This window comes from Microcaecilia unicolor, chromosome 14 (assembly GCF_901765095.1).
Source record: "Microcaecilia unicolor chromosome 14, aMicUni1.1, whole genome shotgun sequence".
Classification (NCBI taxonomy): Eukaryota; Metazoa; Chordata; class Amphibia; order Gymnophiona; family Siphonopidae; genus Microcaecilia; species Microcaecilia unicolor.
This window is the reverse complement of record NC_044044.1, coordinates 29366257-30519689: the sequence shown is the minus strand read 5'-3', so window position 1 is coordinate 30519689 and position 1153433 is coordinate 29366257. Positions and strand designations below refer to the sequence as shown.

Genomic DNA, 1153433 nt, shown 5'->3' with positions numbered 1-1153433 from the left:
TAAGTGGACATTTATGCGTCATGTAGGCATGGCTAGCGTAATCACGACTAAATGTTGCAGCTGCACACCCGTGACCTGCTCGTGCCTCTCCCCCTGTACATGCCCCCTTTGCCATTGCACGCATAACGGCAAATAGTGCTACTCAAAAGAGGGTATGGCCCTGGGAGGGGCTTGAGTGGGTCAGGGGTGTTCACTATAGATGCGAGCAGTTATTACACAATACCGGGGACCTGTGCTTAACTTGCGTGCCATGGTTTACACTGGGCTTCACTTGGTATAAATCCTTGCAGCCAAACTTTGGCGTGGAAATCGGGTCTAAGCGCTATTCTATTCAATCCGTTCATTCCTAAATACTCCATTATCCTGCCTGTAACAACCTCAAATATAAATCCACCTACGCTTCCTCCTTTTCCTTTATCAGCACCCAACTATGGAATGCATTGCCAAAAGCAGTCAAAACCACTCAAAACCATCTCAACTTTAGGAAATTACTCAAGACCAGCCTATTCCGGAAGGCCTACCCTCAGGAACCAACATAAAACATAAAACCTAAAATCCTTGAAAACAGCATATAAATGGATCATTTTGCACTATCTTACCTTTACCCTTTTCCCTTTATACCTTGTTCTTTCTATCCTCTCTGATTACCACAATCTATTGTATTTGTATAACTGCTGGACTGGCAATAGCCTTTTCGGTTTATTGTAAGCCACATTGAGTCTGCAAACATGTGGGAAAATGTGGGGTATAAATGTGATAAATAAATACTTCTGCTAATCTTTTCTAGAGCGCTACTAGACATATGCAGCGCTGTACACATTATATACACATTATGTACTGCGCAACTCGCAGCACCGTTTATAGAATAGCGCTATGTGTAGATTTTTTTCGATGCTGTTTTTTCAGCACCATTTACTGAATCTAGTCCCAAAGGGCCACATTTAGGTTTGTGCATTTCAGGGGCTTAGCCAGACTTCGGCGGAAGGGGGGTCCAGACCCCGAGGTGAGAGGGCACATTTTAGCCCCCCCCCCCCCCGGCGCTGCCAACTTTGCCCCCCCCTGCCGACAACCCTCTCGACCCCCCCTCCCGCCGCCAACCTGCCATCGCCTGCCTTTGCTGGCGGGAGGGACCCCAACCCCCGCTAGCCGAGGTCCTCTTCTTCCCGCAGAAGGCTTCCTTCTGTTTCAGGACTTGCTATTGACATTGCGTAAATGATGACGGCAGATAAAGACCTGTACGGTCCATCCAGTCTGCCCAACAAGATACACTGATTCCTAAGTGACCAGTACACTGTGCAGACCAACTGTGTACGAGGCTAATGCCCTACGCGAACTTTAACCTTACCAAGTTTTGATAATTAAACTCAACAACCATAAGACATAAGAATAGCTATACTAGGTCAGACCAATGGTCCATCTAGCTCAGTATCTTGTTTCCAGCAGTGGCCAATCCAGGTCACAAGTACCGAGCAGAAATCCAGTTAGTAGCACCATTCCATGCTACCAATCCTGGGGCGAGCAGTGGCTTCTCCCATGTCCATCTCAATGACAGACTATGGGACTTTTTCCTCCACCTTTTTTAAACCCAGATACGCTAACTGCTGTTACCACATCCTCTGGCAGCGAGTTCCAGAGCTTAACTATTCTTTGAATGAAAAAAAATATTTCCTGTTAATTGTTTTAAAATTATTTCCATGCAATTTCATGGAGTGTCCCCTGGTCTTTGTACTTTTTGAAAGACTGAAAAATCAGTTCACTTCTACCCATTCTACACCAGTCAGGATTTTATAGACCTCAATCATATACCCCCCCCCCCCCTCAGCCGTCTCTTTTCCAAGCTGAGGAGCCCTAACCTCTTTAGCCTTTCCTCATATGAGAGGAGTTCCATTCCCCTCTATCATTTTGGTCACTCTTTGAACCTTTTCTAATTCCGCTATATCGTTTAACTCCAGCCCTCCCTCAACAATCCTGTAAATGTTGCTTTGAATGCATGTATCTGCTCCCCTCCCTGCAGGTAAAAAGAAAGTGCCGATGGTTATTACAAATTAGTGAGGCTGTCAGGATCTATTGTTTTGCTTTGATTGCTGATGCCGCCCTCGGCGACCACCTAGTCTTGCCTACTGTTTCAGCCAGCCCTGATCATATTCCTGGATGCCTGTGATATCATCTATGAACCTTGCTATTATGGCTTTGTAAGGAGCCAGCCGGGGCAATAAATGTGGAAAAGAGGGTGGGGATGGGGGAAGCGGAGTGATACAGGGATTGCTGAGGGAAGGAATAGGCAGGAGAGGAAAAGTGGGGGTAATAACCAGAGAGACAGGAACTACTGAAGGGAGAGGGAAAGAGGGGCAGAAAGGGAAAATCAGGGGCAATAACCAGAGAGACATGGGCTGCTGCTGGGAGAGAGGAAGGAGAGGAAAAGCAGGAGCAATAAACCCACAGAGGACTTAAAAGCCTAGTTAATTTGTCCCTGGTAAGTGCACTTTAGTGAATCTAGAGAAGGAAAAGAGAAAAGTGTCAGCCAAGTTTAGGGAGCTGAGAAATCTTCCATAGGATGCCTCTGAGAAAAGGGACAGACAGCACAGACTGAGGCACCAACATTTTGAAAAGATTGGGGGGACTGGCAATCACAACACAAATGATCCCTCCCTGGGCAGAATATTGCTCAGTACCTGGTGACAGACACTGACAGAACCTGCTCCTACGGACAGAGTCACTGTGGTCTTTCTCATTTTAGAGTATGTACATTTTTCTCTTCTTGAATTTATAAGCACTTTCGCAACAGAAACTAGAAAGGTCGGCTCAGTATGAGAGAGAGAGAGAGAGAGATGAAGACCCCTGTCCTCTCTGTGATGGCACAACCACTTACCCTTGCATAAACTCTCCCTCTCTGGCTGGCTGGCTGTCCGTCTTCAGGGGTCAACTGCCCTCCTGGCCCCCCTCTGAAAGTGCCATGGGATCCTGGTTTTGAGAGACCCACCTGGGGGAGGGGGCTCCTGGCTGTCACAAGTGCACTAGCTCACTCCCTCTGAGGACAGAGGCTTGGCACTACAGGCCCTTAAATAGATGACACTAGGTATCACGTGTTTGTCAGTGCTCAGTGCCCCAGGGCAAGGAGGGGAGGGGTGAAGAGAGGGCTGATAGAGCAGTGAATGATTAAACCTGCACACAGAGGCAGTGAATGATTAAACCTGGAGTCACAGTCACTTCAGCCCAGCACTGTCCAGGTCCCTCCTCTTACTCACTGTATAGAAGCCTGTCCCCATCCCCCCCCCCCCCCCCCCCCACTTCATACACAGATCTAAACCTAAAGTTGTATTCTGCCTGGCTTTCTATCCAGATTCACATCCAGGACATTATAATTTCTACAAGTGTTGGCAAAGTAATATGAGAAGCAATAAAAGAGGGCAATTATAAAATAAAGAAGTGCGGCCATCTCTGGGAAAAGGTGACTAAAGTCTCGAGAAGCAAAAAAATAAATGAGGTTTTAAAGATTTCTGTCGGAGTAAACAATTTGTAACACAACAGCCCAACCCCATTCTTTTATGTGGAAAAATAAAAAAAGTTACAGACATTCAAACAGACTCTTAAGGACCCACGACGTGAACAATTGGCCATACTTAACATTTTGGATCTGAGACTTTAGTCACAAATAGCAAACTCAGGAGCTTGATACTCAGAACCTAACACTGGCATTTAGAGCTGATTAGCGCAGGACTAGCGCCAGCTTTCATCTGCGCAGAATGATCAGTGGGCTTCAGGCCAGCAAAATCCAGGGGATCTGAACCCAAGTTAGAAGCAGAAATGCATTTCCTCCTGTACTGTGCAAATCCCAAGAGGCCAAGCAATGCCCAGACCACACCCCCTCGCCATATGCACATAGTAACATAGTAGATGACGGCAGAGAAAGACCTGTACAGTCCACCCAGTCTGCCCAACAAGATAAACTCATATGTGCTACTTTATGTGTATACCTGACCTTGATTTGTATCTGCCATTTTCAGGGCACAGACCTTAGAAGTCTGCCCAGCACTAGCCCCGCCTCCCACCGTCGGCTCTGCCACCCAATCTCCGCTAAGCTTCTGAGGATCCATTCCTTCTGAACAGGATTCCTTTATGTTTATCCCACATGCATTTTTAAATTCCATTTTTTGAGTTTTATATTTTGACTTATATATCCCTGGCTTTTTAAAATCAGGATTTCTAGATGTGCATGCAGTACAAATATTTACATGCCAGTCTATAGACATCTAAAATTCAAATAGCGCTTCTTAAACAAGCACCATGTCTTTACAGCCAGCTGTATCCTTTATAGGAATTTCTTGTCTCTCACATTTCTCACTCCGACAACTCACCCAACCCAATTCCTGCTCAATGTGTGAACATCTTACTCTATTACAGAAAACTAATTGCAAGAGTCTTTACTTAAAGGCTAACTGCTCTCCTGAACCCTGTTGGGGAGGGACAGAAATACAGGGCTAGATTCAATAAAAGGCACTCAAAGGTAGGTGTCGTGGTCCTTGCTAAGCTAGTATTCTGTAGAGGACGCTTTGCACATGGCGTCTTTTATGGGATGCTGGCTTAGCGCACTTTTCAACATCTAACTTTGGGCACAAGCGTTTATGCCTGCCAAAGGTTGGCGCCCAACTGATGTCAGATGTACAAATGCAAGTATTGCATAAAATGACGTCTAATTTTTGGGAACACCCTGACCTACCCATGCCCCTCCCAGCTATGAAATTTAGGCACGCATGTTACAGGACATAGGGCAGATCCAACATTAACTCCTGATTACGGCCAATTAAATGCTTGTAACTCCAATAATTGATTGTTTGCACCTCATTGACTACAAAGAAACCGGGAGACAGTGTATAAGAGCCAGTTCCTCTCTTCCCTTCCTTCATGGTGGGACCCCACACGCACATCACACGTGAGGCAGTGTGTTTGCAAACTTCTCACAGACTCCTCAGCTCCTCCCGGTTTCTAAAGACAAAGGGCCACAATTACGGAGCTTCTCCATCACCTCCTGAACAAAAAGTCACCCTTGCATGTGACATATTACAGGAGGATGCCGTCCACATCATTAAGCATTTGCTATGACTTGAAGCAGCAGTAGGTAGCAGTCAATGATGCCAGATATGGACCTGTATGGTCCATCTAGTCTACTCAATAACTTGGGTAGGGTTGTACCTGCCTCTCTGTGTAGGCTACACCCCTCTATGCCCTTAAGTGTGAAATCCATTTCAGGTTTTGCTTCAATTCCTTCCTTTTTCTCCATAGGGATCCTCTATATTGATCCCACATATTTTTTAATTCCATCACTGGTTCTGTCCCAACCAACTCCTTTAGGAGGGTAATCTAGGCATCAACCACCCTCTCCATTAAAAAAAATTTAAAAAACTATTTTCTGTGTTGGCATTACTGCACCAGCAGCTACTTGCATGGCTTTGTGAAAGGGATGGTTTTTTTTTTTTAAATTTATTTATTTATTTGTTGCATTTGTATCCCACATTTTCCCACCTATTTGTAGGCTCAATGTGGCTTACATAGTACAGTAGTGGCAGTCGCCAATACTGGCATGAACAAATACAAAGTAAGGTTAAGACAGAATAATGTTCAGGATTGATAGACACATTGGGTTCATAAGGGGAAGAGTAGGTTATGTCCAGTACGAGCATTTATATTGTTGTGATGCGGGGTTAAGGCATTTAGGTTGGGTCGTTTGAGTATGCCTTTTTGAACAGATTAGTCTTTAGGAGTTTCTGGAAGATTAGGTGGTTGTATGTTGTTTTCACGACGGTCGGTAGTGCGTTCCATAGTTGTGTGCATATATAAGAGAAGCTGGATGCATAGGTTGTTTTGTATCTGAGTCCTTTGCAGCTTGAGTGGTGGAGATGTAGGTATGTTCCTGTTGATTTTGTTGTGTTTCTGGTTGGTAGGTCTATAAGGTCTGTCATGTATCCTGGGGCAGATTTTGAATGCAATACATTCTTTGATTGGGAACATTTTTATTTGCTGAATGCTTTTACAGATAATTTGTTGGCTATGCTTTGTTTACTGTTTTAAAACTATTACGTATGTGAACCTGGATATGTTTTGTTTGTTTAATGTTTATTGTGTGGAGGAGTAGCCTAGTGGTTAGAGCACCAGTCTTGACATCCAGAGGTGGCCCCTTCCAATCCCACTGCTGCGCCTTGTGATTTTGGGCAAGTCACTTAACCCTCCATTGCCTCAGGTACAAACTTAGATTGTGAACCCTCCTGGGACAGAGAAATATCCAGTGCACCTGAATGTAACTCACCTTGAGCTACTACTGAAAAAGGTGTGAGCAAAATCCAAATAAATAAAATAATCTATTATGTATATAAACTTGCACTCCATCTGAAATAGAGTGGATAATACATTTTTAAAATAAATAAATAAACTAATTGCAAGCCAGCATTGGAGTCACAGATCATGGAGAAGCCACACTGCAAATAATATCTCCATGACTGCTTCATTTGGGTGTTAGTTGGTTAATTAATTTATTAACTGCCTTTATGAAGAGATTCACCCAAGGCAGTGAACAGCAGGTACAGTTTAACTTAAAACAATTTTGTTAACAACATAACAATAATAAAAATAACCAAATAAAAACATAAATACAATAAATGAGTTAAACTTGAAAACAGGAAATTGAAACCTAATGATAGGACTACCATGAATCTGTATCAAAAATATACACATTTAATAGCGCTGAATTTTTTTGTTGACTACATGTAACTAGATTTAGTCTTCTACCCTGAAAAAAAAAAAACAACAACCCAAAACAACCCTGATGCCCTAAGTCACCCACTGCTAAAGTTTAATATTCCATATTACCTGAATTTCCAATACTGGAAGCAATGTCAGATCCACCCACTGCACTTGATTTCATGAACTGACGTCAAAGAACCAAGTTTTTATCACGGGTTCTCAATAAAGTATAAAGCAGAGGGCCCACAATGAAGGTGAAAGACCATCCTAAGCCCTTTCATCGTTTATTAAGTTGATTCGCCAAAATAAAATATCTCCAGTGAGAGATTTGCATCTTCATCCAAAAGGAATATTTGAAGATGTGTAAGCTACACATCCTAGCAAAATGCACACAGGCAGAAGGTGAAACTGAACACACCATGAAGAAATGTAGCACCTCAAAGTTTTCATGTGGAGCATCACCGAAAGCTGAACTACACTTTGGAAAGTCACTGCAGCACGAGGTCAAGGCATCATCATGGGCAGTTCCAAGAACAAATAAGCTTTTCATTGTTTTCAACGTCTTCTCCAAGGCCTGGTCAGGATGACCTCTGCAAACTCAACCACACAGTTTTTGTTACGCTGACAATTCAAAATGCATAAAATTCAAGACATCATACCAGATGTTCATGCGCAAAGGAATTAAGACATTCAACACAAAAATCTTACTACACAGCCAGTCCACCATTTTGTCCCTTTGTCAAATTGCCTGAGTGTGGGAGGAACAGTTTGTGTGTGTGTAAATCTTACATTGCCACTTGTCCATACGGTATCTGTTCACCGGTTAATTCTCTCAGTAGCTAAGGTGGATTGGATTTAGGAATGGAATTTTCTGCCTAGAAACATTTGTGGGCTGGTGTGCATTTTGAGCTGAGGACACTGTACCTGGCCTCTGTGCTGTCGTTATGAATGTTCCTCTTTAATCCCCTGACGGAGTGCATTAGTAACGCTGGCTGGAGGTCCTGTGTGCTGGGATCTCCCTGCTTTGAGGGTCTGAAGAGGGCCTTTTAACTGGAGAAAGGAGTGTTAGAGGTGCAAAGTGCTTGAAGAGATTAAGGCAAATACCACATTTGACAAAATATGGAGATAAATATTACGTGGGGTGGGAGATTCATGTGTATAATGTTTCCCTCAGCCCATCTCCCTGTGGAAGAAAGGGAGGGTGATAGTGGTGATTCCTGAGACTGGAGGATATATCCAACACTGGAAAAAGTGGGAGGAGGAGAGTAGCAAGGGCTAAAGTTCTGCCCCCATGAAGGACAAGAGGGGCTGTAGGTGAGCAGGGAGGTGTCCCAGAATGCACCTTTTTATGGGGGACTCTAACCCCATCAATGATTATGTGCTTCAGCTGAAATGCATCTGAAATACTGCATGGTGACCTCACACTATAGCCATGCTCTGGTGGATGGTCTTCTGGGCACCACCACCACCTCCTCCCCCTCCCCCCCCCCCCATCCTAGCACGCCCAGCATGCCAGTGGGAAACACATCTATAGGTCACGCATCTGTCAGACTCGGTGCTACAGGGGAAGGGAATGGGACGATACACTGCACAATGGAGGGCTAAGTGACTAGTCAGAAACAGTGAGAATTGAACCCAGTTCCCCAGGATCAAAGTCCACTGCACTAACCAGTAGGCTACTCCTCCAGTCCAGGTGGTGTTATTATTAATGGAGAATTAATCCTTGACGTGCCTCACACCCCTCAACATCCCTGAATGACCCAGATCCTTTTCATAATCCCGTCGTGGTGATCTGCCTCCCCCCCCCCCCCCCCCCCCCCCCCCATTCATTGCCTACTGTAACAGCTGCAGTGGGGACTGTATGGTATAACCTCACATTCATTCATCTACACACTGGGCTTTTGTCTTCTTCCTTTCCATTTCTATCAAGATATATTTCGTGATTCTTGGGAAAATAAGGTTTATTTCATTTGCTATATTGCTTAGCTTAATTACATAAGATCACAGCAGTTTACAATATAAAAAAAAAAAAAAAAACAACAAAGAAAAGAAACACATTAAGAACAGGATAGAACCACACGCACTGCAAAAAGATACAAAATTTTCAACTATCAAGACAGACTCCCATCTAATCACTCCCTAATCACCCTAATTCTATATATCAGTAATCCCTTATCTTAAAGTCACCTTCTTCAAGCAGTTCTCTTCAGCTGTCCGTGCTGTATTCACTTGATGTGTATTAGTATGACACCTGCATCAGCTACCTGTGCTTTATCTGGAGGGGGGGGGGGGGGGGATAGAGGTGGAAATCTGATGAGAATAAGAATTATTTAAATTTTTAAGATTGGGAAGAGGGGCTTCAATGATTTGGGTTTGCGTTGTAGTCAATAGAAGGCCTTTTTAGTTCCTATCCTTCTGTGCTGTTGTCACACTGGTGTTTTTCTTGCCCTCCTCACCCTCCACCTTGAAGTCTGCTCTTTCCTCCTGGCACTCTCTCTCTCTCTCTCCCTTATCTTGGCCTGCTCTTGTTTTCCTCCTTCAGAAGTTGAACTTCAGCCTTTTCCTGGCAGAGAGCAAAGATCCCCCTGGAGAAAAAAATGCCAGGGTGTTCTCAGAAACTAAGAGACACCAAGAGACAGGGAAAGACCGACCAGTTAGGTCCCTCTCTCTCTCTTTATTGGTCCACTTTAGGATTTACAAATTAGGCAGAAAAAGGGCTCAGGCTGAGAAGGACATCTGCCCATTAAAGAATCTGCCCTGAGTCCATTAGCACTAAAGGCTCTGCATTTGTAAAGGTTTTCTGTGGAAATGTTTTTCTAATCCTGGGCCAAAAGATATCTCCAAACTATGGAAAACAATGAAAGGAGAGCTTTGGTGGCATTTGTGCCTGATCCTTAAAAAATTAGCAAAACAACACACACACACACATAAAACAGAGCTTCCAAGTTACCATTCTTCCCGAGGGAAATATTGTGCAACCTGGTACAGTCAATGGGTACTAAGCCACGCAGACTATTGTAACAGAATCTATGCGGGATGCAAAGAACAAATCGCAAAGAAACTTCAAACCGCCCAAAACACAGCAGCATGGCTTATATATGGAAAAACATGTTTTGACAGCGCCAAACCACTCCGAGAAAAACTGCACTGGCTTCCAATTAAGGAACGTATCGCATTCAAAATCTGCACGACAGTTCACAAAATCATCTATGGCGAGGCACCGGGATACATGACAGACCTCATCGACCTACCACTCGGAAACACCATAAAATCAGCACGATCATACCTAAACCTCCACTACCCAAGCAGCAAAAGGACTCAAATACAAATCCACCTATGCATCCAGCTTTTCCTACCTGAGCGCACAATTGTGGAACGCACTACCAAAAGCAGTAAAAACCACACTCGACCACATGAATTTCCAGAAAGTACTAAAAACAGAACTGGTCAGAACAGCATACTCCACCGACCCAACATAAAAAACCTGGACATTTGCAACACAACGTAACCAAAGATCGTAATGGCCATATCCTAACTCTTCCTTTCCCTTACTAAGTTCTCCCCAATTGTCTTTTACTATACATGTATCTCACTCTACCATAATATCACCTTGATATTACTCGCAACTTGGATTTGTTCACACTGGAATTGGTTAACGCCGATTACAGTACTATGCAGGAGCATAGCCAGACTTTGCCAGGAGGGGGGTCCAGAGCCCAAGGTGAGGGGGCACACTTTAGCCTGTTCCCCCCGCCGCCGCCACCACCACCAACAACAACTTTGACCCCCCCTGCCGATGACCCTCTCGACCCCCCTCCTGCTGCCAACCCTCCCCCGCCGTCACCTACCTTTGCTGGCGGGGGACCCCAACCCCCGCCAGCCGAGGTCCTCTTCTTCCGGTGCGGCTTTGTTCTGTTTCTGTCAGTCTGACGTCCTGCAGGACGAAGCCTTGTGCTGGAAGAAGAGGACCTCGGCTGGCGGGAGTTGGGGTCCCCTGCCAGCAAAGGTAGCCGACGGCGGCGGCGGCAGGGGAGTTGGCGGCGGGAGGGGGGGTCGAGAAGGTCGTCGGCAGGGGGGGTACAGGGCCAAATCTACGGGGCCCAGGCCCCCGTGGCCCCACGTAGCTATGCCACTGGTACTATGTAAGCCACATTGAGCCTGCAAAGAGGTGGGAAAATGTGGGATACAAATGCAACAAATAATCCTATATAATAATTCTCACCTGGCTCAGTCTGTGGGAGGGAAACACAACACTGAAGCACTAGGCTGGCTGCCAGCAACACTCACTGTGCACCACTCACTGTCACTCAGGACCCGCCCCCCAGCCACGCCCCTTCCGGACATAATTCGCAACCCCCACGTTCTAAATGAAGCCTCAAAAGCCCCTCAAAACCGGAACTGTGAGGCGCCAGAGATATCCGGTTTGCCCATGCCTCGAAAACGGAAGCCAGAACTCTGAAGCGCCGTATGCCCCGCCCTTGCGACACAACATCATGACGAGGGCGGACCACACTGCAGCACGCCATCTGCACATTGCTGGAAAGTAAACAAACGCGATCGGACCTCGCAGGTACCTCGAGGGGGGTCAGGGGACACGGGTCGCGAGGCTACAAACACTACCTACCCGTGCCTGCAGGGTGCTTCGGGGACAGCTGCATCGCTCCACATGCCTCCACAGCCTACAAACCCCATCTCCCCCTGTCCCAAAACCTTGCTAGCGCCCGTTTCATCTCTCCCAGAAATGGGCCTTACTAGTAATAATAATAATACCCTATTCTAGGAGGGAGATTGCAGGACCTACCTCCGAATTCAAAGGCTAGAATCAGACACTACAAATACTATACTGCTTTGGGATGTAAGTTCAAAACCAGGGCTAGCCAAAGAGTCTCCCTCTTGGAGCTGGGTAACTTGGCAGCTCTGATTAATGTAAAATCTCTGTATTAAAAGGAAGCAGCAGGGCTACATGGATCTCCTCTTCCACCTTGTGGGCAACTATGGGTATTACACATAATGGGCCTGATTACGACTGGCTTGCCTTGCCTCAGTCCTATGTGTGCATGCACAGCAGACAGACCCACACACACAGGGCTAACTCCCCTCCCACATGCATGCCCCCCCCCCCCTCTCTCTCTCTCTATGGAAATATTTCTTCCTTATCCTTCTACTTTAGCCCAGATGGGTTTATGTCACCCTGCTAGCAATGGAGACAGGATTGTAATTTTTATGATATACTTAACCAACATCAAAAGTAGGATATCAAAGGAAAGATAGTTTCTTTCAGCTATGAGGAAAACTGATTTGTGCAGGAAGACTAGTATACTTTTCCTCTTGTTAATAAGGGAGAGTCAGCTGCCATATTATCCTTCTGTGCCTTTCACCCAGCCAATCTCAATCTATTTGTTAAGTTCACGAGGCCCTGTGATTCATTTAATGAAGGTGCAGACTTCCTTTGGTTCAGAGAGAACCGATCCCCAGAAAATATTTGTAAGGTAGCCACTTTATTCTCCTTATCATCCTTTGCTAAGCACCACAGATTACAGGTGCAGGCTAGGGAGGAGGCTGCCATCAGGGCAGTTATTATTTATGTTTGATGTTCTGTTAATATCAGTTTTGGAGACATGTCTTCAGGTTAGGTTCTGCAAACAAAAGCTTTACAGCGTACCAGTGACGCACCTTTGGGGGAGGGGGCTCCGCAATTTGGATTTACCTCCCCAATGTCTGCTGAGTTGGCTAGCAGGTGTCCCCAAGCCCCACCAGCAGAAGCTGTGACAATGTTCACTGCCATGCTGCTGACCCTGCTTCCCCCTCCCTAGTGCACGTGCTCAATTTCACTAAAACCACGAATGCGCGCCAGGGCAGGAAAGCAGCGCACTGAATATCTCTAGAGGAAGGCTTTAGGTGGGACTGGGAGATCCCCACTGGCCCAGGGATGTGGGGTTGTTGCGAAGGGGGGGGGAGGACAATGGCGGGGAAGCATTTTAAAAGAAGGGTGGCATTTTAATAGAAAAAAAGGTGCTACCAGTCTGCATGGGTTCCAATCTTCCCCCCTCCCCAATTTTAAAAAGAAAAATTTCCCACTGCTGTGAAGTAGCTCTTCTGCCATGACCAGCTTCCACCAGACTTAAAAATATTACCTTTTGTACACCTCCTCCCTCCCAGCACCTGACTTAAAAAAAAAACAAACAAACTCGGGGGCCTATCCTTTCCCCCACCACAACCTACCCAACTCTTGACTGAAAAAAAACATACTCCCTGGTGTCTATCGACACCTACCCACCCCTTTCAGAAGCTCACTGGACCTTCCCCCCATGACCTGAAGAGGCAGTAGTCATACCTACTTGCTCTTCCTGCTCCTGTACTATCATCTGCAAAATGATATCACCCGGTCCTGCACAGTGCATTCTAGGCTGTACCAGGCAGGGCCAGTTGAACATTTAAGGGAATATTTCCCTTATGTGGATGTACTGCACCGGAGGCCAGAGCGAGTGAGTATCACTCTTGCCTTTTCAGGTATTGGGATCAGGTGGCCCAGTAAAGACATTAAAAAAAAAATTGGGAGATGGACCAGTTATGTCTGTTTTAATCATTCTCCAAATAAATCCCCAACCCCTTGTTTGTCCTGTCTGTCTTGAACAGATTGCAAGCTCTATTGAGCCGAGACTATCTCAAAAGTGTTTTATGTACAGCCCTGCGTACATCAAGTAGCAACAGTGGTGTAGCAGAGGGGGGCTGCCACCCGGGGCGGGGCCGTTCGCTGTTGCACCCCACCTGGGTGCAGCACGATGACACCCCCTCCCCCCCCCCCCACGACCAGCTCCCGCACCCTACCTTTAAAAAGAATATCGGGAGGCGCAGCACCTCACGCCTGACCGTAAAAGAAATGTGGACCGTCAGGGGGTGTTGATTCGCCGAGGGGGGGGGGGGAGCTGGCAGGGAGCACCCCCCCCCCCGAGCTGACACCCGGGGCGGACGCCCCTCCCTTGCTACACCACTGAGTAGCAATATATAAATAAGTGGTTAATATTTTTAGGGAGGGAGCTAGGCCTGGCGGAAGGGGTACACAAGTCATTTCTGTTTGTTTTAATCATTGCCACAATAAATCCCTAATCCCCTTGTTTGTCCTGAATAGATTGTAAGCTCTGTTGACCAGACTGTCTTCAAAAGCTTTTTATGTACAGCAAACATCAAGTAGAGATACAGAAATAAGTTGTAATTTTTTTTTAGGGAGCTGGAGCTGTCAGGAAGATACCACAAAAGTATTTATTTTACATTTCTGTGAAAAAGAGGAGAGAGATGGGGTGGATGCAAACCAAAGAGGCCCTAGGCCAGCCTCGCACCTGGCAGTAGGGTTCTGAATTGGAGCTCCTTTCTGTAAGTACAGTCAAAGCAGTTTACATATAGTATGTTTACAGGTACTTTTCTGTCGCAATCTAAGGTTAGTTGTAGACATCAACTCACAGACTTGCAGAACGAGGTAGCTGAGCAGCTCTTTAGAATGTACGTTAATATGCAGAAATATATATATATATATATATAATATAATATGGCATGAGAGGCTGTAAGAGTCAAGGGCTCTCGTTTGGAGGGGGGGGGGGGGAGGAGACATGATAGAGGTATATAAAATAATGAGTGGAGTGGAACAGGTGGATGTGAAGCGTCTGCTCACGCTTTCCAAAAATACTAGGACTAGGGGGCATGCGATGAAACTACAATGTAGTAAATTTAAAACAAATAGGAGAAATGTTTTCTTCACCCAACGCATAATTAAACTCTGGAATTCATTGCAGGAGAATGTAGTGAAGGCGGTTAGCTTGGCAGAGTTTAAAAAGGGGTTGGACGGTTTCCTAAATGGACTTGGGAAAAATCCACAATTTCAGGAATAACTTGTATAAAATGTTTGTTCATTTGGGTAGCTTGCCAGGTGCCCTTGACCTGGATTGGCCACTGTCAGGGACAGGATGCTGGGCTCGATGGACCTTTGGTCTTTTCTCAGTATGGCATTACTTATGTACTTATAGTTATAACATGGTGCAGGGCATGCATAGCTACACTGAACCTTGGTTCTTCGTTGTCGGTTTATGGGATCATTTTGGGAATAAGGTTTCATAATAAAATGAGAGGGAGGGTCGGGCGAAACTGTTCAAAAATAATTGATGATGTAACCATTATCTTGTTCGCACTCGGATGGTTCTGTTAGCAATGTTTTTTGTATACTGAACGTGGCGATTGTTCATTTTGCTGAATCATCAATAAAAATCGTTGAAAAATAAAACACTAAGGGCCCTGTTTACTAAGCATCATTGTAGCCGTGTTAACATTTTAAACATGTGTTAACTATGTATGTGCCTACGATATGCCTATAGCATGCGTGCTAAGTGTAGGAGCGCTAAAAACACTAACGCACCTTAGTAAACAGGGCCCTAAGAGGGGCAAAATTTTATGTTTCTTTCTGACCCAGTTCAGCTCAATAAATGAGTAGGGGAGTTTAAATTAATCCACGGGACATTTTCGCTTCACAGAAAATGATGCTAAACAGTGCCAGCTTTCTAAAAAAAAAATAAAAAAATAAGCACATGGAGTAGCCTAGTGATTAGGGTGGTGGACTCTGGTCCTGAGGAACTGAGTTCGACTCCCACTTCAGGCACAGGCAGCTCCTTGTGACTCTGGGCAAGTCACTTAACCCTCCATTGCCCCATGTAAGCCGCATTGAGCCTGCCATGAGTGGGAAAGCTCGGGGTACAAATGTAACAAAAATAAAATAGATACTATTGGAGATTCTACATGGAATGTTGCTACTATTGGAGATTCTACGTGGAATGTTGCTACTATTGGAGATTCTATATGGAATGTTGCTAGTGGAATAGCAACATTCCATGTAGAATCTCAAATAGTAGCAACAGTGGAGGAGTGACCTAGTGGTTAGGGTGGTGGACTTTGGTCCTGGGGAACTGAGTTCGATTCCCACTTCAGGCACAGGCAGCTCCTTGTGACTCTGGGCAAGTCACTTAACCCTCCAGTGCCCCATGTAAGCCGCATTGAGCCTGCCATGAGTGGGAAAGCGCAGGGTACAAATGTAACAAAAATAAAATAGATACTATTGGAGATTCTACGTGGAATGTTGCTATTCCACTAGCAACATTCCATGTAGAAGGCTGCGCAGGCTTCTGTTTCTGTGAGTCTGACGTCCTGCACGTATGTGCAGGACGTCAGACTCACAGAAGCAGAAGCCTGCGCGGCCACATTGGTGATGTGCAAGGGCCGACTTCTAGTGGAATAGCAACATTCCATGTAGAATCTCAAATAGTAGCAACAGTGGAGGAGTGGCCTAGTGGTTAGGATGGTGGACTTTGGTCCTGGGGAACTGAGGAACTGAGTTGGATTCCCACTTCAGGCACAGGCAGCTCCTTGTGACTCTGGGCAAGTCACTTAACCCTCCATTGCCCCACGTAAGCCGCATTGAGCCTGCCATGAGTGGGAAAGCGCAGGGTACAAATGTAACAAAAATAAAAAAATGACCCAGGCACACAAAACCACCACAGCAATGATGAAATAGTTTTAATTACCTTTTCATTCCTTTATTATGGAACAAACTTCCTACATCATCTTTGTTGTCCATTTTAAAGCAGAGAAACCTGAGAACTCTGCACTGCCAGTCACTGGAGGATCACGAGTTCTGTCACTGCCCAGTGAAGGAAAAGACCCAATTTATTAAGCAGAGTTGATGACATGATGCTCCTTTATCCATCCCAGTTTGTATTATAATAGACTAGAGTTCATGGGGACATTTGTCTCTAAGAAACTTTGGCCTTACCCCAGCTCTGTAATTCCAGCATGAGAAGCTCAGCCCTAGTGGGCTGGCAGGAGCTCACAAGATTTCCCAAGGGGAAGGTGACGGTTTACGTCCTTCCCGTTTCTTTAAATGGAAAGGGCAACAGCCTAGCCTGGTTCACGAGTTAGCAGTTTTCTGGATATGAGGGGGTGTTGTGTTCCAACACGAACAGGGGGGTGCTGGTTGAAAAGGCCGGCCTTCATGCCTGTTCTGCGAGGTCAAGATTCTCAAGGCGAGCGAGGAGCTCTCCCCACGGCTTGCATCCTGCAGGCTGGACGGTGAGGCATTTACAGGCCGATAGTGTACGAGCGGCCAGTGGGGTTGTGGATAGCAGAGCACACAGGAGAAGTGACTGCCCACTCGTACCACACTTTTTTCCCATTGTTGCATCGCCAGAAGCGCACACAGACTGTATCGTGTTCTCTCAGCATGATCGGTTGCTATAAAGAGAAACAGAGAGAGAAGGTAGGTACTGAACATATTTATTTGGATTTTGCTCACACCTTTTTCAGTAGTAGCTCAAGGTGAGTTACATTCAGGTACACTGGATATTTCTCTGTCCCAGGGGGGCTCACAATCTAAGTTTGTAACTGAGGCAATGGAGGGTTAAGTGACTTGCCCAAGGTCACAGGGAGCAGTGGTGGAATTTGAACTGGCCACCTCTGGATTGAAAGAACGGTGCTCTAACTACTAGGCCACTCCTCCACTCCACCATGTTAAAGGCATGGATAAAGCCAACATGGATTTAGCCAAGCAAAATCTTGCCTCACCGATCTGCTATATTTCTTTGAAGGACTAAATAAACAAGTGAACAAAAGGTAAGAACATGAGCTGGTTGATACTGTGTAATTGGATTTTCAGAAAGCATTGAAATACTCCAAGTCATGGGATAGAGGCAGTGTCCTTCAGTGGATTAAAAACTGGTTAGAAGATGAACAGTAGGGCTGAATGGTCAATATTCTGACTGGAGAAGGGTAAATAGTGAGGTTCCCCAGGGGTCTGTACAAGAATTATTGCTTTTAACATATTTATAAACTAGTAAAAGAGGCCCGTTTCCAACAGAAAGGAAACGGGCGCTGGCAAGGTTCCCGCCCCCCCTCCCTCCTCCGAGTTCCATGCCCCCCTACCTGCCTCCTCCCTCACTCTCCTCCGAGTTCCAGGAAACAGGAAATGAGGGCGGGACCAGAGGCACGGCTGAAACAGAAGCCAAAGCGAAGGCAGTGTGAAGCGCCATGCCCTGCCTGTTCGACTTCACTATTTCCAGCGGACCAGGAGGTAATCTTGTGAGCTCCTGCCAGCCCACTAGGGCTGAGCTTCTCATGCTGGAATTACAGAGCTGGGGTAAGGCCAAAGTTTCTTAGAGACAAATGTCCCCATGAACTCTAGTCTATTATAATAAAGAACAGCCAGCACTTATGAAGCGGAGGGGCAGCCGTACACGTCCTGCTTGCACTCGGAGGCCACAGAGAGGGAGGGAGGGAGGGAGGCTCGGGCCGGTGGAACTCGGAGGAGAGGGCATGGAACTCAGACGGGAGTGGAAGGAGGTAGGGAGGCATGGAACTCGGACGCGAGTGGAAGGAGGGAGGGAGGTAGGGGGTCATTGAACTCGGAGGGGCGATTCTGTACTCACCTCCGGTTGCTGGTGCTGGGTTCCCTTCCCTCAAACTTCCCATTGATCCGTCCTGTGATGTCATCCCCAGGGCGAACCAATGGGAACTGTGTTACGAACCCAGGCATCCAGACGGAGGTGCAAATTATTATATAGGATGATCTGGAAATGGGCATAATGAGTGAGGTGATTACATTTGTCAATGACACAAAGTTGTTCAATCACAAGAAGATTGTGAAAAACCGCAAGAGAACCTTATGAGACTGGGCTTCCAAATGGCAGATGACATTTACTGTGAGCAAGTGCAAAGTGATGCATGTATGGAACAGGAACACAAACTATAGCTAAGTGACTGCCCAGGAAAAGGATTTAGGCATTGTTGATGATATGTTGAAACCCTCTGCTCGGTGTGTAGTGGTGGCACTTCGCAGTTTTGGTCAGTGCACCTCAAAAATGATACAGCAGAATAAGAAAAGGTACAGAGAAGGACGATGGGGATAGGATGACTTCCCTATAAGGAAAGGATAAAAAGGTTAGGGCTTTTCAGCTTAGAGAAGAGATAACCGAGGGGGGAGATATGATAGAGATCTATAGAAGTACAGAGTGAACAAGTAGACGTGACTTGCTTGTTTATTCTTTCCGAAAATAAAATTAAATCGGAGAGAGTATTTCTTCGCTAAATGTGTAATTAAGCTCTGGAATTCATTGCCAGAGAATGTGATAAAAGCAGTTAGCTAAGCAGGGTTTCTGCCAGGTACTTGGGAACAGGATGCTGGGCTTGATGGACCTTCAGTCTGTCCAAGTATGGCAACACTTATGTACTTGGGATTCTGAATGGAATCTTGATACTGTTTGGGGTTCTACATGGAAAGTTGCTAAACTTTGGAATTCTGTATGGAATCTTGTTATTCTTTAGAATTCTAGAATCTTGCTACTCTTTGGGGTTCTACATGGAATCTTGCTACTCTTTGGGGTTCTGCATGGAATGTTGCTGCTCTTTGGGGTTCTACATGGAATGTTGCTGCTCTTTCGGGTTCTACATGGAATGCTGCTGCTCTTTGGGGTTCTGCCAGGTACTTGTGACCTAGATTGGCAACTGTTTGAAACACAATACTGGGCTAGCTGGACCTTTGGTCTGATCCAGTATGGCAACACTTAACATTATTAACCATGCTAATTCTGAAGTATTATTACTGCAGAAGAAAGCAGGCAGGAAGATTATATTTACCTTAAGGGGAAAGAGGATGGGAAACCACGAGAACATACCCGCGGAATGAGTTTCTGGACGGATACCTGGAGGAACAGAGAAATGGCACAGTTAAGTGTGGGTGGGAATAGACTCTGGGGATTTCCCTATACCTGGGTGGGGTGTCACTTACTGAGGGTAATGTCCTTGTACAGCACAGTCTCAAAGTAACCAGCGAAGCCATGCAGAACAGTATTCAGCCCCACCGTGTACTCCAAAGACTTGTAACGATTATTGTCAATGACTGCATCTGTGCAAGGAAAAAGCAAGACTATATAAACCAGAGAAACAGAGCATTAGGAGAGCAAACACGATCCAGAGAGATTTAACTGCTGTACATTAACATCTGACCATTACATAATGCGCTTATTCCTTTTATGATCAGTGACGATACACGCTACCTTGTGTTCTGTGTGTGCTATGTACTTCCAGTGGTGTCTCCAATCTATGATGCATGAACAGTGGGTGCTTGTTTCTGGGAAGAGGTTGCATCTTACCTCTGCTGGGGTGGCTGAAAATGAAGCAGGGCAGGGGGTCAGCCAGCTGGTGGAAGTTGTGCAGCCTCACCACGTAGGGCATCTCAAACTGTGCCTGTGGGGTGAGAGTGAAGCCCTGTCTCCAGCCATTTTTATACAAACACCAGGGACGAGGAAGAGGGCTCAGACCCAAGGCACCTCTCCTCTCCCACCCCGCCCGTAATATCAAAAGCCCTTCTCACCTCAGGATCTCGGTCCTTCTCACGGCACGCCCGCACCTCATTGTAGAGCTTGGAGGAGGAGATGGGGGCTAAGAATGACGTGTACTCACAGGGGATACTGACACCGTCCTCTATAAAAGGAGATGAGCCGATTACTGGTGACTTCCTTGCTCCACCCTGCATTGGCCCCACCGACCTCAGACAAGAGGAAATACACTGGCATATACAGATACCCCTCCTCACCTTTTAGGAAGTGCTGCGCCCCCTCCAGGCACTCCGGAGACAGCTCATTGTCACCGAAAGACCCCAGCAGCTCACTCACAATGATGTCAGCCTTCTCTGGAGCCACCCACTCCCGCATGTCTGAGGAGACTACAGTCACCTGACTCCCCCACTCTTCGTATCTCCAGTTCTCCAGCCTGAGGGCATGAGAGGAGGGACATGCTAATGACACGGAGGAAGGAACATGGAATAAGAGGGGAGGGTATGCTGGTGACAAGAGGAGGAGGATTACTCACGTGACTACAGCATTGGGATTTTTCTCCACAGCGTAAATTTTGATCTTGCGCTCAGCCTGCTTGGCAGCTCGGAGTGAAGCATTGACTAAGGGACCACGGCCTGCCCCCAGTACCATGAGAATCCTAGAGACAGAGAGAGAGAGCGCAAATATGGATTATTCCGAGACTCCTCTTGGCTGTTCTGAGAATGTTCTCTAAAGTTGCTTCCATAAGCGAAGCCTCAACAAAGCAGATTCTGCCTTGTTCCTACTACATTTGGGCTGCTGAATGGGGAGAATGAGGGTGGCACAAGCTTCTCCTTTCACTCCACTACGCCTCGAGCTATTGGTGAGTGAGGGAGTTTTCATACAACCTACACGAACGCTCCGTTCACTCAATGACAAAAGACTAGTGATCCCTCCACCCTCAAGGGCTAGATGGGAGACTACCTCAGTTTTTTTTCCTTTTTATCCCCCACAATGTGGAACTCCCTTCCAAAATTCAATCAGGGAAGAAGAACCATACACTTATTTCTGTATCTCTCTAAAAACGTGTTTTTTTTAAACTGCTTTTGAAATATGATCTCTTTTGTTGATAAAGAAAACCACATAGGGTCCATCAAACCTAGCATCATGTCGCCGACAGCGGCCAATCCAGGCTTCAAGAACCCGGCAACCCCCCCCCCACCCCCCCCCCAAAAAAAAACTTAATTCTTAATAATGTTCAATTAACTTTTCCCTCAGGAATCTGTCCAAACCCCCTTTAAATTCTGTAAGGCCAGCTGCTGTCACTACATTTTCCGGCAACGAGTTCCAGAGTCTTAACTACACGCTGAGTAAAGAAAAACTTTCTCCTATTTGTTTTAAATCTACCATATTCTAGCTTCATCTTGTGTCCCCTGGTTTTGTTGTTGTTTAAATTATATACTTTGTTATTGTATATTTTTAGATGTGTAATGCAATAAGTGACGGTATAGTAAACAAATGAACGATAAACCTTGCAAGTTCTTCTGCACCGGCATAGCTAAGAATGGATACCACTCCTGCCCCCACAAGGGAGAAAAAGTAATAGCATGGGTTGAGTGACTCACTGTACATTTGTGTCCTTCTCCTCCTCTGGGACACGATCAAGGAGACACTTATACACTGCCTATCAGGGAAACAAAAAAGACAGAGAACATGAGAGATTGAAGGGAGAGAGAGTGCACACAAGTTTGAATCGTCAGGAGTGAAAGCAATCCAGGCTTAGAGACACCCCCTGTGGCTCACCTGCTGATATTGAGAATACTTCACCGGATCTTTCTCAAACACTTCATACGTCTGTGACTCCAAGTTATCCATCAGCGGCTGGAGGGCAAAGGGAAAAAGTGAGAGAGGCGTACACACAGAGCGATACAGTGAGACAGAACACTCTGAATGATCAGAAACAAAACACATGGGAGGAAATGTGGGAGAAGTTGAAGTGTCATAACCTCACATCAGACAAGCTGAGTACATTCTCATTAGATGTACATCCGAGTATCAGGGAGTCTGACCTGAAGGGGAGACTGTAAATAATCTTCATAGCCCCTGGCAAACAATTCGTAGGCATTGGGAGGCGGCCGGTTCTGGCTCAGGTATTGCAAGTACTGCAGGTAGCAACAGAAGTCTTTGTCCGAATGGCGGTTCACCCCAGCAATGACAAACTGCACATCCAGCTGTTAAACAAAAACACAGACAGCATTAGAACACAGCCTGAGCTTCTGCCAATGCTACTCTGCAGGATCAAACCAAGAATCAAAGCGAAGGCCAAGTTTACCTTCAGTAGTCGAAAAATGAGGCGCTGGTGGAGTTTGGACAGGACTGGGAAACCTTTCTTGTTGGTCAGGAAAATACTGGTAGGCACCACAGCAGCTTTGATTGGCTCCCCCAGCCAGCGATCGATAACTGCATCTGAAGGTAGGTCAGCACCAACCTCAATCGCTGCAGAGAGAGAGAAAAAGCGATGAAAAACAATGGGCCAGGGCCTTCTTCATTGGGAGTCCAGCAAAAATTGAGATTCCTCACAGTACTGCTTTATTTCCCCCCCCCACCACCACCACCACACACACCCTTCCCTACCCCTGCAGGCTTACCGAGTGCAACCCTCTTATTGTAATCACAGAGTGTACGAAAGTTATGCCACCTGCAGAGAAAAGGAAGCAATCAAATGAAGCAGGACATACTGCCTTCCGCCATTCCCAAAGGAAAATGACTTTCCACCTACAGACTTACCACATCCATGTACGTTCCTCCTCCTTCTCACCATGGGTCAGGGCCTCATTCTCGATGATGTCATCACGCATGTCATCAGCAGCTATGAGTGGCACACGCATCCAGAACTGTGAATAAATACAGGCAATTATATTTTAAAATCTAACATGCTTCAATCCAAATTCCTCCTACTCAAAGGGAGATCTATACTCCAGCACCTCCCTTCAATCCTACAGTATCCCCTGGTATTCCAGTACTGCCCCCCCTGCCCCCACACGACACAGTGTTTCGGCCAAATGGCCTGCCTCAGGAGTCTTTCGATGGAATTTCTCCAATGTAAGTATCTTAAAGGAAAAAACCGTAAAGCAGAGGTCTTGAAAAAGACCGTACGGTCACATTCAGAATCATAAATCTCCTCTGGTTGCATGAATGTTTCATTTGTTGCATTGGTTCACGTGACCACAGCAGATTTTTGATGTTGAATGTGATCGTAAGGTGTTTTTCAAGACCTCTACTTTACGGTGGATTTTTTCTAGCAGCAATGTATGGGCAATGAGTTGGTAGGATGAGAGAGCTCCTGCCGTGAAAAGTATTGCTTGAGTTCAGAGAACATACCGTGCTGGAATGGTGTCCCACGTAAATGTGGTTAATGAGAATTCGAGCTAGGTTTGTGTTGTCTTCCTGACTGAGAGGAATCAGAAAGGCTGGAAGTCCCAGATAGGCTGAAAAGTTCAGCTCCTGCAGCAGAGCCTGGAAGGCAAAGAGGAAAGAGAGCTAAGTTAGGTCAGCCAAAACAAGAAAGAGTCACTGAAGCAAAAGACCTCAACAACTTTTAATCTCTCCCTTCCTACGGCCTCAAGCCACAGCACGACACTCACTGCTTCTGAGTTTCGACGGATCTCCTCCACATGGGAATCGGGCTGGATCCACTGGGATAGTTTCCCCACAATTAATGCATTCCAGTCTGCAAAACAGACAGAACATCTCATGTAGCATCTCTCTCTGAAACTGGGAGTAGGTACAGCTCCACCTCCTGCATCACTTATTCTTACCTCTCCCTGATAACAACAGGTCGGACCTGGTCTGGGCGCCTGGCCGTGACTTTGCTGGCTCCTTGTTAAACTCCCGCTTGAATCGAGGGTGGAATATAGGCATACAAAGAAAGTCAAACCTGAGAAAACACAGAAGACATTCCATTTGACGTGGGTGTTCACCCAGTTCATTGTACATACCTGAAGACCCAGCTTCTAATCTCACTCTGCCACCAACTAACCCTAATAATCTGAGCGGATCGCAAAGTGGACCACTACCATCAAATCACTGTGGCACTGTCAAATCCACTTTCCAATATTCCCTCATTTACCATGACCTCACTGCAAGGCTTAGAGAGCTCAAGTTCCCAATCCCATTACCATAGGAGCCGGCTCTGTGGGTGCTTGAGCACCCCCAATATTGAGAAAGTTCCATGCATATGTCCAGAGAGGGGTTATTTCCACTGGGCTTAGCACCCCCAATAATTTTGAAAAGTTGGCTCCCAATCCTATTGCCACCATCAATTCACTGTAAATAATTAAGATCCAATTCCTTGTAAATAAATGCCCCCCCCCCCCCCCCAAAGCGATTAGATGATGTGCTCTCATGTAAAATGATGCCCATGCCGACTTAACTGGAAGTAGCCTAAAAGGAAATCCAACAATGACGATTTTATGACGCTAAAGTGACGTCACACTGATTTAGATAGAGCCCGCTGGACTGGTCCGTGGACCACGTGATACCGGCACGCGCCGGTCTCTCTAGGTCCCTGCAAGAGTCCAAGGGAACAGCCGGCTCGAACGTTCTCTGTCTGGCTCGCTCACCCTTGCTTGGTCACTGCCGCCAAAGTGTCCCCCACCTCCGGGACACAGCTCAGGTCCCGGCCGCTCGATACTCGACCGGAGCTACAGTGCACCGCCGCCGCCGCCATCATTCCCGGCCGAGGACCACCCGGGCTTCCAGCGCTCAGCCAATCAGAGAGCCGCACCGCCCTCTGCGCCATGGCAACGTCTCGCCAATCCCCGTGCGTGCGCCTCTTTTCCTGACCATCAACCTCTGCCGTACTCCAGCCCCGCAGCCAATCGCAGCGCTAGGGTGGTGACCTGGTCGGTTTCCTCCCCGCCGCCTTCTGTTAGCCAATGAAAGCATAGATAACCACTCCTATCTTCGAAACAGCGACGTTATAGGCCAAGAAGCTGCCTGACTGTTTTATAGGGACTGCTGAGAAACAACTGAACAGACAAAGGGCCAGTGGCGCAATGGATAACGCGTCTGACTACGGATCAGAAGATTCTAGGTTCGACTCCTGGCTGGCTCGATGGCTTGAATTTTTTTTTCCTTTAAAATTATTTTTGTATTCTGCAGAGCTGTTCAGCCAGTGTTTTGTGTTGCCTGCATGGAATGCAGCGGGAATCTGTATGACATATTTATAAATGATCTGGAAATCAGAACAACATGCCAGACTGCTCCTTGAGTGGCATTCAATTCTGGTCACCATATCTCAAAAAAAGATATTGCGGAATTAGAAATGATGAAGGGGTAGATCTCCTCTCATATGAGGAAAGGCTAAAGAGATTAGGGCTTTCTTGGAAAAGAGACAAATGAGGTGGGATATGATTCCGCGATTGAGGTACAAAGACCAGGGGACACAAGATGAAGTTACATGGAAACACTTTTAAAACAAATAGGAGGAAATTTCTTGTCCCCAGAGATTTCACAATCTAATTTTGTACTTGAGGCAACTCCTCCACTCTTGAGTTGTGTGTGTATCTGTTGTACACCCTTCATGGGTGCCTAACTTTCCTAGGGTACAACTAAAAAGGGGGTGTGGCTAGGGTTACCATATGTCCGGATTTACCAGGACATGTCCTCTTTTTGAGGGCACGTCCGGGCAACCGGGCAGGTTTTGCCAATCTGCCCGTTTGTCCGGATTTCTGGACAAACGGCCAGGCTGGTGGGCGGACCCGCCAGCCTGCCCGTTTCTCCAGAAATCCGGACAAATGGGCAGATTGCTAGCCTCCCCTCCCCTTACTTACTAGTGCCCTGGTGGTCTACTGACCTCTTCCACCTTCGAGGCAGAAAAGAGCCCCCTCTTTCCTGCCCGGAGCGCTGCCCTGCATGCATCCTTCCTGTTGGTGATCCTCGGCGCCGATTCAAAATGGCCGCCGAGAGTTGAAGTGACCTTGCGAGACTTCAACTCTCGGCGGCCATTTTGAATTGGTGCCGAGATCACCAACAGGAAGGATGCATGCAGGGCAGTGCTCCGGGCAGGAAAGAGGGGGCTCTTTCCTGCCCCGAAGAGGTCACTAGACCATCAGGGCAGTAGTAAGGTGACGGGGAGGGAGGGGAAAATTTGACAGGGGGCGCAGCAAGGGTGTGAAATGGGGCGGAGTGTGAAAAGGGGCAGGGTGTGTGGTGGGGGCAGGGTATGTGTCCTCCTTTTGGGGGGATAAAATATGGTAACCCTAGGTGTGACCATGGAAGGGGTATGGGTGGGTCAAGGGGTCTTACCCGACTTTAGGGGCCATGTTATATAATTATGGGATTTCCACCAGGTTGGAGCAGATGTAAGTTCTCATGTTCAAAGTTGAGTGAGGATCTGCTCACCAACCTTTATAGAAGTGACGCTTAGCAGAGATCTTAATGGGGCCTAACTTTGGGTGCCATTCACTGAATACGGCCCTTAATGTACTGCTTAAAGGAATATTTTAAACTGCATCATGATTTGTAGATGGGCAGGCCAACTATCATATTTTAAATACTAATTCAGCAAAAAAAAAAAAACAACACCAAATGAATGTCTTCATCTGTTCCACGACTTTATTTCAGCAATAGGTAGCTTAGCCAAGCCACCAAGAACTTGCTATTTTCCTTATAGCTATGCCAGTTTTCAGATGTTTGAAACATTTGCCCAAAACCCTAATTAACAAATGCAAAGAGCCTCACCTGACCCAAGACAATTGTACAAAGAATTACACATTATTTTCTAGGCTATTTCTTTGCCCGTGGGCCCAACATCAGTTTAATACGCAAACTCCTTGTTCTGATGCCAGTCACTGTTTCTGTGTGTTCCTCTGACACACTTCCAAAATGTTCCTGCAACAGGGACTCCATAACAGCAACTCCTCTGACTGAATCTGGTACAAAAACTTCAGCACGCCACTTCCTCTTCAGAAAACCCTGCTGTTGTACATTTTCTCTCAAAGTAGGGTGTCCGAGGCTCCAATTTAGCAGAGAGGGGTAGTGATTAAATAAGAGTCCTCAAGCTCTTGGTCAGAAGGAAGACTTGCCCAATTCTTTCAGGGCCCACTTGTTGTACTGAAGCTCCTGCTTCAAACGGGTGTACTCTTTCACCAGCTCCTCGAACTCTGGCCCGAGGATCTCGTAAGTGTTCAGGATCTGCCGACAGCTCTGCACATCTTGCTCCAGTACCTGGATGTCTCGCTGCAGGTCATCCCTGTGAGATCAAAGATGTCAAAGACGGTACATCAGACAGAAAGAGAGCATGCCAGACACAGAAAAAGAAAACCAGAAATAGTGATGAAAAGAAAAACATCAATAGAAGGTGAGCAACAGAAGCACAGGTGCAGTAAATTTCAGGAAGGAAGGCCATGCACAACATGCCTGGACTGATTTCTATTGGCGGCAGGAACCCAAGAAAAGCAGAGGAAGCCAGACCTCTTTGTCTATCTGTATTAGTGCTAATTCATAGCTGGCTTTTTGTTAATACTGCCCTAATGCGGGATTTCTTTCTTAAATGCAAATGAGCACATCTGTATGCAAGGTATGGTAATGAGCTCACTGGCATTCCAAAACCCACATTTACATTCTTGATGGGTGAACGTTAACTATAGCTCAAGAGTAGCTAAATTTTCCTTGGTTGAACATGGACATATTCATACAGGCGGAGCTCCATTTTACACAGAACACAGAGCTGAGACCACCAGGTTGGGACGTGCTCAGTTCTGATGGTATTTTAAAGGACCCCGCGGGAAATGCGCATGTCTGTGCCAGCACAAAAATGAATGCCATAGATCGGGCAGCTTCCATATGGAGGTATCGACACACATGAAGTCAGGATTGTACGACTTCCACGTGCACCTGTTCCAGGTCAAAACCTACATGTGGAAGTGCTGCAATTTTAATGTGGTTTTGTTTCCGAGAAGGACATAAAACTACACGTTGATTAAACCCGAAATTAAACCATGTTAACCCCATTTGCAGAATCTGGGTTTGGAACAGTAGGTAATTCAAATCCAAATGATGTTTTATAAGTACATAAGTACATAAGTAGTGCCATACTGGGAAAGACCAAAGGTCCATCTAGCCCAGCATCCTGTCACCGACAGTGGCCAATCCAGGTCAAGGGCACCTGGCACGCTCCCCAAACGTAAAAACATTCCAGACAAGTTATACCTAAAAATGCGGAATTTTTCCAAGTCCATTTAATAGCGGTCTATGGACTTGTCCTTTAGGAATCTATCTAACCCCTTTTTAAACTCCGTCAAGCTAACCGCCCGTACCACGTTCTCCGGCAACGAATTCCAGAGTCTAATTACACGTTGGGTGAAGAAAAATTTTCGTTTTAAATTTACCACACTGTAGCTTCAACTCGATTTTATGTTCCAAGAATGTTTTATTCTCTTTACTACTAAAGCTCCACTGTTTGGTGTTTTCTGTAGTCAGACTTTTTAAACATGACCAGCAGAAAAACGTTATGATTACAACATAGAGAAGAGACATCGGTGGGTATAAAAGGCTTATCCTGAATTTACTGCCCCATCACCATCTCTGGGATGGGACTTTTCTTCACTAAACACTGTCTTTTTCACACTCCCACAGATTACCATTCACAAGAAGGTGGTAGGACTCCTTGGGTATCTTTCTACCTAACCCAACTTTATAACTGTAACAGTTCTCACCTGATCATACCATGAACCTCCACCTTCTCACTGGTGTATGTGTCGGTGAGGACCTGCAGCTCTTCCATCCTAAAATGGGGAAAAATAACACAGAAAGATGGAAAATGAAGAGATGAACTCCTTTTAAAAATCAACTGTCTTGTAGGAACAGAGAAAGACGTCTTCCCCTGCCTTGCTGCTCCTGACCCAGCACTGCCCTCATACCTAGCCTTCAGGAAGAGTGCAGTGCATTTAGTTTCCAGGTACTGAGCACTGCTCCTGTCTGTCTCCGATTGAGACTGCAGCCGGAATTGCACTGCAAGGGTCCGCAGGAGATCGAGACAGCGCAGGAGGACCTGAAAAACAGACAAACAGAGCAAGCAAAAATGACTTAAAGCACAGGAAGAGCTGAGAGACAAAGAACGTAGGAATGATAGCACAGTGAGTTCTGATAGAACCGACAGTGCAGCAGATCCGAGATATAGGTTTTTGCACACCTCAGGGCCTTTACTACGGGTCCTATGTAAAGAGGGGGAGGGGGCCCTGTGCCCTATAAGTACCTGTGGATATGTGCTCCTCTGCTTCTCCAGAAGTCCCATCATCTCTGTATGCTTTTCTTTCTCACTGCATAGCCGTCGCTTCTCATCCTCCAGTGTTGCTGCCAGCCGTGAGGCCTTGGCCGCCTTCAGTACCTCGCTGTCGCCATCTGCAGTGAGAAAGGGGTGTTACAAAGGTGGCGGAGAGCCGCATGAGCTGTATTTCACCGGGTTTGCCAGCCTCATAACTCACTGGCCTCAGGCTGGTGGAAGCAGAGGAGAGAGAAACACTTGCGTTTCAGCCGCTCTTCAATCTCTCGGTGCAGGCGGTCCCTCATCTGCAGTAAATCCTGTACAACGGAGAGAGATGGGGAGCTGGAGAAAATTTTATGATTTTTAACTTTTTCTGGAGCTGCTGCTTTCCTTGAAACATAAAAGAGGGCCATAAAGGCACCTTAGATGTGCCATGGCTCTGCCTCACCCTCCTCCCTGGGTACCTGCTTTCCAGGCAAGTATCCCTTCAGATCCTGCGTCTTCAGTCCCAGCAGTGGGGGTCGGTCCTCGCCTGTGACGGGACCAGTGGGATCCAGCATCCGAGAACACTCTGACACCAGCGAACACTGCTCTAGTGACTCATAGAACTAGCCAAGAGAGAGAAAACCACACACACAGAGGCGGTACAGTAAGGGAAGCTTCAGAGCAAAGAATGACTCTTTTAACAGGTAAATACCCCCATCCCAATCTGGACAAACTCTTCATAGTCACCAAACCAGAAGAAATAATAAGACTCCTGTTTAATAGCAGCTTTTGCTAAGAGCTAACTGGCCTGATTTTGTGAACGAACTATGGGACCAGATTCCGGATCAATTTCTGAGTATTGGTGTGAACACCTGAACAACGTAGCAGGTGAAACACTTTTACAAATATATTAGACATCTACCAAACAGCTTGATGTGAATTACAAAAGAAGATAATAGCCATTTCTAGGAATCACCAGAAACACACTTTAAAATCAGTAACAGAAAGTAAAATTTTCAACATTTTACAGACGGACTTATAAATCTACAGGCAGTAAATTCCACTGTACAGCTGCCTGATATGCAAAGGAGTTTTCCAAAATGTTTTCTTTAACCGTTTAGTTTTTACATCACGAAAATGCAACTTCAGTTGATTTTTTGACCTGGCAGATCTTAAGTAATTTGGAATTATAAACTTAATACACAAAACACTAATTAATACATATATAAGGGTTTTTATAACACTATTCAAGGTGTTAAGCGTAGTGACAATGTGGTGTATACTTTTACATGACCCACACGTAGGTGTGATCTGGGGCAGAGTCTGGGCACAGTGTAGGTGGAATTGTGATTTACACACTTGTTCCCAAATGAGTCGCACAGAAAAGCTTGGTATAAAATGATTTTAAACTTTGAGGAGCTGCTTTTCCTCCTCATTCTCCAGGCATTACTTTTTGGTCCTCAGAGGTGAGTCCAGGCTCTCGCAGCTTGACCCGGTACTCCAGTAACATCTCATGGATGAGGCGATCTACAACCTCTGACCTTAGCCAGGCCTTTTTCTGCAGTCTCAGCTTCTCCTCTGCCTGAGATGGGAAGGACAAACAAAGCGGGTGAAAGACAACAATGGCTGCATCTTCACATTTGGCACCCCACCGTCTCAACCCTCCCCCTTCCATGACAGGGCCCGATCACCTCATCCAGCTCTTTCCTCAGCGAGACACTCAGCCCACTCTCATCCATATGCTGGGAGACCTCAAGAAGTAGTTTGGTGAATTGAGGATTTTGGGATAGGTCCTCCTCTGTCACCTGGCAAGGGGGCAGCCGGCTGCATACTGCAAGGAAGAAGAAAAGACAAAACCTCTACTGTTATAAGCCACCACACATGGAATGTTTCATGCTGAATTTATGTTTTTAATTTGTAGAAGTCTTTTTATTAGAAGCTCAAGTCAACATTACAAAGAAAAGGAAATATACATCAAACATAAGAAGCAAAATATACACTATGTAAAACAAATCACTTCTCAAACATAGAGACCCAAACAGGAACCTCTAATTTTTAGAGATATATATAAACCCTCACTTGTTCCTCAACCCCCCCCCCCCACTCCCTCTCTCTCCTCCACCATACTATGCAATAAAACAAATGAGAAATGAATGTCCACAAATTTTATGAGCAATGAGTAAGAAGGGGTTCCCACATGTTTAGCCAGGGTCTTGTTACGTTATACATTGATCTTTTGCACATCAGCTATAAACCACACTTTTATAATCCATTTATAGGCAGGTAGAACAGTCTCTGATTTCCAGGCAGTAGCCAGAGTGAGACGTGCTGCATTAAGACAACACTGGATAAGACCTGTCTATACACTATTCCTAGAGGCAAATAGGAAATCCTTTGCATAAACCTTGCCATACCTTGAAGGAGGGTGTCTGAGTACTCAGAAGAAGCGGACACCAGCGACGTCCCTGCCATCTAGCTTCCAGCTACACAAATGGGAATTCAAGTGAACAAAACAATTCTTTAATAAAACTACCTTAGAACTGATTTTTTTCTTCCTTCAAGTTTTACTTATTTCATGCAAATTTGTGACCAGGAAACAAGTCCTTCTCTTGGGAAATCCACTTGCACACATCACACATATATGAAACACAAATACCTCAACTCATAGTCCAGGTTACCAAAATGATCTAAAGTGGATTATAAAACAATTCTCTAGAATCAAAAGAACAAACACACAGAAATCTCTTAAATAATGTCTTCGCTTTGTAGTCTGCTAAAATACATTTCTGACCGTATAAGATAAACATGCAGTCCATCTGTATGAACACCATACAAACATATAGATAGATACAGAACACCCGCCTTTAATATAATTTGCTTCCTCTGCTTTGAAATCTTCCCCAAGCTTAGGTGTGTCCACTGGCTGGCTAACAGAATCAAGCAGTAAGCACGAAAATTTTCACTAGACTGAGGAGCAGATGCAAAAAGGCAGGTGGTAGAGCAGTGCACAGATGTGTGTGTGGCATCTACCGTGAATGTATTTTATTTTTATTTGTTGCATTTGTATCCCACATTTTCCCACCTATTTGCAGGCTCAATGTGGCTTACATAATACCGTAGAGGCGTTCGCCATCTCCAGCAGAGAAAACATGTACAAAGAGTTATGCAATGTCTGTTTCAGGCTTTGTTTTTGTTGTGTTGCAGGGTTTAGGCATCTAAGTTGGGTCGACGGGGTATGCCTTTTTTGAACAGGTGAGGTTTTAGTGATTTCCAGAAATGTAGGTGGCTGTACGTCGCTTTCACGGCTTTTGGTAGTGCGTTCCACAGTTGTGTGCTGATGTAGGAGAAGCTGGATGCATATGTTAATTTGTACTTGGGTCCTTTGCAGCTTGGGTAGTGGAGGTTAAGGTATGTTCGTGCTGATCTGATTGTGTTTCTTGTTGGTAGGTCAATGAGGTCTGTCATGTAGCCTGGGGCTTCACTGTAGATGATTGTATGGACCATGGTGCAGATTTTGAAAGCAATACGTTCTTTGATTGGTAGCCAGTGCAGTTTTTCTCGGAGGGGTTTGGTGCTTTCGAATCGCGTTTTCCCATATATTAGCCGAGCTACTGTGTTTTGGGTGGTTTGAAGTTTCTTTATGAGTTGTTCTTTGCATCCTGCATAAAGTCCATTGCAATAGTCTACATGGCTTAGTACCACTGTTTGTATCAAATTGCGGAATGCAGTATTACATTCACAGTAGATACACGCAGGTTTAATAGTACGCGTGGCCTTCGTGTGCATGTGCAAACAAAACTGAAAGTGCAAGCAGCAGAATCAGCGTCTGTTTTCTGCCTATGAGTCTCATTTAGACGCTGATATGTGCTTCCATTTTTGGTTTTGTTCAGACATGTTATCCCCCTCCTTCTGCCTTTGAAACTTGCAGGCGCTTTTGTCTGGTTGCCAAAGATGACCAAACTGGCAGTTAAATCTCAAAAACTGTTAACTCTTCTACTCTGCCCTAGACTGGGCAAAACATTTCTCCTGTTACAAGCCACTGTGGTCCCTTTCTGCACTGCATAGAACATTTTGAATGTGCTCATCACCATACATTTTAATGGAGGGTTCAGACGTGTCTTCTGCAGAAGTTCGATAGCAAAACAGAAGAACAAATCCTTGCAAACCAACACAGCGAGGGGCCCCGCATCTCTGGCACGTCTGTCCTCCTGTCTTGTGCATCCACATTTCAGTAAGAAAGCATCAGACTGTGGCAGTGATTTTCATATTCTGTCAGTTGCCGAGCCCAGAGCCTTCCTCCCTGCTGTATCCCGTCCCCTTTTGATGTCACTTCCAAGGTTCTGCAAGGGCGGGATGCAGCAGTCAGGAGGATCTGGGCTCGGCAGCTGATGGAATGTGAAAATTGTTACCGCTATCTACTGAAACATGGTGGATGCATATCTACTACTACTACTACTTATCATTTCTAAAGCGCTACTAGACGTACGCAGCGCTGTACACTTGAACATGATTTGTCCTTATATCAAGGTGTGGGGTGAGGTGGGGGTTCTGTGAGTTCTAAACCTCCTTTTAAATTGATAAATTATGGTTTATGGTGGTGGATGCGGGTGGGAGGGGGGGGGGGGGTCAGTAACGGTACTGTCACCCTTCTCCTCCGTCGCTAACTCCAGATTCCGTTCCTTTTATCTCGCCGCACCTTATGCCTGGAATGGGCTTCCTGAGCCATTACATCTAGCTCCACCCCTGGCTGCCTTCAAATCCGGGCTAAAGGCCTACCTGTTTGATGCTGCTTTTGATTCCTAACTTGTCACCTGCTCGTAACCTTTATCTTGTCTTCCTCTCTTCAATAGTCCCTTTTCCCTGTGTGTCCTTCTGTCTGTCCTGATTTAGATTGTAAGCTCTTTCGAGCAGGGACTGTCTTTTCTTCTTGTTCAATTGTGAAGCGCTATAGAAATGATTTGGGGCATAGGCCTGTGTTTCTGCATCAGGAGTCCAATGCCACTGGAGTTTTAGTGGCGTTGATCGTGTCCTGGCCCAGGTTCAGAATTAGGCGCCCAGTGATCTGCGCATAAACCTTGCTAAGCTGGCCCTTGCTTTCTGCATTGGCCCCAAACAAGGCAGGCACGCGCCGAGCTGTAGCAAAACCCTCTTGCCACGCATGCGCAGAGTCCCCTCCTCCGCGCTCCCCTCTGTCTCCCCGGCTCTTTCTTCCCCCATCCTACCTTCAAATCCGTGTGCACAGTTTTCCTACACCAGCGCCCCGCCCTCTCTCCAGTCCCAGTAACAGGAAGTTACGTCAGAGAAGGGGTGTTGATGAAGACGTCAGAGAGGGGCGGGATGAAGAGACGCGTGTGGTGGGCGGCCGCTGACACAACGTTTGAAGGTAGGCGGAGGCGGGAATTTGTTTGGAGAGTGTGGAGTGAGCAGCAGCTGCAGCTGTCGTGTGTTATTGGGTTTTGTCCGGGGGAATGGGGTGGGGGCCTTAGCTAATGCCCCCTCCCTCACAGGACTAGGGAAGTCCCGTTCTATTTGCCATAGGCCTTTGCGCGTGCGGCGGGGGCGGGCAGCACGAGCCTGCCAAGCCGCACGAGAGACTCGCGTTTAGGCGCGCATTGGTGGACTTGCACGCGCACTGTGCGCACCTTCCCGCGCTTGCTGCTTAGAATGTGTAGATGCGACACCTTTATTTCACTGTTCTTGCGAGTTGGAGGAGAAAACAAAAATCCTTTTTTTTTAACCACTTTGAATATTACCTGGTTGAGGTGCAAAGAGACAGTCCCTGCTCAGAAGAGCTTACCATCTAAATAATACAGACAGACAAGACAGTTACGGGTGAGGGAAGTAATGGGAGCTGAAAAGGTGGGTTTATTGGAATAACTTAATACATGCCGCTGCTGCTATTATTATTATTCCAGAATATGTGCAAAATAACTCCAATGTAGCTTGTGGCTTTAAACATTGTGTCCCCCATCTCTTGCTTTATGTAAACCACAGTGAGCCATGCATGTGAGCGATTTGCGGTTTATAAATACCAAGTGAAATGCAATTAGCCAGATCAGAAGATATCGCCTTCGAAAACTAATCAAAAATGAATTATTAGTTCAATAGAGGGGAAAAAACCCCAGAGAAAATAAGGCAGATAAAGACCATATGGGTCTGGCTGCTCTTCCATGTCACTACTCTCCCTGTCACTCCCTTAGAAATCCTATGTACGTGTCCCAAACTATCATCATATTTTATCTTCTATGTTTTGTTTTTCTTACCTAATTTCCTAGAGCATTTTCTATGTGTGAGATGTATTCTGCATGTGGAAATAGCTTTTTATAACTTGGCACATGCATAAATGATCATCGAAATTGGGTGTGCCGATATGGAATCGTAAGACAATATCTTAAATAGAACGTACCTCCACTGAATGAAGTTATCGCATAAGATATAAGGTTTTTGGCCAGTGATGAACAGAGGATCTGTTTGATGTATTTCAACTAAGAGCTCTGTAAGGCTTTTTTTCCTTAAAAAAGAATATACAGCGATTGTATTGTTGGATATGTGCTTTATTATTATTTTTTTCATTCAGTGGAGGTACGTTCTAGTTAAGGTAGTAACACATTGCATGTACATGTGTATTTGTAAGAGGTCTGCCTGAGGTTTGCATTTGGGTAGAGCTGTTATATACCCGAGTATTTATTTTATAAAATAGGTATGTGCTTGTATTAACTGCAAATACCTATTTCATAAAATAAATACTCATAGTTGCACTTTCCTTGAATTAGGTGTAACTTTGTATGAGAGTAACTGTGCACTGTTGTAGGGGCCTCTTGGATAAAGGCAGTTAAACGTATAACTTGTTCTTATATATGTGTCTGTGGCCTTTTGGCCTACTTGTGGAACTAGGTTAAGGCTTTTTGTACTGTCTATCGTGCCGTGTTTTCAGTGGCATGGCAGGGGTTTGTATGTATTGGTAATTCTCCCTTTGCTCTGTCCGCTTTTGCTTCACTTTGCCAGCCTGGAGTATTCACCTGTCATGTGTTAATGGAGTTTCTGCTTCTCCCTGTCCCTCTTTTTCTTTTTTTTGTTAAGCCTGGTTTCTGTGCGATCTTTACTCATTTATTATTGTTATGTAGTACAGCACCCTGAAGGCCTGCGTCCTGGGCAGTATATCAAGGATCTAAGAAACTTTAAAATTACTTCCCATACGTATTAATTTGGCAACCCGTTTTAGGCCGATAAAGGTATCTGAATATGTAAAGAATGTCCCTCCCTTCTTGATGAGAGAGGCATTCTTAACTGGACTGCAGGGTTGCCAAATAAAAAAAAAATTTCCCACACAAAACAGCCCAAAACCCGCCCAAAAACCGCACACACCCCACCCCCGCCGTCATCAACCCCGCCCCTTCCATCATCACCCCCGCCCCTGCCGTCATTGCCCCGCCCAATATGTCGGCAAGCCCCGCCTCTGTCGCCATTAGCCCCACCCCCCGCTGGCCGAAAAAACGCCCCAAAACCCGCACAAAAAAACCAAAACGAGCCCAAAAAAACTGCAACCCGCCGCGGGCAAAAGTTTCCCGCGGCAGGTTGCGGAAAACCGCCCAATTGGGCGGGAAACCTGCCCATCTGGCAACCGTGCTGGACTGGATCAATGTGTCCTCCTTTCCCTGGAGCCATATGGTAACCTTAGTGATGTGCCAGGTGTCCATGTGGATGGGCTGTAGGGCTTTTGCTCCTGGGGGTTTGAGCTGAGTACTGGGTCTTCTGTCTCTCATGTCAGCCCATATGCTGTAGGTTTCTGGATTAGCCGGCGAGGGTTCCTGCAGGGCCTCGGCCATTGTGGGAATGGGGTTCATCAGGTTGGTTGCATTGGTGATAATAATCCAGAGGTGTCTGTGACTCTGTAATTGAGCAGGGAATGCAGCCTCTTGAGGTGCAGCTCAGTAAATTTCCCTTCGGGATGCCTTCTTTTTGAGGAAGACTTTGTAAAGTATGTGGGCATAGTGATGATCAGCAGCTGCCAGAGGACTGGCTGAAGGCATTGGCTGGTCCTGAGCCTGGCAAGTTATGGCTTCGAGATTGGGAAAATTTCATCAGCGCAGGATGTTTTGCTGCGGCTCCTCTGCCCTCATGGGTGTTAAAGCACAGTTCTTTTCTAGCTGCCCCAGGGGGTGTTTCCAGAAAGCTGGGCCCCTCCCAGCCCACCACTCTCCCTCTAAGAACCCATCCTGCATCTCTAGGTGTGGTGTCAGAAGGTTGTTCTATACCTTGTCGCCCCTTGTCAACCGTTTCACCCTGTAGCAAAAAAAAAAGTTGGTTTTGGACCTGAACTCCTTGTAGTGCTGTCTACTGTTTGTTGATTTGGGGAGTTTCCATTGCTGCAGAGCAGATGTAGCCCCCTGTGCACTATGCAGGAGATAAGGCATCCTTCTTTAGCTGTTCTCAGCATAATAAAACTTTTACTAATCATAAACATTGCAGTGTGGCCACATGGTGAGGGGGTGCCTGCTCCTGCCACAGTACTTCTGCATCCAACATTGCCACGCAATTGACATAAACCGCTTTGCTACCTTGTTACCTGAACCTGCCCCTAATATTCAGTGCCATTTCACACCGTGGTTACAGTAGGATCAGATTTCCAAAGCTTTGGGTTTTTTTTTCTTTACAAATGCTTGTTCTATCCTATGAAATACAGTTCATCAAAGTCCAGAATGGAGGCCACCCCTGGATTTCTAATAACCCTATCCTGATGTATTACGGGCTCTGCAGCACTGATTTCAAAGGGTAGAATCAGGGACTACAAATTAGAGATGAGCACAGGGGTGGAGACCATGGGAATTCGTGGTGTTGGGTGACAAAAAAGCCGTTAATACCGCGGGGAAGGGAGGGGATGGATGAAAAGTAGGTGAGGATGGGGACCAGATTATGTCCCCAGTGAACACCTCGACTTTGTGGGTTTGACTTTACTTGACACAAACGCTAGTAAAGTGTTTCTATGGCTGAAAAACACAAAGATGCATTCAGTTCAACCGTAATAGGTATTGACTTCCATTTTGTAAGAGTACATATTCCCAATCTGTTTCGTATACAGCAGTGGTCCTCAACTCGGGCCACTCCCAGCCAGTCAGATTTACAGGACATTCAGAATATGCATGGAATAAATTTGCATGCACTGCCTCCTTGGTATGCAAATCTCTCTCGTGCATATTCATTGTGGAGATCCTGAAAACCCGGATTAGCTGGGTGTGTCCCAAGGACTTGGTTGAGAGCCCCTGATGTAGCCATAGGTGCAGGGCGCAACTTGGTGCACCCCAGAATGAACTCTCGTCACCCCCTCCCCTCCCAGAAAATAAATTGGAAATCCATCAGTCTGCTGCTAACTCCAACAACAGTTTAATAATTAAAGCAACAAATTACAACAACAACAAAAAAAAATAATTAAAAATAGGTTTCAACATTTAAAAACTCTGCACTAGTAGAAAGGAAAACCCCTTTGGGGACTGATTGAAATCTGCCTCTTGAGTGTGCTTCATGCAGACAGGTCGTTTCCAGGGTCATCAGAAAATGCAAATGAACCCGGCCATTGGACTACAGAGAGAGAAGATGGCGGTAGTCCTGGCTATTCAGTGTGAAGACTGCATGGTGGGGGCTGGGATGGCGAGTGTCACTATCTGGGCTACCCACAATGAATATTCATCCGGTTTATTTGCATACAGTTTTTGTTTTTTTTTTTACATTGAACTGGGTTCATCTGTTAGCCTAAAAACCCAGACTTGTTTGGGGCTGAAGTTGTGGAAAACAGGAGGATGGGGTCTTTAAGGACCAGATTTGAAAGCTTTAAGTATAAGACAGTGTTTTCCAACTTTTTACATTGTGTTACACATGAACTTAAAGGCACCTCCCCCCCCCCCTCCATTTTGATAATAATAAAAATAAATCATATACAAATGCAGGTTAAAGTATGTGCTGATAGCTCTTCGAGTTTGTGTAACTCAGGATTTACTGGCGGGGGGGGGGGGGGGGTTGCTGGCCCCTAAGAAACTGCTGCTCAAGGTGACAGCCTACTCTTGCCCAATGGTTGCACTGGCTCTGACCATTGCAGAACAGGCAGTGTGGACATGCAGAGGACTCGTAGCCAAAGGTTGTGCTTTCCAACCTTTTCAAGCCCAAGACACATCTACGTTAACAAAAGTATCGTGTGATAACTAGCAGGTAGTGTGAACAAGGACAAGACACAGATGGCTAAAGGCTTGAGAGTAAGAGACTGGAAAGAATCAAAATGGGAGGTCGGTGAAATGAATTTCTGTGCGAAATGTGTGTGCTGCACCTAAAAGGGCTGGCTATCTGTGTCCTGCATGTTGCCCATTCATTTTCATACTCTGGAACTGATGCTGTAATTAGGAGCAGATACACGTGGTGGGAAAATGTGGGATACAAATGCTACAAATAAATAAATTTTCAAAGCACATGGACTTACAAAGTTACATAGTAATCTATGGAACTTTATAAGTCTAAGTGCTTTGAAAAGGAGCCCCATAGTAACCTCTGGAACTTCGTAATTCTGTGTGCTTTGAAAACTAGCCTCTACGTGTACTGTCGGATTTAAGAGCCGTTACCGGAAGGTGCCGAGAGCCTGGCCTAGGTTGCTTCTTTGGGCCTGAACATCAGGCACTGCTGACTCTTCTGTGACTCACCTGAGCATGTCAGAAGGCTCACTGGTTGGGAAACACTGGCCTAAGGAATGCACATTGGAGGAAACCAAGAGATGTGCAACACCTGCATTGTCCAGAAGTGATCCTGGAATTTTAAAATAGTCTTGGAGCTTTCAGATGTGAGCAGCAGGCCAGATATAGGCCCCTGCTCAGGCACTGTGTTGTCCACTTATGCATTGAAAGGAAGGGTAAGATTTAAGAAAAAAGACAAATTGGTCCTTGGCAAATATAACCCTGCGATTTGCTCAGTGTCCATGAGGTGGAGCATTTGTTCCATAGACGTTGGTCCATCCTAGCAGACAGCAAACCAGGAACCAGCTGAACCTTTAACCATAGTTATTTCACTGAATCCATCTCCTTCATGGAAACAGTGTCACACAGTGATAAAGACACAGTAGCTCTTACTTATAACTTAAAGCGGACTTGGATGAGGCTTGTCGCTGAATGTGGCAGGAGTAGCACAGGAGGTGTCCGTCCAAAGGGAAGCAACAGAAACCCTCCTTATCACTGAGCTGCAGGCCACAATCCTGAGGGGAAGAGAGAGGAGTATCAGAGGGCTGATCCTGTTCATAGGCAATACACCTCTTCGCTCATTGTACCATCTTTAATATGCACTAGGTATGGCCTGGGGTATGCACAGAGCAGGGGTTCTCAACCCAGTCCTCGGGATACACCCAGTCAGACGGGTTTTCAGGATATCCGCAATGAATATGCATGACATAGATTTACATACCAAGGAGGAAGAGATTGAAGATTTGGGTTTAAAAAAGGTTTGGACAAATTCTGGAGGAAAAGTCTTTAGTCTGCTATTGAGACAGACATGGAAGCAACTGCTTGCCCTGGGATTTGTAGTAAGGAGTGTTGCCATGATTTGGGTTTCTGCCAGGTACTTGTGACCTGGCTTGGCCACAGTTTGGAAAACAGGATACTGGGCTAAATGGACCATTGGTCTGACCCAGTATGGCTACTCTTATGTTCTTATCTCAAGCATATTGTGGATATCCTGAAAACCCGCATGGCTGGTTGAGTCCTGAGAACTGGGTTCAGAACCACTGGCACAGAGAATATACACCAAGGGGTTCTCGAGACACACCCAGCCATGCGGGTTTTCAGGATATCCATCCTAAAAACCTGACTAACTGGATGTGTCCTGAGGACTGGGTTAAGAACCTCAGGTGTAGAAAGAATGGGTGGGGGGAGGTAAATCTTAGGTTCCTGCCTCCCCACTGTGGTTAATCAACTGACTGAGACTATACATACACAAGGTCTGTTCCCTTCGCATCCTTCAAATGTGCAGTAAACAGTGCAGAAGGGATAACTATAGAGTTTATCATCACTTGTATGGGTTTGGTAGGAAGAAATTGCATGATTCAGAGTTACACTTCCTAGAATCCTTTGCTGCTACTGGGAAACTACTTCTGCAATTTAATATGGACAGACTACAGCTCCCAGCATCCACTGGCAGGGTTACCAGTTCCCAGCTTGTTCATAGTCGACTACTAAAAAGCTATATAAGCAGCAGGTCAGAACTAAGGCATGTTTAACACTGGCTTTTCCCCAGTAAGGATCGCTGTGGGAATAGATGAGGCCCCCGAGTGCCACTCACCTCACAGTGATAACACTCAAAGTGGTATTCGTTGTCCATGGATATCACCCGCACAATATTCTCCGAGCCCTGCCACAAAGAGCGAGAGTTAAACAGCCATGTGTTGCCTGATAGTACAACCTCCTAGATCCTAGGCTTGCTGCCACCGAGAAGAACCATCTCCAATACTTCAGCATCCCGGCTACCTCGCTCACTGCCCCCCGATCTGAGTCCTCTCCTAGTACTAGAGCATCCTGGATGCCACCAGAACTGGCTCTAGGAGGATACAGGACCTGGGTCAAACCATCCTGTGCGGGGCCTTCTCGTCACTTCATCATGCTGGCCGCTGTCTGTGGTTTGAATTACCCAGATCCGGTGGATCCTGCAAGTGGTTCAAACCACAAGACGGAGCAGTGTGCAGGTTAGAGGGAGAACTGCTGGCTGTGTTGTCGAAGCATGGTGACCAAGGGACTCACCCCAGTGCGCCATTGCTAGATAAGCTCTGGGTTCCACAGTCATTCCCTGCAAGCTGAGTACTCTAAAGCACAAGGATTTTGTAGCCTTGCTGTATGAGCTGTGACCTGAACTCACCTCTGAGGGCAGAATAGGTTGTCCACATGCAGTGCACTTTGGACCAAAAATTCTGGAAAAGGAAAGAAAAGCATTTAGGAGACTGGTGAGGATAATGCAAAGAAAGGGGTGTAGCAGCAAGGCGAGTCCCCTGGGGTACGAGGGTGCCCTTACTTGTGGTAATCCGTGACACAGTAGACCTGGTGCGTAAAATCCACTGTGAATGGGATCCCGTCCAGGCTCTTGTTACACACCACGCAGCGAAAACAGCCTGGGTGATACATCTTCCCTAGAGCTTGAAGAATCTGTGAAAAGAAAGAGCACAGGGTACAGAAGAGTTCACGCCTCACTCTCTCGTGACTGAGACCGGCACACATAGGGGTTGATGCTCAAAGATTTGCGGTAGAGTGACACCAGTGCAGAAAATTTGCCATAGCATGCTCAAAGTAATTTGCTGTTAACTTTTCTGTCGGTACCTGAGCAGCAACCACCCCAACCCAACCCCCTTACAACAAAAATAAATGCCCTGGTGGTCCAGTGCCCACCCCAACTAGGTCAGGCCATGCTTACCTCCCCCCCCCCCCAGTCACTTGGCCTGGTGGTCTACTGGAAATCTGCCCATCCCCAGACCTCCGTACCTTGTAAGAAGCAGGAGCAATGCCCACTCACTACTGTTTCTCCAGGCACCATTTTCAAAATGGTGGCACCACACCCCATGTGGTGCATCCTGCTTCCTAGAAGGTCTGGGGCTCTTGGGGGAGGGAGGGCTTCCACTAGACCAGTGTTTCCTAAGTCAGTCCTGGAGTACCCCCTTCCCAGTCAGGTTTTCAGGATATCCACAATGAATATGCATGATTCTGATTTGCATACACTGCTTCCATTGTATGCAGATATCTTTCATGCATATTCATTGTGGATATCCTGAAAACCTGACTGACTTGGGAAACACTACACTAGACCACCAGGCCAAATGACTTGGGGGCTGGGCCTGGTCCACACGGGTATTGTTTGACTAGAGGGTGGGGGCCACTGGAACTTCCGGGCATATATTTTTTCTTAATATTGGGGAAGGGGGCAATAAACCGCTAGAGTATTTTGGAGGGGGGGGGGAGCTGGTGCAGCAGAGTGGTCAGGTTGGAAGAGAGAAGGGGTGTCGCTAAACACCACCTCTCAACCAACCCTTCTAACACTGCCCTGGACCTGGCAGAAAATTTCTCGCACTAAATGCACTTAAACTTTTTTTTTTTTTTTTACATGGCTGTGGGGTGTATAATAACCACATTAGCATGCATATAAATACATTTTAATTCAGTCTGCGCTAATGATTTCAACACCTGCGCTGAAACCATTAGAGCATTCGGCACATAATAACTTGCACACAAACCCAGTGCTATAACCCCCTTTTAGCGCTGGCGTTTTGAGCATCGGCCCAATACACCTTGAAACCCTCTCAGAGACCCCACAGCTCTTCCAGTGCACCTCGCTCCTGCCCCACAACACCTCTGTCGTTTGAGTCTTGAAACTCATCTCACACAAAGGCGTAAATTCGCCTAAAGTTACTCGCCGAACACTTGTCAGTCCACAATTACACATCTAACTTTTAAGTGCGAGCACTGACGCTACCTGCATGAATTCTGTAACCTGTGTGCAAGTACTGAGCACTCCCTAACCCTAGGCCTCTGCCGTTGCGCACTATGGATTTTGTACAAAGAATATGATTAAGGTCAGTTGCGTATAACTGCTGATTGGTGCCAGTTATTGGGGGAAAGAGTTCTGTCAATGCACCTCATTCCTGACTTGCAGTATTTCCTGCTGTTCCAGTACTGAGACCTCACTGGTAACTCTCAGTGCACCTCACTCATAAGTACACAAGTATTGCCACACTGGAACAGACCAAAGGTCCATGAAGCCCAGCATCCGGTTTTCAACAGTGGCCAATCCACTGGCGAGATCCCGAAAAAGTTCAATACATTTTATGCTGCTTATCCCAGAAGTAGTAGTGGATTTTCCCCAAGTCAATTTAATAATGGTCTATGGACTTTTCCTTTAGGAAGCCGTCCAGACCTTTTTTAAACCCTGCTAAGCACCTTCACCACATTCTCCTACTCTGCAGCACTTGTGTCCCCCCCCCCCCCCCCAAAATCGCTATTTCCATACTGAGAGACCCATACACAGCTTTGCCAGTTTCCCTCACTCTTGCTGTGGAACTTCCGGTGCTGTTTCAGTTCGAAGACCCCACACACAGTTCTGTTGATACACTCCTGCAATGCTCTCTCCTTTTAGCCCTGCACTAATTAAACAGACAGTGGTGTTTGCACAGTTGCTGCTACCTTTTCTAGGATCAGGTGACCGCATACACAGCATTTTTCTGCTGCTTCTTGGAACCCCGAAAACTGTGAATTGAGGGGGGGGGGGGTGGGAAGAGAAGAAAACAAGAACAGTTATGAGCCTTTGGAGAACAGTGACCCAAGCTGCAGAAGGAGATGGATCAGGACAGAGCTTTGATGAATGCTCACCATGTAATCTTCCTGGCAGTACACTGATCCGTTCACATTGTAGAATGCCTTGCCACGCAAAGTCCGTCCTGAGAGAAAGAATCACAGATTGAGTCAGCAACACTAGCCTGGGCCACAGAAAACCAGCAAGGTGAGAGCCAGTGGATCCTCTCAGCTTTACGAGAGGCTTCAGATGCAAGCATCTGGGCCTCCTCAGGAACCTGACAATGCTTCAGGGAGCCCGAAGCACCAGTTATACTCAAGTGCGGTAACAATTCTAAAAGAGGAGAGTCAGGGACATCCAAAGAACACAGGGTTTGCTAGATCTAGGAAAGGCTTGTTCATTGGGTGGAGCAGGAGTTTCACCCCATGCTTGGAACAAACTCCCTGAGCCCATACGCCAGGCCCCCTCCCTACCCATCTACAAATCATTGCTCAAAGCCCACCTCTTCAATGTCACTTTCGGCACCTAATCACAACACCTCTACTCAGGAAATCTAGACTACCCCAACTTGACATTTCGTCCTGTAGATTGTAAGCTCTTCTGAGCAGGGACCGTCCTTAGTTATTAATTTGTACAGCGCTGCGTAACCCTAGTAGCGCTCTAGAAATGTTAAGTAGAAGTTCAGAATCCCAGTTCTTTCACTCTTTGTGCCACCCTGGGGAAGGCCTTTTATTTCTCTCTCTCTCTGAGTCTGGGCACTATTACCGGCCGCCTCCGTCTGTGTGGATCTTTGGAGGAGTTACTTTGTGTTCTTGTGCCTCGGGCCCTGGGTCTGTCACTGATGCTCTGTGTGTGACTCTGAAGGAGTCGCTTTATTTATTTAAAATTTTCTAGTCTGCATCAGCTACAATTCTGAGCAGATAAAATACAATCATAATTTTAAACATAAACCACAAATACAAAACAAACTCTTATTAAAACTGAACAAACACTTCATTTCTCCATACCATAGCTTGAATCCCTGGCTCTTAACACCTGATTCTGCATATGAACCTAGGGGAGTCACTTTATCTCCCTGTGCTTGAGTTCTGATTCCCAGCTCTGTCACTGACTCAGGGTGGGGGGGGGGGGGGGTAATTTTATCTGTCTGTGCCTGAGATCTGATCCCCATCTCTGTCACTGATGCTCATAAGAGCCAACTTTTCAAAATTATTGGGAGTGCTAAACCCAATGAAAATAATCCCTCCACGGACACATACAAGGAACTTTCTTAATATTGGGGGTGCTCAAGCACCCACAGAGTCGGCTCCAATGCTGATGCTCCATGTGTGACTCTGAGGGAGTCAGTTCATTCTTCCCCATTCCCTAGCTCTAATCCCGACTCTGATTCTGCATATGAACCTAGGGGAGTCACTTTACTACTACTATTTAGCATTTCTATAGCGCTACAAAGCGTACGTAGCGCTGCACAAACATAGAAGAAAGACAGTCCCTGCTCAAAGAGCTTACAATCTAATAGACAAAAATAAAGCAAGCAAATCAATGTGTGAAGGAAAGAGGAGGGTAGGTGGGGCAAGTGGTTACAAGTCAAAAGCAATGTTAAAGAGGTGGGTTTTCTGTCTAGATTTAAAGGTGGCCAAGGATGGGGCAAGACGTAGGGGCTCAGGAAGTTTATTCCAGGCGTAGGGTGCAGCGAGACAGAAGGCGCGAAGTCTGGAGTTGGTAGTAGTGGAGAAGGGAACAGATAAGAAGGATTTATCCATGGAACGGAGTGCACGGGAAGGGGTGTAGGGGAGGACGAGTGTGGGGAGCAGCAGAGTGAGTACATTTATAGGTTAGTAGAAGAAGTTTGAACAGGATGTGAAAACGGATAGGGAGCCAGTGAAGCGACTTGAGGCGAGGGGTAGTATGAGTAAAGCGACCCTGGCGGAAGACGAGACGGGCAGCAGAGTTTTGAACCGACTGGAGAGGGGAGAGGTGACTAAGTGGGAGGCCAGCAAGAAGCAGATTGCAGTAGTCTAAAGGAGAGGTGACAAGGGTATGGATGAGGGTTTTGGTAGAGTGCTCGGAAAGAAAGGGGCGGATCTCCCTGTGCTTGAGTTCTAATTCCCAGCTCTGTCACTGACTGGGGGGGGGGGGTCATTTTATCTCCCTGTGCTTGGGTTCCAATCCCCTGACCTGAGGTGGGTGATAATCTTTTTTTTTTTTTTCTCTGAAATCTGGTACCAAAAACTGGAAGTGACACTTTGCTCTAGAGGGGTGGTGGAATACCTTTTTAAAGTGCTTTGGGATTCAGGATTCCATAAAAGATGCTTTATAGATCCAGATTTTACATCTTGTAATTAAGCCTAGGAGGAAAGTGAACAGGAGGCAGAGAGCGGCACTGAAAGGGAATTCTCAGCATTCTTGGCCTCTGATGTCAGGAGCCCAGCTCCTTGAGGCAGCCTCCTCTCTGCAGTCAGAAGGAGAGACTGAAATAAAGCTCCTCTCCCTCCCCTTTCACATTCCTGCCTTTCAGAAGTACCCCTAGCAACTTACCAACTGCCTGAGCTTTAGAGCTGCACCTGGAAGCTCCAGACTGCCAACAAGAGACTGAGAGAAATGCACTAGCAGTTTCCAGGCTTCGCATTTTACACTGATCAAAACGCACACGTGCACACTGATCCACACACAGCAGCAATGCACACTTCCTACACACACACACACACACACATACTGACCCACACAGAACAGGGACAGTGGCATTGCACACTTCCTATATAATACACACATACACACACACTGCCCCAACACAGAACAGGTCTTGCATGTGTAGCAGCAGTGAGGGCTTTACATACACACACACACACATCCAGCTGTGCTCACCAGGGTAACTCACCACAGGAGCAGCAGACGAAGCATTGAGTATGGAAGATGCTGTCCAGAGCTCTGCAGGCATTGCTCTGGCCGTAAATTCCTTTGTTGCACTTCATACAAGTCCCTGTCAGAGAAAAAAGAAAAATATTCAGTTATTGATAGGCTTCAGCACATTGGATTCTGTAGCGCTCCTAGGTTCTAATCCTGGTTCTGTCACCAGCTCTGTTTGACTCCCATACTTCAGTCCTAATCCCCACCCTATCAGTGAGACTCTCTGTATGACCTTCAGGGAGGCACTCCATGTGCCTCAGTTCTAATCCCTGGTTCTGTGAGTGACCCTGGGAGAGTTACTTTTTTCCCCATCCTTCTAATTCCCAGCTCCAGTGATTGGGGGGGGGGGGGAGTTGGCAGAGAAGGAGGGGGCCCAATTATAGCTGCTCCCATATTATTCCTGTACTCTGAAGGTCCTTTCCAACAGTTTACATGGGAGTTGTGCTAATACCCAGCACTGTTACTGACTTTCTGTGTGACCCTGGGGGAGTCCCTTTAACTCCCTGTGCCTCAGTTTCAGGGGAGTAGGCAGACCTGCCATTTTGAGTGGGCCCAAAGTTAACCTGGGTGGGCCCTTCCCACCCCTGTACGTACATACAATATAGTGTTTTTTTTAATGACCCAATATCTGCCCGTTTCTCTCTCAACCCCCTCCCCTGGTCCTACCTCAGAGCTGTTGCCTGTCACAAATCCTGTAGGCAACCTGCGCTGGCCCTGCAGGCTTCTCTCTACTACATTCCCGCCAAAGAAACAAGAAGTGACATCACTGAGGGCAGGACATGTTAGAGAGTATCCTGCAGGGTCGGCGCAGGATGCCTATAGGAATTGCCGCTGGCAGTAGCTCTGAGGTAGACTGGGAGGGGGGATTCCACAGAGACGGGCAGATGCCAGGCTACGAGTGCAGAAGAGGGAGAGAGAGAAGTGAGGCACCGCCACTGAAAAGTTTTGAGGGCCTCATGGGCTGCTGACTGGGTGGGCCTGTGCCCACCCAGGCCCACCCTTAGCTACGCCACTGCTCAGTTTTAATCCCTAGCTCTGTCATTGACTGACCCTGGGGGAGTCACCTTATCTCCTTGTACCTCAGTTCTATTCTAATCCCTGACTCTGTGTGTGATCCTGTGCTTTAGTTGTGATCTCAGAGCGTCTTCATGTGCATTTTGGGGGGTATCACTTTATCTTCCTTTTTCGCACGTTACAGAGACATGGGATCTATGGATGGAGTTTGTAGTAAGTGTGTGTCTGGGCTTAATTAATAGTGACAGCTACCTTGCAAAAAGCACCTACCTCCTCTTGCGGCGGCTAAACAAGCTTAAACCTGCCACGATCGGCACAACAGCGGTTCCTACAGTTTACATGTGAAGAAAGCATAATGGTGGTTGAATGTTGTCTGGGGGGGAGGAGTTGTAAAAAAAAAATGGAGGCGGAGTGCTGGGATTGGGGAAAGTTGTAGTAAATGATGGAGGAGAAATAGGGAATGACCAGGGCCAGCGCATCCTATCTGAACTTTCAGGACCTTACCAACGTTCCCTCTAAAATCTAGTGTGTGCAGGAGTCCCATTACCCGCGTCCTTACCATTAGGGATGGCACAGCCATCTCGTGGTTTAAGTCATGCAGGGCAGGCAGATCCCTTGGGAGTCCCGCAGAAGCTGCTGTTAGATTGCTGTACCTTCTCCAACATGGGTGGCAGATTCCCACACACCTTAGAGCAGGGGTGAGCAACCACGGTCCTCGAGGGCCACATTCCAGTTGGCTTTTCAAGATTTCCACAATGAATATACATGAGATTGATTTGAATGTACTGTTTTCCATTGCATGAAAATTGATCTTATGAATATTAATTGTGTAAATCTTTGGCTGGGTGTGGACCTCAAGGAGTTTGGTTGCTCACCTGTGCCTTTTAGGGAACATTGGACTCCCCGCCACCCCCTCCAAGATTTGGATAATTTAAACTTGACGATCATGATTACCCCAATCCCCCCTCCTAAAAAGATCCCGTAAACAGGCATACTTGAACATCATAACGAGGGCAATTTCCAAAATGTAATTATCTTCGGAAATGGGATATTTGAAAATTGTCCACCCTCTCTTTAGGTAACAGTATGTGCTGATGGTCTTTGAGTTTGCAGGGGGTGCTCCTTGCTGCCCTCCCAAGAAGCTGCTTCTCTTGGTGACCACCTAGTCTGCTCAGTGCTTAAGCCAGCCCTGTGGCTCACAGATCCACATGGTTGAGAGGAAGGCTGACTGATGTGGGGGAGCAAAAGAGGATGGAGGAGGAGTAGAGGCCTGGAGTCTGGATCTTGGAGGAATGTTCAGGCCCTTCCCTTCCGGTGCAGCACCTCAGGTAAGACAGGAGCCTACTTGCTGCTCCTCTCTCATCCATCACATTCCCTGAATTCCTGTGGTAGGGAGGTGTGAGGCGCGCATTCCACAGGGCATGTGTGAGCAGGACCAGAAGCATCTGGGGGAAGAGGGGAGGACACCTGGCTAAGAGAGAGGTTGCAGCAAGAAAGGGGCTGTCTGGCAGTACTCCCTCAACATTATCTACAGTTCCCTCCCCAGCCACACCACCATCCAGGTCCTCAGTGCATGCAAACTCCTAGGGATAAACTTCCAGCTCAAGAAAAGTGGAATACAGTGGAAATCTGAGCTAAAGTTACCAACCAGGTTTGCATACTCACCAAAATAATCCTCTCTGTTTTCGAGCTCCTGTCCCCTGGCCTGGGGTATCTTGGGCACTGGAGTAACCCACTTGTCCCATCCGGGCTTCTCTTCCTCAGCTGCACCCAGTCCCAGCTTTGAATCCTCTTTGAAACCCGCCCCAACAGAGCCTTGTGGCTCTGGGCCTCTGGGGGCCAGCTCCGCATAGCCTGTGACGGAGTGGCGGACAGGCAGGTGGGCCGGGATGCTGCTGAGCGCTGGTGGGTAGGAGTGACGGTTGTCCTGTTGCCAAAGGAGGTTCAGGGACTCCTGCAGTTCTGGGACAGGGCTGGCATGTCGCTGGTCATAGCCAAGGCTAATGCCACTGGTGCGATTGCTGTACCCGGATTCCAGAGCCAGGCTGGTGGACGAGCGCTTACTGCTGTTGCTGGCTGTGCTGGCAAAACTGGAGCGCGCGCTCACAGCCCCGATGGGTTGCCGCGCCAGCAGGTTTACACGGAGCCCCAGCTCACCACCCAAATCGCCAGCGCTGTAGCGTTGCGAAGCCCGTGGCCGCTCCTCCCAGTCCCCAGAACTGTACTGGTGCAAGTCCAGGGAGAGCCGATGACTCCCCTCCTTGATACCCACTGCTGCTTCCTGGGAATCAGAATCCCTGAGCCTCACACGTCGTTCCACCACTCCTGCTGCCATGGAGCCTGGCCCGGGGGTGCTTATCTGCCGGCGGGATCGGCGTAGGAACTTGTCTTTAAATGGACCATTGCCGGTGTCCACCGGCTCTGCTGTTGATTCACTCTTCTTCTTGCTGGATTTGGTGCTGCCGGAGTCGGACAGTTTCAGTTTTTCCAGTATCTTGCTAACTCCCTCCCCGAGGCGATCCATCTCGTGCCCAAGAGAAGTCAGGTGCACACTCACTAGTGATTCAGTGAGAAAATGAAAAAAAAATAAGCCCTGTAAAAGTAAGAAGATACCCTGTGCCCATCCACAGCTGTCTCAGCTTTGCCAGTGTGACTGCGCTCCCTCACCGCACTGCCAGCCTAGTATTCGGAGTGATTGTGTTCATCTGTTGCTCTCCAAAATAACTGTACTTTTCCTAGAGCAATCTCAGCACTACTGTGCCATCAAAGTGTCCCAAACAGCTGCTGTCCCAGAGTGGTATCACCTGGTTGCTCTCTGTGTTATCTCCAAAAAAAATCTTGCACTGTCTGCTCTTTCAGTATGGCATCACCTGCAGCCTTGCTGTTCTAGTCTGCTTTTATCTCCAGTGACTGCAACTCTTTTGTGGCTTCTTTCTTTCTCTGCTCACAGAAAGTAAAGTTCTCCACAATTTTCCATGTCCTGGGCCCCACATCTAGCCTTGGCAGGGGCCGGGAAGAATCTGAGATCCTTTTTAAAGTCTTTGCTAGCACAGAGCTTGCATATGCTTATCCCTGCCAGGCAGGGTCTGAGCCCAGTCTGGACTCCAGCTGCAGAAGACAAGGAGGAGGAGACAAAAAGTTAATGCATTTTCTTCTGGTTTTTTTTTTTTTTTTTGCCTCTGCTTGCTAGGGCTGGATCTTTCATCCTCATCCCCGCCTCCCTCAAGTGGGATATCCTGAGTTCTCCTGTCTGTACAGGGCTGGGGGGGGGGGGGGGACTTTTGGGTCCCAATCCAGCCCTTCTTCTGTGGCAAGGTTTGGGATGGGGGTGGGAGTGCTGGAGGCAGGGATGATTTGGGAAGAGGGAAGCACAGGGAAACCTTGGTTTAGAGTTGGAATGTGGTGGAGGGGGTGGGGGGAGGTGCTGGGACTGGAACTCCATGTTAAACACTGAAGGACTTTGTTCCCTAGCTGGAGGGAGGGGAGGGAGAGATGTAGGGGAGGGAGGGAGAGAAAGAAAGATGCACACACAAAGGAGGGATAAAAGGAAAGACACAGAAACACTCATTTGATCAACCTAACCAAAAAGCAGAGCACAACCTTGATCAGGGCCTGGAAACCTGTTTTCACTGGACGCTCTACCAGCAGTGCCTGCAATGGGGTAAAAGAAGGCTTCGTGAAATACTGCATCTGGAGGACAACTCCTCTGCACCTTGCCCCCCTCCCTCACCAGTGATATAATTCAGCCAGCATTATTTACTTGCTAGCAACAATGGAGGTATGGGTGCTGGCCATTGCCAGCTCCTGCCTTAGATTGTGGAAAGCTTGGCCTGACACCAAGGGACAAGTGTACAAAGTATTTTTTCCAGAGACACGGCATAGGAAATCCCTTTAATACATCTACTTTAAATGCTTCTGAGAGCTTTATGTAGGCATTTTCCAGACACTATAAGAAAAAAAAAAAGAATTCTAAGGCAGATATCTACAGAAAAGACATTCTTGATTAGTTTCTGAATTCCAATACAACTATTATTAAAATAATTGGATAACATCTTGTGACCCATCTCAAAAGAGACACGGAGAAAGGCAGCAAAAATGGTAAAGGAGATGGAACAGATTAGGGTTCGTCAGCTTGGAGAGGTGACTGAATAGAGGTTTATAAAATCATGAGAGGGGTGGACTTTATAAGACCACCTAATGGATTTATCGCCATACAAAATATGAGTGGTGATAGGAAATCTCTCTGCAATATTCCTCACTGGATTTTCAGATGGAATAAAGTTTACCAAATTTTCATAGCGAACTTGATGTCTTTAATCAATCCAAATTTAATTTTGTACAACTCAAGGTAATTTTATTTATCTAAGAATGTGGGATGCTGTCAAAAGATTAACAAGATTTCAGCCTGTTTTAGAATTAGCCGCGATGGCCCTCTTCTGCATCAACTGATCTTTAACTCCATATGCTCCCCTTGTATTGCTCTTATGCTACGTCTGTCCTAGTGTCACCTATTGCAGTGAACAATTTGTGAACTGTGAGTAGACAAGTGATTGGATGATAATTTTGAGGAGCATTATTCAGGTCTCCTTTCGGGTGCGAGGACTTGCACCAACTGAAACCTAGTGTAAATCCTGTCACAACCCCCAAATTCTATAACACTACGCATAATTCTTTGGATCACTACTACTACTACTACTTGACATTTCTAAAGCGCTACTAGGGTTACGCAGCGCTGTACAATTTAACATAGAAGGACAGTCCCTGCCCAAAGGAGCTTACAATCTAAAGGGTCACCCCTGCGCTACCCATAGCCATGTCCCCCTTTGGGGTGCATGCAAGAGGATTTAGGCATGGATCTTTATAGAATCGTGTTCAGCCAGATCCGTGCTCAAATCTAACTTAGAGACATTTGCGTGCAGATCTCAGGATCGTGCGCAATTTATAATATCCGGGGGATAATGCATACAATAATCACAAATTGCATGTCTATGTAAAAATAAACTCGTATAGGGGTCCTTTTACTAAGGTGTGCTAAATGCAGTGGCGTACCAAGGTGGGGGCGGTCCGCCCTGGGTGCACGCCACTGGGGGGGTGCCGCGCGCCTGTTGGCAGAGTCCACTCGTTCCCTCCCTGCTGCTCCCTCTGCGCGGAACAGGTTACTTCCTGTTCCGGGGCAGAGGGAGCATCAGGGAACGAGCGGACTCGGAGCCGACAGGTGCGCGGCACCCCCCCCCCTCCCCAGCAAGTAAAAATGCACCCGGGGGGGGGTGTAATTTTGCCGAGGAGGGGGCGCATCGGTGATCCGCCCCGGGTGTCAGCCAGCCTAGAAATGCCACTGGCTAAATGATAAGATGCCCATAGGAATATAAAGAGCATCTTATCATTTTGCACACCTTAGTAATAGGACCCCATAATGCACTATCCTATATAATAAAAGGCACCTCCAACATTCTGAAGCTGACTGCATGGCTGAGGCATTGCTCTCTGTATCCATCTCCTGAATTGACATCACGTACTTCCGGGTTCGTCACAAGCAGAAGTGACCAACCACACGAGGTTTCTCGGCTTCAGAATGTTGGAGGTGCATTCTATTAAATAGGATTGGTCAGTTCCTTGAAGCACAGCCAGAGCTCAGCGTCCTGCACAGTAACGCTCAGACACCATAGAGAGAGGGGGGGGCCTGACACCAGAGAGAGGGAGGGAGGGGGGGCCTGACACCAGAGAGAGGGAGGGAGGGGGGGCCTGACACCAGAGAGAGGGGGGGGAGGTATCTCTGTCTCACACACACACTCTCTCTCACACACACTATCTCACAGTCAATGTCTTTCTCACTCTCACACACTGTCTCTCACACACTATTTCTCACACTGTATCACATTCACTTTCTATGTGTCACACAGTCACTCACACACTCTCTTGGTCTCATACACTCAGTCTCACAGAGAGTCTGTGTCTCACACACTCTCTCTCGCACACACTGTATCTGTGTGAAACACACTCTCTCTCTCTCACACTGTGTCTCACAAATGCACTTGCACACTCTCTCTTTCTCACACACACACACTCTGTCTCTCTCATAGACACACTCGCACCCAGACTCACTGTCTCTCTCTCACACACACACACATACTCGCACATTCACTCTCTCTCGCACACACACAGTCACTCGCACATACACACTCCGAGGAAAACCTTGCTAGTGCCCGTTTCATTTGTGTCAGAAATGGGCCTTTTTTTACTAGTACCAGTATAAAGCATGCTAATTGCAAAAATTAATGCATTTGTTTTAAGGGCTTTTCATATTAGATTTTTGCAGGACTTATTAGTGCATGAAACCTGCAAAGAAATGGCCTTAAAAACAAACGCACTAGTTGTGGAATTAGTGCGTCTTAGTAAAAATACACTAGTATAGTGTACCCACACATAGTGCACCCAGGGGGTTGTCACGGTCATATAGCATGTGTGTTTTATGCATAAAAATATGGTACAAGCTGATGTTTCTTTGAAATGTCTGGCCGTCCGTACTTACTGCTTTGCTTCGACTGCGGCTGCTGTTTTTCACTGCACCAAAGCAGTCACCCTAGGCAGTTACCTAGTTTACCCAGTGACTGAGCCATTCCTGGACTAAAATGATAAAATGGGATGGAAGGGTTTCCTTATGAAGAAAGGCTAAATATCCTGGCCAGTTAAATTGGCTGTTTAAAGTTAACCACTTATTTTCCACTGACACTTAACTGATTAGTTAGTGCTGAACTGAAAACCAACTATTTTTTTTTTGGGGGGGGGGGTGTTCCGTGGGACAGAGTCAGCACTTGGCCAGCCTTGTAAAAGAGGTGATGTGGAGGGGAGTGAGACTTAGGCCTGCAGGGAAAAGAAGGACACTGAGTCCCCAGTTGTAGAGAGGAGGCTTTGGGTCACTCTTAGCTAGGTGACATACCCTCCCAGATGCATTCTGGGATCTGTAGTGCCAGTTAGAAGCTGGAGTAGGACTCCCTTTTCCTCTCTCTCTCCCCATCCTTCTCACTTCCTTGCATTACTGCTCAATCTCTTTTCTGGGAAGGTTAATCCAGAGGTGCTTTTTACCTTGTAGCACTCGTGGACTTGTAGGTCTTATTTCCCTTAGCAAAACAGAAAACTGTAAGTTCATGAATGCCATGGAACAAAACCAGGAGTGCATCAGTCTTGCCTGAAAAAAGCATCCCCACTCCACCTCCCTTCCCAGACCTGCTTTCTCTCTCTCTCTCTCTACCTTCATGCTCCTCCTCATCGTCTATAAAATAACAAGTTATGTAAGCTGAGAAAAGTGTGGCCAGAGGGCTAGAGCTGTGCAAGCAGCAGCAGCAGGCACACACGCCAAGACATGAAAGGGAAGCTGGGAAGGGCTGAGCCAGGCTGAACACACTCAGACACCTCCCAGGCACTCTCCTGCATTCTCCTCTCTCACCTTTATACCTCCACTCTGGCCTTTGGTCCTATCCTTTCTTCCTCACTGATCTCCTGCTTAATTTCCCGTCTCTTCTCTAGTTCTTCACTCCCCTCTCTTCCCTGCTCCTCTGCTCTCCATCTTCCCACATGTCCTGGTTTCTCCCACACCCCTTCCTTTGTTTCCTCATTCCCCTCTCTTCCCTGGTTCCTTCTTCTCCGTCCTCTCACATGTCCTCCTTCACATTCTTTCTGTCCTGGTCTCTACTCCCCCCCCCCCCCTTCCTTCTTTTTTCTTTGTCCCTCACTCACTTCTCTCTTTTAGTCCCCCTCATTCCTCGTCTCCTCTCACACACCTTTGTCCTTCTTTTCCACCCTCTCTCTTTCTCTCATTGCCTCTTGCATCCTCTTTTTGCTGTGCTGTGCTCTTTTATGACCTCTGTTGGCCACAGCTAAAATATTCCTATCCAGACGTGAGAAGCAGGCAAAACTCCTACAGCCTGTTTTGTGCACATTCCAACATGCTTCATTTCTGAGATATTCTGCCTTTTTTTTTTTTTTTTTTTTGCTTTGCTGTGCCTGTTTTTGTCTTGTGCCCAGTTCATGCCTCAGGCAAAACCTGCGCCATTTGAGATGCACCGCAGCACAAGCCCGATCGTCTGCCTCAACGCCCATGTTCCTAAGACGCGTGGCCAGAAATCTCCCCTCTCCCTCCCCTGCCGCTCCCCAGTCATAATCCCACAGCAACCAAAGAGAACACAGAATAAAAACAAGGCAGACTTCTCATTTTTTTAAAGATAATTTCCAATTGTAAAATGAAAACCTATCAAACAAAAGCAGGCTGCAGTTGAAGAAATGGAGGGAGGGGGGAACCGGGACAGTACCATCCAGAAGGGGACTAAGGTCAGCGTTCCCAGCACGCCACATCATCTGGAACGGGGAAAGAAGATTTATCTGTCCGTCTTGTCTGTTAGATCTGATAGATGGGCGGTGATACCAGACCTTGAAGATGCTTGCTTTTCCTTAGTAAAGATTTAAACTATGCACAAGGTGTCACATGGGCTTCTTGCTCTGGTATAGAGGGGATGGTGTCCATCTTATTTATATCCCAGAGGTATCATAGGAAAAATCTGGAAGGATACTATGGAAAACACATCCCACCTTTCCCCAGAGTGCTCACTTCATTCTAGCTGGGGTAACCCAGAACTTGATCCAAAAATCCCTCATACACTCAGGGCCCCGCAGATTTCAGAACACAAATAGAGGTTGAGGTAACCCAGTTCTGTCCTGCCACGTACATGCAATAATTTGTTGCATCGGCTTTACTCATCCTTCTCCACTTTGACTTCAATGAAGGAGTTCATGTCCGGGCAAAAGGCTTTAAGTCCATGGGTGTAACGAGGGTCTTGTTCCACTGATCTTTCTTCATCCTCCTCGTCCTCTTCCTCCTCCTCCTCCTCCTCCTGGAAGTTGGGGTTATAGACATGGAGAGGCAAGAGCTGGGCCTCGGCAGAGGGCAGGCGCTCAGAGGGAGGCCCGTAGACCCGGTTGGCCTTGGTGCCATGCTTGGAGTTGGCATCAATGTGGTAGCATAGCTCAGTCAGCTCACGAGAGCGGAAGCGTGGTGGCCGTGCCACCCACACCCCAGGCTCATTCAGGCTGTCCTCTTCATCTGACATCAGCTCCTCCGTCACATCTTTCCACAGGCGCTGCTGTTCTGGCGGGAAATGGTGGATGACTGAGGAACGGTTGGCAAAGAGCTAGGAGACACAATTGGTAACACATCATCAACCGTTCATTCATTTTAGTATTTATATACCTCTTAGACATGAGCAGTTTACAGTTTCATTTTACAGGTACTGGGTCTGTCCCTTGTGGGCTCAGAAACACAAAACATGCACAGCCTCACCCACGCACATGCACAGCCTCACCCGTAACCTCCAGCATTCTTCTGCCCCTCACCCTGTATCTGCGGCTTCGGAGTTTCTTCTCCTCTTTTTCCTTCAGGCTCTTGAAGGGGTTCATGGAGTTGCGATACTCTCGCCTTTTTGTGAGGAAATAGGCCACACAAGCACCTGTGACGGGATCAGGAAGGGAAGCAGATTAGAGACAGTTTATGAACGCTTGGGTTAGTTTGTTTCTTTGTGTAAGTGCAAGCATGTTTATTTCTGAATGCATATATGACTTTGTATTGTATATCTGTGTATGTATCTTGTTGCGTGTCTGTATGTTTCTGTTCTACATGAGCTATGTAAAAGTCTTTACACGTTTTTCACGACCTAATATCTACAAAATACAATTCAAACTACATTAAGCAGAAGTTTGTGTCATCTACACAATATACTCTACACTTTTCATGGCATAACGTCACATCATGAGAGAACAATTATAAACTTGAAGACTGCAGTCTACAAATGATCCCCAGACAACCTGAAAAGAGTTTGAGCTGTTCTGCCGAGTAGAATGGACAAAAACTGAACAATGCCGCTGTGCAAAGCTGGTAGACGCTTGCCTAAATATGACTGTCTTTGCTGTAAAAGGGGCTTCACCAGGTACTGAGACAAAGGGGTGCGAAGACTTATGCAATCAAGACCTAGTTGCTGTTTTATTATTTCTGTAATTGTTTTTGCACTGGAAGTGTAGAGTAGGTTGTGTAAATCACTGGATCAAAGTCCTACTTGAATGCATGTATTTTTTAGACAGCAGAGTTTGCAAAATGTATGAGGGTGTGAAGACTTTTATATAAGTTGCTATGTATAATTGATGGTTCATCCCAAAATCTGGTCATAAATCAAGAGTTTTCTCAAGTCTTGGTACAGACTTCACGCAGTAGAAGAAGATGAAGAAACCTGCACAGTGTATTCCTGCCCTTGGACAGGTGTGTGTGCAGATGGGGGATGGCAGGGAGGGTAGTGGGGGGGGGGGGGGGGCAGCGAAAAGGTAGGACTGTAAGTAGGGTCATCCCCTCCTTCGCACCTTTCAGCTCTTTGTCTGTGTAGTGGTGGATGCTGGACACCAGTTCCTGCTTCAGTTTCTCCACCAGAAACTTCACCACTGAGATATTCCAGGAAGACTTGATACTGGGGGGGGGAAAAAGAGAGAGAGAAAGAGAGAGATTAAAAGTGTAGAACACAAACGGGACAGACACAGAATGCAGAGCAGAGAAGGTGAGACAGTGTAGAGGAGAGATGCAAAAAGAGACATATAAATAAGGCAGAGGAGAGGGGAGAGAGACGCACATAATTTAGGGCAGAACGAATGAGATATAGAGAACAGGAGAAGGAAGAGAGCTGCATTGCACAGTAGAGACAGGGGCAGATGCATAAAGAGACTAGAGGCCGACTGAATTTCAGTTTTAGTTACGGTGCCGAAACTACCCCCCTCCCTATTTTCTGACCGTATATTTTTGGTGGAAGCCGGAAATTTGTGCTGTCCTGTTTGTCTGCCTCCTTCTTCCCCTCCAACCAGGAATTGCTTCTTTCCCCAGTCTACCTGTAAGTGCCCCACTTGGAGAAAAGTCACAGCGAAGGGGATGAGATAGATAATGTCGAATAACTTCTACTGGACTCAAAAAAAGTTCACAGCAAAAGTTTTATTAATAAAATCTGGACTCGACACGAGTCGTGTTTCGGCCGCTCAGGCCTGCTTCAGGAGTCCCTGTGGATAGTTTGCAAAGATCTTCTGAACGAATGCAGCTAGAGTACTGGAGCGAGCTGTGATAAAGGAAAATTCTTGATTCAAGGGTTCACTGTCGCAATGCAACATGTAACGTCTCAAAGACATCTTCTGGTAGTCCAGGGATGTAATCAGGGCAAGGGTGATGATCCCCAGTTGCTCCTGCTTATGATGGCTGTGCTCTCAAAATGGCTGACCTCTAGTAGCAATCTCGCAAAACTGATGCAAGAGGTCATGGCAGCCATTTTGAGAGTAGAAGTGACATAGGAAGGAGCAGCTGACGATCACTCCTACCCTGCATATACCACTAAACCACCAGGGATTGTAAGGTAATCTTGGGGTGGGGGGGGGGGGGGCTACTTTGCATTGTGTGTGTGTGTAATTCAATTGCAAGTAATGCAGTTATGATCTTGCATAGTAGTTTATATGGTAAATAGATTATTCCAAATAAATGCTTTTGATACAGATGTTTAACAGGAATTGAAGTCTGTAAATTTGAGATAAGTTCCTTAATAATTAACCTCTCTGTGGAGATATGACATCAGCTGTCACTCCAAACATGTGGCAAAGCTAGCCACTGTAAAAGCACTATGGCTTTCAGTTTCAGTTTTCATTAGCTGAGCTCCATGTGTGAAGAGGCTATTTTGATTGGAGGTAAAATATGGTCTTATAATAATTAAATTATTATATATATATTCTGGCTTGGATACTATTTGGGTGATTCAAAAGAATTTCCAGGCTCTGTTGGAGATGCAGCATCACAAAATATCACATATCCAAACAAGGTACCCTCTAACCATGTATTTAAATTTTTTTGTGTGGACCATCCGAGAGTGGGTGAATTTCCAGATTGCGTTTTGCCTCACATTCGATGGAAGTTCACCCATTTTCTGATGATCCCAAAAAAAGTTTTAAAATATATGGTTAGAGGGTACCTTGTTTGGATGTGAGATTTGTTTTCAAGCAGAAGTACTGTTCAGTTTATATAGTGTTAGTAGAATGATATTACAATGAAATGCAGCTTATATATTAGAAAATAATTTGAGAAATGTATTGCCGTTCGATTGTAATTCTTCAGAGTATATAGTCCTTGCGTTCAGTAACATCAATGTGCTTTTTTTATTCTGGATTGTGCATCAGGCTGGTATACTGTCCTCAGTGTAGACCGGTGTCTGGGACTCCCTTACCCTAATTTAGTACGGATCTGTATCATGTTTGTCCTTCAATCAGTTTCATAACTAAATACGAAACAGAAAACATCTCAGTGCTACTTTCTGTTGTTATTTGTGCACATTTTGGGTAAGCATAAAAAGCTGGTAATCATGATATTTGGGGTATTTTTTTTACACGTTCTCACAAATTTCCTGTCTCGGAGGATGTTTAACTACATTGACTTGGGAAGCTAAACATGTACGTCCTTGTTAAAATGGCTTTCCCAGTTGTCAGCTTGTGCTTGCAGTTCCTGTGATTGGAGGGTAATAATCTCCTGTGGATTTAACAGAGGGCTGCTGATTGCAAGCTCTGACAATCCCCGTAAGGCCTCCTTGGTTCACATTTCACACAACCAATCTTTTAGTTTCCAGTGTCGGTTTTGGCTTTGGCCAAAACCAATCAATACGTTTTGGCTGTAGTTTCAGTTTTGGCCGAGAGTGTTTAGACAGTGTTGGTAGCAGTTTCGGTTTCAGCCGAAACTGGGAAAAAAGCAGTTTGGTCGGCCTCTAAAAGACAGAGGATATAATGAAGAAAGAATATGAGTTTGCCCTCAGTGACACAAGTTTGGTGAGTCTCAGCCTGAGTTCCCGGGGTAAAATGGTTTCAGGATGGTATCATGGTTGAATAGGTATGCAGAAAAGGTTCTCTACCTCTCCGAACCATTAAAACGTTTGCTGTTGGAGATATGGTTGTGCACACTGTGTACCAATTTCTGGGGAGAGAGAGAGAGAGATAGGTTAGAAGGAAGAAAGCAAGCAGTCGCTCATCAGGTACAAATTACACTCAATTCTGGCACTCCAAGCCATCATAACACATCTTCCTGTGGATCAGCAGAGCCTGGATCTGAGAGGACAAGAGTCTGGGAGGTAGTGGGGAAGGTCCACCCAGTAATGTACCTTTTACTGTACCCCAATCTGTAAAGAAACATAAACTTAACAATAAACTCCAGGGTCAGGCTGAGTCAGGCCTCACTCTGACCAAACTGCATTGATTAGAGACACCGCGTATCTAATCCATTACAGCTTCCAAGATTTTCTTAGTTCCTTAGGAAGTGCAATATCAGATGATGCTTGTGTTTGTTTGTTTTTTAAATTCTATATTTTTGATTAATGATATTCTGATTATTGCTATCTTGTTTATTATACATGTGTTTTTCTATAATGGCTATTGATGTGCATTTGTATTGTATATTTTCTATTTATATTTTGGGCCTTTTGGCCGGGGGGGGGGGGGGGTGCAATTTATAAATATGAACAAAGAGTGACACCGTCTGCATGTTCCTACCCTAGCTGAGATAATTGTTAATCACCTCTCTGACTTCATGTGCAACTTTCTTTAAATTAGTCCCCTTATTTCTAACTCCTCTTACTCTCTCTTACATATTTATATGTTTCATCTTTACTTATACCCTAAGCTGTCTATTAAAATGTTTTATTACATGTTGTGTTCCGTTACCGTTTTCCCGCGGGAGGTGGTGGAGAGGAAAACGGTAACGGAATTCAAACATGCGTGGGATAAACATAAAGGAATCCTGCTCAGAAGGAGGGGATCCCCAGAAGCTTAGCCGGTGGTGGGAGGCAGGGCTGGTGGTTGGGAGGCGGGGATAGTGCTGGGCAGACTTATATGGTCTGTGCCAGAGCTGGTGGTTGGGAGGCGGGGCTGGTGGTTGGGAGGCGGGGATAGTGCTGGGCAGACTTATATGGTCTGTGCCAGAGCTGGTGGTTGGGAGGCGGGGCTGGTGGTTGGGAGGCAGGGATAGTGCTGGGCAGACTTATACGGTCTGTGCCAGAGCTGGTGGTGGGAGGTGGGGCTGGTGGTTGGGAGGCAGAGATAGTGCTGGGCAGACTTGTACGGTCTGTGCCAGAGCCGGTGGTGGGAGGCGGGGCTAGTGGTTGGGAGGCGGGGATAGTGCTGGGCAGACTTGTACGGTCTGTGCCAGAGCCGGTGGTGGGAGGCGGGGCTAGTGGTTGGGAGGCGGGGATAGTGCTGGGCAGACTTGTACGGTCTGTGCCAGAGCCGGTGGTGGGAGGCGGGGCTAGTGGTTGGGAGGCGGGGATAGTGCTGGGCAGACTTATACTGTCTGTGCCCTGAAAAAGACAGGTACAAATCAAGGTAAGGTATACACAAAAAAATGTCACATGTGAGTTATCTTGTTGGGCAGACTAGATGGACCGTACAGGTCTTTCTCTGCCGTCATCTACTATGTTACTATGTGTTAACATTGTAAGTAGTATACTATGTCATACTTTGTATTGTTATTTGAATATTTTTGCTGCTGTAATTGTCTATTGCTCATGTTGGACTTATTCTTTCTGTACACTGCCTTGAGTGAATCGCTTCAAAAAAGACGATAAATAAATCCTAATAAATAAATAAATTGCAAGCCCATAGATACAAATGGGGGGCTATAACAGGACTATATTTCCCTGCATGGCACTGACAGAATGAAGAGTATGAGCCCTGTAGATGCAATGCGGCTAAACTTGAACCTTGTGCAACTATGGTTCCAACCCAGCTCTGAAGTCTCTTCTTTCTGCTCCTGTCCCCCTCCTTTGATCTTTCCTTCAGAGAAACCAGCATCTGCCACCCCTGAACAATACTGGTAGATGCTGGGGAAGAGACATGAGAGAGCACTCACAGATAACACCAGGTCTCTTTTCCTGCGGGAGTTTTTCTGCCCACTGCCCCTGGCCTTGCAAGAAGAGCCAGTGTAGAGGAGTAGGGGAGGTGGCAGAGGCTGTGGTGGCGGTGGAGAGGAGGAAGACCGACGGTCACTGCAGCTGGCTGATGCTTCCCCCCCACTGTCAATGACCATGGCGCCAGGACTCAGGGATTCCTCCCGCTGCAACTGCTGCTTCACTCCCGAAAGGAGTCCACTTTCCACACCACAGCTGTCCAGTGTGGCCCTGTGGATGGCAAGAGGCGCAGATGCAGAATGCTGTTTGGCAAAAGCTGGGACAAGCAGGCGTTGAAGGGATCCATCAGAGGTGATGTATTCGTCTGTAACCTGCAATTAGACCAGAAGAAACCTCGTATTAATTCTGCATGCAAGTGTTGCTCGTTAGAGGCAAAGTCCTGTGGAGAACTTGGGATTTTGGGGCTTCTGTACAGGGGAGAGAAAGGCACAGAGAGGAGGAGACTGAAAGGTAAGAGGGGGGAAAGAGAGAGAGATGCAAAGTCACCCAATGAAAGAAGGAAAAAACTGAGCAACAATTCAGAATCCATCATTTTCTCTTGGTGTCTCTCTCCCCCTCTGTCACCTGGTCCCATCACACTATTATCTCTGAAATGTTCAATCAAAGTTCTTGGTCAAATGTGACCAGAATTTGTTCCCTGTGCTCCTTTTCTGGATTTCCAGTCTTTACATACCTTATTTCTAGCTCTTGTAATGTCAAAAATGGATTATTGCAACTCCTTTTATCAGCCGAGAAGACTGCAACCTATACGAAATACATCTATTAAAGGGCTCTTCGATAAGTGAAAATTTGATCGTGTTACACCCCTTCTCCAGAATGAGCATTGGCTCCTGGTAGCTTTTTGTATTCCTTTTCAAAAAAATTGCAATTATTACTCGTTATGCATTTTATTCAGGTGTCTCTCTCTTTTTTTTTTTCTAATGCTCATGATCTACACTCCCCAGCTAAGGTATTAGGTTCATCTCGACCACATATATTACCTATTCTTTCACATTACAAAACATTGTTAGATCGGGGGTGGGCAACCTGCGGCCCCCGTGAGACCATGGGAAGGAAAATGGCCCACACAAACACCATTAACCAGAGTTTTGTTGCCAGTGGAACCATCGACGGATACAACAACAGCACAAGACTTGTTTGACAACATCAGCAACTGTTTGGAAAGACAGAGGTATGCGGCAACAGAGCATTCTGGTAATAATTTGTGTTCATTCAGTCATCACGTTGAGTTTTGTTGGCAGTGAATTATACGGCAAATTTGTTAATTTTCTGTGTTCGGCCATCTAGGGACAGTACTACTACTACTTAGCATTTCTATAGCGCTGCCAGGGTTACGCAGTGCTGTACAAGTTTAAACATGGGGAAGGACAGTCCCTGCTCAAGAGAGCTTACAATCTAAAGGTAACAAGCTATGTAGTCAGTGTAGGTATCATGAATGAGGAAGGTGGTTAGGCGCCAAAAGCAAGGGAGAAGAGATGGGCTTTGAGTAAGGACTTGAAAATGGGCAGGGAGGGCGCATGGCGTATGGGCTCGGGAAGTCTGTTCCAGGCATAAGGTGATGCGAGGCAGAAGGGGCGGAGTCTCGAGTTAGCGGTGGTGGAGAAGGGTACAGATAGTAGTGATTTGTCCTGAGAGCGGAGGTTACGGGTGGGAACATACGGGGAGAGGAGGGTAGAGAGGTAATGGGGGGCTGCAGATTGAGTGCATTTGAAGGTCATTAGGAGAAGCTTGCACTGAATACGGTAGCGAATCGGGAGCCAGTGAAGCGACTTGAGGAGAGGGGTGATATGAGAGTATCGGTTCACACGGTAGATAAGACGTGCAGCGGAATTTTGGACAGATTGAAGGGGGGATAGGTGGCTAAGCGGGAGACCAGCAAGGAGAAGGTTGCAATAGTCAAGACGAGAGGTAACGAGTGAGTGGACGAGGGTTCGGGTGGTCTGTTCAGAGAGGAATGGGCGGATTTTGCTAATATTATAGAGGAAGAAGCGACAGGTCTTAGCTGTCTGCTGGATATGGGCAGAGAAGGAGAGGGAGGAGTAAAAAATGACTCCGAGATTGCGGGCTGAAGAGACAGGGAAGATGAGGGCGTTGTCAACAGAGACAGAAAGTGGGGGAAGAGGAGAAGAGGGTTTGGGTGGAAAGACAAGGAGCTCAGTCTTTGCCATGTTCAGTTTCAGATGCCGGTTGGACATTCATGCAGCCCTCTGTGTATAAAGGTTGCAAACGTATTTATCTGGTTTTGCTGTGGTTGCCCCAGAGCCAGATTTAGACTTGGTGAGCCCTAAACTATATAAAGCTTGGAGGCCCCTTGTTAAAAAAGTTACACCAGAGGATCTCACAAAGGTGTGAATCAAAACAGAACCTTGGGTCACCACTAATTTGTGCTTAAAATATTAAATTTCATTTAAAGCCATTTTAAAACTACACATAAAAATTTGCTACACAAGATTTTATGAGCTACAGTACACATAAAAAGTCACATAAAATTCTAAAAGCCAAAAAAAAAAATTCTGAAATGTTGTGAGGCCCTAAGCTGTAGCTTGTTTAGCTTATGCCTAAATCTGGCACTGGGTTGCCCCTACCCTGTGGGATCATTTACCCCTCTCTCTTATTGCCGTATCTCAAAAAAGATATAGTGGAATTAGAAAAGGTTGAAAGAAGAGTGACCAAAATGATAAAGGGGATGGAACTCCTCCCATATGAAGAAAGGCTAAAGAGGTTAGGGCTCTTCAGGTTAGAAAAGAGAAGGATGAGGGGGGATATGATTGAGTTCTACAAAATCCTGAGTGGTGTAGAATGTGTAGAAGTGAATAGATTTTTTTACTTGTTCCAAAAGTGCAAAGACTAGGGGATACTTGAGGAAGTTACATGGAAATACTTTTAAAACAAATAGGAGGAAATATTTTTTCACTTAAAGAACAGTTAAGCTCTGGAACTCTTTGCCGGAGGATGTGGTAACAGCGGTTAGCATATCTGGGTTTAAAAAGGGTTTGGATAAGTTTCTGGAGGAAAAGTATATAGTTGGTTATTGAGACAGACATGGGGAAGTCACTGCTTGCCCTAGGATTGTTAGTATGAAATGTTGTCACTATCGACCTGGAGTGGCCACTGTTGAAAGCAGGATACTGGGCTAGATGGACCATTGGTCTGACCCAATATGGCTAGTCTTCTGTTCTCCTGGGAGCTGACATCAAATGCTTACAGCCATCTAATTGGTCATAGTTGCAGCATCTGAAAGGCAAATACCTCCTAATTCTAGAACGTTGTCAGTCCAGATTTGCAGCTAGCACACAAGTTTGCACGCACAAGTTATTGAATAAGGTCAGTTGTGCGCATAACTTGATTTAATTGGTGAGCTACATTTGGCCTTAATTGGCATCCATTAGCAGTTACCCGTATAACTGCCCTTAGTCAGTATTCTCTAAGGTGCGTGCTCAAATTCCAGAGCGTGCAACTTCAATTCTACATCAGCACTAACTTTAGGCAGCCTTTTGAGAATTACCCCCATCCCATGGATTCTATCTATGGTGCACAGGTTTGGGCATGCTTCCGAGATGCATGCACAACCTAATGGGCGATCAAGCTGTTAACTATCAATTATTGGATGCTAACAATCAACTATTGGCATTAATTAGCATCAGTTAGGATATGCGCATGCATCTGGCTGTGCGCTATTCTATAAATCCCACAGTACGAAGCCCAAAAGGCAGTGTGGCCATGGAAGGGGCATGCATGGGTCACGGGCATTCCAAAACGTTGTGCACAGTGTTATAGAATATTGTTTGACAGACAGACAAAGGGAGCAGATGGAGACACTTTTATAGCCTTTATATATGTTGTCAGACCCTTGATGCAGGCTATCTTTCTGCCGAAACGACAACCAAAGAAGAACAGAAGTCCTCCGCACGAATAAAACCAGATGAGCAAACACAGCGGGGATGACACGAAAGATGATGCAGAATAAAAAAAGCGTCCAGTGGACTAAAAAGTTCACATCAGATGCTTTATTCAAAGTAAAATGGACACAAATCGTGTTTCGGCCGCAAAGGCCTGCCTCAGGAGTCCCTGTAAAACGTAGTCATAAGGCTACACAGCGTACTATGAATAACAACAACGAAGGTCCTGGTTAAAGTATATGATACGCGGGAGCACTGTCAAACAGAGTTGCGGCTAATTAGCAGCAACATGTGTCGAGTCCATTTTACTTTGAATAAAGCATCTGATGTGAACTTTTTAGTCCATTGGATGCTTTTTTTTTATTCTGCATCATCCTTCATGTCACCTCCACTGTGTTTGCTTATCTGTCTGCCGAAACACAGCCGTGTCGGGTCATCCGCATTTTACTGTGTCTGCTGGTAGGAATACAGACTGCTGGTTCCATAAGTGTCTCCATCTCCTCACTTTGTCTGATTGTATTGAATATTGTTTCCCCCCCCCCCCCCCCCCCCCCAACTTGGGTGCCAGGATTTACACCAAGTATCAACAGGCGTAAGTCTGGTGCCCAGAGTTGACATGAAGTCACATTCTATAATGGACATGCACCCATATCTATTTTTGAGAAAAGATATCGTGATAAAGTCACCTCCAGGATAGTTGGGTTAAGGCAGCTTCAGTCTGAACTACAAGTCCCAGAAGGCATTGCAGGCAAGGAGCCAGGGGGTGAGATGGAAAACCCGGACTGGACTCCTAGCTGCAAGAAGGGAGGACATGGGTGTAAACTAACAGGAGGTGTAGATTGGCTGCCACTAGGGGGAAAGAGAGCTAGGAAACCCTGTGTGCAGGAGCTCCTCATTAGGCTCATGCTCAACTCAGCTGGTATGAGTGTGTGGAGAATGATTGGTTGTGAAGGCAGAAGCCAGGGATTGATTAGGCAGGTGGGAAGGAGTCTCAGGAGTTCAGTTCAGGGAGAGCAGCAAGGAAGGGATTCTGAGAAGTATTTGCAGGTAAGAAGAAGTCCCTAAAGTATTGACCTTACTAGTGAAGTTGTTGCAGGGGGAATCCCTTGGGTGTGAGAAGTCCCTAAAATATGGCGTTCATTATGAGGGTGAAGAGAGTAGAAGTATAACTGCTGCTTTGTGATTGAACTATGATGATGAATTGAATGGACTGCTGCTGTTGGAACTGTGTACAAAACCTGCATGGAATAAAGTCCTTGAGTTTGAAGTTACTGGTGGATATCTGTTCCTTCATTGTACCAGGAGCCTGTGGTTAGAGGAGATTGTTCTATCCCTGGCTGCACCAGAGAGGCGCCTGGTTACAATATATAGATATATACAGGGTTCAAGAATAATGGCAGCTCGCTAGGTGCAGCCTAACCTCGCTAGGAACTCTTTCTGTTGGATACGCCAGATGTGGTGGTACAGATGTGGCTGCTGCAGCTGCTGCCGCCGATGCTGCACCCAGCTGTCGCAGTTCCTCGATCACAACCTGCACGCTGCCAAGTCCCTCGGGCTCCTCCTCTACTGCCTTGCACACCTCCGATGCCAGCTTCACCTGCCCTGCCGGTACAGTATTCTCTGCTGGAACGGGCTGCGGAGGCAGCACAGCTGCAACCTCTGCGTCATTGCCGTGGCACTTCCGTTTCCTCAGCTCGCTCATATCATCCTGCAGCCGTGTCAGGAGCTCACAGTTAGATCTGGCCACCCCCAGCGCAGCCTCGGCAACGCTGACTGCCTTCTCCACTCGCTGGTAGATGAGGTGCAGCAACTGCTCTGAGTTCTGGACTGCCAGACCCTGCCCAGACACAGTGATGGGGGTAGGGATTGCTGGGCCCGTGCCCAAGCCACCTGAAGATGTTTCATTACTCTCGCTCTTGCAGGTGCACCCACAGCATTTGGTTTCACTGCTCCCATTGGGTGGTGAGAACAGAATTGTGGCACTAAAGGACATGATGCCACACGCTCAACAAAGTCAAAATACTGCGTTTGGTATACCGATTTTTAATTGTTGTTTTCTAAAGGGTCAACTTGGCATCAATACAGAGTTGGATGGTAATATGCCACAGTTGAGTGCAAAGTCCTCATGGCAAGCCCTATTGAGTAATTATTGCCCCAGATTTGATACATTGGCTTTTTTTGCCCTTAGTAACTTTGCTCTGGTCATTGTCCTTCTGTATTCCAACATCTTGGAGGCGCAGAACTAAAAAATCTTTCTGTGAAGATGGGCTATTAATGCATTGGAGAGGTCATTCTCTGTGTGCCACCAGTCACTGTGGCATTCATTATTAGCCAACAGTAATAAATATTTGCTTTGGAGGAGGATGGTTACAGTGGACAACCAATTAATGTTGTATTTGCTGGTTTTCTTCTATGTTGAAAGGCATGATGAAGTGATTTGTACTTGAGGTTTCTTTGTTCATCTTTCTCTCTGTAAATATGTGTCCACGAAGCTTAGGTTAAGGAAAACAAGTATACCACTTAAGAATTATTATTATTATTATTATTTTGGAATTTAAACTCTGTTCTTATTTAAATCATGTTAGGGGAGCAGCCATGTTTGGAGGAGTGTCAGAAATTGCATCACAGCTAACAGCGTGGGTGCCACACTGCCACTTTTGAGTCAGCCCTTGCGTTTCCGCACAGATGAGCCCAAAAGGGTGTGGTACAGTCCACTACTTCCTTGTCAACATGGCTACTCCTTGGCAGCACCTGAAATTGTATAGTATTGCTGAGAATGTCAGAATTAACGTCTGAATTTAACAAGGTGCTTGGCATGAGCTTTTCTGATACAATTCAAAAATCTTTGAAACTGTGTATAATTCCTCCCATGCAGTTTTCTCCCTCGTTCAAGTCCTTGATTGGACTTTCTGTATCTGAGTAGTCTGGGGCCACTGCAATTCACAACCTCTTCTAGGGAGGAATCATGAACATTTTCAAAGCCCTTGATAAGAGGGTTTCAGTGAAAGGCCTGGTACCACGGCTCCCAGATCAGGTGGAAAAAAAATCCCTGGGTAGTTGCAAATGAAGGCCCATGACGCCAGGGATACTATTACTGGTTCTGAATGAGCTGGGTTGAAAACTTAGTAAGGGGGAATGACTGGGACAAAATACCAAGGAACCGCAAACTATCCTTAAAACTGAATTTTATCAAGCAGGGAAAGCATGCAGATCCTGGTTCATGGAATTCTTTCCAACCCCTTTGGTTCCCTGTGTAGGTGTTGGTAGACCCTCTGAGGTGTGCAGGAGTCAAGTTGCCCACTCTTCCTAGCATCAGGGTGGGGTAACAATATTGCAGTTTCCATTTCATAGGGCAAGCAAGTCCCTGAGACATCTGTAGAACCTGCTTCCCCTGTTTGTACAGGCACAGTTTGGGTTGGGCATGGGGAGGCAATGCCCCCCCCCCACCCCCAAATGATGTAGCTGCAAATGCTTTGGTGCAAATCCCCCCCCCCCCCCCCACTGCCCCAGATAAGCAGGCAAACTACACCTGTATGATTGAAACTGTGATATTGCTGTACCACCCCTAACGGAAGAGACACAAGGGTGGACTTCACACCTAAGAGAGAACATTGGAATTTTCAGCTCCTATGTATTTCCTTACACCATTCCTCTGGACTAGAATGAAAATTTTAAGTTACTGAGCCATTAGATGTCACTGTCGGTCGGTTCTGTAAGTGCTGCAGTTTCCTTTCACATTATTACAAAGCGTTGAGACATTTTCTGACGGATGTTTTCTCTGCAGCAACTCTTCCAGTGAGGACTATGATTATCTTTCCCCCACTTCTCCCCCTATATTTGGACTCCTTCTGTTCAGTTTTCAAACCCCTACCCACTGCCTCAGGTACATAGTGAGGTGACCCTTCTACTAAAATCAGTTAAGTTTTGGGTTTAATGTGCTATAATGCATCCGATCATTCCCACTATTTTTTTATGCACTAACATTCAGATTAACACGCAGTTCCTGGTTAATGCAGAAGCACTTACACCCTCATGATCAAAAGCCCCGCGCTGTTCCAAACAGCGCTCTAAAAATAGCGCTGGAACAGCGCGGGGCTTTACCGCACTGATGATCAGAGATAATGCATGCATATTTAAGCAGCGCAATTATCTCTGATCATGGGGTAGAAGTGCGGGCGAATTGTGCTGAGCATGCGCTCAGCACAATCCTCCCGCACTTGTTTGACAGGTCGGGGCTGTCAAAAGCCCAAACCTGTCAAACCCTCATGATCAACAGGGCTGGAGGTCCATGGGACCACCATGCCCTGTCTACCCCTGCCCCGAGCAACGGGGGGCTGGAGGTCCGATCCCACCCCCCCCACCCCCAAGTTCAGGGAGGCCTGGAGAGATCCGGTGGATCTCCAGCCCCCCCAAACCCCCAGAAAATGTCAAGTGGGACTAGATTCTATATATCACACCTAAAAAAAAAAATCGATGCTGAAACACAATATGCCTAGGCGTATTCTGTAAAGTACACCTAAATGTGGGCGTATATTATAGAATAAATCTAAATTTCCACGCGAGTTATAGAATACACTGAGCACTCGTCCGCGTGACTAAACGCATCAACTCTGCAACACAACATAACCTTAGATCGTATTGGACATTATATATTCCTTATTATCATTGACCCTTATCGTACCTTATACTCTAACCTTACCTGACCCCTATTTCAATCTATATTTGTTTACCCTACTGGACTTGGCGTTCGCCTTTACGGTTTTTTTGTAAGCCACATTGAGCCTGCTAATGGGTGTGAAAATGTGGGATACAAATGTTACAAATAAATAAACAAATAAATACACTTAGTCGGAGGCAGTTACACCAAGTAAAACTTGGTATTAGAGTTTCCCATCTGTGCAAACAGGTTGTTGGGCCCATTATAACACTTTGGGCTCCTTTTAGAAAGCCGCGGTATCGATTACCGCAGGTTGGGCTCCTTTTAGAAAGCAGCGGTATCGATTACCGCATGCTGAATGCGACGAAGCCCACAAGAATTAAATAGGCTTTGTCGCATTCGCCCTTTATCTGCAAACAAAGTAAACCAAAATAGAATGTAAACTAATAGAAATTGGAAAGGGCCATGGAAGGAGTTCACTTAAATGAGGAGTCAAAATGTTTAAAAAATGTAGCAGAAGTGCTTTTCAGCCTTTACGTAGACAAGTTTTTTATTTTATTTATTGATTACATTTGTATCCCACATTTTCCCACCTATTTGCGGGCTCAGTGTGGCTTACAATACATTATGAATTATGGAAAAACAGTTTGTTACATTGCGATTATGGGTTACATTGTGAAGAGTTATGGAAGATAAAGTTAAGTCAATCATCTTTGGGGCGTAGAAACTATGGGATGTGACATAGGGGGAATGATAGGGTGATCGAATAATAGCAAGAGAGCGTTAGGGTATTGCAATTTTATCTGTGGGTAGATTTTTGAGTGGGAGAGAATATGGGGAAAGAGAGTTTAGAAGAGAATGGCTTGATACATGCCACCTTAAATTTATAAGCCAAATAATCAGAAAAGCTGAATTTGGTATTAAATGGACTTGGAAAAATTCCGCATTTTTAGGTATAACTTGTCTGGAATGTTTTTACGTTTGGGGAGCGTGCCAGGTGCCCTTGACCTGGATTGGCCACTGTCGGTGACAGGATGCTGGGCTAGATGGACCTTTGGTCTTTCCCAGTATGGCACTACTTATGTACTTATGTACTTATGCTTTTACCCTTCACTGTCAATTAAAATGTTCTATTACGTATTGTGTTGACATTGTAAATAGTAACTATGCCATACTTTGTATTGTTATTTGAATATTTTTACTGCTGTAATTGCCTATTGCTCGTGTTTGATTTATTCTTCCTGTACACTGCCTTAAGTGAATTCCTTCAAAAAGGCGGTAAATAAATCCTAATAAATAAATTTTCTGTAGTAAACTAGAAATCCAAGAATGTTTATACTAGAATGTTTTTTTATTGTATTTTTGCTGTCTAAATTTAATACTTTCCTTTCTTTTCTAGGGTACCCTGAAGAATGCTGCAAGTGATGGACGAGGGACAGATACTCTTGGAATCTTATATATATAAAAAAAAAGTCACGTTAGCTGGATGAGTGGAGTCCCTTGGGAGGTATGGGCCGTCAAGCTCAATGTGGTGGACTTGATCAACAGAGAAAGAGCAGCAGATATGCCAAGAAAAGGTGGGGGAGAAAGATGGTAAAAAGATCAGCATTGTGGAAGTGATGAACAGGTATGACTTTATCACACAGACGCTAACGTAGTCAGAGGTGGACAATGTTTTTTTGTTTTTTTTTTAATTTAATTTTATATTTATGCAATTTATAAGTATTAAAATATAAACCTGTACAGAAAAATGTTACAGATACAAACTGTGGGAGGGAGCCGGGAGGGGAGGATGCGCACGAAAATAACGCCAATCACGGGGTAAGAAGGGGAGAGCAGCTCTGGAAGTAGGCAGGACCTGGGGAACATGCCAGGTAGTTCAAACAAATTGCAGGTAAGTAACTGCGCTTTACTTGTTGACAAGTATCCCTCGGTCTTTATACCTCTGAACTGTGGTGAATTATAAGAAATTTGAGCTCTAGGACTTTCTGTACTACATCCTTTGCACACCCACTTTCCAGAGCAGAATTACTGTTTCACAAACCCTCTTCATTTCAATTGCTTCCCCAACTACAAAGCCCTAAACGTGAAAAGCATCTGTTCCAGAACCATCGGCTTTTAGTATAGTTTGAGACGCAATTCTCAGACCTTTCCCCTAGTATCTCTGAAAGCTCTCTCGCATTATAAGCTGGAGGAAGATGGCAGCTGTGTTTCACAGGTTTACTTCTGCCATAGACAACTTGGCTGTGCTACCTTCAGATCTGAAAATGGGGCCAGTGCCTGGCTTTGGCATAGTTAGATCTGTCTTTGGAACTCCTGTCCACTAGGGCCATTTGGGTCTGGGTGTGTTATAGATCCAGGAAGGGTGGAAGACTGCTCAGTCTACTAGACATTCAGCTTTTTTCTATGTAGCTCCTGCTCTCTGGAACTGCCTTCCAAAAATTATCAGATTAGAAGAGTCGTATGTTAAATTTCGTAAACTTCTAAAAACATACCCAGTGGCGTAGCTACAGGTGGGCCAGGGCCCACCCACTTTGGACTCAGGCCCACCCAAAATTGTGACACTCTTGCTATGGCTGGTGGGTATTCCCAAACCTTGCCAGCTGAAGATTTTCTGTCCTTGGGCAGCCAGCGCTCTTCCAAATGTAAGCCAGCAGCACTTGCCTTGAGCTGACGCTAAGACCGGCCCTTCTGCACATGCTCAGTTTTCATACATGCAAAAGCACTGAACATGCATGGCCTGCCTGCAGCAGCATCAGTTTGAGGCAAGTGCTGGCTTCTCGAGTAGTAATAGGAAATCTTCAGCTGGCAGAGTTTAGGGATCCCACCAGCTCAAGTATTTAATATTTGGGGTTTGTGGGCAGGGAGGGGTGGAGAGAAGAGCAAACTGGAGGGGTACCTGGGGGGGGGGGGGGGAGGATTTCATGCCCACTCACCTTGGGCTCAGGCCCACCCAAAATTGGCTATCTGGCTATGCCCCTGAACATACCTATTCCGAAATACGTTTGAAAGTAATCTGGGGTGAAAAAAGGGAAACAGGGGCAGAATGTATATGCAGAAAAAAACATATGTTTGTTTATATAAATCTGTTATGAATGGATTGTTTTATTGTTGTTTTTTATTCTCAGAATGGATGCTTTTGGTTTGCCGTGCTTTCCTATCAAAGAAATGGAGTTCCTGTAGGTTATTTTAAAAATTTTGTGTATTTTTAAAGAATGTAAACCGTTCTGGTTTGTGTATACAATTAAGTAACTGTATAGAAAATAAGTAAACGATAAACGATACTCTGGTGCTGAGGACATATCTTAAGAGTAGATACTCCTCCAGCACAACTCACTGCAAGAAAACAAGTAGACAAATGAGGACCATTACAACTGACTGCTTCTAGTGTAGTTCATCCATAAAGTAATTTATACATAGGATGATGAACTGTCCTTGCTTAAAAGAAGAAATCCACTGCTTATACAGAGACACCAAGGGTGGTTCATTCCAAAGAATGAAATTCACCAGGGTAACGAGTGAGACGAGGTTTTCTAGCAATGTAGCTAGGAGTATAAATGTGGAAAAACCTTTGCACCACTCGAAAACTTCAATCTCACTCACTGTGGTGGTAAATCTTACTCTGGACGGGCCACCCTTGGCATCTCTGCACTTGTCCATAGTTTAAATTTCATCTGCCCCAGTCTGCAGTTTGTCAGTCCATGTTTTAACCATTTTGAATAACTGTGTGTCATCTGCACATTTAATTCACTAGTTGCATCCTTTCCTGATTCCTAATACATCAAAAACAGCCACATAACCAAACACTTTTAATTTTATGAAAAGTGCTGAATACTTCGGCTGCTAATCTCGCACCTAGCACCAAAGCATGTACAGAGCGAGGCACTGAATGCGCGCACCACAGTTCTAAGGCATGTGTCCCACGTGACACATTCGTGCACGCGAAGTAGACAAAGAAGGGAAATAAAAAGCTTTCATGGGTTCGGCCAGGCAGCCGTGTACAAAGCGCATGCGGCTTATGGCCCTTCAGATCCACCCCCATGCCCGACTTCTTCTCCTGACTGCATGCTAGAGCAAAGCTAAAACTGGAGAGCGGCTGTGATTGGTGGAAGCAGCTGTTGCTCAGGCAAAGTCTGAGCTTGAGAGGAAGAGAAGGGGCGGAGCACACATCCCCTAAGAGAAGGGGGACTGTGACTGTCGTTTAACAGAGGCTGTTTTCATAGCCCGGCGGCCATCTTGGATGGTGTATTCTTAAACTGAGAGCTGTAGTGAGGCTGGGCTAATGTAGCAGAGCACATGGAGACTAACTTTTCGTGATGGGAGGCAAATCATTTTTTGCTTATTTCACAAATAGTCACTAATTCCCCTTCAAAAAGTCCACAGTGCTACCTTTTTATGTTTTATAATTAAATTTTTTTAAAAATGGGGAAGAAGGGATCTAAATGTGTGTTCCCCTTAAGCGTACTTTACTCTTTAAAGCGGTCTAGTTTAGTGCTGTGGGATGGAGGCGTACTTCTGGTTTCTATGCCAAAAGTGAAGTACATGAGCGTTTTCCTTTCTGAAACCTGTATGATTTTCAAAGCACAACAGAAGGCTTAAGACATCTTCTCTGCACCCTTTCCTCTTCCCAAATGTCTTTGGGCCAATTTAAGTTGGAGCTGGGATCTAGGCTGTAGTGCTCTGAGCCTTCATTTGCAACTTCTAGGAGAATCCTCCCCCCCCCCCCCCCGATTTGATATCATCCATAGGAGCCAGCTCTGTGGGTGCAAGATTGAACAAGCTTCTTGACTGTGTCGGGACAGATAATGTCTATTGGGTTCAGCAGCCTCTCAACCTACTTAAGACAAGACACCACAATGACAATTCTCCACTAGGGGCTCAGCACCAGGACTCTTTCTAAAAATCTGCAGTCAAATATTTGTATTTCTGCTAACCTGCAGGCCACGTGTGGACATGCATCAGACCTGAGAAAGGACTTGTTTTGATCTCTTGAGGCAAGCACCAATGGAGAGAGTTGTGAACATGAAGTCAGAGTCTGGGGTTCCTAACTCTCTCCAGGGTTCTTAAGCCCCCCCCCCCAAAAAAAAAAAAAAAAGTTGCCACTTTTCCTGTATGCAGGTCACATCTCTGTCAAAGACTTAACGGAATTGCACCCTAAGCAAAATTACAGTTTCCCTACAGTTTTAATAACTGTAGTGTGACCTTTGGGGAATGAGTAACGTCTGCAAATTCCGTTGACTATTGAGGAAAGCACCGAGTGGGCTGCAGATCAGCTGACTTTTCCAGTTTACATTTAAATTGGTGCCCAAAATGGAAACGTGGCCGTTCTCTCTCCAGTGGCAAAGGGCATCCAGCCCCCACCCAGCAAGAAGTCCTTCCTTACAGGATGAAGTGGTAACGTCTTCACTCATATGGGAAACTATCACAGATAGATATAAAACCTACAAGTTAAAGTAAATCCTACTTACCCCCTCTGCGCCTGACAGGATCTCAACATGATGTCCACAAGCACATGGCACAAAACAGACACAGAACAGCAAGAGAAGTCACAGACCTCACAGTTAACGAATTTCCCAGGCTGGAACATAAGCTTCCACCAATGCCATGTTTTTGTACACCTGCTTAGGCACTGATTGAAGAATTCGGGTGTTAGGGTGGGGCTATATAATTTAAAAAATACAGTGCCAGTAAAAATAAATTAAAAACTAGCAAGAAGTAACTTGCAATGTGTATTCGTGCACTTGCATCTATCCACCCTATTGCAGTCGTACATGGCCCTCTCCATGCCCAGGCGGGAAGCCCCCCTGATATAAATGTCGAGGTTGAAAACTAGTGGCATTACATTAACTAGGCTCCTCCTAGGATAGGTAAGGCCTCTTATCCTAAGGGTGCTCTGTATTTGTCTCCCCGGTTTGCAGGCTCTTTCTTTCAACTTCAGGGCCACAAAGTGGCTTCCATCATCCGCAGAAAGCGTGAAGTCTCTCTTAAAAGGATAAGAGGGCCCTGTTAACATGCAAGCGGCCACTTAGACAGGGCCTGTTGACCTGGGAAAAGAGAGCCACCCTTTACAATTTTCCTTGGTTCTGGACTCCTGTCCCGCATCTGGAAGTCCCAGGGTCACTCTTGGAACTGCCAGGCATACCCTTTTATTACCCTCACTGTTTGCCCCGCCCTTTCTCATCTTCCTCTCTCCCTAATCTTATTAATTATATATAAACTTTTGTTTTTTTCCAAAGGGGGAATAAATAAAAAGAAAATAATTAAAAAAAAAAGAATCAAAGTGGAAAAGAAAAGTAGTCAGATGAGAAAACAAGGCCTAGAAGACAAGCTATCCCTGGAAAAAAAAAGCCCGGAAAGGATACGACAAGGACGTATTCTCTTTGTATTCTTGTGTGTTCTCTGTGTGTGTGCAGGGCTGGGTGCACTCAGGGAAGGGGGGAGCCCCGCCTTCTCTCGCTGCTGATTGGACGCAGGAGAGCAGCCAGGGCTCAGGCGGCCGGGCACAGTGCTGAGTGGGGATCCCAGCCGAGGGGGGCCTTTAGGGGATGGAGAGGGAAACTGTTTAGCTTTTTATTTCTTGTGGCTTTGCTCCCTATGGTCTGGAACGGCAATGGAAAACACACACACACAAGCAGTGGGATCTCGGTCCTGTCCTGCAGCACTGTCTGCCAGGCCAAACCTGACGCAGAGGGTTTGGGAGTAGGAGATGCTGTGAAAGGAGTATACTGACTGACAAAAGCCATTTGTGGTGGGTCCCACAGTTGGCAGCTCTAGGGCAAGAGTCTGATACTACAGTGCATTACTGCACTTTACCTTTTTCAATGTACTTACACAGCTGCATATCAGAGTGTCTGTACTGGAATAACAGTGTGCGCAAGGCAGGACAAGATGCAGTTGCACTGACAGAGCTGGATGCAAGGCGGTGTCTCAGTGCTGGACTAGTGGGAATACATGGTGTGTGTTATTTCCTTTACTGCTGCCTCCAGCAGCGTGTGTAATAAAACATGCTGTATGAATGAAGATAGATGAGACTGCAGGGAAGCGATCATTCATCCTTTATTCTTCCCTTGAAGGGCTGCGGATTTCGCTCCTTTCATTTTCTTTAGCTTCTGCCTCTGATGATATACCAAGCGGGAGCTGCTGGAGTGTGTCTGCTATACAATGCATGTAGCTTGAGTGGCTTGTATTGCAGCTGCGTAGTGGATCGAGTGCTGCATGTGTGCATAGCACAGGTATGCAACTATATTTTCCTAGCTGGACCGCCCTGCCTGAACGCTGCCTTCCTCACGGTGTCTGACAGTTCAATAGTTTTTGTTAACTTGTAGGTGGCATATAAACATGGAAATAAATATTGCATGCTGTTTTGCCAGCTTCCACAACATATACACTTGCAGCTGCTGGAAAAAGGATTACAAATGGTGTTTATGTTAGGGGAGAAAAACAGTGCCAACACATTTGCTTTTCAAATGCACAACATGTGGTTTTGCCTCTGAGCTGCAAGTAGCAGTCAGTAATTTCCTTCTGAAGCTTCCCAACAAAGTACACCCCTCCCCCTGGTCCCTAAAAGTGTATTTAAAGTGTGTTCTGTATAAATTGTGGGCGTGAGATTGTGCACACAGCCATCAGCTTCTTGAAAACTGTCCGTGCTGTAGGAGGTTGAAAATGGACACTGACCCTCTTAAGTTAAGCGCCTAACTTTAGGCACTCAGAGGTTAGACGCCCAAATGGGGGTAAACTAACTGCTACAAGAGGCAGGGGAGGGACGTGAGGCTTGGTGCAGGCGGCCGGTTCTGGGAGGCGCCAGCAGCCAAAAAGAAGAGCGAGAACAGCTTCCCCTGCTAGCCTGAAAGTGCTTTGGACTGTGGGTTGCAGTTGTACTCCGGGTCACGGAGCAGTCCCAAAGCTGGAGGGAGCAGGGAAAGAAAGCTGGCGGGCAGCAGGGCAACCTGTGGCACTCACCAGTGCTGTGGGGAAAGCAGGAGGCAGGCTGGCAGGGACAGCCGTAGCACCGGTGTTGCGGGTGGGCTGGCAGCTGTGCATGTACGAACAGTGTGTGTGCACAGGAGGAAGCCAATAGGGAAGAAGAGTAGGTGAGAGCCCCCAAATTGGTGCAAACATAATACCAATCACTAGGTAGAGGGGGACGAGCAGCCTTGGAAGTGGGCAGGTCCTGGGGAACATGCTGGGCAGTTCAAACAAGCCTGGGCAGTGAGAGGGCTACAGGCAAGCCCCGGGGAGAACCCTGACAATGAGTGTCTGTACCCAAGAGTTTGACTGTGAGTGCCCGCTCTGAAAAGAGAGCACATCTGTGTCCAACCCTTTGCCCTGAAGAAGGGAGAGACCAACCAAGAGTGCCTGTCCTGAAGAGAGAGAACCTGTCTTAAAAGGAGACCCAGACGTAGCACCTGTACATAGTGTGTAGGGGGGATAGACAGAGATTTTCTTGCTTATCTTTTATTTAAATCTAGTTAGCTATACATGGCTTTCTCCGCCAAAAGACACTAAGAGTGGAGTGCACCCACCAGAGGAAGGAGCTAGGGTTTTTTCCTTTTTTTTAGTTTGTGGAGTTAGTGTAGTAGGTTCCTTCACCAAAGAGCTGACCACATTTGAGAAGAGATGAGACAGAGACCAACCACAAAAGGTACCCAAATACTTGTACACTGTGTGTACACAGACTGAATAACAATAATAAAGCACCTCATTAGCACTGAAGTATAAGTTTGAGCTGTATTGTAGAAGTAGAGTTTAATTAAGAGTAATAGTATGTGAACATTTACTTTTGACTGTGAACACTGAGATTTGTTATTGTGATATCCTTGAACCTATTCAAGCATAAATATCTGTGAATACTAGCTGGAATTTTAACATCTACTATCTTGTTAGGACACATGTGTTACATGCTTGTTTTTTAAATTTATCTAACTTAACCTCTTGGTTGAATGGTGTTTATTTGGGGAACCCGTTTGGACCGTGACAGTTCTGTAAGTTTACAGTATTTTGATATATGTCATCATTTGCTTGTTTTTTTTAAATTTCTGATCTGAAGAAGGCGGTTTTGAGGCATATTTTCAAAGCACTTAGCCTTCCAAAGTTCCATAGGTTTCTATGGAACTTTGGAAGGCTAAGTGCTTTGAAAATATGCCTCATTGTCTTCGAAAGCTAATCAAAAAAATGTATCATTTTATGTTCCTTTCTTTTCTTTGTTTTGTTATATTTCTATTTATCACTTCTATAAACATGAACTTTTCAAAAAAGAGTCAATGAGGATGTCTGTGAATAATATCCCCCAAATTCTCGAAAGTAGCGCACCTAAGTGCTGTAGCATTTAACTGCAAAGGGGGCGTTCACCTAGGTGGGGCACAAACTTAGGTGCCAAATTTATAGGATACTAATATTTACCTTCCTTTTACATGGTGGAAGAATCAGCGCTTAAATGTTGGCACCTAAATGCCAACTTAGGCTCTATTCTGTAAGAGAATCTGGGTGCCCAGATGCCGTACAGAATACATCTTAGTGCATAGATTTCGGGCCCCTAATATCGAACCCCCTTTACCTCCCTACTACTAATCATTTCTATAGCGCTACTAGATGTACGCAGCGCTGTACACATTATATGCAGGTACTTTCTCTGTCCCTAGGGGGCTCACAATCTTAAGTTTTTGTACCTGGGGCAATGATGGGTTAAGTGACTTGCCTGGGGTCGCAAGGAGCTGCAGTAGGAATAGAACCCAGGTCTGATTACATTCTTTCTCTTTAAAAAACCAGAAGTTATTTAACAATACATATACTTAAATCTCTAATTCAAATCCCACTGATTAAAGTAATCCCAGTTTTCACAGGCTTCACTCCTTTTAAAGTAATAATTGAGGAAATATTTCTGAGGAAAACTTTAGGAGTCATACCCGGAATTCTGGGAAAAACAATAATCGCGATATTAATCATCTATAATAATATTCAGATGTATTATTTCTAACTAATATTGGACAATAAGTATGTTTTCAATGAAATGATTTGACTATACACCGTATTGGCCTTGAAGAAGCCAACCAGATGATCAATGTGGAATAATGAATTAGACGAGTAATATCTGGGGATAATCAGGTTAATACTACTTTTTTTTTTTTCAGTTTACTGTTTAATTGATCTCCTTGTCTTGTTTCACTCTCCCTATTTAGTGGTCTAAAGAAGAGAATAGAATTACCTGACTGAAATAATTCCTATATATTACTTTCTCTGTATTCCCGGCAAGTTGTTTTATCACTTGTAAAAAATTTAAATGGTTATAAAAAAAAAAAGAAAAAGAACCCAGGTCACCAAGATCACAGCCCGCTGCATTAACCATTAGGCCACTCCTGCACGCTCCCTGTGCCTGGGTTCTAATCCCAAGCTCTGTCACTGACTCTGTATGTATTCCTGGGGAACAAAAAACAACAAGGCAAGTGTCCTCTCCATTTCTTGGATGCTCTGTATCCCCCTCCTTGTCTTTCCATCTCCACAAGAGTTTGTGTGAAGAGCCACCTTCCACGGCGTTGGTCTGTGGAGCTGCGCAGCGGACATGGACATTCAAATATGCAAAGTGCATGACTTCTGAGTTCATTCAAGCTGCGTCCCAAAGCTGAGATTGCAGTGAAGGAGAAAGAGGAGGGAAGGCACTGTGTTATTAGAGCCTTCTAAGAGTTTGGGATTGTGGGGAAAATACTTCCCATCCCCCAGGCCAGAAATCCCTGTTTTAGAAAGCAGGCAGGGAAGACTTGTCTTCTCCTTTCCTTAGGGGAGATGCAAGGTGAGAGAGAGAGCAGGGCTGGCCCAACCATTAACAAGTCTAAGTGGTTGACTAGGGCAACAGCTTCTTAGGGGCAGCAAGGAGAAGCTGCATTCAAAGCAAAAGGTAGATCCAGAGGGATAGGCTCAACACATCCTTTAACCTGTACTTCTATAGGAAATGTGTGAGCTGATCATGATTGTTGAGTTTAATTATCAAAATTAACTACAATACGTCACCACATCCTCCCTTATTTTGACTGTCTTTCCATATCTGCTTGATTAGATCGTCTTGTTAGCCTTGATATCTTTGTAACACCAATTGTATCTTTTGTACCCTGAAATGGTGATGCCATAACAGGTCTTTGTAAGCCACATTGAGCCTGCAAATAGGTGGGAAAATGTGGGATACAAGTGCAATAAATAAATAATCTTAGGAGACTTCAGGCTAGGGGTATGAAAGTTAATTGGGGAGGGGGGCAGCAGCTCTGAGGCAGAGCAAAGCAGGAGAGAGAAGTTTTATAGAGAGTACTGGTGAGAGAGATGGATGATGGGGCTTCAGTGGTGAGAGACTGATTAAAAGAAAGGGAGAGATACACAGACCGAGAAAGTGTACCAGAGACACAAGAGAGAGTCCTGTGGAGGTCTAGAGAGAAACAGAGATGGGTGAGGTTACAGAGTGCCACTGATCCATTGCCAGTTGTTTTTTCTTTTTTCTCTATGTATTATAGTGGCTGAGTAGCGTCTGAGCTGTCAGATGCAACCATCCACATCATCCTAGATGCCTTCAGTTTAGCATCAATCTTGCTAGGCTGTGGAGATATGGGGGGGGGGGGGGAGTGTGAGGTAGAGGTGGGGAGAGTCCTGATATAAACCCTTCTGCTTCCCTGTGGTGTCACTCCTTTTCCTGTGGCAAGTTGGAAAGGACCCGGTTGCAGACAGCTATGGCCCTGGAGCAGGTTTGCGGTTCTGACTTTGCACTGAGGAAGCATTATATGGAACCTCTGTCTCTGGGTTCTTACAACACAGGGGCAGTACCACCTGGCCAGGATCCAGAGACCTTCATGATCCGGTTATGCCGTGGCGAAGGCAGTAGGGTTGCCCTGGAACTAGCACATGGCACCACCACCCTGGCTTTCAAGTTCCAGGGTGGTATAATCGCAGCAGCAGACACCCGTTCCTCCAGTGGTTCATACATCTCCAGCCCTGACTCGCAGAAGGTCATCCCTATCCACAGCCACCTGCTGGGCACCACCTCTGGCACAGCTGCAGACTGCGCTACCTGGGAGCGCCTGCTGGCACGGGACTTCCGACTTTACCAGCTGCGCCATGGTCTTAAATTGAGCGTAGCAGGGGCTGCCAAACTCCTGTCAAGTGCACTGTACTGCTACAAAGGTCTGGGGCTGTGTGTGGCCACTCTTCTCTGTGGCTGGGACCACACTGGCCCTGCCCTCTTCTATGTGTACAGCGATGGAACACGACTGCCTGGGGATACCTTCTCAGTGGGCTCAGGATCACCATATGCCTACAGCGTGCTGGACGAGAGCTATCGATATGACATGAGCACAACAGAGGCTTATGCGTTGGCGTGCCGTGCCGTCTGCCATGCTACTCACCGCGATGCCTACTCCGGAGGCCATGTAGACCTCTTCCATGTGCAGGAGAGCGGCTGGAAGCTAGTGTCACGGAAGGACGTCTTTCCATTTTATTATGGTCTCCAGTCAAGGCAGAAGAATGTGGAGGAGGGTGAGGAAGAAGCCGGCACCCATTGAGAGCCAGTGCTTACTTCAGTGCTTACTGCAAATTCTCCCAGACCAGAAGTTTGGCCCCTGCTGTCCTTTTATCCTGTCTAGAAATGTTGTCTTCCGTAGCAGTTGCTCTCCCATGACTCTGGGCTGCTCCACTCCACTCCACACACAGCCTATGGCTGGAATTTTTGAAGTACTTCTTGAGATCCTGTATATTCAGGACACTATCACCAGTCCTCTATTATGTGTTCTACAGAGACTTGTGTATAGGACACATGATAAGAATGGAGAACCCTAAAACTGTGACTGGAGTTTCAAGAACAGCAGGACAGTGGGGTGGGGGTGGGGGTCGGAGGGTGGTTATTGCGTTTCTAGTTCTGGTGGCTGGAACTAGGGAGGTTATGAACAAACCTGTATACTAAGGCTAAAACTCTGGCTCCCTTCACTGTCTCCGATATTGTTATTTTCTGGATGTTTAGTTGGAGAATAGAGGAGGGGGGGCATGTTTTGCTTTCTTTCTTTCTTTAGACTCGTATGAGTATGTGACTGTATATATAAATTGATATTTCCTAAGACAACTTGAAATACATTTTGTTGTGCAGAAATTTATCAGGAGCTGATGGCGGTTGTCCCTTTGCTATCTCTCTCTGTCTTTTTCCATTAATGTTCAGAGAAAAACTTAAGGGAAAGTGTCTGTTACCAGAGATGCAGTCACGGGTAAAGTAAGCTTATCAGAGAAGAGCTGCCTGTCAACTCTATTCTCTTCTTATACGACTCCAGAACAGAGAGGTTCCAGTCTGTAAGAGGTGCTACTACACTGAAATTCATTCCATTCCCTCCCCCTGCCCACCACCACCAATGCTCCTCCATTACCTCCTAAAGCTCCCTCTCTCCCACCACAGTTGGTGTGCCCCATGTACTGTGAGTACTCCTCCTCCATCTTCTACAGCTATCCTCCACCTCTAGCCAGTGCTTCTTCATCGCTCCCTACATCTCTCCCCCTCCTCCATCATTGCCTACAACTCTCTCACCTTCAAAGATGGCTGTCTTCTACTATTGCCTACAGCTTCCCACCCTCTTAGCCAGTTCTTCTCATCCATTCCCTACAGCTCTCACACAGCTACCACTCACTACAGCCTCCTCTTACAGCCAGCAGTCCCCCACCATTCCTTTCAGCCCTGCCACAGCCAGCCAGCCTCCCCCACCATTCCTTTCAGCCCTGCCACAGCCAGCCAGCCTCCCCCACCATTCCCTACAGCTTCCCTCCTACAACTAATGCACCTAAAACCTGAGGACACCTGGAGTGGAGGGTCATCTGAGCTGAAGTGTGACACTTCACTCTAGATGACCCAAGACCCTGGTAGTATAGTTAACCTCACCTTCCCTCCCCTAGACTTAACCCTTGACCCCAGCACACAAAAATAAATCCATGATAGTCTAGTGAATAACTGGATGTGCATAGTTACTATGTAACTTGCATGTGTAAGGGGCCCAAGGAGGACCCAGAGCCATGGTCTGTCTGTCTCCTGCTCCTTTGAGTCGGGACCCAGATGATTGCTTTAACGCGATAACCCGGGTCCCAGCACGCAGGAGCAGACGCAGGAAGGTAAGGGGGCAGGGGGTGGCGACTGCCTGAGTGGGGGGGCAGTGGTGGCCTGAGTGGGGGAACGGGGTTGCGACTGCAGCGGCCCTGTCCCAGATCACCGAATTGCCTGTTCGGGGCTAACTGCTAATTTTTAGTGGCACGTAATAACTGGTTAGCGCCAAACTGAAAACTGTCTATTTTGGGGGTGTTCTGGCTGCAGAGTCAGCACTTGGCACTTTATCCAACCAGGTTAACCGCATAAATAGAAGTCAGCGTTACAAACCCGACCCAGCGTTGAATTTCCAGGTTTAACACCAGTGACGCTGACTGAATATTGGGCCCCGTATAGAATATTGTAAGGCGCGAGCCGTGCTGACTTACTACAGCCGTAGACACTGGCCTAAATGTAGTCGTGCTGGTGCCGACCTATGGCAGTATTCTGTAATGGAATCTTGGCGCTGAGATGCAAGTATAGAATTGGCGCTCAACGCATTGCATCAAGGCACCTACCTTGAGGCAGCCAGTTGCAGAATTGCCTCCTAAGGGGGGGAAGGGAAATGGGACTTGCCTTTCTGTGGTTTTTTCCAACTACATTCAAAGCAGTTTACATAGTATATACAGGTATTTATTTGTACCTGGGGCAATGGAGGGTAAAGTGACTTGCCCAGAGTCACAAGGAGCTGCAGTGGGAATTGAACTCAGTTCCCCAGGATCAAAGTCCGCTGCACTAACCACTAGGCTACTCCTCCACTCCTAATGCATGTGCGCTAATGCGCACAATTATCATTCTAGAATACTAGCGTAAGTTTGCATTTACAGACTTAACTGTAAGTGCAACCACTTATGCCATGTAAATGCTGGCGCCCAAATGCTATGTGTGTTTACTGCCAGTATTCTGTAACTGTAGCGCATAAGTGCCTCGCCCACACCCCTAACAGTTACGTGCGTAAATGCAAGTAGCCGATTATTGGTATTTAGCGCCAAATAGTGCTTAAGTTACGCTCCTAACTGGTGCTATTCTAGAACCTGCACACGCAAATTTGCACGCTAAGCGCAAAAACGTGCCTGTAAAGTTATATAGAACGAGGAGGTAAGTGTCGGCGCACGGCTCTAACGCAAGCTTAGCGCATGGGCCCCTGAGATTGTGAACCTTCAGGGGACGGGGAAATACATTTGGGTACAATAGGTAACTGGCCATGAGCTCAATCCAAATCCTGTCCTCAGACAAAGCAAAACAATGGATCCTCACAGTCGCTTTAACTGAAAGAACTGTCAGCGTGTAGGGAGGGGGGATCATGATCATGACTGTTACGCTTAAATATAAAAATATTGGGAGGGTAGGGGAGTTCTAGGGGTCTGAAACTTTAATTTTTTTTGGGGGGGGGGGCAGGTACAAGGTTCAGGTTTCTCCTGGGGTGCCTGATACCCTTGCACCAGCGCTGAACGTGCCCCCTCCGTTCCCCTGTTGTTAATATCGCTGCACTGGGCAGGATGTCTTCACACTGCCTGGGGACTCGCTGCTTTATAAAGCCCTTCCATTCATATATCTCCCCGTTGCCTTGGGATGCAACTGTTAATAAAGGGATAATGAATGTATCTGGAAAGGGGAGATAACCCTGACTGAAAGGACAGACAGACAACAGCGTGGATATAAAAAGCAATATGGAATGAGAGCGACCGAGAGCCCTGCGCCATGGGACTTGGAAGTGACGGGATTTCAGAATAGAATGTGCTTCTTTTCTTGCCCTTCATTTAAACAACTTCTTTCTCCTTTCCCTTCTCCTTACATGTCTCTCTCTGTCTCTCCCCCACCCCCTTTCCTGGTGCTCAGGATGACAGGGACTCTTATCTTTGCTTAAGAAGTGATCTGTATTCACAGCAGCTGTGGCATCAGCATTTCTTGTCTCCCATCCTCCTCACCACTGGTATGTCCCTGAGGCCTGAGAATCTCAGGGGGAGGGGGCAGGGGGGGTGTAAATCTCTCAGCTTCAGGCTCCTGTACCCCCTAATCTGAGCAGGGTTATCTCTCTCATAGAGCCACATGTTGGGGGTCATGGGAGTATTACTTAGTCCATCTGGCTTGGAGTTCTTTCTGAATTATGTGTGTGGAGGGGGGAAGAGAGAGGGGGTCCTACCCTTCTGTCTAGTCCTTCTGCAATGTTGCTTATGAAGAAATTCAATAGACATGACCCAAGGACCCACTCCCTGTGGGATTTCATAGTCACACACCTCTTTTCACTGGAGCCCCTCAGCAGTACCTCCCTAGCCATGCTATTGAATCAGTGACAAACTCATGCAGTTTAGATACTGTGCGGTACAGAAGCCAATGGCCTTGCTGAAGACAGGATTAGCCAGTCGCCTAGGGTAGCATGCTTGTGGGGGGCACCAAGGAGCAGCTGCAGTCATCCAAATCAGCAGATCCTACAAGAAACAGCATGATGTACCAGCACAGAGGGAGGGTGGGCAGTTTACCCCCCATAATTCTGGAAGGGGTGGTGTTGGGTAGTCATGATTTTTGGAGGGAGGCTTAAGTGCTAATTAGGGGGGGCCGGGACAGAAGGTCAAAGATTTGTCTAGGGCACCTAATACCCTCCCACAGCCCTGCTGAAACCTCCTTCAGCACTGTCCTTGTCCCTGTCCCTATTCCTATCCCTTTCCTATTCCTGTCCTCTCCCTCTCCCCACCCCTGCCCCTATTATCTCTATCCCTGACCCTCTCTATCCCTGTCCCTTCCGCCTCAGAACATTTTATTCTTAGTCCCTGTGATGACAAATCGGCACTTGCAAAGCTGTTTGGCTTAAACTGCAGGGAGAAACCGTTCTCCATAGCAGGGGGAAGAAAATGAAGATGTAGTAAAGCTAGGGTGACAGCTAGTCCTGGATTTTAAATCTGCTTTATTACAATAAACATTGTTGAGCTGTCTTGTACTACCTAGAGGTTGCAAGATATCATCCAGCTGTTTTCTTGACTCCTCCTCTCTTTCAGTCTTATTCACAGGTCTCCTTTCTATTAGTGCCCCAGTCTGTTTCAGTTCTTATTTATGCACATACTTGCAGAATAAATGCTGTGCACTTTTTATGTTATGGGTACACCCCTCCCCCTGCGTGTTCTTAAATCTTTGCATTTGCAAGTCCCACTTGTCATTGTCTGTGTTGTATTTGGGCTTTGCCTTTCAGTTGACACTTACATGGCACCAGCTGCCTATACTGTATTCATGCCTTACATATATACCTGGGATGCCTAAATAGGGCTGTAATAAAGGTCTGCTCTTCAGCTATCCATGCTGTATTCATTCTTTACAAATGTCAGAGTAATATCTCTATGGGGCTCTGATAAAGGTCCCCTCTTCAGCTGTCCATGCTGTATTTGTGATATGCTGTATCAGTGCTGAGGTTTGGGGAAAGACAGAGATCGACCGTGAGAGAGAGAGTTACAGGGGAGATCAGACAAATCTAAGTCTAGAGGAAGAGGGAGAGGGAGAGATTGAGCTTAGCAAGAGAGAGAAACAATATAAAATGAATTAGCATTGGGGGAGGGAGAGCTGCAGAAGATTGCCAGAGAGGTGCTCTCTGTGCATCCCCTCCCTCTCTTCCCCTCTTATCTCAGCACACACCCGTCTCCTCTGCCTTTCCAGCTATACCCCTGAGTGATGGCCCTGCTGTCTTCTCTGCGCCAGCCAATCAGAGACCTGGCGGCCTCATTACAGAGATAAGCATCACCTGTGCTCACAGTGCTGAGAGGACCCCAGGGAGAGCTTGCCTTTCTGTCTCTCTCTCTCTGCCTCTTCTTCTCCATATGTCTCTTTCTCTGCTTCCCTCCTCCTCTCGCCTATTTCTCCTTCTTTTCCATCCCTCGCTCTCCCTCTCACCTCTATCTGTTCATGAGGCCATGAGGAGGATGTGCAAGAAAGTCAACCAGCTTAGCTGCCAAGCCAGTTGGGGGGGAGGAAGTGGTACACACCGCACTTTTGATTTGATCGGTAATAGGAGGGAACTGGGAAACATCAAAAGGAACCCATGTTCAGGGGCTGTTTAGTCCTGTGAGGGCCCTGGGGACACTTGTCCATTTCATTAGCATCAGACTAAAGCCAGAAGGGAGCCCTGATCCCTAGACCTGAGCACTTCAGTGTGTCGCAATTATTTGGTGAGTGAGGCGGGCTTCCTTTCCATGAACACTCAAGATATGGGAAAATGTACCCGGACTTTCTTCTCACCTTCCTTAGGGAAATGGGACTTGATATACCGTCTTTCTGAGGTTTTGGCAGCTACATTCAAAGTGGTTTACATATATTCAGGTACTTGTTTTGTACCCGGGGCAATGGAGGGTTAAGTGACTTGTCCAGAGTCACAAGGAGGTGCAGTGGGAATTGAACTCAGTTCCCCAGGATCAAGGTCCACTGCACTAACCACTAGGCTACTCCTCCACTATTAGGGTTGATATTCAAAGGGATTTAACCGGGCAGGAGAGGCTCCTGACCAGTTAAATCGCCTACGTGGGGTATCCGCTGATCTGGCGATTTTGTGGGCGGTCCAGGACCAATATTCAGCACTTTAACCATTTACGTGAACTGGACAAATCAGACCACAGAAAACTCAGTCCTATCTTTGTCCGGTTTCACGGACATGGCACAGCATTGAGCATCCGGGCATAACACTGGCAACAGCCAAAAGAATGCTGACCGCCACCAGCTGAATACTTGATCCCATCAATTGTTCTTTTGTCCTTGATGTCAGTAACTTTCTCCTACTCCTTTTGGGTTTCTAGCCCAATCGGAACCGGTCTCTGCTAGTGGCTGTGGCACCGCAGTTCTTAGTAAGGTCACTCCAGAACCAGGTTATACTAGTAGGTTGTCTGTCCGGTAATGACAGTCATCCCCATCCAAGCGCAGAAGCCAGATTCAGGAAACAAACCCAAATTTTTTGTATAGCAGTCTACAACACTGCAGCAGGGCCATAGGCCACCCACCAATATAGGAAGGGAGCAAAGCAGAAGAACATAGGGATACTGAATTTGGGCTGAAGGGATGGGCACCAGGATATGGAGCCTGTCGCCTGTCAGTGGAGGGCTCAGAGGACAGGCAAAAGGATACAGAGCCTGGCACCTCTAGGACTGTAGGGCTCAGGGGATGGACAAAAAGATATGTATCCTGCCATCGAAGTCCAAAAACTGCTCTGAGATTGAGTCAGTCTGGCTTGTTGGATTTTCTGGGTTCTCAGGCAGCACTTTAAAAAATTCAAATTTAAGGACATTTGCTCTTATGCAACAGCAATTTAATGGGAGGTGTTTTATTCCTTGGTGCCCAATAATAAACTAAAAGAGCAGAGCTAAATAGTGTACAGTATGAGAAAGGATAGAGGAGGAAAAAAAGAAGGAAACGGGGCGGGGCGGGGGGGGGTGTGAGGTGTGAGAGACACTAATTCAAATCAGTCCCATTCTTCAAGCCCCCCCCCCCCCCCCCACCACAATCTTTTGTACAGAAATCCAGTCTAGGATGACTAAAAAGAATGTCGTGCAACATTACCTCAGGTGAGCAGTCCTAGACGAATTTGAGGGTGATGCTTAGCCTGCATTTTTACCTAGAAGGCAAAGATTAACAGCACACTCCAGCAGGCCCCCCAAGCACCCCCTGCAGCTACGCCTCCTTCCTTCACTCCCTGCATGGTCCGGCATCTTTCCCCCCCACTCCCAGCCCTGCCTGCTTGCTCTCTCTTTGACCTGTCCAGAAGTCTTCTGTGCTGCATCACCAGTGGCAGCCTTGCTCACTGACTGCACTGGCATGCACCAGGCCTTTCCCCTTTGATGTAGGAAGGGCGTGATGGGTCAGAGGCGAAAGGCCCGGTGCATGCTGCAGCACCGAAGACTTCTAGACAGGTCAGAGAGAGCAAGCGGGCAGGGCCGGGAGTGCGGGGAAAGACGCTAGACTGTGCGGGGAGAGAGGGAAGGAAGGAAGGAGGGAGGCGTAGCTACGGTGGGGGTGGGGGGCTGGCAGAATTGAGAGCAAGTGGGCAGGGGCGAGAGGGGAGGTTAAGATGATGGACCGTCCGTCCGGGAGGGCGGAAGAAAAAGGGAGTCCAGATTCTTGGGTGGTCAGCATGCAGATAGAAAGGGTCCAGACTGTCAGATGGTCAGGATTTCTGGCATCCAGATTTCCAGACTTTATACTGTATTAATCATAAACCATACATACATTTGTTCATGTTATTTATTTTTCTTAGAAAATAAAATATTTCTCAATAATAAATTATATCATGAGCCCCCCCCCCCCTTAGTCTTGTTCAGAAGGGTATGTTAAGGTTCTCCCAAATGGTGAATTCAGGCTGCTCCAGGAAAGTAGATCCTTAAAGTGACCTGTCTTTCATTGATAAAGTTCACTTTGTGAAGAGTGAGCTTATCTAGAAACGTTTTCAGGACCACTGCTTCCACCCAGATTAGTTCACCAGTCAGCATTGGTCTACATATTTGGGTCCTGCAGTGTAAAAACAGATGACAAAGCTGGGGCTGTGGCCAGCTTCTTCCAGAACTCTGCACAGCTTCTGTTAACTCCAGCCACCCTTCCAGCTGATGTCAGCGCAGGAAATCACCAGAGCTTTAGATTTTCCATGTGCAGTATCTGGGTGCCTAAGAAACAGATGGCATCTCCCATCACGTGGATTAGTCCAAGCAGGAGCCAGACGGGCATTACCCAGATTGCATTTACAGTGTGGAGCTGTGGGCATTGCAGTGAAACTGGAGCAAATGCCCTCAGCTTTTACCAGAAGTCTGAACATATTCCTAAAACCTCTTTAATGCAGCAGAAATATGCAGTTTAAAGTCCTTTGACTATTTTGAGGACAGTTGCAAATAAGGGAACTTCTCCTTTTTTTTTTTTATTGAGAGATTTCTTAGTTGATATAAGAGTTCATAAAGTTTTAGGGAAACAGCTCCTGCTTCCCTGAGCTTCTCTCACCATTATGAATGTAGCTAAAAACCTGGGGACTGCTCATCTGATCTTCATTAAGAGCCCCACACAGGCACTGCTACACAAAGCATGAGTACAGCACAGCTAAAGAAGGGGTCCTCATCCGAGCTCCATGCAGGAGTCACAGTGATCACATAAAGCAGGAATACAGCACGAACAGCTGAAGCACAGATCTTTCATGGAAACTCATGCGGGTGTCACGCCGATACAGCAAAGGCAGCAGAGGAGATCTTCATTAGAGTCCCAAGTAAGCATCACACTGATACACATAAAGCATGAATACAGCACAGACAGCTGAAGAGTGGAGCTTCATCAAAGCCCATAGGCTTCACACTGATACACATAAAGCATGAATACAGCACGGACAGCTGAAGAGTGGCTCTTCATCAGAACCCCATGCAGACATCACACTGATACACATAAAATGCAAAGACAGCTGAAAGTGAAATTCAGGAGAAAGAGATCTGTAAAAATCAGGGTGCATGCACACCTTTTATTCCCTGATTGTTTGAAAATATCCTAAATCTGAGAGAAGGACAGAGCCATGAAAAGGTCTGGCCAGGACTCCAGCTTTGATAGTGCTTTGTCTTTGCCTCGGCGATGGGAGTGAGTGATCCTTTCTAGTTCTCAGAAGGTAGTCAGCTCAGTGGGTGGAAGGGCCCTGCTCCCTCCCCTTCCTCCTGGTGTCCAAAACTATGGTACAGCTATCCGGTCTCTGGCTGGGTGATTGGAGGCAAAACAATGAAGTGTTGAGATGGTTTCCCATGCGTGTATTATTACCTGGGAGCAGAGAGACAGAATTATATAAAAGAGGTGGAGGAGTTTATCCTCCCATAGAGAACTCCACCCAACAAACTCACACATCCTTCACGTATAATGGGACTCAACCCACCCCTGAGAGTCCTCCTTCACAAACAGGGACCCAACCAGTGGTGTGCTGGAGCAGGCTCCCACAGGCTCGCAAGAGCCGGTTGTTAAGTTTTTAAGAATTTTGGGAGCCGGTTGTTAAAGTAGGGCCCTCCATGGCTACTTTAACAACTGGCTCCCAAAATGTGGGCTTGGGCCCCCTGCTGAATTCTCTTTTACTTTGCTGGTGGGGATACTGAGCCCTGCCAGCCAAGTAAATAGACTGCTGCTGCTCCCAGCTCCTTGTTTCCAGCTCTGAGCAGCAGGCTGGGACTTCTCCAGCATGTGTTAGAAGTTTCAGCATGCTGCTCAGAGCAAGACATTGGGAGTGGTGGCAGTCCATTTATTGGTTGCCAGCAAAGGTATGCCTAGCGTGCCCGCACAAAGGGAAGGAGGAGAGAGAGGCAAGTGTTGCTCCCCCCCCCCCCCCCCCCACCCGGCCACCCCTGGCCCTTCCAACTGCAGAGCTGGCTACATCCGGAGAAAGAGCCGGTTGTTAAAAATTTACCAGCACACCCCTGGACCCAACGCTACTCAAGATACACAGATTTCCAACAAGGGGATCCAATTCTACTCTAGACACACACACTTATGCACACACACAGCACACCCATCCCTGAAGATGCAGTGACCATCTCTGGACATTTCCTATTACCTTTTCTCTTGTTTGGTGTAGTTGCTATAGCGTTTCTCTTTTGCATCATATGGGGAGGAGATGGCAGCACTGATTCTTCATGAATAAATAAAAGAGACATACGCCCCCACTGCACCCAAATCAAAACAAACGCAAGACCAAATCCCCCCAAAATAGCCATGAAATTCCTGCTGGTCTATGATGTTAAGAGCGGGCCCTTCCGTGAGTGGTGAAAGTCTTCCATTTCACGCCAGTACATTTTGTGCACATTACAGGTATTTGTAGAGTTTCCTTCTTCTCATTGGTAGTGAAGAAGCCCTATAACGGGGGCTCATTACCCCCATACATATCAGCCAGGGTTCGGAAGCGTGGTCCCCATCCCTTCAAATACTCGTAGCTACCAGCATCTGATTCGCCAGCACTGGAATCTAAGGAGCTAAGGGAGCCCACCGATGACCCCTGACCTTCGTAGCCATAGATCTGGATGGAGTCGTAGGGTGGTACAGTCGGGTCCTCATCCACCTCACTCAGTCGCAGAGCCAGGAACTGCTCTACGTTCAAGGCACTGGCGCCAGCAGTGGAGAATGAGGTAGTCATCTTTTGCCGCCTTGAGGCTAATGTCTTACGTTTTGGAAGCACATCCCGGCGAGTGGCGAGGAAGAAGCCCCCTGCCATTCCGTGTCCCGTGGCGGTAGCAGAAGCATTGGGGTTCTGGAGTGCAGCAATGTCAAAGGCCTCTGTGTCTTCCTCACCTCCACCTTCATCATCATAGGTAATGATGTTCTCTCGCACGTCTTCTTCCTCGTAGATGATCAAGGACTCTTTCTTTTGCTTACGCAGAGCCACGAAGAGGACCACAATAGCTGAGGTCAGAGATAGGAGAGATCAGAGACAGAGTATTCATTATGAAGGACAATTCAATAGTCAATGGGTTTATTACAAGAGAGAGAGAAAGAGTCCTAGGAGATAAAGGAGACAGGCTAGTAGGGTCCCCAAGGTACAGAAAGAGGAGACACGATGGACAATGCCAAAAATACTAGGACTAGGGGGTATACGATTAAGCTACAAAGTAGTAAATTTAATACAAATTGGAGAAACATTTTCTTCACTCAATATGTAATTAAACTCTGGAATTCATTGCCAGAGAATATGGTAAAAGCGGTTAGCTTAGTGGAGTTTAAAAAAGGTCTGGACGGCTTCCTAAAGGAAAAGTCCATAGACCATTATTAAATTGACTTGGGGAAAATCCACTGCTTATTTCTGGGATAACAAATCAAAACAAAAGTAGAGCTGCAATACAGAGAAATGACTGCTGCTGTAGGCAACTGTCGGTGCGGGAGTAAGCCCATCTCTGGACAGCCTTTAGTCGTTCGATTCATGAGAGGTTTGCTTTTGTCAAAGCCCCCTGTCAAGCCTCCTGCAGTGTCATGGGATCTCAACGTCGTCCTCACCCAGCTGATGAAACCTCCTTTTGAGCCACTGAATTCCTGCCATCTGAAGTACTTGACCTGGAAGGTCATTTTTTTGGTGGCAGTTACTTCAGCTCGTAGAGTCAGTGAGCTTCACGCCTTGGTAGCTCATGCTCCTTATACAAAATTCCATCATAACAGAGTAGTCCTCCGCACTCACCCTAAGTTCCTGCCAAAGTGGTGTCGGAGTTCCACCTTAACCAGTCAATTGTCCTGCCAACATTTTTCCCCGTCCTCATACCCGTCCTGCTGAACGTCAGGTGCACACATTGGACTGCAAAAGAGCATTGGCCTTCTACCTGGAGCGGACACAGCCCCACAGACAGTCCGCCCAATTGTTTATTTCTTTCAACCCCAATAGGAAGGGGGTCGCTGTCGGGAAACGCACCATCTCCAATTGGCTAGCAGATTGCATTTCCTTCACTTACGCCCAGGCTGGGCTGACTCTTGAGGGTCATGTCACAGCTCATAGTGTTAGAGCCATATGGCAGCGTCAGTGGCCCACTTGAAGTCAGCCACTATTGAAGAGATTTGCAAGGCTGCGATGTGGTCATCAGTCCACACATTCACATCACATTACTGCCTCCAGCAGGATACCCGACGCAACAGTCGTTTTGGGCAGTCGGTGCTGCAGAATCTGTTCGGGGTTTGAATCCAACTTCATCCTCCTGGGCCCGGTTTTATTCTGTTCAGGCTGCACTCCCAGTTAGTAGTTGTTCGTAGGTCAATTTTTTTTATGTCCTCGCCGTTGTGAGACCCATTTGACCCTGTTTGTTGTTTTGAGTGAATCTGGGAGCTAGGGATACCCCAGTCATGAGAACAAGCAGCCTGCTTGTCCTCGGAGAAAGCGAATGATACATACCTGTAGCAGATGTTCTCCGAGGACAGCAGGCTGATTGTTCTCACCATCCCTCCCTCCTCCCCTTTGGAGTTGTCTTTCTTATTCCTTTGCTTGTCATTTAACTGAGTGGGAGCGGTCGCACATGGGCGGGAAGACGGCCGCGCATGCGCGGTGGGCGTGCCCCGCGTGCGGGACCTCCCGCGAGACTTTTCTTCCGGTTGGAGGGGGCTGCCGTGGACGTCTACCCAGTCGTGAGAACAATCAGCCTGCTGTCCTCGGAGAACACCTGCTACAGGTATGTATCATTCGCTATATCAGTGGCTGTGCTTTACTTACCTGTGTAGGTCGGCGTGCCTCCGTGTTGCCGACCTACATAGATAAGTAAAGCGCAGCCACTGATATAAATAAGATTTGCTTTCTTTAGTAGGCACCAGATTGATAAGCATTAGAAAGGTGGGGGAAGGAGAGTCGATGATTAAGAACATATACAGCGTTTAGATTCACCGGAAGTTGAAGTATGATCAGCTGTTTAAGATATATGAGACTCCTCCTGTAGAAAGAAAGAAAAAAGAGATTTCTCCCGCACCGACAGTTGCCTAGAGCAGCAGTCATTTCTCTGTATTGCAGCTCTACTTTTGTTTTGATTTGTTATCACAGATATTAATAGCAGAGACTAGCTGTTTGTTTTTGACAGTATTTCTGGGATAAGCAGCATAAAATGTATTGAACTTTTTTGGGATCTTGCCAGATATTTGTGACCTGGATTGGCCACTGTTGGAAACAGGATGCTGGGCTTGATGGACCTTTGGTGTGGCAATACTTATGTACTTATGCCAGGAGAGAAAAGAGACATGCTAGTGAGTCACCGGATAAAGGATACATGCTAATCACAGGGAAGGAGAGGAGGCATGCTGGTTAGTCATTGCATATTTGCTGCTCATTCCTTCTCTTCATACTCTCTCTCTTCCTTCTTTTTACTTTATTTATTTATTTATTTATTGCATTTGTATCCCACATTTTCCCACCTATTTGCAGGTTCAATGTGGCTTACATTATTCCGTAATGGCGATCGCCATTTCCGGAATGAGAAATACAAAGACGTATTGCATTAAAGTTCGTAAGTGACAGAGTAGATTAAGCAGTCAAGTGTAGAGAATTCATATTTGGAATGAGAAATAGGATGGTATTGCGTTAAAGTTCATTAGTGACAAAGTAACTGAAGCAGTCAGTTATAGAGAGTTCGGCTTTGTCCTGTTCTGGTATAAGTTTCATTGTCTGTTTTGTCTTCTTAATTCTCCTGCCCAAGCTTCTCTTACTTTTGACTTTTATTAGGAAACCAGTATGACTATCAGTATTTTCTCTTAATTTTTGATCACAATTCCTCAGTAAAACGAAAGCTGGATCTCTGGCTATCATGGTCAGGATTGGGGTTGGAAATTGAGTCACTGGCAGTGGTGGGATTGGTGACTGGGTCTCAGGGTCTTATGGTTAAAGTGGTGGCAGAGGTGAGATTGGTGACTGGATCTTTGGATTTTACGGTGAGTGGGTGGTAGCAGAACTGGAATTGGAAACTGGGTGCTGGGATTTTCAGTGAGCTGATCCTGGTGATGTTTGGTCCTCAAAGTCTCTGGCTTTCACACCTCCCTGCTCTCATCTACTGGGCTACTTTGCGGGGAGAAGAAGAAGAGGAAGGACTTACCTAGGAGGGTGATAATGCAGGTAAGGATAGCCACGAGGGCTCCCGTGCTGAGGCCTGCTGGGGAGAAGTACGCCTCCATGTTGCAGGACTGAATCGTGCCATCCATCCTGCAGTGGCATACGCTGACTGTCAAGGTATTAGTGCTGCTGAGAGGGGGCTGTCCACTGTCTGTAACCTCAATGGGCACAAGGTACATATCCCTTTTACCTTGGGCAAAGCGGTTCTGTAGTAACAGGATGCTGGCACTGCCGTCTGCAAAGAAAAGAGGGACAGGCATGAACAGGGAGCGAACAGAGACTGAGAAAATGCGAGGAGGGCATGAGTGAGGAAAAAAACAGACTAAGGAGACTCTGTAAGAGTGTGAGAAAAGTGTTGAGGGAAAAACAGAAAGATGAAGAAGAGGGGGGTATGTGTGAGCAGGAGTGGAAACAAGGATAGGACTGAGAGCTACTGACAGAGGTTCTGAAGCAGGGAGACAGATAGAGGAAGACAGGAAAACAAAGTGAGGTTAGAAAGGAAAAGTGTCAAAACAAGGAGGTAAAATGAAAAGCAATAGAGAAAGTAAGAGTGTGACAAGAACAATGAGATTTTGCAACAGAAGGATAGAAAGAGCCAGTGAGGAACAAAGGAACAGTGAAAGAGCCTGGGAGGAAATGTGTGAGGATGATGATGACGGAAAACATCAGCTTACAAGAGACAGAAAGCTTGGAGGGGAACACTACACATGCTCTAAGTGTTTGGACAAAAAAACCCTCTGAGATATTGGAGAGCGTTTTCCATCTAACGGGAGCTGTCGGATGACATCGCCTATACATGTAGCTGATGCATCCTACTTATCCTAGGAGAAGCATGTGGATGTGGATACACAGGAAGTTTTGGAGAGAGTGGATGAGGATGAAGACATACAGAGAGAATGAACATTAAAAGGACAGCATGAGTTTAGCAAGACATCATGAGCATGAGAGGGCTTGTATGAAGATGGTGAGACAGAGAAAGGGCAAGGTTGGAAATGAGTGCATGGTCCTGAAGAGAGAGAAAGAGAGAGAGAGAGCATAGGAAGGATGGGGGGAAACTGCATGAGAATAGAAAGAAAGAGAACTTGAGATGGAGTAGTTGAAAATGAGAGAGAGAGAGAGAAAACTTGGTCAAGACAGTATGGGAATGGCAATGATAGAGGGCTTGGGAGGGAGTCTGTGAGGATAGTGAGAGAAAGAGAGAGTAAGGGAAAGCGTTCATGAGAATGGTGAGACAGAATGAGCATGCCTGGGAAGGACTGTATGAAGATGTTGAGAGAGAATATGGGAGGGGCTTTGTGAGGATGATGTTTGGCAATAAGACAGATTGAAAGCTTGTGAAGGAATACACTGATGATGGCAGTTGGTGAGTCATTGGTGAGAGTGATAGAATATCCATGCTCACTGTTTCCCCAGGTGTTGGTGTCTACCTTTGTTGTCTCTGATTGTGAAGTTCCGATCAGTTGTAAGGCCGGGAGGGGCTCGAAACAAAAAACGGCTACCGTTGGTGTGGTCATCATGGTCCACAGCTCGAACTGTTTGAATTAACTGTAGAGAAATAAGCTGTCATCAAAACAATGGAGATCTGTAGGTGCCGGCATGAAGTACAGCTGAAAAGCTGTAGAGTAGAATGGAGAGAATTGTGTGAAAGGTGTATAGTGGTGAGGCTAAGTGCAAGGACAAATTAAAGCTGGAATGATAGCTTTATTGGAAGTATGTCTAATTGTGAGACTGAATGGTTGGATTGAGAGGTGGTGAGTGTAAGACGGACATGTGGATGGAGAAGTGTGTCAGGGCTAATGTTCTCTCTAGGGTGTGTGGGAATCTGTCATTCATGTTCCTGTGACTGGGGTGGTGCTTCAGTATCAGAGTTTCAATCGTGAGGGGCACGATTGAAACTCCAAGAAGGCCTGCCTGCCCTTTGCAGTTGAAACTGGGTTATTGCTGCACCACCCCTGATGGTAGGAATACGGATGATGAATTACCATGCAGTGTAGAAAGAACATAAAGAAATGTAGAGTGATGAGACTAGATGGGTGGAAAAAGAGGTGGCGTGGTGAGACAAGATAGAAGACATTCCAAACAGGATCGGTGGATGGGAGAGGGGTAGAGACTGAATGAGAAGATGGGGATGGGTGTAGAGTGGTGGGTAGACAGAAGGGTACAGAATGATGAAACTTGATAGGAGGATGAAGAAGTGTGGAATGGGATCACTGAATGGGTGGATGAGGGAGGTGAGGTGTAGAGTGACGAGACTGGATGAGTAGATGGGAAGGTGTAGAGTGGTGGGTGGATAGAAGGGTACAGAGTGGTGAAATTCAAAATGAGGATGAAGAAGTGTAGAATCCGAATGGATGGTCGTACAGGTGTAAAAAGGAATGCTGAATAAGAGGATGGGGAGGTATAGGGTAGTGAGGGTGGCAGGAAAAATGTAGAGTGCAGAAATTGGATGGAAGGAGTAGGCTTATCGGGCTTGATGAAGACACGTACCTGGGTGAGACTGGGTGGGCGGACAGGGAGATGTAGAGCACTGAGACTGCGTGAATGGCAAAACACGGCTTTTCTACATGTTGATATCGTTTCCAGTTCACTAGAGGTTTAGTAGCATCTGTGAAAATTCCTTTGCTCTAATGATTCATGCTAACCAGCAGGTGACAGCATTCTGCAGTCACCAGTTATGGGAAATAGTGGTGTGGTTTCGGTATGGGACTAACTTAATCCATTTTATGACTATTTTTCAAAGGCCAGAATCTGGTAAGCTACGTTTCTATAAAACCCCAGTATTTGGGGTGTGTCATCTGTGAATGTCTTTCTGGGAAGTGGTTAACTGCAGCGGGCCGATGCTCAAAATGTAGCACCGACACTAGAGGCAATTAACGCCGGCATTAGTGAGAATGCTGAGAGGGCTCTAGCACAGGAGACAATGTACGCGCCAAAGATTACCGTAAATAGCATGCAAATGAAGTCAAACGGAAGTTAATGAGGTCGTTTCCTAATCCCTCCTAACGCTCGGAGAACAGCACACAAAACAAAGCCGCCCTTATCGCTGAAAACCTAATGCCAGCTCGGAGCAGGTGCTGGGGTGTTTGAAGAGAGGATTTCCCACAATTTTTTCTTTAAAAGCTGCCGGTTTTTATTTATTGAATTTATTTTATTATAACATTGTATCTAACCAACAAGGTTCTATTCACCCAATGGCATACTTATAATATTGTACCAATCTCTCTCCCACTGATGATGTAAAACGCAGTGAACCCTAAACAGGGGGATATTAGCGGTATATGAGACTTGCATTGAATTGAATTAAAAGCTACCGATTTTTATTTAATTTGAAAGCAGAAGGAAGCCCTGGAAGCCTCTAAGCGCTGGTAGAGACGAATGTATGCGAGTCGGGGCAAACTCGAAAGTGAAAGCACACATCGGTGCCTGTTTTCTGTGCTTAAATATAAGCTTTTCAGTTGAAAAAAAAAATTGAAAGCTTATATTTAAAGGTGCAGAATGGTGCCGATATCTGCTTTGCTTCTGGCTTTGCCTGGCACGTGCATACAAGGTATGTGCTTATCACAGAACTCTTGTGCACTGCACCAGGCATGTTCCTCCCCCTTGCTTTCAGTCAAACAGCGCTCATATCAATTGCATCATTTTACAATTGAGCATGGGGGAGCTATTTTTCTGCGCTGCTCCCACGGCATTGATTGGGCACTCTTTCAGATAGTGCCAAGTCCTGAGCATTGGCCCACAGGTTTACAGGGTTGCGGGGTCTCCAGAAATCATCTGGAAGTAACTTATGGGCAAACAACTTTCCCAGAGGTAAATAGGAGCCCAGTTGGTGGTGTGAGATAACCAAAACAACAGCATGTGTCCAGATGTAGGAGAGGCCTGTTAAGCACTTCTTGGAATAATTGACCCCTGGGTGGTTTTATATGACACTGGTGTTTATGGGATAAGAATAGCTGTTAACACAGATGAGGGATAAGAGATTGCAAGAAGGGAGGAATGTTGGAAATAGGGCAAGAGAATTGTAGAACTTCCTCCTTCCCACCCGCCTCAGGTCACCTGTCCAGGCTGCGCATTATCACACACAAAGGCATCGTAGACCTCTGCAAACTGAGGGGCGTTATCATTGATATCCAGCGTCCGGATTGCCACCAGCACACGTGAGGCCTGGGAGGGGCTGTCTGAAACAACAAGCAAATATGCAACCACAAAGACACAAACATGGAATCACACGTGTACATATGGCCATGGGACCCACACACAAGATCAGACGCAAATGCAACTTCTAGGACAGAAACTTGAGGTCACATGCAAGCTCAACCATAGAAGCATAAAGTTGGGATCAGATGCAGACATATAACCGACTGGGTACAGATGTGTAACTGCACAGCTACAAACACGGGGTCGCAAGCAAAGACACACACATACACAGACTGGAAATGATCATATTTAATCATGCGGACATGAACCTGGGATAGACACATCCCTCATGAACACCTCTAACTGTGCAGATACAAACCCATAGCAACACATGTCTACAGGGTACCAACAAAGGAACACATGCAGCTTTAAGTGTGTGAGTATGAACACGTGGCCACAGGTACCTAGGAACAGACAGAAAATGAGGAAATGAGGTAATGTGCAGGCATGATCGTGCCCAAACACGCAGCTGTATAAACACGTGTGTTCACACACATACACATCATGAAAGGAACGAGGTGCTATTATGCTTTGCATTAAATCGGACAGATGCTCTGCCCAGTGAAGGGGATCTTGGTAAATAAATACTGGTCACAAATGCAAGATGACCTGCTTCATCATTCTCCAGAACTGAAGAAAAGGGCCTTCAGTCAAAGCTGCAATTTCAAATAATCTTATCACTGAAAAGTCTTATGCACCGACCCTTGAATTCACAGCTGAGGAGCTTCTTGTCTTTTGCTCTCAGCTTTCCAGCCGGCTGCAGGCTTGCAGGTCCCGTTGTCTGCATTCCCTCGTCATAAAAGACTGTACGCCAAGTGCGTCAGTGAGGAGGCATATGTCATTGACCATGTTTTGGAACTTGAGATGGTCCATCCCTTTTTTTATTTAATTTTCAATAAAATGGCTTTTGTTTTAAACTTTGGCATACATGTAGACAGCCTTGTGATCACATGGAAGCATATACACCACATAGATCCAACCATAACCACATATGAGTGCATTAACCAAACATCCATAAACACATGGACATACAATCACTTGCATGCTTCGAACCAGGCAGAGCGATGTGTGATCACACCCTGATATATAATCACATAGGCATGAATAGCAAAGTGTGATTGTGTTAGCACAAATCTGATCACAAACGTATAACCGCATGGACACACACGATGTGGAACCGGGCTCTGCATTCGCATCATTTCTGGGGTGAATAACCGGAGGGTGTATTACAGTGTAAACGTGCTATCATGATATGTCAATGTAATACATGTCCAAATAAATGTCCCAAGTCCAGATCTGTTGAAAATTCAAAATGCAACATTTTGTGACAGCTTTCTTTGAAGCCTCCTCAGATGGCGATTCTGTTTGTGCTACTCTTTAGTGTCAATCAGTGTTTCGGCTGAGAGACCGCATTAGGGGTACTTTCCAATGTTCACTCAATCCTGGTCAATGATCGGAACATTCTAGTGTCAAATGTTCTTGAAGTATCAATTAAAGCTCCCCCCCTCCTAAAATCTATGTGATCCTAGTGGGAAATATCTTTGTAGGGTAAAAAATAGGCTCCTGTAATTGATTACCATGTGGCAGGGCTGGGTTTTGGGGGGGGGGGGGGGAAAGAGGGAGCACTCCATAAACTCCAGTACCACATGGGGTATCCTGTGCTAAACTGTGTGATGTGATTAAGACAGAGGTTCAGGAAACCTGGCACTGTGTGGGACCCACCCCTCATTTCTGCCCTTGGTCTGGATGTGTCCAACACCAGTCCTGCCACATGGATCCAATGCAAACCCCTAATCATTCCAATTTGCACCTGTGATCCTTCATAAGCATGCAGGTAGATGGCAGAAATGGGGACATGCACAGACACGCAGACCCTGCCCTGACATGGATACATAGACATTGGCACATTCATGAACCCAGCTGAAATCAGAAAACTGTACCAAAACATATTAACATTTATGCTGCTGGCTCTTCACCCCTCCTCCTCCTTTCTGCTGCTTAGCACAGCTGCTTGGCAAAGACTTCCTTCCCAAGAGCACAGAGGTGCTGATAAATCTCTCTCCTCTCCCTGCAGGGAACCCCCTTCCCTCCTGCTGACAGTCAGAGACCCCTGAGTGGGAGCCTTCTGCACTCTGTTCTGCTCCTGCTTGATTTATTCTCTGCTAACAGCTCCTGCTAAGAATCAAAGCCACTTTAGAAAGAATGCTGAGTCTCCTTATTTCAGCTTTACTGCTGCTCCACGGGGACCCGTAAACATCGGTGAGCAGAGCAGGGTAAATACAGGGAAAAAGGATGATGCCCCCTTCCCACTGCCTCCTCCTGAATCCTACTGGGAAGCTAGGGAAAAGTTTCTATTCTCTGCGCACTCATCTCCCACTGTGCTACGCAGCAAGCTGGTGAGAGTGCCTCCTGCTGGTACCAGAGAGATGTTTCTCCATTTCTAAAATTCTATCATCTTACCAAGTTCGGTAGCCACAACCGTGAGGTTGTGCCAGAGAACAGTCTCACGATCCAGGACCATGGCTGTAGAGATGGTGCCATCCAGGGCATTGATGGAGAAATACCTCTCAGGGTCTGTGTGCTGGTCGATAGAATACCTGCACAGCAAGATTGAGAGATCTAATGTAATATTGTTCGGTGCCCTCTTAATGTGCTTGTCCTATTAATCATGACTGGTAAACTTCTGACAGAATGGGAATAGGGAACCATGTAGATACCTCTGCTGTCAGTGTCGGGCAAGTCATTGCATTCCAAAAGAGCCTTCAGGCAACATATGGTGTATGGGACCTGCCAGCGAGTCATACTTAGGGATCCTTCAGTCTCAGGTTTTAATCTCTATTTCCTGGGAATTTATCAGTGGGAAAACTGACTCATCATTTTCAACATTATTCCATTGCTGTTTAGGTAACAGGGCTGCACAACTTTCCAAATGAATGGATGAGGGAACGTTTGAGTGGAGTCTTCTCCTAGTACCATCTCTCTCTCTCTCTCCAGCATTTCCTTGTCTTTCCTTCCTCTCTTGTCCTTTCTCCCCAGCACCTTTCTCTTTCTTTCCTCTCCCCTAGCTCTTCCCATTACTCAGTATCTAGGGAATAAGTGGCTTGTAAGCTGCTCACAGCCTGAACTATTCCCAAATATTCAATGCCAAGGCATGCATGGCTCCCGGCACTGAATATTCGGGAAGGTACGCCGACCTGGAAGTTAACAGGGTACCGGCTGATATTCAGACCAGTGGCCAGTTAACTCAGCACATTAGTCCATAAAATCATTCACGGAGATGCGCCAACCTACGTGCTAGACCTTGTTGACTTACCACCCAGGAATGCTAACCGGTCAGCCGCACATTCCTTAACTTACACTTCCCAAGCTGTAAAAAACTGAAATACAAACTAACACATGCATCCAGCTTTTCATACATGGGCACACGGATGTGGAATACACTACCACGTAATTTAAAAACAGTCCACGAACTAACTGACTTTCGTAAATCTCTGAAAACCTATCTCTTCAACAAGGCATACCACAACGTCCAATAACTGTAACCACGACACCTTACCACTCGACCTCCATCTCGATTGACTTCTTTTTATGCCTGTATGATTAACTTTATCATGTTAACCCATTCTCTATGCAACAACAATTGTAACTTCCACTCTGGAATGGCCAATGCCATAACGGAGCATTGTAAGCCACATTGAGCCTGCAAATAGCTGGGAAAATGTGGGATACAAATGCAACAAATAGATAAAGTTAGACAGCCTTTTTGCACTTACTTAACCGGTTAGTGGACTGAATATCGCCGCTAACTGGATCGAATGGCCGGTTAGCACTACCCAGTGCTGAATATGGGCAGCCAGCCGGCTCAGTGGGGTTTAAACCCCTTTAACCCCCTTCCCTCTCCCCAGCCTCTTCTTCTTCCCACCTTTCAGCAGGACCCTGTTCCCTGCGTCTCTCTCCTCAGCAGAAGTTTTAGTCTTGCTGCACAGCACTAAGTGCACCGCATTCTGGTCTCCTGCTGTTTTGTAGCATGTATGGCCTGGACCCAGTTCTTGTGCCTGCCCCACTTTTGGTCTCCTGGGGGTGGGGGCAGAAAAACTGTAAAGCATCCCTGGGCCTGAAACTATGTTTTTAAAATTAGATCAAAATGAGTTTGATGCAATTTTCACTTTTGTAAAAACCCTGGAATCTATTGGTGAAATTGTACATATTTAAGTATCATTATTGAGCAAAGCAGGGGTTCTCAGCCCGGTTCTTGAGACACACCCAGCCAGTCAAGTTTTCTGGATAGCCACAATGACTATGCGTGAGACAGATTTGCATGCAGAGCCTTCATCTTATGCAGGTCTGTCTGCCTGGGTGTTTTCCCCGAGGACTGGGTTGAGGAACCCCTGGTTTAAACTGACAGTGAAGGACCCTGGGCACACTGCAGAGAGCTATGGTTCCATCAGATCCCTACTGCACATTAAAACTCTGCTAGTCGGTATTACATTCGGGGGGGGGGGGGGGGGGGTCAGTAGCACTTCTCAGGGGATATATGCTGGAAGTGGATGCCATGACTTACCTGATGATGCTGCTTTGCGAGTCCAGGTCTGTTGCAGTGACCCTCCCCACCAGTGCTCCCATCTCCCCGTTCTCGTATACAGACAGCAGATAACTGGGCTGAGAGAAGAGCGGGGGCTCGTCGGCATCTTCCACCATCACCCGGACTGTCGTCACGTCCTTGAAGGGCCCCTTCCGGATGTACTGCGGGTCGATAACAGTGTTGGTGGCTTCCACCCGAAAACTGTATGATTTGCGGGATTCAAAATCAAGAGGCTGGAGAGAAGGAGCGAAAAAAAGACCAAGGGGGGGGGGGGGGGGCAGTAAGGAGAAAAATCTGACTGAAAACAGAATATAAAATTGCAAAATCCTAAAGAAATTTGTTCTGGAATATATTTTTTCTTAGAACAAATGAAGTACACATTCAAAACAAAGAGAGAAATATTTTAAGTCACATTTTTCCTTAGGCATGAATGAAGTTTTTCCAACAGAAAATGAGGAAAAGGCAGTGTAAAAAAAAAAAAAAACGTGAGTTTTTGGTGGGGAGAGCTGTAGGGAATGGTGGGAGAGTACTGTCTGGGAGGGGAGTGTAGGGAATGGTGGGAGAGCACTGTCTGGGAGGGGAGTGTAGGGAATTGTGGGGGAGCAGTAGTGAATGGTGGGGGAGCGCTGGCTGTGGAGGGAGCTTTATGGATTGGTGGGGGAGTGCTAGCTGTGGGGGGAGCTATAGGAAATGTTGGGGGCAGCTGTAGGGAATGGCAGGGGAGCACTGGGTAGAGGGAGCTGTAGGAACGGTGGAGCACTGGCTGTGGGGGTGCTTTAGGGACTGTTGGGGGAGCGTTAGCTGGGAGGAGCTGTATGGAATGGTGGGGGAAGCTGTAGGAATAGTTGGGGGAGCGCTGGCTGTGGGAGGAGCCTAGGGAATAGTTTGGGAGTGCTGGCTATGGGGGGATCTGGAGGAAGTAGTGGGGGAGTGCTGGCTGTGAGGGGAGCTGTAAGGAATAATAGGGGAGTGGCTACAGCGGGAGGGCTGAAGGGAATGATGGATGAGTTTTGGCTGTAGGAGGCACTATAGGGAATGGTGGGGGAGTGCTTGCTGTTGGGGAGCTGTAGTAAAAGGTGGGGGGGTGTGCTGACTATGGGGGAGCTATAGGAAATAGTGGAAGAATGCTGGCTGGAGGTGGAGTTTTATAGGGAATGGTAGGGGAGCACTGGCTGTGGGGGGAGCTTTATGCATTGGTGGGGGGGAGTGCTGGCTGATGGGGGAGCTGTAGGCAATTATGGGAGAGTGCCGGGTGTGGGGGGTGCTGTGGGGAATGGTGGGGGAGGAGGTATTGTATTGTGGACAATAACCTTCTGTGGATTGATGTTTTTCTGTTTCAGTAGATGGTCTGTTCTCTCTATTTTTCTGAGTTAAAACAAATTGCAGTTTGCAATATTGTGACTTCTGGCAGTGGAGTTATACCTGTCCTCTGGCGTTTCCGCTTTGGCGGGCATGCCACCGTGCCCACCACCAGAGGCTGATGGATGGCACTGACTGGTGTGCTGCGACAGGCCACGCACAGGCTGATGGATGCAGGGTGCAAGAGGAAATAACAAGGGACAAGCAACGCAATTAGAGGCTGCCAGTAAATCACAAGGAAAGCTGGGAGTTGAGGAGGGAGAATGTGAAAGGAAGGCAGCAGGTTTGTGAATGAAGATGTGAGAGAGATTCACAATTACATATGCACACACAGGAAGCAAACCTTTCTCTTCACTGACACTGTGTGTGACCCTGAGGGAGTCTTTTTTTTAATCTCCCTGTGCCTCAGTTCTAATCCCCATCTCTGTCACTGACTCTGTGTGTCTGACCCTGGGGGAACAACTTTATTTTCCTATGTGCCAGAGGCAGATTGTCTCAAACAAATCTGATTGATTTCATCAATTGGGTGACCAGAGATTCAGACTGAGAGGATGCGCTGAACGTACTCTGCTTGGATTTCAGGAAAGCATTTGATAACTGTTCTTCAGAGGAGGCTCAGGGATAAACTCAGCAGCCTGGGGAAACCCCAAGGTGGTGAACTGGATTAAAACCTGTCTGATTGACAGAGTAGTAGTAAATGAAATTCACTCAGGAGAGAGAAAGGTGACTCGTGGAATAACTCAGTGATCAGTCCTGGGGCTGATTTCTTTTCAATATCCTTGTGAATGATATTGCCAATAGGGCTGGTAAGAAAGGTATGCTTTTTTTGCAAATGACCCAAAGATCTGCCACAGAATGAACGGTGCTCAAGGAAGCAGATAAAGTGAGAAGTGATTTACAGAAAATGGGAGACTAATGTTTGGCAGTTAAGCTTTAATGTGAGAAAGTGCAGAGCAATGTTTTTAGGGGTGCAGAAAATCAAGGGGATTCTTTTGTGACAGGAGGGGAGAGACGCTGGGGGCTGGGGTGATAATATCTGATGAGTCTGGCTGAAGCCATGTGGAGATTGAGTTCTTTTGCTTAAAAGGCTCTCCATTTGCACTTAATGTGAGTGAGTCATTTTCTCAGCATTCCCTGAAGAAAAGAGAGAAAAATTTATAAATCTCAGCATTTAGACTCAAAAGAAATCCGGCTGACGTTATTTTTTTCAAGTGTGGAATTATCTGCAGAGGATGTCATACCTTGGGAAGAACAACTGTCTCCAAAACAAGGAAAGAGTTATCGCTTGTCTTGGAGATTTGAAACTTTAACTGGAGGCTCTATAAAAAAGGAATCACGTGAAACACTTTGAGCATGCATGTTATAACTGATCCTATAAAGCAGGTGCTGACATTTACATGTCAGTTATGCATTGCCTGCAGCCTGCTCCAGAGCTTTCCCTCTGGTCTGTCCTGCCCCTTCTGATGCAACTTCCTGTTTCTGTAGGGGCCGATGGGAGGGAAGGGAGAGAGAATGATAAGGGTCCTGAGGGTACAGGGGAGGAAGGGAGTGATGCTGGACAATGGCAAGGATGGAGGAAAGGGAGAGATTAGACCTGGGGGCAGAAGAAAAGGGAGATATTGGTCCTTTGATCATGCAGTTAATCACAATTAGAAATTTTAATTGAAAATGCATCCTTATTCAGAATACTAACATTTTATTTATTAATTAGGATTTATTTACCGCCTTTTTGAAAGAATTCACTCAAGGCAGTGTACAGTAAGAATAAATCAAACATAAGCAATAGATAATTCAATTACAGCAGTAAAAATATTCAAATAATACAAAGCATGGCATAGTATACTACTTACATGTCAACACAATACGTAATAGAACATTTTAATAGACGGGGTAGGGTATAAGCAAGGATGGAACATATAGATAGGTAATAGAGTAAAAGGAGTTAGAAAGAAAGGTGAGTAATTTAAAGAAAGGTGCACATGAGGTTAGAGAGATGGTTAACATATAGATAGGTAAGAGAGTAAGAGGAGTTACTGTTGTTTATTTATTGTTAGAAAATAAGGTGACTAATTTAATTGCGCGAATGTGCACCCATGAGTGTACATGCTGGATTTGTGCCTGTCGGGCCAATTCTATAAAGTGGAGTACCAATACTATAGCGGCATCTTGACACCAAGACTCCTATAATGCATATGACGGCATTGGCGCACCCAGTGTAATGCACTCTTTTATGCCACTGGCAGGTGTAAGCTGGCATGCCGAAGTGCGCAAGGCAATACGTGTAATTTATAATATTCTATAAACCATGTGCGTGACTGGATACAGAGAAAAATGTAGGCAGATGAAGACCATATGGCCTATCCAGCCTGCCCATCCATGCCATCTATTCTCCTTATCACTCCCTTAGAGAGTAGTCTCAAACTCTCTTAAATTCAGATTCTGTTTTTGTCTCCACCACTTCCACTGGGAGGCCTTTCCACAAATTCACTACCCTTTCCATGAAGACGTATTCCCTCAGGTTACTTCTGAGTCTATTCCCTTTCACCTTCAACCTATGCCCCTCATTCCAGAGCTTCCTTTCAATTGAAAGAGACTCTCCTCCTGTGCATTTATGCTGTGTAGGTATTTAAATGTGTCTATCATATCTCCCCTCTCCTGCCCCAAATAATACATATTGAGATCTTTAAGTCTGTCCCCATACGCTTTATGATGAAGACCACTGACCAGTGGTGTACCTACCTTAGTTGCCACCTGGGATGGAGCACCTTGATCCTCTGTGCAAGGGGGTAAACGGAGCAGGCGTGTGGCTGTTGGCTCTGCTGGTCCCCTTGCCTGGAACAGGAAGTTGACATCAGAAGGGGCAGGGGACCGGCAGAGCAGACAGCCACATGCCTGTACCGTGTACCTCCTTGTGGCCTGCTGCCAAGGTGGACTGCCCCCACTACCCTGCCCTTGGTATACTAGAGCCACTGACCATTTTAGTAGCTGCCCTCTGGACTGATTCCGTCCTGTTTATATCTTTTTGAAGGGCATCTCCAGAATTGAACACAATATTCTAAATGAGGTCTCACCAGAGTCTTACACAGGGGTATCATCACGTTCTTTTTCCTACTGGCATTTCCTCTCCCTATACATCCTTCTAGCTTTCACTATTGCCTTTTCTACCTGTTTGGCCACCTTAAGATTATCAGATACGATCACCACCAAGTCATACACAAAAGGTCTTCACCCCCTACACTATACCGTTCCCTTGGGTTCTTGCAGCCCAAATGCATGATCCTGCATTGTTTAGCATTAAATCTAAGTTGCCAAATTACAAACCATTCCTCTAGCTTCGCTAATCCTTCCTCGTGTTATCCACACCATCAGGGGTGTCTACTCTATTGCAGATTTGGTATTATCCGCAAAGAGGCAAATCTTACCAGACTCTTTCCCGAGGGTACACATGTGCAGTGGTTCATAAGTCTATGTGCTTTGAAAATCAGCATCTAAGTGTATCAAAGGCGGCACTTAGGTCTAAATATTTCCAACAGTCATCACAATATCCAACAAAACAGTTTCTGTACTATGGAACTTCCTAAAACCATACTGAAACTCAGAAAGAACCCCTTGTTTCTCAACAATATCAAGCAGTTGTGTTAAAACCACTTTTTCTAAAACTTTAGATAAAAATGGCAAATTGGACGGCAGCCTAAAATTACTCGACAGACCTGCGTCTAATGAAGGTTTCTTTAATATTAGTCAAACTACTGCACTCTTCCAGGCCTTAGGTACAATTCTCAATCTCAAAGGCACAACAGACTTAAGCGTTACATCTTTCACATCCAGTAGTAAAGTTGAAGTTCATGGATCAAAAATTGAAGCTGAAGGACGCTATTAATTTTCCTAGGTCATCCAATGAAATAGCCGAAATGGACCTAAAGTATTACATTTAGGCCTCTTCTGAACACAAGAATCAGACTGATTGTGCACTAAACCCCCAATGTTGTAGGTTGAGCCTCTAAAACCAAGGTAGAGTGAATTTTATCAATCTTCTTATGGAAAAAAAATCTGACAAAATTTTACAATTCAGCTGAGTAGACAAATATTGTTCAGTACCTTGAAAGGCAGTAAACAAATTCTTGGTCAAGGCAAAGATATTCCTGGATCTATTAGGAGTTTTCAACAACGGCTGAGAAAAATAGACTCTTTCTATCTCATGAATAACAGATTTATACTCGTCTGACAGTCTTTTCCAAACACATCTGTCATCAGTAGTTCGCATTCAGCACCAAGTCCTCTCAGCCTTTCTCACCCTTCTTTTTAAGATTCTAAGTTGATCATTAAAACAGGGAGAGGAAAACTTATGGGAATTCGATTTAACTGTCTTAGTGGAGGCCGGTCGTTCATACAGTTGATGAACATCTGAATTCCAAGACTCAACAATTTCATCAAATGAACAATCGGCCAAATTCAAATCCTCTTGTAGCTGAGAGACACCATGGGCAAAAACCTTGTGATCTACTGAATCAGGATTCAACACTTTCTTAACAAGAGATTTGGTCTATGTTACTATGGTCTGCACATTAGTAAATTCATTCCCAATCAAAAGTGATCAGGTAGTGGTCAGACCAAGACATTGGTAAACCAACACAATATGAAGATTAGGTTTATTTAACAATCCATCTGAAATAAACATTATAAGACATACAAGAGAAAGGAAAATGACAGAGCACAAGGACAGTGATTGGAGTATAGAAAAGAAAGGAAGAAGTTTGCAGGCAGCAGAGAAGAATGAAGGCACAGGGGCAGGGAACAGGGTGGAGGATAGTCCTGTTTCCCCAGGACTAGAAACAGTTTTTCCTGCTCATTCTTTTGTGGGAAGTCTTTGATTTTCTCTCTCTCTCTCCCTCTCTCTCTCTCTCTCTCTCTCTGCATCTCTTCTCTCTTTGCATTTTGCACAGTACAGGAGGAAATGCATTTCTGCTTCTAACCTGGGTTCAGGATCCCACAGATTTTACTGTTCTAGCTGCTGTTTCTCCTCTTTTCCTGGGGTTAGACACAGTTTTCCCCGCTCATTCTTTTGTGGGAAGTCTTTGATTTTTCTGTCCCTAATCCTTAGGAAATGTGCATCAGTTCTGTCTTTGGACTTTGCACAGTACAGGAGGAAATGCATTTCTGCTTCTGTTTCTCTGGTGTTGACACTGCATGCAGATTTTGTCTGCATGGTTCCAGTGGTCCTTTATCCTGTATTTTGTGAAGTTCTGTCTATGTTCTGTGTACGACCGAGGTGAGGGATTCTGCTAATGGGTAGTTTCTCTGTAGTCTTGTTCTGGGTTTTATTTTTTGTTTTTGCAGTTAAGGGTGTAGTATTTGTGGGGCAGCCTTTATCTGGAGGGCTGTTTCTGTATGAGTCCTGATGTGTAAGTGCTGTCATGGTATGGCAGGTTTGCTCATTTTTTGTAAGGCTTTGTGTTGTAAGCTGCATTGAGCCTACCATGAGTGGGAAAGCGCGGGGTACAAAAGTAACAAAAATAAATCTCACATGTCCATCAGTGAAGGGAGTCTCTCTCTCTCTCTCTCTCTCTCTCTCTCTCTCTCTCTCTCTCTCTCTCTTCCCCCCACCCAATGCTGTATTTACCTTCCTGACGGTCAGGATTCCATCCTGGCCCTGGGAGTCTGTGCTGATGCTGAAGGCCTCTGCCCCTTCCACATCCAGAATGCTGTATGATATTAGCGCATTCTCTCCAATGTCCGGGTCATGGGCCCTCAGTCGTCCAACCAAAGAACCAGGCTCTGAAGTTTCCAGCACCGAAAACTGATACAAATCTTTATGGGTGGGAGGGAGAGAGAAGGGGAAACCAATGAGTACAGGACCATAGAGACAACAAAACAGCTCCAAGTTTTCTTGGTAAAAATGTACTGTTTGGAGGGAGCCATCTGCCTAATTCATGCATCCATCCTAGTATTTTCTTGATCATTCATCCTGTTACTCAGTGCTTTCCTCCATCTGTGTCCCCTAACCCATTCCTCACTTATTCTTGGCTCCCTCTTCATCTGTTTTAAGACTTGTCCTTTCCTCTCTGGGCTGGGGATGGAGGATCTGTGAGCTCCCTCCCCTGCTGTGGCTGTTATAAGAGCAGCAGGTGTGTGGGAAGCTTGGAGCCTTTCAGGAGCTGTGAGCTCCCTCCCTGGTTGTGGCTGCTGTGATGGGAGCAGCAGGTGTGGGGGTAGCTTCGGTCCCTACAGGAGCTGCGGCTCTTTTATTCTGCTTTGCTGTGATGAAGGAGCTGAGCCCTGTGATGTACAACAGCTGGGAAGCACAGCTGGATGGCATTCATTAATATTTATTGAGATCGTTTGCTTCCCACAAAACTTCACCTTTCAGTGTCTCACCTGCCTGTAATACTCGCCATGCTTTAGGGCAGTCACGAAAAGTACTTTGTGATTTTTTTTTTTTCATATCCCTGTCCTTTTCCTGTCTCTGGATCTCTTACCCCTGCAGACTCCACCTCTCACTTGTCCCCTTCTCAAATATGAAAATCTCCCATGGCTGGGATGAGAAAAAAAAGAGAGATTTGAGGGATTAGATGCCTGTGGTAACTGGCAGCATGAGAGGCTGGCCCGAACAAGTTGAGCTGCGTTAAAAAATTAAATCACTACTTCTCCCTCCGTCCCCCAAGCGCCCATCACTTCAAACTCATTACCAACATTTTCATTTATTTAAAAGGCATTAATGTTGTTTTCTTGTGTAAGTAGAGTTCTGTGAAAGAGGAATGAGGATGGGAAAAGAGAGAAGGAGAAATACAGACAGAAAAAGAGATAAAGATGAGAACAGGGAAAGACAAAAGAGGCTGTGATCCAGAGAAGGAGAGAGGGAGACAGAAGCAGCCCTTGAGGAAAGCAGCTCAGTGAAATCTGGAATGAGATCAAACCTTCAGATCTGACAGAAGATCTAAAACAACCACACCTACAAGAAATTAACCTGCTAGAAAATGCAGTGAAAGATTACTTTAAGAATACAGGAAATCGAAGAAATGTATATACCCTATTCGTGGACATAACGGTCAAGGCGGTGTACAGATACATTATTTTTTTTCCCAATTTATTTATATTTATTGAATAAAGGCATAACATACAAATGTTGCTGCAACCATACAACAAAAATATTTCCAACAACAAATTGCAATAACTTCTCTTAAGCTTTAACCCCAAGTATTTCCCCCCCCCCCCCCCCCAGGTAATGGGCAAGCTAGGATTAGGCTGCGCTGACCACTCAATATATGGGTCCCAAACATGATGGTATTTAATCAAACGACCTTGTCGCATCGCAGTGAGTTTAGACATCAACTGAATATAGTCCAATTTCCTTAGGACTATATTTAAAACACAACTTAAAACAGCATTAGGTTATAGCTTCTCCCTAGGAAACAATTTAAAAATGTAAAAGTTTCTTAAACCCACATTCTTCAAGTCCTCTTGACAATTTGTTCCACTTCTGTACCATGAAAAGGTTTGTTTCTTAAATGCAGCAGCTACATGTCCCGGAAGTATAAGCAAAACAACCATTTAGTCTTATTCTGCTCTCTGCTCATTTTTCTATGACCTGATCAGAGGGACTAATTTGTAAACAGGGGACTATCACTAACCTAAATATTTAGGGACATCTGTGTCAACAGTAAGGTTAACAAACCCTGAACAAATGAATAGTAAAAGTCCTAATGAACAGCTGTACAGAAATCGGAACCCGTGACCATAATTTTATTTTAGAGACACTGATTATCAAAGATATTTGTGGGTTTTTATTGCCTTTGCACGAGATTTTGATTCTATCTGTCACCTTGTCTCAAGTTTAAACTGCTGTAAATTAGAATTGGGGGGGGGGGGAATCTATGATTTAGTTAAAACCATGTGTTCATCCATGAGCTGTAATGTGAAGATAACCAACAGGCAGAGTTTCAGACTGGAGAGTGAGAGAGGAACATAGCCTGATACCCCTATACCCTCCCCCCCCCCCCCCCTTTCATTTCTACACCAGTGATCATCCTATACTACCAGAGAGATCTCATTTTCTGGGGCTTAAACTGAGTGATTCAGAGATCAAACGTGTTGTACGCAGATGATATCCTTGCTGTATCCCTTATCCTAAAAAGTCTGCAAGAAAACCTGCCTGCAAGAGGCCTATGATGAATCCTGGGGCCTTACAATTAAACTTGGAAAAGAAAATGAAGGAAAAAAAAAGTCTTGGCCACTTAAACACCCCAGTAAAACCAAAATTCTAATTATTTGATTACATCATTCAATCAGAGTTCTAATATGGGAGTTTGGTCTGGGATAAATCATTAATCTGTAACAGTACAGAAAGGAGGAGAAGAACCCTGATAGAAACCCTCCATGTGTACAGAAACTCTTCCAACCGCAGTGGCAGAACAGAATTTGGATGTTTCTCCTTGAAACTCATTCTACAAAAATAGAACGTTTATATTCTGTTGTCACTTTAGTAATACCAGCACAAAGTCTTTCCAATATCCAATACTAAACTTTGCAAAAAGCACACTCAGCACCTATGTAGCAAATCTGCCATACCATAACAGCACTAACAGCTAATTCAAAACACGGCAGCTCGACTGATCTTTAGGCTCAGTAATTTTACAAGTATATCTTCTTATATTGTTTAGTTCCACTGGCTTCCAGTAAGTAAGCATATTTTGCTTAAAGCGGCTTCTTTCTGTCTTTTTTTATTTTATATTTATTGAAAGTTTAACATATATCCAGGCAATAAACACTTGTACAGCAAATTGATATAAAAGAATTGAAACATAGAGCGATCTATCAAAACCTGATAAATAAACTCAAAGAAAATCACTCAAGTCCACCATAAAGGGGATCCAAGACTTAAAAGAGAAGAGAAAAGAAATAAAGAAACAAATCAGGAAAATGCACACGCAAGGTGCTTGGGCACAGCACTACTCAAATGAGGAGCTCCATCAATCTCTAAACACTCGTTTAGTTGCCAAAAAAAAAGCTGAAAGATGTGTTGTATCAAAGAAAACATCTTTAGTAGATTTATATCTAATGATGCATTTACAAGGATATCTTAAGAAGAAGGAACCTCCAATCTGAAGAAACCTGGTTTCAATAACAAAAACTGCTTACGCCGATGTTGGGTATCTTGATACATCTGGAAATATTTGAATCTTGAAACCCATAAAAGAGTTTTCTCTATTTTTAAAGTACATTCTCAGCAACCATTATTTATCAGGTGAAAGTGCCACAGAGGCCACCAAAGTTGCCGCTGTACTAGCGATCTCTGAATCTGAAGTTTCTAATTTTCCAAACCTTCACATTTATTCCTCAAGTTTGATAAGTCCTTCATCATGGAACTTTGTAAATTTTGAACAGCAAATAACTCCTTACTAATTTGTTCTTTTCAAGAAGACAACACCTTCACTCTGCTTCAGTTTTCAGAGTTCTGACTTCTACCTGAGACAGTTTCTGTGTCAAAACATGCATCTGTGGAAACAAGGTCTTACCCAAGTCGGAAATCAAAAGCCACAGGGATTCAAGGGTTACCTCAGCAGCTTCTTCTGTGAAAACTCGGGAATAGGCACCACTGACACAATTTGAGGAGTAGCTCCTTCCAGTATCTCTTTGGCAACACCTTGGTCCTCCAAGATAGAACTCGCCACAGTACCACTGTCCCGCGGGCAACCATCCACAATGCCTCCCACAGTGTCCAATAGTTGTACTTGAGCCTCGCTCGATTAGGCGCCCAGCACACTCCTTGGTAGAGACATTGCCGACTCCAGAAGAGGAAAACTGGTTCCTCGCAGTTATGAGGGAGGGCCCTTTGGTCGGGACTTAACAATGGCTCCAGCCCAAGAGACACCGCCAAATCCTCTTTCATGGTCGGCGTCTCAAGAGGGCTATCTCCCAAACTCCCTGCCTGCCCAGCACTTCTCAGAAGATAATCCAATGGACCAACAACAGGGAGTTCAAGCTGCTGGGAGGCTCGAGTGGCACCTTTTCCCCTTCGTTTAGGCATAAAGCAAAACTAACAGTGGAGCTTTGAGAAGCTAGCAGCACCTCAGTTACGTGCGGCCATCTTGGATCAGCCTAAAGCAGCTTGTTTCTTGCATCAAATTCCACATGGCTCAGCATCTGAGCCATACCACTTCTTGTCTTTTTTCTGGTAGGCAGATTTTCCTCTCGACTGCGTGATAAGCTCATTCTCCATCCACCATCTATTAGAAATATACATTTCCATAGAGTGGCTAAGATTATATTTTCGGCATTTGGTGCTTCAGTTTGGAATTCTTTTCCTTTTCTTATCTGGACGGAAAATAACTACTTATTTTGCAAAAAGATTAAAACTTTTCTATTTGATAAGTAATATTTATATTAGTTTTCCTTTTTGTTGCTTTCTTAATGTTGACATTCTTTATTTTTTTGCATAGTACACCCAGTCAGCTAACCAGGAGTGCACAAACTCGCCCCCTCCTGACACAGACATATGGAACACTTTTAACCCAATAACAGAGGAGAGCCTTGACAAAATCCTAAGAGACCTTTGACCAGCTATCTGCTCCCTCAACCTCTACCCATCAAAAATAGTGCAGCAGGCAAGTTTGGGTTTCATAGGAGGCACCGCAAAATCATGAACTCTTCTCTTTCTAATGGGCAACTACCAACAGCATTAAAAAGAGCAGTGGTACTCCCTCTTTGCTAAAGAAAAACAACCTTGGCCAGGGCAAACTTGAAAGTTAGCGGCCAGTATCCAGCATCTCATTTCTAGGAAAACTTATAGAAAAAAAACAGTCTGTGTTCAACTCAGTGGTTGGCTAGAAGAGAAAATCTGGCTAGATCCATGTCAGTCTGGATTCAGACCTAGTTATGGAACAGAAACAGTCCTTGTATCCCTACTAGATGATCTTCACAGAAACCGATACAGGGGATTTGCCTCGGTGTTAGTACTGCTTGATTTCTCAGCAGCTTTTGATACTGTGGATCATGATATCATGCTAGCACGACTGGCAGAAACAGGTATCAATGGAACAGTACTTGCTTAGTTCAGTCCTATCTATCAGACAGGCAACAGTCCATCATGTTTGGCAGCACCTCATCGCCACCATGGGCACTGACCTCTGGGGGTACCACAAGGATCAATACTGTCACTTATTCTGTTCAGTATCTACCTTAAGCCACTAGCTGAGCTGATTCGGTCAGTGGACACTCAGTTCTACATCTATGCGGATGATGTGCAGCTACTCATACTCATTGAATCTGACTTACCTACAGCCCTGAATAAACTGATTACCTGTCTAACATCAATTCAAGAATGGCTAAACACAATAAACTTTGCCTGAACCCAAATAAAATTGAGCTTCTCTGGGTCCCTAACACAAGTGGACACATACCTGACATCAAACTCTTTTTTTTGGTGAAGTACGAACTCCCCCTCAAATCACAAGTCAGGAACCTTGGAGTACAGTGAAATTCAACACTCTGATTCTCCAAGCCCAAGCAACCTTCAAGAGCTGCTTCTACTATTTACGACAGCTACGCTGCTTGTCTCCTTACATTGAGAAGGCAAATCTTATCCCAGTTAATGCATGCCATGATAATATCATGACTGGATTACTTTAACACACTGTACACTGGTCTGACTACAAAGGGTCTTCACAAGCTCCAATTGACTCAGAATGCTGCAGCAAGACTCATAGAAGGTTGCAAGCGACATGATCACATCACACCATCTTTGCAAAAACGTCACTGGCTACCAGTCCAACACACAGCTAAATTTAAAACTCTATGTCTGATCTTCAAGGCCCTTAAAGGAAAAGGTCCTGAGTACAAGGCCCTCTACACACCTCCAAGGACACTGTCCACTAAGGTCCTCCCAAGGAGTATGCCTAACCATACCCTCTCCAAAAGGCATTACACGATGTGATATCTGCAAGCAAGCCTTCTCCGGAGTAGCCTCCACACTCTGGAATGCACTGCCTGAAAGGCTCCGCTTAACACAAAACTATCTCCACTTCAGGAAGCAGGTGAAAGGTTGGTTCTTCAACCAGGCCTTTAATGGAAGAAGTAACTAACCTGTTAGTCTCACTCACACACACAAGGAGTGACATGGGCTGCACATACTGCAGTGGGACATGTTTATCCAACTTCTACCCTAGCTGAGATAATATTTAACCATCTCTCTGACCTCATGTGCAACGTTTTAAAAATTAGTCCCCTTATTTTCTAACTCCTCTTACTCTCTTCCTTATCGATATGTTCCATCTTTGCTTATACCCTACACTGTCTATTAAAATGTTTTATTATGTATTTTGTTGACATTGTAAGTAGTATACTATGCCATACTTTGTATTGTTCTCGGAATAATTTTACTGCGGTTATTGTCAATTGCTTATGTTTGATTTATTCTTACTGTACATCATCTTGAGTGAATTCCTTCAAAAAGGTGGTAAATAAATCCTAATAAATATATAAATAAAATAAACATTGAGTATTTTAATAATGTATTTTGTTGTATTCTTGTATTTTATTTTGTATAATGTTTATTTATTTGTACACTGCATGGAACTCATTATGGGGAACTAGCAGTTAACAAGCATCATATTGATACTGATATTAATATTGAGTGGAGCGGAGGAGTGGCCTAGTGGTTAGGGTGGTGGACTTTGGTCCTGGGGAACTGAGGAACTGAGTTCGATTCCTGGCACAGGCAGCTCCTTGTGACTCTGGGCAAGTCACTTAACCCTCCATTGCCTGCCACATTGAGTCTGCCATGAGTGGGAAAGTGCGGGGTACAAATGTAACAAAAATAAAAAAAATCCTACCTCCCTCCCTGGGAGAGATGGTAGATGGTATGGATGGGCACACTGGATAGGCCATATGGTCTTTATCTGCCTTCATGTTTCTGGGTTACCTAGGAAAAAATATTACACTAAAGCCTTGAACACCAGTACGCCTCCTACTGGAAAACAAGTAGAAGAAAACAAGTCGAACTGCCTACAGATCTCTCCAGAAAAACTATACAAAACAGAATCCTAACACAGATAGTTCCCTCACTAAATATAGGATAAGGGACCATAAATTAGAAATAGAATCGTGCAGACAAAACCTGAACTGGAAACCCCCAAGAGGCAAGAGACTGCATTCAGTATGAAACTGGAGAAATAGAAAGAAAAATGTGTTTTCTCCTGTAGTGTGCAAAATCCAGAGAGAGAAGAGGCACATTTCTCAAAGAGCAAAGAGAGAAAATCAAAGACTTCCCACAAAAGAATGAGCAGGAAAACCTGTGTCTAGTCCTGGGGAAAGAGAAGAAATAGCAGTTGGATCAGCAAAATCTGTGAGTTCCTGAATCCAGGTTAGAAGCAGAAATGCATTTCCTCCTCTACTGTGCAAAATCCAAAGACAGAAGAGCTGTGCATTTCCAAAGGGCATAGAGAGAAAATCAAAGACTTTAATAACAGAGAATGAGCAGGAAAAACTGTCTAATCCTGGAGAAAGAGGAGAAACAGCAGTTGGAGTAGTAAAATCTTCTGGATCCTGCCACTGGGCCAGATATAATACATGAGCAGAGGGAAATGGACAGCGGAAAACCTGGGAATTGTCTCTGGTATCTCTTTTCTATGTGTCTGAGCTGGACGTTTCCTCCTATTCCTATGGGCGTCAAGCTCAGTTAAATAGGATCTGGTGCTATAAGCCTTAATTAGTAGCAATCTGGGGGTTTCCTCCCTTTTATATCCCCCCTCAACTTCCATTTTAAACCAGCAATTGCAGTGAGAATCCTCAGTATGTGCGTGTGTGTGTGTGTGTGTGTGGGGGGGGGGGGGGGGGGTAGCACAGCTCCTTCCTGAACCCTGAAAACAAGTCTGTGAACACTACCTCCACCTTGGCTGACCTGGGGAGTGGAAGACATGAGCTAGGAGGAATCAACTCGTATAAACTTCACAAAATATCCTTGCACTTTCCTGATGTTACTGGATAATTATTTAACGGAGGAAAAAAAGCCTCATATTCTAAGAGAACACTCCGTCATTGGTAAACCAATATTAGGGAGGTCTCCTAAATCATCATGGGCAAAAACCTCCTTATTTTAATATTGTGTGTGAAAATATGGCTACTGCTCAAAATATTTTACACATAAAGCCGTCTAAATATTGAATCGACGGATCGAGCACTTATCTTTTTAAATCAACAGTCTGTTAGACACCCTCCACGGCCCGACTTCGTCCCAAGTTTCGAATCCTTCATCAGGGTCCGTGGTGTCAGACTTTCAAATTAGGGTGCTCCGTAAGCCTCTTCACTCCTACCACTCCTTCACTCCTAGGAGGAATCAAGTCAGGACTGCCGCCTCTGTCCTTTGCATTTCTTTCCTTTCTATCACTTCATACATTAGTTGGGTAACACATTTGCAAGCTGTCAGGCCTAGAAAGTTCCCAAATCTGAGACTGAGATAGGTAAAAAGGTTACACTTACTCTGGGGGAACTTTGGCGGATTGTCGTTGACATCACTGAGGGTTACAGTCACTGTGGTGGTCCCGGAGAGACCCCCCATATGGCCTCCCATGTCCTTTGCCTGAATGACCACCAGGTACTCATCCTGTGTTTCCCGGTCCATGTTTGGAATGGCTGTGCGGATTACACCTGGGAGAAGAAAATAATTATTGATGGGTATTGCTTTTTTTTTTTCTTTTATGTGCTTTATTTTTATGCATGTTTTATTACAATTCACTTAGATTTTGTAGATGATATGAACTATTAATATGTTAAACAAATAAATAACCACAAAGGTACTAAGTAATAACCAAGATACAGTATATGACTTGACTTTGTCTTCCCATAACTCCTCATAATGTAACCCATAATCGTACTGTAACACATTGTATTTCCATCATTCACAATGTATTGTAAGCCACACTGAGCCCGCAAATAGGTGGGAAAATGTGGGATACAAATGCAATAAAATAAATAAATAAATAGAAGAAGAGACAGATATAACAAGAGAGGGGCAGTGGTAGACTAAAGGGCTTTGGAGCTGCTCCCCAGTATCTCTCCACACTCGTCCATCCCTACACCCCTTCCCGTGCACTCCGCTCCATGGATAAATCCTTCTTATCTGTTCCCTTCTCCACTACTGCCAACTCCAGACTTCGCGCCTTCTGTCTCGCTGCACCCTACGCCTGGAATAAACTTCCTGAGCCCCTACATCTTGCCCCATCCTTGGCCACCTTTAAATCTAGACTGAAAACCCACCTCTTTAACATTGCTTTTGACTCGTAACCACTTGTAACCACTTGCCTCCACCTACCCTCCTCTCTTCCTTCCCGTTCACATTAATTGATTTGATTTGCTTACTTTATTTATTTTTTGTCTATTAGATTGTAAGCTCTTTGAGCAGGGACTGTCTTTCTTCTATGTTTGTGCAGCGCTGCGTACGCCTTGTAGCGCTATAGAAATGCTAAATAGTAGTAGTAGTAGTAAGAGAGTCATTTGGAGCTCCCAAGAGGTTTAAGGTTGATTAATTTGGGAAGTATAACATTCGTTACAAAATTTTTGAGCTCCCTAAGTTCTGGAGTCTTTGGTGGTCACCCAGTTTGCCCCTTACAAGGATGCCATTGCTGGGGAAAGGAAGTGGTGACAGGGGTGTACTGGGGCAATCATCAAACAGCAAAGACCCCTATTAAAAGCCCTCTATCTAGCCTTCTGCCTTCACAAGTGAGAGAGGGACAGGGCTTACCTGTCTGCGCATCCACGGAAAAGAAGGGTTGCCCCTCCAGCACTGTGTAGACAAGCCGTGCGCTGTTCCCGTAGGTGGGATCATCAGCATCCTGTGCAGTCACCTGCACAACAGAAGTACCTACAGCACCGGAAAGAAAGAGATGGGCAGTGCGGGGTTTTTTTCTAGCAAAAAGGTTGCCAAATGTTAGGCTACTCTTCAGGGGTGGGGTGATCACTGAAGGACTCATCTTACAATAGCCAGGCCCCCTGCAACCAGTCAGAGAATCTATGGTAAGGCAGAATTGGTGTGTAGAGTCTGAGCTCTTTCATTAAAACTTGGGGACCATGGGTCAATTTTAGCAGACAATGGAAAAGGTGCCGGTACTCAGTACCCCCTCAAAAAAGCCCTGGAAATGGGAGCACATGGCAGCTACATACAGTTCAGCTGTCCTGTAGAGAGGAAAGCATACACACTTTAGGTGTACTGTAGAGAGAGAGAGAGGATGAAAGAAGTACACAGCTTTAGAGTACTACAGAGAGAGAAAGACGTAAAGAGAAAGGAGAGAGGTGAACTGCAGAATAAAAAAAAGGGATAAAGGAGACAGAAGTTTCACACAGCCTCAGTATATTGCAGAGAGAGAGAGAACAAGTTACACATAGCAGCATATTGCTGAGAGAGAAGAGAGAGGCAGGAAAGTATAGTTTCATTGTCAGAGAGAAAGAGGAAAATAAAAGATATTGTCTGTGATATGGATATTATTCCAGGGGATTACCTTTATTGCTTTAAAAGTACATAAGAAAAATCCACCTCAAATCATATCCCTAAAATGTATTTATTGTTGATGGTGGTGGATGAGGTACAAGACAGGTATTGGCATTCTTAATATGATGTCCCAGCAAATTGTGGACATGCAAAACATTATCTTTACCATAGACACCATCATAAAACAACTGCCATCTCCATCATAAATTCATCTGCATTCCCTCAACTGCACTTCCACTGTCTTCATTATAGAAACTCCATCATTAACCTGCTGTCTCCATCGCTGGATCTTCACCGCAGAATTACACTCCACTACGGAATAACTTCCGTTTCTGTCTTAGGACTTGTACCGTCTCCACCATATGATGTTTACCGTCTCTGTATGTTTATTCAAGTCTTGATCTATTGTTATTACTGAATCACAGGTTAAAACCCTTTAGTGTCCAATGTTCCCGTAATAAGCCATATGGGAACAGATTGATGGGAACATTGGACACTAAAGGGTTAAAGCGGTTTACAACTCTAACAAATGCAATCTCAATAAAATGAAAGGAGCACCATAAGGATAGGAAAGAAATCACTCATACAAGCAATAGATACAAACAGCCACACCTACTATACACCACCTGTCGCTGTGCACAGGACCGAATCACCTGGGGTAGCTTCCTGAGGTAACACCCCGAACGCTAGCCCAAAAAAAAACTAAGATTTAAGCTGGGACTTAAATTTTGGAAATGACAGAGAAAATATTTCTTCACTCAATGTGTAATTAAGCTCTGGAATTCATTGCCAGAGAATGTGGCAGTTAGCTTAGCAGGGTTTAAAATAGGTTTGGATAATTTCCTAAAAGAAAAGTCCATAAGCCATTATTAAGATGGACTTGGGAAAATCCATTGCTTATTTCTGGGATAAGCAGCATAAAATGCAATGTACTGGGATCTTGCCAGGTACTTGTAACCTGAATTGGCCACAGTTGGAAACAGGATACTGGGCTTGATGGACTTTCGGTCTGTCCCAGTATGGCAACACTTATGTTCTTATGTATTTATAGTGGCTCCATCGCTGAATCTCCACCACAGAAACATATCTTTCTTTACAGTCCTCACTACAGTGGAGTGGAGGAGTAGCCTAGTGGTTAGTGCAGTGGACTTTGATCCTAGGGAACTGGGTTCAATTCCCACTGCAGCTCCTTGTGACTCTGGGCAAGTCACTTAACCCTCCATTACCCCTGGTACAAAATAAGTACCTGTATATAATATGTAAACCACTTTGAATATAGTTGGAAAAACTACAGATAGGCAGCATATTAAGTCCCATTTCTTTTCCCATACTATACAACTTCTGTTTTAGGACCTTTATCATCTCTATCATAAAATCTTTACCATCTCTATAGTGGCTCCATCATAGTCCATCCACCACCTTCATCACTGAATCTCCAACCACAAAACCACCTCTCTTTTTTCAGTCTTCACTACTGTACAACATCAGGACTTCTACCATCTCTATCGTAAAATCATAGCCATGGATCCGTCTCCATAGTTGCAGCCATAAAATTAAGCCTCATCTTCATCATAGGTCCTCTATCTTCTCTATTATAGATTCTCCACCATAGAATCGCCTACATCTCTACTAGACCTTCCTACACAGTCTCCAACATAAACCATCTCCATTAGGCTCTTCTCGTTCCCACCCACAACAGATAAGACATTCACATTTCCCAACCATTCATGGTGCTGCTGGAGGTAAGAACAGTGGAGGAGTGGCCTAGTGGTTAGGGTGGCGGACTTTGGTCCTGGGGAACTGAGTTCAATTCCCACTTCAGGCACAGGCAGCTCCTTGTGACTCTGGGCAAGTCACTTAACCCTCCATTGCCCCATGTAAGCCGCATTGAGCCTGCCATGAGTGGGAAAGCGCGGGGTACAAATGTAACAAAAATAAAATAAATAAAAAATACAGTCCTTTATATGCCTTTGCACCATTGTGATACAGGTCACTGATGCCAATGTTTATTTATTACATTTGTATCCCACATTTTCCCGCATAGCAGTAGGCTCAATGTGGCTTACAGGTTCCGAAGAGGAGAGTACCAACTCCGGGAAAATATACAGAGTGGAAAATAGAATAACAGTAGGTGCAAGGAAGCTGATAAGGTTCCGGAAAAGAGAATACAACTCTGGGACGAATATATAGTAGCATATAGAAAGAATTAATCCCAATGAGGCTGATAAGTCTCCAGGGATGGGACTACAGCTTCTAGTGGGCAATACAGAGTAGGATAAGGGTAGAAGTACACTTAATTATAACTGGAGTGGTAAAATTCGTACAGTTTGAAGTAATAGGATTATGTGGCAGGGGTATTGTTCAAAAGCAGATCGTGCATCCACAGAATGAAAGGGCATTTGTTTTGTATCTAAGAATGCCTGTTGGTACCCTGCACTTATTCCAGCTGCTCGGGCTTTTGTCAGTGGAATATTATAGGGAAGCAGGAGCTAGATAGAGGAACAAAATATCTGTATTTCCTTTTCAGGGGCCCAAGAGCTCCATTACAGTTCAGAATGGATGGCAATCTACTGATTGAAGCCTTAGATTCAAACATGTTGCCCAGACAGAAGCAAACAGGGTTAGGCAAGGTTAGTGCCATTTGGTTTGTGTGGGGCAGCCTGCAGTGTGATGCACTTTTTAAAACTCTCCTATTGTGCACTAAAATCACAATACGTGGTATTCTTGTGGTCCTACTGCAATTGTTAAAATAGTGTGACTGCAGTATAATAGCAGTGCTGGTGCAATGCTATCTCAGTGCAGCTGAAACATATGAATTAGCAATGGCTAACCAGCACACCTAGAGTTAGCACTGGACTATGACTTCCAGTGTGTAGCACACAATCCTGTTTCCTCTCTGTTCACTACAAAGGCATACAGAAGCACATTTTCAGCAGCATTCAGATTCATATCTAACAGTTAGATGAGACTCTGCAAATGGAATATGGGATGATATTTCCAAGTGGAGTTAGATGTCTAAAATCCCAGATTAGACACTTAGCTTGAACACTGAGTCAGATGCTTACATTTTATGGGATTATGCCCTTAATGTGTCATGAATTTAGATGGCTGACTTATCACGGCTAATCTGAATGTATTCCTGTACAAGACCATACATAGAAACAATGTTTTTTTGATGGATGGAGAATTGTCAGGGCAATGAGAAATTGCAATTATGAGGTACAGGAGTTGACAGGATGTGCGTTTGGTAGATCCCATGGGTGAAATATAGGGAGGCGGTAGGAGTGTGTGATGAAGAGATACAGGAAAGTGCAGGGTGAATATGCGATGGATGATGAGGGCCAACGTGTGATTGTAAGCAGAAGCTCTCACCAACATGGGACATCTCGGGCACTGTGGCATAGTACGGCCCTTGCAGAAACACTGGTGGGTTGTCGTTGATGTCCTGCACCTTAATGATGAACTCTGAGGGGGGCTCCAGGGGACGGTTAGACTGGCGGTCCACAGCCTGGGCCAAGAGAGTGTACTGGGCCTTCTCCTCACGGTCCAGCGTCTTGGTCACATGGATGTTGCCTGTCTTCTCATCGATGACAAACACAGTACCCGCTCCCTCACCTGTCAGCAGGTATCGGGCCCGCCCCTCACCATGATCTGCATCGGTATGCAGCTGGCAACCAGAAAAACAAAGGGAGAGAAAAGAGAGAGAGGGTGAGATGAGGATTAGGGTTTCTATGACAATAGAGATGGAGGATTGGGGGAATAGTCTAGTGGTTAGAGCACTGGCTTTGACATCCAAGGGTGCCCATTTCAAATCCCACTGTTGCTCCTTGTGATTTTGGGCAAGTCATTTAACAAAATTTAGATTGTGAACCTTCAACGGACAGGGAAATACCTCACCTTGAGCTACTACTGAAAAAGGTGTGAGCAAAATCTAAAATCCAAATAAATAGAGATGGAGCAGAATAACTCTCTTGGTCATGGTCAAGACCAACTCTGCATAGAAACAGTCTAAGAAGGATTATGAAAATGGTGCAGAATTTGCAGCAAAAGCCCTGTGAAATGAGATTTAAGGACCTAACTATGTGTACCTCAGAGGACAGGGGTTGGATGGGATTTTACAGAGACATGCAAAAACCTCAAAAGATATAAAGGCATTTTCCAGTGGGAAAAGGTTCTAGAACGAGCGGCCATGATACAAGTCTCAAAGGGTAGACGACGGTGACATACAAGGAAATATCACTTTCCAGAAAGGGTTATAGATACGCAGAACAGCCTTCCAAGGAAAGCGGGAGAGGCCAGCAAAGTAGCTTTAAGAAAGCCTGGGCTAAGCACAGAGGATTGTTAGGTGGAGGATCTGAGGGCTAATGCCTGAGATTGAGTGAGCTGTACAGTACTGTGTCTACAATAGACATACTAGATGGATGTGGTGACCCTTATCTATCATCATCTTCTATGTGTAGAAGAGGGAAGCTATTTTGGATTTAGTTCATGCCTTTTTCAGAAGTGGCTGAAGGAGAGTTACATTTAGGGTACAGTAGGTATTTCCTTGTCTCTGGAGGGCTTACAATCTAAGTTTGTACCTGAGGTAATGAAGAGTGAAGTGATTTGAACCTTGGCTTCCCTGGTTCTCAACCCACTTCTTTAGCCATTAGGCTACTCCTGGCTGCAGAACCCCACTAGGCCCTATAAATGGAACGTTTCATACTTTGGTCAGTCTATTACCAAGGCCATGTTCTGTAGACTCCCAGTTCCCTTGGCCCCTTGCATAGAGATGGATGTGATGCATGAGACCACATGGCTAATCCATCAATGTTGGGCAATAAATTGGTAATCCCTTACCCTGCCAATGAGAACAGGTTCTGGTCCAGCATATTCCTCGATGACAAAAAATTGATTCCAGACCCAGCTCCTCCGTGATCTCAGCAGGGACCGTGGCTTGACATCTAGCATGGGGTCAGTGGTGGAAAGCCCCTTCCTGTTCTCTGGTGCAATCTCTCCCTTAGGCGGTGGGCCTTGGCAGCATCCACAGAGCCAAGCAAGGAAGAGGAGGAGGCAGCGATGGGGTTTCATGAGAACGCTCCTCTATCTTTAAGTTGTCTCTCTTTCTTTCTCTGTCCCGTGCACACTTAGTTGTCCTCCAAGGGGCTGCTGGTCTTTCTCAGGCTGCTACCAGAGGCTGTGAAAAGCTTGGCTCTGTCTGTGGCACTGTCCATGTGGGTTGGCACAAGTTAGGGACAGGCGGTGGTCTCCAGAACGTGTGTGTGTGGAAAGAGTTTATCTCATAGACTGGACCTTAGCAATCGCATCCTTCTGCAGGGAGAGAGCGGAAATGAGAGGGAGACAGGGTGAGGAACACATGAAAGAGACTCATAGATCTCGGTCTGGTTCTCTTTTTATGCTGTCTCATATTTTCTGTTTCTGCTCTTTCACTTTCTGTCTTTCCCTATCTCTTTTCCTCTCATTTTCCTTGTGTGTCTTTTCCACCCTCACTCCTGGCTTTTGCTGTCCCTCTCTCCTTTTCTTACCTTGCTCTGTCTTTTCTCATTCCTTCCATGTTTCTTTTCTGGTCCTTCCCTGCTTCTATTATAACCTCTTATTCTACTCCAGGCTGCCCCCCCCTCCATCTGTCCTCTATCCTCATTCCCCCCTCTACATGCCTGCTCTCTCCATTCCCCCCACCCACAGCCATGGGTTGTCTAATTCTCATGCAGGTCATGTACTCACTCCCCCTGCGTGGCAGCCCCCACCCCTGCTATAAATCACCTGTCACAGAGCAAAGGAGAAAGAGGGACAGAGAGAAAAACCGCAGGCAGTGGAGAGATTAAGGGGGTGCCTTCTCCTCTCCCACCCTCCTCTGTCATCCTGTGGGGTGGATTATTACCCTGGGGCTGGGAAACTGTAGGAGCATCCTGTGGATGTGAACAGTGCGGGTTGACAGAACCAGAGATTTGGGGACTTTCAGGGGCAGATGGCAGACTCTTCTGACTGCTTACACTGGGAAGGGGGTTTCTGAGGTTTCTGTGGCTGTTTTTCCTGCAATCATTACCCAGCAAGAAGAGAAACTGCAGGACAGACAGGCACCTAACCTCCTCTGCATTTCTCTCGCCTCCTCCTTTATCCTTCTTCTTCCCTCCCTCCCTCCCTCTTTCTATATGTCTGTCTGACTCCACTGTCTCTCTCTCCCCCTCTCCATCTTTCGTTCTGTCTTTCTCCCTGATCTCCCTCTATCTTTTTTTCCTCCGCACATTGAGTTTTTATTGAATTTTATGTCATGGCAATAATATTATACCTCGTATCAAACAGGGATAGTACCAAACAGTGTATTTTTTTTACTTAAAATGCAGTGTGGAAATCTGTCTCAGTGCCTCTGTTCCTCTGTCTCTCTGGGAAAGAAAACGAGCCGCCTTCCTATGAAATGTCACTCATTTATAGGAATAATTCTGCTCTTTCCTCCCATCCCTCCTTTCTCTATAATACTGTCCAAAAACCTCCAAACCCCTTCCCCCCTCCCACCCCTCTTTTGCAGCACACCTTCAAAGCTGCTTCTCTTGTCTGCAGTGTCTGCTGCACTGAATGGGAACGTTCTTTAATAAAGAAAGAAAGATGTTGTTATATTATGGGTAATCGATGGCAGTACGATCCCAGGCTGACTTCTGTGGTCCTTGGGGGGCCATTTATGCCATCCTCAAGTTTCATCATTTCCTTTTCACTCTCTCTCTCTCTCTCTCTTTATCAGCTTCATAATGTAAAAACTGGGCTTTGCTTTAAGTTGTGATCAACGGTCTTTCTGCTTGCTGTCTGACCTTAGCTCTACCCTCCTTCAGAGCAGTGACCAGTCTTCTGGTATCTAACCTCGGCCTAACCTTTCTCAGAGCAGTGACCAGTGACCTTCTGGTATCTTGCCTTGGCCTCCCTCAGAACAGTAACTGGTGTCATCCTGGTATCCAACCTTGACCCTGGCCTCCCTCAGAGCACAGACCAGTGTAATTCTAGTGTCTAACCTCATCCTTGGCCTCCCTCAGTGCAGTGACCAGTGTCTTTTTGGTATCTAATCTTGGCCTTGGTCTCTCTCAGTGCAGTGACCAGTGTCCTTCTGGTATCTAACCTCAGCCCTGGCCTCTCTCAGAGCAGTGACCAGTGTCCTTCTGGAATCTAACCTCTAGCTAATCTCCCTCAGTGCAGTGACCAGTGTCCTTCTGGTATCTAATCTCAGCCCCGGCCTCTCTCAGAGCAGTGACCAGTGTCCTTCTGGTATCTTGCCTTGGCCTCCCTCAGAACAGTAACCGGTGTCATCCTGGTATCCAACCTTGACCCTGGCCTCCCTCAGAGCACGGACCAGTGTAATTCTGATATCTAACCTCATCCTTGGCCTCCCTCAGTGCAGTGACCAGTGTCCTTTTGGTATCTAATCTTGGCCTTGGTCTCTCTCAGTGCAGTGACCAGTGTCCTTCTGGTATCTAACCTCGGCCTAACCTTTCTCAGAGCAGTGACCAGTGACCTTCTGGTATCTTGCCTTGGCCTCCCTCAGAACAGTAACTGGTGTCATCCTGGTATCCAACCTTGACCCTGGCCTCCCTCAGAGCACAGACCAGTGTAATTCTAGTGTCTAACCTCATCCTTGGCCTCCCTCAGTGCAGTGACCAGTGTCTTTTTGGTATCTAATCTTGGCCTTGGTCTCTCTCAGTGCAGTGACCAGTGTCCTTCTGGTATCTAACCTCAGCCCTGGCCTCTCTCAGAGCAGTGACCAGTGTCCTTCTGGAATCTAACCTCTAGCTAATCTCCCTCAGTGCAGTGACCAGTGTCCTTCTGGTATCTAATCTCAGCCCCGGCCTCTCTCAGAGCAGTGACCAGTGTCCTTCTGGTATCTTGCCTTGGCCTCCCTCAGAACAGTAACCGGTGTCATCCTGGTATCCAACCTTGACCCTGGCCTCCCTCAGAGCACGGACCAGTGTAATTCTGATATCTAACCTCATCCTTGGCCTCCCTCAGTGCAGTGACCAGTGTCCTTTTGGTATCTAATCTTGGCCTTGGTCTCTCTCAGTGCAGTGACCAGTGTCCTTCTGGTATCTAACCTCAGCCCTGACCTTCCTCAGAGCAGTGGGTAATATCCCTCTTGTAGTTTGCCGTTTTCTGCCTTTCCCAGTTTTATTAAATAGCTTTAAGTAACTAGATTGGTTAATTCTTTGCTCCTCTGAGATATTTACAAAGTGGTTTCTGAGACCAAAGGGGAGTTCGCTCTCTCCCACTTTCCCAGAATTGAAGTCCCAGTGCCCCTGTGTTGCCTAAGATTAGAGATTTGGACACATACTGTAAGCAGAGACACTGAAAGTAAGACGTTGTCTTGTGACTGAGAGACTGTATGGGCCTCAATTTCTCAGTGATTGATTTCAGAATTCAATACCATTTAGCGCTCAGCTACCTAATAATCAGCCAAAAGGGATGGCATCTCTGTGGCGCATCTCAGAGGGAAGAAATCCCTGTCTGACAAAGACTCGGATATCTGTGCCCTCCCCTGCTCAGTACCCTACCTTACCCCTGGAACATGAAAGTGCTACAAAAGGCGCTCCTCTCTATTCCCTAACAATCCCTCCTCAACAGACAGAACTCCCCACCACCCTAGGAATAGAATGGGGTGCTGTAGGGCAGGAATGAGGTGCACTGACAGAGCTGCCTTGGAGGTCTCATTACATGGATAGTAGGAGGTGCTGTAGGGCAGGAGTGAGGTGCATTGGTAGAGCTGTTTTGAGGGATCTCACTTTTGGTGAAATAGCAAAAGGTACACAGGGGACCTTTCACTTATTAAGTTTATAACATTTATATTCTGCTATTTGTTATGCTTTTGAGTGGGTAGCAAAGAGAGTCTCTGTTTCTCCCTTACCTACATCAGGAATGGACATGTCTGTCCAGCACCAACTGTGGAGGCACCATCACCAGGCTGGGGAAGGCACTTCCAGCATAGGGGGAGGGCTGAGAGTGAAAATAATTTAATACGAATACAGAGATAGGATCCCTTCTGCGCCCTGTGTGAAGCCTGCATCTTTTCAAGAGACCCGTTCTATAAGACTGCAGCTCCCTCCCTTTCTCCAGTTTTTCAGTTTCTTATGAACAAAAGCATTAAACAGATGGGGGAGAGGAAAGAAAGAGAGGGCAAGAAAGCTGTGAGCTCTTGCAGGAGAGAAGGAAATACAGAGATGGGAGAAGTGAGGGGAGAAACAGAGAAAGGGAAGAAGAAGTGAGGGATGGAGGAGAGTGTGAGACAAGAAGCAGGAGTGAGTGATGCAGGGCACACTAAAATTGTGAAGATTCTCTCCCTCTCTGGGTTCAGTTCCCACTGCAGTTCCTTGTGACCTTGGACAAGTCACTTAACCCTCCATTGCCCCAGGTACAAAAACTTAGATTTTGAACCCTCTAGGGACAGAGAAAGTACCTGCATATAATGTGTGCAGCGCTATAGAAATGAGTAGTAGTAAGAAGGAGAGAGGGGGAAGAGTGAGAGATGGGGAGGATGAGTGAGGGATGCAGAGATGGGGACAGACAGCAGGAAAGAGTGAGTGATGGAGAGAGGGTAAGAGATGAGAAGGGGGGAGTGAGAGATGCAGAGAGGGAAGGAAGAAGGAGAGAGACAGGCAAGAAGGAAGAGGAGAGATGAGAGGGTAAGAGAAAAGAAAGTAGTGAGAGGTAGGGATGCAGAGAGGGAGAGAAAAACAGGAGGAGATGGGGTGAGGGTAAGACAGGGAGAGATGGAGGAGTGAGGGATGCAAAGTGGGAGGGAGGGAGAGAGAGAGAGAGGAAAGAGTAAAGAATGAAGAGGGGTAGAAAGACAGGAAAGATGAACAATGGGGGAGGGAAGAGCGAGGAATGTGGACAGGGAGAGAGAGAACCCTGCATATTGGTACACATGCATATACATGTACAGATAGATGCATGCACACACTTACACATGGAAATACACAAGCACATGTCTACAGGAGTTCACTTTCAGTGACACACAGTAAGCCCTAAAATGAGTAGAGCACATCCAATCTTGATTACTGCCCAAAAACACCCCCGATTATTGGATGCATAGAGGCTTAACATGTTTATTTGAAAATTCCTTAGACACCTGGAGCTTTGAAATTCAGCCCTGGAATACAGAGCTACACAGAGATAGTGTGGCACTTCCTAGCATGAAAAGAGATGCTGGGAGAGGTTAATAAGCTCCTCTGGGGAAGACTCCGCCTTACCTCAGCCAGTGGCATCAAAGGCTTAGTCAAAAGCCTGGTGTTTGAAGCAAAATACTGCAGAAACCCAGGGAAAGTATTGCATCCCGTCTCCTTCTTAACTCTCAGCATTCAGGCCCATTCCTGCTTTACTGTGTCAGATTCTCCTCTTTTGATGTCTTTTTTTCATTCTTCCCTCTTGCTCACACTAAGTCATTCCATGAGCACTGCTTTACTGATTGCACCCAACCAGCCTGTGGGCACATCAAAGAATTTGCACCAAATTATCCCCTGGTCACTGACTGATCTCACCATATTCTTCCATATTCTACTAAATACCAAAACGTCATACGGACACTACTCCACCTTTTGCACCAAACTATCTCACTATCATTGCTCCTCCCATTACACTAAATCATTCCACAATCACTGTACCTAACCATCCCATGGTCACTATTCTGCCTATTGCACCAAATGATAACACAGTCAGTTTACCAAACCAGCCTAGACTTGCTGATCCACCCACTGCACCAAATCATTGCACAGTCACTGAAACAAACCATTTCACCATCTCTGCTCCATCCATTGCACCAAATCATTCTACCGTCACTGTATCAAACCACCATACAGTCACCGATCCACCCACTGCACCAGATCATTCTACCGTCACTGTATCAAACCATCCTGCAGTTACCAATCCACCTACTGCACCAAATCATTCTACCGTCACTGTATCAAACCACCATACAGTCACCGATCCACCCACTGCACCAAATCATTCCACCGTCACTCTATCAAACCATCCTACAGTCACCGATCAACCCACTGCACCAGATCATTCTACCATCACTGTATCAAACCATCCTACAGTCAACGATCCACCTACTGCACCAAATCATTCTACCGTCACTGTATCAAACCACCATACAGTCACCGATCCACCCACTGCACCAAATCATTCTACCATCACTGTATCAAACCATCCTGCAGTTACCAATCCACCCACTGCACCAAAGTCTTTCATCCGTTACTGTATCAAACCACCCTACAGCCACCAATCCACCCACTGCACCAAATCATTCTACTGTCACTGTAGGAAACCACCATACAATCACCGATCCACCCACTGCACCAAATCATTCTACCGTCACTGTATCAAATCACCATACAATCACCGATCCACCCACTGCACCAAATCATTCTACCGTCACTGTATCAAACCATCCTGCAGTCACCAATCCACCCACTGCACCAAATCATTCTACCGTCACTGTATCAAACCATCCTGTAGTTACCGATCCACCCACTGCACCAAATCATTCTACCGTCAGTGTATCAAACCATCCTGCAGTCACCAATCCACCCACTGCACCAAATCATTCTACCGTCACTGTATCAAACCATCCTGCAGTTACCGATCCACCCACTGCACCAAATCATTCTACCATCACTGTATCAAACCATCCTACAGTCAACGATCCACCTACTGCACCAAATCATTCTACCGTCACTATCAAACCATCCTACAGTCAACGATCCACCTACTGCACCAAATCATTCTACCATCACTGTATCAAACCATCCTACAGTCAACGATCCACCTACTGCACCAAATCATTCTACCGTCACTGTATCAAACCATCCTACAGTCACTGATCCACCTACTGCACCAAATCATTCTACCATCACTGTATCAAATCATTCTACTGTCACTGTATCAAACCATCCTGCAGTTACCGATCCACCCACTGCACCAAATCATTCTACCGTCACTGTATCAAACCACCATACAATCACCGATCCACCCACTGCACCAAATCATTCTACCGTCACTGTATCAAACCATCTTACAGTCAACGATCCACCCACTGCACCAAATCATTCTACCGTCACTATCAAACCATCCTACAGTCACTGATCCACCTACTGCACCAAATCATTCTATCGTCACTCTATCAAATCATTCTACCGTCACTGTATCAAACCACCATACAGTCACCGATCCACCCACTGCACCAAATCATTCTACCGTCACTCTATCAAACCATCCTTCAGTCACCGATCCACCTACTGCACCAAATCATTCTACCATCACTGTATCAAATCATTCTACCGTCACTGTATCAAACCATCCTGCAGTTACCGATCCACCCACTGCACCAAATCATTCTACCGTCACTGTATCAAACCATCCTACAGCCAACGATCCACCCACTGCACTAAATCATTCTACCGTCACTGTATCAAACCACCATACAATCACCGATCGACCCACTGCACCAAATCATTCTACCGTCACTGTATCAAACTATCTTACAGTCAACGATCCACCCACTGCACCAAATCATTCTACCGTCACTATCAAACCATCCTACAGTCACTGATCCACCTACTGCACCAAATCATTCTACCGTCACTCTATCAAATCATTCTACCGTCACTGTATCAAACCATCCTACAGTCAACGATCCACCTACTGCACCAAATCATTCTACCGTCACTATCAAACCATCCTACAGTCACTGATCCACCTACTGCACCAAATCATTCTACCGTCACTCTATCAAATCATTCTACCGTCACTGTATCAAACCACCATACAGTCACCGATCCACCCACTGCACCAAATCATTCTACCGTCACTCTATCAAACCACTCTACAGTCACCGATCCTCCCACTGCACCAAATCATTCTACCGTTACTATATCAAACCATCCTACAGTCACTGAGCCACCCACTGCACCAAAATCATTCTACCGTCACTCTATCAAACCATCATAAGTCATTACTCTACCCATTGCAGCACATTTTGCCATCACCACTGCTTCCCATTACACTGAATCATCGCAGACATTGTATCAAACCATTCCATTGCTCTTCTCACTTTCCTGGGGTCAGTGCCCCACACAAACTATGCCCCGTTACCTCACTCACAGTGCTCCAGACCAGCTGTCATAACAAGAGAAAAAGGATATTAATTTCTACTTTTCTTTTTTCCTAATGGTGATGATTTCAGTGCTACATGGTTTCCTTTGGCTCTCTTCCAGTTGCTGAGCTGAACAGAAAGTCAGAAGAGGAGGGCAATTGAATGTGGCAAATTCATTTGGTTGATGGGCCAGGGTGAAAACTTCTGTCTTTGGGATCAGGCAGATTCTAATTTTAGGGCAAGGATTCCACAAGGAAGGAGCCGAAAAAGAAAAGAACATTTATGAGCCCAAATACATTCTGACTGACATTCAGCTGGTGATGGTCAGTGTTTTTTAAAAGTTTACTGTCCCTGAGTGAATTAGCCACCAGTATTCAGTGTCGGGCCATGTCAGGACACCGGCACTGAATATTGAGGTCTAAATGTGTGGGAACAGGCTGCCAGAGCTTATGCGGGCCCAGCCGAATATCGGGCCGGCACCCACATAACTTTTTTAAACAAATTTGAGCCCCCTCCCACTGCCACAACGAAGTCCTCTTCTTCTCTCCCCTAGCCTGTGGCCAGAAAGCCCGGAACAACTCCTCGCTTCCGACCCCCTGGCCATTCAGGCAAGCTCCCTGGCCCTTCGTACTTGTAGTACCACAAGGAGCCATTTTGCCAGGCAGCTGCTAGGGGCAGGAGTAAGGGGCCTGCGCTTCTGCCCCCAATGGCCCCCACTGGACCACCAGGGATAGAGGTAGGCCCAAGGAGGGCCTACCTGGATGGCTGGGAGGTTGAGGGTGGGGGAGTCAGTCTGGGGGGGGGGAGGGGGGCTGCTTTTTGGCCATGGGCTGGGGAGGGAAGGAGGTGGGCGGGTTGAAGAGAGATTTTGGACAATGAGAAAGTGAGACTGTTCCCAAATGAACGGGATTGCAAAAGCGCTTAACCTCTGAAGAAGCCCTGTTGCTGGAAGTGAAACGGAAGCTCCGTTGGGTGTTACGTGCCGTTTAAAAGAACTAAAGAGTTAATTTTTGTTTCATTGTCCCCTCCATTTGGATTTTACATTGTGGTGAATCTTCACAATGAATAGTTCACTTATATTAGTGTCTTGATGAATGCAAACTTTGCAACATGTTGAAAATGGTTTGACCTTCATTGTGGTAAACTGAAAAATTGAAGTATGCTACCAGTAAGGTCTCTGAAGTGTTTTTTTCTCCTATTTATAAAGTTATTATTTGAAATGAGTGCTATTTTATGGAAGACCTGTTCATTGTGAGTTATCTGCTTTAAGTTTTCATGAATGGTATCATTTTTTTGGTTTGTTGAAGTGACTGCTGTTGATACCTATATTGGGTCTGCGTCTTTGGTTGTGGTATTCAGTGGCACTGCTTGCTTTGGTGCCACTAAATATCGGGGGATTTAAGTGCTCCTTCCCACTTAAAACGCATTGAATATTGGGGGGACTTTTTCTTACCCAAAGTCAGAGTGGTTTGAAGATCTGGAGGTGTCCTGACATACTTGAGTGTGAGTTGCAGGAAACCTCGAGGTAATGCCAGTAGAAGTTGTGGTAAGGTGGTGGCCTAATTCTTACAGAGCAGTTACTATATTTGAATGCCATTGTTTTATTGTGATGTTTGTGTTGTGGCTTGATGTATCTTTTTTTGATTGTGATTTCAAGTTGAATTTTTTTCTGAATTTGCTGTTTGCTGCTTGATTAGGCAAGGCCAGGAAAGTGATATATTTTATTTATTTATTTGTCTCATTTGTATCCCACATTTTCCCACCTATTTGCAGGCTCAATGTGGCTTACATAATACCGTAAAGGCATTCGCCTAGTCTGGTAGAAAACAAATACAAGGTGATAAAAGTCGATTATAGATACATGTGTTTCAGGTACAATGGGGATAGAGGAGAGCAAGGTTAAATAGTGTCCATTAAAGTTTACATGTGAAATTTCACCCAGAGAGAGAGAGCGCGAGCAGATTCTCCAGAGTATCCTTGACAGTTTTTAAAACGTAGAATTTCCCTTTGAAAGATAGGTATGAGGTCAGACCTTGCACATAGGCAAGGGCATTTGAAAATCACCCCGTTTACATTGTGGCTCCAAATTGAACTGGTATTTTTGTCACCTTGTGTTTAAACTGTCTGTATTTGTAGATGATTCATATAAAGAATTTCTGTGTAAATTTCTGCCTCTGCACTTTATTTGGGGTAAATCATTTTATCTTTGGTTTATGGTATATAAACGCTTCCCACCTCTAAGTTAACGTGTCCTTGGCTTTCTTAACAAGAAATTAATATGTGGCTAAATCTAAATTGTACTGCTGTTAAATTGTGGGTGTCAGAGCATGCTACAAGAACTGACAGTGGGATTTGGTCTGCTTCAATTCTGTTTGATCTGCTCAGCAGGGAATGAAAAGGACCCAGCAAGTACCTTGTTTGGGCTGTGATCCAGGAACAAGGTAGTGTGATTGTCCCCTGTGGAAGCTACTCAAAGCGAGACTCAAATGTTGGATTGGTTTTGGGTAGCTTGTAGAGAAAAGAGAAGTTCAAACCACTCAATGGATTTTCCTCTGGGTGTAGAAGGGATAGAATTTTGTCGAGACTGTAGTGGTTCCCCGTGTTTTAATAGTTAAATTATATTTATCTTTCTGCTGAAGTGCTATCTGGTAGGTTTCCCTCTTTGGGGATGATACCAAAGTCTGCAATGAGGTAGACACCCATGATGATGTGGATAACATGAGGAAGGACCTAGAGAAGTTTGAAGAATGGCCAGAATTTGGTAGCTAAGATTTAATGCTAAAAAATGCAAAGTCATGCACTTGGGCTGCAAAAAAATCTGAGGAAACGGTACAGTTTAGGGGGTGAAGAACATTTGTGCATGAAAGAGGAGCAAGACTTGGGTGTGATGATCTTAAGGCGGACAAACAGGTAGAAAGGTGACGGCGAAAGCTAGAAGGTCTCCACCACCGCCAACTCCAGGCTCCGCCCTTTCTGCCTCGCCTCACCCTATGCGTGGAATAAACTTCCTGAGCCCTTACGCCAAGCCCCCTCCCTGCTCATCTTCAAATCCTTGCTCAAAGCCCACCTCTTCAATGTCACCTTCGGCACCTAACCTTTATACCTCTATTCAGGAAATCTAGACTGCCCAATTTGACTGCCCCTATTTGACTGACTGTACATTTGTCCTTTAGATTATAAGCTCCTCGAGCAGGGACTGTCCTTCTATGTTAAACTGTACAGCGCTGCGTAACCCTAGTAGCGCTTTAGAAATGTTAAGTAGTAGGGAGAGGAATGGCCAGTAGGAAAAAGGAGGTAATAATGCCCTTGTGTAAGATTCTGGTGAGACCTCATTTAGAATATTGTGTACAGTTCTGGAGACCGTACCTTAAAAAAAGGTATAAACAGGATGGTCCAGAGGGTGGCTACTAAAATGGTCAGTGGTCTTTGTCATAAAGCGTATGGAGAGTTGATGGCATGGATGGGCAGACTGAATAGGCCATATGGTCTTTATCTCCCTTCATGTTTCTATGCTTTGTGTATTCTGCCTTGTACTTTATGTGAAAAGACAGGTTATAAATTAAATTAAATCCCATTTTTACTGCTCCACTGATTGTACCGATCCATTCTACAGTCACTACTCTATTCTCTGTACCAAACTGTCTCACAGTCACTGCTTCACCAAATCAGTGGAAACATCTGTTTGAGTACCGAAGGGATCCACAGAGCAAAAAGGGTAAGAACACTGTTTTGGGATTAATTTCTTCATTGCTGCATGAAGACACTTTGCTTTCAAGATGCCTCCACGTTGTTCCCATGGAGGGATGCGTTCATGCTGGAATGTTATCTAGTTCTCTGGGGCAGGGAGGGGAGAAACGGCCACAGATTACAGTGGCAGTAAGGGTAAGGGTCATGCATTCGATAGGCTGCCTTTCTATGTTACATACAGGTACTTTCTCTGTCCCTAGTGGGCTCACAATCTGTCTCTTTCCCCCTGAAGCAATGGAGGGTTAAGTGACTTGCCTAGAGTCACAAAGAACCACAGTGGGAATCAAACCCAACTCCCTAGGTTCTCAGTCCACTGCAATAACCCTTAGGCTATTCCTCCATTCCGCATATACAGCTTCTTTGTATGTTACAAACTCCAGTCTCCATTCTGCCTGTATCTTAAGCTGCATTTGAAATGCAAGGTACAACCAACTTCAGAATTCAATAATGTACAGCGTTATCATATCTCTACGACAGCTGAATCTGCAATGAAGAATACTCCACTGGTTGTACCAAATCATCCCCCAGTCATTGCTCACTGATTGCACCAAATCGTGTCATGCATCATCCTCTGTACCAAACTGTTTCATGGCCACTGCTCCACCCTTTCTACCAAACCAACCCACAGTCACTGCTCCACTGATTGTAATAATACAGTTTTATGAACTTTTATTACCTCTCTGCGTCTGTCTTTCTTGCGGCAGAATATTATCTACATCAGAAGCAAGGAATGGACTTCTCTGCTAGGAGTCAGGACTCATCTCTGTTTAAGATGCCTAATCTGCTAAACCTTACTCTTATGCCCATTTCCCCTCCCCTAGAGAAAATTCCAGAGTGAGGGCATCTCTCCATGGAGTAATGCAGAGATTAAACCAAAAGGAAAGGAGGGAGGGTCAATCACTGGCTCATACATTGCTAGGGTCCTCCATCTACTTTTCTGCTCTGTGGGTGCCTAGGGTACCCAAACAAATGTTTCCAGTGAATACAAAATCTCCCCACAAACATGTAGACACTTTTACATATTCATGTGAATAGACCCTAGCTAACAGTGTCATATACACAGCACGCTTGTGAATGGAGCACGGGAGCCGTTGTGAAGAAACACGCTAGCAGTGTCGCATATACAGGCAGCAAGCTTGTGAATGGAGCACGGGAGCCGTTGTGAAGAAACATGCTAGCAGTGTCGCATATACACACAGCATGCTTGTGAACGACGCACAGGAGCTGTTGTGAAGAAATACTCTAGCAGTGTCGCATATACACGCAGCACGCTTGTGAATGGAGCACAGGAGCCGTTGTGAAGAGATTTTGCTACCAGTGTCACATATACACACAGCATGCTTGTGAATGGAGCACGGGAGCTGTTGTGAAGAAACACGCTAGCAGTGTTGCATATACACATAGCACGCTTGTGAATGGAGCACAGGAACCGTTGTGAAGAGATTTGCTACCAGTGTCACATATTCACACAGCATGCTTGTGAACGGAACACAGGAGCTGTTGTGAAGAAACACACTAGCAGTGTCGCATATACACGCAGCACGCTTGTGAATGGAGCACAGGAGCCGTTGTGAACAGATTTTGCTACCAGTGTCACATATACACACAGCATGCTTTTGAATGGAGCACGGGAGCCGTTGTGAAGAAACATGCTAGCAGTATCGCATATACACGCAGCACACTTGTAAATGGAGTACAGGAGCTGTTGTGAAGAAACACACTAGCAGTGTCGCATATACACATAGCACGCTTGTGAATGGAGCACAGGAGCCGTTGTGAAGAAACACGGTAGCAGTATCGCATATACACGCAGCACGCTTGTGAATAGAGCACGGGAGCCGTTGTGATGAAACACGCTAGCAGTGTCGCATATACATGCAGCACGCTTGTAAATGGAGCACAGGAGCTGTTGTGATGAGATTTGCCACCAGTGTCACATATACATGCAGCATGCTTGTGAATGGAGCACGGGAGTCGTTGTGAAGACACACGCTAGCAGTGTCGCATATACATGCAGCATGCTTGTAAGTGGAGCACAGGAGCTGTTGTGAAGAGATTTGCTACCAGTGTCGCATATACATGCAGCACGCTTGTAAATGGAGCACAGGAGCCGTTGTGAAGAGATTTGCTACCAGTGTCACATATTCACGCAGCACACTTGTAAATGGAGTACAGGAGCTGTTGTGAAGAAACACACTAGCAGTGTCGCATATACACATAGCACGCTTGTGAATGGAGCACAGGAGCTGTTGTGAAGAAACACGGTAGCAGTGTCGCATATACACGCAGCACGCTTGTGAATAGAGCACGGGAGCCGTTGTGATGAAACACGCTAGCAGTGTCGCATATACATGCAGCACGCTTGTGAATGGAGCACAGGAGCTGTTGTGATGAGATTTGCCACCAGTGTCACATATACATGCAGCATGCTTGTGAACGAAGCATGGGAGTCTTTGTGAAGAAACACGCTAGCAGTGTCACATATACATCCAGGCACACTTGTGAATGGAGCACGGGAGCCTTTATGAAGAGAGACACTAGCAGTGTCACAAATACACGTAGGAACACTTGTGAATGGAGCACGGGAGCCGTTGTGAAGAAATGTGCTACCAGTGTCACATATACACATAGACGCTTGTGAATGGAGCACGGGAGCCGTTGTGAAGAAATGTGCTACCAGTGTCACATATACACATAGACGCTTGTGAATGGAGCACGGGAGCTGTTGTGAAGAGATGCGCTACCAGTGTCATAAGCACTCAGTACTCACACACACAACTACACAGTCACAGATACATAGAGGCATGTAGTAATGTATCTGCAGGTGTTTGCATGGAATGCCTTTAATCTGTTGTACATGGTTATTCAGATGTGTGTGCATGTTCCGACCGTCTGCATAAGTTCTATACACCAAAGGGCAACATGTGTGCCTTTTCACTTATTCACACGTGCATGCTCTTACAGCAACAAGTACAGGACATGCATGTACTAGCAGAACTATGTCTACATGTGCAGGGAAGGACAGGCATATCACACATTGGCTTTAGACACAGATGATCATACAGGCATGTAGAAATCCTTATTTGCAGACTGACTCCTGGACTACTTAGAACCATCTCAACGTTCATCTCTGTGTTGCGAACTTCACCTATGGTATCCAGCTGTACACTTTACTGCTCTCTGAGATCACCTGATATCTGCCATGCTGTGAGATCCCCTCTGTCCATCATTTGCCAGCACCCCAAATGTCCACCCCATCAGAACAACCCCCCCCCCAAGTCCATCATTTTCCAGCACACCAAATGTCCATCCCATCATTCCCCAGCATCCCAAATATCCATCCCACCTGAACAACCCGTGTCCATCACTCCCCAGAACCCCAAAAGTTCATCCCACCTTAATAGCCCCCCCCCCGTACATCTCTCCCCAGCCCCACCAAATGTCCATCCCACCTGAACTATCTCTCTGTCCATCTCTCCCCAGGCCTCCAAATGTCCATCTCACCTGAACTATCCCTCTGTCCATCTCTCCCCAGGCCTCCAAATGTCCATCCAACCTGAACAACCCCCCCCCCCCCGTTCATCTCTCCCCAGCACTCCAAATGTTCATCCCATCTGAACAATCTGTGTCCATCATTCCCCAGCAGCCAAAAAGTCTATCCTACCTGAACAATCCCCGTGTCCATCTTTCCTTAGAACCCCAATAGTCCATCTCTCCCCAGCACCTCAAATGTCCATTCCATCTGAACAACTCCTGTGTTCATCACTGCCCAACACATCATCACCACTGTTGATCATGCCCCCTCCATACACAACACTCATCCCTTCCTGACACCCCTAAAGGTACTGCAACGCTCTTTCTATCCATTTCTCTTACATACCCCCAGCATTCAGCCCACACTGTCATCACTTACATCCCCTCCATTCATGGCTTGTGCTCACACCGTAATACCTATCCCACCAAAACATCCTCTCCGTCATCCCATCCAAAAACCCCTCAGTAACCACCATAGCCATCTCTCCCATGGGTTCATCCCAACCCACCTGTCATTCCCTGACATCCCACTAACATCCTCAATGTCCATCACCCAGCACCACCCTCCACCCCCACATCTATCACTCCTTGACATCCCCTGTGTGCAGGCAGTGAGTGTGGGTGGGTGGGTGGGGTGATGAGTTACAGAAGGAAGGTTGTCCTTACCTGAAAGTGTTCATCTCTCTTGCTGCAGAAAGCCACAGACACAAGCAGGGGACAAACTGAGGATTCTCCAGCAAAGGAGACGGCGAAACTAGGAAGCCGGTCTTATCTCACACGCACATCCACACTGTCTCTCAGGAGAAGAGGAATAATGAGACCCCTGTTCACACACAAACCTTTCTTCTCCCCTTTCCCCTCAACACGACCACTAACCACTATGAACTAGAGAGAAGCAGGGGTAGAGAAGAACCCTAGACAGAAAGACAGCGAGAGAGGAGCAGAGTCAGACAGACAGTGCAGCAGACAGAGAGAGCAGCAGATAGTAGGGAACAAGACAGAGACAGAAAGAGAAGCAGGCAGTGTAGAGAAAAGAGTTCAGGTTTCAGCCTTAGCTCACCTGTCTTTCCCTCTCACCCTTATCTCTCAGAAAGGATGGAGAGGGGGTCTCTGTGAAGCCCCTGCCAGTCGGTGCTTTAGCTCAAATGAGAGTGGTGAATGAGCCCTTCTGGAGTCTCCTCTCTGCACAGTTGCCTTTACTGCCGTTGTGTGACAGCTTTTCACAAGCCGCAGGATGTGTTTCCATCAATAAATGGAGATAGAGTGATATTTCTCAGGAGAGGGAGAGAGAGATACCGAGAAGGGGGGAGGGAGAAAGAGAGGGGGGAAAGTGTATAAGAGGACTGTGGGAGAGAAAGATAGAGAAGTACTGAGGAGATGGTTTTCTCCCCTTCTGTGTTTTCTGTCTCTCTCCGCCGCCGCCTCGGTCCAGGCCTCCTGTCTCCTCCACATCTCACATAAAAAAAAAAAATTAGACCCCCATATGATATGTAAGAATGGTGCTGTATCTGTTGGGATACAGTTTGTGTGAAAGGTGCAATGTTGTTTAAAGTACCAGGTCAAAGTACTTAAGTAAAAGTAAAAATAAGTGTATATTTTAATACTTAAGTAAAAGTTCAGTGAAAAACACATTAAAAAAATATACTTAAGTGAAAGTAAACAACTTATTGCCTAATATAATTCTTTTTGAGTAAAAAGTAAAAGTACCACAACTACAATGAATGCAACTATTGTTAAAGTTTTTATCCCAACAATTTTATTGTAATACAATTCGATCCACTTTGCTTTTAGCAAAACTAGGTCCCTGTTTACTAAGCCGTGCTATAGGCGCGCTAGCGTTTTAGTGCACGCTAGAGACGCCCATAGGAATCTGTGGGTGTCTCTAGTGTTTAGCACGAGCTAAAAGCTCTAGCGCAACTTAGTAAACAGGGCCCATAGATTTTTGGAAAATGACCGTCACTCAAGTGAGTGTGTTTGTGAGTCATTAATCCAGCACAGCTAAAAAGGCTCAACAACTATACTAGTAGAAAATGGATTGTTCAGTCTGATAAAAAAGTTCCTTCAAACCAGACCACATTGCAATATTACTGATGTCTTCTGACTGAGTCTGCAGGTTATGATCAAGGGAATCTCGGAAACACTTGACTTCTGTATAGCAAAAAATACTTTATCATCATTATCATCTGCATTAGAAGCAGTGCTGTATAACTCATCTCATCGCTTGCATCTTTATCTTCATTATCATCATCGTGCTGTCCAATTACTAAGGAGGCTTTCAGAAAGTTGGAATCATTGTCTGTTGTCATTCTAAAAAAATTTTTGTCTGATGACAAACTCTGAATATCTTTGAGAACTGATACAAGAACATCAAATATGTGGGAACCCTTCAGTCTTAAGGCTTCCTCTCTAATGACTCTTTCAATCAAATGGACAAAGTGGCCTAGTGGTTAGGGTGGTGGACTTTGGTCCTGAGGAACTGAGTTCGATTCCCACTTCAGGCACAGGCAGCTCCTTGTGACTCTGGGCAAGTCACTTAACCCTCCATTGCCCCATGTAAGCCGCATTGAGCCTGCCATGAGTGGGAAAGCGCGGGGTACAAATGTAACAAAAAAAAAAGTCACCCCAATGTAATAGTTTCTATGGGATGACCAGCAGTCTGTTGTGATATAGACATATGTCTTATTCACCAAGAATTGTTACCAGCTTCAGCTTCATCTCCGCTTTAAAGTGATCCAACTGATCACTGTTCTGTTTGGCTGGAGACTAGTAACGAGGTCAACAACCACAGGCAACTCCACTGTTCTCATAGGCTATAATCACTGAACAGCAACATTTATGATGAGATGATCCATGGTTTATGTGACCAGGTTTGCAATAGTAAAATCCTGTTCCCAATTTTGCTATTTCATTTGGTTTACTGAAGAATCATCATTATCATTTCGCTTCTACTTTTTACTGCAAGCATCCAATGTAACTGAGTAAAAGTAGTAAAAATTGGTGAAATTATTACTTTGGTAAAAGTAACAAATGTTATCCTGTACTTCTTTACAAGTAAAATAACAAAACTTTTACTTAAGTACAGTAACTACATTTACTTAGTTACTGTACAACACTGGAAAGATGTTATGCGTCTGTACCTATAAAGCGCTTTAGAACACAATTTGTGTAGAAGGTACTGCGTGTGTCTGTGTAAATTAATTGGGTTACAGTTTTTGTGAAAAGTACTATCGGGGTAAGTCTATAAAGGGGCTTATTTTTAGGCCAGAGAGAGAGAGGCCTATCCCTATCCCCTCCACCTATTATGTCCAGCATCACTCCTCTGTGTTGCTTTGCCCCCCCCCCCCCCCCCCCCCCCCCCCACAAGTCCAGCATCTCCCTTCTGTGTTCCTATTCTCCCTGAAATCTAGCATTTTCCCTCCCACCTTCTGATTCAATTTCCTGTTTCGCTAAACAGCAGAGAGAAAGTCCTGGAGCAAGCCTCTGAGGATCATTGTCGGCTTAACTGGCCTGGCTCCATAAGGTAGAGCTACTGAGGGAGGGAGGAAGGCAGGTAAGGAGATGCCAGACCAGGAACGGTAACTGCAAATGTTGTTTGTTTTTTTTAACCACGGGAGCAAAGCTTCTTACTACTCCCGCGGGGCAGCAAAACATTTTGCTTCCGCATCCACAGTAGACGACCATATTTTTTCTTTTACAGTGGTTTACCGCAGCTCCCTGTCCCTCCGCATATATACAAATATTAGGATATAGACATATACCTCCCCCCCCCCCCCCCCCCCCCCGAAATACAAGGACATATCACACAATCATAAGGCTTTCAAATATATACCTAAACTGTAGCACATGCAGTGTCTTGCTCTGCTCTTGTCCTACCTCAGTATTTCAGCTAGTCAGCTTGTGATTGTCTAAGCATGTCACGTTTCACACAGTCTCTCTAGTCCCAGGCTGTCTCCTTCTATCCCTTCTCCACCTACAGCACCTCATTCACTGGGATGGCCATTTCCCAATTCCTGCCTTGTTTCAGAATTTTCCCTTTCCTCTTTAATGAATCAATTGATTCAAGGTCTTGGGCAGTGATGAGAGTTGACTGGTTCTCAGCCTAGGGTTATTCAGCGCTACTGGTTCATTGAGTTTCAGCTGGTTTCATTCAGAATGAGATGCAATGGAAGGCAACTTTCTCTAGCTGCTCTCTCTGACCTCATGTCCCATCCACATAGGGCATCTTGCGTGTTTCAGAGAAATCAACTGTAATTTACCTTCCTTCTCCTGAGACTAGTGCTTCCCCCCACTGCAGAGCTACGGGGCCACATTTCTCCAGGGGGAATTCTGTGCAAAAAAATTTGAAACTTTTGCAAGTCTGTAGACTTTATTTGCAATTTTCTTGTGCAGAATTCTTCTAAGAGCTGCCATCTCCCTATAGGCATCAAATACCCCACTCCATCTCCACAGCCATTTCCCATGCACCTTCCTACAGACCTCCACCCCATTCCCATGATACACACATACACCTCAACCACCTTTTCCAGCTCCCCAACTCACTCCATCCATATTTATTCCAGCCCTCCTCCCTGCAAACACCAGCCACATTTTTTCCCAACCTCCCTCCCCATGCTCCAGGCTTCTCATTCACTGCATCCATTTTTTTCCAGCCCCCCCCCCCCCCTCACATGCCTCATCCAACCTTTTTTAGAGCCCCCCCCTGGCTTCAGCACAACAGGAGGAGCTGTCCAGCAGCAGTGTGCTGCTTCCTGTCCCTCTGCAGTCCCAGCCTGACCATTCCTTTGAGCCACATGGGCCTTCCTACAGCCAAGCAGCAGGAACCGCTGGGGTCCAAGGCAGCAGAAGAGCAGGAAACAAATCAATGTGCTACTGGGAAGCTGCTCCTGATGCTCTGCTGAAGCCAGTGAGTGTGCATGGTGGGAGGGAGGCAGCTGGAGGTCAGGAATTCTGAGCAAATTCTGCATTGTGCAGCATTCCTCCAGGTCTATGACCCTGTCCCTTGGGAGGAGGTGGTCAGATCTGTGCAGCACCCTGTCTTATATGGGACCTGCTCTGTGTGTGCTAATACTTGTGAGATAGTACTTGCATTGTGCCCTCTTCACACCCTACACCCCTGGCCAGAGGGACACTGTACAGGGTCAAGCCTTGCTGAGGGCCCACCAGCTGCCATGGGCTGCAGAAGAGACTGCAAAATCTTAGGGACAGATATCCAGGGAAAAGATCATGTCACTTCTGCCGTACAGTTTGTCTCCACAACCTATCACGTTTTATTGGGTGCAGAATTAATATGGAAATGGCAATTTTGGGACCAAGAAGTTGGTGTTGAACACACTAATTCCTATAAGCTGCCCATCTACCCCAAGTGGAAGAAATCTCAACTGAGCGGATGATATTGGAAGAACACACCAGCCCCTCCCACTTACTGTAACATGATGGGGGTCACAAGCAGCCGACCCTCACGGTCTAGAAACAAGTAAAAGAAAAACTGTATTCCAACTACTAAGATAAAGCAAAGTTGCTTACCAGTAACAGGGGTTCTCTGTAGAGAGCAGGAAAATGCAGCCACAGTCAATCTAGCGTGTTACAGAGAACACAAGTGTACTAATGCTTACACTGCACTCTCCTGCTAACATCCATGTAATACTTCTCCAGCCTGAATCTCTGAGTAACAGCACCTGTTCTGTGCCAACAGCAGTACTGCATTCTCCTTATCAGACTTGTACGCTCTATGTATCATTCACTGATTTGAAAACGTTTGATTAGCTTTCGAAGGCAATGTCGCCACCTTTAGATCAGAAGCGTGCAAATAATCGCCGATCTTTAGAAGGTATTGCCTATGAAAGCTAAATTAGTCCAGTAAAAAAGGTATTATTTTATTTATTGCATTTGTATCCCACCTCTTTGCAGGCTCAATGTGGCTTACAATTCGTCGTGGATACTGGAAATAGAAAAGAATATACATTTGGTTTATGGAGGGTTTGGGGTACATGGTGGTATTACAGCAAAAGACGTTATAAGACATTCCTATCAATATTAAAGATTGTGTAGTTACACGTGTTGATCTTTGTGATATATCTTTTCGAAGAGATACGTTTTCAGTAGTTTACGGAAATTGGCCAGTTCCTGGACCGTTTTCAGGTTGCGTGGTAGTGCGTTCCATAGTTGCGTGCCCATATAGGAAAAGGTAGACGCATGCAACAATTTGTATTTCAGACCTTTACAATTGGGAGGATGAAGATTGAGGAATGTACGAGAAGATTTTATTGCGTTCCTGGGTGGTAGTTCTATTAGGTCTGACATGTAGGCTGGAGCGTCTCCATGGATGATCTTGTGGACTAGGGTACAAAGTTTGAACGTGATGCGTTCTTTAAGTGGGAGCCAGTGTAGTTTTTCTCATAGGGGTGCCGCGCATTCATATTTTGATTTGCCGAATATTAATCTGGCTGCTGTGTTCTGGGCTGTCTGGAGTTTTTTTAAGTATTAAAAGGTATTACCTTAAAAAGTGGACTAACACGCCTATTGCACTACTTTGCTCAAAATGTTACATTGTAATCCAAACAGGACATTAATTTGTTTTAAATAAACTTTGTATGACACTACAAGTCATGCAGCAAACTGAGAGACACAAGTACAACTGGAGCAGGAACGGTCTAGTCAAAAGAAATGCAGTAATGCCTGTACTAAGGGTTTCTGTGTAATATTTATACAAATGAGAGGTTAGTGAAAATAAGATATCTTTTTATCAGACCAACTTAATACATGTTTTGACTAGCTTTTTGGAGCTTTAGGTCAGACAAGAAGCCCTTTCACAGGGTAGGACTGAGGCTCTGGTAAAGGCTTTTGTAGCTGATTATTGTAGTACAAGCCTGCCCCCTGCTGGCTGCAGTAGGATATATATGGGGAATTAGCACGTGCTGGATGTGCAGATGCAGAGTATCGGCAAAATTTGCCCTTTCCTTTCTGAACACGCTATCGGAACCCTCATCCACACTCTCATCACCTCTCTCTTAGATTACTGCAACTTGCTTCTCACAGGACTTCCACTCAGCCACCTCTCTCCTCTTCAAAATTCTGCTGCACGACTAATATTTCGCCAAAGTCGTTATGCCCATATCAGCCCTCTCCTGAAGTCACTTCACTGGCTCCCTCTCCGTATAAAATTCAAGCTCCTCTTATTGACCTATAAGTGCATTCACTCTGCAGCCCCTCACTACCTCTCCACCTTCATCTCTCCCTACACTCCTTCCCAGGAACGCCGTTCACTAGGCAAATCTCTCCTAATTGTACCCTTCTCCTCCATCGCTAACTCCAGACTCCGTTCCTTTTGTCTTGCCGTACCTTATGCCTGGAATGGGCTTCCTGAGCCATTACATCTAGCTCCACCCCTGGCTGCCTTCAAATCCGGGCTAAAGGCCTACCTCGTAACGTTTATCTTGTCTTCCTCTCTTCAATAGTCCCTTTCCCTATGTGTCCTATCTGTCTGTCCTGATTTAGATTGTAAGCTCTTTTGAGCAGGGACTGTCTTTTCTTCATGTTCAATTGTAAAGCGCTGCGTACGACAGGTAGCGCTATAGAAATGATTTACAGTAGTAGTAGTTCTCTCTTGCTTATGGGCAGTAGGGTTGGAGTCGTGTGCAGCAGCTAACCATATTTAGGAAGCAAAACTTAAAATGGCCCCAGCTCTGAATTCCATATGCAGTTTCACAGTAGACTTAGAACAGGTACAGAAATGAGAATAATCCTTGCAACAACCCAGGACACACCCAGCCAGTCAGGTTTTCAGGATACCTGTAATAAATATGCAGGAGATAAATTTGCATGCACATTCATTGTGGGTATCCTGAAAACCTGACTGGCTGGGTGTGTCCCAAGGGTTGGAAGAAGCAACATGCAACAACTTCCCAAACCTGATCCTTGAGGCACCCCAGCCTGTCAGGTTTTCAGGATATCCACAATCAATATTCATGAGCGAGAGATTTACATGCACTGCCTCCATTGCCACTGTGGAGATCCTGAAAACCCAACTGGTTGGGGTATCTCCAGGACCAGGTTTGGGAACCACTGTTCTAGAAGAGAGACTCAGATAACTAGGACTCCAGTTTGGACAGGGAGACAGTCGAGAGCCAAAAATAGCAGTATACTGGCAATGCAGCAGTGTCACCGCTCCTGATCCAGCACTTCCTTCCTCTGTGCTGCTGAACTTCAGCACCACTGCTTTTGACTCCTAACCACTACTCACTTGCCCTGTCCTTTTATCCTCACCTCTTTATTCCTTTACCCTTATTTGTTCTGTCTGTTTACCTGTCTTATCTAGATTGTAAGCTCTTTGAGTAGGGACTGTCTTTTTGTGTATGGTGTACAGCGCTGCGTATGCCGTGTAGCACTATAAAAATGATAAATAGTAGTAGATTCTATGGTGCCTGCATATAGCTAGTAAATGTACCCTCACGGGCATAAGCGGCAGTTAAACAACTAAGCATTAGTCTGTAAGGTTACGCAGTAAAGAGCAAAGTGTTTATATGGGCAGTGGCGCCAAGACTTGCTCTTGTAATGGCATGGGTTGGGTTACTCTAGTAGCCTACTGCAGAAAAGGGGTCCTCAGATGCTGTTCTAGAAGGTGCATTAGGGCACCCACTTGTAGAATTACAGCCCCTGTGACGAGCTTTACTAGGCGACACAAACAAATGAGTGACTAGGAGAGCCCAGTACTGTGACTTTTCACGAGGAACTCAATTTTGCCTCTAAGTATGCAGACCCTTCTGAAAGAAGAGCATTGCTATCACAGGCATCGAAGGCAGGGGTTCTCAGTGCAGTCCTCAGGACACAATGAGCCAGTCAGGTTTTCATGATGGCCCCAGTGTCTCATGACTGGCTAGGTGTGTCCCAAGGATGGGGTCGAGTACCTTTGATTCCAAAAACCTGTCCTGGGATCACATGCCAGCAGGTCATGTTTTCAGGATCCACAATAAATGCCCAGTGTACCTGATTGTAACTCACCTTGAGCTACTACTGAAAAGGTGTGAGCAAAATCCAAATAAATAAATGATCTCGCTTAGCTGGGAGGCCCAGAAACCTCATGGGTCCTTCAAGCGTAAGGCTCGCTTCTTGAAAATTTGGACCCTCTATTTAGTGTTTGCCACAGAAGGGTTGAAGCCCAATTCGGAACATTTTGTGAATGTTTACTCCTAGACTTGATGGTGGGTCTGTAGCTGCTGTACAACTTGGATTCTGTGGTTATTTTTCATCTTGTGCTGGATTTTTTTTTTTTGGGGGGGGGGGGGGGGTTCTAAGACTCCAGGCTGTTTAGACAGTGATTGCCCTTGTCTGTATTCTAAAAGGGGGGGGGGGGGGGGGGGGTTAGGGATATGAGATTCGGGAATTTTGTATTTATGTTTGGGATTGATGCTACACTGTATTGTTTCTCTTCTGCGGGACAAAGTGATAGCCAGGAATTGCCCCCCCCCCCAGGCAGATGGATATACAGTGACTGGTGGGGGAGCAAGAGAAGGGCGATATGATCCTCTCTCCTTCCCACTCTCCTACTGGCTCACTCACAACAAACAGCAGCAGAAACTACGCAACTAAAACTAATTCTGAAGTTTATTTTCTCTCCATAGACCACGGCATCTTAAAAAAAAAAATAATAAAAAATAAAATAAAAAGATAATATAGTGAGAGGAAGGGAAACCGGTTCTATCATTCCCCTCCTGTGCTGCTTTCATTTCCCAGGGCCCATCTCACAGACAGTCCCAAGTTCTTCAGGAAGCAGAGTGCAAGGGAGGGGGGCCGTCCATTTCTGTGCCTCCCTCCTGCTAACCGACAGTCTTGACCAGTACAGTGTTCATGGAAACTGTGGCCTCTTACCAGGGCAAGATTTGGAAAAGCCCTCCTGCCTCATCGCCGGCCCCCCCGATCCCGTACTGGTGTGCTGCGGCTCAGGCTCCGACTGTGGTGCTTGGTGTCCCGGCGCTCCCGTTCCCGGCCCCGCTCTCTGCTCTGCTCCCGCCTTTTCTCCCGGTCCCTGGTACGCTCCCGCTCTGCTTCTTTCTCCCGCTCCTTGGCTCGCCCCTTGCGCTCTTCGTCCTGGTCCTGCTGCTCCTTGTGTCGCTTCTCCCGCTCCTTGGCACGCTCTGCTCGCTCAGCTACTTTCCTGGCACTCTGCAAGGATGAGGAAGATGGTAGGGGGAAGAACAGAGCATAAGAGAGAGAGGGTTAAAACGGACAACATAATTTAATGTCTCTAAGCCTGAGTTCTGATAAATTCTAGCTTCTACTAGTCAACAGCACCATAAGCCTTAATTCAATACTATAGGGGGAGGTGGGAGAAGAAGGGCAATGCAGAAGAAGATGTGATTCCAGAATCTGGTCCTGGAGGCACTGCAGTCAGGTTTTCAGGATATCCACAATGAAGATACATGAGAGAGATTTGCATGCATCTCTCTCATGGATCTTCATTGTGGATATCCTGAAAACCTGACAGGCTGGGGTGCCTCCAGGACCAGGTTTGGGAATCACTGCCCTAGTTGAAAATCCACCTCTTCTTCCATCATGCCAAAGTCCTTAGCCTTCTGTAAGTTTGCTTAACATCTTGGGGTGAGCTGTTCCTCTACCAAATACGTAGCTTGAGGGGCAGAAGCCTGGTCCGAGTGCAATATACCCATTTTGCCCTGTGATAAGATCTGTTGAGCCTCCATTCAGATACCAGCTTCATAGTGCTCACGCCACACTTCCTCTCACCTGTTCATCGGTCAGTGGAAGCCAGTATATACATGGGGCAGCCTTGGTCTTGCAGAAGAGGTCATCCAGGAGCTTAGCTGGAGGTTCCTCCTGGACCTTCTCTGTGGAGGGGGGAAGAGATGCAAGTTCAGTGTCTGGCTATTATTTAGAGAGAAGCAGCAGCCTGTGACAGAGAAGGGCTTTTCCTTACCTCTCTTTTCACTCTTTTTTTCACTTTTCTTGTCCTTGGACTTAGCACGCTCTTTCCTGCGCCGGTCCCGTGACCGGGAGCGTGACCTTCCGCTTTCCCGGATCTTGTCACGGTCCCACTCCCGCTCGGCACGGGTCCGCTCTCGCCGCTCCATTTCCCTTTCCCTCTCAGCCCACTGTTCCCGCACTGTCCTCTCCTGTTCCCGGTGCTCAGCTCGCAATGAAGGGCCGTGAGGGTGTGGGTGAGGAGCATGTGGCCCGTGCAGACGTGGAAGCTCCTCTGCCTTCAGCTCTGGTGGCCGATTCACCAGCAGACCACGGTGGAAATCCAGCTGAAGCAAAGAATAATTCATTAAAGGGGTACTCAAGCCCACAGTCCCCTACACTGCCATCATCCACCCTCAACCCCACCGATTCTGAAGACTAATGCCCTCTCCTACGAGGGACAGCTACCCACACCCCCTCGGCAGTACCCAACACACAATATCATGCTCGGTAACTCTAATGGCTGTCGAAGAACTGACAGTTTTCTACTCCACATGGGTGCAGCCCCCATCAGCAAAGTTCCTCATGCTTTTATACCTCATCTTGCTCTGCAAAGTCAGCGGAAAGGAACTTAGGATTGGACTGGGGCCACTTGACTCCATGGAGAGCATTGCGGGTTGTGAGGGCTTCTTCCACAGTGGAATACTGCACAGGGAAAGAAATCACACAAACAGGATATGAGGGCATTCCTAGAACCAACAGAAAAAAAACTCTTTCCTGAAATTTCAAGAAACTCCGCACAGCAGGCTCTGATCTATGACAGACCCTCCTCCTGTTCATTACACACCGGCCACTTTCCCTTCTTACCGTGGCATAGCAATGGGATTTGATTTTATCAATCCAAAAGTTTTCCTCAACTAGCGTCCCTGTACGGCACAGGAGTTCCTTCAGCTGGCCCAGAGTAAAAGGTCGTACCTGAAGGAGAGAAGAGATGAGAACAAGGTTCGGTATCTCAATCATGAAAACCTCCTCTCTATTCTAGAAACGCCAGCATGTATCTGCCCGGTTGGGGATCACTCAGGCAGCCTCCCCACATACACTCACCAGGTTACAAACGTGAACAATTTTGGTAACTTTGCCTCGAGGTGGCGACGGAGCCTGCGTGGTACGCACGGGATCATCTATTGTGATGGATACTCCTGTCTTCTGCCGGCTGATGGACCTGCGGAGCAGCGTGTCACTCAGCATCACTGAGAAAAAGAGAAAAACAAAACAGAGAATCAAGGAATGTGTGAAGAGGGAATGGATACACTGAATAAAGACTGGAGGCAGACAGGAACCTTTCTTCACTTCTGGTTCCACAGGGGGAGGGGGCTCCAGCTTTACAGACACTTCCGGAGCCTGTGGTGCTGGTGCAGGGGTTGGGGCTGGGGCTGGTGTTGGGGCTGGCATCGGTTCTTCTTCAGGTTCCTTCTCTTCCTCCTCCCCCTGCCCATTTTCCTGAGCTTCTGCTGGGACAATCTAGGAAGGACATGCAGAGGAAAATGTGAAATAGTGTAAAGAGACTTGCTTGTTATTCAGCTCTCAGGGGGCACTCAAGAAACTCATTGGGGGGGGGGGGGGGGGGGGGGGGTAGACCTGCAATCCACAACATGCACTCCCAGGGAAACCCAAGCAGTACAGAGGATACCAGCTTAGCCAAAACAATCTGAAGACCGTGGATTTTTTTTCCCCTTTTCTAACGCAAAACAATGGAACCTCTGACAGCACACCCAAAGACCTTGTCCATCTACAAAAATCACCAGGGGACCTAACTGGACCTCCCCAGACCACAACTGGGCTGCACATGTACTTGCCATATGCTGAGAGAAATATTGGCTAGTTCAGGGTTGCATGGGTGGGCAACAACGGTCCAAGGGCCATAACCCAGTTGGATTTTCAGATTTCTACAATGAATATGCACGAGATCTATTTACACACAATGGAAGCAGTACATGTAAAGCAATCTCATGCACATTTACTGTGGAATTCTTCTCTGATCTTCGACGACTGGGTTGTGGCCCTTGAGGTCCGTGGTTGCCCACCTCTGCCTGATAAGCTTTAGTGTTTCTCAGTTTCCATTTGCGGTAGGACAGCACAACCCACTCAACTCAACTGGTTTGAAAGGATGAGGAGGAATGTGAAATACTGTAAAAACATCACCTACCAGCATTCAATCTTATGAGGAGATGCTCACACTGTCTCACTCCTACTCCGGACCTGCTTCATCATCTCTCAACCTCCTGTGAGTATTACAGATCCCACCTCCTCTCCCCCCTTCCATATAGCACAGCCGTCACACCCGCCCCGTCCCAGATGTATACAGAGGTTCAACCCTTGGCCCTGTACAAGCCCCTCGCCTCTTTCCGACCTGGGTGACTGTTCGGCATATCTTCAGCCCCTTGTCAGGGGGGCTCTCCCCCCCATTTCTCTCACTCTCGTCCTCAGACATGTGAACTTCATCAGCGTGCAGATCCACCACCGCCTCCCCTGTCAGAGGTTTGATGTCAGGAATTAGACTCTGCATAAAGAAGAGGAGGAAGCTGTAGTCTATAAACAGACTATGAAATGCAGTAAATATTTTCTCAATGCACATTAAAAGTGCAATGCTGAACTTCCATTACGTAGCTTCCCATTATTCCACAACCTGTGGGCTAATTGAGTCCATAAACTAGCAGATAGAAAACTGAGCTGAGACATCTTGGCATCCAGTCCAGCTCAACAGTATTTTCTATCTCCAGCAGGTGGATAGACACTTTTCAGCCTTTGGTTCCGAGTGCTTTGCTCCTGGTCCTGCTGGTCAACTGGTTGGTGCCCTGCAAATTTACTTCTTCCCTCCCTTCACCGTTCCCTTGTTTCTTGTGGAACTCTCTTTTTCCAGCAAAACAACCTTAAAAAAGAAGGAAAGAGGTTTACTGGAAAAAATGGGACAGAGTAACAGTCCTGCTTCTGTCTCATCTGGGGTAAGACTTGTGGAGACTGTGAGCTTTTTTTTTTTTTTTTTGGGGGGGGGGGAACGGACAGACTATCAAGCAGTGGTAAGTCTGACTGAAGTTTCACTCAGAACCACTTGGAGGGCTGCAAGTTCTACTTGGTGCAGGGGAGGGATCCTGACTCACTGCTTAGGATATGTTGTGCTGTGGTGATAGTCGAGATAAACGGCAACTCCCGCAGAGGCGGTTAAAGCAGTCTTCCAGCTGTGGGACCCACCGCCTGGGTCAGGGCATTGCAGTGCATGCAAGCCAGGAATTCTGCGGGACTCTGAGTAAACAGTCGGCAGCAGCACATCTTTGGATATGGTGCAGCATCTAAATATGGTGAAGTCTTCATGCTCTCCAGCAGGGTTGGTGCACAGTTTGATGCATGAGAGCATGGACCAGGGTGCCATTTTATAACGCCAGCTGGCAGTGAGGAACAGCCTCCGTCTGGTCACGCATGGACCACAACCACCATTTTACAATCTCAGGGCCTGAGAGCGCATTCAGCTGCATCGGGGCAGTCGGAGTTGCTGCAAGGTGCTTCAGTTTCTCACTGCTGCCCTTCCTGCTCCTAAGATCTTGTTTAGACGCAAGGAAAGCACAGATGAGGCTCTATGCTTCTCTTGCCTTATCTGATGTGGCATTGGTCTATTCAGAGAAGCCATCGTTAAAGGAACTGTTAGAGAAGGGACAGCTCTCCTGAGAAGGGGGATGACCCAAAACGTACTGAGGTTGTTTCATAAAGAGGAGCTCAGTACTCTTATTTCTGAGGCTCTGGTGGTGCTTTCCTTTGAGGAGCCTTCTGCTCGAGGGCTTAGAGGTCCTTCTAAGGCAGTGGTTCCCAAACCTGGTCTTGGAGGTACCCCAGCCATGCAGGTTTTCAGCATATCCACAATGAATATTCATGAGAGATATACTTCCACTGCATATACATCTCTCTCATGAATATGCATTGCAGATATCCTGAAAACCTGGTTGACTGGGGGCTTCCAGGAGCAGGTTTGGAACCACCATTCTAAGGCCTTCCAGATACATTCAGGACCTGATTACAGCAGAATGGGTCTCACTGAACACGGGACAGAGTTGGAAGAGCCACTGCTCACCTCTACCTCGGGCTGAACAAGCACAAGGCAGATACTCTGTCTACTTCATTGTCCCAAGGAAGGAAGGAACCTTTCATCTGGTCTTAGATCTTAAAGGTCTAAACTACTGCCTCTGAGTGTCCTGCTTTCACATGGAAACGCTAAGAGTGGTCATATCCTTGGTTCAAACAGGAGAATTTCTCACTGCCCTCGATCTCAAGGAGGCATACTTGAATGTACCCATATGGTCCCTGCATAAGAGGTTTCTATGTTTTGCAATGCTGAGCCATCACTTTGCCCTTGTCTCAACCATTGCACCAAGAACATTTACCAAGGTTTTGGTGGTGTGGTAGTGGCCTTCCTTCGACATCAGGGAATCAGAGTTCACCTGTATCTTGACAACTGGCTCTTTTGCGCATTGTCCTAGTCAGACAGCGTGGCGGCGAAAGACAGTTGTCAGTGTTCTGCAGTTGTTGGGTTGGGTGATCAATTTAGAGAAGAGCAAACTCCACTGCAGACACTGGAGTACCTGGGTGTTCTAGTCAACACAGCAAAGACGAGGATCTCTTTCACGAAATGCAGGAGGTCAAAGCTGGTTCAACAGATTCATTTTCTCCTCAGTCAAGGCAGGCCCAATGTCAGACTACATCCAGGTTCTAGAGTCAAATGACATATGCAGCCTTTACAAGAGTCTCCAGTGTCACAGAAGTACAACTTTCACCTTCCTTGGACACTGATTGCCAGCCAGAAGGGGGGTATGCATTGGCGGTTGCCACCCAGGAATTCAAGTGGAGCTTCTTTTCTGATAATACAATGGGAAGTGGCAACAATGGATGCCAGCAAGTTGGGTTGGGAAGCTCATTACAAGTTCCATGTGGCACATGGATGGAACAGAAGTCTTGCTGGTTGATAAATCGCTTGGAGCTCAGGGTAGTGCAGAATGCTTTGCATGACTTCACTCCCTTTCTGGTGGGGGCCCTGGTCCAAGTTTTCTCCGAAAATGCAACGGCAGTGGCTTATATCAACAAGCAAGGTTGGACCTCCAGTTGTCCAATGGTGGTGGAGGCGGCCTCCCTCATGAGTTGGCCACAAAAATCATCTTAGTGCGAAGTAATGGGTCAAATGATGATTGTCACTTTGCATGGTACTTCGTAAATCTCTCTAGTTCTCTACAAATTGTCCAGTGATGAGAGGTCCACACATTTCCTTGCCCGGTTAATGTTAGGTTAGCAAGTTAAGGTTTTTGTATTTATGCCAAATATTATCCTTATTGCTTGTCTACATAAATATCGAGGAACTGGACTAGATGCCAAGAGAGATGTGTCAGCTCAGTTTTCAGTTCTCTCTCTCTACCTGCTGATGGACACAACTATCCCACAGGTTCTGGAATAGTGGGCAAGACTAATGGAAGATTCTGATAAGACCTTTACTAATCAATTTTAAAAGTAGGTGTAGATTACATGAATGTGAAGCCAACCTTAACCACTGTTTTGTGGCATTTTAAGGCGAAGGACCCCTGCTCATTAAAACCAGAGCTTGTTAAATGCCTACAAACGTCTATTAAAATACCCTTTTCTTCCTATTTTTTCTCCAACTTCAGGAAAAAGGGTTCGTTGTATAATTTTTCTTGATACTTAATGTTTTTCCTTTTGTATTTACTTGTCACTGTTGGAGCCCTTTATTTATGGAAGGAAAATCTGGGAATGTGCTGCCAATCATGTCACACCTACCTTCAGTGACTCCGTGGTGATGCTGATGGATGGTTTCTTCTGTGTGGTGGCTGTGCTAGCTCCCCAGCGCCGCTTACGGGTGGGGTGCCCCGTTTCACTGTCACTATTGCCTGCCATGCAGGTGCTTAGCTGGTTGGTCCCTTTGTTGGCAGCTGTACATAGAAATTCAGTAGCCAGTTACAGAGGAATGATGCGATACAGCCCATACCCTATCAATATTCCCTGGTGTATGTCTTTCCAGCCTTTAGGCACAGTGAGATCCTGGTACCAGGATTTACACTCCCAGCCCCCAAAAGAGAGGCTGCACTGATTTGCTTACGGTTATTTAAAAGGTTACTTACAAACCACAGAGATCTTCCTTTTGAATGCCTTCGGTGTGGTGCTCTGTAAGAGGAGAAAGGGGAAAGACAGACAGCCCACAGAGCGGGCACAAGGTCAGCTACTGTAATACACCTGCTGTCATCAAGACACAGGAAGAGAAAACAGACTTCAAAACAAGAGAGCCAGGAAACCTAAATATGTTGCTGTGCATTTAGAAAGGATTCATTTAAAAATAAGGGCTCATTTTTCTGGATGCTAAGCCCTCTGCTCTAGACTGGGAGAAACACCAGTAATTTATCGGTCGGATTGGCACTCCAGCGTTAAAGGTTCATGCCACACTGCAGTCATTGTATGCTAGCCGCTGTCCAAAAGTGGAATACATGTGAAGAAAAAAACAGTGCAGACATTTTCAAAGAAACAAGGTGGGCATTTAAGCAGATTGAGACATCCAAACACAGATGTCCAGATTTGGAGGTCTGCTCTTTTAATTAAGGTTTGACATTCAAATCTGCAACACTATTGTTCCGGGGAACTGAGTGTCTTGATCTAATATTTGGATGAAACTTCTCCATGGCGCAATGTGCGACATCATCCTGATAGCAATGTTCTCAGATAGTTTAGGAAAGCTTTGTAAAGCTCACCTGGGCACATGTGAGTGTTCCCACGCTGAGTTCTGTCCCCCCCTCCTCCTCTTTCCTCAGTTTGGCTGAACTACTCCAATGCAGCGCTCTCTCCCATTCCTCCCCTTCTGGGCTACTTACCCCCCGAAACCACTAATATCAAGACGGCAGAAGTATAAGGGGGCTAACTTCTCATTTCAACTCACTATGGTGAACAACGCAACCCTATCAGGGCCTCCCCTCCTGTGGGTTCCTCTCTGACCGCTCCCCTTCCAACAAGCATGGACCTAGCACTCACGGAGTGAGGTACCTGGACGCGTCCTCCCCACGTGCTGGTAGACCAGGTGCTAACACCCACCTGCTGTTGGCGCACTGTGGAAAACAAATGGCCCAGGCCAACACAGCTGTACCTTGACAGCTCACTCTACCAGCCCATCAGCCAAGACAGGTACAGCTGACACTGCAGCCCAGCCATGTCACAAGCACACTATCACTTGCCCCGTCTCCTCAGACCTCCAGAGTGAGTCATTCTGGGGTTGACTGCAGGGCATCCAAAACTGCTAAGCTGGATAGCTGGCTTAGGCAAAGCTCAGCAACTTTCGCTCTTAAAGAGGCAGTATCCTGACAGTGACCCCCCCCCGCCCCCCCAAAAAAAAAACCTGCAAAAAGACTGGCCACATCAGATACCACTGTTACATCAGACACCATGTCTCCAGCCAGAGCACAAAAACAACCTATAACTGCAGCTGTGGCCATGTTGACCTGGGCTGCTTGTTTTTTTCCAATGCATACCAGGAGCCAATGTGGCGTTAGTGCTTGGTCTACTAGTGTGTGGGTCCACTGCGAGGAGATTTGATAACAGGAGACACCATGAATCTACCTAGCCCATTATATGGGTTTATCAAGACAGCGGCAGCTGCACTGGGGAGAATTAAAACCTCCTTGGGTGGAGACTGGCTTCAGCCTTGTGATATCATACTGTCTCCTGTTATCAAACATCCTTGGTGAACTGGGAGGAAAAAGGTTATAGAAGACCCTGCAGGTACCTGGGCAGGCCCCAGTGGGGTTGTGATGTTAGTCATGAGATGAGGAGTTGGCCCTCTTTTGAGGCTATTTATGGATTTTTCTTCACATTTTTGGAATAGCTCAGGAGGAGGAGTGAGAGAAACTGGCGACTGTTACACCAGTTAAGCTACACTGAGGAGAAGTAGTGGGGTGGAACTCAGTGCGAGAACACCTGTACATGCTCAGGTGAGCTCTACAAAGCTTGCCTGAAGTCATCAGTGCATTCCCCTGTCTACAGAAAAAGTCTGTTACAGGTAAGCCGATTGACAATTTGCCTGTACTGTGCATGTGGAGGGGGTGCCTCAGTACTGTAACAGCAGAAGGTGCTGCAGGGCAGGAGTGAGGTGTAATTGTCCTGTGTCTGTATTTTTAGATTGTAAGCTCTATCGAGCAGGGACTGTCTCTCTGTGTCAGGTGTTCAGCGCTGCGTGCGTCTGGTAGCGCTATACAAATAGTAATAATAATAATAATACTTTAGCTGCACGAAAGTTCTGCTTAAAAGCCCAACTTTACCTTTGCAAAAGGTGAATCTAAAAACTGTCTGCACTGAGGTGGGCATTACATCTAATTAATGGTCATAAAGCGACATGGATTGGGCACTGTCTGCACCAAGGCAGGTGCTACACCCAGCTAACGGTTGTAAAGTAACAGGTGAGCATCATCTCCATTTAACGCTTTCCCCATCAGCAGCTCTGCAAAGAGTCAACTTAGTCCTCTAACCGGACAATTTCTATAACCACGTTTGAGCCAACACAACGTTATCAAGCGACAGGACATATGGAGCACTGCAGAAAAGCCCTGGTCTACTGGCTGCAGCAACGTGTGCGCATATGAGGGGATTTCTGGGGCAGATCTCAGTCCCACCGCTGAAGTGGTGCATGTATGTGAGGTCTGTGGGGTGCACGGGGTACATATGGAAGGGGGACAGGGTGCAAGCGCAGGGTTAGGAGGGGAGAAGGTGAAGGATGGTAGATGAAAATGGGTGTTTAGAGGCAGTAGGGGATATGTGTGCAGGTTTGCATGGGGGGGTAAGAGTGCATCTGAGTGAGGCAGGGCTGGGTAAGGCTGTGGCTATGTGCACATCGCTGAGTGACAGGTGAAGGAATGGGGTATCATCTACTTCTAGGCACAAAGAGTAAAATGACCAAAAAAAAAAAAAAAAAAAAGCAAATCAAAGAAAGAAAAGAAAGAGCAAGAATGACAAAGGTTCCGGATACCCTCTGACACCGGCTCTTCCTCTCGCCCAATCGCACCTCAGTGTGTGCTGTATCTAGCCAACAGCTGGTCCAATCAGAGACAGCCCTCACTGCTAGGTGGGCTTGTGTGGTGGGGTTTGGTTGGGTTGGGTGGCATATTTGGTGTTTATTGGCACTCAGTGCAGTCCTTGGCAAGCCTGGGATCTGGCTGGGTGGTGTAGGATGTTTGACGCTGGTGCCAGCAGCAGGCAGGGCAAGAGAGGCATCTGTTCCTCAGCTGCCCAAATGTCCAAGAGCTCACACAGTCCATGGCCAGCCAGACTTTCAGCTGGGTGGTACGGTAAGCCCGGTGTTTAGCTGCGGACAAATGCAGTTCATTGGGAGAGAGAAGAGAAACAGTGCCAGCCTTTGTGGATTTCAGCTTATAGAGGACCAGGTAGCAACTGTTGCAATCATTACAGTCCTTAGAGGTGAAAGATGACAGAAATGAGCAAAGGTTTAGGTAAGTCCATGGTGAACCTGGGGTTTGCCTGCAGAGGAAGTGCATTTGCCCAGGTCAACCTGTGCTAAGGTACTGGAGGAGGGAGGAGCATTTGGCCATCAGCTGGGAAGCAAAACAGTTCTTGACCATCCTTAGGAGTCTTTGCTGATGACTGGACTTACTGCAGAGGGGGTCAGTTCCACAGATCCCCCCCTCTCTCCCAGGTACAAAACTGTGTGATCACTGAAGACATTGCAATCTATGCACCAGCTGCTTCAAGGCCTTACTCAATGTAGTTTCCTCCCGTCCATCATCCTGATTTCCCACAGTACTCTTCACTGCCATCAAGTGACAAGCTGCTCCTTTCTCTAAAGCTTGAGTTCACACTCCCTCTGCCCCTCAAGATACCAAGATGAGACAGTCTTGGTTCCGGGGATGGGATATGTTTTGACCCTTCACTTCTTTCTGTCCATTCTCTTTCCACCCTGAAGCTCCTCTGGAAGAAGCTGAGATTTCAGGAGCCAAGCTGTCGATAATCTGAGAAGAGTGCTGGCAGAAAACATCTCCACATTTCTGACCAGTCTCCTCTGGATGGGTGGCAGCAGAAGCAGCAGGGCCCTCAGCGTAAGGCAGAGTACAGAACTCAGGGAACTGGAGCCATTAGTCCTTAGATCTCTGCTGGAAATTTCAGATCTTTCAATAACAGCATATACTATTTATCCTCTCGAGAACAGAGAATTCAAAGTTCTTGTATCCTCTCTATGGAGGATCTAGACATGGTGACCCCACTTTGTCTCTGGAGAATCAAGCATGCTGGGTCTCTTTCAGTCTGTCACCAAGTCCTTTTTTTTTTTTTTTTCAGGTTTAAGCTTCTCATGTTGGTCATGCGATTGCACTGGTAGCTGTGGTGTGCAGAGGGGTGCCTAGTCTTTGCAGGTTCTGGCACCCCCCCTTGCCTCTCGCTCGCATCTTTTTCTTTCCACATTGAGCAGATAATGGTGGTTGCCATGCCCACCCTTGGGCCTGCGTAGTAAAACTCGGCTCTGATTGGGCAGCCCTGGGTCACGGTAGTAGGATGTCCATCAGGGATTGGAGCATGATGGTGCCTTTGGGGCATGTTTACAGGTGTCTAACATGGGAGGAATAGCACACACAAATTGCAGCTTGTGGAAAAAGGGGAATATGGGAGTGGGAAGAAGCACCTTATCATACTGTGATACCCCCACATCGTTACAGCCATCTGCTTTACATTGATGGAAACATGGATGTAATCAAACACTCCCACCCTACCCCTTGGATCATGCCTGCGTGCTTCTGTCTGTGACTCTCAGCCCAGATCACTTCCCCTCATTTAAAGTAAAGTGATCAGAGATCAATTCAGGAGCATTTTACCCCTCAGTCTTCTCCTACAGCAATGCACTGTACGCACAGTGCATTGAGTCACCAATGAAGGGTGCAGGCCTGTCCTGGGAGTCACAGAGGACACACCTTGAAAATGAGGCTCTTCAGTAGGAAAACAGCTAAAACCACATACTTCTGAAGTATGGCAGGGATGAACTTGCACATCCCCAAGCCCCATTCTAAATCTATTATATACCTAACTCCCAGGCTACATCAGGGATCTTTTGCTGGCCCGCTCAGTGTGTGGCTAGTGCAGCAGAAGGCAGCATAGCACTTCCCAGTGTTTGCAGAAAGAGGCCAAGATGAGTGCCACATTCTCCCACAAGAGGGAGGCACCTGCATCATTTAGGTGTCGAGAGGGGTGAGGTGATAAAGGGATGCTTCCCTAAGGCCATATGTTAATCCCTCTAAAGCTGAAAAATACTTAATATTTCAATGAAAGTAGAAGGGAACTATTTTTTTAAAAAAAAACTTCTGCAGCAGCATTGGGCCATCTCAATTAATTTGATTATAGGCAAAAAGCTCCTTGCTCTATGCCAACAGGTGACATTCCCAATACGATCTGGAATGGCCCAAACTGCTTCAAATATTATTGATGAACTCAGTATAAAACTAGGATCTCAGTGTAGCGTCCCCCATGACCTATCTGCCTTGCTTCATAATCTGGCAGAAATTTTAGGTTTGTGCATGTGATGAACAGAGGAATTCCTGCTTGGCTCTGTGCCACTGTCTCAGAGATGAGGGCCTGGCGTTCCAAGACTCATCAAAGTTAGAGGCAAAGGGGAAGGTTTTGGGGGCAATTTTCAACCTCCAGCTGAGCTGTCTGCATTCTGTCTAGAGCAAGGGTTCTCAAACCTATCCTCAAGTTTTCAGAATACCCACTATGAATCTGCAGACAACGGAGGTAGCGCATGTAAATCTATGTCATGCATATTCATTGTGGGCATCCTGAAAACCTGAAAGACTACTGGGTGACAAATTCCTGCTCTAGAGCCAGCAAAGTCTCCCTGATAGATCTGGCTTCCCCAAGCACATTACCTCCACTATCCTATGATTGATGGTAAACTCTGCCCCATCCTTGGCATATCTGGTCCTTCAAAATTTCATTCTGTCACCAAACTACTCCTAGTTATCTAGCATAAGTGATGTAACATGTTTCCTCCATCCCCACTGCCTTTGGATGAATGGTGTTAATTCACAGTTTCCATCTCCAGCAGACTGTCTTCTATTACAGCACTCCCTGTTTCTAATATAACTTGCCTCCCTCCCTCAGGTGCTCAGAATTAAGTGGGAAGGGGGGATCACCATACCTCCAATTCGGAAATGGAATAAAAGCGCTGGTATAAAAAGTTTTAAGGGAAGCGCGTTATCACCTTACCTCTTTCTTCTCATCCTCCTCCGATGGAAGGGCGGCCTCGGTTCTCTCCTCATTGGGTTCAGAGGCTGCAGTATCTTGCAACTCGATCTCGGGGGCTCCTTCCGTTTCTGGCTTGCTTTCCTCTGCGTCCATAGCCACTTCTTCCTCTACGCTGCTAAGACAAGGGGGAAGCAAAAGTAAAGGTTAGAAATGTACATGATGGGGGGTTGATACACTGCACGCAGGTTTGCATATTAAATACAGGTAGTAATTTGTGACCAAAGAGCTGTAGTGGGAACTGAACTCAGGTGCCCTTGTTGTAAGCATAAAGCAGCTACTCCAGCTGATGCATTGTGGGAGGGAGGCAATTGCAGGCTCCTCTGCTTGACCTGCTCCCTGCCCTTTTAGGCTCTGCCTAGGGATCAGGGTGTTTCTACGTCACGTTTATCTCAGCACTGCCCAAGGGAGCCATCGAGGCTCTTAATCAGGGAAGGCAGCGGCCTAGGTGACCCGGCCCCATTTACACAACCAGACTCTTCCTACGCCGGGGGAGGGATCGAGAGGGGGGGGTCCTTCCTCTCCCCCCCCCCCCCCCCCAAGAATAGCATCCGGATTCAGAACCTCTGAATGGGCGAGTCACTCCCGCCACAGACAAAAGGAGGCGGGCAGAGGCCGTTCTCACCAGTCCTTGTTCTCCGCTTCCGAAATCATTTCCATTAGGCCCGGGGGGGGGAGGGGAAGAAGGGCGAGGGGACAGGCCGGAGCCCGGGCCTCGCCTCCTTCTCTCGCTCTCTCTCACTGACACCCGCCGCGGCCGCTGCTACTGAACAAGCCTGGGCCGCAGACATGCAGGGCGGCCATCTTGGAACTTACCCGGCAGCCTCCGCGACGGCAAGGGGAGGAGGAGGAGGGGGACTGCGGAGGACAGGGAGCGCGCCGCCCACACGCACGCGCCGCACAGAAATTTCCAGAGCAGGGCCGCGCGCGGCACGCAGCTGCCATGGCAACAACAACAAGCGAACTACGAATCCCTGCAGGTACCGGGGTGGGGGGAGGACTGGCAACAAAGCCAGGACTGGATCATGCACTGGATCCGCATTTGATTTCCCAAGACTACATCAGTGCTCTCCTGCGAGCGCCACACACACACATTATACAGCCAAGATAGGCCACCCAGCTTGCAGTAAAAGATGCTCAGCATTTTCGTTGTGCTGCTAAAATTTCAAATAAAGCCCAAACACTTAAACACTTTTTGTTTGTTTGTTAACAGGGGACAGAATGGGATGCAACTGCAAGGACTACACAGGTATGTGCTACTGAGTGCAAATGCTGTTCTGCAATACCACATTTTACCATTAAACCAAACCTTGATTCCTGCTGCATTGCTGGATCTCCATCTCTCCAGGGGATGCCTACGCTCCTTTTCCCCCCTCTGCTAGCTCTTGCTCCCTTTATCCTGCTTTCCTACCTTCTTTCTCGGACTCAGGGGCCCATGCAGAAAGCTACCGTGAGCCTACATGCATGTTACTGTCACACAATGCAAAAAGGGAGTTCACTTGAGCTGTACACATGGCTGCACACTGCATTAAAATGAATGGAAATTAGGCTATAAAGTATTCCTCCACCATGCACAGAAGAAAACAGTGGCTTTTAACACACATAGGTTTAAGAGGATTTAGTGCAAGGTTTTTTTTTTTTCCTCTCTTTAGTGACCAGAACAAAAATGAAAAGTGCCAGCACACACCTGCATCTGTTGTTCTACTAGCAAGTTCTGTGTGTTTGAATCATACACATCAAGTGGTTTTAATTTTGCCCAAAGCTCTACTGGATGGCTTTCTGCACAACCCCTCAGTAAAAATCATAGCTCCTTTTTTTTCTCTCGCTTGGCAACAGCTCTCATTTGATTCTGGGTCTTTTCCTCTCTCTGCTGTGCCTCTCCCTCTGATCCTCTCCCCTATGGGTTTCTGGCTGTTCTCCTCCCTCAATAGTTGGCTATTCTCTGTTGTGGGTGTCTGTCCCATTAGTGGGAAGCTTCATTCACAGTATCTGTTGTGTGGCTGTTTTTCAGTGATAAACTTTGAAAATGCCATTTGCCATAGTTTATTTTCCAACCAAGACTCGCAATTTGAACCTGCAAATTTCTTGTTGCATACAATGGATTATGTGAGTTCATAGAGAAAGCTCTCTACTTCATACTAGAGAATGACACAAGGACAAAGTTTGTCCCTATCCCTGCTCTGTGGGTTCTGTCTCCATCCTCACAAGTTCGAGCTCCCTGTCTCTGTCCCCGTCCCTGCAGGTTCTATTCCCGTGGGCTCTGTCCACAGAAGCCTTGAACCATTATATTTAAATCTTATTAAAGTGTAAAAATGAACAGTATGCTGTGCAACTACTGTTTATAGATCACAAATAGAAAACAATAATAATAAAACAAGCAACTTGTCCTCTTAGAAGCTGTGCTGGTAGCAGACGTACAGGATCCCCCGTGAAAATTTTGTTGTGGCCAACATGTTTGCTTATTTTTCCAAAAGATCAAAATATCGTCATCTGTATCACTCAATAACAGTCCAGTTCATTAACAGACTTCAAAGTAGAAAATGACACGGGGACAAAGTCTGTGCCCGTCCCTACGGTTACCGTGGGTCCCTGTTCCCATGTCATTCTCTACATCATAGAAGTTGCTTTCATCATGTCACTTATTTGTCTTCAATGTCAGTTTCACTGGTTCCTCCTCTCTGCTGTGGGTTTCTCAGCAGTGGATCTGTCTCCCTCGGTAGTGGGTTTCACGCTTTCTTTTGTCTCACTGAAGGGTTTGCAACCATCTCACTGACACTTGAACTCCATGTCCCACCCAGTTCCAAAGTTTTTACAGATTTATCATGAATAATGATATCTGTGTCTCCTTTCTAAAATTAAGATTGATGCGTACACTTAAAAAATGTTTATGCTTGGGGAACTTTTGGATGGTCGTATAACCTTTGACATTATCTTATATTGCTTATTGTAACATAAACTACTTTGGCCTTCCTAACACTTTACTTCAACCTTTGCAAATATTGCAAAATACAGCTGCCTGTGAAGTTTTTGTTCAAACAAGGTTATCAATAGAAATCAAACAAAATAAAACATGGAAAAGAAAACAAGATGATACCTTTTTTATTGGACATAACCTTAATACATTTCTTGATTAGCTTTCGAAGGTTGCCCTTCGTCAGATCGGAAATAAGCAAATGTGCTAGCTGACAGTGTATATAAGTGAAAACATTCAAGCATTACTATGACAGTCTGACAGGGTGGGAGGATGGGGGTGGGTCGGAGGTATGCATGGGGACATCAAAGCATATCATTGATATTCTAACAGGATGGGTGTGGATAGGTGAGGGGTGGGGTGATCAACAGAGACATACAGCTTTATGGTTTATAATGGGTTAGGAACCCCAGGTCCTTGTTAAGTCCTTTCTGTTGGGTGTTAAAATATTCAATCATTCAATCCTGAAAGGTAACTTTAAAACCATACAAGAACGTAAGACCTTTGAAGTCAGAATGATTGAATATTTTAACACCCAACAGAAAGGACTTAACAAGGATCTGGGGTTCCTAGCCCATTATAAACCATAAAGCTGTATGTCTCTGTTGATCACCCCACCCCTCACCTATCCACACCCATCCTGTTAGAATATCAATGATATGCTTTGATGTCCCCATGCATACCTCCGACCCACCCCCATCCTCCCACCCTGTCAGACTGTCATAGTAATGCTTGAATGTTTTCACATATACACTGTCAGCTAGCACATTTGCTTATTTCCGATCTGACGAAGGGCAACCTTCGAAAGCTAATCAAGAAATGTATTAAGTTATGTCCAATAAAAAAGGTATCATCTTATTTTCTTTTCCATGTTTTATTTTGTTTGATTTCTGTTGATAACCTTAAGAGTGGACTAACACGGCTACCACACTCCTCTACTTGTTCAAACAAGAAAATTCCCAGAAACAATAAAATCTACTTAAGTGTCCTCAAATATGAGGAACCAGAGGAATTGATCATGCAACAGATCCCACCTATAGCACAAATATGAACGTTTTTAAAGACAGAATGGCATGTATCATAACTCAGAACCAATACTGCTCATAAAGCACGTCAAATCTTCATCGGTTCTTCTTTCTTAAACATTACTGAGTTTTGAACAAATTCAATTGCACTTAACTTAAATGGAAGCAACGTTCACAAATTAAGGACTTCTTTTACAAAGCTGTGCTAGCGATTCCTGCTCAGCAAATGACAGGAAGCCCATTCATTTCTTATGGCCTTCCTCTCATTTGCCATGTGGGAATTGCTTGCGCAGCTTTGTAAAAGAACTCCTAAATGTCTTTGTATAATTTGTAAATTGCTTCTTGGGGTAAGTTGTTACAAGCCGATAACCAAAACGAACGATAAAACCTTCCTTCGGTAAATATTGCACGTAAGGCCATTACACAAACCCATGCCCTGTCTACTGCAAATGTTTTATTAAGGAATATACTTAGAAAAAGCTATTTTACATTTTCAAACAAAGCTTAAGACATTTATTTCAAGCTGTGTTTGTATAATTCAGTGATCCTAACTTGTTAGGTTTATTGTACAATGTTTTTGTTTTATTGTCATGTATTTTTCTTTCATATAATTTTATATATATTATTGTGCTATCAACCTAGTAATCTTATGCTAGGTGGAATATCTGTTTCAAATTAAACACCAGAGATATGCTTATAGCTTCAAAGTTGGAAATCTAAACCTGCATTTTTTAACCATACCTCAAGTCTCTCACACACCGTACTAGAATGTCAGTGTGCTTGGCAAAGGTATTATTTGAGCCCAGTGCAGTGTGATAATGTAGTATCAGCCTTTAGATAAATGATTATGGTCTGCGGTGTATGGATTGGGAATTGTATTGGTTTTATAGATTTTATGATAATTCGGATGGACAACCCTTTCAGTTTTCCCAGAGTAGGCATGTCACAAACCTAATTAATTAATAAATGATTCGTTACTTTGTCAGTCAGGCCTAAAAAAAAAGACTAGATGGTTAACCTCTCTTCCTTCCCCATCACTCCAGTGAAAATAAATGTTTCCTTTCTAATCAGCTTAAGTCTCTTGATTCAGGCCTCTTCCCTAGACTCTGGCCATATTATCGTGCTCAAGGGTCTGTTCTCCTGCTGAAAGTTCTCCAATTAAAACTGACAGTCTGTCTTACCAAAAGGTTTCATGATTTCATCACTCTGATTTAAAGAATCTAGTCTTCTTGATTTCCTTTTTCTCTTTAGAGAAACCTTGTTTTGTTTTGAAAAGGCTCCATAGGGTTGATGTCTATATTACAGTATTACCTATCCAAATGAGAGAGCTATTAACTGTAACATCACACAATAACTTAATTTACAAAATGCAGCACTATATGAAAATTTAAATAGAACTCATCCAATTTTGGTCTAAAACTATCATATGAGGAAAGGCTAAATTGGCTAGGGCTCTTCAGCTTGGAGAAAAGATAGCTGAGGGGAAATATGATATAGGTTTATAAAATAATGAGTGGTAGGTGTAAATCACTTGTTTACTCTTTCCAAACATACTAGGACTAGGGGGAACGCAATGAAACTACAAAATAGTAAATTTTAAACGAATCGGAGAAAATCTTTCTTCACTCAACATGTAATTAAACTCTGGAATTCGCTGCCAGAGAATAGTTAGCTTAGCAGGGTTTAAAAATGGTTTGGATGGATGGCTTCCTAAAGGAAAAGTCCATAGTCCATTATTAAAATGGACTCGGGGAAAATCCACTGCTTATTTCTAGGATAAGCAGCATAAAATGTATTGTACTCTTCCGGGATCTTGCCAGGTACTTGTGACCTGGATTGGCTAATGTTGGAAACATGATGCTGGGCTTGATGGACCTTCAGTCTGTCCCAGTATGACAATACTACTTAAGTATATTTTTGTTCATGACCTCAAAGTAAATCATCACCCACCTACTAACTGTATGAAACTCAAGAAAGTGACAACAAAACCATATATCCTTTAGGAGAGATTTTGTATGTGATCTAGACTCAGATATATTCTAAAGGGTGGCTCTATTGTATCACTATACGCTAAATCAGTTTGGTTCAAACATCTCAGAAACCTTGTCAACAATGACATCCAGGTAAATGACAATGTTTGCTTTTATATCGCATCCCTTATTGCTTGACTTGTGTATATGACCTACAAGGGTATTCAATACTTGTATCAATATTCTGCTGTACTGTACATTTCTTTGCTATGTTTCTAGTACTAATGAAACCTGTTTCAGAACATCAGACCTGACTGTGATACTAGAGGCCTACAGTTGCCTACTGATGGCAGATAACCATCTGGCTCATCTTGTCTGCCAGGCAGTCTCTGTCCACACCACTCTGGCTAAATATATAACCCAGCTGTCAGCCATACAAGCTTTTGGGGGGAATTCATCAAGCAGTGTTATGAGAATTTGCACATGCTAAAAGCCCATAGATATAGAATGGGCTTTTAACGTGTGCTAATTCCTTTAACGCATGTTAAGGCCATAATGCTGCTTGATGAATTCCCCCCTTACTGCCTGCAGGAGTTCACACTTTATCCAAGCTAGTTAGGATGCTTTCCTTTCCTCTTCGGTTCATCCCCCCCAGTATCTGGTACCTGACTTCTCACTCAGGCTCCTATGTGTGCTATCAGTCACATACATACTTTCAATCTGTCCAAATTATTTGTATATTATAATTCTCTTCTTTGAGCCGTTTCTGTAATGTAAATAGTCCAAACCTGAACAACGTTTCAGCACACATAATGTTTTTCTATTTCGAAAATGAGCCCCATAGTAACCTATGGAACTTTGTAAGTCTATGTGCTTTAAAAATGAGCCTCAGTGTCTTGCAAGTGTCTTCACACATTTTTCAACATTCTATTGTCTAAAAAAATACATTTCAGAAAGCACTATTTTACTGATCTACACAGCACTTTCTACCTGAAAGAACAATTATAGAAGTATTCAAAAAGTAATTAAGAATAAAACAAAAAGTCTTGTTTGCATAAGTCTTCATAACCTTTGACTTAATACTTGGTTGAAGCCACTATTGCAGCAATACCAGCCATGAGTCTTTTGGGATAAGTGTCTACCAGATTTGCACGGTGGCATGCTGAACATTCCTTGTAGAATAACTCTAGCTCTGTCAGGTTGGCTGGGAATTGTCAGTGGACAGCAGTCCTCCATTTGACTGGATTCAGGTTTGGACTTTCTTCTTGGCGAGTCATTCCATTCTTGCTTTTGCTTTGTGCTTAGGATCGTTGTCATGCTGAAAGGCGAATCTTCTGACCAGACCCAGATAGATGGCAGACTGGAATAGGTTGTTTTCCAAGACCCTGTTATATCTGCATCATTCATCTTTTCCTTGATCTTCACAAGGCCCCTGTCCCTTCGGCTGCAAAGCATCCACTGCCAGACTTGACTGTATAGGGATGGCGATGTGCTGCTATTTGTTTTAAGCACACATAACGCTAAGCATTGAGATCAAAAAGTTCCACTTTGGTCTCATAAGACCAAAACTTCTCCTGCATACATGTTCCCTAAGTGGTTTTCTGAAAATGCTGTACAGGCTATCGTATGGAGTTTCTTCATCAGTAGGTTCCTTCTTGCTAGCCTCCCATATAGACGAAACAGTCACAAAAAGGGTGACAAAAGATAGGACAGCAGATGATGTCCGAACACCTTTATTAAGCATCCAGGACTCAACACGAATCGTGTTTCAGCCTGCGAGGGCCTTCTTCAGGAGTCTATAAACATATATATACAGGGTAAGAATATAAAATTCAAATAAAATAATATTTAAAATGCCCTTTCTTTTGTCACCCTTGTGACTGTTTCGTCTGTGTGCCTACAAGGGGTACTGTTCTTCTGTTTCCCTGCTGCCATAATTGTGAAATAATCGTGAAATTAACAGTCAACACTTTCCCCCGTTTCAGCTAGCTTTAGAGGAGGCTCTGTAATTGTTTTAAAGTAAGCTTTGACTTTGTTCAGAAGAGGCGTAGCCTATTGGTTAGAGCTGTGGGCTTGACATCCAGGGTTGCCTAGTTCAAATCCCACTGCTGCTCCCTCTGATCTTGGGCACAAAAGTGAATCCCCCCAGGGACAGGGAAATCCCTAGTGTACCTGAACGTAACTCGCCTTGAGCTACTACTGAAAAAGGTGTGGGCAAAATCCCCCCAGATAAATAAATATCCTTAATTCACACCTACTGACTTTAGAAGGGCAGCCTTAATGGTGCCAAACTCTTTCCACTTTACAATGATGGACTTAACAGTGCCACATACAGACATTTTCTTTTAGCCTTTCCTCAGTCTCCACCTTTGAATAACTTTATGCCGGAGACCTTTCGGCAGCTGTGTGTCCGGTATGTTTAGATCTTTGCTTCAAATTCATTTCATACAAAAGAAAAGTGGAACTGCTTACCTGTAACTGGGGTTTTTCCATAGACAGCTGTGAAATGCAGCCACACTTCATAATGATGTCACCAACAGAGCGATTGTGCCAGATCGCTTTCACATCTCAGAAAAGTAGTTCCTGGGCTACCTCCAGATCAGTCTATGTTCTAGCTAGCTAATGTCATCATTATTGGAAAATAGAGAAACATTCTTGCTGAAACTGGATCTACAAATGGCACAAGGCACTTCTTTAATCGTTAACGCCTTTGTTTACAAAGGCGCGCTATAGGCAAGTTTTTAATGCATGTTAAACGCTAATGCTCCTACAGGAATGTATTGGCGCGTTAGCGTTTAACGCACCTTAACTTTATAGGTGTGTTAAAAACACTAACACGCCTTAGTAAACATACCCCTAAATCCTCATTATATTCTGCTTCTCTTTTTTTTTTTGAGGGGGAGGGTAAGTGTGGCTGCATTCCCCTGCTGTCTACAGATAACCACTGTTACAGGTAAGCAACTCTGCTTTCTCCGCAGACAAGCAGGGGGATGCGAACACAGAGCTGAGGGTTTGCTCCTTCTGGTCACTTCAGTTGGTGGCTGGAGAATGAGATGGGTGGCAGTAAGCTGTTCCATGGTAAGTGGTCAAAGAGATTGCAAAATAGTGGTAGGGTTCAATTTTTACATTGTGGGTCGGGATCCTGCAGGCATGCCATGCCCAGAGATTGCAAAAGATCTCTATGAACCATCCCACGGAACCAAGGTGTTGACTATGGCCCCAGGTCTGATCTCACTTGATATTGTTCCCTCTGGGTTGCAGCTTACAATAAGAAAAATAAATGCAAGGACTATTATTGTATAATTGTTTTTTTCATACTGTAAAATTCAGATTATGTTGTATAGATCAGTTCAACTTCTAATTTAATGCATTTTGAATTAGGTTTCTTAGCAGAATATCAAAAAGCTGCATGGGTGTGAAGTCATTTGCAAGACATTGTATATATGGCAGTACTTGAAGTGGGTTTAGGAGCAGAATGGAGGACATGAGGGGAACAAGTATACTGGTCTGGCCTAGAAACCAAGTGAGGAAGCCAACTGAGCAGACTCAACGGGCCAACTGGTCTCTATCTGTAATCATGAGAATGGGGGATGATTTGTGTTCTGTGGTCAGCAGGAAAGTGAGCACAGATAACAAAGAAAGGCACGTCTTAAGTTCAAGAACATTCTCAAACATAACCTTAAAATTTGCAAGATAGACTTCGACAACTGGGAACAACATAGCTTTGGACAAGGTCAGATGGAGCAGGCACTGGCCACTTGGCTGTCAAAATCTTGAAAACCAAGCGAACAAGTAAGTATGCAGCAGAAGGAAATGCAGGAGAGAAGAAAGGCCAACTCTGCACCCCAATTTTATCATTCTTGGTCTCATTTGGGAGCCAAAGATTAGTCTTATATTACCTTGAAGGAAACATAAATAAACGTAGTAAAACAAAAAAAAAAAACTGCCATAAATCCATACACCGTTATCATCAGGAGACTCGTGTTACTAGATGAAAAATTAGATTGCCTCTACAAAGGATGCCTGTGTATAGACATCCCCCCCCCCACCCCCTTCTAATGCCAATCACATGGCCTCAGCAGGTACAGTGTTGATGAACATTGTTGTTAAGCCAGCCCAAGTGTGGATCTCAAGAGAATTCCAGCTCCCTGATTACCACTCTGAGCGAGAAGTCCAGGTTCCAGCCACACCATCCAGATACTACCATCTCCCTGACTGGACAACATGGAGCATACATCAAGCAAAGTGTGTCAGAATGACTATCCCTGGGTTCTTAGAACATCTAACGGGAATTACAGAGGACGGTTTTAATATTGTGTAAATAACCACCACAGCATAGGAGGCTGAAATTTTTAAAACAAAATACGTAATCCTGGAAAGTAAAGTTGCCTACCTGTAACAGGTGTTTTTCAAGAACAGTAGGATAACAATTCTTACATATGGGTAATGTCATCATATGGCAATCAAATATGAAGTACTTTTCTTGAAGTGTTTTAAGCGCTCAAACTGGGTATTACTGGGATGTCCCTTGTCATCGTTGGTACTTGAGGCCCCCTGTGTCCTATGTACTAGCATTGGTAGGTGACCCATCTCTTAGGCATACCTGGACCTGCTTTAATCTGCTATACCTCCACAACATCCATCCCAGGTATGAAACTGTTTTCTTTCAGGACAAGTTTGCAATAGTCCACATTTAAGAGAATCTCAAGCTATGGGTTGCTCCCCAACATAAATGGAGAAAGCATAATTTCAACTGGCAAACAACATCCAGCCAATATTCAAACTGAGTTAACTCGCTTGTATGCAGCTAATCGGTCATTTTCAGCAATAGTGGCTTTGAAAATGACTGGTTAGCGCTAAAGTGGAAGCTGGCTACGTCGGGGGCATTCAGGGGTGGAGTCCAGTTAGCTCCCCATATTAAGAGCTAACCGCTCATGTTTAGCTGTCTTATCTTTATGTGCTAACCAATGGCCATTAAGTCTGATTATTAACCGGGCATGCACTAGCCAGCTTTTAATGAAAAGAAAATTCAATGCCGAAGCCCACACAGGACTCGGCACTGAAGTTCTAGTTTTAGCGATGGCGATGGACAAAAATCGTCCGCCGCTGGCTGAATATCGGCCAGCATATATTTTGTTGAGAGAAAACCAATATGTGTGTTCACTATATTTTTGGAAACTAACCCAAAATAAAAACAACTCCATGGAGTTAGTTTCTACCCCTCAAAGGTACCCTGGAAGATTGACTGCACAAGCCTTTTGTGTCGGAATCAGTGACCATACAATAATGGGGTATAAGCGTGTGGACTAAACTCTACTGCAGCTCAGCAGATTTCTTACACTAATCTTAGAAAGGCCACAAATGCTGCCACGACTCCAACATTATCAGTTTTGACATGCCCGAGCCTGTTCTAAATAAAACGCTGAGGTTCTTTTGCAATTCAAGTTGTGCAAGGCTTGTTCACTTCTATGGACATGTGGCCTGGGAAAAAAAAAAAACATAGGAAGAACAATCGACTGCTTAACATGGAAATCCAACATCACTTGGGATAGGAATTTAGAACGTACACAGAACCACGCTGGAATGATGGAATTTAGTAAAAGGTGAATAAGTTGGGAGGGCCTGAAGCGCAATGACTTTGGCTGAAATGACCATCATCAAATATATGAATTTCCAGGCCAGGTGTTTCAGCGATAGACTGAAAAGAGCTTCAATGAATTATGTCAAAACCACACAAGGATCCCATGACGGAGGAAGGTTTGTTGAATTTTACAATAAAGGGTGTGTAGAGATGGCTGTACCTTTTATATGATGGTGATAAATGCTGGCTGCATGGATTTGAACCCCAATGAATTTGTCTGAGGATATTCAAGAAGATTTTGAGTGAGATCAGAGAAAGGATCTAGGTCCTTTCCCTCAAACTAAATGGCAAACGTTCTCCATCTGAAAGCATAGATCTTCAGGCAGAAACCCTTTTAGAAGCCAGAGGCATTGAAGACACTTGTTCAAATAATCCAAGGGACGGATTATTTCCCTCACCAGGCTGTGAGAGCTAGGGATTGGATGCTGGAATTAAGTAATGTTCCCTGTTTATATGCTATGAAAATTGGTTTCTTGGAAGCTAGGAGGATCACAGGTCTTCAGTCCCTTCTAGGTGTTAGTAATGTTGTTTTCAGAATCAGGAATTGGATGATACACATATCCAAGACCCTTTTCCCAAACTAGGGAAAAAAACATCTGTCCTCTGATCCCCTTCCAGAACAGAAGCTGGGAATCTTCCCGCTCAAGAGAGGATGCAAACAGATCTATCGTGGGTATATACCATTTGTGAAATATCTTTGTCTAGGGACCATCTGTAAGGTGACCTGATCTCTGATGGAGCAGTATAGCAAATATGGCTAATAAAAATAAACAATCCCATCCCCGTCGATGTAGACTCCCCCAACCCTTGCTGGAAGAGTTCGTGGTTAGGATAATTTGATGAGGATTTTGGAAGGGGACATTCTCGGCTGCACCCTGGTCCACAAAATCGTCTAGACTTGCCTATCAGGAACGCAAAAAGATCATCATGTACATTCCTTAATCTCCACTATCCTAATTGTAAAGGGCTAAAATATAAATCCACATACGTGACCAGTTTCTCATACATCTGTACGCAGTTATGGAATGCACTACCGAAGGCCATGAAAACAATGCAAGACCCAACCATCTTCCGAAGACTACTGAAAACAGACCTTTTCAAGAAAGCATACCATAAATATCCATCTTTAAAACACTAAATAATAATATTATACACGATCTATACAAAAACGAACTCCTATCACATGACTGATTATCCTCCTTGCTATGAATAATCAAGCAATACCACTTTAAACCTTACACCGAATAAGGTCTCTCTATAGTCAACGACCTAATGTAGGTTACAATCCAATTTATTACTCAAGATCCTTCATGCTATACAATAAGATATTCTTCTTTACCATGTATGTATACACATGGTATATATACACCATGATCTGTTCGATATATGGTATGTACCATGTATGCTACAATGTATGTTTACATCTTAACGCAAGACCAGCTGTAATTCTGTTACCCGGAAATGGCAACCACCATTACGGCAACTGTAAGCCACATTGAGCCTGCAAGTTGGTGGGAAAATGTGGGATACAAATGCTACAAATAAATAAAAATATTCGAATGTAGATTAATGGAAGTCTTACGCTAGTTGTTACTTGGATTCCCCAGGTTTTGGGTAAAGAAGGTTGTCCTGTCCTCTTTTTTTAGATTTTTGAGTGCTGGGTACTTGTTTGCTGTTATATTTGAAATGCTTGGGAGGTGGGAGAGGAAGAGATTTTTCTTCTGATCATATTTCTGTGATCTCATCTGTACCTTGAAAACATAGAATTAGTACATAAGTATTGCCATACTGGTAAAGACCAAAGGTCCATCGAGCCCAGCATCCTGTTTCCAACAGTGGCCAATCCTACTATTTAGCATTTCTATAGCGCTACAAGGCGTATGTGCCCAACACAATCTTTAGTTTGTGGAAACATAGACAGCAAGCAGTGCTATTGCTTGTTGCGGGGACGTCTCATCCAGTCACAAAGGCAATTATAATCACGTGAGTGATAAGCCTGCAGCTGTGACAATTTTGTAATCATAGACAGCCCCCTTCCTCCTAAAGTGCAACAAACTAACACTCAAAAATATATGTTAAATTAGTGCTCTATAAATCATAAATAACTATGTTAAGTCTCTTTTTGTCATTTTTCATATTCCACTTCTATTGCACAATGTCTTAACTGTAACACACTTGCTTAAACTTTTGCCAGTAACAGAAAACAATGAAGCTGCCACAAACTTCACAGTGTCAGGCACAGTTCATGCTATATTGTGCCGTGTAACAAACTGTTGTGGCTTGCTAAATCACTTCTTTCAATAGAGTCTTTCTCTGTGATTCATCCCAGGATAAGCAGCATAAAACGTATTGTATTGTTTTGGGATCTTGCCAGGTACTTGTGACCTGGATTGGCCACTGTTGGAAACAGGACACTGGGCTTGATGGACCTTTGGTCTGTCCCAGTATGGAATACTTATGTGCTTGGGATTCTGAATGGTATCTTGCTGCTCTTTGGGTTTCTACATGGAATGTTGCTACACTTTGAAATTCTGCATGGAATCTTGTTATTCTTTAGAATTCTAGATTCTTGCTGCTCTTTGGGTTTCTACATGGAATGTTGCTACACTTTGAAATTCTGCATGGAATCTTGTTATTCTTTAGAATTCTAGAATCTTCTTACTCTTTGAAGTTCTACATGGAATGTTGCTACACTTTGAAATTCTGCATGGAATCTTGTTATTCTTTAGAATTCTAGAATCTTCTTACTCTTTGAAGTTCTACATGGAATGTTGCTACACTTTGAAATTCTGCATGGAATCTTGTTATTCTTTAGAATTCTAGAATCTTCTTACTCTTTGAAGTTCTACATGAAATGTTCCTACACTTTGAAATTCTGCATGGAATCTTGTTATTCTTTAGAAATCTAGATTCTTGCTACTCTTTGGGTTTCTACATGGAATGTTGCTACACTTTGAAATTCTGCATGGAATCTTGTTATTCTTTAGAATTCTAGAATCTTCTTACTCTTTGAAGTTCTACATGAAATGTTCCTACACTTTGAAATTCTGCATGGAATCTTATTCTTTAGAAATCTAGATTCTTGCTACTCTTTGGGTTTCTACATGGAATGTTGCTACACTTTGAAATTCTGCATGGAATCTTGTTATTCTTTAGAATTCTAGAATCTTGCTACTCCTTGAGGTTCTACATGGAATGTTGCTACGCTTTGAAATTCTGCATGGAATCTTGTTATTCTTTAGAATTCTAGAATCTTGCTACTCTTTGGGTTTCTATATGGAATGTTGCTACACTTTGAAATTCTGCATGGAATCTTGTTATTCTTTAGAATTCTAGATTCTTGCTACTCTTTGGGTTTCTACATGGAATGTTGCTACACTTTGAAATTCTGCATGGAATCTTGTTATTCTTTAGAATTCTAGAATCTTGCTACTCCTTGAGGTTCTACATGGAATGTTGCTACACTTTGAAATTCTGCATGGAATCTTGTTATTCTTTAGAATTCTAGAATCTTGCTACTCCTTGAGGTTCTACATGGAATGTTGCTACGCTTTGAAATTCTGCATGGAATCTTGTTATTCTTTAGAATTCTAGAATCTTGCTACTCTTTGGGTTTCTATATGGAATGTTGCTACACTTTGAAATTCTGCATGGAATCTTGTTATTCTTTAGAATTCTAGATTCTTGCTACTCTTTGGGTTTCTACATGGAATGTTGCTACACTTTGAAATTCTGCATGGAATCTTGTTATTCTTTAGAATTCTAGAATCTTGCTACTCCTTGAGGTTCTACATGGAATGTTGCTACGCTTTGAAATTCTGCATGGAATCTTGTTATTCTTTAGAATTCTAGAATCTTGCTACTCTTTGGGTTTCTACATGGAATGTTGCTACACTTTGAAATTCTGCATGGAATCTTGTTCTTTAGAATTCTAGAATCTTGCTACGCTTTGGGGTTCTGCATAGAATGTTGCTGCTCTTTGGGTTTCTGCCAGGTATTTGTGACCTGAATTGGCCACTGTTGGAAACAGGACACTGGGCTTGACGGACCTTTGGTCTGTCCCAGTATGGCAACACTTATGTACTTTTGCCCAAAGTTAGGCACAAGGGGGGATTTTATATATAGCACCTAAAAAATCCGCAAGGTAAACATTTCCGCCTAGGTGTATTCTATGCTTAGATTTATGTGCGGTATATAGAATACGCTTAGCCGGACCTCACTGTGACTAAAGCTACATGCAGCCATTTACAGTAACAAAAACTTGGCGTAAATCCCTGCGATTAGATTTACGCTCACCGGGTCATATTCTACAACAATGCGCATAAATGTTGGAATGCCCAAGAACCGCCCCATTTCCCTGCCTATAACCACTCCCCTGTTTGCCTGCGCACCTTAAATTTAGGCGCACTGCGTTACAGAATACACTTAGGGATTTGTGCGCGTAAATTCTAAATAATGGCAATTAGTGCTTATTATTGCTTGTTAAGTGCTGTTAACAACACTGATTAGCTTGTTAAGCCAACTAAGTTACGCATGTTGTTACAGAATCCGCCTGGATTTCTGCACGGAAAACTAGTCACGCTATATAGAATCCGGAGGGAAATGTGTAAAGGCCATTCTGAGCAGAGCTCCCATTACAGAATACTAATTTAGCAAGCATCATTTTCGTACTGCGGGCGCCATTTATATCCCTTAACATCTGGCAGATTTAGGAAAGGTCCATACCCAAACTTTTCTACCTGTTCTAAGTCTGTACTTTAATGCCAGATCAGTTTGTAATAACACTATTTTGTTTAGAGGTTTGATAGCTGATTCCCAAGTTGGATTTGCTTTTATTGTTGAAACCTGGTCCCCTGCTCTTGATAGTCCTTTGCTGCTTTGTTCCTCCGATCACAGTAGTTCATAAAGATTTTTGTTCCTTTTAAGATGATAAGTTCTTTGATGCTGCTCTCGTTAATGGCTTGTCAACTCCAGGGAGCTTTCTGTAGCAGGATCAGATGGGATAATTCTACAATACGGCCTCCAGATAATTGGACTATGATTCAAGCCAAATTATATGATTTTATTGCTCAGTGTGCTGTTTTATTTACTCATGTGATTATTCTAGGCAAGTTAAACCTTCATTTAGAAGATCAGTCAGAGTTAATGCTTATGCAATAATGTAAAAACCTACTCATGACACAAGTATTCTATGGATTTGTAGTTTTCTCTTCCAAGTTAATTGATTTCAAATTAATCTCTGGCCCTGTCACTGGTCTAAAGACATTTTCTCCTGGAATTTTTTTTTTTACAACTTTCAGGGATTAATTGTTGATTGCCCAATGAGAGTCACGAGGTAGAGGTAAGACTGATGTAAAAAGATTTTAGAATCAGGTTAGCCCTTCTCTGAACATGACTGAATCTGAACTGGATCCTCTTTTAATTTGACCAATCGGCATCAATCATTTTCAGAAACCCTAGATTCACTTGATCAGTTTGTTCCCCTTGGTACTCAGTCACTGCAGAAACAAAAAAGGTCTTGTCATTGGTTAGAATGCGCTTGGAAGAGAACAGGGGATCCTTGGACTAAGCTTATCTGGAAACAGTACAAATAGAGTCCAAGAAAACATATTTTTCAAGCTTAATAGGCCTAGATAAGCTTGGCCAGAAAATCCTTTTGAGACTGGGGCCTGTTTACTGAGCCGCACTAGAGGCTCGCTAGCGTTTTAGCGTGTGCTAACCACGCCCACATTATTCCTATGGGAAACTTTGTCCCCGTGTCATTCTCTATTCCATAGTTCTTCCTGGGCAGCCAAAAGCCGAGTTCAGGGCCCCTGATGCTGTTTTTCACCCGGTGGCTCCATCTGGCCACAACATATTACTCCATTGCCTCAAGATACTTTTCTTTCAACTGATCGTGGCAAGGTGATTGTAAAATTCCTCCAACCTCCCGGACAGTCAGAATGATCTTTTCTCCTACCCCTCAGACCACACAGCTGGTTTTCAGCCAGAAGAAGAGGTAAAAAGGTATTTCGTTCCATGGAAGGAGCTCGTGAAGGGCAGCCTATCACTGGGCAGAGGGTGGGGGGGGGGGGGGGGTTGAAGTGTTCGGGCCAGGCATGGGAGGGGAGGGACAGAGCAGTGGAGTTATACTAGGGAAGGGGAGGAAACGATGGGGCAGGACTTGGATTATTGGTTGGAGGTTACAACTGGGTGTTGCCTTTTTATCTGTCATTTTTTGAGGGACTATTCCTCTGGTTTATATTAACAACAAACAAACAAAATAACACCCCCCAAAAAAGAGTCTAATTTTTAGACATGCAGCTCCATGTGGGAGAGGATTACACAGTTCATTTACTGCCCCGGTGCAAGGGTACTTACCCATCTCTCCCAGGAATGGCATTCAGTTGTGTCTCAAGACGTTTCTTCACAAGGTGAAGATATAATGGTTATCATCTACATTGACTACTATTTTTAAAAATTAATTATACACATATTCCCCCCCCCCCCCCCCCCCCACAAGTATTCCCTGTTTGTAAACAAAATTCTGTCCTCTCTGGCGCTTATGAATAATTTTTCCAGAACTCTTCCCACCCCACTGTTCCCAAATAATATCCTGGAATCCCCTCAGCCCCAGTGCCCTTCAGTATTTCAGAATTCTACCCACCCAGCACCTCTGCACATTATTTTGAAATCCTCTCCTTCCCACTGCTCCTGAGAATATTCCAGAATCCTTTCCTCCCCGTCACTCTGGGACAATATGTTAGAACCTTCACCTCCCCAGTTCTCCTGGACAATACTTGATAACTTTACCTCCCCCCCCCCCCCCCCCCCCCACTGCTCCTGATACTATGCCAAGACCCTTTTCTCCTTAAATCTATCTCATGCATAATTATTGTTGGGTATCCTGCAAACCCGACTGGCTAGGTGTGTCCCAAGTACTGGGTTGAGAACCCCTGGTATAGGATAATGATAATAATAGTAATACCCTTCCTTCCCCAGCACTCCCAGACTGTTCCAGAAATATCTCAACCCTGCCCTCCTCGATAGCCTTTCAGAACCCTTCCCCAGCACAGCACAATAATCTAAAACCCTCTGCACCCAAAAATTCAAAACGGTAGTCCAGAATTTCCCCCATTCCCACTGAGGTCAGATATTATTTTAGACACCTCTTCTCAGTGCTCCTGGACCCTGTCTCCTCTGGCACTCCTGGACTATTCCAGAATCCTCTTTTCCCTTGCTCTTCCAGTGCAATATTTCAGAACCCTCTGCACTCCAGTCCAGGGCCTTTCCAACTCCAGCACTCCTGGTAAATATTCCAGACCCTGTTTCCGTTTTACCACCTAGCAATCCCAGAACCCTTTTGCAGTACTCCCAGATGCCTAAGGAGAAATTAGATCTCACCTGCTAATTTTCTCTCTTTTAGTCCCTCCAGACCAGTGCAGACATATGGGTATACACAAACCTGCCAGCAGATGGAGACTGAGAGCTACTGACTTTAGTCTTAAGCCAAGTATCCTGTGCAGCCTACATCAGCCAGTATTTCCTTTATAGAGCAGGATGACCAAACCATTTTTCTGAACAAACCTGAAACCCTCTTTCCTAACTAGGGAACAGCACAGCAACAGGCAATGATTTGTAGGTTATTAATTTACAGCTTGCTGTGGACTTCAGAACACTGAGACAAAGATATTCAACTCTACCCTCTGCTCCTGAGCATGACACTGAATCCCTGTGTCAACAACACTTAAACTGAGCAGGTTCTGGAGTGAGTGGTCTAGAGGGGAGAATATTAGCAGATAAAATCTAATTTCTTCTTCCTCAGTGCCCCTCCAGACCAGTCCAGATATGTGGGAAGTACCAACACATTCTTCAAAGGTGGGACATAAGACAAACCAGCGGTTAACATACTCGCCCCAAGCACCACATCTTAATGAGCTTGTGTATCCAACCAATAGCACTTCATGAAGGCCTGCAATGAAGCCCAAATGGCTGTTCTACATTTCAGCCATAGGGGGCAGACTGCCCCCTAGTGGAATGTGCCTTCAACACTGCAGGCATGTCCCATCTTTTAAGAACATACACCAGTGCAATGGCCTCCTTAATCCACCATCATCTATGAAGCCGCTTCTCCATTCCTATGCTTCTCCCCAAACAGCATAAACAAGCGGTCCAACCAAAGAAAGCCTTCTGTCCTCTTGAGATAACCGCTCTCCTCACATCAAACCAATACAACCGCATTGCTTCCTCATCCCTGTTGTCACCCAACACCAGAAATAAGATGCTCTGATTGACGTAGAACTAGGACACCACCTTCGGAAGAATTGAGGGAACGGGGTACTATTTGCTCCTTTAAGATCACTTGGAAAGGTTCTCAGTAAGAGAGAGATGGTAATTCCGAGATCCTCTGAGCCAAACAATTGGCCACTAGAAACACAAAAAGCCAATTCCATTCCCCTGATATCATTTCTCTAATGGCTCTGTGCAAGGGGAAGGCCTTCAAGGACTTCCAAATGCATTCCAACGGGGGATTGCCATTCGATCAACCTCAGCAGGATACTTCTCTGAGATCTTCAGTACTGACATGACCTTAGAATTCAATGCTGACAACTCATCTCTGTGAAAAATTCTCACTGCTGACAAGTCTTCTCCCGAGGGTACCTCTTTCTTCTTCCAGAACCTCTCTCCATGGTCCTCAGGGAGACCTGAGTTTGTCTCCAATGGGTCCACTGCTCCCGCCTCCGCCCCAGACACCTGCCCCGGACCATCCGTGAATAAAAATGTTGATAAAGGTGAGCCGGTTGACGTAGTGTATCTAGATTTTCAAAAAGCTATTGAGAAAGTACCTCATGAAAGACTCTTGAGAAAATTAAGGAGTCAGGGAATAGGAGGCAATGTTCTTCTGTGGATTACTATTGGACAAAGGGAGAGTTAAGTGGCCGTTTTTGTCAGTGGAGAAGGGTGAATAAGTGGAGTGCCGCGGGGATCTGCTCTGGGACCGGTGCTATTTAACATATTTATAAATGATTTGGAAATCAGAATGACGAGCGAGGTGATTAAATTTGCAGATGACACAAAACTATTCAAAGTTGTCAAAACACATGCAGATTGTGAAAAATATTTTGACACCCACCAGACAGGAAACAAAGATCTGGGTTTTCTAGCCCATTATAAACCATAAAATTGTACTGCTTTGTCACCCTCCTATCTCTATGCATATCTCCCTGTCCCTCATCCACCCGATTCTTCCTGTCTCTCACCTATCCACCCCCAGATTGTCACTGAAATGCTTTGATGTTTCACTTATATATACTGTCATCTACCAACATTTGCTTATTTTCGATCTGACGAAGAATGGCAACCATAGACGGTCGGTAGCCCAACTGTTTGGGGAGTCTAAAGGGGGCGGAGCTTACCTCCATACGTTCCGTGGCAGCGACGTCAATGAAGGAAAAGACTACAGGCTCGCCGCCAGCTTCTCCCTTCTCTCTGCACACAGTGTCCCGCTCGCGCGGAAACCGGAAATGCATCACCGCAGAAGGCGGGACACTGTGTGCAGAGAGAAGGGAGAAGCTGGCGACGAGCCTGTAGTCTTTTTCTTCATTGACGTCGCTGCCACGGAAATAAAAGATCAAAATGCGCGGGGCGGGAGGGTGGGCTACATCACAAGTGGAAGTCCACGATTGGGCTGGGGAGGCTTAGCCTCCCCAAGCCTCTTTTACGGGTCGCCTATGAGGGCAACCTTCGAAAGCTAATCAAGAAATGTATTAAGTTATGTCCAATAAAAAAGGTATCATCTTATTTTCTTTTCCACGTTTTATATTATTGATTACCTGAAAAACTGCAGAAAGACCTTAGGAAATTGGAAGACTGGGCATCCAAATGGGAGATGAAATTTAATGTAGACAAATGCAAGGCGATGCACATTGGGAAGAATAATCTGAATCATAGTTATCTGATGATAGGGTTCACTTTAGGAGTCAGAACTCAAGAAAGAGACCTAGGTGTCATTGTAGACAATACGCTGAAATCTTCTGCTCTGTGCAGCAGTGGCCAAAAAAGCAAACAGGATGCTAGGAATTATTAGGAGTGGGATGCAAAATAAGACCAAAAATATTATAATGCCTCTGTATCGCTCCGTGGTGAAATTAGAAAAGGTTCTAAGAAGAGCAACCAAAATGATAGAGGAGATGGAACTGCTCTTATATTAGGAAAAGCTAAAGATGTTAGGGCTCTTCAGCTTTGAAAAGAGGCGGCTGGGGGAGGGGGTATGATTGAGGTCTACAAAATCTTGAATGGTGTAAAGTGGGTGGAGTTGAATCAATTTTTCACTCATTTAAAAAGTACAAAGACCAGGGGACACTCAATGAAACTACATGGACATTCTTTTAAAACAAATACAAGGAAATATTCTTTTCACTCAAAGAAACGTTAAGCTCTGGAACTTGTTGCCAGAGGATGTGGTAACGGTGGTTAGCAAATCTGGGTTTAAAAAAAAAGGTTTGGACAAGTTCCTGGAGGAAAAATCAATAGTCTGCTATTGAGATGGACATGGGGGAAGCCACTGCTTGCCCTGGTACTGGTAGCATGGAATGGTGCTACTAATTAGGGTTCTGCCAGATACTTGTGACCTGGATTGGCCACTGCTGGAAGCAAGACACTGGGCTAGATGGACCATTGGTCTGACCCAGTATGGCTATTCTTCTGTTACGTTCAGGCCCCCCTAACTAGGCCTACCCAACTTGTCTAGACTGCACGTGATGGCACTTCTACCATCTATTGGAGACTGAGAAATACTGGTGTTTGTGTGCTACACAGGATGCTTACAGGCTCGAGCTTGAAGCCAGTGGTTCTGCTGGTAGGAGAGTATATACCCGGGGTTCTGTACTACCTAGAACCCTGTTTTCCCAGTCTATGTTGCAGAAGCCTTTCCTGATCCATACTTCAGAACTACATTCTACAACTGTCTTCCTCAATATTACTGCCCTCTTTTTTTTTTTTCCAGAATATTCTTCTGTACAGTCTGGAATCTTCTTGCCACCCCAACAACTGTAACCTTTATCCTCTCTCAGTTCTTCTGGTTTTATTCTAGAACTCTTTACCTTCTGTGCTCAGTAGCGTTTTCCCAAGAACCTGATCACCCGATAAGAGTCCTCAGCCTTTAAATTATAGAACCCTGTTCTCTGCCACTGCCTGACTTAATCCTAGAACTTCATGTCATAGCTTTTCTGATCAGCTGAGTCTAGTTCAGTGGCTCCCAAACCTGGTCCTGGAAGCACCCCAGCCAGTCACAATGAATATTCATGAGAGAGATTTGCATGCACTGCCTCCACTGCATGCAAATCTCTCTCATGAATATTCATTTGTGGATATCCTGAAAACCTGACTGGCTGGGGTGCCTCCAGGACCAGGTTTGGGAACCACTGTCATGCCTTTCTGGTCACTTACATGTTGTCCTGTTCCCCGCTAGCGGTGTGCTTTGCTTTTGACTGTAGCTGTTCATCACTTGCTTTCTGATCACTTACACATTATCTCTGCTTTTTCTCGGCTCAGGCCCATGCGCTTTCTGGACCACGGGGACTGTGGCGTCTCCAGCACTGCCACTAGCCTGGGGCACCACCGCCTCCTGTTCAGAGTCCAGGTGCAATACATCTGTCTCCTGCTAGGAAAAGAGAAAGCACAAGGAGGAGTTATTTCGGATAGTTGCTTCACCTACAGCAGAGAAGAGCTGCTTGTGGGACAGAACCATAAGCTAAATATTAAAAATCTATGCTGAAGGTATCCAGTGCTCTGAAAAATGACCCCATTATGCCCCACATCCCCTAGAAGCTCCCCCTTAACTTCCTCACGTTCATTTTGCCCTAGAAGCTCCTCCATTGCTATCTCAAGCTCTTTCAGAACCTCCTTCAGCATGCTCTGATATTCATCTTCTCTCAGAAGCGCCTTCATTTTTTCGTGTGCTACTGGGCAAAAACCATTTGTCCTATACTCAATTTAGTGTGCGTATTCCAAATCTGAAGTCAGAATTGTTGTAACATGTCAGGAAATTTTGTTATGCATAAGTTTGCCCAAATGAATTAAGCACTTGGAAAGCATTGAATAATTTTTTACAGAACGAGTTTTACTCCAACAATTACCTGATCTACATCAAAGTTTTTGTAGTAAACAGTATATGAAAATGTAATGGAATAACAAAATGTACTAAGTGCTACCAGGGTCACGCAGCGCTGTACAATTTTAACAAGGAAGGACAGTCCCTGCTCAAAGGAGCTTACAATCTAAAGGACAAGCATGCAGTCAATCAATTGGGGCAGTCTAGGTTTCCTGAATAGAGGCAACTGGTTATGTGCCGAAAGCTACAGTGAAGAGGTGGGCTTTGAGTAAGGATTTGAAGATGGGTAGTGAGGGGGCTTGGCGTATGGGCTCGGGAAGTTTCAAAAAAGTTTAAAAAGCAAGGCCCAGTACTGTTAAAAGTGCTTCAGGCATCTACTTTTGCGTTTGTGACCGGTCATATTTTCCCATTGCAAAAACCAGCAGTAGTCCCCCATCATGTTGGGATTCCAGCGGCCTTGATATCTGTTCTCCATTGTAGAAATGTCTTTATGGAACCTCTCTCCATGTTCGTCACTTACGTGTCCCAAATTGGGTGGGAAAAAGTCAAGATGGGAATGTAATAAAAATGCATTTTCAATGACATTCGGCAGCCAAGTTGTTCATATGCTTTAAGCATGTTGTCTACTAGTTCAGCATAGTTTTCAGCTCGTCTGTTCCCAAGGAAGTTCTGCACTACTAGCACAAATGCATCCCAAGCATTAATATTATAAGTGAATAGGCTTTGCATGTATAACTTAAAATCTAGACGTGTCAGGCAAATTCGGAGTTCATATTTGGAATCGGCGGGTTCAATTTAGTATAAATCACGTTTTTCTCTCAGTAGCATTGTTGCGTTGTACCATGCTGCCCTTCTCTCTACAGCTCCCCCATTTTGGCCTCATGCACCCTATCTTTACCTCAGGCCGTGTCCCTCAGAACCTCCCCCCCCCCCCCCCCCCCACTCACAGAATATCATCTCGACTATTTCAAAGAAGCTTCAACATCTTTGCTAGGTATTATCTGAGCTGAGGAGGGAACATTGTGTCTGTTAGTGCTTGTAAATACTTCATATGGTACCTGCTCTGGTGGTCTCTGTGAAGATTCTTGCTGGTAATCTTGCTGCTGGTTTAGTAACTCTGCTGCAGCCATGTTCTGCTCAGGCCCCACATTCCAGCGATTTCGACGCAGACGAGGGGGCTTCTGAGGAGGCGAGCCTCCAGGAGTACCCTCAACAGCTGCAGGAGAGTGCTCGTGGACTGTGGTGGACACAGTGTTTCTGCAAGGCTGAGGGCTGTGGGACTGAAAGTGAGATCAAGGGAGGGAGCTTCAGGTCATCACAGTGGATGCTTTTCTCTGCTTTCACTTAATGCTTAAGCCTTTCCCTGCTCATTGCATCTATTCTATTGCTACAGCAGGAAGAGCCATGCTTGAACAGACCATGAATGCTGAAAAGCAGATGCTAGGTTGTGGGCTCAGCCCTTTACCTTTAACCAAAGTTCTTCTAATACTTTAAGCTAACTTTCTTTGGCATAAGAAGCATGTTGTTCTAAAAATGTCCTGCCGTTGAAGTGACTATGCAGCTGTTAAAACAAGGGTGAGCACAGAGAACAGCTGGTCTGTGTCCAGGGTGGAGGTGAGCAAAGATTTGTCAGAAGTAGGAGGAAGACCAGAAGGTGGGACTGTGGAAGGGAGGTGAGGAGGGATAAATATTGGGGAAAATGGTGGAGCTGTGTGAGATGAAAGGAAATGAATCTGTGGAAAAAAAAAACAGATGAGAGGGAGGAGACCTAACAGGAGAGAGATGGAACTCTGCGGGATAGAAGACTGCAGGGATCTGGGCGAGGAACTGTGTGGAAGGAACGTGAGGTCAATACCTTTTTGCTGCTGTTGGAAGATGATCGGGATCTTGAACGTGACCTCGATGAAGAGCGGGACCTCCTACGTGTTCTGGGGCTGGAGGATGATGTGGATCTTGAGCGGGACCGGGATGCTGAATCAGAGTCCGATCTAGACCGGGAGCGGGACTCCATCCTGGAACTGGAACGAGACCTGCAACTAGAGCGGGAAGAAGCTGAGGAACGTGATGAAGAGGAGGAAGTCCTTCGCTGGCGTGGGGAAGAAGGGGAACGAGAGGCTATTCTTTGCCTCTGTCCTTGAAAAGGCATCTGGGCTGGGTTCTCTGTGTTCCTATCTTGTCCACATTCATTGCTATGAAGTTCTAGTACTTGCACGGTTCCAGCCTGGAGCTGGCTCACCTCAGAGACTCCTGGAAGCCCTGCTGAATGCAGGTCTTCCATTCTGCTCTGATCATTTGACAGATTACAATTATCTGCCACTGCAGAGCTCAGAGGTTCTAGTCTCAGTGTCTCTGACTCTGGTTCTTGTATTAGAGGGCTTGAGGATCCTCTTTCCTGTATCTCAGATTGCAAATCTTCCACTGCAGAGCCTGATTCTGGATCTTGGACTGCAGGTCTTGGAGATTCCAGTTTTTGTGGCTCAGACTCTACTGGATCTTGTATTGCAGGATTTTGATTCTGTTTTTCAGATTCTGAATCTTCAACTGGAGGGTCAGGAGATTCCTCTCTCTGTCTCTCAAGCTCTGGACCTTTTTCTGCAGGAACTGGGGACTCCTGTATCGTAGTTTCAGACTCTACCACTGTAGGAACTAGGGACTCCTGTCTTGGTCTTTCAAACTCTACCACTGTAGGAACAGGGGACTCCCGTCTCGGAATTTCAGTCTCTACCACTGTAGGAACAGGAGACTCCCGTCTCAGATTTTCAGTCTCTACCACTGTAGGAACAGGAGACTCCCGTCTCGGAGTTTCAGTCTCTACCACTGTAGGAACTAGGGACTCCTGTCTTGGTCTTTCAAACTCTACCACTGTAGGAACCGGAGTCTCCTGTCTCGGAGTTTCATACTGTACCACTGTAGGAACAGGGGACTCTCGTCTCGGAGTTTCAGTCTCTACCACTGTAGGAACAGGAGACTCCCGTCTCGGATTTTCAGTCTCTACCACTGTAGGAACAGGAGAGTCCCGTCTCGGAGTTTCAGTCTCTACCACTGGAGGAACAGGAGACTCCCGTCTCGGAGTTTCAGTCTCTACCACTGGAGGAACAGGAGACTCCTGTCTCGGAGTTTCAGTCTCTACCACTGTAGGAACCGGGGACTCCTGTCTCAGAGTTTCAGAATCTACTACTGCAGGAACTGGGGACTCTGATCTTGGTGCTTCAGATTCTGTCACTCCAGAGCCTGAGGATTCCTGTCTCAGTATTTCAGACTCTGTCACTACAGGGCCCAGAGATTCCTGCTTTTGTCTCTTGGACCCTGAATCCTGCACTTCAGGGTCTGATGATTCTTCTTGTCTTTCAGACTGTGGATCTTGCCCTGCAGAGCCTGGAGATTCCTGTTTCTCCATCTCATGAACCAAAGTGCCCAGAGATTCCATATCATGCCTATTAGACTTTAGATTTTGACCTGTAGGGTCCAGTGATTCATCTCTGTTCGTGTCAGACGCTGGTTCTTTCTTTGTAGGGACAGAGGATTCCTGTCTCTGTTTCTTGTGCTGTGGCTCTTGCTCTCCAGGGCCCAATAACCGAGTTCGTCCCTGCACCTTGCAGTTAGGAGAGAGGGTTCTCTTGATTGTCTCAGTGACTTCACAGACAGAGGCAGGTTTGTACATCTGGGCTGGTGATGGAGGCTTCCTCCCTGCCTTAGCTGATACAGGATAAGCCACTACAGGAGCCCAGTGGCCTGTTTTTTCCAGTATGTGAAAATATGAACCCTGTAAGGGAGGCAGTTCTGCTTTCTCTTTCATAGACGATGATTTGCCTCTTGGAGGTGTCTTTTCCTTGGTGCTTTCAAACGAGGGAGCACATTGATCCCGCAATGCTTCCTTAGTCATTAAAGCGGGCACTCTCTCCTCAGAATCCTCCCCTTCCAGCAGCTTGGGAGGTGATGGAGACCTGCCAGCCACTAGCGGGGATGGATGAGATTCAGTCACTGGCCTTTTCTTCCGCACATCCTTAGGCTTCTTCACCACTGCTGGAGCCCTGACAGTTTTCCACTCTTCATCCTCCTCCTCCTCCTCCTCCTCTTCCTCCTTTTCTTCTGCTAGCTTGACATCCCACTTCAGTTTAGCTCTCCGTGGTCTGAGAGGTGGCTCTCGCTCATCCTCAGTTAAGGCCTTCTTTGCTGTAGCCTAGAAAAATACAAGTAGGAGAATTATAACAGTGCATGAGATCTTCAGACAGTTCTATGCATAAGGACGTAAGAACAGCCATGCTGGGAATGGTCCATCTAGCCCAGTATCCTGCTTCCAACAGTGGCCAATCCAGGTCACAGGTACCTGACAGAATTCCAAGATTCCATGCTGTTAATCCCACGGATAAGTAGTGGCTTTCCTCATGTCTATCTTAATAGCAGATTATGGACTTTTCCTCCAGGAACTTGTCCAAACATTTTTTACAAACCAGGTATGCTAACTGCTGTTACCACATCCTCTGGCAATGAGTTTCAGAACTTAACTATTCGTTTAGTGAAAAAATATTTTCTCCTATTTGTTTTAAAAGTATTTCCATTTAACTTCATTGAGAGTCCCCTGGTCTGTACTTTTTGAAAAAGTAAAAAAAAATCGATTCACTTCTTCTAGTTCTATACCACTTAGGATTTTGTAGACCTCAATCACAGTTTATTTATTTGTTACATTTGTACCCCGCGCTTTCCCACTCATGGCAGGCTCAATGTGGCTCATCCATCTCTTTTCCAAGCTGAAGAGCCCTAACCTCTTTAGCCTTTCCTCATACGGGAGGAGTCCCAGCCCCTTTATTATTTCGGTCGCTCTTCTTTGAACCTTTTCTAATTCTGCTATATCTTTATTGAGATACAGCTTGCTCATATATGCTAATACAGTTAACAATATTCAAGCAATTTAGACAGATAAAAAAAGGTTTTATGTGTATTAAGTGGCTGCTCAAATTTGGTATCCCTCAGTGAAAACATGACGGCAGATAAAGGCCAAATGGCCCATCCAGTCTGCCCATCCTCTGTAACTCCTAACTCTTCCTTTTCCTAAGTGATCCCACATGTTTATCTCATGCCTTTTTAAAAAGACAGAGAAAAAGCAAAACACAAAGGGAAAGTAGGGAGGGAGCAAAGAGAGACAGCCAGAAAAGATCCAGATAGCTTCAGACTGGGAAAGAAACCATTTTAGGCACATTTCACTAGTGCGAGGTGCCTGTGGCCGAACGTAGCACACGGATTTGGCTGGAATATGACATAAGTATGTAAGTACAGAAGTATTGCCACACTGGGACAGACCAAAGGTCCATCAAGCCCAGCATCCTGTTTGCAACAGTGGCCAATGCAGGTCACAAATACCCAGCAAGATCCCCAAAAAGTTCAATATATTTTATGCTGCTTATCCCATGGTACACGTGCACTACACGCTGTCACAGATTTCGACGGTCTAAAATTACAACTGTCTGACAGTTTTTTCAGGGTGCTGAACTGGATGTGTCTAAATAGCTGCAGAAATACAAGGAATCAAACTGGTTGGCCCTTCACCTATCTCATGCTCCTGGCGCCCCCAGACATCTGCTCCCATCCTGTCAGCCTGAGAAGAGAAAATGATGGTCAGAATTGCCCTTGCATTCCCCAGTGCCCTATCCTTCCTGGAGGGTTTCTACTGCTGCCAATAAGCAGGGGCGTAGCCAGACCTAGACTTTTTTTTAGGGGGGGGGGGGGGCTGAGTCATTAAAACCAAGCATGCGCGCGAGAGAGGGGGAAGCAGGGCAGACAGTGCGAAAGCTTCTGCTGGCGAGACTTGCGGACCCCCGCCAGCCAAACCAGCAGACTTTGGGGGCCCGAACCCAAATTGGGCCATCCCTCCACTGGTACAGAGAGGTAAGCTACAGCCATTTTTTCCCCTACATTTATGTCACCTTTTCAGAAGGGACCAATCCCAAGAATTAGCCCACCAGGTTCTAGGCAGAAATTGGTGTCTTAGTTCTGAGCAGGCATTTGTCCTTTCCTTGAAAGTGAAGTGAATAAAAGCGTAACCAGCAACTGTATGGTTGATTCATTCATTCAGTCCCTCTTCAGTGATCCCTTCTTTTGTCGATGAAGCATATGAATTAATAAGAAGTGGTAGTAAATAAGCCCCCCCCCCCCCATTTACAAGCAGCAATATAAACAGGGCTTTGGAGGAGGTACCTTCTGCTGGGCTGAGTTCAGGGGCCTCCAGGATAGGCTGTGAAGTAGGGGGGGGAGGGAGGGTGAAGGGGATTTCTCTGGATCAGGTATGATGGGAGAGAGGTGGCAGAGTGTATTGTGCCAACCGTTTAAAAGGAGGGTAGAGCTGGGCAGCTGGTGGAGCTTATCCCGTCAGTCACCAAAGAAGAGATGGGAGTGTGGCACCTAGTGGAGCCCATCCTACATTCTTGCTAGCTTTTGAAACGCAAGGGTTTAGTTGGCTCTGCAAATATTTTCAGAGTTTTTGTGGTCTGGCACCAATTACCTGATGCATCCCAACATTAGAACAGAAATCTGGCCACACGTTGTAAAAGTAAGAATATGAAACTAAGCCATGCTGAGTCAGATCAAGGACCATCAACCCAGCAACCTTCTTTTGTCTCGGGGTTAGAGGTCATCTTGTTTCTAAGGAAAAATACTGGTACAGCTACAGACCTGGGACTCACCTGCCAGACCCTTGGGGGCTGGTGCTCTTGCTTTCGAGGCGACTCATCCTCAGAATCTTCCTTCTCCGATGAGGCAGCATGCACGTTCTCTGAGGCAATGAGATGGAAAGGCAGGTTAACTATTGCCAAACATCTCTGGACTATGCAATGTTAATTATTTCCCAGAGATTTCAACCAGCAGAAGAATCTCAACCAATTGGACCATTAACTTACCAGAGTAAAAAAGCAGAAAAGAAAGCTAACAGTATGCTTGGGGATTTAAGAGGTATCACCAGCAAAATACAGGAGGTACCATTAGAAGTGAGACCCCCACCTTAAACACTGCATTCAGTTCTGAAGGCCATTTCCACATTAAGGACATTGGGAAGGTGGAAGCAGTTCAGAAGATTACCAAACAGCACGGACAGGCTTCAGGAAAGACAGGAATGTAGGGATATGACATTCAAATGTCTAATAGGAAGGAGGCACTTTCCATAAAATGACAAATTGTTTTTCTCTGTTTGTATCTCTCTTTTGGTCTTTTATTTTTGTTTTCATGCTTTCTTGCTCTTTTTTGTCTAATTTGAGGGAAGGGGTCTGATTTTTTTTTTGTCTGTCCCCCTTCAGCTCAGAACAATTTTTAGGTGCCTGGGAATTTTCCAGTCCTAGGGGTAAAGGACAATTGGAAAAATTGTGGGAGCAGGAGAAACAGTGGAGTTGGACTGCAATGGAAACTGCCTTGAGCTACTACTGGAAAAGGCATGAGCGGTCCTGTATACTCTTTCACCTGGAACAGAGGGCCACAAAGAGACTATAATAAAGTAACACAGAGCAATGGCACATCTACATCAAGCTCTCAAGAAGACAAGGCAAGGTCAACCAACAAGCAACAGCACTGTGGCTTTAAGGGCATTCTTAGATATCGTAGGAGAAGGTGCAAGTTTCTAGGTATGGGCTAGACTATCCAGAAAGGAGGAAAAGATTGATCATCTGATGGTGATTCAGCTTGTTTAGCGCCTCTAGGAGATATTTTTAGCACAGTGAGTGGCACGGTAAGAAAATGGGAGAGTGATGAAGTTGCTTTTGCTTCACTGTTCTAGCTATCAGGCAGACTTGAGGGAGTCCAGGGGTTGTTATCTGATAACGTCTCCACCAACACAAGAATCTAGACCACAAAGAGAAGAAATCTACATCAACATGTCTCCAGACTACGTAGAGAAAGATGTAGACTTGCCACAATGGTCTACTGAGCCTAGCATCCTACCTCTGAGAGTGGCCGGTCTGCATTACTTGGAAGTCTTTTATTTATTTTCCTATATACTGCCTGCCAGCCTGAAAGCTATCGAAGCAGGTGTACATCCAGGTACAGAAGGCTTTTTTCTTTTGCTGGAGGGCTCACAATTTGAGGTTTGTACCAGGGGCAATGGAGGAGGGTTAAGTGATTTGCCCAAACTCATAAGGATTTGAATCGCAGCTCTAACCGTTAGCCCTCTCCTTTATTCCAATCTAAGATCCTATCAGATACCAAATAAGAAAGCTCATGCCATGTGGCTCTCTTCCAGAAGTGGCGACATCTATGGCTTTCTGGTGAATGGACCTGCCCTCCAGAAACAGAGTCAAACCTTTCCTAAACTCGGCTAAATTACTAGCCTTGACTGCATTCTCTGGCAGCAAATTCCAGTTTAATTATGTGTTAACTCAAAATTATTCTTTCGAGTAGCTGTTTTAAATCTCCTACCTGAAGACTGTGTGGAGTGTTCCCTAGACCTACTACTATTGAAAAGAGAGACAGTAAATAAGCCGTGTTCCCTATCAATTTGTCTCACACCAGCAGGACAGTCACGGAGGGGTTCTGCTGCAGTAACTCCTGGGACTGTCTGTACTCTCACTGCCCCCCCCCCCCCCCCCCCCCCCCCCCCCAGCAAGGGCAGGACAGCCCCTGTCCCCTACCTCCATTTATTCAGTTTGGTAAGTTATCTTTCAATCTAAAAATACCTACAATAGATTATAGGTAAGAAATAAATGTAATACATGAGTGAATATTAGCGTGGATGATGCAGGCCAAAAGAGCAGCCCACCTTCTGTCTCTGCTGCCTCTCTGGCCTCCCTCTCTAGTCGCTGACGCAGCAGTTCCTGCTGCTTTTCCAGGTATTGCTTGATGAAGCTGTTTTGACTCATCTCCTCGCCAATCTGTAGAAAAGGAAGAAAAGACAACATGACGATGAGGCCAACATCACCAAGCTTCACCCATAACGCCCCCTGAGAAGGCACAAGGGTCATAGATGATTGCTATTCCATCTAATTGGACTGGGGATAGAAAAGCACATCACAGGACAAGAGTGGAAAGGTTCAGGACAGCTGTTGATAAAACCAAGACACAAAATAGAGTAGCTTGGAAGAGATAAGGCAGAGCCTGGAGCAGAAAACCAGAAATACGTCCCAACAGCAAGCTTGCCCTTATAAGAATCAGATCACAGGGTAGATTCCAAGCCCACCCGCTCTCTCAGAGGATCAAAGCCTCAGGTTCCATGCCCGCCCTCTCTACAGGGGGATCAGATCCTTGGGTTCCATGCCCACACCCCCTCTGGGAGGATCACGTTCTAGGGTTCCACATTCCTTTTCCAGGAGATTCAGATTCTTGGATTGTACATCCATACTCCTTCCCTGGGATGCTAAGTTCCACACCCACCCCCTCCCTGGGAGGATTAGATCCTTAAGATTGCATCCCGTCAGTACCTGAAAATGCTATAGCATCTTCTTCCGTCTTGCTCGCCTTTTTCACATTATCCCCTGCACTATTCTCTGTGCTAGCTCCCTGTTAAATATCAGACAGTTTTCAAACCAAATGTTATTAGCAAACATTGCATTCATGCTTCTACCCCTGTTTCTCTCTCCTCCTCACTCTCACGTTTCTGCTTGTTTTCAAGCTTTTTCCATTCTTGCACTTTCTTGCCTGTCATCCCAAAGGCTTCCGCCCTGATGTTATTCAGGTGGAAATCAGTTATTTTCGCTGGCACTGGCAAGCAAATAAATACACTGACCACATGCCCAGTTGTATTCTACCTGTGAGAGTCACATTCTGATCCTTAATGGTTCCTATGAAGTTCAGGCTGTTCTAATTCCCTGCTCCACCCCTTTCACTATATCATTAGACTGGGTAGCCCAGCCCTTGTGTCCTAGTGAACAGGATGTGCTTCCTGGCACAGCATCAAGAGAATAAAGAAGTGATTTTAAACAAAAGTGAGAGCAGCCTGGTTGTGCAAAAGACTGGAGTAGCGGACACAGAGAACAGATGGGAGTAGAGGTCGCATTTTCTTACCCTGAAGGAGTAGCACAGGGCAGGGTAAAGCTGCTCCCCCCCCCACTTCAAAGCTGCAGATGATCTAGGAGATGACTCTTCCACTTTCTTACCTGGGAGTTGGGCTGCAACCCAGAGTGAGGCGTTGAATGCTTCTGCAAATTCTCCAGCATCAGGGCCTGAAATAAGAATTGTCCAAGATAAGAGCATTCCAATAACGTAGTAGTATATTTGGGGTCAAGAAAGGACGCAGACCTAGCAGTGGCGTTCTCAGAAATGCACTGGAATGCCAAGGAGAACTGCTATCGCTGAAGGGCAGGGAGGAAAGGTGTCGTGCCACAAATGCCTAGCAGTAGGTCAGGTCTCCCCATCGCACAAAGACACCTGGCAGGATCTTCATCCTCTCAACACTCACACATGCTTGGAAGTCACCTTATCCTCCATCACACGTAGCACAAACGTCAAAGATGACCATGTGCTTCTGTCACACAAAGCAGATGTCAAGTAGTGGCAATTTATCACATCGTACAACTATCGGGTAGTAATCATATCTGTGTCAAACACTCCAGATTACCAATTTTGACCATTAAGGCAATGATCATGGGCCTCTATCATAAGCCACCCAAAAATGGGGGATAGAACCTTTAATCATATACGTTGGTGAAACAATTCTTGAATGTACCCATCGCATGTAGTACATGGCCAATGCCAACCATCTACGTCCATCGCATTCCACAAGCACTCAACAATGAAATTATATCCCGTCACAGAGCACAAATGCCTTCGGTGACTGTACGCTTGCATCACATGCCAAAAATGCCTGATGCTGACCAGAAGAAGAGAAGCCTAGTGGTTGGAGCAAAGCCAGGTTCAAATGATGCTGCTGCTCCTTGTGATCTTGCACAAGTCATTTAGCCTTCCAGGTGCAAACTTAGATTGTAAGCCCTGAGGACACGAAAATTATCTTCTGTACCTGAGTGTAACTCACCATAAGCTACTTGTGAGAAGGCATGAGCGAAATCCAAATAAATTAATTTAAAAAATATATCTCATCACATACGACAGATCTCTACCTCCGCGATATAGGGATTGAAGGGACACCACTTGCGTGGTTCATATTGTTTCTAACTGATCCTTCATTTTCGGTTCACACCTCTACATCTCCTAATGTTTCTCTACACTGTGGAGATCCACAAGGCTCTATTTTGTCCCTTAGCTATGCTGTTGTAGGATTTTAACCTTCATGTTTACATTTATGCTGATGATATTCTTATTATATTCCCCACATCAAGATTAGCCCCTAGATTTAACTCCATTGCAATCAGCAATTTTTTTCAGTTCTCGAATGGCTTTCCTTACACAAGCTTGTTCTTAATCCTGCAAAAAAACTAATACTTGCTGGATTTCTGGGGCCCATTCTACACCTTCTACAGTTCCTGTTCTATTTGGTCTTCCAGTTCTGGCTGTTGACTCTTAAGTATATCTTGTGTTATCATAGACATTAGTCTTCCTTTTAATAAGCAGATTTCACATGTCACCAAGACAGGATTTTTTTGGTTACGTCTTCTTAGTTCTACTTTTCTTCGAATTCTGATTCTTGCATAGGTCATATCATGGCTAGACTATTGCAATACAATCTATAATGGCTTTCCACAGTTCCAAATACGTCGATTACAGACTTTGCACAACACTGCTGCTAGATTGCTCTGCAAAATAAAGAAATTTGCCTTCAGCCTTTGACCTCCAATGTCATTATTGTATTTTAAAACCCTTTTGAAAACCCACTTGTTCCACTTAGCTTTCAATGACCCTTCGTGTTGAGCGATTTTGCTGTTGTTTCCTTGAAACTGTGTAAGTGCAGCTTGTTTATAAACAAAGTGGTAAATATTATATTGTTTTCTACAATGTGACTGAAATTCTTGATGAGTGTGCCTTTCCTGTCATAAAATAGACTTCTTTTCTTTGCTGTTTTAAAAATATATTTTTTTAATATTGTCACTGGAAACCGCTTTGACCTTCTTAGGAAAGGCGGTATATGAAGTACCAATTAAACATTAAAAAATATTACCAGTTACCTATACGCTCCTGTCACATATCAAAAATACTGTATAGTGATACGACCCCACATACCTCCACAGATCCTCTCTGGTGAGCATATGCCCCCACTGCAGGTCACAAGTGTTTGATTGCATACTTCCATCACATACTAATGAACTCTTCTGGTGACCATGTACCTCTATCATAAACACAGACATTCAATGTGCCTCTGTCACACACTACAACCACTGATGAACGTATGTCCATCATACGACATAGATTCCACTGCCTGCAGCATGTGATGGGGGAATATGGTCTGTGCAGAAATCCACCCACTAACTCTACATAAGCAGCATTTGCGCAGTAAGGTTCTAGAATACTAGCATTAATGCATGTGAATGTTAACTGCTAGGTGCATGCTCAGCAGTGTTCTATAATATAAACGCACAACCTGCTTATTTTCGAACAAGAAGGCCAGCCATCTTCCGACACAAATCGGGAGATGGCCGGCCATCTCCTAAACCCGGCCAAATCGGTATAATCGAAAGCCGATTTTGGCCGGCTTCAACTGCTTTCCGTCGCAGAGCCGGTGAAAGTTCAAGGGGGCATGTCGGCAGTGTACCGAAGGCAGGACGGGGGCGTGGTTAAGAGATGGCCGGCTTCGGCCAATAATGGAAAAAAGAAAGCCGGCCCTGACGAGCATTTGGCTGACTTTACTTAGCCCCTTTTTGTTCATGACCAAGCCTCAAAAAGGTGCCCCAACTGACCAGATGACCACCGGAGGGAATGGGGGATGACTTCCCCTTACTCCCCCAGTGGTCACCAACCCCCCTCCCACCCAAAAAAAAAAATTAAAAAACATTTTTTTTGCCAGCCTCAAATGTCATAATCCAGCTCCAACACAGCAGTATGCAAGTCCCTGGAGCAGTTTTTAGTGGGTGCAGTACAGTACACTTCAGGCAGGCGGACCCAGGCCCCCCCCCCCCCCCCAACTGTTACACTTGTGGTGGTAAATGGGAGCCCTCCAAACTCCCCCCAAAACCCACATGTAGGTGCCCCCCTTCATCCCTAAGGGCTACGGTAGTGGTGTACAGTTGTGGGCAGTGGGGTTTTTTTTTTTTTTGGGGGGGGGGGTTGGAGGGCTCAGCACACAAGGTAAGGGAGCTATGCACCTGGGAGCAATTTGTGAAGTCCACTGCAGTGCCCCCTAGGGTGCCCGGTTGGTGTCCTGGCATGTGAGGGGGACAAATGCTGGCTTCTCCCATGACCAAGTGCCTTGGATTTGGCCGGGTTTGAGATGGCCGCCATGAGTTTCCATTATCGGGGAAAACCAATGGCGGCCATCTCTAACGCCGGCGATCTCCAAGGCCGGCCCTGACGTATTATCGAAACGAAAGATGGCCAGCCATCTTTTTCGATAATACGGTTGGAGACGCCACTTTATGGGGCCGTCCCCGGAGATGGCCAGCCCCGTTCGATTATGGCCCTCCAAGTCACACAGCAGGTGAATGCAAGGGGGCGTGAACAGGGGAAATGTATGGATGCAGCAGGAGAAGCCAAACATATATACACATAGGGACAGATTCTATATATGGTGCCTAAAAACATCATTGCACAAATCAGTGCTGACTAAGCGTATTCTATAAATGGCACCTAGATTTACGCAAGGTATATAGAATACGCTTAGTTGATATCTCAGCGCCTAAAACTACGCGCATTCATTTACATTAACAAAAATGCGGCATAAATTCCAGTACGTAGATTTAGGCGCAGAGAGCCATATTCTATAAATACGTGCGTAAATTTCAGAGCACCCATAAAAATGCCCATTTCCCCACCCCCGTTTTGCCTGCGCTTGTTAGAAGTTCGGCGCACATTGTTACAGAATACGCTTAGCAAAAAGTGCACATTTCTAATTAGTGCCAACTAGTGCTCATTATTGCTTAAGTGCTGTTATCAGCGCTCGTTAGCATTGTTATAGAATCCGCTTGGATTTTGGCGCGGATCTCTAGGCGTGCTATATAGAATCTGGTGGATTGCGCTAGACATGCCCATTTGCTCCTGCTATTTTGACATGGCGAAACTGGGCGTATCAAAATGTTACAGTGTAAACGACGACTTACACTAGTATTCTATAATGGAATTTGGGTGTCCAGATTCCGTTATAGAATTCACACTCATCCTGCTGCGTTTTGGCACACTTTATAGTGGACCACCTAGAGATTACATGCATAGCCACACGCCTGATCACCCAGTTGTAACCATGACCCTATCACATGTGACCATGTGCCTCTACTACAGTTACTACAAAATACATGCACACCACATGTAAACAAAACCTCCCTGTACTGTTAATAACTACAAACTGTTATCAGAGAAACCAACATTTCAAAATAATTGGGTGGGGCGGGGAGGAAGAGGATGCTTATGTCTATGGCAGTTAGCCCTCTCTGGACCCAGTGAAGGAGTCTGTGCAATAGCTCAAGCACCCCCTACACCCAGAAAGCAGGAACAGAGATGATTGTTATCAAGTCCCAAGGAGCCTCGATATAGAATCTCTGAGTCACTATCATTTATTTATTGTATTTATTAAAATTATCTATACCATCAATCAATAAGTTCTATACAGTGCATAATACACATAGTACAGTTATACAAACATCACAAAATACAACAAAGAAAACCAAAACTAGCTCTATCATCATAATTACTAAATCCACGTTAGAACTGCGTCATAGTTTCCTATTAAACACTGTCTGCCTCTTGAAAAAAAACATCCTAAGCTTTTTTCATAAAAACATGTTCACATCCATGTCAGCTCTTATATCAGAGGTAATGCATGCCATAATTCCAGCAAGACTTTAGGCTGCGAACGAAATCCTGTAACCAACTGGCGGCGGGGGGTGCATTAAAGGAAAACATGACACCAAAGCTTTAAACACTGAAAACAGGAGCCAAATTGTAATTCATACAATCACTGGCAGACAATGGAATAGAATTCTGCGATATGATCCCACCTGGAGGGGGGGGGGGGGGGTCTTGGCTATCAATCTAGCTGCTGAATTTTAGACAAGATGCAAACCCACAAATATGTTACAATAGTCAGCTGACGATAAAACCATGTGATGAACACCTCTGCAGAAGTCACCTGCCCAAATCAACAACTATAGTCACTTTAGAATTTGTAATTTTTAAAAAGTTGGCTTTAGTCTTAAAAGTGAACCTGATAAAACAAAGCTATGCCCAAATAGTGAATTTCCAACGCAATCGTAAGTGTTCCCAAACTGTCATTTCCTCATGAATTGCTAAGATGTCACCCTAGTTAATACTATAACATGTAGGCCCCTTTTACAAAGGCCGGCTCGTGTTTTTAGCACAAAATAAGCATCTGCTAAATGCTAGAGACACCCATATATTCCTATGGGCATCTCTAGGGTTTATCACTTCCCGCTGAGCATTTTCCAGAAAATATCTTGATTGCCAAAAATTGTATCACTAGAATCTGGGAAGTACGCATGATGTCATCAGCACACATAGGGAAGGTAAAAGTGCCTGGCACTGGATTTGGAGAACAAATGTCATTTGCTACAGCTGTCCAAGTCCCCGCCCCCTAACCCAACATCAACCTTAGAGCTCCGCCCCTCCTGCGCACATGCGCAAACAGAACTGCGCGGCGCTTCCGCTAGCTTTCATTTTACGGGCAAGGACCCAAGCACCGGCAGCACGCATGCGCAGAGCTGGGAGGGGCGGGGGGAAGAGAGAAGATAAGAGTAAGCATGAGCAACGCTAATAAAAACCACCAGCGGACAACGGTAGACCGGGAAGAGCTATCGCTGCCGGCAGGTAGGTTCGAAGCCAGAGGTTCGCGAGGAATTAAGCGGGGAAAGCCGAAAACATGTACGCAGGCGCACTTCGTCCGGGCGCGCGCGCTCTCTCCCCCCCTCCCCTCACACCTGCAGCCCCAAAGAGAACGTTGCGGAGACGGAGGGGGCGCGCGCGCGCTGGGAGCAGAGGGCACGCGCGGGCGCCGCAGCTCAGCTGTTATGTTGGAAAAGGCAGAGAGGCAGCCGCGCGCGCGCCGCTCACCCCTTTCAGGCGCTTGACGAGCGCGCTCTTCTGACCGCTCTTGGCCAGTCCGCGCTCCTCCAGCGCGGCCTTCAGGTCGGTGACGCGCAGCGACTGCAACGGCCGACCGTCCAGGGTTACATCTTCCAGCTCCGCCATCTTTACTGCCTCTTTCCCCCCACCCCTCCCTCCCCCACCCCTCGGCTGCCGCTGTTTCCGGGAGTGCCGCCTCGACCTCCAGCGCCGCCGCCGCTGCGGCTGCGTCACGCCTGACCCCCCCTCCTGGTTGATGTCAGCCTCGTCTCCTTCCGCCTCTACGTGACGTTGGCTTCGGCTGCTTCCGCCTTCTCGGCTCCTTCTCCGGCCCCCCGGTGACGTCACACAGGCTCGTCTGGGCGAACGTTCCGTTCTGAGCGTCTAGTCTCGTTTGCGGGCTATGCAGCATCGTAAATATGCGTGCAAAAACCGATCCACGCCTGTCACTATTGCAGTAGGAGGACTCTGGCCACCTTTAGTCCTATTGGGCTTGGCCTGGGTTAAGCGTGCTAGCTGTGTTCAGAATTTCAAGACGGACTAGCTTTTTAAAGAGGACATTCCTTCTTTTCAGTTTTTTTCAGATATGTCCTCTATGTTTTTTAGGAAAATAACCCGGTTTTTTTTCTTTTATGTACCTATGACCAAAACACTTACTGTTAATATGGAGACTTACACAACCCATATGAGAGAAATGATTTCTGGCCTATTAGTCAGTCCGGACTCTGCATTGCTCATCGCTTCTGTTTCCCAAGTGATTGAATCTGTCAAAGGAATCTTGTTTGTGCAGCACAACTTTAAGCATATGTAATACAAAGACTTTCACCAGAAGACAGTCAAAATTGTTGACAGATCTGCTGTGCTAATATGTACACTTGGGCTCAAACTTAGTCAAACTCAAACTGGAAATTTTTTGAAAAGTAGATCGTCTACACTTAGCCAGTTGGGGGGTTTTGGGAATGAAATGCGGGATATCCTGAAAACCTTGATTGGTTGGGTGTGCCCCTGAGGACTGGGTTGAAAACCTCTGGTGGGGTGTTCATTAACTAAAATCCATTTATATATTTTGCTATGATTAAATATTTCTTTAGCAAAGGTAACTTTTTTTTTTTTAATATTGTTTACATCTCTGTAAATATGGTAACCCTATGACTAGTACTCATCCAGTTTTACCCCCATTGTATGCAGGAACTTGTAGTCTTGCTTATGGATAGCAGTTTGGGACTCTGCAGTGAGGCCCGGGCTTGGTGTGACCACCCTGTATGGCCCAGTGCTTGCAGTGGATTGCTGCAAGTTTTCCCACCATAGGGGGTAAAGTAAGAATAGGATCAACTTGTCCTGAAACTAGTTATGACTACATACAATCAATCGGGGTTGGAGCCAGGATTTGAGGTGCCCCTTGAAAATTAGAATTGGCCCCCTTGTCCGCCAGGGCTGCAGCTGCCACTCTGCCTTCAATGCCGATTGGTACAGGGAAGAACTTTGATGCACGTCTCCCAGTGTTGTGAGATTTGCACTGGAATTCTTTTTGCACGGCAGACACCTGAGCAGGACAAAAGTGGTATTTGTAGCTTGTTTTGGTCCCCTCTGCTGTGCTTATGTTGCACTGGGCCCTGTAGAGAATTGAAGGCTCCGAGGACAGCTAAGGCCAATCGGACCTGTTTCTTGCAGTAACACAGCTATTAAGGGACAATGAAAGGCTTGATTCATTAAGGTTTTTAATCTTTCTTCCACACCGCCAAGGGTCCAGAATGTGGAAAGGGAGGGAACCTTGGCCTTGTGTTAACCTGAACCACCTTCTTTTTCTGTCAGGCCTGATTTGGTGGTGCTTTGGACCTGGGGTGACAACCTTGACTGTTAAATCTTAGGGGGAGGGGGGGGGTCAATATTCAAAGCGCTTTAACTGGCCAAAAACCGGCTCCTGGCCGGTTAAATCACCTATTTGGGGCTAGCTGCTAATTTTCAGTAACTGGTTAGTGCTAAACTGAAAATTGGCTATTTTGGGGACGTTCTTGTGTGTGGTGGGGATGGAGTCAGGTCGGCACTTGTTAAGTGCAATATTTAGCACTTAGCTGGCTAGGTGAATCGCATAAAAGTCGGTCCTATCTTTATGGTAACCCATAGCCGGCTAAGTGCTAAATATTGCCCTTAACCAGCTTTTTGTTAGCTGACTCCGGAAATTCAGTGCTGCGTCCTGGCAACGAATTTCTGAGCTTAACGCTGGCGGTGGTCGGCAAACACTGGTTGTTGCCAGCTGAATATTGGGACATAGGAGTTTAAAAGCAGGCTGCAGTCTTCTGTAATTCTGTAAGGCTTTGACAGCAGCTTATGCTCACAGCATAAAGTCAGTAAGTCTCAGATATAGTAAGGAGACTTATTTTTACTCTATTTCATGAAAGCTCTTTGAGGGCAAGGTGGCATTTTGTTTAGGGTATTAGTGGAGGTATGCTCGCTGTTAAGCGAAGTTAGGAAAGGGACTGGATGACACTACCTCTCTCCTCTTCAACCTGTTAAAATTCTGTTGCATGACTAATATTCCGCCAGTGTCATTATGCTCATATTAGCCCTCTCCTCAAGTCACTTCATTGGCTTCCTATCCGTTTCCGCTTACAGTTCAAACTCCTCTTATTGACCTATAAGTGCATTCACTCTGCAGCTCCTCAGTACCTCTCCACTCTCATCTCTCCCTACATTCCATCCCGGGAACTCCGTTCACTAGATAAATCTCTTATCTGCACCCTTCTCCTCCACTGCTAACTCCAGACTCCATTCCTTTTATCTTGCTGCACCATATGCCTGGAATAGACTTCCTGAGCCTGTATGTCAAGCTCCATCTCTTGCCGTCTTCAAATCTAAGCTAAAAGCCCACCTTTTTGATGCTGCTTTTAACTCCTAACCCTTATTCACTTGTTCAGAACCCTTATTTTATCATCCTCACTTTAATATTCCCTTATCTCTTGTTTGTCCTGTTTGTCCTAATTAGATTGTAAGCTCTGTCGAGCAGGGACTGTCTCTTCATGTTCAGGTGTACAGCGCTGCGTACGTCTAGTAGCCCTATAGAAATGATAAGTAGTAGTAGTACCTGACTTGTTGATTTTTTTTTTTATCACGCAGCATGTCGCTACTGCCAAATTCTGGTATCACCCCACATTCATACATCACTGGGCAGGAGATGAAATGTGTCCTACACTGGTTCACGGGCTGGACAGCTTCTCAGCGGGAGCGTTTCTTGCAGGACCTGGTATGCAAAACGGTGCCTGGGAAAGTGTGTTCCTTGGAGTTGGGACTGGAGCATTTGGTCATGGCAGATCGCCCTCCTAGCATCTTTGAGTGTCAGCTGCGTCTCTGGGACCAGTGGTTCCAGAGCTGGGCTGAAGATGAACGCAACATGTTTCTTCATAAGCTGGAGGAGGCCGACCCCAGCTTTGTGGCCAGGTTCTATCAAGAGGTAGCTGGCACTGCTGGTAAGGCATGAACCAGTGTCCGGTGGCTGCAGATTGCCACGAAGGTTGTTCTCTGCAGGAAGAGTCTTTACAGCGTATTTGCCTTCCTAATGAGTAAGGCGGAGAAGTGAGTTTTGAAGGGAGATGGAGATTGGATTAACCCACAAGGGCTGACTCAAGATATCAAAGGAGAAAGGTGAAGAGGCTGACCAAAACCAGGATCTTGGAGAAAAAGTTTAATGAAACAGACTGTGCCTAAAGGATTCAAATTATGTCACACATGACCAGCTACATTGCTGTCTTTTTTTTTTTTCCCTCTTGTTAAAAGGTTTTCTGTTCCTATGCTACCTTATCTATTTAATGTGGTGTTGTTTCGGGCTGGTTGACTGCCAGACAGTGGGGCCAGGAGGAAGGTAGACTGAAGAGTGAATAGATGCAAACTGAATTAAGAAAGGCTGGCCCTGTCGGAGGAAAAACTGAAAAAAAAAATGTCCAAACATATTGTACACTTTACTTGTATGTTTATATAAAAAAAAATTGAAAAATAAAGAACTTTTTTTTTTTTGAGGTAGTGGCTGCAGCCTTTCCCTTCTTTGCCCCCCCCTTTCATGGATATTGCTGTTCATATGTCTTAACCCTTGTGGATCTTATTGTTTCTGTCCAACTGCTTGGTGTACTTATCACAGTGGGATCCTAGAAGCATCTCCTACTCTCTGGCCTGCAGCTTTGTGGTGGTGATACACAAAGGCCCCTACAGCAGTCGAGACCAGGAGGAGAATGGAGGTGACGGCGCACAGCAGCACAGTAACAAGGTGTCTTTCTGGAGAGGTTGGATCTGGGTCTTCCACAAACCTGCAGCGAAGGATACATAGGACTTTATAATTACCTTGTTTTTCTCTCAACAGCTTTCACATTTCAGCCCTTGATATTTTGGCGTTTTCAAGGTAGCAGAAGAGCAAGACTAGCACCTGGAAGAAATAACTAGCAAAAATAAGTGATTTCTTCTTATAGCATATGAGTGAGACCTCACTTGAAATACTGTTTGGCTCTGGAGGCCATACCTTTGAAAGAATTTAGACAGGAAGGATACCAAAAAGGGTAATTTCCATTTCGTAGTTTCCTGACTATTCCAGAACCTGTGGGGTAGTTGTAGCCATCAACCAGCAGGTAGAGATAGAGAACTGAAAACTGAGCTGGGGCATATTCTTGGCATCCAGTCCCACTCCAACAGGTGGGTGGACACGGTTTTCAGCATTTGGTTCTCAGTGCTTTGCTCCTGGTCCAGTTGGTCAGCTGGTCCCCAGTTGAGCTTTGTTAGGTGGCTTGAATCTGCAGAGTCATATCTGGAGGTCTTCAGATCCTCTCTCTGATGCCCTGCAAATTTACTTCTTCCCTCGCTTTACCTCTTCCCTGTTTCCTGTGGAGCTCTCCTTTCCCAGCACAACAACCTTAGAGTAGGAAAGAGGTTTACTGGAGAGCAGGGGACAGAGTCCTGATTCTCTCATTTGTGTTAAGACTTGTGGAGACCGTGAGCTTGGAGGAGGGGTGGGGGGGGATGGGGAGGGGAAGAGCAGCTGGCAGTGTTGCAAGTTCTATTTGGTGCAGGGGAGGAATCCCGATAGAGGATGCAGTGGTGGTGGTTGCCTAGGAATTTGACTGTTGGAGAGCTGTTTCTGATAACACAATGGGATGTGGTGACAACGGACGCGAGCAAGTGGGGTCGGGGAGCGCATTACAAGTCTCCCCCCCCCCCCCCCCCTCTTAGGGAGTTAAGATCTACTACCAGCAAAGACAAAGAGCAAACAGGAGACCTCAGACTTACAGGGATGAAATCATTTTACCAAACTCTCTCACAAGATGAGGCAGTCCCGGGAGCCAAGGTTGCTTACCTAGTGCCTACTGGGGTGTAGCTCTTATCTCTGTAGACCCAGGGCTTATGAAAGGTTTGGTCCAGTTTGTGGCGAAGCATACCAGCCTGGCGTTCAGGACACTCCTCTGATACCCATAGCTCCACCGTGAACAGGAGCGACGGTGTTAATGTCGGTTGTTGAAAGTGACATCTGTAATAAGAGAGACTGAAATAGGTACAGAGCCCTTTTCTATTCCCATCATGTATTTCGTACCTTACCCCCTCTGTTCCGTCTCTCTTGTACCTGGGGATGGCAGAAGAATTTGCCAAGGCTTCAGTCAGTCCTGTGGTTATCTGCAGCCAATGCGTCCTGTCAAAAGGCGGTCCCTGGAAATGTATCTGAAAGATGAAGACCTTCTGCCCTGACATACCATCCTTGATCGCAGAACCAGGATTGTCTTCTAAGACGCTTTCTCCTAGCCCAGATGTCCCTCTGTCTTGGAAATCGTGACAGAGCCCTCGATTTGGACAGGAGAGTAGACCCTGGTATCCAGGTACCTACAAGTGGCAAGGAGTTGGGAGGAGTCACCTCACTCGGAGCCATAAGCTCTGCTGCCTCACCCCTTTCTCCTCAAAGGCACATACCTGAATGGATCCTCCCGCAGGACAGTCTAACCAGGCTGATCCCTCCACTTGCACCTGATAGGTATTTTCGGCTGTACAGCGGTGGCGGTAGCAGCGACCTGTCACTGTCACAGCTGAGGCATTCTGAAATCGGAGTAGAGAAGTGAGGTGAGGGTACCTCCCCTCCCCCCCAATGTCTCTTTAGGTATTGGGGCACTTACCTCCTGGATGAGGGTAGAAAAGAAGCAACGACTGCTTTTGTGATAAATCTCTCCATACCCATGCTCTGCATTTACAGCATTCTCTGCTTTCCAGCACTCACTCTGCAGGAGGGAGAGTGAAAGGTGAGATTCTGCCAGTTTTCTCCACCTCCTTTATTACAGCTGTCCCATCACATACTGCTTTTCAGTCTCTGTGACTGCCTCCTATTTTTCCTTACAACCCTTCCTCTCTCTGCCGGAAGTGTCCCGATACAGGCGTTGCTAGGGGCCTGCTAGTGGGGCATGGTGGTGAGAGTTTTTTTTTTTCTGGTGCCATTAACTAGGGGGTGCTGCGGTGATGATGTGTCTCCCCCCCCCCCCCATTGCTGGATTTTGTGACAGAGCCGGTACTGTGAAAAAGTTCGCTCCTGGCAGGTCCTGAGGCATTCTCCTGTTTCTAACAGCCCTCCCTGCTTTCTTACCCCAACTGTGAGTGGTTTGTACATCCTGCATCCGTCCAGGAAGTCATCAGAGGAGCACATCCCTTTATCCAGGTGCAGGTAATGGCAGCCAGAGCCACTGCAGCAAAGATAAAGAGCAGAATTATTCCATGAGAGAAGATGCAGGAAATATTAATGCCACGGTTAACTTGGGAAGTGCTGTACTTAAAAGTCCTGGGAGATGCAGCCTCAAATTGAACTATGGAAGCAAATTTAGTAGCGTAGGACATTGAGCTCTGAACGGACAAATGGAACTCTCTTGGGCTTGGAAAAATAATTTTTAATGAGAAAGTGTAAAGCTGTGGAGGTAATGTCCAAAAATCCATCAGATATTAATTAGAAGGACAAAGAACTGTAGTGGAGGAGTGGCCTAGTGGTTAGAGCACTGGTCTTGCAATCCAGAGGTGGCCGGTTCAAATCCCACTGCTGCTCCTTGTGATCTTGGGCAAGTCACTTAACCCTTCACTGCCTCAGGTACAAACTTAGATTGTGAGCCCTCCTGGGACAGAGAAATATCCAGTCTACTTGAATGTAACTCACCTTGAGCTACTACTGAAAAAGGTTGTGAGTAAAATCCAAATAATAGCATCAAACAGATGGAGGAAGAAGAATCTTAGATGTTCAAGTTTAGATTTTAAGCCACCCGGATAGCAGGTCTAGGCAGGATAGTAATCTGAACTAAAGTACAAGTGGAAGATGGCAAGACCAACCGGTGGGGCAGAGTGGAGGGCTGTACAGGAGGTGTCCGCTTGTGCATCAGAAAAAAAGCAGCTCTAGCATACTGGAAAAAAAGTCTAAAGCATCTTTGAATAGGAAAGTGTTAAATTTATCTAAGATACAAAAGTCCTGCAAAAAAGGATTAGGCAAGGGCTACCCCATGGTCTGGGAATTGTTACTCTACATTACTTCAGCATATGCAGAATTTCCTTCAATCACCACCTGCATGGTGACTCTTGCCTGCCCCACCAGGCCCCCGGTCCTTTGCAGTAGCTCAGTAACCACAAAGTGCTTTACATTATGAGTTCTTTCCACCCTTCACAGTGTGGGTGGGAATAGTCAGCAGTGCCCAGCCCATAAGTCTCTTGAACCAGGAGAAAAAGATAGTAGGGAAGCAGAAGATTCCCCGTGCCGTGCAAAGAGTGAGAATTTAGAGAAATGCAGGGAGGAGGTTTTGTACCCCAAAATTTCTCCAAACATTCATGAGAGCACTAGCAAACTCTATGCAATACATAGGATTTATTTCTGGGGGAAAGAGCTGAGGTCTGGGTCAGGGCCACACTGGTGGCATTCATCCACACCTATGACTCCATTCCCTTGCTGTCCACGGAGAACCACCATTACAGGTAAGCAATTCTGCTTTGCCAGTGGAATGTTTCTTTTAGAGCTATGTCCCACCCCTGAAAACTCACTTGCCAGTGCAGAAAAAACCAGAGGTGCTGTTCTTGCAGGTTGTGGTCAGTCCAAAAGTGTGCCCTTCTCCTGAGGGGGGGGGGGGGGGGGGGGGGGGGGAAGAAAGCACACTGTAAGAAGAGCTGCTGCTAATGCTTGAGACATACCTTCCTCTCCTCTCTCCCCCCCCCTCCCTCACACACACTCACCTTGGCCCCATACCAGTCTCTTTCCTGTACTGGTGTTCACCTGGTACCAGCCCATGTCTGCAAAGGCTGCCAGTGTGATGTCATCTAGCTGTGTGAGATGTACCGGGCCAAGGGTTGCCAGCATGAGGGAGCCCTGAAGTACTCTTGCTTCCCAGTGTGAAGAGGGCAAGCCAGGGGCTACTGCGTCCTGTGAGGAAAATAGGTATGCTTGATGACGATCGGCATACATTCTGCTTGATATGCAATCCACTCGCCTTCCCTTGCCCCATTTCATACCCAAGCCCAAAATGAAACAAAGCCACTCATTCACTTTCTCTCAGATGACTTCCAAGCGTCGTCATGCAGAGATGGGGGTCCTCTCACCTTGTTCTCCAGTGGGGCCCCCAGCCCTCGCTCTTGAGCCCCCAGGTGTTCTCCCATCTTCTGGATGATTGTTGACGTGAAGATTCTGACTTGGCCCATCTCATCTGTGTTGGTGATTCTTGCCCTTGAAGAGCAGTTCACCCCAACTGCAGTTTACAGTGAACAGAGAGCAAAGGGAAGATTAATACAAATATAAACTAGGAGAGTCACATAAGGAAGCCGGAGTTACAAAATTAAGTCAATTATCCATTCTATAAAAACATGAAGGGCTTGGTTATTCAAAAGGGTTTAACTGGACAATATGCAGTGGCATTTAAGTGACTACAGAATGACATGGGGACAAAATTTGTTCCTACGCTGTCCCTGCAGGCTCTGTCTTCATCTACAGAAGCCTCAAACACTTGTGATTTTATATTTAAACTAGTAAAAAAGGGCCGTTTCTGGAGCAAATAAAACGGGCGCTAGCCAGGTTTTCCTCCTTACCCCTTCGTCGTCGTGAACCCACTGACACCATTGCTACGCACCTTCATCACCTTCGTTCTGACGCCATTGCTCCGCCCTCGATGTGTGACGCCATTGCTCCGCCCTCGACATCACGTTTGATGCGAGGGCGGGGCCCAGAGACTTGGTGATTTCGGTGGCTTCACCACCACGAACCCTTCATGAAGGAAGTGACGTCAGTGGCTTCAGAACGTTGAGGGTGAGTTTTATTATATAGATCTTGTTATTAAAGTTTGAAAGGTACAATATTCTGTGCAACTGTTGTTTATAAATCACCAATAGACAACAATGCTAACAAAGAACAACTATAATAACCCCACCACCACCTTCTAACCCTTCCAACCCCAACAATAGCTGACTTCTACTACCCCAAAGAATCCTAATCCACCCTGTTAGAATGTCCAGGGGTACAAAATACAACCCGCTCTGTATGCCCTAGCATGGGAGAAATCTGCCCTACGACGCACTGTTATGATTTTTTTATCTGTGGATGAATAATAAGTAAGTCATCAACAACTTCAGGATTTCAGTCTTAACTCCTATCTTGCACTAGAAAATGTCTTCTCACAAGATGTGATGGTAGCAGGAATGCACAGGATTGCCCGTGCAAAGTTTGCCAGTTGTGGCCTGCACTTTTGCTTGTTTCCCCCCCCCCCCCCCCCAAAAAAAAAAAATTCAAAACAATGTCTGCATCACTCAAACATAAATAATTGTCCAGTTCATTAACAGGCTTCAACGTAGAGAATGACACAGGAACAAAATTTGTCCCCAACCCTGTGGTCTCCGTCCCCATATCATTCTGTACCTGTGACCGCCCAAGCACCCTCTAATTAGTGCTGGGTTTGTCTGGGGGGGGGGGGGGGGCTGGGCTCAAGCAGAGCTGGAACTTATCTGGTTTAATGGTGATGTCCAGTCTGTTAACCAACTAAGTGGATGAAATTTCTTTAGCTCCTAAGCTAATCACACACCGGTTGGAATGTACAGTTGGCTTCCGGGTGATCGCAGGTACCCTGAAATTCAGTGCCAGAGGCTGGATGTGGTCTGGCATTGAATATCCAGGGTTTTTTCAGCCCATGGCTGTAAGCAGTTTAAAAACTGCTGCAAGCTGACTAACAAGCCCTTAGTAATTAAACTTAAAAGGGTTCTTTAATACAAAAGGGATAAAGGGGGGGGAGGGCTCAGGTATAGATTCACTGGTAGTATCAGGGCCATCAATCCATGCACATAAGATGTTCTAAATGGGGTGGGGGGACTGAATTAAATAGTGTTTAGTGTTGATTTAAATTTCTTAAATGATGGCTGAAGGCATATGTCATGGTGTAAATAATTCCAAAGATTATGAGAAAGGGTTGTGGGAAACCTATTAACAAGACAGAAGCTTGGGCAACTATAGAAGACTGAGATAAAAGTGAGGGTTATTAACAAGATGTATCGTGGAAGAGGATGGCAAGGTATGGCTAGGAAAGGCAAGCCTACTGTAGACATGCAATGAACCAAGACAGTACTGATAACAAGCAACTTGGATGCAATCTCGTAGATAGGACAGAAGGGTAATTTTGGCGTAGGGCTGCCATGATTTTTTTTTACAAATAATCCTGTTGCTCTTGTTCTTCCTGGGGACATCAAAACCTCAGAGAGGAAGAAAATGTGCAAAGATGCCAGATGTTTTAACCTTTTCCTATAAAAACTCTGAACTAAAACAGCATTGCTTGCAAGGTATTAAGGCTGGATTGCCCGTCCTGAAAACAGCAGAGTCAGCTCAGCTTGTCTCCTTAAAAAGCAAGGAATGATGATGCGGTGTGGGGGGGGGGACTTACTACCCCCTTAAGCCCAGGGACTCACCACTAGGTGCATGGGAACAGTCTTTCCATTTATTGAAGAGGCCACGTGAGAACCCCAAGGCATGGAACACCTCGTGCAGAGATACCTGCAAAGAAGAGGATTGTAGGACAGTCAGGAGGGAGTGATGAATGAGTAATACAACATCCAGAGCTTTTTTTGAGGGGGTACTGAGTACCGGCACCTTTTCCATTGTCTGCTAAAATTGATCCATGGTGCCCAAGTTTTAATGAAAGAGCTCAGGCCCTACACACCAATTCTGCCTTGTCATAGATTCTGTGACTGGTTGCAGGGGGGCTGGCTATTGTGGGATGGGTCCCTCAGTGATCACCCCACCCCTGAAGGGTGGCCTGGCATTTGAGTACCGGCACCTTTTTCACTAGAAATGACGCACTGACAACATCCTTTATCCATTAGGTACACCACTCTGCCTTATTTTTAATGGTGGGAACAAATACTACATCCTGTATAATAATTTGCACCATGAACCTTCCATGAAGCTGCCTGGGCCCGTGCCTTCATTCTGATTGGCTGTGCCTGGGACTGAAGTCTCGGATGACGTCATCCAAAGAGCCCAAGCAACAGCAGTGCAGGCCCGGCCCCAGGCAGCTTCATCGAACGTTCATCTTGCACTCCCAACGTTCCAATTTCTCTGGCCGCGTTAGTAACCTTGGAACGTTGGAGGAGCAGTTTCACCCCCCCGCCGCCCCTCCACCCCCCCCCCCCAAGGTGCCACCGCTCTCCTCCACTGCTCCCCCTGAGGTTGCCGCAGCCACTGCTCCACCCACCGCCGCTCCGTCCAACGTCAGCTACCATTTCCGGTCACTGCTGCTTCTCCTGTTGAGCAGCAGCGGCCGGTACAAAAACAAAAAAAGCAACTTAAACCTGAAAAAATGCTTTTAAAAAGGAAGTGGGGCACCACAGACAGCTCCTCCGGGGTTGTACTCCAGGGGCAGAGAGGTGAGAGGAGGAGCAAAGCTGACAGCATTTTTGCAGGTTTAATTTGGAGAAGCAGCAGTGGCCGGAAATGGCAGCTGAGCTGACGTCGGACGGAGGGGGGGAGCGGCAGCGACCTCGGGGGCGAAGCAGTGGCTGCGGCGACCTTGGGGGGGGGGTGGAGGGGTGAGCGGCTGCAACCTCGGGGGGGGAGAGCGTGGCGGCAGGGGCGGGACCTGAGACCATGGAGGGGGAGGGGGTCCTGAGACCAGAGGGGAGGGAATCCAGAGACCTGAGATGGGGGGAGAGGGTCATGAGACCAGAGAGGAGAGGGGGTCCTGAGACCAGAGATGGGGGGAGAGGGAGACCTGAGGGGGGAGGGGGTCCTGAGACCACAGAGAGGGAGGGGGGAGGTATCTCTGTCACACACTCTCACAGTCAGTGTCTCTCTCACTCTCATACACTGTCTACCACAGGAGTTACGGTACCATTTTGTGGCTACTCTTGAGTAGTCAGCTATTTAGGCCCATCCATGAGGCCCTCGTGTTCCTTGATGGTTTTGCACAGACCCACCCCTCAACTGTTCTTGCTCCAGCTTGCAGTTGCCCTGCTGTGACTCATTGAGATGCGCCTCCTGCGGTCCAGTCAGAGAAGCCATTCATGCATTTTGCCAGGAAGCTCACCTGGACAAGGTCCTGGTGGTCCAAGGTATTACTGGCCAGGCGGGCATAGCAGAACATGATGGCTCCTGCAACAGGGCGGCCTGTGGGATCCAGCTGGCAGTATGAGGCATAAGCAATTACCGAGGGCTGCAAGAGAGAGAGAGAGATACAGCAAGAGATTCCAAAGGTGGATGCTTCCCATTTCCTTCAGGGCCCTTTTACGAAAGGGCAGTAGGGGGCTACTGCTGTGTTGGCTTGCGGCAAATCGGGCCTACCACTGAGCTACTGCAGGAGCCCAGCGGTAGTCCTGGCCTCTGCCATGTGCCAGCTCCGGCACTAGAGAAAACGCATTTTTATTTTCTAACGCCAGGGGCTTACCTGGCAGTAATCAGGTAGCGAAGGAGCCCTTACCACCTACACAAAGGGTGGTGGTAAGGGCTCCCCTTGAAAATGGCCACGCAGCAAGTGGTTCACTTACCGCAGGGCTGTTTCCCTTAACCCCTCCCTTCTTTACCTGCTGCGGTAAAAGGGGGCCACAGCACGCACCAAAATTTCCTGTTTTCCTCTATTATTCATGCATTTGTTCATTTTACATAGAAGCAAAGGTTCCTTGTCTGGAACTAGCAACCTCTAAGAGCGCCTTCTACTGGTCCAGATAGTAGCAGGCCTGTTATTTTACTTAGCTGCAGTTTATAATTCTTACCACCAGAGGGAGCTATCTTCTATGTACTGGGAGCTAGGAAAACCTGATCTGGAGCTCTCCGTGCTGCAGTTGGATACTGCTCTGCCAGGAATTGCAGAGATGTAATGCATTTCAGTTTAGCCCCTCTCTTACCTCCTGATTACACTTCTCTGTATTTGCCACTTTTGCATAGAGGAGGAAGTCTGCATCAGGTACCCCTGCCCCATCATGCTTCACAACCTCCCGTGGGACAGATCCACTTTCTAGCCAAATGGAAAACCCGGCCAGGTGATCATCAGGGATCTGCAAAAGGAAGAACAAGGTCTGCTTAAAGTAGTGCTGGACTGGAAAGCTCAGGGGATGCAAATTTCAATCCCCATCTCTCCGCAGTAAGAAATAAATGAACATACCGTTACTTCTAGGCAAGTCTCGCTGTGGTAATTGGGGTTCAAATAGCCGCACCTGTGAAAAAGATAAATCTTTAAGCTGAAGACTCCATGGCTCAATGTGACCTTCACAGAATTGTACCCCTGGCCACGCGAGCCCACCTGAAAGGACTGATCTTCAGGACAAACCCCTTCTAACCAGGAGAGGAGAAATTCGGCTGATGCCCCACTTCTAGAGCAGGGGTGGGCACCCTCAGTCCTGAGGGCTGCAACCCAGTCTGGTTTTCAGGATTTCTCCAATAAATATGCACGAGATTTATTTGAATGCATTCAAATAAATCTGTTGCATATTCGTTGGGGAAATCCTGAAAACCAGACTGGGTTGCGGCTCTCGAGGCCTGAGGTTGCCCACCCCTGTTGTAGGGTAGGGAGGGGCTGCTGTTTGCAATGGCAAATGTCAATGACATATCCCAAGTTGCATTTTTTTTTTTTACTGTGTGGGTTTGTTGATCATAATTGCACATTAGTTTCTTGATACTGTACCCATTTGAACCAAATTAAATAAACTTTACTGGGAATTTTCTGGCTGCCCATCCCTACTAGATAGCAGCAGCCATAAGTATGAACTAACTGAAACCTGCACCTGGCTGCTGTGAACGTTAATGGAAAAAGAAATTCCGAGCAGTGAGTTAATCCTTGTCACTAAATGCATTGGTATTAACCACAGGATTGGATTGGTACCTTCGTTTTTGAGTGTCATGGTGAGCTTGTGTCAGCAGTGGGGTTGGAAGCTGGTATTACACACTCCTTTCCTATGTGGGCTTGGAGTGCAATGCTATTAGAAGCAGGCTGGGAACTCTCTCCCTGTAAATTCCGGCTGGGGTCTAGAGGGAAGCACGAAGCAGACAGAACTTACCTGTTATAGTTCTCAGCAATCGGATTCCTCCAGACCGAGCGGCAGTATTTATTTATGTCCCGAGTTAGGAGCAGACGCCCAGGCACATGATTCACTGAAACAGAGAGAAGCACCGATGGACAGATAGAAATGCACCTTCTGATTTGAGCAGATTTGCAACGTATCTGGAGAAGGGGATGAAGTAAGCAGATCATTTCATTGAAGCACCCCTGGTTTTGGAAGGGCTACAAAATGTGGTTCATTGGTGCAGGATTTCCAATTTCCCACAAAACTGGGGGAGACTGATAGCAGGAGGGATGAGAAGGGAGTTGGGTTGGGATCTTCCCTTCCTGTATGCGGATTTTGCCATCCTAATGTGCTGGTCCTGCTCTTCCCATTCACAACTAAGAGGGAAAAGAAAGCAGTGCTTCATGACATTTCTGCCACCTCCTGCTGCCAGGCTCAGACTTGAGGATTGCATTGTGTTGAGGTGTCCCAAAGTTTGAGTAAAGAGGATGTCAATGTGATTCAAACCCCAAATCTAGACCTGGCAATGAGGGGAAGCAGCATGTGACCCAAAGTGTCACCATGCCTTAGGGAGAAGGGGAAGAAGAGAATTGGGGGTGGGGTGAGGGGGGGATGACTACAGATGAAGAAAACAAGTGTGTGAGGAGTAAGGGAACGGGATAGCAAATGAGGGGGGAGAGAAGTTCATGCATGGATGCAGAAAAGGGAGGAATGTGGAAAGTTTGCTGGAGGAGACAGATGGGGGTGAGCAGTGGCGTACCAAGGGCGGGGAGGTGGGGGCGGTCCGCCCCGGGTGCACGCTGCTGGAGGGGGGGGGGTGCAGAGAGCAGCCGCGCGACTGTCGGCTCCGCTGGTTCCCTGCTGTTTAAAAAGGCAGAGTTTAAAAAGGGGTTGGATGGTTTCCTAAAGGACAAGTCCATGAACCGCTACTAAATGGACTTGGGAAAAATCCACAATTCCGGGAATAACATGTATAGAATGTTTGTACGTTTGGGAAGCTTGCCAGGTGCCCTTGACCTGGATCGGCCGCTGCCATGGACAGGATGCTGGGCTCGGTGGACCCTTGGTCTTTTCCCAGTATGGCATTACTTATGAAACCCGCAGCCCTGGCAACACATTTCCCTCTATTTTCTGCCTGCTGTCTGGGAGTGGAAGGGCTAAAGCAGGAAGCAGATGGCTGTTTTCTGCCGCCTGAGGTTTTTATTTATTTATTTATTGCATTTGTATCCCACATTTTCCCACCTATTTGCAGGCTCAATGTGGCTTACAGAGTTTTGTTATGACATAGTCATTCTAGGATATCAGATACAATTGGTAGTATACAAAGGTTAACTAGGGGTTAAGTAAGGGAAGAGATAATGAAGGTTTTAGGGAGGATAGTATAGAAGGTGGATGGAGATGGAGGCACTGAGCCAATAGGCATTCTTAGTAACATAGTAGATGACGGCAGAAAAAGACCTGCACGGTCCATCCAGTCTGCCCAACAAGATAAACTCATATGTGTATACCTTACCGTGATTTGTACTTGCCTTTTTCAGGGCACAGACTGTACAAGTCTGCCCAGCAGTATTTCCCGCCTCCCATCACCGGCTCTGGCACGGACCGTATAAGTCTGCCCTCCACTATCCTCGCCTCCCAACCACCAACCTCTCTTCCCCCACCTGCTCCGCCACCCAATTTCGGCTAAGCTTCTGAGGGTCCATTCTTGTGTGCTTATCCATAACAAAGCCCTTGCTGTTCCCAAACCTGGTGAAATCTAGGTGATCATATTAGCATGTTTACATGTTATTTTCAAAAGTATGAATACCTTCCTGGCCTGCGCAAAACAGCAGGTGCAACATACATGATTTCTTACACTAGTTTTCAAAGAGAACTTGAAAATGAAATGTGAAGTCATCGTGTGCAAATGCCACATGCTTTACAACTACACGGGCAATTTGAAAATGATTTCCAACATGTTTTGCACCAGTAACTGAATCCCACAGATTTTGCTACTCTATTTGGCCTTTCTTCTCATTCCTATGATTAGACGCAGTTTTTCCTGCTCATTCTTTGTTATTAAAGCCTTTGATTTTCTCTCGCTGCTCTTTGGGAAATGTGCACCTCTTCTCTCTTTGCATTTCGCTCAGCGCAGGTGGGAATGTTTCTACTTTTGTTTTTGTGCATGTGTAAGTTGTCTCGTTCTGGTGTCTAGTGTAATAAGTACACAAGTATTGCCATACTGGGAAAGACCAAAGGTCCATCAAGCCCAGCATCCTGTTTCCAACAGTGGCCAATCCAGGTGACAAATTCCTGGCAAGATCCCAAAAAAGTACAAAACATTTTATACTGCTTATCCCAGAAATAGTGGATTTTCCCCAAGTCCATTGAATAACGGTCTAATGTTTAATAGTGTTGCTTTTTCCTAGGTAGGGCTGTTGCTTTGTAAGTCTTGGTAGTTCGTAGCATTTTGGCATGCTGGTTTCACCCTCTTTTTCCTCTTTGCCTACCCCATCCCTCCCTTCCTCTTTCCACCACTTACCTGCTAACACTCCTGCAATGGTCTGGGTCACTTCCCGCAGTGCTGCTTCCAGGCTGCCTTTCTGCTGTGGGTTCAGCTGCACAGTCTCAGCTGGTGGGTACCAGGTTCTGATGCGGATGGGGAGGGTCTGGGACTCTGAAAGGGCTCTTGGAGCCCTGTGTGTGAATCTTTGTTCTGCTGGTGGACTGAAAGGGTGCAGGTGGAGAACATTGATTTCTCTCTGCACAGCATCGTGGATACATCTAGAGGCAGCTAAGGAAAAGGTCAGGAGACTGAGGAAAGAGTGACATGCATGTTTCGCTCTAGGCCTCACAGACTGCATCACTTCTTATTACCTGAGCAGACCCCCTGTCCCCCCCCCCCAAAAAAAAAAAAAAAAACTTTTTCTCTAACAATCCCTGTGCTGGGACCCTCACTGATCTTTTCAACCTGTTGCCTGACTAGTGTACCTTTTCATGTTTCTGATCACTTCACAGATACTCTTTTCAGTGAGCTTCCTGTCTCCTGCACCCGGCAGGTTCCTATGCTGTTCCCACTGCTTTTATCACATCAGGTATTTGATCTCTCAGCAGATTTATATTCCTGCTTCAGACTGCTCTCTTCTATTATGATTTTTTTTTAAAAAGGTTTTTTTCTATCCCGTGCTTACAGGAGTTTGAGAAAAGTCCCTCTGTCTCTCTCCCTCTCTTTACATCAGACTCTGGGTTTCCTCCCTTCTTTTCATCTTATTTCTCTCTCTCTCTCTCTCTCCTTTCACCCCGTTCTCTCAGCTTGGGGGAATGTAGATCTCCTTTCCCTGGAGTCTGTACGTTGTTTGGGACTGGACAAACAGGTTTCACAGATGGGCAGGAAGTTAATAATCAGAGGAAAGGGATGGTGGTTGGGAAGGGGGGGGGGGAGTGAAGCACTCTCCTATTACAGTCTGGACACTTCTCCCTTCAGGAGGCAGCTTCACACATGCACTGTTAGATGGCCTATAGTACACAGACCCTTCCCCTTTCTCCCCAGAGAAATAGCTTACAGAACAAATCTGAATATGCTGAAATAATTTTTCTTCAAAAGGATGAATGCTGGCAAAATCCACCATGCAGATGCTGAATTTAAGCATTATTGAAACAACCAGAACTCCCAGCATAAATTGCTTCGTCTTCAGAAAAAAAAAATTAAAACTCACTGGAGGTGGTTTGCATTTTGATCATATTTATTTGTAGCATTTATACCCTGCTCTTTCCCGCTCGATAGCAGGTTCAGTGCCGCTTACATGGTATGGTACAAAGTAGCACAGAGTTAATACAAAGTATGGAACAAAGTATCCGAGATGACATAGTTACATAGGATGTGGTACAAAGTATCACAGAATTAATACAATGCAAGAGACAAAGTATCAGAGATGACATTGTTACATAGAGTAGGTCAATAGTAAGCGATGTGGGGAAAGGAATTGGTGTTTGGGTAATACTAGTGTTGTGTAGTTGGGTTCAAGAGTTAGGATGGTTCATGTGGGTAGGCTTGTTTGAAGAGGTAAGTGTGTGTGTGTGGCCTTTTGTTTAAGGCTGTGGGCATTATAACAGTGTTCTTCAATGCACGACCTGGGGTTAAATGCGGCCCGTTGTCTTTCTGGATTTTTTTTTCTGCATCTTTATTTAGGCTCAGGACAGAAAGGGAAAAATAGATGGGGGGGGGGGGGGGGGGGGGGGGGGAGAGCCACATGCTTGAAGGACAAGGCATTTCTCAATAGACAAAAGAGAATGCGTTTCACAACCTTGAGGGTTCACCCCACTAGTTTTTGAAGGTGAGCGACTGGGGATGAATAATTGACATACATTGGTTAGTGCTGTTGTGGCCCTGCATGCGAAGACAGTTGACTGCTGTCCTTCGTGTAGTGACCTCAGTTTAACCATTAATGAAGACCACTGATTTATATGGTTGGATGTGGATTTGGGCCTGATCAGAGCTGGATTAAAGTGCAAGCACCTAGCTAGGGTATCAAAGGTATTTTTAGTGTTTATTGCCCCTAGTACAAAATAAGTACCTGAATATATGTAAACCGCTTTGAATGTAGTTGCAAATACCTCAGAAAGGCGGTGTATCAAGTCCCATTTCCCTTTCCCTTATGACATCATATTATCAGAAGTGAGCCAAGTATCGGGCAATCAAGCCATTGTGACATCACTGATGAGGTTGGCTCTTATTGGTGGAATGAGTGGAGGAGTAGCCCAGTGGTTAGTGCAGTAGACTTTGATCCTGGGGAACTGTATTGGGCAATCAAGCCATTGTGACATCACTGATGAGGTTGGCTCTTATTGGTGGAATGATTGGAGGCGTAGCCTAGTGGTTAGTGCAGCAGACTTTGACCCTGGGGAACTGGGTTCGATTCCCACTGCAGCTCCCTGAGACTCTGGGCAAGTCACTTAACCCTCCATTGCCCCTGGTACAAAATAAGTACCTGAATATATGTAAACCACTTTGAATGTAGTTGCAAAAACCTCAGAAAGGCGGTATATCAAGTCCCATTTCCCTTTTCCTTATGACATCACAATACCAGAAGTGAGCCAAGTATCAGGCAATCAAGCCATTGTGACATCACTGATGAGGTTGGCTCTTATTGGTGGCATGAGTGGAGGAGTAGCCTAGTGGTTAGTGCAGTGGACTCTGTTTCTGGGGAACTGGGTTCGATTCCCACTGCAGCTCCTTGTGACTCTGGGCAAGTCACTTAACCCTCCATTGCCCCTGGTACAAAATAAGTACCTGAATATATGTAAACCGCTTTGAATGTAGTTGAGAAAACCTCAGAAAGGCGGTATATCAAGTCCCATTTCTCTTTATGTGTATTTAAAACTTTATAAACAGCAGAGCAAAAGAGAAGCCAGGTCCTATTTAAAGGGCATGTGCATGGTACTTGAAAAGGGCCATTATTGTACTATGACCCGTTCTCTGCTTCTGTCTCAGCTCTTTTTTTTTTTTTTTTACTCTTTCAACCCCAACCCAAATCTTAAATGCCAAAGGATGCAGCGGTTGGTTGAGAAAAAGACAAAAGAAAAAAAAAATAGGATGATCAACAACAGAAAGCAAACACGGATAAGGGATTGTTATTTGCTGCTGCAACTGTCCATTGCTCATGTTTGATTTATTCATATACTGCACTGCGCCTGGAGCGAATTACTTTTAAAAAAGCAGTAAATAAAATCCTAATAAGTAGAGTATAAAATTAAAGGGTAAGGTCAAAGGTCATAAAGAGCCAAAACGGCTACGTCACCGTTTTACCCCTCCTCTTTGTTTCTTCTCCGTTTTTTACGCACGCGCGTGGTGTTCCCATCCCTCAACAACCAACCACTGAACGTTTTCTCCGTGAAACACCTGGTAACCAATCAGCGCCCAGAACGTTTTTTTTTTTTCATCTCCGCCCATCGATTACCCTCCAACCAACCAGCGCGACAAGAGGGCGGAGACAAACCTGAAGAACGAGCAATGCAACCAATCAGTGTGAAGCTGACGTATAGCCCTTAACCAATGCGCTACGAGTCAGGCGGTAAGTCCCAGTTTCTTCCGAATAGCTTTTGAGGTAGAAGGTTCTGGAAAGGCCGAGTAGGAACTAGCGCCATTTTGTGTCCACGGCAGAGAAAGAGAGAACGAGTATAAGAAAGGGAGAAAAAAACGCTCATACGGAAGCGGAGCAGAGGAGGTAACGGCGACGGGGAGGAGGGGGGGCGCGCGGGCCCTCGGCTTTCATCGTTCAAGGCCGCGTGCACGTTTGGGGGTGGGGGAGGGGGGTTTGCGTTGCTTTTAGCGCGCGGGTGTTGGGTTTAGGGCGAACGCGCACGTTTCCTCTTGTCCGACCGTTGTGTGGCGTTGCTGTGACGTCACACCTCGGTGCGTCGCGTCATTAGAGCGAGGCCGCGAAGGCTGCTGCAGCCGGCTGTGTCTCTTGGGCCCGGGGCTCCGATGACGTCACAAGCGTTGGGAGGCAGGATTGTGACGTAGGGGCGAAGGTTCTCTTTTAATGGTCCTCTTGGTGCCGACGTCACACGTAGGCAAATGAGTGCTACATTGTTGCGGGTCTTTGTGACGCGACGGGCGGGGCGCGGATCCTGCTGCAGGTTCCTTCCACCGCGGGGTCTCTTTCATGGTTACGCTTAGCAGATTTTTCTATTTATTATATATATATATTTTTTTTTTTATTATTTTTTTTTTCTCTCTCTCTCTTTGACACAGAAGAAGCAAAAGGATCATGGCGTCGGACGACTTCGACATTGTGATTGAGGCTATGCTGGAGGCGCCCTACAAGAACAAAGAGGTAAAAACGAGGACAACAACAACAACAAAAAGGAGTTAGGTCTAAAGTTCCGCCCTCTCAATGTGGAACAGGAGAGAGGGGTGGGGGCTGTTCGCTGCTTGGTGACATTCTTTCCTCTCCCCACCCCCCCACCCCCATCTCCCCACCCCCCTTTCCTCTCCTAGCTGTCTGTTCCGTTCTCCTCTTAGATGCACCGTCCACAGCAGTGTCCGATCGTACGCAGAAATACACGACACCAGGACAGCGTCCACTCAAGGAAAGGGGAAGGCGAGACCATGTCAGGCAGCTGAGGAGGGGTTCAGAGGTCAAGTATAACCCCTCCTCTTGGCCGCCTTCCTGTTACAAATTCTTGGCCTTCTGTGTGCATGCTTGGACGAGTGTTTTTGAGTGTTGTTCTGTAATTTCTTTTAATTGTCTGCCCAGTGGTTAACGGATTTGCACCCTTTCTCTTTATAGAACCCTAAAGATCTCTCTTGCCCAGCTCCTTTGAACACTGGTTTGATAAGGTAGTGAAATCTCAACTGTACCTAATTGCACTGTCATCTTGCTGCCATCAATGAAAAGGAGGAACTGGAGTTTTGGGGGTGGGTGTGTCGTCTGATCACACAGCGGGAGAGTTTTGTTTAAACTAAATTTGACACATAATAATTTGATATTATTGAGGTAGCTTGTCTTGAGTAAGCTATAGAAACGCCTTGTGGTGGTGCCCTTGAAGTTTAGTTTTGCTGTTGGTAAATACTGGTTGAGAAAGAATTAGAGGTTTAACAAACTTTTTTTTTTTTGTTTAATAAAGGAAGTAGAAGGGGGGGGGGGTCACTGCCTCATAGAGGTGTATTTTCAAAGTACTTAGACTTACAAAGTTCCATAACCTATGGATCTTTTATAAGTCTAAGTGCTTTGAACGTACATCTTTCTGTAACTTTGTAAGTCTAATTTCTTTGAAAGTAAGCCTCTTACTGCAGCAATGTTAACTTTCATCAAAAACTGGATACTGAAGGTACCAGAGCTGAGATTTTAGTTTAAACTCCCAAATTTGGAACTTGTCAGTATGTTCTTAATGTACTGGAAAGAAAAGTTGAAAACTGTTCATTTTAAATGAGGTTGTAACTGAAGTTCGTTTCAGAGGTGTTACTAGATAAGCTTGTATGAATCCCTATCCTTTGTTTATTCAAGGGGGGGGGGGGGGGGGGCGGCAAGGCTGCATATTGGGCATGCCATGGTATTTTTTTATTCTTTAGAAATTTTGGTTGCCCAGAAGACAAACATAGTAAGAGAGCTATAATGTAAGTGGAAAACGCTAGGATTTCATTGTTGAGAACATTTGAAGTGGCACTCTTATTTTCATGATATGGGGAGGGGTTGATACTTTTTAAATTTTGTGCCTGTACCCATTTTGCAGTGAAGCTTAGTGTTCAAAGTTTTATAAATAAATAAGCAAAACAGTTTTGAACACTAGAGTGGGGATGGCTAACACCCCGCCCTGTGCTACTGCCTTAAGGCTCTTAGGGAACCAAGACCTGTTAAGACAACATAGGTAGCGATCTGTTATGTATGGGGATATTCCTGGTTTCTGTGGGATTCATGTTGCTGGTGAGGATAGAGCGTTACTCAAGCCGCAAAATTGCGTGCTGTGTGTATCATCTCTTAACTGGTTATACATACTAAGAGATAAAATGCACTGTGTTTGGTCCAGGACGAGGTGGACAGAAGCTTTCCCTGGAAAACACAATAAAACTCCCTCAGCCTGAGGAGCGCAGGTAAAGTACAAAACAGCCAGAGCCAGTGAGATCAGAGAAACTGGAAATATTAAAATTCCCTGAGGGTTAAGGGAGACTGTGCTGAAGCACAACTATGTGGTTTTGGTTGCGCTTCTAGGCGCCGGGGAGGGGGTGGGGTGGAGGAGAGTATTCTCCTTTTGGGATCCTATGCCTTTGAACATGCAAAGTTAAAAAAAAAAAACAAAAACCTTCTCCATTTTGTTTTCCATCTGACCTCCCTGCTTTCATTATACAAGCCACCCCTTATGGGGACTGGAATAGCAGGAGGAAAGCGCTGAGCTGACTGGAGGAGAAGGGTGGGAAGGGATCAGCTGCCTTGCTGTATCCTGTCTCTGTATCCCCTCCCTCCTGTGGTGAGATGGTATGTTTCCAGGTTTGTGTTAGCATGGGGTGATAGAATCCTGCATTTCTCTTCCTATTGTATGAGTTTTTAAAGGGTGGGTGTGTTTTTGTACTGTGAGTTCTGGGGTCTCTTCCAGTAAAGCAGAAACCAGTTTGTTACTGGTTGAGACCTGAAAATGTTGATTCCTTAGCGCCTGCTCCAGACCACTCCCAACGAGTGGGTATATAATGCCCTCCTATCCCTGTGTTGCACAGTATTTCTCGGTACCCTCAGTAGGTGGTAGGTAGGTCTTTGCAGTCCTGCCCAGGAGGTCCTGTGATTTGGATTCTAGAAGGATCTGTTTTTTTAGTGAAGAACTTAAAAAAAAAAAAGGTGTTTTTTCCCCTCGGGGTGTTTGCTTTGGGAGGGAGGTGTCTGTTGTGCTGTTACCACCATCTTGTGATACAGGACTGCACAGAATTTAATACAGGGACATCACTAATAGTCTCCCCATGTGCTGGTAGGAGGGGATATATCCACTCATTGGGAGTGGTCTGGAGAGACTAAAGGAAAGAAAATGAGCAGGTAAGCCCTTATTTCTCTTTTCTTCCCTGTAGTATTGGTGACCAGTGTAAGGGAGTTTTGAGACGTCAGTGATTTGAAGGCTGGCAGATTTAGGGCTCAGCGCTGTCCTCCCTCCAACCCCCTTTCTTTCTGCATATTTCATTTAGTTTATTGTAAAGATATTCTTAAGTTGCTAATAGAAGAAACATTCAGTAGTTTTGCGTTCTAATGTTTTGTTTCCTGTCCTTTTTTTTTCTCCTTCTTTCGCTGTTTTCCCCATTTTCTCCAACTTTATCTTGTAAATTCTGCTTCTTGCTCCACATTACTGCTGCTCACAATCATTGTGATAATGTTCTGTCGACCTGCCTAGGATGAAGGCCAGAGCAAGGAAGAAAAAAGAAACGGAGAAAGCAGCAGGTGAGCTTTTGAACTGGGGAAGGGGGGGGATCAGTTGATGTGAGTCTGTCGGTTAAATCTTTATCTCGTTCTTACCACTTATCTTTTGTAGGAAGAAGAGGAGCCGAAGCAGGGAGCGTCGACACAGGTAAAAAGTCAGGTGTTGGAATTGCATGCCCATTTCTTTTGGGTCCTGCCTGATTCTGATTTTCATTCATTTGCTGTGATCACTTCCTTTTATGTTGAAAGCGTGCTTGGGACAGACAGTCTGTAAGACAGATGTTTCTTAAGTCACCTTTTTTTCTGGGTGACTTGAAGTATCTATTCACTAAAGCAGTGCCCTTTTAACGTTAATTTTTTTTGTTGCTAACAACTCTGTTCTTTATTGAGATCATTTCTGGATTTTAAAAAACATTTTTCAATATATATTTTTTTTTTTGTTCTACAGCCGAGAGAGACACCGACATAGAAGCAGCCATAGCAAAGAACGGTACCGTCCCAACGAACGGCGCCATCGTAGTAGGAGCCGGGATCGAAGGCACAGCCCACGAGACCGTAGGCGGGATGAGCGTGTCCGCTACCGAAGCCCTGGGTAAATATTGGTGGACGATGGGGAGATCAGTGCAGTGTTTTTCTGCTCAGTGTTATCCTATGGTCTGCTAATTTCTATGCTTCTTGGAAGTAATTCGGGCGAGGGGGGGTTAATTTTGTTTTTGTATGTTTGAATAGTGTGCAATACAAGTAAAAATTGTAAGTGTATCTGTATGAGCATGTTATAACTTAGCAAGACTGACGAGGGTAGATAATTCTTTGAAAGTTCAAAGCATCTCATGGCATCTACTTGCTGCCTGATAAACTTGGAGCCTTTGGCAAGGGGATTTGTTAGATGTACACTGTTCTCTCTCCTCTTTCAGGCATCGCTTTAATTGCAATAGGGGTGGAAGTCCTCGTCGACGAGAGAAGAGCCCTGTCAGGTACATTATGGCAGTTCGGATCAGCTTTTTAATTTTAGCATCGGGAATGGGGGCTAGAGGCTTTATATACTTGTGTGTGTGTGTGTGTATATATATATATATATATATATATATTTTATCAACTGGAGAAGAGAGGGTTAGTGCAGAGCCTGGTTTGTTGCGTATTAGCTACTAGTGTCATCTGGAGATGAGTATTGAGAGTAGCAATGTTTGGTTTCTCCTCCCAGGGCGCCCATTGATAACCTGTCTCCAGAGGAACGGGATGCCCGCACAGTGTTTTGTATGCAGCTGGCTGCTCGCATTCGCCCTAGAGATCTGGAAGATTTCTTCTCCGCTGTTGGGAAGGTACGTGACCCTGGCTGGCAATGGGAAAAGCACTAGGTGGTGCTGGTGTCCTAACTGAACCGCCTGCTTTTTCTTTTTTTCCCCCCAGGTGCGTGACGTGAGGATCATCTCAGATAGGAACTCACGCCGATCCAAGGGCATTGCCTACGTGGAGTTCTGTGATATCCAGTCTGTGCCACTGGCCATAGGGCTGACTGGACAGAGGCTACTTGGTGTCCCTATCATTGTCCAGGTGTCTCAGGTGAGGGAGGTGGTATCGCATTTCTGAAGAGGCCTTTTCTTTTTGGTGGCATTGATACTTTAGTGTGCGCACGAGTATTGATAGAAAACTTGCAATTTCCTTTCTGTAGGCCGAGAAGAACCGACTGGCTGCCATGGCGAACAACCTGCAGCGGGGCAGCTCTGGTCCCATGAGGCTTTATGTAGGCTCATTGCATTACAACATCACTGAGGACATGCTACGAGGTATCTTTGAACCCTTTGGCAAGGTTAGTACTCTGCAACTAGACTTAATCTTCATTGCTTTTTAGTTGTCACAGTTCAAGTACAAAATGTCTCTCTCTCTCTCTCCAGATAGAGAACATCCAGCTGATGAAGGAGCCAGATTCTGGACGCTCTAAGGGCTTTGGCTTCATCACAGTGAGTAGCAATTCTGTTCCTAAATGTGTATTCCAGACCATTCCCTATGAGTGGTATATGCACTCCTACCAGTAGAGGGAGACTGAGAATTATTGACTAATGAGCTTGTATAAGAACCTTGACCCCCCCCCCCCCTTCAGTATTTTTCAGTCTCCCACCAAAGGTGGTTTCTGTGCAGCCCTACTTCTTTTTGTTGGGGGGGGGGGGGTGCACCGTTTTCCACATTCACGGAAAAAAAAAGACTTTAAACAAGGCAGAAGGAAAAGAACAGGGTTTGGACAGCAGTACTTGCTTGTCTTGTGTCAAGGAGTCTGTTCTGCACCCCAGGGGTGCACATTCCAATGTCCTGTGTCTCTCCTACCCACCCAGCCCTCCTCTGGAGCATGCTGTGCCTTGGAAGGGTAACTCGAGTGCGTTCCTTAGAGAGAGAAGAGTACCGACTTTAAAAATAAGTGAAAATAAACCCTCAAAATAGAAAATGAAAACAGAGGTATCCCAGGCACCTGGATTTGCAGCAACTCTGGTTTGGGACAGGTCAGTTGTGGGAGGCAGCTTGCTGGACATCGCCGGGGTGGGAGGGGGGGGGGCATGTTGGTTCCAGTAGAAAAGATGTACTGTTCAATCTGCATGGCACACTGCACTAGTTGAGCAGCAGCAGTGGTAAAACAAACTGCGGCCATGCAGTGGCTGACGATCCTGCCCCCTTGAACATCACTTTCTGTTCTGGTGCTGCTGCTCTTCTAGAAAAGGGATGAGTGTAGGGGGAATAGGGTCAGAGAAGAGGCAGATGCTGGATGCAAGAGGAGGGGAGCATGCAGATGTTTGGTGGCTGAAGCATGCTACCGATTTGCTTCCGCAAGCAGCTTGGAGCTCGGACAGTGGGGCTTGGGCATCCTCGCCAGCAAAGATAGGACTCGGTGCTCTTGAGAAGAAATGCAGGGCGCCGTGACCCAAGACAACTTGAGAAGAACTGCCCTAAATCAAGATCTTTATTTGCATTCTGTATGGGTCATTGCATGTATTTTTCCAAATGAGCTGATTGAATCTTGTTGTGACCAAATAGTTGTATCTTCTTGAACTGAGTTTCATCTTTTCTGGTAGTTCTCGGATGCAGAGAGTGCTCGCATAGCACAGGAGCAACTAAATGGCTTTGAGCTAGCAGGCCGCCCTCTGAAGGTGGGCAACGTGACAGAACGGTCTGACGGTGGTGGAGACATCCTTACTGCCTTAGACAGTGACGACATGGAGCGCAGCGGTATAGATTTGGGAGCTACTGGCAGGCTTCATCTCATGGCCAAGCTGGCAGAAGGTAAGACTGGCGATAGCTGGGAATAGATCAAGTAGTGTTTTTCAGTGGTTAGCCATGTCTCGTTAAGATGTGCATGTTTCAAGGGTGAGCAGTGCTGCTTGTCATTTTTTATATAATTCAGGTAGCAGAAGGTATGCTAATCGTGTGTGGCTGTTTTTTAATACAGGGACAGGGATGCAACTTCCACTGGCTGTGCAGGCAGCATTGCAGCTGAATGGTGCCATCCCTCTAGCAGCCCTGAACCCCAGCCTTTCAGGTTAGTTGTTCCCCAGCCTCATCTACTACTACTACTACTACTTAACATTTCTAGAGCGCTACTAGGGTTACGCAGCGCTGTACAATTTAACAAAGAGAGACAGTCCCTGCTCAAAGAGCTGGGAAAACATTTAACCATTCTGCTCTGTTCTGCAGCGCTCAACCCTGCTCTCAGCCTGCCTGGTCACACCCTCGCAACACAGTCCTTCCCATTCTTCAACACTCAAACCATGTGAGTACAGCATTACTGGGGCCAAACAAAATTACTGAGCATATAGGTATGGATTTAGTCAAGGGAAATATTGCCTCCCCAGCCTGCTACAATTCTTTGAAGGGGTGAATAAACATGTGGACAGAGGTGATCTGGTTGATACTGAAATTGGATTTTCAAAAGGCATTAGAGTAGCTAATAAACCATTCAGTGAGGAAATTAGGAGGTAATGTTCTAGTGTGCATTAAAAACTTATTAAAAGATAGAAAACAGTAGGATTGAGTGGTCAGTGCTGGGACATCTGCTTTTTAACATAAATGATCTGGAAACAGGAGTAAGAAAAGCCAAAATGTGTCGGACCAATGGTCCATCTAGCCCAGTATTCTGCTTCCAACAGTGGCTAAGCCAGGTCACAAGTACCAAATAGTAGGAACATTCCATGCTACCAATCCAAGTAAATAAGTCTTTTCCTTCAGAAACTTGTCCAAACCTTTTTAACCCAGATACTACGCTAATCGCTGTTACCGCATCCTCCGGCAGCAAGTTCCAGATCTTTAACTAGTCTTCTGAGTGAAAATTTTTTTTCCTGTTGGTCTTTTTGAAAGTGAGGTGATTTAAAGTTGTTAAAATTCATTTGCAAGAGGACCTTACGAGACTAGACTGGGAGATGGGATGTAAATGGTAGATCACGTGTGAGATTTTTGGATGAGTGTTTTTTAAATTTTTGTAAATAAGAGGAACCAAAACTATAACTACGTGATGCAAGGTTTCGCATTAGGAGTCAACATCCAGGAAAAGAATTTATGTAGTGAAATCCTCTTCCCTCTGGGCTTGGTCTCTTCTACTTTAGGACTCTCAGACTGGCAAGTGCAATTATGCACTTACAATGCAGCCTAATAAGCTCCTTTTATTGCAGCATCTTGCTTCTGGCTGCAATAAACGAGCAACTGAGGCGCAGAGGTCCTCCCCAAATGGAGCCTGAGGCAGTGGGAGGGGCCTAGCCACCCAGGTGTGACATCCCTGGGGGTCACATGTGGCCCCTGCAGACAATAGCGACACTAGAGAACAGCTGGTTCTCTTCAGGTTTTGTTTTTAATAATATCCTCTGAAATGACCAAAAGGTCTAGAAAGACTGCCCCCAGCGAGGCCTACCAGAGCCAGGCTGCACATCTACCATTTGCTGCAGACTGAACAATACTGGCTGCCTGGGAACTCCATTGCCCTCCAGAGAAGCGTTGGAGTGGCAGGAAAACAAACGCCAAAAGGAGGAAAAAGCAAAAGTTTGCTACTCCCCCCCCCCCCCCCCCCCCCCCTTACACACAACTTCCCTGTGGTAGATCATTGGTGACATTTGGGTGGTGGGGGGGGGGAGTTAACTGACACTCGGGCAAGAAAGAAGTAGCAACTAAGACCCCACAGCACTCCAAAATGCCAGTCTGCTGAAAGACAGCTAGACAGCTGAGGTTCGCAACCAAAACCCCGCAGCAGGGGGCAGGGACTCGGCCACCCGGGTTTAACACCCCCAGGGTAAAAGAGACCCCCATGGGTCTCAACCCTTATCCAGCAAGACAGTTCCTGAACTATCTCTGGCATTTTTATTTAGTGTGTTTTCTCTTAACCTAGTAGCCCCAGGAAGAGAACTCAAGACAAAGAAATCCCAGGGCCCACAAGTAACTCTATCCACTGAGACTGAAAACAGACTAGTTTCCTGAGGACTTCGCAGCCGGCTTACTTGAAGCTTAATTAGTTCTCCGTTAGCTTAGCAGGGCTTATAAAAGGTTTGGACAAGTTCTTAAAAGCCATTAAGATGAACTTGGGGAAACTCCACTGCTTATTCCTGGGGTAAACAACATAAATTCTCTGTTTTACTCTTGGGCCCTGTTTATTAAGCTGTACTATAGGCAAGTTAGCGTTTTTAGCACGTGCTGTGTAGGTGGCCATAACATTCCTATGAGCTTAGCAAACAGAGCCCTTAGGATCTTGCCAGGTGGGGGCATAGCCATCCCTCTGATTTGTGTGTGTGGGGGGAGGTATACCTTCATTGGCAGGGATGCTGAAGCCCTGTCAGCCAAAAAAATTCAGTGCTTGTGGAAGTTGGCAGCATTGCCTCCTGCCACCAACACCAGGACTCCCTGAGCATGCTAAGTTCTTGTACATGCTCAGTTGGCATCTGGAAGCAGCTTGGGCACTGTAATTCTTTACCTAGTGGGGCTACAGGTTGCTGCAGGTTTGGAATTGGCCTGGGCTCAATGAAAGGGGGGGGGGGGGGGGCCAAGGAGTACCTCCCCTGGCTATGACACTGTTTCCATGTAACTTGTGACCTGAATTGGCTACTGGTAGAAACACGATCCTGAGCTTGATGGGCCTTTGGTCCGACCTAGTATGGCAATGCTTAAGTGTTTTTTTTTTTTTTTTTTTTTTTGGGGGGGGGGTTCCCCTGTGTCCATGAACCTAGTGTAGCAGCTGCAGCCTCACTGTGCCATCGTTCTTGCAATGTTTTTGTACCCCCCCCCCTGAAGAAAAGCCACTTGTTGTAATTCATCAATGGTGATTTGTCATATGTAGTTTGTTTGACCTTGGTTATATATTAGCCTGCTTGGTTATATATGTACTGCTCAAAGTAGTAGGTGATCTGTATTAGAAGTAGTTTAGATATAATCAGCCTCTTGCTCCTTGTGCATCCTGCAACCTTATCGTTTGACGATGAGCTTGGTGTTAGCTATTCTGCTGTACTTCTGTTGTGCTACATAAGGATGCAAAAGGATCAACTCCTTCAGAGCCTAAAGTGAGCTTTTTTTTTCTTTTCAGCTGATGTCAATAGGTCATGGAGATCTGAAGTATTAGAGAATATAGTTGAGCCAGCTTATTTTGTGCCCTGCTCACCATCTCTGCCTTTGACATTTAGGTAACAGGCTCAAGAGCAGCTCACACGGTCCAGCTTCTTGAATCTCTTCAGATTCTCATCAGCCAGTTGACTGCTGCCACCCAGAGGTAACAAGAGTTTATGGTTCTTCTCTATCCAGACTGATCCAACATCAGGTGGAAGACCTTAGACCAGCCGCCTCGGCCGAGCCTGCTTTGTGACATCTTTCTGCTCTCCCTCTCTGCTGGCTGAGAGGGTGGATGCTCACTTAACTGTATATGTATATATACTTTTGATTTTGGATCATTGTGTGATCATTTGCATCTTCCTTTTGGAGCACCTGCTGTTCTTGAGCTCATGTTGGTGCAACTGTGATTCCTCACCATGGACTGGACGGCGCTCTCCTTTTTTTTTTTTTAATGTACTGTCTTAGAGCACATTTTGTTTGTCTTTATTTTTTAATTAAACTCTTAAGAACATGAAACAAGCTGACCCTAACCTCCTGACTGTTCAAAAAATAGCTACAAGGTGGGAGGGAGGATTTGTTTTCTGATCCATCCCTACTGCCAGCTTTTGTAAATAGTAATCAGTATCTGTTCTAGCTATGTGCCAGCGGCACCCCAGTTGGGGAGGGAGGCCAGAGGTCTGCCTTGAAGAATGCCTGCTGCTACACTCAAGACCTGGACTTGGACCTCTTGGTATACAAGATATCACTAGCAGTGACTTTACTGTCATGAGAGTAGATGACTCAGTGGTCACAGAGGGGGGTATTGCAGGTGCTGCTTTTACTCCACATGGTAACACTGAGATCTGTTTCTCTGTTTTATGAACTCTGTAAATTTTCCTTTTTTAAGATCAACAGCTAACGTTAACCGTGTGTGTGGAAGGTTTTTGTGGGTTGGGTGTTTTTTTTTTTTTTTTTTTTTTTTTTGATTTTGTTTTAAATGTGTCTGCCTTTGTTTCCCCTTTATGGTACAAAGACTTTAATAAGAAAAGCAGAAAAGTGGAGAAAAAAACCCCCAAAACCTACAAATTTCTATTTACAGAAATGATTTGTAAAATGTTTTGATTTAAACCAAAAAGTTAAAATAAACCGAGGAAAAACCCCAACCTGTGTCTGCCTTTTGTATTTACTTCTGGGCACACTGGTTCACATTCCAGCTTTGGAACCAGCAGCAGTTCTTAAATGTCCTTGGGTGCTTGTGCTTCCTTGTTGAATCTGATACAAAAGGTACCTTGTTCAACCTAATTTGGTAGGGTGATCTAACTTCATTTTGCTCAAATTTAAAATTGTTAAAACAACTTTTATGTATTTTCTATTAAACTTTGACTTCTCCATGTGCCTGTTGCTTCCACCATTTACACACCACTTTGTAGTGATAAGATTTGTAGAGTTCATGCTACTCTGAGAAAACATCACAAAACATTGATGCTCCCTGGAATGGGGGATTCCTTAGCATCCCTCCGGACCGGCCCAGGATTGGACTGATGGGTTGTGCACGCCTTCCAGCATGTTGGGAGACTGAGAAAATACTGGGCCGGTCCGGAGGGATTAAAGGAAAGCAAATTAGCAGGTAAGGTCTGATTTCTCCTTCTTTATCATCTGCTCCAGACTAGAGCTGTCCGATTCAGCTAAAACATTTTTGATTTGATTATTTACAAAAAAAAAATTGGTTTCCTTAGCAACCCTCCAGACCGGTCAAGACGCTTGGGTTATGCATGCCTACCAGCAGAGGGAGACTGAACACTAAAACTGTAACAAATGTATAAGCCACCTGCCAACCCCCAAGTAGTCAGTCTGGTCTGGTAGGCCTGGGATTTGTTTTAGGCCGTTCGTTGGTTAGCACCCTGTACTTAGAATCTGTGTGCTTCAGGGAAGTGGGTCCGGTGGGGCTCTGTTTTTCCCCTGGGGTGTCGCACCCGGTGATCGGGTCCCTCCCCCTGCTGTGCTCTTCTGAGCAGTCAGCCCTGTGCCTAGGCTCCTGTGTGATTGCAGGAACCTTGAGAGCCATAGCCCTTGTCAGCTTTTAGCAACCGGGCTGGGAGGTAAGAAGCCAGTTAAAGAAAAAAAAAAGAAAAGCTCTGCTTGTTTGACTTGGGGCTGACCGGAAGAGCTGCAGTACGTTTGTGAGAGAGAGAGTGAGTCTGGGCGCTGCTGCCTGTTGGGTTGCTTACCTCCTTCCCTCAGGGATGTCGGCGGGGAAACGTCCCATTGCCGGTTCTGTGCGCGCCGTGGTGTGGACGTGCCAGGGGCACAATGCGCAGGCTCTGCAGGGAGCCAAAACCTTGCTCCCGGGTGCTGTAGTGGCGGTTCCGGTTTTGGTGGGAACTGTCGCCATCTTGGATTCCTCCAGCCCTGTGGTTTCGCCTCAGACGTTGCAGGATTTTCAGTGGCAGAACGTAGGCTGGTCTCCTGAGTGCTCAGGGGCCATGGGATTCCCACCTGATTTTATTTGGTCAATGTTCTAGACGTGAAAGTCAGGATCCCAGCAGGCAGACCTTCAGAAGGGGGGGTAGGTCCCTTAGTTGCCAAGCGCCCTTGTCTGAAGTGATCAGAAGACTTATTATTATTATTAACATTTGTATAGCGCTACCAGATGCACGCAGCGCTGAACACCTGACATAGACAGTCCCTGCTCAATAGAGCTTACAATCTAAAAATAATACAGACAAGACAAGGGCGAGGGAAGTACAGGGTGAGAAGGAACAAGGGAAGGTAATTGAGTAGTAGCTAGGAGCCAAAAGCAGTGGTGCAAAGGTGGGTTTTCAGCATAGATTCGAAAACAGGTAGAGAGAGCTAGACATACAGGCTCAGGAAGTCTATTCCAGGCATAAGGTGCTGCAAGGGAAAAGGGACGAAGCCTGGAGTTAGTGGTGGAGGAGAAGGGAGACGACGAGAGATTTGTCCAATGAGCGGCGTTCACGGGGAGGAATTTAGGGAGAGATGAGAGTGGAGAGGTAATGGGGGGGCTGCAGAATGGATGCATTTAAAGGTCAGTAAGAAGACCCTGAGTTTTTGTCCATACAGCGCTCAGAAGAGGAGTGCAGTGAGGGGAAGGGGTCCTTGCCAGGTGAAGATCCCTCGGTAGTGAGGATCTTTCATAGAGATGAGCTGGCTGAATTGATTGATCAGGTGGTTGCTGAGACCACGGTGGCAAAGGTAAAGCAGGTAGACCTGTTGGTTAAGGGTATTCGCCGGTCTTCCAGTTCTTTTCCCATGAATAAAGACCTCAGAAATATGGTCATACAGGAGTGGTCTTCCCCAGATTCTGCTTGTAGGGTGGCTAGAGCTATAGCTTTATCCTCTTCCGCAAGAGGATATGGACTCCTTAAAGTCTCCTACAGTAGATGCGGTGGTGACGGCGGTCACTAAAGCCACTGCTATTCCTGTTGATGGGGGGGGGGGGGGGGGGGGGGGGCTGCTGTCAGGGATCCTCAAGATAGGAAGTTTGAATCCTTTATTAGGCGTAGTTTTGATCTGTCCGCCTTGTCACTGCAGGCCTCGGTGTGTGGATGTTTAGTAACTCATGCTTGCTTCTGCTGGCTGAAAAATTCTTAGATGATCCGGCGGTGGATAGATCTTCCTGGGTGCAGGAACAAGCCAAGCTGGAGATAGGCTCTTCTTTCTTAGCGGATGCTCTTTATGATTTGCTGCGAGCGTCGGCAAAAAATAAGGCATTGGTTATGGGAGCTTGTCGGGCTTTTTGGCTTTGAGGTTGGGTCGCAGATGCGGCCTCTTAAGTCCAAGTTGTATTCTCTCCCCTTCAAGGGTTCTATGCTGTTTGGGGAAGAGCTGGATAAGTTGGTACATGGTCTTGGGGATGCGTCCCAGACCAGGTGGTCGTCTGCGAGATGCTCGGCGGTACAGGCTGAATAGGGCCAATGGTGTACCTAGAGAGCGATTTTTTTTTTTTTTTTTCAGCGTATGCAGCCCTTTCATGGAGGCTGCCGGGGAGGTCGGGATGCATCTTCGGTGGGTTCCGCCTCTGTGCATGCTTCGCAATGAAGGTGTGCGGGTCCAGCCTCTGGTTCGCGTGGGTGCTCGTCTACGTCAGTTTTACCAGAGGTGGACCCACATCACATCGGATCAGTGGGTGGTCGAAGTGGTTCGCGACTGGTATGCCCTAGAGATCGATGGCCCTTTTCCCGATTTCTGGGATCTCCGTGTCGCTCTCGTCTCAAGGCCAGGGCAATTCGCCAAACCCTCCGGTTGATCAATCTGGGGACTGTGGTTCCCGTACCCACCTCAGAGAGGGGGGGCGGGTTGTTACTTGATTTATTTCGTGGTTCCCAAGAAGGAGGGTGCCTTCTGGCATATTTTAGATCTGAAAAGGGTCAACGGGGTGCTGAAGGTTCCCTGCTTCTGGATGGAGACTTTGCGTTTGGTCATTGTAGCGGTTCAGTCGGGGGAGTTTCTCACTTCGTTGGATCTGACAGAAGCCTATCTACATATTCCCATCTGGGCGGCGCATCAGCATTCCTCGTTTTGCGGTCTTAGGACAGCATTTCTGTGCTCTGCCGTTCGGTCTTGTGACGGCGCCTCATACCTTTTCCAAGGTTATGGTGGTCGTAGCGGTGGCATTGAGGAAGCAAGGAATGTTGGTCCATCCGTATCTCGACGTGTGGCTGATTCGAGCCAAATCAAGGCAGGAGAGTGTAGAGGCGACCCGCAAGAGTGGTGAGTTTCTTGGTGTCGCTCGGTTGGGTAGTGAACGTGGACAAGTCACCTAGTTCCATCGCAGTCCCTGGAGTATCTGGAAGTTCGTTTCAACACGTTGAAGGGGCGAGGGTTCCTACTGTCAGCTCGGATTGTCAAGATGCAGGCTCTGATTCGTCAGCTTTGCTCCAGGTATTGGGTCTCATGGCAGCGTCGATAGAAGTAGTTCCGTGAACGGGCTCACATGCGGCAGTTACAGTTGTCCCTGCTAGATCGCTGGTCTCCTCAGACTCAGGACTTGGAGGAGAGAGACTTTTTGCCGGATGCTATTGCTTGGGCTCGGCGGATTTCGGAGTTGCAGGCTGTCTTGTCATGCTCCTTTTCCCCCCCCTTTTTTTCTAAGGAAAAGGTGTCCCTAAAACCCTCCATCCTTTTTGCCTAAGGTGGTTTCCTCTTTTCATGTGAATCAGGACATTTCTTTGCTGGTTTTGGGCAGAAGGTTCGACTCAATGCCGGTTAGCTAAATTTCATCGAGCTTTGCGTTCTTACTTGACAAGGACTCAAGTGTTTCGGGCCTCTGATAGGTTATTTGTGTTGTATGGGGGACCTAAGAAGGGTGTTGCAGTTTCTAAAGCAACGTTATCGAGATGGTTGAAAGAGGCAGTTTCTTCGGCAAACTTGCTCAAGGGGCGTGAGGTGCATTCGGTACTTAAGGTGCATTCTACTCGGGGGGGGTGGCTCCTCCAGGACTGAAAGTAGTTTGATTCCTGCTCAAGATATTTGCAGAGTGGCTGTCTGGTCTTCTCTGCATTCTTTTGTGAAGCATTATAGAATTGATGTGCAGGCCAGAGAGGATGCGAGTTTTGGTGCAGCAGTTCTGACTTCTGGTTTTTGGGGTTCCCGCCCTTAGACTATTTACTGCTTTGGTACTTCCCAAGCGTCTTGACCGGTCTGGGGGGTCGGTGAGGAAGGTGAAATTAGGCCTTACCTGCTAATTTTCTTTCTACTAGACCGGTCCAGAACCCACCTGGTATGTTTTGTCTAGTGTGGTCTGCAGACTGGTTTTGTGCCTCAGGGTTGCTATGCCTGATAAGTCTTTACTGCTACTACAAATCATTTCTATAGCGCTACCAGTCGTACGCAGCGCTTCTGGACTTCTCGTTTTCTTAAGTTCAGTGGTAGTAGCCTCTGCCTTTTCAGGGGGCGGACCGTAGCGCTTTGGCGGTCAGTTGACAGAAGCACATTCGTGTCTGTTTTGAGTTCTGAGTACAGGGTTCTATGTATTTGTTTTATGTGTTTGTTCTTTTCTGCTTTGTTACTGATTTACTGGCTGCTTGGGGGTTGGCAGGTGCCTTATACATTGTTACAGTTTTAGTGTTCTTAGTCTCCCTCTGCTGGTAGGAGTGCTTAACCCAAGTGTCTTGACCGGCCTGGAGGGTCTAGAGCAGTGATGGCGAACCTTTCAGAGTGCTATTCTCCCTCCGAGTTCCAATGTTGGCCCCCCCACCGCGTTCCAGGGGTAACAAAGGAGAGAATGTGTATATATATCTGTGAGTACCCTCAACTTTCACTGCCATTAAACTTCTAACTAATCTATAAAGAATTTCATGGTGACAAAAAACTCCAAAGTTTGGGGAACAAATACTGACAGACAAGAGGCAAGACTGAACGCTGCAAAGCAGCCACTAAACACGAAACACAGACAACCAAGAACTAGACAGAGAAAGACAAACAAAAAACAAGACTGGGCACAAGCAATACAATACAAGATAAACTACACAAAGACTATACTAGAAACAGGCAATAACTGGGCTAGGCAGAAGTGCACAGTGCATACCAGGGCCCTTAGGCGATGCAAAGGCAAACAGAGAAGTTTCTAGGTGATTAATAAAGCCCATCAGCACCCGAGGCTCAGCTGCAGCAATCTCAAGGCAACTACGGGTGCTGTTCAGGCATAAACAAGAAAGATAAGTCTGGCAGCCTGGAAGATCTGGACTGGACTGATCTGAAGCCTGGAACGGGTAGGGACAGCAAGACAGTCTATGGCAGCCACCAGTTCTGGTCACCAGAGGGCGAGGGGAGCACAAACCAAGAAGCAGGCAGAAAGCATACTGAAGCATAGAGAGGCTCAGCACACCCAGGTGCAGCATAGTGGAGTAATTAGTGGAAGCAGCCAGCACACAGAGGCAGAGCTAACTCAGGCAACACACACAGGTGCAGTATAGTGGAGTAATTAGAGCCATGCAAGCAGCCAGCACACAGAGACAGAACTAACTCAGAAAGGACAGACAGAAGCCAGCTCAGAAGCTGACCCCCAGAAATAAGGTAAGTCTGAGAGGGGTCAAGACCACAGACGTGACAGTGGGTGCAGGGAAGCCCAGCATGGCACACTGCATGGTCTCTGCTTCCACTGGCTTATGCCATGTTTGTGAAGAGGCAGTGAGAGCTGACTGGGGGGGGGGTTGCCAGGGCCTTTCCCACTCTTATTGAGTACTACTTCACTGGTATGAAGGAATGTATCTCCTAGATTCTTTGTTGTTTTAACGCCAAGAATTACTTTTTCATCACCAAACTTTAAATCTTCCTCAAAAACAAAGTAACCAACAACGTGGCCAGCTGTAATATTTCAGACATTACCACACCCTAGGAATCTTTTGAGGTGTTGAGCAAATTTTATTTAGAGGTAGGATTGAGGAATTTCCAAAAGGGTTTATTATTATTTTTTTTTTTAACAAATCCTAGGTGGGCATAGCTGGATAAACCAGAAATTTTTAACAAAAGGCAGGTAAACCTGTTAGAAGTCTAAATTTGGTTTTCCTTTGGACTGTCTTTTTTTTTTTTTTTTGGTCATAATTATTTGAAAATCCTGGAGTTACTACCTTCTGAATTTCTTGAATTTTGCTAGAGTGATCTTTCTGAATTCAACAGTAACAGTTCAAGAATCAACTTCAGCAACAAGCATTGTTCCGTCCTGTGAAATGTTAGCAGTTGTCTTGTCTCGAGACCTTCAAGAGCTTCCATAAGCTTCAGCACTGGCAATGCAGTCAATGCTCTGGAGAAATTTGCTAACTTGTTTTCACTGTGTCTCTCCAGATCCCAAATCTCAAACAACTAATTATTGCCTAAATTGGTTATTACTTTATTTACCATTAACCTTCACTTCACTTCATGTACCATTTCTCATTCATAATAGCTATCCCAGTAGGTTTATGATACTGTATTGTAAAATTGGGCTTTTATGCTTTATTCGTTATGTATCCTATACTGTTTATTGTAAGCCACATTTGAACTCAAACTTGTTTGGGTTAATGTGGGATATAAATGTCACAAATAAATACATAAAATCCCACCCTGAATGAAGAATTGGCCCGGGTCAGGGATTCAGAGTGGTTCGAGTGCTCTGCTGCGTTGAGGCTCCGCTTTTGTTCAGGCGTATTGAGCCCTTTGGTCATTGGGGATATTATGCCTGCTCTGTTTTATCTGCTTGCCTCTTGGTTTTGCTATTTGAAACATGGAGGAGGTGGAGAATTGTACAGCCCCCTTGATGCTAGTCAGTAGTTCTCGGTCTCCCTCTGCTGGTGGTAGTACGTATTACCCGCTCGTTGAGGTAAGGTCTAATTTCTCATTCTTCATATACAACAGGATAAGCCAGCTGCATGTAGGGGACATCTGGTGCCAGCTTGAACTTGCTCTACCAGAGCCCAGAAAGTCTAGATGACTTTCTAGTCTTGCATGCATTCCCTCCTACTGATAACTGCTTTTCTTGTCAGGCCATTGCGTAGTTGCTGATGACTTAACTGCAAGAGGGGACATACATGATTTATCCTTCTCTCCACAGAGAACCCCTCGGTAAGAAATAATGCTTTCTGTGGAGACAAGTTAGATAAAGTAGCCAAACAAGTGATTCCCAAGCTAAGGGCACAAAGATGATTAGAATAGGTTGCAAGAGCATAGACTCCTATCTTCTTGCTGCAGTAAGTGGAAACTAGTGGTTAGAGCTGAACTAGCAGGAAAGGCCACTGCTCTTCGTGGTCTTGGGCAAGTCACTTTGCCTTCCATTGCCTCTAGTACAAACCTAGATTGTAAACCAGTGGGGACGAGAATGTCCTTACCTCCTCATCAACCAGTCTATAGAACCTGAGCGTTTTGCCCAGCAACCAGCAGATGGAGACAGTATCCAGTTTGAGCTTTGTGTTTAGATTGAAGTCTTTTTATTCAAGTACAAACATATGAATCCAGATGCCAAAAATAGAACAGGTTAAATACAATCAATATAACACCATATAATACTTCCCCATCCTAATGATCTCCTAGAGTCCCAAAGCCAAAGCTTGGCTTTGTTTTTATAAAAAAAAAATCAGCCCATCATACAGGTGCTGTTCCAAACCCAACAGCTCCCCCCCCCCCCCCCCCCCCTCCCTGAGATCTGTCTTTAGAAGGGTACCATGCAACTTGAGCTTTTCAGAATTTGCTTGTCTGGAGCTGATGGTGACAGGCAGACTGTGCAGCTCTTGTGAGGTTAGCTGGAGAGTTGAGCTCTGGTTGAGCAAGGGAAGTTCCTGTTTACCCCTGAAAAATTAAAAACGCATCATTTTTTGGTCAGGACTATTTTATATTATCTTACAGGGATTGGGAATAACTGGAGTGTTGAGTTCTCTCTCTCCCACCCCCCAACACACACTCCTTGCCTGCCTGCCTGCCTGCCTTCCTTCTTTGCAGCTTAAAAAAAAGGCATACATACAGCTTCAGTGAACTTTCAAAGGTAAAAGGAAGCTGTCATACAGGCCTTAAGGGAGCTCGGGCAAGTAGCCTGTCGGCCTCGCCATTGGAACTTTTACAACTAGATTTTTGTTCAATGGCAAGAATGGCACATGTGGGCATATTAAGTGCACTCTCGGGCAGCTGGAGGCCCTGGCGGAGCATTGGATGCCAGAGACCTTCGGGCACTTGTATTGATGGTCACTCCTGGTCAGCTGTGTTTCAAGGATGCGATGCTGGGACCCAGCCGGGAGGCTCTCAAGTTCTTTTTGGCAGCAGATGCAGGGTTTTTGGAGTACAGAAAACTCCAGGGAAGGATTAGGTCTTCAAAAAAGCATTTCTTTGAAGACATTGTCAGAGCTGGTACTGGTAGAGAGTAGCACTCTTCTGGTAGCAGTTGTAGAGAGAGGATGTGGAAGGACCAGACATCTGGAATAAGTTACCAAAAGCCTCGAGATCAGTGGATTTTATTTTTTTTAGGTGGCGGTTGAAAACGCATTTATTTTATCAATATTTCTTGAAAAGAGGAGTTTGTATTTTGTATTTCTTTCTATAACCTGCTTTCGTTCTTTGAATTATTATTTCCTCAGGACTCCAGACCATATTCTTTTGTTCTCCTTGAGCCATATTAGGCGAAGTAGTCTGTAAACACCTAGATTAGAAGAGGTAGGGTAGTAAATTCTTATTAAACTTGGAACCTGAGCTCCTGTAGGACGTGGCTTGCAGTGACTTCTTTGAGCCCTTATGGAAGGCAGATAAACCACGTGGACTGTGTGGCTCAGGTGGTGTTTTCAGAGTAGCAGGGCTGCATTTTAAACCCGGGTGCTGGTCCATAGGTTTTTTTGATGTACAGTAAGGTCAAATTTCATAAGGTTGAAGTTGGTTTTCAAGGGTGACAGTGCGGAGGAGCTGAAAGAAATCTCGGTGAAACTGGAAGATGTACTGAGCTAAATCAACAAGAGTGATAAATCACCTGGACCGAATGGTATACACCCCAGGGTATTGGAGAACGTGAACATAAAATTGCTGATCTGCTGTTAGTGATTTTTAACCTTTTGTTAAAATTGTGCGTAGTACTTGAAGATTGGAGGGTAACGCCGATATATATATATACTAGCTGTTGAGCCCGTTAAAACGGGCTGGTGGGTCGCCGCCCCCCCTCCCCCTGAGTTCGCCGCCCCCGCTGCCCCTCCTCCGGCCCGTCTCTTCGCTATTCAACTTACATCTCCGCAGCAGGCAGAGATCAGCTGAGCTCCCGTCGGCCTCTCTGCCTGTGTCCCGCCCTCGTGTGACGTAACGTCAGTGAGGGCGGGACACAGGCAGGGCAGAAAGGCCAACGGCAGCTCAGCTGATCTGCCTGCTGCGGAGATGTAAGTTGAATAGCGAAGAGACGGCCGGGTGGAGGGGTGGTGGCAGCGGTGACTCCGGGGGGGGGGGTACCAGTGGCGGCGACCTCGGGGGGGGGTAGCGGTCGCGACCTCGGCGGTTCCCTCCCCTTTGCGCAGTTTCCCTCTTTGTCCCCCCCCCCCATCATCACATATTGACGCGGGGGCGGGACAGACAGGGAAGTCTCTACTGCGCATTTGCGAGTGAGTACGGTCACTCGCCATTTATATGTTTGATATATACTTGTTATCAACTGACTGGGCAAATGCCTTTGACAGTACTATGTAAGCCACATTGAGCCTACAAATTGGGAAAATGTGGGGTACAAATGCAACAAATAAATAAAATCCTAGTACACTAATGGCTGTTCTTTTGGTTTCCCAGCTTCCAAAATTGATGATGTCTGGCAGTTGTTGGCCAAAAAAATTATTTAAAAAGGGGCGGGGGAGTTGATTCCCTTAAACCTGCAAAAGGTTGCTACAGCTGCAGGTTGCTCAGAAAGAAATAATACAATTATCTGTTAATGCATTCTGGACTGTGCTTCCACGTATGAACCAAAGAAATCTTTCTGTTGCAGTTAAGCTTATTTTTATAATCGGCAGAATATCCTTCCCGGAAGCTGGGTTTTTCTCTCCCTCCCCTACATATTTACTATGTAGGGTGGCAAGATATTGTTGTGATTTTACTGCAGTAGTCTCCATGGCAATGAATTTCTCTTTTGAATATGCTTTGCAGTTGCCAAAGGCAGAGAAAAGCTGCTTCCTAATACTAATTCATACTGTTCCAGGACTGCCCTGACTCCCCAAATTCCCTGTGTGCACATGCATGTCCTCAGCTCTCCTTGGACATGTCTGACGCTAAATAGAAGCACAGAAAAGGATGCCAGATAAAGGCCAGATCGCCTTTTGTTTATCTATTCCAGTTCTTCTGCCCCTTTCGATCTGTGCTTTCTGGAATTCAGATACCGCTTGCTGTGTAAATCTATATTTCCTTTGATTGCTCCTCCTGAATCTTATTCTCGAGTCTCCTTTGTCATGTCCCCCTTGTTCCTCTTTCCTCTGTGGTAGACGTGGTTTTAGTTATTGATTAACTTAGTGGGATTTATTAGCCGCCATTATGAAGAGACTCATCTAAGGTGGTGTTACATCAGTAGCTCTTAATACAGCCGTTTCCAGGTAGCTGTCGCATGTTGTGGCTATTTGTCTATAAGGTAGACGGTGAACACAAATTATTCGCTTGAGCAGTGATTCAGGTTATCTTGGAAACCTGATTGGCTGAGCATGCGCCGAGGACGGGGTCAGGAACCACCGAGCTTAGTCAGGGCCGCCGAGAGACTGGGCCAGGCCCGGGACAAGGCCGCCCCGGGGCCCTCTCTCCACCCCTGGGCCCTCTGTACTGACCTTAAGCGCCTCGCCTTCGAAAGCACAGCAAGCAGTGGCAGACCACTCCTTCCTTCCGTGTCCCGCCCTCGCGGAAGTTACGTCAGGCGAGGGTGGAACACGGAAGGAAGGAGTGATCTGCCGCTGCTTGCTGCGCTTTCGAAGGTGAGGCGCTTAAATTCAATGCCAGGGAGCGACGGAGGGTGGGCAGACCGGACTGCGGCGGTGGCGCCGGGCCCGGGGAATTTTGTCCCCCCCCTCTCGGCAGCCCTGAGCTTAGTCATTGGTATGGAAGGGTAAACCGGCTAGGTCCCATGGTGTTTATCTGTTGCCATTTCCGCTTGCATAAAATCCTACCTCCCAAACTCGAGACCAGTGTTTCCCAAGTCGGTCCTGGAGTACCCCCTTGCCAGTCAGGTTTTCAGGATTTCTACAATGCATATGCATGAGGTTGATTTGCATACTCTGCCTCCATTGTATGCAAATCTTTCATGCATGTTCATTGTGGACATCCTGAAAACCTGACTGGCAAGGGGGTACTCCAGGATCGACTGTAGGCCATTCCTCAAGCTTTGCTAGGTCTACCCTTACTTTACCCTATCTTCCACGATGTCTACCTTGCTGCAGATTTTGGTGTAATTCAAGCTGCACATATTTTCCTGATGATCCTTCTTGCTTATGAAAACTGAAACGAATTGGCCCGAGAACTGAGCTCTGTTGCTCATCAACATAACGGTCCTATCACATGAGTGAAGTCCAGTTCCTGCTCCTTCTCATTATTTGACCACTTTCTGGCCCAGTCAGTCATTTTAGGGCCTGTAGCGAGGGCACTCAGCGATAGAGTTCCTGATTCCAGGTGTATGTCATATGCAATTTTAGGGGTTTCTTTTTGAGGCAATTGGGTGCTTTCCCAGGGTGAGAAATATTGAGCTGCATTGTAAAAGAAATTTGAGGGCTTTTTAGGTAGACTAGGCACTGACCCAGAACACACATTTACAGCACCAGCCCCTCTCTCAACAACAGCATGAGCATCACATTCTCCACCTCCCCTCCCCCTGCATCTTCTGCCAGCATCGCCCCTCCCACCCTTAAGTCTACATCTTCTTCTCTGGTCAATACCCTGTGGGAGTTACTTCCTATGTCTGGTGAGAAGTAACCTGCTTTTGAGGTACCACAGCAAATGTGTGAAGCCAGATTACCTCTGGATGGAAAATGAAAGGGGAGGGGGGGGGGTCAGTTATGCCCAGATGCCTGAATATAATGCTCCTTCGGCTACAATTGGAAAAGGTTTGAGCCAAAATCTAAACAAATCAACACCAAAATGGGGTTTCATTGGAGTTTTCTGGTTGTAACTGTCTTTAAAAAAAAAAAAACCAATTTAAGAAGAATTGAACTTAATTTGAAATTGATTCTGTGGTGTATGTATACCGTTTGTTTGTTTGTTTGTTTTAATAATGTGAATGTTATCTTGTAAACCACCTAGTCATAGGCGCTATAGAAATTCTGTTAGTTCTGAGCTGTGGCAAAAGTCCAGACTCCAAGCACTCCCGTCTAGCAATCTTCCCCAAGCCGACGCTCTGCTCACCTAATTAAAACCATGCTGCACTGGATTCTAGGAACTGCACCATCCTCTTGTTTTCCCGATGACTCAAATAATTTACTTGCCAAAGGGTTCTTTTAGTGTTAGGAATATTGGACATAGTACATTAAGGTTTTGGGGGGTTGGGGGGAGAGAGAGAGGGGAGAGGTTTTGCTTCAATGCATGCAGATTGAACTGCTAGGCATCAGTGGAAATGCTCCCTGGTTTTAAAATTAATTATATAATTCCCCACTGGTATATACATTTATCAATCAACAAGCCGTTAAGCCCATTAAAACGGGCAAGATTTTTTATTTCTGAAATGTAATTTAAAGTTGATGAACGTAATGTGAGTTGATGTCTATAGTACACTTATGTGATTTCCATGTCCCTTATTGTTGTAATATTTTGTGTGTATGAGAGAGAGAGAGGGAAAGTGTGTGTGTGCGTCTGTCTGAAGGAGAGAGTGTGAGAGTGAGTTCAGAGAGAGAGTGAGAGTGTGTATATGTGTGTGTGTGTGTGCGTGTGGCGTAGCCATGCTTGCCCTGTTTACCTCCCACCACTGCCTTTGTTTGCCTGCGCCGCCCAGCGATTCTTCTCGCTCCCCTGCCCCCTCTCCAGCCACCCATACCCAGCAATTCTCCTCTCTCCCGCCCTCGCGGAAAGAGGAAATGACATCAGAAGGCGGGACTCTGAGGGAATAAACTCAAAGGGAAGGCTAGAGACGGGCAGGGCTTTCAATGACGCAGCTGCTTCAACGGAGGTAATCGGGAGCGAGGAGAATCACTGGGTGGCTCGAGGGGGGGCCACTCCAGATTTCACTGCAACCACGTTTCGAGGCACGTCGGTCAGAGCTTGCGGCGTCGACCTCATGGGGTTGGAGGGGTGGTAGTGGCGGCGTAGTGGAGAGATCTGTAAAGAGACGCATGCGCGGCATGTGGGTCACTGTTCATTTATATAGTAGGTTAGCATAAACCAGGGTTCTAGAACTAACTAAGAGGTCATGGGTAGAAAGATTCGTATAAAATAAAGTCAATATACAAAAAATCAATATGTGAAAAGGAGAAATTCTCAGAGTAAGAACTTACCCAAGCGGAATGCTACCCTAAGGTTTAGGGCTATTCTTAGAGGGTGGATATGTTCAAAACATATGAGGAGTGTGAAAAATTGCAGGAAGACCTTAGGAGACTGGGCATCCACGTGGCAGATGAAATGTAACATGGACAAATGCAAGGTGATGCACATTGGGAAGAATAATCAGAATCATAGTTAGCTGATGCTAGGGTCCACCTTAGGAGTCACCACTCAAGAAAAAGATCTAGGTAAGGGTACTGCATGATGCCTCGGTGAGGAGTATTGAAAATCTCCGATGGAACATCTCTGCGCTTGTGTGGAATTGGTGAATAGGGCTCCAGGCGGAACGTCATTCAGTGCAACATATAGACGACTTATTTTATTTTTATAATTTAAGAGTTATGCAATTTTAGTGACCGCTGCTGCAGGCACGTGGTCGCTGAAACACGGCCCGTGTTGGGTCTTTTCAATAAAGAACTCTTCGTTGTCCTGCAGCTGGAGGTCGATGTCTGCTGATTTCTGTTTTTTTGTTGTTGTTGTATTTGTATTGAACTTTTGGTGTACTTTCTTACCCTCTCTTGATTGACATGTCCCTGCAGTTAGCCATAGGCTCTCACGACTGGTGCAATTTCTCCTTATCCTGGAACTAAACTCTACTAATCTAAACTGGCAACTCTCAAAAGTCTCCTTGAGGCAAACTGAGCCAGTGTGAGTTTTTGGTGGTTGGGAGGCGGGGAGGTATACATAGAAAGTAGCACATACGAGTTTATCTTGTTGGGCAGACTGGATGGACCGTACAGGTCTTTCTCTGTCGTCATACTATGTTACTATGACTGATTGTCGTCAAGTGAAAACTGACTCCTGGTGCCCATATAGCTTGACTTCCTCCAGAAAACCCTGCCTTCTATTTGTGTGCGGGGGGGGGGGGGCTTTTTATTGGAACATGCATTGTTGTTGTGATTGTATCAATCCAGCTTATTGTTGGTCTTCCATGACCTCTTTTTCCGTCAACCTTTTTTCTTTTTTAGCATAATTGCTTTTCCTAGGGACTCTGGCTGTCATAATGTGGCCAACATGTACTAGTTTCAGTCCCATTATGTGAACTTCTGGAGAGTATTTTGGTTTTCTTTGGGCAAGGAATGATTTATTCGATGTAATGGTTGGCCATGGTCTTTAGAGATAACCAAAAAGGAGGTAAAAAACCTCACGAAACCATGAGATATGAAGCAAAAAAGTGAGGAGAATGAATGAGGATAACAGGCTTGTTCCTGGTCATACAAAAAATTTTTTTCGAAGAGAGGAGACCCAAGAGAGTTCTGTTTCATCATTTTCCTTGGAGTACACTTTTCACGTCACACTCTCTGAGCGTTTTAAAGACCCCTGAGGCAGGCCTTTGGGCCGAAACACGTCCATGTCGGGTCACTTTTTATGTGAATTACGTCATTTTTTTAATGTGAATAAACATATTTTTTGGTATCCTCATTCATTCTCCTCACTTTTTTGCTTCATATCTCTTTAGAGATAACCATAATCAAATATGATTGGGATCAATGATGCTCCGGTTTGTGCAAATTGTAGGCAAATGTATCTCATACATACTCATTGCGGTGATCCTGAAAACCCAACTAGCTAGGTGTTCCACCAGGGAAGGGTAGATCAGTGGTGTGCTGGAGCAGGCTCTCACAGGCTCTCGAGAGCCGTTTGTTAAGTTTTTAAGAATTTTGGGAGCTGGTTCTCCATGGCTACTTTAACAAATGGATCCCAAAATGTGGGCTTGGGCCCCTCCTGAATTCTCTTTTACTTTGCTGGCGAGAGAGAGCCCCCTGTTAACAATTTACCAGCACACCCCTGGTAGAGATGCTCTGAATTCAATGGCCAGCAATGCTAGCATGACTGTTCCCCAACCCTTTGGCCTGCTAGGGGCCCCGCATCACCTCCCAGACAGCCCCAGCTCCACGAGGACCTGCATTTTTGCTAAGAGTGGAAACTTTACAGCCTGCCAGATCAACCCAGTTGCATGTTATTTCTGCCTCTCGGTGGAAAAGGAGGTTCAGCATTTCTATTTTTCCCTTTCTTTGCTGTCTCCATGGAAATGTCTTTCAGAGGTGGGTGACAGTCGGGCTATCGGGGAGAGGGAAGGATGGTGTGTGTGGTGGTGGTGGTGGTGGTGGGGGGATAGGGCTGAAGGGGGAATGAAAGATGTCTCTGGTTGCTATAGCAACACTTACATCTTCCAGCTAATAGTCTTACGTGGAGATTTTTTTTTTTCCCTCTTCCCCTTTTATGGAAGTTTTCAGATTTCTCCGATTTTTTGATTCATTGTGAATGAATGATTGATTGCTCATCAGAGATAATGGAGCAAAGAGGGGAGAATCTAGGCAGAGACAGCAGAACACAGAGGGAGGAAGCTTGAAGCAGGTCTCATTGTCACACTGGACTGACACAATGCAGAGTGCCACAATGAGGTCCTTTGAAGCGGGTCTGGGCATAGGGTCCTAAATTGAGCAGGAGCAAGTTTCTGTTCTGACAGTTTGGGGTTTTAGGCAGTGAAATATCCAAGCCTGTTTAAGAGGCGACTCGAGGACCAAACGCTCCAAGCAAGCAAAATGGAAGGTGGGGTTTCTGTCAACAGGTAGTAATGAGACATCCCCTGTTATTCTAGTACTGAAGCTCTTGATGGTGCTTCTACTTCATGCTTGTTGCTCTATCAATGCACTTCATTCCGGATGCTGCAGCACCTCCTGTTGAGGCCCCCCCACCCCACGAATCTCTGCCACCGCTCCCTTCATGTACCAATATGGAGCTACCCCCCCCCCTCTCTTACCCCGGTTTAGCCAGTGTGCCTCAGTTTTACGCTGAACCCCACCCCCTACTCCATTGTGGCCCCTCCTAATTTTTCCCGTTGCGTTGACGTGGGAGGGGAGGCAGAGTAGCATATGCTGCTCAGCTTATGCTTCCAGACTCATTAGCCCCACGCGACTGCTAAATACACATCGCAGCGTGGGCAAGGGTGTGGTGCTCACTGTCTAAGCAGGGAATGGGTAAGAAAGCAAGAAAGGGGCAATTCACACTGGTCTTGAACAAGCTCTGTGTTCTCTCTCTCTCCCCCTCCCCTCCCCCACCCTCCTGTTCAGAAAGATTGTGTAGGTGGCCTACAGCTCAAGAGGGTGACAGCTTCATTGCCGAGGAAGAGAGTGAAGTGTAAGCATGGCAGAGCTACATGGACAAGGGCATGATCTGCTTTGGAATGACTAATGACCGCATCCAATTCAAGCTTCTCCTCCTTACTTACAAATGCACTCACTCTGCTGCTCCACCCTACCTCTCTACCCTCATCTCCCCCTCCCTACGTTCCTGCCTGTAACCTCCGCTCACATGACAAATCCCTCCTCTCAGTACCCTTCTCCACCATTGCCAATTCCAGGCTCCGCTCATTTTCCCTTGCTTCACCCTATGCCTGGAACAGTCTTCCTGAATCCCTACGCCAAGCCCCCTCCCTACCCATCTTCAAATCCTTGCTTAAAGCTCACCTCTTCAATGCTGCATTCGGAACCTAACCTTTCGAACATTTAGGTTGCCCCAATCTGTCTGACCTATATGATTAACTGGACATTTGTCTTTTTAGATTGTAAGCTCTTCGAGCAGGGACCGTCCTTCCATGTTCAACTGTACAGCGCTGCGAAACCCTAGTAGCGCTTTAGAAATGTTAAGTAGTAGTAGTAGCATTTCTCTCCCTCATATTTTCCCTCCTCCTTGCAGGTCGCTTCGGCTGATGATGGCTGAAGGGTGGGGTGGAACAGTGCGGTTCTGATAAGTACATAAGTGCATAAGTAATGCCATACTGGGAAAAGACCAAGGGTCCATCGAGCCCAGCATCCTGTCCACGACAGCGGCCAATCCAGGCCAAGGGCACCTGGCGAGCTTCCCAATAGATTGTACTAGACATTATATATTCCTTCCTATTTTCTATCCCTACGTACCTGAAGATACTATATCAAATTGTATTTGTTTCCATACCGGACTTGGCGATCGCCTTTACGGTATTCTGTAAGCCACATTGAGCCTGCAAATAGGTGGGAAAATGTGGGATACAAATGTAACAAATAAATGCCTTGCTTGCTGAGAGCAACGCTCAAGGGTAGGGGAGAGAACCGGGTGGAGGGAAAACAGCACGGATAATACAGTGCCCAACAGTAAGGAATGAAAGGAAGTGACTGTTCAGTTTTCTTGGCCAGCTGGGCTTGAGTAACACTTGTACCCAGCTCCGCATAGAAAAGTCTCTGGATTTGGTGTACATGCGTTGTTTTTTTTTAACTTATGTATAGATTCCCTTTAGGACTCTGTTCAATCAGAGCCAAAAAAACACTCACCAGACCTTGTATCTGCCCTTAGATTCGTTCCTTATAATCCAGCAGGTGCCATAAAATAACCATTATATAATATACAGAAGTGCTGTCGTAAATAATTCTCAGCAGTGATGTCGTAGCAGTCAGCAGGTCACAACAACGATGTTGCAGGCAGTTGTCACTCACAGCAGTGATGTCAGAGTTGTTAGTAATTCACAGTAGTGATGTCACGATGGTTGCTGTTGATTCACAGCAGTGATCAGACACCATGTCCTCGAGGCTTGCAGTCCATACTGTATTCTTCACAAGCCTCAAAGGAAAGTTGGGCATCGGGGGGGGCAAAGGATTCACCTTCGTTTTGGTTGGTTTTCACAGCGTGGTCATTATCTGCTCCCAAATCTGGCTGGAGCTGATGAGCAATTTCGCGTTGCAGCCGTAAATTCCCTTTTGTATTTCCACAGAAATTAGAAGAATCCAGGATGAGTTCCGTCCCCCCCCCACTCAAGGAGGAATGAGCTGGTGGTATGAAATATAAGAGAAAAAACTGGTGTGGGGGGAAGGAAATTTAAAAAAAACCAAACACCTTTTGCACACAAATATCAGTTCTGAAAAGTTAAATTTTTCCTGAAAAGCGCAAGAAAAAAGGAAACAGGAAAAAAATGATAGCTGGCTTCATGAAAAAATAGCAGAAATTAGGAACCCCCCCCCCCCCCTCCATGCTACACATGCACTAAAATCTATAAATTTAACACAAATCAGAGAGAGTAGAGCATTGTTCTCGTGCTAGACAATGATAATTCACTTTTCCCCTGCACAAAATTAATGGTGGAATGAATGGAATATTGATTTGTCTCCTCTGTTCCTCCGTATTATGGATTTCTCTCTTCTCACATACCCAAGGGCGGTACAGAGGAAGCTGCTCTCTGCCCCCCCTGTCCCTCTCCCTCCCTGAGACCTGCAGGAGAAAGCTTAAGAATGTTTGGTTTCAATTTGTTCTTTTTGGGGAGGGGGGAGGGGCAAAGACTTGGAAAAGGATTTGAGACGGAGACCAATACCCGGAAAAGTACGACGGTGTCTCTGCTCTTCTCTCCTGCAGTCTTTGGGATCCACGCACTTCCCGTGGTGGATCTTTTGTAGGACTGGCCCACTCGGCCCTCTGCAAACTCCCTCCATCCCTCCCCAACTACGGCTTTAGAGCACGGATAGGTCGTGGCAGGACTTGGAACGCTGTTTGAAGAATTTGCTGTTTTTGGCCACCAGGCCATGCAGGAAGCGTCGGGCTCGCTTGGTGATGCTCTCACGCCGGCTGTCCCGGCCCGAGGGTCCCTCTCCCCACTTCCTACCCTGTTCGCTGCTGACCTCCTGCCTGTCTCGCCGAGACCGGCGAAGCCGAAACTGGCGCACCACACCTTCGAACAGCTCTCGGGTATTGTGGTGCAACGCTGCAGAAGTCTCCACGTATTTGCAGTTCAGCATCACGGCCACACCTCTACCCTCTGGAAAAGCAAAGCGAGAAAAGTTAACATCCTTTTAGGAAGGAGTTGTACGGCCAGCAACAGATTTCTGGGGTACAGAGAACTGGGTACTATATTTGTGGGACCTCACGTATATGAAAACTTCCAAAGTTTTGATCTGAATGTAAAGCCCCCCATTACCTCTCTACCCTCCTCTCCCCGTATGTTCCCACCCGTAACCTCCGCTCTCAGGACAAATCACTCCTATCTGTACCCTTCTCCACCACCGCTAACTCCAGACTCCGCCCCTTCTGCCTCGCATCACCTTATGCCTGTAACAGACTCCCCGAGCCCCTACGCCATGCGCCCTCCCTGCCCATCTTCAAGTCCTTACTCAAGGCCCATCTCTTCTCCCTTGCTTTTGGCGCCTAACCACCTTCCCCATTCCTGATACCTACACTGACTACATAGTTTGTAACCTTTAGATTGTAAGCTCTCTTGAGCAGGGACTGTCCTTCCCCATGTTTAAACTTGTACAGCGCTGCGTAACCCTGGCAGCGCTATAGAAATGCTAAGTAGTAGTAGTAAAGCTGAGGCACATGGGGTAAAGATTCGGCCTAGGGTCACAAAGAGAAGGCTTAGCACAGGCAGATAAGGCCACATCCACCAAGCTCCCACACCGTTAAATGGAAGGGCTGGAATTAGAGCTGAGAAAAGGCTGCTGGAGAGCAGAAATGTTCTCATTTTCACTCCCAAAATTCACCCTAATCTATCCACAGGAAAGGGCTGCTTTCCCCGGGACAGAAGAGGTCTCCAGTTGGTGGAGAAGTGTAGAGGGACCATCGCTATAGGCCAAAGTTGAGCCTCCACTAGTAGCAGTGAAATGCTTAAGAGTTTGATTCTCATTGTAGTGTAGGGAAGTAGATGCTGGGTTCCTATTTCTTCACGGGCCCTTCCATGGTGAGACTAGGAACTGTGTGTACAGGTTGCTACAGGCTTGGATTAGGGGGCTAGAGAAGTCCCTCCAAGACAGGAACCTTGGACAGAGGTCTTGCCAAGATAGATTAAGGAACATTGCCTAACCCTAAGCTCCACTGATATTCTCCTTATGGGATCCTGTTGGTGGTGCATCAATATTGTGTTTTCAATTATGAGAGTCAGGCATGTCTGCAGGACTCCCAGGGGTCCTGCCTGGCCCTTGTGATTAAAACAATGCTGTCAATGGTAGGAACTCAGCCAGAGGCCACCCATTCAGCTGAGTGGAGGAGTAGCCTAGTGGTTAGTGCAGTAGACTTTGATCCTGGGGAACCGAGTTCGATTCCCACTGCAGCTCCTTGTGACTCTGGGCAAGTCACTTAACCCTCCATTGCCCCTGGTACAAAATAAGTACCTGAATATATGTAAACCGCTTTGAATGTGGTTGCAAAAACCTCAGAAAAGTGGTATATCATGTCCCCTTTCCCTTAAAGGGTGCATTGGGCTATATGCCTTTTGAGGTAGCTTTAATACTTAATAATACTTATTCAGCACTGTAAAGTGATGGTCAGTAATCGGGTACTGTATGTCCTTATCCAGGACAGCTTACAGTCTAAGCGGAGACTTAGTCACAAGTAGAGCCAGTGAACGAAGTGAGAACTGAACCCTGCTTTCTCTGGTTATCAATGCGTTGCTCTACTCTTTGGAACCAGTTAAGGGGTGAGTACTTCCAATATTGAGAAAGTCCTCCATTGTAGCTAGAGGATATAAAACAGGGTTGTCCAACCTTGAGCCTCAATGGCCGCAATCCAGTAGGGTTTTCAAGTTTCTTTATTATTTGATATGCTGCCCATCGAAATGTATCTGAGTGGTTTACATGTGTAATTGCATTAAAAAAGAAAAGACAGAAACAAGAGAGAGAAAAGGGAAGCAGAATTCCATGAGGATAGGAAAGGAGAGAGAGGGGGGCAGAAGAATAGGGCCACAGTGCCCTCCAGGGCTCCCCGAGGCACTCCTATCTCAGGATCTCCCCAATGAAAATGCATGAAATCTATTTGCATGCACTGCTGCCGTTGTATGCAAATTAATACGTATGAGATCTGAAAACCTGACCTGGAAAGTGCCGAGGTTGGACACCCTTTGTATAAAATTTTGCAGTTCTCCCTCCCCCCCCCCACCCCCCAAAAAAACGTATTTTGGAAAGTTAGTGCATAGAGGTTCCTTTTACACATGAGTAGATTCACTTTGATTATCTACAAGCCTTTACCTTCCAATGAAATCTCCCGTGAACGCACCAGGTCACTCTTGTTGCCTACGACAATGATGGGAAGGTCTTCATTGGGCCGTGAGGTCCGGAGCTGAAGGAGCAGCTCGGTGACTTTACTGAAGCTCCTGCGGTCTGTCACGGAGAAGATAATGAGGTACGCGTTCCCCATCTGTAAACAATTCTCCTGCATCCAGCCACGGGAATCCGTCTTGAGTGAAATCAAGAAGAAAAAGAACAGCTCAACCACACCATGCGTGGATTAGCCAGAAAGAGTCGATATGCAAAAGTAGAAGCTCCTGCCCAGTCAAACCCCGCTGAGCAGGGCCTGCTGAGAGCCGGGCCCCCCCGCCGCCCACCCACCCGAGGTCGCTGGGCCCTCGGAACTAACCTTAAGCCTCCTTTCACTTCACAGCAAGCAGCGGCAGGGCAGACCTCTCCTCCTTCCTTCCATGCCCCGCCCTCGCAGACGTTACGTCAGGCAAGGGCGGGACATGGAAGAAAGGAGTGGCCTGACCTGCTGCTGCTTGCTGCGAAATGAAAGGAGACTTAAGGTTAGTTCTGGGAGTGACGGAGGGCGGGCCAGGCGGCGCTGGGCCCACCTGGAGGCCCGGGCCCCGGGACGTTTGTCCCCCCTGTACCCCCCTCTCAGCAGCCCTGCCGCTGAGCAAGCAGACAGGTGATACAGGTCCACTAACCAACCATCCTCTAACCAGATAGGAACTTAGCTGGTTAGTGGTGATTTTCAGTCCTCTAATCAGCTAAGTAACTGTCCTAACTTTATGCACCGAGTTAACCAGGAACTGGCCCAGTTAACTTCCGGGTCAACGGACACACCCAGGCAGTGGTGTAACTACATGAGTCCTGGGCCCCTGGTTTGGCTGGCGGGGGTCCCCAACCCCCACAAGCTGAAGCCTTCATCCAGTGTCGCCACATTGCCTGCCCTGCTTCTCTTCCCCTCACATCCAACATACTCCTTTTAGTGAAATTGAGCGTGCTGGACGTGAGGGGAAGAGAGAGCAGGGCAGGCAATGTGGCGACACTGGAGACCAGCTCTGGCCGAAGGCTTCAGCATCCAAGGTATTTGTTTTGGTGGTGCTTCAGCTGGCGGGGATTGGGGACCCCCCGGCGGCAGTGGGTGGGGAGGAGGAGAGCGGCGAGGCAGTGGCCGCAGCAGTGGACCAAAATCAGTCCTCCCACCTTGAGGTCTGGCTACACCCCTGCACCCAGGTATTCAATGCTGGGAGCTACTCATGCCCTAGCATTGAGTATCTGAAGTTCAGATCCTTTAGTGTGAAATTACTGGTAGGTAAAGACCACCCCCCCCCAGCCCATGCAATCTGCCCATTTCTGCTCCCCTGTTGCCAAAGTGCAGTCATACAATGTTATCTTCAGTTTGATATCATTTGGTTCTCTCACCTTTTATCAAATTCAGATACTGATACCCTGCTAGGAGGCTGCTCTATATAAAGAAATATTTGCTTATGTCACTTTTAAGAGGATAACGGCTTTATTTCCCCCCCCCCCCCCCCCCCCCCCCCATCATGATGGCCTGTCCTGCAACTGTTTCCTTCAGGTGTACTACAGACTTTAGAATAATGAAAAAGGTACTGCCTGACAAAGATTTCATGGTCAAGGTTACAGCATGTGCGTTACCCTCCCAGGAGAGGTTTTGAAGATAAAATTACAGTGGAGGAGTTAAGTTACACATGAGAGGGGGCTTAACAGTTAAGGATGGCCCAGGGTTGGAACAAGTTAACTAAGAGGTAGTGGAAGCTCTCACATTAGAGATTTTAATTTAGCCTTTGACAAAATGTTCCTAGAATCTTGCAGCAATTAGGAGGCAGTTGTTGAGACCTCTCTTGCATTTTCCTGCCTTGTCCTGATGAACGTTCAATCCCAGCCTTATCATTCTCCGACTCTAGCTGAATTCCTGAGACCCCTATCAGACCTTGTTCTATGATTCAAGTGATCAACTGGATATGCCGAAACCCCACCCATCCCATTGGTTCTCTGCCTCTAGATGAACTCCTAAGGCACCTCCTAGTAGCCCTCATTCTAGCTGAGATCCCTCCCATCCTTTCGGCTCCCTGGCTCTAGATCAGTTTCTCAGGCCCCTCAATCTATGATTCTAGCTGCTCTCCTGGATATACTGAGGTCCCTTCCGTTCCTTTTGATTCTCTGACTCTAGATGAACTGCTAAGTGTGATAGTCACATCCAGGATAGTTGGCTTAAGGCAGTTTCAATTTGAAATACAAGTCCCAGAAGGCATTGCAGGCAAGGAGCAGTGGCGTACCAAGGTGGGGGCGGTCTGCCCCGGGTGCACGCTGCTGGGGGGGGGTGCCGTGCGCCTGTCAGCTCCGCTCGTTCCGTGCTCCCTCTGCCCCGGAACCGGTTACTTCCTGTTCTGGGGCAGAGGGAGCATGGAACGAGCAAAGCCGACAGGTGCGCGGCAGCCCCCCAGCAGGTAAAAATGCACCCAGGGAGGGTGTCCTTTTGCCGGGGGGGGGGGGGGTCGTGCTGCACCTGGGGGGGGGGGGGGCGCATCGGCAATCCGCCCCGGATGTCAGCCACCCTAGGAACGCCACTGGCAAGGAGCCAAGGGGGTGAGATGAGGAACCCGAACTGGACTCCTAGCTGCAATAGGGGAAGACATGGGTGTAAGCTGGCAGGATGTGTAGAATGGCTGCCACTAGGGGGAAAGAGAGAGATAGGAAACCCTGTGTGCAGGAGCTCCTCATTAGTCTAATGCTTAACTCAGTGGTATGGGTGTGAGGAAAGCTAGTGGAAGGAGAATGAATGGTTGTGAGAGCAGAAGCCAGGGATTGATTAGGCAGGTGGGAAGAAGTCTCAGGAGTTCAGTTCAGGAGGAGAGAAGCAGTTGCAGGCTGAAAATCCTTGGGCAAGAGAGGTCCCTAAAGTACTGAATCAGGCTGAAATCCCTTGGGTGTGAGGAAGTCCCTAAAGTATTGAAACCTCCTGAAGGTAAAGGCTGCTTTGTGATTTAACTGGGATGATGAACTGATTGAACTGTTTGTCTTGGGAATTGAACTACTTTTTATTGTGCACTGGGTAAAGAACACAGACTGAAGCTGTGAGCCTGTATTGAGTCCTGGTAGGTGCTGGCAGCCTACTGCTTAAAGGGGACTGTTTGCCACATACTTTCAGGTGGTTTATATGTGTTTAAGATTAAAGGTGAATGCTGCTGTTGGAACCGTGTATCAGGTCTACTAGAAACCTGCATGGACTAAAAGTCTTAAAATTGAAGTTGCTGGTGGACATTTGTCTCTTGATTGTACTGGGAGCGCCAGTGGCGTAGCCACAGGTGGGCCTGGGTGGGCTGAGGCCCACCCACTTAGGGCTCAGGCCCACCCAACAGCAGCACACATTTAGTGGTAGCTGGTGGGGATCCCCAACTCCGCCAGCTGAAGACCTCCTCCTGATGGTGCTGAAAACATTGCTCTCCACTTCAGAAGTCTGAGCTTCCTAAGCTGCCAATACTGGCAACTGCGCATGCTCAGTTTTCAGCGCATGCCTGCAGCAGGCTGCCAAGGTAGAGAGCAGTGTTTTCTTGCCAGCTGAGATATTTTTTTAAGTTGGGTGGGGGAGGGGGGAGAACACTTGTGCCCACCCACTTCTTGTCTAGGCCCACCCAAAATCTGCTGTCTGGCTACGCCCCTGGGGAGCGCTCTCCCTGGTGACATAAGGTACCTTATCAGTCCTCATTCTGTGATTCTAGCTGTCCTGGATATACTCATAAGAATATAAGTGTTGCCATACTGGAACAGACCAAAGGTCCATCAAGCCCAGCATTCTGTTTCCAACAGCGGCCAATCCAGCCTACAAGTACCTGGCAAGATCCAAAAACAGTATAATGGCTTATGAACTTTTCTTTTAGGAAGTTAGCCAAACCTCTTTTTTTTTTTAAACCCCGCTAAGCTAACTGCTTTTACTACATTCTCTGAGAACGAATTCCATTATTTAATTATCCACTGAGTGAAGAAATATTTTCTCCAGTTTGCTTCTCCTCTCAGTCCTCATTCTGTGATTCTAACTCATCTCCTGGATACATTGAGATCCCTCCCTATCCTTTGTCTTTGACTCTAGATGACTTCCTGCACGTCCTGAGATCCCTTCCATTCCTCTGTGTATCCAGTGTTCCAGCAGGCTGTGTGTCCCCTAACAAAGAAGCAACACAATGTCCTGAAACTGGAGCAATAGGACTAGCCTCATTGCCAAGGAATGACAGCAGATGGGCTGCTAGGAAGCCACAGTCTGCCCAAGCATTTGCTCTCTTCTTTCAGCATTAAATTCAGGGTTTTTTTTGTGTTTGTTTAGTTTTTTTTTTTCAGTTCTGTGCTCTGGTTTCTAATTCCTTAGTCTCCCAGTGCATTGATTTTGCTCAAGTATTTCTCGTCCCCTCCACCCCAGCCTGTCAACAACTGCTCATATTTGCTATCTTTGCGCAGTCTGGATTCACTGCAACCTACGAGGACACCTTCTTGCAAAACCAATATAAAAACGGTCTAAAAGGGGAGGTTTTCTCCCAAGCTCTGGAGCCTATATCTGTTTCTTCTTTGAGCAGAAGTATTCTTGCTCTACAGACTGACTCTCTCTCTTAGCTTTTGTGTATGGGAAGCTAGTTGCTGTCTGTCTCTCGCTTTGGCTGTCTCTCTTGTCCTCCATTTCTCTTGCTCTAAACATTTCTGGGATAAGCAGTATAAAATGTTTTGTACTTTTTTGGGATCTTGCCGGGTATTTGTGACCTGGATTGGCCACTGTTGGAAACAGGATGCTGGACTTGATGGACCTTTGGTCTTTCCCAGTATGGCAATACTTATGTACTTATGTAAATATGTTTCTCTCCGTATCTTATATGTTTTAGTTCTATGCTATGGAAAAATGTCCTTTTTTTTAGATTCCGTTCAATGGAACACAAGGTTACACGATCGTACTGAATTTCTGTGTGCCTCCCTTACTTCCACCCTACTCCCTCCCCCCAATTCATAACTAGGTCTAGCTGTGCCAAAAACATTTTCTTTGTGGGGGGGGCTCTGTCTTTTCCACTTTTTAAAGCTGGGGAGCGATTTAGGAAGTGGGAAAGTTTAAACCTTTCGAAAAGGTGGATGGGATATAAGTGTATGGGATATAAGTGTATGTGTATGGGATATAAGTGTATCCGGTGATCTAGAAAGTCAAAGAGTGTTGTATATGGGTTGGAGGGTTATTTACCGACAATACTGAGCTTTTTTTTTTTTTCTTGCTGGTGCTTAGATCTTAAGACAATTGGGTTGTTGTTTTTCCCACATACCTGTTCCCAAACGTCATACACCACAAGCGCTCCCTCCTCACCGTCTACAAGGATTTTTCTCTCGTATGCATCCTCTGGAAGGAAGAGAGAGCGAAACAAATACATGAGTTGACTAGACAGTCAGTTCTGGGGGGGGGGGGGCTGGAACTGTCCTTTATGGAGCAATTTCATGACTGTATGGATACATGAAAAGTGTGCACACAAGATTCTCGTTAATAGCATCTCAGTTAGGTGGTTAATTGTTAGCAAGCGTAAGGTAGGGCCAAGTAGGATGTTAATTACTTTTGCCTATTTTTTATTGCATTTTTTTATTATTTACTTTTTCTCCTTTTGGGATGTGGACTAAATTGTATATGTGCTTTTTGTGTACTTATTTTAAATAAAAAAAAAACTGCACACATTTTTTTCTTGTGCATGCTTTGGCAAATTTTCAAAACAATACCTACTTGCTTTCACATGGTTCCATTTACACCTGCTCTTTACCGTGTGCAGCACTTCTGTTAATCTGTTGAATTTTTAAAGTGCATTTAGACCCTCACCCTGGAAATGTCCATTCTCAGGCCGCGTAAAGTTGTGTCTGTAGAGGCCTGTACGTGCATAACGTTATGCACATTTCAGGCAGGCAGTTGCGAAAAAATTCTAAGTACAGATAAAACAGTTTTTACCTGTGGACAATACTTTTGAAAATTATCCTTCCTATGTCTCTGTACAGTGCTGTGTAGTGTGTTCATCTAGTTTTGGGGTGGGCAACCTTGGTCCTCAAGGGCCGCAACTCAGTTGGGTTTTCAGATTTCCACAATGAATATGCATAAGATCGATTTGCATGTCCTGCCTCCATCTTGTGCACATTCAAAGCCCAACTGGGTTGCAGCCCTCAAGGACCTAGTTTGCCCACCCTTGATCTAGTATATGTTATATCATTTTAGTAATAAGCATTAGCCCCACAGCCTTCCAAAGACCAACAGAAATTGCAGCCGTTTTCAGCTGCTGAAAGTTGCTGTCTTATATGATCTGCAGCGCATGCCTGCGCCTTTCTCCCAGCTCCCATAATTAGCTGTTCTATCATCTACTTGGCAGCTACAAAGTGATAATGACATAGAAAGATCAGGACATGTTTCACAGGCGGTTTAACACTTGTCAGTCAAAGTCTCTTTCACTGTAGCCATACACAAAGAACACAACCTTAGCTTTATAGTCCATTGTCCCTCTGCAGTAACTCAGGAATAAAAGAGGGGGAGGGGGGGTCGAATTTTCGATCAGTAGTTAATGCAGACCCAAGCGGGGGAAGTCACAGAGCAGCATCCCTAGGTACAAACTGAAAGAATCATTTTGCACACAGGGATGTGTGTGACAAAGAGATGGCTTCCCAGGAAAGTTATATAGAAATGTTATAAATAAAACAAGATGGACAGTCAGGAAGTGTCTCTCTCTCCTGCTGATTTCATGCTTAAGGGACCGCGTCATTAAGCAAACCAGCTAAAGAATGGCTCGCGGGTTCATATGCAGAAAGAGTTGGTTATTAATATGATTTAAGAAGATGTCTCTACTATTTGGTTGCATTTTTGTGGAATCCTTTGCCCTTGGAAATGAGAAAGTATCAGTTGTTTCGCAAAGTACTTAAAACCACTTTATTTCAAGAACACTTAGTATAATTAGTTAGGTTTATAACCTGATTTTTTTTTTTGTAATTATGATAATTTGATCCAAGATATAATGTTACTCCTGAGGTCTCAGCTATCTTTTTTTCTAGGATATGTGATCCACAATGAACTATATACTGGTATTCACAGCTCATAACATAAAATGATATCAGACTTTTCTTCATGCCCATAGGTGTAGCTTGCTTGCTTATTTGGGGAGGGGGGAGAGGCAAAATGTAAGGAAGTCATAATGGCAGCATTAATAACCTCCCCATTCCCACCCCAACCTATGCCTGGGTCTCTAATCTATCTTTTAGCATACTGCAGTACCTGAATCTCCCAGGGCATGTGGTAAGCTGTCCTCTAAACCTCCAAAGATCTCCGCCAGTGCCGTCTTGCCCACACCGCTGTCCCCAAGCAGTACCACCTTGATGACCCCTCCAAGGTCCCCAATTCCTCCCGGGGCACTCTCAGAAGAGATAATGGAGTCAGACGAGCCCGAGTGGATGCTCCCTGCTCCACGGGCTCTCGGGGGCCACTCCAGCTCATCCACGGCCTGGCCCCGTGACAGCTGGTGCTTGTAAGGGACAGGCATGCTGCCACGCCTGTGGGAGTCCGCAGAAAGGGGGAGGCTTCCTCGGTGCAGCTGCGGTAATCCCCCCACCTTTTCTTTCCTGTTCAGAGTCATACCGAGCCTGGAATAACTACAAAGAACAATAGAAGATGATCAATTAAAATCTTAGCTAAAACACATCCTGGGCTTTGTATCCCATTGCCACTATGCAGTAATTTGGTGTGTTCTTAAGGGACTGAAAATATACATAATTTCAGCACCCAAAGCACTATCAAATACGATTTTAGGAACTTAAATATGTCTACCCTGGGGGAGAAGAGCGACATGATATGGTGGTGGGTCATCCCTCCACTCCACCCACATTTTAAAAATGTCTGACTTTTTAGTTATCCAATCAGAAACATAATTTTTGCCTCTAAGGATATGTTCTGCAAGTCCTTTTAATTCTGAAATGTCCATATGTCTAAAAAGAAAAATAATAACTTTTCAAATCAGAATCCTCCACCTTCTCTCTTGCCATAATTATATTTTATCCAAAACAGCATCAGAGGAAGGGGACAGAGATTGACTTATTTAACCCCTTCAACCAAAAAGGTGTTCTGTTGCCCTTGAATTGTTCACCCTCTCCAACCCCAACTTTCCAAACGACAAATTTCAGGGATGGTTCAATCAGGGCACCAGGCAATGCAGACTGGGTTTGAGTTTGATTTTATTTTAGGGCTGCATTTTCGATTAAAATTGAAATCAAAATTAATTGCGTGGTTAAAGGTATATTATTTTCTTTTGATTTTTTTTTCCCCACTGCAGCTGCTTACGACTCTGGGCAAGACACTTTGGGCTTCTTGTACAAAGCACATTCCTGCCTGGTAAATGAGGAAGCCCATTCTAGCTCAGCTTTGTAAAAAAGAGGCACTTAACCCTCTATTGCCCAGAGTCACAAGGAGCTTGCAGTGGGGGGAAAATAAATAACATACCTTTAATCACGCGATTAATCACGACTACAAATTTTCATCAAAATACAGCCCTTAAAAAATTAAGGAATAAAACAGTTCTGAAAAATTACACATTAAAGGCCCCTTTTACCAAGGCGAAATAGCAAATTTAGCATGAGTTAAATGCTAAGATGCCATTAGGAATATAATGGACGTCTTAGCACTATTTTTTTTGTAAATTTGTTTATTAAAGAATGGTACACTATTACAGGCCACGAGCAAGTAACAACGTACATAAACAAATCAACAGTACTTCAGTAAAGCACCCCTAGTTTAGAAGTGCAAGGAAAATGATAAAGGGGATGGGACAACTTGCCGATGAGGAAAGGAGAAAGAGGTTAGGGCTGTTCAGCTTGGAGAAGAGACGGCTGAGGGGAGATATGATAGAGGCCTATAAAATACTGAGTGGCGTGGAACAGGTGGATGCGGATCGCTTATTTACAACTTTCTGTCCCAGTATGGCAACACTTATGTTCTTTTTCAAAGTAATTTAACCAGGCAGGATAGGCTCTCGCCCAGTTAAATGGCCTGTGCAGGGCTATCTGGGGATATTCAGTAGCATTCAACCGAATCGCACTGCTGAATATTCCCTCTAACTGCCTAACCGAAACCAGCTAAGTTGTGGGCAGTCCGAGGGTGGAGTCAGCACAGATGTGGTTAAGTGCCAGTATTCGGCACTTAATTGGTTTTTTTGCAACTACATTCAAAGCGGTTTACATATATTCAGGTACTTATTTTGTACCCGGGGCAATGGAGGGTTAAGTGACTTGCCCAGAGTCACAAGGAGCTGCAGTGGGAATCGAACTCAGTTCCCCAGGATCAAAGTCCACTGCACTAACCACTAGGCTACTCCTCCACTCCATACAAATCAGATTGCATAAACACACAGTCCTATCTTTGTCCTGTTTCACTTATCCGGTTAAAGGCTGAATATTGGACATATATAGGGATATTCTACACTGGCTCTGTGCTGGTGCAGGTGTGTGTTGTGGATGCACGCAGGTCCATTTTTCAGCATACCTGCAAAAAGGCCTTTTTGGGGGGGGCAGGGGCAATAGACGTGCGGCAAAATTAAAATTAATGCGCATCCATTTTTGACCTGAGACCTTACCGCCACCCATTGACTTCGCTGTAAGGTCTCACGTGTTAACTGGGCGGTAATCGTCAGCATGTGTACGCTGCCAATTACTATCGGATAAGCGCCACGCGGTAGAAATTTCTACCGCGTGTTTTGTATGTACATCAAAAATGGAATTACCGCCCGGGGTATGCGGTAGCCGGGCGGTAGTTTCAATTTGATGCACTTTGAATGCGCAAAGGCACCTTACGCGCCTTAGTAAAATGGTCCCCGAATATCCCGCTGGCAGTTAAAAAAAGAAAAAAAAATTGCTGATCACCAGCAGCTAAATGTCTCCTTTTTGTACTATATAAAAAAAAATGATTTACAAAGAACAATGCTTTCAAAATAGAAAGTGACGCAGACTGGACTAGATCAGAGAAAAGTTCTGTTAAACAAATAAGTGGCCGTCTCTGGGAAAAGGCGATTAAAAGTCTCTGATCCAAAATGTTAAGAGTGACTGATTTTCATGTCTTGGGTCTGCAAAAGTTACATTTTGAATTTTGGTAACTTATTTTCCAGATAAAAGGATGCTCTGACAGAATTCATTATAACCTCTTTTTTGTTTGTTTGTTTCTGGAGACTTTAGTCATATTTTCCCCAGAGATGGTCACATATATCTTCAATCTTTTTCTAAATGAAAGCAAGGATTGGTTTCAGCCTTTTCTGTAAATTCCCTAAACTGGCAGTCTTCAAATCTGATTATACCTGTGTCTATATAGTTATAGATATATCTTGATAAACACACACGCTTTTTCTTCTTTAAGAGTTTAATTTCCTTGAGAGGTTAATTCATTCACACACAAACTGCAATAATTTATTTTTAAGGTGTTTTCTGGTTAGGTGTCAATCTTCTTCCTTCCCCCCCCCCCCCCCCAGCCCCACCCACTATGTTATGATCTTGGGTGGGATTAATTCTTGTTCAGGGCCCAGAGAATTTGCGGAAGATTCAGTTCGTGCAATTCACCTGTCGCCAGCTATAAATTATTAACGCAGAGAGATTAATATCCATGGGATTAAGGAAAAGGCTCGACTCAAACTCACGGGATCTGTCCCCTTCTGCTCAGAGACCCGGCCCTTGAATTTTGCAGTACAATCTCTAGCTTTTCCCTGTCCAAGTGAGTTACATCCAGATCTGTTTTTGAGGGGGTACTGAGTACCGGCACCTTTTCCATTGTCTGCTAAAATTGATCCATGGTCCCTAAGTTTTAATGAGAGCTCAGGCTCTACACACCAATTCTGCCTTGTCATAGATTCTGTGACTGGTTGAAGGGGGCCTGGCTATTGTTTGGTAGGTCCCTCAATGATCACCCCACCCCTGAAGGGTGGCCTGGCATTTGAGTACCGGCACCTTTTTTGCTAGGAAAAAACCCCCCCACACTGGTTACATCCAGGTATGTCACTGCTCCACAGTTTTGTACTTGGCATAATGTAGTCACAAGGAGCATTGGTGGGAGAAGTGGGATCTGAATCTTGATGTGCTTGGTTCATAGTCCACTGTTCTAACCACTAAGATACTCTGGTGTCATATGCCCTGCAGTACCTCTTAATATCCGAGCCATGCATGATACACAGGCTTTACAATATCTCTCAGTATATCAGTCAAACATTAATGTCCCCAACTCCGTGCAGTATGTCAGCATATCAGCCTATCGTTAATGACTCCTGCTATATCCGCACTGCCTGTGGTATCTCTCAGTAAAATCCAACATTTAATATCATCCCCTGTATGCCCGTCTTCTGCAATACCTCAGTCTGGTCTTCATCTCCTCCTTGGTATGCACTTCCTGCAGTATCTCTCACCATATCAGCCCTTGTATCCACATTCCCTACAGTATTTCTCAGTGCACTGTCCCTGCTTTAAAAACACCTGATAAACGCAACACCTCTCCAAATATCCTTGCTAGATTAACCTCACTAGTGGTTGTGCAACTTCTCCCTGCAGTGTCTCACCCTTGCACTAGTATCTTGTTTGTATAACCTCCACCTGTGGAATCCAGCAGTATATTACACCCTATTCACATCCTACCTCTGCATGAATGTCACTCGTTGCATCCACATCCCCTGCAAGGTACTTCGCCCCTCTAAATGTCACCGATTGTACTAACAGTACCAGTGGTGCGTTAAAAAGCACAGAGGGTTGGCCTCACTGATCCTTATTCTGCTAATATTGGTAGGTGAAAGATGTTGATAGGGGGCAATGCTCTGGTCAATAAAATATATAAATATTGAAAAAAAGCTGTAACTGCTCTATAGATAGATGCGGCTGGGTATTGTATTATTTAATAACTGAAGAGGTAATTCACTCAGGTAGATCCTGTGGATAGACTGTACCTAGAGACGCCAGAGATGACAAATCTCTCGGATTGCAAAGCAGTTATGCGTTTCTCGGGTGTTTTTTTTTTTTCCAGGGATGATGGTGGAGGTCTGTTTATTTCTAGAGTGGGGGGTGTAAGCCAGGCTCCCCCAGGGGGACTGGGCAGGGCTGTCTCTAACCAAAAAGAAAATCACAGTCACTCACCTGTGTTAGGGGATGAGACTGACAGCTGGGAGCGGTCTCTTCTGTCTCTGCAGGGGACAGTGGGATGTCTCTTCTTCTTCTCTGGGGGAGGCAGTCTCCACTCTCTCTCCCTCCCCGTGGAGGAAAGCAGTCTCTTTTCTGGAAGGATGCAGAAACCGTCTCTCTCTTTCACTCCTCACATGCTGAGAATCCCCCACCGTCTGGAGCTCCTGCCCACGCCCCCCAGCTATTTAAACCGAAGGCAGGGAAAGTGGGTGGAGCCTTGCTTTCTCTAAGCTGACATCACACATGCTAACGACGGGTGATGTCATTGGGATTCCCTTCTGTGCGCCCCCTCCCTCTCTCTCTCTCTCCAGTGCTATGTTCAGTCTCCCCATTTGCAGTGCTTCACCCAAAGAGGGAATACAGCATCAGTTTTGGTGCTTGTAGAAAAAGCCATGTGTGAGCAGACACACAGCTGAGCTAGGCATCAGTCTCACTATAGAATCCATTAGTCCCAAGTTGCAGCTAACTGAGTTATATTTTTAGAGAGAAAAATGTGTAGTTTACCTGGAGTAGCAGCAGACAGTCTATAAAAATGCAGGGAAATAAAGAGATTCCAGCAAATCAGAGGCTGATTCCTCTCCTTGAGAGTTTGGATGCACGGTAAGGATAATCAACAAAAAAAGGACATGGGGGAAGCCACTGCTTGTCCTGGGAATCTTGCTACTCTTTGGGATTCCAGAATCTCCAATCCAGGTCACAAGCACCTGGCAAGATTCCCCCCCCACCCCCCCAGAAAAGTACATCTTATGCAGCTTATCCTAGAAATAAAGAGTGGATTTTCCCCAAGTCATTTTTCCTTTAGGAAGCCATTCAAACCTTTTCTAAACCCTGCTAAGCTAACTGCTTTTACTCCATTGTCTGGCAACGAATTCCAGAGTTTAATTGGTCTGACCCAGTCCCCTGGATTCTATATAGCGCACCTAGAGATCCACGTCATAATCCAGATGACATTTAATGTGAGCAAGTGCAAAGTGATGCATGTGGGAAAGAGGAACCCAAATTATAGCTACGTCATGCAAGGTTCCACGTTAGAAGTCACAGACCAAGAAAGGGATCTAGGTGTCATCATTGATGGTACGTTGAACTCTCTGCTCAATGTGCGGTGGCGGCCAAGAAATCAAATAGAATATTAGGAATTATTAGAAAAGGAATGGAAAACAAAAATTAGGATGTTATAATGCCTTTGTATCACTCCATGGTGCGACCGCACCTCGAATATTGTGTTCAATTCTGGTCGCTGCATCTCAAAAAAGATATAGTGGAATTAGAAAAGGTGCAGAGAAGGGCGACGAAAATGATAAAGGGGATGGGACAATTTCCCTATGAGGAAAGGCTAAAGCTGCTAGGGCTCTTCAACTTGGAGAAAAGGCGGCTGAGGGGAGATATGATAGAGGTCTATAAAATAATGAGTGGAATTGAACGGGTAGATGTGAAGCGTCTGTTCACGCTTTCCAAAAATACTAGGACTAGAGGGCATGCGATGAAGCTACAATGTAGTAAATTTAAACTGAATTGGAGAAAAGTTTTCTTCATTCAATGTGTAATTAAACTCTGGAATTCGTTGCCAGAGAATGTGGTAAAGGCGGTTAGCTTAGCGGAGTTTAAAAAAGGTTTGGATGGCTTCCTAAAGGAAAAGTCCATAGACCGTTATTAAATGGACTTGGGGAAAATGCACTATTTCTGGGATAAGCAGTATAAAATGTTTTGTACTTTTTTGGGATCTTGCCAGGTATTTGTGACCTGGATTGGCCACTGTTGGAAACAGGATGCTGGGCTAAATGGACCTTTGGTCTGTCCCAGTATGGCAACACTTATGTACTTATGCAGTAATATCGGGAATGTCCGATCTTGATGCCGCACTAGTTTTTGGCTTGCTTGCACATTCAAATCCTGCGTTATAGCAAGTTAAATCCGAAACTTAACGCGTTTTTATAGAAAGGTCTTGAAGGGGTCTTTTACTAAAGCTGCAGTAGTGTTTTTAGATTGCAGTAAAAATCAGCTGGCGGTAAAAGCCAAGACACCCATTATATTCCTGTGGGCATCTCGACGTTTACCACACGCTTTCTACCATGAGTGCATTCACTCTGCCACTCCCCAGTACCTCTCCATCTCGTCTCTCCCTACGCCCCCCCCCTTGAGTACTCCGTTCTGTAGATAAATCTCTCTTATCCATCCCCTTTTCCTTTACTGCTAATTCTAGACTCCGTTCCTTTTGTCTTGCTGTGCCCCACGCCTGGAATAGACTTCCCGAGCCTGTGCGTCTAGCCCCGTCTTTGGCCGTTTTCAAGTCCAAACTTAAAGCCCACCTCTTTACCACTGCTTTTGACTCCTAACCACTACTCACTTGCCCTATCCTTTACCTCACCTCTTTATTCCCTTACCCTTATTGTTCTGTCTGTTTACTTATCTAGATTGTAACCTCTTCGAGCAGGGACTGTCTTTTTGTGTATGGAGTACAGCACTGCGTATGCCTTGTAGCGCTATAGAAGTGTTAAGTAGTAGTAGTAGTAATTTAGAAGCCTGCCCTTGCAGATCAGCAACGCGGCCGCGCAGGCTTCTGTTTCCGTGAGTCTGACGTCCTGCCAGACTCACAGAAACAGAAGCCTGCACAGCCGCGTTGGTGACCTGCAAAGTCAGGCTTCTACATGGAATGTTACTAGTGGAGGAGTAGCCTAGTGGTTAGTGCAGTGGAACATGGGATGTTGTTACTATTTGAAATTCTGTTGCTACTACGTATTGGAGATTCTACATGAAATGTTGCTATTTGAGATTCTGTTGCTACTATTGGAGAACTATTGGAGATTCTACATGAAATGTTGCTACTATTTGAGATTCTGTTGCTACTATTGGAGATTCTACATGAAATGTTGCTACTATTTGAGATTCTGTTGCTACTATTGGAGATTCTACATGGAATGTTGCTACTATTGAGATTCTGTTGCTACTATTGGAGATTCTTCATGAAATGTTGCTACTATTTGAGATTCTGTTGCTACTATTGGAGATTCTACGTGAAATGTTGCTACTATTTGAGATTCTGTTGCTACTATTGGAGATTCTACGTGGAATGTTGCTACTAATGGAGATTCTTAATGAAATGTTGCTACTATTTGAGATTCTATTGCTACTATTGGAGATTCTACATGAAACGTTGCTACTGTTTGAGATTCTGTTGCTACTATTGGAGATTCTACGTGAAACGTTGCTACTATTTGAGATTCTGTTGCTACTATTGGAGATTCTACATGGAATGTTGCTACTATTGGAGATTCTTCATGAAATGTTGCTACTATTTGAGATTCTATTGCTACTATTGGAGATTCTACATGAAATGTTGCTACTATTTGAGATTCTATTGCTACTATTGGAGATTCTACGTGAAATGTTGCTATTCCACTATCAACATTCCATATTTAGATTGTGAGCTCTTTGAGCAGGGACTGTCTTTTTGTGTATGGTGTACAGCGCTGCGTATGCCTTGTATTTATTTTATTTATTTATTTTCTTGCATTTGTATCCCACATTTTCCCACCTATTTGCGGGCTCAGTGTGGCTTACAATACAGCGCTATAGAAGTGTTAAGTAGTAGTAGTGAGCTAAATAAAAGACCCTCCTAAATTTCTTATATACCGTCGAAACCTTGATCTCTAGATGATTTACAAAAACACTATTGAAGTTCAGCCCTAACAGTGCAACAAACAGATTTGCAAATCATAGAAATAGAAGAAATTGGCACAGATATTTCATGAACTGCCAAGATTTCAGAAGTTTATACAAATTTTCCGTAGTTTTGTTCAACCCTAATTTCCATCGTCGATTACATTCCAAAGACTTGGGAGACCCAGAGCAAAACTCTACGAGTGGAGGACAATCTAATGAAAGAAACTGTAGGTATTTCCAGTTGGTTTATAGAACTCGATCAGTTGGGGTACGACCTAGAATTAAATTGAATTAGTCACCATGGAGACTAAAATATTCCTTAAATTAGGATGTTGGCTGTGAGAGATTGTATGTGGTATGATTCAACAATATACGATCTCTCTTGTACACTATTCAAATGTTGGATATCATAACACTCAAAGCTCATTTTCATTCTTCTTTCCTAGTCGGACCTTAAGGTATTACCTCGAGAAAACTGTTTACCTGTTTATTTATCAGCCTGTTAAGGTTATGGAAACAAGATGCTGGGCTTGATGGACCTTTGGTCTTTCCCAGTATGGCAATACTTATACACTTATGACTCGGTTGAATTGATTTGCAGTTTTCTGACCACTGACAAGTCAGTTATGACCACTGTATACCTAAAAGCTCAAACTTTAAAATGCCTGAAAGCTGCATTTTCTGGATTTTTTTTGCTGAGAGCTGTAAAAGTTACGAATGCAAGGTCATGTCGATTCAGCAAGGAGTGCTCGTCCCCTCCCTTACAGAGTCGACTGACTCAGACAAGGACACTAAGAATGTATTTACTGTTTGAAAGTGAAGATGTGTTTGAGGTGGCTAGACAAAATAGAAATAAGACCCGGGTCTTGGAAAGATTCCCGTAGAAAGTGGCGACTATAATCTCCTGTGAGAGAAACCTTGGAGTTCTGTTTTTCATAAACATTTAGATAATGGGCTCTGTATTCCACAACATTCAGACAGTATTTTTCCATTTTATGTAAACAATAAAGTAAGACAGAAATGAGCTGAGTATGACAGAAAATAGCTGAAATTGCAAGGTTGTATGATTTGGGAGGGAATTTCCATTGTGCAAGAGAGTTATATAAGTGGCTGCTGTGTGGTATTTAGACAAAGGCTGAGGTGGTCAGCTGAGTGACTCTTTACCACAGTGGTCTCTCCCCCACTCTCATAACAAATTATTATTATTTCTTATTGGCTGATTGCTTTGTTGTTACCTAATTTGGTAAGTAATAAAGACTTTCCCCTTCGAAGGAACATAGTCTCTGTCTTTTCTGTTTCCTCTGTCCACCGTAGCCTGTGGTGGGTGTAAGGAGGCAGAAACCCTATTTGTCCCACAGGGCCAAATGGTATGTTTCCTATGGTAAGCAGAAATATATCAGAGAAGGAATTCCCATATATTATAGCCCTTCCCTGAGACTAGGCAGACTCAGTCTGCTGCCCCTCACTACCTTTCTACCCTCATCTCCCCTTACGTTCCCGCCTGTAACCTCCGTTCACAGGATAAATCCCTCCTCTCAGTACCCTTCTCCACCACCGCCAACTCCAGGCTCCGCTCATTCTGCCTCGCCTCACCCTATGCCTGGAACAACCTTCCTGAGCCCTTACGCCAAGCCCCCTCCCTGCCCATCTTCAAGTCTTTGCTTAAAGCCCACCTCTTCAATGCTGCGTTCAGCACCTAACTCTTACCTTTCAGGAATTCCAGACTGCCCCAATTTGTCTGCCCCTATTGGTCTGACTGTTCACATGTTCTTTAGATTGTAAGCTCTTTGAGCAGGGATTGTCCTTCTATGTTAAATTGTACAGCGCTGCGTAACCCTAGTAGTGCTTTAGAAATGTCAAGTAGTAGTAGTTATCAGAGGGGACCTTGGACTCCACTATGAACACAATAAAAACGACACATTTACAGAGTCTTTTGTAGACAGACGTATATTTTTTTCTCATTTTCCAAGTACACCTATAAAAATACAAACATATCAACAAAAACCCATTAAAAACCTTCTAAGAAGAGACCCCCAATACAGCAAATCAGTGCCAGTTACAAGAATGTGCGGTCCTTTAAAACGGTACATTTTTACGGAAGCTATACCTTCTGTACACAACCAAATACAGAGCTGTTCCTGCCAGGTCGCGTCTACAATTCCCTTGAAGCCCACCTGTCCTGGCAAGAAGCAGCCATGTCTGGAAGCCACCATCTCAAAGGCCTTGAAGCAGAAGACTCGATTTACTTTAGGTGCCATTGGTTCATAAAGGGCATTATAGTACTTGCCGAGATGGGCTACCCCAGTGATTCAGGCTCTATGCAGAGGGTACGGCTTTCTTGCAATCCAGCAAAAAAATGTTCCATTTCAGGAATGTATAAAAACGCCACCAATCGGATTCAATATTTAAGGTACGCATGTGCAAATCTCTCTATCTATATATACACAGATTTAAAAACACAAACCAAATTATTTAATTACAGTGTCTGCGGCTACTTAAAGTGAAAAAAATGTGCCAGAATCGGTCATTCCCCTTAAAAGCGATTTTTTTTTTTTTTTTACTTTTTTGGATTCTCACTAAAGTTGGATCAGGTGACAAAAGATTGTCCCATGCTAGGTATCACCATCTGCCCAAGCTTCACCTTACTGATTTCCCAATAAACTTCCCTGTTTAGTTTAAAAAATAAATCCTAGTTTTAATGTGCAGTAATTTTTTTTCCCTTCTGCTTGTTTAATTTTTCAGACATCACTCTCCATGCACCCAGTTTACCAGGGTTTAAAAAAAATATCAGCAATCCTTTCCTTTTTTTAAATTTATTAAACAATATATATCTGTCCATAAACTCTCTCTCCAGCTGTATGGGTTGTCTGTCTACCATCTTCTGGAGACAGAAATACCGATGAGCAGCAAGTTGTTTTGTTCTCTGTCTCCACCTGCTGGTAGTAGGGCATAACGTATATGTTTAGACTGGTCTGGTGGACAATAAGGAACTAATATTTTTACTGCGACAGTAACAAATTCCATCTATAGAAGACATCTGATTGCTTTTGCATAAAATACTTGGGGAGGTACTTTATCGAGTGCTAAGAATCAATAAAAAATAAGCATATCCCTCACCATACCCATTAAAAACGTATATAAAAATATATACCATATTTAAGTCAAGACAAACCATTGCAAAAAGACTGGATGTAGATCAGTGGCTTCTAACCCAGAGACAGACCTCATTAAGGGTCGGAGTGTAAAAACAGGGCCCCGCACACAGGAAGTGATGCGTCAACCACACAGGACGTCATAAAAGTTAAATATGTGGTTTCTTTCACAATGTTTCCACCTCATGGTCTACAGGACAGACTGGAGGTGTATTTTTTTTTTTTTTTTTTCATTCTTATAATGTATTATTTTAAAAACCAGTCAATTCTGCCCTATCTTCATTTTTCAAGACTGAAGGACCAAGTTAACAGTCTCTGAGGGAAGAAGAAGAGGCAGAATTAAAAAAGGATGCCTCCCCCCCCTTTTGTTAGAAACAAAAACAGATCTGATCTGTTGACAAATTTCTTCCGTAGGTAGAAAAGCTTTTAAAAAAAACCAAGTTCATATTGTCAGTTTAATAGAACTGTGCTATCATCCTGAGTTTTGGAAAATACAGAATCGTATTGTTACAACCTACATTTAAGTTATACCTATTAACCAGGATTTGGGGGGTGGGGGGATAGCTGATGCATTTTTCTAAGACATCTGTTAGCAGTTCAACATAAACTCATTCTCTAGACGTGAGGAGATGAATATAAACTCCAGCATGTAGAGGCTGGAATTTTCTATATGCTCAGAACTTTAAATAAGAACTCACGGAGGGGATATGTGTAGGGAAGTAACAGCAAGGAAATGGCTGGTCCTAGGTACAATTATTCCTATTATAAAACCTTCTGTTGAGGAAAAAAGGGACCTAAATGTAAAAATTAAAAAAAAAAGCTAAAAATAAAATCATCATCAAAGCAGTTTGCTAAGGCAACACTCAGGGTGATCACTAAAGTTTTTACGAGGTGGATAATGATTACAAAAAAAAAAGTTGTCCCGATTAACAAAACATCAGAGTCGAAGACCACCCCCCCCCCCCCCACCCTCCACACAGAATTCACAATTCAAAAGTGCAATTGTTGCCGGAGAAAGTGGTGAAGGCGGTTAGCTTAGCAGAGTTTAAAAAGGGGTTGGACGGTTTCCTAAAGGACAAGTCCATAAACCGCTACTAAATGGGAAAAATCCACAATTCCGGGAATAACATATACAGAATGTTTGTACGTTTGGGAAGCTCGCCAGGTGCCCTTGGCCTGGATTGGCCGCTGTCGGGGACAGGATGCTGGGCTCGATGGACCCTTGGTCTTTTCCCAGTGTGGCATTACTTATGTACTTATGATACAGCATCAGAACAAACTGTCACGTGATTGATAACATCACAGCTTGCCGCCCTAATATTTTCTATGCCGAGCAGGATTAGATTCTTTGGTAAGGGTAAGGGATGCAATGCCATTCACTTTTACTCGTGTTTAAATTGTTACGCGGATGGGAGGAAAAAGCTCGTAGTAAAAAAAAATTTCCAGGAAAGAGTAGGGGAAAAAAAATAAGGAACGAGGGGGAGGTTAACAGGGAAGAAGCATGACGTCATCTACTACTGATGTGCCTGATGTTTCTGGAAACATCTCTGCCCAGCCTTCCGCCAGCGGTAGTAATAACACTTCATCCTCTTCCTCCTCCTCCCCTGGGTGTGGCGGTAAGAGTGTTTCTGCATCCCCGTGGGCCCTCCACTCCTGGTGGTGTGAGAAGAACCGGCCCCGCAGGCTCTGCACCACACCGGATAAGACAGACCCAAACGAGGCCGGCACAAATTCATTTCCGGAAGGCGCGGGGCTTGCCGCTTCAGCTCTTGGCATGATGTCAACACTGGTGCTGGCGAGGAGTCTGGCGTGGGACGATGCCAGCGGAACTTTCTGTGGAAGGGGCGGAGCCTCGGAAGAACCAGCTGACCCTATGCCGCCCGTGGCCCCTTCGCTATCGTCAGCTCCCTCGGGTTCGGCAGAGGCCGCTCTGGGCTCCTGGCCTGCGCCGCTGCTGCCGTCGCCAACGCAATTCCCCCCGTCTCGCATGGAACTGGAAACGGTCACTACGGTTGGCGTGGCGGGCAGCAGGCCCCATCTTCGCAGGCGGCGCACGAAGCGGCGCAGGTGGCGGTTACGGTGCCTCCGCCGATGAGGGCTTCCCCGGGCCTGGTCTTGCCGTAGGATCTGCAGGAGGGAGCGCAGGTTCCCCAGCACTGAATTCTGCAGGGAGACACAAGAAAACAGTCAAGTCTCTCTTTAAGTGACGTGAAAAGTGGTGGTGGGGGGGGGGGGATAGCTGAAAGAGCCCGGCTTCTGCTCTCTGGGTTGCTGTAGAGGCACTGCTCAAAGTTTATGGGGTGGGGGGAGGCAGGGAGAGACACTCAGTTTTGTGCACCTGAAACCAGAATTGATTAAGACAATTTTAAAAGACATTTCTTTGGATACAACAGGGCCTGTATGTGCAGAAATAGGACTTTTGAAAATTGCCCAAATATACACATACAGGTCTGTTTCACGGGATGGAGAATGAACTTCGGCGCATGCAAACAGCAGATGGATAAAGTGATATGCTAGCCGTGTTAGTCCACTGTTTAAGGTAATAGAAAACAAAACAAGGAAAAGAAAAGATGATCCCTTTTTATTGAACTAACTTAATTTTTGGATTAGGCAATACCGTAAATCCGTGCATGTAAATCTGCAGGTAAAAAGCGCCCACAGGCCCTACCCACGCCTGCTGCGTTTGGAAGCTGCCCCTAGTGTGGGCTTGTAAACCAGCAAACACCGGCCCTAGGCTCAAACGCCCTAATTCTAGAAAGGTGTCCCCCCAATTTTGCTCGTCCAAGATTGAAGTCAGTTGCGCGTAACTTATTTTACAACAGACAATGATTGGCGTTAATGAGCCATAATAATTGGACAGAACAACCTTTAGTCGGTATTCTTTTTTTTTTTTTTAATGCTTTATTTATAACATCAGAACAGAACAAAGTACCGCGAGCTGCCGCGAGACAGCCATTTTAGACCAGCGCTGCAAGGGGCAGGAATGAGAAGGCTGCACTCCTGCCCCCAACGACTCCCCTGAACCACCAGGGATACAGGTAGGCCCGGGGGGGAGGGCGGGGAAGAAGGGAATATTGGCAGGGGGGGCTTGGGGGGGCTCAGGGACTTTAGTTAAAAAAATTAGAAAGTTATGCAGGTGCCAGCCCGATATTCAGAGCCGGCACCCACACAACTAAGCGGCCTTGTTTACGACAGCCCTTGCCGGCACCCACGTAACCCGGGGCTACTTCCCAGTGCCGCCCCTGACCTGCCCACTTTTTGTTTGGCCGGTCTCGGGGGATATTCATCGGCACTGTCCGGTTGAGCGGCGGGAAGCTATTTTTGCAGGCAGGGCTTAAATTGCTTTGAAAATCAGCCTCGCTGTGTTCATTACAAAGGAAGTTGCGTTTCTGTTTATTATTTCTCCACCGTTGCAGTACTTGCCAAGTTTAACTTCCTGGGGTTCCCAGTTCAATATCTGTCTTTACATCATTTGCGACCCCTTGTTCTGTATTTGGTGAAGGGCTGTCTGTGTTTTGTGTGTGAAGCCATTTAGAGTTGTTTTTAAGTGTGGTTAGTAATGGCGGATGGGGAGATAGGGAGGGGGGGGGGGGTCCCCGCCTCCCTCAAATTTTTGCCCCGGGCCCCAGCATGTACTAACTACGACCAGGCCCATCCCCCACCCAGTTTAGGCACACTCACATCATTAGGGTTGTCGGTGGGGAAGTTCTCCACAGGCGGGATGACACCCTGTGCAATCAGCTGACCATAGGACGGCGGGGCCTGTCGCTGGATGAACTCCGCGTCTGCCCGGGAGAGTGGGGCAAAGATGCTGCAGTTGAAGGAGAGAGAGAGAGGAAAAAGTGACACCAATTATAAACAGATTTGACATGCATTGTTTCAATCCTTCTGTCCTGCTCACATTTTCACCAAAGGCGGGATAAATACCTGTACTCTTGGGTCCGGATAGCGTACAGCTTGCAAGTGCACCCCAACGCCACGACCAGCAGGAGTCCACACACCAGGCTGCCCACCACAGCAGCGGTCACCACCTTGCGGGGCGGCTGGTAGCCACAGTTCCTCTCGTCACTGCCGTCAACGCAGTCTGCCTGCCCGTCGCACACCCATGTCTCGTATATGCAACGCTCGTCCTCGCAGTGGAAGTTTCCCGGCTGGCAGCTCCGGCAGTGCTTCTCATCAGCGCCATCTGTGCAAGACGCCTGGTAATTACAGCGGTCTGCCAGGGTGTAGCAGGAGCTGCTGCGGTGGCCCCCGCCACAGGGGTAGTGGTCAGCGGGGCAGCCGCCGCATCCTCTTTCATCTTCGCCCGTCTCGCAATCCCAGACATCGTTGCACTGCTGTGCGTCCGTGAAACAGCCTTCCTCCCCGCCCCCACACGGCGTGTCCCACGGCAGGCAGTAGCCACGTATGTGGTAGGTAGCGTTGAAGCCACGGCTACTGCCCTCACGGGCACGGTAGAAGACGGCCATCTTATTACTGAAGGACTCCACGGTGACCTGCTGGCCGCTGCTGAGGAAGTCCAGGCTGCGCAGAAGCTGGCCCCCGGGGGCCTCGTCGTAGACTCGTAAGACGTCAGAGTAGCCCAGCTCCAGTGCCACAAACTGGAGGACTAGGCGGCGACTGTCGTGAGGGTTAAGGAACCACCAGCACTCGTAGCCACTATACAAGGCTGAGAGGTCGTCACTGAAACCTGGCGAAGAGAAAACGCCGTAGAAGGTTTCCAGGGTCCTGTTGCAAGCCGGCGGAGGAGGGGGAGGGAAGGCAGATGGGTCTGGGGGGCAGCCTGCCTCGTCCGAGCCATCTCTGCAATCATCCACGCCGTTACACAGCCATATAGCTGGCACACAGTTTCCGTTCCAACATCGAAACTGGTAGGAATTGCAGACAGATGGATCTAGAGGGAAAGAATTAAAGCACTCAGGACATTTTCTCACACAGTAGAAATATTTATAGCCCGCTCAAGTTTCCCCTCTGCCTCCCATCCCTGTGTCTTTTTCCCTTGGCTGACCCTCCTCCATCCTGTTACCCCCCCCCCCCCCCCCCATAACATCTCCCCTTCTCATACCTCTCCCTTCCTTCTCCATTAGTAGCATGCTATCTTGCTACTATTTAGGTTTCTGACGGGTACTTGTGACCTGGATTGGCCACTGCTGGAAACAGGATGCTGGGCTTGATGGACCTTTGCTCTGTCCCACTATGGGAACACTTATGTACTTGGGATTCTGAATGGAATCTTGCTACTCTTTGGGGTTCTATATGGAATGTTGCCACACTTTGAAATTCTGCATGGAATCTTGTTATTCTTTAGAATTCTAGAATCTTGCAACTCTTTGGGGTTCTACATGGAATGTTGCTACTCTTTGAGATTCTGCATGGAATCTTGTCACTCTTTAGGATTCCAGAATCTTGATATTCTTTAGGGTTCTACATGGAATGTTGCTACACTGTGAGATTGTGCATGGAATCTTGTCCCTCTTTACGATTCCAGAATCTTGCTATTCTTTGGAGTTCTACATGGAATGTTGCTATGATTTCGGTTTCTGCATGGAATCTTTCTATTCTTTGGGGTTCTACATGGAATCTTGCTACTATTTGAGTTTCTGCATGGAATGTTGTCACTCTTTAGAATTCTAGAATGTTGCTATTCTTTGGGGTTCTACATGGAATGTTGTCACTCTTTAGGATTCCAGAATCTTGCTATTCTTTGGGGTTTTATATGGAATGTTGCTACTCTTTGAGATTCTGCATGGAATGTTGTCACTCTTTAGGATTCCAGAATCTTGCTATTCTTTGGGGTTTTATATGGAATGTTGCTACTCTTTGAGATTCTGCATGGAATCTTGTCACTCTTTAGGATTCCAGAATCTTGCTATTCTTTGGGGTTCTACATGGAATGTTGCTACTCTTTGAGATTCTGCATGGAATCTTGTCACTCTTTAGGATTCCAGAATCTTGCTATTCTTTGGGGTTCTACATGGAATGTTGCCACGATTTGGGTTTCTGTCAGGTACTTGTGACCTGGATTGGCCATTGTTGGAAGCAGGATACTGGGCTATAGATGGACCATAGGTTTGACCTAGTATGGTATGGCTATTCTTATGTTTTTAAGTTCTTATATCCCTTTTTGCTTCAGTCTTTCCTCTCTCATTTGCCTCCCCCCACCATCTGTCTTCCCTTCTACTTCCCTCGGCTTCTCCTTCCCCTCCCAATGGCTCCCTCCCAGTTCCCTTACTGCTGTTCCCCCATCTCCCCCTCCATCGTGACGTACGTTTCAAGTAGGAGAGAGTAAAGCCTGTGCTGGGATTCGGGCTCCTGGGATTCGGGCTCAGAGAGTACATGAGTGTGATGTTGCCCCCAGACAGCTGAATGGGTCCAGAGCTGTGCATGCCACACAGTGTCAATGGCTTGCGTTCTGCTGCTTGAATTATCAGCTTCTCCGTGTCACAGGGAATAAAGAAACTGTCAAACCTGGAACAGGGAGACAGAGACGAAGGACAGGCATCACACAGCAGCAAGGAGTAAAACAGCCAGGCCTGGGCCAGAAGGCCAAATGTCCCTAATATAGCAAGGAATTCACTACAGAGCCAAATGTCCTCAACAAAGCAGGGTCTCCGCTAGAAGGCTGGGTGTCCCTGAAGCAGTGAGGACTCTGGCAGAGGGCTGGGCATTCCCAAAGAAACTGGAGACCTGTCTGCCCCACTGAAACTGTGATACTGCTGCATCAGCTCCGATGGGAAGACTATGGGTGGAGAACCCCTGAGCACCTTAGAGGGAACCTTGGCTCTGACAGACAGCCAGGTGCCCCCAAAGCAGCAGGGCTCCAGCAGGTGGCTAAATGTCCCTGAAGCAGCAAAGACGCTGCTGGAAGGTCCCTACCTGATGGACACCGTTTCTTCCAGAATGGCTTGAATGATCCAAGTGCATCTCCTAGCAAAGCGATAGCCAAGGATGATCAGTGGGCTCCTGATGCGTCCCTGCGTGTCTGTCAGCACCTGTGGGATCCCTTTACAGGCTTCTATAGACAAAGGGATTGTTGCAAAGATTAGGGTACATAAGCTTCAGCTGGCAAATTAGCTTTACCTCTACTGAAGTTTGAAAATTACCCACCAAGAGTTAGATTTTCAAATAATTCCTTTTACATGGCTTCCCAAGATCAGTTTCCTGATTCTTAAACTATTTCTTCCTTCCATACTAAACTACTGCAAAGTGGCAACAGCCTACAAAGCTCAGTCTGTTTTGGCCAGAAATAGGCTCACACACACAGTGTTCTTCCTTACTGTACGAAAAGGGCCACTTTTATAAAATCAGTCCCTGGAACTTAGACAGTTTTAATTAATTTCTACAACACTGCAAATCTCCCTGTCCAAGCAACTTCAGAAATGACTTTCCTGAGGTGACACAAGTGACTACAATTCTAGTGGAGGTAGTGCAGAAAGTCTGCGGTTTAAACTGTCGATGGGGAGGCAGGTCCCTGAGAATCCCACAGAACCTGCCTGCCCATCACAATTGAGACTGTGATCTTTCTGCACCTTTCCCCCCCCCCCACAAGGTAGGAACATGGGTAGCAGATTCCTGCACAACTCATATGCAGGAACCTGCTACCCCACCTTAGACCGGTGGTTCCCAAACCTGGTCCCGAAGGCACCCCAGCCAGTCAGGTTTTCAGGATACCCACAATGAATATTCATGAGAGAGATTTGTATGCAGTGGAGGGAGTGCAAGCAAATCTCCCTCTTGAATATTCATTGTGGATATCCTGGCTGGGGTGTACATAAGTATTGCCACACTGGGACAGACCGAAGGTCCATCAAGCCCAGTATCCTGTTTCCAAGTTACAAGTACTTGGCAAGATCCCAAAGCAGTACAATACATTTTATGCTGCTTGTCCTAGACATAAGCAGTGGATTTTCCTCAAGTCCGTTTTAATAACGGCTTATAGACTTTTATTTTAAGAAGCTATCCAAACCCTTTTTTTAAAACCCCGCTAACTACTTTTACTACGTTCTCTGGCAACAAATTTCAGGGTTTAATTACATGTGGAGTGAAGAAATATTTTCTATGATTCGTTTTAAATGTACTAGTTAGTAGCTTCATTGCGTGCCCCCTAGTCCAACTATGTTTTGGAAAGAGTAAACAAGAAATTCATATCTATCCATTCCACTCCACTCATTATTTTATACACCTCTACCTTATCTCCCCTCAGCTGTCTTTTCAGCTTGGAGAAGAGACGGCTGAGGGGAGACATGATAGAGGTATATAAATAATGAGTGGAGTGGAACAGGTGGATGTGAAGCGTCTGTTCACGCTTTCCAAAAATACTAGGACTAGGGAGCATGCGATGAAACTACAGTGTAGTAAATTTAAAACAAATCGGAGAAAATTTTTCTTCACCCAACGAATAATTAAACTCTGGAATTCGTTGCCGGAGAACGTGGTGAAGGCGGTTAGCTTGGCGGAGTTTAAAAAGGGGTTAGACGGTTTCCTAAAGGACAAGTCCATAAACTGCTACTAAATGGACTTGGGAAAAATCCACAATTCCAGGAATAACATATATAGAATGTTTGTACGTTTGGGAAGCTCGCCAGCTGCCCTTGGCCTGGATTGGCCGCTGTCATGGACAGGATGCTGGGCTTGATGGACCCTTGGTCTTTCCCAGTGTGGCATTACTTATGTACTTATGGAGTTTTCTCCAAGCTGAAAATCCCTAACTGCTTTAGTCTTTCCTCACAGGGAAGTCGTTCCATCCCCTTTATCTTCGTCATCCTTCTCTGCACTTCTTCTAATTCTACTGTATCTTTTTTTGAGATGTGGTGACCAGAATTGCTCACAGTAATCGAGGTGCAGTTGCACTATGCAGCGATACAAAGGACCAAGTTTGGAAACCAGAACATTGCTCACATACAAGGCCAATTCTTCAGACTACGCAGATAATGCTTTAACTATGAAACCATTAGATTCTCAGGATGCTGTGAACTAGGTCTGAGGGGCTGAAACAGGTCTGAGAGTGAGGGAGATCCCGGGGAGTTAACTCCGATTAAACTCTCACCCACACCTCTGCTCCCACTCGTACACTCACCTTCACCGAGGACAAAATCCGTGTTAGCTGATCCAGATGAACCTGAAGGAGACAAACAGAACACAGAGGAGGTTAAACACAAACAAACAGAGTGATGGAGGAGGTAATAGATGGAGTTTAACATCTACTGTAATCTCCTTCCCCTGTCACATCACTTCCAAAGGCCAAATCGAGTTAAAGTCACGAGAGAGGAAACAGTTGGGCGACATTTCCCAGTCTCGTCTGATGATCTGCTATTATCCTCTTCCACCCTAACTGTTCCACACCCAGTTCTGAGAAGGCAAAAACCCCTTTCCCATCTCTTCTTCTGGGGTAACTTCGATGCTAAGGCTGCCAACTAGACTCAGATTTGCAGGACAGGGTTTGATCCAGTGCTGGGTTTATCCTATTGAATGTAGGGAAGTTCTGATTTTCCCATTGCAAGACTACAAGTCCCTGCATGCAACAGACTAAACCCAGGACTGGATCCAACCCTGCCTTTGCGAAGCTGGATCCAGTTGGCAGCCTTATTTCCACGGTAGGGCAGTGGGTTACTTTGGCTTCTCTCGGAGGCAGTTGGTGCTCAGCAGTGCAGCAGAACTAAAACAGGGAGAAGTCTTACCAGAATACACAGCTAGATCCTGCAACGGCTCCTCGCTCACCATGCACAACACAACCTTTTCGTTAAAGTTAGCTCATGCCTTTTCAGTAGTAGCTCACGGTGAGACGTACACTAGGTAATGCCCTGTCCCCAGAGGGCTTAAAATCTAAGCATGTACCAGAAGCAATGAAGGGGTAAGTTAACTTGCCTAAGGTCACCAGGAGCAGGATCTGAACTGTGGCTTCCCTGGTTCTCAGCCTGCTGCTCTAACCACAATACTATATTATACAAACTTATGAATTTTGCTTAAAATACGTTTATTTCTTTATTGCATTTGTATCCCACATTTTCCCATCTCTTTGCAGGCTCAATGTGGCTTACAATACATCATGAATGATGCAAATACATAAGAAAATAGACATATTAGTATTACAGAAGGATCTTGGGTAACATTATAATGATATATGTTCCCTTGGTTGCTTTTGCATTTGTTCTTTTCACTTATATTAGTTACATAGGATGCTATTACCGTATAAGTCTGCCCAGCACTATCCCCGCCTCCCACCACCGGCTCTGGCACAGACCATATAAGTCTGCCCAGCACTATCGGCGGAGCCAGGACTGGTGGTTGGGAGGCGTGGATAGCGCTGGGCAGACTTATACGGTCTGTGTCCTGAAAAGGACAGGTACAAATCAAGGTAGGATATACACAAAAAGTAGCACATATGAATTTATCTTGTTGGGCAGACTGGATGGACCATGCAGGTATTTTTCTGTCGTCATCTACTATGTTACTATCCCTACCTCCCAACCACAAGCCCTGCCTCCCACCACCAGCTAAGCTTCTGGGGATCCCTTCCTTCTGAGCAGGATTCCTTTATGTTTATCCCATGCATGTTTGAATTCCGTTACCGTTTTCCTCTCCACCACCTCCCGCGGGAGGGCATTCCAAGCATCCAGCATGTTCAATTGATAATGAACGTGACTGTTGGGCAGACTGGACGGACCATTCAGGTCTTTTTACCTGCCGTCACTTACTATGTCACGTTAACGCCACTGGTTAATTAAAACCGCTTTCCTGGTATAACGAATCACTACTACTACTAATAAACATTTCAGCGCTGCGTATGCCTTGTAGCGCTATAGAAATGCTAAATAGTAGTAGTAGTAGTAGTAATTTCTATAGCGCTACTAGACTTACGCAGCGCTGTACAAATTAACATGAAAAGACAGTCCCTGCTCAACAGAGCTTACAATCTAAATTGAATCAGGACCGTGAAAACGATAGCAGACTTACCAGACAAGAAAAGGAGCAGTACCGCGCAGGCGGCCGCACGGAGTGGCATGGTGCAGTGCGCTGACATCCACCTCAAGGGGATTGCGGGAGTCCGGGGATCTCTTGTCCCTCTCACCTCAGCTGCCCCATATTCTTCTACCCCTGCCCGGCACTCTCCACTCAGACGAGGAGGGGGGGACTCCGTCTACCTTCAGGCGTCTTCCTGTGCGTCGGCCGTGGAAACCTTCCGGTCCGGTGGATCTCCCTGGAATGAGGAGGGGGGACTCCGTCTACCTTCAGGCGTCTTCCTTTGGAAACCTTCCGGTCCGGTGGATCTCCCTGGAATAAGGGGGTCAATCAAGGGTTACCCCTGCCCGGCACTCTCCACTCAGACGAGGAGGGGGGACTCCGTCTACCTTCAGGCGTCTTCCTGTGGAAACCTTCCGGTCCGGTGGATCTCCCTGGAATGAGGGGGGGCAATCAAGGGTTACCCCGCTTCCTCCTCAGCTCCCCAAATTACCAGGATGACGGAGAGGAAGGACAAGGGGGGAGCGTGTCACCCCTCCAGGGGCGGAGAGGAGCCAGGGGAGAAGGCTAGGCCTGGCTTTCTGTCTCTCTGCTGTTTTGTTTGGCTTTTTTTTTTTTTTTTTGTCTCACTTCCCTGAAAGGAAGGGGCAGCACTTGTGGGATGTCAGAGGCTTAAGTGCTCCCTCTTCCTCCTCCTCCACCTCCACCTCCTTTTCTTTTTCTGTCTCTTTCTCTCCTTCTCTGTCACTTCCTCACTCTTTCAGTTTCCTCTTTCTCTCTCTCCGGGCTCAGAGAAGAACTTTTTCCCACCCTTCACTTCCTCCTTTGTCACATGACCCGTGACGTCACCCGCACACAGACTTCGCTTCCGGTTTCCCGGCTGACTCCTCCCCTTCCCGGCACTGCTGTCTTTCTTTTTCAGATTCAGGAAGCTTTATTGACATTACAATTTGAACAAGGGGTGGCTTCCTCTTCAGGAAGCTTTATTGGCAAACCAATTCCTTTTTTTTTTTGTTGTTTTTACATATTTTATTGAGTATTATTGAAAATACAAAAACTATATAGTTAAAATTCAGGTATAAACAAGTCACAAATGCATAATGTTCTGTCTTTCAGAGTCTGGAAGCTTTATTGACATAGCATTTTGTACCTGTTTGTACTCTCATTTTCTTTCAGATTAGGTTGTTTATGTCTTCTCTCACTTTTTAAAAATATTTTGAGTATAATTGAATATACAAAAATATGTAGTTAAATTCAGGTATAAACAAGTCACAAATGCATAATGTTCTGTCTTTCAGAGTCTGGAAGCTTTGTTGACTTAGCATTTTGTACCTGTTTGTACTCTCATTTTCTTTCAGATTAAGTTCTTCATGTCTTCTCTGTCTCTCTCTCTTTTTAAATATTTTATTGACTATTTTATTTTCAGATTTGTTTATTGGTTGTGTCTTTCATAATTACAATCACAATTATGTCATGCATTTTGTAGTTCTGGACATCGACAACATCTATAAAATTCACTTCCAACAGGCTACCCTTGAAATTGAGTTCTCTATTCTTTCCGCACACAACCTTTACTTTTTTCTTTAAGTCTAATATTTTATTGAGTATAATTGAATATACAAAAACTATATAGTTAAATTCAGGTATAAACAAGTCACAAATGTATAATAGTAACAAGAAGAGTACAATGAGTGCGTATCCAGGATCAAAGTATAAATATTCTCAGATAACAGTGGCTGACCTTTCTGAGTTATATACTAGATAAATAATTATCTAAAGTTTTCCATTTTAACAAACTTCTGAGATTTCTGGAAAGTACAACTTAAATTATTTTCATATTTCTTATACAATATTTTATTTATTTGTTACATTTGTATCCCACATTTTCCCACCTATTTGTAGGCTCAATGTGGCTTACATAGTACCAGAGAGGTGTTTGCAGACTCTGGTGTAAACAAATACAAAGTGATATTGTGGTATGATAAAGTTCATATGGCACAGCCACATACTACTACCACTACTACTAGAGCGCTACTAGGGTTACGCAGCGCTGTACAAATTAACAAAGAAGGATGATCCCTGCTCAAAGGAGCTTACAATCTAAAGAACGAAATGTCAAGTTGGGGTAGTCTAGATTTCCTGAGTAGAGGTGTTGTGATTAGGTGCCGAAGGCGACATTGAAGAGGTGGGCTTTGAGCAATGATTTGAAGATGGGTAGGGAGGGGGCTTGGCGTATGGGCTCAGGGAGTTTATTCCAAGCATGGGGTGAGGCGAGGCAGAAAGGGCGGAGCCTGGAGTTGGCGGTGGTGGAGAAGGGTACTGAAAGGAGGGATTTGTCTTGAGAGTGGAGGTTACGGGTAGGAACGTAAGGGGAGATGAGGGTTCAGAGGTAAGGAGGGGCTGCAGATCGAGTGCATTTGTAGGTGAGTAGGAGAAGCTTGAACTGTATGCGGTATCTGATCGGAAGCCAGTGAAGTGACTTGAGGAGAGGGGTGATATGAGTATATTGGTCAAGGCGGAAGATAAGACATGCAGCAGAGTTCTGAACGGACTGAAGGGGGGATAGATGGCTAAGTGGGATGCCGGTGAGGAGTAGGTTGCAGTAGTCAAGGCGAGAATTAGGGAATCATACAACGGAAGAGTTGTGTGATGTCCATTACGTACTTTAGTTTTGTTGTGTTGCAGAGATCAGGCATTTATGTTGGATTGGTAGGGTATGCCTTTTTAAACAGGTTAGTTTTTAGTTTTTTCCGGAAGTTTAGGTGGTCGTACGTAGTTTTCAAGGCTTTTGGTAATGCGTTCCACAGTTGTGTAAGTTGCGTAAGTTGATTTGTATTTTGAGTCCAATATAACCCAATTCCACCACATTTGGAAAGAAAGAGGTCAGTTATCCTTCCAATGATTAACAATGAGTTTAAAGATGGGAAGGCGGTAGAACGAGAGGACATGAAATGAGATTGAAGGGGGGAGCAGACTCAAGAAAAATGTCAGGAAGTATTTTTTCACGGAGAGAGTGGTGGATACTTAGAATGCCCTCCCGCGGGAGGTGGTGGAGATGAAAACGGTAACGGAATTCAAAAATGCGTGGGATAAACATATTTTCTCTTTCAGATTCAGAACATTTTATTGGCTTACTAATTTGTCCATGTGTTTTTTTTTCTTTCTAATTCTCAGATTCACCTAACTTTACAAGCATACCAATTTGTACATCTGTTCTCGCTCTGTCTTCAGCATTCTCTTGTTTATAAACTAGGCTCATCGGCTGACCTTGGGTCATCAGAGACAGCCCAAGACACTCCTGATTTTAGCCTACTGCGGATGGGAGTTTTGTGATTCCTCTTTCTGTTCCACAGCCTACTGAAAATGTAGTCTTAGTTCAGAGGAAAACATCAATGCATTTATGGATTTGTAGTCAGGTGTAATAATCATCAGAACATGAATCATGTGGATGGGCTTAAAGAGTTAAGTTGGGTCATTAGGGTAAGCTTTCTTGAAGAGATGGGTCTTCAACATTTTTCTGCGGGGCTGGTGGTGGGAGGCAGGGATAGTGCTGGGCAGACTTATATGGTCTGTGCCAGAGCCGGTTGGGAGGCGGGGCTGGTGGTTGGGAGGCAGGGATAGTGCTGGGCAGACTTATACGGTCTGTGCCAGAGCCGGTGGTGGGAGGCAGGGATAGTGCTGGGCAGACTTATACGGTCTGTGCCAGAGCCGGTGGTGGGAGGCGGGGCTGGTGGTTGGGAGGCGGGGATAGTGCTGGGCAGACTTATATGGTCTGTGCTCTGAAGAGCACAGGTACAAATCAAAGTAGGGTATACACAAAAAGTATGAAAACGGTAACGGAATTCAAACATGCATGGGATAAACATAAAGGAATCCTGTGCAGAAGGAAGGGATCCTCAGGAGCTTAGCCTAGAATGGGTGGCAGAGCTGGTGGTTGGGAGGCGGGACTAGTGCTGGGCAGACTTATACGGTCTGTGCCAGAGCCGGTGGTGGGAGGCAGGGATAGTGCTGGGCAGACTTATACGGTCTGTGCCAGAGCTGGTGGTGGGAGGCAGACTTATAGGGTCTGTGCCAGAGCTGGTGGTTGGGAGGCGGGGATAGGGCTGGCCAGACTTATACAGTCTGTGCACTGAAGGAGGACAGTACAAATAAAAATGTAGCACATATGAATTTATCTTCTTGGGCAGACTGGATGGACCGTGCAGGTCTTTTTCTGTCGCCATCTACTATGTTACTATGTATTATTCAGATGGATCTTGGTAAAGCGTTCCAAAGCTGGAAGTTTGTATAAAAACACTACAAAAATAACAATAATAACATAGCAATAAACATTTAACTCCATTGTTCTTGAGTTTTGTTTAGCCTTCCTCCATTCCTCTTGTTGCACTAATCATTAGGCTACTCCTAACATACCCCTAGGTGCCCCTGTTTGGTCAGTTTACCACCACTGTATAAAGGAGATGGGAATTATTTCTATGCATTCTGCTCTTTGGCCACTGGGTGTCAGTTTCTGTCCTCTTAAATCACATTCTGAGGGTTAAAAAAACAAAAAAGATTTTTTTTTTCAACTTTTTCTGTTTTCACTCAGTCTGTCCCTCTGCCCCCTTGCATCAGCTGGGCCCACATTTGAATTTTTTCTGCGTCTTTTCTTTTCTCTCTCTCTGCAAAGGGATGTTTAGTTTTGTTATTTTTCTAAAATTAAAAACAGAAAGAAGCCTCCTGTTTGTGCAGTCTCAAATCCTGTAATTGGAGCTTAAAAGACAGGCCTCTGTGGGAGTTGATAGAAACCAGTGATTATAAACGGGGGGGAGGGGAGCGGAGGCAAAAGCTTCAGGTATATGAAGGTCAAAGGACTGGGGAAGAGAGAGACAGAGTGACAGACAGACAAGGAGACAGAAGACAAATACCAAAATCTATCCCCAGGTTGTTCTGCCTCTGCCATGTTGTCTCTGCTCATGTCTTGGCCTGGTGGAGGGAGGCTACAGGTTTTACTGCTGTAACTGTTGTTAAAGTCTCTTTCCCCCCAGGATTAGACAAAAAAAAAAAAAAGCTTTTTCTTTGTCTTCCTTTGGATTGTTTTTTTTTCTTTTATTTTTTTCTCATACATTCTTTCCCCTTGCAGGTCTCCAGATGTTCATCACATCTGGTTGCCATAAAAATGCACATTCCCAGTTGTGCTCTCTGAACCAGCTTTTTTTTTCTCTGCTTCTTGTCTTGATTTTCTTCATCTGCTGTTGTTGTCCTTTCAGTAGTTAAGTCCAGGTGCAGCAGAGAGATGCTCTAGGAATTACTTTGGCTAAAAAAGTTACCCCCAAATCTAAGACTGACAAAGGAGGGCAGATAGACAGAAAGGCAGAAGAGGCAAACACAGACAGGGAAACCGCACACGGCAGGCGAAGAGGCAGAGGTTGCAGGGCCAGATCCGAAAGGGATATTCAGGAGCTCGAACAATATACAGATCCTCGTTGTGAAATTTGCTATACCACCTTTGCTAACTCGCAGATCAAAGCAGTTTACAATATATAAAAATTTAACAGTAGAAGCTTAAAGAGGTAAAATGCTGACAGGAAAGAATAATCAAACACAGAAGACCAATTCCAGCAAAAGAAAAAGCCAACAGCATAGGAAGAGGGGGAAAAAAATAGAGGAACCCAACAAATAAGCTGAGTAGCGCCAACCTAAGCTGAGTCAAATGCCGAAAGAAAAGGCCAGGTTTTCAACGCTGTTTTGACATTTGTTTTTCAAAGATGGTTCAGCTCGAATAGATACGTGGGTAGCGACGCCGACTGTTGCTTCTGACTACCACGGAATTGTGTGGTTAGTGTTGGCGTGGAGCAAAAAGATTGACCTAACTTTATTGGCCAAACTAACTGATCAATGGTCTTGAATGTTTATGGCGGATGACCACACTTACCCAGATACTTAGTGCTGGAACTGGATTCAACCTATGGTTGTCAGCGGCTTAATACTAGGCCCATTATTTATTTAAAATGTAGCTCACACCTTTTCAGAGGTAGCTCAAAGGCGAGTTATATTCAAATGTGGTAAGGATTTCCCTATCATAGAAACGTAGAAACTTGACAGCAGACAAAGGCCAAATGGCCCATCCAGTCTGCCCATCCACAGTAACCACTAATTCCTCCTTTTCCTATGGGATCCCACTTGCCTGTCCTACGCTCTCTTAAATTCTGGCATAGTCCTCGTCTCCACGACCTCCACCGGGAGGCCACTCCACGTATCTGCCACTCTTTCTGTGAAAGATGCGTGGAATGGCTTCCCGGTGGAGGTCGTGGAGACAAGGACTGTGTCATAATTTAAGAAAGCATGGGACAGGCATGTGGGATCCCTTAGGAAAAGAAGGCGTGGCCTAGTAGAGCACCCATCTTGACATCCAGAGGTGGCCAATTCAAATCCCACTGCTGCTCCTTGTGATTTTGGGCAAGACACTTAACCCTCCATTGCCTCAGGTACAAACTTAGATTGTGAGCCCTCCTGGGACAGAGAAATACCCAACATACCTGAATGTAACTCACCTTGAGCTATGACAGAGGTGACAGGCTCTATATCCCTGTGCCTGTCCCCTGATCCCTCCAGTCCTAGAGGTAACAAGCTTAGTATCCCCTGAGCCCTCCAGTCCACAATATTTTAAAAGATTGCGTACAACTCCTGAGACCTCACCTTCAAAAAAGATATAAACAGGATGAGTCGGTCCAGAGGATAGCTACTAAAATGGCCAGTAGTCTTCATCATAAAGCGTATGGGGACAGACTTAAATATCTCAATATGTATACTTTGGAAGAAAGGTGGGAGAGGGGAGATATGATAGAGACATTGAAATACCTATGCGGCATAAATGTATAGGCGGTGAGTCTCTCTCAGTTCAAAGGAAGCTCTGGAACGAGGGGGCACAGAATGAAAGTGAAAGAGGATAGACTCAGAAGTAACCTGAGGAAATACATCACAGAAAGGGTGGTGAATTTGTGGAACAGACTCCTGGTGAAGGTGGTGGAGACAAAAACTCTATCTGAATTTGAGAAAGCTTGGGACAAGTACATAAGATCTCCAAGGGAGTGCTAGGGAGAGTAGATGACATGGATGGGTAGACTGGATAGGCCATAGGGTCTTCATCAGCCTTCATTTTTCTATGTATCCTTGTAGCCACCCCCTGAACCCTCCAGTCCTAGAGGCGATGGCCTCTGGATCCCTGTGTCAATCCCCCTGAGCCCTCCAGTTGTAGAGGTGACAGGCTCTGAATCCCTTCGCCCATCCCCTGAGTCTTCTAGGCTTTGTTGTCTATTCATGTGATATTGATACCATCGGCAGCTATGAGTAACTTTCAGGAGAAATCCCCAGGGGCTGTTTCAGAGTCCTGTTCCTTCCTCATTACAGGTGACTCTTAGGATGAGACTTTTTCCACTGACCCTCCGCTTATTCACCAAGGATGTGGCTTCTTTGAGTCAAAAGGAAAACCACATCTGAGTGACCAAATTCCTGTACTTCCCATACCTCACTCACCCTCCCTTATTTCTTTCCTTTCCTTTCCTCCCTTCCCCCTCCTTTGAGGTGGCTAGGCCTCAGTTATAATTAAGAACACCCTAACATGAGAATCACCCCTTGTGCACCTTTGACACAAGAATCATAAAGCAAAAAAAATCAACGAACAACTTCCTTTTCAGCTTTAGGTCTGGAAGGTGTTTTGATAACTTTTTGCTGTTTCATTTGGTTGTACTTCAAATGCATTTATTAGATGGTTTCCAATAGCCCAGAATCCTCAGTGGTGCCCTCCAGGGAAAATAAATAAATCAAAGAAATAAATAAAAGGGAGCCCCTGGCTGCAGTACCCAGGAAAGCGAGAGTAACCAGGCGACATCACTGCTTCCAGGGAGAAGGGGGGAACTACCCCATTTTCCCATCTTCCTGGAAGATGAGCGAGAGAGCCTTCAAATGAGCATGACACACTTCTTAATGAGTGAGAGAAGGGGCTCAAAAAGTGTGAGAGCAAGGGGCAGGCAACTCTATCACAGTACTTTTCCTGGGTAGGAAAAGACAAAAGAATCGGGAACAGTAAAATGTTGAGAATACGTCAAGGAAAGTAAGACACACAATCAAACCAAATGAGATCTATTTTAAATACTACACCAAGTACCTTAAAATAAAGATATGATGAACCTTGCCTGACAGAAGTCTCTCTGGAAAGTCACAGTCATCCTTCATTAAAAAAAAAAAATAAATAAACAAACCCATTGAATTTTGAGGTAAACAAGGGTGCAAGTAAATTTAGAAGTGCAAGAGGATGGAAGGTAATTAAAACTCTTAGGTCTGTGCTTTTCAGCTTCCTGCCTGATTCATCTACAATGAAATTTGTTGAGTAGGCTGTAGACTGCAGGTTTAGATCCTGGACTGTTTGGTGGTGGTGGGGGGGGGGGGGGGGGGGGTGGAGGAGAGTAGCTATGGCCATTCCAGCCACTTCCAGGATGTGTGCGAGATATTTTAACTGACATCACATCAAAATGCTGAAGAAAAAGGATATGAAAAAATAGTGTGTAGGGGGGTGGGGGGGGGGTGAGTATGAAATAAAATAATTGAAATAAAAATAATCTCCTGCCCTAAATCATAAATATATCCTTATAAGGTTGCAGAGAGACAGAAACTCTGGAAAACTCAAGGGTGGCTTGAACAGGCCCTGTAGCCATGGTGATACCAGGACTTCAAGGCCGTAATGATCATTTCTACCCAGAAGTTTAAATGTTGTTATGGTTTTATTTTCTTAGAAAGTACAACATAATTTGGGTCCTTGGTTTACCAAAGGAGCCTTCCATGGTACAGTCATCTATCTATCTATCTATCTATCTATCTATCTATCTATCTATCTATCTATCTATCTATCTATCTATCTATCTATCTATCTATCTATCTATCTATCTATCTATCTATCTATCTATCTCCTGTATGTATAGAAAGAGTAGAAACATGATGGCAGATAAGGGCCAAATGGCCCATCCAGTCTGCCTATCCTCAGTAACCACTAACTCCTCCTTTTCCTAAGAGATCCAACGTGCCTGTCCCATGCTTTCTTAAACACGAGGAACTCGGCCCACCGAACCTGTCCAATGGTGCCTGTCGCTGTGCTGTCACAGGTCTTACCTGATTTGCGGCTTTTGAAACCAACCTACCACCTTCTCCCCCCAGCCCCCTCTTCCCCCCTCCACATATCTGTCCTAAGCCTCCTTAAATTCTGTCATTATTTAAGTCCTCTGAGCCTCCTGGACATCTTTTCCAGGTGTGCACTGCCCTCACAGTACTTTCTTACAGTCCCTAACAACCAGTGGTGTAGCCATGGCTGGGCAGGGGCCCACCTACTTTTGGGTTCAGGCCCAAGCCCACCCTAGCAGCAGTGACTATTCTTGGTATAGCTGGCGGGGGATTCCCAAGCCCCACCAGCTGAAGATATCCTCTGCTCTGGAGGAACTGGTGAAGTCAGCAGCAGCGTGCTTGCAGCCAGGGCCGCCCAGAGACTAAGCCGGGCCCGGGGCAAGGCCGCCTCCCGACGCCTCCCCCCCCCCCCCCCCCCGCCGCAGTCCCCGGTCTCACCTGCCTGCCCTCTCTCCGTCCGCCACCGGGCCCCCTGCATTAAAATCAGCAGCGCCTCAGCTCCGTTTGGAAAGGCAGATTGCCTCCCTTCGGGCCTTCTCTCACTGTGTCCCGCCCTCGTCTGATGTAACTTCCAGTTTCCGCAAGGGCCCGAAGGGAGGCGATCTGCCTTTCCAAACGGAGCTGAGGTGCTGTCAATTTTAATGCAGGGGGCCCGGTGGCAGACAGAGCCGAGGGCAGGCAGGTGAGACCCGGGACTGTAGTGCCGGTGGCCTGACCCTGGTGCCGGGCCCCCCTGCCCCCCCTCTTGGCGACCCTGCTTGCAGCTGCCAACACTGGTATCCCCTATGTATGCTCATGTGTGTGGGGGGTGGGGGTGGGGCTGCTGTTGTTGGCAACTGGAAGAGGTGAGCTTTGGTCCTGAGGAACTGAGTTCGATTCCCACTTCAGGCAACTTCAGGCACGGGCGGCTCCTTGTGACTCTGGGCAGGTCACTTGACCCTCCATTGCTCCATGTAAGCTGCATTGAGCCTGCCATGAGTGGGAAAGCGCAGGGTACAAATGTAACAAAATAAAAATACAAACTTCACCAGTGTTCAGACTACCTTCTGGTGGAAGATGACTTCTTCGACTGTCAGGGCTTGGAGACCCTTGCCAGACGATGTATTAAATTTTTAATGCAGGGGGAGAAGAGGAAAGACATGGGCCCACCCAATTCACTTCTGCTATGCTACTGCTCTTAACACTTCCCTCCTTTCAAATTTCCATGTTGTGGAAGCTTTCTTCTGATAAAGCCTCCTAGAGATTTGATGAATGTTTCCATCATCCCTCCTCTTTCATGTCTTTCTGAATCTATATAATATTTTGAGTGGATAAATAATGTCCTTATTTTCTCCGCACACCCTCACTTCCCTCAGCCAGCTGTGAGGGGAGAGACATGTACAGGAAGAGTGAAAGACAGAGAGCACGAAGGGGTGGGTGGGGGAAGGGGAGGAAGCACTTTGCTGACTGCAGAATTTGCAGATTTGATGTGGGAGGGGAATGGTGGTCAGACTGGGACCATTTCCAATGCAGTGTGGAAAAAATACGATGGCTGATGAGCTCATGAACTGGAAAAAAAACAACAAAATCTTTTCTTGTGTGTGTTTGGCATGTCAGGGGTTTTTTTTTCTTTCTTTTTTTTTAAGGATGTGTGTATGTGGGTGGGTGGAGAGGGTAGCTAGCTAGGGCTGTACAGAGCTCAGGATGGAATAAGATGGAGGAGAAAGGCTGGGAAGGGTTTGCTTTATCCATAGATTTTACCAACTTTTATAGATTTTTACCAACTTTTTTTTGTAAAGGACTTTTCCTGCTTCTGTAAATCTGGAAAGACTTTGGAAAAAGGGAACTTTTCTGTGGCCTTGATAGCATTCGGCTAATTCTTATTCTAGTTTATTAAAGGTGCCATGGCTTGCAAAAGATCTGGTTTTCTCTAGAATCGATGTGCCAACTGGAACTCTTGTAGAACAAATCTGGAAAAAACCCCCCCCAAAAACCTAACATTTCAGAGTCAGCAAGAGATCTCATCCCATTTTGCTCTTGCAAGATTGCTAAGCGAAGCCTTGTATGAGTCCTATGCTGGAGAAGGGGAGAGAATGAATTCGGGTGAAGGAGTTTGTGGGTAATAGAATCAGTGGCAAAGCTGGGGATTAGCACTAAGAGAGACACGGGAAAATAAAGTGAGTCCTCTAGGGTCCAGAGTTAGAACCGAGATAAAGATGCACATGGAGATAAAGCGACTCCTTCAGGGCCACCCACAGAGAGTTAGTGACAGAGCCAGAGTTAGAACCGAAATAACACGTCTACGCACACCCAACATGCACCAAAATGGAGTTACCACCTGGCTACTGCGTGGCTCTTGCGGTAATTTAATTTTTGGCACGTGTCAGACACGCACCAAGTGGCATTTGATGCGCGTAGGTCATTACCACCCGGTTACCACGTGAGACTTTATACCACTAAGGTCAATGGCTGGCGGCAAGGTCTCAGACCCCAAAATGGTCGCGCAGCGATTTTCATTTTGCCGCACGTCCATTTTCGGCAAACATTTTTAAAAAGGCATTTTTTTTTTACAGGGGCGCTGAAAAATGATTCTGCGCGCGCCCAAAACACGTGTCTGCACTACCGCAGGCCATTTTTGCAGTGCGCTTTTGTAAAAGGTCCCCCAAAGTGACTCCTTCAGGGTCACTCACAGAGAGTCAGTGACAGAGCCGAGAGTTGGAACTGAGATACACGGAGATTTCTTTATTTATTTATTGCATTTGTATCCCACATTTTCCCACCTCTTTGCAGGCTCAATGTGACTTACAATATATCATGGATAGTGGAAATGAGAAGAGAATAGACATTTGGTATTACAGAAGGATTTTGGGTTGCATGGTAATGGAATACATGATAGTGATATAATAGAAGGCATTATTAAACATTTCTGGATATATGTGAGGAGTTTCACATGTTTTGATCTTTGTGGTATATCTTGTCGAAGAGATGGGTCTTTAGTAGTTTACGGAAGTTGGTCAGTTCATAGGTCGCTTTTAGGTTGCCTGGCAATGCGTTCCAGAATTGCGTGCTCATATAGGAAAAGGTTGATGCGTGCATTAATTTGTATTTTAGACCTTTACAGTTGGGGAAATGAAGATTAAGGAATGTGCGAGATGATTCCTTCAGAGTCATGCACTGAGAGTCAGCGACAGAGCTGGGGATTAGAACTGAGGTACAGGAGACATAAAGTGACTCTTCTAGAGTTGCATATAGAGAGTGGACAATTGGGGGGAGGGGGGAGACTGAGGCTTTGGAAGCAGATAACATGCCTTGCCCAGGGTCACACTATCTTACAGTGATATATGTTCTGTTGGACAGATTTCTTGTATGGATTGGGGGAGGGGGGAGCTACAGTCTCAAAGGAAAAATGTCTGGCCATTGTGCCATTCTTTGACAAAGGGGAAATGAGGTTACATGAGGAATAAAAAGCTGGACAGGGCTTGAGACCAAAAGTGAATCTCTGACCTTATCAGAGAGAGTAAACTTAAGACAAGCCCTCTGTGCTACACAGGGGAGGGAAAAGCCTGAGCAGGTGGTCCTGTGAAGGGAGGAGAATCGGCCTTGGTGCTGGCTCTCAGGCGCCAGCGGAAATCCTGCCTGTTTCCCACCAGGAAGGAAAAGATTTGTAAGGCCGAAGCCAGATGCATCTTACACACACAGATCCACCGTGATCCTACAGCACCGACAACTCTGCCAATGCACCTCATTCCTGCCCTACAGAACTCCCTGCTATTCCAATCCTGAAATATACCTCCCCACCACACACACAGCTCTACCAATGCACCTCATTCCTGCCCTACAGAACTCCCTGCTATTCCAATCCTGAAATATACCTCCACACACAGCTCTACCAATGCACCTCATTCCTGCCCTACAGAACTCCCTGCTATTCCAATCCTGAAATATACCTCCCCACCACACACACAGCTCTACCAATGCACCTCATTCCTGCCCTACAGAACTCCCTGCTATTCCAATCCTGAAATATACCTCCCCACCACACACACAGCTCTACCAATGCACCTCATTCCTGCCCTACAGAACTCCCTGCTATTCCAATCCTGAAATATACCTCCCCACCACACACACAGCTCTACCAATGCACCTCATTCCTGCCCTACAGAACTCCCTGCTATTCCAATCCTGAAATATACCTCCACACACACAGCTCTACCAATGCACCTCATTCCTGCCCTACAGAACTCCCTGCTATTCCAATCCTGAAATATACCTCCCCACCACACACACAGCTCTACCAATGCACCTCATTCCTGCCCTACAGAACTCCCTGCTATTCCAATCCTGAAATATACCTCCCCACCACACACACAGCTCTACCAATGCACCTCATTCCTGCCCTACAGAACTCCCTGCTATTCCAATCCTGAAATATACCTCCCCACCACACACACAGCTCTACCAATGCACCTCATTCCTGCCCTACAGAACTCCCTGCTATTCCAATCCTGAAATATACCTCCCCACCACACACACAGCTCTACCAATGCACCTCATTCCTGCCCTACAGAACTCCCTGCTATTCCAATCCTGAAATATACCTCCCCACCACACACACAGCTCTACCAATGCACCTCATTCCTGCCCTACAGAACTCCCTGCTATTCCAGAACTGAAACATGCACTTCCTTCTCCCCCTATACAGCTATGCCAGTGCATCTCAAAGTTTACCATTACTAGAAAAAAGAAAGAGAGAGAGAAAATGAATGGGGTTTTTGAGGAATGGAAGGTGGGGTAGAGAATAGCTTTCAGTGGATTTTTGCCTTTCGTCAGCTGCTGCCGGTATCTACCCACGTCCGCAAGACTCAGCAAAAATGTAGCCGGGAGACCTGCCCATGCTGACTCCACAAATTTCTGCTCCACCGATCCAGGGAGAAAGGAATTGGAAAAACCAAAGCTACTGGCCTGGAGCCTAAGGAAAGGCAGGAGCTGCCAGAGAGGAAAGAAAGTGACACAGGGAGGGAGAAAGGAAGAGAGAGACACAGAGACCATGAGAGCAAAGAAATGGACCTAAGAGGACCCACAGCTACAGCACAGATGAGATTTGCATTAGAAATGTGAGAAGGAGGAGAGAGAAACTGAGAATATGTCCTTCCCAGACAGCAGAGGAGAAGGGTGAGGAAGGGAGAGAAGAGTCTCCAGAACAGAAGTGCACAGAATGGAAATGTATCTCTGATACCAGCAGGAGGCACTGTCACCAGCTTATAGGTGTGGTAGCACAGGGGGAGAGAGGAAAGGAGTGCACAAAATTGAGATGTCTCTTTGTAACAGCAGGAGGCGCTCTCACCAGCCTTCAGTTATTGACATGACAGGGGGAGAGGAGTGCCTAAAGCTGAGTGTGCAGATAATGGCAATGTCTCTCTGGTACCAGTAGGAGGCACCAAGAGAAGGCGGCACCAAGAGAAAGAGGAAACCTTTATGGTTCGCCAAACAAGTGCTGAAAAAAATAATGGCAAAACAGGGCTTCGTTCAAGAAATACAGAAGAATGCAACGAGAGGATCACGGACAAGAGTATCAGATTAAACTCAAAGAAGCGAAGAGGGAAATATGGCGAGTGAAAGTGCGGGAGGAAGAAAAAAAATGGCTGAAGGTGTTAAGAGAGGCGATAAGACCTTTTTCAGATATATTGGGGAAAAGAGAGAAAAGATAGGACTGAAAGATGCTGAGAATGGCTATGTGGAGAGTGATGAGGATAAAGTGAATGTACTAAACAAATACTTCTCCTCGGTGTTCACGGAAGAAAATCTTGGAGAAGGACCGCTGCTGTCTGCTGAGAGAGTACCTGGGGATGGAGAGGATACTGAAAGTGGACCAAGCTATGGGGCTGGATGGGATACATCCCAGAATATTGAGGGAGCTCAGAGAAGTCCTGGTGGGACCTCTTAAGGATTTATGTAATAGATCTTTAGAGACGGGAGAAGTTCCTCGGGACTGGAGATGAGCTGTTGTGGCTTTTCTTCACAAAAGCAGAGACAGGGAAGAAGTGGGAAACTACAGGCTGGTAAGCCTCACATTGGTGGCAGGAAAAATAATGGAGTCACTGTTGAAGGAAAGGATAGTTAACTTCCTAGAAGCCAACGGGTTACAGGATCCGAGGCAACATGGCTTTACCAAATGAAAATCCTGCCGAACGAATCTTATTGACTTCTTTGACTGGGTGACCAAAGAATTGAATGAAGGACAAGCTCTAGATGTCATCTATTTGGATTTCAGCAAAGCCTTCGATACGGTCCCTCACAGAAGACTTGTGAATAAGCTGAGAGGACTGAATTTAGGACACAAAATGGTGAACTGGATTGGAAACTGGTGACCAAAGAATTGAATGAAGGACATGCTCTAGATGTCATCTATTTGGATTTCAGCAAAGCCTTCGATACGGTCCCTCACAGAAGACTCGTGAATAAGCTGAGAGGACTGAATTTAGGACCCAAAATGGTGAACTGGATTGGAAACTGGTTGACTGGCAGGCGGAGGAAAAGAAGGTGAGTAGTGGAGTGCCTCAGGGGTCGGTGCTGGGGCCGATTCTGTTGAATATATTTGTGAGAGACATTGCTGAAGGGGTAGAAGGAAAAGTTTGCCTTTTTCGCGGATGATATGAAGATGGCCAAAAGAGTGGATAACCTGGAGGGAGTAGAAACCATCAGAAGGGATCTCCAAACGTTAAAAGACTGGTCAAGAGTCTGGTAGTTAAAAATTAATACCGTGAAGTGCAGAGTGATGCAGTTGGGGTGCAGAAACCCAAAAGAGATATACTGGATAGGAGGGAGAGAGATTGGTAAGCTTGGCTCAGGAGAGGGACCTTGGGGTAATGGTGTCTGAAGATCTCAAGGCGATGAAAAAGTGCAACAGAGCGGTGACCATGGCCAGAAGGATGCTAGGCTGAGTACAGAGGGGTATAACCAGTAGAACAAAAGAGGTGTTGATGCCCCTGTACAAGTCGTTGGTGAGACCCCACTTGGAGTATTTAGTTTCGGAGGCCTTATCTTGCTAAGCATGTAAAAAGACTTGAAGTGGTTCAGAGAAAAGCAGAAAAAATGTTAGGGGGTTTATGTATACTCTGGAGGAAGGAGAAACAGGGGTGATATGATACGGACGTTCAAATATTTGAAAGGTATTAGTTCACAAACAAACCTTTTACAGAGATGGGAAGGCGGTAGAGCTAGAGGGCATGAATTGAAGTTGAAAGGGGGCAGACTCAGGAATAATGTCAGGAACTATTTTTTTTTCCACCGAGAGAGTGGTAGATGCCTTCAATGCCCTCCCCGTGGGAGGTGGTGAAGATGAAAATGGTAACCGAATTCAAAAAATGCTGGGATAAACCTAAAGGAATCCTATTTAGAGGGATTGGACCCAAAGAAGCTTAGGGGGAAATTTAGATAGGAAAGCCAGTGCTGGGCTGACTTCTACAGTCTGTGCCCCGATGGAGGCTGAATTAGAGTTGGGTGGGCCGGAGTGGAGCTTTTCAGGGGCTTTGACCAGAAATTTCAGAACAAGGCCAGTTCCGGGCAGACTTCTACGCTCTATGCCCTAAAAATGGCCAGGATAAATCAAGAGCATACCGTATGTTACAAGTTTTATCTTATTGGGCAGGCTGGATGGACTGTGCAGGTCTTTATCTGCTGACATCGACTATGTTATTGGGGGAGTCGCTGCACAGAGGCAGAGAAGTCCCCAGGATAGGAATAATGAGAACAAATATGGGCTGGTGCGCTAGGAGCAATTGAGGATATTCTGCAGTGTAAAGTGGATTGGCTGTTATATCACTCCATGGTGCGACTGCACCTTGAGTATTATGTTCAATTCTGGTCGCCGCATCTCAAGAAAGATATAGTAGAATTGGAAAAGGTGCAGTGAAGGGCGACTAAAATGATAGCGGGGATGGGACGACTTCCCTATGAAGAAAGACTAAGGAGGCTAGGGCTTTTCAGCTTGGAGAAGAGACGGCTGAGGGGAGACATGATACAGGTATATAAAATAATGAGTGGAGTGGAACGGGTGGAGGTGAAGCGTCTGTTCACGCTTTCCAAAAATACTAGGACTAGGGAGCATGCGATGAAACTACAGTGTAGTAAATTTAAAACAAATCGGAGAAAATGTTTCTTCACCCAACGCGTAATTAAACTCTGGAATTCGTTGCCGGAGAATGTGGTGAAGGCGGTTAGCTTGGCAGAGTTTAAAAAGGGGTTAGACGGTTTCCTAAAGGACAAGTCCATAAACCGCTACTAAATGGACTTGGGAAAAATCCACAATTCCAGAAATAACATGTATAGAATGTTTGTACGTTTGGGAAGCTTGCCAGGTGCCCTTGGCCTGGATTGGCCGCTGTCATGGACAGGATGCTGGGCTCGATGGACCTTTGGTCTTTTCTCAGTGTGGCATTACTTATGTACTTTTTTGTTAAACTGTACAGCGCTGCGTAACCCTAGTAGCGCTCTAGAAATGTTAAGTAGTAGTAGTACTTATGTACTTATGGCAGTACTCAGCAATATCGATGGGCTGCATAGATTCACTCCGGCAGCAGGGGTTGGGAGATGTCCAGTGTAAATTTGCTTTGTTGGCGACTGTACTGGCTAAGAAATGCATTCTGCGGGCGTGGGTGGACACTGTGCCCCCATCTCTTGATTTGTGGAGGAACTATATGAAGGAAATGGCTAACTGGGTACTTATGGCGCTCAAATTCTGTCTCGCTGGGAGATCGCCAATATTTGGGGAGAGTGCTCACCTTGTTCTTGCCAAAGGGTCCCGGAGTTGGAAGCTAAGGATAATTATTATTATTTGTTACATTTGTATCCCACATTTTCCCCACATATTTGCAGGCTCAATGTGGCTTACAGAATACCGTGAAGGCATTCACCAAATCCGGTACGGGATAGGTACAAATTGGAAGGGAAGATAAGATTCAATCAAGTTGGGTTGAGGTAAAAGAGTTCATTAATGTCCAATATAATCTTTAATAGTGAAGTGTTGCAGGGTTGAGTCATTTAAGTTGGGTCATTTGGATATGCCCTTCCGAATAGGTGAGTCTTTAAGGACTTTCTGAATTTTAGGTAATCATAAGTTGTTTTCACCACTTGTGGCAATGCGTTCCACAGGCGTGCGGACGGACAGCAAGAGGGGGGAGGGGAGGGGGTGGCAATGGTTGGAAGAGGGCTTAGGTACATTATGTTTATGGGTGGGGAGTGGGAGGGGGGGACGGAAAGGGGAGGGGGGAATTGTTATTAAAAAAAAAAAGTTCTGGAGGCCAGTGCTTATACAGTAGCATGTAATTAAGGTGAATTGCTTTGCTTGTGTTGCAAGGAGTGGAACTGCTTCGCACATGACCTGTTGTACTTGTCTCCATGTCTCAATAAAGATATTTTGAAAAAGAAAAAAAAAAAAAAAAAAAGAAAGAGAACAAAAATATCTCTATATAACATAAGAGTAGCCATACTGGGTCAGATTATTATTATTAACATTTGTATAGCGCTACCAGATGCACGCAGCGCTGAACACCTGACACAGAGAGACAGTCCCTGCTCAATAGAGCTTACAATCTAAAAATAATACAGACAGACAAGACAATTAAGGGCGAGGGATGTACTGGGTGAGAAGGAACAAGGGGAAGGTAATTGAGTAGAATCTAGGAGCCAAGAGCAGTGGTGAAAAGGTGGGTTTTTAGCATAGATTTCAAAACAAGTAGAGATGGAGCTAGACGTACAGGCTCAGGAAGTCTATTCCAGGCATAAGGTGCCGCGAGGGAAAAGGAACGAAGCCTGGAGTTAGCAGTGGAGGAGAAGGGGGACGACAAGAGAGATTTGTCCAGTGAGCGGTCCATCTAGCCCAGTATCCTGCTTCTAACAGTGGCCAAGCCAGGTCACAAGTACCTGGCAGAAACCCAAATTGTGGCAACAGTCCATGCTACAAATCCCAGGGCAGGCAGTTGTTTTCCCATGTCTGTATCACCAGCCTGCAGAGGTATTGACAGCACATGGGGGGGGGGGGGGGGGGGGAGTGGTAGTGTGCAGACAATGGAAATATCTCTCAGTAGCAGCAGGAGGCGCTGTCACCAGCCTGCAGAGTTATTGACAGGAGAGAGGAGTTCCCAAGGCCGAATGTACAGTGAATAGAAATGTATCTCTGATACCAGCAGGAGGCACTCTCGGCAGCCTAAAAGGGGGAGGGGGGTTGTCAGAGGCAGAGAAGTCCCAAGGACAGGAGTACAGAGAACAGAACTATTTATACCAGCAGAAGGTGCTCTCACTAAACTACAGGTTATTGGGGGGGGGGGGGGGGGGGGGGGGGGGGGGGGGGGAGAGGATAGGAATCCACAGAGAATGGAAGCTCTCACCATGCTAGAGATTGGGGGTGGGGGAAGAATCCCCAGAGAATGGCAGTCCTCTTACCAGGTTGGGTGTGTGTGTGTGTGTGTGTGGGGGGGGGGGGGGTATGGACTGTGGGCGCAAATATCCCTGTTGTTCTCTCACTAGAGTGGCACAGGGGGAAGGAAGAGGTGTCCCAGGAAAAGTGAATGGAAAATAAAAGGTGAATTTAGGTGACATTATTTACAGTGTGATCAGCTCAGTGCATGACATTTCATAAGCTTGTTTTTCTAATGAAAAAAATTTTTCAGCTCTTCAGAAGCTCCTGACGCGTTCCGATCGCGTGTCCTCTTTTCCTGGATTTGCTGTTCACATCTGGACCTGATTAGGTTTGGGGGGGGGGAGGGGGCCAGAGAGGAAGGATACAGCCAGAATGCTGAAAACACATCTGGAGCCAGCAGTTTTTAGCAGGGGCAGGGGGGGGGGGAGAAGAGAAGTGGTTGGGTCAGGAGTCATGGGGTCTTTGTCTCCTGTGGTTTTGAAGAACAGGGATAGTACCCACGGCTCTCATCAGAGTTGCGTTTTCTTGTAGTTTATATTGTTCTTTAAAAAAAACAAACCCAAAAATGTGCTTGGAACAGTTTCTACAAGTCACAAGACTCCCGGGCAAGGGCTGATGGCCAAATTGTGCAAAAGCAAAAAGGGAGAGACAGAGAATGAGCAAAAACTAAGAAACATAAATGGAAACTTTGAAAACATAAAAGTAAGCCAGTGGCAGAAATTCAGACTATAGCCCCCCCCCCCCCCCCGGCTTGGAGAAGTCCCCTCAGAAGATCCAAGATCAGTTGCAAGTGGCCCCCTCGACACCACAGGGGCCTTGTAGGCAAATTAGGCCACTGAAGGAAACTGAACCTCTGGAACTTTAGGGAAGCCGATAGGCACCAGCTCTGTAGGTGAAGTGGATGTTTGAACCCCCCCCCCCCCCCCAATATGAAGCAAACTCCACTGTACCCAGGGAAGGGTAATCTATACTGAGCTTGGGACCCTTCCAGTAATCATTTTGAAAAATTGGTTTCTATAGGGAGGGTCCAGATCTATTCCTTTTCTGTCTTAACCTTGTTGAGCACATGGAATGAGTGGGAGGAAGGGGGTCTTTTTTTTTTTAATTACTTTTTTACTAGACATCTGGTGTCATTAGGTTAAGAATTGTCTGCTATCTGAATATTATAAAGTTCTGGAAGTACCAGTGGGGTACCAAGGGAAGGGGCTATGCCCCTCAAGCTCCAGCCTAAAGGGGAATGCTGGACGAAGAGCCCGAGGTTCAAAAAACAAAATCAAACACACGGCCTTTGTGACTCAGTGTGTATTGGAAGCTCACAAACCTAATCATTGGTCCTTTGGTTCTGGAGACCCGGGTGGCATCACACTTGGGACTCCTGAGCCCCCTGTCTTCCTCTTCCCTATATTTGCCATGTGCTTTTCAGCCACCTTGTGAGCTAGTCTTGTTTCCGGGGTGAAGGTTTCTCTCACAGTATGATGGGACCTATAGTTTTGCTTTACGGTTGGAACCACCAGTTCAGGTATATAACGAACAAGTCGTTGCTGAGCCTGGCACCAGTTAGCAACAGGCGAAAAAAACAGTGGAGGAACAGAAAGGAAAAACTCTCACAGATGGGGTCCAAAAACCTTCTTTATTTCAGTAAACTTCAAGATCAATAAGGGAGACCCAACATGACTCATGTTTCGGCCCTACTGGCCTGCTTCAGGGGTCTAGGAATTTGTCATATCTCACATACTCCCAGAAAGGTCATCGGAAAATTACTGAAAAGGCAACATTGGACAACATCGCTCTAGCTAAACTTGGAAAGTTATGTAAGATGCAGGCCAGTAGGGCCAAAACATGAGTCGTGTCGGGTCTCCTTTACTGATCTTGACGTTTCCGGAAATAAAGAAGGTTTTTGGACACCATCTGTGAGAGGTTTTCCTTTCTGTTCCTCCACTGTTTTTCGCCTGGCGCATCCTATCTGTGGAGTTTTTTTTCCTTCTGTTTGTGAATGATTTACCAGCTAGCAACAGCCAGCTCAGACTGATGACTTTCCAGTTAAGGGGAAGCATAAAAGCACAGAAATGGAGAATATGACAGTAGGAAAGGGCCCTATGTTCCCATTTAATATATTTCTGCCCAACATCTTCCTCCCTTTTGTAAGGTCATAGACCAGCGTTATCTCTTTCACTTCTCTTTGCTTCGCCATACTTTTCCCAAGCATTTGAGTTTTATTCAGCTCTGCCTTAATCACTTCCACTGGGAGGCTGTTCCTTTTTCTACCACCCATTCTGTGAATAAATACTCCCTCATATTACGCCAAGCATGGAAATGTATAGAAACTGGTGATGATTTCATCATGGTACAATGGGTCTGTTTCATTGACAGAGGTACCATAGAAGGGATGGGCACAGTGAAAGACCTCCAGGTCTATCCGGGCCTTCCCAGACCTTGCAACCCCGCCCAGATCTCTGGCTTTTACCTCTCACTTCCCCAAAACAGATGAGCCCCTCTGCTTCCCCAGGTCACCCCGAACTCTGATGTCATTTGTGTTTCATCATCACCTCTGTTAAAGACTCAATGATTCCCCAAGAATCTATGCACCTACTACCTTTCGAAGAGACACCAGGTGACTCCCTGCCATCAGGGACAGACTGAGTCAGTCTTGGGTTTTCTCGCCAGTGTGTGAGGAGACTCCTAATTCCTACTTTTTCTTAGAGACGTGAGATGCAATACAGATGCCACCAGGATTGACTGAGACTGTCTTTGATGACCCTGAGCCAACGGGTGACCTAATCTAGAAGATGGATGAATTGTGTTTATGCTTCCTTATGTTCTCTGTGTGTACCGTATAAAGACCATGTGCAGGTGGATATTCCAGAGATGGAAGATTTTCCACTTAAGTCACTCACAATGACTCTTGACTCAGACATTGTGTCAGGAGCTCAATGCGATTTCTTACACTCGGATCACCATTTGGAGACCCGTAATGCCCAACATCATCTTTTCCTGCACCCAGGATCCATCTGAGGGAGCAAAGACTGCCCTATGTGGCTCTCCTCCTATTCCAAGGGTTGACCCTGTTCAGTCCTCCCTATTTGTCCATTTCTCTCCCATCCTTCTCTCCCTCTCTCCATCTCTTCAAGTTCTGTCTTATCCCTTCCTCCGTTTGTCCTTTCTTCAATTTTCCCTCCCTCCCTGGTGACTCAAGAGAAAGAAAAGACTGAGGAGAAGAAAGGGTGAAACAAGCTGAAGGAAGAAAAAAAAAAGACACCAGACAACTGAACAGCAAAAGCCACCCACCAAGAATTAAATAACAAATTCTCAAGGAAAATGTGCATTTTACCTTTTTTCCAACTTTATTAATTTTTCCAAAAAGGTACAAAAAAGTGTGTGCATTTGCTATCCCTTTGCTACTGCCTCCCCCAATATTTTATTTAATTTTATTTATTTTTTTTTATTATAAAACCCATCCTCACTTAACAAACAAAATAAACCCCCACATGGACAATAAAACCCCTTTCCCCCTCCATTTCAAACAAAAATACAAAATTTCAAAGAGAAGTATGGGGCGGCACAGTTCCTGCCTTTCACCCCTCCCAAAGGAAACATGAAAAAATAGCCCAAACACATTGTTTTATTTTGTTTATTTTATATTTGTTTCTTACAATTTTTTAAAACAAAAACTACTTAAGGAGAGATTTTAAGGTTCCTGGCCTGCAGGATCTGTGTAGTTTGCACCTCTCTCAGATTTTCTTCCCCTTTCCTTGGGGTTCCCTTGAGCAAATTGCTATATATATAATAATAATTAACAATTAAAAATATAGATAAAAATAACAAAAGAAAACCCAATGAAGACATGTAGATACTTCTTAAACTTGATGCCAGCATGGTCTCAACCTTTTCTCCCTTCTGCCCTCCCTCTCTGCCCTCCATTTTCTGGTACCTTGCAATGTACAAATGTTCAGATAACCTGGAGTTCATTTATTGGTTGAACTCAAGGGGCTGAAAGAAGAGTCTGTACACTCTGGATCTCTGGAGAGGGCAAAAGGGCCTTGCCACTAAGATGACCAAATGGCCCAAGTCAGCAGAAGCTGACTCAGGCTTAGTACTGCTCTCACTGCACCTATGGGACAAAACCAGGCCTGGCCTGTCCTGTCCATATTGGCCTGAAGTCAGTCAGGGCCCTGTTTACTAAGCCACGCTAGAGGCGTGTTAGCATTTTTAGCACGAGCGCACTAAAAACTATGGTGCACCTTAGTAAACAGGGCCCTTAGTGTTTTTATTTATCATTCTAGCTCTCTTACGGCCTGTACCAACTCTTAATTTACCATCCAATGCCTGTCTGCCAAACCAGTGCGGTTCTCTAGCAATTCAGCCTTGAATATGAGGCAGATAGATCCTTGTGGTGCCTGTTCAGTGACCATTTTGTGCAAACAGCTGGAAGACAGTTAATGATGTCATGAAGGAACAAGAGGAGCCAACACAAAATGGCCGCCTGGTCCAAGGAAAAATGACTGTGGTCTAAACTTTTGTACCCAAAGATGCATTTTAACCCCATCAAACAAACTTTCACTGCAAAGTGGAGTTTCTTTAATGGCTTTTTAAGATCATTATAAGAGTGAATACTTTGCAGGCATGAGCCAAAAAAAGATCCCCTTCAATGACTATGAAGGAGTCAACAGTACTATTACCACCCCTGCAACTACCGAAAATTCACCATGTCATCATTTAGGCTTAAGTGGCTGCATCTTGAAAGCCACACGTAGCTGCAGAGAAGGGAGGGAGAGATTTTTCAGGAGGTGGGCAGGGGAAAGATTGAGGGTCATTGCTATTGTTGGATGTTAAACACTAAAACACTTAACAGTATTGAAATGTAGTAGCTAAATCTTTATTGGCTGAGGCTTCTAGCACCTCCAAAACAATGTTAAGTTACTATTGGCTGAGGCTTCTAGCGCCCTTACCAATGCTCCCTTATCCTCGATATTGGCGAAGGCTGCTAGCGCCTATTTCACGTTACATTTAAAATTCCTATTGGCTGAGGCTTCCAGCATTTAATGTATGCTAAATATCTATTGGTTGAAATCTCTATGATGCCCCCCCAACACTAAAAGCTCTACTAACTAAGGACCCCCCTACGCACAAAACAAAGGATTACTCTGTTGACCAATATAGTTTCTAAACTGGACCTCACCTATAGTGTCTTCCTCTTTTGTCTTTCCCACAATGCCCTGGGGGGGGGGGGGGTGGAACCAGCAGCACTGTGGTTAGGAAGAGTTTCCAGCTTTGCCAACATTCTAAAGACAGAGACCCAGGGTCAAATCCTGCTTTAATAATACATATTTCCGTCCTGTTCTGGTCCTTGCCGTCACCACTCTCCTGAAAGAGCGGTGGAAGAAGCTCCCCATTGCCCACCTCCTGTTCCACTGTATTATGTGGCTCGTAATCTTGTTATGCTTTCAGTGGAGCGCAGGCTCTTAATCCCACTGTGTTACCCATGTAACTGAGCCTTCTTACCGACTTATGCCACCCATTCCTATTCAATCTAAGGAACAGTCAACGTACAAACTGCATTCCTTGACCTCAGACTGAAGGCGAGCACTGAAGAACTATGGCTGTGGTTTTATTGTGAAAAAAAAAATACAGAGGGCCCACAGACTCATTACATACATTATACCTAAAGCTTTCAAACCAACTCCACATGCAAGAGAGTAAAGAAACTCAAAGACCTGCCATAGTAAGTCAGCATGTACCTTTGATATTCTGGGATTGGGGAGAACGGAGAGCTGGTGTGAAGAAAGGAGATCTAACTTTCACCCAAATGCATTCTGGATTACTCTGTAGTACTGTACCATGTGATTATAATTTCCAGAACGCGTTTGAATACCAGAAGTGCAAAGGCCTGGCCTTCTACCAAAACAAACTTGAAAATCAACTCAACTTTGTAAAATAGTCTTGGGGCACCAGCTGGAAAGAAGATGGCTTTTCAAAGACCTGGGATGCCTAAATGTCATACCTACTAATGAAAACAAATAACTCAAAATAGGTTTCACAGCAGCCATCTTGGCCATTGCATTATTACTGCCCTGATAAACTGGGAAGTGGAGGTAGGAGGCAGCTTCTAGATAAATCTGTTGCTTAGAGGCCTGAAACTCTGAAGTCACCTGGATAAGAGGCTGTGGGGAAGTCTTTGCTTCACCACAATTCAACCCTGCACTCCTCATTATAAGGCATCGCTCTCTCACACTTGCCAATCCAACTGGTCCTCTCATTATAAGCCACTCTTTCATACCACTCTTCCATATCTCTCAGCTCTACTCATTACACAGTGTCTCCCTTATTCTAAGGGCATCAGTCAATCAACTCTCCCAAACTGTTATTATTATACAGTAATCAATGTCTCATACCACCCAACTATTCTCAGTTCTCAGGGACATCCCTGATTATCCCTATTCTCTGTCATTAACTCTCTGTGGGACCCTGAGGATTCAGTTTATCTCCCTCTGCCTCCGTTCTAATTGCCATTTCAGTCACTAACTCTCTGTGTGTGACCCTGGGAAGTCACTTTACCTATGTATATGCTGGGCCTCTCTTATACTGTCTGAGTAAGAACTCATTGTACCTCTATGTAATCTGCAATGTCAACGCCAATATAAATACAGTATAAATATGACTTGTATCCCTCCCCTTCAATTTAAGGACTGCTTTTGTGGAGGGGTGAGTGCTCACTTGTTCAGCTTTGGAATGGAGTTGAAGTCTGACGGGAAAATAGTCAGGGTTGAGGTTGACGTACTAGGAGGAGCAGAGGAAGAACTGAAGCGCCAACCCATGAAAAAAACATAACAGGTATAAAATATTAAGGAAACGCACCCCCCGCCCTCTTCTTCCTCCCCTGCCCACCCAATACCTGAAAATAATCTCAGAAAGGGATTGTTGCGATGGAGGGGGGAGACTTCATCCTCCTCCTTGTCTCCCTCACAACACCATGGCATGAGGAGGGTGTGCGTGTATCCAGTCCGCAGGGGGGGTGGTTGGGGTGCTGAGCCCCTCAGACCTTGTCCAGCAGGGAGCGCTGGCAGTAGAGCAGCCTCTTGGGTGTCCCATAGCGTCGGAAGAAGAAAACTGCCAGGCCCAGGCACAACACGCAGAGCAGAAGGAGGACAGGGATAGCAATGGCGGCTGCTTTTACTGCACCTCCAGACTCATCCACCTTGATAATAACAACCTTGGTCTCCTCGTCCTCTTCCTCTCCCTTGTCACCGTCCTTCCTGTCCGTCCCACCCCCGGTGCAGCCCATCCAGTCCTGCAGAACAGACTTGGGGTACCCTGGCTCCACTTTCAGCTTCTGGTTGTTGAATTTCCAGTATTTGTTGCCTTTGTAGAAGTAGGTGAAGGCTGCACAGGAAGACACAGAAAGAGTTAGTCAGTAGGGACTGTTTTTCTTTCTCTACAGATCTGTGTCGCGCTTCCTTTTCTTGGAGAGAAGCTTGGGAAAGACAGGCCAGCACGCTCTCACTTTCCCACTTTTCTCCATGTCTGCCTATTTCAACTCTTTTTTTTTTTCATTTCATTTATTTCAATTTATATTTAGCTTTTGTCCAAAGCGGAGTACACAATAACATACATAATAAAACATATTCCACACAAAATCAGACTACAGACGACGTTTCTCTATTTCATGTCTTTTCCATTCTCTCTCTCACTCTCCATGTCTCTCTATTTCATGTCTTTTCCATTCTCTCTCTCACTCTCCATGTCTCTCTCTTTCATCTCTTTTCCACTCTCTCTCTCTCACTCTCCATGTCTCTCTATTTCATGCCTTTTCCATTCTCTCTCTCACTCTCCATGTCTCTCTATTTCATGTCTTTTCCATTCTCTCTCTCACTCTCCATGTCTCTCTCTCTCATGTCTTTTCCATTCTCTCTCTCACTCTCCATGTCTCTCTCTCTCATGTCTTTTCCATTCTCTCTCTCACTCTCCATGTCTCTCTCTCTCATGTCTTTTCCATTCTCTCTCTCACTCTCCATGTCTCACTATTTCATGCCTTTTCCATTCTCTCTCTCACTCTCCATGTCTCTCTATTTCATGTCTTTTCCATTCTCGCTCTCACTCTCCATGTCTCTCTATTTCATGTCTTTTCCATTCTCTCTCTCATTCTCCATGTCTCTCTATTTCATGCCTTTTCCATTCTCTCTCTCACACTCCATGTCTCTCTATTTCATGCCTTTTCCATTCTCTCTCTCACTCTCCTTGTCTCTCTATTTCATGTCTTTTCCATTCTCTCTCTCACTCTCCATGTCTCTCTCTCTCTCATGTCTTTTCCATTCTCTCTCTCACTCTCCATGTCTCTCTCTCTCATGTCTTTTCCATTCTCTCTCTCACTCTCCATGTCTCTCTCTCTCATGTCTTTTCCATTCTCTCTCTCACTCTCCATGTCTCTCTATTTCATGTCTTTTCCATTCTGTCTCTCATTCTCCGTGTCTCCCTATTTCATCTCTTTTCCACTCTCTCTCTCTCTCTGTTCTCTTCCAGTCTCTTTACCTGTAGCTCTATCTGTGTCTAGCTATGTTTCTCTTTCTCTTAGTGTCTCCCTGTTTGTCTCTGTACCGCTTCTCTCTCCATCTGTCTCTTACCTCCATCACTCCCCATAAATGCTGCTCTGGGAGACTCTGGGATTCCCTCCCACACACTGATATCTTTGGGGTATTCACTGTCCACAGATCTCATTTCTTCATTGAAGCGATAATATCTAAGAGAGAGAGGAGGACAGAAAGAGCACAGGAGCTTCAGAGATACATTCAGAAGTCATCAGATGACAGCCCTGTGCCTGCCAGCTGAGACCTCACTAAAACCAATGTAATTTTTAATATGGGGAGATAGTTTCTTTTGGTAAGACTCAGCTCCTGAATAATTCTGTCTTATCTTACCGGCTCTGCCCCTCCAAGGCAAGAACAAAATCATTTCATCTGGTGTTTTTAGCCCTTACATTCTTTTGTATGTCGTTAAGAGTCCCCCCCCCCCCCCCCCCCCCCCCCCCCCCTTATATTTTCAGGACCTGTGGTCTCTGCACGTTTGCTGGAATCCTCGCCAGCATTTTCAGCTTACTGAGCTCTGAATCTCACTGCAGACCTTGGTCAATTCCCAGCCCTGGATGGTTCATCTGATGCTTTTGGGCCTCCAGCTAAATTCCCGGCAGCCTGCCCAGCCCCACAATAGCAGCAGTCTCTCTCGGCTGCCCTTCTCTGGCGTCTCTCCACCTGGAATGACCTAGCACAGCAGCCCTTCACTGTGGAGACTCTGCTGACATCATGGAGCCTGCTGGGCTTGGTGGGAATGACAGAAAGCCAAGGTCTGGCTGGAGGGCAGAGGCAGCAGAGAAGATTTCAGCAGTCATGGAGGCGGAGGAAGAAGAAGCATGAGGGAAGTGCTCCCACAATGACAGAGTGGAGAGAGCAGGCCACTCTAAACCTATGATTAAAGATGAAAGGGTCCTGCAGGGAAGGAGGAAGGAAGTCAACTGGCAGTTGACTCTCAGAAGCCCGTTTTGTCTGCCTCAAAACAAGGATGGAAATGTCTCTCTGAAGCCAGCATGATTTGTGAACTTACTTATTGCCCCGGAAGATATAGGTTTTGCCGTTGGGAAGCCAGAAGAGAGCGGCATCGATCTTGTCAGTGGGGAGGCCTCTCCCCATCTCCTTCAGATGCTTGGGATACCCTTGTATTAGTGAGGCCTCATCAAAGACCCAGTGTTTATTCCCTGTACAGCATTGGCGATAAAAAACACCCATTAAATTTTGGCTGCTGATTGGCTACAGACTATTGTGTGACCATAATGATGACATCATAGTATTTGATGAAGTTAATCACATCCACATCACACTCTGAGGTAATTACGATGCCTAGAGACAACACAGTGCATTCAAACCGTACTCAGATCACAACAGATCACAGTGGCACTCAGGGTACTTGCCTTTGAAGAAGACAAACTTCCCATCTTTCCGTTCATAAGCAGCATTTATTGTGCTGGGGAGGCCGCGCCAGAACTGGCCAATAGGCAGTGGATAGCCATCCAGGACACGATTATTCCGTACCCGCCAAAACCAGCGTTCCTAGGAAGAATTTTATAGTGTGGTGAGTCCACAGCCCAGGGGCGTAGCCAGACAACAGATTTTGGGTGGGCCTAGGCAAGAATTGGGTGGGCACCAAGTGTTCTCCCCCCCTCAGCTGGTGGGAAAACGCTTCTTTCCACCTTGGCAGCAGGCATGCACTAAAAGCTGAGCACGCGCAGGTGCCGGTGTCGTGGAGAGTAGCGTTTTCGTTACCATCAAGGGGAAAATCTTCAGCTGGCAGAAGCTTGGGATTCCCACCAGTTACCACTAAACATGTGCTACTGTTGGGTGGGCCTGAGCCATAAATGGGTGGGCCCTGACCCACCCAAACCCACCTGTGGCTACACCACTGCCACAGCCAGCGAACTGAAGGTTTGACTTTATAGCTAAGGCCCCCCCTCCCCTTCCCCTAAGCAAGCCTTGAAGCTGGATTTCTGTAGGCATCTCTTCTAGAAGCGAGCCAGCAGAACCAGAACTGGCTTTCTGCTACCTTTTAGAATGGTTTCTGGGTGCCACCCCTGAAAAAAGGAGCAGATCCAGAATGGAAATTCTAATCCTCCCCCACCCCCAAGCACCGCATTCTCCACCGGACGTAACTCTCACCTTGAAGACAAACATCTCCCCCCGCAGGACAGCAATAGTGTCAAAGTTGCCTTCACAGATGTTGGGGCCAAAAGAGGGAACATCGGGTTTCCCCCCTGTACTCAGCTTGGTGGTTGTTGTAGTGGTTATTGATGGCCTGGTGGGAACGTTTCCTCCATGCCCTGGTTGGGAAGTCAGAAGAATTTTGGTTTAAGGATCGGACACACTGGGGCTGGGTATGTGGCTAATATTGTTGGAGTTAAGGCTTGGGTCGGAATAACAGGTGACTGATACTTCTAATGTTAGTGTACAAAGGAGATTTAGAGTGAGGTTTAGGATTACGGTTGAGGGGAAGGTTAGGGTGAAGTTTAGAGTTAGGATAGATTGCATCAATCCAGGTTTTTACTTCCTGACATATATAGATCCACTGGGATAAAACCAGGGTTACAGACAAGATACTCACCGTTACCATACAGCTGCTGGATGCCTCTCCTGTCATCATCAGGCAAGACAAAGTTCTCTGTGTCCATCCATTGGTAAAATGGTGCCATGATAGCAGAGGGGTCATTGGAATGTTCTAGACCCAGGGCGTGGCCCAACTCATGAACCGCTACCAGAAAGATGTCGTTACCTGTGCAACAAGGAGCAGAACACACTCTTACCATCCACTCTCCTCTGATAAACATGGCCACTGCCATCGACATTCCATGAGACCTAGACTTCCATTCCCAGGCTGCCACCAACTCTGCGAAACTTGGAAAGCCAACTCTTGGTCCCACCACTGCCTCCACCTATTCAACTGTGGCCCCAGGGGCTTTTTCTCACCATTCAAATCATCATTCCTTGACGTCCAAGGCTCTGCGGCGTCAAAATGGGTATCCCCTCCGATACCAGGGCCAGGAAAGTAAGCATGGGCAAGGAATCCACCCTCTCCATCAAAGGGTGTGCTGTCACCATGGAAGCCATCAGCGAAAAACAGCATAATGTCGGCATGCTTCTCGTAGCCGTCCTGGATGTCACGGTAGGACACTTCACGGAAGCGCAATGGTGTGACGCTCTGCCAGATCTGGAACGCCTTGCGGATGGCTTCATAGGTCTCGTATTCCCCAGCCTTTGGGGTGTAGTTCTGGATACTGGGGGAGGTAAGTAAAAAAGACGCAGACATATTGCTAACTATTAAATCACATGGGGGGGGGGGGGGTAGGGCACTAATCAGAACAAAACATGTTGAAACATGAGACAATAGATGGCGATTCACCAATCAGAACACAACATGGTAGAATCTGAGATAACCACCAATACTACTACTAATACTACTTATCATTTCTATAGCGCTACAAGACATATACACAGCGCTGTAAACTTTAACATGAAGAGACAGTCCCTGCTCGACAGGGCTTAAATCAGGAACGACAAAAGGGACAAATAAGGAATAAGGACAAAGAGTAGCAAGATTCTGGAATCCCAAAGAGTAGCAAGATTCTGTGCAGAATCCCAGAGACCTCTATCATATCTCCCCTCAGCTGCCTTTTCTCCAAGCTGAAGAGTCCTAGCCACTTTAGCCTTAACTCATAGGGAAGTCGTCCCATCCCCTTTATCATTTTCGTCGCGCTTCTCTGCACCTTTTCGAATTCCACTATATCTTTTTTGAGATGCGGCGACCAGAACTGAACACAATATTCGAGGTGCGGTCGCACCATGGAGCGATACAAAGGCGATACGAAGACCTCATCGCTTACCAGAAAGTGATGTCTCTCTGGTTCCACTTCATCCCCTGAATGGCATACCGCTTTCTCCGCATATTGGCTTTGATTTTTGCCCCATATTTATCAGGAACACCGCAGCGTGGTTTTTTCATGGCTCTGTGCAGACATGAGGAAAAAAGTGTTGTGTTAGGGAAAGGAAGGGAGAAAAAACATATTATCATACAAAAAAAAGCAAGTAGAGAAATCTAGATAAAAAGAGACAAAAACACAGACAGACAACTGGAAACATAGTCCCAGACACGGATATGGAAAGAATCACTCACACACATATACACACATATGTGTCTCTTACTCAGCAGTCTCGGGGTTTATGGAGCCAGTTACTCTCAGCCCGTAGAACCTCTGCATATCTGAGATGGCCTCGGAAAGACACCGTGGAGAGCGCTGTGTATGAGTGCGCAGGTCCCCAGGAGGGAGGTACCCGTACTGTTGCAGCCAGGCCTGAGGGAACAGACAGTGGTAAAGACCTCAGACGTTTGTTTAAAGCTTTGCACAAATTTGCAAGACATATTTCTGCTTTCATACTTGCTGCAGGTACAAAATATGAGTGGTCACTTGCATCTGGGGTCTTTTTTTTTTTTTTTTCTGTAGGTAGAATTTTGCTGGAAAAGTATGTGTGGAGATTTGAAATTTTATTTATTTATTTATTTAGAACATTTATATCCCACATAATCCCAACAGAGCAGGCTCTATGTGGCTAACAATATATAGAGGATGAACATCTTCAATGTCGCCTTTGGCACCCAACCACTACACCTCTACTCAGGAAATCTAGACTGCCCCAACTTGACATTTCATCCTTTAGATTGTAAGCTCCTTTGAGCAGGGACTGTCCTTCTTTGTTGAACTGTACAGCGCTGCGTAACCCTAGTAGCGCTCTAGAAATGTTAAGTAGTAGTAGTAGTAACATCAGACAAATGTAAGGGCGGAGCATACATATTCCCTTCCCATCCTAAACATACTGAATGAACAATGTGCAACCTTTCAGCCACATGGAGGCAGTGCTTTGAAAATGTACCTCACAAAGTTATATCACGTTACAAATTAATAAACGGGTTACCCTTAACTTATTACTGGTCACTTAATGATTTATATTATACTCTACATGACCTTACAAGTCTTTTAATAACACAACATAATACATGCATACACTACTCTACACATAGTACATGGTATACATACTTCCTTTATTAATACACACCATACTAGTTTTCACTTGAAATGGTACCCTAGTATGGTGTGTATTAATAAAGGAAGTATGTATACCATGTACTATGTGTAGAGTAGTGTATGCATGTATTATGTTGTGTTATTAAAAGACTTGTAAGGTCATGTAGAGTATAATATAAATCATTAAGTGACCAGTAATAAGTTAAGGGTAACCCGTTTATTAATTTGTAACGTGATATAACTTTGTGAGGTACATTTTCAAAGCACTGCCTCCATGTGGCTGAAAGGTTGCACATTGTTCATTCAGTATGTTTAGGATGGGAAGGGAATATGTATGCTCCGCCCTTACATTTGTCTGATGTTACTACTACTACTACTTAACATTTCTAGAGCGCTACTAGGGTTACGCAGCGCTGTACAATTTAACAAAGAGAGACAGTCCCTGCTCAAAGAGCTTACAATCTAATAGACAAGTGAACGGTCGGTCCCGAAATGTCATCGGCCCAAACCTTCAAGGGCTGTGTACTTTCCATAGCCTTGATAACAAGGTTGCAGTCGCAGTTTGATAAGAACTGCCCCTTATAATTTGAACCAAATTAGGACCTAGAATCCTATTTATTTGGATTTTTCAATGTTTGTTTTTTTAATTGATGTCTAAAAACTCATGAACTAGTAGGATTTTCTTCTGCGAAAACTGAGTCAGCTACAACTGTGTCTAACCCAATATTGCTACTACTACTACTTATCATTTCTATAGCGCTACTAGACGTACGCAGCGCTGTACACTTGAACATGAAGAGACAGTCCCTGCTCGACAAAGCTTACAATCTAATTAGGACAGACAAACAGGACAAACAAGAGATAAGGGAATATTAAAGTGAGGATGATAAAATAAGGGTTCTGAGCAAGTGAATAAGGGTTAGGAGTTAACCTACCCAAACCTAACTGCAACCTACCTCTAACCATCACACTAACCTGATACCTACCCTTAATTTCAATCCATAACTGTAATGATCTATACTTGTAACTCTAATTTTGACCCTAAATATGACCTTAACCAGAACACCTCTATATTGGACCAACTCTAATCTCTAAATGTTATCCGTAATCCATAATCCCATTAAAAACTTAAATCTAGCTCTGCCCCATGGCCTAACTCATAGCCATTAACATGACCCCTAACCCTTCAGTCTTATCCCAATCCTCCAGCCTGTACTGTGCATTTGTAGACAAGATTGTCTGTGTAATGACATTTTATGTATCTGTATTTTGAACTGCCAAGAAATATATGTTTGGTAGTATTAACATACTTGAAATAATTGAAATAAACTGTTGGCTATCCCTAATCCTTCCTCTTGCCCAGCCGTGTGCTGCTGCTTGTAAATAAGGACAAGGCTTCTATTGGAAACATTACCACTTTCCAGTCATTCCTCACCCAGTCTGCCCCCTAGTATCCTCCCCTCCCCCCATCGCCCCGATCTCTCTCTTTTTAGGTTCTTGACCAGATTAGAATCTAAGTTCCAGCAGCCCTCCAGATTGGATCTGTCTGTATGGAGGTACAATAACTCTTCTTAGGGTGAGCAAATCAGGATCAAACCCTAGATGAAGGTCAACCTCGGGCCTGGACTTTACCCCATTGAAATTTACCTCCATATGGGTGCATTTCCTACTGCAGGGGTTCTCAACCTAGTCCTCAAATAAACCAAGTTAGTCTGGTTTTCACGATATCCACAATTAATATGCATGAGGCAGATTTGCACAATGGAGGCAGTGCATGCAAATTTATCTTCTGCATATTCATTTTGGGATATCCTGGAAACCTGACTGTCTGGGTGTGTCCCAGGAGCCCCTGTTGTACAGGCACTGGAAAATTCAAGCATACGCACAATCCTGATTTCCTTCTATATTTGATACAGGAAGTAAGGCTTCTATTTTATAATCAAGAACAGGATATGACATCACCTTGTCTTAACATACGAGAAATGATATCATCTTCACCACAAACTACCCGTGACCACAGGCCTAGTCAACAGGGGACTCGTCACATAGTTTCTCCCTTGGGGGATGTCAAAGAGCCCAGACTGTATTTGAGTTTGACAAAGACAAGGCCCGGCCTGCCTCAGTCTGTGCTAAGTACTGCAGAAAGCTCTTCTCTTGTCAGGCTTTGTTGGTTTACGTATTAATGATGATTGATTATCATGGGTTTGCCATGGTAAAGGATCTGTAGGCAGGCGAGGAGGGAAGGCTAGAATCTGTTTGCCTGCTTGAGGCCTGAGCTTTTTAAAGTCTGACATCATAACTGTCTGTCAGCAGAAACATAGGGGGAAGGGGAACACTGGGGTTAAAAAATCCAAACCCAAGATATAGTTAAAGTAAAGCAGATGGAGACAAAAAAAACCTAAACAAAACTAAATAAAAAAAAAAGTTGCAAAACAAGTCTTTCTCCGAAAAGGACATTGAGAAATCTTGGAAAGGACAATTTAGCCTCATGAAAACAGTATGTTCCTTAAATAACATCACTTCCTATTTGCCCCCTACCATCTCCTCATTAAGAAATAAGACACCGAATTCAGCTGTGAGAAAAATGAAAGACGAAGGCCTCAGGCCTGACTTATCAAGTGGAATTCCATCACATCCATTCTATAAGTGAAAAAAAAAACAAAAACAACACAGGCTTAGCATTGTCCTAATTTGCCCAGGGAACGGTTTTAGGTCTAAATCGTACCCCCAGGAAAAGATAAGGAAAGGCCTTTGCTGTTTTCTGAAAAAGAAAATGGGTTAGGGAAGGAGGAGGAAGGAGAGAATTGTAATTATTCACATTGTTCCAATGGTAGGAATGAGAGCTGGCCTATTACAGGCCAAGGAGGCTTGTTATTACCATGTAGGCCAAGCCTGCCGAGACCTGTGGGGATTTTATGGGAGTAGAAGGGAATGTTTTTGATGTTTTCCCCTGCTGTCAGCTATTCCCTCTTCCGTGAGGTGGAGCAAGCCGTTACCTGAGAGGAGGCATGACAGGAATGTATGTGAGGGCAAGAGGGAGTTTATGGATTTCTTGGTAAGGTTTTCATGCTGGGAGGAGCTGCAAGTGTCCCGGAGGGCAAGATTACAATTTAACAAGATCCTGATTTTGGAGGAAAGGTCAAGAACAAATACAGTGGAACAGGAAGGGGAAATCAAGGCACGACTAGCGCAGGAATGGCTACCCAGGCGGGGGAGGGGGGGTGCTGTAGGAAGTGACCTGGGCCTTCCTTACACTTGAGTCAGCTGCTTTTCAGAAAGGGGGACCCTTTACTGGGAAGTGAAATAATTCTGCCGCTCCGCTCGACTTTGCTGAGGATATTATTGGGGAGCAGTGTCCAGTTTCATCCAGGATTCTATAAAGTTGCGTGACCAAATTCCCGATTAACGTGCAAATTTGGGTGTGCAAGTTGTAGCATAGTGCCAGTTGCGTGTTTAAATCAGGGGCCCCCCTGGCGCCGCCGACCCCCCCCCCCCACCATTTTTGACCACCCCGCTGCTGCTGCCACCACCACCGCCTTTGACCCCCCCTCTTCCCGCCGCTGCTAACCCTCTCCTGCTGCCGGGTACCTTTGCTGGTGGGGGTCCCCAACCCCCGCCAGCCGAAGTCCTCTTCTCCGGCGCGGCCACGTTGCTGATCTGCAAGGGCAGGCTTCTGTTTCTGTGAGTCTGACGTCCTGCACTTACAACAGAAGCCTGTGCAGCTGCGTTGCTGATCTGCGAGGGCAGGCTTCTGTTTCTGTGTCAGACTCACAGAAACAGAAGCCTGCCCTTGCAGATCAGAAACCGGCCGCGCCGGAGGACTTCGGCCGGCAGGGGTTGGGGACCCCCGCCAGCAAAGGTACCCGGTGGCGGGGGAGGGTTGGCAGCGGGAGGGCAGGGCCAAATCTATGGGGGCCCATGCCCCTGTGGCCCCACGTAGCTACGCCCCTGGTTTAAATTAATTGCTAAATTTGATGCCAACCGGCCTTAAGTCCCAATAATAACCCCTAAGTAGCAACAATTGACGCTAATTGATGCTAATTTATAGTTATCTGCATAACTGCGCTTAGGCGGTAATCTATTAACTTAGCGCCTAAATAGTATAGCATTCAACTACAAAGGGGGGGGGGGGGACATACACGTGGGCTGCGCATGTTAGTTATAGAATACTATGCCTTTGACATGGCATAAGTGGTTGAGTCTGAAGTTAGGCGCAAGCATGCTGACTTAAGCTCTATTCCAGCCATTCCCAACCCAGTCCTCGGGGCACACCTAGTCCCATTGGGTTTTCAGGATACCCTAGTGAATATTCATGAGGTAGATTTGCATGCAATTGAGGCAGTGCATGCAAATCTATCTCATGTGAATCCATAATCGTCTCTACTGCTCGATCCTTGTTGTCCCTCCCCCCTTAAGCAACATTCCTCTTCCCTTCAGTTAAAATACTTGATGTAACCTTCAGCTCCTCTCTGACCTTGACTCAGTCGTTCGTTCAGCTTTCTACGCTCTTATCGCATTCACTTCATTCGTCACTTATTGTCTCTTCGTATTCTCTTCCTTGCTCTTCTTATGTCCCTTCCATGATTACTGTAATTCGCTCTATGCTGGTCTGCCCTTGAACTCCGTTAAGCACCTTCAATTGATTCAATCCACTGCAGTTAAGATCCTTCACCTTTTTGATCGGATGACCCCTTTACACTGGTTTACTTCCCTCAACACCTCTCTTCATTGGTAAACTTCTCAGTCCATACACACCATCCTGCCACCTTTGCTCCGCCAACCAGAAATTCCTTGTACTATCCTCCCTCTCAGCTCTACATCTTACCATCTCCAGAAAAATCTGCTTTCAGCTATATTGCACCCAAACTTTGGAACTCATTACCGCTCCATATTAAAACCCAACCATCTCTCTCTGCCTTCAAACGTCAGCTCAACACTTACCCTTTCACCGATGCCTTTAGCCTTTCTCAGCCCTGATTCTATCCTCTGCCAGTCCCTTCCTAACTTCCCCTCTTGCCCCTCCTAAACGCTCTCTCCTCTTATAATTTGTTTTAACCTACGTAAACTACATAGATACGGTATCTATTACTGATGTATTACGGTATATAAAGTGCTAATTACATTTAGAAAATTTAAAAAGCCAGTGGAGGCTCCAGAGCCGAGATGACCTTGTGTTCGATTGGGTTGAAGGGATAGTTTTTTCAAATTCAGTGGTGGGAGGGACTCCTCCAATGGAAGTTTCTCCTTCTGGCAATTGAGGAGGAGTCTGGGCTTGGGATATTTAGGCGGAGTGTCTCCGAGGCACAGGATTCCTTTCTGCTCCTTGGAGGTGTCTCGCTTACCCTCCCTCCCTCCCCTCTTGCTTGGCTGGTTGGTTGACTTCTTTGGGTTTTGTTCTGTTACCTTAGGATTGCATGTTGCAGCTTGGGGTGGGGTGGTACCCAAGCTAGGAATGTGTTCAAAGGAGGTCCTTTGAACAGGGCCTTTAATATTCATCAGGCAGTGCGTGCTGGACCTAAGCTTCTGAATTCAGGCTTGGCTCTGAGGTGGCGGGGGGGGGGGGGGGGGGGTAGTGCTTTACTTGGATTGTTTACACATGGGCTCCTAGCTGTTGATGGCGGAAAGTCCCCACCCATCCTTCCTAGAATCTTACCCATCCCCACTGGAATCTTACCCGTTCCCATCCGTCCCTGCTGGAATCTTACCCGTCCGCGCAAGAATTTTAACCCGTCCTCACCCATCCCTGCAGCAATTTAATGGTACCTAAAAAAGGAATTCCAGTCGGCTCTCTTGGTCTCTGGGTTCGAGCCGCAGCACTGCAGGCAAGGAAGAAATGGAAGCTGGGACACTTTGGTGCGCACATGTAAGGCTCGTCTCTGATTCCCTGTCACTGTGTGCTGAGAGGTCGCCACATGCACCCGCCAGTAGGTCAGGTAACCTCTGATGCTTGTGCCGGTGTCAGAGCTGAGGCCTGTGCATCAGCCCGGGAGCAGAGAGGGTTAATGGATGACTTTCTACATCTGCGATGTTAAAGCAGAGAGAAGGAGGAGGTGGCATTCAAAGAACTTGGTCCTTGGTAGGTGAGAGGATGGCGCAGGTGCAGCATACACTTCCACGGGAACCCCACGGGAACTGCTTCCATCCCCACGGGAACCCCACTGGAACCCCACGGGAACTGCTTCTGTCCCCACGGGAACCCCACGGGAACTGCTTCTGTCCCCAAGGGAACCCCACAGGAACTGCTTCTGTCCCCATGGGAACCCTGCAGGAACTGCTTCCATCCCCAAGGGAACCCCACAGGAACTGCTTCTGTCCCCATGGGAACCCTGCAGGAACTGCTTCCATCCCCACAGGAACTGCTTCTGTCCCCATGGGAACCCTGCAGGAACTGCTTCCATCCCCACGGGAACTGCTTCCATCCCCACGGGAACCCCACGGGAACTGCTTCTGTCCCCATGGGAACCCCACAGGAACTGCTTCTGTCCCCATGGGAACCCTGCAGGAACTGCTTCCATCCCCACGGGAACCCCACAGGAACTGCTTCTGTCCCCATGGGAACCCTGCAGGAACTGCTTCCATCCCCACAGGAACTGCTTCTGTCCCCATGGGAACCCTGCAGGAACTGCTTCCATCCCCAAGGGAACCCCACAGGAACTTCTTCTGTCCCCATGGGAACCCCGCAGAGCTGCTCCTGTCCCCATGAGAACCCTGCAGAGATCCTGTCCCCATAGGAACCCCACAGAGCTACTTCCATCCCCGCGGGAACTCCACAGAGCTGCTTCTGTTCCCATGGGAACCCTGCAGGAACTGCTTCCATCCCTACGGGAACCCCATAGGAACTGCTTCCATCCCCACAGGAACTGCTTCCATCCTCACGGGAACCTCGCAGACCCTTGAGGGGATTCCTGTGAACCCCATTCCCCCACAGGTCTCTAATTTACTGGTGCTCAAAGTTCAGTGTCCAATGTTTGCTAAGCTGGAATGCTATAAAGGCTATCGCATGCAGAATGGCCTTTACAGAATTCAGGCTTAGTACAGATCATCTCGACACCTAACTTTGGCTGACCGATACAGAATTCCCCCAGAATGACCAGTAACACCCTGCATGACCTTTATCTCTAAAGCAGGTCAGTGAGATGAGGACAGACCTACACCCTGCAACTTATAGGATGTTGGATACTAAACTCAGCTGCTCTGAAAGCTCCTCCATTCAATCACCTGAATGGTTTATCTCTACCCTTGTTTTTCTTTCGTTGTTGTTATTACTAGCCGTTAAGCCCGTAAAAACGGGTGAGTATTGCAGCCCTCCTCTCTCCCCTGGCCTCACCCCGTCCACCGATCCTCCCCCCCATATCCAGCAATGCTTCTCTTTCCCTTGGCCTCCTCTCCCCCCTGCCCTCCCCCCCCCCATGTCCAGCTACCCTCCTCGCCGCCGCTCCCCCCTCCGTGCCGGGCCCCCTGCACTGACCTGACAGCGCCTCTCACCTCCGTGTGAAAGCGCTACAGGCAGCAGCAGATCGCTCTGCTTCTGCCTGCAGCGCTTCCACACGGAGGTGAGAGGCGCTGTCAGGTCAGTGCAGGGGGCCCGATATGGAGGGGGGCGGGAGCGGCGGCGGGGATGGGGGGGGAGGGTGGAGGTTGGTTCACGCGATGTTCGTTTCCAGGCGGCAGCGGTGGCGTCCGACAGTCCGACTCCGTTTCCCTCTCTGTTCCGCCCTCTGACGTCATGACGCGAGGGCGGGACAGAGAGGGAAGTCTCTACTGCACATTTGCAGGTGAGTCGGTCACTTGCCGTTTATATATTTGATTATTATTCGTTGCATTTGTACCCCGCGCTTTCCCACTCATAGCAAGTTCAATGCGGCTTACATAGCAGTAGGATTACAAAGTATAGTACAGAGAGGGCAGGCTAAGCTTGGCAGAGTAATGGGAATGTGTAGATAGGTAATATTATAAGGGAGATAGGAGGAGGTGCTAGTTTTAGGCTAGATTAAGATAATCAGGGGATAGGGTCAGGGTAAGCCTAGGGAAAAGTTAGCAGAGGCGTGGTCTGAGTCATTACCGTTGTCACAGGATCAGGTGATGAATAGGTGGGTTCGTAGGGTTAGGTCGTGGCGTTGGGATAAGCTTCCTTGAATAGATGGGTTTTCAGCGATTTTCTGAAGGGTAGGTAGTCTTTTATAGAACGAATGGGTCTGGGTAAGCCTAGGGAAAAGTTAGCGGAGGCGTGGTCTGAGTCATTGCCGTTGACACAGGATCAGGTGATGAATAGGTGGGTTCGTAGGGTTAAGTCGTGGCGTTGGGATAAGCTTCCTTGAATAGATGGGTTTTCAGTGATTTTCTGAAGGGTAGGTAGTACGAATGGGTCTGGGTAAGGCGTTCCAGAGTTGACTGCCTTTGAAGGAGAAGTTGGAATCGTATGAGGATTTATACTTGAGTCCTTTGCAGTTGGGGTAATTTCGAGAGGAATTTCATCCCATTCTTAACTGCTGAGATTAATAATGACAGAGGCCCTAGGAGACACAGAGGGCACCTATGTGATTACAGGTCCATAGGCCCTTTATAGGCTCTCAGAACTACCCATTTTCCATCATTTTTCCTCCTCGGGCTATATACATCTCTGTGTTTCCAAACAATGTGTTTACTAACCCGAGTTTCTAATCTCATCAAATCATTGTGTGACCTAGAGACCTAGTTTCCAGTTCCACTTCTACCTCTGACTCACTGTGCAACCTGGAGACCCAATTCCAGCCTCCTCCCACCACCAATTCACTTTCAGACAGTCTCCAGTCCCACCAACTCATTGTGTGACCTGGAGATCCAGATTACAACCCCACCACGTCCACAAACTTGCTATGAGGTACGGAGGCTCGGCGTCTAATCCTGCCACTCCCCAACATCTCACCGAGACCCACAAACTCGGCTTCCAATCCCACCACAACCGTAACCTCATTGCGAGACCCGTGATCTTCAAGTCCTTGAACTCTGGGTCAGGAATCCATCTTTTCACTCTACAATTCCCTTGGTACAGGGATATTGGGGAAATGTAATAAAGCGCTCCCACGAGGAGCATCGTATGTTAAGAACGGTTTCGAAAGGCACCAGGATGGGGTTAATTTTAGTTGAGGGAATGGGGTGGCTTCGGTCTTGGACAGTTGCCTCAGAATAAACTTGGCAGTGTCCTCAGCTTGACACTTTTCTGACAAGTTACTTCATACTCCAAATGCGGTCCAGCTCTCTCCTCAATATCTTGTATTCTGGTGTACATTTTTTTTTTGTTTTCTTCGTCATTCTAATTGTAACCAGGTTCTGACGTGGACACACAGAAAGGTGGGGGTGGTGGGGAGGGGACTCCAGGCTGTTTACAAGCTGCAAGGAATTACAACATCACAGGAAGAGGTGGGTGAGACAAACAGCTTGTGACAGGTCTCTCTGTCTCTCCCACTTCAGTCTAGCTTTATTTACAACCGAGTTTGTTTTTCACTGTGTTTCTTAGGATTAACCCACTCTTGCACCCAGATCTTACTAATGGGAGGGAGGGGCAGTTCTTTTGTTCCTGCACATCTTCCGGGATACAGCAGTATCTGTGTGTGTGTATATGTACTTGTACTCTCTCACCACCTGTATCATACCTGTTCCGGGCGGGGCAGCGTGTGCATGACGGGAAGGGCCAGTGTGTGCATGCACTACCGCTGCGCTTACCATACTTGCTCCAGGATGGGGCAGTTTGTCAGTTTGAAGATCCATCCAGCGTTCACTGTGTGACCTAATGCAGAACACAATCCTCTCCCTCACCTGGCCCAAAGCTCGTAACAGCGCTGCACAAAATTATCCCAGGACCTTCCTCTCAACGTTCTGTCGAAGGGGCACATTTAGGAAAACCCTTGCTCCTGAGTGGGTGGGTGGGGGGAAGGTTTGCAGGAGTCTGCCACCTGCCTTCCTACATCAGGGGTGGTGCACCAATATCATGAAATCAGTCATGAGGGATAGGCCGGTCTCCTGGGAGTTCCGCAGGACTTGTCTGCGCCTCATAACTGAAACCACAATACTGTTGCTGCAGGGGCGTAGCTAGGCAACAGATTTTGGGTGGGCCTAGGCAAGAAGTGGGTGGGCACCAAGTGTCCCCCCCCCCCCCCCCAAAAAAAAATATATATTTCAGCTGGCGAGAAAACGCATCTTTCCACCTTGGCAGCATGACTGAAAACTGAGAACGCACAGGTGCCGGTATCGTGGAGAGTAATGTTTTCATTACCATCAGGGGGAAGTCTTCAGCTGGCGGAGCTTGGGATCCCCACCAGCTACCGCTAAACATGTGCTACTGTTGGGTGGGCCTGAGCCCTAAGTGGGTGGGCCCTGGCCCACCTGTGGCTACGCCACTGCTGTTGCACCACACCTGATAGTAGGAAAACGGGCAGTGGCTCCTGTGACCCTCAGAGAGAACATTGCTCCTTTCTCCCTTCTTCCCAAAAACCAGCATCTCCCATCTCCTTGGAGTTCAGCAGCAAAAAGATCAGAGTTCAAATCCCGCATCTCTCACTGACACTCCTTTGACCTTGGCCAAGTCATTTCATCCTCCACTGCCTCAAATAACCCCCCCCCCCCCCCCCGAAATAAAACAACAACAAAAAAATCATTCTTGCATTGTAAGCCTTCTGGAGCAGAGACCTGCTAATTGTATCTGTATGCAACATGTCTTGAACAAGCCATGACAGGGTGTGAGCTAAATCCAAATATAAGATACATTAGGGACAAAACATTCTTTTGTAAGGGCATGAGGAACGTCAATGGGAGTCATTTGTAGCTCAAAATTAGTAGAACCAGATACGCACGCAAATCCTAATCGGTGCCAATTAATCTCAATAATTGGTTGTTAGCAGCCAATTATTTATTTATTTTATTTATTGCATTTGTATCCCACATTTTCCCACCTCTTTGCAGGCTCAATGTGGCAATTATTGCTCGTTAGCCAATTAAGTTGCGTGTGCGTATCGGGATCGTGCCCAAGTTTAGGCGTCCAAATCTGGGCACCATATAGAGAATCTGGATATATGCAAAGAGTGCACGCTCTCAACGGCGTTCATTTCGAAACAAACAAACAAAAAAATAAAAAAGGGGAAAACCCTCAGCATCAAAAAAATTAATGGCTGCCCATCCCTACTAAAAAAAACAAAAAACAACCCAAAACCTCCATTGCTATAGTACAGTTCATAGCCCAAAATATGAGACAATACTCTGAATGTATTAGCCCTCCCTCCCTCCCTCCTGGAGCATCAAGTTACAGATGTGCAGCCCAGCCCCGGTCCTTCCTTTCCTGCAGAAATTTCTTCTCCTCTCGGTTGCCAGCCCAGAAATGATTCCCTGCGGGCACCGATCCTGAACGCTGCCTTTGTTTACTGCCTCCCCATTAAGTTTGTACATTTCCTGTTCACTTCAAAGTGATTACAATCGGCCCCCAAGAAGAAAGAAAGCTAGATCGATAAATAGATGAGAGACATTTTTGGGGGAATGGAAAGCGCGTTGTACAGATTAGCAGGAGCTGCGCGAGAACCAGAATTTCTGAACTTTCTGCTTTGTTCTTCCCTTCTCGGCCAGGGTTTGTGCAAACAAAGCAAAAAAAAAAAAACAAAAAACGCTTATGAAATGTGGCAAAGGCGATAGAACTGAACTGGGAAGCACAGCCGGATGGGGGCTGGGGGCGAGGATTTACCAGGTTCCCACTACTGTGATTTCTTTATGTAGTTTTTATGTGGGGTTTTTGTGTATGTATGTGGCCATGAACCATAACTCTTTTAAAAGAGGAAAAAAAAAACTTTGCCCCCCCTATAGAGATGGTTATGGGAACGAAGAAACAAAGAACATTTATAGAACCCCCCTCCCCCAACAACAACAAAAAAAAAACCATTTATAAAGCATCAATTTGGCACAATGTCAACTTATAGCAACCCACAGGAGGCATTACTTAGCTTAGTTGGGCCTCATGTACTAAAGATTTTTTTTTCCATTTTTAGTTGTTTAACTTTTTCTATTCGACTAACATAAAACATTGCTTGACTAGTTAACGCTCCCTTCCTCGGGTCCCAAACGTGATTATTCAAACGATATTACCAGAAATTCTAAGTGTGTCTATGTGGAGAAAGCTTATTGGATTCAAGGGGAGATGGGACTAGTTGAGTTGATGTGGTCAGATCATGGGACCAAATCGCAGTGATGGAGACATGAGGCAGACAGGGCAGGCACCCAAGGCCCAAGCCTGGGGGCAGGAGGGGCATTTAGGGTTGGGTAAAGTTATGGGGACGCATCCCCCCCCCCCCCCGGGTCAGGTCAAATTAAGAGTGGGGACTTTGCAAATAGTCTTATCTTAAAGGAGAAGAAGGGGGAGGTCCATGGCTTGGCTCCAGGCAGTTGCTAGACAAAAGGGTGTCCATGCCAAGCGTTTTCCCCTTGCAGCCGGTGTACTCATAGACTGATACAAAATGGAGGGCCTGCTGCTCCTTCCCTGCTGGACACCCAGGCTGGTCTTTGCCCCTCATCATGTTGACACCTGGACCCAACACATCCTTAATCCTTCCCTGCCCAACTGCCCCTTGGGTTGGACATTTCTATGGCTTTGGCTCATAAGATTAAGAAAGTAAGAAGCACCACCATGTTGGGTCAGACCAATGGTCCATGTAGCCAGTATCCAACAGTGGCCAATCCAGGTCACAATTACCTTGACATGGCGGAATCCCAAATAGTAACAAGATTCCATCGGAGGGCAAGCAGTGGCTTCACCCAAGTCTATCTCACTGGTCCCCATGAGTACAGGCCTATTTACTAGCTGGCATTATTGAGCGTCATCTACTGCAATTAATTCCAATTCATGGAATGGGCTCTGTTGCCAAGAACGTTAAATAGAATCGGGGCCCTTTTAACTAAGGTGCACCTAAAAGCGGCCTGTGCTGGTGTAGGCGCGCGTTTTGGACACGCACAGGCCAATGTTTCAGTGCACCTGGGTAAAAAAGGCATTTTTTTTTTCCTGTGGCCGAAAATGGACATGCGGCAAAATTAAAACCAGCGCGTATTCATTTTTTGGCCTGGGACCTTACTGCCACCCATTAACTTAGCAGTAAGGTCTCACATGCTAACTGGGCGGTAAGCGGCCAGCGTGCGTAAACTGCCGAACTGTCGATTATTGCCGGGTAAGCGCCACATGGAAGAAAACAGAGAACATTTTCTACCGCGTGTTTTGGGTGCGCATCAGAAATGCAATTACCAGCCAGGGTGCATGTGGTAGCTGGGCGTTAGTTTCAATTTGGCATGCATCGGGCACATGCAAGCGCCTACAAGGGCCCCCAGTGGGTAAATGGCACTTCCGCTGGCTCTCTTACAGAATGCATTGGTTGGGGTTGGGTGGGGGGGAGGATAATGAAGAGCCTCTCTCTATGTACCAATCTGGCTTAAAATTGGCAAGAGCGCTCCCATCTCAGGAAGAGACTGGTCTTCCAAAAATCAGAGAAATCGGTTCAGCCTTTCTGACACGTGTGCGGATGGACGGGCAGACAAGGCAACAAGAGGGGCTTTGCAATGATGAAAACCAACTGAAGAGAAAGTTTACAAGCAAAAAAGGTCAATATTGAAATACATGCAATGTATATATAAACACACCTCAGGAAACGCAGCTCTTCAATATTTTGCAACTGTCCTCTTAATGATCAGAGATTTTTTTTTTTTTTTTTTTTTAGGTGGGGGGGGGGGGGGGGAGTTTGGAAGAGGTCGTTAAAAATATGTTAAAGGAACGTCTCTTACCTCTGGGCTAAAGGTGGCGGAACAAGAGCTGAAAAGAGAGGCAAAGACTGTCCAGAGGGAAAGCCACTTCCACAGACACTTCAAATCTGGCTTCAAACGCTCCTGCAAACTTAACATTTTTTTTTCCTTCCCTCCTTGGTCTTCTCCACAGTCTGTCCTTTCTATGTTTGCTTTGCTTTTTTTTTTCTCCCCCTTTGATCTTTTCCCACACCGCCACTTTCCACCTCTTCTCTTTGTCCTTGCTTTCTTCTTGCAAATCCTTAAAAGTGGGGGTGGGCAAAAAAAAACATTCAGCTTGTCCCTTCTGCTCTCTTCCCCTCCTGTCTCCTCACTTTTGCTTATTCTCTGCCTCTCTCCCTTCCTTTTTTTTTCCTCCTCCTCTTCCAAATTGGTTACGTGGTCTCAATCCAATTAGAAGGCAGAGGAAAAGTAGGGGGGGTGGGGGGACAGAGATTGGAGGAGGAGAATGGAGTTGCTCCTTTACCGCCATCTTCAGGAAAGAAGGGGGAGAATCAGGCAGAATTGAGAGGAGAGAGGATGGAAATAAGCTGAGGTGCAGAGAATGAGAAAAATAAGGATAAAACGAGACATAGGAGCCAACTTTTCAAAATTATTGGGGGTGCTAAGCCCAATGGAAATAAATCCTCCCTGGACACATACAAGGAATTTTCTCAATATTGGGGGTGCTCAAGCACCCACAGAGTTGGCTCCAATTATTATTATTATTATTTATTGCTACTACTACTACTTAACATTTCTAGAGCGCTACTAGGGTTACGCAGCGCTGTACAAAATAAACAAAGAAGGACGGTCCCTGCTCAAAGGAGCTTACAATCTAAAGAACGAAATGTCAAGTTGGGGCAGTCTAGATTTCCTGTGTAGAGGTTAGGTGCCGAAGGCGACATTGAAGAGGTGGGCTTTAAGCAGAGATTTGAAGATAGGCAGGGAGGGGGCCTGGCGTATGGGCTCGGGGAGTTTGTTCCACGCGTGGGGTGAGGCAGAAAGGGCGGAGCCTGGAGTTGGCGGTGGTGGAGAAAGGTACTGAAAGGAGGGATTTGTCTTGAGAGCGGAGGTTGTGGGTAGGAACGTAAGGGGAGATGAGGGTTGAGAGGTAAGGAAGGGCTTAGGTTAGTAGCAGAAGCTTGAATTGAATGCGGTACCTGATCGGAAGCCAATGAAGTGACTTGAGGAGAGGGGTGATATCAGTGTATCGGTTCAGGCGGAAGATAAGACGTGCAGCAGAGTTCTGAACAGACTGAAGGGGGGCTAAGTGGGAGACCAGTGTGGAGTAGGTTGCAGTAGTCAAGGCGAGAGGTAACGAGAGAGTGGATGAGAGTTCGGTTGGTGTGCTCAGAGAGGAAAGGGCGGATTTTGCTAATGTTATAGAGGAAGAAGCGACAGGTCTTGGCGGGTGAGTCCTATTCCTATGAACCCACGGAGCTCGTCGCGGAGCTTCCTACCTGGCGGCCATCTTCCTACCTAGCATTTGTATCCCACATTTCCCCACCTATTTGCAGGCTCAACGTGGCTTACAGAGTGTGGTTATGACATAATCATTTCGTGATAACGGGTACAATTCATAATGTTTGAAGGTTAGGTAGCGAGAGGTCAAGAATGAGTTTCTATAAACCATGATACCTCTTCAATAAACTTCTTTACCAACATACATCTTCCAGTCTTTGGTATCCTCGGTCGCTGTCCCACTTTTTTTTGTTGTATTGTTACTTTTACCGTGGGGCGTCTTGAGTTCTCCGTCTTTTGGCAGATTTCTTCTCACCTCTCATCTCAACAGCATAACATTTAGTGCAGTTGGTTATAAAGTCTGGAGACTACACCCCCTCCCAAGTCTTTTTTTTTCTGAGTGAACCAGCCTTATCCTGAGCAGGGGATGGGCGAAAGAGACTAGAGAGGCTGAAAGGTACAGGGGGGGGGGGGGGGGGGAAGCCAGGACAAGACAGCACAAACTGACAGCTCAGCAGAAAGGAAACAGATCGTAGGAGGAGGCATCTGAGGAAGAGAGATTTCTTACAGCTTTATCAGAGAATTCTGGTTTCGGATTTTTTTATTTTTTTGTCTGGTTTATTTTTTTGTTTTCCAAAATAAGGAACCCTTGTACTAAACTGTATTACCTGCTACTGTGCTCAACATAGGGGGCAGAAAAAGGCTTGATCAACAGGACACTTCCAAAGAAACCAAGGAGACAAAAACATTTTAAAAAAGTGTTCTTTAATAGTAGATACCACTCAACACGGCACCGTGTTTCGGGGAACACCATGTGCCTCAGGAGTCTTTACAGATGACATCAGAACAAATCATAACAGATGGCATAAAAAGCAGACTGTACAGATACCAAAATAAAGCTTAACCTTTATCCATGGTGCTTTTTCCAACATATTTGGCGTCTTTTTCAAGATTGGTATTATATGCTGTCTTTTGCATTCTGACAAAAGTTTTCTTCGGTTTTACTGATACACTCTGTTGTTCACTCTCCGAGTTATTCTGCAGAACTGGCTCTCCTCCGTGACGCCCACTTTTCAAATGTGGAGTATCCAGGTGATTGGTATTTTTTCATTGGAGTGATGCTATATACAAGACCTTACATCTCCAGCAGGTCCAAGTGGGAATATTCTTTGCAACACTTTGACCCCTACAGCTCGGAGCCATATTTTGAATAGTTAACTTTTGTCCCAACCTTATGTTGTTTTTTTAATTGGATCTCGTCAGGGGCGTTTATTATAAATGAATGCCTATTTTTGTTCTGTTCTGTTTGTTATTCTGCAAACTATTAGCTCTTTTGGTACTTTCTGAAGTACTGGATTTGTGCCAACGCTCAATAAAAATGGCTTTAATCATAATTTAAAGATTATTTTCCCTTCAACTTTAAAATGGAACTTTTTTCAGAACCATGCCTGCTTTTCTGAAACCTTTTAATATGATTGGAAACAGGAGCGGGCTGTCATTTATAAGTCAATGTTTATGCGCAGTGAGCACTATAGACCAGATTCTGTAAATGGCGTCGTCTAGACGGGTCCAGAAAAAAACGTTTAGCGCATAGGGCCAGGGAATGCACCTATTTAGGCATGGCCATTTACGACACTGAAAACCTAGTGTGAAGACCCATGCCAAAATGAAAAATGGTCGAGGGTCTGGCAGTTAAAATTTAATTAACTAAACAACCGGAAGAACAAACCTCTAATGGTTGGAATGGGTATGGACTGAGCACATTAATACACAATATACATTTTTTTTATTGTTTGGATCTCTGTTTAGGGATGATAGTGATGATTGTTAATTGATTTTGAGAGTTAAAATTTAATGCCAAGAAGTGCAGAGTGATGCACTTGGGGTGCGGAAACCCAAAAGAGAAATACCGGATAGGAGGGGAGAGATTAGTAAGTTCGACTCAGGAGAGAGACCTTGGGGTGTTGGTGTCGGAGGATCTGAAGGTGAAGAAACAATGCGATGGATGTGGCCAGAAGGATGCTAGGTTACGTAGAGAGGGACATAACAAGTCATTGGTGAGGCCCCACTTGGAGTATTGTGTTCTGTTTTGGAGGCCGTATCTTGCTAAAGATGTAAAAAGACTGGAAGCGATGCTAAGAAAAGCTACAAAAATGGTATGGGATTTGCTTTGCAAACCATACGAGAGACTTGCTGACCTGAACATGTATACCTTGGAGGAAAGGAGAAACAGGGGTGATATGATACAGACGTTCAAATATTTGAAAGGTATTAACCCGCAAATGAACCTTTTCCGGAGATGGGAAGGCGGTAGAACTAGAGGACATGAATTGAGGTTGAAGGGGGGCAGACTCAGGACTAATGTCAGGAAGTATTTTTTCACAGAGAGGGTGGTGGATATGTGGAATGCCCTCCCGCGGGAGGTGGTGGAGATGAAAACGGTAATGGAATTCAAACATGCGTGGGATAAACACAAAGGAATCCCGTTAAGAAGGGGAATGGTTCCGTGGAATCTTAGCGGAGATTGGGTGGCGACGCCGGTAATTGGAAATAAAACGGGAGCTGAGCAGACTTCTACGGTCTACGGCCTGATCGTGACTGAATAGATAGGGATGGGCTGGAGTGTAAATTTTAAGGGGCTTCGATGTTAGCTTCAGAACTTAGTACAAGAACAGTGCTGGGCAAACTTCTACGATCTGAGAAAGGCAAGGACAAATCAAACTCGGGTATACATAAAAAGTATCACATACCATGTAAAATGAGTTTATCTTGTTCGGCAGACTGGATGAACCATACAGGTCTTTATCTGCCGTCATTTACTATGTTACTATGTAAAATGTAGGCACCTTCCCCCAAATTCTATAACCATGTGTGTAAATTTGAAGAATGCCCCCACTCCTCCTGTGGCCATGTCTCCCCTTCTCAGCCACATGTGTTGGGATTTACGTAGGCCTCTTTTTAGAATAAGCCTACAAAGAAGCGCCCGTAAATTCCAATTATTGCCAGTGATGATAATTGGTTATTGGCCAATTATCAGCACTGATTGGCTCGTTAATTAAGGTCTGCACCCAAGTTAACGCGTGCTACTCAACGCACTTTACGCGTAATCCAGGGGTATGTGCGTAGAGGGTGTACTCTCCTGATAGTGCGCGCATGCGCGGTTTCTGGAAAAAGTGCGCACTTTTCAGTGAGTGCACCCTCTTTACACATACTGCACACTTTTTAAGAAGAGTGTGCACTTGTAACAAATATTCATTCTAGGACAAGAAAACAAAAAACCAGAAAAAAATGACAAAACGTTTTCTGGCTGCCCATCCCTATTGTAACAACATGACAAAATCAACATTGCACCAATACGAAGTTCTTCCACCCATCCAGCATGGGGTTCAAAATCATTCTCTCTGAGCCAGTACTGATCCAATGCCCTAGCATGGTGTTAGTAGACACCTTCTCCTCTGAGCCAGAACTGACCCAGTGTTCCTGAATGGTGTTAGGAAACACCTTGTCCTCTGAGCCAGTACTGACCCAGTGTCCCTGAATGGTGTTAGGAGACACCTTCTCCTCTGAGCCAGTACTGACCCTGAATGGTGTTAGGAGACACCTTCTCCTCTGAGCCAGTACTGACCCAGTGTCCCTGAATGGTGTTAGGAGACACCTTCTCCTCTGAGCCAGTACTGACCCAGTGTCCCTGAATGGTGTTAGGAGACATCTTCTCCTCTCTGAACCAGTGTCTCAGCATGGTGTTATCTATGTTAATTCTGTGCTTATAGCTTATCTGTTGTTAGTATCTATATCAGGAACAACACGTATGTTTATAATTATCAGCCATGAGGGTTGGGAAAGTTCCAACCCTACCAGCCTCTACTCCAAGGGAGAGCGTTTAGGGGAAGACCCGTCTATTCATCATCACTAAGGCATCATAACGAGCCCATAGTAATAGGAGAGTGTGATGGTGCCCCCTCCTGGCACCTTCTAGGAACTTCAGACCACAACTGTGATACAGACACTCTGTACATGAAATTAGTGAAACTCAGGCTGGATTTTGAACTGATATGGAATCCCTGATTATCACACTAGGGGAAGATTATGCTATTGGGTGTGTGGGGGGGAGGGAATTTTCTATTCTGCCTAAACACTAAGCAGAGCACAGAAAACATGCAAAATAAAATAAACACACATACAAACTGTCCTGAACCCTACCTCTTTCATATTAAATCCCAGCAAAACAGTTTTCACAAATAAGTAAGTTTTGAAAGTCTTCCTGGCTCACACCACGATAGAAACTTAAAAGTGCCCCAGCAAACTGAACCACAGCATTGGCTCTGCAGTGGAAAAAGCTGTCACAGGCATCTCTACATCAGTGGCGTTCCTAGGTTGGCTGACACCCGGGGCGGATCGCCGATGCGCCCCACCCAGGTGCATTTTTACCTACTGGGGGGGGGGGGGGGGGGGGGAGGTGCCGCGCGCCTGTCGGCTCCGAGTTCGCTCGTTCCCTGCTGCTCCCTCTGCCCCGGAACAGGAAGTAACCTGTTCCGCGCAGAGGGAGAAGCAGGGAGGGAACGAGCGGACTTGGCCAACAGGCGCGCGGCACCCCCCCCCTCCCCCCAGCGGCGTGCACCCGGGGCGGACCACTCCCACCCTTGGTATGCCACTGCTCTACATATCTTACTGTTGTCATCCTTTCAGTAGGAAGTTTCGTTGCTGTTTCAGATCTCAAAGTCCACACTGGTCGATAAACCAGCGCTGGAAATATCAAGGTGCAATTGTACACAAAGCCTGGTGAATTATAGATAAAACTTTGGCTTGTACTTGATATGTTATAGGTAACCAATGCAATTGTTCAACAGTGGCATTGCATGTTTAAACCTTGGGACCCCTAAAATCATCCTAGCTGCCAGCTCACAAGCTCCTGTGTCTTTAAGAGGGCAGACCTGGAGGGGACACACGGCTGCTGGAAGTTAGGGGTAGGCTGCACCATCAAGGTGAGGTAGGGGGAGAGGACGGGCCTAGACAGGATTCTCATGGCCAACCAATTTTTGGTCACATCGTGTCCCTAACCTCTAGCGGTGTCAGCTGTCGGACAGGTTGAGAGGATAAACAGACCTTGTCTTTCCTTGCCTTCTTTCAGTCATAGTGTAGGAAACGGTCTTACCACAGTCCAGGGGGGAGTGGGGGGAGGGATCATGCTGCTGGGAAACAGAACTAGGAAGAGGCAAGTGCAGATGCTGAAAAGAGGTTCAGAAAAAAAAGCACAGACTCAGCAACGAGAAGGGATTTTTTTTTCTTTTTTTTTTATTCTTTGTCTTTGCGTCGGAGTATCGCTCCCTTTTCTTTCAGGCGATGCCTTCTCGTTTCTTCCTGCTGCGCAATTGTCTGATGCTGGGCTTCCTCCCAGACTCTTATTCCATGAGCCATCTCCTTGTTCAGCATAACCACACGGCGCTACGGAGCAACCGGGACAAAAAGTTAAGGATATAGAAAACACAGAACTGCACCTTTCCTAGTATCACAGTAAATGACGCCCCAGCCAGTCTGTGCGGTTAAAGCTTGTCAGCATAGAAAATTTCCATATGTACCCTCTAAACCAGTTCCCCTTCCCATATGTCTTCTACCCAGTCCCCCCCCCCCATCATTTCCCTCCACATTCACCCCCCTATGCCTAAAATTCACCCCAGTGACAGCTTCCATCACTTTGTATCAGGGGCACAGCCAGACTTCAGCGGGAGGGGGGTCCAGAGCCCGAGGTGAGGGGGCACATTTTAGCCCCCACCCTGACGCCACTGTCCCCCCCCCCCACCAATTTTGACCCACCCTCCGCGGCGGCGCCCCTTCCCCATCCCTTTCAAACCCCCTCCCACCGCCGCCAACTCTCCCCCACCAGGTACCTTTTGCAGGCGAGGGTCCCCAACACCTGCCAGCCGAAGTCCGCTTCAGCGCCAGTCTCTGAGTCCAGCACGTTTGCTGATCTGGATTATGTTTCTGTGAGTCCTGACGTCCTGCACGTAAGAACGTGCAAGACTCACAGAAACAGAATCCAGATCAGCAACGAGACAGGCGCTGAAGAGGACTTCGGCTGGCAGGGGTTAGGGACCCCCGCCAGCAAAGGTACCTGGTGGCAGCGCCCGGGGGGGGGGGGGGGGGGGGGGGTTGGCGGCGGCAGTCGAATGTGGCAGGGGAGGGTCGGCAGCAGGGGGGGTGAAAGCAGGGGGGACAGGGTTAAATCTGCGGGGGCCTAAGGTCCAATTATCTTCCACTCCTCATCTGGCTCCACTTCAAGTCAAGCCCCATTAAATTCTTTAATAAGCCCAGCAAGGTAGCTTTAAAGATCTGGTGTTGCTTACTGAAGTCCTTCTACCACTGAGGGTCCCAAGCCCTTTCACTAGTTTAATGCTATTTGCAGAGGTGATCATTGCTCCGTACAGGCTAATCTGTGCCTTCTTGCAATCACCGTTGTTTTGGGCTTAGTTACCCCTCTCCAGTCACTATATCACCTTTATATTATCATTTCTACAGCGCTACTAGACGTACACAGCGCTGCGCACATCCGGAGAACACTAAAAACTAACCTGTTTAAAAAGGCATACCCTACCGATCCAACATAAATGCCTGATCTCTGCAACACAACAAAACTAAAGAACGTAACGGACATTAGAAGCTAAGTGGAAATTGGGTGGCAGAGCCGGTGGTGGGAGGCGGGGCTAGTGCTGGGCAGACTTCTACGGTCTACGCCCTGAAAATGGCAGATACAAATCAAAGTCAGGTATACACATAAAGCAGCACATATGAGTTTATCTTGTTGGGCAGACTGGGTGGACTTTACAGGTCTTTTTCTGCCGTCATCTACTATGTTACTATAATACAACTCTTCCGTTGTACGATTCCCTAGTGTGGCTGTGCCACATGAACTTTATCTTACCACAACATCACTTTGTGTTTGTTTACACCGGAGTCTGTAACGCCTCTCCGGTACTATATAAATGTAACAAATAAATATGAAACTAAGCCCAGGTGTGCTTTGAGTAGGGGGGGGGGGGGGGGGGGGGAAGAGATGCTGGGAGTTTTCAGCTGGAGGGGCTTGGGGACCCCCGCTAGCCACATCGCTGCTGTGCTGCTGCTGGGTGGCGCCCCTGCTATGATGGCACCTGGGGCCGTCTAACCCCCCCCCCCCCCCCCCCGGCATTCAGATTTTCAGGAAATATATCGTATACAAATATATCTCATGCATATTCATTGCAAGTATCCTGAAAACCTGACTGGCTGGGTGAAGGCTAAGGACTGGGTTGAGAACCCCCCCACCCTATATTATACGTGTAATTAGACTCTGGAATTCATTGCCGGAGAACGTGGTACGGGCGGTTAGCTTGACGGAGTTTAAAAAGGGGTTAGATAGATTCCTAAAGGACAAGTCCATAGACCGCTATTAAATGGACTGGAAAAATTCCTCATTTTTACGTATAACTTGTCTGGAATGTTTTTACGTTTGGGGAGCGTGCCAGGTGCCCTTGACCTGGATTGGCCACTGTCGGTGACAGGATGCTGGGCTAGATGGACCTTTGGTCTTTCCCAGTATGGCACTACTTATGTACTTATGTACTTATGAGCAATGTTATAGTAAACTGTGGAGGTTACAAAGCTCCAAACATCTGTTATGCAACAGTACCAGCAGGCCCAGGGCCCGGTTCTCTTATGTTGGGATCATTTGACTGTAGGGTTACCTTTGAAAGCTAATCAAAAGATGTATTAAGTTAGTCCAATTAAAAAAAAGTATCATCTTATTTTCTTGTTTCTATTTATTATCACTAATCCCAGAAACGATGCAAGCGGGATCGCATCTCTGACACACTCACCGCAAATTGCTCCCGCTGCTCCTTCCTTCGAACCTGCCCCTTCCAGGGAATACCGGGCCGCCCATCTACAGAACAAAGGAAAGGAACATGAGCTACGGGTCCTCTGCTGGAAAGCAGAATTGTTTAGGCTGGATCCGTAGGGAGACGTCGCTAGGAAGCGTGCCGGCAGCTCCCTTGCTTGTCTCCGCAGAAAGGGATGTCAGAAACTGGGTGTCTGTGGGATGGGAAAGGCTGTAAGCCTGTGATGAAAGACTTCTCATCTCTCCACTACCTTGGCCTCGTAACCGTAAGTAACCCTTTGCGCACGCCAGAACCTCGAGGCATCGTGAGGTGTCAGAGCTTTAAGAGTTCTGGAGCAAGTGATGGCGACATACCTGCGAAGGACCAGTCAGGGAGGTCTGTGAGGGGTCCATACTCCGAGTCGCTTGGAGCAAAACCGTGGCTGAGGTGGGGTGAAGCCAGAGAGAGGGCAAGCGTGTGACACAAGAGAAAAGGAGCCAGAAAGAGGGATACAGAGAAAAAAACAAACAAAAAAAAAAAGAGGTAAACTATTTATTTATTTAGTATTACAAAAATAAACTCCAAGCTAAAGATCTCCAAATTCTTTAGCTTTTCCTATGTTTCAGTCTCTTAGGGCTCTGTTTTTTTACTAAGGCGCGTTTTTAACGCACCTACAATTAACGCGTGCGCTAACCATGTAGACGGCTATAGGGATATTGTAGGCGCGTACACGGTTAACGCGTTAAAAACGCTAACGCGCCTATAATGCGGTTTAGTAATCAGGGCCCTTAATCATTTTGGTCACCCATTTCCACGCCTTTTCTAATTCTACTATGAATTTGTTGAGATACACCAACCAAAATTGCATACCATATTCAAGGTGCAGCCACACCATGGAGCGATTCAGAGGCGATAAGGTATTCTCTCCATTATGGCAGGCTCAATGCGGCTTACATGGGGCAATGGAGGGTTAAGTGACTCAGTGGTTGAGCTCACACTTTAATAAATCGGTTAGTCTATAAGATGCCACCAGCCTCTTTGTTAATTTTGGAGCTACAAATTAGCCTGGCTACCTTTCACTTCGCTTTTGTTAGTTTTTTTTTTTTTTTTTTTTAATTTTCTTTTTGTTGGCTAAAACCCGGCCGCTATCCCTGTTACAAACATCTGCTCTCACCTCACTCGCCAGTTCTTCCCTGCACAATAAATAATGCCACAAGAGAAGTGCCGCACGGCAATGCCTGCTGTCGGCCGTAGACCTGGGGTAAGGGGGGGGGGGGGGGAGAAAAAAAAGAGCCAGCCAATTATTTGCAAAACCACTTGAAAATGTGCCACTGTGATGTCTTAAAAGCAATGTCAAGTTGCACTAACTTCCTGATAACTAATACCTGATACAGGACCACTGTGACGTCATAAAGGCATGTACATGTTGCACTGTGACGTCCTAATGCCTTATATCTGAGCCTACATCTTTACTGTGACGTCATAAAACGCTGTTATGAGCTCACTGAGTTCAGCCACAGCCGGCTTCTATCTCTGAAGCCTTTGCTTATGATTTAACCTTGTATTGATGCTTCCTGTCCTCTTCCTCAGTCACAGATTTCTTAAATCCTCACAATTCTTCTATTTCCCTCTTTTATTATCTAGCAGTCCCTGAGCACGTCCTTGCTCGGCTTACCAGCGAGAGCGGCCATGGACATCGCCATCATTCCCTTTCCCGGGGCAGAGTAGGCGCACAGACACGGCCGTCCTCCTACCTCTTCCGCAAGATGGCGGCACCCTGAGCACCACAGTCTGCACCGTACGGACGGCTCACATTGGGCGCCGCCATCTTGGAGGCGGTGTCATGGACAGCGGGAGCCAATCAGCGCCGAGGAATGGGAGGTGGGGGCGGTCTGTAAGCTTTGATATCTGCATTGTGGTGGACGTTGTTGTACCCCAGTTCCAGGAGGTAGTAGTAGACTTTGAGGCATATTTTCAAAGCACTTTGGGAGGCTAAGTTCCATAGGTTTCTATGGAACTTTGGGAGGCTAAGTGCTTTGAAAATGAGCCTGATAGCCTCCCAAAGTTCCATAGAAACCTATGGAACTTAGCCTCCCAAAGTGCTTTGAAAATATGCCTCTTTGTATCCAGTCCAGGTTCGGAACTTGCAACCCAAAGGCAGTGTGGTACCTGTAGTCCCTGATTCTACTCACTGAAATCAGTGCTGCAGCCCCCATAATTCATCAGGATAGAGTTGCCTGAAGTCCAGGGCTGGTTTGGAATCTTCCTCTTGGAACTGGGTAACTACTTGGCTGCTTTGGTGTAGGTATCTTTGGCATAGAAAAGCCATGAGGCTGGATTCCAATTCCTTTTCTTCCATCTCTAAGAGCTGCTCATGTGATTCAGGACTAGGCTAAAGATGCATGCTTTTGATTTTTATCAGAAAAAATATGATTAGAAGGTGGAGCTGCATCCGTGACTGGAATTATAAAAAAAAAACCTTTGTGGATAGATCGTGTGATCAGGGGCGGTCGCACAGGGCCTCGTGCTCCTAGGGGCCCCGCATCTCTGTCCTGTCTTGGAACACCTCCCTGCTCCGTACCTTAATGCCCATCTACATCTCAGTGGAGAGCAGCGGCAGCGATTTTCATATCCTGTCAGCTAGCGCTATAGAAATAAGTAGTAGTAGTAGTAGTGAGCCCTGTCACTGTGCAGACCAGTTCAGTAGGCCCCGCCCACACCCACCACATAAGCCATAATTTATCAAAAGGAGGTTTAGAGCTCTCGAAACCCCACCTCACCCCATACCTTGATATGCATCCACCATGTTTTAGTAGAGAGCAGAGGCAATTTTCATATCCCATCAGCTGCCGAGCCCAGAGCCTCCTAGCTGCTGCGTCCCACCCTTGCGGAAGCAGGAAGTGACATCAGTGGGACGCAGCAGCGAGGATGCTCTGGGCTCGGCAGCTGATGGGATATGAAAATTGCCTCTGCTCTCTACTAAGGATGCATATCAAGGTACGGGGTGAGGTGGGGTTCCGAGAGCTCTAAACCTCCTTTTAAACTGATAAATTGTGGCTTATGGTGGTGGGTGTGGGCAGGGGGGGGCCCACTGAACTGGTCTGCACAGGGCCCCGCAATTGCTAAGACCGGCGTTGAATCTGGGGAAGGATATAGGTAAATAATAGATATATTGGCTTGTCTAACACTTGGATGACCTTGACACTGATTCCTGCACAGACCACTTCAAAAATCAACTCATTTTGGACCAATGATTAAACATAACTTGAGGAGAGGGCCTTTTGGTTTGATTTCTCTGTTGATGAAGAAGGTTCATCTTATTTGGCAACCCTGGTCCTTAGTCTCCCCTTCTGAAATGGGGAATACTTGTCACACCCAGACCACGCCCCTTTGCTATTTTCACACATTTTGGGTTGATATGTACATATTCCAGCTTTATAGAACGGGGACATTTAAGTGCCAGTTATGCACATATCAAACACGGGATGTGGCTTGTGAAATGAGGGCCTGAATGTTCATCTAGTGTCTCTCACATGGCGGCTCTTGCGAATTCTGTCAACAGATTAGATTGGATTCTAGTTAGTCCTGTGATAATACCCTGCTCCGGACTGGGTGGCTGAACTCTTATTTTTTTTCAACCACACGTATCAATCATTTCTGAGCAATGAAATCATTTCAAGAGTTCACAGTTGACTAGCAAGTTTGAAATCTTCATGTCTTGTATTTCTAGACTGTCTTTCTGATTTTAGTGCAAGGCAGCCTATGACATGTTTTTCAGGCACCACGAGTCCCCGCTACCTGAAGTACCAGGGAGATATGTGACTTGGTCAAGGTCACAAAGATTGTCAGTTTGGGGGTGGGATTTGAACTCCGCTCTCCCTAGTTCCTTGCCCATTACTCTTAATAGTCCTAATTAGACTGTAAGCTCTGTTGAGCAGGGACTGTCTCTTCATGTTCAAGTCTACAGCGCTGCGTACGTCTAGTAGCGCTATAGAAATTATAAGTAGTAGTAGTAATTGTCTCATCACTATGCTGCACCCCTCTTCTCAAACTATTTCAGAATAAAAAGTTAACAAAAACCTAGTGTTCCTGAATGTAACTCACCTTGAGCCACTACTGAAAGGATGTCAGCAAATTAGCAAAACCCAAATACGTAAATAATACCAACTTTATTTTATTTTTTGTTACATTTGTACCCCGCACTTTCCCACTCATGGCAGGCTCACATATTGTATACATGTACTTGTTTCTTAAACTATGGTCCAATTTTATAATCCCTTCCTGGTTCTTTCTAACCAATTCACATACCCCCAAACCTTCATTTCTTTCTTGTCACACCTCCGGACTGGTTTTATCAACATCCCCAAACATCTTTCACATGTCCTGTTAGCTTCAGATCTTCCCGCTGATTCCTTAAAATATCTCCCCCACTTAAAATCATGTTTAATCTGAGAAAATCCATTTGAAACACAAGCTGCCCTCACTTCTCATGCTGCCAGGGGAAACCTATGATTTCCTGGAGCACTGACTTAAATTGTGTGGCCTGAAAGAACTGTTCGTTACCTCTTAAACAAGTCCCTCCTGAGACTCTTAACTCCTACGCTAACCAGTTGTTCAAAGTACTGTAAAAAAAAATAAAATCATAGGCTTGGCCACTGCATCCCACTTGGACTGATGCCAAGTTTCGCCAAAACCCCACTGCAAATTCCTGCTAGTTCCCCAGCTCCAGCCACACACCGTTGAATTCAGGGTTCCTGCCCCCGGGAGCTGAAATCATGCAGCCTCTCTCTCCACGGAGTCCACTCTGATCTGGGGCAGTTAAAGTCACCCCCTTCTCCCCAGAAAGTACCTGCACTAGCTCAACCTGCTTCAGCTATAGCCCTGGGTCTCTCTCCTGCACAGCCCTGCGTGACTCACCATTGCTCTCTCATGTACCCCCCCCCTTCCTGTATGGAGCACCTGAAAGGCAAGAATGCCAAACACACTGTTGTTGTGTTAGTTCACTGCACTTCCACTTGCCCAGTAAATGTGTGTGTTTATTTTCCAGTGTGGGTTCTGTGTGCTTGTCCATAAAATGCAGATTGATGAAACAGCCAGCTGCCAGGGACCCTGAATATCTGTTTTATTTATTTAGATTTTGCTCACAGCTTTTTCAGTAGTAGCTCAAGGTGAGTTACATTCAGGTACTCTGGATATTTCTCTGTCCCAGGAGGGCTCACAATCTAAGTTTGTACCTGAGGCAATGGAGGGTTAAGTGACTTGCCCAAGATCACGAGGAGCAGCAGTGGGATTTGAACCGGCCACCTCTGGATTGCAAGACTGGTGCTCTAACCACTAGGCCACTCCTTCACTCCTTTTGTGTGCTTGGGGAGAGGGTTGTGGAGGAGAATTTAATTTTATAGCCACAGACACCAACAATAACGTAAGTACCTTTCCCGGGGTCACCTTCAGCCCCAGCAAATCAGGGAACCAGCTACAGATAGGTCAAGGCAGGGAATAGTTAGGCCCCCATTACACTTATCGGACTTATCATTCTAAGCAGAACTACAAGACCCAGCATGCTCCAGGTCAAGCTAAGGCCTGGCCTAGGCTGCCCCCATACTGGAGCTGTCTGGTGATCTTACAGTCCTGGAGTCAGGTTAGCCTGTCTTTCTCAGAAGCCTCACCCCAATCACACATGGAGCTGAGGGAACCTACTAAGTAAAGTGGGGACGGGGACAGGGTTCAGGCTCAAATTCTTTGGGAGATGGCTGAAGGGCAGATGTTGTAGGTGGACACTGCTAGGAGGGGCCTTAGTGGAGGGCAAGTCTCCATTCTCACCCTGTTCCTCAGGGAAGGCTCGGTGGAAGGAAGTCTGGAATGTTTCGTCCTTTGTGTAGGTCCCTTAAGCCAAACATCTAATTAGCCACCGTTGCTGTGGGAACCGGTATAAACTGCCATTGGATTAGGCTGGAGTGACACAGGACTGCAAGAACGCTAGGAGAAACAGACATAGGACGGATTTAATATCAAAGTTAGACATCTAGAATGCGACATCTATAAACTCCATTTCGGGGTGGAGGCATGGTCTCACAGTGAATACAGTACGGTTATCTGCAGCATGCCAGACACCCGATCATGGACTCCATGATCCAAAGAAGCTTAGAGATTAGGAAAGCCAGCGCTGGGCAGACTTCTACGGTCTGTGCCCTGAAAATGGCAAGAACGAATCAAGATCAGATATACATATGATATATCACATCATGCCTTAGGTGATGAGTTTATCATGTTGGGCAGACTGGATGGACCATACAGGTCTTTATCTGCCGTCATCTACTGTGTATTAGACACAATCCTAATTCTATAAACTTGCACGCCCAAATTTAATCATGTAGAATAATGTCAGCTGCATGTGTAATTTAATAATTAGAGGCTAATTGGCATTAACGACCAATTATTGGGTGTAATTGGCCTCACTTGCTTACGTGTGTAACTTCCATTAGTCTCTAGTCCACAAATTGCGCACGCAGAATCCATTGCATGCAACTGCAAGGGAGGCGTGGACATGGGAGGGGCCTGAGTTAATCGAGGGAGGGGTCTACGTCTTATAGAAAACTAGCAGTTACATGCATGCCCACAATTACTGCGCAGTTACGCTGGCCAACTGAGTTGGCGTGTAAATGCGGTAACAGCAGTTGCGCAATGCAAATGCCGCGCTTAGCACACATCATCCCAGCGCTAACTAGGTGATCTATAGAGAATTACCCCCATGGTCCCCCACAGGCGGCGGTACGGGATGGGCCTCAGGGGTCGTGGCCCTACACAGCATTGACAACCAGCCCCCCCCCCCCCCATAGCTACGCCTCTGCCTTACAGAATAGTGCTCAGTCGCATTCAGCTCTGTGGCTGGTGTAACTGCAGAAATGTAAGCCATTGGTTTATTCTAGTATTTTATAACGGAATCTGGGATGCTCAGACGCCACTGCAGAACAGCGTCTCACCACACGACACAGGGCGGCTAAGTGGAGGGAATCCCGTTGCAGCATTTCTCCCATGGTGCAGACAGGGCTCATCTTCCTGCAGTTGCACCTTGCATCTCTTAGGGGGAGCTGTCAAGCTAGCAAGGGGAGTCGGTCGCCCGTGACCTCATGCTATCCCATCCTCTGATTGGTCCTTGTCATTGCACACAGTCTTGATGCTCCTCCTGACTGTCTGTGCCAGTGGTGTAGGCACAGGTGGGCCAGGGCCCATCCGCTTAGGGCTCGGGCCCACCCAACAGCAGCACACGCTTAGCGGTAGCTGGTGGAGATCCCAAGCTCTGCCAGCTGAAGACCTTCCCCCCTGATGGTAATGAAAACGCAACGCTCCACCATACTGGCACCTGCGCACGTTCACTTTTCAGACTGCCAAGGTGGAAAGAAGCATTTTCCTGGCAGCTGAGATGTCTTTTGGTGGAGGTGGGGCAGAACATTTGGAGCCCACCTACTTCTTGCCTAGGCCCACCCAAACTCTGTTGTCTGGCTACGCCCCTGGTCTGTGCGCCATCATTACGCCATTCTGTTTTTCTGTTTGTAAAGGTAATCAATAGAAATAAAACAAAATAAAACTTGGAAAGGAAAGGAAAATAAGATGATACCTTTTTTTATTGGACATAATACATTTCTTGATTAGCTTTCGAAGGTTGCCCTTCTTCGTCAGATCGGAAATAAGCAAATGTTTATTTCTATTGATTACCTTTAAAAGTGGACTAACACGGCTACCACACCTCTCTTTGTAAAGAAATCATCTTACATCCTGCAAGTGCAACATGCTACAGCATTTATACCTTTCAATCCTCAAATCTCTCTTGTCGTCCCCCTTCTCCTCCACCGCTAACTCCAGGCTTCGTCCCTTTTCCCTCGTGGCACCTTATGCCTGGAACAGACTTCCTGAGCCTGTACGTCTAGCTCCATCTCTACCTGTTTTCAAATCTATGCTGAAAACCCACCTTTTCACCACTGCTCTTGGCTCCTAGCCACTACTCAATTGCCTTCTCCTTGTTCCTTCTCACTCAGTACTTCCCTCGCCCTTAATTGTCTTGTCTGTCTGTATTTTTAGATTGTAGGCTCTATCGAGCAGGGACTGTCTCTCTGTGTCAGGTGTTCAGCGCTGCGTGCGTCTGGTAGCGCTATACAAATGTTAATAATAATAACATTCCATGTAGAAGCCTGCCCTTGCAGATGAGCAACGCGGCTGCGCAGGCTTCTGTTTCTGTGAGTCTGACGTCCTGCACGTACAGGACGTCAGACTCACAGAAACAGAAGCCTGCGCGGCCGCATTGGTGATCTGCAAGGGCAGGCTTCTACGTGGAATGTTGCTAGTGGAGGAGTAGCCTAGTGGTTAGTGCAGTGCAACATGGGATGTTGCTACTATTTGAGATTCTGGAATGTTGCTACTATTGGAGATTCTACACGGAATGTTGCTACTATTGGAGATTCTACACGGAATGTTTTGGCTCCTAACCACTACTCAATTGCCCTCCCCTTGTTCCTTCTCACCCAGTACTTCCCTCACCCTTAATTGTCTTGTCTGTCTGTATTTTTAGATTGTAGGCTCTATTGAGCAGGGACTGTCTCTCTGTGTCAGGTGTTCAGCGCTGCGTGCGTCTGGTAGCGCTATACAAATGTTAATAATAATAACGATCCATGTAGAAGCCTGCCCTTGCAGATGAGCTGCGCGGCCGCATTGGTGATCTGCAAGGGCAGGCTTCTACATGGAATGTTGCTAGTGGAGGAGTAGCCTAGTGGTTAGTGCAGTGGAACATGGAATGTTGCTACTATTGGAGATTCTACACGGAATGTTTTGGCTCCTAGCCACTACTCAATTGCCCTCCCCTAGTTCCTTCTCGCCCAGTACTTCCCTCGCCCTTAATTGTCTTGTCTGTCTGTATTATTTTTAGATTGTAAGCTCTATTGAGCAGGGTCTGTCTCTCTATGTCAGGTGTTCAGTGCTGCGTGCGTCTGGTAGCGCTATACAAATGTTAATAATAATAATCCTATCATACGCAGAAAACTACATTTAAATAAATACATCTTGTCCTATAAGTTCCTGTCCACGGCCTCCTTCCAGCCTTCATTTCCTCTCCGTTTCCCCTCCTGCTCCAAATGTCCCCTCTAGAGTTTCCAAGTAGCTCCTGAGTCACCCCCATAGGGTATATGCGGTCCTGGGTTGACCTTACTTGCATGCAAGGATTTACAGTCTTGCTTTTCTTAGGGCATGCCATTGGGAAATTGGAAATACCAGTCCCAGTGTGCAGCAGGGTAAAACCAGGGCTGGATCAATCCTGCTGGATGACTCTGGAGCCAGTTAGCAACCCCATTCCACCTTTCCCTCTGGTTCTTCTCCTCCATCTCAACCCATGTTACCTAGTGGGGTGGGGAGAATGTGAGTACCACATTCTCTGCAGAGATGGAGGGGTTCAGGATTGGGGTGTGAGGCATCACAAAGGGGACATGGAGACATGGAGAGAGAGAAAAAAATCCTTTCATTGTTTTTGTTTTGAATTTAGATGCAAAGCTGCCAAGTTATAATGCTGTTGTATCGCTCCATGGTGCGACCGTACCTTGAGTATTGTGTTCAGTTCTGGTCGCCACATCTCAAGAAAGATATAGTGGAATTGGAAAAGGTGCAGCAAAGGGCGACTAAAATGATAGCGGGGATGGGACGACTTCCCTATGAAGAAAGACTAAGGAGGCTAGGGCTTTTCAGCTTGGAGAAGAGACGGCTGAGGGGAGACATGATAGAGGTATATAAAATAATGAGTGGAGTGGAACAGGTGGATGTGAAGCGTCTGTTCACACTTTCCAAAAATACTAGGACTAGGGGGCATGCGATGAAACTACAGTGTAGGAAATTTAAAACAAATCTTGAAAATGTTTCTTCACCCAATGAGTAATTAAACTCTGGAATTTGTTGCCGGAGAACGTGGTGAAGGCGGTTAGCTTGGCGGAGTTTAAAAAGGGGTTAGACGGTTTCCTAAAGGACAAGTCCATAAACCGCTACTAAATGGACTTGGGAAAAATCCATAATTCCAGGAATAACATATATAGAATGTTTGTACGTTTGGGAAGCTTGCCAGGTGCCCTTGGCTTGGATTGGCCGCTGTTATGGACAGGATGCTGGGCTCGATGGACCCTTAGTCTTTTCCCAGTGTGGCATTACTTATGTACTTAAGTTACCCACTTCCAGGCTGGACACTTTTTGGTTTTGAATTTCCATCCCAAAGCATTGTGGGATTTGTAGTGCCTGATCCTGGCCATTAACTTAAATACAGTACAAATACTCCTTGCTCCATACTCAAGGGTCCTTCAAATATTGGACAAATAAACCTTAATCACCCTCCTAAATACAGAATAAAAGGTAACATGTCAAAAATCTTTTGGTGATTTGTTCTACAGCTCCGGACCTCTTCCTACTAAAGATCTATGGTTTCGACACATCAAAACTGGGGGTACCTTCAACCTCACCTTACGGAATGGAACAAAGTGATCGAGGGACCATATCATGGAGATAGTCAGGAGCTAATCCATACAAAAGTTTGACAACAAACATCAGTAGCTTAAATTGAATTCTCGCCTGAGCCTGTAGCCAGTGAAATTTAATCGAAAATGGGGTGGCATGATCAATAGATCTGTTCCCCCCCCCCCCACAAAAAAAATATGTGGTGCAAGTCCCATATTGCACCATGATGGGGTGGTCAGAAATCCTGGACTGTTGCAAAATCTCCATCCTGGAACTGAGTAAAAACAAGAAACCCAATGTCTGAGCCCCAGTGAGCCTAAGGGACATGTGTGGTTCTGTTGGAACTAAGCACCCGTCCTGAGATGGAGAGGACCAGGAGCCCTGGAGTTAACCTTACCCCCTGTGTCTTCCTCCGCCCCTCTATCGCGTGTGCTTTTAAAGTTTGCCCTAATCAGCTCATTTAGACTCATTCAAGCCCCAGAGCTCTCACACTCCTGCTGGCACCTAGAAGACACCCACTTCCCCCAGGTAAGAAGCAGGCCTGAAAAGTGGGGGTGGGTGGAGGGTTTCCCCCCTGTTTACGTCCAAGTTGTGTCTGTGCGTCAGTGGAGAATGTAAGATATTTTTGTTTTATTGTTTTTTTTGCTCTCCTAAGTTTCCCCTGCCTTGTTGCAACATTTAAACAAACAACCCCTCCCCTCTCTTCTGTATTGTTTCACAGGGGATTTTGTAGTATTTGTGTTTCCTGGACTGTAAATATCTCTTTCCTTTTTGCTAAGGAAACAGGTCGAAGGGATCGATGTGATGCGGGCAAACTCGGGGGCAGCAAAGGGACCATTCTTCCTTCCCTTTTTTTTTAAAATTCTGCTGGTGTCAAGTTTTTCCAGCCCCGGTAATAACGAGAAACGGATCGTGCTGTGCTGAAAAGCTGCTGGGTGACAGCCCTGCTTGTTTACCAGATACTTCTAAATCCTTTTAAACAGAACCCGAATAAATGTTATACAGTCTGTCAACAAAAAAATGACGAGGAAGATGAGGGAAAGGGATAAGAGAAACCCTTTCTCACCTGCATTCCAGCAATTGCCCGGCTCCTAGGTGACCTTGACTCCTCCTGTTGTGTCTCCCTGAAACCCTCTCGCTATCCCCCATAAAGGGAATCTCCTGAATACAACATTTTTAAAAATTGAACCCTTATTATCATCAGGACAGAGAAAGAAGGAAATGCCCCCTCCCACACCAAAACCAGTTTATTGCCCCTTCTGCTGCGTCTCTTGTTTTTAAGTATTTTAATTCTTTGGTGGGTTAACCCTGACGAGCATAAGCTCTTGGAGGTAGGGGTGACATCACGAGGATGGTAAATTGAAGTGTGTCACCCTCGCTTTCTCCAGTGACTTGAAGGTGTGTTTTTCAAGTTTCCAAGTTTATTTATACTTGATATACCTATCGCCTTAGGGAATTCCATCAAGGTGGTTTACAAATCAGTAACAGAAATGAGCAACAATATAGAAAGAATAAAATACAGAGGACGAGAGTAGATGTTAGGTCTAGGAGAACAGCAAAGGAAGGCACCATCACTGGGCCCCATTTCAGATTTAGGGGCTGTTCTGCTGGGTTTTAGGGCTACCGCGTGGCAAAACAGCGCCACGGTATTGTTCTGATCAGCATGTGCCGATCCCCGTGCTGGAAAATAGAAATTATTTTCTGGGGGGGGGGGGGGGGGGTAGACATGCCCTGCACTAATCGGGTAGCACGAGTACATTACTGCACGCTACCCGATTGGTGCAGGAGTAACGCGGGATCTCTTACCGCCATCTAAATAGGTGTCGTAAGGGCTTCCAGCGGTGATGTCTGCACGCTAATTGGGAAATTAGAACAAGTACCCACAAAAAAGAGGATTGTGAAAAATTACAAGCGGACTTTACGAGACTGGGCATCTAAATGGCAGATGACGTTTAATGTGAGCAAGTGCAAAGTGATGCATGCGGGAAAGAGGAACCCGAATTATAGCTACGTCATGCAAGGTTCCACGTTAGGAGTCACGGACCAAGAAAGGGATCTAGGTGTCGTTGTTGATGATACGTTAAAACCTTCAGCTCAGTGTGCTGCTGTGCCTAAGAAAGCAAATAGAATGTTAGGTATTATTAGGAAAGGAATGGAAAACAAAAATGAGGATGTTATAATGCCTTTGTATCGCTCCATGGTGCGACCGCACCTCGAATATTGTGTTCAATTCTGGTCGCTGCATCTCAAAAAAGATATAGTGGAATTAGAAAAGGTGCAGAGAAGGGCGACGAAAATGATAAAGGGGATGGGACGACTTCCCTATGAGGAAAGGCTAAAGCAGCTAGGGCTCTTCAGCTTGGAGAAAAGGTGGCTGAGGGGAGATATGATAGAGGTCTATAAAATAATGAGTGGAGTTGATCGGGTAGATGTGAAGCGTCTGTTCACGCTTTCCAAAAATACTAGGACTAGGGGGCATGCGATGAAGCTACAATGTAGTAAATTTAAAACGAATCGGAGAAAATTTTTCTTCACTTAACGTGTAATTAAACTTTGGAATTTGTTGCCAGAGAATGTGATAAAGGTGGTTAGCTTAGCGGAGTTTAAAAAAGGTTTGGACGGCTTCCTAAAGGAAAAGTCCATAGACCGTTATTAAATGGACTTGGGGAAAATCCACTATTTCTGGGATAAGCAGTATAAAGTGTTTTGTATATTTTTTGGGATCTTGCCGGGGTATTTGTGACCTGGATTGGCCACTGTTGGAAACAGGATGCTGGGCTTGATGGACCTTTGGTCTTTCCCAGTATGGTAATACTTATGTACTTATGTGAGGAGTTCAGTGTAAATGTCTAAATAATCAACACAATGTATTAAAATTCCAGATATTCCTTTATTCTCAAATATTATCTTCTAAGAACGCTGCATGAAAGAATTGGGGTTTGATAAGATGCAATGTGATCACACAAATATGCGATACCATCTTGTTTGATGGTATAAGAAAGCTGATTCATGGCTCCTGATGAAGCATGTAAAGTGAAACAGGTTTGGCCACCGTCGAGCCATAGCTTAAATGCTCAACTATTTTTTTTATATATACAAAAGAAGATAATATTTGAGCATAAAGGAATATCAGGAATTTTAATTCATCGTGTTGATTATTTAAACATTTACACTGGACTCTTCACTTGTTGAAATTAGAACAAGGCCATTACAAAAAAACAAAACAAAACCCGAATGCGGCTATTTTTCAGCTGTGCTTGAAAATGACCAGAGTGCTTGGCAAACCCACACGCTAATTCCAGTTCTGGCCGCTTTCTAGCGCAGCTTATTCAAAGGATCCCTAATTTTCTGATCTACCCCATCCTGTGGCTTTATCCTGAGGGTCCCAGAGTGTTTAGAAACTGGATATCTTGGGTAAGATGCAAAACTTAATTACTGGGGGAAATATTTTTGTTCTTGTGGGTATGTTTGTTTTCTAAACGGTGATGCAAAGCTTCTGTTATGGACATGTGTTTTTATGTGTTTATTATTTTGTATGGCTCAGTGTTACAAGTGGAAGATTTGTTGTTTTGATTGTTGGATGGGTGTTTTTCACTTGTCTTAGTTTTTGGGCAAAGATAGGATTTAGAATTGAAATTGGTCTAACAAGATCTGTCTTTCCTCCCCCTTCCCTCACTGTTTTTTTTTTAAACTGAGGATTTTGTTAGGATTTGGAAGAGAGTGAGAGAAACAGGTTTTTAAGTCAGTCACCAGATTCCTGTGAGTTTTGGCTAATCCACAGGGTCAATTTGGGTTAATGCTGCTGAAGCCCCTGGTGGGTGCCTGCCGGGTGAGAAGCTTGCACTGCCAGTGTCCCCTGGTGGGGGTGCTGCCAGGTAGGAAGCTCATGCTGCCAGGCAGGCTGCTCTGTTGGGGTCACCCTGGAGGGCACTGCTAGAGTTTCCTGGTGTGGACACTGCTGGGGTGCTCTGGTGGGGGGCGTTGCCGGGGTCCCCTGGTGGGGGCGCTTCTGCTGCATGGCAACCTTGTGCTTTCGAAGTCCCCTGTGGCAGTGCCAAGTTTGTGGTTTGTACAGAAGGATCGTTTTCTTCCTCTAGATAAAAAAAAAAAAACCTCTTATCCGGGAACTTGCTGAGCGAAGCCTTCAGGGTTGAGGGTTCTGTTATTTCTCTTCTTTCGAAATGGTTGGGTCAGCGTACCTTGGACTCCCAGATGACTCAACTCCTCCCCTCCTTCTGTGCCTGCTCCTTGAGACTCTCAGGCTGTCTCATCTTCCTCTTCCACAGTTATCCCTGGAGGGAGGCTGACAGACTGTGAACCTGGTGTGAACCTGGAATAGTGAGTGTTAACTCTCTCTCTCTCTTTCCTTCCTTCCCCAGTCACTTCTCTCTGCCTGTCCGCTCTTCCTCTCTGTTCTCCTGGTCACTTTCACTTTCATCTGACCCTATTGCTCTTTCCTTGTCTCTTTTTTGTCTTTCAGCCACCTGTACTGTCTGTCATATCTTTATTTTCTCACTGTCTCTGCCTGTCTCAGAGGAAAGGGACTTCATCAGATCCACCCCCCACCCAAGACTTCTGTTTAGGTGGTTAGTGACCTGACTTCCTTGGTAATCCCTGGGAGGTAAAGAGCAGCACAAGTTACCTCTCTGTTCTGCACCTCAACCCCTCTTCCATCCCCAGCCCCTCCCCAGCCTGGGTATCTCGTATCAGGTTTATAATTAATTTCTTGATTAGCTTGCAGGGCTGGAATGTTCCACACATCAGCAAATATTAATGATCTTGGATAACTGAGAAGTCAAAGGTTAGAGAAGGGGGGTGTCTAAGAAGCTGCAATATCTTAGCAGTGTCAGGAGGCCCAGGGTCTGTCCCCTGGGGTCTGCATAAGGAAGTACGCCTCAGGAGACCCTCTCCAGTCACTATACAATACACAGGGGACAGGATCTGGGTCTGTCCCTTGAGGTCTGCATAAGGAAGTACCACTAGAGACCCCTCCCCAGTCGCTTTATCATTATTTTGTGCAGGGGGAGGGTCTGCTTAAGGAAGAACTCTCTGGAGACCCCCTCCCCAGTCACTTTCTCACCATTTTGTGCAGGGGAGGGTCTGCTTAAGGAAGAACTCTCTGGAGACCCCCTCCCCAGTCGCTTTATCATTATTTTGTGCAGGGGGAGGGTCTGCTTAAGGAAGAACTCTCTGGAGACCCCCTCCCCAGTCGCTTTATCATTATTTTCTACAGGGGGAGGGTCTGCTTAAGGAAGAAATCGCTGGAGACCCCCTCCCCAGTCAAGTTATCACCATATTTTGCAGGGGGAGGGTCTGGGGTCTATCCCCTGGGTTCTGCATAAGTAAGTTATCACTGTTTTATACAGGGGTCAGAGTGTGAGGTTGTCCCTAGAGAAGGCTTGTCCAACCTTTTCCTAGCAGGGGTCATGACTTGTGTTTTGTAACATTTGGAGGGACAAAACACGCACCATTGTATTTTACCTCATGTTTCGTCAAACAGTGGCAAATACGACAGTGTATCATCTCCTCCCCAGCTTTCACCCACTCTTGCTTTCAGTCATGTAATCCTCCAGACCACCCAGTCTCTTGCTCATAACTCCCCAGTTTCTCTCCCTCGTGTAACCACCCCCAAGCCTTCACCGAGTCTGTCTCCCTCATGTAACCCCCCCGCCTTCATCCAGTCTCTCTCCCTCATGTAACCCCCCCCCCCGCCTTCATCCAGTCTCTCTCCCTCATGTAACCCCCCCTGCCTTCATCCAGTCTCTCTCCCTCATGTAACCCCCCCCGCCTTCATCCAGTCTCTCTCCCTCATGTAACCCCCCCGCCTTCATCCACTCTCCCTCATGTAACCCCCCCGCCTTCATCCACTCTCTCTCCCTCATGTAACCCCCCCGCCTTCATCCAGTCTCTCTCCCTCATGTAACCCCCCCGCCTTCATCCAGTCTCTCTCCCTCATGTAACCCCCCCCCGCCTTCATCCAGTCTCTCTCCCTCATGTAACCCCCCTGCCTTCATCCAGTCTCTCTCCCTCATGTAACCCCCCCCCACCTTCATCCAGTCTCTCTCCCTCATGTAACCCCCCCGCCTTCATCCACTCTCCCTCATGTAACCCCCCCGCCTTCATCCACTCTCTCTCCCTCATGTAACACCCCCCCCCGCCTTCATCCACTCTCTCTCCCTCATGTAACCCCCCCTGCCTTAACCCAGTCTCTCTCCCTCATGTAACCCAGTCTCTGTTATTTGTGTAACTCCCCCAGCCTTCACCTAGTCTCTCTTATTCATGTAACCCCCCCTCCCCCCCAACCTTCACCCAGTTTATTTTCCCTCACTTGGCTTTGGCTGCAGGAGAAACACTGGGATTCCATCTTCTCAACCATGACGACTCTCTGCAAGTTTAAGCCATGCTGTGTCGGAAGTTCAGGTTAGTCTCACGGTTTCAAGTCTTGTGACACTTGATACTGTGAGATCAACACAAACTTCCAGCATCGCCTATAGCGATCTGAGTCACGGCGGGGAAGCAGGAATCCCGCTGAAAGCACCAGAAGAACTGCCAAGCTTCCAAGGGCCAGAAAAAAGCACTTGGTGGGCCAGTTTCTGGCCCACGGGCCGTAGGATGGACAAGCCTGCCCTAGAGTCTCTCTTGCTTGTGAGGTCCTTCCCTCCATGATATAACCCTTCCTGTGTCTTTTAGCCTTCGATGCAGTTCTGCTGGTGACCTGAACATTGACCTCTCTCCCTCTCCACCATGTCGAACCCTGCTAAATATTCGGCAGCTCCAACTGAGTCGTCCCCCTCACCCCCAGGGAGCCTCGCCAACGGGACCACCGAGGGCTCTCGTTCCTCTACAGATGACTCTGGCTCCATGAAACTGAAGAAGGAGATTTCCCTGCTGAACGGTGTGTGTCTCATTGTGGGAAATATGATTGGCTCGGGTATCTTTGTCTCTCCCAAAGGCGTGCTGATGTACAGTTCCTCCTATGGGCTCTCGCTGGTCGTCTGGGCAGTTGGGGGGCTTTTCTCCGTCTTCGGGGCCCTCTGCTATGCTGAACTGGGGACCACCATCAAGAAGTCTGGAGCTAGCTACGCCTACATCTTGGAGGCCTTTGGTGGCCCTTTGGCCTTCATCCGTCTCTGGACCTCCCTCCTCCTCATTGAACCCACCAGCCAAGCCATCATTGCCATCACCTTCGCCAACTACATGGTGCAGCCCATCTTCCCCAGCTGTGGGTCGCCCTATGCCGCCAACCGCCTGATTGCTGCAGCCTGTATCTGTGAGTATACTGGAGATCTGCCCTCCAAATCAGTCCTATAAGGGTTGGTGCTGGCAGCAAAAATTCAAGAAAGGCTGGGACGGGCACAGGGGATCCTCAGTGGTAGGGGGGAGTGAGGGGTAAAGGCTGGGACGGGCACAGGGGATCCTCAGTGGTAGGTGGGAGTGGGGGGGGGGGTGAAATCTGGGACATGCATAGAGGATCCTCAGCGGTGGGGGAGTGAGGGGTAAAGCCTGTGACAGGCACAGAGGATTCTCAATGGTAAGTGGGGTTGAGGGGTGAAGCCTGGGACAGGCACAGAGGATCCTCAGTGGCGGGGGAGTGAGGGGTAAAGCTACTCTTTAGGGTTCCAGAATCTTGTTACTCTTGGGTTTCTTCCAGGTACTTGTGACCTGGCTTGGCCACTGTTTGGAAAACAGGATACTGGGCTAGATGGACCATTGGTTTGACCCTGTATGGTTACTCTTATGCTCTTATTACACTCGTGGTGGAAAGTGTCAGCTCCCCAAAACCTACTGTACCCACATATAGGTGACACCTGCAGCCATAAGGGCTATTATAGTGGTGTATAGCTGGGTACGGTAGGTTTTTTGTGGATTTTGAAGGGCTCACCATACACCTGGTGGGGGGGTGGAGGGTAACGGTGAGATGTGTACCTGGGACCTTTTATGTGAACTCCACTGCAGCGCCCCCTAGAGTGCCCCACTGGTCTACTGGGATGTCTGTGTGGCCAGTCTACTAAGAATGCTGGCTCCGTCTACATCCCAGTGGCTTGATTTTTGCGCCTTTTCACTTGGACATACTAAGCACAACAACATCTAAGAAATGGCCGTCTTCAGAGAAAAAAAAGATAAAGATGTTTTTCTCGTTTGAAAACTGGATTTCTGGATGTTTTCAGCAAAACGTCCAAAGTCGGATTTAGACGAAATGCCCCTCCACGTGCGGTCTAGGTGAACTTTTGCTGTTAACGCCTGTACCCTCGCTGGTTACACACTTACCTTAATATCACTTCACCGCTCCTTCCCTGTCTCCCCGGGGCCACATGCAGTGGTGACACGGCAAAGGGTCTCTGAACCCCCCGGCACACTGTGCTGCAAAAGTCCAGCTAGTTCCCCCTGATGTGAACAGGAGGTCTCTGCTCGGGGGTTCAGAGACCCCTTGCCGCCCCTCTTTCTTGTTTTAAGTGCCATTACTGCTCCAAATCAGAGGCTTTGGGTGGGGGGAGGGTGGCAGAAAGTGCCCCCAGGTGCTCTGGGTGACTACCTAATTCACTTAATGGAAACATCAGCCTGGCAGCCCTGTGACAGACACAGCAAGTGCGACTGGCTGCTCACGTCCTCCCCCCTCCATATCTTCCAGCTTAATTTCTTTACCTCTGCCCCAGTCTCTGTCTTTTTATATCTCTCTGTCTGGGCATCCCCTTATCTCCTCTGCACCTCTCTCTCTGTCTGTTTTGCTGGCTGTCTGTCTCTCTGTGTCCCTCTCAAGGAGCCCCCCCCCCCCACTCCTGTTGCTTTCTGTAAGAGAATGACCCAAGATAAATTATGCAGCTCCCTCCCCCCCCCCAAGAGAAAGCTAGTCATTGCTGTAGTAGGGATGTCGGCTAAGACATCCCTAGGAGGTGTCTTACAGAAAGGGAGATGAGGGCAGGTCATGGATGCAGAACATGCCCTGCTATGGCCTGTGGAACTGGTTTTGGCTAAGCAATGTTTTCTGTCTGGTCTGTTTTTTGTCTCTCCATCAGTCACATGTCCCTGGTCTTGGCAGGAGGGGGAGAGAGGGGGCCGGAAGTGGGGAATGAGCAGAACTCAGCTGATAGCAGAAAAGCTTCCTCAGCACGTTGCCACCTACCCTCTGTGTCTAAGCTGCTTGTCTGTGTGGAGAATTACTTAATAACACGGATAGCTCTCCTCTTCCCCTCCTCCCACCATGAGAGAAAAAGAGAACAAGTTTGTACATGCAGATATCTGCAGTGTGCTCGATCACGCTGCAGGGCACGTGATGTCATGTCACCACTAGAATGTCACACAGCAGGGCTCCAGAGCACCGAGGGGCATGTGATGTCATCACTTTACTGTCCCATCACAGCGATCCAGCGCTCGGAGGTGCTTGTGATGTCACTGTATTGTCACACTGCAGGGATCCAGGGCACAGAGGGGCATATGATGTCATCACTGCATTGTCACACTGCAGGGATCCAGAGCACCGAGGGGCATGTGATGTCATCACTGTACTGTCAGATCACAGGGATCCAGCGCTCTGAGGTGCTTGTGATATACCGTTACAGTGTAGGGCTCCAGAGTTCTGAGGTGATACGACATCAGTGTGGTGGGAAGTTGCGGCAGCCATTTTGACTGAGGAGTCAGCATGGGCAGGTGCGACTAAAGATCACTCCTGTCCTAACTAGGCCATTAGACCCCCCCACCAGGGTTTGTAAGGTAGGCCCAGGGTGGGGGGAAGGAGGCTATGGTTGGGGGGGGGGGGGTCGATTTTTGTTCAGAGGGATTGGGAGGCCACTTTTGTTTGGGGGTGGGTAGGTGGAGCAGTGCCTGCTTTTGTTTTTAGAGGGGGAGTGGGGGCTGCTTTTGTTTGGAGGGGGGAGGGATATTCCTGCTGAAAATGCACCAGCATTTTCGACTGAAACCAAATCATGGCTGAATTTGAATTTGTGGCCGGGGTCAGTGCAAGAATTAAAATCAAAACTAAAATTTGGTCGACCTGTATTGCACCCAATACTCGAGGTTATGGTCTCACCATGGAGTTGATACATGGGGCAGAGTAATATTCTCCGACTTATTCTGTCTTCCTTTCCTAATAATTCTTAAGGCAGAGGGTTTCAACATATCATCAACGATGACACCTAGATCCTTTTTCCTGAGTGGTGACTCCTAATGTGGAACCTTGCATGACATAGCTATAATTCGGGTTCCTCTTTCCCACATGCATCACTTTGCACTTGCTCACATTAAACGTCATCTGCCATTTAGCCGCCCAGTCTCCCAGTCTCTTAAGGTCCTCTTGTAATTTTTCACAATCCTGTCGCGAGTTAACGACTTTGATTAACTTTGTGTCATCAGCAAATTTAATTACCTCGCTAGTTACTCCCATCTCTAGATCATTTATAAATATGTTAAAAAGCAGCGGTCCCAGCACAGACCCCTGTGGAACCCCACTATCTACCCTTCTCCATTGAGAATACTGACCATTTAACCCTATTCTCTGTTTTCTATCTTTTAACCAGTTCTTAATCTACAATAGGACACTATATTTTCTTTACTACACGCCCTTTCGTTTCTGAGCACACTACCAGAACCCTCATCCCCACACTCTTATCACCTCTCACTTAGACTATTGCAACTTGCTTCTCACAGGTCTCCCACTGAGCCATCTCTCTCCCCTTCAATCTGTTCAAAATTCTGCTGCACGACTAATATTCTGCCAGCGTCGTTATGCTCATATTAGCCCTCTCCTCAAGTCACTTCACTGGCTTCCTACCCGTTTCCGCATACAGTTCAAACTCCTCTTATTGACCTATAAGTGCATTCACTCTGCAGCTCCTCAGTACCTCTCCACTCTCCTCTCTCCCTACATTCCTCCCCCGGAACTCCGTTCACTGGGTAAATCTCTCTTACCTGCACCTTTCTCCTCCACCGCTGACTCCAGACTCCGTTCCTTTTATCTTGCTGCACCATATGCCTGGAATAGACTTCCTGAGCCAGTACGTCAAGCTCCATCTCTGGCCGTCTTCAAATCTAAGTTAAAAGCCCACCTTTTTGATGCTGCTTTTAACTCCTAACCCTTATTCACTTGTTCAGAACCCTTATTTTATCATCCTCACTTTAATATTCCCTTATCTCTTGTTTGTTTTGTCTGTCTGTCCTAATTAGATTGTAAGCTCTGTCGAGCAGGGACTGTCTCTTCATGTTCAAGTGTATAGTGCTGCATACGTCTAGTAGCGCTTTAGAAATGATAAGTAGTAGTAGTACCTCCTATCCCATGACTTTCCAATTCTCTCTGGAGTCTTTCGTGAGGTACTTTTTCAAATGCCTTTTGAAAATTCAGATACACAATATCGACCAGGTCATCTTTATTCATTTAATCTCTCTGCTATGGCCTTGTCTTTCCTGAGTACCCTTTTTACCCCTTGGTCATCTAGCGGCCCAACCAGGGGCGTAGCCAGACAACAGATTTTGGGTGGGCCTAGGCAAGAAGTAGGTGGGCACCAAGTGTTCTCCCTCCCCCCAACCACCACCCAAAAATATCTCAGCTGCTGGGAAAACGCTTCTTTCCACCTTGGCAGTCTGCAGCAGGCATGCACTGAAAACTGAGCATGCGCAGTTGCCGTTATTGTGGAGAGTAGAATTTTGTTACGATCAGGGGAAAGTCCTCAGCTGGCAGAGCTTGGGATCTCCACCAGCTACCGCTAACACTACTGTTGGGTGGGCCTGAGCCCTAAGTGGGTGGGCCCTGGCCCACCCCGGCCCACCTGTGGCTACGCCACTGGGCCCAACTGATTCTTTCACCGGCTTCTTGTTTCTAATATACTTAAAAAAAAAAAAAAAAAAGATTTTACTCTGTTATTTTGTCCAACACAATCTCCTTTTCAAAGTCTCTCTTTGTCTTCCTTCCTCTTTTTTTTTTTTTTTTAATACGTGGAAAGGGAATTGGGACTTGATATACTGCCTTTCTGTTCCGGGGCAGAGGGAGCATGGAAACGAACGACGCTGACTGGCGCGCGGCACCCGGGGGGGGGGGGGGGTTCTTTCGCCGGGGTGGGGGGTTGTCCCTTTGCTGGGGGCGGGGCACATCGGCAATCCACCCCGGGTGTCAACGCCCCTCGGAACGCCACTGCATCTGGTGCTTATATACGGACTACTAAAGTATACATTTTATTTATATTAAGAGTTTGCTTATGGACACTTTTATTCAGATAACTTGGGAATTAATTGTATTCCCTGCTCTGTATTTAAATTCACCTGGGCTACCGTAGGTCTTGCCACAACCTCTTTTATCGACATTTTCTTAATATCCCGTATTTCTTACATACATCATTCTGAATCGTGCTCTCCTGAGTGACTGTTTTTAAACTAGATCATGAGGGGAAACCATTTGCTTTTTGTGTGTTAGCTCTATAACTCAAAAAAAGTGGAGGTGGAATCTCAAAACCCAAGTAACACAACAAATGACCCACTCGGTTCAAGAAATGAGTAGACGTGAAAACAATAGATGTCTTATTATAAAGAAGGAAAAGCCTCAAAGGAGCTCCTGACCATAAAGGTCTAGTGGGCTACTGGCGATCAATATGATGTGTCCTTATCATAGGCTTAAAAACCTTCTTATTAAAGACATTCAAAAACAAGTCCAAAAACCGCTGTGTTAAGCGCCTTCCAAGTCAAATCATTCAAGTGTTCTACTCAAGATTCAGGCTTGTAACTTGACTTATACATAGTCGTTCACATAGACAGTCGCCTCCGCTTAAACCCACAGTTCGCACTGCTATGATCTCTGTGTGCTGGATCAGTTTCACTATGGAGCACCCCGGACCAACGTTGGCCATCGTTTTGCCCCAATTCCAATGGGTAATGCTGTATCAGGATCCAATCTGACGGGTGGGGGGGGGGGGGGGGGTAGTGGTGTATCAATGACAGCATTCCTAGTACAGATTGCTGTATGACGAAGGTTTTTAAGCCTATGAAGAGGACAGATCATATTGGCCATATCTTAGGTCATATTGATCGCCAGTAGCCCGCTAGACCTTTATGGTCAGGAGCTCCTTGAGGCTTTTCCTTCTTTATAATAAGACATCTATTGTTTTCAGGTCTACTCATTTCTTGAACCGAGTGGGTCATTTGTTGTGTTACTTGGGTTTTGTGTGTTAGCACCAGCGGCCAAGTTCTACGTCCGGCCCTAACAAATATAAGACCCTCTTCTAATGCAATGTTGTCTCATTCAAACATTGATGTTCTAGTAGGCAGCCTGCCTCTGGGGTCCTGAGTGTTGAACTAGGAGCATACAAGCCTAAATTTGGCTTTGAGAACCATTGTGGAATGTGTATCTTTTTAATAAGTAAACTGTACAGTGATAATTTCCCCTACCCTTCTAAATTACGTTTAATACTTGGAATGAAGAACCGTGGAATTTACCCTCTGCTTTCACTCTTATCTCTATCTTTTACGACCTTGTTTATAATCATCGCCCAAAGCTAAACCTCGTCCTTCCCCCCCCCCCCCTACTCGGGACAGTGTTTACCTGAACTTGAGTCACCAGATAACTCCACGTGGGAGGACAACCTGAGCCAGATTGGAATGTTACCCCTTGGCTTGCTGGGACACTTTATGTGGGTTAAATGAAAAGTAATGCCTCCACCTCCATAATTCACCAATAGATGGCAACACTGACATTTTACACGCGTTTGTTCTTTGAAATCTCTTCCTGTACCTTAGTTGGCGAGAAGCGCCTGTGTGAAGAGGCTGTTTTGCCATTGCTTGTGAAATGGAAGCAATGCAGCGAGCTTTAGTCAGTGCAGTTTAAGCAATGTACCGTGATAGAATTTCTGACCGTTGATGGTGATTGTGTAGAAGTGAGCTCCGTGGATTGCAAAGATTGTGGAGAAAGGGCTGATTTGCACGATCAAAAATGAAATGGATGACCTGTGACAGCAATGGACGAGTCTCGCATGAGAAAAGTTGACGAACTCATAAAGGACAACTTGAGGATCACTCAGGCCATGATGCTCAAAACTCTGGCGCTATAGGGAACAGCACTCAAAAACAATGCTCAGATCTAATAGTATGCAAATGATATGCGTGCTGTTAGTTTTTGAGAAAGTAAAAGCGGGCAGATTGTGCCTAGACATGTGCTCAACAGCCCAGGCACAATTCCCCCCCCCCCCCCCCCCCCCACACACACACACAGACGTTTGACAGGCCCGGGCATTTTATTGCAACCGTGAAAACTTTTTGAAAGAACAATTGAGAAGAATTCGGAAGCAGAAGAAGGGGAAATTATGTTGCAACATGACGGCATTAAGGCCTCACACCAGCACTTGGCCATCGCTGGCAGAAAGGTAGGGTGAATGGCGGCGACTCTGTTGAAAAGTGAACGTGTGTAATAAAAGAAGTTTCGAGCATTATTTTCATGTTATTATATTCATTAAAATATCTCAAAGCAAAAGTTATGGAGGTGGAGGCATTACTTTTCATTTAACCCTCGTAGTTCAGCCTTCGTGCAGAAATTAGAATGGTAAGGCCCATAGATGTAATGGGGGCCAAACAAGCCGTGACTCAACCCTGGTGACCTGGAGGTGGGGGATATGGGATTGAAGACGGGACCTGCTCAGTTCACGTCACCAGGGACAGAATGAAGCTGGCCAGGCTTTACCTCTGTCGCGTCTCTGAGTACAGTTTCAATAAATTCAATAGCTATTAAACTCTTTAAATATCTTTCCCACATTGTTCACCTCCTCAAGCCTTGACGGCAGCATTTTCTTAAGAATCGTTCAGTCTGGGCTGGCCTGATTCGACTTCAGATCTGGGTTTGACTCCTGAGTCCAGATTCTGCTCCCTGGGCTGATTAGGACTGCAGCAGAGGTGGTGCTCAAACCCCAGAGGAGAATGTCTCGGGTAGTTATAGAATGGCACCTAGTGGCCAGGCTCAGTGCTGCATGTGTATTTGGATGTAGCTCATGTCTTTTCATTGATAGTTCAAAAGACCTTACATTCGGGGGGGGGGGGGGGGGGGGGGAAATGTAGGTGTTTCCCTGTCCATGGGAGGGCTTTAAGGCAATGGAAAGTGACTTGCCTGCCAGAGGTCACAAGGAGTGCATGGCCAGCCCAAAGTTATCAGATACCCTAGGTGAACCCTTCCCCTCTCTACCTCCCTTCTGAGGGTTGGCCAGCTTCTCATCTCCCCTTCCCTAACCTGACCCCATGTCCAGCATCTCCCCCTTTCCTTTCTCACTGCTGCCCCCTACCTGTTCTGTGCTTCAGCCTGTGCTGAAGTGCCATTTTATCCTGTCCTCCCCTCTGACAGGAAGTCTGCGTGGGGGGAGAGGGGCACCGGACAAAGCGGTGGGATACTCCTTTAATTTTCTATCTGGCCCAGGAGGGAGGTAAGGAACGGCAGAGGCAAACCTAGCAGTGAGCAGAGAAGTGGGGGATTTCTGGGGCGCCAAGTGGCTGGGCCAGCCCTGAAGGAGAGTCGGCAGGATTTGAACCCTGGATTCCCTGCTTCTCAGCATGCAGACTAACAAGTAGGCCATACATCGGCCTGTTCCTGGAGGTAACAGAGGTCTGTGGTCTTTGGCTGAGGAGTGTTGCTTTTATGGCTAGGCTAGGTGGAGAGTTGGTAGGGACAGGGGGGGGGGGGGGGGGGGGAATCTACAAATAGTTAGTGAGGGAGGGCTTGTGCTGGAAGCCCAGTAGAAATCTATTCCAGCTGAGCTGTGCTGGATAAAATTAAATAAAACTGTCTTGAATAGCACAAAAATGTCTCTTGGTAGTGATTCAGCCGATAGGGTCCAGCACTGGAGAGGGCGAGGCCGAGGGCCAGAAGGAGGAAGTCGGCCTCCGATCACAGGGAAGTAACCTCATTCCAAAACTTGTTTTGAGGAAGAGGTTTGCTGTGGAGAGAAAGACACACATTTTTCTATGAACATGCTGATTTGAAATTTTACCTTATGGGCTAGATGCATTTAACCCCTAATTTTATAAATGTGTCGTCCAAAGTTGCGTACAAAAAAATTCTAGAATAGCGTCAATACCAATAATAACAATTATTTGGCTCTTGAGTGTTAATTGGTTTGGCACAATTTGAAGTTACCTGCTCTGGATAAGAAATGACAGTAAATGAAATGCGTAACTGGCCTCCTAAGTCGGTATTCTACCAATTGTGCGTGTAAAATTAATAAAACGCAACTTGCAAAGGGGGTGGGAATCTGCGAAGGGCACGGACGGGTCAGGGGCGTGACTTGCACTTATGCACGGAAGTTACAGAACACGGTCAGTTATGGGCCTGTCTTCGGTTAAGGCAGGAGCTTTACACCAGCCGGTTAGCTGACTAGACTTAGGCGCTTACTTGCGGATTTAACGCTACTGTTCTGTGATGACAATTACATGTGTAATTGTTGATTTAGAAAGTGCTTGACCTGTAGGGAACCCCCCCCTCTTTGTGCTTTCAGCTCTTCCTATTTTGGCCACTGTCGGTTTTTCAGAATTCCAGGGCCTCCACATCCTCCTTGAAGTGTGAGAGACTCTAAACTGGACGCAGTGCTCCCAGAGACTCCAACAAGGCCGAGTTATTTGTATTGAGGCTTGGAATGGAGAAGTGTAATACCACAGTAGTAACCCCCCCCCTTTCCTCTCCTTCCTCTCGCCAGGTCTCTTGACCTTCGTGAACTGTGCCTATGTAAAGTGGGGCACTCGGGTGCAGGACATTTTCACCTACGCCAAGGTGCTGGCTCTCATCGCAGTCATCATCGCAGGCATCGTGAAGATCTGCCAGGGTAAGCATGGGGCAGGGGTGAGAGCGGGACTGGATCTAGGGTAATGAGGGGGTGGGGGATATATGGTGGACAGCGTTGCCAGGCCTTGGGGACAACCTAGAGAGGCTAAGGGTATCGGTATGCATTGAAGTAAAAGGGACAAGGGAGTTCCAAAGTTTGAGAATTTGCAAATTGTTTGTAGAAAATAGTTAAGCGGTGGTTTGGGAGCGGAATAATTATTTTCTGAGAAATAAGGGATAGTGTAGAACAGCGGTTCCCAAACCTGTCGGTCAGGTTTTCAGGATCTCCACAATGAATATTTATGACACAGATTTGCATGCGGTGGAGATTGCAAATCAGTCTCATAAATATTAATTGTGGATATCCTGAAAACCAGACTGGCTTGGTGTATCCCGAGGATTAGGTTGACAACCCCTGATAGAGGGAGGATACCATTTGCACTGATGCAGGGCATGTGCCGGTGTGCATGGAATGAGATGTTAGGGGGGGTCCTTTGTATTGGGGTCTCTGGATACAAGGGTTCTTTCTATATGGTCTGTTGATTGTATTATTTATTTTCTGAACCATATTGACTTAACAGTGTATAAAATGTCCAGAAAAATGAGTTTAGCATGGGGTTAGCAGTGTTTTGGTGAATGAGATGTTTGGGGGGAGGTGGGGGCTGGGGGTTAACAGCGGAGTTTGAGGATAACTCAGTTTCTGCTCTGGCTCTACTAGGACAGTCCGAAAACTTTGAGGATTCTTTTGCTGGCTCTTCCTACAACCCGGGGGACATTGCTCTGGCCCTGTACTCTGCGCTTTTCTCCTACTCTGGCTGGGACACCCTGAACTTCGTCACAGAGGAGATCAAGAACCCAGAGAGGTAAAGTGGAGGAGTGGCCTAGTGGTTAGGGTGATGGACTTTGGTCCTGGGGAACTGAGGAACTGAGTTCAATTCCCGGCACAGGCAGCTCCTTGTGACTCTAGGCAAGTCACTTAACCCTCCATTGCCCGCCGCATTGAGCCTGCCATGAGTGGGAAAGCGTGGGGTACAAATGTAACAAAAAAAAAGCATACAGGATGTTTGTTATATGTGGAGTCTGGAAGGTGAATGATGGACCTTTGGCACCATTCTGTGGTAAAGTGAGGTATTGCCGTAGAGCAATGACTGGATTCTTCTAACCTACTACACATTTCAAGAAAGAAAGCCCATTCTCGGGCATTTCTATTCCTTCCATCTCATCATATCACATGGTGCAGGGAATACAGACGATCCCCAGGCTTTTTTTTTTTAAATCCCTTGTATCACATGATGTGGGGAGTGAAGTATATGATGTCTTCTCTTTCCCTGTGTGTTTGCTCTGATTTCCTGCAGGAATCTTCCCTTAGCCATTGGGATTTCTATGCCTATCGTGACCATTATCTACATTATGACGAACGTAGCATATTACACAGTACTGGATATGAGAGCCATCCTTGCCAGTGATGCTGTCGCCGTGGTAACTGCTTCTGGTCCTCCTTTCGGGAGAGTTATGATTCAGAAAAGGGAAGCTTCAGGGAATACACACTAGGGTGATGGGGGGGGGGGGGGGGGGGGTGTCTGAGCACAGGACAGGACTCCTGTGACATCCTTATAGAGGGACTGATACAGGAATACCTGTGAGAGACGGGCTAGAGGAGCAGGGCCGCCGAGAGGGGGTGGCAAAATTCCCTGGGCTCGGTGTCAGGCCACTGGCACTGCAGTTCCCGGTCTCACCTGCCTGCCTCCACGGTTCTGGGCCCCCTTCAATCAAAGCAGCAATCTCAGATCGCGTCTCTTCTGGCCTTCCCTCCCTCAGACGAGGGCGGGACACAGGGAGGGAAGGCCAGAAGAGACGCGATCTGTGATTGCTGCTTTGAATGAAGGGGGCCCCGAACCGTGGAGGCAGGCAGGTGAGACCGTGGACTGCAGCGGAGGGGGGAGTGACAGGGGGCGGCGGAGGCGGAGCGGCCTTGCCCCAGGCCCGGCCTAGTCTTTCGGCGGCCCTGTAGAGGAGTCCAGGCCACACACAAATTGGGGTGAGACAATGCAAGTTTTGCAAAAAAAAAAAAAAAAAATGAGTAGTGCTTTTAATTAACTAATTGATCAAGATCTCAACTCGCTTCTTTTCTTGCTGTCAGTCCCACTCTTCTGACCTTGATAATCTAGTTCTCTGCAATCTCTGTTCAATGCGAACAAATTTCTCTCATTGAACCTGAGCACTTTTGGGATAATTGTGGGATATAAATGTCATAATAAATAAATAAACATTTAGACCAGTGCCTTAGCAGTTAAAGTAGAAAGACAGATCTTGTGAATGAGGTTCATTCTTTTTGTGATATGTGCAAAACTGACCCATTTGGAGACACCAAGATGCTGGGGCAGCGATGAGAGATGAAGAAGGGAGATTGCCAGGGCTTAAAACTGGGGAGGAGGGGGTGGTGGACTGGGCCACAAATGGATCTTCTCTGGCCAGTCATCCCTCCAGTAACGTTCTGACACTGTCATCTTTTTATTACAGACCTTTGCTGACCAGATTTTTGGCATCTTTAATTGGACCATTCCGCTTGCTGTGGCCCTCTCATGTTTTGGGGGTCTCAATGCCTCAATTTTGGCTGCTTCCCGGTAAGAACTTGGGTGGGTCTACTGCTGCGCGAGTGGCCTTTTTTTATCACACAAATTTTTTTTGGTGGGGGGGGTGGAGTGGGGACCTACATGACCTGACCCCTGGTTTTCATATTCTTTTTCAATTCAGCTTGTTCTTCGTGGGCTCCCGGGAAGGACACCTGCCTAACGCTATCTGCATGATCCATGTCAAGAGGTTTACCCCTGTACCTGCCCTGCTTTTCAACGTACGTGAGGGTGCATTTTAGGGGTGAAATCTCAAAAGGGAAGAACTGTGTAACCTTTTTAGATTGTGGTAGTGTAATAAGGACAGGACTTAAGCTGTCAGTCTCCTTGACCTGCACTTTCTCTCCTGGAAACCATCCCTGTCCTGAGAATCAAAACGATGCCAGTGTTCCTGTAGACCCACCTTCTCTCTTACGACTAGGGTTACCTTATAGCTTTGCAAGTGCGGGAAGAAGGTGAGCTGGCTTCTGTTTCTTCTTTCTGTGACATTTGTTTAAGAAATAGGAGCTACAATTCCCAGCAGCTAGTGGGTGAAAGTAGGACTCTTCTTGTCCTTACAGCCATGGTACATTACTTGTATATCAGCTTTCTTCATAGAGGATGAACTTGGTACATTACTTGTATATCAGCTTTCTTCATAGAGGATGAACTCAGGAATCAACCATTTTTTACTGGAGTAACAACTTTCTCTAGGGAAAATTCTTATGGGGACCAAATCCTGGGTGGAGCTGAGCTGTTTTGTCTCTCTCGGTATCCTGCCAGCTATAAACCTGTGGCTCATTGATTTCTTCGTAGGGAGCCATGGCTCTGATCTACCTCTGTGTGGAAGACATCTTCCAACTCATCAATTACTACAGCTTCAGTTACTGGTTTTTCGTGGGACTGTCCATTGCTGGACAGCTGTATCTGCGCTGGAAGAAGCCTGAGCGTCCTCGGCCCTTGAAGGTAGGACACAAGCTTGACTGGACAGGAGAGATCCAATATGGGAAGGGGCACAAAAAGCAGGAGTTGTAGAGTGGAGAGAGAAACCAGGAGGAGGCAGGAAGAGAAGACAGTGAGGAGGAGGCATGTCACAAAAACAAACAAAAAAAACCAAAAACAAAACAGGATCTATAAGCCATTCTCAAAATTTACAACAAAACCTACCCAAAGCAGCGTACCACTTAGGTCTAGGCAGTATATAAATACCGAAAATAAGTAAAATACAGAAACAGTAAAAATGTAAAACTATCCAACCAACACCTACAACAACACCAAACAAAACAGAACAGAACACCCAACCTAGCATAATGCTTAAAAAAAAAGGTTATCAAAGTGCAGTAACCGGCATACTGCAGAAGAGCGAATCCAGAACTTCAGTACAGATAGTCAAGGGAAATATCCTGAACACAGTATCTTACTTAAGTGTTTGGGACATTCTAGATTACTTAAAGAGCCCATAACCCATGATATGAAGCTGGAGGGGGAAGAAGATTAAGGACATACATTTCTTCTGAGGGGGAAATGGTTGTTTCCTGTATCCAGAACACTGGTATAGGCACAGAGGGTGGAGTTATGAGTAACAGCAACCACATGGGGCAAAGAGCTATGATACGAGTGACACAGTAGGTAGTAGCAGATGGCTATCTGCCACCAAAATACTACACAACACACAAAAAGACTACCTAAGGTCTGGACTGCAAGATGGAGAACATAGCATAGCCAATATTAGAATCAGTAGTCTAGAACAGTAGGGTTACCTAGAACATCATGGTTGTTATGGGCTAGGGATCACTAGTCTGGAATGTCATCTCAGGTTCTGGTTATTCTGCTGAAAGGAGCAAAGCCTCAAAACCAGAATGACTTTTTTTTTTTTTAAGTTATGACCATGCAGGATCTGGAATCAAGATTTTAGAATAGAGGGTGCAAATCAGGGGAGTGGAGGTGCTGGGGAAAGGTTCGTGGTTATCAAGGGAAATGGTCATAGAAGGTAGTATGGAAGAAAGTTGGAGCGTCTTTCTTTCCTTGGGTTTATTGAGATAAGGCATCTTCGTCGCTGGCCTTAAACCCTCTTCTTTCTCTTTGGCTCCCCAGCTCAGCATTGCCTTCCCCATCATCTTCTGCCTTTGCACCATCTTCTTGGTAGCCGTGCCACTCTACAGCGACACCATCAACTCGCTCATCGGGATTGGCATTGCCCTTTCTGGCGTACCTGTCTTCTTCTTGGCTGTGAAAGTACCTGAGCAGAAGAAACCCAGCTGGATCCGTAACACCATTGGTGAGACAGGGAATATTTGTGGTCTCTTCCCGCTAGCTTCACCACTGTCCCTCTTTATTGCTTGCTGGACAGATCCTCCATGGCACACTCAACTTCTCCCTGCTCCCATAGGCCAAAGCGACAAACCTTTCACTGGTGCCCCAGCCTTCTTGTGGTGGGGAAGAACCTTGTTCTTTAGGGATTACTTCTAGGATCAAAAGGGGACTTCAGCCTTTTATCTCATAAGATCCGCTAGTCACCTGAGAGCCAGCAGTCTCTATTAACCCCATGTTCTCTCCTCTGCAGCCTCTGCCACTAAATACATCCAGATCATCTGCTATTCGGTCATCACAGAAATGGATAAGGAAGACGAGACAGAACAGGCCCACAAATCCAGCTGATGGACAACGCCAGGACCGTTATCGGCAACGCAAGGGGCTGTGGACTAGTTTATCTGTAGCCAGTACCAGTGAAAGGCAGCCACAAGCACACTCCACCCATAATTTATTAATTTTCCTATTGTATTTTTTAAATGGTTATATTTGTTTCAAGAAATGTTTTTATGGCCATGTTTCTGGGCTGCAGGGGTGGTTGTAATATTTGATGCTGGGGAGGCACTCAGAAGCGGACTATTTCTGCATGGAAGGAGGGGAGAAAGCAGGTTAATTGGATGAGCCCAGCCGTGTTGTGGTAGAGGAAATAGCCTTTACGTGGGAGAGGAGGGGGGCGGTCCACGCTGTGCCTCGGAGGAGGAGGCCGCCTTTCCTCTGGAATACCGAGCACCAAAGCGAGGAGGTAGGAGTTGATCAATAAAATATAAAACCATTTTCTCCTGGTTTTTGGTACCTGTTTTTCACTTTTTTTTTTTTGTCTGAAATGTAGTTTCTTATGTTGCTTTGTCATATGCTAGGACTGGATCATGATTTTAAATCCCTAAGGAATAGAAGCTGACACAACCTTTACATCTCAATGTTCAAAGCGATTTAACTGGCCAGAAACAGGTCCTGGCTGCTTAAAGCATGGGGTTAACTGTTTAGCATCTCTGGCAAAAACCATCTATTTTTTTTAGGGATCATTCTGGGGACAGAGTCAGCACTGGGCTGGTTAAGTGTCGATATCCAGCACTTAATTGGCCACGGTAATCGCATTAATAGGACTGATTGCCCATAGCAAAGGCAACGGTGATGACTGGGGAGGTCGAGAAGGGTTGTATCGGAGCTACTACTGAAAAAGTTGTCCCAAGGATGATCCAGGGCCCTGTCTATTACAGCCAAGATGGTAGTGGGTGAAGTAGGATACCCGAATGGGGCTTTGTGGGGGATTTGGTCTACAACAGGAGCAGCTTTCATAAAAATAGTGGTAGACTTCTTCCCTCACCCCCCCCCCCCCCCCCATATTCAGTGCTCTATTTAACTGGCCAGGACCGGTTCAATCGCACTTAACCAGCTATCTGCGAATATTCGGGGGAAGACAGCCGGTTATCTCCCGCTGAATATTCCCGGTCAGCGCTTAGCAGATAACCGGCTCTCCACTAATATTCAGAGCATCGCTGGCTACGTTTAGCGGCCAAATGGGTTCGCCCAACTATCAGGCCTGGCTTTGGCCAGTTTAAACTTAACCGGTCAGTGCTGAATATTGGCCAGTTAAAATTTAGGATCTTCAGTGCTGGTCCCTGGAAACGGCCTAGCACTGAATATGAAAAGTGAGACAAGGTCCCAACATTCTAGTTCAATGACAGAGAGATTTATCGTCAAACAGTGCCTTTTATTGTCTGTTACAGCCACAGTCTACCTGAAATTTCTCCTCTTTCTTATAAGACAGTTCTTCCTCTCCCCATTTTTTTTACATAAACCAGGATGCAGCATTCTGTTTTTCTCTATAAATACTACCCCTCCCCCCACCACCTTTAAACTGCACCACTACCCATAGAAACGTGGGTTGACAAGGGAGAGAAGGACCTGGTTCTTTCAACAGAATCTCCTACTGAAAGAAGGCTCCTGTCTTCCCGTCTCCAATTTCTACACAGACGCTACCCTCTGTAGGACAGTTGAGAGCGTTGTGGGGGGGAAACAAGGCAGGCATCCACTTTTAAAAGGGGCCACTCAGAAACCAAGAAGGGCCTGTCACACATGGACGACATCATTAAGCAGAGACAGCTGGGAGGAGGTGGGCCCAGAGGTAGTTCCGCAATTAGATGAAATGGCGCCGGCTGTCACAGCAAAGGAGGGGACGAGGACCTAGTGACTGCATGATCTTGGGTGTGTGACAGCGATGAGGCTGCCTATCCCCCCATTCTCAAGGGGCAGTGACTCTCTCGCTCATCTGAAGGCAAATGCAGTCTGTCAGAGCAGTTCTTTGTCCCTTGGCTCCAGGGATCTTTGGGCCACATGCGGAACACGGAGCGGGAAGTCTCGTCGAGGCTGTTATCCGATCGTGTCCTGCCAGGGTCGGGTCTTCTGCTTGCCAGAGGCAGCGAGAGGAGAGGGTTCCCGCTGCTGCAAGGGATTCTGGGAAAACGTCTGTCTCAGAGGACCTACAACGAGAAGATGGAGAGAAATAAATGAGAAGAAGATGGAAAAGAGGCTGTGTTTCACTTCTGCCACTGTTAGCAAATATAAATCCAAAGGAGAGATCTGAGGGCAGAACCGCAAACTGACCTTTGGCAGCATTTTCCAGGTGGTATTTGATCCGTCGCTCTCGCTCTTCCACCTGCTGTGCCAATTGAGCGTTCTTCCATCCTGGAACAAGACAGCCATGTGGGCTTGAGACATTAACCCCCAAGAAGCAAAACAGAAAGAGAAGAAAAGCAGCAAAGGAGGCAGGAACTAGAATATCATGGGATTCAGAGCTCGTCACCTCTTGGACTGGAGGGCTCAGGGGATGGACACAGGGACAAAGTCTGTCATCTCTAGGGATGGGAAAGCTTAGGATCACCGCTACTCAAGTTTCTTCCGCTCTGCCTCTGCAGTAGATGAAATGCTCATGGCTGGCGAGAGCAGGGGGCATAGAGGGTAAACATTGCATTCCATTTCTTGTGCATTGCATAAACTTTAACAGTTCAATGCAGCTTTAACAAAGAAAAAAAGATCAAGGCAGAACTAACCAGTTTTCAGGCTCTTGAAGAATCCTCCCTGCTGGGGCAGGACCGAGGAGTCATGCTTGACTTTCTCCGGAATCTTGAGCTTTCTCCGAACAGCTGGGATGCGCAGGAAGCCCACCTGGGCTAGCGAGAAAAGATTGGAGGTCATCCAGTAAGTGAATATAGCCTGAAAGAGAAAATAAGAGTGAAATGACAACAATATGGACTGTGACCACTGACACCAGTGGAGAAATGGCCTCCTCTTGTGGACATAGTTCAGACCACAGCTTAAGTCATTAATTTTGAGAATTTTGATGGTGCACATTTCAATGTTCCCCTGACATTGGTGGAGCAATGGCGTCCTCTTGTGGGCAAAGTTCGGATCACAGATGGTGCATATTTTACCGTTTCCCTCATGCCTCTGCACGAGTATCATTAATGTCTCGATGCAACACAGTGATATTCACTGTTTATAAGGGAGCTGTTAATATGTACAGCCTTCCCCTGGTATTTTTATATAAACAGGAATAAACATCATTTTACTTTAGTTTTCCAACACATATTACTTATCTATTCACACACGTAGGGGAAGCTGATGGTGAGATTTGTGTGTGACAAAATAACAAGGTGTGTTCATGTGTGTTCCTGGGATGGGACAAAGAGGTACAGTACATACATGTATGTTTTTCGCTGTAGCTCAAACTGAGTTACATTCAGGTACTGTAGATATATTTTCCTCTCCCTGGAGGGCTTGCAATCTAAGTTTGTACCTGAAATAATGGAGGGATAAGTGGCTTGTCCTAGACCTCTGGGATCAGCAGTGGGAGGTGAACTGGGCTTCCCTGGTTCTCAGCCTCCTGCTCTAACCATTAGGTTACCGAGGTGAGTACATCAGGGTGCGGAGATTTCTAGGGTGGGATATTGAGGTACATGTGTGTCTCTCTCTGTGGCAGGATAACTCACGGTGGGAAAGTTGATGGTGAAGGGAAGAATAGCTAAAGGCATGATTCGGAAGACAGTCTTCATGACTCGTAGGTTGGGATTATCCACACCAGACTCTGCACCTAGCTGCGGAGAAAAGGGAAGGAAAACACAGCGATACTCAACAGGACAGCACAGGGTAGGGTGGAAGAGAAGTGCTTAAACAATCACAGACAGGGGGCGACAGACTGTGAGAAAGCGACGGGGCACGCACCTCCAGGATGGCCCACATGGTGCAGGTGACCGTCAGAGGGAGGATGAAATACGGGTCCGCTACGGTCAGATCAGTGAACCACCACAGTCCACCGCTTTGCATGCTGGGAACAGGTAAGTAGGCCATTTTCCTCAGTGCGACGAAGAAGGAGATAAAGATGGGAGCCTGATAGGGGACAGAAGAGAGGCTCAATAACCAGACCACTACAGAAGAGTCCTCTGCCCTCGGGGTACGTCTCTACCAGCTAGGCATCCCATGAACAGTTGTAGAATAAAGCGTTCCTGTACCCTGGGCTATGCCTGACATTAGGGGCCCCCTACCAGCACTCACAGAAATGCTCCTGCATCCCCTGCTACAGTGGTGTACGACACCGACATTTATTGACTGCCAGAGAAAGCCAGGAGGGGGTTGAAGCATCACCTGTACTAGAGGCACCAGGAAGCCCCGCAAGGGATTCACGTCATGTTTCTTCTGATACAGCATCAGGTCTGTGTACGCCTTAGAGACTGAAAGAGGTGAGAGAGAGAGAGAGAATCATTGGAACAGGAGAGCTATTCCGGGAACCTATGAAATCAACTCTACCTTTCAGAGGCCTAGTTCCTTACCCAAGACATAGGGCTTAATGTCGGACACCTGTAGCAGCGGGCGGGGTTAGAGCTGTGTTATCATACTGAATGTGCCGACTGAGAATCTGAAATGGGGCAAAACCATCGATCCTTTGAGCCCAGCATCCTGTTTCCAACCGAGACCAACCTATGTCACCGGGAGGAAAACCCAGCAGACCCCAGCGGGTGCTTCCATTCTTGGTTCTATTTGACTGGACTGTTATCTCGCTTCCATTTACAGTGTAGTTGCTCCGTCACTTTGGAACACTCTTCCCTCTTACGTACGTACCGAAGCATCGTTTCCTAAATTTAAATCAGGACCGAACTCACATTTTTTAGCTACTGATGTTTCTCATTTTGTGTTTATTGTGGGATCAACGTAGGGCCAGCTGAGACTGAAGGACATACGGCAGGTATCTTTCTCTCCCTCCCCCACATTACTGGATTTTAATTCCCACTCTTTACTTCCCCTTTCTGCTTTCTTGATCTCGTAATTGATTTCGTAACTGTAAATTGCCTTTACGGGACTACCCACTGGTGGTTTATCACACTTATAATAAACTTGCTAATTCCCATCTACTGAGAGTAAAAAGTGATGATCCCCGTGTCTACCCCATGTATTTAAACACACCCAGTCCTTCAGGGTCACTGACAGGGCGGGTTTTCAGGATCTGCATACTATGGAAGTAGCAGGGATGTAAATCTCCCTTCATGCATATTCATTAGGGGCCTTCTGAAACCCTAACGGGTTGGCAACCTCCCCCCTCCCGAGGACTGGGTCAGCTCATTCTCACTCTGACTGCAGGCCTGCGTTTCCCTGGGCTGAGCGCTGAAATGACCGAGTGAACCGTTTCTCTTACACTCAAACTTGTTTCCGCTGCTCTTGGCTTCATTCATGCGGCCGGTGAGCTCGTTGATTTGTGGCATGTGGTTGTTAAGCTTGACAGCCTCCCGCTGTCCTTTCACGATGAGCGGGAAGACCATACAGCGGACCAGGACCGTCCCTGCATGGGAGTGGGGGGGATGGAAGAAAGAGCACAAACATTACTCAAGATTTTATAAGGTGAGTCGCTCCTCAAACACATCATAAACAGGTTGTGGACTCGGAACCTCCTCCCATACTTCCAGGGTCCTTCCTTACCAGCCATGATGGCGCCCCACCAGGGCAGTCCCAGGCTCACGTGTAGGCTTTCAAGGACATTCTGGATTAGACCGACAGGGGTGGAAGCTCCCAACCCAAGCTCTTCCAGGCTGAGTTCCCCCACCGTGTCTGCAATGGTTGGGGCCACATCTGTGAGGGGTCGGGCCACATCTGTGAGGGGTCGGGCCACATCAGCAAGCGGCGAAGGTGGGGGCAAGGTTTGTGTGGGGCCAGGGATCTGCAGGAGAGAGAAAAACGGGAGCTATTAGCTAAGGGAGGCGAGAGTGTTAGCGTGAATCCGAGGGACTCTACTTCTTCCACCTTCGCTCTCACCTCTGCCGCTGCTGTTACTGCAGTGCTCTGGGCCCGTCCAGCCACACCAGCGATCAAGAGGCGAGGTTTCTGTTTAAAAAGCAGGGTCTGAAGTTGGGCTCTTCTGAGGCCGGAGATGACATGGAGCTGAGGGAGGGGAAGAGAGAAAGCAGACAAGTGGGCACAGTTTTTCCCATAGATTTCACTAAAATCAGTTGAACATTTGGAAATAAATCTACAACAGATAACAACAAAAAGAAGAGAATAGAAAAAAAAAATGTAAAAAATCGTGACCCAAGCTGGAACCTCTCAGTTCAAACCATACAGAGGTCAGTGAATGACATTTATTTATAGATAGAGGACCGAGGTCTGTTATTAAAGAATAAAAAAAAAAAAATCACTGCACCTATTCTACGCTAACTGCAGAGATGTAAGTTTCTACGATAAATACAAAGAATCCAGTCCAGAGTGAGTCCTTATAACTATAGGACATGAGGACATGAATTGAGGTTGAAGGGGGGCAGACTCAGGACTGATGTCAGGAAGTATTTTTTCACGGAGAGGGTGGTGGTGGAGAACGCGGTGAAGGCAGTTAGCTTGGCAGAGTTTAAAAAGGGGTTAGACGGTTTCCTAAAGGACAAGTCCATAAACCGCTACTAAATGGACTTGGGAAAAGTCCACAATTCCAGGAATAACATGTATAGAATGTTTGTACGTTGGGGAAGCTTGCCAGGTGCCCTTGGCCTGGATTGGCCGCTGTAGTGGACAGCATGCTGGGCTTGATGGACCCTTGGTCTTTTCCCAGTGTGGCATTACTTATGTACTTATGGATACGTGGAATGCCCTCCCGCGGGAGGTGGTGGAGATGAAAATGGTAAAGAAATTCAAACATGCTTGGGATAAACAGAAAGGAATCCGGTTTAGAAGGAATGGTTCCGCGGAATCTTAGGGGAGATTGGGTGGCGACGCCGGTAATTGGGAAACAAAACGGGAGCTGGGCAGACTTCTACGGTCTACGCCCTGATCGTGACTGAATAGATAGGGATGGGCTGGAGTGTAAATTTAAAGGGCTTCGCTGTTAGCTTCAGAACTTAGTACAAGAACAATGCTGGGCAGACTTCTATGGTCTGTGCCCTGAGAATGGCAAGGACAAATCAAACTCTGGTATAAAGTATCACATACCATGTAAAATGAGTTTATCTTGTTGGGCAGACTGGATGGACCGTAAGGTCTTTCTCTGCCGTCATTTACTATGTTACTATAAGCCTTATCACAGCCTGAATACTGTATTAACTCCCCTATCTGGTATCTTCTCCTTTTAAAGTACTAATCGCCCAATAAGCCAGAGAGGATGGTCGATTAAAGGCCAATTAGTATTCCAAAGCAAACTGAAAAAATCCTGAGAAATACAACAGGAATATGGTTTACTAATCTTTTTCTTCTATTATTAGGGGTTTTAATTACATCACTCTACACAAAACAAAAGACGGCCAGAGATGGAGCTTGACGTACTGGCTCAGGGAGTCTATTCCAGGCATATGGTGCAGCAAGATAAAAGGAACAGAGTCTGGAGTTAGCAATGGAGGAGAGAAGGGTGCAGTGTAGGGAGAGATAAGAGTAGAGAGATACTGAGGAGCTGCAGAGTGAATGCACTTGTAAATCAATAAGAGGAGTTTGAACTGTATGAGGAAACAGATAGGGAGCCAGTGAAGTGACTTGAGAAGCTAATGTGAGCATTGTGACACTCGTGGAATATAATTCATGCACCAGAATTTTGAACACACTGAAGAGGAGCGAGATGGCTAAGTAGGAAACCTGTGCAAAGGAAGTTGCAACAGTCTAAGCGCTAGGTGATAGGAGTGTGGATACGAGTTCTGGTAGTGTGCTCAGAAAGGAAAGGGTGATATTTTGGTGATGATACCTATCACCTACTAATCTACATTCTGTGACTATATGATAATGAACAATGCATTCCCTTCACCCAGATGAATCACCTTAACTCAGTTGTATGTATGTTCAGTCTAGATCATGATTAGCAACATTAACAGAACTTATTACAGACTTCAGAAATTTTCCACTCCTTTTCCAGCAGGCATTCTCTCTCTCTCTTTTTTTTCACATAAGTACTTATTTTTCTAGTGATGTCTGGTTCTGTGAGCATTGACAGCAGCACAAGAAACATTTAAAATTCGAGTAGGGTTCCTAAACAAGTAAGCTCTGCATATAACCGGCAAGGGAAGTGGTGTCTAGCTACCAATTAACAGATTTCATCAGTTGCAGCTTCAAAAGCACAATGTATGAACCAAATCACTCCAACAGCGTTGCATCTTCCACAAGAACCTTGGGACTGGGGCACATAAGGGGAAAGTTCTAGCGGGACAAAGTGGACCTGCTTTAAGAGCAAAAGGAAAGCCTGTGATATGATCCTACTCCCTGCCTATAATATTATAAACTAGTAAAAAAGGCCCGTTTCAGTGAGTGATGAAACGGGCCCTGCAAGGTTTTGTTGTCCTATGAGCCTCCTGTTCCCCGGGCCACCCATGGCCACCGACGCAGCTGTCCCTCAGCCCCCCCCCCCCCCCCCCCCCCCCCCCCCAGGCACCTGTCTGCTGCTGGTGCTCCGTGATGCGGGTTCCGTCGGAAAAATGGCTGCCGAGGGGCAGGGGGAGATGGTGTTTCGTCGAGTGTCAGTGCTCCGCCCTCGTCGTGGAGGAGTGGCCTAGTGGTTAGGGTGGTGGACTTTGGTCCTGAGGAACTGAGTTCGATTCCCGGCACAGGCAGCTCCTTGTGACTCTGGGCAAGTCACTTAACCCTCCATTGCCTGCCATGAGTGGGAAAGTGCGGGGTACAAATGTAACAAAAAATAAAAAATAAAATAGTGACGCGAGGGCGGGGCACACACTCATGGGGAAAGCGGATATCTCGAAGCTTCAACTTCCGGTGGTGGCTTCATTTAGAACGTTGGGGTTGTGAATTATGTGCGGATGGGGTGTGTCTATGAGTGAGAGTGAGTGGTGCCGACAGCGCAGGGCTTCAGTGTTTCCCTCCCACAGAGTGAGTTTCAGAATGTTGCAGGTGAGAATTATTTCTATAGATAATAAGGGTTCATCCAGTCCTTGCAAGCAGAGACTTGTGGTTTAGCAAGACTACCAGTCCCAGCATGCACTGAGGTAAACCCAAGCCTGGATCAACCCTGTCCTGCCAATCAGTTGGCAGCATCTCTGACGTCCCCTTGAGCTAGAACTGCCGTGGGAACCTGAAGATGACATCACAGGAGTCTGGAACCCCTGCTGACGACGTCATCACTGCCAGAGCCACGCGGCCGTGACATCACATACTCTTTGACCCCGCCCAGAGCCACCACCTGAACTATCGACGCGGGTGACGTCGTCCTGGGCGTTCATGATCCCCCCGGGCATCACTGACCTCTGCAGAGATACCAAGCCCCTCCCCCTACGTATTTGACCTGCCCTCCCACGCCGGGGTCCCGTCCGCGAGCCGCCACCTCTCCCTCAGTCTCAAGCTCTAGCTCCTTCCCTCATTCCTACCGTCAAACTCATGCCTGAGGTCGCGCGCGCCACACGCCGGCAGCCGATTTCCTTTTCCAGCGACCCGCCCCCTCCCCTCTTTGACGCATTTCCGGTTTCCCGGCAGGACTGAAGCAAGGACGTTGAGATTCGGCGTGACGTCAAACCATCGAAGCCGTCATCCCTGTACACCCAAAGCAAAGTAAGCTGCTGCATGCTCTTTGGCTTTCTTTTTTCTTTGATCTGATATTTTCAAGCATGCCAGAGTAGGGATGTACAAAAGAGGAAGCATTGTTTTTCATCTGTTAGCAGGGCTTTTTTTGAGGGGGTACTTGGGGGTACTGAGTACCAGCACCTTCTCCATTGTCTGCTAAAATTGATCCATGATGAACCCCAAGTTCTAATGGAAGAGATCAGGCTCTACACACCAATTCTGCCTTGTCATAGATTCTGTGCCTGCAGCCTGGCTATTGTGGGGTGGGTCCCTCAGTGATCACCCCACCCCTGAAGGGTGGCCTAGCATTTGAGTACCGGCACCTTTTTTGCTACAAAATATACACTGACTCTAACAGACAGTGCATTTTATCTAGCAAAAAAAGGTGCCGGTACTCAAATGCTAGGCCACCCTTCAGGGGTGGGGTGATCACTGAGGGACCCACCCCACAATAGCCAGGCCCCCTGCAACCAGTCACAGAATCTATGACAAGGCAGAATTGGTGTGTAGAGCCTGAGCACTTTCATTAAAGCTTGGGGTCCATGGGTCAATTTTAGCAGACAATGGAGAAGGTGCCGGTACTCAGTACCCCCAAGTACCCCCTCAAAAAAAGCCCTGGCTAGAGTAGTAATTAGTTCTAAATTGTAAATCATTGTGTCATTTGGAGGGACTCTGTATTCGCGCAGAAATGTTTTCACCTAGTAAAGGGCTACCAAAACAGACACCATATTATGAAAATCAGGTGCTTAACAATAAGTACAATTAAAAAAAACCATTAATTAGGTTGAAGCTGGGGGCATTTAACTTTTTTTTTTTTTTTTTACTGGGCTTAGATCAAAAGAACAAGGTATGTGTCTACTTGCTCCTTTTGTTTTGTGGAATGCAGAGGTATATTATTATTGTTTGTTTTTTGTTACTACTGTTTGGAAGACAGGTAATGAATGAGGGAAGAGCTTCTTTCATGCTGTCCAGAGTCAGTCCAATTCTGTTCTATATATTTATTTCTTCTTCAAGTCTGTGTGATTATAAAAGGTATTTAAAAAAAATCTTTGTATCCCGGCTGCGTGTTAGTATATAGATGAGTGTGATTTTATTATGAAGACAAACAATATACCTCCAAAATACAGTAGCAAGCAGCAAACTATTAGCCACCAAGTTCATACAAAGTTAATTATGTTCAGTGGGAAATAAATTCATTGGCTGCCTGCTATGTGAATATTCTATCACTGTTTCATTATTGCTACCAATAATAATGGAGGAAGGGCACGGGACCCCTCCTTGGAAAAATCTAAAAGCAATGCTTCCCAACCCAGGCATTGGGGCACAGTCAGGTTTTCAGTATATTTACAATTAATATGCATGAGATAGATTTTGCATACTAGGGAGGCAGTGCATACAAATCTATCTCATGCATATAATTGTGGGTATATGGAAAACTCGACAGGCTGGGCGTGCCCCAAGGACTGGGTTGAGAATCACTGCTCTAAGGAGAGAATGCCCCTCCTGAGTCGCAGTTTACTCTGTGGCCAATAGAGGGCATCAGGAACCTGCCAAGTGTCTCCTAGACTCCTGCGTTGCACTCAAGTTTACGCCTGTGTGTTTGTTTATTTATTTGTTGCATTTATATGCCACATTTCCCCACCTATTTGCAGGCTCAATGTGGCTTACATAGTACCGTAAAGGCGTTCGCCAAGTCCAGTAGAGAAACAAATACATGGTGATGTTGTGGTCGATTAAGGTTCAGGCACAATGGGGATCGAAGAGAAGAGAGGTTATATAGTGTCCATTACGAGCTTTTTGGTTTTGCTGTGTTGCAGAGTGTAGGCATTTATGTTGGGTCGGTAGGGTATGCCTTTTTTGAACAGGTTGGTTTTTAGTGATTTCCTGAAGTTTTTTTCTTTGTGTGAGTCATGTGGGTTTAAAAAAAAAAATGCGCTCTCGCCAAAAGATGGAAAAGTAACTCACCACCTTCTACTGAAGAATTGGTTGTGCAAACTCTCTGACATTTATCTAATGGAAAAACTCACTTATAACATGAAAACATACAAATTTCAGAGCCCCCTTTTACAAAGATGCGCTAGCGTTTTTAGCGCACACTAAAAATAAGCATGAGCTAAACATTAGAGATGCCCATATATTCCTACAGGCGTCTCTAGCATTTAGCGTGCACTAAAAACGCTAGTCTACCTTTGTAAAAGACCTCCTTAGTCTATATGGAGGGGCATAATCGAATGGCGCCGGCGCCGCAAAGAGCAGTCCCGAACTGTATTATCAAAAAAGATGGCCGGCCATCTTTCGTTTCGATAATACGGTTGGGACCGGCCAAATGTCAGAGATGGCTGGCATCGGTTTTCGGCGATAATGGAAATTAATGCCGGCGATCTCAAACCCGGCCAAATCCAAGGCATTTGGTCGTGGGAGGAGCCAGCATTTATAGTGCACTGGTCCCCCTGACATGCCAGGGCACCAACCGGGTACCCTAGGGGGCACTTCTAAAAAAAAAAAAAAAAGCTCCCAGGTGCATAGCTCCCTTACCTTGGGTGCTGAGCCCCCCAAATCCCCCCCCCAAAACCCACTCCCCACAACTGTACACCACTACCATAGCCCTTAGGGATGAAGGGGGGGCACCTACATGTGAATACAGTGGGTTTGGGGGGGGGGGGTTGGAGGGCTTAACATTTACCACCACAAGTGTAACAGGTAGGGGGGGGGGATGGGCCTGGGTCTACCTGCCTCTGAAGTGCACTGCACCCACTAAAAACTGCTCCAGGGACCTACATACTGCTGTCAGGGAGCTGGGTATGACATTTGAGGCTGGCAAAAATTTTTTTTTTTTGGGAGGGAGGGGTTTTTTGACCACTGGGGGAGTAAGGGGAGGTCATCCCCGATTCCCACTGGTGGTCAGTTGGGGCACTTTTTTGAAGCTTGGTCCTAAAAAAAAAAAGGGACCAAGTGAAGCCAGCGAAATGCTCGTCAAGGCCGGCTTTCTTTTTTCCATTATTGGGCGAAGCCGGCTATCTCAAACCATGCCCCCGTCCTGCCCCCATCCCACCTTCGCTACCCTACCAACATGCCCCCTTGAAGTTTGGCCGGCTCCGCGACGGAAGGCAGTTGGCGCCGGCCAAAATCGGCTTTCGATTATACCGATTTGGCCGGGTTTGGGAGATCACCGGCCATCTCCCGATTTGTGTCGGAAGATGGCCGGCACTCTCCTTCGAAAATGAGCTGGATGGTTACCGTATGAGAAATACCTGGGAGAAATGAAAGTCAGATAATAGGACTCTGTTTAGAAAATCAACTGTCCAATTTTCATGATTTTTAACTTAATTATAAAGAGTGAAGTAATATGGGATTTTTGGAGGGTTGGGAAGGAAAGATATATTTGTTACAAATATCTCAGAGACCTATCAATCTAATGTATGTATATCCCTTTTACATATGCAATAACTGTTCCTAACTACTGCCTATGTTTGAAATTTATCTCTAATTATGATGTTTATATCTTGTGTTAAAACAATTTTTATTGAATTTTCAATAAAGATAAGCGGTAGATTTTCCCCAAGTCCATTTTAATAATGGCTTATGGATTTTTCTTTTAGGAAGCCATACCAACCTTTTTTTAAAACCCCGCTAAGCTAACTGCTTTTACCACATTCTCTGGCCACGAATTCCAGAGTTTAATTACACATTGAGTTTTGTGAGATAATGGAGGGACGGAGGCGAGGGTATTGCGAGGGCCAGAGACCGGGGATGAAACTCTTTTATGTAACAAGAGACATCGCTTTAGTTCCTCTAGTCATTCTGTTACTGATGAGGTAAAAATCACACATTAATTTGAGTTTATTATTGAAAAATGAAGCATTAGGTTTTGGAATATTCTATTTTCATTGCCCCTCCCTGAAGGAACGCCACAAGGTTGGGTTGTGTCCAAGAAGATTCTGAGTGATAGATGAAAAGCAGGAGGCAAATTGGAGTTTTTTTTTTTTGCATAGCAATGAGGCAGGCACTCTGATGCTTGCTGGTTGACTGCTAGAATTTATTTAATAATTTTAGAATTAAAATGAACAGAGGAGGGTTATTATTAAATTCTTCTTAAGCCCTGGGTCTTCAGTCAGGTGGCCACCTGTTTACCTCAGCTCATTCTATGCAAACCATTTGGGAGCCCGGGTACTCTCAGTTCCCCTTTTCAGCTCTCAGAATACCTCAGCCACCCCCTCCGCCCGGAACCCTCTCCTCTCCTTGGCCTGCATCTGTTTCCTGTTTTGAGCCTTTGACAGGGCAGTTAGAAGATTTTTGCTAAGTTTGATTTGTTTTAATATGGCCTGTTTTTATGTGAATTATTAAATGACTTCCCTGGTGGATTCGTTTTCTTTGGTGGGGGGTGAACTGGACGGGGTTTCTATGTGAAGAATATAACTTAGTGTGGTCAGCATGTTAGTCCAGTTTAAAGATACTAACTAGAAATAAAATAAAGTTGAACATAAGAAAGGAAAATATGATGAAACCATTTTTTTTAATTGGACTAACTTAATACATTTTTTGACAAGATATCTGACCTGAAGAAGAAGACTCTGCCTTTGAAAACTTGTGAAAAATACATTAACCCCCCCCCCTCCAGCTGCCGGTGTGGTAATGCAGACATAAAGGGGGTCTTTTATTAAAGACTAGGAAAAAATGCCCGTTTCTGAGCGCAATGAAACGGGCGCTAGCAAGGGGCCCCCTCCCTCCGTCCCTCCGAGCTACTTGCCTTGTTTGGGGTTCGCGTCACTGTGTGTGGGGAGGGTTTTTTTTTTTTGCTGCGCCTCCGTGGCCGTGCCTGTGGCGTTTCCGTTTCGGCCCTCGAGTGTCATAGCTCTGCCCTCGACGTCATGACGTTTTGACGCGAGGGCGGTGCAGACACTCCAGGGCACACCGGATATCTCGGGCGCCTCAACTTCCGTGGAGGCTTCAGAACGTTGGAGTTGCCTTTTATATAGAGAGATTAGCTCCAGTTATGTTATCTGCAGCAGGTCCCATTTTATTGCTTCTGTTTCTGTGAGTCTGAGGTCCATTTTATTGCTATGGGTCCTGCTGCAGATAACTCGAGCTAATCTTTAGTAAATGACCCCCTAAGTGAATGGGCTGTGTCCGCATTACTGCATGGCTTTGTAAAAAGGGATGGGGGGGGGGGGTAAGTTAATCGAATAAAAAAGTATCACCTTATTTTCTTTCCTTTACTTTGTTTTATTTCTTTTGATTTTGGTGTGTAGAAGTTTGAGGGAGGTTTACCAAAGAGCTTCCACTGTACCTTAAATGACATGTGTATATCTTGCATTTTCTCAAGCAGATCAAGAACAAAACAGATTTATGAGAAAAACATTTAAAATAAAACGAGAATAAAATAGAAGAAAAGTGAAATACAATAAAAAAATAATCAAAATAAAAAAAAAATCCTACATATCTATATATTTTTTTTCTTTTGTAGAAGGTTCTGTAAGCCTTTATTGAATCAAAAATTGTTTCTTTTCTTCTTTTTTTTTAGCTCTTATCTCCTGAGTTTATAAAGAATCCTCCCCCTCATTATGGTGGTCTAATACAAGATATAATCTTTATGGTTTAAAAAACATATATTTCTTAAATTGATATGTATCTATCTGCTTTTCATGTTCAAGATGTTAAAAGCTTGTAAAAATTATAAATATGCATAAATAAAAACATTAAAAATAAATAAAAATGCCAAAGATGTAATGATGGGGGTCTATGGAGAAATATTCTTCCTGAAAGATACATAGCTGAAAGCCTAGCCACTCTAAACTGACTACATAGCTTGTTACCTTAGATTGTAAGCTCTCTTGAGCAGGGACCATCCTTCCCCATGTTTAAACTTGTACAGCGCTGCGTAACCCTGGCAGCGCTATAGAAATGCTAAGTAGTAGTAGTAGTAGATATCAGGTAGGGAGGACAAATGAAGATAGACCTCAGGCGGATTAGATATCAAATTCGAAATGACTCATAAAGTTACATAGACAGACAGGGAGGATATTTAGGGACCAAATTTAACAGTCAAGCTGATTAAAAAAAAATACCAAAGGCCTCAGTTTCTTGAATGATTTTAAGTAGAGGAGTGTGGTAGCCGTGTTAGTCCACTCTTAAGGTTATCAATAGAAATCAACCAAAATAAAACATGGAAAAGAAAATAAGATGATACCTTTTTTATTGGACATAACTTAATACATTTCTTGATTAGCTTTCGAAGGTTGCCCTTCTTCCAGATCGGGTTCTACATGGAATGTTGCTACTCTTTGAGATTCTGCGTGGAATCTTGTCACTCTTTAGCATTCCGGAATCTTGCTGTTCTTTGGGGTTCTACATGGAATGTTGCTACTCTTTTAGATTTTGCGTGGAATCTTGTCACTCTTTAGCATTCCGGAATCTTGCTGTTCTTTGGGGTTCTACATGGAACGTTGCTACTCTTTGAGATTCTGCATGGAATCTTGTCTCTCTTTAGCATTCTGGAATCTTGCTATTCTTTGGGGTTCTACATGTAGAGAGGTGTGGTAGCCGTGTTAGTCCACTCTTAAGGTTATCAATAGAAATCAACCAAAATAAAACATGGAAAAGAAAATAAGATGATACCTTTTTTATTGGACATAACTTAATACATTTCTTGATTAGCTTTCGAAGGTTGCCCTTCTTCCAGATCGGGTTCTACATGGAATGTTGCTACTCTTTGAGATTTGCGTGGAATCTTGTCACTCTTTAGCATTCCGGAATCTTGCTGTTCTTTGGGGTTCTACATGGAACGTTGCTACTCTTTGAGATTCTGCATGGAATCTTGTCTCTCTTTAGCATTCTGGAATCTTGCTATTCTTTGGGGTTCTACATGTAGAGAGGTGTGGTAGCCGTGTTAGTCCACTCTTAAGGTTATCAATAGAAATCAACCAAAATAAAACATGGAAAAGAAAATAAGATGATACCTTTTTATTGGACATAACTTAATACATTTCTTGATTAGCTTTCGAAGGTTGCCCTTCTTCCAGATCGGGTTCTACATGGAATGTTGCTACTCTTTGAGATTCTGCGTGGAATCTTGTCACTCTTTAGCATTCCGGAATCTTGCTGTTCTTTGGGGTTCTACATGGAACGTTGCTACTCTTTGAGATTCTGCATGGAATCTTGTCTCTCTTTAGCATTCTGGAATCTTGCTATTCTTTGGGGTTCTACATGTAGAGAGGTGTGGTAGCCGTGTTAGTCCACTCTTAAGGTTATCAATAGAAATCAAACAAAATAAAACTTGGAAAAGAAAATAAGATGATACCTTTTTTATTGGACATAACTTAAGTTTCTTGATTAGCTTTCGAAGGTTGCCCTTCTTTGTTTTTTCCGATCTGAGGAAGAAGGGCAACCTTTGAAAGCTAATCAAGTGCAGGACGTCAGACTCACAGAAACAGAAGCCTGCGCAGCCTTCTACATGGAATGTTGCTAGTGGAATAGCAACATTCCATGTAGAATCTCCAATAGTAGCAACATTCCATGTAGAATCTCCAATAGTATCTATTTTACTGTCATAGTAATGCTTGAATGTTTTCACTTATATACACTGTCAGCTAGCACATTTGCTTATTTCTGATCTGAGGAAGAAGGGCAACCTTCGAAAGCTAATCAAGAAATGTATTAAGTTATGTCCAATAAAAAGGTATCATCTTATTTTCTTTTCCATGTTTTATTTTGGTTGATTTCTATTGATAACCTTAAGAGTGGACTAACACGGCTACCACACCTCTCTACATGTAGAACCCCAAAGAATAGCAAGATTCCAGAATGCTAAAGAGAGACAAGATTCCATGCAGAATCTCAAAGAGTAGCAACGTTCCATGTAGAACCCCAAAGAACAGCAAGATTCCGGAATGCTAAAGAGTGACAAGATTCCACGCAAAATCTCAAAGAGTAGCAACATTCCATGTAGAACCCGATCTGGAAGAAGGGCAACCTTCGAAAGCTAATCAAGAAATGTATTAAGTTATGTCCAATAAAAAAGGTATCATCTTATTTTCTTTTCCGTGTTTTATTTTGTTTGATTTCTATTGATAACCTTGAATGATTTTGAAAGATCTTGAATTATCTTTTGCCCAAGAATTTAATCTCCTGCAACTTCCGGAGATGGAGAAGGGGCATGAAACATTCCATAGAATCACCTCTTCATAAGCACAATCCCTACTGTCTAAGGGGGTTTGAGGGGGGAGAGGGAAGACTTTACTTCCAGTTGAAGGACTGGACTGGGCTCCCTCGTCATTGTCCTATGTTTCCGAAAGCTACTGAAATCCTCATGGTTTCAGCAACACCTTTTGTAAACAGAGGGGAAGAATTCAGTTTTGTAATTGATTGGTTCATTTAGATTTGTAAGCTGTCTGGAGCTTTTCTAAGTAGAGAAGGGATATACAAATGTCTGTTATTGTTTTCTATGGTGCAACTAGCTTGACAAAGGCAGTTTTCACTGAAACCAGTTTCTCCTGGGCAAGGGTGCCATGAACGTTTCAGCTACTGAGCAGTGAAATGTCCCTGATTTTATTGATCTAACCCAGGCCGTTGCGGTGATACTCCTGACCAGGGGGCTATAGACCACAGCTCCTCACCAGAGCCCAGGACATGTGCAGATAGAATCTGGCCACTAGGTGTCATCATGGTGAAATGCCTCAGTCTCCCTGCCACCGCAGAGGATGTAAGTGCTACTTTCACAGCACTGCAGCCTCTTGGCTGGACCTGGGAAACAAATCTGAGCTTCAGCATGGCAGGACACAGCTCTGATCCACTGGGAAGTGCTTGAAATTGAGAAGAAAGTGCGGAACAAAGTCTGAAATGACAGATTAGTCAAAACTGACAGGAAATGGCTGAAGAAAGATCTGGAGTTCCTCACTCATTGTGAGACATGAAATCCTGCTGCCCATCGCTCTCTGATAACCCACCAACTCCCCTCACCAGTGCAATAAATGCTTCTTAATGATACACTTATATTTTCTGCTAATGTCCAGAGGCGTAGCTAGACTCAGTATTTTGGATGGGCCCAGAGGTAAATTGGATGGGCCCTTCCACGTGCACATGCCACCCCAACCCCAACCCCCACCACCACACCACACAACAAATATCTTCCCGGAGATATTTTTTAAGAACACAGATTTCTTTTTTCGCCTCCCCCACATCTCCCTGTCCTCTGTGGTGTCCCAGCATCTGCACTCCTGTCCCTCCCAGGTGTACCATAGAGGTGTCTTTGGCACCTGCAGCGATTCAGTCTCGCTGACATCACTGCCTGTTTCCTGTCTGGCAGGACGTGGCAGATGGTAGCCTGAAGGGCCAACATAAGCAGTGGGAATGAATCGCTGCAGGCACTAATGACGCCTGTACTGACACTGGGGAGGGAGGGACAGTGTTCAGAGACGAGAGAGCAGATACTAGGATGACATGGAAGAGAGGGGGGAAGAGAGCAGTGTGGCACTGCCACTGGGTGGCCCTGAGCCAAGAATGGGTGGGCCTGTGCCCACCCAGGCCCACCCATAGCTACGCCACTGCTAATGTCATCTTTGGCCCAGGTGCTGTCAACCCAATAAACAGCATTGCTTTGTTAATTTGTTAACCTGTTATTTCTGTGCATCCAGGTAGACTAACACAATAGCTACATGCCATTTGTCATTGAGGTAGAACTTCAGGATGCTCGGCACTGCTAGGACCTGCTTCTTAGTTTCTGCCCTCGCCTTCAGGGCATCTAACGCTGAAGACGTGGGTAGAACATGGAAAGTTAGCTCTATTTTGTATCACCCTATTGTGTGCATGGATTGTGATTCTTGCTTTTCTTAGGGGAAATCAGATCTACAGGTCCATGTTTGCACTGAGGGTAAGACTAGGAAGGTACCGGCCTGTCCTGGTAAAGTAGGGCTAGTTTGTCACTTTTTCTTCCTACAAGGGCTATGCGCTTGACAGTCCAGTCGAGAAACGTTTTATGAGATTCTTGCTGTACCGTCTTTCTGTGGTACAACCAAAGCAACTTACATATCACCTACAGGCACTTTCTCTGTCCCTAGTGGGCTCACAGTGTATGTTTTTGTACCTGGGGCAATGGAGGGTTAAGTGACTTGCCCAGGATCACAGGGAACTGCAGTGGGAATTGAACCCAGTCCCCCAGATTTGCAGTCCATTGCAGTAACCATTAGGCTAGTTCTCTGCTTAAGTTAGACCCAGGCAGGGGTGTGCTGGTAAATTGTTAACAGGGGGCTCTCTCTCACCAGCAAAGTAAAAGAGAATTCAGGAGGGGCCCAAGCCCACATTTTGGGATCCATTTGTTAAAGTAGCCATGGAGAACCGGCTCCCAAAATTCTTAAAAACTTAACAAACTGCTCTCGAGAGCCTGTGAAGAGCCTGCTCCAGCACACCACTGGACCCAGGCCTCTTACATGGCAGTGGAGCAGCCCAGTCGGATCCATTTTCACAAATACCTACGTTGTAAATCTTAATGAATATTTCAGGTATCTGGACTAGGTCCCTCTGTGTTTCCATTATGTCGTGTGTTTGCAGCTTTGCTTAGGTTTCTTGTTTGCCCTGTCTCCTCTTTCTGACTGTTAATGGTTAGGTGATCATAGTTCCCTTCCTCTATTCTGGTGTCTCTGCCATTTTTTCTTCGAAGAATATTTCAGAGGTTTGCTATTGTGACTCACAGTACAAAGTGCCTTTACTACTAATGCTGAGAGTGAACAAGTTCAGATTCTGCTAAACCAACACTGCTAAGAATAAACTCCCTTCAGGATATGTCTCTCAGAGAACCAGACCCTCACTGTTTGTTTGTGTCTCTCTGTCCTGACTGCGTGTCTTGTCTCTCAGGGAGCCTGGCCTCACTGTGTATGTCTTTCTGTCCTGTGTCAGTCTCTCAGGGAGCCTGGACTCGCTGTGTGTGGGTGTCTCTCGCTCTGTCCTGTGCAGGGCTTTCTTTCAGGTGGCACTTGGGGGTACTGAGTACCGGCACCTTTTCCATTGTCTGATAAAATTGACCCATGAGCCCCAAGTTTTAATGATATAGCTCAGGCCCTACACACCAGTTCTGCCTTGTCATAGATTCTGTGACAGGTTGCAAGGGGCCTGGCTATTGTGGGGTGGGTCCTTCAGTGATCACCCCACCCCTGAAGGGTGGCCTAGCATTTGAGTACCGGCACCTTTTTTGCTAGAAAAAAACCCACTGGTCCTGTGTCTCTCAGAGAACCAGACCTCACTGTTTGCTTGTGTCTCTCTGTCCTGACTGCGTGTCTTGTCTCTCAGGGAGCCTGGCCTCACTGTGTATGTCTTTCTGTCCTGTGTCAGTCTCTCAGGGAGCCTGGACTCGCTGTGTGTGGGTGTCTCTCGCTCTGTCCTGTGCAGGGCTTTTTTTCAGGTGGTACTGAGTACCGGCACCTTTTCCATTGTCTGCTAAAATTGACCCATGGACCCCAAGTTTTTAATGAAAGAGCTCAGGCTCTACACACCAATTCTGTCTTGTCATAGATTCTGTGACCGGTTGCAGGGGGCCTGGCTATTGTAGGGTGGGTCCTTCAGTGATCACCCCACCCTTGAAGGGTGGCCTGGCATTTGAGTACCAGCACCTTTTCAATTGTCTGCTAAATTTGACCCATGGACCCCAAGTTTTAATGAAAGAGCTCAGGCTCTACACACCAATTCTGCCTTGACATAGATTCTGTGACTGGTTGAAGGGGGCCTGGCTATTGTGGGGTGGGTCCCTTAGTGATCACCCCACCCTTGAAGGGTGGCCTAGCATTTGAGTACCGGCACCTTTTTTGCTAGAAAAAACCCACTGGCCCAGACCTCACTGTTTGCTTGTGTCTCTCTGTCCTGACTGCGTGTCTTGTCTCTCAGGGAGCCTGGCCTCACTGTGTATGTCTTTCTGTCCTGTGTCAGTCTCTCAGGGAGCCTGGACTCGCTGTGTGTGGGTGTCTCTCGCTCTGTCCTGTGCAGGGCTTTTTTTCAGGTGGTACTGAGTACCGGCACCTTTTCCATTGTCTGCTAAAATTGACCCATGGACCCCAAGTTTTTAATGAAAGAGCTCAGGCTCTACACACCAATTCTGTCTTGTCATAGATTCTGTGACTGGTTGCAGGGGGCCTGGCTATTGTAGGGTGGGTCCTTCAGTGATCACCCCACCCTTGAAGGGTGGCCTGGCATTTGAGTACCGGCACCTTTTTTGCTAGAAAAACAACACTGTAAAAAAAATGATATGGAAAGGACTGGGAAACTGAAGATTTGCTCTAAAATTCAATTTATTGCAGAAAGAATTCAGACAAAGACACACATGCATAGCCAGAGCTTGTACACCCTCCTTCATCAGTGGCTGTCAGCGGCAGGGTCACTGCTCCCTGGCCCTTGAGGTTGAGGACTGGGAGATAATCTTGGCTAAAAAACCCTTTCATGAAGGGGTTGGTCAGCAGGCAGGCTTATCCCTTCACCCAATTGATTTTCAGAACAGGATAGAGCAGTACTGGGCCAGGTCCTTGCAGTAACAGGTTTCATTCGTGGGATCCTCTGACACCACTGAGCCATTCTCTGTCCGGGTCAACAGGGCTCCTGCCAAGGGATGGATGTCAGTGGCCAGGAAGATCTGCATCGAGGTGTCATCGTTGGTGATATCTTCAAGGGAGGGGGGGAGCAGGAGGTGCAGATAGGGAGGCTCCAGGGAATCCACATTTGCAGTAGGATAGGGTAGGGTGGGTGAGGGTGGTGGTGGTGGGGGAAGTGTAGATGGGGAGTCAAGGGAGTCCAGATCTGTAGTGTGGGAGGTGGGAAAAAAAGAGACCATGAGACCAAGATTGACAAAACAGTGACAGAGAGGGTAAGACAGAGACACACAGTGAACAAGTCGCAGCATATGCGAGGGTGGTAGGTGGAATGGAAAACAGGAAGCAGGAGAGAATTCAAGAACTAGTTAGTAAGCAGAGATTGTGCAAAATTCAGCTGACAATAGGATGAGAAAAGCCTCCTGTTAGACAAAACGTTGAGTAGTTAACTCATAGATCAGCTCTGGCGCTTCAAATCAAGGAAGATTAGTTCTTCTCTGGAATGTTTGGAGCACTACTGCCATCTGAAGATTACTTTGGTATAAGTTTGAACATTATTGTTGAATTATCACAAAAGCAATAAAAATGTTTTCCTCACTGAAAAGTTTAGGGAGGAGAAAGAAGGACAAGAAAAGGAAATACCCAGATGTGCTTAGCTCACCTGCGGATTGCGTTTCTGTGTTGGTGTCAGCCCTGCAAAATCATTCCTGCACTGGGAGTGTTCGCTTTGCCCTTGAAACTAAAAGCAGAGGATAAAGTTAAGTGACAATTACCAAGAAGGGACCCCAGACTGATGAATTATTAAAGGTGTGGAGCTGAGTAATGAGACAATAACAAGGGGAAAGGGATGTATAAAGGTTCCCCAAAAGACATAAGTACATAAGTGTTGCCATACTGGGACAAAGGTCCTTCAAGCCCAGTATCCTGTTTCCAACAGTGACCACTCCAGGTCAGAAGTACCTGGCAAAATCCCTAAACAGTACAAACCATTTTATGCTGCAGTGGATTTTCCCCAAGTCCATTTTAATAATGGCTTATGGACTTTTCTTTTAGGAAGCTAGCCAAACATTTTTTAAACCCCGCTAAGCTAACTGCTTTTACCCACATTCTCTGGCAATGAATTCCAGTTAGATGCTTGTAAAAAGTGCATGGGCCTGGAGAGGTGGTTTTACACCAGACACGCCAAGCTCATTCTTCGCATGTTAAGCATCTCACTGCAATGGATGCGAACCATGTGGTTTTGTGCCAAAGTGTTTAAGGAGCCTGTTCTATGGTGTCTGTTATAGATGCAAAAAAAAAAAAAACCTTTCCCATTTTCCCTTTCTCCTTTCCAACCTCCAGCTTTGCACTTTCCACATATGCCTGGAGCAGCCTCTCTGTGCTGCTGCTTCACACCCCCCCTTTTCTAGCCATGCTCATATTCCACCCTAAACCCCTCTTTTGAAGATTCTTTTAAACCATAAACCCTGACTGTTCCTGGATCACAAACCTTGTCAATTGTAAACATGTTTACTGCACGTAATACATTTTCTGAAACCTGTTCTTTGTCTGGTCTGTGTGTTTTTGCCTAGACTGTAAGCTCACTCAAGCAGGGACTTTTCGTCATATGCACCTCTGCTGCGCTGTATCTGCATAGAAGCAAAAAGGGAGTAGAGGTCTTAGGCTAAGATGCATACCTGTGCATTTGGTAGCTGTGACAGGTTTGACCCCTTCCGTGCCAGGGCCAGTAATTGAGCAGGTGACAGACTTGTAGGAGTTCCAGTCTGAAGAGGGGACTTCGACCCTGCTAATCATGCAGTATGTTGAGTCTTTCATGGAACTCGTGTCTACAATGGGGTCGAGGTCTCGGGATGAGTTTCCCAGAGACCAGCCAATTTTGATGTTGTTGTTGCTCAGACCAGAGACGAAGCAAACAAATCTCATTCTGGCTGGCTTTATGGCACATTCCTGTTGAATGTTTGCAAGAAGTTGAAGTTGAGGTCTTGGTCCTGGTCCTGGCCTTGGACTTGGTCCTGGTACTGCAAAGAGAGAGAGAGAGAGAGACAATAGCAATGAGATGGAGAGAAATAGAGAGAGAGAGTGAGAAAGAGACACTGTTCCGGGGCAGAGAAGAAGCATGGAACAACGGAGGACAGGTGCGCACGGCACCCCCCCGGCGGTGTGCACCCGGGGCGGACCGCACCCACCGCCCCCCCCCCCCCCCTAGGAACGCCACTGGTTCAAAGTAATTGGTGTGAGGATGTGTGACAACAAAAGATACTGGAGTATAAAATATTAAGTATGAAAATGTATGAAAGCCAGAGCAAACAAAAAGCAGTAAACTGACGTATGTACAGGGGTGTGCTGGTAAATTTTTAACAGGCTCTTTCTCCGGACGTAGCCAGCTCTTCAGTTGGAAGGACCAGGGGTGGCCGGGGTGGGGGAGGGGGGAAGCAACACTTGCCTCTCTCTCCTCCCTCCCTTCATGCAGGCACGCTAGGCATACCTTTGCTGGCAGCCAATAAATGGACTGCCACCACTCCCAACATCTTGCTCTGAGCAGCACACTGGAACTTCTCTCATATGGTGGAGAAGTCCCAGCCTGCTGCCCAGAGCTGGAAACAAGGAGCGGGGAGCAGCAGCAGTCTATTTACTTGGCTGGCAGGGCTCAGCATCCCCACCAGCAAAGTAAAAGAGAATTCAGCAGGGGGCCCAAGCCCACATTTTGGTAGCCAGTTGTTAAAGTAGCCATGGAGGGCCCTACTTTAACAACCGGCTCCCAAAATTCTTAAAAACTGAACAACCGGCTCTTGTGAGCCTGTGGGAGCCTGCTCCAGCACACCACTGTGTATGTAGCTTGATAGAAGTGTCATTAGCATGGAGAGGAAAATTGGCTCATAATATTTCACCAATGTTGCAGGTCTTTTGCTAAGCCGTGGTAGGATTTTTGGTGTGCACTAAAAATAAGTTTGCACTGAATGCTATAGATACCCATGTTTTCCTATGGGCATCTAGCATTTAGCACGGGCTAATCATTAGCATGAGGTAAAAACGCTTCCGTGGGTTAGTAATCTATGCCGAAAGCCCACCTTTTCACTACTGCCTTTGGCTCCTAACCAGTACTCATTTGCCCTCCTCCTCTTTACCCATTAATTCCCTTGCCCGGTCTATGTCTTGTCTATCTGTTCTACCTAGATTGCAAGCTCTTTGAGCAGGGACTGTCTCTGTATGTCAAGTGTTCAGCGCTGCGTGCGTCTGGTAGCGCTATACAAATGCTATTAGTAGTAGTAAAAGACCCCTGGAGTCTTTCAAAGAAATCAAGGATAATAAATAATGCACAGGAAACATTTTGAAAATTCAGAGCAAGAGATCAGTATGTGTGAAAGTGGGTAAACTCAGGAGGAATATTGCAAAATATGTCATGGAAGGGGTCAGCGGGATAACGGGAGCAGCCTCCCAGGGTGGAGAGAGACAGAGAGAAGGAGATAGAAGCGGGCAGTGAAAGAGAGAGAGAGAACAGCATTATGCAGTCTTGTTTAGACACAGATTTGGGGAAATTGAGTGGTGGTTTTGATTGGTTACTGTGTCATTTTATTCTGCTACTTGTTGATAACAATTTTTTGTAAATATTGCGTGAATAATGCTGTTGACCAAATTCAGTTTTGGAAATGGGATTGTACCTGTTTGCTATATTTTAAGAAAGACACTTTTTTTGGGGGGTAGTGTCTCCAAATGAATTATCTCTACGGCGTTTACCGTGTGTTTTTAATCTGTTCCCTTTCGCCTGCATTTTTCTTAGGGATGTAACGCTGCCAGGTGATTGTAATGGCAGATTTTGAAAAACTCCTCTATGTTGTTGTCCCAGCAGTGGGTGACGCTACCGCCTTGACCCTTTCAAACTCATTTCAGTCAAGGTTTGCTTTGCTTCTCTTTACCCCTTAAAGTTAAAAGCTGAAAACTGAATGGTTTAGGACCAGAGGTCTGCGTGCCCATGAGCAAGTTTTCAGCTAATGCCATGGAGATTTTGAGGCATATTTTCAAAGCACTTAGCCTCCCAAAGTGCTTTGAAAATATGCCTCATGGTGGCAGCAGTGAGCTGGCCAATCCCTTTTTTTTTTTCCAATGTATTTATGTCACATGGCTGCTGCATCCCTACACCTTAAAGTTCCCTGTTTATCACACAAAAAAAGTAATGTTGATCCTTTCCACCAACCCAATACAAGGAAAATAGTTCTGCAAGACTCAACATATGCTCACACTGTAAAGGCAGTGGACCAAATCAATTAGGCACCTACACTTTAACCCTGGATTAAGGTAACAACAAACCAGGATGTCTAATATACTTCATAGACTTCTGTAAACTGCAGGGAATCAACACCAATGAAGGGTTAACCAACGAACCTCGGTAGTATTGCACTGTGTTACATATCTTGCTACACAGAGACTTGCATACTTAAGTTCTCACTGGTTCTCGGTCCACCTCCTTCCTGTGTTATTTATTGTTTTCAAAAATCTTATTATGCATAAAACATCTTATTAAATTATTCTTTGAAATCCGTTAATAAATTCTTAATGCACTCATCTTTGAGTTATGTTTTCAGATCTAGTCAGCTTAGGGGCTACACAGAGACTTGCACTGGTTTATTGGCTAACCCTTCATTGGTGTTGATCCCTTGGAGTTTACGGAAGTCTGTGGAGTATATTAGACATCCTGGTTTGTTGTCACACTAAAGGCAGTTACGTTTTGCTGACATTATAGAGTGTGGATGTCTCACGTTAATGATGACATCATTCTGCAACCTCTCGCCTTTACTTTGGTGTCTGCTGCTTCCAGTTTAGAGTCTTGTCTACATGGGATATATGGCGGGGGGGGGGGGGGGGGGAGGGGGAGAGGAGGACCTAAGTGGTACAATGGAGGAGGCGAAAGGTGGGAAAGAGGAGAACACTTACTCGGGGCAGTGGAGCTGCTCTTTGGTTGGAGTGGACAAAATTCTAGTCTCAACCCAAGGTTTCTAGTACCTGATACTCTGTTGGTCAAAATATTGATGGGGCCATGGCCTCCATAGCCTATGACCTACATTTAAGGCTGCCTTCAGACTCCAGGTGATCAGGTACAGGTTGAGCCCTGGCCTGAGTTTTGCCTGTAGGCTGGACTTTTGGTTTATTGAAGCAAAGCAGGACTGTAAGACTCATAGATACAGTGAGAGGAGGAGATAGGAGGAAGCAAAAGCAGGCCTGCTTGACTATATCCATCTATAATGAGACGAATCAAGCTTTCAAGACGACTTCTAAAGAAAACCTCACCACAGAAGCAAATGAAACTCAGTCGTCCCATGCTGATGACATCATGTACATAAGAACATAAGCACCTCCATACTGGGAAAAGACCAAGGGTCCATCAAGCCCAGCATCCTGTCTCCGACAGCGGCCAATCCAGGCTTCAAGAACCCAGCAACCCCCCCCCCCCCCAAAAAAAAAGAAAAGATTAATAATGTTCAATGGACATTTCCCTCAGGAATCTGTCCAAACCCCCTTTAAATTCCGTAAGGCCAGCTGCTGTCACTACATGCCATTCTTTGGTTGAGTCATTATGTGTCAATCACTTGACCAGACTTTAGGCTGGGGCTTCCCAATCTTTTATCCAATATGACCCCAACTAATGAAATCAAAATAGCAGACTCCACTCACCTCCACTCCCTCACCCTCTTTATCCTCCTCTCACTTATTCAAATCATTCAGGCAGCAGAAGGCAGATAGCAACAGTGTCAGCACGCAATCAAAGACCTCAGTACCAGCCTAACAGGAAGCCCACACAGGAGAAGGGAGCAGGGCTTATGAATGGTACCTAACTCAGGCCCTGTGCTGACTGCCATCACTGGTATAACTTAAAGTAGAGGGTTACCCCCATACAGTGATGATGTGACCTCATTTGGGCTCTCAATCCACAGGGTGGAAACCACTGCTTTAAACACTTAGGGGAAAGTTATTAACCTGGATTACCATTAAGATGTGTTATTTTACTGTTAACCCCAGATATTAGTAACTAGATCTCATTGCATAAAATGGGAGCTGTGCTAAAATAACCCACCTTAACAGTAGCTCGCATTGATAACTTCCTCCCTTAGTATGAAGAGTTTGGTAACCAGAGCTGAATTTGTGATGTCATAATGCCTCATTCTACAAATAAGAGCCAACCTCAGTGATGTCACAATGACTCGATTGCCCTATACTTGGCTCACTTGTTATATTGTGATGTCATAATGTCTCTTTCCACCAATAAGAGCCAACCTCGTGATGTCACAATGACTCGATTGCCCTATACTTGGCTCACTTGTTATATTGTGATGTCATAATGTCTCTTTCCACCAATAAGAGCCAACCTCGTGATGTCACAATGACTCGATTGCCCTATACTTGGCTCACTTGTTATATTGTGATGTCATAATGTCTCTTTCCACCAATAAGAGCCAACCTCGTGATGTCACAATGACTCGATTGCCCTATACTTGGCTCACTTTTATTACATACAGCAGTGATTTTGATTTCCAGAGACATTTCTTGCTCCTTTAATTAAGGGGGAGTTATCAATGTGGGCTACCATTAAGACGGGTTATTTTACTGTTAACCCAAGTTATTAATTACTAGGTCTCACTGCATGAAATGGGACTTGTGCTAAAATAGTACGTGTTAGTGGTAAAATAACATGTCTTAATGGTAGCCCACGTTGATAACTCCCCCTTTAGTGCTGTCTAGGATATAAAAGTACATTTGCCTTCCTAGCTGTACTTAGAGGGCGGATTCAGTATTTCCCTCTTGCTAACATTCAGGTTATTATGTCATCATGGCTGTGAGAACTAGGCTGGGCTGGTCCCTAGTATCTTGTAAGGACCTGCGGTTCTTTTTATATTGGACCACCTTGAACTACAAGTCCATAGATGCCAGAAGCCCAGCCCTGACCCAGCTTGTCCCTCTTGACCTTTGAGTCCTCTGGTGACCCTTACCCCCTGTAATCTCCATAGCCTTTCCCTGGGGTGGTTGAGGGGATGCTTAAGACATACCCCCTGTTTCTCCTACCCATCATGTCTGCCTATTTTTGGAGCAGCGTTCAACAGTCCAGCTTTGAAACTTAAGTAGCTTACCTTTCGGGAGCGTCACATTCTTCGGCTGTTGGAGTGCAATATGGGAAACCGAGCACGTGAGGGGTTTCCTCTTCCACTCTTCGCTGTTCAAGGTCAACTGACTGCTGCGCGAGTAGAGACCATTGCTGAAGGCCGACGGAAAGGTCTTGACCCTGCTGGCGAACTCCTCATCCCACTGGAAGGCCACAGGATCTGGGAGGTAGCCCTTTGCCAGGCAGCCCACAGTCACTGGCGATTGACTTTCAGTGGAGCAGGGACTCAGTGGGAAGACGGAAGGAGCGGTCATATCTGAAATAAAGAAAATGGTATGGAGAGCAGTTAGAGAGAAAGGGATGGAAAAAAACCTGCCGAGCAATGACAACACCAGCTGCTACAGTGGCTAATGGAGATCTCCATCACGCAGGATGCAGTTTGGAACTGGTGCAGCCTCATTGTCATTCCTTTTCTGTTTTCCTGCAAACTGTTTTCATATTTAAAGGAAAAGAATTAAAAGAATACCTGGAGACAAAAGAAAGAGATTGCACATGGAACAATAAACATATAAGTAAGATTTAAAACAGGCTTGCATGGGTTTCCACTGTGGATTTGGTGCCGGTGAAAGGTGCAGGACTGAAAGGGTTGGAAACTGTCTGCCCTCGCCCCCAGCTCAGGTACGGTGAGGGCAGCTGTGTCAAAATTCTCTCACGAGCTGTCCTCACTGTTGTGCCTCACACCTGCTCTGGGGGCAGCCGGTAAAGGAGGGGGAACCGTCCCCTGGGGCCAATCAGTCCTTGGCCTTTCTGCCGAGACTGGCGACAGGGATGCCAGCTAGTGCCAATTGAGCCTGGAATTTTCCAGCAGTGCAGCCACCTGTGCACTGGGAATAGCATAGAAACTCACAAAAATTCATTACACAGAGGTCACCAAATGGCCTATATCCATCCCCTGAGCCCTCCAGTCCTAGAAGTGACAGGCTCTGTATCCTAGTGTCCATCCCTGAGCCCTCCAGTCCTAGAAGTGACAGGCTCTGTATCCTAGTGTCCATCCCTGAGCCCTCCAGTCCTAGAAGTGACATGCTCTGTATCCCTGTGTCCATCCCCTGAACCCTCCAGTCCTAGAGGTGACAAGCTCTGTATCCTAGTGTCCATCCCTGAGCCCTCCAGTCCTAGAAGTGACAGGCTCTGTATCCTAGTGTCCATCCCTGAGCCCTCCAGTCCTAGAAGTGACAGGTCCTCTATCCCTGTGTCCATCCCATGATCCCTCCTCTTCTCCCGCTTGTGTTCTTGCATGTGCGTAGGTGTTTGTATGTTTGTGTGTGCTGAGATCTAATGAGCATAGAGCGTGTGGGATAAAATTGGATTCCTTATGGGCTGTGACACCTTGCATTGTCCACACATAGGAACCATTCAGAGGAAATGTCGTACAGAAGTCTTTGAGCGTAGACGGCCCTGTGCTTGGTCTTGAAAGCTGCTGTACAACTTCACCCCTGCAGAATTCTTATGCTGGAGAAATACAAGGTATCATAACCAGCAAAGCATCCATGTGCTTAGTATGTGTGTGTGTGTTCATATAGGAAAGTGAATTGTATGAGTGAATGTGTGTGTGTGTGAGTATGGTGTCCTGTGCTGTGCACTTATACACCTCTCCCCACGTGTTGGGGCGTCCCTGGGCACCTTTCACCCCTGCCCGCTGCCAATCATAAGAGACCACAGCTTTCAGGATTCAATCTATTTTTTGTTTGTTGGCGATCAGGTGGAACGGAGATCAGTGTCCCTGGGGATCTTACCTCTCCCCTTTCCTAGAAAGAAGCAGCCTTCAGTTCTCTGATAAACAAGGTGACTCATTTTGAATTTCACACCTTTACCCACTTAAGTCTCAGCTCTCCCTCCTGTCCCAGCTGAAGCTTGCTCCCCTTCACTTGCACGGTTGTGTTGGGGTGGGGGTAGAGGTCATCTTCAGATCAATAGTTTGCTGAAATCTGCGATATTAAAAACCTTCCCTCTCTCTTCGCCTCAAAAGAGCCCAGAGTGGGTTACAAGAGAAATACAGGTTATAAAAATATTACCATAAAGAATAGCAAGATGATACAAACTAAAATCACTCAGTAATATTATAATTGAACAATATTTTGAAAAAGAAAAAAAAAATGTTGACACAGGCCATAATTTGTTGAAGTTCCTGGGCAAATGACTAGGCTTAACTTGTTTCCAGGCCTGGGACAAAAATATTAAGAGCTTTCATTCATTTGCCTCCCTTTTTTCCACCAAGCATCTCCCTACCAACCTCCCACCCAGCATCTCCCCTCCAACCTCCTCCAAACAGGCCTTAACTTTATCACTGTTGCAACATGTGTCTGGGAGTCGCGGTAGCCTTAATGGGTGTAAAAGAGTCTAGGGCAGGGCCTCTGAACGTCTGTGCCCAGCTGTGTCCTACCCCTCCGACCCAGACTTCCTGTTTGCATGGATGCGGAATACGGCTAGATTTTCAGTGTACAGCATTCAGAAGTTAAGTGGCCCTTCTCCGCTTCTTTTCTCCTTTCATGCCATAATCACTGTAGTTAAGTCCAGGGGAGATGTGGTAATGGTGGGGAGGTGAGGTTGGCCACTTTGAACCGAAACTTGGGATACAAGAACGCATGCAAAAATAAAGCTGTAGCGGAATTAGAAAAGATTCATAAGACATAAGCATCGCCACACTGGGACAGACCAAAGGTCCATCTAGCCCAGCACCCTGTCTCCGACAATGGCCCATCCAGGTCACAATCACCCGACAAGATCCACGGAGCAAAGCATTTTCTACTGCTTGTCCGAGGAATAGTGGATTTTTTCCTACGGTGGCCTTTTCCTTCAGGAAACCGTTTAAACCTTTCTTAAACTCTGCTAAGCTAACCACATTCTCCGGCAGTGAATTCCAGAGTCGAATTACGCGCTGAGTAAAGCAAATTTTTCTCTTATTTGTTTTAAACTTACTGCACTCTAGTTTCATCGCATGCCCCCTTGTCCTAGAATTTTTGTAAAGCGTAAACAGATGCTCCACATCTATCTTTTCCGCTCCACTCATTATTTTATAGACCTCTATCATAGCACCCCTCAGCCGCCTTTTCACCAAGCTGAAGAGCCCCAGACGCTTTGGCCTTTCCTCATAGGAAAGTCGTCCCATCCCCTTAAATCATCTTTGTCGCCCTGTTCAAAGAAGATCGACCAAAATGATAAAGAGGATAGTCTGCTAATTGAGACAGCAAGGGGAATCAAGTGCTTCCCTGGGATTGGTAGCATGGAATGTTGCTACTCTTCTGGATTCTGGAATCTTGTCACTCTTTGAGATTCTGCATGGAATCTTGCTACTCTTTGGGATTCCGGAATCTTGTTAATTTTTGAGGTTCTGGAATGTTGCTACTCTTCTGGATTCTGGAATCTTGTTACTCTTTTTGGTTCTGGAATGTTGCTACTCTTTGAGGTTCTGCATGGAATCTTGCTATTCTTTGGGATTCCGGAATCTTGTTGCTTTTTGAGGTTCTGGAATGTTGCTACTCTTTGGGATTCTGGAATCTTGTTACTCTTTTTGGTTCTGGAATGTTGCTACTCTTTGAGATTCTGCATGGAATCTTGCTATTCTTTGGGATTCCGGAATCTTGTTACGTTTTTTGAGGTTCTAGAATGTTTGGGATTCTGTCAGGTACTTGTGACCTGGCTTGGCCACTGTTGGAAACAGGATATTGGGCAAGATGGACCATTGGTCTGACCTCTAGTATGGCTACGCTAATGAAGGCCGCCGTTGCAGGGTGTTTTTGGGCTGCACTTTCTGCCGCCCTCCTCAACGTTTGACGCTCTAAGCCATTGCCTTGTTATCCTAATGGTAGCAGCTGCCCTGCCTTTTTTTTCTGTTTCATGTAACCTGCTGCAGTTCAGTTGAAGATACATGTCTAGAGGGACAGACTTCCAAGCTACTGGAGCAAGCAGTATCTAAAATCAGCCTTCCTAGTCAAAACCAAACAGAAATATGACCGGCCATATGGATCGAACCAGCACATGGATTTAGCAAAGGGAAGTCTTGTCTTACCGGTCTGAAAGATTTTTTTGTGGCTATGGTGGAGCCTGTTGATCTGGTGCATTTGGATTGTTTTGAAGGCATCTGACAAATTCCCTCATGACTAGCGCGCTCTAACTTGGGACCTTTCTGTGAGCTGAGCCCAGATTTTAACGAAACACCACGTAGGGCATTTCTTTGATTTATTTATTTATTTTTGCAGGTTATGTGCTAATGTTCTCAATAGCAAATTTAACAGGGAAGCACTTACCATCTCTTATTTAGGAGGGGTTAAATGCTCTTCTGCCTATGACACACCCCCTCCTAAAATATTTTTAAAATGCTAGCGGGCAAAAGACCACAAACCTCGCTTTAACTGCTCAACACCCTTAGTGAAGGGCCGCTTAAAAAGTTATGGGACAGGAGGCAATTTGTGGACTGGGAGTGGAGGAGTGGCCTAGTGGTTAGGGTGGTGGACTTTGGTCCTGGGGAACTGAGGAACTGAGTTTGATTCCCACTTCAGGCACAGGCAGCTCCTTGTGACTCTGGGCAAGTCACTTAACCCTCCATTGCCCCCCAAATACAAATAAGTACCTGTATATACTATGTAAACCGTTTTGAATGTAGTTGCAAAAACCTCAAAAAGGCGGTATATCTAGTCCCATTTCCCTTATGACATCACAATATCAGAAGTGAGCCAAGTATCGGGCAATCAAGCTATTGTGACATCACTGATGAGGTTGGCTCTTATTGGTGGAATGAGTGGAGGAGTAGCCTAGTGGTTAGTGCAATGGACTTTAAGCCATTGTGACATCACTGATGAGGTTGGCTCTTATTGGTGGAATGAGTGGAGGAGTAGCCTAGTGGTTAGTGCTGTGGACTTTGATCCTGGGGAACTGGATTCGATTCCCACTGCAGCTCCTTGTGACTCTGGGCAAGTCACTTAACCCTCCGTTGCCCCAGGTACAAATAAGTACCTAAGCCGCATTGAGCTTGCCATGAGTGGGAAAGTGCGGTGTACAAATGTAACAAAAAATAAAAAAAGAATTGACAAGACAGGAAAGAGAGAGAGTAGGACTAGAGGTGAACAGTGGAGTACCCCAGGGGTCTGTACCGGGACTTGTGTTTTATAACTTATTTATAAACAGTATGGAAAAGGGAACAATTTGCAAGGTGATCAGAGTTGCAGAGGAATTGCATTGATGGACTGACCTTTAGCTATGACGATTCCTCTTTAAACTTCATAATATTTTGTGAGATTGTGCTTAGCATTTTTAAGGATTAATTGTTGGTGGGTAAAGATTTTATACCTAGGGGCTTTTTAGCATTTAGCGTGTGCTAATTCCATTAGCACGCTCTAAGCGTTAGTAAAATTTGGGCAAAAGAAATTTTCAAAAATTAATAATAAGCATAACCACAAAGTATCCAAGATAAATACAGCATTTTTTTCTTTGTGTCTGTGCTCAGAAAACACATGTTGCCCATAAGATAAACTCAAAAAACAGATGTGTGCAGGGATTGAAAATGATTGTCCATTATTGTCATGGACAATATCAGGCTCATTTTCGAAAGAGAAGGACGCCCATCTTTCGACACACATTGGAAGATGGGCGTCTTTCTGACAGGGTCTCCCAAATCGGTATAATCGAAAGCCGATTTTGGGCGTTCCCAATTGCTTTCCATCGCGGGGATGACCAAAGTTCACGGGGGGGGGGGCTTGTCGGAGGCATAGCGAAGGCGGGACTTGGGCGTGCCTAACACATGGACATCCTCGACCCATAATGGAAAAAAAAAAGGCGTCCCTGACGAGCATTTGGACGACTTTACCTGGTCCTGTTTTTCTTACGACCAAGGCACAAAAAGGTGCCTGAACTGACCAGATGACTACCGGAGAAAATTGGGGATCACCTCCCCTTACTCCCTCAGTGGTCACTAACTCCCTCTCACCCTCAAAAAACTCTTTAAAAATATTTTGTGCCAGCCTCTATGCCAGCATCAAATGTCATACTCGGGTCCATCACAGCAGTATGCAAGTCCCTGGAGCAGTTTTAGTGGGTGCAGTGCACTTCAGGCAGGCGGACCTAGGCCCATCCCTCCCCACCTGTTACACTTGTAAATGTGAGCCCTTCAAAACCCACCACAAACCCACTGTACCCACATCTAGGTGCCCCCCTTCACCCCTAAGGGATATGGTAGTGGTGTACAGTTGGGGGTAGTGGGTTTTGGGGGGCTCAGCACACAAGGTAAGGGAGCTATGTACCTGGGAGCAATTTATGAAGTCCACTGCAGTGCCTCCTAGGGTGCCCGGTTGCTGTCCTGGCATGTGAGGGGGACCAGTGCACTATGAATGCTGGCTCTTCCCACAACCAAAGAGCTTGCATTTGGTCGTTTCTGAGATGGGCGTCCTTGGTTTCCATTATCGCTGAAAATCAGAAACTACCAAGTCTAAGGACGACCATCTCTAAGGATGACCTAAATTTTAAGATTTGGGTGCCCCCGACCATATTATGGAAACAAAAGATGGACGCCCATCTTGTTTCGATAATACGGGTTTCCCCGTCCCTCCATCGAGACGTTTTGCGAGGACGTCCTCAGCAAAACTTTGTCTTCCCTTTCGGTTATGCCCCTCTATATGTTTTCTGAGCACACACACAAATAGTTATTTATAATTGATATTTTGTTATTTTGCTTATTATGCATGTTTAAAAATTTATTTTGAAAATAATATAACAAAAAAGAGGGAAAGAAGTACAAACTAAAGTCCAAACAAAAAAAACAGCACCACGGGCCTTTAAAAATGGAACACAGTTCTTTAATGAATGAGCCTTGACAAAAAGACCCGACACGGGCCGTGTTTCGGTGACTAGCACCTGCGTCAGGGGTCACAGTGATGACGTGGAAAACTTGGGGAATAACTCGAATATATTCCTCTACAATATATTATTCCTTACCCCACGTCTCATGTAGTAAAAGCTACAAAGCACCAAGACACTTTCACTTTCTGTATCAAAATGGATGAAAATTTATTTTGCCTAGATTTAGATTAATTATTTCACAGTGTGTAATTTGGGGTATTTAAAAAAATATTATTACATTTTCTTTGTTATTCCCTATATATTGTGATTTTTTGGGGTAAAGATTATACCCAAGCAACAAAGAAGAGTCAAGGCATATCTTTACAAAGATATGTTAATCTCATAAATCAAGCATTCAGAGTAGGACATTATGGTCTGGAGACCATTGCCTTAACAGTTGTATATCGATTATTTGTTTTATCTATAGTTATTAAGACGAGCTTATCATCTTTTCTTTGGTCCTTGTTGAAGACTCTTCCAGTTGGGCATCTTATGCTCCAGTATTCAATTAAAAAGTGGGCTAGGGAGACGGGATCCTGCTTGGAGGCTGGAGATGGACAAGATTGACCCCTTTGAGGTCCTTCCCATCCCCATCTCTACATGATTTTATAGTCTTATCATTGAAGTCTAGGAGATACTTGGGGGAGAATCTTTAAAACATATAGCTCAATTACTCGATTCTGATAGTCTGAGAAAGGCATATTGGATACTTAGGGGAAGTGAGACATAAAACCTGGGACAGACACAGTGGGGGAGAGGGGGGTAAAGCTGGAATCAAAGGGGGCCCTGTGCAGGTAACAGAAATATGCAGTGGCTGGTCATAATTATTTTTCCATTGTCCTATTTCGATATTTCTCTGTGTGTTTCAGTGTTTGTTTTTCTCTCTTTGAGGCTTGTTCAGACCTTCTTCTGTTTCTCTGGTGGTTGGTTTCTCGATGACGTTGCTAACCCCCCCCTACACCTTTTTATTTCTTGGTTCCTGTTTTGTGCTCAGCTGCAGCCATCTGGTGCACAGATTTGAATAGAATTTATAAATTTAGAGGCAGAACAGAAAGCAGCAAAGGCTGAGGGTGTTAATTTTATGTTAAGGGATTTTTTTTCCCCCACCGCTTCTCATTCTCAGAACAAACAAGCCCTTCCACAGACTAATTTTCTGGAGTTTGGCGGTTTCCTAAAGAGCTGTTGAAATTATATACTTCCTGGCTTTGCTCTTTTAAGTTAAATGTAATTAAATAGTAACAATTCTAACATATTTTAGTGACAGATTATATTATATCATAGCTCTTCCATTTTGCTTTAAGTGACAAGCAAGTAATAAAATACCGGCCAGCCCTATATGTATACAATGTGTATTTGAGGGTTCTATAGAAAAATAAAGTTAGGTTATAAGTCAATAATAACCAAGCAGTCAACCCACCTATAGAATTTTCAATGTTTCATCAAGAAATCGTATAATTCATCATTAGGGGGGGGGGCATAATTTAAGAGGACAGGATTATCTAGTGGTCATTATTAAAGAAAAAAAAGAACACTTCAAGAAAAATGAGTGGTTTCATGGACCAATGTTATCAATGCTTTCTCAGAATATGATGGTCCATATGGTCTTTGCCTGATGAAGGGCCTATGATTTTTTGATGAAATATTGAAAATTCTATAGGTGGGTAAACTGTTTGGTTTTGTATAACTAATAAATGAGTACGGAATCTTATCAAAGGCTTCATACCTGCTATTCTGAAGTTCTGTAAGCTTTTCCATGAAAACAAAACATAAGATTGGCCATACTGGATCAGACCAAAGGTCCATCTTGCCCAGTATCCTGTTTCAACAGTGACCAATTCAGGTCACACAAGTACCAACAGAATCCCCACAAGCTAACAAGATTCCTTCCTACTTACCACTAGGGATAAGTTGTGGATTTCCCAACATAGGTATATATTTATTTATTGCATTTGTATCCCACATTTTCCCACCTATTTGCAGGCTCAATATGGCTTACATAGTACCGTGAAGGCGTTTGCCCAGTCGGTTGATAGCAAATACAAGGTTGTATAGTGATCGAATGAGGTATATGTGGAGGGTCGGAAGGGATGAAGATTGTGTGTTGTCCATATATGTCATACTCTAGATAATCAGTCCAAAAAGAAGCACAAAGGGCTCTCAAGAATTGAACAAGTATACTTTTATTGATGACCCAACATTTTGGCGTAAACCAATGCCTGCCACAGGGGTCAATCGACAAAGCAACTCGGAATACTTGAGTGGTTGTTCACAATGTCATAGCTCATCACAGTGATGATCAGATATTTGACTGTAAATACTCTTAGCTTGCCATTGCTGTTTCACAGTCCTATTTTTTCCTAGATAATCATCATGTTTTGATGGAAGGAAATTGTTTCCATGGAACTTCTACAGAGCTTTTAGCTGCTGTCAGCAGGTGGACAACCTAGGTTGAGGACTAGCCTAGTAATTAGAGCAGAGCAGGTAGGGTTCAAATCCCATTGATGCTCCTTGGGTCCTTGGACAAGTCTCTTTGCTCTTGGTTGCCTTCATGTACAGCTTAAATCATAATCTCCCTTGCACAGGGAAATACATGCACATCACTCTCAGATTTGGAAAGGGGGGGGGGGGGTCATCAAATCCCTGCTTTTTGTGTGCTAGGTTCAGTAGAACTGTATGTGGTTCCAGTTCATTAAGTTGTCCTTTTACAAAGTTTCACTAGCGTTTTTAGCACACGCTAAACATTAGAGTTGCCCATATATTTCTATGGGTGTATCTAACATTAGTGCGTGCTGATGAGCGTGCCCTCAAACCGCTAGTGTGCCTTTGTAAAAGGACCCCTCCATTTTATTTCTTGGCATTCAATATGGCTGTTCACGTTTCTTTTACCAAAAATGAAGATGTGATCCAACTTGATCCGCATCTTTTCCAGCACAGATCTTGAAGCATTATATCGGGCATCAGATATCAATCATTGAGTATTTTATGTTAGTTCGCTTATACCTTTGCATAAATTGAGGTGGTGCTTGCACTTCTCTCCACTGGCTCCCAAGCAATAATGACACCAAGATCGTTCTCCCTGGGTTTAGACTTTTTCTTCGTTCTGATGGATTAGCCTTTTACAAATTCTTTCTTCTAAAGCCATAAGCTTGGCATTTGGCCTAGTATATTCCCTAATTAGAGGTCCTTTCGCTGCAGTGCGTGCTAGCGCATGGTTCCTGCAACTTAAAAGGACTTATCACGGGACGTGCTCAGGCATATTGCAGCAAGTTTTGGATCTGCGCACGTAAACCATGCATTAATAAATATTTAAATAATGTTCTGGAAGGGGACATGTCTGGAGTGGCAGACAGTGGGAGTTTCTGAGCTATCAATTTAGCACATCTACATTATCGTGCATTAACTAATTAGCTTAGGATTAGCACATGATCCCTGACCACCTACAAAATAGGTGTCAGCAAGTACTCATTAATGTTTTTAGTGGCTGTGAACTAGTGGCAAAATTAGGGCATGGCCATTCATTTAAAAAAATAGGAAAATTGGCGATTTTCAGTCTATAAAAAAAATGGCCTTAGCGTGTGGGAAACACCCAAGTGAGGGCTTGCTAAGACCACTTTTTAACATAGCTTAGTAAAAGACCCCCTTAGAGGGGCATAATCGAATGGCGCCGGCCAAATAGATGGCCTATTTGGCCGGCGCTGCAAAGAGCAGTCCCGAACCGTATTATCGAAAAAGATGGCCGGCCATCTTTCGTTTCGATAATACGCTTGGGGCTGGTCAAATGTCAGAGATGGCCGGGTTTGAGATGGCTGGCATCGGTTTTCGCCGATAATGGAAACTGAGGCCGGCCATCTCAAACCCGGCCAAATCCAAGGCATTTGGTCGTGGGAGGAGCCAGCATTTGTAGTGCACTGGCCCCCCTCACAAGCCAGGACACCAACCGGGCACCCTAGGGGGCACTTCTAAAAATTAAAATAGCTCCCAGGTGCATAGCTCCCTTACCTTGGGTGCTGAGCCCCTCAAATCCCCCCCAAAACCCACTCCCTATAACTCTACACCATTACCATAGCCCTTATGGGTGAAGGGGGGCACCTACATGTGGATACAGTGGGTTTTGGGGGGGGGGTTTGGAGGGCTCCCATTTACCACCACAAGTGTAACAGGTAGGGGGGGATGGGCCTGGGTCCACCTGCCTGAAGTCCACTGCACCCACTAAAACTGCTCCAGGGACCTGCATACTGCTGTCAGGGAGCTGGGTATGACATCTGAGGCTGGCATAAAGGCTGGCAAAAAAGTTTTGTTTTGTTTTGTTTTTGGGTGGGAGGGGGTTGGTGACCACTGGGGGAGTAAGGGGAGGTGATCCCCGATTCCCTCCGGTGGTCATCTGGTCAATTGGGGCACTTTTTTGATACTTGGTCCTAAAAATAAAATGGACCAAGTGAAGCCGGTGAAATGCTCGACAGAGCCGGCCTTTTTTTTTCCATTATCAGCTGAAGCCGGCCATGTCTTAGCAACACCCCCGTCTCACCTTCCCATCCCCTTCCGAAACGCCCCCTTTAACTTTGGCCGGCTCTGCGACGGAAAGCAGTTGGAGCCGGCCAAAATCGGCTTTCGATTCTACCGATTTCGCCGGCTTCAGGAGATGGCCGGCCGTCTCCCGATTTGTGTCGGAAGATGGCTGCCCATCTCCTTTCGAAAATAAGCTGGTTAGTGATTTAAATTAAGATAATTTCCAATTTCTTGGTTTTCTAGGCTGTAAATAGCTTGAAGTTGGTCAAACATTAGGATATTTTAATCTTTTTTTTTTTTCCTGCAAGTTCCTTGTGCTTTTAATGCCCTTATTTTGCCAGTTGTAAATAAACTACTGGATTTAGGGGGAATTCATCAAACAGTGTTACGGCCTTAACGCATGTTAAGTGAATTAACGCGTGAATTGAAGGTATAAAATGGGCTTCTTAGCATTCCCCCCCCCCCCCCCGTTGACAAAGCCACACGGCAATACCGACCCAGCCCATTAATTCCCTTAACGCACGAAAAGACCCTAATACCCTGCACGAAGACCCTAACACTTTTTGATGAATTCCTCTCTTAGTCTGGGAGGGAAAAATGTTTCATTGCTGAATACGTAGGATATGACTATGAAGAAATTAGCACGCTTTTTTTTTTCAGTTTTCTTAGCACACGTTTTAAAGCCAGATTATCCCCAAAATTGATTGTAAAGTGAACAAAGGGGGGGGGTTATTTATCTAGCTTCACTCCTGTTAATTTTAGAGACTCGTAGCAAATCTGCTAATGGTCCCGAACTTTAGTCTGTCTCGTCCAACAGGACTCGGAATTTTTAGGCAGAATCATGACCCGGGTTCTGCAGAATTTTAAAATTTTGTTATTTTTTTTTTTTATGTATTTTATATTTATATATATATATATTTTTTATTGACAAGTAGTTTAATAATTGAATCTCCTCTGCTTTTGGTTCTGAAAAGCACCTGCTTTACTGCTCAGTGTCTGGAGTTTCCCCAAATAAAACTTAAAATGCACATGTGATGGTCTGTTAACACTACGTGTGCTACCAGCACAGGGGGGTACTTGAAAGAGATAACACATCGCAGTGACAAAGTTCCTCTTAATACTTTATTCTTTCTGTTCTTCCATGACACATTATATTTTCTACGTGTTTCCCTGCTTTGCTTAGGCTGATTATAGGTGTAAAGTTTCAATAAAAATATAAAGATAAAATATATTAAAACATTTCAGTTACATTGAGCCTGCCACGTGTGGGAAAGCGCAGGGTACAAATGTAATAAATAAATAAAATAAATAATTTCTTTTTTTTTAATTCTTTATTTATAATTTTTCACATTTACATCTCATGACATAAACCAGGAAATATCAGAATATACAACTTAACAAGCAAAACAAAGTTACTTATTACCAAATTAGGTTCTAAATTAAAATTATCAGATTATTATTAGTCCCCAATAAATTGAGACAAGATACTAGGAAATTGAAAGGAAAAACATGCCTATAAAAATAAGCCAATTATTTATAACGGTAAGGGCATAGCTGATATCTACAGCCGACGTAACAACGCTTTAATTAGGGAGGCAACACATTAGGTACTTGAACATTTTCCTTAGATGAAATAAATTGTAATAATTTTTGAGGGGTAAAAAATATATAATTATTTAAACCAAACGTTATATGACATTTGCATGGGAACTTCAAGAGAAAAGTAGCACCTAATTTTAAAGCTCTAGATTTATAAAGTAAAAATTCCTTTCTTCTCTTTTGTGTGTTCCTAGCTAAGTCAGGGAAAATCTGTATTTTTTGCCTACAAAATACATCATTTAAATGGCGAAAATATAATCTAAGAATATTATGTCTATCAGGTTCAAGAGCAAAAGTCACAAGCAATGTTGTTCTCTCTGTAATACATTCCAGAGAGTTCTCAAGGAATTCAGTCAAGTTCAAATTTGCAGTAGCCTGGGGTTGCTCCTTCGATAATTTCACTGTTCCAGTAATGTACTGGAGCCGTGTACTAGGTGGAAATCCCTCCTTCGGAATCCCCAAAATCTCACCAAGATATTTTTTAAGCATATCACCTGCTGGTATTAAAGGAGATTTGGGGAAATTCAACAGCCTCAGGTTATTCTTCCGAGTATTATTTTCCAGGTATTCTAACTTTCTTTCCTGAATTTCTTTTTCCTTAACCAAAGTTACAGTTAAATTCTTTAGTTGTTTAACCTCATTTTCCATCTGAGAAATCTTTTCCCTTATGTTCTTGAACATTTGAAGATAGATCTTGAGTAGTCTGTTTCAATAAAATAAATAATTTCAATGACCCCAATATTATTTGGGGGGGGGGGGGGGGGGATCGGGTACTTCCACCTTTCCCCTTCTCTTCCCATTTAGTCCAGGGCAGGCCAGACAGTTATGTTTATGTTTATTAAGACTTGTTATATCACCACTTCTGAACATACAGGGTCTAAACAATGTACAAAACTAAAATCTAGTAACAAATAATAAAATAAGACGAAAAGACCTCCGATACTAAGACAGGAAAAAGGGCATTTCTTACACACGGAATTCATTCATTCTTAAAATTAAAACAAAATTCCAGCAGATTCGCCAGTATCTGTACCGTGAAAAACACATACGTCATGAAATGATGTTAAAAACTGAGGTGAATACAATGGGGGAGGGGGGGCCCTTTCACTAAGCTTGCGCACCCAACGTGCGCCAATTCAGAACTACCGCCTGGCTACCACGTGCCCGGGCGTTAATTTCATTTTTTTTTCCGGCGTACGGCGCTAACCAGGCAGTAATCAGCATTGTACGCGCGCTGTTGATGATGATTACTGCCCGGTTAACGCACAAAATGGACGCACGTCAATTTTCATTTTGCCACACGTCCATTTTCGGCCTCCGAATAAATGGCCTCTTTTGCAGGTGCGCTGAAAAAATTAATACACGAGTATACACCAGCGCAGGCCAATTTTCAGCACACTTTAGTTAAAGGACCTCTGGATTTTTTAACTTAGGTAGGGAAAGTTCATTTCGTATTTATTTATTTATTGTTACATTTGTACCCCGCGCTTTCCCACTCATGGCAGGCTCAATGCGGCTTACATGGGGCAATGGAGGGTTAAGTGACTTGCCTAGAGTCACAAGGAGCTGCCTGTGCCTGAAGTGGGAATCGAACTCAGTTCCTCAGTTCCCCAGGACCAAAGTCCTCCACCCTGACCACTAGGCCACTCCTCCACGTATATGTGAGGGACGGTCGTTCCAGAGCTTTGGTGTATGGGTTTTTGTATCTACAACTGCAAAATGAATGGATGTGCACTTATGGGTGTACGTTTATGTGTACGAGTGTGTGCAACATGTGAGGAGCTCAGAAACACACGTTCACTTTTTAAGATGCACTTTGGTGATGGGGAGACATGTTCTTTATTGCTTAAGATTTGAAGTTTGGAAGGTTCTGGTTTAGATAAGGTTCGGCATCTTCCCTCATGGCAGCAGGTGGGATGAGCGACGATGGTCTGGTCCTTTAGCTGGATTCCCAGGTGACACTATGAGGGAGAAGAAAGAGAGGTTAGGGGGAGGGGATACGAGAAAATGGATCTCAGGTTTACCTCTAGTGACCTCCCTTCCCGAAGGGCTTTACCATTAGGGCATGTCTGATATGAGCATGCTTCCACCTTTGGGGGTGGGGGGAGGGACAGGGAGCCAGCAACACAATTCTAGAACTTGCAGAGGGGATAAGTGACAGGACATTATCTTAGAATTTTTATCACCAGTGGCAGTGGAACACCTTTTGGGATGGGGAGGGGGAGGGGATGGGGCAAACAAACCAGTTCTGCCCGTTCTGCCCTTTCTCCCAAATCCTAATGCTTTGGCTTATCCATTCCATTGCCTGTGATTATTACCCAAAACTGGCTGGATAAAATGAAGTACTTTGGATGATTTTTTTTTTTGTGGGGGGGGGGGGGGGTGGGGGGATATCTGGGTAATCCAAAGAAGTCATTTCTCTGACCGTTCATCACATTTCTGCCCTTCTGTCTTGTCTCCGTCCATCTTCTCTCCCTCTCCATCCTCCTCACTCTCCTTTTCTGTCTCTCTCTTTCACTCTGTGTCTGTTAGTTTTTGCTTTTCTCCATGTGTTTCTCTCTGTCTGTCTCGGCCTCTCTCTGCCTGCTTTTCTCCCTCTGTGCCTCTCTCTTGACTGTCTTTTACCTTGCAAAGAGTGACTGCTGCACTATAGAAGAGACTGAGCAGGAAGAGCATTACAAAAGTGGTGGATATCACGCTTAGGCTGTCTCTTTCCTCATCATCAACCTCCTTGGCTTCTGTGTATATCAAGATATACATCTGGAAGGGGGGGAGGCACAGAACAAGAACCTCGGTTGTACTCTGTTCCTGAACAGACACATCATTTAACATTTTTTTAAATTACTAACCCAACATTTTGTAAAGCAAGGTGATGGTCACGGTACGTAACCACCAGTACTACTGCTATTACTACCACTTCTCGTTTCTATAGCGCTACGAGATGTACACAGCACTGTACAGAGACATGCAAGACACAGTCCTTGCTTGACGGGTCTTGCAGTCTATGTTAGTTTCAGAGATATGAAGAAACAGTGGTCCTAAAAATGGGTCACATACACTCTTTTGTTAAGACACGGTCTAATATCACCAGATTTCTTCCCTTAACTGATGTACTTGGATAATGTTACCTATCACTTTCAACTTATTTTGGTTAAATACTCTGAAACCTCACATCTCTAACAGTGTCATGAGAACCCTACAAATCCTTCTGTATGCTTGCTTTAACACACCCTGGAACTTTGTTTATTCTGCTGTTAATTTTTTTATTGTTGAGATACTCTCCTGCTTATAATCGAAAGAGAAAAACGCCTATATTGTGACCCAAATCGGGAGATAGACGTTTATCTCCCAAAAACGAATAAAGCGGTATAATCAAAAGCCGAATTTGGACGTTTTCAACTGCAGTCCGTCGCGGATGCGGACAACGTTGATGGGGGCGTGTCGAAGGCGTGGTGAAGGCGGAACTGGGGCGTGGTTATCTGCCGATCAGAGATGGGCGCCTTTCGCCGATAATGGAAAACAAATATGCGTTTTTAGCGAGAATTTAGGGCACTTTTCCTGGACCCTGTTTTTCCACGAATAAGGCCCCAAAAAGTGCCCTAAATGACCAGATGACCACTGGAGGGAATCGGGGATGACCTCCCCTGACTCCCCCAGTGGTCACGAACCCCCTCCCACCACAAAATATGCCGTTTCACAACTTTTTATTCTCACCCTCAAATGTCATACCCACCTCCCTGGCAGCAGTATGCAGGTCACTGGAGCAGTGGACTTCAGGCAGGTGGACCCAGGCTCATCCCCCCCCCCCCCACCTGTTACACTTGTGCTGGTAAATGGGAGCCCTCCAAACCGCCCCCCAAACCCACTGTACCCACGTGTAGGTGCCCCCCTTCACCCCTTAGGGTTATAGTAATGGTGTAGACTTGTGGGCAGTGGGTTTTGAGGGGGATTTTGGGGGCTCAACACCCAAGGGAAGGGTGCTATGCACCTGGGAGCTGTTTTACCTTTTTTTTTTTTTTTTTTGTAAAAGTGCCCCCTAGGGTGCCCGGTTGGTGTCCTGGCATGTGAGGTGGACCGGTGCAGTACGAATCCTGGCCCCTCCCACGAATAAATGTCTTGGAGTTATTCGTTTTTGAGCTGGGCGTTTTCGGTTTCCATTATCGCTGAAAAACAAAAACGCTCAGCTCAAAAAAAGATAAACGTCCATGTTTTTTCGAAAATATGATTCGGTCCGCCCCTTCACGGACCCGTTCTCGGAGATAAACGCTCATGTAGATAGGCGTTTCTGTTCGATTATGCCCCTCTCTGTCTATTAAAATGCTCTATTACGTATTTTGTTGACATTGTTAGAATACTATGCCATACTTTGTATTGTTGTTTGAATATTTTTACTGCTGTAATTGAATTGTCTATTGCTTATGTTTGGTTTATTCTTACTCTACACTGCCTTGAGTGAATTCTTTCAAAAAGGCGGTAAATAAATCCTAATAAATAAATACATGTTATAAAACTTACATTGTAATACGTAATATGCAAAATTTATAAATAAAGAGTTCTAAAAAGACGATAAACAGGACAAATAAGGGATTAGGAAGTTAGATTTGATATGGGAATGAAGAAAACAACATAGGTATCTGTCCAATGGAAACCTTAAGGCAAAAGCTTCCCGTCCTTCACCGATAATAAGTAAATCTGTGAATGCACCGTGCCTGTCACCCGCTGCTCTAGGATGCGATGATTACGTAGAGGGAACGTCAGTCATTTCTTTATGATTTTAACTGGTTACTTTAGCCGCATCTGTATTTTCTGCGTACAACATATGTAATGTTCATTTGTCTCCTTTGAAATGATTAGGAGGCCGATTATAGGTAGGGTGGAGGTGGTTGAGAGAAAGGGTTCCCAAAACTGTATGAAAAGAGACTTTCTGTTGAAGATGCACTGGAATGGGGGTAGGGTTATTGGGGTTATTAGGTTCACGTTTTAAGAACATAGGAATAGCCATATTGGGTCAGACTGATGGTCCATCTAGCCTGCTTCTAACAGTGGTTAATCCAGGTCAGAAATAGTACATCAATATCCATAATTTTAATCAGAAGGGGGCTGGAAAGTTCTGCAGGCTCCCAGGGGGCCTCCCTGCCCCTCACAATTTTAACCACAATATTGGTGACTCCTCATAGTAAGAATCTGAGTGGAGAAGTCTCTTGCACCTTACAGGAAATGTTGACCTAAAAATGGGGGTGGGGTTCGGGGGGGGGGGGAGGGGGGAAGATGGGGCAGAGGCTTGCAAATACCTCAAAATCAGAAGCAAGGAATTTCCATTGGAAAGGGCATTTAAGAAGAAAGAGTGAGGGCTGCAATGAAATATTTGTGTGTTTCGTTATGGAAAGGGTGGTGGGTTCATGGAATGGGCTTCCCCGGGGAAGCCATAGAGAGAGGAACTGAATTAAATAAAACTTTGAAACAGGCACAGAGAAGACCCCTGGCTCCAAAGAAATGAAAGGCAGGGATCGACTGGGGCCTATGGCACTGGGCCGTCCTGTCTTGCCCTCCAATTCTCTTTCATAAGATAGTTTCCCAAGCGACCTCAGTTAAAGCAGCTGGGCACCCTTTTGGGAAACTTTGACCCCCACAGCTCGGAGCCAGATTCTGAATCTATAATCCTAGATGTTGCTGCTTCTGTAACCTCTGCTTGTTATTGGACATGTAAGGGGGGGGGGGGAGGGAGGGATTGGGGAAAGAGAGATAGGGATGGGGGTGGGTAGGGGGAGTAGATAAGGAAAAGAATAAAATGTAAAAAAAATTCTGTTGTAATGGCGAAATTGTAGAACCATTTTTGCAATGTGTACTGTAACAACTGATCAAGCACTGTTAATAAAAATGATTGAAGCGTGAGAGTTTCCCATTTTACTCCACTGGGGTTTGATCAGCGTGTTGGAGCTTTCTGGTTTATTTGCAGCTGGTACATTTTCTCATTTACTCAGAGATTCATCTCTTTGCCACATTCACATATGTCTTTATGCATTAAAGAGCAGACAATCAAACAGCCTGTAGGGTTAATGGAAGAATTAAAGAAAAGCACCCGGGCACCTTTTCTCTGCTAAATTTTGGGTAGGTACTTTGCCAAGGTGAAACTGGTAACCTAGGCATCTGTATACTTCTTCTCCTCTCCTCCCCACCCTATCACCCACAGACCGTTGCGGTGTACGAGGGCTCAGCTTTATTGGAATACATCAGCCCTATGTCATTCGTTATTTGCAGCACATTCAGGTCCTGTTGTCCAGAACCAGCCTGCAATTCCGATCTTTATGCCTCCATACAACCTGTTCAGGTGATGCTGACCTTTGGTCCCAGGCCGTACTGCGTCCCTCACTGTACCGCCCCTGTTACTGGCTCAGGGACCCACTTCTCTTGGGTTGCAACAGCCCAGTTCTTCCACACTCACTCCCTAAAGCCTTCACGGTGGGAGTGAGAGTGGGAAAGAGCTAAACCTCTTGGCTCACCCTCTTTTATTTTTAGATTTTACTCACACCTTTTTCAGTAGTAGCTACATTCAGGTACTCTGGATATTTCTCTGTCCCTGGAGGTCTCACAATCTAATTTTGTAGATGAAGCAATGGAGGGTTAAGTGACTTGCCCAAGATCGCAAGACGCAGCAGTGGGATTTGAACAGGCCACCTCGGGATGTCAAGACTGGTGCTCTAACCATTAGGGGCGTAGCCAGACAGCCAATTTTGGGTGGGCCCTCCCCCCGTCCCTAGCCCCCCTCTGCTCTGCTCTTCATCACTCCCTTCACCTGCAAGCCCACAATATTAAATACCTGAGCAGGAGGGGATCTACAAACCCTGCCAGCTGAAGATTTCCTCCTGCTCTTCCAAACAAACCAGCAGCACACTCCTTGAGCTAATGCCACGGCCAGCAGGCTGTGCATGCATGAAAACTAAGCATGTGAAGAGGGGCTGGTGTTGGTTTCAGCTCGAGGCAAGTGCTGCCAGCTGCTGTTTGAAAGAGCACTGGCTGCCTGAGAAGGAGGAAATCTTTAACTGACGGGGTTTGAGGACCTCTGCAAGCCATAGCAAGAGTGCACAATTTTGGGTGGGCCCTGGCCCACCCAGGCCCACCCATGGCTACGCCACTGACTCACATATCCTGTACCTATAGCCTACCTCTAGGCCAGTCTAGTCTGGATCCATCCATTTGCCTTCCCTTCTATCAAGTATTCCAGTAGCCAGTGGCTACCACCTGGGGAGTAGACAAGAGGGAAATTTATATCCTTTCACCTCAGGGAGGGGCAATGTGACCTTGTTATTGTCACCAACCTGGGCACTCTGGCCCAGGGACGCTCTGTTTGTAACCTCGGCTGGACAACTCCTCCTAAATCCTGCGGGCACTTTTATCCACAGAAAGAGTGTGTTGTAATCAGCTTCTTTGCACAGCGTCCAGATAATTTTTTAAAAAATGTTTCTCGATGAGAGTCTGCTGAGACCCAGCAAGGTCCATTTCTCTGAACAGTAATGATAGCATTCAGGTTTTTGAGTAAGAATCAATTGTTTACTCTTTCCAAAAATACTAGGACTAGGGGGCACGCAATGAAGCTACTAAGTAGTTAATGTTAAAAAAAAAAAAAGAGAGAAAATATTTCTTCACTCAACATGTAATTAAACTCTGGAATTCATTGCCAGAGAATGTGGTAGTGGTAAAGGTGGTTAGCTTAGCGGGTTTAAAAGTGCAGCTTCAAACTCCCCAACACTCGCATTGCCGCATGGGTCCCCCATGCATGCTTGGCTACATGCATAAAAATTGAACATGCGGGGGGAGGGCACAGTAGCGCAAGCAATAGTAACATAACAGAGTAACATAGTAAATGACGGCAGATAAAGACCTGAACAGTCCATCCAGTCTGTCCAACAAGATAAACTATTTCTGTGGATGACACTACCATTCTCCCTGTCTCATCAGCTCGTAACCTTGGGGTCATCTTCGACTCCTCTCTCTCCTTCTGTGCTCACATTCAGCAGGTTGCCAAAACCTGTTGTTTCTTTCTCTATAACATTAGCAAAATCCGTCCCTTCATCTCTGAGCACTCTACCAGAACCCTTATCCACACTCTTATCACCTCTCGTCTTGATTATTGTAACCTGCTTCTCACCGGCCTCCCTCTTAGCCATCTCTCTCCTCCTTAATCTGTCCAAAACTCTGCTGCACGACTCATTTTCCGCCAGAGTCGCTATGCTCACATTAGCCCTCTCCTCAAGTCACTTCACTGGCTCCCTATCCGTTTCCGCATTCAATTCAAACTTCTCTTACTGACCTATAAGTGTGTTCACTCTGCCGCTCCCCAGTACCTCTCCACTCTTGTCTCTCCCCACACCCCCCCCTCGGGTACTCCGTTCTGTTGATAAATCTCTCTTATCTGTCCCCTTCTCCTCTACTGCTAATTCCAGACTCCGTTCCTTTTATCTTGCTGCACCTCACGCCTGGAATATACTACCTGAGCCTGTAAGTCTAGCCCCCTCTTTGGCCGTTTTCAAGTCCAAACTTAAAGCCCACCTCTTTACCACTGCTTTTGACTCCTAACCACTACTCACTTGCCCTGTCCTTTTATCCTCACCTCTTTATTCCCTTACCCTTAATTGTTCTGTCTGTTTGTCTTATCTAGATTGTAAGCTCTTTGAGCAGGGGCTGTCTTTTTGTGTATGGTGTACAGCGCTGCGTATGCCTTGTAGCGCTATAGAAATGATTAGTAGTAGTAGTACATGGTTATAAACTCATTTTACAACTGGAAACTCCTGTGTTGTGGAGTTTCCAGTTGCCGGAGAACTTCTTCCATTGGTGTAGCTTGGGGGTTGTGTGTGTGTGTGTGTAAACGGGGCAGGGGCCGAGAAGGGATGGAAAGTGGGAGTGCGGCAAAATTGTGCTCACACACTTTGAGCTCAGGCACCCCCCCCTCCCAAAATTGAAGGCCTTGTTATGCAACTGCTGTATAGATGAGAATTTCCTCTCCAAGGTTCATATTTCAGGGTGAAAAAAAGCCCTAAGCAACCATCCCTCTAAGGGGCACTGTTGATTTTATTATGCATGTATTTTGTAACCCGCTTAGACTTTATAGACAACGTGGGATATAAATCTGTAAATAAATAAGTAAGTGCAGCTGCTCCTTGTTGCCCCCCCCCCCCCCACTGAAGTTGCCACGCTAGGTAACCATTTAGTTTGCCTAATGGTTACGCCATTATGGGCTGGTAAAATGTCTGTTTGGAGGCAGACAGAGTAGATTTGATTTCCTGTGTCTGTCTATGGAAAAATGAATTTCTCTTGCCATTGTTCTGCCTCCCCCCCCCCCAACCCCCCCTTCACCTTCCTCAGATGGGAGGAGCGATAGTACCATCCGGTGGACAAAGGGCAGACTGCAGGCTCTTTATTTCCAACAGATGGGATTTTTCTTTCTGCAGGGGTTTTTCCCCCATTTTAAGCTGACAGGAAATCCCCGAGAATGCAGCTACGGTTACTAATGTCTGTCTGTGTGCATGAGGAGCTTGTGACATGTATTTTTATGAGTTTGTGACTCGTGAGAAGTGGTCACAGTTCAGTACTAATGCAGAGCTTCCAAGTTAACCCAGTTCCAGGAGGGAGATTTTAAGCCAGGCCTGGATTCTTGCCAAACTAGTCTCGATGCATTATTGAACATGCAGGCACTGATTTCGATGGGTAGGTTCAGGGACTACAAATCCCACACTGCTTTGACATGTGAGTGCAGAACCAGGACTGGCTAAAAATAGTCTCCCTCCTGGAACTGGGTAACTTGGCAGCCCTGCTAATAAACTGGTGTGGTGGGATGCTAGTAAATGCAGGGACCCCTGGTGGTGCTTCTGATGACTGGGGAGAAGCAGGTGCTGTAGCAAGTGATATTAATAGATATGTCTCTTTTTTTCTTTTTTCTGTGTCCCAGCACACAGCCAAAGCTCTGCTTCTCAGGCACAGGTCACTGTCTGGATCTTGTCTTTGTTCTGGACGTCCCTTTCGAAAATGCCCCTCCACATCATGCACGTTCGTCCTTAGGTGTTATTGGGCAAGCTCTACAGCGAGCTCCTTTAGAGCTTGCCCAGTAGCCCATGTTACAGAATAAGATAATTGGAGGAGTGGCCTAGTGGTTAGGGTGGTGGACTTTGGTCCTGGGGAACTGAGGAACTGAGTTGGATTCCCACTTCAGGCACAGGCAGCTCCTTGTGACTCTGGGCAAGGCACTTAACCCTCCATTGCCCCATGTAAGCCGCATTGAGCCTGCCATGAGTGGGAAAGCGCGGGGTACAAATGTAACAAAAAAAAAAAAGTACCCCGGATTATGTATTTTGAACTTGATCAAAGAGTATTTACAACATAATCGATAGAAATATCTTCTAACATAATAATTTGCTCCTGCAACGTTCCAATGTGTCTCACTGGGATCGTAACCATCTCCTGACGTCACTGTCCTCCAACGTTCTCCGTCCCTCCCTCCCAGTTCCAGAGTCGTCGTCCCTCCCTCCCTCCCTTCCAGTTCCAGGCCCCCTCCCTCCGATTTTTAAAACTCATCTTCACTTACCACGTCGGGGTTATGGCGGCCGGCAGCAGCGTTAAACAGCGTGCAGGCTCGGCCCTTCTCTGTCTCTCTGCTTTGGACCCGCCTTTGCTAGTTTTGAAACTAGCCAGCGTTCAGCGTGATTGAATGTATGTCCAGCGGTAGCTGGTAATTAATTTAGAACTTCTGCTCATACATTGTGAAGATATACCCTGACCCCTGAGGCAGGCGCTTGTGCGCCGAAACACGGCCCGTGTCGGGTCTCTTTCACAATAAAGGACGGCTATTATCTTTTTCTTGAAGGCCCAGTAGTGCTTTTTTTTGTCTGTGTTGTATACTTGTATGCTGTAATACCCTCTCTTTTGTTACTGCGTATTAATATTGGTGTAATTAGTCTTGAATGATGAGGTAAATGATTTCTAAGTTACTATACTGGGTCAGACCAAGTCCACCAACCTGTTCAGACAGTGGCCAGTCTGGGTCACAAAAAAGTGCCTGGCAGATCCCAAAGAACAGGTCCATTCACTGCTGCTCTCTCCCAGAGATATTCCCCAAGTCAGCCTGGATAATAATTGTTTCTGGACTTTTTATGCAGGAGCATGTCCAAACCCTTTTAAACCCAATTATGCTTGAAGTCATGAGCTCCCCCTCATTTCTACAGTGAGGTTTGTCCAGCTAACCTGCCAAGTCACAGGGCAAAAAATTGAAAAGAAAGTACCTCTAAATGCAATTATGCCACAATCTCTTCATCTATCCAGTAGAAACAAGATGGCTTCCAATCTCATTTTCTCATCTTGACTCCACCCCTAAACCTGTAGGTTCCAGCTTGATTGTCTATTCCATTAAGGATAAATGTCTTCCATTTTTCCATACAGCAGAGTCTGAGGTGCTCACCTGCTTTGACTCTCTGACTCAGTTGCCTGGAGAAACCATTATCATCTTTGTTCTTTTGTTGAGTTACAGATAAGATAATGTCATTCTTGAGTTTTAGTTTGTGGCTTCCAGGCTCAGTGGGCAGCACCAGACAGAGTGGGTGGCTGCAGGTGCCCATGTGATGGGCATACTGTGGACCTTAGCATTTGTTGACCACCTTCAAGCTGTTTAGCGCTCTCAGAAAGGAAGCGTTCTTGAAGAAAGATTAATCGGATTCCAAACAGCATTTCCACTTAAGTGAACTTTTAAATTACAAATTACTTTCAAGTCCGATTTTCGAAGAATTTAATCATTGAAGGATTGATGAAGCTTATAGATGGTTCTGTACACAAAAATATTTAAAATGTGGGATTAAAAAGATTTAAATGGGCCAACGAAGAAGCAGACGACCCATCAGCAAGTTGGCTCTGGCGATAAGGAAACGCTGCTGAAGTCCAATTAATCAAAAAATTATCAGTAAAGATCTAAATATGTATTACTGCCTGCTGTGTATACTTCTTAGTCTCCTGAATATTGAGGGGTCCTTTTACTAAGGTGCATCGGAATATGGCCTGTGCTGGTGTAGGTGCACTTGTAAAAAAAAAATCCCTTTTTTTAAATTTTGGCCAAAAATGAACGCTCTTCCATTTTGGGTCTGAGACCTTACTGCCACCCATTAACTTAGCGGTAAGGTCTCACGCGTTAACTGGGCGGTAATGGTCTATGCGAATAGAATGCCTTTTAGTGCCCAGTTAGCGCTGTGCGCCAGATAATAAAAATTATTTTCTGGCGTGCGTAGTGGAAGTACGTAAAAATGAAATTACCAGCCAGGCCACGTGGTAGCCGGGTGGTACTTCTAAATTGACACAGTTGGGCACGCATAGGCGCCTACACATAGTAACATAGTAGATGATGGTAGAGAAAGACAAGATAAACTCATATGTGCTACTTTATGTGTATACCTGACTTTGATTTGTATCTGCAAGCCAAACCACCACGAGGGTGGAGGTACACAAATTCCTACGAAAAGTAGAATCTGAGGAAAGGGGGAGTAGGAGGAGTAGGTTCTTGAACAACACCAGTAGGCGACGTAGGTTAGGAACAATCTCTTTATTTAAATATACACTCGACTCGAGTGTATATTTAAATAAAGAGATTGTTCCTAACCTACATCGCCTACTGGTGTTGTTCAAGAGCCTACTCCTCCTACTCCCCCTTTCCTCAGATTTGATTTGTATCTGCCATTTTCAGGGCACAGACCGTAGAAGTCTGCTCCGCCTCCCACCACCGGCTCTGCCACCCAATCTCCGCTAAGCTTCTGAGGATCCATTCCTTCTGAACAGGATTCCTTTATGTTTATCCCACGCATTTTTGAATTCCGTTACCGTTTTCATCTCCACCATCTCCGCGGGAGGGCATTCCAAGCATCCACTACTCTCTCCGTGAAAAAATACTTCCTGACATTTTTCTTGAGTCTGCCCCCCCTTCAATCTCATTTCATGTCCTCTAATTCTACCGCCTTCCCATCTACAGAAAAGGTTTGTTTGCGGATTAATACCTTTCAAATATTTGAACATCTGTATCATATCACCCGTTTCTCCTTTCCTCCAGGGTATACATGTTCAGGTTCGCAAGTCTCTCCTCATACGTCTTGTAACGCAAATCCCATACCATCCTCGTAGCTTTTCTTTGCACCGCTTCAATTCTTTTTACATCCTTAGCGAGATACACTCTTAGTGAAAGGGCCCCTGAAGGCGTTGGGCAATTGATTTATATTATTGCATCTTACCCTTGCTATTTGTGAGGATATTGGGTCATATGAATTTGATTTACCAGATACAAAGTAACCACCTGTATATAGTATGTAAACCTCTTTGATTGTAACCACAGAGAAGTAGTAAATCAAATTCCACCCTCTTTCCTTTGCAAACATTTTTATGGAAACATCTCCTGCTCAGCTGCTCCCTCCCTCTCTTAAGCAGCTCCGTCATTTGGGTATGGCATTGCTGTGCTGATGGTCATGAACGCCTTCTGCATTCAGACATTGCGGTGATTCATCTATAGCAACGTCAAGTGAATAGTTGACTTAGGAAAGGAGGGTGGTCAAAATAGTAGGGCACAAGAGTTTATTAAAAAAAAACGTAAAATTCAAGACAAAACAATAGAAACTGCGAGATATCCAGAGAGTGTGCATGTTTTTTTATTCAGCAGTCAGAAGAACAGCAATACCCAATATACAGATCTAGTTGTAGAGAGAGAAATTATACAGAGAGACGGATACAAGCACACTGTAAGGAGATGCTTAAAGGACACCTTTCAGCTCTTTATATACCATAGGGCAGTGTTCATGGTAAACTTTTGGGGTGTTTGTAACACTCAAGTTTTCTGCAGATTTTCAAAGAGATACTGCCTGAATTGTTCCTTTGTGGAAATTAGCGTAAGTACATAAGTAATGCCATACTGGGAAGAGACCAAAGGTCCATCGAGCCCAGCATCCTGTCCCGGACAGCGGCCAATCCAGGTCAAGGGCACCTGGCAAGCTACCCAAACGGACAAACATTTTATACAAGTTGTTCCCGAAATTGTGGATTTTTTCCCAAGTCCATTTAGTAGCGGTCTATGGACTTGTCCTTTAGGAAACCGTCCAACCCCTTTTTAAACTCTGCCAAGCTAACCGCCTTCACTACATTCTCTGGCAACCGAATTCCAGAGTTTAATTATGCGTTGGGTGAAGAAAAAGTTTCTCCAATTTGTTTTAAATTTACTACACTTTAGTTTCATCGCATGCCCCCTAGTCCTAGTATTTTTGGAAAGCGTGAACAGATGCTTCCCGGTGGTGGGAGGTGGGGCTGGTGGTTGGGAGGCGGGGATAGTGCTGGGCAGACTTATACGGTCTGTGCCCTGAAAATGGAAGATACAAATCAAGGTCAGGTATACACAAAAAGTAGCACATATGAGTTTATCTTGTTGGGCAGACTGGATGGACCGTGCAGGTCTTTTTCTGCCGTCATCTACTATGTAAATAGGGGTAGGAGGGGTGTCAGGACAGACTGCTGCAAATGCCTCCAGAACTCACACCTTAGGGCTCGCTGGTAAAAGTGAGAGGGATTCCAGTAAAAAGCATCTGTGACAAAATGAGTCTTGAGATCATAGTAACATAGTAGATGACGGCAGACAAAGACCTGTACGGTCCATCCAGTCTGCCCAACAAGATAAACTCGTATGTGCTACTTTATATGTATACCTGACCTTGATTTGTATCTGCCATTTTCCAGGGTACAGACCGTAGAAGTCGCCTCCCAACCACTAGCCCCGCCTCCCAACCACCAGCGCTGCCACCCAATCTCTGCTAAGCTTCTGAGGATCCCTTCCTTCTGAACAGGATTCCTTTATGTTTATCCCACGCATTCTTGAATTCCGTTACCGTTTTCATCTCCACCACCTCCCGCGGGAGGGCATTCCAAGCATCCACCACTCTCTCCGTGAAAAAAATACTTCCTGACATTTTTCTTGAGTCTGCCCCCCCCTTCATTTCATGTCCTCTCGTTCTACCGCCTTCCCTTCTTCGGAAATGATCGCTCTTATACTTATCCAAAGAGGTCTGCAACTGAAGGGAGACAGGAAAGGAGTTAAGATCCTGAACCGAGAATGTTGCACGTCTTGTGTGTTTGTGGACGATTTTAGGGTAGCTCGGCACCACTAGCTGGTTTTGTTGAGCTGATCCGAGAGTTCTGGCTGGGCTGTAAAGTGTAATAAGGCATAAAAGATAGCGAGGTTTGCCAGAGGTCAAGATTTTGAAAACTAATTATAAAACTTTATAGGTAATGCGGTGGTCAATTGAAATAAGGGGTAATGTGATCATATTTCCATGTGTGGGAAACAAGACGAATATGGTGTTGTGGTTAGTTTGCAAGTGGTAAAGTTCTTTAACCTCAAGTCGTTTATAGAGGGAATTGCAGTAGTCTATGTGCGTAATAACCAGAGAATGGGCCAATATATTAAGTGCTGAAGGAAAAATCGGAGAACGAATGGAATGATCCATACTTTTAAAGACAAAGAGATGAACAGAAGAAGGTGATGTGGAGGGTCATAATCGAACGGCGCCGGCCAAATTGATGGGCGGCCCATCTTCGTGGCCGGCTCCGCGAAGGGGCGGAGACAAGCGTATTTTTGAAATACGCTTGGCGCCGGCCAAATCGCTTGCCGGGGTTAGATGAGATGGCCGACTCCGATTTTTAGCCATAATGGAAACCGGAGCCGGCCATCTGAAACCCGGCGAAATGTAAGGCATTTGGGCTTGGGAGGAGTCAGCATTTCTAGTGCACTGGCCCCCCTGACATGCCAGGACACCAACCGGGCACCCTAGGGGGCACTTTTAAAAAATTAAAAAAATAAAACAATTAGCTTCCAGGTGCACAGCACCCTTCCCTTGGGTGCTGAGCTCCTCAACCCCCCCCCCCCCAAACCCACTGGCCACAACTCTACAGCATTACCATAGCCCTAAGGGCTGAAGGGGGGCACCTACATGTGGGTACAGTGGGTTTTGGTTTTTTTTTTGGAGGGCTCACATTTACCACCACAAGTGGAACAGGTGGGGGGGGGGGATGGGCCTGGGTCCTCCTGCCTGAAATGCACTACACCCACTACAAATTGCTCCAGGGACCTACATATTGCTGTCAGGGAGCTGGGTATGACATTTGAGGCTGGCATAGAGGCTGGCAAAAAAAGTTTTTAAAGTTGTTGTTTTGAGGGTGGGAAGGGGTTAGTGACCACTGGGGGAGTCAGTGGAGGTCATCCCCGATTCCCTCCGGTGGTCATCTGGTCAGTTGGGGCACTCTTTTGGGACTTGGACCTGAAAAAAAGGGTCCAAATAAAGCGGACCAAATTCTCATGACGGCCGGCTATCTTTTTTCCATTATTGTGCGAATCCGGCCATCTCAACGCAATCCCCCGTCCTCCTTCGGTACCATGCCGACATGCCCCCTTTGAACTTTCGCCGGCCCTGCAACAGAACGCAGTTGAAGCTGCCCAAAATCGGCTTTCGATTATGCCGATTTGGGCTGATTCATGGGATCGCCGCCCATTTCCTGATTTGTGTCGGAAGACGGGCGGCCATCTCTTTCGAAAAACAGCTGGATAGTTTGCGTGCCAGGATTTACACTTGGTTTCAGTTGGCTTAAATCCCTTGTGTACAGATTCTGGTCCTATGCGTTACTCAAGAAAGAGTGCCTTCCCTCAGGTGCCCTTGATAGAATGCCGTTTAGTGCTGGTTTTTTTTTGGCACTGACCTTTTGGCACCCACATTGAATCTAGCCCTATATGCGTAAGTGGGAGCCCTTCTTTGTGCCTGCCTGTGTGTATTTTCGGGCCCTGTGAAATTACAAAATAGCAGTTAGATGCCCTGCTGGTACTTTTGTGGGCAAATGCACACCTCTGCCCGTAAGTGCTATTATTTGGGTAAATGTGGATGCCCAGTTATAGAATTGACCCTTAAGGCCTTAGAACAGGGGCTTAATTTCAACCTTACGTATGCTCATTAGGTACAATTTTCGAACTCAAAGTAGAATTGTCTTCCTGCATGGTAGAAAACAAAGATTTATTAGCAATATAAGGAATGGCGTCAGCACTGCAGACGGTCTTGGAACGTTTTCAGAAAGGAAGCAAACCTCTCAAATCATTGAAATCCTTTAGCAACTCAAATCATTGAAATCCTTTAGCAACTCTTTGTACCAGTCCTGGTTTCTCAGATTTCCATTCCTTGTAAAAGAAATAGCTCAGCCAGGACTAGAAGCGGCAATCGTCAAATCCAGCGATTCTCCTTTTGGTTAAGCTATTGCATTTCCTCAGCTGTAGTTGCTACCTCCCACCATTAGAGGGGGGTGCTCATTGTACAGACTTTTTTTTTTCTATGCTAAATCCCCAAAACACAAGCAAATTTAAAACAAATTATTCATAGATACGTAATAAAGTATGACTCAAAGAGAAGGGCTCTGAGAATAGCAAAGATTTAAATCCGCAATCAGGCGTTGATGTGAAAGAAATGTCCATCCTAAGGCCATCAACCTCGTTTACAGCTAGCAGCTCTACTGATAATCCTAGAGCACTTGCTTCTTGTTATGTTGTGTTGTCATAGGTGAAGCTCTATTATCTTTTTTTCACTTATAGTTATCTTTCATCGCTGGAGAACATTCAACACACCCTTGGTTGGTATTCTTGGGTTTTTCATCTTAACAGGTTAACAGAAAAGTAGAAATCCCACAATACTTGGGAACTGGAGGAAATGAGAAAACCAGGCTAGATTCAAGCTGTCTCTGATGGGATTGTACTTGGCAGAGAGGAATGGCAGGATGGAGCCAGCTCAGCTTTTGAGGTGGACAGGTCTCTGGTATGCAGTTCTTTGCCTTGTCTCCATGTGCACAAGGTGGAGGAACTGAATTCTTAACTTGGTTGGTCCAGCACAGTTATAAACTGGTCATTCTCTTTTTCATACTGCATGATTCTTGAGATAAACCATTTCACCTAGAGGTGGGGGTGAAAAGAAGGAGGGAGTCAGATATTATTCCAAAGAATTGTGAGATCTTTCAGATGAGAGCTCCATGGCTGCATTTGCGATATACCTTCTGGCATTACGATTATGATCTCCCTTACCACCAATAGTAATATAACATCAATAGACCTTAGCCCTTCAAGAAAAGAAAGAGAACAAATTATCCCTTACCGATGACATCATTGCTTGTTTTGAGTGTGTGGAAGTGAATAATTTTGCATGCATCATGATAATACATACAAGGATGCCCAGAACTGGCCATCGATGTTTAAAGGAGAAGCCATCACCTTCTACTTTATGTGCCATAAACCATTCCTACCACGTCCCCTTAGGGCTATGCCTCTTAGATTATGCCTGCATGACCAGTAACAACTCTCACCATTTTATCCTCCTCAGGACGATGGTGGTGGCCTGCTACTTTCTTACCTTCACTAGGGTGATGATGGCACTGTAGAAAACGCTCAACAGGAAGAGGACAATGAAGGTGGCAGCTGTGGTCCAGAGGTTGTCAAATTCTTCCTCTCCATCATCTTCAGTGGAACACGGGGATTCATAGGACCATACTACAGGTGAGTTCCACAGGAAACAGGAAGCAGGAAAGAGGAAGCAAGAACAGGACACAAAAAACAGTAATGAATATTTTTTTTGTTTGTTTTTTTGCCTTACGTTGCTGTTTTGTTTAGGTCTATCTTATGTATGTACATTTGATCACTGCATAGGTTGGTTTTGACCAGTTTTGTGGGTTATAAATATTTAAAATTTAAATATAAATATGCAAAATTCCAATTTGCGTAGTTAGCCATCTAAATGAGGAATAAGGACTTGCAAAGGGATTTGTCAGCCACTTAATAGGTTTAAAAAAAAAAAAAAACATGATATGGAGTAAGAATGTGAGTGGTTCAGATGCCTAAACTCATCCATTTGCAAAAGTGGGTGGGGTTAGAGCCATGTCCTCTGACGGAACTTTCGTCAGAAATGTAAATGTAGCCGACGCAATCAAATTTTCTGCTCCATCTGGGAATTTGATCTTTAGCTGTTCCACTTTCCATGCGCATAAGCTTATGCCCATAGGTACAGAACTGAGTTGTTTTGCAATTGTCGGATTAGAGTGATTATTAATTCATATCCACCGTCCTTTGTGATATCTGGTGAGTGAAAAGTTCCCGCAGGCCTTGTTGTGGTCCTAGGCCTCCTTTGTAGAGAATATCTTAAAGGGTATCAGCTGAGTTCCCACCCCACCGGACAGTTCCCACCCACCAATTTTCCCCGAGACAATTCCCACTTTAGAACTACACGTGGCGTTTCAATCAAAAGTTTTACATTTTAATGGTGGGAAAGAAAGAGGCCGGCCCGTTTTAGGGAGAGGCCGATTACAACTGAGCTGATGGCTAGCGAGGGTTAAGTTAGAAGGGAAGGGGTTTTGAGGCTGGAGAGCAAGGAAAGGGTTAAGGTAAGGAAGGGTGGGAGGGGAAGCAGGGGGATATAAACTAGGGTTGCTGACGTAGGGATTTGTCAGCAGCTGGAAGGAGAGGTGGTGAAAGGAGGCTCACCCGGCCCACCCTCCCTCTAGAGGAGGTTGTCGCAGCTGGCGGGGGCGTGGCGGTGATTATCCGGGGACTCTGGTGGTACACAGCAAGTGAGTGCAGAACACTGTTATGTTATTGGTGAATAATTGCCCAAATGTTAAGTGCAATATGAAGTACAATGTTATGCCTGAAGGTGGGGCAGGTTTACAGTTAATCCTGTGGGGATATGGCTTGTCTCCTGGCTTGGACGGCCAGGAGGCCAAGAACTTATCCGGGGCGTATCCTTAAACGGGATACACCATAGTCATCGGGTGCTATAAGAAAGCACAGGTCGGCGGTGGGTGTGCTCAGACGGCACCACCGGCAGCGGATTGGGGCACATCATGAAGTAAAGCTGTGTACCCCAGGGCTTGAATTTGCCAAGTTATAAGAAGTTATGTATTACGGTAACATGTTAAGTTGCATTATGTGTAATAGAGTTTTTAAGTGCCTGGCTGCATCCTTAATAAATTCCAAATTTAGTCGAAAAGTGGCTTCTGAGTATTATTGGGGATTATTGGGGTGATGAGAGTGTATGCCGAATGCTTCAGTTGATACAATTCCATGACTTTACATTTAAAAGCCATCGCCATGCTTCCAGAAGTCAAAAACTTTGTGCACAGTTTTCAACTGGCCACAGACAAATTTTCAGAAGTCAGTTCCTTCCTATTACCCTCAAGTTCGTTGAAATTTCCTACAGCTTTGTTGTGAAAGCAAGAATCTCTGAATTGCTGTGATGTGAGTGGATCCCGCAGGTTTTTGAGTGCAGTAACAAACACATCACCAACTAAAGTTAGAGGGGATTAAGGATAAATCAAGTTGGCTTATATTTAGAAACAGAGGGTCTAGATGTCTCAGGGGCCCTTTTACTAAGGCGCGCTGAAAAATGGCCTGCGCTGGTGTGTATCAGACGCACGCAGGTCCATTTTTCAGCACACCTGCAAAAAAGGCCTCTTTTTTTTTTTTTTTTTGCCCAAAATGGCCGAACGACAAAATAAAAATCAGCGCGCGTCCGTTTTGGGCCTGAGACCTTACCGCCACCCGTTGACTTAGCGGTAAGTTCTCACCCATTAACTGGGCAGTAATCGTCAGTGAGCGAACACTGCCCGGTTAGCGCCACGCGGCAGAAAGTAGAAATGATTTTCAGCCGCGCGTTTTGGACGAGTGTCAAAATTAGAATTACCGCCCCGGCTACCGCATGCCGCAGACGGTAGTTCTAATTTGACTCGTGTTGTACGCGCATAGGCGCCTACGCGTCTTAGTAAAAGAGTCCCGTAGTAATGTAGGCCTGGTGTAACATTAGAGGCCTGTTTTCAGTACAGGCCTATACAAAATTGTGTAGCGGTATGTGTTAGCATAACGGTCGTGTGTGTAGAGTTTGAGGTCTGTGTGTCTCTCAGTGCAGAAGGTTTCTGTAGGTATATTAATAGAGGACTGTGTGCGTATTTTCATTTATAAGGCCCTGTTTAATAAGCCACGCAGTAGCGTGCTAACGATAGAGACACCCATTACATCCTATGGGTGTCTCTAGCATTAGCATGCGCTAAAATGTTTACGCACCTACAGCGCAGCTTAGACTGGTATGTAGCATATTTGAAAAGAAACTTGAAAATACACGTTTGGCATGATGCGCCTCCCCAAAAAATTCAGATTATTTTTTTTCTATTCTTATACGAAGAATTTTCAAGAACTGTATTACTTCCTGTTCTGCATATTTTCAGTAAAAAGTCTGCTTCTTCATTTATTGTTCACAACTCTTGTCCTTTCCGCTCAGTATAATGCATCTCCCATTTCATTCTTTCTGCCCTGACCATTCCTTTCTTCTCCCATCCTTGGTTTCTGCTGCTTCCCAACTGCATGACTTCTTCATATTTTTATTTTAGTTACATTTGTACCCCGCGCTTTCCCACTCATGGCAGGCTCAATGCGGCAGGCAATGGAGGGTTAAGTGACTTGCCCAGAGTCACAAGGAGCTGCCTGTGCCTGAAGTGGGAATCGAACTCAGTTCCTCAGTTCCCCAGGACCAAAGTCCACCACCCTAACCACTAGGCCACTCCTCCACTGTTGGTGCTATTTGAGATTCTACACGGAATGTTGCTATTCCACTAGCAACATTCCATGTAGAAGTCGGCCCTTGCAGATCACCAATGTGGCCGCGCAGGCTTCTGCTTCTGCTTCTGTGAGTCTGACGTCCTGCACGTACGTGCAGGACGTCAGACTCACAGAAACAGAAGCCTGCGCAGCCTTCTACATGGAATGTTGCTAGTGGAATAGCAACATTCCATGTAGAATGTCCAATAGTAGCAACATTCCATGTAGAATCTCCAATAGTAGCAACATTCCATTTAGAATCTCCAATAGTATCTATTTTATTTTTGTTACATTTGTACCCTGCGCTTTCCCACTCATGGCAGGCTCAATGTGGCTTACATGGGGCAATGGAGGGTTAAGTGACTTGCCCAGAGTCACAAGGAGCTGCCTGTGCCTGAAGCGGGAATCGAACTCAGTTCCTCAGTTCCCCAGGACCAAAGTCCACCACCCTAACCACTAGGCCACTCCTCCTGATTTATGTTCCTTATAATTTAATGTTTTATATTTAAAGCTCGTATGGACACATATGAACTATCCCTCTCTACGATCCTCTTCCTCTCTACAATTCCCGATATGTCTGTTACACTTGAATCTTCTTCTACCAAAACATTACTGTATTTGTTCATACCGGAATTGGCGATCGCCTTTACGGTACTATGTAAGCCACATTGAGCCTGCAAATAGGTGGGAAAATGTGGGATACAAATGTAACAAATACATAAACTATTTTCCCTGACTCCTTCATCAACTCGTCTTTGATTTCATTATGGTGTTCTGGGCCCTTCTTTCCCTTTTTTTTTTTTTTGGTGCGTTTTGTGCTGAAGCAAAAGAGCTTACTAGGATCACCGTGCTTATCAGTCACTCTGTCCGTTTATGGGCATGTGTTAAGGAGGCTCTGGCTGGCAGGGTTTCACCAAAATTTGTTTTGGGGAGATTCTCGCTAACATACAAGTCCAAAATAGTAGTTTGAATTCTGCTAAAAAAGACACCTCTAAGGAATTCTACATAATGCACATAGTTTTTGATATTCTGCTCTGAGAATACATACTTTCAATTATTTTAGGCTGGAAAAGGCTATATTGGCTCATTAGAACCCACTCTTAAGCTTTATCAGATTTTCTTTTTTAATAATGAATGGAAGTTTCTGCGGGAAGAGTAGAGGAGTGTGGTAGCCGTGTTAGTCCACTCTTAAGGTTATCAATAGAAATCAAACAAAATAAAACATGGAAAAGAAAATAAGATGATACCTTTTTTATTGGACATAACTTAATACATTTCTTGATTAGCTTTCGAAGGTTGCCCTTCTTCCTCAGATCGGAAATAAGCAAATGTGCTAGCTGACAGTGTATATAAGTGAAAACAGTCTGACAGGGTGGGAGGATGGGGGTGGGTCGGAGGTCTGCATGGGGACATCAAAGCATATCATTAATATTCTAACAGGATGGTTGTGGATAGGTGAGGGGTGGGGTGATCAACAGAGACATACCGCTTTATGGTTTATAATGGGTTCCCACACCTGTTGGTCAACATTTTACAGGACCAGGACACTGTACCAGTGACTTCACAGTGAGAATCCTGAAAGGTAACTTTAAAACCATACAAGAACATAAGACCTTTGAAGTCAGAATGATTGAATATTTTAACACCCAACAGAAAGGACTTAACAAGGACCTGGGGTTCCTAACCCATTATAAACCATAAAGCTGTATTTCTCTGTTGATCACCCCACCCCTCACCTATCCACACCCATCCTGTTAGAATATCAATGATATGCTTTGATGTCCCCATGCATACCTCCGACCCACCCCCATCCTCCCACCCTGTCAGACTGTCATAGTAATGCTTGAATGTTTTCACTTATATACACTTGTCAGCTAGCACATTTGCTTATTTCCGATCTGAGGAAGAAGGGCAACCTTCGAAAGCTAATCAAGAAATGTATTAAGTTATGTCCAATAAAAAAGGTATCATCTTATTTTCTTTTCCATGTTTTATTTGGTTTGATTTCTATTGATAACCTGCGGGAAGAGTGAATTTGTGTCCATGGCTCATCCCTATAGGAAGTTTTTTTTTTCTTCCATTGAGGGACAACCATTATGCAAGATTAAATAGTTGCCCAGGGCAGCAGCTTCTTAGGGGTATCAAAAAATGCAGCTGCAGTATAAGCAAAACCATAGGTTCTCAAAGAACCATCAGTAAATACTTTAACCTGCACCTTCATTGTCTGAATGATCAAGGGCCCTATTGACTAAGCCGTGTTATAGGCGCGTTAGCATTTTTAACACGCATTAACCATGTACGCGCTTTAACCGTGTACATGCCTGCTATATCTCTATAGGCGCCTACAAGGTTAGCGTGCACGCTAATGGTAGGCAAATTAACAATGCTAACATGCCTTAGTAAACAGGGCCCCAAGGTTGTTGAGTTTACTTATCAAAATCTTGGGGTGACTGCAGACTATGGGCCTGAAAGTTCATTGAGGGTGTGTATGTAAGGCTGAAGGCTTCATTTAGGTCACATTCCACCTTTGCACTGGCTCTGAGTAGGAGAATAGTGAGAGGTTCTCCTGGTTGGTATCACTGGTTCTCTATCACTTTGGGTAGGTGAGCAGAAACAGTGTCCCTTCTTAAACCAATACCAGCTCCCTCATATGCCTTTTGCTTGACCTCTCAGCCGTATTCCTATAGATTGCGGTGATTTCTGCTCTGCTTTATCATGAACTGCATTATAGTTTGTATTGCGGTAGGTAAGAATTTTCTTAAATAAAAATGTGTGTTAGGTGGAGGTTCAAGAAGTAGAACTTAACAATAGTTACTCTAGGAAGGTGAACTATTCCAGCCCAGGGGACAGAGAATCTGTCTAGGAAACCGCTACACTGGCAAGGTACACTGTGACCAAGTCTAAGTGGGAGTGAAGGTCTTTGGAGAGGAAAAGAAACTTACGTGAACCTGTGGGATTTCAAATCACTGTATCCTTTATCAAACATCTTTAAGAAATGAAATAGGTGTTCTAGAAAAATTATAGAATAATATAGAGAACTACGTTGACAAACTTGATTTTGATTTGGGTCAACTACCTTTGGTTTGAGAACTTTATTGGAGTGGCTGGGACTTGATCCCTTGGTTATAGGCGCAAGTGTTCCACCTCTTCTTTGGAAGAACCATTTGTTCGTAGAGCTTTAGTAGTTAATATAGATGGACAGACTGGATAGGTTGTATGGTCTTTATCTGCTGCCATTTTCTGGGTTTCGTCAAGGTACAGCTAGTTTTTTTTTTTTTTTTTCAGGACTCTGCAGCACCTGGCAAACACCATTTATACATCAAGTGTTGAAGTGGTGATTTGTTCATTGGAATTCCCTTGGTTTATCATCACTGCAGATATGTTTAATCTTAGTGGAAACATTCCATTTTCTATGTTACGTTTACTGGCAAAGACCAGAATCTATGCATCCTTGCTATCAAGGAATGGCCTACTGGCCATTCCTCCCTGTCTCAGTGCTAGTCAGAGCCTAGTCTAGATCATCAGGAACAAGTAAACCAGTCTTGAGCAATGTTCCTTCAAAGCTGCAATGGGAATCTGTTGCCCATGTTTTAACCAGGAGCATCCTGCAACTCTTTTGCTGTTGGAATGTACAGAGCAGACAGGTCCTGTCAGTGTCCCTCAGGATGCCTGAGCATCCTAGAGAAACATGGGTGCAATGTTTTTCCACCTGCATACTCTATAGAATTTATCTTTCTAATGTCTTAAAGAGAAGCAAGAATAGCGAATTCATAGATGCAAAGGAGAAGGACCTGAAGCCCTGTTGATAGCCCTACCATCTAGACAGCTACCTTGATGGGTTGCTTTTAGCTGATATGAGTATGGCCTGTAGGTAAGCTAAAGGTTTTTCTTAGCATGGCATTTGCTAAGATGACCAGGAGATACTATTAGAATGTGACACTTTGGGATTTGACTCTTAAACTGATAAGCTCTGAGGACCTTGGATCATCTCAAAAAGGTGATGCTGGTGTCTTCGTCTCCAAAGACAGATTATTAGCACCTGTGGTTTCTTGAAGACCCGCCACTAGTGAGCAGCAAAGCAGTAGGATTCCTCAAGAACCTCCTGCCCATATTGCCTGTGGAATGAGAAAGAAATCTGAAGAGAGCGATGGAATGCTAATGATTTTGTCCATTCCTTAGAGTTGGCCATATTGTGTTTTGGTGCTATTGATGTATGGAAGTAGGCTTCCAGGAGGTGAAAGTTGCTGTATGAGTTGGAGAACTTTACATTGCCTATATAGACTTGCTCTGTGATTTACAGCTTAGTCTAATGGTTAATAATCGTTGGTATCAACGAAGGGTGGCAGAGTCTAGTGGGGGAAAGGGCAGTCAGTGAACACTGGTCTGTGCCAGTTCCTCCATACTGTGACTCACTCACTCTCAGTTCATTTTCCATTCTTACAACAAGCATGAATGACCTGCCTTTATTCTATATCTCTCTATTTAAGTCTACCTTCACAGCCTTTTCATCTTCTCTAGCCATTCACAAGCCTGTTGTGTCAAAAGATGGTGTCTTTGTCTTTCAGAGGGAAGATCCTTTCTATTTGATGAAAAATATAACCTATTTCTGTCTTGAGCCCCATCAAAATGCTAGCTCACTCTATTAATAGCAGGATAAGTTATATTATTCTCTCCCACATGCTAAGAAATTTGCCTCCTGTTCCTTTGGGTTTCAAGATCAATCAGAACTGACCTCTGTGGGTCTTCGTAAATTATGAGCCTTCATTTGCAAATACTCGGGATTCTCCTTCCCACCTGATAACCCTTTTCCTCCATCTAACCTAATGACCACAGAATACAGCTCCTCCCAGAACCCTAGAACACACACAGCCTGAGTCTAGTCACAATGTCTTGCCATTAAACAATGCTTTGAACTCTTTCCTTTTTGCTGTCTGTTGTTTTTTCCCCCTAATATGTTTATGTTTATTAGAGTTTTGTTATACTTCATTTCTGTGATACTTTGCCCTTATCAATTGCAAACACTTCAGGGCATATCAAAGAGGAACAACAGAGACCTTATGATTTAGTGTTTCAAAATCCCAGGGATGGGCAAGGAATAGTTTATTGACGGGGTTTCTTAAATCACAGTAAAGCATGAATTATTTCAGTATGCTATTAAAATATATATATATATATATATATATATATATATATATATATATATACACACTCAGAACTTGGTGTTCCACACCCCAAATCTGGTGAGATAAATTTAGAAGTATATGGGGGGTCAAAATATGCATAATATAAAAGCAATACCAATTACTAGAGGACTGGCTGTTCATCTGGGGCAAACAATGAATTGAATGGATAACTTCATTCAGTTGCTGAAATATATCACTACGCAATTAGACATCTGCAAGGGAAAGGAATTTTGGGTACTAAGAAAGGGAAAAGTAGGGTTCTCAGAATAAGAGTTTGATAGGATCACATATAACACATTTTGAAGCTTTGCCAAAGATTACTAGTGAGATTTACCCAAAGGCTTTTGGATAGATAGTTGTACGCTTTTGTTGGGCAAGGTTGGGTAGACGACCTTACAGATGAACATCGAACGATTGTTCCAATCATTCTCTGTGATTTCCAATTTGCTGTACATGAAGTTACTATTTTTGACCTTATCATGTGTGGGATTTGTGTTGATATAGGTGTCTTCACTGAGCGTAGTTCCACTTTTCTGCCATTGGATATAGGGAGGCACCTCCAAGAAGTTGTCCACCATGCACGTGAGGAATGGAGCATTGTTTGCTTTTGAGTTGACTTTAGTTTCAGAGGGCGGTAAGAGGTGGACAGATGGAACACTGTTGATGACATCTTCAGTGAAGCAAAGGAGAAAAAAAGTCCTTTTGTTATATCATGTTATTTTAACATACAGCAAAGAAATTCAGCCTTTGGCAAGGATACCCTTTAAGGCCTTCTCCTTATATTTATACAATTCAGTGAATTGCACTCCTTTTTCTATCAGCCAAGTGTTCCCTAAGCTTAGGGCATCATAAATGTGGATTTGCTATTTCTTTAAACCGATTCTGAAGAAAAGTCCTGTAGCATCTGGTAGCAATGTAGAAAGAAATAGTAATAGTAGAGCTATAATATCCGCTTTCTAATAGATGTCATCATTTGCCCATGGACAATAGAATATTCCTTTACAGTTTTACATACATAGTAGATGACGGCAGAAAAAGACCTGCACGGTCCATCCAGTCTGCCCAAGAAGGTAAATTCATATGTGCTACTTTTTTATTTGTACTGTCCTCTTCAGGGCACAGACCGTATAGGTCTGGCCAGCCCTATCCCCGCCTCCCAACTACCAACCCCGCCTCCCAACCACCAGCTCTGGCACAGACCCTATAAGTCTGCCCAGCACTATCCCTGCCTCCCACCACCGGCTCTGGCACAGACCGTATAAGTCTGTCCAGCACTATCCCCGCCTCCCACCACCGGCTCTGGCACAGACCCTATAAGTCTGCCCAGCACTATCCCCGCCGCCCAACCACCAGCCCTGGCACAGACCGTATAAGTCTGCCCAGCACTATCCCCGCCGCCCAACCACCAGCCCTGGCACAGACCGTATAAGTCTGCCCAGCACTATCCCCGCCGCCCAACCACCAGCCCTGGCACAGACCGTATAGGTCTGGCCAGCCCTATCCCCGCCTCCCAACCACCAACCCCACCTCCCACCACCAGCTCTGGCACAGACTGTATAAGTCTGCCCAGCACTATCCCTGCCTCCCACCACCGGCTCTGGCACAGACCGTATAAGTCTGCCCAGCACTATCCCTGCCTCCCACCACCGGCTCTGGCACAGACCCTATAAGTCTGCCCAGCACTATCCCCGCCGCCCAACCACCAGCCCTGGCACAGACCGTATAAGTCTGCCCAGCACTATCCCCGCCGCCCAACCACCAGCCCTGGCACAGACCGTATAAGTCTGCCCAGCACTATCCCCGCCGCCCAACCACCAGCCCTGGCACAGACCGTATAGGTCTGGCCAGCCCTATCCCCGCCTCCCAACCACCAACCCCACCTCCCACCACCAGCTCTGGCACAGACTGTATAAGTCTGCCCAGCACTATCCTCGCCTCCCAACTACCAGTCCTGCCTCCCACCACTCAATAAATGGAAGAAATAGCCCACTGTGCTCTGTCTTTATCTTTTAGGCTGAATGACCACGCCCAGCTCCATGGGCCTATTTTTATTGTATAAATCACTCTGCATTTTGCTTGTTCATATCTGTTTATCCCCTATCACTCTTCTTTCCATGCTTATGTATTTATCTGTGTCTTCTGGTCGCCATCCAAAGTTAGGTGCTCACAGGCCAACTTCCACATTCCTACCATGGGGACTGGTGCCACAATATCTCAGTTGTAAACATGAGGAGCAGGCAAGGTCTATGGCTTTCCCATGATCTTGAAGCCATGATATTGATGTAGGGAAAGGGAAATGGGACTGGGATTTGATGTACCACATTTCTGAGTTTTTTTTTTCAACTACATTTAAAGCGGTTTATATAGTTTATACGGGTCCTTATTTGTACCTGGGGCAATGGAAGGTGAAGTGACTTGCCCAGAGTCACAAGGAGCTGCAGTGAGAATTGAACCCAGTTCCCCAGGATCAAGGTCCGCTGCACTAACCACTAGGCTACTCCTCCACTCATTCCACCAATAAGAGCCAACCTCATCAGTGATGTCACAATGGCTTGATTGCCCAATACAGTTCCCCAGGATCAAGGTCCGCTGCACTAACCACTAGGCTACTCCTCCAACCAGTCCCCAAGGTAGGAATGCATGGGAGAGGGCTCCTATGCCCTGACAGGGAATGTTGGTTAAAAGCCAGCTTAGTTTACCGTCAAGTTTTGATATACTTCTCCTCTCCTGGAGGTGTACCGAGTCTGTCAGGTTTTCAGGATTACCACAATGAATATGTATGAGATACATGTTCATATATTGGAGTCATGCATATTCATTGTGCAAATCCTGAAAACCTGACTGACTAGATGTGTCTCCAGTTGAGAACCTCTAGGTTAAGGGATGCTTTCTTTGAAGGGGCAGCACTACCAAATGTAGAGACCCCTAAGATTCTGCCTGCTTAGCAGTGCAACAACATCTGGAGGGATCTACCAGAGGAAAAGAGTTTGACCTTCATCTTATCTCACAGCTTCTGATAGCAGTAAGAGGAAACACCCTTTGGAGGGAAACTGTGATGGTCTAAATATCCAGCCCAAAGGAGTGTTTTGGTCTTGGGCTCCAGATCCCTGGCCACTACAGCACTCACTAATGTGACCAGGTCTTTGGCTCTGAGTTTCTGACCATGGCTTTAACTTCCACACAAAGGTACAAAATCTAACTTTTAACCTCCTGTCTGCAGCACCATCTTACTGACTAGCACAGCCTCTGAATCTAAGAGAGAAGGAGGGAACCAGCCACAGAGCTGAAAAGCTGCTGGACTGCTTTAGGTGAGCACAGGAACCAACCAGTCTACTACTGCATCCTAATGAGGAGAAGAGGTGAAACATTATCCGCCCTGAGGAGCATACGGGGACTAGGGAGAGTCTTCAGAAGATCTGCCATGTGACGATTTATATCACCAGACATCCCTCTGGGGAATGTCATCTTTACATTGGGCTTGGTATCTAAAAGTAAAGAACTGGGGAGGAGAATACAAGAGACTGTGAGTGTAACTTCTTGCCAAACCTACTTCTGCTTAAAGATACGTTTCATGTAATAGTTGCTCGAAAGCCTATAGCTCAGTTTGCCCGAACAGCCAAGTTGAGTAACCCCCTAGCTTTTGTTCTGGTTCTGACCTCACAAAGCCCTTATGCTCACCAGGTAACAAATGGTTACACAGTTATGGTTCTAGAATATAATTTTCCAGCTGAAACTGTCAACCACATATCTGACGGTCATTATTATTTTTAGTCACTTTTGGCTGTATATCCACAGAGTAAACATATAGATCTTTTCTAGCTTTGTCTGGCCAGCCTAGATTCCTTTTTTTTGTTTTTCTAGAGCATGTTCATTTACCATTGACTTTTCGGTAATGGCGGTGCCAAGCTGATCTAGAGCAAGGTCCAATCACACACCAGGAGAGGGGCATTGGGATTCTTCACATTAGTGTTGTAGAAACTGAGTATACCTAAAGCACAGCCATTATTAACCTTGGCTAGGTTCAGTTTAAAACTGGCCTTACCTGTTTCATTGGAAATGATTTTCGAAACTGGTGTTGGGAGGTCATTATGGGTTACTGTGCAGACGATTCTGTGCCTATTTTCCCACTCCTTAGTTGACACAGGTAGGGAGCTGGAAACGCTTATGGTCCCATCATAGTTATATTTTGGCTCTGTTGTCTTGCCAACAGTGTTTTGTTTGTTATGGGACCAAGTGATCTGTAGGCTCTCCAAAGTGTGCAGGTTTGAGACCGTGCAAGTGATTTGGGGGTCAAAGGTAACATACAGATTTTTTATAGACGGCTTGGTCAGAGTAACTTCAGGCTGAGTAGGAATTGGATCTGAAATCAATAAAGAATGCCACGCATTAGTAATCATTGCTTTTAACCATAGGACAGAATGAGGTAGACAACTCTGCTGTGTGTATGCATTTCATTCAATCAAGGTCAACAATATTATGGTGGATAACTTCCTAATTAGTACCATCAATTCCACCATGACATTTTTCCTGCTATCCTCGTAGATACCATTATCATGACTGTTGTATCAGTAATGTCATATTCAGTATTGATAGTGCTGCTGTCATCATTCTCATCATATCATGGAAGAAAGTGTGATCTAGGAACTAGAGTAATGGATACTTTGAACCTCTGGTATAGGTAATGAGGTATATAAATCAATAAATGAAATTGAAATCAAGTCCTGCTTCTATCAATACTTGCCGTATCATTGGCAAATCACTACATCTCACATAACCTTGAACAGCTATGGAGTGGAAGAATAGATTAATGTGGGCTGAGAATCAGAGAAGCCAGCATTCAAATCCTACTGATGCTCCTTTTGATCTTGGGCAAGGCACTTAACCTCCATTAACTTAGATACAAACAGTGGTGTGCTGGAGTGGGCTCTCACAGGCTCGCGAGAGCCGTTTGTAAAGTTTTTAAGAATTTTGGGAGCCGGTTGTTAAAGTAGGCCTCCCCATGGCTACTTTAACAGCGGACTCCCAAAATGTAGGCTTGGGCCCCCTCCTGAATTCTCTTTTACTTTGCTGGCAGTGATGCTGGCCCCACCAGCCAAGTAAATAGACTGCTGCTGCTCCCTGCTCCTTGTTTCTGACTCTGAGCATCAGGCTGGAACTTTTCATGCAAGCGCAAGAAGGTTCCATCATGCTGCTCAGAGCCAGAAACAAGCAGCAGAGAATGGTGGCAGTCCATTTATTGGCTGGTGGGGCTCGGCAAAGGTGTGCCTAGCGTGCCCGCACAAGGGAGGGGAGAGAGAGGCATGTATTCCCCCCCTCCCCCAAAATTTCAGGGCCGGCTATGCCCGGAGAGAGAGCCCGTTGTTAAAAATATACCAGTACACCCCTGGATACAAACCTCTGGATTGAAACCCTCTTGGGAAAGGAAAGTGCCTACTGAACTTGACTTTAACTTATGTGCAACTGAAAATGTATGAGCTAATCCAAATTCCTTAGTGTAAGCACTTCAGGGAAGGGATTCATTGTTCCATGTTTGGGGCACCATATAAATAAATATGCCTACTGTATCTGAATGCAACATTCCTTGAACTACTACTGAAAAAGCATGACCCAAATCTCCCCCCCCCCAATTAATTTCATTTTTCAGCAATCATTATTGTCAATGTCAACTATCATAATCATTATCACCATCGTTGATAACATTATTACCATCAGTATCACCACCAGCAAAATCATTAACCTCACTGGTACAAATAACAGTAATAAATGGATAGAGCAGGTCCAACACACCCTTCCAACTAAATCCTGTTCCTGTCCAACCCTCTTCATCACCATTATCTTCCGTCCCATCATTACCATAATAAAAATGATAAACTCTATCTTTATCATCACCACAATCATCAACACCATTAGTACTATCACTATAATCCTTAGAACCAACTGTTGCCAACTCGGTGATATTGTTCACTATCAACATCACTATCATTCTCACTATTATCTGTAACATCATCACCATGATTAGCATCAATACAATCGTCAACCCCATCACTATCATCATTGCCATTATTATCACAGCACTATAATTATCGCATTAATATCAGGGACGTACACTTTTATAATCAACATTTTGATCATCACCAACACGCTGTCATCATCTTTACCATCAACAGTGATATCATCACCATTATCTCCGTATAAACTTTTTTCTTTAGTGTTGTCATGATGACAAGGATCACTATTGCTTTCACTGCTGTTATTTCCATTAACATTGGGGTCATGATGTTTACCATCGGCATTTTCTTCATCATCAATGATGAGTGGAATGAGTGGAGTTGAACGGGTAGATGTGAAGCGTCTGTTCACGCTTTCCAAAAATACTAGGACTAGGGGGCATGCGATGAAGCTACAATGTAGTAAATTTAAAACGAATCGGAGAAACGTTTTCTTCACTCAGTGTGTAATTAAACTCTGGAATTCATTGCCAGAGAATGTGGTAAAGGCGGTTAGCTTAGCGGAGCTTTAAAAAAGGTTTGGATGGCTTCCTAAAGGAAAAGTCCATAAACCGTTATTAAATGGACTTGGGGAAAATCCACTATTTCTGGGATAAGCAGTATCAAGTGTTTTGTACATTTTTGGGATCTTGCCGGGGTATTTGTGACCTGGATTGGCCACTGTTGGAAACAGGATGCTGGGCTCGATGGACCTTTGGTCTTTCCCAGTATGGCAATACTTACGTACTTTTAACACACTGTTGTCATCAGCAGTCAGCGTCATTGTTTTCATAATGCACCAGGAGCTAACTCAGCCTGTAAAGCTGTTCATTTGGTTGGCATGCCTCCTGTCTCTAAATCATGTAAATTGCCACACAGCTATTAAAGCCATTTTACTGTGGATTTTGGAAGTAATTTCACCCCGTGTCACTTTTCTTTATAACCAAAAAAATAATTTATTTTCAAGTACCTGTCAATAAAAACATATATTTGCAGGCGCTTTGTAATAAATCACTTTTTCCATGCGGAGCAGGTGGGTGAAAGAGGGGTTGGTGGTTGGGAGGCGAGGATAGCGGAGGGCAGACTTATACGGTCTGTCCATAGCCGGTGATGGGAGGCGGGACTGGTGGTTGGGAGGCGGGAAGTACTGCTGGGCAGACTTGTAGGGTCTGTGCCCTGAATAAGGCAGGTACAAATCAAGGTAAGGTATACACATATGAATTTGTCTTGTTGGGCAGACTGGATGGACCGTGCAGGTCTTTTTCTGCCATCAACTACTATGTTACTATGTATGTATTAAGCATGGAGAATTAAGAAGTAGAAAAACGAAGATTATGATAAGTGCTGTAGCAGCTCACATTGATGACAGTAATGAAGATATCAATATGGACTGCAAGGATGTTAGAAGTTAAGACGGGTTGTAGGTCATGTTCCCAAAACCTACAAGTGGAGGGGCATTTTCCACCGGGGACGCCAATCTCTAAGTGCGCCCCTCTCCAAGGACGGCGCCGTGAAGGGGCGGGGCCGACCATATTTTCGAAACGAGATGGGCGTCCATCTTTCATGTCGATAATATGGTTGGGGGCGCCCCATTCTCAACATTTGGGTCAAATGCTGAGATCGCCGGCTGTAGAGATGGGCGCCCTCGGTTTTCAGCCGTAATGGAAACCGAGGGCGCCCATCTCAAAAACGAACAACTCCAAGGCATTTGGTCGTGGGAGGGGCCAGGATTCGTAGTGCACTGGTCCACCTCACATGTCAGGACACCAACCGGGCACCCTAGGGGGCACTGCAGTGGACTTCACAAATTGCTCCCAGGTACATAGCTCCCTTACCTTCGGTGCTGAGCCCCCCCAAACCTACTCCCAACAACTATACATCACTGCCATAGCCCTAAGGGGTGAAGGGGGGCACCCACATGTGGGTACAGTGGGTTTCTGGTGGGTTTTGAAGGACTCTTATTTTCCACCACAAGTGTAACAGGTAGGGGGGAGATGGGCCTGGGTCCGCCTGCCTGAGGTGTACTGCACCCACTAAAACTGCTCCAGGGACCTGCATACTGCTGTGATGGACCGGAGTATGACATTTTAGGCTGACATAGAGGCTGGCAAAAAAAGTTTTTAAAGTTGTTTTTTTTTTAGGGTGGGAGGGGGTTAGTGACCACTGGGGGAGTCAGGGGAGGTCATCCCCGATTCCCTCCGGTGGTCATCTGGGCAGTTCGGGCACTTTTTTGTGACTTGGACCTAAAAAAAAAAAGGGACCAAATAAAGCGGACCAAATTCTCGCCAGGGACGCCCTTCTTTTTTCCATTATCGGCCGAGGGCGCCCATCTCTTAAGCACGTCCCGGCACGCCCCTGTCCCGCCTTCGCTGCCCTTCCGACATGCTCCCGGGAACTTCGCCTGTCCCGGCGACGCAAAGCAGTTGGGGGACACCCGAAATCGGCTTTCGATTATGCCGATTCTGGCGCCCCTGAGAGAAGGGCGCCCATCTCCCGATTTATGTTGAAAGATGGGCGCCCTTCTCTTTCGAAAAAATGAGCTGGATAGTGATTCTCCTATCTGGAATACTACATTGAAGAATATTATCTCCCACAGTATAGATTTCTCCAGGCATGTTACCATTATCATTTATTGCATTCATCACTCGTTCTCTATCTTGGCCAGCATCATTATGTAGAGATGTAATGGCTTAGGGGAATTATTTATATCTCACCCATTCAAGGTTTGGACTGTTGGTCTCCGTATCTCAAAAAAGATATAGTAGAATTGGAAAAGGTACAGCGAAGGGCGACGAAAATGATAGTGGGGATGGGACGACTTTCCTATGAAGAGAGGCTGAGAAGGCTAGGGCTTTTCAGCTTGGAGAAGAGACGGCTGAGGGGAGATATGATAGAAGTGTATAAAATAATGAGTGGAATGGATCGGGTGGATGTGAAGCGACTGTTCACGCTATCCAAAAATACTAGGACTAGAGGGCATGAGTTGAAGCTACAGTGTGGTAAATTTAAAACGAATCGGAGAAAATTTTTCTTCACCCAACGTGTAATTAGACTCTGGAATTCGTTGCCGGAGAACGTGGTACGGGCGGTTAGCTTGACGGAGTTTAAAAAGGGGTTAGATAGATTCCTAAAGGACAAGTCCATAGACCGCTATTAAATGGACTTGGAAAAATTCCGCATTTTTAGGTATAACTTGTCTGGAATGTTTTTACGTTTGGGGAGCGTGCCAGGTGCCCTTGACCTGGATTGGCCACTGTCGGTGACAGGATGCTGGGCTAGATGGACCTTTGGTCTTTCCCAGTATGGCACTACTTATGTACTTATATGTACTTATGATGCCATTGTGAATATCACCAATTTCTGTACCATGACCTCATCAGTTTTCACTACTTCTAGAGTCAGTATCAGCATAGCTGGCTTGAATCATCATATTCTCTATTCTCATTAGCAATACCCTTAACATTTATGATTATTATTACTTTTTAGCTTAATGCAAGATTCATTGACATGCAGTTTCATGCCATATCAGACAAATCATTATCAAAATATAGCATAATTGTTCTTCTAAATACTGTAAGCATAATTGCTTCTCTAACACTAAGGGCTACTGTGATTACCATGGTCACAGATGCCTGCTTTGCATCCGGGGGGGGGGGGGGGGGGGGGGGGTAATTACCTGAGGTATACTTCTTGATGCTGTCTGTTGGTTTTGTGTTGGTGGCTATATGCTGCACCTGACAGGTGAATAAGTTCTCTTCTTTCCAGTCATTCTTCTGGATGTTCATTTGGCTGTGTGTTGTGAACAAGCCCTCCGAGTCCATACTGGTGGTAGACCTGATCGGTGCCGTACTCATTATGTCCTCGTTCTTGAGCCATTGTATTTCGATTTCTGCTGGGTAGAAATTGTTGATCATACAGACTAGCACTACTGTTCCGTTAACTTGGCTGGACTGGAGGACTTTCACAGTGGGTGACTGTAGTTTTGAACTCCGTGGAGCTGCAACCAGCAAAAAAAAGACTGTTGAGGACAACGTAACAGGAAACTCCCTCATGATTTTAGATCTTGTATTAGAACAGTTCTATCGTTTTCCATACTTCAAGTGATGTGAAGTAATAACTGTAGGGAAATCATGGAAAATTATTAAAAGAAAACAGAAATAAAAAATCTGGCTCCCTGTAACTTCCTGGACTCTACTGTCTTCTCACCACTGTACTGTAATTCTAGAAGAGTTTGTCTGGGCTCCTGTATCTGCTCTGACTCTGCTCCCTTTTTTCGCCCTCATACCATAACTATAGAAGGAGTTTCCAACAGCCCTCTAACCCTGTGGTCTCTGGTGTCTCTCTATACTTTAGCACTAGAGGGCCCTTTTACTAATCTGCACCAGCGTCAAGTGCGACAAAATGGAGTTACTGCCCGCTCTTGTGGTAATTTCAACTTTTGGCGCACGTTCGATACTCGTGTGTGAAAAATATATTTTTTTAAATTTTTGGACGCGCGTGACGGACGGACGCACGCACGCACGCACGCACGCACGCACGCACGCACGCAAGTCATTATCGCCCGGATTCTTTACCGCTAGGTCAATGGCTGGCGGTAGGGTCTCAGACCTAAAATGGATGCGCGGCAAATTTTGATTTTGCCGCACGTCCATTTTCAGCCCCCCCCCCCCAAAAGGCCTTTTTTTTACAGGCACGCTAAAAATGGATCAGTGTGCACCCAGGGAATGATAACAATGGTCCATTAAGGAAAACAGATGAAGAAATTCCTATAAGCTGCAAAATATGTTCCATCTTTTCACCAGTCCAGAAACATTATATCACCAGAGCCAGGGAGCTGTCTTTGTTATTTCATATCTGGGCATTTTCTTTTTAATCTTTTAAAATGTATTGAATATAATGTGGGAAGTGTTTTTAAATATAATAAAAATTGGTTTCCAAAATGTGTTCCATCTTATATTCACAGCCTAGTGGGAAGAAGGGAGCAGCATCCCGCCAGGTTGACAGGAAAAAGAGGAGAATTGATACCCTGTTGGTCCCAGTATAAGGGTGTTGTCCTATATTTGCCAATAAGGCGGTAGAACGAGAGGACATGAAATGAGATTGAAGGGGGGGCAGACTCAAGAAAAATGTCAGGAAGTATTTCTTCACGGAGAGAGTGGTGGATGCTTGGAATGCCCTCCCGCGGGAGGTGGTGGAGAGGAAAACGGTAACGGAATTCAAACATGCGTGGGATAAACATAAAGGAATCCTGTTCAGAAGGAAAGGATCCTCAGGAGCTTAACCGAGATTGGATAGCAGAGCCGGTAGTGGGAGGCGGGGCTGGAGGTTGGGAGGCGGGGATAGTGCGGGGCAGACTTATACGGTCTGTGCCAGAGCCAGAGGTGGGAGGCGGGACTGGAGGCTGGGAGGCAGGGATAGCGCTGGGCAGACTTATAAGGTCTATGCCAGAGCCGGTGGTTGGGAGGCGGGGCTAGTGCTGGGCAGACTTATATACACAAAAGTAGCACACATGAGTTGTCTTGTTGGGCAGACTGGATGGACCGTGCAGGTCTTTTTCTGCCGTCATCTACTATGTTAATATGTTACTATGTTACTATGTAATATGCACTAATTTGGGAACACAGACCAATTGTCAGATGAGGAAAGTTTCCTGAATCTCGAAAAGCTAAGAATGTCTTACCTACTTTCTTGGTTTTTTTTGTTCCTGTGGGCTTGTGATCAACGTTACATTCAAAGCTCTTCGATTTCCAGTCTGAGGCCGTGACGGCGAGCTGACTGAATCTGGTATAGAGGCCATTCTGTCCTAACACTGCTGGAAAGTGCTTGATGTTTTCTTGGATGGACCCCGAATTCCACGTGATGTCAACTGGCTTTGGGAAGTATCCCTTTATCAAACATCCAATGGCCGCCTTGTCTGATGGATTATTGCTGGCAATCATCGGGAAGACAGAAGGGGCAGCTTTCTCAGCTGAAAGAAAAACAACGGGACCCACAGTTAGAAAGGAGGTGGGGGAGTTGGGAAGTGCCACTACATGCAATCAGCCTCTAGAAGCAGGAGGACAGGCCAGTTGTGGAAGGACTTAGCACAACTGTGTGTTCAAAGAGCCTTTCGGTTTACTCACCTGTAGGCGGACTCACACTTAGAAGACAGTAGAACTCACAAAGGGCCTGAAGAAACCTCTCCATGTTCTGAAGTTTTGCACCTTATTCTGTCCTGTGGCACTTTTGGTTATTCTGTTACTGATACCAATCTCATAAAGGTTTGCTATTGCACTTCAGTCTTGAGTGTAGCTCTCATTGCTACAGCAGAATTCAGCCCCCCACAAAAAGCTCAGATAAAGCCCATCACCATATCAACAATTGGTTCAAAACTAAGACATTTGGTACAGCTCTGCCAATACCATCGTTCTTTTGTTTATAGGCAGTTTCCACCTGCTTTTCTAAGCTTTTAGCTGAACTGAAAGCAACCTTTGTTGGTTTATGGTGCAATAGGCTGTTATGTACAACTGCTTGGGATTTTTCCCCTCTACATATTATCATCTCACTGACATTTCCTGTAAGGTGCATGGGAGTCCGCTACACACATTCTTATCACTGGGAACGGCGTGGTACTATCATGGTTTCAGTTGTGAGGGCCAAGCAGTTCCCTTGGGAGTCCTGCAGAACTTGCCTGCACCTCATGATTGAAACTTCAGTATTGCTACACTACCCTCCATGTTAGGAATGGAGGTAGAGGACTTTTGTGCATCCTGTAGGGAACACTGGTCACCCAAAGCCCAGCTACTTTAGTGATAGGCCCTTGGCTGAGACCCACAAACTGTTTTGTCTTCCAGAATCTGGCTCATGTGGACCCTATCTGACTAGGACTAGGGGGCATGCGATGAAGCTACAAAATAATAAATGTAAAATCAATCGGAGAAAATGTTTCTTCACTCAACGTGTAATTCAACTCTGGAATTCATTGCCAGAAAATGTGATAAAGGCGGTTAGCTTAGCAGAGTTTTTAAAAAGGTTTGGATGGCTTCCTAAAGGAAAAGTCCATAGACCATTATTAAATTGGACTTGGGGAAAATCCACTATTTCTGGGATAAGCAGCATAAAATATATTGTATTGTTTTGGGATCTTGCCAGGTTCTTGAAACCTGGATTGGCCACTGTTGGAAACAGGATGCTGGATTTGATGGACCTTCAGCCTGTCCCAGTATGGCAAAACTTATGTACTTGGGATTCTGAATGGAATCTTGCTACTCTTTGGGGTTCTATATGGAATGTTACTACACTTTGAAATCCTGCATGGAATCTTGTTATTCTTTAGAATTCTAGAATCTTTGGGGTTCTACATGGAATGTTGCTACTCTTTGGATTTCTGCCTGGTACTTGTGACTTGGATTGGCCACTGTTGGAAACAGGATGCTGGGCTTGATGGACATTCGGTCTGTCCCAGTATGGCAACACTTATGTACTTATGCACTAATAGATGTTGGTGTTTTGTGTTGGGACTCTTTTCTTTAAAGAGGCTATGGATGCTGTCCCCAAAATCTCCCCAGTCCTAGCCAGCCCAGGGACATACAACAGAGTCCTATTCTGTAACATATTGTTCTATTGCAGTCAATGGCATCTCTAGGCAGAATTATTTGGGATGGCAACAGGGGGACAAGCTAGGTACGGGGGAGGTGGAAGCCAAAATGACATTTCCACACATGAGAAAACAACAAAAACGGAAGATATCCACAAAGACCAAACTCAAATCACAGATATAAAAAGCCCAATTTGTTTATTAATAAACAAATTGGGCTTTTTATATCTGTGATTTGAGTTTGGTCTTTCTGGATATCTTCTGTTTTTGTTGTTTTCTTGTGCTTTTTACGGGAGATTTGGACTCTCTTTGTTGTGATTTCCACACATGAGCAATATAAGACACTAGGGCCTTCTATGCATATAGAAATCTTCCCTCCCCCTCAACCAGTAACTACCTGGTTAAACTGCCATCATAATTGATAGCATCATTCCACAAATTCTTCTATGTGGGTGTGGAGTCTGAATTTTCTGCAGGATTAGTCAGAATCTGAAAATAAATCCTGAAGCTCCAGTTCTGTATCACAAATTTCATATTACCCACAATGCAGTTATCCCCTCTACAACTCGCCATACAAAAAAATATTCAAATTGTGATTGTCACCTCAGGAATAGCACACTGTCCTTCCACTGCCAGACACATTGTTTAAATCACATGGGTTTTTCTTTGTGTGGTGAGTCTACAGGATGTGGAAACCACTAGCCCTGAGCATGTTAGGGCCTGCTTTTAAATAGGCCAAACACTTTGAAAAATAACACATAACCCTTTAAAAAGACTTTTAAAAAACCTATATAGCAAACTTACTAAACCATAACAGCCCTAACTCACCTGTGAAAAGACAGTGCTATAAATATTATACTGGGCCCTAGAGCACCAATATACCTACTACTGGGAAAACTAGAACAAGCTGGACTGTTACAGATTCCTACACAGATACTACATGCTAGCAGATTGTTCACTTCAGTTGCACATGCAGAACATGGACAGATCCTTAGCTGAGACAAAATAAGGAACTATAAAAAACATGCACACAAAAGCAGAAATGAAGGACCTCCCCACTCCACTCAAGAAAGCCAGACTCTATAAGCAGTGCAATACTGGTAAAAGAGATACAGAAATGCCTTTTCTCTTGTACCCTAATAATAATAATAATAATAATAATAATAATACTAGTAGTTATATACTATTTGGCTCTAAGCAGTTTACACAATCAAAGAAAAGCCATAAAATGTCACTTAGGAATTACATTCCATTAAAATTAAAAAAAAAAACAGATTTAAAAAGCCAAAGCAAAATAGTATTTAGTATTAAACAATTCTTATTCTTAAAGAACAAAGCTACAAAATAATTAACATTTATTTATTTATTTGTAGCATTTGTATCCCACATTTCCCCACCTATTTGCAGGCTCAATGTGGCTTACATTTGCCGTAATGGCGGTTGCCATTTCCGGGTAACAGAATTACAAGTGGTAATGCGTTAAGTTGCATACGTACATGGTAACATACATTTAGCATAACATAAGCGGAACAGATCATGGTATAGATATATATCATGTGCATATACATGGTAAGGAAGAATAAATTATGGTAATACATGAAAGTTCCTGAGTAAGAACATGAAAAGTATTTCTTGAATAATAAGGTTTTTAAGCTTTTTCTGAAAGGTGGATAGAAATACCACGTGTGAAGGGAAGGGAGTATTCTTGTAGGGTTGTACTACCATCCGCCAGGACAGAACAAACAGATGGATGAAGAAATGTTTACAGAGATTAACAAAGCTGGCAAATTGGGCAACACTGTAATGATGGATGATTTCAATTACCCCGATATTGTCTGGATAAATGTTACACCAGGGAAATAACATTTCTAGAGGTAATAAACAACTGCTTCTTGGAGCAACTGGTCCAGGAACTGATGAGAGGGGGAGTCATTTTGGATCTAGTGCTTGGTGGTGTTCAAGGCCTAGTGAGAGAGGTAACAGTGTTGGAGCCCCTGGGAAACAGTGATTATAACTTGATCAAGTTTGAGCTACTATCTGGGATGAACCCGCAAAAGAAATCTACTGTAGCTGCATTTAATTTTCGAAAGGGAGACTATAATAAAATGAGGAAAATGGTTAAAAAGAAACTAAAAAGATTGACTGCAAAGGTTAGGACACCAAATCAGATGGGATGGTGAATAAGACTGAAAATATTATAATGCCTTTGTATCGCTTCATGGTGCGATCACACCTTAAGTATTGTGTTCAGTTCTGGTTGGCGTATCTCAAAAAGGATATGGCGGAATTAGAAAAAGTTCGAATAAGAGTGACCAAAATGATAAAGGGGATGGAACTCCTCTTGTGTGAGGAAAGGCTAAGGAGGTTAGGGCTCTTCAGCCTTGAAAAAGAGATGGATGAGGGGAGATACGATTGAGATCTACAAAATCCTGAGTGGTGTAGAACGAGAAGAAGTAAATCGATTTTTTACTCGTTCCAAAAGTACAAAGACTAGGCGACACTCGAGGAAGTTATATGGAAATACTTTTAAAAGAAATAGGAGGAAATATTTTTTCGCTCAACGAATAGTTAAGCTCTGGAACTCTTTGCTGGAGGATGTGGTAACAGCGGTTAGGACAAATTCCTGGAGGAAAAGTCCATAGTCTGCTATTGAGACAGATAAGGGGAAGCAACTGCTTGCCCCGGGATTTGTAGCATGGAATGTTGCTGCTAATTGGGTTTTTGCCAGGTACTTGTGACCTGGCTTGGCCACTGTTTGGAAAACAGGATACTGGGCTAGATGGCCATTGGTCTGACCCAGTATTACTACTCTTACGTTATTAATAGGAGTTTTCAAAACAGCCACAAACATCTTTCCACATTTTTGGAGCATGATAAGTTAAAAGCTTTTCAAGCATCTTAAGTGTTTTTCTACCTTTTGCTGAAGGGAAAGAAAACAGGGAAATGTTTTTCCATCTTCTATTTCTGTTAGTATTAGTAAATTGAAAATGAGAAAGCATATAGATCAGACAGTATCCATGTATGACTTTGTAAATAACGAAAGCAAACTGAAATAAGATTCTTGCTTTTCTAGGGAGCCAGTGAAGCTTGGCACAGTATCCTGAAATGTTATTGTTTTCGTTAAATGAGTAAATCAATTGTACCATAGTATTCAGTGTTGTCTACAATTTATGTTCAACTATTTGGAAATTCCAATGTAACTAAGGTTATAGCAATCTAATTTTGACAATTACAGAGATTGAACTATAAATTGATCTAAACTAAATTACTTCCAGTAGCGTTCACTTGAGCATTAAGAGATAGTGTTTAATTGAATTGTACACCTACAATCTTAATTATTGGTGAGAGCGCATATCTGGTCTGATCAATGAAAATGTGATTAATTAAAGGAACTGGTTTATCGTCCAGTAAAAGAAATGTAGTCTTCTCAGCATTTAGTTTCATTTATAGTCCATCATCTGAGAACCAATACGCGAGATACCTTTTTTTCAGTTATATTAATCTGAGACAGAGTGGAATAGATTGGTATCAATGCTGTTATGTCAGCAGGCATAAATATCACTGCAGAACCCCTGGTTTTCCAGTACTAAACCCAGAGAATGTACAAATATATTGAATAACACTGGAGGTAAAGGGGACCCCGTGTGCCTCTAAAGGTTCAAAGAAGAGCGACCAAAATGATAAATGGGATGGAACTCCTCCCATATGAGGAAAGGCTAAAGAGGTTAGGGCTCTTCAGCTTGGAAAAGTGACGGCTGAGTGGGGGGATAGGATTGATGCCTATAAAATCTTGAGTGGTGTAGAACGGGTAAAAGTGAATTGATTTTTCACTCTTTAAAAGTAAAAAAAAACCAAAAACAAAAAAACCCTCCAAAAAACAGGGGCCACTCAATAAAATTACACGGAAATACTTTTAAAACAAATAGGAGGAAATATTTTTTTCACTCAAAGAATAGTTAAACTCTGGAACTCACTGCCAGAGGATGTTGTAACAGTGGTCAGCATATCTGGGTTTAAAAAAAGGTTTGGACAAGTTCCTGGAGGAAAAGTCCATAGCCTGTTATTGAGATGGACATAGGGGAAGCCACTGCTTGCCCCCGAATTGGAAGCATGGAATGTTGCTTCTAATTGGGTTTCTGCCAGGTACTTGTGACCTGGATTGGCCACTGTTGGAACTAGGATACTGGGCTGGATGGACCATTGGTCTGACTCAGTACGGTTATTCTTATGTTTTTAAACCAGTTTAAAACATTATGAGCAATCCCAAAACTCTCTTGTTTGGCTAATAGAATTTCGTGATCCACTAGGTCAAAGGCAATCGATAAATCAAATTGTAAAATAAGGGCCTTATAATTATTACTTAATAAGGATCTGGCTGAATCTAGTAATGAACCTAGGACTGTCTCAGTACTATGAAAAACTCTAAATCCTGATTGAGATGAGTGTGAACTATTGTGTCAAGACAGTTTTGCAAAAACAGTTATTGACGCAACTGGCCTGTAATTAGAAACCGGATGAACCGGGTCTTTAGGATTTTTCACTGAAGGGGTTATAATGATGTCTCCTAAATTCATAGGAAATTAACCCAGGGAAAGCAATGATTGTATCCGTTTGAGAAGGAAAGAAAGAAAAGTTGGAACAGAGAAATAGAATGGCCCAATCCTTAAAAACGGTTAAATAAAAAACATTTTTTCCAGGTTAACCTTTTCATTTCTTCTCTCTCTTTCCCTACTTCCCTTCCTTCTCTACATCCATCTGGCACTGAACTTTCTTTTTCACTTTTCTTTTCTCTGCCTCTATATCCATCTTTACATGTATATGAATTTTTACCCTTCTTAGGCCCCTCTTTTACCGGCCTTTCTCATCCCTTCTCAGTATTCCCATTGCCCCCTTTGTCATTCTCCTTCCTCAGTCTGTAATCCCCCCCCCATCTTTCATCCACTCCCCAATCCCCCATTTCCATCCTCTGTACTCACCTACCCTCCCCTGTCTCTCACCCCCTTACAAGCCCTAGCTTCATCCTTGTCTCTCCCTCCTTCCCTTTCCTCCAGGCCAATTTTTTATCTTACCCTCCACAGCATCTCCTATTGCCTTTCACCACCTTTTCAACCCCATGTCCACTCTCATTCAACCCCTTCAAGGACCCGTCCCCTTCCTCCTCCTCCATTTTCAAAGCCTATCATCCTCTCTCCAGTCTTCCAGATCATTAGAATTATGTGTCTGACTCTCCCCACACTTCATCCCCTTTCACTTTCCCCGCTTTTGCACCCTCACTCATATTCCCAACTTTTCAGCACACCCCTACCCATAAATACCGATTGCCGGGTCCTTATCTATCCCCTCAAAATTCCAACTCTGACTGTCTTATCTATAATTCCCTGCTCTGTCCCTCAACAATAGGGGAGGAGGGACTGCAGGTTCAGTCAGTGCTTTAGGGGTACAGGGACTGCAGTTGCAGCTGGTGCTATAGGGGAAGCATGGGCTGCAGGTATAGCTGGTGCTTTAGGAGGTGCAGGGACTGCAGGTGCAGCTGGTGCTTTAGGGGTACAGGGACTGCAGGTACAGCTGGTGCTATAGGGGAAGCATGGGCTGCAGGTACAGCTGGTGCTATAGGGGAAGCATGGGCTGCAGGTATAGCTGGAGCTGTAGGGGGAGCAGGGACTGCAGGTGCAGCTGGTGCTTTAGGGGTACAGGGACTGCAGGTACAGCTGGTGCTTTAGAAGTTGCAGGGACTGCAGGTACAGCTGGTGCTATAGGGGAAGCATGGGCTGCAGGTATAGCTGGTGCTTTAGGAGGTGCAGGGACTGCAGGTGCAGCTGGTGCTTTAGGGGTACAGGGACTGCAGGTACAGCTGGTGCTATAGGGGAAGCATGGGCTGCAGGTACAGCTGGTGCTATAGGGGAAGCATGGGCTGCAGGTATAGCTGGAGCTGTAGGGGGAGCAGGGACTGCAGGTGCAGCTGGTGCTTTAGGGGTACAGGGACTGCAGGTACAGCTGGTGCTTTAGGAGGTGCAGGGACTGCAGGTGCAGCTGGTGCTTTAGGGGTACAGGGACTGCAGGTACAGCTGGTGCTTTAGGAGGTGCAGGGACTGCAGGTGCAGCTGGTGCTTTAGGGGTACAGGGACTGCAGGTACAGCTGGTGCTTTAGGGGGTGCAGGGACTGCAGGTATAGCTGGAGCTGTAGGGGGAGCAGGGACTGCAGGTGCAGCTGGTGCTTTAGGGGTACAGGGACTGCAGGTACAGCTGGTGCTTTAGGGGGTGCAGGGACTGCAGGTATAGCTGGAGCTGTAGGGGGAGCAGGGACTGCAGGTGCAGCTGGTGCTTTAGGGGTACAGGGACTGCAGGTACAGCTGGTGCTTTAGGGGGTGCAGGGACTGCAGGTATAGCTGGAGCTGTAGGGGGAGCAGGGACTGCAGGTGCAGCTGGTGCTTTAGGGGTACAGGGACTGCAGGTACAGCTGGTGCTTTAGGAGGTGCAGGGACTGCAGGTGCAGCTGGTGCTTTAGGGGTACAGGGACTGCAGGTACAGCTGGTGCTTTAGGGGGTGCAGGGACTGCAGGTATAGCTGGAGCTGTAGGGGGAGCAGGGACTGCAGGTGCAGCTGGTGCTTTAGGGGTACAGGGACTGCAGGTACAGCTGGTGCTTTAGGAGGTGCAGGGACTGCAGGTGCAGCTGGTGCTTTAGGGGTACAGGGACTGCAGGTACAGCTGGTGCTTTAGGGGGTGCAGGGACTGCAGGTATAGCTGGAGCTGTAGGGGGAGCAGGGACTGCAGGTGCAGCTGGTGCTTTAGGGGTACAGGGACTGCAGGTACAGCTGGTGCTTTAGAAGTTGCAGGGACTGCAGGTACAGCTGGAGCTGTAGGGGGAGCAGGGACTGCAGGTGCAGCTGGTGCTTTAGGGGTACAGGGACTGCAGGTACAGCTGGTGCTTTAGGAGGTGCAGGGACTGCAGGTACAGCTGGTGCTTTAGGGGGTGCAGGGACTGCAGGTATAGCTGGAGCTGTAGGGGGAGCAGGGACTGCAGGTGCAGCTGGTGCTTTAGGGGTACAGGGACTGCAGGTACAGCTGGTGCTTTAGAAGTTGCAGGGACTGCAGGTACAGCTGGAGCTGTAGGGGGAGCAGGGACTGCAGGTGCAGCTGGTGCTTTAGGGGTACAGGGACTGCAGGTACAGCTGGTGCTTTAGGGGGTGCAGGGACTGCAGGTATAGCTGGAGCTGTAGGGGGAGCAGGGACTGCAGGTGCAGCTGGTGCTTTAGGGGTACAGGGACTGCAGGTACAGCTGGTGCTTTAGGAGGTGCAGGGACTGCAGGTGCAGCTGGTGCTTTAGGGGTACAGGGACTGCAGGTACAGCTGGTGCTTTAGGGGGTGCAGGGACTGCAGGTATAGCTGGAGCTGTAGGGGGAGCAGGGACTGCAGGTGCAGCTGGTGCTTTAGGGGTACAGGGACTGCAGGTACAGCTGGTGCTTTAGGAGGTGCAGGGACTGCAGGTGCAGCTGGTGCTTTAGGGGTACAGGGACTGCAGGTACAGCTGGTGCTTTAGGGGGTGCAGGGACTGCAGGTATAGCTGGAGCTGTAGGGGGAGCAGGGACTGCAGGTGCAGCTGGTGCTTTAGGGGTACAGGGACTGCAGGTACAGCTGGTGCTTTAGGGGGTGCAGGGACTGCAGGTATAGCTACAGCTATTGGGGGAGCAGGGATTGCAGTTACAGCTTGTGCTATAGGGGAAGCAGGACTGCAGGCATAGCTAGTGGCATAGGGGTGCAGGGACTACAGGTGCAGCTGGAGCTATAGGGAAGCAGGAACTGCAGGTACAGCTGATACTATAGGGGAAGCATGGGCTGCAGGTATAGCTGTAGCTGTAGGGGGAGAGGGCATTGCAGGTACAATTGGTGCTTTAGGGGTGCAGGGACAGCAGGTATAGCTACAGCTTTTGGGGGAGCAAGGATTGCAGGTTCAGCTGGTGCTATAGGGTAGCAGGGACTGCAGGCACAACTGGTGCTATAGGGGAAGCATGAGCTGCAGGTATAGCTGGAGCTGTAGGGGGAGCAGGGGCTGCAGGTATAGCTGGATCTGTAGAGGGAGCAGGGATTGCAGGTACAGTTGGTGCTTTAGGGGAGCAGGGGCTGCAGTTATAGCTGGACCTAAAGGGGGAGCATGGATTGTAGGTACAGTTGATGCTATGGGGGAGGAGAGACTGCAGGTGGAGGTGGTGATAGAGCCAAAGAGAGAGTATTAAGGAACACCTGTCTTTGCACAACTTTTGAATTATATTCTAATTTTGTGTTTTAATGCTTTGTTATATGAGGGAAAAATGCTGAAATGCCATTTTTTCTCTGTGGGTATCACAAGAGAGGTCTGGAGATGGAGCAGCTCCAGGAATTCTGAAATCTGTATCGCCTGGTCCCTGGTATAACCTTATTCTCAGGATCTGTTCTGCTGTATTGGCAGTGTAGAGTCTGCCCCCTCCTGCAAGCATGTTACCACAATGTTTTCGGTGGCAACACTCATGACCTCTGAGTTCTGCATTTAGAAACTTCCCTGATTCTTTTCAGATTACAGCTCTCTGAGGCTCGATAGCATTTCAGGTAGCTGAGGGATAGGAAAGAGCAGGGGAGCAGTCTTGATTTATATCGTACTATTTGCGTCTTTGTATACTCCAGAGTAGCCTGGGAAGCCAGGGGTCAAATCCCGCTGACACACCTTATGATCTTGGGCATGTAGCCTCTATTGACTGATTTAGATTGTACGCCCTTTGAGAGAGAGGGAAATACCTTCTATACCCGAATGTACAGCACTTTGAACTACTTCTGGAAAGGTGTGACATAAATACAAAAATAACCCCCCCCCCCCATCTTTATCTATGTCTATATACAGACATGCACAGATACAGATATATGTACCTTTATGATATATGCATCTATTTAGATAGAAATATATTCACATTATCCATCTAAAATAATTATTCATCTATCTACACTCTCTCTATTATTTTTTTAACCTTTGTTTTCTGTTCTTTTTTTCTCTTTCTATACCATTGTTTTCACCAGTATGCAATATTTTAGTCTTAGAACACTTAAAACAGCTGCTATGGAATACTCACCAGACTGAGTTCTCTTCCTCATAGAAATGGCCTGTTCTGGCTAGGTGTCCATGTGCTATGTTCATCGTACAGATGGCCTGTGCTGGCCAGTTATGATGTCCAGGTACTATCTTCATCGTAGAGAAGATCTGTGCTGGCCGGTTATGATGTCCAGGTGCTGTCTTCATCGTAGAGAAGCCTGCGTCAATCAGGCTTGATGCTCAGATGCTGTGTCCAGAGTGAATGGCACTTGGAATTATGTCCTTTTGGCATAGAAGCATAAAGAGAGTAGCACACAGAGCTTGTCTCCTTCGCGCGATTTTCTCACTGGTCACACACAAACATGGGTTCTTGGTGCAAAGGGACAAACAAACAAAGTGAGAAGCATTATTTCCTGCTTTCTTTGTTCTGGGCAGGTTGGTGCCCTCATTAGTCACTGGTACTTTCGTTTGTGGTCATATCTTGCTATTTTTGCAGCCCCTGCAGATGGGAGTGGAGGGGAAAACCAGCAACAAAGCAAAGTAGAGCATCACAGGATAAAGAGAGTACAGATGAGAAAAAACAAAACAATTCTTTATTTTTTGCTGACAGAAGAAGGGGCAAGATTCCACAGTCGGTTGGTCAGTCTTGGCATCTGGGATATATCAGTAGAAAAAAGGACCAGAATAATAACTGGGAGGGGGGGAGGGGGGGCTGAATTTATCTGCACGCATCCACACATTCAACCATCTACCATCCAACTGTTCATCCTTCCAGTTTTCTAAATATCCATCTATCTGTCCACAAAAGAATTTATCCAGACATCTCAGAAGGCCATAGTGTGAATGAGGCTTATCTCAAAGGCTTTGACTAGAAGTGTAACAATGGGCAGGTATAAATTTAATAAATGAAAAGACAATGATCAGAGATTTGTCTCATAGGCTAAAGAGTAGCAAGATTCTTGAGTGACTATGACTCAGTTGAAGACCTCTCAGAAGAATAAGAACAAGTGATAGACTGCTTCAAAGACCACAGCCAAGCTATAGACTTCTCCAAAGAAGTCATAGACTGATTCTTTGGTACCTGACTAGACTATAATTGTCTAAACACAATGGATGACGTCCAGACTTTGGGACCAACTACTGATGTGAACAGCATTGAACTGTACGGCTGTTTTCCCGTGCAATTCAATGTCATTCATGTCAGCAGTCGGTCGAGGTCCATGACAGTACATTCTTGCTGCTTTTGCACCCTTGTGGTGCTTGTTTTAACAAATTCTAAAAAGGCACGGGTCAGTGCTGAGTCTGTTTTTATGTTTATTGATATTCATCTATAAAAGTTTCAGTATCATCTGTGTCTCTGTGTTTGGACTGGAAGGCTTTTCATGCATCCCTACTTTTCTCCATGTGGACTTCATACGTATGGTTGCTTTTCCTTTCTTTTTCCGGTCCATCAACTCCAGCCATCTTACGACTACCTGGCAATTTTTCATTGCATGGTAATCCAGGAGGTTAAAATGAGCCCCCTCCTCCCTTATCAGATTTGTCATACAGCATCATGTGACTGTATACCAAAATATTTAGAAGCATGTATAGCACTAACCGATGAAAAAATAGTATATGCTCAACACCATTGCAATCTCACCTGGAACAATTAAAAACAGATCTAAAGAAACGGATGAAGAATGAATGCTATTTAATGTTAAAAGTAAGACAATTATTTTTACACCACAGGACAACTGTATAGGTACAATAACATCATACTTAAGGGACACACAAACAATTACATTTATTTATTTGGATTTATTTACTGCCTTTTTTGAAGGAATTCACTCAAGGCGGTGTACAGTAAGAATAGATCAAACATGAGCAATAGGCAATTACAGCAGTAAAAATATTCAAACAACAATACAAAGTATGGCATGGTATACTATTTGAGAGGAAATCCGCCAGGAAAGCTGAGAACTCAAACGCCCCACGTTAAAAACAATAGTGTAAAAGAAGTGGGAGAGCGACCAAGGACACCAGAAACTGGAGGATGTTCGATAATAAACAATTTTATTAATAATTTGAAGACTTGACACAACGTCGTGTTTCGGCCGTCAGGCCTGCATCAGGACAAACCTTTTAAAATCTTACAGCTGACTCTAGGGCAAAATATTGCAAAATAACGTTGAAGATAATCCTTCAGACGTAACGTTGTAGTCTTTAAAAAGACTGTGTTTGGGAAAAAGATGCCGTCAGATGCGCTGCACGCGCTGTTCGTAATGCATTAAAGACTACAACGTTACGTCTGAAGGATTATCTTCAACGTTATTTTGCAATATTTTGCCCTAGAGTCAGCTGTAAGATTTTAAAAGGTTTGTCGACACCATTGCTACGCAGCACTGTGCAAAGCAGACTCCTGATGCAGGCCTGATGGCCGAAACACGACGTTGTGTCGAGTCTTCAAATTATTAATAAAATTGTTTATTATCGAACATCCTCCAGTTTCTGGTATCCTTGGTCGCTCTCCCACTTCTTTTACACCATGGTATACTATTTACAATATCAACATAATACGTAATAGAACATTATAATTGATAGCGAAGGGTAAAGCAAAGATGTAACATATAGAAGGGTAAGAAAGTAGGAAGAGTTAGAAAGTATGGTGATGTATTGTTAAAAAACAATTATATAACTAAACTATTATGCCGACTGTAACGGGTATGGGCTTCAGCTGCAGAAAGGTGTGAAACTGAGCCTCTATGAACATATTATCATTATTATTAGATCCTTGACATACCATCTTTTTGTGATACAACCAAATCGGTTTCCATATTATATACAGTCACTTTCTCTTATCCTTTCCCTGCCATCCTGTTGTATGTTTTTGAACATTAAAGTAATACATTCCTTATACCTAATAACTCATGGTCTGTGTGTTACAGGTGTTTAGCTTGAGGGTAGGGAAAGAGTTTCCAATTCCAAAACCATTTTTGTATTTTTTGACGACAGCTGTCTCTTGCTAGGCCTCAACGAGCTTTGTTCACACAGCCAACCCAGGTGGTCATCGTATACCCTCTGTATGGCACCGTAGAGGAAGGTTCTCTAGGCAAAGAGCAGAAAGTTCTTGTTCCATGATTGGGATGCATGGCTGAAGGTTCGTCTAGGGTGTTAGATACCCTGGGATTGGCCCTGATGACACAATACATTCTGTAACATCTTCTTTCACAGGAAGAACATATATATTTCCTGCCTTAGAGTGTCAACAAACTATCCAACAATACCCTACTAACATGCCTATTTGGAAACACTCATTTGACTACAGACTCTGTTCATGTTTTTCCTTTACTGACACACATGATTGCTGAGATTTTTTCTTGTTCTCAAAGGCAAGATTTCTCTCCTTTTTTAAAAAAAAGTTGGTGCTTTGGGGAGAAGTGTCTGGATGACTCAATGTCATTGGGGACAAGCTGAATCGGGTCTGGTTTTGTGCCATTGTACCTATGGACTTGTGGTCTGCTATCTCTTGAGAGAGTGGAAGTGCAGTTCTGTCCCAACCCATCAACGTTTATATAACTTGTTTCCTTAATACTTATGTTCTCAGGCAGGCTGTTCTGCTTCTGGATCAGATACTGTGGGATTCAGATCAGTTAATCTGGCTTTGCTGTGCTCTCTTCATACCATATAACTATTTCAGGGTGAAATTTGGACCAGTTTTCACATGTAATCAACCTTAATCATGGTGTACTTTCCAAAACTCTGTCCACATGCACTTAAACTCACATTGGTTATTAACTGAGAAGCAAAAAAGCCTGTTTCATGAAAAATGAAATGGGCCCTAGGAAGGCTATCATTTAAGCTATTTCTCCTCTCTCCCCTGCCCTCCCCTCCTTGTCCAGCAATTCTCCCCTACCATTCTATCCCATCCCATCCCCTCCCATTCCATCCCATCCATCCATCCATCCATCCATGTCCAGCAATTCTCCTGTGCCCTCCCCTCCCATCCCATCCATGTCCAGTGACTCTCGTCTAAGCGATTTCTCCTCTCTCCCCTGCCCTCCCCTCCATGTCGAGCAGTTCTCCCATCCCATCCCATCCATGTCCAGCGATTCTCCTCTGCCCTCCTATCCCATCCATGCTCAGTGACTCGCACCAGCCCCCATCTGCCCCCCTTTTAAGCACCCAAGGTCGAGTTCAACCCCAGCCCTCACCTGCCTGCCCTCATCTCCCAGAACAGCACTCTTTTTCTTCATGCCGCCCTGCTTTTAAAACTTTCATTTTACATCAGGTTGCAGCGGTGGCAGTGAAAGTGGCAGGCTTGGCTCACGTCGCCTCCAGCCTTCCTTCTCAGTGTCCCGCCCTTCTCTGACATCATTTCGTCTTTTCACGAGGGCGGGACACTGAGAGGGAAGGGAAGGCTTGAGGCGAGCTGATGTAAGCTCATTTGCATACGGTTACGAACCCAGCCAGCCATCCAGCCAGGGACGCAGATGGACAAATTATTATATAGGATGAGAGACTTGACTACTGATCTTCTCAGGAGAACATGAGCAGCAGTGAGCCTAGGACTGTATTCTCCTAAGAACATAAGCATCGCCATACTGGTAGAAACCAAAGGTTCATCAAGTCTAGTATCCTGTTCCCAACAGTGGCCAATCCAGGTCACAAGTACCTGGCAAGATCCCGAAAGAGTAAAACAGCATAAGATTCAGTATAAGGCTTTTTCTTTGACATAAAACTACTGCATTGCACTTCCAAACTCCAGCATGCCTCACTAGTGTTTCCCATCCTAGTAACACCTTAGCAAAGTACCCAAGATTTCAGCTGTGCCAATGGAAGCCCAAAGGAAAAACATGAATGTGGTTGAGTGGATGGATACAAAACTTATTTAGTATTATGTTGTTGCTGTTTTTAACTTGAGATATTGATTTTGCCCATATGTACTAACATTTCAGAACTATTTTCAGTGCCAAACACAATACCAATTAACCTTCTCTTGATATGATGAAGGAACTTGCTTAATATTGGCGGTGCTGAGCTCTCACTGGTATCCTTAGAGCTGGCTCCTATGTTCTTGCCGGTAAGAGAACTTGAAGATGAGGTAACACCCAACTATCTTGTCTTCATTTGCTCAGATATAACTAGAGATGGGCAATATTGTCCTAGATTTACTGTGTTCTTAAATGAAATACCGTTTCATACAGTAATATTCCAACTTCGATAGAGTGATATCATCATGTTGCATCCTTTTGTGACAATACCGGGGAGCCCTCAGATAAGAAAGAGGATCTTCCTCTGTCCAAGAGCATTCTAGCAAAGCATACACCAAACCTACATTGAAAATCTACGTGCTCAACGTTAGACGTTCATATCTACATTTTCATGCTTCAAAGGCAGCATCTGTTCTTGGATTGTGAGGAGTCATTGTCTTCTTTTCTTTGCCTTTGGTTGTCCCAAATGGAGGATGGTTGTGAGCTTGAGCTGAAGGAAGGATAGGTTTCAAAGAGTCAAGCATCGTTCCGTTCATTGGGCAAACCTTAGCCTGTCAGAGCCATTACTTTACCTGGAAAGCAGAAAGAAAAGAATGAAAACATAAGAGTTGGATTTATTGGATGGATGAAATTCACTCACCCTGGCCCATGATTGCACCTGCACTGATGGTAGAAACACCAGTGGCAGACTCCCATGTATCGTAGAGGGAATGTTGCTTCTGTCTCTCCTTAATTCTCACTAGTCTTTCTTATTCTCTGCCTCTCCCCCAATTTCTCTCCTATTGCCTATCTCACCTCCTCACTTTGGATTCTATAATCCAAGAATTCCAGAAACTAAATGTTCCTCTGTTTTGGCAATTGTATTATTAATTTATATATCATTGAGGCCAACTAAGGGGTCTCTAGTTGCCATCTTTCTTCCTACATTAATTTTTGTGAAAAGGTGCCACATCTATCCATCTTATGTATTTGGGACTGCTCTTGGTGAGCAACTCTGCCGCTCTAAAAGGCGAGTCAAAAAAATTAACCCCCTAGAGATTTTTGCCATTTTCTCAGCAACTATTTTGAATTTCAACGAAAACTTTCCTACTTAGTGATCATACCTATGTGTTACTATTAAACAACATGTACTTATCTTAAGCTATGTTGATGTTACTGACATTTGAGCATTACTACCTAGTGATTTTTGTTTGTGTTAAAAATGTTGTAGTCATGGTGGATGCTCAAAGTGTCTACCCTCAGCTTTAACACAGGCCTTAAATACGTTTGGGACGTTCTTAACAGCCTTGTTGATCAGTCCCTGTGGCAGGTTGTCCCAGATCATCTGCAGCGCTTCCATGAGTTTAGCGATTGTTTGCAACTTTGGGTGGAGCTTGTGATAGACCTCCAACATTGCCCCCCCGGACAAAAGTCTACATTACTGTGATGTCATTAACGGTAAGCTGGTACCCTGTTTTGTTTCAAGTAAATGTGGTTTTACGGTGCAAACATTTTTGAATGTGCAAAAATCTATGGTTGGTCACACTAAAAAGTCTGTAATTTTGCTGCATTTAAAGATAATCTCATTTCACGTGGCAGATAAATGTAGATAGTAACAGCGAACATCATGTTGAAATTGTAAGCAGTTGCTGAGAAAAGAGCAAAAAACTGTAGGGGGTTACTTTTTTTTTTGCTTCAACCTGTAGATTACTAGCTTAGCTCCAAGATTTTTGGCACCTAACTTTCAGTCCATTTATAGAATTTCCCCCCTAGCCCCCCGTTATATCATGCGACTTGAGTTGTGCATGCAAATCCAGTCATATTCTAGATTTGTGCGCGCAACTTACTTAGCTTAACAAGCCAATCAGCACCAATAATTGAACTTAACAAGCAATTCTTGATACTAATTGGCATTAGTTAGAATTTACACACACAAATATCTAAACGTATTCTACAAAACGATGTGCATAAATTCTAAGGCGTGGTTCTGAAAGGGGGTGTGGCCATGGGCGGGTCATAGGTTGTAGGCATTCCTAGAATTTACACACATTGTTACAGAATATGCCCGTTTCACGCATAATTTCGGCGTTGGCATTTATGATAGGTTTTTATTGACGTAAATGGCCACGACTAAATATAGCCTCAGAAAATGGGTGTTGGACATGTTCTGTGAACTATGCCTGAATTTAGGCATGGTTTATAGAATACGCTCATGTGTATTCTTTTCTGTGCTGATTTTTTTAGGCTTGGTATATTGAATCTAGCCCCATATGAGGTCTACAGTGTTTTAGTAGAGCAGAGGCAATGATGGTTCAGAGACGAGGGTCCTAGATTTCAGGTAGACAAATTTTGATAAGATGGAGGAATAATTGAAGGAGTCATTAACAGGGTGGGAAAAGTACAAGCTTAATGGAGAAAAATAAAAGGGTTAATTGTAAGAGCAAGAAACCAAAAAGAGGCTTCTGTGGTTTCAAAAGAAGAGACTGAAATGGTAAGAAGACAATGTTAACATTCAAAGACTGCATAAAGAGACAAAGACCAGCAACACTCTTGGGGGGGGGGGGGGGGAGCCAAGAAATCTGAGATGTTAGCTAGAAAAGAAAAAGGAAAAACAGGAGGACAAGACTTTCTTTAGATACATTAAGGACATGTGGAATGCAAAAGCAGGAAAGATGGAGATTATATAGAAATAAACAAGAAGCAGAATTGCAAAACAAATATTTCTTTTACATGTTCACTGTAGAAGAACCAAGGGTAGGACCACAAAAAAACTGTCAGTAAAAGGAATGGAAACGGGATAGACCTCAACCATTCTCAGAAGACTGTTCATCAGGTAGTAGATAAAGCCATGGGGTCAGACAGATACATCTTAGGGTATTAAGATAACTTAAGAAGGTTCTTGCCGTGCCACTGTCAGACTCGGATCAGGAGCAGTCCCAAAGACTTGAGATTTGTTTTATATTGGGTCTACAGTGCAGGGGCGTAGCCAGGCAACAGATTTTGTGTGGGCCTAGGCAAAAAGTGGGTGGGCACCAAGTGTTCTCTCCCCCCACACACCAAAAAAATATCTCAGCTGGAGCTCTTTCGATACCATCAGGGGGAACTCTTCAGCTGGCAGAGCTTGGGATCCCCACCAGCTACCGCTAAACGTGTGCTACTGTTGGGTGAGCCCCCCTGTGGGTACGCCACTGCTACAGTGTAATTTTGTAATATAAAAAATGGGGACCAACCCTTGACTGCATCATAGCATTATAGCAAGCCATGTTATATGACTGCCCCACCATTGTGCCTGGAACAAACGCACCTTTATTCGACCAAAGTATCACCTGTATTTGTTTCTCTACCGGTCTTGGCAAACGCCTTATGGTACTATGTAAGCCACATTGAGCCTGCAAATCGGTGGGAAAATGTGGGATACAAATGTAACAAATAAATAAGTAAATATTTTATGATAAGATGTTGTGGCATGATGTGCCACTGGGTTCACACCCTACTTTTACCCTTAGGGTGGCCAACTGATTCTAAATTCGCCTGTCAGGGCTTATCCAGTTTTATGTTTACCTCAGTGCATGCAGGGACTTGTTGTTCTGTTTCCCCATTGCACTCCCTAAGAAAAGTAAGACTGCAAGTCCCTGCATGCAGCAGGATAAACCCAGGACTGGATCAACCCTTTTGGGTGAATTTGGATCCAGTTGGCAACCTTACCTTCACAGTTGTTTGGACCTTGAAAAAGTCTGTTTACGCCTCACTGGCACATTTCCCTGGATATGTTTCTGCTCTCCCTGGATAACTAAGTAAGATGGAATCAGTTGTATTGATACCCTGGCTTGGGCATCACATCACAATGAAAATAAATGGCAGAAAATGAAACATTCAGCATGAATGAATTGAAATCCCTCTTCGATATGGACATTAAATATAGTTGAGGAAGTGCACCTGGAATAGAATTGGAATGGATTTCCATCTCGCTGAATAAGTTGAATAAAACTTTCTCTGTATGGCCAAGAGATGACTCATTAACCCATTGGGCTTTGTTCTCCTTGGAATATCCAACTGGTTACCTTAAACAGTGTTACTGTGGCACTGTAGAAGAGACTCAGGAGGAAAAGGACCATGAACGTGGAAGCAGTGGCCAAGGTGTTGTCTTCCTCTTCTGAGCTGCTCCATAATTCAGAGGTGCAGGCTAAAAGGGATGGAAAGAAGGTTATTTGGATTTGGCTCATGTCTTTTCGGTAATAAGTCAAGGTGGATTATATTCAACTACAGCAAGTATTCCCTTTCCCCAGAGGGCATTCAATCTAAGTTTGTTCCACAGTCAATGGAGGGTGAAATGACTTGCCCGAGGTCACAAGGAGTGACAGTGGGATTCGAATCCTGGCTTCTAGTCAATCACTAGGATACTCGGTCACTCTAAATGGCGGAGTTGCGTGTGCAACTTAATTAGCTTAAGCCAATCGACACCAATAATTGAACTTAACAGGCAATTATTAACACTAATTGGCATTAATTAGAATTTACACACACAAATGTCTAAGTGTATTCTACAAAGTGATAACGCATAAATTCTAAGACATGGTTCTGAAAAGGGGGCGTGGCCATGGGTGGGTCATAGGCAGGTTGTAGACATTCCTAGAATTTATCCACTAAGATACTCCACCACTCTACGTGAAAACCTCTAAGGAAAATCCTCATCCACTGGTAATAAAAGATTGCAGTATAAACTTTATGTACACAATTATACATTAACAGTAACTGCCAAATTCTATGCAGGTCGCCCACAGTTGGACGTGGAGGCCAGATACACGCATTAACTAATTAGTCAATTGGGTGCTTACAACCAAATATTGTAAACTACTGCGGACCCTTTGTGGGAATTTAGTGGGCTAAAAAATGTCAGATTAGATTAATTGGCACTTAATTGACGTCTGCATACATGCTATTCTATAATGCTGCACTCCCAAAATGTCTCATGCGCATCCCAAAAAGGGACATAGCCATGGGCAGGTCATGGGGTGGGTTAAAGGCATTAAAAGAATGTAAGAACATAAGTGTTGCAATACTGGAACAAATGGAAGCCCAACATCCTGTTTCCAACAGTGGCCAGGTCACAAATACCTGGCAAGATCGCAAACCAGTATAATCCATTTTATGCTGCTTATGCTAGAAATAAGCAGTGGGTTTCCCCCAAGTCCATCTTAATAATGGCTTATGGACTTTTCTTTTAGGAAATTATCCAAACCTTTTATAAACCCTGCTAAGCTAACTGCTTTTACCACATTCTCTGGCAACGAATTCCAGAGTTTAATTACATGTTGAGTGAAGAAAACTTTTCTCTGATTAGTTTTAAATTTACTACTTTGTAGCTTCATCGCGTGCCCCCCTAGCCCTAGTATTTTTGGAAAGAGTAAACAAACGATTCACATCTACCCGTTCCATTCCACTCATTATTTTATAGACCTCTATCATATCTCCCCTCAGCCGTCTCTTCTCCAAGCTGAAGAGCTCTAGCCACTTTAGCCTTTCCTCATAGGGAATTCGTCCCATCCCCTTTATTATTTTTGTCACAATGTTATAGAATACCGGGATTGCATGTCCAAGTTGTGCACCAGGATTTACACCAGGTTTCAGCAGTCCTTGCATCCAAAATTGGGAACGGGAATTGGCACTCAGCACTGTTTTATAAAAGGTGCTCAGCTCGGAGAGCTCTTTACAGAAGGATATAAGTGTTTAAATAAATAAAAATAGTGTTTGATGCGGATTTGTCCTGGCACCATTTATGGAATTCGCACCTAAGCAGCCAGTGTCAGAAGAGTCTCTTAGGGAAATAAATTGTTGTTCCAACAAGCGATATTCTGTACCAAAATCCTGCCGAATAATGGCATATATCAGCCCTGGAGAGACTTCCTTCTCTTGAACGCTCTCACCTTGTGCTAGATAAGTTTATGAAACGGAAAATAGATTTGGTTGCTCTTAAACTTCTGTTCTATTCTTTGTTTCTTCGGAAGAAAACTGATTTCAATAGAAATGATATCTTTATTGTACTAATGAGTATCGAGAGATGATGCTAGCTCTCCTTCCCTTTCGAGTCCTGACAGTATCACTTCCTCCTGTTGACTGGTTGTCCTTCCCACTAGTTTCATTTTAGCTTTTGCTATTCTGGTATGAACATTTGAACTCTTTCTGGTCTTTTGGATATGAAATACTCTTCAGTTCTCTCACGAACGTTTCCTGATCTCATCTGGATTTTGTTGATTTTATCTCTCCTAATTTTGTGACCTTAGAGTGTAAATGTTTGCCTTAGAAGTGCTGATGCACATGTATGTTACATTTATGTGTGTAAGTGCTAGGTGCACCCTCAGCGCTGTTTCTATACTGTGTTTATGTTTATTTAAAACTTGATGAATGGCCAATCTTGGCCAAAGCCAAGGATGTACATACTTAAAATCAGAAGCCAGAATAAGAACTCCAAGAGCGCACAAATCGCATACAGGGGAATTCAATATAGGGCGCTGAAAGTTAGGGCGGAAAACTGTTCTAATGGATGCAAGGCACCGAAACGTGGCAACAACACCAGCTCCATGCAAAAGACGCGTGCAAATCCCCATTTATAGAATAGCACCGAAGCGTTTTTGCGTGGATCTCCAAAGGGGGGCACGGTCCTGGGAGGTGTATGGGTGGTAGTGGCATTCCCTTAAAATGTGCATAGTCTTACACAATAAGGAGAATTTGCGTCCAACTTGCATGCCAGGATTTACACCTGGTTTCATTTAGCGTAACTCCTCGTTCCCAACATTGGGCACAGATCCCAGCAAAGAGCACTGATCCCAGAATGTCCCGTTCCGCGCTGATGTTTTTCAGTGCCAAATTTTGAGCGCCATTTATGGAATCCAGCTAATAGTGAATAAATGCAAAGGGGCGTTCACAGTGGGCGGTGCGTGGCCATATCAAACTTTTATGTGCATAGATTGCAGGATATTATTATTTTCTCGATAAAGTGCTGCATTTAGGCGCACATTTTCATGCCTGCTATTGACATGGCGTAAGTGGGTAGGCCTAAATGTAGACACATATAAACGCCAACGTACAATAGTATTCTGTAATGGAAACTGGATACCCAGGTACTATTATGGAATTTGGACTCAGCGCGCTGCATTTTGATGCATTCTATAGAATCGTTTTCTACGTCTTACATGATGATTATAAAAGAAATACTACCTCTTACTCCTAGTGTGGTTGTCTTAGATGTCAAATTACCTCTTTAAAGATGTTCAGAAATAGTTGAAAACCTTTCTGTTTCATGAGGCATTTTGTTGACGATCTACAATAATCTTATGCTGTTATTCTTGGGCGTGATGTATGTTTTATGTTTTAGTTTTATTCTTTAGTTCATTTTATTGTATAGTATGTTTTTTTTGGTTGCTCTATTATTTTTATGAGTGTATGCTGTAACCCACTTAGATATATTGGATCGGCGGGATATACATTTTTTCCAGTGGTAATGGTCTAGGACATGTCACTCTGCTTGGCGATATGGCTGATTTATAGACATGGTTTTTGAGTCTTCTAAATTAAATCTGGTGTGGGGTTGGCTAATGGCTCTGCTTTTCCATTGGTTGAAGGTGAAACAAACTTTAAGTTAATGAAAATCAATGTGTGCTGATGGACTGAATGCTGATTGGATAACTGAAATCATATGGCCATGCAGTATTCTGTTGGCATGGATCAGATCTGTCATTTTTTTCATCCATTGGGATGGAGAATGTTTAGCAGCCTGTACGAAATGTTGAAGGTTGTTTAATGAATCACTTATTATGGCTAAATGACATCTGAATCCCATAATTCTCCGTCACTGAGCTACGAAACAATGGCGCCATCTTGTAGATATTGAGTAAATTGAGGTGTACATTTGTATATATGTAGCGATGTCGCCATCTTGTGACTGTTTTGTAGGCTGCAGCTGTACAGTGGAGTCATCATGTGGACAGAGAGTAGTACCACCCTATTTACAGAGCTAGGATATCCAAACCAGTTTAGCCCAATCCTCACATCCAGTGCAAAGCTGCTCCTTTATTATGTCAGGACAATATGTTGAGGCTGATGTACAAGATGCAGCACCAGTGGTCTTAATTATTTTGGCCAGGTTGCAACTTCCATGTCAAAAGACAAAAACCCGCCCCCCCCCCCCCCCCCATCCACATGACTGAATCTCAGTTTCATTACTGGTGACTACAGATTTATTCTGGGCTGAATACATTACAGCATTCCTCTAGGACTTAAATCGAGCAGAACCTGCCTTGTTTCTCCCTGTAAACACGTGGAAATTAAGAGTCAATTTTTTTTTTCAGCAGAGATGTTTAGTGTAGAACTGAAATGGTTTGTACATTTTTATTTTTATTTTTCTCATTTGGGATTGTTATACTTAGTCTTTTAGGGGGAAGGTTTCAAAATGCAAGGGGGCTTTGCACCCGTTCTCCAAGCAAAAATATGCACGCATGTTCACTTGCCACTTGTACAAATTACACTCGGTTGCTTGTATCTGCCGTTCCTACAGGTAGAATTTTGCCAGAAAACGCCACATGTATAATTGAAAATGTCCTCTATGCATTAATTTCCTCATGTGTCCCCCCCCCCCCCCAGCTTTAACACTCCTTGGGATTACTTCATCTTGATGCAACTTAAACTTGAGCACAAGGTGTAACATCTTGCAAACTTTTAGCTGATTTGGGGGAGGGAAATTTCATATGGCTGATTAATTAAATTGCTTTGAGCTTTATCTTCCAAAGGGCTCATCATCTCACTAGAGGCTTCTTAAAAAATGTCTGAATAGAGATGCCTTAACTTTAAAAACCTTAGACTGTTACAGAAACACCTAAATTAAGGTTGCCCAAGTTAAATGTCCAGAATTGAACATTTCTCACTTTGGATCCATACCTGGTCCCATTCCCTTTTAAAGTGCCTCGGTTTAAGAGCCTTGTGGTTTAAGGCACCTAAATTCAGGAGCTCAGAGTAGGTAAATGTTTAAATTTAAGCTTAAAGTTTAATGAGGAACAGCATCTCTTTGAAATGCAGCTCCCCTCATCTGGTAATAGAAGGTCTAGATGTCAAGGGCAGGCCCTTCTGGTAATGGAGGTATATGGTTCTGGGTGACAGATGTTTTGTAGTAAGGCTGCTGTGTTCCCATGTGGTACCATAGTGCTAGTACTATTGAAGTGAGAATGGATCCTTGAGTGACTGGATATTATTTCAACATGCTCCGAAATTTTATTTCAAGCTATAAGATAATTATTTATATATGTACAAACAGTTTAGTAACCATCACCCCTTTCCTTTCCCCCTTCCCAAAAATTCATTAAGGTCTAGGAAATGGTCTGGGGAGCTGAAGACTGAATATGGGGCAGTTCCTGCACTCCCTGAAGCTCAGTCCTCAATAGCAGTTGTTGGCCATTTCAGACATGACAAGAGACACATTGACCATGCTGGGTTTACCGGTGGATTTGTCGATGCTCTTCTGTGTGAGGTACATGGGTAGTGCTTCATGGCCAACCACGCATGTGTAGCTATTGCCCTTGTTCCAATTTGAAGTGTCAACGACCAGCTGACTGTACAGGAAGAAGTTGTTATCCTGCGATTGGATGGGCTCCGTGGTGATGTAGTTCTCTTTGGCCATCTCCATCCCCTCATGAAGCCATTTAATGAAGATATTCTTGGGCTTAAAACCCTTCACCAGACAGGTAAGTGATACTTGCTCCTGGAGAGCAACTTCATCCGTGCTGGGAGGGAGAATGTAGACCGATGGTTGATGGGGAATGATGTCTGGATAAGGAATGGAAACCAACCAGTTAGTCAGAGAAACCAATAGATTTTTCAAAACAGCTACCCAAATCAGTTATTTGACTTTGTGTAACACAGTGGTATTGTCTGGCATAATATTGATCACTTTATATCAGTAGATTCAATGTAGATATCACTACCTATCCTTAGTTATATAAGCCATATACTTCCTGTCATCAATTGTTTTGATAACTCATGTCATTTCCCATGCTTCGATTGAGAATTTAGGGTCTCCTTGGTCTTGATTTTGTGATCACTAATTTGAGGGTGGTATATAAATAATTGATAAATGATTAGAAAACAACAATTCTTTGGTTTCCCTTTACACAAGCCTGTTATATCATACCCCATTATCACTTTACCAAGTGACTGCATCATTTCCTATAGACCTTATGATGTTTAAGCTGTAGAGAAACTGGAGTAACTCAATTGAGTTGGGGGAATACTGAGCCTTTTGGTTGGATGGAAGGGTGTCAGAACAGTTGTGGCTCATGTTTGAGAATCTCAACAGTTTGACTACTGCATTGTGACCTCCATCTCCTATTTATCTGTATCTATTTGTATACGTTGATGAAACTTTCCATTGAATCTACTAAATGGAAATTGTATTTTAGCAAATACAATTAAATTTCCTTTAATCATAAATAAAAGTTCTGCTGGCCTATGAACTCTAGTTCACCTGTGTTCCCAGTGTATGGTGTGTTGTGTGGCATAATAGAATACCTTCTTTGTTCTTGGAGATCTCTCTTACGACCGGTGTGGGTTTTTCCTGGTACTTCACGGTGCAGATGAATGTCTCACCACTCTCCCAGTCCTCCACACAGATGCTGGCGATATTGGAAGCACTGGAGGTCCCATTGTCATTGAGGTGGGGGTCGGAGGTCACTTGATCTAGCTTGCCACCATTTGATCTCGTCCAGGTAATCTCAAAGTTCTCCGTGTTCCTTATGTTAACGACCTGGCAGGTGAGTTTGGCATTATGCTCTAGGTAGAGGTCCTCAAATTTGGGGGGAAAGACGTAGACCTGCAGATCATCATTACAGTTTTCTGGACAATAGGGTGTAGGAAACACAAGTAACTTTTATTAATATTTGCCATGGAGGTACCAAAAATTATACGAATGCCTCCCTTTATTCTGTTGTTTTCTTGCCATTTTCTGGATATTCATTTCTTGAGCTGAAAGTCAATTTTACCAGACTCTACTTATGGAGGGCAACTTTCAAACAAAACACATTCATGTAAGGTCTCCACACATTTTTTTAAAGGCAGACCTTATGTCAGTTTTCAGAAGGCAAAAACTTCCCTTTGAAAATTGACCCAGGAAAGTAGATACACAGGTCTTCACCTACCTATATGTTCAGATCTGTGCACAAACAATTTGAAATCCATAAGCTCACATGTACACTGCTTGCCCCGGGATTGGTAGAATGGAATAGTGCTACTAATTGGGTTTCTGCCAGGTACAGTGTTGCTACTTCTTGAGGTTCTGCATGGAATGTTGTTATTCTTGGGGATTCCGGAATATTGTTACTCCTTGAGGTTCTGGACTCTTGCTACTATTTGGGTTTTTGCCAGGCACAAAGTTGCTACTCTAGGGTTCTGCGTGGAATCTTGCTATTCTTTGGAGTTCCGGAATCTTGTTACTGTTTGAGATTCTGGAATGTTGCCACTCTTTGGGATTCTGCCAGGTACTTGTGACCTGGATTGGCCACTGTTGGAAGCAGGATACTGGGCTAGATGGACCATTGGTCTGACCCTGTATGCCTACTCATATGTCCTTATATTCTTACCCTACCCTTGGGCATGCTTCCTCAACAAAAACAAACACATAAATGTACACATCAACCATAGGGTTCGTATGTGTACACGTGTATACCCTGGCTACTTTTCAAAAGCCCCATTTCTGTGCATTAAATCCTGTCTTTATTGCACAAAAAAGGCTTCAAAAGTTGTCCTCATGGTGTGTTTGTATGTTTGGGCTGTGGATTGGTGGCTGGATGTATGTGGTTGTGGCAGGAAGAGACACTTGTTTTAGGGTTATGTTATGTTATCTAAGTCTTCAAAATAAATTAATTCAAGGCGAGGTAACCAAAAAATTGAAAAAAGAAATGATTACATGAAATCAGGATGTCACAGTACAAGAAAATCAAATCAAAATAAAACGATTACAACACTTTTCATAATTGAGAAAGAGAAAGTCTTTCAAAGGTTTCCGAAAGACAAAAAGGTCTGTCAGGGTTTGTGCATCTGAGGCTGGAAGGTTGGGGAGGAGAGGAAATATTTTGGACCAGCAAACGTATGTTTGGGAATAGGAGAAATATCAGGGTATTTGTGTAAGTTTAGGGATGTGAAAGAGGTGTTAGGGCTTGTTTTCGGAACAGGTGAAAGGGTGTCAGAGTTTTTAGGTGTGGTGGATGGGAAGTGATGTGAGAACATTGTGTTGAGGAGCCCTGGGCCTCTATATTTTTTTAAAATAAAGAGCTCTATTCGATATGGCAGATGCGAAAGAATCCGTCACTTTCCCCAGATCATGGCCCCTCCTAGAGAGAAAGATGGAAAAATTTTTCATATAAAACATCCTTCCTTCATGATCCATTTAATATCTTTACATTTGAAGTGGTTTATTTATCCTTTAGACTGACATTACTGTCCCTGCAGCCAAGCTCAAAGCGGTTCGCAGTATAACATAAAGACATTGGATAAAAACTAGACAATCGTGAAAACAGAAAACAAAAATCCAATCAACAGGGCAAATCCTTTCATCTCTCCATAACAATAAAGATAAATAAAATCTTAGACGAAAGCTCCACATAAGAACCAGGCCTTGTATAATTTGTGAAATATAAGACATGAACCTATCTGATGTAACTCTCCAGGAACAGAATTCCACAGTTCCAGTCCAGTACATGAAAATATCTTTGTCCTGATGTATGACTAATCACTTTAATTGTAGGAATTACAAGGAGAGAACCCTAGGCAGAATATAACTGCTTGGCAGGCTCATAAATGAAAAGTATACGTCTAATTTAAAGTTTATTAAAAAAAACTAGGAAAAAAGGCCCGTTTCTGACACAAATGAAACGGGCGCTAGCAAGGTTTTCCTCAGAGTGTGTGTGTTCTACAGAGTGTGTGTGAGAGTGAATGTGTGAGTGTGTGTGCCAGAGAGAGTGAGACTATGCGTGAGTGTGTGTGTGTGAGAATGAGAGTGTGTGCCAGGGGCTCCCTTCCAGTTTCAGGGTCCGCCCGCCCCCCCTCCAAGTTCCAGGGTCAGCCCTCCCACCCACCCAGTTCCAGGGTTGTTTCCCCCCCTGCCTCCCAGTTTCAGGGTCACGGGTCACCCCCTCCCTCCCTTCCTCCCTCCCTCCCAGTTTCTGGGTCCGCCTGGCCCCCCTCCTAGTTCCAGGGTCGGCCCTTCCTCCCACCCACCCAGTTCCAGGGTTGTTGCCCTCCCAATTCCAGGGTAGTTGACCTGTCTCTTCCCCCCCCTTCCCCTCCAGTCTGCAACGTCGAGGACGTCAAAACGTGATGACGTCGAGGGTGGCGGACCTATCAGAGGCACGAGGGCGGGGCAGAGAGAGATGTTTACAGAGTGACAAACCTAATGATCCTTACGAACCCTTCACTTCAGTGAAGCCACGGAGTCAGCTTCAGAACGTTGGAGGTGCCTTTTATTATAGTAGAGAACTCCTTTCAAACAGGAAAGGAAAATAATAGATTGCTGCCCCCCCCCCCCCCTGCTGTCTCACACAGATTCAAATTCAGATACTTTATCGGCACACACACATTTCATTACCTGAACACTTGCTGATGTTCATCTGGGTCATGAAATCTGTTTTGGGGTGTTCAACGACACAGGTGTAGACAGCACCTTGGTTCCACTGCCCCTTGGGGATCCACATATGGCTGCTGGCTCTGAAGTAACCGTCTTCGCCTTTCCAGGGGGCAGGGGGTGAAAACGAGTATCTGGTCGCCTCCCCATTCACAAGCCAGCGGGCCTGGATTGTTCCTGGGAAGAAGCGGGTCATCTGGCAAACCAGCTCCATAGTGGAGTTGCTGGTTTCTTTATTGGAGAAGGGCTCACAGGGGGATTCGAGCAAGGTCTTCACCACGGGAGCTGTGCAAGGGATGACTGGGGGAGGGGACGGGGACAGGAGAACAACATTTTGAATTTACACAATACTTTTTTCATTGTTAATGCAGAATCTGTCAACATGATTTAAGGATAGGTTTACACGGGCTCAACATTTCTAAAACCAGGATGTGAATCTCAACACAATAGATTAAACCCTACAGCTTGTGCTCTTTAAATCAAGCTCACAAACCTTAAAACCGAAGGAAAAAGCCTCGGAGTATATTGCGAGCAAACGTAAGAAAATACTCTTTGACATAGCTCACAAGACTCAATCACTGGCTTATAAAAGGTCCTTTAAGTGCCCATGCAGTGTCAATCCACAAAATATATAAAGATTTTCAGCCGGTGGTTGTCAGCATTTTTGTTTTGGCCACCGTCAACGCTAGGAAAATCTTTAAAGAGAGACAGAAATGGACATCGGAGAAGTACAGGCAGAGAGGGGAAGACAGAGCTGCAGGAAAGGGAAATGGTTGAGACTGAGAAGTGAAGCCACAAAGGGGACAATTCTAGAGAAGGTGCCCAAAATCTGTGCCCTAAGATTTTGTTGCACCAACCCTTACACCATGTAAAAGGCAGGTGTAAATGTTCGCACCTATGTATAGCATAAAATTTGGTGACTATGTGTGTGACCCGCCCCTCCCCTGCCCCCTTACAGTTACGCGGTAAAGCACTTAGGTGCTAACTCACGGGGTCAAATTGGCATTACCGCCTGGCTAGCCCATGCACCTGGTTGGTAATTCAGAGTTTGGCGCCTGCCGAAAACCCACGGTAGAAAATAATTTTCTATTTTCTACTGCAGGGGGGGGGGGGGGGGGTCGTTCCTGGCGGTAATCGGAAGTTGGCACGCGCTGGACGGTTACTATGCAGACAACGCATGAGCCCTTACCGCTAAGTCAATGGGCGGTGTTAAGGGCTCAGGCCATAAATAGATGCACATGTTGCTGCACGTCCGTGTCCCGCCCCCCCCCCAAAAAAAAAAATCCAGCGTGCGGCCAATACATGAGCCCACACTACCGCAGGCCACTTTTGGGCACATTTGGGCACCTATCTTCTGATTGACGCTTAACTTTCGGCGCCTTATATAGAATTAGGGGGAAAGAGGAGAGATGGTTCCAACCTTGTATGCTCTGGTTCTTCATCACCCCGGTGTTCTCATGGAGGACGTTGCACTGGTAGGTGGCGTTCGCCCACGTGGATCCTGAGACGGTCAACTGGCTGCTGCGGGTGTACACGCTTTTCTTGGCGTCAAAGACTGCTGGAAAATTCTTGTCCCCGGTGCTAATGGCTCCGGAGTTCCAGGTTACTTTCACTGGCTCTGGCAAGTAACCAGTCACCAGGCAGCCAAAGGTGACCTCTTTCCTTACGTCAAGCCCATCACAGCAGGGGATGAGTGGAAATACAGAGGGGACAGTGACAGGAGCTGCACGAAAGAAGGACACGGTGTCACTTACATGATACCTGTTTCCACTCACACTCAGAGACACAAATACCACATATAGAGACACACACACACACTGACACAGAGGGAAACAACATATACACTTACATATTCACACACACAAACACCACACATAGCATTATTTAATTGTTTCATTTATGAATCAGAATACATTGCATTGCAACAACTCGATGTATTAATTAATGATAAAACAAATTCACAGTGATAAGAAAACCGTATAAAACTGTACAAATTCACATTTTTTGCAAGATTATTCTGGGAGGGATAGTGTTAGAGTGATCATGAATGTAGAATTTAATTATCCAAACCTCTTGGAGGTGGGATAGGATTTGAAAGCTAATTGAGGGGAGGGATTTCCTCTAAAGAAAGTGGAGTTTTGCTCCTCCCCCATTCCTACCGCTATGGGGGCAGTACAGAAATATTAAGGTTTCAATCACAAGGGGCAGGCAGGACCCTTGGGAATGCCTCAGAATCTGCCTGACCCTTGTGGTTCAAATAGTGATGTTGATAGAAGGAATGTAGGTGGGAGACTTCCACACACCTTAGGGGGAATGTTGGGTTGGGGGGGGGGAGGAAGGCTGAAAGCTTGCCTAGTACCTTTGCAGCGATTCTGCTTGTAACACACCTAGGCGTACACCAAAGTACAATATGTGTATAACCAACAGAGCAGGGGCCTAGCCAGATGGCCAATTTTGGGTGAGCCTGAGCCCAAGGTGGGTGGGCATGCAATTCGCCCCCACCGGCTCCCCTCCAGTTTGCTCCTCTCTCCACTCCTCCCTGCCCACAAACCCCAAATATTAAATACTTGAGCTGGTGGGGATCCCCATGCCCTGCCAGCTGGGGATTTCCTCCTCCTCCTCGAGCAGCAGCCAGCAGCACTTGCCTCAAACTGATGCTGTTGCCGGCAGGCTATACATGCTCAGTGCTTTTGCATGTGCGAAAACTGAGTATGTGCAGAAGGTCTCAGTGTCGGCAGAAGGCAAGTGCTGCCGGCTGACATTTGGAGGAACGTTGGCTGCCCGGGAAAGTAAAAATCTTCGGCTGGCGAGGTTTGGGGATCCCCACCAGTCACAGCAATAGTGTCACAATTTTGGGTGGGCTGGAGTCCAAAGTGGGTGGACCCCTGCCCACTTAGGCCCACCTGTGGCTACGCCACCGCAACAGAGGAAAGGAAGCGGTTTGTCCCCTCCCCCACATTTCTCCCTGTCTCCTCACCTCACCTGTCCTCCTTTCATTGATATCCCTGGAGAAAATCTTATCTCCTTGCTTTACTTTTTCAGTCTTATTTTCTTCATTTTATGCCTTTGCAACTCTGATAACTTTCCCCACCTTTTTCAGCTTGACTTGATCTCTTTGTTCCTCTTTCTCAGATCCTCTGTAGATTCGTCATGCTAATCTTTTTGCCTTTATTTTTTCAGCCGCCTCTTTTAAAAACCTGATTCATCTCTTTTAATCTCTTTCTTTAATTTACTTTCTCGACATAAATATTTTATCCTCTATCCAGAAATCCTTTCAGTTTAGCCCACTGTTCCTCTATTTCACCTACATCCTCTCATCTTTCCAGTGCCTCCTTTTAATGTATGTCCCCATTTTACCAAAATGGGTATTTTTGAAATCCAGGATTTGACCATAGTGGGACTCTTCACCTTGATAATTTTATCAAATGATAATAGTAGTAATTGTTATTATTTCTGATCTTCATTGGCAGCATGCTCTGCTGGAACGGCCAAAGCAGAGAAGAGCCACACTATGATTAAATGATGGACTCCAAAGGAGTAAAAGTTGAGTTGATGCCTCGTTGTGAAAGGAAGAGAGTGTGTGGAAGTAGAAAACTGAAAGTGGGCAAAGCACTGGGGCTGGATGGGTTACAGTCTAGGATATGTATTAAGAGGACCTGTACAATAGATCTTTGGTGACTAAGACAGTAGAGAAGAGGTTAGAGGGAGGAGATTGGAAGAAGGTTGGTCTGGTGATGGGAAATTTAACAGAGATTCTTATGTGCACGTGCGCGCGCGCACACACACACACACACACGCACAAAGACATAGACACCCCCACCCCTCACATACCACACACGCACACACAGACACCCCCACCCCTCACATACCACACACAGACACCCCCACCCCTCACATACCACACACAGACACCCCCACCCCTCACATACCACACATGCACACACAGACACCCCCACCCCTCACATACCACACACGCACACATACACACACAAGCACAGACACACAAACAACATAGCAAGCATCTTGGTTCTGATGGGTTGCAGGAGCTGAGAAGGACACATGGTTTTGCTTCTATCTGTCATGTAGGACAATATAAACTCTTACACCCCATTTAAAAGACCCAGATTAATCCCTTGAACCCATCTACCTTACATATACTGAAGAGAAAACGACATTGACCCAGACTCTATCTCCCACCTTACCTTCCTCTCTCTATCACCTGTCTCTACCTACCTACCCATCCATCCTTCTATTATGTTATACTTAATTTCCTACTTTACATAACAAAATTCTGTGTTACCTATTACTATGTAAGCCGCATTGAGCCTGCTTTTAGTGGGGAAAGTGCGGGATACAAATAAAATAAATAAATAAACTCAGAAACCCCTTCCCTCACATAAATAAACTGAGCAGCCTGAGGCAGGGTACAGGATGAATGACAGACAGAGAGAGGAAGGAAGTGATATGGCAGATCATTTAGTGGGAGAAGTTAGCCTTTGCGGACAATACTAAGATTTGTCAAGGAATGGGAGTAGATGGAATGAGAAGTAATTCAAGAAAGCAGCCCTGGCAGCTCAATTTTCATACTGGAGCTTTGTAAGTCTGTGCTTTGAAAATATGCCTCCTTGTGTCTAAAGTTAGGCGCCAAGAGTATTTTATAAACATCACCTAACTTTCACTGCTGTTTATAGAATAGTGATTAGCGTGGGTTTTTTTTACGCTGAATATTTAGCACTATTTATAGAATTTGGTCCTAAATGTCCTATAAATACAGCCCTATTTTGCTTAAACCTTTAAGCCCTTGATATTCAGAGTTATATTGACTGTGGGTCAAGAGGTATGGATCATATTCTCAGACAGGTCTGTTGCACAGCTTAACCCAGCATCTACCTGTGGTTCTGAAGCTAGAGGGGGAAAAAGCATTTTCCTAGACTGAATCCCAAACTCTGCACAGTCTAAGTCCTTACCTGCAATGTTACCTCGAAGATGCATGAGATTTCTGCCGCTGGCATTCCTAGTATGAGGGGTGGTGCTGTAAAATCACGGCTTCAGTTGCAATTACTGTGGGATTCCCAGGGGATCTGCCTTGCCCTGACGATTACAACTGTGATAATGATGCACTACTCCTCACGGTAGGAATGCAAATGGCAGACTCTCGTATATCTTACGGGGACTGCGGCAGCCCTCTCCACATAATATTCAGTACAGAGACTGATTCCCTCACATCTCTGCTAGAGTACCTTATTCCTGCCTTGCAGCACCTCTAGCTATTCCAGTACTGTGGCTGTCTCATCTCTTCCTCCACAGCTCTGCTGGTGCACCTCGTTCCTGCTCTTCTCGTGCTAACACTCACATGCATCTCAGTCTTTTCTCCCTGTTGCAGGGTGGAGACCCTCACACACAGCTCTACGAGTCTATCTCACTCCTGAATTGCAGCAACTCCTTTTGTTCCAGTTCTGAGACTCTCACACACAATTCTGCCAGTTCACCCACTGCTGCCTTGCAGTATCCCCTGCCATTCCAGTATTGAGAACTCTCACCCACCCACCATTGTCCCAATGTACCTCGCTTATCTCCTGGGGCAGCAGCACCCCCTACCAATCTACCCCCTCCTCAGCTTTGCCATTGTATCTCAGTTCAGTAGCACCATTTTATGTTCCAGTACTAAGATCCCTCCTCACCCCCCCCCCCCCCCCCACAAAACAGCTTTGTCAGTGCACCTCAGTCCCACTTTTAGCAATCCCTGCTATTTTAGTACTTAAACAGGTAGATGGGGTGCAATGACAATAGATTAGCACATGGTGTATGGAGGAGTCTCAGAGCAGCTATCAGCCAAGGAATAGCTTGCAGGACATTCAGGCTAGCTGAGAGAGTCCCGAAAGCTGAGTTGGAGAGCATGGAAGGATCATATGCACCTGCCTGGGAAAGTCAAGTGAAGGCAGCCAAAAAGAATTTGGAGGCTGTGTTAGATTCCCCCCCCCCCTCCATGAAATCTCTGACACTGAAATAGCTCTGACCTGTGAGAGGTCAGACTCATGCTTTTAAACCTAGAGGAAAGTTATTTAATGCTTGCAGTGCAACAGACAAGTCCATAACATTTAAAATAATTGAAATCTTCAACAAGTCAATAGAGGTGCACGCTGGCTACTCAGGTAAAGGGTAAGGGGTCATGGATGTGATATAGCACCTTTCTTTGGTACATTCAAAATGATGGTCTACATATATTATATGCAGGGTCTTTCTTTGTCCCTAGTGGGATCACAATCTAAGTTTTTGCTCCTGGGGCAATGGAGGGTTAATTGTCTTGCCCAGGGTCACAAAGAGCCACAGTGGGAATTAAACCCAGTTCCTCAGGTTCTCAGCCCACTACACTAACCATTAGGCAACTCTTCCTCACCTTGAGGTCTATCATGACCCCTGACCTTCAGCACCCAGTGTTTCTCCAGGAGAGAGACACTAACTTCCCATCACCTTTCTCTCATTTAGACCTCAGCTCATTCTTCAGTGCTCAAAATCTCCCAGTTCCTTACAAGAAGAGGCTGGACAATATGTTACTGAGACAGGATAATTTTTCATTAAATGATAACTACCTGATTTTTGATTGGAATCCTTTGGCTATGTCCGTTGGACTTCCTCTGATGAGCCCGATATAGGAGGTGTGAAACTCTCTGGACTGAACTGCTGCTGTCCATCGTCATTTCGTTTGAGATAGGGTGAAAGAACATAAGGTTGTAAGGCTGAAGAATGCAGTAAACTTAAAGGAAAGTTGAGTTAGTCAGGCTTCCTACTAGGGTCACCTTTATGTCATGGTTGAGTGCCCTCCTTCCCTTCCAGGTTCAGTGGTTCCAGCTGTAGACTCAAAAGGACTTGTTCAATTTGCATGTAGTAGAATCAATCAAACAAACAGAAAATAAGATGTAACCAGAACTCTCAACACACAATGTCTTACAAGATAACTTCCTCTATTACCTGTTCTATTCCCTGGAGCATGTTATGCCATTCTTCTCAGTGAGTAGGCCGAGAAAGAAAGTGAGAACCCACTTTTCTGTTCCTCTTGTTCAGTTGCAAAACCAATGTTCTCTCTAAGACGTCTGGGAGTCCAGTGCCTGAGTTTCTATCGTTGGATTATGGCGGAGTGGGATGAAGACAAGAGACTTTTTGTTTTTCAAGGGGTTCAGTTCCTGAAGTGATTACCCAAATTAAACTGATTTCAGCAATATTGAAAGGGATGGGGTGGGAAGCAATGGAGAAGGACCACCAATGTAAATGGTAGCGGGGTTGAGTCAGTGCATGATAAGATACTCATGCCCTGTGCAAGTCTCCTGTAGGTTAATATTGTTTCCTTGAGTGCTAGGAAAGCCCCTATGCTCAGACTCAGAGACACAGTTTACATGGTGGGAAGTTGCTATCCTCCAGTATCAGGCTGGTGCTCCAAACCTGAAGATGCATAGTCTGTGGAAATCCCAAATTCTATTCCATTCATTAGTCTTATTTACCACTTTTACCCTTAAAGAAGGTCTTAAAGTAGTTTACAAAAAATAAACTACAGAGTTCAACACATAAGAAGTGATAAAGAATAGAAAAGATTCAAAGGAGCTTCAGTTGGGTTTGTTGAATGAGAGTAGGTAGCTCCTCATCACTGTTTTCACGGATATCCCTCTTACGCAGTTTGAGCAGAAACCAGGAGACCATCTGCTTGTGCATGTTCCTTCCAAAATTTGCCATAAGTCTTTGAGTAAGGTGCTTTAACTTTTTTCACTGTGCCTTAAGGTTCAGTGTCAACCCATTTCTAAATGCATGTCATCATGGTTGGTGCTATTTTCCAAGCTCCTTAGACGTTTGGTGGTCATGAGCAGAGTTTGTAAACTGTGCTGATCTGGGATAGTGTAAACATGTGAAATGTATTTTACAGATCATTTTGAGAGCTGCTTTAAATGCATTTACCTGGGCAGATTGCTTATATGAAAATTGTTTCCTTCAGGGTAACGTTCCCTCGAAGGTGCATGGGAGTCCACCATCTGAGTTCCTACCATTGGGGGGTGATGTGGAGGGGCATAATCGAACAGTGCCGGCAGCGGCTGAACCGTAATATCGAAAAGATAGCCGGCTATCTTTTGTTTCGATAATACGGTTGGAGCCTGCCAAATGTCAGCATTTGGGCCGGCTTTAGAGATGGCCGGCATCGGTTTCCAGTGATAATGGAAACTAATGCCGGTGATCTGAAACCCGGCCAAATGCAAGACAATTGGTCGTGGGAGGAACCAGCATTTGTAGTGCACTGGTCCCCCTGACATGCCAGGACACCAACCGGACATCCTAGGGGGCACTGCAGTAGACTTCAAAAATTGCTCCCAGGTGCATAGCTCCCTTACCTTGTGTGCTGAGCCCCCCAAATGCCCCGCCAAACCCACTCCCCACAACTCTACACCACTACCATAGCCCTAAGGGGTGAAGGGCGCACCTACATGTGGGTACAGTGGGTTTAGGGTTTTTTTGGAGGACTCAACATTTACCACCACAAGTGTAACAGGTAGGGGGGATGGGCCTGGGTCCACCTGCCTGAAGTGCACTGCACCCACTAAATACCGCTCCAGAAACCTGCATACTGCTGTCAGGGAGCTGGGTATGACATTTGAGGCTGGCATAGAGGCTGGCAAAAAAATATATATATTTTTTTGGGTGGGAGGGGGTTGGTGATCACTGTGGGAGTAAGGGGAGGTGATCCCCGATTCCCTCCGGTGGTCATCTGGTCAATTGGTGCACTTTTTTTGAGACTTGGTCCTAAAAATAAATGGACTAAGTGAAACCGGCGAAATGCTCGTCAGGGCCGGCTTTCTTTTTCCATTATTGGGCGAAGCCAGCCATCTAGTGACCACGCCCCGTCCCGCTTTCGCTACCCTACCGAAATGCCCCCTTGAAGTTTGGCCGGCTCCGCGATGGAAAGCAGTTGACGCCGGCCAAAATCGGCTTTCGATTATACCGATTTGGCCGGGTGCAGCAGATCACCGGCCATCTCCCGATTTGTGTCGGAAGATGGCCGGCGATCTCCTTCGAAAATAATCTGGATAGCAATATTATGGTTTCAGTCTCAAGGGGCAGGCAGGTCCCTTGGGAACCCTGCAAAGCAGTTGGCTCCTTGTGAGGGAAACGGTGCTATTGCTGCACCACCCCCAGTGGTCGGAACTCAAGTGACAGATTCCAGCACACATTATTTATTACATAGTTTATATTCCGCATTATCAGACATTCTAGGCAGTTTACAAGGTAGGCAGGTTGGGGAGTAAATTCCGTGCACACATGCACGTTTTCAAATGGAGATGTACTGTTTAACCCTTGATCCAGTTCCAGCACAAATAAAGGTGCTTAGCATGTAGCATGTTTAGTGCTCGATATAGGGAGTTCCTTGGAATTAGACAGAGAAGCAAGCAGGCAATTACACAATGTGGTCTCCAGAAGAAGCTGTTGGTGAAACAGGTCCCCATTGGGATTGACGTTGTCTATCCCCATAGGTGAAGTGGAGCAGTGCTGTGTTCAAACCAGCAGCCGAATGGGAGAAGCATTTGCTACAACGGTTTCATTCAAGCTAAGCGTGCTCCTTAAGTACAAATCTTTAATTATGTTTACAAAGAGCATATTTTGATTGGTTTTGAACACTATACAGGAGATTTTTCTGATCAGTGATTACTCTTTAACTGGTTGCAGCCATGATTAATTAAGAAAAAAATGTTTTAAGCGATTCAAGGACTTTGCACTAGTTTGATGAGGTCTTTTCCTCCTTTGTTTTTTGAACATTCATTATATGTTGATTTGGTTATTTTGAGTTTTTGAAGTTTCACCAGATTCACTATTTTGATTTTTGGTTGCATCTATAAGTACTACAGTGGATAAGATCTTGTGTGCAGCGAAGGGCGACTAAAATGATAGTGGGGTTGGGAAGACTTCCCTATGAAGAAAGACTAAGGAGGCTAGGGCTTTTCAGCTTGGAGAAGAGACATGATAGAGGCATATAAAATAATGAGTGGAGTGGAACAGGTGGATGTGAAGCGTCTGTTCACGCTTTCCAAAAATACTAGGACTAGGGGGCACGCGATGAAACTACAGTGTAGTAAATTTAAAACAAATTGGAGAAAATCTTTCTTCACCCAACGCATAATTAAACTCTGGAATTCGTTGCCGGAGAACGTGGTGAAGGCGGTTAGCTTGGCAGAGTTTAAAAAGGGGTTAGACGGTTTCCTAAAGGACAAGTCCATAAATCACTACTAAATGGACTTGGGAAAAATCCACAATTCCAGGAATAACATGTATAGAATGTTTGTACGTTTGGGAAGCTTGCCAGGTGCCCTTGGTTTGGATTGGCCGCTGTCAGGGACAGGATGCTGGGCTCGATGGACCCTTGGTCTTTTCCCAGTGTGGCATTACTTATGAACTTATGAACATTTGTTTGCCATGTTTACTGCACTTATCTGTATCTCATTTTCAGTGAGAACATACCCAGCTCTCTGTATGTTTTCATCCCTGTATGTAACGAATGATATTAATGACATCTGAATTACTTCCCACACAGTGATATTTATAACAAAATGTTTACATTTTTGAAAAGTACTCTATGAGGTCTGACATGTAGGCTGGGGCCTCACCTCATATGAAAACATATGTGAGGCCCCAGCCTACATGTCAGACCTCATAGACTGACCAACCAGGAACGCAAAAAGGTCAACACGCCCATTCCTGAATCTCCACTACCCCAGTTGCAAAGGACTTAAATATAAATCAACATACGCATCCGGCTTTTCCTACATTAGCACGCAACTATGGAACGCACTACCAAACGCCATAAAAACCACGCACGACCTAACAATCTTCCGAAAATTACTAAAAACCAACCTGTTCAAAAAGGCATACCACAATGATCCATCCTAAATACCAGACAACGAAACTCTTCCAGAATTAGACAAAACCGAACTCTCTATACCTGACTGCTTCAGTAACCCTATCACTAACGAACGTTAATACACCGCCACCTTATTTCTCACGCTGAAATGAACTGATTGTATAATTTAATTTATAATTTACTCTTCCAGCTGGCCTTGCTGAGTTTAGAGGAGGTCTAGATAGATTCCTGAAGGAAAAGTCAATTGATATTAAATTTTGGGTTTTTGCCAGGTTCTTGGGGCCTGGATTGGCCGCTGTCGGAGACAGAGTGCTGGGCTTGATGGACCTTTGGTCTTTTTCCAGCGTGGCGGTGCTTATGTGCTTAATGCAATACCACCTGTATTTCTCATTCCGGAAATGGCGATCGCCACTACGGCATACTGTAAGCCACATTGAGCCTGCGAAAAGGTGGGAAAATGTGGGATACAAATGCATCAAATAAAATAAAAGGACAGTCTTAACGCTTCGTCCAAAAGCATAGAATCATTGCACAATTCTTTTCTTGTATGTGCCAACCAAACAACGGGCCCATTTTAAAATATAAACTTTGTTCTTAGCTTCACTTAATAGCACAGATGTGGGACCCAGTATGGACCATGTTTCGCCATAGCTGTGCCAAGGTACCCAACTTGATTCTTATAATAGTCGTCAACGTCCTTCATGCTTAACTTTCAGAAGACGCTTGGTCATGATATTAAAAGAGAAGAGATGATTCCACTGAGGACCCAAGAAACTTGTTATATAGGGCTAAGGAAAGTGTATTAATAATAATTTATCAGTTTGGGCCCTGTAGACATGGCAGGTTATACACAGACATGGACCAAGGGCATCTATTCACTGTATGTTGAAATCAAGCCTGGCATTTTAATGGATGTAGGAGCAGGAAGAAAGGGGTTTCGCGCCTTCCACAGCAACACAAGCAGAGAAAACTAGGGGTGGAAGAATAACAAATCCAAATGAGCAGTCCAAACAAAGGTCAGTTTGATTTGTTATTCTTCTGCCCCTGGTTTTCTCAATTTAATGGATGTGACACAAATGTTTTAATGCTTGATAAGCACCTGATTTTCCTCTTACAACCTGGCTACACAGGTCAGCACCAACTCAGAGGGAAGAGTATCCCTAACATCGTACAGAATCGTTGGTTCAGTAGCATCTGAAAGCAAAAAGCACTCTTTGGAAGTCTTCCAGTCAAGTACTGGTCCAGTTGTGACCTTACTTAGTTTCCGAGACATCCTTCAGTTAGAGGCAGTGTTGGACTGGTTGCAAACAAAAGCCCTTCATGACTCAGATAAAGTGAAAGGACTTCCGCTGGTTTAGCTGACAGACAAGGACTCTACTCAGCTTCTCTTTTGTGGTTTTGAAAAAGCCCTCAGAACATATTTCCCAGCAGGAGGAGGTCATGAGTGAGTTTGCAAATTTGACACCTGAAAGGATGTGGTGAGACTTGTTTTTTTTTTTTTTTTTTTAAACTGTAAAAACAGAGCATGTTGCCCAGAGCTAAAAGTAAACCTGCTTTGTTGAAAAACAGGCAGAGGAAGACACTGTGACAGTCTGAAGTCAAAGCAAGGTGTTTACTTTGTACATTTTAACATGGATTTATTTTTTGAGATTTAGCTCTTGATTATTCATTGCCAGCACAAGGTGAGTTACATAAGTACATAAGTAATGCCACACTGGGAAAAGACCAAGGGTCCATCGAGCCCAGCATCCTGTCCCCGACAGTGGCCAATCCAGGATATTCAGAGGTACTATTTATTTATTTATTAGGATGTATTTACTGCCTTTTTGAAGGAATTCACTCAAGGCGGTATACTGCAAGAATCAGTCAACATAAGCAATAGACAATTAAAGCAGTAAAAATATTCAAACAACAATACTACTTATAGTGTCAACACAATACACAATAAAACATTTTAACAGACAGCATAAGGTGTAAGCAAAGATGGAATGTATAGACATAAGTACATAAGTACATAAGTAGTGCCATACTGGGAAAGACCAAAGGTCCATCTAGCCCAGCATCCTGTCACCGACAGTGGCCAATCCAGGTCAAGGGCACCTGGCACGCTCCCCAAACGTAAAAACATTCCAGACAAGTTATACCTAAAAATGAGGAATTTTTCCAGTCCATTTAATAGCGGTCTATGGACTTGTCCTTTAGGAATCTATCTAACCCCTTTTTAAACTCCGTCAAGCTAACCGCCCGTACCACGTTCTCCGGCAACGAATTCCAGAGTCTAATTACACGTTGGGTGAAGAAAAATTTTCTCCGATTCGTTTTAAATTTACCACACTGTAGCTTCAACTCATGCCCTCTAGTCCTAGTATTTTTGGATAGCGTGAACAGTCGCTTCACATCCACCCGATCCATTCCACTCATTATTTTATACACTTCTATCATATCTCCCCTCAGCCGTCTCTTCTCCAAGCTGAAAAGCCCTAGCCTTCTCAGCCTCTCTTCATAGGAAAGTCGTCCCATCCCCACTATCATTTTCGTCGCCCTTCGCTGTACCTTTTCCAATTCTACTATATCTTTTTTGAGATACGGAGACCAGTACTGAACACAATACTCCAGGTGCGGTCGCACCATGGAGCGATACAACGGCATTATAACATCCGCACACCTGGACTCCATACCCTTCTTAATAACACCCAACATTCTATTCGCTTTCCTAGCCGCAGCAGCACACTGAGCAGAAGGTTTCAGCGTATCATCGACGACGACACCCAGATCCCTTTCTTGATCCGTAACTCCTAACGCGGAACCTTGCAAGACGTAGCTATAATTCGGGTTCCTCTTACCCACATGCATCACTTTGCACTTGTCAACATTGAACTTCATCTGCCACTTGCACGCCCATTCTCCCAGTCTCGCAAGGTCCTCCTGTAATCGTTCACATTCCTCCTGCGACTTGACGACCCTGAATAATTTTGTGTCATCGGCGAATTTAATTACCTCACTAGTTATTCCCATCTCTAGGTCATTTATAAATACATTAAAAAGCAACGGACCCAGCACAGACCCCTGCGGGACCCCACAGATAAGATAGAGTAACGGGAGTAAGAAAATAAGGGGGACTTTTACTAATCTGCGGTAGCATTTCTAGCTCACGGTAAAAATCAGCTGGCGGTAAACGTCAAGATGCCCATAGGAATATAATGGACATCTCAGCGTTGACTGCCAGCTGATTTCTTCTGTGAGCTAAAAACGCTACCGTGGCTTAGTAAAAGACCACCTGAAGGATTAATTTTAAAATGTTGCAAATGAAGTCGGATAAGTACATAATATTGCCATACTGGGAAAGACCAAAGGTCCATCGAGCCCAGCATCCTGTTTCCAACAGTAGCCAATCCAGGTCACAAATACCCGGCAAGATCCCAAAAATGTACAAAACATTTTATACTGCTTATCCCAGAAATAGTGGATTTTCCCCACCATTGCTCTTTCAGGGAAATATTGATTTTAAAAAAATGTGTCCAGCCTCAATAACTCAACCTCCTATTGTCACTGGTTTTCATATTTAAAGTTAGAATGGATTAAACAATTCTTGGTGGATTTATAATAGAATAGGAAGTCCAGCAGAATCAAAAAGAGCCCACAGGTAGCATATTGAGGGAAGTATAGTGTCTAATGATTCGAGAGAGGTCTTGGGACAAACAAGGTGGGCTGGAGTCATCCACCAGATTCCTAATGTTGGGGTGATGTAGGATATTGCAATTTCAATCACTAGGATCACACAAGTCCTTGGGAATCCTGGAGAACTTGTCTGCCCATCATGAATGAAACTGTAGTATTACTGCACCGGTTTCCTGGGTATGAACGTGGGTGGAGGACTCCTGCACACTTTAGAGGCAATGTTGTCTAGGACCTGTGTGCCAGAAATTTCCTCTGCCACCATGAGTTACCTTGCACAAGCCACATTTCTATTTCCAGGACCCCAGATGGAAAAAAAGGCATTTGTCTTGATCTGCATTCCAAGTTATCAAATTAAAAGGGCAATGTTTTAAAATGGGTTAGTTTTGCAAATGCCTCGCCCCCAAGCCAGGGTATGGGGATTATGATCTCAGTTTCTCAAACGTATTGTTAATGCTCACAGAGAAGGTGGTCACTGAGGGATCCTTTTACAAAGATGCACTGAAAAATGGCTTGTGATAATGTAGGCAAGGGTTTTGGGCGTGTGCCGATCCATTTTTTAGCGCGCCTGTAAAAAAGGCCTTTTTAAAAAAATGGACATGCGGCAAAATGAAAATTGCCGCACGACCATTTTGGGTCTGAGACCTTACCCCCAGCCATTGACCTAGCGGTAAAGACTTATGTGGTAACCGGGCAGTAATGACCTACGCATGCCGAACGCTACTTGGCACGTGTCCATTAGGCGCGCCTGAAAATAATAAATATTTTTCAGATGCGCATATTGGACACGCACCGAAAATGAAATTACCGCAAGAGCCACACGGTAGTCAGGCAGTAACTCCATTTTGGCATGCATTGGGCGCACATTGACGCTTATGCGGCATAGTAAAAGGGCACCTGAGGTTCAGATCAGCAGACGGTCTCTGCTGTCAGCACTACATCAACAAGAGACACTGGTGATGGCTCTTAAATGGGTAGAAGCTCATATTCTGAGCACATGTGTACGTGCATCTCTCCTTCATAGAGATTTATTTATTTATTGCATTTGTATCCCACATTTTCCCACCTCTTTGCAGGCTCAATGTGGCTTACAATATATCATGGATAGTAGAACTAAGAAGAGAATAGACATTTGGTGTTACAGAAGGATTTTGGGTTGCATGGTAATGGAATACATGATAGTGATATAACAGAAGGTATTATTAAACATTTCTGGATATATGTGAGGAGTTTCACATGTTTTGATCTTTGTGGTATATCTTGTTGAAGAGCTGGGTCTTTAGTAGTTTACGGAAGTTGGTCAATTCATAGGTCGCTTTTAGGTTACGTGGCAGTGCGTTCCAGAATTGCGTGCTCATATAGGAAAAGGTTGATGCGTGCATTAATATCAAGTAGGGACTGGATACTCAGACCATGCTTTGCACCGTACACACATTGCACACAGCGTCTCCTTCTCTTCCCCCTCCCGAGCCGCCTCCTCCAGTGGTGAAATTACCTCATCCAGGTGTGAGTGCTGACATCTCTATATAGAGGTTCCTGGATTTCTGCTGTTCATTTGTTTCAACCTGTATATTTGTAAAATGGCTTCTCCCACTACATAAGCTGGCATGCCTGCATCACTCAATCCTTTTGTAAAATAGCACCGGAACGGATCAGTTTACCATTATGATTTATTAACTCTTACAAAGTACAATAATAGAATAGAATAAGAATTCCATCGGCTTAGGAAAGTGCAATCACAGAAGACAATAAAACCTCTTTCAACTGCCTCTGGGTGTCCCTGAGTGATGTCGCCAACTAACACCAGCCTGAACACCTGCTGGAAAAAAATAGGCTTTCAACCTGGTCTTAAATTTCTTATACGAGGCTGCTGTACGAACGTAAAGTGGAAGTTGATTCCACAACGTGGGTACTACACGGAATGGATCCTCAGAAGCTTAGCCGAGATTGGGTGGCAGAGCCGGTGGGGGGGGAGGCGGGGCTGGTGGTTGGGAAGCGGGTCTAGTGCTGGGCAAGACTTCTACGGTCTGTGCCCTGAAAAGGACAGGTACAAATCAAGGTAAGGTATACACAAAAAGTAGCACATATGAGTTTATCTTGTTGGGCAGACTGGATGGACCGTGCAGGTCTTTTTCTGCCGTCATCTATTATGTTACTAGGTTACTACACAGAAAACAGCATGCTCCTTGTCGAGGTGAGGTGAACCACCAAAGGAGCCAGAAAATGCAATGTACCTGTGAAGTTTGAGAATTCTTCAGGCAGCTTGTGAAAATAGATCAGTTGTGATGTTTCTGAGACTGTGAAACTGAAGGTAATTGTCTTTCCTTCTCTTGGAATTGTTTTCAGTTTTTTTTGAAATTAGCCTTTTCTGCCCCTCCTCCCTTTACACATGTTGTTTAAAAAATACGTTAGTTACATAATAGTCTCCTGTACTGCTAAATTGAGTCCAGTTGTGTGTGTGTTTTTTTAAAATACGCTCCTGATAAGGTTCAAATCTGATTCTATTTCCTGTTTTTTGATTTTTGTCTTCCTTGGTTTAATTGAAGACATTTCCATCTGTCTTTGACTAGTATCTCTTGGCCACCTGATATTAGTAGTATCGAATCTAATTACTTCCATATTCAAGTAATTATTTTGTTTCTTGAACATATAATTGTAAAATTGGATACATAAAGAATACGAGAAATGCAGTAAAGAATCTTACCCCCAACTCCTATATTCAGCTTGTGGTGGTCAGCATTTTTAAAAACACTGTTGTAGGTTTCTTATATCTGGGTATTGGGACTGAATACCAGGGTGTAACTATATTGGGATAACTACCAGGTCAGTGGACTGAATATCATTGTTAACTGGGTAACTCCCAGCTCTGCCCCCTGACCACTCTTATCCAGATACTGCTGATGAAAATAGGGGCATGGATTTAATCAATGGGCTTTATCCGGGTTGGAGCCATTTCTATCTGGATAAGTTTCACTCAATACTGACCCCTATATTTTTAAAAATATACATGCTAAAGTGGTCATACGTTGCTTAACTAAGGCACTTGACCATCATAATTATTTAGTAGTGAGCCTTGAAGAAGTCACTTGTGCTCAGGTAAAGTCTATGGCTTGAAGAATCCATGTCTCCTTTCCTTCAGCTTTGGTTGTCCCCAGTAGAAGAAGGTTGTGTGCTAGAATCAAATGGTCAATAGTAACTTAAGAAAAGGAGGATGTCATGCTCTTCATTGGGCAAGTCTTAGACTTGTAGGACCATCACTTTACCTGGAATATAGAAGGAAAAGAATGTAAATACAGGAGGCGGATTTGTAGGATGGATGAAATCCACTCATCTGACTCAAAGAAGGTATGGGTCAATATTCATCTGATGATGATGAGCACGTTTCTGCTACTGACTGTGTTAGATCCAGTTATTCATTGCCAGGCCATGTCCAGACATCAGTACTGAATATCCAGGTCAGCGATGATAGCCAGAAATTATGCAGGTATGGCCAATATTCAGTGCCATGCCCATGTAGCTAAACCAAGCAGAGTTAGGACTGCTGTCTATGTTGTCCTGCTTGTCTGGTTAGCTATGTGGGCACTGACACAGAATATTACTGGTGCCTGTATAACTTCTGGGACTGCTCTGACTCCAACCCTGGACAGCTCGGCTCTTCTAGGACACTGATGTGGTGATCAGAGGGATATTCAGCAGCTGAATATCTCCTCCTGAGGGCTCAGTGTGATTTAACCAAATTTCAACTTTCATTTTAGTCAGGAGCCTCTCCTGCCCAGTTAAATTGTTTTGAATATCGAACCAATAATTATCAGAATTTTTTTTCCTTATAACAGAAAATAAAGATAGAAAGAAATTCTCTCTGTATTTATTATTACTCATTCTTATTGCAGTTAGACACCGAGATCCTGTGCCAGCTGGGAGGAGAGATGCCCATGAGTGGCTGGTGGATTCGAGATACAGACACAGCTTGAAATCCTATGGGCTAACATGGTGATCAATGGACTGCCTTAAGGTATGCCTTAGAGCAGTCATCCTGCCAAGCTGTTGGGCAATGCTCAAATGGATTACATTTGCTGATGGACGTATACTATAGGAGTGCGATTGACCAACCAAAACTCTTGCCTAGTGGACAGTCTTAGGATTTTAACAATGCTCCCTCTAAGGTGCATGGGAGTCTGTCACCCACCTTGGGAGTAGCGCAGCTATACCATGGTTTCAGTTACATGGGGTAGGAAAGACCCCTGGGCATCCTGTTGAACTTGTCTGCCCCTTGTGATTGAAATTATGATGTTGCCACACCAACCCCGATTGTGAGAATATGGTTAGCAGACTACCATGCACCCCTTAAAGAGAATGTTAGATTTTAGATATCTTGAGTATGGTCTTTTTTTAAATCTTATAGTTGTATCTGTCTTGCTTCATTTATTTACATAAGAGCAATTCTATAAAGTGGAACCTAGAGGTAGCATCATTTAGGCGCATCAAGGGTGCCATTAATTGCCAGTTAGGCACTATTACAGTAGAACCTAAGTGCCTAACTGCAAGGGGGTGTAAACATGGGTAGAGCATGGACAGGCTGTGGGTGTGTCTCCCAGTTATGCACATAGTTTATAAATGCTATGAACTACATGTGTCACTTGGCGTACCTAGGTATGGCAACTTACACCTGCCACTGACATGACATAAGAGAACACACCAATGCCGACATATGCTAGCATTCAAGTTTCAAGGTTATTTAGGTCTTGCTATCCTGCTCATTGGCAATTCCAGCTGGTTGGCTTACAGACTAGAAGAGAAGGAATGAAAGAAAGAAAGAAAGAAAGAAAGAAAGAAAGAAAGAAAGAAAGAGAGAAGGGAAACCAGGTAGTGCAGATAGGGAAACACAAGTGGAAACCAAAATGTTGTTGTACAATTGGCACTAAGTGCATGGCATTGGGACGCCTACACTGAGGGACCAATTTATAGAATTATTGCCGTGGTTTTCGATTTGTGGTATATTAAATAAAGTTGAACCTTGAACCCTGAATTGTCTGTCTCCTGCTCCAGGTGACATACAAATCAAATGCAGATGCGAACATTTTTTTGAATTATTCTTGGCTACAGGAAATTTGCCAAAACATGGCCACATACACAGGGTTAATTTTAGGTCTACTTTCTTTTGTCTTATTATGATATGATTTCCCTTTAATGTTGGAAGAAAATACTATTTTTAATGGTGTTTGCTCAAAATCTTTTGATCCACTTTTTTATTGGTATTTCTCACTTGTGATATTTATACGTTCCTACTGCCGTGTATCATTTTCAACACTATCACTCTTTTTCTTTATGTTGTGAACTGGTGCGAGTATCCAGTTATTTCTGTTACCTTAAAGAGTGTAACTGTGGCACTGTAGAAGAGGCTCAGGAGGAAAAGGACCATGAACGTGGAAGCAGTGGCCAAGGTGATGTCTTCCTCTTCTTCAGAGTTGCTCCACAGTTCAGAAATGGAAACTAAAATAGAAGGAAAGAAAGTAACACAACCATCAATCATTAGCCTTTCTCTGATCCTGAATTGCCTATAGAATAATCATCTGAGGGCTTCAGTCTGACCAACATTTATTTGTACCCCGTGCTTTCCCACATGTTGCAGGCTCAATGCAGCTTACATAGTAAATACAATTACAGAGTCTGGAGAAGAATATTACAAATTGTAGTAACGAGTAGTTGTAAGGTTTGAGAAAATGTGAGTTAGATATAAATGCAAGCAAAGATGGGATAACAAAAGGAAAAGAGATAGGGAAGGTTAAGGAGTAGGAAGGATGGTAAGGAAAGATAGGGAGGTGCATATGGAGATTGGGAGATGTCTAAAGGGATTTAGATATAGTCTATTTGTTGCAAGGATCAACAAACGGATAACCCCAAAAAACCTCATTCATGTAGTAATGTAGTGATTGGTCTCAGAATGGAAACAGATTCCTTGATCAACATTTCCTCTAAGTTACATGGAAGTCCTTCCCAGTCACAGTTTCAATCGGGAGGGATAGGCAAGTTCTATGAGACTCCCTGGAAACCTGCTTGCCCCTTGTGATTTAAACCATAATAATTGTTGCACCATCCCAATGTTAGAAACAAGGGTGGAGGACACCAGAGTACCTTACAGGGAACATTGAGTTTGATTCTTTAATGAAAGGCTTGAAGAAGAATCCCTAGTCGTAAGGAGTAAAATGTGATATAATCTTTGACCACAAAACAGCACATTTGCTCCATTGGTGTCAGAGAAGTCCTTTAGAGTAAGAGATCGTTTTTTGTTCAAACATGATTAATCCAAGTTCTAGCTCCAAGTATTGCTTAATAAAGGCGCAAGTCTACCTTGGACTGACTTCTCTTGAATGCTCATGATGCTCTTGGTAAAATCACAAAGACTAATTAGATTCTACTTCTCACATATCCTCAAGTCCAGACCTGTTTCTCCTCTCATTATTGAAAGAAAACGAAGAGTGTTCTTGAATAAAGATGTGAATCTTTATGTTTAGAGAAGCCAGACCTTTCTTTCTTTCTTTCTTTCTTTCTTCAATATATGCTTATTTAAATGAATAATGGTGTCTTCCCTACCCTACTGTTCTGCTGGATTTCTTCTCACTAGATTGAATTTAAACAGATCTCCCATTTTAATTTCTATTCTTCTAGTATAAACACTTTTTAGTCCCTTCGTGAATCTTTGTTGATTTCATCAATGTCTTTACATGAAGAATGAAAAAGAAATTGGATACCATATTCCAAATGCGGTCGTCTTAAATGTGAATGTGATGGTTCTATCAGTCTTTTTTATTCAAGTTAGAACCGCAATGTCTTTCCAACCATCCATAGAGTTTGTGAAGACATTTTCCAACATCAAAGTATGGGAATAATAACACTACGTATCAAAGAGGGGGGGGGGGGGGCATGGGTTATTCCTGTACATACCATGACAAGAATGAACCTTACTCATAAACCAGTGTGTGTGGAGTTTGATCTTAGTCTATCAAATTTACTGCTAATGTTCGCCATTACACTTGCATTGTGTCAACGAGAGCTTTTTTCTGGAGTTCATAGCACTTGGAAGTTCTTTTTGATCAAGCCTATGCCACCCAAAATGATGGGAAATATTTCTGAATCTTTCTGACACATTTTCTTAGTTTTTGGACTGCATTTCTTGAGGATCTTCTGTCTCCCCGCATGATTCACTGAGTAATTGCTTGGGACCGACATCTCTATAGTCAATGCCGTTCTAATGTTTTTCTCTTGTATTCCTATATCTGGTTTTCTGGCATCCAGCTTTATAGAGAACTAGGGGGTCCTTTTACAAAGGCGCGCTAGCATTATTAGCGAGCGCTAAAAATAAGCGTGCGCTAAACATTAGAGATGCCCATATATTCCTATGGGCGTCTCTAGCATTTAGCACGCACTAAAAATGGTAGCGTGCCTTTCTGAAAGACCCCCCTAAGTGACTATTCAATTGATCTGGTAGAACCAGAAAGCGTTCAGGCTGATGATTGTACATAATACTACATAAAAATATGATTTTGACTTTGTAGTTGTTGTACTGTTTTAGTATTTCTTTTTGATTTATGCTTTTATTTGGATTAAAATTATGTGTGTTTAATTGGTACTCATTTAGACTGTATAAATAATGCAGGATAGGAATGTGTTAAATAAATAAAAGAAAAAAAAGAAAGGAAACCTTTTTCGGTGTGTAGGGAAGAGTTTCTAGAATTAGCAATGATTAGAAGGGGATGGACTGTGGGAGAGGGAGTCAAATACAACCTGGAGCTATTGCAGAGGGGACAAGTAGCCTAGAGGCCAGTGCAGCAGCCCTTGATCCTGAGGAACTGGGTTCAATTCCCACTGCAGTTCCTTGTAAGGGGGGAAGTTCATTTATGTATATTTTTCAGGGGTTTTGTAAAAAAAAAAAACCCACCATGCTTGATATCTTAACGAGTCACATGTAAGTGGTATCTATCTGTTAGTCTCTTTATTTCTGGTTTTGAGACTTGTATGCTGTTTTCTTTTTTGATTGGTAGGTTTGATAAAGAATATTCTTGAAAACGTTAATGATTGGTTATTCCAGTACATCTCAGTTGCTTCTACTACGACACAACTTTGTAAACTAGATGGAACGTTTTGTAAGAGTTTTCTGGATAGACAAGTGGAGTTTCTGAGCCTAGTAAAAATGATTTTCTTGTGAGTCCTTGTTTTGGGTTTTTTTTCTAAGCCAAATCTCACCTTAAAACTCTTTTACTTTCTCTTGTCTAATGCATTTGCCCTGCAGAACAGGCATCTCCTGAGAGAGCGAATTTCTGGGTAGGTAGGACCCGAGGTGAAACCCTTCCCTTCCTGGTTACTGGTTGGGAGATATCACACTCTCTTGGGCAATATTGTTGAGTCATGTCAGCACCACGAAAGCTTCCGGTTGAAATCTGGAATGGGGCTGGTTAATGAATTTACTTTGGGCTGAGGGTGATATGTGTAGGATTGTTTTAAAGAAATCAAGAAAAGCACCAGAAATGATTCCAGCTATAGCAGCATTCAGACACTCCAGGGTATGTCTTCCCTATTTCCCTTTTTCCGTGTTTGGTTGCATAAGTACATAAGAGTTGCCATACTGGGGCAGACCGAAGGTCCATCAAGCCCAGCATCCTGTTTCCAACAGTGGCCAATCCAGGTCACAAGTACCTGGCCAAAACAGTACAATACATTTTATGTTGATTATTATAGAAATAAGCAGTGGATTTCCCCCATTTTAATAATGGTCTATGGACTTTTCCTTTAGGAAGCCATCCAAACCTTTTTTAAACCCCTCTAAGCTAAATAGATGGTTCATAGTTGGTAAATGACAAGAACCCATTGGGACACTGAGTCTGCCCAGCAGGCCCTGCTTATTGTGTCATTACAATCTACTTAATCTCTTGTTATCTCTCTCCCTCACCAAGGGCCAGATTTAAGAGTTCAGCTCCAATAGGCGGGACTGCAGGGTGAGGACATGGATTCTCCCCCGTAGCTTGGAGAGCTAAGGGGAGGGGGGGGGGTCACTTGCAGACTGGAAAGCAGGCATGGCATTGTTGGATAGAGTGCCATGGTTGTGGATCTTTGAAGGCTGATGGTTCTAAAGAAGTAGGAGCAGTCTCCTCTTTGGCCTGCTGACAGTTGGTGCCCTAAGCCAGTGCTCCTTAACCCAGTCCTTGGGGCACACCCAGCCAGTCAAATTTTCAGGATATCCACAATCAATATGCATGAGATAGATATGTATTCCTGGTAGGCAGTGCATGGTGATCTGTCTCATGCATTTTCATCGTGAATTTCCTGGAAACCTGATTGGCTGGGTGTGTTCCGAAGACTGATTGCAAAGCACTGCCTTAGGCAATTGCCTGATAGCTATGCCTAAATGGAGGCCTTCATCCTTTCTATGCAGTTATACTTGAATTCTGTCACTGTGTTTTATTGCTGCCGTGTTCATTCATTAAGGATATCGACAACCCCGCTCTATAAAGAAACATTTCCTTGCATTTCTTCCAAGATTCCCTTTTTCCAAACATTTGTGTCTATAAGTTTCTTCTTCTTGGTCAAATGTTTACTTCTCATTGTTTGTGGACGTGGACAGATATTCCAATGTTTCTGCAACGTCCACCCTTTCTCGCTTTTCTCTACAGTTTGAATTCATTAAGTCTCCAGAACAAGGTTCCGGTTAAAGGCTCCCCACCATTTTTGCAGATTTCACTGCCGCTTTATTAGACCTTGCAGCCTTCAGATCATCAGAGATGGTTCTTCCTAGCTTGTCTGATCTTGACAGTCAAAGGACACACCAAGCCAGTTGGGTTTTTGAGATTTCCATATTGAATTTGCTTGAGACAGATATTCCTTTTGGATATCCTGAAAACTTTGTTCTAGGGCATGCTCTAACGAGATGTTATGGTACCCCCTCAATACATCAATAGCATTAATATTTTGTAGACAGCTTCAAAAGAAATTGAACTAACTTGATCTTTAGATGAGACTAGAAGTTTTCTATTCCTCAGCCCCTGGTCCGTGGAGCGATGGCGCCATCTTGTAACCCCTGTTTGAACTCTAATGCACATTTCTATAAAGATAGCAATGATGCCAACTTGCCAATTAGGTAGAATGCAGATGGCATTGTCATGGGGATAGAGATCACCGCTTCCCCTTTAGGGGTAATTCTATAACAATGTGCTTATATATGGATACTCAGAGGGCTTGTGAGTAACATAGTAGATGATGGCAGACTGGTCCATCCAGTCTGCCCAACAAGATAAACTCATTACACATGGTATGTGATATTTTATCTGTATATCTGTCCTTGATTTGTCCTTGCCATTTTCAGGGCACAGACCATAGAAGTGCGCCCAGCATTAGCTTTGCTTCCCAATTACCAGTGTTGCTACCCAATCTCTGCTAAGCTTCTGCGGATCCAGTCCTTCTAAACAGGATTCCTTTGTGTTTATCCCACGCATTTTTGAATTCCGTTACTGTTTTCATCTACACCACCTCCTGCGGGAGGGCATTCCAAGTATCTACCACCCTCTCTGTGAAAAAATACTTCTGAGTCAGCCCCCCACCCTTCAACCTCAATTCATGTCCTCTAGTTCTACCGCCTTCCCTTCTCTGGAAAAGGTTTGTTTGTAGATTAATTCTTTTCAAATATTTTAACATCTGTATCATATCGCCCCAGTTTCTCCTTTCCTCCAGGGCATACATGTTCAGGTCAGCAAGTCTCTCCTCGTACAACTCGTAATGCAAATCCCATACCATTTTTTGTAGCTTTTCTTTGCACCGCTTTAAGTCTTTTTACATCCCTCAGCAAGATACGGCCTCCAAAAATGAACATGATAGGCACATATTCTATAAAGGGCAATAGGTGCCTACTTTTCTTTATATAATACTAGTAAAAAAGGCCCGTTTCGGTACGAAAGGAAATGGGCGCTAGCAAGGTTTTCCTCCTCCCCTCCCTCGCTCTCTCCCTCTGTCCCCTCCAAGTCCCACGGCCCCCTTTCCTTCCCTCCGATTTCCATGGCTTCCTCCCTCTCTCTGTCACTTTCCTTCACCCTGTTCTCCCTCCGAGTTGTAGTCCCCCCCTCCCTCCCTCCCTCTGTCATTCTCCTTCGCTCTGTCCTCCCTCCGAGTGCCAGTCCCCCCCCCCCCTAAAATCACCAACCCCCCTCTCCCCCTCTCTTACCGGGGTCCCGTCGGCAGCATTGAAGAGCGAGCAGGATCAGCGAGTTTACTGCCTTTCCTTCTCTTCGCTCTGAGCTCTGGTCCTGCCCTCATTTCCTGTTTACGCAAAGGCAGGACCAGAGTCAGAGCTCAGAGCAAAGAGAAGGGAAAGCAGCAGACTCGAAGGGATGTATGACGTCAGTGTTATCTACCGCAGGTAGCAGACCACATCCGAGTGAGCCACGGTCCCAGGCAGCGTCAGAACGTTGGAGGTGAGAATTATTATATAGGACTAGTGTAACCAGATCTATATGTGTGTATGTGGTTAGGCATAAAGCTGTCATAAGAGAGTGTGCTAATTATCAGTGGTATGTGTGTAACATACATATGTAGGAACATAAGAAGATAAGCGTTTGCCATACTCGGACAGATTGAAGGTCCATCAAGCCCAGTATCCTGTTTCCAACAGTGGCCAGTCCAGGTCAAGATTCCAGAACAGTAAAACTGAGTTTATGTTTCTTATCCTAGAGTATGCAGTGGATTATCCCAATTCCATCTTAATAATGGATTATGGACTTTTCTTTTAGGAACTGTGGCACCTCCCCATACTCCACCCAGAGTCCACGCATGTGCCCAGCCATTTGTAAAATACATGTTATACACTAGTGCATTGGCACACATCTGTTACATATGTGCATATTCTGAATATTTATGTATGTAACTGGTGTGTTAATGTTAGCGTCTTTTTTTTATTGAAGGACTCCCTTCATGTGTAGGGTTCTATCATGGCATTTTCACATATTTCTCTTGGTTTATTCACCAGCTCCAATACAAGAGATTTGTTTGACCCCTGATGCAGGCTTTGATGCCGAAACACGCCCGTGTCGGGTCGTTTTCAAGCTATCGTTAAAGACTTCCTGATTTCCTCTACAACCTGTCCTCACTTTTTTTGTTCATTTTCACATGAAGAGCTAGGAGATCCAAAGCAATTAAGGAAGTTCTTCAAATCCAGAGCAAAGCCTGCCCTTGGTCATGTTAGGATCACATTTTGAGGCAGGTTGCAGAACTGGAAACCCTATTCTTTGGTCTTGTAACTTTCATGTCAGAAGGCAACAAAAATTTTCAAACATTAAAGACGTGCTTTTACTCCTGGTGACCACAACTGTTTTCTGCCTTCAATACTTTAACACTGCTCAAGAGCAGGGATCTTCAACCCAGTTCTGGGGAACTTGTCAGGTTTTCAGGATATCCACAATGAATAAGCATGAGGCAGATATGCGTAAACTGCCTACGCTGTATGCAAATCTATCTCCTGCATATTCATGGTGGGCAGTGCATATTTTCTAGCGAAAAAGGTGTGGGTACTCAAATGCCAGGCCACCCTTCAGGGGGTGGGGTGATCACTAAGGGACCCACCCCACAATAGCCAGGACCCCTTCAACCAGTCACAGAATCTATGACAAGGCAGAATTGGTGTGTAGAGCCTGAGCTCTTTCATTAAAACTTGGGGACCATGGGTCAATTTTAGTAGACAATGGAAAAGGTACCGGTACTCAGTACCCCCAAGTACCCCCTCAAAAAAAAAGCCCTGATTGTGGGTATCCTGAACATCTGACTGGCTGGGTGTGTCTCAAGGGCTGGGTTGAGAACATGTGCTTTAGACCGATGAGTGGAATCTGTCCTGATCCTTCCTGCACACGAGGAAATCAAGAGGAAAATATTTTCTGGTGCTTGGGCTTCGAGTTGAAACCGTACGGAAGCAAATCTAGAAACTGATACCTCCGTTTAAGGGAGCTGATGCTGGGGGCGGGGTGCCAGCTCTACAATTTTATTTATTCATTTGCTGCATTTGTATCCCACATTTTCCCACCTCTTTTCAGGCTCAATGTGGCTTACATTATGCCGCAATGGCGATCGCCATTAACGGAATGAGAAGTACAGAGTATTGTTGCAACTAAGGTATATAAAATATCAGTGGTCACGTACTTTACAGATGCATGTTGAGAAGTCCTTTCCCTCCTGGGTGTTTTTTTTAAAATTGCTTCTTTTTCTCTCTTTTCCCTCCCTCACGCTTTTTGGCATTTGTATGATGTTATAATGCTTTCTAATATATTATTCTGTTCTTAAATCAATATAAATACTAAGACTTAAAAAAATATCAGGTAAATTGGAAATAAATAAGTGAATAATTCATATCAGGGATATGAGATCAGGATAAAGTATAACGTTCAATAATAACCATATGATTAAAGTTGTCAAATGACATCCGTGTGCCAAGATTAGTGTAAGTCAGCACGGCTGGACCTAAGTTTAGGCGTGACCATTTACGCCATGCCAATGGCATACCTGCACGCACCAAGTGACGCTTGTAAATATTCTATAAGCTATGCATGTCCCTTAAAGATACACCCGTGGTCTATAGGCCCCCTGCAGTTATGCATTATGGGGCCCTTTTACTAAAGTGCTGCCACGTGGCGACCTGCAACTACCTGCAACGCGGAGTTCTGCCTCGAGTGCGCACCGTTTCCAGCGCTGTGGAAAATAATTCCATAATTTCTAGCACGGTGCTAACCCGGTGGTAAATCGCTGCCCGGTTACCGCTGGGTTAGCACGGAAGCTCTTACCGCCACCTCAACGGGAGGAGGTATGTACTCCCTTCCACATAATCTTACCGCATGGCCTTGTCTTTTTAGGGTCGTTTTACCCACTGACGCGTGGTAAAAACAGCCCCACCGCTACTGCAGGGGCCTTTTTATACCGCAGCTTGGTAAAGGACCTCTATAGCACTTAGACTTAGGATCTACCTTATAGAAGAACACATAGAGAGGCATAATCGAACGCGAACGCCCATCTCCATGGGCGCCTATCTCCGAGGACGGGTCCGCGAAGGGGCGGGCCAGACCGTATTTTTGAAAAAGATGGGCATCCATCTTTTGTTTCGATAATACGGTTTGTGCCGGGCAAATGCATCGCATTTGGGTGGATTTGAGCTGGGCGTTATCGGTTTTCAGCGATAATGGAAACCAAAGGCGCCCAGCTCAAAAACGAACAAATCCAAGGCATTTGGTCGTGGGAGGGGCCAGGATTCGTAGTGCACTGGTCCTCCTCACATGCCAGGACACCAACCGGGCACCCTAGGGGGCACTTGTAACAATTAAAAAAAAAAAGTAAAATACCTCCCAAGTCCATTGCTCCCTATCTTGTGAGTGCCCCTGACCTACCTATGCCTCTCCCATGGCTACACCCCCTTTTGAGTTGTGCGTGATCAAATTTAGGTGAACATTGGTTATAGAATAATGTGCAGACAGATCCACTTGGAAAATCATAATGAGCGCCAATTAAGTGTCTGTTAACTCCAATACTTAAATCGTTGAATCTCATTAATTAACTATTTTGTACGTGGATCTGGAATCAGCGCCTAAATTTGGGTGACCTTTATAGAATCCAGGGGAAAATGTCCAAGCGAATAAATTAAACTAATCTGCCTCCTTATGCTCGTTCCATGGCGAGCTGCACCCCTCTTTCAAAGAACCTACTCCTCTCTTTGGTGATAGAAAGCCCTGTGCAAGTATCTGCCTGTGCGGCTTCAAAGCCAAGTGCTAATGAGGAGAGAATGGATCCTGCACTAAATACATATGATTTCAACGTACAGATGAAGTTTATTTAAGGCTATATATATATCACATATACACACACACACACACACACACAAACATTTTAGTCATCATAACCCCTTTCCTTACCTACATTCACAAAACACAAGGTATAGGAAATGTTTTGGGGATCTGAAGACTGAATATGGGGGTAGTTCCTGCACTCCCTGAAGTTCAGTCCTCAATAGCAGGTATTGGCCATTTCAGACATGACAAGAGACACATTGACCATGCTGGGTTTACCGGTGGATTTGTCGATGCTCTTCTGTGTGAGGTACATGGGTAGTGCTTCATGGCCGACCACGCATGTGTAGCTTTTGCCCTTGTTCCAATCTGAAGTGTCAATGACCAGCTGACTGTACAGGAAGAAGTTGTTATCCTGCGATTGGATGGGCTCTGTGGTGATGTAGTTCTCTTTGGCCATCTCCGTCCCCTCATGCAGCCATTTAATGACGATATCCTTGGGCTTAAAACTCTTCACCAGACAGATAAGTGATGCCTGTTCCTGGAGAGCAAGTTCATCTGTGCTGGGAGGGAAGAGGTAGACCGATGGCTGACGAGGAATGATGTCTGGATAAGGAATGGAAATCAAGTAGTTAATCAGAGAAATGAATGGAAGAGTCATAACATGTGTATCAAATCACACCTTGAATGTTGGCGCCAACATTTACAACTTATGTACTTGCAAACTCCACCCATGTTCTCTGCTGACCACACCCTGACTACACACCGTGTTGACAAGGTTGTGCCATTATTTTATAAAAAGACTTTTATGCAACTGTGTGCTTCCATATGCACAAAATAAATACTTCATAAAATTGCCCCATAGAGGTATTTCTAGAACCTGGGCACTAACATTTACCTGCTTGTAAGACCCAGGAAATTCTCTGCTGGCCTCAGGATTTGGGAATTTCCTGTGGGTCACTAGCCATTAAAAAGAGTAAGAGAACCCAATAGCTGTCTTGGTGACAAGGTGGAGAATCTAGATAACCCAGCCCAAGAGGGGCAGGGTGAAAGGGGATAAAAGGAGTGAGAAGGAGATTATCAAGGACTTTGGTTGCCCAATCTCTGACCAAGACCCATAGTACCGAGGGGGAATCCCAGACCCAAGTTGCAGTGCCTAAATCTATAAAAAAGAAAGAGACAGAAAGAGGAATTAACTTCTGCTAAAGGAAAGAGGACATGTCTTTCCACCCTGGGAAGGAGGTTGAGAGACACATTGGAGCCTGGTGGAAAAAGACACCCCAGGAGGGGAGGGTAGGTGGCCAGCGAGCCATACTCTGAGAGACATTTGAATGCTGGAGTGAAGAGCAGGGTTCAACTATGAAAGGACATGTGACAAGGGAAGATAACGTGTGTGGAGGTCCTGACTAGGAGAGAAAAGGACACTGAGAGGTCTGGAAGGGATAGTCAAGAAACAAAATGGAATTCAGTACAGAGTACAGCATCGAGCAAAGCAGGACAAATTGGAGATGTGAAGTGTCACGTTTATTGTTTGGAATCCAAGAAAGACTGTAAATATTATAAATAAGTAGCTCTTTGGGCATTCCTGGACAGAAGGACTATCGTTCTGTTTGCAGTAAAGTTTTTGGTTTATTCAACTAGCTGGTTTGGAGTGCATTTATTTCACAGTACAAGGTAAAATATTCTGGGTGAGAACCCCTGCCCACCTGAGAAAGCTCCGGCCCCGGCCTGCATCCTGAACTGAGACTTGATTGAGTGCCTGGCCCTTCTCATGCTAGGCAGGGACCATTGAGGAGGTTCAGAACTATATCAACCATGGAATTAGAAAAGGTGCAGAGAAAGGCGACGAAAATGATAAAGGGGATGGGATGACTTCCCTGTGAGGGCTCTTCAGCTTGGAGAAAAGGCAGCTGAGGGGAGATTTGATAGAGGTCTATAAAATAATGAGTGGAGTTGAACGGGTTGATGTGAAGCGTCTGTTTACGCTTTCCAAAAATACTAGGACTAGGGGGCATGCGATGAAGCTACAATGTAGTAAATTTAAAACGAATTGGAGAAACTTTTTCTTCATCTCAACATGTAATTAAACTCTGGAATTCATTGCCAGAGAATGTGGTAAAGGCGGTTAGCTTAGCGGAGTTTAAAAAAGGTTTGGACGGCTTCCTAAGGGAAAAGTCCATAGACCATTATTAAATGGACTTGGGGAAAATCCACTATTTCTGGGGTAAGCAGTAAAAAATGTTTTGTACTTTTTTGGGATCTTGCCAGGTATTTGTTACCTGGATTGGCCACTGTTTGAAACATGATGCTGGGCTCGGTGGACCTTTGGTCTTTCCCAGTGTGGCAATACTTATGCACTTATGGGCCAAGGTTGCATGTTTAAAATACTAGCATATATGTGAATATGTGCACATTTGCACACATGTATGCCAGTATGCTGCCTAAGAGCCATTCTGTAAATATGGGGGGGGGGGGGGTGTACACAGGGATGGTCCATGGACAGGGCTCTCACTTACATAGGTAACTTACAGAATTCTGTAAAGTATGGGGCAAATTCTATAAATGGAACTCAAAATTCAGCACCCAAAAAAGTTGGCGCTGAGTGAACAGGCCAATACCTTTGTCCTTGGAGATGGATTTTGCAACGGGTGCGGGTTTTTCCTGGTACTTCACAGTGCAGGTGAATGTGTCACCACTCTCCCAGTCCTCCGCACAGATGCTGGCGACATTGGAAGTACTGTAGGTTCCATTGTCCTGGAGCTGGAGGTCAGAGGTCAGTTGATCCAGCTTACTCCCTGTTGCTTTCGTCCAAGTGATCTCGAAGTTCTCTGTGTTCCTTATGTTAGTGACCAGGCAGGTGAGTTTGGCAGTGTGCTCCAGGTAGAGGTCCTCAAAGGATGGAGGCAAGAGATACACCCCCAGGTCCTCATCACAGTTTTCTAAAAAGCAAGGCACAGGAAAACAAATAACTCTTATCCTGGAGGTAGCTTATCAAAACAGCAAATGGTGTAAAAACGACTCAGTTTAAGAAATGATAGGGATTATTTGGTGGGAGTAGGCTTCAGCATTTTGGTGAGGATGGGAAGAGCGGTTCAGTTCGTGGACTTTGGGTGGAAAGGGATGAGGGTTTGTGTCAGTGCTTTGGCAGGGAAGTGGACAGAGGTGTGAGACCTTGAGTTGGTGCTTCAGTTGTTGTGTATCAGTAATAGAAGGTTCTGTTCTGTTTGCTTCTTTTAGGTAACGGTGCTCCCTGGCCAGAAGGAGGGGAGATTCTCCCATAAAACAACTTCCTGTTGCATAATTAACTTCAATTTATTTAAAATAAAAATATAAACCATTAAAAGAAAAATAATTATAGTTTTACTAACAGAGCCTAGTGGTTACTGCAGCGGGCGTTGATCCTGGCAATCTGGGTTCGATTCCCACTGCAATCACTTAACCCTCCATTGCCCCAGGTACAAAAACTTAGATTGTGAGCCATCTAGGGAAGTACCTGCATATAATGTGTACAGTACTATATACATCTAGTAGAGCTATAGAAATGATTATTATTATTGGTAGTACAAGTGATAAGAACCTGTTATTAAAAATGGCTCCTTCTGCCGCACATAAATTTTCATTACCTGAACACTTGCTGATGTTGACCTGGGTTGTGAAATTGGTTGATGGGTGTTGGACGATACATGAGTAAACAGCCCCTTGGTTCCACTGCCCCTTGGGGATCGTCATGTGACTGCTGGCACCGAAGTAGCAATCCTTGTCCTTCCACAGTGCAAGGGAAGAGACTGGGAATGAGGCTGCCTTTCCATTCACCAGCCAGTAGGCCTGGACAGTTTCTGGGAAGAATCGAGTGATCTGGCACACCAGTTCCATGGTGGTGTTGCTAGAGCCTCTGGCTTGGGAGTCCTCACAGGGAGATTCAAGCAAGGTCTTCACCACAGGGACTGTGTTGGGGACACCTAGAAAGGAGAATGAAGACTGTGGTTAAGTACAGTAATTTGGATTCATTGTTTGCACAGATGGAAGTCAGAGGTTTGCAAAAGTGCATTTTCTCATCCCAGAAGGAGATGTGGAATGCATTACCAACTAATGTGAAAACAATCAACGACATAACCAATTTCCGCAAGTCTCTGAAAACATCTCTTCAACAAGGCCTATCACGAGAACCCATAGATTAATTATACACTTGACCACTCCACCCTTACTCTGAAAATCAAAATTCTATAACAGTTTGCCTAGATCTTTCATGTCATCCTCGATCTCTTTGTAATAATAATTGTATCTTCTACCCTGGAATGGCGATACCATAACAGGTCTTTGTAAGCCACATTGAGCCTGCAAATAGGTGGGAAAATGTGGGATACAAGTGCAATAAATAAATAAATAAGAGGATGGGCAAGAAGCATAAGGAAAGGACACAAAAGACTGTGTGGGTGGGGGGGGGGGGGGGGGGGGGGAGGTAGGGAAAGGAGTCATAGAACATTTCATATATTGTAAAGATAGCATTCATGGTACACAGATATAGCCAGTGATAGAGTCAGGGATTAGAACATAGGGTCACATATGCCTTCATTTTTAAATAAATTTAGAGAAGGTAATTTTATAAGGTGGGGTGAGGGGGGACCTAGTTTAAGAGGGCAGGTAGCTTCTAGACACCTCTGCCGGCATTAAACACGGATATTTATTTATTTATTTATTTTGCACTCCTCGATATACTGCGAACGGAGCCATCAATGGAGACGTTTGGTATATATACAATACAATTCCAATTAGACTAGTGGGAGCAGAAGCAGAACAGGAGCTACTGAAAAAGACAAGTGAGGTCAGGACTGAGTAAAACTGGAGTTTGGGATTGGGGTTGAAAGCTTCAGTAAAAATGAAGGTTCTTGAGGAGGGCTTTAAAGGTATGGAGGGAAGGGCCGAGGGAAGGGAGTTCCATAGCTTTGAACCGATGTAACTGAAGGCGGTCTCTTGGGAGCCCACCTCTTTAACATTGCTTTTGACTCGTAACCACTTGTAACCACTCGCCTCCACCTACCCTCCTCTCTTCCTTCCCGTTCACATTAATTGATTTGATTTGCTTACTTTATTTATTTTTTGTCTATTAGATTGTAAGCTCTTTGAGCAGGGACTGTCTTTCTTCTATGTTTGTGCAGCGCTGCGTATGCCTTGTAACGCTATAGAAATGCTAAATAGTAGTAGTAGTAGTAGGTGGTAAGGCGTAGCAAGGATGGAGAGGAAAGAGACAGCAGATTCTCGGAAGCTGAGTGGAGGGGGTGACCTGGAGAGTAGGGGGGATGAGGGGTTTGCTAATATAAGCTGGAGCTGAGAGAAAGTGGCCATTAAATGTAAGGACTAAGAGCTTGATCTTGATGTGGAAAGAGACAGGGATCCAATGTTTATTTATTTTATTTATTTGTTGCATTTGTACCCCACATTTCCCCAGCTATTTGCAGGCTCAATGTGGCTTACATAGTACCGTATTGGTGATCGCCAGTTCCGGTCTAACGGTTACAAAGTGAGTAATGGTATAATAAGGTTCGTGTGTACAAGACGCAATAGTTGATCGTAGGGAGGGGGAGTTATGTTTTGTCCATACGCTGTTTGGTTTGGCTTGTGTTGCAGGGTTTAGGTATTTAGGTTGGGTTGGTAGGGTATGCCATTTCGAACAGATTAGTTTTTAGTAATTTCCGGAAGTTTAGGTGGTCATACGTTGTTTTTACGGCTTTGGGTAATGCGTTCCATAGTTGTGTGCTTATATAGGAGAAGCTGGATGCATACGTTGATTTGTATTTGAGTCCTTTGCAGTTTGGGTAATGGAGATTCAGGTATGTTCGTGCTGATTTTGTTGTGTTTCTACTTGGCTGGTCTATGAGGTCCGTCATATACCCCGGGGCTTCGCTGTAGATAATTTTGTGAACCAGTGTGCAGATTTTGAATGCAATACGTTCTTTGATAGGGAGCCAGTGCAGTTTTTCTCAGAGGGGTTTGGCGCTTTCGAATCGTGTTTTTCCAAATATGAGCCTTACTGTCGTGTTTTGGGCAGTCTGAAGTTTCTTTATGATTTGTTCTTTACATCCCGCATAAATTCTGTAAAGAGGAGGGGAGTGACAGGGTTGAATCGATGGGCACGATGAAGTAGTTTGACGGCAATAGATTGGATAAGTTGGAGGTCCAGCAAAGAGGAAATTACAGTAACCAAGGTGAGTGATTACCAGGGCTAGAAGAAGAGAACAAACTGACTGAGGGGAAAGGAAGCACGAACAGCATGTGCTCCTAAATAGTGTGATTGACATTGAATATCTGTTTTTTTTTTACTGCTAAGAAGTTAACCAGTTACGCTGACATTCAGCTCTAGCTGGTTAATTTTTTAGCGGTCAAAGATAGGAGAGCTATTTCTACAGTACTATTTGACCGCTAAACTTATCCGGTTAGGCGCTGAATATTGGTGCTTAACTGGAAAATCATGTGATATAACCAGTTATGCGTTAGGTACTAACTGTCAATATTCAACGAGAGATAACTGGTTATCTCCCTCTGAAAATTAGCGGTTAGGCACCGATATGCTATTTAACCGGTCAGCAGCCATTCTTGACCAGTTAAATAGCATTGAATATCATGGGATTTGTATCCACCTAAACTCTGCTCCCGCACATTCCTACCTACCTACATTCGCACATTTTGTTTTGTGTGCCAACCAATAGAAGGTGCACAGGAGTCCTCCACCCACATTCCTACGATCGAGAGTGATTCAACAATGTGGCGGTTTTAATCACGAGAGGAAATTCAGGTTTCCTGGGAGTTCTGAGAAACTTGTTGCTCCTTGTGGCTGAAACTGCAATATTGATGCACCAGCGCTGATAATAGGAACTTGTGAAGAGGGCTCCTGTGCACTTTAGAGGGAACGTTGAGTACTAAAAATCTTCTTAGAGAGAGTCAGTGAGAGACAAAGAAGAATGGAAGGGAAGAGACAGAGGAAGAGAGTGGTAGCAGTTAGGTAGGCAGGAGAGACAATGAGGAGAAGACATGGAGTGAGAGAAAGGCAGGAGAGAAATGAAAGGTATCGTGGAGACAAAGTGGAGGAGATATATATATATAGAGAGAGAGAGACGCTCCAACCTTGTATGGTCTTGTCTTGCTTCACTCCACTGTTCTCATGGAAGACGTTGCACTGGAAGGAGCTACTTTTCCAGTCTGAGCCTGGGATGGTGAGTTGGCTGCTGGTGGTGTAGACGCCGCTTGTGGTGTCCAGCACTGCTGGGAATGTCTTGTACCCACTGCTGATGGTACCAGAATTCCATGTCACGTTGACTGGCTCGGGCATGTAGCCAGTCACCAGGCAGCCGATGGTGACATCTCTGGTGTCATCCAGATCCTTGCAGCAGGGGATGAGTGGGAACACTGAAGGAGCGGTGACTGGGACTGCAAGAAAAGGACATTCATGTTGTCACTAATTCATGTTTGTACACGTGATGTACAAGGCTCTCCTTTAATCACCCATGTTATTCAATATCATGATGGCACCACTGGGTTACTTACTTGATGTAATTCCTTCATCCATGCTGATGGTGTCACCATTTATAGTTTCAAACTCAAATTAAAGGTGTAACAGTTTTCCCATATCCTCAGAAAGTACCGCAGACGCTATTATGGAGCTCTACCCTGGAGAAGACTGCGAAACCTGGCCATGTTGGCAGAGGCTCCATTCATTTTCTAAGCTACGTAGCTTTTGAATTTTTGACATAAAAAGATTAAAGATAAAATGAGGGACCAATGAGGAGTGTACAGTGCTATATCATCAAATTGACTGCTGAATGCACTTGCGTTGCGATACCTGAGAATCTCGTTATTTCAAAAAATATTATTGTGTAAATATGAATATACTTGCAAGTCTGATGGTGTTGAAAAATCGGTACTTTGAGAATGCTTGCTGGGAAACTGATTTTGTTATATACTAACAATCAATTAATGGCATTAAAGGACAATATTTTTAATTTGTGCACACATCTTGATAAGCGGTATTTTATAAAGATCCACGCACAAATCTAACAGAGCACCACTCAAAAGGGGGTGCGGTCATGGGAAGAACATGGGCCGGTTGGGGTGTTCACTAAAGATGTGCGCAGTGTTACCGAATACCGGGGTTTCACGCCTAACGTATGTACCAAGATTTATAGTAGGTTTCAGTTGGTGTAAATCCTTGCACCCAAAGCTTGGCATGGAAATTGGCTCGAAGCACTATTCTGTAAATGATGTACAACTTGGAGCGCTGTTTATAGAATAGCGCTCTACGCGGATTTTTGTCAGCACTGTTTTTCAGCGCCATTTACCGTCTAATTCTATAAACTTGCGTGCACAATTTTATGCTTATTGCGTAAAGTTGTACATGCAAGTCGTAGAAGAGTGTCAGTTGTCTGTGTAACTTCATATAATAATTAGCTGCTAATTGGCATTAACTACCAATTAGCTATAATTAGTGCTAATTGGGACTAATCAGTAGTTATTTAATTAATTTCTTTTAAAAAAATTATAACCTGGGAAGTTTACAAAGCTACTTAGTTTGGATTCTAAAAATTGCACAAAATCCAGCAAGCGCAACTGCTAGAGGGCATGACACAGGAGGGGAATAGATGGAGGTTTGGACCTGGGAGGGGCATAGGTGAGGGTGTGGACCTGGGAGGGGCATAGGTGTGGGCATTGACCTGGGAGGGGCATAGGTGAGGGTGTGGACCTGGGAGGGGCATAGGTGAGGTTGTGGAGCTGGGGGGGCATGGGTAGGGGTGTGGACCTGGGAGGGGCATGGGAGGGACGTGGACTTGGGAGGGGTATAGGTGGGGGCATGGACCTGGGAAGGGCATATGTGAGGGTGTGAACCTGGGAGGGGCATGGGTAGGGGTGTGGACCTGGGAGGGGCATGGGTGGCTCGAGGTGTGCCAAGCACTTATGTATGCTGGTTATACAGTCAGTTAGGAGCCTAAATGCCTATAGTAAGGGGGGCATGTACACCAGCCTTTCAGCTGGTCTAGGTGTCTAGGTTGCCTATGTTTAGGGTGGCTTTTGAGGATTACTCCCTCTGGAGTTCTTCAGGTCTCTTAGAAATGTTCACTGGCCACCTGCCTCTCATGATGGGAACACTGACAGTGCGGGCACCATCCCCGAGGTTAGGAACCACAGCTGAGGAAAATCCTGTGGAAGGATCTGATAAAACTCAGCCAGTAAACCTCAATCCACTCATGTAGCATTTCCTGTATTTCAAAGCCTTATCCATCACAAACTGGACCAGCAAAACCCATTCTTATCACAGGGGAGAGATCACTCCAGTGTGCTCTAATACCGACCAGTAGCAACGTTTGCTGTTTCAGGATGCAACCCCCACAACTCCGCCAGTGCACCTCACTTGTGATCAGTTGCACTCTCTACTATTCGAGTACTGAAGGTCCCCCACATTTCTTTGAATGCACCACATTCCTGCCCTGCAGCCCCTCTGCTATTCCAGTACTGAGGCCCCCATGTCTCCGTCAAGGCACCTCACTCCTGTCCTGCAACCCCTCTGCTATTCCTGACCTAAGACTCCGCACACATTTCTTCTGATACCTCTCCCCACAACTTCAGTACTGAATCCATTGCTCTGCTGAGGCACCTCATTCCTTCCTTCTATCACCTCCCACTATTTTAGCACTAAGGCCCCCCACACTGCTCTACCAGGGCACTTAAGCCTCACCTGCAGCATCCTCTGGTATTCCTACATTGCTGCCTTCACACTTCAAGCAGTGTCTCCACAATATCCCTGCTATTCCAGCAATGAGACCTGCACAGCTCTGTCTGTGAGACCTCACACATACCTCTACCAATTCCAATGCAGGACTCTTTGCTCTTCTGGTCCTCAACCCCCACCACAGCTCTGTCAATGCACCTCACTCCTGTCCTGCAACACCGCTAATGGGACAGCCCTCCAGCTCTGTTTTTGAAAAGTCCTCCTGCCCGACTGCAGGACCTCTGCTATTACGGTACTAAGCTCCCCCCCCCCCCAAAACTCAGTTAATGAGATCACACAAATAGCTCTGACAATAGACCTCAAACCTGCGCTGTAGAACTCCCTGTTCTTCTGTTCTCTAGACCCTGCACAACTCTACCAATGCAACTGTCTTACCCTATAGATTCCCCATCCCGATTTTCCTCTGCTCTGTCAATGGAATTCACTCCACAGCCTCTCTTGCTATTCAAGTACTGAGCCCCCCCCCCCCCACAGTTCTGTCAATGCACCTCATTCCTAACCTACAGCACACCCTGCTACTCCAGTACTGAGACCCCCTCTACAGCTCTGTCAAAGCAAATCACTCCTCACAGGCAACATCAGCCCTGCTGCAGCCTCTCCTATTCCAGTACTGACCCCCTCCACAACTCTGTCAATGCACCTCACTCCTGCCCTGCAGCCTCCTGCTGTTCTGGTACTCAGACCCCCCCCCCCCCCCACAACCCTGTCAAAGCATCTCATACCTGCCTTGATGCAGCCCCCTGCTATTCCAGTAGTGAACCCCCCACAGCTCCAGCAATGCACCTCACTCCTGCCCTGCAGATCCCTGCTGTTCAAAAACTGAGACCCCCTCAGCTCTGTCAATGCACCTCACTCCTGCCCTGCAGCACCTTGCTATTCCAGTACTGAGATTCCCCCCCCCCCCCCCCACAGCTTTGTCAATGCACCTTACTCTCCTGCCCTGCAGCCTCCTTTTGTTCCGGTACTGAGACCCCCCCCACACAACCCTGTCAAAGCATCTCATACCTGCCTTGATGCAGCCCCCTGCTATTCCAGTAGTGAACCCCCCACAGCTCCAGCAATGCACCTCACTCCTGCCCTGCAGCCTCCTTTTGTTCCGGTACTGAGACCCCCCCCACACAACCCTGTCAAAGCATCTCATACCTGCCTTGATGCAGCCCCCTGCTATTCCAGTAGTGAACCCCCCCCACAGCTCCACCAATGCACCTCACTCCTGCCCTGCAGATCCCTGCTGTTCAAAAACTGAGACCCCCTCAGCTCTGTCAATGCACCTCACTCCTGCCCTGCAGCACCTTGCTATTCCAGTACAGAGATCCCCCCCCCCCCCACAGCTTTGTCAATGCACCTTACTCTCCTGCCCTGCAGCCTCCTTTTGTTCCGGTACTGAGACCCCCCCCCACACAACCCTGTCAAAGCATCTCATACCTGCCTTGATGCAGCCCCCTGCTATTCCAGTAGTGAACCCCCCACAGCTCCAGCAATGCACCTCACTCCTGCCCTGCAGCCTCCTTTTGTTCCGGTACTGAGACCCCCCCCACACAACCCTGTCAAAGCATCTCATACCTGCCTTGATGCAGCCCCCTGCTATTCCAGTAGTGAACCCCCCCACAGCTCCACCAATGCACCTCACTCCTGCCCTGCAGATCCCTGCTGTTCAAAAACTGAGACCCCCTCAGCTCTGTCAATGCACCTCACTCCTGCCCTGCAGATCCCTGCTGTTCAAAAACTGAGACCCCCTCAGCTCTGTCAATGCACCTCACTCCTGCCCTGCAGCACCTTGCTATTCCAGTACAGAGATCCCCCCCCCCCCCCACAGCTTTGTCAATGCACCTTACTCTCCTGCCCTGCAGATCCCTGCTGTTCCAGTACTGAGACCCCCTAAGCTCTGTCAATGTACCTCACTCCTGCCCTGCAGCCTCCTGCTGTTCCGGTACTGAGACCCCCCCCCCCCACAACCCTGTCAAAGCATCTCATACCTGCCTTGATGCAGCCCCCTGCTATTCCAGTAGTGAACCCCCCACAGCTCCAGCAATGCACCTCACTCCTGCCCTGCAGCCTCCTTTTGTTCCGGTACTGAGACCCCCCCCCCCACACAACCCTGTCAAAGCATCTCATACCTGCCTTGATGCAGCCCCCCGCTATTCCAGTAGTGAACCCCCCACAGCTCCAGCAATGCACCTCACTCCTGCCGTTCTATAGCACACCCTGCTGTTACTTTGCTTACAGACAATTCCTATAATATTGTAGGTGTAACAAGAATTATTTTTGATGGATCACAGAATAAATATCATTCACGAAAATAATAATGTTTCTAAAGGCATTCACACATTCTTATTTGCCTGAGAGATGGTGGACTGGTTGAAAGGAGAAATAAAATGACCCGATTATGGAAATTACTTTGTGTTGAAGGGGTAATTTTTTTTCTAAATTACACACTTTTTTTCTGTAGGCATTTGTTATTTACAGTTCATACAACTATTTCAGAGCACCCGTGACCTGGGATTAAAGTCTACGGTAGTATTACGAGGCAAACTAAAAGTCAGAAAGAGATTTCTCAACATTATTTTTACATATGAAGGAACAGAGAGAGAGAAAAAAAATTTTTTTGCTCTGTTTTAAGACCTCAAAATTTCAGCTCAAACAGCAGATGAAAAAAAATGACAAATGAAAATATTTTTCTTCTGGAAATATTTACGTAGATTCCCCGGATCATCAATGTGGAAGGAAGAAAGAAGTTTTACTTTTACTTTGGACATTGTTGACGTTTTGAAGAGGCATAAAATATTGAGTTAGGGTTTTGTCTATTCAAAACTGGATTTGGCATGAAATAATGAAAATGAAGGTTTAAAAAAAAAAACAGAATCTGGTAGAGACATTTATAATAAATGTTTGATAATATGTAAACGCTCTAAAGAGCTTGCAGTATTCCTTTTTAACCCTGGAAGATTAATTAGTTTTCTAAAAGTCAAACAGTGAGAGGTGGTGGGAGAAGTGGGATTTTCAAATGTTCGTTCTACTCAGTGGACTCGCCACCTTTCTCTTGTTTAGATCATGGCTCAACAGTGCTGAAAATTTCTCCACCTGCATTACCCAGAAGAAACTAAGCAATATTTTAATAAGGCAAGATAATCTCTCCTTAAATGATACATACCAGATGTTGGTAAGATTCCCGTTGCCATTTGTCCACTGGAATTCCAGTAATCAACCTGAAATGGAAGATATAAGCGTTTCTGGATAAAGTGCTGTGATCCGTCGTCATGTTTCTTGAGGTAGGGTTGGAACGAAGGAGGCTGAAGTGTGTAGTGAAAGTAGGGAAAGTTGAGTCAGCCAGATTTTCCACTTGATCATGGCCAGGTTGTGTTTGTAAGTCCCACCCTCCTCTTCCAGGCACAGTGACTCCAGCTGTAAGGTCATGGGGGGGGGGGGGGCTTGATTTGCATGTGGTTGAATCAATTGAACAGAAAATAAGATGTAAACACAGCTCTCAACACATATGTCTTGCATAATTACTTTCTCTATTATCTGTTTTATTCCCTGGGTTAAGCGATTCCCCTCCGTGAGCAGGCTGAAAAAAGAGAACATGAACCTTAACCAAGCAAGACAGGTTCCTACTTGGTTCAGTAGTGTTGACCAGGTCATACTCACATTTTTAGCGGCTTGAAAACAAGATAGTGCTGCTCAGAATCCAGGCAGACCAGGGCAGAGTCTGGGTGAAGCCAGGAATAACCAGTCTCGGTGCTTAGATAACTATGGGTCCCTTTTGCAAAGCGACAGTAAACCCAACGCGGGCTAACCGGTTGCTAACAAGGAACTACCGCTGGGCTACTGCAGAAGCCCGGCAGTAGTTCCCACCTCCAGCGCGTCGTCATATCCAGCTCTACAAAAATATATTTATTTTTATAGCACCGGTGTGTGCATGGCAGTAATCAGGCAGTGCCACGTGCTGCCCAGTTACCAATGGGTTAGTGCAGGAGCCCTTCCTGCCTATTTTTGAAGCAGAAGGGCGGCCATCTTCCGACACACATCGGGAGATGGCCGGCCTTCTCCTAAAGCCGGCCAAACCGGTATAATCGAAAGCCGATTTTGGCCGGCTTCAACTGCTTTCCGTTGCAGGGCCGGCCAAAGTTCAAGGGGGCATGTCGGCAGTGTAGCGAAGGCGGGACGGGGGCGTGGTTAAGAGATGGCCGGCCTCGGCCGATAATGGAAAAAAGAAGGCCGGCCCTGATGAGCATTTGGCCGGCTTTACTTGGTCCCTTTTTGTTCACGACCAAGCCTCGAAAAGGTGCCCAAACTGACCAGATGACCACTGGAGGGAATTGAGGATCACCTCCCCTTACTCCCCCTGTGGTCACCAACCCCTTCCCACCCAAAAAAAAAATTTAAATACATTTTTTTGCCAGCCTCTATCCCAGCCTCAAATGTCATACCCAGCTCCATCACAGCAGCATGCAGGTCCCTGGAGCAGTTTTAGTGGGTGCAGTGCACTTCAGGCAGGCGGACCCAGGCCCATCCCCCCCTACCTGTTACACTTGTGATGGTAAATGTGAGCCCTCCAACCCCCCCAACCCACTATACCCACATATAGGTGCCCCCCTTCATCCCTAAGGGCTATGGTAGTGGTGTACAGTTGTGGGGAGTGGGTTTTGGGGGGCTCAGCACCCAAGGTAAGGGAGCTATGCAGCTGGGATCAATTTGTGATGTCCACCGCAGTGCCCCCTAGGGTGCCTGGTTGGTGTCATGGCATGTGAGGGGGACCAGTTCACTACAAATGCTGGCTCCTCCCATGACCAAATGCCTTGGATTTGGCCGGGTTTGAGATGGCCGCCATTAGTTTCCATTATCGGCGAAAACCAATGGCGGTGATCTCTAAGGGCGGCTCAAATGTAGAGATTAGGCCGGCCTCGACCGTGTTATCAAAACGAAAGATGGCCGGCCATCTTGTTTCAATAATACGGTCGGGTACGCCGCTTTACGGGGCCGTCATTACAGATGGCCGCCCTTATAGATGGCCGGCCCCGTTCGATTATGCCCCTCCTTACTGCCACCTCAATGGGTAAGGGCTCCTCACAAAATGGCCACATGGCAAGCGCTTAAAGGTGAATTACATGTTACTAACACTAGCTCTGCAAGTTCATTTTTTTGAATTCTATCAGTACTCTGAGATGTATACCATCCGGTCCAGGCAATATGCTACCTTGAATAAGAAGATTTCGCTTTTTATCTCAATACATTCAAAGCCACTTTCAAACAAGGTCTATATGCATACTATCAGAGCTACTGACAGTTAAAAACCTCTTGATGGAAGGAATTTCAAAGAGGAATTAAAAGAAAAGAGCTAGGGCATCTGCAGTACATCTCTAAAAAGCAGGAGGATGTAAACCAGGCATACAGTACTTTAGTTAAACAATGAGTTTTGCACTTCTAAAAAATTAAGTGGAAAGTAAGTTACACTGTGTGTCAGATTTCAACCCAACAACACAAGCGTGGAGAACGTACCTTGAGTTGTGCAACAGGTCCAACTCCAACAGCCTTCCTGGGCAGAATCAATAGGCCTTTGTTGGCCTTTCTCTGCCGTAAAATGTACAAATAAAATAAATAAATACATTTACTGTGTTACTATGGAGGGTCTTTTACAAAGGCGTGCCGGCTTTTTTAGCACACGCTAATCATTAGCATGTTCTAAACGCTAGAGATGGCTGTAGGAATATATGAAGCAAATATCTTATGACTGCGATAAAATAAACAGTATAGTTATTTTATTTGGGGATCATCAGATCTAACCGCAGCACAACTCGTATGAATAATTTTGTTCTTTCATTTCAAAGCGAATGGTTGTGGTGCGAATCCTCATAAGGTCTCCATTTACTAAATTTTTCATATTCATATTTATATTTCCATAATAGTCCATTTTATAAAAGTGAGCTATATACTTTTAGCCCGACTTACCTGAGTGCAGCGGCAACCTTAACCGCAGGAGAACCTCCACCGACGTGGCCAGGTTTCGCAATACGCTTCTTCAAGGAAGAGGCTCTCTAGTGTTTAACACATGTTTATTTTTAGCGTGTGCTAAAAACACTAGCCTGCCTTTGTAAAAAAGAGTCTATGTTATGGTTGTTCTTTGTGATGAGGGATATAGGGTGGAAACATGTGATGTATCCTATATCTTAATAGTTTATCAGTCTGGGGTGCTACACCCAGGGGTGGACCTAAAACCTCTAATAAGTCTACAGGTGATTTATTTAGTGTTGAGTGATGTTTTGACATGGAAATATTTGTTGTTGTCCTGGGAAATGTTCTTCTAGAGTCATCCTGGGACTTTGGGTCAGCAACGGCTTAGAGGGAAGAACATTCTTTGCAGGTCTCCCAGTCATGTACTGGCCAGTTGCGATCTTGCTCTTTCTCTCAGTCATCATTGATTTGGAGGCCACGTTGACGTGGTTGCGATGAAGCTGAGTCATTAGAGTCCTCTGTGGCTCAGAAAAGTGAAAAGACATTAACTGGCATAAGTAATTGACCAGTAATTGACCCGGCTTCTCTTTTCTACTCTGAGAGTCCCCAAAGACACGTTTCCCTGCAGGATGAGGTCATTATTGTGTTTGCAAATTTGTCACCTGACAGGATGTGGTGAGGGACTATTTTCAATCATGTTTTAATTAACCCAGAAGTAACCCACTGCTGATAGGAAGTCTGTTCTACTGAAAAACAGGCTGAGGAAGATGTCATGTGGTGACAGCTCAGAGTCACAGCAGGGATTGGATTTCTACTTTTTGAAGTCGATTTAATGTTGATAATAGAAGTTTGGCAGATTGTGCTGCAGATCAGGTCTAGGCTTTTCTTAGACACCTGTCCTACTAATGTGGGGTCTCCGGCCTACACTGGAAACCTTATTATGGGATATGGATGAGGTACTCCTTTCCCATGATCAATCAGTCTTTGCTCATCCTGCTGGGATCATAAGTACATAAGTAATGCCATACTGGGAAAAGACCAAGGGTCCATCGAGCCCAGCATCCTGTCCACGACAGCGGCCAATCCAGGCCAAGGGCACCTGGCAAGCTTCCCAAACGTACAAACATTCTATACATGTTATTCCTGGGATTTTGGATTTTTCCAAGTCCGTTTAGTAGCGGTTTATGGACTTGTCCTTTAGGAAACCGTCCAACCCCTTTTTAAACTCTTCTAAGCTAACCACCTTCACCACATTTTCCGGCAATGAATTCCAGAGTTTAATTACACGTTGGGTGAAGAAACATTTTCTCCGATTTGTTTTAAATTTACTACACTGTAGTTTAATCGCATGCCCCCTAGTCCTAGTATTTTTGGAAAGCCTGAACAGATGCTTCACATCCACCTGTTCCACTCCACTCATTATTTTATATACCTCTATCATGTCTCCCCTCAGCCGTCTCTTCTCCAAGCTTATCCACATGATTATCAGAAATATATCTCTGTAGCACTGCCAGTGTACTAAGCACTGTAGAAAACAAAACAAACCAGTTGGTTCTAAGATTCCTTTCAAAATTGGTCCATAGATCCCAAAATAGGGAGAGGGAGGAGTCTGTCGAACGTTCAGACTGTAAGTCAAGAGAGGTCCTAGAATCTGATTTCTCTACCATCTTGCATGATCTAGTACTTTATCTCCTTATATTTGATTTGAAGGCGACGAAACAGTGTGACAAGGCGGTGGCCGTAGCTAGAAGGTTGTTAGGCTGTATAGAGAGAGGTGTGACCAGCAGAAGAAAGGGGGTGTTGATGCCCCTGTATAAGTCGTTGGTGAGGCCCCACCTAGAGTATTGTGTTCAGTTTTGGAGGCCGTACCTTGCGAAGGATGTAAAAAGAATTGAAGCGGTGCAAAGAAAAGCTACGAGAATGGTAAGGGATTTGCGTTACAAGATGTATGAGGAGAGACTTGCTGAACTAAACGTATACTCTGGAGGAAAGGAGAAACAGGGGTGATATGATACAGACGTTCAAATATTTGAAAGGTATTAATCTGCAAACGAACCTTTTCCGGAGATGGGAAGGTGGTAGAACGAGAGGACATGAAATGAGATTGAAGGGGGGCAGACTCAAGAAAAATGTCAGGAAGTATTTTTTCACGGAGAGAGTAGTGGATGCTTGGAATGCCCTCCTGCGGGAGGTGGTGGAAATGAAAACGGTAACGGAATTCAAGAATGCGTGGGATAAACATAAAGGAATCCTGTTCAGAAGGAAGGGATCCTCAGAAGCTTAGCAGAGATTGGGTGGCAGCGCTGGTGGTTGGGAGGCAGGGATAGTACTGGACAGACTTGTACGGTCTGTGCCAGAGCCGGTGGTTGGGAGGCAGGGCTGATGGTTGGGAGGTGAGGATAGTGCTGGGCAGACTTATACGGTCTGTGCCAGAGCCGGTGGTTGGGAGGCGGGGATAGTGCTGGGCAGACTTATACGGTCTGTGCCCTGAAGAGCACAGGTACAAATCAAAGTAGGGTATATACAAAAAGCAGCAAATATGAGTTATCTTGTTGGGCAGACTGGATGGACCGTGCAGGTCTTTTTCTGCCGTCATCTACTATGTTACTATGTTACTATGTTCTGGACCCCAGTTGAAAAACAAGGCATTTGCCTTGATTGGGCCCTTTCTGGTCAAGAACTTAAAACACACACCTATACAAGATAAACGGCATGTTGTTTTGTCAATGAATGTATCTGTAGAGACTTTACTATAGCAAAAAATGGACACCGAGGAGAATAAAAATTGTAGAACAGAACAATAAGCACCAATTCTCCACACTTAATACATGTAATAGAAGCAAATATATAAATATAAACTTCAAAAGGAAGGAAGGAAAAAGCCTCAACAAGCTCCAGACTAACACTTGTCATTATCAGCATTAAGAAAACCCTTCCGTTCTCAACATTAAAAATTAATAACTTTTAATGTAAATATAGTAAACAAAACCTTTTTTTGTTAAACAATAAGCCCACGACTGTTAAGTCTGGAGTTTGTTGAGACTATTTCCTTCCTTCCATTTGAAGTTTTTGATTCTATTACATCTATTAAGTGTGGAAAATTAATGCTTAATGTTCTGAAGAGACTTTACCATAGGTGGCAGTAGAGTTTCAAAGTCCAATTCATTGAGGATCATAAGAATTTTGGCAGACGCTTGAGGTTCATGATGGCTGTCACCGGCTGCCTCAGCCTTCCCCACCTGCTGATACCAAAATAGCAACAAGAACAACAACAGATGGCTTGTGTTGATTTCCACCCCAGCAAGTTCCTGTCAAATTGATTTTACTGAGCCCATCGGTGCAAGACCAGAAGAAGCTAGCTGCAGAATGGACAGTTGATGTGGACTTGAAAACTTTTTCTTTTCAGTGAAAGGGAATATCTATACAGCAGAGCGTGATAGGGTTGATCCTACTCATGGGTGAAGGTGGTTATGTTCTTGTGAATCAAGCTACTTTCCAACATGGTCTAGGTTTTAGGAATGGGTATTTCTGACCTGGATGTCATACGTGTTCAAATGGAATGTACGTTCCGCAAAGGAATGTTTTGATGGTGACATCCGGTGGGTATGAAGCCAATTTCATCCCCTTAATTTATTTTTGTCTCAGTTGAATTTTCAATTAATGTAAAACATAGTAATATGGAGTTATGTGTTGCCTTTTATAACAAAAGGAGATTGCCTCATTTCACCCTTTGTTTAAAATAGTCGTTTTGTTCTCATAGTTTCTTCCTTCTTCTTTAGTCCTCCACTTCCGTTGGAATCAGCCTCTGCTGGCACTGTGAGCCTTTATTCATTACTATCTTGCATTTTACCCAGTTTTTAACCCTTGTAGTCCCTCTCTCCAATAGAATGACCATTGTAGCGATGGTCTTTGGCCAGAAGTCCAGAATTCAATAGGCAAGGAAACTAAGTCTGGCCAGTGGGTGTTATTGTTGAAGAATGGTAATGAGGGCTGGGAATGCTACCTCAGTGGTGGCCCTACCATTAGGCCACCTGAGGGGGGGGGGGCCTCAGGCAGCATGCTCCCCTCCCTCCTCAACCCTTTACCTTATTTGTTTCTTTTCCAAAAGGCGGCAGTGGCAGTGATTCCCATAGGCTGCCCTGCCACCAGCACCGGACTCTTTTCCCGCTGCGGCCTGCCTCGTGACATAACTTCCTGTTTCCACAGAGGCAGGACACAGTGGCAAAGAGGCTGGTGTCGGCAGCAGGGAAGCCTATGGGAATCACTGCAACTGCCGCTACTGCCTTTTGAAAAAAAAAAAAATAAGGTAAACGGGGGAACGGGGGTGGGTGGCATCTCATCCCTGCCTTGGGCCACCCCTGCTCTACCAGATACCTGTTTGACCTGGGAAATTGAAGAGCTGACCCTTTAATTAAACCTAGATCCTACCTGGGTAGCACTAGGCAGTCCATTTTGGGGGCAATTCTATAAATGAGCATAACAATTTAGGTGCCTTATCTCCATATGGATAACAGTGTTTGGTGGAATTAGAGGTAGTATTAAACCATGGGTTCTTAACCTTTTTTGTTTCCCGCACCCATTTAACAGATCAATGAAACTCTTGCACCACCTCCTAAACCACATGTCCACTAGTAACTACTGACAGCAATACATGTCATGGTTCGTCACTAACATGTTGCTAAGATTACAGAAGTCCACAGTTCTACTACCAATAACTGTCCTAACAATGGCCTTCATTCTCTCTAGAAAGTTTCAATAACTTGCTCAGATTTCAAGAGCCTTCTCTGCACCCCATTTCACCTCTTCCTGCACCTCTTGGGGATGTAGGCACCACTGGCTAAGAACCCCTGTATTAACCAATGCAAATCTTTTTGGAATATTGTCATTAGTTAACGACGAAAATAAATGTTTGTGAGGATGGGGGTAAGGTTGGGAGTCCACACCTATGAGTTTACAAGAAAAATTTAGAAAGCCAATGAGGGGTTCAGTGGGCAGGGGGGAGGCGATGCCCTAACCCCCACCCCCCCCGACTGCCTAGTTTCACCTATTCTATTACTTTCCTTTTATAAGACTTGACAGCATGCTTCACCAGAAAGCTGGAAGCTTGTAACAATACCTACATTTAAAAAAGTGGAAGAATTGATAAAACCTCACCTCTCGTCAACACAGTTCTCCTAAGTATTTATTTAACTAACAGAATGCCTTACGATTTTCCTAAAAGCATGTTTATTGGGAATAATTCCCCCCAAATAAAATATTTACAAAACCAAAAGTAAAAATATACAGTGATAGAAATCAAACAGATGCTGTTAAAGAGTAGAATACATCAGGATGACAGTCTCCTTCTCTGTTATTTCTCGGCAACTCCTTTCTCCCTTCTCTCTTCATAGGCAACTAGCAGGAGCCTTTCTTGGTTTCCTGTCTTCTGGAGTACTTGGATGGACGTGGCCTCTTCTTCTTTCATTATGGTTTTCCAGTTGGGTTTACCAGTTTCTTCAATTTTTCTCTTTTCCCACAAGACCCTATTACAGGATACAAGTCCCCCAAAATCTGTCCCAAATAACAGGTGATTGTGAGGTGGATATTCAGGGGTGTGTTGGAACTGAAGAGAAGGAAGAGTATTGTTTGTAGAGTCAAGCGTTATTCTGTTGAATGGACAAGCCTTAATATCGCAGGGACATCATTTTACCTGGAAAGCAGAAGGAGAAAAATGTGATAGAAGTTTTACAGGATGGTTGAAGCTCGCTCTCTCACTCTCCCACTTATATTTGGATAATCTTATGGACAAGTGGGCTAACCCTCAATTTTGCTGATTTGTAGCTTTTTGGATCTAGTGCATCAAGATATCAATATGTACCTATAGACAAGTGAACTTAGCTAAAAGTAAATGAATTTTGCACGTGATTGAATGGGCTATCTTCACTGGCCACATGGAACACTGGGTCAACCACCTAAAATATGAAAAATGGGTTAACCCACTTGTCTATAAGACTATATATTTTAGGGACTGTAGAAGGTAATGATCAAAACAGCATAACCCAAAGACAGAAAACCGTTCTTTCATACGCTCTCATTTAATCCCTCTTCCTCTTGACTCTCCTTATTATTCACACTCTCTCCATCACTTCTCATCTTATCTGCTCACCCTCTTTCATGCTGCTTCTTCTCTCTTTCTTCTGCAGTTTGAGTCTGGCTTAATTTTTTTTTTAATTTTAGTTACATTTGTACCCTGCGCTTTCCCACTCATGGCAGGCTCAATGCGGCTTACAGGTACTTATTTGTACCTGGGACAATGGAGGGTTAAGTGACTTGCCCAAAGTCACAAGGAGCTGTGCTTGAAGTGGGACTCGAACCCAGTTCCCCAGGACCAGAGTCCACCACCCTAACCACTAGGCCACTCCTCCACTAGCAACATTCTGTGTAGAATCTCCAATAGTAGCAACATTCCATGTTCCACTGCACTAACCACTAGGCTAATCCTCCACTAGCAACATTCCACGTAGAATCCTTCCCTTGCCGATCAGCAGCGCAGACGCGCAGGCTTCTGTTTCTGTGAGTCTGACGTCCTGCACATACGTGTAGGATGTCAGACTCACAGAAACAGAAGCCTGCGCGGGTTGCTGATCTGCAAGGGCAGGCTTCTACATGGAATGTTGCTAGTGGAATTTTATTTTTGTTACATTTGTACCCCACACTTTCCCACTCATGGCAGGCTCAATGCGGCTTACATATATAGGTACTTATTTGTACCTGGGGCAATGGAGGGTTAAGTGACTTGCCCAGAGTCACAAGGAGCTGTGCCTGAAGTGGGAATCGAACTCAGTTCCGGGTCTTTTGGTTTCTTGTCATTCTGTGTAGCTCCTTTTCTTTGGGGCCCTTTTACCAAACAGCAGTAAAAAAGGGCCCCGTGGTGGCATTGGTATGCAGGTTTGAATGCCCCCCCCCCCCAAATTACTCATTAACCCATTGGATTTTTACCTCCTTTGACTAAAACCATTTTGTCTTGAGTTAACAAATTGCTTACCTTAAAGAGTGTAACTGTGGCACTGTAGAAGAGACTCAGGAAGAAAAGGACCATGAACGTGGAAGTAGTGGACAAGGTGTTGTCTTCCTCTTCTGAGCTGCTCCACAAGTCACTGATGGAGACTAAAATAGAAGGAAAGAAAGTGACACCACCATCAGTCATTAGCCTATCTTTACATAAGTATTGCCACACTGGGACAGACCAAAGGTCCATCAAGCCCAGTATCCTGTTTCCAACAGTGGCCAATCCAGGTCACAAATACCTGGCAAGATCCCAGAAAAGCTCAATACATTTTATGTTGCTTATCCCAGCAATAAGCAGTGGATTTTCCCAAGTCAATTTAATAATGGTCTATGGACTTTTCCTTTAGGAAGCCGTCCAGACCCTTTAAAAACCCTACTAAGCTAACCACCTTTATCACATTCTTTGGCAACGAATTCCAGAGTTTAATTACACGTTGAGTGAAGAAACATTTTCTCCGATTCATATTAAATTTACTACATTGTAGCTTCATCGCATGCCCCCTAGTCCTAGTATTTTTGGAAAGAATAAACAAACAATTCACGTCTATCCATTCCACTCCACTCATTATTTTATAGACCTCTATCATACCTCCCCTCAGCCGTCTCTTCTCCAAGCTGAAGAGCCCTAGAAGCTTCAGTCTTTCCTCATAGAGAAGTCGTTCCACCCCCTTTATCATTTTTGTTTCCCTTCTCTGTACCTTTTCTAATTCCTCTATATCTTTTTTGAGATGCGGTGACCAGAATTGAAAACAATATTCAAGGTGCAGTCGCACCATGGACCGATACAAAGGCATTGTAATGTTCTCACTTTTGTTTTCCATTCCTTTCCTAATAATACCTAACATTCTATGTGCTTTCTTAGCTGCTGCTGGTGCTGGTTCTCTGGTTTAGGTTGATTTCTCCTAGGGAATTTGTGGAATAAGCCTGAATCCATCTTTGCTTATACTCTATACTGTCAATTAAAATGTTCCATTACGTATTGTGTTGACATTGTAAGTAGTATACTATGCTATACTTTGAGGCATATTTTCAAAGCACTTAGCCTTCCAAAGTTCCATAGAAACCTATGGAACTTTGGAAGGCTAAATGCTTTGAAAATATGCCTCTTTGTATTGTTTGAATATTTTTACTGCTGTAATTGTCTATTGCTCATGTTTGATTTATTCTTACTGTATACTGCCTTGAGTGAGTTCCTTCAAAGAGGTGGTAAATAAATCCTAATAATAAATAATGTGATCATTAGGCTCAGATAGGAGACAGATATCCTTTATTTTTAATTAAAAGAAAAACACCTCCTGTGTAAATCCTCATCCCTAGAGATAAAATTGCACTATAATCTTGTTGTTGGCAACACATTGATACGTCTGCTCCTCCGGTATCAGAGGAGTGCTTTGTGGAATGGTGGTTTTGTCCCAATATGTGATAAATCAAAATTCTGGCCCCCAATCCCACCTACTAAAGGCATTTATCCATCTTGAACAAATGTCTCCTGAATGTTCTTGATGCATTTTTAGTAACCAAGGAAGACCAGTAAGTAGACTCTACTGCCATCGCTTTCCCATATTCTTCCCCATTTCTCATTTCCACATTTTTAAGTAGGACTTTCTATCATTTACACTAATAAATAATTAGAGAGGCCATCTTGTTTTCTTTCTTAGTTTTGCAATCATGTACATCTAAACATTTATTGAATGTAGGAGAGCTTCACCTCTACCCAGCTGTTTTGTTGGTTTTCTTCCTCATCATTCACTCCCCTTTCAGCCCAGCTCATTCAACACCTGACTTCTAGCTGTGGGAGCCACTATATTCAAATATGCTGTCCACGTTTTAATAAAATGCTTCCTCCTGTTTGGAGTAAATCAGGCTCCCCTGGCCTCTCATATATCATAAGTGCATGCAACTTATTCCTCCAATACCAATAGGAGGGCGGCATGTCCGTTAACCAATGATTCAATATGCATTTGTTCCCCAGAATGCAAGACTTACTCAGGAACAACTTCTCTTCTCTTGTTCCCACCGCCCACACTCTGGGCGAGCTAAACATGACACGTTCAAATGTAAACTGTATCCTACAACCCAAGATCTCTGATACAAACCGGGCGAGAGCCGTCCAGAAGCCCCGAATACGCTGACACTGCCACATCCCATGCGCCAAAGAAGCCTTCTGACTTTTATTAAAAAACTGGTTAGTCAACTTTTAAAAATAGTTATTAAGTTATTGTTATTTACGAAACCTGATCATGTCCTTTTGATTCCACAAATTATCAGGCTTATATTTAGAAATCTAATTGATATGGATTTGAATTTATAATTGTGCTTTACTTGCTTGTATTTTAATATTATTGTGTTTTTACCCTTTTGATTTATATGGTCTATTGATGTCTTTAGTGTTGGTTGATTGTTTATGTTGGTTTATTGGGTTGTCTCTGTTAACTGCTATGTTTCTTGTTTTATGTTGTTGTTTTTTTAAATCACTCTGGGCATGTTTGTATGACTGAGTAAATAATACACAGTTATTTGATAGGAGTCTTTATTTCTTTAGCAAGAGAGTTGAAAATTCCTGCTTTTGGAATAGTAATGTTCATGAAATCCAGTGGTTTTCTTTTTTTTCTAAGTAGCCCACACACCTTAAATCACATTTATTTCACTTCTTTAAGATGAAAGGTTCTGATTTTTAGCCCAGTGTTGTAAGTACTTTGTAAGCTGCTCACAGCCATGGGGTGAAATAACTCTGAACGTTCAGTGCTGGGCATGGCCGGCTTCCTTCATTGAATATCTGGGTATCTGTGGTCACCGGGAAGTTAAGCATTCAGACCAGTTAACACAGTGGATAACCTTAGTACAGTTTTTTTCTAACTTTATTTGCATACTAAGGGGTCCTTTTATGGCCTGCGGTAGTGTAGGTGTGTGTTGTGGACGCTCGGCTATGTCATGCAAGGTTCCGCTTTAGGAGTTACGGACCAAGAAAGGGATCTGGGAGTCGTCGTGGATAGGACGTTGAAATCTTCCGCTCAATGTGCTGCGGCGGCTAAGAAGGCGAACAGAATGTTGGGTATTATTAGAAAAGGGATGGAAAACAAGCATGAGGATGTTATAATGCCGTTATATCGCTCCATGGTGCGACCGCACCTGGAGTATTGTGTTCAGTTCTGGTCGCCTCATCTCAAAAAAGATATAAAGGAATTGGAGAAGGTGCAGAGAAGGGCGACGAAAATGATAAAAGGGATGGGACGACTACCTTATGAGGAGAGGTTAAGAAGGCTAGGACTCTTTAGCCTGGAGAAAAGGCTGCTGAGGGGTGATATGATAGAGGTCTACAAAATAATGAGTGGGGTAGAGCGGACAGATGTGAAGCGTTTGTTTACGCTTTCTAACAATAATAGAACCCGGGGACACAAGATGAAATTAGAATGTGGTAGGTTTAAAACTAATTGGAGAAAGTTTTTCTTTACTCAGCGCGTGGTTAGGCTCTGGAACTCATTGCTGGAGAAGGTAGTGACGGCAGCTGGCCTTGCTGAGTTTAAAGGGTGTCTGGACAGATTCCTGAAGGAAAAGTCCATTGATCGTTATTAAATTTTGGGGTTTTGCCAGGTTCTTGGGGCCTGGATTGGCCGCTGTTGGAGACAGAGTGCTGGGCTTGATGGACCTTTGGTCTTTTCCCAGCATGGCAGTGCTTATGTACTTATATGTACCTATGTACATTTTTCAATGCATCGGTAAAAAAGGCCTTAAAATTTTTTTTTGCCAAAAATGGACGTGTGGCAAAATAAAAATTGGTGCGGGTCCAGCCATTGACTTGGTGGTAAGGTCTCTAGTGTTAACCATGTGCTACTCGCCTATGCGTGTCAAGCTGGAGTGACTGCCTGATTTTCACTGCGTGCCAGAAAATAAAATATATTTTCTGGTGCACTTCATGGACATCCATCAAAAATGAAATTACCACATGGGCCACACGGTAGCTGGGTGGTAACTCCAAATTGACGTGTGTTGGGTGTGCGTAGGCCCTTATGCGGCTTAGTAAAAGAGCCCCTTAGCCGGTTAACAGACTGACTATCGCTATTAACCGGCTAAGTTATAGCTCCGCCCAGATCACGCTGTCTAGGGAATGGCCAGTTAAAGCCAATATTCTGCAGCACCACTCAGTTATGGGCCACTAAATATCAGTAGCCGGCCAGCTCAGCGAGGTTTAACCAGTAAATCCCGTTGAATATTGGTACCCAAAATGCTTATGATGGTAAATTTATTAACATCTCCTGAAATCTCATTCTTTTCATTTCATTAATGGATCTGTAACCAGTGCATTTTTTCTAGTGAAAAAGGTGCTGGTACTCAAATGCCAGGCCACCCTTCAGGGGTGGGGTGATCACTAACGGACTCATCCTACAATAGCCAGGCCCCCTGCAACCAGTCACAGAATCTATGACAAGGCAGAATTGGTGTGTAGAGCCTGAGCTCTTTCATTAAAACTTGGTGTCCATGGGTCAATTTTAGCAGACAATGGAAAAGGTGCCGGTACTCAGTACCCCCAAGTACCACCTGAAAAAAAGCCCTGCACAGGACATAGCGAGAGACACCCACACACAGCGAGTCCAGGCTCCCTGAGAGACTGACACAGGACAGAAAGACATACACAGTGAGGCCAGGCTCCCTGAGAGACAAGACACGCAGTCAGGACAGAGAGACACAAGCAAACAGTGAGGTCTGGGCCAGTGGGTTTTTTCTAGCAAAAAAGGTGCCGGTACTCAAATGCTAGGCCACCCTTCTGGTGTGGGGTGATCATTGAGGGACCCACCCCACAATAGCCAGGCCCCCTGCAACCAGTCACAGAATCTATGACAAGGCAGAATTGGTGTGTAGAGCCTGAGCTCTTTCATTAAAACTTGGGGTCCATGGGTCAATTTGAGCAGACAATGGAAAAGGTGCTGGTACTCAAATGCGAGGCCACCCTTCAGGGGTGGGGTGATCACTGAGGGACCCACCCCACAATAGCCAGGCCCCCTGCAACCAGTCACAGAATCTATGACAAGGCAGAATTGGTGTGTAGGGCCTGAGCTCTTTCATTAAAACTTGGGGACTATGGGTCAATTTTCTCAGACAATGGAAAAGGTGCCGGTACTCAGTACCCCCAAGTACCCCCTCAAAAAAAGCCCTGTCTGTAATCCACCCATCATCCTGGTGAGTTGGGAGGTAAAGTGAGTACCAATCTTGAGGTGCCAAGCCTGAGTGTAAATGCCCAGAATATATATATATATGTGTGTTCAATTTTCGGGGCTAGGTGCTATGTGTAATCTGGCACCTAAATGCGATGGTGGGTGTACACATGAATGGAGCCTGGGCGGATTGTAGGCAGGTCACATCCTTGCACATATAAATATTATAAATTATGTGCGTGTTTTAGCAAATTAGGCCAAGCATTTACACCAGATCTCTGGGTGTAAGTGGTCATAACTAAATCATACATGTGTGCTTGACTCGGCAGCTCCAGTGTGACCCTGGGCAAGTCACTTAGCCTTCTATTGCCCCAGGTACAAACTACTTGGGACAGAGCCAGTACCCGTAAGAAACTGTAAACTGCTTAGGTCCAGGTGGTATATAAATATTTAAATAAATAAATGAAAGTAGGCACTTAATTGCCTTTACAAAATAATCTCCAAATAGAATAGGTGCCTCTTTATAGAACTGTCATTTTTATAGGTAAGTAGGACCTGGAATAAAAATCTTGGAGCTGGGCAGTATTGCTCCATTATGGACCTCAGTGGCTTTGGAGCCACTTGAGGAGTCGGGTTGGTTGATGAATCTACTTTCGTGCCATTGTAGTCATGTGCCACATTGATTGAGGTTGAAATTTTAGTTTTTTAAACAACAACAAAAAATCCCAAATTGTGCCAGAAATGGTTCTATTTACCATTCGTATATATTCCAGGTTCTGTTTTCCCCTTTCACATTTTGTGTGTTTGGGCACATGCGGGGGCCACCGAGAGGGGAGGGGGCAAGATTTTACCCCAAGAATAGAATGCTCATGTTCATCTTTAGAATCCTTTCCTTTGTCTTCTGTCTGTGCAGGTGAGAGAGAAGAGACACCTTGTGCCACTGAACTGAATGCAGATTGGATAGCTAAGGTTACATGAGCGCAGACTGATCTTGCGGCATGTGATAATATTTACATCCAGTCAAGAGGGAGAACACTTAGCAGCTAACAGAAAATTAGTTTCAAAATGTGGAAAAGTTGCCAAATAATGTGGTAAAGGTGGTTAGCTTAGCAGGGTTTAAAAAAAAGGTCTGGATGGCTTCCTAAAGAAGAAAAATCCATAGACCATTATTAAATTGACATGGGGAAAATCCACTGCTTATTTCTGGGATAAGCAGCATAAAATGTATTGAACTTTTTCGGGATCTTGCCAGGTATTTTGCGACCTGGATTGGCCACTGTTGGAAACAGGATGCTGGGCTTGATGGTCTGTCCTAGTGTGGCAATACTTATGTATTTGTGTACTAACTACATTTTTATTATCCTTAAGGTTTGAGATGCAGGCTGAAATCAATTTAACTGACTTTCTCTTTCAGTGAGACTGGGACTTCCTAATTCTTAGCCTGTTGGAGCTATACAGTGGACATAGACCGCTGTGGGCCTTTCTTGCCTACGTTTAGGATTTTCCCATGTAGTTTTCATTTATTTATTTATTTATTGCATTTGCATCTCACTTTTCCCTACCTCTTTGCAGGCTCAACGTGGCTTACATTATGCAGTAATGGTGATCACCATTTCCGGATTAAGAAATACAAAGTAGTGTTACATTAAAGTTCATAAATGTTGAAGTAAATGATAAAGTAAGCTGGATAAACAGTTCAATTCAGGCATGGGAAATAAGGGGGTGATACGTTAATGTTCATTGGTGAAAACTGATTGAAGTGTTCAGGTGTAAAGAATTCGATTTTATCTGGTTTGGTAGAGATATGGTGTTAGGTCATTTAAGATGGCTTATTATGATATATCTTTTTGAACAGGTTGGTCTTTAGTAGTTTCCGGAAGGCTGTTAGGTCATGCATAGTTTTTAAGGCTTTTGGTAGTTTATTCCACAGTTGCGTGCTGATGTAGGAGAAGCTAGATGTATATATTGATTTATATTTAAATCCTTTGCAACTGGGGTAGTGGAGGTTCAAGAAGGTGAGTGCTGATCTTTTTGTGTTCCTGGTTGGTAAGTCTATGAGGTCTGACATATATGTTGGGGCCTCACCATGAATGATTTTATGAACCAGGGTACAGATTTTGAATGCAGTTCGTTCTTTCAGTGGGAGTCAGTGGTGGGCAGCGCTTTTCCTGTCCAACACTGAAGTTAAACCCAGATATTTGACGTTGGGCCATTTCCGGTGATTGGCATTGAATATCCGGGTTTTGTAAACCGTTAAAATATTAACCAGTGTAATAGTCACTTCCAGGATAGTTGGGTTAAGGCAGTTTCAGTTTGAAATACAAGTCCCAGAAGGCATTGCAGGCAAGGAGCCAGGAGGGTGAGATGAAAAACCCGGACTGGACTCCTAGCTACAATTGGGGAAATCATGGGTGTAAGCTGGCAGGATGTGTAGGATGGGCGGACTGGACTCCTAGCTGCAATTGGGGAAGACATGGGTGTAAGCTGGCAGGATGTGTAGGATGGGCTGCCACTAGGGGGAAAGAGAGATAGGAAACCCTGTATGCAGGAGCTCATCATTAGTCTAATACTTAACTCAGCTGGTATGGGTGTGGGGAAAGCTAATGAGAGGAGAATGATTGGTTGTGGTAGCAGAAGCCAGGGATTGATTAGGCAGGTGGGAAGGAGTCTCAGGAGGTCAGTTCAGAAGGTGAGAAGAAGAGAGAAGTCCCTAAAGTATTGAACCCTCCTGAAGGTAAAGGCTGCTTTGTGATTTAACTGGGATGATGAACTGAATGAACTGTTTGTCTTGGGAATTGAACTACTGTTTACTGTGAACTGGATAAAGAGCCCAGACTGAAGCTGGCTGTGAGCCTGTATTGATTCCTGGTAGGTGCTGGCAGCCTACTGCTTAAAGGGGACTGTTTGCCACACACTTTCAGGTGGTTTTCATGTGCTTAAGATTAAAGGTGAATGCTGCTGTTGGAACTGTGTATCAGGTCTACTAGAAACCTGCATGGAATAAAAGCCTTAAAATTGAAGTTGCTGGTGGACATTTGTTTCTGGATTGTACCAGGAGCGCTCTCCCTGGTGACACCAGTTATGTCGCTATTCAGTCTCAACCAGTTAATTTTGTAGCAGTTAAAGATAGGATAGCTATTTCTGCGGTCCTATTTGACCACTAAATTTATTCGGTTAGGCCCTAATATTGGCACCTATCTGGCTAAGTCATGTGATATAGCCGGTTATGCGCTAGGCAATATTCAGCAGAGTTAACCAGCTATCTCCCACTGAATATTAGTGGTTAGGTGGCAATATGTTGTTTAACCAGTCAGCGGCTGTATCTGAATAATGGAGGGATTGTGGCTACCTTGAAAACTGGGCTGGCTGGGTGTGTCGAGACTTTAGAGCCTAAGCCAGGCTTGTCCAAATTCAGTTCTCAACGACCACAAAAAGGCCAGATTTTCAAGATTTCCTTCATGCAGGGATGGACCGACCCTTGGAATAATAGGGCAGTGCTCAAGGGGCCACCAGAAGGAGGCTCAACAGGGGTGGACTGACAATGATCTGGGCTCCCAGACAATAAACACCTATCAAAACTGATTAATCTAGATGGACCCTAGGGGAGAGTGAGCCCCCTACTGTTGGCCTTCAGACACTGCCCTATTATTACAATGTTCAGTCCCTTCCTGGGGCCTATTCTCCCCTAGCTTACATCTAATGTAATCACTTTTGATTAGTGGTAAGGGAGCCATGAAACCTTCTGCTCAGTGTGCTGCTGCGGCTAGGAAAGCGAATAGAATGTTGAGTATTATTAGGAAAGGTATGGAAAACAGGTGTGAGGATGTTATAATGCCGTTGTATCGCTCCATGGTGTGACCACACCTTGAGTATTGTGTTCAATTCTGGTCGCCGCATCTCAAGAAAGATATAGTAGAATTGGAAAAGGTGCAGCGAAGGGCGACTAAAATGATAGCGGGGATGGGACGACTTCCCTATGAAGAAAGACTAAGGAGGCTAGGGCTTTTCAGCTTGGAGAAGAGATGGCTGAGGGGAGACATGATAGAGGTATATAAAATAATGAGTGGTGTGGAACAGGTGGATGTGAAGCGTCTGTTCACGCTTTCCAAAAATACTAGGACTAGGGGGCATGCGATGAAACTACAGTGTAGTAAATTTAAAACAAATCGGAGAAAATGTTTCTTCACCCAAAGCATAGTTAAACTCTGGAATTCGTTTGTGGAGAATGTGGTGAAGGTGGTTAGCTTGGCAGAGTTTAAAAAGGGGTTAGACGGTTTCCTAAAGGACAAGTCCATAAACCGCTACTAAATGGACTTGGGAAAAATCCACAATTCCAGGAATAACATGTATAGAATGTTTGTACGTTTGGGAAGCTCGCCAGGTGCCCTTGGCCTGGATTGGCCGCTGTCGTGGACAGGATGCTGGGCTCGATGGACCCTTGGTCTTTTCCCAGTGTGGCATTACTTATGTACTTATGGCAGGTGTGCCCAGGTAGCCATATAGAATAGGCTGTCTCCCCGTGTTACTGGGGCCTATCCCACCGATCCAATGTAAATCCCCACACCCAGCAACACAACACAACCAATGATTGTACTGGACAATTTATTATCTGCATTCCCTTCGACCCCATGATGCCTGACTCACATCTACCTTGTCCACAACATAACCTGTATTTGTTATCAACTGAACTGGCAAACGCCCTTACGGTACTATGTAAGCCACATTGAGCCTGCAAATCGGTGGGAAAATGTGGGGTACAAATGTAACAAATAAATAAGTAAATATTTTATGATAAGATGTTGTGGCATGATGTGCCACTGGGTTCACACCCTGCTTCTACCCTTAGGGTGGCCAACTGATTCTAAATTCGCCTGTCAGGCCTTATCCAGTTTTATGTTTACCTCAGTGCATGCAGGGACTTGTTGTTCTGATTCCCCATTGCACTCCCTAAATGAAGGTACCCAGTTGTACAAAGCACCCTTAATGCCTATTAGGTGACTCCCTTCAGAAGATCAGACACATTGCAGTGAGGCTGTTTGTGTCTGTGCATCACCAAAGGAGCAGTACTATGAAGGAAAAAGGGTCCTTCGGTAAATGGATATTATTTCAACATGCTTCAAAATTTTATTTCAAGCTATATTTATATATGTACAAACAGTTTAGTAACCATCAACCCTTTCCTTTCTCCCTTCCCAAAAATTCATTAAGGTCTAGGAGATGATCTGGGGATCTGAAGACTGAATATGGGGGCAGTTCCTGCACACCCTGAAGTTCAGTCCTCAATAGCAGGTAGTGGCCGATTCAGACATGACAAGAGACACATTGACCATGCTGGGTTTACCGGTGGATTTGTCGATGCTCTTCTGTGTGAGGTACATGGGTAGTGCTTCATGGCCGACCACGCATGTGTAGCTATTGCCCTTGTTCCAATCTGAGCTGTCAATGACCAGATGGCTGTACTGGAAGAAGTTGTTATCCTGCGATTGGATGGGCTCCGTGGTGATGTAGTTCTCTTTGCCCATCTCCGTCCCCTCATGCAGCCATTTAATGACGATATCCTTGGGCTTAAAACCCTTCACCAGACAGGTAAGTGATACCTTCTCCTGGAGAGCAACTTCATCCGTGCTGGGAGGGAAGAGAGAGACCGATGGCTGACGAGGAATGACCTCTGGGTAAGGAATGGACATCAACCAGTTAGAGAAATGAATAGAGGCAGTATAACCTCTCTATAACACCATTTTATAAATATTGTGACAAGGAAACAGGTAAGGCTCCTAAAAACCCCTAGAGGGCCCTTTTATGTCTTCTACTTACCAGTCCCCAGAGAAACCATGCTCAAACTGTTAGGGAGGGAGAGGGAAAGCCAGGTCCTAAGCAAGTTATACTAAAAAGCTGGAGTGGATCACTAGGCCCTCAGGGGAAGGAAAGAGCTGGTCAGTTTCCCTGGGAACACGATCATTATACATTCTGCCTCAGGGCTTCAGAGGGCTTCCAGTTAGGTCTATTTTAGAAGAATGCCTGAAAGCAGAGGGGCCAATGGATTGGGACACAGCTGAGCAGAGACCTTGGGGAAGACATGGACACCTCTTAACTAGGTAGTTAGTTTGTGTTAGTACTTTGTGATTTTGGCTTGGCCTTGTGGGACAGCTCACCTCCCTGGGGTGGATTTCTCAGTGGTCTTTTTTGATACCTGAGAATACACCTCTCAACAACTGTGTCTACCCTTTCCAAAATCATACCATTATCTAGAGACAAAATCGCAAGCTTTTTGGTTTGCTTGTCCATCACTACGGAACGCTTCGCCCTCTCCTTTCTGAGCACGCTACCAGAACCCTCATCCACACTCTCATCACCTCTTGCTTGGACTACTGCAACTTGCTTCTCACAGGTCTTCCACTCAGCCATCTCTCTCCTCTTCAATCTGTTCAAAATTCTGCTGCACAATTAATATTTCGCTATGCTCATACCAAAGTCGCTATGCCCATATCAGCCCTCTTCTGAAGTCACTTCACTGGCTCCCTATCAGCTTCCATATACAGTTCAAGCTCCTCTTATTAACCTATATGTGCATTCACTCTGCTGCCCCTCACTACCTCTCCACCCTCATCTCTCCCTACACTCCTTCCCAGGAACTCCGTCACTAGGTGCTGGAAAAGGTATTTGAAGGATGTAAACTTGAAGGATGTAATGGCTCAGTTCTGCAAACTGAAAAGTAGTAAATCACCAGGACCGGATGGTATTCATCCCAGAGTATTAATAGAGCTGAAAAATGAACTTGTGGAACTACTGTTAGTAATATGCAATTTATCCCTAAAATCAGGTGTGGTACCGGAAGATTGGAGGGTGGCCAATGTAACGCCAATTTTTAAAAAGGGTTCCAGAGGAGATCCGGTAAATTATAGACCGGTGAGTCTGACGTTGGTGCCGGGAAAAATGGAGGCTATTATTAAGAATAAAATTACAGAGCACATACAAAAGCATGGGCTACTGAGACAAAGTCAGCACGGATTTACTGAAGGGAAGTCTTGCCACACAAATCTACTGCATTTTTTCGAGGGGGTGAACCAACATGTGGACAAAGGGGAGCCGGTTGATATTGTATATCTAGATTTTCAGAAGGCATTTGACAAAGTGCCTCATGGAAGACTCCAAAAGAAACTGGAGAGTCATGGGATCGGAGGCAGTGTATTATTATGGATTAAGAGCTGGTTAAATGATAGGAAGCAGTGATTAGGGTTGAATGGTCATTATTCTCGATGGAGAAGGGTAGTTAGTGGGGTCCCTCAGGGGTCTGTGCTGCTTTTTAACATATTTATAAATGACCTTGAGATGGGAGTAACTAGTGAGGTAATTAAATTCGCAGATGACACAAAGTTATCCAGGGTCGTCTCATTGCAGGAGGAGTGTGAAAGATTACAAGAAGACCTCATGATACTGGGGGATTGGGCATCCAAATGGCAGATGAAGTTCAACGTTGACAAGTGCAAAGTGATGCATATGGAAAAGAGGAACTCTAATTACAGCTATGTCATGCAAGGTTCCGCTTTAGGAGTTACGGACCAAGAAAGGGATCTGGGAATCATCGTTGATAGGACGTTGAAATCTTCCGCTCAATGTGCTGCGGCGGCTAAGAAGGTGAACAGAATGTTGGGTATTATTAGAAAAGTGATGGAAAACAAGCATGAGGATGTTATAATGCCGTTATATCGCTCCATGGTGCGACCGCACCTGCAGTATTGTGTTCAGTTCTTGTCGCCTCATCTAAAAAAAGATATAAAGGAATTGGAGAAGGTGCAGAGAAGGGCGACAAAAATGATAACAGGGATGGGACAACTACCCTATGAGGAGAGGTTAAGATGGCTAGGACTCTAGCCTGGAGAAAAGGCGGCTGAGGGGTGATATGATAGAGGTCTACAAAATAATGAGTGGGGTAGAGCGGAAGGATGTGAAGCGTTTTACGCTTTCTAACAATAATAGAACCAGGGGACACAAGATGAAACTAGAATGTGGTAGGTTTAAAACAAATCAGAGAGAAAGTTTTTCTTTACTCAGCGCGTAGTTAGACTCTGGAACTCATTGCCAGAGAAGGTAGTGACGGCAGCTGGCCTTGCTGAGTTTAAAGAGGGTCTGGAGATTCCTGAAGGAAAAGTCCATTGGTCATTAAATTTTGGGGTTTTTGCCAGGTTCTTTGGGCCTGGATTGGCCGCTGTCGGAGACAGAGTGCTGGGCTTGATGGACCTTTGGTCTTTTCCCAGCGTGGCAGTGCTTATGTACTTACGTACTTATGTAATGAATTGAACTGTGCTTAATCTGAGCTTGTGATTGTCCATGTCTCTGTGTAAGTTGTTATGTATGTTAACCTGTTACCCTCATTGGATAAAGGCAGACTATAAATAAGATAAATAAATAAATAAAATACGTGACTGATCCGTAGATTGGGAAGGGGGGGGGGGGGGGGTTGTTGCCACAAGCCTGCTTAATAGACTTTGCTGTGCTCTGTGGGGGCTCTTCCCACGGCCTGAACTGTCATTTGAAATTATACCCAGATTAGGGTTACCATATGAAATGACAAGAATTTTAATAAAGATCCCTCTAATTACAGTAAATCATTTTGACTGCTCCATGGACAATAACTGTGATGTTCTGACACTCTGCTAAGGCAAGCTACAAGAATGTAGAGAACAAGCTTGGCTTTATGTAGAATGAGAACAAAACAGTAAAGTCCTGGCTTTCATTTAGCAGGGAGCAACATAAACACAGGATCTTTCTTCTAAGAGTGTTTACAGAACAAGGAGTCCAGTTCCTACAGCCATAAGCAAGTTCTGTTGGGGTTCCTCACATCAGATCTATTCCAGAGTCAGAATCATCCAACGCACAAACAGGCAAGTTATTTTACTTACAAGATTTATGGCATTCTCACCTGCTTTTTCATACGCATCAACAACATTGAATGGCTAGGAACAGGGTTTTTCTCAGACCTGAGGTCCAGTCAGAGGTGGGACTTTCATGTACCCCTCATGTAACCCTTTCTAGTTTGCTCAACTTAGACCTATCAGAGCCACCCTGTGGCTCAAGAGAAGGGACTTCAACCTCTTATCCCAGTTTGAAGCCAGAACATTCTAGGGCCTACAGTAGCAGCTCAGCTATGTCCCCATGCTATGATGTCTTCTAGGTTTTAAGAGAATGATACCTTTGTCCTTGGAGATGGATTTTGCAACGGGTGCGGGTTTTTCCTGGTACTTCACAGTGCAGGTGAATGTCTCACCACTCTCCCAGTCTTCCGCACAGATGCTGGCGACATTGGAAGTACTGTAGGTCCCATTGTCCTGGAGCTGGAGGTCAGAGGTCAGTTGATCCAGCTTACTCCCTGTTGCTTTCATCCAAGTGATCTCGAAGTTCTCCGTGTTCCTTATGTTAGTGACCAGGCAGGTGAGTTTGGCAGTGTGCTCCAGGTAGAGGTCCTCAAAGGAGGGAGGCAAGAGGTGAACTTGCAGATCCTCATCACAACTTTCTAGAAACAAGGTGTCAGGAAAGCAATCAACTACAATGTTAAGAAGATCTCCCTTTATCCAGTTGCCCTATCTCTTTTGGACTCATTTTTATTTGGGGTGAGAAAGGGTATTAGTATGTATGTGTTTTTGGAGGGTGGGGTGGGGAATGGTAAGAAATGATAGGTTGTATGTTTTGGGGTGAGAGAACATGAGGAGGTATCAGGGCTGTATACTCCAGATTCTTCATAGGTTGCTCAAATTTGGGTACAGATCCTAGATCTGTGCATAAATTAATTAGTCAATTAGGCACTAACAATTGGAATTAACAAGCATTTAATCAGCAGTAATTAGGAATTACATGCATATGTGCACCTACGTTTCACAGTATGCAACTCCAAAGGGGATGTGGCCATGGCAGGGACATGGATGGGTCATTGCTTGGTCACCAGAATTTACACCAGCCTTTGGGAGGCATAAGTGCTCGTGCCCAAAATTAGTCTTGAAATGTGCGCTAAGCTAGTATTCGTAAAGGATGCTTCATTTGGAATACTAGCTGAGTGTAGATCATCCCACTGTCTTAACTGTGGGCACCATTTATTGAGTCAAATCCTATGTATGTTTGGGGTGGAAAGGCACAGGGGCGTAGCCAGACTTCCATGGGAGCGGGGTCCAGAGCTCAAGGGGAGGGGGCACATTTTAGCCCCCCCCCACCGCCACCCCCCTCCCACCGCCATTGTCACCCCCCGTCTCTGCCGACCCCCCTCCCGCCGCGAACCCTCCCCCACTGCCGCCTACCTTCCGTTTTGCTGGCGGGGGACTCCACTCCCCACCAGCCGACGTCCTCTCCGACCGTAGAACGCAGCGGCAGCCGGCAGAGAAAAGTCTTCTTCCTTGCATGCTGACGTCCTGCACGTTGTACGTGCAGGACGTCAGACTCAGAGAACAGAACGTGCAGGACGTCAGCATGCAAGGAAGAAGACTTTTCTCTGCCGGCTGCCGCTGCGTTCTACGGTCGGAGAGGACGTCGGCTGGCGGGGAGTGGGGTCCCCCGCCAGCAAAACGGAAGGTAGGCGGCGGCGGGGGCGGGTTCGCCGGGAGGGGGGTCCCCACTGAAATCTACGGGGGCCCAGGCCCCCTCAGGCCCCACGTAGCTACACCACTGGAAAGGCATATCAGAGATTGCATGACTGGCGTGGGAGAGACTTCAGAGTTTGTGTCTGTGCTTGGACTGGTGGAAAGGGCGTGAGTGTTATAGTGCCAAGCAGGGGCGTAGCCCGACCTCAAGGTGGGAGGGGACACATTTTGGTCCACTGTCCCACTGCTGCCCCCGTCTATTGCCTCGCTGCCTCCCCTCTCTGCCGCCTCACCGTCCTGCTGTTCCCCACCCACTGCTGCCACTGTAACATATCTTGGCTGGTGGGGGATCCCCAACCCCTGCCAGCTGAAGCCTTCATCCAGCACTGGTCTCTGGTGCCGCCACATTGCCTGCCCTGCTCTCTCTTCACCTCACGTCCAGCACGCTGCTTTTAGAGAAACTGAGCAAGCTCAATTTGACTAAAAGGAGTGTGCCGGACATGAGGGGAAGAGAGAGCAGGGAAGACAATGCAGCGGCGGCACCGGAGACCAGCGCTGGACTAAGGCTTCAACTGGCACGGGTTGGGGACCCCTCGCCAGCCAAACCAGGGGCCCAGAGCAAATTTGGGGGGCCCAGGCCCCTGTGGCCCCATGTAGCTATGCCACTGGTGCCAAGGTCTGTATGTAGTAGAGGGCTCTGTTTTATGTGGTAGCTGTGAATCCCATTGTTTTTCTCTTGAAGAAGAAAACACAATCCCTTGGCATGATCCATTACATTTGCTTTGAAGTTAAAATTTACCCAATTAATATAAAAAAAAATGAAAATAGCATATTTGCGGAACCACATGTATTCAGATAAGAGTATGTTCATTGCAAATAGTTCCTTCTGCCCCTCCACAGTCTTCCATTACCTGAACACTTGCTCACGTTAACCTGGGTTGTAAAACGGGTTGAGGGTTGTTCGACGACACAAGTATAGAGGGCACCTTGGTTCCACTGCCCCCTGGAAACCCTCAAGTAACTGCTGGCACTGAAATAACCGTTCTTGTCTTTCCATGTGGCAAGGGGAGAAGCTGGGAGCTTGGCTTTCTTCCCATTTACAAGCCAGTGGGCCTGGATACTTTCCGGGAAGAAATGGGTCATCTGGCACACCAAGTCCATGGTACTGTTGCTACTGCTTCTGGTGTGGAAGTCCTCACAGGGAGATTCATGCAGGGCCTTCACTACAGGAACTGTGCAAGGGAGAACTGAAGGGAGAAAAGAGAACGAGGCGTAAGAAGAAGGATTTAGATTTTTACAGTACATTTTTCATTGGTTATAGAAACCCACCAATGCGTTTTGTAGATAGAACATATCAGAGATTCACAGCAGAAGAAGATGCCAGAAGATCAAAGGGAAAAGTCAAGTTCATAAGGGGTTTTGGGGGAATACTTTGCCACTTACCAAGGCCAGGAGTATTCCGTTATTAATTTTTTGAAAGCAAATGAGGCTGTGGGACCCATTGGAGCATCTGATGGAAACAGAGGAGGTATTGACTATAACCCTCATGAGCGTGTTTATACTTATGACTTAAACCAAGAGAGGTTTCAGGAGACTGCAAACCAGCAGATTCATTTTTATAAGAACATGGGGTTACGGCAACAAAATATCCCTTTTGATGTTGCATGTAATTAACGAATGAAAACAAGCAGAAAAACCACATTTCATATTTTTCTGTTTGCTGATAATAGTATACACTCTTTTGAAAGAGTGGCACTCGGTGAACTTTTTTGGGATCTTGCCAGGTATTTGTGACCTGGATTGGCCACTGTTGGAAACAGGATGCTGGGCTTGATGGACCTTTGGTCTGTCCCAGTGTGGCACTACTTATGTATTTATGACTGTGCTCCCCTGAGAACAAAATCATCTAATGAAAATGAATAAAATGAACATTCCTGGAAATGATACGAAACTATAATTTTTTGGCTGCTCATCCAGAGTCATACTCAGAGGCAGTGACAGAGCCTGGGATTAGAACTGAGGCACGTGTAAATAAAGCAACTTTTTCAGGGTCACACACATAGAATCAGTACCAGAGCCTGGGATTAGAACTCAGGCATAGCAGGGGCGTAGCCAGACACACAATTTTGGGTGGGCCTGGACCCAAGATGGATGGGCAGAAGAGGTAATTTGGTCTCTCCTTCTCTCACCTGTATGCCATATGGTCTCTCAAACATCCCCCCTCTCCCGCATACCTTTTATAATTGCAGATTTCCACCAGTAGCGAGCAGAAACTTATACACACTGCTCATGTTGACCATACAGCCTGTAACTTCCTGTTTTTGCATAGGCGGGAACACGTCAGAGGGAAGGCTGTGTGAGAATTATGTATCGGTCACTGCTTGCTGCAGGCGAAGATCTGCTATTTACAAGGTATGCAGGAGGGACAGTTGTTGGGAGTTTTTGGCTGGTGGGGCTTGGGGGATCCCTGCCAGCCACATCATAGGTGTGTTGCTACTGGATGGGCCTGATCCCAAAGTGGGTGGGCCTTGGCCCACCCTTGGCTAGGCCACTGAGGCATAGGGTCACAGATTTTCATGTCTAAATAAATTTAGAAGGCGTATTTCAAACAGAAACCTTTCCCCATCTATCCCACTCACGAAAAAGAAAACCTGTGTCTCAATAATCCTTATGGAGTTTGGGATAACGATTTTTTTTTTTGAGAGAAAGAGAGAGAGAGAGGAGACATACACAAAGATAAAAAAATCAAAGCTGTAGTCTAGGGAGACAGAGAGACAGAATAGATGGACAGAAGAGGAAAACAGAAAAGGGAGGGAGACATATAGATGAAGATGATAGTCAAAAGAGATGGAGAAGACATAGAGGAAAGACTCTCCAACCTTGTATGGCTTTGCTCTGTTTCAACCCGGTTTTTTCATGAAGGACGCTGCACTGGTAGGAAGTGTTTCTCCAGGCCGAGCCTGAGATAGTGAGATGGCTGCTGGTGGTGTACAGGCTGCTGTTGGAGCCCAGCACTGATTGGAATGTCTTGCCTTCGCTATTGGAATTCCACGTCACTTTGATTGGCTCAGGCATGTAACCAGTCACCAGGCAGCCAACGGAGACCTCTTCGGTGTTTTCCAGATCGGTGCAGCAGGGGATGAGTGGGAACACTGAGGGGGCAGCGAGGAGAACTGCAAAAAAAGAAGTTAGGATAGACAGATTATCACTGATACCAGTCTGCACAGAAGTCATTTCTGTCACGCACACAACCACTACAACACACCCTAAAATCAACAGAGCTACATATACACAAATAAGCACTCACGCACACTCATTTTCACATTGTACACACAGACACAGATTGTCACATATACACACACACTCAAGACAATCACATTGTTGCGCACACTCACTGACACTTTAAATGCCCCATCCTCTGTTCTAGACTACACAACTCTGTTCCATAACTACAGCCCTACTTGGCTTGTATCCTGGGTTCTAGAGCTTGAGGACTGATTATAGACGTTAGCATTGACCCTGGCGGACATGGACAACAGCATACAGTGAATCCCATCTTTATCTTGATTAAAATATTTATTCGTATAAACCACCAATACCAGCAAACCACCAACACCAACAAATAAACCTCAACTACATACACATACTAAACAAGACCTTAGTTTATGTATACATAAATGGAACATATGCTTCAAACATAGATAATAAAGTTATATAAAAATATGCTAAGCATATGATCTATTAAAAATGTACTCGGCGTCATCCTATCCATAGAAACAACTCTCCCATGCTTGAATTGCCACGGATTAATATTAAAGATGTGGATTCTCTCCTCAGGCTGCTCTAGTGCAGAGTTTAGCAACAAAACCCAGCATGCACCTGCAGGTCTGAAGCTTGAGGAGTGCAAGCTATGGGACTGAGAGGCAACCAGGACTGACAGGAAGTTCCACAATGCAGGGGAAAAAGTTGGGAAAGGATGCAGAGCATGGCTCATGGAGGGGCCCTTTTACTAAGCTGTGTAGGCACGTACGTGCGTCAGTTTGGTGTTACTGCCCAGCTACCTCGTGGCCCAGGCAGTAATTTTGTTTTTTTACGTGTGTCCGCTGCATGAGCCGTAAAATAATTTTTATTTTCCTGCGTGTGGCAGAAACCGGACGGTGATCGTCATTCTCTGTGCGTAGACGATTACCGCACGGTTACCGTGTGAGACCTTACTGCGAAGTCAGTGGGTGGCGGTAAGGTCTCAGACTCCAAATGGACGCGTGCCAATTTTTATTTCGCCACACGTCCATTTTCAGCAAAAAATTAAAAAAAAAAGCCTTTTTTTTTTACAGGCATGCTCAAAAAATGGATCTGCGCAAACCCAAAACATGCACCTACACTAGCACACCTTAGTAATAGGACCCTGGAATTCTTTCTGATCCCTCTGCCTGTGTGTGTGTGTGTGTGTGTGTGTGTGTGTGCGTGAGTGTGTTTGTGTGCATCTGTACCTGTGTCTACGTGTGCTGGACTCTGTGGGAGCATGCTTGCATGTGGTTGAGTGTATCTATTACTTGTGTTGACTTTCTGTGCGTCTGTAATCAAGAGAGGGGATGACGGTTTGAAAAGTGCAGCTCATAATCACTGCGCCTAACTGCAAAGGGGACTCATGTGTGGGTAGAGCACAAGTTCCCAGTTATGTGAGCCCGTGTCAATGGCTAGGGTAACTGGACACCTAAATGTAAGGCGTGCCAATCCCGGATTACGCTAGTATTCTATAAATTAATCTGGGGGCCCAGGTGATGGTACAGAATAGACTTTAATTGTGTGGCACTGCGGCGCCTGAAAGGAGGTGTCCAGTTATAAAATTACCACCAAAGTGGATTTTCCTAAAATTAATTCTATAATCTAAGTCCTAACCTGCATCACATAATATTTAGTACAGAGACACCCCGACATACACAACTCAGCCAATGCACCTCACTCTATTCCAGTACTAAGATCCCACCACCCACAACTCAACCAATGCACCTCACTCTATTCCAGTACTAAGATCCCACCACCCACAGCTCAACCAATGCACCTTACTTCATTATGACTACATGCCCTGTTATTCAATAGAGACAGAGAAAATGGCAGCAGATAAAGACCATGTGGCCTATCTAGTGTGCGCAACGATATCAACTGCTAAGATGTATAATCCTTTCCTTTTCCTTAGACATCCTCTGTGCTTGTTCCATGCTTTCCTGAATTCAGAAATAGTCATTGTCTCCTCCACCTCCACTGGGAGGCCATTCTATGTTCTACCACCCTTTCACTGCTGTTTTCATAAAGAAGTATTTAAGATTAATAATACAGCTTGCATTCCACTAATACCACTCAGTTCAACGTGGATCGTAATGTAAACGAAGCAGGACGTTTCCAGGAATTACAGACTGTAATTAGCAAATTTACGTACGCATTTTGATCTTGATTCCAAGCTAGTTATTAGATTGTGAAACAAATTTTTGAACTAGATAAGTTTTAGTAAATTTTTGAAACTGAAAATAGCTGAGGGTGGTGAGCAAAGGAACCTGAAGGTCTTTACTAAGACGAGCTGCTTGGAAGGAAAAAAGGTTATCTAGTAACCTATTCTTTTCATGATTTTTAGAGAAGGAAAAGTAAATGTTGTTATTGATCTAATATCCCTAGATTACCCTGGAGTCCAACCCCCTTTCACCTTCATCCTAAACCCACTCATTCCAGAACTTCCTTCCAATTGAAAGAGACCCATCTCCTGTGCATTTATGCCATGGAGGTATTTAGTTTTCTCTCAAGGTGGAGGAATAGCCTAATGGTTAGGGCGGTAGGTGGGAAATCAGAAGGGCCCGGGTTTAAGTCCTACACCAGCTCCTTGTGTCCCTGCATGAGCCACTTAACCCTCTTTCCCCTTGGGGTGACACTAGCAATCTCACTGCCACCTAGGTCCTGCCACTGAAACCATCACATTGGTGACCCCTCTATATGCCATTCACTGCTTGCTGCTGGTGGTCAGCAGAGACCTGATGATAATAAGATACCTATTTGCCTATTATCTTACTTTTACATAGTTTAATTGTACTTTTTCTGTACTGTAGCCTACCCTACGGTTTGTGTAAGCCACATTGAGCCTACAACTAGTGAGAAAATGTGGAGTATAAATGTATTAAATAATAATCATATCTTCCAAGGTATTCATACTGATATCTTTAAGTCTGTCCCCAAATGCTTTATTGCAAGGAACATGGACCATTATAGTAATTATTATTATTATTTATTTATTTCATTTATACCCCACAGTTTCCCACCGCTGGCAGGCTCAATGTGGCTTACAACATTTAGTTAACAAACAGGAAAGTACAATAAATGGAAAGTGATATGAGGGGCAGAAAGGTACAGAGTTAAGTAGCCACCCTTAGGGCCGACTCTATCCTGCCTATATCTCCAGAATTGTACACAGTGTTCCAAATAAACTCTAGCCAGACACTTGTACAGAGGTACTAACTCCTTTTTCCTGTTGGCCATTCTTCTCCCTATCTACCCAGGTATCCTCTTTGACCATCTTCAGTTTATCAGGAACAATCATCCCCAGAGACCACTCTTGTTTTGTGAGCAGTACTTCACCCCCTATACTATACTTCTCCCTTGGGTGTTTGCAGCTCTGCATTTTTGTAAGAACTAAATCATAGCTGCCAAGTTCTAGACAGTCCCTTAATGAATTCTAGAGCATTCCTCAAGTTAGTCTCATTCCAGTAATGAGACACCCCCAACTCTGCTAAAGCACCTCAGTTCTGCCATGCAGGCATCTTTTCCTATCCCAGGACTGAGACTGTAGCATGGCTGATGTAATACTTTCCTGTTCTGTCATTACTCTCTGCCCAGTTCTCCCAGTGCACCTCAGATGTGACAAGCAGCACCCCCTGCCATTACAGTTCTGATACCCCATTCCTCTGCAAATGCATCTGAAGTCCGTACCGAAGCAGTACTGCTTTCATTTTAGGACTGCAGTTCTCCCTACTTTTCCATTACCCAGACCAGCACAGTCCCTGGTATTCCAGTACTTATTTGTCTCTCTCCCTCTCTCCAAAGTTCTGTCAGGGCACCTCTGCTATTTGGCTATTCCTGTACTTAGATGCACACTTCGACTAATACACCCCAATCCTTCCTTGCTGCACCCCCTGCTATTCCAGTACTGAGACTGACTCAATCTCTGCCAATGCACCTCACTCCTCTCCTATCCTGCAGCCCCTAACTATTCCAAACCTTCATCATGTTTCTCCTGAATCCTGCCCTGGTGCAACTTCTCTTGTTCCAGTACTGAGACCCCTCACAGCTCTGCCAGTGCACCTTACTCCTGCCCTGGTGCACCCACCACCATTCCTGTACTGAGACCCCTCACAGCTCTGCCAGTGCACCTTACCCCTGCCCTGGTGCACCCACCACTATTCCTGTACTCAGACCCCTCACAGCTCTGCCAGTGCATCTTACTCCTGTCCTAGTGCACCTCCTGCTATTCCAGCACCGAGATCCATCCACAGCTCTGCTAGTGCACCTTACACCTGCCCTGGTTCATCCCCTGCTATTCCAGCACTGAGATCCACCCACAGCTCTGCTAGTGCACCTTACACCTGCCCTGGTGCACCTCCTGCTATTCCAGCACTGAGATCCACCCACAGCTCTGCTAGTACACCTTACTCCTGTCCTGGTTCATCCCCTGCTATTCCAGCACTGAGATCCACCCACAGCTCTGCTAGTGCACCTTACACCTGCCCTGGTGCACCTCCTGCTATTCCAGCACTGAGATCCACCCACAGCTCTGCTAGTGCACCTTACTCCTGCCCTGGTGCACCCACCACCATTCCTGTACTGAGACCCCTCACAGCTCTGCCAGTGCATCTTACTCCTGTCCTAGTGCACCTCCTGCTATTCCAGCACCGAGATCCATCCACAGCTCTGCTAGTGCACCTTACACCTGCCCTGGTGCACCTCCTGCTATTCCAGCACTGAGATCCACCCACAGCTCTGCTAGTACACCTTACTCCTGTCCTGGTTCATCCCCTGCTATTCCAGCACTGAGATCCACCCACAGCTCTGCTAGTACACCTTACTCCTGTCCTGGTTCATCCCCTGCTATTCCAGCACTGAGATCCACCCACAGCTCTGCTAGTGCACTTTACTCCTGCCCTGGTGCACCCACCACCATTCCTGTACTGAGACCCCTCACAGCTCTGCCAGTGCATCTTACTCCTGTCCTAGTGCACCTCCTGCTATTCCAGCACCGAGATCCATCCACAGCTCTGCTAGTGCACCTTACACCTGCCCTGGTGCACCTCCTGCTATTCCAGCACTGAGATCCACCCACAGCTCTGCTAGTACACCTTACTCCTGTCCTGGTTCATCCCCTGCTATTCCAGCACTGAGATCCACCCACAGCTCTGCTAGTACACCTTACACCTGCCCTGGTGCACCTCCTGCTATTCCAGCACTGAGATCCACCCACAGCTCTGCTAGTACACCTTACTCCTGTCCTGGTTCATCCCCTGCTATTCCAGCACTGAGATCCACCCACAGCTCTGCTAGTGCACCTTACACCTGCCCTGGTGCACCTCCTGCTATTCCAGCACTGAGATCCACCCACAGCTCTGCTAGTACACCTTACTCCTGTCCTGGTTCATCCCCTGCTATTCCAGCACTGAGATCCACCCACAGCTCTGCTAGTGCACTTTACTCCTGCCCTGGTGCACCCACCACCATTCCTGTACTGAGACCCCTCACAGCTCTGCCAGTGCACCTTACTCCTGCCCTGGTGCACCCACCACTATTCCTGTACTGAGACCCCTCACAGCTCTGCCAGTGCACCTTACCCCTGCCCTGGTGCACCCACCACTATTCCTGTACTGAGACCCCTCACAGCTCTGCCAGTGTACCTTACTCCTGCCCTGGTGCACCCACCACCATTCCTGTACTGAGACCCCTCACAGCTCTGCCAGTGCACCTTACCCCTGCCCTGGTGCACCCACCACTATTCCTGTACTGAGACCCCTCACAGCTCTGCCAGTGCATCTTACTCCTGTCCTAGTGCACCTCCTGCTATTCCAGCACCGAGATCCATCCACAGCTCTGCTAGTGCACCTTACACCTGCCCTGGTGCACCTCCTGCTATTCCAGCACTGAGATCCACCCACAGCTCTGCTAGTGCACCTTACTCCTGCCCTGGTGCACCCACCACCATTCCTGTACTGAGACCCCTCACAGCTCTGCCAGTGCATCTTACTCCTGTCCTAGTGCACCTCCTGCTATTCCAGCACCGAGATCCATCCACAGCTCTGCTAGTGCACCTTACACCTGCCCTGGTGCACCTCCTGCTATTCCAGCACCGAGATCCACCCACAGCTCTGCTAGTACACCTTACTCCTGTCCTGGTTCATCCCCTGCTATTCCAGCACTGAGATCCACCCACAGCTCTGCTAGTGCACCTTACACCTGCCCTGGTGCACCTCCTGCTATTCCAGCACTGAGATCCACCCACAGCTCTGCTAGTACACCTTACTCCTGTCCTGGTTCATCCCCTGCTATTCCAGCACTGAGATCCACCCACAGCTCTGCTAGTACACCTTACTCCTGTCCTGGTTCATCCCCTGCTATTCCAGCACTGAGATCCACCCACAGCTCTGCTAGTGCACTTTACTCCTGCCCTGGTGCACCCACCACCATTCCTGTACTGAGACCCCTCACAGCTCTGCCAGTGCATCTTACTCCTGTCCTAGTGCACCTCCTGCTATTCCAGCACCGAGATCCATCCACAGCTCTGCTAGTGCACCTTACACCTGCCCTGGTGCACCTCCTGCTATTCCAGCACTGAGATCCACCCACAGCTCTGCTAGTACACCTTACTCCTGTCCTGGTTCATCCCCTGCTATTCCAGCACTGAGATCCACCCACAGCTCTGCTAGTGCACTTTACTCCTGCCCTGGTGCACCCACCACCATTCCTGTACTGAGACCCCTCACAGCTCTGCCAGTGCACCTTACTCCTGCCCTGGTGCACCCACCACCATTCCTGTACTGAGACCCCTCACAGCTCTGCCAGTGCACCTTACTCCTGCCCTGGTGCACCCACCACTATTCCTGTACTGAGACCCCTCACAGCTCTGCCAGTGCACCTTACCCCTGCCCTGGTGCACCCACCACTATTCCTGTACTGAGACCCCTCACAGCTCTGCCAGTGCACCTTACTCCTGCCCTGGTGCACCCACCACCATTCCTGTACTGAGACCCCTCACAGCTCTGCCAGTGCACCTTACCCCTGCCCTGGTGCACCCACCACTATTCCTGTACTGAGACCCCTCACAGCTCTGCCAGTGCATCTTACTCCTGTCCTAGTGCACCTCCTGCTATTCCAGCACCGAGATCCATCCACAGCTCTGCTAGTGCACCTTACACCTGCCCTGGTGCACCTCCTGCTATTCCAGCACTGAGATCCACCCACAGCTCTGCTAGTGCACCTTACTCCTGCCCTGGTGCACCCACCACCATTCCTGTACTGAGACCCCTCACAGCTCTGCCAGTGCACCTTACCCCTGCCCTGGTGCACCCACCACTATTCCTGTACTCAGACCCCTCACAGCTCTGCCAGTGCATCTTACTCCTGTCCTAGTGCACCTCCTGCTATTCCAGCACCGAGATCCATCCACAGCTCTGCTAGTGCACCTTACACCTGCCCTGGTGCACCTCCTGCTATTCCAGCACTGAGATCCACCCACAGCTCTGCTAGTACACCTTACTCCTGTCCTGGTTCATCCCCTGCTATTCCAGCACTGAGATCCACCCACAGCTCTGCTAGTACACCTTACTCCTGTCCTGGTTCATCCCCTGCTATTCCAGCACTGAGATCCACCCACAGCTCTGCTAGTGCACCTTACACCTGCCCTGGTGCACCTCCTGCTATTCCAGCACTGAGATCCACCCACAGCTCTGCTAGTGCACCTTACTCCTGCCCTGGTGCACCCACCACCATTCCTGTACTGAGACCCCTCACAGCTCTGCCAGTGCATCTTACTCCTGTCCTAGTGCACCTCCTGCTATTCCAGCACCGAGATCCATCCACAGCTCTGCTAGTGCACCTTACACCTGCCCTGGTGCACCTCCTGCTATTCCAGCACTGAGATCCACCCACAGCTCTGCTAGTACACCTTACTCCTGTCCTGGTTCATCCCCTGCTATTCCAGCACTGAGATCCACCCACAGCTCTGCTAGTACACCTTACTCCTGTCCTGGTTCATCCCCTGCTATTCCAGCACTGAGATCCACCCACAGCTCTGCTAGTGCACTTTACTCCTGCCCTGGTGCACCCACCACCATTCCTGTACTGAGACCCCTCACAGCTCTGCCAGTGCACCTTACTCCTGCCCTGGTGCACCCACCACCATTCCTGTACTGAGACCCCTCACAGCTCTGCCAGTGCACCTTACCCCTGCCCTGGTGCACCCACCACTATTCCTGTACTGAGACCCCTCACAGCTCTGCCAGTGCATCTTACTCCTGTCCTGGTGCACCTCCTGCTATTCCAGCACCGAGATCCATCCACAGCTCTGCTAGTGCACCTTACACCTGCCCTGGTGCACCTCCTGCTATTCCAGCACTGAGATCCACCCACAGCTCTGCTAGTGCACCTTACTCCTGCCCTGGTGCACCCACCACCATTCCTGTACTGAGACCCCTCACAGCTCTGCCAGTGCATCTTACTCCTGTCCTAGTGCACCTCCTGCTATTCCAGCACCGAGATCCATCCACAGCTCTGCTAGTGCACCTTACACCTGCCCTGGTGCACCTCCTGCTATTCCAGCACTGAGATCCACCCACAGCTCTGCTAGTACACCTTACTCCTGTCCTGGTTCATCCCCTGCTATTCCAGCACTGAGATCCACCCACAGCTCTGCTAGTGCACCTTACACCTGCCCTGGTGCACCTCCTGCTATTCCAGCACTGAGATCCACCCACAGCTCTGCTAGTACACCTTACTCCTGTCCTGGTTCATCCCCTGCTATTCCAGCACTGAGATCCACCCACAGCTCTGCTAGTGCACTTTACTCCTGCCCTGGTGCACCCACCACCATTCCTGTACTGAGACCCCTCACAGCTCTGCCAGTGCACCTTACTCCTGCCCTGGTGCACCCACCACTATTCCTGTACTGAGACCCCTCACAGCTCTGCCAGTGTATGCCACTGCTGTGCTGGAGGACCCCTTGCTATTCAAGCACTGCAGTTCATACAGCTGTGCCAGGACATGTCACTCCTGCCCTGCAGTGACCTGTGCTATTCCAATGCTGAGAAATCCCTCTACTCTTCAAATGTATCTGGAACCTTCCCACTGAAAAGTTTTCTTATTCCACAGGTCTGCCACTATGTATTACTCCTATCCTGCAGTATCTCCAGCTATTCCAGCACTGACACATCTCACAGCTTTGCCAATTTACCTAACTCCTGCCCTCCAGTACCACTTTCTTTTACAGCACTGATGGTCCCTTCCTTACAGAACTGCTTCTGTACCTCATTCCTGCTCTCCCCAGATATATGCTTTGCCAGTAATGTGCCCAATAGTGATGACCTTACAGTCTGCAGAATACGGAGTTTCTAGAAAACGGTTTACACCTTTGCTGGAAACTCACTTGAGGAAATTCTCATGCATGATTTGATAAAGACATGCTCATACTGGAAATAAACCAAGAAAATAATATTTCTTATTGCCTGAGGGAATGGTGGATTGTTTGAGAGGAGAAATACAAGTATCTGGCTATAGGAAATACTTTGTACTCAATAGGCTTTGTTTTCTTTTTCTACATTATAAAAAACTCTCATTCAATGATAAATACCTGATTTTGATCAAAAGCCTTCTGCCATGTTTTCCCACACAAGTTGTCTCTCCATTGGATTTCCACTGATGAGCCTGATGTAGGAAGTATAAAACTCTCAACTGAGCTGCTGCAGTCCTTCATCATTTCTCTTGAGGTTGAGTGGTTGCAACGAAGGAGGCTGAAGAGTACAGCGAAGTTAAAAGAAAGTCGAGTTAGTGAGGGTCCCTACCAGGGACCCTTTTAGGTAATGGTTGGGTGCCCTGCTTCCCTTTTGGTTATGGTTGGGTGCCCTCCTCCCCTTCCAGGCTCAGTGGTTCCAGGTGTAGACTCAAGAGGACTCACTCGATTTGCATGTGGTCGAATCAATCAAACAGAAAATAAGATGTAAACACAACATTCAACATACAATGTCTTAGGAGATTACTTCCTTTATTACCTGTTCTATTCCCTGGTGCATGTTAAGTAATGCAGGCTGAGAAAGAGAGTGAAAATCCAGTTGTCTGTTTCTCATTTTCAAGTGACAGAACATATGTGGTCATTCTGGTGAAAGTTGGGACAATTTATTGAGTGGCGAAAGGGCTTTTGTTTTTCAAAAAGGCTCAGTTCCTAAGGTGATTCCCCAAACTAAAATGCTTTTACTGGAGAAGACCGCAGTTATTTGACAGTCAACATTCCCTCTAAGGCATATGGGGGGGCCATGCATTCCTACCATCAGGGATAGCGCATGAATATCTTGGATTCAATTACAAGGGACCTGCCTGCCCATCGCTATTTAAACCGTAGAGGAGGTATAAACAGTGGTGTTATTGCTGACTTATGCTAGTATTCTGTAACAACATTGGCATGCAAATTTGCCATAATAGAATACTAGCTTAGCACTCATTGTTTTGCACCTACTTTCCAGTGATCAACGCATCTAAAAAAAGATAGAGTGGAATTAGAAAAGGTATAGAGAAGGATGACAAAAATGGTAAAGGGGATAGGACGACTTCCCTATGAGGAAAGGCAAATGCTAGCTATTGATTTTCAGCTTGGAAAAAAGATGGCTGAGGGGACATATAATAGAGGTCTATAAAATAATGAGTGGAGTGGAACGGGTAGATGCGAATCGCTTGTTTACTCTTTCTAAAAATACTATGATTAGGGGGCACGCAATGAAGCTACAACGTAGTAAATTTAAAACAAATCAGAGAAAATATTTCTTCACTCAATGTGTTATTAAACTTTGGAATTCATTCCCTCGCCCCACCATGCGGAAGCCAAAAAAAGAAGAAACATATGATTCCCAGCCATCCCTTTTTATTTAATCCCAAATTCTAACCACTCCCCCCAAAAGATCCATCCCTCCCAGATTCCCAGCATGGGTTATTAAGATCCACCTAAGTCATTAAGGAACAAATTCCGAGCTACTGCTGGAAGTACCTGTATGTAACTCTTCCAAATGTCCAGGAGACCCTTTTTTCTTTCTGAGTGTCAACTTGGCACAACACAATAGTATCAGCGAAGGCACTATTTCTCCTAAACCAATGTGAAGGTGGATGCTTAGCAGGGTTTATAAAAGTCTGGACAAGTTCCTACAAGAAAAGTCTATGAGCCATTATTAAGATGGACTTGGAAATATCCACTGCTTATTTCTAGGATAAAACTGATCAAATCACATGGCAAAATTCTACTAAACTTAATCCAATATATAATACCTCAATTAGTAGAAATTATGATGTGTATATGTACAGTGCAGCTTGTTGCTGTATTTACTTTGTCGTTCTTAGGGAAAGTCTCATACAGTCGTAGGCGTGCCCCGATTTTACGACAAATATAATCACAGACAATCCCTTCCTCCACCCTCTTTTTTTCTACAAATTTTCTATTTTGTGACTTTTTTTCTTATATTTTCTTCTTGTCCTATTGCTTGTATTAGCCTAGGGAGGACGTTAGGTTTATTTTCTTATGTTCTTATGCCCTATATAGATTTGCCCCTTAGGGGGGTAAATCTATATTGATGAGCCTATATTTAGGCATCTGGAGCATGCTTATGTTGTTCGTATTTATTTATTTATTTATTTATTTATTGCATTTGTATGAAAGCGCTAAACCCCTACGTGAAAAACTGCACTGGCTCCCACTCAAAGAATGCATCACATTCAAACTCTGTACCCTAGTCCACAAAATCATCCATGGTGACGCCCCAGCATATATGGCAGATCTAATAGAACTACCACCCAGAAATGCAAAAAAATCTTCTCGCACATTCCTCAACCTTCATCCTCCCAAGTGCAAAGGCTTGAAATACAAATCAATGCTTGCATCAACCTTCTCGTATACATGCACACAGCTCTGGAATGCGCTGCCACGCAACCTGAAAATGGTCTATGAATTGACCAACTTCCGCAAACTACTGAAAACTTATCTCTTTGACAACATATATCATAAAGATCAACACGTATAACTGCACTATCTCTAATTTATCCAGAAATGTTCTCTTTAAAACTATTATGTATTTCACGTATCTCTAATATATCCAGAAATGCTCTTTAATGTCTTTTGCTCTAAAATCATCATGTATTTCACCACCATGTAACCCAAAACCCTCTGTTAAACCAATTGTATGTTCTCTTCTACCTCCATCACCCTTGAAGAATTATAAGCCACATTGAGCCTGCAAAGAGGTGGGATAAATGTGGGATACAAATGCAATAGATAAATAAATCCCACATTTTCCCACCTCTTTGCAGGCTCAATGTGGCTTACAATACATCATGAATGGTGGAAATATCATTAGAAAATATACATTTAGTATTATAGAAAAGAACATTATAATAGTAAACAAGCAGATATTATAAGACATTTCAGAATATATGTGAAGGAGTTGTGTTTGTTCATGTTGGTTGATCTTTGTGGTAAGCCTTATTAAAGAGATGGGTCTTCAGTAGTTTGCGGAAGTTAGTTCGTAGGTCGTTTTTAAGTTGCGCGGCAGTGCGTTCCATAACTGTGTGCTCAAGTAGGTGAAGTTTGATGCATGCATTAGTTTGTATTTTAGACCTTTACAGTTGGGGAAGTGAAGATTAAGGAATGTGCGGGATGCTTTTTTGGCATTCCTGGGTGGTACGTCTATCAGGTCTGACATGTAGGCTGGTGCATCTCCGTGAATGATTTTGTGAACTAGGGAGCATATTTTGAACGTGATGCCTTCTTTAAGTGAAATGCGTATGAATTTAGCACTGGTGTAACTCTGTGCACCTAAGTTCTGGTGAGGTAAGCTCTTGAGGCCCTGCACTAAATATTGTTTTAAGAGTTACTGCAGTTGTAGAGTGGAACAACTGGAGGTCCGGAAGGAGGCGTGGCAGCAGTGGCTTCATTTCCAACACTGGAGGCAACAGCCCACGTTGTTTATGCCAAAATGTAGGCCTGTTGCAATGTTCATGGGTCAAAGGCACTCATGGGATGGTGAAATTTTCCAGGTGCATCTACAGTCACGCAGGGTCTTTGATTAGGTACTGACTGTTCTCCTTTATACCATGCCGGGGGCTTCAGTTCAGTACAGACTGCAGCGTAGGGCAACTAAAATGATAGCGGGGATGGGACGACTTCCCTATGAAGAAAGACTAAGGAGGCTAGGGCTTTTCAGTTTGGAGAAGAGACGGCTGAGGGGAGACATGATAGAGGTATATAAAATAATGAGTGGAGTGGAATAGGTGGATGTGAAGCGTATGTTCACGCTTTCCAAAAATACTAGGACTAGGGGGCATGCGATGAAACGACAGTGTAGTAAATTTAAAACAAATCGGAGAAAATCTTTCTTCACCCAACGTATAATTAAACTCTGGAATTCGTTGCCGGAAAAAGTGCTGAAGGCGATTAGCTTGGCAGAGTTTAAAAAGGGGTTGGACGGTTTCCTAAAGGACAAGTCCATAAACCGCTACTAAATGGACTTGGGAAAAATCCACAATTCCAGGAATAACATGTATAGAATGTTTGTACGTTTGGGAAGCTTGCCAGGTGCCCTTGGCCTGGATTGGCCGCTGTCGTGGACAGGATGCTGGGCTCGATGGACCCTTGGTCATTTCCCAGTATGGCATTACTTATGTACTTAACTTTTTTTTTCCCGGGGAATTCAAGGTCACATTAGGATTAGAAAGGAATTCACTCTGGATTGCTGTAGGGAGCAGGGAATCTTGTGTTAATGTTTTTGTATTTTAACCACAAGTCCATGTCACTATCACTGATTACTGCATATTCAAAGAAATTCATTGTTGAATAGGTTGTAACTTAGAGATAGGGTAAACGTCTTTGTGGTTTGCTGTCTCTTTAAATGGAAATTTTGTGGTGAAGTCTCTAGCAAAAAACAAACAAACTGCAATTTACTTCCCTCCACATGAGGGCACCATTGCTTCTTCAGTGTCAGAAGTTTTTTTTTTTTTTTCATCTGAAGGTATATTAAACTCAAGTCACGCTAATCTGTTCCTAGTAACCTGATCTCCAGTATTCACTGTTTTTGATAAGTTGAACCATGGATTGAGAAAGATAATTTTATGTGTGTTTTTAGAGAAGAGTAAGACCAGGCAAAATAAAAGCGGTTGGTGGGTCTCATACAGAGGGAGGTAGAGCAGGCCTGTCAGAAGGTTCTGCAGTATGATTCGAGAGAGATCCTAGGACCTGAGTCTGACTGTCCCCTGCCACCATGTATGACCATACACAAGTCATTTTGAGGCATATTTTCAAAGCACTTTGGGAGGCTAAGTTCCATAGGTTTCTATGGAACTTTGGGAGGCTAAGTGCTTTGAAAATGAGCCTGTTTATCTCCTTGAATCTCCTGTATCCCCAGATAGCAAACAAAGCTTTAGCCTTAGTCTGATTTTCTTGACACCAGTCAAAAACGAAATCAATGAAAGCTAAATGCCAGGTTATTTTTTTGTCTATGAATGTGTGTATATCAGAGGTGGCAGTAGACTTTCAAAGTCCAATGCATTCAGAACCATCAGTATAATGGCAAAAGCTGTGTGTTCATGATGGCTGTCATCGGCTGCCTCCTCCCCCTCCCTACGGTTAACCAAAATAACAAGAACGGCAGATGGCTTGTGTTGATTTCCACCTCATCAACCGCAGCAAGTTCCTGTAAAACTCCATTTACTGAGCCCATTAGTGCAAAACCAGAAGAGTTTAGCAACAGAATGGATGGTTGATTTGTGACGCACGGAACTGAAACCTTTTTTTTTTAATCTAGGGGATGCAGAGGTATTGCAAAAGAGTTAGAAAATAAATCATACATCCCAGTTAGATGTGAAATCAATTAACGACATGTTAAGGTGATTTTTTTTAACATGATCTAGGCACTAGGAGTGAGTATTTATGACCTATATTTACTATGTTTTCAAATGAAAACATGTTCCCCAAGGGAATATTCTGACATGGTGTCAGAATAATGATCAACCAACTCAAGATATCCAACCAATTATATTAACTGTGATGTGCTATGTCATTTTAATGGAGGAAAAGCCTCAAATGTTAATGGAATACTCCATTGTTGATATATGAATTCAACCTTAGGGAGTCCCATCCATTCATCATAGACCGTGGATGGGGAAACCCGACTGAACTACAAGAGAGATAAGTGTACCTTAGAACCTTAAAGCACAACCAAGCAGGGTTCGGGGATTGTAAGCTAAACACTAGGAGGTTTTTATGCCTATGATGAATGGTATGGTTAGAGAATAGGCCTAGCGCCCACCCGTATGACTAAATTTAGTCACAGACAGTTTCACAATGCCCCTGACCCATCCATTCCATTCTCATGGCCATACCCCCTTTTCAACTATGCACCTTAGAATTTACATACGTTATTTTACAGAATATGCTTAGTTGTGCATGTAAATTCTAATTAATGCCACTTAGTGGAAATAATTGCTTGTCAATTGGCAATTATCAGTGCTGATTGACTTAGCTAATTAAATTGCATGTGCAAATCCAGGATAATACACTGAAACCTTCTGCTCAGTGTGCTGCTGCGGCTAGGAAAGCGAATAGAATGTTGGGTATTATTAGGAAAGGTATGGAAAACAGGTGTGAGGATTTTATAATGCCGTTGTATCACTCCATGGTGCGACCGCACCTTGAATATTGTGTTCAATTCTGGTCGCCCCATCTCAAGAAAGATATAGTAGAATTAGAAAAGGTGCAGAGAAGGGCGACTAAAATGATAGCGGAGATGGGACGACTTCCCTATGAAGAAAGACTAAGGAGGCTAGGGCTTTTTAGCTTGGAGAAAAGACGGCTGAGGGAAGACATGATAGAGGTATATAAAATATTGAGTGGAGTGGAACAGGTGGATGTGAAGAGTCTGTTCACGCTTTCCAAAAATACTAGGACTAGGGGGCATGCGATGAAACTACAGTGTAGTAAATTTAAAACAAATCGGAGGAAATGTTTCTTCACCCAATGCGTAATTAAACTCTGGAATTCGTTGCCGGAGAACGTGGTGAAGGTGGTTAGCTTGGCAGAGTTTAAAAAGGGGTTAGACGGTTTCCTAAAGGACAAGTCCATAGACCTCTACTAAATGGACTTGGGGAAAAATCTACAATTTCAGGAATAACATGTATAAAATGTTTGTACGTTTGGGTAGCTTGCCAGGTGCCCTTGACCTGGATTGGCCGCTGTCGGGGACAAGATGCTGGGCTCGATGGACCCTTGGTCTTTTCCCAGTGTGGCATTACGTATGTACTTATACAACTGGATTTGCATGTGCAACTTAAGTTGCACTACATAAAATCCAGGGGATAACTTATAGAATATTATGTTACACACAGATCATGGAACACTTAGGTGCAAACATTTATGCCTGCCATAACTGATCGTACCTAACTTTACGGGCATCAATGTTGATTTACACTGGTATTCCCCAATGGCATCTTGGCACTGAGCATTGATGTGCCTATTTTGAAACTCTCAGTTGTAGAATTGCCCCCTAAGATTGTACCTGAGGCAATGAATGGTTACGTGACTTGCCCAAGTTGCTGCAGTGGGATTTCTACCATAGTTTCCCTGATTGTTGGCTACTCCTCCATGCCAAATGGTCAGAGTAAGGGTGAAACTTGACTCATGGCCTCATGGCTCAATCCTCATTATTTTTGAGAGTAGCACTAGTAACTGTAGACATTTCATCACTCTTATGTTCTGGTTCCCATTTTGCATAGGCCCCTTCAATAAGCACAAACTCTTTCTCATCAAATATATTTTATTTCAACATGACAACACCCCCCAAACAAACAGGTAATATGAGATCAATGATATAGGTTACATACAACACATATCATTACACTTTCAAGATAGCCTTAAAATGTTTTGAAGAAACAGGAGTTGGAAGGTTGGAAAAAGTGAAATATTCTCATTAAGTCTTGGACATAAAACTAGAAGATACAGATTTTATCCACAAATATCTAAACCTACAGATCATGAATGTGGACAATCAGGGGACATGGTCTTACCTTTGACTTGTTGACCTGATTTTCATTATGTTGGTACAGCCTGATACTATCATCTGTCTAGGTGCTTTACATATGCATATTGTTTGTTATTTTGTGAGGACTTGCCTCCACTGTTGTGAAATGGCAAACAAGCTCTTTCATGTAGGCCTTATAGAAAAACTTACAGTTATAAGACAGAAGAAATATGATAAGTAGGAGAGAATTTGGCAGAGGCTTGTACAATTCGTTTAATGAGTGTGCGAGATGAATGCAATGGTGGTGCTGGAAGTGAGTGAGAAGGAAAAAAGGACATAATCCCAAAGCAAGGGGGAGGATGGGAGGGAGAGGGATAAGTGGTTGAAAAAGTTTGAAAAAAGATGCGTTAGTTGAAAATTATATTGGATCGTATACAGTTGCTAATAATAATCATTAAATTAAAAAAAAGATCAATTTTCTCTTTTATGAAAACAACATTTGGGTAAATAGTTAACACTATGATCAGCATTTATTTTAAACACCAGCCATGACACTTAAATTAAGAATGGATATTCAGTACTGCTATCTGAAGAGTGAACAGTGCTGAATTTCTATGCAGAGTGCACCAGTCTGTCATTGGAGATGTCGTCTCAGTTTGCAACCAAAAAATCTCTCAGAGTAGACCTTAATGAAAAGAATGTTGAGCTTGATGACATCTAGCCTTAGGAGTCCAAAGATTAGCTGATCACTTCAACATTACCCACTTAACAAGAGCATCACCTTAGTTAAAGTGGATATTCTGAAACTTGCAGGCATTCAGCACCTTGGAGAGTTCTCAGTTTACAACCAAAAATCTCTCCGAGTAGACCTTAATGAAAAGAATGTTGAGCTTGATGACATCTAGCCTTTGGAGTCCAACGATTAGTTGGTCACTTCAACATTACCCACTTAACAAGAGCATCACCTTAGTTAAAGTGGATATTCTGAAATTTTGCAGACATTCAGCATCTTGGAGAGTTCTCCTCAGGTTCTACTGCTATCCAGAAATAAAGATCCTCTGCTTTCAACTTAGGAAGAACAGAGGCAAAAGGGAAGATGCAAAAGACACACACATCCTTGTTGTTCCTTAATCTTCATTTTCTTGGTTAGGAGGTTTTTACTTTACCTACGGAAATAACAGTCATATTGATAAGGGCAATGCAGTATTAGAATTAATCAGACTTTTATATCAGTTCTCTCCATCTTTAAAAGTGTTAGCTATTCTGCTAGAAACTAAACGAATCTTTGAATCTCATGTAAATACACTAACACAGAGAGCTTTCTTCATTAAGCATAATCTTCAGCGGGTACGCAAATATTTTGATCAATATCACTTTCATTTGATACTGCAATCCCTGATCTTGAATATGTTAGATTATCGTAATGCCATTTATCTGGGATCCTCAAAACAATTACAAAAGCGAGCCCATCCAGAACTGCACTCTGCTTGATATATTCCTTGAAAAAGTTTGATAGTGTGTCTCAGTATTTTATAAAGAATCATTGGTTACTGGTTTATGCTAGGGTCCAGTTTAAATTCTATCGCCTTACTTATAAAGTAATTCATGGGTTACCCCATTGTATTTTTTAGGTCACTTCGTTCTTTCTCAAAAATCTACCTCACTGGTTTCCCAGAGAGTTGTTTTTGCAGAGTTTTTAATGTTTGTTCTTCATTTTGACATGGAGATTTTCAAGGCAACGGATTCTAATACCTTCTGGATCGAAGGCTACCCTTCATCAACACCAAATAGAATTGGTCCATGGACCCCTGAGGCAGGCCTGTGTGCCGAAACATGGCTGTGTCAGGTCTCTTTATATGACTGCTACAATAAATATCCTTCCTTTTTTGGAATCCTCCTTGCAATTGCTTAACTTTTTTCTGGTTGACGCTCACTTTCTCAATAGGACATTGTCTCCCTCCTCTTTTTGTTTTCCTACTAGATTAACAGCCGTATTTACCTTTCCCTCTTTAAAAATTATGAAAAGAGTTAGGGCCCTGTTTACTAAGCCACGCTATAGGCATGCTGGCATTTTTACTGCACGTTAATGCTAAGGTCTCCCATAGGAATATATAGGTGTCTCTAGCATTAGTGCATGCTAAAAACACTAGCACACCTTAGTAAACAGGTTCCTTAGATTACTAAATAGCCTTTTTTTCTTTCCAAGCAGCCCACCTTAGTAAAGATGTTCAGACTCTTTTACTTACTGCTTCTAGTTATTTTCAATTTCGAAAATATATAAAAACGTATTTCAGAAAATTGCTTTGCAATCTTATAACTAGTATAGATTAGCTTCTCAAAGAATTTTTTTCTCTGCTCTTTTATTGAAACTGTTTTATTGCACGGACATCCAAATCCCAATTTTACAAAGGCAGGAGGATATGGATGTGTAACACTGCAGTACGTCCATATAGCAAGGAGGTGTGATCTGGGCATGTTTTGGGCAGGACTAGGGAGGATCCAAAATATTAACATCCAACTCCGACCACGGAATGGTAAAGGATGTCCAAGTCTAAAAAAAGATGGATGTCTGAATTTAGACCCTGATACCTTTCACGTCCAGGTTATAGAAAGGTGCTCTGATTGAGCAATTCTCCAATGAACGGAAATAAAGACGTCACAGTATTTTTCTGTCTCTGGAGTGCTCAATTAAAATAAATAAATAAACAAACAGAAATTGCCAAAATCTACAGTGGAACTTGACCAGCAACTTCTGGATCTCTGCTCTGGCTCTCAGTTGGCTGCTTTAACCATTAGGTTTATTCCTCCACATGAGAAAGCTCTGTGGCCACTTTATAATATGGATGTTCTGCTGCTGCCACACTGATGTCCAGTGCCCCTTGCTTTGCCCTGTTCATAATTCAGACATTTCAGTTTGTAAAATGGACTGAATGCAGGATATTTCCAGTACATGGATGCCAATTTTAGACGAGGCTGTATCTAGTTCTAAAATACATATGAGATGGACGTCCATTTGTGATGTACTGACTGAGACGTCCATATTCTGAGTTTGGACATCCTTTATAAAATGTCCTTCCACATCTGTGTCTAGTTTCCAAGATCCATACTTCCTTCGTTGGGTTAGTGAAGAGACAGCATGATTTCTTTGGGTTTAAATAATACTGTCTAAGGCTAGTGTACCACCTCTTCACTGGCCTGATGAGAGAAGCACAAATCTCAAAGGCTAGTCACAGATGTATTGAGTTGTTTCTACATATTCAAGTAGACTATATGCGAACCATAATACTTTGCCCTAAGAAACTGTGCAATTGTGATATTAATCAACCCACATGTACAAATTGGGCCCATGTCAAAATTCTGGTTGTTCATAACTTAACTCTCTAAATCAACACAGGCCTGAAAGAGTATCACAATGTTGTACTCACTATTCCACTTAAACTGATCTCTTCTATTTTTAATATTTTTGATGGTGTTCCCGGAAAGGAGGAAAAGCCTCAAAAGAGATCAGGGTTACTCCTTTGTTGACGCCTTAATCAACTGTAGGGAGCCCCCGCAATCATCACAGGCAAAAAAAACCTCCACTACTAATTACGCTCAAACTACTACTCAGATGTAGCTAGTTCTATAATGTTGGCTTTACTTTATTAAGCTTTACCCAGACATATAATATTTAAAAGTGAACTTAATTTTCACTTAAGTGTTCATAACGTAAGCCATTGTAACATTTGGACCTTGTTATGAAGTTTTGTTGCAAAGGTTATTGATGTAAGCTTTGATTACCTTGAGAAAAGTGACAAAGCAGCTGTATAGGAGGGTCAGAAGGAACAACACGGTGAAGGTGGAGGCCGTCATCCACACACTTCCTTCTTCATCTGCTTCACTCAGGTTATCACAGGTCTCTTGATAGCAACATGGGATAGCTTCCATGGTTGAATTGCCTTGAACTGAAACTATAAGAGGTCTCATTTAGATTATTGTAACAGTTTATATTTAATGGTATCAAAGAAATCAGGCATCAAGCTTCAGATCATCCAAAATGCTGCACCCAAATGGATTTATCACATAAATTTTGACAGAGAGACTCCTGCTTTGACTCACTTGCATTGGTTACCTGTACAAGCTTGATTCGATTTTAAGTTAGCATATGCAATTTATAAGATACTTGCTACCACTAGTCCCTAATATTTAATAAGTTTATTTTCTTTTCCAAATAACTTGAGATCATTAAGAGCAAGCAAACTTTAGAAAATTCTGTCCGTTATACATCTATACGAGTTTGGTGCTCTTTACCCAAGGAGTTGAGAACTCTGAGTTCTTATTCCTCCTTTTGGAAACATTTAAAGACTTTTCTGTTTAAAAAGTATTTAATGTAATCTTTTAGGTTTTTGTGGAAACAGTTATTTTTGTGTAATCTGCTTTGATCTGTCTAAGGGAGTTAATAGAACACAAATAATATATCACATTACTTACGGTGGAGGAGACGGAGCACAGACACGGAGGTTTACTATTGGTTATAATTCAAAGACGTATTATCAGACACAGTGTTGAAGACAGAATAGGCATCAATCATCAACAATTTATCAGCCTCAGGGGAATAACTGTTCTCAACTAGTTATTAGGTTTTTGTATACCGAACAGAACTAGGCATGTCCGTCATCAAGTGTTGATCTAGGGATGTAAATGTTGTTAAAAGCTAGCTGCCTCTGATTATTTTCAAAATATGTTGCTATTCTACTTTTTTCATATCTTGCATGTTGAAGAGAATGGTTAGTGGGGACTTTCCTACACTTATCCTATCGGGTGTTGTAAGCTAGCAACGTATAAATCTCTCTTCTAGCAGGTTAAGCTTTCCCTCCCCCAACCAGCTACTAGTGCCTCAGAAGAGTCCTAATCATGTTCTTGTTTGACTCCAGAACATAGTAGGCTTAGGTTGCTTCTTAAATGAGATGGTTCCAGAGTCCAGATCCTCCTATAAATTAGAAGATTATAAAGTCTTGCTCCTGTTTAGTTATTGTGCCTTGGATATAACAAAAGAGAGGGAACGAAGTACAAACTAAAGTCCAAACAAAAAAAACAGCACCACGGGCCTTTAAAAATGGAACACAGTTCTTTAATGAATGAGCCTTGACAAAAAGACCCGACACGGGCCGTGTTTCGGTGACTAGCACCTGCGTCAGGGGTCACAGTGATGACGTGGAAAACTTGGGGAATAACTCGAATATATTCCTCTACAATATATTATTCCTTACCCCACGTCTCATGTAGTAAAAGCTACAAAGCACCAAGGCACTTTCACTTTCTGTATCAAAATGGATGAAAAAAGCAAGGATAGGATAGGTAAGAGGAAAGGAGATTGGGAGGGGTACGGTATAGAAAGATGGAGAAGAAAAGATTGGAGGATGAGTATAAGGAGATTAGGAGATAAGGTTAAAGGTATAATCAGTGTCAGAATCAGTGTCAATGTCAGATCAGGAGTAGTGTAGCTGGGATGATGGATCAAGTTGGGTCGTTAGTGTAAGCTTGCTTGAAAAGATGTGTCTTCAACATTTTCCTGAAGGTTAGATGGTCGTTAATTGTTTGGATGAATCTTGGTAGAGCATTCCAAAGCTGACTGCCCAAAAAGGAGAAATTGGATGTGTAGTAGGTTTTGTAATCCCCCGCGTTGAGCACTAATGCACGGAAAACACGATGGTAAGGCAACTCTAGATCTTCATATTTTCCCTTCATTTTTCAACACAAAGTCCTGGTCATTGAACAAAAATTTGCATACTGACCAAAACTGAAAACAGACTGTTTTGTTAATAATGAAATAATTACAGGATTGATTGTTCAAAAAGGTTAAACTATGATCTCTAACTTTTTATTATGCTGTATGAACATACACATGTTAAAAAAGATTACATTTCAAGGAAATCCAAAACGATCATAGTAGTTGAGTTCTGATGATATTTAAGAACAATTTAATTCTGACGCTCTAACTTTTAGGACCACAAATGTAATTTCTCAGGTCCAATCATTGATCCAACAGAAGGAAAATTAATTTCTCTTCTTAACCTTTTGGTTAGTTCAATTTTGTTTATTTATTTATTAGGATTTTTAGTAATATAAGCTCATGCAAAAGGTTTTACTTTTGTTTCTCAATCACTTTTATCGGACTTCTGCCGTTGTTTCCATTTGGCATTGTACTGAAACAGTTTGTCCTTCCTTAGAATTTAAGCGGTTGTCAATTCCTGGGACAGTCCTATCCATGAACACATAGGAAGTGTGATGTGAATGAGTGCGACAAAAGACAAAAGAGTGAAAGGAAAAGGTATGAGCTGGTTAGAAGCAAAAGTAGTTGAAACAACATGTATACGTCTACAGAAGAAAAAGAAGTCTTTAGAAAAACTCAACAGGTAACTATGATTATCGTAATTTTATTTCTTAAATTGGTCTTGTTTGTGATGATCCCAGTAATGAAAACATGCATGGTTCCAATAGTTATCATTTTATTTGCCTGATAAGAATGCATTTTTCCTTTTGATGATTTATTTTTTCCCCGAAGGCTAAGGGCCTACTACTTGATTAATCTATGTTGTCATATCTGGACTATTGCAACACCTTATCCCCCTAATTCTATAAAAGTGACCAAAAATTGCATGTGCAAATTTGAGTACATGCCCAATTTGTGTATGCAATTTAATTTTTTATTTATTTTATTTATTGCATTTGTATCCCACATTCCCCCACCTATTTGCAGGCTCAATGAATAATGAGCTAATTAGTTCCAATAATAAGCTGTTTAACAATCAATTATTTGCATTTATTAGATTTAATTGGAAGACATTGAAGCATTTGCAGCGTGTCCAGAATGTGTCGGTGAAATTAGTTCTGTTATTAGGTTTTAGAGATAGTTATGCCAATTTTAAGATTGTTCTATTTGATACCTATTATCAGTTGCATACAGTTTAAATCCCTAATTCAGGGCTTCAAGACATGTCGTCAGTAGGGCCAAGATGTGTAACGATGAAGTTACAAAGGTGTGTGCCTTTTTGGGCACTATGTCCAAAGGAAGCTTGCTTGTTTTTTTTTCTAATGGCCAGCCTAAAAGGCCAAGGACCAGGGGAACTGGGTTCAATTTCCAGTGTGGCTCCTTGTGACCCTGGGTATCACTTAACCGTCCATTGCCCCAGGTACAAAAACTTAGATTGTGAGCCCACTAGGGACAGAAAAATTGCCTGTACGTAATAGATAAACTGCTATGATTGTGTCAAAGACAGGTGGTATATCAAGAATCTCATAATAATGTTTGAATTGTTTAGGTCTTGAGTTGTAGCATTCCCCAAGCCATTAATGAGCAATAATTGGGCAATCACATTAATTGATGATGTAGAAAAAATGTCCAGTGGACTCAAAGAGTTACATCAGAAATTTTATTCAAATATATATGTAATGGACTCAACAAGAATCGTGTTTCGGCCATGAGGGCCTGCCTCAGGAATCCCTGTATAATACACAAGATGAACTTCTCTGTATTCTATGGCATCTAAAAAACCATGACCTGAGTATCGCTTCTGCAACTTACACTTCTCTAGAAGCATAGGGTGGAAGGCTTCTCCTCTATTCTCTGGGCCTCCACCCTATTCCTCTAGAGAAGTGTAAGTTGCAGAAGTGATACTCAGGTCATGGAGCAGGTATAAAAATGCATATGTATGCATGTAAGAGGGTAACTGAAGAGATAAGCGGCATTATCCTCTGCATTCTTTCTTGTACTTCTCTTCTTTCTGGAGAAGTAAGGCTTTAGCCTGCGACCCAAGAATGGATAGGTTGTTCATTGAAGAGTGGGCCTATTCGAACCTGCTAGGAATCTCTCTTTGGAGGCTTTGTCTTTGTTCTCTGTGCTACTGTGTAGTGAACCAGACTTTTGCTGTCTCTACTTAGCTGTGAGATATGTTGCCCGGGGCTTACTCATCCTTCCTGATTATTCCGAGATGCTTCCTTGGCTATTTATGATCAACCAGTTCCTATTTTGGCTGTGATTCATTATGGCTTCTTGTTCCTTTTTCTAGCCATGATCCTGAATCTGAGTCTTGACTCCGGGCCCTAGCCTGGTTCTTGTGTATCTTGGTCTTGTTCCTGAACCCTGTCCTAGCCCCTGGCTCATATTCCTATGTATCCTGAATCCTGGCTTTGTATCTGTCTCCTGGTCACATTCCTGATAGCCAACCATGGATCACCAAAGACCTTGCAGATTCCTGAATCCAAAGGCTCAACCTGTGTGGAAGAGTAGCTCCTAAAGGCAGAAAAATCCCTGTTATTGACTGGCTTCTGTACTTTTCTTATAATCTTGTCTATGGTTCTTGCATAACCCTCTAGTAGGGGAGTTACACTTCCATCTGAAACCAAATCACTGGCTTGGACATTAAGAGAGTAGTAAGAAAGGGCCTTCTCATTGCTAAGCAGAGATCAAATGCTGGAATCTAACAACTTTAGAGACCTGTCTACTAAGCTGCATTATAGGCGAGTAGCATTTTTAACGCACTAATGCTAGAGACACGCATAGGAATATATGGGTGTCTCTAGCATTTAGCGCTCACTAAAAATGTTAGTGCACTTTAGTAAACAGGGCCTTTGGTGTTAATTAGCCAGAGAGTTCTAGAAATGGATTGACTGCCATTTTGGAAATGGAGGCTATTTGGAAAGCTTCTATAGTGATGATAATGGACTGATGCTTTATATTTCCTTGATATACAAATCTTGTCTATGTCAAGTCAAGCAAAGGTTAAAAGACATCCTGCAAATGTGCAAAAAAAAAGAAGAAGAAGTCTTCACAAATAATTTTTGGATGATAATTTAATTCAAAATGGAAATACATTGGAGAAGGTAATCTATGTGTTTATATGGGTGGGATACAGATTACATGGATAATGGATGGAGATCGGAATGCTCCTATCACCAGTTCTTTTAGCAATGGGAAAATATATTATTATCTGGAGAAGGAGGAGAGGGCTTGCTACAGAGGCAATACTGATGTAATGTCGGTTTATCAGTATAGATATTGGTGTTTCTTTTCATCTTTTTTTCTGATGAGATATGAGCAACCTCACAGGTGTAGGTGGCCCCTGCCAGCCATTCACTCTTCGGGATTTGTATCTCGCTGATTATGGAACACTGCTGACTTTCATGATTACACTCAGTGTTGGTCTTCTTGGAGGTGTGAAGGTCGACTTTGCCATTCTTCTCCCATGATACAAAAACGTCTTCGGGATAAAAACCGCTGACAACGCAAACCAAAGAGAGCATCGTGCTTGTGGAAACTTCTTCAGATGAAGGTGGGACAAGGTGGACATTTGGGGCTTTAAGCTGACCTAACGTATTTCAAGAAGGAGAATATTAGAAAAGCACAGGTTCCACACATCTCAGAATCGTTCAGCGTCACCGTATGAACCTGAAGCAAGCAATGGAGATGTCTTCCAATGGAATATCAAGGATGAGTAAAACTTTATCGTGTGATTATGTGAAACACACATCTCACACTCTAAAATTTGAGTGTAACATGAATATACATATTTTTCTTATGAGAACACAGCCATATGCTGTCATGTAGATGGATTGTTTCCAGGCAAAGACCATGGTAGCAATTCTATGAATTGGTGCCTCATTTTGGGTGCGCTTAAGGACATGTCTAAGCCATTATAGAATTTTGTGCAATGCTGCATTGGCACGCAAAATGTTAGGTATGAGAGGTCAAGAGCTTGCATAAGTGGTGTGCCAAAGTGTGCCATGCAATGCACACAACTGATAGTATTCTATGACTTGTGAGCATCACATGGCAACATGCCTGTAACATGCCCATGGTCCGCCGACATGTACACCCCTGACAATTGCACACTAAGGGCCCCTTTTACTAAGAGGTGGTAAGCCCAATGCGGGCTTACTGTTTGCTAATCCAGACTGCCCCATTTTGACCGCCCCTATCGGACTGACCGTTCATTTGTCTCTTAGATTGTAAGCTCTTTGAGCAGGGACCGTCCCTCTATGTTAAATTGTACAGCGCTGCGTAACTCTAGTAGCGCTTTAGAAATGTTAAGTAGTAGTAGTAGTAAACAGGAAGTACTGCCTGGCTACCGCAGCAGCCTGGCGGTACTTCCTACACCTAGCGTGCCATCATATCTGGCGCTACAAAAATATATTTATTTTCTCAGCACCGGATTTGCTACTGTTGGAAACAGGATACTGGGTTTGATGGTCCTTTCATCTGCCCCAGTATGGCAAGGTTTATGCTCGTGGAGGGGCATTTTCGAAACGGACATCCACGTTTCGATTTGGACATCCTTGCAAAATGTCCCAATCCAGGGGCGGGGAAACCCGTATTTTTGAAACAAGATGGACATCCATCTTTGTTTCGAAAATACCGTCAGAGACATCCAAATCCTTAAATTTGGTCGTACTTAGAGATGGACGTCCCTAGACATGTTCGTCTCTGATTTTCAGCGATTTTTGAAATCAAGGATGTCCATGTCAGAAATGACAAAATGCAAGCCTTTTGGTCATGGGAGGAGCCAGCATTTGTAGTGCACTGGTCCCCCTGACATTCCAGGACTCCAACCGGGCACCCTAGGGGGCACTGCAGTGGACTTCAGAAAAAGCTCCCAAGTACATAGCTCCCTTACCTTGTGTGCTGAGCCCCCCAAAACCCACTCCCCACAACTGTACAGCACTACCATAGCTCTTATGGGTGAAGGGGGGGGGGCACCTAGATGTGGGTACAGTGGGTTTCTGGTGGGTTTGGGAGATCTTGCTGTTTCCTCCACAAATTAGGTAGGGGGGATGGGGCTGGGTCCGCATGTATGAAGTGCACTCACCCACTAAAACTGCTTCAGGGACCTGCATACTTCTGTCATGGACCTGAGTATGACATCTGAGGCTGGCACAAAATATTTTGAAAGATGTTTTTTGAGGGTGGGAGGGGGTTAGTGACCACTGGGGGAGTAACAGGAGGTCATCCCCGATTCTCTCCAGTGGTCATCTGGTCAGTTTGGGTGAAAACGTCCAAGTGCGCATCAGGGACGGCCTTCTTTTTTTCCATTATGGGTCAAGGACGTACAAGTGTTAGGCATGCCCAAGTCCCGCCTTCACTACGCCTCCGACACGCCCCCTTGAACTGTGATGGAGTGCAGTTGGGGACGTCCAAAATTGGCTTTCAATTTTACCGATTTGGACGACCCTGGGAGAAGGCCGTCCATCTTCCGATTTATGTTGAAAGATGGGCATACTTCTCTTTCGAAAATGAGCCCATTAATATTATAAATGTGTTACCATCAAGTGAGCCAAATTTTTAGGGGCCCAATAAAGCACCCCTCAGAGTGTTTATTACCATTTGCCCAGTCCCAGGAGTGCTTGATGTTTAATTAATTGTACTGTGTATGGGATTTTACTAAGAGTAGGCCCTTGTTAAGAAAGCAAAAGTGTTAGTGGCATGTTCTACATCCTTACGGCACCGAAACAGGCTCCCAGTTATATAATGACCAAGGATATGACCTATAGTTTTAATGGTGATAGGTTTAGTTTCAGACACTTACTGGATGGTCTTTTGATATCAAGCTTCACTGGAGAGCTGACCAATTGAGAGTTTAGTTGAGAACTAAAGGTTTTCATTGTCTTCCATTCGATAAGAGTGATGGTCAGAGTAATGTGTAGCCATCTGGTACCATTGGGGTAGCTCAGAATCGTTTTCTCACTGTGTCGTTCGGTGGGCTTCCCATCTATGATCCATGTGACGTTGGCATTCAAGTCATTGGTCACCAAGGTGATATTTGATCTGTTGTTCACAAAGAGTTCTTCAAAGGATGGTTGCATAATATAGGCCTCTGGTGCCGGGTGTTCTGCAATGAGATACATTTATCAAAGGAGGAGCTGAAAGCTCTTCAATTTCATTGGTAAAACTTATAAAACACTAGAAAAACAGCCCCTCCCCGGCCTTAATATCATGGTTGTGTGAATGAAACAAAGATACCAATTCCACGGCAGATGGAAGGGCTGATGTCTGGTTGTGGCCAGAGCTAAGGAATCAGGAGCATTCCTGGAGCCAGTGCTCTGCAATGTTCAAAGGCATTTCCACACATAAAGCAGGGGTTTATATGCAGAAATGGGGCTTTGGATATAATGGAATTAGAAAAGGTGCAGAGAAGGGAGACGAAAATGGTAAAGGGGATGGGACGACTTCCCTATGAGGAAAGGCTAAAGTGGCTAGGGCTCTTCAGCTTGGAGAAAAGGCAGCTGAGGGGAGATATGATAGAGGTCCATAAAATAATGAGTGGAGTTGAACGGGTAGATGTGAAGCGTCTGTTTACGCTTTCCAAAAATACTAGGACTAGGGGGCATGCGATGAAGCTACAATGTAGTAAATTTAAAACAAATCGGAGAAAAGTTTTCTTCACTCAACGTAGAATTAAACTGTGGAATTCTTTGCCAGAGAATGTGGTAAAGGAGGTTAGCTTCGCGGAGTTTAAAAAAAAAAGGTTTGGACGGCTTCCTAAAGGAAAGTCCATAGACCATTATTAAATGGACTTGGGGAAAATCCACTATTTCTAGGATAAGCCGATTACCCGACCCTAATATCAAATTGTATTTGTTCCCATACCGGACTTGGCGATCGCCTTTACAGTATTATGTAAGCCACATTGAGCCTGCAAATAGGTGGGAAAATGTGGGATACAAATGTAAGAAAAAATATTTTGTACTGAAGGAAAAATCCATTGAACCTTATTTAAAAAAATTATTATTATTATTTTTGGGGGTTTTGCCGGGTTCTTGAAGCCTGGATTGGCCGCTGTCGGAGACAGGATGCTGGGCTTGATGGACCCTTGGTCTTTTCCCAGTATGGCAGGGCTTATGTGCTTAAGTGGTCTGTGCCCTAACAATGGCTGCACAGATTCAGCTTCAGTAACTGGAAAACGAGGCCAGTGCTGGGCAGACTTCTGTGGTCTGTGCCCTGAAAATGGCAGGGACAAATCAAGATCAAGCCTACATATGCAGTATCACGTCATACCTTATACTGAGTTATCTTGTTGGGCAGACTGGATGGACTATACAGGTCTTTATCTGCTGTCAACGACGCCTGCTACTATTTTTCCATTCTCTGTCTTTTATTAATTTACCTTTTGTACAATGCAATTTGTATGTTTGTTTTTTAATGTTATTTTAACGTACTCCATCCTTGATATCAAATTAAATGAATCTCTGTTTCTTTGCATATGAAAATTATTTTGTTATTTTGTTGTTGCACTTGATCTCTCCCATAATCAGTGAAGACCTAATTTGGACAGTCAGGAATCACACAGAAGGTCTTTGGAATCTTTTGCCATCTGGGCTTTGAGAAATGAAAATAATGTGCTGGATTTTAGGAAGCATTTATTAAACAGTCTTTTTATTTCTTAATATTTAGGCTGCTGTTAAGAGTATGTCATTTAATATTTTTTCATGTTGATGGAATTTTATGTTTTATTTATTGATTATGTATGTTACATAGTAACATAGTAGATGACGGCAGAAAAAGACCTGCATGGTCCATCCAGTCTGCCCAACAAGATAAACTCACATGTGCTACTTTTTGTGTATACCTTACCTTGATTTGTATCTTCCATTTTCAGGGCACAGACCGTATAAGTCTGCCCAGCACTATCCCCGCCTCCCAACCACCAGCCCCGCCTCCCACCACCGGTTCTGCCACAGACCGTATAAGTCTGCCCAGCACTATCCCCGCCTCCCACCACTGGCTCTGGCACAGACCGTATAAGTCTGCCCAGCGCTATCCCCGCCTAAACCACCAGCCCTGCCTCCCACCACCGGCTCTGGCACAGACCGTATAAGTCTGCCCAGCGCTATCCCCGCCTAAACCACCAGCCCCACCTCCCACCACCGGCTCTGGCACAGACCGTATAAGTCTGCCCAGCGCTATCCCCGCCTAAACCACCAGCCCTGCCTCCCACCACCGGCTCTGGCACAGACCGTATAAGTCTGCCCAGCGCTATCCCCGCCTAAACCACCAGCCCCGCCTCCCACCACCGGCTCTGGCACAGACCGTATAAGTCTGCCCAGCGCTATCCCCACCTAAACCACCAGCCCCGCCTCCCACCACCGGCTCTGGCACAGACCGTATAAGTCTGCCCAGCGCTATCCCCGCCTAAACCACCAGTCCCGCCTCCCACCACTGGTTCTGCCACCCAATCTCGTCTAAGCTCCGGAGGATCCATTCCTTCTAAACAGGTTATAAAAGATTGTAAATAAATTAGTGAATAATAAAAGAAAGACCCCTACCTTTTGTCCTGAAAATGAGACTTACCAAACACATTTGGTTCAGTTTTTGTCACAGGAACCGCCGAAGAAATGTGTTGCACCTTAATCACGTAGGATGTCATCTCCATGGTTCTCGGAACCCTTAATATAGTGAAAGTGGAAAAGGTTCCCTGGGATTCTACCACAGGACCATTGGTGTAGATGAGACCTGTCACTTTGGTGTTTCCATTCTTGTACCAATCCCAGCTGATGTCTTCTGGGTAGAAGCCACTGATCACGCAGAACAGAACGATGAATTGGCCCTCTATAGACTTTGAGATGACAACTTTAGGAGACTTCTTTGATGTAGTAGCTGTGAGCAAAAAGGAGTAAAATTATTGCTAGGCTGGAAGCTAGTATTAGCTCAAACCTGACCTACTATAATTTGGCTTCTCCTTCCTCTTTTCTTTGTGGAAGTATCCAACAGATAAAGGTTAGGTGGGTATGTAGGACATAGGAGTGGCTTAATGACAATGAATCAAGACCCAGGGAAATCAACGTTCAAGTTCGACCTCCCTCTCACATTCCTTGAGTAAATCAATTTGGAGCAAGTTTTAGTTGCTGATACTTACTTGGAAGTTTAGTTGTGACTTTCTTCTCAATCTCTGCCGAACATGGATGTTTAACTTTGCAGGTGAGCGTAATCCCCGTCTTCCACTGTTCTAGAGAAACCTCAAAAGTGCTTTGAATGGACTGAGTGTTGTTTGGATGAGTAAAAGGATCTTTGGGTGTTTTTCCCTTCGTGGACTTTCCATCGGTTTCCCAGGAGACCGTAGTGGCAGCCAAATCAGTACCCAAGACGAAACAGGTTGCGACGCTTTTGTTATTATTAATAAGGTCACCGTAGGATGGTTTCAACAGGTATACAGCTGGAATTGGAAAATCACTGGAGGAAGCTGGAAGAGATGAAGAGAAGCTGTTTATGCTGAAAGAAGTACATATTTCAATCTAAATCCAGAAGTCCAAACAAAGCGGTTTAGAGGTGTGGCCCGGCATTGGATGCACTGCCGAAAGTTACAACATGTCAGTGCTGTATTAATTGCAGCAACAACAAAAAATAACCAATCTGAGTGGTAAAATCCAAATGCCGCACTCAATAACCAACCCAAATTATGTTCATACCTCAGATATTTCTATGGTTAAGAGCAATATCATGTCACAGTGCACCTGCAGGGGAGTATGGTTGTTTAAAAAAAAAGACCGAAACTGCTCAGTGATATTCTGAACTGGTGATGTTACCAATACCATATGGGATAGTGTTGCTCTTAATCGTAGAAACATAGTAACGAGTAACATAGTAGATGACAGCAGAGAAAGACCTGCATGGTCCATCCAGTCTGCCCAACAAGATAAATTCATATGTGCTACTTTTTGTGTATACCTAACCTTGATTTGTATCTGCCATTTTCAGGGCATAGACCGTAGAAGTCTGCCCAGCACTAGCCCCGCCTCCCAACCACTAGCCCTGCCTCCCACCACCGGCTCTGCCACCCAATCTCTGCTAAGCTTCTGAGGATCCCTTCCTTCTGAACAGGATTCCTTTATGTTTATCCCACGCATTCTTGAATTCCGTTATTGTTTTCATCTCCACCACCACCTCCCGTGGGAGGGCATTCCAAGCATCCACTACTCTCTCCGTGAAAAAATACTTCCTGACATTTTTCTTGAGTCTGCCCCCCCCCCTTCAATCTCGTTTCATGTCCTCTAGTTCTACCGCCTTCCCATCTACGGAAAAGGTTCGATTGCGGATTAATATCTTATAACAGGTTGGTTATTGTTTGTTGAATGAATAAGTTACTGCGGTAGATGTTAGGAGAGTAATTTGCATAAGTAAAACAGTGCTCTAACTGTGTTAATGGGCTTTGTATAAAATTGTCCACTGTGCAGGTACAAGTTCATAAATAGTGCTATTTACGTGAGACGTTTAACTGCTCCATGGGGAGCCATTCTGGAGAACGAGGTTTGGAACTTTGGTCAAGCTTTAGAATTCTTGAACGTATTTGCACATTTTCCATCAGAAAAAGTTATCTACACATATTAGCAGGGGTAAATGTGTGCGAGAACTTTCCTGGGATATTTTCAAAGTGAAAGTGGACTCATACTCTTGCTTTGAAAATCCTGAAAGGTCCGTGGACTGAATAGTATCTACATACATTTCACGAATGCAGGCGGTTGCAGAGTCTCCCCAAAATGTCTAATTACTAGGAGCAAATCTTGGGAATCTGATTGGCTATTCAGATCATTTTATAACTGGATGTTCTTTACTTTTAGACATCATATTCCAGATTTGTAAAATCAGAACTTAGATGTTTGTGTATGATAGACAACTATGTGTTGATTTATGGATGTCCAAAATGCAATTGGTGTTTCTAAAACGAGCACTGTAGGACAACTTCATCCCTTCAAGACTAAGCTGAAAAATTACACTCCAAAGATGTCTAAAATTGATTTAAAAAGCTGTCCTGTAATCTGTGTCCACCTAGAAAATCTCACTGAAGAATTCATCTGCTTCTTTTGAAATGTTAGCCCAAGGCACACTCAATTCTTTCCTTTCATATCGATTTCTTTTCTAAATATCTATTTGAAGACTGTAAATCCAAATTAAATTTCTCTAAACCTTTCCATCATCTTCAAGATAATTATGCTCAGAATTGTCAGTATCATTAATCAACCATCACCAGTTACTTTTTTACGAACCTTCTAACACTTCTCATCCATCAACATGATCTCCATTCACTACTGATCATTACGTAAATACTGAAGTATTGTCATATTGGGACAGACCGAAGGTCCATCAAACCCAGCATCTTGTTTCCAACAGTGGCCAATCCAGGTCACAAATACCCGGCAAGATCCCAAAACAGTACAATACATTTTATGCTGCTTATCCTAGAAATAAGCAGTGGATTTTTCTCTAACTCCATTTTAATAATGGTCTATGGACTTTTCCTTTAGGAAGCCAGCCAAACCTTTTTTAAACCTTGCTGAGCTAACTGCTTTTACTAAATTCTCTGTCAATGAATTCCAGAATTTAATTACACGTTGAGTGAAGAAATATTTTCTCGGACTCATTTTAAATTTGCTGCTTGCAGCTTCATTGCTGTATTGCCAATACTATCAACATTCTTTTGCTGTGTTTTAAAAAGATCTTACCTGAACATTTGCTGATGTTGTGGAACTCTTCCCATTTGTGAGTGACTTTACAGTTGTAGACATCTCCCTTATCCCAGTCTTCTTTTGAAATAAGCACTTCGATGTTTCCCGTGAGTATCTGATTTGCGTTTCCTACAGGTGAGAAGTCTTCTTGACGGGAGAGTTCCTTATTCCCGTTCAGAAGCCACTGGGCCTTCACATCCCGATCTCTGAATTTTGTCACCAGGCAAACTAATTTGATCTCATTTTTTCCAGAGGTTTCATGAAAGACTAGAACGGTTGGCTGAAGGGGCGTCTCTTGCTTACAGTCTAAAAGAAGTCAGGAGAAAAAGTAGAGTTTTACATTTTAAAACTAGAAATTGGTAAAAGTAATCCGAAAAGAAAAGCTCTAAAGGATGGGAAGAGAAATAAGTTGAACCAGAATTTGAAGAAGAAGATAATTTAAAAATCATCAATGAGTAACTGTCAAAGTTGATTTATAATCGCTTAGTGATATTAATATTAGGGGCGCTAAGTAATATTCTATAAATGGTGCTCCAAGTTGGGCAATGAGAAGTACATAAGTAATGCCACACTGGGAAAAGACCAAGGGTCCTTCGAGCCCAGCATCCTGTCCACGACAGCGGCCAATCCAGGCCAAGGGCACCTTCCCAAATGTACAAACATTCTATACATGTTATTCCTGGAATTGTGGATTTTTCCCAAGTCCATTTAGTAGCAGTTTATGGACTTGTCCTTTAGGAAACCGTCTAACCCCTTTTTAAACTCTGCCAAGCTAACCGCCTTCACCACATTCTCCGGCAACGAATTCCAGAGTTTAATTACGCATTGGGTGAAAAAACATTTTCTCTGATTTGTTTTAAATTTACTACACTGTAGTTTCATCGCATGCCCCCTAGTCCTAGTATTTTTTGGAAGTACAGAAAAAGCACAATGGCCTTTGTTCCTTTGGTTTGCTCCTGTTTGGGCGCCATTTATAGAATACTGTTTGGTGCCAGAATCCACACCCAATGATGGGTATAAGGATTTGCATCAACTGAAACATGGTGTGGATCTTTGCGCCTAGATTAGGTGTGGATCTGCCGTATCGTGTAACATTGCGCAGAAATTCCAGGAATGCCTATGACCCACCTGTGTTTCGCCCATGGCCATGCCCTCTTTACGGATCCGCATGTAAAAAGTTTACATGCAGCTAGATGTGCCTGTAAACTCAAATTATTGCCAAATTGAAAATCATCAACAAATATCTACGAAAACTGACTTCTCTCATCATAGTTGAGTTATATTAATAATAGAGGTGGAAAAACATAATTCATGTTTACTATTGGTTCAATGTTCAAAAGGACTTTATATGGAAATAAATTCTATAAATGGCGCTCAAAGATAGGTGTTGTTTATAGAATAGCACATGTGACCGGGAACCGCGACTACTTTTAAGTGCAAACATTACGCCAACTCAACCCTGGTGTAAATCCATTCGCCAAAACTAGGCAGGATCCCCCCTAATTCTCTAACAGTGTGCATAACTTATGGGAATGCCCCTGATCTGTCCATGACCGTCCCATGGCCACACCCGCTTTTTGGAGCTATGCGTATAATTTAGGTGCGGATCCATGTGCATAGATATGTGTGCAGAAATCCAAACTGATACCAATTAGCATCGATCGTGAATTGTTAGGGTCCAATTATTGCTCATTGCCTCATTATTCAATTAACTTGTGCATGCAAACCAGGCATTCGTCCAAATTTGCATGCAAAGCTTCAGCAACATTTACAGAATTTGGGGAATGGTGGCTGCCTTCTGTAAATTGTGGCTTTCTAAAATACCTGTTTACAAAGGGTTGCCATTTAGATGTGTGAACTCCATTGCATTAGCATTGTAATATGACTATCGAAACCTTTGATGTTTAGATTTTGGCCTGTCATTCATTTGTCTAGATTAATGGTCCTCAAATTGGGACACACCAAGCCAGTTGGGTTTTCAGGATACCCACAATGAACATGCATGAGATAAATTTAGAATTTCAGCCCCACTACATTTTCATAATTATGACATTTCATTTCATAAAATGGATGTTCATTGCTGGACATTTCCAGTGGATGGATGTCCACCTCATGCATTTTCGAACAGACTGTACATTTCTGGTGGCATTCTATCCTGCAAACAAGTTTGAATTGTCCATTGCAGACGAACTTGGGGCATTGCTTCATAAAAAGAAGATTTGGTCTGCTTTAGATACTTAGCTCAATGACAATAATTCATGTAGGGCTTTGTTTTATGCCTGATCTGTGAACGCTTAATACTAGTATCATTACTTCATTCCCTCAATAATAATAATTGGGTTTTGAGAAATCATTCTGTGTCTCCCCTGGTTTTGCAGTTTCACTTTTTATATCTCATGTTTGTTCCTTACTGTGCTTTGCATTGTGTTATTACAGTAAAACTTAACATTCTTGGACTAAAACAAAAATCCAGGTGAGATGAACGTCCATTTGGGACATTCTAACTTGGACGTGCTTTTGAAAGTTTGCCTCTGTATACACTGTACACTTGCTTTACAATGCCTGGATTCTTAGATTTGGAAATCATATCTTACCTGTTTTTTTTAAGGTCACAGTCTTTTTCGGATTCAGCGCTGCATGAGAAACGTCACAGTAATATGTTTTGGCCTCCCAGTCTGAGGAAGGAATGACGAGCTGACTGCTGCTTGTGTACGAGGATCTTGTTCCGCTGAACACCACTGGAAAGCTTTTAATTCCAGTCGTAACGGTCTTACTATTGTTCCGGAAATACACTGACACTGGCTGTGGTAAATAGTTGCTCATCAAACAACCAACAGTAATTGTATCTGTGGAGCTCAAGTCACTGCAGCATGGAATGAGTGGATACACCGTAGGAGCCCTTTTTTCTTCTGGAAGACAGAAAAAAGAAAACAGTCCTGCCGTGAAGTGAGAACTTTGATGAAAGAATTGTTTTGCATCTCGACAGACCTTTTTTCTTTTCCTCTTCTTTACCATGAATCCTGTACTGTGAATACGTGAAACTTAAACTGGGTAATTTAAACCAACTAGAGCTTTTGTTAATGTTAATGCAAGATTCCTCCTAAGTTGGTAATGAAATGTAGAATACAACTCAATATCTATCAGTGCAGTGAAAAACATATGTTCTAATGTACAAAATGTAATGCAGAATCAAAAATGTAAAATACTTCATTACCCCTTTGGGAGGCATAGCTGTCTTTTTGGCATGAATGCCCGCATTCATGTATACTTATAAGTACATAAGTAATGCCACACTGGGAAAAGACCAAGGGTCCATCGAGCCCAGCATCCTGTCCACGACAGCGGCCAATCCAGGCCAAGGGCACCTGGCGAGCTTCCCAAACGTACAAACATTCTATACAATCAAGCCATTGTGACATCACTAATGAGGTTGGCTCTTATTGGTGGAATGAGCCACTATGACATCACAATAGGTTAAATCACTGCTCTATGTAATAAAAGTGAGCCAAGTAGAGGACATAAGTACATAAGTAATGCCACACTGGGAAAAGACCAAGGGTCCATCGAGCCCAGCATCCTGTCCACGACAGCGGCCAATCCAGGCCAAGGGCACCTGGCGAGCTTCCCAAACATACAAACATTCTATACATGTTATTCCTGGGATTTTGGATTTTTCCAAGTCAGTTTAGTAGCGGTTTATGGACTTGTCCTTTAGGAATCCGTCCAACCCCTTTTTAAACTCTGCTAAGCTAACCGCCTTCACCACTTTCTCCGGCAACGAATTCCAGAGTTTAATTACACGTTGGGTGAAGAAAAACTTTCTCCGATTTGTTTTAAATTTACTACACTGTAGTTTCATCGCATGCCCCCTAGTCCTAGTATTTTTGGAAAGCGTGAACAGACGCTTCACATCCACCTGTTCCACTCCACTCATTATTTTATATACCTCTAAAATAATGAGTGGAGTGGAACAGGTGGATGTGAAGCGTCTGTTCAACAAAATTGACTCGTTGACCACATAAATAGTAACCAAGATCACCAAACCCGAAGTGGATAATGTGACTGATACCAAACACTTATTTCAAGAATTTTATAAAAAGAAGAAAGGGAAAAGGCCTCAGAAGTCAATGGTAATACAGCCCCCTAACGGACCGGTCTGCGGAGCGCTCTGTTAATACTCAATTAGAGCTCATTCAAAGCTCTGTCCACTAGACCTCAATCTATCATCGGCCAAAAAAACCTTTATTATGATCTGCAAATGACTATGCAAACGTTTGCTCAAATAAGTCAAACCCATAAACTTTATATGTGAGTTTCATATGCAGCATGCAACACTCTTATCTGTCCTTTGACACAGGTTTTAATGTCACTTGCATTAAACTGTTAACAACCAATTGAGGTTAACAAATGCATTAACATAATGGGCTCAATATTCGGCATTACTTAACTGGCTAGAGGAACAACCTATCCGGTTAGGTAGTGCTGACTGGGTCATAGCTGGAGTCTCAGTGGCACATGGACAGATAGTGCTAGGCAGACTGCCATGACACTATCTGGTTAATACTGATGGGGTCCAAGGGCGGAGTCTGGGTGGAGATGGGAGATACACGTCAACACCCATGTTGTGTTTTCATCCTCTTTCTATTTAGACAACTCCTGAGTCTATCCCATGCGTTTTTGAATTTGCTCACTGTTTTTGACTCTACCACCTCTCCTGGAAGGGTTTTCCAGGCATCCGCTACCCTCTCTGTGAAAAAGTATTTCACGATGTTACTCCTAAGTCTACCTCCCTGCAACCTCAATGTATGTCCTCTAGTCCTACCACCCCTAAATGACTGGAAGAGGGTTTTTTTTTTTAATTTTAATACCTTTTGGGTACTTAAATGTCTGTATCATATCACCTCTCTCTGTCCTTTTCTCTAGTGTATTCATTTTTAAGTCCTCCAGTCTCTTCTCACACATTAGTATTGAGCTGGCGGTGGTCATCGTTTTTTAAACTCCTACAGGACTTAACAGAAGGCAGCTTTAAAAAGACGGAACATTTGCACCCCCGGCAGTACTTACATTCCCCCACTTTGCTGTGAATTTCTGCTCTGTAACCCCTCTGCTATTCCAGTACTGAGCCCCCCCCCCCCCCCACCATGTCTCTGTCAAGGAACCTCACTCCTGTCCTGTTATTACTGATTTAGGACTCTCCACACATTTATTCTAGTAAACCTCACATCTCCCGTCTATTTCAGTACTGGAGACAGCCACTGCTCTGTTAAAGCACCTCATTCCTTCCCTCTATCACTTCCCACTATTTTAGCACTAAGGCCCCCCACACTGCTCTACCAGGGCACTTTAAGCCTCACCTGCAGCATCCTCTGGTATTCCTACATTGCTGCCTTCACACTTCAAGCAGTGTCTCCACAATATCCCTGCTATTCCAGCAATGAGACCTGCACAACTCTGTCTGTGAGACCTCACACATACCTCTTGTTTATTTTCTCTGAATCTGCCTTTGCTAATCAAGCAGCGGAAGCAGTGGCCCGTCTCATCTCTCTGGGCAAAGTTACATATGCCCTCCAAATATCTAGCTTTCCCAACCTTGAATCTGCTCATGGCAGTTCAGTACAGGCTCAGCCGTAGCTAAGTCTGTAATTAAAGAGGAACCCAGTTTGAATTAGTTAAAGAGATATAGTTTATTAGTATTAATTAGCATTGATACATTACCCAATAATGAGGATACCAGCAATTCAGTCAATCATACAGTGGAACAGAATCACACGACACATCAGCTCTCGGTGGTACTCTGTCTCTCTCCTCCATCAGCATCTGTATCTGCGTCTGTCTCTCTCTCTCTCTGTCTCTCCTTCTGCGTCTTACACTTCTCGGGGTGCTTCCTTTATACTGTCTCAACCCAATGGATTCCAATGGGATCCAGCTTTGTCAGCAGAACCTGCTATCCCTTATCAGTTGATAAGGAACCGATAAGGGTGACTTCATTAGGTCCCAGGTTCCAACTATACACAAAAGGGGTGCAAAGCACAGCTGGCGAGATGACTTCATCGGTCATTGTGCTCTTCTCAGCTCTTCTCAGCTCCCCCTCCCTCTGAGTACTCTCTAACTACGTACATCTACCCCCTTATCTACTTTCATTAGCCCAAAACATCTTTCATGACTCTTCACTGATGCCAGTCCCAGGCATGTTTATAAGAGCAAAAGACCCCCTCCCGTGCCAGCTCCCTGAGAACTCAGTTCAGCTTGTGCTGCAGAAAAATGTATTTTGTATCAGAGATGACTTTGGATTTTTAAGAGAAGCCCAGCTCTTTAGCCTGAGCCATTGACCTGTATTTTACTGAGAGCAAGGGTGGCCATATATATACACTCTACCAATTCCAATGCAGGACTCTTTGCTCTTCTGGTCCTCAAACCCCACCACAGCTCTGCCAATGCACCTCACTCCTGTCCTGCTGCTCCCTGCTATTTCAGTACTGACCCTTCCACAACTCTGCCAATGCACCTCACTCCTGCCTGCAGCCCCCTGCTATTCCAGTGCTGACCCTCCCTCACAGATCTGTCAGTGCACCTCATTCCTGCCCTGCTGCAGATACATACTATTCCAGTTCTGAGATTCTCACAGCTCTGCCAATGCACCTCACTCCTGCCCTGTTGCTCCCTGCTATTCCAGTGCTATGACCCACCACAGCTCTGCCAATGCACCTCACTCCTGCCTGCAGCCCCCTGCTATTCCAGTGCTATGACCCACCACAGCTCTGCCAAGGCACCTCAATCCTGCCTGCAGCACCCTGCTATTCCAGTGCTATGACCCACCACAGCTCTGCCAAGGCACCTCAATCCTTCCTGCAGCCCCCTGCTATTCCAGTGCTAAGATCCCCTTCACAGATCTCACTCCTGCCCTGCAACTCCCTGTTATTGCAATACTGACCCCCAGAGCTCTGCCAATGCACCTCAATCCTGCCTGCAGCCCCCTGCTATTCCAGTGCTATGACCCACCACAGCTCTGCCAAGGCACCTCACTCCTGCCTGCAGCCCCCTGCTATTCCAGTGCTATGACCCACCACAGCTCTGCCAAGGCACCTCACTCCTGCCTGCAGCCCCCTGCTATTCCAGTGCTATGACCCACCACAGCTCTGCCAAGGCACCTCAATCCTGCCTGCAGCCCCCTGCTATTCCAGTGCTATGACCCACCACAGCTCTACCAAGGCACCTCAATCCTGCCTGCAGCCCCCTGCTATTCCAGTGCTATGACCCACCACAGCTCTGCCAAGGCACCTCAATCCTGCCTGCAGCCCCCTGCTATTCCAGTGCTATGACCCACCACAGCTCTGCCAAGGCACCTCAATCCTGCCTGCAGCCCCCTGCTATTCCAGTGCTATGACCCACCACAGCTCTGCCAAGGCACCTCACTCCTGCCTGCAGCCCCCTGCTATTCCAGTGCTATGACCCACCACAGCTCTACCAAGGCACCTCAATCCTGCCTGCAGCCCCCTGCTATTCCAGTGCTATGACCCACCACAGCTCTGCCAAGGCACCTCACTCCTGCCTGCAGCCCCCTGCTATTCCAGTGCTATGACCCACCACAGCTCTGCCAAGGCACCTCAATCCTGCCTGCAGCCCCCTGCTATTCCAGTGCTATGACCCACCACAGCTCTGCCAAGGCACCTCACTCCTGCCTGCAGCCCCCTGCTATTCCAGTGCTATGACCCACCACAGCTCTGCCAAGGCACCTCAATCCTGCCTGCAGCCCCCTGCTATTCCAGTGCTATGACCCACCACAGCTCTGCCAAGGCACCTCACTCCTGCTTGCAGCCCCCTGCTATTCCAGTGCTATGACCCACCACAGCTCTGCCAAGGCACCTCAATCCTGCCTGCAGCCCCCTGCTATTCCAGTGCTATGACCCACCACAGCTCTGCCAAGGCACCTCAATCCTGCCTGCAGCCCCCTGCTATTTCAGTGCTATGACCCACCACAGCTCTGCCAAGGCACCTCAATCCTGCCTGCAGCCCCCTGCTATTCCAGTGCTATGACCCACCACAGCTCTGCCAAGGCACCTCAATCCTGCCTGCAGCACCCTGCTATTCCAGTGCTATGACCCACCACAGCTCTGCCAAGGCACCTCAATCCTTCCTGCAGCCCCCTGCTATTCCAGTGCTAAGATCCCCTTCACAGATCTCACTCCTGCCCTGCAACTCCCTGTTATTGCAATACTGACCCCCAGAGCTCTGCCAATGCACCTCACTCCTGCCTGCAGCCCCCTGCTATTCCAGTGCTATGACCCACCACAGCTCTGCCAAGGCACCTCAATCCTGCCTGCAGCCCCCTGCTATTCCAGTGCTATGACCCACCACAGCTCTGCCAAGGCACCTCAATCCTGCCTGCAGCCCCCTGCTATTCCAGTGCTATGACCCACCACAGCTCTGCCAAGGCACCTCAATCCTGCCTGCAGCCCCCTGCTATTCCAGTGCTATGACCCACCACAGCTCTGCCAAGGCACCTCACTCCTGCCTGCAGCCCCCTGCTATTCCAGTGCTATGACCCACCACAGCTCTGCCAAGGCACCTCAATCCTGCCTGCAGCCCCCTGCTAGTCCAGTGCTATGACCCACCACAGCTCTGCCAAGGCACCTCACTCCTGCCTGCAGCCCCCTGCTATTCCAGTGCTATGACCCACCACAGCTCTGCCAAGGCACCTCACTCCTGCCTGCAGCCCCCTGCTATTCCAGTGCTATGACCCACCACAGCTCTGCCAAGGCACCTCAATCCTGCCTGCAGCCCCCTGCTATTCCAGTGCTATGACCCACCACAGCTCTGCCAAGGCACCTCACTCCTGCTTGCAGCCCCATGCTATTCCAGTGCTATGACCCACCACAGCTCTGCCAAGGCACCTCAATCCTGCCTGCAGCCCCCTGCTATTCCAGTGCTATGACCCACCACAGCTCTGCCAAGGCACCTCAATCCTGCCTGCAGCCCCCTGCTATTCCAGTGCTATGACCCACCACAGCTCTGCCAAGGCACCTCAATCCTGCCTGCAGCACCCTGCTATTCCCGTGCTATGACCCACCACAGCTCTGCCAAGGCACCTCAATCCTTCCTGCAGCCCCCTGCTATTCCAGTGCTAAGATCCCCTTCACAGATCTCACTCCTGCCCTGCAACTCCCTGTTATTGCAATACTGACCCCCAGAGCTCTGCCAATGCACCTCACTCCTGCCTGCAGCCCCCTGCTATTCCAGTGCTATGACCCACCACAGCTCTGCCAAGGCACCTCAATCCTGCCTGCAGCCCCCTGCTATTCCAGTGCTATGACCCACCACAGCTCTGCCAAGGCACCTCACTCCTGCCTGCAGCCCCCTGCTATTCCAGTGCTATGACCCACCACAGCTCTGCCAAGGCACCTCAATCCTGCCTGCAGCCCCCTGCTATTCCAGTGCTATGACCCACCACAGCTCTGCCAAGGCACCTCACTCCTGCCTGCAGCCCCCTGCTATTCCAGTGCTATGACCCACCACAGCTCTGCCAAGGCACCTCAATCCTGCCTGCAGCCCCCTGCTATTCCAGTGCTATGACCCACCACAGCTCTGCCAAGGCACCTCACTCCTGCCTGCAGCCCCCTGCTATTCCAGTGCTATGACCCACCACAGCTCTGCCAATGCACCTCACTCCTGCCTGCAGCCCCCTGCTATTCCAGTGCTATGACCCACCACAGCTCTGCCAAGGCACCTCAATCCTGCCTGCAGCCCCCTGCTATTCCAGTGCTATGACCCACCACAGCTCTACCAAGGCACCTCAATCCTGCCTGCAGCCCCCTGCTATTCCAATGCTATGACCCACCACAGCTCTGCCAATGCACCTCACTCTTGCCTGCAGCCCCCTGCTATTCCAGTGCTATGACCCACTACAGCTCTGCCAAGGCACCTCACTCCTGCCTGCAGCCCCCTGCTATTCCAGTGCTATGACCCACCACAGCTCTGCCAAGGCACCTCACTCCTGCCTGCAGCCCCCTGCTATTCCAGTGCTAAGATCCCCTTCACAGATCTCACTCCTGCCCTGCAACTCCCTGTTATTGCAATACTGACACCCAGAGCTCTGTCAATGCACCTTACTCCTGCCTTGGTGAAACCTCTGCTATTCCAGTACTGAGAGAAGAAATGAAATGACCTGATCATGAAAGTACTATGTATTGAAAAGGTGAAGAGGTTTTTATTTATTTTCTAAATTAAATACTCTTTCTTCCCCCCCCCCCCCCCGGATGTATTGGTTATTTACAGTTCATAGACATCATTTTCAAGCACCCGTGAGCTGGGATTGTAACCCACAGAAGTATTTTTCAAGGCATAGCAAAAACTCAATCAACAGATGAGAAAAATAAGAAATTAAAATATTTTTTCCTCTGGAAATATTTGTGTGGATCCCTCAAGTCATCAATGTGGTCTGACCCAGTATGGCTACTCTTATGTTCTAGGAAAGAGGTTTTAATTTAGTTTTGGACATTGTTGACATGTTTTGAAGTAGCAAAAAATATTGTGTTATACATATGTAATAGTTTTTGCTCATTTAAGTCTAGATTGAACTTTTTGCCCCGAAATAATTAAATTGATTTTTTTTTAAAGCATAACCTGGATTGAAAGGTGACTAGAGACATTTATAACAAATGTTTGGTAATATCTAAATGCTCCAAAGAGCTTGCAGTGTTCTATTTTAACCCTGGAAGATGAACTGATTTTCTGAAAGTCAAACAGTGAGAGATGGTGGGAGAAATGGGATTTTAAAATGTGCACTCTACTCACTAGTCTACACTATGAATTCCATCACCTTTCTGTTGCTTAGATTGTGTCCCAACAAAAATTTCTCCCCCTGCATTACCCAGAAGAAACTAAGCAATATTTTAATTCATTGATATTAAATGTTACGTACCTGATCTCGGTAAGATTTCCATTGCCATGCCTGCTGTTTGTCCACTGGAATTCCACTTATCATCCTGAAATGGAAGATACGAGCATTTCTGGATAAAGTGCTGTGATCCGTCATCATGTTTCTTGAGGTAGGGTTGGAATGAAGGAGGCTAAAAGGTGCAGTGAAAGTAGGGAAAGTTGAGTCAGCCAGATTTCTCACTTGGCCAAGTTGTGTTTGTAAGCCCCACCCTCCTCTTCCAGGCACAGTGACTCTAGCAGTAGGGTCAGGGAGACTTGATTTGCATGTGGTAGAATCAATTGAACTAAAAATATTATTCAAACTCTGCACTCAACACCCCCTTTACTGTGCCACTTCCTTGGGATTTTGCAGCTGAAATACATTATCATGCATTTTTTAAAAAATTGGTAGCAAAGGTTTAATGCTAAAAAAATGTAAGGTCATGCGTTTGGTCTACAAAATCTGAAGTTAGAGGTACAGTATGTGGGGTGAAGTACTTCTGAGCACAGAAGAGGAGTGGGACTTGGGTGTGATCATATCTAACGATCTTAAAGTGGCCACAATTCCAGGAATAACATGTATAGAATGTTTGTACTGTTTGGGAAGCTCGCCAGGTGCCCTTGGCCTGGATTGGCCGCTGTCGTGGACATGATGCTGGGCTCGATGGACCCTTGGTCGTTTCCCAGTGTGGCATTACTTATAAATATGTAGAAAAGGCCATGGTGAAAGCGAGAAGGATGCTTGGGTTCAGAGAGAGGAATTGGATGGTCGTAAAAAGGAGGTGATGATGCCTCGGTATAAAGTCTCCGATAAAATCTCATTTAGAATACTGTGTACAATTCTAGAGACCCACCTTCAGAAAGATATAAATAGGATGGAGTTGGTCCAGAGGGCGGCGACAAATGGTCAGTGGTCTTCATCATAAAGTGTACGGGGACAGAAAGATCTCAGGGGCTGATGTTCAAAACTACTGTCAGTATTAGGAAGGGGTTAATGCCAGGTTTCCACACACATTGGTGTGTGCTGAATGTTCTTATGTTTCCAGCGCAGACCACATTTTCAAAAAAAGCTTCCCTCCCATGTGGGTCTAGTGTAGGAAACTTTACACCAGGTTCGGGGCAGCATAGAAAAGTTGGTTAAGAGGTGTGTAGTCGCACCTCTTTTCTCCCTCCAACCAGACTACCCTGCCCCAGACTGCTTCTTACCCCCCCTCCCTGAGCTGACCAGGCCCTCTTTCCCCTAATTAAAAAAATATCCTGGTGGTCTAATGGCCACCCCTCCTGACCCGACTCATAGTGATCATCGGCTGCTCCCTCCCCTTCACCTATATAAAAATAAGCCCTGGTCCAGGCACTCCCCCAGCTCCTTCCCCCCCCCCCCCCCCAGTTGCAAACAAATACCCTGGTGGTCAAGTGGCCCCCCCTGGCTCCCCTCCCCTCAATCACAAATTGTCCTGGTGGTCTAGAAGTAGCCCACTCCCGACCCCCATATCTTGTAGGAAGTAGGTTGCCCACTCGCTTCTGCTTCTCCAGGTGTCACCTTCAAAATGGCAGCATCCTACCATATAAGGGAGAAACTGCCTTCTATCTTATAGGCCCCACCCAGTGCATCCCAGGGGTGGGTCACCACCATTTTGAAGATGCCACCTGGAGAAGCAGGAGCAAGTGGGCTTCACAGAAAGGGTGGTGAATGCATGGACCGGCCTCCTTGTGGAGGTGGTGGAGACGAAGACTATATCTGAATCCAAAAAAGTGTGGGACAAGCAGGTAAACGGTATGATTAGGCTGGGCTTGACGGGCCATATGGTCTTTATCTGTCTTGCAAGATTACTTCCTTTATTATCTTCCTATGCTTTGTAGAGGGTTAAGCAATTCCCTCAGCGAGCAGGCTGGAAAAAGAAACCCAATGGTCAGTGATACCGAATGGTGTAAAAGAGGCACCTATGTGTTAAGTAGTGCTGACTGGGTCTTACTCAGATTTTCAGCAGCACATAACCAGATAGAGCCCCCGAAAATACAGGCAGATAGCCACGACACTATTAGTACCGGGTTAGCTCAGGGCAGAGTCTGGGTGGAGACAGGAATAACCTGGGCACTGTCTGGATAACTTATCTGGTTAACTTACAAACCAGCAACTCCCAATGGTCACCTTATTCCTGGGTACGGCCTGCAACTGAATATCTGAGTAAATTCAGCCAGTGGCTCATAGCTTTCAACAAAACACTGACAGCTGCAGGCTGAATATTAATCTCTTCCCCCCCCCCCCAATAAGGTTCCTATTTTGTCTCATTTTGATGACAGAGCTGGATTCTGGTTTAGCTGTTGAGGTTAAGGTTGGGAAATTTGAATGGATGGAGAAAGGAGATCTTTTGTTCCCGAGGAGGTGCAGCTTCTGAAGGGATTCCCCAAACAGAAACTTAGCTGAAATTGGGTGGCGGAGCAGGTGGGGGAAGAGAGGTTGGTGGTTGGGAGGCGAGGATAGTAGAGGGCAGACTTATACGGTCTGTACCAGAGCCGGTGATGGGAGGTGGGACTGGTGGTTGGGAGGCGGGAAATACTGCTGGGCAGACTTGTATGGTCTGTGCCCTGAAAAAGGCAGGTACAAATCAAGGTAAGGTATACACATATGAGTTTATCTTGTTGGGCAGACTGGATGGACCATGCAGGTCTTTTTCTGCCGTCATCTACTATGTTGCTATGTTACTATGTAAAAATGCTTTCACAAGAGTAGAGTTTATTTCTGTGATCATCATGAATCTGGTTCATGGTCACGTTCAGAAACCTGAATGACGTGCCACGTCCCTTCTGGGGAATATTGGTGTTTGAGTGGTAGGAGTAACCCTATAGGAGCCTGGAGATTTTCAGATCGATGGAAGTGGACAGGCCGTGTCCTATGGACCAGTCTGGTGCTCCAGGTTTGGAGGATGAGGGAGAAGTATATTTGAGGAAATGTCGAATTCTTCATTATTCTTCTCTGGGCGTCTCTGTTTTAAGTGGTGTGAGCAACGTTCAGAAAGTAACTGTATAGTATATTGTAAAGCGACTCGATGGTTTTCTGCTGGGCAGTATTTCAAGTGATTAACAAACTCGGAAACTTGTACTCAAGTTTTTTTTTCCATGCAATATTTGCTCTGAGATCTTGAATTAGGATATTTAGCTTTTCAGTTTCAAACCATGTCTAAATGGATGCTTTCAGAGCTGATAACGGTTTTTTAAAGAGAATTCAGAAAGGATTGAAGTGTACGTAGTGGGTCTCTAAAAAGCAAGAGGATTGTGAGGGAAACAATGACACCCCAAGGTGTTCAGAGAGGTGTATAGACGATGGCACTTAGCCTAGATGATAAACACACTAAGAGCTGATCTCAAATGCCCCAAATCCATTAGAAGCAGTGCGTTTTTTCTAGTGTAAAAGGTGCCGTACTCAAATGCCAGGCCACCCTTCAGGGGTGGGGTGATCAGTGAGTGACCCACCCCACAATGGCCAGGCCCCCTGCAACCAGTCACAGAACCTATGACAAGGCAGAATTGGTGTGTTGGGCCTGAGCTCTTTCATTAAAACTTGGGACCATGGGTCAATTTTAGCAGACAATGAAAAAGGTGCTGGTACTCAGTACCCCCAAGTACCCCCTCAAAAAAAGCCCTGATTAGAAGTATAAAAAGCAATGGTTTAGTCAACAAAGCAAAACAGATAAATGGCAAACAGAAGTAAAGATTTCTAGGACAGTTTTTAAGAATTCCTAGCACTAATTCCTATAAAGTCTAATACAGGAACTTAGATCTAATGAAAGCAGGCATCGTACCTTTGATTACCACACACCCTTCAAATTCTGGCAAAAGCCATCTACCTAACTCGGGTGTAAATGTGATCATAGAACTTAAAACATGGAATCTTTAGGTGTCAGTGGAGACTTTTTCTTCATGATGGTAATGGGGTAAGCGGGGAAGGCTGGTTACAGGAGATGATACTTCGAGGTGGTGTCTCGGAGATAGCTCTGGCTGTGTCCCTGCACGGTCATATATGTGATTTCTTATCAGATATGACCTTCAACTTGGGATAGCACCATGGATAGGTATTGTCCAGGGGTATTGGTTGACAAAATCTTGCCAATCAGTTAAAAAAAAGTCTGCCGCGTCAGCCTCAGATATCCTGAACTAGGGTGGAATTATCTTTCTCAGTGGTTGTCTTGAATCATCCAGGCTGCACACCAGCTGAGTCACTGCACACTCTGTTCCAGGATCCAGGGACACGGTCTTTAATCTTGGCTGATGAAATGCAGTGCACATCTCCGATAGATAGAACCCATATTGATGGCTTCGGGCCTTTGATTCAGGTTTGATCAGATTAAGATCTGTGATACACATATTAAACTGTGATAGGGCAGGATATAAACCAAGCATAGAACACTTTAGCTATATAATGATTTTTGCACTTCTACGAAATCATGGGGAAACGTATTCTGACCCGTGGGGTAGGTGCAATCCCAACAATGCAAGCATGGGGAACAGAAACTGCATTGTGGGGCAGATACAACTCCACAAGCTTTCTGGGCAGACTCAATGGGCTATGTTGGCCTTTCTCTGTTATCTTTTACTACATTACCATACTAGGACTATGGTTGTTCCTTCTGGGGAGGGAGTATATCCTCCTTTTGGAGCATTGGGCATCTAGCAGTTTCCAATTGTTGCAGTTTTATGCAATGATTTGTGTTTCATCTCAAGTGATTCCCAATACCCCTAGTTCCATTTGAATATGCTTTGCCAATCCCTTCCTCTTTTGCCTCTTTCTAAGTACATAAGTACATAAATAGTGCCATAATGGACATAACAAAGGTCCATCAAGCCCAGCATCCTGTTTCCAACAGTGGCCAATCCAGGTCACAAATACCTGGCAAGATCCCAAAAAAGTACAAAACATTTTATGCCGCTTATCCCAGAAATAGTGGATTTTCCCCCAAGTCCAATGTAATAATGGTCTATGGACTTTTCCTTTAGGAAGCTGTCCAAACCTTTTTAAAATTCTGCTAAGCTAACCGCCTTTACCACATTTTCTGGCAACGAATTCCAGAGTTGAATTACACCAAACTTTTCTCTGATTCATTTTAAATGTACTACTTTGTAGCTTCATCGCATGCCCCCTAGTCCTAGTATTTTTAGAAAGCATAAGCAGACGCTTCACATCTACCCATTCCACTCCACTCATTATTTTATAGACCTCTATCATATCTCCCCTCAGCCGTCTCTTCTCCAAGCTGAAGAGCCCATTGCATAGCTACTCTGGCTTGGTGATTGTGTGGTAGCCTGAGGATATGCCCTGTGAAATGGATGCGTCTCTCTGTTACAATATCCCTAAGTACTGCTATGTCTGCTTTCTCTAGGATGGATTCATTTTTTCATATGGTCTTTCCATGTGACCCTGAAGATTTGTCTGAGGCAGCACTGGTGAAAGACATCTAGGCTGTCTGTCAACTTATCTGTCTGCTTACAGGTTTTGCATGCATAGATAATAGTAGACACAACCACTGATAAACACAGCCAAATTTTCAATCTCTCCATGATGGTCTTGGAAGACCATCCTGCTTATAATCGAACGAGAAAAACACCCAAGTTCCGACCTAAATCGGGAGATGGACGTTTATCTCACAAAAACGAATAAAGCGGTATAATCGAAAGCCGATTTTTGGACGTTTTCAACTGCACTCCGTCGCGGATGCGGACAAAGTTTATGGGGGTGTGTCAGAGGTGTGGCGAAGGCGGAACTGGGGCGTGGTTATCTGCCGAACAAAGATGGGCGCATTTCACTGATAATGGGAAAAAAGTATGCGTTTTTAGCTAGAATTTAGGACACTTTTCCTGGACCCTGTTTTTTCACGAATAAGGCCCCAAAAAGTGCCCTAAATGACCAGATGACCACTGGAGGGAATCGGGGATGACCTCCCCTGACTCCCCCAGTGGTCACTAACCCCCTCCCACCACAAAAAAATGATGTTTCACACATTTTTATTTTCACCCTCAAATGTCATACCCAGCTCCCTGGCAGCAGTATGCAGGTCACTGGAGGAGGAGTTAGGGGGTGCAGTGGACTTCAGGCAGGTGGACCCAGGCCCATCCCCACTACCTGTTACAATTGTGCTGCTTAATGCTTATTAGTCGTCCAACCCCCCCAAACCCACTGTACCCACATGTAGGTGCCCCCCTTCACCCCTTAGGGCTATAGTAATGGTGTAGACTTGTGGGCAGTGGGTTTTGAGGGGGATTTGGGGGGCTCAACACACAAGGGAAGGGTGCTATGCACCTGGGAGCTCTTTTACCTGTTTTTTTGGTTTTGTAAAAGTGCCCCCTAGGGTGCCCGGTTGATGTCCTGGCATGTGAGGGGGACCAGTGCACTACGAATCCTGGCCCCTCCCACGAATAAATGTCTTGGATTTATTCGTTTTTGAGCTGGACGCTTTCATTTTCTATTATCGCTGAAAAACAAAAACGCCCAGCTCACACATTGTTGAATAAAACATGGGCGTCTATTTTTTCCCAAAATACGGTTCGGTCCGCCCCTTCACGGACCCGTTCTCGGAGATAAACGCCCATGGAGATAGGCGTTTTCGTTCAATTATGCCCCTCCTTGTTGGGCATAATTTCTAACATACAGCTGATGTCTTGCCAGGCCAATATGTATCCTGCATCTTAATACTTTAGCTAATCTGGGGTGCTAGACATGGCAGGTTATAATCAGAGATGGACTTAAAATCTCTAATAACTCAACATTGGAATTAAGAAGGTGATTTATTGGGAGATGGTTACATCTTGGGACTGTGGGTCATTAATGATTATGTTAACAATATGTAAGCCACATTGAGCCTGCAAATAGGTGGGAAAATGTGGGATACAAATGCAATAAATAAATAAGTAAGTAAGTAAGTAATAGCTCAGGGGGCAGAACATTCTTTGCAGGTCTCCCAGTCAAGCACTGGCCATTTGTGATCTTTCTCTGCCTCCCATAGATCATTGATTTAGAGGCCACTTTGGCATGGTTGCAAACAAGCTGAGTCATAAGAGTCCTCTGTGGCTCAGAAAAGTGAAAAGACTTTAACTGGCATAAGAAACGGACCAGGACTCTACCCGGCTACCCTTTTCTGCTCTGAGAGTCCCCAAAGACACGTTTCCCTGCAGGATGAGGTCATAAGTGAGCTTACAAATTTACCATCTGACAGGATGTGGTGAGAAGCTATTTTCACTCTTGTTTTAATTAACCCAGAAGTAGAGCATGTAATGTAACCCACTGCTGATGGGAAGCCTGTTCTACTGAACAACAGGCTGAGGAAGACATCGTGTGGTGACAGCTTGGAGTCACATCCGAGGCTGGATTTGTGCTTTTTCAAACTGATTTAATGCTGATGAAAGGCATTGAACAGACTGTGCAGCAGATCAGGTCTTTCATCATCAGTGATGGCAGTACGGATGGGCAGAAACCGTTTAGGCTTTTTGTACACATCTGTCCTGCTAATATCGGGGTTTGAACTTGCACTGGAGACATTATTTAAGGGCATGGATGATTTTCACCTTTACGTGATCATTTTATCCATGCTCTTCCTGCTGGGCTCATCTCTGTAGCTCTGCCAGTGTACTTAGCACTGTACAGAAAAAATAATATGATTTAAAGATCAATTTCGCAACCAGGTGACAAACTAACTTTTTTGCCCGGAACTCAAGGTCACATAAGTGTAAGAGGGCAGAATTTCAGTCTGCTTACCTGAAGGAAGCAGGGAATCTTTTGTTAATGTTTTTGTATTTTAACCACGAGCCTATATCACTATCCGTAGGATCGTCGATTACTGCATATTCAAAGAAGTTCATTGTTGAACAAGTTGTAACTTAGAGACGGAGTAATGGTGAACTGGGTTTAAGGTCTCTTTAAATGGAAATTTTGTGGCTAAATCTACAGAAGAGGAAAGAACAGACTGAAATCTATTATGACCATACGAGGCCACCATTGCTTATTCTGTGATAGAATTTATTTTTTCATCTGAAGGCCATATTAATCTATTTCTATTGACGTGTTCTCCAGTATTCACTGATTTTGATAAGTTATATCATGGATTGAGAAAGATAATCCTATGTGGGTTTATAGAGAAGAGTAAGGCCAGGAGAAATAAAAGGAGTTGGTGGGTCTCATGTCGAGGGAGGTAGAGCAGTCTGTCAGAAGGTTCTGGAGAATGATTCAAGAGAGATCCTAGGACCTGAGTTTGACTTTCCTCTGCCACCAACTTATCTCCTTGAATCTCCTGTATCTTCATTGGAAAACAAGGCTTTAGCCTCAGTTTGGTTTTCTTGACATCAGCCTAAGAATTAAATCCATGAAAACTCATTTTTTTTTGTTGTCAATGAATGTGTGTCTAGAGACTGTACCAGAGGTGGCAGTAGAGTTTCACAGTCCAATGCATTGAGAACATCAGTGTATCAGTATACTTATGTACTGTGAAGAGGCAGGGAACTACAAGGTCCAGAACGCACTGCAGCAGCAAGGGGATCCGAGTCAGGGGGAGGACTCTAGGCAGGAGAGTGAGAAGCCAGCAGTTGATTGGGAAATTGAACCAGGTGTGAGAGGGTTGCAGGCAGCTTTATTAAGAGAGTGGTGGAAAGCTGTAGGGGGTAGATGGAAACACTGGGGAAGCTCTCTGTGGAAAAGGTGACAGCTGGAGAAGGACAGTAGATGCTTGTGTTTGACTGTTTGAGTTTGAGGAACTGTCTTAAGTTTGAGAAGGGTTTAAGTAGCAGGCTCTGAGTAAAAGTGCCTTTTTGTTATGTTGGACTTGAAGAAATGTTTATGTTAAAGAAGAAACAAGCCATGAGGAGTATGTTAAATGGCCATTAATAAAACCCTTAATTATAAGAAGCCTGGTGTTGAGCATTTTGTGAAGGGAGAAGAGGAGGCAGAAAGCTCTCCAGTGTTTGAGACAGAATCCTGTGAGTTACCTAGAAGGCTAGAGCCCAGCAGTGACCCTGTGTGTGTGGAGGAAGCTAAGCAGGGTCAGCCCTGGCCGGACCCTGGAAGGGTGACCAACTCACAGTACTTATATTGGCAAAAGCTCTGGGTTCATGATGGCTGCCGTCGGCTGCCTCCTCCCCCTCCCTACGGTTAACCATAATAGCAACAAGAACGGCAGATGGCTTGTGTTGATTTCTACCTCATCAACCGTAGCAAGTTCCTGTAAAACTCTGTTTACTGAGCCCATTAGTGTGAGACCAGAAGAATTTAGCAACAGAATGGATGATTGACTCATGAGGCATGGAGTTGAAACTTTTTTTCTTCAGCTAGGCGATGGAGAGGTATTGTATATGCAAAAGAGTTAGAAAATAAATCGTACATTGCATTTAGATATGAAAACAATTAACAATATTGATCCTATTCCTGGATTAAGGTGATTTCTAACATGATCTGGGCACTAGGAGCAAGTATTTATGACCTATATTTAATGTTTTCAAGTGAAAACATGTTCCCCAAGGGAATAATCTGACACTGGTGGAATAACGGTGACATCGGGTGGATATGAAGTGGGATTCATTGGTAGATCGAATGATTTCATATAGCATTTTCATTTAACATTCAAGATAACTCCATTAACCTCCCAATCTGTGGTAGCCAGATAACTTTCCTGGGTGGCCTGAGGTCTGGATATTCAGTGTGGGTACCTGGCATGACCAGCATTGAATATCCGAAAGTCAATATTAAAAAAAAAAACACCCCACTGCTGCATTGGGCTGAATATTACCATGATAGTAACTAGAAGGATACTTACTTTCCAAGCTTTTTTTCAGACATAAATTTAGCAGTTACAGCGAGGTAATTGCTAAATAATGTACTGTAATGGCAAAGCCCATCATTTTTCTGTACAGTTCATATAGGTAATGCAGATGCACTTAATCTCACCTATAGAGGTGACATCAACAACTCCAATGTTATCTGCTCTGTTTCCAGTTAATGTCCAGTACCATGCCACCACATGTTAAGCCCATGTCCAATCCCCACCACATTCCATACTTGTCAGTTTTTGCAAGAATTGGTACTTGCTAAGTATCGAGCCATTATGGGTGTGTGGTAGCAGCATGCATGCACTGTTTCCCTCATTAACTGCTTAACACACTCGAGCATTAGGGGCCAGTAGTCCATGGGTTGTCAAACTGTAATGCTGGAGGGCTGCAGGATACCTCCACTCCACTGCTGATCCATGTACATTTCTTCAATGTTTCTCCACTTACCTAGATAGATGAGCATGTAAGACCCCATTTAATCCTATATATGGCACATCTGGCAAAATTAAACTAAAAAAAAAAGCTTTTGCCCTAACATCTGGCCTCTATGGACATTTTGTTTAGTATGCGGTCATTGTCATGACACAACCAACCTGCCAGAAGGGATTTCGGTTGGTTACTGGGGAGTTGTAGCTCACTGACACCAACCTGACTATTCCAAGGGTCTGATGCAGTGGTCAATGAATCAGTCAATCTTGAGGATTTTGGTGTTTTATTATTTTTACCTTCTATGTGATGTAGGCAGTTGACTCACTTAACTACAGCCAAGAGAAACCAGTTTAATAATGGGTTGGGCCTAGGCTCGGGTTCTTAATCATGATTATTTTATTCATCTTTAACAGAATCCATTGTTCTTGACTTCACATTTTAGGCAACAACTGCTTCTGTTATTTATTGAGTGTTGGCTGGTGGGGGAGGGGCCTTCATAAGTCTATGGTTTCATTGAACATTCTGCTCATCTACAAATCGAGGATGGTGATGGCACAATTCAAGCATGCTTGGGACAGATATAGAGACTGGTGAGAAGACTGTTGAGTAGCATCTACTGTAATGCAGCAAGTAGAGGCAACTGGGCAGGATCAATGGGTCAAACATTCCTTATCTGTTAACCATCACTATGTGCTGGTACTACAGAACTCATCATGAGAGAGACAGAGAGAGGGGAAGAGTCCATGTAGTAGCTCAAATGAAGCCTGTGTTCTGATTTTGACTATTATGGTACGTGGAGGGGCATAATCGAATGGGGCCCCTGCCCACATTTTCCTGAGGACGTTCGCGCAGGACGTCCCGGTGAAGGGGCTGGGAAACCCGTATTATCGAAACAAGATGGGCGGCCATCTTTCGTTTTGATAATATGGTCAGGGATGCCCAAATCTCAACTTTTAGGTTGACCTTAGAGATGGTCATCCCTGGTTTTTGGCGATAATGGAAACCGAGGACGCCCATCTCAGAAACGACCAAATTCAAGCCCTTTGGTCATGGGAGGATCCAGCATTCATAGTGCACTGGTCCCCCTCACATGCCAGGACACCAACCGGGCACCCTAAAGGGCACTGCAGTGGACTTCATAAATTGCTCCCAGGTGCATAGCTCCCTTACCTTGTGTGCTAAGCCCCCCCAAACCCACTATACACAACTGTACACCACTACCATAGCCCTAAGGGGTGAAGGGGGGCACCTACATGTGGGTACAGTGGGTTTCTGGTAGGTTTTGAAGGGCTCACATTTACCACCACAAGTGTAACAGGTAGGGGGGATGGGCCTGGGTCCACCTGCCTGAAGTGCACTGCACCCACTAAAACTGCTCCAGGGACCTGCATACTGCTGTCAGGGAGCTTGGTATGACATTTGAGGCGGGCATAGAGGCTGGTAAAAAATATTTTTAAAGTTTTTTTTGAGGGTGGGAGGGGGTTAGTGACCACTGGGGGAGTAAGGGGAGGTCATCCCCGATTCCCTCCAGTGGTCATCTGGTCAGTTCAGGCATCTTTTTGAGGCTTTGTCACAAGAAAAAATGGACCAAGTAAAGTTGGCCAAGTGCTCGTCAGGGACGCCCTTCTTTTTTCCATTATCGGCCGAGGATGCCTATGTGTTAAGCACACCCCAGTCCCGCCTTTGCTAGGCTTCAGACACGCCCCTGTGAACTTTGTTTGTCCCCGCGACAGAAAGCAGTTGAGGGCGCCCAAAATTGGCTTTCGATTATGCCAATTTGGGCGACCCTGGGAGAAGGATGCCCATCTCCCAATTTGTGTCGAAGGATGGGCACCCTTCTCTTTCGAAAATAAGCCTGTAAGTGGAACAAATGATGTTTTGGACATTACTAGGAGCTTATTGGTCAAGACCTTTATTCAAGCAAGATGCAACATGTATTTGTTTTATGTGTTTCTACTGCTTGCTTCATTGAACTATTTGACAGGCTTGACCTCATGTTGTTTGTTCCTCCATCTTCCACCTTTAGACTGGTGGGAACCCGTTGTGTTGCATTCTTTTTTTCTAGCTTCTATACAATGGAGCTTTTTGCCTTTTATCTTCTTCTAGTATCTGTTTTAATAGCAACCTCAAGACGCTCATTTGCCCGGGTCTTTGGGGAAGAGGTAAAGTAGAGGCCAAGCTTTGGGTGTATTCAATCTTGTTGCAGGAGAGGTGGGAGCACCTGGCTTGTCCTCATTTACCCCACTGGCCTGTGTCCCCTGTTGTTTTGGTGTCCCAATGTTATCTGTCTGTGTTGTAAACCACTTTGCTATACTCCATGTTAACGGTATATCAAGTTTTAAGCAAAACTAAACTTTTCACCAAGAAAGTGTGAGGCTGGGACCCTTTGGTATTTTTTTTCTGAAGTGATATGAATAAAGATTCTCGTGAATGGCTGCTCTGCATTCTCTGTTTTTTTGCCAAGAAAAGTTTTATCGGTATTATGAGCTTCTGATTTAGAATTTATGCATACAGGAAATGTAAATGAGTGAGGGGAAGGGGTTTTGGATCAGGCTTATACCTATCAGTTGTAGCTCAAGGTAAGTTTCATTCAGGTACACCAGGTAGTTCCCCATCCCTGAAGGACGTACAGTTGTGAAGGGCAATTCTATAATTGTGCATACATGGAGGGGCATAATCGAACGGCGCCGGCTAACTAGATGGCCGGCCATCTATATAGCTGGCGGCGAAAAGCGGTGGCAGAACCGTATTATCGAAAAAGATAGCCGGCTATCTTTTGTTTCGATTATACGGTTGGAGCCAGCCAAATGTCAGCATTTGGGGCGGCTTTAGAGATGGCCGGGTTTGGTTTTTGGTCATAATGGAAACCGGGCCCGGCGATCTCAAACCTAGCCAAATGCAAGGCATTTGGTCGTGGGAGGAGCCAGTATTCATAGTGCACTGGCCCCCCTGACATGCCAGGACACCAACTGGACACCCTAGGGGTCGGTGTGGTGGACTTCAGAAAACGTTCCCATATGCATAGCTCCCTTACTTTGGGTGCTGAGCCCCCCCCCCCAAAAACCCACTACCCACAAATGTACAACACTACCGTAGCTCTTAGAGGTGAAGGGGGCAACTACATGTGGGTACAGTGGGTTTTGGAGGTCTCCCATTTACCAGCACAAGTGTTACAGATGGGGGGAGTATGGGCCTGGGTCCACCTGCCTTAAGTGCACTGTAGTACCCACTAAAAGTGCTCCAGGGATCTGCATACATGCAGGCCTGTAGGACTTGTTGCTGCTGTATAATCTTGGCACACCAGTTGACAGCTGAAGACTAATCTCTTTGAAAAAGTCCTTTATTTGAATAAGCATGTTTACTCACAGTTAACTGCAGATCAGAGGTTGTGCCCTACTGGCAAAGAGTCTCACTGGTACTGAGATTAGCAGTAGGTCAGAGTTGGCAGAATGGTGTACAATGCCTTCTTTCAGCAACATTCAAGGTAATAACTAAGTTCTCTAATGTGGTACACATGAAAGGGATCTAAAACTGGCTTACACAAATGGCCACTACCTCATGGACTACCGGAAACAAAACAGGGCACACTCTGACCCAATTAGCAGGGGGAAACGCACCATGGGAGCAGAGCCTACCAACTACCAACAGCGTGAGCATTTAACAGAAGCTACTGCAATCACGTAGCCCAATACCCTACACCCACCACAATGCATTGCTGATGGCTCGTAACCCAATCTAACTGGTACACTTGTGGTAGAAAGTGTGAGCCCTCCAAAATCTACTGTGCCTACATGTAGGCGACATCTGCAGCCATTAGGAAAGGGATGGAAAACAAACACAAGGATGTTATCAATATTGTGTCCAATTCTGGTCGCCGCACCTCAAAAAAGATATAAAGGAATTGGAGAAGGTGCAGAGAAGGGCGACGAAAATAATAAAAGGGATGGAATGACTTCCTTATCAGGAAAGACTGAGAAGGTTAGGGCTCTTCAGCTTGGAGAAAAAGAGGCTGAGGGGGTGATATGATAGAAGACTACAAGATAATGAGCGGAGTAGAGCGGACAGATGTGAAGCGGTTGTTTACACTTTCAAACAACAACAAAACCAGGGGACACAAGATGAAGCAAGAATATGGTAGATTTAAAACAAACAGGAGAAAGTTTTTCTTTACTCAGCGTGTAGTTGGACTCTGGAACTCGTTGCCGGAGAATGTGGTGGCAGCGGCTGGCCTTACGGAGTTTAAAGGGGGTTTGGACAGATTCCTGAGGGAAAAGTCCATTGAACATTATTAAAAATCAGTTTTTTTAATGGGTTTTGCCAGGTTCTTGAAGCCTGGATTGGCCACTGTCAGAGACAGGCTGCTGGGCTTGATGGACCCTTGGTCTTTTCCCAGTATGGCGGTGCTTATGTACTTATGTTCATAAGGGCTACTGTAGGTTCTTGGTGGGTTTTGGAGGGCTCCCATGCAGTATAAGGGGGTAACAGTGTGATGTGTGCCTGGAAGCCTTTATATGAAGTCAACTGCAGTGCCTCCTAAGGTTTTCACTTGGACATTTTTTTTAAATGGGCCAAAGACATAAATGCACAGAGCACATTAACATCTAGCATGTGGCCATGAAAAAAAAAAAAAAGAGATATTTTGCTGTTTCAGAAATGGCTGTATTTTCTATTCAAATTTGGGACATTTAGAGAAAAAAAACATCCAAAGTCAGATTTAAATGTCATATTGAAAATGCCGCTCCACATGAACTATGTTCTATTCTATAAAACAGTTCAGAAGGATATTAGACCCCCCTTTTACCAAGGCACGATCATGTTTTTACTACGCATTAAAATTGGGCACGCGCTAAACGTAAGAGACACCAATGCATTCCTATGGGCATCTCTAACGTTTAGCATGTGCCCAATTTTAATGCATAGATCGCGCCTTAGTAAAAGACCCCTTTGGTGCATAACTACAAAGGAGTATATATCTCCAAATTTTGTGTGTAATTTATAGAAGAGTATTTTTTTTATTTGTACCCTGCACTTTCCCACTCATGGCAGGCTCAATGCGGCTTAGGTACTTAATTTGTACCCAGGGCAATGGAGGGTTAAGTGACTTGCCCAAAGTCACAAGGAGCTGTCTGTGCCTGCAGTGGGAATCGAACTCACTTCCTCAGAACCAAAGTCCACCACTCTAACCACTAGGCCATTCCTCCATTCTAGTATGTTATGTGCAGTTCATGACATGCTTAAATGCAAACATTTATGACTGCCATTGACCTGGAATCACTGTTTTGCTTAACTTTACATGCATTGGCGCTGACTTACACTAGTTTACCATTATTGCATCTTGACACACAGATACTGTTGCAGGATTGGTGTTCAGCATGTGTGCACCTACTTAGGGGAGCCCTTTTACAAAGCAGCGGTAAGCCCAAGGCGGGCTTACCACTTGCTAAAATGGAATTACCTCTGGGCTTCTGCAGTAGCTCCCACCCCCAGCGCATGACATTTCTAGCTGTACAAAAATATTTTAATTTTTGTAGTGTGTAATAAGGCAGGTAAACGGGGATATAGTCAAAGGCAGGGCCCCCTCCCCCAGAACTACAACATCCAGAATTCCCTAGGGGACTTGGAGAAAGGGGTGGGCCCAAAAACCCGGGAGGGATTCTCAGCAAAAGCGGGAGGGAAGACAGCCCGGGGAATAGGGAGCCATTTCCCCCAGTTACCAGCAGGGGGAGGAACAGCCAGGAGGACGCCCGGTTCCCATGGCTGACTAATCAATGCCGGATTCCTCCTAGCTGTGAAGGGAGGAGGGGAGATTTTCTGAACATTCTGAAGCAGGAGCAGGAGAGGGATGAAGAGAAAAAGGAGGAAGCTGAGTTGCCTGAACTAATGGATTACAAAGAGCAGGAGCTGGACATGCCTGCTGAATTGCCAGTCCTAGGGGAGACAGCCGGCATGGACTGGAAAAACCTCTCCAGCACATGAGAGGCCACAGGTGTTTGTACTGTGAAGAGGGAGGTGTGCTACCAGCCCTGCTTGGGACAGAGCTGCTGGAAGTGCTGGAGTAGGAAAGGTGTGATGTTCCTAGTTCATATAATTTCTCCCTCTTCCTTTGGGGAGTTTTTTTTTTTTTGTGAAACTCAATTTTCCTAAGACTGAGCTGCATTTGGCTGAAAACTGAACTTTGCTAAAGGCTGGGTGAAATTTTGCTAAAAGTAGAACTGAACTTTGTGGAATGCTGAGTGGACCTGGCCTAAAGGTAAACCTGAATAAATAAGGGAAAGCAGAACTTTGCTACCAAACGAAGGGGGTAGTGAGGGTAATTGGGGAACTGTTCCCCAAAAAGTGAGAGGATTTTGTTTGCGGATGGAGTTGGTATGAAATCTTTTCCTGCTCTGAACTGAGTCCTGCTTCAAGAGTTACTGCACAAGTGTGGAGGCGGAGGTCTAGATTGCTGGATACATTCCCCAGGAAAGGGAGGGCGTATCTCAAGAGCTGCTGCTGTGTACTCAATGGGTGAAGGTAAGTGCTTTCCCCCCCCTGAAATGGGCACCTAGCAAGTGAGAGCAGTAACGCAACAGCTTACAGCACAGATAAGTTCATATTTGATTTAAATTACAACTTCGCAGATAACTTTTTGAGGTAAAACAAGAGAGGTTTTTCAGCTTGTGATTTACTTTTTGACCGGATTGCTCCAGTACAGAGTACAGTTTAGGGAAATATACCCAGTAGAGCAACGGAAGTATGAAGCTTTTCCTCTCAGTACTTTAAGGACATTAGTAAGTTCCTTTCAATGTGTTTTTTGATTCATGTGTAGTTTTGTTTGACAACCGAATAAGTGAATCTGATTTCCTTCATTCTTTGCCTGCTGTTAGGCTACTCCTCCATGTCAAATGGTCAGAGTAAGGGTGAAACTTGTGTCTTGCTGCTCAATCTTCTGTTTTTTTTTGAGACTAGTATCTATTAACTGTAGACATTTCATCACTCTTATCTTCTGGATCCAGATTTCTGGAGGTTCCTCCAATAAGCACAAACTCTTTCTCATCAAGGCCAATTTATTTCAACACAGCAAAACATTCCATAACAAACAGATAAAATGAGATTAATAATATAGGTTACACACAGAATATATCATATCATTTCCATTTCACAATATACATCTACCTTAAAATGGTTTGAAGGAACAGGAGTTGGAAGATTGCAAAAAGTGAAACATTTACATTAAGTCTCGGACATAAAGCCAAATATTTACATTAAGGGGGGACGCTATCAACGTGGTTGACCATTAAGATGTACTCTTCCACTATTAACTCCAGTTAGTAACTAGGTCCTATTGTGTAAAATGGGACCAGTGGTGAAATTTCATGCTTTAATGGTAGCCCTATGCCTTGGATATCATACAAACAGTTGCAGATCTTATCCACAGATACATAAAGTTAGAAATCATGAAAGTGGAAAATAAGGGACCATGGTCTTACTTTTTATACTTGTCCTGATTTTCAGTATGTTGGTACAATGTAATATCACAGTATCATCTGTCTAGGTTGCACTGCGTATATATTTTGTATTTTAGGACTGAAATTTTTAATAGTGGCTTACTGTTCTGCAGTGCCAAGCAAGGCTCCTTCATGTAGGTTTTATGGAAAAGCTTACAGCTATGAGACAGGAGAAACATGATAACTGTGAGAGAATTTCTTTTTTTTTTTTGTTGGTGGTGGGTGGGGGGGAGGGGGGCTTGTTTTCATTCACAATCTTATTGCCGCAAATGTTGATTCAAGGTTTTTGAATGATTCTTCTTTTCAAAGTGCCATCTGCTAAGGTGTGCAATCTTCCACTACACAATTGTGAGCTCAACAAATAGCCCCTGATGTAGCCCAGTTGGGCGAAACACGGCCTGTGTCGGGCTTGCTAACTATATTATGATCTATATTTATTTTTTAAAAATTTATATACGTATCTGCTTTGCCTGTTTTCCATCTTGGAGTTTGTAGATCGATTGCCCTGTTGTTTTCTTATGGAAAAGCTTACAGCTATGAGACAGGAGAAACATGATAACTGTGAGAGAATTTCTTTTTGTTGTTGTTGGGGGGGGGGGGGGCTGTACAACTTGTCTAATGAATGTGTGAGATGAATGGAATGGTGGTGATGGAAGGGGTGAGAAGGCGAGAGGAAATAATCCCATGGCAAGGGCGGTGAGGGATAAGGGGTTGAAAAAGCCTGGAAAAAGAAAATGGTTGAAAATTGTGTTGAATTGTATACAGCCGCTAATAAAAATTGGTAAATTAAAAAAAAATCCCATGTCCTGTCTGCATTTTTTAATGAAAATATTTGGGTAAATAGTTTAACACCAAAATCAGCCAGCACAGTTAAATTAAGAATGGATATTCAGTACTGCTATCCGAAGAGTGAACAATGCTGAATTTCTATGCAGAGTGCACCATAGCATTGCTGTTTGGATTGCAACAATATTCAGTCTGTCACTTGAGATGTCATCTCAGATGGACGGTTCTATGTCTCCAACCAAAAGTTGGTTTCAACATTACCTGGTTATGTGCTTACGAAAGCATTATACTGTTTTTTTTTTCTTAAAAAAAGATATTCAGAAACTTGCAGGCATTCAGCACCTTGGAGAGTTCTCAGTTTACAATCAAAAATCTCTCCGAGTAGACCTTAATGAAAAGAAGGTTGAGCTTGATGACATCTAGCCTTTGGAGTCCAACGATTAGTTGGTCACTTCAACATTACCCAGTCTTATACTTAACAAGAGCATCACCTTAGTTAAAGTGGATATTCTGAAATTTTGCAAACATTCAGCATCTTGGAGAGTTCTCCTCAGGTTCTACTGCTATCCAGAAATAAAGATCCTCTGCTTTCAACTTAGGAAGAACAGAGGCAAAAGGGAAGATGCGAAAGACACACACATCCTTGTTGTTCCTTAATCTTCATTTTCTTGGTTGGGAGGTTTTTACTTTACCTATGAAAATAGCAGTCACATTGGTAAGGACAATGCAGTGTGATCCGATATCATCAACTTCTTTTTGACTAACAAGTAAAAAAAGTAGTTTATATGCTTTATTCAGAAGCAAAGTTATCCTTGAGGTTTTTCATTTGTAAGTATTAAGTATTAACAATATTTACATATTTATATATCCATTTTGATCTGGACAGTGAAATTAAATCATTCGTGTATAAACCTATACCATTTTTAAACACTGGCTGCTGCAGGTTTTTTATAACCAGATGTTCAGTGTGGAAGCTTATTCAGATTCCGATACTGAATATCCAGGTATGTCTGACCAGCAGGGCTTATTGGGATACCGGTTGATATCCAGACCAGTACCCATATAAGTGCCCAGAAAATGTTAGGACAGCTTTTTTGCTGTCTTAACTTTACCCAGGCACTTATCCAGTTAGCTGACTGAATATGACATGAAATGGGGGAGACCTGACAGTACCCTGACCATGGACTGCATAGGGTGGCATCAGTCTCTGATGATATTCAGTGGCACCCTCTGGTTAAGAGGCACTGAATAGTAGGGGCATAGCTGGTCAAAGTGATTTAACCAGATAGAAGCTTTCCTACCCAGCTAAATACTAATTCTAATAATACAGAATTTATATTCCACTAAATACTTTCTTGGTCCAAAGCTGATTACAAAAGATTTACTGACTTATTTCTAGATATCACAATCTGAATAATTACCCTATAGAATTTAACTTAGCATTATTAACAACTAGTAAAAAAGACCCGTTTCTGTCAGAAATGAAACGGGTGCTAGCAAGGTTTTCCTCTGAGTGTATGTTTGAGAGAGAGAGTGTGTGTGAGAGATGTAGAGTGTGATAGACAGAGAGTGTTTCAGAGACAGTGTATGTGATAGACAGAGAGTGAGTGTGCACCCCTCCCCCCTCCCTTTATGGTCTGAGGCCCCCCTTCCACCCCCACCTTTCTGGTCTTAGGACCCCCCTCACCACCCCTGCAGCCACCCTTGTCTAGCGACCCTCACCTCTCCCCTGCCCCCCTCCAGCCACCCATGTCCAGCGGTGACCCTGCTCTCTCACCTGCCCCTCCTTCATCCACCCAGGTTGTGTTTAACGAAATCTTCGGCGCGGGCAGGAGAGATCCACGTTCCTGCCTGCCCGCTGCTGGCGCTGTTGACGCTTCCCCGATGCCGGATTGCTGTTGAAAGTGGCCGCCGAGACTGCCGTTGAAGTCTTGGAGGCCGCCCTTGTAAGTATCGGTGGCCATTTTGAACAGTGATCCGGCATCGGGGGAGCATCAGCAGTGCCAGCAGCGGGCAGGCAGGAACATGGATCTTTCCTGCCTGCCCCAAAGATTTTGTTAAACACAACCTGGGTGGATGAAGGAGGGGCAGGTGAGAAAGCAGGGTCGCTGGACATGGGTGGCTGGAGGGGGGCAGGGGGAGAGCAGGGTCACCGCTGGACATGGGTGGCTGCACGGGGGCAGGGGGAGAGGAGGGTCGCTGGACATGGGTGGCTGCAGGGGGGAGGGGAGGGTCAGTGGACATGGGTGGCTGTGGGGGGAGGGGTGTTTGATGTGCTTGGGGGCTTGGGTGATGCGCCGAGGGGGGGTTCTTTGTTTCCGCGCTTGTGGCAGGGAGTGGCACACTGACAGCTGATTCCCAGGCAGGGGAAGGAGTAGTGAAACATGCTCCGTGTGTTTTCCTACTCCTCCCCTTGCCTTGGAATCAGCTGTGAGTGACGTCATCCTGGCTACGGAGCCTTGCTCAACAACTCCAGGAGCCACGAACACAGGCAGTCCCACATTAGAACGTTGGTGGTGAGAATTATTATATAGGATGAGTTATCTAGAAGACATTTAATTCATCAACAGGACTTCAATCAAAGAAAGATAAAAGGAACTTTTAGGACCTTTCTATGTTTACTTTCATCTTTTGATTTTTGTTTTGCCTCTTTTTTTTTATTTGTTCCCTCCGTGTTCTTAATCCACTATAGTGTGTGTGTATGCAGGTCTGAGTGCGTGTGTTGGGGAAGGGACTAGAAGAAATTTGGGAAACAATGGAAGCTTGCATTGAATGAGAAGTTGTGTGTTGCTGCTCTTTGGCGCTCATTTAGTCCTGGATTATTGTAGCCACAGAAAATACGGTTTGATTCGGGCACTGTAGAAATAAAAGCCAAGAAACAAACTTTAAACAACAATGTTTTTGTTGGATATCAGTGACTAGCTTCTAAGATCCATGCATAAGTACATAAGTAATGCCACACTGGGAAAAGACCAAGGGTCCATCGAGCCCAGCATCCTGTCCACGACAGCGGCCAATCCAGGCCAAGGGCACCTGGTGAGCTTCCCAAACGTACAAATATTCTATATATGTTATTCCCGGAATTGTGGATTTTTCCCAAGTCCATTTAGTAGTGGTTTATGGACTTGTCCTTTAGGAAACCGTCTAACCCATTTTAAAACTCTGCGAAGCTAACCGCCTTCACCACGTTCTCCGGCAATGAATCCAGAGTTTAATTATGCGTTGGGTGAAGAAACATTTTCTCCGGTTTGTTTTAAATTTACTACACTGTAGTTTCATCGCATGCCCCCTAGTCCTTTATAGTAAAGATATTGCACAATTAGTTTGGATTTAGAAAATACTATTTAAGCCTAGCCTAACTGTACTGGCTCTTCACTCCCCTGTTGAGGTAAATATAGATTTTGAAGCTAGTCACAGATGTATTGAGATGTTTCTACATATTTAATGTGAACTACATGCCAACTGCACTAGGAAACAGTGCAAATGTGATTTTAATCAACCCACATGACTGAATTAGGCCCAAATCAAATTTGTTGGTTGTCTAGACCCCAAGCCAGGGTATTATTCAGACTTTGGTATGAAGTTTTATTGCATAGATTATTGATGCAAACTTTAATTACCTTGACAATAGTGACAAAGCTGCTATATAGGAGAGTCAGAAGGAACAACGCAATGAAGGTGGAGGCCGTCATCCACACACTTCCATCTTCATCTATTTCACTCAGGTTATCACAGGTCTCATCATAATAGTAAGGTGGCATGCCATCTGTGGTTGGTTTATCTTGAAGTGAAACAATATTAGGTATCATGACATCTGAGTAACATAGTAGGAATGATAGAACACAGAGGTTATAATTCAAAGACATAATATCAAATTGTTGAAGACAAGAGTCACCTGTTATCAATCTGTTGTATAGTGAATACAAATAGGTATTGATCTAGGGGTTGCCGATGATGCTAAAAGGTAGCTGCCCCTGATTATTTTCAAAATATTTTACTGTTCCACTTTTTTTTTCATGTGTTGCATGCAGGGATGTTTCTATAGTGAACCCATTGGGTTTTGTAAGCTAGCGACGTATTACCCTCTCTTCTCGTATGGTGAGCTTTTCTTTTCTTGATAAGCTACCTCTGTTCAAGAAGAGTCCAGAATCAGGTTCTCATTTGACTCCAGAGCACATTAGGGTTAGGTTGTTTCTTAATCGAGACTAGCCGTTGAGCCCGTAAAAACGGGCTAGTAAAGGAAGGGAGGGTTTGAAAGGCCCCCCCCCCCCGGATAGGACATCTCCGCCCCCTCTCTACCCGGGCCAGGTACCTGGATTCACTATTCAAACCGCCGGAACGGAATGGTTTCTGCTCAGCAATGCTGACGGAGCCCATTAAAAATGAATGGGCTTTGTTGGCATTATCACACTGGGAGTTGCTGATGCGGCATGATAAAGAGGCCCTAAATTATTATTATTATTATATTGCATTTGTATCCCACATTCTCCCACCTATTTGTAGGCTCAATGTGGCTTACACAGATTTGTAAACATTGTCATATCAGGGAGACAGATATAGTTGGTAGTGTGTAAAGGAAGGGAAGGTGGAAGAAGGAAGAGAGTGATTGGTTAGTTATAGAAGGTGGGTTTTCATAATTGATTGGACTGGTGCGGTGACTTAGTGAGGTTATATGTTCTCATTGTAGGCCTTGTTGAAGAAGAATGTTTTTAGAGATTTTCGAAAGATGGTTATTTCGTTGATTGCTTTCAAGTCTGTAGGCAATTCATTCCATAGCTGCGTGCTTATGTAAGAGAAGGTAGTGGCGTGCATCTGCTTGTACTTGAGACCTTTGCAGCTGGGGTAGTGTAGGTTGAGAAATTTGCGGGATGATCTTGTGGTGTTTCTGGGAGGTAGGTCCACGAGGTTTAGCATGTATATTGGGGCGTATGCGTGAATGATTTTGTGTACAATCGTGCAGATCTTGAATGCAATTCGTTCCTTAAGTGGGAGCCAGTAAAATTTCTCTCTTAGTGGTTTTGCACTTTCGTATTTAGTTTTGCCAAATGACATGAAATATTAAGGTCTAACAGGGCTTTCATGTTATTCATTCCAAGAGGCCTAAAAAAATGGATTGACTGCTATTTTGGAAATGGAGGTAGTTTAGAAATGCTTCTACAGTTAAGATAAGGTACTGACACTCCATAATTGTTTGAGATGCAAATTTTTAATTGATACTGTGCCAAACAAATATTATAGAAAATTGCACTAAGAAAAGAAAATTAATGAAATCTTCAGAAATACTTTTGGGTTATCATTTAATGCGTATTGCAAATACACAGAAGTAGATAATCTATGTGTTTGACTTTATGGGTTGGATACAGATTATTGCGATTAATGAAGGGAGACAGGAATGCTTCTATCACAATTATTGTGGACAAGAGGAGGAAAGGACATACTACAGATGCACTATTGATAGAATGTTGGTTTACCAGTATAGACATTTTTTTCACTTGCCACCTTCTTTTCTGATGAAATGTGAGCAGCCTCACAGGTGTAGGAGGTCCCCGCCAGCCAATCACTCTTTGGGATTTGTATCTTACTGATCAAGGAACACTGCTGACTTTCATGATTACAGTTGGTATTGCTCTCGTCCGAGGCGTTACGGTTGACCTCAGTGCCATTCTTCTGCCATGTCACAAAAACGCCTTCAGGATAAAAATCTTCGACTAAGCAAAGCAAAGAGATCAACGAATTTGTGGAAACTTCATCAGATGGTGGAGGAACAAGGTGGACACGTGGGGCTTTGAGCTGACCTAAGGGGTTTCAAGAAGAAGAGAATTAGACTTGAACAGGCTCCACACTTCTCAGAAACATTCAGAGTCACTGTATAAGCCTGAAGCAAGCAATGGAATATGAAGTATGACGAAATCTTTTTCAGAGGCAAATATCATACGCACTTAAATTTAAGTATAACATGAATATACATCTCTTTCTTATGAGAGCACAGCCATAGGCTGTAATGTACAAGGATTATTTTCGGGCAAAGACTAGAGTCTTTCCTGTAGTAGATGTAGGTAAAGTTAGTCCCCTGTATAAAGTACCAAGTCTTGAATGACTTGCACCTTCATGATGGTTTCTTGGCAGACTACTAGCAGGGTGGTTTACCACTGCCTTTCCCGAGTCATCTTTACCCCCTAATTAATGACTGAAAGTGGATGGGTGGCTGAGTTAGAGCTGCCTACCTGAAAAACAAATCCCAGTGGGGGGGATTTGAACTGAGGTCATGGACACAGTAGGCTAGTGACCTACTTATTTCACCATGAAGCCTTCTAGTACATGTAGGACCATATAAATTACAACCTTTCTCCCCAGAGGTGCAAAATAAAAGGAAACCTTTCCTCAGTAGAACTCATGAAAAACATAACCCATCATGCACTCTTTGTTGTTGAGCACATTTTATAAAACGTTTTCACCTATGTTGTGATTATGGGACAACACTTTGGTAAATATAGGAACCCTTTTACTAAGCCGCGTAAGGCACTACGCGTGCCCAACGCGTGCCAAAATGGACTTACCACATGGCTACCGCATGGCTCTTGCAGTAAGTTAATTTTTGGTATGTGTCCAATATGTGCGGCCAAAAAATAATCTTTATTTTCGGCCACGCATATTGGACGCGGCTCATGTAGGTCATTACTGCTCGGTTACCGTGTGAGACGTTATTGCTAGGTCAATGGCTGGCAGTAAGGCCACAGACCCAAAGTGGATGCGTGGCAATTTTGATTTTGCTGCACATCTATTTTTGGCTTTTTTTTTTTACAGGCGTGCTGAAAAATGGATCGGCGTGCGCCAAAAACCCGCATGTACACTACCGCAAGCCATTTTTCAATGCACCTTAGTAAAAGGACTCCTTAGTCTTTGTGTTACCATCAGGTGAGTCTTCTATAGGCCCAACAAACACAAGAGGGTACTCCTTCAGGGTGGTTGTTAACGTTTAAAGGCTACCCAGTCTCAGGAGGGCTTGATGTTTAATTAATTGTATGGTGTATGGGGTTTTGTTAAGAGTTGGACCTTGTCAAGAAAACAAAACTGTTATTGGCATGTTCTGCACTCTGCCCTGAGTTACATAATGACCAAGAATATGACCACTAGTGTTTAATGGTGATAGGTTTAGTTTCAGACACTTACCGGATGGTGCTGCGATATTAAGCTGCATTGGAGAGCTGACCAATTGAGAGTTTAGTTGAGAACTAAAGGTTTTCATTGTCTTCCATTCGATAAGAGTGATGGTCAGAGTAATGTGTAGCCATCTGGTACCATTGGGGTAGCTCACAATCGTTTTCCCACTGTATTCTTTGGTGGGCTTCCCATCTATGATCCATGTGACGCTGGCATTCAAGTCATTGGTCACCAAGGTGATATTTGATCTGTTGTTCACAAAGAGTTCTTCAAAGGATGGTGGTATAATATAGGTCTTTGGTGCCGGGTGTTCTGCAATGAGATACATTTATCAAAGGAGGAGCTCAAAGCTCTTCAATTTCATTGGTAAAACTGATAAAACCCTTATTCACTTGTTCAGAACCCTTATTTTATTATCCTCATGTTAATATTCCCTTATCTCTTGTTTGTCCTGCTTGTCTGGCCTAATTAGATTGTAAACTCTGTCGAGCAGGGTCTGTCTCTTCATGTTCAAGTGTACAGCACTGAGTACGTCTAGTAGCACTTTAGAAATAATAAGTAGTAGCAAGTAGTAAAACACTAGAAAAACAGCCCCTCCCCGGCCTTAATATCATGATTGAGTGAATGAAACAAAGATACCAGTTCCATTACAGACAGAAAGGCTGATGTCTATCTGGTTGTGCCTAGAAGTAAAGGATCGGGAATAATCTTGGCGCATGTGGTGTCTGATCTTTTTTTTTCTGCAATTTTCAGAGGCATTTCCACACATAAAGAAGGGGTTTACATGTAGAAATGGGTCTTTTGGAAATTACTAACATTAACCGGGAATGGCAGTGAAAAACCCGAGATTCAAAACCACCTACCAAATAGTCTTGTAAGCTAACCAAGATATTAAAGTACAAAATGGATGGCAATTTCATAAAAATTACGAAAACAAATTGGACTTCAGACTTCAAGTGGTTAGGGTGGTGGACTTTGGTCCTGGGGAACTGAGTTCGATTCCCAGCACAGGCAGCTCCTTGTGACTCTGGGCAAGTCACTTAACCCTCCATTGCCCCATGTAAGCCGCATTGAGCCTGCCATGAGTGGGAAAGCGCAGGGTATAAATGTAACAAAAATGAAATAGATACTATTGGCGATTCTACATGGAATGTTGCTACTATTGGAGATTCTACATGGAATGTTGCTGTTTCACTAGCAACATTCCATGTAGAAGGCTGCGCAGGCTTCTGTTTCTGTGAGTCTGACGTCCTGCACATACGTGCAGGACGTCGGACTCACAGAAGCAGAAGCCTGCGCGGCCACATTGGTGATCTGCAAGAGCCGACTTCTACATGGAATGTTGCTACTGGAATAGCAACATTCCATGTAGAATCTCAAATAGTAGCAACAGTGGAGGAGTGGCCTAGTGCTTAGGGTGGTGGACTTTGGTCCTGGGGAACTGAGTTCGATTCCCATTGCAGCTCCTTGTGACTCTGGGCAAGTCACTTAACCCTCCATTGCCCCATGTAAGAAGAAAAACTTCACTATAGCCATCCAATAATATATTTAACCTCAAGATGCAAAATAAGCTCACTCAAAATGCTTATGTTGATTTAATCACTTCATATACTTCTAATTATGAGAAACAAATCTAAGGTCTTTTTACTAAGGTGCATTAAAAATGGCCTGTGGTAGTGTAGACGTGTGTTTTGGTTGTGCCCAAACAAAAAAAGCAACACTGGGCCTTCAAGACTGGGACAAATAAAGTTCTTTATTGATGACTCGACATGGGCCGTGTTTCAGCGCTAAACAACGCCTGCCTGAGGGGTCTAGAGGGGGTCACAGTTAGATGTACTTGAAGTCAGTTCAATGCCCCAGCGTGTAATGAAAAAAATCACCGTTCGCCACAATAGTGAAAATGCAGCTCTATGAAGAGCCTTCTTGCGTTCTGATGACCACAATTTTGCCAAGCAATCACAGATTTTGACACACTGTTTACTCGACAGGGGATATCCACCAACAGTGGTTAAAACTGCCTAGAGGAGGGCTAAGTACATTCACCCACATTTGCTGTTAATTCCGAGGAATAAAAGTATTAGAAATTCAGAAGAGGAGAATACTATGACTTGTGTTATTAAATTTACCTCTATGTCATCTGAGACATTACCAGCATTTGAGAAGACCTCTCCAGTTTGCTTATAGCAGAGGGAGAAACTCAAAGGAGATTTTGGGTCCAGCAGTGATGCCTCAACTGACAGGCTTAGATGCATCTGTGAGAATGCCTGGCAAACATGATATGTGTGGATCTTGTCAGATATGCAAGATCATGATGCTTGCTTCAGTTTTTGAAGATTCCCAATTGGGACGGAAGATTTGTCTCTCTTCAATCACGTCTTGTTCTACCTATTTATGTTATGTACTGCATTCAGTGCCCATTTAATAAATTGTACATAGGGCAGACCTCACAAAAATTATCGGTTAGACCAGTGGTTGCCAAACCTAGTCCTGGAGGCACCCTAGCCACTCAGGCACCGTCACTGAAATTTGCCAGCATCTGCATAGCTGCCAGTTTCTTCCTAACTCTGCCCTCAGAATGCCTCTTTCCTGCCCACTTTAAAATTGGCCGGTTAGTGCCAATAAACAGGAGCACTGACCCAGTGTTACGTCCCTCACCTGTTCGACGCTCCTCCCGGCTAAGTCATTCCGCAGCTCCGTCCAAAAGGGACAAGGTTCAGTCTTAGGAGGGTCTGTTTCAGTTTCCTAAGTTTGGCAGCCGTCATCCGGCTTGGAGCAAGAGAGCAGCCATCTTGGCTAGCTCAGGAGGGGGCAGCCATCTTGTCTAAACGAGAACAGGAAGGAACTCCATATTTGGTCTTGGGATGATCTCCTATGGGGGCTGCCACGTTGGATTCACCTGAGTTTGGTTTGCTCTGATTGCTTCACTATTTAAAGCACTGCCTCCAAGCCTTCTTTGCTTCGGCCTCAGTTGTTCTGAGGAGTTGCTGTCGGAGTGCTGTTTGCCAGCTATCTTCTGTTCCTGATTTCCTGTGTACCGGACTTTGGCTAGTTTCTTGGATTTCGCTTGTTTGCTGCCTGCCTTGACCCTGGACTGATTTTTGACTATTTTTGCCTATTCGGAGTTCTGGTGCTGGGCTGTGTCTGTTTCCTGCCACCCTGGTCTGCGGCTGTGCAACCCCGCCGGTTCCAGAAGTCCCGGTGGCCACCTGCAGCTGGGAGCTCAACTCTCGGTGAACGGTGGTCGCTTCTCAGGTGAAGCTAGGGGTTGTCTGGCTGCCTGACCGAGTACGGCATCACTCCATCTCAGCCGTGCTCAGTCGGGGCACAGGGGCTCACTACTACCGGGTCATAACACCCAGTTAACTGTTTCTGAATATTTGCAGCTGGTCAGCTAAGCCTCTCCTGCCCTCTTAAATCACTTTAAATATCAGACCCTTAGCTTTTTGTATGGTGTATTTATGATTGTTTACTTTTTAATGTTATTTTTATTGATCTTCGCCCTGTAACGCCTTTCATTGAAAGGGCGGAGTATACGCTTTAATATTAAGCAGGGAAATTATCAACGCGGAATACTGTTAAGTTGGGTTAGTTTACCACAAGTCACATTATTTTAGTACAGGATCTCTTTGCATGAAAGAGCCCTTGTTGATAATTCCCCCCTAAATTGCATAAACCTTTCTTTCGTTGTATATGAAAATTATTTTGTTATTTTGTTGCTGCACTTGTTCTCTACAATAATCTGGTGAAGACCTATTACAAAGTCCATCCTTAAAATCTGGACAGTTAGTAATCACACAGAAAGTCTTTGGAATCTTTTGCCATCTGGGCTTTGACTACTACTACTTAACATTTCTAGAGCGCTACTAGGGTTACGTGGCGCTGTACAATTTAACAAAGAGAGACAGTCCCTGCTCAAAGAGCTTACAATCTAATAGACAAGAGTGAGACAAATATAGGACAATCAAGCCATTGTGACATCACTGATGAGGTTGGCTCTTAGGCATTGGTGGAATGAGGCATTATGACATCACAATCTCAGCTCTGGTTAAATCACTGCTATATGTAATACTACTACTACTACTACTTAACATTTCTAGAGCGCTACTAGGGTTACGCAGCGCTGTACAATTTAACAAAGAGAGACAGTCCCTGCTCAAAGAGCTTACAATCTAATAGATAAGAGTGAGACAAATATAGGACAATCAAGCCATTGTGACATCACTGATGAGGTTGGCTCTTAGGCATTGGTGGAATGAGGCATTATGACATCACAATCTCAGCTCTGGATACCAGAGACTGAAACTCTTCACACTAAGGGGGGAAGTGGGCCAAGTATAGGACAGTCGAGCCATTGTGACATCACTGATGAGGTTGGCTCTTAGGCATTGGTGGAATGAGGCATTATGACATCACAATCTCAGCTCTGGTTAAATCACTGCTATATGTAATACTACTACTACTGCTTAACATTTCTAGAGCGCTACTAGGGTTACGCAGCGCTGTACAATTTAACATAGAGAAAAGAAAATAATGTACTGGATTTTAGGAAGCATTTATTAAAGTCATTTTTTATTTCTTAATATTTAGGCTGCTGTTAAGAATATGTCATTTAATATTTTTTTCATGTTGGTGGAATTTTATGTTTTATTTATTGATTATGTATGTTTAAATGTAATGCGCTGTGGACTGATGCATCAGTGGAATATAAAAGATTGTAAATAAATTAGTGAATAATAAAAGAAAGACCCACACCTTTTGTCCTGAAAATGAGACTTACCAAACACATTTGGTTCAGTTTTTGTCACAGGAACCGCCGAAGAAATGTGATGCACCTTAATCACGTAGGATGTCATCTCCATGGTTCTCGGAACCCTTAATATAGTGAAAGTGGAAAAGGTTCCCTGGGATTCTACCACAGGCCCAACGGTGTAGTTGAAACCTTTCACTTTGGTGTTTCCATTCTTGTACCAATCCCAGCTGATGTCTTCTGGGTAGAAGCCACTGATCACGCAGAGCAGAACGATGAATTGGCCCTCTATAGACTTTGAGATGACAACTTTAGGAGACTTCTTTGATGTAGTAGCTATGAGCAAAAAAGAATAAGTGTATTCCTAGGCTGGAAGCAAGTATTAGCTTAAGCCTGACCTGCTATAATTTGGCTTCTCCAACAGATAAAGGTTAGGTGAGTATGTGGGCCTTAGGAGTCACAGAGGGGCATAATCGAATGGGGATGCCCAAGTTTTCATGAGGGCGTCCTCGCAGGACGGCCCCGAAAAGGGGTGGGGCAATCCGTATTATCGAAACAAGATGGACTTCCATCTTTTGTTTCAATAATACAGTTGGGGACGCCCAAATCATGAAATTTAGGTCGACCTTAGAGATGGTCATCATTAGGTCATTTTTGAGATGGTCGTCCCCGGTTTTCGTCGATAATGGAAACCGAGGACGTCCATCTCAAAAACGACCAAATCTAAGCCATTCGGTCGTGGGAGGAGCCAGCATTCATAGTGCACTGGTCCCCCTCACATGCCAGGACACCAACCGGGCACCCTAGGTGCATAGCTCCCTTACCTTGTGTGCTGAGCCCCCCAACGCCCCCCAAAACCCACTCCCCACAACTGTACACCACTACCATAGCCTTAGGGATGAAAGGGGCACCTAGATGTGGGTGCAGTGGGTTTTGGAGGGCTCACATTTACCACTACAAGTGTAACAGGTGGGGGGGATGGGCCTGGGTCCACTTGCCTGAAGTACACTGTACCCACTAAAACTGCTCCAGGTACCTGTGATGGACCTGAGTATGACATTTGAGGCTGGCATAGAGGCTGGCAAAAAAGTATTTTAAAACTTTTTTTTATTGTGGGAGGAGGTTAGTGACCACTGGGGGAGTAAGGGGAGGTCATCCCTGATTCCCTCCGGTGGTCATCTGGTCAGTTCGGGCACCTTTTTGATGCTTGGTCGTGAAACAAAATGGACCAAGTAAAGTCGTCCAAGTGCTCGTCAGGGACGCCCTTCTTTTTTCCATTATCGGCCGAGGACGCCCATCTCCTATTCACGCCCCAGTCCCACCTTTGCTACCCTGCCGACACGCCCCCATGAACTTTGGTCGTCCCCACGAAGAAAAGCAGTTGAGGACGCCCAAAATCGGCTTTCGAGTATGCCGGTTTGGGCGACCTTGCGAGAAGGACACCCATCTCCCGATTTGTGTCGGAAGATGGGCGCCCTTCTCTTTGGAAAATTCACCTGACAGTGGCCTAATGACAATGAATCAAGATCCAGGAAAATCAATATTCAAGTTGCACCCCCCCCCCCCCCCCCCCAATGGCACTCCTTGGGTAAATCAATTTGGAGCAATTTTTAATAGGCCACATTGTTTATGTTTGCAGGCACTTGGGGGTAATTCTACAATGAGTGCTAAAAATTAGGCGTCCAAAATCTTTGCTTTAAGCAGGCCTTTGGAAAGACAGACTGACAAGAAGTGCCAGCTAGAGTCTACAGGGTTTAATGTGTTTTGTCTTCACCCCTCCTCTCCCAATACTATTGTGATTCCCCATCTCGTTACGCTCTATGTATTTTCTTCTTCTTTCCTATCGTTAACGGAGTTCCGTCTCATCATCTTACTAGATGTTTTTTGGACTAGCTCGTACACTGCTCTGTTCTGCCTCGACAGAAGCCCCATTAAACTATAAACTATCATCATCATATTCTATAAAAGTATCTGGACACCCAGATAGTATAATAAAATAGAGTCTAAGTTGGTAGTTGGGCAGGCAGCATTTAAATGCTTAACTTTAGAAGCCTAGACTTACATCATGGAAAAAGCAGGTGTAATCTGGGTGTCTCTATTTTGGCACCTAGGAGCACAGCTTCTATGTTGGTGGCTAAGTGCATGATCTGTCCATGCCCAACACATATACCTCTCCCATAGACACACCCACCATGCCCATGCTACACTCATGAACACACCTAAATGCCCCACACATATACCCCTCCCATAGATACACCAACCATGCCCATGCTCCACCCATGAACAGACCTATATGCCCCACCCATATGCACACCCATCCTGCCTGCTTGCTATCCCTGGTAGTCTGTGGAGGTTGTTGGGGGCAGATGCAAAGGCCACTCGCTATTGCCCCCTGTGGCTTCCCTGAAAAATGGCTGCCGCAACCTCTCACAGCAGCTCACGATACTTTGTGTAGTACTGGGATCCTCCCTAATGCTACCCCCTGTACCGCCACCTGACCTGCCCCTTGTTTTGCATCGGTCCGAGATGATGTTCAGCGGCACTGTCCTGCTTCAGTGCTTAGTCGGCAAAAGGCCTCAGCTGCTCACTTAATTCACTTTGAATATTGGCCAGTATGTTTGTATGCACAGATGATCTCTGAAGGGATAATCTGTGCATAGAAAGAGGAAGGGATTGTAGAGATTAGTAATTGGGGTGGACGTACAGACTGGGTAGGCCATATTGTATTTATCTGTGTCATTTTCTATGCACAGAAGATCTCTGAGGGAGAGGAAGGGATTGTACAGATTAGTAGTCGGTGTGGATGTACAGACTGGAAAGGCCAGATAGTCTTTATCTGGAGTGGAGGAATAGCCTAATATGTTAGTGCTTTGAGTCTGCCAACCTGGGTTCAATTCCCACTGCAGATTCTTGTAAACTTGGGCAAGTCAGTTTAACCCTCCATTGCCCCAGGTACAAAAATTTAGATTGTGAGCTCTCTAGAGACAGAGAAAGTACCTGTACAGCACCGTATCCATCTAGTGGCGCTATGGAAATGATTAGTAGTATTGTAGAGATCAGTAGTTGATTCAGATGTATAGATTGTATGGTCTCTTTCTGCTGTTATTTTCACTATGTTTCTATGTTTTGGTTGCTGATACTTACTTGGAAGTTTAGTTGTGACTTTCTTCTCAATCTCCTCCGAACACGGATGTTTAACTTTGCAGGTGAGCGTAATCCCCGTCTTCCACTGTTCTAGAGAAACCTCAGAAGTGCTTTGAATGGACTGAGTGTTGTTTGGATGAGTAAATGGATCTTTGGGTGTTTTTCCCTTGGTGGACTTTCCATCGGTTTCCCAGGAGACCGTAGTGGCAGCCAAATCAGTACCCAAGACGAAACAGGTTGCGACGCTTTTGTTATTATTAATAAGGTCACCGTAGGATGGTTTCAACAGGTATACAGCTGGAATTCGAAAATCACTGGAGGAAGCTGGAAGAGATGAAGCGAAGCTGTTTATGCTGAAAGAAGTACATATTTCAATCTAAATCCAGAAGTCCAAACAAAGCGGTTTAGAGGTGTGGCCTGGCATTGGATGCACTGCCGAAAGTTACAACATGTCAGTGCTGTATTAATTGCAGCAACAACAAAAAATAACCAATCTGAGTGGTAAAATCCAAATGCCGCACTCAATAACCAACCCAAATTATGTTCATACCTCAGATATTTCTATGGTTAAGAGCAATATCATGTCACAGTGCACTTGCAGGGGAGTATGGTTGTTTAAAAAAAAAGACCGAAACTGCTCAGTGATATTCTGAACTGGTGATGTTACCAATACCATATGGGATAGTGTTGCTCTTAATCGTAGAAACATAGTAACGAGTAACATAGTAGATGACGGCAGAGAAAGACCTGCATGGTCCATCCAGTCTGCCCAACAAGATAAATTCATATGTGATAAATTCATATGTGGCCTGGCATTGGATGCACTGACTTAATTTACATGTTAATGATGTAAATGCTGTATAAGATACTACAACAACAAAACCCCAATGTGAGTGGTAAAATTGAAATGCAGCAGTGAATAACCAACCTAACATAGAAAACCTCATTGATAGAAAAACCTCAGATGTTTCCGTGGTTAAGAACAACACCATGCCACAGGCACCCTGTAGCGGAGTATTGTTGTTTAAAAAAATATTTAAAAGGCCTGAAACTTTTCAGAGATATACCGAAGCAGTGACGTTATCAATACAATTTTGCACAGGGCCACTGAACTGTAAAAACATCTGAGGTTCCCTATCAATGAATGTAGATTAGGTTGGTTATTATCTGTTACACCAATAAGGGGAAAAGGACCCTGAGCTAGGGGTAGGGGCTGTTTTTCCTGTGCACCAGGGCCCTTTTTTACCACAGCAGGTAAAAAGCCCCCAGATAAACATGACGATAAAGGCTCCCACGGTAACCAGGCAACACGTGGCGATGCCCGGTTACCACCGCTCAAGCCATTTCGAGGGGTTTTTCTTTTTTCCTCAGAAATGGTGCGTGCTCAGGGTGGAAGTACCGCTGGAAATTGTGTTGGGCCAGTGGTAGTCCCAATGTAGCATTCAGTAAGCCCGTGTTGAGCTTACTGATGCTTTGTAAAAGACCCCCTAGACTACGGAAGTAGATTGTAGGAGAGCAATTTGCATAGGTAAAACAGTGCTTTAGCCATGGACATGGATTTGTATAAACTTTCCTGCCCTATGTGCGGGTAATTGCACAGTTTATAGTTCATTCAAATGTTGATCTCTATGAATCTTCCTATGATAACCTTAAAATAGATGACCTTCTGGCCATCACACATAGGCTACCTCTTATAAAATCACCCTCCACTTGTGTCTAAAATTGATTTAAAAACCTTTCTTGTAATCTATCAGGTGAATTATCGAAAGAGAAGGATGCCCATCTTCTGACACAAATCGGGAGATGGGCGTCCTTCTCTCAGGGTCGCCCGAATCGGCATAATGGAAAGCTATTTTGGGTGTCCTGAACTGCTTTCCGTTGCGGGGATGACCAAAATTCACAGGGGCATGTCGGCACCATACTGAAGGCGGGACTGGGGCGTGATTTAGAGATGGACGTCCTCGGCCGATAATGGAAAAAAGAAGGGCGTCTCTGATTAGCATTTGGATGACTTTACTTGGTCCATTTTTTTCACAACCAAGCCTCGAAAGGGTGCCCAAACTGACCAGATGACCACCGGAGGGAATCGGGGATGACCTCCCCTTACTCCCCCAGTGGTCACCAATCCCCTCCCACCCCCCCTACCCCCCCAAAAATTAAAAAACATTTTTTGCCAGCCTCAATTGTCATACCCAGCTCCATCACAGCAGTATGCAGGTCCCTGGAGCAGGTTTAGGGGGTACTGCAGTGCACTTCAGGCAGGCGGACCCAGGCCCATTCCCCCTACCTGTTACACTTGTGGTAATTGTTGAGCCCTCCAACCCCCCCAAACTCACTGTATCCACATGTAGGTGCCCCTTCACCCCTTAGGGCTATGGTAGTGGTGTACAGTTGTGGGGAGTGGGTTTGGGGGGGGTTGAGGGGGCTCAGCACCAAAGGTAAGGGAACTATGCACCTGGGAGCAATTTGTGAAGTCCACTGCAGTGCCTCCTAGGGTGCCCGGTTGGTGTCCTGGCATGTGAGGGGGACCACTGCACTACGAATGCTGGCTCCTACCATGACCAAATAGCTTGGATTTGGTTGTTTTTGAGATGGGCGTCCTCGGTTTCCATTATCGTCGTAAAGCGGGGATGACCATCTCAAAAACGACCTAAGGACGACCATCTCTAAGGTTGACCTAGATTTCATGATTTGGGTGTCCCTGACCGTATTATCGAAATGAAAAATGGACGCCCATCTTGTTTCGATAATATGGGTTGGCCTGCCGCTTTATGGGGCTGTCCTGCGAGGACGCCCTCATGACAACTTGGGCGCCCTGTTCGATTATGCCCCTCCATGTCTACCTAGAAAATCTCACTAAGAAATTCACCTGTTTCTTTTGAAACATTAGCCCAAGACACACTCTTCTTTCCTTTCCTATGGATTTCTTTTCTCTTCTAAATATCTATTTGAAGACTGTAAATCCAAATTAATTTTCTCTATCCCTTTCCATCATCTTCAAGATAATTATGCTCAGAATTGTCAGTATCATTAAGCAACCATCACCAGTTACTTTTTTTTACCAACCTTCTAACACTTCTCATCCATCAACATGATCTCCATTCACTACTGATCATTACGTAAATACTGAAGTATTGCCATACTGGGACAGACCGAAGGTCCATCAAACCCAGCATCTTGTTTCCAACAGTGGCCAATCCAGGTCACAAATACCTGGCAAGATCCCAAAACAGTACAATACATTTTATGCTGCTTATCCTAGAAATAAGCGGTGGATTTTTCCCTAACTCCATTTTAATAATGGTCTATGGACTTTTCCTTTAGGAAGCCAGCCAAACCTTTTTTTTTAAACCCTGTTAAGCTAACTGCTTTTACTAAATTCTCTGTCAATGAATTCCAGAATTTAATTACACGTTGAGTGAAGAAATATTTTCTCGGACTCATTTTAAATTTGCTACTTGCAGCTTCATTGCTGTATTTCCAATACTATCAACATTCTTTTGCTGTGTTTTAAAAAGATCTTACCTGAACATTTGCTGATGTTGTGGAACTCTTCCCATTTGTGAGTGACTTTACAGTTGTAGACATCTCCCTTATCCCAGTCTTCTTTTGAAATAAGCACTTCGATGTTTCCCATGAGTATCTGATTTGCGTTTCCTACAGGTGAGAAGTCTTCTTGACGGGAGAGTTCCTTATTCCCGTTCACAAGCCACTGGGCCTTCACATCCCGATCTCTGAATTTTGTCACCAGGCAAACTAATTTGATCTCATTTTTCCCAGAGGTTTCATGAAAGACTAGAACGGTTGGCTGAAGGGGCGTCTCTTGCTTACAGTCTAAAAGAAGTCAGGAGAAAAAGTAGAGTTTTACATTTTTAAACTGGAAATTGGTAAAAGTAATCCGAAAAGAAAAGCTCTAAAGGATGGGAAGAGGAATAATTTGAACTAGAATTTGAAGAAGATAATTTAAAAATCATCAATGAGTAACTGTCAAAGTTGATTTATAATCGCTTAGTGATATTAATATTAGGGGTAGAAAATTATAATTCTTGTTTATTATTGACCCAATATTTAGATTCCATTCTAAAATATTAGCATAACCTGGCATCGGTGCACATTACATTTGCATGTCTGCTGTTATACCAGCCAGTGACCCGGCATAACTGCAGGTGCCCAAATGCAGCAGCTACCCGCATAGGGCTAGATTCTGTATATGGCGTGAAAAAATAAGTGTTAACTACTCAGATATAATCATTTGTACCTCGATGTTCTATGGCTGGCTGGCTGGCTGTCTGGGTTCATAACATCCTGACGTCAGTAAGCCTCCAGCGTTCCCTTCCCTCTCACTGACCCGCCTTCATGTAAAGACAAAATGATGTCAGAGGAGGGCGGAACAGTGAGAGGGAAGGGATTGCTGGAGGCAAGCTGACGTCAGGATGTTACGCACGCAAGCAAGTGAAGGCAACGGAACGCTGGACATGGAGGGGAGGACAGAATCGCGGGACATCGAGGGGAGGGCAGAGCAGAGGAGAATCGATGGACATGGATGGGATGGGAGGAGAGGAAAGAATCACTGGACGTGGATGGGAGGCCAGGGCAGAGGAGAGTCACTAGACATGGAAGGGATGGGAGGCGAGGGGAGAATCGTGGGACATGAAAGGGCAGGGCAGAGGAGAATCGCTGGACATGGAGGGGAGGCCAGAATCGCAGGACACGGAGGGGAGGCCAGGGCAAAGGACAATCGCTGGACATAGAGGGGAGGCCAGAATCCTGGGATACGGAGGGGAGGGCAGGGAAGAGGAGAATCGCTGGACATGGAGGGGAGACCAGAATCACGAGACACGGAGGGGACGGCAGGGCAGAGGAGAATCGATGGACATGGATGGGATGGGAGGAGAGGAAAGAATCACTGGACGTGGATGGGAGGCCAGGGCAGAGAAGAGTCGCTAGACATGGAGGGGAGGGAAGAATCGCGGGACATGGAGGGGAGGGCAGGGGAGAGAGGAGAAATCACCTAGACGAGAGCCTTCCTAGGGCCCGTTTCATTTTTGACGAAACGGGCTTGGTTGCACTAGTATTCTATAAATGGTGCTCCGAGTTGGGCAATGAGAAGTACAGAAAAAGTACAATGGCCTCTGCTTCGAGTTGGGTGCCATCTATACCACAGTGTTTTGTGCCGGAATCCACACCCAATTATAGGCATAAGGATTTGCATCAACCCAAACCTGGTGCAAATCTTATTGCTTAAATTAGGCATAGACCTACCATGCCCTGTAACACTGTGCACAAAGTCCAGGAATGCCTATGATCTGCCCATGCTTCTCCTGTGGCCATGCCCCCCTTTCAGGATCCACATGTAAAAATTTACACGCATATATATATAGAATAGCAACTAAATTGCACATACAAATTGGGTGCGTGTGCCCAAATTTACGTGTGCAGATTTGAGCGCCATATATAGATTTAGGGGAATAACATATAGTATTATGCAAGATGCATGCTTAAATGGCAGCCCCACCCATACCCCTCACATGCTCCCATGTCAATGTCCCCTTGCATTTATGTGCTATTTGTACCCCACATTTTCCCACCTATTTGCAGGCTCAATGTGGCTTACATAGTACCGTTAAAGGCGGTCTGAGACCTTACCGCCCGCTATTGACTTAGCGGTAAGGTCTCTTGTGTTAACCATGCGGTAATTGCCTAACTGCGTCAAGTCAGAGTTACCAGCCAATTTTCTCGGATGTGTGTCAAAAATGAAATTACCGCACGGGCCACGTGGTAGCTGGGCAGTAACTCAAAACTGATATATGTTGGGTGCGCAAAGGCACTTAAGCGGCTTAGTAAAAGGGCCCCTCAACGCGGCGGGAACACGTGTAACATAAAACATTCTGCAAGCTTACAACGCAAGTGGGGGCTCGACCTATGTCCGGTCCACGCTGCTCCTCTAAGTACGTTAAGCTGATAGATGCAAAATAGCACTGAGACAGTCTACACATGAATATTCACACGTGTTTGCATATATGTGATTATTCCTTGCATTTATACGCGTAACACACACATAAATGTAAACACGCTTTGCTTGCTTGTTTTTGCAGCTGGTTTTTTTAATATGTGATTAAGCCTTGACATTTTAAAATAAAACTTGCACCTCTATCTGTCAAGTCATCGGCTTGTCATCACAGGTGATGAAAAGTGGGAAGGGCCGTGACCTTATATACACTGAACACTTGCTTTACAGTGCCTGGCTTCTTAGATTTGGAAATCATATCTTACCTGTTTTTTTTAAGGTCACAGTCTTTTTCGGATTCAGCGCTGCATGAGAAACGTCACAGTAATATGTTTTGGCCTCCCAGTCTGAGGAAGGAATGACGAGCTGACTGCTGCTTGTGTACGAGGGTCCTGTTCCGCTGAACACCACTGGAAAGCTTTTAATTCCAGTCGTAACGGTCTTACTATTGTTCCGGAAATACACTGACACTGGCTGTGGTAAATAGTTGCTCATCAAACAACCAACAGTAATTGTATCTGTGGAGCTCAAGTCACCGCAGCATGGAATGAGTGGATACACCGTAGGAGCCCTTTTTTCTTCTGGAAGACAGAAAAAAGAAAACAGTTCTGCCGTGAAGTGAGAACTTTGATGAAAGAATTGTTTTGCATCTCGATAGACCTTTTTTCTTTTCCTCTTTAAATTGTGGAGTATTTTATACTACCTTTACCATGAATCCTGTACTGTGAATACGTGAAACTTAAACTGGGTATTGAAACCAACTAGAGCGTCTGTTCATGCTAATGCAAGATTTCTGCTAAATTGGCAATGAAATGCAGAATGTCACTCATTATCTACCAGTGCAGTGAAAAACATACGTTCTACCATGCAAGTTGAAATGCAGAATCGAAAATATAAAATACTTCACTGCCCCTTTGGGAAGCATAATTGTCTTTTTGGCATATATGTTTTAACATAGGTGTTTCAATTGCTGTCATTATTGACTGTTAACAAACACGGCATTACCACACCTTACTGATCACGGTTAAAGCGCTTCAGTTCAATGGCCCCAAAGTTAGGTAAAAAAAAAACCCCCATCATAAAGTAGCCAAGCTGTGACAAAACCTGTATTATAAGATATAAGTTTCAGAACTACCAGGATTCCTTCTGTAGACAACGCCTAACTTTATGGTTGGCTGGATAGTACAGCCTTCATTCATTCATATACTGCTGAGACCTAAGCGGTTTACAGTTTCATTTTACAGGTACTTCTACATCATGCATTAAATTTTATAAGGATAATATTGAGCCAGCGGCAGTCAGCGTTTCTTTAACAATATTCAGTGCCAATTCCTCTCCGGGTACCCAACTGAATATCCAGGCAGAAGACAGCCACCAGGAATTCCCTAGGCACCGTCAAAATTCATCGGCGATGCCCATATCACTACCCAGTTAATTTAGGACAGCCCTTTTGCTCTGGATAGTTACCCGGTCTACCTGGATTTTCAGCAACCCTATCTGGTAATGTGTCTCCGAAAATCCAGGTATGACCTGGTCAGCGATACTTAACTTGGTAGGAGAGACCTCTTCCAGCCAGTTAAGTAGGTGACAAATATCGATCCTTGTATTATTATCGTAGTAAATGAGATTTCAAAACCGCCCAGGCCTCTACATTTTGGAGCTATTCATTTTTCTATATTTTCCAGTTGGCCCAATATTTCTACTTTTGTACCACATTTTCTATTACTAATCTTTCACAAAGTAGACAGCGGAATTTTTTTTTTTTCTTGCCCTAAAATAAAAGGGCTTATTTGAAAGTAGGGCTTTTCCGAATATTCATATTCGATTTGGTCTCGGCTAGTGTCCCGAATACATTATTCGTATTTGGCCGAATAGTGATTTAAATTCAAATATGAATAATCCTTCCCATTAACCGCTGCTTTGGTTTCATTGGTTGACTTTCTTCACCCTTCTACATTTTGAAGAGAATAAGACAATCTAAGTTAATATACTTATATAAGCACTGCATTACTTTGCTTACCCAGTGATAGCTTTCTGCTATAATTTTTAAGTCTTTTTTTTTTTTTTTTTTTACAGATTATGGTTGGCTGAACCCTAGTTCATCAATCTTCATACATGCTACATTTAATCAACACAGCACCCCAACATAATAGCCCTGACAAAATACCCCGACAAAAAAGCCCCGACGAATCAGTCTCTAACAAAATAGCCCTTGACAAAATAGCCCCCTAGAAAAAAATTACAGTGCCATATTCTGGGTAGCCTGATCAGACTCTCTTGTCAGGGGGCTAATTTATCAAGGGCTATAATGTGGGCAGGCCATTTTGATAGTGACTGGTATGTCAGGGGCTAATATGTCGGGAGCCTTTTTTGTTTGGGGCTTTTTTTGACCGGGTACCAATCAACACACATTAAAACGTATCAAGGCTTCTTGTTCTATCCATTCAATATAGCAAAGCTAATTTTATTGCATAAGACTGATCTTCCTAGCTGGCCAGGGTACTTCCTAACAGTTACTGCACTCTCTGGGTTAAAGGTCATTAATGCCACCTCACTCCATTGAACTCCAAACATACATAAATACGCTTTGCTTGTATATCTAAATGCTAGTATTACTGTTCAAAGTTGTTCAACTGAGCAAGGAAAAAAATGGCAACGTGATTACACAGAAAAGAAAATTAGAAGAATCAAAAAGTCAGATGTACTGGTGTTGTATTATAGTAGAAACAAAATTAGTTTTCTGTGACATAGATAAGGCTATTATTTTTCATTGTATACTATGAAATTTTCCAGTGCACTCCCCTTCCCCTCCAAAGTAGCATCTGCTAATCAACAGATAAATCATTCTTTCACACAAAGAATGATTTATCTGTTGATTAGCAGATGCTACTTTGGAGGGGAAGGGGAGAGCACTGGAAAATTTCATAGTATTGTGTTGTGATGTCTTTTATTAGACCTACATAAGAGCCATGAGTAGAGTACTCAATAGTCCTGCCTTCACATGTGCTAACACATGGAAACACACAAGTTTTAAACAGAACTCCCCCCCCCCCCGAAAGATGCTTAAGCTGATATGGTAAACCATAGAATTTCTCATAGGTTGGCGGCCATTTTGTGAACAGTATTTCCATGAATGCAAAAGAGCTCAGTAGAAAATGTGTGTGTGAAATTTTGATACAGGAACCCAGAGAAATAAGATAACTGCACCTCACTGAGAATTCCTTATCTAAGGATTCTGTTAAGGCGGGGTTCCATTTCCTACATGGTGGGATGGGGTATGTCTAATGGCTCACCTACTTGATGGAAAATGATTTTTTTTTTTGCAAACCAGGCTTTGCAGAAAAACACACACAAAAATAAAATTTCGCAAATTTGCTGCTTCAGCCTGCTACCGTTAAAATTTATTGAAACTCAGAAGTTGCTGTGATGCAATCATGCAAAGCAGATCATTCATTTTGAATTTGGTGAAACACAGCTTTCAAAAAGAAAGTGTAGACACTTTTTTTTTTTTTTGCAAAAAAGATAACCACACATCAGTGTAAAACAAAAGTGTCTGAACCTTTTTGTTAAGCTGTTTAATACCCCTTGATTCAGGCCATGCTGAAATTTTGGTCAACACTGAAGTCTCTAGCCTAATGGTTAATGCTGCAGCCTGAGAACCTGGTTCAATTTCCACTTCAGCTCCTTGTGACTCTGGGCAAGTCACTTAACCCTTCATTGCCCCAGGTACAAAATAACAACCTACATATAAAAAGTAAACCCCTTTGATTGTAACCACAGAAAGGCGGTATATCAAATCCTATCCCCTTTCTCATTCTGTCTAATGTCATGATCGATCACTGCACTTTGATAGAAAGAAAGAATGAATAATGCACACGTGTTATGGGTACCAAACATGATAAAAACAACAAGAGAAATGTCTCCGAGACCAGTTTATCAGATTCCCTTTTTTGCATCGTGCTTTCTCATACTTGGAAGCAGGCCATGGTTATTTCCTATGCTGGCGCCCCTTGTGCTAAAACTCTTAGGCCAAAGGGCTGTTTTACTAAGCTTGGGAAGCATTAATGCTAAAAGGAAGCACCGTAGAACACGCTCAAGGCATTCCACCGTAGTTCTGGGACTGAGGGGTTCCAATCCCATGCTAAAAAGTATAAAATATTTTTTTAGCATGGGGGCAGAGAGTAGGCATGCCCTGCTCTAATTGGTTAGCACAGGCATTAGTGTGTGAGTTCTGACCGCCTACTAAATAGATGTTGTCAAGGGATTTTGTGATAATGACCATGCACTGGGGGTGGTGGGAAAGAAACTGCAGCCATTTCACAGCTATGCTAAAGTGACTGCAGTGTGCAGAAAACCCATGCCCTAAAAAATACCGCAGGCCTCCCAGTTTTTAGGAAAGGTTCATGCATTCTTATTTTCCCCAACTTGTCTGTTTTCTCCCTTTTGCGTTTCTTTTATGTAGAATTTAGCAAGAATCACAAAAGTCATAATGTCATGTTAATATAACATATCTTTATTTGCTTTTAACAGGCGAAAAGGAAACAAAATACATGAAAAGAAAGAAACAATAATGTTTAGCTTATTTCAGATTACATTTTTATCTGTAACCCCCTCCCCCCCCAAACATGCTTATATATCTAAGGTTTCATGGTGTTAATGTTTACATTCATTGAAATGTATACAATTAAAGCGCAGAGTCATGGCAGGGTGATAGCAAAAGGCAGGAGATAATACAGAGCCTGCTGGGAGTTTGCTGTCTCTTTAAATGGAAACTTCCAGATAAAAGTCAGGTCTATAGGAATCACCTACAGCGTCTCAAAAAAGCCAGGCTACAGAATTGCAGATTTCGAACTGGAAAACTGTGGCATCTATGATGCAAAAATTGAAAGTGGGCAAAACTCTATGCACAGGAGTGCATGGCTGTTGGACAAAACCCAGTCCCACTTATACAAGTTAAAACATCCGTTTTGTAGCACACAAAACAATGCCAAGGGCTGGATACCAGGGGCGTATCTGCGTGGGGCCTCAGGGGCCTGGGCCCCCGCAGATTTCGCCCTGGACCCCCCTACCGCTGCCAACCCTCCCCCTCCGTTGCTCGCCTACCTTCGCTGGCGGGGGACCCCAACCCCCGCCAGCCGAGGTCCGCGTCCTCCTGCCGCTGCCGGCTGCCTTTGGTCCTTTAATTCTTCCATTGAAGCTGGCGCCGACGAAAGTTTCTTTTGAGTCTGACGTCGCTGCACGTTGTACGTGCAGGACGTCAGACTCAGAAATTGTTTCTGAGTCTGACGTCCTGCACGTACAACGTGCAACGTGCAGCGACGTCAGATTCAAAAGAAACTTTTTCGTCGGCGCCAGCTTCAATGGAAGAATGAAAGGACCAAAGGCAGCCGGCAGCGGCAGGAGGACGCGGACCTCGGCTGGCGGGGGTTGGGGTCCCCCGCCAGCGAAGGTAGGTGAGCAACGGAGGGGGAGGGTTAGCAATGGCAGCGGCTGGGGGGAGGGGGATCGGCAATGGCGGCGGCGGGGGGGGGGGCTATAATGTGCCCCCCCTCTCTGGCCCTGGCCCCCCCTACCGCCGCAGTTCAGATACGCCCCTGCTGGATACTCCTTATATTTTGAAATCAGATTTTGCAAAATAAGACCCTATGTCTTCATTTAAAGAAAGGGAAACTTTAAGTCAATTCACCTCCGCCAAAATTTGAAATGAGGTAAGATTTTTTTTTTAATGAAGTATCAGCAAAAATCATTCTTTTCCAAAACAGAAATGTCATATGAGGAGACCCTAGGCAAGATCATGTTTAAAAACAAACAAACCCCCAAATCCTCCTTGGCTGTAATAGAATTAGAAATTCAACCATACAGATAAGATATTTACATATGTCTGGGATACATGTGGTCAAGATATCACCTTCATTGGTCCTACGGTGTGAATTCAACAAAGGGATCAAGCATTCGCTTCCAATGCTGATTTTAATAAGTAACACTTCATCATGAGGTTACTTCACCTATAAGATATGCAAAATATGAAATGCATTAATATATATAATATATAATGTCTAGATTTACTTCTCTGGATTTCAGAACCTGCATGCCTGATGCTCCCTGTAAGGTGCATGGGAAACCTTCACCCCTGTTCCTATCATTCGGAGTAGAGGAGGGTTAGTGTAGTGGGCTGTGAACCTGAGGATCTGGGCTTGATTGCCACTGCAGCTCTTTTGTGACTCTGGGCAAGTCAGCTCTTTCCGTTGCCTGAGGTATAAAAACTCAAGACTGTGAGCCCTTTAGGGACAGAGAAGATACCTGTATATAATTTAGCACAGAAAGGCAGTATATCAAATCCATGACCCTTTGCCCTTTGCATCACTAGAGTGATTCATTGTGAGGGGCAGGCAAGATCTGCAGGTCTTCCAGGAGACCTGTCTACCCCTCAAGCCTGAAAACATGATATTCTTGCCATACGGACTCCCATGCACCTTGTAGGAAATATTACAGCTGTTTTTAAAAAAACATATTTCTGCTTTAAAGAGGATAAAAGCTATTTCTATTTTCTTTCCACATTTCCTTGTATATCCGAGTTCTTTCTTCTTCTTCTAACTCTGCGATTAACTTGCTTTTTCCTTGAGTTTACCTTTTTATTCATTTTTTTATTAACAGCATTTCACTTTCAATTTTGATTTATACCCTGCTTTCCAGTATACAGTGCTGCTCAAAACAGCTAGGAAGTGAAATTGCAGCGCAATACTAAATCACAAAGAATATACACAAATACAGCAATAATTCTAAAAACATTCTCACTAATATCTAAAGTTGTCCTACCTTAATCTAACTCCTCCCCGTGCACAGGGTCAGTTTTAGGAGCTGATAATGGAATTGGCTATGACCCAGCACCACAGAGGGTTGCCTTTGGGAAAAGCTGAGTGATCTCACTGAGAGAGAACTTAAGGAAGTCTTGCATTGACAGGTCCCCGCCTCCTTAGTTTTTGCTCCGAACCCCAGTATGTCAAATACTAGCCTTGTCCGAAATGAGAGCCAAACTATTTAGTACTCAACTAAAAATCCCCTTTAAGATCATAGTCGAAGGGGCACTCAAAGGGGTATGCCCCTTTGGCAGCAACCCACCAGTGAAGACTCACCCCTAGAGCAGGGAAGACTTTATGCTATGTCATAGGAATCACTGCCGGTGTTGGTTAAACCACAACAAGATACAGGTAGGCGATTTTCTATTTTGACGATGTACCTAAATCATGCCCTTAGCCACAGCACCCCTTACCATTCCAGGACAGTCCTGACCTACAGCACCCAGTGCCATTTCAGTATTAGGACCCATATATCAGGGCTTCACAAATCTGGCCTGGTAACCCTAAAGCCAAATAGGAGTTTGGGATCTCTGAAAATCAATATGCATGAGATTAATTTAATTCAAAAATTTTAAATACCTAAACCTCAACTTCCCAAGTTGCAAAGCACTAAAATACAAGTCTACTTACGCATCCAGTTTTTCCTACATCAGCACACAACTGTGGAACGCTCTACCAAAAGCCGTGAAAACCACGTACGATCACCTCCAATTCAGGAAAAAACTAAAAGCTTACCTGTTTCAAAAGGCATACCCTCCCGACCCAACATAAATGCCTGATCTTCGCGACACCACAACACTACAGCTAATAATGATCAATAAATTATTCCATCTATTCTTGTTCTCCTTCATGTGGCCCCACCACATGAACCTTGAACCTTTTCCTACCACTACTTAACCTATTATTTGTATTTGGTTACTCCGGAGTTTACCAACACCTCTCCGGCACCATGTAAGCCACATTGAGCCTGCAAACAGGTGGGAGAATGTGGGGTACAAATGTAACAAAATAAATAGCAAAGACAAAATTCCAATACATACTGTTCACCCCCTTACACACATGCTCCTGTCATTCTATTGTATATTTCTTCATCCAGATCTGAGGCACAGTTTCCATAAACAAAAATGTGCAAAATATGTACTAGACCGCCAGGGTTGGCAAGCTCGTTTCATACATATTCATTGTGCATATCTTGAAAATTGGCACTGGATTCACCAGAAGATATTTGGAAAGCCCTACTATTTGTACAGCTCAGCCAATTCACATCAGTCCAGACAAAAATGCATTCCAGGCTATCCAACACCAAGATCTCCCAAGCTCTGCTAATACCCCTCAATCTTTTCCCTCAACTTCCCTTGCTTTTTCAATTCTGAGACAACTCATCACTCTCTCAATGCACCTCACTCCTGGGTACTATTCCAGTATTGACCCCCCCCCCCCCCTAGGGGCTGCCAGTACTGCTTAATGATGCCCCATTATTCCAATTCCTGAATGTATTCAGAGTGTTGACGTCCATATTTACAAAAAAATGTCACTATTGTAAGATGTTTTTATGACTTGAACACACTTGATACAAGGCGGAGTCAACCTGTGATCAACATCTCGATATCATTTGCACATGCATCTGGACTTGCATCTCTATAGACTTCACTTCACTAAAGCTTTAGGGGTGTTTTATGTTTATCTTTACCTTAAACAGAGTTACTGTAGCACTGTAGAAGAGACTCAAGAGGAATAGGACGATAAACGTGGAAGCGGTTGTCCAGAGACTTTCAAATTCCTTGTCTTCGTTAATGTACAAGTATTCAACTGAAAACCATGGAGTACAACAGGTCAGTTAGATTATTCTCTTCATTCTTGAGATTATGCATTATTCAGAATTTTTCTTTACTTACCTGACCAGCAAACAGCTAAATTATACTCTTCAGGTTAATAACAGTAACAGGGAAGCATTGTGTTTGTTATTTTGCAAGCTCTGGTTAGAAACAAAGCGGCTAGGTGGACGGACTTTACAGGCAGATACTAGAGACAGATATCAAACAACACAGACTAACCATTACTGTGTTTCATCAGCTTCTATTTTAAGTACTTTTTAAAAAATCCACAGGCTTTTTTTTTTGTCTCTTAATTCAGCGTTTAATGGATGATTCCCTTCAGTATCCAAACAATTTTTTTTAGAATGCCATTCAGTTGGTTGCACTTTAAACATATGCTCCAGTATAATTTCAATAAACATTGCTGTATTCAGTACCACTGGGACAGAAGCCAACATTAGCAACGTTAAGGAATGGCAAACCAGTGGTCTGTGTCATATAGAAGGGTCACCTGCATGAAATTGGCATGGTGAAAGAGATCAACCTTTTCTTCAGACTTCAATTACTGGACTAGATTTACTAAAATGCACTATTGCATTAGTGTGCACCAACACACTTTTTAAAAGTTTGGTTGTATCCCTTAGCAAACCTAGCCCATTGTTTGCAATAGAACATGGATGCAATGACAATTCTGGTGACTTGGAAGTCGAGAAAAGAGAAGGAATAGAATAAAAACCAAAGACAGATGGATTCTGGTGAAAAGGGAAGGGAAGAGAATGACGCTTTTGTGTTGATGGATTTGCCAAAAGATGCATATTACATTGACCACTGTCATCGACAGTCTTACAGTGGTAGGTGATGTAACTTGACTGTCTATACAGATTGAAAACGGATATGATGGATAGTTTGACACGTGTATGTATGTGTTACCCAATTTTCACCTGTTTGGCCAAGAAGGAATTTAAAAAGAAGCTTGCCAGAGAGGTACAACTAATAATGAAAACTTTTAAAAAGTATATTGGAAGCAAGAAGTTTATGAGGGAGTCAGTTGGATCACTAGATGGCCAAGGAATAAAAATTGTACTCAGGGAGAACAAGACCCTAGCAGAAAAAACTAAATGAATTATTTGCATTGATCTTTACTGAGGATGATGTTGGGTTAATACCCTCACCAGAAACATTATTTGATGGTAATGATCCAAAGAAAGTGAGGCAGATCACTATGAAACTAGAAGATGTGCTAGAGCAAATTGACAAACTAAAGGGTAACTAATCACCAGGCCCAGATGGTATTCACTCCAGATTAAAAAAAACTCTAGTATGAAATTTCAAACCTTTAGAAATCTCTAAACTATCATTAAAAATAGTCCCAGGGTTTCAGGAGTGGTCTAGGATACTATAGATCAGTGAGCCTGACACCAGTCTAGGCAAAATGGTGGAAGCTATTCCTAAAAACAAAATTACTGGCTCTATGGATATACATGACTTAATGAAGAAGAGCACGCATGGATGCATCACAGTGAAGTCTTATCTTACTAATCTATTAGATTTGTTAATGCATAAGGGTAAGCCAGTGAATATAATGATTCTGGATATTCAGAAGTTATTTGATGAAGTCATTTGTGGGTGAAGAAAATTTAAAAAACCTGGCATAAAGGTAATGCCTTATTATAGACCAGTATCTGGTTAAAAGACAGAAACAGAAAACAGGTTTTTAATTTTAAGGGGCACCACCCTTGATCCTAGGAATGTAGATAGAGGGCTCCAAAACAGCTTTGAGGGAACATTGGTACCAGTGCTGTTGAACGTATTCATAGGTTGCTACATGTGACTTGGTCAGATTTGCAGATGATACAACATCATTCGATGTCGTTAAAATAGAAGTGGCATGTACGGAATTATAGGAAGACTTTGCCGGACTGAGGAACTTGGCTTCCAAAATGCTGATGAAATTTAATGTGGAAAAGTATAAAGTGATGGAAATAGATACGGAGAAAATTTATTTATTTATTTATTTAACACATTTATATCCCTCATTTTCCCACTTAGTTGCAGGCTAAATGTGACTTACGGAATACCGTAAGGGTAGGCTCCGGTTCAGTAATACAAATAACATAGTATATTAGAAAGCATGTAAAAATGCCTGTATAATCCTAATTATAGGTGCACAATGTTTGGTTCCATATTAAGAGTCACAACCAAGAAAAAGGATGCCGGGGTCATTGTGAATATAAAATCCTCAGCTCAGTGGGAGGTGGCAATCAAAAAACAAATCGAATGCGAGGAATTATTTTGGAAAGAATGGAAAAGAAAGTGGAGAATATCACAATGCCTTTAAATCCATCCATGATGCATCTTCACCTTGAGTATTTGTTTGCCGCTCTGGTTGCCCCGTCTCAGAGAAGATATAGCGGAAGTAGACAGAGGCAGCAGAGCGCATTTTTGGTGGGATGGTCAAATGAACTAATCTCTGGCCCTTCCTCCCAACATCTCTAGTTGCTGATGCTGTGTTGGGCAAAATATGGATGGGGCCATGTCCCCTGTGGCCACCCTATTCTTCTGCCTATAGAACTTAAAAAGGTATGGAACATTGCAACAAAAATGATAAAGGGCTCTCCAGCTTGGAGAAGGCTGAGAGGGGATACAGTAGAGGTTTATAAAATCATGAGTGGGGTGGAACAGTTATTTCTCCCTAAGATAATATGAAGACACTCCATGCGACTAACAGCAGCCAAAATAAATTCAAGAAAGTATCTTTTTTTTCATTCAATGAACAACCAAGTTGTGGGATCTGTTGCCAGAGGATGTGGTCAAGGCTTCTAAACTCGCTGGGTTTAAAAGAGCTTATGACATGTACCTGGAGGAAAAGTCTATAAATCATTATTAGTCACATAGACTTGGGAAAGTCACTGTTTATCTTTTGGAATAAGCAAATAATGGGTCTCCTCTTTTGTGATCAAATGGGTCTTCATGACCTAGATTAGCCAGTGTCATGTAGACCAGATCCTGGGCCATTGACCTTTGGTCTAATTCAGCACAGCTTCATTTTTTATGGGTGTTGCATGATATACATATATACTTTGGTAATTTCCAGCCAGTTGGTGGTGACGGTTGACGTCATGGCCAACCAAGGAATGAATTAGGAAACACCTCTGTTCATATATACCTAAGCATGACGGATTGACAGTTGCTATAGGGTAGGCTTGAGAACGCTATATTTGAGTGAGGGATGGGTGGGTCCAAGTTATTGCCGAAGAAGGCAAATTACAAAGAGAGGATTGTTCAGTGGTTCTCTTAGGCCACCCAATCTATATTCATTACTGCCTAGGTATTGCATTTATTGTAAGGATCTTGCATTTGTTCAACATTATTTTTGACTAGGGCTATCTATTTTACGTTTGACCCATTTATGGACCAGAATTTGAAATGTGACTTTGTTCAAAGTTTGGTGGCTCAGATATAGAAAGAACTTCTTTCAGATTTTCAAAGAACTTTTCAACTTGGAAATATCTGGACTATTGAATAAGATGGGGTTAGTACCCTTTAGTCACTCACTTGAATACTGCACCAAAGGGCTCATTTTCCCTATAGGCAGTGAGAAGGTTTATCATAGTGCTGCATTAGGAATTGGGATTAGGTAAAAATTAAGACTGCATTCAGTGTATGCTGCCTGTGTACTCACAGAAGCAATGCATCTATTTTGTCTAAATGTGCTCTGTCCTGGTGCATTTAAGGTTGTCTACGCATGGACCCAAAAATGGTGTATATATTGTGTATGCACGTGGCAAGATTTGGTCTCTTCTTTTTATAAAGTGATTCAGGTTTGGACTCTGGCTTAGGAAGACTGTAGTCGGATGAGTCCAGGGAGGTGATGCTGATGCGTTGTACTGAGGTCACTGAAACCCAACATTCTTGAACTTAGCATCTAAAGCTCTTGTGAACAAGTGTGTGTTTGTCTTGTACAATGCACTGTGCAGTGGTGGCCCCTACATAAACAACTTCACAAAGGTTTAGTTTTGAAGAGATCTTGCCCTACTCCTACGGGCCTTTATAGCAAGTTTGTGGTGAAAGGGTCCCTGTTCAATAGGTAGTGACCCCTTTTTACTGCAGTGGGTAACAAGGCCAAAAAAAGAAATGGCCATGTGGTAAGTTCGCACTTGCCGCGCAGCCATTTCAAGGGTAGCACTTAGTGCCACCCATTGAGGTGGGGGTAAGGGTGCCCATGCTAAGCTGGTGGCACTGCCCAATTAACACTGGGTAACCCCTATGCTAGAATATCAGATTTGATTTTCTGTGGCACCAGAAATGGAGAACACTGGGGCAGAGCTACAACCGCTGCCCGCATTAGGCTGGTGGTAATTCCAGATTGGCGCATGGCAAAGCCCTTTTGTTGCACGCCAACCCCATAGTAAAAGGGCCCTTTAGTCATTCACTGTTGGTACCCTGTTCTGTTTTTCATTCATATCGGGATCACCCTGCTGACCGATACCCCCTAACGCTGTCATTCTTTTGCCCTTCTAGAAGCCACCAGTTACGAGCAATTGTAGAGATTTTGTGTTTGAAGACTCCATCAACAGTTTGGATGTTGTTGTCGCATGAATGGAGAATGAACATTTCTTTAGAAGGTGTTACTCAATTTGCAATGAATGCAGGCCACATAATAGGTGATTTTACACTTTCTGAAAGGTTGTGCACCTCTGTTCCCTAATCGGATGTGATCAGCAGAGCATGAATTTCTGTTCGAGATGTCAGAGTATGATGTATTGACAATCTCCTGGACTGCAGAGTTTATCTGCATGGCCTTAGTGTATTTAAAGTATAAGGTGGGTAACTCAAAAAAAATAATGCCGTTCTTGGTTTTGCATGGCGAGGTTGCCTTTTGTTAGGTGAAAACGCAAGCTGAGGCAAACATTAATGGTCTAGTACAGCCTCCTCTCCCTCTGCCATTTGTCCACCTGTAGTGACCACTATCAATCAGCTGCTTAAGTAAAGTGGTAACACACAGGGTTTATGGGAGGGTGAAAATGGGTATGGGGTAAACAGAATCCATCTGGAATAAAGAAACTGGAGACAAGAGAATTGCTAATGAAATACGCTGGTACGGAGGAATGGGCGAAGGAAGCAAAGGAAGGGGGGGAGAGAATCAGAGAGAATGCATTTTCCAAATGTATGCAAGAAAAGAAACATTTTATGAAATTGAGTTTTTTTTTATTTCTACTTTTTAAAAATGCATCCACATTTTATTCCAGAACATTATATATATATATATATATGTATACACAAAGACAGCCATCTGTTTGTTCAGATGATGCCAGCATGAGTGGGGAGGGATCAGTCGGGTCATTTGGCAAAGAGTTGTTAAAAGTTACATGTACTAGTAGAGTCTGACATCACAAGAGATACATTGACGAAGGTGGGTTTACCAGAGGATTTGTCAGTGGTCTTTGAGATAACTTGCAAAGGCAAGGCCTCATGGCCAACCATACAGGTGACACTATCCCCTCTGCTCCAGCTTTTTTCTTCTATTGTCAATTTGCTGTAGATGGAAAAAACCTGATCTCCGCTTGAGTTTGTTTCTGTGATGGGCTCTGAGTTGACGTAGTCATCCCTTTTCACCTCCTGATCCTGGACAAGCCATTTCACAAACATGTCCTGGGGGCTGTACCCTTTCGCCAGGCAAGTGACTGTTGCGCTCTCTTTCAGGGCGAGTTCCTCAGAGTGAGGTGGAAAGATGTGCACCGAGGGTGGAGAAAGATTCTCTGCAGATGAAATGGAACAAAGTTGGTCAATTTCCTTCGGAATAAGAAGAGTGTCTGATTATACATCAATATCAATGATATGCTTTGATGTCCCCATGCATACTTCCTACCCACCCCCCTCCTCCCACCCTGTCAGACTGTCATAGTAATGCTTGAATGTTTTCACTTATATACACTGTCAGCTAGCACATTTGCTTATTTCCGATCTGAGGAAGAAGGGCAACCTTCGAAAGCTAAATCAAGAAATGTATTAAGTTATGTCCAATAAAAAAGGTATCATCTTATTTTCTCTTCCATGTTTTATTTTGTTTGATTTCTATTGATACATTTAGGGGAAAAGGAGAAGGGAATCTTCTTTTTATCCTTCAAACACCTTTAATAGCACAGCACAGAACCTGTTCCGGACCGTTTTGGAGGCAGGTTTTCTCAATGATCCACCACTACCCCAGAAAATGACCCGCTTCCTCATATTCCCCCGAAGCCTGATGCACCGATGGGAAAAATTCCCCTCTATTTCCGCTCTGTTTTAACATCTGTCTCGACTCCTCTCCCAAGAGCCCCCCCCCCCCCCAGTATTCTATTTAGTAGCTCTTCCATCTTGTATTTCTTTCTATGTATAGGTTATCAATAGAAATCAAACAAAATAAAACATGGAAAAGAAAATAAGATGATACCTTTTTTATTGGACATAACTTAATACATTTCTTGATTAGCTTTCGAAGGTTGAAATGTATTAAGTTATGTCCAATAAAAAAGGTATCATCTTATTTTCTTTTCCATGTTTTATTTTGTTTGATTTCTATTGATAACCTTTAAGAGTGGACTAACACGGTTACCACACCTCTCTACTTTCTATGTATAGAACTAGTAGCCATTTTGTTGTTCTGTTTTTCTGTTTCACATTTTGTGTCCTCTCTTTTTAACTGTGTTTACCAGTAAAACAAATGAATGACAGAACCTAAAATGTTAGGCAATCAATGTTTTTTGGGTAAAAGACTTGACTTTATTCATATCTTCATAAAATATGGTAGATTTTGAATTCAGAGGTTGGGGAAAATCCTGTGAGGATGACATTGATTAATAAGATTGTATGTTTTTTTTAATGCTTTTGCATAAAGGATTGTATAATATTGTTTTTGTATTGTTGCATTGTTATTATTATTATTGAGTGCAACTGGAGTGCAAACCCCCTGCTGCTTTTAAACTTTACTAAAGATTTTTTTTTCAAGAGGAAACAAGATGCGTCTGTTGTAAGCAGACATCACTACCACCAACTAGTTTAACAGCCCTGAGACCTAGCAGTAATGCATCAGGTATCTTATGGAAGGCGCCAGATAATGGCTATTTATTTATTTGATTTATATCCTGCCTCTCATCTAAGCAGGCTACAGATAAAACACACACAAAACTCGTATACAAACGCATCAATAATGACATCTTTCCAAGTTAACTCTTAATCACCGTCTAGCGTAAGCCTGTACAAATGAACATGCTTTCAACTTCCTCCTAAAATCATGTACTGTTGATGTTATCCGAATAGTGCCTGGCAATTTGTTCCGTAAAATTGGGCTAGCAAAAGACAAAGCACCCTCTGCAGTATCAACATAGTGAGCATTTGCCAGTGTTTGACATTTTAACTTCTTTTAAAGGTAAACACAATTTGAAACTGATTTTGAAGATGGTTAGGTTGAGGTAGCTTCTTTAGTATCAAGGATGTTTGGCAACCTTAGGAAGGACGGAGCGTGAAGATGGCCATTTTATACACTCTAATGCACTACATAGTTGGACAGGTAGAAAATGCTCTGCCTTCCAAGAAGAAATAGTAATAATCATAAGCTTACCGTTTCCTTTGCTCAAGGACTTAGTTTCAGTGGAAACCAAATCAGGATGAACCACTTTGCAGGTAAACGTCTCACCACCATTCCATTCTGTGGCACAAACAGTAGCAGTGCCGGTTGCCGAATAGAGGTTGCCTTGATATACTGGGTCTGATATCTTGGTTTTCATTTCCAGCTCTTTCCCTTTTTCCATTTTGTACCAGGATATATTTAATCCTACTGCTGATTCCATGTTCGCCACCACACAGACTAACTGTGCCTCCTTGTTGTTAAAAAAGTCTTCGAATGAGGGACGCACAGCTGTCACCCGTATAGCTGTGTTACACTCAGTGACATCTGAAGGTAAAAGAAGAGAATACTTGAAATATTCACCTTCCGATATGTTTCTTGCAAAGAAATACAAATGCTTTATAATGAATCACGGTGATACAACAACCGTGGAAAGACTATGATTAAAACTCAAACCTAAATGGCCAACTTTACTAACCTTGGTGGCTGCTGAAAAACTTGGTAACGAGAAGCGAATGTTGGCTGGATTATTGGTTTTGGGGAAAACATAGCTGAAGGTGGTAGGTCTTGAAAATGGCTCATGAGCAGAAGAGATGAAGGGACATCGGTGGCAGATTTTGGGAAGGCTTGGGAGAGATATGGAGGACGGGTAAAAGGCTTGGGAGAAGGGAGCTGGTATTGGGTTGTATCATGAATTTTGTATGTGTGTCTACCTAAATTAGAAAACTCTTTTTGGGGCAGACTGGACGGTCTTTATTTGCTTCTGTTTTGAATGCTATTGTGTTGCTATACTTCTTATGTATAAGCAAACACGATAACGGACGAGCAAAATTTCATAAAAGATTTTTGCTCAAAAAAATTCAGAGAGAAGGCACCTAACAATTGTAACTTTAATTAAATAAACAAGCCTCAATTGCCTGGGCAGAAGTCACGGACGTTTTCTGTTTAAAACCCTACAGGGGCTAGCTATCAGCTTCTGTGGTAAACTGCGAAAACAACTCCTCACCAGGGAGAAAAAAAAGCAGTTACTCACAGACTCAAATACAAAACCAAATTATAATGCCTTCTCAACTTAATTTTATTTGCATTCAAAAATGTGTTCCGCAGGATAGAGCTTGACAGGCCAAGGAAAATGCTCCACTTATCTCTGTAATGAAGTGTTACCATAAAAATTAAAATGTATCTACAATAAGCTAACAGGAGCAGTTCTTTCCATAATGTTAATTAACTACCCATTACATTACTTATTATTATTATTAAGTAGGTTCCTACCTAAGAAAATGAATGTTCAGACATTGCAGAATACAACCCTCAGACTCTTAAGGGACTTTTTTACTAAGCCGCCTAGCCAAGTATGTGCATTTTATGCATGCCATCCGCTATGTGTGCCAGAAAATTTTCCGGTGCGTGGCACTAACTGGGCGGTAATCAGCATCGTACGCATGCTGATTACCGCCCAGTTAACGTGTGAGACCTTACCGCTACGTCAATGAGTGGCAGTAAGGTCTCAGGCCCAAAATGGACATGCGCCAATTTTCATTTTGCCGCACGTCCATTTTCAGCCACGTGACTCTAACTGGGCGGTAATCAGCATTGTACGCGTGCTGATTACCCGCCCATTCGGAATCTGAGAGAAACCTATATTTCAGGGACTAGAACAGAGATTGATTTCAATAAATTGTGAACCCTGCAATGTCACTAATATATCCAGGACTGCCTTATCTACAACATGCGTGGAATTTATGATACATATGCACTGAAAAGCACATCTGATGGATGGGCGGCTTCACAGCGTTTAGTGACTTACCAGAGGCCAAACTCTTGCTGATGTTCCTGGATTCATGAATTTCGGTCGCGGGGTGATTCACCTCACATGTGTACAGTGCATCCGAGTCCCATTCCTTCTTGGTAAGTTCTAAACTGCTGACTTGGGTAAAGTCACCTTGGTCATTTTTTTTCAGCATGTTGGTAACGTTTCCAGAGGCAAATTGTTTTCCATTTTTTAAATATTTGATGGTGATGGGTTCGGGATAGAAGTCACTTGCCATACAAACTATGTAGCCCTTGTGGCTGTTTGAGTTCCAGTCTTCTTTGGAAGGAGGGTGGATTGATATAATAGGAATTTTGGGTGATTTGGCTGCAATACCAAGTGGAAACCATAATTATTTAGCAAAACAAAATATATAATGCTATCATATGTGCCTATTTCTTGGTAATAGAAAAATATCGCTTCTGTCTTCCCGCTGTTTTATTTATCTAGCTTAAGAATATCTATTTTGGAGACTCTGTATTTAGCATCAATTGTTACAGATATTCTTTCTTATGCATTATTCTTTGTTATGTGTCCAGTACTGTTTATTGTAAGCCACATTGGACTCAAACTTGTTTGGGATAATGTGGGCTATAAATGTCATAAATAAATAAATAAATCTATCTGAACATTCACAGTGTGGTGTATTTATTTTTCTGCTGTCTACTCTTGTCTTTCTTCTCCCTATAGTTCTTCCAGAAAATGGTGACCTGTACCACCCATCTTTTCTTCTGTGACTATGAAGGAGTCAGGAAATAGGTTTGAATATTTGTCACGCTAATGGGTTACATCCACAATGTTTAGATTACTTACGGGGACGATGGGACACTTCAATCGTCTTTGGCTTGTCTAGGGCTGAGTGTTTGGCCGTGCAGAAATATTTCTCTTGGGAACCTCCTTCAGTGTTGGGAACTGTTATATGGCTGCTGGTTGAGTAAGTAGTGGAATACACCGAGGGGTACGTCGTGTATCCTTCGGTCAAGTTCTTGTTGTTACCATCGGTCCACGCCAATGTAATATCACCGGGCATAAAACGTTTTGCTAAGCAACCAATTACTGTCGGATTCTGGGATGCCCCACAGGAAATCATTGGGTAGAGACTTGGAGCAGTCTTCTCCGCTGAAGACAACGTGATTGGGGAAAGGGAAGGAAAAGGGGAGAGAAAATTAACATACACGTTAAAATAGAGGAAGCCCTGATCTTGAAGAGCCCACGGTAAGTTTGGGAAAACAGAGTTGAAATGGGCATCCAGACCAGCAAGGCTGAAACATTGGTCTAATGTATGGAGCCCCGTCATTGGTGACCAGTGGGAGCTGAGGAGCACACAAATAAAGACAAATCTTGATTATAAAGCAAACATTTTTCACTTTACATAGAGACAAAATAACCCATTGGTTTCCTTTTGTTGTTTTCTCTTTCTTCCCCTTTCATGCTCTTTTTTCCGTATTAAGAGCTAAGTCTGAAGAGCTGGACAATCTGGTGCTTTGCTCCCAGATACTTTCTCGTCCATGAAAATAAAGGGCTGAGATGTGGAGAGCAAGAGCATAGCAGATGAAAGCTCTTCCAAATCATGATGTCTTCAAAGTATTTTAATGATTCATAATCATTATTTATATGACCTTTCCAGTTTTGCAATCATGGTCTTTTAACCTGAGAGCTAATTCCTAAATTGAAAAGGAAAACAAAGCATTTTTTTGCAATTTAAAAGAAAAAATATGTCTTGTTTTGCAGTTCATGGTTTTAAGATTTCACATTACAATGGATGGAATGTCATTAGCTTGCAGGAAATATCCTTGAGGGAGAAGGTTGCACACATCAAGGAGAGAAACCTTCATTAATGTTCCTTGATGGCACAACAATGATATCAAAAGAAAGAGAGTTCTGAAACTTATTTGAAACAGCCTGTGTTTTAAATATTTTTCTCACTAGCTGTAGAGCTTTTGAGTTCAATGAATTATTTTTAAAGGAACTGGAATATTCTTTACTGAAAGGCACCTTAAGATTTCACTTAGCATTAACTTAACCAGAAATGGCTCACTGGGGAAATTTTTCCTTCATATTGAGACTCTTCCACTTTTACGACCCTTGATTTCTGAGGTGTCAGTATTCAACTGTCAGCGGTGAGTGTTTTTCTCTCCGCTGGTGGCGTTCTTCCTGGAGTTTCAGAACTGGGACCTATGAGGTATCCAGTTTTGAATATCTAGTTTTTAAAAATCTGCTTAAGTCACTATTCAGCACTAAAGCAGTCATGAGTTACAGCATAAAAACAGAACAGACTTTTACATGGTCCCATTGGTGTGGTAAGCCTGGTTGCTTACCTCTGGATTCTATATAGTGAACCTAGAGATCTGCGTTGAAATCCAAGCGTATAACAACGCACATAACTTAATCGGCTTAACAAGCTAATTAGTGTTGATCACAGCACTTAACAAGCAATAATGAACACTAATTGGCACTAATTAGAATTTATGCCCACAGTTCGCTAAGCGTATTCTGTAATGCACGTAGGCAAAAAAGGGCTGATTATGGGCAGGAAAATGGGCATTTTGTGAGCGTTCAAAAATGTACATGCATCCTTATAGAATATGGCCCAGTTTGCATAAATCTGCTTGCCGGGATTTATGCCACATTTTTATTGGTGCAAGTGGAGGCGCATGGTTTTAGGCGCTGGGATATCAATTAAGCGTATTCTACGTACTGCGCCTAAATCTAGGCACTGCTTATTGAATACGTTTAGTTGGCAATGTTTCCTGTGTGGATTTTTTTTAGGCACCATTATATAGAATCTTCCCCCTTAAGGGCTGAATATCAGAACTTAAGTGGCCAAGTGCTGACTCCGCTCCTGGAACGTTCCCGACACAGCTGGCTTTGAGTTCGATGCTAACCATGATAGTCAGTAACATTTAGCCATTTAAGGGCCTCTGAAAATTAATGGCTAGCCCCGACCAAGCAATTTAACCAGGTCAGTAGTTGGCTAACATTGCTTTGAATATTGGGCCCTGAGTAGATGTTCCATTAACTCAGTAGAAAATATATTCTTATTCACAGAGCCAAATTTACCTTTTTCAATGTCCATTTTGAGGGTAGAAACTGTGGACCATGGGAGGGGGTAATTCTATAACATTGTACTCGTATTTAGGTACCTAGAGGGTGCCAATATGGTGCCTTGTCTATAAATCAAGGCAGCTGCCTACTTTCCTTTACAGAATAGGTGAAAAACAACCCTATAATTATGATGGGAACATTCATGCCAGCTATAGAGCTGGTCTTGCTTGTGGCTAAATGCTAGAGATAATCACATAACTTATCCTGTTCTGTAAGTGACACGGGGGTGGGGGGTGGGGGGTGGGGGGGGGGTGTATGTGAAAGCTGCCTGTACTCCGCCCAGACATTGCACACCCATCTGTCAAATATGTAAGATATGTGCATATTTACAGAATGGGGCAGAGGCAGACTTTTGGCGCATTTATGCACACACATGCCTTCGTTCTACTTGTTACGCATTAATTGGTGCATAAATGTTAGCTCCTGCTTTGTAGAATGACCCCCTTAATGTCTTTCAGAAATGTAGTATTTTAAGATCCGAGGCTTTGCAATGTGTAGCATGTTCTCATCCTTTGCTCACATGCCCCGTCATGGTTGAATCAGTCTTATTTGGGTTCAATGAATGGTATCGCAACTTGTAACCTGAGCATCTCTCCTGGAACCATATTGCCTTTTATGCATTTGAATAGAGGTATTAAACTGGATACTGCTTCAAGAAGGAACTGGAGCAGAGATTTTCTAACTGGGAGCCAACAGGCACTCAGTGTGCCACACCTCAATCCCACCTTTCCACCCATACCATACATAAGGCATAGGTTGCATCGAACAATGTCTAGGAACCCAGTTTTGTGGGAGTACAAGCACTGTCCTCCACAACAAAAGGAATCTGAAACCCCCCAATCTACGAGAGCCAGTTCAGGTTATGTAGAGAAAGTTGGGCTTCTTACTGTATTTGACTGGGACAGTTTCCACATGACAATATGCTCCAGCAATTAAGTGACCAGAGTCACGGCTCCACAAATGTCACACCCATCACACACTTCCTCAACTCTTTGCTGACCCCTAGTTCGGTCCTTGAGTGGCCAGTGTCCCAAACGTAATTTCCCAAATTTAGGCTTCTCAAACTAAGGCTAGAAATGATACGGCGAAAATTCTCTGAGGCAAGTCAACCACCCCATCTACCCTCAATCTGGTATTGGAACAGGCAACGCCAGAGTCCTTCCCATCAAAGAAGGCTTTCTCTTTTTCAAAACCAGCCCTAGATAGGAGAAACCTGTCTTTTGGCCTCCACCGTGGCTTCAAAGTGGGGTATCTCCCATATAGGCAGGATTGTGATACAGAGAGATTCCTATTTTTCCAGAGCATCCCACCCAATTTACTGCCACCCAGTCTTCAGCTATTCTGAACCATTTTAAAAATGGAGTCTGAAGCGCTCACACCTATTAGAGGTCTGGAACAGACCTAGGCCGGCCCCCACACGTAGGCATTACTACCTCACACTGTGGCATGCATTAGAACAAAATTTAAACACAGTCTTCAGTTAAAGAAAACAACCCCACTCCCAGCAGCCAGTACTGTACTGGGGCAGATGCAGCTAGAGACTGAGGCTCAGTCAAACTACGCCCCAAAATACATCTATGTATAAGGTATACGCTAGATAAAAGAAAACATTTCTGGCAAAGCATTCAACCAAGGATGCAACTACAGCATTCGGACACTGATGAAGCCATAAATGTCTCACTTGCCTCAGATCCATAGAATGGGTCCAATGGTGGATGGGTCCAACCCTAGCTTACAGGACGATTGCAAATCCACACCTATCAATCGGGCCTCATCCCGGCACTGCAGCCTGAACTTTATCTTGCACCCTGGAATCTGGCATGCACCCTGAGTTGTTTGCTTCAAGGAAGCCTGAAATTAGTCTAGTAGCCTAGGCTTCAGGTTTCCCACTGGATTGAGATTCATCCAACATGGTCGATGCAGGACCTGTAGTCTTGCTTTCCTTAGAGGGAATCAGAAGGGAATATACAAGTCCCTGCAAACAATGGGTTGAACCCAGGACGGGATCAACCCTGACCGGTGAATCGGGATCCAGTTGGCAACCCTAGCTGGGCTATACCTTGAAACATGGTGCACATCCTGCTCCAGCTACATTTGCTAACCATTACAGGAAAACTGTCTGAGCCCCTCATTACAGTGGGAAAATTACAGCCGTGATATAATTTAAGAGTTTACACAAGAGTCGACAGCTTAAAGTGGCTGGAACATTTGCTAGGATATGGTAGAGGCTGTAGTCCAACGGCATTGTCCAAAATCAGTGAAAGTGGGTCTGCATAGCAGAGATATGGCAGAGGGACAGGGAAGCTACATGATAAATCAAACCACACATGCACCAACTCGAAATCTAAATGGGAAACCAGGATTGTATTTTCCAGTCTGCGGAGCTCTGTGCTACACTATAGAAATATAAATCACCAGTTTGGGGGGGGGGGGGGGGGGATCTGTGTTATACTACAGTCATATAAAGCACCTGCCAGGGGTCCGGGAGGAGAGCTGTGTGCTATACTGGGGGGGGGGGGTACTCTCTGCTGTACTACAGTAATGACAGCACCAGTCAGGGGTCCACAGGGTCCTGGTGTCTCTCCTTTACACTCTAGTAATATACAACACCAGCCAGAGTTCTGGGGTGTCCTGGGGGCTCTGTACTATAGTATTGTAATTATAGCGCAACCTAGGAGTCTGGAGGGTTCAGGGGGGCTTTCTGCTATGCTACAGAACTATACAACACCAGCCAGGGGTCTGGGGGCTTTGGCAGCACCAGCCAGAAGTCTGGGGTATTCGGAGGGGGCTCTGTGCTGTAGTACAGTAATTACAGCACCAGCCACTGGTGCGGAGGGATCTGGGGGGGGGTCCGTGCTATACTACAGTAGTTACAGCAAAAGCTAGGGGTCTGGGGGGGTTCGATGGGCTATACTACATTATAATACAGCATTAGCCAAAGGTTCGGAGGGTCTGGGGGGCTCCGTGCTATACTACAGCTAGGTGTCAAAAGCTAGGTGTCCGGGGGGGGGGGGGGGGGGGGGGGGTTCGATGGGCTCTGTTCTATACTACATTATCATACAGCACTAGCCAAAGGTGCGGGGTTCTGGGGTGCTCCGTGCTATACTACAGTAAAATACAGCACCAACCACAGGTCCAGTGTGATCTGGGGAGGGGGCTCCATGCTATACTACAGTAATTACAGCAAAAGCTAGGGGTCTGGGGGGGATTCGATGGGCTCTGTTCTATACTACATTATCAAACAGCACTAGCCAAAGGTTCAGGGGGTCTGGGGGGGGGGGGCTCTGCGCTATACTACAGTAATTACATCAAAAGCTAGGGGTCTGGGGGGGATTCGATGGGCTCTGTTCTATACTACATTATCAAACAGCACTAGCCAAAGGTTCAGGGGGTCTGGGGGGCTCCGTGCTATACTACAGTAAAATACAGCACCAGCCACAGGTCCAATGGGATCTGGGGCGGGGCTCTGTGCTATACTACAGTATTTACAGCAAAAGCTAGGGGTCTGGGGGGGTTCGATCGGCTCTGTTCTATACTACATTATCATACAGCACTAGCCAAAGGTTTGGGGGGTCTGGGGGGCTCCGTGCTATACTACAGTAATTACATCAAAAGCTAGGTGTCCGGGGGGGGGGGGGGATTCAATGGGCTCTGTTCTATACTACATTATCATACAGCACTAGCCAAAGGTTTGGGGGGTCTGGGGGGGGGGGGGGGGCTCCGCGCTATACTACAGTAATTACATCAAAAGCTAGGGGTCCGGGGGGGGGGGGGGGTTTCGATGGGCTCTGTTCTATACTACATTATCATACAGCACTAGCCAAAGGTTCGGGGGCGTCTGGGGGGCTCCGTGCTATACTGCAGTAATTACATCAAAAGCTAGGGGTCCGGGGGGGGGGGGGGGGGGTTCGATGGGCTCTGTTCTATACTACATTATCATACAGCACTAGCCAAAGGTTTGGGGGGGGGTCTGGGGGGTTCCGTGCTATACTACAGTAAAATACAGCACCAGCCACAGGTCCAGTGGGATCTGGGGAGGGGGCTCTGTGCTATACTATAGTAATTACAGTAAAAGCTAGGGGTCCGGGGGTGGGTTCGATGGGCTCTGTTCTATACTACATTATCATACAGCACTAGCCAAAGGTTTGGGGGGTCTGGGGGGCTCCGTGCTATACTGCAGTAATTACATCAAAAGCTAGGGGTCCGGGGGGGGGGGTTCGATGGGCTCTGTTCTATACTACATTATCATACAGCACTAGCCAAAGGTTTGGGGGTGTCTGGGGGGTTCCGTGCTATACTACAGTAAAATACAGCACCAGCCACAGGTCCAGTGGGATCTGAGGAGGGGGCTCCGTGCTATACTACAGTAATTACAGCAAAAGCTGGGGGTCTGGGGGGGAGATTTGATGGGCTCTGTTCTATACTACATTATCAAACAGCACTAGCCAAAGGTTCGGGGGGGAGGTCTGGGGGGTTCCGTGCTATACTACAGTAAAATACAGCACCAGCCACAGGTCCAGTGGGATCTGGGGAGGGGGCTCCGTGCTATACTACAGTAATTACAGCAAAAGCTAGGGGTCCGGGGGGGGGGGGGGTTCGATGGGCTATACTACATTATAATACAGCATTAGCCAAAGGTTCGGAGGGTCTGGGGGGCTCCGTGCTATACTACAGTAATTAAAGCAAAAACTAGGGGTCGGGGGGGGGGGGGTTTCGATGGGCTCTGTTCTATACTATATTATCATACAGCACTAGCCAAAGGTTCGGGGGGGTCTGGGGGGCTCCGTGATATACTACAGTAAAATACAGCACCAGCCACAGTCCAGTGGGATCTGGGGAGGGGGCTCTGTGCTATACTACAGTAATTACAGCAAAAGCTAGGGGTCCGAGGGAGGTTTGATGGGCTCTGTTCTATACTACATTATCATACAGCACTAGCCAAAGGTTTGGGGGGTCTGGGGGGCTCCGTGCTATACTACAGTAATTACAGCAAAAGCTAGGGGTCTGAGGGGGGTTCGATGGGCTCTGTTCTATACTACATTACCCACAGCACTAGCCAAAGGTTCGGGGGGTCTGGGGGGCTCCGTGCTATACTACAGTAAAATACAGCACCAGCCACAGGTCCAGTGGGATCTGGGGAGGGGGCTCTGTGCTATACTACAGTAATTACAGCAAAAGCTAGGGGTCTGGGGGGTTCGATGGGTTCTGTTCTATACTACATTACCCACAGCACTAGCCAAAGGTTCGGGGGGTCTGGGGGGCTCCGTGCTATACTACAATAATTACAGCAAAAGCTAGGGGTCCGAGGGGGGTTCGATGGGCTCTGTTCTATACTACATTATCATACAGCACTAGCCAAAGGTTCGGGGGGTCTGGTGGCTCCGTGCTATGCTACAGTAAAATACAGCACCAGCCACAGGTCCAGTGGGATCTGGGGAGGGGGCTCCGTGCTATACTACAGTAATTACAGCAAAAGCTAGGGGTCCGAGGGGGGTTCGATGGGCTCTGTTCTATACTACATTACCCACAGCACTAGCCAAAGGTTCGGGGGGTCTGGGGGGCTCCGTGCTATACTACAGTAAAATACAGCACCAGCCACAGGTCCAGTGGGATCTGGAGAGGGGGCTCTGTGCTATACTACAGTAATTACAGCAAAAGCTAGGGGTCTGGGGGGTTCGATGGGTTCTGTTCTATACTACATTACCCACAGCACTAGCCAAAGGTTCGGGGGGTCTGGGGGGCTCTGTGCTATACTACAGTAATTACAGCAAAAGCTAGGGGTCCGAGGGGGGTTCGATGGGCTCTGTTCTATACTACATTATCATACAGCACTAGCCAAAGGTTCGGGGGGTCTGGTGGCTCCGTGCAATGCTACAGTAAAATACAGCACCAGCCACAGGTCCAGTGGGATCTGGGGAGGGGGCTCCATGCTATACTACAGTAATTACAGTAAAAGCTAGGGGTCCGAGGGAGTTTCGATGGGCTCTGTTCTATACTACATTATCATACAGCACTAGCCAAAGGTTCGGGGGTCTGGGGGGGGGGGGGCTCCGCGCTATACTACAGTAATTACAGCAAAAGCTAGGGGTCCGAGGGGGGTTCGATGGGCTCTGTTCTATACTACATTATCATACAGCACTAGCCAAAGGTTCGGGGGGTCTGGGGGGGGGGGGGCTCCGCGCTATACTACAGTTATTACAGCAAAAGCTAGGGGTCTAGGGGGTTCGATGGGCTCTGTTCTATACTACATTACCCACAGCACTAGCCAAAGGTTCGGGGGGTCTGGGGGGGGGGCTCCGCGCTATACTACAGTAATTACAGCAAAAGCTAGGGGTCCGAGGGGGGGTTCGATACTACATTATCATACAGCACTAGCCAAAGGTTCGGGGGGTCTGGGGGCTCCGTGCTATACTACAGTAATTACAGCAAAAGCTAGGGGTCCGAGGGGGGGTTCGATGGGCTCTGTTCTATACTACATTATCATACAGCACTAGCCAAAGATTCGGGGGGTCTGGGGGGGGGGCTCTGTGCTATACTACAGTAATTACAGCAAAAGCTAGGGGTCTGAGGGGGGTTCGATGGGCTCTGTTCTATACTACATTATCATACAGCACTAGCCAAAGGTTCGGGGGGGTCTGGGGGGCTCCGTGCTATACTACAGTAATTACAGCAAAAGCTAGGGGTCTGAGGGGGGTTCGATGGGCTCTGTTCTATACTACATTATCATACAGCACTAGCCAAAGGTTCGGGGGGGTCTGGGGGGGGGCTCCGCGCTATACTACAGTAATTACAGCAAAAGCTAGGGGTCTGGGTGGGTTCGATGGGTTCTGTTCTATAGTACATTACCCACAGCACTAACCAAAGGTTGGGGGGGTCTGGGGGCCTCCATGCTATACTACAGTAAAATACAGCACCAGCCACAGGTCCAGTGGGATCTGGGGAGGGGGCTCTGTGCTATACTACAGTAATTACAGTAAAAGCTAGGGGTCCGGGGGGGGGTTTGATGGGCTATACTACATTATAATACAGCATTAGCCAAAGGTTCGGAGGGTCTGGGGGGCTCCGTGCTATACTACAGTAATTAAAGCAAAAACTAGGGGTCCGGGGGGGGGGTTTCGATGGGCTCTGTTCTATACTATATTATCATACAGCACTAGCCAAAGGTTCGGGGGGTCTGGGGGGCTCCGTGCTATACTACAGTAAAATACAGCACCAGCCACAGGTCCAGTGGGATCTGGGGAGGGGGCTCCGTGCTATACTACAGTAAGTACAGCAAAAGCTAGGGGTCCAAGGGGGGTTCGATGGGCTCTGTTCTATACTACATTATCATACAGCACTAGCCAAAGGTTCGGGGGGGGGTCTGGGGGGGGGGGGGCTCTGCGCTATACTACAGTAATTACAGCAAAAGCTAGGGGTCTGGGGGGTTCGATGGGTTCTGTTCTATTCTACATTACCCACAGCACTAGCCAAAGGTTCGGGGGGTCTGGGGGGCTCCGTGCTATACTACAGTAAAATACAGCACCAGCCACAGGTCCAGTGGGATCTGGGGAGGGGGCTCTGTGCTATACTACAGTAATTACAGCAAAAGCTAGGGGTCCGAGGGGGGTTCGATGGGCTCTGTTCTATACTACATTATCATACAGCACTAGCCAAAGGTTCGGGGGGTCTGGTGGCTCCGTGCAATGCTACAGTAAAATACAGCACCAGCCACAGGTCCAGTGGGATCTGGGGAGGGGGCTCCATGCTATACTACAGTAAGTACAGCAAAAGCTAGGGGTCCGAGGGGGTTTCGATGGGCTCTGTTCTATACTACATTATCATACAGCACTAGCCAAAGGTTTGGGGGGGTCTGGTGGCTCCGTGCAATGCTACAGTAAAATAGGGCACCAGCCACAGGTCCAGTGGGATCTGGGGAGGGGGCTCCGTGCTATACTACAGTAATTACAGCAAAAGCTAGGGGTCCGAGGGGGGGTTCGATGGGCTCTGTTCTATACTACATTATCATACAGCACTAGCCAAAGGTTTGGGGGGTCTGGGGGGCTCCGTGCTATACTACAGTAATTACAGCAAAAGCTAGGGGTCCGAGGGGGGGTTCGATGGGCTCTGTTCTATACTACATTACCCACAGCACTAGCCAAAGGTTCGGGGGGTCTGGGGGGCTCCGTGCTATACTACAGTAAAATACAGCACCAGCCACAGGTCCAGTGGGATCTGGGGAGGGGGCTCCGTGCTATACTACAGTAAGTACAGCAAAAGCTAGGGGTCCAAGGGGGGTTCGATGGGCTCTGTTCTATACTACATTATCATACAGCACTAGCCAAAGGTTCGGGGGGGGGGTCTGGGGGGGGGGGGCTCCGCGCTATACTACAGTAATTACAGCAAAAGCTAGGGGTCTGGGGGGTTCGATGGGTTCTGTTCTATTCTACATTACCCACAGCACTAGCCAAAGGTTCGGGGGGTCTGGGGGGCTCCGTGCTATACTACAGTAAAATACAGCACCAGCCACAGGTCCAGTGGGATCTGGGGAGGGGGCTCTGTGCTATACTACAGTAATTACAGCAAAAGCTAGGGGTCCGAGGGGGGTTCGATGGGCTCAGTTCTATACTACATTATCATACAGCACTAGCCAAAGGTTCGGGGGGTCTGGTGGCTCCGTGCAATGCTACAGTAAAATACAGCACCAGCCACAGGTCCAGTGGGATCTGGGGAGGGGGCTCCATGCTATACTACAGTAAGTACAGCAAAAGCTAGGGGTCCGAGGGGGTTTCGATGGGCTCTGTTCTATACTACATTATCATACAGCACTAGCCAAAGGTTTGGGGGGGTCTGGTGGCTCCGTGCAATGCTACAGTAAAATAGGGCACCAGCCACAGGTCCAGTGGGATCTGGGGAGGGGGCTCCGTGCTATACTACAGTAATTACAGCAAAAGCTAGGGGTCCGAGGGGGGGTTCGATGGGCTCTGTTCTATACTACATTATCATACAGCACTAGCCAAAGGTTTGGGGGGTCTGGGGGGCTCCGTGCTATACTACAGTAATTACAGCAAAAGCTAGGGGTCCGAGGGGGGGTTCGATGGGCTCTGTTCTATACTACATTACCCACAGCACTAGCCAAAGGTTCGGGGGGTCTGGGGGGCTCCGTGCTATACTACAGTAAAATACAGCACCAGCCACAGGTCCAGTGGGATCTGGGGAGGGGGCTCCGTGCTATACTACAGTAATTACAGCAAAAGCTAGGGGTCCGAGGGGGGTTCGATGGGCTCTGTTCTATACTACATTATCATACAGCACTAGCCAAAGGTTCGGGGGGGGGTCTGGGGGGGGGGGGGCTCCGCGCTATACTACAGTAATTACAGCAAAAGCTAGGGGTCCGAGGGGGGTTCGATGGGCTCTGTTCTATACTACATTATCATACAGCACTAGCCAAAGGTTCGGGGGGTCTGGTGGCTCCGTGCAATGCTACAGTAAAATACAGCACCAGCCACAGGTCCAGTGGGATCTGGGGAGGGGGCTCCATGCTATACTACAGTAAGTACAGCAAAAGCTAGGGGTCCGAGGGGGTTTCGATGGGCTCTGTTCTATACTACATTATCATACAGCACTAGCCAAAGGTTTGGGGGGGTCTGGTGGCTCCGTGCAATGCTACAGTAAAATAGGGCACCAGCCACAGGTCCAGTGGGATCTGGGGAGGGGGCTCCGTGCTATACTACAGTAATTACAGCAAAAGCTAGGGGTCCGAGGGGGGGTTCGATGGGCTCTGTTCTATACTACATTATCATACAGCACTAGCCAAAGGTTTGGGGGGTCTGGGGGGCTCCGTGCTATACTACAGTAATTACAGCAAAAGCTAGGGGTCCGAGGGGGGGTTCGATGGGCTCTGTTCTATACTACATTACCCACAGCACTAGCCAAAGGTTCGGGGGGTCTGGGGGGCTCCGTGCTATACTACAGTAAAATACAGCACCAGCCACAGGTCCAGTGGGATCTGGGGAGGGGGCTCCGTGCTATACTACAGTAAGTACAGCAAAAGCTAGGGGTCCGAGGGGGGTTCGATGGGCTCTGTTCTATACTACATTATCATACAGCACTAGCCAAAGGTTCGGGGGGGGTCTGGGGGGGGGGGGGGCTCCGCGCTATACTACAGTAATTACAGCAAAAGCTAGGGGTCCGAGGGGGGTTCGATGGGCTCTGTTCTATACTACATTATCATACAGCACTAGCCAAAGGTTCGGGGGGTCTGGTGGCTCCGTGCAATGCTACAGTAAAATACAGCACCAGCCACAGGTCCAGTGGGATCTGGGGAGGGGGCTCCATGCTATACTACAGTAAGTACAGCAAAAGCTAGGGGTCCGAGGGGGTTTCGATGGGCTCTGTTCTATACTACATTATCATACAGCACTAGCCAAAGGTTCGGGGGGTCTGGTGGCTCCGTGCAATGCTACAGTAAAATACAGCACCAGCCACAGGTCCAGTGGGATCTGGGGAGGGGGCTCCGTGCTATACTACAGTAAGTACAGCAAAAGCTAGGGGTCCGAGGGGGTTTCGATGGGCTCTGTTCTATACTACATTATCATACAGCACTAGCCAAAGGTTTGGGGGGGTCTGGTGGCTCCGTGCAATGCTACAGTAAAATAGAGCACCAGCCACAGGTCCAGTGGGATCTGGGGAGGGGGCTCCGTGCTATACTACAGTAATTACAGCAAAAGCTAGGGGTCCGAGGGGGGGTTCGATGGGCTCTGTTCTATACTACATTATCATACAGCACTAGCCAAAGGTTCGGGGGGTCTGGGGGGCTCCGTGCTATACTACAGTAATTACAGCAAAAGCTAGGGGTCCGAGGGGGGGTTCGATGGGCTCTGTTCTATACTACATTACCCACAGCACTAGCCAAAGGTTGGGGGGGTCTGGGGGGCTCCATGCTATACTACAGTAAAATACAGCACCAGCCACAGGTCCAGTGGGATCTGGGGAGGGGGCTCCGTGCTATACTACAGTAATTACAGCAAAAGCTAGGGGTCCGAGGGGGGTTCGATGGGCTCTGTTCTATACTACATTATCATACAGCACTAGCCAAAGGTTCGGGGGGGTCTGGGGGGGGGGGCTCCGCGCTATACTACAGTAATTACAGCAAAAGCTAGGGGTCCGAGGGGGGTTCGATGGGCTCAGTTCTATACTACATTATCATACAGCACTAGCCAAAGGTTCGGGGGGTCTGGTGGCTCCGTGCAATGCTACAGTAAAATACAGCACCAGCCACAGGTCCAGTGGGATCTGGGGAGGGGGCTCCATGCTATACTACAGTAAGTACAGCAAAAGCTAGGGGTCCGAGGGGGTTTCGATGGGCTCTGTTCTATACTACATTATCATACAGCACTAGCCAAAGGTTCGGGGGGTCTGGTGGCTCCGTGCAATGCTACAGTAAAATAGGGCACCAGCCACAGGTCCAGTGGGATCTGGGGAGGGGGCTCCGTGCTATACTACAGTAATTACAGCAAAAGCTAGGGGTCCGAGGGGGGGTTCGATGGGCTCTGTTCTATACTACATTACCCACAGCACTAGCCAAAGGTTGGCGGGGTCCGGGGGGCTCCGTGCTATACTACAGTAATATGCAGTACCTGCCAGAGGTCCAGGGGGGTCTCTGTGGTATACTGAAATAATATACAAAACTAGCCAGGGGTCCAGGGGACTCTGTTCTGCATTACAGTATCATACAGTCTTAGCTAAAGATATGGGGGGGGGGCTATGTGGTAAACCCCCATAATATACAATAGCAGTGTAAAGTGGGGAATATGGATGCAGGGGCTTCAAGCTGTAAAGCACCAGCCTGATGCCCGGATCATCTGTCTAAAAGATTAATATTGTTGTACCGAAATACATAAGCATATTTAAACGTAGGCTAGTTAACTAGAGGACACACACGCTTTTCAGATATAGTGATGAATATAGCTGTATTTTGAATTCTGTATAAATAGTAGTTCTTATCAAGAATGTTTTCTAGTATAAATGCATACGAACCTTTATAAAATATACAGAATGTAGCTACATAGATCACTATATTTTAGGAGGACATATTAGTGGCTTATAGTTAGTTATCCTTTCATTAAACATTGCATTACCGGAACAATCTTTCAGCCCGTTCAAAATTGCATAGAAAGATGGACTTTAATTATCATATATCTTTATGGGTCATCAAACAAATGCCCCTCATTTCTAAACCATTATATATATAAATAAATACACACGATATAGAAATATATGGACAACTTAATGTACAGCTAAAAATGCGACCCGTTATCAAAAAATGTTAGCTGAGAATCATTATTCTATCTTAGCATATCTTTAAAAACTCCATGAAGCCATAACAATAAGTTAATCATCTCCTTATGTACATCTAGGTTACCTAAAAATCCACCACTAACTATATGAAATAAACCTTGCAAGTATATCTACGTATAAAATAGAAAAATATAGTTAAAATGGATTATATCATTTTAGAATTGGTATATATACAGTTTTGCATTTATTACCAAATTCTTTGATTGGTAATTCTTTTAGTCAGACTGATTTTACATGTTTTTCTAAAATATTTCAATTATTTTGCTGTGTTTCTCTATATCTATATGTGTGTTTATATTTCAATATATATCAACATTTATATCACTCAATCAATATCTATCTATCTATATATAATTAAAGTAACCTTAGAAATATGAATTAAAATGGAATAGATAATATAAAAATATATAAAAAAACTGTATATATAACAACTGAACGGAATTATATTATCAGGTTCAACTTAAAGAATTCAGCAAAATATTAACGTAGTAAATGTATAAAGTATAATACCTTAGATATTTTAATTTATAATATATTATAAGACAATATCCATCCTATATTGTAAGTCGCCTAGAGATTTTATGATTCGGTAGGTAGTGAATTAATCAAGTAAATAACACTATATTAAAGCAATATAATGTAAAAGTATTTTTATCACACTTTATATATAAATGTTTGAAATATATTTATACATACGTATAACATCTATTGCATAAAACATTCTCAAAGTTATAACTCATAACTACTCATAACATGAAGGAAGAAACCATCCTGTTTTCAAAAACCTTTTCCCCAGGAGGCACAGACCGGGTAAAATCTTTGAAAAGCAGGGATCTACTCTATAAAACATTCTGAAACAGATAACATTTGCTAAATTAAATTGTAGTTCAAGTAAGATAAATTACTCTACCATGCTCCCTAAATAGGTTAACTCATGCATGAACACCTAACAATTACACATCTTGATCTAAATATAAACTGTGTAAGAGACGTCAGTTATTTAAACACTTGGAAATAAATCTAAAATCTTTAGCAGACTACAGTTAAATGACCTTCTCAATTAAACCACAAAGCAAACCCTATTTAGTAAACATGGCTACTATACTTGTATTAAATAAATTAATTACACAAGTGATGTCTTCAAAATAACTAGAAATGCCCTGATTAAAACCTTCTATAGCACAGAACAACACAAGTTTCCACTAACCAATATGTCTAAAGTTTAAGTGTTGGAATACTGCAATTTTTTTTTCATCATCAAATCTTTTAAAGATGTATCATAAAATGAACGCCTTTAAAAAAAAAAAAAATAAAACCAATTGAAACTCCTCTGACTTTTTAATGGTTTAAAACATAGGGCTCAGTTTGCAAAGGCTCTAAAAATGGGCTTCTATACAGTAATCACGCATTCATTTTTAGCCAGCACTAAAAACACTAGCATGCCTTTGTAAACAGGACAAATAGTGAACTCTGGAAACTTTCACCAAATCATCCGCTCAAGACATAATCCGTTCTAAACGAGCAGTTTCCTAAAATTTCTGTACTTACAAAAACTATAAAAACATAAAAAAATTATTTAAGGGCAAAATGTAAGAAAGTTCTTACCGGTTGTGGCAATGATTGAAGTCCCCAGGATTGCAGAAGCCAGTAAAAAAAGACCAATTCCTCTGTTGTCCCAGTACACAGTGACCTTCCACTGATAAACTTTTCACACTCATGTTTTAAATCAGTGCCTACCGTACTTCTAGAAACTTCTTAAGCTTTATACCATTTTAAACAATTTAGGACAGATTATATGAGCTCGAATAGTTTAGGCTTTTTGAGAATTTCAAAATTAAATTAAAGTTAGTAGATGGTGTTTTATACAAAATGTAGACATATTTCTTTACAGTTCCACTAATGTAGCATTAATATTAAAATCTACTTACCTATTTTTCAAACTATTTAGTTGAAATATATATATAATATATAACTATCTATACAAACACATATACATATTGATATTTTCTAAAGGTGAACAGTAAAAATATTCAAATATATATATATATGAACATGTATATGAAAAATATAAATCTTAATTAAAAAAAATATTTCTAAAAACTTTCTCTAAGGAGCATAAAGAATAATTGCCCACAATTAAAATGCTCTTCCTTACAATTATTGATTTAAAATTGCCATTGTATAAGCTTCAGGATCAAAGATTGAAAAAAAAAACTGACCAACTTAATTTGTGTTAAATTAAAAACTACCATTAAAATAGTTGCCTGACTTTCTCTAGTCTTTTAGGCTTCGTAGCTTGAAGGAAAATGTGCCCTGGAAACTTTAATTTCCAAAAATAAAACATATTGACAAAATATGAGACTCCTAAGTGCCCTAAATTCTCTTTAATTGCAGGCTGTTTGCTTTCTTTAGAAACAAGTGTGGGGGCTTCATTTTTCTTTCTTTAATTTTTTTAAATGTTATTAATTTACCCAATGGTTATAATTTTTATTCCTTCTATGGTTTTTTTTGTTTCCCCACTTCTTCTTTTTCTAATCTCTTTCTCCCTTTTCTAAGAATAGTCCTTGTTTCGTGCAAGTTTTTCTTCAGGAACCCTTTCAAGCCGTATTTTGCACTTTTATTTGCTGCCGGTTAATGCGATTAAACATTAAAAAGAGATATGTAAAAATAGCAATAATTATTTCTTTGCCTTGTTCTTCTTTTTGTGATGGTGATTTTGGTACCTTGTACCCATTAGCTGACTGTACCAAACTCAAAACTTCAAATTGAAAGCTCTAGTTTTAATTAATTGATAGAAATTAATAGATGTTTAAAATTACTTTTTAAAAAATTCTTTTCTACTAAGTAAGTTGATCAATAACATGTCCCCCACCACAATGTTTCTAGGATATAATCCGAAAATGTACATGCTGGTTATCTCAAAAATTTAAAGTTAATTTTAATTTAAAATTAATTAATACTTTCCTTGCAAAGGCCGAGAGAGAAAGAAAATGGTAGAGTTTAGGATTAAAAAAAAATAGTGCACAAAGCATAGAGACTATAATCACTAATATTACTTGTTTATCATTTAATTCTTTTCTAAAGAAACTGTGGTCATCAAATTCTGAGATGTCTTTAGACTTAATTAAACCAAAAGACATATAAACATTGGGTTTTACTGAAGATTGCGTGGTTGTGGTCCGTTGTTGCTAGCTATGATCATCAGGAAAACTTAAAACAATTTGCCACTTGATACTTTTACAAAGTCTGGGATCAAACGTTGTTTTTTATTAACTTTTAAATTTTAAAGCTTCTCTCATGTCCTATTTCTAGTCAAGGTTTACATTTTCTAATTAAACATCTAAGCCTACAAAAAATAATTAGATTTTCTAACATCTTGTTAATTAAAAAAAAAGTGTTAATCAGACTCCAGTAATCAAAGCGTCATGGCGTCATGGTTCTAAATAGCGTCTACTTCAGTCTATACCAAAACCTGGTGGTAGAAAAACAACCTAAAAATAATTTAATAAAAGAATAAACAGTCATGTATTGGTGCTCAAAGTCACTATAACGTTGGTCCCTCTTTCATGGCAGCCCAATAAACTACTACTACTTAGCATTTTTTCCAAATTCAAGTCCCAACGAACTTTGCCGTCTTTTCTAAGTAAGCGATATTCTATCTTTTAAATAAAATACTGTATGTCAATGCTTTTTTTCTTTTTTAACTTGATGTCACGGTGATCGTGAACCCAAATCGGTAAGATCTCCTATTTAGTTCCTACAAAAAACTGGATCTTTTTCTTTCTATAAAACACTCTTTTGCAGTGGAAAAAAAATATTTTGCAAAAAGAAATACATTTCGCCTTATTTTCTCTATTCTTTGCTGTACATTCTGTTTCTGAGGTATTATATAAAAAAAAAAAACTCCAGTGGAAAATTATAATTTCAAGGCGTGAAAAAGAATTTATTAGAGTTACCTGATGTGACCGTGACATGGGTCCCTTGTCCCCAGTAAGCCAAACCATGATAGGAGTCACCGTGAAATATTTCAGTGTCTGGACTTAAGACTAAACTTGACTAACAACCGTACGGCCCTTATCTGGGCCAAATATTTCATTTAGGGCCTTTAGTTAAAAATATGAAGATATCTCAGTATTACATTTTACGGTAACCTACACTGAGAATCTTAAACCAGAATCTTTTGTCCCCCATAGAGAATAAACAACATACAACCCTAGAATAACATTTTCAAATTGCATCACTTTGAAATAAAAAGCGGAAACCTAACTCTTGGCTGCCCTTTTGTTTGTTTCTGTGAAATTCAACCAACAAAAAAACTCAAAAAAAAACAAGCTAAGATTTCTGCTTATCAGTCAAGGCATGAATCTACTGATAAAAGGGTTATTACTATGAGGACTTTCATTGCCAAAGATTTCTGTCATAGGCACAGAATGAAAGAAATTGTTTGAAAATCAAAGTCCTTGGCATGGCCATAGATATAGCGACAACCCCCCCCCCCTGAAATAAATACACTTAAACCATTTAACCCTCTCCCCCACAATTAAAGAGTTAAGAATACCTGTTGTGACGGTCACCAACGTTCCCTGACCCCAGTACTCCCAGGCACACGTTGAAATTGTGCCCCATTAACATGTAACTAAAACCTAAACCTGTAACTTAAGATATTCTAGGACTTTTCTTTAAAGGACATTCAACTAAAAAATTCAAACTGAAATTTTACCTGTGGTTACTGTGACCATGGTCCCTGGTCCCCAGAAGTCAAACCAGTTATCACACTGGGCCATTTCTGTGTTCTGCTTTACCAATAACCTAATACTTGATTACCAGGACCAGACTGTATAAATTATTAGTAGAAGGTTGTTTTTTTTTTAGTTTAAAATGTCTAGTTTCTCTGTATTTATTGAAATAACATAGGCATATATAGGACAGAGTGAAAACGTTACCTGAGATGACAGTTGTAGAAATTCACTTTGAATCAATTCCATCGCCCTGCTAAACTAAAACGTGAACTGACCCATTTTCTAAATTACTTTTTCAACATCTATATTCCTTCTCCTTTCTCACCAATAAAACAAAATATTAACTTCTGGTACAGTTTATATAGAAACGGAGATTGTACGTCATAAGAATTCTGTTACATCTTGGATAACTATCATGTGGTTTTTTTTCTGTTCGTTAAATCTGATGAAGTTCTTACCATATTAAACTTTGATTCATGGTGCCATCAGACGCCTAATTAACTCCAGACTCCCTACATTCTTAAAATGGGCACAGTTACTTTTAAAGTTCTCTTTCTTATCGCTGGCTTTAAATAAATTGATACGACCAGATGAAAAGCAAAATAAAAGAAAGTCTTACCTGATGACACTGTCAGAAAGGTCCCTGGACCCCAGACATCAAAAGCATAACACAGTGAGAAAAGACTCCAAAGATCTGTACAAAAACTACTTATTCTAACTGACCGGGCGTTGCCCCATCATTAAAACTTACTCTGCCCAAGATTCTATTTTTGTGATTATACCAAAGCAAAATCTGAATGTTTAAATTTCTCAATTTTTGATATACTGCCTCTTTTGAAGCACAAATCGAGGTGGTTTACATATGTCTCTATTCAGGTACTATACTATACATTATTTTTAATTGACTTCCTAATTGAAATATGTAACCTATACTACTTTTAATGCATTGGTACATATTATTTTTTTTTCTAGCATGGGATTCCTTTACTAGCAAGCCATCTTACTTCTTTCACTCCATTACTCAAAATCGTTACTCAAAATACAGATTTTATCGCCAATTTTTTGTTTTTAAAATCGTTATATCGAGTTATCTTTAAAGTGAGGTGGGGAAAAATGGGGTAATCTTATTGTCTTTTTATTTTAACCATGACCTTGGTTCCTGCTCCCCCCCCCCAGTATTCAAAGCCTGCCTCACAATTTCAGTTGTCTTATCTAACCGTTCAAAAACTTAGCCTAATTTTCAGAAAACAAAAATGTAATTTAATGAAGCAAAATTAATTTAAACGTATGGAGTCTATTTTAAAAGAAGGCAAAGTGAAATTAAAGCTCTTTTCGTCTTCTGGAAGGAATTTACTGAGCTCCTGGACATATAAACATAATTTTAACAAAAGTTCTATAGTGATTGCTAATTTTCTAGACCCGAAGGTCACGATGACCTTGTCTTGAATTGTATGACAATCAGTTGTTACATTGCATATTCTGGCTGCCTACAGATTAGATCTCATTTAACCAACCAGAGAATTAAATAAACCCCTTTTCTGAAAGCAAATATTAAGAATCAAAAGTGTGAAAGGCATACCTGTGGTCACAGTCAACATGGTCCCTTGACCCCAAACATCAAGATACACAGTGCTATTTTCCCCAAGTTTTCTCGTACAAAAATTATTTCCCTGCGGTTGAACCCTGAAGGCGTGATGTTTTATTTTAAGTTTGAAAATGAATCGTTACATGAAAAGGTTCCCCTGTCATAAATAGTTTTGCAAAGTAGAAAGCATCTTTAAAGAGAGAGATTCCTAACGTTATTCTAAACAGGAGATTTTAAATTACCAACATTTCCAATGAGAAAATATATATATGAATGAAAGGGGTGTTTATTACCTGATGTTACGGTCAGACTTGTCCCTTGACCCCAGACATCAAGACCCCAGTAACACATTAATACATTTCTTTGCCTCTGATGCACAAAACTCTAGGGAGGAGGGGTCTCTTTTCATTTCTGTCAATCTAATTTCCTTGTACTAAAATTCCAGCTACAGAAGTTTATAAGATTTCTTTATAAGGTAAGATGCGTTTTTAAAAGCTGTTAAAAGCTAAAATGAAAAGCAAATTATAGATTAAAAAAAAAACCTTGAAGCGATTTTGATTTACCTGATGTTATGGTCACAATTATCCCTTGACCCCAGACATCGAAAGCATCATAGTCACAGTATTACAGCTCTTTCCTACCCTTGAACCAAACCAATTATCACTCTTGAGCAGGGGATCAAATCCACAAAAAGGAAAATCAACTTTTTACCTGTAGTGATGGGACTTGGGTTCCTGAACCCCAGTAATGCAGACAGGGATACTAAACTTCCCCACCACCATTTGCCAAAAGAACAACCCTGAACACAAATAACCGTTTCTAAATTTTTGTGGAAGGATGATCTCACCAAATCAATATGGAATTAACACAGAGTAATTTTGGTTTTTTCCACTGCCAAGACTAACCTCTGATCTGCATGAATTTATAAGTCCATACACTTCAGTTTCTGATCTCTCTAAACAGCGAAACAGAATAAATGTTACTTACCTAAGACTTTTCTCAGATTGTTATAGAAATACCTCACTTGAATCAAAGTTATCTGCTGGTTTCCTATTATCCTGCCTAATTTGTCTGACTGCACTTTCCACATTCCCATAGCGAATTCCATTCTAATAGTTCTTTTTCCGACATTACACAGCCTTAATTTTTGAAAGACACTTTTTGGGACTTGTTAAATTAAGAGAGAAGGAGAAAAGAAGTTGTTATCTGTCGTCACTGTCACCAGGGCCCCCTGTCCCCAGTAGTCAAAATAGTCATCACAGGGTTACCTGTTGGAACCCGATTGCACAAAAAAACCTACAGCCCTGCAAATCTGTCTGGATGTGTCAAACTCTACCGTACATTTCCAATCAAACGTTGTGAGATCAACTATTTTACTAGATTAAAAAAAAAAAGGTAATTAGGCCCCTAATTTACAAAGAGTTTCAGCAGAGGCACAGAGTGAAATCTTTGTAAAACAGAGTCCTTAACACACTGATCTAATCTATTGGCTTTCCCCCTAACACGATAAACAATTAATTTTGGTCACTCAGACTTAAAAAGAATAAGAGGCTATGACTTTACCTGTGCTGACGGTCAATTTTGTGCCTTGTCCCCAGATGTCGAAGTAACCATAGTAGCACAGTGACCCATTAACTTGTCCTCAGTGTACAAAACCCCTTCCTAGGCCTGTTTTCTTAGTGTGGCTCATCCCCAATTGTTTTGCTAGTCTAGTAGAATTCAAGCTTCCTTTAAAAGTTGTGGGTCTTTGCACAATTTACTGGTCCATTCTCTTTGCTTTGGGAATGGATGAGTTTTCTGGAACAGTTCTTTCTGTACCTAAAGTGACAGCCAGCATGGTCCCTGTCTCCAGCAATGAAGTAGTGATCACAGCCGTCGATATTTAAATGCACAAGACCTATGGAAAGTCTGACTTACTTGGCTGGATATCTGCTTTTTAGGGTTCAGTATTTAAAATATTTCTCTGACCCAACACATGAGTTTAATCTGGGGTTTTTATCCCATTTCTTTCTTCTTATTATTAAGCAGAAGTGTCTCACTATCGGGAGACCTCACGATTAAGCTACCTGCCCCTTCTGCCCTTCTTAAATTTCAATGGTGGTTATAATTATTTCAACTATTCAGAGTGCCCTGCCTTTAAAAAGGTAAATATGGAATTTCAGCAACATCCTGTTTCTTTACCTGGCAGGACAGAATCTGAAGATGTTTAAATAGATTATGGTCATATTTACCTGAAGTCATTGTGACCAATATCCCTTGACCCCCCCCCCCCAATAAACAAACAGATACAGTAATAGAATTGTAATATTCTGTCCTTAGCTGTGACATCGGTTATTTACCTGTGGTGACGGTAACGAGGGTCCCTTGTCCCCAGGAATCAAAAGCATTCCAACCCCTCATTGATTTATCTCCTCCTGCTCTCGGTGCTCAAACATGCTTGCAAACTCATTATTTCTTAAAGGAACCTTTTTCCACATGACATCTGTACATAGACTTATCTGGGATTAAACGATTAAATCTTACCTGTGGTGACTGTCACCATGGTTCCTTGTCCCCAGTTATCGAAATACCAGTTACACAAAGACGCCTTTGCCCATTTGTCTCGTACAAAAACACAGTTTTGTAGCAGAGAATGGAGATTGTAACGTCTTGTGTCCTATTAGAAGGGCCTGAACGTCCTTTCTCTAAGCCCTGAGCCCATGCGCCAGGCCCCCTCCCTGCCCATCTTCAAAGCCTTGCTCAAAGTCCACCTCTTCAATGTCGCCTTTGGCACCTAACCATTTTACCTCTATTCAGGAAACCTAGACTGCCCTTACTTACATTTCGCCCATTAGATTGTAAGCTCCTTGGAGCAGGGACTGTCCTTTTTTGTTAATCTGTACAGCGCTGCGTAACCCTAGTAGCGCTCTAGCAGTAGTAAGCCTGTTTCTTAGTTAATTTTTTGCTTAGTGTCTAAAATTCAGGAACTAGGAAATAGCCAATATATTGCAACAGGATTGCAAGTATTTGGCATTGGGTCTTCTGGCATCATTAGATTTGCATTGTGTCTTCGATTTTAATTTCAGAAACGTGAAGAAATAACTTAGCAGGCCTTTCGTAATATTTTCTTATCTGGATTCCTCACTTCCTTGAAATAAACTGGTGCTCCTAGAACGACCTTGAATTATGAGTTTACCATTAAAAATATTATGTATCAACGACAGCGGGAACATTATAGAATGTGCGATCTATGGCTGCCCCCAAAAAGCAAACACCCCGTTAAAACACATGGCTAGCTTCGCCTCCTAAGTCTGAGCGTTTCTGGTATCTTAAGTTTTGAATTAGAACATCAGACTTAATGAAACATCTGATTCGATCTTACCTGAGCTGACTGTCACCAGGGTCCCTTGTCCCCAGTAGTCCATTGCTCCCCAGTTATCACAGTATTACAGTTTGCTGCCGCACATGGTATAAAAACCCACCTCAAGCCCCTTTTTTGTAGAACGTTTTTTTGGCCTTGAACAAGTCAATAAAAAGCATTTTTTTAAAAAATTACCTGAAGTCACTGTGACCATGGTTCCTTGTCCCCAGTAATTGAAGGCAGCCCAGTAGCACAACGTTGGTTACCTCCACTGGGTTATACAAAAATGAAGCCTACAGTAGATTCTCAGAGATCCTGCCCACTAGTTCTTGAATTAATGGATTGTTAAGAGTAGACAAGCGAATCCTAAGTCAGATCTGAAGGGCCTGTATTCCAACTTTTATCATAGCAGCCCTCAAAGAAAGGTAACCACAGGCCATCTACATACTGGAATAAAATTTAGTTGGTGTGAATCATTGTTAATCTATTTTCTTGTACCTTCATTTGACGCACAGATGGAGAAAAACTTATGACAGTTTTTTGTCTAATTCCAAACACTGCTGTAGTTTTTTTTTTTCTCTCTCTTTGAAAATATTGTGATCATTTCATTGATACATGTGGAGCAAAACTCATCTGGCTCTCGTGTCACCGTCTTCCCTGCACTGCTCAAGTGCTTCTGTCTCCAAATGCTTTAACATTTACAAAAACCAAAATAACAGAGAAAATCAAGACGTCAACTCCAGTCGAACTGATGACAGTGAAAACAGGAGTCGCGGAGAAAGGAGATGAGTCAAAGCAAAGAGAAACATGTATGCAGGGAATAAACTCCCTGAGCCCATACGCCAGGCCCCCTCCCTGCCCATCTTCAAATCCTTACTCAAAGCCCACCTCTTCAATGTCGCCTTCGGCACCTATCCACTACACCTCTCTTCAGGAAATCTAGACTGCCCCAACTTGACATTTCGTCCTTTAGATTGTAAGCGCCTTCGAGCAGGGACTGTCCTTCTTTGTTAAACTGTACAGCGCTGCGTAACCTTAGTAGCGCTCTAGAAATGTTAAGTAGCAGTAGTAGCAGTTCAATCATGGACCTTTGATCACATATAGTAATTCCATGTTTTCTGTCCAATGATAGAAGTCAACAGTTCAATGCCGACATGCGGAAAAAAGCAAGTTTTGGATGCATTTCCTTCATGGTTTTGCACAGTTTTTTCAAGAGACAGGATCCTCTAAATGTGCCTGTGTCTACTGTCTGCATCTATATAGACAATCACGGTATGCAACGTGGCACACTGAATCGTACACTTAAAATTTAGAATTATAGACCGTGTTGTATATTGTATTCTTCCTGGGTTCTTTCTGGAGATAGGCAACTTAAAAAAAAAGCCTTCAATTCAGCAATAAATGCAATATTGCATGAGGTACAGTAGGTGTTCTGGTGTTCCCTTGTTTCTCTGTACATTTCCCCTGGTACCAGATGCCTTGGTTTCCTTCTCAAACACCATTCCCAGCCTTTAAAAGCTCTTCAACATGCTAAGTCATGGCAGAAATGTGTAAAACAGCACAAACACAGTGGATAAGAACCTCCCGGAGGAAGAGGTTTCCTGTCCCAGACCCTCCCAACCAGAGCATGAGATGGTTATCAAAGGAAGAGGGAGAGTCCAAATCCCCTCACACGGCAACAGAGAAGCAATGTCAACATTATAACCCCGCTGTGCTAGAAAACAGCTGGGATGACAATCTGGACACAATTGTGGAGAAGCTTCAAGTTGCAGTTACTGGGGATATTTTATTTATTTATTTATTACATTTATAGCCCACATTTTCCCCACTGATAGCACGCTCAAAGTGGCTTACATAAATCTGTAGTGAGGCTACAGTGCAAGTAGAACGAATTAAACAAATTGAGAATAAGATAGGAAATGACAATTAAACAGCAATAAGCATCAAACATATAAATGGCAAGTGACCGACTCACCTGCAAATGCGCAGTAGAGACTTCTCTCTCTGTCCCGCCCTCGCGTCAAGACGCGATGACGTCAGAGGGCGGAACAGAGAGGGAAACGGAGTCTGACTGTCGGGCGCTGCCGCTGGAGCCTGGAAACGAACATGGCGCGCACCAACCTCCACCCTCTCCCCATCCCCGCCGCCGCTCCCGTCCCTCCCTCCGTGCCGGGCCCCCTGCAATGACCTGACAGCGCCTCTCATCTCCGTGTGGAAACGCTGCAGGCAGCAGCAGAGCGATCTGCTGCTGCCTGCAGCGCTTTCACACGGAGGTGAGAGGCGCTGTCAGGTCAGTGCAGGGGGGCCCGGCACGGAGGGGGGAGGGAGCGGCAGCGAGGAGGGTAGCTGGAAATCTCGCCCGTTTTAACGGGCTTAACGGCTAGTGAGATAATAACAAGTAATTAGTGTCCTTGGATCTTATTAATGGTAAGAGATTTATTTAAATTAGGTTGAACCTGGGGAATAAGCCTTCTTAAACAATACTGATTTCAATAATTTTCTGAAATTTAGGTAGTTCTGGGTAGATTCTTCTCCCTACAGATAAAAAAAGCTCAGTGCAAGAAAACCAGATGCTGTGGTAAAGGGGAAAAGGTGAGAGATGTCAGTGCCAAGTGACCATTCTGTACGAAAATGCAGAGACCATGAACATGTGGCACAGACGTGATCCCAACGGAGTTGAATGGCACTGGATTGATTATTCCAAATGCACACTGGAATGTTGCCTGTGTATGTTATTTCATAAACATGTATGTGGTGACCAAATCGTGGTAACATCTGCTTTCCTAAATACACTTATTTTTAATTTTTTTGTTTTTATTTATTTATTTGGAGGAAAAAAGCCTCTGAATGCCCTTGGTCATTGATATACTTTTTTTTATGACTCGCTGGACTTCAAGTCATCACTGGCTAAAAAAAACCCTCCATTTTTATTTTAACTTTGTCTGTATTTCATTCATTTATCTTATAGTTCATGGAAGTTTAACGTGGCCTGTGCATGTTACACAGAACCAGGCTGTCTTTGGCACAAATGCTGAGATGGGCATTAGCAGTGAATCTGAGAGACTGAGGGCATCTCCAACATACCCTGGCATCGCCAGTGAGGTTCATTTCTGATAGTGGAATTAGAAAAGGTGCAGAGAAGGCCGACAAAAATGATAAAGGGGATGGGATGACTTCCCTATGAGGAAAGGCTAAAGTGGCTAGGGTTCTTCAGCTTGGAGAAAAGGTGGCTGAGGGGAGATATGATAGAGGTCTATAAAATAATGAGTGGAGTGGAACGGGTAGATGTGAAGCGTCTGTTTACGCTTTCCAAAAATACTAGGACTAGGGGGCATGCGATGAAGCTACAATGTAGTAAAATTAAAACGAATTGGAGAAAATTGTTCTTCACTTAACGTGTAATTAAACTCTGGAATTCGTTGCCAGAGAATGTGGTAAAGGCGATTAGCTTAGCGGAGTTTTAAAAAGGGTTTGGACGGCTTCCTAAAGGAAAAGTCCATAGACCATTATTAAATGGACTTGGGGAAAATCCACTATTTCTAGGCTAAGCAGTATAAAATGTTTTGTACATTTTTGGGATCTTGCCAGGTATTTGTGACTTGGATTGGCCACTGTTGGAAACAGGATGCTGGGCTTGATGGACCTTTGGTCTTCCCCACTATGGCAATAGTTATGTACTTATGTATGGGCGCATTTAACCTATTTGGAGCTATTACCCAGAAAAAAAAAACTTTGCAAGACATACTAAGGGTGCCCTCAGCCTTAAGCTGGGGGCTCATAACTTCAGCTGAGCCAAATCCTAGTTGCAAGGAAAAGAGGTGTAGGTGGGGGGTTGGGTTTGAGGAAGATTTTTGTGAGGATCAAATATAGTACCAAGAGGGGGTGGGGGGGAGTGCAAGTAAGGGAGTTTATGACTGGGCAGGGAAAAGTGGACGGGAGGAATTGTGGGCAAGAGGTTTGGTGGGCTTGGTTATTTTGGGTGGGTGGGCTGCTAGGGAAGGAGCAGGTAGAGAAGTTGTCACTTGAATTTTTCTCCCTTCTTGTTAATATTTGTTACTTTGTTGGTGGAGATTGTGAGTAGGGTTTGGGTGGAGGTAGTGTTTGCAGCTGTTGTACTGGGTGGGTAACAAAAGGGGTTGGATGGACCTGGATGTGGCCTGGGAAAAAGGGAGATATGAAGAAGTAAGTCATTATGGAATGATATTTGCTTGCGTGAGACAACCACCATGAGTTGTGGTAAGACTCTGAGTCACCACAGGTCTTGCAGAGGTTAAGTTTATGGTAATTCTATATGGCTGTATCAGACCAGGCTAGTTCATCACCAACTAGCTATATGGGGTGGGAGGAAAAGTAACATAACATAGTAACATAGTAGATGACGGCAGAAAAAGACCTGCACGGTCCATCCAGTCTGCCCAACAAGATAACTCATATGTGCTACTTTTTATGTATACCCTACTTTGATTTGTACCTGTGCTCTTCAGGGCACAGACCGTATAAGTCTGCCCAGCACTATCCCCGCCTCCCAACCACCAGCCCCGCCTCCCAACCACTGGCTCTGGCACAGACCGTATAAGTCTGCCCAGCACTATCCCCGCCTCCCAACCACCAGCCCCGCCTCCCAACCACTGGCTCTGGCACAGACCGTATAAGTCTGCCCAGCACTATCCCCGCCTCCCAACCACCAGCCCCGCCTCCCAACCACTGGCTCTGGCACAGACCGTATAAGTCTGCCCAGCTCTATCCTCGCCTCCCAACCACCAGCCCCGCCTCCCGATCTTGACTAAGCTCCTTAGGATCCATTCCTTCGGCACAGGATTCCTTTATGCTTATCCCACGCATGTTTGAATTCCGTTACTGTTTTCATTTCCACCACCTCCCGCGGGAGGGCATTCCAAGCATCCACCACTCTCTCCGTGAAGAAATACTTCCTGACATTTTTCTTGAGTCTGCCCCCCCTTCAATCTCATTTCATGTCCTCTCATTCTACCACCTTCCCATCTCCGGAAAAGATTCGTTTGCGGATTAATACCTTTCAAATATTTGAACGTCTGTATCATATCACCCCTGTTTCTCCTTTCCTCAGAGTATACATGTTCAGGTCAGCAAGTCTCTCCTCATACGTCTTGTAACGCAAATCCCATACCATTCTCGTAGCTTTCTTTGCACCGCTTCAATTCTTTTTACATCCTTAACAAGATACGGCCTCCAAAACTGAACACAAAAGCCGCTCTAGGAATGGGTCAGTCAGGAAGGGTTTTAAAGGGTTAAGTGTTTTTAAGATGGAATTCTTGATGCGATTTTAATAAAGCTGTGGTCAGATGCTTTGCCACATTTTGAAAGTTGTAGCCAATTTCTGAATAGGGAAGTTTATGCATGGATTGTTGCAAATGTCAGTGTTAAATGTTTCTCCGGCATCTTTAGAAAGGTCCTCCTGAGTGTTCAGATGGAGGAGGGGAGTGAAAATCAGGATGTTTCTGCTCATTTTCCACTTTGTACAACACTTGGCTCAAGAAGCATTCACTAACCTCATAAAGGCATTGCTTTTACCTAAATACTTAACTAGTTTGTCACCCTTTTCCAGAAAGGTTTTCCCAGTAACCTGCATGACGAAATGTTGGTCTTCTGGGATTAACTGTACTGAGCCTGTACGTCTAGCTCCATCTCTACCTGTTTTCAAATCTATGCTAAAAACCCACCTTTTCACCACTGCTTTTGGCTCCTAGCCACTACTCAATTGCCCTCCCCTAGTTCCTTCTCGCCCAGTACTTCCCTCGCCCTTAATTGTCTTGTCTGTCTGTATTATTTTTAGATTGTAAGCTCTATTGAGCAGGGACTGTCTCTCTATGTCAGGTGTTCAGCGCTGCATGCGTTTGGTAGCGCTATACAAATGTTAATAATAATAACATTCCATGTAGAAGCCTGCCCTTGCAGATGAGCAACGCGGCCGCGCAGGCTTCTGTTTCTGTGAGTCTGACGTCCTGCACATACGTGCAGGACGTCAGACTCACAGAAACAGAAGCCTGCGCGGCCGCATTGGTGATCTGCAAGGGCAGGCTTCTACATGGAATGTTGCTAGTGGAGGAGTAGCCTAGTGGTTAGTGCAGTGGAATACGGAATGTTGCTACTATTGGAGATTCTACACGGAATGTTGCTACTATTGGAGATTCTAGATGGAATGTTTTGGCTCCTAACCACTACTCAATTGCCCTCCCCTTGTTCCTTCTCACCCAGTACTTCCCTCGCCCTTAATTGTCTTGTTTGTCTGTATTTTTAGATTGTAAGCTCTATCGAGCAGGGACTGTCTCTCTGTGTCAGGTATTCAGCGCTGTGTGTGTCGGTAGCGCTATACAAATGTTAATAATAATAACATTCCATGTAGAAGCCTGCCCTTGCAGATGAGCAACGCGGCCGCGCAGGCTTCTGTTTCTGTGAGTCTGACGTCCTGCACGTACAGGACGTCAGACTCACAGAAACAGAAGCCTGCGCGGCCGCATTGGTGATCTGCAAGGGCAGGCTTCTACATGGAATGTTGCTAGTGGAGGAGTAGCCTAGTGGTTAGTGCAGTGGAACATGGAATGTTGCTACTATTGGAGATTCTAGATGGAATGTTTTGGCTCCTAACCACTACTCAATTGACCTCCCCTTGTTCCTTCTCACCCAGTACTTCCCTCACCCTTAATTGTCTTGTCTGTCTGTCTTATTTTTAGATTGTAAGCTCTTTTGAGCAGGGACTGTCTGTCTCTATGTTGGATGTTCAGCGCTGCATGCGTTTGGTAGCGCTATACAAATGTTAATAATAATAATAATTAACTGAAAGGTCCACATTTATCAACGTCTTCTAATTTCCAAAGAACTGTGAATGTTTACTCTGTGCGTGCAGCCAGATGAAGATAGTTAAGGTGTATCTTCCTCTATGTAAGGTTTTTGTATAGGGATATACCATTGTGCTCCCACCCCATATACTTGGCACAATAGTAGGTGGCTGAATCTTCAATCCTCATGTTGGAGATATGCAAGTAGAGCTTGCTGTTCGAATTTTCTCTTGAGATAGTGAAACGCTGCTTGAAGCTCTCTCCATAGTTTTTAACACTTGAGTCTCCCTTGATCTCTCCGATCCACTGGAGCCCTTGGCCAGCAGTCTGGCGGAGCCAAGCCATCCAGTAATCACTGAAAGTGAATCCTGAGGCTTTGCAAGACAGTTGGATAGATTCTCCGGGCTTTTTAAGTTCTGAAGTTGACTGAGTCAAGGTTATCTGGGAATCCACCCCTGAAAAATAGAAATGCACAATTTTCAATAAAGATTAAGTTATTGCTGATTTTATAGTGATAGGAATGTCCGACTTACCTAAGAAGCAACTCAGAGAAGACAACAAACTTAAGAGAAGCCACATGGTTGCTGCTATTGCTTGTTCAAAGCCTGAGCTCAGAGTTCATGCAGAGAGCTTTGCGCAGCTATTTGAAAGGGAAAAGGGAAGTAGTTTTGCATGAGATCTTCTATAAGTAACAGCAGGTTATTTGCAAGAAGAGGAATCTATTGCAGAACATGGCCTTCCCCGACGGAAATTAATCTCTCAATTTCTCAGACGTATCAACCTCTCACCAAATAGAATAGCAGAAGCATCCTCCAAATGACCAAACAGAACAAAGAAAACAAAAAAAGTTGGGGGTAGACCAATGTTGTTCCGACACAGAATATTTATTAACAGTAAATCAACTTTGTAAAATTACTAACATGACGACCATACTGTACTGTCTGTGATTGTTCGTTCCACCTTCAGACTTTATCCGTCTGCGTTCTTTTGATATTTTTGTTCTTGGATGTCTTGTGGTACTGATTGCAACCATCAACTTTGACTAAATTTATTTGACTCCCGAGGCAGGTGCCTGTTGGCACTAATTAGATTTAATTGGGGCTAACATGCATAATGTTAGGTGTGGGATCCACACCTAAAATTTACGCGTGTTCCAAAAAGGGGGTCATGGAAATGGGAGGGAAATGGTGTGGCTTCAAGTTACGTGTGAAATTACTACTACTACTACTCATTTCTATAGCGCTACTAGACGTAGGCAGCGCTGTACACTTGAACATGAAGAGACAGACCCTGCTCGACAGAGCTTACAATCTAATTAGGACAGACAAACGGGACAAACAAGAGATAAGGGAATATTAAAGTGAGGATGATAAAATAAGGGTTCTGAACAAGTGAATAAGGGTTAGGAGTTAAAAGCAGCATCAAAAAGGTGGGCTTTTAGCTTAGATTTGAAGACGGCCAGAGATGGAGCTTGACGTACCGGCTCAGGAAGTCTATTCCAGGCATATGGTGCAGCAAGATGAAAGGAACTGAGTCTGGAGTTAGCGGTGGAGGAGAAGGGTGCAGATAAGAGAGATTTAGCCAGTGAACGGAGTTCCCGGGGAGGAATGTAGGGAGAGATGAGGGTGGAGAGGTACTGAGGAGCTGCAGAGTGAACGCGCTTATAAGTCAATAAGAGGAGTTTGAACTGTATGCGGAAACGGATAGGAAGCCAGTGAAGTGACTTGAGGAGAGGGCTAATACGAGCATAACGACACTGGCGGAATATTAGTCGTGCAGCAGAATTTTGAACAGATTGAAGAGGAGAGAGATGGCTAAGTGGGAGACCTGTGAGAAGCAAGTTGCAATAGTCTAAGCGAGAGGTGATAAGAGTGTGGATGAGGGTTCTGGTAGTGTGCTCAGAAAGGAAAAGCTTCTCTGGTAACAGGATAATGGTGCTTCATGTGTAAATTTAGGCATGGGCATTTGTATCACATTTTCATTGGTGCAAATGGCTGCACCTAAATTTACACATGACTCTTTGCGTAAGCGTGTATTCTATAAACTGTGCTGAACTTTGGTGCATCTTATAAAATATCGCTTAAGCAGTTTTTTTTAGGCACCATTTATAGAATTTACCCCTAAATGTCTATCAGGGGCATAATCGAAAGAGAAGGGCACCCATCTTCTGACACAAATCGAGAGATGGGCGTCCTTCTCTCAGGGTCGCTCAAATCGGCATAATCGAAAGTCGATTTTGGGCGTCCTCAACTGCTTTCCATCGCGGGGATGACCAAAATTCCCGGGGGCGTGTTGGCAGTGTACCGAAGGTGGGTCGGGGGCTTGCTTAAGAGATGGGCGTCCTCAGCCAATAATAGAAAAAAGAAGGGCGTCCCTGATGAGCATTTGGCCAACTTTACTTGGTGCAATGTTTTTCACGACCAAGCCTCAAAAAGGTGCCTAAACTGACCAAATGACCACCGGAGGGAATCGGGGATGACCTCCCCTTACTCCCCCAGTGGTCACCAACCCCCTCCCACCCCCCCAAAAAAAATTTAAAAACAAATTTTTCCAGCCTCTATGCCAGCCTCAAATGTCATACCCAGCTCCCTGACAGCAGTATGCAGGTCCCTGGAGCAGTTTTTAGTGGGTGCAGTGCACTTCAGGCAGGCGTACCCAGGCCCATCCCCCCATACCTATTACACTTGTGGTGGTAAATGTGAGCCCTCGAAAACCCACCCGAAACCCACTGTTCCCACATGTAGGTGCCCCCTTCACCCTTTAAGGGCTATGGTAGTGTTGTACAGTTGTGGGGAGTGGGTTTGGGGGCTCAGCACCGAAGGTAAGGGAGCTATGCACCTAGGAGCAATTTGTGAAGTCCACTGCAGTGCCCCCTAGGGTGCCCGGTTGGTGTCCTGGCATGTGACGGGGACCAGTGCACTACGAATGCTGGCTCCTCCCATGTCCAAATGGCTTGGATTTGGTCATTTTTGAGATCGGCGAAAACCGAGGTCATCCATCTCTTAGGTTGACCTAAATGTTGAGATTTGGGCGTCCCCGACCATATTATCGAAATGAAAGATGGACACCCATCTTGTTTCGATAATACGGGATGCCCCACCCCTTCATGGGGACGTCCTCAGAGATGGGCACCCTTAGAGATGGTTGTCCCCATTCGAAAATGCCCCTCCACGTCATGAAAGATCCATGTCGGGAGTAACACTTGCTCCGAATTACGTTTAGAATTAGTGATCAGCTGCTATTGAGCAGCACACTACTGGGGATGGGGAGGGGGTTGCCCCTTTATCCCTCAGTGAATTTTGCCCCCCCCCCCAAATGTCTAATGGGCAAGATTAACAGGTTACTGTGACATTGTCAAGAACATAACAAAAGCAAAAGGATTCTCTTATGAAACATACCATGACCAATGATGGCCAGCGTTTCATCTAGCTGCTTCATAGTCTATTTTGTTCTGTCAAGCTATGAGCGGAGTTTAACTTTTTGGCCTTTTGACCCTGAAGCAGCTGGACAAAACGCTGGCTACTGTTGGTCATGGTCTGTCTATTGAAGGAAAGAAGGACGCTCTAGCCAAGTATTGATAGCTGGTCATGTTACTCTTTAATTGTTCAAGTACATTTTGACAAAGTTGCTAGACTTAAAGTAATTGAAATTTTGAAGGAGGGTTTTTTTGGCCGATGATGAAGCAGTCCTGCTCCTGCTGTTTATAGCTGGGAGCTTCTTGAGGCTGTTTCCTCCTTATCTTTAATATTTACTGCTCATGGTATGTTTCATAAGAGAATCCTTTTGTTTTTGTTGTTGTAATTAATACCTACAGGGTTCTCTTCCTCTAATAATTTTTTGCTTAGTGTCAAGAACATAACCAGCTATGTGTCTAAGATTGCAAAGGTAATCGTGCTGGCACTGGTTAGAGGGAAGAGCGGCTGGATAACTGCTGGAGGATCTGATGTCTGGGGATCATGTGACCCCTGTGCTTTGGTCGGAAAAGTTGTGTGCAGTGTTATGGAACTCTGGGGATGCACGCTCAACTTCTGTACCAGAATTTACATCAGGTTTCAGCTGGCATAAGGCCTTGTGTCCAAAGTTGAGTGCGGGAATTGGCATTGATCCCTGACAGCCCTTTATATAATAGCGCCAAGGGCTGATATCTCCCGGCGTCTAATTTTCAGCATCATGTACTGAATTTGGCCCAATATGTAGATAGATCACACTGATTTTCGTCTTTCACTATCTTATTATTGGTTCAACTGCGAATGTGGAAGGAAACATCTGTCCGGAGGCAGTAAATCTCTATCCTGTCTCAGGGGTTACTCATCACAGCTTCCTGTTGGCTGTTGGGGAGTAAAGATAGAAAGAAACATTTCCTTTCAGTTACTAACTTTCACATTTCAGGCTACTTGATCTGGAAGGCTTTCCAATAGATGTACAACTTCAATCTAATTATGAGACCATTTTACGAAGATGCACTAAGAAATGGTCTTAGCTCATTTTAACACATTACTTTCCCATGTGCTTTTTTTCCTTTTTATTTTTGCAGGTCCCTCGCCAATTTTTCCATTTAGGAGGTGCTAATGCTCCTGTGTTAAGTCAGCATTAACCAATTAGCCAGTGTGGGTTTTTCTAGCAAAAAAGGTGCCGGTACTCAAATGCAAGGCCACCCTTCAGGGGTGGGGTGATCAGTAAGGGACCCACCCCACAATAGCCAGGACCCCTTCAACCAGTCACAGAATCTATGGCAAGGCAGAATTGGTGTGTAGAGCCTGAGCTCTTTCATTAAAACTTGGTGTCCATGGGTCAATTTTAGCAGACAATGGAAAAGGTGCCGGTACTCAGTACCCCCAAGTACCACCTGAAAAAAAGCCCTGCACAGGACATAGCGAGAGACACCCACACACAGCGAGTCCAGGCTCCCTGAGAGACTGACACAGGACAGAAAGACATACACAGTGAGGCCAGGCTCCCTGAGAGACAAGACACGCAGTCAGGACAGAGAGACACAAGCAAACAGTGAGGTCTGGGCCAGTGGGTTTTTTCTAGCAAAAAAGGTGCCGGTACTCAAATGCTAGGCCACCCTTCAGGGGTGGGGTGATCACTAAGGGACCCACCCCACAATAGCCAGGACCCCTTCAACCAGTCACAGAATCTATGTCAAGGCAGAATTGGTGTGTAGAGCCTGAGCTCTTTCATTAAAACTTGGGGTCCATGGGTCAATTTTAGCAGACAATGGAAAAGGTGCCGGTACTCAAATGCCAGGCCACCCTTTAGGGGTGGGGTGATCACTGAGGGACCCACCCCACAATAGCCAGGTCCCCTTCAACCAGTCACAGAATCTATGACAAGGCAGAATTGGTGTGTAGAGCCTGAGCTCTTTCATTAAAACTTGGGGTCCATGGGTCAATTTTAGCAGACAATGGAAAAGGTGCTAGTACTCAAATGCGAGGCCACCCTTCAGGGGTGGGATGATCACTGAGGGACCCACCCCACAATAGCCAGGACTCCTTCAACCAGTCACAGAATCTATGACAAGGCAGAATTGGTGTGTAGGGCCTGAGCTCTTTCATTAAAACTTGGCGTCCATGGGTCAATTTTAGCAGACAATGGAAAAGGTGCCGGTACTCAGTACCCCCAAGTACCACCTGAAAAAAAGCCCTGCAATTAGCACACACTAATGCAAACACGCTAACTGGATAAAGCTTCCGCACCCATTCTCCACTCATGACACGTCCGCTCCTGAAAATGTTTAAAAAGTAAGTAGCATACGATTAATACCTGCTGACAGGTAAATGACTGCAAAACGCTTTAACGCAGTCTGCAGTGATCCTTTTCCCCCGCATTAAACATGCGTTAATGCTTATTGCTGTTTAGTAAAAGAACCCCCGATATGTTTTTCCATTGAAAACTAAAGTGATATATTTTTGGGAAATCTTTGAAGATTGATTTAGTTTGATGACGTTTAGTTTTTAACATTTTTGAATGTTTTATTATGATTGTGATTTTTATGCTTTGATTGAAGGTATCCTTTTCTAATCCATAATGAGCAGGTATTTTGTGGAATATAAATTATTGTATTGTACTGTATTTCAACAAGTTTCTATAGGAATAAATTTGTATTTATAGTAGAAGAAAAAAAAGAACTGATGAGAAATGTCGGTATTAGACCCTTTAATGATATGAAAGACCCAAGCATACTAATTGTCTGCCTACTTGAAAATAGATAGTGTGGATTTGGGGATGTTGAATATAGTTATTTGAAGTTATTTTTAATTTTTACCACCGTGTTTCGTAGGTTTTAAATGCCAGTATTTATTCAAAATATTTCTTAAAAAAATACTTTTAATTCTTTGCATGAGGATACTTTTTTTGAATACGTAAGAGACTATCCAGCTCATTTTCGAAAGAGAAGGGCGCCCATCTTTCGACACAAATCGGGAGATGGGCGTCCTTCTATCAGGGGCGCCAGAATCGAAAGCCGATTTTGGGCGTCCCGAACTGCTTTCAGTCGCTGGGACGGCCAAAGTTCCCGGGCACTCCGCTCCATGGATAAATCCTTCTTATCTGTTCCCTTCTCCACTACTGCCAACTCCAGACTTCGCGCCTTCTGTCTCGCTGCACCCTACGCCTGGAATAAACTTCCTGAGCCCCTACGTCTTGCCCCATCCTTGGCCACCTTTAAATCTAGACTGAAAGCCCACCTCTTTAACATTGCTTTTGACTCGTAACCACTTGTAACCACTCGCCTCCACCTACCCTCCTCTCTTCCTTCCCGTTCACATTAATTGATTTGATTTGCTTACTTTATTTATTTTTTGTCTATTAGATTGTAAGCTCTTTGAGCAGGGACTGTCTTTCTTCTATGTTTGTGCAGCACTGCGTATGCCTTGTAGCGCTATAGAAATGCTAAATAGTAGTAGTAGTAGTAGTAGAAGGCGGGACAGGGGTGTGCTGGGGTGTGGTTAAGAGATGGCTGACTGCGGCCGATAATGGAAAAAAATGGGCGTCCCTGGCGAGAATTTGGTCCATTTTTTTGGTCCCTTTTTTTTAGGTCTAAGTCACAAAATAGTGCCCGAACTGCCCAGATGACCACCGGAGGGAATGGGGGATCACCTCCCCTGACTCCCCCAGTGGTCACTAACCCCCTCCCACCCTCAAAAAAATAACTTTCAGAACCTTTTTTGCAAGCCTTTATGCTAGCCTCAGATGTCATACTCCGGTCCATGACAGCAGTATGCAGGTCCCTGGAGCAGTTTTTGTGGGTGCAATATACCTCAGGCAGGCGGACCCAGGCCATCCCCTCCCTACCTGTTACACTTGTGGTGGAAAATGGGAGCCCTTCAAAACTCACCCGAAACCCACTGTACCCACATGTGGGTGCCCCCCTTCACTCCTTAGGGCGATGGTAGTGATGTATAGTTATGGGTAGTGGGTTTTGGGGGGCTCAGCACCCAAGGTAAGGGAGCTATTCACCTGGGACCAATTTGCCAAGTCCACTGTAGTGCCCCCTAGGGTGCCCGGTTGGTGCCCTAGCATGTGAGGGGGACCAGTGCACTATGAATCCTGGCCCCTCCCACAACCAAATGCCTTGGTTTGGTTCGTTTTTGAGATGGGCGCCATCGGTTTCCATTATGGGGGAAAACCGAGGGCGCCCATCTCTACATCCGGCGATCTCAGCATTTAGGTCGAGATTTTGCCGGCCCCAACCGTATTTTTGAAGCGAAAGATGGACGCCCATCTCGTTCGAAAATACGGTTGGCCCCGCCCCTTTGCCGCGCCGTACTCAGAGATGGGTGCCCTTAGCGATGGGCGTCCCCGTTCGATTATGCCCCTCCATGGAGCATTATATAGGTAAGTCCTCCTTTTAGTAAGCCACACGGCAATACCAACGGAGCCCATTCAAGGTGAATGAGATTTGTCGATATTACCGCACTTGCAGCCACTAGCGTGGCTTGATAAAAGGGGGGGGGGTCTAAGTATTATCAGCACTTTTTGGGATCCTTTTACAAAGCTGTGGTAAAAAGTGGCCTGCGACAGTCATGGAATTGCCATGCGCACAGGTCACGTTTTACCATAGCCGGAAATGGCTGTGTGGCAAATAAAAATATCGGCGCATGGCAATTTACTGCCTTAACCCGTACTGCCACCTATTTAGGAGCCAATAAGGGGCTCACTTGCTAACCTGGTGGTAATTGGATAGTATGCGGCGATGGCCGAATACCGCTGGGCATGCCTACACCACGCCCCCGTGCTAGAAAGTAGAAGAATATTTTCTGGTGCGGGAAACGCTGTGCGGCAATCACAAAACCAACCGTAGGGTGCCTGGGCGCTCCCCACAGTAGCGCTGTTTTGTCGGACGCTACCCACGCAGTCGCCCTACCCCAGCTTTGTAAAAGAGGATCCCTTTGTTTGTAGAAAAGAGGAAAGAAAATCTTGATAATATATGGAGTAGCGATGATTTAATAAGCTGACCAGGAAGCTGCGCCTGTGATCTTCGCCAGCACACTTTTATTGAGATATGCGTTTTCATTATTATATTGGTATTTCTTGGTCCTCATCTGGTATTTTGTGATAGTTGTACATTTTAGGTTTTAAATGTGCCACCTGGGCACATTTCAACACAACTAAAGTGCTCTCGACGGCATTGTGGTTGAGTTTGAGAACAAGGGTTTTTGTACTACTGTTAACCACTGTGCTGCCCACCCCCCCCCATCACAGTGATTTAGAGTCATTCAAAAAGTTTTCCACATCGTAGCAGTCATGGGCAGAGCTACGACTGAAAGGAGAAAGCTTCTACTGGACATTTCTGTTTCTTTATTAATGTTTATATTCCACACAAACAGAGACCAGCCTGTTCATTGAGGTTTCCAGACATTTACATGGTGATCTGTAAGCATGAGCCTAGATGTGTGATGGATACTTTGAGGCTGAAAATACCACCTTTACAACTCTACACTAATGGTATGCAAATTTTGTGCGAGCTGACGTCTTGCACGTTGTTTGTGCAGGACGTCAGACTCACAGAAACAGAACGAAGCTCGTTCTGTTTCTGTGAGTCTGACGTCCTGCACGTACAACATGCAGGACGTTAGAAACTGAACGAAGCCGAGCGTGGGAAGAAGAGGACCTCGGCTGGCGGGGGTTGGGGTCCCCTGCCAGCAAAGGTAGGGGAGGGTTGGCGGCAGGAGGGGGATGTCAAATTTGGTGGTGGCGGCGGTGGGGGGGTCGGCAATAGCAGCGGTCGGCAATGGTGGCAAGGGGAGTTGGCAATGGGGGGGGGGAGTTGGCGGCGCCGGGGGGGGGGCTAAAATGTGCCCCCTCACCTCGGGCCCTGGACCCCCCTCCCGCCGAAGTCTGGCTATGCCCCTGCCTCCAGGGTATACATGTTCAGGTCAGCAAGTCTCTCCTCATACGTCTTGAAACACAAATCCCATCCGCAAATCAGTGCCAACTAAGTGTGTTCTACAATCGGCACCCAATTATAGAATACGCTTATTTGATATTTCAATGCCTAAATCTACGTGCATCTGTTTACATCAACGAAAACACGGCGTAAATCCCAGCATGTAGATTTAGACAACTGGGCCATGTTCAATAACTAGGCGTGTAAATTTCAGAATGCCCAGGAAATACCCATTTCCCCCGCCTATAACTGTGTCCAGTTTTGTCTGCGCATGTTAGAAGTTTGACGCACATCATTACAAAATACACATAGCGAGCTGTGCGTCTAAATTCTAATCAGTGCCAATTAGTGCTCATTATTTCTTAAGTGCTGTAATCAGTGCTCATTAGCTTGTTAAGCTTCTTAAATTAAGCGCATTGTTATAGAATCCGTGCTGATTTCTAGGTGCGCTATATAGAATGTGAAGGACAGCGGCTAACTGGCTATAAGCACGTGATATTGCTGGTTATTCATGAATATTTCTCCTTCTTAGGCAGCCAACTCTGGAATGCCCTCCCCAGACCTATCCGATCAATCAGTGACTACCTACCCTTCCGGAAATCACTAAAAACCCATCTGTTCAAGCAAGCCTACCCAAATGACCCAATCTAATCCTATGAACCCTACTACCCTACAAATATCCAGGAGACAATGACAATGACCTGGACTACTTCTTGCACCAAAATTCCCTATGCTTATCCCTTATCCCATCCTCCTCCCGCCTCCTCTACCCCTCCTCCAACGCTTACCTACCCTTGCTTATACCTCTCCTACTCCCTTCGCCCTTGCCCTTCTCTACCTACCTATCTCTTCTGTTATTCTGCTATACTTAACTTATATTTTCTCTATCAGTAATCCCTATTACTATGGTAAGCCGCATTGAACCTGCTTTGAGTGGGAAAGCGCGGGGTACAAATGTAGTAATAAATATTCCAGCAGTGGCCGGCAAGGTTTAGCAGGTAAAGCAGACCCACCTAACCAGCAGCCCTATTTTTGCCCATTATTAACTTAAGGGTCCTTTTACTAAGGCATGTAGGGCACCTAAGCTCATTCAATGTATGTCAATTTGGAACTACCGTCTGGGTGGTAATTCCATTTTTTACACACGTCCGATACGTGCGGCAGAAAGTATTTTTTATTTTCCACCATGTGTCGTCGCTAACCGGGCGGTAATCGGCAGTGTATGCGTGCTGACGATTACCGTCTGGTTAATGCGTGAGACCTTACCGCTAAGTCAATGGGCGGCGGTAAGATCTCAGGCCCAGAATGGACGCAATGATGATTTTTATTTTGCCGCACGTCCATTTTCGGCCAACGAAAGGCCTTTTTTTGCAGGCGCGCTGAAAAATGGACCTGCGTGCATGCAATTCATGGTGCCTACAGTAGCCTAGGTCATTTTTTCAGTGCACCTTAGTAAAAGGACCCCTCAACTGGCCAGCACTGAATATTCACATAGCCTGTTAAGTTACAGCCGGCCAAAAGTGCCCGGATACTGAATGCTGGTCACTAGAAATAGCCCAGCATTGAATATCTGCGGCGGCAGTTAACTGCACCGTCTGCCGCCGGCTGAGTAACAGGGGGTGTGTGTTCTGGGAGCACTTTATACTGACATGCAGCTTTCTTTGAGTTTTTGCAATTGCATTAATCATGGTGCTCCCCCATCCCTCTCACAGTGGCTCAGGGTCATACAAAAACTTTTGCAGACTAGTGGAATTCTAAATGGTCCATTGTGACTTCATCAGATGGATGAATCACAGAGAGAAAGAGAGGGATGGGGGGGAGAGGGAGAGAGAGGGATGGGGGGGAGAGGGAGAGAGAGGGATGGGGGGGAGAGGGAGAGAGAGGGATGGGGGGAGAGGGAGAGAGAGGGATGGGGGAGAGGGAGAGAGAGGGATGGGGGGGGGGGAGAGGGAGAGAGAGGGATAGTGGGGGGGGGGGGGGGAGAGAGCGGTTGCACAATGCTTGTAATTATTACACAATACTAGTCTCTGATTATTGCATTTTCTTTGGTCCTGGTTTTTCAAAAACGCTCATCACTGACACAAAGGAAGAAAAAAAAAAAAAAGTTCTAATATAACAGATCATATTGAGATCTCAGTCCATGTGTCGTGTGTCACAAGAAAAGAAGGACCGGAGATCTTGAATTATCTCATGGTGGGTTGATTGTAGTAAAGGTTTCCGAGTTTATTAAACTTTTGAAATACCATCCTAGGGTGGGAGACCTTCAGGGCGGTTTACAATATAAGCTAAAAATAAACAGAGGATACATCAATTTAAAAGGAGAGTAAGGAATAACTCAGTGGAATTCTTGTGACAAGATCCGTTGGAGAAAGGGGTCAGGTAAGTACAAACGGAGCATCCCCGAGCATTTTCACGTTTGTTCACTAAACCACACGTAAGTGCTCATGGAATGTAATCGTAGTGGTTATTTAAAAATTCAATCTGCCATTTCTAGCACTTAAGCTAAGGCTTCTATTCTTAGCGCTGATACATTGCAAATTGAGGTGTTAATTTCCAGCTAATTAGGGGTTTTTGAAGGTACAAAAAGTCAGGGTTTCTCAGTGTTTTTCTGCTACAGGTGCTATTCCTGGGTGCCTCTTCCATAGGAAACAGACCTTCAGATTTGTGTCACACAAAGCCACAAATGCTGAGCGATGAGTATGAAATAAGCCAGATGTTTAGAAAACCTCTTTTGTAACTTTTTGCAACAGGTGGTGGTGGTGGTGGTGGTGGGAGGTGTTTTATCAGTCTTTATTATCAGGAGCCCTAGATATTAATCAATTTACATTCAAAAAGTGCCAGCTAAAATCAATATTCGGGCTTCCTGATATACGAGTTAATATACCTTTTCTGAACTGTAATACTATTTTTCGTGCATCACTTGGGGAGGGCTCTCTGGATTCTGTTTTTCAACAGAGATTAATCACTGAGGGGTAGCTATCACGGTGATACAGACACCCGCAAAAACCTCTGTCCCAGCTTCAAAAGAGGAGATGGGGGGGGGGGGGGGGGGGGGGACTGAACAGCCGCCCTGAGGAAAAACTTCACTGAGGAATTTAGTCTGCTGTGGATTTACTCAGCCTTTGGAGAAAAATTAAAGCGGGCTACTTCAGAAGACCAACACATTTCACTGCTGTTTCTCTGCTATGCTTGAAATTTAATTGTATGGGCTGAAATCCTGATTATAGTTAACATTATTTGAAAAGATGTTTTATGTATAAACTCTTGAAATTTAACAATCTGTAGCTTTCAGTTTTTTATATCATGGTGAGTTCAATAGGAGCAATTAAATTCATTGTAAACCAATAAGGTACATATTAATTAAATATCATAGGTACTAATGCTAAATTCACTCCCAGACTGTCAGATGTTCCCCCCGGCCATCCAGCTGCATAGGAACCAGTTTCTGCTGGATAATGGTGCCATGATTTTTCACTGGTGACCATCATGCTTTCTTCCATTGCTCCTGATTTAATAAATCCATCCTGACTCAGCATAGCTTTCAGCCCTATGTTAGGGTTCAATACATAAAAATGTCAATTGATGGGAGAGACTCTGTCCCATCAGGAGCTCTGAATACCACCTTCGCAGCAACCCCAGCATTACAGAGGCATAACCAGGAATGGGACCCAGATATTACTGAGCCACCGGGTTGGTCTGCCCATTTTTTTGTAGGTGCTGGTCTGTTCAACAGGAAGTTTCCCCTTTAAGGGGTCCTTTTACAATGGCGCACTGAAAAATGGCTTGCGGTAGTTTAGGCGCGGGTTTTGGACGCACACCGATCCATTTTTTAGCGCGCCTGTAAAAAAAAAAAAGGCCTTTTTGTTTTTTGCCGAAAATGGACGTGCGGCAAAATGAAAGTTTTTGCTGTGCGTCCATTTTGGGTCTGAGACCTTACTGCCAGCCGTTGACCTAGCGGTAAAGACTCACACGGTAACCGGGCGGTGATGACCTACGTGTGCCAAATGCCACTCGGCGCGCGCCCGTTACGCGTGCCCGAAAATAAAAACATATTTTTCAGACACGTGTATCGGATTGGCGCCAAAGATGAAATTACCACAAGAGCCACGTGGTAGTGGGCTTACGTGGCTTTAGTAAAAGGGACCCCTGAGTTGGCAGATAAATGACTCCACTGTTTTCCAGGGAACCTATGAACCCTTTCCAAAAATTCTGCAACTTTGAATATCAAACCGAGGCGGAAATGCAGAGGCGCTTCAGAAATCAGTGGGAAAAGGAGAAAGCTGACATATTTTGCAGGCGAATTGGTTTCATAACATCAATAATCACAACGTCCAAGGTATAGTCCCAGTGAACATCTGGAATGGTGTGCTGCTTAATTCAAGTTTTTGCAGTGGTGTTTGTCACTGTGCCACCCCAGTTATGCACAGTGTTTGATTGTTGTACAAAAACCTCTGCAGAACATTTCATGGGCTTAAACGGTCAGCAGTGAATCATCAGCTTAATGAGTCAGAATGTGTGTGTGTGTGAGTCATGAGGGAGAGATCGGAGCAGCAGGGTTCATACGTACCCAAATTTAACAGATTTTCCTTGGTCCCTGTTTTCCAAAGACCCTTTCATAGTTCAAAGGAAGAAATATCCTGCCGTACTATAGGGGATTTTATTGATCACACAAAATGTGTGTTGCAGAAAAGGTGCCGGAGGTTTTAAATTGTGGGTTAGTTTTGATAAGACATTCGAGTTCCTTTTTTTTTGTTTCTGGAAAGAAAGCCGAATTCTCCTCCGTTTTTGACGGGTTTGTCTGAGGAAAGCGTCCCAGTAAATCCAAGCACAGCATCCTTGTCGAATTTCCCCACGTCTACCCATAAACAAATTCTCCCAGCCCATCGGAAGCGACTGAGGATCTGCTCATACATTCAGTTTTTTTTATTTATATGACACGGGTATACAGAAAGTGCCAACACAATTAAAGACGCAGGATTCCAGATCTGTGGCTTAGTAAAAAGTTTCCCCAATTTAAAAGAGGAAATAAATTCTCTGAAAAAAAAAAAAAGTTGGTTGCATCAGATTTCGGGGAGCTCTGGGTTCTGTTTTTGAGCGGAGAATAATCACGGTGGGGGATAGTTGTCACAGTGATACAGACCCCAGCAAAATCCTCTGTCCCGGCTCAAGGGAGGTGAAAAACTGAAGTCCAGCCCTGTATAGATGAAATATTATGTAAATAAGAAAAAAAATGAGCTGACATCTTTACACGCTGGTGAGTGATAAATTAGCATCATTGTAATCAAATAAAACAAATCGTCATATTTAATAGTGGTAAATTCTCTTCCAGATGGTCAGTCGTACAACCTTCCAGCACATAGATCCACATTGAGCCGACTGAAATAATGATGAATGCATTTAGACAAACTCTTTTACGTTCAGACTTCCTTTAGACCGGATAAGGATATTTCTGTGAACAGAGATAAGGAGAACGGAACGAGTAAAACTGAAAATAAATAAGGAAAGTGAATGAGCAAAGGAAGAGTGCTATTTACCTTACAGCCTCAGCGTTTTGTGAGAATGTATTTTAAACTTGGCGACACCGTCAACATTGGAGCGGGCGTTCTTCCCAGATCTCAGATTCCAGGCAGCGTTGACGCTCTGCCTTCCTTCACCCTTCCAGGGTCGCCGCAGTGAAGGAGTCTATGGGGTTTTTACTATGACTTGTACCATGTCGGTTGCTCCTGCTGTAATAGTTACAGTGTTAGATACACATGCAAAATCCTCCTCTCGTCTTCCGTAATCGGAAAGGATGTGTCTGCAAGAAAGCAATCCATACACATAGGGGCCCACTTGCTAAGACGTGTAGGCTCCTATGTGCGTACAGCGTGCATCAGGGGTGTAGCTACGTGGGGCCACGGGGGCATGGGCCCCCACAGATTACGCCCTGGCCCCTTCTACATTTGACCCCCCCCCACCCCGCTGCCGCATCAGGTACCTTGTTTGCTGGCGGGGGACCCCAAACCCTGCCAGCCGAAGAGTTTTCTTCAGCGCCGGTCGACTCCGGCGCCTTCGTTGTGGGATCATCTGTTTCTGATGCCTTATGTCCTGCACCGTGCATGTAGCCCCGTGCAGGACGTAAGGCGTCAGAAACAGATGATCCCACAATGAAGGCACTGGAGTCGACCGGCGCTAAAGAAGACTCTTTGGCTGGCGGGGATTGGGGACCCCCACCAGCAAACAAGGTACCTGATGCAGCAGTGGTGGGGTGGGGGGTTTGCAATTGCGGCGGTGGTCCAAAGTGGCGGGGGGGGGGGGGGGGGTCAGTGGTGGCAAGGGGAGTCGGCGGTGGGGGGAGGTGGCTAAACAGTGCCCCCCCCCACCTCAGGCTCTGGCTCCCCCTCCTGCCGAGGTCTGGCTACGCCCATGGCGTGCATCAAATTAGAACTACCACCTGGCTACCGCATTCCCCTAATGGTAATTCTAATTTCTACATGCAATAATTTCTATTTTGTACTGTGTGGGGCTAACTGGGCGGTAATTGGCAGCGTATGCGTGCAGATGATTACTGCTCGGTTAACATGAAAGACCTTACCGCTAAGCCAATGGGTGGCCGCAAATGGACGTGCGCTGATTTTTATTTTGCTGCACATCCATTTTCAGCAAAAAAAGGCCTTTTTTGCAGGTGCGCTGGAAAATGGACCTGCAGGCGTCCAATACATGCAATCCATCATATTCTTACCATTGGAAGTGGAAATTCTACAGGATTCCCAGAGGTCCTGACGCCTCTCATGACTGAACCTGTGAAATCGCTGACCCACCTCCAATGGTAGGAATGTGAATAGCAGAATCCTGCTCACCTTGGAGCTGGGGTTCTCAACCCCCATCCTCGGGACACACCCAGCCGGTCAGGTTTTCAGGATAGCCACAATGAATTTGCATAAAATAAATTTGCATACAGTGCCTTCATTGTATGGAAATCTAGCTCATGCATATTCATTGTGGGTATCCTGCAAACCTGATTGACTGGGTGTGTCCCAAGGATGGGGGTTGAGAGGACATCCCAACTGTACAGGCAGAACTGCTGCCAACTAGGGTTTCAGGATGTGCAGAATGACTTATGCATGGCATAAACAGACATATTTATCTTGTGCATATTCATTATATACAGACTGAAAATTCACATGGCGGTGGGTTCACAAGCACGGGTTTGAGAGTCTACTGTTCGAAACGAATACTGGAATGTGTGCTGCTTGGATTCAGTTCTTGCAGTGCCGTTTATCATTGTGCTACTCCAGGAATCCACAGTGGCTGATCGTTGTACAAAAACCTCTGCAGAACATCACAGCCTTAAATGGTCAGCACTGAAACAACAGACTAATGAATCACAATTATATATATATATATGATTGTGTGTGTCTGTATGTAGTGATTGTGTGTGTATGTTTGTGTGTGTGTGTGTCTGTATGTAGTGATTGTGTGTGTATGTTTGTGTGTGTGTGTGTGTCTATATGTAGTGATTGTGTGTGTGCATTTGTGTGTGTCTGTATGTAGTGATTGTCTGTTTGCGTTTGTGTGTGTCTGTATGTAGTGATTGTTTGCGTTTGTGTGTGTCTCAGTGTGTAAATGTGTATGTAAGTAGTGCGTTTGTGTGTGTCTGTATGTAGTGATTGTGTGCGTTTGTGTGTGTCTGTATGTAGTGATTGTCTGTGTGCGTTTGTGTGTGTGTGTATGTAGTGATTGTCTGTGTGCGTTTGTGTGTGTCTCAGTGTGTAAATGTGTATGTAAGTAGTGTGTGTGTGTGTGTGTTTTTCTGTATGTAGTGATTGTCTGTGTTTGTGTGTGTGTGAGAGAGAGGAATTGAAGCCGCACAGTTCATTCTTACCCTCATTTAATAGATTTTCCTTGGCTTCTGCTTTCCAAGGATCATATTCACAGTACAAAGACAGCAATAATCCTTTTATACTGTAAGAGACTTTGTTAATTGCACAATCGTCTGTGTCGCATAAAAGGTCCTGAAGCTTTCAAATTATCACATTGTTGGTTACTTGTGATAAAGCTTTCGTGCTCCTTTCTTGTTCCAGAAGGAAGTTAAATTCTTGGCATATTGTGACAAGAAGAAACGATTCCAGTAAGTCCAAACACAACATCTTTGTCGAATTTCCATGTCCATTCATTAAACAGTAACTCAGTGCCTATCCTAGATGACAGAACGTTTTCGATTTATTTGATACTGGCATACACAAAGCGTCAGCACAATTAAAAATGCAGGTTTCCGGAACTATGGCTTAATATAGAGTTTCCCCAGAGGAAATACATGTTTCATGACACAGACCAATTGTATCAGATTTAGGGGGCTCTGGATTCTGTTTTTGAGTGGAGACTAATCACTGTGTGGTGGGTGGGGGTGTCACAGTGAGACAGATGCTGGCAAAAACCTCAGTCCCGACTCCATTAGAAGAGGTGGAAAACTGGAGAGCTGCCCTGTAGAGTTCAACTGCAATAAATTCACAGACGAAATGCAGAAACCTAGAACCTGAGGGCTGATAAAGACCACACGGCCTGGGCAATCTGCTAATCCACACTGACTGCTTGGCTCTACTACTACTACTATTACTACTATTTAGCATTTCTATAGCGCTACAAGGCATACGCAGCGCTCTACACTCCTGTTTCGGTTGGGTCTCCTGTGAAATTGTAGTATCCTCAGAGAGCATTCAAAGAGGCTCCCTTCATTGAACTACTCAAGTTGCTGCTCTTTCTGTGTTGTCCTTGGAAGAACTAAAATGCGCTGGCTGTGGCTTTGATTTATAGTTTAAATATGAATGAAATAGGATCTATTTTATCATATGGAGAGTCGGCAAAGTCTTATCTTGACTGTCAGATGCACAGCTCCATGCACTGTTTATACCACACACAGCTTTTAATGGGATAGACACGGATAAGCCACTGCATGCCCTGAGATTGGAATGTTGTTGCTCTCTGGGGTTCCGGAATCTTGTTACTCTTTGAGGTTCTGGAATGTTGCCACTATTTGGGTTTTTGCCAGGTGCAATGTTGCTCCACTTTGAGGTTCTGCATGGAATCTTGCTATTCTTTGGAGTTCCGGAATCTTGTTACTGATTGAGATTCTGGAATGTTGCTACTATTTGGGTTTTTGCCAGGTACTTGTGACCTGGCTTGGCCACTGTCGGAAGCAGGATACTGGGCTAGATGGACCATTGGTGTGACCCAGTATGGCTGTTCTTAAATTCTTATGTAACATTCAGTCTACTGTACTAACTGTAATGAAACATATTACTAAGCCCTTATACTTTTTTTTTTAACAGATAATGAGCATTTCTTTGATCAAATCAAAGAACAATGACATAAAAGTTTTAAACAAGAGAAATGAAGAATGAAAGAAATAAAGAGCCTTCGTATTTTATGGGTACGTCTTACCTTTGGAGAGAAGGGGCACATAAAAACTAAAGTTAGAACACGTGTCCATTGTAAATATCAGATTTCAAGAAATGTTGGCATGATGTCTTCTTCCTCTCACTTTCTATTTGCTCTGAAAGGGTCTCTAGGTTTTTATCATGTCATGTGCCACTGTGGTAGCTCCCACTATATAGTCACAGTGATAGCTACTCATACAAAATCCTTCTCAATGTCTATAGCCAGAAATACGTCCGCAAGAAAAGCGATGTACACAAGCAGACCTGCATCAGGATTAAAATCTTTCAAGGGACAGAGATTTGTGATTCCATAGCTCCAACGCAGAAGGTTCAGTGGTCTCTTCAAACATTTATTGGGAGTTGGAAGAGGTTATTCTGGACTTTTCTTCTTTCTGGAAGGACAGCGGTGGAGTAGTGGTTGTTTTGCTGAAATCTTTTATGGATTGTGTGGGGATGAAAGGGAAAGTGGTTTTAACGGAAAGAATGATGTTCAAATCAATCACTTGGAAAAACATTTGTTTTACGACTGCAAAGACCTTGAAGGGTAAGAGGATAAAGACAGTTGTTAAGAAAATCAACAGGTTTCTTGACAAAAGGAAGAACAAGACCAGAAACTGAATGGACTTAACATTTCTTAAAATGCTATTTGGAACCGACTAGCCTTATCTTTACTTTTTAGTTACCTTGTTTTTCAGTTATAGGATATGATAATTGTAGGACTGGATGCATGGAACTCTAGTCAAGCTGTCGTTAATTTGGATGCATAGATGTCTTCTGATGGTGTGCCTCTTTCATTGCCTGCTCTTGAACTGGACTGGAAAAAGGTCACGTTATTCAATCATCAGTACAAATATTCAAGTCAACCACCAAACTCAGGTACTGACTACAGATTTAAGCTTTATTATTATTATTTTACCCCAGAATGTGTCCAAGTAAGATCATAAGATGTGGCTTCTTCACTTTAGTATGATTTTGTAAGGCAGTGTATCACCGTGCTGTAGTAACCCCCCAAAACTGTAGTACTGTAGTAGCCACGGTAAGAAAGATCCGTAACAAATCCTCGTCCTATCTTTTGTAGCCAGGAAGGTTGTGTCTGCAAGAAAGGCAGCCTACAGTAGATGAACAGAGCTCTCAGAACCCAAATTGTTTGAGTGATGCAATTGTGATTTTCATAGATTTACACTGATATTTTCGTTAAAGGGATTAGTCTTGTCCATTGAAGGCTGGAAATAATAGTTCAGGATCTGTATTTTCTCCAGCAGAGCAGGCATTGGAGTGACTAAGTGAGGGGTCTGGTCTCAATTTATCTCGGCTGTTGGATTGCAGAACTTCTTGGGATATTGTAAGAGGTGAGGGGGAAGAAATGCTAGAGGCAGAGGGTGGTCAATCTTTCAGAAGAAATAGACAATGAATCATTCTTTCTGTCTCTTGACATTTTGATTTGTGATATATGACATTTTTAAAATAAATTTATAGAGCTGGAGGAACTTAAATAGAAATGAATATGTTCAGTGAGGAAAAGAGGGACAAAATGGGAGAGTGGAAAGAATCAGACTCCTACATAAGTACATAAGTAGTGCCATACTGGGAAAGACCAAAGGTCCATCTAGCCCAGCATCCTGTCACCGACAGTGGCCAATCCAGGTCAAGGGCACCTGGCACGCTCCCCAAACGTAAAAACATTCCAGACAAGTTATACCTAAAAATGCGGAATTTTTCCAAGTCCATTTAATAGCGGTCTATGGACTTGTCCTTTAGGAATCTATCTAACCCCTTTTTAAACTCCGTCAAGCTAACCGCCCGTACCACGTTCTCCGGCAACGAATTCCAGAGTCTAATTACACGTTGGGTGAAGAAAACTTTTCTCCGATTCGTTTTAAATTTACCACACTGTAGCTTCAACTCATGCCCTCTAGTCCTAGTATTTTTGGATAGCGTGAACAGTCGCTTCACATCCACCCGATCCATTCCACTCATTATTTTATACACTTCTATCATATCTCCCCTCAGCCGTCTCTTCTCCAAGCTGAAAAGCCCTAGCCTTCTCAGCCTCTCTTCATAGGAAAGTCGTCCCATCCCCACTATCATTTTCGTCGCCCTTCGCTGTACCTTTTCCAATTCTACTATATCTTTTTTGAGATACGGAGACCAGTACTGAACACAATACTCCAGGTGCGGTCGCACCATGGAGCGATACAGCGGCATTATAATGATGAAAAACTTGGTAAGTAGTTGATCTCGATCTCCCCAGTGGCACTGGATCTTCTTGAAGTTGACTCATGGGACTGATTATCTTTTCTGTCAACAGGACAGTTTTCTCATGCCCTTCTTGGGCTTCCAGCTTAATCAGGACCAGGGCTAGAAACTGACCTCATGAGTTAGCTGTGATTAGAGGTGGGTTCTTCACATTGTAATGATATTTGGTTATCTGCATATTCTATTACACAGACCAGGCTTGGCAATCATTTGGTTATCAACACAAAGTTTTAATTACAGGTACCAAATTCAGGTATCCACTAGACTTAAAAGCCTAAATGACCAGCAAAAGAGGATGGGGAAATAGCCTAGCAGAATAGCAAGCTCAATAGCAGAGAAATCACAGTTCAGATCCTTCTGGTACTCCTTCAGGCCCTTGGGCAAGTCTTTTCATCCTTCCTCAATGTTCCTTTTAAGGTGTACCAGCCTCCTCCACCTGTGTTCCCACCACCAAGGTCACAATTTCAATTAGCAGGGGTAGGCAGGTTCCCTGGGAGTCCCACAAAACTCATCTGCACCTCCTAAATGAAACCACCATTTTTGATGCACCACCCTCAAATGGTAGGGATGTGGATGGAGGACTTTATCTTGCCTCAGGGCTAGATTTACTAAAGTGTCACCACTAACATACATTATTACATGCATAAAACACAGGAGCTGTGGTATACAATATGTATTAATATGTTAGCACATAGCAGTAACTTTAATAAATTTAACCCTTAGTCTACAAGCCCTCTTGAGCAAAGGAGTAACCTAATGGTTAGTACAGTGACCCAGTGGCGTAGCCAGACCTGACATTTTGGCTGGGCCCAGAGATAATATGGGTGGGCTATATATATATATATATATATATAATTATGATTTTAAAAAAAAAAGCATATACAATTGTATTACCTGCTGGGCTGGCACTGGCAGGAACTTGATTCTCAAATGATCTCACTCGGACTCGAACCTTTCCATTTTCCACAGGGCAGGGCCAGGCTGAGGCTCTAGTTCAATACTCAACACGGCCTGCGTGCACCTGCAGCTATTTTTTTTTAGCCTGCCCTCAGATGCGAGCGGAGCACACCGCCGCACACAGCAGCAACGTCATAAAGTACTACCGCGTAGGATCATATGGATGGAGGGAACTACGATGCGCTGCGCGGCCGCGACGGGACCTGCTGCTGCTGCTGCAACGAGTGCATTTTCCTGCGCCCCACCCCCCCCGAGCCGACGGTAGGCAGGATGAGTCTGCTGGAGAGATCAGCTGAGCCGGCCCTGAGTGGATGGCCATGACTGCGCGACGTGGTACGTTGCTGCAGTGTGTGCGCTTGCCACGTGGGTGGGTCAGTGGGCAGGCGGGCCTGAGCCGAAATCGGGCTGGAGCCTGCCCTGGAGAGATCAGCTCAGCTGAGCTAGAGCGAGCGGGTGCCGTTTCTGCTGTGGTCGCTACGCCGCTGCACAGTGTGTGCGCACGCTTCGGTGGGCGGGCCTGAGCTGAAATTGGGTGGGCCTGGGCCCACCCAGGCCCACCCGTAGCTACGCCCCTGCAGTGACCTGAGAACCAGGGGAAATGGGTTCAATTCCCACTGCAGCTCCTTGTGACTCTGAGCAAGTCACTTAACCCTCCATTGCCCCAGGTACAAAATAAGTACCTGAATATATGTAAACCGCTTTGAATGTAGTTGCTAAAACCACAGAAAGGCAGTATATCAAGTCACATTTCCCTTTCCCTATTGGAGATTCTACATGGAATGTTGCTACTATTTGAGATTCTACATGGAATGTTAATGTTGCTATTCCACTAGCAACATTCCATGTAGAAGCCTGCCCTTGCAGATCAGCAACGCGGCCGCGCAGGCTTCTGTTTCTGTGAGTCTGACGTCCTGGCTCACAGAAACAGAAGCCTGCACAGCCGCATTGGTGATCTGCAAGGGCAGGCTTCTACATGGACTGTTGCTAGTGGAGGAGTAGCCTAGTGGTTAGTGCAGCGGACTCTGATTCTGGGGAACTGGGTTCAATTCCCACTGCAGCTCCTTGTGACTCTGAGCAAGTCACTTAACCCTCCATTGCCCCAGGTACAAAATAAGTACCTGAATATATGTAAACCGCTTTGAATGTAGTTGCTAAAACCACAGAAAGGCAGTATATCAAGTCCTTTTCCCTCTGGGGACAGGGAAAAGGCATGTTACAAGCATATACGTTATTTTATATCTTATTACCACATTAATGACTTTCCCCAAAGCTTCATCATTTAGGACCATGCCAAAGACGATTCCTTTCCCTTAAGTAGGATTTTGTAAGGAAGTATTTCACTGTGGTCGTACCCGCTAGCGTATCACAGTGACAAACGTTCATACAAAAAGCTATTTTTTAAATCCCTCATTCACTGATCTGTTGGGACAACACATCTTTCCTGAGCTATATTAAACTATTTTTCACAGAATTAAAATGAGTGATTTTTGCTCTTCATTGAATTTGGCTGTCTAAGATTTCTCTATTACTAAATTGTTCCCATCACCAGACCTTCCCATAACTAAAATTACTGTATTTTGAATCAACTGGCCAGCCAGAATGAAAACATTTCTTTTAGCTAAGAAGTGCTGACTTTTATTTTTCTGAAATCAGGATTTGTACTACAGAATACGTTTTAAATATAAATCTAAAATGTTCTTGCTTAGATATATCAGAATTACTTTTGAGCACAGAAATCAGAGGCTTGGAAAAATCATGACCTGATTATTTGAGGTTATTTTTTCATTGCCAGATCATTTCTTCTTGCTCCTTGGTGTATCCAGCACATGGAACTGGCTTCTCTTAGGATGGAGTTGCCAAGAACTTTCAGTTGCAACTGTCCTGTTTCTACTGTTGGTGAGCCCTTAGGTTCCCTGAGGCCCCGAAAGACCTCAGAGGACAACCGTGCACCCCGAATCTTCACCTGCGGCGGCCGCCGTTCACCGAGGGTTGAGCCCCCAGCTGCAGGCGGCCAGCAGGACTGCTGGAACCGCGGGGTGACGGCTGGCCTGGCTGGTAGTCAGCAAGCACAGTCTCTGAATGGCAGCTAGCAAGGACGGCTAGCAATCCGTGAAGAAAGGTTAGCACAGTCTCTGAATGGCAGCTAGCAAGGGCGGCTAGCAATCCGTGAAGAAAGGTTAGCACAGTCTCTGAATGGCAGCTAGCAAGGGCGGCTAGCAAAACACACAAACCCACTGTGCCGGCTTCTGATACGAGAACCGGAAGCGCCGATGTCTGCCATCCTCGGAGTTAAATCTCGCGCCTTCCCGCCCCCAACGGCGAGTCTCTCCAATCGGGTGTGGGGAGGCGGAGCTTCAGAGCCCTCCAACTCCGGAGCGGGGAAGACGTTGACCCCGTGCACTAGCGCCGCCATCTTGGGCGGCGTGGATCTCTCCCCGGCGCTTCCCCCAGCGAGGCCGGATCCCGACCTGGGCTGCCGACCCCCACGGCCGCGCCGTGGCCACCGACTCCCACCCCCCGCGGGAAGAGAAGCACAGGTAGGCGCGTGAGACGCGACAGCAACTTTCCGGTGTATTTTTCCTCTATTTTATAACCCTTCAACCAGAAGCTGCAACGAAACTTTTGAGTCAAAGGACCACAGGCCATAGTTTCCTCCAGACTAGTGGTTCTCAACCCAGTCCTCGGTACACACCTAGTCAATCAGGTTTTCAGAGTATCTGCAATGAAAATGTATCAGATAGATTTGCATACAATGGAAGGTAGTGCATGCAAATTTATCTCTTCCATATTTGCTGTGGATAGCATGAAAACCTGACTGGCTAGGTATGTCCCGAGGACTGGATTGAGAAACCCTGCTCCAGAGCATTATACAGGTGAAGACTCGGGTGGAAGAATGATCAAGGTCCGTATTTTTCAAAAATGTAGTTAATGCTGCCGCCTAGTGAATGTTTATGTTACAAACTAGCCGTTAAGCCCGTTAAAACGGGCGAGATTTGTAATTCTAACCTCCATGTCCAGCAAACCTACTCTCTCCCCTGCCCTCCCTGCCCCCGATCCATGTCCAGCAACCCTGCTCTCTTCCCTGCCCTCCCCCTATATCCAACAGCCCTCCTGTCTCCCCTGGCCTCACCCCGTCCACCGACCCTCCTCTCTCTCCTGCCCTCCCCCTATATCGAGCAACCCTCCTCTTTCCCTTGGCCTCCCTCCCACCCTGTTCTCTGCCCTGCTCTCTCCCTATGTCCAGCAACCCTCCTCTCTCCCCCTGCCCTCCCCCCATGTCCAGCCACCCTCCTCTCTCCTGTACCCTCCCCTCCCCTCCATTGATCCATGTCCAGCAACCCCGCTCTCTCCCCTGCCTTCTCCCCCATGTCCACCAACCCTCCTCTCTCCCCTGCCCTCCCCCCATATCCAGCAACCCTCCTCTTTGCCCCACTCTGTTCTTTCTCCTGCCCTCCCCCCATGTCCAGCAACCCTCCTCTCTGCCCCTGCCCTCCCCACATGTCCAGCTACCCTCCTCTCTGCCCCTGCCCTCCCCCATGTCCAGCTATCCTCCTCTCTGCAGCTCCCTTCCCCCTCCATGCCTGGCCCCCTCCACTGACATGAGAGCACCTCTCACCTCCGTGTGAAGCTTCCACATGGAGGTGAGAGGCACTGTCATGTCAGTGCAGGGGGCCCGATACGGAGGGGGGAGGGAGCGGCGGCAACATCGGGGATGGGGGGGAGTGTGGAGGTTGGTGCGCGGCGATGTTCCTTTCCTTTGTGTCCAGCAGCAGCAGCAGCAGGCCGGTAGCGTCCATTTCCCTATCTGTTCCACCCTCTGATGTCATCACGTCTTGACGCAAGGGCGGGACAGAGAGGGAAGTCTGTACTGCGCATTTGCAGGTGAGTCGGTCACTTGTGTTTTATATGTTGACATTAATATTATTACAAATATGTGGATGAACATTATAAATACCTTTTAAAAATACCCTCTTAATATACATAAAAGAGTCTTTAAAACTTTGGAGTCATTTTTCTCAGAATTCCAATTTTTGGACAGTGATCATTCTTCCCTCTTAACCTTCAGGTGCATATTAGGTCTGGCCGCTAGATGTCACTCTTGTACAAGGTCTGAGAATCCTTCTACCCCCCCCCAGGAAGGGAGGAAAATCAAATGAGGCTCCCATAATAATACTCCTCGTTTGTAAATGGGAATTAGAGCTGTTCTGGTAACTTTTAACATTCTGACTTTATTTAAAAAACAAACAAACAAAAAATAGTACTTATTGGAGGTCGGGATAAATGCAACATCACCAATCGAAGAAACTCTTCCCTGGTTGAACTCTCATAGGGCTGTGTGGCAGGAAGCTTCATTTTTAAGGTAGAGAAACAGACACTCCATAGGGACAGGGAAATGGGACTTGATATACTGCCTTTCTATGGTTTCTGCAACTACATTCAAAGTAGTTTATATAGTATATACAGGTACTTATTTGTACCTGGGGCAACGGAGGGTTAAGTGACTTGCCCAGAGTCACAAGGAGCTGCAGTGGGAATCGAACCCAGTTCCCCAGGATCAAAGTCCACTGCACTAACCACTAGGCTACTCCTCCACTCATTCCACCAATAAGAGCCAACCTCATCAGTGATGTCACAATGGCTTAAAGTCCATTGCACTAACCACTAGGCTACTCCACTCATTCCACCAATAAGAGCCAACCTCATCAATGATGTCACAATGGCTTGATTGCCCAATACTTGGCTCACTTCTGATATTGTGATGTCATAAGGGAAAGGGAAATGGGACTTGATATACTGCCTTTCTGAGGTTTTTGCAACTACATTCAAAGTGGTTTACATATATACAGGTACTTACTTGTACCTGGGGCAATGGAGGGTTAAGTGACTTGCCCAGAGTCACAAGGAGCTGTAGTGGGAATCAAACTCGGTTCCACAGGATCAAAATCCACTGCACTAACCACTAGGCTACTCCTCCACATAGTTATTTCAATATGTGGTTGGGGAATACAGGGTTTTTGTATGACTAGGGAATGGCCATCTTGCACTGTGCTTCTTGCACAGTAATACATGGCCGTGTCTTCGATTTTAATACTACTGATCTCTAGGTGCACCATGCTGCTGGGATTGTCTCTGGAGATGGTCGTTCTTCCTTGAAGAGACTGGGCGTATCTCTTCTCGCTTCCGCTAGGAGCACTTATGAATGCCACCCATTCCAGTCCTTTCCCAGGAGCCTGCCTGACCCAGTGCATTCCATAGTCAGCAAATGTGTAACCGGACCCTTTACAACTCAGTCTGAGGGAATCTCCTGGCTTTCTAACTTCTGCTTCAGGCTGGGTCAGAACAGCTTCGCAATTGCCACCTAGAAATAAAAAAATATGTATACTTATATCTGCAGAGTACACACACAGAGAAATGAATCCTCTGTTTTATTATCTATTATGTAATTTACCGTTGGTCCAAAAGAGAAGATAGGAAAACACGAGTAAAAGCGCCATGTTTCTGTGAAGACAGGAAACTCGGAACCGCCACAACTGATTTTCACACCTTGATGTTGTATTTAATGGAAACAACCTGCGTCGAAATCAGGATTTTGCATGTATGGGGCTGAATTTGCACAGTGACTAAAAATAGAATCAGCCACGCAGATGAGTGTTGCAAACAAAATGAGAGGGAAGATCTGAATGAGCTCAGATCAATGCCAAGTTTGTGGTTGGGGGAGACCTATTTTATACTCAATATTTGTGATATAATTTCTGCTGTGCACAGTTTTAGTGAACTAATGCTCTGAGGGTCGAGATGACTGTTATTGAGGCAGCCTGTTGGTCACGTCAAGATAATATCCCACATGCATTTTGGAATCATTTAGATTCCTATGGGGCCCTTTTACTAACATGGTAACATAGTAGATGATGGCAGAGAAAGACCTGCACGGTCCATCCAGTCTGCCCAACAAGATAAACTCATATGTGCTACTTTATGTGTATACCTGACTTTGATTTGTATCTGCCATTTTCAGGGCACAGACCGTAGAAGTCTGCCCAGCACTAGCCCCGCCTCCCAACCACCAGCCCCGCCTCTCCCACCGGCTCTGCCAATGCGAGCCTAAATGGCGTTACTGCCTGACTACTGCATGGCTCTTGCAGCAATTTCATTTTTGGCGTGTGTCCGATACACGCGTCTGAAAAATATTTTTTATTTTTGGGCATGCGTCATGGACATGCGCCAAGTGGTATTTGGCACGCGTAGGCCATTACCGCCCGGTTACTGCGTGAGTCTGTACCGCTAGGTCAATGGCTGGCGGTAAGGTCTCAGACCCAAAATGGACGCGCGGCAATTTTCATTTTGCCGCACGTCCATTTTCAGCAAAAATGTTAAAAAGGCCTTTTTAACAGGGGCGCTAAAACAATGGATTGGTGCATGCCTGAAACCCGCGCCTATACCACCGCAAGCCATTTTTTAGCGCGTCTTTGTAAAAGGATCCCCATGTGTTTTAAAAGATCACTTACATCATATTTAAAGAACTTTTTTATTGGCCCAAAAAAGGTTATCTATAACCAAAAAAATGTTATTGCACTTCTAAGAGTCTTAACAAAACATAGAGCACTGGGTTCCAGAGTAGCTAATGCCAAACTGAACATAGTAACGTGGTAACCTAGTAGATGACGGTAGAGAAAGACCTGTATGGTCCATCCAGTCTGCCCAACAAGATAAACTCATATATGCTACTTTATGTGTATACCTGACCTTGATTTGCATCTGCTATTTTCAGGGCACAGACCGTAGAAGTCTTGCCCAGCACTAGCCCCGCCTCCCAACCACTAGCCCCGCCTCCCCCACCGGCTCTGCCACCCAATCTCCACTAAGGATTCCTTTATGTTTATCCCACGCATTTTTGAACTCTGTTACCTTTTTCATCTGCACCACCTCCCGCGGGAGGGCATTCCAAGTATCCACCACTCTCTCTGTGAAAAAATACTTCCTAACATTTTTCTTGAGTCTGCCCCCCTTCAATCTCATTTCATATCCTCTCGTTCCACCACCTTCCCATCTCCGGTAAAGGTTAGTTTGCGGATTAATATGTTTCAAATATTTGAACGTCTGTATCATATCACCCCTGTTTCTCCTTTCCTCCAGGGTATACATGTTCAGGTCAGCAAGTCTCTCCTCATACGTTTTGTAATGCAAATCCCATACTATTCTCGTAGCTTTTCTTTGCACTGCTTCAATTCTTTTTACATCCTTAGCAAAACACAGCCTCCAAAACTGAACACAATACTCCAGGCGGGGCCTCACCAACAACTTATACAGGGGCATCAACACCTCCTTTCTTCCGCTGGTCACACCTCTCTCTATACAGATCTCTCTATAAAGATCTCAGAGAAAAAATGGAAATTTCAGAAGTGGTGTTACATAGAAATGAGAATTACTGGGATTAGGAGAGGTGAATTAAGGGACAATATTTGTCTCAGTAGGATGGAAACAGTCATAGGCCTCCAATAAAGCTAAGGTGTGTGTGTGTGGGGGGGGGGGGGGGGGGAGTATTTTACTAAGCCTCGGTACTGTTTTTAGCTCGTGGGAGCTATAGGTGTCTCAGCATTTACCGCCAGCTGATTTCTACCGTGAGCTAAAAACTCTTCCTCAGTTTAGTAAAAGGTGCAGAGAAGGGCGACGAAAATGATAAAGGGGACGGGACGACTTCCCTATGAAGAAAGGCTGAAGTGGCTAAGACTCTTCAGCTTGGAGAAAAGACGGCTGAGGGGAGATATGATAGAGGTCTATAAAATAATGAGTGGAGTGGAACGGGTAGATGTGACACGTCTGTTTACGCTTTCCAAAAATACTAGGACTAGGGGGCATGCAATGAAGCTACAAAGTAGTAAATTTAAAACAAATCGGAGAAAATATTTTTTCACTCACCGTGTAATTAAACTCTGGAATTCGTTGCCAGAGAATGTGGTAAAGGCGGTCAGCTTAGCGGAGTTTAAAAAGGGTTTGGATGGCTTCCTAAAGGAAAAGTCCATAGACCGTTATTAAATGGACTTTGGGAAAATCCACTATTTCTGGGATAAGCAGCATAAAATGTTTTGTACTTTTTTGGGATCTTGCCGGGTATTTGTGACCTGGATTGGCCACTGTTGGAAACAGGATGCTGGGCTCGATGGACCTTTGGTCTTTCCCAGTATGGCAATACTTATGTACCCTCTAAGTGAACTATAGATATATGAACTCTATTGATATATGAATAGATGAGGGTTAACACTGATTTTTCTCTGATGTTTTTTGTTGTTGTGGTGGATTTGTTTTCTCAGATTTTGTTGCAAATCATTTTTGGCACATTATTTAAAAGTTGAATTTTTTTTTCTTTGACCTTTGGATGGGGCCAGTTTTCCATCAGGTAGCCGACTGTTTGTGGTGCTTTTTTTTCTCCACCAGTTTTTACTCATTTGTTATTAATTTTTGTGGGCTTTTGAAGAGCTACGTGACTGAGTGAAACATCCGGTAAAACATTAATTATTGAGTTGATGTGCAAAACAAACCCATTTGGAGACAGAGAAATCCCCTCTGTGTATAATCCTAGTAGAGAACTGAGCGGGTCTTTTACTAAGGCTCGCTAGCATTTTTAGCGTGTGCTAAAAATAAGGACATGCGAAATGTTAGAGTTACCCATATATTTAAGTACGTAAGTAATGCCACACTGGGAAAAGACCAAGGGTCCATCGAGCCCAGCATCCTGTCCACGACAGCGGCCAATCCAGGCCAAGGGCACCTGGCGAGCTTCCCAAATGTACAAACGTTTTATACAAGTTATTCCCGAAATTGTGGATTTTTCCCAAGTCCATTTAGTAGCGGTTTCTGGACTTGTCCTTTAGGAAACCGTCTAACCCCTTTTTAAACTCTGCCAAGCTAACCACCTTCACCACATTCTCCGGCAACGAATTCCAGAGTTTAATTACGCGTTGGGTGAAGAAAAAGTTTCTCCGATTTGTTTTAAATTTACTACACTGTAGTTTCATCGCATGCCCCCTAGTCCTAGTATTTTTGGAAAGCGTGAACATAAGTACATAAGTAATGCCATACTGGGAAAAGACCAAAGGTCCATCGAGCCCAACATCCTGTCCACGACAGCGGCCAATCCAGGCCAAGGGCACCTGGCGAGCTTCCCAAACGTACAAACATTCTATACATGTTATTCCTGGAATTGTGGATTTTTCCCAAGTCCATTTAGTAGCGGTTTATGGACTTGTCCTTTAGGAAACCGTCCAACCCCTTTTTAAACTCTGCCAAGCTAATCAATGTGCTAGCGTTTATCACACGCTAATGATTAGCTCACCCTAAAACTGCTGGCGCACCTTTGTAAAAGGACCCCAGAACCAGTGTTCACTGTCTGTGCAAAAGTACATCAAAAAACAGAATAAAGGGATTTGTAGATAGACTTTACTTGCTCAATATGCATTCAATTTCACTTGAAATGTCTGCGGTTTATATATTTATTTACTGGGATTTATTAACCGCCTTTATGAAGAGATTCACCCCAGACATTGTACAGCACATCTAGTTTAACATAAAAATGTACAGTTTTGTTAACATCATAACAACAGTAAAGTGACGTGATGTAAATATAATAATTGAGGTAAACATGTTTAGAATGAATTCTATCATTTTCAAGCATTTGTTTAATGGAAAAGCATGGGGAAAAGTTAAGGTCCGGTTAAGAGAGATTCATTTTTTAACTGAAAGCAGGCTAAAAGGAAAAAAAAATGTTTGCTTTTAAGCAATGGACACTCTGTATGCAAATCTGTCTGATACATATATAATGTGGATGTCCTGAGAACCAGACTCGCTAGGGGGCGCTGCAGGACAAGCTGATGAACGCTTGTAGAAGCTCAGCAGTGTAGTGTAAAGTCATTATAATACGAAATAAAATTCTCAGCCAGACTCCTCAGTCATGGGTTTTCTTAGACATTGGACTTCCCCCTATAATCCCACTCCTCCCAGTTCACGATCGCTCCCTCTGTCCTTGCTTTATCTATCTGTTTATCCCTCAGCCATAACTCCAAAGGAGAAATCCAAACTGAAGGGGGCATTTGAGAGAACATTTGCTCCCCTCTCTTTCTCTCTCGGGTGTCTATTCATAGGTGTAATCAGGGCTTTTTTTTTGAGGGGGTACTTGGGGGGGTACTGAGTACCGGCACCTTTTCCTTTGTCTGCTAAAATTGGCCCATGGTCCCCAAGTTTTAATGAAAGAGCTCAGGCTCTACACACCAATTCTGTCTTGTCATAGATTCTGTGACTGGTTGCAGGGGGCCTGGCTATTGTGGGGTGGGTCCCTCAGTGATCGCTCCACCTCTGAAGGGTGGCCTGGCATTTGAGTACCGGCACCTTTTTTGCTAGAACAAATGCACTGGGTGTAATTAACACTTTCAAAATGTTTATCAGTGTTTTCATGCCATAGATATTATTTCTGAGTGCTTTTCCCCACTGAAATCAAATATCTACATTTGTGCCAGAAAACTCACTGTCGACATTCCCTCTGAGGTGCCCAGGGAGAGAGATTGAGGGTAAATTCTATAAGTACATAAGTAATGCCACACTGGGAAAAGACCAAGGGTCCATCGAGCCCAGCATCCTGTCCACGACAGCGGCCAATCCAGGCCAAGGGCACCTGGCGAGCTTCCCAAACGTACAAACATTCTATACGTGTTATTCCTGGAATTGTGGATGTTTCCCAAGTCCATTTAGTAGCGGTTTATGGACTTGTTCTTTAGGAAACCGTATAACCCCTTTTTAAACTCTGCCAAGCTAACCGCCTTCACCACTTTCTCCGGCAACAAATTCCAGAGTTTAATTACACGTTGGGTGAAGAAAAATTTTCTCCGATTTGTTTTAAATTTACTACACTGTAGTTTCATCGCATGCCCCCTAGTCCTAGTATTTTTGGAAAGCGTGAACAGACGCTTCACATCCACCTGTTCCACTCCACTCATTATTTTATATACCTCTATCATGTCTCCCCTCAGCCGTCTCTTCTCCAAGCTGAATAGCCCTAGCCTCCTTAGTCTTTCTTCATAGGGAAGTCGTCCCATCCCCGCTATCATTTTAGTCGCCCTTCGCTGCACCTTTTCCAATTCCACTATATCTTTCTTGAGATGCGGCGACCAGAATTGAACACAATACTCAAGGTGCGGTCGCACCATGGAGCGATACAACGGCATTATAACATCCTCACACCTGTTTTCCATACCTTTCCTAATAATACCCAACATTCTATTAATACCCAACATTCAAGCTTTGCTATTTCCAAACCGCTTATTAACTCTTATACCCTCCCTTTAACCAGCCTACAGAGACCTGCACCTCCTTTGTTCTTCCCCCCCCCCCCCACCTTTTCTATATACTTTATTATTTATTAAGAATTGATTATAAACTGCCTAGGAAGGCTGCCTAGGAAGGCCATCACACAGTGGTCGGTATATCAACATGCAAATAAATAATGCTTTTCTTTACAGAATATGAGTACTAGTTACAGTGTATCACACCGAGGTTTCATATATTTCTATTTGCTTCAGATGGGAGGGTTGTGTTCTCAGTGAGAAAGTGGAAGGAAGCACCTGCCGGAGGCAGTAAATCGCTGTCCTGTCTCAAGGGTTACTGGACTGGGGGAATGTTTGGCAGATTTATCCTCACAGCTTCCTTTCTGTTACTTAAAACCAACTGTTATTGGGTAATGGTTACAGTATATCCAGGTACTGCTAATAGAAGAATTAAGGAGATATTTTTCCTCCATGTTGCAATTTGTTATTGGGCAACGTCAAGCCTTGAAAGTAAAGAACAAAGTATCTATTGATTGTGTAAGAAAAGTTACATTATTCTCAACTAAAGGCCACATATAATACCTTTAATCTTTTTGTTGCCAAAAAAGAATGAACTCCCATTGACCTTCAAGTGCACTCAATCTGCAGCCCCCCATTACCTCTCTACCCTCCTCTCCCCCTATGTTCCCACCCGTAACCTCCGCTCTCAGGACAAATCACTCCTATCTGTACCCTTCTCCACCACCGCTAACTCCAGACTCCGCCCCTTCTGCCTCGCATCACCTTATGCCTGGAACAGACTTCCCGAGCCCATACGCCATGCGCCCTCCCTGCCCATTTTCAAGTCCTTACTCAAAGCCCATCTCTTCTCCCTTGCTTTTGGCGCCTAACCACCTTCCCTATTCATGATACCTACACTGACTACATAGTTTGTTACCTTTAGATTGTAAGCTCTCTTGAGCAGGGACTGTCCTTCCCCATGTTTAAACTTGTACAGCGCTGCGTAACCCTAGTAGCGCTTTAGAAATGCTAAGTAGTAGTAGTAGAGGCCATGTACTGGGGTGTGAGGGAGACCCCCCAAGACGAGGCCATGTACTAGGGTGGGGGGAGACCCCCAGACGAGGCCAGGTACTGGGGTGTGAGGAGGGAGACCCCCCCAGACGAAGCTGTGTACTAGGGTGGGGGGAGACAGCCCCAGATGAGGCCATGTACTGGGTTGTGAGGGAGACCCCCCCAAGACGAGGCCATGTTCTTATCTGTTCCCTTCTCCACCACCGCCAACTCCAGACTCCGCCCCTTCTGCCTCGCATCACCTTATGCCTGGAACAGACTTCCTGAGCCCATACGCCATGCGCCCTCCCTGCCCATCTTCAAGTCCTTACTCAAAGCCCATCTCTTCTCCCTTGCTTTTGGCACCTAACCACCTTCCCCATTCCTGATACCTACACTGACTACATAGTTTGTAACCTTTATATTGTAAGCTCTCTTGAGCAGGGACTGTCCTTCCCCTTGTCTAAACTTGTACAGCGCTGCGTAACCCTGGCAGCCCCTCGGCAGCCCCCCGCCTCCATATGAGGGGAGGGGAAACAGGATCTGGGTTAAGAAGCGCTCTCGCAGCTCGTCGGGGTAGCTCCTGTAAATGACAGACGGTGCGGGAGTGATCTTTGACGCGGCACGTCAGTCACTCTTCATTTATATAGTAAGATGCTTACGCTGCATATTTCTACAAAGTGCAAAACTTTGCGGCGGTTTAGTCAACAGGCCTCGTTGAGATTTTGCAGCAGGGTTTATCACTGTGCCACTCCTGCACCTTTTGCACAGTAATATGCAACAAGACCAAGTCTGAGATGGAAAAAAAGGAGCCCCGATGGATGGCTAGATATGGACTGATTAATTAAACATTTGCCAGATTCATGGATGATCGAAGAAACTCTTCTAGATGTGTGGTTGACCTTCAAAACTGCTCTATATATGGGATCCCTTTTTTCCTTTTATCTAATCTAAACAAAAATGGGTTCTTATATCTCATGAAGCTGTCCTTTTACTAAGGTGCACTAGAAAGTGGACGGTGCTGGGGTTAGCCCCGGACCCTTTCTAGCATGGCTGAAAAATGGTTGTGGTTGGCTTTTTTTGTAATGGCCATGTGCTAATTTCCCTGGTAGCACGTGGCCATTCCCGCTGGGAACCCTTACCTCTGCCTATTTAGAAGACGGTAAGAGATCCCATGCTACTCCTGTAGTAATCGGGTAGAGGACGGAAACGAGTCTCCCTTTTGGAGGTCTGGATTATATACTCAAAAACTAATGAGCGTTACGCACTACTCACGACCACTCTACTTCTTATGCAGGATATGAACTTTCTATATTTGATTGTCTAACTTACTCTATAATCTACTCTATAATTTATGAACTTTAATGCAAAGCTACTTTGTAATTTACCTTCTCATTTACGAACTCTAATGCGATATCACTTTGTATTTCTCAACCCGGAAACGGCGATCGCCACTCCGGCACAATGTAAGTCACATTGAGCCTGCAAATAGGTGGGGAAATGTGGGATACAAATGCAACAAACAAACAAATAAAAATGTATTTTTAGATTAAAGTCGAGTTTTCCTGTCTTCAGTCTGCAGAGAGTTCTCTTGAGCAGTTTCTGTAGGGGATCTTCCTTCCTTCCTCACACTGTGCTCTTGCACAGTAATAGGTGGCCGTGTCTGCAGCTGTCGTGCCTCTCACTTGTAAGTAGGTCTCGTACTTGGAATTGTCTCTGGTGATGGTTAATCTGCTTTGCAGAGATGGTGCATAGTTTGTGCTTCCACTGCTGTAGATCTCTCCCAACCATTCCAGTCCTTTCCCGGGAGGCTGCCGGATCCATGCTAACCAGCTACCACTGAAGCCAGAAGAGAATTTACAGGTCACTCTGAGAGTCTCTCCAGGCTTTAGAACTCCGGGACCAGATTCCTGTAAATTATTTTGAGAATGGACACCTACACAAAATAAGGATTGGTTTACTAGAGTGTCACACAAGCATTCATTGCTTAAGACAAATAAAAGTGATTTTTTTTTCTTGAATACTTACGTGACAGAACACCAAACAGAAAAAGAGAAATGCACAAGGGCTTCATTTTGAATTTAGTTAAGGAACCTGCTGGGTGTCAGCAGCCCTGCAAGTTCGGATCAGATGTGGAGGAAGGTGGAGGCGTCTATTTACAGAGGACACACGGTTACCCTCTAATATTTGCAAATCACATGCAAAATACACCCTGATTTAAAAAGGCACAGGGAGAGGAGGCCCTCAGTTGTCTTGTGGTGATGTACTGGGAATAAACAAAGGAGTTTTGTAGCAATCGGTGATTGTTAAATATGCCAGAAAACACTCCGTGAAAATAAAATAGCAAGATTCTCTTTCTTTAGGGAAGTTCACTTTTTATCATTTTTATTTTTATGTGCTGATAAATTTTGTTGCATTCATGTAAACATTTTTATACAGTTTTTTTAGACTGACAGCGTTGTCCTTGCTGATTAGGCTCTCGGAGCAATTGAGACTCCATTCCATATCAAAGGTGCTAAACACTACCACCTACAATTTTTGATCAGGATTAGCTGACCCCTGAGGCAGGCGCCAGTGCGCCGAAACATGGCCCGTGTCGGGTCTATCTGTCAATTAATAAATAAGAGACTTTGATCATCTCAATCCTGAAGGCCCAGTGTTGTTTCTGTATTATTTTGTATGCTGTTTTACCCTCTCTTTTGTGTCTGTATACAGTAAATATGACACTTTCAGGAATTTTACTGCTTCGTGTGATGTCTCCAGTTCTCTCTTAGGGGCCCTTTAATTAAAGGGTCGGCACATTGCAACAGGCTTTGCCATGTGCTCCACCTCCAGTACACGTCATTTCCATAGCTAGTGGTTATTAGGGAAAAATATTACCACAGGGGGTTACCCTACAGAGACTTACCAGCATGGAGAACCCTTTAGTGTCCATTGCTCCCGTAATAAGCCATGTGGGAACAGATTGATGGGAACATTGGACACTAAAGGGTTAACTGGTAATAACACAGCAGATAACTGGGAACAATTAATGCCTGGGTGGCCTGACCATTAGGCTGCCTGAGGTGGGGGCCTCAGGCGGCGCTCTTCAGGAGTGGCATACTCTTCGGGGGGGGGGGGGGGAGCGGCATCTCCCCCTTTGTGGCGTTTACCTGTTTCATCACGTTTCAAACCCGGCAGCGATTCCCATACGCTGCTCTGCCGCCAGCACCCGCCTCTTCCCTTTACTGAGGCCGCCTCTCTGATGTAACTTCCTGTTTCGTCAGAGGCTCAGGCAGCCGCAGTAAAGAGAAGAGGTGGGTGCCGGTGGCAGGGCAGCATATGGGAAACCCCCCCCCCCCCAGCTGAAGAAATCAGGAGCCATCTTGATTCAACCAAAGACAACTGTGAAAGTCATCTACTCCGGTTCCTTCCAGTTGCCCTAGAGGAACAGAAAGTAACCTTGTAACACTGGACTAACGGAAGCTACCCTGGGGGGGGGGGGGGGGGTTGTGTTCTCAGTGACAATGTGGAAGGAAGCATCCGCCAGGAGGGCAGTAAATCTCCGTCCTGTCTCAGGGGTTCACTAAACTGGGAAAATGTTTGGCAGATTTCTCATCACAACTTCCTTTGAGCTATTTGGGCATCAAGATGTCAGGAAACGTTTCGTTTCTGTTACTTAAACCAGCGCCTGGCGTTATTAGTAATGTCAGCCTTGATAGTAAAGGGAAAAGTATCGTTTGTGATACAAAAAAAATACATTGTTATCAAAGGCCACATATAAAATCTTTGGTTTTGCTGTTGTTGTTGCCAAATTAGAATGTGATTGATTGCATTTAGCTGGGTTTAGAACATAAGAATAGCTGTATTTTGTCAGACCAATGGTCCATCTAGTCCAGTAACCTGCTTCCAACAGTGGCCAATCTAGGTCATAAGTACTTGGAAGAAACTCAGTGGTTCTAATCCCACCGGCTCTTTTAACAAACCCAGCCAGTCAGGTTTTCAGATATACAAATATACTCAGCTATTTCCTCGGTATTTGTACGAGTTCACCCTTCCTTCCTCACATTGTGTATCTCATACAGTAATAAGTGGCCGTGTCTTCAGTTTTCATGTCCCTCATTTCTAAATAAAATTCGTTCTTGGAGATGTCTTTGGAGATAGCTAACCGGCTTTGGAGAGAGGGGTTGGACCATGTGCGTCCAACCACATTTACATAGATCAACCATTCCAGTGTTTTCCCAGGAGGCTGCCGGATCCAGCCCCAGTAGGTGTCACTGCCAACACTGTAACCGGTGACTTTACAGGTCACTCTGAGAGTGGCTGAAGGTGTCACAGCTCCAGGACCAGATTCCACCAGGGTAATTTGAGAAAGAACACCTAGAAAAAGGAGAAAGAGACACACATTAAACTCATTGCAAAAGTTTAGAGCTGTTTTCTGTGCTTGTAAAGAATACCCACGTGAAGAGAGGGTCAGTAGCAAGAGAAGGGCAGAAAGAGATTTCATGATTGGATCCTGAGACCAGAACCTAAACTGGCTCCCTGTGAAGGGCTGGGAAGGTAAACCCTTATTTGAATAGAAAGTGAGCGCACTCATTTGCATGAAACCCAGAGAAAGGAGATTTGTCTTTAAAAGGGCGGAGTCGTCCCACTTCAGAGTCAAATCTACCCGTTACTGAAATCAGCTGATATACAGTGCAGAAGACATTTTAACATTAAAGGGATGGTGAAAATGTGAAATTAGAAATACCAGGTATCTCATCCCCGCATTTATATTTTGTGATTCTTACGCTGCCACCAGGCTACAGAAAGGTTATTGGAAGAGGTATAGGAGGGAGATTTTGAAGCCTCTCGTGCGTCTGTCTATCCGTTTTGTTCCTCCCCACCTCCGAATCGTGTCCGCATGCGTGCGAAATTTAATTGATTAATACGCCGATTAATGCCCATAATTGAACTTTAACAATGAATTATGGGTGCTAATTGCCATCAATTAAAACTTATGTGCCTATATTTACGTCCCCAGATCTGTGTGCAAAAATTACGCATGGCTCCAAAATGGAGGTGCAGAGGGAGGGTCATAAGCAGATTGGGGGCAATCTGTGCCCTAATTTAGGGACAGGGATTCACGCCAGGGTTCCATTGTTATAAATATTTTTGCCCAGTGGTGTGCTGGAGCCGGCTTGCATGGCTCGCGAGTTTTTCAGAATTTTGGAAGCCGGTTGTTAAAGTAAGCCCAGTGGCGATCCTAGGTCGGCTGCCACCCGGGGCGGATCGCCGCTGCGCACCCCCCTCCTGGGGTGCAGCGGTATCCGTCCCCCCCCAGGGTGCAGCATGACACCTCCCCCCCCAGCACAATGACCCCCACTCCCCAGCGCATCAAGCCTCCCTCCCCCTCCGGGTGCATTCTTGGCTGCTGGAGGGTGCAGAGAGCAGCTGCGCGCCTGTCGGCTCCCTGCTCCCTACCGAAACCTGGACCAGTGTCCGCCGTGGCACAAAGAGGACCGAGCGACTTAAATAACGGAAGCAGCAAAACGTCAAAGCAAAGATAAGTGCTGGTTTGACCTATAATCGGGACAATAGTCTGTGAAGATATAAACTGTAAACAAACAGGAGGGAGAAGGAGGTTTTTGGAGCCTATGATGACAGCAAGCACTCCAACGAATTGATAGCCATAGAGCTATGATTTGGGAGTCTGTTGAGGTTTTTTCCTCCATATAAGAGAACATAGATTTTGAAGTTTAGAGCTTAGGATTTAAAAGAGATAGTACTAAGTAAATTTATCCTAGGAGATGCTAACACTGAGAGCAATTAGGTGTTTCTAGCTTTTTAAAAAATGGGCCAGGAAATGGGCATGCGCTAAAATTAAAACCAGCAGGCACCAATTTACGGTCTGAGCCCTAATCACCACCCATTGAGGGCTCACGCGCTACCCACATGGTAACCAAGCAGCCCATGCCAATTGCTGATTACTGCCAGGAATGTCCCTTGCGGTAGAAACTTATTTTCCACTGCGGGATTCGGCATGCGCCAGACTCGGAATTACCGCCAGGCATATGCGCTATCCCGGAAGTAGTGCTGATTTGACATGCACTATCTGCACTTTAACCCCCCCCCCCCCTGCAGCTTAGTAAAAGGCCCTGTGAAAAAAAAAAATACATCCAGGCACATTTTGACTGGTGAACTTAGGTCGCCCTCTTCAGGATTAATCATTCATTTCAATCTCTTTTCATCCTAAATATTGGTGGTTAGAGTCAGAGGTTGTTGAAAACAAGGGAAGGCAGGGTTAAAATCCTGTGTCTGTAGTTGCTGCTCCTTGTGATCTTGATTTGGGGGGGGGGAGGCTTGGTGGGGAGCTTGAGTGGGGGATTGCAACTCAGGGGGCTTGGTGGGGGCTGAAACATGGAGGGCTTGAGTGGGGGCTACAATTTTTTTTTTTGGGGGGGGGCTTGGGTCAGAGGCCTCAACTTGGAGGGGTATTTGGTGGAGGGAACCGGAAGTCTGGGGGGACCCTCAGGTAGTGGCCCAGGAGCATTCGGTTGCTATTTTGTGAGTAGTAAAATAACCCCAGCAGTAAACTGGGTTTATTTTTCTGTGGTTTTTGGGCTCTAACATGACTTGTGATATATCACCACGTTGCATTAGGGTGTTTACATAGTAATGAGATGCAAATCATGCATTTATATATATTGCATCTCATTACTAACACTGCTTGTTCAATCCCCCTTTAGTGTATGTGAAAAAATTCAAATGTGCACAAAAACCTTTTTAACATGAATGTGTGAAGCAAATGAAAAAGTATCTGAAAAGCAGATAAAATGGCACAAGTTACCCCCCCCCCAAAAAAAAACAAAAAAACAATTTCCCTCCTAGTTTTATTGTTGAAGTCTCTTTTGGAGGTCTGGATTCCATGCTCACAAATGTATCTTTAGATAAGAGTTCAGTTTTCCTGTCTTCAGTCTGCGGAGAGTTCTGTTGAGCAGTTTCTGTAGGGGATCTTCCTTCCTTCCTCACACTGTGCTCTTGCACAGTAATAGGTGGCCGTGTCTGCAGCTGTCGTGCCTCTCACTTGTAAGTAGATCTCGTACTTGGAATTGTCTCTGGTGATGGTTAATCTGCTTTGCAGAGATGGTGCATAGTTTGTGCTTCCACCGCTTGAGATCTCTCCCAACCATTCCAGTCCTTTCCCGGGAGGCTGCCGGATCCATGCTAACCAGCTACCACTGAAGCCAGAAGCGAATTTACAGGTCACTCTGAGAGTCTCTCCAGGCTTTAGAACTCCAGGACCAGATTCCTGTAAATTATTTTGAGAACGGACACCTACACAAAATAAGGATTGGTTTACTAGAGTGTCGCACAAGCGTTCATTTCTTAAGACAAATAAAAGTGATTTTTTTTTCTTGAATACTTACGTGACAGAACACCAAACAGGAAAAGAAAAATGCACAAGGGCTTCATGATGAATGCAGTTAAGGAAACTACTGGGATTCAGCAGCCTTTGCAGGGTCGGATCAGATGTGGAGGAAGCTGGAAGCGCCTATTTACGGAAGGTGCATCATGGTTACGCTCTAGCATTTGCAAATCACATGCAAAAAGACGCCCTGATTTAAAAAGGCACAAGGAGAGGAGATCCCCAGTCATCTTGTACCAACGTACTAGGAATAAACAAAGGCGCTTTGTAACAATGATTGTTGAATATGTCTGAAAAACACTTCATGAAAATAAAGTAGAAACATTTTATTTCCCTGGAGAACAGAAGTACACTTTTTACCTTTATACACTGATATATTTTCTTGAATTTATGAGAATATTTTTATACAGTATTGATTAAGGGCAGTGACGATCCTAGGTCGGCTGCCACCCGGGGCGGATTGCCGATGCGCCCCCCCCTCCCAGGTGCAGCATGACACCCCCCCCTGGCGTATCAACCCCCCCCTCCCGGGTGCATACTGAGCTGCTGGGAGCAGCTGCCCCGGAACAGGAAGAGGGAGCAGGGAACCAGCGGAGCTGACAGGTGCACGGCTGCTCTCTGCACCCCTCCAGTGGCCTGCACCCGGGGCGCACCACCCCCACTGCCCCGCCCTTGGTACACCACTGATTAAGGGGTCTCTTTACTAAGGCATGCTAATGGATTTAGTGCCTGCTAAAGATTGACAGATGCTGACTGCCATGCAGCCCTTAGGACTATAATGGGATAAATGGCATTTACAGTGGTGTACTGAGGGCGGGGCGGTGGAGGCGGTCCACCCCGGCTGCCGGCTCTGCTGGTTCCCTGCTCCCTCTGCTGTTACTTCCTGTTCCTGGGCAGAGGGAGCAGGGAACCACAGAGCCGACAGCCGCATGGCTGCGCCCAGAACCACAGCAGATAAGAAGAGTGCAACCGAGGGGGGAGGCTTGGAGGTGATGTGCAGGGGTGGGGGTGTTGTGCTGCACCCGGGGGGGATGACGGATGATGCTGCACCCAGGGGTGGGTGCAGCAGCGATCCACCCCGGGTGGCGGCCGACCAAGGAACGCCACTGGGAATTTAGCTCATGCTTATCATTAGTGAGCGCTAAATCCATTAGAATGCCCTAGTAAAAGGGCCCCTCAGTAAAGATGATATTATTCAAGAATTTTACTGCTTGATGTGATGTCTCCAGTTCTCTCTTAGTGTCCTCTTTTGCCAATGGTGATAAAAGGACGACTTCCCTATCAGCTTGGAGAAAAGGCGGCTGAGGGGAGATTTGATAGAGGTCTATAAGATAATGAGTGGAATGGAATGGGTCGATGTGGAGCGTCTGTTTACGCTTTCCAAAAATACTAGGACAAGGTGGCATGCGATGAAGCTGCAGTGTGGTAAATTTAAAACGAGTCGGAGGAAATTTTTCTTCACTCAATGCGTAGTTAAACTCTGGAATTTGCTGCCAGAAAAGGTGGTTAAGGCGGTTAACTTAGCGGACTTCAAAAAAGGGTTGGACGGCTTCCTGGAGGAAAAAGCCATAGAATGTTATTGAATGGACGAGGGAATAATACAGTATTTCTAGGACGGGCGGGACAAATTGCTTGTTCTTTTGGCCGCTGTTGGTGACAGGGTGCTGGGCTCAATGGACCCTTGGTCTGTCCCAGCATGGCAATGCTTATGTACTTAGGTGGCATCAGCGTGCGGGTTTGTTACACGCCGAGGCCCCCTTTTCCACCACCCGGGAAAAGGTATTTCTGTGCTGGGAAATACCTTTTACTGGGTACATTTGCTGCGTGGCCATTTCTTGGGGGAGCCTGGCGGTAACCGTGTAGCACACGGCGCTGCCCAATTACCACCGGGTAAACATCCATGTGCAAATCTGGTCGTATTCTGTATTTGTGTGTGCAATTTACTTCATAAGCCAATCGGTGCCAATCATTCTCGCTTAACAAGCAATTATTGACACTAATTGGCATTGATTAGAATTTATGTGCGCAATTAGTTAAGCGTATTCTGGAAAGTGGTGGAAAGCGTATTCTGGAAATTCTAACGTGCGCTACCAAGAATGGGGCATGTCCATGGGCATTCTGAAAATCTACGTGCTGGCTCCGTGTCTAATGTAGGCACTGGTAATTTTCACCAAGTTTTGCTAGGCATAAGTGTCTACGCCTAGAATTAGGCGCAGGCATGGCCATTAGGCGAATTCCATAAACAATGCCTAAATCTAGGCGTGGTTTGTAGAATACGCCTAGGCGGAAATATTTTTGGTACAGATTTTGGGTGCTTAATTGATAGTCTTCTTTATAGACCAGGGGCGTAGCCAGACTTCAGCGGGAGGGGGGGGGGTCCAGAGCCTGAGGTGAAGGGGCACATTTTAGCTCCCCCTAGCACCGCTGACCCCCCCACCATTTTTGACCCCCCCCCACCACCACTACCACCAACTTTGACCCCCCTGGCAACGACCCTTTCGACCCCCACTCCCGTCACCAACCCTCCCCCACCGCCGCCGTCACCATTGGGCACTTTTGCTGGTGGAGGACCCCAACCCCCGCCAGCCGAAGTCCTCTTCTTCCGGCGCGGCCACGTTGCTGGCTGATGTGCAAGGCTTTGTTCTGGTTCTGCAGGACGTCAGACTCACAGAACCAGAATGAAGCCTTGCACCGGAAGAGGACCTCGGCTGGCGGGGGTTGCGGTCCCCTGCCAGCCAAGGTAGCCGATGGTGGGGGAGGGTTGGCGGCGGGAGGGGGAGTCAAGAGGGTCGTCGCAGGGGGGGGGGTCCAGGGTCAAATCTATGGGGGCCCACATAGCTCCGCCCCTGTTATAGACTTGCCCCCTTAGGGCCAGATTCTATATATGGCGACCCAAAAGATCTGCATGGAAAAAATTTCCGCCCAGGCGTATTCTATAGGTGATGCCTAGATTTAAGTGCGATATATAGAATACACTTAGTAGTCGATATCCCAGCCCCTAAAACTATGCACATCCATTAACACCAATGAAAATGTGGCATAAATCCCAGTGCGTAGATTTACGCGCACTGAGCCATATTCTATAACTACGCATGTAAATTTTGGAACACCCATGAAATACCCATTTCCCTGCCCATAACCACACCCCTTTTGAATTGCGTGCATTAGAATTTAGGTGCAGTACATTACAGAATACACTTACCCCCCCCTCCCCCCCTGTTTACTAAGCTGCACTACCGGACCACCAGGGAAGACATGATAGGCCTAGGGGGCCTACAAGGGAAAGGAGGGAGGCCTCATGAGGAGAGAGGCATGGGAGGGTCAGGAGGGGTGCTTCCTGGAGGGGGCTTCACTTGGGGATACATAAAGAGGTACTTCTCTTGCAGGGTCTGGGAGAGGACCAGGCTCTTATTGAGGGTGGGGTGGGTGAAGGTATGATATTGTTGGGAGAGTGAATGGTCGGGAAGGGCCCAGTGCTCTGGGGGAGGGGTTACGCTCTTGTTCGGGGAGAGGAAGGGATGAGAGAATAGAGGAAGATTCAACCCACTACCAGAAGTTATGTGGGTAGCAGGCACCTCCCCAACTCTGTCCCTGGCCCCCTCTCCACTGCCTGGTTTTGATGTGGTGGTTTAGAGACAATTGTCAGCAGCACTGTGCAGTTAAGCACCGCTGTATATCACTGACCGACCTGCTGAGTGAGTAACTGGGTAGTAGCATCTCCTGCCTGGTTAAATATTGGGCCCTAAGATAATTAATCTATAATTCATTTCACCTAGTTACCAGTTGTACTGTAATTAACAGACTGAGAGCTCCAGATAGTTGGCTAATTCCTCCTTAAAAGAACCTCAGTATTTGTACAAGTTCCTCTTTCCTTTCTCATGCTGTGTGTTGCTCACACAGTAATACGTGGCCGTGTCCTCAGCTTTCACGTTTCTCATTTCTAAATAATATTCATTCTCGGAATTGTCTTTGGAGATAGTTAGTCGGCTTTGGAGAGTAGGGTTGTAGTTTGTGCTTCCTGTGGGACCGTACATATGTCCCAAATATTCCAGTCCTTTCCCGGGAGGCTGCCGCATCCAATTCCAGTCATAATTGCTAACAATAGTGGAACCAGTGACTTTACAGCTCAGTTTGACAGTGACCGAAGGCTTCAGAATTCCGGGCCCAGATTCCCACAGGGTAACTTGGGCAAAAACGCCTATGAAAAGGCGAAACGTAGTTATACCTAATCTGATCACAAAAGCACAGAACAATTTATCCATTTCTCTGAAGAATACTTACAAGAAGGGAGGATCCATAGAAAAAGAAAAGCAAACGGCAATTTCATGATTCACTCCTGGAAATCCAAACTGGAAAGGATCCCTGGTTCTCCTGTGACCAGACTGCGAATAAGAGAAGCTATAACACTTATAACAAGAAACAGAGAGCACTCATTTGCATGACGTCAGGACAGACCAGGGCTGCCATACTATAAATCCCAGGGCAAACAGTTGCTTCCCATGTCATCAAATCTAACACAGAAATCAAACTGCAAGCACCTAGCTCTTAAACTACTTTTCTTTATAGAATAGGCTTGAAATAGGAACTACTACTACTACTACTTAACATTTCAAGAGCGCTACTAGGGTTACGCAGAGCTATACAAATTAACAATGAAGGACGGTCCCTGCTCAAAGGAGCTTACAATCTATAGGACGAAACGTCAAGTTGGGGCAGTCTAGATTTCCTGAGTAGAGGTGTAGTGGTTAGGTGCCGAAGGCGACATTGAAGAGGTGGGCTTTGAGCAAGGATTTGAAGATGGGCAGGGAGGGGGCCTGGCGTATGGGCTCAGGGAGTTTGTTCCAAGCATGGGGTGAGGCGAGGCAGAAAGGGCGGAGCCTGGAGTTGGCAGTGGTGGAGAAGGGTACTGAAAGGAGGGATTTGTCTTGAGAGCAGAGGTTATGGGTAGGGACGTAAGGGGACATGAGGGTAAATAGGCACCACCCTAGTGTCTAAATCGAAACACCCTCTTATAGAAATACCTCCTTCAGGCTGATGAAACAAATATTTTGTGGAATAAGAGGGTCTCACTTCTCAAGAGAAATAAACGTAATTCATCTGTAAGTGGAGCAGGTGGGGGGAAGAGGGGTTGGTGGTTGGGAGGCGAGGATAGTGGAGGGCAGACTTATACGGTCTGTGCCAGAGCCGGTGATGGGAGGCGGGACTGGTGGTTGGGAGGTGGGAAATACTGCTGGGCAGACTTGTACAGTCTGTGCCCTGAAAAAGGAAGGTACAAATCAAGGTAAGGTATACACATATGAGTTTATCTTGTTGGGCAGACTGGATGGACCATGCAGGTCTTTTTCTGCCGTCATCTACTATGTTATGTTACTATGTTATCTGTAAGTCGACTTCAGCTCAGATTCGGGAAAGGTAAGCAACTCATCTAAATGCAGATACAACTATCCCTGTCCATTTTCAGGTACTTCTAAAGGAATTATTGCACGATGTCAGTGTACAGGCATCATAAGTTCATATGCAATTTTATTGGAGTGGAGGAGTAGCCTAGTGGTTAGAGCACCAGTCTTGGCATCCTGAGGTGCCCGGTTCAGATCCCACTGCTACTCCTTAAGTCACTTAACCCTCTATCGACTCAGGTACGAAATTAGATTGTGAGCCCTCCGGAGACAGGGAAATACCCAGTGTACCTGAGTGTAACTCACCTTGAGCTACCATTGACGGAGGTGTGAGCAAAATCCAAATAAATACAAAAAGGTTCATATACACAACTCTATTCTAAATCATACCCCAATGCAATGAAGGGCAGGCAAGTTCTGAAGAACTTCCAGGGACCTGGCAGCCCCTTGCAATTGAAACAGTGATAAGTAGGGGTCAAAGAGATGACATAGTGGGACTTCTACTAAGCCACGGTTAACATTGTTAGCTCCTGGAAGAAATCAGCTGGCGGTGAACACTGAAATGCCCATTATATTCCCAGTGGCTTCTGCCAGCTGATTTCTACCACGAGCTAAAAATGATACCGAGGCTTAAAAAAAGACCCCTATAGGTTTATCTATCCATCTCTGCTACTTCCAGAAAAGAAAATCTTCTACCAGACCAACTGTGAATTATTGTGCTAGCGTTTTTAGCGTGCATCAGTGCCGTAGTGAGGGCAGCTGACACCCAGGGCGGGTCGCCACGGCGCCCCCCCCCCAGAGAGCGTACTTACGAGGGAAGGCATCAGGCGATGAGGGAAAGCAGCGAGGGATGGGCGGGAGGGCCGAACCGCCCCGAGTGCATGTCGCTGGGAGCTGCGTTGGCTCCGCTGGTTCCCTGCTCTCTGTGCCCCGGAACAGGAAGTAACAGAGAGAGCAGGGAACCAGCAGAGCCGACACCCCCCAGCGGCATGCACCCAGGGTGGACCGGCCCACCGCCCCACCGCCACTGGCATTCATTAATGATTAGCGTGTGCTAAATGCTGGAGATGCCAATAAGAATTTAGTGTGTGCTTATTTTTAGCACCTTTGTAAAAGGGCCTCTTAATGCGGGAGCCATTAACGCCCTTCTATTTAGGAAGCACTAAGGGTTCCCGCATTAAAGGGCCTTTTTACAAGAGGGTCACCACGCGGCAATCTGGCGCTAATGCTGGCCTAATGCAGATGTCAGTGGTAGTGCTGACCCCAGCGTGCATGACCGGAAAATTTGTTTTTCATTTTTTATCCCGGCGGTAATTGGGCAGTGCCAGGCCCGGTTAGTACGGGATCCCTTACCGTCACCCGCTGTGGCAAAGGGGGCCTCGGCGCACGGCAAATCCACACACCGAAGCTACTGCAGAGTCCTTTTTACCACAGCTTGGTAAAAGGGCCCCTAAGCCAGTGTTATTCAGTTAGCGTGCGTTAATGTCAGCATGCTAACTAGCGCTTCCATGCTCATTCCCCACCCTTGCCACGCCCCTTCAAAAAATAAGTAGAAAAATAAATAAATACCGTGTGATCAGCACATGTAAAAGGGAAAACTATTGCAAAATGCTTTAGCTCGTCCTGTGGTTAAGAGTTTATTTATTTGTTGCATTTGTATCCCACATTTTCCCACCTATTTGCAGGCTCAATGTGGCTTACAATTTTTCCGTCATGACTTATATCACCATTACGGAACTATGTAAGGCTAAACTCCTGAGGATCAATGTTCAGAAGAAATGGATCCTCAGGAGCTTAGCCGAGATTGGATAACAGAGCCGGTAGTGGGAGGCGGGGCTGGTGGTTGGGAGGTGGGGATGGTGCTGGGCAGACTTATACGGTCTGTGCCAGAGCCAGTGGTTGGGAGGAGGGGCTGGTAGTTGGGAGGCGGGGATAGTGCTGGGCAGACTTATACGGTCTGTGCCAGAGCCGGTGGTGGGAGGCGGGGCTGGTGGTTGGGAGGCGGGGATAGTGCTGGGCAGACTTATACGGTCTGTGCCAGAGCCAGTGGTTGGGAGGAGGGGCTGGTAGTTGGGAGGCGGGGATAGTGCTGGGCAGACTTATACGGTCTGTGCCAGAGCTGGTGGTTGGGAGGCGGGGCTGGTGGTTAGGAGGCGGGGCTGGTGGTTGGGAGGCGGGGATGGTGCTAGGCAGACTTATACGTTCTGTGCCAGAGCCGGTGGTGGGAGGCGGGGATAGTGCTGGGCAGACTTATATGGTCTGTGCCAGAGCCGGTGGTTGGGAGGCGGGGCTGGTGGTTGGGAGGCGGGGATAGTGCTGGGCAGACTTATACGGTCTGTGCCCTGAAGAGCACAGGTACAAATCAAAGTAAGGTATACACAAAAAAGTGGCACATTTCTTGGGCAGACTGGATGGACCGTGCAGGTCTTTTTCTGCTGTCATCTACTATGTTACTATATATACAGTTGGAATATATATAGAACATGAATGCTAAATAACAGTCAGATAAAAAAAAGGGAAGATATACAAATGCTATCACATATTGAACATGGATTGTATATTAAAATTAAACAATACGGTATAGGAAGAGAGTAATCCTATTGTTAAGTGAATGATGGTGAATTACAGTTCCAATTATAAGTCATTATGGTATGTCGTGTTAAAGAGATGTGTCTTCAGTGCCTTACGGAAGTTAATTAGGTTGTGAATTATTTTCAGGTCCAATGGTAGAGAATTCCACATTTGTGAACTCAAGTATGAAAAGCTAGACCTTTACAGCTGGGGAAGTGAAGATTTGGGAACGTGCGTGCCGATCTTTTAGCATTCCTGGGTGGTAGGTCAATAAGGTCTAACATGTAGGTCGGAGCATCACCGTGAATTATTTTATGCACCAGAGTGCATATTTTGAAAGTTATACGTTCTTTAAGAGGAAGCCAGTCCTCTTGAGGGCTTAGCACACCTTAAAAAAAAGGACCCCTAAGTTTTTTTTAATGAACTTTGTTTCAACAAGTCGTTCTCTAGTTCTTCTTGTGCACCAGGTTTACTTTATTAGTGGTCGGTTCTGAGAAAGGGAAAGGTGGGGTAGGAAATCGTGAAAGTAGGAAGGGATCTGGGAATAGGGTGCAGACTTCCTGAACAAAGTGCATTTAGAGTTTTAAAAATGACGAAACCAAGATTTCACAGAATAAAAGGTCTCAGTTCTCGGAGAAAGCTCTGTTATGTTGTGGACTCTTTTCTATTCACAGTGAGACCTCAACAGAATATGCTGTGTTCTATCCACATTCAACTCAGTTAATATTATCAGGGTTGAGGGTGCTGTTGGTGTAACATTTTCAGAAATGGCGCTCCAGATAGTCAGCTGCTTCCCCCTCGTTACATCTAAAAAAAAAAGACCCACAGTATTTGTCTGAGCCTCCCCTTCCTTCCTCACACTGTGTGTCTTGCGCAGTAATATTTGGCCGTGTCTTCAGTTTTCATGTTCCTCATTTCTAAATAATACTCGTTCTTGGCATTGTCTTTGGAGATAGTTAATCGGCTTTGGAGTGGGGGGTTGTAGTTAGTGGCCCCGTTGAGACCATTTATGTGTACCAACCATTCCAGTGGTTTTCCAGGAAACTGCCGGATCCAGTGCCACCCGTAGTTATCACCAATATTGTTACCGGTGACTTTACAGGACAGCGTGAGAGTGGCCGAGGGCTTCACAACTCCAGGACCCGATTCCTTTAAGGTCACTTGGGAACGGACCTCTGTACAAAATAAGGAAACGATAAGATGATGATTTCTCAAAGCAAAGAAAACACTCAAAAGTTTCTTCTAAAGGATTTCCAGAGTACTTACGTGCCAGGACATCGACCAAAAAAATAACAATGTACAAATGCTTCATGTTTTAAATAAAGTACAAGGTAATGATTGGGATTCAGCAGCTCTGCAGTGTCAGATCAGATGTGGAAGAAGACGGAGACACCTATTTACAAAGGACACACAGGTACCTTCCAGTAGTTGCAAATCACATTCAAAGTACTCCCTGATATAAAAAGGCAGAGAGGGGCTGGTGGTTTTGTGGTAGTTTGTGAATCCCCACCCAGGGTAAATACAAGAGAAAAAGTGAAGCCTGATTTCCATAGTTCATTGACAGTTTTCGAATAGGTCCTGAAAGGCACCCTGTGAAAATGTAACTGGAATAGTTCCACTCAGAGGAAAAGGACACTCCATGTATGTCTGCATGTGTGTGTATGTATGTTTTTTGTATATATGTATGTTTGTATGTATGTGTGTCTGTATCATATTCTGAGTTACAGAGGAATGAAAGAAAAGTGAAGGTCCAATCCAACCTTCTCCTAAGTTCCTTAACAGTTCAATCACAAATCTAAAAATAGAATAGAAATTGAGACTATTTTGGCATGAGTTATGTAGTGTTAGAGAAGGAATCGATTCAACATGCCCTTGAAGGAGTGTGGGTGTCTACCACCTTCATTCCTACAGGTGAGTGACGTGTATCAATCTCATGTTTTCAACTGCAAGAGGTAGATAGGATCTGCAAAACCTCAGGGAGACTTGCCAAATCCTGGTGATTGAAACCGTGATGCTGCTGCACCACCCATCCAGTAGGGAAGTAGCTGGAGGACTTACAAGAAGAGGAAACGATGGCCACCACCCATGTTCCTACCATCATGGGTGATGCAGCAATATTGTACTTTCTGTCCTTAGGGGCAGATGAGATTCTTTGAGATTCCTAGGGAACCTGCCTGTCTCTTTTGACTGAAACTGTGATATTACTCCACCAATCCAACTGGTAGGAACATGGGTTGAGGACTAGCTGTGTCTTAGAAGGAACCTTTAATAGATCTTCTTAATGTTTGGGGGGGAGGGGTTAGTTAAAATGTTCTGCTGGTGTGTTTGTATGGCTGTAGCAGAAGAAAGATGATTCAGGATGGGGTAGAAGTGTTGTTGACTTATTTTACAATGCATCCCGAATGATGTTTATGGACAGATTGGTCAACGGATGGACATTCCCTTAAAGCACTTGTTCTCAACACAGTCCTTGAGGCACACCCAGCCAGTTGGGTTTTCAGGATATCCACAATGTATATGCATGAGATAGAGTTGCATGCAATATTGATTGTGCATATTTTGAAAACATGGCGGGCTAGGTGAACCTTGAGAACTGGGTTGAAAAACACCCCCTTACAGTTAAATGGTTACTGATCTAAGAGTTGAGCGGAAGAAGCCATTTTTCTCTGATCATCAATACATAATAAACTAGAGGAGTAGCCTATTGGCTAGTTGCAGTGGTCTAAAAACCAGGGAAACTGGGTTCAGTTCCTACTGCAGCGCCTTGTGATTCTGGACACGTCACTTAACCCTCTACTGCTTCAGGTGCAAATAAGTACCATTGGAGTTCCTTTCTGAGGTCTTGTTTAAATACTCAGGAAGTCAGTTTTCCTGTCCTCTGTCTGCAGAGAGTTCTCTTGAGCAGTTTCTGTAGGGGATCTTCCTTCCCTCCTCACACTGTGCCCTTGCACAGTAATAGGTGGCTGTGTCTGCAGCTGTCGTGCCTCTCACTTGTAAGTAGATCTCGTACTTGGAATTGTCCCTGGTGATAGTTAATCTGCTTTGGAGAGATGGTGAATCATAGCCTGTGATTCCACCACTCTCTATGGTTGCTAACCTTTCCAGTCTTTTCCCTGGAGGCTGCCGGATCCAGCTCCACCAGTAACCAGTTAAGGGAGTGGAGAGTTTACAGGTCAGGCTGAGAGTCTCTCCGGCCTTCACAACTCCAGGACCAGATTCCTTCAAAGTCACTTGAGAACAGACCTCTGTACAAAAGAAGGAAATATTCATTTAAGAGTCACAATTAAGAATTTCTTAAAGCAAGTAAAGCACACGAATGCATTCTCTGAAGCATTTTCAGAGTACTTACGTGCCAAGACAACAAATAGAAAAAGAATAACGCACAAAGACTTCATGTTTGGAGTGAAGTTAAGGAAACTGCTGGGATTCATCAGCCCTGCAGGGTCAGATCAGATGTGGAAGAAGACTGAAGGGTTTATTTACAGAGGACACACTACTCACAAATGACATGCAAAATACACCCTGATATAAAAAGGCAGAGTCAGGAAGCTGGTCTCCTGTTGTTTTCTGGATTAAACACAAGAGAAAGAGAAAGGAATGATTTCGGTGTAGTAATGATATTGTTTAATAAGTGCCACTTGGTTCCTATCCCTTATATGTCCTGTCTGTCCTAACCCATATCCCTTGTTTGTCCTGTTTGTCTGTCCTAATTAGATTGTAAGCTCTGTCGAGCAGGGACTGTGTCTTCATGTTCAAGTGTACAGCGCTGCGTACGTCTAGTAGCGCTTTAGAAATTATAAGTAGTAGTAGTAGTCTTTGGGATTCTGCACGGAATCTTGCTACTTTTTGGGGTTCCAGATTCTTTACTTTGGAGTTCCAGAATCTTGATAATCTTTGGGATTCCGGAATGTTGCTACTCTTTGTCTTTATCCCTTATTTGTCCTGTTTGTCTGTCCTAATTAGATTGTAAGCTCTGTCGAGCAGGGACTGTCTCTTCATGTTCAAGTGTACAGCGCTGCGTACGTCTAGTAGCGCTATAGAAATGATAAGTAGTAGTAGTAGTCTTTGGGATTCTGCACGGAATCTTGCTACTTTTTGGGGTTCCAGATTCTTTACTTTGGAGTTCCAGAATCTTGATAATCTTTGGGATTCTGGAATGTTGCTACTCTTTGGGATTCCGGAATGTTGCTACTCTTTGGGATTCCGGAATGTTGCTACTCTTTGGGATTCCAGAATCTTGCTACTCTTTGTCCTTATTCCATATTATCCTGTGTGTCTATCCTAATTAGATTGTAAGCTCTGTCGAACAGGGACTGTCTCTTCATGTTCAAGTGTAAAGCACTGCGCACGTCCGGTAGCGCTATAGAAATGATAAGTAGTAGTAGTAGTTTTACAAAGGTGTGTAAGGGCCTAGGTGCGTCCAGCGTATGCCAAATTGGCATTACCACCCAGCTACAGCATGCCCTGGGCAGTAATTCCAGATTTGGTGTGCACTGAAAACATGCGGTTGAAAATAGTTTCTATTTTCTACCATGGGGCACCTACTTGGCGATAAATGGAAGTTGGGGTGTGCTGCAAACTTACCGCTGGGTAATGTATGAGACTTTACTGCTAAGTCAATGCCTGGTGATATAAAGTTTTAGACCAAAAATGGACACTCTGTTTTTATTTTGCCACACGCCCATTTTCTGGCTCATTAAAATAATCCCTTTTTTCCAGTCACGGTACAATAAGGGTCCAGCGCACGCCCAGGCCCACCCACTTTGAGCTCAGGCCTACCCGGTAGCAGCATACCTATGATGTAGCTGGCAGGGATCCCCAAGCCCCACCAGCAGAAAAATTCCAACAACTGTCCCTCCTGCATACCTTGTAAATAGAAGATCTTGGCCTGCAGCGAGCAGCGACTGACACATACTGTTCACACCAGCCCCACAGCCTCCCCTTTGATGTATTCCTGCCTAAGTAGAAACAGGAAGTTGCATCAGAGAGAAGGCTGTGGAGCCAACATGAGCAGTGCGTATTAGTTGCTGTTCACTGCCGATGAAAATCTGATATTTAAAAGGTATGCAGGGAAGGGGGGATGTTTGAGAGATCATATCGCATGCAGGGGAGAGAGGGAGAGACGGAATCACTCATGGGACAGGGTGGAGTTCTGCCCACCTATCTTGGACCCAGGCCCACCCAAAATTGGGTGTCTGGCTACGCCCCTGCATGCAACCTCACTGCAACAGACCAGTTTTTGACGCAACCTTTTGTAAAAAGACCCCTCAGTGAAAATATAAATGGAGTATTTCCATTCAGAAGAAAAGGACAGTTTCAGGGGTCTTCATTGTCTAATCATGAAATCTCCACATATCTTTAAAGAAAAACTGGAAGTAATGGGGGCAATATTCCACAGGCGGGGGTCAGTATACTGACATTAAGGAGCTCATTTTCGAAAGAGAGGGACGTCCATCTTCTGACATAAATCGGAAGATGGACGTCCTTCTCACAGAAATGTCCAAATCGGTATAATCGAAACTTGATTTAGGACGTCTTCAACTGCAGTCCGTCGCAAGGTCGTCCAAAGTTCAAGGACGAACACTTGGACGTTTTTACCTGGTTGTGTTTCTCTTACGAATAAGGCTCAAAAAGGTGCCCGAAATAACCAGATGAGCACCGGAGGGAATCGGGGATGACCTCCCGTTACTCCCCCGGTGGTCACTAACCCCCTCCCACCCTCAAAAAACATCTTTAAAAATATTTTGTGCCAGCTTCAAATGTCATACTCACGTCCATGACAGCAGTATGCAGGTCCCTGGAGCAGTTTTAGTGGGTACTGCAGTGCACTTCAGACAAGTGGACCCAGGCCCATACCCCTGCTACCTGTTACATTTGTGGAGGAAACAGCAAGCCCTCCAAAACCCACCACAAACCCACTGTACCCACATCTAGGTGCCCCCTTCACTTGTAAGGGCTATGGTAGTGGTGTACAGTTGGGGGGAGTTGGTTTTTGGTGGGGTTTGGGGGGCTCAGCACACAAAGTAAGGGAGCTATGTACCTGGGAGCAATTTCTGAAGTCCACTGCAGTGCCCCCTAGGGTGCCCAGTTGGTGTTCTGGCATGTCAGGGGGACCAGTGTACTACAAATGCTGGCTCCTCCCACGACCAAAAGGCTTACATTTGGACATTTCTGACATAGACGTCTTTGGTTTCGAAAATCTCTGAAAGTCAGAAACGTCCATGTCTAAGGACGTCCAAATCTAGGGACGACCAAATTTAAGGATTTGGACATATCTGAGGGTATTTTCAAAATGAAAGATGGACGTCCATCTTGTTTCAAAAATACGGGTTTCCCCGCCCCTGAATCAGGCCGTTTTGCAAGGACGTCCAAATCGCAACTTGGATGTCCCTTTTGAAAATGCCCCTCTATACATCACGGTATGTGCTGCTGGCTGTCACTTAGGGCTGCTTTTACTAAGCCCTGTAGGTGCGTATGTTTGCATGACGTGAGTCAATTCGGAGTAACCGCCCGGCTACCATGAGACCCGGGCGGTAATTTTGATTTTTTATGTGCGTCAGAAAATATTTTTTATTTTCCAACTCGTGGCAGAAACCGGGAGGTAATCGTCATTTTACATGCGTAGACCGTTACCGCCCAGTTAACACGTGAGACCTTACCGCTAAGCCAATGGGTGATGGTAAGGTCTCAGGCCCAATATGGACGTGCAGCAATTTTTATTTTACCGCACGTCCATTTTCGGCCAAAAAAAGGGCCTTTGTTACAGGTGCGCTGGAAAATGGACCTGCACGCATCCAATACATGCGTTTCCACCAGTACAGGCCATTTTCAGCACACCTTAGTAAAAGGACCCCTTTTTCATTTATGTGCTCATTCCGCCCCGGACCAGCCACACAATAGCTGGATTCAGCTTTAGCGGTTAGAGGGAATGTTCAGTGTCATTACTGGGTAGATGAAAATTTACTTGAGGCTGACTCAGCACCTGTTGACCTGGAAAGAGGCTTTGACCTCTGACCCCAATAATAACCAGAATGTTTTCTATTGTTTAATCATATTTCAAGAATCTTTTTTAATAAATAGAATCTACAATCTTATTCAGTAATTAGTTTGTCTGTAATATCTCTTCCTCGTGAGCATAGGTAAGTTGAAGATAATTCATATTGCGTGTTTTCCCTGTTGGGTTATAGTGTAAACAGAAGAAAGTTTCCCTAAACTGGCAATATCTGTATCCGGGGTCTTTCAATGATGCTTTCAATGCTCAGTGTGCTACTGCGGCTAGGAAAGCGAATAGAATGTTGGGTATTATTAGGAAAGGTATGGAAAACAGGTGTGAAGATGTTATAATGCCGCTGTATCGCTCCATGGTGCGACCGCACCTTGAGTATTGTGTTCAATTCTGGTCGCTGCATCTCAAGAAAGATATAGTAGAATTGGAAAAGGTGCAGTGAAGGGCAACTAAAATGATAGCGGGAATGGGACGACTTCCCTATGAAGAAAGACTAAGGAGGCTAGGGCTTTTCAGTTTGGAGAAGAGACGGCTGAGGGGAGACATGATATAATGAGTGGAGTGGAACAGGTGGATGTGAAGCGTCTGTTTGCGCTTTCCAAAAATACTAGGACTAGGGGGCATGCGATGAAACTACAGTGTAGTAAATTTAAAACAAATCGGAGAAAAATTTCTTCACCCAACGCGTAATTAAACTCTGGAATTCATTGCCGGATAACGTGGTGAAGGCGGTTAGCTCAGCAGAGTTTAAAAAGGGATTAGACGGTTTCCTAAAGGACAAGTCCATAAACCACTACTAAATGGACTTGGGAAAAATCCACAATTCCAGGAATAACATGCATAGAATGTTTGTACGTTTGGGAAGCTTGCCAGGTGCCCTTGGCCTGGATTGGCCGCTGTCGTGGACAGGATGCTGGGCTCGATGGACCCTTGGTCTCTTCCCAGTGTGGCATTACTTATGTACTTATGTTATATGGAAGAAATGATTTCAGTAATGCAATCACTGGTTCCAGATATTTAAAACATGGAGCAGAAATGGGAAAGTGGGGTTTTCTAGAGCCAGAAATAGATCTGAACTCTGGGTTCCTCAATGAATATTTATGAGAGATATTTATGCATATTTGCTCCAATAACCAGTTTACTTGGAGGGCCATTTTTCGATATGACGTCTATGTCTGACTTTGGACTTTTTTTTTAAATGTCCAAAATCTGAATAGTAAAGAACGTCATTTTCAAAAAAAGAAAAACGTCTACCTTTTGTTTTCAAAAATAGGTTTTGTGATTTGGACGTTTTGTTTTTTTGGTCCATTTTCGAAAAAACAAACAAACCCCAACACGTCCAAGTGCAAAACACACAAAATCAAGCCATTGGGATGTAGGAGGAGCCAGCATTTTTAGTAGACTGGTCCCCCTGACATCCCAGGACAGCAGTAGGGCACCCTAGGGGGCACTGCAGTGGACTTCGTAAAATGCTCCCAGGTACACATCTCACCATTGCTCCCTTACTTTGTCTTCTGAGCCCCCCAAAACCCACCCAGAACCCACTACCCCCAACTGTACACCACTACCATAGCCCTTACGGGTGGAGGGGACACCTATATGTGGGTACAGTGGGTTTCTGGTGAGTTTTGGAGAGCTCACAAGTTTCCTCCACAAGTGTAACAGATAGGGGGAGGTAGGAGCCTGAGGTCCTGCACCCGCTACTAGAGTACTCCAGGGACCTGCATGCTGTTCTAATGGACCTGAGTATAACATCTGAGGGTGGCACAGAGGCTGGCAAGTAATGTTTTTCATCACATTTTTGAGGGGTGAGAAGGGGGTAAGTGACCACTGAGGGAATAAGGGGAGGTCATTCCTGATTCCCTTCAGTGGTCATCTGGTTATTTAGGGCACCTTTTTGTGCCTTATTCGTTACCTCAAAACATCTAAGTTCTAGTCCTGGATGGTTTTGATTTGTTCCATTATGGCTGAAAAATGTCTAAGTCTTAGGTACGCCCATGTTCTGCCTTGAACACAGCCCTGGCACGCTCCCTTGAGATTTAGACGCACTTCTGACGGACTTCAGAGAAAAACATTTAAAAATAGGTTTCGAAAATACTGATTTGGATGGTTTTTTGGTGAGAAAAACGTCCAGATCCAGACTTATGCCACTTTTTTCTCTTTTGAAAATGAGCCCAATAGTTTATGATCCCCCAAAAACGCCAGAACTGCTTGCAGCAATGGAGGACTCAGGTTAACCATTTTAAATGATATTAATTATCATTAAGATTGTAACAACCATTCCAGTAGTGTTTTGTGGTTTATGATTTATAGCTTATTCGGAATTGCTGAGTGAAGTGACGAGGTAGCTGTGTTAGTCCACTTTCACAGAAGAAAAGGTCTCGCTTCTGGGAGAAAGGTCTGTTATGTTGTGGACTCTCTTTCTATTTATTGTGAGACTTCAATAGAATACGCTGTGTTCTATCCATGTTTAACTCACTTAGGGGGTCCTCTTATCAGGCTGCGGAAAAAGGACCCTCATCCACACCCTTGTCACCTCTCGTTTAGACTACTGCAATCTGCTTCTTGCTGGCCTCCCACTTAGTCACCTCTCCCCTCTCCAATCTGTTCAAAACTCTGCTGCCCGTCTCATCTTCCGCCAGGGTCGCTTTACTCATACTACCCCTCTCCTCAAGTCGCTTCACTGGCTCCCTATCCGTTTTCACATCCTGTTCAAACTTCTTCTACTAACCTATAAATGTACTCACTCTGCTGCTCCCCAGTATCTCTCCACACTCGTCCTTCCCTACACCCCTTCCCGTGCACTCCGTTCCATGGATAAATGCTTCTTATCTGTTCCCTTCTCCACTACTGCCAACTCCAGACTTTGCGCCTTCTGTCTTGCTGCACCCTACGCCTGGAATAAACTTCCTGAGCCCCTACGTCTTGCCCCATCCTTGGCCACCTTTAAATCTAGACTGAAAGCCCACCTCTTTAACATTGCTTTTGACTCGTAACCACTCGCCTCCACCTACCCTCCTCTCTTCCTTCCCGTTCACACTAATTGATTTGATTTGCTTACTTTATTTATTTTTTGTCTATTGGATTGTAAGCTCTTTGAGCAGGGACTGTCTTTCTTCTATGTTTGTGCAGCGCTGCGTACGCCTTGTAGCGCTATAGAAATGCTAAATAGTAGTAGTAGTAGTGGTGGCATCAGCATGTAAGTTTACCACGCACCGAGGCCCTTTTTACCACAGTGGGTAAAAGGAGTTTTTTTTTAAAAGGAAATGGCTGTGAGGCCAGTTGAACACTAGCCCTGCGGCCATTTCCTGGGACAGCCCTTACCACCTCCTTTTTAGGGCTCTCACGCTAACCCAGAGGTAACTGGGCAGCGCATGGCACTGCTCAATTACTTCCGGGTAAGCCCCCAGCACTAGCAACAGGCTCCTGGGGTGGGGCCAATTTGCAGCCCACCATTGCCGCAGTAGTCCTACCGAAGCTTGGTAAAATTGCCTCACAATATAATCAGGGTTGAGGGGGCAGTTTGTGTAACACTTTCAGAACTAGAGCTCCTGATAGTCAGCTGCTTCCCCCTTGTTACATCTAAAAAAAAAGACCCACAGTATTTGTCTGAGCCTCCCCTTCCTTCCTCACACTGTGTCTCGCACAGTAATATGTGGCCGTGTCTTCAGGTTTCATCTCCCTCATTTGTAAATAATACTCGTTCTTGGCATTGTCTTTGGAGATAGTTAATCGGCTTTTGTGTAGGGGGTTGTAGCTAGTGCCCCCGCTGGGACCATATATGTATCCCAAATATTCCAAAGCCTTCCCAGGAGGCTGACGGATCCAGTTCCAGTCGTGGCCATCACCAATATTGTAACCGTTGACTTTACAGGACAGCGTGAGAGTGGCCGAGGGCTTCACAACTCCAGGACCCGATTCCTTTAACGTCACTTGGGAACGGACCTCTGTACAAAATAAGGACATGATAAGATGATGATTTCTTAAAGCAAAGAAAACACTGAAAAGCTTCTTCTAAAGGATTTCCAGAGTACTTACGTGTCAGGACATCGACCAAAAAAATGAGAATGTACAAATGGTTCATGTTTTAAATAAAGTACAAGGTAATGATTGGGATTCAGCAACTCTGCAGTGTCGGATCAGATGTGGAACAAGACGGCGTCGCCTATTTACAAAGGACACACAGGTACCTTCCAGTAGTTGCAAATCACATGCAAAATACTCCCTGATATAAAAAGGCAGAGAGGGGCAGGTGGTTTTGTGGTATTTTGTGAATCCCCACACAGGGTAAACACAAGAGAAAAAGTGAAGCCTGATTTCCATACTGAAGTGATAGTTTTTGAATTGGTCCTGCAAGGCACCCTGTGAAAATGTAAGTGGAATAGTTCCACTCGGAGGAAAAGGACACTCCATGTATGTCTGCGTGTGTGTGTTTGTATGTTTGTATGTATGTGTGTGTGTCTGTATCATATTCTGAGTTACAGAGGAATGAAAGCAAAGTGAAGGACCAATCCAGCCTTCTCCTAAGTTGCTTAACAGTTAATCGATCACAAATCTAAAAACAGTACAGATATCAATCATAAATCTGAAAACAGAATAGAAATTGAGACTATTTTGGCATGAGTTATGTAGTAATGGAGAAGGAATGGATTCAACATGCCCCTGAAGGGATGTGGGAGTCTTTCAATTGCATTCCTACAGGTGAGGGTGGTTTATCAATATGTTTTCAACTGGGAGAAGCAGAAAGGTTCTGCAAAACTTCAGGGGGCCTTGCCCACCCCTGGTGATTGAAACTGTGATATTGCTTCCCCACCCAACCAGTAGACTACTAGGTGGAAGACTTGCATATACATTAGAGGAAACATTGACTGGCCCCCACATTCCTACCATCAGGGGTGATGCAACAATGTAGTACTTTCAATCACTAGGATCAGATGAGACTCATAAGAGCATAAGAGTAGCCACACTGGGTCAGACCATCTAACCCAGTATCCTGTTTTACAACAATGGCCAATACAGATCACAATTACCTGGCAGAAACCTAAATTGTGGCAACACTGCAGACTACAAATCTCAGGGCAAACAGTTGCTTCCCATGTCTCTCAGTAACAGACTATGGACTGTACAATATACTTACATTGTGAGCCCATATGGGACAGTGCAAGTACCTGACTAATTATAATATGTAAACGTTCTGATTTGCTATGCAAGAAGTGACGGTATAGAAAATAAATAAACAATAATAAACAATTTTCCTTCAGGAATTTGTCCAAACCTTTCTTAAATCCAGATATGCTGACCACTGTTACCACCTTCTCCGGCAAAGAGTTCCAGAGCTTAACTATTCGTTGAGTGAAAAACTATTTCCTCTTATGACTGAAATTGTGATTTTGCTCCACCACTCCTACTGGTAGGAACATGGGGAGTGCACTCCCTGTGCCTTACAGCAGGGGTGTGCAACTACGGTCCCCAAGGGCCACAACCCAGCCGGGTTTTCAAGATTTCCACAATGAATATACATGACATGAGATTGATTTTCATGTACTGCTTCCGTTGTATGGAAATAGATTTCATGAATATTTATTGTGGAAATCTTGAAAACCTGACTAGGTTATGGCCCTCAAGGATTGTGGTTGCCCATCCCTACCTCAGAGGGAACCTTGGATAGAGTTTCTTAATGTTCTGGGGGGGGGGGGGGGGGGTTGGTAATAATGTTCTGCTGGTGAGTTTGCATGGTCATGGTAGAAGAAATAAGATTCAGAACAGGGTAAAGGTCTTGTTGGGTAGAACATGTGTGGGGCTAGTCATTTTGGAAGAAAGAGATATTTCTTTGAAGCAGCTTCGGTTTCTCCAAAAACTGTTCTGTACCAGTTGACATATGCACTTGAGTTTAATCATAATTCCCAAGTATACCAAATTAATTGAAATTAATGTAGTGAAAATATAGTGGACATGTTTCCACCCTTTTTGTTTTTTAAATAATTTCTAGTTCCCTGGCTTTTGATTTCTTTGGAACAAAATTTGTAGAGAATGAATTTAAAAAGAATGAATTACTTGATTGCCACTAGGGGGCCGACTGATGACTTAACTGTGTTTATCTTTCCATCATACAAGAGCTTTAGATGCCAAACTCTGGTTTTGTGAAAACTGAGTGGATATGAAATCAGAGACCCTCAAGGGTGGCCCATCCCAAAGCTGCAGATTGAAGGCCAATGAGTGAGGTTTACTCGTGGGCCCCAGCCAGTTATGGCACATGCACATTCCAAGAAACTGACATATTCTAATCAGTAAACAGAAAATAAAATTCTTTTTTCTGCCTTTGTTGTCTGGTCATTTTATTTATCTAACGGTGTTGGTCCCAGTCTCTGGTTTCTGCTTCCCTCTGTCTTCTCTTAACTATCTTTTCCATTTGGCGCTTCTTTTCTCTCCATTTCCACTATGCATCTTCTCTCGGCATCCTGTATCTATCCTATCCAGCAGCTCTCCTCTATGCCCCTCTCTCTATCCTTCTCTGATAATCCCTGTCTTTAGGCTCCCTCCTTCCCCGTCATCTTTTCTCTGTGTTCCATAGCCACATCCTCCCAGAAGTTTCAGGTGACAGAAAATGAACGTGCAGTTTCTAGAATAGCCACTAGGGGCAGTTGGTGCCACTGAACACCAATTCAAGCTAATAATTGGCTGTTAACGTCAATGAACAGCCAATTATTAAATTCAATTGTGTGTATGCAACTGACGGGACCCAAGTTTATAGAATTAGGAGAGTTATGTCTGCATATGTTTAAACACAAATTGGAAATAATGATAACCAGAATGTTTTCTGTTGTTCAATCATGGTTTAAATTAACTATTTGCAGATATCTTTTCTTTTTTAATATAAAACACGATCTGTTAATTAATATTTATGATATTTCTTCCTGGTGAGCACAGGTAAGCTGTCTGGTTGATGAGTCTCAAATTGCAGATTTTCTGGATGTGTATTTTACCCTTCTAAAATGTGATATGATGGGATTCTCTTTTCTTATTCAGAATGAGAGACTCTCTTGAGGGTTTGTTGTTCTGTCTCCCAGTTTACTTCAGGGTTGTTTCACTTAGTTATGAGCGACACAGTTCGGCATTTTTAGGAAGGAAGCAACAGATATTCCACACTTCCTGTTTATAATCAAAGAAAGTGCTGCAGTATTTGTCCGAGTTCCTCCTTCCTTCCTCACACTGTGTGTCTCGCACAGTAATATGTGGCCGTGTCTTCAGGTTTCATCTCCCTCATTTGTAAATAGAATTCGTTCTTGGAGTTGTCTCTGGAGATAGTTAATCGGCTTTGGACAGCAGCATTGTAGTTTGTGTCTCCGCTAGTACCACCTATATACCCCAACCATTTCAGTCCTTTCCCGTGATGCTGCTGGATCCAGCTCCAGTAGTTGCCAGTTAAGGCACTGGAGACTTTACAGGTTAGGCTGAGGGTCTCTCCAGGCTTCACAACTGCAGGACCGGATTCCTTCAGTGTGACTTGGGAATGGACACCTACAGTAGAAACAATAGAGAATTAACAAGTTATTATTTCTTACAACAAAAATGGTTTGTTTGGGGTTTTTTTTTAAATCTTTTCTTGAGCACTTACATGTCAGCACAGAAAAGAAAAGAAATGAAATGCAGAGAGACTTCATGTTTTGAATGAATTAAAGGAAACGGCTGGGATTCAGCAGCCCTGCAGATCAGATGTGGAGGAAGACAAGAGCTGTGTATTTACAGAGGATGGCAGCTACCTTCTCAGTATTTGCATATCGCATGCAAAATACATCCTGATATAAAAAGGCGGAGTTGGGAAACAAGGCCAGCATCAGCCAGCTTCTTTTTTTACAATCTGTGCCCGGAAAATGCCAAAGACAGTTCAGGATCTGATGTTGGGCAGCCTGGATGTACCGTGCAGGACTTTATCTGCCCACATTTACTATCCGGTCAATATTCAAAGTGATTTAACTAGGCAGGACAGTCTACTGCCTGGTGAAATCCCTTGTACCTGTCTAACCACTGAATAGCTATCTGCTACTGAACTGGCAGTTGGTGCTGGAGTAACTCACGGGCAGAGTTTGCGTTCAGTCTGGGCAGAGCTGGTAGTTATTTGGTTAGAAGTGATATTCAGACCACTAACCTGTTAAATAAGCCGCTGAAGTTAGGACAACTAGCTGTTCTAGCTTTCTTCACCAAGCAACTGGGCCCTGGTTTAAATATTGGCCAGTGCCCTGTTTGCTTCCAGGTAGTGGCATCTGGGCTTCAGTTTCGCCCTCCCTTCCCCTGTTCTGGATTCCCCCTCTCTCCTTCCTAAAGATAGGAAGTCCCTGGCTCAGCCCCTTCACCCCTCCATAGGCCCCCTTGACTACCTTGGACATCCTTGATGGTCTAGGGGTCTTTCAGGCAAAAGTGGAATTTGATTGGACCCTCCTTCTTCCTTGACCCTCTCATTCCTTCTTGCCATGGATCTGGCCTCAAAATGGCTGCCATGATCTCTAGCAACAGTCTTGTGGTACTTGAGTGGGCATCACTCATGCCTGAAGGACTGCCTAGACCACCAGTCTAGTAGAATTTTCTTTCATTCTGAATAAAAACTCATAAGTGTCTCGCACTGGGTGGGGGATGTTCTAATCTAGGTGCTAACTTTTAAATGTATAGACGTTTAGAATGCTAACCTATTTGTGCATATGAGTTGACGTAGGTGTTTAGATCAGTGGTTTCCAAAGCTGGTCCTGGAGGCACACCAACCAGTCAGATTTTCAGGATATCCGCAATGACTATTCATGAGAGAGATTTGCTTGTACTTCACTGCATGCAGGTTTCTCTCATGAATATTCATTGTGGATATCCTGAAAACCTGACTGGTTTTCAGGATATCCACCTGTTGTGCTATAAAGTTAAGTGCAAATTCCAACTTAACTTTATTGCACAACAAAAGGTAGATTTCCTTTCAATGTACAGTCTTCCCAGCTGGGGTTCGCTCCTGTCTGCCACAGGAAAAGGAAGCCCAGTTGGAACCTGTACACACTGCACTATGCACGGAGAAATTAATATCCTAACTTTCCAGGAGCACAGGGCCCTGCTGGGGGTTGGGCTGCTGAGGGGGGTGGGGGGTGGGCAGGTGGAGAGAACAGGCATCTATGCTTCCATGGTTAAGAAAATGACAGACAATACTCAAGAGATTTCTGCTGAACTGTACGATATGCACATGAGCACAAGAGCAGAATGCAGAGGGTCAGAAGAACAATACTGTCTTTACACCACTAAGGTTAGTAACATTTGGAAGTGGGACTTGCACCCCTCAGTCTGATATCTCCTCCCCACTCCCTCCCCTCCCCATTCTCACCTTCAGAATAAACAGCACACTACTACATAAATGTGGTAAATAGATATTGGCCACAGTTTTGATTTATTAACTTATACGTTCAACAGTTTCAAAATTCAACAACATAATTGCACTATGAAATTGCTTAACAATTCACAAACTTTCCACCCTTTCTGCCCCATCTTGTCAGCTAGGGAAAGGGTATAGTATGGACCTCCATGTTTTCTTATTCCGGGTCACCAGACCCCATATTCATTGAGCTTACAGTTAAGCGCTCATCACCTGATGAGCTGATGCCCCGTCCCCCCCGATGCCCTAGGGATGAAGCAGCCCCGCATATCGAGGCTCCTGCCATGCACGCCTCTCCCTTCGCCTTCAGGGAGGGTGAGCGGACAAACAGGTCCCTCTGAGGATCATGGAAAAGGCTCATCTCCCCACGGAGGTAGTGCTTTAAATAATCACCCTCAGTTCCCTCTCCTGAAAACCTCTCCACCCAATCTTCAGCGAGACTTCCGACAGGAATTTTAAATTTATTGGATACTTTCCGGTCCCACAGATGTCCTTCCCCACCCACCGTGACCCCTGTTGCAATTTCTTTTCTCAAGCCCTACCCTGTCTTTCCGGGGTTTCCCAGCCCAAAGTTAATGTTGCCCTTCAAGACGGGCTCTCGGGGGTTTAGTACCATCAGCCTTAACAAGGCCTAGACACATTGATATAATAATGGGGGTTGGTGGAGAACTGAAGGAGACATCACTCTCCTCTGGAATAAGCACAGGCTAATCTTGACAACGTTAAATATACAAGTTGGAAGATAAATGAGCCCAAATGGAGTCACTGATTAATGGTTTCACCAATTCAAGAATCAGTGAAAAAGAAACATGTTCAAACTGCGAAGATCTGGCTCAAATGTCTGGTTGATGAGTACCAAATTGCAGATTTTCTGGATGTGTATTTTACCCTTCTAAAATGTGATATGATGGGAGTCTCTTTTTCTTATTCAGAATGAGACTTTCTTGAGGGTTTGTTGTTCTCTCTCCCAGTTTAGTTCAGGGTGTTTCACTTAGTTATGAGCGACACAGTTTGGCATTTTTAGGAAGGAAGCACCTGATATTCCACACTTCCTGTTTATAATCAAAGAAAGAGCTGCAGTATTTGTCCGAGTTCCTCCTTCCTTCCTCACACCGTGTCTCTCTTGCACAGTAATATGTGGCCGTGTCTTCAGGTTTCATCTCCCTCATCTCTAAATAGAATTCATTCTTGGAATTGACTTTGGAGACAGTTAATCGACTTTGGAGAGTAGAGGAGTAGTAAGTGTTTCCGCTCTTATCATATAAACTTCCCAACCATTCCAGGCCTTTCCCGTGAGGCTGCCGAATCCAGATCCACCCATGATTGGTACCGGAACCAAGACTGTAACCGGTAACTTTACAGGTCATTCTGAGAGTGACTGAGGGCTTCACAACTCCGGGACCAGATTCCTCCAGGATGATCTGAGAAAAAACACCTAGAAATAGATAGACGTTCCACATTAAACTGATCCCAAAAGATTAGAGCTTTTTTTTTTTTCCACATTTCTGAAAAATACTTACATGAAGGGAGGGTCAGGAAAAGAAAAACACACAGTGATTTCATGTTTTGTTCCTGAGAGAGAAAACTAAAAGAAATCTTCTCCCCTGTGTCACTGAGGCTGTTATTTAAACAGGAAAGTGAGTGCAGTCATTTGCATGAAGTTCAGAAACAGAAGAGTCATCTTCAAAAGGGAGGAGGTGTCCCGTTTCAGAGAAGAGGTGGATGTGGGTTTATGAAGCAAGATTCTCTATAACTCATCCTCTGTCGATATATGATTTATTAAACTGTCATGATTCTGTAGAAGATCAATTTTTAATATATCTGCATCATGTGGTTTGAGTGGAAATATTTATTTGTGACATTTATATCCCACATTATCCCAAACAAGTTTGAGTTCAATGTGGCTTACGATAAACAGTATCATAAATAATCTGGGATAACTATGAATGTTTAACATTTAGAAAATCTATTATGAATGAGAAATTGTAAATTAAGCAAATGGAAGGTTAATGGTAAATAGAGTAATAACTAATTCAGGGACCCTTCTATTAAACTGCATAAACGTCTGCACGCCCAATGCGCACCAAAATGGAGTTACTGCCCAGCTACCACGGTAATTTTATTTTTGGCGTGCGTCCGATACGCGTGTCCAAAAAAAAAATCATTTTTATTTTTGGATGCGCGTATCGGGATGCATGCCAAGTGGCATTTGACACGTGTAGATCATTACCACCCAGTTACTGCGTGAGAATTTTACCACTAGGTCAATGGCTGGCGGTAAGGTCTCAGACTCAAAATGTGGACGCGCACCAATTTAAATTTTGCCGCATGTCCATTTTCGGCAAAAATAAAAACAGATCTTTGGGAGCGCTGAAAAATGGATCTGTGCGCGCCCAAAACACGTGCTTACACTACTGCAGCCCATTTTTTTGGCGCAGCTCAGTAAAAGGGTCCCTGAGTTTTAACCAGCGGTTAGGTTGGAGCGAGTCGTTAATTTTCAGCAGCCACTGAAATTCACGGCTAGCGCCTAACTCAATGCCAACTATGTTGGGGGCATTCTAGAGTCAGCAGTTGGCCACTTAAATGCTGATATTTAGATGTTAAGTGCTCAGGTTTAGCGCATAAATCAGACAATGTTAAAGCCTGTCCTATCATTATGCACTAAGCCATGGCAACTTAAGTGCTATAACCGGACAGGTCCCAGATTTGAATATCTGGGAATAACTCCGCAGCTGGCTGATTATGGACCCCTAATTGTGTGTCTATATGAATTATATGTATGTGATTTGTAATCTGCCTTGTCTTTAGGTGGAACAGAAATGTTGAATAAATAATACAGAAATAAATAGAAGGACTCTTGCCTCACATCCACACACGATGGACGTAACGGAGAGTAAAGCAGTATTAGAGTTCAAGAAGGCCTGTGGGATCCTTAGTCATAGAGATGTGATGAAAAAGGACAGGCTATTCCAAAGAACCTTAAACATATCACTTGGAAGATAAATGAGCCCAAATCTCTTGTTAGATATGGGGGGGTCACTGATTAATAGTTTCACTGAGAAAATTTGGCACAAATTTCTGGTTAGTGAATCTCGAATTGCATATTTTCTGGATGTGTATTTGACCCTTCTAAAACGTGAAAACTCTCTCTCCCAGCTTAGTTCAGGGTTTTTTCCACTTAGTTATGAGTGACACAGTTTTGTATTTTTAGAAAGGAAGTATCAGATATTCCACACTTCCTGTTTATAATCAAAGAAAGAGCTGCCGTATCTGTCCGAGTTCCTCCTTTCTTTCTCACACTGTGTCTCTCGTACAGTAATATGTGGCCGTGTCTTCAGGTTTCATCTCCCTCATTTGTAAATAGAATTCGTTCTTGGAGTTGTCTTTGGAGATAGTTAATCGGCTTTGGAGAGCGGCATTGTAGTTTTTGCTTCCGTCATCACCATCTATAAACGCCAACCATTCCAGTGCTTTCCCGGGATGCTGCCGGATCCAGTCCCAGCCAGCACCATGGAAGGCACTGGAAACTTTACAGGTCAGGCTGAGAGTCTCTCCAAGTTTCACAGATCCAGGACCGGATTCCTTCAATGTGACTTGGGAATGGACACCTACAGTAGAAACAATAGAGAATTAACAAGTGATCATTTCTTATAACAAAAACGTTTTATTTTGTAGCTTTTCTTGAGCACTTACATGTCAGCACAGAAAAGAGAAATAAAATGCAGAGAGACTTCATGTTTTGAATGAATTAAAGGAAACGGCTGGGATTCAGCAGCCCTGCAGATCAGATGTGGAAGAAGACAGAGGTGTGTATTTACAGAGGATGACGGCCACCTTCTCAGTATTTGCATATCGCATGCAAAATACATCCTGATATAAAAAGACAAAGTTGGGAACCAAGGCCAGTGCCGGGCAGTTTTCTACAGTCTGTGCCCTGAAAATGGCAAAGAGAGGTCTGGATCAGATGTTGGGCAGCCTAGATGATTTAACCAGGCAGGACAACCTCCAGAGACACATTAACCTAACCCGAAAAGCACAGCATAATCTTCACATTTATTAAGGGAAGGGCAGCAGAGAATGAAAAGCAGATAGTGACCTCATATTTTTATCCTTCGGTTGAGATCAGAAGGGGTCATTAATTCTGTCTGCCAAATTTTTTGCATGTGGCTCAGCAGCATGAGTATCCGTAAAAGTGAGGCCAATTCTCCCTCTAAGGTGGGCAGAAGTCCTCTTGCGCCTTCATATTACTGGGGGTGGTGCATCGATATTGCAGTTTCAATGGTGTGGGCTCTGTAGGTCCTCTGGGGAGTTTCATAGAACTTGCCTGCCCATCACCACTGAAACTTTGCTATTCCTGCATTAGTGAATATTTCTAAACTATTTTTTCAAGTTTTTCATATAGTTATTTATTTAATGTTAATGAAACCTTGAATTATTGTTTTATTTTCTCTGGGGATAATTTCAGTCAGGTGGCACTGGGTATTCTCAGAGCCTAAGGGCTTCCTTTACAAAGCCACACTAGGTATTCCCATGTGGTAAATGAAAGGAAGCCCTTAGGAATTGAATGAGCTTCCTCTCATTCGCCGCATGGGAATCACTAGTGCGCCTTTATAAAAGAAGCCCTAAGATTAACGCTGCGGCAATAAATGAGCCTAGAGGTCTCAAAGACCTGGGGCCAATTGACTTAAGGTTTAAGAATCGAGGAATTAAAAATAGAATTATTTTCAAAGCAAAGAAATCTGGCAAAATCTTCTGAAAAGTGTCCATTTTCTGGATAAGTTTGAGCTTTCTAAATATGGTATTATCTAAGCCATCTTTTCTTTTTTTCCTAAGTGACTCCCTTGAATGACTCTCTTAAGGGGTCCTTTTACAAAAAGACGCTAGGGATAGCGCTGGCTTGGCGAACGGTGATTCGGCCCTTCTACTGGGCTCTCGGGGGACCCTGGTAGCAGTTGTGACTCTTGTCACATGCCAATTACGGCACTTGAAAATATTTTTAAATTTCCTAGCACCGGGGGCATGTAATTGGGCAGCACCAATGGCTGTGAGGTTATCACCAGGCTACTGCCAGAGATCCCCTACTGCCTCTTAAATAGGAGGAGCTAAGGGCTCTGACAGGAAATGACCACACAGCCATTTCCTTCATGAAAAAAAGCCTTTTACCAATGGTGGTTAAAGGGGGCCTCAGCATGTGGAAAACTCATGCGCCCATGCCACAGGACCCCTCTTACTGCCGTTTGCTAAAAGGACTCCACAGTTAGGTGTGATGGCATTTTGCATTTTCAGACAGGGAGCTCTAGATATTCAGCTTTTTCCTCTCTATATGGACAGAAAGAGCTGCCGTATCTGTCCGAGTTCCTCCTTTCTTTCTCACACTGTGTCTCTCGTACAGTAATATGTGGCCGTGTCTTCAGGTTTCATCTCCCTCATTTTTAAATAGAATTCGTTCTTGGAGTTGTCTTTGGAGATAGTTAATCGGCTTTGAAAAGCAGCATTGTAGTATGTGCCTCCACTGCTTCCACAGATATGTGCCAACCATTCCAGTCCTTTCCAGTCACTTGGGAATGGACACCTACAGTAGAAACAATAGAGAATTAACCAGCGATCATTTCTTACAATGACATATATTTTTAAAGCTTTTCCTGAATACTTACATGTCAGCACAGAATAGAAAAGAAATTAAATGCAGAGAGACTTCATGCTTTGAACGAATTAAAGGAAACCGCCGAGATTCAGCAGCCCTGCAGATCAGATGTGGAAGAAGAGAAGAGGTGTGTATTTACAGAGGATGGCAGCCACCTTCTCAGTATTTGCATATCGCATGCAAAATACATCCTGATATAAAAAGACAAAGTTGGGAACCAAGGCCAGTGCCAGGCAGTTTTCTACAGTCTGTGCCCTGAAAATGGCAAAGAGAGGTCAGGATTAGATGTTGGGCAGCCTAGATGAACCAGGCAGGACAACCTCCAGAGACACATTAACCTAACCCTAAAAGCACAGCATAATCTTCACATTTATTAAGGGAAGGGCAGCAGAGAATGAAAAGCAAATAGTGGCCTCATATTTTTATCCTTCGGTCGAGACTGGAAGGGGTCATTAATTCTGTCTGCCATTTTTTTTGCATGTGGCTCAGCAGCATGAGTTTCCATAAAAGTGAGGCCAATTCTCCCTCTAAGGTGGGCAGAAGTCCTTCTGCGGCTTCATATTACTGGGGGTGGTGCATCGATATTGCAGTTTCAATGGTGTGGGCTCTGTAGGTCCTCTGGGGAGTTTCATAGAACTTGCCTGCCCATCACCACTGAAACTTTCCTATTCCTGCACTGCCTCCAATGGGTGGAGGACTGCCACACATCTTATAGGGAACGTTGACTTCATCCATTGCAGGTATTAGGCTTATTGTACTTTTGGAACTGCTGAAGATCAGTTATTTAGAAATCTGAACATAACGTAATGTTTGTCTTCGAACATTCAGCTTCAGTTCCTTCCATAATAGTACAATAACCTGTGTCGGGTCTTTTTCAAAGACTGTTCTTATACAGGTTCCAATTAAATAATTAAAGAACCGTGTCCCTCTTTTTAAGGCCCTTGGTGCAGTTTTCTTTGCTGTCTGGACTTTTGCTTGTACTTTGCTCCCTCTCTTTGCTGTACCACTGAGATTTGGTTTTTGCCATGATTTGGCAATTAATCAAAAACCAAATAAGCATAACATATTACTAAGCCCTTACAATTTTTGTTTAACAGACAAGGAGCATTTCTTTGATCAAATCAAAGAACAATGACATAAAAGTTTTCAACAAGAGAAATGAAGAATGAAAGAAATAAAGAGCCTTCGTATTTTGTGGGTACGTCTTACCTTTGGAGAGAAGGGGCACATAAAAACTAAAGTTAGAACACGTGTCCATTGTAAATATCAGATTTCAAAAAATGTTGGCATGATGTCTTCTTCCTCTCACTTTCTATTTGCTCTGAAAGGGTCTCTAGGTTTTTATCATGTCATGTGCCACTGTGGTAGCTCCCGCTATATAGTCACAGTGATAACTTCTCGTAAAAAAATCCTTCTCAACGTCTATAGCCAGAAATACGTCCGCAAGAAAAGCAATGTACACACGCAGAACTGCATCAGGATTAAAATCTTTCAAGGGACAGAGATTTGTGATTCCATAGCTCCAACCCAAAAGGTTCAGTGGTCTCTTCAAACATTTATTGGGAGTTGGAAGAAGCTATTAAGGACTTTTCTTCGTTCTGGAAGGACAGTGGTGGAGTAATGGTTGTTTTGCTGAAATCTTTTATGGGTTGTGTGGGGATGAAAGGGAAAGTGGTTTTAACGGAAAGAATGATCTTCAAATCAAAGCAGATTTTGGGTGGGCCTAGGCAAGAAGTGGGTGGGCACCAATTGTTCTCCCCCCACCACATCAAAAAAATATCTCAGCTGTTCAGAAAATGCTTTTGTCCAGCTTGACTGTCTGCAGCAGACACTGAAAAGTGGGCATGCACAGGTTTCAGTACCATGGAGAGCAGCATTTTTGTTCCCATCAGGGGGAAGTCTTCGGCTGGTGGAGCTTGGGATCCCCATCAGCTACTGTTGGGTGGGCCTGTGGCTGCACCACTGAGCATAAACACAAACATACAAGCAATCTCTGGAGTTCTTGCACAAGTATTTCATATCCAGGACTGGGGTCGTAGGAAGGAATCTAAGGACTGGGCCAGACAGCATCAGGCACCTGAAACTGCCCCAATGCCAGTCCAGTTCTTTGGGATACTCTTGGGACTCTGTCTACCCAGGGGTGGTTGAGTGACCCTCACGCAGCCGCTTCTGGGCCAAGGGCTCACAAGCGTCACAGAGTTGGGACAGGGATTGGCTATTGTGTCTTTTTTGCGATATTCCTTTTTTGAATTGCAAGTTGAGAATGTATCTGGATTTTGCGAGAGAAACGCAGAAAAGGAGGAAACAATTTTTTTTAAATATCCTTGTAATTACTTAATGATAATTCAGTTAAAGGTGTGTGTTGGTTTTTTTTTTTAAATCCTTTACAATTACTTTCCTCAATGTTCTTCCTCAGCCATCCCTAGACAAGGAATTGTGAAAACTGTCCTGGGGTTTAGCAGTTTATGTGCACGTTACATGGGTTTAGTTTCCTTAGAAGATGTTGCTATTGTTATTAATTTCTTCTAAAATTGATACTGTACAAGTATGTGTGGAAGATTATTCTATAATAAGGAGCTCACGGCGTATACGCCCCTTTGTATGTGTAAGTGCAGGGAATATTGGCCCATACGTGTGTTAACTGTGTTCTATAAAGGCGTGTACATGTGCTGTAGTGGCAACTGCAGGGGATATACACTTGGGTGGAGTATGGGCGGAGCTCCATGTTACATATGCAAATTACAGATTACTGTAAGTTACTTGAGCCCTCGCTGCCTTCAGGAGTCCATAGTTATACCAGGTCTATGGCTGGTATAACTCATTGTCCTAAATTTAAGGTGCCCCAATGCCAAGTTAAGTATTGTATAATGGAATCTGGTGTCCCAGGTGCTGTTGTACAATTGATTGAAACCATGTGGCATCGGGGAGCCTAAAAGGAGGCCCCCACTTAAAACAGGGGTTCTGAGACCTGTTCAGGGGGAACCCCAGCAAGTCAGGTTTTCTGGACACCTGCAATGAATATTCATAAGCACATAAGCACCGCCATACTGGGAAAAGACCAAGGGTCCATCAAGCCCAGCATCCTGTCTCCGACAGTGGCCAATCCAGGCCCCAAGAACCTGGCAGAACCCAAAAAACTTAATAATGATCAATGGACTTTTCCTTCAGGAATCTGTTCAAACCCCCTTTAAACTCGGCAAGGCCAACTGCTTTCACTACCTTCTCTGGCAATGAGTTCCAGAACTACGTGCTGAGTAAAGAAAAAGTTTCTTCTATTTGTTTTACATCTACCACATTCTAGCTTCTAGGACATTGTGTCCCCTGGTCCTATTTATTATTAGAAAGTGTAAACAAACGTTTCACATCTGTCCGCTCCATTCCATTCATTATTTTGTAGACTTCTATCATATCACCCCTCAGGCAGCCGCCTTTTCTCCAAGCTGAAGAGCCCTAGCCGTCTAAGCCTTTCCTCATAGTGAAGTTGTCCCATCCCTTTTATCATTTTCGTCGCCCTTCTCTGCAGCTTCTCCAATTCCTTTATATCTTTTTCGAGGTGCGGCAACCAGAATTGAACACAATATTCGAGGTGCGGTCGCACCATGGAGCGATACAATGGCATTATAACATCTTCATGTTTGTTTTTCATCCCTTTCCTAATAATACTCAACATTCTGTATGCTTTTTTAGCCACCGCAGCACACTGAGCAGAAGATTTCAACGTCTTGTCAATGATGACTCCCAGATCCCTTTTCTAGGTCTGCGACTCCTAACGCGGAACCCTGCATGACATAGCTGTAATTCGGGTTCCTCTTTCCCACATGCATCACTTTGCACTTGTCAACATTGAACTTCATCTGCCATTTTGACGCCCAATCTCCCAGTCTCGTGAGGTCCTCTTGTAATCTTTCACACTCCTCCTGCGATGTGACCACCCTGAATAACTTGGTGTCATCTGCGAATTTAATTACCTCACTAGTTACTCCCATCTCTAGGTTATGGATTGATTTGCATGCACTGCAAGAAAATGTCTCTCATGAATATTCCATGTGTATATCCAGAAAACCTGACTGGCTGGGAATCCCCCAGGACAGATTTGGGAACCACTGACTTAGAGAATTGCCACTTGATTAGGAGAGTATAGTGGTGGACTGAGTGTGATACGATTACGACGGCTCTTCCTTATCGTAGATTCACACTTGTCTGTTTCTCTATTGTGGCAGGAGAAAATGCTAATATGAATGATATCTGATTACTTGCTACAGTGGTTAATGACTCATGTTTCTGTGATACACATTACAGAAATAGATAAAACTCCAGAGATTTGCCGTTTCCTGATAAAGGAAGTGCTAAATGAACATTTTGACATTGATGGTGGAAATACGTCCCCTTCAGGACAAAGAGCAGTTTCACACTTTTTGCCTTTGCATATTTTGGTGCCTTTGCAATGACGTTTGTGGGACGGTGGTTTGCGAAATTCACACATACTGGTAAGGTTCATGGGTTGTGTTCTGCTTGTTTGATACATGAATAATGCTTGGTTTAGTGTGAATTACCATGATGGGGTTTTTTTGTGGTCAGCAATTTATAAATAATCTTAAATAAATAAACGTTCAAGACTGTGCTTGTAGATAGCTGACATAATTGATAATGGACATTCTGAGTTGGAAATGGAATAGGATAGGACCTGTCACTGACTCTGAAACATTCAATGCAAGACATTTAATCAGAATAGGTTCAGGATGACCCAATAAACTTGCTTATGAGCTAGTCACTGGAAAAAAGTTTGGGTCTCTAATTCAAACAGGGGTGAATTCTATAAATCATGCCGAAAAAAATCATCATGGAAAAAAACTTGCTTAAGTTCTATTCTATAAGTTAGGTGCAGTTTAAAGAACAGTACTTAAGTTCAGGGGTTGTGTGTAAATATAGGCGTGTCCATTTGCACCAATGAAAACACTGGTAAACATTGAAGCCCTGTCCATAAGGACCTCCTTCTACACAGGCTGTAGCTCAGGTTTCCCCTCCCCAAAACTGTGACAAAGCAATTACCCCACCATACCCATGCAGACATATTGATAATGACAGGACCCAATTACTTCCGGGTAAGCCCCCATCACTAAAGTTTGTTTTCAGAAACAGAGCTCCAGATAGTCAGCTGCTTCCCCCTCGTTACATCTAAAAAAAAAAGACCCACAGTATTTGTCTGAGCCTCCCCTTCCTTCCTCACACTGTGTGTGTCTTGCACAGTAATATGTGGCCGTGTCTTCAGTTTTCATTTCCCTCATTTGTAAATAATACTCGTTCTTGGCATTGTCTTTGGAAATAGTTAATCGGCTTTGGAGTGGGGAGTTGTAGCCAGTGCCCCCGCTGGAACCAACTATGAATCCCAACCATTCCAGTGCCTTCCCAGGAGGCTGACGGATCCAGTTCCAGACATAGCTCTCACCAATATTGTTACCGGTGACTTTACAGGACAGCGTGAGAGTGGCCGAGGGCTTCACAACTCCAGGACCCGATTCCTTTAAGGTCACTTGGGAACGGACCTCTGTACAAAATAAGGAAACGATAAGGTGATGATTTCTTAATGCAAAGAAAACACTCAAAAGCTTCTTCTAAAGGATTTCCAGAGTACTTACGTGCCAGGACATCGACCAAAAAAATAACAATGTACAAATGCTTCATGTTTTAAATAAAGTACAAGGTAATGATTGGGATTCAGCAACTCTGCAGTGTCGGATCAGATGTGGAACAAGACAGAGTCGTCTATTTACAAAGGACACACATGTACCTTCCAGTAGTTGCAAATCACATGCAAAATAGTCCCTGATATAAAAAGGCAGAGAGGGGCTGGTGGTTTTGTGGTATTTTGTGAATCCCCACACAGGGTAAACACAAGAGAAAAAGTGAAGCCCGATTTCCATACTGAAGTGATAGTTTTTGAATTGGTCCTGTAAGGCACCCTGTGAAAATGTAAGTTTGTTACCTTTAGATTGTAAGCTCTCTTGAGCAGGGACTGTCCTTCCCCATCTTTAAACTTGTAAAGCGCTGCGTAACCCTGGCAGCGCTATAGAAATGCTAAGTAGTAGTAGTAGTAGTAAGTGGAATAGTTTCAGTCAGAGGAAAAGGACAATCCATGTATGTCTGTGTGTGTGTGTATGTATGTTTTTTGTATATATGTATGTTAGTATGTGTGTGTGTCTGTATCATATTCTGAGTTACAGAGGAATGAAAGAAAAGTGAATGTCCAATCCAACCTTCTCCTAAGTTGCTTAACAGTTCAATCATGAATCAAAAAATAAAATAGAAATTGAGACTATTTTGACATGAGGACTAGCTGCATCTTAGAAGGAACCTTTGATAGACCTTCTTAATGTTCAGAGGAGGGGATGGTTTGGTTAACAATATTCTGCAGGTGTGTGTGTATGGCTGTAGCAGAAGAAAGATGATTCAGGAAGGGGTAGAAGTGTTGTTGACTTAGTTTACAATGCACCTTGAATGATGTTTATGGACAGACTGGTGAACGGAAGCAGTTCTCAACACAGTCCTTGAGGCACACCAGGATATCCACAATGTATGTGCATGAGATAGATTTACATGCAGTATTGATTGTGCATATTTTGAAAACCTGACGTGCTAGGTGAACATTGAGAACTGGGTTGAAAAGCACCGTCTTATAGTTAAATGGTTACTGATCTAAGAGTTGAGTGGAGGAAGCCATTTTTCTCTGATCATCAATACACATACATATAGCTCATGTTAATAAACTAGAGGAGAAGCCTATTGGTTAGTTGCAGTGGTCTAAAAACCAGGGAAACTGGGTTCAGTTCCTACTGTAGCGCCTTGTGATTCTGGACAAGTCACTTAACCCTTTACTGCTTCAGGTGCAAAATAAGTACCATTGGAGTTCCTTTCTGAGGTCTTGTCTAAATACTCAGGAAGTCAGTTTTCCTGTCCTCTGTCCGCAGAGAGTTCTCTTGAGCAGTTTCTGTAGGGGATCTTCCTTCCCTCCTCACACTGTGCCCTTGCACAGTAATAGGTGGCTGTGTCTGCAGCTGTCGTGCCTCTCACTTGTAAGTAGATCTCGTACTTGGAATTGTCTCTAGTGATGGTTAATCTGCTTTGGAGAGGTGGTGCATAGCCTGTGCTTCCACCACTTTCTATCTCTGCCAACCATTCCAATCTTTTCCCGGGAGGTTGCCGGATCCAGCTCCACCAGTAACCAGTTAAGGGAGTGGAGAGTTTACAGGTCAGGCCGAGAGTCTCTCTGGGTTTCACAACTCCAGGACCAGATTCCTTCAAAGTCACTTGAGAACAGACCTCTGTACAAAAGAAGGAAATATTCATTTAAGAGTCAGAATTAAGAATTTCTTAAAGCAAATAAAGCACACGAATGCATTCTCTGACGCATTTTCAGAGTACTTAAGTGCCAAGATAACAGAAAAAGAAAAATGCACAAAGTCTTTTTGTTTGGAAGGAAGTTAAAGAAACTGCTGAGATTCAGCAGCCCTGCATGGTCAGGTGATCAGATGTGGAAGAAGACCAAGGAGTCTATTTACAGAAGACACACAATTACCTTCCAGTACTCTCAAATGACATGCAAAATACACCCTGATATAAAAAGGCAGAGTGGGGAAGCTGGTCTCCTGCTGTTTTGTGGATTAAACACGAGAGAAAGAGTAAGGAATGATTTCAGTGTAGTAATGATATTGTTTAATAAGTCCCACAAGGCCCTTTGACAAAGGCGTGAAAGGGGCTATGTGCATCTAGTGTGAGCCAAATTGGCATTACCACCTACCCTGGGCAGTAATTCTGGAATTAGCTCGCACTGAAAACACACGGTAGAAAATGGTGGTAGATGGCAGTTGGCTTGTGATGCATACTTACCGCCAGGTAATGCATGAGAACTTACCGCTGTCAATGTGAGGTGGTACGTTTTGAGCATTTGCTGGGTTTTATTTTGCCGCACATCCATTTTCTGGCTCATTAAAATAATCCCTTTTTTCCAGATTTGGTATGAAAAGGGTGCGACGCAATCAAAAACATGCGCCCACACTGCCACAGGCCAGTTTTTGACGCACCTTTGTAAAAAGACCCCTCAGTGAAAATATAAATGGAGTATTTCCATTCAGAAGAAAAGGACAGTTTCAGGGGTCTTTATTGTCTAATCATGAAATCTCCACATACCTTTAAACAAAAATTGGAAATAACATGGATTGGCCACTGTTGGATACAGGATGCTGGGCTTGATGGACCTTCGGTCTGTCCCAGTATGGCAACACTTATGTACTTGGGATTCTGAATGGAATCTTGCTGCTCTTTGGGGTTCTACATGGAATGTTCTTATACTTTGAAATTCTGCCTGGAATCTTCTCGTTCTTTAGAATTCTAGAATCTTGCTACTCTTTGGGGTTCTACACGGAATGTTGCTACTCTTTGGGTTTCTGCCAGGTACTTGAGACCTGGATTGGCCACTGTTGGAAACAGGATGCTGGGCTTGATGGACCTTCGGTCTGTCCCAGTATGGCAACACTTATGTACTTATGTACTTGGGATTCTGAATGGAATCTTGCTGCTCTTTGGGGTTCTACATGGAATGATGCTACTCTTTGGGTTTCTGCCAGGTACTTGAGACCTGGATTGGCCACTGTTGGAAACAGGATGCTGGGCTTGATGGACCTTCGGTCTGTCCCAGTATGGCAACACTTATGTTCTTATGACGCCATCTCAGGGGTCCTTTTACCGCAGCTTGGTAAAAGGACCACTCAGACTTATAAAGATGATGAAACTAAGATTTCACTGAAGAAAAGTTCTCGTTTCTCAGAGAAAGGTCTGTTATGTTGTGGACTCTCTTTCTATTTATTGTGAGACTTCAATTGAATATGTTCTGTTCTATCCATGTTTAACTCACTTACAGGCTTATTTTTGAAAGAGAAGGGCGCCCATCTTTCGACACAAATCGCAAGATGAGCGTCCTTCTCCCAGGGTCGCCCAAATCGGCATAACAGAAAGCCAATTTTGGGCGTCCTCAACTGCTTTCCGTCGCAGGGACGACCACAGTTCATGGGTGCATGTCGGAAGCATAGCAAAGGCGGGACTGGGGCGTGTTTAACACATGGGCATTCTTGGCCTATAATGGAAAAAAGAAGGGCGTCCCTGACGAACACTTGACCGACTTTACTTGGTGCTTTTTCTTTTACGACCAAGCCACAAAAATGTGCCCTAAATGACCAGATGACCACCGGAGGGAATTGGGGATGACCTCCCCCTACTCCCCAAGTGGTCACTAACCCCCTCCTACCCTAATAACATTTTTTTAAAAATATTTTTTCAAGCCTCTATGCCATCCTCAAATATCATACCCAGCTCCACGACAGCAGTATGCAGGTCCCTGGAGCAGTTTTAGTGGGTACTGCAGTGCACTTCAGGCAGGCGGACCCAGGCCCATCCCCCCACCTGTTAAACTTGTGGTGGTAAATGTGAGCCCTCCAAAACCCAACACAATTCAACGGTACCCACATCTATGTGCCCCCCTTCATCCTTAAGGGCTATGGTAGTGTACAGTTGTGGGTTTTGGGGGGCTCAGCACACAAGGTAAGGGAGCTATGCACCTGGGAGCTTTCTCTGAAGTCCACTGCCGTGCCCCCTAGGGTGCCCGGTTGGTGTCCTGGCATGTCAGGGGGACCAGTGCACTACGAATGCTGGCTCCTCCCACGACCAAATGGCTTGCATTTGGTTGTTTCTGAGATGGGCGTCCTCGGTTTCCATTATCGCCGACGACCATCTCTAAGGACGACCTAAATGTTGAGCTTTGGGCGTCCCCGACCGTATTATCGAAACGAAAGATGGCCGCCCATCTTGTTTCGATAATACGGGATTCCCCGACCTTTTGCGGGGACGTCCTGTGAGGACACCCTCGTTCGATTATGCCCCTCCACGGGGTCATTTTACCAGGTTACGGTAAAAGGACCCCAGTTTTGGAATCAGCATGCAAGTTTGCCACACACCGAGACCATTTTTACCACAGTGGGTAAAAGAAGTTTTCTTTAAAAACAGAAATGACTCTGTAGTAAGTTAAGCATTTGCCGTGCGGCCATTTTTCTGGGAGATCCCTTATCACCTCCTCTTTAGTAAGTGGTAATGGCTCTCAAGCTAACCCAGTGGTAACGGGGCAGCTCATGGCACTGCCCAATTATGTTAGGGGTAAGCCCCAGAACTAAAGTTTTTTTTTCAAACTGCAGAACTAGCAACAGGCTCCTGGGGCACGGCCAATTTGCTGCATGCCATTGCCGCGGTAGTCCTAGCGTAGCTTTGTAAAATTACCCCACAATGTAATCAGGGTTGAGGGGGCAGTTTGTGTAACATTTTCAGAAACGAAGTTCCAAATAGTCAGCTGCTTCCCCCTCGTTACATCTAAAAAAAGACCCACAGTATTTGTCTGAGCCTCCCCTTCCTTCCTCACACTGTGTCTCTCTTGCACAGTAATATGTGGCCGTGTCTTCAGTTTTCATTTCCCTCATTTCTAAATAATACTCGTTCTTGGCATTGTCTTTGGAGATAGTTAATCGGCTTTGGTGTAGGGGGTTGTAGCTAGTGCCCCCGCTGGGACCATATATGTTTCCCAACCATTCCAGTGCCTTCCCAGGAGGCTGACGGATCCAGGTCCATTCATAGCCATCACCAATATTGTTACCGGTGACTTTACAGGACAGTGTGAGAGTGGCCGAGGGCTTCACAACTCCAGGACCCGATTCCTTTAAGGTCACTTGGGAACGGACCTCTGTACAAAATAAGGAAACGATAAGATGATGATTTCTTAAAGCAAAGAAAACACTCAAAAGCGTCTTCTAAAGGATTTCCAGAGTACTTACGTGCCAGGACATCAACCAAAAAAATAACAATGTACAAATGCTTCATGTTTTAAATAAAGTACAAGGTAATGATTGGGATTCAGCAACTCTGCAGTGTCGGATCAGATGTGGAACAAGACGGAGTCGCCTATTTACAAAGGACACACAGGTACCTTCCAGTAGTTGCAAATCACATGCAAAATAGTCCCTGATATAAAAAGGCAGAGAGGGGCAGGTGGTTTTGTGGTATTTTGTGAATCAACAGTGTATGCTGCAGTTGTTAAATGTAAACTGATACTTAAAACAACACAACTCCTAGCAAAGTATTCTTACATGAATTGTGCTTATATCATGCTCTGGAGAAAAGCTCTCCGAAACCAGAGGCAACCTGCCTCAGGTTTTAAGCGCTATTACGTTCTATGGCTTTTATACGTAAAAGACGCTTGATTTCTATCATAGGGCACCAAAAACTCCAAAGTACGATTTAGCATGTGTTTTTACTCTTGAAGAATATTCAAATTTACTTCTGTTAATCGCAATGAATATTGACCCTGGCAGTGGCAAGCTGTGAAATCTTTAACAAGTTTGCACTTAGCTTAAATATCTGTGTCCAGCACTTGTTAAAGATTTCATAGTTTGCCGCTGACAGGGTCAATTTTCAATGCGATTTAACAGAAGTAAGTTTGAATATTCTTTAAGAGCAAAAAAAACCATACTAAATCGTACTTTGGTGTTTTGTGAATCCCCACACGGGGTAAACACAAGAGAAAAAATAGTTTTTGAATTGGTCAGCTTTTCTCTGTGTCCCATAGCCACATCCTCCCAGAAGTTTCAGGTGACAGAAAATGAACGTGCAGTTTCTAGAATAGCCACTAGGGGCAGTTGGTGCCACTGAACACCAATTCAAGCTAATAGTTGGCTGTTAACGTCAATGAACAGCCAATTATTAAATTAAGTTGTGTGTGTGCAACTGACGGTACCCAAGTTTATAGAATTAGGAGAGTTATGTCCGCATATGTTTAAACATAAATTGGAAATGATGATAACCAGAATGTTTTCTGTTGTTCAAGCCTGGTTTGAATTAACTGTCTGTTAATTAATATTGTCTAAGATATTTCTTCCTGATGAACACAGGTAAGCTGTAGAAGTGTTTATATTGCTCGTGTGCCCTACTGGGTTATAGTGTAAAACAGAACAAAGTCCCATAAACTGGTTATATCTGTATTCGGGCTCTTACAATGATATTACATGGAAGAAGTGATTTCAGTAATGTAATCACTGGTTCCAGATTTTTAAAACCTGGAGCAGACGCTATCCCTGATAACCTTAAATATACCACTTGGAAGATAAATGAGCCGAAATGCCTGCTTAGATATGGAATCTCTGATTAATGGTTCCACCAATTCAAGAATCAGTGAAAAAAAAAAACATTTTCAAACTGAGAAGATCTGGCTCAAATGTCTGGTTGATGGGTCACAAATTGCAGATTTTCTGGATGTGTATTTTACCCTTCTAAAATGTGATATTATGGGATTCTCTTTTCTTATTCAGAATGAGACTCTCTTGAGGGTTCGTTGTTCTGTCTCCCAGTTTAGTTCAGGGTTGTTTCACTTAGTTATGAGCGACACAGTTTGGCATTTTTAGGAAGGAAGCACCTGATATTCCACACTTCCTGTTTATAATCAAAGAAAGAGCTGCAGTATTTGTCCGAGTTCCTCCTTCCTTCCTCACACTGTGTCTTTCTTGCACAGTAATATGAGGCCGTGTCTTCAGGTTTCATCTCCCTCATTTGTAAATAGAATTCATTCTTGGAGTTGTCTTTGGAGATAGTTAATCGGCTTTGGAGAGCGGCATTGTATTTTGTGCTTCCGCTAGTACCACCTATATGCCCCAACCATTCCAGTTCTTTCCCGGGAGGCTGACGGACCCAGTGCCACCAGTAGCCAGTTAAGGCACTGGAGACTTTACCGGTCAGGCTGAGAGTCTCTCCAGGCTTCACAGATCCAGGACCGGATTCCTTCAGTGTCACTTGGGAATGGACACCTACAGTGGAAATAATAGAGAATTAACAAGTGATCATTTCTTTGAACAAAAACGTTTTATTTTGTAGCTTTTCTTGAGCACTTACATGTCAACATAGAAAAGAGAAGTAAAATGCAGAGAGACTTCATGTTTTGAATGAATTAAAGGAAACTGCTGGGATTCAGCAGCCCTGCAGATCAGATGTGGAAGAAGACAGAGGTGTGTATTTACAGAGGATGACGACCACCTTCTCAGTATTTGCATATCGCATGCAAAATACATCCTGATATAAAAAGACAAAGTTGGGAACCAAGGCCAGTGCCGGGCAGTTTTCTACAGTCTGTGCCCTGAAAATGGCAAAGAGAGGTCAGGATTAGATGTTGGGCAGCCTAGATGATTTAACCAGGCAGGACAACCTCCAGAGACACATTAACCTAACCCTAAAAGCACAGCATAATCTTCACATTTATTAAGGGAAGGGCAGCAGAGAATGAAAAGCAGATAGTGACCTCATATTTTTATCCTTCGGTCGAGACTGGAAGGGGTCATTAATTCTGTCTGCCATTTTTTTTGCATGTGGCTCAGCAGCATGAGTTTCCATAAAAGTGAGGCCAATTCTCCCTCTAAGGTGGGCAAACGTCCTCTTGCGCCTTCATATTACTGGGGGTGGTGCATCGATATTGCAGTTTCAATGGTGTGGGCTCTGTAGTTCCTCTAGGGAGTTTCGTAGAACTTGCCTGCCCATCACCACTGAAACTTTGCTAGTCCTGCACTGCCTCCAATGGGTGGAGGACTGCCACACATCTTATAGGGAACGTTGACTTCATCCATTGCAGGTATTAGGCTTATTGTACTTTTGGAACTGCTGAAGATCAGTTATTTAGAAATCTGAACATGACGTGATGTTTGTCTTCGAACATTCAGCTTCAGTTCCTTCCATAATAATACAATAACAATACTACTACTACTACTACTTAGCATTTCTATAGCGCTGCTAGGGTTACGCAGCGCTGTACAATTTTAAACAAGGGGAAGGACAGTCCCTACTCAAGAGAGCTTACAATAGACATACGTACTGGAATTAAAAGTGTAACAATTATATAAATGCCTCTATCTGGCATTATTTTAACCTGTTTTTATACTCTTTCTTAAGTTGGTATTCTTTTATTTTGTAGAAAATTCTGAGAAAATGGATGTAAGCAGAATTTATTACTTTTCTGCAACTAGGGGGCCGAGTGATGATGTAGTTCGGTCCGTTTGTCTATCCATCTCAAAAGAACTTTAGATGTGAAATACTGAAAACCTTTGAGTGCTGCCGTGGATGTGATATGTCACTTATTAGCCTTGTAAAACCATGAAGGGAGCTCATTATCTGCTGAAAGCCTGCTACTAGAATTTACAGACTCAATGAAATGATGGAAGCAACGAATCCTATTTCTAAGAGAATCATATGGCCTGAATGATTTAGAGATCTGTCATTTGCAGAGAGGCAACACTGATTAGATTTCCTTTGTCTAAACATTTATTTATTTATATATTTTAACACATTTATACCCCACATTTCCCCACCAGTTGTAGGCTCAATGTTGCTTACACAAGACCGTAGGGCAGGCTACAGTTCAGTAAAATACAATTAAACAATGTAATAATGAGGTAGTATACATATAGGTATCAACTAGGATAAGATGATAAGGTCCATGGAGTTTGCTGTATCAAAGAAGAGGTACGTTAGGTTGGGTCAGGAAGGTAAGCCTTCTTAAACAGGGTGGTCTTCAGTAATTTCCTGAAATTTAGATGGTTCTGAGTTGATTTTAAGATTTTGGGTAGAACATTCCATAGCTGTGTTCCTATGAAGGAGAAGCTGGATGCGTAGGTAGACTTGTATTTAAGGCCGTTGCAATCTGGGTAATGTGCTGGAGAGAGCTTCTGAAATCTTTGGAAACAGTGAGCAGAAGGATGAAATAACTGGGAGTGTGTATTTTCAGGAGAAGCATTTTCAATTTTTAAAACAGATGAAGACACACTGAGGTTCCCTGAAAAGTATGACTGCATGAAATTCAGTCCTTTCTTTATGCGGTTTTCTATAGCTGGTTAAAAGCAGAATATCGCTCTTAACTGGCTATGCTTTTGTGAACTCCGCATACCCAGAAATTCAGGGCACTGAATTTCTGGGGATAACACGGGTGGTGATCACTGGCAGCAGAATACCAGTCCCTATATGCATTACTTGCTGTACCCAGCCACGCCAACTTACACCTACCGTCTACTTGGCATAAGAGGGTTTTGTCCAAACATGAAACAAAAATGCCAACTTCACATGACATGCCAATGTAGAGAATTGCCCCCTTTTCATTTTTACTCAGGTTTAAGTTAGGTAAAATGAGGGTTGTACTGGGCTTCTATGATATGACATATATTTGTGTTTTAAAATGCTATATGAATGTTACGTATGTGATTTGTAATCTGCCTAGATTTTAGGTGGAACCGAAATGTTGAATAAATCAATGCAGAAATAAATAAATGGACTCTCACCCTTTTCTCCTCCACATCCACACTCGATGGATGTGATGGTGAGTAAGGCAGTAACGGAGTTTGAGAAGGCCCGTGAGATCTGTAATCATGGAGATGTGAAGGAAAAGGACAGGTTTTAATCATACATAAAAAGTGTTCGTCGTTAGATACTGGCTGTCTCCTCTCCATCCAACAATAATCGATGTCCAATCCAAAATATATAATGACTGGGATTCAAGTTTCACTAGCAAAGTGGCTTCTTCAGCTCTGCAAGATTATTGTTGGATGCAGAGTAGACGACAGCCAGTATCTATTGACGGAGAGGCTTGTGGAACTTTTCAATACCGTGTTACAACAGAAAGTTATCTGCCATCAATGAACAACGTCACACAGATAAGTCAACTAAGATATAAATTGCAGTGAGTGCCTTTTGAACAACTTTGAACTCTGAATAGAAGTAAGTCCGATGTGCGATGGTAGATACAAGTGGCTGGAAATGTTTTTAGGAGTTCTGGTTTGTATATGTATGCCAGAAGTTATTTTGTTTAAGATACTCCCAGGAATTGTCTTTATTTAATCATATCACTTGCAGTGGCGGTAGCCATAGGTGGGCCTGGGTGGGCCAGGGCCCACCCACATAGGGCTCAGGCCCACCCAACAGTAGCACACATTTAGCGGTAGCTGGTGGGGGTCCCAAGCTCCGCCAGCTGAAGACTTCCCCATGATGGTAATGAAAACACTACTCTCCACGATACCGGCACCTGTGCATTCTCTGTTTTCAGTTATGCCTGCTTCAGTCTGCCAAGGTGGAAAGAAGCGTTTTCCCGCCAGCTGAGACATATATATATTTTTTTTGGGGGGGGGAGAACACTTGGTGCTCACCCACTTCTTGCCTAGGCCCACCCAAAATCTGTTCTCTGGCTACGCCCCTGATCACTTGGAAGATAAATGAGCCCAAATGTATGGTTAGATATGGGGTCACTGATTAATGGTTTTTTACCAAGTCAGGAATCAAAGGAAGAAAAGAATTATTTTCAAAGTAAGAGAATCTGGCTCAAATTTCTGGTTAGTGAATCCCAAATTGCAGATTTTCTGGATGTGTATTTTACCCTTCTAAAATGTGATATTATGGGAGTCTTTTTTTCTTATTTAGAATGAGACTCTCTTGAGGGTTTGTTGTTGTCTCTCCCAGTTTACTTCAGGGTTGTTTCACTTAGTTATGAGCGACACAGTTTGGCATTTTTAGGAAGGAAGCATCAGATATTCCACACTTCCTGTTTATAATCAAAGAAAGAGCTGCAGTATTTGCACGAGTTCCTCCTTCCTTCCTCACACTGTGTGTCTCACACAGTAATATGTGGCCGTGTCTTCAGGTTTCAACTCCCTCATTTGTAAATAGAATTCGTTCTTGGAGTTGTGTTTGGAGACAGTTAATCGGCTTTGGAGAGCGGCATTGTATTTTGTGCTTCCGCTAGTACCACCTATATGCCCCAACCATTCCAGTTCTTTCCCGTGATGCTGCCGGATCCAGCTCCACCAGTAGCCAATTAAGGCACTGGAGACTTCACAGGTCAGGTTGAGAGTCTCTCCAGGCTTCACAGATCCAGGACCGGATTCCTTCAGTGTCACTTGGGAATGGACACCTACAGTAGAAACAATAGAGAATTAACAAGGTATCATTTCTTATAACAAAAACGTTCTATTTTGTAGCTTTTCTTGAGCACTTACATGTCAGCATAGAAAAGATAAGTGAAATGCAGAGAGACTTCATGTTTTGAATGAATTAAAGGAAACGGCTGGGATTCAGCAGCCCTGCAGATCAGATGTGGAAGAAGACGGAGGTGTGTATTTACAGAGGATGACGACCACCTTCTCAGTATTTGCATATCGCATGCAAAATACATCCTGATATAAAAAGACAAAGTTGGGAACCAAGGCCAGTGCCGGGCAGTTTTCTACAGTCTGTGCCCTGAAAATGGCAAAGAGAGGTCTGGATCAGATGTTGGGCAGCCTAGATGATTTAACCAGGCAGGACAACCTCCAGAGACACATTAACCTAACCCTAAAAGCACAGCATAATCTTCACATTTATTAAGGGAAGGGCAGCAGAGAATGAAAAGCAGATAGTGACCTCATATTTTTATCCTTCGGTTGAGATCAGAAGGGGTCATTAATTCTGTCTGCCATTTTTTTGCGTGTGGCTCAGCAGCATGAGTATCCGTAAAAGTGAGGCCAATTCTCCCTCTAAAGTGGGCAGAAGTCCTTCTGCGGCTTCATATTATTGGGGGTGGTGCATCGATATTGCAGTTTCAATGGTGTGGGCTCTGTAGGTCCTCTGGGGAGTTTCATAGAACTTGCCTGCCCATCACCACTGAAACTTTGCTATTCCTGCACTGCCTCCAATGGGTGGAGGACTGCCACACATCTTATAGGGAACATTGACTTCATCCATTGCAGGTATTAGGCTTATTGTACTTTTGGAATTGCTGAAGATCAGTTATTTAGAAATAAGAACATGACGTGATGTTTGTCTTCGAACATTCAGCTTCAGTTCCTTCCATAATAGTACAATAACCCGTGTCGGGTCTTTTTCAAAGACTGTTCTTATACAGGTTCCAATTAAATAATTAAAGAACTGTGTCCCTCTTTTTAAGGCCCTTGGTGCAGTTTTCTTTGCTGTCTGGACTTTTGCTTGTACTTTGCTCCCTCTCTTTGCTGTACCACTGAGATTTGGTTTTTGCCATGATTTGACAATTAATCAAAAACCAAAGCATAACATATTACTAAGCCCTTACAATTTTTGTTTAACAGACAAGGAGCATTTCTTTGATCAAATCAAAGAACAATGACATAAAAGTTTTCAACAAGAGAAATGAAGAATGAAAGAAATAAAGAGCCTTCGTATTTTGTGGGTACGTCTTACCTTTGGAGAGAAGGGGCACATAAAAACTAAAGTTAGAACACGTGTCCATTGTAAATATCAGATTTCAAGAAATGTTGGTATGATGTCTTCTTCCTCTCACTTTCTATTTGCTCTGAAAGGGTCTCTAGGTTTTTATCATGTCATGTGCCACTGTGGTAGCTCCTGCTATATAGTCACAGTGATAGCTACTCATACAAAATCCTTCTCAACGTCTATAGCCAGAAATACGTCCGCAAGAAAAGCGATGTACACAAGCAGACCTGCATCAGGATTAAAATCTTTCAAGGGACAGAGATTTGTGATTCCATAGCTTCAACCCAGAAGGTTCAGTGGTCTCTTCAAACATTTATTGGGAGTTGGAAGAAGCTATTAAGGACTTTTCTTCTTTCTGGAAGGACAGCGGTGGAGTAATGGTTGTTTTGCTGAAATCTTTTATGGGTTGTGTGGGGATGAAAGGGAAAGTGGTTTTAACGGAAAGAATGATCTTCAAATCAGGGGCGTAGCAAGACAGCAGATTTTGGGTAGGCCTAGGCAAGAAGTGGGTGGGCACCAATTGTTCTCCCCCCACCACATCAAAAAAATATCTCAGCTGGTCAGAAAATGCTTCTGTCCAGCTTGACTGTCTGCAGCAGACACTGAAAACTGAGCATGCACAGGTTTCAGTACCATGGAGAGCAGCATTTTTGTTCCCATCAGGGGGAAGTCTTCAGCTGGTGGAGCTTGGGATCCCCATCAGCTACTGTTGGGTGGGCCTGTGGCTGCACCACTGAGCATAAACACAAACATACAAGCAATCTCTGGAGTTCTTGCACAAGTATTTCATATCCAGGACTGGGGTCGTAGGGAGGAATCTAAGGACTGGGCCAGACAGCATCAGGCACCTGAAACTGCCCCAATGCCAGTCCAGTTCTTTGGGATACTCTTGGGACTCTGTCTACCCAGGGGTGGTTGAGTGACCCTCACGCAGCCGCTTCTGGGCCAAGGGCTCACAAGCGTCACAGAGTTGGGACAGGGATTGGCTATTGTGTCTTTTTTGCGATATTCCTTTTTTGAATTGCAAGTTGAGAATGTATCTGGATTTTGCGAGAGAAACGCAGAAAAGGACGAAACAATTTTTTTTAAATATCCTTGTAATTACTTAATGATAATTCAGTTAAAGGTGTGTGTTGGTTTTTTTTTTAAATCCTTTACAATTACTTTCCTCAATGTTCTTCCTCAGCCATCCCTAGACAAGGAATTGTGAAAACTGTCCTGGGGTTTAGCAGTTTATGTGCACGTTACATGGGTTTAGTTTCCTTAGAAGATGTTGCTATTGTTATTAATTTCTTCTAAAATTGATACTGTACAAGTATGTGTGGAAGGTTATTCTATAATAAGGAGCTCACGGCGTACACGCCCCTTTGTATGTGTAAGTGCAGGGAATATTGGCCCATACGTGTGTTAACTGTGTTCTATAAAGGCGTGTACATGTGCTGTAGTGGCAACTGCAGGGGATATACACTTGGGTGGAGTATGGGCGGAGCTCCATGTTACATATGCAAATTACAGATTACTGTAAGTTACTTGAGCCCTTGCTGCCTTCAGGAGTCCATAGTTATACCAGGTCTATGGCTGGTATAACTCATTGTCCTAAATTTAAGGTGCCCCAATGCCAAGTTAAGTATTGTATAATGGAATCTGGTGTCCCAGGTGCTGTTGTACAATTGATTGAAACCATGTGGCATCGGGGAGCCTAAAAGGAGGCCCCCACTTAAAACAGGGGTTCTGAGACCTGTTCAGGGGGAACCCCAGCCAGTCAGGTTTTCTGGACACCTGCAATGAATATTCATAAGCACATAAGCACCGCCATACTGGGAAAAGACCAAGGGTCCATCAAGCCCAGCATCCTGTCTCCGACAGTGGCCAATCCAGGCCCCAAGAACCTGGCAGAACCCAAAAAACTTAATAATGATCAATGGACTTTTCCTTCAGGAATCTGTTCAAACCCCCTTTAAACTCGGCAAGGCCAACTGCTTTCACTACCTTCTCTGGCAATGAGTTCCAGAACTACGTGCTGAGTAAAGAAAAAGTTTCTTCTATTTGTTTTACATCTACCACATTCTAGCTTCTAGGACATTGTGTCCCCTGGTCCTATGTATTATTATTAGAAAGTGTAAACAAACGTTTCACATCTGTCCGCTCCATTCCATTCATTATTTTGTAGACTTCTATCATATCACCCCTCAGGCAGCCGCCTTTTCTCCAAGCTGAAGAGCCCTAGCCGTCTAAGCCTTTCCTCATAGTGAAGTTGTCCCATCCCTTTTATCATTTTCGTCGCCCTTCTCTGCACCTTCTCCAATTCCTTTATATCTTTTTCGAGGTGCGGCAACCAGAATTGAACACAATATTCGAGGTGTGGTTGCACCATGGAGCGATACAATGGCATTATAACATCTTTATGTTTGTTTTCCATCCCTTTCCTAATAATACTCAACATTCTGTATGCTTTTTAGCCACCGCAGCACACTGAGCAGAAGATTTCAACGTCTTGTCAACGATGACTCCCAGATCCCTTTTCTAGGTCTGCGACTCCTAACGCGGAACCCTGCATGACATAGCTGTAATTCGGGTTCCTCTTTCCCACATGCATCACTTTGCACTTGTCAACATTGAACTTCATCTGCCATTTTGACGCCCAATCTCCCAGTCTCGTGAGGTCCTCTTGTAATCTTTCACACTCCTCCTGCGATGTGACCACCCTGAATAACTTGGTGTCATCTGCGAATTTAATTACCTCACTAGTTACTCCCATCTCTAGGTTATGGATTGATTTGCATGCACTGCAAGAAAATGTCTCTCATGAATATTCCATGTGTATATCCAGAAAACCTGACTGGCTGGGAATCCCCCAGGACAGATTTGGGAACCACTGACTTAGAGAATTGCCACTTGATTAGGAGAGTATAGTGGTGGACTGAATGTGATACGATTGCGACGTCTCTTCCTTATCATAGATTCACACTTGTCTGTTCCTCTATTGTGGCAGGAGAAAATGCTAATGTGAATTATATCTGATTACTTGCTACAGTGGTTAATGACTCATGTTTCTATGATACACATTATAGAAAGAGCTAAAACTCCAGAGATTTGCCGTTTCCTGATAAAGGAAGCGCTAAATGAACATTTTGACATCGATGGTGGAAATACGTCCCCTTCAGGACAAAGAGCAGTTTCACACTTTTTGCCTTTGCATATTTTGGTGCCTTTGCAATGACGTTTGTGGGACGGTGGTTTGCGAAATTCACACATACTGGTTAGGTTCATGGGTTGTGTTCTGCTTGTTTGATACATGGATAATGCTTGGTTTAGTGTGAATTACCATGATGGGGTTTTTTTGTGGTCAGCAATTTATAAATAATCTTAAATAAATAAACATTCAAGACTGTGCTTGTAGATAGCTGACATAATTGATAATGGACATTCTGAGTTGGGAATGGAATAGGATAGGACCTGTCACTGACTCTGAAACATTCAATGCAAGACATTTAATCAGAATAGGTTCAGGATGACCCAATAAACTTGCTTATGAGCTAGTCACTGGAAAAAGTTTGGGTCTCTAATTCAAACAGGGGTGAATTCTATAAATCATGCCGAAAAAAATCGTCATGGAAAAAAACTTGCTTAAGTTCTATTCTATAAGCCGCTCCTAAAGTTAGGCGCAGTTTAAAGAATGGTACTTAAGTTCGGGGGTTGTGCGTAAATATAGGCGTGTCCATTTGCACCAATGAAAACACTGGTAAACATTGAAGCCCTGTCCATAAGGACCTCTTTTACACAGGCTCTAGCTCAGGGTTCCCCTCCCCCAAACTGTGACAAAGCAATTACCCCACCATACCCATGCAGACATATTGATAATGACGGGGGTGGGGGGGTGGGGAGGAAGGGCAGGTAAGCAAGGTGCCTCAGGAGGTAGCCCTTTATTAGAACCACCCCTCCCTCTGCTCTAAGGAGGGAAATTCCTGCCAGACTAATTTTTAAATAATAACAGCCCAATCAGAGCTTGCATCCGCCCTCGCTCTGGACCTAACCAAAGCAAAGGCCAACCTTCCAATCCCACCCACAGCAAGGCCCAGCTGGAGCCTGCCATACAAGCCCCCAAAAAAGGGGGCTAGCTCATCCCCTGTTAAAGGGCGAGCTCCGGACGAGCTGTTCACCCTAAGGCACTTCTGTTCTGACAGGATGAAGGAGGTTTTAACTCTCTGAAAGCTAGTCAAACAAATGTTAAGTTAGGCTAATAAAAAGGTAGCATCTTACATTCGTTTCTTGCTTTCGTTTACTTATTAAACTTTCAAAGTGAGAAAATCTGGCTCAAATTTCTCTCTCTTCATGTTTAGTTCAAGACATTATGAGTGATGCAGTTTGGCATTTTCAGTAAGAAACAGGGGCGTAGCCACGGGCGGGCCTGGATGGGCCCAGGCCCAGCCACTTTCCCTCCAGACCCACCCATGTTGCTGTCGCTGCCGCGGCTCCGCTGGTCCGAGAAGCAGCTTTGCCTGCCTGCTTTTTAAAATAATTCGTCTCCCCAGGCTCCGCTGCTTTTGCTTCTTCACCCATCGCAAAGCGCTGCCGTTCACACAGGCAGCTCCGCTCCCCTTTACCGTGTCCTTCTGACCCTACATATCCACTACAGGAAGTGGATCAGAGAGGGCCGGATGGACGCGGCAAAGGGGAGCGGAGCTGCCTGTGTGAACGGCAGCGCTTTGCAACGGGCAAAGAAGTAAATGCAGCGGAGCCTGGGGAGACGAATTATTTTAAAAGGCAGGTAGGCAACGCTGCTTCCCGCCCACCCAGTCCATCCCCAGGCCCACCCAAAAATTGAGGTCTGGCTGCACTACTGGTAAGGAAGCACTAGATATTCCATAATTCCTGTTTATTATCCTATATAATAAAAGGCACCTTCAACATTCTGAAGCTGACTGAATGGCTGAGGCATTCCTGCTCTCTGTATCCATCTCCTGAATTGACATCACGTACTTCCGGGTTCGTCACAAGCAGAAGTGACCAACCACACAAGGTTTCTGGGCTTCAGAATGTTGGAGGTGCATTCTATTAAATAGGATTGGTCAGTTCCTTTCCTATATAATAAAAGGCACCTCCAACATTCTGAAGCTGACTGCATGGCTGAGGCATTCCTGCTCTCTGTATCCATCTCCTGAATTGACATCACATACTTCCGGGTTCGTCACAAGCAGAAGTGACCAACCACACGAGGTTTCTCGGCTTCAGAATGTTGGAGGTGCATTCTATTAAATAGGATTGGTCAGTTCATTGAAGCACAGCCAGAGCTCAGCGTCCTGCACAGTAAGGCTCAGACACCAGAGAGAGAGAGGGGGGAGGGCCTGACACCAGAGAGAGGGAGGGAGGGGGGCCTGACACCAGAGAGGGGGGAGGTATCTCTGTCACACACACACACACTCTCTCTCTCTCACAGTCAATGTCTTTCTCTCTCTCACTCTCACACACTCTGTCTCACACTGTATCACATTCACTGTCTGTGAGTCACACAGTCATTCACACACGCTCTTGGTCTCATACACTCAGTCTCACAGAAAGTCTGTGTCTCACACACACTCTCTCTCTCGCACACACTGTATCTGTGTGAAACACACACTCTCTCTCGCACTGTCTCACATATGCACTTGCACACACTCTCATTCTCACACACACACTCTCTCACAGACACACTCGCACCCAGACACACACTCTCTCTCACACACACACTCACACATTCACTCTCTCTCTCACACACAGTCACTCTCACATACACTCTCTCAAACATACACACTCCGAGGAAAACCTTGCTAGCGCCCGTTTCCTTTGTGTCAGAAACGGGCCTTTTTTACTAGTATTGTATAAAGAGCTGCAGTATTTGTACGAGTTCCTCCTTCCTTCCTCACACTGTGTTTCTCTTACACAGTAGTATGTGGCCGTGTCTTCAGGTTTCATCTCCCTCATTTGTAAATAGAACTCATTCTTGGAGTTGTCTTTGGAGGTAGTTAATCGACTTTGGAGAGAGGAGGCGTACCATGTGCCTCCAGTGTCACCAGCCACGGCTGCCATCCATTCCAGTGTCTTCCCAGGAGGCTGTCGGAGCCAGCTCCACCAGTAACTGCCACCAATATTGCAACCGGTGACTTTACAGGTCAGTGGGAGAGTGGCTGAGGGCTTGACAACTCCAGGACCAAATTGCACCAGGGTAACTTGAGAAAAGACACCTAGAAAAAGAGAGAAGGGTCCGATATGAATCTCATCATAAGAAGTTTAGAGCTATTCTCCACGCTTGTGAAGAATACTCACATGAAGGAAGGGCGAGGAAAAGAAAGACAAACAGCGATTTCATGATTTGATCCCGGGGAACCAAAGCTGAAAGGAACCACTGACTCCCTTGTGAACAGACTGCTGACAAGGGAACCTGAAACTGTTATTTTAAACAGGAATGTGAGTGCAATCGTTTGCATAAAGGTCAGGGAGAGGAGAGTCCTCTTTCAAGAGGAAGAGAGACCTCCTTTCGGAGTCAGTCTACCTCTGTTAGAAAAGTTGGTTGGTTAATAGGTATTGGGCAGGACACCTCACAGGATTTCTTTGAAAGTGATGCGGAGAAGATGTGCATGTGGATTTATGATGTGAGATACACTGTAACTCATCCTCCATTTCATTCTGTTTATTAAAGTGCCATCTTCCGTATAAAATCACATCTTTATGTATATATGTCATGTGGTTTTGGGTTGGCATTCCTGGCAAAACATTTACATAGTAGCTGATGGCAGAGAAAGACCTGTACGGTCCATCCAGTCTGCCCAACAGGATAAACTCATATGTGCTACTGTATGTGTGTACCTGACTGATTTGTATCTGCCATTTTCAGGGCACAGACCATAGAAGTCTGCCCAGCACTAGCAAAACTGCAGTGACAGAGGGTCTGTATAATTGGTTTTAGTTTATAGGTTGCAGAAATATGGAGTTGAAATAATTTGAAAATATTCACATTTACTTTAAGCGTTCCCAGTACTATTTCATTACGCTTTTCTGTTCATATCAAACTGTTTTGGCTCTTTCATTTTACAACATATTGATCAAAATAATACTAAAAAAAAAGAATGAATCACTAGACCCTTAGCCTCCTGCCCAGGGACCCACTATCCAGCTCATTTTCGAAAGTGATCACTGGCCATAAATCGGGAGATGGCCGGTGGTCTTGCAAAAGCGGCGAAATCGGTATAATCGAAAGCGGGATTTTTGACAGCATCGCCGCTTTCCCGTCGCCTCGCCGGCGAAAGTTCAAGGGGGGCGTGTCGGCAGCTTAGCGAAGGCGGGACATGGGCGTGGCTACCAGATGGCTGGCTTTCGCCGATAATGGAAAACAAAAAGCGGCTTTAAGCAGTATTTCGCCGGCTTTACTTGGTCATTTTATTTTCACGACCAAGCCTCAAAAAGGTGCTCCAACTGACCAGATGACCACCGGAAGGAATCGGGGATGACCTCCCCGTACTCCCCCAGTGGTCACCAACCTCCTCCCACACTAAAAAAACAAAAAATAAAAACCTTTTTTGCCAGCCTCTATGCCAGCCTCAAATGCCGTACCCACCTCCATGACAGCAGAATGTGTTGTGTCCTCCGACAGCCTTTCCCTGGTTGCGATGTGGCTCTCGGGTGAGTGTGACACCTTTTCTGTTAGGTGCGCTGCAGAGTCACATTAGCAATGCATTGTGGTGGGTGTAGGGTACTGGGCTCTACTCCCATGGTGCTTTCCCCCCCTGCTAACTGTGTCAGAGTGTGCCCTGTTTTGTTTCCTGTTGTAGTCCATGCGGTAGTGGCCATTTTTGTATGCCAGTTTTAGTTCCCTTTCCTGTGTTACCCATGTTAGAGAACGTAGTTCTTACCTTGAATGGTGCTGAAAGAGGGCATTGTACACCATTGTGCCAGCTCTGACCTACTGCTAATCTTAGTACCAGGGGACTCTTTGCCAGTGGGGCACAACCTCTGATCTGCAGTTAACTGGAGTAAAGGTGCTTATTCCAAGAAAGGACTTTTTCAGAGAGATTATGTAACATATGGTTAAGAAACGGGAAAAGAGGAGAAAAGAAAAAAAACCATTTTGTGTTTACCTGGAGGCTGTTTTGGTGCCTTTGGGGAGCATTGCGGGTGGCTCTGATGTACTGGGGTCGCTTTGTGAGGCCATGCTGGTGGTGGGAGCGTTGGAGTAGCGCTCCGGGGCCGGGCAGTGTTGTTCGGCGGTCGGCGCCGTTGTTTTAGATGTCCGGGGACGATCAGGCACGTCCCCGGATACAGAGATATGGGGCCAGGTCCGCCGAGCCATTTTTGGGGCTGGTTTGTGAGAGTCAGGACTCCGGGACGCTGAGAAGAGAAGAGGAAACGGTGACAAGTTGGTGTGCGCGCGTGCATGAGCGGCCTCATGTACGAATCGGCGGCGTGCATTTCCCGTGTAGGCCGAAGCCTGGGCCTAAATTTTGGGCCCGGACTTGGAAGTTTTTTTGTTTTAATTCCGTTTCGGTAACCGGTGGAGTGGGACTGGAACGGAGGGAAGTCAAAACGTGTGCAGAAAATCTACTTTCAGGTAAGGGGTCGTTTGACCCGAAATTTAATTAATTTAATTTTAAATTGCGGACATAGGAACTTTTATTTTTAAAAAAAATCAGGGTTTTATTGAATTTAAATTCTGTTTTCGGATTTGGCGTTGGGGGATTTTTTGTGATTTTTTCGGGTGATTTAGTTTTCGAATTTTAATATTTTTGAGGGGTGTTTTGGGAAGGGGCTGTTTTAAAGGGGTTAATTAAGGGTTAAATTTTTAATTTTGACGTAGCTGGTAGAGGAGAAAGTGTTTGAATTTTTGATGTAGTTTTAAATTAATTTTGGGATTTTGGAGGGGTTTAGGAGGAATAATTGTGGGTGGGCTTTAAAAAAAATGAGTATTTTTAAATTTAAAAAAACATGGCCTAATAGGGGATAGGGATCTTTATTAGTTTGTAAAATTTGGGGGTTTTTTGACCTTCATTTAAAAGGATTTTATTTTAATTGTAAATATTCCCATTAATTTCTATAGGATATTTTTAATTAAAATGGAGCTGGAGCAGTGCTGGCCAGAATTCCGTAGGTCAGTAAAAAAAAAAGTGGAACCTTGAAAATGGCTTGGGATTGGTTTATAGGGTTTAGAGCCCCGAGCCCAAAGCTGATTTCCTAGGTGACCGAGTCACTGGCAGTTGCCAGAGTGAGTTTGGCGGTCAAGGTGAGAGGTGGTGTTGTGGGTGGTGAGAGTGAGAGAGAGTTGTTTTTTTTATTTTTTATTTATGAATTTATAACTTCAAACACAAGCATTACATCTTTGTTTAAGAAAATCAGAAAAGAAAAAAATATCAAGCATACATATCTAAAAATCAAAAAGTAATAACACATTCTTTCTTAGACCACAAATTAGATTCATAGGGGGCTAAAGAACCAAACGGAGATAATCAAAAGCAAGAATTTAAAATAGGAATGTGGTCTGGTGTACTTCGCTTTTGTTAATATGAACTACATGATCTTAAATACACATTTGAGCTATTTGTTCAGAGTTTTAACATCTAGGAAAGATCTTAAATGTTCCGGTTCCAAAAAAAGGTGCTTATTATCAAGATATCGTATTTGACATTTACAGAGAAATGCCAGCAAAAAGCTGGCTCCTAAGGCTTTAACTTCTTCCCTCATTGCCAGAAAAGCTTGTCTCCTTTCCTGAGTAACCTGTATAACATCAGAGAAAATTTGAATTTTTTCATTATAAAATGGTTTAGCATAATTTCTAAAGTACAGTCTTAGTTTAGGTTTAGTGGGTGCAGTACATTTGTGGGTAGTGGGTTTTGGTGGGGGGTTGGGGGGGCTTAGCTCTCAAAGTAAGGGAGCTATGCACCCTGCACTGACCCCTAGGGTGCCCAGTTGGTGTCTTGGCATGTGAGTGGGACCAGTGCACTACGAATGCTGGCTCCTTCCACGACCAGATGACTTGGATGTCGCCGGGTTGGAGATGGCCGGCATTTTTTTCCCATTATTGCTGAAAAACACAACCGGCCATCTCAACCCCGGCGAACTCTGGCATTTGGCCGGGCTAAACCGTATTAAAAAAAAAAGATGGTCGGCCATCTTTTTCGATAATACGGTTCCGGCCAGCTGTAGCGCCGGCGATCTATTTGGCCGGCGACGTTCGATTATGCCCCTCTATACCACCTAGGATTAGAGAAAGTGGGCTCCGCAAAGCCTTTTGGGGGAGAGGAAGGGTTTCATTTGGTGTTTGGAGCTTTTCAGTTTTCCCTCAGAAGTAAGCAGGAATCTTCCATTTGCATTCCTACCATTGGGATGGTAGAACAATGTCTTGGTGTCGGCAGTGAAGGGCAGGGCAAGTTGTACAGGTTTTCCAGCTTTATCAAATAGGATTTTTATATCCCCGGGACCCGGGGCAGCTACACTGCTTCTCCTCCCCTCCCCCCCCAAACCATCCCAGTCCCTTCCCAGGAGTCTTCAGATCCATTTCCACTTTTTATTGCTATCAGTATTGACACCGATGAATTTACAGGACAGTTTGAATTCGTCTGAGGGATTCACAGTACTGGGACTAGATTCCACCAACGTAATTTGCTAAACAAGACCTATGCAAAAAAAAATATCAATTAAAAGAATCATAAAAGCATAGCATAATCTTCACACTTATTAAAGGGTGTCTTTTACTAAGGTGTTCTAGCGTTATTAGCGTGGGCTACTATTTATTTGTTACATTTGAACCCCACATTTCCCCACATATTTGCAGGCTCAATGTGGCTTACATAGTACCGTAAAGGCGTTCGCCTGACACAAGGTTATATATAGTGGTCGAATGAGGTAGGTGTGTATCAAGCATCAAGAGGTTCGAAGGGAGTGAAGATTGTATATTGTCCAGTACGAACAAAAAAAAACAGCACCACGGGCCTTTAAAAATGGAACACAGTTCTTTAATGAATGAGCCTTGACAAAAAGACTCGACACGGGCCGTGTTTCGGTGACTAGCACCTGCGTCAGGGGTCCCCACATCTCATATAGTAAAAGCTACAAAGCACCAAGGCACTTTCACTTTCTGTATCCAAATGGATATTGTCCAGTACGATCATTGGTTTTGCAGTGTTGCAGGGCGTGGGGATTTGCGTTGCATCGGTGGGGTAAGCCTTTTAGAAGAGGTTGGTTTTTTGTGATTTCCTGAACTTTAGGTGGTCATGGATTGTTTTCACAGCTGCTTCCCCCTCGTTACATCTAAAAAAAAAAAGAGACCCAAAGTATTTGTCTGAGCGTCCCCTTCCTTCCTCACAGTGTGTGTCTTGCACAGTAATATGTGGCCGTGTCTTCAGTTTTCATTTCCCTCATTTCTAAATAATGCTCGTTTTTGGCATTGTCTTTGGAGATAGTTAATCGGCTTTGGAGTGTGGGGTTGTAGTAAGTGCTCCCGCTGGGACCCCATATGTATCCCAAATATTCCAAAGCCTTCCCAGGAGGCTGACGGATCCAGCTCCAGCCATAGCTATCACCAATATTGTTACCGGTGACTTTACAGGACAGCGTGAGAGTGGCTGAGGGCTTCACAACTCCAGGACCCGATTCCTTTAAGGTCACTTGGGAACGGACCTCTGTACAAAATAAGGAAACGATAAGATGATGATTTCTTAAAGCAAAGAAAACACTCAAAAGCTTTTTCTAAAGGATTTCCAGAGTACTTACGTGCCAGGACATCGACCAAAAAAATAACAATGTACAAATGCTTCATGTTTTAAATAAAGTACAAGGTAATGATTGGGATTCAGCAACTCTGCAGTATCGGATCAGATGTGGAACAAGACGGAGTCGCCTATTTACAAAGGACACACAGGTACCTTCCAGTAGTTGCAAATCACATGCAAAATACTCCCTGATATAAAAAGGCAGAGAGGGGCTGGTGGTTTTGTGGTATTTTGTGATTCCCCACACAGGGTAAACATGAGAGAAAAAGTGAAGCCTGATTTCCATACTGAAGTGATAGTTTTTGAATAGGTCCTGCAAGACACCCTGTGAAAATGTAACTGGAATAGTTCCACTCAGAGGAAAAGGACACTCCATGTATGTGTGTGTGTGTGTGTATGTGTATGTATGTATGTATGTATGTTTGTATGTATGTGTGTGTGTCTGTATCATATTCTGAGTTACAGAGGAATGAATGAAAAGTGAAGGTCCAATCCAACCTTCTCCTAAGTTGCTTAACAGTTAATCGATCACAAATCTAAATACAGTACAGATATCAATCATAAATCTGAAAACAGAATAGAAATTGAGACTATTTTGGCATGAGTTATGTAGTAAAGGAGAAGGAATGGATTCAACATGCCCCTGAAGGGATGTGGGAGTCTTTCAATTGCTTTCCTACAGGTGAGGGTGGTATATCAGTATGTTTTCAACTGCGAGAGGCAGAAAGGTTCTGCAAAACTAATGGGGGCCTAATTGAAACTGTGATATTGCTGCCCCACCCAACCAGTAGGCTCACTAGGTGGAAGACTTGCATATACATTAGAGGAAACGTTGACTGGCCCCCACCTTCCTACCATCAGGGGTTATGCAATAATATTGTACTTTCAATCCCTAGGGTCAGATGAGACTCATAAGAACATAAGAGTAGCCATATTGGGTCAGACCAATGGTCCATCTAGCCCAATATCCTGTTAAGATCAGAATGGCCAGTCTAGTAGAATTTCCTTTCATTCTGAGTAAAAACACATACGTATCTCCTACTGGGTGGTGGTGGGAGGAGGGTGTTCTAATGAGGTACCAACTTTTACATGTATAAAAGATTAGAGCTTAGAACATATATGTTCGTATGTAGGTGTTTAGATTCTAGCATGTTGCCTAAACCGTTTTCTGCAAATTCCCACTTAACTTTCTAGCGAGTATGTGGAAGGGGGGTTCACATAGGTGTGGTGGGGGCTCCCACTTAATGCACATAACTTACATGACTCTGCATGTTCCACTTTGGTGCAAACACTTCCACCACACCTAGGGCTGGCATGGGTACTTGCACTAAAAATGTTGGACACATTAATACCCGGGTACCGTAGTATTGTATAAAGGACCGCAGGCACCGATGTTCGATTATAAGGAGGGTCCTATCAGGTTCCTTCTGGGTGTCTAATTGTCGTCACTACTCACAGAAAAGGAACCATGAACCAAAAACCTGTAAACATACAATGAAAGCTCACTCCAACACTGAAACAAGAATCATTTTTATATTGTTTAATTCTAAAAAAATTATTTTCAAAGTGATAAAATCTGGCTCAGATTTTGATTAATGAGTTCCAAATTACAGATTTTCTGAATGTGTATTTTACTCTTCTAAAATGTGATATTATGGGAGTCTCTTTTCTTATTCAGAATGAGACTCTCTTGAGGGTTTGTTGTTCTGGCTCCCAGTTTAGTTCAGGGTTGTTTCACTTAGTTATGAGTGACACAGTTTGGCATTTTTAGGAAGGAAGCAACAGATATTCCACACTTCCTGTTTATAATTAAAGAACGTGTTGCAGTATTTGCACGAGTTCCTCCTTCCTTCCTCACACTGTGTGTCTCTTGCACAGTAATATGTGGCCGTGTCTTCAGGTTTCATCTCCCTCATTTGTAAATAGAATTCGTTCTTGGAGTTGTCTTTGGAGATAGTTAATCGGCTTTGGTGAGCAGCATTGTAGTATGTGTCTCCGCTACCACCACCTATGTTTGCCAACCATTCCAGTCCTTTCCCACGATGCTGCCGGATCCAGCTCCAGTAGTTGCCAGTTAAGGCACTGGAAACTTTACAGGTCAGGCTGAGAGTCTCTCCAGGCTTCACAGATCCAGGACCGGATTCCTTCAGTGTCACTTGGGAATGGACACCTAGAGCAGAAACAATAGAGAATTAACAAGTTACTATTTCTTTTTAAAAAAAATGTTAAAAAAAATCTTTTCTTGAGTACTTACAAGTCAGCACCGAAAAGAGAAGTGAAATGCAGATAGACTTCATCTTTTGAATGAATTAAAGGAAACGGCCGGGATTCAGCAGCCCTGCAGATCAGATGTGGAAGAAGACAGAGGTGTGTATTTACAGAGGATGACAGCTATCTTCTCAGTATTTGCATATCACATGCAAAATACATCCTGATATAAAAAGGCAGATTTTGGGTGCAGTCTGGGCAGAGCTGGTAGTTATTTGGTTAGAAGTGATATTCACACCACTAACCTGTTAAATAAGTCGCTAAACTTAGGACAACAAATGGTTGTTCTAGCTTTCTTCACCAAGCAACCGGGTACTGCTTTAAATATTGGCCAGTGCCCTGTTAGCTTCCAGGGCTTCTGTTTCCCCCTCCCTTCCCCTGTTCCGGATTCCCCCTCTCTCCTCCTTCTAAAGATAGGAAGTCCCTGGCTCAGCCCCTTCACCCCTCCATAGGCCCCCATGACTACCTTGGACATCCTTGATGGTCTAGGGGGTCTTTCAGGCAAAAGTGGAATTTGTGTGGACCCTCCTTCTTCCTTGACCCACTCAATCCTTCTTGCCATGCATCTGGCCTCAAAATGGCCGCCATGATCTCTAGTGGGGATGTTCTAATCTAGGTGCTAACTTTTAAATGTATAGAAGTTTAGAATGCTAACCTATTCATGCGTACGACCTGACACAGGTGTTTAGATCAGTGGTTTCCAAACCTGGTCCTGGAGGCACCCCGTCCAGTCAGGTTTTCAGGATATCTGCAATGAATATTCATGAGAGAGATTTACATGCACTGCCTTCACTGCATTCAGATTTCTCTCATGAACATTCATTGTGGATATCCTGAAAACCTGACTGGTTTTCAGAATATCCACCTTTTGTGCTATAAAGTTAAGTGCAAATTCCCACTTAACTTTATTGCACAACAAAAGGTAGATTTCCTCTCAATGTACAGTCTTCCCAGCTGGGGTTAGCTCCTGTCTGCCGCAGGAAAAGGAAACCCAGTCGGAACCTGCACACACTGCACTATGCACGGAGAAGTTAATATCCTAACTTTCCCGGAGCGCAGGGACCTGCTGGGGGTTTGGCTGCTGGGGGGGGGGGTACAGGTGGAGAGAAGAGGCATCTAGGTTTCCATGGTTAAGAAAATGTCAGACAACACTCAGGAGATTTCTCCTGAACTGTACGATATGCACATGGGCACAAGAGCAGAATGCAGAGGTCACAAGAACAACATTACTATCTTTACACCACTAAGGTTAGTAACATTTAGAATTGGGACTTGCACCCCTCAGTCTGAGATCCCTTCCCCATTCCCCCCTCCCACTTGGTCCCATTCCCACCTTCAGAATAAACAGCATACTACTTCATAAATGTGGTAAATAGAAATTGGCCAAAGTTTTGCTTTATTAACTTACACGTTCAACGGTTTCAAAATTCAACAACATAATTGCACTATTAAATTGCTTAACCATTCACGAACTTTCCACCCTTTCCGCCCCACCTTGTTAGCTAGGGCAAGGGTATAGCATGGACCTCCATGCTCACTTATTTCGGGTCACCTGACCCCACATTCACTTAGCTTACCGCTCATCACCCGATGAGCTGCTGCCCCATACTTAGGGCATCCTCCCCTGATGCCCTAGGGATGGGGCAGCCCTGCTCCCCAAGACTTCTGCCATGCACGCCTCTCCCTATGAGCTCCCAATGCCTTCAGGGAGGGTGAGCAGACAAAGAGGTCCCTCTGAGGATGAGGGAAAAGGCTCATCTCCCCACGGAGGTAGTGCTTTAAATAATCACCCTCCGTTCCCTCTCCTGAAAACCTCTCCACCCAATCTTCAACGAGACTCCCTACAAGAATTTTAAATTTATTGGGTACTTTCCGGTCCCACAGATCTCGTTCCCCACCCACCCTGACCTTTGTTGCTACTTCCTTTTCTCAAGCCCTACCCTGTCCTTCCAGGGATTCTCAGTCCAAAGTTAATGTTGTCCTTCAAGACGGGCTCCCGTGCGTTTACTACCATCAGCCTTAACAAGGGCTGGATACAATGATATAATAATGGGGGTTGGTGGAGAACTGAAGGAGACTTCACTCTTCTCTGGAATAAGCACAGGCTAATCCTGACAACGTTAAATATACAACTTGGAAAATAAATGAGCCCAACTGGAGTCACTGATTAATGGTTTCACCAATTCAAGAATCAGTGAAAAAGAAACATGTTCAAACTGAGAAGATCTGATTCAAATGTCTGGTTGATGAGTCTCATTGCAGATTTTCTGGATGTGTATTTTACCCTTCTAAAATGTGATATGATGGGATTCTCTTTTCTTATTCAGAATGAGACTCTCTTGAGGGTTTGTTGTTCTGGCTCCCAGTTTAGTTCAGGGTGTTTCACTTAGTTATGAGCGACACAGTTCGGCATTTTTAGGAAGGAAGCACCTGATATTCCACACTTCCTGTTTATAATCAAAGAAAGAGCTGCAGTATTTGTCCGAGTTCCTCCTTCCTTCCTCACACTGTGTGTCTCGCACAGTAATATGTGGCCGTGTCTTCAGGTTTCATCTCCCTAGTTTGTAAATAGAATTCGTTCTTGGAGTTGTCTCTGGAGATAGTTAATCGGCTTTGGAGAGCGGCATTGTAGTTTGTGCCTCCGCTACCACCATCTATACGCCCCAACCATTCCAGTCCTTTCCCGGGAGGCTGACGGACCCAGTTCCACCAGTAGCCAGTTAAGGCACTGGAGACTTTACAGGTCAGGCTGAGAGTCTCTCCAGGCTTCACAACTCCAGGACCGGATTCCTTCAGTGTCACTTGGGAATGGACACCTACAGTAGAAACAATAGAAAATTAGCAAGTTATCATTTCTTACAACAAAAATAGTTCTTTAAAAATCTTTTCTTGAGTACTTACATGTCAGCACAGAAAAGAGAAGTGAAATGCAGATAGACTTCATCTTTTGAATGAATTAAAGGAAACGGCCGGGATTCAGCAGCCCTGCAGATCAGATGTGGAAGAAGTCAGGAGCTTTGTATTTACAGAGGTTGGCAGCTACCTTCTCAGTATTTGCATATCGCATGCAAAATACATCCTGATATAAAAAGGCAGAGTTGGGAAAGAAATTTTACTGCCATAGTAGTAAGTGGCCTTGGTGCGTACACATTCCGTGCATCTACATTACCGCAGCTTAGTAAAAGGACCCTTTAGGTAGGTGTGATTCTGTTTTGCTCTTTCAGACGTCCTTTTACTAAGGCACGCCTGCGCTAGTGTAGGTGTGTGTTTTGGACGTGCACTGGTCCATTTTCCAGCGCACCTGTAAAAAAGGCCTTTTTTTACATCAAAAATGGACATGCGGCAAAATTAAAATTGGTACATGTCCATTTTGGGCCTGAGACCTTACCGCCGCCGTTTGACTTGGTGGTAAGGTCTCACATGCTGATTACCACCCAGTTAGCGCCATGCATTGGAAAATAAAAAAAATATTTTCCAACGTCCATATTGGACGTGCATAAAAAATGGAATTCCTGCCCGGGCCATGCGGGAGCTGGGCAGTACACGTTAGACGCGTGTAGGCACCTATGCGGTTTAGTCAAAGGGCCCCTTAGGTGTGATGCTGTTTTGCTCTTCCAGACAGGAAGCTCCAGATATTCGGCTATTTCCTATCTATATGGACAAATGTCTGAATTCAGACATGAAGACTCAACAACACTCTTCGTTCAAGGGAGGAAAGGGATCTCATCAAACTGTGGCAGGCAAAACACATATTTCTTGGAAGCAGACAGTGAAAAAGTCATCACTGATCCCAAAAACCTCCCAATGAGGATTTTCTTGTGTTTTATTGTCAAACATTTTTTTTGTAATATATTTTTTTTACATGCAAATCAGTTTTGTACTGTTTGATGATAAATCCTCTCTTTATAAATGCACAATCTAAAGCCCATCTGGCAAAGTTCCACAACAAAATGCAACCCCACCCCCCAGGACTTATCTGGGTCATGCAGTATTCATATAGCAGCCACAATAGTCCAGCACAACTCAGTGTTTTCCTGACGGACCCGTTTCGCAGTAGCTTCTTCAGGAAACCCACTGGTAAAGCCTGTACAGGGGAGCAACCATTTTTGCAGTCCAACAGTGCAGCCTTTACCAGTGGGTTTCCTGAAGAAGCTACTTCGAAACGGGTCCATCAGGAAAACACTGAGTTGTGCTGGAATATTGTGGCTGCTATATGAATACTGCATGACCCAGATAAGTCTTGGGGGGGGGGAGGGGGGTTGCATTTTGTTGTGGGACTATGCCAGATGGACTGTAGATTTGTGGAAATATAAAGAAAGGATTTATCATCAAACAGTATAAAACTGATTTGCATGTAAAAAATATATAAAATTTGTTTTGACAAAAAAACATAAGAAAATCCTCATTGGGAGGTTTTTGGGATCAGTGATGACTTCTTCACTGTCTGCTTCCAAGAAATTTGTGTTTTGCCTGCCACAGTTTGACGCGATCCCTTTCCTCCCTTGAACGAAGAGTGTTGTTGAGTCTTCACGTTTGAATTTTGAGTTGTCTCTTAGTGAAGTGGATCCGAGTGGGGTTGTACTTTCATAATGTCTGTCCATTGCCGTTGAAACATGATATTTCTGACTCCTCTCCCCCTGCCCTCGCTATTGTAGAACAGGTGGACAACCCCCTCCCACCTTAGAGAGAACGCCGATACTAACTATTCCTCCAAATATCACAGCAGAGGCGTTTAATTAAAATGCATCAAAATTCACCCAAATAAACCTTGTGCAAAACCCAAGTGAGGCAATATTTGTGAAAATGTGACGCCGATGGTTAAATGATTTGGGAAGTTAGGTGAACAGAAACAAAGCTAATTACTGAGGGTTTTTAAACAGCACCAGCCAAAAACTGCCAACAACGTTTTGCTGCCAGTGAAAATCTGGTATTTATACGGGGGAGAGGGGATGTTTGAAAGACCATATGGCATGCAGGCGAGAGAGAGAGAAACCAAATCACTTGTAGGACAAAGCAGAGTGCTGCCCACCCACCTTGGGTCCAGGCCCACCCAAACTTGGGTGTCTGGCTACGCCCCTGTTTCAAAGGCTAAAGTGGGTCATGTCCTGACTGCTCCAAAGACTCTTGTAGTCCTTGGAAGAGTCGCTGCTAATTTTATTGAGAGGCAGTGAGCATGGTGGCATTTAATGTAATACTGCACGCTGGATATCAACAGGGCTAAATTGACGATTCTCAGAAGCAGACTCATACAGAATATGTTTAAGTACTTCATTTTGGGGCATAGTTATCAATGTGTTCTCTCTCTTTACTCCTCTTCGGTGACTCAGTCACTTTATTTCTTCACGCACAGGTCGCTTTGGACTCCTCTTAGATCGCATACGATCGATCCTTGCGTTTCCAGTATGTGCTGGTCCTGTCAGGTGCAGCGGGGTACTCTTAAGCATCTTATTTTTGACTGTAGGTGTGCCCGTAACTTCTGGAGTAATGTCTGGCTCACTTTGACAGAGATCTTTCATTTTACTGGTCCAATGCTCTACAAGTACTTGGTGTTCGAGGGTCAATGTTTTCCCGATATGCTCAGTTCTGATGAGTTTCTGCTGGTCAGTACTGTGCTTTCTTTAGCCATGAAAGTGGTTTTTTCCCTAGCTACTCATCAGGACTGGTGGAGTCTGTTGCTCCAAACTTATAAATTTGAAATGTATTTGGCTAAAAAGCAGCCACGTTTTGTCAAGTTTAAGGGAAAATGGTCTGTGTTAGCGTCCTATCTCTCGACAGTGAGCTGAGCGGAGTTGCACGTTCCTTGGTCTTCTCTGCATGAACAATCCTGTCTGTTGAATATATCCTCAGCTACTATGTGTCACTTTTCTTCCCTTTTTTTTTTTTTTTTAAACAAAATTCCTCTCTTTTTTTTATTTCTTCCATGACATCTGGCACTTGTACCTGATTGCTGTATTTTGCTGTACTGTGTATTTGTGCAGTTGTATTCCTTATTGTTGCTTTCTCTTTTATAACAAAATCAATAAAGTATTTACACCAGAAGATACTTTACCACTAACTCATGCTGTTTTAACACATGTCCCGTCTTAACGGTAACCCACGTGGATAACTTCCTCCATTAATTATAGAAAAAAGAAATGTCTCTAGGAATGGAAATCGCTGCTATATATAAGAAAAGTGAGTCAAGTATAGGACAATCCAGCCATTGTGACATCACTGATGAGGTTCGCTCTTATTGGTGGAATGAGGCGTCATGACATCACAATATCAGAAGTGAGCCAAGTATAGGGCAATCAAGTCATTGTGACGTCACTGATGAGGTTGGCTGTTATTGGTGGAATGAGGCATTATGACATCACAATATCAGCTCAGGTTACCAGAGACTGAAACTCTTCACACTAAGAGAAGAAGTTACCAGTGACAATGTTTAGGAATCTTTTACAGAAATGGAGCTCCAGATGTTTTTCTGTTTATAGTAAAAGATAGAGATGTGGTATTTGTTTGAGTTCCTCCTTCCTTCCTCTCACTGTGTTTATGCTGCCTTACACAGTAATAAACAGCCGTGTCTTCAGTCCTCATGTTCCTTATTTCTAAATAGACTTCATTCTTGAAGTTGTCTTTCGAAATAGTTATTCGGCCTCAGAGGGACCTGTTGTAGTATATAAGTTTGATGGAACCATATATATTTCCCAACCATTCCAATGCTTCGCCAGGAGGCTGCCGGAGCCAGTTCCATGCAGAGCCGCCGCTCTCAGTACTGTAACCAGTAACTTTACAGGTCACTCTGAGAGTGGCTGAGGGTCTCACGATTTCAGGACTGGATTCCTGCAGGGTGATTTGGGAAAGAACACCTGAAAAAAAATTGAAAGACAGTTGTTAAATTTACCACAAACCATCAGAAAGGAAAGCGGTTGGGTTCACATATTATATGCAGGTGCTTATTTTGTACCAGGGGCAATGGAGGGTGAAGTGACTTGTGCAGAGTCACAAGGAGCTGCAGTGGGAATTGAACCCAGTCCCCCTGGGTCCTCAACCATACTTCCAAAGAATACTTGCCTGAAAAAAGGGCCAGGTGGAAGACAAAAGCAAACAGAGATTTCATGCTTTGGCCACAGAAATCAAAATTAGAAGGAGATCACTGGCAGCTGAACAGGAAAATGACAAGTTCTTTAAATGGGGAATCGGAGCACGCTCATTTGCATGAACCTCAGAGAGACTGGGTATCTTTAAAAGTGAGGAGGTGCCCAGCTTCATAATTAAATCCCTCAGTTCTAGCAAGCTGGCCATGGAAAGCGGCAGCACAGAACATCTCAAACTTTTTAATAATGTAGTGATTACATGAGCATATGCTTATGATATTAAAATACTTTCAGGTCAATATTTAAAGACTGCAATTGGCTGTGGTGTTTCGATTGTTCGTGGAGTAACAGCACCACTGTGTGGACAAGGAGGCTCAATATTAGCACTCTGCACTCTCTCCATGTACACACACTGCCCTGTCACTGTGGGGTCCTTTTACTAAGGTGCACTGAAAAAGGGCCTGCGGTAGTGTCGACGTGTGTTTTTGGGCATGCGCAGAATCCCTTTTCAGTGCGCCTGCAAAAAAATGCCTTTTCAAAATTTTTGCCGAAAATGGACGTGCGGCAAAATGAAAAATTGCTGTGTGTCCATTTTTGGGTCTGAGATCTTACCGCCAGCCATTGACTTAGCAGTAAAGTCTCACACAGTAACCGGGTGGTAATGGCCTACACGCATCAAATACCACTTGGCGTGCGACCAATATATGCGTTTTTTTGGCCGTGCATATCGGACACGCACAAAAAATGAAATTACCGCAAGAGCCATGCGGTAACTCCATTTTGACGCGGGTAGATGCTTACTCGGCTTAGTAAAAGAGCCCCATGTGAACAGTGCTGAAGGGACAGCGCTAGGATTTTCAGCAGATAATTTTTCGATGAATACTGATGGAGATTGGTGCCTAAGGTGTTTATTTGGATAATGGCAGCCCTAATCCAGATGAATGTCTTTGTATATGAGTCCCCTTTATTTCTAGTTCTCTTTTCCTTGTCCTATGGTTTGTAAGATATAAGGTTAGAACTGGCTCAATTTGACACATACTACCCACATGTTAACCCTACCATGGTTTAGTAAAAGGGCCTCTAACAGTCCAATGCTCTGCCAAAAGAAACTTCTCTCCGTTGAGGTAGATCATTTTTCCATATGTATGGTTATAAGAGAGCTTCCAACATCTGTTCTGGTGACCACAGGCAACCCGTCTGCTTTTCATGACACTCACATTGAAAATGTAAGGGAGGGGTCTGTTGGCATACTTTGGGGACCTATTTAATGCTAATGGATCTTGTGTATATTCATTATGGATTTCCTGAAAAAGATAAGGCTGTTGTATTTGTAGGAGGATCTTCAGAAGGGTTTCCAGTTTTGTCGTTCACCTACTTTATGTATGTTGGTTTGGAAACCACTTAGGTTGCAGGCGGTATATAAACTTTTAAAATAAAGAAATAAAATAAAGAAATAACAGATGTACTAGAATATAAGGAATTGCAATAATTCAGATATGAAACAGTGAATGATTGAACCAACATTCAGAAGTGATCTTCAAGAAGTAGAGAATGGACATTACGAAGTTGACGTAAACTTGAATCTTATGAACAACTGAACTAACCTGTGTTGTCAGCAGGGCAGCTTTGGAAAAAGCTGTGACTTAAAGATAAGGCTGTAGTATGTGTAGGAGGATCTCACACGGTGGTGAGCTAATGAACAGTAATAAGTGCCCGTATCTTCTTCTTTCATGTTGCTCATGGATAAATAAAATTCATTTTTGGAATCGTCTTTGGTGATTGTTATTCGGCTTTGGAAAGATGGGTGATATATTGTTCTCCCAGCGTTGGATACTTCTCCGATCCATGCGGGTGGTTTCCCTGGAAGCTGCCGAACCCAGTACCAAAAGGCTCCCGCTATATAGTCACAGTGATAACTTCTCGTAAAAAAATCCTTCTCAACGTCTATAGCCAGAAATACGTCCGCAAGAAAAGCGATGTACACACGCAGAACTGCATCAGGATTAAAATCTTTCAAGGGACAGAGATTTGTGATTCCATAGCTTCAACCCAGAAGGTTCAGTGGTCTCTTCAAACATTTATTGGGATTTGGAAGAAGCTATTAAGGACTTTTCTTCTTTCTGGAAGGACAGCGGTGGAGTAATGGTTGTTTTGCTGAAATCTTTTATGGGTTGTGTGGGGATGAAAGGGAAAGTGGTTTTAACGGAAAGAATGATCTTCAAATCAGGGGCGTAGCCAGACAGCAGATTTTGGGTGGGCCTAGGCAAGAAGTGGGTGGGCACCAATTGTTCTCCCCCCACCACATCAAAAAAATATCTCAGCTGTTCAGAAAATGCTTTTGTCCAGCTTGACTGTCTGCAGCAGACACTGAAAAGTGGGCATGCACAGCTTTCAGTACCATGGAGAGCAGCATTTTTGTTCCCATCAGGGGGAAGTCTTCGGCTGGTGGAGCTTGGGATCCCCATCAGTTACTGTTGGGTGGGCCTGTGGCTGCACCACTGAGCATAAACACAAACATACAAGCAATCTCTGGAGTTCTTGCACAAGTATTTCATATCCAGGACTGGGGTCGTAGGAAGGAATCTAAGGACTGGGCCAGACAGCATCAGGCACCTGAAACTGCCCCAATGCCAGTCCAGTTCTTTGGGATACTCTTGGGACTCTGTCTACCCAGGGGTGGTTGAGTGACCCTCACGCAGCCGCTTCTGGGCCAAGGGCTCACAAGCGTCACAGAGTTGGGACAGGGATTGGCTATTGTGTCTTTTTTGCGATATTCCTTTTTTGAATTGCAAGTTGAGAATGTATCTGGATTTTGCGAGAGAAACGCAGAAAAGGAGGAAACAATTTTTTTTAAATATCATTGTAATTACTTAATGATAATTCAGTTAAAGGTGTGTGTTGGTTTTTTTTTTAATCCTTTACAATTACTTTCCTCAATGTTCTTCCTCAGCCATCCCTAGACAAGGAATTGTGAAAACTGTCCTGGGGTTTAGCAGTTTATGTGCACGTTACATGGGTTTAGTTTCCTTAGAAGATGTTGCTGTTGTTATTAATTTCTTCTAAAATTGATACTGTACAAGTATGTGTGGAAGGTTATTCTATAATAAGGAGCTCACGGCGTACACGCCCCTTTGTGTGTGTAAGTGCAGGGAATATTGGCCCATACGTGTGTAAGCTGTGTTCTATAAAGGCGTGTACATGTGCTGTAGTGGCAACTGCAGGGCATATACACTTGGGTGGAGTATGGGCGGAGAACCATGTTACATATGCAAATTACTGATTACTGTAAGTGACTTGAGCCCTCGCTGCCTTCAGGAGTCCATAGTTATACCAGGTCTATGGCTGGTATAACTCATTGTCCTAAATTTAAGGTGCCCCAATGCCAAGTTAAGTATTGTATAATGGAATCTGGTGTCCCAGGTGCTGTTGTACAATTGATCGAAACCATGTGGCATCGGGGAGCCTAAAAGGAGGCCCCCACTTAAAACAGGGGTTCTGAGACCTGTTCAGGGGGAACCCCAGCCAGTCAGGTTTTCTGGACACCTGCAATGAATATTCATAAGCACATAAGCACCGCCATACTGGGAAAAGACCAAGGGTCCATCAAGCCCAGCATCCTGTCTCCGACAGTGGCCAATCCAGGCCCCAAGAACCTGGCAGAACCCAAAAAACTTAATAATGATCAATGGACTTTTTCCTTCAGGAATCTGTTCAAACCCCCTTTAAACTCGGCAAGGCCAACTGCTTTCACTACCTTCTCTGGCAATGAGTTCCAGAACTACGTGCTGAGTAAAGAAAAAGTTTCTTCTATTTGTTTTACATCTACCACATTCTAGCTTCTAGGACATTGTGTCCCCTGGTCCTATGTATTATTATTAGAAAGTGTAAACAAACGTTTCACATCTGTCCGCTCCATTCCATTCATTATTTTGTAGACTTCTATCATATCACCCCTCAGGCAGCCGCCTTTTCTCCAAGCTGAAGAGCCCTAGCCGTCTAAGCCTTTCCTCATAGTGAAGTTGTCCCATCCCTTTTATCATTTTCGTTGCCCTTCTCTGCAGCTTCTCCAATTCCTTTATATCTTTTTCGAGGTGCGGCAACCAGAATTGAACACAATATTCGAGGTGCGGTCGCATCATGGAGCGATACAATGGCATTATAACATCTTCATGTTTGTTTTCCATCCCTTTCCTAATAATACTCAACATTCTGTATGCTTTTTTAGCCACCGCAGCACACTGAGCAGAAGATTTCAACGTCTTGTCAATGATGACTCCCAGATCCCTTTTCTAGGTCTGCGACTCCTAACGCGGAACCCTGCATGACATAGCTGTAATTCGGGTTCCTCTTTCCCACATGCATCACTTTGCACTTGTCAACATTGAACTTCATCTGCCATTTTGACGCCCAATCTCCCAGTCTCGTGAGGTCCTCTTGTAATCTTTCACACTCCTCCTGCGATGTGACCACCCTGAATAACTTGGTGTCATCTGCGAATTTAATTACCTCACTAGTTACTCCCATCTCTAGGTTATGGATTGATTTGCATGCACTGCAAGAAAATGTCTCTCATGAATATTCCATGTGTATATCCAGAAAACCTGGCTGGCTGGGAATCCCCCAGGACAGATTTGGGAACCACTGACTTAGAGAATTGCCACTTGATTAGGAGAGTATAGTGGTGGACTGAGTGTGATACGATTACGACGGCTCTTCCTTATCGTAGATTCACACTTGTCTGTTTCTCTATTGTGGCAGGAGAAAATGCTAATATGAATGATATCTGATTACTTGCTACAGTGGTTAATGACTCATGTTTCTGTGATACACATTACAGAAATAGATAAAACTCCAGAGATTTGCCGTTTCCTGATAAAGGAAGCGCTAAATGAACATTTTGACATCGATGGTGGAAATACGTCCCCTTCAGGACAAAGAGCAGTTTCACACTTTTTGCCTTTGCATATTTTGGTGCCTTTGCAATGACCTTTGTGGGACGGTGGTTTGCGAAATTCACACATACTGGTAAGGTTCATGGGTTGTGTCCTGCTTGTTTGATACATGGATAATGCTTGGTTTAGTGTGAATTACCATGATGGGGTTTTTTTGTGGTCAGCAATTTATAAATAATCTTAAATAAATAAACATTCAAGACTGTGCTTGTAGATAGCTGACATAATTGATAATGGACATTCTGAGTTGGGAATGGAATAGGATAGGACCTGTCACTGACTCTGAAACATTCAATGCAAGACATTTAATCAGAATAGGTTCAGGATGACTCAATAAACTTGCTTATGAGCTAGTCACTGGAAAAAGTTTAGGTCTCTAATTCAAACAGGGGTGAATTCTATAAATCATGCCGAAAAAAATCATCATGGAAAAAAACTTGCTTAAGTTCTATTCTATAAGCCGCTCCTAAAGTTAGGTGCAGTTTAAAGAACGGTACTTAAGTTCAGGGGTTGTGCGTAAATATAGGCGTGTCCATTTGCACCAATGAAAACACTGGTAAACATTGAAGCCCTGTCCATAAGGACCTCCTTTTACACAGGCTCTAGCTCAGGTTTCCCCTCCCCCAAACTGTGACAAAGCAATTACTCTACCATACCCATGCAGACATATTGATAATGACGGAGGGCAGGATGGGCGGGTAAGCAAGGTGCCTCAGGAGGTAGCCCTTTATTAGAACCACCCCTCCCTCTGCTCTAAGGAGGGAAATTCCTGCCAGACTAATTTTTAAATAATAACAGCCCAATCAGAGCTTGCATCCGCCCTCGCTCTGGACCTAACCAAAGCAAAGGCCAACCTTCCAATCCCACCCACAGCAAGGCCCAGCTGGAGCCTGCCATACAAGCCCCCCAAAAAGGGGGCTAGCTCATCCCCTGTTAAAGGGCAGGCTCCGGACGAGCTGTTCACCCTAAGGCACTTCTGTTCTGACAGGATGAAGGAGGTTTTAACTCTCTGAAAGCTAGTCAAACAAATGTTAAGTTAGGCTAATAAAAAGGTAGCATCTTACAATCATTTCTTGCTTTTGTTGACTTATTAATTTTTCAAAATGAGAAAATCTGGCTCAAATTTCTTTCTCTTCATGTTTAGTTCAAGACATTGAGTGATGCAGTTTCAGGTAGATGTTCAGTAAGGAAGTACAAGATATGCCACAATTCCTGTTTATTATATTGTATAAAGAGCTGCAGTATTTGTACAAGTTCCTTCTTCCTTCCTCACATTGTGCCTCTTGCACAGTAATATGTGGCCGTGTCTTCAGTTTTCATCTCCCTCATTTGTAAATAGAATACATTCTTGGAGTTGTCTTTGGAAGTAGTTAATCGACTTTGGAGAGAGGAGGCGTACCTTTTCTCTCCAGTGACACCAGCTATGGCTGCCAACCATTCCCGTGCCTTCCCAGGAGGCTGACGGATCCAGCTCCACCAGTAGTCATCACGAATATTGTAACCGGTGACTTTACAAGACAACGTGAGAGTGGCTGAGGGCTTCACCTCTCCAGGACCCGATTCCTTTAAGGTCACTTGGGAAAGGACCTCTGTACAAAATAAGGAAATAAGGTGATGATTTCTTAATGCAAAGAAAGCACTCAAAAGCTTCTTCTAAAGGATTTGCAGAGTACTTACGTGCCAGGACATTGACTAGAGAAATAAGAATGTACAAATGCTTCATGTTTTAAATAAAGTACAAGGTAATGATTGGGATTCAGTAACTCTGCGGTGTCGGATCAGATGTGGAACAAGACGGAGTCGCCTATTTACAAAGGACACACAGGTACCTTCCAGTAGTTGCAAATCACATGCAAAATACTCCCTGATATAAAAAGGCAGAGAGGGGCTGGTGGTTTTGTGGTGTTTTGTAAATCCCCACACAGGGTAAACACAAGAGAAAAAGTGAAGCCTGATTTCAGTACTGAAGTGATAGTTTTAGAATTGGTCCTGCAAAATATGCCCTGATATAAAAAGGCAGAGTGGGGAAGCTGGTCTTCTGTTGGTTTGTGGATTAAACACAAGAGAAAGAGTAAGGAATGATTTCAGTGTAGTAAAGATATTGTTTAATAAGTCCCACAAGGCACTAAGAGGCCCTTTGCGAAAGGCGTGTAAGGGGCTATGTGCATCTAGCGTGAGCCAAATTGGCATTACCACTCAGCTACCGTGTGCCCTGGGCAATAATTCTGAAATTAGCGAGCACCGAAAACACACAGAAGAAAATATTTTCTATTTTCTACAATAGGGCACCTACCTGGTGGTAAATGGCAGTTGGCGTGTGATGCATGAGACCTTAGCGCTAAGTTAATGTGAGGCGGTAAGTTTTCAGGCCAAAAATGGGCATTCGCTGGGTTTTATTTTGCCGCACATCCATTTTCTGGCTCATTAAAATAATCCCTTTTTTCCAGATGTGGTATAATAAGGGTCCGACGCACGCCAAAAACATGCGCCCACACTGCCACAGGCCAGTTTTTGACGCACCTTTGTAAAAGGACCCCTCAGTGAAAATATAAATGGAGTATTTCCATTCAGAAGAAAAAGAAGTTTCAGGGGTCTTTATTGTCTAATCATGAAATCTCCACATACCTTTAAACAAAAATTGGAAATAGCATGGATTGGCCACTGTTGGAAACAGGATGCTGGGCTTGATGGACCTTCGGTCTGTCCCAGTATGGCAACACTTATGTACTTGGGATTCTGAATGGAATCTTGCTACTCTTTGGGGTTCTATATGGAATGTTACTACACTTTGAAATCCTGCATGGAATCTTGTTATTCTTTAGAATTCTAGAATCTTTGGGGTTCTACATGGAATGTTGCTACTCTTTGGATTTCTGCCTGGTACTTGTGACTTGGATTGGCCACTGTTGGAAACAGGATGCTGGGCTTGATGGACCTTCAGTCTGTCCCAGTATGGCAATGCTTATGTTCTTATGACGCCATCTCAGGGGTCCTTTTACCGCAGATTGGTAAAAGGACTGCTTAGAAAATTTCTCGCTTCTCGGAGAAAGGTCTGTTATGTTGTGGACTCTCTTTCAATTTATTGTGTTCTATCCATGTTTAACTCACAGAGTTATTTTCGAAAGAGAAGGGCACCCATCTTTCAACACAAATCGCAAGATGGGCGTCCTTCCCCCAGGTTCGCCCAAATCGGCATAATCGAAAGCTGATTTTGGGCATCCTCAAATGCTTTCCGTTGCGGGGACGACCAAAGTTCACGGGGGCATGTCGGAAGAATAGCGAAGGCGGGACTGGGGCGTGCTTAACACATGGGTGTCCTTGGCCGATAATGGAAAAAAGAAGGGTGTCCCTTACGAACACTTGGCCGACTTTACTTGGTCCTTTTTTTTTTACGACCAATCCACAAAAATGTGCCCTAAATGACCAGATGACCACCGGAGGGAATCAGGGATTACCTCCCACTACTCCCCCAGCCTCAAATATCATACCCAGCTCCACGACAGCAGTATACAGGTCCCTGGAGCAGTTTTAGTGGGTACTGCAGTGCACTTCAGGCAGGCAGACCCAGGCTCATCCCCCCCACCTGTTATACTTGTGGTGGTAAATGTGAGCCCTCCAAAACCCACCACAAACCCACTGTACCCACATCTAGGTGCCCCCCTTCATCCCTAAGGGCTATGGTAGTGTACAGTTGGGGGTAGTGGGGTTTTGTGAGGCTCAGCACACAAGGTAAGGGAGCTATGCACCTGGGAGCCCCCTAGGGTGCCCGGTTGGTGTCCTGGCATGTGAGGGGGACCAGTGCACTACGAATGCTGGCTCCTCCCATGACCAAAGAGCTTGGATTTGGTCATTTTTGAGATGGGCGTCCTCAGTTTCCATTATGGCCAAAAATTGGGGACGACCATCTGGAAGGACGACCATCTCTAAGGTCAACCTAAATGTTGAGATTTAGGTGTCTGCAACCGTATTATCGAAATGAAAGATGGCCTCCCATCTTGTTTCGATCGCCCCTTCGCGAAAACTTGGGCGCCCTGTTCGAATATGCCGCTCCACAGGGTCCTTTTACCAGGCTGCGGTAAAAGGACCTCTGTGGTGAGTAAAAGGAGTTTTTAAAAAAAACGAAAATGGCTCTGTAGTAAGTTAAGCATTTGCCATGAGGCCATTTTCTGGGAGATCCCTTACCACCTCCTCTTTAGGAAGCGGTAAGGGCTCTCACGCTAACACTGTGGTAACGGGGCAGCACATGGCACTGCCCAATTACTTCCGGGTAAGTCCCCAGCACTAAAGATTTGTTTTTTCAAACTCCAGAACTAGCAACAGGTTCCTGGGGTAAGGCCAATTTTTCTGCGCACCATTGCCACGGTAGTACTACTGAAGCTTTGTAAAATTGCCTCACAATATAATCAGGGTTGAGGGGGCAGTTTGTGTAACATTTTCAGAAACGGAGCTCCAGATAGTCAGCTGCTTCCCCCTCGTTACATCTAAAAAAAAAAGACCCACAGTATTTGTCTGAGCCTCCCCTTCCTTCCTCACACTGTGTCTCTCTTGCACAGTAATATGTGGCCGTGTCTTCAGTTTTCATTTCCCTCATTTGTAAATAATGCTCGTTCTTGGCATTGTCTTTGGAAATAGTTAATCGGCTTTGGAGTGGGGGATTGTAGCTAGTGCCCCCGCTGGGACCATATAAGTATCCCAAATATTCCAAAGCCTTCCCAGGAGGCTGACGGATCCAGTGCCAGGCATAGCTATCACCAATATTGTTACCGGTGACTTTACAGGACAGCGTGAGAGTGGCCGAGGGCTTCACAACTCCAGGACCCGACTCCTTTAAGGTCACTTGGGAACGGACCTCTGTACAAAATAAGGAAACGATAAGGTGATGATTTCTTAATGCAAAGAAAACACTCAAAAGCGTCTTCTAAAGGATTTCCAGAGTACTTACGTGCCAGGACATCGACCAAAAAAATAACAATGTACAAATGTTTCATGTTTTAAATAAAGTACACGGTAATGATTGGGATTCAGCAACTCTGCAGTGTCGGATCAGATGTGGAACAAGACGGAGTCGCCTATTTACAAAGGACACACAGGTACCTTCCAGTAGTTGCAAATCACATGCAAAATACTCCCTGATATAAAAAGGCAGAGAGGGGCTGGTGGTTTTGTGGTATTTTGTGAATCCCCACACGGGGTAAACACAAGAGAAAAAGTGAAGCCTGATTTCAATACTGAAGTGATAGTTTTTGAATTGGTCCTGCAAGACACCCTGTGAAAATGTAAGTGGAATAGTTCCACTCAGAGGAAAGGGACACTCCATGTATGTCTGCGTGTGTGTATGTATATTTTTTGTATTTATATGTGTGTGTGTCTGTATCATATTCTGAGTTACAGAGGAATGAAAGCAAAGTGAAGGACCAATCCAACCTTCTCCTAAGTTGCTTAACAGTTAATCGATCACAAATCTAAAAACAGTACAGATATCAATCATAAACCTGAAAACAGAATAGAAATTGAGACTATAGTAGTAATGGAAAGGAATCGATTCAAAATTCCCCTGAAGGGATGTGGGAGTCTTTTAATTGCATTCCTACAGGCGAGGGTCCCTGGAGCAGTTTTAGTGGGTACTGCAGTATGTCAATATGTTTTCAACTGCGAGAGGCAGAAAGGTTCTGCAAAACTTCAGGGGGCCTTGCCTACCCCTGGTGATTGAAACTGTGATATTGCTGCCCCACCCAACCAGTAGGGTACTAGGTGGAAGAGTTGCATATACATTAGAGGAAACGTTGACTGGCCCCCACATTCCTACCATCAGGGGTGATGCAAGAATATTGTACTTTCAATCCCTAGGGTCAGATGAGACTCATAAGAACATAAGAGTAGCCATACTGGGTACAGAACAATGGTCCATCTAGCCCAGTATCCTGTTTTCCAACAATGGCCAATACAGGTCACAATTACCTGGCAGAAACCCAAATTGTGGCAACACTTGTAACTACAAATCTCAAGGCAAACAGTTGTTCCCCATGTCTGTCTCAATAGCAGACTATGGACTTTTCCTTCAGGAATTTGTCCAAACCTTTCTTAAATCCAGATTCGCTGACCGCTGTTACCACCTTCTCCGGCAAAGAGTTGAGTGAAAATATATTTCTCCCTATGTCTGAAATTGTGATATTGTTCCACCACTCCTACTGGTAGGAACATGGGGAGTGCACTCCCTGTGCCTTACAGCAGGGGTGTGCAACTACGGTCCCCAAGGGCCACAACCCAGCCGGGTTTTCAAGATTTCCACAATGAATATACATGACATGAGATTGATTTTCATGTACTGCTTCCGTTGTATGGAAATAGATTTCATGAATATTTATTGTGGAAATCTTGAAAACCTGACTGGATTATGGCCCTCAAGGATTGTGGTTGCTCATCCCTACCTCAGATAGAGTTTCTTAATGTTCTAGGGGGGGAGGGTAATAATGTTCTGCTGGTGAGTTTGCATGGTCGAGATAGAAGAAATAAGTTTCAGAACAGGGTAAAGGTCTTGTTGGGTAGAACATGTGTGGGGCTAGTCATTTTGGAAGAAAGAGATATTTCTTTGAAGAATCAGCTTCGGTTTCTCCAAAAACTGTTCTGTACCAGTTGACATATGCACTTGAGTTTAATCATAATTCCCAAGTATACCAAATTAATTGAAATCAATGTAGTGAGAATATAGTGGACATGTTTCCACCTTTTTTGTTTGTTAAATAATCTCTAGTTCCCTGCCTTTTGATTTCTTTGGAACAAAATTTGTAGAAAATGAATTTAAAAAGAATGAATTACTTGATTGCCACTAGGGGTCAGACTGAGGACATAGCTGTGTTTATCTTTCCATCATAAAAGAGCTTTAGCTGCGAAACTCTGGTATTGTGAAATCAGAGACCCCAAGGGTGGCCCATCCCAAAGCTGCAGATTGAAGGCCAATGAGTGAGGTTTGGTCCGTATATGTGTAAGCTGTGTTCTATAAGGGCATGTACATGTGCTGTAGTGGCAACTGCAGGGGATATACACATGGGTGGAGTATGGGCGGAGCTCCATGTTACATATGCAAATTACAGATTACTGTAAGTGACTTGAGCCCTCGCTGCCTTCAGGAGTTCATAGTTATACCAGGTCTATGGCTGGTATAACTCATTGTCCTTAATTTAAGGTGCACCAATGGCAAGTTAAGTATTGTGTAATGGAATCTGGTGTCCCAGGTGCTGTTGTACATTTGATTGAAACCATGTGGCATCGGGGAGCCTAAAAGGAGGCCCCCACTTAAAAGAGGGGTTCTCAAACCTGTTCAAGGGGAACCCCAGCCAGTCAGGTTTTCAGAACACCTGCAATGAATATTCATGGATTGATTTGCATGCACTGTAGGCAGATTTTCTCTCATGAATATTCCATTTATATATCCAGAAAACCTGACTGGCTGGGAATCCCCCAGGACAGATTTGGGAACCAGTGACTTAGAGAATATAGTGGTGTACTGAATGTGATACGATTGCGACGTCTCTTCCTTATCATAGATTCACACTTGTCTGTTCCTCTATTGTGGCAGGAGAAAATGCTAATGTGAATTATATCTGATTACTTGCTACAGTGGTTAATGACTCATGTTTCTATGATACACATTATAGAAAGAGCTAAAACTCCAGAGATTTGCCATTTCCTGATAAAGGAAGCGCTAAATGAACATTTTGACATCGATGGTGGAAATACGTCCCCTTCAGGACAAAGAGCAGTTTCACACTTTTTGCCTTTGCATATTTTGGTGCCTTTGCAATGACCTTTGTGGGACAGTGATTTGCAAAATTCACACATACTGGTAAGGTTCATGGGTTGTGTCCTGCTTGTTTGATACATGGATAATGCTTGGTTTAGTGTGAATTACCATGATGGGGTTTTTTTGTGGTCAGCAATTTATAAATAATCTTAAATAAATAAACGTTCAAGACTGTGCTTGTAGATAGCTGACATAATTGATAATGGACATTCTGAGTTGGGAACGGAATAGGATAGGACCTGTCACTGACTCTGAAACATTCAATGCAAGACATTTAATCAGAATAGGTTCAGGATGACCCAATAAACTTGCTTATGAGCTAGTCACTGGAAAAAAGTTTGGGTCTCTAATTTAAACAGGGGTGAATTCTCTAAATCATGCCAAAAAAAATCGTCATGGAAAAAAACTTGTTTAAGTTCTATTCTATAAGCCGCTCCTAAAGTTAGGCGCAGTTTAAAGAATGGTACTTAAGTTGGGGGGTTGTGCGTAAATATAGGCGTGTCCATTTGCACCAATGAAAACACTGGTAAACATTGAAGCCCTGTCCATAAGGACCTCCTTTTACACAGGCTCTAGCTCAGGTTTCCCCTCCCCCAAACTGTGACAAAGCAATTACCCCACCATATCCATGCAGACATATTGATAATGACGGGGGTGGGGGGGTGGGGAGGAAGGGCAGGTAAGCAAGGTGCCTCAGGAGGTAGCCCTTTATTAGAACCACCCCTCCCTCTGCTCTAAGGAGGGAAATTCCTGCCAGACTAATTTTTAAATAATAACAGCCCAATCAGAGCTTGCATCCGCCCTCGCTCTGGACCTAACCAAAGCAAAGGCCAACCTTCCAATCCCACCCACAGCAAGGCCCAGCTGGAGCCTGCCATACAAGCCCCCAAAAAAGGGGGCTAGCTCATCCCCTGTTAAAGGGCGAGCTCCGGACGAGCTGTTCACCCTAAGGCACTTCTGTTCTGACAGGATGAAGGAGGTTTTAACTCTCTGAAAGCTAGTCAAACAAATGTTAAGTTAGGCTAATAAAAAGGTAGCATCTTACATTCGTTTCTTGCTTTCGTTTACTTATTAAACTTTCAAAGTGAGAAAATCTGGCTCAAATTTCTCTCTCTTCATGTTTAGTTCAAGACATTATGAGTGATGCAGTTTGGCATGTTCAGTAAGAAACAGGGGCGTAGCCACGGGCAGGCCTGGATGGGCCCAGGCCCAGCCACTTTCCCTCCAGACCCGCCCATGTTGCTGTCGCTGCCGCGGCTCCGCCGGTCCGGGAAGCAGCTTTGCCTGCCTGCTTTTTAAAATAATTCGTCTCCCCAGGCTCCGCTGCTTTTGCTTCTTCACCCATCGCAAAGCGCTGCCGTTCACACAGGCAGCTCCGCTCCCCTTTACCGCGTCCTTCTGACCCTACATATCCACTACAGAAAGTGGATCAGAGAGGGCCGGATGGACGCGGCAAAGGGGAGCGGAGCTGCCTGTGTGAACGGCAGCGCTTTGCGACGGGCAAAGAAGTAAATGCAGCGGAGCCTGGGGAGACGAATTATTTTAAAAGGCAGGTAGGCAACGCTGCTTCCCGCCCACCCAGTCCATCCCCAGGCCCACCCAAAAATTGAGGTCTGGCTGCACTACTGGTAAGGAAGCACTAGATATTCCATAATTCCTGTTTATTATCCTATATAATAAAATGCACCTTCAACATTCTGAAGCTGACTGCATGGCTGAGGCATTCCTGCTCTCTGGATCCATCTCCTGAATTGACATCACAAGCAGAAGTGACCAACCACACGAGGTTTCTCGGCTTCAGAATGTTGGAGGTGCATTCTATTAAATAGGATTGGTCAGTTCCTTTCCTATATAATAAAAGGCACCTCCAACATTCTGAAGCTGACTGCATGCATGGCTGAGGCATTCCTGCTCTCTGTATCCATCTCCTGAATTGACATCACGTACTTCCGGGTTCGTCACAAGCAGAAGTGACCAACCACACGTGGTTTCTGGGCTTCAGAATGTTGGAGGTGCATTCTATTAAATAGGATTGGTCAGTTCCTTTCCTATATAATAAAAGGCACCTCCAACATTCTGAAGCTGACTGCATGGCTGAGGCATTCCTGCTCTCTGTATCCATCTCCTGAATTGACATCACATACTTCCGGGTTCGTCACAAGCAGAAGTGACCAACCACACGAGGTTTCTCGGCTTCAGAATGTTGGAGGTGCATTCTATTAAATAGGATTGGTCAGTTCATTGAAGCACAGCCAGAGCTCAGCGTCCTGCACAGTAAGGCTCAGACACCAGAGAGAGAGAGAGGGGGGAGGGCCTGACACCAGAGAGAGGGAGGGAGGGGGGCCTGACACCAGAGAGGGGGGAGGTATCTCTGTCACACACACACACACTCTCTCTCTCTCACAGTCAATGTCTTTCTCTCTCTCACTCTCACACACTCTGTCTCACACTGTATCACATTCACTGTCTGTGAGTCACACAGTCATTCACACACGCTCTTGGTCTCATACACTCAGTCTCACAGAAAGTCTGTGTCTCACACACACTCTCTCTCTCGCACACACTGTATCTGTGTGAAACACACACTCTCTCTCGCACTGTCTCACATATGCACTTGCACACACTCTCATTCTCACACACACACTCTCTCACAGACACACTCGCACCCAGACGCACACTCTCTCTCACACACACACTCACACATTCACTCTCTCTCTCACACACAGTCACTCTCACATACACTCTCTCAAACATACACACTCCGAGGAAAACCTTGCTAGCGCCCGTTTCCTTTGTGTCAGAAACGGGCCTTTTTTACTAGTATTGTATAAAGAGCTGCAGTATTTGTACGAGTTCCTCCTTCCTTCCTCACACTGTGTTTCTCTTACACAGTAGTATGTGGCCGTGTCTTCAGGTTTCATCTCCCTCATTTGTAAATAGAACTCATTCTTGGAGTTGTCTTTGGAGGTAGTTAATCGACTTTGGAGAGAGGAGGCGTACCATGTGCCTCCAGTGTCACCAGCCACGGCTGCCATCCATTCCAGTGTCTTCCCAGGAGGCTGTCGGAGCCAGCTCCACCAGTAACTGCCACCAATATTGCAACCGGTGACTTTACAGGTCAGTGGGAGAGTGGCTGAGGGCTTGACAACTCCAGGACCAAATTGCACCAGGGTAACTTGAGAAAAGACACCTAGAAAAAGAGAGAAGGGTCCGATATGAATCTCATCATAAGAAGTTTAGAGCTATTCTCCACGCTTGTGAAGAATACTCACATGAAGGAAGGGCGAGGAAAAGAAAGACAAACAGCGATTTCATGATTTGATCCCGGGGAACCAAAGCTGAAAGGAACCACTGACTCCCTTGTGAACAGACTGCTGACAAGGGAACCTGAAACTGTTATTTTAAACAGGAATGTGAGTGCAATCGTTTGCATAAAGGTCAGGGAGAGGAGAGTCCTCTTTCAAGAGGAAGAGAGACCTCCTTTCGGAGTCAGTCTACCTCTGTTAGAGAAGTTGGTTGGTTAATAGGTATTGGGCAGGACACCTCACAGGATTTCTTTGAAAGTGATGCGGAGAAGATGTGCATGTGGATTTATGATGTGAGATACACTGTAACTCATCCTCCATTTCATTCTGTTTATTAAAGTGCCATCTTCCGTATAAAATCACATCTTTATGTATATATGTCATGTGGTTTTGGGTTGGCATTCCTGGCAAAACATTTACATAGTAGCTGATGGCAGAGTAAGACCTGTACGGTCCATCCAGTCTGCCCAACAAGATAAACTCGTATGTGCTACTGTATGTGTGTACCTGACTGATTTGTATCTGCCATTTTCAGGGCACAGACCATAGAAGTCTGCCCAGCACTAGCAAAACTGCAGTGATAGAGGGTCTGTATAATTGGTTTTAGTTTATAGGTTGCAGAAATATGGAGTTGAAATTGAAAATATTCACATTTACTTTAAGCATTCCCATACTATTTCATTACGCTTTTCTGTTCATATCAAACTATTTTGGCTCTTTCATTTTACAACATATTGATCAAAATAATACTAAAAAAAAAGAATGAATCACTAGACCCTTAGCCTCCTGCCCAGGGACCCACTATCCAGCTCATTTTCGAAAGTGATCACTGGCCATAAATCGGGAGATGGCCGGTGATCTAGCAAAAGCGGCGAGATCGGTATAATCGAAAGCGGGATTTTTGACAGCATCGCCGCTTTCCCGTCGCCTCGCCGGCGAAAGTTCAAGGGGGCGTGTCGGCAGCTTAGCGAAGGCGGGACATGGGCGTGGCTACCAGATGGCTGGCTTTCGCCGATAATGGAAAACAAAAAGCGGCTTTAAGCAGTATTTCGCCGGGTTTACTTGGTCCTTTTATTTTCACGACCAAGCCTCAAAAAGGTGTGCCAACTGACCAGATGACCACTGGAAGGAATCGGGGATGACCTCCCCTTACTCCCCAGTGGTCACCAACCTCCTCCCACACTAAAAAACAAAAAATAAAAACCTTTTTTGCCAGCCTCTATGCCAGCCTCAAATGCCGTACCCACCTCCATGACAGCAGAATGTGTTGTGTCCTCCGACAGCCTTTCCCTGGTTGCTCCCTGGTGGCTCTCGGGTGAGTGTGACACCTTTTCTGTAAGGTGCGCTGCAGAGTCACATTAGCAATGCATTGTGGTGGGTGTAGGGTACTGGGCTCTACTCCCATGGTGCTTTTCCCCCCTGCTAACTGGGTCAGAGTGTGCCCTGTTTTGTTTCCTGTTGTAGTCCATGCGGTAGTGGCCATTTTTGTAAGCCAGTTTTAGATCCCTTTCCTGTGTTACCCACGTTAGAGAACGTAGTTCTTACCTTGAATGTTGCTGAAAGAGGGCATTGTACACCTTTGTGCCAGCTCTGACCTACTGCTAATTTTAGTACCAGGGGACTCTTTGCCAGTGGGGCACAACCTCTGATCTGCAGTTAACTGGGGTAAAGGTGCTTATTCCAAGAAAGGACTTTTTCAGAGAGATTATGTAACATATGGTTAAGAAACGGGAAAAGAGGAGAAAAGAAAAAAAACCATTTTGTGTTTACCTGGAGGCTGTTTTGGTGCCTTTGGGGAGTGTTGCGGGTGGCTCTGATGTGCTGGGGTCGCTTTGTGAGGCCATGCTGGTGGTGGGAGCGTTGGAGTAGCGCTCCGGGGCCGGGCAGTGTTGTTGGGCGGTCGGCGTTTTAGATGTCCGGGGACGATCGGGCACGTCCCCGGATACAGAGATATGGGGCTAGGTCCGCCGAGCCATTTTTGGGGCTGGTTTGTGAGAGTCGGGACTCCGGGACACTGAGAAGAGATGAGGAAATGGTGACAAGTTGATGTGCGCGCGTGCATGAGCAGCCTCATGCACAAATCGGCGGCGCGCATTTCCCGTGTAGGCCGAAGCCTGGGCCTAAATTTTGGGCCCGAAATTGGAAGTTTTTTTGTTTTAATTCCGTTTCGGTAAACGGAGGAGTGGGACTGGAACGGAGGGAAGTCAAAACGTGTGCAGAAAATCTACTTTCAGGTAAGGGGTCGTTTGACCCGAAATTTAATTAATTTAATTTTAAATTGCGGAAATAGGAAATTTTTTTTTTTTTTAAATCAGGGTTTTATTGAATTTAAATTCTGTTTTCGGATTTGGCGTTGGGGGATTTTTTGTGATTTTTCGGGTGATTTAGTTTTAGAATTTTAATATTTTTGAGGGGTGTTTTGGGAAGGGGCTGTTTTAAAAGGGTTAATTAAGGGTTAAATTTTTAATTTCGACGTAGCTGGTAGAGGAGAAAGTGTTTGAATTTTTGATGTAGTTTTAAATTAATTTTGGGATTTTGGAGGGGTTTAGGGGGAATAATTGTGGGTGGGCTTTAAAAAAAATGAGTATTTATAAATTTTAAAAAACATGGCCTAATAGGGGATAGGGATCTTTATTAGTTTGTAAAATTTGGGGTTTTTTTTACCTTCATTTTAAAGGATTTTATTTTAATTGTAAATATTCCCATTAATTTCTATGGGATATTTGTAATTAAAATGGAGCCGGAGCAGTGCTGGCCAGAATTCCGTAGGTCAGTAAAAAAAAAAGTGGAACCTTGAAAATGGCTTGGGGTTGGTTTATAGGGTTTAGAGCCCCGAGCCCAAAGCTGATTTCCTAGGTGACCGAGTCACTGGCAGTTGCCAGAGTGAGTTTGCGGTCAAGGTGAGAGGTGGTGTTGTGGGTGGTGAGAGTGAGAGAGAGTTGGTTTTTTTATTTTTTATTTATGAATTTATAACTTCAAACACAAGCATTACATCTTTGTTTAAGAAAATCAGAAAAGAAAAAAATATCAAGCATACATATCTAAAAATCAAAAAGAAATAACACATTCTTTCTTAGACCACAAATTAGATTCATAGGGGGCTAAAGAACCAAACGGAGATAATCAAAAGCAAGAATTTAAAATAGGAATATGGTCTGGTGTACTTCGCTTTTGTTAATATGAACTACATGATCTTAAATACACATTTGAGCTATTTGTTCAGAGTTTTAACATCTAGGAAAGATCTTAAATGTTCCGGTTCCAAAAAAAGGTGCTTATTATCAAGATATCGTATTTGACATTTACAGGGAAATGCCAGCAAAAAGCTGGCTGCTAAGGCTTTAACTTCTTCCCTCATTGCCAGAAAAGCTTGTCTCCTTTCCTGAGTAACCTGTATAACATCAGAGAAAATTTGAATTTTTTCATTATAAAATGGTTTAGCATAATTTCTAAAGTACAGTCTTAGTTTAGGTTTAGTGGGTGCAGTACATTTGTGGGTAGTGGGTTTTGGTGGGGGGTTGGGGGGGCTTAGCTCTCAAAGTAAGGGAGCTATGCACCCTGCACTGACCCCTAGGGTGCCCAGTTGGTGTCTTGGCATGTGAGGGTGACCAGTGCACTACGAATGCTGGCTCCTCCCACAACCAGATGGCTTGGATGTCGCCGGGTTGGAGATGGCCGGCATTTTTTTTCCATTATTGCTGAAAAACACAACCGGCCATCTCAACCCCGGCGAACTCTGGCATTTGGCCGGGCTAAACCATATTATTAAAAAAAAAAGATGGTCGGCCATCTTTTTCGATAATACGGTTCCGGCCAGCTGTAGCGCCGGCGATCTATTTGGCCGGCGACGTTCGATTATGCCCCTCTATACCACCTAGGATTAGAGAAAGTGGGCTCCGCAAAGCCTTTTGGGGGAGAGGAAGGGTTTCATTTGGTGTTTGGAGCTTTTCAGTTTTCCCTCAGAAGTAAGCAGGAATCTTCCATTTGCATTCCTACCATTGGGATGGTAGAACAATGTCTTGGTGTCGGCAGTGAAGGGCAGGGCAAGTTGTACAGGTTTTCCAGCTTTATCAAATAGGATTTTTATATCCCCGGGACCCGGGGCAGCTACACTGCTTCTCCTCCCCTCCCCCCCCAAACCATCCCAGTCCCTTCCCAGGAGTCTTCAGATCCATTTCCACTTTTTATTGCTATCAGTATTGACACCGATGAATTTACAGGACAGTTTGAATTCGTCTGAGGGATTCACAGTACTAGGACTAGATTCCACCAACATAATTTGCTAAACAAGAACTATGCAAAAAAAAATATCAATTAAAAGAATCATAAAAGCATAGCATAATCTTCACACTTATTAAAGGGTGTCTTTTATTAAGGTGTTCTAGCGTTATTAGCGTTGGCTACTATTTATTTGTTACATTTGAACCCCACATTTCCCCACATATTTGCAGGCTCAATGTGGCTTACATAGTACCGTAAAGGCGTTCGCCTGACACAAGGTTATATATAGTGGTCGAATGAGGTAGGTGTGTATCAAGCTTCAAGAGGGTCGAAGGGAGTGAAGATTGTATATTGTCCAGTATGAACAAAAAAAAACAGCACCACGGGCCTTTAAAAATGGAACACAGTTCTTTAATGAATGAGCCTTGACAAAAAGACCCGACACGGGCCGTGTTTCGGTGACTAGCACCTGCGTCAAGGGTCCCCACGTCTCATATAGTAAAAGCTACAAAGCACCAAGGCACTTTCACTTTCTGTATCCAAATGGATATTGTCCAGTACGATCATTGGTTTTGCAGTGTTGCAGGGCGTGGGGATTTGCGTTGCATCGGTGGGGTAAGCCTTTTAGAAGAGGTTGGTTTTTAGTGATTTCCTGAACTTTAGGTGGTCATGGATTGTTTTCACAGCTGCTTCCCCCTCGTTACATCTAAAAAAAAAAGACCCAAAGTATTTGTCTGAGCGTCCCCTTCCTTCCTCACAGTGTGTGTCTTGCACAGTAATATGTGGCCGTGTCTTCAGTTTTCATTTCCCTCATTTCTAAATAATGCTCGTTCTTGGCATTGTCTTTGGAGATAGTTAATCGGCTTTGGAGTGTGGGGTTGTAGTAAGTGCCCCCGCTGGGACCCCATATGTATCCCAAATATTCCAAAGCCTTCCCAGGAGGCTGACGGATCCAGCTCCAGCCATAGCTATCACCAATATTGTTACCGGTGACTTTACAGGACAGCGTGAGAGTGGCCGAGGGCTTCACAACTCCAGGACCCGATTCCTTTAAGGTCACTTGGGAACGGACCTCTGTACAAAATAAGGAAACGATAAGATGATGATTTCTTAAAGCAAAGAAAACACTCAAAAGCGTCTTCTAAAGGATTTCCAGAGTACTTACGTGCCAGGACATCGACCAAAAAAATAACAATGTACAAATGCTTCATGTTTTAAATAAAGTACAAGGTAATGATTGGGATTCAGCAACTCTGCTGTGTCGGATCAGATGTGGAACAAGACGGAGTCTCCTATTTACAAAGGACACACAGGTACCTTTCAGTAGTTGCAAATCACATGCAAAATAGTCCCTGATATAAAAAGGCAGAGAGGGGCTGGTGGTTTTGTGGTATTTTGTGAATCCCCACACGGGGTAAACACAAGAGAAAAAGTGAAGCCTGATTTCAATACTGAAGTGATAGTTTTTGAATTGGTCCTGTAAGGCACCCTGTGAAAATGTAAGTGGATTAGTTTCAGTCAGAGGAAAAGGACACTCCATGTATGTCTGTGTGTGTGTGTATGTATGTTTTTTGTATTTGTATGTGTGTGTGTCTGTATCATATTCTGAGTTACAGAGGAATGAAAGCAAAGTGAAGGACCAATCCAACCTTCTCCTAAGTTGCTTAACAGTTAATCGATCACAAATCTAAAAAACAGTACAGATATCAATCATAAATCTGAAAACAGAATAGAAATTGAGACTATTTTGGCATGAGTTATGTAGTAATGGAGAAGGAATGGATTCAACATGCCCCTGAAGGGATGTGGGAGTCTTTCAATTGCATTCCTACAGGTGAGGCTGGTATAGCAATATGTTTTCAACTGCGAGAGGCAGAAAGGTTCTGCAAAACTTCAGGGGGCCTTGCCTACCCCTGGTGATTGAAACTGTGATATTGCTGCTCCACTCAACCAGTAGGGTACTAGGTGGAAGAGTTGCATATACATTAGAGGAAACGTTGACTGGCCCCCACATTTCTACCATCAGGGGTGATGCAAGAATATTGTACTTTCAATCCCTAGGGTCAGATGAGACTCATAAGAACATAAGAGTAGCCATACTGGGTCAGAACAATGGTCCATCTAGCCCAGTATCCTGTTTTCCAACAATGGCCAATACAGGTCACAATTACCTGGCAGAAACCCAAATTGTGGCAACACTTGTAACTACAAATCTCAAGGCTAACAGTTGTTCCCCATGTCTGTCTCAATAGCAGACTATGGACTTTTCCTTCAGGAATTTGTCCAAACCTTTCTTAAATCCAGATACGCTGACCGCTGTTACCACCTTCTCCGGCAAAGAGTTCCAGAGCTTAACTATTCGTTGAGTGAAAATATATTTCTTCATACGTCTGAAATTGTGATATTGTTCCATCACTCCTACTGGTAGGAACATGGGGAGTGCACTCCCTTTGTCTTACAGCAGGACTGTGCAACTACGGTCCCCAAGGGCCACAACCCAGTCGGGTTTTCAAGATTTCCACAATGAATGTACATGACATGAGATTGATTTTCATGTACTGCTTCCGTTGTATGGAAATAGATTTCATGAATATTTATTGTGGAAATCTTGAAATCCTGACTGGGTTATGGCCTTTCAAGGATTCTGGTTGCCCATCCCTACCTCAGAGGGAACCTTGGATAGAGCTTCTTAATGGTGGTGGTGGTGGTGGTGGGGGGGGGGGTAATAATGTTCTGCTTGTGAGTTTGCATGGTCGTGGTATAAGAAATAAGATTCAGGACAGGGTAAAGGTGTTGTTGGGTAGAACATGTGTGGGGCTAGTCATTTTGGAAGAAAGAGATATTTCTTTGAAGCAGCTTCGGTTTCTCCAAAAACTGTTCTTTACCAGTTGACATATGCACTTGAGTTTAATCATAATTCCCAAGTATACCAAGTTAATTGAAATTAATGTAGTGAAAACATAGTGGACATGTTTCCGCCTTTTTTCTGTTGAACTGAGTGTGATTCCCACGTCAGGCACAGGCAGCTCCTTGTGACTCTGGGCAAGTCACTTAACCCTCCATTGCCCCATGTAAGCCGCATTGAGCCTGCCATGAGTGGGAAAGCACGGGGTACAAATGTTAAAAAAAAATAATTTTTAGTTCCCTGGCTTTTGATTTCTTTGGAACAAAATTTGTAGAAAATGAATTTTAAAAGAATGAATTACTTGATTGCCACTAGGGGTCAGACTGAGGACATAGCTGTGTTTATCTTTCCATCATTAAAGAGCTTTAGCTGCGAAACTCTGGTATTGTGAAATCAGAGACCCCAAGGGTGGCCCATCCCAAAGCTGCAGATTGAAGGCCAATGAGTGAGGTTTGGCCCGTACATGTGTAAGCTGTGTTCTATAAGGGCGTGTACATGTGCTGTAGCGGCAACTGCAGGGGATATACACATGGGTGGAGTATGGGCGGAGCTCCATGTTACATATGCAAATTACAGATTACTGTAAGTGACTTGAGCCCTCGCTGCCTTCGGGAGTCCATAGTTATACCAGGTCTATGGCTGGTATAACTCATTGTCCTAAATTTCAGGTGCACCAATCCCAAGTTAAGTATTCTATCATGGAATCTGGTGTCCCAGGTGCTGTTGTACATTTGATTGAAACCATGTGGCATCGGGGAGCCTAAAAGGAGGCCCCCACTTAAAAGAGGGGTTCTCAAACCTGTTCAGGGGGAACCCCAGCCAGTCAGGTTTTCAGAACACCTGCAATGAATATTCATGGATTGATTTGCATGCACTGTAGGCAGATTTTCTCTCATGAATATTCCATGTATATATCCAGAAAACCTGACTGGCTGGGAATCCCCCAGGACAGATTTGGGAACCACTGACTTAGAGAATATAGTGGTGTACTGAATGTGATACGATTGCGACGTCTCTTCCTTATCATATATTCACACTTGTCTGTTCCTCTATTGTGGCACGAGAAAATGCTAATGTGAATGATATCTGATTACTTGCTACAGTGGTTAATGACTCATATTTCTATGATACACATTATAGAAAGAGCTAAAACTCCAGAGATTTGCCGTTTCCTGATAAAGGAAGCACTAAATGAACATTTTGACATCGATGGTGGAAATACGTCCCCTTCAGGACAAAGAGCAGTTTCACACTTTTTGCCTTTGCATATTTTGGTGCCTTTGCAATGACCTTTGTGGGACAGTGGTTTGCGAAATTCACACATACTGGTAAGGTTCATGGGTTGTGTCCTGCTTGTTTGATACATGGATAATGCTTGGTTTAGTGTGGTCAGCAATTTATAGATAATCTTAAATAAATAAACATTCAACACTGTGCTTGTAGATAGCTGACATAATTGATAATGGACATTCTGAGTTGGGAATGGAATAGGATAGGACCTGTCACTGACTCTGAAACATTCAATGCAAGACATTTAATCAGAATAGGTTCAGGATGACCCAATAAACTTGTTTATGAGCTAGTCACTGGAAAAAGTTTGGGTCTCTAATTCAAACAGGGGTGAATTCTATAAATCATGCCGAAAAAAATCGTCATGGAAAAAAAACTTGTTTAAGTGCTATTCTATAAGCCGCAGTTAAAGAACAGTACTTAAGTTCAGGGGTTGTGCGTAAATATAGGCGTGTCCATTTGCACCAATGAAAACACTGGTAAACATTGAAGCCCTGTCCATAAGGACCTCCTTTTACACAGGCTCTAGCTCAGGTTTCCCCTCCCCCAAACTGTGACAAAGCAATTACCCCACCATACCCATGCAGACATATTGATAGGGGGCAGAACTAGCAACAGGCTCCTGGGGTGCGTCTAATTTGCTGCTCACCATTGCCGTGGTCGTCCTACCGCAGCTTTGTAAAATTGCCCCACAATGTAATCAGGGTTGAGGGGGCAGTTTGTGTAACATTTTCAGAAACGGAGCTCCAGATAGTCAGCTGCTTCCCCCTCGTTACATCTAAAAAAAGACCCACAGTATTTGTCTGAGCCTCCCCTTCCTTCCTCACACTGTGTGTCTCTTGCACAGTAATATGTGGCCGTGTCTTCAGTTTTCATGGTCCTCATTTCTAAATAATGCTCGTTCTTGGCATTGTCTTTGGAAATAGTTAATCGGCTTTGGAGTGTGGGGATTGTAGCTAGTGCCCCCGCTGGGACCATATAAGTATCCCAAATATTCCAAAGCCTTCCCAGGAGGCTGACGGATCCAGTGCCAGGCATAGCTATCACCAATATTGTTACCGGTGACTTTACAGGACAGCGTGAGAGTGGCCGAGGGCTTCACAACTCCAGGACCCGACTCCTTTAAGGTCACTTGGGAACGGACCTCTGTACAAAATAAGGAAACGATAAGGTGATGATTTCTTAATGCAAAGAAAACACTCAAAAGCGTCTTCTAAAGGATTTCCAGAGTACTTACGTGCCAGGACATCGACCAAAAAAATAACAATGTACAAATGCTTCATGTTTTAAATAAAGTACAAGGTAATGATTGGGATTCAGCAACTCTGCGGTGTCGGATCAGATGTGGAAGAAGACGGAGTCGCCTATTTACAAAGGACACACAGGTACCTTCCAGTAGTTGCAAATCACATGCAAAATAGTCCCTGATATAAAAAGGCAGAGTGGGGCTGGTGGTTTTGTGGTATTTTGTGAATCCCCACACAGGGTAAACACAAGAGAAAAAGTGAAGCCTGATTTCAATACTGAAGTGATAGTTTTTGAATTGGTCCTGTAAGGCACCCTGTGAAAATGTAAGTGGAATAGTTTCAGTCAGAGGAAAAGGACACTCCATGTATGTCTGCGTGTGTGTGTATGTATGTTTGTATGTGTGTGTGTCTGTATCATATTCTGAGTTACAGAGGAATGAAAGCAAAGTGAAGGACCAATCCAGCCTTCTCCTAAGTTGCTTAACAGTTAATCGATCACAAATCTAAAAAACAGTACAGATATCAATCATAAATCTGAAAACAGAATAGAAATTGAGACTATTTTGGCATGAGTTATGTAGTAATGGAGAAGGAATGGATTCAACATGCCCCTGAAGGGATGTGGGAGTCTTTCAATTGCATTCCTACAGGTGAGGGTGGTATATCAATATGTTTTCAACTGCGAGAGGCAGAAAGGTTCTGCAAAACTTCAGGGGGCCTTGCCTACCCCTGGTGATTGAAACTGTGATATTGCTGCCCCACCCAACCAGTAGGCTACTAGGTGGAAGACTTGCATGTACATTAGATGAAACGTTGGCTGGCCCCCACATTTCTACCATCAGGGGTGATGCAAGAATATTGTACTTTCAATCCCTAGGGTCAGATGAGACTCATAAGAACATAAGAGTAGCCATAGTGGGTCAGACCAATGGTCCATCTAGCCCAATATCCTGTTAAGATCAGAATGGCCAGTCTAGTAGAATTTCCTTTCATTCTGAGTAAAAACACATACGTATCTCCTACTGGGTGGTGGTGGGAGGAGGGTGTTCTAATGAGGTACCAACTTTTACATGTATAAAAGATTAGAGCTTAGAACATATATGTTCGTATGTAGGTGTTTAGATTCTAGCATGTTGCCTAAACCGTTTTCTGCAAATTCCCACTTAACTTTCTAGCGAGTATGTGGAAGGGGGGGTTCACATAGGTGTGGTGGGAGCTCCCACTTAATGCACATAACTTACATGACTCTGCATGTTCCACTTTGGTGCAAACACTTCCACCACACCTAGGGCTGGCATGGGTACTTGCACTAAAAATGTTGGACACATTAATACCCGGGTACCGTAGTATTGTATAAAGGACCGCAGGCACCAATGTTTGTTTATAAAGAGGGTCCTATCAGGCTCCTTCTGGGTGTCTAATTGTCGTCACTACTCACATAAAAGGAACCGTGAACCAAAAACCTGTAAACATACAATGAAAGCTCACTCCAACACTGAAACAAGAATCATTTTTATATTGTTTAATTCTAAAAAAATTATTTTCAAAGTGATAAAATCTGGCTCAGATTTTGATTAATGAGTTCCAAATTACAGATTTTCTGAATGTGTATTTTACTCTTCTAAAATGTGATATTATGGGAGTCTCTTTTCTTATTCAGAATGAGACTCTCTTGAGGGTTTGTTGTTCTGGCTCCCAGTTTAGTTCAGGGTGTTTCACTTAGTTATGAGCGACACAGTTCGGCATTTTTAGGAAGGAAGCAACAGATATTCCACACTTCCTGTTTATAATTAAAGAAAGTGCTGCAGTATTTGTCCGAGTTCCTCCTTCCTTCCTCACACTGTGTCTCTCGCACAGTAATATGTGGCCGTGTCTTCAGGTTTCATCTCCCTCATTTGTAAATAGAATTCATTCTTGGAGTTGTCTTTGGAGATAGTTAATCGGCTTTGGACAGCAACATTGTAGTATGTGTCTCCGATAGTACCACCTATATACCCCAACCATTCCAGTCCTTTCCCGGGAGGCTGCCAGATCCAGCTCCAGCCAGCACCTTCTAAGGTAGTGGAGACTTTACAGGTCAGCCTGAGAGTCTCTCCAGGCTTCACAGATCCAGGACCGGATTCCTTCAGTGTCACTTGGGAATGGACACCTACAGTAGAAACAATAGAAAATTAGCAAGTTATCATTTCTTACAACAAAAATAGTTTTTTTTAAATCTTTTCTTGAGTACTTACATGTCAGCACAGAAAAGAGAAGTGAAATGCAGATAGACTTCATCTTTTGAATGAATTAAAGGAAACGGCTGGGATTCAGTAGCCCTGCAGATCAAATGTGGAAGAAGACAGAGGTGTGTATTTACAGAGGATGACAGCTATCTTCTCAGTATTTGCATATCACATGCAAAATACATCCTGATATAAAAAGGCAGATTTTGGGTGCAGTCTGGGCAGAGCTGGTAGTTATTTGGTTAGAAGTGATATTCACACCACTAACCTGTTAAATAAGTCGCTAAACTTAGGACAACAAATGGTTGTTCTAGCTTTCTTCACCAAGCAACCGGGCACTGCTTTAAATATTGGCCAGTGCCCTGTTAGCTTCCAGGGCTTCTGTTTCCCCCTCCCTTCCCCTGTTCCGGATTCCCCCTCTCTCCTCCTTCTAAAGGCCCCCCGTGACGACCTTGGACATCCTTGATGGTCTAGGGGGTCTTTCAGGCAAAAGTGGAATTTGTGTGGACCCTCCTTCTTCCATGACCCACTCAATCCTTCTTGCCATGCATCTGGCCTCAAAATGGCCGCCATGATCTCTAGTGGGGATGTTCTAATCTAGGTGCTAACTTTTAAATGTATATAAGTTTAGAATGCTTACCTATTCATGCGTACGAGCTGACACAGGTGTTTAGATCAGTGGTTTCCAAACCTGGTCCTGGAGGCACCCCGTCCAGTCAGGTTTTCAGGATATCCGCAATGAATATTCATGAGAGAGATTTACATGCACTGCCTTCACTGCATTCAGATTTCTCTCATGAACATTCATTGTGGATATCCTGAAAACCTGACTGGTTTTCAGAATGTCCACCTTTTGTGCTATAAAGTTAAGTGCAAATTCCCACTTAACTTTATTGCACAACAAAAGGTAGATTTCCTTTCAATGTACAGTCTTCCCAGCTGGGGTTCTCTCCTGTCTGCCGCAGGAAAAGGAAACCCAGTCGGAACCTGCACACACTGCACTATGCACGGAGAAGTTAATATCCTAACTTTCCTGGAGCGCAGGGACCTGCTGGGGGTTGGGCTGCTGGGGGGGGGGGGGTACAGGTGGAGAGAAGAGGCATCTAGGCTTCCATGGTTAAGAAAATGACAGACAATACTCAGGAGACTTCTCTTGAACTATACGATATGCACAGGGGCACAAGAGCAGAATGCAGAGGATCACAAGAACAACATTACTATCTTTACACCACTAAGGTTAGTAACATTTAGAATTGGGACTTGCACCCCTCAGTCTGAGATCCCCACTCCCACTTGGTCCCATTCCCACCTTCAGAATAAACAGCATACTACTTCATAAACGTGGTAAATAGAAATTGGCCGCAGTTTTGCTTTATTAACTTACACGTTCAACAGTTTCAAAATTCAACAACATAATTTCACTATTAAATTGCTTAACCATTCACGAACCTTCCACCCTTTCCGCCCCACCTTGTTAGCTAGGGCAAGGGTATAGCATGGACCTCCATGCTCACTTATTTCGGGTCACCTGACCCCACATTCACTTAGCTTACCGCTCATCACCCGATGAGCTGCTGCCCCATACTTAGGGCATCCTCCCCTGATGACCTAGGGACGGGGCAGCCCCGCACCCCAAGACTTCTGCCATGCACGCCTCTCCCTACAAGCTCCCAATGCCTTCAGGGAGGGTGAGCAGACAAAGAGGTCCCTCTGAGGATCATGGAAAAGGCTCATCTCCCCACGGAGGTAGTGCTTTAAATAATCACCCTCAGTTCCCTCTCCTGAAAACCTCTCCACCCAATCTTCAACGAGACTCCCTACAAGAATTTTAAATTTATTGGGTACTTTCCGGTCCCACAGATCTCCTTCCCCACCCACCCTGACCTTTGTTGCTACTTCCTTTTCTCAAGCCCTACCCTGTCCTTCCAGGGATTCTCAGTCCAAAGTTAATGTTGTCCTTCAAGACGGGCTCCCGTGCGTTTACTACCATCAGCCTTAACAAGGGCTGGATACAATGATATAATAATGGGGGTTGGTGGAGAACTGAAGGAGACATCACTCTCCTCTGGAATAAGCACAGGCTAATCCTGACAACGTTAAATATACAACTTGGAAGATAAATGAGCCCAACTGGAGTCACTGATTAATGGTTTCACCAATTCAAGAATCAGTGAAAAAGAAACATGTTCAAACTGAGAAGATCTGGTCCAAATGTCTGGTTGATGAGTCCCAAATTGCAGATTTTCTGGATGTGTATTTTACCCTTCTAAAATGTGATATGATGGGATTCTCTTTTCTTATTCAGAATGAGACTCTCTTGAGGGTTTGTTGTTCTGGCTCCCAGTTTAGTTCAGGGTGTTTCACTTGGTTATGAGTGATACAGTTTGGCATTTTTAGGAAGGAAGCACCTGATATTCCACACTTCCTGTTTATAATCAAAGAAAGGGCTGCAGTATTTGTACGAGTTCCTCCTTCTTTCTTCACACCGTGTCTCTTGCACAGTAATATGTGGCCGTGTCTTCAGGTTTCATCTCCCTCATTTGTAAATAGAATTCATTCTTGGAGTTGTCTTTGGAGATAGTTAATCGGCTTTGGAGAGAGGAGGCGTACCATGTGCTTCCACTACCACCACCTATAGTAGCCAACCATTCCAGTGCTTTCGCGGGAGGCTGCCGGATCCAGCTCCAGCCAGCACCTTCTAAGGTAGTGGAGACTTTACAGGTCAGCCTGAGAGTCTCTCCAGGCTTCACAGATCCAGGACCGGATTCCTTCAGTGTCACTTGGGAATGGACACCTAGAGCAGAAACAATAGAGAATTAACAAGTTACTATTTCTTTAAAAAAAAAAATGTTTAAAAAAATATTTTCTTGAGTACTTACAAGTCAGCACAGAAAAGAGAAGTGAAATGCAGATAGACTTCATCTTTTGAATGAATTAAAGGAAACGGCTGGGATTCAGCAGCCCTGCAGATCAGATGTGGAAGAAGTCAGGAGCTTTGTATTTACAGAGGTTGGCAGCTACCTTCTCAGAATTTGCATATCGCATGCAAAATACATCCTGATATAAAAAGACAGAGTTGGGAAAGAATTTTTACTGCCGTAGTAGTAAGTGGCCTTGGTGCGTACACATTCCGTGCATCTACATTACCGCAGCTTAGTAAAAGGACCCCTTAGGTAGGTGTGATGCTGTTTTGCTCTTTCAGCCGTCCTTTTACTAAGGCACGCCTGCGCTAGTGTAGGTGTGTGTTTTGGATGTGCACAGGTCCATTTTCCAGTGCACCTGTAAAAAAGGCCTTTTCTAAAAATCAAAAATGGACATGCTGCAAAATTAAAATTGGCACGTGTCCATTTTGGGCCTGAGACCTTACCGCCGCCGTTTGATTTGGTGGTAAGGTCTCACATGCCGATTACCACCCAGTTAGCGCCATGCATTGGAAAATAAAAAAAAATATTTTCCAACGTCCATATTGGATGTGCATAAAAAATGGAATTCCTGCCCGGGCCATGCGGGAGCCGGGCAGTACACGTTAGACGCGTGTAGGCACCTAAGCGGTTTAGTCAAAGGGCCCCTTAGGTGTGATGCTGTTTTGCTCTTCCAGACAGGAAGCTCCAGATATTTGGCTATTTCCTATCTATATGGACAAATGTCTGAATTCAGACGTGAAGACTCAACAACACTCTTCGTTCAAGGGAGGAAAGGGATCTCATCAAACTGTGGCAGGCAAAACACATATTTCTTGGAAGCAGGCAGTGAAAAAGTCATCACTGATCCCAAAAACCTCCCAATGAGGATTTTCTTGTGTTTTATTGTCAAACATTTTTTTTGTAATATATTTTTTTTACATGCAAATCAGTTTTGGACTGTTTGATGATAAATCCTTTCTTTATAAATGCACAATCTAAAGCCCATCTGGCAAAGTTCCACAACAAAATGCAACCCCCCCCCCCCCCCCAGGACTTATCTGGGTCATGCAGTATTCATATAGCAGCCACAATAGTCCAGAACAACTCAGTGTTTTCCTGACGGACCCGTTTCGCAGTAGCTTCTTCAGGAAACCCACTGGTAAAGCCTGTACAGGGGAGCAGCCATTTTTGCAGTCCAACAGTGCAGCCTTTACCAGTGGGTTTCCTGAAGAAGCTACTTCGAAACGGGTCCATCAGGAAAACACTGAGTTGTGCTGGAATATTGTAGCTGCTATATGAATACTGCATGACCCAGTTAAATCCTGGTTTTTTGTTTTGCGTTTTTTGTGGGACTACACCAGATGGGCTTTAGATTTGTGCATTTATAAAGAATGGATTTAACATCAAACAGTATAAAACTGATTTGCATGTAAAAAATATATTAAAAAAATGTTTTGACAAAAAAACATAAGAAAATGCTCATTGGGAGGTTTTTGGGATCAGTGATGACTTTTTCACTGTCTGCTTCCAAGAAATTTGTGTTTTGCCTGCCACAGTTTGACGCGATCCCTTTCCTCCCTTGAACGAAGAGTGTTGTTGAGTCTTCACGTTTGAATTTTGAGTTGTCTCTTAGTGAAGTGGATCCGAGTGGGGTTGTACTTTCATAATGTCTGTCCATTGCCGTTGAAACATGATATTTCTGACTCCTCTCCCCCTGCCCTCGCTATTGTAGAACAGGTGGACAACCCCCTCTCACCTTAGAGAGAACGCCGATACTAACTATTCCTCCAAACATCACAGCAGAGGCATTTAATTAAAATGCATCAAAATTCACCCAAATAAACCTTGTGCAAAACCCAAGTGAGGCAATATTTGTGAAAATGTGACGCCGATGGTTAAATGATTTGGGAAGTTAGGTGAACAGAAACAAAGCTAATTACTGAGGGTTTTTAAACAGCATGTTCAAAGCAGTGGCGTAGCCAAGGGTGGGCTGGGGTGGGCCCAGGCCCACCCACTTTAGGTTCAGGCCCACCAAGTAGCAGCACACCTATAATGCGGCTTGCAGGGACCCCAAGCCCCACCAGCCAAAAACTGCCAACAACGTTTTGCTGCCAGTGAAAATCTGGTATTTAAAAGGTATACGGGGGAGAGGGGATGTTTGAAAGACCATATGGCATGCAGGCGAGAGAGAGAGAAACCAAATCACTTGTAGGACAAAGCAGAGTGCTGCCCACCCACCTTGGGTCCAGGCCCACCCAAACTTGGATGTCTGGCTACGCCCCTGTTTCAAAGGCTAAAGTGGGTCATGTCCTGACTGCTCCAAAGACTCTTGTAGTCCTTGGAAGAGTCGCTGCTAATTTTATTGAGAGGCAGTGAGCATGGTGGCATTTAATGTAATACTGCACGCTGGATATCAACAGGGCTAAATTGACGATTCTCATAAGCAGACTCATACAGAATATGTTTAATCCTGCCCATGTTTAAGTACTTCATTTTGGGGCATAGTTATCAATGTGTTCTCTCTCTTTACTCCTCTTCGGTGACTCAGTCACTTTATTTCTTCATGCACAGGTCGCTTTGGACTCCTCTTAGATCGCATACGATCGATCCTTGCGTTTCCAGTATGTGCTGGTCCTGTCAGGTGCAGCGGGGTACTCTTAAGCATCTTATTTTTGACTGTAGGTGTGCCCGTAACTTCTGGAGTAATGTCTGGCTCACTTTGACAGAGATCTTTCATTTTACTGGTCCAATGCTCTACAAGTACTTGGTGTTCGAGGGTCAATGTTTTCCCGATATGCTCAGTTCTGATGAGTTTCTGCTGGTCAGTACTGTGCTTTCTTTAGCCATGAAAGTGGTTTTTTTCCTAGCTACTCATCAGGAGTGGTGGAGTCTGTTGCTCCAACCTTATAAATTTGAAATGTATTTGGCTAAAAAGCAGCCACGTTTTGTCAAGTTTAAGGGAAAATGGTCTGTGTTAGCGTCCTATCTCTCGACAGTGAGCTGAGCGGAGTTGCACGTTCCTTGGTCTTCTCTGCATGAACAATCCTGTCTGTTGAATATATCCTCAGCTACTATGTGTCACTTTTCTTCCCTTTTTTTTTTTTTTTAAACAAAATTCCTCTCTTTTTTTTATTTCTTCCATGACCTCTGGCACTTGTACCTGATTGCTGTATTTTGCTGTACTGTGTATTTGTGCAGTTGTATTCCTTATTGTTGCTTTCTCTTTTATAACAAAATCAATAAAGTATTTACACCAGAAGATACTTTACCACTAACTCATGCTGTTTTAACACATGTCCCGTCTTAACGGTAACCCACGTGGATAACTTCCTCCATTAATTATAGAAAAAAAGAAATGTCTCTAGGAATGGAAATCGCTGCTATATATAAGAAAAGTGAGTCAAGTATAGGACAATCCAGCCATTGTGATCACTGATGAGGTTCGCTCTTATTGGTGGAATGAGGCGTCATGACATCACAATATCAGAAGTGAGCCAAGTATAGGACAATCCAGCCATTGTGACATCACTGATGAGGTTCGCTCTTATTGGTGGAATGAGGCGTCATGACATCACAATATCAGAAGTGAGCCAAGTATAGGGCAATCAAGCCATTGTGACGTCACTGATGAGGTTGGCTGTTATTGGTGGAATGAGGCATTATGACATCACAATATCAGCTCAGGTTACCAGAGACTGAAACTCTTCACACTAAGAGAAGAAGTTACCAGTGACAATGTTTAGGAATCTTTTACAGAAATGGAGCTCCAGATGTTTTTCTGTTTATAGTAAAAGATAGAGATGTGGTATTTGTTTGAGTTCCTCCTTCCTTCCTCTCACTGTGTTTATGCTGCCTTACACAGTAATAAACAGCCGTGTCTTCAGTCCTCATGTTCCTTATTTCTAAATAGACTTCATTCTTGAAGTTGTCTTTCGAAATAGTTATTCGGCCTCGGAGGGACCTGTTGTAGTATATAAGTTTGATGGAACCATATATATTTCCCAACCATTCCAATGCTTCGCCAGGAGGCTGCCGGAGCCAGTTCCATGCAGAGCCGCCGCTCTCAGTACTGTAACCAGTAACTTTACAGGTCACTCTGAGAGTGGCTGAGGGTCTCACGATTTCAGGACTGGATTCCTGCAGGGTGATTTGGGAAAGAACACCTGAAAAAAAAATTGAAAGACAGTTGTTAAATTTACCACAAACCATCAGAAAGGAAAGCGGTTGGGTTCACATATTATATACAGGTGCTTATTTTGTACCAGGGGCAATGGAGGGTGAAGTGACTTGTGCAGAGTCACAAGGAGCTGCAGTGGGAATTGAACCCAGTCCCCCTGGGTCCTCAACCATACTTCCGAAGAATACTTGCCTGAAAAAAGGGCCAGGTGGAAGACAAAAGCAAACAGAGATTTCATGCTTTGGCCACAGAAATCAAAATTAGAAGGAGATCACTGGCAGCTGAACAGGAAAACGACAAGTTCTTTAAATGGGGAATCGGAGCACGCTCATTTGCATGAACCTCAGAGAGACTGGGTATCTTTAAAAGTGAGGAGGTGCCCAGCTTCATAATTAAATCCCTCAGTTCTAGCAAGCTGGCCATGGAAAGCGGCAGCACAGAACATGTCAAACTTTTTAATAATGTAGTGATTACATGAGCATATGCTTATGATATTAAAATACTTTCAGGTCAATATTTAAAGACTGCAATTGGCTGTGGTGTTTCGATTGTTCGTGGAGTAACAGCACCACTGTGTGGACAAGGAGGCTCTATATTAGCACTCTGCACTCTCTCCATGTACACACACTGCCCTGTCACTGTGGGGTCCTTTTACTAAGGTGCGCTGAAAAAGGGCCTGCGGTAGTGTCGACGTGTGTTTTTGGACGCGCGCAGAATCCCTTTTCAGTGCGCCTGCAAAAAAAATGCCTTTTCAAAATTTTTGCCGAAAATGGACGTGCGGCAAAATGAAAAATTGCTGCGTGTCCATTTTTGGGTCTCAGATCTTACCGCCAGCCATTGACTTAGCAGTAAAGTCTCACACAGTAACCGGGTGGTAATGGCCTACACGCGTCAAATACCACTTGGCGTGCGACCAATATACGCGTTTTTTTGGCCGTGCATATCGGTCACGCACAAAAAATGAAATTACCACAAGAGCCATGCGGTAACTCCATTTTGACGCGGGTAGATGCTTACTCGGCTTAGTAAAAGAGCCCCATGTGAACAGTGCTGAAGGGACAGCGCTAGGATGTTCAGCAGATAATTTTTCGATGAATACTGATGGAGATTGGTGCCTAAGGTGTTTATTTGGATAATGGCAGCCCTAATCCAGATGAATGTCTTTGTATATGAGTCCCCTTTATTTCTAGTTCTCTTTTCCTTGTCCTATGGTTTGTAAGATATAAGGTTAGAACTGGCTCAATTTGACACATACTACCCACACGTTAACCCTACCATGGTTTAGTAAAAGGGCCTCTAACAGTCCAATGCTCTGCCAAAAGAAACTTCTCTCCGTTGAGGTAGATCATTTTTCCATATGTATGGTTATAAGCGAGCTTCCAACATCTGTTCTGGTGACCACAGGCAACCCGTCTGCTTTTCATGACACTCGCATTGAAAATGTAAGGGAGGGGTCTGTTGGCATACTTTGAGGACCTATTTAATGCTAATGGATCTCGTGCATATTCATTATGGATTTCCTGAAAAAGATAAGGCTGTTGTATTTGTAGGAGGATCTTCAGAAGGGTTTCCAGTTTTGTCGTTCACCTACTTTATGTATGTTGGTTTGGAAACCACTTAGGTTGCAGGCGGTATATACATTTTTAAAATAAAGAAATAACAGATGTACTAGAATATAAAGAATTGCAATAATTCAGATATGAAACAGTGAATGATTGAACCAACATTCAGAAGTGATCTTCAAGAAGTAGAGAATGGACGTTACGAAGTTGACGTAAACTTGAATCATATGAACAACTGAACTAACCTGTGTTGTCAGCAGGGCAGCTTTGGAAAAAGCTGTGACTTAAAGATAAGGCTGTAGTATGTGTACGAGGATCTCACACGGTGGTGAGCTAATGAACAGTAATAAGTGCCTGTATCGTCTTCTTTCATGTTGCTCATGGATAAATAAAATTCATTTTTGGAATCGTCTTTGGTGATTGTTATTCGGCTTTGGAAAGATGGGTGATATATTGTTCTCCCAGCGTTGGATACTTCTCCGATCCATGCGGGTGGTTTCCCTGGAAGCTGCCGAACCCAGTACCAAAAGGCACTGTCACTGACAGAATAACCAGTGACTTTACAAGTCAGTCTGAGGGTATCCGAGGGTTTCAAAAGGGCAGGACCAGACTCCTCCAGGGTCATTTTACAAAAAACACCTATTAAGAGGAAGCAAAGGAAAAAGTAAATGAAAACATCATCTGTGCGAAGGCATGAAAATAGAAAGCTTTTTCCAGAATGTTCAGCCAATACCTACATGAAAAGAGGTTTAATAGAACCAGAAAACCGAAGAGGGATTTCATAGTTTAATCGCGAAAATGTCAAGAAGAAGGGACAGTTGGATTCCGTTTCTGAACAGACTGCAGAGAAGAGAAATCAAAGCTGTTATAAAACCCAGAAATGAACGCTGGCATTTGCATGGGTGACTGGAAAAGGACAGGGGAGTGTATAAAAAAGAGCGGAGCAAAGACTGCATAGTCATATGATTAAATCCCTCGTGACCCCTTCTACCCCCACAAATCAATTTAGCAATCGATATTTTCTAGATGAATACCTGAAATTTATATAAAAGGTAGATGAAATGCTTAAGAAATCCAAGTAGTCTGTAGTAATGTATTTTCATATTGATTTTAAATTTCTAGTGCACATTTTTTTTTGGGGGGGGAGGGGTTAAATCTGTAAAGAAGGCGCCAACATTTAGGCTGTGGGAATGACTTACTTCAGCAAAGATAAGTGTGTGCCTTTCAGTTGTTAGTGAATTTATGCGTTTAAATATGAAAAGAAGTCACTAAATGTGATACAGGTCTATAAAATAATGTGGAGTTGAACGGGTAGATGTGAAGGCGTCTGTTTACGCTTTCCAAAAATACTAGGACTAGGGGGCACACGATGAAGCTACAATGTAGTAAATTTAAAATGAATCGGAGAAAATGTTTCTTCACTCAACGTGTAATTAAACTCTGGAATTTGTTGCCAGAGAATGTGGTAAAGGTGGTTAGCTTAGCGGAGTTTAAAAAAGGTTTGGGCGGCTTCCTAAAGGAAAAGTCCATAGACCGTTATTAAATGGACTTGGGGAAAATCCACTATTTCTGGGATAAGCAGTATAAAATGTTTTGTACATATTTGGGATCTTGCCGGGTATTTGTGACCTGGATTGGCCGCTGTTGGAAACAGGATGCTGGGCTCGATGGACCTTTGGTCTTTCCCAGTATTGCAAGACTTATGTACTTATGATAAATTTTAAAGGCAAAAATATTCATATATAAAAAGTAAAGATCTTTGGCCTGTGAAGACTGAGGTGAATCATGATCTGAGTTACTCATGTGTAAAGAGTAATCACTTGAGGTCATTCACACATATGTGTTATGTCTCTGAGTTTTGTACCCTTGGGTACCTAGTGGAAAGCTTACGAAAGACTGAAATCCCCTAAACAGAAAAGGAAAACGGCTGCTGGCAGCTAGGCAAAGATGGAAGCACAGAGAGCTAGGAGTGGCCCAGTTACGCAGGAAGCAAGGCTAGTTCTGGACCCCGTTCACTCAAGCAGCTAGACACTGTACTGAAACCCCCCCACACACATAGCAAAGCTTAATACTGGAGCCCACTCACACAAAATAGGCACAAGACTGCTGGAACCCACTCACACAAAGTAGGCAGCTGGAACAATGTCTCGGGACCCTCAGGCAGCAGTTAGCTTAGCGGGGTTTAAAAAAAAATTGGCTAGCTTCCTAAAAGAAAAGTTCCACCCTCCCCTCCTCCTTTCTCAGTGCACAATTCTCAATCCCTCTGTGCAGTAGAAATGATGTACCTCATATTTATTTTTTATTTATTTTTGTTACATTTGTACCCCGCGCTTTCCCACTCTTGGCAGGCTCAATGCGGTGGGCAATGGAGGGTTAAGTGACTTGCCCAGAGTCACAAGGAGCTGCCTGTGCCGGGAATCGAACTCAGTTCCTCAGGACCAAAGTCCACCACCCTAACCACTAGGCCACTCCTCCACTGCCTCCCACTGTGTGGGAGGGGGGGCCAAACACACTCATTAGAGACAAGACACCAGGCACTGGAAATGGAACTGGAAGTACAGGATAGAAACTGGGTGTTCGTGTTTGGGTGGGGCAGGTAGTGCGAAGAAATTACCTCATAATGCTCGTCCTTCTCGGTAGGAAGTCCTGGTCAGTGTAGGGAGTAGAGTCCAGTCTCAGGAACCAAGTCCAGATCCTCTGCCAGTGAGCCATTTATTCTGATGTAGATTTTTTTTTTTTAATTTACATTTTCTAGTGAAGGGAGGGAAGGCCCGTGTTCTTCCAGGTCCATCATCAGAGAGTTTCACTGCCATAGATAAAACTGGATTTAAAGAAAATCCTCTTGGAGGTTTAGATTGGATTTAGCCCTGTTCATTCCCTCCTCTCATCACACCAGGGGCGTAGCCAGACACCCAATTTTCGGTGGGCCTGGGCCCAAGGTGGGGGGGCGGAAGAACTCCACCCTGTCCCACAAGTGATTTGGTCTCTCCCTCTCTCGCCTGCATGCCATATGGTCTCTCAAACATCCCCCTCCCCCCATACCTTTTAAATAGCAGATTTTCACTGGCAGCAAGCAGCAAATAATACACACTGCTCATGTTGGCTTCACAGCCTTCCCTCTGATGCAACTTCCTGTCTCCGCATAGGCGGGAATACATCAAAGGGAAGGCTGGTATGCAGGAAGGGCAGGAATATTCGGCTGGTGGGACTTGGGAATCCCTACCAGACACTTCATAGGTGTGTTGCTACTGGGTGGGCCTGAGCCCAAAGTAGGTGGGTCTGGGCCCACCCAAGCCCACCCTTGGCTACGCCACTGCATCACACCAACAATTCTTTCAAGTACACGTAGACAAATGGGACAGGAAAAAAAAACCGTATCAAATTCACCACTTTAAACATTTACAGCTCAAAATCTTTAGAAATAGAGTTCACCGATATAAGGGGAAGAGATGAACAAGTATGAATAATGCGTATTTAGCCATTATTCCAACAAACCAGTAATCCAATTCTCGGTAAGAGAGGATGAACAGTCGTTACTGATGAAGGCCAGACAGCCAATGAGATTACTACTACTACTACTACTTAACATTTCTAAAGCGCTACTAGGGTTACGCAGCGCTGTACAGTTTAACAAAGAAGGACAGTCCCTGCTGAAAGGAGCTTACAATCTAATGGACAAAATGTGCAGTCAATCAAATTGGGGCAGTCTAAATTTCCTGAGTAGAGGTATAGTGGTTAGGTGCCGAAGGCGACATTGAAGAGATGGGCTTTGAGCAAGGATTTGAAGATGGGCAGGGAGGGGGCTTGGCGTATGGGCTCAGGAAGTTTGTTCCAAGCATAGGGAGAGGCAAGGCAGAAAGGGCGGAGCCTGGAGTTGGTGATGGTGGAGAAGGGTACTGAGAAGAGGGATTTGTCCTGTGAGCGGAGGTTTCGGGTAGGAGCGTAACGGGGAGATAAGGGTAGAGAGGTATTGAGGGGCTGCAGATTGAGTGCATTTGTAGGTTAGTAGGAGACGCTTGAACTGTATGCGGTACCTGATGTTATAAAGTCGTTGACGTTGGACCCTACAAGGCAGTAGAAAACTGAAAACTTCTGGATCTGATTCCAGTTTTAATGTGAGTTGGCCAAACTGCCACTTGTACTTCTGATGAGAGTTAAAAAAAAACAATTTATTCACTGAATTACATGCGCTCTAGAAATACCCTCATTTGGAACTTGGTTCCTTTCTGTTAGCTTGTAGATTTTGGGACTTTTAACATGTGTGCAAATGCTGACTGTTGTTACTGCCTGCGTATATTTCTCTCAGACGATATACTGTAAGATCTGGGGTGCCAGACGTTCACTTAATTTGTCTAAATGTGTCCTTAGAGAGACGATTGAAAGCGTTTGTAGCGTTTCTCACTTCCTTTTTCACACCGTGTGTCTCGTACAGTAATACACGGCAGTGTCTTCTGTTTCCATGCCGGTCATTTGGAGATAGAATTCATTTTTAGATGTGTCCATGGTGATTTTTAATCGCCTTCGGAAAGTTGGGGTGTATTCTGTGAGGGAACCGGCATCGTGTACACGCCCCAGCCACTCCAGCCCTTTCCCGGGAGGCTTCCGGATCCAATTCCAGGTAGCGCCGCTTCCGATATCGTAACCAGTGACGTTACAGCTCAGTCTGAGAGTTTCTGCAGGTTTCATAATTCCGGGACCCGACTCTTCCAGTGTGATCTGAGAAAAAACACCTTTAAAAAAGGAGGAACAGCTCCACTTAGAAAGTAGGTCAACCCAAACAGTGCAAATTTAGTTCTATACAATAACCTGGAATACTTACGTGAAAAGTTGCTCAGCAGGAAAAGAAATACGAGTAGCAGTTTCATATTATAACCGGGAAATCTAAACATGAAGAACTCTGAACTTAGGCTTGTGGACAGGAAACTGTGAAGGAAATTTAGTTCAAGGACTATTTAAAGAGGAAACGGCTAATTAATTTACATCTGAGACTGAAGGTTGCAGAGGTCTCTTATAAAGGAGAAGTGATCCAGAGCCGTAATTTCTATGGACTCGGGAGTCGCCTTGTTTTTAAAATACAGTTTCTTTTAAATAAAGATTATGATTTATCACTCGAGGGACCTGCAAATCAATGACACTACAATAGCTTTGTCTGAAACGTGAAATCAAACGCCTCTTTTTCTGAGACTCGGGAGTGTTTATTGCTGTTTCATTTTAAAGCAAAATCAGAAAAAAATATTTTTGTAGCACCGGATATGATGGGACGCTGGAGGTGGGAACTATTGACAGGAGCAGAACTAAGTCCTCCACTCAACTTCTGCAAGCCCAACATGCTTGGTCCAAGAAATGAGGAATAGCAGATTGCAGAGACTCCCCCCCTGGGAGGACAGGAGGCAGACTTTCATCACCCACCTTTGTGCTTCCCTATCAAGAGACGGCTAAAATATGGAGAAAGGTACAGGGAGTCTGAGCTGATGCCTCTTCAATCTGCCATCTTGGATCTCCCAAGAGACATTTACATGGAGTGGAGGTGTGCCCTAGTGGTTAGGGTGGTCCTGGGGAACTGAGGAACTGAGTTCGAGTCCCACTTCAGGCACAGGCAGCTCCTTGTGACTCTGGGCAAGTCACTTAACCCTCCATTGCCCCATGTAAGCCACATTGAGCCTGCCACGAGTGGGAAAGCGCAGGGTACAAATGTAACAAAAATAAAATAGATACTATTGGAGATTCTACATGGAATGTTGCTACTCTTTGAGATTCTACATGGAATGTTGCTATTCCACTAGCAACATTCCATGTAGAAGGCTGCGCAGGCTTCTGTTTCTGTGAGTCTGACGTCCTGCACGTACGTGTCAGACTCACAGAAGCAGAAGCCTGCGCGGCCACATTGGTGATCTGCAAGGGCCGACTTCTACATGGAATGTTGCTAGTGGAATAGCAACATTCCATGTAGAATCTCAAACAGTAGCAACAGTGGAGGAGTGGCCTAGTGGTTAGGGTGGTGGACTTTGGTCCTGAGGAACTGAGTTCGATTCCTGGCACAGGCAGCTCCTTGTGACTCTGGGCAAGTCACTTAACCCTCCATTGCCCCATGTAAGCCGCATTGAGCCTGCCATGAGTGGGGAAAGCGCAGGGTACAAATGTAACAAAAATAAAATAGATACTATTGGAGATTCTACATGGAATGTTGCTACTATTGGAGATTCTACATGGAATGTTGCTATTCCACTAGCAACATTCCATGTAGAAGGCTGCGCAGGCTTCTGTTTCTGTGAGTCTGACGTCCTGCACGTACGTGTCAGACTCACAGAAGCAGAAGCCTGCGCGGCCACATTGGTGATCTGCAAGGGCCGACTTCTACATGGAATGTTGCTAGTGGAATAGCAACATTCCATGTTGAATCTCAAACAGTAGCAACAGTGGAGGAGTGGCCTAGTGGTTAGGGTGGTGGACTTTGGTCCTGAGGAACTGAGTTCGATTCCTGGCACAGGCAGCTCCTTGTGACTCTGGGCAAGTCACTTAACTCTCCATTGCCCCATGTAAGCCGCATTGAGCCTGCCATGAGTGGGAAAGCGCAGGGTACAAATGTAACAAAAAAAATGTAGTTTAAATACCGCCTTTAATGTTGACTAGAAACACAGTATATGATAAACTTTACTAAATAAAGAAATCACATTTATGTATCTATGCACCTAAAAGTAAACCTTAGTAAAGAATTAGCAAGAAATAAAATAATTTGGAACGCTGTTTGGATGCGTAGAGTACATTTTCTGGAAGAGATAGTTTAGATTTTTGAAACGGAGGAAACCTTTTGTAAAATCAGAGGTTTTCCAGGGACCTTTTTTCTTTTTCAGAAGAAGTTGTGCTCAGCCTGCGTTTCATTCACATTTCACCTTGTTACCAGTGATACATTTTGGAAAATATTTTCAGGCAGGGAGCTCCAGATATTTAGCTATTTATAAATGCAGAGCCGCAGTATCTGTACGAGTTCTCCCTTCCTTCCTCACACTGTGCCCCTCACACAGTAATATGTGGCCGTGTCTCCAGGATTCATCGCCCTCATTTCTAGATAAAATTCATTCTTGGAGTTGTCTTTGGAGATAGTCAGTCGGCTTCGGAGAGTGGGGTTGTAGTACGTGCTTCCATCAGGACCATATATATGGGCCAAGTATTCCAGTGCTTTGCCGGGAGGTTGCCGGATCCAGCACCAGTCGTAACCACTGCCAATATTGTAACCAGTAACTTTACAGGCCAGTCTGAGAGTGACCGAGGGCTTTACAACTTCGGGACCGGATTCCACCAGGGTAATTTGGGAGAACACACCTAGAAAAATGGAAGAAGAAACTTACATTAAGCTGAATACAAAAGTTTAGAGCCGTTTTCCCACACTTGTGAAAAGTGCTTACGTGAAAGGAGGGTCAGGAAGAGAAAAGCAAGGAAAGATTTCATGATTTGATCCCCAGAACCAGAACTAAAAGAATTCACTGGCTCTCCCTGAACAGACTGTTGGGGGAAACTGAATCTACTACTTAAACAGGAAAGCCAGGGCACTCATTTGCATGAAATTCAGAGACAGGAGAAGCCGTCTTTAAAAGGGAGGAGATGCCTTTGCTTCTGGGGCTGGTAGAAAAGCACAGATCACTTGTGTCAAATATATGTTGTGACTACAACAGTGAACAAGGAAGGAAATAATTGGAGATCGGGTGGCTAAATCACAGCTTTCGCCTTATGCTCTCTGAAGCAGGTGTGAGCTCCAAAATACATTCAGCTTCTATGATAACGTATGACGTAATGGACTAAGTGGATATTATACTGGCTTCGTATTAGCTAGGTTGCATATGGATTACTTAAGAACACAAGAGTTGCCCCACTGGATCAGAAAAGGCTCCATCTAGCCCAGTATCCTGCTTCCAACAGTGGCCAGTCCAGGTTACAAGCCCCAAATTGTTTGGCAGTGGTGATCCTAGGTCAGCTGCCACCCGAGGTGGGGTGCGCAGCGGTGTCTGTCCCCCCAGGATGCAGCATGACACACCCCCCCCGGCGCAATGACACCCCTCCCCGGCACATCAAACCCCCACCGGCGCAATGACACCCCCTTCCCCCCCGGGTGCAGCGGCATCCGTCCCCCCACGGTGCAGCATGACCCTCACCAGTGCAATGACACCCCCTCCCCGGCGCATCAAGCCCCCCCGAGGTGTATTCTTGGCTGCTGGAGGGTGCAGAGAGCAGCCGTGCGCCTGTCTGCTCCACTGGCTCCCTCTGCCCCCCCCCCCAAAATGTGAAAAAATATTTTTCACCAGCCTGTGTGACAGCTTCAGATGTTATAACCAGGTCTGTTAGAGCAGTAGGCTGGTCCCTGGAGTGGGGGACTCAGGACCCTGTCTCCCTCTACCTGTTACACTTGTGAAGGAAACTGTGACCCCCCAAAACTCACTGATACCCTACTGCACCCACATGTAGGTGCCCCTTCACCCACAAGGGCTATTGTAGTGTTGTATAGTTGGGGATAGTGGGTTTTGGAGGGCTCAGGGGACAAGATAAGGGAGCAATGGTGAGATGTGTACCTGGGAGCATTTATATGAAGAGCAGCAGTGCCCCCCTGTGGTGCCCCATTACTCTCCTAGTAAGAATGCCGACCCCCTCCTACATCCCAATGGCTTGATTCTGTATGTCTTGCAATTGTGTAGTTTTTTCTAAAATGGCCAAAATACAAAAACGTACAAAGTGCAAAACCTTGTTCAAATTAAAGGACGACCGTTATCTCTATCCTGAAGGCCCAGTGTTGCTTTTTTTTTTTCTGTTTCTGTTTATGCTTGTATGCTGTTTTTACCCTCTCTTCTGTGACTATTCAGATTTGAGTCATTCAGTACGAAACGCCCACAGTCTGACTTAAAAGTCATATCAAAAATACGCCTCCCCATGCAAGAAAAATGTTTCCTTCTGCTGGTTTGAATGTCCCAGGGGAAAATCAACCTCTTGCAGATTTTGTTTGGGTCACCGATTCCCTCCTCACACTGTGCGTCTCTGGCACAGTAATACGTGGCTGAGTCTTCTGATTTCATGGCCGTCATTTCCAAATAGACCTCATTTTTGACTGTGTCTCTGGAGACGGTTAATTGACTTTGAAGAGAAGAGGTGTAATATTTGCTATTCTGATATACTATACGTGCAATCCATTGCAGTCCCGAACCTGAAGGTTGCCGAATCCAGTCGACCGCAAACATGTTGGTGCTGTCTGTGATGGAGGCTCCGCTGACTTTACAGGTCAGTTTCAGGGTATCCAAAGGCTTCACAACTCCAGGACCAAACTCTTCTAGAGTAATTTGGCAGATGACAGCTGCCAAAATAGGAAAAATCAGTGAATAAGTACCCTAATCCACATTAATCATCATTTTATTAACGGAAACATTGTCTGCTGTCTTCAGAACACACTTACAGGACGTTAGGAACTGAAGAATGAGCAGAGACAATGAGCGCATCATGTTTCTTTCCTTTCCTCACAAACAGCTCGTGAATAGTTGAATGAATTTGATGTGTTCGCCTCCCCCTCGCACCAGTAGACAGACATCCCTCGAGTATTTATGAGGTAATATCAAAGAGACACAATTTGCATTTCACGCACACTGTGGGCAGAGGATACTTAAACCACAGAGAGAACCTGCTTTGTTAAATGGTGCAGAGAAGGGGGACGAAAATGATAAAGGGGATGGGACGACTTCCCTATGAGGAAAGGCTGAAGCGGCTAAGGCTCTTCAGCTTGGAGAAAAGGTGGCTGAGGGAAGATATGATAGAGGTCTATAAAATAATGAGTGGACTGGAACGGGTAGACGTGAAGCATCTGTTTACTCTTTGCAAAAAATACGAGGACTAGGGGGCATGCAATGAAGCTAAAAAGTAGTAAATTTAAAAATAGAGAAAATATTTCTTCACTCAACATGTAATTAAACTCTGGAATTTGTTGCCGGAGAATGTGGTAAAGGCAGTTAGCTTAGCGGGGTTTAAAAAAAAGGTTTGGACGGCTTCTGGGATAAGCAGCATAAAATGTGTTGTACTTTTTGGGATCTTGCCGGGTATTTGTGACCTGGATTGGCCACTGCTGGGAACAGGATGCTGGGCTTGATGGACCTTTGGTCTGTCCCAGTATGGCAACACTTATGTAATGATCACGGTGATTGTTACTGTGCTAGTATAATGGTATTTTATACTACTTATCTGAGAAATAGTGGATTTTCCCCAAGTCCATTTAATAACGGTCTATCGACTTTTCCTTTAGGAAGCTGTCCAAACCTTTTTTTAAACTCCGCTAAGCTAACCGCCTTTACCACATTCTCTGGCAACGAATTCCAGAGTTTAATTACACGTTGAGTGAAGAAAAATTTTCTCCAATTTTGTTTTAAATTTACTACATTATAGCTTCATTGCATGCCCCCTAGTCCTAGTATTTTTGGAAAGCGTGAACAGACACTTCACATCTACCCGTTCAACTCCACTCATTATTTTATAGACCTCTATCATATCTCCCCTCAGCCGCCTTTTCTCCAAGCTGAAGAGCCCTAGCCGCTTTAGCCTTTCCTCATAGGGAAGTCGTCCCATCCCCTTTATCATTTTCGTCACCCTTCTCTGCACCTTTTCTAATTCCACTATATGTTTTTTGAGATGCGGCGACCAGAATTGAACACAATATTCGAGGTGCGGTCGCACCATGGAGCGATACAAAAGCATTATAACATCCTCATTTTTGTTTTCCATTACTTTCCTAATAATACCTAACATTCTATTTGCTTTCATAGCTGCAGCAGTACACTGAGCAGAAGGTTTCAACCGTGCATGCTAATTTATGCATATTAGCAAAATGGCCCCTTAGTATTTTGGTAAAATATGACATTTTCCCTTCAACTTAACCTAGGGGACCTTTTACTAAGCCGTGTAAGCGTCTACACTCACCCAACATGCGCCAAAATGGAGTTATCACACAGCTACCATGTGGCTTTTGCGGTAATTTTTATTTTTGGCATGCGTCCAATATGCGCATCTGAAAAATATTTTTTATTTTCAGATGCGTGTATCGGACACACGTCAAGTGGCATAGCCACAGGTAGGCCTGGGTGGGCCAAGGCCCACCCACTTAGGGCTGAGGCCCACCCAACAGTAGCACACATTTAGTGGTAGCTGGTGGGGATCCCAAGCTCTGCCAGCTGAAGACTTCCCCCTGATGGTAACGAAAATGCTACTCTCCACAATAATGGCACCTGCGCATGCTCGGTTTTCAGTGCATGCTTGCTGCAGACTGCCAAGTTGGAAAGAAGCGTTTTCTCGCCAGCTGAGATATTTTGTGGGTGGTGGTTGAGGGGAGGGGGAGAGAACACTTGGTGCCCACTCACTTCTTGCATAGGCCCCCCCAAAAATCTGTTGTCTGGCTACACCCCTGATGTGCGTAGGTTATTACGGGCCGGTTACTGCACGAGTCTTTACCAGTAGGTCAATGGCTGGTGGTTAAGGTCTCAGAGCCAAAATGGATGCGCAGCAATTTTCATTTTGCTGCATGTCGATTTTTGGCAAAAATAAAAAAAAGGCTTTTTTTTTTTTTTACAGGCGTGCCAAAAAATGGATTGACGTGCACCCAAAACCCACACCTACACTACCGTAAGCCATTTTTCAGCCTGCCATTGTAAAAAGGACCCCCTATTTTGTTACACATAAATTACACTTTCCATATTTTACAAAACTTATTATTTTAAATATTCATTTATTTATTTACGTCAATTTATATACCGTATCTTATCGCTACTGCAAGACAGAACGGTTTACAATTTATAAAAAGAAGCAATACAATAAGTACAAATTGGACAAACATTAGAACTCCAATCATTACAGGAAAGCACTGCAAACCCACAAACTAGCTACATAAGATGAAAAACAGTATGACTCATGATTAGTATACAGGAGAACACCGCAAATACAAAATTAAATACATAATATAATCTACACAGACAAACAATACAGTTTTGATTTAATATATATTACAGATAACCATTTATGACCTTTCTTCCATTATTCTAAATTCTGTTCTACATAATTGATAAAGTAGAAGGTTTTCAAAAGTTTCCGAAAATGAAAGTAAGATTTCTCAAGTCTGATCTCTTTTGGAAGGCCATTCCAAAGAGAGGGAGACAAATAGAAAAAAGCCGAATTCCGTTGCTTTTTATAGTTTGTTGAGCAAAGAAATAATTTTTATTGTTATGTTGTATTATGTTTTGTATGTGGCTTGTTCCTTGCTTAGACTTCTATAGATATAGTGAGTTATAAATAAAGTTTTATTATTATTATTATTATTATGAGGGGTTACTGCTTTAGAATGATAATGGCTAGAAAAAATGTTTCCCTGTGCTGGTTTGACTGTTGCAGGGGGGAAATCAACCTCTTGCAGTTTTAGTTTGGGTCACTGATTCCTTTCTGACACTGTGTGTATCTCACACAGTAATACTTGGCTGTGTCTTCTGCTTTCATGCCCGTCATTTGCAAATAAACCTCATTTTTGGCTGTGTCTCTGGAGGCGGTTAATCGACTTTTAAGAGAAGGGGAATAAGCTTTGTTGTTGTCGTGCCACATGTGCACCAGCCACTCCAGTCCCGAACCTGACGCCTGCCGAACCCAGTCAATTGCGTACATGTTGGTGCTGTCGGTGATGGAGGCTCCGCTGACTTTACAGGTCAGTTTCAGGGTATCCGAGGGCTTCACAAGCTCAGGAGCGAACTCTTTTAGGGTAATCTGGCAGATGACAACTGATTTAAAATAGGAAAATCGGCGAATAAGTACCTGATCCACACCAGACGTCATTTTAATGTCTGAAGAATTCTGTCTGCTGTCTACAGAATATACTTACAGGATGACAGGAACGGAAGAAGGAGAACCGGCAACAAATACATCATATTTCCTTTCTTCACAAACAGACCTTAAACAGTTGGGGGAGGCTATTGTGATTGTCTCAGCCTCACACAGATATGCGTTTAATATTTATAAGCAAATATAGAGAAACCATTTGCATAAGATTCTTAAAAGTCCAGGGCAGTGTATACTTAAAGCAGAGAGAGAACCAGAGGTTTTTAAAACCACTTCTTAAAATGTCTATTGTACAAACTTACCAAGACTTTTAAAAATGTACGTCTACTGACTTTTGAAATAATTTTGAAGAATTTCTCTTGCATAAAATCACAGAATGCATGCAGGTCAGAAATCATCCTAGCAAAAAGGGTAACACAGATCATCAATGCAAAAACAATCCTTCAGATGGAAGATTCCAAAATTGAAACCGGATCCCAACCTGCTGGAGAAAAGAAACTGGAAAAAAAATTAGAAGAGAAATCAGGGACTCGGTATTACTTTGGTGCGTGCGTAAAATTTTCCAGTTAGACGCTAAACACCCAAAAATATACTTCCAGACGCACAAGCAAGGAAAACATAACAAGTAAAGTTGTGTCCAAAGAAATAGCACTTTGTATCCACAACTTGAAGCTCAGTTGAAATAAAATTGAACTAGGATTTCCAGTCCATGTTTAATCTTCAGGCTTAACGATTCAGGAAAACCCTGTTAATGTTTGCACATGATCTGCATCTTAGGTGTATATCTTGATAATCAATTGACATTTAATTCTGAAATTTAATAAGATGCTCTAAGCAGCTACTGGAACTTTAACACATGCTAACTGGTAGAGAGATGGGGCAGAGGCAGGGACCAGGCAGAGGATGAACAGAGAGTGGGTGTGGATTGCACAGTGCAGTCGGCACATAGTGCATAGCGTTTGCCTGCGCTGGTGTAGATGTGTAGATTGGGCACACGCAGGTCCATTTTTCAGCTCACCTGCAAAAAAGAAGCCTTTTTTTTTTTTTTTGCAGCAACATTCAAAATTGGTGTGCATCCATTTTGGGCCTGAGACCTTACCGCCACCCATTGACGTAGCGGTAAAGTCTCACATGTTCACTGGATGGTAATCGTCAGCGTACGTACAATGCTGATTACTGCCCGGTTAGCGCCAGGCACCAGAAATTTTCCGGGGCGCACAGGGGTTGCGTGTAGAAAATGAAATTACCGCCCAGACCAAACGGTAGCCGGGCGGTAACTCAAAATCAACTTGTTTGCTTCCCCCTTAACACCGGTCCTGCAGGTAAGGGCTTTAAAGCTTGGAAAAAAGACGTCTGAGAAGGGATATGATAAAAATTTATGAAACCATGAAGGAATGGTTGTTCACCCTTTCAAACAGCCGTAAAGCAAGAGGAAACTCCATGAAACCAACTGGAAGATGCCTATGCGGAACCCATTGTATAATGGAAACCAGGGCACTGATGTTCACAATAGTTGTGTACACAGAAATTTGCACACATATGTCCTGGGCTTGATCACTTACAACTGTCATTTGTTCTGCAAATTGAAAATCAACATAAACATAGTAAGATGAGTAACATAGTAGATGACGGCAGAGAAAGACCTGCACGGTCCATCCAGTCTGCCCAACAAGATAAACTCATATGTGCTACTTTATGTGTATACCTGACCTTGATTTGTATCTGCCATTTTCAGGGCACAGACTGTAGAAGTCTGCCCAGCACTAGCCCCACCCCCCACCGTCTCTGCCACCCAATCTCCGCTAAGGTTCTGAGGATCCCTTCCTTCTGAACAGGATTCCTTTATATTTATCCCACACATGTTTGAATTCTGGTACCGTTTTCATTTCCACCACCTCCCGCGGGAGGGCATTCCAAGCATCCACTACTCTCTCCGTGAAAAAATACTTCCTGACATCTTTCCTGAGTCTGCCCCCCTTCAATCTCATTTCATGTCCTCTCGTTCTACTGCCTTCCCATCTCCGGAAAAGGTTCGTTTGCAGATTAATACCTTTCAAATATTTGAACGTCTGTATCCTATCACCCCTGTTTCTCCTTTCCTCCAGGGTATACATGTTCAGGTCAGCAAGTCTCTCCTCAGACGTCTTGTAATGCAAATCCCATACCATTCTCGTAGCTTTTCTTTGCACCGCTTCAATTCTTTTTACATCCTTCGCAAGATATGGCCTCCAAAACTGAACACAATACTCCAGGTGGGGCCTCACCAACGACTTATACAGGGGCATCAACACCCCCTTTCTTCTGCTGGTCACACCTCTCTCTATACAGCCTAACAACCTTCTAGCTACGGCCACCGCCTTGTCACCCTGTTTCGTCGCCTTCAGATCCTCAGATACTATCACCCCACGATCCCTCTCCCCGTCCGTACATATCAGACTCTCACCGTGGAATCTGCTGCTGGAGAATGAGATCAAGGCGACCAACATAGGATTGAACACGTTCTTGGAGGAAAATCCATACAAGACTTGGGGAAAGCCATCACTACTCTTTTGGAAGGAGTTTGAAATCTGATCTACACAGTGGCGTACCAAGGGGGGGGGGCAGTCCGCCCCGGGTGCACGCTTCTGGGGGGGGGGGGTGCCGAGCGCCTGTCGGCTCCGCTCGTTCCCTGCTCCCTCTGCCCCGGAACAGGTTACTTCCTGTTCCGGGACAGAGGGAGCAGGGAGCGAGCGGAGCCAACAGGTGCGCGGCACTCCCCCCCAGCAGGTAAAAATGCTCCCGGGGGGGGGGGGGATCGGCGATCCACCCCGGGTGGCAGCCAACCTAGGAACGCCACTGGACCTACATTTTGGGATTTGCCTGGTATTTTTGACCCAGACTGGTTTATTGTCTGATGCAGGCTGAAGGGCTTGATAGACTTCAGTCTGACTCAGCAGAGCTTATTTACATTCATCTGATAAATGAGACCTATAATCAGCAATGAACAAATACATTCTCAAAATTCACACGTTCTTTCTTTCACTGCTAATTCTCATCCTGTTTTGTAAAACCGAGGTCATGCTTTGTATTTATCTCTGTTCTTCAGGTATATTTTATGCAACTGTAATTAGCTCTGCACAACTTGGTATGAAAAAGGCAACAATGTATCCCCTAGAAAATGTAGCAACAAAATAAAATTCAAGAAAGGAAACAAAGACTCTTTAAAACAAACAAAGCAAGCTAAGAAACCTGAAGCAAAGGCAAGCACAATCTTCGTAAAATGTAGTCAGACTTAAAGCAGATAATCAGTTCTGTGATTGTTCCAAAGCCAAGTTAGAAACTGAAAAGAGGACATGGTTCTCCGCGGTGGATTTTTGGCTTCAGTTTATGTTCAGGTCTCTCCTTCCTTTCTCACACTGTGTGTCTTGCACAGTAATATGTGGCCGTGTCCTCAGGGCTGGTGCTGCTCAGTTGCAAATAGATCTCATTTTTGCCTGTGTCTCTGGTAATGGATAACCGGCTTTGGAATGATTGGGAATAAGCTGTGCTTCCACCACCCCATATAATTCCCATCCATTCCAGCCCTTTCCGAGGAGGCTGCCGGATCCAGCTCGAGCCATAACTGCTCACTGAATAACCAGTGATTTTACAGGTCAGTCTGAGAGTCTCCGAGGGCTTCAAAACTTCAGAGGCAGGTTGATTCAGGACAATTTCAGACAAGACGCCTTAAGAGAAAGAAAAAAAAAATATCTGTATCAGAACAGAGTAAAGGAATCTATATTGATTATAAAGGTGACATTTTCCAAGTATAATGGAAATACTTACCTTGTACAACATACAGTAGAAATGTGAGAATAAAGACCAGATTCATGTTATAAATCTACGAATGAACATAAAGATGAAGAATCTACAGTAACTTGAGATCTGACAGAATAAACAACAGAGGAAAAGTCAATATTTAACGGAGAATCTGAAAGGATGAATTTGCATATGAAAATTCAAATGACCTAAGTTGAAAAGCAGGGTTGGATGCGGGTTGAGACACCTGATACATGTGACACTATATTACAGCTGTGGTACACTGCAGACCCTATATAACATGGCTCAATCTCTTACAATGCGGTCAAGGAGTGGACCCCTTTTTCTATTTGCTATTACTTATCATTCTTTGGGCCCCCATACAACACGGATTCACTTATAATACGGTCGAATATCTTGGACCCCAACATCTGCGTTAAATGGAGTCTATGTTGTATTTATTTCTGTTTGGTTAAGGTCTCCTATGATTTTAGTTTCTTCAGTGGATTTTTTTTAGATGATTAGATGATTGATTACCCCATGTTTTATAACCCCTACCAAATCTCTATTTTCAATCACATTCCAACACACATAACCCAGTCATTTCAGCCACAGTTATAGGCTGCTATCTATTCAATGGAGCAATCATGGGATCCAAATCTGGCCACTAGGTGTCAGCATTGCATGTGTGGGTCTTCCTCTCTCCCTGTGGGGTCCTTTTACTAAGGTGCACTGAAAAAAAATGGCCTGCGCTGGTTTAGACATGTGTATTGGATGCGCGCAGGTCCATTTTTCAGCGCGCCTGCAAAAAAGGCCTTTTTATTTTTGGCCGAAAATGGACGTGAGGCAAAATGAAAACTGTCTCGTGTCCATTTTGGGCCTGAGACCTTACTGCCACCACCAATTGGCTTAGCAGTAAGGTCTCACACGCTAACTGGGCGGTAATCATCGGTGCACGTACAATGCCGATTACCGCCTGTTTAGCGCCACGTGCCGTAAAATATTTTTTATTTTCCGGCATGTGTTGCGGACGTGCATACAACATGAAATTACTGCCTGGGCCACGTGGCAGCCGGGCAGTGGTTCAAAATTGATGCACGTAGGACACGCGTATGCGCCTACTCAACTACACAGCTTAGTAAAAGGGCCCCTGAGTCTGTACATTCTAGGCCAGACTCCACCCGCACAGGCAGTGGAAGGAAAGACCATAAAAAAAACAATCCTGGATCCTCTGTAGGTCAGTACAAAACCCTGCCACTGAGTTCCTACAGGATCCTTAATCTGTGCGGCTAGGAAAGCGAACAGAATGTTGGGTATTATTAGGAAAGGTATGGAAAACAGGTGTGAGGATGTTATAATGCCGCTGTATCGCTCCATGGCACCTTGTGTATTGTGTTCAATTCTGGTCGCCGCATCTCAAGAAAGATATAGTAGAATTGGAAAAGGTGCAGCAAAGGGCGACTAAAATGATAGCGGGGATGGGACAACTTCCATATGAAGAAAGACTAAGGAGGCTAGGGCTTTTCAGCTTGGAGAAGAGACGGCTGAGGGGAGACATGATAGAGGTATATAAAATAATGAGTGGAGTGGAACAGGTGGATGTGAAGCGTCTGTTCACACTTTCCAAAAATACTAGGACTAGGGGGCATGCGATGAAACTACAGTGTAGTAAATTTAAAACAAATCGGAGAAAAGTTTTCTTCACCCAACGCATAATTAAACCCTGGAATTAGTTGCTGCAGAACGTGGTGAAGGCGGTTAGCTTAGCAGAGTTTAAAAAGGGGTTAGACGGTTTCCTAAAGGACAAGTCCATAAACCACTACTAAATGGACTTGGGAAAAATCCACAATTCCAGGAATAACATGTATAGAATGTTTGTACGTTTGGGAAGCTTGCCAGGTGCGCTTGGCCTGGATTGGCAGCTGTCGTGGACAGGATGCTGGGCTCGATGGACGTTTGGTCTTTTCCCAGTGTGGCATTACTTATCTACTTATATGTTTTTTTTTTATTTGAATTGTAAAATTACATTTTTCAAAATATAATCATAACAGTTCAGATAACCAGCAACAAAGCTTAACAGTCCCATTATCCAGCAGACCCTACACTTAGCCAAACTTTTCCCTCCAACCCAAGTACCATCTAAAGCCCCACTCCTACCCTGATTACCTCCTACGAAGCTGTCATTTCCACAGTAAGACTGTTTTATGGAGTTCTCATGCAATTTCAGAGAAAAGAAGTAATATTTCCAGTGTAATTTCAGATGAAATTAGTAACTTATAATGTTTCCAGTGTAATTTTATCAAAACATAGGCAGCTTAAAGCAGATATGGAATTTTGTGTAGGTGAGATGAGTTTGGACAGTGAAATGAAAGGAGAATTATGAGGCGTGAAACAGGCTGGAAAGATTCTTCTGTTAAAACATTGCTTCAGTTTATGTTCAGGTCTCTCCTTCCTTTCTCACACTGTGTCTCTTGCACAGTAATATGTGGCCGTGTCCTCAGGGCTGGTGCTGCTCAGTTGCAAATAGATCTCATTTTTGCCTGTGTCTCTGGTAATGGATAACCGGCTTTGGAATGATTGGGAATAAGCTGTGCTTCCACCACTCCATATAACTCCCATCCATTCCAGCCCTTTCTGAGGAGGCTGCCGGATCCAGCTCGAGGCATAACTGCTCACTGAATAACCAGTGATTTTACAGGTCAGTCTGAGAGTTTCCAAGGGCTTCAAAACTTCAGAGGCAGGTTGATGCAGGACAATTTCAGACAAGACGCCTTAAGAGAGAGAAAAAAAATTATCTGTATCAGAACAGAGTAAAGGAATCTATATTGATTATAAAGGTGCCATTTTCAAAGTATAATGGAAATACTTACCTTGTACAACATACAGTAGAAATGTGAGAATAAAGACCAGATTCATGTTATAAATCTACGAATGAACATAAAGATGAAGAATCTACAGTAACTTGAGATCTGACAGAATAAACAACAGAGGAAAAGTCAATATTTAACGGAGAATCTGAAAGGATGAATTTGCATATGAAAATGCAAATGACATGAGATCAAAAGCGGGGATTGAGCGCCCGGGGGACTCTCTGGAGCAAATGATAACTGCCCTGAGTTATTGGGTTTCCTTATGATGCAGATCCAGCTGGGACCTACAGACAGGAGACCAGGCTACAGTCAATAACTTTAACAACCACTGGAATATCTTGAGTGAAAACCAAAGCTATTTGCAAATAACTGAAATGTTAGTCTCACTCAAATTGTTGGCAAAAATCTGATCTCAGCTCTTTAAAGGTAGAGTTGTTTGGAATCAAGATTTTTCTTAATTAAATTAATCAAACGTCAATCACTGTTACCTTATTTGAAGTAGAAATTAACAGGATACAACTGCAAAGCTGGTGTGGGAACTGTTGGCGGACCTGCCCAACATTTTCCTGTACAGTTGCTAAACATTAAAAGACTAGTGGAACCATGCTCGTTTGCTCGACAATGAAGGCTGTCACGTAAACTTTTTTTTTTTTTCTCTCTCTCTCCCCTGCCCTGCCCTCTATGTCCAGCAATTTTTCCTCTTCCCTGCCCTCCCATCCCATTCAGGATGTGTCGGAAAATGATTTCTTCCACATGTTCCAAGGGTGACAACTGAGAAAAAAAAATTGTTTATTGCCAAGACAGCTAAATGTATATCATTCCCTTAAATATTTTTAATATGTTGCATCCAAAGAGGGTGAGCTTGCTCTTCTCTGTGCATTAAATTGCAGTCAATAACATAGTAACATAGTAAATGACGGCAGATAAAGACCTGCACTGTCCATCCAGTCTGCCCAACAAGATAAACTCATTTTACATGGGATGTGATACTTTATACCCGAGTTTGATTTGTCCTTGTCATTCTCAAGGCACAGACCGTAGAAGTCTACCCAGCACTCTTCTTGTACTAAGTTCTAATGCTAACGATGAAGTCCCTTAAAATTTACACTCAAGCCCCCGTGCCTACCTATTCCGTCATGATCAGGGCGTAGACCGTAGAAGTCTGCCCAGCATTGTTCTTGTACCAAAAGTTCTGAAGATTCTGGAATCCTAAAGAGTTACAAGATTCTGGAATCCCAATTAGTAGCAACATTCCATGCAGAACCCCAAAGAGTAACATAGTAAATGATGGCAGATAAAGACCTGCACTGTCCATCCAGTCTGCCCAACAAGATAAACTCATTTTACATGGGATGTGATACTTTATACCCGAGTTTGATTTGTCCTTGCCATTCTCAGGGCACAGACTGTAGAAGTCTGCCCAGCATTGTTCTTGTACCAAAAGTTCTGAAGATTCTGGAATCCTAAAGAGTTACAAGATTCTGGAATCCCAATTAGTAGCAACATTCCATGCAGAACCCCAAAGAGTAACATAGTAAATGACGGCAGATAAAGACCTGAACGGTCCATCCAGTCTGCCCAACAAGATACTTTATATGTATATACCCGAGTTTGATTTGTCCTTGCCATTCTCAGTGCACAGACCGTAGAAGACTACCCAGCACTGTTCTTTTACTAAGTTCTGGAGCTAACATCGAAGCCCCTTAAGATTCACACTCCAGCCCATCCCTATCTTTATGAACTATAATATCCTGGGGAAAAAAACGAGGGACCCAATATTTGAGCTCTTCTCCTGAGCTTCTAAGGGGTCCTTTTGCTAAAATGCATTAAAGGGCAGATGATCGAAAGCCCCGCTGTTCCAAACAGCGCTCTAAAAATAGCGCTGGAACAGCGTGGGGGCTTTACCGCTCTTATGATCAGAGATAATAGCATGCAAACTTTCAATAGTGTTACCCGGATAACTATGCATTTAAACTTAGGCTGGCCTTTTAGCTTGAGATAAAATAAAGTCGCAAACCTCCACAGCTCTGTGCCAGGAGACTGTAACCAGGACCACTAGACCTTGTTCCTAACCAGGTGCTGCTTTAAGACAGATGTTGTAAAATATAGTGAGAGAAGGGGGAAGGCTTGGAGAAAAGGCGGCTGAGGGGAGATATGATACAGGTCTATAAAATAATGAGTGGAGTTGAACGGGTAGATGTGACGCATCTGTTCACGCTTTCCCAAAATACTAGGACTAGGGGGCATGTGACGAAGCTACAATGTAGTAAATTTAAAACGAATCGGAGAAAATGTTTCTTCACTCAACGTGTAATTAAACTCTGGAATTCGTTGCCAGAGAATGTGGTAAAGGCGGTTAGCTTAGCGGAGTTTAAAAAGGTTTGGACGGCTTCCTAATGGAAAAGTCCATAGACCGTTATTAAATGGACTTGAAGAAAATCCACTATTTCTGGGAAAAGCAGTATAAAATGTTTTGTACTTTTTTGGGATCTTGCCAGGTATTTGTGACCTGGATTGGCAACTGTTGGAAACAGAATGCTGGGCTTGATGGATGTTTGGTCTGTCCCAGTATGGCCGTACTTATGTAAGGCTTGGGTTGAGATTTGATACCCTGCCTTTCTGTGGTTACAATCAATGTGGTTTACATATTATATACAGGTACTTATTTTGTACCTGGGGCAATGGAAGGTTAAGAGCGTCTTTTACCAAGCTAAACTCATGTTTTTAGTGCATGCTAAATTTTATGGGTGTGCTAAATGTTAGAGACGCCAATGCATTCCTAAGGGTGTCTCTAACGTCTAGTGTGGCCAGAATTTTAGTGTGCACTAAAAACGTGAGCGCGCCTTAGTAAACGACACCCTTAGTGACTTGCTCACAGTCACAAGTGGCTGCAGTGGGAATTGAGCCCTGTTCCCTCGGCTGCCAGGTCTCTGCACTAAGCATTAGGATACGCCGTGCTGTTCATAAGAGACATTCTTTTATTTTACAAAATAAAATAGATTAACAGCTTCATGACAAGAGCTCTGACAGCCAAGATTAAGGATGTCAAGAAAGGGAGTACTGCATATTTAACAACTAAAACATCTTTAAAATGGATGAAATGTTTCCAGTGTAATTTTATCAAAATTTAGGCAGCTTAAAGCAAATATGGAATTTTGTGAAGGTGAGATGAGTTTGCACAGTGAAATAAAGGAGAATTATGAGGCGTGAAACAGGCTGGAAAGATTCTTCTGTTAAAACATTGCTTCAATTTATGTTCAGGTCTCTCCTTCCTTTCTCACACTGTGCCTCTTGCACAGTAATATGTGGCCGTGTCCTCAGGGCCAGTGCTGCTCAGTTGCAAATAGATCTCGTTTTTGCCTGTGTCTCTGGTAATGGATAACCGGCTTTGGAATGATTGGGAATAAGCTGTGCCTCCAGGACTCCCTATAACTCCCATCCATTCTAGCCCTTTCCGAGGAGGCTGCCGGATCCAGCTCGAGGCATAACTGCTCACTGAATAACCAGTGATTTTACAGGTCAGTCTGAGAGTCTCCGAGGGCTTCAAAACTTCAGAGGCCGGTTGATTCAGGACAATTTCAGACAAGACGCCTTAAGAGAAAGAAAAAAAAATATCTGTATCAGAACAGAGTAAAGGAATCTATATTGATTATAAAGGTGACATTTTCCAAGTATAATGGAAATACTTACCTTGTACAACATACAGTAAAAATGTGAGAATAAAGACCAGATTCATGTTATAAATCTACGAATGAACATAAAGATGAAGAATCTACAGTAACTTGAGATCTGACAGAATAAACAACAAAGGAAAAGTCAATATTTAACGGAGAATCTGAAAGGATGAATTTGCATATGAAAATTCAAATGACCTAAGTTGAAAAGCAGGGTTGGATGCGGGTTGAGACACCTGATATATGTGACACTGTATTAAAGCAGTGGTACACTGCAGACCCTATATAACATGGCTCAATCTCTTACAATGCGGTCAAGGGGTGGACCCCTTTTTTTTCTATTTGCTATTACTTATCAGGGGAAGGAGGGAATGGGACTTGATATACCGCCTTTCTGAGGTTTTTGCAACTACATTCAAAGCGATTTACGTATATTCAGGTACTTATTTTGTACCAGGGGCAATGGAGGGTTAAGTGACACTTGCCCAGAGTCACAAGGAGCTGCAGTGGGAATCTAACTCAGTTCCCCAGGATCAAAGTCCACTGCACTAACCACTAGGCTACTCCTCCACTCATTCCACCAATAAGAGCCAACCTCATCAGTGATGTCACAATGGCTTGATTGCCCGATATTTGGCTCACTTCTGATATTGTGATGTCATAAGGGAAAGGGAAATGGGACTTGATATACCGCCTTTTGGAAGTTTTTGCAACTAGGTTTACATATATTCAGGTACTTATTTTGTACCAGGGGCAATGGAGGGTTAAGTGACTTGCCCAGAGTCACAAGGAGCTGCAGTGGGAATCGAATCCAGTTCCCCAGGATCAAAGTCCACAGCACTAACCACTAGGCTACTCCTCCACACTATCATTCTTTGGGCCCCCATGTAACACAGATTCAGGTATAAGGCGGCAAATATCTTGGACCCCAACATCAGAGTTTTATGGAGTCTAGTTGTATTTATTTCTTTTTGGTGAAGATCTCCTATGATTTTAGTTTCTTCAGTGGATTTTTCTTGATCACATGTCAATTAGACGATTGATTACCCCATGTTTTTTTTTTAATCACATTCCAACTCACATAACCCAGTCATTGTAACCACAGTTATTGGCTGCCATCTAGTCACTATGTTAGTCAAGGGAATTCTTTCTAGAACCTTGCAATCATGAGATCCAAAGCTGGCCACTAGGTGTCAGCGTTGCATGTCTGAATCTGTGAATGCTGCTTCTGTGCATCCTGGCCGAGACCCGCCCAGGGAGCGATAGTGGTGACCGTGAAATTAATTACAGATCCTCTGCACCACAGTGCACAGCCCTGCCACTGTGTCATTACAGCAATGTTAGTCTATGCTTTTCAATTTGAACTGTAAATTATAGGCCCCTTTTACCAATCTGCGGCAAAAGGGGGCCTGTGCTGGTGTCGGTGCGTGTTATTGACACTAGCCGAGAATCCCCTTTTACCGCAGTGGGAAAAAAGGGTAGGTCTTTCCTTTCTGTAGGAAATGGCCATGCGGCAAGTAAAGCACTTGCTATTTGGCTATTTCATGGGCAAGCCCTTACGTCCACGCATTGAGGCGGTGGTAAGGGCTCCCACGCTAACCTGGCAGCAACTGACACTGCCCGATGACCGCTGGGTACACACCGGTACTACAAATATAAATATATTTTTGTAGCGCCAGATATGACGGCGCATTGGGGGTGGGAAGAACCACCGGGCTGCCCGGGGGTACTTCCTTTTTAGCGAGTGCTAAGCCTGCCTTGGGCTTACCGCCCCTTTGTAAAATGGGCCCATATTTTTCAAAATATAATCATAACAACTTAGATAAACACAAACAACCCAAAATATAATCATAACAACCCAAATAACAAACACAAACAATCCTTTTATCTAGCTGAGTGTAGGCTTAAGCCAATTTTTCTCTTCAACCCAAGTCCCTCTGCAAAGTGGTCCTTTGCATTGTAAGACTATTTTGTGTTATTCTCATATATTAGATCCCACCCACACAGGGGGCACTCAGTGGTTCCTTCAGCCCCCCTTGTCCCCCTGGAATGCACTTAAGCAACAGCTTCCTCCAATGTAACTCCCCTCCTTTCCCCTGGGTCTCTCAAAATGTAACTTAAGTCAATGTTTGATTGTCCTTTTTCTTTTTTTTTTTCCGTTCAGGCTGGTAAAATGTTTCCAAACATCTGAATCTATCTTTGCAGCTGACAGACTATTTATTCAGTAGTCCGTTGGTCTGTATGTTTATCTGGCTGCTGAAATAGAAACCAGCATTTTTTTTTAATTCTCTGTTGAAGGGGGGCTTCATTATTTTCTGGTGTTGATCTCATTCTTGGGTGTGAGTGACATCTAGTGGGTCCCATTGGACTTTCCATCTCAGGTAATAATGTGTGTTTGTCTGAGATCATAATTTCAGAACCTGGAGCCGCCATTAATAGACAGAGGGAACAGGGATCGGAGAATGAATTCTGTCTGTCCATCTTTGTAAAGGACACATTTTTCTAAGCTCAAGTCTCTCCAGACCCATCAGTTGCATCCGAATTTATACTTTGCCGTGATCTTGTATGATAAAGGGCAAGGAATTGAATCCCAAATCCCAACACATTTAATTTAAACAATAATTAACGAAATTACATTGGGCTAATCTTCAGTAAGGTTTGAAGTTGATAGAATTTCCGGCCATTCAGGTTGCAGAATTTACATCTCAAAATACTAGATAAATAATTAATACTGAATATAATGATGCGGTAGCCGTGTTAGTCCACCTTTAAAGGTAATAAATAGAATAAACAGTGGCATAGCAAGGGCGGTGGGGGCAGTCCGTCCCGGGTGCACGCCGCTGGAGGGGTGCAGAGAGCAGCCACATGCCTGTCGGCTCCGCTGTTTCCCTGCTCCCTCTGCCCCGGAACAGGTTACTTCCTGTTCCGGGGCAGAGGGAGGTGGCTGCTCCCAGCAGCCAAGAATGCACCCGGGGGAGGGGGGGGTTGATGTGCTGGGAGGTGGGGGTGTTCTGCTGCACCCGGGGGGGGGGGGGGGGGGTGCGCATCGGCGAACCGCCCCAGGTGGCAGCTGACCTAGGAATGACACTGGAAATAAAACAAAAGATAGAAAAGAAAAAAAGATGATACCTTTCTTATTGGACTAAGATAATACATTTTTTTTTATTAGCTTTCGAAGGTTAACCCTTCAGATCCTGCTTCTAGAGCGTTTCATGGCACGGAGCCTAGCCTTTTGAGTCGAACAGCTAACGCTACTTCCGGCTTTACTCGCAGCCGATTCTTAGCTCCACCTGGCATATACCTCAGACATTCCTAGGCACTAAATCTTCTGTTAAAATATGGCATCAGTTTTTGTTCGACTGTTACATAGTAACATAGTAACATAGTAGATGACGGCAGAAAAAGACCAGCACGGTCCATCTAGTCTGCCCATGATAAACTCATATGTGTATACCTTACCTTGATTTGTACCTGTCTTTTTCAGGGCACAGACCGTATAAGTCTGTCCAGCAGTATTTCCCGCCTCCCAACCACCAGTCCCGCCTCCCATCACCGGCTCCGGCACAGACCCCGTATAAGTCTGCCCTTCCCCATCCTAGCCTCTCAACCACCAACCCCTCTTCCCCCCGCCACCCAATTTCAGCTAAGCTTCTGTGGATCCATTCCTTCTGCACAGGACTCCTTTATGCCTGTCCCACGCATGCTTGAATTCCGTTACCGTTTTCATCTCCACCACCTCCCGCGGGAGGGCATTCCAAGCGTTCACCACCCTCTCCATGAAAAAATACTTCCTGACATCTTTCCTGAGTCTGCCCCCCTTCAATCTCATTTCATGTCCTCTCGTTCTACCGCCTTCCCATCTCCGGAAAAGGTTCGTTTGCAGATTTATACCTTTCAAATATTTGAACGTCTGTATCATATCACCCCTGTTCCTCCTTTCCTCCAGAGTATACATGTTCAGGTCAGCAAGTCTCTCTTCATACGTCTTGGAACGCAATTCCCATACCATCCTCGTAGCTTTTCCTTGTACCGCTTCCATTTTTTTAACATCCTTCGCAAGGTACGGCCTCCAAAACTGAACACAATACTCCAGGTGGGGCCTCACCAACGTCTTATACAGGGGCATTAAAACCTCCTTTTTTCTGCTGGTCACACCTCTCTCTATACAGCCTAGCAACCTTCTCGCTACGGCCACCGCCTTGTCGCACTGTTTCATCGCCTTTAGGTCCTCAGATACTATCACCCCAAGATCCCTCTCCCCGTCCGTGTCTATCAGGCTCTCCCCACCTAACACATACGCCTCCCTTGGATTTCTACTCCCTAAGTGCATCACTTTGCATTTCTTCGCATTGAATTTTAATTGCCAAACGTTAGACCATTTTTCCAGCTTCTTCAGATCTTTTTTCATGTTTTCCACTCCCTCCGGGGTGTCCACTCTGTTGCAAATCTTGGTGTCATCTTGGTGTCATCCTTCCTCACACTGTGAGTCCTGCACAGTAGTATTTGGCAGTGTCCTCAGGGCCGGTGCTGCTCAGTTGCAAATAGATCTCATTTTTGCCTGTGTCTCTGGTAATGGATATTCGGCTTTGGAAGGATTGGGAATAAGTTGTGCTTCCATCACTCCATAGAATTCCCGTCCATTCCAGCCCTTTCTGAGGAGGCTGCCGGATCCAGTGCCACTGAGCAGCGCTCACTGAGCGACCGGCGATTTTACAGGTCAGTCTGAGAGTCTCCGAGGGCTTCAAAACCTCAGAGGCAGACTGATGCATCACAATTTCAGACAAGACGCCTTAATGGAAAGGAAAACAATTACACTACTCTTAACTTCACTTAACTACACTTTACTGCACTTAACTACACTACTCTTAACTTCACTTAACTACACTTTACTGCACTTAACTACACTTAACCTCACTTATCTTAACTACACTTAACTACTCTACACTTAACTACTCTTAACTACACCTAACTTAACTTCACTTAAGTATCTTATCTTAACTTCACTTATCTTAACTACACTTAACATCACTTAACTAGCAGACTTGAGACTGTTAAGCATAGTAAAGTTAAGTGCTCTCAGGTTAAGAGCTCTTGTTCTTAGGCTAAGTGCACTTAAGTCAAGAGCTCTTAGGCTAAGTGCTCTTAAGTCAAGTACAGTTACTCCAGAAGTCAAGCTGACTTTTCAAGAAATAGAGGGCAGCTTTTACAAAGTGGTCCTCTATTTCTTGAAAAGTCAGCTTGACGAGACTTCTGGACAAAAGCACTTAGCCTAAGAGCTCTTAACAAGAGCACTTAACTTAAGAGCTCTTAACTTAAGAGCACTTAGCCTAAGAGCTCTTAACTTAAGAGCATTTAATGTACTTAACTAAACTCAACTTCACTACACTTGCCTTATCGTCACTTAACTACTTAACTAAACTTACCTGCACTTAACTTCACTAAACTTAACTACACTTAACTACACTTAAGTACACTTAACTGCACTTAAATAAACTTAACACTTAACTTAACTTAACTAAACTTAAATATACTTAACTTCACTTAACTACATAAGTACATAAGTAGTGCCATACTGGGAAAGACCAAAGGTCCATCTAGCCCAGCATCCTGTCACCGACAGTGGCCAATCCAGGTCAAGGGCACCTGGCACGCTCCCCAAACGTAAAAACATTCCAGACGTTATACCTAAAAATGCGGAATTTTTCCAAGTCCATTTAATAGCGGTCTATGGACTTGTCCTTTAGGAATCTATCTAACCCCTTTTTAAACTCCGTCAAGCTAACCGCCCATACCACGTTCTCCGGCAACGAATTCCAGAGTCTAATTACACGTTGGGTGAAGAAAACTTTTCTCTGATTCGTTTTAAATTTACCACACTGTAGCTTCAACTCATGCCCTCTAGTCCTAGTATTTTTAACTTAAATTCACTTCACTTAACTACACTTAACTTCACTTAACTTAACTGCACTTAACTTCACTTCACTTAACTACAGAACTAACAGCAGTGGTCAAATTGGGCTGCTTTCTAAAAGACGCCCTCTATTTCTTGAAAAGTCATCTTCCTATATGACTTAAGACTTCACTTAACTACACTTCACTTCACTTAACCTAAAATAAGTTCACTTAACATAACTACACCACTTAACTTAACTTAACTTTACTTAATTTAACTATGCTTAACTTCACTTTAACTACACTTAACTACATTTAACTTAACTGAAGTTAAGTGTACTTAAGTGTAGTCTCAAGTCATATAGGAAGCTGACTTTTCAAGAAATAGAGGGCGTCTTTTACATAGCGGCCCAATGTGACTGCTAGTGGTAGTTCTGTAGTTAAGTGTTGTTAAGTTAAGTGTAGTATGGTTAAGTGTAGTGTAGTTAAATGTGGGAGGAGCAGCTGTTACAGGACTCAGGTAATATAGTTGGGTAATACCCATGGGTGGGGGGCAGAGCAGAGGTCTGGGTAATAGACGTGTGGGGGGAGCAGAAGTTACAGGATTCAGGTAATATACGTGAGGAGGAAACAACTGTGACAGGAGTCGAGTAATACCCATGGGTGGGGGGAAAGCAGGTCTGGGGGCAGGGCAGAGGTCTGGGTAATAGAAGTGTGGAGGAAACAATTGTGACAGGAGTCGGGTAATACCCATGGGTGGGGGGAAAGCAGCTGTTACAGGTCTGGGGGGCAGAGCAGAGGTCTGGGGGAGCAGTTAAGTTTTTTTTATTTTATTTCCTTTGTACTCCGCACTTTCCCACTCATAGCGGATTCAATGCGTCTTACATATTATATACAGGTACTTATTTGTTAAGTGACTTGCCCAGAGTCACAAGGAGCTGCCTGTGCCTGAAGTGGGAATCGAACTCAGTTCCCCAGGACCAGAGTCCACCACCCTAACCACTAGGCCACTCCTCCTCTTTAAAGCATATTTTCATTTCAGTACATCTGATAAAACATTCATCGAAAAGCATGATAATTATTTAGTATTGCACAGGTTCCTGAAACATTCAGTACTACGGTTGCTATGTTAGCAGTTATACATTTTTTTCTGTGACTTGATTCATATATTATCATAACGAGGGCATTGCGTCCCTGAGAAGGAAATACTTACAGTGCTGAACATACAGTAGAAATGCGAGAACAAAGACCCGATCCATGTTATAAATCTGTGAATGAAAATAAAAATGAAAAATATAGAGTAACTTGAGGAAAAGGCACATTTAACAGGGAAACTGAAAGGATGAATTTGCATATGAAAATTCAGATGACCCAAGATGAAAATCAGGGTTGGATGTTGAGGGTTACCTTGCTTAGCTGCAGTATTTATGGCTTCCTGGTCCAGATCCCCTATGATTTTAGCTTCTTCTGTGGATTTTCGTTGATCATGTGAGGGTAGCGTGTCAAACAAATTATTATAATCGTACATTACAATCCAGCAATTTTCATCAACAGGGCTCTCCCTTAACACCAGACACAAAGCCAGATTTCTAGAGCTGGAGTTACTTTCTTGGCCTTATGCAGAGTGGCGTCGCGAGGGCAGCTGACACCCGGGGCGGGTCGCCGCTGCGCACCCCCCCCCCCCGGGGTGCAGCGCGGAGCACCCTCCCCCCTCCAGAGCGCAACCCCCCCCCGAGAACATACCTGGAAGGCGGTGAGGGGCGGGCGGGAGAGCCAATCCGTCGAGTGCACGCCGCTGGGGGGTGTCGGCGCCTCGCTGGTTCCCTGCTCTCTCTGCCCCGGAACAGGAAGTAACCTGTTCCGGGGCAGAGAGAGCAAGGAACCAGTGAGGCGCCGACACCCCCCAGCGGCGTGCACCCGGAGCGGACCGCCCCACGCCCCCCCCTTCCTACGCCACTGCTTATGCATTTGTCTTCACCATTTTGGTACATAAGTACAAAACATTTTATGCTGCTTATCCCAGAAATAGTGGATTTTCCCCAAGTCCACTTAATAACGGTCTATGGACTTTTCCTTTAGGAAGCCGTCCAAACCTTTTTTAAAATTCCGCTAAGCTAACCGCCTTTACTACGTTCTCTGGCAACAAATTCCACTGTAACTCCTTTTGCAGTTACAGTGAAATCTCAGAAATGTCGTGTAAGGAGTTATTAGCACTCCTTTTGCTTTTGGCTGGTTGTGTGAGTCCTTATCTACCTTGATGTGACAATTTACAGTAATCCTGATGAAAATCGTTGTGTCTAAATTAAGCGCAGGTACCCCTTATTCTACAAAAGTGTAGAAATGACATTACATAGAGTTAATTGGCATCTGCCTAGAAGCTACTTTACGATTCGATAAGTATGTGACGTGCAAACCCACAAGGGCGTGGCCATGGGAGGGGCATGGTCAGGTCGGGGCGTTCCCAATATTTAGGCACAGTGTTATAGGTGGGGGGTTAGGCACCCAAGTTCTGTGCCAGGATTTACATCGTTTCAGCTGAATTTTTGGACTGGGATTCTGCTCTAAGCGCAGTTCTATAAAGAGGGTTCAGCCCGGAGCACTGAATGTGGATTTTTGTTAGTGCTTTCTGGCTCAGTATGTGGATGCACTGCTGTTTACTGTCAGGAACACCCCAGCGGTAGAAAATTAATTTTCTACGGCAGGGTTTGGCACGCGCCAAATTCAAAATTAGCACCGGGCGCATGCACTACCCTGGCGGTAGTGTCGATTTGGCATTTATAAGTAGTGTGCCACCAAAATCGCTCCGGGCCCCGCCCTCGAGGGCGGAGCAATGGCAGAACAACGAAGGGGTTGGCAGGGAGGGAGGCGGGGGTGGGTGGGAAATCGCTACGGGCCCCGCCCTTGAGGGCGGAGCAAGGGCAGAACAACGAAGGGGTTGGCAGGGAGGGAGGGAGGCGGGGGTGGGAAATCACTACGGGCCCCGCCCTCGCGTCAAACGTCATGACATTGAGGGCGGAGCAATGCCACAACAACGAAGGGGTTGGCGGGGCGGGGCGGGGGGGGGGGGTGTTGCCGATGAAAACCTTGCTAGCGCCCGTTTCATTTGCTCAGAAACAGGCCTCTTTTACTAGTATATATATATATATACACACCATGAACTGTTCCATGTATGTTATGTTCCATCTATATTACTGTATATGTATGCACCTTAACGCAACACCACTTGTATTCTGTTACCTGGAAATGGCAACCGCCATTACGGCAAATGTAAGCCACATTGAGCCTGCAAATTGGTGGGAAAATGTGGGCTACAAATGCTACAAATAAAATAAATAGTTAAATATGTATTTGAAGCCCATTTACTGACGTGCATTTAAGATTTGCGGTTAACGCAGCTTGAAGCACGATTTTTCTGTGTGTTAATTGCAAATCTAACAGCACTTTTTAACACGTACCCAAATTCTATAAATGGTGTGCGGTTGGACAGTGGGGCAGTTACATGCTTAAACCTGGTGTTAAAGACTCTGACAACCAACTGTTCATAAAGACAGTTAATAAATTTTCATACATAAATGAAATTCATATTGAATATTGATTACATTGCATAGGCATATTCTCAGTCCGCCTTTTGATAGAGACTCCTTCACAGACATTTGAGGAGAGAGGAAATCACATTTGAAGAGCTGGTTCGAAGCTCAGTATTTGTAGGAGTCCTTATGCCATTTTTACCACTGTGAGCGTCTCTTGCACAGTAATACACGGCCGTGTCTTCCGTTTTACTGCCAGACATTTGCAGATACACTTCTCCTTTAGAAACGTCCCTGGAGATGAAGAGACGACTTTGCAGAGACGGAGAATATTCTTTAACATCATCATATCCTATCCGTGCCACCCATTCCAGTCTTTTCCCAGGAGGTTGACGAATCCAATGCACTATATACATGTTACTGCTGTCAGTGAGGGAGGCGCCAGTGACTTTACAGGTCAGTCTAAGTACCTCCGAGGGCTTCAAGATCCCAGGACCTGACTCCTCCATTTTAATCTGAGACAGGACACCTTAAAGAGAAGGGAAAATTAAATCCAAATGCTATCAACGCAATCAGTTAATAGATGAAATAATTACTTTCCTGATAGTCTTCAAGCAATACGTACATGAGACAAAGGACCAGAGGTAAAGAGCAATGTGCAGTGAACTCATCCTTCAATTTTGTTAGAGAAATAACGTAATGAAAAATATGGTCCAGAGTTAGTTGTTGGCTCCCGGCAGACTTTAGTCTCCTCAACCAGCTGCTTCCTCCATATTTAAACAGGAAGTGTCTGAGATTTATTTGCATAGTGAAGAGAAGTTAACTATTTAGCGTCTTGAAAAGAACACTTTTCACAGATGATGCTGGAATCTGTTACTTTGCAGATATATATTTATGTTTCAATAATTTTTATTAGACATAACAAAACCAGTAGCATCCATATTTCAACATCTTATTACTATTTACAATAAATGATATGCTTCATGCATGCTCTCAGTATTAACTATCGTTTTGATATGTATGCATTGATCTTTTCCTCCCCCCTCCCCTCCCCTTGCAGATATATATTTATTTATTTTAGGCAAGTTCTCAAACCATGTTCTGTGAACGTTTATACATGTGATAAAACAACATTATTGTGACTACTGTATATTAGTTATCAAAAAATACGAAAAGTAGAGGCTCTTGAAACTTCCGTCTTCTGTCCAGTAATGGTGACTTTTATCTTGCCAGGGTCAGAGAATTCCATGAAGGAAATATTTGTCCATAGTAAATGAGTTTACTTATTGCCACACTGATGAACTGTGATTGGAATAAAGAGTGATAACTAAAAGTGGTTCCGCAATAAAACTTGTAGTTCGTATATGTATCTCAAGATTAGTTCAGAAACAAATACGTTAATTCCCCTGAAGAAGCCCCATGGTGAAACGGGAAGCCCATTGGGATTCATCAAGATAAGTGCTTGAAGTGATGATAAAGATCGATTGCTGGATATCAAGTATGCTCTATTAAAATTTTAGGAAAAAGGGGAAAAATGATTCTATAAAATCAAACTTTAGTAGGTTAGGCACGGAGGTTTTTGACCAATGATTAAGTTGACGTCTGTTGAGACGACAATCTTCTACAAGAGATGAAAGTCCAGACAGTTTCTGAAGTCTTTCCCTCCTTTTCAGAAATGTAAACATATTGTTTTGTTGAGCACATTTTTCTTTCAGCAAGGTTTTTGGAGTTTGTATATGGAAGACATTCAGTCTTTCTATTCGTGTTGGACTCACTGGATGACTCATGGAATCCCTGCACTGACTTACACGTCTCTTGCATAGCTGGGTGTGGACAATTAATGCTGCCTCAGAATAACATGAAATTCACATTAATTTGCTTTCATAGGTCCTTACTGATTTTGCTTCTCTACTTTCTAATACTGGATAGTTTAGGGTATTTTCTTCAAAATCCTGTTTGCACTGATGCTGTTTTATGAGTGCTCATTAGTGCCCTCTGAATTTATTAGGGCTGTTGGATGATCACAATGTTTAATCGTGATTAATCTTGAGTTAACTGTACCTCCACCCCTCCCCCCACAGTAGTCTGGAAGTTCTCTATTTCCCTTCCTTCCTCCTCCTCTGGCCATTTTTCAAATTCCCTGCGTCATGGGCAGGCAGGCTTCCTTCACTGGTCCCAGGAACCTTTTCTGCAGCCATGTTCCGCCTCCTCTGATGCAACTTCCTGTTTAATCTTATCTGTGTGTGTTTTCATGGAAGGGTGAAGAGAGGCTGAGGTCATAGATGCCATGGCTAATTTTGTGTACAGGTACATTTTCATTTTCTTGTTTGAAGAGGACAAGTTTTACACCTTAAGTGAGATAGGAGAAGAGGGGGAAGTGGTGGGGGCACAGAAGAGGTAACTAAATATACAGCAATGTTTAGATCTTTCTAAATAAAATATAAATGAAAAATACCAGGAGAGATATTCCTTGCTTCTGAATAACCGGACATTTGCAAATACACCTCGCCTTTAGAAACGTCCCTGGAGATGGTGAGACGACTTTGGAGAGATGGGGAATGTAGTTTATAATCATCATATCCCACTCCTGCCACCCATTCTAGTTCTTTCCCAGGAGTTACCGCATGGCTACCATGTGGCTCTTGCGGTAATTTTATTTTGACGAGCGTCCGATATGCCCGGCCGAAAAATAATTTGTGTTTTCTGCCGCGTGTATCGAGCATGTGCCATGTGGCATTTGGTATGCCCAGTTACCGCTTGAGGCTTTACCGCTGGGTTGATGGCTGGCTGTAAGGTCTCAGACCCAAAATGGACACGCAACAATTTTCATTTTGCCGCACATCCATTTTTGGCAAACATTTTATGGGTATCTACACAGCGTGCGCTAAAAACGCTAATGCGTCTTTACTGCGCCTTTGTAAATAGGGCCCTTTATATGGAAAACAAACAGGGAATGAAATAGGAATATATTTAACTAGGGTTTTTTTGTTTGTTTTTTGTTTGCTCTCTGTTTATAGAAGAAAGGGAGCTAATGACCCTTAATTAAACATATTTGGGGCCCCTTTACTACAGCGCATTAAGATTTGCGGTTAACGCAGCTTGAAGCAAGATTTTTCTGTGTGTTAATTGCAAATCTAACAGCACTTTTTAACACTTACCCAAATTCTATAAATGGCGTGTGGTTTGACAATGGGGCAGTTAGGCAGTTACACGCTTAACTTACCCCCCTGTTTACTAAGCCACGCTAGCAGCAGCCATGCGCTAATGCTGACACAGTCCATTCGCTTTGACTGGGCTGCGTCAGCATTGCAGTGCGGCAGCTGCTAGCGCGGCTTAGTACACGGGGGTTAATTTCTTAACTGCATTAAATTGCCATTTAATTGGGCTTAACAGACACAACTTGACACACGTTTGCAGTTATGCCTTAACTGACTTGCGTCCTAATTTCCATGGTGCACAATTCTTTTTACGGAGACATCCCAGGATACATGAATAACCTAAACAACCTTCCTTCTAGGAATACATCAAGAACATCCCGTTCGTTCCTAAACCTCCATTATCCTACCTGCAAGTATAAATCTACTTACGCTACCTCCTTTTCCAAATATCAGCACCCAATTATGGAATGCTTTACCAAAAGCTGTCAAAACTACTCAAACTCATCTTAGCTTTAGGAAATGACTCAAGACCAGCTTATTCAAGAAAGCCTACTCCCAGGATCCAACATAAATCCTAAAGTCCTCCAAATCAATACATTAATGGACTATTTTGGACTCTTACTTTCCTTTCCCTTTTCCCTCCTTTCAATTTGTTCTTGTACTCTCTCTGTTTACCAGGCGATTGTCTTCTCGGTTTAATGTGAGCCACATTGAGCCTGCAAACATGGGAAAATGTGGGGTATAAATGTGACAAAATAAGTAAATGTAGGAGGGGGCATGGATGGTCACTCCTCTATGGTTCTTTCATACTATTATTCCAGGAAAGAGAAATTGTAACGTCACTGGATGCATATTGTAAGCCGAAAGAATCCTGGGAAAAGAAGAAAATTTATATCGATTCTTCTGCCATCGGATCATATTTGTGATACATACAAAGGCCCTCTTTTACCGCACTGGGTAAAAGGTCAGTCTTTCTTTTCTGCAGGAAACGGCCGTGTGGCAAGTAAAGCACTTGCCGCGCAGCCATTTGGGGGGGAGGGGGAGGGAAGCCCTTACCGCCACCCATTGAGGTGACGGTAAGGGCCCCTGTGCTAACCCAGCAGTAACGAGTCATGAATCTGTTTTCAGTCAACTTGACGCAAACCACAATGTTGTACTCGTAAGATTCTTGATGACTGGCAAACAATGAAATATTTTTGAAATATTAATCTGAACTGTAAATTACTACACTGCAACAATAATAACACATATAATATTTATTCATAATATTTATTTGAATTATGTGATCCCAGCTTGATATTTCCGGAACATGTAATGTATTTTATAATATATAATAAAACTCATACTGAACATTTCAGCTTTTCACGGACATTCGAGGAGGAAAGAGATCACATTTACAGGGGCTGGTGTGAAGTTCAGTATTTGTAGGGGTTCCTTATGCCATTTTTACCATTGTGTGGTTCTCTTGCACAATAATACACGGCCATGTCTTCCGTTTTACTGCCAGACATTTGCAGATACACCTCGCCCTTAGAAACGGCCCTGGAGATGGTTAGTCGACTTTGGAGAGAGGAAGGGTACAATTTAAAATCATCATTTCTCACTAGTCCCATCCATTCCAGTCTTTTCCCAGGAACTTGTCGGATCCAGTGCACTGCCCATAATGTACTGCTTTCAGTGAGGGAGGTGCCGGTGACTTTACAGGTCAGTCTAAGGGTCCCCGAGGGTCTCAAGATCCCAGGACCTGACTCCTCCATTTTAATCTGAGACAGGACACCTTAAAGAGAAGGGAAAATTAAACCCAAAAGCTATCAACACAATCAGTTAATAGGTGAAATAATTACTTTCCTGATAGTCTTCAAGCAATACGTACATGAGACAAAGGAAAAGAGGCAAAGAGCAATGTGTAGTGAACTCATCCTTCTAATTTCTCAGAGAAATAACATAACGAGAAATATTGTCTGGACTTGTTGCTTCCAACAGACTTTGGTGTCCTCAACCAGCTCCTTCCTCGCTATTTAAACAGGAAGTGTCTGACATTTATTTGCATGAAGAGGAAATATTAACTACTTAGAGTCTTGAAAAGAACATTCTTCACAGATGCTGGAATCTATCGCTTTGCTTTGCAGATAGATATTTACTGATTTTAGGCAAGTGGTCAAAGTGGTTAGGGTGGTGGACTTTGGTCCTGAGGAACTGAGTTCGATTCCCGGCACAGGCAGCTCCTTGTGACTCTGGGCAAGTCACTTAACCCTCCATTGCCTGCCGCATTGAGCCTGCCATGAGTGGGAAAGTGCAGGGTACAAATGTAACAAAAAAAATATATATATATTGTGTGAACATTATTTGTGAGAGAGAAAACCTCATTATTGTAACCACTGTATGTTAGTTATCAAAAATTAGGAAAAGGAAAGACTGTTGAAACTTCTGTCTTAAGTCCAGTAATGGTGACTGTTACCTTGACAGGGCCAGGGAATTCCATTAAGGAAATCTTTGTCCACAATAAATGAACATCAATTATTATCACTCTGGTCAACTATGATTGGAATAAAGAGTGACTATTAAAAGTGGTCCGGCAGTAAAACTTGAGTTCATATATATTGACGACATTCAGTCCGTCTGTTAGCGTTGGATTCACAGGGTGACTCATGGGATCCCACTAACTTACTTTTACAGATCGTTACTGATTGTTTTTATCTACTTTCTAATAATGGATAAGTTCGAGTATTACCACCATTTCTTCAAAAACATTTTTGCACTGATCCTATTTTATGAGTGCCCTCTGAATTTATTAGGGCTATTGGATGATTAAATTTTTAATCGAGACTAATCTTGAGTTAACTGTACCTCCAATCCCCTCCCCCAACTGTCCTGCAGTTCTCTTTCCCTTCCTTCCTTCCTCTCTGGCCATTAAAAGAAACTTCCTATGTCGCGAGCAGGGCCTTAATGCAAACAGGCTTCTTTCGCTGGTCCCAAGAGCCTTCCTGCTGCAGCATCCCGCCTCCTCTGATGCAACTTCCTGTTTCATTTTATTTGTTTGTGCTTTCCTGGGAGGGTGAAGGGAGGCTGAGGTCACAGATGCCAGGGCTAATTATGTGTACAGGTATTTTTGCTTGTCATTCTCCATTTTGAAGTGGGAAAGTTTTACTCCTGGTAACAAGAAATCCCAGAGGATTTCTAATCAAGACTGTTGGTCAACATTTTACAGGACCAGGACACTGTACCAGTGACTTCACAGTGAGAATCCTGAAAGGTAACTTTAAAACCATACAAGAACGTAAGATCTTTGAAGTCAGAATGATTGAATATTTTAACACCCAACAGAAAGGACTTAACAAGGATCTGGGGTTCCTAGCCCATTATAAACCATAAAGCTGTATGTTGCTCACCCCACCCCTTCACCTATCCACACCCATCCTGTTAGAATATCAATGATATGCTTTGATGTCCCCATGCGTACCTCCGACCCACCCCCATCCTCCCACCCTGTCAGACTGTCAAAGTAATGCTTGAATGTTTTCACTTATATACACTGTCAGCTAGCACATTTGCTTATTTCCGATCTGACGAAGACGGGCAACCTTCGAAAGCTAATCAAGAAATGTATTAAGTTATGTCCAATAAAAAAGGTATCATCTTATTTTCTTTTCCATGTTTTATTTTGTTTGATTTCTATTGATAATCAAGACTGAAACTGCTTTGGAAGGGGCCCTGTGCTGATGCCAAATATCCAAAGAGAAACAAACCAAACCTTAACTGAGATAGGAGAAGGGGGGAAAGTGGTGGGGGGGGCACAGAAGACGTGTTGAAATATTTAGTGGTTTAGATTTTTTTTAAAGAAAATATCTACTGTATTAAAAAATATATATCAGTCGAGATGTTCCGTGCTTCTGAATAACCTCATTTTCAAAGATTTTCTCTGGTACCCGGTCAAAATAGCCCCGGGGCTATTTTGTCAGGGCTTTTATGTTGGGGTGCCATTTTCTCTCTCTCAAAATGTTTAGGCCATTGACCTAGCGCTAAGGTCTCACGCAGTAACTGGGTGGTAATGCCGATTACTGCCCGCAGGCCAGAAAACAAAAATATTTTCCAGAGCGTGTAGCGGACACATGTCAAAAATGAAATTACTGCAAGGGCCACGCGGTAACTCAAAATTGATGCTCGTTGGGCACGCGCAGGCTTAATAAAAGGGTCCCCTCTGTGAGTATATAAATCATGAAGGATATTGAGAATTATTAAGCTGCAGAAACAATGATGATTTTAACATTATAATTTGATTTATGTGATTCCAGCTCTGACAACTGTGACAGCTAATACATCTTATAATCTTATAATGAAATTCTTATAGAATGCTCAGTACATCATGTTAGGTATATTCACAGACAGTCTGTTCATGAAGAGAGGAAAACACATTTAAGGGGGCTGGTTTGAAGCTTAGTATTTGCAGGAGTTCCTTATGCCATTTTTACCACTGTGCTTCTCTTGCACAGTAATACACGGCCGTGTCTTCCGTTTTACTGCCAGACATTTGCAGATACACCTCGCCTTTAGAAACGTCCCTGGAGATGGTGAGGCGACTTTGGAGAGACGGAGAATATAGTTTATACTCATCATATCCCACCCGTGCCACCCATTCCAGTGCTTTCCAAGGAGGCTGCCGGATCCAGTGTACAGCCCACACTTTACTGCTGTCAGTCAGGGAGGCGCCGGTGACTTTGCAGGTCAATCTAATCGTCTCGGAGAGCTTGACCATTCCAGGACCCGACTCTTCCATTTTAATCTGAGACAGAACACCTTAAAGAGAAGGGGAAATTAAACTCAGGAAACAATCAACAACATGTTCAGTTAATAAAGGAAACAAGTTTCCTGATCATCTTCAAGCAAGACTTACAGGAGAGAGAGGACAAGAGGCAAAGACCAATGTGGAATAACTCATTCTGTCTTCTCAGAGAAAGTATGTCATGAGAAATATTGTCTCAACTTGGAGCTCCTGGCGGTTTTTAGTCTCCTTAACCAGCTGCTTCCTCGGTATTTAAACAGGAAGTGTCTGACATTTATTTGCATAAAGAGGGAATATTAACTATTTAAAGCATTGAAAAGAAGATTTGTTTTTTCAGATGTTGGAATTTGTGACTTAGCAAGCCAACATATCATATTCTGTGATATTTATACATGGGAAAGGTGTTCAGTCTTTCTGTTAGTGTTGGACTCACTGGGTGACTGTGGTATTCATTCATTCATGGGATCTATGCGCTCATGGCTCTGACTCTTGCATAGCTGGGTGCGGACAATTAACAGTGTCTCGGAATAACATGAAAATCATGCAAACGTTCTCTCCTATTTCCTTACTGGTTGTTGGATAGGTTAGGGTATTGCTACATTTCTTCAAAAACATGTTCGCATTGATATTTACTTTATGAGTTGTGTCCAATGGTTCACTCTGAATTGGTATTTCTCCAGATCATTGATATGGTTTACTGGGAAAATATCAGAAATAAATCCCTGGTTTTCCAATCACATCATATCAATATGCATATTCTTGTATCATAGACCAGTGATACTTTTCATATGGTTCATTGAGTGACACCCACCATTTGCCTTTTTCACTCATTAGACCATTTGAATGAAGAAGGTAATAGGGTCAGTGACCATTCTTGAATATTTTCATATCTGGTTCTAGCTTTTTGATTTTGTACAATTATGCTCCTCCCAACTTGAAGAACTATGTAGGCGCAACCATCAGAAATCCTTCTAAAGAGCAAGCAAATCCATCACTTGCATTCCCACTGTTGGAAGTGGTGCATCAAAATTGTGCTTCCAGTTTTGAGGAGCTTGCAAATTTACTACTGTTTGAGATGTATGAATGACTGAAGGTCAGATTTGCACCATGGCAAAATGTAGCCTGGCTTGCTCTCATTGACAAGAAATGGATTTTTCTTAGACCTGCGTAATATTCAGTTCTGCTCGGAAAATCCATCGCTGCAAACCCCCCCCCCCCACCGCCGCCGTCCGCCCACCCCCTGCCCCGCCGCCGCATCAGGTACCTTGCTTGCTGGCAGGTGTCCCCAATCCCTGCCAGCTGAATAGTCTTCTTCAGCGCCGGTCGACTCCGGTGCCTTCGTTGTGTGATCATCTGTTTCTGACACCTCATGTCCTGCACAGGGCTACATGAACGGGGCAGGACGTAAAGTGTCAGAAACAGATGATCACACAACGAAGGTGCCGGAGTTGACCGGCGCTGAAGAAGACTCTTCAGCTGGCAGGGATTGGGGACCCCTGCCAGCAAATATGGTACCTGATGCGGTGGGGCGGGGGGGGGGGCGTAATCTGTGGCCCCACATAGCTACGCCCATGGTGCCGAGGCCCCCTTTTACCGCATTGGATAAAAGGGAGGTCTCTCTTTCCTGCAGGAAATGGCAGTGCGGCAAGTAAAGCACTTGCTATGCGGCCATTTTGGAGTGGGAGCCCTTACTGCCACCCATTGAGGTACCAGTAAGGGCTCCCACGCTAATGCAGCGGTAGCCGGGCAGCATGCAGCACTGTCCAATTACCGCCGGGTACACTCCGGAGCCCACCGCCTTGGAAATCAACCCTGGCCGCTCAGTTATTTATGAGTCTGGAGCAGGACAGTGTTAAAATAATTGGCAAATACTGAATTCCAGTATAGGAAGGAGAAAAACCAAACCCAAACTGAACACATGGGGGGGGGGGGGGGGGGGGGGGGGTTCACCATGCTTTTCAATAGAACAGAGACGGCCCTTTTTCTTAGAAAATTTTACAAAAAAGAACCAACTCTGTCTCTCAGAAGAAAATATCAGATGTTGACAAATGAAAAGCTTTACCATGGGAGAATATTACTAGACTGTGAAGGAAAGGGTGACACACTCTGGACATAAGGAGAATTGCAAGCCTTTACTTGCTCCAAAGTTTTGCTTGAAAAATATTTTTCAGGTGCGTGTAGCGGACACATGCCAAAACTGAAATTATCGCGAGCGCCAAGCCGTAACTCCATTTTGACGCACATTGAGCACGCATAGATGCTTACACGGTTTAGTTAAAGGGCCCTTAGAGAACTAAATTAGAACCAATTCTACCACTGTACAAAATGTTTGCTGTTAGAGATTATATAACTCTTTCAAACTGGTTACTTATTGATGTGTAGAAGGTTATGAATAGTAAAGCAAAGCATCAATGTTTTCCATGACTATTACTGAAGAAAACAGGATATAACACCAAAGAGCATAGTTTTTTTTTAAGTTTAAATAATTTATATTGAAAAAACTGTAGATTATACAAAAGACAAAAGTTGAACTAACAAGAGTTTAAAAGCATAGTTTTAATCAAGAAAAGAGAGGTGTGGGTAGCCGTGTTAGTCCACTTTTAAAGGTAATCAATAGAAGTAAAACAAAATAAAACATGGAAAAGAAAATAAGATGATACCTTTTTTATTGGACATAACTTAATACATTTTTTGATTAGCTTTCGAAGGTTGCCCTTCTTCCTCAGATTGGAAATAAGCAAATGTGGTAGCTGACAGTGTATATAAGTGAAAACATTCAAGCATTACTATGACAGTAAAATAGATACCATTGGAGATTCTACATGGAATGTTGCTACTATTGGACATTCTACATGGAATGTTGCTATTCCACTAGCAACATTCCATGTAGAAGGCTGCGCAGGCTTCTGTTTCTGTGAGTCTGACGTCCTGCACGTACGTGCAGGACGTCAGACTCACAGAAGCAGAAGCCTGCGCGGCCACATTGGTGATTTGCAAGGGCCGACTTCTACATGGAATGTTGCTACTATTGGAGATTCTACATGGAATGTTGCTATTCCACTAGCAACATTCCATGTAGAAGCCTGCGCGCCACGTTGGTGATCTACAAGGGCCGACTTCTACATGGAATGTTGCTAGTGGAATAGCAACATTCCATGTAGAATCTATAGAAATCAAACGAAATAAAACATGGAATAGAAAATAAGATGATACCTTTTTTATTGGACATAACAATACATTTCTTGATTAGCTTTTGAAGGTTGCCCTTCGTGAGATTGGAAATAAGCAAATGTTGGTAGATGACAGTATATATAAATGAAACATCAAACCATTTCAGTGACAGTCTGGGGGTGGATAGGTGAGAGACAGGAAGAGTCGGGTGGATGAGGGACAGGGAGATATGCATGGAAATAGGAGGGTGGCAAACAGTACAATTGTATGATTTATAATGGGCTAGAAAACCCAGACCTTTAAGTCTAAGTCCTGTCTAGTGGGTGTCAAAATATTTAATCATTCTGACTTCAAAGGTCTTATGTTTGAAGTCAGGAAAGAAAATATTTAATTGCTCCTTTGCAACCTCTACAATAAGGTACCACTAACAAAGAACTGACCCCTATAATGCGATGCTTGATGAGATTGAGGGGCCCTTTTACTAAGCCTCGTAGGCACCAACACGCGCCAAATTGGAGTTACCGCCCAGTTACCACATGGCACTTGCGGTAATTTCAATGTTGGCACTCGTCAGCTACGTGCATCTGAAAATATGTTTTTATTTTCTGTTACATGGCAGCTACGCACGTCAAGTGGCAAAGGCATTTTTGTAGGTGCGCTAAAAAATAATTCTGCGTGTGCCCAAAACACACATCTACACTACCACAGCGCACCTTAGTAAAAGGACCCCTGAATTAACAGGGAATTTGAAGCACAGGCAACAGTGATTGTCTCGTAAACATTTCTCTGATGTTATTTCTGGTTGATGAACATCTGTTCCATTAATTGCAAAAGCTGTTCTAGTATTTGTATGAGTTCCCCCTTCTATCCCCACACTGTGTCTCTTGCACAATAATACATGGCTGTGTCTTCAGGTTTCATGCTGGTCAGTTGCAAGTAAACCTCATTCTTTGAGGTGTCTCTGGACAATGTTAATCGGCTTTGGAGAGATGAGGCTTGATAATTAACCTCATTATAATATATAGTACCAATCCATTCCAGTCCTTTCACCGCTGGCTGCCGAATCCAGCCAACTCCATACATGTTGGTGCTGTCTGTGATGGAGGCTCCGGAGACTTTACAGGTGAGTCTGAGGGTCTCTGACGGCTTCACTACCCCAGGACCTGACTCCCTCAGGCTGATTTCAGAAAGGACACCTTTAAAAAAAGAGAAAAAGTAATAAGGAAATGGATTCATATTAAAATCACCCTATGGTTACTGGGAAGCAGTGCAAAAGACTCACCTGAAAAAAGGGACAAAAAAAGAAGCAAAACAGAGACCCCAGTCATGCTTTTCTCCTCGACAGAAACGGATTCAAGGAAAAGTTCTGCTGAATTGCTGATGGTCTTAATGGTTTAACCCTACCCTCAGCCATTTCAATATATAAACAGGAAGGGTATAACTGTCATTTGCATACACTTCGTAGGCTGGGCCAAAGGCATTTTTAACCACGAACCGAAGCTACCTGAAGAGAGGGTAGAATTATCCATTCACATGGTCAGCAGGACTTCTAGTGAGAGAAGCTTCAGTCCAAAATATCGTCCTTACATTTTCAAAGAACACTGTGAGAATATGTGTAAAAGGTAGTAATTCGTCCTTTTATGCCGTCTAACAAAATCACCTCAAAATTTCAACAAAAATATATGTAGCAGCCTGAACACTCTCCACAAACAGCTCTCTCTGTATCTCAGAGTGTCGCAGTGATCAACCAACCTTCCTAGGGCATCACTTAAGTTGATCCCGATGCTATGATGTTGTTGGATGGTATGATTTTATGTTGCTGTTGAATTGTTATGAGGATTCCCCTTTTCTAAAGTACTGGAAGGCACTTGATTGTCCTTCTAGTGCTTTTTAGATGTAATTCCATTTTTTGACCTCTTAACTATGTTTTAATGTATATATGCTGTACGGGCTGTTTAGTGGCATATTCTCGGGTCTATATTTTTGAGTTTCTTTTTTAAAGTCATCTCACCTTTTAGCTTGTTTGCTTTCTATTTTCTTAATATGCATAAATACACATTGTTTTAATCGGTGATGTACCTAAGTTATGTGACCAGCACCTAAATAGATTTCGATGATGTACTAACCAGGTTGGTTGATGACTATAAGACTCTGGTAAGCTGAAAGTGCTGTTTGTGGTGAGTTAATTTGTTATTTTATACACTTTTCTTTTTCAGAATGATTTCGCTAATTTCCTTACTAAATTTCACTTTCTTTTACTTCCTGTGTCCTTCACTGTACAACCATCACACAATTCCTTATATTTAGATAGCCATTGTTTTTTTCACATACATTGCTCTTGATTTTATTTAAAGATTTTCCGTTTGTAAAGTTCAAATTTTTTTTGTACACTTATTTATTACTTTGCTACGCTTTTGACACTGTTAATCATGACTTACTTCTTGCCACACTGTCCTCATTTGGGTTCCAGGGCTCTGTCCTCTCCTGGTTCTCCTCCTATCTATCTCTCCCACCGCACCTTCAAAGTTCACTCTCATGGATCTTCCTCCACCCCCATCCCCTTATCTGTTGGTGTTCCCCATGGATCTGTCCTTGGACCCCTTCTCTTCTCAATCTACACCTCTTCCCTGGGCTCCCTGATCTCATCTCATGGTTTCCAGTATCATCTCTATGCTGATGACACCCAACTTTCTCTCTCCACACCAGACATCACCGCAGAGACCCAGGCAAAGGTGTCAGCCTGCTTATCCGACATTGCTGCCTGGATGTCCAACCGCCACCTGAAACTGAACAAGTCCAAGACTGAGCTCATCGTCTTCCCACCAAAACCCACTTCTCCTCTTCCTCCCCTTTCTATCTCGGTTGATAACACCCTCATCCTCCCCGTCTCATCTGCCCGCAACCTCGGAGTCATCTTTGACTCCTCCCTCTCCTTCTCTGCGCATATCCAGCAGATAGCCAAGACCTGTCGCTTCTTCCTCTTTAACATCAGCAAAATTCGCCCTTTCCTCTCTGAACACACCACCCAAACTCTCGTCCACGCTCTCATTACCTCTCGCCTGGACTACTGCAACTTACTCCTCATCGGCCTCCCACTTAGCCATCTATCCCCCCTTCAATCTGTTCAGAACTCTGCTGCACGTCTCATATTCCGCCAGAACCGATATACTCATATCACCCCTCTCCTCAGGTCACTTCACTGGCTTCCGATCAGATACCGCATTCAATTCAAGCTTCTCCTTCTTACCTACAAATGCACTCAGTCTGCTGCCCCTCACTACCTTTCTACCCTCATCTCCCCTTACGTTCCTGCCCGTAACCTCCGTTCACAGGATAAATCCCTCCTCTCAGTACCCTTCTCCACCACCGCCAACTCCAGGCTCCGCTCATTCTGCCTCGCCTCACCCTATGCTTGGAACAACCTTCCTGAGCCCTTATGCCAAACCCCCTCCCTGCCCATCTTCAAGTCTTTGCTTAAAACCCACCTCTTCAATGCTGCGTTCGGCACCTAACCCTTACCACTCAGTGAATCCAGACTGCCCCAATTTTGACTGCCCCTATCGGACCGACCGTTCACTTGTCTATTAGATTGTAAGCTCTTTGAGCAGGGACTGTCTCTCTTTGTTAAATTGTACAGTGCTGCGTAACCCTAGTAGCGCTCAAGAAATGTTAAGTAGTAGTAGTAGTAGTAGTAGTAGTAGTAGTAGTAGTATTACATATAGCAGTGATTTAACCAGAGCTGAGATTGTGATGTCATAATGCCTCATTCCACCAATGCCTAAGAGCCAACCTCATCAGTGATGTCACAATGGCTCGACTGTCCTATACTTGGCCCACTTCCCCCCTTAGTGTGAAGAGTTTCAGTCTCTGGTATGCAGAGCTGAGATTGTGATGTCATAATGCCTCATTCCACCAATGCCTAAGAGCCAACCTCATCAGTGATGTCACAATGGCTCGACTGTCCTATACTTGGCCCACTTCCCCCCTTAGTGTGAAGAGTTTCAGTCTCTGGTATCCAGAGCTGAGATTGTGATGTCATAATGCCTCATTCCACCAATGCCTAAGAGCCAACCTCATCAGTGATGTCACAATGGCTTGATTGTCCTATATTTGTCTCACTCTTATCTATTAGATTGTAAGCTCTTTGAGCAGGGACTGTCTCTCTTTGTTAAATTGTACAGCACTGCGTAACCCTAGTAGCGCTTTAGAAATGTTAAGTAGTAGTAGTATTACATATAGCAGTGATTTAACCAGAGCTGAGATTGTGATGTCATAATGCCTCATTCCACCAATGCCTAAGAGCCAACCTCATCAGTGATGTCACAATGGCTCGACTGTCCTATACTTGGCCCACTTCCCCCCTTAGTGTGAAGAGTTTCAGTCTCTGGTATGCAGAGCTGAGATTGTGATGTCATAATGCCTCATTCCACCAATGCCTAAGAGCCAACCTCATCAGTGATGTCACAATGGCTCGACTGTCCTATACTTGGCCCACTTCCCCCCTTAGTGTGAAGAGTTTCAGTCTCTGGTATCCAGAGCTGAGATTGTGATGTCATAATGCCTCATTCCACCAATGCCTAAGAGCCAACCTCATCAGTGATGTCACAATGGCTTGATTGTCCTATATTTGTCTCACTCTTATCTATTAGATTGTAAGCTCTTTGAGCAGGGACTGTCTCTCTTTGTTAAATTGTACAGCGCCGCGTAACCCTAGTAGCGCTCAAGAAATGTTAAGTAGTAGTAGTAGTATATGATTTTATTCTTTGTATCTTATTAGTTATTGTCAAGTATATTTCACATTGATTTTACCCCTGATGCTGAACATATCTGGGTGAAAAATGAACGTGTCAAGGTTTCAGCTCTATGTCTGTCAGTGATTTATGTTGTAGTTTATAGAATAAACTGTTGAGTTTACCCATTGTTTGGCTTTGATGATCTCCTCTATTTCTGTAGCCTTCCAAACAGAACAGAACTGAATCCTAACTGGGAAAGAAGGTAGAAGGGGGAGGGGTGTGCAGCATTACTGCAGATTCAGTCCATAGGGGCAGAGAAATTCAGTGGGATTCCTAGTGGACAAGCCTGGTCCTCATGAATGAACCAATGTAAAACAACCAACCTCTCTTGTATAAACTGCAAAGTACTTAATATACTATAATATTCCTGTGGAGTGCAAAATGTGAGAAAGGGGAAAACCCTCTATAACCCAACCTCCACCCAATATATGTGAATAGGATAAGGAGAAACGCAATGGGTCCAACTTTCTTCTTCGGGTAGAAAAATCCCTTTAGTCTTAATTCCTGCTAAAGACTCCACAGGAAGTTCTCTTAATGGATCAATCCCAAACACATGAAAAAAACACTTAGCTTCTGGGGTGGTGATAGATGCAAAAACATGCAAACAAAATCAGTCACATCGACTGTGGCCAAAGTTTCGCTACCATGGGCTGTTTCAAGGTATGCGTGACCGATCAGTAACCCTGAGCACAATTCACCTTCAATCCTCCAGGATTTCTACAAGAGAGGTTGATTGTTGTATAATGGATATCACATACTCTCCTATCCTTCGAGTGTTAAATCTCCTGAATGAACCTACATTATTGCTCCTTCACCACCTCCCCCCCACCCACTGGGAATAAGTGGAGGTCTCCTGTGCACCTTAATGGAAACACTGGTTCCTGCCATAGGAAGTGGTGCATCAATATTACGGTTTCAGTTGTAAGCGGCAGACAGATGTCCTGGAAATCATTATAACTTGTCTGCTTCTGTGATTGAAATGTGATATGGTTGCACCACTCTCAAAGTTAGGAACATGGGTGGAGGAATCCCAGGCACCTTACAGGGAACATTACAGAAGAGGTGGTCAAGTATTTCTTAATGTTGTGAAAGGAACTCATGCGGAATACTCATTACGGTGTCTTAAATGTATTCTCTGTGAGTCTTTTGCAGACGTTGAAGGAGAGAGGAAATCACATTTTCAGGGTCTGGGGTGAAGCTCAGTATTTGTAGGGGTTCTTAACCACTGTGCATTTTTTGTGCAGTAATACACGGCCGTGTCTTCTGCTTTACTGCCGTTCATTTGCAGATACACCTCGCCTTTAGAAACGTCCCTGGAGACGGTTAGTCGACTTTGGAGAGAGGAAGCGTAGAATTTAAACTCATCATGTCTCACTAGTCCCAGCCATTCCAGTCCTTTCCCAGGAGGTTGCCGGATCCAGTGCACTTCCAATATTTTACTGCTGTCAGTCAGGGAGGCACCGGTGACTTTACAGGTCAGTCTGAGGATCTCCGAGGGCTTCAAAATCCCAAGACCCGACGTCTGTACTTTAATCTGAGATAGGACACCTTTAAAGAGAAGGGAAAATTAAATCAAGAAAACAATCATCGTGATCAGTTGATGGGTGAAACAATTAATTACTCTCCTGACTGCATTTTATCAATACTTACATGAGGCAAAGGACAAGAGACAAATAGCAGCGTGAAATGGATTCATATTTCTGTCTTCTCAGAGAAATAACATTACAAGAAATATTGCCTGGAGTTGTTGCTTCCAGTAGATTTTACTTTCCTCAAACAGTTCCTTCCTCTTTAGTTAAAAACCAAGTGTCTGGCATTTATTTGCATAAAGAGGGGAACGTTAACCATTTAAAGCGTTGAAACGAACCATTTTGCAGAGGCTGGAATCCGTGTCTGTCCAGATATTTATTTATTAGGATTTATTTGCCGCCTTTTTCAAGGAATTCACTCAAGTTTAGTGACTATTTACATGTGAAAAATAAAAACCCACTGCTGTATTGTTTAAGGAGTCCTTTTACAAAGGTGCGCTGAAAAATGGCTTGCGGTAGTTTAGGCGTGGGTTCTGGGCGTGCGCCGATCCATTTTTCAGCGCACCTGTAAAAAAGGCCTTTTTAAAATTTTTGCCCAAAATGGACGTGAGGCAAAATGAAAATTGCCACGTGCCCATTTTGGGTCTCAGACCTTACCGCCAGATAAAGACCTGTATGGTCCATCCAGTCTGCTCACACGGAAACTGGGCGGTAATGACCTATGCGCGACAAATAACACTTGGCGTGTGTCCAATACACGTATCCAAAAATAAAAAAAATATTTTTCGCCAAAAATGAAATTACCACAAGAGCCACGTAGTGGCTGGGCAGTAACTCCATTTTGGTGCACATTGGAGACATGTAGACCCTTATGCGACTTAGTAAAAAAATGCCCTTTAAAGTGTTAAATTTCTCCACCAATTTGATTATCAGCCATACATAGAATTGTTGTTTCCACACAATAAACTCCCTAATTCTATAAAAGCCGCCAAAAATCATTCACTCAAATTTGGGTGTGAACCCCATTTGCACACCCAATTTAATTGAATAACACGGAAATCGGTACCAATAATTGGCTTTTTCACAAGCAATTATTGACGTTAATTGAAATCAATTAACACGTACATGCATACATTTAGGCGCGTGACCCACTCCTAAATTTTATGGTCATCCCGGAAAATGGGGTGTGGAAATGGGAGGGACAGGGGCATTTTGGGATGGATCACGGACAACTACAGTGACAATCCACCTGGATGGAAGAAGGCTGAAATCCCACGAAGAATCAAATACAATGAAAAGAAAACATAAGTGAAACTTGTGTGCAAATGGAGCCCCTACTCCAATGCAGGTGGAGTTGATGGTTTTCAAGATAGAAGCTGTGCAAAAAAGTTTCTTAAGAAAGCTATTCTTCTACATGGCCTCGTCTTCAATTTTATTGATTGAAGCATCACTTTCTGAGGGGGTGGAGGGGGGTGGAAGACGTAATGGAAACACTGGGGAGGGGGGTGGGTGAAATTAACACGTACTTTAAAATAGAGCATTTTCCTTGAGGGATATGACCTTAATCAGTTGCAAAATTTCATGTCTTTCGATTAATCTCTCACAATCGCTTCCTCTTTTTGTACAGCCTCACCACATCTTCCTCTCATTGTGTATCTCGCACAGTAATACGTGGCAGAATCTTCAGCCTTCATGCCGGTCATTCGCAGATAATGTTCATTTTTACCAGTGTCTCTGGTGATGGTCAGTCGATTTTGGACTGTTTGGGCATACACTGTAGTTCCAGTATATCTTATAACTCCCAGCCATTCCAACCCTTTCCCATGAGGCTGCCGAATCCAGTCCCAATAACAGCAGCTATCGGTAATTGCGGTACCGGCGACTTTACAGGTGAGTGTAAGAGTCTCTGAGGGCTTCACGGTACCAGGACCGGACTGAACCAGAGCAGTCTGTGAAGGGACACCTTCAAAAAGAAACAAGAATGTCATGAATTTATATTTACAAGGAAGAAATGACTCTACTCACAATCTTCACTAAATACTTACAAGAGGGAATGAAGAACGATATAAAAACCAGTAACAAATTCATGGCTCTGATGGAGGGAATTCAATCAATTAATCTGTAACCACCACTTCAACCTGTGGACGGATGACATTGAAAAATGCAGGAGGTTCCCTTTAAACAGGGCAGACCAGGAAGTAATTTGCATGCGGCAATCAGATATATATAAAAGAAGAGACACATGGGAAAAGAGTCCCTTGTGAGAACATCTTTCCATATCACCCATGAAGCCGGGTGATGCAAGAAAAGTCACCTGTTCTTATTGCATGAAGTCTGAACTATGCAACTATTTGAATAGGTAGGAATTATTTTGAAATAGTCCACTAACTATGGACTTACAGCACGTGGTCTCTAGGGTGTTGGATGTAAACCTCCCTCTATGGGGTCCTTTTAGTAAGGTGCGCTGAAAAATGGCTTGCGATACAGTAGGCGTGTGTTCTGAGCGCACGCAGATCCATTTTTTAGCGCGCCTGCAAAAAAAATAGCATTTTCTTCATTTTTGCCAAAAATGGACGTGCGGCAAAATCAAAATTGGCACGTGTCCATTTTGGGCCTACTACTACTACTATTTAGCATTTCTATAGCGCTACAAGGCGTACGCAGCGCTGCACAAACATAGAAGAAAGACAGTCCCTGCTCAAAGAGCTTACAATCTTAATAGACAAAAAAATAAAGTAATCAAATCAATTAATGGGTACAGGAAGGAGAAGAGAAGGGTAGGTGGAGGCGAGTGGTTACGAGTCAAAAGCAATGTTAAAGAGGTGGGCTTTCAGTCTAGATTTAAAGGTGGCCAAGGATGGGGCAAGACGTAGTGGCTCAGGAAGTTTATTCCAGGCGTAGGGTGCAGCGAGACAGAAGGCACGAAGTCTGGAGTTGGCAGTAGTGGAGAAGGGAACAGATAAGAAGGATTTATCCATGGAGCGGAGTTCACGGGAAGGGGTGTAGGGAAGGACGAGTGTGGAGAGATACTGGGGGCAAAAGTAGAGACTAATAGACGATTCACCACTGGAGACGTGAGTCCAACAGTCTCTACTTTTGCCTTCTGTGATTCGTCATCGTAGAGAACATTTCCTGTTCTATATTTTGGAGAGATACTGGGGAGCAGCAGAGTGAGTACATTTATAGGTTAGTAGAAGGAGTTTGAACAGGATGTGAAAACGGATAGGGAGCCAGTGAAGGGTCTTGAGGAGAGGGGTAGTATGAGTAAAGCGACCCTGGCGGAAGACGAGACGGGCAGCCTGAGACCTTACCGCCAGCCATTGACCTAGCGGTCAAGTCACATGCGGTAACCAGGTGGTAATGACCTACATGTATCAAATAGCACTTGGTGCACGTAGTGGACGTGTGCCAGAAAATAAAAATGATTTTTCAGATGCACGTATAGGACTAGGTTGACTTTTGAATCATTTTGTTATAGAAATCTTGGGCCCCATATTTAGTTGGGTGATATAACTGGATAGTACCGCTGGAAATCCAGGCAGACCATAGTGGCATTATCCGATTAGTGCTGGGGAATTCTGGGGACAGAGACTGTATGGAGTCAGGAGTTACCAGGGCACCTCTGACCTATGTTAACCGGATAGCTATTCCAATTCTACCCCTGAATACATTGGTAACACCCAGCAGCCTGGGTATTCAGGGCCAGTACTAAGGATTGGGGTCCTTTTACGAGGCCCTCATTAGGGTCTATGCGCACCCAACGTCCACCAATTCCAATTAAAAGGCATTTGACACGCCTAACCCAGTTAACACAGTGGCGTAGCTATGTGGTGCCATGGGGGCCTGGGCCCCTGTAGATTTGGCCCTGGATGCCCTTGCCGACGACCCTCTCGACCCCCTCCCACCGTCACCTACCTTTGCTGGCGGGGGACCCCAACCCCCGCCAGCTGAGGTCACCTTCTCCCGGCACAAGGCTTCGTTCTGTTTCTGTGAGTCTGACGTCTTGCACGTTGTATGTGCAGGACGTCAGACTCACAGAAACTGAACGAAGCCTTGCGCCAGAAGAAGAGGACCTCGGCTGGCAAGGGTTGGGGTCCCCCGCCAGCAAAGTTAGGCAACGGCAGGAGGGCGGGCCGAGAGGGTCACTTGCAGGGGGGGGGGTCAAAGTTGTTGTTGGTGGTGGCAGCAGCGGGGGGGTGGGGGGTCACCTCGGGCTCTGGACCTCCCTCCCGCCGAAGTCTGGCTACACCACTTGGTTAACATGTGAGACCTTACCGCTAAGTCAATGGCTGGCGGCAAGGTCTCAGACCCAAAATGGACACGCGTCAATTTTCATTTTGCTGCCTGTCCATTTTCGGTAAAAAAAAAAAGCACCATTTTTACAGGTGTACTGAGAAATGGATTTGCATGCGTCCATAACACTGCTGCAGCCCATGTCTCAGCACACCTTAGTAAAAGGACCCCTGATTGCAGTGGCTGAATATTACTACCAGTGTTTTTAAGGATGCAAATTGTCTATGTCGAGGTACACTTGCTATGAATCTCTCCTCATGGAGACGATTAATAAATCATAAGAAATAAATGATTTGAAGAAAATTTGCATTCATTTCTCTTTGCTGTGGTCTGACATGTGAACTCTGGCGCCCTCTGCTGGTACATACTGTATTCTGTAATTATTGAGCACAGATGTTTTTTTGTAATACACTGCAGTGTCCTCCATTTTCAGGTTGGTCATGTACAAATAGTGATTGGAGTTTAGTCACAAGAGATTATGTCAAGTAAAACTGGGTGTAAACACCGACACTTAAATTACGTGCGGAGTGGGTGTGTTCTATAACAAGGGGCACAGATTTTAGAAACGCCCATTCCACAGCCATGGCCACGCCCCCTTTTCCACTATGCGAATTAATTATTGGTAGAACTCCTTATGCTATTCTTCAAGTCTGTGCTTCACCTTTACATTTCTACATGGCTGTGTCTTTAATTGCACTATTGATTGAACTATCACTTTCCGGGGTGGGGGGGGGGGGGGGGGGGGTGGAAGAGGTAACAGAAACACGCTGTGTACGTCTAGTAGAGCTTTAGAAATCAGTAGAAACACTGGGGAATGTAAATTAACACATGCTTTAAACTAGAGCATTTTCCTTGAGGGCTATGACCTTACTCAGTTACAAAATTCCATGTCTTTCGATTAATCTCTCACAATCGCTTCCTCTTTCTGTACAGCCTCACCACATCTTCCTCTCACTGTGTTTCTCACGCAGTAATATGTGGCCGAGTCTTCAGCCTTCATGCTGTTCATTCGCAGATAATACTCATTTTTACCAGTGTCTCTGGTGATGGTCAGTCGATTTTGGGCATATTCTGTGGTTCCACTATATGTTATAAGTGCCAACCACTCTAACCCTTTCCCACGAGGCTGCCGAACCCAGTGCCACCAACAACAGCTATCGGTAATTGCGGTACCGGTGACTTTACAGGTGAGTGTGAGAGTCTCTGAGGGCTTCACGGTACCAGGACCGGACTGAACCAGAGCAGTCTGTGAAAGGACACCTTCAAAAAGAAACAAGACTTGCATGAATTTATATTTACAAGGAAGAAATTAGTCTACTCACAATCTTCAGTAAATATTTACAAGAGGGAATGAAGAGCGATATGAAAACCAGTAACAAATTCATGGCTCTGATGGAGGGAATTCAATCAATTAATCTGTAACCACCACTTCAGCCTGTGGACGGATGATACTGAAAAATGCAGGAGGTTCCCTTTAAACAGGGTAGACCAGGAAGTAATTTGCATGCGGCAATCAGATATATGTAAAAGGAGAGACACAGGGGAAAAGAATCCCTTGTGTGAACATCTTTCCATATCACCCATGAAGCCATGAGGTGCAAGAAAATTCACCTGTTCTTATTGCAAGAAGTCTAAACTATGCAGCTATTCAAATAGGTAGGAATTATTTTTATAAAGTCCACTAACTATGGACTTAGAGCACATGATCTCTAGGGTCCTGGATGTGAACCTCTCTCTATGGGGTCCTTTTACTAAGGTGTGCTGAACAATGTCCCACGGTAGTGTAGGCGTGTGTTTTGAGCACATGCAGATCCATTTTTCAGCGCGGCTGCAAAAAAATGCCCTTTTTATTTTTGCCGAAAATGTATATGCGGCAAAACCGTAATTGGCACGTGTCCATTTTGGGTCTGAGACCTGACCACCAGCCGTTGACCTAGTGGTAAATTGTCACACAATAAGCGCATGGTAATGACCTAGGTTCATCAAATACCACTTGACCGTGCACAGCGGACATGCGCCAGAAAAATAAAAATGATTTTTCAGATGTGTGTATTGGAAGTGCACCAAAAATGAAATTACGGCAAGAGCAACACTGTAGCCGGGCAGTAACTCCATTTTGGTGCACGTTGGATACGTGTAGATGCTTACGTGACTTAGTAAAAAAGCCCCTTAAAGTGTTAAATTTCTCCATCAATTTGATTATAGCCATACATAGAATTCTCTGAGGACATGCAAGACTGAAATCCCACGAAGAATCAAATAAAATAAAAAGGAAACATAACTGATGAAACTCGTGTGCAAATGGAGTCCCTACTCTAATGCACGTGGAGCTGATGCTTTTCAAGATAGAAGTTGTTCAAAGAACATTTTTAAGAAAGTCTATGATTCACCTTTACATTTCTACATGACTTTGTCTTCAATTTTATTGAATGAAGCATCACTTTCTGAGGGGGTGGAAGATGTAATGGAAACACTGGGGAGGGGGGGGGGGGTGAGTAAAATTAACACATACTTTTCCTTGAGGGATATGACCTTACTCAGTTGCAAAATTTCATGTCTTTCGATTAATCTCTCACAATCGCTTCCTCTTTTTGTACAGCCTCACCACATGTTCCTCTCATTGTGTGTCTCGCACAGTAATACGTGGCAGAATCTTCAGCCTTCATGCCGGTCATTCGCAGATAATATTCATTTTTACCAGTGTCTCTGGATATAGTTAGTCGATTTTGGAATATTTGGGCATATGCTGTGCTTCCAGCATCTGTTATACGTCCCAACCACTCCAATCCTTTCCCACGAGGCTGCCGAACCCAGTGCCACCAACAACAGCTATCGGTAATTGCGGTACCGGTGACTTTACAGGTGAGTGTGAGAGTCTCTGAGGGCTTCACGGTACCAGGACCGGACTGAACCAGAGCAGTCTGTGAAAGGACACCTTCAAAAAGAAACAAGAATGACATGAATTTATATTTACAAGGAAGAAATTAGTCTACTCACAATCTTCAGTAAATACTTACAAGAGGGAATGAAGAGCGATATGAAAACCAGTAACAAATTCATGGCTCTGATGGAGGGAATTCAATCAATTAATCTGTAACCACCACTTCAGCCTGTGGACGGATGATACTGAAAAATGCAGGAGGTTCCCTTTAAACAGGGCAGACCAGGAAGTAATTTGCATGCGGCAATCAGATATATGTAAAAGGAGAGAGACAGGGGAAAAGAATCCCTAGTGTGAACATCTTTCCATATCACCCATGAAGCCGGGTGGTGCAAGAAAATTCACCTGTTCTTATTGCAAGAAGTCTAAACTGTGCAGCTATTCGAATAGGTAGGAATTACTTTTATAAAGTCCACTAACTATGGACTTAGAGCACATGATCTCTAGGGTCCTGGATGTGAACCTCTCTCTATGGGGTCCTTTTACTAAGGTGTGCTGAACAATGTCCCACGGTAGTGTAGGCGTGTGTTTTGAGCACATGCAGATCCATTTTTCAGCGCGGCTGCAAAAAAAAAATGCCCTTTTTATTTTTGCCGAAAATGTATATGCGGCAAAATCATAATTGGCACGTGTCCAATCTGGGTCTGAGACCTGACCACCAGCCATTGACCTAGTGGTAAATTGTCACACAATAAGCGCATGGTAATGACCTACGTTCATCAAATACCACTTGGCGCGCACAGTGGACATGCGCCAGAAAGATAATAATGATTTTTCAGATGTGTGTATTGGACGCGCACTAAAAATGAAATTACGGCAAGAGCAACACGGTAGCCGGGTGGTAACTCCATTTTGGTATGTGTTGGGTGCGCATAGACGCTTACGTGGCTTAGTAAAAGGGCCCCTTAAAGTGTTAAATTTCTCCATCAATTTGATTATCAGCCATGCATAGAATTCTCTGAGGACATGCAAGACTATAACATCGTAATCGATGCAATGGTGTCCTCAGAAAACACTCGCTACAAATATGCAACTTTGTTATTCTCTGTTTGAAATGTAACTCATCTTGAGCTGAGGTTAGAATAAGCGAGTGCCGAAATCCAATGATCAAAATGAGAGCAAGTCTGGATTTATGACGTCTTTCTACTACTAGTACTTATCACTTCTATAGCGCTACAAGGCATACGCAGCGCTGTACACCATACACGAGAAGACAGTCCCTGCTCAAAGAGCTCACAATCTAAAAATGGAATGTTGCTAGTGGAATAGCAACATTCCATGTAGAATCTCAAGTAATAGCAACATTCCAGAATCTCAAATAGTAACAACAGAATCTCCAATAGTAGCAACATTCCAGAATCTCAAATAGTAGCAACAGAATGTCAACTAGCAGCAACATTCCATGTAGAATCTCAAATAGTAGCAACAGAATCTCAACTAGTAGCAACATTCCAGAATCTCAAATAGTAACAATATTCCATGTTCCACTGCACTAACCACTAGGCTACTCCTCCACTAGCAACATTCCATCTAGAAGCCTGCCCTTGCAGATCAGCAACGCGGCCGCGCAGTCTTCTGTTCCTGTGAGTCTGAAGTCAGACTCACAGAAACAGAAGCCTGCGCGGCCTCGTTGCTGATCTGCAAGGGCAGACTTCTATATTACTACTACTAGTACTTATCACTTCTATAGTGCTACAAGGCATACGCAGCGCTGTACACCATACACGAAAAGACAGTCCCTGCTCAAAGAGCTCACAATCTAAATTTGGAATGTTGCTAGTGGAATAGCAGCATTCCATGTAGAATCTCAAGTAATAGCAACATTCCAGAATCTCAAATAGTAACAACAGAATCTCAACTAGTAGCAACATTCCAGAATCTCAAATAGTAACAACATTCCATGTTCCACTGCACTAACCACTAGGCTACTCCTCCACTAGCAACATTCCATCTAGAAGCCTGCCCTTGCAGATCAGCAACGCGGCCGCGCAGGCTTCTGTTTCTGTGAGTCTGACGTCAGACTCACAGAAACAGAAGCCTGCGCGGCCGCGTTGCTGATCTGCAAGGGCAGACTTCTATATTACTACTACTAGTACTTATCACTTCTATAGTGCTACAAGGCATACGCAGCGCTGTACACCATACACGAAAAGACAGTCCCTGCTCAAAGAGCTCACAATCTAAATTTGGAATGTTGCTAGTGGAATAGCAGCATTCCATGTAGAATCTCAAGTAATAGCAACATTCCAGAATCTCAAATAGTAACAACAGAATCTCAACTAGTAGCAACATTCCAGAATCTCAAATAGTAACAACATTCCATGTTCCACTGCACTAACCACTAGGCTACTCCTCCACTAGCAACATTCCATCTAGAAGCCTGCCCTTGCAGATCAGCAACGCGGCCGCGCAGTCTTCAGTTCCTGTGAGTCTGACGTCAGACTCACAGAAACAGAAGCCTGCGCGGCCGCGTTGCTGATCTGCAAGGGCAGACTTCTATATTACTACTACTAGTACTTATCACTTCTATAGTGCTACAAGGCATACGCAGCGCTGTACACCATACACGAAAAGACAGTCCCTGCTCAAAGAGCTTACAATCTAGACTTTCTGCAGGGATTCAGTCAAGGTGCTGTGTAGCAGGTGGATCTGCAGCAGTCATTGTAGTAACAGTGTAACTATGACGGGAATGTTCAAAAGTCAGAGTATTACATAACTGAACAATGAGGTAATTTTGAGAAACGGAAAGAAAACACAGTACATGTTAGTAAAAGTAACTCTGGCTGGTACAACTGCTACTTATCATTTCTATAGCACTACAAGATAGATCAGGTAAGACAGATAAGATTGGATTTAGCTCATACCTTTCTCAGACGTTCAATGCGGGTTACATTCGGCTATTGTAGGTATTTTTCTGTCGCAGAGGATTTATTTGTTGCATTTGTAGCCCACATTTTCCCACCTTTTTGCAGGCTCAATGTGGCTTACATTATGCCGTAATGCCGATCGCCATTTCCAGAATGAGAAATAAGTACATAAGTAATGCCATACTTGGAAAAGACCAAGGGTCCATCGAGCCCAGCATCCCATCCACGACAGCGGCCAATCCAGGCCAAGGGCACCTGGCAAGCTTCCCAAACGTACAAACATTCTATACATGTTGTTCCTGGGATTTTGGATTTTTCCAAGTCCGTTTAGTAGCGGTTTATGGACTTGTCCTTTAGGAAACCGTCCAACCCCTTTTTAAACTCTGCTAAGCTAACCGCCTTCACCACATTTTCCGGCAATGAATTCCAGAGTTTAATTACACGTTGGGTGAAGAAAAATTTTCTCTGATTTGTTTTAAATTTACTACACTGTAGTTTAATTGCATGCCCCCTAGTCCTAGTATTTTTGGAAAGCGTGAACAGACGCTTCACATCCACCTGTTCCACTCCACTCATTATTTATATACAGTACCTCTATCATGTCTCCCCTCAGCCGTCTCTTCTCCAAGCTGAATAGCCCTAGCCTCCTTAGTCTTTCTTCATAGGGAAGTCGTCCCATCCCCACTATCATTTTAGTCGCCCTTCGCTGCACCTTTTCCAATTGTACTATATCTTTCTTGAGATGCGGCGACCAGAATTGAACACAATACTCAAGGTGCGGTCGCACCATGGAGTGATACAACGGCATTATAACATCCTCACACCTGTTTTCCATACCTTTCCTAATAATACCCAACATTCTATTCGTTTTCCTAGCCGCAGCAGCACACTGAGCAGAAGGTTTCAGCGTGTTATCGACGACGACACCCAGATCCCTTTCTTGGTCCGTAACTCCTAACGTGGAACCTTGCATGACGTAGCTATAATTCGGGTTCTTTTTCCCCACATGCATCACCTTGCACTTGCTCACATTAAACGTCATCTGCCATTTAGACGCCCAGTCTCCCAGTCTCGTAAGGTCCTCTTGTAATTTTTCACAATCCTGTCGCGAGTTAACGACTTTGAATAACTTTGTGTCATCAGCAAATTTAATTACCTCGCTAGTTACTCCCATCTCTAAATCATTTATAAATATATTAAAAAGCAGTGGTCCTAGCACAGACCCCTGAGGAACCCCACTAACTACCCTTCTCCATTGTGAATACTGCGTATTTAACCCCACTCTCTCTTTCCTATCCTTCAACCAGTAGTGTTATAATACAAATACAACGTAGTGTTATAATAAAGTTCATAAATGTTAAAGTACAATATAAAGTAAGTTAGATAAACAGTTCGTTTCGGCATAAGAGATAAGGGGGTACATCGTTAATGTTCATGGGTGACAAATTGATTGAAGCAATCAGGTGAAGAGAATTCAGTTTTATCTGGTTGTGATAGAGTTTAGATGTTAGGTCATTGATGATGGGTCATTATGGTATGTCATCTTGAACAGATTGGTCTTTAGTAACTTCCGGAATGCTGTTAAGTCGTGCATTGCTTTTAAGGCCTTTGGAAGTTTACTCCACAGTTGCGTGCTGATGTAGGAGAAGCTGGATGCATATATTGATTTGTATTTAAGTCCTTTGCAACTGGGGTAGTGGAGGATCAGGAATGTGCATGTTGATCTTTTTGTGTTCCTGGTTGGTAAATCTATGAGGTCTGACATATATATCGGGGCCTCACCTTACAATCTAGTGCGGGTCCTTTTACTAAGGTGTGCTGAAAAATGATTCGCGGCAGTGTAGTCACTTGTTTTGGGTGCACGCAGATCCATTTTTCAGCGTGCCTGCAAAAAAATGCCTTTTTAAAATTTTTGCCAAAAATGGACGTGCGGCAAAATGAAACATTACGGCTAGCCATTGACCTGGCGGTAAAGTCTCACGCGGTGACCAGGTGGTAATGACCTATGCGTATCAAATGCCACTTGGCGCGCATCCAATACACGTGTCTGAAAATTAAAAATTAGTTTTCAGATGCGTGTATTGGATGCACGGCAAAAATGAAATTACCGCAAGAGCCACACGGTAGCCAGGTGGTAACTCCATTTTGGCGCATGTCGATGCGTACGCGGCTTAGTGAAAGGGCACCTAGGCTTCTACCCGGAGCAATGGAGGGTTAATTGCCCAGGATCATAAGCAGCTATAGTGGGATTTAACCCGGGGTCTCCTGGTTCTCAGCCCTCTGCTCTAACCATTAGGCTATCATTACACAAAGGTATTGGGATAAGTCAGAGCTTCCCAAACTATGGGTCAGGATCCCAAATAGTGTCAGAAAACTTGCATTTGGGGTCTTCTCCTTAAGTGCATCATTATTCGGTATGTCAGGGGGGGGGGGGAGGGTTGCAAACTTATATTTGGCTACAATCCTGGAGTCATGGCCACCAAAAGATTGACAAGCTCTGGGATAAGGAAAAGCAGGTGGATGGAATGAAAAGTAAATTGGATGAACAGTCAAATTATTGTCATGACCTTCGGCGCTCACTCTGAGAAAATGTCTGTGGGTCTGTGAGGTGGGGGATGGGCCTGGACGGCACCTTTACTAGTAACACACAGGTTGTTTCCACACAATGAACTCCCTAATTCTATAAAGGTCGCCAAAAATCATGCACTCAAATTCAGGTGTGAGCCCCATTTGCGTCCACAATTTAATTGAATAACAAGGTAATCGGCACCAATAATTGACTTTTTCACAAGCAATTATTGGTGTTAATTGAAATCAATTAACACATACATGCATACATTTAGGCGCATGACCCACTCCTAAATTTTATGTGCGTCCCGGAAAATGGGATGTAGAAAAGGGAGGGACAGGGGCATTTTGGGATGGATCATGGAGAACTACAGTGAAAATCCACCTGGACAGAAGAAGGCTGAAATCCCACGAAGAATCAAATACAATGAAAAGAAAACATAAGTGATGAAACTCGTGTGCAAATGGAGTCCCTACTCTAATGCACGTGGAGCTGATGCTTTTCAAGATAGAAGCTGTGCAAAAAAGATTTTTAAGAAATCCATTCTTCAAGTCTGTGTTTCACCTTTACATTTCTACTTGGCTTTGTCTGTCTTCAATTTTATTGATTGAAGCATCACTTTCTGAGGGGGTGGAGGGGGTGGAAGACGTAACGGAAACACTGGGGATTGAAATTAACACATACTTTAAACTAGAGCATTTTCCTTGACGGATATGACCTTAATCAGTTACAAAACTCCACGTCTTTCGATTAATCTCTCACAATCGCTTCCTCTTTTTGTACAGCCTCAGCACATCTTCCTCTCACTGTGTATCTCGCACAGTAATACGTGGCAGAGTCTTCAGCCTTCATGCCGGTCATTCGCAGATAATATTCATTTTTACCACTGTCTCTGGTGATGGTCAGTCGATTTTGGAATATTTGGGCATATGCTGTGCTTAAATCATCTGTTATATGTCCCAACCACTCCAACCCTTTCCCACGAGGCTGCCGAACCCAGTTCCACCAACAACAGCTATCGGTAATTGCGGTACCGGTGACTTTACAGGTGAGTGTGAGAGTCTCTGAGGGCTTCACAGTATCAGGACCGGACTGAACCAGAGCAGTCTGTGAAAGGACACCTTCAAAAAGAAACAAGACTTGCATGAATTTATATTTATAAGGAAGAAATTACTCTACTCACAATCTTCACTAAATACTTACAAGAGGGAATGAAGAACGATATAAAAACCAGTAACAAATTCATGGCTCTGATGGAGGAAATTCAATCAATTAATCTGTAACCACCACTTAAACCTGTGGAGGGATGATACTGAAAACTGCAGGAGGTTCCCTTTAAACAGGGCAGACCAGGAAGTAATTTGCATGCTGCAATCAGATATATGTAAAAGGAGAAACACACGGGAAAAGGATCCCTAGTGTGAACATCTTTCCATATCACCCATGAAGCCGGGTGGTGCAAGAAAATTCACCTGTTCTTATTGCAAGAAGTCTAAACTATTTTTAAAAAGTCCATCTTACTATGGACTTACAGCACATGATCTCTAGGGTGTTGGATGTAAACCTCCCTTTATATTTCACTTGCTAGTGGAATTCGTTGCTGGAGAACGTAGTGAAGGCGGTTAGCTTGGCAGAGTTTAAAAAGGGGATAGACAGTTTCCTAAAGAACAAGTCCATAAACCACTACTAAATGGACTTGGGGAAAAATTCACAATTCCAGGAATAACATGTATAGAATGTTTGTATGTTTGGGAAGCTCGCCAGGTGCCCTTGGCCTGGATTGGCCGCTGTCGTGGACAGGATGCTGGGCTCGATGGACCCTTGGTCTTTTCCCAGTGTGGCATTACTTATGTACTTATGTACATGCCTTAGCAAAAGGGCCCCTAAGCCAGCAATGCTCTGTAAATCCACGGATAGCCAGTTATATTGCGCTAACCGGCGTCTGATCACCATTTAATCAGGTGCTGTTCCTGTCCAGTTAATTGGTTTTGTATAGAATGTTTGTATGTTTGGGAAGCTCGCCAGGTGCACTTGGCCTGGATTGGCCACTGTCGTGGACAGGATGCTGGGCTCGATGGACCCTTGGTCTTTTCCCAGTGTGGCATTACTTATGTAGTATACATTAGGGGTTCTCAACCCAGTTCTCAGGATCCACTTAGCCAGTCAGGTTTTCATGATACCCCAACTTAATATGCATGAGATAGATTTGCATACAGTGGAGGTAGTGCATGCAAATTTACCTCATGCATATTCATTGTGGATACCCTGAAAACCTGACAGGCTGGATGTTTCCCAAGGACCGGGTTGAGAACACACACTGCGCTTCAATGAAATCCAAAAGCTGGGGTAGGGTAATTCTATAAACGGTACCTAAATGGGAACCTAATTCTATAAGGCAAAGCAAAAGGGGGCCGGCTTTGGCGTCGGCGCCTGTTTTACACGTGCGCCGAGGCCCCCCTTTTACCGCAGGTGGAAAAAGGGAAGGCCTCGCTTTCCTGCAGGAAACAGCCAGGGGGGCAAGTAAAACCATTTCAGGGGGAAGCCCTTATAGCCACCCATTAAGGTGGTGGTAAGGACTCCCGCGCTATCCCGGCGGTAACTGGGCGCAGCATGTGGCACTGCCCAATTTACTGCCAGGTACTGTCTGGCACTACAAAATTTTGTAGCTCTGGAAATGACGATACGGTGGGGATTGGAAGTACTGCCGGGCTGCTGTGGTACCCCAGCGGTACTTCTGTTATAGCGAGTGGTAAGCCCGCGTTGGGCTTACCGTCACTTAGTAATTTAACTCTGGAATTCATTGCCAGAGAATGTGGTAAAGGCGGTTAGCTTAGCGGAGTTTAAAAAAGGTTTGGACGGCTTCCTAAAGGAAAAGTCCATAGACTGTTATTAAATGGACTTGGGGAAAATCCACTATTTCTGAGATAAGCAGTATAAAATGTTTTGTACATTCTTGGGATCTTGCCGGGTATTTGTGACCTGGATTGGCCACTGTTGGAAACAGGATGCTGTGCTCGATGGACCTTTGGTCTTTCCCAGTATGGCAATACTTATGTACTTGTGTTCCTTTCTAAGAATACTAGTGTAGCCAGGTCTATATACAGACGTTCAAATATCTGAAAGGTATTAATCCGCAAACGAACCTTTTCCGGAGATGGGAAGGTGGTAGAACTAGAGGACATGAAATGAGATTGAAGGGGGGCAGACTCAAGAAAAATGTCAGGAAGTATTTTTTCACGGAGAGAGTAGTGGATGCTTGGAATGCCCTCCCGCGGGAGGTGGTGGAAATGAAAACGGTAACAGAATTCAAGCATGCGTGGGATAAACATAAAGGAATCCTGTTCAGAAAGAAGGGATCCTCAGAAGCTTAGCGGAGATTGGGTGGCAGAGCCAGTGGTGGGAGGCGGGGCTGGTGGTTGGGAGGCGGGGCTAGTGCTGGGCAAGATTCTACGGTCTGTGCCCTGAAAATGGCAGAAACAAATCAAGGTCAGGTATACACAAAAAGTAGCACATACGAGTTTATCTTGTTGGGCAGACTGGATGGACCATGCAGGTCTTTCTCTGCCGTCATCTACTATGTTACTATGTTACACACATGCACCCAAGGATGAGAATTTATGCCACATGAGCTACCGAGCAACCCGACCAGACTTCACACTTCCTGCAAACTCTACGCTATCATTTCCACAATGTTTGTCACGTAAGTATTACCACCTTCTTTATGGATTTACCACTTACTACCTATTACCATGACTTTAAGCAGGGCCACTTTCATAAAGATCATTCTAATCTCTATTTTTTTTTTCAATAATTGGCCTGAGCCGGTGTAGGCGCATGTATTGGATGCACGCAGGTCTGTTTAAGCACGCCTGGAAAAGGGCCTTTTTTTGTGTGGCCAAGAATGGACGTGCAGCAGCATTAAAACCAGTGCGTATCCATTTTCGGCCAGAGACCTTACTGCCCACCCGTTGACTTAGCAGTAAGGTCTGAGCATTAACTGGACGGTAATCGTCAGCATGTGTACACTGCTGATTACCGCCCGGTTAGCGCCACGTGGTAGAAAACAGAATGAAGTGCACAGTATGTGAAAAGAGGGTGCACTTTTTTTGCAAACTTTTTCCAGATAAATAGAGCACATGTGCAGATTAGGAAGCAATTCTATAACTATTGTCTACAGTTAGGCGCTTGCATGATGCACGCTAAGCACATGGTTCAATGTCAGCAGTTTTTAAATTTCCGATTTCTGTTGTGGCGCAAACTGACAGCTGCACGTAGGCAAGCCAACTTTCATTAGTCCTTGACCTGGCATTAGCGATCGTGCCTAAATTTCAGTGCGCCGCTTTGGACGTGTGCTAATATTGTATAACAGGATAGGCACTGCCTAATTCCGTTAAACATTGGTGCTAAGCAAACCCCTTGGGGCCACTTTAGGGAATCCACCCATATTGGGCCCATTATTTGGCTCATACCCAATTAAATCGCATTGACTAGGACATAACCAGATTGTGCCACTGAAAATGTGGGCAGACCTAATCCAGTTAGTGTGCGTGAGCTGGTAGGTACCGGGCACTTTTCTCCTAAGTTAACTGAGGGGTCCTTTTACTAAGCCACGTAAATGTCTACGTGTACCCAATGTGGGCCAAAATACAGTTACTGCCCGGCTACCGCGTGGCTCTTGCTGTAATTTCATTTTTGGCATGCGTCTGATACGCGTGTCTGAAAAATAATTTTTATTTTCGGACGCATATATTGGGCCCACGCCAAGTGGCATTTTCTGCACATAGGTCATTACTGCCCGGTTACAGCATGAGACCTTACCACTAGGTCAATGGCTGGCGGTAAAGTCTCAGACCCAAAACGGACGAGTGGCAATTTTTCTTTTTGCCGCACGTCCATTTTCGGCAAAAATAAAAAGAGGCATTTTTTTTACAGGAGCACTGAAAAATGATTCGGTGCACACCCAAAACACACGTCTCCACTACCGCAGACCATTTTTCAGTGCACCTTTGTATAAGGACACCTAAGGTAACTGGGTGGCTGTCTTTTTTTTCTTTGTCTTATGTTGTGAACTCTAGTGCCCTCTTCTGATAAATGCAATGTTCTCTAATCAGTAATGACAAGAAGGTTTTTGTATAAATCCAAGCTGGTTTCCTCTCATTGTGTGTCTCTTGCACAGTAATACATTGCAGAGTCCTCCATTTTCAGGCCGGTCATTTGTAAATATACATTGGAGCTGTCCTTGGAAGCTGTGAATCGTCCCTTGACTGCATCGGAATAGCTGTTGCTAGTGGAGGAATAGTAATAAGCTATCCATTCCAGCCCTTTCCCAGGAGCCTGTCGGATCCAGTGCATATAATAGTCACTGAGGCTAAAGCCGGTAACTGCGCACGTTAATTTCAATGACTCTCCGGGCTTTTTTACATCTCCACCGGATTCTTTCAGAACAATCTGGGAACAAACACCTGGAAGAGAATTATAGGCTCCATTGAAAACAGGAAATAGAAATATATCAGTTGATTTTATTTTAATAAAGCAAAAAGTATGTACGTACAAGATAATGAACTGAGAACGATGAAGATCTGTAAGAGTAAAAACATTCTGATGAGGAAGGATGGAAAGTTCTCCTGACTCAGAGCTGAGATTAGGCAGTTCAACTGGACACCCAGGCTCATTAAATAAAGAAGCTCAGGGTTTAAAATTGGTCTCATTTGCATATTCCTGATAGAGCCGCATAAATTAGGAGGGTTCTAGATAAGAGGTTGAATTGGTCTTGCTTTGCAGAACCACAGTTTTGGTTTATGTGTGTGTGAGAGAGAGAGTGGTGGTGGTGGTGGGGGGGGGGGGCATTGAAGCAAAGAATAATGAAAATACGACCGAGTGTTGTTAACTCCTTGTAGTCTGGCTCGTTCATGTTGAGTTGCTTTTCTTTATTAAATTGTATGAGGAGAGTGAGGCAGGACTTTGAGAGTGGGGGACAGAGAAGAGAGGGGGGGGGGGGGGGGGGGGGGGAAAGGGAGATAAGAAGGGAAATAAGAACCGGTGAAAAGAAAGTTTCCTACAGAAATACAAATATTCCCCAAAGTCTGCCTCATCCTTGGCAAGGGAAGAACTATGATGGGTTAAATTTAGATTCATCACACTTCAAGATGTTTACCATGAAAATTGATGTATTTGATCAGTTCACTTTAATGTTGATATTCGATATATGAAAGTTTAACATGTCCCTTTTCCTATAAATGTTGGTTTCCACCAACATTTTTAATAGTGGCAAACTCTGAATTTTACTGAAAGGGAAACATTCTGTTAAATCAGGGTATAAACCTCCTCCATCACTCGCTATCCTGCTGCCTCACTGCTTTCCATTCTACCACCCAATTCGGAAACCACCTGCCATACTGCCCAAGGTCACAGGTCAAGGGTCTGTATGACCCTGCTCTACCTCACTTCTACACCAGCAAGGGGCTGTTATTTGCAATGACATATCCCGAGTGATCACGTGTCATGAACGAATGAATGCGAGTGGAGAAACGACATTTGCTGTTTCTTTGCTTACCGATAACAGTGGACACCCTTTGCAAAAAAGTGCACAGTATGTGAAAAGAGGGTGCACATTTTTTGCACACTTTTTCCAGATAAATAGAGCACATGTGCAGATTAGGGAGCAATTCTATGACTATCGTCTACAGTTAGGCGCTTGCATGATGCACGCTAAGCACATGTTCAGTGTCAGCAGTTTTTTAAATTTCCAATTTCTGTTGTGGCGCAAACTGAAAGCTGCATGTAGGCAAGCTAACTTTCATTAGTCCTTGACCTGGCATTAGCGATCGCGCCTAAATTTCAGTGCGCCACTTTGGACGTGCGCTAATATTGTATAACAGGATAGGCACTGTCTAATTCCATTAAACATTGGTGCTAAGCAAACCCCGTGGGGCCATTTTAAGGAATCCACCCATATTGGGCCCATTATTTGGCTCATACCCAATTAAATCGCATTGACTAGGACATAACCAGATTGTGCCACTGAAAATGTGGGCAAAACTTATCCAGTTAGTGTGCGTGAGCTGGTAGGTACCGGGCACTTTTGTCCTAAGTTAACTGAGGGGTCCTTTTACTAAGCCACGTAAATGTCTACGTGTACCCAATGTGGGCCAAAATACAGTTACAGCCCGGCTACCGCGTGGCTCTTGTGGTAATTTCATTTTTGGCATGCGTCTTGATACGTGTGTCTGAAAAATAATTTTTATTTTCGGACACATATATTGGGCCCACGCCAAGTGGCATTTTCTGCACGTAGGTCATTACTGCCCGGTTACAGCATGAGACCTTACCACTAGGTCAAAGGCTGTTGGTAAGGTCTCAGAACCAAAATGGATGCGTGGCAATTTTCTTTTTGCCGCACGTCCATTTTTGGCAAAAATAAAAAAGGCATTTTTTTTACATCAGCACTGAAAAATGATTCTGTGCACACCCAAAACACACGTCTCCACTACCGCAGGCCATTTTTCAGTGCACCTTTGTATAAGGACACCTAAGGTAACTGGGTGGCTGTCTTTTTTTTCTTTGTCTTATGTTGTGAACTCTAGTGCCCTCTTCTGATAAATGCAATGTTCTCTAATCAGTAATGACAAGAAGGTTTTTGTATAAATCCAAGCTGGTTTCCTCTCATTGTGTGTCTCTTGCACAGTAATACATTGCAGAGTCCTCCATTTTCAGGCCGGTCATTTGTAAATAGACATTGGAGCTGTCCTTGGAAGCCGTGAATCGTCCCTTGACTGCGTCGGAATAGCTGTTGCTAGTGGAGGAATAGTAATAAGCTATCCATTCCAGCCCTTTCCCGGGAGCCTGTCGTACCCAGTTCATACCATAGTCACCGAGGCTAAAGCCGGTAACTGCGCACGTTAATTTCAGTGACTCTCCGGGCTTTTTTACATCTCCACCGGATTCTTTCAGAACAATCTGGGAACAAACACCTGGAAGAGAATTATAGGCTCCATTGAAAACAGGAAATAGAAATATATCATTTTATCAGTTGATTTTTTTAATAAAGCAAAAACGTATTTACGTACAGGATAATGAACTGAGAACGATGAAGATCTGTAAGAGTAAAAACATTCTGATGAGGAAGGATGGAAAGTTCTCCTGACTCAGAGCTGAGATTAGGCAGTTCAACTGGACACCCAGGCTCATTAAATAAAGAAGCTCAGGGTTTAAAATTGGTCTCATTTGCATATTCCTGATAGAGCTGCATAAATTAGGAGAGTTCTAGATAAGAGGTTGAATTGGGCTTGCTTTGCAGAACCACAGTTTTGGTTTATGTGAGAGAGAGAGTGGTGGTGGTGGTGGTGGTGGTGGGGGGGGGGCATTGAAGCAAAGAATAATGAAAATACGACCGAGTGTTGTTAACTCCTTGTAGTCTGGCTCGTTCGTGTTGAGTTGCTTTTCTTTATTAAATTGTGTGAGGAGAGTGAGGCAGGACTTTGAGAGTGGGGGACAGAGAAGAGAGGGGGGGGGGGGGGGGGGAAAGGGAGATAAGAAGGGAAATAAGAACCGGTGAAAAGAAAGTTTCCTACAGAAATACAAATATTCCCCAAAGTCTGCCTCATCCTTGGCAAGGGAAGAACTATGATGGGTTAAATTTAGATTCATCACACTTCAAGATGTTTACAATGAAAATTGATGTATTTGATCAGTTCACTTTAATGTTGATATTCGATATATGAAAGTTTAACATGTCCCTTTTCCTATGAATGTTGGTTTCCACCAACATTTTTAACAGTGGCAACCTCTGAATTTTTCTGAAAGGGAAACGTTCTGTTAAATCAGGGTATAAACCTCCTCCACCACTCGCTATCCTGCTGCCTCACTGCTTTCCATTCTACCACCCAATTCGGAAACCACCTGCCATACTGCCCAAGGTCACACTTCAAGGGTCTGTATGACCCTGCTCTACCTCACTTCTACACCAGCAAGGGGCTGTTATTTGCAATGACATATCCCGAGTGATCACGTGTCATGAACGAATGAATACGAGTGGAGAAACGACATTTGCTGTTTCTTTCCTTACCGATAACAGTGGACACCCTTTGCAAAAAAGTGCACAGTATGTGAAAAGAGGGTGCACTTTTTTTGCACACTTTTTCCAGATAAATAGAGCACGTGCAGATTAGGGAGCAATTCTATAACTATCGTCTACAGTTAGGCGCTGGCATGATGCACGCTAAGCACATGTTCAATGTCAGCAGTTTTTTAAGTTTACGATTTCTATTGTGGCGCAAACTGACAGCTGCATCAAGCTAACTTTCATTGGTCCTTGACCTGGCATTAGCGATCGCGCCTAAATTTCAGTGTGCCACTTTGGACGTGTGCTAATATTGTATAACAGGATAGGCACTGCCTAATTCCGTTAAACATTGGTGCTAAGCAAATCCCTTGGGGCCACTTTAAGGAATCCACCCATATTGGGCCCATTATTTGGCTCATACCCAATTAAATCGCATTGACTAGGACATAACCAGATTGTGCCACTGAAAATGTGGGCAGACCTTATCCAGTTAGTGTGCGTGAGCTGGTAGGTACCGGGCACTTTTGTCCTAAGTTAACTGAGGGGTCCTTTTACTCAGCCACGTAAATGTCTACGTGTACCCAATGTGGGCCAAAATACAGTTACTGCCCGGCTACCGCGTGGCTCTTGTGGTAATTTCATTTTTGGCATGCGTCTGATACGCGTGTCTGAAAAATAATTTTTATTTTCGGACGCATATATTGGGCCCACGCCAAGTGGCATTTTCTGCACGTAGGTCATTACTGCCCGGTTACAGCATGAGACCTTACCACTAGGTCAAAGGCTGTTGGTAAGGTCTCAGAACCAAAATGGATGCGTGGCAATTTTCTTTTTGCCGCACGTCCATTTTTGGCAAAAATAAAAAAGGCATTTTTTTTACATCAGCACTGAAAAATGATTCTGTGCACACCCAAAACACACGTCTACACTACCGCAGGCCATTTTCAGTGCACCTTTGTAAAAGGACCCCTAAGGTAACTGGGTGGCTGTCTTTTTTTCTTTGTCTTATGTTTGAACTCTGGCGCCCTCTTCTGATAAATGCAATGTTCTCTAATCAGTAATGACAAGAAGGTTTTTGTATAAATCCAAGCTGGTTTCCTCTCATTGTGTGTCTCTTGCACAGTAATACATTGCAGAGTCCTCCATTTTCAGGCCGGTCATTTGTAAATAGACATTGGAGCTGTCCTTGGAAGCTGTGAATCGTCCCTTGACTGCGTCGGAATAGACGTTGCTAGAGGAGGAATAGTAATGAACTATCCATTCCAGCCCTTTCCCGGGAGCCTGTCGGATCCAGTGCATGGTATAGCCACTGACGTCAAAGCCGGTAACTGCGCACGTTAATTTCAGTGACTCCCCAGGCTTTTTTACATCTCCACCGGATTCTTTCAGAACAATCTGGGAACAAACACCTGGAAGAGAATTATAGGCTCCATTGAAAACAGGAAATAGAAATATATCAGTTGATTTTTTTTAATAAAGCAAAAAGTATGTACGTACATGATAATGAACTGACAACGATGAAGATCTGTAAGAGTAAAAACATTCTGATGAGGAAGGATGGAAAGTTCTCCTGACTCAGAGCTGAGATTAGGCAGTTCAACTGGACACCCAGGCTCATTAAATAAAGAAGCTCAGGGTTTAAAATTGGTCTCATTTGCATATTCCTGATAGAGCTGCATAAATTAGGAGAGTTCTAGATAAGAGGTTGAATTGGTCTTGCTTTGCAGAACCACAGTTTTGGTTTATGTGTGTGTGAGAGAGAGAGTGGTGGTGGTGCGGGGGCATTGAAGCAAAGAATAATGAAAATACGACCGAGTGTTGTTAACTCCTTGTAGTCTGGCTCGTTTGTGTTGAGTTGCTTTTCTTTATTAAATTGTGTGAGGAGAGTGAGGCAGGACTTTGAGAGTGGGGGACACAGAAGAGAGGGGGCAAAAGGGAGATAAGAAGGGAAATAAGAACCGGTAAAAAGAAAGTTTCCTACAGAAATACAAATATTCCCCAAAGTCTGCCTCATCCTTGGCAAGGGAAGAACTATGATGGGTTAAATTTAGATTCATCACACTTCAAGATGTTTACCATGAAAATTGATGTATTTGATCAGTTCACTTTAATGTTGATATTCGATATATGAAAGTTTAACATGTCCCTTTTCCTATGAATGTTGGTTTCCACCAACATTTTTAATAGTGGCAAACTCTGAATTTTACTGAAAGGAAAACATTCTGTTAAATCAGGGTATAAACCTCCTCCATCACTCGCTATCCTGCTGCCTCACTGCTTTCCATTCTACCACCCAATTCGGAAACCACCTGCCATACTGCCCAAGGTCACAGGTCAAGGGTCTGTATGACCCTGCTCTACCTCACTTCTACACCAGCAAGGGGCTGTTATTTGCAATGACATATCCCGTGTCATGAACGAATGAATACGAGTGGAGAAACGACATTTGCAGTTTCTTTGCTTACCGATAACAGTGGACACCCTTTGCAAAAAAGTGCACAGTATGTGAAAAGAGGGTGCACTTTTTTTGCACACTTTTTCCAGATAAATAGAGCACATGTGCAGATTAGGGAGCAATTCTATAACTATCGTCTACAGTTAGGCGCTTGCATGATGCACGCTAAGCACATGTTCAATGTCAGCAGTTTTTTAAATTTCCAATTTCTGTTGTGGCGCAAACTGACAGCTGCATGTAGGCAAGCTAACTTTCATTAGTCCTTGACCTGGCATTAGCGATCGCGCCTAAATTTCAGTGCGCCACTTTGGACGTGTGCTAATATTGTATAACAGGATAGGCACTGCCTAATTCCGTTAAACATTGGTGCTAAGCAAACCCCTTGGGGCCACTTTAGGGAATCCACCCATATTGGGCCCATTATTTGGCTCATACCCAATTAAATCGCATTGACTAGGACATAACCAGATTGTGCCACTGAAAATGTGGGCAGACCTTATCCAGTTAGTGTGCGTGAGCTTTTAGGTACCGGGCACTTTTGTCCTAAGTTAACTGAGGGGTCCTTTTACTCAGCCACGTAAATGTCTACGTGTACCCAATGTGGGCCAAAATACAGTTACTGCCCGGCTACCGCGTGGCTCTTGTGGTAATTTCATTTTTGGCATGCGTCTGATACGCGTGTCTGAAAAATAATTTTTATTTTCGGACGCATATATTGGGCCCACGCCAAGTGGCATTTTCTGCACGTAGGTCATTACTGCCCGGTTACAGCATGAGACCTTACCACTAGGTCAAAGGCTGTTGGTAAGGTCTCAGAACCAAAATGGATGCGTGGCAATTTTCTTTTTGCCGCACGTCCATTTTTGGCAAAAATAAAAAAGGCATTTTTTTTACATCAGCACTGAAAAATGATTCTGTGCACACCCAAAACACACGTCTACACTACCGCAGTCCATTTTTCAGTGCACCTTCGTAAAAGGACCCCTAAGGTAACTGGGTGGCTGTCTTTTTTTCTTTGTCTTATGTTTGAACTCTGGCGCCCTCTTCTGATAAATGCAATGTTCTCTAATCAGTAATGACAAGAAGGTTTTTGTATAATTCCAAGCTGGTTTCCTCTCATTGTGTGTCTCGCACAGTAATACATTGCAGTGTCCTCCATTTTCAGGCCAGTCATTTGTAAATAGAGATTGGAGCTGTCCTTGGAAGCTGTGAATCGTCCCTTGACTGCATCGGAATAGCTGTTGCTAGTGGAGGAATAGTAATAAGCTATCCATTCCAGCCCTTTCCCGGGAGCCTGTCGGATCCAGTGCATACCATAGACACCGAGGCTAAAGCCGGTAACTGCGCACGTTAATTTCAGTGACTGTCCGGGCTTTTTTACATCTCCACCGGATTCTTTCAGAACAATCTGGGAACAAACACCTGGAAGAGAATTATAGGCTCCATTGAAAACAGGAAATAGAAATATATCAGTTGATTTTTAATAAAGCAAAAATTATGTACGTACAAGATAATGAACTGAGAACGATGAAGATCTGTAAGAGTAAAAACATTCTGATGAGGAAGGATGGAAAGTTCTCCTGACTCAGAGCTGAGATTAGGCAGTTCAACTGGACACCCAGGCTCATTAAATAAAGAAGCTCAGGGTTTAAAATTGGTCTCATTTGCATATTCCTGATAGAGCTGCATAAATTAGGAGAGTTCTAGATAAGAGGTTGAATTGGGCTTGCTTTGCAGAACCACAGTTTTGGTTTATGTGTGTGTGAGAGAGAGAGTGGTGGTGGTGGTGGGGGGGGGGGGGGCATTGAAGCAAAGAATAATGAAAATACGACCGAGTGTTGTTAACTCCTTGTAGTCTGGCTCGTTCGTGTTGAGTTGCTTTTCTTTATTAAATTGTGTGAGGAGAGTGAGGCAGGACTTTGAGAGTGGGGGACAGAGAAGAGAGGGGGGGGGGGGGAAAGGGAGATAAGAAGGGAAATAAGAACCGGTGAAAAGAAAGTTTCCTACAGAAATACAAATATTCCCCAAAGTCTGCCTCATCCTTGGCAAGGGAAGAACTATGATGGGTTAAATTTAGATTCATCACACTTCAAGATGTTTACCATGAAAATTGATGTATTTGATCAGTTCACTTTAATGTTGATATTCGATATATGAAAGTTTAACATGTCCCTTTTCCTATGAATGTTGGTTTCCACCAACATTTTTAATAGTGGCAAACTCTGAATTTTTCTGAAAGGGAAACGTGCTGTTAAATCAGGGTATAAACCTCCTCCACCACTCGCTATCCTGCTGCCTCACTGCTTTCCATTCTACCACCCAATTCGGAAACCACCTGCCACACTGCCCAAGGTCACAGGTCAAGGGTCTGTATGACCCTGCTTTACCTCACTTCTACACCAGCAAGGGGCTGTTATTTGCAATGACATATCCTGAGTGATCACGTGTCATTAACAAATGAATACGAGTGGAGAAAAGACATTTGCTGTTACTTTGCTTACCGATAACAGTGGACACTCTTTGCAAAAAAGTGCACAGTATGTGAAAAGAGGGTGCACTTTTTTTGCACACTTTTTCCAGATAAATAGAGCACATGTGCAGATTAGGGAGCAATTCTATAACTATCGTCTACAGTTAGGCGCTTGCATGATGCACGCTAAGCACATGTTCAATGTCAGCAGTTTTTTAAATTTCCAATTTCTGTTGTGGCGCAAACTGACAGCTGCATGTAGGCAAGCTAACTTTCATTAGTCCTTGACCTGGCATTAGCGATCGCGCCTAAATTTCAGTGCGCCACTTTGGACGTGTGCTAATATTGTATAACAGGATAGGCACTGCCTAATTCCGTTAAACATTGGTGCTAAGCAAACCCCTTGGGGCCACTTTAGGGAATCCACCCATATTGGGCCCATTATTTGGCTCATACCCAATTAAATCGCATTGACTAGGACATAACCAGATTGTGCCACTGAAAATGTGGGCAGACCTTATCCAGTTAGTGTGCGTGAGCTGGTAGGTACCGGGCACTTTTGTCCTAAGTTAACTGAGGGGTCCTTTTACTCAGCCACGTAAATGTCTACGTGTACCCAATGTGGGCCAAAATACAGTTACTGGCCGGCTACCGCGTGGCTCTTGCGGTAATTTCATTTTTGGCATGCGTCTGATACGCGTGTCTGAAAAATAATTTTTATTTTCGGACGCATATATTGGGCCCACGCCAAGTGGCATTTTCTGCACGTAGGTCATTACTGCCCGGTTACAGCATGAGACCTTACCACTAGGTCAATGGCTGGCGGTAAAGTCTCAGACCCAAAACGGACGAGTGGCAATTTTTCTTTTTGCCGCACGTCCATTTTCGGCAAAAATAAAAAGAGGCAGTTTTTACAGGAGCACTGAAAAATTATTCTGTGCACACCCAAAACACACGTCTACACTACCGCAGGCCATTTTTCAGTGCACCTTTGTAAAAGGACCCCTAAGGTAACTGGGTGGCTGTGTTTTTTTTCTTTGTCTTATGTTGTGAACTCTAGCGCCCTCTTCTGATAAATGCAGTGTACACTAATCAGTAATGACAAGAAGGTTTTTGTATGAATCCAAGCAGGTTTCCTCTCATTGTGTGTCTCTTGCACAGTAATACATTGCAGAGTCCTCCATTTTCAGGCCGGTCATTTGTAAATAGAGATTGGAGCTGTCCTTGGAAGCCGTGAATCGTCCCTTGACTGCGTCGGAATAGCTGTTGCTAGTGGAGGAATAGTAATAAGCTATCCATTCCAGCCCTTTCCCGGGAGCCTGTCGGATCCAGTGCATGGTATAGCCACTGACGTCAAAGCCGGTAACTGCGCACGTTAATTTCAGTGACTCCCCAGGCTTTTTTACATCTCCACCGGATTCTTTCAGAACAATCTGGGAACAAACACCTGGAAGAGAATTATAGGCTCCATTGAAAACAGGAAATAGAAATATATCAGTTGATTTTTAATAAAGCAAAAATTATGTACGTACAAGATAATGAACTGAGAACGATGAAGATCTGTAAGAGTAAAAACATTCTGATGAGGAAGGATGGAAAGTTCTCCTGACTCAGAGCTGAGATTAGGCAGTTCAACTGGACACCCAGGCTCATTAAATAAAGAAGCTCAGGGTTTAAAATTGGTCTCATTTGCATATTCCTGATAGAGCCGCATAAATTAGGAGGGTTCTAGATAAGAGGTTGAATTGGTCTTGCTTTGCAGAACCACAGTTTTGGTTTATGTGTGTGTGTGTGTGTGTGTGTGTGTGTGTGTGTGTGTGAGAGAGAGAGAGAGGGCATTGAAACAGAGAATTAAGAGTTATGTGCATTAATTTATGCATGGAAATCGAAGCGTATTCTATAACAATGCATGTAGTTTATTTGGTTACCTAGCTAATCAGCACTGTCTTTTGGATGTTAACAAGCAATTATCAGCATTAATTAAGATTTACATGCACCATTCCCTAAGTGTATCCTGTAACGTGGTGCGTGCAAATTCCAAGTCGCGTAGTTGAAAAGGGGGCGTGGTTATGGGCATGGGATGGGCAGGTCGCGGGCGTTTCTAGAATCTATGCGCATTATTATAGAATACACCCGCTCTGTGCCTAATATAGGCGTCGGGATTCACGCCAAGTAAAACACGGCCTAAATGGACACGACCAAATTCGGTCGCACGGAGATGCGCTCAGCATCTAAATACCCGCGTTGAAATTTAAGCGTATTCTATCTTTAGATAATACGCCTGGGCATATTTTTTTCCGCATGGATTTTTCAGGCGCCATATTTAGAATCTAGCCCTACACGCTAATGGTCATTTATGCATGTATTTGCCACATACATGTTAGCACTTTGTGTAGAGAATCACTCCTTCCTGCCTATCACCAAACAACTGTTCATTCGTACAGTATTCATAAGCATCATTTTAACCTCTGTTGCTTTCTGAATAGTTAATAATATTTGACCTTTGCGAGCACAGAGATGAGAATTTCAGTATATTGTCCACTCTGACCCAAAGGTCCTTTTCCTGGGTGGTATCGGTTAATATTGAACGCGGAGCTACATATACTTAGGATTTTCCCCCTGTGGGCTTCACTCGTGTATATTAAATTTCATCTGCCATTTAAATACCCCTCATCCCAGTCTCTCAAGGTCCTCCAGCAACTCCTCAAAGCCCGCTGGTATTTTAACTACTTCCAATAATTCTGTGTAAATATTTCTTTATTATAAAAGCAGTTGGTACACTGCAATTCGTATTTTAAAAAAATGCTTCAAAGTGGTTTTACAAATAAAAAGCATATCCAACTGACCCAACTTAATTACCTAAATGCAACATCACAAAGAAATCCAAATTTGTATTGAACTTTATATTCGTTATATAACTTCCCTCTTTATGATCCCTTGATGTGTCTGTTTATACCTATTTCATTGTAAATAACTTCACTCTATATTTGTTTCTTCACCGTAGGTGGCTATCGCCTCACGGCACTTTGTAAGCCACATTGAGCCTGCAAATAGGTGGGAAAATGTGGGGTACAAATGTAACAGATAAATAAAAAGGTCCAGAGGAGAGGAAAAAAAGGAAACTACGAGCTAAATGTTACTGGCCAGGTCTGTTTGATAGAAGAGCCAAGTTTTTAACAGCTTTCTACAAATGTCAGGTGACGGTTCAGTTTTCAGTTCCGTAAGGAGAGCTTGTTTCCAGCGTATGCAAGCTCAGTTTCTTGAGTTTTGACCACCTCCCTAATTTCTGTCCTTTCCAGATCATTAGGGAATGCATTAAACACATTCCAGGTTGCTGGAGAGACTCCAGTACTCACCTCTCTCCACTGCAAATACCGGAGCAGAATTTTGTACTTTTCCATCTTTCCCGTATTTACTGCAATAAGATCGAAGCTGCTGATGGCTTTGTGGAAATTAGTCATTCAGGTGAAAAAGCTCAAACACTGCCTGCTCGTTTCATAGTATGGAAATTTGTTTGAGGGTCCAAACTTTTACAACAAGGTTGGCATCAATTTCTGACTGCTGCACATAGGCAAGCCAACTTTCGCTAGTCCTTGACCTGGCATAAGCGATTGCACCTAAATTTCAGCTTGCCAATTTGGATAGGAGCATAGATTCCTAGAAACATGACGGCAGATAAAGGCCAACTGACCCATCCAGTCTGCCCATCCTCTGTAACCCCTAATTCTTCCTGTTCCTAAGCGATCCCACATGCTTATCCCATACCTTTTTAAATTCTGGAACAGTCCTCAACTCCACCACCTCCACTGGGAGGCCATTCCACGCCTCCACCACCCTTTCTGTGAAATAGTACTTCCTTAGGTTATTCCTAAGCCTATTCCCATTATGACATCACAATATGAGCTCTGGTTACCAGAGACTGAAACACACTAAGGGGGGAAAGTAAGCCAAGAATAGGACAGTTGAGCCATTGTGACATCACTGATGAGGTTGGCTCTTAGGCATTGGTGGAATAGAAACATAGAAACATAACGGCAGATAAAGGCCATATGACCCATCCAGTCTGCCCATCCTCTGTAACCCCTAATTCTTCCTGTTCCTAAGCGATCCCACATGCTTATCCCATGCCTTTTTAAATTCTGACACAGTGCTCGACTCCACCACCTCCACTGAGAGGCCATTCCACGCCTCCACCACCCTTTCTGTGAAATAATACTTCCTTAGGTTATTCCTAAGCCTATTCCCATTATGACATCACAATATGAGCTCTGGTTACCAGAGACTGAAACGCACTAAGGGGGGAAAGTAAGCCAAGAATTGGACAATTGAGCCATTGTGACATCACTGATGAGGTTGGCTGTTAGGCATTGGTGGAATAGAAACATAGAAACATGACAGTAGATAAAGGCCATATGACCCTTCTAGTCTGCCCATCCTCTGTAACCCCCAATTCTACCTGTATCTCACATGCTTATCTCATGCCTTTTTAAATTCTGACACAGTGCTCGACTCCACCACCTCCACTGAGAGGCCATTCCATGCCTCCACCACCCTTTCTGTGAAATAATACTTCCTTAGGTTACTCCTAAGCCTATTCCCATTATGACATCACAATATGAGCTCTGGTTACCAGAGACTGAAACACACTAAGGGGGGAATAGCCAAGAATAGGACAATTGAGCCATTGTGACATCACTGATGAGGTTGGCTCTTGGGCATTGGTGGAATGAGGCATTATGACATCACAATATCAGCTCTGGTTACCAGAGACTGAAACACACTAAGGGGGGAAAGTAAGCCAAGAATAGGACAATTGAGCCATTGTGACATCACTGATGAGGTTGGCTCTTAGGCATTGGTGGAATAGAAACATAGAAACATGACGGCAGATAAAGGCCATATGACCCATCCAGTCTGCCCATCCTCTGTAACCCCTAATTCTTCCTGTTCCTAAGCGATCCCACATGCTTATCCCATGAACAGTCCTCGACTCCACCACCTCCACTGGGAGGCCATTCCACGCCTCCGCCACCCTTTCTGTGAAATAATACTTCCTTAGGTTACTCCTAAGCCTATTCCCATTATGACATCACAATATGAGCTCTGGTTACCAGAGACTGAAACACACTAAGGGGGGAAAGTAAGCCAAGAATAGGACAGTTGAGCCATTGTGACATCACTGATGAGGTTGGCTCTTAGGCATTGGTGGAATAGAAACATAGAAACATGACGGCAGATAAAGGCCATATGACCCATCCAGTCTGCCCATCCTCTGTAACCCCTAATTCTTCCTGTTCCTAAGCGATCCCACATGCTTATCCCAGGAACAGTCCTCGACTCCACCACCTCCACCGGGAGGCCATTCCATGCCTCCACCACCCTTTCTGTGAAATAATACTTCCTTAGGTTACTCCTAAGCCTATTCCCATTATGACATCACAATATGAGCTCTGGTTACCAGAGACTGAAACACACTAAGGGGGGAATAGCCAAGAATAGGACAATTGAGCCATTGTGACATCACTGATGAGGTTGGCTCTTAGGCATTGGTGGAATAGAAACATAGAAACATGACGGCAGATAAAGGCCATATGACCCTTCCAGTCTACCCATCCTCTATAACCCCTAATTCTTCCTGTTCCTAAGCGATCCCACATGCTTATCCCATGCCTTTTGAAATTCTGGAACAGTCTGGATGTGTGCTAATATTCTATCACAGGACAGGCGCTGCCTAATGCTGTTGAACATGGGTGCTAAACAAACCCCTTGATACCACATTACAGAACTGACCCTGTACTGGGCTCAGTTTTTGGCTGCTACCCAGTTAAACAGCTTGAACTAGGTCATTATGCATTTTCAGTAGCACGTAACTGGATTGTGCCACTGAAAATCTGGGCAGACCTTTTCCAGTTAGTGCAGGGGCAGAGTGTGTGTGAGCTGGTGGGTACCGGGCACTGGTGTCCTAAATTAATTTGGTGCTTGTCTCTTTGTGGAGGAGGTTAGTGCAGCAGACTCTGATTCTGGGGAACTGGGTTCGATTCCCACTGCAGCTCCTTGTGACTCCGGGCAAGTCATTAAAGTAATTAAACTCTGGAATTCGTTGCCGGAGAAAGTGGTGAAGGCGGTTAGCTTAGCAGAGTTTAAAAAGGGGTTGGACGGTTTCCTAAAGGACAAGTCCATAAACCGCTACTAAACGGACTTGGAAAACTCCAAAATTCCAGGAATAACATGTATAGAATGTTTGTACGTTTGACTCTTTGGCTTGCCAGGTGCCCTTGGCCTGGATTGGCCGCTGTCGTGGACAGGACGCTGGGCTTGATGGACCTTTTGTCTTTTCCCAGTGTGGCATTACTTATGTACTTATATAAGTCACTTAACCCTCCATTGCTCCTGGTACAAAATAAGTACCTGAATATATGTAAACTGCTTTGAATTTTTTATTTTGCAGGTGCTCTGAAAAACCGACCTGCACGTGTCCTATAAATGCGTCTACCCCAGCGCAGGCCATTGCTCAGTGCATCTTAGTAAAAGGACCCCTGTGTTTTTAAATGATAAATGCAATAAAAAAATGTAAAGATCAGGAGCATAGCTACGTGGGGCCACGGGGGCGTGGGGCCACGGGGGCATGGGCCCCCACAGATTAAGCCCTGGCCCCCTCTACAATTGATCCCCCCTAGCCGCCACCCCTGCCACCGCCACTGCCCGCCCTGCCGTCGCATCAGGTACCTTGTTTGCTAGCGGGGGGTCCCCAACCCCCGCCAGCCGAAGAGTCTTCTTGAGCGCCTGTCTACAGTGGGGGGGAGTTGGCTAAACAATGCCCCCACCTTGGGCTCTGGCCCCCCCTCCCGCCAAAGTCTGGCTATGCCCCTCGTAATGATTAGGGAGTAACTGAAGGAATTTATTTGGTGCCTAGTTTACCAGTGTGGGAAAAACCAGAGAAAGAAACTGGGTAGACTAGATGGGTCTTATACTCCACATCTGTTTCATCCTCTGCAGAGCAAGCAAACTGAGAGGGGAATCATGCCCACAAAAATATGGCTGTGCTTTTTAACCAACCTATCCTGTATATCCACAAACCATTTAGTCTTTTTAAAGGCTCGATTCGGCTCAGCTCCACCTACTGGCGTTTACCGCATACAGACTCCTGAGGCAGCCGTTTTTCGCTGAAACACGGCGCCGGGTCGAGTCTTATCTTCTACTATTCAAGAACATTTTTATTCCTTATTTTTCTTCTCCTTGCTTTCTTTGGAAGCGCCCTGTTGATCACGATACTCCTCTGTTTCCCCTCATAGTGGATCCAGTTCATCCTCTGCAGATCAATATTATTAAACTGACTCTTTGACGTATAATGCCGTTGTATCGCTCCATGGTGCGACCGCACCTTGAGTATTGTGTTCAATTCTGGTCGCCGCATCTCAAGAAAGATATAGTGGAATTGGAAAAGGTGCAGCGAAGGGCGACTAAAATGATAGCGGGGATGGGACGACTTCCCTATGAAGAAAGACTAAGGAGGCTAGGGCTATTCAGCTTGGAGAAGAGACGGCTGAGGGGAGACATGATAGAGGTATATACAATAATGAGTGGAGTGGAACAGGTGGATGTGAAGCGTCTGTTCACGCTTTCCAAAAATACTAGGACTAGGGGGCATGCGATGAAACTACACTGTAGTAAATTTAAAACAAATAGGTGAAAATATTTCTTCACCCAACGCGTAATTAAACTCTGGAATTCGTTCCCAGAGAACGTGGTGAAGGCGGTTAGCTTAGCAGAGTTCAAAAAGGGGTTAGACGGTTTCCTAAAGGACAAGTCCATAAACCGCTACTAAATGGACTTGGGAAAATCCACAATTCCAGGAATAACATGTATAGAATGTGTGTACGTTTGGGAAGCTCGTCAGGTGCCCTTGGCCTGGATTGGCCGCTGTCGTGGACAGGATGCTGGGCTCGATGGACCCTTGGTCTTTTCCCAGTGTGGCATTACTTATGTATTTATTTTAATTACTTTGAAAACCAGACCTGTTTGTGAGCTGAGAGCCCCCTGAAAGAGGGGGGCTATGCCATTCCTAAATCTGAATCTAGGTGAGATAGGACATAAACTGTTAACGGCATGATTTATAAGTCTGTGGTTAGACATTTTCAAGATGTTGTTTCTTGTGGCTTGTTAGTGGTCTTTATCATCTGCTGTAGGTTTTTGTACCGTCTCCTGCTTCCTTCCTCAGGCTGTGCGTCTCGCACAGTAATACGTGGCAGTGTCTTTTGCTTGCAGACCCGTCAGTTGCAAATAAACCTCATTTTTGCCAGTGTCTCTGGAAATTGTTATTCGGCTTTGGAGAGACTCGGCTTTGCGGACATCTCCATCATAGTATATGAGACCGAGCCATTCCAGACCGTTCCCAGGAGGTTGCCGGATCCAGCTCACTGCAGCCATGTCCGTAATGGAGGCTCCGGAGACTTTACAAGTGAGTCTGAGGTTATCAGAGGGTTTCACAGTCCCAGGACCAACCTCTTTCAGGCTGATTTCGCAAATTACGCCTTTAAAGTAGAGAAAAATCTATAGATTAAACACATTCTCACGAATAAGCACACTGTGAAATCATGTTGTGTGCTGAGACTTACGTGAAGCAAGGGAGAGGAAGAAAAGAAAAGCAGATGACAATATCATGTTTTTTCTCTTAATGAAACTCTTAAGTATCGAGAGAGCTTCTTTTGACTCGATGACGGTGTTGATAGGTCTAATCCCGCACCTCAGTCGTTTCAGTGTTTAAATAGGAAGCGAACGGAAGCTATTTGCATATTGTAAATGCGTGGAACTTAAAAGAGTTTATAATCTTGCACAGAAACCATCTTAACTGGCATGAATGTTGTTCCCTAGAAGATCCAGAAATTACTGTCATTGGTAATTTAATTAGACTACTAAAAATGTGGCAGAATCAACCTGATTTCACTCGTGTTTCTAAACGTTCAAAATTGAACGCGAGTGTGGAAAAATACTGAATGTGATTATCAATACTGTTTAATTAGCACTCTGCAAACGATGCAATGAACCGTCTTTATGAAACAAAAAAAAAACCCATGTGAATATGAGCATTCCGTAAATCAAAATTGGGAGTTGTATATATCATATTTATATTTTTAAATAAACCTTTAGAACTAAATTTAAAAAAATGTAGTTCCATATCACATTTCTCTGATAATATAAATACATTGTGTGTGTGTGTTTCTTTTAAAGTAAAAAGGGATATTACATTATTTACCACTTTCTAAATGAATGGAGAGGTGTGGTAGCCGTGTCAGTCCACTTTTAAAGGTTATCAATAGAAATGAAACAAAATAAAACATGGAAAATCGTCAGCTTTACATATTCATGAGAGAATTTCATGATTATGATAATAAGAGGAATATAACTTTTATGGAATTGCCTTTTCAGTTATGTAAAACGGTAACGGAATTCAAACATGCGTGGTATATGCATAAAGGAACCCTGTGCAGTAGGAATGGATCCTCAGAAGCTTAGCCGAAATTGGGTGGCGGAGCAGGTGGGGGGAAGAGGGGGTGGTGGTTGGGAGGTGAGGATAGTGGAGGGCAGACTTATACGGTCTGTGCCAGAGCCGGTGATGGGAGGCGGGACTGGTGGTTGGGAGGCGGGGATAGTGCTGGGCAGACTTATACGGTCTGTGCCAGAGCCAGTGATGGGAGGCGGGACTGGTGGTTGGGAGGCGGGGATAGTGCTGGGCAGACTTATACGGTCTGTGCCAGAGCCGGTGGTGGGAGGCGGGGCTGGTGGTTGGGAGGCGGGGATAGTGCTGGGCAGACTTATACGGTCTATGCCAGAGCCGGTGGTGGGAGGCGGGGCTGGTGGTTGGGAGGTGGGGATAGTGCTGGGCAGACTTATACGGTCTGTGCCAGAGCCAGTGATGGGGGGCGGGACTGGTGGTTGGGAGGCGGGAAATACTGCTGGGCAGACTTGTACGGTCTGTGCCCTGAAAAAGGCAGGTACAAATCAAGGTAAGGTATACACATATGAGTTTGTCTTGTTGGGCAGACTGGATGGACCATGCAGGTCTTTTTCTGCCGTCATCTACTATGTTACTATGTAAACGTTTATGTATGAGGAGGAGGAACAGAACATGTTGCTGTATACTTATGTTTCTTTCAAGTGGATTACTGTATTGTGTATTTGTATTTTATCGAACCGGAGCCTGCCTCTCCGGTATTGTGCAAACCACATTGAGCCTGCAACCAAATGGGAAAATGTGGGATATAAATATGTGAAATAAGTAAATAAATAAAACATGAGGCATAGATGGAAGAGGAGAAAATTCAGATGACTTTCCTGGATATCTCGAGCAATCCTTCTGAGCGATACTGTACATACTGTGTAGGCACTCTGACCGTCTTCAAATCTAAGCTAAAAGCCCACCTTTTTGATGCGGCTTTTAACTCCTAACCCTTATTCACTTGCTCAGAGCCCTTATTTTATCATCCTCACTTTAATATTCCCTTATCTCTTGTTTGTCCTGTTTGTCTGTCCTAATTAGATTGTAAGCTCTGTCGAGCAGGGACTGTCTGTTCATGTTCAAGTGTACAGCGCTGAGTACGTCTAGTAGCGTTATAGAAATGATAAGTAGTAGTAGTAGTCTTTGGGATTCCGGAATCTTGCTGCTCTTTGGGATTCTGCACAGAATGTTGCTACAGTGGGATTCCGGAATCTTGCTACTCTTTCAGATTCTGCACGGAATCTTGCTACTCTTTGTCCTTACCCCTTATTTAGATTGTCTGTTTGTCTGTCCTAATTAGATTGTAAGCTCTGCCGAGCAGGGACTGTCTCTTCATGTTCAAGTGTACAGCTCTGCATACGTCTAGTAGCGCTATAGAAATGATAAGTAGTAGTAGTAGTCTTGGGATTCCGGAATCTTGCTAGTCTTTAGGATTCTGCACGGAATCTTGCTACTCTTTGTCCTTATCCCTTATTTGTTCTGTTTGTCTGTCCTAATTAGATTGTAAGCTCTGCCCAGCAGGGACTGTCTCTTCATGTTCAAGTGTACAGCGCTGCGTATGTCTAGTAGCACTATGGAAATGATAAGTAGTAGTAGTACATAAGTACATAAGTACATAAGTACATAAGTAGTGCCATACTGGGAAAGACCAAAGGTCCATCTAGCCCAGCATCCTGTCACCGACAGTGGCCAATCCAGGTCAAGGGCACCTGGCACGCTCCCCAAACGTAAAAACATTCCAGACAAGTTATACCTAAAAATGAGGAATTTTTCCAGTCCATTTAATAGCGGTCTATGGACTTGTCCTTTAGGAATCTATCTAACCCCTTTTTAAACTCCGTCAAGCTAACCGCCCGTACCACGTTCTCCGGCAACGAATTCCAGAGTCTAATTACACGTTGGGTGAAGAAAAATTTTCTCCGATTCGTTTTAAATTTACCACACTGTAGCTTCAACTCATGCCCTCTAGTCCTAGTATTTTTGGATAGCGTGAACAGTCGCTTCACATCCACCCGATCCATTCCACTCATTATTTTATACACTTCTATCATATCTCCCCTCAGCCGTCTCTTCTCCAAGCTGAAAAGCCCTAGCCTTCTCAGCCTCTCTTCATAGGAAAGTCGTCCCATCCCCACTATCATTTTCGTCGCCCTTCGCTGTACCTTTTCCAATTCTACTATATCTTTTTTGAGATACGGAGACCAGTACTGAACACAATACTCCAGGTGCGGTCGCACCATGGAGCGATACAACGGCATTATAACATCCGCACACCTGGACTCCATACCCTTCCTAATAACACCCAACATTCTATTCGCTTTCCTAGCCGCAGCAGCACACTGAGCAGAAGGTTTCAGCGTATCATCGACGACGACACCCAGATCCCTTTCTTGATCCGTAACTCCTAACGCGGAACCTTGCAAGACGTAGCTATAATTCGGGTTCCTCTTACCCACATGCATCACTTTGCACTTGTCAACATTGAACTTCATCTGCCACTTGCACGCCCATTCTCCCAGTCTCGCAAGGTCCTCCTGTAATCGTTCACATTCCTCCTGCGACTTGACGACCCTGAATAATTTTGTGTCATCGGCGAATTTAATTACCTCACTAGTTATTCCCATCTCTAGGTCATTTATAAATACATTAAAAAGCAACGGACCCAGCACAGACCCCTGCGGGACCCCACTAACTACCCTCCTCCACTGAGTACTCTTTGGGATTCCGGAATCTTGCTACTCTTTGGGATTCTGCACAGAATCTTGTTATTCTTTGGGATTCCGGAATCTTGCTAGTCTTTGGATTCTGCATGGAATCTCGCTACTCTCTGGGATTCTGCACGGAATCTTGTTACTCTTTGGGATTCCAGAATCTTGCTACTCTTTGTCTTTAACCCTTAATTGTTATGTTTGTCCTGATTATAATTTAAGTTCTTTCGAGTAGGGACTGTCTCTTCATGTTCAAGTGTACAGCGCTGCGTACGTCTAGTAGCACTTTAGAAATGATAAGTAGTAGTTGTAGTAGTCCTTGGGATTCTGAAAACTTGTTACTCTTTGGGATTCCGGACAGAATCTTGCTACTCTTTGGGATTCTGCATGGAATCTTGCTACTCTTTGTCCTTTTCCCTTATTTGCCTGTTTGTCTGTCCTAATTAGAGTGTCAAGCAGGGACTGTCTCTTCATGCCCAGTGTACAGCACTGTGTACGTCTAGTAGCACTATAGAAATGATTAGTAGTAGTATTTATTGCAGTAATCCTGAAACCTTGAGTGTGGCTTGGTATGCTTTGAGGAGAGAGTTGCGAAGCACTGACCTGGGGGGGGCTGACACCTGACTTATCAAACTCACTGGGTCACTCCTTGCTCCCAGAAGGGGCAGGAAGGGTAAGTTAGCTGAGTACAAGACAATATCCCTAATCATTTGCAATGCATTCAAATATATACCATAGAACAGAATGGATATTCTGAAATTGAAAGTGGTCCTGCAGCTCCAGAGGACTGGACAGGGGATAAACACATGAGAAAACCGACTGTAGGACACAAATCACATACGGTGTTGCTGATCAGAAAGTGGGACATAGGAAGCTGGTGCACTTGACTGCAAAAATCATTAGAAGATGAAATCAATGACGTTATTGTTCTGTTGCTGCCCCCTAGTTGTGAGAAGGAGGATTTCTCTATTAGATATACATGTCAGAGGTTTCTGTAGGGTTCTCCCTAGGTCTCTCTCACTGTGTGTCTCTTGCACAGTAATACATAGCGGTGTCTTCAGCTTTCAGGTTGTTCATTTGTAAATACAGCATATTGTTGTTATTCTCCCTGGAGATGGTGGATCTGCCTTTTACTGAATCGGCATAGTATGTAGAACCCCCATTGCCATTTATAGCAGAGACCCACTCCAGCCCTTTGCCAGGAAGCTGTCGAACCCAGCTCATCCAGTAGCTGCTGAAAGTGAATCCGGAGGCTTTACAGGACAGTCTCAGGGACTCTCTGGGCTTTTTCAGTTCTGCATTTGACTGAACCAGTTGTTCTTGAGACTGAACCCCTGAAATGAAATGGACACACAGGAAAGATTAAGACTACAAGTACTAATATTCACATCAAAAATCATTTCATGCACATAAAGATGTTCTTACTTGTAAAAGTCACAAAGTAAAGAAGAAAATATATCAAAAAGGCCATCTCTGGGGGTCCGAAATGCTCCTCTGAAGGATACAGCTGGCACTTGCATCAATCAGCTCTTTCCCCTCCACTTCCTGTGTTTGGGAACAACCACATTTTATGGAGGAAATATGATTAGTCGATTTGCATATGTAGCCTCTGATCAGTGAAAAATGAGAACAAGACAGCCCCCTCGGCAGACTTAGGGGGAAGCTGATTTTGCAATGATCACTGATATTAGCTAAGAAATTCAAAGTTTTAGAAGTCAGTAGTGCTAGGGTGAGATTTAAGAAGCCTGAAATCATTCAAGCCGCCCATGAGCCATTTTAGTTACAAAAAGCTGGAGCAAGTTATATGTGGCCCAAGCTCTTGCAGTTTCTATATGAGAAAATTATCCATTGGAAAAAAAATGTGCAATCCAAAACTTTTACAAGATAATTAAATTGACAAGGTTTTGTAAGATATTTGAATCTTGCGGAGCTGCAGAGCTTTGCCACAAATATTTACTTGCATATTAGGTAGTTAGAACATTTTTTGCATTCATAAGGTGCAGTAAATTAAATTTTAGGGTAAAAGATATGCGACATTGTCAAAGCAACTTGATGTTTTAACTCTTTGAATCTGTATTTTTTTTTTCTTGAAATTTTGCCAGATGCAGAAATTCAATCATTAATATCCAGCCAATAATCATTTGCTAAAGAAAAAAAAACCTGAAATGCTTGAAACGGGAGGTTGAATCATATTTTTGTCCAATTAAAAGGCATAATCTCGGTCTCTCACTATGGGGCCCCTTATACTAACTCTGTAGGCCCCTATGCATGCCCAACGTGTGCTGAATTGGAGATACTGCCTGTTTACCGCGTGGCCCATTGTGGTAATTTCAATTTTGGCGCACGTCCGCTACGCGCTTCTGAAAACTCTTTATTTTCTGGCGTACGTAGCGGATGCGTACCAAGTGGAATCTGACGCACGTAGCTCATTACCACCCTAATTCTTTATCGCTAAGTCTATGGCTGGCGGAAAGGTCTCAGACCCAAAATGGATGCACGGCAATTTTGATTTTGTCACACGTCTTGTGGCAAAAAAAAGGCCATTTTTCAGTGCACCTTTGTAAAAGGACCCCTGGATGTTTTTGTAAAGTTCTGATATCTTGAACATTGTCTAGCTTCCACTTTTTTCTCACCTTCGCTGTGTATTCAAAAAGACCTACCCCAGCGACCCCACGTAACCCTCTTCACCTACCAACAAAGCTTGACTATGATCGAACAGGACAACACGCAATCTTCATCCATTCCGACCCTCCACTTATACCTCATACGATCACTATACAACTTTGTATTTGTTATCCACAGACTGGGCAAACGCCTTTGACGGTACTATGTAAGCCACATTGAGCCTGCAAATAGGTGGGAAAATGTGGGGTACAAATGCAATAACTAAATCTAATGGGATTTGATAGATCACCTTTCTGTGATTCCAACCGAAGTGGTTTACAAATTATCTACAGGCATTTATTTTGTACCTGGGGCAACGGAGGGCTAAGGACCCCGTTTCCTAAGCCTCGTTATAGGCACGTTAACATTTTAAACACGGACTAACCATGTACGCCTGTTAACTGTGTACGTTTCTACAATATCCCTATAGGCGCCTACATAGTTTGCGCGTGTGGTAATTATAGGCGTGTTAAAAATTCTAATTCACATTAGTAAACAGGGCCCTAAGTAACTTGCCCAGAGTCACAAGGAGCTGTGATGGGAATCAGTGACGGTCCTTGGTTGGTGCCACCAGGGGCGGATCGCCGCTGCACAACCTCCCCACTGGGTGCAGCAGCGTCCTCATCCCCAGGTGTAGCACACCTCCCCCCCCCCCGGCGCATCATCCTCCCCCAGGTGGTTTCTTACCTGCTGGGAGCAGACGCACGGCTTTCGGTTTCGCTGGTTCCCTGCCCCCTGTGCCCCAGAACAGGAAGTAACCTTCCTTGGGCAGATGGAGCAGGGAACCAGTGGAAGTGACAGGCATGCGGCTGCTCTCTGCACCCCTCCAGCGGCATGCACCCGTGGCGGACCGCCCCCACCTTCCCATTGGATTTTTCTGTTCAGCGTCTACTTGGCTGTTTAACGTTGCACCAACACAGTTGGTCTGTGCAGAAATAGAGTAATACGGTGACATCATCCGATGCATTGAAGCATTTGAATCTGAGATGTATTTGGAACACTTTGGCTTTTTTTTGGAAAAGAAATGTCATAAAGAATAAATCACATGTGTGAAGTCCAAGACTCCTGATGCAAGTGGATTGTACTGAAACACAGTTGTGTAGGGTTGATGTGATTGGCCAGCTATTCTGGATACGACCATGGTGAACTCTTGAGTCCTTTGTTCCCCTCCTGGTCAACATCACTTCTGTGTGGTTCTTTGTTCCATCACGGGGATTCGTTCTCTTTTTTCCTTTCATCCGTGTGAAATATAGCTTCATGTTCTGTATCCTTTATTGCAAATATATATTTATTATAGATATCTTGAAAGCTAGACTGGCTGTGCAATTTCCAAGGGAGGGGTAGAAATTTTTATTAGATATCCCTGTTACAAAATATTTCAATGTGTATCATATATTTAGGGCCTAAGGGGGTCCTTTTAGAAAGACCTACTGAAAAATGGCCTGAGGTAGTGTAGGCGTGGGTTTTGGGTGCGTGCCGGTCCATTTTTTTAGCGCGCCTGTAAAAAAAGGCCTTTTCGATATTTTTGCCGAAAATGGACGTGCGGAATTTTGGGTCTGAGACCTTACTGCCAGCCATGGACCTACTGCTACAGTCTCACACGGTAACCACCTACGCGCGCCAGAAAATACACATATTTTTCAGGAGTGCGTAGAGGATGCGCGCCAAAAATTAAGTTACCGCAAGGGCCACACAGTAGCCGTGCGGTAACTTCATAGACTCTTACGTGGCTAAGTAAAAGTGCCTCTCCATTTCCACAGAAATATTCTCTGCTAGTCTCTTAAATAAATATTCAAGAAGAGAGGAAGTGGGGTTTACACAGGCGGGGGTTTGAAACGGTTCAGTATTTGTAGGAGTTCTCACTTCACTCTTCCCACTGTGTGTTTCACTGCTACTGTACAATAATACATGGCCGTGTCTTCAGCTTTAGTGCTGGAGATTTGCAGATACACCTCGTTTTTAGCAGTGTCTCTGGAGATGGCGAGTCGACTTTGGTGAGATGGGGCATAGCCTTTCCAATCATTACCATCTACTGCTGCCATCCATTCCAGCCCTTTCCCGGAAGATTGCCGGATCCAGTGCACTGCCCACACTTTACTGTGGTCGGTCAGAGAGGCGCCAGTGACTTTACAGGTCAGTCTGAGGGTCTCTGAGGGCTTCAAGGTCCCGGGACCCAACTCCTCCACTTTAACCTGAGACAGGACACCTTGAGGTAAAAAGAAGAAAAGATATGAACCCTACATCAATTGACAATTTAATTCCTTGCTCCACATTCATTAAGGAATACTTACATGAGACAAGTGAAAAAAAGCAGACAGAAACATGTAATAAACTCATATTTGTTCCTGATAAAAGAAACAAAGTTTAACATGAAATGTTTGCGGATATTTTGCTGTCTGCCAGCTTTTAACTTGACCTACCAGCAGGTTCCTCAGGATTTAAAAGGGAAGAATATGACATTTGCATACAAAATCACACCAGAAGCACAAAATATTTAAAGCATTGAAGGGAACCCTTTTTACAGTTTCTGTTCACGTTCTCTTTCAGATTATGTAATTACACCATTTAAGCTTGCAATCTTATGTTCTTTGATTTGTTTTATTTCTATTTATTAAATCCCATGAAACTAATTTTGTAGAAAAGCTGTAACCTGCTTATGATCAAAGTGGAGGAGTAGCCTAGTGGTTAGTGCAGTGGACTTTGATCCTTGGGAACTGGGTTCAATTCCCACTGCAGCTCCTTGTGACTCTGGGTGTCACTTAACCCTCCATTGCCCCTGGTACAAAATAAGTACCTGAATATATGTAAACCTCTTTGATTGTAACCACAGAAAGGCAGTATATCAAGTCCCATTTCCCTTTCCCCCTTTCCCTTATGACATCACAATATAAGTATCGGGCAATCAAGCCATTGTGACATCACTGATGAGGTTGGCTCTTATTGGTGGAATGAGTGGAGGAGTAGCCTAGTGGTTAGTGCAGTGGACTTTGATCCTGGGGAACTGAGTTCGATTCCCACTGCAGCTCCTTGTGACTCTGGACAAGTCACTTAACCCTCCATTGCCCCTGGTACAAAATAACTACCTGAATATATGTAAACTGCTTTGAATGTAGTTGCAAAAAACCTCAGAAAGGCGGTATATCAAGTCCCATTTCCCTTTCCCATTATACACAGGCACTTATTTTGCACCTGGGGCAATGGAGGACCAAGTGACTCGCTGAGAGTCACAAGCAGGGCTGCCGAGAGGAGGGGGCAGAGGCAAGATTCCTCAGGCCCAGCCTCACGGGAGGGGGGGGGGCAGCAAAGGGGCCTGGCTCTCTCCTGCTCCTGTGTGTCAGGACCTGGGTGACTACGTTAATGTGATAACCTCGGTCCCGGCACACAGGAGCAGCGAGAGTGACAGATTGATGGAGCAGAAGAAAAGATGCAGGAAAGTAGGGGGCGGGGGCAGCGGATGCCTGAGCAGGGGAGGAGGTGTGGGAGCGGGAGGTGGTAGAAGTCTGGTTGGGGTTGTGGCCCTGCCCTGGGTTCGTTTCTGTCCCTCGGCGGCCCTGATCACAAGGAACTGCACTGGAAATTGAACCTGGTTCCCCTGGTTCTCAGACCTGCTGCATTAACCACTAGGCTACTCCTCCACTATATATCCAAATAGATAGATAGATAAGTACCTTTAGGATAAGTATAACTCTACAAAATAATAATTTTCACTGATTCTATACCATAGAAGTTCCATCTTCTTCCTCATTTTCATCCAGCATAAGCAAATGAATCTTTCTCCTTTATCACATCCCAAGTGGAATCTTATCAAGTATAGGTATAACTAATGTTTCTGTGCCGTGCTTTGCTCTAAAACAAACCAACAAGAAAGCACAAAGGTCCTTTCACTAATCTGTGGCAAGGGCTAGCGGGTTCTTATCGCAGGGTTTAGCGCGGGACACGCTCAGGGGTCCTGCAGTGAGTTACCAATTGGCCTGCACTACCAGCGGGCTAAAACTCTTTTTACATTTGATCCCAGAGGGGGCATGTCTGAGGGGTGGAGACTGGGGGGGGGGGGGTTCTTTGCTTATTAGTTAAGTACTTCTGCATTACCAAGCAGGGTTCCCATGGGAGTGTAGCCAAAATCTCTTAGCAATGCCAGAATGAGGTTTGGAATGCCCAGAGAGATAGAGAGAGAGACTGAGGCTTGCCGCACTCATAGCGCAGTGGCATAACTACATGGGCCACTGGGGCCTGGGCCCCCCAAATTTACTCTGGACCCCTGGTTTGGCTGGCAAGGGTCCCCAACCCCTTATGTCCAGCATGCTCCTTCAGTTTCGCTAAAAGGAGCATGATGGACATGAGGGAAGAGAGAGTAGGTAATGCAGAGGCACCAGAGGCCAGCGCTGGACGAAGTCTTCAGCTGGCAGAGGTTGGGACTCCCGCCAGCCAAGGTATTTGCGGCAGCGGTGCTTCAGCTGTTGATGTGGTTGAGGACCTCCACCAACCAATATAGCGGCGGCAGTGGGTGGGGAGCGGCTGGGTGGCGAGGTGGCAGAGGGGGATGACAACGGGGTGGTGACCAAAATATACCCCCCCCCCCACCTTGGGCTCTGGCCCCCTCCCACCTCGAGGTCTGGCTACGCTCCTGGGTTGAACAGTGAATATGTTCCAAAAACCTTCAGGAGGCTGTTGGGATTGGGAGGAAATGGTGGTTTGCGAGCAAGTAATAGTGTTGACGCTGGTAGATATGGATCGGGGTAGAGGAGAATTATTGCAGGGATGGATGGGGAATAGATCTTAGTGGGTAACGGGTGGGTATGGGTTAGATTCCAGTGGGGATGAAGCTACAATGTAGTAAATTTGAAACGAATTGGAGAAACGTTTTCTTCACTCAACATGTAATTAAACTCTGGAATTCGTTGCCAGAGAATGTGGTAAAAGGTGGTTAGCTTAGCTTAGTTTTAAAAAGGTTTGGATGGCTTCCTAAAAGAAAAGTCCATAGGCCATTATTAAAATGAACTTGGGGAAAATCCACTGCTTATTTCTAGAATAAGCAGCAATAAATACATATGCGATAAATTTATATATAATGGAGACTCATTCTATGCAAATGCATCTCATACATATTCATTGTGGTTAGGTATATATTGAGGAGAGGGTGGAAAGCATTGACCTGGGGGAGGGGGCTCACATCGAGTCACTCCTTGCTCCCAGAAAGGAGATATCATCAGAGTATACGGATAAATCCCTAATCATTTGCAGTGCAAATAAATACATATCCCTCAGAACTGTGTGGATATTCTGAAATGTAAAGTGATCCTGCAGCTCCGGGGGACTGGGCTGTGGATAAATGCATTAGAAAATCCACTGCAGGATGGGAAAAGACAAATCATGCTTTGTACTGCTGTTCAGAAGCAGGATATTGGAAACTGCTCTACAGAACGAAATTAATGACATTATTAAGATGTTGTCGCCCCCAAGCTGTGAGAAGGAACATTTCAATTTGAGAGGCTTATCTATCAGAGGTTTATGTAGGGGTCTCCCTCAGTCTTGTCTCACTGTGCGTCTCTTGCACAGTAATACACAGCTGTGTCTTCAGCTTTCAGGTTGTTCATTTGTAAATACAGCATGTTGTTATTATTCTCCCTGGAGATGGTGAATCTGCCTTTGACTGGGTCAGCATACCAAGTGCTGCTTCCATCCCAGCTTATAGCAGAGACCCACTCCAGCCCTTTGCCAGGAAAGTGTCGAACCCAGTGCATCCCATAGTCATCAAAAGTGAATCCGGAGGCTTTACAGGACAGTCTCAGGGACTCTTCGGGCTTTTTCAGTTCTGCATTTGACTGAACCAGTTGTACTTGGGACTGGACCCCTGCAATCAAATGAATATAGAGAAGAGATTAAGACTATAAACATCAATATTCACATAAAAATCATTTCAGGCACATTAGGACATTCTTACTTGTAAAAGTCACAAAGAAAAGGAGAAAATATAATAAAAATCTCATCTTTCTAAGAGCAAAAATGCTTCTCTGAAGGTTACAGCTGGCACTTGCGGGAATCAGAGCATTTACCTTCACTTCCTGTGTTTGGGAACAAACGCATTTTATGGAGGAAATATAATTAGTCGATTTGCATATGCAGCCTCTGATCAGTGAAAAATGAGAACAAGACAGCCCCCTCGGCAGACTTAGGGGGAAGCTGATTTTGCAATGATCATTGATGTTAGCTGAGAAATTCAAAGATTTAGAAATCGGTACTGCTAGGGTGAGATTTAAGAAGCCTGAAATCATTCAAGCAGCCCATGAGCCACTTTAGTTACAAAAAGCTGGAGCAAATTATATCTGGCCCAAATTATAACTGTTTCTTGCAGTTTCTATAAGAGAAAATTATCCATTGGAAAAAAATGTACAATCGAAAACTTTTACAAGATAATTAAATTGACAAGGCTTTGGCGACTAATATTCCGCCAGTGTCGTTATGCTCATATTAGCCCTCTCCTCAAGTCACTTCACTGGCTTCCTATCCGTTTCCGCATACAGTTCAAACTCCTCTTATTGACCTATAAGTGCATTCACTCTTCAGCTCCTCAGTAACTCTCCACTCTCATCTCTCCCTACATTCCTCCCCGGGAACTCCATTCACTGGGTAAATCTCTCTTATCTGCACCCTTCTCCTCCACTGCTAACTCCAGACTCCGTTCCTTTTATCTTGCTGCACCATATGCCTGGAATAGACTTCCAGGGGTTTGGCGCTTTCGTATTTTGCTTTCCCAAATATTAGTCTGGCTGCTGTGTTTTGAGCTTCTTAATGATTTGTTCTTTGCATCCGGCATAAATGGCATTGCAGTAGTCTAGATGACTTAGCACCATTGATTGTAGTAGACTACGGAACACTTCCCTTGGGAAGAGAGGTTTAATCCTTTTAAGTTTCCACATTGAGTAGAACATTTTCTTTGCTGTATTTTTCGCATGGTCTTCAAGTGTCAGATGTTGGTCAATTGTGACTCCCAGGATTTTCAGATTGTCTGAGACCGGAAGGGTGTAGTCTGGGGTGTTTATGGTAATGGGTTTATTTTTGCTATATTGTGAGGATAGGATGAGACATTGTGTCTTATCCGCGTTTAGCTTTAGTTGGAATGCGTCCGCCCATGAGGTCATTAGTTGGAGGCTGTGTTTTATTTCATTTGGGATTTGTGATTCCAGAATCTTGCTACTCTTTGTCCTTATCCCTTATTTGTCCTGTTTGTCTTGATTAGATTGTAAGCTCTGTCGAGCAGGGACAGTCTCATACATGTACAGTGTACAGCACTGCATACATCTAGTAGCACTATAGAAATGATAAGTAGTAGTAGTAGTCTTTGGGATTCCGGAATGTTGCTACTCTTTGGGATTCTACACAGAATCTTGCTACTCTTTGTCCTTATCCCTTATTTGTCCTGTTTGTCTGTCCTAATTAGATTGTAAGCTCTGTCGAGCAGGGACTGTCTCTTCATGTTCAAGTGTACAGCGCAGCGTACGTCTAGTAGCGCTACAGAAATGATAAGTAGTAGTAGTCGTCTTTGGGATTCCGGAATCTTGCTACTCTGAGATTCTGCACAGAATCTTGCTACTCTTTGGGATTCCGGAATCTTGCTACTCTTTGCCCTTATCCCTTATTTGTCCTGTTTGTCTGTCCTAATTAGATTGTAAGCTCTGTCGAGCAGGAACTGTCTCTTCATGTCCAGTGTACAGCGCTGCGTACGTCTAGTAGTGCTATAGAAATCATAAGTAGTAGTAGTAGTCTTTGGGATTCCGGAATCTTGCTACTCTTTGGGATTCTGCATGGAATCTTGCTGCTCTTTGTCCTATTCCCTTATTTGTCCTGTTTGACTGTCCTAATTAGATTGTCGAGCAGAGACTCTTCATGTCCAGGGTACAGCACTGCATACGTCTAGTAGTGCTATAGGAATAATTAGTAGTAGCATTTATTGTGATAATCCTGAAACCTTGAGTGTGGCTTGGTATGCTTTGAGGAGAGAGTTGTGAAGCACTGACCTGGGGGGGCTGACACCTGACTTATCAAACTCACTGGGTCACTCCTTGCTCCCAGAAAGGCCAGAAAGGGGATATCATCAGAGTATACGGATAAATCCCTAATCATTTATCGTATATTTATTTGCTATACTGTTTCCAATTGCATTTACAAAAACAGAACGGTTTACATCTTAAGATAAAATATCATTTTTACAAACATTGTGCAGCACTGCATATGCCTTGTAGCGCTATATAAATGCTAAATAGTAGTAGTAGTAAATCCATTGATTTGATAGAAAAGCACAGCAAAAACTAAAACAAGCATTCTAAAAGATACTCATACCAATAGACAATAGACAACCCTTCATCACAAATTATAATAAGCAAACATATTATTTTACTGCCCATTTTCCCTTTTATCCCAGATTGTTATCAAAAGTATTCTGAAACAAATATGTTTTCAAAAGTATGCGAAATTGAACATAGGACTCTTCCAATCTAATTTTAGGAAGACAATTCCAATGAGAGGGAGCTAGAAAGAAAAAAAAAGCTGAGTTCGTAGTAGATTCCCATCTAGCCTTTTGTGGTGGTGGAATTACTGATCTATTGTCTGTGAGCGATCGAAGTGTTCGTGTAGGTGTGTATGGCAAAGTAACCTTAGCTAAATATGATTATCAATAGAAATCAAACAAAATAAAACATGGAAAAGAAAATAAGATGATACCTTTTTATTGGACATAACTTAATACATTTCTTGATTAGCTTTCGAAGGTTGCCCTTCTTTGTCAGATCGGGTTCTACATGGAACGTTGCTACTCTTTGAGATTCTGATGTGGAATCTTGTCACTCTTTAGCATTCCGGAATCTTGCTGTTCTTTGGGGTTCTACATGTAGAGAGGTGTGGTAGCCGTGTTAGTCCACTCTTAAGGTTATCAATAGAAATCAAACAAAATAAAACATGGAAAAGAAAATAAGTTGATACCTTTTTTATTGGACATAACTTAATACATTTCTTGATTAGCTTTCGAAGGTTGCCCTTCTTCCTCAGATCGGAAATAAGCAAATGAGGTAGCAGATAGTATATATAAGAGAAACATCAAAGCATTACTTTGACAGAGTGGGAGGGTGGGGGTATGCATGGGGACATCAAAGCATTTCATTGATATTCTAACAGGATGGGAGTTGGTAGGTGAGAGGAGGGTAATAAACAGAGAAATACAGCTTTATGGTTTATAATGGGTTAGAAAACCCAGATCCTTATTAAGTCCTGTTTGTTGGGTGTCAAAATATTCAATCATTCTTATTAACCCCCACCCTCCCACTCTGTCGGACTGTCAAAGTAATGCTTGGATGTCTCACTCATATATACTATCTGCTACCACATTTGCTTATTTCCGATCTGACGAAGAAGGGCAACCTTCGAAAGCTAATCAAGAAATGTATTATGTCCAATAAAACAGATATCTTTTCCATGTTTTGTTTGTTTTCTATTGATAACCTTTAAGAGTGGACTAACACGGCTACCACACCTCTCTGCTAAATATGATGGAATCAATAAATGGAATGCTTTATGTGTCAACATAAGGATTTTAAGATATTGTTGCCCCCAAGCTGTGAGAAGGAACATTTCAATTTGCGAGGTTTATGTATCAGAGTTTTATGTAGTGGTCTCGCTCGGTCTTGTCTTGCTGTGTAATCGCTTGCACAGTAATACCTAGCGGTGTCTTCAGCTTTCAGGCTGTTCATTTGTAAATACAGCATGTTGTTGTTATTGTCCCTGGAGATGGTGAATCTGCCTTTCACTGAATCGGCATAGTATGTATCACCCCAAATAGCAGAAACCCACTCCAGTCCTTTGCGGGGGAACTGTCGAACCCAGTGCATAGCGTAGCTGCTGAAAGTGAATCCGGAGGCTTTACAGGACAGTCTCAGGGACTCTCCGGCCTTTTTCAATTCTGCATTTGACTGAACCAGTTTTGCTTGAGACTGAACCCCTGAAATGAAATGGACACATAGGAAAGATTAAGACTACAAGTACTAATATTCACATCAAAAATCATTTCAGACACATTGGGATGTTCTTACTTGTAAAAGTCACAAAGCAAAGAAGAAAATATATCAAAAAGGCCATCTCTGGAGGTCAGAAATGCTTCTCTGAAGGCTACAGCTGGCACTTGCATCAATCAGCTCTTTCCCCTCCTCTTCCTGTGTTTCGGAATAAACACATTTTATGGAGGAAATATAATTAGTCGATTTGCATATGCGTCCTCTGATCAGTGAAAAATGAGAACAAGATAGCACCCTAGGCAGTCCTAGGGGGAAGCTGATTTTGAATTGATGATTGATGTTAGCTGAGAAATTCAAAGTTTTAGAAATCGGTAATGCTAGGGTGAGATTTAAGAAGCCTGAAATCATTCAAGCAGCCCATGAGCCATTTAGTTACAAAAAGCTGGAGCAAGTTATATCTGGCCCAAATTATAACTGTTTCTTGCAGTTTCTATAAGAGAAAATTATCCATTGAAAAAAAAAATGTGCAATCAAAAACTTTTACAAGATAATTAAATTGACAATTAAGGTTTTGTAAGATATTTGAATCTTGCTCATAAGGTCAGCAGAGCTTTTCCACAAATATTTACTTGCATAATAGGTAGGTAGAACATTTTTTGCATCCATAAGGTGCAGTAAATTAAAATTTTGGATAAAAGATATGCGATATTGTCAAAGCAACTTGAGGTTTTAACTCTTTGAATCTGTTTTTTTTCTTGAAATTTTGTCAGATGCAGAAATTCAATCATTAATATCCAGCCAATAATCATTTGCTAAAAAAAAGGAAATCACTTTCAAACTGAAATGCTGGAAACGGGAGGTTGAATCATATTTTTGTCCAATTAAAAGGCATCATCTCGGTCTCTCACTATGGGGCCCCTTATACTAAGCTCTGTAGGCCCCTATGCATGCCCAACGTGTGCTGAATTGGTGATACCACCCGCTTAGCGCGTGGCCCTTGCGGTAATTTCAATTTTGGCGCACGTCCGCTGTGTGCTTCTGAATGCTATTTTTTATTTTCTGGTGTACGTAGCGGAATGCTTGCCAAGTGGCATCTGACGCGGGTAGCTCGTTGCCGCCCAAATTCTTTACCGCTAGGTCTATGGCTGGCGGTAAGGTCTCAGATCCAAAATGGATGCACGTCAGTTTTGATTTTGTCGCACGCCCATTTGCGGCAAAAAGAGGCCATTTTTGCAAAAAGACCCCTGGATGTTTTCGTAAAGTTCTGATATCTTGAACGTCTTCTAGCTTCCACGTTTTTGTCACCTTCGCTGTGTTTGGTGCATCTAATGGGATTTGATATATCACCTTTCTGTGATTCCAACCGAAGTGGTTTACAAATTATCTACAGGCATTTATTTTGTACCTGGGGCAACGGAGGGCTAAGGACCCTGTTTCCTAAGCCTCGTTATAGGCACGTTAACATTTTTAACACGGACTAACCATGTACGCCTGTTAACTGTGTACGTTTCTACAATATCCCTATAGGCGCCTACATAGTTAGCGCGTGTGGTAATTATAGGCGCATTAAAAATTCTAATGCACGTTAGTAAACAGGGCCATAAGTAACTTGCCCAGAGTCACAAGGAGCTGTGGTGGGAATCAGTGACGATCCTTGGTCGGCTGCCACCAGGGGCGGATTGCCGCTGCGCAACTCCCCCCCCCCCCGGGAGCAGCACGACAGCCCCCGGTGCATCAACCTCCCCCGGGTACTTTCTTACCTGCTGGGATCAGACGCATGGCTGTCAGTTCCACTGGTTCCCTGCTCCCTGTGCCTCGGAACATGACCTGTTCTGGGGCAGAGGGAGCAGGGAACCAGTGGAGGCAACAGGCGTGTGGCTGCTCTCTGCACCCCTCCAGCGGCATGGACCCGGGGCGGACTGCCCCCACCGCCCCGCCCTCGGTATGCCACTGGGGGGAATCAAACCCTGTTCTGCAGTTCTCAAACTGCGCAGCGGCGACCCGCCCTGGGTGTCAGCTGACCTCGCTACGGCACTGATACTCAGTGCAGGTGATTTTGCTGAATATCTGGAGCAATCCTTCGGAGAAATTACATTATTGTTTTATTGCTGCCCCCTAGTTGTGAGAAGGAGGATTTCTCTTTTAGGTATACATGTTAGAGGTTTCTGTAGGGTTCTTCCTAGGTCTCTCTCACTGTGAATCTCTTGCACAGTAATACATAGCAGTGTCTTCAGCTTTCAGGTTGTTCATTTGTAAATACAGCATGTTGTTATTATTGTCCCTGGAGATGGTGAATCTGCCTTTCACTGAATTGGCATAGTGTGTATTACTGCCATCACTGTTTATATGACAGACCCACTCCAACCCTTTGCCGGGAAACTGTCGAACCCAATTCATCCAGTAGCTGCCGGAGGCTTTACAGGACAGTCTCAGGGACTCTCCGGGCTTTTTCAGTTCTGCATTTGACTGAACCAGTTGTACTTGTGACTGAACCCCTGAAATCAAATGTACACATAGGAAAGATTAAGATAACAAGTACTAATATTCACATCAAAAATAATTTCAGACATATTGGGACATTCTTACTTGTAAAAGTCGTAAAGAAAAGAAGAAAATATAATAAAAATCTAATCTTTCTAAGAGCAAAAATGCTTCTCTGAAGGTTACAACTGGCACTTGCAGGAATCAGATCATTTACCTTCACTTCCTGTGTTTGGGAACAAACGCATTTTATGGAGGAAATATGATTAGTCAATTTGCATATGCATCCTCTGATCAGTGAAAAATGAGAACAAGACAGCACCCTCGGCAGACTGAGGAGGAAGTTGATCATTTAAGGTTTTGTAATGTTCGCTGATATTAGCTGGGAAATTCAAATCCTTAGAAATTGGTATTGCTAGGGTGAGATATTTGAAATCTGAAAAATGTGGGACGAAATAAATTCAAGCAGCCATGAGGCATTTAGTTACAATGTCTGACCACAACTCTATTGTTTCTTGCAGTCTCTATACGAGAAAAATATCAATTGGAAAGAAAAGTGCAATCAAAAGCTTTTTAGAAAAAAACACAATTCAGTTATAAAAACAGGTTATTTAGCACAGGGTCCCATTTTATGCAACGAGACCCTGTGTTAATATACCACAGGCTGTGGTCAAAATAACTTGTCTTAACGGTAGCCCACGTGGATAACTTCCCTCCTTAACCTTGCTCATAAGGTCAGAGGAACTACACAGCGACTCGGTATCGTGTTTCGGCTAGTGCCTGTCTCAGGAGTCTTGCAGTAATGGACAGCTACCAAAAGGGTAGAAACGGAGGTCTTTAAAAAGTCCATTGTTAAATAAACTGTCGTGACACGTTCATTTGCAACAACAAAAGAACCCTCTAGAACTAAAGTCACATAAACAAAGGGATGACAGCACACTCCCTTCTAATCTCTGTGACCCGCTCTGTTCCTGAGGCAGACACTGGCCGAAACATGGTGCCGTTTCGAATCTCTTATGAAAGAAGAGGGTTTTGCACAACTCAAGGACTTTTTGTGCCAATAAAGCATTGTGTCATTGCAATTCCCATTGTCTGCTGTGTCCTCTTCCATTTCTCCCCCTTCCTTTGTTTCTTTTGTTTTCTCCATTGGATTTTTCTGTTCGGCGTCTACTTGGCTCTTTAACGTTGCACCGACACAGTTGGTCTGTGCAGAGATAGAGTAATACAGTAACATCATCCGATGCATTGACACATTTGAATCTGAGATGTATTTGGAACACTTTTTGGAAAAGAACTGTCATAAAGAATAAAGAAACTAGAAAAAACTTGCTGTAATAGGTATGAGAATTGTCTGTGCTAACATCGAAAAATATATCATAAATGATTTAAACAAAGGGTCTCAATAGCCAAGGGTACCAACCCAGTGGACACACCTATTAAGGCTTCAATCATGGGCCAACCACCACCTGCGAAAAACCTACAGAGTGAAGTAACTGAAACAGTCTGTAGTAAAAAACGGAGTGGGGCTATAACATATCAATAATCAATTGACTATAGGCACAGATAATATCAAGTAAGCCTAAACATTGTAATATTATATGTCGGAAGAATGAAAAATATACTTCAAAAGGGAAAACTAAATGTAAAGAACCAATAGCAAAGAGAGTACTTAGCTTCAAACCCAGGAAGGAAAAAATCCACATCCGAGAGGCGCTTCCAAAAATTCTTTGACAGAATGGTCTTACATATAAAAAGTCTCATTCAATCCCTTTCAGTCTCTCTCTCGACAGTCGTAGAATTCTCACTGTTTCATTACTTCTTCAGGCGAGGATATGCAAAAATAGCAAACATCCTCTGCATTGCATATGTTTGTAATTCAAAATGGCAGCTGCTTTTAAGGGCAATCAAAAGGTATAGATGGATCTGTAGATCAGTAGAAGGCTTCCCATTCCATCGGGCCGTTAAGGCCATTGGGAATCATCATATGTAGATGGTATATCCATCTCTGATCTTTTTGATATAAGGATCTAGAAATATCACCGCGTTGTGATAGTCACATCCATGATAGTTGGGTTAAAGGCAGTTTCATTTTGAAATACAAGTCCCAGAAGGCATTGCTGGCAAGGAGCCAGGGGGTGAGATGAAGAACCCGGACTGGACTCCTAGCTGCAATAGGGGAAGACATGGGTGTAAGCTGGCAGGAGGTGTGGATGGGCTGCCACTAGGGGGAAAGAGAGATAGGAAACCCTATGTGCAGGAGCTCATCATTAGTCTAATGCTTAACTCAGCTGGTAAGGGTGTGGGAGAAGCTAATGAGAGGAGAATGATTGGTTGTGAGAGCAGAAGCCAGGGATTGATTAGGCAGAGGGGAAGGAGTCCCAGAAGAGGAGAGAAGGAGAAAAGAGGGTAGAGTGAAGCAGATGCAGGCTGAATACCCTTGGGTAAGAGAGGTCCCTAAAGTATTGAATGTACCAGTGAAGCGGATGTAAGGTGGAATCCCTTGGTTATGAGAAGTCCCTAAAGTATTGAACCCATTATGAAGGTAAAGAGAGTATGAGGTAGAAACTTCTGCTTTGTGATTTAACTGTGATGATGAATTGAAAGAACTGCTTCTGTTTGGAATTGAACTACTGTTTATTGTGCACTGGATAAAGAGCCCAGACTGGAGCTGACTGTGAGTCTGTATTGAATCCTGGTATGTGCTGATAGCCCACTGCTTAAAGGGGACTATTTGCCACACACTTTCAGGTGGCTTACAAGTGCTTAAGATTGAAGGTGAATGCTGCTGTTGGAACCGTGTATCAGGTCTACTAGAAACCTGCATGGAATAAAAGCCTTAAAATTGAAGTTGCTGGTGGACATTTATTTCTTGACTGTACCGGGAGCCTGGGGCTGGAGGAGATTGTTCTATCCTTGGCTACACCTGGAGGTACCTGGTTACAGTGTCTACCGTTGTCTTTTATTTGTTCAATTACAGTACAAGGCAATTGATCAAACTTATGTTTTTTTTATATACAGAGTGTTTAACAAGAGGCGTATGTAATTTTTCATTTTGAATACTTGATTTATGCTCGACGAGCCGTGTTTTTAACATGCGTTTAGTCTGTCCAATATATCTTAGCCCACATGGGCATGTAATCAGGTGTATTACCTCTTTAGAGGTACAACTGGTGGTGCATATCAGTTGAATATATCTATTATTGATGTTGTCCCAGATCTGATTATTCTCGTGCATAATATTTCCCACATTTATTGTGTCCCAAAGTGTCAGGATTGTTTCATGTCCATACGTCAGAACGGCACAACAAGTCTGATAAATTGGCACCTCTTGAATAAGATACCATGCATTTTTGATTGGGAAAAAAAACGGGATGAGTTGATAAAATATTCCAATGTTTATAAATGATTTTTGCAATCTGAAGAGATAATGATGTGTATTGCATGATGCATGGGATATTCATATTCTGAGCTTGATGCTGTTTAGGTTCTAGCAAGAGTTCGCAGTGATTAAAAAGTGCTCTCTAGTATGCATGTTTAATAATCCTCTTTGGATATCCTCTATTATATAAATTTTCTTTCAGTTGCTCAGCGGACCGTTTATATTTCTGTGAAGAATCACAGATCCGTCTGTACCGTAAAAACTGAGCAAATGGTAGATGGTCACGAATATGAAAAGGATGAATGCTGTCATAGGATACTAAAGTATTACGATCTGTAGCTTTAGTAAATAAATCAGTCTCAAGTTTACCATTGTTATTAGTAACTAATACATCCAGAAAGCTTATTTCACGATGGTCTACGTTACATTGAAATTTAATGGGAGGATGACAGGAGTTTAATTCGGTGACAGATTGATTCGACTGTTGTTCATCAGATTTCCAGATAATAAAAATATCGTCGATGTAACGCCACCAACAAATCACATGTTTAAACGATGTTAATTTATAAATATAGTGCTCCTCAAAGTGAGACATGAAAAGATTAGCTACAGCAGGAGCAAAAGGAGCTGTGCAATTTCCAAGGGCGGGGTAGAAATTTTTATTAGATATCCCTGTTATAAAATATTTAAATGTGTATCATATATTTAGGGCCTAAGGGGTCCTTTTAGAAAGACCTACTGAAAAATGGCCTGCGGTAGTGTAGGTATGGGTTTTGGGTGCGTGCCGATCCGTTTTTTTAGCGCGCCTGTAAAAAAGGCCTTTTTAAAATTTTTTGACGAAAATGGACGTGCAGCATTTTAGGTCTGAGACCTTTGTGCCGGCTATTGACCTACTGCTAAAGTCTCACACGGTAACCACCTACGCGCGCCAGAAAATACAAATATTTTTCAGGAGTGCATAGCGGATGCGCGCCAAAAATGAAGTGATTGCAAGTGCCACGCAGTAGCCGTGCGATAACTCCATTTTGGAACGCATAGACATTTACGTGGCTTTAGTAAAAGTGCCCCTCCATTTCCACAGAAATATTTTCTGCTAGTCTGTTCAATAAATATTCAAGAAGAGAGGAAGTGGGGTTTACACAGGCGGGGTTTGAAATGGTTCAGTATTTGTAGGAGTTCTCACTTCACTCTTCCCACTGTGTGTTTCGCTTCTACTGCACAGTAATACATGGCCGTGTCCTCAGCTTTAGTGCTGGAGATTTGCAGATACACCTCGTTTTTAGCAGTGTCTCTGGAGATGGAGAGTCGACTTCGGTGACATGCGGCATAGCCCTTCAAATCATTACTATTTACTAATGCCATCCATTCCAGCCCTTTCCCGGATGGTTGCCGGATCCAGTGCACTGCCCACACTTTACTGCGGTCGGTCAGAGAGGCGCCAGTGACTTTACAGGTCAGTCTGAGGGTCTCTGAGGGCTTCAATGTCCCGGGACCCAACTCTTCCACTTTGACCTGACACAGGACACCTTGAGGTAAAAAGAGGAAAAGGTATGAACCCTACATCAATTGACAATTTAATTACTTGCTCCACATTCATTAAGCAATACTTACACGAGACAAGTGAGAAAAAGCAAACAGAAACATGTAATAAACTCATATTTGTTCCTGATAAAAGAAACAAAGTTTAACATGAAATGTTTGCGGATATTTTGCTGTCTGCCAGCTTTTAACTTGACCTACCAGCAGGTTCCTCAGCATTTAAAAGGGAAGAATATGACATTTGCATACAAATCACACCAGAAGCACAAAATATTTAAAGCATTGAAGGGAACCCTTTTTACAGTTTCTGTTCACGTTCTCTTTCAGATTATGTAATTACACCATTTAAGCTTGCAATCTTATGTTCTTTGATTTGTTTTATTTCTATTTATTAAATCCCATGAAACTAATTTTGTAGAAAAGCTGTAACCTGCTTATGATCAAAGTGGAGGAGTAGCCTAGTGGTTAGTGCAGTGGACTTTGATCCTGGGGAACTGAGTTTGATTCCCACTGCAGCTCCTTGTGACTCTGGGCAAGTCACTTAACCCTCCATTGCCCCTGGTACAAAATAAGTGCCTGAATATATGTAAACCGCTTTGAATGTAGTTGCAAAAACCTCAGAAAGGCGGTATATCAAGTTCCATTTCCCTTTCCCTTATGACATCACAATATCAGAAGTGAGCCAAGTATCAGGCAATCAAGCCATTGTGACATCACTGATGAGGTTGGCCCAGGCATTGGTGGAATGAGGCATTATGACATCACAGTATCAGCTCCAGTGGAGGAGTAGCCTAGTGGTTAGTGCAGTGGACTTTGATCCTGGGGAACCGAGTTCGATTCCCACTGCAGCTCCTTGTGACTCTGGGCAAGTCACTTAACCCTCCATTGCCCCTGGTACAAAATAAGTACCTGAATATATGTAAACCGCTTTGAATGTAAAAACCTCAGAAAGGCAGTGTATCAAGTCCCATTAACAAGATTCCATGCACAATCTCAAACAGTAGCAACGTTCCATGTAGAACAGCAAGATCCCAGAATCCCAAAGAGTAAGAAGTGGAGGAGTAGCCTAGTGGTTAGTGCAAGGGACGTTGGGTTCAATTCCCACTGCAGCTCCTTTTGACTCTGGGCAAGTCACTTAACCCTCCATTGCCCCTGGTACAAAATAAGTACCTGAATATATGTAAACCGCTTTGAATGGAGTTGTATATCAAGTCCCATTTCCCTTCCCCCTTTCCCTTATGACATCACAATATCAGAAGTCAGCCAAGTCTCGGGCAATGAAGCCATTGTGACATCACTGATGAGGTTGGCTCAGGCATTGGTGGAATGAGTGGAGGAGTGGCCTAGTGGTTAGTGCAGTGGACTTTGATCCTGGGGAACTGAGTTCGATTCCCACTGCAGCTCCTTGTGACTCTGGGCAAGTCACTTAACCCTCCATTGCCCCTGGTACAAAATAAGTACCTGAATATATGTAAACCGCTTTGAACGTAGTTGCAAAAAACCTCAGAAAGGCAGTATATCAAGTCCCATTTCCCTTTCCCATTATATACAGGCACTTATTTTGCACCTGGGGCAATGGAGGACCAAGTGACTCGCTGAGAGTCACAAGCAGGGCTGCCGAGAGGAGGGGTTAGAGGCAAGATTCCTCAGGACCAGCCTCACGGGGGGGGGGGGGCCAGCACAGGGGCCTGGCTCTCTCCTGCTCCTGTGTGTCAGGACCTGGGTGACTACGTTAACGCGATAACCTGGGTCCCGGCACACAGGAGCAGCGAGAGTGACAGATTGATGGAGCAGAAGAAAAGATGCAGGAAAGTAGGGGGCGAGGGCAGCGGATGCCTGAGCAGGGGAGGAGGTGTGGGAGCGGGAGGTGGTAGAAGTCTGGTTGGGGTTGTGGCCCTGCCCTGGGTTCGTTTCTGTCCCTCGGTGGCCCTGATCACAAGGAACTGCACTGGAAATTGAACCTGGTTCCCCTGGTTCTCAGACCTGCTGCATTAACCACTAGGCTACTCCTCCACTATATATCCAAATAGATAGATAGATAAATACCTTTAGGATAAGTATAACTCTACAAAATAATAATTTTCACTGATTCTATACCATAGAAGTTTCATCTTCTTCCTCATCTTCATCCAGCATAAGCAAATTAATCTTTCTCCTTTATCACATCCCAAGTGGAATCTTATGAAGTACAGGTATAACTAATGTTTCTGTGCCATGCTTTGCTCTAAAACAAACCAACAAGAAAGCACAAAGATCCTTTCACTAATCTGTGGCAAGGGCTAGCGGGTTCTTATCGCAGGGTTTAGCGCGGGACACGCTCAGGGGTCCTGCAGTGAGTTACCAATTGGCCTGCACTACCAGTGGGCTAAAACTCTTTTTACATTTGTTCCCAGAGGGGGCATGTCTGAGGGGTGGAGACTGGGGGGGGGGGGGGGGGGGGGTCTTTGCTTATTAGTTAAGTACTTCTGCATTACTAAGCAGGGTTCCCATGGGAGTGTAGCCAAAATATCTTAGCAATGCCAGGATGAGGTTTGGAATGCCCAGAGAGATAGAGATAGAGAGAGAGACTGAGGCTTGCCGCACTCATAGCGCAGTGGCATAACTACATGAGGCCACTGGGGCCTGGGCCCCCCAAATTTGCTCTGGACCCCTGGTTTGGCTGGCAAGGGTCCCCAACCCCTTATGTCCAGCACGCTCCTTCAGTTTCGCTAAAAGGAGCATGATGGACATGAGGGAAGAGAGAGTAGGTAATGCAGAGGCACCAGAGGCCAGCGCTGGACGAAGTCTTCAGCTGGCAGAGGTTGGGACTCCCGCCAGCCAAGGTATTTGCGGCAGCGGTGCTTCAGCTGTTGATGTGGTTGAGGACCTCCACCAGCCAGTGGGTGGGGAGCGGCTGGGTGGCGAGGTGGCAGAGGGGGGATGACAACGGGGTGGTGACTAAAATATACCCCCCCCCCCCACCTTGGGCTCTGGCCCCCTCCCACCTCGAGGTCTGGCTACGCTCCTGGGTTGAACAGTGAATATGTTCCAAAAACCTTCAGGAGGCTGTTGGGATTGGGAGGAAATGGAGGTTTGCGAGCAAGTAATAGTGTTGACGCTGGTGGATATGGATCGGGGTAGAGGAGAATTATTGCAGGGATGGATAGGGAATAGATCTTAGTGGGTAACGGGTGGGTATGGGTTAGATTCCAGTGGGGATGAAGCTACAATGTAGTAAATTTGAAACGAATTGGAGAAACGTTTTCTTCACTCAACATGTAATTAAACTCTGGAATTCGTTGCCAGAGAATGTGGTGACAGCGGTTAGTTTAGCTGAGTTTTAAAAAGGTTTGGACGGCTTCCTAAAAGAAACATCCATAGGCCATTATTAAAATGAACTTGGGGAAAATCCACTGCTTATTTCTAGAATAAGCAGCATAAAATATATTGCACTGTTTTGGGATCTTGCCGGATTGGCCAATGTTAGAAACAGGATGCTGGGTTTGAAGGACCTTCGGTCTGTCCCAGTATGGCAACACTTATGTACTTCTGGAGCAGAACTTAGCCAGTGGAGTTTCTAGGATTACCCCAATAAATACATATGCGATAAATTTATATATAATGGAGACTCATTCTATGCAAATGCATCTCATACATATTCATTGTGGTTAGGTATATATTGAGGAGAGGGTGGAAAGCACTGACCTGGGGGAGGGGGCTCACATCGAGTCACTCCTTGCTCCCAGAAAGGCCAGAAAGGGGATATCATCAGAGTATACGGATAAATCGCTAATCATTTGCAGTGCAAATAAATACATATCCCTCAGAACAGTGTGGATATTCTGAAATGCAAAGTGATCCTGCAGCTCCGGGGGATAAATGCATTAGAAAATCCACTGCAGAATAGGCTATTCAGCTTGGAGAAGAGATGGCAGAGGGGAGACATGATAGAGGTATATAAAATAATGAGTGGAGTGGAACAGGTGGATGTGAAGCGTCTGTTCATGCTTTCCAAAAATACTAGGACTAGGGGGCATGTGATGAAACTGCAGTGTAGTAAATTTAAAACAAATCGGAGAAAGTTTTTCTTCACCCAACTGGTAATTAAACTCTGGAATTCGTTGCCGGAGAAAGTGGTGAAGGCAGTTAGCTTGGCAGAGTTTAAAAAGGGGTTGCACGGTTTCCTAAAGGACAAGTCCATAAACCACTACTAAATGGATTTGGGAAAAATCCACAATTCCAGGAATAACATGTATAGAATGTTTGTACGTTTGGGAAGCTCGCCAGGTGCCCTTGGCCTGGATTGGCCGCTGTCGTGGACAGGATGCTGGGCTCGATGGACCCTCGGTCTTTTCCCAGTCTGGCATTACTTATGTACTTATGTCCTCTACTTGTCTCACTTTTATTACATAGAGCAGTGATTTAACCTATTGTGATGTCATAGTGGCTCATTCCACCAATAAGAGCCAACCTCATTAGTGATGTCACAATGGCTTGATTGTATAGAATGTTTGTACGTTTGGGAAGCTCGCCAGGTGCCCTTGGCCTGGATTGGCCGCTGTCGTGGACAGGATGCTGGGCTCGATGGACCCTTGGTCTTTTCCCAGTGTGGCATTACTTATGTACTTAGGATGAGTAAAGACAAATCATGCTTTGTACTGCTGTTCAGAAGCAGGATATAGGAAACTGTTCTACAGAACTCTTTAGATGAAATTAATGCCATTATTAAGATGTTGTTGCCCCCAAGCTGTGAGAAGGAACATTTCAATTTGAGAGGTTTATGTATCGGAGGTTTATGTAGGGGTCTCCCTCAGTCTTGTCTCACTGTGTCGTTTGCACAGTAATACACAGCTGTGTCTTCAGCTTTCAGGCTGTTCATTTGTAAATACAGCATGTTGTTGTTATTCTCCCTGGAGATGGTGAATCTGCCTTTCACTGAATCGGCATGGTATGTAGCACTCCCATCGCCGCTTATACTAGAGACCCACTCCAGCCCTTTGCCGGGAAACTGTCGAACCCAGTGCATAGCGTAGCTGCTGAAAGTGAATCCGGAGGCTTTACAGGACAGTTTCAGGGACTCTTCGGGCTTTTTCAGTTCTGCATTTGACTGAACAAGTTGTATTTGGGACTGAACCCCTGAAATCAAATGGACACACAGGAAAGATTAAGACAACAAGTACTAATATTCACATCAAAAATCATTTCATGCAGATAAAGAGGTTCTTACTTGTAAAAGTCACAAAGCAAAGAAGAAAATAGATCAAAAAGGCCATCTCTGGGGGTCAGAAATGCTCCTCTGAAGGATACAGCTGGCACTTGCATCAATCAGCTCTTTCCCCTCCACTTCCTGTGTTTGGGAAGGAACACATTTTATGGAGGAAATATAATTAGTCGATTTGCATATGCGTCCTCTGATCAGTGAAAAATGAGAATAAGACAGCCCCCTCGGCAGACTTAGGGGGAAGCTGATTTTGCAATGATCACTGATATTAGCAATGAAATTCAAAGTTTTAGAAATCGGTACTGCTAGGGTGAGATTTAAGAAGCCTGAAATCATTCAAGCAGCCCATGAGCCACTTTAGTTACAAAAAGCTGGAGCAAGTTATATGTGGCCCAAATTATAACTGTTTCTTGCAGTTTCTATATGAGAAAATTATCCATTGGAAAAAAATGTGCAATCCAAAACTTTTACAAGATAATTAAATTGACAATTAAGGTTTTGTAAGATATTTTAATCTTTCTCATAACAGGGGTGGACTGACAGTGGTCAGGGGCCTCTGAGCAATCAAGGTTATTTTGGGTCCCCCATCCATTGCCTGCCGCCCCTCTCCTGCACCACTGCTGCCCTCCTTGGTCCTATCTTGAAGGGTCTAGTGGTCTGGTGGCCTCTTCGGGGGCAGCAAAGAACCCCACACTTTCCTGTCCACTATTACTGTGGCCCAGTGGCTGAGTTTTTCAAAATGACTGCCGAGACTTGCCAGTCTTCCGGGTCTTGGCTTGTCGTCATGCAGAGTAGTGGCAGCGGGCAGGAAAGAGTGGGGTTCTTTCCTGCCTACGCAAACCCTTCAAGGTAGGAGCAGGGAGGATTACAATGTGCTGCAGCAGTGGGCAACTGGGCAGAGCCTCTGCCCTGTAGCCCAAATTCTCAGTCCACCCTGGCTCATAAGGTCGGAGGAGCTGCAGAGCTTTCCCACAAATATTTACTTGCATATTAGGTAGTTAGAACATTTTTTGCATCCATAAGGTGCAGTAAATTAAATTTTGGGGTAAAACATATATGCGACATTGTCAAAGCAACTTGATGTTTTAACTCTTTGAATCTGTATTTTTTTTTCTTGAAATTTTGCCAGATGCAGAAATTCAATCATTAATATCCAGCCAATAATCATTTGCTAAAGAAAAAAAACCCTCAAATGCTGGAAACGGGAGGTTGAATCATATTTTTGTCCAATTAAAAGGAGCAATCTAGGTCTCTCACTATATCTGAACGTTTACTATGTTCGAGTGAGTACATGACTGTACTTGGTCAAGAGGTTTTTGTGTCTCACTAGGTGTGACATTATTCGTGCTTATGTTTGGAAAGTTAATGCGTTTAGTAACGTCCTTTGAGGCCTAAACACAACTCCTGTCAAGTCATTGGATGTATTAATAAACTTCTGGTATCTTCAACGTTGTCTAGCCTCAACGTTTTTGTCACCTTCGCTGTGTTTGGTGCATCTAATTGGATTTGATAGATCACCTTTCTGTGATTCCAACCGAAGTGGTTTACAAATTATCTACAGGCCTTTATTTTGTACCTGGGGCAATGGAGGGCTAAGGACCCCGTTTCCTAAGCCTCGTTATAGGCACGTTAACATTTTTAACACGCATTAACCATGTACGCCTGTTAACAGTGTGCGTGCCTACAATATCCCTATAGGCGCCTACACATTTAGCTTGTGTGGTAATTATAGGCGCGTTAAAAATTGTAATGCACGTTAGTAAACAGGGCCGTAAGTAACTTGCCCAGAGTCACAAGGAGCTTTGGTGGGAATCAGTGATGATCCTTGGTCGGCTGCCACCAGGGGCGGATCGCCGCTGTGCAACCCCCCCCCCCCCCACTGGGTGCAGCGGCATCCCCCTCCCCCCCGGCGCATCATCCTCCCCCAGGTGCATTACCTGCTTGGAGCAGACGCTCGGCTGTCAGTTCCGGAAGCAACCTGTTCCGGGGCAGAGGGAGCAGAACCAGTGAAGGCGACAGGCATGTGGCTGCTCTCTGCAGCCCTCCAGGAGTTTCTGCACCAATATCGCAGTTTCATTCATGAGGGGCAGACACAGTTAATCATTCTCAAGAATTTAAGATGTTTTAATAGTAGATTTATTTTTTGTTTTATTATATATATTCCACTTGATCTACAATTCTCAATGATACATAATCACACATTAATCATAACATCACGTCTAAAAGCAAATACAATTCTACACTGAGAATACAACAATATTTTTTGAGATTTACCTCCCACCTCTTGATTGCTCTGTGAAAGAAAGTTGCAGTGAGGTTATTAGGTAAGTGGGCAAAGAGTTCTTTATTTCTAGATGGTCATTTTATAAAATAATTGTGCTTTTGAAAATAAATTTAAAACTACCAAAAGAGAATGAATTTAATGACAACATTTGCATCTGGTTTCAAAAGGGCTCTGAGAAACCATTTAAAAACATTGTAATGGCAACTCCAGTAGTATCTGATTAATGCGATCGCATTTCTAATCTAGCATTTGAAAACTATGTTCACTGTGGTTTTCATAATCAGAGCAGTCGCTGTTGCTCACCTATCTTCATCCCTCCTGGGTCTACAGGGTTGTGTACTGGGGCCACCAGAGTTACTGCCACTGTGGCGTCTTACATAAGAACATAAGAGTAGCCATAGTGAGTCAGACCAATGGTCCATCTAGCCCAGTACCCTGTTTTCCAAACTGTGGGCAAATCAGGTCACAAGTACCTGGCAGAAACCCAAATCATAGCAACATTCCAGAACCCCAAAGAACAACAAGAATGTGGAATCCTAAAGAGTGACGAGATCCCATGCAGAATCTGGAAGAGTAGCAACATGCCATGTAGAACTCCAAAGAATATTAAGATTCTGGAATCCTAAAGAGTGACAAGATTCCATGCAGAATCTCAGAGTAGTAACATTCCATGTAGAACTCCAAAGAATATCAAGATTCTGGAATCCTAAAGAGTGACGAGATCCCATGCAGAATCTGGAAGAGTAGCAACATTCCATGTAGAACCCCATAGGCGTAGTTTGACTGTTTCATTTGGGGGGGCAAAAAATGGGCGGAGCATATTAGCATATCATTTGCATATATACATATGCAAATGAATATGCTAATATGGAGAAAGGAAATGAAATTTACAGGCAAAATATCACAGATGCACATTTCAAAAAGCTGACACATTTCAATTAATAAATTATGAATAAAATAAACTTTTATTTACCTTTGTTGTCTGATCATGTAGTTTTTCTATTCGCTTTGATCCCAGTGTCTTCTGTTTTATGCAGTGTCTTCTTTCCAGTAGGCTTCCCTCTGCTCCCCACCCTCCCAGTCCCATCCATCTCCTGCTCCTTCCCTCTGCTCACCTCCTTTCCCAGTCCAATCCAATTCCTGGTCCTTCCCTCTGCTCCCCACCCACCCCTCCCAGTCCCATCCATCTCTTGCTCCTTCCCTCTGCTCCCCACCCCTCCCAGTCCCATCCATCTTCTGTTCCTTCCCTCTGCTCACCATCCCTCCGTCCCATCCATCTCTTGCTCCTTCCCTCTGCTGTGCCTGACCTCTCCAAATCCCATCCATCTCCTGGTCCATCCCTCTGCTCCCCACCCCTCGCAGTCCCATCCATCTTCTGTTCCTTCCCTCTGCTCACCTCCTTTCCCAGTCCAATCCAATTCCTGGTCCTTCCCTCTGCTCCCCACCCACCCCTCCCAGTCCCATCCATCTCTTGCTCCTTCCCTCTGCTTCCCACCCCTCCCAGTCCCATCCATCTCCTGCCTCCTTCCCTCTGCTCACCTCCTTTCCCAGTCCAATCCAATTCCTGGTCCTTCCCTCTGCTCCCCACCCCCCCCTCCCAGTCCCATCCATCTCTTGCTCCTTCCCTCTGCTTCCCACCCTCCCAGTCCCATCCATCTCCTGCTCCTTCACTCTGCTTCCCACCCTCCCAGTCCCATCCATCTCTTGCTCCTTCCCTTTGCTTCCCACCCTCCCAGTCCCATCCATCTCTTACTCCTTCCCTCTGCTCTCCACCCTCCCAGTCCCATTCATCTTCCCTCTGCTGCCCCCCCCCCCCCCGCGAGGTCCAGGATCGTGACTCCGTTTACCCCCTCTCTTCCTCCCTCCCACCGGTGCAGGCAGCAGTCTTCTTCAACCTTTCTGTGCTCCTGGCAGCGGTAGCGATGTATACACGCTGCCTTCGGTCTGCCCCGGAAGCCTTCTCTTCAAGTTCCTGTTCCCACCTATGCGGGAACAGGAACTTGAAGAGAAGGCTTCGGGGCAGAGCTGAAGGCAGCGTGTACGTCGCTACCGCTGCCAGGAACAAGAAAGGCTTAGAGAAGATTGGTGCTGCCTGCGCCGGAGGGTAGGAAGAGAGGGGATAGATAGACACGCTCGTCTCCGTCCGCTTCGCTGCTTCCCTGCCCTCTCTGTCTGCGTCCCGCCCGAAAGGAAATGACATCAGAGGAAGGCGGGACGCAGACAGAGAGGGCAGGGAAGCAGCGAAGCGGACGGAGACGAGCGCGTGCCTGCTTGTTTTTTTTTTCTTTTTTCATTCTAGCGCCAGTCCACGTCCTCGTCGTTTGGGGGGGCATTGCCCCCCCTCGCCCCCCCCAGTCTACGCCTATGTAGAACCCTAAAGAATAGCAAGATTCTGGAATCCTAAAGAGTGACAAGATTCCATGCAGAATCTCAGAGTAGTAACATTCCATAGTACAAATCCTAGGGCAAGCAGTTGGTTTCCATGTCTGCATCAATAGCAGACTATGGACTTTTCCTCCAGGAATTTGTCCAAACCTTTTTTAAACCCAGATACGCTAACCACTGTTACCACCTCTTCTGACAAAGAATTCCAGAGCTTAACTATTCGTTGAGTCAGTACAATAGACCAGACTAGTACATAACACACATTCCAAAGAATTACAAGTCCTTAATAAGTCCACTGAAAACCTTAAAAAATACCCTTTTAGCTTTGTGTTTTTACTAATGAAATCTGCATATATGTTGTCTTTTTGTAGAGCTGTCCTATCACCAATGGATTTCAGAGAATGTTTTCTACTGTTTTAATATTATTTTAATGTTATTTTATATTGTAAACCGTTCTGATTTACCTCGTAATAAGTGACGGTCTAGTAAATGAATAAACGATAAACGATACATAAGACCTGACATGACCATGTTTCGGTAAAAACCTTCATCGGGGTACACAAAACACATAATACAAGCCAATCGATTCAACTGTATCTGTTATAGGCAAAGTCACTATAAATAATCTGTTCTATTGCCGAATGGCTGTAAATCCACTTTTTTTTAGAAATGGGGGAGCCGGCAGCACCAAGAATGAAAGACCAGGCTCACACCATCGGATGTTTTTAACACGTGCATGTGATTCTATCTCGTAGTGCTATAATGATTACCGATAGTGTTTATTCTGCTCGAAAGTTTGGATTTTTGCAAATTCTGGAAGGAAAAAATGTCTAGAGAAAAAAAAAGCAGTGCGAGCAATTTTTTTTTCTTCAAACGACACTGTTAGAACTTTTGTGATTATGTTGTATCTTTACCTTAAAATTTCTCTCCATATGTTTGCGGTTTGTTTTAAGTCTCTGTCCTCCCTGTCCCTTGATTTTGTAAACCACTTAGATGAGTTTTATACTGATTTGCGTTGTGTCAGATTTTTTCATCTAATTATCTTATCATATAGTTTAAATACAATGCTAGCAAACTGACTTTTTGGGTGCCTGCATCGATTAATAAATTCACAAGATACCTGTCCTTAACATCAAAATCTATTTCTGGAAGTAAATTGTTAAATCATAGCTTTTCCAGCAGCGTGTGCATCTAAATTCATTTTCCTACTTAAATAGAGAAGAAATATGTCCTAAAAATATGCTCTACCCAGCTCAATGCCAGGCCAAAATGCTAGAATACAACTGCTTCAGATAAAGCCCTGCCCCTTCTTAAGCCACACCCTTTAAAACAAAATATGCCCAAAGCCCCACCCATTATGGATCCTCCGATCCTTATTCAAGGTGGCCTTCTTTCATAGGGTCAGGAACAAAGCACAGTCACCATCTGGGAAAGGGGAGCCATTAACACCAGCAGGAAAATAGAGGATTGAGAAGAATTGACCTATGAGGCTCACACTGAGTTACTCGTTGAGCCCAGGAAGCTCTCCCTAATGGTTTCCAGTACAAGCACACATAGGAGTCGACTCTGTGGGTGCTTGAGCACCCCCAATTTTGAGGAAATTCCTTGTATGTGTTCAAGGAAGGGTTATTTCCACTGGGCTTAGCACCCCCAATACGTTTGAAAAGTTGGCTCCTATGCTGCACATACTTATCCCTCACGGCCGTATGGATATTCTGAAATCAAAAGTGGTCCTGCAGGTCCGGATGATTGAGAGAGATCAACACACTAGAAAACCCATTTCAAGATGGGGAACCACGAATCACATTTTGTGCTGTGGCTCAGAATGCAGAACGTTGCAAGCTACTGTACTTGACTGCAAAACGTTTTATAAGATAGAATTGATATAATTTTAATGTTGCTGCCCCCCCAAACTGTGAGGAGGTGCATTTCCATTTGAGATATACATATCAGAGGTTTATGTAGGGGTCTCCCAGTGTTGCCAGATGGGAATTGGGCTCCTTTCTGTGAACCGCTATGTCTTTTTCACGCCGCGTGCGGGTTGTGGGATTTTGGGCGGCATCTTGTTGTCCCGCCAGGTAGTTTTCCCATGTCCGCAGCCAGTACAAGCCCCACGGAGGCGGGCTTAATGACGTCATTTGTATGCCAATGGCTTCGTTAATATTTATTAATGATGTCATTCACATGCAAATTGGCTTTGTGCGGTTTTGGGGCTGGCTTTGGGCGTGACAAATTTTTTCCATCTGGCAACTCTGGTCTCCCTCAGTCTTGTCTCGCTGTGTCTCTTGTGTAGTAATACACGGCAGTAGCTTCAGCTTTCTGGCTGTTCATTTGTAAATCCAGCACGATGTTATTATTGTCCCTGGTGAATCTGCCTTTGACTGGGTCAGTATTCCAAGTTCTGCTTCCACCTGAGTTTATACTAGAGACCCACTCCAGCCCTTTGCCGTGAAACTGTCGAACCCAATGCATCCTATAGTTATCAAAAGTGACACGGGAGGCTTTATCGGACAGTCTCAGGGACTCTCCGGGCTTTTTCAGTTCTGCATTCGACTGAACCAGATGTACTTGGGACTGGACCCCTGTAATCAAAAGCACACAGAGACAAGATTAAGACTACAGATAATAATATCCATAGCAAAAATCATTTCAGGAATATTGGGGTGTTCTTACTTGTAAAAGTCACAGAGAAGAGAAGAAAATATTGCAAAGACTTCATCTTTGGGAGAGCAGAAACACTCCTCTGAAGGACAGGACTGACACTTAACACCGATGAACTCGTTTTCCTTCACTTCCTGTGTTAGGGATTGAAGACAGTTTATAGAGGAAATATAATTAGTCCATTTACATATGCAACCTCTGATCAGTATAATATGAGAGCAAGAGAGTACCTCATCAGACTGAGGAGGAAGCTGGAAGATTAGGGGGTTGTTTACTAAAGCTTTGCTCGATTTATCTACAGCTGGGCCCATAGGAATAAAATGAGCCCTGCTTCAGATAACGCGAGCTAAGCTTTAGTAAACAGGGGGGGTAAGATTTTGTAATATTCGCTGATATTACCTGGGATAGGGTTACCATATTTTGTCCTCTCAAAAAGAGGACACATGTCCTGCCCCCTGCCACGGCCCCGCCCCTTTCGCATCCTCACCCCCCCGTCACATATTCTCCTCCCCTGTCATCCGTCACCTCCCCTCCCCTTACTTACTATCTACTGCCCTGGTGGTCTAGTGACCTCTTTGGGGCAGAAAAGAGCCCCCTCTTTCCTGCCTGGAGTGCTGCCCTTGCCCGCATCCTGTTGCTGTGACGGTCTCGGGATTCAAAATGGCCCCGAAGAGGTCACTAGACCACCAGGGCAGTAGATAGTAAGTAAGGGAAGGGGAGGCTAGGATAGGCCCGCAGCCCGCTTGTCCAGAAATCCGGTCAAACGGGCAGACTGGCAAAACCCGTCCGGACGCCCGGACAAGTTCTCAAAAAGAGGACATGTCGGGGTAAATCCGGACATATGGTAACCCTAAACTGAGAAATCCAAAGCCTTAGAAAATGGTATTACTAGGGTGAGATATTTGAGGTTTGAAAAATTTAAGACAAAAAAAATTCAAGCAGCCCATGAGCCATTTTATTTACAAAGCTGTTTCAAACTGTTATTTTTTCTTGTCTCTGTAATTTAACTCAGCAACGGTTAAAGATAAAATAGCTTTTACACAGAAGAATAGAGCAGATTGAAAATTACAATAGAAGATTGAATCTCCGTCTTCTGAATTTCCCAAAAGTTACATTTGGATTTATTTAAAAGATATTTGCAAGAAATTTTAAAAATTCCTCAGGACGCTATTCCCCCTATTAATAAGATATATTATTTACCTAAGAGACCTGGGAAATCGAAGAAAGAGAAGAAAAAACTGATATTGATTTGAACAACATATCTGCCATTTTGGAACAATCTATAAAGAACGTATCTGAGAGAGCTAAGTTATTGGTCTCGTCTTTGAGCAAGATCTAAATGCTATTTTGAGACTATATTTCAAACACTCTAAGGAATTTTTTGGATCCGAAAAGATCTGGATTTATCCAGATGTTACAAAAGTGACACAAGAAAGGAGAAACATTTTTCTGAATTTGAAAAAAGAAGTGGTGGAACTTGGGGGTATATTCTTGCCACCCTATCCATGCAAATGTTTGATTCGATTTGGAGAAACTAAATATATATTTTACACGCCTGATCAATTAAAATCTTTTCTAGATTCGAAAAGGCTTAAATAATGTTAGAAATTGAGGAATATCACCTAGCCTTTAAATTGTAATATATTCTTCTATGTATCACTCCTATAATTTCCTGTTTGTTTACATGCGCCCCCACCCCCTGCGATTTGTGGTCTAAGAAAGCCAATTTAAACCTTGAGATAATAGTATATATTTTTTCTTTTATTTATGACGAGTTTCTTGGCTGTATTTTTTTGAACAAAAAAAAAAAAAAGGATTTACAAACAAGCTTGGCAGAAACCGGATTCAGGATACTCAGGCCGGATGTGAACTGAAGCTAGAGACAGACAGGGCAGATACAAACAGGTTGAGGACTGGAGCTAAAGACTCCCAGGGTAAAGACAGACAAGCAGGGACAGAACCAAAGCTGAAGGCTTGCAAGGTGAAGGCAAGCAGGATACAAAGCTGAGCCAAACAGACAAGCAACAGAACAACGGCTGAAGCTTAGGTAGAAGGGACTAGAACTCGCAAGGCAGACTAGATAGGGTTACCATATGGCTCCAGAAAAAGGAGGACAGATTGAGCCAGTCTGGGTTTTACTTCCATTGCTTTCAATGGAAGAAAAACCCGGACTGGATCAATGTGTCCTCCTTCTTCTGGAGCCATATGGTAACGCTGACTAGGCAGGACACAAGATTAACAAACACAGACAAACATAGAACTAAGGCTAAAGGCAGAAGTGCACACAAGCACCACAATAAAGAAGACAAGACACAGAAGTGCCCACAGACTAGAACAAGGCAACAAGGATCTAGGCAGGAGTGCTCACAAGCACACAGACTAACCTGGGGACCTTTGGTGTTGCAATGGCCCTGAATGCAAGCGAACCACTTCTTTATAACAGGACAGAGACAGGAAATACACAGAACCCAAAGTGAGGCTTGAAACGCACAGGTAATAGAAGCCTTCACTCTGAACACCAAAGTGAGGCTTGAAACACATAGGAAGTGGAAACCCCACAGGACAGGAACAGGAAATACACACTGAACACCGAAGTGAGGCTTGGAGCACACAGGACAAACACCACCATGCAGAAAAGAAGCCAGCTCATGAGCTGACCAGCAGAATAAGATGAGTCAAAAGAGGGGTCACGGCCACAGTCGTGACAGCTAGGTGTCCTTTGAGGGGAGGGTTGACGAGCACCGAGCTAAGAGCTGACACCAGATTAATAAAACCCGCTGAGTCACTCCTTACTCCCAGGAAAACTATGACGGGATGTTAGCTGAGTACAGGAAAATCTCCCTTAACCATTTACAGTGTATGGAAATACATAGCCCAGATAACAGAATATTCTGGAATCCAAATTTAGTCCTGGAGATCTAGAGAACCGGGCTGGGGACAAACATATTAGAAAACCCACTTTCAGGATGGATAAATGTGAATCATGTATTGTACTGCTGTTCAGGGCTTTGTAAGCTACTGTACTTGACTGCAAAAATCTTCAGATGACGCAATTAATGATATTATTTTTATGTTGCTGCCCCCAAGCTGTGAGAAGAAGGACTTCTCCTTTAGATATACATGTCAGAGGTTTATGTAGGTTTCTCCATTTGTCTCTTCTCACTGTGTGTCTCTTGCACAGTAATACATGGCAGTGTCTTCAGCTTTCAGGCTGTTCATTTGCAAATACAGCATGTTGTTATTATTCTCCCTGGAGATGGTGAATCTGCCTTTCACTGAATCGGCATGGTATGTAGCACTCCCATCGCCGCTTATACTAGAGACCCACTCCAGCCCTTTGCCGGGAAACTGTCGAACCCAATCCATCCAGTAGCTGCTAAAAGTGAATCCCGAGGCTTTACAGGACAGTCTCAGGGACTCTCCGGGCTTTTTCACTTCTGGATTTGACTGAACCAGTTGTACTTGGGACTGGACCCCTGTAATCAAAAGCACACAGAGACGAGATTAAGACTACAGATAATATCCATAGCAAAAATCATTTCAGGAATATTGGGGTGTTCTTACTTGTAAAAGTCACAGAGAAGAGAAGAAAATATTGCAAAGACTTCATCTTTGGGAGAGCAGAAACACTCCTCTGAAGGACAGGACTGACACTTAACACCGATCAACTCGTTTTCCTTCACTTCCTGTGTTAGGGAATGCAGACTGTTTATAGAGGAAATATAATTAGTCGATTTACATATGCAGCCTCTGATCAGTAAAATATGAGAGCAAGAAAGTACCTCCAGACTGAGGAGGAAGCTGGCAGATTAGGGGGCTGTTTACTAAAGCTTTGCTCGATTTATCTACAGCTGGGCCCATAGGAATAAAATGGGCCCTGCTTCAGGAAACTCGAGCTAAGCTTTAGTAAACAGGGGAGGTAAGATTTTGTAATAATCACTGATATTAACTGGGAAATCTAAAGCCTTAGAAAATAGTATTACTAGGGTGAGATATTTGAGGTTGGAAAAATTTAAGACAAAAACTTTCAAGCGGCCCATGAGCCATTTTATTTACAAAGCTGTTTCAAAGTGTTATTTTTTCTTGTCTCTGTAAGAGAAAAATAGCCATTGAAAAAATAAGCAGTCAAAATTTATAGAAAAAGCACAATTTGGCTTTTGTAAGATATTTTAATCTTGTTGATAAGATCAGGGGAACTGCACAGCTTTTGCAGAAGTTTTTACATCAGGAGAACAGTTTTTTTCTTCCTAAGTTGAAGCAAATAAAGATCTTGGGGAAAAGCAAACTTGAGTTTTTGGCTGTTTTCATCTGTATCTTTTGATACAATTAAATGAAATAAATAAATAAATTCTGCTGAGAAAAGGGGGGAAAAGCATCATGAAATGCTTAAGATTACTGAGCTGCAGATGAGGTTTACTAACAGACCTAGAAGCTGAATCTGGCTTTTGGAAGGGACGTTATTATTTCTCTCACCTGCAAATAGAGAGGCTTAGGGGTCCTTTTACTAAGGTGTGCTGAAAAATGGACTGCGCTGGTGTAGACGCGTGTATTGGATGCGCGCAGGTCCATTTTTCCGCGCGCCTGCAATAAAGGCCTTGTTTTTGGTCCGAAAATGGACATACCGCAAAATATAAATTGGCGCTTGTCCATTTTGGGCCTGAGACCTTACCACCACCCATTGACCTAGCGGTTAAGTCTCACGCGTTAACCGGGTGGTAATGGTCTACGTGCGTACAATGCTGATTACCGGCTGGTTAGCGCTGCATGCTGGCAATTTTCTGATGGGTTTAGTGGATGAGTGTAAAACATGAAATTACCACCCAGGCCACGCGGTAGTTCAAAATTGACATGTGTAGGATGCGCCTATGCGACTTAGTAGAAGGACCACCTAGTTTGTTGGGGTCTTTGTAACGTAATCGCATGTGTAGCTTTTAGAGGTATGTTTTCTTCATATTTAAAGGATGTGTATATTTATTGACTATTTCATTGGTTTAGGTATTAATCGGGCAAGAACACCAGGAGGGGACCTATGGGAAAGTAGGTGCCTTTATTCCTCTAAAGAACCCTTCCACTAGGTATAGAGTTGGAATAAGTGCTTGGACCTAGAAATCGAATTAAGCAAGTAAATTACAAAGTAGTAAATTTAAAAGAAATTGTAGAAATATTTCTTCACTCAACATGTATTTAAACTCTGGAATTTGTTGCCAGAGAATGTGGTAGACGCAGTTAGCTTAGCATGGTTTAAAAAAGGTTTGATAGTTTCCTAAAAGAAAAGTCCTTAAGTCGTTATTAAGATGGGAAAATCCACTGCTTATTTCTGGGATAAGCAGCATAAAATGAATTGCACTGTTTTGGAATCTTGCCAGGTACTTGTGACCTGGATTGGCCACTCTTGGAGACAGGATGCTGGGCTTGATAGACCTTCGGTCTGTCCCGGTATGGCAACACTTATGTACTTATGTACTTGGGGTACTGAATGGAATCTTGCTACTCTTTGAGGTTCTACATGGAATGTTGCTACTATTCGAGATTCTGAATAGAATGTTGCTGTTCTTTGGGGTTCTACATGGAATGTTGCTACACTTTGGGGTTCTGCCAGGTTTTTGTGACCTGGATTGGCCACTGTTGGAAACAGGATGCTGGGCTTGATGGACCTTTGGCCTGTCCCAGTATGGCAACACTTATGTACTTACTTATGGCTTTGTAAATGGGGCATAAGGAGTATCTGAACTCAGCTGGTGCAAAACAATTTATAACATTCTAGAACTGAGACACATGCTATGTCCCGCCCATGCTCCGCCCTCAGTTACACCCCCTTGTATTTGTGGCTATAGCACTTAAGTACGTCTTTACAGAATAGTGCTAAGGGGCTTAGGCGTGCTAAGTGCTCATTTTTAGTGCGAACAAGTGTACAAAGGATCCCTAACTTGAATTGGTCACGGTTGGAAACAGGATACTGGGCTTGATGGACCTTTGGTATGTCCCATAACGGCAACACTTACGTTGTTATGTTCTTAATTTACAATATTCTATAAGTTAGCCCTGGATTCTGTATATGGCACCCAAAATTAGGTGTCGATATTTGGGCACTGATCCAAGATATGTGCTGAGTAAATTGGCACTGCTTGGTATCAATTTGAATTTGCAGGCCCATCTTGCTACTCGATATTCTGTAACAATGTGCACTACCCAAAAGGGGGTGTGGCCATGGGATGTACATGGGCGGGTCAGGGGCATTCCTAAAATTTGCATGCGGTGTCATAGAATACCGGGGATGCGTGCCCAGATTGGGTTCAGCAGGCATAAATCCTGGCATCTTGGCATTCACGTTTGGACACAGAAATCAACACTCAATGGTAGCCCATAATTGGTACATAAGTACATAAGCACCGCCATACTGGGAAAAGACCAAGGGTCCATCAAGCCCAGCATCCTGTCTCCGACAGCGGCTAATCCAGGCTTCAAGAACCCGGCAACCCCCCTCCCCCCCCAAAAAAAAATTAATAATGTTCAATCAACGTTTCCCTCAGGAATCTGTCCAAACCCCCTTTAAACTCTGGCCAGCTGCTGTCACTACATTCTCCAGTAATGAGTTCCAGAGTCCAACTACACGCTGAGTAAAGAAAAACTTTCTCCTGTTTGTTTTAAATCTATCATAGTCTAGCTTCATCTTGTGTCCCCTGGTTTTGTTGTTGTTTGAAAGTGTAAACAAATGCTTCACATCTGTCTGCTCTACTTTGGGTGGTAATGACCTGCGCACTTCGGATGCCACTTGGTGCGCGTCCGTTACGTGCGCCAGAAAATAATAAATATTTTTCAGACGCGCGTAGCAGACGCATGCCAAGGGCCATGCGGTAACCAGGCGATAAATCCAATTTGGTAAGCATTGGGTGCACTTAGGCACCTACGCAGCTTAGTAAAACGGGCCCTCGGTTTGTGTCAGCAGAAAAGAAATAGGCCAATTCGATTAGGAGGGGCCGGACATAACTGGGCTGAAGGCCAACGAGGGGTAGGATTAGGGGGGGGGGAGGGAGGGAAGTGTTGCAAGGAAGGAGGAAAGGTGGGAGATAGGAGGTAAGGAAAGGGTTAAAGGGAGGGAGGGGGAGGAGGGGAAGGGTTAAGGGGAGGGAGGGGGAGGAGGGAGAGGGTGATAAAGTAGAGCTGCTGACATAAGGAGGGGTCATTGCGAGGAGGGAGCAGCAGCAGGGTTAACGGAGCTGACCTGGCCCACCCACCCTTGGGTAGGGGGCAGTTTGTCGCAGCTGGGCGGTAAGTGACAGTGATTATGTAAGGCTATGTTGGGTACACAGCATGCCAGCACATAATAGCGCTTCCTTATTGGTGAATAATTGATAAAATGTTACTTTCAAGATGAAGTTTAAGGTCACGCCTGTATGTTGGCAGGTTGCAGTTAATTGAGTGTCGTCATAGTTTGTCTCTTGGCTCGGACGGCCGGGAGGCCAAGTTTTTCTGCGGGGTGCATCCTTAAACGGGATGCACCATAATCATCGGGTGCTATAAGAAACATTACATATAGGAGGTGGGTGTGCTTAGTCGGCACAACTGGAAGCGTGTTAAAATGCGATGGGGATGAAAAGCTGTGCACCCAGGGCTTTGATTGGGTTGACATGTTATAAGAAGTTATCCAGTTTTGTAACATATTAAGTGGCAATTTGTGAAATAGAATGTTTAAAGTGCCTGGCTGCGGCCTTAATAAATTCCAAATTCGCTCAAAAGAAGTGGCTTATGGGTCTTATTGGTTTGCAGGAGGAGAGTGGGTGTGCGAGTTGGTGCCCAACGCCCCAGTTCTTGAAATTAAGCTCAAAACTCATCCTTGAGAAGGTGGAAGAAGTGTGTGAATTCTTTTTCCTGTTTATTGAAGGTACTCTGGTGCCCCCACCAGGAAGCTGCCTCTTACCATTTTAATAAAACAAGGTTTTTGTCTATCTCCAGAATGTTTCTTCCCACTGTGGTGCTTCTTGCACAGTAATACACTGCCGTGTCTTCAGTTTTCAGGTTGTTCATTTGCAAATAGAAATTGGAGCTGTCTTTGGAAGCCCTGAATCGTCCTCGGATCGTGGCGGAATAGAAGTTGTTTGACGTGTCATAGTAGCTGACCAGCCATTCCAGTCCTTTCCCTGGAGCTCGTCTGATCCAGCCAATCCAGCTGCTGCTGAAATGACATTTCAGCTTCAGAGACTCGCCTGGTTTCCTCACTTCTCCACCGGTTTCTGTCTGGGAACAGACACCTAGAACCAGAGCAGAAATAATTTACCCAAAAAAGAAATATTATAGGTGAAAAGAACAAAATCAAGAAAACAATTATGGACCGGGAAATAACTGCGGTAATCTACGCACGTGATGAGACGGACAGCAAGACGATGGCTTTGAACCAGAGCAACATCATGACAGGGTGTGAGCACAGCCCGTTCTGGGGTTCACATTCTGTGTTGTCCGATGATTACTGTATATAGGTTCAACTTGGTTTCACATTTGCATATTCAAGCGAGGTTTGTGTGAATCAAAACCCTATATAATAAGGAAAGAAAAAGGGAACCACTCTCGTCGTAGCAGACGTGTAACATATTAGCAACGAGAAGGGAAAAGAGAATTTCATTTCTATCGTACAACCAGAAATAAACAGAAAATGTGCCAGCTGGAGGATTTGCCACAGGTGTTCTATTGTTAAATTCCGCGTCTGTCCTTCCTCTGGTGTTTGTGGTGGTTGAATAGTTTTGTGGGGTTTTTTTTTTTTAAACATTTGCTGTGAATGTTCCTTTGCAAACTGCCTAAGACAGAATAATGCGGTCTATGAATTGTGTTATAAATAAATAAATAAATGTAAATGACATTGATCCAGACTATATCTCCCATCTTTCTCCCTTCTCCATTGCCTATCTCTACCTACTTGTCCCTTTTGTTATTCTGCTATACTTCACTTACACCTTCTCTAACAATTTGCTGTATTCCCTATTACTTTGTAAGCCGCATTGAACCTCCTTTGAGTGGGAAAGCGCGGGATACAAATGTAAAAAATAAATCAAACATATAAACGGCAAGTGACCGACTCACCTGCAAATGCGCAGTAGAGACTTCCCTCTCTGTCCCGCCCTCGCGTCAAGACGTGATGACGTCAGAGGGCGTAACAGAGAAGGAAACGGAGTCGGACTGTTGGACGCCGCCGCTAGGAAATGAACATCGCGCGAACCAACCTCCACCTGCTCTGCCCCAGTCTATAGCTGAAATAACTGTAGACATGTAAATGTAAAGAAGACTGACTCTATAATGGACTAGGATCCTACCCATGTGCCACTGGGGCATTTAAATAGAGGTGGGTCTCTTACAGAATTCTCTCCAGTGACTGTATCAGAAGCGTTCTTGCCCGAAAATAATTTAATTGAAGGGAACTGCAAACTCCTAGTATGGAGCTCTTTAGAAGATCACCTTGTGAGTGTGAATTTAACGAGGTCACACATATAGGCGGGAGCTAAGCCATGCAGCGTTTCAAAAGATAAACACAAAATGTAACGAATACTCAGATATGGAACTGTAAATAATGCTATTCTACAGAGATCTCAGTCAGACTAGAAGAGTCGGTCTTAAACTAGTCCTCAGGAATCCCCACCTTGTCTATCAGGCCAGATACTTAAGGCTTTGGACAATGAGTGTACAGGAAATGTACCCTTCATGCTCTGCGTCCACTGTTTGCAAATATATTTTATACATATTAATTTCAGTCAATCTTCAAAGTGGTTTAATTGGGCAGGGGAGCTATCAGGGATGGATTGGTGAGTGGATGGGTAGGGGGGAGGGTAGTCATGATGTTGGGACCAAGGAGTGGAGATATTGGTTGTGTTGGGGGGTACGGGGGGGGGGGGGGGAAGAATGCTATCAGGGAGATTGGAGTGGGTGATTAAGAGGGAGTTGAAAGGGGGTTGGGAGGTTTCAAGGTCAGGAGGAGAGATCTTGTGAAATTGGGGGGGGGGGAATCCTAATGGAGGTGGGGTGCCTGTACCAGTTTATATAAGTGCCAGAAAGTTACAGTATAGATTGCAAAATCATTGGGTGTCATCCATACAAGGATTTTACAAAATGCTCTCAATTTGGCAAAGCCTTTTGTAAAATACCCTGGGAGTTTGGCTCCTCCCCTTTCCAGGACCCTTGTAAAATGGGCCTTCATGTAGCTTTTTTCCGAAGGGTTTTCGTCTATTTAGGGCCTCATTTAAATATCGTGGTCAATGTTGATCTAAGCACTGACGGTAGCATTTCAGCTTATACCTGGATATTCAACAGTGGGTTGATATCTGATAGAATATCGGATTATCAGGCCAATGTCCTAACTTGTCTGGATAATTATCCCGGTACCAACGCTTAGCAAAACCTAGTGGCATTTATAGGTTTATAGGCCAGTCTATTTGTCTCTGAGATGCAGTGCCTAATTTATCATTTACCTCCTTGTACCTATGAGGGAAATACTTAGGGGGTCTTTTATTAAAGATTAGAGCATAGGAATAAAGTGGGACCTGAGGCAGATAACAGGAGTTAATCTTTAGTAAAAGCCCTAAACCTTGATTCAGTATGGATTTTCTTGAGGTCGCTTGTAACCTGTATAGATGCTGTAATGAAATAAAATTAAATTTTCATAGCTTTGTTCATGGTATGAATGCAAGTTATTATATTTTTTATTGTGATTCAATATTATTAATTTATTTTTTGAAAACTTTATTTATTAATTTTAAACAATGCAGTATTTGTAGAAACATACATCTGCATATCTATATATATAAAAGGCACCACCAACGTTCTATGAAGCCTCCAGCCGGAAGTGTGAAGCGCCAGAGATATCCAGTTTCCCCATGAGTGAAGGAAAACAGCACAGCACGAAATCCCTCTCTCTGTTACAGTGAAGGACTCAGAGGGGGGAGGGGAGAGAGACGCCCTCACTCTCTCTGTAACACAAACACAGTACATCAGGAAACTTCTGAAGGACTGGACTCGGAGGGGGAGGGAGAGGGCAGGGACACACACGCTCCCACATGCACACTGAAGAAAACCTTGCTAGCCCCCGTTTCATTTGCATCAGAAACGGGGCTTTTTTACTAGCATTATTATAATAACAGAAACAAAAACATGAATGTGACAGTGGGCTGGTAAAAATAAAGTATAACAGCATATACAAACATACTTTTAGGAAGTTAATTCCCTTTTACAAGATTACGTGGCTATCTAGCAGTGACCATGCTTTATAAAAAGACGAGACATTATTATTCATTTATACATGTGTGCATGTTGAAAACAGCAAACTCACTCTTAGTACAATCACCAATCCCCTTTTTTGTACTTTCCCGTCATAAGTACATAAGCATCGACATGCTGGGACAGACCAAGGGTCCATCGAACCCAGCACCCTGTCACCGACAGCGGCCAAAAGAACAAGCAATTTGTCCCGCCCATCCTAGAAATACTGTATTATTCCCTCGTCCATTCAATAACATTCTATGGCTTTTTCCTCCAGGAAGCCGCCTAACCCTTTTTTGAAGTCCGCTAAGTTAACCGCCTTAACCATCTTTTCCGGCAGCGAATTCCAGCGTTTAACTACACGTTGAGTGAAGAAAGATTTGCTCTGATTCGTTTTAAATTTACCACACTGCTGCTTCATCGCATGCTCCCTTGACCTAGTATTTTTGGAAAGTGTAAACAGACGCTCCACATCGACCCATTACATTCCACTCATTATCTTATAGACCTCTATCATATCTCCCCTCAGCCGCCTTTTCTCCAAGGTACAACTATTACCATTTCTTCACCAGCATTCCCAGTAGGAGCAGCCCTCGCTCTGAGGAGCAAGATGGTTACGGGATCACAGCAGTTTAAAAGTGTTCTCTCAGCACAGATTCATTTTCAGTATCGGATTTTGGTGTGATATGGTGCTGCCAAACCCTTGTAGACTCCATGGCTGCTTCTGCTCATGACTTCATTTGTTGAAACTATAACTGCTAGGTTAATATTTGTCGCAGGATATGTTTTCCTTACAGAAAAGAAAGTTGCTTCAGTAAAGAAGGGGTCTTTTCCCCTTAAACTGAAGATGCAAATCTGTTTAAGTGATGGAATAATAATGCAGTCATGAATGTAGAGAAATAAATTAATACATAGATTTAACTAGAGCATTTTCCTTGAAGGATGTGACTAGGATGTACTCACTCTGCTGCTCCCCAGTATCTCTCCACACTCGTCCATCCCTACACCCCTTCCCGTGCACTCCGCTCCATGGATAAATCCTTCTTATCTGTTCCTTTCTCCACTACTGCCAACTCCAGACTTCACGCCTTCTGTCTCGCTGCACCCTACGCCTGGAATAAACTTCCTGAGCCCCTACGTCTTGCCCCATCCTTGGCCACCTTTAAATCTAGACTGAAAGCCCACCTCTTTAACATTGCTTTTGACTCGTAACCACTTGTAACCACTCGCCTCCACCTACCCTCCTCTCTTCCTTCCCGTTCACATTAATTGATTTGATTTGCTTACTTTATCTATTTTTTGTCTATTAGATTATAAGCTCTTTGAGCAGGGACTGTCTTTCTTCTATGTTTGTGCAGCGCTGCGTACGCCTTGTAGCGCTATAGAAATGCTAAATAGTAGTAGTAGTAGTAGTAGTGGCTTAGTACCAAGGATTGTTCCAGGTTTCGGAAAATGGCTCTTGGGAAGAAAGGTTTTACTCTTTTGAGTTTCCACATGGAGTGAAACATCTTCTTTGTTGTATTCTTCACGTGGTTTTCGAGTGTAAGATATCGGTCAATGGTGACTCCCAGAATTTTCAGACTGTTTGAGATGGGGAGGGAAAAGTTAAGGGTGTTTATGGTGGTGAATTTATTTGTATTGTGTTGCAGCACGGCGTGACCCCCCCACCTCTGCGGCGCACCCCCCCGGACCACATTGTTACCTGCGGGAGGGCCGATCCGCCCCGAGCGCACGTCACTCGGAGCTGCGTCGGCCCCGCTGGTTCCCTGCTCTCTCTGCCCCAGAACAGGAAGTAACTTGTTCCGGGGCAGAGAGAGCAGGGAACCAGCGGGGCCGGCACCCCCCCGAGTGCGTGCACCCGGGGCGGACCGCCCCTCCCGCCCCCCCTTCCTACGCCACTGTTGTGTTGTGAGGTGAGTATAAGACGTGTTTTTTCTGCATTGAGTTTTAGTTGGAATGCATCGGCCCAGGAGTGCACGTATAAGTGATGGAATAATAATGCTTTAACTAAAGCATTTTTCCTTGAAGGATGTGACTAGAATGAGCTACAGAATTACAATAGCTCAGGAATGATATTTCACTGTCCAGATTAGAGTAATGTGATCATCATTTCTCTCTTCTTCAGTTTTGAGACATCTTCCTCTCACTGTGTTTCTGTCTTGTACAGTAATATGTGGCCGAGTCTTCAGTCTTCATGCTGGTCATTTGCAGATAATATTCATTTTTACCAGTGTCTCTGGTGATGGTCAGCCGATTTTGGGAATATTCCGTGCCTCCACCATATTTTATAACTCCCAGCCACTCCAACCCTTTCCCTCGAGGCTGCCGAACCCAGTGCCAATAACAGCAGCCATCAGTAATTGCGGTACCGGTGACTTTACAGGTGAGTGTGAGAGTCTCTGAGGGCTTCAGGAAACCAAGACCGGACTGAACCAGAGAGGTCTGTGAAAGGACACCTTTAAAAAGAAACAAGACTTACATGAATTTATATTTACAAGGAAGAAATCACTCTACTCACAATTTTCACTAAATACTTACAAGAGGGAATGACGAGAGAGATAAAAACCAGTAACAAATTCATGTCTCTGATGGAGGAAATTTGATGAATTATCTTGTAATCGCCACTTCAGCTTGTGGATGAATGATTCTGAAAAATGCGGGAGGTTCCCTTTAAACAGGGCAGACCACGAAACAATTTACATGCTGTATTCAGAAATTTATAAAACCAGGCATGATGGCAGACGAGCCCTTAATGGGGATGTCTTCAATATGACCAAATGCAAGAAATGAACGTTATTTTGCCTAAGGTATTTAGGGGTCCTTTTACAAAGGTGTGATGAAAAATGGCTTGCGGGAGTGTAGGCATGGGTTTTGGGTTAACACCAAACTATTTTTCAGTGTGCCTGTAAAAAAGGCCTTTTTTTCTTCCCCAAAATGGACATGCGGCAAAATCAAAATTTCCGTGCGTCCATTTTGGGTCTGAGACCTTACTGCCAGCCATTGACCTAGCGGTAAAGTCTCATGCGGTAACCGGGCGGTAATGACCTAAGCATGCCAAATGCCACTTGGTGCGCGGCCGGTATGCGCGGCCAAAAATAAAATATATTTTCAGACGCGCGTATTGGACGCGTGCCAAAAATGAAATTACCGTAAGAGCCATGCGGTAGCCTGGTGGTAACTCCATTTTGGCGCACGTTGGGCACGCATAGACGCTTACGCTTAGTAAAAGGATCCCTTAATTGGTAACAGTTTAAATAGTTATTGATCACCTTTAAAAAGGCAGGAATGTATTTGAATTTGTGAGTAACTTCTCGGTGCTTTCTTAAGGTTTGAGGGGCCCTTTTACGAAGCTGCGTAAGTGTCTACGCGCACCCCAAAATAGAGTTACTACCCGGCTACCATGTGGCTCTTGTGGTAATTTCATTTTTGGCGCGCATCCGATAACGCACGTCCGAAATATAATTTTAATTTTTGGACACACGTATCGGACGCACGCCAAGTGGCATTTGACACACGTAGATCATTACTGCCCGGTTTGCGCATGAGTCGTTACCACTAGGTCAGTGGCTGGTGGTAAGGTCGCAGACCCAAAATGGACGCGCGGCAATTTTGATTTTGCTGCATGTCCATTTTTGGCAAAAATTGTAAAACCCCTTTTTTTTACAGGCACGCAGAAAAATGGATCGGCGCGCACCCCAAACCCCGTGCCTACACTACTGCAGATCATTTTTCAGCGCACCTTACTAAAAGGACCCCCTGAATACCTTATAAAATGAAAGGGCCAAACCCATCAGTATTTATTACATCTCGGGGGATCAGTGCTTTCCCCAGACTTCCTCTGTGAATTAACCGTATTCATCAGAGCCCCTTCAGGAAGACGTATCATATGTCAAGATACGGAAACAGCTGCTCTGTGTTTACAGACAGGAGACTCCGTTAATCAGCTTCCAACCAACGGGCCGTGAGAAGCAACTTTGAAAAAGTGCTTATATTTTTTGTAATTAAATGAGTTCTTGTGAAGAGAGGACATAAGTACATAAGTAATGCCACACTGGGAAAAGACCAAGGGTCCATCGAGCCCAGCATCCTGTCCACGACAGCGGCCAATCCAGGCCAAGGGCACCTGGCAGTACAAACATTCTATACATATTATTCCTGGAATTGTGGACTTTTCCCAAGTCCATTTAGTAGCGGTTTATGGACTTGTCCTTTAGGAAACCGTCCAACCCCTTTTTAAACTCTGCCAAGCTAACCGCCTTCACCACGTTCTCCGTGCAAATTATTTTAGCTATTGTGGTGTTTGTATGCTACCAATTCAAACAACCAATAATTTAGAAATTTCAATGCTTTTAGGATTTTTTTTTTCTTTTACAGAGAGAACACCGTATAGTTATTTTTAATAGGGAAAAAATGTGTACAAGGTGAGATCATGAGGAAGAGCTGATTGGGTGGTGATCGGAGCGTGTGTGTGTGTGACTGCAAAACTCTTTAGAAAATGAAATTAGGGATATTATTTTTATGTTGCTGCCCCCAGCTGTGAGAAGGGGCATTTCTCTGTTTTTAGATATAAATATCGGAGGTTTATTCAGGGTTTTCCCCTAGGTCTCTCTCATTGTGTCTATCTCTTACACAGTAATATAGGGCAGTGTCTTCAAGTTTCAGGCTGTTCATTTGTAAATTCAGCATGTTGTTATTATTGTCTCTGGAGATGGCGAATCTGCCTTTCACTTCATCAGGATAGTATGTATCCCCTCCATTGCTTATACCAGAGACCCACTTCAGTCCTTTGCCAGAAGCCTGTCGAAACCAGTGCATCCAGTAGCTGCTGAAGGTGAATCCGGAGACTTTACAGGACAGTCTCAGGGTCTCTCCAGGCTTTTTCATTTCTGCATTTGACTGAACCAGATGTATTTGTGACTGGACCCCTGCAATCCAATGAACACAGTGAAAAGATTAAGACTACAGATACTAATATTCACATCAAAAATCACTTTAGACAGATTGGGATGGTCTTACTTGTAAAAGTCACAACGAAAAGAAGAAAATATAGCAAAGACTTCATCTTTTGGAAAGCAGAAATGCACTTCTGAAGGATGCAACTGGCAATTACACCGATCAGCTCGTTTCCCCTCACTTCCTGTGTTAGGGAACGTAGACATTTTATGGAGGAAATATAATTAGTCTATTTGCATATGCAGTGAAAAATTAGAATTATAAAGCACCTCAGCAGACTGAGGAGGAAGCTAACAGTCTGAGAATTAGTAATTATCTTATTAGCTGAGGAATCATAAGTACATAAGTAATGCCACACTGGGAAAAGACCAAAGGGTCCATCGAGCCCAGCATCCTGTCCACGACAGCGGCCAATCCAGACCAAGGGCACCTGGCAAGCTTCCCAAACGTACAAACATTCTATACATGTTATTCCTGGAATTGTGGGTTTTCCAAGTCCGTTTAGTAGCGGTTTATGGACTTGTCCTTTAGGAAACCGTCCAACCCCTTTTTAAACTCTGCTAAGCTAACCGCCTTCACCACTTTCTCCGGCAACGAATTCCAGAGTTTAATTACACGTTGGGTGAAGAAATATTTTCTCCAATTTGTTTTAAATTTACTACACTGTAGTTTCATCGCATGCCCCCTAGTCCTAGTATTTTTGGAAAGCGTGAACAGACGCTTCACATCCACCTGTTCCACTCCACTCATTATTTTATATACCTCTATCATGTCTCCCCTTAGCCTTCTCTTCTCCAAGCTGAAAAGCCCTAGTCTTTCTTCATAGAGAAGTCGTCCCATCCCCACTATCATTTTAGTCGCCCTTCGCTGCACCTTTTCCAATTGTACTATATCTTTCTTGAGATGCGGCGACCAGAATTGAACACAATACTCAAGGTGCGGTCGCACCATGGAGCGATACAACGGCATTATAACATCCTCACACCTGTTTTCCATACCTTCCCTAATAATACCCAACATTCTATTCGCTTTCCAAGCCACAGCAGCACACTGGGCAGAAGGTTTCAGTGTATTATCGACGACGACACTCAGTCCGTAACTCCTAATGTGGAACCTTGCATTACGTAGCTATAATTCGGGTTCTTTTTTCCCACATGCATCACCTTGCACTTGCTCACATCTTGATTATTTCTTAGGTATGGAATGTAAAGGGTCCTCAGAATGTTGTGATTTGTTACATCTTTCAGAGCCCTCTTTTATTTGGATTTGAGGGACAGGTATATTTATTGAAGCATAGGGTGAGGCGAGGCAGAAAGGGCGGAGCCTGGAGTTGGCGGTGGTGGAGAAGGGTACTGAGAGGAGGGATTTGTCCTGTGAGCGGAGGTTTTGGGTGGGAACGTAAGGGGAGATGAGGGTAGAAAGGTAGTGAGGGGCAGCAGACTGAGTGCATTTGTAGGTAAGAAGGAGAAGCTTGAATTGAATGCAGTATCTGATCGGAAGCCAGTGAAGTGACCTGAGGAGAGGGGTGATATGAGTATATTGGTCCAGGTGGAAGATAAGATGTGCAGCAGAGTTCTGAACGGATTGAAGGGGGGATAGATGGTTAAGTGGGAGGCCAGTGAGGAGTAGGTTGCAGTAGTCGAGGCAAGAGGTAATGAGAGAGTGGATGAGAGTTCAGGTGGTGTGCTCAGAGAGGAAAGGGCGAATTTTGCTGATGTAGTAGTAATGTAGAAGCCTGCCCTTGCAGATCAGCATATGTGCAGGATGTCAGACTCACAGAAACAGAAACCTGCACGGCCGCGTTGCTGATCTGCAAGGGCTGGCTTCTACATGGAATGTTGCTAGTGGAGGAGTAGCCTAGTGATTAGTGCAGTGGAACATGGAATGTTGCTACTATTTGAGATTCTGGAATGTTGCTACTATTTGAGATTCTACAGGGAATGTTGCTACTATTGGAGATTCTGTTGCTACTATTTGAGATTCTACAGGGAATGTTGCTACTATTGGAGATTCTGTTGCTACTATTTGAGATTCTACATGGAATGTTGGCTACTATTGGAGATTCTGTTGCTACTATTTGAGATTCTACAGGGAATGTTGCTACTATTGGAGATTCTGTTGCTACTATTTGAGATAGGACATTTTGATAGATGAATTATTTATTTAGATTAGCTCATAATTTTATTTTGGCAACTAAAGGAATGTTACTTGCATGGCAGTAGGTATGTAGACAGATTTTTTTTTTTTTTTACTAGAAGATAGTTCACAATTATGAAATCTATATTTAAAATAATTGTACCTATGAAAATAATTTAAAACTATCCAAAGGAGGTGCATTAAATAACACAAAATTTGCATCTGGTTTCAAAAGTGCTCTGAGTAGAGAGGTGTGGTAGCCGTGTTAGTCCACTTTTAAAGGTAATCAATAGAAGTAAAACAAAATAAAACATGGAAAAGAAAATAAGATGATACCTTTTTTATTGGACATAACTTAATACATTTCTTGATTAGCTTTCCAAGGTTGCCCTTCTTCGTCAGATCGGAAATAAGCAAATGTGCTAGCTGACAGTGTATATAAGTGAAAACATTCAAGCATTACTATGACAGTAAAATAGATACCATTGGAGATTCTACATGGAATGTTGCTACTATTGGAGATTCTACATGGAATGTTGCTATTCCACTAACAACATTCCATGTAGAAGGCTGCGCAGGCTTCTGTTTCTGTGAGTCTGACGTCCTGCACGTATGTGCAGGACGTCAGACTCACAGAAGCAGAAGCCTGCGCGGCCACATTGGTGATCTACAAGGGCTGACTTCTACATGGAATGTTGCTAGTGGAATAGCAACATTCCATGTAGAATCAATAGAAATCAAACAAAATAAAACATGGAAAAGAAAATAAGATGATACCTTTTTTATTGGACATAACTTAATACATTTCTTGATTAGCTTTCCAAGGTTGCCCTTCTTCCTCAGATCGGAAATAAGCAAATGTGCTAGCTGACAGTGTATATAAGTGAAAACATTCAAGCATTACTATGACAGTAAAATAGATACCATTGGAGATTCTACATGGAATGTTGCTACTATTGGAGATTCTACATGGAATGTTGCTATTCCACTAGCAACATTCCATGTAGAAGGCTGCGCAGGCTTCTGTTTCTGTGAGTCTGACGTCCTGCACGTATGTGCAGGACGTCAGACTCACAGAAGCAGAAGCCTGCGCGGCCACATTGGTGATCTACAAGGGCTGACTTCTACATGGAATGTTGCTAGTGGAATAGCAACATTCCATGTAGAATCAATAGAAATCAAACAAAATAAAACATGGAAAAGAAAATAAGATGATACCTTTTTTATTGGACATAACTTAATACATTTCTTGATTAGCTTTCGAAGGTTGCCCTTCTTCCTCAGATCGGAAATAAGCAAATGTGCTAGCTGACAGTGTATATAAGTGAAAACATTCAAGCATTACTATGACAGTAAAATAGATACCATTGGAGATTCTACATGGAATGTTGCTACTATTGGAGATTCTACATGGAATGTTGCTATTCCACTAGCAACATTCCATGTAGAAGGCTGCGCAGGCTTCTGTTTCTGTGAGTCTGACGTCCTGCACGTATGTGCAGGACGTCAGACTCACAGAAGCAGAAGCCTGCGCGGCCACATTGGTGATCTACAAGGGCTGACTTCTACATGGAATGTTGCTAGTGGAATAGCAACATTCCATGTAGAATCAATAGAAATCAAACAAAATAAAACATGGAAAAGAAAATAAGATGATACCTTTTTTATTGGACATAACTTAATACATTTCTTGATTAGCTTTCGAAGGTTGCCCTTCTTCCTCAGATCGGAAATAAGCAAATGTGCTAGCTGACAGTGTATATAAGTGAAAACATTCAAGCATTACTATGACAGTAAAATAGATACCATTGGAGATTCTACATGGAATGTTGCTACTATTGGAGATTCTACATGGAATGTTGCTATTCCACTAGCAACATTCCATGTAGAAGGCTGCGCAGGCTTCTGTTTCTGTGAGTCTGACGTCCTGCACGTATGTGCAGGACGTCAGACTCACAGAAGCAGAAGCCTGCGCGGCCACATTGGTGATCTACAAGGGCTGACTTCTACATGGAATGTTGCTAGTGGAATAGCAACATTCCATGTAGAATCAATAGAAATCAAACAAATAAAACATGGAAAAGAAAATAAGATGATACCTTTTTTATTGGACATAACTTAATACATTTCTTGATTAGCTTTCGAAGGTTGCCCTTCTTCCTCAGATCGGAAATAAGCAAATGTGCTAGCTGACAGTGTATATAAGTGAAAACATTCAAGCATTACTATGACAGTAAAATAGATACCATTGGAGATTCTACATGGAATGTTGCTACTATTGGAGATTCTACATGGAATGTTGCTATTCCACTAGCAACATTCCTGCGCAGGCTTCTGTTTCTGTGAGTCTGACGTCCTGCACGTACGTGCAGGACGTCAGACTCACAGAAGCAGAAGCCTGCGCGGCCACATTGGTGATCTGCAAGGGCCGACTTCTACATGGAATGTTGCTAGTGGAATAGCAACATTCCATGTAGAATCTATAGAAATCAAACAAAATAAAACATGGAAAAGAAAATAAGATGATACCTTTTTTATTGGACATAACTTAATACATTTCTTGATTAGCTTTCGAAGGTTGCCCTTCTTCCTCAGATCGGAAATAAGCAAATGTGCTAGCTGACAGTGTATATAAGTGAAAACATTCAAGCATTACTATGACAGTAAAATAGATACTATTGGAAATTCTACATGGAATGTTGCTACTATTGGAAATTCTACATGGAGTGTTGCTATTCCACTAGCAACATTCCATGTAGAAGCCTGCGCGGCCACATTGGTGATCTACAAGGGCCGACTTCTACATGGAATGTTGCTAGTGGAATAGCAACATTCCACGTAGAATCTATAGAAATCAAACAAAATAAAACATGGAAAAGAAAATAAGATGATACCTTTTTTATTGGACATAACTTAATACATTTCTTGATTAGCTTTCGAAGGTTGCCCTTCTTCGTCAGATCGGAAATAAGCAAATGTGCTAGCTGACAGTGTATATAAGTGAAAACATTCAAGCATTACTATGACAGTAAAATAGATACCATTGGAGATTCTACATGGAATGTTGCTACTGTTGGAGATTCTACATGGAATGTTGCTACTATTGGAGATTCTACATGGAATGTTGCTATTCCACTAGCAACATTCCATGTAGAAGGCTGCGCAGGCTTCTGTTTCTGTGAGTCTGACGTCCTGCACGTATGTGCAGGACGTCAGACTCACAGAAGCAGAAGCCTGCGCGGCCACATTGGTGATCTACAAGGGCTGAATTCTACATGGAATGTTGCTAGTGGAATAGCAACATTCCATGTAGAATCAATAGAAATCAAACAAAATAAAACATGGAAAAGAAAATAAGATGATACCTTTTTTATTGGACATAACTTAATACATTTCTTGATTAGCTTTCCAAGGTTGCCCTTCTTCCTCAGATCGGAAATAAGCAAATGTGCTAGCTGACAGTGTATATAAGTGAAAACATTCAAGCATTACTATGACAGTAAAATAGATACCATTGGAGATTCTACATGGAATGTTGCTACTATTGGAGATTCTACATGGAATGTTGCTATTCCACTAGCAACATTCCATGTAGAAGGCTGCGCAGGCTTCTGTTTCTGTGAGTCTGACGTCCTGCACGTATGTGCAGGACGTCAGACTCACAGAAGCAGAAGCCTGCGCGGCCACATTGGTGATCTACAAGGGCTGACTTCTACATGGAATGTTGCTAGTGGAATAGCAACATTCCATGTAGAATCAATAGAAATCAAACAAAATAAAACATGGAAAAGAAAATAAGATGATACCTTTTTTATTGGACATAACTTAATACATTTCTTGATTAGCTTTCGAAGGTTGCCCTTCTTCCTCAGATCGGAAATAAGCAAATGTGCTAGCTGACAGTGTATATAAGTGAAAACATTCAAGCATTACTATGACAGTAAAATAGATACCATTGGAGATTCTACATGGAATGTTGCTACTATTGGAGATTCTACATGGAATGTTGCTATTCCACTAGCAACATTCCTGCGCAGGCTTCTGTTTCTGTGAGTCTGACGTCCTGCACGTATGTGCAGGACGTCAGACTCACAGAAGCAGAAGCCTGCGCGGCCACATTGGTGATCTACAAGGGCTGACTTCTACATGGAATGTTGCTAGTGGAATAGCAACATTCCATGTAGAATCAATAGAAATCAAACAAAATAAAACATGGAAAAGAAAATAAGATGATACCTTTTTTATTGGACATAACTTAATACATTTCTTGATTAGCTTTCGAAGGTTGCCCTTCTTCCTCAGATCGGAAATAAGCAAATGTGCTAGCTGACAGTGTATATAAGTGAAAACATTCAAGCATTACTATGACAGTAAAATAGATACTATTGGAAATTCTACATGGAATGTTGCTACTATTGGAAATTCTACATGGAGTGTTGCTATTCCACTAGCAACATTCCATGTAGAAGCCTGCGCGGCCACATTGGTGATCTACAAGGGCCGACTTCTACATGGAATGTTGCTAGTGGAATAGCAACATTCCACGTAGAATCTATAGAAATCAAACAAAATAAAACATGGAAAAGAAAATAAGATGATACCTTTTTTATTGGACATAACTTAATACATTTCTTGATTAGCTTTCCAAGGTTGCCCTTCTTCGTCAGATCGGAAATAAGCAAATGTGCTAGCTGACAGTGTATATAAGTGAAAACATTCAAGCATTACTATGACAGTAAAATAGATACTATTGGAGATTCTACATGGAATGTTGCTACTATTGGAGATTCTACATGGAATGTTGCTATTCCACTAGCAACATTCCATGTAGAAGCCTGCGCGGCCACATTGGTGATCTACAAGGGCCGACTTCTACATGGAATGTTGCTAGTGGAATAGCAACATTCCATGTAGAATCTCCAATAGTAGCAACATTCCATGTAGAATCTATAGAAATCAAACAAAATAAAACATGGAAAAGAAAATAAGATGATACCTTTTTTAGTGGACATAACTTAATACATTTCTTGGTTAGCTTTCGAAGGTTGCCCTTCTTCCTCAGATTGGAAATAAGCACATGTTGGTAGATGACAGTGTATATAGAAGTGAAACATCAAAGCATTTCAGTGACAGTCTAACAGTGCTCTGAAAAACCATTGTAAAAGCATTGTAATGGAAACTAGTATTTGAATGGAATGAACTCTCTGTGTCCCCACATCTGTGGCACAGTAATATGTGCTAGTGTCCTCATATTTTAAGCTGTTCATTTGTAAATACAGCATAGTGTTTGCATTGTCTCTGGAGGTGGTGAATCTGCCTTCCACTGGATCAGCATAGTACACACTGTCTCCACTGGGATTTATAGTAGAGACCCACTCCAGCCTTTGCCCAGGATGCCGTCGAACCCAGGACATCCAGGAGCTGCGGAAATCAATGCTGGAAGCTTTGCAAGACAGACTGACAGAATCTCTGGGTCTCTTCATGCCTCCTTTCGACTGAACCAGCTGAGCTTCTGCCTGAAGCCCTACAGTCAAATGCATATAAATTAAAGATTAAGAATTGAAATAAGTCTCAGCATAAAGTATGTCACACTGATTGGGAAGTTCTGACCTGTAAATGTTAGAACTAAAACACTGAGGAACAGCTTCATCTCTGCCAGATCAGAAAGCCTTCTCGGAGGAATTGAGAGGATATAAGTCGCTCTTTACATTGACGAGTTTGTCTTTCAGTGCAATGCACTTTCTGCCAGAAAATTTGCAGGATTTAAGGAAGACATACAATTACTTAATTTGCATACAATTACTTGATATTGCATCTCCGATCAGTGAAAAATAGGAGAAAAATGTGAGCTGACAATTACAGGGTTTGTAATGAGCTTTAATATTTGTAGGGAAATATACAGTAGGTGCCTTGGAAATATGAATATATTGTATTAATTCAATGGCCTTTTTAATCACGTCCATCCATGGTGCTTTACATCTGCAGATCACAATATCATACACAGATCGACAAAACTGCTAACTGATCATGAAAACTCATAAAAACTGAGCACTCAAACTTTCACAGTGCCCTCTTGGCCAGCCAGCTCCACTGCCTCTTCAGTATTTGAAGCTTCCAAAGCAGTATGGCAAACCGCAATGGGAATCACAAGAGCTTTCCTCACAGCGAACGATGGCCCATCACAAGGGCATGAACTCATAAAGGAGGGAATGCACATCCTCCTGGAGGGAATAAACTCGTCCTCCTTATTGTGAAGGGGACAGGTGACTTTTGGCCATATTGACGACCCAGCCTAGAGATTGCAGTACTGAGACCACTCTGGCTGTAGCTTGTTCCAGTGTCTATATCTTTAACAAAAAAAGGGGGGGGGGGGGAAGTCTCAACTAGTACGGCAACACTTAAACACAAAGTTTATTGCACGCACAAAAAGTCGTCATAGACTAAAAAAAAAAAAAAACCCATAGGAAAAAGTGAAATATTCATGTATTTGTTTCTTTTTTTGTTCTATTTTATGTTTGAACCAAACAAAATTCAATATAAAGAAACAAATACATGAATATTTCACTTTTTCCTATGGGTTTTTTTTTTTTAGTCTATGATGACTTTTTGTGCGTGCACTAAACTTTGTGTTTAAGTGTTGCCGTACTAGTTGAGACTTTTTCCCGCTTTACATCTGCCGCCTCATTTTAGAAAAGAATTAGGGGTCCTTTTACTAAGATGCACTGAAAAATGACCTGCGTTAGTGTAGATGTATGTTTTGGACGCACCTACAAAAAAAAAATGCCTTTTATTTATTTTTGCTGAAAATGGATGTGCGGCAAAATGAAACTTGCCGCCCGTCCATTTTGGTAACAGGGCGGTAATGACCTACGCGCGTCAGAAATTAAAAAATATTTTGGGGATGCGCGTAGCAGACGCGCACCAAAATTGAAATTACTGCAAGGGCCACATGGTAACTGGGTAGTAACTGCAAGTTGGCACGCCTTGGGTGCGTGTAGGCGCCTACGCAGCTTAGTAAAAGCGCCCCTTAGAATTCAGAATTGAGATGTACAGGTCAGGATGTCTCAGTTTCACCAGTACTTTAGAATAGTCTATGCTGACCTAGGCACTGTTCTAAAACACAGGACAAATTTACATTTATGTGCTGAGGGCAGGCAGCATAAAAATCCATTTTAGAAGCAAAAACATTGAAAATATCAAGGGGTTGAAAACCAGAACGTAAATCTATATTTTCCCATCACTATCACAGAGACCAGTTTCTTTGGCATTTTGGTGGGGAGGGGGACCCACTAGGGGTTAAGTGAGCAACCCCCCTTCCTTCTAGTAGAATGCTGATCAACAGCAGCTGTTACTCAAATCCTAAATTTCTTTGATAGCCGGTGTAATTCCCAATGTCAATCTTTTAGGACATAGACATTTAGTCCCCTTCTGAAGTGGGGACCAGGCATCTATACATCAACTTGCCACACCCTTCTCCCACCTAAAACACGACCAAACTATGTCCCCTTGCCATTTGCACACTCTTGGCTTTCAGATGTATGTATCCCATGTTTATAAAATAGGGACTTTGACGTTTATGCAAGATCAATGTTCAAGAGCCAGTTTATGCATATCTCAAAGGCAAGTTTATTTATTTTATTTATTTATTTGTTACATTTATATTCCACATTTTTCCATCCGGTACGTCAAGCTTCATCTCTGACCTTCTTCAAATCTAAGCTAAAAGCCCACCTTTTTGATGCTGCTTTTAACTCCTAACCCTTATTCACTTGTTCAGAACCCTTATTTTATCAACCTCACTTTAACATTCCATTATCTCTTGTTTGTCCTGTTTGTCTGGCCTAATTAGATTGTAAGCTCTGTGGAGCATGGACGGTCTCTTCATGTTCAAGTGTACAGTGCTGCGTACGTCTAGTAGCGCTATAGAAATGATAAGTAGTAGTAGTACTATTTGCAGGCTCAATGTGGCTTACATAGTACCGGAGAGGCGTTACAGACTCCGGTGTAAACAAATACAAAGTGATGTTGTGGTAAGATAAAGTTCATGTGGCACAGCCACACTAGGGAATCGTACAACGGAAGAGTTGTGTTATGTCCATTACGTTCTTTAGTTTTGTTGTGTTGCACAGATCAGGCATTTATGTTGGATCCGTAGAGTATGACTTTTTTAAACAGGTTGGTTTTTAGTGATTTACGGGAGTTTAGGTGGTCGTACGTCATTTTCAAGGCTTTCGGTAATGCGTTCCACAGTTGTGTGCTTTTGTAGGAAAAACTGGACGCGTAAGTTGATTTGTATTTGAGTCCTTTGCAGCTTGGGTAGTGCAGATTTAGGTACGTTCGTGTTAATTCGGATGTGTTTCTAGTTGGTAGTTTATGCATATCTCTTACAGCATGGCCATGCGTTTTGTGGGCTTTTTTATACCCGCTGCGGGAAAAATGGCCCTGGTGCATGGGAAAAATGGCCATTCAGGGATCTTTTTATTAAGGTGCAGCAAAAGGGGGCCTACGCTAGGCTGTTTTTTTTTTTTTTTAAGAAATGGCCACGTGGCAAGTGAAGCACTGGCTGCGTGACCATTTCGAGGGGGAGCACATACGTCACCCATTCAGTGTACCTTTTTTCTCCGTTGAACAGAATAAAGGTAATTTGGTATTGGGTGGGTGGGACTGGTGAGGGGATAGGGATGACAAGGATGGGAGAGGAGGAGAGACAATGACTGAACAAAGGGTTAAGGTAGCGGGAACTTGAAGGCGGAAGACAGTTTGTGCTGGGATTGGTCAGTTGTGGTGTGTGTTGATTGGGTAGTAAACAGGTGGGGAGCTGTGCTATGTGGAGAATTTTACTTTTCTGATGTGCTGAGAATTGGAGGTATATAGGTAGTGGGAGTTGGGCTGTAGAAAAGTTGGGTTGGGTTTTGAAAGGTGGGGCTGTTTTTTTTTTGCCATTTTTAAAACTAATTATTTTGCCCTCCCAGTCCTGCCCTTTTCTTTATTTGGCATTTGGTGGGTGGTTTGGCAGTGGGGGGGGGGGGGGGGGGGCGTTGATTGTAGGATAACTAGTTTGTATTTTGATTAGGGAGTAAGGGGGGTTGGGGGGTCACAGTTACAAAATAGGGAGGGCTATTCCAGGCGGCCATCATTATGGGTTGACGAAGATTTTAAGAACATGTATAGCTGTGGTATACTTGTGTGTGATGTCACCACCGGTTGAAGCGAGGCCTGGTGACACTGCAGGTTTTGTGGGGGAGTTTCTTTGGTTTGAACATTGATTCACATGGTGGCGAGATAAAAAGTTAGGTTGACACCAACTAACTGACAGAGTAAGAGTTAGGTACATAAGCACATAAGCACCGCCATACTGGGAAAAGACCAAGGGTCCATCAAGCCCAGCATCTTGTCTCCGACAGCGGCCAATCCTGGCTTCAAGAACCCGGCAAAGCCCCCCACCAAAAAAATCCCCTTTATTTCCATTTTTTTTAAAATAATGTTCAGTGGACTTTTCCCTCAGGAATCTGTCCAAACCCCTTTTAAACTTCATAAGGCCAGCTGCTGTCACTACATTCTCCGGCAACGAGTTCCAGAGTCAACTGCACGCTGAGTAAAGAAAACCTTTCTCCTATTTGTTTTAAATCTACCATATTCTAGCTTCATCTTGTGTCCCCTGGTTTTGTTGTTGTTTGAAAGTGTAAACAAACGCTTCACATCTGTCCGCTCTACTCTGCTCATTGTCTTGTAGACTTCTATCATATCACCCCTCAGCCGCCTTTTCTCCAAGCTGAAGAGCCCTAACCGTCTTAGCCTTTCCTCATAGGGAAGTCGTTCCATTCCCGCTATCATTTTCTTCGCCCTCCTCTGCACCTTCTCCAATTCTTTTATATCTTTTTTGAGATGCGGCGACCAGAATTGGACACAATATTTGAGGTAGGAGGCCACTGATGAAGAAGGCATTGAATTGAGTTTGACTTTATTTCTTTAGGATTAATGAAAACATAAAGGTGCAGCCAAAAATGTTGCCCAAAACAATTAAATATGTAGTGTCTGCTGATTAAATTACACTGTGAGTATTTGCTGTGATTATGCTTGAGAATGGATGTGGTGTGGGTGGAAATGTTAAGAACATGGGGTTCTTATAACTCTTTTTATTGTACCCACGTTCTACAGCAGAGAGGATTTCATAATGTTTTTCTTAAGCTAATTGAGAAAAACATATTTTAAAGATGAATATTAACAATGTAAATATTGCATTATAAAGCAGGAATGATTAACTATGTTAAAAGTTGTGCTGGTGAAGAAGATGCATCAAAGGAGCAGAAAACAGACCATCTGGAATTTAAGCTCATGTTATCCTCGATCAGGTGACAGAGGAGAGTGGAGTCTGTATGTTGCATATTTTAATTAAAGCACTCGGGTGCCCTCACCAGGAAACTGCCTGTTAACATTTTTAATAAGCAAGGTTTTTGTCTATCTCCAGAGCTGTTTCTTCTCACTGTGTCTCTCGCACAGTAATACACTGCCGTGTCTTCAGTTTTCAGGGTGTTCATTTGCAAATAAAAACTGGAGCTGTCTTTGGAAGCCGTGAATCGTCCTTGGATCGTGGAGGAATAGTACTTGCTTGAAGTGTCGTAGTAGCTGACCAGCCATTCCAGTCCTTTTCCTGGAGATTGTCTGATCCAGCCCATCCAGTAGCTGCTGATAGCAAACCCACTACTCGTACATTTCAGCTTCAGAGACTCGCCTGGTTTTGCCACTCCACCGCCGGTTTCAGTCAGAACAGTGTTGGAACGGACACCTAGAACCAGAATATGAAACAATTCACTAAACAGTAAATGTTAAGACTGGGAGACAGCATAGGTCTCATCTTGACGGAACAAAATCAAGAAAAGCTATTGAAAAGCAAAATCACATAGTAAATCTACGCACATGATAAGACAGACAGGAGAGTGATAATTTTGATTGAAGGAAACATCATGACAGGGTGTGAGCAGAGCCTGTTCTGGGGCAAGATTCTGGACATTTAATGATTACTGTATATAGGATTTAGCTGGTTTCATATTTGCATATTTGAGTGAAATACAACCCTATGGTGACATGAGAAAAAAAAAAGGAAATCCCTCCCACAGTGGCCATTTTATAAAAGGTTTAGCAATGAAAAGGGGGAAAAAAGGTTTAGGGACTGATATTCATTCAGCAGTGCTGTGTTGCCAGTGTTTATTTATTTATGTCCCACATTAGCCCAAACAAGTTTGAGTTCATTGTGGCTTACAATAAACAGTATAGGATACACAAAGAATAATGCATAAGAAAGTAATTTGTTGTAAGAATCCAATTTTACAATACAGTATCATAAACGTACTGGGATAACTATGGATGTTTAACATTTAGAAAAGCTATTATGAATGAGAAATTGTACATGAAGCAAAGAGAAGGTTAAAGGTAAATAGAGTAATAACCAAGTAATAATTAGTTGCTTGAGATATGGTTGTTTGAATAGGAACGATTTGAGGATTTTTGCGGAATCTAGTGTATTCCTGTATATTTCTTATTTCGGCTGGTAAGGAGTTCCACCATTTGGTTCCTAGGTAAAACCCTTGGGTTTGACATCACGTATCCAATCTTTATAAAATAGGGACTTTGACATTTATGCAAATGTTCAAGAGCCAGTTTATATATATATGTCAATTGCAAGTTTATGCATATCTCTTACTGCATGGCCATGTGTGTTGGGGACTTTTTTACCCGCTGCAGGAAAAATGGCCATTTCAGGTCCTTTCTCTAAGATGTAGCAGCAGGGGGCCTGTGCTGGTGTCAGTGGGTAAAGGCTGTTTTTAAAAAAAAAAAAAGAATGACCCTGTGGCAAGTGAAGCAGTTGTCACGTGGCCTTTTCGGGAGAACACTTACTGTTACCCATTCTCTATACCTTTTTTCTCCATTGAACTGGATAAAGGTAATTTAGTATTGGGTGGGTGGGACTGGTGAGGGGATAGAGATGACAGGATGGGAGAGGAGGAGAGACGATGACCGAACAAAGGGTTAAGGTAGCGAGAAAGGGGAAGGCAGAAGACAGTTTGTGCTGGGATTGGTCATCCTATATAATAATTCTCACCTCCAACATTCTGAGGCTGCCTGGAACCGTGGATCGTGTTGGAGTAGATAATAGTGATGTCACACAACCCACACCAGATTGGCCAGTAGAAGGGAGAGGGGCGGAGCCACGATACAGGGAGCAGCGAATCAGCACAGCACGGGGAATTCACAGCAGCAGGAACACGAGCCTCTCTCACATACATACACACTCAGAGGAAAACCTTGCTAGCGCCCGTTTCCTTTCAAACAGAAACGGGCCTTTTTTTTTTACTAGTAAGTACATAAGTGTTGCCACACTGGCACAGACCAAAAGTGCATCAAGCCTGTTTCCAACAGTGGCCAATCCAGGTCACAAATACCTGGCAAGATCCCAGAAAAGCTCAAAACATTTTATGATGCTTAGCCCAGAAATAAACAATTTAATAATGGTCTATGGAATTTTCCTTTAGGAACCCGTCCAGACCCTTTTTTAAATCCCACTAAACTAACCGCCTTAGCCTCATTTTCTGGCAAGGAATTGCAAAGTTTAATTACACGTTGAGTGAAGAAAGATTTTCTCCAATTTGTTTTTTTACATTTACTACTTTGTAGCTTCATCGCATGCCCCCTGGTCCTAGTATTTTTGGAAACAGTAAAATGATTCACGTCTACCCGTTCCACTCCACTCATTATTTTATAGACCTCTATCTTATCTCCCCTCAGCCTTCAGTTGTGGGGTATGTTGATTGGGTAGTAAACAGGTGGGAAGTTGTGCTATGTGGAGAATTTTAGGGGTCCTTTTACAAAGGCGTGCTGAAAAATGGCTTGTGGTAGTGTAGGCGCAGGTTTTGGGCATGCGCCGATACGTTTTTCAGCATGCCTTGTAGAAAGGGCCTTTTTTTTTTAGCCGAAAATGGATGTGCAGCAAAATCAAAATTGCCACGCATCCATATTGGGTCTGAGACCTTAACGCCAGCCGTTGACCTAGCGGTAAAGAATCAGGGCGGTAATGACCTAGGCGCGTCAAATGCTACTTGGCGCCTGTCCGTTATGCGCATCTAAAAATAAAAAATATTTTTCAGATGCGCGCAAAAAATGAAATTACCACAAGAGCCACGCGGTAGTCGGGCGGTAATTCCATTTTGGCAAGCATTGTGCGCGCATAGAAGCGTACACGGCTTAGTTACAGGGCCCCTTAGTTTTGTGATGTGCTTGAATATTGGAGATACATAGGCGGTAGGAACTGGGCTGTGAGAAAGTTGGGTTCGGTTTTGGAAGGTGGGGCTGGGTTTTTTTTCCAATTTTTAAAACTAATTATTTTGCCCTCCCAGTTCTTTCTTTCTTTCTTTCTTTCTTTCATACATTTATATCCCACATTTTCCCACTAATTGCAGGCTCAATGTGGCTTACACTAATCTGTAGGAAGGCTACAGAGCATGAGGTACAATTATACAGGTGAGAGTAATATACTAAATATCCTTTAAAACAACAATATATAAAAGATAATAACGATAATTAGTCTCCTTGAACCTTGTTAAGACTAAAAGTTGAACAGAATTATGTTGAACCTGGAGAGTAAGCTTTTTTTAAACAGTACGAACGTCAATAATTTTCTGAAATTAAGGTAGATCTGGGTAGATTTTACTGATTTGGGTAAAGCATTCCACAATCGTGTGCCTTTAAAAGTAAAGTTGGAGGCATGAATAGATTTGTACTTGAGACCGTTACAATCTGGGCAGTGTAAATTCAAGTAGGATCTTGAGAGACTGGATCTATTTCTAGGTGGTAAGTCAACCAGTTCAAGCGTATATTCTGGAACTTCTCCGTAGATTATCCCGTGAATTAAGGTGCAAACCTTGAAGGCCACTCATTCCTTGATGGGAAGCCAGTGCAGTATTTCACGAAGGGGCTTGGTGGGTTCGAATTTAGATTTGCCAAAGATCAGTCTTGCCTCAGTGTTCTGAGCACTGTTTATTTGACGTTTGGTGGGTGGTTTGGGAGTGGTGGGCGTTGATTGTGGGATAACTGGTTTGTATTTTTGATTAGGGGGCAAGGGGGGGGGGGTTGGGGGTCACAGTTACAGAATAGGGAGGGCTATTCCAGGCGGCCATCATTATGGGTTGACGAAGATTTTAAGAACATGTATAGCTGTGGTATACTTGTGTGTGATGTCACCACCGGTTGAAGCGAGGCCTGGTGACACTGCAGGTTTTGTGGGGGAGTTTCTTTGGTTTGAACATTGATTCACATGGTGGCGAGATAAAAAGTTAGGTTGACACCAACTAACTGACAGAGTAAGAGTTAGGTACATAAGCACATAAGCACCGCCATACTGGGAAAAGACCAAGGGTTCATCAAGCCCAGCTTCTTGACTCCGACAGCGGCCAATCCAGGTTTCAAGAACCCGGCAACCCCCCCCCCCCCCCAAAAAAAAAAAAAAAATTAATAATGTTCAATGGACTTTTCCCTCAGGAATCTGTCCAAACCCCCCTTAAAATCCGTAAGGCCAGCTGCTGTCACTACATTCTCCGGCAACGAGTTCCAGAGTCCAACTACACGCTGAGTAAAGAAAACCTTTCTCCTGTTTGTTTTAAATCTACCATATTCTAGCTTCATCTTGTGTCCCCTGGTTCTATTGTTGTTTGAAAGTGTAAACAAACGCTTCACATCTGTCTGCTCTACTCCGTTCATTATCTTGTAGACTTCTATCATAACACCCCACAGCTGCCTTTTCTCCAAGCTGAAGAGCCTTAACCTTCTCAGCCTTTCCTCATAGGGAAGTCGTTCCATCCCTTTTATCATTTTTGTCGCCCTTCTCTGCACCTTCTCCAATTCCTTTATATCTTTTTTGAGATGCGGCGACCAGAATTGGACACAATATTCGAAGTAGGAGGCCACTGATGAAGAAGGCATTGAATTGAGTTTGACTTTGTTATTTCTTTAGGATTGATGATGAAATAAAGGTGCAGGCAAAAATGTTGCCCAAAACAATTAAATATGTAGTGTCTGCTGATTAAATTACACTGTGAATATTTGCTGTGATTATGCTTGAGAATGGAAGTGGTGCGAGGGGAAATGTTAAGACCGGGGGGGGGGGGGGGGGTGTCTTATAACTCTTTAATTGTACCCACTGTCTACAGCAGAGAGGATTTCGTAATGTTTTTCTTAAGCTAATTGAGAAAAACATATTTTCAAGATGAATATTAACAATGCCAATATTGCAATATAAAGCAGGAATGATTGATTATATTAAAAGTTGTGATGGTGGAGAAGATACATCAAAGGAGCAGAAAAGATACCATCTGGAATTTAAGCTCATGTTATCCTCGATCAGGTGACAGAGGAGAGTGGAGTCTGTATGTTGCATATTTTAATTAAAGCACTCGGGTGCCCTCACCAGGAAACTGCCTGTTGACATTTTAATAAGCAAGGTTTTTGTCTGTCTCCAGAGCTGTTTCTTCTCACTGTGTGTCTTGCACAGTAATACACTGCCGTGTCTTCAGTTTTCAGATTGCCCATCTGTAAGTACAGCATGTTGCTTGAATCATCTCTGGAGACAGTGAAATGTCCTTTCACAGAATCCGCATAATAGATGGGAGATGAGCTGGTGTGAATGAAGGCAATCCACTCCAGCCCTTTCCCGGGAGGCTGCCGGACCCAGCTCATAGCATAGCTGCTAAAGGTGAATCCAGAGGCTTTACAAGACAACTTGTGGGATTCTCCAGGCTTTTTAAGTACGGGATCAGACTGGGCCAGTTCAATGTCACAAAACACACCTGTAAATAAAAAGGCTAAAATAATCATTATAATAACAACAATGATAGTAATAATAATATGTTTCTGACTCAAGAAAATCCTTACCATTTAAAATGACCATCAGCAACACAGCATTTATTAAAGTTCTCATATTCATGCTGGTAAACTAAGATTGTGTGCTGAACTATGTTATGTTTCAGCAACAAAAAAAAAACCTGTTTACCCTTGAGTTATGGAGTCTGAGATTTTGACTCTTTTTAAATTGGAACTGCAGTTAACTCATTTGCATATTTTGCTTTTAAGACATAGGGAAGCAGCTTTTTTTTTGGTGAGTGGTGAAAGACGTCTTGAAAAGGGGAGGGTGGTATGGGGGAGGGAAGGAGTTGATAAGAGAGGGTTTCAGTCTCTTTCTTTCACCCCTGACTTTTTTTCCTTGTCATTGCACATGGAAAAAATCTCCCTGAGTGGGTAACAACATTCATAGTAACATAGTAAATGACGGCAGAAAAAGACCTGCATGGTCCATCCAGTCTGCCCAACAAGATAAACTCATATGTGCTACTTTTTGTGTATACCCTACTTTGATTTGTACCTGTGCTCTTCAGGGCACAGACCGTATAAGTCTGCCCAGCACTATCCCCGCCACCGGCTCTGCCACCCAATCTCGGCTAAGCTCCTGAGCAGTGGCGTAGCTACGTGGGGCCTGAGGGGGCCGGGGCCCCCGCAGATTCACCCCAGGACCCCCCTCCCGGCGAACCCGCCCCCGCCGCCGCCTACCTTTACTTTTGCTGGCGGGGATCCCACTCCCCGCCAGCCGACGTCTTCTCAGTCCTTCCTGCTCTTCAATTTGTTTGCTGACGTCCTGCACGTAATTGTACGTGCAGGACGTCAGACTCAGAGAACAGTTCTGTTCGGGAATCTTCAATGCAACCTTCACTTCTCATATTACCTTTTATAAAGCTAGTCGGTGCCGACCTGGCTTCACATATTTATTCCATCAAATGTATTAATACTCCATGAACCACCTTGTTAAGTGAGACCTGGGGTGACGTCAAGGCCTCACTTCTGCTTCTGGCGGTTTCGCACACAAACAGATTACACTGTAAAATCCATATAGCCAGTAAATTCAATATGGAAACACAATATGGAAAAACTGAAATTATACACGTATAATAAGGCAGGCAGGAAAGCAATGATTCTGAAAAACAGCAACATAATTTTCTGCATGGGTGGTCATTATTGTATATATAACATTGATTTTCCCAATTTGCATATTCAAATGAGGCCCGCTGTTTCCTCCACAAGTGTAACAGGTGGGGGGGGGGGGGGGGGGGGAACGGGCCTGGGTCCGCCTGGCTAAAGTACACTGCACCGACTAAAATTGCTCCAAGGACTTGCATACTGATGTCATGGAGCTGGGTATGACATTTCAGGCTGGCATAGAGGCTGGCAAAAAATATTTAAAACGCTTTTTTTAGGGTGGGAGGGGGTTGGTGACCACTGGGGAAGTAAGGGGAGGTCATCCCCGATTCCCTTCGGTGGTCATCTGGTCAGTTCGGGCACCTTTTTGAGTTTTGGTTGTAACAAAAAAATGGACCAAGTAAAGTCGCCCAAGTGCTAGTCAGGGACGCCCTTCTTTTTTCCATTATCAGTCGAAGACGCCCATGTGTTAGGCATGCCCCAGTCCTGCCTTCGCTACGCTTCCGACACGCCCCGTGAACTTTGGTCATCCCTGGGACGGAAAGCAGTTGAGGACGCCCCAAATCGGCTTTCAATTATGCCGATTTGGGCGACCCTGGGAGAAGGACACCCATTTCCCAATTTGTGTCGAAAGATGGGCGCCCTTCTCTTTAGAAAATAAGCCTGGCAGTACAATTAGGTGCATACGGAACTTTAGAGTAGGCGTGTTCAGGGGAAGAGTTTGTGTGGAACGTGAGTGGAATTGCGATTCACACATTTTATTCAATACACATGTATATATGGAGTTGCGCTAGGCTTTAGTCAAGGCAGCTTTTCTGCGGGATTTATGATAGCTTTTTATAGATCGATTTTTGGAATTACAGAGTATTAAGATAAGTGCTCTTTCTAATCCACACATTGACGTAAAGAAGCAATAAAATGACCTTTGGACTCTTCCCATTACAAAAGTTGGACCATTGCAGCTTTCACCTAATTTTTGATAAATGAACAATTCACTATTGGACCTAATCCACCAAAGTATGGATAGTGATATGATGTTTCTCGTGAGCTTGTAACACTAGCTGTTCCTAATGTATGGCTGATATTATTACAACGCTCATATTACCAAGGGCTGGATGCCATGGTTGTTAAACTGAAAGCCCTCACACTTCATAAAATGATATAAAACTTACTAGACCTTTAAGGCAATAATTTTAAATTTTGGGGGTAGAAAAATTGTTATAGTTAGTAGTTGGTTCTGCCCCTATTTTGGTTTTTTTTTTAATATTTTGAAGCTTTTTATAAGTACATAAGTAATGCCATACTGGGAAAAGACCAAAGGTCCATCGAGCCCAGCATCCTGTCCCCGTGCCACGGTTGTGCCCAGGGTCCTTGCTTACAGACACCTCGGCCCCCGGTGGTTAAACCTGGCGGGTGCTGGGAACTGATGGCTTACCGTTTTCCATGTTCCCGAAGATATGCTGGTCCGGTCCGGTCCGGATCTTCCAGCCTTCCAGAGTGTTTTGGGAGTTTTTTGGAACCAAGCAGTACCCGTACTTAGTGAACTCCCTTGTAGGTTGCCTTTATTAACCACCTGAGTAGGTCTCTAGTTTGCCTTGCAACAGAGGTCCTCGGAGGTGTTTCCTTTGGTGAGAGTTGTTGCAGTGCATCTGTGCTATTTTTTCCCTTTGTGTCTTTGACCCTGCTGGTCTCCTGGATTATTCTCCTGCCTGCTGCCTGCCCAGACCCAGCTTGTTTCTGGAGATTCTCCTGCCTGCTGCCTGCCCAGACCCAGCTTGTTTCTGGACTATTCTTCTGCCTGCTGCCTGCCCAGACCCGGCTTGTTGTTGGATTATTCGTCTGCCTGCTGCCTACTTGGGACCCCAGCGTGTTTCTAGGGTGACCTGCTGTGTCCTGCAGTTCCACGTTCCTGTCCTGTCCAGTAAGCCCTGCTGGCCGCTTGCAGCCAGGAGCTCAACTCTTGGTGAAGGGTGGCTAAGTGCAGGTGAAGTCTTGCTCCAGTCCACTGTGTTCCAGTGCTGTTTGCCTTGTCTTGTATTTGCGTGATTCTCCTGCCGCTGCCGCCTCTCGGCAGTGGTCCAAGGGCTCACTATCCAGAGGTTAGCCGGGAAACCTGACACCCCGACAGCGGCCAATCCAGGCCAAGGGCACCTGACAAGCTTCCCAAACGTACAAACATTCTATACATGTTATTCCCGAAATAGTGGATTTTTCCCAAGTCCATTTAGTAGCGGTCTGTGGACTTGTCCTTCAGGTATAGATACCTATATGGTAATTCTATAAATTGACACCAAGATTTAGGTTCCCTGATGCAATGCCCTTAGCGCAAATTCTATTACTACTACTTAACATTTCTAGAGCGCTACTAGGGTTACGCAGCGCTGTACAATTTAACAAAGAGAGACAGTCCCTGCTCAAAGAGCTTACAATCTAATAGACAAGTGAACGGTCGGTCTGATAGGGGCAGTCAAATTGGGGCAGTCTGGATTCACTGAACGGTAAGGGTTAGGTGCCGAACGCAGCACTGAAGAGGTGGGCTTTAAGCAAAGACTTGAAGACGGGCAGGGAGGGGGCTTGGCGTAAGGGTTCAGGAAGGTTGTTCCAAGCATAGGGTGAGGCGAGGCAGAATGAGCGGAGCCTGGAGTTGGCGGTGGTGGAGAAGGGTACTGAGAGGAGGGATTTATCCTGTGAACGGAGGTTACGGGCGGGAACGTAAGGGGAGATGAGGGTAGAAAGATAGTGAGGGGCAGCAGACTGAGTGCATTTGTAGGTAAGAAGGAGAAGCTTGAATTGAATGCGGTATCTGATCGGAAGCCAGTGAAGTGACCTGAGGAGAGGGGTGATATGAGTATATCGGTTCTGGCGGAATATGAGACGTGCAGCAGAGTTCTGAACAGATTGAAGGGGGGATAGATGGCTAAGTGGGCTAAGATCCAACATTGTGGAATGCTCTTCCATGAGCTCTTTGAGAATTGGAATCGTTAACACGTTTTAAGCATCTTTTTAAATCATACTTTTTTTTCTCGGGCTTTACAGGTTGCTCTCCCAGAGGAGATAGTTTAGTTTTTTTTTTTTTAATAATTTAACTTTTTAATATGAGTTTTAGACTGAATGGTCTGGTGTGATTGTGATATCCTATCTAATTAGTTTTTTCCTCTTTTTTTAATTTAAATTTTACATATTGCAAACCACTGTGATCACTTGTGTGTATAAGTTGTATATCAAACCTATATTCTGTAAGTTACATACTTAGTTCAAAGACTCCCATGACTCGCCCATGCCCTGTCCATGTTGATATCTTCCTCACACTTACACGCTAAGCAATTTTGTCATGTATGTTATAGAATAACACCTAGGACTCACGTCTGCATTTGCCAATTAGTGGCACTAATCAGGCACGTAAATGCTATTTTTCTATAACGTTTGGGTACATTTGCCCCCAGATTCTATAAGTGGCGTGCAAATTTCCAAGCACAAAATTGCCTGCTGACCTGAGCTGTGTGTACAACTAAATTGGTTAATGAGCCAATTAATACCAATAATTGGGTGCGAACAATCAATTACTGACATTAACTGTCAACAATTTGGACTTGCACGGGCATTTTGCTAAACATTATTCTATAAAGACCTGCGCGCAAATGTTATAGCGCAACTCAAAAGAGGGCATGGCCATGGGAGGGGCGTGAATGGGTCAGGGATGTTCAATAAAGATGAGCCCCCTGTTTGGCTCCTGTGTAAAATTTAGGTGCAGATCACATGCCTACATTTTACATGCAGAACATGTAATTATTTCTAATTAGCACCAATAATTGCTTGTTAGCATGACAATTACCTCAACCTACATTACCCCAATTGTAAAGGACTCAAGTACAAAACCTACTATGGATCCAACTTCTCCTTCTTAGGCAGCCAACTTTGGAATGCCCTACCCAGACCTATCCGATCAATCAGTGACCATCTACCCTTCCGGAAATCATTAAAAACAAGCCTATCTAAATAACCCAAGCTAACTTTATGAACCCATCTACCCGACACACATCCAGGAACAACGACAATGACCCAGATTACATCCCCCCACCATATTTCCCTATGCTTATCCCATGTCCCATTTCCCCTCCACTACCCCTTCTCCTGTGCTCACCTACCCCTTGCTCTTATCACCCTTCTCCCTTGCCCACCTCTACCTGGCTATCTCTTTCATTATTCTGTTATACTTGACTTATTTTTCTCTATCAATACTCTGTAATCTCTATTACTATGTAAGCCGCATTGAACCTGCTTGGAGTGGGAAAGCGTGGGGTACAAATGTAATAAATAAATAAATTATTGACACTAATTAGCTTGTTGATCAATTAAGTTGCTTGTGTAATTTGGGTACACGCCCAATTTGCGCCCAATTTTCAGCGCATTTTATTGAATCAGGGGGACATAAAGTGTTGATCATTGGGATATCCTCTGTATTTTCCGAATTTGTTTATTCCCTATATCCTATTGTACACCCTGCAATCATTCAGCTTACCCTTTTACTACGCCACGCAGGTGTCTACGCACGCCCAATGTGCGTCAAAATGGAGTTAGCGCCTGGCTACTGCGTGGCCCTTGTGGTAATTTCATTTTTGGTGCGTATCCACTATGCGCATCCTGAAATTTTTCTTTTCTGATATGTGTAGCAGATTCGCATCAAGTGGTTTGATAAACGCATAGGTCGTTAGCGTCTGGTTAACTCTTGAGACCCTACCGCTAAGTCAGTGGCTGGCGGTAACGTCTCAGACCCAAAATGGACACGCACATCCATTTACGGCAAAAATTTGTTAAAAAGGCAATTTTTACAGGCGCGCTAAAAAATGAGTCTGCACGCGCACAAAACACACGCCTACCCCTACAGTAGGCCACTTTTCAGCGCACCTTAGAAAAAGGACCCCTCAATGACTAATGTCTTCATATTCCTCCTCCACCCTGAGCCGGACTTGATTCATTGCCTATCCTCTGTATTTTCCAAATTTGTTTATTCCCTATATCCTATTGTACATCCTGCAATCACTCAGGGGCCCTTTCACTAAGCCGCATAGGCACCCACGTGCGCGCAATGTGCGCCAGAATGGAGTTACCACCCGGCTGCCACGTGGCCCCTGCAGTAATTTCATTTTTGGAGTGCAACGCGATACTGCTTTATCTCCCATTCCAAATTTGAATCTACTATGTCCTCATCGAGACGTACTCCAATGACCCATCCTATGAACTTTTAATGGAATACCGTTCTGTCACTTATTCTGAACGCGAACTCTTTACATCTGATTGCTTAATCTACCATGTCATTCATGATCTTTATGTGTGTACCTCTTGTATTTCTCACTCCGGAATGGCGATCGCCATGACGGAACAATGTAAGCCACATTGAGCCTGCAAATGGGTGGGAAAATGTGGGATACAAATGCAGTAAAAAAATAAATAAATCCGCTACGGGCCCACAAAATTTTTATTCTCTGATGCGCGTAGCAGACGCGCATCAAGTGGGTTTCTGCACACATAGGCCATTACTGCCCGGTAAACGCGTGAGACCTTACCGCTAAGTCAATGGCTGGCAGTAAGTTCTCAGACACCGAAATGGACGCGCGCCAATTTCGATTTTTGCCACACGTCCATTTTCGGCAAAACTTTTTAAAAAGGCATTTTTTTTTTTAGAGGTGAGCTGAAAAATGAATCTGCGCGTGCCCAAAACCCCACACCTACGCTATCTCAGGCCATTTTTCAGCACACCTTAGCAAAAGGACCCCACAATAACCGATGTCTTCATATTCCTCCTCCACCCTGAGCCGGACTTGATTCAACCTGGTCTTCTGCGTTTTACGACATGGCGGCAGGGTTGAAACCCCACTGTTATTGACGCATTTCTAATAGTTGGAAGTTGAAACACAGACGGTGAACTGGGAGAGTATGTTGTCTGTGAGGTAGAGTTTGTTATTTTCAGAGTATCATGCAGTAAAAGCAACACTTTTTTTTTTTTATATCTTTGCCATTTTACACTTGTTCATTCTATTGTTGGCCTGCATTATCAAAGTGGATTTGCACTAAAATGTCCTGAAAAGATGCCTGTTATTTCATAAAAAATTGCTCCCCAGAGGCTGGTTAAAACAGTTGGTCAGGAAGGAGAAAGCAATGTAGCCCTGTCTGGTTTGTATTTGTACGAGTCCTGGTTTCCTTTCTCATACTGTGTCTCTCTCTCGAGCACTGAAATATGTGGCAGTGTCTTCAGCCGTCATCCCAGTCATTTGCAAGGAATACTCATTTTTGGGACTAGATGTGTCTTTGGTGATTTTTAATCGACTTTGGAGATCAGCTGAATACCATGTTCTGCCATCGTAGTATATACGAGCCAACCATTCCAGTGCCTTTCCTGGAGGCTGCCGAATCCAGTGCCACAGATAGCCGCTGTCCTGGATGGAAACCCCACTGACTTTACAGGTCAGGCTGAGGGTCTGTGAGGGCTTCACAACTTCCGAAGCCGGCTGATCCAGTGTCACTTGACAGAGGGCACCTGAAAAAGAGAAAAAATACCCCCCAGTTTTTTTTACAAATAAACTCAGGAGGAAAGACTTTGGTGCTCTGTTCTAGGAAGACTTACCTAAGGGAATGACCATCAATAAAATCAAAAGAAACCATTTCATGATTAAAACAAACACAATTAAAATAAAAGGATCCTTCTCAGTGTATCCGTGTAAGTGTCATAATCCACAAAATAAGTGTCACCTCTATTTAAACGGGAAGCAGAGTCTGATATTTGCATAGGGATAAAAAAGGGGGCCAGGAATTGTATTTAAGGGTCACCCAGGCATCGCTTTCTATGCAGATCGGTGAACTCTTTAGAATGGATGAGACAAACTGGAATTTATTTAGGGTCCGTTTTACAAAAGAGCATTAACCCCTTAATGCAAGGTTAGTGCCTGCAAACAGGCTGTCACAGAAATGCGTTAAAATATTTTGCAGTATTTTACCTGTTTGCAGGTGTTAACTTACCCTTTACCAGTTTTTTAATCACATTTTAGGGGGGAGGGTGTCATGGGTGGAGAGTGGGTGAGGAAGCATTAACCAGCTAGTGTGTTGTAATTAGTGCCCACTAACTGGCTAATTCAGGGTTAATGAGGGGCATTTATAGGAGGCAGAAAGTGCTTCCGAATTCACTTTCTGCAAATACTATTTGCTAATGGGAACATTAGTGCATGAACTGCAATGTCATATATTTAAAAATGCCCCCCCCAAAATATTGCATTAAAATCTGGGCTTAGTGTGTGGTTAATTCCCATGTTACCATGCGTTAGTGCCAAATTCTAGCGCATTTTAGTAAAAGGCCCCTTTGATACTTGACTGAGGTGTGTGGGAGTTGTTCGGGACTCCCAGGGGACCTACCTGCCCTGAACAATTGAAACCGCAATACTGTTGTGCCACCTTCCATGGTGTCACACCCTTACTGTCTCCTGCGTTCCCTGCACCCACATAGCTTCTACTGTCACTGGCCCCAATGGCTCCCTTATGCCCAACACCACGGTCTCCTGGCCCTGCTCCTCCCTAGTCCCTCTTGTTGCTGCTCAGTGTGCTCCGAAACTCACTGCAGAACAACCCTCAGCGTTCCTGGTGAGACACTGAAGTCACGGCCACAACTTCCATCCCTCCTCTGCCCTCCCCTGCCTTTCTCTCCCTGGACTGGAACTGCCCCCCCTCAAGAATAACTTCCACCGGCACATTGGAGCGACCCCAGTACCTGGAGCTTGATTGCTTTCAGCCCCTCTTACCAGTGCCATGCATTCACGGGCCACCAGTACAAATAACATTTTTTATTTTTTTTTCTCTCTCTTTGCAATACTGATAACGAAACAAAACAAAAAAAATATCGAGGCTCATTTTCAAAGCACATAGGTTCCTATTTAACGTTGAAAGTCTATGTGCTTTGAAGTTGAGCACCATTATATATTATAAAATCCCTTTTGAAGATGTATTGTGTTCTGCTGTTAATGAAGCTGGACGGAATGCCTAGTATTAATTTGCTGGATTAAAAGACTGCTTGGACCCTGAATTTACGGACTTTATTTGCTATTTGCTGCCCCCAAGTTGTGAGAAGGAGGATTTTGTAGGACTTTCTATTTGTCTTCTCTCCTCCATGTGTGTCTCTTGCACAGTAATACACGGCTGTGTCTTTAGCTTTCAGGTTGTTCATTTGTAAATACAGCATGTTGTTGTTATTCTCCCTGGAGATGGCGAATCTGTCTTTCACTGAATCGGCATAGTATGTAGCACTCCCATCTCCCTTCATAGCAGAGACCCACTCCAGCCCTTTGCCCGGAGCCTGTCGAACCCAGTTCATAGTGTAGCTGCTAAAAGTGAATCCTGAGGCTTCGCAGGTCAGTCTCAGGGACTCTCCAGTCTTTTTCTCTTCTGGACTCGCCTGAACCAGTTGTACTTCAGACTGGACTCCTGCTGTCAAAGCAGATTAATCATCATAATAAAAAGAATATTAAAAACATAAACACAGGATAAAATTTCCAATAAAATGGGAGTCATAGATGTTGGTAAATTTCTTCAAATCAATCACCTTACTTTCTAATTCTTCCTACTTTCTTACTCATCTATATGTTACAACTTTGCCTTACCCTTCACTACCAATTATAATGTTCTATTACGTATTGTGTTGTCATTGCAAGTAGTATACCATGCCATACTTTGTATTGTTGTTCGAATATTTTTACTGCTCTAATTGCCTATTGCTCATGTTTGATCTATGCTTACTGTACACCGCTTTGAGTGAATTCCTTCAAAAAGGCGGTAAATAAATCCTAATAAATAAATAAATAAAATTTATCAGACTGCATTAACACGAGACGTACTGAAAAGACATCTGAATCTCATATTATTGTTCTCCAGAGGCTGGTTAAAACAGTTGGTGAGGAAGGAGAAAGCAATGTAGCCCTGTCTGTTTGGTATTTGTACGAGTCCTGGTTTCCTTTCCAACACTGTGTCTCTCGCGCGCAGTAATATCTGGCTGTGTCTTCAGCTTTCATGCCAGTCATTTGCAAAGAGTACTCGTTTTTGGGACTGGAAGTGTCTTTGGAGATTTTCAATCGACTTTGGAGAGACGGTGCATAACCCGTGCTACCATCGTAGTAGTATCCTAACCAATCCAGTGGCTTTCCCGGAGGCTGCCGAATCCAGTGCCAGGAATAGCTGCTGTCCTGGATGGAAAATCCACTGACTTTACAGGTCAGACTGAGGGTGTGTGAGGGCTTCACAACTTCCGAAGCCGGCTGATCCAGTGTCACTTGAGAGAGGACACCTGGAAAAGAAACATTCTTTACAAAATAAACTCAGGAGGAAAGATAGAAGACTTGATGCTCTGTTCTAGGAAGACTTACCTAAGGGAATGGCCGTCAATAAAATCAAAAGAAACCATTTCATGATGAAAACAAACACAATTTAAAATAAAAGGATCCTTCTCAGTGTATCCGTGTAAGTGTTATAATCCACAAAATAAGTGTCACCTCTATTTAAACGGGAAGCAGAGTCTGATATTTGCATAGGGACAAAAAAGGGGACCAGGAATTGTATTTAAGTGTCACCCAGGCGTCGCTTTGTATGCAGATCGGTGAACTCTTTAGAATGGATGAGACAAACTGGAATTTATTTAGGGTCCGTTTTACAAAAGAGCATTAACCCCTTAATGCAAGGTTAGTGCCTGCAAACAGGCTACCGCAGAAATGTTTTAAAATATTTTGCAGTATTTTACCTGTTTGCGGGTGTTAACTTACCCTTTACCGGTTTTTTAAACACATTTTAGGGGGGGGGGGGAACCCTGAGATTGCCACACCTTTTCTCTCCTATACACATGAAAGTATAATTTTATGATTCATTTTTTAGCTGTAAAGTTGGGTTTTGCAGGTACAAAGACCATTTTATAAAATTTTCTGCCAAATTCTCATATAAAAATCTACATGGCAAATGATTTTAATGCAACCTTTCTGTGCATTAAAAGTGCGTTTTCCTGGGGATGGAGCTGCGCAGCATTTTGGGGTCCTTTTACTAAGGTGCACCAAAAAATGGCCTGCGCTGGTGTAGACGCGTGGATTGGACACGCACAGGTTCATTCTTCAGCGCACCTGCGAAAAAGGCCTTTTTTTGGTTGGCAACCGAGGATTAAATTACATGTCCGGAGATAGCAGATTAAGGGGTCTTTTACTAAAGCTTTTCTCTCACTATCTGCAGGTCCATTTTATTCCTATGAGCCCCTGCTGTAGATATCGCGAGCTGATCTTTAGTAAAGAACCTCCAAAAGTGAGGGGTCCTTTTAGAAAGGCATGCTGAAAAGTGGCTTGCGGTAGTGTAGGCGTGGGTTTTGGTTGCACGCAGAATCATTTTTCAGCGCACCTGTAAAAAAGCCCTCTTCCCCCCCCCCCCAAAATGGACATGCGGCAAAATCAAAATTGCCACGCGTCCATTTTGGGTCTTGGACCTTACTGCCAGCCATAGACCTAGCGGTAAAGAATTTGGATGGTAATGACCTACGCGCATCAGATGCCAAGTGGCGCATGTCCATAGCGGACGCCCACCAAAAATGAAATTACCTCGAGCCTTGCGGGAGTCGGGTGGTAACTCCATTTTGGCGCACCTTGGGCCAACCTAGGCGCCTACGTAGCTTAGTAAAAGGAGCCCTGAATGAATAAACTGTAACAAGTTTTCTCTGCGATGGTTCTTTTGACGTTGAAATAATAGATAGTATTCGGATTTGTTTTGCTACCCTCAGCCTCAGTGCGGCCAGATGTTTTTGCACAAATCCCCATAGGTTTCCTCTCACTGTGCCTCCTCTCACACAGTAATACACAGCACTGTCTTCAGCTTTCAGGCTGTTCATTTCTAAATACAACATTCGGTTGTATATTAGATTGTAAGCTCTTTGAGCAGGGACTGTCTTTCGTCTATGTTTGTGCAGCGCTGCGTACGCCTTGTAGCGCTATAGAAATGCTAAATAGTAGTAGTAGTAGTAGTCTCTTGTAACCAGAGCTAATATTGTGATGTCATAATGCCTCAGGCCACCAATAAGAGCCAACCTCATCAGTGATGTCACAATGGCTTGATTGTCCTATACTTGGCTCACTTTTATTACATAGCTCTTTGAGCAGGGACTGTCTTTCTTCTATGTTTGTGCAGCGCTGTGTACGCCTTGTAGCGCTATAGAAGTGATAAGTAGTAGTAGTAGTCTCTTGTAACCAGAGCTAATATTGTGATGTCATAATGCCTCAGGCCACCAATAAGAGCCAACCTCATCAGTGATGTCACAATGGCTTGATTGTCCTATACTTGGCTCACTTTTATTACATAGCTCTTTGAGCAGGGACTGTCTTTCTTCTATGTTTGTGCAGCGCTGCGTACGCCTTGTAGCGCTATAGAAATGCTAAATAGTAGTAGTAGTAGACACTGTCCCTGGTGATGGTGAATCTGCCTTTAACTGCATTGGCGTAGAACAGAGTTCCGGGTGCAGTTATATGAGAAAGCCACTCCAATCCTTGACCGGGAGTCTGTCGAAGCCAGTCCATCCAATAGCTGCTGAAAGCAGAGAAACTGCAGGCACAGTGTGAGGGACTCGCCTGGTTTTTTCATCTCTGAACTTGACTGCCCTAGGTGCACTTGGGAGAAGACGCCTACAGAAAATCACAAAAGAAAGAATGATTGCAATTTACGTTAACAAATTAATAATAATACGCACCATAATTCATGTTGCCATGTTTCCAGAGAAGATTAACACCTCTGTATGATGTAATTACAAGCAGTGAATGTAGTAACAGCTTCATCTCTGTGAGAGTACAAGGACTTTTGAGACGGATGAGTTACTCTTGCTTAGACTAGTTTGGGCTTCCCTGCAGGGTCCTTACTGAAAAATGCCATATTTAAAGTAGGAAATATGATTCATTCATTTGCATAATCACCTTGTGATCAATAAAAAGAGAAGACAGCTTCAGCAATTTGGCCAATGCACGGAAAGCAGGGGGTCTTTGAAGGGGTATTTTCATCTGTACAGATTCTGAATTTTCAAAATCATAAAAAAAAATGAATTCATAAATACAGTGTGAAGATTTATTCACAATTTATCACATTTATAGTGACAATTATGCTTGTAAATATTATATGATTACATGAGTGCTGATAGATATGCATGTAAACAATTGCATTTTAATGGATCTTATATTATATTTATTTATTTGTAACACTTATACCCCGTGCTTTCCCACTTATTAGCAGGTTCAATGCGGCTTACATAGTATAATAGGTTTACAAAATAACAAGGAGTGGATTCAGCTGTCATATAGTGAAAAGAAGTAGTCAATTGGATGTGGGTAAATGAGATGGGTGAGGTAGGAGGATAGTTGAGGTAGGGTGTGGAAGGAGGGTGAGTATTGGGTAGCGTATAGTAAGGGGTTGGAACAGGGATGAATTTAGAGAGGACTGAGTAGGGGAGCATATTCCAGGTTCTGTCTTTATAGTCTGATCCGGGTGGGATTTCTAGTTTGTCAGGTCATTTGTGTGAGTAGATAGTGAATGGGTGTTGGTAAATGAGCAAACAAATGATTGCATTCTGATCATGATTATTTTATACTGTATGCCAGATGTACGCAGTGTTTTACAGACTCGGGGGTCCTTTTACTAAGGTGCTCCAAAAAGTGGCCTGCGCTGGTGTAGACGCGCACATTTTTTTGCAGGTGCGTTGATCTCTAGACACGCTGTATAGACTGCCCTAGCAAGTGTAGATGCATGCACATTGCGGGGACGGGCACTATGCATGTTCTTTAAACTGCGCTAACTTTAGGCGAGATTTATGGCAGTAGCCCTGGACCCCCCTGCAAACGACCCTCTCGACCCCCCCCTCCCGCCGCCAACCTGCTGTTGCCGTCGCCTACCTTTGCTGGCGGGGTGGCTGGCGGGGGTTGGGGTCACCCACAGCTGCAGAGGGAATGGAACCTGGTTCCCCAGAATCTTAACCCACTGCCCACCATCAGGTAGCAGCGGGAATTGAACTCAGTTCTGCAACCCCGCTGCACTAACCATTAGGCCACTCTTCCATTCCTTAGAACAACAAACCTTAAGTGCTGCTATTACATCTGTTGGATTCATTACAACTTGTTCAAGCTGTAATTGGCTGACTGACTCACACACACAAGGGTTGACTCGGGCTGCACATACTGCAGCGGGACATGTTTATCCACTCCTACCCTAGCTGAGATAATATTTAACCATCTCTCTGACCTGACGTGCAACTTTCTTCAAATCAATCACCTTACTTTCTAATTCTTCCTACTTTCTTACTCATCTGTATGTTACAACTTTGCCTTACCCTTCACTACCAATTATAATCTTCTATTACGTATTGTGTTGACATTGCAAGTAGTCTACCATGCCATACTTTGTATTGTTGTTTGAATATTTTTACTGCTCTAATTGCCTACTGCTCATGTTTGATATATTCTTACTGTACACTGCCTTGAGTGAATTTCTTCAAAAAGGCGGTAAATAAATCCTAAGAAATAAATAAAATAAATTTATCCGACTGCATTAACACGAGATGTACTGAAAAGACATCTGTATTTCATATTATTGTTCCCCAGAGGCTGGTTAAAACAGTTGGTGAGGAAGGAGAAAGCAATGTAGCCCTTTCTGTTTGGTATTTGTATGAGTCCTGGTTTCCTTTCTCACACTGTGTGTGTCTTGCGCAGTAATATCTGGCTGTGTCGTCAGCTTTCATGCCAGTCATTTGCAAAGAATACTCATTTTTGGGACTGGAAGTGTCTTTGGAGATTTTCAATCGACTTTGGAGAGACGGTGCATAACCCGTGCTACCATTGTAGTAGAATCCTAACCATTCCAGTGTCTTTCCCGGAGGCTGCCGAATCCAGTGCCAGGAATAGCCGCTGTCCTGGATGGAAACCCCACTGACTTTACAGGTCAGACTGAGGGTCTGTGAGGTCTTCACAACTTCCGAAGCCGGCTGATCCAGTGTCACTTGACAGAGGACGCCTGAAAAAGAATTAAAAAAAAAAATCTTTACAAATAATCTCAGGAAGAAAAATAAAAGACTTGGGTGCTCTGTTCTAGGAAGACTTACCTAAGGGAATGGCCGTCAATAAAATCAAAAGGAACCATTTCATGATTAAAACAAACACAATTAAAATAAAAGGATCCTTCCCAGTGTATCAGTGTAAGAGTTATAATCCATAAAATGTGTCGCCTCTATTTAAACGGGAAGCAGAGTCTGATATTTGCATAGGGACAAAAAAAGGGGACCGGGAATTGTATTTAAGGGTCACCCAGCCATCACTTTCTTTGCAGATCACTGAGCTCCTCAGAATGGATGAGACAAACTGGAATTTATTTAGGGTCCATTTTACAAAAGGGCATATATAAACCCTTAATGCAAGGTTAGTGCCTGCAAACAGGCTACCGCAGAAATGCATTACTTGTTTGCAGATGTTAACTTACTCTTTACTAGTTTTTTTAACACATTTTAGGGAGGGTTTTTAAAACACATTTTAGGGAGGGTGTGTCATGGGTGGAGAGTGGGTGAGGAAGCATTAACCAGCTAGTACGTTATAATTAGTGCCTTTCTAACCCCTGGGTTGCATATATTGTACCTAGATTTCCATGGAGAAATCAAAGCATATTCCATAAAAATGTACTTAAACTAATCGGTTGAGAAACCAATCAGAGCTATTAATTGGATGCTACCAAGGAATTATCAGCACTAATTAGCATTAATTAGAATTTACATGCACTACTTTCTAAGCGTATTCTGTAATGTGGTCTGCGTAAATTCTAATGTGAATTGTCAAAGAGGGGGGCGTGGCCATGGGTGTGAAATGGGTGGGTCGTGGGCGTTACTAAAGTCTATGAGTCTCGTAGTATAATACACCTGATCCATACCTAATTTAGGAGTCAGCCTTTTACACCAAGTTCTAACTGCCCGCACTTAAATATAGTCGCACTGACAGGCGCTCAGCGTATTCTATAAACTGCGCAGAAATGTAGGCAAATCTAGGTGTACCTTATAGCAGGGGCGTAGCCAGACTTCGGCGGGAGGGGGGCCGGAGCCTGAGGTGAGGGGGCACATTTTAGCCCCCCCATGCCCCTCCCTTTTCGACCCCCCCAATCCCCGCCAGCCAAAGTCCTCCTCAACCGGTCTCCGGGCCGGCGCGTTGCTGCAGATGATGTGGAAGCCTACGATTCTGTTTCTTCTGTGTGACTCGTCCTGGCGTCCTGAGACCGGCTGAAGAGGACTTCGGCTGGTGGGGTTTGGAGATCCCCGCCAGCACAGGTACCCGATGGAGGCGGCGGGAAGGAGTGTCAAAAGGGTCGGTGGGGGCCAGGGTCAAATCTGGGGGGCCCAGGCCCCTGTGGCCCCACGTAGCTATGCCCCTGCCTTATAGAATACGTTTAGGTGGACATTTTTTCAGTGCGGATTTTCCAGGCGTCATATACAGAATCTGCTCCTAACTGGCTAATTGAGGGTTAATGAGGGAGCACTTGACACTTCATAAATAGGAGACGGTACGTGGTCCCACGTTAAGTTTCTGCAGATACTGTTTCCTCATGAGAACATTAGCGCAGGATCTATAAATAAAATAAGGGGACTTTTACTATGACATGTATTTGCCTACACGCGTTCAACACGATTCAAATTAGAACTACTGCCCGGCTACTTGCTCCGGGCGGTAATTCTAATTTTGACCCACGTCCAAAAGACACGGCAGAAAATAATTTAACCGGCGGTAATCGGCAGTGTACGCGTGCTGATGATTACCGCCCGGTTAATTTCGTGTGACCTTACCACTATGACAATGAGTGGCAGTAAGGTCGCAGGCCCAAAATAGACGCGCGCTGATTTTTAATTTTGCTGTTCATCCATTTTCGGCAAAAAAGGGCCTTTTTTTGCAGACGCACTGAAAAACGGACCTGCGCGCATCCAATACACACGCCTACACTGGCGCGCCTTACGAAAAGAACCCGTAAAAGCCCTAAAAAGGAGCCGCAGTAAATCAGGGCTTAGCTCATGGTAAATCTCACGTTACAATGTGTAAAGCCCAGATTTTACCGCACTTTAGTAAAAGAGCTTCTATCTGCTCAGTCTCCCCCTGAAAACTGTTTAATACTATACCGCACAGGTTCAATTCTCAGATACATGAGTGGCCTAGTGGTTAGAGTGGTGGAATTTGGTCCTGGGGAACTGGGTTCAATTCCCACTGCAGCTCCTTGTGACTCTGGGCAAGTCACTTAACCAGGGGTGTGCTGGTAAAATTTTAACAACGGGCTCTCTCTCCGAGCATAGCCGGCCCTGAAATTTTTTTTTTGGGGGGGAATACATGCCTCTCTCTCCCCTCCCTTGTGCAGACACGCTAGGCATATCTTTGCCGAGCCCCACCAGCCAATAAATGGACTGCCACCATTCTCTGCAGCTTGTTTCTGGCTCTGAGCAGCATGATGGAACCTGCTTGCGCTTGCATGAAAAGTCCCAGCCTGATGCTCAGAGTCAGAAACAAGGAGCAGGGAGCAGCAGCAGTCTATTTACTTGGCTGGTGGGGCCAGCATTACTGCTAGCAAAGTAAAAATGAATTCAGGAGGGGGCCCAAGCCCACATTTTGGGAGTCAGTTGTTAAAGTAGCCATGGGGAGGCCTAGTGGTTAGGGTGGTGCACTTTGGTCCTGAGGAACTGAGTTTGATTCCCAGTACAGGCAGCTCCTTGTGACTCTGGGCAAGTCACTTAACCCTCCATTGCCTGCCGCATTGAGCCTGCCATGAGTGGGAAAGCACGGGGTACAAATGTAACAAAAATAAAATAAATAAATAAATACTCTAACAACCGGCTCCCAAAATTCTTAAAAACTTAACAAACGGCTCTCACGAGCCTGTGAGAGCCTGCTCCAGCACACCACTGCACTTAACCCTCCATTGCCGCATTGAGCCTGCCATGAGTGGGAAAGCGCGGGGTACAAATGTAATAAAAATAAATAAAAAAATTAATATGTTTACAGTTGATTCTGGCTGAGCAGTGGTCTTGTTTTCAAGCCATCAACTTCGTCTTCATCGGTGGCCTAAAGATTTTCTCGGGTCTGCAATTAATTTTCTCATCCTTCTTCTGGAAGACAGAAGATACAACTGACTTGAACTGCACACTCAAGATGGACCACTGAAAATACCGTTTAACTTTCTGGATAATTTTGCTTATTGCATGGCTATCGCTTGTATTAGCCGATTTTTCTGAACTCTGTATTAACAATGTAAAGCTTGGCTAATCGGCAGCTGGGTGTATTCTATAAACATGCTATGCATATTTTACACACCGTGTCTAAATCTATTTATTTGTTACATTTGTATCCCACATTTTCCCACATATTTGCAGGCTCAATGTGGCTTACATAATACCGTGGAGGCATTCGTCAATTCCGGTACGGGATAAGTACAAAATGTTGTATTGGGATAGGGAAGATAAGATTCAATCAAGTTGGGTTGAGGTAAAAGAGTTTGTCAATGTCCAATACGATCTTTGATAGTGAAGTGTTGCAGGGTTGAGTCACTTAAGTTAAATCTAGGTGTGGTGTATAGTACACGCCTAGGCAGAAATTGTTTGGGCGGTGATTCTTCAGCTGCCGTATATAGAATATAGTCCAACATGTCTGGAGATAGCAGATAAAATGAATGCATGAACGGAAACAGCCTCTGCAATGATTCATTTGATTGAAATAACGGATAGTATGTAGATGATTTTGGCGGCCTGCAGCCCGTGAAGTGGAAGACATTAGTGGGACCAGATGTTTTTGTAGGAATCCCTGCAGATCTTCTCTCACTGTGTCTCTTGCACAGTAATACGTGGCAGTGTCTTCAGTTTTCAGGCCGTTCATTTGCAAATATACTATCTTCTTGTCATTGTCTCTGGAGTTGGTGAATCTGCCTTTGACTGCTTTGGCGTATAATGGAGTTCCGTCTACACTCATGTGGGAGACCCACTCCATCCCTCGGCCAGGAGCCTGTCGAACCCAGTCCATCCAATGGCTGCTGAAATCGGAGAATGTACAGGACAGTGTGAAGGACTCCCCGGGCCTTTTCGTCTCTGGATTTGACGGACTTAGTTGCACTTGGGAGAAGATGCCTTCAGGAAATCGAAAAGCAAAAAGTGATTAAAATATATGTGAATAAATTAATAATACATACCATAAGCCATGTTGCCATGTTTCTAGAGAAGATTATCACCTCTGCCTGTTGCGATTACAAGCAGTAAATTTAATAACAGCTTCATCTCTGTGAGAGTAGGAAGGCTTTTCAGAAGGATGAATTGTTCTTGCTCAGATTAGTCTGGGCTTTCCTGCAAGGTCCTTACTGAGAAATGACACATTTAAAGTAGGAAATATGATTTGTTCATTTGCATAATCACCTTGTGATCAGTATAAAGAGAAGACAACCTCAGCGGTTTTCTCTAATGCGTGGAAAGCAGAGGGTATTTTCATCTTTACAGATATCTGAAATTCCAAAATCTTTTGTTCTTATTGAGGATAGGAATATGGTTCAGACACGGTTTAAATAGAACAGATAAATACCACACCACATAAAAAAATATCACAGATTTTTTTTTAACCTACCCTACATCTCTTCCTTCTCCTCCATGGCATCCCGGCATCGGCACTCCTGTCTCTGAACCCTGTCCCTCCCCGGTGTACCTTACAGGCATCCCTGGCACCTGCAGTGCAGCGATTCATTCTCGCTGCTTGTGCTGGCCCCGCAAACTTCCATCTGCCACCTCCCGCCCTCGCCGACGTCATTGCCTGTTTCCTGTCTGGCGGAATGAGGCAGACGGAAGCCTTTTGGGGTCAGTGCAAGCAGCGAGAATGAATCACTGCAGCCTCCGAGGACGCCTGTACTGACACCCAAGAGGGAAGGGGGGTTCAGAGACAGGAGCACAGATGCCGGGATGCCACAGAGGAGAGTGGGGAAGAGGAGCAGTGTGGCGCTGCCACTGGGAGGGCCTGAACCAAGAATGGGTGGGCCTGTGCCCCCAACCAGGCCCACCCATAGCCACACCACAGCTTAGTAAAAGGACCCCTACATTTTCAGCACATTTACTTAATCTGGCCAATAACCTATTGAATACTATAAGGTACGTGAGAACTGTCAACAGTAAGACATGGAAATAGACACGTAGAAAAATGAAGGCAGATAAAGAATGTATGGACTATCCAGTCTGCCCATCCATACCATCTACCTTCCTTTCCCCTAGAGATCCTATGTACTTGTCCCAAGCTTTCTTGAATTCAGATACAGTTTTTGCCTCCACTACCTCCACCAGGAGGCCATTCAACGTTCTCACCACCCTTTCCGTGAAGAAATATTTCCTCAGGTGGCTTCTGAGTCTCTCCCCTTTCACCTTCATCTTATCCACCCTCCCCCTAATTCCACAGCTTCCTTTCAATTGAAAGAGCCCTGCCTCCTGTGCATTTGGTCTACAGAGCTATTGAAATCATGAAACTTCTGCTTCACCTCATGGGTGGCAGACTCTTATGCACCTTAAAGAGAATATTGCTCTTGAGAGTCATTAATTTTATGGCATAAGAGCATTGGCCACTTAGAAAATGACCAACTGAAATAACCTGCCCAGTTTCTTGTGCTCCTTTGTCCATCAACACTAAGGATTGTTGGGGTAGGCCTTCAAAAAGGCCTACCCCAACGATCCTACGTAAACCTCTTCACCCAGAAACACATCATGCCTAATGACAGCACACAATCTTCATCCCTTCCGACCCTCCATATATACCTCATTCGATCACTATACAACCTTGTATTTGCTATCAACCGACTGGGCAAACGCCTTGACGGTACTATGTAAGCCACATTGAGCCTGCAAATAGGTGGGAAAATGTGGGATACAAATGCAACCAATAAATAAATAAAAGAGTCATGGATTAGAGACATTCTGCTGTCCGACCAAGTATTAGATTCCTCTTGCTTGCAGTATTATCATTTACCAACTGTGGGACTTTCATTTTTCACATTTATGATAATATTTATACCTTTTCTCTTTCGTTTCATCACACAATCACAGGGGCCCAGAGCAAATTTGGGGGGGGGGGGGGGGGGCCCAGGCCCTCATGGCCCCACCTAGCTATGCCATTGCTTGAGATACATTTGCATACAATGGAGGCAGAACATGTTAATTTATGTTGCGCATATTCATTGTGGATATTCTGAAAACCTGGCTGGCTAGGTGTGTCTTGAGGACTGGGCTGAGAACCCTTGTTCTATGGTGTCCTGTGCTCTGTGGGCAACCAATAACATTTTCTATCTCCTTTGAGGATCCTCAGTATCCCAGCATGCTTCTGACTGCAGGATCCTACTATGTAGAGCAATGAAGCAATGAAGAGCTGTAAACCCTCTACACATGAATCCCCTGTTGAGTTTGTGGCAATGGTTCTGCCGGTCGATACAAAAGTCAGTGACCCCTGAGAGAACTTTGTGGTTTTGCTTTGGTTTTCCTGTGGTTTTGCTGTTGGTTGTGTCAGTTTTTGGTTTGTTGTACTGTGGAGTTTTCTTGTAGCCCCCCTTCTTCCATCAATAGTCCTTACTTTTCCTGGAAGGTTTAGTAAAGCATTTGGTAAATTTAGAGTACTTAAATATTTCTTACTTTAGACAAATTATGAGACTTCACATACAGTGCAGAAGATACCTGTTATCAGTGCATGTATTCTAACAAAAAAGATGCCAGTACTCAAATCAGTGGCATACCAAGGGGGGGGGGGGGGTGATGGGGGCGGTCCGCCCCGGGTGCACGCCGCTGGGGGGTGCCGCGGCACGCGCCTGCTCCTCCGAGTTTGCTAAACTTCGTTCGTTCGCTGCAGCTTCCTCTGCCCCGGAACAGGTTACTTCCTGTTCCGGGGCAGAGGGAACTGCAGCGAACAAACGAAGTTTAGCGAACTCGGAGGAGCAGGCGTGCGCCGTGGCACCTCCCCGGCGGCGTGCACCCGGGGGGGGTGTCATTTCGCCTGAGGGGGTGGAGGTGTCATCTAGCGGGGGGAGGGGGGCGCATCGGCGCTCCGCCCCGGGTGCCATCCAGGCCAGGAACGCCACTGACTCAAATACCAGGCCACCCTTCAGGGGTGGGGTGATCACTGAAAGACCCACCCCACAATAGCCAGGTCCCCTGCAACCAGTCAGAGAATCTGACAAGGCAGAATTGGTGTGTAGAGCCTGAGCTCTTCCATTAAAACTTGGGGTCCATAGATCAATTTTAGCAGACAATGGAAAAGGTACCAGTACTCAGTACCCCCAAGTGCCCCCTCAAAAATAGCCCTGTCTATTCTGCAGAGTCACTGCAGAGAACAGAAAAAACAGTGCATCTCTGTCTGTATGATATTTGTATGAGTTTTGGTTTCATTTCTCCCAACTCGATGCTTTCTGTCTCACCCAGTAATAAATTTTCAGCCTTCACGCCTGTCATTTGCAAGGAATATTTGTTTTGGGGAATTAGAGTTGTTTTTTTGAGATTTTAATTTGGAAATATGACTGTTTTATCAGTTTTGTTTAAGTGCCCCTGATCTGAGATTCTGTAGGATGGAATGATGTGCCTGGAGTTACACCATTGATCTCCCTGGTGGGCCCCCGTTTGGAAGTTTCTTGTAGTAAAAATAACATTGGGGGGGGGGGGGGTCAAGACTCAGCTCATGGCAGTAAGCAGCTTCTAAGCCGCTTCCAGCCGCAGGCTGACCTAATCCCTGAAACCCACTGTTAGGGTATGCGTGATTCTGTTCACTGAGTGTCCAGGAATGACGACCCGGATGTTAACTGGGCAGCAACCGATATTCAGACCAGTGCCTGGTTAACTTGCTGCATAAAATAAGGACAACTGTTTTTTTGTGGTTACTTAGCTGGTCAGTGGACTGAAAATTACTGCTAGCCGGCTAAGTTGATGCTTTGCCCATTCTCCGTCCCCAAGCTGCCCCTAATCTATACGGTTAGGGGTTGGCTGATTAGCGGTGATATTTCCAAGTTTATTTAATACTTGCTGGATATCTCAGAGGTTTACAATTTAAAAAATGTTACGAGAGAAATATAGGAGTAAAAGTACAGGAGGAAAATAAGAGGGAACTTCATTATACAATAGGTTAGTAATACAAAGGAAGATCGATAAAACGGCAAGTCTGCCATATCTCACAGGCCATCCCAAGAAAACGAACAAGGTATCATTTAAATGCATCGTCAAACAGGAATGTTTTAAAATCTTTTTTAAGGTGAGCCAGGGAATTGTAGGCGTAGCTGTGAAGGCAAAGGCATTCCACGGCCAAGGGCTGATGACGGGGAAAAACGGAGTCCCAGGTTGAATCATGTCTAATTTGCTGAAAGGATAGAGTAACAAGGAGGTTTTGCTGTGAAGAGCAAAGAGCTCAGGATGGAAGGGGATCTTGCCGGATATTTGTGACCTGGATTGGCCACTGTTGGAAACAGGATGCTGGGCTCGATGGACCTTTGGTCTTTCCCAGTATGGCAATACTTACGTACTTATGAATATAAGGTATCAAAAACCAGGCGAGGAAAGACGGGGAAGCCTGGGGACTGGATTTTGAATACCAGAACGAGGATTTTGTAAGTGATCCTGTGTGGAAGAGGTGGCCAATGCACAACTTTCAGTAGGGGGGTAGCGTGTTCAAATGTCTTTGAACCGCTAATTACCTTGATGGCAGTATTTTGGATTAATTGTAGGCGATAAATGTCTTTCTGTCTCAAGCCTTTGTACAAGGAATTACAATAATCTTTCTGGATGAGCACAAGAGAATGTATAAGGATAGTTAAAGCCCACTGTTGAAGCAAGGGTTGGATGGATTTGGTCACAAATAGCCTGAAGAAACAATGGCCTGCTAACCAGTTAACTGCTGCTGAATATCCCTAGCTCAGCAGGGTTTAACTGGGGAGAAGCCTGTCCTGAACAGTTGAACCCGTTCAAATATCTACCCCTAAATTTCTGAGAACAGAAAAGCAAAGGAAATGTTAAATGTTGCTATTAAATTGGTTTATTTATTTCTACTTTCTTTCATAGCTTAAAATAATGCTATATACACTGCAAAAGATGACTGCTATTTAATTAAAAAAAAAACTATAGTTCCACAGATTTCACACTTCTTGTGAGAACAGACAGAGCAGTGTGACCCCTGTGTGTGGAGGAGTGGCCTAGTGGTTAGTGCAATGGACTTTAAGCCATTGTGACATCACTGATGAGGTTGGCTCTTATTGGTGGAATGAGTGGAGGAGTAGCCTAGTGGTTAGTGCAGTGGACTTTGATCCTGGGGAACTGAGTTTGATTCCCACTGCAGCTCCTTGTGACTCTGGGCAAGTCACTTAACCCTCCATTGCCCCTGGTACAAAATAAGGACCTGTATATACTATGTAAATCGCTTTGAATGTAGTTGCAAAAACCTCAGAAAGGCGGTATATCAAAGTCCCATTTCCCTTTCCCCCTTTCCCTTATGACATCACAATATCAGAAGTGAGCCGAGTATCGGGCAATCAAGCCATTGTGACATCACTGATGAGGTTGGCTCAGGCATTGGTGGAATGAGGCATTATGACATCACAGTATCAGCTCCAGTGGAGGAGTAGCCTAGTGGTTAGTGCAGTGGACTTTGATCCTGGGGAACTGGGTTCAATTCCCACTGCAGCTCCTTGTGACTCTGGGCAAGTCACTTAACCCTCCATTGCCCCTGGTACAAAAATAAGCACCTGTATATACTATGTAAACCGCTTTGAATGTATTTGCAAAAAAACCCCACAGAAAGGCAGTATATCAAGTCCCATTTCCCTTTCCCCTGTACAGTATTTGTAAGAGTCTTGGTTTCCTTTCTCACACTGTGGGTCTCGAGCACAGTAATATGTAGCTGTGTCTTCAGCCTTCATGGCAGTCATTTGCAAGGAATACTCATTTTTGGGACTGGAGGTCTCCTTGGAGATTTTTAATCGACTTTGGAGAGAAGGTGAGTACCAGGTCCTACCATCGTGGTATATACGTGCCAACCATTCCAGCCTCGTTCCCGGGTGTTGTCGAACCCAGTTCCATACGTAACTACTGTCCTGGATGGAAACTCCGCTGACTTTACAGGTCAGACTGAGGGTCTGTAAGGGCTTCACAACTTCCGAAGCCGGCTGTTCTAGTGTCACTTGAGAGAGGACACCTGAAAAAAAAAAAGTACATTATTTGAAATAAATCGTATTGTATTATGAGAAAATAAAAATCATTTCCAAGGATACTTACATGAGGGAATGGCAAGCAGAAAAATGAAAATAAACTCTTTCATAATGTCATTAAACAAATTAAGTTATATTAATTATTTTAGTTTAAATTCTGAAACAGATTCAGTCCATATAAAGATGTTTCACATGTATTTAAACAGGAAGGAAAACGGTAATATTTGCATAGGAAACAAAACAGGGACCAATTATTGCATTTAAAGGGCAGTGTGTTTTTTTCTGGCGAAAAAGGTGCCGGTACTCAAATGCTAGGCCACCCTTCAGGAGTAGGGCGATCACTGAGGGACCCACCTCACAATAGCCAGGCCCCCTGCAATCAGTCAGAGAATCTACGACCAGGCAGAATTATTGTGTAGAGCCTGAGCTCTTTCATTAAAACCTGGGGCCCGTGGGTCAATTTTAGCAGACAGTGGAAAAGGTACCAGCAGTGGCGTTCCTAGGGGGGCTGACACCCGGGACGGATCGCCAATGCGCCCTGCCCCCCCGGGTGCAGCCCCCCCCCCCACGGACAGCGCGACGCCCCCCCGGCGAAAGAAACCCTGATCCCCCGGCGAAAGAACCCCCCCCCCCGGGTGCACGCCGCTGGGGGGGGGGGTGCTGCGCGCCTGCCGGCTCTTCGTTTTCATGCTCCCTCTGCCCCGGAACAGGAAGTAACCTGTTCCGGGGCAAAGGGAGTATGAAAATGAAGAGCCGACAGGCGCGCGGCACCCCCCCAGTGGCGTGCACCTGGGGCGGACCGCCCCCACCGCCTCCCCCTTGGTACGCCACTGGGTGCCAGTACTCAGTACCCCTAAGTACCCCCTCAAAAAAAGCCCTGTTAAAGGGTCACACAGTCATCACTTTATTTCTCTGGGCAGAGCAGTGTGTATTTAAGAATGAGTGAGAGAAACAGGAATACAGTCAATGTCAAATTTTCCTTTGAAGAGTAACATTATACAGGATAGGGTTAATTGTTATTACTACATCTGAAATAAATTCCTGATCAATTTTGGTTGAACAAAGATTTTCATTTCAAGTTATCAACTTAATCTTCGTTTGACCTGTATTGATCTTCTTAAATCTGTAATTCATTTTCTTATCCCGCACCTGTTTTTGGTAGACCATATATTAATGACAAATATTTATTTGATGGGTAATTTCCCCCTGGATTCTAAATATGGCTGCCTAGTGTTCCATGCCGAAATCCAAGTGTATTCTATAACAGTGCATGGAACTTAATTGGCTTAAGAAGCAGGGGTGTAGCCAGACAACAGCTTTTGGGTGGGCCTAGGCAAGAAGTGGGTGGGCCCCAAGTGTTCGCCACACCACCACCAAAAAAATATCTAAGCTGGCAGGAAAATGCTTCTTTCCACCTTGGCAGTCTGCAGAAGGCATGAGCTGAAAACTGAGCATGCGCAGGTTCCGTTATCGTTGAGAGTAGTGTTTTTGTTACCATTAGGTGGAAGTCTTCAGCTGGCAGAGCTTGGGTTCCCCACCAGCTACCGCTAAATGTGTGCTACTGTTGGGTGGGCCTGAGCCCTAAGTGGGTGGGCCCTGCCCCACCCAGGCCCACCTGTGGCTACGCCACTGTTAAGAAGTCAATCAACGTTGTTAACAACACTTAACAAGCAATAATGAGCACTAATTGGCAATAATTAGAATTTATGCACACAACTCCCTAAGCGTATTCTGTAACGCACCACACCTAAATTATAATGCATGCAGCCAAAAAAGGGGCATGGTTATAGATGGGGAAATTGGCATGTTGTGGGTGTACCAAAATTTGCGCGTCTTGTTATAGAATATGGCCCCTCTGCGCCTAAATCTACATGCCAGGATTTACGCCACATTTTCATCAGTGTGAATGGATGCGTTTAGTTTTAGGCGCTAGGATATCAACTAAGCGTATTCTATATACAATGCCTAAATCTTATAGAATATGCTTAGACAGAAATGATTTACGCATGGATTTTTTAAGCGTCATAGAATCTGGTGCTTCATGGCTACCCCTTGTCTTGAATTTTGAATGTTTTGGGTCTGACTTATAAAAACTAGCATTATGCATGTGATGCTTTTATACAATACTAACACACCTCCATATTTATTCACCTAACTTTAGAGGTAAATACTTACACTAGCTCAATGTCTGTCGTAAATTGCTTGTGCGTAACGTAGGCCAGTGGCGTAGCTACGTGGGGCCATGGGAGCCTGGGTCCCCGTAGATTTGGCCCTGGACCCCCCCTGCTGACAACCCTCTCGACCCCCCACTCCCGCCTCCAAGTCGCCGTCGTCTACCTTTGCTGGCGGGGGACCCCACCCCCTGCCAGCCGAGGTCCTCTTCTTCTGGCGCAAGGCTTCGTTCAGTTTCTGTGAGTCTGACATCCTGCAGGATGTCAGACTCGCAGAAACAGAACGTAGCCTTGCAGATCAGCCAGCGGCTTCGTTCTGTTTCTGCGTCTCATGTCCTACTCACAGAAACAGAAAGTCTGACGTCGTGCAGGACGTCAGACTCGGAAACAGAACGAAGCCCTGCGCGGAAAAAAGAGGACCTTGGCTGGTGGGGGTTGGGGTCCCCTGCCAGCAAAGGTAGGCGACGGCGGGTTGGCAGCAGGAGGGGGGTCAAGAGGGTCGTCGGGAGGGGGGGGTCAAAGTTGTTGGTGGCGGCGGCGGTCAGCAATGGCAGGGGGGTCGGCAATGGTGCTGGAAGGGGGGTCGGCAGCACCGGGGGGGGGGGGGGCTAAAATGTGCCCCCTCACCTCAGGCTCTGGACCCCCCTCCCTCCGAAGTCTGGCTACGCCCATGATGTAGGTAGTTAGATGTGTAAATGTTGATATTCTATAACCTGTGCTTGAAAGTGCTAGACCCACCCTGACCCGCCCATGTCCACACCCCCTGCAGTTGCCCACCATAGATTTTGCACCCACAGTTTATAGAATACCGGCTAGTGGCACTTATACACATAACTGCTAATTAGTCCCAATTAAGGGCAACGATAGCCATTAATGGGTCATTAATTCCAATTAGCATCTAATTAGTCTATTAGGTTACTGTATACATACCACTGACACTATTTTGCAGCCTGAATGTTAATAAGTGTGCTCAAGTTTATAGAATTCGGGGGTAAGTGTATTACATCTGTATCTATCTTTCTATGTATCTAAATCTCTTTCAAACTGTCTGTCTATATATCATCTATATTTATAATATATGTATATTTCTCACTCTCTCTCGGAGCTCGAAAATAGCAAAAAAAAATAAAAATAAACACTTGAAAATGTGTTTATTCTTGGACCATAAAATATACGTGTATAAACGATAATGCGATTTACAGCTAATTCATAGGGGTTACTGATGGGTTTCTAAACCGATCTCATCAGGGACATGAGCAAGGAAGCACCTGCCTTTATGTCTTCCAATACGTTCTTGAGAAAGTTTATTTTTTAGAAGTTTTCTGAACAATTAGACAAAGGACGAAAGGTTTGATTGAGACGCAGAGGGCAGCAGAGGAAAAACTCTTCCTTGAGGTATTTGTAATTACATCTGTCAGTGTGTCCCACCAGCCACAGTGATTCAGACCCGTACAAGAGTCGCCATTCCACATATACCATGTTTGACAAACAGAAATTGAAAAATGTTAAGGGACGTTTAATAATATTAAGAATACCCTCAACAGAGAGTTATTTGGAACTATCAAAGTCACCTACAAGAAATCAGAGAGTAGAAGTCATTTGTTTTGTTGACTAGTAATGCTCCCAACCCTTGAGTTCATGTTCTAAATACTTAATCTTGCTTCTCCTCAGGCTATCCCATTATTGGTTTTGAGGAATTTTGGCCTACGGAAAGGTCCTTAGATTTACAATGAGTGAACCAGATTTATTTTTCCTCATCATACCAAGTTTTTGGTATTCGCATGAGTCCAGCCTTCCTTCCTTACACTGTGTCTCTTGAGCAGTAATAGGTGGCCGTGTCTTCGGGTTTCATGCCGGTCAGCTGTAGAAAGTATTCGTTTTTAGAGGTGTCTCTGGTGATGGTTATCCTACTTTGGAAAGCTGTTGCATAGCTTGTGCCTCCGCTGTTAGTTATATATCCTAAATATTCCAGCCTTTTTCCAGGAGCCTGCCGGATCCAGTACCACCAGTAACCAGTAGTAATAGAGTATCCAGTGACTTTACAGGTCAGGCTGAGGGTCTCGGCAGGCTTCAGAAATCCAGCACCGGACTGATCCAATGTTATTTGAGAAAACGCACCTGAAAAATAGAAATTGTATTCAAAAAACAAGCTTTAAACCTACAAAACAGTGAATTATTTAACCCAATCCTTAGCTGTTGCTTACACAAAGGAATGACCAGCACTGAAAGAAAAATGAGATACTTCATATTTTCTTTGGACCTGAAAAATGAGTCTCTCAGGAACACGTGAGGCAGTTTGCTGTCTCAGTCAGTTCTCAAATTTTTTTAAAAAGGAAACACAGCCTGCTTATTTGCATAAATATTCAAACTAAGTGCAATAAAAGGCTTAAGAGCCAATAAAATCCCTTTTTGGAATGTAGGGCTCAGAATTGACATTCTTAAAGTTTACCACATAAAAGAGTCCAATTAAGATTTTATGTATTTATTTGTTACATTTGTACCCCACATTTCCCCACCTATTTGCAGGCTCAATGTGGATTACATGGTACCGGAGAGGTGTTGATAGACTCCGGAGTAATACAAATACTAGGTTAAGTTGTGGTAGGAAAAGGTTCATGTGGTGGGACCAGATAGAGGAAGACAAGAACAGATGAGACTGTTTGGTGATCATTACGAACTGTAGTGTTGTGGTGTCGCGGAGTTCAGGCATTTATGTTGGGTCGGGAGGGTAAGCCTTTTGGAACAGGTGAGTTTTTAGGGGTTTTTTTCCCCTGAATTGGAGGTGATCTAGATGTGGCTAGGAATAAAACCAGCAGCCCGCAGGTTCATGAACTCTCATTGTTACTGTATTTGGCCCATGAAATCGCTCTATTCTGAGCTCCCGTTACATTCTGCTTTTAGAATTTAAGAGGCACTTTTACAAAAGTGCGTAACTGCCTAGGCGCGTCCAGTGTGCGTCAAATCGGCAATACCGCCCATGCCAGATGGTAATTCTGAGTTTAGCACATGCGATAGAAAATAATTTTCTACCAATGGGGCATTCCCGGAGGTAATTGGCAGTTGGCGAGTGTGGGACAGTTACCACGTGAGTAACGTTTGAGCCCTTACCGCTAAGACAATGGGTGATGTTAAGGGCTCAGGCTGTAAATGGACGTACATGGTTTTAATTTTGCCATACATCCATTTCCTGGCCCCAAACCCCCCTTTTTTTTCCAGACGCGCTGGAGAAACGGTTCAGCGTGTGTCCAATAAAAGCACCCATATTACCGCAGCCCACTTTTTGGCGTGCCTTTGTAAAACTGTCCCTAAATGCTCAGATATCAATTTGTCTAGAACATTCAACACGGACAAGACTCAATTGACTCAATTGACTTCCTTGTGCTCTTTTGTTGGAGTTAGAAAGAACAAATAAGTATATATTTAAAAATCTTTATTGAATAATTTTTGACAAAAAACTAATGAGATCATCGTCAGATTCAGCCCAGCCGGTTTTCTATTGTGACAGATTCGTATCTGGATTTCTCTTTGCAGGGTTGCTTGTCCATGTGGGTAAGGGAGAAATAAAGGTCCATAAACAAGATGTAAGTTTGATCTTTTCATCAGACTGATTTCCCTGGTTCTTCACTATAGAGCGCTCCAATCCCTTTCTCGTGCAAGTGCAAAGTGAAGTTGAATGCACATTGCTTGAATGGTCAAGCAGAGACTAGATGGTGATGCAGAGCAGAATTTTAGGAAGAATATAGACGTTGGAATTGAGACTTTCATGTCCAGTTCCAGTAGAACTTAGAACAGGTTGTGCCGACGTAGAGACTGTTTTAGAAACATTTAGTCTAAAATACAGCAAAAAACACCAAGAGCCTTCAGAGATGGGACACAGCTCTTTATTGGTAAAAATCGATGTTCCATTATGGACCCGACACAGGCCGTGTTTCGGCGCACAGCGCCTGCGTCAGGGTTTCTGTCTTTGTCATCAACTACATCGCAAAGAACATCATCGAGGTCTAGGATTCCTCCATCCTCATGCTCTAAACGATGCACTTGTACCCAATAATCAGGTTCTCTAAAGGTTACGGAGGTCATAGGGATTCATCATTTCCGGAAAGAGAAACACTGGGGCAATCCCCTTTAGTGCATCTGGTGCAAAAGTTAAAAAGTCCATTTTAACAGTAGCCTATGCTTCCCCCCTAAATCACAAATAGGAATTCTAGCTACTAATAACTGAGGTTAATTAACAGTTAAATGACACAGTAGCTTTCTATAAATTAGTCACCTTATTCTCTAACTCCTCTTACTCTCTTACCTATCTCTGTGTTCCATCTTTGCTTTACCCTTAATAAACATTGTAAGTAGTCTACTATGCCAGACTTTGTATTGTTATTTGAATATTTTTACTGCTGTAATTGTCTATTGCTTATGTTTGATTACTTCTTACTGTACACTGCCTTGAGTGAATTCTTTCAAAAAGGTGCTAAATAAATCCTAATAAATAATATGAATAAAAATAAAAAAATAAATGGTAGCTCACATTGATAATTTCCTCCCTTATCTTAGCTATCCTGAAAAACTAGACATATTTGTGCCTTTGAGGATGGGCGTGAAGACCTCCTGCTTTACACCCTGTGCAGTAAACTTGCTCCTGGTGACTATCTGTCTCTCAAAATTCAGGTTTTTGTTTGACTCTGAAGCTTCTTTTCTCACTGTGCCTCTTGCACAGTAATACACGGCAGTGTCTTCATTTTCCAGATTGTTTATTTGTAGGTAAGACAGGCTGTTGGGACTGTCTATCGTGATGACGCATCTCCCTTTAAGAGTTTGGGAGTAATCAGGAGAGCCTGTGTTGGTGTTAATTCCTCCGACCCAGTTCAGCCCTCCTCCTGGGACTTGCCGAACCCAGTTCATGTAATAGCTGGTAAAAGCGTATCCGGAGGCTCTACAGGACAACTTCACAAATTCTCCAGGTTTTTTAACTTCTGGACCCGACTGAACCAGCTGGATATTGGACTCGACACCTTTGTTTGAAAAATAAATAGAAGAGTTTGCATGTTTCTTCACGATCACATTTCCATGTGTTCTGCAGTAATGCGAGACTGGAAAGGTGTGTGTGTGTGTGTCACTTACCTGGGCAAATTGCCAGCAGAAAAAGAACCCAAACCCAATAGATCATTTTCTGTCTTTGCTGGAGACCACGACAGCTTTATCTATGCTGAAAGACAACTGACTTTTAAGCAACAAGTTTACCCCAAAATTTGCATATCATACCGATGACAGGATTCATAAAGCAGCCTGGATTCTAAAACTTCAAAGTATCATTTGGCGTTAGTGGCTTTTATTAATATTGTATGCTTAGTATTGATATGATTAAATCATGTTTGTAGTGTGAAGAAATATATTTTTGACGTATATTGTATTATATTGTTTTACTTTGTTTTTATTGATTTTATGTATGTTTTGCTGTAACCCACTTTGGATTAAAGCAGGTTATAAATATAAAAAAATAAATACATGAAAATGCACATTATTTCCTGGTCTCTCTTCCTGTACTATAGAAGTACTAAGTAGATGGTCACTTTATTGTGTCTGGGGTCTTGTTGAACTCCATTACTGCATTCTTCGTTGGAGCACTAAACACCTTAGCAAGAGAAAGTTGAATACCTTGGGGTTATTTATTGATAAAAATGTGGAAAATAAAAAAAAATGTAATCTGTGTTTGAAATAAAAAGGTAAACATTTTTTTTTTTTTTACAAAACTCAGTGATATGCTTTTATTAGTGTAGACGGTGAATGCACATTGGCCAATGTTCAAGTCCAATCACATGCCTCACTGCGTTGGAAATGCATCAAGACGTTTGAAAGTAACTGATATGAAGGTTCCACTATTCACAGGTATTGATAGAACAGAACTAAGCCTGTAAAGTTAGATTAAAAAACAAAACCAAAATAAACAAAACAGAGGGGCATATTTTATTGTCTAAGTCTGAATACAGATATTTTGCCAAAAATGTCTCAAAGAAATGTATAGCCACAGCCATAACCGAAACAGAAAAAAGTCAAAATTTCTTATTGTATTATGGCTTTCAGCTAGACTTTTTTATGCTCAACGTGTCCATCTATAAGTACAATTTCTCACCCCCCCCCCCCCCCAAAAAAAAAAAAAAGTCCTAGGGAAAAACACAGAAGTCATAGGGATGTCTGCCTGGCAGCATTCCTAATAAACTGGCCACACAGACATCCCAGCAGTACAGAGGGCAGCCTAGTGGTCAGTGCAGTGGACCACATAAGAACATAAGACTAGCCATACTGGGTCAGACCAATGGTCCAACTAGCCCAGTATCCTGTTTTCCAAACAGTAGCCAAGCCAGGTCACAAGTACCTGGCAGAAACCCAAATAGTGACAACATTCTAGAACTCCAAAGAGTAACAGGATTCCAGAATCCCAAAGAATAGCAACATTCCATACTACAAATCCCAGGGCAAGCAGTTTCTTCCCATGTCTGTCTCAATAGCAGACTATAGACTCTTCCTCCAGGAACTTGTCCAACCCTTTTTTAAACACAGATACACTAACTGCTGTTACCACATCTTCTGACAAAGAGTTCCAGAGCTTAACCATTCGTTGAGTGAAAAAATATTTTCCCCTATTTGTTTTAAAAGTATTTCCATATAACTTTCTTGAGTGTCCTCTAGTCTTTGTACTTTTGCAATGAGTAAAAAATCGATTTGCTCCTACTCGTTCTACACCACTCAGGAGTTCATAGACCTCAATCATATCGCCCCTCAACCATCTCTTTTCCAAGCTGAAGAGCCCTAAGCTCTTTAGTCTTTCCTCATATATGAGGAGTTCTATCCCCTTTATCATTTTGGTCGCTCTTCTTTGAATCTTTTCTAATTCCGCTATATCTTTTTTGAGTTACGGCAAACAGAACTGAATGCAATACTCAAGGTGTGGTCACATCATGGAGTGACAGAGAGGCATTTTATTAGTTTCATTTTTATTTACTATCCCTTTCCTAATAATTCCTAGCATGCTGTTTACTTTTTTGGACGCCACCGCACATCAAGCAGAAGATTTCAGTGTATTATCTACAATGACACCTAGATCTTTTTCTTGATTGAGGCCCTCAAAGTGGACCCCAGCATCAGGTAACTATGATTAAGAATATTCAAAGTTGTTAAATCACGGGAGGATTGTGAAAAATTACAGAAGGACCTTACGAGACTGGGAGTCTAAATGGTAGATGACGTTTAATGTGAGCAAGTGCAAAGTGATGCATGTGGGAAAGAGGAACCCGAATTATAGCTACGTCGTACAAGGTTCCACGTTAGGAGTCACCGACCAAGAAAGGGATCTAGGTGTCGTCGTTGGTGATATGTTGAAACCTTCTGTTCAGTGCGCTGTTGCGGCTAAGAAAGCAAATAGAATGTTAGGTATTATTAGGAAAGGAATGGAAAACAAAAATAAGGATGTTATAATGCCTTTGTATCGCTCCACGGTGCGACCGCACCTCGAATATTGTGTTCAATTCTAGTCACCACATCTCAAAAAAGATATAGTGGAATTAGAAAAGGTGCAGATAAGGGCAACAAAAATGATAAAGGGGATGGGACGACTTCCCTAGGAGGAAAGGCTAAAGCGTCTAGGGCTCTTCAGCTTGGAGAAAAGGCGGCTGAGGGGAGATACGATAGAGGTCTCTAAAATAATGAGTGGAGTTGAACGGGTAGATGTGAAGCATCTGTTCACGCTTTCCAACAATACTAGGACTAGGGGGCATGCAATGAAGCTACAATATAGAAAATTTAAAATGAATTGGAGAAAGTTGTTCTTCACTCAACGTGTAATTAAACTCTGGAATTCGTTGCCAGAGAATGTGGTGAAGGAGGTTAGCTTAGCCAAGTTTTAAAAAGGTTTGGACGGCTTCCTAAAGGAAAAGTCCATAGACCATTATTAAATGGACTTGGGGAAAATCCACTATTTCTGGGGTAAGCAGTATAAAATGATTTGTATATTTTTGGGATCTTGCCGGGTATTTGTGACCTGGATTGGCCACTGTTGGAAACAGGATGCTGGGCTTGATGGACCTTTGGTCTTTCCCAGTATGGCAATACTTATGTACTTATGTGTGTACTTTCCAATGTGCATCACTTTGCACTTGTCCTAGGTACAAATCCCACCTTGTATGGTGAGCCCTCCAGGATGATAGACAACCTACTGTACCTAGAGGTCCACCACTACAATAGCCCCGAGGCTTGCAGTTCAATTATACATTTAGGTACAGTAGATATTTATATGTTCCAGGAGGGCTTGCATATTTGTAGTGACATGAAAGTTATATTGGGAGTTGAAGCTGGGTCCCATTTTTCACGGTCCACTGCATTGACCACTAGGCTACTCCATCCACTTGCTTGCTGCTTTCTTTGGAACGACCATAATATCTGGAGCTGGCATAGAGCCTGGTATCTACTGTAACTGTCACATCGTTGGGAGTGGGGTGGGAGGGGATCAATGATCATGGTGGGGGAGTCATGCCTTAATCTCTTAAGTGTCAAAAAATAAATGGCAATATTCCACCTTTGTATCGTAGATAATACACAACTCACAAGTGGTGGAATCTACAGTGCTAAGTGCTATTGGTTAGTGAAGGGGTCGTCTCATACAGTCATTTAGGAAGTTTTTACCACCAAACTGGTGAGCCTATAATTCATGACTATTTATAATCATCGACTGCCCCCAGCCTCCCGTAGTGCGCAATCGTACCCTCAATCTAATATGTCTCTTTATCTTTTGTGTGCAAAAAGTGGGAGTACGACCAAGGAAACCAGACGCTGGAAGACGTTCTTAAATAAAAACTTTATTAGAGATTTGAAGACTCGATACGTCGTGTTTCGGCCGTCAAGCCTGCATCAGGAGTCTGCTGTGCAGAGTGCTGTAGAGTAATGACGGTGAAAATGCTCTGGAAATCTTACAGCAGTCTCTTACACGGAGAGTTGCTATAGAATGATAAGGTTAATTCTTCAAAAAATGGCGTGGTAGTCTTGAAAAAGACTGTTCTGAAAAAATTCGTCATGAGCGCTGCTCGCACTGTTAGTAGTATAAATGAAAAAAGTGCGAGCAGCGCTCATGACGAATTTTTTCAGAACAGTCTTTTTCAAGACTACCACGCCATTTTTTGAAGAATTAACCTTATCATTCTATAGCAACTCTCCGTGTAAGAGACTGCTGTAAGATTTCCAGAGCATTTTCACCGTCATTACTCTACAGCACTCTGCACAGCAGACTCCTGATGCAGGCTTGACGGCCGAAACACGACGTGTCGAGTCTTCAAATCTCTAATAAAGTTTTTATTTAAGAACGTCTTCCAGCGTCTGGTTTCCTTGGTCGTACTCCCACTTTTTGCACATTGTTGTTTTTACCGTGGGGTGTTTGAGTTTTCCACCTCCTGGTGGATCTTCCCTCTTTATCTTTTGTATCTCAATTAATCACTTTTTTTTAGTAGTTTCTGTGTTTTATTTATCTGTACGGGTGATTTATCTGCAGCACTCGTACTTGAATCGTAATCAATTGCAGGAACATAAAATATCTTCATTTAATGTACCACTGCAGGTCCTCGCAGTGTCAGGCACATCTCTTTCAATCCTTTGCCTTACAGCAACTGCCTGCAGCCGTATATTTATAGAACAAAATTGGAAAACGCATCCCAGGTATACTCGTGATCCCGACAGGAGCCTGTTTCGCATACCTCAGCTTTGTCAAGGGAATATGTGTCGTATACGGTCTCACTCCATGGACAGCAGATGTTAAACTGGACAGCTGGTCAATTAGGGCACCTTTTCTGACTTAGTCTTGACCGAAACAGGTCTAGATAAAAACATACTTACTCTTTCCCCCGGACATTTTGTTTTTCTGTTCCATTATCGCTGAAAAATACCCCGATTGTAAGCCCACCCAAGGCCCGTCCTAAATGCGCCCCCAACATGCTCCCTTGCTATTTGGATGCAGCCAGTGAAAAATGTCTCAATTTTGCTTTTTTTTTTTTTTTTTTCGAAAATTGCGATTTAGACATTTTGGTGGGGAAAACATCCATTTACCGCTTTGTGCTGCTTTTGAGAATTTTTTTCTCTTTTGAAAATGAGCGTCAGAATAACTTGCTAACTATCAGAAAACAGTCATTTTTAGAGCTCCTTGCAGTGTCCTGTCACCCTTCTTAAAGTGAATAATCTGCCTATATGCAAAATGAGTAAAGTAAAGCATCCAGGTTGGGGTGGTGGTAACAATGTTAATAAAGACAGTCAGACTTTCCTTTATATTTATTTTTGTTTTGAGTTTTGATTTATGGAATTTGAGCGCCCCCTGTAGACACAAATGCCTCAGTGTACAAAAGTCAGTGGGTTTTTTGTCATGTTAGAGATTAGATTTGTATAACTGTGTAGATTTTACACAGTAATACGCTGCAGTGTCTTCAGCTTTCAGGCTGTTCAGTTGTAAGTAGAGATTTGAGCTGTCTCTGGAAGTCGTGGATCGTCCTTGGATCGCAGGGGAATAGACTTTTGTGCCAGAAGGACTTCCAATATGTGAGATCCACTCCAGTCCTTTCCCAGGAGCCTGCCTAACCCAAGCGGTCGACCACTTGTACACATCAAAACCACTGACAGTGCATTTTAGCTGCAGGGTCTCCCCAGGCTTCTTCACCTCTATTCTGGACTGGGTCAAAGCAATCTGGGACCAGACACCTGGGAAAGAAACAAGATAATACCAATACCACATAAAATAAATACCTACAATAGACAGAAAATGTATTTAAAATCAACATACTGGAGAGGTCAGACAGAAAAATCATGGTTTCTAGCAAAAGGAGCATAGTGGTAAGAATCAAAGCTTGATGGGTTAAAAGTTAAAATTAAGTTTAAGCTCTGGATCCTGTTCCTGTACTGCTCTGAAGAGGATTTGATATATGTAGGGAGAAAAATATTAAATTTGCATATTGAAGGAATTGGGTTCAACAGCTCAGATGAAGAGATTAAGCCACACCCTTAGGGCAGTCATTAAATACAACGTAATACTAGAAAATGCCAGAAAAATATTGTTGTCTGGGACTGGATTTAGGCAAAAGCAAATACCCAGACCAAAGAGGAGATTGCTTTAGAGACGTGTGTACGTGTGATCTAAAGGGGAACCACCGGGGGCACTGTGACCTTCCTCTGCTCCTCTTCGGCATCTCTGACACCCTTCCCTCTGAAAAGCTCTCACTCTTTGAGATCGCTCCAGGGTTTTTTTTTGAGGGGGTACATGGGGGTACTGAGTTCCGGCATCTTTTCCGTTGTCTGCTAAAACTGACCCATGGTCCCTGAGTTTTAATGAAAGAGCTCAGGCTCTGTACACCAGTTCTGCCTTGTCATAGATTCTGTGACTGGTTGCAGGGGGTCTGGCTACTGTGGGGTGGGTTCCTCAGTGATCACCCCACCCATGAAGGGTGGCCATGCATTTTAATACGGGCACCTTTTTTTGGGGGGGATCTCTGACACCTTCTCCCCCTCTTTAGGATTTGCTGACTGGTCAAAATCATAAATGTAGGCCTGTTGCATCCTGTTAGAGCAAATACGATTAAATGTGACTGGTGCATTAATTTATATGAGTGAAAGCACAAGCAGTTCTTTGAGTGAGTCTGGAGAAACAAATGGACTCTGAAACTTCCATTATCTATATAAAACTGGCATGAATGACAAAACGCTGGATTACAAATCAAATCTGACTAATTGGGTTTATACCTCAAAACATTGATTGATCTCGGGTAGCTGGACCTTTAAGAAAGGGGATTGCATCTACAGATGATTGAACCTGTAACTGAAAATTTCAGCCTGGGGGGGGGGGGGGGGGGGGGGGGGAATAATTCATCAAATCAGTAAAGGTTTGCCCTTTACCACACCTTGCATGCATAAATGTTGCATTTAGGCCTTGCATTTCCACCAGCCTTAGACCTTAGCTTACGTGCGTGTGTCTATATGAAGACAAGTTGACACTGACTTTTGCGTGTATTCGATAAGAACAATTCTGCGCATAAGCATCCTCAGCGCTATTCTAGATGGACGTGCATAAGTTCTATGACGTGTAACTGCAACGGGGTGTCCATGTGGGTGGAGCATGGGCAGGATATGGGCAGGGTTCCCAGTTATATGGGAAACACAGTTTACTATGTTACATGCATTCTGGCTGCACTTCTGTGACATCAATTATGCCAGGCCAATGGTTGGTATAACTACAAGTGAATTAATGTTAGATGTGCCAGTGCCACATTACACCAGTATTCTATAGTGACAGACGGGCAATCGGGTGTCTTTATAGAATAGGCTTCTATCTAAACACAAAGGAATCCTTTTCAGAAGGAATATGGATCAAGGGAATCTTAGCGGAGATTGGTTGGCGACGCCAGTAATTGGGAAGCAAAACCGGTGCTGGGCAGACTTCTACGGTCTACGCCATGATTGGACTGAATAGATATGGATAGGCTTGAGTGTAAATTTTAAGGGGTTTCGACATTAGCTTCAGAACTTTTAATATAAGAACAGTGCTGGGCAGACTTCTACTGTCTGTGCCCCGAGAAAGGCAAGGACAAATCATATAAAGTATCGCATCCCACGTAAAATGAGTTTATCTTGTTGGGCAGACTGGATGGACTGTACAGGTCTTTATCTGCCGTCATTTACTATGTTACTGTCATGTGTTATCAAGTGCCTAGTTGGAAGTGTCCATTAGAATCTTGTCCCCTTTATAGAATAATTAGCCGTGATTTAAACCAGGGTTCCTTAGGCTTGCTGGGTGTATGTTACCATAGGTAGAAACTCTAGATAATATGCTGCCTTGCACAATAGAGAGATGATATGTTAATAGGCAATGAACTTGGTTATTTGATTTATAGGGCTCCTTGATGAGTACTGTGCCTTCAAATGCAGAATGAATATAGTAAAATTAACATCTGGGTCACAGTGATATTTACATCATTAATAAAGTCTATTTGACCTTCCTTAATATTTGCTTGTGCTTTGGAGTTTTCATTTATGGGACTAGAGCGCCCCCTACAGACACAGATGTCTCAATATACACAGTTGATGGGTTTTTGTCGCATTAGCGATGAGATTCCCGTCACAGTGCATCTCTCGCACAGTAATACATTGCAGTGTCTTCAGTTTTCAACGTGTTCATTTGGAGGTAGAAATTGGAGCTGTCTTTGGAAGCCGTGAATCGCTCTTGGATTGTAGGGGAATGGTACTTTGGGTCAGATGGCGCCCCAATAGAAGCCAACCACTCAAGTCCTTTCCCGGGAGCCTGTCTAACCCAAGCTGTCCACCAGTGGTTCACATTAGTCCCACGGACAGCGCATTTCAGTCGCAGCGTCTCCCCAGGCTTCTTCACCTCTGCACCAGACTGGGTGAAAACAATCTGAGACCAGACACCTGGGAAAGAAACAACATAAATAAAACCAAGACCCCGTTCAATAAATATCTACAAGAAACCAAAAATGTATTTTAAATGAACACATACAAGAAAGTCCAGGCAGAAAAACGAAGATTTCCAGTAAAAGCAGCATAGTATTTGAATGAAGCTTCGGCTGGAACTAAGTTTAAACAATGGCTCGTTCCTGGGCGACTGCTCTGAAGGCAACATAAGGTATATATGTGATGTGTAAAGGACAGAAAATGTCAAGTTTGCATATTGCAAGAAGGATTAAAGGAACTGTCATTCAAGGTCTACAGACTCAGATGGGATAAGTAAGTCACGCCCTTGGGGCAGTCCTTAAATACCTTCTAGAAAACGCCAGAAAACAATTGCAGTCAAGTAGAGTTAATGCTGGAGCATTAATTTATACGACTGAAAGCACGTGTAGTTATTTGAGTGAATCTGCCACAAATAGACAAATTTTTAGGGGTCCAGAGCCTGAGATGAAGGGGCACAGTTTAGCCCCCCCCCTGGCGCTGCCGACCCCCCCCCCCCCCCCCGCCATTGCTGACCGCCACCACCACCAACTTTGACTCCCCCCTGGCTGACGACCGTCTCAAACCTCAAATGTTCTGTTTCTGAGTCTGTTGTCCTGCACGTTGTACGTACAACGCGCAGGACATCAGACTCAGAAACAGAAGCCTTGCGCCGGAAGAAGGGGACCTCGGCTGGTGGGGGTTGGGGTCCCCCGCCAGCAAAGGTAGGCGACGGCGCTGGCGGGGGACGGTTGGCAGCGGAAGTGGGGGTCGAGAGGGTCGTCGGCAAGGGGGGGTCCAGGGCCAAATCTACGTGGGCCTAGGCCCCCGTGCCCTCACGTAGCTACACCACTGCCGCCGGGTTAGAGCGGCAGCCCTTACCACCCCCTCAATTGATGGCGGTAAGGGCTCCCCCCCCCCAAATGGCCGCTCAGCAAGTGCTTTATTTGCCGCCCGGCCATTTCCTTCAGAAAAGCGAGACCTTCCCTTTTACCAGCTGCAGTAAAAGGGGGGCCTCGGAGTGCGTGTAAAACATGTACCAACGTCAGCACCAGCCCCCTTTTGCCGCAGCTTGGTAAAAGGGGCCCTAACGCTACAAACACAAAAAATATGCACACATATACACGCGAACATACCTGTTGAAGGAACAAGGAATTCTAATTATTTCTATTAAAAAAAAATCCTGCAAAGTTTTGCTTCACAAATCTGTCTTTACTTTTTTCTCTGCTGATTTTTTATTATCTTATGTATTGCGCCTGGCAATTTCCATTTTTCATTTTGTTATGATTGGGAAAAGGAGGTCAATCAAATCATAATAAGTATAAACCTGCCCCTTAAGCTATTTTCTTAGCTGTCCTTTTACAAAGGTGAGCTGAAAAATGGCTTGCGGTAGTGTCGGCATGGGTTTTGGGTGCGCACCGATCCATTTTTTAGTGCGCCTGTAAAAAAAAAAAAAAGGCCTTTTTTATTTTTCCGAAAAGAGTCCATTTTGGGTCTCAGACCTTACCGCCAACCAGTGATAAAGACTCGCGCGGTAATGACCTACGCATGCCAAATGCCCCTTGGTGCGTGTCCGAAAATAAAGAATATTTTTCAGCTGCACGCTGAAAATGAAATTACCACATGGACCACGCGGTAACCAGGCGGTAACTCCATTTTGGTGCGCATTGGGTATGCGTAGACACCTACGCGGCTTAGTAAAAGGGTTCTTTCGTGTTTTACATTTCTGTACGAGGAGAGACTTGCCGACCTGAACGTGTATACCTTGGAGGAAAGGAGAAACAGGGGTGATGTGATACAGACGTTCAAATATTTAATCCGCAAACGAACCTTTTCTGGAGATGGGAAGGCGGTAGGTAGAACTAGAGGACGTGAATTGAAGTTGAAGGGGGACAGACTCAGGAGTAGTCAGGAAATACTTTTTCACAGAGAGGGTGGTGGATATGTGGAATGCCCTCCCGCGGGAGGTGGTGGAGATGAAAACGGTGATGGAATTCAAACATGCGTGGGATAAACACAAAGGAATCCTGTTTAGAAGGAATGGTTCCGTGGAATCTTAGCGGAGATTGGGTGGCGACGCCGGTAATTGGGAAACAAAATGGGAGCTGGGAAGACTTCTACGGTCTACGCCCTGATCGTGACTGAATAGATATGGATGGACTGGAGTGTATATTTTAAGGGGCTTCGACATTAGCTTCAGAACTTAGTACAAGAACAGTGCTGGGCAGACTTCTATGGTCTGTGCCCTGAGAATGGCAAGGACAAATCAAACTCGGGTATAAAGTATCACATACCACGTAAAATGAGTTTATCTTGTTGGGCAGACTGGATGGACCGTAAGGTCTTTATCTGCCATCATTTACTGTGTTACTCACATTACTATGTCTTTGTACATTGATACAAAACCAAACTAAGCCACAGCTCTGGTGTGAGAAGGAACTTGCACCTGGTCCCTACTGAACTGAAAGTTTTTGCTTCAGGCCAGATGAGATTTTGGTCACTGTGGCTCGGGTACAGTAATACACCCCAGAGTCTTCCATCTTCAGGCTGTTCATTTGCAGATAGAAATTCGAAGTGTCAGTAGATGCTGTGAACCTTCCTCGAACGGCTGGAGAATAGTACTGAGTACTGGACCCCACATAATAATAAACGATCCAGTCCAGTCCTCGCCCAGGAGCCTGACGGATCCAGACCATCCAGTAGCTGTTAGCATTAAACCCAGTAACAGCACATTTCAATTGCAGAGACTCCCCCGGCTTCCCCAATCCTCCACCGGTCTGGGTCAGAGTAATCTGGCATCTGATACCTAGAAGACAAAATATCCCCCCCGGCACTGTGAAAAAGCTGGACCATCACTAAAGAATTTCAGTGGACCATAAATATCTGATTAAGATACGCACATGAGAGTCCGGCGAAAAGAAGGACGATCTGTACGGACAAGAACATTGGAGAAAATCAGAGTATGACAGGGTCGATAGTGAGTTTGATCGATCGAACGCGATCTTTCTCTTTTCCTTTCTGACACTGAATTTTTAAGGAGGAAGTGAGAGCTGTCTTTTTGCATGTTTCCATGAAATTTGAATGAATTTGCTGCCTGAGGCGAGAGGTTTGCACAGTAGAGGGTGCAGCAGGCTACCAACAGGAAGGAGAATCCCATATACAAATGAATGAGTGACAGACAGACAGATGGGAAATGATCTATTCAGTGGTTTGCACATAATTAATATAATTATTTATGTTACAGAAATGGTCACAAACATCTGCATATTAACCTGTTTGTATGAAAATTGACATTTATTTTGCAAATGCCTTTTGCTTTTTTTCTTTTTTCACTAATTAAATGAAAGTAAACAATTCAAGGTGTGAAAAAGTGCTTTGCATATGAGAGTAAGAAATGAGAAATGACAAGCTCATTATTATTATTATTAACATTTGTATAGCGCTACCAGACGCACGCAGCGCTGAACACCTGACACAGAGAGACAGTCCCTGCTTGATAGAGCTTACAATCTAAAAAATACAGACAGACAAGACAATTAAGGGCGAGGAAAGTACTGGGTGAGAAGGAACAAGGATAGGGGAATTGAGTAGTGGTTAGGAGCCAAAACATTCCGTGTAGAATCTCCAATAGTAGCAACATTCCATGTTCCACTGCACTAACCACTAGGCTACTCCTCCACTAGCAACATTCCATGTAGAAGCCTGCCCTTGCCGATCAGCAACGCGGACGCGCAGGCTTCTGTTTCTGTGAGTCTGACGTCCTGCCTGCGCGGCCGCGTTGCTCATCTGCAAGGGCAGGCTTCTACATGGAATGTTATTATTATTAACATTTGTATAGCGCTACCAGACGCACGTAGCGCTGAACACCTGACACAGAAAGACAGTCCCGGCTCCATAGAGCTTACAATCTAAAAATACAGACAAACAAGACAATTAAGGGTGAGGGAAGTAATGGGTGAGAAGGGAGGAAGGGAGAAGGGGAGGGCAATTGTGGCTAGGAGCCAAAAGCAGCAGTGAAAAGGTGGGTTTTCAGCATAGATTTGAAAACAGGTAGAGATGGAGCTAGACGTACCGGCTCAGGAAGTCTCATGCCTGAGAAAAAACCTGTACTGTGGTATTTATGGAGATAATCACTGAAGAATTGTCTGGAAATTCAGGGGCTCTTTCAGTTTTGAACTTAGTGCATGTTAACGGCAAAAATTAACCTGCGGTAAGCGCAGACTTTAGGCGCTGGTATTTTTAGCGTGCTAACTATGTAGGCGCCCATAATATTCCTACAGGTGCCTACATGGTTAGCGTGCAGTAAAAAAACGCTAGTGCACCTTAGTCAACGGAGCTCATTGTATGGTAAATGAAGGGGGAGGGGGTGTCAAGCATCTGGTCTGCTTTTACCACACCGGGGGCGTAGTCAGACTTCGGCGGGAGGGGGGGTCCAGAGCCCGAGGTGAGGGGGCACATTTTAGACCCTCCCCCACCATTGCCGACCCTCCTGCCGCCACAGCCACCAAGACCCCCCTGCCGCCGACCCTGCCTAGAGTCTCGACACCCCCCCTCCCACTAACGACCCTGCCGAGAGTCTCGACCCCCCTCCCGCCGCCGACCCGCCACCACCATCGGCTACCTTTGCTGGTGGGGGACCCCAACCCCCGCCAGCTGAGGTCCTCTTCTTCCGGTGCAAGGACGTCAGACTCACAGAAACAGAATGAAGCCTTGCGCAAGAAGCGGTGGGGGAGGGTTGGCGGCAGGAGGGGATCGAGAGGGTCATTGACAGGGGGGTCCAGGGACAAATCTACAGGGCCCCAGGTCCCCGTGGCCCCACGTAGCTATGCCACTGTACCACACAGGGCAGGCTTTTATATTAGAGCATAGTGTTACTTGTATTATCAGATAACACATGACACAGCAGGTAACACAGAACAGGACCAAAGAAAATAAAGCAATTAGGGAAAACAAGTCTGCTGGGGCAATGCTCTCCCCCCCCCCCCCCCCAACAACCCTCAATTGCATCCCTGACCTCCATACACCCCTCATCAGAGGCTACATCTCTAGATACCTCCAATCAACTTCCCTATCTCATAAATTGATAAATTCCTCCCCTGAACCCAAGCCACACCCACATGTATGAAATGAAACTAAACCCCCTCCACCTGTTGACCTCACAATCCCGGGTCTTACTCTCAGGTCCTCCCTTGTGGTGTAGTGGGGCAAAAATAAGAACAGTCCCTTCCACTACAACCCCAGCCAGCTCTGGGGATCAAAATGAGAAAGGTGACCCCTAGTGGGAGTCTGATGGTATTACCACTACAGAGCATCCTTCCATATAGGGAGATTGTCTCTGGAAGATTGGAGCCTGTGATTGGGGGTGTTGGGTTGGGGGGGGGGGGGGGTCAGGGATACAATGGGTGGATGTTGGGAGGTGTGGAACATAATTCTGTGTAAGATTAATCAGCAGTCTGAATTCTACTCATTTCTGAATACGAATTTGAAAAATCAATAAAATGTGAAAATACAGATACTTTGAAGTTTATTTCATGCAAGATATATTAATTGTAATATTTGATTTACTGTTTCATTTACCCTCCCACTTCCACGTCCCCTTTCTCAGCTTACGTTAACAAGCTAATTATTGGAATTAATTATCTCATTCTTCTATTATAATGCATGCACAAATCGGGAATGTGCCCAAATTTGGGCATGCATTTTTATAGAATTTTTGGGGAAACTGCATGCCATTTATTGTAAAAAAAAATAATTTTCAGAAGGGGCGTGGCACAGGCGGGGAACAGGCATCAAAGTAGCGTGTTCACCTTAGCGTGTGCTAACCACATACTGTAACACTGACGATGTGGGAGTAACTTAACATTAAACGTTTTGCAGGTCTTGCATGCTAATGAAAAAATTAGCGTGGGACCAGCAAAAGCAAAATCAAATACCGTATTTTATGAACACGCTAGAAATGGGAGTACCACATCTTAGTAAAAGGCCCCCATAATTATTTCTTCCTCTTTAAATAGAGATCTGCAAACTCAAAATTATTTACTACAGTTTTCCGTCTGTACATAAGGTTAGACGTGAGATATTTTACCTTCACCTTTTCATATCAGGCTGTTAAATGTTGGAATTTATTACCTAGTGAGTTTAGATCTGACAGTTCTTACTTTAAATTCAGGAAAATGCTGAATGCTGTTATATTTAAGAGGATTCTGGTTGTTTAGGGTATGTTTAAATATTTTATTATGTTTTTGAAGGATTGTAATTTCTAGAGATGGCTAGGGGTCCCTCTTAGTAAGCCACGTAGGTTCCTACACATGCCCAACGCCTGTCAATTTTGAGTTTCCGCTCAGCTACCACGCGGACCTTGCGGTAACTTCATTTTTGCCGCGCTTCCGATATACGCACTGGAAAATATTTTTATTTTCCAGTACGCAGGCGGTAATCGGCATTTTACCCGCGTAGACCATTACCACCTGGTTTCCGCGTGAGACCTTACCGCTAGGTCAATGGCTGGTGGTAAGGTCTCAGACCCACAATGGACGCAGGGCAATTTTCATTTTTGCCACACGTCCATTTTCGGCAAAAATTTAAAAAAGGGGCATTTTTTTCTTTTTACAGTGGCGCTGAAAAATGATTCCGCCCGTGTCCGAAACACGCGTCTACACTACTGCAGGCCATTTTTCAGCCCATCTTTTTAAAAGGGCCTCCTGTTTTATAATCCTCACTAATCAGTTTAGTAACTCACAAAAAATAAGCCCTTATTGTCAGCGGACCGCCCCGGGTGCATGCTGCTGGAGGGGTGCAGAGAGCAGCCGCGTGCCTGTTGGCTCCGCTGGTTCCCTGCTCCCTCTGCCCCGGAACAGGTTACTTCCTATTCCAGAGCAGGGAGCCAGCGGAGTCGAGAGCCATGCGGCTGCTCCCAGCAGCCAAGAATGCACCCGGGGGAGGGGGGGGGTTGATGCGCCAGGGGTGTGTGTGTGCACATCGGCAATCCGCCCCGGGTGGCAGCCGACCTAGGATCATCACTGCTTATTGTATCGTCTTGTATTCTGTTATAAATGATCCCTTAAGAACTGTTTGGTTCACATGGAAAGCACGTTTGATGTTATCGTGGTGGCATGATGGATTGCGTTGTCTGTGTGTTTCATGAAAGGTGTCTGTGTGCACTGGGAAATTATTTTTCAAACTGTGATGTTCTTTCATCAATATTTATGAGCCTCGAAGAAAAATGAAGCAAGCATGTTAAGTTCACCTCTCCCCTCTCCAATCGGTTCAAAACTCTGCTGCCCGTCTCGTCTTCCGCCAGGGTCGCTTTACTCATACTACCCCTCTCCTCAAGACCCTTCACTGGCTCCCCATCCGTTTTCACATCCTGTTCAAACTTCTTCTACTAACCTATAAATGTACTCACTCTGCTGCTCCCCAGTATCTCTCCACACTCGTCCTTCCCTACACCCCTTCCCGTGCACTCCGCTCCATGGATAAATCCTTCTTATCTGTTCCCTTCTCCACTACTGCCAACTCCAGACTTCGCGCCTTCTGTCTCGCTGCACCCTATGCCTGGAATAAACTTCCTGAGCCCCTACGTCTTGCCTCATCCTTGGCCACCTTTAAATCTAGACTGAAAGCCCACCTCTTTAACATCGCTTTTGACTCGTAACCACTCGCCTCCACCTACCCTCCTCTCTTCCTGCCCGTTCACATTAATTGATTTGATTTGCTTACTTTATGTACTTTTTGTCTATTAGATTGTAAGCTCTTTGAGCAGGGACTGTCTTTCTTCTATGTTTGTGCAGTGCTGCGTACGCCTTGAAGCGCTATAGAAATGCTAAATAGTAGTAGTAGTAGTCTCTTGTAATCAGAGGTGATATTGTGATGTCATAATGCCTCAGGCCACCAATAAGAGCCAACCTCATCAGTGATGTCACAATGGCTTGATTGTCCTATACTTGGCTCACTTTTATTACATAGCTCTTTGAGCAGGGACTTTCTTTCTTCTATGTTTGTGCAGCGCTGCGTATGCCTTGTAGCGCTATAGAAATGCTAAATAGTAGTAGTAGTAGTAGTAATCATTTCAGGTAATGAACTAAGAAGTCTGATCATTTCTCAGCTTTCTGCTTTTCAAAAAAAAAGGACCTTTTGAAAGATAGTTTCTTAATTGTTATTACACGTTTGTCGTTATCTGAAGATATAACAATGATAATTTAACACAGGGGAGAGTGTGGGGGTAGATCAATTTCTGTTTTGAAAGGATTTTGCCAGGACTCTCACAGACTTCCTGTCACTGTGTGTCTTGCACAGTAATACACGGCCGTGTCTTCAGTTTTCAGGCTGCTCATTTGTAAATACAGCAGGCTGTTGGTGTTATCTCTGGAGATTGTGGCTCTTCCTTTCATTTTCTGTGAATAGTTTATAGTGCCCGAATTCTGATTGATTTCTCCCATCCATTCCAGTCCTTTCCCAGGATTCTGCCGAAACCAGCTCATCCAATAGTCACTAAAAGTGAATCCCGAGGCTTTGCAGGACAGTCTGAAGGAGTCTCCGGGCTTTTTAAGTTCTGCGTCTGATTGTACAAGTGCAGTTGATTGCACGCCTGTTCGAAAAAAAAAAATAAATAAAGAAGAAAATTTTAGAGCCTTAAGTAAAGTGAAATCATTTCTATTTAACTATGGTAACCCTTGAGGATAACTGACCCGAAGAAGCCATCAGGATGAAAAGTATCTGCAGGAAAAATATCATTTTTTTTTCTAAAAATGACAAATATTTCATTAAACAGTGTCTCCCTCTCTGAAGAAAGCCAGATCTCCTGACCTCATTCTTGAAAGCAGCTATGCGAGTTTTTAAGCAGTGAATGGATTTGCATAACCTCATGATAACATATAAAATCGACCTTCAAACCCTAGAACAGCACAGGAAAGTAAGTCAAGATGTCGCATTGTTAATTTAGCTTTAGTGCTGGAGCGCTTATCACCACCTCAGTGGGAAGTGGTACGTGCTCCCCCTCACAAAGCTGCAGTGCGTGGCAAAAACGCAGCCTTGCAAATGGAGCCCATAATCAAAATAGCAATATTTCTACACATCCCTCCCCCCATCACTGTAGGAACATGAGTAATGGGATCCCATGCACCAAGAAGGAATGTTGACAGCATACGATATAATATTTATATTGATTTATTGATTTATTGATTTATTGATTGCATTTGTATCCCACATTTTCCCACCGTATGGCAGGTTCAATGTGGCTTACATAGTACATAATTCAGAAGTACAATAAATACTTAGGTTGATATATTAGCGTATTGTGAGAGAGGTTAATATTATTGTTTATGCCAACAGAAGGTAACCGCTCCCCTGAAGATCAAACGCCAAGCAAAAAAAAAAAAAAAATGGGATTAGGCACATCCGGTGGGGAAAGACTTCTTGAAAAGATGTATTTTCAGGTGTTTTTCTGAATTGTAGGTAGTCTTCTGTGAGTTTCAGGTCTTTGGGTAGTGAGTTCCAAAGTTCTGTGCCTATAAAGGAGAGGCTGGTGGCATGTGAAGATTTGTATTTTATATCTTTGCAATTGGAGTAGTGAAGGGTTAGGTAGGTTCTTGCTGTTCTCGTCAATATCATTATTATTAATATTATTATATAATTGTATTAGTATTAATAATAAGCACCAAGTTTAGACCTTACTAAGCTATGCCATACCTCATGGTGCTTGCTTCTCGATCTAGTGTTAATATGGGTTTGGAACTTTCTTTATTTTAACATGCAAATTATTGGTTGACCTTGTTATTACACATATGGTTACACAGGGTGGAGGAGTGGCCTAGTGGTGGACTTTGGTCCTAGGGAACTGAGGAACTGAGTTCGATTCCCACTTCAGGCACAGGCAGCTCCTTGTGACTCTGGGCAAGTCACTTAACCCTCCATTGCCCCATGTAAGCCGCATTGAGCCTGCCATGAGTGGGAAAGCGCAGGGTACAAATGTAACAAAAATAAAATAGATACTATTGGAGATTCTACATGGAATGTTGCTATTCCACTAGCAACATTCCATGTAGAAGGCTGCGCAGGCTTCTGTTTCTGTGAGTCTGACGTCCTGCAGGACGTCAGACTCACAGAAGCAGAAGCCTGCGCGGCCACATTGGTGATCTGCAAGGGCCGACTTCTACATGGAATGTTGCTAGTGGGACTCTGGGCAAGTCACTTAACCCTCCATTGCCCCATGTAAGCCGCATTGAGCCTGCCATGAGTGGGAAAGCGCAGGGTACAAATGTAACAAAAATAAAATAGATACCATTGGAGATTCTACATGGAATGTTGCTACTATTGGAGATTCTACATAGAATGTTGCTATTCCACTAGCAACATTCCATGTAGAAGGCTGCGCAGGCTTCTGTTTCTGTGAGTCTGACATCCTGCACGTACGTTATTCTTTTGTCCTCCACCTTTTTTTTAAAATATCTTTATTAAGTCAGTCAGAGGGAGATTACATTAACCTTTTAAGGCACTGCCTAATGCTTATCCTCCTGGAACAGCTTTAGACTTTTTACAGATGGCCCACGCATTTATTTTTAATAATCTCACACAGCATGCGCCACGGAGTCCCTGGACCCTTCTTACCTTACCACTACAGCCAAGCCGGAAGTCAAAAATGAAGAAAGAAGAACAGCTCACTTACTTCATAACAGCCTCACGCAGCCAAGGCCAAGCACCGCCGCCGAACAGCTGGCTGCCCTGCACCAACCACAAACCGGGCGACGCAGCAGTCTGGCGATGAACATTACATCTTCTGCAACATTCCATCCTGTTCAGGCACTGGCGGCACCGCGTGCAAGCGGGAAGATGGAAGCACATGCTCATAGGCGGTACCGCGTCCGCCACGGCACCAGCTTGTGAAAGTGGGAAGGTGGAGCAGATGGATGCGCATAGGCGCCGACGCCGCATGACGTGCAGTCAGCACTCCTCCTCCCCTACCAGTTTTCACGGTTGCACGCGCGAGCGTTGGATGCTTTCGTGTCACATCATCTTCCCCTCCTTTCTCCTCTGACGCGGCGTATTTTTGAGAAATCTATTTGGGGGAGCCAGGACAGAGGGCTGTCAGGGAGCTGAGGGTGGGCTCAGAGCGGGGTGAGCAGCGGCGGAAAATACAATTGTTTTTGCTACATGTGGGGCGGAGGCAGGCGGGGAAGGTCACAGCTTGACTGGGGAGGCTTAGCCTCCCCAAGCCTCTTATATGGGGCGCCTATGATTCTATGTTTGGGGGGGAGTGAGAGTCAAATTGCACAGCTGAAAGCTGTTGCTTCAATGGTTTTGTTGAAAACATTTCATTATAAATGTCTGTCATTTTAGACAGTCTTCTATTCTTAAATATAAAAAAAATATTAGCCAGGGTATCACTCGTAGACTGCGCTTTCAACTCTTACATTGAATCTTAAATGTTTACAGCAGGAAATTAATTCTCTTACCCATGAATATTCATTTTTCATTCCTGAAGGACAGCAAATGCCACCTGACTACTTGAATTGGCTTTATTTAAAAATTACATTTTTTCCTTGACTTTTTCCATAGCAGTTGTTAAATAAACAATATATTTTAAGCAGTTGTACTGCATGAAGGAAAGGAAGGCGTGGTATTCAGACATAAGGTGATAAGCCTTTCTTGAATGTATGGTTGAAGCTAGGCCACCACAGACGTCCAGATCGTCTTGAACTACTTCCAGTTTTGAAGTCCCTCAGCCATAATAAAAATAAAAAATAAGACATATGAAAAAAAGGCACCGAAATAAAAACATAATTATTGAAGAGGTCCTTTTACTAAGCTACGGCTAAAAGTGGCCTGCGGTAGTGGGGGTGGGGAAAAGGGCTCTTTTTCATTGGGTCAGGAAAAGGGCCTGCGGTAAAACTGAAACCAGCATGTGTCTATTTATGGCCTGAGCCCTTAACGCCGCCCATTGATCTAGCGGTAAGGGCTCACACGCTACACGCGTGGCGATCAGTCGGCCGATTAACGCCGGAAACACTGCACGTGGTAGGTAATAATTAAAAAAAAAATTTTTGGCCCGGCGGTATCAGCGGGCACCAAATCCGAAATTACCGCAAGGGGGGAACACTAGCCTGACGGTAGTCTCATTTTGGCACGCAGTGCACGGGCACAGCCTACCGTGTCGTCGTAAAAGGCCCCTAAATTAGAGCTTGAGACCCAGATCTAATAGCCTTCGCACCAGGGCTGTAGCCAGACCTCTGCGGGAGGGGGGGGGGGTCCAGAGCCCAAGGTAGGAGGGCAAAGTTTAGGGCGCCGCTGGCACTCCCCCCCCCCCCATCCACTTTCGACCTCCAGAGTACCTGAATGTAACTCACCTTGAGCTACTACTGAAAAAGGTGTGAGCAAAATCCAAATGTAAGCCACATTGAACCTGAGTTCTACTCAGGCTAATGTGGGATATAAATGTCATAACTGTGTTTTGCTGCCCCCTAGTGCTGTGACCTAGATTTACACTGGGAGGTTTTTGTCAGAATGCAGGAAGAGAATTTTCCACTGTGTCTCGCACAGTAATAATTAGCCGTGTCTTCAGTCTTCAGATCATTCATTTGTAAATAAACCATATTGTTAGGGTTGTCTGTGGTGATGATAAATCTGTTTTTGAGAGACTCGGCATACTTTGTTCCTCCATCTTCTGGGTCAATCCGTCCTACCCACTCCAGTCCCTTTCCTGGGGACTGGCGAATCCAGTGCATGTAGTAGCTGGTGAGAACGAACCCAGAGGTTTTACAGGACAACTTGACGGATTCTCCAGGCTTTTTCACTTCTGAACCTGACTGGACCAGCAGAACTTCAGACCTCACACCTGCAAACCAGACAATTTTCCATATTTAAAACATGTACAACTCTCTATCTGTGCTTCATTTCTGAAGCTAATGATCCATCATTGCTTCTTACCTGTGGAAAGTGACAAGAAATAAACAGAACCGATCAGAAGCATCATCTTCATTTTCTCTGTTAATGCTGTTCTCTGCCAGGCTCAGTGAAGGATGTCAACTCCAGTGAGGTTTCAGTGCCTCCGGCATATTTAACAGGACATTTGTTTCCGAATTTGCATGCAACGGTAGATAAAAGGCTTTAGCAGTTAAGCTTAGGTTGGATTTTGAAAAATTAAGAGGTCCTTTCTACTAAGGTGTGCTGAAAAATGGATTGCAGTAGAGTAGGCGTGAGTTTTGGGCGTTGGCTGATCTATTTTTCAGCGCGCCTGTAAAAAAAGGCCTTTTTAACATTTTTTGCCGAACATGGACGTGTGACAAAATCAAAATTGCCGCCCACCCATTTTGGGTCTGAGACCTTACCACCAGCCATTGACCTAGCGGTAAAGTCTCACGCTGTAACCGGGTGGTAATGACCTACATGCGTCAAATGCCACTTGGCGGGCGTCTGATACGCACGTCCAAAAATAAAAGTTATTTTTTTTCAGCTGCGCTTATCAGATGTGCGCCAAAAATTAAATTACCGCAAAAGCCACGTGGAAACCGGGTGGTACCTCCATTTTGGCGTGCGTTGGGCGCAGGTAGGTGCTTACGTGGCATAGTAAAAGGGCCCTAAAACCGGCTTTGATTCAAATTACGTAGTGGTGAAAATTGCCCGGCTGCTCTTTTAATGCATTTATATAAATTCAGACGTTGATCTGCAGTAGTTTGATTTCTACGAGAATTTCCAACACTAGGGTTATGTTATAAAGCTGTTAGTTCTCCACATATATAAGGCAGACATGACGCCCATTTCCAGAAAATGTGGTGGAATGTTCTGAGGTCGCTACCCGTATACCCTGCTAAATGCATAAGTACATAAGTAATGCCACACTGGGAAAAGACCAAGGGTCCATCGAGCCCAGCATCCTGTCCCCGACAGCGGCCAATCCAAACCAAGGGCACCTGGCAAGCTTCCCAAACGTACAAACATTCCATACATGTTATTCCTGGAATTGTGGATTTCTCCCAAGTCCATTTAGTAGTGGTTTATGGACTTGTCCTTTAGGAAACCGTCTAACCCCTTTTTAAACTCTGCTAAGCTAACTGCCTTCACCACATTCTCCGACAACGAATTCCAGAGTTTAATTATGCGTTGGGTGAGGAAATATTATGCGGCAATTCTAGAAAGAAACAGCTAGAGTTAAGCTCCCCGATATCGCGGGTTGCAGTATGCCAAAAGAACTTTAGGGTGTTCAACTGTTCTTATAGAATATCGGTTTCAAATATTTAGGAATCATGAACTCAATTTTGAAAATCTTATTTCTGTAGTGTTCAAAAAAGGATTTTATACATTAATGGCAAAATCTGCTCCATGAAATATTTGTTTGATGACTCCAGTGGATGCTGCCGGTGGCCTTTATCTACCATCGTACATTAATGCATGCACTTACCATATCTTGGTTGGATTATGGTGATATTGTGTGTGTTGGTGTGACAAAAGGCAAACTAAAAAAAGCTGCAAACTTTTCCAGAACTGAGCAATTAGAATATTAGGAAATGCACAAAAGTTTGACCACGTTGCAGCTTCGTTCTAAATTCCATGTAAGTCGAAAATAGACAAGTGTTCAAAGGTAAATAATTCCAGATAAAGGGGCCCTTTTACTGAGCCGCATAGGCGCGCACGTGCGGGCCATTCATGTCAATTTTTTTTTAACTACTGCCCGGCTATCGCGTGCCCCTGGCGGTAATTTCATTTTTTTATGCGCATCCGCAACACATGCCGGATAATTTTCCGACGTGTGGCGCTAACCGGGTGGTAATCGGCATCATATGTACGCTGATAATTACCACCCAGTTAACACGTGAGACCTTACCGCTTAGTCAATGGGTTGGCGGTAAGGTCTCAGACCCAAAGTGGACACGCGCCAATTTTCATTTTCCCACACATCCATTTTCGCCCCCCTCCCCCCAAAAAAGGCCATTTTTGCAGGTGTGCTGAAAAATGGATCTGCACGCATCTACACCAGCGCAGGCCATTTTTCGGCTCACTTTTGTAAAAGGACCCCTAATTGCACCAGAAGCAAAAGACCTTTCATGAGCAGATTTTAGCTTCACTCCCTTCCTCGTTGGGAAACACAAAATTAAGGGTTTGCCTCCTTGTATTGACATGCTCTAGCGCAGTGTTTCCCAAGTCCAGTTCAGGAGTACCCCTTGCCAGTCAGGTTTTCAAGATATCCACAATGAATATGCATGAACTTGATTTGCATACGCTGCCTCCATTATATGCAAATCTCTTTCAGGCATATTCATTTTGAATATCCTGAAAACCTGACTGGCGAGAGGTACTCCAGGACTGGATTTGGGAAACACCTTATGGAATCGAACTTAGGGGTTTATGTGCGCCAGGGGCGTAGCTACGTGGGGGCATGGGTCCCCACAGATTAAACCATGGTCCCCCTCTACATTTGACCCCCACAGCCGCCGCCCCCCCCCAGCCCGCCCTGCCACCGCCGCCATCCTCCCTGCCACCACTTCAGGTACCTTGTTTGCTGGTGGGGGTCCCCAACCTCCGCCAGCCGAAGAGTCTTCTTCAGCGCCGGTCGACTCCGGCGCCTTCGCTGTGTGATGATCTGTTTCTGACGCCTGACGTCCTGCACAGGGCTACATACAGGACGTGCATGGTGCAGAACGTCAGGCGTTCGAAACAGATCCTTCACACAGCGACGGTGCCAGAGTAGACCAGCGCTGAAGACTTTTCGGCTGGCATGGGTTGGGGACCCCCGCCAGCAAAAACAAGGTACCTGGCGGCGGTGGGGTGGACGGCAGTGGCAGGGGAGGTCAGCGGCTGAGGGGGAGGATTTTGGCAGTGGTGGCAGCTTGGTGGAAGGCGGGGGAGGCGGCTAAACAGTGCCCCCCACCTCGGGCTCTAGAATCCCCCCTCCCGCCGAGGTCTGGCTACGCCCCTGATATGCGTAAGTGCTAATTATGGAGTCCTTTTACTAAGGTGCACTACTGGATTTAGCACACGTTAAATGCTGCACAGCTCATTATCTCCCAAATTCTATAAAAAATCCCTAAAAATTGGATGTGGAAATCTGGGTGCATATGCTCAATTTGCACACACACAACCTAATTGAATAATCAGCTAATTAGCATCAATTGGCTTATTAGCAAGCCATTATTAGCACTAATTAGAATTACGTGTAAATTTAGACACAGGATCCAAGCCTATGTTCTACACGGGAGTAAAAAAAAAAAGGTGCGCTGAAAATAGGTAATGTAGGCGCGGGTTTAGGGCATGCAACAATCCATTTTTTCAGGGATAAGTGTTGTTCCAGCTCACTTTCATTTGGGGCTGCTGATACATTTGTAAATGTATTAAGCAGAGTGCTTGGAACTCATGTTGCCATTATAATTTGTGCAGTGCTATAGTGTTTTGCAAGATGCGGCTGCCCCCTTTTGGTTTAGTTCAGAACTACATTTCTGTACTAAATAGTTTTTGTATTGCTTTGAGCTTCCTGATTCTCACTGTGTCTGTTGCGCAGTAATATGTGCCGGTGTCTTCAGTTTTTAGTCTATTCATTTGTAGATACAATGAGCTGCTAGAAGTGTCCACAGTGATTTTAAATCTTCCTTCAAAGGACTGGGCGTAGCGTGTGTCACTATCCCCAGGATAAATTTGTCCTACCCACTCTAGCCCTTTCCCAGGACTTTGACAAACCCAGTTAATCCAGTAGCTGGTGAAGGCATATCCAGAGGTTCTACAGGACAATGTTACAGAATCTCCAGGCTTCTTAACTACTGACTCAGATTGAATTAGTTGAACATTGGACTGGACGCCTAGGGAGGAAAAAAAAGAAACAAGTAGAATTGTAATTAGTAATTCTGCAACATTTTGCTTCCTTAGAAATTAAAATTTTCTCTCGTAGTTCACTCACCTGGGTAGACTGCCAGGAAAGCCAGACAACTGACCAAAAACTTCATGTTTTATCTGAAAAATGAACCAATTTAGGCGACAAAATTCTTTTCTAGGCCATAAACTCTCTCAATCACTCTGTGATCATTCAGCTTCCCAGGACACTCCTGACTTTTAATCTAGACGTTTTGCCTATGAATTTGCATAATCGACTCTTGGAACGCCTTGAAGTGGAAACGGCCATTCAAAGGAAGACTCGCAGTGCAGATGTGATGGACTGCATGCATAAATATTTGGAGAAGGCTGATTTTGTTACTATAAAACTTTTAACACTTGACTTTCTATTTCTTTGGGGAAGGAAATATTGCATTATGACGTGACACATCATATAATGACTGCAGTGACACTAATATTTTCAATTACATCTTTCTACATATTTCCTTGCAAGTTAACATGTAATCGGTCACTTCTGGGGTGATGCATTTCTAGTGTCTGAAGATCATGCCTTACTAATATTACTACTTATCACTTCTATAGCGCTACAAGGCATATGCAGCGCTGTACACCATACATGAAAAGACAGTCCCTGCTCAAAGAGCTCACAATCTAAATATGGAATGTGGCTAGTGGAATAGCAACATTCCATGCAGAATCTCAAATAGTAGCAACAGAATCTCAAGTAATAGCAACATTCCAGAATCTCAAATAGTAACAACAGAATCTCAAATAGTAACAACAGAATCTCAAATAGTAACAACAGAATCTCAAATAGTAACAACAGAATCTCAAATAGTAACAACATCCCATGTTCCACTGCACTAACCACTAAGCTACTCTTCCACTAGCAACATTCCATGTAGAAGCCTGACCTTGCCGGTCACCAATGTGGCCGCGCAGGCTTCTGTTTCTGTGAGTCTGACGTCCTGCGTTGCTGATCTGCAAGGGCAGGCTTCTACATTACTACTACTACTTATAATTTCTATAGTGCTACAAGGCATATGCAGCGCTGTACACCATACATGAATAGACAGTCCCTGCTCAAAGAGCTTACAATCTAAATAGGTCAGACAAAACAGACAGAACAATTAAGAGGTAAGGGAATTAAAGAGGTGGGGATAAAAGGGTTCAGGGCACGTGAGTAGTGGTTAGGAGTCAAAAGCAGCGTTAAAGAGGTGGGCTTTCAGCCTGGATTTGAAAACGGCCAAAGACGGGGCTAGACGTACAAGCTCGGGAAGTCTATTCCAGGCGTGAGGTGCAGCAAGATAAAAGGAACAGAGTCGAATTAGCAGTAGAGGAGAAGGGTGCAGATAAGAGAGATTTTCCCAGCGAGCGGAGTTCCCGGGGAGGAGTGTAGGGAGAGATGAGGGTGGAGAGGTACTGAGGAGCTGCAGAGTGAATGCACTTATAGGTCAATAAGAGGAGTTTGAACTGTATGTGGAAACGGATAGGGAGCCAGTGAAGTGACTTGAGGGGAGGGCTAATGTGAGCATAGCGACTCTGGTGGAAAATGAGTCGCGCAGCAGAGTTTTGGACTGATTGAAGAGGAGAGAGATGGCTAAGTGGGAAGCCGGTGAGAAGCAGGTTGCAATAATCTAGGCGAGAGGTGATAAGAGGGCGGATAAGGGTTCTGGTAGAGTGCTCTGTGCATTTGTAACATCTTTAGATGATTCCGCCCCCCCCCCCCAACAATCATTGGTGTTTAGAAACAAGATATCATGTTCTGCTGCACAAAAGGAGACCTAGAAGGGTCAAAGGGAAGAACTCCAAGATGTGTAACAACCATGTTTAAATTGGACCTATAGAAATTAGGAGTCTGATACTTAAAAGGATTTAAACAGCCAGAAGAGGCTCCTGATTGTTTAAATCACATGTCTGGAGCTAACCAGACATATTCAGTGGCGCAACTGGAAAGTTCTGTTGAAAATGGCCGGTTAGTACCCAAGCCAAAATCAGCTATTTTGAGGGCATAACTGACTGGTTCAGTGCTGAACACTGGCAGTTAATCGGCTATCTTGCTTATTTTTGAAAGAGAAGGGCAGCCATCTTCCGACACAAATCGGGAGATGGCCGGCCAAATCAGTATAATCAAAAGCCGATTTTGGCCAGCTTCAACTGCTTTCCGTCGCAGGGCCGGCCAAAGTTAAAGGGGGCGTGTCGGCAGTGTACCGAAGAGGGACGGGGGCGTGGTTATGAGATGGCCGGCTTCAGCCGATAATGGGGAAAAAAAAGGCCGGACCTGACGAGCATTTGGCTGGGGGCGTGTCTGAGGTGTAGCGAAGGCGGGACTGGGGTGTGATTAAGAGATGGGCATCCTCGGCCGATAATGGAAAAAAGAAGGGCGTCCCTGATGAGCATTTGGCCGACTTGGTCCATTTTTTTTCATGACCAAGCCTCAAAAAGGTGCCCCAACTCACCAGATGACCACCGGAGGGAATCGGGGATGACCTCCCCGTACTCCCCCAGTGGTCACCAATCCCTTCCCACCCTAAAAAAAAACCCAAAACATATTTTGCCAGCCTCAAATGTCATACCCAGGTCCCTGGAGCAGTTTTAGGGGGTACTGCAGTGCACTTCAGTAAGACGGACCCAGTCCCATCCCCCCCATACCTGTTACACTTGTGGTGGTAAATGTGAGCCCTCCAAAACCCACTGTACCCATATGTAGGTGCCCACCTTCACCCATAAGGGCTATGGTAATGGTGTACAATTGTGGGGAGTGGGTTTGGGGGGGATTTGGGGGGCTCAGCACCCAAGGGAAGAAATTAATGAAGTCCACTGCAGTTCTCCCTAGGGTGCCCAGTTGGTGTCCTGGCATGTGAGGGGGACCAGTGCACTACAAATACTGGCTCCTCCCATTACCAAATGCCTTGGATTTGGCCGGGATTGAGATGGCCGGCCTCAGATTCCATTATCGGCGAAAATCACTCAGCTCTGGTCCCGCCCTTGCGGAAACAGGAAATGAGGGTGGGACCATAGCTGAGAGAGAGAAGGGAAAGCTGAACTAAGCACAGAGCCTGCATGCTTCCACCCTAACCCCGACGAGGTAAAATAGATTACTTTTAAAATTCGGAGGGAGGAGGGACCCTGGAACTGGGAGGGAGGGAGGGGGGCCTGGAACTCGGATGCAGGTGGATGAGGGACGAGCGAGGGAGGACAGGAGAAGGAGGGGGATGGGGGGACAGGGAGGGGGATGAGGGGGAAGGGGTCAAGGGGAGGGGGGACAGGGGGAGAGGGAGGGGGAGGGGGGAATGCACCACCTGTTAAATTGCCCTGTTGGCACTTTGCGATAAATAATTAGATTTTGGGTTGCTGTTTGGGCACTCAGTCTCTGAAAGGTTCGCCATCACTGCTTTATAGAATATGCATAGCGGACGTGCTACAACTAAAATTTAGGCACAGGCATTTTGGCCAACTAAAACCTGGTGTAAATGCCCACGCCTTATTTGGGCGTAGATCGGGCATTTCTGTAACAGAGTGCATACATTTTCAGAAGGCCCATGACCCACTCAGGCTCCTCCCATGGCCACGCCCCTTTTGAGATCCGAGCAGTCTGATTTATGCACATTACTTTATAGAATATGCTTAGCGAGTTGTGTGCACAAATCCTAATTAGTCCCAATTGGTACGGATAATTGCTTATTAACATCCAATTATCAGAGCTGATTGGTTGGCACAGTAGCGTTTTTAGCCAACGCAAAATGCTAGAGATGCCCATTAGGAATATATGGGCATCTCTAGCATTTATGTATTTGTTGCATTTGTATCCCACATTTTCCCACCTATTTGCAGGCTCAATGTGGCTTACATTATACCGTAGTGGCGATCGCCATTTCCGGAATGAGAAATACAGAGTGGTATTGCATTGAAGTTCATAAGTGACAGAGTAGATTAGGTTGTCAAGGAGGAAGAGTAAGTTTATCCCAGTTCCGATATAAGTTTCGTTGTGTTGCAAGGTTCAGGCATTTAGGTTGGATCATTTTGGTATGCTTTTTTGAACAGATTGGTTTTTAATGATTTCCGGCAGTTTGTTGGGTCATTGTCTTCATGACGTTTGGTAGTGCATTCCATAGTTGTGCGCTTATGTAGGAGAAGCTGGATACATATGTTGATTTGTATTTTAGTCCTTTGCAGCTTGGGTAGTGGAGATCTAGGCATGTGCGTGCTGACCTTTTTGTGTTTCTGGTTGGTAGGTCTATGAGGTCTGCCATGTAGGTCGGGGCCTCACCGTGAATCATTTTGTGAACCAGGGTGCAGATTTTGAACGCAATTCATTCTTTGATTGGAAGCCAATGTAGTTTTTCACGTAGGGGTTTGGCGCTTTCGTATCTCGACTTTCCAAATAGGAGTCTGGCTGCTGTGGTTTGGGCCGTTTGACGTTTCTTGATTATTTGTTATTTACAAATAATTATTTGTTCTTTACATTTAGCGCATGCTAAAACACTAGCATGCTTTTGTAAAAGGACCTCTAAGCTTTAGGGGTCCTTGTGCAAATCCGTTCATGTGCTAATTTGCATGAGGATCTTTAGTCGCTGGATATAGAATCTGGGGGGGGGGGGGGGGGGGTCAATGCCTACCAAATGTTCAATATTCCCTGCAGAGACTATATAAAATATTTTAGAATAGAATCTCTTTGTAAAATTGATTTCCATATAGTTGATGACGTATCAGGTGATGAAGTGTCTGTACATCGACAGGTAGATCTGTAAAGGTACACATGGAAATATAGACATGAATGTATTGCATATGTATGAATCGATCAAGAGAGGTAACTTGTAGATATTAAAGATTATTCAGTGGACTTTAAAAGAAACCTGACCAATGATTTGGTCATTTCTTTCTCTATTTGATCTAAGTTTTAAGGAAAACTTCAGAGGATTCAGAAACTTGGGAGAGGTATTGCACATGTAGTTTCAAGACTCTGGGTAGAGTTTTCCCAGGTGGAACCTCACACTTTTCATGTTTTTACAGTCCTCGTATTTCTGTCGCTGTAATTACACAACTGAGATGTTTATTCACCCTCAGAGGTAGTGAAAGCTGTTGAGTTTTTGATCCCTTGGTTGACTGGAGCATTGCCTTATTGTCTTTGATCAGTAATTATTCAAAATAAAGATGAGTTTAAATAGCTGAATTTCCCATGGTTATAGTCTATGATTTGGAGAATCATTTTGCACACAGCTATCTTGCCTCCTGTATTTAACTCATCCTAATAGAAATTAAGTTTTGCTTTGTCTACTATAATTTGGAATCATTAACAATAATGGAGACGAGGCCTTTCATCGTTGAGGTGTAGGTTAAGAACACATATATATGTTTGTTTCACCCTTTATTATTTTGTCGTTAATACGGTTTACATTAGAGAACAACCTGCATTCTCGGAGTCAGACAATGAAAATATTACATGTTTGAATGTGCTGCCTTTCTTTATATTATACCAACATATTTCAGTCACAATCACCCTCCCCTGAACCTGATTTCTTCCCAGTTCTCTCCTGAGCTCTACCTGTCACCCAGATCCCTTCTTAGTAAAATATATTATACTCTGCACTGTTCAGAACAGAAAAACTTGCTTTCACTGTTGTTTCAAGTGAAACCTATCTGTATAGAACGCTATCATTTTTATGCTAATGTAAACTTATTATAAAATATAATCCAAGATGTAGCTCACTATAATTATTAGCGTTATATGGCATTGGTTGCAGATATGATTTTTCTAGTCACCTGTAGTCTAGTCACTCCTCATATTCTTTATGATATAATGTTAGTTACTCTACCAAATTCCCAATGGTTTATTAATGGCATTGCTTCTCTGTTCCAGGTATCTATGTCGTAGTTATTTGACCTTGTAATTCTGAGAAAGAACCAGTCAAATATGGCCACATCAAACAGGACAGTTGTAACGGAGTTTATCCTTCTAGGATTTCCGAGTCTTCGCAATCTCAGTGTCTTCCTCTTCCTGATCGTTCTGCTGGTCTACACATGCACCATCGCAGGGAATGTCACCATCATCACCTTAATTAAAAGCGATCCCAGCCTCCACACCCCCATGTATTTCTTCCTTTGCAACCTGTCCTTTCTGGAGATTTGGTACACCACTGCTATCGTACCCAAAATGTTGGTCAACTTTCTGGCTGAGAGGAAAACGATCTGTTTGCCTTGTTGTGTGACGCAAGCATTTTTCCATTTCTTCCTGGGGGCTACTGAGTTCTTCCTCTTGGCAGTCATGTCTTTTGATCGCTATCTAGCCATATGCAACCCCTTGCATTATACCATCATCATGAGCTCTTGCATTTGCATACGACTGGCCTTTGGTTCCTGGTTGGGTGGGTTCTTGACTGTCTTTATTCAGACGGTGTTGGTGTGTGGTTTGCCCTTTTGTGGTTCCAACGTCATCAATCATTACTACTGCGACGTTGTACCTCTACTAAAACTGGCGTGCACAGACACATCTTTGCTAGAGATGATAGTGCTTCTCTTTGCTACCGTTGTTCTCCTAAGCTCATTTATTTTCACCATGATATCATATATTTACATTATTTCTACCATACTGAGAATTCCCTCCAATGAAGGTCAGCGAAAGGCTTTCTCCACCTGTGGGGCTCATCTCACTGTTGTCTTAATACTGTACGGAACAGTCATTTTCATGTATGTGAGGCGGGACGCGCCTTCTTCACTAAACCTAAACAAAGTGGTGTCTGTCCTTAACACATTAGTGACCCCACTCCTGAACCCTTTCATTTACACCCTGAGGAACAAGGAAGTGAAAAAGTCTTTCAAGAAAGCGGTAAGGCGAAACTTGGTTCTTTCTAAGGCTTTCTGAGAACTAGACCAAAGAAGGAAAGACAATGGAAAGTGATGTTCTCAAGGATGAAAATGAGGGTAGGAGATCTGAAATGCTTTATTATGGAGTTAATGCTGGCTCATGATCAAACTTAGTGCTGAAAAAGGATGTCAGGTAACTTTTTGGAGAAGAGTTGATGTCTTCCTTGGGGGAGGTGGGATCTGGTTTTACAGATCTATAGTGTTGTACTGACAGGGGTATTCACGGGTCAACCCCATTAAGGTTTCAGGTACAACATTTCTATGATGAAGGAAATCTGATAATAGAAGGACACGGCAGAACCAACCTATTGGGCTCCGCTATGGATCAAATCCAAAAGGGGGCAATTTGTACTCCACTCCAAAATGCATAATCAGATGTGCCTATTTCAATAACAAAACTTTATTTAAAATGACTTTGTGGTGCTGTTTCTTCTTTTATAAAAAATATGGATGCCATATATTCAAATTCTTAGCCCAAGGGGACGAAGTTTGCTTATCAATGCATGTTAAGGATGGTATGGATGGGAAACAGTACATGTTTATGGACGAGGAGTAGGGAGAGGGAGGGGTCGGGCTTGTACTCTTAGCCTAGTCCCTGGATACATTTCCAAGTTTTGTGGAATGTGGGCAACCCAGGCATACTGAGTTCTTGGGTTTAGAAGTAGTGGAGGGGGGGGGGGGGGGAGGTGGATTGGGTTGGATGGTGGGGGAAGGAAGGGACATATACACGTTATATGGTTTCAGCATGTTATCTTATTGCTTGTATGTTGGGTAAATAGAGCATGTTGAGTTGTTTACCATTGATGTTGTCAATAAATATATTTAAATAAAAAAAATATTTGATATTAATGCATTATTTATTTATTAGGATTTTTATGTTCGTAACTGCAGTCTGTCTCTTTGCATTAAAATGGGACCTGTGCTAAAATAACATGTCTTAATGGTAGCCCACGATGATAATGTCTCCTGTAAATGACTTGTCTAAGACCACAAAGAGCAGCAATGGAATTTGAGTCAAGCTTCTTGGGTATCAGTCCAGAGTTCGAACCTGGTGTACTGTCTTCCATTGCAACTGGCTCCATTCTTAGGGGCCTTTTTACTAAGCCACGTACACACCTACGGACACCCTACATGCATCAATTTGGAATTACCCGCCCGGCTACCAAGTGGCCCGGAAGGTAATTTCATTTTTTACGCATGTCCACTACGCACGCTGGAAAGGAATTTTTAGTTTCTGGCGCGATCAGCAGAAACCGGATGGTAAAAGGCATTGTATGCACGTAGACCGTTAATGCCCAGTTAAAACGCGCGAGACCTTACCGCTAAGTCAGTGGGTGGCGGTAAGGTCTCAGACCCAAAATGGACGTCTGCCAATTTTCATTTTGCCACACATCCATTTTTGGCCAAAATATAAAAAAGGTATTTTTTTTTTACAGGTGCGCTGAAAAATGGATCTGCGCACGTCCAAAACATGTGCCTACACCAGCACAGGCCATTTTCAGCGCACTTTAGTAAAAGGACCCTCCCCAGTGGATTATTTTTTCATGCACTATAGACATCTATGGGAACATGGCAAATGATAACAGCTCTCCTCTCCCAATGTGTACTGATCCGTCAGATTTCTGCATCCCAAATACATGATCCGACTCTTTTAGCATGGAAACTTAACTGCCAAATATTTCAAGAAATTTTTGATCACTTATCATTCTGTCTACTCCTTCGGAGGGTCCACTCTGATACAGACCAAGAAAGGGATCTAGGTGTCGTCGTTGATGATACGTTGAAACCTTCAGCTCAGTGTGCTGCTGTGGCTAAGAAAGCAAATGGAATGTTAGGTATTATTAGGAAAGGAATGGAAAACAAAAATGAGGATCTTATAATGCCTTTGTATCGCTCCATGATGCGACCGCACCTCGAATATTGTGTTCAGTTCTGGTCGCTGCATCTCAAAAAAGATATAGTGGAATTAGAAAAGGTGCAGAGAAGGGCGACGAAAATGATAAAGGGGAGGTGACGACTTCCCTATGAGGAAAGGCTAAAGCGGCTAGGGCTCTTCAGCTTGGAGAAAAGGTGGCTGAGGGGAGATATGATAGAGGTCTATAAAATAATGAATGGAGTTGAATGGGTAGATGTGAAGCGTTTGTTCACGCTTTCCAAAAAAACTAGGACTAGGGGGCATGCAATGAAGCTACAATGTAGTAAATTTAAAATGAATCAGAGAAAATGTTTCTTCACTCAACGTGTAATTAAACTCTAGAATTGGTTGCCAGAGAATGTGGTAAAGGCGGTTAGCTTAACGGAGTTTAAAAAAGGTTTGGACGGCTTCCTAAAGGAAAAGTCCATAGACCGTTATTAAATGGACTTGGGGAAAATCCACTATTTCTGGGATAAGCAGTATAAAATGTTTTTTTTACATTTTTGGGATCTTGCTGGGTATTTGTGACCTGGATTGGCCGCTGTTGGAAACAGGATGCTGGGCTCAATAGACCTTTGGTCTTTCCCAGTATGGCAATACTTACGTACTTATGGCATCTGCAAAAACAGCAAACCTTTCCTACTAACCCTCCTGCAGTACTGCTCACAAAAACATTGAACAAAATTGGCCCTAGGTTGGATCACTGAGAGGCGTCCTAGCGGTTTTAGTGCGCACTAATGATTCGCGTTGCGCTGGGTCCAATTCTATATATGGTGTCTAAAATTAACATGCGTTAGGCAATCACGCCTAAGTGTATTCTAAATGCCGTGACTAAATCTTTGCACATCGATTTACGCCAATGAAAAGCTGGTGTAAATCCCTGCACGTAGATTTATGCACACTGGCTCATATTTTATAACTACACACTCAGTGAATCAATGCGAGTACACTTCTAACCTACACGGGGGTTTTTTTGTGTCTACGTGTGTATGTGAGAGGAAAAACCTCATAACTGCTGTAGCCACTCTTGGTTAACTCTAACCACAAAATTTCTTTGTAGTGGGCACACAGTAAAAAGTAATCATGGGGAAAAAAACCTCTCGTCAATCTCTTTAAGTTATGTTGTGTGGCAATTCAGAAAAATAGTTAGGAGACCACTTATCTTTATAAGACTGTGCTTCGCTGCTCTGCATCCACGTTCCAAAAGTGAGGTCCTGACGGACCCGTTTCGCTACCGCCTTTTCAAGGATCCCCACTTTCTGACCTGTACTCTGGGAGCTGCAAGGGTGGGGATCCTTGAAAAAGCAGTAGCGAAACGGGTCCGTCAGGGGTTATCCCGTTAGTAATGTAGCGAAGCTGGCGCTAGAACGGCAAAGGGGCAAGTCCTTGAAACAGCTTAATAGCGAAACGTGGATGTCGGACGATTTTGAGCCCCAGTCCGAACGTCTACACAGATAAGTGGTTAAAGTATATATATATATATATATAAATTTCTGCAATATATAGCCGATGAAGATCTGGGTGCTAAAAGCATTGCCACAGAAATCATGACTGGGCAATGAGTACCACTGAGGCATGTAGAGAAAATAGAAAAAAATAATTGGAAAAAAACAGTTGAAGAGGTGATGAATATTGGATGAAGGTGGTGGAGAGAAATGTGTGCCTAGGACCGAGTAATTTAAAGATTTGATATATTAGTTCCTAGTAAGAGCGAAAAAAAACTGCCTAATGTATTAGAAAAAAATATTTCAATCAGTTTTGCCAGCTCTCAGTAACAGTAGTGTTTACGCGGATGACGCGGACGACGAATCCATGACGATGAAACTAAGCAAGTACGAGAAGCTTTAACATAGCTTTTGACTCGTAACCACTTGCATCCACCTACCCTCCTCTCTTTCTTCCCATTCACATTAATTGATTTGATTTGCTTACTTTATTTATTTTTTGTCTATTAGATTGTAAGCTCTTTGAGCAGGGACTGTCTTTCTTCTATGTTTGTGCAGCGCTGCGTATGCCTTGTAGCGCTGTAGAAATGCTAAATAGTAGTAGTAGTAAGGAGCTGCAGTTCTCTAACCATAAGTACATAAGTAATGCCACACTGGGAAAAGACCAAGGGTCCATCGAGCCCAGCATCCTGTCCACGACAGCGGCCAATCCAGGCCAAGGGCACCTGGCAAGCTTCCCAAACGTACAAACATTCTATACATGTTATTCCTGGAATTGTGGATTTTTCCCAAGTCCATCTAGTAGTGGTTTATGGACTTGTCCTTTAGGAAACCGTCCAACCCCTTTTTCCAAGTCCATTTAGTAGCGGTTTATGGACTTGTCCTTTAGGAAACCGTCTAGCCCTTTTTTAAACCCTGCCAAGCTAACCGCCTTCACCACGTTCTCCAGCAACAAATTCCAGAGTTTAATTATGCATTGGGTGAAGAAACATTTTCTCCGATTTGTTTTAAATTTACTACACTGTAGTTTCATCGCATGCCCCCTAGTCCTAGTATTTTTGGAAAGCGTGAAGATAAGTACATAAGTAATGCCATACTGGGAAAAGACCAAAGGTCCATCGAGCCCAGCATCCTGTCCCCGACAGCGGCCAATCCAGGCCAAGGGCACCTGGCAAGCTTCCCAAACGTACAAACATTGTATACATGTTATTCCTGGAATTGTGGATTTTTCCCAAGTCCATTTAGTAGCGGTTTATGGACTTGTCCTTTAGGAAACCGTCTAACCCTTTTTAAAACCCTGCCAAGCTAACTGCCTTCACCACGTTCTCCGGCAACAAATTCCATTGTTTAATTACGCGTTGGGTGAAGAAACATTTTCTCCGATTTGTTTTAAATTTACTACACTGTAGTTTCATCGCATGCCCCCTAGTCCTAGTATTTTTGGAAACCAGAGGAATCAGTCAGGAGATACCTAATGGCAGTAACCTTGTTTGGAACCAATAAGACATTTGGGATTCTACTGAAGATAACCAACTATAATTAGGGTGAATTCAGGTGTTTATTGTTTAATTATGATTTCTTTAGAGTTACAAAAAAAAGCTCAAAAGGGCCTCCATGTAGAATCTCAAATAGTAGCAACAGTGGAGGAGTGGCCTAGTGGTTAGGGTGGTGGACTTTGGTCTTGAGGAACTGAGTTGGATTCCCACTTCAGGCACAGGCAGCTCCTTGTGACTCTGGGCAAGTCACTTAACCCTCCATTGCCCCAGGTACAAATAAGTACCTGTATATAATATGTAAGCTGCATTGAGCCTGCCATGAGTGGGAAAGTGCGGGGTACAAATGGAACAAAAATTTAAAAAAAAAAATACCATGTAAAACGAGTTTATTTTATTGGGCAGCTGGATGGACCGTACAAGTCTATCTGTCGTCATTTACTATATGTTACTATATATATGGTGAATAGCAACAGTGCAAATATTAAAACTAGATCAAAGAGTGTGTGTACCCTCTATGCCTCCTGTGTCGAGGTTTTTGAATGACAGGCCAATCGTGAAAATGTACTGTGTGGCTCTCTCGCACAGTAATACACAGCTGTGTCTGTGGTGGTCGTTTGGCTTATTTGTAACCAGGCAGTGGAGTCCTGTAACGAAAGAGTTACTCTTCCTTTCAGGTTTTCATTTGTGACTGTTGTATGGCCAGGATGGATTGAACCCACATAGAAGATGATTTTGCTTGAAGTCTGGCGAACCCAGTGCATTCGAACGCTAGCAATGTCATATCCAGAGACTGTGCACTTTAGCGAAACAGACGCTCCTGGCTGTACCACTGCTGAACCCACCTGATTCAAAATGATCTCAGCCCTGCAACCTGCAAAACAAAGAAGCAAACAAAATTTTTTTAAAAAACCAACCCATGGAATGCAGCACACTGTAGAAAGACGGTTTATCGATTCATGACATAAATCAAGAAGAAAAAACAACAACAGGTGTACAGGCAAAATTCGCAGTGCTTTTCAAGGTCACCCTATTCTCTTCTATTAGGGATTTGAATTATGTTAAAATACTTGTGAAAGTTTGATTTTTCTGGGGGGTTTTTGCCTCAACCTATTTCTGTAAGGATGAGTCCAGTAAATTACTTTCAAAATCTTAATCAAAATACTATTTAAAAAAAAGGTTACCTTCTTGAAAATACTCTCAACCTTATCCCGGACTATGGGGGTCTTTCACCCCAAGCCTAAATTGAATGTAATTTATGAACGGTTTACAGATGGAATGGTAGATGGACTGAACCCACCTCTGAACGCTTTGCAAATTACTTACAGGAGAGGCTGGTTAAAAGAACCCATAGATGCAGCTTGAATAGCATAGCTAACAGAGTAAGCCTGATGTTTATTCAGGGGGTTTGGGGTGAGGGTGTCCATTATATGTGATGTCAGAGGAAAATTGTTTTGCATTGACTTCAGAAAGCCAGCTCCCCAGAGAATGGAACCTGCCTAAACAGCCACATAATTTGCATATCTTAATTTGCATAGAATAGAAACACTTTACTTGACCACATCTTTTGCGCTTCTGCACTAGAGATAACGAATCTGTAAAAGAAGTGAAGCAGAGCTTGAAACATTTTACTCAGGGCAGTTACTGCTAGAACCCTATGACCACACATTGATTCTCTCATAGAAAAGTATCTGAAACTATTTCAAAATCATCTACGATGCGCCTATCATAAAAAGTAAAATATGTTGCATCCAATTTCAATGATCCCCTTCTAAAATTGTTGGTTATTAACAGTTGACTTCAAACCACATATTTCATGTATATTTTTAACAGTCCTTCAACGGAGGAGGAAAAAGAATTGCTAAAAATATACATGAACTATGTGGTTTGAAGTCAACTGTTAATAACCAACAATTTTAGAAGGGGATCGTTGAAATTGTATGATATAAAGATATCCTCTTTAGCTTGCATTTGTACATATGCTGCATCACCAGCTTTATAATAAATCAGAATCAATATTACCAAGCAAGGAAAAAAGAGAAAAGGAATTTGAAAAATAGCATGTTACTGACGTAATTGGACTTGTGTTTCTGGAAAGATGGTGCAATCATTGAGTACGATCTGTTCTCATCCATGGCAGGATTATTTCTCAGGACACAGAAGGGACAAGAGGCGCATGAGTAGAGGAAAAGAATTAGGCAGACCCAATAAGGGGATGCCGGCCACAACCGGGCCGAAGGCCAACGAAAACCGGGGTGGGGAAGGGGGGTTGGGATAGTAAGAAGGAGGTGAGGAATAGCAAAGTACAAAAGCGAGGAAAGAGTTAAGACGGAAGAAGGGGTGGAGAAAAGGAGGGGAGAAGGACGAGGAAGGAAGTCCAAGGGCAGGAGAAGCAGGCAATTCGAAAGCAGAGAGCGAAACAAGAGCAACGCTCTCCCAACCCACCCACCCTACTGGCAGCAGTCGTCGTGGCCGGGCGTTACGCTACAACAGTTGCGTTATCTTAAGACAGTTATACTGTGACAGCTAGCGCTGGGTACTCAGCATGTTGGCAACTAAGGGTTGTAAGTTATGTGTTAAATCATTGTTGGGTTAAGTTGAAATATAATGAAAGATACATATGCCCGCATGTTAGCGGAGACGTGAAAGAGAGCATTGGGACAGCTTGTCTTCCGGCTTGGACGGTCGGGAGGCCTTGTACATCGGATGCGTCGTATGACAACGGGTGCTCATAGAGACAGCACAGAGAGTAGACACAGGGCGCTTGGACGGTGCACCTGTGAGGCAACTAGAGGAAAAAGCTGAGTACCCAGGCAGGAGCTAAATATTAACAATACGGCAAGAGATGTAATACATGTATTCTGCTCACAAGTACAGCCTAAATAAACTCCACTTTCTATCGAAATGGACTCCTGTCTGTTGGTTATGATAAAAGAAAGTATGGCTGACTGTGTGCCGAGAGCCTGCGTTGTGAGACGCATTGTGTATAGAAATACTGTTTTACAAGTAGACTAGAGTAGGTCCAAGGAAGATTTTGAAACCAAAGGAGGGAATTTCCGACTGGACTGTAAAAGAGGAAACTGTAGGAGAAGACTGGCATGACACGGTCCCTCGTCCTGAAATGATCGAGGGAATTTTTGTTCTAATACACATGGCAGTACTCCTTTATTGTCAACAATAAATAAATTATTTCAGCTATCGACTGCGTGTGATGCTACGATGATGAAAATAAAGGGTAACAGTACAGTAGACAATAAAGAGAAAAATATCCGTTAACCTTGGACTGCAATGGGCTTTTTAGAATACAATATATACTCCTCTATTTGTCACAGGGATGGGCTGTCATTTGCAGTGACATATCCCATGTCATTAAAGGACTCAAATGCAAATCAACTTACGCGTCCAGTTTTTCCTACATAAGCACACATCAGTGGAATGCATTACCAAAAGCCTTGAAAACTACAAACAACCACCTAAACTTCCGGAAATAGTGGATTTTCCCCAAGTCCATTTAATAACGGTCTATGGACTTTTCCTTTAGGAAGCTGTCCAATATTTTTAAAACTCTGCTAAGCTAACCACGTTGAGTGAAAAAAACTGAAGAAACATTTTCTCCGATTCATTGTAGCTTCATCGTATGCCCCCTAGTCCTAGTATTTTTAGAAAGCGTGAACAGACGCTTCACATCTACCCGTTCAACTCCACTCATTATTTTATAGACCTCTATCATATCTCCCCTCAGCCGCCTTTTCTCCAAGCTGAAGAGCCCTAGCCACTTTAGCCTTTCCTTATAGGGAAGTTGTCCCATCCCCTTTATCATTTTCGTCGTCCTTCTCTGCACCTTTTCTAATTCCACTATATCTTTTTTGAGATACGGCAACCAGAATTGAACACAATATTCAAAGTACGGTCGCACCATGGAGCAATACAAAGGCATTATAACATCCTCATTTTTGTTTTCCATTCCTTTCCTAATAATACCTAACATTCTATTTGCTTTCTTAGCCACAGCAGCACACGGAGCTGAAGGTTTCAACGTACCATCAACGACGACACCTAGATCCCTTTCTTGGTCCGTGACTCCTAACGTGGAACCTTGCATGATGTAGCTATAATTCGGGTTCCTCTTTCCCACATGCATCACTTTGCACTTGCTCACATTAAACGTCATCTGCCATTTAGCCGCCCAGTCTTGTAAGGTCCTCTTGTAATTTTTCACAATCCTCCTGCGATTTAACGACTTTGAATAACTTTGTGTCATCAGCAAATTTAATTACCTCACTAGTTACTCCCATCTCTAGGTCATTTATAAATATGTTAACAAGCAGCGGCCCCAGCACAGAGCCCTGGGGAACCCCACTAACTACCCTTCTCCATTGAGAATACTCACCATTTAACCCTACTACTCTCTGTTTTCTATCTTTTAACCAGTTTTTAATCTACAATAGAACACTACCTCCTATCCCATGACTTTCCAATTTCCTCTGGAGTCTTTCATGAGGTACTTTGTCAAACGCCTTCCTTCCCTCTCTCCCACGCCTTCATAAAAAAAGCCCCTGAATGTATTGAACCGTGAGTCATGGTCTCCCACTGACTCTCTATGTGACTTTGGGGAGCTGACTTCACATCCTTCTGGTCCAGTTTTTCTGGGAAATGTTCCTCAGTATGATGCTTTTAAAACCGCTTTGCCAAACAAACAATCACAGTGAAATCCCCAAAGCAAAGGCTTTTTGCATGATGCCAGATGTATTTTGGCCACTGTGCATCTATTACAGTAGTAAACAGCAGTGTCTTCAGTTTTCAGGCTGGTCATCTGTAAATATACCACACTGCTGGCATCGTCTCTGGAGATGGTGAACCGTCCTTGGACAGACTGATGATAGTATTTGGAGGAACCTCCGTTGGTTATTGCTGCCACCCACTCCAGCCCTTCACCGGGCACCTGTCTGAAGCAGTGCATCCAGTAATCTTTGAAACTGAATCCCAAGCCTTTCGAAGACAGCGTGAAGGATTCTCCTGGTTTCTTCATTTGTGGACCCGGCTGGATAAATTCTATTGCCGACCAGGCGCCTACATGTAAAGAAATATAGGGTAGATATTATGAATCATCATTTTTAGCCCTTCATATCGATCTTTGCAAGGCTGTGCAATTTACCCACCATGAAGCAATGCTACGAAAAAAAGACAGCGCAGAGGAAATATCATATTTTTTCCGTTTCTGGAGAAAAAAATTAATTTAAGTTTATCGGATCCTCTGTGGTGTCACTGTCCCTGACTATTACCTGGACAGTGCCCAGTGCATCAGGAGGAGATCTTTTAAGAGGAAGTTCCCTAACTTAATTTGCATATCGCGCTGTTTAAACAAAAGCAAAATCATGACTGAAATCATTTAGAGCAAACCGTGAATAGGGCTGAAGTCACAGCTTGACCATGAAAAGGAAGAAGAAAACATTGTGGAACATTTTCATCGAAAACAATTTATGAAGAGGGAACATGAAGGAGCATCTTCTCTTCACCCATAGCTACAGAGGCTCAGTTTCAATACTTATTCCCTTCCTCGTGGAAAACAAAATAGCAAGAAATGCATCACCAGTCAATGTTCCAATAATTATAAAACCATAAAACACTGCAATTCTTTCAAGGAAACAAAAAAAAAGTTGTTTTAGGAAACTATATTACTACTATTAATAATAATAATAATATTATAATTTCCTGATTTTACTTGCCATCTTTATCATCAACATCTAATTTTAATGAACTTAAGGGGTCTTTTACTAAAGCTTAGCTCGAGTTATCTGCAACAGGGCCCAAAGGAATTTGCATCTCCTATTTCAGTACATGCCACATGCGTGTGTGCATGCAAGCACACACACACATGGAGAAACTCTCCAGTGGCGTAGCCACAGGTGGGCTTGGGTGGGCAAGGGCCCACGCATTTATGGCTCAGGCCCACCCAACACTAGCACATGTTTAGTGGTAACTGGTGGGAATCCCAGGGTCCGCCAGCTGAAAAATTTCCCCTGATGGTAACGAAAACGCTACTTTCCATGACATCGGCACCTGCACATGCTCAGTTTTCAGTGCATGCCTGCTGCCAAGGTGGAAAGAAGCGTTTTCCCACCAGCTGAGATCATTTTTTTAGGGGGGGGGAATAACACTTGGTGCCCACCCAATTCTTGCCTAGGCCCACCCAAAATCTGTTGTCTGGCTACGCCCCTGAAACTCTCTGTCAATGAACGTCAATATGCCCCCTACTGTTGTAAAACTGAGATGTACTCATTATTGCTTGTTAAGTGCTGTTACAAAATGCTGATTGGCTTGTTAAGCCAATTAAGTTACATGCGCTGTTATGGAATACGCTTACATATCAGCGTGGAATGCTAGGCTTATAGAATCCAGCAGTAAATGGATAGAAATGCACCCGATTCCACAGAGCATTATTCAGTTCCCAAACAGAAGTATGTCATGAATGCAGAAATGGCGCCATCTTGTCCAGTTGCTTATCTAGTGTGGATGAGGTTTCTTAGGAATCACAGTTACGTGACCACATATAAAGCTTTGTTGATATTTACGCCAGATGCACTGGGACACCCATTGAAAACTATCAGAGGATATATGCTTGGAATTTAAATGTTCATTAGTGCTCATGGACATCTTGTTATCATTTACTACTACTACTACTACTACTACCACTTATCATTTCTAAAGCGCTACTAGATGTACGCAGCGCTGTACACTTGAACATGAAGAGACAGTCCCTGCTCGACAGAGCTTACAATCTAATTAGGACAGACAAACAGGACAAATAAGGGATAAGGGCAAAGAGTAGCAAGATTCTGTGCAGAATCTCAGAGTAGCAAGATTCCGGAATCCCAAAGACGACTACTACTACTTATCATTTCTGTAGCGCTACTAGACGTACGCTGCGCTGTACACTTGAACATGAAGAGACAGTCCCTGCTCGACAGAGCTTACAATCTAATTAGGACAAACAGGACAAATAAGGAATAAGGGCAAAAAGTAGCAAGATTCCGGAATCCCAAAGAGTAGCAAGATTCCGGAATCCCAAAGACGACTACTACTACTTATCATTTCTGTAGCGCTACTAGACGTACGCTGCGCTGTACACTTGAACATGAAGAGACAGTCCCTGCTCGACAGAGCTTACAATCTAATTAGGACAGACAAACAGGACAAACAAGAGATAAGGGAATATTAAAGTGAGGATGATAAAATAAGGGTTCTGAACAAGTGAATAAGGGTTAGGAGTTAAAAGCAGCATCAAAAAGGTGGGCTTTTAGCTTAGATTTGAAGACGGCCAGAGATGGAGCTTGATGTACCGGCTCAGGAAGTCTATTCCAGGCATATGGTGCAGCAAGATAAAAGGAGCGGAGTCTGGAGTTAGCAGTGGAGGAGAAGGGTATTTTCTATGTTGAGCTATATTGGTTTCAATACAAATAATTTGGATAACAAGTGCTTCTGTTTAACCAGATTTCCTGTGTGTGGTTTCCTGAGTGGCTTTGAAATCAGTCAGCTCTTGTTTCCTCATTCGGATATTAAGACCTCAGAGCCGGCGTCTGTAGAAAGTTATGTCCCATCACGAAAAGAATATAGCAAAATTAGAAAAGGTTCAGGGAAGGCTGACAACAATGACAAAAGGAATGGAATACCTTCTTTATGAAGAGACACTAAACAGGTTAGGGCTTTTCAGCCAGGAGAGAAAATGACTAAGAGGGGATATGATATGTTTATGAAATCACGAGTCATATAACCTGTCATATAACACACAAAGAGGACAGCCCATGAAAATAATGACCAGCAGATTGAAAACAAATCATAGAAATATTATTAAGCTGTGGAATGTTTTGCTGGAGGATGTGGTCAAGTCAACCAACATTCAAAAGAGGATTGGACAAGTTCCTGCAAGAAAGACTATGAAAGGTTGTTAGCCAGATAGACCGGACTACAAATTACTACTACTACTACTACTACTTAGCATTTCTATATCGCTGCCAGGGTTACGCAGCGCTGTACAAGTTTAAACGTGGGAAGGACAGTCCCTGCTCAAGAGAGCTTACAATCTAAAGGTAACAAACTATGTAGTCAGTGTAGGTATCATGAATGGGGAAGGTGGTTAGGCGCTAAAAGCAAGGGAGAAGAGATGGGCTTTGAGTAAGGACTTGAAGATGGGCAGGGAGGGCACATGGCGTATGGACTCGGGAAGTCTGTTCTAGGCATAAGGTGATGCGAGGCAGAGGGGGCGGAGTCTGGAGTTAGCGGTGGTGGAGAAGGGTACAGATAGGAGTGATTTGTTCTGAGAGCGGAGGTTACGGGCGGGGACCTAAGGGGAGTGGAGGATAGAGAGGTAAAGGGGGGCTGCAGATTGAGTGCACTTGAAGGTCAGTAGGAGAAGCTTGAACTGTATACGGTAGCGGATCGGAAGCCAGTGAAGCGAGGAGAGGGGTGATATGAGAGTATCGGTTCACGCGGTAGATAAGGAGTGCGGCAGAATTTTGGACAGATTGAAGGGGGGATAGGTGGCTAAGCAGGAGGCCAGCGAGGAGAAGGTTGCAATAGTCAAGACGAGAGGTAACGAGCGAGTGGATGAGGGTTCGGGTGGTCTGTTCAGAGAGGAATGGGCGAATTTTGCTAATATTATAGAGGAAGAAGCGACAGGTCTTAGCTGTCTGCTGGATATGGGCAGAGAAGGAGAGGGAGGAGTCGAAAATGACTCCGAGATTGCGGGCTGAAGAGACGGGGAGGATGAGGGTGTTGTCAACAGAGATGGAAAACTATAGAAAATACAGTTGGGATCTGTTGGGTAGTTGCAACCAAGATGTTGAGCTCAGTGGACCCTGATCTGACCCAGCATGGTTTTCTTATATTTGTATGTAAAATATTTCTATTTCACTTGTGGTTTACCTTTCATAAGATCCCATTGTGAATTTTTGTTGTCACAAAATTGAATGCTTCTATTTCTAACTACTGTACCTTCAATCAAGGTAATCCTTGAATTTGAAATTCTTAATACACTTATAGTTAATAGTTAAGCTCTGGAACTCTTTGCCAGAAGATGTGGTAACAGCGGTTAATGTATCTGGGTTTTAAAAAGATTTGAACATGTTCCTGGAGGAAAAGTCCATAGTCTGCTATTGAGACAGACATGGGGAAGCCATTGCTTGCTTTGGGATTGGTATCATGGAATGTTGCCATGATTTGGGTTTCTGCCAGGTACTTGTGACCTGGCTTGACCACTGTTGGAAACAGGATACTGGCCTAGATGGACCATTGGTCTGGTCCAGTATGGCTACTCTTATGTTCTTATGGAACTGTCGTATAGGTTAATCAGATATCTGATTATAGATACAGTTCACAATCATATATTCCAATTTATGTTTTGAAAATGTAAAAACGCTGTTATGGACTCAAGATAGATTGCCCCTTAAATTCTATGTATCATGCCTTAATTTCCACGTGGAAATCAAAGCGTATTCTATAACAATGCATATAACTTAATTGGTTAACTAGCTAATCAGCCCTGTCAGTTGGATGTTAACAAGGAATTATCAGAACTATTTGCATTAAGATTTATGCGCATAACTCACTAACAGGTGAATTTTCGAAAGAGAAGAGCGCCCATCTTCCGACACAAATCGGGAGATGGGCGTCCTTCTCGCAAGGTCACCCAAATCAGCATAATTGAAAGCCGACTTGGCCCTTCCTCAATTGCTTTCTGTCGCAGGGACAACCAACGTTCCCGGGGGCGTGTCGGAGGCGTTGTGAAGGTGGGACTGGGGCGTGATTAAGAGTAAGGGGAGGTGATCCCCGATTCCCTCCAGTGGTCATCTGGTCAGTTTGGGCACCTTTTTGAGGCTTGGTCATGAAAAAAAATGGACCAAGTAAAGTTGTCAAAGTGTTCGTCAGGGACGCCCTTCTTTTTTCCATTATCGCCCGAGGACGCCCATCTCCTAATCACGCCCCAGTCCCGCCTTCTGTACCCTGCCGACACGCCCCCGTGAACTTTGGTCGTCCCCGCGACGGAAAGCAGTTGAGGGTGCCCAAAAATCGGCTTTCGATTATGCCAATTTGGACGACCTTACGAGAAGGACGCCCATTTCCCAATTTGTGTCGAAAGATGGGCGTCCTTCTCTTTCAAAAATGAGCCCCTTAGTGATTTTTTTTACCCTACCATGAAGATTGGTAATGGCTGACTAATGATATTACTCTCATCCATTCCTAAGAATTTTCCACATCTCATTCTTACTACAGAATCTCTTACTGACATGAATGTGTTTATGCTTCCGCATTGTGGGTTATCAAATTTATTGTCGGATTTACTAATTTGGATTAACATATTAAAGCACGATAATGCTGGCTAACACCAGCCCTAGTATTCTTTTTTGTTAACTTTGAGGTTAACTCAAATTAACATGTATTCATTCAGGACTCTTTAGCCTGGAGAAAAGGCGGCTGAGGGGTGATATGATAGAGGTCTACAAAATAATGAGTGGGGTAGAGCAGACAGATGTGAAGCGTTTGTTTACACTTTCTAACAATAATAGAACCAGGGGACACAAGATGAAATTAGAATGTGGTAGGTTTAAAACAAATTGGAGAAAGTTTTTCTTTACTCAGCGCGTGGTTAGACTCTGGAACTCATTGATGGAGAAGGTAGTGACGGCAGCTGGCCTTGCTGAGTTTAAAGGGGGTCTGGACAGATTCCTGAAGGAAAAGTCCATTGATCGTTATTACATTTTGGGTTTTCGCCAGGTTCTGGGGCCTGGATTGGCCGCTGTCGGAGACAGAGTGCTGGACCTTTGGTCTTTTTCCCAGCGTGGCAGTGCTTATGTACTATGTACATTAACTTGTTAGTGCACATTAAAGGCTGAGACCCATAGATTCTATGAGTGTCTTGGCCATAGATGCATAAACATCTGAGTCCACTGCCAAAAAAACAAGGGAGGGTGAACGTGAGTGTTCATTTTTCTAGGTTTTTGAACAAGATAAAGCTCATAGTGTAGCACTGTGAGTCACTGGTACAGTAATACACTGCCGTGTCTGTAGCTGTCAGTCTGTCTATCTGCAGAAGTGCAGTCGAGCCCCTTGTAGAAGGAGTCACTCTTCCCCGGAAATCACCATTGATGTAGGTGGTGTAACCGGTCCTAAAAGCTGCTATCCACACCAGACCTTTTCCAGAGAGCTGTCTTATCCAGCTCATGTGGTGAGCATTAATATCATAGCCAGAAACAGCGCATTCTAAGACCAAGGATGTGCCTGGCTGGGCTAACTCGTTACTTTTCTGCTGCAGGACAATTTGCGCCATAGTACCTTTGTGGAAAAAAAAGAATAAAACTACATTACTTAACTGCGACAGCAAGATTATTTAGACATACAATCTTTTCAAAAGTGAAAGAGAATGATTTCACTCACAAAGCGAATATGACAGAATACAAACACAAGTTAATAATTTCATGCTGGTGAAAGAAAACCCTTCTCGCCTTTCGTAAAGGTGTTTCCAGAGCGTTGTAGTGGGCAAACATCAAGGACATTCCCTTACATAATGTTCAAAGAGTGGATTTATTTGCATGCCATGTAAAAGATCGTGAGAACTCATTGTGGAAAATGATTGTTCTGTTTTGAGGTTATATTTGTTTACGCAAACTCTTTTTGCATAGCCAATTTATTGAATCATGTTTATTTTCCCCACGGATTCCTGAATAAATATAGAACCATTTAGCGTGTTCTCCATCCAATCAATTCAGAAAGCAGTCATTTTTCGTGATATTCACAACGAACGTACAGGTGATAAATTTGCATGTACTGACTCCATTGTATGCAAATCCATCTGATGCATATTCATTGTGTGTATCCTAAAGACCCGATTGGCTAGGTGTCCCCTGAGGACTAGGTTGAGAACTGCTAGTTTAATGTCTATTGAGTCCTTTTACTAAGCTGTAATAAAAGTTGGTCTTAGCTCATCCTTATGTAGCTTTCCCCCATGCTCTAAGGACATTTTTACCACGGGAAATGGTCAATTTTCAATTTTCTCTATTAATGGCCATGCACTAATATTACTATAAACAGGGCTTTTTTTGAGGGGCTACTTGGGGGTACTAAGTACCGGCACCTTTTCCATTGTCTGCTAAAATTGACCCATGGTCCTCATATTATAATGAAAGAGCTCAGATTCTATATACAAATTCTGCCTTGCCATAGATCCTGCGAGTGGTTGCAGGGGGCCTGGTCATTGTGGGGTGGGTCCCTCAGTGATCACCCCACCCCTGATGGGTGGCCTGGCATTTGAGTACTGGCACCTTTTTTGCTAGAAAAAACACACTGTCTATAAAGTACTTGCAAGTAAAATCCAATTTGCTAAAAGTAAAAATAAAAGGTGGAAAAAGGACTTCAGTGGCTTAGGTCACGTCCAAACAATATCTTGCTTCTTCATCAGCCCTCTAAAAAACCTCCCATGGAATTATTCTTACATTTATAATTTTTTATCATTTTTGTCTCATTTTTTTCAATATTTTGATCAATATTCAATCATGTTCAATCGGGTACTTGTCTGAAACATAAGCTGCCTTTTCTAATACTATGCACCAGAATTACATTAAGGGGCCGTTTTATAAATCATGTATCTTATGCACGTCAATTTTGAGCTACTGCCTGGCTACCGTCCAGCTTATTTTCGAAGGAGAAGGGTGGCCGTCTTCTGACACAAATCGGGAGATGGGCGGTCTTCTCTCAGGTGCGGCCAAATCGGCATAATCGAAAACCGATTTTGGCCGTCCTCAACTGCTTTCCGTCGCAGGGACGGCCAAAGTTCCCGGGAGCATGTCGGCAGTGTACCGAAGGCGGGACGGGGGCATGGTTAAGAGATGGCTGGCCTCGGCCGATAATGGAAAAAAGAAGGCCGGCCCTGATGAGCATTTGGCCGACTTTACTTGGTCCCTTAAAAAGCTGGTGACCAGATGACCACCAGAGGGAATTGGGGATTTCCTCCCCTTACTATCCCAGTGGTCACCAACCCCCTCCCACACAAAAAAAATATATTAAAACACATTTTTTTGCCAGCCTCTATGCCAGCCTCAAATGTCATACCCAGCTCCATCACAGCACTATTCAGGCCCCTGGAGCAGTTTTTAGTGGGTACTGCAGTGCACGTCAGGCAGGCGGACCCAGGCCCATCCCCCACCTACCTGTTACACTTGTGATGGTAAATGGGAGCCCTCCAAAACCCACCTGAAACCCACTGTACCCACATCTAAGTTCTCCCCATTACCCTTTAAGGGCTAGTGTTGTACAGTAGTGGGTTTTGGGGGGCTCAGCACCCAAGATAAGGGAGCTATGCACCTGGGATCTATTTGTGAAGTCCACTGCAGTGCCCCCTAGGGTGCTCGGTTGGTGTCCTGGCATATGAGGGGGACCAGTGCACTACAAATTCTGGCTCCTCCCGTGACCAAATGGCTTGGATTGGGCCGGGTTTGAGATGGCCGCCATTAGTTTCCATTATCGGCGAAAACCAATGGCGGCCATCTCTAACACCGGCGATCTCTAAGGGCGGCCCAAATGTTGAGATTTGACGGCCCCAACCGTATTATCAAAACGAAAGATGGCCGGCCATCTTGTTTCGATAATATGGTCGGGTGTGCCGTTTTCCGGGGCCGGCTTTAGAGATGGCCGCCCATATAGATGGCTGGCCCCGTTCGATTATGCCCCTCCATATGTATTTTGCATTGTGGTGCACATAAATTCTAAGTCGCATAGTTGAAAAGGGGGTGTGGCCATGAGCAGGGTATGGGCGTTTCTAAAATCTATGTGCATTATTATAGAACACAACCACTCTGCACCTAATTTAGGCGTCAGGATTTACGCCAAGTAAAACATGGCCTAAATGGATGCGACCAAATTTGGTCACATGGAGAGGCACTCGGCTTATTCTAAATAACGCCCAGAAATTTAAGCCTATTCTATAAATGTAGTCATACTTTAGAGAATATTTTTTTTCCGGTGTGGAGTTTATTCTTATATCAATGTGGATATGTTCACCAGAATCTTTTGTTAATCCATTGTTCACATTTACATGGCTGGTCTTCCAAGAACGCCACGAATGCTCAACACACACGTTTTGCACCTAAGGTGCCCCTTAGTGATTTTTTTACCCTACCATGAAGATTGGTAATGTCTGACTGATGATATTACTCTCATCCATTCCTAAGAATTTTCCACATCTCATTCTTACTACAGAATCTCTTACTGACACGAATGTGTTTATGCTTCCGCATTGTGGGTTATCAAATTTATTGTCGGATTTACTAATTTGGATTAACATATTAAAGCACGATAATGCTGGCTAACACCAGCCCTAGTATTCTCGTTTGCTAACTTTTTGGTTAACTCAAATTAACATGTACTCATTCAGGACTCTTTAGCCCGGAGAAAAGGCGGCTGAGGGGTGATATGATAGAGGGCTACAAAATAATGAGTGGGGTAGAGCGGACAGATGTGAAGCGTTTGTTTACACTTTCTAACAATAATAGAACCAGGGGACACAAGATGGAAACTAGAATGTGGTAGGTTTAAAACTAATTGGAGAAAGTTTTTCTTCACTCAGCGCGTGGTTAGACTCTGGAACTCATTGATGGAGAAGGTAGTGATGGCAGCTGGCCTTGCTGAGTTTTTGCCAGGTTCTTGGGGCCTGGATTGGCCGCTGTCGGAGACAGAGTGCTGGACCTTTGGTCTTTTCCCAGCGTGGCAGTGCTTATGTACTATGTATATTAACTTGTTAGTGCACATTAAAGGCTGAGACCCATAGATTCTATGAGTGTCTTGGCCATAGATGCATAAACATCTGAGTCCACTGCCAAAAGAACAAGGGAGGATGAACGTGAGTGTTCATTTTTCTAGGTTTTTGAACAAGATAAAGCTCATAGTGTAGCACTGTGAGTCACTGGCACAGTAATACACTGCCGTGTCTGTAGCTGTCAGTCTGTCTATCTGCAGAAGTGCAGTCGAGCCCCTTGTAGAAGGAGTCACTCTTCCCCGGAAATCACCATTGATGTAGGTGGTGTAACCAGTCCTAAAAGCTGCTATCCACACCAGACCTTTTCCAGAGAGCTGTCTTATCCAGTACATGTGGCGAGCATTAATATCATAGCCAGAAACAGCACATTCTAAGACCAAGGATGTGCCTGGCTGGGCTAACTCGTTACTTTTCTGCTGCAGGACGATTTGCGCCATAGTACCTTTGTGAAAAAAAAAAGGATAAAACTACATTACTTAACTGCGACAGCAAGATTATTTAGACATACAATCTTTTCAAAAGTGAAAGAGAATGATTTCACTCACAAAGCGAATATGACAGAATACAAACACAAGCTAATAATTTCATGCTGGTGAAAGAAAATCCTTCTCGCCTTTTCGTAAAGGTGTTTCCAGAGCGTTGTAGTGGGCAAACATCAAGGACATTCCCTTACATAGTGTTCAAAGAGTGGATTTATTTGCATGCCATGTAAAAGATCGTGAGAACTCATTGTGGAAAATGATTGTTCTGTTTTGAAGTTATATTTGTTTACGCAAACCTTTTTTGCATAGCCAATTTATTGAATCATGTTTCCCCCCCCCCCCACCCCCACAGATTCCTGAATAAATATAGAATCATTTAGCGCATTCTCCCATTCAAATATTGTGTTTCCATCCAATCAATTCAGAACCAGAGTATGCAAATCAGCAAAGGGTCCTTTTTCAGCCTAACCCAGGGATCTTCAATTCGCACCCAACCAGTCAGTTTTTCAGGATATTTACAACGAACACGTAGGTGATAACTTTCCATGTACTAACTCCATTGTATGCAAATCAATCTGATGCATATTCATTGTGTGTATCCTGAAGACCTGATTGGCTAGGTGTCCCCTGAGGACTAGGTTGAGAACTGCTAGTTTAATGTCTATGGAGTCCTTTTACTAAGCTGTAATACAAGTTGGTCTTAGCTTATCCTTATGTAGCTTTTCCCCATGCTCTAAGGTAATTTTTATGACGGGAAATGGTCAATTTTCAATTTTCTCTATTAATGGCCATGCACTAATATTACTATAAAGGCACCAGGACAGAGGCGTATCTGACCTTCAGCGGTAGGGGGGGCCAGAGCCAAGGTGAGGGGGCACAGTTTAGCCCCCCCTGGCGCCAGCGCCAGCGCTGCCACCCCCTGGCGCTGCCGCTGCCATCATCATTGCCGACAACCGCTGCCGCCGACCCTCTCGATGACCCTCTCGACCCCCCCCCCTGCCCGCTCGCTCGCTCGCTGTCGCCTACCTGTTCTGGTGGGGGACCCCATCCCCAACCAGCCGAAGTCATCTTCCTTCCTTTCAGGTTTCTGAGTCTGATGTCCTGCACCTGAAAGGAAAGAAGAAGACTTCAGCTAGCGGGGGTTGGGGTCCCCCACCATCACAGGTAGCAGATGGCGACGGCAGGTTGACGGCGGGAGGGGGGGTTGAGAGGGTCATTGGTAGGGGGGTCCAGGGCCAAAGGCCCCATAGCAGCGACGCCCTTGCACCAGGATACACGACAGATCTCATCGACCTACCAACCAGAAACACCACAAAATCTACACGATCATACCTAAACCTCCACTACCCATGCAGCAAAGGACTCAAATACAAATACACCTATGCATCCAGCTTTTCCCACTTAAGCGCACAACTATGGAACGCACTGCCAAAAGCAGTAAAAACTATGCTCGACCACCTAAATTTCCGGAAAGCACTAAAAACAGGCCTGTTCAGAAGAGCATACCCCAACGACCCAACATAACAATACCGGTCACTTGTGACACAATATAACCAAAGACCGTAGCGGACATTACCTGATTCTTCCTCTCCTCTCCCTCTCTGAGTTCCCCCCAATTACCTACCATACATATACCTCACTCTACCACAATATCACTTTTGTATTCATTCATACCATGTATTTATTCAGACCAGAATCGGCTAACGCCGTTAACGGTAAAATGTAAGCCACATTGAGCCTGCAAAAAGGTGGGGAAATGTGGGATACAAATGTAACAAATAATAATAATAATAGTTTGGAGAAGAGACGGCTGAGGGGAGACATGATAGAGGTATATAAAATAATGAGTGGAGTGGAACAGGTAGATGTGAAGCGTCTGTTCACGCTTTCCAAAAATACTAGGACTAGGGGGCATGCGATGAAAATACAGTGTAGTAAATTTAAAACATTTTCTTCACCCAACACATAATTAAACTCTGGAATTCGTTGCCGGAGAGCGTGGTGAAGGCGGTTAGCTTGGCAGAATTTAAAAAGGGGTTAGATGGTTTCCTAAAGGACAAGTCCATAAACCGCTACTAAATGGACTTGGGAAAAATCCACAATTCCAGGAATGACATGTATAGAATGTTTGTACGTTTGGGAAGCTCACCAGGTGCCCTTGGCCTGGATTGGCCGCTGTCGTGGACAGGATGCTGGGCTCGATGGACCCTTGGTCTTTTCCCAGTGTGGCATTACTTATGTACTTATGTCCTCTACTTGGCTCACTTTTATTACATAGAGCAGTGATTTAACCTATTGTGATGTCATAGTGGCTCATTCCACCAATAAGAGCCAACCTCATTAGTGATGTCACAATGGCTTGATTGTATAGAATGTTTGTACGTTTGGGAAGCTCGCCAGGTGCCCTTGGCCTGGATTGGCCGCTGTCGTGGACAGGATGTTGGGCTCGATGGACCCTTGGTCTTTTCCCAGTGTGGCATTACTTATGTACTTATGTAATAAAGTGCTTGCAAGTAACATCCAATTTGCTAAAAGTAAAAATAAAAAGAGGAAAAAGGACTTCAGTGGCTTAGGTCACGTCCAAACAGTATCTTGGCCCTGCCCTGCTTCTTCATCAGTCCTCTAAAAAAAACCTCCCATGAAATTATTCTCACATTTATAATTTTTTATCATTTTTGTCTCATTTTTTCAATATTTTGATCAATATTCAATCATGTTCAATCGGGTACTTGTCTGAAACATAAGCTGCCTTTTTTAATACTATGCACCAGAATTACATTAAGGGGCCGTTTTACTAAGTCATGCATCCTATGCAAATTTGAGCTACTGCCCGGCTACCAGGGGGCTCATTTTCAAAGTGCTTTGAAAATGTGATAGAGGCTAGGTGGTAATTTCATTTTTTTTTACGTGCGTCCACGAAGCACGCTGGAAAGTTTCTGGGGCACAACGCTATCCGGGCGGTAATCTGAGTTGTATGCGCACAGACCATTACCACCCAGTTAATGCACAAGACTTTACTGCTAGGTCAACGGGTGGTGGTAAGGTCTCAGACCCGAAATGGACGCACAACAATTTTAATTGTGCCGAACATCCATTTTCGGCTGAGAAAAGCCTTTTTTTTGCAGGCGTGCTGAAAAACGGACCTGCGTGCATCCAATATACACCTCTACACCAGCGCGGGCCATTTTTCAGTGCACCTTAGTAAAAGGACCCCTTAGGTCCCTGTTTACTAAGCCATGTTATAGGCACGTTAACATTTTTAATGCATTTTTATTTATTTATTTATATCATTTATACCCCACATTTTACCAGCACTGACAGGCTCAAAACATTTAGGAAACAAACAGTAAAGTACAATACAGTGAAAGTGAAATATATGGCGTAAAGTTAGAGGTGCACGATAAAGTTATTGAGTTCACGAGATCTTTATAGGATTTGTAGTCCAGGGATCACGGATGCAGGACGGGATCTTTAGGGTAAGCTTGCCCAAATAAGTAGGTCTTGAGAGACTTCCTGAAAGTGAGATGATCTTGAGCCGTTTTTAACCGTCTGTTAACTGTGTACGCACCTACAGTATCCCTATAGTCGTCTAGACAGCGCACACTTTAATTGTAGGCGCGTTAAAAATGTTAATGCGTCTTAGTAAACAAGGTCCTTAGGATGTGTGACATGCTTCTTAAGGGGATGGGACGGCTTTCCTATGAGGAAAGGCTAAAGCGGCTGGAGCTCATCAGCTTGGAGAAAAGGCGGCTGAGGGGTGATATGATAGAGGTCTATAAAATAATGAGTGGAGTGGAAAAGATAGATGTGGAGCATCTGTTTACGCTTTCCAAAAATTCTAGGACAAGGGGGCATGTGATGAAACTAGAGTGCAGTAACTTTAAAACAAATACATTTCTTTACTCAGCACATAATTCGACTCTGGAATTCGCTGCCGGAGAATGTGGTTAAGGCGGTTAGCTTAGCAGAGTTTAAGAAAGGTTTGGACGGCTTCCTGAAGGAAAAGGCCATAGAATGTTATTAAATGGACAAAGGGAAATATCCACTATTCCTGGGACAAGCAGTACAAAATACTTTGCTCCGTGGATCTTGCCGGGTGATTGTGACCTGGATTGGCCACTGTCGGAGACAGGGTGCTGGGCTAGATGGACCTTTGGTCTGTCCCAGTGTGGCAGTGCTTATGTCTTATATCTTAAGTCTATCAAGATTCCAAAATCTGGCAATCATATTCTTCCTGCTTTTTAGATCATTTAGAGTATGTACATTTTAGAAAGATGCTTAAAACTGCTCTTTTTAAAGACCATCCAAGACAAAACATGGACAAGTTGATGGTCTGACGATGTTAACTAGAGTTGACATCGTATGTGACCAAAAAGGCCTCATAGAAGTATTGTCATATCTGGAATATAATGGCCTCATTCCGTGAGCACAGGTTGGACTCCAGATTTTCCTTCCTCTGGACTGAATTGCGTGCTACAATTTCCATCTAAAGAAACATGAATCGGAGTCAAATTTGCTTTACATGTCACAGAAAGCCACAAAAGTGAATAACAGAAGTGAGAAACTCTTGGTGGTTACAAAGACTCATAGATCTTTCATCTCACTTCCTGTGTTTAAACTGAGGGCATTGAAGCACTGGGTGATAATTCTGTTGTGGTCTAAACTCTAGTGTAAAGGAAATCAGTGTCTTCAGTACCGCAGTCCAACAGTGCCCTCTTTGGCAGTCAGTGTGTACTGCAACCCATACACATTACACAGCTGACATATCCCTCCGTTTACTACTACTGCTACTATAAATCATTTCTATAGCACTACCAGTCGTAGGCAGCGCTTCACAACCGAACATGAAGAAAAGACAGTCCCAGATCAAAAGAGCTTACAATCTAAATCAGGACGGACAGACAGGACCAATAAGGGGTAAGGGTAGGACAGAAAGAAGGACACATAGAGAAAGGGATTATTGAAGAGAGTAAGACAAGGTTACGAGCAAGTGACAAGTTAGGAGTCAAAAGCAGCAGCAAACAGGTAGGCCTTTAGCCCGGATTTGAAGGCGGCCAGGGATGGAGCTAGACGTAACGGCTCAGGAAGCTTACTCCTCACCGGCCTCCCACTCGGCCATCTATCCCCCCTTCAATCCGTTCAGAACGCTGCTGCACGTCTTATGTTCCGCCAAAACCGATATACTCATAACACCCCTCTCCTCAAATCACTTCATTGGCTTCCGATCAGATATCGCATACAATTCAAGCTCCTCCTCCTTACCTACAAGTGCACTCAGTCTGCGGCTCCTCACTACCTCTCCACCCTCATCTCCCCCTATGTTCCCGCCCGTAACCTCCGCTCACAGGACTCAGTACCCTTCTCCACCACTGCCAACTCCAGGCTCCGCTCATTCTGCCTTGCCTCACCCTATGCCTGGAACAATCTTCCTTCACCCATACGCCATGCCCCCTCCCTACCCATCTTCAAATCTCTGCTTAAAACTCACCTCTTCAATGCTGCCTTCGGCGCCTAACCGCTCGAGATAGATAGAATGCCCTAATCTATCCACCCTATCAGATTAACTGTTCACTCATCCTCTAGATTGTTCACTTGTCTTTAGATTGTTCTCTTGTCTTTTAGATTGTAAGCTCTTTGAGCAGGGACCGTCCTTCTATGTTTAAATTGTACAGCGCTGCGTAACCCTAGTAGCGCTTTAGAAATGCTAGTTAGTAGTAGTAGTAGTAAGCCTATTCCAGGCATAAGGTGCGGCGAGATAAAAGGAACGGAGTCTGAAGTTAGCGGTGGAGAAGAAGGGTACAGATAAGAGAGATTTACCCAGTGAACGGAGTTCCTGGGGAGGAATGTAGGGAGAGATGAGAGTGGAGAGGTACTGAGGAGCTGCAGAGTGAATGCACTTGTAAGTCAATAAGAGGAGTTTGAACTGTATGTGGAAACGGATAGGAAGCCAGTGAAGTGACTTCAGGAGAGGGCTGATATGGACATAACGACTTTTACAAAGCCATGCTAGCAGCTGCTGGTGCGGTAATGCTGACACAGCCCGTGCACTTTGAATGGGTAGCGCAGCTTTGTAAAAGGGGCGAGGTGGGGTAGGATGATATAGAGAGAGGTTTCCCTTCAACCTTTGTTTCATGCTATCAATTAGGCTGGCTGTTGAGTAGATTATTTATTTATTTTAACACATTTATATCCCACATTTTCCCCACTTAGTTGCAGGCTCAATGTGGCTTACACAATACCGTAGAGGCAGGCTCCGGTTCGGCAAAATACAAATATACAATATAGTATTAGGCATATAAGAAACATAAATAAAAGCAACAAAGAAATTAAGACGGGATGGTGATAAAAGTCCAATACGGTCCATAGTTTAGCTGTGTCACAGGAAGTAGAAAGTTAATTTGGGTCAGGGGGGGTAGGCGTTCTTAAACAAGTTAGTTTTCAGTGGCTTCCTGAAGTTAAGATGGTTGTGGATAGATTTCACGGTTTGGGGCAAAGCGTTCCACAGTTGTGTACTTATGTAAGAAAAGCTGGATGCATAAGTTGATTTGTATCTAAGTCCATTGCAGTCTGGGTAATGCAAATTTAAGTAAGTTCGGGATTCACTGGTGCTGTTTCTGGGTGGTAGACTTATAAGGTTCAACATATATCCAGGAACTTTGCCGTAAATAATCCTGTGGACCAGGGTGCAAACCTTGAAGGCAATACTACTACTTACTCACTTCTATAGCGCTATAAGGCATACGCAGCGCTGTACACTATACACAAAAAGACAGTCCCTGCTCAAAGAGCTTACAATCTAAGTAAGACAGGTAAACAGACAGAACAATTAAGAGGTAAGGGAAATAAAGAGGTGGGGTACAGGGCACATAGGTAGTGGTTAGGAGTTAAAAGCAGTGTCAAAGAGGTGGGCTTTTAGCCTGGCCTTGAAAACGGCCAAAGACGGGGCTAGACGCACAGGCTCTGGAAGTCGATTCCAGGCGTGAGGTGCAGCGAGATAAAAGGAACGGAGTCCCTTTGGAATTAGTAGTAGAGGAGAAGGGGACAGACAAGAGAGATTTATCTACAGAACGGAGTACCCGAGGGGGGGCGTAGGGAGAGACAAGAGTGGAGAGATACTGGGAGCGGCAGAGTTAATGCACTTATAGGTCAGTAAGAGAAGTTTGAATTGAATGCGGAAACGGATAGGGAGCCAGTGAAGTGACTTGAGGAGAGGGCTAATGTGAGCATAGCGACTCTGGCGGAAAATGAGTCACGCAGCAGAGTTTTGTACTGATTGAAGAGGAAAGAGATGGCTAAGTGGGAGGCCAGTGAGAAGCAGGTTGCAATAATCGAGGCGAGAGGTGACAAGAGTGTGGATAAGGGTTCTGGTAGAGTGCTCAGAGAGGAAGGGACGGATTTTGCTGATGTTAAAGAGAAAGAAACGACAGGTTTTGGCAATCTGCTGAATGTATGCCTTGGTGGGAAGCCAATGCAATTTTTCACGAAGGGCTTTGGCACTTTCATTACTCTCAGACATGAGAGACTTTCCAATGAGTTAACCATTCTTTAAAATGCAATCAAATGTTGGTGCAGCCACTTTCGATATCATTGCTATGATTATTTATTGATATTGGTAGCGATACTATTTTATTATTATCATTATCAAAACCACTGCGTCCTGTGCTCTATGGTCCATGTAGAAAGGGTCAATTGATTAATTAATGCATTCTTTTGTCCCACAATTATCCAGAACAAGTTTCTGCTCATTGTTGTGTTGTAATTATAGTAGCAGATATTTTGTGCCAACAACCAGATGTTTCAGGGCTGTTTGTGGTTTCAGTTTTCAGTAGCAAGTGTTCAAGGTCGTTATGTCCCGAGTGTGTGTGTCCATAGTTACGTCTTGAAGAGATAGATGTTTAACATGGATTGATGGCTTAAAGAGGCAGGTTTAAATGTTATATTTTCGAAACGTATGTGAAGATAGGGGGAATTTGATATGACTGTAGGGTTCAGGTTTGTTTGAAAATAAAAGAGGTCACCCTACCCAAATTCTAAGTTTCATGGGACTTCTCTAGCTGTATTCCTACTGTTGGGGGGGAGGGGCATCAATACTATGCTTTCAGTTTGGAAGTCCTGAAGAACCTGCCTGCCTCTCGTGATTGAAAATGTGATATTAATGCAGCACCCCTTGCTGGCAGGAATGAGGTTGAAGGACTCCTGCACAGCTTAGAGTGACCATTGGTTCTCACCAGGGAGTAAAAAACATTTCAAAGTAGGCTACTTGGGAGAACTCATTCTATCAGAATCACAGGAGTTGTTGCCTTAATCAGTTTAAACCCTTTTGAATGGATTGGCACATTGCCTGGATCTGACCTGCTAAATAACCTCTTGCACCAACAGTTCACTAATGAAATGGGCAATAATTGCCTTAGAAATCGACTGGCAGTGGTGGTGAAGTAGCACCCTCTTGTGGACAAAGTGCAGATTTTTTTCCACTTCATTTTAAATCCAGATCCAGATGTGCCCTTGAGTGGAACTGACTCATGATCAGTGGCGTTCCTAGGTCGGCTGCCACCCGGAGTGGATCGCCGCTGCGCACCCCCCCCCTGGGTGCAGCGGCGTCCGTCCGTCCCCCCAGGGTGCAGCACGACCCCCCCCCCCCCCCGGTGCAATGGCACCCCCCTCCTCTGTGCATCAAGCCCTCCCCCGGTGCAATGACACCCCCCTCCCTGGCGCATCAAGCCCCCCCCTCCCCACGGGTGCATTCTTGGCTGCTGGAGGGTGCAGAGAGCAGCCGCGTGCCTGTCGGCTCCACTGGCTCCCTGTTTCCTCTGCCCCGGAACAGGAAGTAACCTGTTTTGGGGCAGAGGGAGCAGGGAACCAGTGGAGCCGACAGGCGTGCGGCTGCTCTCTGCACCCTCCAGCAGCGTGCACCTGGGGCGGACCGCCCCCACTGCCCTGCCCTTGCTACACCACTGCTCCTGATCACCTCTTGTGGTTTGTCTGTATTATATGTGCATTGTGTGTCCCCAACATGGCGAGAGGGGGGGGAGGCATGACTTGGCCTGGCATTGCTGTCCGAACCTGCCCAGCATCAGCCCCAAGGAAACTGAGAACTAAGTGACTTGCCCAGGGTCACAAGGAGCCATATGGGATTTGAACGTAGACTTTCTGGATCCCAACCTACTGCCCGAACCATTAGGCCACTCCTCCCCTCCTTGATTTCAAATAGTTGTGAGGAAATATAAATCCTGAAAACGTAATTCATTGTTAGAGACCTATTGCAAAGCCCTGGCAGGCTAATTTTGAAAAACAGTCACAAAACAGGTTGACTGGTATGTTCAGCAGAACCAGAGATTGTGTTCACTCAGCTGAGCAGGTCACATGATCCCTGTTAGGGTGAGAGTTTCTAAGGGGACGAGGGAGTAAGAGAAAAGGGAGCCTGGAGGTGGCCTGAAACCAGTGGTGTGCTGGAGCGGGCTCTCACGGGCTCGCGAGAGCCGTTTGTTAAGTTTTTAAGAAGTTTTGGGAGCCGGTTGTTAAAGTAGGCCTCCCCATGGCTACTTTAACAGCTGACTCCCAAAATGTAGGCTTGGGCCCCCTCCTGAATTCTCTTTTACTTTGCTGGCAGTGATGCTGGCCCCACCAGCCAAGTAAATAGACTGCTGCTGCTCCCTGCTCCTTGTTTCTGACTCTGAGCATCAGGCTGGGACTTTTCATGCAAGCGTAAGAAGGTTCCATCATGCTGCTCAGAGCCAGAAACAAGCAGCAGAGAATGGTGGCAGTCCATTTATTGGCTGGTGGGGCTCGGCAAAGGTGTGCCTAGCGTGCCCGCACAAGGGAGGGGAGAGAGAGAGGCATGTATTCCCCCCCCCAAAAAAAGAATTTCAGGGCCGGCTATGCCCGGAAAGAGAGCCCGTTGTTAAAACTTTACCAGCACACCCCTGCCTGAAACCCAGCTGGAGTGAAAACACACAGAGTTAAAGCCAGGGATTTGGAGTCTACCAAGCTTTCGAGACAGCGTGGGACAGGCATGTAGGATCCTTTAGGAAAGGAAGAGTTGGTGGTTACTGAGGATGGGCAGACTGGATGGTCCATTTGGCCCTTATCTGCCATCGTGTGCAATATTTCTCTGTAGACCTGCTTTTCCCACTACCCAGAAGCTATTATTGTGACAGAATGTAGCAGGTCACTACTGGTTTTGCTAGAAGGAACAAACCAGAACACATTCAGCAATCTCTTTTGTTTGTTTCTGGTCTTGCTGTGCTGGCAGTCACTGCTTGTTAAATAAACCCTATGTCCCGCCATTCCTTGTAGGCCATTATTTAGGTATGAGAGACACATGTCAGAAGACTGGGCTGCCTGACCTCATAGATACCAAGTTACCTTGTTCCATGCTGGAGATTTTGAGACAACCCTAGATTTCTGAACATCTCATCCTGGGGCAGAACTGATTTCAACGGGAGAATCAGGCACAAGAAACACCACACTGTTTTAGGATATAAGTTCAAACCCAAGACTGGACAAAAATCCTCCAGCCTGAAACTGGGTAACTTGGAGGGGCATAATCGAACGGCGCCAGCCGAACCGTATTATCGAAAAAAGATAGCCGACTATCTTTTGTTTCGATAATACGGTTGGAGCCGGCCAAATCTCAGCATTTGGGCCGGCTTTAGAGATGGCCGGCATCAGTTTCCGGCGATAATGGAAACTAATGCCGGCGATCTCAAACCCGGCCAAATGCAAGCCATGTGGTCGTGGGAGGAGCCAGCATTTGTAGTGCACTGGCCCCCCTGACATGCCAGGACACCAACTGGGCACCCTAGGGGGCACTGCAGTGGACTTCACAAATTGCTCCCAGGTGCATAACCCCCTTACCTTGGGTGATGAGCCCCCCCAAATCCCCCCAAAACCCACTCTCCACAACTCTACACCACTACCGTAGCCCTTAGGGATGAAGGGGGGCACCTACATGTGGGTACAGTGGGTTTGGGGGGGTTTTGGAGGGCTTAACATTAACCACCACAAGTGTAACAGGTAGGGGGGAATGGGCCTGGGTCCACCTGCCTGAAGTGCACTGCACCCACTAAAAACTGCTCCAGGGACCTGCATACTGCTGTCATGGAGCTGGGTATGACATTTGAGGCTGGCATAGAGGCTAGTAAAAAAAATGTTTTTTCATTCTGTTTTGGGTGGGAGGGGGTTGGTGACCACTGGGGGAGTAAGGGGAGGTGATCCCCGATTCCCTCCGGTGGTCATCTGGTCAATTGGGGCGCTTTTTTGAGGCTTGGTCCTAAAAATAAATGGACCAAGTGAAGCCGGCGAAATGCTCGACAGAGCCGGCCTTCTTTTTTGCATTATCGGCCGATGCCGGCCATCTCATAACCACGCCCCTGTCCCGCTTTCCATACCCTTCCGAAACGCCCCCTTTAACTTTGGCCGGCTCTGCGACGGAAAGCAGTTGGAGCCAGCCAAAATCGGCTTTCCATTATACCGATTTGGCCGGGTTCAGGAGATGGCCGGCCATCTCCCGATTTGAAAACGAGCAGGTTGGTATCTCTGTGACCTGCACTGCACCACAATTCCATTTAAAACTGCAGTTAATCTGACTCATTTGTTCCAAATATTGTGGGTCTTTTTATCAAACTGCGTTATGTAGCAATATGTATTCATGTACATTATGTACTTCAGCTCTTATTATTTGCAATGGAGCCAATATATATTGTGATAAAATCACATCCAGGACAGTGGGATTAAGGCAGTGTCAGTTTGAAATACAAGTCCCAGAAGGCATTGCAGGCAAGGAGCCAGGGGGTGAGATGAGGAACCCGGACTGGACTCCTAGCTGCAATGGGGGAAGACATGGGTGTAAGCTGGCAGGATGTGTAGATTGGCTGCCACTAGGGGGAAAGAGAGATAGGAAACCCTGTGTGCAGGAGTTCATCATTAGCCTAATACTCAACTCAGCTGGTGTGGGGGAAGCTAGTGGAAGGAGAATGAATGGTTGTGAGAGCAGAAGCCAGGGATTGATTAGGCAGGTGGGAAGAAGTCTCAGGAGTTCAGTTCAGGAGGAGAGAAGCAGTTGCAGGCTGAAAATCCTTGGGCAAGAGAGGTCCCTAAAGTACTGAAGCAGGCTGAAATCCCTTGGGTGTGAGGAAGGTCCTAAAATAGTGAAACCTCCTGAAAGTAAAGGCTGCTTTGTGATTTAACTGGGATGATGAACTGATTGAACTGTTTGTCTTGGGAATTGAACTACTTTTTATTGTGCACTGGGTAAAGAACACAGACTGAAGCTGTGAGCCTGTATTGAGTCCTGGTAGGTGCTGGCAGCCTACTGCTTAAAGGGGAGTATTTGCCACACACTTTCAGGTGGCTTATATGTGTTTAAGATTGAAGGTGAATGCTGCTGTTGGAACTGTGTATCAGGTCTACTAGAAACCTGCATGGAATAAAAGCCTTAAGATTGAAGTTGCTGGTGGACATTTGTTTTCTTGACTGTACCAGGAGCCTGTGGCTGAAGAAGATTGTTCTATCCTTGGCTGCACCTAGAGGTACCTGGTTACAATATATATATACTGTATATAATGAGCATAGCCAGAAACTATGTCTGGCTGTTGGCAAGAGGCAGGATGCTCAGGTTCCAGGATTGTGATGTTCTTGCAGAAACTTTAAAACACTTGAGGTAACCCTAACATTCATCCCATTGAAAAGCACTCAGACCACTGGCCCCATCAGATCATCATCTCTATCTCTCTATATAAAACACACCTCCAATATTCTAATGAAGCCTCCATAAGTCCCAACATTCTAAATCTGTGGTGGTGTAGATCAAAGTTTGCCCATGAGTGTTTACCCTGCCCTCGCGTCTTGCAGGCAGACAGGCGGCCAGCCTGAACGTCGGAGGGAGACAGCCAGCCAGCCACCCAACCAACCATACGACCAGCCAGCCAGCCAACACACTCTCACACAGACAGCCTCACTCTCTGTCACACACACACGCACATTCACTCTGTCTCTCTCTCTCTCACACAGTCACTATCACACACACTCTCTCAAACGTACACACTATGATGAAAACCTTGCTAGCACCCATTTCATTGGTCTCAGAAACGGGCCTTTTTTACTAGTATGAACATAATAGTTGCAGTACTGTTTCAGACCAAAGGTCCATCTAGCCCAGTATCTTGTTTACAACAGTGACACTCAGGGCCACAATTACCTGGCAGAATCCCCAAAAGTAGCAAGATCCCATGCTACTTACCTCCAGGGATAAGCAATGGCTTTCCCAAGGTCTACCTTAAATAATAGTTTATGGATTTATTTTCCAGGAATGTTTTCAAATCTTTTATAAAAATACAGCTACATTAATTGCTTATACCACACTCTCTGGCAACAAGTTCCATGGGATGTGATGACATACATCCCAAGATAGTGAAGGAGCTTAGAGAGATTTAAGCAGGCCCTGTAAATGATACGTTTAATAGAGCCTTGAAGACTGAAGAAGTTCCATAGAATTAGAGAAATGCTGATGTGGTCCTTCATCACAAAGGTAGTAGCAGAGAAGAGGTGGGAAGCTAGGTGAGCCCTAGCTTGATGGTGGGAAAGGTAATGGAGATGCAGTTGAAGGAAAGGATAGTCAACTTTCTACAATCAAATGGGTTACAAGATCCAAGGCAACATGGTTTTACCAAAGGAAAATTGTAACAACTGAATCAGATTGATTTCTTTTACTAGGTGGCAACAGACCTGGGTTGAGGGTATGTGCTAGATGTGGTCTCCTTAGATTTCAGCAGAGCCTTTGATACTGTTCCTCATAGGAGACTCATATAAATAAATACATGAAATAAATAAACTGAGTGACTTGAGGATGGGATCAGAGAAGGTAAACCGGATCATAAAATAGTTGGCTGATAGGTGGAAGAGGGTGGAGGTAATATAAAGATTTATAACACAGTGGACACCCCGGAGGGAGTAGACAACATGAGAAGTGATCTACAAAAACTAGAAGAATCTTGATATTTTGGGAGACTTGTGACCTGAACTGGCCACTGTTGGAAAGAGGATAATAAGCTAGATGGACCTTTGGTCTGACCCAGGAGGGCAAGTCTCATGTTCTCATGTTCAAATGATGGCATTGTGGCCATTCCTGAAACATGGATGAACCATGCAAGTCTTTTACTGCCATCATTTACCATGTTACTATGTGAGTTCATTTGTGACCTTGTTTTAAACGTGACTTCTCCTGGCAATCTTGGAGAAAGACAGAACATGGGAACATTCCAAGTGGCTGAGCGTGAAATAACATTTGTAAATGATCAGTAAGTGTTTCACATCTTGCTATATATTGCTTCAAAATATTTCACAGTGAAGAGAGAGCGGTAATTTCTTTTCCTAGATGTTGGATAAGTCATGTGGTGGCCTGTTCGTCCACTTGCACATGCAGAAATAATGGTTAACAAAGATAAAATAATAAAGGGCTTCTTTCATGAAGCTCACGCTAGCAATTCCTATACGGTAAACGAGAGGAAGCCCATTCAATTCCTTTCGGCTTCCTCTCATTTGTCGCATGGGAGTCGCTAGCACGGCTTTGTCAAAGAAACTCAAAGTGAGAGCGTTCTTCCTAATTACTGCCTATATTGGGTACAAAGTGAATTTTAGTTCAGTCACTATTGTTCGGGGCTTTTTTTGAGGGGGTACTTGGGGGTACTGAGTACCGGCACCTTTTCCATTGTCTGTTAAATTGATTCATGGACCCCAAGTTTTAATGAAAGAGCTCAGGCTCTACACACCAGTTCTGCCTTGTCATACATTCTGTGCCTGGCTATTGTGGGGTGGGTCCCTCAGTGATCACCCCACCCCTGAAGGGTGGCCTCGCATTTGAGTACCATCACCTTTTTTGCTAGGAAAAAAACCACACTGCTATTGTTCAAACACTGGTTTTACCAGCTCCTGCTGAAATCCCCCCCAGATGTTCTATTAAACAAAATGTCTTCTCTCTGCTGATACTTCTGTAAGATCAAGAATGGAAAATCTTGGTTAAGAATGCATCTTGCCTTATTGCTATTCTCAAATGTCATTTCAACCTTATGAAAAAAAAAGGCCCCACTTGGGTTTCGTAGGTTACTTCGGTTTTGATCTCCAGTTGACTCACATACGTTCTCGAACAGATGTGGTGGCTGTTGAGCCGAGAACTGAAAAAGGCTAATTTTTCTCTGGTACTGGAGAAGGGGAGGCTAATTTTATGCCCACAGCCATTGCATTACAGCAGCAAAACAGCTACCTGACAGGAAGCAGAGCCAGCCGGGCCAAGTCACTTGACTGGAAACAAATCACACACCGGAAAGGGGGCAGGTTGCAGCTGTGAGAATGAGTTGGTGCTTGCGAGATCCTTCACGGTACACTGCTTCTTTACTGAGCTCTCACAGCACCTTCAGCCTGATTTATCCAGTCATAACTGCTTTTACCACTCAGGTTATCAAGTGGCACATTACAGAAGTATTATCACAATTTATAATATTAGTAAAATGATCATAAAAGGTGAGAAAACATCAGAGCCATGAGAATATCCATTCAGAAAGAGTGAAAAACCTTTTGGAACAGAGGTGACGCTTTCAAAAGTGATGCCAAATTAGATACTAGCCAAAATGGTCTTAATTTTTGAATTTTGGAACTGCTGAATTCAACAGCTGAAAAGCAGGAATGATTTTGTTATGGCTTTATGATTTCATCACTGTATCTTTACAGATGTATGACACCTGCTCTGATATGAAATAAAATATTAAAAGCCCCCTCTCAAAATACTGTTGATAATATTTGTATGTTTGTAATTTTGTTACTGCTGTTTTATATTTTGATTGAGATGTTTTTTTATTTGTGTTTATCTGCTTTTTTTTTTTTTGGAACAACATAATATAAGACATTTTGTTGAGGGAGGGGATGCTTACTGCCATTCAGATATGCAGAGCTGTACCATAGGTTTCACTCATGTCTCCCCCTGATTTCATACATGAAGAAACAAATTCATACGTAGTTCAGTTTAGAGAGATGTTGTGTACACATTTAAATTACTTGAACTCTACAGATAGATAACCTCACAGGGAAAAGCTTGATGGGGTTTGGAGGAGTCCAATGACTGAAACATCACCTTAGACCCCTGGGTCATCATGATGGGAATCAGTTGATGTAACTACATTTCTGTTTGGGAGCAACCAAAGTGCCTTGAAGGGCGCACTGGAATCCTCCACCTGTATTTCTGTGGTCAGGGATAGTACGTCCTACTGGGGTCCCATGTTGGAGCACCAATTCTGCATCCTGTGTTGTAGTTCTGAATTGCTTTCGATCTCTTGTGTGATAACTGTATTGACTGTTTCCTTTTCTTCTTCACTATCGAATTTGTACTTCTTTTCTTGCTATGCTTCTCCTATGGATATTTAATCATTGTAAGCTGCTGAGACGTTACACTCCCTTTGGTAGTATATCAAATAAAGATGGACATGAACATACTACTTTCAAAATGTTGTAGAAATACAGACAAGCTATCAGCTATGATGGTGATATCAAACTCACCGTCAAAGTTCTAGATTAGTTGGCTGGGATCTGTTGCTCTGAAATCTCTATTGATTTGAGTTAAATATTCTTCTCTCCCCCCTGAGTGCAAACCATCTCCTTATCTATGATGGAATCTACAGAGAGAGTGTCACTGGAGTAATAAGGAGAACAGAGCTGAAATCCCAGTTCTTTCATTAATGGAGGAGTAGCCTAGTGGTTAGTGCTGTGGACTTTGATCCTGGGGAAACTGAGTTCGATTCCCACTGCAGTTCCTTGTGACTCTGGGCAAGTCACTTAACCCTCCATTGCCCCTGGTACAAAATAAGTACCTGAATATATGTAAACCGCTTTGAATGTAGTTGCAAAACACCTCAGAAAGGCGATATATCAAGTCCCATTTCCCTTTCCTCCTTTCCCTTATGACATCATAATATCAGAAGTGAGCCATGTATCGGGCAATCAAGCCATTGTGACATCACTGATGAGGTTGGCTCAGGCATTGGTGGAATGAGGCATTATGACATCATAGTATCAGCTCCAGTGGAGGAGTAGCCTAGTGGTTAGTGCAGTGGACTTTGATCCTGGGGAACTGAGTCTGATTCCCACTGCAGCTCCTTGTGACTCTGGGCAAGTCACTTAACCTTCTATTGCCCCTGGTACAAAATAAGTACCTGAATATATGTAAACCGCTTTGAATGTAGTTGCAAAAACCTCAGAAAGGTGGTATATAAAGTCCCATTTCCCTTCCCATCCCTAATATTCCTTGGGTTCTTGGAAAAGTCACCTAATCTTCTGTTGCTTCAGGTATCCACTTAGACTGTAAACTCTTTGGAGCAGATGCTTATTGTCTCTGGCTTCTTCCACTTTATTATGTATTTATAGACCTCATTGACAAACCATAACTGCAGTGCTCTCTTAAATCTTTGCAGAGAAGGTTCCTTTCTGATACTAAAAAATAATAAATGTCATTAGTTTGGTACCATGTAGGTGAAGGCAGATAGTCTTGTACTCTCCAAAGTCATTTTGAATGACGAGGGAATTATTGTTAAATTCCCATGAGAAGTTATCAATGCCCTTGCTTGCACCTATGGGATCACTTAAAAAAAGAAAAAGCTGTACACTTGAACGAAAAGCCTGAAAAGCCAAAATTAAAATCTTAAACTTAATTCTAGTCATCAGTAAAGGTGTGACTCAGCCATATCGCTACAAAATTTCAGAGTCTTACTCTGGACCAGCTGAAGTCTTCTTATGTTTGCTATCATGATTCCCAGATATACTGAATTACAATAATCCAGTCTGTTCTTATTAAGGACAATTCACTATAAGGTAGACAGGTTTAAGCTAGAAATGTTGATACAGATAAATAAATAGATGGTTATGCCCAGAAGTAAAAAAAGTTTGCTTTTCTGGACACACATAAGCACTGCCATATTGGGAAAAGGCCAAGGATCCATCAAGCTCAGCATCCTGTCTCCGAGAGTGGCCAATCCAGGCTTCAAGAACCCGGCAACCCCCCCCCCCCCCCAAAAAAAAAATATATTTAATAATGTTCAATGGGCTTTTCCTTCAAGAATCTGTCCAAACCCCCCTTAAACTCCGTAAGGCCAGCTGCTGTCACTACGTTCTCTAGTAACGAGTTCCAGAGTCCAACTACACGCTGAGTAAAGAAAACCTTTCTCCTATTTCTTTTAAATCTACCATATTCTAGCTTCATCTTGTGTCCACTGGTTCTATTATTGTTTGAAAGTGTAAACAAATGCTTCACATCTGTCCGCTCTACTCCGCTCATTATCTTGTAGACTTCTATCATATCACCCCTCAGCCGCCTTTTCTCCAAGCTGAAGAGCCCTAACCGTCTCAGCCTTTCCTCATAGGGACGTCGTTCCATCCCTTTTATCATTTTCGTCGCCCTTCTCTGCACCTTCTCCAATTCTTTTATAACTTTTTTGAGATGCGGCGACCAGAATTGGACACAATATTCGAGGTGCAGTCGCACCATGGAGCGATACAACCTGAACATATGGTAGAGATAGAGCACCAAGCACAAACGTTAGTAGGGAAACATACCAGACTCATAAGGAATTTGGATCTACCGTTGCATGTTTCTCAGTAGTAGCATTCAGGTAAAATGTATGGAAGGTACATGTTGTGAATGACTTATAGGCAAAAGTTTCTTATCAGACTGGTTTGCCATTGCTTTCCCTTGCACTTTTACCTCCCAATTAAAGTTGGGCACTCACATACCAACTGAAAGTAGATGGCTGGCTGAGTTAGACAGAAATCCCAATGTGGGATTTGAACTCAGCTTGTGGGCACAATGGGCAACTAAACTACCAACTGATCCAGGAGGCCTCACTATGTTCAGCTACAGTAAGAATTACCCTGTTCTATGAAGGCTTACAATCTAAGTTTGTCCTTGAGGCAATGGGGGGGTTAAATGATTTGCCCAAGGAACAACAGTGGAATTTGGACCCTAGGATCTCAGATTAGCCTACCGTGCTAAACATTAAGTGACTCCTTTACTCCTCATAAGCCTTCTTTGATTTTGGAAGGCAAGCTCAAGTACGTAGACTGATGTTCAAAGGCTTAAGAAACCTAGCTTCAGAAGTTAAGGTCCTGAATTGTTCCCTGTGAAAACTGATTAGGGCCAAAACTTAGGATCCTACATTCATGAGACACCTACGTTTAGGATCCTAAAAAGGGAGTAAAAAAAAAAAAAAGATGTGGATTTAGGATGAAGAAAAATCAGGATCTTAGCGCTGATTAGGACATCTAACTTAGCTGCAAAATTTCAGGCAGATGGATAGCAGGCCTACATTTCTCAGTCTAATAGGCTTCTTGGTCTACATTCATATACTGTACCTTCCATGTTAATATTGAAGAAGAAAGTGATTTACTATCTTTACGTCTCTTTCCCAACTTATCCAAAAGGAGGCCCAGAAATGGCCAGCAGGAAAAAGGAGGTGATAAGTCTCCGGTAAGGTCCCATTTAGAGTATATCAGAAAGATATAAACAGGATGGAATTGGTCCAGCGGTCTTTGTCATGAAGCGTATGGGGACAGACTTATAGACCTCAATGTGTATACTTTGGAAGAAAGGTGGGAGAGGGGATTTAGAGATGTTTAAATACCTCTATGGCATACGCTAATCCCAATACACACCCTCCTCCCATTCCCCTACCTCTACCATCCTCCTTCCTTGCCCATCTTACCTATCCATATCTATACGGCCACTTCTTTATTTACTATACTATATTTACCATTCTATATTACTTTGTTAACCTGTTGTACTATGTAAGCCGCATTGAACCTGCTAATGAGTGTGAAAGTGCGGGGTATAAGCGTTATAAATAAATATAAATAATAAATAAATGCACAGGAGGTAAATCTTTTTTTTTTAATTTATCAATTTTCAAAATATACATTTACATATAATAAATGTGGGAAATTCAGGAAATTATATAGGACAAATCCTTGCAGCGAAGGGCGACTAAAATGATAGCGGGGATGGGACGACTTCCCTATGAAGAAAGACTAAGGAGGCTAGGGCTTTTCAGCTTGGAGAAGAGACGGCTGAGGGGAGACATGATAGAGGTATATAAAATAATGAGTGGAGTGGAACAGGTGGATGTGAAGCGTCTGTTCACGCTTTCCAAAAATACTAGGACTAGGGGGCATGCGATGAAACTACAGTGTAGTAAATTTAAAACAAATCGGAGAAAATGTTTCTTCACCCAACGTGTAATTAAACTCTGGAATTCGTTGCCGGAGAAAGTGGTGAAGGAGGTTAGCTTAGCAGAGTTTAAAAAGGGGTTAGACGATTTCCTAAAGAACAAGTCCATAAACCGCTACTAAATGGACTTGGGAAAAATCCACAATTCCAGGAATGACATGTATAGAATGTTTGTACGTTTGGGAAGCTTGCCAGGTGCCCTTGGCCTGGATTGGCCGCTGTCGTGGACAGGATGCTGGGCTCGATGGACCCTTGGTCTTTTCCCAGTATGGCATTACTTATGTACTTATGTTAAGTAAAAAAAAACCAAACAAATATGTAATGTTATTGTTACTTAGCCCACATTATATTGATCAAGACACAAGGCAATTATTTTAAGGAAACTCTTTAAACAAACATTCGTGAGGGTAGAGTCCATTCCCTGCCAGCGGTTTCAGCTCCCTACCGGGGCATCCATAACCAATTCACCACCACTTTCTCTGGCAATTATAAATTGCCTCAATTTTTCTGGTTCAAAAAATACATAATATACATTTTTCAAGGAAATAATACATCTACAGGCAAATTTCAGCTTGTACGTACCACCCAGAGAGAGAACCCGGGACCGAAGTCCCAGAAATTCTCTTCTCCTTCTTTAAGTAAATTTACTGAGATCTGGAAAAATTTGTATCTTCGAACCTAAAAATTGGGCTGAGATAAATCTGAAGTATAGTCTGAAAACATGATTCCTATCAGATTCAAAAGCAAAGGAAGCAAGAAGAGTCGTGCGTTCTGTAATTGTTTCTAAGGAAGATTCCAAAAATTGTGTCAAGTTTAAATCTGGAGCTTCCACTTGAGCAGTGTTAGTTCCTGTAATACTAGCAGTTGAGCCCGTAAAAACGGGCTGGTATTGGGGTTTTCCTTCCTTCCTTCCCCCTCCCTCCCTCCCCGCGAGGTCGCCACCGCTACCGTCCCCCCCCCCCTCCCGGGAGTCGCCGCCATCCCTCCACCCGGCCCGGCCCTCTCTCTCTCCGCTACTAAACTTACACATCCATTCGCCGGAACGCAGCACGCACATCAGCTGAGCTGCCGTCGGCCCTTCCTTCTCTGCCTGTGTCCCGCCCTCCTGTGACGTAACGTCAGCGAGGGCGGGATGGATGTGTAAGTTTAGTAGCAGAGAGAGGGCCCGGGCCGGGTGTGTGTGTGGGGGGTAACGGTAGCGGCGACCTCGGGTGGGCAGGTGGGGGGGGGGAGCGGTATCAACATCGGCGGCGCAGTTTCCTTCTCTGTCCCGCCCTCGTCATCACGTATTGACACGGGGGCGGGACAGAGAGGGAAGTCTCTACTGCGCATTTGCGAGTGAGTTGGTCACTCGCTGTTTATTTGTTTGATAGTAAGCCTTTATAATTGGAGGTAAGGCTTCTTTAGGAGTTTGAAGTATTTCGAGGAAATAGTACAGGAGGTAAATCTTATTCAATTGAAAGGAAGCTCTGGAATGAGGAGGGCATAGGACGAAGGTGAAAGGGGATGGGCTAGGGAGTAATTTAAGGAATTACTTCTTTACAGGTGGGGTGGTGGATGCATAGAATAGACTCCCAGTGGAGCTGGTAGAGAAACAGACTGTATCTGACTTCAAAAAGAGCATGGGACAAATATGTAGGACCTATAAAGGAGAGGAAGGGGTAACAGATAATATGGACGGGCAGACTGGATAGGCTATATAGAGGCGTATTTTCAAAGCACTTACCCTTCCAAAGTTCCATAGAAACCTATGGAACTTTGGAAGGCTAAGTGCTTTGAAAATATGCCTCATTGTCTTTATCTGCTGTCATTTTCTATATTTTTAGTTTTCAATGGATATTGACTGGAATATCTCCCAAACATCAAAATTCACTTAGATGATATTTAACCGGCAAAGAAAAGCATGCTATTAAGAAACGTGTGGGGATTGCTCGATAACTTAATACGTCTATTTTAAAGCCTAGATGCTGTGATACCTCAGGGCTGGGAAAAAAAGCTTTCTAGTGATGGCTGTAAGGTCAAGAATTCATCGTTTCACTGTGACTGGAAAGAGGGGCAGCTGCAAGTTTTGCTGTATCTGAAACCTTCTCATGAAGCTGCAAAGGCACCATGTTCTTGTTTTCAGGTCTTAGAAAAGGCAAATTATGTTGCCTGGTGACTGTTCGGGGACCAGGTGGTGAAGGAAATTCGAACTGTTGCCCACTAGGAGGAAACTGATGGGACCACACAAACCAAAACTGAGATTTGCACAGAAATGGTCTGTTGCAAGTGGAAAACCCCCCCTCCAGCTGTGAGTCAGAGAAACAGACATTTCTCAAAAGCATGCAAGAGTCTCAGATAGCAATAGTCCTGGATTTGACAGATTTTGATTCAGAATCTTTTCTAGTTTTTTTTTTGGATCCTATCAAGTATTTGTAACATGGATTGGTCAGTGTTGGAATCAGGATACTGGGCTTAGATGGTCATTTGGCCTGACTCAATATATCAATTCTTCTGTGTTCTTATGTAAATTTGGGATATTATTTTATATCATGGTGCTATCCATTTTAGCATTTTTTATTACACTGTATTATTTATGTATTTATTCATATTTCTTAGTTCCCATTCTCAACTACTTTATCTATCTATCTATCTATCTATCTATCTATCTATCTATCTATCTATCTATCTATCTATCTATCAACCTGTAAGTCTGTCTGTCTGTCTATCTATCTGTAAGTCTGTCTGTCTGTCTGTCTATCTATCTGTAAGTCTGTCTGTCTGTCTATCTATCTATCTATCTATCTGTAAGTCTGACTGTCTGTCTATCTATCGATCTATCTGGGCAGACATATACGGTCTGTGCCCTGAAGAGCATAGGTACAAATCAAAGTAGGGTATACACAAAAAGTAGTACACATGAGTTGTCTTGTTGGGCAGACTGGATGGACCGTGCAGGTCTTTTTCTGCCGTCATCTACTATGTTACTATCTATCTATCTATCTATCTATCTATCTATCTATCTATCTATCTATCTATCTATCTATCTATCTTTAAATCTATCAACCTGTATTTATTATTATTATTTGTTACATTTGTATCCCACATTTCCCCACCTTTTGCAGGCTCAATGTGGCTTACATATAACCGTTAACGGCGTTAGCCGATTACAGTCTGAACAAATACATGGTATGAATGAATACAAAGTGATATTTTGGTAGAATGAGGTACATGTATGGTAGGTACAATTGGGGGGAACTTAGAGAGGGAAAAGGGGAAGAAGAGTCAGGTAATGTTCGTTATGGTCTTTGGTTACATTGTGTCACAGGTGACTATGAGGCTTATTTTCAAAGCACTTAGCCTCCCAAAGTTCCATAGAAACCTATGGAACTTAGCCTCCCAAAGTGCTTTGAAAATATGCCTCCAGGTATTTTTATGTTGGACCATCATCATCATCCCAAGGAAATAGCATAGCAGCAGGAAGAGGTTACAGGAGAGATGGGTGCAGTCTGGAAGGGGATAGGGGGGCTCACTGTCCTCCAACTATATATGTTTCTTGGTTTGGTTTCCCTCTTGGCTCAACTACTAAGCCCTGGTTTTCCATTTACCCAAAATAAGAAATATACAGGAATATACTAGATTCCGCAAAATCCTCAAATTGTTCCTGTTCAAACAAACCCTCATAAAGAACAACCACATCTCAAACAATTAATTATTACCTGAATTGGTTATTACTGTATTGATCTATAAATGCCAGATTGTTTGCACAATTAGTTTGCGGGCGCTTTCCACCTTATAATGACAATTAAACAATTAAACAAATGGAACTTCAAATCCCCCGGTAGCGAAAATTTCAATACAGAACTAGCACTACCAACATAGGGGTCCGTTTACTATCATAGGTTCCGTAAGGGACAGAAGAGGAGGAAAACTAATCGCTCAAAAAAACTCACTCTAAGTGAGAAAAACGAGCGACTTAAAAAACCTCCTCCTGTTCCTTACTAACCCCTAATGTGGAGTACGCCAATCACCAAACTCAACAAACATGTCCTAAGACAATTGTATCAATTGTTCACCACCCTTCTGAACTAAAAGCCCCCCCAGGAAAACAACATCCATCTTCTAGATCTCTTAAACACCCCCCCCCCCCAAGAAAAACAAAATTTTAACAGCTTGGGTATTTGGGTACTTAGCTCAGTCCAGATCCCAACGGGGGCTCCTGATAGTATCCAAGGGGAGAAGTTGCCGTCTTTCACCCCAACATTTAAGCAGAGTACACCAACTCTTCAACAAGTGCGCCTTGTTTCGCCTACAAAAAGGCTGCGTCAGGAAGAGCACTGCACATCATAAACTCAAAGACGCCAACAGACTTGAATACCAAAGTCCCGGTCACTAATGAGCCAAAGTTTATTACTCTATTGACCATTAATTTTCTCTTTGCTTCATGTACAATTTCTCATTCATAATAGATTTTCTAAATGTTAAACATCCATAGTTATCCCAGTATGTTTATGATACTGTATTGCAAAATTGGATTCTTACAACAAATTACTTTCTTATGCATTATTCTTTGTAATGCATCCTATTCTGTTTACTGTAAGCCACATTGAACTCAAACTTGTTTGGGATAATGTGGGATATAAATGTCACAAATAAATAAATAAATAAATTCTCACTGCCAGCACAGCTTTGCTACAGGATAGCTTTGGGGATGTGTTACTTGTGCGGCTGTGCAGGGCACCATAAATAAGGGGGTACTGCTATACTTGTGTGTCACCTCCATATCCTTCCACATCATGTAGACCAGGGAACGAGGGGAGTGGAGGGGGGATAATGGTGCTTGGAAGGGTTACCATATTTTGTCCCCCAAAAAGGAGGATACATGACCCACCTCCACCACACACCCACCCTGCCCCCTTTCACACCCACTCCGCCCCCTTTCAACGCCCTTGCTCCACCCCGTTACATTTTCCCCTCCCCCCTGTCACACACCCCGTCACCCCCCCTCTCCTTACCTTACTACTGCCCTGGTGGTCTAGTGACCTCTTCGAGGCAGGAAACAGCCCCCTCTTTCCTGCCCGGAGCGCTGCCCTGCATGCATCCTTCCTGTCACTGATGCTCGGCGCCGATTCAAAATGGCCGCCGAGAGTTGAATTCTCGCGAGGTCACTTCAACTCTCGGCGGCCATTTTGAATTGGCGCCAAGATCACAACAGGAAGGATGCATGCAGGGCAGCGCTCCGGGCAGGAAAGAGGGGGCTCTTTCCTGCCCCGAAGGCGGAAGAGGTCACTAGACCACCAGGGCAGTAGTAAGTAAGGGGAGGGGAGGCTAGCAATTTGCCTGTTTGTACGGATTTCTAGGATGGCCCGCCCACCAGCCTGCCCATTTGCCCAGAAATCCGGACAAACGGGCAGATTGGCAAAACCTGCCCGGACATGTTCGGGGAAATCCGGACATATGGTAACCCTAGTGTTGGGCAGAGAATGAAAGGGATGTTTGGTAAAAGAAGAGAATAAGAGGAATGTTGTGCTGGTGTCACCACTAATAAAAGAGGGGGGTATTTATTACTAAATGAGGTTCCAATTTCTATTTTTGCAGAAGATTCAGTGCTAACTCTGCTCCCCAAACCAACCAACAACTCTTTGACCACCAGAACTTTAGCAAGTGGGTTGATATGAATGCAGGTCTTTGGCTTCACTGATTTCTTGCTCAGCATGTGATCTTTGGGATTTTCAGTCTTAGGGCAGGAAGCAGGACATATGAATGTGGCCTTAGGAGCTGCGGGGCAACTGATTGCTGAGCTTCCAAGTGTAATTATTTATTTTTTATTTATTTGTAGCATTTATACCCCGCTCTTTCCCGCTCGATAGCAGGTTCAGTGCGGCTTACAATAAATGGGAACAATATGTAACAGAGATAACACAATATATGGATACACCATTTTACAGAGATAACAAGTTGTATAGAGAATGAGAAGATGAAGGGATATGGGGCAAGATAAGGTGTGGTTAATGTTAGTGGTTTGGATTAGTGATGTGGTTTGGGTACTTAGATTATGTTGGGTCGTTCGAATAGGCTTATTTGAAGAGGTATGTTTTCAGCAACTTTCAGAAGGGTAGAAGTTTTTTTTTTTGTTTTTTGTTACATTTGTACCCCACACTTTCTCACTCATGGCAGGCTCAATGCGGCAGGCAATGGAGGGTTAAGTGACTTGCTCAGAGTCACAAGGAGCTGCCTGTGCCGGGAATCGAACTCAGTTCCCCAGGACCAAAGTCCACCACCCTAACCACTAGGCCTAACCAGAGTCCACCACCCTAACCAAGTTCGTCGGTTGTTCTAATGTGTCTTGGTATGGCGTTCCAGAGTTGACTGCCTATCACGGAAAAGTTGGAAGCGTAGTAGGTTTTGTATTTGAGGCCTTTGCAATTAGGAAGGTGAAGATTGAGATATGTTCGAGAGGATTTGGTCCTGTTCCTGTCTGGGAGGTTGATTAGTTTGGTCATGTAGCTTGGAGAATCTCCGTGGAGGATCTTGTGGATCATTGTGTGTATTTTGAAGTTTATTTGCTCTTTGATGGGGAGCCAGTGTAATGGCACTTTCAAATCGTGATTTACCAAAAATGAGTCTGCCTGCCGTGTTTTGGGCGGTTTAGAGTTTTTTCAGGATTTGGGCAGTGCAACCAATGAAAATGCTATTGCAGTAATCGGCGTGGGTGAGTACTGTGGATTGTACCAAGTTGCGGAAAGGTTTTTCAGGGAGGAATGGTTTCACTCTTTTCAGTACCCACATCATGTTGAACATCTTTTTCGCTATTGTTTTTGCGTGAGTTTCCATGGAATGGGTATTACTAAGTTTATGACGATAGATCTTTCCAGAGGCACTGGGGGGAGGGAGGTCCCTGCCAGACCATTGGATTGTTGACATGTTCCAGGGCGGGAGGAAGCTCAGCACAGTGGGGAGCGATGTTGAAATAAGTTGCACAGAGAAAGTGGTTTCCCTGTGGTGTGTGACAGCAGGGTGTGTGGATGTATAAAACTGTAATATCTAAGAGGTCTGACATGTTATTAACTGTTTGCAGAAATTACAGTAAAGTTTGAGTTGCATTTTCTTTCATAAAGCTCCTAGAGGACTGCATTGCTCCTTTGGAACATGAGTGAGAGAGGGCGCTTGGACTGAGAGGAGTGACACCTTGAAAAGCCCCGAGATACTCCCAACACTTCAGATCTCTAATCTGGACCAATTACCCACTCCCAGCTCGACAGCAAGCGATATGGGATTCGAGTACGCTGTGAGAGTGATCCAGACCTGCTGAGTCTCCCGCATTCAGCGGGTGATCTCCCGCACTCCCGCCAAAGCGGGAAAGTCTCCCGCTCAAATACTTCCTGTCACCACCACACTTTTCCCGAGGTTCCCCCAGTGGTCACCAACCCCCTCCCACCCAAAAAAACAAAAAACATTTTTTCCAGCCTCTATGCCAGCCTCAAATGGCATACCCAGCTCCATCACAGCAGTATGCAGGTCCCTGGAGCAGTTTTAAATGGGTACTACAGTGCACTTCAGGCCCATCCCCCCCACCTGTTACACTTTTGGTGGTAAATGGGAGCCCTCCAAAACCCACCCGAAACCCACTGTACTCATATGTAGGTGCCCCCTTCACCCATAAGGGCTATGGTAGTGGTGTACAGTTGTGGGGAGTGGGTTTTGGGGGGGGCTCAGCACCCAAGGGAAGGGAGCTATGTACCTGGCTGCAATTTATGAAGTCCACTGCAGTGCCTCCTAGGGTGCCCGGTTGGTGTCCTGGCATTTGAGGGGGACCAGTGCACTACAAATGCTGGCTTCTCCCACGACCAAATGCCTTGGATTTGGCCGGGTTTGAGACGGCCGGCCTCGGTTTCCATTATCAGCGAAAACCGAGGCCGGCCATCTCTAAGTCCGGCGAGCTCAACATTTAGGTTGACCTAAATGTTGAGGTTTGGCCGGCCCTGACCGTATTATCGAAACGAAAGATGGCCACCCATCTTGTTCGATAATACAGTTGGCTCCGCCCCTTCCCGGGGCCATCCCCGGAGATAGCCGCCCTTAGAGACGGGTGCCCCGTTCGATTATGCCCCTCCACTTTACATAATTTTTGTACAAGGTACCAGTTCTTATCTTGAATCTTTAAACAACTGGTATTTATGGTCTATGCAGTGCCATATCTATACAGAAGATAGTTTACAAGTCTAGGAAACCCTTTCCTCAGAAAACCGAGACTGTAAGTCCTGGTACCCGGTCAAAAGAGCCCCGACAAAATAGTCCAGACAAAAAGCTGCAAACGAGAAAACTCCCGACATAATAGCCACTGTCAAAACGACCTGCCCACAATATAGCCCTTGACAAATTAGCCTCCCTGACAAAAGGACCCGATCAGGCTGCCCAGAATATGGCACTGCATTTGTTTTCCTAATAATCTTACCTTGTCAAACAGGATAAGGTAGGTAAGACTATGAAAATGATGACTATATATATCTATATATTTTTTTTTGTTTTAATTAGCATGTTGATGGAAGAACAGATCATGATAGCTACATAATTTTGTTTATTTATATCTGCTTTATACAATGCATTGATGGTAGGAGCCTTTATCAGTGAAGATTTCACTTGTAGTTTATCATCTATTTTTGTGATGTGTTATTTTTTTCTAGGGGGCTATTTTGTCAAGGGTTATTTTGTGGGAGGGGCCATTTTGTCAAGGGCTATTTTGTTACAAGGTTGTTTTGTCGGGGCTATTTTGTCAGGGCTGTTATTTCAGGGTGCCGTAAGTACCATCTGCAAAGGAGACCCCTGCACCCAAGCGTTTAGATTGCTCTACAGCTGAGAGTGTGAATTTGTGAACTTTTGAACAAGCTCACACACCTGCTTAGTTTCGAACGAGAAGGCCGGCTATCTTCCGACACAAATCAGGAGATGGCCAGCCTTCTCCTAAAGTCAGCCAGATCGGTATAATCGAAAGCTGATTTTGGCCGGCTTCAACTGCTTTCCGTCGCAGAGCCGGCGAAAGTTCAAGGGGGCGTGTCAGCAGTGTACCAAAGGCGGGGCGGCGGCGTGGTTATGAGATGGCCGACTTCGGGCGATAATGGAAAAAAGAAAGCCAGCCCTGACGAGCATTTGGCTGACTTTACTTGGTCCCTTTTTGTTACGACCAAGCCTCAAAAAGGTGCCCCAACTGACCAGATGGCCACCTGAGGGAATGGGGGACGACCTCCCCTTACTCCCCTAATGGTCACCAACCCCCTCCCACCCGAAAAAATATATAAAAAGCATTTTTTGCCATCCTCTTTGCCAGCCTCAAATGTCATACCCAGCTCCATGACAACAGTATGCAGGTCACTGGAGCAGTTTTATTGGGTGCAGTGCACTTCAGGCAGGCGGACCCAGGCCCATCCCCCCTTACCTGTTACACTCGTGGTGGTAAATGGGAGCCCTCCAAACCCCCCCCCCCCAAACCCACTGTACCCACATGTAGGTGCCCCCCTTCACCCCTTAGGGCTATGGTAGTGGTGTAAAATTGTGGGTAGTGGGTTTTGAGGGGGGGGGGATCAGCACACAAGGTAAGGGAGCTATGTACCTGGGATCAATTTGTGAAGACCACTGCAGCGCCCCCTAGGGTGCCTGGTTGCTGTCCTGGCATGTGAAGGGGACCAGTGCACTACAAATGCTGGCTCCTCCCACGACCAAATGCCTTGGATTTGGCCGGGTTTGAGATGGCCGCCATTAGTTTCCATTATTGGCAAAAACCAATGGCGGCCATCTCTAATGCCAGCGATCTCTAACGGCAGGCCAAATGTTGAGATTTACTTAGTTCTTCTGACTGTCTTCTTCGACTGGGTGACCAAACAGTTGGATGTGGGAGGGGTGCCTGATGTGGTATACTTGGATTTCAGCAAAGCCTTTGACACGGTTCCGCAAAGGCGACTGATAGATAAATTGAGTGCCCTTGGTGTGGGACCTAGAGTAACTGATTGGGTAAAAAATTGATTGAATGTAGGAGACAGAGGGTGGTGGTAAATGGAGCTTGCTCTGAAGAAAAGGATGTCGTCAGTGGAGTACCGCAGGGATCGGTCCTAGGGTTGGTTCTTTTTAACGTCTTTGTGAGCAATATTGCGGAAGGACTGTCTGGTAGGGTTTGTCTCTTTGCAGATGATACTAAACTCTGCAACAGGGTGGACACCCTGGAGGGTATGAATGACATGAGGAAGGACCTAGCGAAGCTAGAGGAATGGACCGATATTTGGCAACTAAGGCTTAATCCCAAAAAATGCAGGGTCATGCACTTGGGTCGCAAAAATCCAAGGGAACGGTACAGTATAGGGGGTGTAGTGATTCAGTGTGCGAAAGAAGAGCGGGACTTGGGGGTGATTGTGTCGGACGACCTTAAAGCTTTCAAACAGGTAGAAAAAGTGATGGCCAAAGCCAGAAGGATGCTTGGGTGCATAAAGAGAGGCATGACCAGCAGGAACAATGAGGTGATAGTGCCGTTGTATAAGTCTCTGGCGAGGCCTCATTTGGAGTACTGCGTGCAGTTCTGGAGACTGCACCTACGGAAAGATATAAACAGGATGGAGTCGGTCCAGAGGGCAGCTAAGAAATTAGTAAGCGGTCTTGAATGCAAAAATTATAGGGACAGGCTTATGAACCTCAACATGTATATGCTGAAAGAGAGGACGGAGAGAGAAGACATGATAGAAACATTTAAATATCTCAAGGGCATTTATGTACAATAAGAGAGCCTTTTTCAAATGAAAGAGAGCTCTGAAATGAGGGGGCGTATGAGAAAGTTAAGAGGGAATAGTCTTAGGAGTAACCTAAGGAAGTATTATTTCACAGAAAGGGTGGTGGAGGCGTGGAGTGACCTCCCGGTGGAGATGGTGGAGTCGAGGACTGTTCCAGAATTAAAAAAGGCATGGGATAAGCATGTGGGATCGCTGAGGAACAGGATGAATTAGGGATTACAGAGGATGGATGGACTGGATGGGTCATATGGCCTTTATCTGCCGTCATGTTTCTATGTTTCTTTAATTTTGGTTTTCTGGATTGACTTTGTCCATGACATCTCAGGGCTTGTCAGGGTCGATTTTCCAAAGATTGTCTTTCCATGAACACTGAAGCCCTGTGTCTTATTTATACAAATTTCACTTTTCTAACTCTGCCATCATGTAATTACCCTGAGCCCTTCGATCAGCCTCTGGTTGGAACTACACCATGGGTAGCATCTCAGGGACAGGTGTCTGGTCCATGCTGTACACAAATGACATCATTTATGACATCACAACTAATACTGACTGATCAGATTCAGATTGTGTGTATGCGTATATGTGAATATTTGTGTGTGTGTGAGAGAGAGAGAGAGAATGTGAAAGATTTTTAAGTTGCTATTTTCTCAAAGACTTTAAACTATTTCTCAGAAATTGTGTTTCCCTGAATCCCAAAGAATAGTAGGATTCCGTGCAGAATCCCAAAGAGTAAGCAAGATTCTGGAATCCCAAACATTACTACTACTTATCATTTCAATAGCGCTACTAGACGTAAGCAGCGCTGTACACTTGATCATGAAGAGACAGTCCCTGCTCGCCAGAGTTTACAATCTAATCAGGATTCACCATGAAAATGGAAGCCCTCTCCCCCCTTCAAGTTTGAGCATTCTGCCTGTTTTTCCGTGCACCTTGGTCCCAAGAGACTGGTAGACGGGGCAGCATATAAATTCCACCACAACAAGTCAGATTAAGAGAACCCCTATAGATTTATCCTGATTTAAAACACAAGGGATTCAATTTATGTTTCCTGAATCTAAACGATCTCATGGGACGTGAAAATCATATTATTGAACGTTATACCTTGTCCTTGTTCTTATACACCTGTTATAAACTATTTATTTATTTACTTCTAATTTACTTGATATGTTTATATACCTTAATTGTAACACCACTCTGTACTCATCATTCCGTTAATGGTGATCGCCATTGCGGCATAACGTAAGCCACATTGAGCCTGCAAACAGGTGGGAAAATGTGGGATACAAATGCAATAAATAAATATTAAATGAGAAGAATGCTAAAATGTATTGAGTAAGTTTTACCATGAATGCTGACCTCTCTCTATGAAACCATGCCAGATTAAATTAGTGTTTCTTGTTTTCACAATTGCCTGAGTTGTGAAACCCTTTTCAGGCAATGCTCCCAGGTGTGTTCTCTCTGTGCTTCTGAAACCAGCTTTGTAAAAGTTATTTCTAAGTCTGAAACCAGAGGCAGCACAGATGGCTATCGATGCATAACTCAGACTTGCTTCCCTTTAACAGGCAATCAAATAAACTTAGTCTTTAAAATGGTATTTTATTTAATTGTAGCTGATGGCATATAGGATGCAATAATTAGCAACAACATAACAGTCCCTGCTCAAAGACCTCACAATCTAAATAAGACAGGTAAAGAGACAGAACAACTAAGGGATAAGGGAATTAAAGAGGTGGGGATAAAAGGACAGGGCAAGTGAGTAGTGGTGAGGAGTCAAAAGCAGTGGTAAAGAGGTGGACTTTAAGTCTGGACTTGAAAATGGCCAAAGATGGGGCTAGATGTACAGGCTCGGGAAGTCTATTCCAGGCATGAGGTGCAGCGAGATAAAAGGAACGGAGTCCCTTTGGAATTAGTAGTAGAGGAGAAGGGGACAGACGAGAGAGATTTATCTACAGAATGGAGTACCCGAGGGGGGGCGTAGGGAGAGACAAGAGTGGAGAGGTACTGGGGAGTGGCAGAGTTAATGCACTTATAGGTCAATAGGAGAAGTTTGAATTGAATACGGAAACGGATAGGGAGCCAGTGAAGTGACTTGAGGAGAGGGCTAATGTGAGCATAGCGACTCTGGCAGAAAATGAGTCGCGCAGCAGAGTTTTGGACTGATTGAAGAGAAGAGAGACGGCTAAGTGGGAAGCAGGTTGCAATAATCTAGGCGAGAGGTGATAAGAGTGAGGATGAGGGTTCTAGTAGACTGTTCAGAGATGAAGGGACGGATTTTGCTGATGTTATAGAGAAAGAAAAGACAGGTTTTGGCAATCTGCTGAATGTGAGCAGAGAAGGAGAGAGAGGAGTCGAAGATGACCCCAAGGTTACGAGCTGATGAGACAGGGAGAATGAGAGTGCCATCCACAGAAATAGAGAAAGGAGGAAGAGGAGAGGTGAGTTTAGGGGGAAAGATGAGAAGATATTCAGCACTTAACCGGCTATGGGCTACTACTTAAAGGTAGGACTGACTTTTATGCGGTTAACCTGGCCAGTTAATGCTAAAGTTCCAACTCCATCCCAGATTGCCCCCAAAGTAGCCGGCTTTGAGTTTGGCGCTAACTGCATATTTTCAGTGGCATAAGTACATAAGCATTGCCATGTTGGGACAGACCAAGGGTCCATCGAGCCCAGCACCCTGTCACCGACAGTGGCCAAAAGAACAAGCAATTTGTACCCCCCATCCTAGAAATACTTTACTAACAGGTTAAGTGCCCACTGCACCCTACGCCTGGAATAAACTTCCTGAGCCCCTACGTCTTGCCCCATCCTTGGCCACCTTTAAATCTAGACTGAAAGCCCACCTCTTTAACATTGCTTTTGACTCTTAACCACTTGTAACCACTCGCCTCCACCTACCCTCCTCTCCTCCTTCCTGTACACATTAATTGATTTGATTTGCTTACTTAATTTTTGTCTATTAGATTGTAAGCTCTTTGAGCAGGGACTGTCTTTCTTCTATGTTTGTGCAGCGCTGCGTACGCCTTGTAGCGCTATAGAAATGCTAAATAATAGTAGTAGTAGTAGTTATCCTCAGACAGGTGATTTAACCAGCCAGGAGCTGTTTCTGGCTAGTTAAATCTCTTTCAATATCCAGCCCTTAGATGATAAACTCTCTGGGAAGGGGAATGTTGCACTTTGACACTTCTCACTACTTCATGTGTCCACAAGTGTAGTCAAAATAAATATTATTAAGCTATTAGTACTACTACTACAACTTATCATTTCTAAAGCGCTACTAGACGTACGCAGCGCTGTACACTTGAACATGAAGAGACAGTCCCTGCTTGACAGAGCTTACAATCTATTTAGGCCAGACAAACAGGACAAACAAGAGATAAGGGAATATTAAAGTGAGGATGATAAAATAAGGGTTCTGAACAAGAGAACAAGGGTTAGGAGTTAAAAGCAGCATCAAAAAGGTGGGCTTTTAGCTTAGATTTGAAGACTGCCAGAGATGGAGCTTGACGTACCGGCTCAGGAAGTCTATTCCAGGCATATGGTGCAGCAAGATAAAAGGAACGGAGTCTGGAGTTAGCAGTGGAGGAGAAGGGTGCAGATAAGAGAGATTTACCCAGTGAACAGAGTTCCCGGGGAGGAATGTAGGGAGAGATGAGAGTGGAGAGGTACTGAGGAGCTTTAGGGGTCCTTTTACAAAGGCGTGCTATCGTTTTTAGCATGCGCTGAAAATAGACTCGTGCTAAACATTAGAGATGCTCATATGAGTGTTTCTAACGTTCAGTGCACGCTAAAAATGCTAGCATGCCTTTGTAAAAGGAACCCTAAGAGAGGACAGACATGCAATTGTTCCGTGCATATGGCAAGCTGCAATAATTAAGAAGGGGAAAGGTGATGGGTTAAACTTTATTGCCCCTGGTACAAAATAAGTACCTGAATATATGTCAACCGCTTTGAATGTAGTTGCAAAAACCTCAGAAAGGCGGTATATCAAGTCCCAATTCCCTTTCCCTTATGACATCACAATATCAGAAGTGAGCCGAGTATCGGGCAATCAAGCCATTGTGACATCACTGATGAGGTTGGCTCTTATTGGTGGAATGAGTGGAGGAGTAGCCTAGTGGTTAGTGCAGCAGACTAATTCTGGGGAACTGGGTTCGATTCCCAGTGCAACTCCTTGTGACTCTGGGCAAGTCACTTAACCCTCCATTGCCCCTGGTACAAAATAAGTACCTGAATATATGTAAACCGCTTTGAATGTAGTTGCAAAAACCGCAGAAAGGCGGTATAATCAAGTCTCATTTCCCTTTCCATTTATTTTCAATCAGGCCAAATTTGAAACCAAGACACTGGTCACCGCATCTCAAAAAAGATATAGTGGAATTAGAAAAGGTGCAGAGAAGGGCGACGAAAATGATAAAGGGGATGGGACGACTTCCCTGTGAGGAAAGGCTAAAGCGGCTAGGGCTGTTCAGCTTGGAGAAAAGGCAGCTGAGGGGAGCTATGATAGAGGTCTATAAAATAATGAGTGGAGTTGAACGGGTAGATGTGAAGTGTCTGTTTACTCTTTCTAAAAATACTAGGACTAGGGGGCATGCGATGAAGCTACAATGTAGTAAATTTAAAACGAATTGGAGAAAATGTTTCTTCACTCAAAGTGTAATTAAACTCTGGAATTCGTTTCCAGAGAATGTGGTAAAGGCGGTTAGCTTAGCAGAGTTTTAAAAAGGTTTGGACGGCTTCCTAAAGGAAAAGTCCACACACCATTATGAAATGGACTTGGGGAAAATCCACTATTTCTGGGAGAAGCAGTATAAAATGTTTTGTACTTTTTTGGGATCTTGCCAGGTATTTGTGACCTGGATTGGCCACTGTTGGAAACAGGATGCTGTGCTCGATGGACCTTTGGTCTTTCCCAGTATGGCAATACTTATGTACTTATGCACTACTTGCTATTTTCTAAACGTATTTGGTAAAGATGACGTGTTGAATAAATACAGTGAATTAGGTTCTGCATTCTAAATTCATTTCCAGCCGTTTTGCTCTTGCCGCTCTGCTGGGCAGCAGCAAAAGCCCTGACAGAGGAAACCAGCCTTAGTCACATGTTAGAGGTTCAGCAGGGAGACTTCAGGGCTGGGGCACAGTCAAGCATAGCAAATGGTCTTACTGGTATTGGTGCTTACTAAAAAAAAAAAAAAAAAAAGACCAGCAAAAAACAACTTTAGGAGCAGAAACAGACCAGTTCAAAAGCAGTTAAGGAAACACCTGAATTATTCAGTTGAAATGTACAGATTATATCTGCTCTGGACCAGAGAGGTCGGAAAATAACGCTGTTTGAGTGACCTCTAGTGGAGACTGAAAATATAGCCCAATGGCAAAGTCCTTTAATTTAGTGTCCAATGTTCCCGTAATGAGCCATATGGGAACATTGGACACTAAAGGGTTAACTAGTGAAACAAAGGACCATAGAGTCAAGGGGATCCTTTTACTAAGGTGCGTCGAAAAGTGGCCTGCGTTGGTTAGTAAGAAATGAGCATAGCTGTTACCGAACGATGCACAGAAAGGACTTCTTACATTTCACACACCACATTTTACGGGTGGTCTGGAGTAGTCAGTGGCTTTGGAGAGCAGGGCCGCCAAGAGGGGGGCAGGGGGAACAAAATTCCCCGGGGACTGGGCCTCTCTCCTCCTGTTCCCAGGCCGCCACCTGCCCGCCCTCGGCTCCGTCGATAGCCCCCGCCCCATCCGCCACCGTGACCGGGATCCTGCATTCAAATTGGCAGTGCCTCACCTCCGTGTGAAGGCGGCAGATCGCCTCCATTCGGGTCCTCCCTCACTGTGCTCCGCCCTCACGCAAACAGGAAGTAATGAGGGCGGGACACAATGAGGGAAGGCCCGAAGGGAGGCAACCTGCCGCCTTAACACGGAGGTGAGGCGCTGCCGATTTTTGAATGCAGAGGGCCCGGTCACGGTGGCGGAGGGAGGGGGGCTATTGACGGAGCCGAGAGCGGGCAGGTGAGACCGGGGACTGCAGCGCCAGTGGCCCGGGAACAGGAGACTGAGGCTTGGAGGGACGGCAGCGGCGGGGACCCCGGGGGTGGCCCTGTTGGAAAGCTGCCACCTGTCACCTATTTAGTGTATATCAAATACATGACATGCCCAGTATGTGTGTGCAGTGGCGTACCAAGGGGGGGCGGTGGGGGCGGTCCGACCCGAGTGCACGCCGCTGGGGGGGTGCCGCGGTGCGCGCCTGTTGCCCTGTTTCAGTCTGATTTCGCAATTCGCATATGTTCACTGCTCCCTCTGAGTCTGCTCCGGAACAGGTTACTTCCTGTTCCGGGGCAGACTCAGAGGGAGCAGTGAACACATGCGAATTGCAAAATCGGACTGAAACAGGGCAACAGGCGCGCGCCGCGGCATCCCCCCCCAGCGGCGTGCACCCGGGAGGGGGTGTCATTTCGCCGGGGAGGGGGGTCGCACATCAGCGATCCGCCCCAGGTGTCAGTTATGGTCAGAACGCCACTGTGTGTGTGTATTCCACTGTCAACAGTACGTGGTATCTTATTTGTGTATGAGTGCATGCATGGGTGGTTGGTTAAAAAAGCACAATACACTACAGCAATGTAAAATGCTGATTATCCCATCACCACAAACGGTATCAAGGAAAATGGCAGAACAGTAAAAACTACAGGCTCCAAAGCATTTGCGATACCACCACATCCACGCCATACAGCCTGATATTTTTCACATTCGCCTTGGACGTACGCCTACAATGCGATTTTCTTGGACATGCATATAACAGCGGCACTTACCGACTGCTTTGCCAATGACTATAGTGCCCATGGGCTAGCAACCTCTCTACCGTGGATTTCAACACACTACCGGAACTTTCATGCATCGTTTGCATGCAATTTCCTTCAAGAATCGCCTGTTATTTCAAAATCGGTAACTTCCACACCATACAGCCTGATATTTTTCACATTCGCCTTGGACGCACGCCTACGATGCGATTTTCTTGGACATGCATATAGCCTACAGTGCCTATGTGCCAGCGACCTCTCTCTACCATGGATTTCAACACATTACCGGAACTTTCATGCATCGGCCTGTAAAACAGCGTGCAGCTCATTTGCATGCGATTTTCTTCAAGAATCGCCTGTTCTTTCAAAATCGGTAACTTCATCCGTGGATCTAAACGACTACAGGGTTTTTTTTTTCCAGAACTTTCATGCATTGAGGCCCAAGTCTCTTTGCAGAAAATGGGGGCTGCAGTAAATTAGCACAAGTTAGTGGTGAAATAACATGTTTTAAGTGTAGCCGCTATTGATACCTATACACTTAAGGCTTGTCTAGTTTGGCGAGATATCAAAGACTAAAACTTGAAACATGATCATTCAGTTTTAATTCCCCAGAATCATCAACATAGCCAGAACTCATTCTCTTTGGGAATGTAGACAGCCACATAGAGCATCCCTGAGTACTTCTTTGACTTTCTTGTTCCGCAGAGTATAAATGAAAGGATTCAGAAGTGGGGCCAAAACGCTACTCACCACCACCACCATTTTGTCCAGATCCTGAGACTTCTTTGACATTGGCCTCACTTCTATAAAAATAGCACTCCCAAAAACGATGGTGACCATACTAAGATGGGAGGCACATGTGGAGAAGGCTTTCTGTTGCCCTTTCCTGGAAGAGATATTTAGTATGGTGGATATAATATAAATGTAAGAGACTGTGGTTATCGTTAAGGATCCAATCAAAATCAAACAAGATATAATCAGAGCTATCAATTTAATGAGTCGGGTGTCTGCACAGGCCAGCGTTATCATGGCTGAGCTGTCACAAAAGAAGTGTTTAATGAGGTTGGGGCCACAGAATGGGAGTTGACACATCAGCACAGTTGGAAGAAGAAGAAAAAGGAAAGAAGACATCCAACAACCAATGACCAGTTGAACGCAAGCCCTGTTGCTCATGATGGTGGAGTAATGTAACGGGTGACATATCGCTACATAACGATCGATGGACATCACAGAGAGAAGAAGAAAATCCGTGGTGGAAAGATAAAAGTAAAAATAAGACTGAGCAATGCAAGCATTGTAGGAAATCACTTTTTTCTCGGACAGTAAAATTATCAAGAGTTTAGGGACAATTACAGAAATGCAGAAGGTTTCTAGGAAGGATAAATTCACCAGGAAAAAATACATGGGGGTGTGCAAGCGATAGTCCATGCATATTAACACAATAATTAAAATGTTCCCCATTAGAGTGACAAGATAAGTCATGGAGAACAACACGAAAAGGGAAATCTGCATCTGAGGAGGCCCAGGGAATCCTTCCAGGATGAATTCTGTCACGAAGGTTTCGTTCTTAACTTTCATGATGGACTTTGTATCTGCACCAAATGACACAAAAAAAACACAGTGTGAGGATGCTGCGCATTGACGATGTGAGCAAGAAAGTTCAGTGAGTGCGTGCTGTCATTAGTAAGTCCTTCACTGAAAGGGGGTGAGTCCAATAGCTGCTGGAAGATATCATACTTTGGGTCAATATTGACTTTTTCATTGACTCTTTTTGTTTAAGTACATAAGCACTGCCATGCTGGGAAAAGACCAAAGGTCTATCAAGCCCAGCACTCTCTCTCCGACAGCGGCCAATCCAGGCCCCAAGAACCTGGCAAAAACCCAGAATTTAATAATGATCAATAGACTTTTCCTTCAGAAATCTGTCCAGACCCCCTTTAAACTCAGCAAGGCTAGTGCTTTGTTTTTCCACATGGTTAATGTTCTAAGCTATGTTCTTTCAGTGTCTTTCTGTGCAAACATTTGTAAGTCTTTAAATAGAGGAGATGGTTTGCCTCCTCTCTTGGGATCCTATGCACTAAAGCTTATTTCCCATAGATACAAACTGTGAAAATGTATTTACAGCATAGCCTCCGAGATCTATCCTTCTCTGTATATTGAGATTATATCTGGATAAAGGTATTATATAAATTTAAACACTATAATTGTCGGATTTAATAGACTTACCACCAAGAAACGCCAAAAGATCATCCCGAACTTTCCTCAACCTCCACTTCCCTAATTGCAAGGGCTTGAAATACAAAACACTGCACGCGTCAACCTTTTCCTACATGAGCACGCAGTATTGGAATTCATTGCCACGCAACCTGAAAACGATCCACGAGCAAAAAACCTTCCGCAAACTACTGAAGACCCACCTCTTTGAGGAAATTTACGGAAAGAACCAAAACACATAACACCGCACTCACTGTTCAACAATGCACCACTACAGCCACTATGAATTCCCATCCCCTACCTCACCTTCTCATCTCCCGCAAACTTACCTCACTCATACCTTACTCACAGAAAATGTATACCAAATGCTTGCCTGTTATTATATACCGCCCCTCCTGTTTCCCGCGGGTTCCCTCCAATGTATCGCCCCTTTTAGTTTCCCATTCTTTCCTTCCAATGTCTCAATGATCTTTTCCATTATTATATTCCTTGTTACAAAACTTGTCTCTCATAACGCTTCATAATGTAATCCATAACTGAGCTGTAACAAAATGTACTTCCAGTTTTCATAATGTATTGTAAGCCACACTGAACCCGCAAAAAAGGTGGGAAAATGTGGGGTACAAATGCAATAAATAAATAAATAAACCTTTTTTATACGAGTAGAAGTGTTCTTTGTTCTAAAATAGTTCTCTACTCTCTTATCATTAATTCTTTCATTTCTAATCTGATTAAACGGAAAAGATTTTCAAGCATCGCTTTTCTCACTCTGTTAAACGAAATGTTTAAATAGATCAGAAGAGGCTTCTGTTTGGAGAAACCACTGGAGCACTGTATTTCTGAAATAAAAACAATTCAAGTCAAAATTAAGTTAGGAAACAAAGAAGTTATGTAACACATTTCATTTAATGAAAATTTAAGGATGGATTCGCAGTGTGCTTAAAGTGGGCAAGCTTGGTCATGACCTCTTTCAACAATGTTGAGCTGTCTGGCTGCTAATATTAAACAGCACGTAACCAGGTAATGCCATTGAATTTCGGCTCTGGCTGCCCTGACACAATCCACGCAGTATCAGGGTGGTCTGGGGCAGAGTTGTGGAGGGCTTGGAAATCATTCGGGCATCAGCAATAGTCATTTCTAGAACCTAAATACCTAATCAGGCAGGTAGGACCACAGAAATATGATCTAGCTTGGTGGTCTAATTAAATCAGTGCTGCTCAACCCAGTCCTTGAGGCACATCTAGTCCTGTCAGATTTACAGGATCTCCACAATGAATATGCATGAGATTGTGAATATGTTGGAAAATCTAATGGAACTAGGTATGCCTCAAGGACTGGGTTGAGAAGCACTGAGGGAGTTACATTTAGATATACTTGGTATTTTCCTGTCCTTGGAAGGCTCACAATCTAATCTTTGTATCTGAGGTAAGGGAGGGTTAAGAGGCTTGCCCAAGGTCACAAGGAGCAACAGTGGGATTTGAACTGGGCACATCTGGCTGTTAAGACTGGTGCTCTATTCACTAGGCTACTCCTCCACTCCAAGTTTGCAAAACAAAAAAGTATATTCAAGCCCATCATCAAATATCTAGGTCTACCTTAGCTGACAACAGTCAGATCTTGAAAAAACACTCACCTCCAGCAGCTGAATATTGGCCCGTTAGTGTCTTCTTAATTAACTGAAAAAAATTGACCATGAAAAGTAATGAAGATATGTGATTTGAGATGCGGTTAGGTTATTGACTATCAGCTGATGTAATGAACAGTAGTGGTTGGTGGACTTCAGCAGTTTTCAATCTAATGCTTTAAGTTGGAGTTCTGCAGTAATGCAGAAGGGCTTAATCTAGTGATGTATTATGAAGATCGTTTTGCCTAGTTCAGTAATGGGGAAATTTTCCATTTCAAGTGGTCCATTGGTTACTGAGTTTCCACCTCATTTTCCTTCTATCAGGCTAAAATTCTGTACAGAGCACTGAGAGGGAGCAGGAAACTCATCTCTCCTTGAAATTTATCTAGCCCTAATATGGACATTATTAACTGAATGAATAGGAGATTGCATCGGCCAACAAACGATGGATGACCTCTTTTCTTTAGCAGTGATTATATCAAGTTTGGGGGAGTGGGGAAGTTAGTAAATGGATTCACTTAGGTTAATATTGCAAGGAGAGGAGGGAAGTAAAGCTTAGGAGGAGGGGGAACAGAGTTAGGTTTTACTGTCTCACTGCATACTCTCTCAGTTGATGAACTGGAGATGTTAAGAGCCTCTTCGTTACCTTGAACCTTTAATAGAATTAAACTCATTCTTCCTCTATTGTTCTTGAGTGGAAACAGGGAATGATGCAGATGGAAAAAAATTGCAAGATGAATAATGAACATTAAAAAAAAATACTTAGAACAAATCAGCAAATGTTTTCATTTCATACCTTCTCAGAAGCAGGAAAGATGAATAATACGGCTTTGATGTTATGCTTTCTAGACAAGCTGGTTCGTTTTCAGACTTTGCCTTCATCGGGATTTAGCCTATTCCCGATTCTCAATACAATAGATCCTTCTCAACATCTGATACCAGAATATCCTTAGGACTCTACGCAGTTATCAAAGAAACTTTGTTCTCTTAAAAGGTGGAATTTTCTCACCTGAAGAGCTTTACAGCAAGCGCCAATGACTTGAATATGTGAAGATTGATCGCAACCCCGTTAGAAGAATTCAAGAGTGCTCAACAAAATCAATATTCAGAAGGTTATAATTAACCTAAAAATGTAATCATGGCGAGATAATACATTTAACTACATTTCTCTCCTCTCATCCAGAGTTACTTCTAATGTCTTAATTATAAGCAACAAATAAATAGGTAAAAATAGGGGTGAGTTGCCAAGAGCAGTCGGTTGAAAGTCACAAATTATTTAGGTACTCAAGAAATGTGAATTACTTCAAGTAAGTACTTTTATCTTAAAGAGGAAAAGGCCTCGAGAAAACCCCTTGACTATTACAAAAGTCAAAACTGGGGTTGGACTTCCTCATCATCGGCCCTAAAACCTCTAATATTCAGACTTTAATAGGCTAAAGAGTATGTAAACAAAACTTAGCTCAAGGGTAAGTCAGTCTCAGTGGTCCCTTGATGTTCTGAAGTATGTAGGGAAATGTTTTGGCCTTCCTATAATTTGTAGGCAGATCATTCCCATCTGTGTTTGCATGGAAAAATGTGATTATGCAGGAATCTAGTTATATTTATCAGTGGCACCCATGAGACCTAATTTGTAACTAAAAGTATAGAATCAAATTTACAGATTCCCTTCTATGACTATTAACCAGAGTACAGCACAGACAAACTTTTCTAATACAGAGATACAGGAAGTGACAGAGTATAAAAGACTTAGGACATTTAATTGTCAAAATGAATGCACCGCATCTGTAGAGCAGGTTTGTGTTAGGAGCCTTCCCAGCATCTGACCATGTGGGGGCCAACTCTGTAAGTGGGGGCCCCAAAGCCACACAGTGAGTTACTATTCTATAATGGCAACTGGGCACCCAGATTATGTACTAGAATACTGGTGCAACCAGGGTCGTAGCCAGACCTCACGGTGGGAAGGGGCCAGAACCTAAGGTTGGGGGCACATTTTGAGTGCCACCCTGCCGCCCCCCCCCCCAATGCCACACTTCGCCACCTCGCCCCCTCACAAACAAATACCTTTACTGGCAGGGGTCCCCAACCTCCACCGGCCGTACCCTTCTTCAGCGCCCGTCTCTGGCGCAGCCGCATTCGCTGCCCTGCTTTTCTTTCTTCTTGCTCCTCCTGTGCACGCTGACGCTCCTTCTCAGTTTCACGTAAAGGAGCGTCAGCGTGCACAGGAGGAGCAAGAAGAAAGAACCGTCGCTGAAGAAGGCTTCGGCTGGCGGGGGTTGGGGACCCCTGCCAGCCAAACCAGGGGCCCGGATGAAATTTGCTGGGGCCCAGGCCCCCTTGGCCCCCCATAGCTATGTCCCTGGGTGTGCAACCCAGCATCGGCATGCCTAAAATCTAGCTGCTCACAGTTGTACCATCCATAGACCTGCCATGACTGCAAGCTCCTAAATTCATCAAGAGCGCTCATATCTTACTGTATTCTGTAAGATGCAAGCAGAAGTGGTAGCCCCACCCACATATTCCTCTTCTAGGCTCCACCCCTGTTAGCAGTCCCCTTGCATCTACATTCTAGGGCTAGATTCTATTAATGATACCCTAATAAATTGCCGCTCAAAAATATGTCTAGGCATGTTCTATAAGTTACGCCTAGTTAGGTACGGTTTATAGAGTATGCCTAGGTATTTTTTTCTGGCGTGGTTTATAGAGTACACCTAGCGCCAGTCCCTGTGATTAAATGTAGGTACGGCCATTTACAGCACTAAGCAAAACTTGGTGTATGTTCCCATGCCTAACTTAGGTGCAGAGTGGGTGTATTCTATAACACTGCAAGTAAATTTTAGGAACACCCCCTGACCCACCCATGCTCCTCCCATGGCCACAGTCCCTTTTGAGACCCACATGATAGAATTTATGTGCACCACTTTATAGAATACACTTAGCAAGTTGTGTTGACATTGTAAGTAGTATTCTACACCAAACCCGAAAGAGATACCTATGTATAGATCTTACAAGTGGTGTAATTTTGTTTACGGAGGAAAAGCCTCTCTCACAAGCCAGTAATGAAAACGACAGTCGATGTGCACCACGGACCCTGATGCAGAAATAGGAACTCGGGCCGAAGTTGGGCTGTGGAAACGACAGTCGATGGGCACCACGGACCCTGATGCAGGAATCGGAACTCGGGCCAAAGTTGGGCCATGGATGGTGATAACAGACTGATCAGCCAGAGAAATAAGTGAACCTCATCACACTAACTTGAAATAAAATAGAATATTTTTGTGAGGTATAATTTATGCTGACCACCAAAGAGGTTTTTTAGCCTGGAATGAATAGATGGAACTCCCATAGGTTGAACCAACAATCAACAAAGAGTATCCTATCGTTATTTGAGGCTTTTCCTCCGTAAACAAAAATACACCACTTGTAAGATCTATACATAGGTATCTTTTTGGGGTTTGGTGTAGAAACGCACTGTGATACTCTATTGTGCTCTGGGTTGATATTTTAGAATTGTAAGTAGTATACCATGCCATACTTTGTATTGTTATTTGAATATTTTTATTGCTGTAATTGTCTATTGCTTATGTTTGATTTATTCTTACTGTACACCGCCTTGAGTGAATTCCTTCAAAAAGGCGGTAAATAAATCCTAATAAATAAATAAAAGGCATTGGGTAACTTATAGCTACGAGACGATCTTTGGACATCACAGAAAGAAGGAAAACATCTGTGGTGGGAAGGTAAAAGTAAAAATAAGACTGAGCAATACACGTATTGTAGGAAATTACTTTTTTTTCTGACACAAAGGTGATCAAGAGTTTAGGGACGGTTACAGAAACACAGAAGGCTTCTAGAATGGATGAATTGACTAGGAAGAAATACATGGAGTGTACAAGCGATTGGTTCATGTATATTAACAGAATGATTAAAATGTTCCCCATTAGGGTGGCAAGGTAAGTCATAAAAAGCATCCCATGGCTTTTTCTACCATCTCTATGCTGACGACTCCCAAATCTACCTTTCTACCCCTGATATCTCACCTTGCATCCAAACCAAAGTTTCAGCGTGCTTGTCTGACATTGCTGTCTGGATGTCTCAACGCCACCTGAAATTAAACATGACCAAAACCGAACTTCTCATTTTCCCCCCAAACCCACCTCCCCACTCCTCCCGTTTTCTATTTCTGTTGATGGCTCTCTCATTCTCCCTGTCTCCTCAGCTCGAAAATTTGGGGTCATCTTTGACTCTTGTCTCTCCTTCTCTGCTCATATCCAGCAGATCACCAAGACCTGTCGTTTCTTTCTTTACAACATCCGTAAAATCCACCCCTTTCTTTCCGAGCACTCTACCAAAACCCTCATCCACACCCTTGTCACCTCTCGTTTAGACTACTGCAATCTGCTTCTTGCTGGCCTCCCACTTAGTCACCTCTCCAATTGGTTCAAAACTCTGCTGCCCGTCTCGTCTTCCGCCAGGGTCGCTTTACTCATACTATCCCTCTCCTCAAGTCGCTTTACTGGCTCCCTATCCATTTTCGTATCCTGTTCAAACTTCTTCTACTAACCTATAAATGTACTCACTCTGCTGCTCCCCAGTATCTCTCCACACTCGTCCTTCCCTACACCCCTTCCCGTGCACTCCGCTCCATGGATGAATCCTTCTTATCTGTTCCCTTCTCCACTACTGCCAACTCCAGACTTCGCGCCTTCTGTCTCGCTGCACCCTATGCCTGGAATAAACTTCCTGAGCCCCTACGTCTTTCCCCATCCTTGGCCACCTTTAAATCTAGACTGAAAGCCCACCTCTTTAACATTGCTTTTGACTTGTAACCACTCGCCTCCACCTACCCTCCTCTCCTCCTTCCTCTACACATTAATTGATTTGATTTGCTTACTTTATTTTTTGTCTATTAAATTGTAAGCTCTTTGAGCAGGGACTGTCTTGCTTCTATGTTTGTGCAGCGCTGCGTACGCCTTGTAGCGCTATAGAAATGCTAAATAGTAGTAGTAGGAAATCTGCACATGAAGAGACCTGGGGAATCCTTCCAGGTTGAATTCTGTCTTGAAGGTCTCATTCTTCACTTTTATGATGGACTTTACATCTGCATCAATGACAGAAAAATCCAGAAAGTTAGATACTAAGTCCTTCACTGCATGGGGTGAGTCCGATCGCTATGGTTGAGAACTGGAATACACTGAATATTCTGATTTGGGTCTATACTGACTTTTCCATTGACTCTTTTTGTTTATGGAAAAGGTGCTTTGTTTTCCACTGTGTTTAATGTTCTAATCTCTGTTCTTTCATTTGTCTTTCTGAGCATGTATTTGTAAGACTTGAAATAAAGAAAATAGTTTGCCACCTCTCTTTGGATCCTATACACTAACCTCCATAGCGAGCCAGTCAACACTGATAATTGGGTGTTAACCCATTATCGCTTAATTGGGAGATGCATATCAGATCTGTGCCTATGATGTTACATGCACATATGATCTGTATCTAACTTCAATTGAATATATCTATACGGAGGCATGATTAGGGACGTTCTGGGAGCATTCCATAGGCATTCCTAAAATTTGGTATATAAATATAGAATAGCACCTAAATGTAGGTACCTGCTCATAGCAGGCCTAATTCCAGATGTCTACATTTAGGCATGGTTATGCGCTAAACGTGATTCTATAAAGGATGTGTACATAAGTAATGCCACACTGGGAAAGACCAAGGGTCCATCGAGCCCAGCATCCTGTCCACGACAGCGGCCAATCCAGGCCAAGGGCACCTGGTGAGCTTCCTAAACGTACAAACAATTCTATACATGTTATTCCTGGAATTGTGGATTTTTCCCAAGTCCATTTAGTAGTGGTTTATGAACTTGTACCCCTTATAGAATCGTGCTAAATGCGTTATTTTTTCAGCACCAATTTTGTAGGAGCCATAAATAGAATTTGGCCCTAAGCTTATTCCCCGCAGTTATCTAGATATTTCCCTTTGAATATCAGGATCTAAATTATTTTAAATAAATGACATAAACAAATATAAGTATTTTATATCACTTCTATTCTTATCTCTCCTGTATCATCAAAAGCTGTGTCAAGTACCATTTTCCACCATGGCTTTTTATTTTAGTTCAAAAAGTTTTATTATGATTTTAATAACAAACAAGAAAAAAAGACAATAGAACCATGTACAATCGGTAATACGTAATAACACCCCCCCAACACAAACACACACACATCTACTGTGAGTCATGCCATCATGAAATAAAACAGCACGGGAAAACCAAGTAAAAGAAAAACCACGCCTTCAACAATAACAGCATCAAAACGTCTGGATCTCTCCCGATCCTCTGTAGCCCCCCCCCCCCCCCAATTCTCATGCTTCGTTTATATGGCTGAAGCCTTCATGGCTCAAGTATGACGCTCTGTCACATCTGCCCTGCCCAGTGCCACAACTGCAAACAGTGGTAGCAAACCAAGGCTGATACCATGATCAACTTCGGTCATACGTACTAGATTTACACTATCGTCCCTTCTAATTCACAAATGGGATCCACTGACCATGTTCCTATCATCAAGACTAGGAGAGCGATATTGCAGTTTCAGAGAAGCTATCTGCCAAATGATATTGCTTTATCACCCTATATGGTAGGAGATTGTAGCCACCAAAGCTTAATATACATATTGCAACAATGTGAGTATTCAACACTGTTCACAATACTGGTCCATCTCAAGAATAATTCGGACAAGTCATAAAATATATACCTATAAGACCAGAAAGGACTCTTCTCCAAATCGCACATGAAGAAGGGACCACTATGATCTTGAAAGCTCACACGCTATAGTGTATTTTCAAACATTTTTCTGTTTGTTACACAAAAGGTATCGGAAATGATCAAAAATCTAATTTTTTGGAATTCTTGGAATGTAGAAGATCCCTGAGGACTTTTTTGACTTTCTCATTCCTTAAAGTATAAATGAAAGGATTCAGTAGGGGGGTGAAAATGCTACTCACCACAGACACCACTTTGTTTGTATACAGCCAGTTTGACTGCATCGGCCTTACCGATATGAAAAGTGCACTCCCAAACACTAAGCAGACCATGGTAAGATGAGAAGTACAAGTGGAAAAGGCTTTCTGTTGCCCCTTAATGGATTGCATTCTCAACATAGTAGAGATAATGTAGATATATGATAGAATGGTCAAAACTAAAGGGCCCAGCAGCACAGTAGACGCAACAATCATAACCATTAGCTTAATGAGTTGGGTGTCAGCACAGACCAGTGTTAACATCGATGAAGCATCACAAAAGAAGTGCTCGATGACATTGGGGCCACAGAATGGCAGCTGGTGGATCAAAATACTTGTAGGAAGAAGAAAGAAGAAAGCAGATACCCAACAACCGAGGACCAAAGAGATACAGATTCTGCTGCTCATGATGGTGGAATAATGCAGTGGATGACATATCGCTACATAACGGTCCATGGACATGACTGTAAGGAGGAAAAAATCTGTAGCATAAAGGTAAAAATATAAATAAGATTGAGCATTGCAAGCAGCAAAAGAAATTGAGTTTCTATCTGTCACATAGTTTAGGAGAACTTTAGGGACAACCACTGCAATGCAGAAGGTTTCTAGAAAGGATAAGTTCACCAGGAAGAAATACATAGGCGAATGCAGTCGATGGTCCAGACATATTATCACAATGATTAAAATGTTGCCACCTAAAGTGGCAATGTAGACCATGAAAAGTAGTATGAAAAGGGAAATCTGTATCTGAGAAGACCCAGGGAATCCTTCTAGGATGAATTCTGTCACGAACGTCTCATTCTTCAGTTTCATAGAGAACTTTGAATCTGCAGCAATGACACAAAACATTAAAATTGGCGATATCACGTATCATTTCTTGGTAGAATTTCTGTTCGTCAATGTTTTGCCACCTACAATCCTATCATTGGGGTGGTGTAGCAATGTCAGGTTTCAAGGGTGCCCTTTCTACTGTAGCTGTGTTAAGAGACCCCTAAGTGGGTTTTTTTTCACTTTTATTCCTTGAGCTGTATGTCATATAGATTCTCCTTCATTATAGGTAGCTTCAAGTGAAACATGGTCAAATGACGATCAGACCGGGGTACTTCCAAATGAAATGGCTGACACTTTCGGAGAGAGCAGTACGCAAAACTCTCAATTACTGAAATATTGCTACTCCGCCCTCAATGGTAGGAACAGGATCGGAAGACTCCTCCATACCTTAAAGGAAATGTTGGTTATGCTAAAGATTTCAGTGGAATATTATGCTTTCGATTGAGTCGGAGAACCAGGAATCTTATTGTCTTTATCTTCATTCAAATTTTATATCCCACATTACAAACTATACTGCTTGTTGAAAATAGTTTACATAAATTCACAGCCACAAAATAAAAAAAAAGAATTCATATGAAATCAAATCTATGACTAAGGTACGCTGAAAAATGGCTTGTGCTGTTGTAGGGTCTATATTTCAGCGTGCCTGCGAAAAAAAGGCCTTTTTTTGGGGTCAAAAATGGATGTGCGGCAAAATAAAAATTGGCCTTACCACTACCCATTGACTTAGCAGTAAGGTCTCACGCGTTCACCGGGCAGTAATTGTCAGTGTGTACACTGACAATTACCAACTGGTTAGCACCATGCAGTAGAAAAAAAAAATATTTTCTGCCGTACGTATCGGACGCACGTAAAAAATGGAATTACCACCCGGGGCATGCATTAGCCAGGTGATAGTTAAATTAAATTGCGCACCTAAATTACCCATCTGTAATTCCTGGACTGACTAGTCCATCTCTAGGCCAACTTGTGATATGTCCTTGAACTGAATAGGTACAGGCGGAATACAAGACCTGGAATAACATAACATAACATTACTGGGGTGCAAACTTCCAGAGGGATCCTGTACTAGTCAACAGCAAAAACAAAATAGATTCCTACTTCAGGCACAGCTCCTTCTGACTCTGGGCAAGTCACTTAACCCTCCATTGCCCCAGGTACAAATAAGTACCTGTATATGTAAGCCGCATTGAGCCTGCCATGACTGGGAAAGCGCAGGGTACAAATGTAACTAAAATAAAATAGATACTATTGGAGATTCTACATGGAATGTTGCTACTGTTGGAGATTCTACATGGAATGTTGCTATTCCACTAGCAACATTCCATGTAGAAGGCTGCGCAGGCTTCTGTTTCTGTGAGTCTGACGTCCTGCACGTACGTGCAGGACGTCAGACTCACAGAAGCAGAAGCAGAAGCCTGCGCGGCCACATTGGTGATCTGCAAGGGCCGACTTCTACATGGAATGTTGCTAGTGGGACTCTGGGCAAGTCACTTAACCCTAAATTGCCGCATGTAAGCCGCATTGAGCCTGCCATGAGTGAGAAAGCGCGGGGTACAAATGTAACTAAAATAAAAAATAGATTCTGTTAACATATTATAGACTTACGGATTTATTGAGGCATGAGCTTTAAAAGACAAGAGTCTGCTTCATCAGATGTCCTTTTGTTATTTTACTGAAGTGTAGTTATAAACATTGGTAAGACCCGTGGGGCTTAATCTGTAACCAAAAGCACGGGGACTATTTTTCAACAGTATCTAAAGAGAGAATAATGGATCCTGAATATTATCAGTAGGTCGTCTGACCCTAGGTGTTTTTTTTAATGGATTTTATGGTGTTTATTTGTCAGGCAATTAGTGGCTTTGGGTTTACATTTCAGTGGATTTAATTTTGAAAAACATATTCCTTTTTTTTAAATTATGCTTTTAATATATATCCACCTATGTGAATTAAGGATAAAGAATCGATACAGGATATATTAATAACATGAAAAAAGCTAATGATCATAACAAAACTTGACTCTGTATAGTCCACAACCTGAAGGGGAGCAAGAACCAATACCCTTCAAGGAATAGGGAATTAAAAGGAAACAGATATAGTGGAAACCAGCAAGGTCAATGTCTATAAACTATAATAACCCAGTTTATAGGGGTACCTCTTCTCTATCCATACACAATCTTTTGCCTTCCAAAGAAAAATTGCAACTGAGAAACATCATAAAATACATAAGTGTGACGATCGAACTTGGATCAAACATTTGCAAGGATATCATAACTGAAACGTAGCTCCAATATTGATAACACGCTGACGAAGACTCAAAAATTGCCTACGCCTGGATTGAGGGGACTTAGCTGTTTCAGGAAATAATTCTGAAACCTTCCTTCCCAACATCTCCACATATCTATTCTCGAAGTAAAGATGTATTAAAGCTTCCTTCTCTTGGTTAAAGACAAATGACACCAATAAGAGAGTCCTTTCGACAACGCCATTTTGTGACTTCTCCAAAATGCCAGTCACATCTAGGCTGTCTGAAGAGACCTCCATCATAGAAGATTTTCTTACAGGAGTTCTTAGAAATTGGCAAATAATAAATCTTACGTAATGGGGAAAAGTCACTGGAACATATTTAGAAACCTCTTGCAAGTACTTATAAAAAGTTGATGACAGTTCAATTGTCTAATATGAGTATCAATATTTTCCAGCTTCCTCTGAAAAAGCATGTGATCTTGCAGTAAAGAGATTTGAGGATGTTTAACCTGATGGGCTTGGTTTGTAAGTTCCTCTATCTTCCCCCCATGTGTAATAAGAATCTCTTCCACCTTCTGGATCTTGACAACATTTTTGGCAATGCAAAGGCACATGCCTTATGGATCGACTCCAGAGCAATCCAGATAGAATCAAGGGTAACTTCCACGAGTTCAACTAAGAAAGAGACGGCCACCTTCTTCCCCATATCTGACATTGCTTCTCCTGTTTCAGCTGAGTGTTCAACTGGGCTGCCTGAAGGAATACTTCCTGGGATTAAGGGTGAAATCTCCCCCCCCCCCCAACTGATATAGAGGGTGTGGTTGATTTATTTTTATTTATTTTATTGCATTTGTATCCCACATTTTCCCACCTATTTGCGGGCTCAGTGTGACTTACAATACATTGTAAATAATGGATTCCCTTCCATCATTGACGTCTCAAGTGTCGCCATTCCACGGGGCACAGGAGGAGCTGCTGGGCCCACTGGGCTGAGTGTGGCATCGCTCTTCAGTGCAGGGCTCGTCCTCATGTCCGAAACAACTGGAACGACATTCACTCGAGCAAACTGAGTAATGTCGGTCTGTTGGGAAATAGAAACAGAAGAGCTGGAGGGTGCCTGAGGTTTCCCCTTCCATTTCGGCATAGTAGTAAGAAAAGCAAACGTTCAAAGGACTTCAAATCGAGTTCAGATGAAGCATTGTTCAGCTGTGTCCTTTCCAGACGCTATCTTGCTCATCCCTTTTTTAAATGTAAAGATGGGTTAGTGCAGGGACAGGACATTTTTTTCTAGAGGTCCATGTAGGGGACAGATATCAGAATAAAAAATTAGAAACCCTATTTATGTGTTATTTGTATGTATTTATTTGTAAGGGCTCCCCTCTCCAAATAAAATGGCCATGCAGCAAGTGCTTTACTTGCTGTACAGCGATTTCCTACATAAGTATTGCCATAATGGGAAAGACCAAAGGTCCATCGAGCCCAGCATCCTGTTTCCAACAGTGGCCAATCCAGGTCACAAATACCCGGCAAGATCCCAAAAATGTACAAAACATTTTATACTGCTTATCCCAGAAATAGTGCATTTTCCCCAAGTCCATTTAATAATGGTCTATGGACTTTTCCTTTAGGAAGCCGTCCAAACCTTTTTAAAACTCCGCTAAGCTAACCGCCTTTACCACATTCTCTGGCAACGAATTCCAGAGTTTAATTACACGTTGAGTGAAGAAAAGTTTTCTCCGATTCGTTTTAAATTTACTACATTGTAGCTTCATCGCATGCCCCCTAGTCCTAGTATTTTTGGAAAGCGTGAACAGACGCTTCACATCTACCCGTTCAACTCCACTCATTATTTTATAGACCTCTATCATATCTCCCTGCTGAAAAGAAAGACCTAGCCTTTTACCCACTGTGGTAAAAGGGGGCCACGGCAGATGTTAAGAACACAGAATCTTGCTACTCTTTGGGATTCTGCACAGAATCTTGCTACTCTTTGGGATTCTGGATTTGCTACTCTTTGGGATTCTGCACAGAGGCCCCCTTTTATCAAGCATTGCGGCAATGCCAACGGAGCCCATTCAAAGCGAATGGGCTTTGTTGACATTACCACACTAGCAGCCACTATCGTGGCTTCATATAAAGGGGACAGAATCTTGCTATTCTTTGAGATTCTGAACGGAATCTCACTACTTTTTGTCCTTATCCCTTATTTGTCCTGTTTGTCTTGATTAGATTGTAAGCTCTGTCGAGCTGGGACAGTCTCATACATGTACCGTGTACAGCACTGCATACATCTAGTAGCACTATAGAAATCATAAGTAGTAGTAGTAGTAAAATTCTGTATTTTCCATTCTATGGTTCAGAAATTCTTATCAGTTGCATTTCTCCTAGAAAAAATATTGTTTTCTCAATAAATATTGATAACTTTTTATTATTTTATTTGTTGTATTTGTATCCCACATTTCCCCACCTATTTGCAGGCTCAATGTGGCTTACATTGTTCCGTCATGGCGATCGCCATTTCCGGAGTGAGAGATACAAGTGGTATTGCGTTAAAGATCACGATTGACATAGTAGATTAAGCAGTCAAGAGTACTTATTCGGAATGAGGGATAAAGTGGTATTGCGTTAAAGTTCGTTCGTGGTAGAGTAGACCTTGGTAGTTGAGTATAGAGAGTTAGGTTGTATCCAGTTCTGGCTTGAGTTTCATTGTCTGGTATTAGGATGGATCAATGTGGTGGTATGCCTTGTTGAACGTCTTCAGTGATCTCTGAAAGTGATTTGGCCTTTTTTTTTTTTTGCTGTGTTGCCATTCTTTTCTTGTACACTGGGACTGTACTGCTCCCAAGGTGGTATTTGGGTGATCGTTTACCTCCTGGGAACTGTGGATTGCAGCATTTCTTTGGTCTCACAGGCAGAGCTCTCGATTCATATATCCACCATGTAAGGTGATGTCACTTTCTCCTCACGGTGAATATCTAGATGCCCTCCCAAAAGAGGTGGTTGAAGCAAAAACTTTAGGAGGATTTAAACAGATGTACTTTTAACAGATGTACGTAAGAATAATGCTAAAAGGTCCATTTGGAAATACCTAAGTCTGCTAAATACTGTTAGCTGGGTCTGGAAATGCATAATATATATACTGTGATTAAAAACAAAGCAATACAAACCTTGTTTTCTGCATGACTGTCAAAGCATGACTGATTTCAATAAAATTTGGGATATACTGTATCATCCTGAATACATTTGCAATAAGCCTGGTCACTTCACCTAAATTACATTTGCCACCAGCTATCAATTATCGTCGTCATTACTCGCAGATGCCATTTTCCTATAAACATAACCAGTTACCATGGCTTTCAGTCAGAAAGATTTGATTCTTATTAAACATTTGCATCAAGAGAAAGGTTATGGTACTCATAGACTACTGCAAGAGTTTTCAGAAAAGAGGTGGAAGAGGGTAAGCATAGAATATGTTTGAAGAAAATGCAAGAAACAGGTCCACTGATCCCCAGTCAGGGCCTAATCAGGTCACACTGAAGAAAACATTGCAAACGTAATGATGTGAGGTGGTCACGCGAGTGTAGGCTTATTGCAGATTTAAAGGGGTCCTTTTACTAAGGTGCGCTGAAAAATGGCCTGCGCTAGTGTAGGCGTGGGATTTGGGCCTGTGCAGATCCATTTTTCAGCACGCCTGTAAAAAAAAAAAAAATGCCTTTTTAAAATTTTTGCCGAAAATGGACGTGCGACAAAATAAAAATTGGCGCGTGTCCGTTTTGGGTCTGAGACCTTACCGCCAGCCATTGACGTAGCGATAATGTCTCTCGCATTGACCACGTGGTAATCATCTACGTGCATCAAGTCAGAGTTACCGCCCGATTTTTGCCGCTTGCCAGAAAATAGAATATATTTTCTGGCGTGTAAAAGATGAAATTACTGCATGGGCCACACGGTAGCTGGAAGGTAACTCCAAATCGACACACGTCAGGCATGCATAGGCGCCTACATGGCTTAGGAAAAGGGCCTCTTATTCAGGATGATATATCCCAAATGTTTTCAAATTGTTCAATTTCTGACAGTTATGCAGAAAATAAGCTTTGAATAGTTTTTTTTTTTTTTAATTTTTTTTTTAATTAAAGATTTAATTATATACATCAAGCATAAATCTTGAATACAGAAAAGACGTTTATAATAGTTCTTTTCCAAATACAAAGAAAAAAAAATACAGGCAAATTCAATAAACTAAATTCTCGTCTTTAGTCCACAATAGGCGGGGAGCCCAAACTAAACTAAGGAAAAATTTAATAAATCAGAAATCCAATTTCTAATTCAAAATAAAGCAGTTGATGGAAGCAGTCGGGTATCTAGTTTTTTTTTTTAACAGAATGTAGAAACAAAATGTGTGTTGTGTTGGCAATGCATGTACTGTACATTTAACACAATGAAACAGAAACACAGCAGACACATAATAACATAGTAGATGACGGCAGAAAAAGACCTGCACGGTCCATCTAGTCTGCCCACGATAAACTCATATGTGTATACCTTACCTTGATTTCTACCTGTCTTTTTCAGGGCACAGACCGTATAAGTCTGTCCAGCAGTATTTCCCGCCTCCCAACCACCAGTCCTGCCTCCCATCCCCGGCTCCGGCACAGACCCCGTATAAGTCTGCCCTCCCCTATCCTAGCCTCTCAACCACCAACCCCTCTTCCCCCCGCCACCCAATTTCACAGGTTTAGATAGTTTCTCCATAAAAATTCACAACACCTAATGTAGATACATGAAGACAGCAGTAAGTACTTGCTGCTAGGCAGATAATAACCACTTTCTCTGTCTTTCTAGTCCATACAGACAGGGCTGCCGAGAGATTAAGCTGGACCTGGGGCAAGGCTGCCCCCCCGCTGCCCTCGCCCACTGCCGCCGCATTCGCTGCCGCCGCTGCAGTCCCCCTCACCTGCCTGCCCTCGGCTCCGTCCACCACTGGGCCCCCTGCATTAAAATCGGCAGTGCCTCCGCTCCGTTTGGGAAGGCGGATCGCCTCCCTTGAGGCCTTCCCTCACTGTGTCCTGCCCTCGTCTGATGTAACTTCCGGTTTCCCCGAGGGCGGGACACAGGGAGGGCCCGAAGGGAGGCGATCTTGCCTTTCCAAATGGAGCTGAGGCACTGCCGATTTTAATGAAGGGGGCTTGGTGGCGGACGGAGTCGATGGCAGGCGGGTGAGACCGGGGATTGCAGCGCCGGTGGCTGGGCGGGCCCAGGGAATTTTGTCCCCCCCCCCGCCCCTCTCGGCGACCCCGCATACAAATCCTTTCTTCAAATGTGGTGTCAGCTCTTTATAATGTACTACACTGCTCTTAAATGCTCATATACTATATAGTATTTGGAATAATTATTCGGTTGCATTAATAAATGGCATGATAATCAACAAAGAATCCACTTCACATTTTTTGCAGATGTTTGAGGTGGTTTAGCCCATCCCTAAGCACTTCTTTGACTTTCTCATTCCTCAATGTGTAAATGAAAGGATTCAGTAGGGGGGTTAAAATGGTGCTCAACGCAGATACCACTTTGTTCATATACAGCCAGCTCGAATGCATTGGCCTTACTTGTATAAAAATAGCACTCCCAAATACCAAGGTGACCATAGTAAGGTGAGAGGTACAAGTGGAGAAGGCTTTCTGCTGACCCTCGGAGGATGAGATTTTCAGTATGGTGGAGATAATGTAAATGTATGACAGCATGGTCAACAGTAAAGGTCCAAGCAAGACCATGGAAGCCACAATCAGAGCTAACAACTTAATGAGCTGGGTGTCGGCACAGGCCAGTACTAAGACTGAGAAAGTGTCACAGAAGAAGTGTTCGATGAGGTTGAGGCCACAAAATGGCAGTTGACATATCAACACAGTTGGTGGAAGAAAAAGTAAGAAAGAAGACACCCAGCAGCCAAGGACCAAATAAATGCAAACTCTACTACTCATGATGGTAGAGTAATGCAGTGGGTGACATATTGCTACATAGCGATCTACAGACATGACTGAGAGGAGGAGAAAATCTGTGGCAGAAAAGTAAAAATAGAAAAAACCCTGTACCATGCAGGTAGCATAAGAAATCGATTTTTTCTCCACCACCAAGTTGATGAGCATTTTAGGGACCACTACTGAAATACAGCTGATCTCTAAGAAGGACAGGTTGGCCAGGAAGAAATACATAGGGGTGTGCAGTCGATAGTCAAGACATATTATTGCAATGATTAAAATGTTCCCAATTAAGGTGGCCATGTAGACCACGAAAAGTAACACGAAGAGGAGGATTTGAATCTGAGAGGACCCCGGAAATCCTTCTAGGATGAATTCAGTCACAAGCGTCTCGTTCTTCGGTTTCATGGTGGACTTTAACTCTACAGCAACGACACAAAACGTAGACACTGGTGATATCATATATTATATTTTCCTTGTGAAATTTGTGTTCTAATAGGTCACCTTTAAGGTTTCAACAATTTTATTGATCACAAAGAGTTTTCAGTGCAATATGTGATATATGAGTTGAAAGTAAGAAATGGAGAACTTCTGAATACATCTGAGATGGATATCTGTTTGGGACATTCTGAGTCAGACATCCCTATTGTTTCTTGCCCCTCCACATCAGGGGCGTATCTGAGGTTCGGCGGTAGGGGGGGCAGGGGCTAGAGTGAGGGGGCACATTATAGCCCCCCCAGCCACCGCCCCCCCACCGCCGTCAATCCTTTCCCCGCCTACCGCCGTCACCTACCCTCGAGGTCCGCTTCCTCCTGCCGTTTTTTAAAAATATTACTTTAGCTGGCGGGGGACCCCAACCCCCGCCAGCCCAGCCGAGGTCTTCTTTAACTTTTTCATCCTCGTGCTGTGAAAGCTGCATCCTTCCAGTTGGACGGAGTCTGACGTCGCAGCACGTTTTACGTGCAGGACGTCAACGTGCTGCAACGTCAGACTCCGTCCAACTGGAAGGATGCAGCTTTCACCAGTCACAGCATGAGGATGACGAAGTTAAAGAAGACCTCGGCTGGGCTGGCGGGGGTTGGGGTCCCCCGCCAGCTGAAGTAATATTTTAAAAAACTGGCAGGAGGAAGCGGACCTCGGGGGTAGGTGACGGCGGTAAGTGGGGAAAGGGTTGACGGTGATAGGCGGGGGAGGGTTAATGGCGGTAGGGGGGTCCAGGGTGAAATCTGCGGGGGCCCAGGCCCCTGTGGCCCCACGCAGATATGCCCCTGCTCCATATTAACACATTAAAATGGACATTTTAATACCTCTGACCAGCTCTCTATTGATTAGATAGAGAATGATTTCACCAGCCTTCCAATGGGCACTTGGCGATAAGGTTCTGTTTTGTCTTTTTGTGAAACAAAGCCAAACCATATTTTTAACTGAATATCATCAAAGCCAACCTTTTTTTTTAAAGGTTATTTTGTTACTGTTTTGTGTTTGCCCTGCTTAATTTGAACTTAATTGTAAGGTGAGAAGCTATTTTGTTTTCATATCCAATTATTTACAACGCTTTCTGGAATTCTTACCAAATTAAAAATTGAACTGTTTCCTGTTGACTCTGGAGATACAGATCAAATGGGGATAGTAGACCTCTCGAACTATCAATTATCACAGCATGAAGTCTCTGTACTTTCCAAAGGAATTTCATTTTGCCCATCCAGCAAGCTGGATGAAATTCAATTATACTCAGACCTGGAAGAATTCTTTAGAAAACTCCGCCTGAAGGTACATTTCTACAACAAAGAAACTCCCAACAGACTGGAATACAATTTTAAACAAAAGAACACATATTTCACCCCACAGGATGAACAAAACAACAAACTGGACAACTACATGGAAAATTTCAGACATAGGGTAAAATCACAACTTTCCAGCAAACAAAAGAAAATTCTGTACAATCTTACTCCACCAGAAAGAGCGGCCATAAGAACTCTACAAAATAACCAACACATTATCATCAAACCCGCAGACAAAGGAGGCTCAGTGGTGATTATGGACGTATAAAAATATATTGAAGAAGGGCATAGACAACACATACTACCGGAAACTAACTGAGGATCCCACGCAGGATTATACAAAACAGCTGAAATACCTTATCAAAACATTCCCAAAACAAGCACAGTCACATTTAAAGCAACTCATACCTAACCATCCTTCTGTGGGCACATTCTACATGCTACCCAAAATCCACAAACCTGGAAACCCTGGAAGACCAATCATAACTGGTATTGGCACATTCACGGAGGGAATATCTGGACTTATAGAGGAGATTCTGAAACCTCTCGTGCACAAGACAAACAGCTTCATACAAGACACCACAGACTTTCTGAATAAATTGAAAAACATCAAGCAATTACCTGGTCACAATAGATGTAGAATCACTATACAGCAACATTCCCCATGGAGATAGCATAGCTGCATGTGAGAAACTCCTAAAAACATCCACACTGGACCATCAATACTGACAGGAAACTATCACAGAATGAATCAAATTTATTCTAACTCACAACTATTTCCGCTTTAACAATGATACCTATCTACAAATCATGGGCACTTCAGTGGGCACCAGGATAGCACCCCAAAATGCCAACCTCTTTATGGCTGAGCTGGAAGAGACATTTCTGAATACATACCAGACCAAACCCCTAAAATACTACCGGTACATCAATGACGTTTTTATGATTTGGACTGAGGGAGAAGAAACTCTGAAACAATTTTACAGTTCCTTCAATACATACCATCCTACAATCAGTTTCAAAATTGACTACTCCCCAGAAAAAGTCAATTTTTTGGACACCACATTCTCAGTCACCGATGGCTGTATGCAAACATCCATATACAAGAAACCCACAGACAAATTCAGCTACCTCCACAACTCCAGCTTCCACACTTCACATACAAAAAGATCCATCATTTACAGCCAAGCCACAAGATACCACCTTATCTGCTCTGACCCAGTGGACAGAGATAGACACCTCAAAATCCTGACTGCATCCTTCGAACAGAAAGGCTACAACCCCAAAATAATCTCCAAGAATATTGCCTCCTCCCTCAAAACACCCAGGGAAAATCTGCTACAGCACAAGGAAAAGAAAACCAAAGACAGAATCCCCCTTATAGTGACATACAACCTAGAGCTGGAAAAATGGAGAAAAATCATAAAAGATCTACAACCTATACTCCAGGAGGATGAATTACTGAAAAAGAGATATTCCCAGGTATCATCTTATTTTCTTTTCCATATTTTCTTTTCTTCTATTTCTGTTGATTACTGTTGACTCTAATAAATAAGTAATCCAGATATAGCTTGCAACTTTAATCAAATTAAAAATTGACATAAAATACTGTTTTTACAGTTTTCAATAGCACAGTCCATGGATTGGCCGCTGTCGGAGACGGAGTGCTGGGCTTGATGGACCTTTGGTCTTTTCCCAGCGTGGCAGTGCTTATGTACTTATGTACTTTTTTTTTGGGGGGGGGGCAGGGGAGAATATGCAGACATGATATTTGACTAAAGGGCTGAAACATTTACTTCTCTCTTGCCCTTGTCTATACTTTCCTTTTAAATAATTCTTTCAATGCATATCTGGGTCTGTGTAGATGTTGGGAAGAAGATATCCAACAGTCTATCTCAGATAAAAGTTGGAAATGGATATCACTGTTTAAATGCTCCAAATCTGCTGCCATAACACAGTCCCTCTACGTTTTAACGCATAGATCACTATGGACATCCCTCAGGTCGCACACAATCAATCCTTGCATTCCCAGTTTATGTTGGTCCTGTCAAGCCCAGCAAGGTACTATTAAACATCTTATTTTGAGTGTGTATATATATATATTAAGACATTCTGGAATGACATAAGGCTCACTTTAACAGGCGTGTTTCATTTTACTGGTCCCATATTGTACAAATATGTGTTGCTTAGAGACCAATGTTTCGGATCCATGGTAAATCCTGCTGAATGCAAGCTTGTAAATACCTTGTTCACCTTAGCCTGGAAGGTTGTTTTCATGCACTGGAAATCTTTGAACCAAGGCACACAGCAAGAATGGTGGAATCTGATGTTTCAAACTTATAGATATGAAACTTCTCGTGCTAAAAAAAATCACCCCGCTTTGTCCTGTACAAGGAGAAGTGGTCTCCGCTTCTGGCGTATTTCAAAGATACATGTTGAGAAGCATTAGATTCTTTACCCCCCCCCCCCCTTTTATTTTCTTTCCTTTCTCTTTACATTCTTTCCGTATGTATAATATTATTCAAACTCTGATTTATGTTATTCTTCTGTAAACTAACTCAATAAAAATAATGAACTTTACATTGTGTACAAGTCTCGGTGCAGTGAAACTCAAAGACCATCGTTTTTGCAATCTGACATTAATAACCAGTTGTACTGTCTCTTTTTCCCTGAAGTGTTATAATTAGGAGCGCGCCAAACATTTTCATCACGCCAATAATAGTCCATCGTTTAGCGAGTAAAATGTTCTCCATACTGTGTAATTGGTGGAACTAAAATACTACAGAAATGTACTCAACTGTTAGTCTTCTCTTTCTCGTTTAGAACGCCAAGGAGACGCATCGGCTTATGTTCAAAATTCACTCCAGGCTCCATCTAGGAGACATCATTTATTTTTTCTGCTGAAGGGGAAGATTTATTGCTGCAACAATGTTGTTCTAGCTAAGCACAGACTCACCAGGGGGGTGAGCATCTTTCTCCAGGGATCCTCGGAGAGCTGTGTGGATTGTGTCAACAACCAGAAAAGAGACTGTGGATTTCTGTACATTTTATTTATTTATTTTGTAGCATTTGTATCCCATGTTTTCCCACCAATTTGCAGGAAAATGTGGCTTACATTTGCCGTAATGGCAGTTGCCATTTCCGGGTAACAGAATTACAAATGGTATTGCATTAAGGTGCATACATATATGGTAACATGCATGGAACATAACATACATGGAACAGATTATAGTATAGATATATATCATGTGCATTTATACATGGTAAGGAAGAGTATATTATGGTAATGCACGAAGGTTCTTGAGTAATAAATTGGATTGTAGCATACATTAGGTCATCGACTATGGAGAGATCCTATTCTACATTAAGATTAAAGTGCTAGTGCTTGTTCATTAATGGCAAAGAGGTTAACCAGTTCAGTGAAAGATTTCAGTTATGTCTAGGTCGTGTAAAGGCTTTTTATTTAGTATTTAAGATGGATTTTTGTGGTATGCCTTCTTGAAAAGATCTGTTTTCAGTAGCCTTCGGAAGATGGTTAGGTCCTGCGTTGTTTTTATGGCCTTCGGTAGTGCGTTCCATAACTGCGTGCAGATGTATGAGAAACTGGTCGCGTATGTGGATTTATATTTTAGCCCTTTACACAGTTAGGATAGTGGAGATTGAGGAATGTGCGTGATGATCTTTTTGCGTTCCTAATAGGCAGGTCTATAAGGTCTGACATATAGATCGGGGCTTCCCCGTAGTCCATTTTGTGGACCAGGGTGCAAACTTTGAACGTAATTCGTTCTTTCAGTGGGAGCCAATGTAGTTTCTCTCTTAGGACGGCCTTTTTTGCTATTTCAATTTTATTCACTTATTTTAACCAGTTAGCAAACTGAATATCACTTCCAACCAGTTAAATGTCAGCTTCAACGAAGCTCCACCTCTGAACCACATGGAACTAAGTAGACAATGGTGCAATAATCAGAGGTAATTATTTATTTATTTATTTATTAGGATATATTTACCTCCTTTTTGAAGTATTTCATTCAAGGTGGTGTGTACAGCAAGAATAAGTCAAACATGAGCATTAAACAATTACAGCAGTAAAAATATGCAAATAACAATACAAAGTATGGCATAGTATAGTACTTACAATGTCTCTACAATATGTAATAGAACATTTTAATAGACAGCATAGGGTGTAAGCAAAGATGGAACATATAGATAAGACCAGGGGCGTAGCTATGTGGGGCCACAGGGGCCTGCCCCCCCAGATTTGGCCATGGCCCCCGCTAACACTCCCCTCTGCCGCCATTGGGTACCTGTGCTGGCGGGGGTCCCCAACCCCCGCCAGCTCGTCCTCATCAGCCAGTCTCCAGGCTGATGTGGAAGCCTATGATTCTGTTTCTGTGTGAGTCGTCCTGACGTCCTGAACGTTCAGCGTCTGAAGGACTTTGGCTGGTGGGAGTTGGGGACCCACACCAGCACAGGTACCCAATGGCGGTGGCGGGGGACTTGGGGGAGGGTTGGCGGTGGCGGGAAGGGGGGTCAAAAGGGGAGGGGTGCCGGGGGGGGTCAAAGGTGGCGGGAGTCTGCTGCGCCGGGGGGGGGGCTAAAATGTGCCCCCTCACCTCGGGCTCTGGCCCCCCCTCCCGCCAAAGTCTGGCTACGCCCCTGGATAACACAGAGAAACAAGGGTAAGAAAATAAGGGCCCCTTTTGTGAAGCTGTGGCTAAAGGGGGCCTGAGCTGGTGTTGGCACGTGTTTTTGGTGTACGCTGCCCCCCTTTACCGTAGTGGGTAAAAGGCAGGTATCTCAGAAATGGCTGCTATTTCAGGGGGTAACATTTACCACCATCCATTGAGGTGGCGGTAAGGGCTCCTGCAGTTACCTGGCAGTAACCGGGCAGCCTGCAGCACTGCCTGATTACCGCCGGATACACAGCGGCACAATAAAAATTGAAATATTTTTGCAGTGCCGGAAACGGCGCATGCTGGGGGAGAGAACTACCACTGGGCTGCAGTGGTAGCCCAGCGGTACCTTCCCTTATAGTGAGCGGAAAGCCCACGTTGGTCTTACTGCCACTTCGCAAAAGGGTCCCTAAGGGAGTAGTTTAAAGAAAGTTGCAAATGAGGTCCGAAAGGTGCTTGAACATTGTCTTCGCTAGAGTAGCAGGGTAGCGGTGGATATTGAAGGTGAAGTAATCTCCTCCATACCAGTTTGTAGAAAAGTAAAGGAAGTCTTGTTGATCTTCAGTAAACCATCTACCTAAAACATAGAAACGTAAAAAATGATGGTAACGCCTCTCCGGTACTATGGAAGCCACGTTGAGCCTACAAGTAGGTGGGAAAATGTGGGATATAAATGTAACAAATAAACTTGTCCTGCTACAGCCATGTAGGCGCCTACACACACCCAACATGCGTCAGTTTTGAGTTACCACCAAGCCCTTGCGGTGATTTCATTTTTGATGCGCGTCCTATAGGCGTTATAGAAAAAAATGATATAACCTTGTTCCACATACAGTTGAGGTGTGGTAGCGATACAGTATTTCAAAATTGACCTCACTGGGAAGCTTTGAGGTTTCTTTTGTTTATTTATTCAAATGCTCTTGAGCTATCGGTGAGAGATTACAAGCTTATTATACAGACTGGTGGTGATTGATGATAGTCCAGATTGTTTTCCCATAGTGTATATTTTTGTCCTATCAGAGAGGGTCATATCTTGGATAAAAGTGTATTTCGTCTCACAGCGTCCTTTACTGCTTCCTTCACTTTCTGGTTTCTCAGAGAATAGATGAAGGGGTTCAACAAGGGTGGTAAGACGCTAGCAACCAGCCTAATCACTTTGTCCGTGTCTTTGGAATTGTGGTCACGTGCCCTGACCTGTAGAAAAATGGAAGTCCCGAAGGTGATACTGACCATGCTGATGTGTGATGTGCATGTAGATAAGGTCTTACGCCGTCCTGTGGCTGAGGACATCCTGAAGATGGTAGATAGGATGTAGATGTAAGACATGGCTATAACCAAAACACTCCCTATGAGATAAGTGGTGCATACAAATAAAATAAACAGTTGAATAACATGTTTGTCTCCACATGCCAGTCTAATAACTTCTGAACTATCACAGAAGAAATGGTTAACAACATTGGGACCACAGAAAGGAGATCGGGCCAGAAGAATGGTTGGGACAAGCAGTAACAGGAAGCCAGATAACCAACAACCCACCAACATCTGCACACACACTTTGAAACTCATGATGGTGGCATAACGCAAGGGGCGACAGACAGCCACATATCGATCTACAGACATGGTGGTGAGAAGAGAAAGATCTGTTCCTGCCAGGAGGTAATAAAAATAACCTTGTATAAAACAATTAGCAAATGAAATCGACTTCTTTTGTGAGGTAAAGATGACCAACAATTTTGGAATGTAAACAGAAATGAAACATATTTCCAAGAAAGACAAACTAACGAGGAAGAAATACATGGGGGTGTGAAGGCGATAGTCAGAAGTTATTATGATAATCATTAATAGATTCCCCATCAGTGTTATGATGTAGATGATGGAAAACACAACAGAAAGACAGATTTGAAGTTCGGGAGCACCCGGAAATCCAACAAGAATGAATTCAGTCACAGGAGTCCTGTTCCACAGATCCACGGGCGATATTTTACCTCCTGAAGGGATAAAAAAAAAAAAAGTGGCAAAACAGATCTGGATGACACCTGATTTATCAAACACTGGTCTTGGGATTTCACCTCTATTTCACCCCTGCATTGTTCACCCAACCATCTTCTGGGGAATGTTTGCGTTTTTCCTCCAAGGGAGGGAGTCATTTTGATCCAGACAGAGTCTTCAAAGAATGCTTTTGGGCCTTGAGAAAAAGGTGAAGGGTAAATCTGACCATGCTGCTACATTTTGGCATGTATTCAGTTAAATTTTGCATTCCATTTAGCATTTTACTACCATTGTGATCATTTTAAATGAAAATTCATATTTTCAACCAGACACTGGTGAAGTATCATGAGCACTTGTTTCAATTCACATCCTCATTATCTCCTGCAGTGCCCATTGAGGTACCCTTTTACAGAACGGCGGGAAGCCCAACGTGACCACCGGTAGTGCTGGGTCGAGCATGCGCCATTTCTGAGTTACTACCAGGTTACCGAGGGAGTCTTTACTGCCAACTCGGGTAGCGGTAAGGGCTCCCCAACACATGGCCACATGGTAAGAGTTTTCTTACTGCATAGCCATTTTGTTTTGGGGGCTTTTTACCTGCTGTGGTAAAAAGATCCCTGGCATGCAGGAAAAAAGGCTCCCGCTGTTACTGCAGGTCCATTTTCCCCCACAGCTTAGTAAAAGGACCCCTGAATGAATGACTCCCTTTCAGGGGCATTTTTGAAAGAGAAGGGCGCCCATCTTCCGACACAAATTGGGAGATGGGCGTCCTTCTCTCAGGGTCGCCCAAATCGGCATAATCGAAAGCTGATTTTGGGCGTCCTCAACTGCAGTCCATTGTGGGGACGACCAAAGTTCTCGGGGGCATGTCGGAGGCATAGCGAAGGCGGGACTGGGTATGCTTAAGAGATGGGCGTCCTCGGCCGATAATGGAAAAAAGAAGGGCGTCCCTGACGAGCATTAAGTCGACTTTACTTGGTCCTTTTTTTTTCACAACCAAACCTCGAAAAGGTGCCCAAGCTGACCAGATGACCACCGGAGGGAATCGGGGATGACCTCCCCTTACTCCCCCAGTGGTCACCAACCCCCTCCCACCCTAAAACAAAAAATATATATTTTTTGCCAGCCTCAAATGT

General features: G+C 44.5%; 24 protein-coding genes, 3 long non-coding RNA genes, 1 other non-coding gene and 15 gene segments (V, D, J or C); 9 read left to right on the top strand and 34 right to left on the bottom strand.

The window, feature by feature from the left end:
- NRL (neural retina leucine zipper) overlaps window positions 1-3042 on the bottom strand; it is a 6169-nt gene extending 3127 nt beyond the window's left edge. Inside the window, exon 1 of the mRNA XM_030187778.1 lies at window positions 2870-3042. Coding sequence (XP_030043638.1) covers window positions 2870-2877 — 8 coding nt within the window. The 5' untranslated portion in view covers window positions 2878-3042. The remainder of the gene's footprint in view (window positions 1-2869) is intronic.
- Window positions 3043-16270: 13228 nt separating this feature from the next.
- PRMT5 (protein arginine methyltransferase 5) lies at window positions 16271-24874 on the bottom strand. 2 transcript variants are annotated; one of them, XM_030187765.1, is made up of 17 exons: window positions 24701-24873; window positions 23897-24015; window positions 23723-23808; window positions 23460-23594; window positions 22866-22972; window positions 22727-22776; window positions 22411-22574; window positions 22148-22309; window positions 21882-21959; window positions 21704-21762; window positions 20635-20757; window positions 20360-20535; window positions 20138-20247; window positions 19917-20010; window positions 19553-19669; window positions 19402-19466; window positions 16271-17004 (listed from the first exon to the last, which is right to left on the bottom strand). In XM_030187765.1, exons 1-17 carry the CDS (start codon window positions 24808-24810, stop codon window positions 16852-16854), a joined length of 1908 nt encoding a protein of 635 aa, XP_030043625.1. In that variant the 5' UTR covers window positions 24811-24873; the 3' UTR covers window positions 16271-16851. The 2 variants fall into 2 exon arrangements, 1 of the variants encoding a protein (XP_030043625.1); XR_003940021.1 differs by lacking the exons at window positions 16271-17004; window positions 19917-20010 and having other exon boundaries at window positions 24701-24874.
- Window positions 24875-25121: 247 nt separating this feature from the next.
- TRNAR-ACG lies at window positions 25122-25194 on the top strand. Its single transcript has one exon. It is a non-coding gene; the product is annotated as a tRNA-Arg (tRNA).
- A 1476-nt stretch (window positions 25195-26670) lies between these two features.
- Window positions 26671-34598, bottom strand: HAUS4 (HAUS augmin like complex subunit 4). Its single transcript, XM_030187769.1, has 10 exons — window positions 34554-34598; window positions 31746-31814; window positions 31023-31162; window positions 30782-30913; window positions 29811-29954; window positions 29567-29663; window positions 29338-29483; window positions 29003-29133; window positions 28799-28867; window positions 26671-27333 (listed from the first exon to the last, which is right to left on the bottom strand). Exons 2-10 carry the CDS (start codon window positions 31801-31803, stop codon window positions 27150-27152), a joined length of 1101 nt encoding a protein of 366 aa, XP_030043629.1. The 5' UTR covers window positions 31804-31814; window positions 34554-34598; the 3' UTR covers window positions 26671-27149.
- Window positions 31142-51653, bottom strand: AJUBA (ajuba LIM protein). The gene is made up of 10 exons (XM_030187768.1): window positions 50212-51653; window positions 47504-47605; window positions 44703-44770; window positions 44517-44579; window positions 42361-42491; window positions 42208-42259; window positions 41638-41706; window positions 40437-40558; window positions 31746-31814; window positions 31142-31162 (listed from the first exon to the last, which is right to left on the bottom strand). Exons 1-9 carry the CDS (start codon window positions 51068-51070, stop codon window positions 31769-31771), a joined length of 1512 nt encoding a protein of 503 aa, XP_030043628.1. The 5' UTR covers window positions 51071-51653; the 3' UTR covers window positions 31142-31162; window positions 31746-31768.
- A 5162-nt stretch (window positions 51654-56815) lies between these two features.
- On the bottom strand, window positions 56816-78546 carry C14H14orf93 (chromosome 14 C14orf93 homolog). Its single transcript, XM_030187766.1, has 7 exons — window positions 78470-78546; window positions 68871-69920; window positions 63494-63862; window positions 61506-61567; window positions 58945-59048; window positions 57931-58043; window positions 56816-57728 (listed from the first exon to the last, which is right to left on the bottom strand). Exons 2-7 carry the CDS (start codon window positions 69441-69443, stop codon window positions 57291-57293), a joined length of 1659 nt encoding a protein of 552 aa, XP_030043626.1. The 5' UTR covers window positions 69444-69920; window positions 78470-78546; the 3' UTR covers window positions 56816-57290.
- Window positions 74306-84640, top strand: PSMB11 (proteasome subunit beta 11). The gene is made up of 2 exons (XM_030186750.1): window positions 74306-74401; window positions 83786-84640. The coding sequence occupies exons 1-2, from the start codon at window positions 74306-74308 to the stop codon at window positions 84638-84640; spliced, it is 951 nt and encodes a 316-aa protein (XP_030042610.1).
- Window positions 84641-95017: 10377 nt separating this feature from the next.
- On the bottom strand, window positions 95018-132273 carry CDH24 (cadherin 24). The gene is made up of 14 exons (XM_030186749.1): window positions 132201-132273; window positions 131869-131921; window positions 131470-131561; window positions 130177-130270; window positions 128710-129004; window positions 124594-124713; window positions 123333-123500; window positions 114481-114668; window positions 107481-107734; window positions 105380-105516; window positions 102779-102900; window positions 100153-100270; window positions 98709-98960; window positions 95018-95562 (listed from the first exon to the last, which is right to left on the bottom strand). The coding sequence occupies exons 1-14, from the start codon at window positions 132271-132273 to the stop codon at window positions 95018-95020; spliced, it is 2511 nt and encodes an 836-aa protein (XP_030042609.1).
- A 3709-nt stretch (window positions 132274-135982) lies between these two features.
- Window positions 135983-137920, top strand: LOC115457331 (adhesive plaque matrix protein-like). Its single transcript, XM_030186748.1, has one exon. The coding sequence runs from the start codon at window positions 135983-135985 to the stop codon at window positions 137918-137920; it is 1938 nt and encodes a 645-aa protein (XP_030042608.1).
- A 17406-nt stretch (window positions 137921-155326) lies between these two features.
- ACIN1 (apoptotic chromatin condensation inducer 1) lies at window positions 155327-208922 on the bottom strand. 5 transcript variants are annotated; one of them, XM_030187750.1, is made up of 18 exons: window positions 208758-208922; window positions 202748-202813; window positions 201415-201526; window positions 199358-199446; window positions 194536-196860; window positions 193739-193960; window positions 192094-192230; window positions 168947-169100; window positions 162826-162868; window positions 162485-162636; window positions 159066-159215; window positions 157996-158176; window positions 157760-157905; window positions 157523-157630; window positions 157253-157360; window positions 156672-157002; window positions 156482-156582; window positions 155327-155902 (listed from the first exon to the last, which is right to left on the bottom strand). In XM_030187750.1, exons 1-18 carry the CDS (start codon window positions 208893-208895, stop codon window positions 155639-155641), a joined length of 4827 nt encoding a protein of 1608 aa, XP_030043610.1. In that variant the 5' UTR covers window positions 208896-208922; the 3' UTR covers window positions 155327-155638. The 5 variants fall into 5 exon arrangements, with proteins under 5 accessions (XP_030043610.1, XP_030043611.1, XP_030043612.1 ...); XM_030187751.1 differs by having other exon boundaries at window positions 168947-169097; XM_030187752.1 differs by having other exon boundaries at window positions 192094-192227.
- On the top strand, window positions 208205-212771 carry C14H14orf119 (chromosome 14 C14orf119 homolog). Of its 2 annotated transcripts, none has more exons than XM_030187779.1 (2): window positions 208205-208514; window positions 211884-212771. In XM_030187779.1, exon 2 carries the CDS (start codon window positions 211885-211887, stop codon window positions 212242-212244), a length of 360 nt encoding a protein of 119 aa, XP_030043639.1. In that variant the 5' UTR covers window positions 208205-208514; window position 211884; the 3' UTR covers window positions 212245-212771. The 2 variants fall into 2 exon arrangements, with proteins under 2 accessions (XP_030043639.1, XP_030043640.1); XM_030187780.1 differs by lacking the exon at window positions 208205-208514 and adding an exon at window positions 208744-208832.
- Window positions 212772-212777: 6 nt separating this feature from the next.
- Window positions 212778-226602, bottom strand: LMLN2 (leishmanolysin like peptidase 2). The gene is made up of 15 exons (XM_030187764.1): window positions 225796-226602; window positions 223269-223362; window positions 222377-222428; window positions 222120-222269; window positions 221306-221431; window positions 219690-219774; window positions 217347-217492; window positions 216984-217170; window positions 216795-216864; window positions 215368-215464; window positions 214907-215008; window positions 214707-214829; window positions 214366-214619; window positions 214102-214272; window positions 212778-213064 (listed from the first exon to the last, which is right to left on the bottom strand). Exons 1-15 carry the CDS (start codon window positions 226115-226117, stop codon window positions 212893-212895), a joined length of 2151 nt encoding a protein of 716 aa, XP_030043624.1. The 5' UTR covers window positions 226118-226602; the 3' UTR covers window positions 212778-212892.
- Window positions 226603-229334: 2732 nt separating this feature from the next.
- Window positions 229335-240855, top strand: RBM23 (RNA binding motif protein 23). Of its 2 annotated transcripts, none has more exons than XM_030188230.1 (14): window positions 229335-229477; window positions 230011-230089; window positions 233124-233170; window positions 233262-233297; window positions 233598-233741; window positions 234064-234123; window positions 234351-234468; window positions 234557-234709; window positions 234819-234956; window positions 235042-235107; window positions 236209-236416; window positions 236583-236672; window positions 236828-236903; window positions 239788-240855. In XM_030188230.1, the coding sequence occupies exons 2-14, from the start codon at window positions 230024-230026 to the stop codon at window positions 239789-239791; spliced, it is 1206 nt and encodes a 401-aa protein (XP_030044090.1). In that variant the 5' UTR covers window positions 229335-229477; window positions 230011-230023; the 3' UTR covers window positions 239792-240855. The 2 variants fall into 2 exon arrangements, with proteins under 2 accessions (XP_030044090.1, XP_030044089.1); XM_030188229.1 differs by having other exon boundaries at window positions 230008-230089.
- Window positions 240856-260115: 19260 nt separating this feature from the next.
- On the bottom strand, window positions 260116-274912 carry REM2 (RRAD and GEM like GTPase 2). Its single transcript, XM_030187735.1, has 5 exons — window positions 274774-274912; window positions 269900-270273; window positions 267930-268003; window positions 262621-262828; window positions 260116-260420 (listed from the first exon to the last, which is right to left on the bottom strand). Exons 2-5 carry the CDS (start codon window positions 270255-270257, stop codon window positions 260116-260118), a joined length of 945 nt encoding a protein of 314 aa, XP_030043595.1. The 5' UTR covers window positions 270258-270273; window positions 274774-274912.
- Window positions 274913-282820: 7908 nt separating this feature from the next.
- Window positions 282821-293400, bottom strand: LRP10 (LDL receptor related protein 10). 2 transcript variants are annotated; one of them, XM_030187936.1, is made up of 8 exons: window positions 293003-293400; window positions 292584-292880; window positions 290707-290748; window positions 288507-288645; window positions 287899-288098; window positions 285558-286524; window positions 285312-285441; window positions 282821-283793 (listed from the first exon to the last, which is right to left on the bottom strand). In XM_030187936.1, exons 2-8 carry the CDS (start codon window positions 292648-292650, stop codon window positions 283116-283118), a joined length of 2223 nt encoding a protein of 740 aa, XP_030043796.1. In that variant the 5' UTR covers window positions 292651-292880; window positions 293003-293400; the 3' UTR covers window positions 282821-283115. The 2 variants fall into 2 exon arrangements, with proteins under 2 accessions (XP_030043796.1, XP_030043795.1); XM_030187935.1 differs by having other exon boundaries at window positions 292584-293400.
- A 22384-nt stretch (window positions 293401-315784) lies between these two features.
- Window positions 315785-339884, bottom strand: MMP14 (matrix metallopeptidase 14). The gene is made up of 10 exons (XM_030186344.1): window positions 339533-339884; window positions 324870-325018; window positions 324551-324673; window positions 323637-323944; window positions 323275-323442; window positions 322833-322993; window positions 322091-322229; window positions 321727-321877; window positions 320754-320869; window positions 315785-319515 (listed from the first exon to the last, which is right to left on the bottom strand). The coding sequence occupies exons 1-10, from the start codon at window positions 339647-339649 to the stop codon at window positions 319169-319171; spliced, it is 1779 nt and encodes a 592-aa protein (XP_030042204.1). The 5' UTR covers window positions 339650-339884; the 3' UTR covers window positions 315785-319168.
- Window positions 339885-346266: 6382 nt separating this feature from the next.
- On the bottom strand, window positions 346267-350620 carry MRPL52 (mitochondrial ribosomal protein L52). Its single transcript, XM_030187717.1, has 5 exons — window positions 350516-350620; window positions 350015-350096; window positions 349215-349282; window positions 348841-348905; window positions 346267-346435 (listed from the first exon to the last, which is right to left on the bottom strand). The coding sequence occupies exons 1-5, from the start codon at window positions 350544-350546 to the stop codon at window positions 346286-346288; spliced, it is 396 nt and encodes a 131-aa protein (XP_030043577.1). The 5' UTR covers window positions 350547-350620; the 3' UTR covers window positions 346267-346285.
- A 9155-nt stretch (window positions 350621-359775) lies between these two features.
- On the top strand, window positions 359776-381783 carry SLC7A7 (solute carrier family 7 member 7). 4 transcript variants are annotated; one of them, XM_030187667.1, is made up of 11 exons: window positions 363539-363657; window positions 363800-363905; window positions 366010-366589; window positions 375966-376091; window positions 376809-376953; window positions 377446-377569; window positions 378611-378714; window positions 378845-378941; window positions 379516-379665; window positions 380794-380977; window positions 381263-381783. In XM_030187667.1, exons 3-11 carry the CDS (start codon window positions 366064-366066, stop codon window positions 381355-381357), a joined length of 1551 nt encoding a protein of 516 aa, XP_030043527.1. In that variant the 5' UTR covers window positions 363539-363657; window positions 363800-363905; window positions 366010-366063; the 3' UTR covers window positions 381358-381783. The 4 variants fall into 4 exon arrangements, with proteins under 4 accessions (XP_030043528.1, XP_030043527.1, XP_030043526.1 ...); XM_030187668.1 differs by lacking the exons at window positions 363539-363657; window positions 363800-363905 and adding an exon at window positions 359776-359847; XM_030187666.1 differs by lacking the exon at window positions 363800-363905.
- Window positions 381784-382703: 920 nt separating this feature from the next.
- Window positions 382704-390929, bottom strand: OXA1L (OXA1L mitochondrial inner membrane protein). Of its 2 annotated transcripts, none has more exons than XM_030187940.1 (10): window positions 390837-390929; window positions 387310-387435; window positions 386977-387214; window positions 386696-386839; window positions 385651-385736; window positions 385231-385395; window positions 384999-385103; window positions 384060-384222; window positions 383614-383694; window positions 382704-383489 (listed from the first exon to the last, which is right to left on the bottom strand). In XM_030187940.1, exons 1-10 carry the CDS (start codon window positions 390846-390848, stop codon window positions 383380-383382), a joined length of 1230 nt encoding a protein of 409 aa, XP_030043800.1. In that variant the 5' UTR covers window positions 390849-390929; the 3' UTR covers window positions 382704-383379. The 2 variants fall into 2 exon arrangements, with proteins under 2 accessions (XP_030043800.1, XP_030043801.1); XM_030187941.1 differs by having other exon boundaries at window positions 387316-387435.
- A 12363-nt stretch (window positions 390930-403292) lies between these two features.
- On the bottom strand, window positions 403293-426435 carry LOC115457330. The segment is given in 6 exon segments: window positions 403293-403800; window positions 404254-404331; window positions 405269-405610; window positions 410711-410998; window positions 425471-425636; window positions 426301-426435. Coding segments are annotated over 5 exon segments (969 nt in total).
- Window positions 426436-442172: 15737 nt separating this feature from the next.
- On the top strand, window positions 442173-600058 carry LOC115457546. Its single transcript, XR_003939972.1, has 4 exons — window positions 442173-442255; window positions 510213-510334; window positions 586101-586286; window positions 599972-600058. It is a non-coding gene; the product is annotated as an uncharacterized LOC115457546 (long non-coding RNA).
- LOC115457538 lies at window positions 450489-890708 on the bottom strand. The segment is given in 5 exon segments: window positions 450489-451195; window positions 454568-454885; window positions 460189-460509; window positions 462193-462480; window positions 691230-691277. Coding segments are annotated over 5 exon segments (1296 nt in total).
- On the bottom strand, window positions 487333-855176 carry LOC115457537. The segment is given in 8 exon segments: window positions 487333-487909; window positions 488651-488974; window positions 491721-492056; window positions 493177-493479; window positions 685929-685973; window positions 848853-848858; window positions 854658-854972; window positions 855072-855176. Coding segments are annotated over 8 exon segments (1764 nt in total).
- Window positions 508678-511804, bottom strand: LOC115457547. Its single transcript, XR_003939973.1, has 2 exons — window positions 511688-511804; window positions 508678-509585 (listed from the first exon to the last, which is right to left on the bottom strand). It is a non-coding gene; the product is annotated as an uncharacterized LOC115457547 (long non-coding RNA).
- On the bottom strand, window positions 521141-878933 carry LOC115457536. The segment is given in 7 exon segments: window positions 521141-521729; window positions 523742-524062; window positions 524747-525082; window positions 528243-528545; window positions 685327-685383; window positions 758233-758538; window positions 758630-758717. Coding segments are annotated over 7 exon segments (1758 nt in total).
- LOC115457534 lies at window positions 542085-886363 on the bottom strand. The segment is given in 11 exon segments: window positions 542086-542536; window positions 543872-543993; window positions 554386-554712; window positions 558235-558555; window positions 560521-560856; window positions 562489-562782; window positions 686091-686137; window positions 706533-706544; window positions 885268-885272; window positions 885851-886167; window positions 886265-886363. Coding segments are annotated over 10 exon segments (1770 nt in total).
- On the bottom strand, window positions 588706-600512 carry LOC115457533. The segment is given in 6 exon segments: window positions 588706-589238; window positions 591453-591755; window positions 594215-594520; window positions 594780-595103; window positions 597361-597669; window positions 599958-600512. Coding segments are annotated over 6 exon segments (2067 nt in total).
- LOC115457532 (immunoglobulin gamma-1 heavy chain-like) lies at window positions 626581-1055333 on the bottom strand. Of its 2 annotated transcripts, XM_030187000.1 has the most exons (13): window positions 1055240-1055333; window positions 1054843-1055147; window positions 1054404-1054408; window positions 721215-721233; window positions 690218-690269; window positions 648109-648423; window positions 645361-645669; window positions 641836-642159; window positions 638722-639027; window positions 633954-634256; window positions 632255-632578; window positions 630404-630564; window positions 626581-627475 (listed from the first exon to the last, which is right to left on the bottom strand). In XM_030187000.1, the coding sequence occupies exons 1-13, from the start codon at window positions 1055289-1055291 to the stop codon at window positions 627467-627469; spliced, it is 2484 nt and encodes an 827-aa protein (XP_030042860.1). In that variant the 5' UTR covers window positions 1055292-1055333; the 3' UTR covers window positions 626581-627466. The 2 variants fall into 2 exon arrangements, with proteins under 2 accessions (XP_030042860.1, XP_030042861.1); XM_030187001.1 differs by lacking the exons at window positions 690218-690269; window positions 721215-721233; window positions 1054404-1054408; window positions 1054843-1055147; window positions 1055240-1055333 and adding exons at window positions 687689-687733; window positions 717654-717682; window positions 733867-734167; window positions 734260-734347.
- On the bottom strand, window positions 661720-936036 carry LOC115457535. The segment is given in 9 exon segments: window positions 661720-662272; window positions 664114-664446; window positions 665927-666256; window positions 666743-667048; window positions 690034-690089; window positions 908375-908380; window positions 927760-927766; window positions 930528-930833; window positions 930918-931021. Coding segments are annotated over 9 exon segments (1791 nt in total).
- On the top strand, window positions 689258-717682 carry LOC115457548. The gene is made up of 3 exons (XR_003939974.1): window positions 689258-689309; window positions 691820-691823; window positions 717658-717682. It is a non-coding gene; the product is annotated as an uncharacterized LOC115457548 (long non-coding RNA).
- Window positions 739157-739718, bottom strand: LOC115457539. The segment is given in 2 exon segments: window positions 739157-739527; window positions 739620-739718. Coding segments are annotated over 2 exon segments (411 nt in total).
- Window positions 830076-830612, bottom strand: LOC115457542. The segment is given in 2 exon segments: window positions 830076-830403; window positions 830495-830612. Coding segments are annotated over 2 exon segments (366 nt in total).
- LOC115457545 lies at window positions 836591-837096 on the bottom strand. The segment is given in 2 exon segments: window positions 836591-836920; window positions 837006-837096. Coding segments are annotated over 2 exon segments (357 nt in total).
- Window positions 949361-959882, bottom strand: LOC115457541. The segment is given in 2 exon segments: window positions 959359-959685; window positions 959777-959882. Coding segments are annotated over 2 exon segments (372 nt in total).
- On the bottom strand, window positions 965578-969567 carry LOC115457543. The segment is given in 3 exon segments: window positions 965578-967021; window positions 967113-967234; window positions 969485-969567. Coding segments are annotated over 2 exon segments (366 nt in total).
- On the bottom strand, window positions 970260-983450 carry LOC115457544. The segment is given in 2 exon segments: window positions 970260-970576; window positions 983355-983450. Coding segments are annotated over 2 exon segments (363 nt in total).
- A 630-nt stretch (window positions 1055334-1055963) lies between the features above and the next one.
- LOC115457329 lies at window positions 1055964-1059308 on the bottom strand. The segment is given in 4 exon segments: window positions 1055964-1055992; window positions 1057606-1057612; window positions 1058789-1059099; window positions 1059198-1059308. Coding segments are annotated over 4 exon segments (393 nt in total).
- A 5736-nt stretch (window positions 1059309-1065044) lies between these two features.
- Window positions 1065045-1065992, top strand: LOC115457328 (olfactory receptor 6X1-like). Its single transcript, XM_030186747.1, has one exon. The coding sequence runs from the start codon at window positions 1065045-1065047 to the stop codon at window positions 1065990-1065992; it is 948 nt and encodes a 315-aa protein (XP_030042607.1).
- Window positions 1065993-1081825: 15833 nt separating this feature from the next.
- On the bottom strand, window positions 1081826-1082170 carry LOC115457327. The segment is given in 1 exon segment: window positions 1081826-1082170. A coding segment is annotated over 1 exon segment (345 nt).
- Window positions 1082171-1124573: 42403 nt separating this feature from the next.
- Window positions 1124574-1125518, bottom strand: LOC115457326 (olfactory receptor 6M1-like). Its single transcript, XM_030186745.1, has one exon. It carries the CDS (start codon window positions 1125516-1125518, stop codon window positions 1124574-1124576), a length of 945 nt encoding a protein of 314 aa, XP_030042605.1.
- Window positions 1125519-1134666: 9148 nt separating this feature from the next.
- On the bottom strand, window positions 1134667-1135614 carry LOC115457325 (olfactory receptor 6T1-like). Its single transcript, XM_030186744.1, has one exon. The coding sequence runs from the start codon at window positions 1135612-1135614 to the stop codon at window positions 1134667-1134669; it is 948 nt and encodes a 315-aa protein (XP_030042604.1).
- Window positions 1135615-1143317: 7703 nt separating this feature from the next.
- LOC115457323 (olfactory receptor 6M1-like) lies at window positions 1143318-1144262 on the bottom strand. The gene has a single exon (XM_030186743.1). It carries the CDS (start codon window positions 1144260-1144262, stop codon window positions 1143318-1143320), a length of 945 nt encoding a protein of 314 aa, XP_030042603.1.
- A 7072-nt stretch (window positions 1144263-1151334) lies between these two features.
- LOC115457322 (olfactory receptor 6M1-like) overlaps window positions 1151335-1153433 on the bottom strand; it is an 8808-nt gene continuing 6709 nt past the window's right edge. Inside the window, exon 2 of the mRNA XM_030186742.1 lies at window positions 1151335-1152296. Within this exon, the coding sequence (XP_030042602.1) occupies window positions 1151335-1152296 (962 nt within the window). The remainder of the gene's footprint in view (window positions 1152297-1153433) is intronic.

Excerpts from the sequence above, each read along its gene's own strand:
- PRMT5 (XM_030187765.1), bottom strand. The coding sequence starts at position 24,810 with ATGATGGCGGCGGCGGCGGTGCACTGTAGCTCCGGTCGAGTATCGAGC. Across the intron at positions 22,973-23,459 it reads TGGGACACCATTCCAGCACG|TTCTGGATGCGTGTGCCACT; the intron begins GTATGTTCTCTG and ends ATTTATTCACAG. Across the intron at positions 21,763-21,881 it reads AGTATTCTCAATATCAGCAG|GCAGTGTATAAGTGTCTCCT; the intron begins GTGAGCCACAGG and ends TTTCCCTGATAG.
- HAUS4 (XM_030187769.1), bottom strand. The coding sequence starts at position 31,803 with ATGGCAGGGACGTCGCTGGTGTCCGCTTCTTCTGAGTACTCAGACACC. Across the intron at positions 29,664-29,810 it reads GATACTTGCCTGGAAAGCAG|GATTTACTGCAGATGAGGGA; the intron begins GTACCCAGGGAG and ends TCCGTTGTACAG. Across the intron at positions 29,134-29,337 it reads AGAGGAGCACATATCCACAG|GTCCTCCTGCGCTGTCTCGA; the intron begins GTACTTATAGGG and ends TCTGTTTTTCAG.
- AJUBA (XM_030187768.1), bottom strand. The coding sequence starts at position 51,070 with ATGGATCGCCTCGGGGAGGGAGTTAGCAAGATACTGGAAAAACTGAAA. Across the intron at positions 44,771-47,503 it reads CTTCGTCTGCTGCTCCTGTG|GACGGACTTTGCGTGGCAAG; the intron begins GTGAGTTACCCT and ends TCTTTCTCTCAG. Across the intron at positions 41,707-42,207 it reads AACCTATTCTGCCCTCAGAG|GGCTCGGAGAATATTGTGCG; the intron begins GTGAGTTCAGGT and ends TCTTTGTGGCAG.
- C14H14orf93 (XM_030187766.1), bottom strand. The coding sequence starts at position 69,443 with ATGTCCTTTAGTGCCACAATTCTGTTCTCACCACCCAATGGGAGCAGT. Across the intron at positions 61,568-63,493 it reads AAAGAGACCTGGTGTTATCT|AAATTGGTACACAGTGTGCA; the intron begins GTGAGTGCTCTC and ends CTCTCTCCCCAG. Across the intron at positions 58,044-58,944 it reads CACAGACAAAGAGCTGAAAG|GTGCTTGTGTGGCCTATTTC; the intron begins GTGCGAAGGAGG and ends ATCCCGTCACAG.
- PSMB11 (XM_030186750.1), top strand. The coding sequence starts at position 74,306 with ATGGCAGCTGTGTTTCACAGGTTTACTTCTGCCATAGACAACTTGGCT. Across the intron at positions 74,402-83,785 it reads CAGTGCCTGGCTTTGGCATA|TTGGAAAGGACCCGGTTGCA; the intron begins GTTAGATCTGTC and ends TCCTGTGGCAAG.
- CDH24 (XM_030186749.1), bottom strand. The coding sequence starts at position 132,273 with ATGACACCAGTTACTGTTCTGAGGGAGGCCAAGGCAAGATACCAGAAG. Across the intron at positions 130,271-131,469 it reads ATAGAAAGAGGGAGGGAGGG|ACGGTCCCTGCTGAGATCAC; the intron begins AGGGAAGAAGAA and ends AGATGTCAAGCC. Across the intron at positions 107,735-114,480 it reads GAATCCTGACCGTCAGGAAG|CCTCTTGATTTTGAATCCCG; the intron begins GTAAATACAGCA and ends CCTTCTCTCCAG.
- LOC115457331 (XM_030186748.1), top strand. The coding sequence starts at position 135,983 with ATGGTCACTATTCTGCCTATTGCACCAAATGATAACACAGTCAGTTTA.
- ACIN1 (XM_030187750.1), bottom strand. The coding sequence starts at position 208,895 with ATGGCGGAGCTGGAAGATGTAACCCTGGACGGTCGGCCGTTGCAGTCG. Across the intron at positions 193,961-194,535 it reads CTTCCAACAGCAGCAAAAAG|TCCCACAGCCCTCAGCCTTG; the intron begins GTATTGACCTCA and ends TCTCACTTTCAG. Across the intron at positions 155,903-156,481 it reads TTCCACTGACCGATGAACAG|AGTGCCAGGAAAGTAGCTGA; the intron begins GTGAGAGGAAGT and ends TCATCCTTGCAG.
- C14H14orf119 (XM_030187779.1), top strand. The coding sequence starts at position 211,885 with ATGTCGCTACTGCCAAATTCTGGTATCACCCCACATTCATACATCACT.
- LMLN2 (XM_030187764.1), bottom strand. The coding sequence starts at position 226,117 with ATGCAGTCTGTGAGGCCTAGAGCGAAACATGCATGTCACTCTTTCCTC. Across the intron at positions 222,429-223,268 it reads ATTGCTGAGAACTATAACAG|GTGCGGCTATTTGAACCCCA; the intron begins GTAAGTTCTGTC and ends TCTTTTTCACAG. Across the intron at positions 219,775-221,305 it reads ACCACCAGGACCTTGTCCAG|GTATCTCTGCACGAGGTGTT; the intron begins GTGAGCTTCCTG and ends TCTTCTTTGCAG.
- RBM23 (XM_030188230.1), top strand. The coding sequence starts at position 230,024 with ATGGCGTCGGACGACTTCGACATTGTGATTGAGGCTATGCTGGAGGCG. Across the intron at positions 233,298-233,597 it reads AGCAGGGAGCGTCGACACAG|CCGAGAGAGACACCGACATA; the intron begins GTAAAAAGTCAG and ends TTTGTTCTACAG. Across the intron at positions 234,957-235,041 it reads TCTTTGAACCCTTTGGCAAG|ATAGAGAACATCCAGCTGAT; the intron begins GTTAGTACTCTG and ends CTCTCTCTCCAG.
- REM2 (XM_030187735.1), bottom strand. The coding sequence starts at position 270,257 with ATGACTCTGAACAGGAAAGAAAAGGTGGGGGGATTACCGCAGCTGCAC. Across the intron at positions 262,829-267,929 it reads TGTATGACGTTTGGGAACAG|ACGGATTCCCGTGGCTGGAT; the intron begins GTATGTGGGAAA and ends ATTTCACTCAAG. Across the intron at positions 260,421-262,620 it reads ACGGGAGATTTCATTGGAAG|AGGGTAGAGGTGTGGCCGTG; the intron begins GTAAAGGCTTGT and ends TTGCTTTTCCAG.
- LRP10 (XM_030187935.1), bottom strand. The coding sequence starts at position 292,650 with ATGTCAGCGCACTGCACCATGCCACTCCGTGCGGCCGCCTGCGCGGTA. Across the intron at positions 290,749-292,583 it reads ACTGCTCCTTTTCTTGTCTG|GTTCATCTGGATCAGCTAAC; the intron begins GTAAGTCTGCTA and ends TGTCTCCTTCAG. Across the intron at positions 283,794-285,311 it reads CCACCGACAACCCTAATGAT|AATTCAGTGCTGGGGAACCT; the intron begins GTGAGTGTGCCT and ends GTCTCCCTGCAG.
- MMP14 (XM_030186344.1), bottom strand. The coding sequence starts at position 339,649 with ATGTTAAGTTTGCAGGAGCGTTTGAAGCCAGATTTGAAGTGTCTGTGG. Across the intron at positions 324,674-324,869 it reads ATAAACCCCGAGACTGCTGA|AGCCATGAAAAAACCACGCT; the intron begins GTAAGAGACACA and ends ATGTCTGCACAG. Across the intron at positions 323,945-324,550 it reads CAGAGAGACATCACTTTCTG|TATCCAGAACTACACCCCAA; the intron begins GTAAGCGATGAG and ends TACCTCCCCCAG.
- MRPL52 (XM_030187717.1), bottom strand. The coding sequence starts at position 350,546 with ATGATGGCGATGTCCATGGCCGCTCTCGCTG. Across the intron at positions 350,097-350,515 it reads GTCCATGGCCGCTCTCGCTG|GTCTACGGCCGACAGCAGGC; the intron begins GTAAGCCGAGCA and ends CCCTTACCCCAG. Across the intron at positions 348,906-349,214 it reads CCCTGACTGGTCCTTCGCAG|ATGGGCGGCCCGGTATTCCC; the intron begins GTATGTCGCCAT and ends TTTGTTCTGTAG.
- SLC7A7 (XM_030187668.1), top strand. The coding sequence starts at position 366,064 with ATGTCGAACCCTGCTAAATATTCGGCAGCTCCAACTGAGTCGTCCCCC. Across the intron at positions 366,590-375,965 it reads GATTGCTGCAGCCTGTATCT|GTCTCTTGACCTTCGTGAAC; the intron begins GTGAGTATACTG and ends TCCTCTCGCCAG. Across the intron at positions 379,666-380,793 it reads AGCGTCCTCGGCCCTTGAAG|CTCAGCATTGCCTTCCCCAT; the intron begins GTAGGACACAAG and ends TTGGCTCCCCAG.
- OXA1L (XM_030187940.1), bottom strand. Across the intron at positions 386,840-386,976 it reads GTGGGGCGCCATCATGGCTG|GGACGGTCCTGGTCCGCTGT; the intron begins GTAAGGAAGGAC and ends ACTCCCATGCAG. Across the intron at positions 383,695-384,059 it reads CTTCAAGAGCCTGAAAACTG|GATGGAAGAACGCTCAATTG; the intron begins GTTAGTTCTGCC and ends GTCTTGTTCCAG.
- LOC115457532 (XM_030187000.1), bottom strand. The coding sequence starts at position 1,055,291 with ATGAAGATGATGCTTCTGATCGGTTCTGTTTATTTCTTGTCACTTTCC. Across the intron at positions 648,424-690,217 it reads CATGGTGACAGTCACCACAG|AAGAAAAAAGGGCTCCTACG; the intron begins GTAAGATTTAAT and ends TCTGTCTTCCAG. Across the intron at positions 632,579-633,953 it reads TAATATCGCAGCACCATCCG|GTCAGCTCAAAGCCCCACGT; the intron begins GTAAGTGTCTGA and ends GAAACCCCTTAG.
- LOC115457328 (XM_030186747.1), top strand. The coding sequence starts at position 1,065,045 with ATGGCCACATCAAACAGGACAGTTGTAACGGAGTTTATCCTTCTAGGA.
- LOC115457326 (XM_030186745.1), bottom strand. The coding sequence starts at position 1,125,518 with ATGAAAGTTAAGAACGAAACCTTCGTGACAGAATTCATCCTGGAAGGA.
- LOC115457325 (XM_030186744.1), bottom strand. The coding sequence starts at position 1,135,614 with ATGAAACTGAAGAATGAGACGTTCGTGACAGAATTCATCCTAGAAGGA.
- LOC115457323 (XM_030186743.1), bottom strand. The coding sequence starts at position 1,144,262 with ATGAAACCGAAGAACGAGACGCTTGTGACTGAATTCATCCTAGAAGGA.